The sequence below is a fragment of the Coturnix japonica genome, chromosome 5 (genome assembly GCF_054131305.1).
Source record: "Coturnix japonica strain WE chromosome 5, WE-NBRP24, whole genome shotgun sequence".
In the NCBI taxonomy this organism is placed as follows: domain Eukaryota; kingdom Metazoa; phylum Chordata; class Aves; order Galliformes; family Phasianidae; genus Coturnix; species Coturnix japonica.
In genome coordinates this window covers 9,777,054-10,920,129 of record NC_140667.1, presented here as the reverse complement: position 1 = coordinate 10,920,129, position 1,143,076 = coordinate 9,777,054, and the positions used below count along the sequence as shown (strand labels likewise).

The 1,143,076-nt window shown below is 42.9% G+C and overlaps 27 protein-coding genes, 7 long non-coding RNA genes and 2 other non-coding genes across 125 annotated transcripts; 21 read left to right on the top strand and 15 right to left on the bottom strand.

Annotated features, from left to right (window-relative positions):
• Positions 1-11,609: 11,609 nt before the first annotated feature.
• CHKA (choline kinase alpha) lies at positions 11,610-30,573 on the top strand. 6 transcript variants are annotated; one of them, XM_085548363.1, is made up of 13 exons: positions 11,610-11,815; positions 11,870-12,010; positions 14,034-14,145; positions 21,190-21,243; positions 24,238-24,351; positions 24,934-25,067; positions 25,328-25,432; positions 25,799-25,857; positions 26,943-27,030; positions 27,568-27,676; positions 28,137-28,243; positions 28,562-28,643; positions 29,137-30,573. In XM_085548363.1, exons 1-13 carry the CDS (start codon positions 11,610-11,612, stop codon positions 29,194-29,196), a joined length of 1,371 nt encoding a protein of 456 aa, XP_085404489.1. In that variant the 3' UTR covers positions 29,197-30,573. The 6 variants fall into 6 exon arrangements, with proteins under 6 accessions (XP_085404489.1, XP_085404488.1, XP_015719290.2 ...); XM_085548362.1 differs by having other exon boundaries at positions 11,610-11,833; XM_015863804.3 differs by having other exon boundaries at positions 11,610-12,010.
• A 5,015-nt stretch (positions 30,574-35,588) lies between these two features.
• On the bottom strand, positions 35,589-41,003 carry LOC107314493 (synaptotagmin-13-like). The gene is made up of 7 exons (XM_015863742.3): positions 40,828-41,003; positions 39,309-39,488; positions 38,929-39,044; positions 37,916-38,293; positions 37,363-37,482; positions 37,072-37,183; positions 35,589-36,414 (listed from the first exon to the last, which is right to left on the bottom strand). The coding sequence occupies exons 2-7, from the start codon at positions 39,472-39,474 to the stop codon at positions 36,113-36,115; spliced, it is 1,194 nt and encodes a 397-aa protein (XP_015719228.2). The 5' UTR covers positions 39,475-39,488; positions 40,828-41,003; the 3' UTR covers positions 35,589-36,112.
• A 2,177-nt stretch (positions 41,004-43,180) lies between these two features.
• On the bottom strand, positions 43,181-50,301 carry RNH1 (ribonuclease/angiogenin inhibitor 1). 2 transcript variants are annotated; one of them, XM_015863740.2, is made up of 10 exons: positions 50,213-50,301; positions 48,881-48,986; positions 47,583-47,753; positions 46,833-47,003; positions 46,306-46,476; positions 45,735-45,905; positions 45,253-45,423; positions 44,856-45,026; positions 44,297-44,467; positions 43,181-43,970 (listed from the first exon to the last, which is right to left on the bottom strand). In XM_015863740.2, the coding sequence occupies exons 2-10, from the start codon at positions 48,964-48,966 to the stop codon at positions 43,883-43,885; spliced, it is 1,371 nt and encodes a 456-aa protein (XP_015719226.1). In that variant the 5' UTR covers positions 48,967-48,986; positions 50,213-50,301; the 3' UTR covers positions 43,181-43,882. The 2 variants fall into 2 exon arrangements, with proteins under 2 accessions (XP_015719226.1, XP_015719227.1); XM_015863741.3 differs by having other exon boundaries at positions 50,225-50,301.
• Positions 50,302-53,552: 3,251 nt separating this feature from the next.
• Positions 53,553-53,625, bottom strand: TRNAA-AGC (transfer RNA alanine (anticodon AGC)). The gene has a single exon. It is a non-coding gene; the product is annotated as a tRNA-Ala (tRNA).
• Positions 53,626-53,710: 85 nt separating this feature from the next.
• On the top strand, positions 53,711-109,745 carry LOC107314488 (USP6 N-terminal-like protein). Of its 7 annotated transcripts, none has more exons than XM_015863720.2 (16): positions 53,711-53,824; positions 61,435-61,516; positions 89,127-89,317; positions 92,873-92,946; positions 93,404-93,489; positions 93,572-93,611; positions 94,008-94,088; positions 98,723-98,830; positions 101,638-101,747; positions 101,843-101,891; positions 102,592-102,712; positions 103,525-103,619; positions 104,564-104,629; positions 105,713-105,812; positions 106,490-106,642; positions 106,797-109,745. In XM_015863720.2, the coding sequence occupies exons 4-16, from the start codon at positions 92,881-92,883 to the stop codon at positions 107,957-107,959; spliced, it is 2,238 nt and encodes a 745-aa protein (XP_015719206.2). In that variant the 5' UTR covers positions 53,711-53,824; positions 61,435-61,516; positions 89,127-89,317; positions 92,873-92,880; the 3' UTR covers positions 107,960-109,745. The 7 variants fall into 7 exon arrangements, with proteins under 7 accessions (XP_015719206.2, XP_085404478.1, XP_085404477.1 ...); XM_085548351.1 differs by having other exon boundaries at positions 53,734-57,504; XM_085548350.1 differs by lacking the exon at positions 53,711-53,824 and adding an exon at positions 57,898-57,959.
• Positions 109,746-113,510: 3,765 nt separating this feature from the next.
• Positions 113,511-143,724, bottom strand: HRAS (HRas proto-oncogene, GTPase). Of its 2 annotated transcripts, XM_085548366.1 has the most exons (7): positions 143,358-143,724; positions 128,145-128,211; positions 121,371-121,524; positions 118,312-118,490; positions 116,078-116,237; positions 115,419-115,543; positions 113,511-113,809 (listed from the first exon to the last, which is right to left on the bottom strand). In XM_085548366.1, the coding sequence occupies exons 3-6, from the start codon at positions 121,479-121,481 to the stop codon at positions 115,424-115,426; spliced, it is 570 nt and encodes a 189-aa protein (XP_085404492.1). In that variant the 5' UTR covers positions 121,482-121,524; positions 128,145-128,211; positions 143,358-143,724; the 3' UTR covers positions 113,511-113,809; positions 115,419-115,423. The 2 variants fall into 2 exon arrangements, with proteins under 2 accessions (XP_085404492.1, XP_085404493.1); XM_085548367.1 differs by lacking the exon at positions 128,145-128,211.
• A 15,660-nt stretch (positions 143,725-159,384) lies between these two features.
• On the top strand, positions 159,385-219,811 carry LRRC56 (leucine rich repeat containing 56). Of its 10 annotated transcripts, XR_014946361.1 has the most exons (15): positions 159,385-159,750; positions 160,394-160,550; positions 170,071-170,235; positions 179,319-179,406; positions 184,618-184,678; positions 196,595-196,691; positions 196,825-197,022; positions 200,404-200,581; positions 202,194-202,385; positions 203,245-203,309; positions 203,762-203,895; positions 204,239-204,429; positions 206,639-207,011; positions 212,290-219,032; positions 219,696-219,811. XR_014946361.1 is itself a non-coding variant. In XM_015863724.3 (14 exons), the coding sequence occupies exons 2-14, from the start codon at positions 160,506-160,508 to the stop codon at positions 207,809-207,811; spliced, it is 1,980 nt and encodes a 659-aa protein (XP_015719210.2). In that variant the 5' UTR covers positions 159,385-159,750; positions 160,394-160,505; the 3' UTR covers positions 207,812-208,630. The 10 variants fall into 10 exon arrangements, 7 of the variants coding, with proteins under 7 accessions (XP_015719210.2, XP_015719211.2, XP_085404481.1 ...); XR_014946363.1 differs by lacking the exon at positions 206,639-207,011 and having other exon boundaries at positions 218,835-219,032; XR_014946364.1 differs by lacking the exon at positions 206,639-207,011.
• Positions 218,899-250,447, top strand: RASSF7 (Ras association domain family member 7). 10 transcript variants are annotated; one of them, XM_085548357.1, is made up of 8 exons: positions 227,045-227,221; positions 227,804-227,837; positions 242,209-242,362; positions 243,315-244,219; positions 245,590-245,758; positions 246,084-246,191; positions 248,508-248,660; positions 248,760-250,447. In XM_085548357.1, exons 3-7 carry the CDS (start codon positions 242,260-242,262, stop codon positions 248,654-248,656), a joined length of 1,434 nt encoding a protein of 477 aa, XP_085404483.1. In that variant the 5' UTR covers positions 227,045-227,221; positions 227,804-227,837; positions 242,209-242,259; the 3' UTR covers positions 248,657-248,660; positions 248,760-250,447. The 10 variants fall into 10 exon arrangements, 9 of the variants coding, with proteins under 9 accessions (XP_015719218.2, XP_085404483.1, XP_085404486.1 ...); XM_015863732.3 differs by lacking the exons at positions 227,045-227,221; positions 227,804-227,837 and adding an exon at positions 218,899-219,032; XM_015863729.3 differs by lacking the exons at positions 227,045-227,221; positions 227,804-227,837 and adding an exon at positions 229,515-229,568.
• On the bottom strand, positions 248,483-251,422 carry LOC146760669 (uncharacterized). Its single transcript, XR_014946366.1, has 2 exons — positions 250,598-251,422; positions 248,483-250,491 (listed from the first exon to the last, which is right to left on the bottom strand). It is a non-coding gene; the product is annotated as an uncharacterized LOC146760669 (long non-coding RNA).
• Positions 251,423-252,511: 1,089 nt separating this feature from the next.
• LOC107314495 (uncharacterized) lies at positions 252,512-254,705 on the bottom strand. The gene is made up of 4 exons (XM_085548143.1): positions 254,678-254,705; positions 254,209-254,385; positions 253,799-253,971; positions 252,512-252,832 (listed from the first exon to the last, which is right to left on the bottom strand). The coding sequence occupies exons 1-4, from the start codon at positions 254,703-254,705 to the stop codon at positions 252,734-252,736; spliced, it is 477 nt and encodes a 158-aa protein (XP_085404269.1). The 3' UTR covers positions 252,512-252,733.
• A 2,024-nt stretch (positions 254,706-256,729) lies between these two features.
• On the top strand, positions 256,730-278,279 carry PHRF1 (PHD and ring finger domains 1). Of its 10 annotated transcripts, none has more exons than XM_085548333.1 (19): positions 256,730-256,845; positions 259,175-259,322; positions 259,477-259,591; positions 259,934-260,053; positions 261,215-261,441; positions 262,196-262,279; positions 263,246-263,367; positions 265,402-265,499; positions 266,158-266,330; positions 266,806-266,935; positions 267,237-267,364; positions 267,713-267,900; positions 268,542-268,661; positions 270,081-270,235; positions 270,879-273,623; positions 274,309-274,385; positions 275,013-275,273; positions 275,508-275,636; positions 277,293-278,279. In XM_085548333.1, exons 3-19 carry the CDS (start codon positions 259,501-259,503, stop codon positions 277,425-277,427), a joined length of 4,983 nt encoding a protein of 1,660 aa, XP_085404459.1. In that variant the 5' UTR covers positions 256,730-256,845; positions 259,175-259,322; positions 259,477-259,500; the 3' UTR covers positions 277,428-278,279. The 10 variants fall into 10 exon arrangements, with proteins under 10 accessions (XP_085404459.1, XP_085404457.1, XP_085404458.1 ...); XM_085548331.1 differs by having other exon boundaries at positions 274,309-274,460; XM_085548332.1 differs by having other exon boundaries at positions 267,237-267,376.
• A 391-nt stretch (positions 278,280-278,670) lies between these two features.
• On the top strand, positions 278,671-286,616 carry LOC107314505 (leucine-rich repeat serine/threonine-protein kinase 2-like). 5 transcript variants are annotated; one of them, XM_032444729.2, is made up of 11 exons: positions 278,671-279,700; positions 280,648-281,524; positions 282,096-282,387; positions 282,888-283,074; positions 283,811-284,001; positions 284,090-284,577; positions 285,192-285,349; positions 285,567-285,726; positions 285,813-285,883; positions 286,238-286,344; positions 286,463-286,616. In XM_032444729.2, the coding sequence occupies exons 1-11, from the start codon at positions 279,553-279,555 to the stop codon at positions 286,478-286,480; spliced, it is 2,697 nt and encodes an 898-aa protein (XP_032300620.2). In that variant the 5' UTR covers positions 278,671-279,552; the 3' UTR covers positions 286,481-286,616. The 5 variants fall into 5 exon arrangements, with proteins under 5 accessions (XP_032300620.2, XP_085404463.1, XP_085404464.1 ...); XM_032444730.2 differs by having other exon boundaries at positions 278,833-278,996; XM_085548336.1 differs by having other exon boundaries at positions 278,859-278,996; positions 280,541-281,524.
• Positions 286,617-286,669: 53 nt separating this feature from the next.
• Positions 286,670-290,391, bottom strand: IRF7 (interferon regulatory factor 7). Of its 2 annotated transcripts, XM_015863772.3 has the most exons (10): positions 290,235-290,391; positions 290,005-290,167; positions 289,135-289,297; positions 288,991-289,058; positions 288,813-288,858; positions 288,542-288,664; positions 288,180-288,461; positions 287,742-288,113; positions 287,506-287,624; positions 286,670-287,313 (listed from the first exon to the last, which is right to left on the bottom strand). In XM_015863772.3, the coding sequence occupies exons 1-10, from the start codon at positions 290,255-290,257 to the stop codon at positions 287,167-287,169; spliced, it is 1,506 nt and encodes a 501-aa protein (XP_015719258.2). In that variant the 5' UTR covers positions 290,258-290,391; the 3' UTR covers positions 286,670-287,166. The 2 variants fall into 2 exon arrangements, with proteins under 2 accessions (XP_015719258.2, XP_015719259.2); XM_015863773.3 differs by lacking the exons at positions 288,813-288,858; positions 288,991-289,058.
• On the top strand, positions 290,145-292,631 carry LOC146760668 (uncharacterized). Its single transcript, XR_014946358.1, has 2 exons — positions 290,145-290,272; positions 290,880-292,631. It is a non-coding gene; the product is annotated as an uncharacterized LOC146760668 (long non-coding RNA).
• On the bottom strand, positions 291,519-325,833 carry SLC25A22 (solute carrier family 25 member 22). Of its 6 annotated transcripts, none has more exons than XM_015863774.3 (10): positions 325,715-325,833; positions 313,215-313,330; positions 309,758-309,883; positions 306,826-306,881; positions 301,455-301,545; positions 295,619-295,737; positions 294,387-294,558; positions 294,012-294,166; positions 293,733-293,808; positions 291,519-293,609 (listed from the first exon to the last, which is right to left on the bottom strand). In XM_015863774.3, exons 2-10 carry the CDS (start codon positions 313,232-313,234, stop codon positions 293,456-293,458), a joined length of 969 nt encoding a protein of 322 aa, XP_015719260.1. In that variant the 5' UTR covers positions 313,235-313,330; positions 325,715-325,833; the 3' UTR covers positions 291,519-293,455. The 6 variants fall into 6 exon arrangements, with proteins under 6 accessions (XP_015719260.1, XP_085404471.1, XP_015719261.1 ...); XM_085548345.1 differs by lacking the exon at positions 325,715-325,833 and adding an exon at positions 321,790-321,947; XM_015863775.3 differs by lacking the exon at positions 325,715-325,833 and adding an exon at positions 316,663-316,874.
• LOC146760667 (uncharacterized) lies at positions 320,865-321,720 on the top strand. Its single transcript, XR_014946357.1, has 2 exons — positions 320,865-320,952; positions 321,032-321,720. It is a non-coding gene; the product is annotated as an uncharacterized LOC146760667 (long non-coding RNA).
• Positions 325,834-330,616: 4,783 nt separating the features above from the next.
• Positions 330,617-344,740, bottom strand: PIDD1 (p53-induced death domain protein 1). 2 transcript variants are annotated; one of them, XM_032444731.2, is made up of 15 exons: positions 344,458-344,740; positions 342,609-343,022; positions 341,420-341,623; positions 340,258-340,312; positions 339,482-339,683; positions 338,740-338,865; positions 338,260-338,439; positions 337,849-337,996; positions 335,586-335,721; positions 334,992-335,142; positions 334,397-334,520; positions 333,901-334,019; positions 333,328-333,435; positions 332,215-332,420; positions 330,617-331,902 (listed from the first exon to the last, which is right to left on the bottom strand). In XM_032444731.2, exons 1-15 carry the CDS (start codon positions 344,738-344,740, stop codon positions 331,665-331,667), a joined length of 2,694 nt encoding a protein of 897 aa, XP_032300622.2. In that variant the 3' UTR covers positions 330,617-331,664. The 2 variants fall into 2 exon arrangements, with proteins under 2 accessions (XP_032300622.2, XP_085404465.1); XM_085548339.1 differs by lacking the exon at positions 338,740-338,865.
• Positions 342,619-345,088, top strand: LOC107314511 (uncharacterized). Its single transcript, XR_001555472.3, has 2 exons — positions 342,619-342,758; positions 344,176-345,088. It is a non-coding gene; the product is annotated as an uncharacterized LOC107314511 (long non-coding RNA).
• A 634-nt stretch (positions 345,089-345,722) lies between these two features.
• RPLP2 (ribosomal protein lateral stalk subunit P2) lies at positions 345,723-350,233 on the top strand. The gene is made up of 5 exons (XM_015863777.3): positions 345,723-345,790; positions 346,251-346,374; positions 347,916-347,964; positions 349,592-349,690; positions 350,117-350,233. The coding sequence occupies exons 2-5, from the start codon at positions 346,252-346,254 to the stop codon at positions 350,191-350,193; spliced, it is 348 nt and encodes a 115-aa protein (XP_015719263.1). The 5' UTR covers positions 345,723-345,790; position 346,251; the 3' UTR covers positions 350,194-350,233.
• LOC116653562 (small nucleolar RNA SNORA52) lies at positions 348,098-348,230 on the top strand. Its single transcript, XR_004307661.1, has one exon. It is a non-coding gene; the product is annotated as a small nucleolar RNA SNORA52 (small nucleolar RNA).
• A 1,136-nt stretch (positions 350,234-351,369) lies between the features above and the next one.
• PNPLA2 (patatin like domain 2, triacylglycerol lipase) lies at positions 351,370-369,260 on the top strand. The gene is given in 9 exon segments (NM_001323228.1): positions 351,370-351,570; positions 362,119-362,351; positions 362,523-362,588; positions 365,850-366,059; positions 366,174-366,234; positions 367,247-367,417; positions 367,839-367,971; positions 368,643-368,765; positions 368,989-369,260. Coding segments are annotated over 9 exon segments (1,449 nt in total). The 5' UTR covers positions 351,370-351,383; the 3' UTR covers positions 369,254-369,260.
• Positions 369,261-373,400: 4,140 nt separating this feature from the next.
• Positions 373,401-425,822, top strand: CRACR2B (calcium release activated channel regulator 2B). Of its 11 annotated transcripts, none has more exons than XM_015863781.3 (19): positions 373,401-373,532; positions 375,414-375,507; positions 386,625-386,880; positions 387,954-388,065; positions 389,919-390,087; positions 391,454-391,600; positions 391,944-392,034; positions 392,166-392,258; positions 394,287-394,474; positions 395,173-395,244; positions 395,751-395,805; positions 398,391-398,470; positions 400,118-400,394; positions 400,574-400,715; positions 401,096-401,177; positions 403,154-403,268; positions 404,606-404,713; positions 405,260-405,336; positions 406,372-408,292. In XM_015863781.3, the coding sequence occupies exons 3-19, from the start codon at positions 386,668-386,670 to the stop codon at positions 406,451-406,453; spliced, it is 2,103 nt and encodes a 700-aa protein (XP_015719267.2). In that variant the 5' UTR covers positions 373,401-373,532; positions 375,414-375,507; positions 386,625-386,667; the 3' UTR covers positions 406,454-408,292. The 11 variants fall into 11 exon arrangements, 9 of the variants coding, with proteins under 9 accessions (XP_015719267.2, XP_015719268.2, XP_085404466.1 ...); XM_015863782.3 differs by lacking the exon at positions 373,401-373,532 and adding an exon at positions 373,641-373,832; XM_085548340.1 differs by lacking the exon at positions 373,401-373,532 and adding an exon at positions 374,204-374,224.
• On the top strand, positions 411,341-439,994 carry CD151 (CD151 molecule (Raph blood group)). 2 transcript variants are annotated; one of them, XM_015863787.3, is made up of 9 exons: positions 411,341-411,403; positions 421,507-421,623; positions 425,775-425,878; positions 426,540-426,731; positions 431,102-431,176; positions 433,507-433,611; positions 434,433-434,588; positions 436,829-436,915; positions 437,740-439,994. In XM_015863787.3, the coding sequence occupies exons 3-9, from the start codon at positions 425,795-425,797 to the stop codon at positions 437,797-437,799; spliced, it is 759 nt and encodes a 252-aa protein (XP_015719273.1). In that variant the 5' UTR covers positions 411,341-411,403; positions 421,507-421,623; positions 425,775-425,794; the 3' UTR covers positions 437,800-439,994. The 2 variants fall into 2 exon arrangements, with proteins under 2 accessions (XP_015719273.1, XP_085404474.1); XM_085548348.1 differs by having other exon boundaries at positions 411,341-411,449.
• A 4,618-nt stretch (positions 439,995-444,612) lies between these two features.
• On the top strand, positions 444,613-446,262 carry LOC107314480 (uncharacterized). Its single transcript, XR_004307589.2, has 3 exons — positions 444,613-444,723; positions 444,879-444,954; positions 446,157-446,262. It is a non-coding gene; the product is annotated as an uncharacterized LOC107314480 (long non-coding RNA).
• Positions 446,263-450,433: 4,171 nt separating this feature from the next.
• POLR2L (RNA polymerase II, I and III subunit L) lies at positions 450,434-451,012 on the bottom strand. Its single transcript, XM_015863765.2, has 2 exons — positions 450,872-451,012; positions 450,434-450,730 (listed from the first exon to the last, which is right to left on the bottom strand). The coding sequence occupies exons 1-2, from the start codon at positions 450,964-450,966 to the stop codon at positions 450,622-450,624; spliced, it is 204 nt and encodes a 67-aa protein (XP_015719251.1). The 5' UTR covers positions 450,967-451,012; the 3' UTR covers positions 450,434-450,621.
• Positions 451,013-451,157: 145 nt separating this feature from the next.
• On the top strand, positions 451,158-832,061 carry TSPAN4 (tetraspanin 4). 17 transcript variants are annotated; one of them, XM_015863758.3, is made up of 13 exons: positions 451,163-451,390; positions 484,906-485,007; positions 489,208-489,256; positions 508,143-508,236; positions 576,904-576,985; positions 605,379-605,422; positions 656,220-656,299; positions 767,145-767,336; positions 783,517-783,591; positions 814,666-814,767; positions 823,324-823,455; positions 824,894-824,977; positions 827,815-832,061. In XM_015863758.3, exons 7-13 carry the CDS (start codon positions 656,237-656,239, stop codon positions 827,881-827,883), a joined length of 717 nt encoding a protein of 238 aa, XP_015719244.1. In that variant the 5' UTR covers positions 451,163-451,390; positions 484,906-485,007; positions 489,208-489,256; positions 508,143-508,236; positions 576,904-576,985; positions 605,379-605,422; positions 656,220-656,236; the 3' UTR covers positions 827,884-832,061. The 17 variants fall into 17 exon arrangements, with proteins under 17 accessions (XP_015719240.1, XP_085404450.1, XP_015719244.1 ...); XM_085548320.1 differs by lacking the exon at positions 451,163-451,390 and adding an exon at positions 451,488-451,739; XM_085548319.1 differs by lacking the exon at positions 451,163-451,390 and adding an exon at positions 451,488-451,773.
• On the bottom strand, positions 676,205-938,751 carry CHID1 (chitinase domain containing 1). 3 transcript variants are annotated; one of them, XM_015863751.3, is made up of 13 exons: positions 938,724-938,751; positions 936,351-936,517; positions 935,361-935,510; positions 934,406-934,538; positions 933,336-933,380; positions 931,782-931,888; positions 930,305-930,366; positions 922,629-922,721; positions 900,358-900,459; positions 898,596-898,751; positions 851,902-851,982; positions 849,672-849,714; positions 847,794-848,054 (listed from the first exon to the last, which is right to left on the bottom strand). In XM_015863751.3, exons 2-13 carry the CDS (start codon positions 936,459-936,461, stop codon positions 847,956-847,958), a joined length of 1,182 nt encoding a protein of 393 aa, XP_015719237.2. In that variant the 5' UTR covers positions 936,462-936,517; positions 938,724-938,751; the 3' UTR covers positions 847,794-847,955. The 3 variants fall into 3 exon arrangements, with proteins under 3 accessions (XP_085404442.1, XP_015719237.2, XP_085404441.1); XM_085548315.1 differs by having other exon boundaries at positions 938,558-938,745; XM_085548316.1 differs by lacking the exons at positions 847,794-848,054; positions 849,672-849,714; positions 851,902-851,982 and adding an exon at positions 676,205-717,320.
• LOC146760665 (uncharacterized) lies at positions 824,429-847,445 on the bottom strand. 4 transcript variants are annotated; one of them, XM_085548328.1, is made up of 5 exons: positions 845,592-847,445; positions 844,135-844,242; positions 836,273-836,391; positions 829,737-829,860; positions 824,429-828,511 (listed from the first exon to the last, which is right to left on the bottom strand). In XM_085548328.1, exons 1-4 carry the CDS (start codon positions 845,786-845,788, stop codon positions 829,751-829,753), a joined length of 534 nt encoding a protein of 177 aa, XP_085404454.1. In that variant the 5' UTR covers positions 845,789-847,445; the 3' UTR covers positions 824,429-828,511; positions 829,737-829,750. The 4 variants fall into 4 exon arrangements, with proteins under 4 accessions (XP_085404454.1, XP_085404453.1, XP_085404452.1 ...); XM_085548327.1 differs by having other exon boundaries at positions 824,429-827,608; XM_085548326.1 differs by lacking the exon at positions 824,429-828,511 and having other exon boundaries at positions 829,011-829,860.
• Positions 839,616-842,526, top strand: LOC146760666 (uncharacterized). The gene is made up of 3 exons (XR_014946353.1): positions 839,616-840,188; positions 841,021-841,116; positions 842,201-842,526. It is a non-coding gene; the product is annotated as an uncharacterized LOC146760666 (long non-coding RNA).
• On the top strand, positions 860,035-892,341 carry LOC107314501 (uncharacterized). The gene is made up of 3 exons (XR_014946354.1): positions 860,035-867,264; positions 868,677-872,108; positions 891,398-892,341. It is a non-coding gene; the product is annotated as an uncharacterized LOC107314501 (long non-coding RNA).
• A 4,417-nt stretch (positions 938,752-943,168) lies between the features above and the next one.
• Positions 943,169-984,009, top strand: AP2A2 (adaptor related protein complex 2 subunit alpha 2). 7 transcript variants are annotated; one of them, XM_015863747.2, is made up of 23 exons: positions 943,169-943,349; positions 954,556-954,624; positions 961,716-961,858; positions 962,663-962,856; positions 964,629-964,758; positions 965,699-965,800; positions 967,280-967,388; positions 967,878-968,025; positions 968,445-968,613; positions 969,498-969,635; positions 970,585-970,767; positions 971,057-971,154; positions 971,313-971,544; positions 972,603-972,776; positions 974,010-974,173; positions 975,935-976,012; positions 976,945-977,027; positions 977,635-977,724; positions 978,513-978,636; positions 979,401-979,517; positions 979,692-979,761; positions 980,377-980,511; positions 981,324-984,009. In XM_015863747.2, the coding sequence occupies exons 1-23, from the start codon at positions 943,283-943,285 to the stop codon at positions 981,399-981,401; spliced, it is 2,895 nt and encodes a 964-aa protein (XP_015719233.2). In that variant the 5' UTR covers positions 943,169-943,282; the 3' UTR covers positions 981,402-984,009. The 7 variants fall into 7 exon arrangements, 4 of the variants coding, with proteins under 4 accessions (XP_015719233.2, XP_015719232.2, XP_015719235.2 ...); XM_015863746.2 differs by having other exon boundaries at positions 967,875-968,025; XM_015863749.3 differs by lacking the exon at positions 975,935-976,012.
• LOC146760663 (uncharacterized) lies at positions 983,429-998,236 on the bottom strand. The gene is made up of 8 exons (XM_085548314.1): positions 998,169-998,236; positions 997,586-997,777; positions 996,219-996,482; positions 995,322-995,561; positions 993,925-994,305; positions 986,858-987,460; positions 986,201-986,303; positions 983,429-985,772 (listed from the first exon to the last, which is right to left on the bottom strand). The coding sequence occupies exons 2-8, from the start codon at positions 997,767-997,769 to the stop codon at positions 985,595-985,597; spliced, it is 1,953 nt and encodes a 650-aa protein (XP_085404440.1). The 5' UTR covers positions 997,770-997,777; positions 998,169-998,236; the 3' UTR covers positions 983,429-985,594.
• Positions 987,812-991,235, bottom strand: LOC146760664 (uncharacterized). The gene is made up of 3 exons (XM_085549832.1): positions 990,425-991,235; positions 988,858-989,280; positions 987,812-988,284 (listed from the first exon to the last, which is right to left on the bottom strand). Exons 1-3 carry the CDS (start codon positions 990,885-990,887, stop codon positions 987,812-987,814), a joined length of 1,359 nt encoding a protein of 452 aa, XP_085405958.1. The 5' UTR covers positions 990,888-991,235.
• Positions 998,237-998,887: 651 nt separating the features above from the next.
• Positions 998,888-1,018,389, bottom strand: MUC6 (mucin 6, oligomeric mucus/gel-forming). Its single transcript, XM_085547900.1, has 26 exons — positions 1,018,362-1,018,389; positions 1,017,148-1,017,388; positions 1,016,545-1,016,671; positions 1,015,696-1,015,783; positions 1,014,735-1,014,844; positions 1,012,972-1,013,179; positions 1,012,118-1,012,240; positions 1,011,388-1,011,508; positions 1,010,361-1,010,499; positions 1,010,099-1,010,203; positions 1,009,707-1,009,779; positions 1,009,292-1,009,429; positions 1,008,490-1,008,651; positions 1,008,077-1,008,171; positions 1,007,312-1,007,444; positions 1,006,539-1,006,788; positions 1,005,412-1,005,464; positions 1,005,204-1,005,313; positions 1,004,278-1,004,429; positions 1,003,365-1,003,506; positions 1,002,810-1,002,920; positions 1,001,567-1,001,752; positions 1,001,164-1,001,403; positions 1,000,407-1,000,563; positions 999,494-999,634; positions 998,888-998,958 (listed from the first exon to the last, which is right to left on the bottom strand). Exons 1-26 carry the CDS (start codon positions 1,018,387-1,018,389, stop codon positions 998,888-998,890), a joined length of 3,504 nt encoding a protein of 1,167 aa, XP_085404026.1.
• Positions 1,018,390-1,067,680: 49,291 nt separating this feature from the next.
• MUC2 (mucin 2, oligomeric mucus/gel-forming) lies at positions 1,067,681-1,132,207 on the top strand. Its single transcript, XM_085550003.1, has 66 exons — positions 1,067,681-1,067,755; positions 1,069,239-1,069,503; positions 1,072,132-1,072,246; positions 1,072,946-1,073,036; positions 1,073,444-1,073,553; positions 1,073,789-1,074,005; positions 1,074,456-1,074,581; positions 1,075,108-1,075,225; positions 1,075,535-1,075,673; positions 1,076,029-1,076,139; positions 1,077,183-1,077,252; positions 1,078,560-1,078,694; positions 1,079,232-1,079,396; positions 1,080,005-1,080,099; positions 1,080,751-1,080,877; positions 1,081,508-1,081,763; positions 1,082,609-1,082,661; positions 1,082,933-1,083,042; positions 1,083,499-1,083,650; positions 1,084,018-1,084,156; positions 1,084,722-1,084,832; positions 1,085,171-1,085,350; positions 1,086,623-1,086,862; positions 1,087,967-1,088,123; positions 1,089,222-1,089,350; positions 1,090,670-1,090,817; positions 1,091,718-1,091,761; positions 1,092,237-1,092,434; positions 1,092,786-1,092,812; positions 1,093,167-1,093,661; positions 1,094,500-1,094,688; positions 1,095,742-1,096,341; positions 1,096,831-1,097,463; positions 1,098,092-1,098,346; positions 1,098,974-1,099,228; positions 1,099,853-1,100,107; positions 1,100,734-1,100,988; positions 1,102,157-1,102,411; positions 1,103,689-1,103,943; positions 1,105,208-1,105,462; positions 1,106,648-1,106,884; positions 1,107,374-1,108,006; positions 1,113,926-1,114,180; positions 1,114,807-1,115,061; positions 1,115,688-1,115,942; positions 1,116,569-1,116,823; positions 1,117,452-1,117,706; positions 1,118,335-1,118,589; positions 1,119,348-1,119,808; positions 1,120,853-1,121,027; positions 1,121,576-1,121,823; positions 1,122,719-1,122,902; positions 1,123,032-1,123,236; positions 1,123,461-1,123,639; positions 1,124,793-1,124,862; positions 1,125,201-1,125,301; positions 1,125,463-1,125,494; positions 1,125,597-1,125,774; positions 1,126,398-1,126,502; positions 1,127,075-1,127,115; positions 1,127,759-1,127,881; positions 1,128,358-1,128,456; positions 1,129,039-1,129,167; positions 1,129,827-1,129,866; positions 1,130,155-1,130,284; positions 1,131,700-1,132,207. Exons 1-66 carry the CDS (start codon positions 1,067,686-1,067,688, stop codon positions 1,131,950-1,131,952), a joined length of 12,753 nt encoding a protein of 4,250 aa, XP_085406129.1. The 5' UTR covers positions 1,067,681-1,067,685; the 3' UTR covers positions 1,131,953-1,132,207.
• A 4,680-nt stretch (positions 1,132,208-1,136,887) lies between these two features.
• On the top strand, positions 1,136,888-1,142,328 carry LOC107314525 (uncharacterized). Its single transcript, XM_085547899.1, has 7 exons — positions 1,136,888-1,136,945; positions 1,137,693-1,138,546; positions 1,138,654-1,138,861; positions 1,138,999-1,139,327; positions 1,139,406-1,139,535; positions 1,141,099-1,141,166; positions 1,141,783-1,142,328. The coding sequence occupies exons 1-3, from the start codon at positions 1,136,888-1,136,890 to the stop codon at positions 1,138,723-1,138,725; spliced, it is 984 nt and encodes a 327-aa protein (XP_085404025.1). The 3' UTR covers positions 1,138,726-1,138,861; positions 1,138,999-1,139,327; positions 1,139,406-1,139,535; positions 1,141,099-1,141,166; positions 1,141,783-1,142,328.
• The last annotated feature ends 748 nt before the right edge of the window (positions 1,142,329-1,143,076 follow it).

Genomic DNA, 1,143,076 nt, shown 5'->3' with positions numbered 1-1,143,076 from the left:
TGAGAGGAAAATGTGCACCCGGAGTGGCACAGGATGGTGCTCTAAGCACCTTACCATGCAGGAATAAAGCTGAATATCTACTTGAGAATTTCAGTTTCACTGTTGGTGAATGAGCATCCCTTGTCCTCTTTGATACTTGCAGAATTACTCATTGCTACTCTCAGAGTTGTGAATAATTGAGTTTTGTGACCTGTTAATCAGAGACAGAAACATGGCAGCTGACACTGCGGGCTTTCTTTGTTTCTACTTAGTAGTACTATGTGTCCTGTTTGAACATAGCCTCTCACTGAACCTTTTCTGCTCTGTTTCTCATTTGCTGCTATGATCAGCACGCACAAACCTTTTTGCTATGAGCTGAGGAACTACATAAGAGTCACATTCTTTCACTCAGAGCAGGAGTGCAACTTCTTTTGAGACTGAGCAAAAACATTGGTCCTAGAGCCAGGTTTGAAGGCTTTGTTGTCTGCAGCTTCTAGCGATTTCTTTCAGAGGCTCCAAAAATAAATTAAGACTGAATGAGTCAGCAAGTGAAACAACAAAGAGACTGTGCAGCACTCCCATGAAAGATGGCAACAGGAGGAGTGGGAGATGGAAAGAAAGGCACAAGAACAAAGCGGAGCAACCTTAGCAGGAGAGGAAAGATAGGACCTGATGGCCCAGGAGGTGGAAATGAAGTAGATCCTAACAGTGGAGAAGCTGGGCCTTGAATAAAAGATAGAACTGTACTGAGGAGGAGGGGGACTTCTGGGATTTCCAGGCAACTGTGCAGCCATTTATTTGTGCAGTGAGTCAGAGAAACACATGCACTGTGTGGTGGAAAGCAGAAATCCAAGAGCAAAAGGAGTTTTCTGTTTCCTCTCCCTGTTTTATGAGAGGTTTGCCCTTTCTCTAAAGCTGTTGACTTCTCTAAAACTTACTTCTTAAGAAGGAGTGGTCAGCTTTGCAGTTTCTCAGAGTGTGGACTTCAATTTAGTGTATCAATATAATGCCTTTGTTTGGAGAAGTGTTGTGCAAAAATAGACAACTGAGTACTTTCAGCTGGTAGAGCAGTATTGCATTAAAGGAAATTCCCCTCTACAAGCCAAGGCAGCCAAATTTACCCCTCCTCTGCAGCTTTGTGTCATCATCCAAGCAAGTGATATTTCTCATCAATTGTGAAGTTCTAGGCTGTCTCAGAAGTCTGTATGTTAGATGTCCCTGTGCTCTTGAGTCAGTAAAGCCTTGAAGCTGCTCTATTTTGTGTTGGTTTTGTTCTGCTTTAGGCCTAAAGGTGTCACACAAGAATTCGGGTGGCATTCTTCCCTTTTTATGTAAGTTTACTCAGTGAAAGTGGAGTACAGGCCCAACTTGCCTTGCTTTATAAAGAGGAATCTTTTGTAATCCAGAAAGGGTTTCTGATCAGATTCTGAGCCTTGGAAAGGAGAAATCTGTAAGCAACACAAAAGATCTTGGAGACAAGATTGGGGAGTGTGTTGGCTGATGTGTTTCCAGAATTTTACACTGCCAAATTGGCAGCTGGCTCCATGTCTGCCTCCTCCTCACACTGACACATCTGCACTTCATGTCAGATTTAGTGCCAGCTCTGGTGATTCATAACTTTCACTTCTAGAGAAGTGAAGTTTCTCATCCAATTATAAACGGGCAGAAGACATTTCTTGCCAGTCACGTTACCTGTCCAGAAGTGATAAGAATTAATTGGATGGGCAGGAGTGTTTCATCCAAAGCCATATCCGTACCAAGAGCCCATTTGGAATGGCACCAGTATGTTGCTGATTTGTGGGATTTCCATTTCCTGTATAGTTTTTGCTCGGAAAGGAAAGCTGAGGTTAATACTGAAGTGCAAGAGATTTTGCTTTGTGTGGAGCCTCTGCAGGAGAAGGGGGGGGGGCACTGTAGCTGTCTCAGGGAGGCAATGGGCAGGGAGACTTGATGTGAGAACTGCAGATGTTTCCTAGAGTGGGATGTCTTGAGTACCTGCTGGCTGAAACATTCCAGGCATTCCTGCACCATGCTGCTAAACTCACTGTATGAGCAGCCTTGGCCATTGGCTCTTGTTCAGTCATGTATGAGTTCTTAATGCTGGCCAGTTCACCGATCCATCGCTCTGATTAGCAAATTTATTACACTGAAAGCCGTGCATTTGCAGGTGTGATGCAAAGAGGAGTGGGATGTGATTTCAGTTTGTTGTTGTCATGCACAGACCTCCCAGAGGCAGGGTTTGCAGTAGGCTACACAATGCAGTGTTTTGGTCTCAGGTTTCCTGGGTGCCTTGTGCATGCTCCAAAAACTGTAGTTCCCTATGGCCTTTCCCCTCTCATAGCTGCTGTGTCAAGCTGCGTTTGTTCTTACTGTAAGAGGCAGAGATTCACGCTGTCTCGGGGCTGCCAATCTTGAAAATCATCTGCTTAATACTCCCGAGTAAGATAACTTTAAATACTAAAAATGCTAAGAAATCCTTCCCCCTTCTCTCACCCTCCCCACCAAGTACTGAATCTTGTCCAAAGCTGCACAAACAGGATTCTGAGATAAAGACCTTGGGTAAGAATTACTAAAACAAACAGAGCATGGAGTGGTTTCTTGAGGGACCGGCCTTTTCAAGGCCAAAGGGTGGGTGTGGAAGAACACACCTTACTGAAAAGAAAGCTGACTACATGAAAAAATACAAGGTAGGATAAATAGAGCCTTGCCCAAGAAGCCTGTAATATTTCAATTAATTTGACATAACACAAGAGGATAGTCTTACAAGTACTGTATATCTCTGTGGAAAGTGTCTTCACTAGGATTTCAATAATTAGTAGCATGAAAATCTCTAGATACAGAGGGATCCTGCTCTGCTTAGCATGATGCAGTGCAACTGAGTTACTCAGAGTTAAGGAGCTCTAACGAGGAAACCACACGTTCCAACCAACATTTCTCTCTTCCTTTAAAAGTGCTTTAAGACCATCTACGATTCATCTGCAAACTGTCTGGTGCTGAACACAGAGAGAGGAGCAGAAATCCCCCGAGGTACCTCTTCCCTTCTGTGCTGTACACAGCCAGCCCTTCTCTAGCTGTGCAGTCCCTGGGGGCACACACAAGTTCAGTCACCCTGTGGTGCTTGTCTATTGATGACTGGCTCTGTGGCAGGTTTTTTGGTTACTGTTTTGCGTGTTGGTTTTTGTCACATGGATGAAATCCGCGTTAGAACATTATCTGCCATTGATGTTGGCTACGTTCTGATTTAAAGTAAGTCTCTGATAGCCTATGAACAGAACCTGAGGGAAACACGTATATGGAATGTGTTGGACTATGTAGCTGTTTTATGCTGGTAATAACTCAAAAACTCTTCCTTTTACATATTTTTCTCCCGGAACTATATGTAGTCATTCAGTGATGGGAGCTGATGGCTTTACTTAATGCTTGTTTAACTTTCCTATGCTGCTGTGGAGCTGTTGTTAGTCTGCAGATAAGGTGTTATCGTTAAAGCACAGTCTAAAAGAAAAGGAGACGGCCGTCAGATTCTCTGCTGTGTTAGTCTGCCTGGTGGCAGAGTTGTCCTTCACAGTGATCCCTTGAATGTGGTAACAATAACAGTAGAGCTTTATTTTGTTTCAGCCAAGAGCAACAGCCAGGCTGAAACAGAAAATATCACCCCTTCTGCTTTTGCACATGTGCTGAATCTTTGTGCTGGTGCGCTGATACTTCTCGAGTTCTTTCCTCAGACAACAAGGGAACACAGAGACCTTTGTCCTTCCCCATAAAACCAGGCTATCATCATTGTCTTAGGTATCTACAAAATCAGTGTCTATATCAAAGTTACCTCATTCAGCTTCCTTTAATAATCAAGCAAAAGACATTGGCACCTGTCTGAAGAATTTTCAGGCATCGGTGAACCTTGCTCTAAATGCTGCTGACTACACAGTCTGAGCTGACTGAGGTACAGATATCTGTGGTGAAATCCCACGCTGGGTGTAATAAAGTCTCCTCAGATTTGTGTGAAATCTTGGGGCTGAAGTTGTTTTTCACTATGAGAAGGAGGGGACTATAGGAAGACTGTAAATGAGTGATCTGTTGTGAACAAGAAAGTCCTGATCAGGTTGCAGCTCTACCGAGGTTACACTGAGGTGGTTGACTTTTTAATGGAGGAAAATGTGTTAAGAGACTCATGCATGTTTCACAGCTGGGGGGGGGGGGGGGGGGGAGGGAGGGCAGGTGGCAGGGAGAACATTGCAGTCATTGTCATTCATTTCCAAGGCCAGCTTGCTGGAGAGTGTAGCCTTAGGATGCTGGTGGAAAGACCCTGTAGTGCTTGCCAGTAGGTGAAAATGATGAAAATGGGATTTTCCAGGGGGGCAGTTGAGGGGGAGCACTTCTATTTCTGTTTTTGAGATCACTCTGTTTGTTTTGAAGTCATTCTGTGAGGGAGCTGGAGTTCTTTTTGTGGCTGCCAGCTGGGTTTGAACTTTAACTGAGTGGTGTCTTTTGGTGGGATCAGGCCATGCAGCTGCAAAGATTGCTTCTGAGCCAGCAGTAAGGGCAGCACTGCTCAGGACACACTGACAGGGCAGTTGTACAAGCTCCAGAATGGCCTGACCCAGGCTGGTGCTGGCACTGTTGGGCCTCTGCCTCTGATTACCTTACCGGGATGGCTGGGGCTCTTCCAGGCAGTCATAGCTGTCAGGCAGGTGTGGGAACACTGGTGTCCTCTAAGGGCAAATAAAGACTCAAGCCAAGTGGGCTAATGGCAGGAAGGAGATGGCCTGGCTCAGTGTTCTGTCAACATGGTACGTGGCACCCCGTGATCCCACGTGCTCCATCAGATTAGTAAGCATGCTCCCTGTCCTTAGAGCAAAACATTTTTAGCTGTGATCTTGGCAGACTCAAATGGAGGAAGCCTCTCGTGAGGGCTGAAATGGGACCATTTCATCCATGTCCCAGAAGATGCCCCAAAAGTGTCCAGTAGCTGCTGGCTTGGAGAAACACTGATCTTAAAAACCCTTCCAAAACAACAAGGGGAAAAAAAAATCTGTCATTATTGCTTGGAAGAGGTTTGTTTGTTTATTTATTTGAGGTCTCTATAAGAGAACCCCCTGAAGACCTCAGATTAGCACTGCTCTAATGGATGTTATGCTTGGAGTCAAAACCAAGATGATTTTTTCTCCAGTAGTATGAAGGCGTGTAATTACAGTTTCTTGATTGTGTGGTTGATGATCTAGAGCTATTTCTCTCAGCAGAGCGAGCCACTTGTCCATCTCAAACATGCCTAGAATGTACAGGTATTAACTTGCATATGTCCTTGCACAGAAGCTCTCTTCTTCAGGATGAAAATATTATAACTGTTGTGACAGCAGTACAGAATCTCCCCCTATCCCTGAACTCAGCACAAGAGACTGAGAGGAAATTGCACAATCACTGCCTAGCCCTTGCTTGCAGTACTTTCCCTGCTCCAGCATTGCACTTAGAACTGCAAAGTGGTTGAGATTATTTTCAGAGCAAGAAAGGTGCACGCTTGGTACAGAGTGCTGCTTCTTGAATTTAGTTCCTCCGTTGGTCATTTGAGCAATATCTGATGCAGCTGTCATGTTGCTGGGTACCACATGGAGCTGAGATCTCTGATGTCCCACAGTATGAGAGGTCCTGTATGCTGATGGATGCCTGGTGCCCTTTCTGGTGGGTAGGCTGACCAGGTGCATGCCAAAGCTTGCATAGAAGCTGGTGTGGTTCTGTGTCCAAATCCTACCCCAAAAAGGAGGCTCGTTTTGAAGAGAACTAGCAAACTGAATTCCTGTGGCAGATAAGGCAGCTTCTACAGGGCAAAACAGAATATAGTGACCATCTGGGAGCCAGGAGATATTTGTTTCTGCCACAGCAGCTCGATTGCTGTGGCAGAAAGCTTCATAATACTGACTAGCCTGTCAAACAGCAGAGAGGAGGATTTCTCACACAATTGAGAGCAGTGCGCCAGCTGACTACAGATGTAAGGAAAGGCTTTAAAATTGCACAATGTGCTGAAGAACGATATAAGTGGGGATTTTTTCTGACAGTTTTTGGCAATTAGGAAGAACTGAGAGATAACTGTATTCCCTCTGTCCTTCATTCATCAGGCGTAGAGAGAATTTATGTAAGAAACAGCCTCAACCATGGCCAGTACAGCAGGCCAAAATGATTCTGTTGTCACACATGGGTTATGAGTGTGGCAGGTGAAGACTGTTCAAAGAACGGTGGCTTTCTGCATTGTGAAATGCATTTCAGAGTAAAGGTGTCACCTGAACTGTATTGTCTTGGGCTAATTACTCTGAATTCAGTGACCTGTCCGTACTGGATAACGGCAACAATTAAGGCCAACAAGCCTGAGCAAGTGCTCTCCTTGGGGTGGGGGGAGGGAGGTGTATTCATTTCCAAACTTTTATGACTTCTTTGGTGTCTCAGGTGGTTGATCCACTGGTTGCAATGGAGCATACACGCTCTTCTCTCTATATTGCTGACTTTGGGCTCAATGAGATGTAAGAGTCCAGGAGATGGGGAAACATCCATTTTGATTTAGGTATATAGCTGTGAAATGCATCCAGAAGGGTGTCTGCATTTCCCCCTGTTCCAAACAGCAGTTGGGATCTGGGGCTAAGCGAAGGAGATGGTGTGTGCTGCAACAGAGGAGCAGGTTTCCAGTGGGGATGCGGCTCACAGCACTAAGTGTTAGTGTAAAAAGGAGTGGGATGGGACACTCCTTTTCCCTTGTGCCTTACTCTCTCTGATGAGAGGTTCCTTCTATTTCCCAAAGCGTACAAGAGGGTTGTTAATTTATCATGAATTTCTTTCACCTCAGATTTCTTCCTTTGTATTTTTTGGTTAGCAGCTGTTACAGCATCTGTATGACAGAAAAGGCTGCATGTTCCCATTTGCTTTCTATGCGCTGTGAAAATAACTCATCTTGCACTCCCCTGTTCCTAGAAGTTGCACCCTTCTGCAGCATAAATTACGAAGTAACTCAGTGTGATCCCTTTTGATTTTTAGAGCATCAGAAATAGGTTCTGATGCAGCCTCAAAAGTGAAGGAAAAATGCTCCGTTCCCCTGGATTCAAACTGATGTGAGCACTTTGATGTGAATTTCACATGGGCACGGAGGGAGTGGTTCTCTCTGAAGTAGTTCAGCCCGCACCTGTAACCTCTTAAACTGCAGCCGTATCTCTCCTGTGAACCAATATTTGCTTAAGACTGAGGCATGATTTATATGGGAGTCTTGGTGTTGCAACAACTGCTCTGTTACTCAATAGGATTCCCAGATGACTGGTTAATACATAACGAAGCAGCTCCGTAAGTTCAGTTGGTACAAGTTCTCATCAGAGTGGAAAGGAGAAATTCATGACGTCTCATCATATTTAATTCATAAAACTATTAAATACCTGTAATGGAGTTCAACGCACTCCAGTTAAACTGGCAGAAGGTTTTGTTCTGGTTTGGAGGGGGGGAAGAAGGTGTTAATTTGTGTTAATTGTTAAACGATGATTTCCTAATTGTCATTTGTAATTGCATTATTCTCCCCAGTCAAAACATAAACAAAGAAGGATTAAATGAGTTAATGATAAAATGCCACAGCTAAAGGCTCTGTAGTGTGCAGCATGATTCCAGTCACAATTAGCAGTGTGGTTAGTTCTGGGTGCAGGTGTAGGTGTATCCTGCATCACTACAGTGATGCATGTTGTTACCCCTACCCACCTACCCGGTGTTCTCAGTGATGGGTTCTGAATGAAGCCCATTTGTCTGGGTGATGTGGAGTTTCAGCTAGGTCTGCTCCCCTTAATTTATGTCAATGTGTCAGTAAAAAAGACTGAAAAATCTGAAGACTGTACAGTATAAGCAGTTGTTGTTAGTCAAAGATGCTAGGACAGAGGACTGGCTTTACAAATGCCGTCTGATCTTGGAGATTCAGAGGGATGTATTTCTTCTATAAATGGAAAAGGTGAGTTAAAACTCTTCAGACAGCCTAATATATCCTCAGTATCTGCATACAACAGACAAGACCCACTGTTCTGTAGGTTTGAGGCTAGAACACCTGCAAGTCAGTCAGCTGCTCTCATTGAGAACGCAACGTGAAACATTTCAATGTCTCTGCACTGCTACTCCAGTATTTACTCACTCTGCTCTTCAGCACGTGTATGCTGAAGTCCAGTGATCACTTGGTTGGCAGGCAGCTCCCTGAATAATCGTACTGTTGCATGTTTGGAAACATTTTCTGACTCAATGCCCTTTCGTTAACCTCAGGCTGCTCGTTGTTATCACCAAGGAGGAATAAATGTGTCTGTGTGACAGGGATTGCTAAAGCTATATTGCCTGGATTGTGTGTCTTGCCTGTGGTTCTGCCAGGGGAGACCCTTACTGCTGGGTTGGTTCCCAGGAGATGCAGACACTGCTCTCCTGCCTTCCTACCCAGCTGTGTCGGCTGTGGATAAAAGAGCTCTGATTGCCCCCTGGAAATACCCAGCTGGAAACCAATGCTTAAGTGATAAACTGTGCAAGGGTGCTGTAAAAGCTATGCCGTTACATCTAGTCAAAACCGTACTGTCCAGGATCCATATCTGGAATCCAACCATTTTAAAACCTAACACCGGAAAAAACTGTAGCATGATTGAATAACCAGCAGTACTGGAACTGCAGGTTCCGTCACAAATCAGTTATTTCAGCTTGGTGTTAGTCCATTGCTGTGCATACTTAGCATAGCAATTTGTTACATAATGAGCAGAAGAGAAGGAAAAAATGATCATTTGGGTAGTGTAAGTCATTTTTGGATTAGTTTGTGACCTGCCTCGTGCTTTGGGCCAAAAATAGACTTTGAAATTTCATAGGAACATGTGCATGTGTTTATTCTCGTGCTGGCTGCTATTCACGTATACGGCACTGTGCTGATGTGGGGACTTGGATCTTTTTGTATGGCGTCTACATATAGCACTTACTGTTGTGTTAATGGCAGTGACAGGAACATGAGAAGGAAGTCCTTTAATTGGCTTTGCACCTGCTCTGTCTGTGGATGTGTTCAGTGAATGCTCAGGTTCCTCATGACCTGAGCAGCTAACACGTGCAGTGCCAGTGCCCAGTACGCTGCCACAGCACATTGCTGTCTTTGTCCTTTGTTATACTCTCTACAGTCTTATGCCAGAGACCATTATTGCAAGCACAGTGTTTAATTCTGCGTTTTCTTTTCTCCTCGGCTAGCACATTATATCTGCCTTGTGCTGATCCACTTGCTGTCAGGAGAACAAGACCCATCTCGAGCAGACCTTGTGCAGGATGTGTGCCTATGCTGGGCAATCCCCCTGTGCCTCCGCATGCTGCGCACCCCTCCTCCAGCCTATGAGAGATGGAGAGAGAGCTAATTCCATGCAGGTAGGAGCCAGCTGCTGCAGTGTTTTCTTCTTTAAGCATAAGTCTGAAGCTGTGACTGTGCGTAGTGCCCTGTAGGATCAGGAGATTTAAAGCTGCTTTTTGTTTTTAAAGAAGCAAGAGAACACTTGGTTAATTCCTACTGGATTTTTTGAAACCTTTGGGGGTCTTGAGAAACTTCCTCAGCTGAGTTTCTTCAATGAGATGAAAATGGTGTTGAGTAAGTAATTAACCTCTATTACAGTAAAGGTTTGGTCAGTGTGACTCCAGGAAAAGTCATTTTCTGGAACCTGAGCCAGGTGATGTTATCTCTGCACAATGCCTGGAGTACCTGGCACTGTACAAGCTCTAGGTCTTTGTGGTTATCTTAGACCAACACAGCAAATGAATGAGCATATTATCTTCTTGGGAAGGCTGCTTTCTGGTGTAACACTTCCCTTACATTAGTGAGATACGTGTATGTTGAGCCAATTCCTAGAGTAAATCTTAATCTTCAGCCCTTGGGTGCTCCATCAGATGTACTTCAGGTCCAAAGCTGTACCTCAGGTTTGGCTTGCATTTTGAGCTGGAAACTAAGCAAACACTGAAGCAACCTCTCTATAGATCACCTCAAATTTAGTCCCTAAAATCTTTCTCTTAAGAATCAGAGCATAGATGTTATACCAGATTCTTTGGGTGAAATACTCTGCTCTGCCTAGGCTACTTGGTGTCTGTTTTAGCATGTAACATCATTGCTGACAACATGGACTTGGAGGAATGCTATCCTTCAGGAGCTCATTACTCCCATTGAGAAGACAAAGATGGGATAGCAGTGTCTCTTCTTCTGCAGCTGCATCTTGCCAAGGTAACTTACACATCTTCAGACCCTCACAACCTTTCAGAATGCCACTTTCAGCTGCTGATGCAAGGAGTAGGAAACAGCAGCCTTGGTATTTGTTTAAAATTCAACAAGAGGCTCACCAGACGTAGAAGCAAGGAACTGAAAAGTGAAAGCAGGCTCTGCGCCAAATGCAGCTTGGACACAGAACCAGACTGAGAGCGTTTTCCAAAGGCAAAAGAGAGCTAATGTATGGAGGTGAGGCAAGAGGCTGAGGGACACTGAGACAGCCCTGAACTCTCACCTGCTCTTGCAATGACTGCACAGCTCCTGTCTCAAAGCCTCAGCCCGGTTTCAGAAATGGGATTCACAGTCTCAACCTGTTCCTGGTACGTAAGGAATGCTTATCGACAACTGCTAAGATGTCTGCAAGCTTTTCAGCTGATAGAAGTATCTGCATCCTTCTGCACAAGTGTCTGTCATTCTCTTTGTGTTGTGTGGCAGATCTGGGCTTAGATGCCATTTGATCTTGCCAGTAAAATCTGCTGCTCTTTGGTATCATAATGAGAAAGACTTGGGAAAGAGAATTCAGCATTGATGAGTCAGAATTCCAGGCTTAGCTCTCTAGTGAGCAATAAGCAGTTTGTGCCACGCTAATGCAATGGGAGTGAGTAAAATCACACGTCAATCCAACTGCAGTATGTGCAGGTATTATAGGAAAGCAACGACTTGACCAAGCTTTCCCCTTCATTTCTATCCCCTATTCCCTGTTGTGGTGCTCAGGGCTATGATTTAGTGTAGGGTTGTTAGACTTAGGGTTCTGGTTAGGCTGAGGTTGGACTTGATGATCTTCGAGGTCTTTTCCAACCTGGGTAATTCTATGATTCCTGTGTCCTTTGCCTCTATCACCTTGCACACACTTTTGTGTCTCCCAGCGGACACACAGTGTTTGTTGTAAAACGTTTTTCAAGCGAGTTACGCCCTTTCCGTAAACTCATTACAATTCATCGCTGTTACCGATTACTAATAGCGTTAAAATAACAAGTGACGTACTGAGCAAACTGCCGTAGCAGTTTCCTGTAGGAAATAGGCACGTAGAGTTCATTTGCATCCAGATCCGTATCAGACCAGCGGTTGTTATAGGGCTGCACCCCCGCCCCATTACAGCCCCCTCTGAGGGTCCATAGGGGCAGCGGGCGGTGGGCGGGACCAATCAGAGGCCGCTCCGGAAGAGCCTCGCTCTGGGCCGGAGCTCACAGCCGACAGCCAATCAGAGCGGAGGGAGAGGAGGGCGAGGTGAGCGGGCCCGCGTGCAGCGCTGCCTATTAAAGGGGGCCGGGCGGGTGCGCGCGGCTCATTCGCAGCTGGCGGCGTTGCGTGCAGGAAGCGGCGGGCGGAGATAAGGCAGTGTGAGAGCCCCAACGGCCCCAGTGCCGCCATGAAGACCAAGTTCTGTAACGGCGAGGCCGACCCCTCTCCTCTCGGGCTCCTCCTGAACTGCGGCCCAGGCTCCGCGGCCGGGCAGCCCCCCTCCCCGCTGTCCCACGGCGGCCCCGACGGGAAGGACCCCGGGGCGGCGGGTAGAGGCGGCGGTGCCGTGAGCCCGGCCTGCCCCGTGAGCCCGGCCTGCCCCGTGAGCCCGGCCTGCCCCGTGAGCCCGGCCTGCCCCGTGAGCCCGGCCTGCCCCGTGAGCCCGGCCTGCCCCGAGCCGCCGCCGGCCGACGAGGAGCCGCCGCTCGACCCCCGCACTCGGCGCAAGGCCTATCTGTGGTGTAAGGAGTTCCTGCCCGGGGCATGGCGGGGGCTGCGGGAGGAGCAGATCCGCATCAGCCCCATCAGGTCAGTGCGGGCGGGGAGGGGCGGGGCCGATTCTCCGAGCTGTTTCTTTCCTCTCTCCTCGTTTTTGTTTCTTTTTTTTTTTTTCCTCTTTATTTCCCTTCCGAAACCCGGGTACCTGTACCCTCGTGTGGGGATGGGGGGGTTGCGGTCCCTTCTATCCCCGCTGCGGTGCTGCCATGGGCGCTGGTGACTCAGCGCGATGACAGCTGAGGGAGGCGGGTGGAAACGGGGGTGTCTTCGGAGCGCTGTGCGAGAGCCTCGTCTTTTCTCCTTGCTGATTAAGTCATCTTCATGTGTGTGTGTGTGTGTGTGTGTGTGTCCCGGTGCCCCATCGTTCTGCCAGACCCGAGGTGTTTGCACTTGTTGTATCAGATGACAGCGCTGAGAATGACCCGGGTTGGAAGGGACCTCAAGAATCATGTAGTTCCAACCCCCCTGCCTGGCAGGGCCACCAAACATACACCTTTACTAGATCAGGTTGCCCAGGGCCCCGTCCATCCTGGTCTTGAACACCTCCAAGGACGGGGCACCCACAACCTCCCTGGGCAGCCAGTCCTCCTTAGTTTGCCTTCCTAGTGCTTATGGGGGATTTTTGATGCACGCAAAAAAGCCCCGTGTGTAAATACCCGCTGTTTAGCAATAACTGGGTATAAGCAGTTGGTAAATGTCACCTGACCACCTAAAGAACCTGAAGGTGCACGAGACTATAGGACCCATTGGGATCCATGCACCAGTTCTGAGGGAACTGGTGGGTGAAGCTGCTCTCCATCATATTTGAAAGGTTATGGCAGTCTCTGATGTTTCAAAGTGAGTGCGATTGGCTTATACTCTTAAATATATTTAAAGTCAAGCGATTAATTGAAATCTGGCACAGACAGCCTGAGGACGGGCTGATGTTTCAGAATGGGTTAAGCTGTGGGATTTGGTGGTATTTTGGCCCCTATTTCTTTGAGAGCTAAGGAAAACAAGCAGTCAGTCAGAACACAGGTATAAGTGAACCTGACTGCTGTGGCTGTGATCCTGCAAGGCAATGGATGTATTGCATTGCAAATAGGTGACCCTTCTGCAAGGGCTGACCCTTCGGTAGTTTGAAGTAGGCTACCTTTTAATTTCCTTGGTTAGAGGTAGCTTTTCAGTGCTGGAGTATATAAAGCTGCTGAGGCTTCTGTTGAATGGAGTTCAGCCTGAGTAGTTCACTGCCCTTGTTTGTCTGGAGGGGTCCAAGAGAAGGATTTCTGGACTTCCACACACTGTATGCAGGCAGGGTACGTTTAAATAACATGAATAATGAGGCAGAAACTCAGTTCATAAGATCTACTGGAGAGAAGAACTAAACAATACTGCGTGTTTATCTCTGCTACTTAAATACCGACGTTTTCATTCAGGGTCTTGAAGATCTTTCAGAAAGCTGGCTGGCACGGTTTCAGTGAAGCCAGAAGTGTAGCTGGTAGAACTAACCAACGTTCTGATTGCCTCGGAGCGGTTGGGCTCTGATCTTCATTTGATACCCTTTCCATCTGTCTGCCTTTCCTACCTGCTCACCCCCGTGGCTCAGTTACTTCATATGATTTCCCTAAACATCCCATTTTGAATGCCTGCCAAGCCACCTGGTTCTCTTCTGGCTGCTTTCTTGTGCGCATTGTGCAGCTGCTGTTTTACCCTCTTTTCTCAGTTATTTTTTTCCCCTTCTCAATCATTGGCTCTCAGTCTGTAATCCAGCCCTGATTCTATCAGGCACCTCCTAGTGGATACATACCAAGTCATCCCATTTCTTGGTGGCTCTCTCTGAAAAGTCTTCCCGACTTCCCAGAGGGGTTGTAAGAGAACCCAAATAACCATTTAAAAAAGCATTAAGGTGAGTGTCAGAATGGGACTGAGAACTATCGTTTGTCCACTGCGTTTTGGATCGAGATGAGTAGATCAGTCGTAAAAGGTGTGTTAGTATGTCTCCAGTTCATAGCAAGTGAACACTCATCCACATTAGCAAATAATTAGCAAATAATCCATACCCTTCTCTTTGTAGAGGCGGCCTCAGCAACATGCTGTTTCAGTGCTCACTACCTGATTCCATTGAGACAGTTGCAGATGAACCACGCAAAGTCCTGCTGCGCTTATATGGTGCAATCCTGCAGATGGTGAGTCCATGGAGTGCTTTGGGAGCGGGAGGGCTTCTGTAGTTGAATTGAGATGTGTTTGGAGATCTTCATCTGTGACACGCTGCTGTGTTATCCTTTTGGGCATGTGTTTTAGTGGCAGCAGGGTAGAAGGCAGTGCTCTTTATAGTGTGTTATTGTCTAGAACTTACACTCCTTTCTACGCAGATCCTGGCTGGCGTCTATCAGCTGAAGACTCATTTGCTGTCCGTTTGATCAGTAATGCTTTGTTTATGGTGTTAAGTTTGGACTCTGGCGTTCTAGAAACATTATTAAAATCTGCTTCTGTGTAGTGACGTAGGACTGGCATCACTAGCAAGATTGCAGAGGACTAAAGCATTTAATTTCAACCTTAGGAGGGCTTACAACTGAGATTAGTTGTTGTCAAACTTAACTGATGCAGTGCTCAAGCAATTAATTAAAGACCTCGTGGATAACTGTGCTATGGGAAGATGTGGTCTATAGTGTTTTACTAAAGATGATGCACAAACATCAATGCCATATGGCCATCTCATTCCAAAATACATTTTCCCAAGTGTTTGATGGGCCCCATAGCCGGCATAAAAGCTTAACAAGATGTTTATCAAACACTTGTGCTATTCCTTATTTACGTCAGTAAAAAACAGTAAAATATAAACAGCACTGAAATTTGTCAAACCTTAAGAGAAATGGTTGGCAAATCAGTTTGAACCTGTAGGAAAATTTTGTAGGGATGATCTCTACTAAAGCTTACAGGCTATTACTGTAGGGCTGTATGGCAGATCTTGTCTTATCCATCTCTGCTATAGACATTTGATTACACTGCTGTAAATCACCATAAGTGTTCAGCCTTATGAAAAATGGCAGCTTCATAAAATGATGTTTGGATATTGACAATCGTTTCTATTTGACATAGAGGGCCTGGCTTCATTATCTGTTAATTTGTGATATTTTCTAATAGTTGCTTGCTTTAGGAAAACTGATCCAATATCTGCAGGATATTCACTGTTCTGGAAATTTTAGTCCATTTTTCCTGCATCTGCTGCTTTACCCAAGCTGACCATCAAAAATCTCATTGGATGCTGTCACTTAACTGGCTCATGAGTGTTTTTATGTAACGTGAGATGTAGACTTTACCAGATATAATGTAAAAGATTCCAGTGATTTGAAATAACACGGAGCATTTGGCTACACTACCGTATGCGTGCTGGGAAAGTTCAACAAGAAGTGTGTAAAAGTGGATTCATTCCAGTTTAAATCATCGGTACTTTGGCTTAAGAGAAACCAAAAATAAAGGGGGTGGGGGGATCTGGGTTGAGGGGGGGTAAGGAAAAACCCACAAAAACCTGGAGAAACTGTTTCTGCCGAGACTAGGATTGGCGATACCATTTTTTTTTCATAATTATTAATGGCTTTAATGCAGTACTGACTTGATATGTAGAAGCCTTCAGTAGGAACATGGGCTGTGAAACTTAATGTAGTGATAGAACTTCTGTTGCCCAAGAGCATGAAGAAATGCAGTGTCCCCCCCCCGCCCCCATCACCCTTTTTTCTTTTATAAAGGAAAAGTAGACTCTAGTGTTTGGTCGCCCTTCTATTCCCTCAGGGTTTTTCTCAACTTGTCTTTCCCGTGCCCCTATTTGCTGAAGAAATCAACAAAACTGGGGGCTCTAAAATCAGGGCACTAATTTGGTTTGAAAATTGAAAGTGTGTTCATAACTTTCTAACCTTTCTGCTCTTGGTGTTGAAGGATCTTTTGAGATGTCTAACTTCCTTTATTTCCCTAGTGGCAGTGAAATGACTGCTCTTGTTGGTGCAGTTCACTAAAGGTTAAGTAAGCAGAGAAAGTCCCAAGGTAAAACTTTCAGATTGCATTGAGGTTCACAATTTTTTGTCAACAAACATTTGTCTCTTCCAGCCCCTGTGCCTTAAATGCAAGTTAAAATATAAGCAAACTGTTTTATTGGGGGTATTTTGAAAACCTGACTTAAGATTCTTATGGATTTCAGCGTGGCTTAAGCAAAATCTTATGACAAGCCTCTTGTCATGAGTGAGTGATCCTTTGTTAATTATGTCACTTGAGTTTAAAGCCCTGTAGAAATTAAGGGACACCGCTTAAGTTGAGTTTTGAGACCTTAATGCTAAAATGGAGACTTAGTTCTCAATGGCTTATCCTTAACTGACGCTGGGTATTAGTAGTTAGCACTCACTTTTTGAGTCATTCTAGTATGTTTCAACTCTCGCCCACCTCGTTTTCTGTTGCAATTGGAGCACAAAGCAGTGATATCAGCTCCTCTTGTTGTCCCTGTAAGTACTGCGGATCTGTAGCAATCTTCACCAAATTAATACTGATATAGCTGACCAATTAAAGTGATATTTTGGAATAGGGTAGAAGTGAAAAGTAGGTACTCTGTACTAACTTGAGTAAATAATGCTGACGCCATCATTTTCTTTTGAGCCACCTTTGAAAGGAACCTTTTCTGCAGTTTGAAAATAGCCCCAGTTTGCTTATTATGAATCTTGGAAGACACAAATGTCAGTACATGAAACTCATCCAATAGAAGCCATGCCAGTTGGCTAAAGCTGCCACGCAGGGAAGGCTTTGTGCCTTCCTCTGTCATAACTGATATGTTAAAGCCAGTTTTTTTGTGTGTGTGCATGAATGTTTTGGGGGGAGCTGGGGGGAGATGAATGGAACTAGCACGGCCATTGTTACCAATGGTCGCACTGGCATGGATGTTTAAAAATCAAGGACTTCTCTTGAGTATATCCTTGAGCAGAACCATTTTTTTTTAAGACAAGAATTCATGCTTGTGACAGGTTAAAAGTACTAACCACATTAAAACTCAAATGTTTGAGGCACAATGCAGATATGTCAGCCATTGGAAAAAGGGAAACGTCTTACTCTGCTTCTCTTATTCTCACTCCAGCTGAGTAGCTAAATTTAAAGAGGAGCATTGAAAATACGACTTCCTCATTGCAAAATGACCTGAACTGTTGGCTAAATTCAGTTGCAATGACTAAAGCAAAAAGTTCTCCATTTAATGCTCAGACCTCAAGATTGGATCTCATTACAGGTCGCTGTAGTGGTTCTACTTAAATTCAGAAAGAAAAACAAATTCCCACCTCCTAGAAATACCAATAGGATCTCAGCGTATGTTAGAGCCAACAAAAGAAAAGCCCAAATTAAGGTGGATTTATTTGAAGTTCACCTACCAAAAGGTAAAATGGTGATTGATTCCCATTCTTTTACATGTGTCAAAAGAACCTCGAACTCTGTTTCACTGGGACTCTGTTAACTTTGCAATAGCTAAAAGCAAATCTTACATAGAAATGAGGAAAAACAAAGCCATATACCATGTACATCTCTGGTCTCTCAGCTTCTCTGTGAGCAGATGCAGAATGAGTATAAATGGTCGCCACTGTTCTGTGGCAAATCCTTTTCCATACCTGCCTTGATGCCTTTTATTTATTTTTTTTTAACTAAATAAAATGCAGACTGCTGTGTAACTGTAATTATCAACGTCTTCTGTGGTTGTTGGTGTCCATGTCTGTTTGTAGCATGGAGTAACTACAAATCCCTGGCACTGGCAGACGGCTTGAAAGAAACCAAACACCTCTTACGGGGATATATTTGTGTTGGGTGGCGTTAAGGGTGTTCTGGGGGTAATGTACCACTTTAGTTGTATATGCATGTGTTCTCTGCTGCAGGCTTGCCCATGCGATCGTGCCTAGAGCACTCTGGTTTCCAGGTGACAGACACGATTCACGGTATAGTATGAGATCTCTGAAGTTGGAGCGTTCTCTACAGCTTTCATTTTCTTTAGTACTGGATGTCAATGTTTAAAAATAAGGCTTAAGTAGCACCAGCTACTGTCTGTGCTTCTGAATGTTTAGAGCAATAACAAAACCTCAAAATATTGCCCCTTCCTTTCCTCTGCTCCCTCACAAGAGAATGGAAACTTGAAATGAAGAGGATTAGAGAAGTCTTTGTGGCTTTTGAACAAGAATTCCTACTTCGAGTCCGACATGTGTTTAGATACAAGGACTTTCTAATTACTGTGTATCTCCAGGTCTAGCAGGGGATCAGTGATGAAAGGCAGGTAGGCTCTCGGGAGCGGGAATAGTCGCTGCTGAATCTAAAACTGTTTGCATTCCCACCCTGTTCAAATAAATGTCCTTTGCCAGCTTCTAGAATTAGAAAAAGCTTCCCCTGCTTCCATAACTTCTCAGTCAATTCATTGTGGTGTTGTAATTTCTTGGGATGTGAAAATACTGCAGTACAATGATTTATTCCTGCTTGGAAACAACTGAAGCAGATTATATGCAGGGAAGTGGAGTTAGTTTGTAAGTTCTACATTTGCAGGCAGAGCTTGCAGTTACTTTGGGGAAAAAAAGGTACAAATTGCTCCCCCTCTACAGAGTTCTTCCATCAAGCATCTTTTTAGATATAATTTGTCTTTTGATTAAAAAAGAAATAAATATGGGGAGCTAGGGAGAATAGAGAGAAAATGCTGGAAGAACTCCACTCTCTGCATCAAATTGCCAGGTGTGTAAACACAATCTGGTTGTCTTCTAATCACAGATAATGCAGAGTGTCTCCCCTTTTAGGACTTTGATCTCGTACCTGAAATGTACTGCATTTAATTAATTTCCATGATCACTGAACCTCATAGTGGACTATATACGGCTTTTTGTTGTCTCTGTGCATTTAGCTGTCCTCTGTAACTAAAATCTAGCAAGGTTTCTGCATTTGATGAACAAATATTTAAGTAGTTTGTTCTCAGAGATGTTGAGCACGTGCCCATTCTTAGTTGATATTTCTGTTTGGAAGGACTGATTTAAAAACCTCTAGAGGTTATTTAATCCTTCTATTTGAATAAATAAAATCTCCTCATTGCTATGAAAGTAAATAGCTCCCAGAACTGGGTGTAAGTTGGAGCGTGCTAGTGGGGTTAAAAAGAGAAAGAAACAACACCTGAAGTTTGTAATGTTCAAGCCAAGAGGGTGAGCTGGTTATGTAGATGAATATCTATGTGATGGTATCTCATGATTTGAGATGTTTGGCTTTGAGCCGCTTCTCTCATAGATGATTGTGTGGACAAAATCAAACCCTAGTGCTTGAACATCCGTTGAACTCTTATAGAGTTTAACTCTTAAATTTCTGTTATGTGAAATTGCGTCCCGCTTCACTTCATTCATATTGACTACCTGTACTGGAGACTTTGCTAGTTTTAGCCTGAGTACATGGCCACTTGTGAAGACTGATCCTCTCCAAGCTCCCATTCCTATCTACAAGTTATTTGCAAGTTACTTTGCATTCATCTGGACACTAATGCTATATGCTGAGGGAACAGAAAAGAGGAAGGGGTCCTGCAGAAGTCTCCTTTTCTGATGACTCTGCAGTAACATCCCTAACTGCCTCCTTCTAATGGCACATTGGCTGCCATTGGGATATCTCCGACGCAAATTTGAGGTGGACTCCTTAGAACTGGCCAGCTCTTTACACGTGCCTTCTGTAAAGTGGCCACCAGTTCAGGTTCCAGGAGAAAGCCTAATCTGCTTACCTTCTGATGAACTGAGCCATTCTGAGAGCACCATTAATCAGGAAAGACTCCTGGATGGTGAGTAACTTTCTGACTGTTCAAGAAAAATCTGTAAGATGCAATAGTGGTATTGATGTAGGCCATGCTTGTTCAGAGAAGCTCTCTGTATATTACTTTAAAGTGTAGTTACACATTTAGCGTTTAGTGAATGCGTTTTGACTTTATTATAATTTCCTCAAAAGGAATATAAACTAATAGTAGTCTTCATATTGTCTCGTTTTAAGCTTAGTATCTTAGTGGAATGGGAAGTACTTGCTGAAAGACCATCGATTCATGTTAACTGTATTTCTTCTATAGCTTCTGAAATAATGTAACTGAATAGCTTGTGTAAATCGTTAGCTTGTTGTATTGTACTGAAGACAGCTGGTGTTGCTTAACTGTATCCTGTTAAGTTCGTATTTCCACCCGTTCTGGACATGTTAGAACGTTGGAACAGAAAGGTACGCACACGGTTCTGTGAATCACACGATTCATTCAGAGGGTGGAGATGCAGGCTGCCTTCATGGGCCTCTAAACTCAGTCTGGTTTAAACAGCCTATGGTGGAATTGCAACATAAAGTAGCAGCCACAAACTATCGCTAAATCTAAGCAAATATTTGCTTTCTCTTCTCCTTACCTTCAGACTTTTAAAGGACAAGACTTTTATTATGTATTGAATTTTAAATGTGTGGCTCTATTAAAAGCATGTGCCACTGAAGGTGGGGTTGCTGAGGGTGTGATTTGGTGCTCTGAAGCTGCTTGTCGACAAGCCCAGCACAATACGTTTTGCATGGAGTTGGTTAAAGCTTTGCTTGTATATTGCAGTTCTTGCTGATACGTCTTTAGCTTACATGGACATTTCATTTGAAGATAAATCCTGGGTTTGCATACTGAGTGATATGTGCATGTTAACAGCTTGGACAGTTTATGGTAAATAAGGAAATGGTAGCCAAAAGAATTTAGGAATAAAACAAAAACACATTTAAAATGAGGTAATTACAAGTGCTTTATGAGCTTTACCAATAGTCCTTCAAAAATTTTCATGTAAATTACGTAGTTTATCTCTTAAGTGTTTTAGCTGCAAGACGAACATCATCCCAGATGTCATTCAGAGGGACTTAATTTTTTCTTAATTAAAAGCACATATTTAAGCTTGTGACACATTGAAATGCACTTCTGAAATACTAGGAAACACAAACACCTGAAACCCATCTCCTGGGCTCTTTACAGGAGTGGGCTGGTCTCAGTGGCACATCCTTTTTGAAAGGTTTTGGAATTGGTGGAAAAATACTGTGGTCAGAGGTCAGGTGGATGCTAGTGCTGTAGTTGTCACAGATCAAGACACTGTTGAGACATCTAGTTAACTGTAGCTGGCACTTCTACTCCCTTTGTTCTGGTGGTTGCAGGTTAATCATGTTAAATTTCATCTTCTCATTGTGTTTGTGCTTTTTCTCATTCATAGAGGTCCTGTAATAAAGGAGAATCAGAACAGTCTCAAAAGGAAAATGACTTGCAAGTAAGTTAATAAGTTTGCTTACTTAACAGAAACAGGGAAATACCATGAGTCTGCTTGCTCTGAACCAGCAGTCAGTCTGCCTGCTGTCTGAGCTGTGTTGTTAGAAACTGTGGAAAGTAAGGAAGAAAACACATCTATTTGCTCATAGAAGTGATGCAGTGATGGGAGCATCTGTGCATAGTTTGGAGATATTTAAGTATTCTACATTAACTCTCCAACTTCAATAGAGATGGTTTTGTACCAATTCTTGCCCTTGTAACTACTGAAGCAGGGCCCTTCTTTCTGTGCTAGAGGAGAATCTGAACTCTACCTAATCCCTACTCTACAATCAATAGAACTTAATTCTTGTGGGGAAAGTATATGGAGCTAGGGAGTTCCTTTTGAACACAAAGTGGTTTTGATTAGCTTTGTGCTTGGATCATCAGCATTCTGCAGACTTTAGACTGCTCGTGTTTGGAACCGTTTCTGCTCATCCAGCACAATGTCTGGCAGAGTGCAAATTTTTATAGTCATCTGAACAGAATTTGGTAGCTCAGATTTTTTACCTTGGCAGTGTTTCTCCTTAGGGTAACATTGCAGCTTGTTAACCAGATGGTTTGCTTCTTACACGTTATCATTTTACTGTCACTTTTCAGTTCTGTAAAGGCTTTGGTGGTGATTAAGGAGGAGTCCATATTTCTCAAGTTTAAATGCTGCTTTTTTCTTGTATTGTTTTTGCCTCCTGAGAATCTGAAATGGCTCAAGTGTTTTCCTGGGGAGTAGAACTCAACTCAACTTAAACTCGTTTTAAGATATTTGCTTTTGAATGTCTGCTTTTGAAGTCCAGGTGAAATTTCAGTGAAGTCAGAGGAGCTGCCCTTGTTCTCAAGTGGCCGATCTTATGGCAGGAGGAGTTCTTTTGCAACTCCATTCAAACCTTTGTCTTTTAAGTGCCAGGTCTGAGAATGTTCAAACTCAAATGTTCTCCTCCTTCTGCATTTGGGTGATGTTTAGCCATATTCCTATCTCGAGGCACATCTTTCATGGAGACATGCAGCTGTTCTTATTAAAACTGCTGAAACAACATTTAGAAACTTGCAAGCGTAGCTGTGGGTTAGTTTAACGTTCTGCATTTTCGTCTATCATAGATAATTAGGATGAGGCAGACCCATAACAAAAGTAACCAAAATGGTAATCTCTCTGATTGCCACTCCTGATGCATTAAGGGAATCTTAATGAAGATCAGATATAGGATGAGTAAAAAACATGCCCCCCTTTGGACTCGGCTATTAAAGGTTTGATTTGGGGTTGTAATCTATGGATAAAGGGCTATAGAAAAACACTAGGATTGTCAGCTGTTCTAGAGCTTATTTATGTTGATGGCAATAAGAGTTTCTTTGACTTAGGATTAAATGGTGGGATAAAGGTAGGTGTGTTCAAGGAATGCTTAAGCTTGAATTCAGGGGAAGAAGAATACTTCTCTTGCAGAAAGTGCATCTACAGGACTGGGGATTTATAGGTTATCTTCACAGATGATCAAATATCTCAATTATTCTTCATGTATAAAATAATTCTTTTTATTCGGCACACGCAGTTATCCATGTATCCTGAATTCTCTTTTAATGAGCTGTGAAATCAAGAAGGTAACATCTTAGTGGGCACGGCCAACAGTATTGCTGTGGTGACGCTTTTAAAACACCCTTGTGTTGTACCAGCAACACACAGGTTCAGTGTCTGTTGGCATTGGGGTAGATGTTTAATAACGTACATCATTTGCTTTTCTTTTTGGTGCTTGGTGTTAGGCTTTAGAACTTCCACATCTATGGAGCGAAGTGCACATGAAATGATATCACGTGTCTTTTTGGTGCATTAGTTCTGCCTCAGCTGAGGTAGAAAAATAGCTGAGGGTATGGATTTATTGCATTCACATGAATGCAATAAATCTGAAACTCTTAAGCCTTGATGGGCTCTTCATTTTTTTTATTGAAGTGAATACTTCAGAATGTGGTTATTAGTCTTTGCTGCGCTTCAGAGTGAAATGCTGCACATTCCTGAGAGTGCATCAGTGCAACGAGATGTAGGATGGTAATTAAAAAAATTAGCTGTGAAACTGCTTGAAGGTTGCTGAAGAGTAGAACCTGAATACAAAGGGTTATCTGCTGTCTGAGACTGCAGGGAATATTGTCATACAAAAGGCTCTGTAGTCCAAAATGCCTGAAAGCTTTTCTTGTTTGGGGCTTTGGTACTTAGGCTTGTTAGTATCATGGGTCAGGTTTTGAGGTGAGCTGCTCAGATATCAGCAGAGTTCATAAACATCTTGAATGTAAGTGCAGCTGGATCCCTGGTGGCATCGTTGCTAGATTTATTTTATGGCTTCAGCTGTAGAAATAATCTACCAAGAAAGCTGTCCTTCAGTGACTTTAACTGTGTTTTTGAGATATGCTTTGTATAAAGAAACCTGCTGGCCTATGATTGTTATGGGCTGAGTTTATTGATGGAAAGGAAACCTCATGAAGGCTGAGGTATGTTTGGACTTAGTGAAGGAAGAGTGTCACGTCCTGACTGGGAGTTTAAATTATTCTCTCCTTTTAATAAATAAAGGAGGAAGGCCTAAAATGTGCTTAGTAGAAACAAATCCTAATTCATTCTTCCGAATGAAAAGCTGGTTATTTCGGTCACTCACTTCATTCGCTTGCCTGATTAAACTGTCCTTTCATGAGATACTGCTCCAAATTGTGCTAAAATCACTAAGAATAATATTTATAGTTCCTGTGATGCATTTCAGTAGGATCAACTCCTTCGGGATGTAAATTTGCAGAGTAAATTTGGGGAGGAGAGAATAGTTTGGTTCTTGCATAGTCTTCCTTAGTGCTGACCCATGGAAGGGTATCCAAACTGTACTTGTTTCCTCCCCACTTTCAGACTTGTTAAACTTTTCTGGAGGCATCACATCATGTTTTGATATATATTTATTGTTTAATTAATATAAATTTATATTTAATTTTTATTTTTCAGGGGGCAGAAGCCATGGTTTTGGAAAGTGTTATGTTTGCCATTCTTGCAGAGAGAGCTCTTGGCCCAAAGCTGTATGGAATCTTTCCACAGGGGAGACTAGAGGAATTTATTCCCGTAAGTCCTGTTTGTGATTAGTAAGTGGGCTGGTAGTTGTTTTAATTGATCGTGACAAGAAGGTCTCTGAACTGCCCAGAGAAGCAGGGATGTGGGAATGGAACACTTGGCAGTCTGCAGTAATTGCTAGCTGTAATTCAATACAGTTACAGTGGGTGTTGGAGAGCCCAATTATGGCTCTTGCCAGGGAGAGATATCTAAAAATTCCTCAGCTGTAGCAGAGACTAATAAACGAAGATAAAAAGCTTGTTAGATACCAAACATAGCGCTGGAAGCTATAGAGTAACACTTTCCTTTAAAAGCAGTGAGCGCAAATGCTTTTGATGTCCTTAAATATTTATACTCCGTCTGCTTTGAGGGTATTCTTGGTGTGAGATTTGATATTCCCCAGGTCTTGATCTAGAGCAGAGTTGATTAAGTCATAAGTAAGATGGTTTAGCTAACTCAGCTTTTCAAATACAGTTTATCAATTTAATTTCGTACTGGGGGGCTGAGGAAAAGTGTGTTGCTTAAGTGCTGACTCCTTCTTGTGCTCATCTTTCTCACTTAACTGTATTTAAAGAATACTGTACTTTATTACAGAGCAGGAAACTAAGTACTGAAGAACTAAGCTTGCCTGACATATCTGCTGAAATAGCTGAGAAGATGGCAGTATTTCATGGCATGAAAATGCCATTTAATAAAGAACCTAAGTGGCTGTTTGGGACGATGGAAAAGTAAGTTATGCATTATTTGAAGTACATGAACAAGGTGGCTTGTTGTAAACTTGATATTTGGAACGTTCTTCCTAACTGAGTACTCAAAAGCCATTCCTCAGTTATCTGATGATCTTAAATTAGTTTGGGGGAAAGGGGAGATGTATTTTCTTCAGCCTTTATTTTTAAACTTCCTTGATTTTAGTTAAGTTTAATGTTAATGTGGGAAGATGTTTATTTATTGGCATAAGCTCTGTACTGTTATCTTTATTTTTTAATAGGTATCTAAATCAAGTGCTGAGGATAAAATTTACTAGAGAATCCAAAACTAGGAAACTGAACAAGCTCCTCAGTTACAACCTAGCCCAGGAAATGAAAAATCTAAGGTAGGCTTATCTACAGCTATCTTCTAGTTCTCAGTTCTAGTATCAATTTGTGTATTTGTTGAAGTACATTGTAGAGCATAATATCCTACATTCATTTCACTTTACAAGCTGGAGATTTTGTGGTTCTGTAGTCAACCTGTGCATAGTATTACTGCAAATTAATAAAATCACTTGCTTAAATCAGATGCTGATCAGTAAAGTCATACTTTTGTTCTGATCTTATGCTCATAATAAAGAAAACCTGTTAGGCTCTTGTTAGAAATAAATAGCACTTCAAATTCTTATAACGAAGCCCATCCTTTACTTAGAAGTTGAACTGAACTTAGTGCTGTATTACTTACAGTCTCTTTTATTGCTGTTTCCTAGAGCTATGCTTGAGGCTACTTCATCACCAGTTGTATTTTGCCACAATGACTGCCAGGAAGGTAAGATGGCCTTGTTCAGTGATGCGTTATTGAGCCTTTTTCCAGTCACTTGTTTGCTCTCTGAGAGGTAGCTGTGTTATTAAGGTACTGCCCTGGCAGCTGATCAGAAGGAACAGCCTGTGCACATGCAGCAGCAGCAAGGCAAAATGCATTGACGTAACAACTGTCTGGGCTAATGAAGAGAATGATTGTAGCGTCATAACTCCAGTTAAGCGTGTATGTAAGCACAGTTAGTACAGGCGTGAGTTTCCTATTAGCACAATCTCAACAGGTGCAGTACTAGGGGAGTTTGGAATACTATAGTGTTTGGACAAGCTTTGAAAGCTAAATTTTCAAGATTTAGGGAGAGTATTTGAAGCAATAGGGAAAATGTAGGTGAATTAGATCTGACATGAAAACAGATCAACACATGGGTAGTGGGCAGAATATAGCAGGAATTAGGATTACACCTAAATCATGGTAGATCATACCAGTAGTAAAACTGTTATCATTTGACTGCAGGCAAGCTTATAAGTTTTCGGTAAGTTACTGTGATAAAGAGATTAGAAAGGCAGATAAAACAATCTCCCTTATGCAGGGAGAGGCTGAGCTTTTCTAAGGTACCTATTGTGCTGCATAGAGGAGCAAAGTGATCATGTCTATGGCTTTCAGGCTGCTGAAAAGCAATTCCTGTCCCAAGTGTTATGTGATCAATGATGGTGCTGTGCAGGTATGAGAGGTGTTGCATAATTTAGGTCTCCAGTGTTATAAGCAATTCAGCAAGGGCTGTTGAGGATAATGGTGTCACCAGGTTTAGCTGCCAGCTGAGCACTGTCTTGGAGAAGCAAGAGTCTTGGGGGAGCAGCTCTTCCCTGCCTGTACAGAAGAAAAATGTTTTGCTTTCTGCTTTTTCAAGACTCATAGTATTTATCTTAACTTTGCAACTCAGCTGTTCCTATCACTCTTTTGTGTAGATATAAGGGATAACTGGGATTATCTGAATGGCATTTTTTTAAGACGCAGTGTGGCTTTTCTGTAATTTCCCTGTGACTGAGTATGCTGTATATATTACATTACATTGCCTTCTATTCTCCTACAATTTTTAGGTAATATCTTGCTTCTAGAAGGCAAAGAGAATTCAGAAAAACAAAAGCTGATGCTGATTGATTTTGAGTACAGCAGCTATAATTACCGGTAAGTCATTTTTTTGTTTTCTCTTGGACAGAAAGATGTATTGCATTTTAAAGGCTAGAATGAGAGCAAGTGATGAGCTGCTGGTTACATCTGTTCCCAATGAGTTGTGTTCTGCCCATAGTGGTGGCCGACAGATGTAACTAGTCAAAACAGCTTTGGTTCTGACAGCTTTGGGTGTAGGCTTAGCAGAGAGAAAACATGGTCACAGATGCTGGAGCGTGCTGGATTGGAGAGCTTGTTCACTTACTGCAGACAGAAGTAATACTAATGCTGATGCTAGATGTATCTGACATAGTGCTAAGGTGTATTGCTTACCTGAGTATTTTATCTGTCTACATGTAGTTGGTAATTTGTTGATAGCTGCCCATCTTATCTACTTGGTTTTAGTGACTTGCAAAGAAGTGGAAGAGAAATGAGAGATGAACTACTTCCTTTAGCAAATACTACAGCACGTTCTACCAAGTAACCTTGTGCTTCTAAACTTGATTAAGCAAGAGCAAATGGCTGGTGTGCAAATAAGGACTATTTCTTTTTCAGAGGCTTTGACATTGGGAATCACTTCTGTGAATGGATGTATGACTACACATATGAGAAGTATCCGTTCTTCAAAGCTAACGTTCTTAAATATCCTTCAAAGAAGCAACAGGTGGGCACATCAGAATAAGTAATAAGCCACTGTCTACAGTCTTCAGATCTTGACTGTCCTTTCCAATTCTAGTTTAGAATTGCTTTTTTCCCAAGCTTTCTTCCAGGTGTAGTAGTTCCTATAATCCTGACAACTTCTGTTTTAAAACTGTACAAAGTGCATGACAGGCATTGAGGGTAGAATTTCTACTGTGTGTTTTTTTCCACTATGCACCACAAAAATGAAATCCAGTAGTTGTGAAGTGCAGCTGTGAAATTAGTTGGCAGTAGCAAAATGTCAGTTGTTGTCCTTTCCTAAACCAGACTTCCAAGCAATTAGTAGAATTGCCCTTAATCTAACTCTGGCACTGTCAGTGTTTGGGGAAAAAAAATGCAGCATACTCAAAAGCCTGCCTAATTCTGAAAGAAGCAAATCTGCTTTGAGACAGGTTTGTAACTTGTTTTGATTACTTGCCTTCTAGCTTCATTTTATCTCCAGTTACCTGTCTGCATTCCAAGATGGCTTTGAAAATCTGAGCAATGAAGAGAAGTCCAAACTAGAAGAAGAAATGTTGCTAGAAGTTAATAGGTAATGTACCTTTCTTGCCTCTGTGATGAAACTGTCATTGATAACTTGCCTCTGTACCTCAGAGAAACTTCAGCCAAGACGATACTAAGCAGTTTCTATATGGTAAAGAACATCCTGTCCACTGCAAGCTTTAGATGTGTGGTGTGCATATAGCAAAGTAAATAAAACATTAGGGAAGCAAATGGAGTTTTGTGCACTACCGTACTTTAAGAAGAAAAGGTGCTGCCACCCACAAGCTACAGCTTGTATTCTATCAGGATACTGAATTCAGTTGGCATACGGTTGGGTGTTGTAGTAAATACAGCCTTGTCATTCCAGGTTTGCCCTTGCATCACACTTCTTCTGGGGTTTGTGGTCTATTATACAAGCAAAGATCTCATCCATTGAATTTGGTTACCTGGTAAGTTCTTTATTATTAATGTTTCATTGAATTAAAGATGTATGCTGTAAGTAACATGTGTTACCTTATCAGAGTAAGTGAAATGGCTGCTCAGTGCAACTTAAAACTTTCAAGTGGAGTTTAAAAAAAACCCCACTCATTTGTTACCAGCTTTTTCTCCTTCATTGTAATGGTAACTCGTTGGATTCTAAGAACTGCAGAAATGACTTTCATTGTAACATAGCCAGACTAGCCGTGCATGTCAGACCTTGCAGTGGGATGACTGCCTTGCAGTGAAGTGATTCTACTGCAGTAAGAGATCCCCTGCAAGACGGAGACAGTTAGTGTGAACTGGAAAAGCGAGTAGTTGCAAAGCACGTGTATAATGTGTTCTTACTCATTGTACAACAATATCAAGGCCCGGTAGCTTCTCTTTCCAGATAAACTGACTGTTTCCCCTTACCGAACATTGAAACAGCAAACAGCCATGTTTCTATGTTCCTTGTTTCTCCAGGAATATGCGTTATCCAGATTCGATGCGTACTTTGATCAGAAGAAGAAACTCCAAGTATGAATGTGGGAGGAGTGGCCTGTTGGTTATTGTATGAAGAGGGCAGCTGGACAGGACTTTCACCGTGCTTAGGCTACTGTATCTGTAACGAAGGTGTCACTGACTTCCAATTCCTTGGAAGGCAGGAGTACAATACTGAAGACTGCATAAAAATGACTTGTTTACAGTTTCATAAGTATGTGGAATGAGATTGAGAGGCAAAAGTAAAATACAACAGTGCAATATCTTAAAATCCTTTTAATCTAGAATTTAATCTAGAAGGTATTTTATATTCTGGGAGAAGCTTACAATTAAGTGTCAATACCACCTGCATCGGAGCAAACAGTGTTACTGTGTTTTCTAGGGGTTTGTTTTCATGATGGCGAGTGTTGCAAGCAGAACAGCTGTAAAGGTGATACGTTGTAGACATTGCCTCTTAATGAGATGGAAAAGCAAAGGTGGCAACTGTTACACTGTGAAGTAGGCTTCAAATCTTACTGTGAGATTAGGTTCAACGTGCCCCGTGAACACTATCTTCAAAGCTGCTGAAACCTCACACCATTTCAACCAGAAAGCAAGGAAACACATTGAAGCCTTGTGCTTTCAAGTGTTATCTGCATATACATGAATGTTACTCTTAAGCTGGTGTGCCTGTGAAGTATGAATGAACTTTGAACTGGACATTCCAAAGGAGTTTGTCTTCAACCGTTCATTCCTCATCCTCCAAGAACATGCTTTAGTCCAGCCTGGTTGTCTCTTAAAGTGCTGCGTCCAGCACAGGGGGTTCTGTGGGCGGTCAGCACTGGGAAGAGTGCCTTGAATGACTCTAGCTACTCCCCAGGCAGCTGGATTGACACTGACAAGACTTCCAAATTGGATCCCATCTTTCTTCTTGGCTGGTGTTGCCTCAGTATGTGGCTGTAAGGAATAGTAGAGCCAAAGACTGCAGAGAACACTTGAGGAAGTCGTTGTTCTGCCCGTCCAATGCTTACCATGGCTTGGGAGGTGCTTTTCTTGTACCTCCGGTTTTCATCATGTTCCAGCAATGCAGTAAAGCAGGGCGTCTCGTGGGGAACAATAACATGTATATTGAAACTTGAGTATAATCTGTGTACATGTCATCAGAAGATTTCTTTAGACTTTTGGGAACTCGTTTATTTTGAACATCATTTGTTGTGCTTTCTAACACACTGTATTATAGATAATAAACTTTTAAGTCTACCCTTTTTTTTTGTTTGTATAGCAAATACTGTTCCAAGCAGTCAAAGAAAATGTGCAGCATTTCATGTACTGTATTGCATAACTTGTAAAAGCTGGCGGTTTATTCTCTAGTACAGAGAATCATTTTGCATACACAATTATTAATGCTTTATAATAAATATAAAAGCACTTGAAAAGATCGCGGTCGATGTTCTTAAGTCTTCTTTGTATCCGCAGGGTAAAACAGTTTCTGGCCTTAATTTGTGCTGGAAATACTTTGGTTCCGCCTTTAAGATAAGCTGGAGTTAAACTTGAGGTTTGATGCTGCGGGATTTCTACTTAAGTGCACCTTTTGCAGTCACTGTATAGGTGAGTACTAATGGTACACTTGAGGAAGAAGGGAAGTTAAAGCAAGTAATGAGAGGTAAAGTGAAGCTTGGTTTAAAGTGTGTTCCTTTAGAGGTAAGCAAGGGTTCAGGTTTAAGAAGTTTTCTGTCCTGCTGGCTGCTCCAAGCAGTTAAAGTGGCAGCGTTCAGGCTGCTAAAAGTTGACAGCATGTACAGAGTTTTACTGGCACGCTATGTGAAGCTTTTGTAGTATGAATATTTGGGTAATTGATAAGGCTGAGGGCTTCGTTTAATGTATGTTACTGTTTTTATGTCTATGTCAGGAATAATTGACTTAGTGTCCACATCACTTTGCAAGTCCAGATGCTGCTGAAAGGACCTGCTTTTAACTGATGAAAATGAGGCTTCTAGTATAAGCGATCCCAGCAAATCCTCATTTCTCAGGAAAAATGTTGACTGTCTTTAGCCTAAGTGCCAGCACCCCTTCTTAGCTGATGTCTTCTACTCAACAACCTCAGTACTGTGGTTTACTGTGGTTAAGCTGCTGGGGGATGCTGTGTTAAATTGCAGTGGCTGGAGATAGGTGCCTTGAGGTAGCACTTTGCTTTCTCTGCAGGCAGCATTCGTGGTAACGTGTCACAGCCTTTTAGGAGCAGTGAAATCACGAGTCTGGCAGACAGAAGCTGACTGCTCCGCCATGGCACGATACAGCTGGTGCTGGGAGCTGGCAGCAGCTGCCAGGCAGCAAAGCACAGCCCTGCATTGTCTCTGCAGGTAGGAGGGTGGAGCACTGTGTGCTGAGCCGGACAAAGAAGAAAGCTTTTAAGGGTTCAGATCCTCCCTGAAAGATCCATGCTGAAGCCATGGTCGAGCTGTCCCTCAGTGCTCAGCAAGGCTGTCCCTGGTGCCTGCTGGGTTCACGTGAAATGGCAAATGGAGCATTGCACCGGAGGTGAATAAATAGCCCTAATGGCTCTGGGCTGAAATGAAGCACAGTGTGCTCTTACAGGGCCTTGGCAGCGAGCAGAAAGGAGCTACTGTGCTGGGTACCCAGGCAACAAAGCTGGTCACTAGCAAACAGCCCACTTGTTTTTTTCCTAATGCGAAATACGCTTTTTATGGCTTTCATTTCCCAAGTAGGCAGAGCCCCTGCAGACTCGGGGTTAAGTGTGATCATATTATAATGCACAAACAAAGACATACATGATGCGTATCTACCAGGCTCATTAAACAGGGATCAGCCACAAAGCCTGGCTACCGGCCAGCCTGCCTGGCATGAATGGCCTGAAAAGACAACTCCTTGAGCAGGCCTTGGTTTGAGTCTCGGACTGACAGAGCACTGTGGTGCTGCTCAGAGGAACAGCCTTGCAGAGTGGGCTGTGCTGTTACCCGTTGGCTATGTCCTGGCGTAGAGAAAGAGGATCTCCCCCTCGGGCAGGGTGCTTAACTCCCGGCTGGGTCAGGAACTGAATGTTTGGAGATGATTGCTCTGTCTGCAATCATCTTGAAAATGTGCTGACCTCAGCTCTGGTGTTTGCCATCTGGAAGCTCTCCATTCCCTTTGCACGTGGGTTTCTCCCCCTGCAACTGAACTTCCTCCTACAGCTCGTCAGGTTTGGCCACGTGAGATTTGTCTTGGCTGCATATACCGAAGGAAAGGGCAGCTCGAATGGACCTTCCATGCTGAATGATCCCCACGAGCCCACCATCCTTCTCTCTAGATCTCACTGAATGGTGTTGAACTGTGTGAACTAGAAGCCTACAGAGGCTGTATGAGCCCATCGCAGACGTAAATAAAGGGAACAGCGAGGGGAAGGGCGGAAGGAAGCCTGCTCTAATTACTCGAGACAAAGAGTATTAAATAATACAATAATTTCCCCAGAAAGAGATTATAGAGAATTGCGTGTAATGTCTCAGTTCTGAAGGGTTTAACAATCTCACCTTAGGATGAAATGTAATTAGAAGGTTACGGTTACAAAGGAAAATGGTTATTCCATAAATGCCTTGGTAGAGTTATTTGGAAAAATACAGGTTTCTCTGTAGGGGTAAAATAAGCAGCTCATCTGCATTGAATTGCACTGTGGATGAAAATTCAGGTTTCTGAAACTCACTTTCAGGTCTTTCTCATCCCAGTTTGAAGGTGTAAGCAAACCTAAAATGAAATATTTCCCTTCCATTCTCATTTATTTTTCTTAACCCGTCCTTCTAACATTGTTGTTGCTATTATTGCTACCTTCTTGTTGTTGCCAGATACGCTTATAAATATGCAGGTTTCTATGAAATATTTATGCCAGTGGGTGAAGAGCACGAGGATCACATGACAGTGTTTCTTTCTACCATTCAGTTACACCAAAAAGGCGGAAAGAAATGTTACCAGTCATACTCTCTCCATGCCTGACAGCTCCCACGTTGCTTCTGGCTTCCCTGCTCGAGGGATCCCTGCGGGGCCATGGCCCTAAGAAGCTACGCTGCCCTTTGCTGGGGTATCTGACCTCAGCACAGGAAGATGAAATCACTGAGAAGGGCAGCGTTGCTCTCCCATCACACTGCCTCTAAACCACAGCTTTTGTGGGCCTGACCTTTGCCTCCACTGACACAGATCAGAGCAATGTAGGCCGATCGCTGCCCTTTTGGTCAAGGTATCTGTATTTTCCATGTGTTTTACAGCTTCATGTGTCTGCTGTGCAATTATTTACTTCTACAAGTGTTTGCTTTGCTTCCCCCCCCCCCTTCAGGTTTGTCTTGTGACAGCCTTTCTAACATCAGATCCTTTGGCTTTATAAAAACCCAAACTGAAGAAGGGTCCCTTTAGCGGCAAAGAGCCGTGTGACATGTCACCCAGGTTATATGGTAAAAATAGGTTGTCATCGTGTTTGCTCATGGTGTGAAGCAACCCGCACTCAGACTTCTCTCTTTCCAGGCTACCCAGATCCTGTGTGTCCTTTTGAGCAACAGGTTTTGGCTTCAGCACTTGAAAGCAAACACTGTGTGTGGGATGGACCGGCCAGGACTGCTTTGGGGTGGCTGATAAGGAGCAAGGGAGCAGGCTGCCCTCGGGGCAGTGCCCTTGTGAGGAGAACCAACAGCATAACTTCACATTTCCAGCTAATGCTGCCTCCTTTGTCCTCAGTCCTATGGAAACCAAAGAGCTCTCCAGCAGGGACACCTGGAGCAGGGTGTGCAGGCCTGGGGAATTCTAGAGATCTCCAAAGAGCAAACCCACAGCCTCAGAGTCCCTGTGCCTGTGCTCAGGCATCTACACAGCACTGACGTGCTGTCTGATGGTCAGAGAGACCTCCTGGGTTCTTTGTGCCCACCGCCTCTTGCTGGGCCGGGCAGGGAGAACAGCACCTCCTATTCTGTTGGCCTTTGCTGTTATCTCAGTCTCAACCCATGCTCTCTAAATTGCAGGGAAATGGCATATTTTGTGGTTAATGATTAAGACGTCCTTCTGGAAGCCGTGACTTTGCTTAGAGGCATGGGCTTGTTCACTGACGTGCTTAAAGCCATCCGTCAAGGACACTCTGGGAAGGCACTCACTTAATACAGGGTAACATTTCCTCTGCAAGCAGCCTGGATACTCAGGTGGAAAAGCCAAGCTGAGCAGCAAGGCCTGTAACCACACCAAGGCCTCAGTGTGCTGGGAGCAGGCAGTGGGGTCCATGGTTGCCCTGCCTGCACCAGCTGCACACCTTCCAGCCCTGCCTTGTCGGTCCAGCTTAATGCTCACACACGCATGTGTTTTTCCAGCTGTCAGATTGCTGCCCTTGGAGATAAGGTGCACTGAAAGATTTGTAGGCTACTTTTGAGCAGGAATAAGAGAAATCCATGGTGCATTTGGCTTACTGAGCTGCTGAGGGAGGAGTGCCCTCATCAGGGTCCCGATGCACATACAAAGAACAAATGTAAGGCTGCTCTGGGCTGAATCACTTCTAACCAAATCGGCCTCTCTCCAGAGCCTCCTTTGGCTCTGTACATTTCCTTCCCTCCCTCCCATTGCATTTTGCACTCATACCTTCATTTCAGCTGCAATCCTCCCAGATGGGCTTGGGGGGCTGGGAGGAGCCAAGCCCAGTTCCAACACTCAGCGTCCCACTAACGAGCAGTCCCAAATCAGACTGCCAGCACCTGGGAGGAGTGATTGCACAGAAATAAATCTCCAATTCGCTTTAATAGCTCCGAATTGAAAGTTGCCAGAGGCTAATTATAGCAGCTCTGACAGGTTGAGGATTAAAATTATCTTAATAGTTTAATAGTATAAACATTGACTCATAGCACAGGCAGCCAGCTGAGCAGCGTGCTCACCTGCATCCCAGAGCTGGTTTTCTTGGCCATGGGTTGGCCAAGGGATAAGGGAACCTGCACGAGAAGGATGTGGCTTGGCTCTGCTTCTCTGTGACAAGGTGGCTTTATCAGGGGTATTTGTCTGTCTTTATTTCTGTACCCATTAGTTCATGTGCATTAGATATTTGTTTGTAGGCCACTCTTTTCTCCCTCAAATTGGAAGTACCTGGGTCATCTCAGCTGCTGTGGCCTCTTTTCCACTAGCCTCATTTCACTGCTCCCCACACCAAATAAGCTCTTGTGACCTAAATTACAAGGGGTTTTTTTGGGGGGGGTTGCCTACGCAAAAGCCATCCACACATCTAACAGGTTTATCCTAAGGTAACACATCTTGTGACTGAGCAGGGGCAGGAGTTCTGGCAGCATAGCAAAGAAAAAGGCATTAAAAAGGAAAAGTGGAGCTGCAGCCCTCAGAAGGCAGGAAGGGAGCTGCTGAGTGAGAGAGCGTGTGCTCTGAAAGCCTAGGACAGAGTGTAGGGAATGACAAAAGAGACTCCTCAAATCAGACCAGGACAAAGAGATGGGTGACATTTTAAGCTGTGAAATGTCTTTTTGCCTTTACATTTATTTATTTGCAACTCCAACATAAAATGAATGTGCCCCAGAAATTCTCCGAGGCCAAATACCATCAAAATTCAGAAAGATAAGATAGATACAGATGTGAGCTTACCCAGCTCTACAAGCATATCTGTCCCAGCATGCATGTCTGGTTTGAACTGAGGCAAATCACCTTTTGGTGCCTCCTTATTTAATGAATAGGGGCAGGGACTCCTCCTCCCATCCCTTTTTCCTCTTGCCTACTTAGGGCAATGGGCATTGTAGGGCAGGCATTATTTCCTTCCACAGGGACAAGTCTCCTCCAGTGCTGAGATCCTACTGCTTTACTGAGGGTGATGTGGGACCACCAGGAGCAGCAGAAGCAGTAGGAGGAAGCTAAAGGAGAAGTTACCTGCATCTTACCAAGTATGCCAAGCTCTGATTCATTCACTGTGATTGCTGCTCAAAAAACTCAGCCAGACCACTGTGAGGAGCTGCAGAAGTCCTCCCCTCTAAATGAGGAGGGGATGCCACTGGGCTACAGGCTGCTGGATGGACTTGGCCATGAGGTCCCAGTGACCAGCTGCATCCCTTGCCATGTTTCTGCCCACACTGGCCTGCCCAATGAGGTGCCTGGGCTCGGGGCCCACTTCATAAAGGGAGATGAGCACAGAACAGTCCCACGCTGCTGTCTGGGGCATGGGGAACAGGAAGGTCTCGTTGAAAATGATGAGTGAAGTGTGTGCCTGTGGCCTGGATTTCTGGTGCTTCTGCCTGTGGCGTCTGCAGGAAACATCTATCCTGGCGTATACACCTGGGACAGGGAGAAAGAAAGGGGTGGAGAAGTGGCAGTTGCATTCTGATAGCTGGTAGGACTAGGGGGTTCATCACCATCCCACCATAGCGGAGCCCCATTGCCTGAGGGCTTCCTATGAGAAGACTCTGCAGCTGTGAAACATCAACCATGGAGTTATAGGAACTAAAGGTGGCTCTACCTCAGCCTTCTCAAGGTAAGGAGCTGTTTACAACTTATCTACAGTACAGAGCATCTCTAAGGCTGCTCTCAGGTGTCTGTGGCCTCAAAGGGCAGTCTCCTCCGTGGAGACAGAAAGATGATAGCAGAGCTCTGGTTACAGCCCCAAGGGAGAGTGGCATCACCTCTGCACTGCCCTTACCCAGGGCGTCCCCCAGAGTAAAAGCAAATTGCCTCTGTGCTGAGGGCTGCAGCCCTATGATGAGGCCCAGCATTTGAGTCTCTGCAGAGCAGAGGAATGGGATTCATGGGAGGCAGATGGGGGTTTTGTTAGTGTTACGGCCTAATGAGAGTCAGCAGTGCTTCTCTGCCAAGGCTGGGGTGTGAGAAGGACCTTCCACGCCCAGCACTCCGTGCCTATCTGTGTGGGTGAACCCGAGGCAGCAGCAGGGTACAGAGGAGCAGCCAGCCCAGACAACAGGGGTACAAAACCCTTACTCTTCTCTGCAGCTCTGTGAGGGGGGGTGGTTTTCGCCTTGAGCAGCCCCACCTCCATCTTCTGGGAGATGGGCAGGCACTTCAGTGACAGCAGCACCTCTCCCACGATATCCTGCAGAGAATAGGGGACAGGAAATCAGCAGGTGGCTGGGCAACCCTCCCTGCTACTGTCTGCACCACACAGACCACAGGGTGCAAGGCAGGAGTTGTTCCTTAAGTGAAGGGATGGCTGTCACGGTGCACAGTCCCCCAAGCCACTGTATGGGAGCACAGAATAAGGCCATGCATTACCTTTGTGGTCTTCTGCAGTTCCGCACACAAAACCAGGCTCTGGGAAGCCTTCAGCTGGCTCAGGGCAACCCTCACTTCCCCCAGTGCAGCATTCCTGGAGTATTTGTCAAAATGTTGGACCTATGGGAGAGAGGTAAAAAGCACGTCCATGGGGCAAGGTGCAGGACAGGGCTGTGCCTCGAGAGCATCCCTATGCACCATGCATCCTCCAAAGGCAGCTGACTGCTCTCGAGCCCTGCTCCAATGCACCTCTCAGCTTTTGGAATTTCAGCAATGGGGAAAGGTTAGGCTGGGAGTTAGGAAAAGATGCTTCACCAGAGGGTGATGGGCATGGAGCAGGCTTCCCAGGGCAGCAGGCATGGCACCAAGCTGCTGGAGTTCAAGAAGCACTGGCACAACGCTCTCAGATATAAGGTTTGGGTTTTGATTGATCCTGTGTGGAGCCAGGAGTTGGACTCCATGGTTCTTGTATGTCCCCTCTAACTTGGGAACACCTCAAGAGCAGTGAGGGCAGTGCTCTATGTCTATAAGCAAAGCTAGGACACCATCCCACCTCCATCTTCAGGGTGCTCCTCTCCATCTCAGCATCCTGCAGGGAACAGACGAAGTGCTCCCCAAAGGTTGTCCTGCCGCAGTTCTTCACTGCTCGGCTCTGCCACTCCTGGACCACACACTGGAGCCCAGGGATGTGGGATGGGACCCGCTGCAGCAGTCGGAGCCAAACGGCCACCTCAGTGTGCCTGTGGTTGGGCAGGCCCTGCACCTCCAGGCCGCTCACCAGCAGCTCACGTTGCTCCCTGCAGTACAGGAGGGAGAACTTCAGACTGCCCTGGGAGCTGGGCAGGGGACTCAGGTCACTGACTGGGTCTTCAGTGATGCTGCAGGAGAGGCAGGGATGGGGTGCATCCAGCTCTGCTCCCAGCTCCACCATCTATGGAAAACAAGGGTGAGAGGAAGGGAAACAGATGGGTCTCTCAAAGCACAGCATGCAGAACTGTCCTCCTTTTCCTACAGTGGCAGGAAGGTGTGTTGGCATGTAGTGGCTGACAAGCTGGCCCATGGCATGGGGTTTAGAACTAGACGATCTTTAAGGTCCCCTCCAAGCTAAGCCATTCTGTGACTCTATAGTGCCCTTTCTGGGGCAGGACAGCTGCTCTTTCAGCTTCCTTCCCCTCTTGCTTCACTGTTCTCTCAGCAGCTGCAGCCAGTCTGGACTCAGCAGCTGCTGGTGGTATTTTGGGGCCATGGCTGAGCCCACTGCCTGCCTCGTGGCTTCCTGAGCTGCTGTGGGGAGGGCAGCAGGAACTCGAGGAATTTGCCTTATGGGAAACCACATCCCTCTGGTAACAGACACGGGCTGGGATTGGGGGAAGGGAAAGGAGGGAAACTCGCCGTTGCTCCTTCCCTCAGATTGATCATATGCTGCATAAAGGAGGAGCGAGTAGAAGTGAAAATTGAGATCGAGTCAGTCACCAGCTTTCCCCAAAACTACACTGCTGGTTTTTCACTTCCCTCAGCACCAGCCTTCAAGCTGCTCTCAGCCTTGCCCAGCACTGACGTACGTGCCTCCACATCCGTGTCACTCTGCTGGCTGCTACCGAGCAGAAGAGGCGGCATCTTCTTCTCCCACAGGCCATTCTCTGCCCTCATCTTCACCCCGTCTCCACTGTTGTATTTCTTCTCTGTGGGGATATGGAAAAGATGAGGAGGCAATGCCCAGCTTGCATCGTGTAGCCAGCAGCTACAGGGGGACAGCCTTGCTATAGGACCTGCTGAGGGCCCTGTGTGCCCCCATTCCCTCCACGGGCAGCACCAGGTTCACACCACCTCCCCAGGAGGAGCCACTTGCTCAGCTGCCCCAGGCACCTCACTGAGCTGCTTGCCATTGAGTGCCTGTAGCAGTGACGTATGTGCTTGGAAGCAGGAAAACCACTGCCAATGCTTACTTCTCCCAGTCCTGCTGTGCTTCTGAAGCTGGCACATCTGGTAAGCCAGGATGGTCAGGGCCCCCAGGAGCAAGAGGATGGCTAATGCCAGGATCCCATATTTCCACGTGCTGGAAAAGAGCAGCTGTAAACTGTGCAGCCTGAGTGTGATGGAGCTGTTCTGCATCTTGTCTTCTTCCTCTGGAAGAAAGAAGGAAGCAAAGATGAATACCATTTCATCACAGGTCTGTCACTACCACATAGATGGGCATCAGCTGGATTCCATTCCTTTGTCCAGAGCAACTCACAAAGCAGCTTACAGGCTTCCAATGAGAAAGGCTGTTGGAAACAGGACACACCTATGATTTTCCTGCTAGCTTTTTCTCAGCCTGCCTCCATATAACTCTACTGCCTCCTACAGCTGCTGTGCCTCCTTATTGCCTTCTGACAGAAAATGTGTGGGGAAAGCATAGGACTAAACACAAACACCCAGCAGAGCTTTACCCTCACAGTATTCCTCCCACAGTGTGCAGCTGAGGGATGCTGCTAATGAGAATCAACAGTGGTTTTCTTTAATTTCCAATTAGTGTTCCGATTGCCTTTATGAACAGCAATGGTTTCTACTCTCACTATGAGCTCTTCTGCTAAGGAGCATCTCAGCTTTACCCAATGTCACTTGTTCCACACAAGGAACCTGCCAGTCCCGAGAAGAAGCAGAAGCTGCGTTTTGCTTCTAGGAAGATGACAGAGGTCCATCAGGCTATGGCTTAGTGCAGCCTTTCATCCCTATGTAGCCTGAGTAATCAAAGCAAGGACTGGAAAGAGGGATCTTAAGCCTAAATATACACTTCCCTGAAAACATGGGACTAAGAGAAGCATTATAAATCTGCACAGGAAACTTAACACTCTGCTAACCTACAGTAAGGAACTGTGCTGTGAGGATGCTCAAGGAGCTACAGGAAGGCTTAGGTGCAGATCTGAGCATTAAGAGGGGTTTATTGATAGCAGAGCCCTCAGGAAGAGCATAGTATGAAGATAACCTTCAGCAGACATTGCTGCTCTACACCTGGCTGCCAGTCACCTGAGAGGTTTTCACTCTTAACGGTATGCACCTGAATAAGGAGAATGATGGGTAAAGCAGCCATTTAAATAGAGGCAAGCAACAAAGCTGAGTGTTTCTGTTACCATCATGCTTCACCCTGTGCTCCTGGAGCTCACCTGAATATTGCTTCCCCTCACAAGGCCAGATGTCACAGCAGGGCTGGCTATGGTACACAGCTTTGCTGCTCAGTCTGGCTGTCACATTCTTTGATGTGTGAATGAAAGCCTACGGTGGACCAGGTGCTTCCCTTGTGCTTGTGTCTGCATCGGTGTGGGTAAGAGGAAACAGCTCACCTTTCTGCTCCTTCCTGAGCCCCCTAAGAGAGGCAGCCCCCAGCAGAAATAGCCCTGCAGTCACAGGGGATGTTGCTGCCTTTCCCCCAGAGCCACAAGGATCCCATTTCCAGCTCCTCCCAGAGGCTTAGCTCCCAAATCCTACCTTCAGAAACAGCTTCAGAGCAGGACCCCGGGAACCTTCTGAGCCTGCTGCCAGCACACAGCACAGGGCTGCTTTGTTGCACCAGGAAAACAAGTTCCCAGGAGCCAATATTGACCAAGCCAGAGCAGAACAGGACGTACACGTGGAACAATGTGCTGGCTGGGCTGGTGCCTGGGTAACTCCATCATAGCCATAGAGAGCTGGCAGTTTGTGTGCCCGCCTGGCAGATGTGGCTGCAAGGGTCATGGAAGCCTTTACATACAACCGTGGAACTTGCTCTGTGGTCTCAGCTGTGCCGAAGCCCTCCCTGTGCCCCCCCAGCTGCAGAGCCATGAGCCCAAAGATGCATCTAACAGGTGGTTTTAGCACAGTGTGATGTCTGGAAGGTGGGAATGGTGCTTTCCTTCAGGTGCAGAAGACAGTGCCAAGCTCCATGACTGATACAGGGCTGAGCGCTGAGGAGGAGATGAGGAAGGAGATGGGACCTTTGGGGGGCTCTGTACCCCAATTCCTCCCTGTGCTGCTTGTTTTACCGTTGCTGTACACCAGGGATGAGCTGAGGCCTCAAGCCTGGCAGCAGGAGCTCCAGCAGCAATCCCTTGTGGGCCATCACAGTGCAGCTGGGGAGTGTCCCTGTGCCTGGAGCTGAGGAGCTTTAGTCATCTGCAACACGTAATTAACTCAAGGCAATGTGGCACTGGCAGAAGGAGAACTTCTCATGGAAAGAGGTAAGTGGGAAAAGCTGGCTCTTGAATGTCCTGCCCCAACACTTGTAGGGTCAAAATCTTCATTCCCTTTAGCCACATGGCTGTGGATCCCATGTGATGTTAATTTGCCCTCCAGCTTGAAAGGGGTTCTGGTGCATGCAGGGTGGCCTTCCCTCCTCTGGCAGGAGGTTGGCTCCACACGGTCTGAGAGCTGCGTGTTTCCATGTACTTCCTGGCCTGGAAAGGGCTAGGGGAGGCATTTTGCCTCTCTGGTTTTTATTATTTCATGTTGATGTGTGTTTTTGCTATCGTTAAAATGAGATGGAGTGCTGAGGAGGGAAGAGGTGGTGGCTGCAGAGTGAGGCATGCAGAAAGGAAGAGTTGTTTGCCCAACGTTGGAAAAGATGACAAAAATAATGATTTTTCTGAGGCAAAGGAAGATTTCAGGCAAAAAGTGACTCCTGTCGGACCATCTGAGCAGAGGGCCAGAGGGTTCTGGAGGAGGGTGACACATTTAGGAGAGTCACACCCTGATGATGACTGCTCCTGGCAGCGCTGCTGGAGCACTGTGACCTCCCTGCTCCAGATCACATGCTTTGAGACTGCAGAGGCTGTTGCTGCTACTGGCATCTAGAATGTAAAAGAATGTGAATGCTCTGGAGTCAAGTTCTCTGCTGCCCAATCTATTTGGTCTCAGGTGCTGTGGTTTTTTAAGCCGTTAATATTTGCTTGGAGAGCTGAGTTGTCCCTGGTGGGGTAGGGTTAGTGGTTTTCTGTGCAGTGATTGGAGAGCGGTGCTCTGAGGCTGTGCACTACAGAAGGATGGTGCAGGGAAGCTAGTTTATACTGTTAACACTGGGCTATGCTGGCTTTGCAATAGCATTCAGATGTCTGCTGTGAACTGAGAGTTAGATCTGGACTTCTTAATCCCGCTAAGAGAAGTGCAGTGGGGGAACAAACCTACCCTGCCGTTCACTTGTGCTGAAGGCACAAGTAAACTTCTTCTGGGGCACATTTGGGGCTTGTGATGACTGCTACAGGAGCTCTGCTCATGCAAATGCTTCCTTTGTAAGAACCACTATCAGCTTCTTCCAGATCAACACTTCCCTAAGCCCAAGAGAAGCCAGTTACAAGATAAACATGTAGGCACCACATGACAAAGCCTGTAGGAGACCTTCAAGTCATGTGCCTAGGTAGGATTTGCAAGTGACCAAAACACCAAGCAACAGCTTTAGGGAAGGAGGTGTCAGGAAACAGGCTTTAATTTTACATGCTTCTTTTGCAGGGTTAGCACAGTGCAACACCCAGCTTCCCACTTGCATTTTTTTAAGCCACTTTTTCTTTCATTGCAGTGTTCTGGGTGTGTGTCAGCTTTGTTTTCCCTTGCAACAGGGTTTATTAAAATTCCGACTGGGTAAACAGCCTCAGAACTAAGGGGAATGTTTTCTAGGCTAGCAGCTTTCCAAAGGGCTTGACAAGCCTCCTCCCAATGTGCTTCAGCCAGGAACATAACCAAAAGCAAAATCAAAGCAAGGTATTACTAACAGTGCAGCTCAGAAGAGATGGGGGTTGCATGAAGGAGAAATATACAGATTTGAGCAATGGATTGTATGTTAATTTTATAGGTAGAAGAATGAAGCACTTAATTATTTGCAAACAGACTTTAATAAAAACTCCTGTAGAACCACTCTTGCCAGAGCAAACATATCAAACCACGTAATCTTCCCCCATACTAATAGAAACACATAGCATCTTCTGTTGGTAGGAAAAAAACACTCTTCGAGGGATGCTAATTCTGACTAAGCAGCTGAAGAGTCACTCCTTTTCCTCTCCTCCAGCAGCCTGGTCACCACTGCTGTTCCAAGAGCTCCTTTAGGGAAAGGCAATGGAGGGCTGAGTTTCAAACTATAAAGCACACTTGCTGGTTTTCGGAAAGCTCTCCCCAGAGACCTGGCAGAGGCACCCCTCTGTAACAATACAGGAGGTGGGTCTCCCCTTGCCTTTGGAAAGGCGCTCTAGCTAAAGCCTGACTAATACGTTGTGAGGGATTATAGGATTAAAGAGGTCCTAAAGGGTACAGCCCAGCTTCTAGCAGATGCCCACTATTTCTTTATTTCAAGGATTGCGGTGCTGTAGTGTAAATGTACAATGCTTCCACAAGCCTCAGCGTTGGCAGATCCAGCGACACACAAGGCTTACCAGCTACTCAGACCCCCGCTCTGGGAATCCACAAGGCTTTTTTTTTGGTAAAAGCACATTCTATATTAAATTAATTAGCTTTATGTAAGAAAAGTTCAGATTAAGAAGAGGATGTTGTTTATAGACTTTGCTCTGCAGGTTGTCATCGCTCATGAAATGATCTTCACATCAGGTCTGGCCTCTTCCAGGGCTTTTAGTTCATCATCCACTTCAGGACCCCAGAAAATGTCGTACAGACTGAATCAAAATAAAAAGAGCAGACTGGGTTAGAGGGCGTCTTCTCATTAAGGTCAGAGAGGGCAGAAAGACACACAGATGACTGTCATGAGATGGCTAACTGACAGAAGGGGCCCCAGCTAGACTGCAGAGTCCAGTCCAAATGCCAGTAAGGCAACTGCATTGTCCCCTCCCCAGCATCACTATTTCTTCCTTCCTGGGCCTTATGGACCAGAGCCACTACAGCCGTGCCATTTGGAAGGGATTGGGCATGATCTGCAGCACATAGATGGTGTTCCACCCTGTAGGATCACCCATTTGCCCAAAGGAACACAAGCATTGCTCACATCAGCTGCTGCATCTTGCAGTTGGGGTTCCTCACGGCTTCACAGAGCTTCATCACACCTTCATCATCCAGAGTGTTGTAGCTCAGGTCCAGCTCTGTAAGGTTCTGCTTGGTGACCATGACATTAGCAAGCGTGGCACAGCAAGCTGCAGTGATATCGCAGTTGCCCAGCCTGTGGGGTAAACACAGAGAGGCCAGTGCAGTGAGTGCTGGCTCCAGAGACACCCTATCCAACCCCAGCTTGGGGTATGCTGGTGCAGCCCAGAGATTCCCAAAGGTCAGCATCTCAGAAACCCCAGCAGAGGCTGCTCCATGGTGTCCCCATGACACCTACTGATGCACCATTGAGCTGCATATACAAGGCACCGTGACTGTCAGGATACATGGAAGCAACCGTGGCTTCCATTTACTTGTGAGGTGGGATTGGTCAGGTTAAACATCAGTATGTGGTATGAATTGGTTCCTGTGAGCAAAAAACTTCTTTGTTATCCCTCTCTGCATGCTGTGTTTGGAAGGGTAATGCAGTAACAGAGGAGATAACCCCTGAGGGTGCACCTTACCATAGAGAGTGGATGTTGCAGTTGGGGTGCAGCAGCCCCTCACAAAGGATCTCCACCCCGGCATTGCCCAGCTTGTTCTCACCAATGTGCAGGACTTGCAAGTGTTTGTTCACGCTTAGAACAGAGCTGACTGCCTTGCAACAAGCTGCTGTGAGCCCACACTCTCTAACCCTGCAAAGCAAAAATGACATGAGAACTCAGGATCACAGAACTGCAGGAGCTGGGGAGGGACGGACCTCTGGAGATCATCTAATCCAACCCCCTGCTAAATCAGGTCGACTACAAGGCAGATCTTCAAAGAAGTTTAGAAGCATTACATCTAATCCAAAAGTCTATATCTTTTAGGTAAAAGATGTCTGAAGAACTATTGCAACTTTGGCTTTGTGTTAGCACTCACCATAGCTCCTTGAGGTGAGCTTTGGGATCCTTGAGCGCCTGACACAGCATTTCCATACCGGAGTCCCTCAGGTTGTTGTCTATCAGACTGACCTCTAGGAGGGTCTCTTTTGTACTGAAGACTCTGGAGAGATCTTTACAGCTGGCACTTGTGAGGTCACAGTCCCATAACCTGCAGGGAAGAACAAAGCGTTATTTTGCCCCAATAATTATTTAGATTAGAAAACTATGTTAGCATTGTGAATTCTGGTTACAGCATTTCGTTTTCTTCTGTCCTTCACAAAACTCATCCATTCACACAAGCTGTCTCCTTACTCTCCATCCTTTACACCAAAAGCTCTGTCTAAACCAGAGCAGCCATGAACAGCAGAGACACCCTTGTTCCACTAGGGGGTGTAACAGGGATGCTTTCTGCTTAGAAGTAAACGAGCAACACGCTCACAGGCCGCCAGAGGGATTCAGGCACACCCTGTCTACACTTACCATAGCTTCTGGATCTTGCAGTTGGGATGTAACAGTCCTTGGCACAGGAGGGCCAGCCCTGTGTCCCCTATCTTGTTATCCCCCACAGCCAGATCCAGCAGAGAGGGTTTGCTGCTGAGAACCGCGCTGATATCCCGACAGCTGTCGCTGGTTATCCCACAGTTCTCCAGGCTGCAGAAACAAACACATGTTTAGCTGCTGCTCCAGACTGGCTGCAGTGTTTGTCCACCACCCCCAGTTTGGACAGGAAAAGGGCTATGGGATAGTTTCCTGCTGCAAACTGGGTGCTGTGATTGCTCCTCCACGCTCAGACACCAGTAAGTAGTTACAAGTTAAACTTGCAGTTACATGTTTAACCTGGTGTATAATCATGTGATAGTTAAAATCAAACAAACAAACACAAAACCTGAAAACCCTGGATGTGCACTTTTGATTTCAGCAGTTAAGAAATCTGAGCCAGCAAAATGCTGGCCTAAACTTCAAGCATTCTTGACAACAGTTTCTCCTTTTTATGCATGGCAGGAACAGCAGTAGGACTATTTGCAGTCAGAGATGACCAGCTCCTCCTTACTGTAGTAACTCCAAGTCACAGCTCGCCTCCACCAGCCCCCGGCACAGCTGCTTCACAGCTGTATCTCCCAGCGTGTTGTTACTCAGGCTGAGCTCCTTCAGGGTGGGCTTGGCTTGCAGAGCAGCATTGAGAGCTTCCACGATATCAGCGGTGAGTTCACAATACTCCAGCCTGCAAGGAGAGAACAAATCCAGGCAAAACCAGGTACTGAGTGTCTTCTTACCCACTCAGCACTGGCAAAGTGTGCATTAGCCAGGGCAGAAAACGTGCTGGTGGGGTCTACTTAGAGACCAGGCAGTGCATGAAATGAGAAAGAACCCTGGGATGTCAGAGACTTCTTGCATTACTTGCCATCACTACCGAGAGGGAGCAGGCACCCAGCTATGAAGAATCCTCGAGACCCACTCCCATAAATTAATGTGGCCACATTCAAAATCCACAGCTGGCCACAGAACTGTGCTGGTCCCAAAGGCAAGACAAGACAAAGCTGAACTGCTGAATGGCCAAAATGCCCAATGGCTACTTACTGCAGCTTCTGCAGCTTACAGTTGGGGTTCATCAGCCCTTGGCACAGCACCTTCACCCCAGCAGTCCCCAGTCTGTTATCGCCCACGTGCAGCTCTGTCAGTGATGGCTGTGCACTGAGGACGGAGCGGAGAGTCTCACAGCTGGCACTGGTCAGGTTGCAGTTCTGCAGCCTAAAGAGGAAGCAGTGGTGGTGAGAGAAATGCATCCCCACAACTACAGAGGCTCTTCTGGGAGAGTTGTGCCTGCTGAGGTTTGTCACTGGCCCTCTAGACAGCAGTTCATCCAGGTAAGTAACACTATTTTAAGTATCCAGAGTAACTAAAAATAAAAATCTCATTCAACTTGGCTTAAAACCCTGGATGCACCATTTAGAAGTTCTATTGTATCCTACAAGAAGGATCTATAAAGCCAATCCTTCAGCTCTCAGGCTGGGAGAAGTTATGTGCCAACCAAGTTTTTATTGCTAAATGGTGTTGGAAGTTATGAGACATCATATTCTTGTCATGGAGAAGTGTCACACATAGCACTGCTAACTTTGGATTGGGTTTGGTTGGCTCCCAGGAACAACCTTTTGCTTGGTTCCTAAAGACAGAAGCAAAAAAATGGCTGTTTTCAAAGCATGTGATCTAGATAATGGCTGAGTTGCACCATCATGGCTCTGGTACTATGACCACTCACTAGTTTGCCTTGTGACTTCATCTACAACACTCTGCAAACATATTAGAGCAAAACAATCAGTGGGGACTTACCATAACTTCTGCAAACTACAGCTCGGAGTCAGCAAGCCTTTACACAGGTACTCAATACCTGCATCCCCCAGCTCGTTGTTGTTCAGCTTCAGCTCTTTGAGAGATGGATTCGTATGGATGATTGAGGAGAGATCCCTGCAGTTACTACTGGAGAGATTGCAGTCATCCAGCCTAAAAGAGAAGCATACATGGAGCACATCAGTCCACAAAGTCCACACTGGTCTCCTTCACTGAAGTGCTCGCTATGAAAGCAAAGTGGCTGATTTATGCCTCCTGGGAACGGCATGGAGCTGTGTCAGGGGAAGGTCTGGTGGGTGTTAGGAAAAGGTTTTTCACCAGAGCGGTCAGGCACTGGAGGGACTGGGTGCCAGCTTCCCAAGACACAGGCTGTGCTATGCAGATGCAAGAGTTCTGCTCCTTTGGCAGGGCTGGAAGATGATGCACCCTCATCAGAACTTCACCAGCAACAAACTACCAGCATGTGAAGCCACATCTAGCTAGCGGCCAGCTTGAAGGCTGTCAGACTGGTTCTATACCAAGACCAGCCAAACTGGGTCTTCAGCCAGGTTTCCCAGCCTCAGAGATGCACTTTGCAATCTGGTGTTCTGTGGATGAGTCGCGGCCTCTCTCAAGCACAACTCCCAGCATGCAGGAGTGTGTCAACCTCAACCTGCCTGACCTCGTCCAATCCACGGCTGGCTGGATGTGGCCTATCCTCTCCAACCTAAACAGGAAGATGCCAGCTCACAGAAGGTGAATTCCCAGCCAGCAGAGAGGGAACCATGCAGAACAAATCTGAAGTCTCACCCCATCCCCCAGCTTACACTAGGAAGCTCAGTTCCCCTCCAGCAGCTTGCTCAGCACACAGGGTGGGCACTTCTGATGGCTGAGAAAAGAATTAAAAGATGGTGGCGTGTGGCTTGTGCATAACAATTAATGAACAGTCACTTGGCAGCATGTGAAGTGCAGCCCGGGGTGCATGCAACTTAATGAGCACAAAGGAGAGATGCCACCCCTGGTGGAGGGATCTCACTGCCAAGAAAGACAGAATTAACCACAGTGGTGGTCAAACGTGTAGGTAACCAATAGAGACATTGCCTGTCTGAGTGTGCACACCACACTACGTGGATGCTTATCACTTGAGCAAAAGAAACCCACCTTGCAAGACAGCTTTTATCTTTTTAATCAACAGGTTGTACAACAAAATGTAGAACTATCCCTGCTCTCATGCAACCGTTATGTCACGAGTCAACAAAACCGTGGCTCAGTTTCACTACTGAAATGCACTGCGTTACTACCTGATGGTGCTGCAGGACTTCATGGTGGTCAGAAGCTCAGCCCACCTGGATGGGCTCATCTCCTCACACTGGATGTCAAGGTCCATTTTGAAAGTTGAGAAAAGATCTGAAAAGTTTAAATCCTGCTGTTATTTTTGCCATTGGTTGAGAAGCGAGGGCAGCAACCCTCTTCAAACCCACACGCTGCAGCTCTTTTCACTATCACAGAATGAATGCATGGCCACAAGAGGTGGAACACAGGTAAAGGAGAAGTGTTCCTCCACCTCTTGCTTCCCAAGCCTTGACAGGTCACTCCAGTCGGGCCAGTCAAAGCGTAGAGAGCAGGGCAAGCAGGGATCTCCTTTGCTGATGGAGCAAAGATCTCCTTTGCTGATGGCACTTCTGAACGAGCACAGACACAGTGAGTGCCAGCAAACACGCAGGAGAACACACTGAGGCTGAGAGCTGAGCTCTGCTCTGAGCCTACAGTGGGCAGCGCTAAACCCAGAGGTGACAAAAAGTTTTGGCATCTGTGCCGTCCTAGCATGACTCAGTCATGATTAGTCATGACACACTCAGATTCCGGAGAATCCGTTTTTAAGCAAATCGGCCTCTTGAGTTCTCACTTTGGAATGAGGCAGTAAAAGAAGGAAAAAAGGGAAAACCCCAGTGCTGCCGAGTGCTGCTCATCACCGCCTTTCCCCATCCCCATCACCTCCGGTGCCACAAACACAGCGCAGTGCCGCCTGGCAACGCGCAGCCTGGATGCGTGGAGGAAGCGACAAGCTCCGTGTGGGCAGAACGGCGTGCAACTGGGTGAGCGAGACAGGAACTTGGGCAAGCCGTGCTCTTTCCAAGGGCTGAGGCCCCGTCTGATAGCAGGGCTCGGTCAGGCGGTGCTGGGGGACCCGCAGCTGAGCCCCGCGTATTTACGGGCGGGGTAACGCGGTGCCAGCGGCCGGGCCGAGCCAAACCGATGGAAAGAAGCGAGCAAACAGCACAAAGTGTTGCACAACCCATCGAACGCCTCCAGCCCGCTCGCTGCATTCTTTTCCTTTTCTCCCCCCGCGATCACAAAGGGCTCCCGCTGAGCGGGCACCGCTCGGAGCATCCCCGGGCCCCGCTCCCCGCCGCCCCCTCCCAACGCCCGGCATCCTCCCTCCCTTCCCGCATCCCGGTTAACGCTTAACGCCGGCAGTTGCCGAGACCCCCGGAGTGCGGGAAGCAGCGCCGTGAGCAGCGCCGAGCTCCCCCGGCACAACCTCCCCCTCGTCGCCAGGACCCGCCGCTTCCCGGAGCGTTCCCGCATCCCCCGGCTCTGCCCCTTTCCCACTCGTGGTCCTACCGTCGTACCTCCGTTCTTACCGCTGCGGCCTGGCCCTGCCCACGCCCGCCGAGCCGCCGCCGCCCGCCCGCAACGCCCGCCCGTCCCGTTCCGCTCCGCTCCTCCCTGCGGGGAGGCTCCGTGCCGCCGGACGGGGAGGAGCGCGTGTGCCGCTCCTCCTTCCCCGCTTCCCTTTCCTCTCCTCTCGCTGTTTTTTTTCCCCGTCCTTTCAGTTTTACCTCCTTTCTCCCTCCTCCCTTTCTTCCTGGACTCCGTTCCCTCGATTCCCTCTCTTTTCTCTCTCCCTCTTCCTTCTCCTTTATTTCCCCTTCCCTCTTTTTTTCTTTTTCCCCGTTCTTTTCTTCCTCTTTTCTCCCTTCATTTTCATCCTCTCTCCTTCATTACCCTCTACCCCATTTTCCCCTATTTTCCTCTTTCCCCAGCCCTCTAATCCCCTTTCCTCCAGCCTCAGAGCAGAGGCATCAGGGCACATGGCTGTAAAGAGGCGATGCATAGGGGACCAGAGGACCAGAAGTTACACCTTATGATCCCTCTTGGACTGAGAACTGACTCCTTCCTACAGGGAACAGCAACAAAACCCATTCCTCAATGAGCTGGTCCCCATTCCTCAATGAGCTGGTACCCATTCCTCAATGAGCTGGTACCCATTCCTCAATGAGCTGGTCCCCATTCCTCAATGAGCTGGTACCCATTCCTCAATGAGCTGGTCCCCATTCCTCAATGAGCTGGTACCCATTCCTCAATGAGCTGCTGGCTTCATCTGCTGTTTGTACTCCCACAAAGCACCCCATGCCCCCAGCTCACTCCATAGCTCTCCGACTCAGCAGCCCCTGGCCTTTGGTGTTCCCCTTTGCTAAGCAAAAGGGAAACTTTAAGGACCTTCCAGGCCTGGTGCCATGCTGATATATACCTTCCTGCTCAGGTCTGTGCGAGGGAAGCTTTCCTGCTTCTGTTACTATGCAACCTCTGCTGTTGTGCAGGTGGTATCTGCTAGAGGGAGAAGGGCATTGTTGGGTTGTGTTTTTCCTCCTTGGTGCAGATGGGCTGCAGGATGGGTGACACCAAGGACCACTGCCCTTTTTCACTGCAAATTCCAAAGCCTGGCAGTGGTTGCAGCAGGATGTGGCCTGGCAGCGGTGCCAGAGCAAGCTTCCCACAAAACCCAATGATCATAGAGGTAGTTTTATGTACATGAGTGGCCATTTGTCCCTGCCACCTGTGCTGGCAGCCATGCTCTGATGATGGGTGGGAAAGGATGCTGCAGGCAGTGGAGGATGGCTGCTCTTGCCTTGTGGGATGCCCTCAGGAAGGCCATGAGCTTAAGGAAGTCTATGGAAAAGGCTGCATTCTGAAACTGCATCCTATCACTTATCCCTACAGACAGCATGGAGAGACCAAAGCGAAGAGCAGTTCAGGAATGCAGTAAGTGAACATTGCACGAGCTCTGCTTGCTTGGAGATCCAGAAACTCCTTTGTGCCCTTGGTTGTCCCCATGGAAGTAGGAACTAAATGATCTTTGAGGTTCCTTTCAACCCAAGTCATTCTCTGATTCCATGTACCTAGCCAGGGCAGCCCTGTATCCTGGAGAGGTCAGGACATATCTCTGCATTTAAGATGACTTCATGTTAAAGCTGATGCCCATATGCACATGACCTAGAGCAAGCCATCCAGACGGCTACTTAAATTGTCTCAGAATTAAACCCATTAGCATAAGCTGAAAGCTCTGTCTTTCTGCCCTCCAGCACTCCGCCATTCAGTCCTCTCTGCTCTCCCTATGCCTTTGTGCGTGGGCTTAATTGCAATTAAAAACATTAGAATTTTCAGGGTAGTGACAGCTCTTTTGCTGGCCTGACCGTGTGATGCCTACCAGCAAGTTGTAGGAACGCACCCAGCCCCATCTGTCACACTCAGAGGCCAGGTTTGGCCGTTGGCACTTCCTCTCTGTCAGCCTGTCCTTCTGCCTAAGAGCCATTTGTTCCTCAAGCTTGTGAAGCTTTGTGGGGGGGAGGAAATGCAGAACTCAGGCCATGCCTCAAGAGCAGGCAGGGTGATAAAGCTCTTGGAAGGGCAAAAGAAGCCCCAGCATCTGTGGAGCCAGGGTGGATAATGTGACAGCAGGACTCAGGCACAGTGCAGCAGGAGCAGCACAGGGGAGGTGGATCAGCACATGCTGCTGGTGAGCAAGTGGCCGGGGGCTGCACGTTTGAGCTCCTGGCAAATGTGAGCAAATGCTCCTCAGCTGCGTGTGTGCAAACATATGGCGGCTCTGTGCTGTGAGGGCAAGGCAGAGATTCCCACAAGAAAGCCATTAGGAGGAATGCTTAGCTGCTCTGATGTGGTCTTCTTGTTCTCCTAATAGAAAAGCTGCTCTCTTTGTTACATGCTGCGTCTATACTGGGGGGCGGGGGTTGTTGTAAGGAAATAGTGCTTTGAATATTCGTGCAGTATATTGTCCTGAGGCGTACAGTTTCTGGCTGTGGTCACCGCTAGGCCGGACAAAAAGCGTGTTGTTATAACGAGAGAGGCTCCAGAGCTCTGAGCTGGAGGAGGAGCTGCTCAGCACAGCAGCAGCTGAGCTGCAGGGGGCACTGCAGCCCCAGCTGTGCACCTTTGGGCTCTGCTGCAGCCACCCAGCTGCTACAGGACCTGGGTGAAGGGGTAAGGCTGTTCTTTGCATCTAGAGAGGGAAATCAGACCATAAATACACCCATATTTCGCCTCGGAGTCTCCTTACATCGGCTGTGCAGCAGCTGATGAAAGAGGAGGCTACGACAGATCTCAAGTTCCCATGAAATCCTGCTGCACACGAATATTTGAACCATTTATACAGCTTTGAAGACTGCTGCGGTGACAGCTGCTTATTACATGAGTTTGTCCGGGACTCCAAATCCTCAGTATAAATCAATCTTAAAACATGAGAACAAACTCTTCACCTCCATCTGCCTTTCAGACCTCGGTCTGACTGTTCGCATGGAAGGGGCTGAGAGGTGTCAGCAAAGCTGTCTCTCTCCATTGAGAATGCATGGAAATTTATACAAAATAATCACTGCACAGAGATGCATCCTCTCTTCAGCTGGGTGTTGGGAATGGGAAATGGGAACTCGAGTGCTGTGTTCAGTGTTGAACCCCTCATTCAGGATTCTGAGGCCCTGGGGCTTGTCTAGAGATGGACAGTGAAGTTGCGAAGTGCAGCCCTGATGGGGAGCGGCTGAGAGCTCTTTTTTAAAGGGATAAAAAAGTATTGTTTAAACAGCAAAACCGATTTGCAGAGCGTAAAGGACAGACCCCTCACGATCGCGCCACCCAACTCCAACAGCCAGAAGAAAGAGGGATTGAGGGAAGAAAAACTGGAGAATGCGGGCATCGATCCCGCTACCTCTCGCATGCTAAGCGAGCGCTCTACCATTTGAGCTAATTCCCCTCCTGTTAACGCTGCTTTCTCGTGCTGTTCCTATTCGCGTCTCGCGAGACGCTGCCGCCTCTCCGGGAACACCCCGTGCGGCCTCACACTGCGACTGCGCGACTGAGCGCGCGGGTCGGGCTGGGCGCCGGAGGATGAGGATGAGGATGTGGATGTGGATATGGACGTGGATGTGATGCGGGGCCGGGAGCTGCGAGCGGTGAGAGCGGCGGGGTTATGCGGAATTATGCGGGGGGATGTCGGTGTGTGTGACGTTTGTTGGGCCGGGGGGATGCGGGGGGCTCCGTGCTGTGCTGCGGAAGGCGCCGCCGTGTAGCTCCGCTCTGCTCCGCTTTGCTCCGCTCCGCCCGTCGCTCGGTTCTTGTGTTATTTCTCGCCCTTCCTTAAGGTTCTGGTCCGGGGTTTTGTCTCCAGGTCTGGGTGCTGCTTGATCGACACCACTGGGAAGTTTGAAGTTCACTCGTCCCTTTTTAATGCGCGCTCTCAGCTCTCCTGCCCCTCGTTGCTTGTTTTCGTGGCTGCTCCGTTGCTCGTGTTTCAGCCCAGCAAACACATTTATCTACAAAAAAATAACCACCCCAAATGGCAGCGACCAAACAACCGCCACCCCACCACACCCCTGTGCAGCCTTCCTGGCTGCCAGCTTGACTCACAGCTCTGACAGCCCCGTACCTTAGCCATTAGTTTAACCCCGTGTGAGCTTTCCCCCCTCTGCTTGCCAGCCTGGAGGGCATTGCACCATCGTTCCTTTCTCTGTTGTCCACCTCTGTCTTTGACATCTGTCCCACTGAGCTGTTTTTCTTGCCTTTTGCTGTTGTTTTGATGCATAGAAACAGGGAGGTTTTTGTGAGCATCCCTCCTGGTAGAGCCCACCTGCCTCAGGTTCCAGGTATGGCCTGTTCCCCTGCTCAGTTTTGCAGAGTGTCTGCTGGACTCTTAGAGCTGGAAGAAACCTTTCATGCTATGAGTTGGTTTACACAGATGCTCTCAGATGTGAGGTTTCACCTCCTCAGTGCTGGGAGGGTTTTTCCTGTCACGAGGCAGCTTTGCCTTCCTGCACCCTGCTCTGCTGAGAGCAGGTGTGGGGCATGAAGGCATTGACTTCAGCTGTGCTCCATCAGCCCCATCCCTGGTCTCCCTCATTTGTTCCTCACATACTGATGCAGGCAAACGCTGGATGCTGATGCCCCATCTCTGCAGAGCTGCTGTCTAGCCCCTAATCTGCACTGGTGTATGTGGTTATTGCTCCCCAGCTGTAGGATGTTGCGTTTGCCCTTGTTGAACATCGTGTAGGGTGAAGTCTTGGCTGCTTTGGAAGGAATGTTCTCTGTTTTGTGCAGCACTTTTGGAACAGATACCAGGACTTGGGCATTCTCTGCAGTCGCGGGATGGCTGGATGTGCTCCTTGGCCTTGGGTTTGCTCTGCCACTACTGGCACACATTTCCATCCTGTGCTGCATGAGAGCTCAGTGCGACTGATGTGGGGCCTGAGTGTTCCTAGAGAGATATTGATTGTCCTGGACAGCTCGCGTTTTCTTCTTTTGTTCCAAGCCCTCGTCATGCGTTGGGCTCATTAGGGCAGACAGCAAAGCTGGGCAGGCGGTGTGGATGGAGTTGGATGGGGCTGGCCAGCTGCCACCCTATCCCGCCTCCGTAAGGCTGAGGCAGCGTGCCTGCTAATTCCATTAATGGTAGCCCCGTGCCTGGGAGATGGATGTAATTCTACCATAAAGCCTGTGCTCAGCCATGAACCGAGAAGATTTGCTGGTTCTCCCCAGTGCGCCGCTGTCAGCGTACCCCTGACTTACCCACAGCTGGTATTTAGGAGTGTAGATGTCAGCGTAAAGATTGGGTAGTGGAAAAAATCACTATGAAATGTGTGCGAAGAAATGCTTGGCTCTGGAGCCGTGCTGCCTCTTGGAGCCTAGCAGTCTGCTTGTCATGGATTGTACCGCAAACGAAGGCTTCCTGCTTTAACTCGAGGCGTGCAGGATGACATAGGGCCCGGCCAACAGCTGGGAGATGGCTTGAAAGGGACGTGTCCCCAGCGAGCTCTGTGTGTCACCAGGGCAGGGCAGACAGCATGGAGGTGTTACTGTGTGTGTGTCAGATCAGAGTGAAAGCTTGCGAGTGCACTGGAGCCACAGCAGGAGTTTTTAGCACACTTAGCACATCCTCTGCATTCTTTTGGTAGTGTGGCCCCGCGCTTGATTTCAGAGGTAATTCTCCTGGCCGGCTCTTTTCCCAGTTATTTTTTGCAGACTGCATCTTCCTGTCTGCAGCCATATAATATACCCTGGTGGCAAGCTGTTATCCGCGTTGGAAAGAAATGGTTAATTGGGATATTTTTAGCTCTCCTCGTGGCTTGGATCCTGGAAATCAGGCACGGGAGCCAGCGCTGTCTGACCATTCAGCTTTACACAGTGTGAAGATGGAACGCAGCAGGACTTCATCGGGCCTCAGCTCTGGTTCTTAAATCTCCTGCCCCACAGCAGTCACGTTCATTGGGACTCAGCACGTGGGCTGGGGGCATGCTTTAGAATCATAGCATCATTAAGGAGAGTGGTTAGGCCCTGGAACAGGCTGCCCAGGGAGGTTGTGGATGCCCCGTCCTTGGAGGTGTTCAAGACCAGGTTGGACGGGGCCCTGGGCAACCTGATCTAGTAAAGGTGTATGTTTGGTGGCCCTGCCAGGCAGGGGGGTTGGAACTACATGATCCTTGAGGTCCCTTCCAACCCGGGTCATTCTGTGATTCTGTGATTAAGGTTGGGAACGAGCATTACAATCCTCTACTCCAATTGTACTTTATGCGCCTTTTGCTCGTGTGACTTTCCCAAAGTGAAATTTTTCAGCACGTCCTTCCTTGCTACTAATCTCAGCAGCAAAGTTGTGCTGACAGTGAGTTGCCAATGGTTTCAGTATGGAGCAGGCAGGAGGGCAGTTGGTTGTTGTTCTTACCATCTTGCTTCTTCCCTTCCCCGTCAGTTTCATGAGTCAAAGCAGCGGTGAGAGCATCGCTGTCAGAACAGAGGTGGCTTACCAGGGAGGATGTAATGTGGGTGGTAAAGTAAGAAGTAGGTCACAAGCTCTGCGTGTGTTTACTGGTGCTGACTGCAGTGCTAACCAGGTACAGTTGCCAAAGCTGTTTCAAAGTGTTGGTATTTTCTCAGCAGCCTCATGAGTTTCACAGGGAAACCTTCAGCTCAGTGTTAGTCTGTTTGGTGGCTCTCATGTCCCTGGTCCTCAGTTAAATCACCTCCCAGCTGCAGCAGCAATAGCTGGGGTGGCCCTGTGCTGGCACTGTGTTTTACTGAAGTATTTTTAAGCCACATCTGCATGTCCATCAGGTTGCTGCATCATTGCCTGGGTGGCTGTGCCCGTGCTGAGCTGTTGCTGTCCCAACCCATCACACTCCTCCCTGGGAGAAAGGCTGGTGCTGGCACCATTGGCCTCCCCGAGACTCACAGCTCATTCTCCTGTTTGCTCTCAACATCTGGAGGCTGAGATAGTAGAGCCTGGTAGCCTCACCCCTTTGACTGCCTTAAGCTTTGCGGGTGCTGTCTCTGCCTGGCTTCATTGAACTAAGTTCCTTTTGTGCTCAAACTGCTGTAGCTCTGCAAACCGACCTGGTGGATGGGCTGAGACTGCTGGAGTATTAGTGCTGGCCGGGCTGTAGTATGATGTGTGTTGAAAAGCCACGAGCAACTGGACATTCATGTCATGACATCAGGGAGCCAGCTCCTCTGGGACCTCCCTTATTTCTAAGCCTGGAGACCTTCTGGCACTGCATCTGCTTAGCCCTGAGGAGCTCAAGAGATGACCTGACAGCTCCATGCTTGTGCCTTCACATGTGAAGAGACCCAGTAGAGGCTGCTTGGGGTGAGGTCGAGTGGGTGGGGGTGAAAAGTGGGAGGATGCAAAGTGGGGCTTTTGGAAAGCTGTGGAAGATTTGACCATTGGAGTGGTTTGACTTGAGGTTGTGCTTTCAGCTTAGTGGCAACAAAAACTTTCCCTCCGGTATAGGCAGGCAAGAACCTTGCAGAGCTACCTCCATCTGGACTGGGGAGCTTTGCGCTGTGGTTTGGTGATAAAAGCCCTGCTGAAAGGGAGGGGTTGTCCTGCTGCTTATCAGACTCCAGCCCTTCTCCTTCATGGCTGGCTCTGAGGTGTGTCAGACCCACCAGTGAGTCTGTTTAGTTGAGAGGGGCAAAGGGAGCTGTTTGAGATGAAGTGTCCTGCCCAGCATGCGGGCTGTGGCTTCAGCAGGTTGTGGCTGACTTGAAAATGCCAGCTGATGTCTGCTGTGTTAAAACTGCCCTGAATTAATCAGTCAGGTTTGTCTGGTTGTTCTGTTTTGTTTTCCCGTGACTGATGTAAGATGAATTTCTGCCGAGGCTCGAGCAATAAAATTTATGGCATTGTTAAAGATGCTTCGGGATATTTCTGGGGAGTGCATGTGCTCTACATGGTAACAGTTATCAGGAGAACTGAGAACAGGGCGGTGGGAGATGTTTGGCTGGTTAATTGATTTGAATGCCATGGAAACTCAAAGCCTCGTGCTGTTTCCGGAGAAGAAAACCCCAAGACATATAAAGCAGCAGTGGGTATTTCAGTGAAGGGTGAGACTGGAGCTGTTAAAGTGGTTTTGAGTGACTTACCCTGTGCAGAAATGCACATCAAAAGGGGATTCTTCTTCCCAGAGCTGTGCCTTAGCTTGAAAGCCTCACCTGTTGTACCACTGTGCCATCTTTCTTGGGCCATGCTTCCTATCGGCTTAGCTGATGGCAAATTGCTCCTGCCAAAAATGGGTATCCTTTCCCTTTATTTTCTTCTTTCTGGGAGGGTTTCTGGATGGCAGCAACTGTGGCTCATTTGATCCACAAGTGCGGAACAGATGAGTGGGACAAGGAGGAGGGAAACAGCAGGGCTGTCTATTTTGGATCAGTGAAATAATGGGTTATTTGCTCACCAGAGGTGTGAGGGGAGACGTGACTACTGGGCCCTTCTGTCTCCACCATGAGCAGTTGCTGTGTATGAGGGAAGGGCTGCTTTTTCAGTTTCATGGGAGTGGTGGGGGAAAAATCATGTTTTATGGTGCCTTGATAAATTCTGTGAGGTTTTGGAAGATGGAAAAGGCTGTTCTGGAAGAGTTGGAGGCCCTGTGGGATGGGATAGCATCGGTGGGAGTGAACACTGTATACTGAGTGCAGCCATATACTGCAGGGAAGCTGGGTGATTATTTCACTGTAAACTTGTTCATGCTGCTTCTACCTCAATTTCCCTCCTTGCAAGGGAGGGGTAAGGACTGCAATGTGTGTTAACATTTCTGAAAGGCTTTGAAGTTGGTAGAGTCCTTTGAGGTGCGCTGCTGACATACAGCAGAGTAACAGCTGAAAGTGTTCAGCTTCCCAATTAACCCAGGGCAGTTCTGCACCCCACAGAAAGACTTTAAGCTCAGCTCTTAAATAAAACATTTCTTTCAAATGTATCAAGCAAAGTATTTCTCAGCTTAAATACACTGCAGACCTGGGCATCATGTCTTAGCCCCTCTCTGGGAGGGAGCAGGACAAATTCTGCGATCCTGTTCTCCTCTGGCCATAGGCTCAGGGATAGGTTTATTTTCATGCCTGCCTTGTTATAATCATTTATCTGACCCATCTCAGGCTGAAGAGCTGTCATGTTAGGTGCTCACTGCTAGAACATTGCTGCCTTGATGATGACTTCTCAAGTTCCAAGGGCTGTGGAGACTGAATATTTTTGATACCTCTCTTGGTGTGCTTCTATACCCTAGGAGTTAGTCATATGTGCTTGTATTGGAGGGGATTGCACATCATTCCTTTCAAAAGCCACATAGAAACTAAACCTTGCTGTAGTTTGTGGTGAGGCCAGAGCTGTTTGCTTGAGCTTAAAGATGCTGGTGTTGCAAGATCATCACTGGCAGACTAAGAGAGGGGAAGAAAATTACCATGAGCCTCTTTAACAAAACTTCATGATTTCTCAGCGCTGACAGGAAACACCCAATACGCCATATCCAGAAAGTTAGAGTTAGATGGAGGAAAAGGAAAGGAGAAATGGTTGCCTTCACAGGAGTGCTGGATGCTTTTCTTAGCAGCAGGCTGAGCTCTGGTGCAGGAACGGATTGATGCTGATACTGATAAAGCCCTATGAAGCTAATGCAGCTCCTTTTAGATGTAAGCCACATGAAGCCAAGGCAGGAATTTCCTTGCTGGGGGAAAACTGCATTTCTGTATTGTATAAATAAGCTGTCGCTGAAGATTATTGGCCAGATTGGATTTGTGTTGTATTATTTCTGTCTTTGTAGAGGTTTTATGTTCCGCTGCAGAACGGTGTTCACTTAGTGACTTCAAAAGAAATACAACAAAGACCCTCCTGGAGGTATATAATGTGAATAAATAACTTATGTTCTTATTAGAGGGATAATGTAAAGTGACAGGGAGAGCATTATAAACAGCGATGGAAAATTTGTGCTTGAGGCTTGCATCCAACGTCTGTGTCTTGTGGTCTTCAGCATTGTTTTCATGCTTATAAATGCCTTCAGTCGTTCTGTAATGGGAAAGGAGAGAATGGGGGATTGAATGGGTTATGATGTTTCTCTATTTAAAAAAATAATATTGTGGTTGACATCCGTGAGTCATTCGCAGAGAGTAGGGAAAACAAGTAAGTCTCTTCTTCTCAGTCCAAGGTAAACTGATGAGCTGCATGAGTAAGTTTTCTCGCAGTTCATAATGAGGTCCTCCAGTTGGCAGGAAACATGTGAGACATCCTTGAGCTGATCCGGTTGTTAGAGCCTCAGTACATCCCCTTTGCTGGTTTAGTGCTGTGACTGAAGAGCTGCTCACAGTTCTTGTCCCATCCTCACTTTGCCTGTATGGTTTTGCTGTGTCTGTTTCCTTACTTCCCCCACCTTCTAATCTGCTCTTAGGTAAAACGTGCTTCAGGATGATTGTTCAGCCACCGCGCTCATTGCTGTTCCCAGACGATTACCTCAAACAGGAAAGAGTAAAGCTGTATTACATGTTTCTCTGTTACTCTACATGGTGACCTCTGCTGCAGCGTTACGGCCAGACAAACGTCTCTTTGTGGCTGCTTAGAAACATTTCCTGTAAAGCATCTATTTTTCTGATGTCTCTTCTTTGGCGTGCAGTGAGGACTTTGAATACATACAGCTGGGTGTTTCCACAGCCAGCAGAGTGGATTTCTGTCACTGCTTTTGCTCAGTACTGCTATAGATGCCTTGTGGTGTGACTCAGGTACAAAAGCTTTGTCTGACTATTGGTAGGATATATCAAACCATTTGGATCATGAAACCATCGTGCTGAATAACTAAGAGTAAAGCAGAAGCAGTGGGGCTCTGACATTAGATGGAATGTGTCTGCTGTACAAAACAGAAGGAATTGCAGTAGAGCTGTTTTGCAGATCGTCAACAGGATCTCAGAAAGGAGCAGGAGGGTTTAGCAGTAGCCACTCATTCAATCTGTCGGTCTTGTTGGCTCCCCTATTTAGACCTTAACTTCAGTGCACTGACTGCTGAGGAAGCTTTGCTGGGCAGACAGCCTTGCCTTGGGACACATAGTTTTGCCTTTTACCTTGTCTTCCTTCCACAATTTTGGTTAAGTCCTTTAAGAACCTTGTGTCTGTTACCTCAGCTGTGGGCAAGAACAAGGCTGGAATACGTTCAGTGCAGAGATCTAGCATCCGTCACTTTCTCCTGAGCTTGACTTCGCTTCCTTTCCTTTCACCAGTCGTGTCTTATTATTGTCACTAATTAACACTCTCTGACATTCACAGGATTTGCCAGTTCCCACATGCCAATGAGGATCGTGCTCTGGCTCACTGTTGGTGTCTTTGGAGAAGTCAGCACTCTGAGCAGGTACGTTTGCAGTGCTCACTGCTCTTCCTGTATGTAACTGTGGGTGCAACACCTGCAGGGTTGGTATTTGGTGTCAGAAGCATGAAGGTGTGCTGAGGATGTGCTCGCTTCCAGCAGTGGGGTCTGGCCCTGTGCAGGACCACCTGCATTGACTTGTGTTTGTTTGTTTATTTTTTAATCCTTTCATGCTTTTATGAATTTCTTCCAAATCCAACCTGCTTATTGTTGCTGCTTTAGGGGCTTTGCTGACAGCCTTGTTAGAAAACATGCCATCGCTGCTGAGTGGACGGCCTTTCATCTTGATATCCCAACACGAGCAAATCTGCTGCTGTTTTCTTAACGTGTCTGTACTTACAGAGAGCACAGCTTGTAGCAGCTGATTCCTTCCTGGATAATTATTATCTGCTTGGCCACTGATTGCTGTCGGAAGCAGTGGAGTTGTGCCCAGTGCTACCCAGTGCATCTTCTTGAGCTATTATGTTTTTATTGCTTCAATTGAAAAATCTCATGTGCAGTCTCTGAAACTGGCAATGTGGGTTGCTTGAGTTGGTTTTAATTGCCGAGATGCTGTCAGTAATCACCCCCTGTATGTGAGCAGCAGGTCTGCTCGCACCTTGATTTCAATTACTGCATTGCCATGAGGGCTGTGCCACACACTGCTTTTCAGTAACTGTAATTGGGTCCCAGCTAGCCAGAGGCATGTGTGCAGCCATGGGGACCTGGGTGGAATATTTTGCTGTTTGTGGTCACTCAGAGAGGTCTGAGGAGTGGTAAATTGGCTGTGGGAAGACATAATCCTTAGCTCTGTGCATGAAGCTTTCTTGCTCCTTTAAAAAATAAGTGGATTAATTATGGGAGCCAATCTTTCTTGAAAACCTGGTTCATCCAGGATCGTCTGGGTGGTGCAGCAATGCGCTGCAGGAGTAGGAGTTAGGGTGGAGCTGCTTCCATCTCATTACTGGTATTTACCAGGACTACTTGCTCCCTGCAAGAAGACATGCTCTCTGCTTCTGAGCTGGTGACAGAGGCAGTTAGCAGCAGTGTGTGCACTTCCCGTGCTAGCCTTCTAGGTGTACTTTCCATGTCTTAGGGTTATGTTATAGCTCAGAGGATCTCTGTTTAAAGTCAGGACATAAGGAAATGGCAACAGCAAAGGAAAGCATGGCCTCTGCTAGCAGGCTGCCTGAAGTGCGTCTTTTGGAAGCAATGCTGAACTGGTGACAAAAAGCACAAGTCCTTACCTCTCTCTTCTCTCTTTTTTTCTGTCTGTCTGTCTTTCTTATTTTCTTTTTTTTTTTTTTTCAGGATGGGGCAGGTTATTGTAATTGCAGATCTACTGAGCTTGATGAGATTCTCATGCAAATCTGGAGACTGACTGTTCTTTTGTTAGGGCTGTTGCATTGCATTATCCAGTACTTCATTTTACGGCATGGGGGTCTATTTTCTGCCATTTGGTTTATTTTCAGACATGGCTTTCCCCATCTAATCAGCAAAGGTTCAGCAATTGCGGTGTGATTTGCAGAAAAAGCAATCCCACTGAATACACGGAATGGGGGAAGGGTGGGGAGGAGAGAGGAAATGTCGTATTAGTGAGTGATAAAACTAAATGCTGATTTGAAAAAATAGCTTGAGATGCTGTCTTGAGAGCATAAGGATGGTTAATCTCAGTTGAGAAACACGTTGCATTGCTGATGTGTATGGTTCAGTTGCTGGGCAGGCTGTGGATGGGCATAGGAGCCAGCAAGCTCTCATGCCAGGCAAGTTCTGTGGCTGGGGTTTGGTTATGTGTATAGTTGTTGGCTTTCCTCTTACTGTCTGCCGCAGAAGTGAAGTGACAGTGAATGGATGGGCTTTGCTTTCCCAGAACATTTTAGATGTGATATGTCTGCTCACAGGAAGGTGTCTTCTGTTGGCTCAGAAGAAGCTACTTGATAAACAGTGTCTGTCACCAGAGCCAAAGCAGTGTGTGCTTGTGGTAGGGGCCACTGCAGGCTCACAGAGAGTCGAGCTTCATTCTAATACGGATGGGCTTTGTCCCTGCTGTGTTTCAGTAGCCCTGTCAGGCACTGGAGTGAATAGAGTCCTATGGGGGAGTTTCCTGGGGCAGTGCTGCAGCTGTCCCTTCCTCTCCTGCCCAGCTGCTGCTCCAGTACAAATGTCTTCATGTGTCTCATTGCTTTCACCAACTGCCTGTAACCATTCCAGGCTTGTTGCATGAAGAACTGCCCTTCAGAGATGCAGGCACCTTTTATTCTTCCATCTTCCCTGATGTTAGTACAGCTCCTTTTGCAGAGGCTTTGTCATTACAGTTACAGCTGTAATACTGCAAACACCAGACTGCTGCGGGTGACACAGGAGGTAGATGGCTAATGTTCAATGACTTTGATACTTGCTCCTCCGACAAATAAGCCTTGGTTTCACGTGTGTGCCTACAAATGATTTGTTTTTGGTTGCTTCTACTGAAGTAGTTGCCCTGCAGGTTAACTCCTGTGGTTTGCTTTGCCCTTTTTTGTTTTCTATAGCTTCTTGCAGACAATTGCACAGCAGGCTTGCTAAGGTTCCATTAGGAAAACAGGGAGAAATGTCTGAGTTTCAATTTGCTTCTTCATGTTTAGAAAACAGAAGAAAGAGGGGAAATAGCACTGGAATGCTATTTGTATTCTGTGTTTGGTCGGAGCGGGTGCATTTTGGTGCTTCTCTGCTCTGCTGAGCAGTGAGGTTTGCAGGTTACAGAGCTGTGTCTTTGTGGGGAAATTAGGGATGAAACTTTTTAGTGCTGTTTCAGTCACTGGGAGAGAGAAGCTCCACAAGGACTGAAGTAGGAGCATCCATTAACTGCCTAGATCAGTAATCCTTCCTGGGGGCATTAATCTAATCTAACCTGATATAAGAATTTATGCAGAGGGAAAACGTTTCCATTCTTCCATTTCCTGCTGAGTTTTCTGAGAACATTCGGAAAAATTCAGTGCCAAAATGACCCTTTTCTCCCTGGGAGGACTTCTGTTTTCCTGAGATGTGTTATTACCGTCCTGTTGAAAGCCATCTGTATCAGTTGGCAAATTAGGATTGTGTTAGTTACTCTGTTTTCTCTGGTTCCCTGCAGACTTGCTCACTGCAAACCTATGTTCAAGTTCTCCATTGGCATGGGATGCAGAATGTGTTGCCTAATGAGAAAGGACGTTAGTGTGTCCATTTGGGTCCTTGTGCTGTTGCAGTGCTTGGCCCTATGCCCCCAATGCCTGGAAGCAGCCATGGTGGCTGTGCCCGCGGTTTCCTGTTCCATTTTGTTCCTGTGCTCAGCCAAAAAGCCAAATGAAGGAAAGAAATGGTCCTGTGGAGCGTTTTCTCCGAGTTTTGGAAAGGCTGCTACAATTAACAACGATCTAATATAGCAGTGGATTCTGTCAACTTTTGGATATATAGATTTCATAAACGTGAAGCCTTCCCTTAAGGAAAGTTGATGTTAGTTTTTCCTCTCATACTGCTAATTACTATGGGGGAACTCCTGTCTTATTGGTGCTTTCTCACTGAAAGGCATTTATTTTCCTTTCTTTCTACTGCTGGGAAAACCTTATACATTAGGAAACTAAGCCTCTACTTTAAATGGCCTTAAGCACATGAATATTCAGCTCAATTTTCTTTTACCATCGGCTTGTTAGGAAATGAACAGGAATCTCAGGGCATCCCTGGGTCAGCTCTCCTTTTGAGCCTTGGGAGAAAGCTCAGGACGTTTCATTCCAGTAGCTGAGTGCTTGGAGATGTCCACCTCCTGCTTTGAGTACTCTGTTAGGAAAATATTTCTCCTATCAGCGAATTTTTGCTGATACTGTTGCTCTATGCTTGAAGTATGTGGGCATATATTGTAATCTGCTGGATAAGATAACATGAAGACAGCTGTACCAGGTTGAGCCAAGGATACATTTGAAGTGATTTCATCTGAAGTAATACCCTGTCTCCAGAGACGGTAGTGGAGCTGCTGTAGAAGGAGCTGGGTAGAGACTGAGCAGCCTAATAGTGCTATAGGGAAATGTGTCAGAGCCCACCTGATTGGGAAGAGGAAAAAAAACCAAACCAACAAACCTCTACCTTCTTAATCTTTGGTGTAGCATGGCTGACTTCATCCTTGTCTCTGCTGGGTTAAATGGTCCTTTCCCAGTCAGTTGTGGGGGAGTTTCCTGATCCTGCTTGGGGCATGGAGCTGTAAACACTGCGGGATGGTGAAGACCAATTTGTTGTAGCCTGAATTCCTCTTATTTTTTTGTAAATGTCATGAGTTTTGAGCAGGCCAAGAACTCCATTTGTACTCCATCTATAGTCAGGCAGGCAAGGAGCAGCCATGTACGTGGGCAGACTTGGAGCTGGAGGCGCACAAGTGTGCTTGCAGCAGTGGAAAGGCCGTATCTGGGTTACTGTGCAGAGAAGGACATAGCTAACTTTCACAAGGTTCAGATCGCAGCTTTTAGGAACTCTGTTTAGAGCAGTTGTGACATGCAGGTCTGTTCCGTGGGTGCATAGCAGTTTGTGGTAAGCCAGCCCTCTGTAACCATGACAGCACAAATTTAAGTGTGTTTCAATTTGCTTTCACAGGCAAAAGATCTCATGTAGCCCGCGCTGAAGGCAGTTGTTTGGTGGCTGTCTAAATTGCTACTTATCCCATGGGGTGACTTGGGTTTGTCTGCTCTGCTATAGGATTACATGCCCCGTGCATGTTACTCCTATGGTAAGACCTGCGCTGCGAGGAAGGCTACCCATTTGTATTTGCAGCAAGGTGACCGTTGTGTGGGCAGCTTATTGGTGACCCAGAGTGAAAAGCACAGCAGGCATTTGACCCGTGAGCTAGCCACGTCTGTCCTGCACATCTGCTTTCCAAACAGAGCACTCTTTCCAGCAGCTTTTGCTGGAAGAAAAGGAACGTCTGGGAGGGCTGCTGGTGGCAGGCAGGGAGAATAAAGCCTTCGCCCTGGTATTTGCATGAAGCATGTGCTCCACTCAGATCCCACTGAGTCTCTTTATTAAGTTTCTCTTTCCTTGGCTGGCTCTTTGGAAAACCCTCTTCATTCCAAGCTTGGTTTGGAAAGAGAAACACCCACACAGATGGCTGCTCTTCAGTTGTCATTCAGGTTGGGTTTTTATGTTCCTTTTTGCATTACCCCCAGGTGCAAACCAGGCTTACTGCCAAAAGCCATGTCCTAGAATTAGCAATAAGCTAAATGCTAAGGATATTCTGGTATGTTTGTTTCTTTGTTTTGCTATCTAAGCTAGAAATGCAACAGTCTATCGAGTATTGTATCAGTTCATAAGGACTTGTGTTGCCTTTTCCCTCTTTGGCTGAGTCTCCACATAGTGAAGTTGTTTGTTTTTCTCAGATAAAAGATACAGCTTTCATTTAAGATGAAGACTCATTCTGGCTGTGTTTTACTCCTTGCTTGATAATGTCTGAGTGGTGCCACTTGTTCTAGACAAATGCCAACGCTTGGTTTCAGAGTCCTGCTGCTCTCATCTGATAAGGATTTTCTTCATCATAAATAGCTCTCAAAGGAATTGCTGAATTGTTAAAGAATAGGAATTATTTTGAAGTCTGTGGGATATAGAATGGCTTTTATTGCAGCTGAAGGCAAAGGGAGGGGAGTGGTAATGTCACTGGAAGGCTTGGGCTTGGTGTTCTGGTTATTTATGAAACCAAAGCTGCTTGCTTGGATCACTCACTGGGATCTGAGATAGTATGGATGGCACAGTCCCCAGGAACTCATTTTCTCCTTTGTGGCAGAGCTTTGCTCTTGCATTTTTCTGGCTTTTTAGTCGTGGAGGAGAGCCAGAATTAAGTCACGACTGTGCTTGGACTTCGCTGTGATTTAAGGGAAGCCCCTGCTGTCTCTCTCCTGCAGTGGGATTTTTTTAATGAGATATCTGTGGAGGAAGCAGACAATCCAGTAGATAGAAAACTTCTGTAAGTAATGGGAGGAGCAGTAGTTTGTCTCCTCTTCTCCTCAGTCCTGTATTTATCCCACACGCCTGATTTCTCGCCTTCCCACCTAGAAAGAGACACCTGGGGATGGGGATGCTGTAAATAGAGCCTCATGCAGGTACGTAAAAACAGGAGATGACTGTGACAGCAAGCTCTTGGCAGGCTGGCAGAGTTGAGTAACGGGATGTTGGGAGCCCTACGCCCTACCCTTGCACAAGCAGCAGCGTGCTGAGGCAGTACCAGCTTGCTCCTCTTTGTTTTTTCTCTCCCAGCTGTTGCAAAAGCAGCTGTGGCCTTGCAAGAAGGGTTTTGCCAGCTGAACTCGAGGCGTTGCACGTGCATTTGCCGTATCGCCTCCTCCCTGCCCTGACAATCAGCCATTCACTGCTTGCTGTCCCTCCAGCACGGTGCAAAGCAGAGACAGCCTCGAGGGACAGGGTGGCTTGTCCCTTAAGGGGCTGGGAGCCTTGCAGTGCCCAGAGCTGCCTTTAGTCTTAGCATGCAACTGCTGCAGTGCCTTTGTGTTGCTGCTAAGCTCTGGTCATTTCTGAAAGTGTGTTTTCATTTTGCTTTCTTTCCTGAGGGTTTTGGGCAGTGCTTCCCAAACCTATTGTGGTGGGCATTTCCCCTTCCCTCCCAACAGCAGCTTTCATTTTTGCCTGAATATCTCAGCATTGTTCACATTGTCTTCTAAATCTATGAGCTTTTTTCCTTTCTTTCTTTTGATTTCAACCACAGCAGTCTCCTAAATGCTTCTGCAGTCCTCAGATTCACTTTGCACATTCATGGGAGCAATATTTCCTCTTACAGAATGTCTTGTATTTGAAGCACCAGGCAGAAATGTTGGTTTTGTAGTGCTCGCATTTGAGTTTCTGAAAACATGGTTCTTGTGTGTTGTTTTGTTGGGTGTTTTTTTTTCTCTTTGGGGTTTTTCCTTAATATTGTGCTAAATTCAGCTTTAAGCAGGACTACATAAGCTAAACAGAATTGACTTTTGCTGAAACCTGAGGTTTCTGACTGCGTAATGAACTCTGCTTCTCCAGGTTTCTGAATAGCATCCCATGTGTTAAATCTGTTCTCCTCTTGCAGCCCAGCAACTATTTTTTCCCCCCAATTCTCTCCAGAAATAACAGGTTATTATTAGTATCTGTGTGTGTATGGATTTACCAGGCCTGACATTACTTGGTGATGAGGATATTTATCCCTTTTTCTATCTTTGTTCCCAGAAGCTGGGCCCTGTGTTAGCATGATGTACGTCTGCACATCTCCCGTGGTTTGTTTGTTGTGTGATCTTCTGGCTGTGCAAAGACTTAGGTTTGCTTCCCTAATTCCAAGTGGACAGCAATAAGACATTTCCCCACTCAATAACTAAATGTCTTCTAACTGACAAGTGAGCATTATTTGGTGGGGTTTTTGGGGGAGTGAGGCCATGTGTCCCTACCCCACTTTGAGTACTGAAGGGCTTTGGGCTCAGTCTGCCTGGGTAGATGTGCTCTGGCAGATGATTTGCTTGTAGGCTTGTGTGTATGTGGAACATCTGGTGGCATGGATGCTCCTGGAGCTGGGGCTCCCTTTGTACAGGGATGTGCATTTAGACCTCTGCTGGGAGACAAAAGCAGCCACTGGTGTGCAGAAAAGCATTGCTCACTGGAGTCGCTTGCAGGATTACTGGGGTTTTTGGGATTCAATAATTCACCTTTGTTTGCAGTGTGCTAAGGCTTAGAATTGTGCACATGAGTGTTTCTACAATGTTTTGCTGCAGGCAGTGAAGGCCAGTAATGTGGCTTTTCAGTGAAGGAAGGGTTGGGTTGTTTTTTCTTCTTTCCTTCTTTTGTTTAGTTGATGTATTGCTGTGACATGACTCTCGTAGCACTATTTCTCACTGAGACGTGAAATATTGAATCATTGCAGGTTTCCTCTCCCATTAAGATAGGGGGGGAAAAAGCCTTAAAATGGTATGTGGGGCAGGAGGAGGTTGGTGGGACACATGCAGACCTCTTTTTAAGTCACTGTTCTCATCTATCCTTTGAATTAGCTTTTTTTCCAGATCCGCACCAGAATTTTGCAATAAAATCCACATGTGAGAAACCAGTGGCGCGTCTTCTAGTCAAAACAGTGCAATGTAACTACTTAAACAGTCCTAGAGAAATGTTTTGATTAAGTAACTGAAGGCCACATGCATGCTGAATGAATTAGTTTCTTCCCTTTGTACTATAATGAAGATGCCATTACAGAAACCACATGAGAGGAGCAATCTCAGACAATCTCTTCCGTGTTCGTGTGATTAGAACTGCAAACTTGTGTGTGTGCTTTTAATAGCATTTAAAACTTTTCTGGTTTCTTTTGGGGATGCTCTTCCTTGGCTAGGCTTTGAGGAAGGGCAGCTGTAGTTTGCATGCTCAAAGCTTGGGAGGCTGAATCCTCCTTTTTCAGCCCTTTGAGCACTTTTAAGTCATGCCTTGCTCTGTTAGCCCCTCTGAGAAGCTTGGTGATAGGAGTGGAGAGATATTAATTACATTTCTTCAAAATTATATAGTGCTTGCTTTCATTAAGCTTTAGTAGTTCTCCAAGCGTGGTAATGACACTTATTTCTGTAGGAAAAGGTGCCTTTTCTGTCTTTATTTAACTGTGTTTCTCTTAAGGTTGCTCTAAGTATCTGTTTCTTTGGCTTTTTTCAGATACTAACCAGAAGTACTGATGCTGAGCCTTTAGGAGGCTTAATGAGTAGGTTAAATGAGGGAATAATGTAATGAAGGACCTAACCATGCCACTGCAGCATCTCTTAGGTAGCTGTAGTGTATTGTATGTATGTGTATATGTAGTCATATATACATATATATGTGTGTGTGTGTGTGTATATATGTGTGTATATTGTGTGTGTGTGTATATATATATATATATATATATATATATATATATATATAACCATCAACTCATCACCATCATGCCTATTGAACCATGTAACTCAGTCCCCCATTTACCCTTGTGTTGAACCTCCAGGGACATTTAGTAGTTATGTTTTTCGTAGTGAAAATGCCATTTCCTTCTTTTTCTGCTACCAAAATTGGAGATGCTCTTCAGACCCCTGAAAAGAGATGACTAGGTGTCATTTTCCTTCCATACTGGTATGCTGTAGTGTTGCATAGTGTTCCTATTGCTCTCCTTAGTAAGACTGCAGAAGAAGCAAAGATGAGGTATAAAATGACAGGTGGCGTTACTAATTTGAAGTTAGATCCTTAGTGCTTTCTTACTAGTTGTATGTGTGGAAATATGGTTTGTGTAATGCTATGGTAGGAACGCCGTGGAAAATACACAATGTGAATTTTTATCTGAGTAAAACGGTGCTTGTAGGCATAACATTTCATGTTATTACCAAATAATAAAGGACTGCCCAAAGTATTGGACTAAGCTTGGAAATCGCAGTGCTCGTGCTTGCTTCAAGTTGCATTGATCTTCAGATTGCGCAGTCTCCTCCTTTATGTGGGAAATGGGACTCTACTGAAGACAGGTCAGTCGTTCTGATTTATTCCAGTTGTGTTTTCCTTCAAAGTCTAGAATTACGATTTATTAAAGTAACAATTATTTTCTTGATTTATCTGAGTGCTCAGTTCTGCCACAGATAACCACAAAGGATCTCCAAAAATGCAGCTGGCTAAACTGCCTCGCTCTTCTGTGGCTTTGTCCGGAGCACATTAATTCTTTAGTTGTGAGCATTGCAAAGTAGAGATTCAGAAACACCAAACCTGCCTCCTTTTATCAAAGCAGATGAATGCAAAAATGGTGTGAAGCAGTTCTCTTGATCTGGCCTCAAAAATGAGAGTTGAAATACAAACAGAAAACAAAGTCTAATCTGAAAGCCTCTGCTGACAGGTAAGACCTGGAGCGTGTGTGGGCATGAGTTTGCCTTGAGGGATGGTGAAGCCAGACACCATCACCATGGTTGTGGCTGGGATCTGTTCTCCTGGCAGTTAGGAACTGTGCCGCTTCAGGGTGTGATATGGCTGGTGTCTGCATTCTCTTTGGTTGCGTAGCAGTGAGATGATGAGTATTAGATGCTTTGAGGTTTTGAGAGAATTTTCTATGCTGAGGAGAGCAAAGGAGCTGCCAGCCTTCTTGCTTCAGTAAGCTGGTCCCCAGGCAGTAGAACAGATGTTGGTGGGCGCTGACGGGGTCTGGGTGACTCACAGGTGTGTGTTTTGCAAGCTCTGCGCTTACAAACACACTGCTTGACTTGAGACACACAAAGTTGCCGTGTCTTCCCCAGAGGCTGAGCTATTTGCCTACCCTGGAACTGAAGAGGAAAAAAACAACCATTATTAGCAGATGAAAAAGAGCAGTGTGCAGCTGTCCTAAAATAACAGGTTACGCTGCAGCCTGGAGCTGGGCTTTTTTTTATGAAAAGCAGCTCAAAAGAAGTAAGCGGGCAGAAATGCCCCCCCCCATAGAAAACAGAAACCAAAACTAACAAAGGAAATGCTTGCTGTTCAGATGAAGCGATAGAGGTGAGGGAGGGAAAAAACAAGTCATCAGAGACCTCCAGAAGTTTGCTGCTTTGGCCAGAAATGTGCAGTTTTGAGATGGCAGGAGTTTCATAGTCTGCACAGCTGACCAAGAGATGATGCAGATGTTCCTGCCATGTAACCCTAGGCAAAAGCAGGCTGGGTAATGAGTGACAGAAGGTGCTAAGCTGAGGTGTAGCAAGACATGCTTCAAGTTCTGCTAAGCCTCTCCAGGGCAGCTTCACTTCTGTTCTCTTGGGTAGTTTCAGTGCAAAGAGAAGTACAGCAGGTAGGAAGGGAACTTGGTCCCAGTGTTTGCCTCCATTTTGGACTTGCGTGGTGCAGTGGAGCATGGCACTGCTTGGTGACAAGGCTTTACATGAGCAAGCTCCCTGTCACAGTATGCTGTGGTACAGTAGAAGTTGTGGTACAGTAGGAGCCCTGAATCTGGGACACTTTCCTTGGAGCTCCATTCAGTTAATACTGTGACAGGCTGGTTTACTTAAAAGCCTGACACAAGGCAGGATTCCACCTGCTCTGTAGTCTTCATGGTTCATTAAGGAAGCTGATTAACTGGTATAGGTATAAATGAGAAATTACCTGTCTGCAGCAAGCACTGAGCTAACTGCTTGTTGCTGCGGAGCAGCTTATCTATTTGTCTGGGCTCCTGTGACAGCCAGCTTTTAGTGACAAGAATTAGATTAGTGCTTTTATTGGTGTATTACATAGTCTGTATTCATGGGTTAAGGATGCTGATATAACAGGAGGAGGCCTGTTTGTTCTTGTTTCCCTTGCTGCCAGAAGCTGGTACAAGGCAGGAGAAGACATGAGAAGTGCTCTTTCCCTGTGTGATGAAGAGGCAGGATGCCACATGTAAAGAGCAGGTACAATATGCTGGCAGGGTGCACTGCCAGCACGTGAAGTCTCATGAACAGAAGTGAGGACACACTGCTTGTATTGATGCTGTTGTCAGCCCACATTTTCTCTCAGCTTGGGGACCATGAATTAACAGGCCCCATTGACAGGATGCTTTTAATGTTCTGAGTGAAGGGATTTGTTTGCCCTGAAGGATAACACACTTTCGTATGTGCCTTTCCGACAGCACTGGGTGCAGACATTCCCAGCAATGCAGCCCGTCTCTTTTTGGTCTCTACCTTCAGACAGGACTTGAGGGGGAATTGCATTACGGTTTTATCATGCTTTGAAGTGTTTGTGTATGTTAAGTATGAGGGCATGGAGAAAGAGGGTGGTTGTGGGTTTTTTCTTTTGCATGTATGCAGGGAGTTGGTGAGACAAGTGCTGCAGCTGCAAAGGGTTTTGCTCTGAAACTGTCCTGTGAGCCCCAGAGGTTTGTGCCCTGCCATTTATCTTCCCATCTCCGTGCGGCGAGAGGTGCCTGACCAAGAGTTTTTACTGTCTGCACTTAGCAGATCAGAGGCTTTTATTTAACCAACAACTGGTGAGAACATCTGTATTTTTGCCCTCATAAAATTTTAGTAAGCTTATCATTTCAGTGCCTTTATTCATGGTTCCTTATACTTGGAAGCACTGGAGAAACCTGATGTGAGAGTGCCTGGCTGCTTGCGCTGCACACAGACGCTTGAAGCAGACACCAGGAGTGGGAAGTGCACGGTAACTACAGAGGAACAGGAAGGTTTGGTCAACCCAGTTGAAAAGTAGCTACAGCAGTGAGCTGGTGCTTCCTCTTCTGCATGCACACGACTTGTGACATAGATGCAGAAGGCAGACAAGGTGTCTTGGTGAAGCAGCTGAGGTTTGGGGGACAAACTGATCTGCACAAAGTCTTGGTGATTCTCTCCTTGAACAGAAGGTATAGACCTCTTCACAACCTGAAGAGAGATTTTGTTGCTGTTCGTTCGTCCTGGATGGTTGGCTGCTGCAGGGAGGATTGTTGATTGCTCTGCTCTACGTTACTGGTGTTGCATCTGCTTCTGGTTCGATGGAGGTGCAGATATCCCGTGTGTGATCCACTAACCTACTTCTCAGACTTTACCGTGTTCGCCTTCTGACAGAGCACCTCTAAACTGGAGCTGATCAACTTTCTTCTATCATGTTCACTTTCTTCAGTGCTATGACACAGTGGTGTCTTTGTGTTCCCTGTGTGTGTGTGCACTGGTTTTCACAGCCTTCTGGCATCATCCACTCCAGAGTGATTTGGTAAGTGTCTATGGCAATGTGTAGTAACTCAAGTGGGGACGATACCCCTGTGTCCATCTTGAACAGCATCTGCCCAGAGACAACTGAAGTAGATCCTCAGAGGAGGAGGATGTGTCACAGGCTGTATGATGGGACTGTTCTATTGCCATTTGCATGTCACTTTTCAGATGGTTTCTATAATTTGATTTAAATAGCAGAACATGCCACAGCTCAGTTTGTGTCACAAAGAAGAATTTCCTCCTTTTGTAACTCTTTATTATGCTGTCCAACTGTGTTTAACTGAGTAGTGAACAAATGTTCTTCATTCCTGACATGCTCCGCATGAAACCAGTGCTTCTTACAGGTTGCTTCGTTTTGTGCCTCAGCACATAGATGGCTCTTGTGACTCCCAGGAATAAATATTTCCTGATGTTTTGATCCTGCCTTGCTTTGGGGTTTGCTTTTAGGCAAGTGCTTTATGGCTGCTTTGGAGATGGGTGGGACTGACCTTTTAGTCAGGGAGGAAGTAGATTAATTGCAGTCTTGATTGAAAAATATGTGCTGTACTTTCACAGGATCATAGAATTGCAGAGGTTGGAAGGGACCTCTAGGGATCGTCTCGTCCCACCTCCTGCTAAAGCAGATTCCCTGCAGCAGGTCACACAAGTCTTGAATATCTCCAGAGAAGGAGACTCCACAGCCTGTGTTGGCAGCCTGTTCCAGTGCTCTGTTCGCTGTCTCACAGTGAAGAAGTTCTTCCTTATGTTAGTGTGGAACTTCCTGTGTTCAGTGCTTCATTGCTCTGGAGGAGTTGTTGAGCACATACTAAAGAGAAGGAATTTGGAAACACGTGTGCATGATCCCATACCCATTACTAAGTGATCAGTTTTGCTGCACGTGTTGCATTCTACTGAAGCTTTAGACAATTTATCTACCTCTCAATTCTGTAGCTGTGTGCCCTTTACATTGTCTTTTCAGCTAAAAATGAAGTGGCACTTGGCACTTCATCAGTCAGTTAAAAGTTTAAAGTGAAAGCTGCAGATGAACTTACTTTGTTTTTCCAAATGCTGTGGTAATAAAATAACCAGCCGTTTCTTCAGTTTGTCAGAGCTGACAACGGCATGCATAAAAATCAACCCAATACCCAACTCAGGATCCAGTGCATGAGTGCTACTTCCTGAGATTGCTTGATGAAAATAAGAATGCATGCAAGTGAATTGTCAGTACAGCCATCCTGCGGGCTGTCAGATGGGGAAAGTAAGCCCGGAGAGCTGTCGTGTTCGGCAGTAAATGCTGTGTTTTTCTGGCAGCTTAATTATTTACTGTGAAGGGGGGAGTGGGGGATGGACAGTTCTGTGTTGACTGGTTTTTTTTCTGGTCTTTTCTCAGCAAATATTTGCTTTGCACATTCACTTGTTCCAACTTCTTGCATATTTGAGGTATTACTTAGTTTTGACTTGGCAGACAGAGGAGAGCTGTGCAAGTTATTGTGGATGATGGGAGCTCCTGGCTCCTGGGGAGGTGGTGTGTTTGTCTGGGGACAATTATTGGCATTTTGGTTTGCAGGACAGGTTGCATTTCTGGTGGTTTTATACTTGTCATGCAAAGACTTTTTGAGGTAGTCTTTGTGGTTTGTTCTTGAGAGCTCTCAGCTAAGACTGCATGATGATTGGAGGCATCTCAGTTGGTTGCAGACAAGCGATCTTTGTTTGCAGTGGCCAGGTCTGTACCCACAATCTATGCCAAAGGGACTTCTGCTATGGAAAATGCAGGCAATGAGTGGGAGATCCTTGCTTCTGAACACAGACACAGGATGTATCAGCATGACTGCTTGTCGACAGGAGGTAGGGTGGGAAGCCAGGATCACCTCCTGAGCCGCAGATCTCTGGGTCTGCTACACAAGTTGGCTTGGGAAACCCCGTGTTCCTCTTGAAGCCAAGGTCACTGCAGACTTCTCCATCTCATGCTGCAAATGTGAGGGATTTTTTTATTTCTTTCATACCACTGAAGAACCTTGTGGCAACACAAAGCCAAAGCTTGCTTGTAGCATTGAGGTTTGACATGGGTCTGCCCTTCCTCTGACAGAAGGAACAGAGCATGAGCAAAAAGATCACAGATGTTGTGCTTTAAGGAAGGTGACTGCCAGACCTCCACAATCAGAAGCCTGGTATCCCTGTGACCCTGGAGCAGGCTCCCAGTGGTACTCATAACCAGCTATGAAATCTTTGTTTACTAAGGTGTTTGACCCACAGGGCAAGGAAGACAGAGCAGCACCTGCAGTGCCTGTCAGCAGCAGCTTGCTGCTGGAGGCAGAAATGCTTGGCACAGGGATGGAGAAGCCCTGCTGCAGGTCGAAGTAGCCCTGCTTGCCAGAGTGTTTGTCAAAGCATGTGCTACGGATCTCATTAACTTAAAGCAGCCAGGTAATGTGGCAGAGGGGGCAGGTCTGGGAAGCTTCTGGGCAGCTTTCTTGCGGAGGAGGAGGCAATTGATGAAACGTTCGTAAACTTGACTGTGAGGAAACTTATTTTCTCTGACAGCAGCTTACTAACCCACCCCAAACACTATGTGATCAGCTGCACGATTAACATTTTGTGATCACCGCAGTGTTTTGCTTTTGGACTTCAAAGAGTGTAGCTCTTTGGTAAACAAAACTGCCATGAAAATAATCGCAGGCACTGACAGGCTGTTGTGGAGCAGACTGTGGATGGTGAGAGTTTCTCCAGATGGTTTTCTTGTTTTCTGTTACAAGCTTCCTTCTCTTTTAGTCCTGCTGAAAAGTAAGGCTATGGGTTGAGCAGAGCAGCAGAACTAGGGAATTCAGAGTTATCTGATCAGCTTGTCCTTGGTTCACCTCTTTCCCTTCTCTGGTAACAGCCATCTGTCTTAGAAAGATGATGCTTTGTTAGCCAGAAGAAATGTATATTTTTTTGAAGTGGAAAATCCCATAAACCAGCAGTTGCTTCAGTCAGGTACTGGGAGCTGAAATGCTGGGTCTTTACCTCCTATGCTGGAGCCGTGCCTTCCTTTTTGCATGGAGCCAGTCTTGGACATAAGGAGCATCCCACAGGAAATGCACCTCCATCAGTAAGCAGGTTAGGGCATTAGATACAGCAGCACAGACATACAGGAAGGCTCTTGTAGGTTTGTGTACTGACCCTTATGGCACGGTTTATCTGTGGCCCAGAGTTCAGCTTTGTCTCTGCTTGGCTGATGAAAGCTCATTTCATCTGTCTGCATATGGAATCAGCTAGGCATTACGTGCCTTGGTTTTCCTTTTTTCAAAGGTGTTCTATAAGGCAAGACATTACACTGTCTTCTAACAAGCTTGCATCTCCAGCAAGCGAGTGTAAGTTCTATCATTGTTATACTCTTGGCCTCTTCCTTGGGCTGGTGTACGGCGACACTGAGCTAATTTGCAATGGCTTGAAACATGCTGTGTTGGAATGGGAGCACACCTCACATCCCCTGCATCTGGTTCGGTTCCTACAGGCAGGCACAGAATGTCGTTCCGTGCGTCACTGCTGGAACAAGCTGCCTTATAGGGTAGACTTTGTTTTTCGTGCTGTGCCATTTTCTTTGGCAGGGTGTTTTTGCAGACGTTGTGGTTAAAGATTTCTAATTTTAAAATCTTAAATTTTTTGGAATGCGGCTCCGTAATGGTGTGTAGTTGGATTTGGAGAGAAGAAAAAGTCTGCTAAAATGGCATGCAGGGGAGGTGCAGCAATGAGGTCATGTTTAAGGCGTTAGACTTTCTGCTGCCGGTGAATATGATTTTTGTAATGAACACAGAGCTATGAATGTTTTTCCTTTTAAAGAAAAACAAATAATTGGGCCTTCTGTCTTAGACAAATGTCCCTTCTTTGAGAGGGCCTCCTCACTTAAGTTTTTCCCACTTAGTGGCGTTTTTAGTGGGAGCTGCCCTGTTCTTTCCATCCGATCCCTGTGCCCACACGGCTGAATATTTCCATTTCAGAAAGGAGGACATCTCTGGTGCCCGGAGACAGGCTTCCAAATTCTGAAATACAGAAGTGTTTTTAATGCCTCAGAGTTGTGACTAGCAAGAAAAACCTCTCTGAAACTCACTCAACTGTTGCTGCTGTGTAAAGATAGCAGCAAGACTTGCTTTTTCTCTCCTTCACTGCTTGCCACGCTGGGATATTGGAAAGGAATCGTTCATGGAATTGCCCATCTAATGCTGCAGCTCTAATGACTTCTGGCTGCTTCTCAGCTGCAGGAGATCTATGGCACAACACCCAACACAGTGGGCACTGTCTCACCTTGGACACAGGCTGAACCCCATCATTTGAGGCTCCCCAGCACTTTGTGAGTGATGTGTAACAGCATCCCACCTCCAGCCATTAGGCCAAGCAGTTTGAATCAGGCAGTGTTTTTCTGTCTGTCCCTGAGCTATCCAAAAGCCTATTGAGGGGAAAGGGGACTGGCTTTTTTCAAGAGCGACTGAATGCAATGCCCTAGTTACCATGGTTTTTAAATGGAGTACTTCAGGAGTTGTACAAAAGCATCTTTAGCACTCACAGTGCAAAGAGAATGAAAGGACACAGCTTATGTCAGCACAGCATCAGAGGCTTAAATGAATGCCATTCATATACTGTTAGGAGATGACCCAATTTGGATCGTATTTATGGAGTGGGAGGGGAGAATGGACCTGTTTCAGCTGACTTTTGAGCTTGAAATGCACTTAGAGGCTTTGTGTTGGGACCGCACAGACACCACTGGGCAAAGAGAGCCTGCTGTGGGGCTTTCCCATGTGCCAGCACACTGCCATATCCTGCCCTTCCCTGCCCAACATGCTATGACATTCACACTATGCTGTACCGCCTGGGGAAAAATTACATGTCGGGAAGAACCAGCCCTGCTGAGGTTTTATTTCATTCTGTTTTCTTGTGCAAGGCTTCTGAAGCCTCTTATCAGCATGCAGTCTGCAGGCCAGCTCCAGCTGAGCGTATCAGCCTGCTGACAGCTCAGGGTGAGGTGGGTGCTCTGTGTGCCACTTCCACAAGGAGCAGCTTGTGCTCAGCATGGCCGAATTTGCCCCTTTGGAGCCATAACCAGCAGATAGCTGGGCTGCATCAGAGCCAAGTTTGTTCCACGTGTCCCAGCCTGGCATCTTCATTAAGACTCTGTAGGAATTGATGCCTGATGCTCTTAGGCTTGGGGTTTGTTGTTTTGTTCGGTGCTGCATTGTTTTTCTCCCTGTTTTTTTTTTTGTTTTTGTTTTTTTTTTAAATCAGATTTGATAGTGCTGGTCCAAATGAGGAATTGTGAAAGGTGAGTGGTTCACTTTGCCTTGTACACAGCCACTGGTTGGTTGGTGAGAAATGGAGCCAGAAAGAGTTAATGTGAGCTGGCTCTGCAGGACTGAGATGGGAGTTAGCATTGGGGTGATGTCGTGGTCCTTGTGGCTTTATGTGTAGCCATTGAAGACAGCAGGAAATTCATTGTGTTCCTTGGAACAGGATGGAGCCTTTCACGTGATCTTGGTTTTTTTGAACCTTAATTCTGTAGTCTCTATCCATTGCCGAACTGCAGGAAGACTCCCTGCGCTTGGAGATGTACGAGGGAGCAGCAGTCTCCCTCCCAGACCATCTGGGGAGTCCTGTCTGTCCCCTTGGGAGACCAAAAGTGGCAGTTGCAGAACAGCTCTGAGCTCATCACCAGGGTGATGCGTAATGAATGGCAGTGTGCGCCGGGCATGTGCAAGTTCAAAAAATGCATTGGGGATTTGTGCAGCGAGGGGCAGGACTCATTTGGAGGTGTGCCTGCCCAGCAGCTGGGCCCTGGGGCTTTGAATAGTGCTGTAGGCAATGGATGCTGCGACTACACCGAACTGGTTAAGGCTCTCTTTCAACTTGCGTTTAAGGTTGGAGGGGTTTGTGCTGTTGTTTGTAGATTTTGCTTTTCTGGCTTGCCTCCAAGGTACATAGTGGGCTGTGCGCTCGCTGATGTGTAACTCCCCTTGACTTCCCCTCTGCTTTGTGTGCTGTGCTCCAGCCCTCGTCCCAGAGCATTGCTCCCTGCACTTCCTTTGCCGTGCTGCGGTGAGCTCCGTAACCGACCCATGGTAAGCCAGCTGCTTCCACTGCTGCCTGGTACCGGCAAAAGGAAAACTGGATGTGGGTGCTTCGTATCAGGAGGTCCAATTACTATTGCCTTCATCCTGATGGCTCTTCTTCTAGACTTCTTTTGCATGTGCAGGTTATCATCTCATTTCTTCTTGAGTAACATTGAAAGGATTAAAATTAGCTGCTGTTTGGAGTTGTGACTGGGGATGCGTGAAGAGGCAGAAATTGTTGTTCCCTTCTCTTCTAGAGAAGTTAGATGCTGCTCTGGGTGGAAAGGAGCAGAGAGCTGTCTGTAAGGTGATCTGCTGCACATTTAAAACTGGAACCCTGTTTCAGGATTCCTGATGCTCTGTTATCCCACGTGTGACTGTCAGCTCCTGCAGCAGGCTGTGTTGCCCTGCCAAGCTTAAGCCATATGTGGTGAGGTCCCTGGAGCAGCGCTCCTCCTGCATGCTCAGTGTCTGTGGGTCTGGGAACCTGCTCTCAGCACAACACCTGTCTGCTTTTTCCTGATAACATTTCAGCTAAATATTACAGGATGGAAGTCTAAAGAGTACATTTTATGGTTGCTGGCTAAGTAGAGAGAGATGCAGTCCTAAGTTTCAGCTCGCACCAAGGGAAAGACAGATGAGATGGGTCTCAGTGGCCTCTGGCAGCACTATGCACCTGTTGGATGCTGCAAGCCCATTGAGGGGCAGGTACAGTGTGCTCTTCTCCTTGTCCGGTGGCTGTCACCAGAGCCATTAGCCTACTGCCATAGCCAGGCTCACAGAGCTTAGGGGATGCAGGGAAGGGATCCTTACAAAATGGTTTTGCCAAGGTGTCCGTTGCACAACATGTGTCCTTGTGTTGGAGCTGTGGCCAGAGCTGTGTGCCTGCCATGTGGAGTGGGGGCACTGCAGGGAAGGGAGACCATAGAGAGCATCACTGTCTCATTCCTAACCTGCACGGGCTCCTTGCTGTGGGTCCTGGGGCACAGGCAGTGTGAGCTCTGTTCTAGGCAAAACAAAAAGCAAAGTGCTACAAAGAACCACAACTTCCACTCTAAAAATACCATAAAAGGCTGTGTCCTTACAGGCTGGGCATGGGAGCCATTCCCACCCGCATTACTGCAGCATGAGTCACTTGGCTATCGCAAGGCACTCCATGTGGATGCCAAGCCCAAGATGCTGGAGGAGCAGAGGGAGGAAGGGGAACTGCTCCGTGGCACTGTGGAAGTGATAAAGAGTTATACAGAAGACGATGACGAGCACGACGTGTGAACTTGCCTGAACCTCTGGGCGGTTTTGGTTTCGTTGGTGTTTATAGAGAGAGCTTCCAGGATGTGCTGCTTGCTGATGATTTGTCCTGGAAGTATTTGCAGCGAGGAGCAATCTAAATATGCGGACAACTCCGGTTTGATTTTAGGAAGCACAGAACCTGCCACGTGAACATGAAGCCAGAAGGACCCTCTGATGTGAAAGTATGTGTTATCCAGCCTTCAAGCTCAGCTTTTTCTCTTCCTATCCTCATCATACCTCTCCTCATCTTCATCCTTCTCTTCCCTACCCTGGTGCAGAAATAGGCTGAGCTGTTTTTTGATTTAAAAAGAAAATAAGTGAATGCAGAGGGAGCTCCCTCATAATAAGTGCTGCTCATGCAGGTGCCTCATATCCCATGCACAGGTACTGGGGAGTCAATCCTGGTTTGTTTTGGTTACTTTCCCAAGTCACCGCCTACCTGCCTGGCCCCAGAACGGGCGGTTATTGTTTTCCCTTTTCCTTCCTTCCCTTGATGAAGCCCTGGCTCTCAGAGCTTACCGGATTAAGCCCGTCAGTGGGAAATTCTATTAAAAGCTTCCTTTATTTAGACACCAGCCCGGTGATGTCACCACGTGGGCAAGTTCTCTGAGTTGGTCTGGGCTCCATGTGCAGAGGGGAGGCCGTGGGGCTGCGTCACGGTTGGGACATCCTTTGGGGTCTCCTCCCTGAGGACAGCACAAGGTGATCACCCAACAGGGACTTGGGTTGCTCTCCCCTCACCCCACTCTCAGGTGCATCTCCTGAAGGAAGTTTGTAAAGGCTGATGCCATAGCTGTGCCTGTTTTCCTGCTCATCACTTTCCAGGTTAGTCCTTTCAAGTGTTTTTTGCTGCAGGTAACAGCTGCCTGGGCTCTGCTCTTCTTTGGGAGGGTTTCTGGATGCATCCTCCAAAGGGCATTGAAAGCATAGGGTAGCAAGGTGGTGGCCTGGAATGGAACCAGTGGGCTGGGTACCACTGTAAGGAACCAGATTAATTTCAGTTCTATCTCTTGACATCTCTGAGGGTTTCTAAATGGGAACACAGTGTATATACATGAAGGGTTAGAAGGCAAAAAAATTTACCAGTTCTCTACGTTTTTCCTCAATCTCTTCTATCTTGTCCTTTTATCAAGCAAGTGGCTTGTTCCTAACCTGTTCCATTCTCATTCTAGAACTTGAATTTGCCAACAACAAAGTTGAATGAGATAACCATTCTTTAAAGCAAATCAGTAAACCAGAGGTTCTGATTTGCTCTGTCTTTACAAGCACTCAGCATCATCTTTCCCTGTGCTGGTCTGTTCTGCTGTGGCAGGTGATGCTTTTTGGTGTGCGCTGCTTTTAGCAGCTCTGCTGTTGGGGCTCAGGTGGTGGTTTGGTTTTTTTTGGAGGGCCTGTATGGTGCAAGTGAAGTATGCTCAGAACCCTGCTTGTTTTCTGCATGTAATGTGATGAAGCTGTCAGCCAGAACAGCTCAGCTCTGAGCGGATAATGCTGACACTTTCATGTTAAAAATATTCTTTAAGCTGTCAGAAAAAAAATGTGTTTTATTATTAATGCATAGCACTGCAGGGGTCCTGTGAAACGGGCAGAGTTGATGAACTGTTACAAATTAGCAGAAGGCCGTATGCAGTATTTATTAAACAAATGCCTGTAGCTGCATAAATCATCTCCATCTGCAGTTTGCACCTAATGGGCACTACATGACCCGCGTCTTTATGTGGTGGTGCTCACAAAGAGGAGCGTGGGGTGGCTCTTGGTGCCCACTGAACATTGAAGGCCTCCTCCAGAGTTTTGGGCAGCAGCTGAGCTTCCCCTTCAGCCTGCCCATACAGAGGATTCCCTATCAAACCCCAGCTCAGGTTTGGGTGAGGCATGGTTTCTAACCCACACATGCTGATGCTCACGCTGTTTCTGATCTGCTTGTTGACGTTGCCTCCTTCCCACGTTCTCCACGTCGATATCCTGAGCTATAAAAATAAAGATAAATGCAGATAGCACAGGCACTTTGCAGCCTGGTACTGGTAGCTAGATGCTATTTCCTTGCAATTCAGATGGCATAGATTGAGACTGAACTAACAGCAAAGGTCATTAGGATTGAAGGTACCATGTTGTGGTCACTAGAAACAAAATCCATCATTCACAATAGAACCTTAATTAAAAAACAAACAAATATGTTTTGAACATTGGGAAGTGACATCTGATAACATTTTCTCTAAAGAATGGGTGTGGGGATTGGGTATTTTTAGCTGCAGCTAAAAATATGGTTTTTTATGACCGTCTCTCAGTAAACTTCTATAACAATTGCTTGAAAGCATTTGTAGTTGGAGAAGCTTTTTCAGCCAAAATGTGTTGCTGAGGGGAGGGGAAGAGGGAGTGGCAGCCTGTTTTCTGCTGGATTTGCTTCTGATGGTGGATTTCAGTGTCAAATTGAATATGAATTTAGAACTGGGTGTATCTTGCGAGGGCCTTTTCCAAGGCACAAGGGTGTCTGCAGCAGTTGTAAGATTGCTTTCACCTGCTTCTGAAAGGCAATTGGAAATGCAATTTGTGAGATCTCGGCCTCTCAGAAAACTGAGTTTGGATAAGAAGTGTAAAAGGAACTGCACATGGAAACAGACAGAAATGCTGCTGTTTAAGAATCCTGTAGAAGCTCGGCATTAGGAAGGGCAACCTAAGTTTGAGGTCTGTGTGGAGTGGTTTGATCTGTTGCTCACTATGTGGAGAGATTTGGGACTTTCCCACAAATGTTGTCATCACTGAGATGCTATAGATAGGCAGATGAACTCCCGCGTAAAACACAAAGGTCATCTTCATCCATCCACAAGCTGCTGGGCTGCTCCTCTCCTGGTGTCTGAGTCCTGGACCTCAAAGTGGCTGTGGAAAATCTCAAGAAGCGGTGACATGAGGAGAAGGAGCTGCACAAGCACTCTCAGTTTGGGTTGCTGATGCTATCTGGCTGTTGATAATTGCTAGCGGAAACAGTTGGGCTGTCGTAAGGAAACCGCTGGTGTTCTGAGCCATTCGGTGCATCTCTGTACTCGTTCTGATGATTTTGAGTGAGGAGGGCAGTCAAGCCACAGGTAAATAATAAGCACTCGTCTGTACTTGCTGTGAATACAAAGTATGGTTGGTAAGAGATGTCCAAGCCATGTGATGCCTTGTGATGATGTTTCTCTTCCCTGGTCCCACATGTGGAGCTGAGCTGACTTAGCTCAGTGTCCTCTAGAATCTAAAAAACCCAAAGCATCTGAGGTCATTTAGCGCAGCTTTAGGCAGTTCCTTGTAATGTGTGCTTGAAGTTGCAACTTGCATCTAAAAACTCTTGCCTTTGGGAGAGCAAGAAGTAGGAGCCTTCATTTTGATATTCCTAAATGGTAGCATAGTGCTCTTTCGTGGCTGCTGTAAAAGACCAGTGTCTGCAGCAGTATGGGTTTGGGGGTGATAAGGGGTCTGCAGGAAGGATGTGCAGTGTGCAGTGAGAGCAGAGAGTGCCTGAGTGGCAGAATGTTGTCTGGAAATGGGGTGCAGTTCAGCTCCCAAATCACCCACGACTGCTCCTAGTGGGGAGCGAGAGCTGTGAGGCTGCTGTTCTGCCAAAGTCCCTTCCAAAAGGAGGAGGGGAGAAACAGTCTGGAAAAGCAAATGTTTTGTGATAATGTTGAGCAACAGTAGGTGCTTTTGTTTTCCATCAATGTAAGGAAGTGGGAGAAACGCGTCATTGCTTTAGTGCATTGCAGGCATCAGGGCTGCAAGCGATTGAGCTGTAAAAGAGATTGAGATTCTCTTGCTGTAGGGGACCACAAAGCGGGATTGAGCAGTGAGATGTGAGCAGTGAGAAGGAAGAGAAATGCAGAGAACCTGAGCTGAAGAAGTGTGGTTGCTGGAGACACAGACACTTCCTGAAGCTTCTTTGCAGGCCAGTGATAGGAAAGCTGTCCTGTGTCATATGGACGTTGCACAAGTGCTGTGGCTTTTGTTGCGCTGCTAAATGATATGTTTCTACCAAGTATTTGTGTTGCTGTGCTGGCACAGGTGCGTGCATATATAATATTTCACTTGGGTGATGGAATTATTTCTTCTGGCACCCCTAGGTGGGGTTTGGGATGCTTCAGCTCCTGAACTGAGTTGGGGAGCTCTGTGACCAGGGGGCCAGATGGGGAATCTGGGTCCTGTAGTGTGAGGGGTGAGTGAGGTCATAGCTCTCATGTGCTAAATGCATGCAGTGATACAGAGTAGTCTGGCAACTGATGAACTTTGCTAGTGATGTTGTAGAACTGAGATTTTGGGAAGTTTGTGCATGAAATGGTGGTAAGAAATCTGGCTTATCCACAGCATCTTTGGATAGTTGAGGAGTTTTTAGCTTTGTCTGCTTCTGACAAGTAATTGTGTTGTCAAGATGCTGGAACCAGGCAGGTGAACTCCTCTTGTCCTGTTCTCAGCTGGGATTTCAGTGACTGTGTCTTAAGAGCTGTGCTCATCTCAGCAGAGGCCCCTCTGCTAAATTAAGTGGTGATGTGGAGCAAACAGGCTCCGATTGCTCTCTAAAAAAGCTCTTCCTACTCGTGACTTGATGTTCGGTAAAAAATAAAGTGCGAAAAAAAAAACCACAACCAACTCCCATGCAATCTTTATTCTATTTAAAGTCTTATTTCAGCATCTGCAGTCGAACTCAAGCGTGGATCTTACTTTTTTGTTGGCCCCACTCTTTTCTTTAGGAAAACTGAAAGCAGTTTATTTATGCCTTTCCTTGTCAGAATACCTTCCACTGTTCTCAGGTGCTTATTTCTTGACAAGTTCCCTTTTCAGAGCCTTTTTGCACAATGCAGCCCATCTGTTTCCAGAGCTGCAGACCACAAAGTTGTCCACCCCTACAACTTTCCCATTCATCTTTACATGTCAACAGAGCATTCTACAAACACTCCTCAGCTGTTCATGGAGGCTCTTATCCAGTCAGAGCTGATCTGGGGCAGCCAGGAAGGGCTGATGCTGAGCTTGTGGGGTGGTGACCCACCTGGAAGAAAACTGGGAAACATGGCAATGGAACCGGGTGAACAAGCTTCCCAGAGCTCTGCCTGTGGGTACTGCCCATGGGCTGTTCTCAGCCCCCCTCTTCCTGGGCTTATGGCCAGGCCATGAGCTCATGGGGAGGGCTCTTTCCCCAGAAACTGAGACAAATTACTGCCTCGTCTCAATGCTGGCATCGTCACAGGAGGTTTCAAAACTAGAACATGCTGGGCTGGCAAACCTGAACTACTAGTTCCTGATGGTTTGGGATGGCCTGTTATGTCAGTGGTTTATGTTGTTCCATGGTAGTGTATGCCACAGACTGATAGAGGAGTACAGAATATGGAATAGCGAAGGTGGCTGTCGAGGTGTTAAGAACCTAAGGTTTTTTTGTGTGTTTCTGCTGCATTGAACTACTATTGCAGTAACATCACTGATTTCCAGCTGTTGGCACACTTTTCCAGCCGCATGGCTGTCTTTTTTGGCATATAGGCTCCATGGATCCATTTTAAGTGTCAGACACGCACTTTATGTCAACCGTGGTGAAGTGGTAACAGCCAAATGCCTTGTGAATTATAAGTATTTTGGAGCCCTGACCAAACTACACAGATGTTGATTTCAACAGCTTAAACACACACACCAAAACCTGGTTTTGTTTTTACACTGACTGCTTAGTCGGTGCTGTTTCGTAAGTTGGAGGCTGTGGTGAGTACTTTGTGTGCCTGAAGTCTTCCCCTCCACTTGGATTTATAAACATGTTTTCCATAAAGGGAAGAAGGGAGGCTTCTTGTGTGAGTGATTTCCTCAAAGGGAAAACAACCATTACATTTTCTTGTTTATATATAACGGTGCTTTTGCACAAAATAGCCAAAATTCCTGTGAGCGTTCAGTTTGGGTCATTTTAGGAGTTATCAACAAACAAAAAAGAAGGGAAAGGTTGCGTTGTATTAAAGCAGTCTTGTTTTAATTACTCCTTGGAAGCGTTGCGTGTCCTAATGTTGTACTGCAGAGCTGCGAGGGATCATGGAGCTCAGGAAGACATCTCTTTCCATCAGACACTTCTTGTTTCTCTGAACTTCGCTATTTCTTGATGTGATCACGTGGGGTTTTAGTTGAAGGGAAGAAGTTAACAGCAGTTGTGCTTCAGGGTCCGGAGATGCTGTCTGAAGGTAGAGGGAGCCCAGGGAGCTGCCAGCAATTAATGTGGTCAGGGAGTGTCCCTGCTGGGGCTGCCAAGGGTGAATGGGTTTGGCTGCTGTGTCACCCAACAAACCCATTGCAGTGGCTGAAGGAGTGAGAGTGGTGCAGGGAGGAACCTCTTTCAAATACATGTTTTCCTGGGAGCATGGGCATTGGTCTAGTCTGGGTTGCTTGTCCTAAACGTGGGATGTGACCAGAGGCGAGACCCACGCAGTACGTGTCATTTCATTTTAACTCAATTTAGATGCCTGCAGCTTAGGGTTATAATAGCCTCACAGGCTATTTTCAGTAAGTTTTCTGTGGACAAGCTGTATCTCATCGCTAGTAGATTTTTAGCTTCCTACCTCTTATTTTCATTGGCTGTCCCAGTGCCTTTATATCATAGGACATGTGTTGTTTCCTTATTTGCACTTTACAAGGATGTGGTCCCACTGTGCCAAGGAGAGCACAGGCTGCTGGCAGCTCAGCATCCTGCCTGTTGCATGCTGAAGTGGAGAGCAATCATTGCTGTATCTTCCTGTGCTTTAGCTGAAGAAATGTAAACTGCTCCTCATTCTGAAACCGCCAGAAGTCTGCTCCTAAGCTCTGTGTTTATGCAGTTTCTTTCCAAGCTTATGCCTTGCCCAAAGAGGGGGATTTTTCTTCTGGATTTTTGGCCTTTATTTATAGACACTGGAATGGAAGATGGAGGAGAAAATAAGTTTTCAATTCCCACAACAGCACGTGGACTTTTGCATTCTCTTAACTACCCTCTCTCTCTTTCTTTTTTTAATAAGGTCAAGTAGAAATCATTTAAATAGCAAAGCTTCTAAAAAAAGAGAGAAAAATGCATTGCATCTTCCTTTTTAATTTATTTATTTATTTTTAATTCCTTGTAAGATCTAAGAATAGCAGCTGCTGAGGCACAGTACGCAGAACCAACAGCCCTGTGAGGGGTTCAGCACGCGTCTGGAGCTGCGGTTTGGCATTGCAGCAGTTGAACTTTGCATAAGGGCTGGGGCTGGCCTGGTGTAGTGTGGGAGCAGAGGAATTGGGCCTCACTCCTCTCCCTGCTGCTCCTCCTGTGTATGTGTCAGTGTATCACAGTGCAGGTTGATAGCCTTCATGCCATCTTTTTTTTTTTTGTAGCTGCTTAAAATGGGAGAGAAATACCAGTTTTTGAGGCTGTCATAATGACAGTTACACCGTGGGGCTCTGTTCTCTCAATTGCAACCAACCCCTTGGTCAGCTTGGGAGTCATATCTCCCAGCATGTTGCTAGCAGCACAAGATCCCACCTTGTTCCCAGTGAGCTTCCTTCCTTGCATGTCATGATCATGGGTAGAGCAGCCTGCAGAACATCAATTTCACCTTGACCCCCATTGCCCACAAATGCTCAGTGTGGGATGGAGAGCTCACCAGCTCCTTGTTTCCTTTGCAGTGAGCCGTCAGCAGGAACCAGCCCTTTTCCAGACAGCTGTGCAACAGGGCTGCCCAGGGCTGAGCCGTGGTGAGTGCACGACCAGGAATCATCGCAGCCTGAGACGGAGGGTTTACTGCTGGTTAGATGCTCAAAAGGAAGAGCACAACTCTGGCTGAACTGATGCATCTCGGCACCTGATACAGGCGCAGGTAAGGGTGTGGTGCCTTGCATCTCCACGTTCCCTTTGCTTAATGTGCCAATCGAATCACCCCAAGTCAATTATTTGATGCCTGTGGCAGTAAATTGTTCAGACCTGTGCTGGGCTGTCAATTATACAGTTATCCTGTGTGTTCTATGGTCATTCTGAATGTTCTGTTTCTGGGCTGCTTGGGAGATCACTCTACTTGTATCATGTGGCCTGCACTGGAGACCTACTCAGCTGTCACCAGTGCCCCTGCTAAAGGAGGGGAATGTGTTCTTGTGGAGGTGTCTGTAATGTTATGATGCATGCAGATATGATGCAGATAGAGTGAGACTGGAACCCATCTGAGTTGTCTGTGACACACCTGTGAGTCATGGAAAGTGATGTATGGGCAGTCGTTTGCAGAGACCCTCAGTTGAGTCAGTCACCTCCTTAAGGTTCAGCTGACTTCATGACTATTTAGGAAAAGCAAAATAATAACGTGCCTGTACGCTCTTGGATTTGTCGTAGTCAAGGAAGTAAACATGCAAACAGGATCTCCTGTATCTGTGTTCTTCCTGCCCGGTAGTAATTTTGTTCCTGAAGCCATTATTGACTTTGTGAGCACAGTTCTGATTCCCTTTTCTGCAGCATGGCTGCAACCGAGTGTACGCTTTGCCTGATGAGAGATTAACAGCAAGCAGGGAGGGCACAGGTCTGTCTGTGTGCTTCAGTGAAACCTTCTGAGGCATTCTGAGGGGTTCTGCAGCCCACTGCATACTGAGCTGCTGTGCTGCTGGGGCTGTGCATTGCAGGGTACTGCTCTGAGCACTATCCTGGGTCAAGCAGCCAGAGGTCGGCTCTTTGCACCGTGTTCCTGCAGGAAGAGAGCGGGCTTGTAGCGTGGGCAGCCTGAGGTTTGACGTGAGTTGATTTGTTAAAATGTGCTTTTAAAATAGAATGCAGAACAGGAACAGAGATCTTCTAAGTTTCCATGGTGGTGGGCGCACTTGTCAGCTATGTACCTTTTTGACTGTGTCCCACGGTAGTTTCAGTTTGATACAGGCCAGCATGTTGTGCTGCACGCCAAGATGTTGGGTGCTTTGTTTTTTTGTTTGGCACATTCATGACTCCAAAACATCTTAAACTCAGTTCTTTGGGTAACAGTTACTAGTGATTGCCCTTCACCCAAGCAGTGATTAGAAACCCCATTGCCATGGGTACAGTGTAAGAGATGAGGCAGGCAAGCAGGTTTCTGAGCTGTGCCTTGGGGGGCAGTGTGCGGAGGAGAGCTGCAGGTGGCCCAGGCAGCTCCGCCTGGGGAAGGAACAGCATTGACTCAAGGGGAAATTGGTTGCAGGGAGGCTGTGAGTGTTCAGCAGTGCCTAGACAGGGAGGCTTAGCAGCAGGGTTCAGCTCGCTCAGGAAATCACTGCTTAAAGCAGTGGGCTGAGAAGAAAATGCTGTTTTTTCTCAAGCTCAGCCTGTGAGCAAGAGGGTGCATCAGCACAACATCACTGCAGCTTCTCCCTCCAGAGGCTGGGAATTGCCTTCTGCCACAGACTCCACAGAAAACTGCTTTGCAAGGTGTCAGATCTTGTATTGAGGCTGAAGTGAATTTCTTGTGGGGCATCTCAAGTCATAGAATGTCATAGAATATCCCGAGTTTAAGGGGATCCCTGAGGAATTATCAAGTCCAAAACATGCTGATGTGCAACTCCTTGCGGTCCTCTATGAAGCTCTGCATCACCATTGGCCAGGTCTTCAGTGCATCCTCAGACATCTTGGGGAGGATTATAACAGTAATTCTGACTTTGAAATAGCAATGTTTGCGAAGTCATGGAGTGGGGATGCAGACACCTGGCTGCAGACAATACCTGAAATGCATGGCAAGCTGGCAAAGGGAAGGTTGTTATCATCTAGGCTCTCCTAGGTGAGATATTTTGTGAAGAGCTTGGGTTTGCTGGTGGCTAGGCAGTGTTCAGTGTGGGTAGGCAGTACAGTACAGAGAAGCAAGGTCAGTACAGGCGTGTTCCAGGTAAGAGGTACAGAACCGCCTGCTTTGCAACCAGTTTGAGGCTTCTGGCTGCAGGGAGCCTTTTGCAGAGGCTGAAGCCAAAACACGTGTGGTCTTGCTGCTTTCTTCTGCTATGTAAGCCTTCTTTTCTTACCAAATAGTTCTTCCTCTGGTTATTCTATTACGGTGTGTGGTAGAGGTGGTCAGAATAATTTCCACTTCATAAGCGTCTTAAAAAGTTGTGCATTAAATTTTACATACAGTCTGTTCTTCCCTCCAGCCTGCAGAAACTTCATATTTTCAGCAGCACTTTAAGTATCTCGTTTGAATTCTCATAACAACCCAAAAGTGACGTAAGAAGGAGGTGGGGCAGGACAGCAAATTTCCTTTGATTCAAATTTCTCAGAAGGGGAGCATGGGAAGCAGTGATCCCATTTACCTCTAGTGGCTCTAATGGCTGATCTGCATAGGTCCTGAAATTAATGAGAACCATGCAAGTGAATGAAAAAGGACATTGCTGTTATCAAATGGATCTGTGAAGTGAAAATGGGGGAGGTAGTGCTTTTCTTCCTGCACTGCAGCCTTCAGAGGGTCAGGATTTGCTGTGTGTTGTGTTCATCTGCACCCAGCACTGGGCAGGACCAGCACGACCCACTCCTGCTCAGCACACATGGACAGTCAGTGTGCTGGCCACGTGGTTCATTTAGTAATTTCTACCAGGATTCTGTCCAGTTAAGGGTCCCATGTGTTCCTTTCAAGCCGGACAATAAATCTCTGGACTGTATTATTAAAGTCATTTAGCTTTCAGATGCTCTGGGTAAATCACTGGATGATTCATCTGTGGCAGTGGGGGGAATAGTTTAAGGCTGTGATGGTCCTTAATAGCTTTTTCCTAACCCTGCTGAGTCTTCTTACAGCGGGCAGAATAGGCAGAAATCTCCTTCAGGCAGACAAAAAGCAATCTAACAAGCTGTTCTAAGAGGCTTTGTACTCCTAAGTGTGTACAGACTTTGTTTTTCCAAAGGTTAAGCCATCAGGGAACTGCTGCTAGTCCCAGCTCCCTCCCTGCCCCTCAGAGTGCACTCTCCACCTGAGACCTGTTGGCTGGCAAAGCCACAGCCCTGTGAATGATAACACTGCACGATAACACTGTACGACTTCCAGCGCTTATCCTGTCTGGAGCTGGTGGACTTCAGAATTCATCAGTGCTGCTGGTTTGCTCTTCTCAGTTTTGAAAGCTTTCTGTCTTCTGTACAGCATGTGACTGTGCAAAGGCAGAGCATCTCCCACTCCAGCTGCTGTGTAGACAGAGATCCTGCTTGCTCCAATTCAGTTGTTTCCCAGTATAGAGTGAGGAGCTGGCAGCTGAGCTGTGTGCATATGAGCTCCATGCAGATTTTGTATGGAGACTTCTCAATCTCAGCTTCATTTTATCTTTCAGATAAGGCTGGCAGCTAAAGTTCTCAGCAAAGCTTTTCCTTATTAGCTCTTTCCTAAAATATTTCCTATGCTGTGTACAGGCTTACTTATTTCTTTTTCTAATTTTTTTTTCCCTCTGCCTTACAGCTTCTGACATGAAGAAAGATATAGACACTTTAATAACCCAGGAAAAAGCGGAGATCATTGCCAAGTATGAGAAGGTACCAGCCTTGTATTTCTCCCTGGTGCACTAGCTAAGGCAGGGGATATTTGATCAATGGGTCAAGCAAGGATGCTTTGAAGGACTGCTGCAGCAGCTGAGCTCTTTCTGCCTGCTTCTGCCTGCCCATCCTCTCTCACAGTCTAGGATCCCATATATGCTCTATATAGTCATGAGGGCCTTGGATTTCCAATGCATCCGTGTCCTTACTGAAGCCAGGATGGCTCACACCCAACAGTACTGCCTGCTGTGATGTACAGCCCTTCCCAGCCCATAGCAGTGGTACCTCAGATAAGCTGGATGGTTTCAACCTGTAAACTTTTCCATTGATTATGTTGCATTTTTAATCTTTAGAGTAGGTTTTGGTCTGTTGTGCTGTTGCTCTGTGCTTTTTAGCATGCGGGCACTGGGGTATTTCCGTTCCTGATGTGGCTCATTGATCTTCCTTCTGCTTTCAGGGCAGGCAGGAGGGAGCCACAATTGACCCGTGGGAAGATGCTGATTTCACACTGTACAAAGTTACTGACCGCTTTGGGTTTCTGCAGTAAGTCCTGATCTTCTTTTCCACCCTCACCACATACACCCTGCTGTCCCCATGGCTAACTTGTCACCCCTTACTTTTCTAGTGAGCAGGAGCTGCCAACCCGCACCGCCTTGGAGGAGAAGGTGAGAGCTGTTACTTTGCCAACATGGGTACTGGGTTCTTGTAACCTCATCTGGGGTGGAGTGATCCGTGTTTTTAGTGATTTGAGGCTGGCTGAACCTGGAAGGATTTCTTTTTTTGTCAAGGAATGATCCCTTTGGAAATGCTTTTTGCATGTTAAGCCTGTATCTCTCCTTGTTTATTCAATGCTTTTTTAATGACTGAGTATTGAAATTGCCAGCTCTTGCAAACACCTCTGGGTTATTCTTGTCTCCTGTGAGAGGTGTTTGTATGCAGCTGAGTGTAAAGTTTGGCTGTCAGAAATTTAAACTGAAAGAGAAGGAAGTCTTATTCTTTCAGAAATTGTACTCTATGGCTTTTTTCTTAAATTTGTCCTGTCTTTTTCCCCCTCCCACCAGCAAAAGCAGCAGGAAATTGAGCGTGTGGACAAGTGGCTGAAGATGCTGAAGAAATGGGGCAAATACAGAAACAGTGACAAGGTAAAGTGGAAAGAAAGAGCACGTGCAAGGAGGGATTCTCTGATGACTCCTTTGAGTAAGTCAGACTTTCAGAGAAGTTTAAGAGAGAAAACAGATGGAAAATATTGAATAATTCTACCTGTTAGTTAGTCTTCAGTATTTTGATGCTTTCCTTAAATTCATTGGCTTACTTGTAGAGGGGAAAATTCTGTTCTGACTCAAATATGATGAGAAATCCTAATTGCTGTCTACATGTTTGCACTGCCACCTGTGCAAGCAGGAGCACAGCAGGCATGTGTGTGCCCAGCTGAGTCCCTGCTGCACACTGCAGGTGACAGTGCAGCACCTGGGCATGGCATGGACAATGCAGTGGGTACAGCTGATGTTCCTCCTGGTTTTCTCATTGCAAGACTCCCAGGGGAGAGATATATCAGTCTAGGATGTGACCTAGATTTAGGGTTTTGCTTCTCGATTTGCCTGTGTGAAGCCCTTTGGCTGTTTGCTGAGCCTAGTGGATGGTGTTCACCCATCTGTGGAAGACACGTGTGGAAGCGTTAACCTTGTGCATTGGATTTGACATTGCAAGTAAACTGCACCAAACGCCGGTGCAAAACCAAATTAATTTTAATGGATAATATTTGTAATGAATTCCTAGGACAAACCTCTTAAAGCAAGAAAGCCTCAAACCTGATGGCAGGCTTCAGACCCTTGCTGAGCACAGAGGCGCTGTGCCTGACCTGCCTGCATTCAGAAGCCCCTTGTGTTGGCTCCCGCAGAGCTTTCTCCAGAGGATGCCAGCACAGCTGCTGGAGGCTGCAATGAGCAGCTTGCAAACAGAGCATCCCCTTTCCTGATCACTGGCAGCTTGGAGCAATTTGAAGTTCACCCAACCAGAGAACACCAGTAGGCTTCTCTTCTGTTAAATAAAATCCTATTTTTGTTATAACAAGAATGGGACTGAAGATAAGCTTGGGATGTTTTAGTCCCTCTTCTTATTTCAGCGCTGTTATAATTATTTTCTTCATCGGTGCTATTCTGTGGGTGGCAAAAATGGAGGTTCTCCTGTGGCCTTGACTTCTCTAATTAGAACTTAGCGTTAATTGTTCTGTGGCCTTGTGGATACAATACCAAATTCCAGCAGTGTTCAGGCAATCCCAGTGGGCCCTGTTGTGTTTGGAGTGTGCTGAGCATACCTTGGCTCTCCTGTGTCAGCTGAGGTGGGCCAGCAAGAAGATCAGGTGCTGGAGGAGTACAGGACAAACCAACTGCCTTGCTCCTTTGTCCAAGCTGTGGGATTCCCATGTCCAGCCCCAGGGTTGATCCCAGGAAGCACCAAGGAGTAGGATTTGTATGACCTGGCTGCTTGCAAGCCACTCACAGGTCCCTGTGTCAGGGAGTGTAAAGGAATAAATGACGCTGTTATTTATAACAGCCTGTGAACGGTCCCTCACTCCAGGACACAGAAGTGGCATTGTCCCCTGTAGGACTGGAGCCCTGGTGCTCAGCGTCATCCCCCCAGCGGCTGAGGCACAGTGCTTGGCGGCAGCCTGGGAGAGCATGAAGCTGAAGAGCACAAAGCAGCTTTGAGTCAGGCCTGGCAGCCTGCTGGCACTGCTGGCAGCAAGCTCTGTGCTGCTGCTGTTACCATCAGTGCATGTATCAGAGCTACTTTGTTGAGCTCACTGTGGAGAGGCAAGGAGCACAACCTTGAGAAGCATAGAAGAGTACCTTCACTTTGATGTGTTTTCCATCCCCATCAGTCCCTTTCATAGAGCACACCACCATCTGCATTGCTGTTTTGAAGGCAAGATACTGCACTCTTAGAGCTGTACAGCCCCATGCTTCATTGAGAGCACAGAAACTGCCTGGAGGTTGGTGTTATGAGCTGATGGCTGACACAGCTCAGGGGTGTGGAATTTAAAGGACTGCAAAGAGAGGACTTGATGTTGTCTTAAAAAGAAGGCTCTTACTGAAGACAGGAGCCTTGTCTTTGTCCTTGGTTTTGACACAGTGCAAACAAATGAGTCCATGCTAAGGGCACACAGAGCCAACGCATGCCAACTTGCAGAGAAGTGTTGTGTGGCTCAGGGTGCAGCACAGCAGGGCTGGGGGATTTGTGCTCCCTTCACTGCTGTTCTAAATCTGTGTTATTACTTATAGGATTCTAGGAAATGCCCCGATGGTGCCATGTAAGCATAAGCACAGCAGTTCAAGGGAAAAATGCTACACTGCGTGCTTCTTGATAGCAGGCTGATTTCTTCATTGTAGCTTTGGAATAACTGGATTTCAACCAGAAGCATCAGTCTTGTGGGTCTGAGGGCTGGCGAGAGGATGTGATCTGTGAGCAGCATCCTCACTGCTTGTTGCATTAGGACTTTGGACTGGGATGTCTTTGGCTGGGGATGTCAGGTTCTTAGCAAAGCCCATCTTTGCACACAGGCGTGGCCTTGTCAGGTTCTTAGCAAAGCCCATCTTTGCACACAGGCGTGGCCTTGTCTCTGTTAAAGGTCACTGAAGTGCTGGGTTCTTAATCTGATGTGTGCCGACAAAACGGTTTAGGATGAATCAGGGCTCTGTGTTGACTGGCACAGACCCCCAGCAGGGAGCAATCTGCTCCTGCTTGGGATAACCCGCGGACCTTTGTCACGTCAGGGTTGGGCTGAGTAAGGCTTCTCCCTGCTGTATTGCTGCCAGGAAAGGAAGGGGTTGCACTGTTGTAGCAAATGGTCTCTGCCACAGCCACCACATTGTGGTCCTCATGATGTGCCACCAGGGCAGTAGAGATCACCGCAGACACTGGAGTCCATGGTGAAAGCCATGGAGCCATCACTTCAGCTCCCAGCACCTCTGCTTATGAAGTGGGATGGGGTTTGCTCTCCCTGCCCTCTTTGTCCGTGTCAGTCTCTTTTCACAGCAGCAAGCACTGAGCAGTTTATTAGAGCCAAAAGATGGTGACTTGGGAGGGTTCTTCATTTTCACTCAGAGCAGCAGCTGTTGTCATCTGTGCTCCCCTTCCCACATAATTGCTGCTGTTAATGATAACTTCCCTGTTTTCCTTCGAGTTTCACGACAAAGGAAAATTGCTCATTTTCCCTCTCCATGATTCACAGCACTGAGGTTTTATCACTTGCACTTCTGGAAGTGGTGGGAGGAGGAAAGCCTTTGGATAAATAGCAAAGAGGCATTTTAGTTCGTTTCCATCTCAGCATGTTTTCTAACTCCCTTGTTTCTGCTGCACTCTTGTGCGGAGAAAATCATTAGAGACATTTACTATATATGCCACACTTGTTAAAGTATAACAATAACAGCTCTGAGAATTCAAAACAGAATAATTTTCTTCCCACAAAGCTGAGCTTCGTGCTCTACCTTGGTGACTATCAGCCACCCTTTCCTAATACTCTGGAAATAAACAAATCGTGGGATGATTGTTAATGGATACATGCTCCATTTTCTTCTTCCTGTTTCAGCTTGTGCTTCACGAAGTTCTGAGGCTCTCGTGGGCTCCTTGTTGCCCAGAAAGATGATGGATGTGCTGTCCTTGGAGACATCCAGGGTCAGGCTGAATGGGGCTCTGAGCACAGTCTAGTGTAGATATCCCTGTACATTGCAGGGGAATTGGTCTCACAAAGGGCTTCTGTAGGGTGTGGTGGTCCAGACTGTGTGTAGGACCTTCACAGTAAGTGAGGCTGCCCGGAGCAGTGAGCAGCAGATCTGGGGCAGGGCCTGTGCTAAAAACTCAGGTGAGAAGAGAGGAAGCTGATGGTGTGGGATGTGTCAGGAAGGAGAGGTGACAGCAGCAGATGTTCTGCTTAGAGCCAGGGATGCAAAGGCGACATTGCAGGTCCACGACGAGAAAACCTCCTGCTGATACTGTGTGGTTTGACGCTTCCCCTTGAGATACAGCTCTTCTCTTGCACCGTGCTTATGGAAAGAGAAGAGGGATTTGAGGGGAGGTCAGATAAGTTTAAGCCAGACAGCGTGCGTGGATTGTGGTCAGTGGGGCATGGAGCTGCTGCTCTGCCTTGTCCTATAGGGTCCTTCAGTCCCTTTAGGGGACCGAGGGGATCCCCACATCCTAACATAAACCCCCTGCAGCTGGAGCCTGGGCCTGTGCAGCCCTGGGGTCCTCAGGAACCCAGAGGAATGCTGCAGTTGGTTCTGTAGTGCAGCTGTAAGACGTTTCAAGGGGGTGGGATGAGTGCAAGCATGGAAAATATTCAGGCGTAAGGCACTTTTTTTTTCTTTTCTTTTTAAGTTCTTTTAATGGGTTGGAACAAAAAGCTCTTTTTTCTGTTTCCCATTGAAATTTAATGGTCTGTTCAGAGAGAGAGGGCCTTATGACAAGAAAAAGGAAAGGCATCTGTGAAAGGCATAAAGCGAACACATGGAGTTAGAAGGGGGAACACTCACACGTTTGTTTGATCCCTGTCATTGCTTGAGGGATACATGTGGGCTGTTACCTTCTCTAACCAAGAGCCCTTGATGTAGCCTGCCACTTGCCTTGCTGCGTCTGTCTGCCTTCAGGTATTGTTGTGGACGCATCTCTGTGACTGTGAAAAGAGATAAGGGGTCCACTAGCTGAGGGCTGCTGTTGTGCCATGTGAGCACAGCCGTGCTGTGGTACACTAACAGTGCATGCCTTTTCTTTCTGGCAGATGTGTCGGCGTGTGTACAAAGGAATTCCGCTCCAGGTACGAGGCCAAGTCTGGTCTCTCTTGCTGGATGTTGAGAAGATGAAGAAGGAGAATGAAGGAAAATATGAGGTATGGGACCAGCACAGGAGCAAGTGGGGAGGGAGGTGCCTTGGCTGCTATGGTGGGCCAGGGTGGACATAGGACCCACTGAGGACATGGGAATCTGCATCTGTCGTGGGCAGGGGGAGGTGGGAGATCCCCATGGGGAAGCTTTTGGGAATGGGTAGAGTGCAGCATGCTCTGATAGCTGGGCTAAATCCCTGCAGTGACCTGCGAAGAACTCCGAGGCTTAAAGTTAGCAAGGGCTGAGAAAGGAGGATAAACTCCTTATCCATGTGTTTGTCAGGTTGGGGTCTGCTGGCCAGCTGCTTCCCCAGTGTGCTGCTCCCATGTGTGTTGTGCAGGCAGCTGGCAAAGGAGCTGTTGGTGTTACTGCATCTTTGGAAATGAGAGCAGGCAGAAAGCTCAATGAAGGTGCTGGCTTTGGTTCCCCGAGCTGCCGGTCCGTGCAGTAGCGCAGAGCACTTGGAGCCAGTAGCCACTAGGTGTAGGTGCTCCAGACCTCTCTGTAGACTTCAAAATGTTACTCATTGCATTGTGAAGTATGCAGCAAGGTCAGAAGCCTTAAACCAGCCTACCAAGGGTTGCCAGTCAAGAAAGCCAGTTACAGTGGGGTGAGGACAGGTCTAGAAAGCCTTTTGATTAGTTTTTAACTTAGATATGCAGCTGGAAGTTGTTGGCAAGCATTGAAATGACTTGGATTGAAGCAGCTGGTGTATTCCTTTTATCTTCAGTCATTATTATAGCAGTACTATCTTGAAAGTTTCTATTAAAGATCAATTTCCATTCTTTCTTCTGCAGACAGGAGCAAGGTCCTACTTGCATTGCTTCCAACCAGAGCTCTTCATCCTGCAGTCTTTTCTGTGGATTCCTTGGTATCAAATAAGCAATTTCTGTGGCGTACATTGAACAGAAATTCAAGCAATGGTGCTTGCTGTATTTCTTCTGTTTTTCACATCAAACCTTAAGGCTGCTTTATGCTGCCTGGCTTCTTTTCCTACCTCATTTCACAAATAGCTTGCATTAGCATAGCTCAAACCAAGCAGGCTCCTTTGCAACAGGGGTGGCACACACTTTCCTAGCAAACCTCAGATTGCCCGTAAGAGCCTGGACACGTTTCTTATAATGGTGACCAGAGCCATGGGTGGGCACTGGGGTGTTGCAGAGGCAGTTGCCTTTTGGAGGCAGAAATTAAAGTTCCACTTCCTGGAGGTGCAGGCGCTTCTAAAATCCCTGCCTATTACACAGGATGAGGCTAATTCTTATTACAGCCAGTGAAGCATGGGTGTTAATAGTGAAGTGCTGCTGTGATGGAGTCACATGAGGGGGCTCGGGGAACATGGGCTGGGATCACAGCAATAAGCAGGGATAATGAAGCTGCCTATAATAATGTAGTTTCTTATCACACTGGTGCTGTGCAGGCAGGGAAACAGTCCAAACAAATGAAAGTCACAAGGAGTTTATCTGCACTTCAGAGGAGAGTCTGCAATAAGAGGGAGCTTCAGGGTTAATAGGCTTTGCTGTACTCAACCCCCCTAAAAGCTCATCTTAATCCTCCTCCTCTTTGGTGCCACCTGCCGCTAGCAATTAGTTCTCTTGTTAATTAGCACTAGAGGCACATCCTGGCAGAGGAGTTTTGCTTTCAGAAGGGACTGAGTCAATCTCAGCCCTTTGACCTGCAGAGTCTGGCCCCACGGCTGCTACTTGTTGTTGGGGCAAACTGTGGCACAAACACATCCCGTGTGCCTTAAGGATGACCCATTTGGAGAAGTCAGAAGATGCCAAAGTGCAGTTATTTACAGGCTTTGAGAGAGATGTCTGTACTCTTCTGGTAGGGAAGAGGGCATTGCTCAAATACCTCCTGAGCACTGACAGGCATAGGGCGTCACCACCTCACTAGGAAGTCTGTCGCAGTGTTTGACCACCCTTATGGTAAAGTTTCCTGATGTCTGTCTGTTCCCTGTTGAGCTTTGGAGTGCACTCTTGGTTCAGGTGGGCTTAGCTTTCAATTTCATTTGCTCTTGTTTTTTTTGTGTGGTTTTTTTTTTGTTTTTTGCAGCGGACTTCTGTCCTTTCTGTGTAACACTGCCTGAAATGATTAACTAGCATAGAGCAATGTGAGGATTCTCAGTTTTGAGCTTAGATTCTGGTCTGGACTTAGCCAGTTCCTTAAACTTTGCACCAATCCAAGCAGTATCCTAGAATCACTTTTCTAGGATTTCTGAAATTTAACATGATTCTGCATGGGAAGTAAAGATCACTTCCCGGAGGAACCAAGGTCTGAATACTTGAGACTTCATTATGACTGAGCTTCTTAAGAGCTCAGTGCCGTTGGTGTACATACATCTCTTTGTTTGCTATGGGTGTGCATCGTTCCTCAAGCACCAACAGAAGTCTTGAAGCTTTGTTACAGCCCAGAGAGAGTGCCAGGCCGGGTGCCGTGAAGAAGCCTGTGTTGTGGATGTAGGGGCAAGCAGGAGGCTGCACAATGGGATGAACCAGAGCTGTGCTGCCTCTGTGCTTGCAAGGGGTTTGGGGGCTGGTAAGGTGTGCTGGCCCATGTCCCACTGTGCAGGCACACACGTGCTGCTGAGCTACAGCTGTTCTGCCTTGGTGGGAGGGCGAGCTTGTGCTAGGTTTGGTCGCAGTTCCTCATTCCTTCACCTCCAGGTCACTGCTCACTGCTGGGGTCACTCCTCAGTGGCTCTGCATCTCACAGGCTGCCACTTCTACTGCGGGGAGACGGCTGCATATCAAGAGGTACAGGCTTAGATGATATCTGACCCCTTCCTCTTGTCTGCCTCTCTCCCTTCCAGCAAATGAAACAGCAAGCAAAGAGCTGGTCCTCGGAAATCAAGCAGATAGATCTGGATGTTAACCGCACCTTCCGAAACCACATCATGTTTCGGGATCGCTATGGTGTGAAGTGAGTACCACTTGAAGGGCACGTGAAGCCTGCTAATGGAAAGGTGACATTGTTTGTATGGGTGGCACATTCTGATGTCCTTTTTTTTTCCTCAGGCAGCAGGCACTGTTCCACGTCCTGTCGGCATACTCAGTTTACAACACTGTAAGTAGTAAGCCAGTCCAGCTACAGTGAAAGCCCTGTCCTGATACATGTATGTAAATCCAGCAGGTGTGTGTATCTCAGGCATAGTCATGCCAGCTGAAGTTGTGATGCTGATGTGCAAGGACTGCTGTGATGCTTGGGTGGAATAGGCCTAAATTGGCTGCCAAGTGCACTGCCTCCATTGCAGGGGGCACAGGTGACTTGCTCACTGACCTATCTCACAGCTCTGACATCCTTAAAATCTTGGGTAAACCTTCCGAAGGTGCAATTCAGCAGGTAGCACGAATTCAAAGGGCTTTTTAAAGGCCTGGCTCAGAGCTGGGCTCTTGTTTTAGTCTAGGAAAAAGAGGGAGGATGGTTTGTGTGCTGGTTTTAACCATCGTGTGGAGGTGCCTGGTGATCTTAAAGCCTTGCAGGTGGGATGGTGTAGACCATATGGCAGACTCTGTAGGCATATGGGAACTGTAAACTAGAGAATAAACAGTAAATACCTAGAAATTGGGACAGAACTTAGAGGAGGATGGGAGATACAGGCAAGCTGGGCTTCTCCTGACATCAGTGGGGCCCGGGATTCATGTGCTTCCATCTCCAGGTCTTCCCCATGTGCCCCTTTTCACCAGTAGCAAGTCGTGAGAGTCTGATAGGGTTAAAGAGAGAGACACAGACAGCATGCAGCACATGTGTCCCTTGGCTCTTGCAGGAGGTGAGCTACTGCCAGGGGATGAGTCAGATCGCAGCCATCCTGCTGATGTACTTGAACGAAGAAGATGCATTTTGGGCACTGGCACAGCTGCTGACCAACCAGAAGCACGCGATGCACGGTAAGGATGGTTGGGATATGGGCAGCAGCTCTTGCTGTGGGGCTTGCTGAGAGGAGGCTGTAGGCTTCTGTGTAATTTGGCCTGGAGGGACTTGTTTCTCCTTAGGTACTTGCTTAAAGTGAACATGGCTTAATTACATGGCAGTATAAAATGAGCGTGGAGCTGAGCTCTGCTCCAGGCAGACAGGCTCAAGAGAAGGATGTAGTTTATCAGCACCAGCCTCTAATGCTCTATAGTTAACACAGTTATATGGGTGATATCTCCCCTCCAAAGTGCCTTGCCCCTGGCAGTCAATTAACTCAAGCTTACGAGTTTTTAAGAAGTCTAACAGAAGTACATCCAAGAGCACTGCACAACACTGGTTTTAATATACCATGAGCTACGTGCCCTTAAGTTTCTATGAAGATGCAGTTCCACTGAATGGGATGTGTTATTTCAGTTCAACCACACTAACGTTCCTTTTATCTTGTGGTTAGCAGTCGTTTGCACAGAGGGCAATTTCAGAAGCAAACTGCCAGCCCTGATGGTCTGACAACTGTGGATGGCTCTGTGAAGAAGGCTATACCCAGCCTGATCTTGCTTTTATGCTCTCTGTTGAAGCAGTGCTTCATCTATGACTCTATGGTTTTGGGTTGTAAAGCAGGCAGAAGCTTGTTATAGGCTTGCCAAGTGCATCTCCTTTCAGATAGCAGGCTTGTACTGTACCCATGCTGGCACATATGCACAGGGAATGAATGTCTACAGCATGGGGCTGCCCCATGACCAGTCCCCCCAGCTCCTATAATTTTTTCCCCTTGTCTTTTCTCACTTAGGTTTCTTTATTCCTGGGTTCCCAAAGCTGCAGAGATTTCAAGCTCACCATGAGCAGATTTTAAGCAAACTCTTTCCGAAGCTGAAGAAGCACATGGTATCTCTTTGTTATCAATCCTCCCACACAAAGTCACATTTAATGCCAAAGCAAGGAGCGTAATGCTCTGCCACATGTATGCACAACTGAACATAATTCTAACCCTATGCTTTAGCCACATGAGGGCAAACATTTAAGCTGTTTTCCATGTATCTTGCTGAGGGGAATGGCTACCATTTGCTTGCTGATTATCATTGGTGCAGGGACTGCTAAAATCTGAAGGCTGCACAGGTCAAGCAGCTGGCATGACATTCAGAGGCTGGAGGGGTGTCTGCAGGGCATGTCAACTGTGGTCGAAGGCTGTGGAGATGGTTTTGTAGCACCTGTTCCCTTTTTCCCCCCCTTGCATTTGCTTTAGACATTCAGTATTCATTGGTCAGGCTGCTGAGAGCTTCTGGTTCTCCCAGGGGCTTGGTGGCACAGCTCCAGGAACAGCTGTCCTCTGAGACAGCTCCTGTTCCTTGCTGCCAGAGGGCCAGCCCCAAACTTGCCAGTGGAAGAGAGTCAGAACGTGTTTTCACTTAATTATACCCAATGGGGGGGAAAATGAGCGGCAGGTGGGTGGCATAAACTCAAATAACTCTGCCTAGGTAGAGGGTTTGGGAAGTGGAATTAATGGGGGGGGGAGCAAAGAGCTATGAGCACTACTGGCTGTGCCCTGCAGGTGTGGGTTTGCTTATGGGATGCTTGGAGTTCCTCATTTCTCTGTGCTCCAAGAGGCCAGGATGGGAATCGCTATGGAAACTCCCATGTTAATCTCTATGGAGTACGTGGGTTTGGTTCCTGGGAGCTTTCTGTAAATCCCTGGAGTAGAGATTAACATAGGAAAGCTCTTAGGAATCGTTCCCTGAAGTTGTGGTGTGGCTGGAGCCTGACAGGCTGTAGATAAGCCCCACAGATTGCTCGAGCTGAAACGTGTGTCTGTGCTTACTGTCTCATTCTAGGACAAGGAGCAGATGACGACAGGGATTTACACCACCAAGTGGTTCCTGCAGTGCTTCATCGACCGGGTGAGCACCCCATGGGCTGTGTTCTGCTCTGCCACCCGTGCATGCCAAATCTGAGTTTTCTGCTCACTAATTGTGGAAGAAATAACATAAAGTTAAAATTCATGTAGTTATATATAAGGTGGAATATTATGCATACACTCACAAGGCAGAAAATTCAACCAGGGAGAAGCTAAGAAGCTAACTGCATGTCATTCATGGAGGGTGACAAGCATCCTCCGACAGCCACATGCATGGGGAGAACTGCTCCTCCTCCCTGCTCTGCTGCAGCCGTGTGAGGGTAATTAACCTCACTTGGGCTCTGGAAGCATATATGGGGAAGAGCTCGAGGCACAAACCTGAACAAATTACGCTACAGCAGTTGCACATAAATGAGTAGGCTGTGCACTGGAGACATGAAAGCATGAGATAATTACCTTGATGTGTCCAGGGCTGGGCCAAGCCAAGATTGCCTTATTTTTTGGGCAGCCTTGTGCTTGCACACGTGAATAACAGATCGAGACCGATTGATGTTTAGCACATCTGTGTCCACAGTCTTGATTTTCTGCTTTCCTGCCTCCTGTAAAACAGAGGCTGGCCTCTTGGGAGTGAGCTCAGATGTGTGCATGCAGAGCCTTGTTGTCACTACAAGCTGTACAAAATGCAGAATCCCCTTAGCAACAGCTGTACAAGAGCTGCTGAGATCAGTTGCACCGAACTCTGGAGTGCAGATGTAGCATCTTAAAACCAAACTTTAATGTCGCAGTAAGATCAGTATGAATTTCATTAGTGGTGATGTGCCGTAAATCTTGGCTGACATCCCTGGGAGATGCTCTCATATTGAATACCAGTTCATTCCTGTTGGTCAGAATGGGTCCAGGTGTTGATCAGAACCTTTTGCTGAGGTTGAAAGTAGGTCCGACAAAGCTATCAGGTTTGTTAGCTTTAAGCCAGAGATTACACTATAAGTTTTTGTATTACGGATGCCTCCGTGTAGGGTGTGTTTCAGTACAAGGGGACACAGTCAATTTGCTGACCTCTATGCTGTCAGCCTGTAGCATCACTACCTTGGTGCTAACAGGATGCTTTTGTTTATGTTGGGAACAGACGCCTTTCACCCTCACCTTGCGGCTGTGGGACATCTACATCCTGGAAGGAGAGCGGGTCCTGACAGCTATGGCTTACACCATTCTCAAGCTGCACAAAAGTAAGTGTTTGGTGTGGTGGGTAGGCAGTGAGCACAGCACGAGCTGCCACGTAGCCACTAACCAAGGGATACGGTACTGGGGTTGGGTTAGCCCAAGCCTGTGCTGCCATCCAAAGGCAGTGATTTGCTTCTGGGTGGAACAGCTTCTGCACAGCCGCCGCCTCCAGAAAGTTTTAATTCTGATGGCAGGCAGCAGTTTCAGCCTGGCTTTGAAATTTATTTGTGCACCGAGGAGTATGAGGAGTGTGTGGTGTGGGGCATGTCGATGCCCCATCCAGTCTCTGCCTGCATCCAGTTCCTGCTTGCAGGCTTGGGTGGAGGCGGCCATTGGGCTGTCTCATGGAGCTTTTTCTCCTCCTAGAGGTATTGAGGAGAACTTGCAGAAATGGCCCTTAGCTTGTGCACTGTCCTTCATAGGCCCTCACCCCATCATCATCCGCCAACCCCTACTGCTGAGCTGCTGCCTGGAGGAAGTGAGGGGGGAAGCGTGGCTGGCATAGGCAGCCCCAAGTCCTCAGCATTAAAAGTGCATCAGAACACCTGGCTCAATGGATTTCACTCTTCACCTTAACAAAACCAGAGCAATGCACCCAGTACTTGTTCACTTTCCAAAGCACAGCTGTGGGGTCAGGCCCATCCCCTGCTCTCACCCTGCTGTGTTCTCTGCCCTTCCCTAGAGCGCTTGCTGAAGATGACGCTGGAAGATCTGCGGGAATTTCTGCAGGAGAAAATTGCTGCGTCGCTGCAGTATGAGGATGATGCTGTCATAGACCAGCTGCAGGTGTCCATGAACGAGCTGCGCAAGATGAAGTTTGACCTTCCTCCACCTGGTGGGTAGAGCACCGGCAGTTCCCGTGTCCCTCACCCCACGTTCCCCTGTTCCTCTTTGATTATTTATATATTTTTAATATATTTTCTTAATTTCTTGTTTTTGATTTTTCACTTGTTGATGTCATCGCTACCCCTGCTTACTCTCTGGTGCAGCCAAGCCTGATGAGTTCCCTCGCAGACCCCTGGGCCTGGAGCTCTCCCTCAACCCTCTGGCCATGAAGGCCAACGCAGCAGCCAATGGTCAGAATGGGCTGCTGGGTGAGCACCCCTCAGACAGGGGCACCGCACAGCCCCCCAGCCACCAAGGAACGGCCGTCAGGACTCCCGATGTGCCAGGCAGCCAGGCCCATGAAGCAGCTGACAGCCATCCGCATCCCCCCCAGAGCGAGGGGCAGCCGACAGAGGATGTGGCACAGCAGCAGTCTCCAAAGCCAAGTGAGATACAGGCCTCCCCTGCCAGCCTGGAGGATGCTGTGGGGAGTGGGGAGTCCACCCTGCACGCTGGACCTGGGGTTGAGCATGAGGAGCATCGTGAGCCACACCACAAGCCACCCAGCCCCACACCCTCCCCGTGTGGCTCTGTGGGCTCCTTCCACCCTGCATCGAACACTCCTGTGGACATACGAGCTGGAGAGGCCCAGCCGCTTGAGTGGCCTCCCAGCACAGACCACACACCGGATCCTAGTGCTTGTGGGCCACCTGAGGAACAACAAACATCCTCCCTGCATGGGGAGGAGGCCACAGCACTGCACAGGGACATCCCTGAGGACACAGGTGAGACGCAACATGGAGTGATGCTGCTGAACGGAATGGACTCAAAGGTCTCACTGCCCAAGTCGGCATCTGCGGGTGAGCTCGGTGGCCTGCAGCAGGGCACAGAGATGGCACTTGAACGAGGGTTTGCTGCCCTGGGCTCACTTGCCCCAGGCAGGCCGTCGGGCAGCAGTACGCCTATCCTGTCAGAGAGTGTGGCACTGGCCAGGGGGAACAGCCTCCACGCCGTGGTGAAAACCACCACCCGCCTGCACGTGGCCCATGTGACTGAGCAGGACTTGGCAAACAGAAGGCAGGTGGCACAGCCCTGGCCGGAGGCTGCCCATCCCCTGCCTGACACCTCCCTGCTGCCTCCTGCCACGTCGGACATGGGGGTGGTCCAGCAAAGCACCCAGAAACCGCTGAATGCACTGAAAGCACCGCGCCCCCCCCTGAGCCCCAAACCAAAACTTCCCCCACAGGTTTCTAAATCTCTGTCGGAGAACAGCTTCATCCCAGGCTCTCTTCCCCCTGCACGGCTGCCCAAGTCAGTGACGTTTTAGTGGGGTGTGGGACTGAGCAGGGATTGGAGCTGGGGGCCAGTGTGGCATCAGCCCCACGATGCCCTCCATAGGGTTGTGCCTGCCTGCGGTGTTCCATGGAGCTGCGCTTTGGTACGAGAGCCAGGGCTGCGGAGCCTGGAGCCACCAGCAGCCTCCGCTTTGGTTTGCATCCATGGTTTCCTTTCTGTGGACAAAAGTGCTTGCATTTGGGTTTGTTTGGGGAGAGCAGCAGAGCTGGTTAATGTGTGTGCTTCACTGCCTGCCCCATGGCAACATGGAGCCTCAGGGCTCAGGATGGGTGTTGAGATGGACACAAGGCAGTGGAGTCCAAAATACTTAGCAAGAGTTCCTTCCTCTGTAGCAATAGGCCTTTATTTCTTTTTCCAGGCCTGCAGGAAGCAGCAGCCCTTTAGATGAGGCTGGGGTGTGCCAGCAGGCAGGCACCACTGCCCAGCAGTCTATGCAAGCCCCTTTCTCCTGGTGGTCCCTTTCTGTGTTCCTGGCTGCATTCCCAGAGGGGAGGTATTAGCAGCTGGTGGTGGTGAGCTCTGGCTGTCACCCCAGCAGAGAACCCTCCATGTTCTTCAGGTGATGAGGATGGTGGTAGAGCCTGGGTGTTGCAGCACACGGCAGCTCCTGGCTAAGGGATTTCAGTAAGGAGGAGAAATGGCTGCAGTAGGAAATGAGTTCAAGGCCAGATGTGTGGCATGTGGCACTGCTTTGTGGCAGAGGGGATGGGGATGTCACCTTTTGGACAGTGGGTGGGACCGCAGCCCATCCCTCCAATGGCAGATTCCTCCAATGGCCAAAGCTCGTCTAAAATGTAATGGGAGACTTTTGAAACCTGGTTTTCAATTCTCAGGCTGCTGCACCATAGCAAAGCCTACCTAGAGACTAGGAGAAAACATCCACTCAGTCCCTTTGGGTATTTACCAGGTTGTGTATGTGAACGTTTAGCAGTACAGCCATGGAAGGAAAGTGCTGCTTCTTCTGCAGCCCTGCGCTGCTCCAGAGCCTGTTCCCTGTCCATCTCTGCAGTGCAGGGCTGACCCCACGGCTGCTCTGCCAGGGGCATGTGGTGCTGTTGGTGAAGCACTTAGAAGTGCCATATGGGTGCTCAGTAGTTGTGTTTTAAAACACCATGGGTTGTTGTTGAGGCGAAAGTGCCTCGGTTGGTTGAATTGGTGTGTTCATCAGACACCGTGCAGTGGTGAAAGCTGTTAGTGTGCTACGATCCCTGGGCAGTGTATCAGGACAGGCAGCAGTTGCCTTCCATAGCAGCCATACCCTGCTTGGAAGGGGGCTTGAAGCACCGCAGGGGCTGCTGAGAGCCAGCAGCGTGCACTGCTCTGGGTGCTGCCTCCCTTCCAGCTGCTCTCCCTCCAGTGCGTGTCCCAGGGCCATCCTCACCCGCTCCATCCCATAGCAAACCCAGTGCGACCGTGAGCAAACTCAGGAAGGAGCTCCCAGCTCCTGGCCCTGCCAAGCTGCCCAGTTGTGGGCTGTGCAGTCCCCTGGCCCAGTGCATGGTGCAGTTGTAGTGTGGGCAGCAGCAGAGCTGTAGGGCCCAGCTCCAGGGACAGGCCTTGCTCTCTGTCCTCACACCACAGCTCTACAGGGCCCAATGCTGGAGGCCATGGCTCGGCCGTGCACTTTGACAGCCCTGCTACCATTGGCTTTTGTTTTTAATTGCTATTCTTGTTTACAGCGTGGAACGCTTCCTCCATGACTCTTTCTAATGTGTTATAATTATTACTTAAAAAATATATATATCTGTCTGTGGTCATTTGGTTGTTTTTTTTTTGTTGTTGTTGTTGTTTTTGTAAGGAAGTTTGGTGGAAAAAAAAAGTTACTGGTTCCTTTTAGCTGTGATCCGAACAGGCTGTGCATAGTGTTCAGTGCTGTTTGACATGGTGGTAGTGGTGAAAGGTTAGTGTAAAGCTGCTCCCCCCTGCCTTCAAGCTTCCCTGTGGCAGCAGTGCTAGAGGCAGGAGGAAGCACCAGGCTACTCTTAGGTGAACGTGCAGATGGAAAATCACTTCAGTTCTGGGGCTGGGCCCACTGCTTCCCTGACGTGTGCAGAAGCGTGAGCTTCTGTGTGTGCTAATGGTGGAGATGTTTGGCTGAAGCAGCAGCAGTCCTGGTTGGGACTGAGCTGCCTCCCAGCTGATCCTGGCCCTGTGCCTCCTACGTGAGGCAGCAGCCAGGGTGCTGAGTGGGGCCCAGCAGCAGGACAGGAACCTGCTCCTCTCTGCCTCCCTGTGCTCACAGCCCAGCACAGCCCTTCTGCAGTGCTCTGCACTGGTTCTGTTGCAGTGGGGATCCCAGGGCTGACACTGATTTCCCTGCTTGAAGCCCTCAAAAGGCCATGCTGGACAAAATGGGTGCACCCCAACGCAGCATCCGCTGAGTCAGGGCTGATTCATGCTGACGCCATTCACTGGTGCCTCTCATCACTAACTGCGTCCTGCAGGAACTGCGTGTGGGCAGCACCTCTCCCACACCCCACCCTCCATCTCCTTCCTGCAGGCTGCAGGGTGTTGCAGCTGGGCAACAGAGAAAGTGGCCCTTTGGTATCAAGCACTGTGATTACACCAAGCGCTGGCTCCTCCACTGCAAACCCAAAGCTACACCAGCAGGAGGGGGCCGAGAATAGCTCAGTGCCTTGCAACACTTCAAGAGCAGCACAGGAAGTTTGATGGCTCAGTGGCTTTTCTCAGAAGGGCAGGGCTTTCCCCAGGGTCATGCCAGGCTCGAGCCATGTGGTAGGCAGAGCTCTGCTCCTCTCTGCACCGGTTCACTCAGTGTTGCTGAAATGGAGACCCAGAAGTTGCATAGTGGCATCTCTAGTCCCTGCATGCCATGCATAATGCATGAATGGATCGTGCCTTCCTGGCCACAACAGAGTGGTGACACTGCCCTGGTGCTGGTACTGGTACTTTGTGCACCTCTTGCCAGCATCTTCTGACTCACGCATTCACCCAGGAATCAAGCAGTGTCTTGCTTGTCCCACTGCACTCAACAGACATATAATCACAGAAACATGGGGGCTATAGGATGGTTTGAGTTGGAAGGAACCTTAAAGACCGTACAGTTCCCATGTCAGCTCCTGCAAACTCAGCTCAACCCAGACAATGTCAGAACCTTCAGCAAACACCAGGAACTCCTCCGTTTTGAAGCTGCCATCTCTTGTTGGCTTGGGAAAGTGCTTCTGTTGCATCTGTCACAGACCAAAAAAGGCACAAGACTTGTTCCAGTGCTCCATCAGCATCTCTACGAGCTTGTAAGCAATTACGTCAGTTGACTCAGCTGTGATACCTCTGAACTCTCATCTCTCTCTAATAGCCTGTGAGATTCTTGAATGGTGTAGGAGAGAAAATGTTATCTGTCCATTCTGAGAGAGCTGAACCTGACCCGACCAAAGCAGAACAGAGCTACAGCTTCAAAAGAGGCCCTCTTCCAGCACAGGAGATATGACCTCAACAGGTAATTGGCATGATGCTGCCTGAATACTTCTTGGTCACAGTGTTTGTACTCTCCCAAGGTGCACATCAAAGCACCAGGTGTAGTCAAGCCTTGCCATAGCCAGCTAAAGAGATTGTGGCAGCCAAATGCCAGCGGGTGGGCCCAACTATAGAAAAATGCACTCTTTGAGGACTTAAGACAGCATCTGGCCACACAAGGAACAGCTCTTCAGAAAACCACTCACCTAAGCTCATGCCACATCATCAGAACAGAGAGGGGCAGCAAACTCCTTGCCATAAGGGAAACTGAGTTAATGGAATATCTCAAAACTACATCTTAGGGTCCATAGTGTACATTCAGTACCTATGGGGAAATTCCTACATCAACTTCAACTATAGTTATTCCTTCTCCAGCTCTATATTTGCTTTAATGGAACTGTAACCCTGATATCACTTTCAGACTCAAGAAATTCAGCTACCAAACGGACAGCACTCATACTCAGTATACAAAGTAGTGAGTACTAACATGTTATACTAACAACTGTTACACTGTGGCTTGTGTGCAAGAACCTGCTGACATGGCGCTTTGCAGCAAGAAGTTTGGAAAGCAAGCTCTTAGCACAAGTCAGTTCTTGCCCAGGCCGAAAGCAAAGAACGATGCCAAGCAGCATTAGTTCTTTATTTCTAGCCCTGCATAACATGGCAGAGCACAGGCAGTGGGGTAGGAAGCTGCTTATAGGGATGCTGCTGGTGGCCCATGGCTCTGTACTGCAGCACAAAAGGGTTCCTGTACCCATTTTGCTACGTGAGGGATGTGACTCATGCTCTGCTTCCAGCCTCTGCCTCCTTCACCACTTACACCTCTTCAGGTCTCAGCTAGTCCATGCAGAATGGTTCTCTACCACCTGGATCACCTCCCTCCTTCGGTGCTCTCGCTGGGGTCTGCTACTGCAGATACAAGTCACATCAGCCTGCACAGAAGCATGGCCTGTACTGGAGAAATGCCACCAGCCCCTTGCACAGATGTGCTCACGATGGCCGATAGCAGGCATGCCCACAAGGAGGCCCATGCACCAACCTCCAAGGGACAGACGGGTTTGGTGACCCATTACACCCTGCTGACAGCTAGGGGCAGCCCAAGATGTTTATACTAAGCAGGTGTTAGTGTCAGCCAGGTGCTGCAGGGAAGCAGAAGGGTGAATTCTGCCTCCAGAGCACATGAGCACTTTACAACTGGTGCCAGAAAGACAGCTGCCTGCTGCAAGGCAAGGCTGAAAGCAGCCAAGCAAAGTGCCTTGGCCAACCACTGCTGTCTTTTCCAAACGCTGTGCTACCATACAAAGCTGGGGAGAGCAAGAAGCCGTCCTCTGCTCCTACCCTGCTTGAAGTGCAGAACCCAGGAAGCACCCAACTGGCACCAGTTCTAAACACAGCTCTCAGCTCCTCCCTGGTGCTTCAAGGCATCTCATCTGAGCTCATAACAATCCCACACGGTCTGGGGCGAAGGCAAAGTGCCCGGGGCACCGCTGAGGACAGGCTCAGGCTGGTTTGCTACCCAACCAAAACTTGGGGGCCAGCAGTGGGTTTCGGTGCTAATTAAGCAAACATGTGTTGACAACAGTGTGCAGAGAACTCTTTACCTAAAGGACAAATCCCTGGGTGTGAAAATAAGTAAGGCCTCGTGCAATCACAGCTGCTGCCTTTGGCACCCCACAGCCCATTGGCTGCCAACCTGGAGGGCACAGCACCCACCTCTGTTTCCTCTCTGCCTGTTCATTGGCACTGCCTGGGGATACCTGCACAAGATTCTTCCCACAGAGGCCAACAGATGGCCTTTAACCACCTCAGGACCTCTTCAAACAACACTCAGCTCCAGGAAACAACGTGTGGGCTCACAGCTACTTCACAGAGGTTTGCCTCGCACTCACGTTGAAATCACTGGCCCAGCTATTGCCATTATGGTCTGCAGCACAGTGGTGGTTCACCCAGAGATGTAAACCAAGCATGTCCCCTCCCGCTTTACTGTCCCCTGTGATCCTCCCGGAGCCACCATTGGCAGTGAGCTCTGGACACAGCCATCAAAACGGTTTGTCGAGACCATCAAATAATAATTTACTGTGATTCAATCTGTGGCTTTGTACAGTTGCCGGGGTTGGAGGAGGCCAAAGGAGGAGAGGATGGGGAAAGAACCAAAAGTCGTCTGCTGCCGGCCTGGGTGATGTGCGAGATAGTCCTTGGAGGGGCTGGCACTCCTCCCGTCCTCTTCTCTCCCTCCCCCTCCGCTCCTCCCCTGAATCCATTTGTTTCTTCCTTTGCATCACCTCTATCCTTGTGCTCTGCACAGCGGACACCTCTCCAAGTCAGGGTCCAGTCAGGGTCCAGTCAGCTGAAACAAGAGGGAGAAGACCTGTTAGCACCCACTGGCTCTCAGAACCACTTGTCGCCACTGCCAACCCTCACGCTTTGGGACAACCCTGCATTTGCCTCCTGGGGCTGCACTGCCCTAAGAAAAAGGCTGTACAATGCTGTATGGCAGGAGCCCCAGCAACAAAATGCACGCCTTCTGGTCTCAAACCTCTCCTGCCCACATGGGGGAATCTGCCACAGTCATAGAAGCATCACAGGATGCCAGTGCATCTCTGTGTGTATTTACATCTCCTCTTCTGCCCCTCTAGGAATCACCCACAGCCGGTAGAAAAAGACAAGGGCAACCCGCTCTATTAGCAGAGAACATGCTATAGAGAACCTCCTTCCCATGGCCAGCCCCTGTTTTGAAGAGGATGTTGCTGCTGGCCACCCTCGTGGTGATGGGGACCGGCTCCTGGCAGTCTCTGCACGGGGGCTCAGCCCAGCCCGTGTCCCCACGTGCTGTCAGCTGTGAGCCAGAGCAGGAAATGAGCCCCACGCTCACATCCCCATCCGGAGGAAACGCCACGGAACATCTGGATGTCCTGAACATCTGGAAGTCTCCCTCTGCAGCGATAAGCACTCTAGGCACAGCGCAGCCCCACGGCCCCCGGCTGGCCGGCCTGGGGGAGCATAGGGGTGGAGTGCTCAGCCCATAGGAAGCAAACGCTGCCAGTGCCGCTTGTTTTGAGAACTCTGCTACGCTCGTGGCCTTTTGCCTCCAAAAGCAGTGAAAGCAAAACAGCTGCCCACCTCCTCGCTCAGTGGGATGCTCACAGTCTGTGGAACACAGGCTGTCACTCTAGGACTCCAGCAGTTGTGTGAAGGGACAAGGAGTTAGATGGGGTTATTTGAGATACTCCCCAAATGACATCACCTCAAGGACAATGGCTGTGCAGGCTTTTCTCACAGTCCCTGGCCCTAGGACACAGCCCTTGGGTGTCCCTTATACATCACTCCGGTGCACTCAGCCCTGACTGCCCCATCTCCTCCTTTCCAAAGGAGTGACTGTGCAGACAGACGTCTCCTCAATGTGGAAGCCAACCATATGGGCATTCTCAACATTGCATCAGTTTCAAATATCCCAGGGGATATATCTGACAGGAAGACTCTTCTATTGAACAGAGGGCTTTCACAGTCACATGTATCTGCTTTGGAGCTGTAGGACAGCACAGTTGATGCAGTAGGAGGCAATGTGCTCACAGCTCATCCTCTGAGCTTCTCTAAGGCCAGGCTGGTGCACGTGGTGAGCTGCACACCTGGAGCACCAGCATCACTCCTCTGCAGCATGGGAAGGAGCTTCCCTGGGGACGGCATGACAAAACATGCATTTCTTTCAGTGTTCTGCAGGATTTTGTTCCGCTGAATGAGGGGAAAAAATAATAATAATAAAAAAATCCCTTCCTCCCACACATTTCCTCAGGAAAGTGGGAAAACCTGCCTTACCTTCTGTTTGGACACGAGATACTATTTCAGTCCCCGTTTTAATTAAGAAATAACCATCGCCAAAGTTGTTTTTGAGGCATGTTTGCAGACGAGCACCCCCACCCTGCTTTCCATACAGCCCATCTCCTGCTTCCAAAACTCACCACAGTCACGATATCACACATTTACAGTTCATGCAGCCAGGGCCACTCTCATCTGGTGGGTTCAGCTTGCGCAGTTTATGCTGACGGATCTCCCGCACTAAGGTATAGAAGGCATCTTCAACGCCCTGCAAGAAACACACAGCGCTTTGCTCCAAGCAGGGCAGGGCAGCGGGGAGAAGAGATGGCTGTGCCAATCCGTGAGGAGCCCCAGCAATGCCTCCATGCTGCATGGACCAACAGCAGCCTGGGGCTGGGCTGGGGATCGTGCCACGTGGATTTATCTCCCAGTGCCATAACTGAACTCGGGCCATCAATCACAGCCTGCATTCAAGGCAAAGCTGCAGCCAGCTCAGAGCTGGGCTTTCTGGCAGCTTCATTCCCAGCATCCTAACAGTGGTAAATCAGTGCCCGTGCTGGCTTGCTCTAATTCATGTTCCCTTCCCAGCTTGCTGCCATGCCAGAGCTGTCAGAGAGACTTACAGCACGCTGGGTAATGAGCAGCTGGAGCGCTGCTTGTCTGGCAGCCCAGCACACAGTCAGCATGGCACTCCCACCTCTGTCCATCAGGGAAGCCGTGGCTCATCAGTCTCCCCCCCATCCTGAGGCTGGGCAACATTCCCCACTCCCAGGCCCTAAGGCCCTCATGTCTCTCCTCCTACCTGTCTGGTTTTGGCCGACGTTTCTATGTAGGGGATCCCGTAACTCCGGGCCAGGTCCTGCGCTTGCCGGGTCTCCACTGTCCGTGCTGGCAGGTCACATTTATTTCCCACCAGCACCATGGGAACATCATCTGAGTCTTTCACCCTCTTGATCTGCTCCCTGCCAGAGGAGGAGATGCCAAAGTGAGGGGAAGAAGGGCACCAGCACAGAGGAAAGGTCACTTCTTCCCCACGAGCTGCTGTGCTACGACATGCCCGGTGCAGGGCTTCCAGAAGCACGTGTGCAACCACGGCTCGTAAGCAAGAGAACTCCAAAATAGCCAGGGCACCTTTGGAAAAGAAAGCTAAACATACTTCTGCCCTTTCAATGCAGCTGTTTGCTATATTCAGCTTGCAGTTATGGCAGTCTGCATGAAGGCAGCCTCCTAGCGTGGCCCAAGCCAAACAAAGGAGAACGCTCCAGCAGCTACCTGTGCACTATGACCATCTGAGACCAAGTGAGCCCCCGAGTGGGTGAAAGTCACCAGGAAAACACCTGCAAGCAGAGTCTGCTGAGCTGACAGAGCAGCGTTTGGCAGCTGCAGCCTTTCCTGCAGATGCACAGATGCTATTTGCTTCGTTTCAGCTTAGTTCAGTTCACTCAAAGTTGAGAAACCAACTGGGAACCGAAGAAGTAGTAACGGTTCTCCATTCCAACCTGATTTGGAAGGAGGTGGGAGAGGATGAGATCTACTGCTTCTATAATCTTAAGGCCATTATGACCACAAACAATGCACTCTGTTCCCCCATGGCAGATAATAACTTCCTTTGTTTAATACATCACTTAACTTGGGACACAAAACAGCTTTTTTTGCTTATGTAACCAAAACAATTACTGGGGTTTTATTTAACCAATCCATGCACTTTCTTGTTTAAGATTCTGCTTTCTACATTTTACTTCAATTCCAATTTCCATCCTGAAGCAGCTGGATAGTGTCAAAAAAAACCAAAAACGCCCCAACAACAAAAAAACATTCCACAATCATCTCTTTTTAATACAGTAGGACACAGAAATGAGGTCTGAATATATGTTGGCTATGCCATAAAGCCACTTAGATGTTCGATGTAACATCCTGACCGGCAGACCCCGGCACTAAATTTAGTGCACACTGCTACACTTAGCTGAAAAGAGATACCTCCTAATGGCTCCGAACCAGCCAGAGTGAGTTGTTCTCTGGGGAAAATTATTCTAAAAGTGCAAATGCAAAGAGCACATGTGGAACGAGATTAAAGCTGGTGATTTACATCATGATTAAAACCGGGGCTTGAAATCGAGCCATCTTCTTGAGTGATTCACAGGCACCAGCCCCAGCACAAGGCAGTGGGATGAATGCTACCAAATCCCTCAGGTGCTTCAGGAAAATCCCATCCTTTGTCCTACAGTTCAGCTCGAACAAGCCAAATTAGTCCAAGGCACGCAGTTACCGTGCCAAACACGCCTGTCAGCTCTGAGTAAGGCAGGGCTGTGTCTGTGCTGGAAGCTGCAGGATGCCTTGAGAGCTGTGATCGCTGCTGCCCATCAACCTCCGGATGAGATCCCTGTTCCCCACTTCCAGCACCGGGCAGGGCTGGCTCAGGTGGCAGGGAAGCAGGCACTGGCGGAAGCTGCAGTGAGTCATTTCCTACACTGCTCTCAACCCCTCGGGCTGGCTCCAGGCACGTGTCAAGGCAGGACTGGAATAGCGGGGGCTGCTGCAATCAGGGCTGGGCTGGGCAGGGCTCAGGGTGATCAGTGGGGTGAAATGGGATGCCACATGCCAGTGGAGTCTCTCTGGCAAGCTTTAATGATGGGGCACGCAGTCCCTCAGAAGGCAGGGGAAGCAGTAGCCCAGAGGCACATTTTCATATAGCTCCTCAGAGCAAGCAGGTTGATGCCTGCAAGCCACCCCACACATCCTTTGCAGAGCAGAAGTTGCTGAGATCAATTTCAGTAGCAAAGCAATTCCATTAATTAGAGAGGGAAGGGAGGGGGTCGTAAAGGATCATCTCTCCCTTTAGTCACCATAAACACTTAAACATTACATTACCGAGTCCCCGGGGACCACAAGCAATCCCTTTGGATGGCTTTTATTGGAGTCACTGACATCAGCCGTCTGCCGGGCCTGTTCCCCGGGGGGCAGCTGCTCACACTAATTGTCTGTGTGGGCAGCATTGATCGAAGAGTGAAGGCGGGGGGGAGCAGCAGAGATGCTCACCTGTACTGGTGGATGTCCTCAAAGGACTTGGTGTTGTTAATGGCAAAGACGCACAGGAATCCTTCCCCTGTTCTCATGTACTGGTCTCGCATGGCACTGTACTCCTCTTGCCCCGCCGTATCCAGGATGTCCAGCAAACAGGTCTCTCCATCGATGACGACTTGCTTTCTGTAGGAATCCTGCCAAGGGACAGAGAGAGAGAAGGTCAGCCAGGAGGCCTGATGCAGGGTGATCCTGCTACAAGCCAGCAGTGCTGCTGGGTGCTGGGAAGGCTTTCGGCACTTGGTCCTACAGCTCTGGGCACTGCATCCCATTCCGAGGGGCTGGAAGAAGGCACACACAAAGGGAGGCTGCTGGCAACCATCAGAGTGATCTGTGGGCCGGAAGGTGCTTAAGACCACCTGGAATTGCAGCATCCCTGACATGGAGTGGGCACTGGGGGCAGTCACAACCAGAGAGGGGGCAAACTGGGCGTGTTGGTGAACGTCTTGCTGTTGTTTGAACACGAAAAAAAACAAAGCAGGCTGCAAGGAGGATGTTTCCAACAGCCAGTCTGTGCCCAGAGGGGCTCTGGGAAGGGTGAGGAGCACCCTGGCAGGTCTTTGAAGCTGTGCGTTTCCCTGCAGTGAGATGATTATAACTTATTGCATGCATGAAGAGGCCTGGAAAGCACCGAGTGCTCTCCCAGGGTCTTCCCCAAAGGTCTCCCAAACACAGCTCTCAACAGCCAGACATCAGCTACAACATGGTCACTCCAACTCCCAGCCAGAGAACAAAGCTGAAACCAAAGGTATGAAAAATACACAGGTGTGCTGTGACAGAGCAGTGACAATGTTATCAAATGAGTTTTGCCCCTAACAAATAGCCCCAAAGACGACAACAGACATGGCAAAAGGCACTAACAGACTGGCAGCAGTGTGGGAAGGGAGCACAGATTCTGCCCTTTGTTCACTGCCACATAAACAGCAGCCTCCAGGACTCATTAAAGCCTTTCTCCTCCTTGCAGAAAGCACCCTGAGATAAGCCAAGACAGGATCTGCTCCACCTCGACCTTCTCAGCAGTCTATTACCCCATCCTTTGCCACCGTGCTTCTATCTACACAGGAAGCCCTAGCAGCTCTGGGATTGGGCAGCTCTCCATGCAATCCTCATTACCCTGTCTGTAATTAAGTGATCTCTCCACCACCATTTGCAGCCACCTCCCTGGTGCAAGGCAGTGCTGCAGAGGGCAGACCGTGCGTGTCTGTCTGCTATGCACATCCGCCACTACTCCCTCCCCTCCCTACACTCCAGCTCGCATCCAGAGGACGAGTGTCTCAGCACACATGTTCACATGTAATTGCCAAGTCCCTGCTTATGGGAGGTCTCACAGCCAGACAGCACATGTAGAGAAGTGACCCCACACTGTCCTGAGGATGCTGGCACCTCACTCCCCCTGCTGGGCTCGAGATCTCACAGATCCTTTTCCAGCAGATTAATTTGAATGGGCACAGTGTTAAAAGGCGAGCCAGAGACTGCAGGTGTTGGGACAGGACACTGGGGACAGAACGGTCTGACACGACTACAGGTGAAGAACACAGGAGGGAAGATGAGAGAGGAAGGAGGCAGCTGGCTTCTTAAGCAAGGTGCGACACTGAGACTCAGGAGCCTTAAAATAAACTCCAGGCTCTGCTTGGACTCTCTAGGTGACCTTGCCAAATGACGTAATAGCAAGTGCCTTTAAGCGCCTTTCTTCTTCCCATCTGTAGGATAATAAGACCACTTCAGCCCTTCTACCCAGACTTGCTTCGCTTGTTTATTTAAGTGGTGAGCTCTTCAGGGTGGGGACTGCACATACAACACTTACCAGAATAGATTTCTGACCCCAGAGGGGACCTTTTAGGCATTATGATAATAATAACAACTGCAGTAACCACAGCTGTATTTATACACATCTGGTAGAGACTGCTCCAGGACTGCAGGCAGGGAGGTTATTGTCTGAGAGGCGTGACAGAGCTGCGAGTTGCATTCCCAGGGGAACCTACTCCTTGCACAGAGCAGGGCAGGAGTGGCCAGGAGCCGTACTGAGAGCACAGCACCTCCCGGAACGAGGAATAAGTCACGCAGCGGGTAATTAGCATCACTCCAGCAGTGATGGAACAGCAAAAGCAGCTTGATAATTGACTGTGTTTTTAAAAGGTAAAGAGAAAAATCTTTGTTGCTTCTGTTTGTAACGTGGAAAACTGGATTCTGAATGCTGAACCTCTTCTACACAGCCTACAGAAGCATGAGCTGCTGTGGAAATGCCAAGTCACAGCTTGAGCCAGTGACTGAGCACCTGGTGGGAAGGCAGAGCCAACCCAGGGGAGATCAGGTGTCTGCAATGTACCTGAGTGATTGGAAGGGGGGCAGCCAGGATCCACCCCTTCCCAGACCTCTTTTAAGGGCTGGCAGTGGAAGTAAGGGGATCTTGCTGGAGATCCCTGTGTACCTGAGGCTTTTTGAAGGTAAGCAGCTTCTTTCCTTTATTTCTGTGTTATTGGTTGTTACATTTGAACAAGTGCTTACTTGAGGTAGCCTAGGGCCTTGCTACTCAGTTGTTATTGTTGTGCTTCCCACCATGTTACAGTGTTACACAGGCACTTGGCTGATTCTCCAGGTGGGCATGGGACATGGCAGGTCCCTGCTGTCTCAAAAGATCCATCCCTCACTCCTTGCAATGGAGGGTATGAGAACCAACCTTGTCAGCACAGCCTCTTTTCTCTGCTTCCTGTTGGAGGATGAACTTATCATGCTCTAGAGGAGGGCAGAGATTTGCAGCTCAAGGGAAACTACAGACAAGCACTCCCTGTTCTCCTTTCCCTGAGCTATTTCATGAGGCCTGCAAGCCCTAGGGAAGAACCACAGCACTGGTCTTCCTGCTGTAGAGCAAATCCATAACCAAGTGTTAGGTAGCCTAAAGAAAATCCATGAGAGGAATATCCCCAATTAAGTTCAGTCCTGAGACCAACCCAAGCACACTTAGGCTTGCAGCAGAGTGCAAAAGAGCAATAACAAAACGTGTAGATGGAACTGCTTACCTCTATTGTGGGGTCGTACTCATCAACAAAATGGTTCTGAATGAGCTGTATTGTCAAAGCACTCTTCCCGACACCTCCAGCTCCCACTACCACCAGCTTGTACTCGGTCATCTTCCAGCTGACCCCAGCTCAGGGCCTCCCGGAGCACCACCACCTGAGGGGAGAAATACAGCCACCATGTTAGGAGAGTGAGAAGCACGAACCAGTGGCTGGGAAAGGCAGAAAGATGGGCATCCATGTACTTTAAACACGAGTTTGCTCTAGCTTTGAAATTTCTTCCTGTGAGGCATTCTGCTCCAGTACTGCCTTGACCTCCCAGCCCAAGCTCACAGATATACCCTGCTGCTAAATGGTGAGACAGAGGTGGTGGGATGACCCAAAGGTCAAGGGCTTTTTTTTGTATGTTCCTCCTTCAGTACACTGACTACCCTGGAAAACAGAGACAATTATATTTATATAACTCTGTCGCCCTGTGTTGTGCCTCCAGAATGCACTGCCTCTTATGATCCCATTCTCTAGGGTCTCAAATGTGAAATGACCTCACCTAAACCATGAAGCTTGCTATAAAATTACAGCAAAGAGCTGCAGCATCCAGAGCTGTTTCACCCAATATCCTCCACACTGGCAAAGGTTACTTCAAAACAGGGGAAGAACTGAATACAGAACTGTGCCCAGTGGGTAACTCTGACTCTCTACAGTCCTTCAGACTGCCAGTCTGGATGCATCCTGCGTGACATGATGCATGGGAATATATAAGAGATGGAAGTGGTAGGTAAGGAAACCAAAGAGAAGGCTGCGTAAATGAGAAGTAAACCTTTAAATTTCAGCTCCTCTTCTACTGAGAAAGAGGAACTTCAACTTGGAGCTTGCGAGAGGATGATTACAAAACCCTGAAGGCTTGAACAGAAATCCCCCTGAACTTACCAACCATTACAAAGAGATCTATCTTGCAAATTCAAATTGAGAGAGAAACAAAAAGCTATAACTGCTCTGGGAAAGGCTGTGAAGAGCAGGGATCCTAGCAGCTCAAAACTCAGCAGAGAGATTTTAAGAAGGTGTATTTAAAAACATTAAGGCTGAAGGGTGGTTCCTGGCCATCTCTAGTCATGCTGCTGGTAAAGCAAATAACCAGGAAGGGGCACTGCCTTTTGAGCAGCACACGAGCATTCAGAAGAGGCTGCATGCTCAGCTCGGAGCCCTGGGAGCTCAGTATTTCACATCAGATGATGCCTAGTAGCGTGATAATGCTGGCAGGAGCTGCTGCATCTCCTGGAAGATGAGCTTTGTTTAGGCGGTTGGTACATGGTATTCCTGCAATGGGCACTCTGCATCCAGCCCGTGTCTGCAGCTACTGAATTTGCTAATGCAGCAAAGATTTAATCTAAAGTAGGGCAGAACTTTCTGACTTCAATCCCCATCTGACTGCAACCTTAAACCACTCAGACAGTTCAATCACCCGCCTGGGCTGGGGCAGTCAGATACAGCCACTGCCTGTCAAAGCCCTTTTCTCAGCTGCTATCTCAGTGTCAGGAAGACAAAGAAAGATCATGTCCTTTCCAGCACTCAGGATCTTGGGGAAAAGCAACGAAATGGCTGCAAAAGAGCAAGCAGAGCACAAACAGGGGAGACCTCTGGTCCCACACTGATGCCCTTCTCTGCTGCTAGTGAAGCTGGGGAGAAAATAAAGTGCAAAAAATGAGATACCTCAGGTCCATGACTTCCCAGAGAAGTTTCATGGAGCTCTGTTCTTGAGGCCAGGGAAGAGATTTGTCAGGAGCCATACGGCATCATGTGGCAGAGGGTCAGGCTCTAAAAGCTAAGAGAGGTTTCCAGCTTAAGAGTTCTCTTATCCCCTTTTTTTTTTTTTTCTTTTTTTTCCTGGGAGCAGCTCCCAGGTAGTTTTGCTGAAGAGCAAGTCTGAAAGTCAGCTCACCACGCAACAGATACCCCAGCAGTCACAGCCTTCTTCCTTGTGTGTTGTGCAAGTGGATGGGACAACTGAAACTGCAGATGTAACTGCTGTGATCTCTAACTACAGTGGGAAGTTCTGTCCTTCTGAAAGTGCCTGGCTTCAACTTATCTGCAGGGAGGTTTTCTAGTGAATTAGAGATCAAGGCAGCACTGAACAAGCTGACCTGTGTGCATGTAGTACAAAACAAAGTATATGAACATGAGCTCTGCAGCTTTAGCATTCACTGACTCCCACCACACCCAGAGGATGCTGGCAGTGATGAGATTGCTGTTGGAGAGATGGTAGCAGACATCCTCAGTCATCCCACACTACTGTTGGATGTGCCGGATGGGGATGTGCAGCCTGGCCATTGCTGTGAAAGCTTTTTCTGATGTGAGAATTTGCAGAGGAGGAAAAACGAGTTTGCATTTCTCAGCAGCTGAAGTAGAGCCCAAACAGAACTGACCAAAAAATAACAGAGGAAAACACAAAAGAATAGCTTCCCAGTCCCACACTAAGCAAGAACAGTGGTCTGCATGACTAACCAGGTTGCTCCCTGGTGTTTTACCCTCCTAACCAAACGAACCACCTCTGTGGTGCCCAGCATCGTTCCCAGCAGCCAGATCCCCCTAAAGCTGTGCCAGGCAGTCCAACAAAAGGCTCAGCAGGATGCCACTGCCAGGAGCCGTTCAGCAGTGTCTGGGAACAGGAGGGCTGGGGTCTGAGTGCCAAGTCAACAGCCCTAGCATGGAGCTGGAGCTGCTGCTGTATTTCCTGACCTCGTGGATTTTCTTCCATAGAGAGAGGGCTCCTGGCTCCCATTCAAAGCTGTCTAGGAAAGCTGAGTGCTTCCGCCTGGCAGCACAGCTGCTCCCAGCCCAGTAGCCCATGAGACCTCCCCCGACGTTGTGGATTTCCCAGGCAGCAGGAGCCACACAGCTTCAGGAAACAAGAACCATCTGCCAGCCTCACAGGGGAAGCAGGGAGAGCAAGCGCCTTACCCCAGCCTGGCTCCCAGCAGGCAATCACGTCCCATCTCTGCGAGCATGAGGGGATGGAGACCGTGCTGCAGGCAGATGGCACAGCCCTGTAACTCCTGTGCTGTGTGTGCCAGGCAGCACCCAGCTTTGGCTTCAGGAGCAATGACCGAGGTGCTTGGTGCAAGCTCTCCCAGTGAAGAGACTGAGCAGCACTTTCAGACCTAAAGCCTAGAGGCTATGAATGCTCCTTAGGATCCAAGCTAAGTCTCAGCTTTTCTGCAGAGAACAACCTGATGTCCTGCACAGCCCCTGTTCTCAAGCAGGAAGCTGTATCAGCAGAAGGAGAGGTAGTTCAGGGGACCTGACTCTGATGATTACAGCTGAATTCAGTGCAAAGCTGGGACAGCACAGAGAAATCTCCAGAAAGTCACCTGACACAAGCAGAGATGAGTGCAGCTAAGTCTCTTGAATTCCTCATGACATCTCATGTCAGGTGTCAAGCAAAAGGGACATGAAGTGGCTTCCCAATGCATTCACTGATAAGGAGACTCTCACATCCTTCAAATAGGATCTCACTGGAGGAGCTTCCTCTGCTTTCTTCCTTTCTTCCTATTGCTTTGCTGTATACCTTAGGTGGATGCCATCCAAGTAAACAAGCCAAGAGACAGACATTTGTGCAGCACTGCTACAGAAGGTAACCATGATGGAGATTTTAGAAATGTAACTTATTACTGAACAGTTACACTCTACCTGTCAACAGGGAGTCCATTTAAAGACATAGGATATCAGTTCCACCTCAGCAAACATCTTTGAGTAGCACTCACTGTGCATCCTTTCTTCCAAAAGCCTCGTCCACAAGAACTAAGGAATGATTAGACCGAAAACGCAATTCAGAAAATCTATTCTGACAAGGCAAACCTTGCTGTCTCACTCTTGTCACTACTCTGATTCCTCTGTTTGCTTGTACCAGTGTTACAAAATACAGCCTCTGCAGGGGCTCAATGAACTTCTCGAGCAGTTTGAAATGACAGCTCTTGTTTCTTCTCAAGGGTCAAAACACTGACAATCTCAGCGACCTGCCCAGCCTGGAAGATGGTAGGAAAATGAAGCTGGCAAGCTAATGCTCTGGTATGAATCACGGCCTATCCACAGTGCTTTGTTTTCATTTACTTGATGCTTTTTAAATTAACGAAGAAGCGGGCTGCAAATCTAACACAGTGTGCTTGGCTGTCGGCTTGCTGGCTTCATACTCACAAGCTCAGACGACATGGCCCCCAGATGAAGAGAGGGATGCCAAAGATGTCACAACAGTTGCAAGTGGTGACCCTGCTTTGGAGAAGCAACAAATGTCCTCCATTAGAAGTTCATGAGCATGCATGAAATAGCTTTGCACAACTCCTCTAACCAGGGACCACACAACCACAAAGAACCTCTGACGTCCCCACTCCTCCTTCACCATCACGCTGACAATATCTCCCAGGTAATGCTGCCCCTTCAGCCATCAGTGCTGTGCCAGGAAGGGGGCAGATGGCAGCAGGCAGTGCCCAGGTCCACCATCACACAGGCCAGAACAGACATGAAGACAAAGGAAATGAGATGACGCCTTCCCCACCAAATCCACTGCCAGTTTTCTGGTCTGCACTTCAGCTGTTCACGCTGCACCCTGCCTGATGGCTTTATTTAATAAAAACAGCAGTGCATCACCTGCTGTTGGCTGTACGCTGCTCTGACTCTGCAGTTCTCCCTCAACCTCTCAAGCTGCAAGTTCACTGAAGTACTTTGTTGACAACTTACTTTGTAAGGAAAACATTGGGGAATCACAACTCTGCCTAGTGGCTTTATTAAGCTACCAGAAACAGTAACAACCTGCATAAACATCAATAATGCACCAGCTGTCCAAGAGTTTCTCTCTGAATCAATTCTCCATGAAGAAATTGTATCCTAGCTATCAGGGGCCATCAAAATGATAACATTCAACAGAAAGATCAGCAGGTTCCTTATCTCAGGAGCTTATAAACATCACCAATCTGTAATACAGCACTGCAGCTTGTCCCCAAGGAATGCTCAGTGCAGAAAGTAGCACTTGCCACGAGCCGATCACCAGCATTTCTGATCTTGGTCTGAGTGTGAGAACAGGTTTCCTTAATTTCTGATTATATTTGCATGTGCTGGCAAGGGGGAACTTCCAGCAGTGGATGAAACCAAGTGCACTTGGGCTGCTCACATCCATGTCTCCAGCATGCTGTCAGGTGATGTAATGTGCTTGCAGTTTGTGGTGGGATCTTACTTTCCATTGTTACTGCCTGATAACAGGGTGGGATTACAAAGGATCATAGAATCATTAAGGCTGGAAAAGACCACTAAGGTCACCAGGTCCAACCACCAACCCATTCCCACCATGCCCACCTGACCATGTCCCTCAGTGCCTCAACTCCAAGGTTCTCATACACCTCCATGCTGTTGTTCCACAGTGGCCTGGTCCACTTGGTGACTTGTGGAAGCTTCAATGCAATGTACTACTTGCTGGTGAAGAGAAAGCGGCAATGCTGGAGTGCAGCCTCTCCCAACACCCTCCAGTGTCCCCATCTCACTGGGGCAGCAGCCTGGCTCCTTGCTGCCTGCGCAAGGGGTTGCTGCAGCAGTGATGGAAGGGACAAATGTAGGTATTTACCCCTAACCACTGAGCCAGCCACTGCTAGAGCAGGGGTTGCTGTCAATGTGCAGAAACGCCATCCTCCTTATCCTACGGACTAGCCATAGCCATGCAAAGGGACAGGCTCAACCTCATAATCAGTAGCAAAGCCAGGAACTAAACTCAGACAAGTGACTTTCAATCCAGGGTCTTAACAGGAGACAAAAAGCTCCGTGTGTAGGTTTTGGATGGGAAAGCCGTTGGTTCCCTGCCGGGTCTTTGTGTTCGGCTGTCAGAGCTGACAGCTCCCCTGCCGAGCTGAGCTTCCATGTGCAGAGATGTTTGGAGAGGCAGAGCAAATCAAGTGGGAAAGCCCAAACTGCTCTCCAATTATCCTAATGAAATCACAACTGTGTCACAAGCGCAGGGAGGGCGCAGAGATGCTCCAAAGCACAGACCCAGTGGAAAAACAAGAAGAGAGCAGCTGCCACAGGAATGGCTGTGACACAACAGCACTGAAAATCCAAGGGCAGAGCTCAGTGTGCTTGGGGAGGTCACAGACAGCATTCTGGAAGGACCTACTCTGTGTTTTGGCACAAGTTTGATGCAGGTTTACATCAGGACTGTTCTCTGGCCCTATCACTTCCATGCGACAACAGACTGTACCACACGTTCAAGAACTGCATTCCCCCTCCTCTCTAACCCCACCCTTCCCCATTCCTCCCAGACAACTGCTGACAGGGAAAAGTTAAGAAGCCAGTTTCAAGAAACACTTACAAGCCATAATTCATTAGAAAAACTTGCAGCAGAATGTGGCTGGTTGTTCAGCTTTCTGCTCACTTCAAAGCCTGATGCATATGAACTTTCAGAGCAAACGGACAAGGAAACAAGGTAGCTGGAGCTGGGAAGTTGCAGTAATTGTTTTGATATTATTTTTCAATTTAAAAAAATAATTAAATCACGGAAAAAGAGACTTTTAAAAAGGCCAGTTCTTGAGCAGGATAGTAATAGAAGAGTATCATTATGCTTTGGCCTCCAGGAACAAAGCAATACGTGAAGCAGACACCTCACCTTGCCAGAGCTATAGCAGCAGAACAGTCCGGACAGAGAGCAAGTGTGAAGGACAGGAGCCTGCTGATCAGCAGCAGAAAAGGAGAGGAAGGAATGGACTGGGAGACAGTGGGAGGCCACACACCCCCAGATTCACTCACCCTCTGGATGGCTTACTGGCCCTGCAGAGAAACAGGGTCCTCGGTTCTGGGGATGGCTCAAGTCCCCCTGGAAGGAGAGGAAACACAAAGGAGTGAGCAATGACAATGCCCTGTCTGTGCAGAGAATATCTTTACATTGAGCCTATTCTGGATTAAGAACAGGGCTCAGCATCCACACTTTGGTGTGGCCGACGACCCACCCTTCCCTACCAATACCCACACGCTGCTTCCCCTGCCACTCACCCAGCGCCCGACTATTTTCGGCTCAGGGGATTTCCTGGGCCTGGCACAGCCTGTCTGTTTAGCAACCCTCAAAAGAAATCTTTTCCAAGGGCTTGTCCAGCCTCCCCTTGAACCCACAGAAGCTTCAAACCCACAGAAGCTTCAAACCCGCATCATAATTTGGCAAGGATCTCACAGGTCTGCTCCCCAAGCAGCAAGAAACAATCACTCTTGTTAGAGCACAACCTGGCTCCACCGGGCAGTCAGTCCCCACCTTCTCTCACACAATACCACACGCTGCTAATCACATCCTCCAAAGTTCTATCTTTCCCAGAGAACTGTGGCTTACAGCCTTTTCTCCCCCCATTTTTTTAAGACAGGGCAGAGCAGCACAGCTGCAATAGTCTCCTCTTTGCTGCAGGTGTGGGAGCAAAGGGATCACCTCCTGTGGCATGAGGGAACAAGAGTGAGTTCCCTTCTTGCCTTTTCATTCCCAAGGGGACATCAATAAAAGCTGCCCTCGCAGCTCATTCAAACACGGAGCCCAAAGGAACAGCTTGAGCGACCCTGAACAGACAAAATCAGATATTTCCAGTGTGTCTCCTTGATTAGTAAGCCACTTAATTTATGTGATCAAATATAATGATCATCCCTCTGCATTCATTTAGCCCTTGCAGAGCTTTTGCAGGCACAAACCCTTGTTTAGCAGCAGAGCTGAGAGAAGAAAGAAGGTACCGCAGCAAAATCAAATCTGCTTTAGCAAATCTATGGGAAGGAGGCAGGGAAAATGCAAGTGAGGGTGAATGCTGGGGGGCCAAGCAGGCAGCTGGGAAGAGATAAAGGGAAGCAAGCAGGCAGCTGCTGCTGTGCCCCCCTTCTCCTCCCCTTCCCTCTGGGGCACACTATTAACACGGTGACACAATGCTGTCCCAGCCGCACTGCTAGCAAGCATGAATATGCATCAGACATCATGCAGCAGAGTCTGGTGCACGCTGCTGATTTATAGGACAGCTAAACAAACCCCTTCCACCCAGCACACGGCCACCGTGCTCTGCAGAGATAACACTGCCCTACAGATCAGCAAGGTGGGTGCTGAGCAGAGAGCTCAGACAGCTCTGAATGCAGCCGCCTGACAGCCAAGGTGGATGGGTCTGCAGGCAGGCAGAGCCCACCAGTGACGAGCATGCAGTACCAAGCAACTATCACATAACAGCATTTTGACAGAGAGACAAAGAGGTCCAAAGGTTAAGGCGTGAGATCCATGTTTGGATTAGGAGATCTCCCTGCTGGGAAGGGAGGATTCTCCCTCTTTTGGCTGCAGAATGCAGGATAAAGAGACACAGGGTCTCCATCCAGCCTCCTCCAACCCCAGCAGGGTTTGGTCCTGCAGCTATCCCATCCCCTGAGAACCAGGGACCAAGGAAGTAACTTCATTCTGCAGCGAGGAATCCATAGCAATGAAGTGAGACACCTTGGGGAGGGCAATCTGCTGAACAAAAAGATAGGTAAGTTGCCTGGCAAAATTAGCACAGAGCATAACATGCTCGGCACAAGCATGATGTTATTCACATTAGCAAAATGAAGGAGGAAGCAAGAGGGCTAAAGCACTGATCTTAATCGGCACTGTCAGATTTCACACGCACAAGGACCAGCATGCTTGCTTTCTCTGTCTTATTAATTATCAGCATAGGCAATCACACCTAAAAAGAGAAAAAAAAGAACAGAAGGACTTTTGGATCCCAGCACATGAAGTTCCTTGGGACAGTATAAGCAATGTCAGAGCATCGAAGGTGTTGCAGGATTCTTGTGGATCTCCAAAATGATCTTTTTCTCTTTTCCTCTTTGCAGTGGAAACCAAACCCAGCACCGCTGGGAGTTCTCCAAACAAGAAAAAGGATTCTTATACCAAAGTTTCAACTTTTGTCCTTTATTTATCTCTGGAATCTCTGCCATCCAGTCAGCAGTAAAATCCTCATCTTCTGAAGCCATGGCAAAAATCATCATCACTCCAGTGAAGCCACTAAAGCCAAGATAGTCAATACTGAGTGAGAACCTGACTTGATTTGTTTTAATTTTCAACACTTGGAGCACTTAAGCCTCTCAGCACCTGCATACAGAAGCAAGGTAGACCCTCACATCTTCTGGGAAATGAAGGACTAGAAAGACACCTTCATTCAGCCTGGAGGCACAGTGAAAGCCAGCAGACCTTTCAAGACCATGAGGGCACTTCTCAGAGTTAACAACAAACAACAGAAAGCTGGGTTTTCTCCCCCAGGAAAGAAAAAGAATGCAAGAAAATGAGCTGATGTGAACTGCTGCTGCTGAAAACACGACCCGGACTCACCCAATGAGGCATGCTTCCTTGCTCCTGTCACGACACGATCTGTCTTGTGAGCCTCACGTTGGGCTCAGAAATTACTCATCAGATATGGAAATGAGTCCTCTGAGGAATCAGTCAGTGAGAACAATCACAAAGTCTTTGCTTTTGAACAAACAGAAAGAGTTTGGGCTTGGGGATATGCTTTGCTCATTTTAAAGTGAATGGAGAAGAACCAAACTATCTACAGCTGGGGGCTCTACTTTATGGATCCATTTCTCTTCCAATGTTTGTTAGAAGGACACAGCGCTTCTTCCTTGGCAAATAAGAATAACTTCAGAGATTAGGACTGAGCTGTGATTTTTTAAGGTCTTGCCAGTATTGGTAGTGAAGACACTAATCACTAGCAAGGTCAGGGAAGCAATGATGTCCTGGTGGAGACTCCCTGCTTCATCTGGCAGCAGCAGACTTCACCAGTAGTACTCCTCAGGGCTCTTGAAGGCAATCAGAGCAATCTGTCATGCAGAGACATTATTCACACCTAACTGGAATTAAACTGCTTCTTATTCCCTCTTTAAATCCACCCTTCTTTTCAGAAAGCAGCTCCCTGAGGACCAAGTCTGTCCAAAGAACCTTCAAGGCCACGGTGTGGTACAGGGGGTACAATTCCTACATAGCTCTCATGGTTCCCACAAAGGAACTTCAACTGAAACATTAACAAAAAAAGAAAAAGAATTGAATGTTTGCTAAAAGCTTTTTTAAATAGAAGAAGCCCACAGAAAGCCACCAACTTGCATGTCAAACAAGCTAACTTTAACTTGAAATGCTACTTGAGCAAAAATAGATGCTGCGCTGTTCTGCAGAGTGAATATATTAATGGAAGAGGAAAATTCATGCTGGAACAGCAGGGAAAGCACTGAGCTCTGAAAGCTGGAGCTTGTCAACTGACCCTCAAAATCCATCCTCACAAATGGTTTCTCTGTTCTTACTTAAACCTCTGTCAGGGGCTGATTAGGATCTAGACCCTGCACCCAATAGACCCCTATCAATCGCCTATCTTTTGTAAAATCAAAGCATCATAGAGCCTCAAAATGACCACCACAATCACCAAGTCCAACCCACCCCCACCATGCCCACTGACCATGTCCCTCAATGCCACATCTCCATGGTTCTCAAACACCTCTGGGGACAGTGACCCTACCACCACCCTGTGCCAATGCATCACCACTCTTTCTGAGAAGAAATTTTTCCAAATATTCAACTTGAACATCCTCTGGAGCATCCTCAGGCCATTACCTCTTACCCTATCACTGGTTAGCTGGGAAAAGAGGCCATGGATGCACCTCTCCTGTCCCACACTGCAGGTCCTTATTTGCAAAGCACCAGGTTCTGATTCCCTCAACGACATCCCACTGTGATGGTATGAAGAGCGAGGCGGCTCCACGCTGCTGCTGAGTGCTGGAAGGAATGCCGACGTGACGGCACTGCTGAGCCCAATGGGCACAGGCTTGCACCAGGCTGAGCTCACTGGTGCAGATCCCCAGTGCCACAACCCATCTGCTCCCTGCCCGCAGCCACCGGCACACAGCACTCTTGGAAGCTTTCTGAAGCTGCATTTGCAGCAACATGTTGCTTCTGAAGGAAAACCACAACGTGCTGGTTTCAAAGCAACCAGCTGATGAGGAACAACAATAGGGAGAGGGAAAAGAAACCACCTGGCACCACTCCTCTTTCTTTCTCTCACGAGAAGCTTATAGTAATTGCAAAGCATGAGAATCTGAGCAAATGCTTTACTTGGGCAACTGGGGCCATCCCTGCGAAAATATGTGCATCAAGGGGATGTGAGTGTTGTGCAACCAGCACGGTACTGAGCCAGATAAGGCAGAGACCTCTCGCTGGGCTCCACAGAGACACACTTGTAACTCCACAAAACTGACTCTGGCTGAGACAAGTTGCTTTAATTTTCTCTCCCTCCCTCCAGCCTTCACAGGGGAAATAATACCAGCCAACTGCTTATGCAGTTTGAAGCCACCAGACAGTATTTGCAGAGCTGAAACAGTAACCAAAGAAGCCTTTGGTAGAGAATGGGAGGGAATATGGCTTCTTTGTACTGGGAGCCTTCCTTCTTTGTTGCCATACTAAATGTTTTAGAACTTTAAGAACATTCTTTGTGCAACAAGGTTAACTCTGCTCTGGACACCGACACGCCACTTCAACACATTACATTATTTCATAGAATCATAAAATGGACTGGGTGGAAAAGGACTATAATGATCACCTTGTTTTAACCCCTCTGCTGTGTGCAGGGGTCTTCTGAGCACCGCCTGCCTAGATTTAGGTACATGCACACATTATTTGGGAACTATACAAGAGAAATTAGATAGGAAGGTCATACCATTGGGAAAGACTTACAGATCCTGCTTTCTCCCATCAGCTTTCCAATGCCAGAACTTGTGCCTATTGGCTGGGAGAGCCAAGGGAAGCCACTACACATCACCAAGAGACCTACAAATCCTCTGACATAGTCAAGGCAGTGAATGTGCTGCCAGTGGCAAAAAAAACCAAGCAGAGAGCACTGTTCTGAAGCAGTACATCCTGGATCAGAGGGGCTGCAGCTGCAACTAGAACAGAAACGCTCCCAGGATGGAACCCAGGTTTTGCTCTCAGCAATGACTGTGCTGCAGCACCACACTGCAGGCAACCTCAGCAGGCTGTGCAGCAGGCTCTTAGGTCCAGGCTGAAAGCTCTCCTTTTGCAAACCAAAACCCAGAGCTAATGTCACTTTGGGCCCTTGCTGCTATTTCCCCCCTATGGCAAAACCAAGAAGCAGTTACCATAGATGAGCAGGGAAAAGGGGCAGCCACATGCCACTCAGTGTCACAGATGATGCACCCGCTGACCTGCAGGATCTGCAAGCAGCAGGCAGAAAGCCCCCATGCAGCAACTGCAGGAAAGCATGGATGGAGCAGCAAATGCTGGATGTTGTGCCAGATGCATCTCTGCCAGGACGCTCCTCAAACACGGCCACTATTTATTGTACCAAAGTTCAAGAGGAGAGAGACAGGAGTAAAAGTAATGGAGCTAAACACACACTGTGGGTTTCAACTACGAGGCTCTGACACACCTTCCTTCCTGAACCAAAGCCTCCTGAAAGTTTTCACGCGCCCTTCCTCTGGGCTATACAACCATCTCTGCCCCCTAGAAGCTGGGGCTGTAGAGCAGAAGAACTTGTCCTGTACATGTGTAGCTGGGCACAAGAGCAGAGAGAGGTCAGGTGCCCTGTAAAGCGAGAAGATACCATATAACAGAACATAAGGTACTCTGTGCTTTTCTCTGCAGCGTGCAATGTGTGCTTCCAAGCTGGGGTCAGCCAGAAATCTCTTCCCTAACAAATTCTCTGTGATTGCAAAGGCACTGGCAATCCCTTTGACATTTCTAGCTTTCTTATTGGGCTCGTTATGGCTGTGACATTTGGTTTTTTACTGCACAGGTTACACACACTGTAGAGCAATGCTCTTCTATCCATATCCATCACCAAGTCCTAGAAGCACTCCCATGCAGGCTCCTCAACAATACATTTTAATTGCCTGACAATGTTTTTTTTTTTTTCTCATTTTTACTGTACAGCTCCTGCAGGTTCTTCTGAAGTCACCCAGGGCTCCTTGCACACCGGTTGAGAACCACAGCCAAAGAGTTTGATGCAACCATGATGCACACAGCATGCCTCCTGAGGCTCTCTGGAACTGAATGCTGACTTCTGGGTGCCTGAACTTGCAGGAATTAAGTGTTTCAGTCATCAGAAAGGTGGGGTACAAAACAGTGATTTTCTTAGATGTTGTAGGATTTGATGCTAAGCACACAGGCATGATAAAGGGTAAGGAGCCTGGCACAGCATCCTGCCCTGCTGTGCACACACAGCAAGTTCCAGGCCAGCTGCAAGCACAGGGACTCAGGTTGAGCTCTGCAGGCTGAGCTCTGCAGGCTCTCACTGCAGACAGGTTCTCACTCCTAAAACACCCAGTGCATCACGTTTCTGCCACTGGCTAATTCTTCCAAAGGAGAAGGCATGATGGAACAAGTGCTTCCAATCAAAGAGGAAACTCAGCCAGTCAAGAAAATCCTCCCCAGGCGACTAGGCTTTATTTCTCCCAGTTGGCTCAGCCTCATTTCTCAGTTCTTTTATGAACAGCTCTCAGTCACCTCCAGCTGCTCCCAGCAGACTACATGGAAAACAATACTACAGAAACTGGCTCCACCTCCCTCGCAGCCCCAACACCATTAGGGCACCTAACAGTACTCCAGTGTTAAGAGGCGTTGGTTTCACCCACTAAACCCTGGAGCATCCACATCTGTGTGTAACTGCACCCTCTGAATGATGTCCTTCCAGCTCTTGGCCAGCAAGGAACTGGTTGGATCAGGATGGATATGAGGAAAAATCTCTTCTCAGGAGGAATGTTGAGTCAGTGGCACAGGTTGCTCAGGAAGGTGGTGGAGTCACTGTTCCCCAGAGGTGCTCAAGAACCATGGAGACGTGGCACTGAGGAACATGGTCAGTGACCATGGTGGGGATGGACTGGGGGTGGGACACGGTGATGTTAGTGATCTTTCCAGCCTTAATGATTCTATGAAATGAAATGCAATTTCTTGAGCAAAGACGAGGGATAGGTTTACCAGATAAGACAACTCGCAGCTAAAACAAGGACAGACTACATTCAGCAGCTGTGCTCTCTCTTTGTGCTACTGCAACCAGCCTGATGCAGCCCGTCAGTGTGGGATTCACCTCACCTACAAGAGAGACATCTACATGAGAGCCCATCATCTGGAGCCTCTTTGCAATCAATGAGAAGAGACAGGTGCAATCTGTCTGGCTGGTTTCAGACATCTGCATTAGGATGAGATGAAAGCTCCCATTTCCCCTGCTGCATACATATGGAAGTGAAGGGGGAGCAGCGGAGATGTTAGGCATCAACATCTAAAGAGGTGAATTGCACCCTGATGTTTCTTACCATGCACTTTGCTCAAGCACTTTTCAGAGAGGGATCATCTCGCATTTCACACTGCACCCAACATGAAAGCACTCCCAGTCTCCAGGGCCCAAAGGTAATACCATACTTCAAATGGTAGAAGAAGGGCTGATGCTCTGAAATACCTACTGCGGAGAGAACTCCACAATATTTTCCCTGGAACAATATTCCAAATGGATCCAAGTCATTTTGGGGACTGTTAGCCCAGTGAAGAGGAGGCAGAGCTTCAGGTCTCAACCCACCTCTGCATCAGCAAAAAAGGAGTGGTAATAGTCCCAGGGGCCAAGCGCTCTGTGCAGTGAGAACTACTGAGCCCTGAAGGTTTGGCTTTACTGCTGGGATGGGCAGAGAGGGATGAACACAAACAGCAGGGTTGGGGGATGGCTGCAGAAACGTGCAATCTGCACACACCAGGAAGAGACTTGGGATTTTCAGACCCATCTCTTTTTTCATGACTTCTGAGATATATGATCCTTTGGGGCTGACAGCACTGGAGCTCAATACAGACAAACGCAAAATAATGAGTCTGGGGGCAGGAAGCCAAATCGGAGAGCACACATTAAATGGAGCTGTCGTGCTGCTAGACTGGCCAGGGAGGAGATGGAGGAGGTATAGTAAGATCTGTGAAGCCATCAGCCCTGGTGCTACAGAAAATAAGAAAGCTAAGCTCAAACAGGGACTGCAGGCAGAATAACTTCCTTGACAGCAGGATGAATGAGGAGTAAGTTGCTGCATAAAGCCCTCAAATCAAATAGACAAAAAAAAGAAAAAAAAGCATAGAAAGAACTACATGACATTTACCTACCGAAGGGTTCAAAGGACAAAGAGAAGTTTGAATTAACTCCCTGAAAGGATGACTTTCTGGTGGCAGAGCTTTTTCTTCTGCATCCATCCCAGTGTACAATCACTGGATCTGTGGGCTCCTACCTCAGATTTTAACCATTATTCTCCTTGTGTCTGAATCCCAGCAGGCACCTGCAGAGCCAGCCAAGCTGAGAAGGTGCAACCAGTGGTTGTCCAGCTGCATGCACCAGCTGCCAGCCACAGCCCATGTCCAGAGCAGGAGCTGTGGGACTATTCTGATTTGTTGTTTGCTTCATTTTTTTCTTCCTTCTTTTCCCCCTCGTCAGGGATATGAACTGAAGGCACACTAAGCTGCAAATTGAATAAACTTGTTCTAGGTGCAGACTTTGAAATAAAGGAGAGGTAAACCTGAAGTGCCTTAAGAGATGCCGTCCTGACTGCCAGCCCATGCTCACTGCAGTCAACATCATTTTTCAACTGACTTCAGCAGAATTTGAACAAGACTTTGTAACCCTGTTGCAATGCAATCAAAAACCCTGCCAAAAAACCCGTGTTTATTAGCATGCCCTGAAAAAACCCAACCCTCTGCTACACATTCAGCTTTTACTCTCTTCACAAGGAGCACACTCTTCAGACACCGCTGGTTTTGAGGCCCCTAAACGGGACTACAGAAGCAACTCAATACTTCTTCACTTAAAATTGTACATCTTCCCCTCTAAAACTTGTGCTGGATTTCCTTTGTCTTCTTATAAGCATCTTGTAAATGCCTTGTTTTCTCTTCAAAACGTAGGGACTGCAGGTAGAGAATTTGCACAGAAGTGCTGGTAGCTGCAATTCCCAGTCAGCTGTCCTGGGCTTTCAATAGTTCCCAACCAGGGACTGGGTGCAGGCACTCCCACAGTCCTTAGATCCTGCAGATCTCACTGCCACTATTTATTGCTGAAATCAACAATATTTAATTCTTACAAAGCATAAGATGAACCAACTTGCTTTCACCTGGAGCTACATCGCAAGAGATTGGGACCTGGAAGGTTTCCTGAGAGCAGCAGCGATGTGTATATTTAAAGCACTGGCTCAAGTCACACATCGCAGAACCACCGAGCTGGTTTTCTGAAAACCCATCTCCACACCTGCCCTCTGCCAACAGGGAGCTCACTAGACTGTCGGCTCTGCAGGCAGGGACCTGCTGCATGCATCTTCTCAGCAGCCCTTGGAGCACGGAGCAGTCTCTGTCCCTCTCCTCATATCCACAGGCAGGAGCCATTCTTCATTTTCCATCCACAAGCACATCAAAACACTCATCCTTCATGTACGCATTCAGCAACATAAGCTTCAAAAAAAAAAAAAAGACAAGCCTGACCTGTGATGCCCTGAAATACTTCACCTTCCCTTCTGACTCCATTTGACCTCTAGAGCCAGCTGCCACCAGCGTGATGCAGAGCTAAGGCTACAGCCCCATCGCAGAGCCAAAGGAACAAGAAGATAAACCAGAAGTCCAGGAATTACATTTCTAGGTAGGCATCTTCCCTCTGCAGCCTCCTGTTACTCACCTCCCATTCTGAACAGCTTTATCATTCGCTCTTCTATGGTTTCTCTGAATTACCCCAGAGGTGACCATATTTCAGTGGCAAATTAAACTGTCACAATACATTCCCCTCCACAGCGGTGTGTTCTTGGCTTTTTTAAAAATATATGAGCTCTGGCTGCCAGAGAATTGTTTGGATAGATTAGATTAGGGAAACAAGTTGGAATAAAAAGTAAAGATTTTGCTTCTTGAAGAAATCTATCTGCCCCCCCCCCCCCCAGACCACCTTCAGAGGCTCAAATACCAGCCCCATCCACCACATCCCCCCCAGCAGCAGGAGGAGGTAGAAAGCAAAGCAGGGATTTGTGCATACTTCCTTGTCCATCAGCAGCCACACTGGCTGCCAGATGGAAGTCACAGCACATGGCAATACAGCGATATCCTCCCCCTGCCTAGCCCCCCAGGCAGCTATCCCACATCAGGGCAGCTATGATATCATACACGGATGCAAGGAGAGACAACAGGACAGTCAGCTACAGAATTAGCATAGACAGATGCTGGACTTCATCCCATTAACCTTCAAGCAACAGTGATGCTTCATGTGCTTATCACATTGAAAAGGTTGGCTTCTCAAGCCCACTCTCCTTCTACAAGATGAACTCTGGTACCTCCAGTAATAGTGTAGTGGAAATGCTAAGTCATAGCCTGAAGCAGTGATTGAGCACCTGATAGGGAGGCAGGGCTAACCCAGAGGAGGTCAGGTGCATACAATGTACCTGAGTGATAGGAAGGGGTAAAGCCAGGATCCACCCCTTCCCAGATCTCATTTAAGGGCTGGCAGTGGAGGTGAGAGGTATCTTGCTGGGGATCCCTGTGTACCTGGAGCCTTCTGAAGGTAAGTAGCTCACTTCCTTTATTTCTGTACTTACAGCCATTTGAGCAAATCCTTGCTTGCTGTAGCCTAGGGCCTTGCTACTCTGTTACAAATGTTACAAATAGCGAGCACTCTGATTTCTCATCCTTGCTCTAACAAAGCCAGATAAAGGAACAGGGCATGGATACTACTGCAACTGCAGAAATACAGAGCTAGAACCATGCCAGGCAGCTGCAGCAGCAGCTACGTGGGTAGTGAAAAGAACAAGTGACTAAATAGATCATGAGCAGACTAATTTCATATATTCAAACCTATTTTATACACATTCCTCTTTGACTTGGAGCAGGCCGTGAGCAGAGCTATACACAAACCACAGAATTTCTGAAGACAATGCAAAGCATCAAAACAGCCTCAGCACTGGAGCAAGCTGTGGCTGCTAACATGATGGCAGTCTGATATGCCAACAGACAGCTGATGAACTGAGCTCACTTCTTAACAAGCCTCCAATCAAGACGTCTACTTGCTTTGGACAAAAGAGCTTTCAATGAGATGACTCCCTTCAGAGACTGTTCACCAGAGCCTGTGTTTCCTAAGGGAGGTGTTGGCTCTGATTCAGGCTAGTCTGGAAGGACAGCACACATCCACCTCGTGCTGCAGCAACCTCAGCAATGCCTTCTCTCACAGATCTCTTTTTTGACTCCTCGCTTCTTTTCCTGCAGAATGGGAGCAGAGCACAGCCCCCTGGTGTGTGCTGGTTTCTCCTGTTTCATTCCTGCTCTCTGGCTTTTTACATCTCACTGCCTTCTCCTGCACACAGGACATCCTCCTCTCCTTTTTACAGGTTGCAGCTCCTCCCTATGTCTGCTGATCACCAAGGATGCTACGTAATCAGATGTACAGGCCTCTTCCCAGAGAACTGTGGATGCAGCAGTGTCCCTTTTTTGCATTTGTCATGTTACTGCTCCTACGTGCATCTAAATTCAGCACCGTCAGCTCTCAAATTTAACTTCAGCGTGAGCAGCTTCATTTGTAATAGCTTTAGCAATGCAAGAAGAAAACTACACTTATAGTTGTGCCCAGTGCTATGTACTGCATTACCAGAGCACCCTCACCCAGCAGGAGGGTCAGCATTGCTCGCAGCAAAGGAGAGGTCTGGTGAGCTGAAAGCAACCAGCCCAGCCAACAGCAGAGATGGAGTCAGGACTCCTGGGTCCACTGCATTTACCCACAAAGCCATTTGTCAGCACCGGACTTGGAGAGCTGGATTAGCTATTCCAAGAGCCTGCTTCACCCTCAGATGGTTGTATATTAATACAAGTACACCTCAGCCAGCGTGAAAAAATCAAGGCACTTTGCTGCACACACTGCAAGCTGCAGAATTGTGTTCTGGCAGCAAGAAGTTGATAAGTGAAGTTTTAATTTCGCTGAGCTAGTTGTGAAGTAATGCTGGTTCCATGTTAAGGAGAGACCAACGAGCAGGTGGCAACACAACACAGATCATCTCGAGGCATTTTCCTTTGGATATCTATAATTATAAACCAACTATTACCAGCTTTGCTCTCTCTCCACAGTAAATAATTAACTGCAAAAGCATATTCCTCTTGGCCCCATCCTCCTCGATCAATATGGCTTCAGGACTACGTGCTGCCAGGACTGCTCACTATAGCAGAGCACTCAAAGCATTTCACGTGACAGAGGAACGGTGTGACTTCATTCACTTCAGCAGAGACCTTTCCTTCCCAATACAAGGAGGTGTCATCATGTAACTCCTGTACCTACAGCAGGAAAGTGCAGCATGCATCACTTAGAAGATACATCACTTGCACAAAGACACAAAAACAAGTCTGTCATTTGATCCTGGTCATTCTCTTTGTATTATAAGACACTGGATTATTCAGTTAAAAATCACATTGTAAAGGCACAAGCAAAAATAAGTGATGGAAGAACACTCCAGAATTGCAGAAACACCCTTCTCACAACCAGCCAGAATGCCAGGGAGAGGCAGAGCAGCGCTGCCACTGAGCAAACATCTTCATATAGTCACTGGGTTTAGTTCAGCTGCTGATAAAGAGTTCAGTCAAAATCTCCACCAAGGTGGAGTAAAAGGGGGAAAATTTAGACTTGGAAAGCTTGAAAAGAGAGGCTGAAAAATAAAGCAGATGAAAGAAAAGCCATGATAGACTGAGAGATAAAAGTAAAGGGAGAAAGAAAAAGGGGAGGGAAGTAAGTGAAACAGATACTAAGAACAGCTCAGGAAAAGAGAAACTGTGAAAAAGTAGAATGGAAACTAGAAAGGCGATGAGAGAAAGAGAAATGGGACAGGGTAGAGCAGCTGAGCAGCACTTAGCAGATGTCATTTGTTTAAACTCATTGTATTTGTCAAATAATTTACTTAATATTCCTTTTTGGCATCCAGTGAGCCGTAAAGCTGATGAAATAGCATTTTGTACAATTAAAAGCATTGAATGCATTCAACTCTTACCAATATTAAACTAATAATACATCTATCTGCTGGCTCTAAGTTTACACTTCAAAAAAACATATATTAAATACAAAGCTGGTAATAAATTACAATTAAATATATGAGCCTGGGGTGCAACTGTCCTGGTTTTCTGGGTTGCCCAAAGCAGAGCAGCACAATGCACCTTGAAAGATGGCAAGCTGGGGCCTGGTCAGCATTCCTGCCCCTTTGCTTCTTCACCAAGAACTCTACACAGGGCAGCCTTTGCCTCAGTTTTCACCACGTTGATTTTTCCCTCTCAATCAACTTTAGAAGGCTCTTTTCTCTCAAAAGCATGGAGTTTTGAGTCCTGGTGACAAAAGCTGTGGACAGCCCAGCCTGGATGAGCGGGAAGGCTGGAGGGGATCCATGCTGTTGGGCTGTCATATTGGGTAACAGATGTTTGGAAGCTGCACTTTACCTCCCCAGAAGGTTAAGGAAGACAGCGATGTGGCAAATGGTGCTTTAGTACTGCTGCTCTCCCATGGAACGCTTCCTAAGTGCCAGCAGCCTGCTTCACTGCTTCTTGTAGGAGCCAAGGAAAGAAGTCAAGCAGCAACTGTCAGTCTGCTTCTCCCTTTCTGGTTCAACAGCACTGTAAGAGTCCCCTCATGATGCTCTGAGCAAAGAATCTCCTTTGGAGCTTCACGGCAACCCCTCTCAAGTGACTCACAGAGCCCACAAAAGAACCTCCCTTAGGCCTTTGGTCTTACTTCAATATCATGGCACGAGCGTGACCCCAAATGGAGGTCACTATTGCTAATTACCAGATCACAGCACAAACAGAAAAGGTATGACTGCACCAATGTTTGCATGGAGATCTGGAGGCTGTGCTGACAGCACCCACCCAGCACAGCCCAGCAGTGACAGCCACCAGCCTGCAGGCCCACCAGCAGGCCGAGCCAGGAATTCCTTCAGCTCTGGCTGCCCTGCTGCTGAAACAACACTGTCTGCATGTTGTTAATCAGACCGGGACTGTGCCAGAGGAGTGGGCTACAGTGCCTGGGTGTGCAAAGGGGGGACAGATGACTTCACAGCCACAGCTCTCTTGCAAGCAATGGGAAAACCGTGCAAGCTTCATTCTCCAGCTGCAAAACCAGAATACTTCAGAGTTCTGCAAGGATAAATACATCAGCAGTTCTGACCAAAGCAGTGCCTGTGTTCCCTTAGCTCTGATGGCCTGGGCTGGGGGAGGAAGAGTAGCCACACCATAGCCCCATGTTGGCACACGCAGTTGTGCACGCATCCCTCCCTGTTCTCCTGCACGGTGCCGGGTGCCCGAGGCGCACAGTTCCGTGCGTGCTTGGATCAGGCTCTGCAGAGGAGCACGGCCAACAGGAGCTCGTGCCTATCGGGCACCGCCGAGGCAGCCGGGAGTAACTGCACGGAGACAACTTCAGGTAGGGAACAGCGCGGCTCTTCCCAATGCTTCCATCCGCCCTCCTCCGGGCACCCCGCAGCCCTTCCCGATTCCTCACCGGCTCTTTTGTCTCCGGCCTCCCGAAGCCCATCCCGTGCGGATGCGGGCGGGCCGAGCCTCCCTCCCGTCCCGCGGAGCCTCCTTCCCACCGTGCCGCCCGCGGACTCCTCCCCGCAATGGGTGCAGCCGCACCGCAGCGTCCCTCGGAGGAAGGGAGGCGCCGCCGGCCCCGCAGCCTCACGCCCCGCGCTCCGCCACCTGCGGGCCGCCCCCCGCAGCGCGCCGCGAAGGCGGGGACGGCCCCGCGATGGGGGGTGTTGGGGCGCAGCGCGGGGCGGAGGGAGGCGGCGGCGGCGCCGCGCAGGTGCCCCCGCTCCCCGCAGGGCGCTGCCCGGGGCCGGGCCCACCCGCAGCGGAGGGACGAGCAGGCGGGGCCGCCCGGTACCCCGCGAACAGGTGGGCGGGCGGCTGCGGCCCCCGGGATCCCCCGTGATCCCCCCCGCCCCGTCCCGTCCCCGGTCACTCACCCGGGCGGGATGCGCGTCCTGCGGAGGGCGGCGGAAGTTTGCGTTGGAATCGCGCTGTTTGGCGTTAGGTTTTGGGGGTTTGGGTTTTTTTTTTTTTTCCTTCCTCCTTTTTTTTTTCCAGGGGAAAAAAACAAACAAACTCGACCACCGAATGGAGCGATCCCCCCCTGCCCCTCCGCCGCCCGGGGCTTCTCGCCGCTCTCAGCCGTGCGTCGGACCGGCGGCGAGGTGAAGTTTCCACCGCGGTGGCGGAGGCTCCCCCGGGTTGCCGCGCCCGCCCCGCATTGGCACCGGGCGCCGGGGCGCTCCGTGCCGCCGCCGCCGCCCGGACAATGTGCGTGCGGGGGGAGCGCAGCCGAGCGGGAGCGCGCCCCGCCGGCGGCCGCGGCACACGCCCAGGATGCCGGCCCCGCCCCGCCGCCACTCACGGCCGCCCGCCGGCCCTGATAGGCGGCACCCGCCTCCACCGCCCTCCGGGTGGGCCGAACTGCCCGTCCATCATCCGCCTCGGTCCGCCCACCCGCGGCCTGGCTGTGGGGCGGTGGCGCGGCGGCCGGCCGGCCTGTGCCGCTTGGGGCCTGGCCGTGATGCGCCGACGTGCGGGGGGCTCCGGGGGCAGCGCAGCGGGTGGGGCGCTCCCACCAACACGGGGCTCCCACGAGCCTCCTCATCTCCACACTGAACTATGCCGGTCCCTTCAACCTCTCCCCATCAGCCTCTCCCCATCAGCCTCTCCCCATTAGACTCGTGCTCATGACCCTAAAGAGCTTCGTTGCCCTCCTCCACGCTGCATTGCCTCGATGTCTTTCTTTAGTGAGGGGCCCCATGCTGAGCGCAGTGCTCGAGGTGCGTCCCCTCCAGAGCTGATCAGCACCGTGCTGCACTACTGTGATACATGCCCAAGCTTTGACTGCAGAATCTGGCTCCAAATAAAGTCTGCCCTCCTGGTGCTGCAGAAACGCTGCTCTCTCTGATGCAATTCTCAACCACATCACCACTATTGTTTCCATTAGAAAGGTATCTGGTAATCTGAAAACGGATCTAGAAGCCATTGTACTAGAACCTGCCATTGACACAGTAAAAAGAAAGCTCATGCCCTGCAGAACTCGGGGCTGGGACAGATGAAACAAGCTGTGAGGACACCTGCCGAGAAGCCGTGCAGGTTTTTTCAGGTCTCACAGGCTGTTGCAGCAGCACAAACGAACCTGCTGGAGCACTTTCTATAAGCTGGAACACAAACAGACAGGTCCGAACAAAGAGGACAAAGCTTCAGCTTACCTTGAGAATGTTTGCTGGCTTCTAACAAGACCTCCTGCTTCGGAACAACCTCTCTGTTCTCCACAAAGCCAAGAAGAGCAGCTCGCAGGAACGTGGCATCTCTCCCATGCAAGCCAGCAGCAGCGGCACGCACAAAGGTGTTGGGTCTCTTCGCAGGCAGGCACATGTATGCACGGCGCACCGCCTCTGTGCACTGCCTGTCTCATCTTGTCTTCACCCTTCTGGCGAGCAGGCAGGTACTGGAGCATACAGGGAGCTTGTATTTTGCACCCTGCAAGCAGGCTTCTGTTTCAATCAGCCAGGACTGATCAGGGGGCATAAGACCCAAATGGGTAGGGCAGTAGATGAATGTAGTAGACAAAGCACTCAGAGAGCAGTGATGCACTGTCGTAAGCTGCCCAGAGCAGCTGTGGATGCTCCATACCTGAAGGTGTTCATGGGCAGGATGGATGGAGCCATGGGCAGCCTGATCTACTGAGTGACAGCCCTGCCTACAGCAGGGGGATTGGAACTGGGTGGGCTGTAAGGCCTGTTACAACCTCATGCATTCTATGTTTCTATGAAAGCCATGGGTGAACCTCATGTTTCTTGGACTTCTTGCTGGCCTACAAGTACCAGAACATGCCAGAAGATGGGACTGAATCTGCCTCTTGGTCATTCTTCAATGCTGTGATCACATCAGGACATAAGATACTTGGGTACTACTTCTTGTTGGCAGACTGCTGAAAGACAGTAGCAGAATCATCTACTGGTGACTCATAACCACACACAGGGTTGATGACATAAACTTGTGAGGACACAGAGAGTGATATATCTGAAGTATGCCTGACACTACCACCCTCCATCCCATTTTTGATAAAAAGACAAAATACTGCCCAAAAAGGTTTGGAGATGTTGAACATTTTAGTGGTTTCTCTAGTAGGACCACCCAGGTCATTGTCAGCTTGAACTCAACTCTCTTTTGCCCTTTAAATAAATAAGTCAATCAATCAATAAAAAGTAATTAAAAATAATAATAAAAATGAGAACTTCTTGTGATCATCAATATCACCAGCAAAGCAAACAACTGCACTTTTGTATCTTCACAAGGGCGCTGGGATGTTGTTCTTGCTCACACCTCCCTGAGCTTAGGGAATAAGTAGTGACAAGGCAGAAAGCAAACGGATACATGACAGAGTTTGGAAAGTTTGAGTTTTCGAGAGGATACAAATTGTTTCCTTTTAGTACCTGACAGTGTGATACAAGTAACTTGCCATGGCAACAAGCTTATCAGACAGGAAAAAAAGGGAGCACCACCAGGTGCTTTGGTACTGTAGCAAAGGAATCACCAGGCTTTGGTACTGTAGCAAGGGAAGAGGCTGAGACCTTAATCCTTTTTGGTTACCATTGAGCTGCCCGCTGTCTAGGTAAGCTGTCAGGAGAAGTCTATGTTGTGTTTGGCGCAAGTCAGCTGATGAGTGAGGCTCTTTGATACTTGGATCAAAACTGAAGTGCAGTCAGAAGGAAAGAAGGAAGTGCTCAGAAGAATTGAAACAAAGCTGGATTCTCAGAAGCACAAGGCCTAATCCATATCCGCAACAAGCTGACGCAACTCTGCAGATGCCAGAAAGAGCTGAACCTCTTTCTACAGAAACGAATTTGGCTTCCATTCTCCAGCAGTCTCAGTTCTTTTCAGTTTCTCTCAAGGAAACTCTGCTCTGCAGATCTGGGAGTGTTCTTGTGTTATCTGGGACAGAAGATGGCATAAGTTAGCGGAGTCTGTGTTCACATCCATTTTCTTTACAGAAATGCTTCTGGGAAGGGCAGACTTCCTGGTATGCAGCTTACTTGTGCTGGTGGGAGAACTGAGAAAAGACAAAGTGAAGTGGTTAAGGGCAGCAAGGGGAAACCCTCTTAAGTGTCACTGTATAAGGAGAGCAAAACTGATCTCTGATAGCTCAGAGGAGGATGATTATGGAAGCTGCCATATGTGCAAGCGTTCCTAGAAGCCAATGTGCTTAAGGTAGGCTCATTTGTTACTAGTGAGCCGGCCTAGGATAAATACAAAATGGTTGCTTTACACCTGAAGTGGAAAGGATACCTCCTGGAGGACAGTCTTCAAAAGAGAAAGAAAAACAGAAAGTTTCTTAATCCCCAGGCTACTGACATGAGCTATAAGCAACACTGCTCCTGTTGTGCAATGGAATGAATAGGTGCTTTCCCTTTCTGTTTTAAAAACACTCTACCCCACTTAAAGTTTAGCTTCTTGGTGTAGTATATCAACATATATCAATATATAAAGAATATTGGTATTACATAGTTGATACGATGGTGAGAAATTGGTAAAAAGTGAGGAATGGCAACCAGCCTTCTGGGCTGAATTTACAGGTAAGACTGCTGTGGCTCCCAGGCCATCCTTGTCTAACTTCCCAGTGAGGCTGTAGAGAAAATACTGCTAGATCACAAGCCCCAGCAATATCATGGCTTGGAAATCAGCCCCTGGGAGAAGTTCTTAATGTATCAGATAAATCTATACAGAGATGCAAGGCTACAGCTTACTCCTGACAGTGAATTGTTACACTGTGAGTGATTGTCTATAGAAACACAATGGAGGAAATCAGAGTCTTCTGCAGCACAAAGAAGCCATGAGGTAAATGGAAATCACTGATTACAGTCTTGGAGAGTACTGCAGTCCACGATAGGATCTTTCTCTTCATGGATTTCATGTTTGAAATAAGCACAAAAATTCACACAGCACCTTGCCAGGTTCCTGACTCAAGCCCCCCAGAACTAGAGTAAGATATCTATTGATTTTGCTGCCAGCTGGACTTAATATCTTAATATCGGAACTCACAGACATGAGATGTTCTGGTGTCATAGAAAGTAAAGGCTTTGTAATCACTACTTGCCTCCCACCATCTAAAAACACAAACAAGTGCAGATTCTTGTTCTATATTTTTAAAAAAACAAGAGCAATTCCCACACAAAAGTGGACATAATTAAAAATCTGGTCAGATCTAATGGCCCAGTCTTCTTGTAGAGATACCTGTAGGAGTAAGAATCGCATCTCTCTTGTAAATGATATGCAGTAGTTGATAATGCGACATCCTCATCAATGAGGTACCTGGACTTCACAGTCTACTGGTGAGGAGACGGATGGGATATAAATCCGACGTGTGAGTTTGACAGTAATAAGTAGTGTTGCTCTCTACAGTATCCCATGTCCACTTCCACTCAATCCCAGGCTAACCCCAGGACCAGCAAAGGTCAGATAGAGTAGGAGGTATGGTAAGGTAGGAATCCACAAGTTATGGGCCACGCTGACTTTCCTTGCAGTGTTTTGCTGGCATGAGCACAAGAGCTTTTGCTTGCTGTCTGCTTCAGTCAAACATCAATCATTCTCTTGGAGCCTGATTCTGAGATCACCATGCACCAAGGGAGGTTCTTGCCCTCACCTTCATACAACAGCTCAGGTCTCTAAAAGTAGAAAGCTGTATTTTTTAACAAGCCCTTACAATATTTACACCCCTTGTGATTTTCCTTTTCAAACTCTTCAGAGAGTTCTGAACACTCACACATCAACAGTTTCTTTTTGGGACAGCTTGGATCACTTACCATGCTCTGTGTCATCTATGTCACTTGTGCTGACAGGAGCCTGTCTTCCAGGCATGGAAAGCAGTTGGGTTGCTAAGGGATGTCTTGCTCTCTCTGTCATTCCTGCATTCACTGATGTGCAACGGATTTATCCATGTGGAGTTCAAGGCTTCCCTGTAGCAGATGAGTTTGTACTTGAATCTGAGACTATCCTATATTGTCCTGGAGGACACACTAAAACTATTCTCACTCCTTTAAAAAGAATCTTCCTACTCCTTTATCAATTAGTACAGAATTTCTTCCCCTCTACACTGCAGAACAGTTGTTAACCACAGAATTAAAGGCACCAGTATTTTATTTGTTTAGTTGAACCACTGGTTTCTTTTTCTCTGATGATTACTTTTGAATGTGCCAGCTGCAGTTTGTCTCTAGCCCTACCCTACTTCCCTCCTTCTCATTGTCAGACTCAAGTTGCTTATCCTTTTCTGCCTTCACTGATTTCTGTTTTTTCCTTTTTCCATAAGGAAGGAGAAACAGGCTGCCCAAGAAGGTGGTGGGGTCCATGGAGGTCTTCAAGAAAAGGACAAGTGTTGTGTTGCACAACATGGCTCAGTGGGCAGGGTGGGGATGAGCTGAGGGTTGGACTACATGATCTTAGTGATCTTTCCAACCTTAATGATCCCATGATTCTATGATTAGGAGCCCCGAACCTCAGTTCTCAGACCTTCTGTGAGGTTTCTAAATCATTATGTCCTTAGCAACTCGTTGCAAATTTCTTCTTTGGCCGCCAGCTCTTGTCATTGCCTTTTCCATTCCCAGTGTACTTCTGTTGGGGAAATACTGAGACTGATGTACCGTAACACCAATTAGAAGTATGACGTGAATCCAAGTGATTGACTGCATTTTAGCCATTGACTGTGAAAGTACGAGTAAGCTAATGTTAATCTACAGATGTTGTATTAACACCGAGAGTTTTCCCAGTCCTCATTAGCAACCCATTTTGATAAGGGTAGAAAGTGTTAGCTATGGTTTCCCTTCAGTAAGCTGTTTAATCACCAGAGCTTACTGGCGGTGGGATTTGGGAGACTTACACGATCACAAAGTGTATTAAGAGTAATACAATACTCTCTAGCTTTCCTGTGATATTGCATGGGGGAAGGAACTGATTCAGGGCTGCTCTGTTCCCTAATTTAAGAGGCTCCAGTGTGCCTTAGCCAAGATCTTCCTCATTTTTAGAGGCATACTTCTAACAGCTCTCCTGAAGCTATCAGCACATGCCAGTGGACTTGTTATAGCACGTTGAACGGCACATTCTTGCTGGCTCACTGGGGTCTGATCCAAAGCTGACTGTGGGCAATGAGGAAGATTCATGGACTTCTTCAGTGGCCTTTGGACTGCCCTGTGGACACAGAAGCACAGCGTCTGATAAGTACATGCATGAGAGGACTCTCTGTTTCACTCCAAAGAGATGGCAAAAGAGATTCTGCATTCCAAACCTGTACATCCTGGAACAGTAAAGCCAACACAAATCCTACTTAATAAGTGACTCAAAATCACTTTCTCCCTCAGTTTCTGAATCATCTGCATCTCAGCCTTTATGAGGTTCTCGGGTAATGGGATGAGGAGAGTGCTACTTCTGCCGTCATCCCCACATGAACTGATTTCCAGTCAGTCTTTAAAATGCTCTCTATCACTGAGCAGCTCTCATGTAAAGATCTCACACTTGAAGTAATTCTTCTAGCATTTCTAGAGAAAAGCTAACGGCCCTTTTACAGGTGGGTAGGCTGAGCTCCAGTCTGACAAAGATCACAAAGCACATTTAAGGCCAAACTGCCTGAGCTGCCACTTTAAAATAGCAGATGACCGCTCAGGGGGAATATTAACTTCTTCTGTTAGAGAAGAGTGCCCAGGCAGAGGGGAGGGCCATGTAGTCTGCTGCAGCTCCTCTTGTGTACATGCACACATGACTACAAAGTAAATAAAACTAGCTGGCCTCATGCCTTGAATCCGGGAGTCCCCATAATGAAAGCTTAGTGTATGATAAACCAGAATGCCATTCTCAGCCCTTTGTGCTGAGCCATCAGGCAGGTAGGAAGGTAAAGCTCAGGCTGGGTGCTCATTCCTGAGTCACCTTCTTCAGCATTTGTTATTGCCGAGCATGTTAGCTTGCTGGATAATAAATGACTTCATTCACTGCAGCGGTGAGGACACTATTAAAAATTAACTCTGGCAAATGGTCTTGCATATTTTTCAGACAGAGGCAGACAAGGGAGAAGAGGAGAGGAGTGCTGTTGAAATCCGGTTTGCAGAAAGGGCAAGTGTTGAGTTTTTATTTAATGTAGTTATTTTAGGCTTCAGTTTAGTAAGTGCTGTTGTTGGCAATTGATGATCAAAATTCCAGGAGCTGAAGGATCTTTGTAAGGTTAAAAACAATCTCAATAGAGAAGATGCAATAGACATATTGTATGGGAGGTCAAAGAGTAAGATCAATGTGGATTACTTTTTTGAAGTGTAATGTTTTACTTGTTCGCAGAAATAAATGATTTTATTACTTGGATGTTATTACTACACATGTGGAATATGATCCATAAATGAAAAAAAAACTTTCGCTTCAAGTATTGCACCACGTTCTCACGAAACCACACTTAGAACCATATACAGTCCACGGTAGCATGCAGAGTATATTTACTAAAATGGAGAACTTGCATTAGAAATTGGAGGGACTGAGGCAGTTTGCAGATAGATCCCTCATTTTCCTGGCTTCTCTTGTCTCCAGCACCCACACAGTATCCATCAGATTGTCTCAAGACAATCCCTCCCAGGCTGCATTTGAAGCAAACGCAGAGCTTGGGCAAGATGCCAACCTGCTGTGCTCAGAGCAGGGAGTTCTGCCTGTGTGCGCCCTCCCACTCCCACTGCCTGCATGCTGCAATCCAGCGCAGGGGAGCTCAGCTTTCAGCTCAGCAAAAAATCCCTCAGTGCTCCTTGCTCCCTTTGTGTCACTCAGAGAAAGGGATGTGATCTGAAGCCTGCTGGCACTGATACTAATGATCACACTGATGACAGAATGCGCCTCTTGTTCTGAGAGCAGAAAAATAAACTTCAAGTCCATCACTAAACCTCATTTGGATGGCTTTGATATATCAGCGAGCAGTATGCCCCATCCTGAGCCCAGGGTTCCCAGAACATAGAAGAGCTCAGTCCGTAGATGGCTTGATACCAGTGGGGAGGCTGGAGGGTAACATAAGCTACACTGCCAGGTGCAGTGACTGTGCAGGCAGATCTGCCTGCTGGCTGCCACGCTTCTCTCAGATGCATTTCACAGTTGCTGATATCATACTCTGCGCTGTGATCTGATAGCACCTATTGAAGGGCTGAGAGGTGCTCTGCATGTACCAAATCACCTCCTGTCTCTGTGTGCCTCGGGTATTTGTCACTGTTAGGATTCAGCAGATACATTGTGCAGGGAAGATGCTACAAAGCTCCTGCATAAGCAGGGTTAAGAACTTCCTGGCTGAAGGCACTCAGTTATTGTGCCCAAGTTGGAAACTTCTCCTACTCTAATCTCTTTCCTTACCTGTTGCAATGCAGTGGCCATGGTGCTTGTGCAGCTTCAGCATCTGCCTTTCACAGAGCTAGCTGGTAAACAGTGAGCACAGCTGAATGCTGCACACCTGTGTTTCCACTGACACTTACGGAAATGTGCTCTTTGCACTATAAGCTTCACCTTGTCAGAAGTCCATCTCTGTTGCTGACAGTGGTGGGCAGGTCTGGAAGCGCAAGCTCTTTGCTTGGACTGTAGGAAGTGAGTGGAGATGAGTCACAGTCTTGCAAGACAGTCCTACTGACAACAGTAGTTTGCAGTCATGAGATGCTTCCATTCTTATTTCTGTTTTCTGCTGCAGGGATCTTCACAGTTGAATATTCAGCTCAGGAACTAGGAGTTTCTGATAAATCACTGCGGGGATTTACCCCAGGGTCTCTTCTACAGTGTTTCAAGTAAAGGAGATGCTGGGATGGAGTGCTTAGCTAACAGTGTAATCACACAGTGATGAACTGCAGAGTTCACAGCCAAAGAACTGATCTGCAAGCAAAGCTGGAGGCCCCACAGCAGACAGCATGTCACATCCACTGCCATGTGCTGTATCCTTGAAAGCAGACTGTCAGGTGGGGAGCTGGAGGTAGGTGTGAGATTTGCACGGACTGTGATGTGTTCTATGGTTCAATACTCTGAAATACCACCTGAGCAATTGTCTTCGTTTCACCTGGTGTGCTGAAATATGTAACAGAGCTAACTTGTACTGACAGGGTATGAAAAGTACAGGAGCATACCAATAATCCATCTTCTGTCAGCACTAATCTAACTTAGCTGCTGGAATAACAAAGTACGCAGTCCTTTTTCTAAGCACACATTATGCAAAATCAGAGCCAGGGCTGTAAGGAGGATATTTGGAATTCAAGTCTCTCCTGTCATTTTTACAACATGGAAACATCCTTCCCTCTTTATGAGCGTAGGCTTCCTTCTGCTTGTTAGCACTGATGGGGAAGTTATGCAATTTGGTGACCCAAATACATATGAATACCTAAGCTTTCCAAAAAGACTTCCAATGGGAAAGAGAAGGTGAGATCCTTAAATTTTAGGGAAAATCTCAGCAGGGGATGGTGGTGGGTTGCCTTACTTTTCATTTCTGTGAGGCTCTTGACAGACTGAGATATGGCCTGTGCACTACAGAATGGAAAGCAGAAGCAGGTGTGTAGAGTCGAGGGTTCCTTTGACAGAGCAAATAAGAAGCCCAACCATTTTTGTTGCATTCATTCATTGCAGCCAAAAGCTAGTACAAATCACCCAGTAGATCACAGAGCTGAAATGCCCCCAGGGAGCATTAAGAATGGCAATTAAGGCAAAATAAGCACTCTAGCTCTTTGTATGTGAGGATAGAGAGCCATGTCCCCTCAGATACAAACACTGCTCCTAGGGTGACAAAGGTGTGCACGGGAATGCTCAGGAAGGGTATGCAGGGTTTTTTCCAGCCCAAATGCAGCCTGCAGAGCTGCCTGACAGCAAATCTACATGCTGGTTTCCTCCTTATGCTGCTGTACACTATGTCCTGGGACTTGTGAAGTACTTTTGTCAAAGCTCTAGTTTGTAGCGTGGCTTCTAGCAGTGCTTTTGAGAGTGATGGCTGAAAGCCTGGGTGTACATGAGTTGCATGCAGAGTAAGCTTAGAACTGTGCAAAGTAATGCAAACAAGCAGAGTAATTGCCTGCAGACTGGTGCTTTGAACCGATTAACTCTTTTAAAGGTCCAGTTCCTCCACTGCTTCACACTGTATGTGGTCACTTACACCGATGGCAAGTGAATATGAACTGACACCTTTCTGATTTGGTATTGTTTTGTGGTAGCTTTGAAGCACTAGCACAAAAAGCAAGCACACGCTGCAAAGCTGCTGCTTCACTGCTTGAAGATAGCTCAATGAATTTCACTGCTAATGTCTGCATGGCAAAGCAGAACTATAAACACGGTGAGTTCACAAGTTTTCCTCGCACTGCAGAGAAGAAGTGCTGCTCCTGAAAAACTACAGCAAAACGGACATCGACCTTAACTTCTTTCCAACACCAGTTCATTTTTCTCTTAGTATAATGTTGGAAACAAAGTTGCAACTCGGTCATTTGACCGTGGAATTAGTCCCAGAAGAAATGCAAAGACCACCAACAATGTGGACCAGGTGTGAATTATAAATAGCATCAACAAGAGGCCTTCCGTGTCCCAAGTGCATTAAGTCCACAGCCAGCAGTATTCCTCTTATGTTTTTATTGTGAGCCAACCATTTTTAAGCCATCTCAGTAAGACCATCCCTTGCTTGGGATCTGTGAACAGTGAAGAGCCTAACTTAAATGAAACCCCTGTAGTAGTGCTACAGTTGTAACAAGATCAGATTTTGTAACTACCCATTCTTTAGCTAAAATGATTGTCTGTGTGCTGTAGGCTGGCTTTATATGTCCTGTGAAGTGGGGCATAGTCTGGAAGAGCAGATATGTGCAGGTAGCAACCCTGGGCTTCTCAGTGCTGGAAATAGTTTGTCACAAAAGGAGAAAGGTAGATGTCCTTGAAGAGAAACACAAAACAACAATCTTTATTTTATACCCAGACATTTCAAGTTACCATTGACTCATCTTGAGTCATGAATGATGTAAGCAAGAGAGTTCAAGCATATTTTCTAGGCTCTCAATATATATTTCATATTAAGAAATTTTTGTTTCCCTCTTCCTAAAATGGGGCAGGAGAGAAATCTTCTCCTTATTCATTTATTTATTTATTTACAAGTCTTAGTTACAACTAAGATGGAATTAGGAGATAAGCTCTGCTGGAATTAGGATGTTATGACTTGTCATTTCAAGCATTAATGCAGTGCCCCATTTCACTTTTGTTACTTCAGGTCTTTCACTCTGATCAGTTGCCTCAACCACACATTAACACAGACATTTCTGGGTAGAGTCATTTTGTCACAGACCAAATTCTGCCTTTCTAAAGCAATTATTCAAAGGGAGAAAAGTATCCTCTAGCTGGGCATTGGCACTGGGGATTGCTTGAACATAAGTGGAATTCCACTGCTGTTTCTTCCTCTCAGCAGAGCTGAACCTGCTCAAGGCTTAGGTTAATGAGACATCCCCACAGTACAAACCAGCAGCACCACATTTGAAGCTTGCTGTAGGCTTCCCTTTTCTCTAAGAAACTATCCTCCATTGGAAGGTGCTGCCTTTTATCTCTTTCCAGTCAGTAGTGGGGACAAAGAAGAATCACGACTGCCAATGTTTCACTGTGAGTTAAAATGCTCAGAAAATTTAGTTACATTATTTTTGAGGTCTAGTTCAGCTTGAAAAGATACAGCTTTGTATGAAATGCCATATGTTGCCTGACGAAGCTTTCCTTTAAGGTTGTACTTTATGAATTCATGTAAGCCTGCGAAAAGGAGCAAAAAACAAATGCTTGGATCTGGTGAGTCAGAGAAACTGTTTTTTAACTGGATCATCTCACTGCCCTTTCCTTTCATGCCAGATGCAGTTACAGCAAAATCAATTCAATTCACAGAGTTCTGTCTTCCTCTGGATCTTTGGATCAGTTCTAACTCCCACCCAGCCTCATTCATTGCTTTTGATGATGGTATCCTGAGCACCAGCTCTGGGCAAAACTGTTTTTTCATCATCTTACAAATACAGTGACTTCAAACATGTGAAACCATGTTTGATAGTTAATACTGTAACCAAGGCTTACAAAGAAGAACCTTTCAGGGGCCTTGGCTGAGTGTATGGGAAACTGGTAATCACAGCCTGAACCTCTGATTAATCAGCTGAGGCAAATGTCAGGTCAGCTGTGGGAGCACAGGTGAGAGTAATTTAGCTGTGCTCCTGGAGGGGGTGGAGCTTGAGTCCACCTCCTCTAGACCTCATTTAAGGGCTGCCACTAAGGCAGCTTCTCTTGGAGACTGCTCCACGGTGGAGACTGCCTTAGCATTTCTCAGGGAAGGTATCCATATCGGTGAGTTTTTCCTCATAAATAACCTTTTGAATATCTGTCACCATCTTTGTTACCATCTTTGTATCATTGCACCTTAAAGATGAGTTTTCAAAAATGCTATGGTAATTTCTAGTTCTTGTTCAGCACAAAAATTACTGAAGGTAGAAAGTGTTCTGCCATGCAGCAACATGAGAGAATGGTCCAGCAGAACAGTTGTCTGTATTGGGGAAGTCAGAAACACAGTGGCAGTGGTAGGATGGATAATGAAAACTGAATACTCAGAAATGGAAGTTATCCTGGGAGAAAGCAAACTTTCAGGAGTTTAATTTGGCACTGAGCACATGATGTTTTGAAACAGATTTTAACTGAAAGCTTAATTAAAGACAATGGAAAACATGGCAGGAGTTTCCCAAAGGTGGATTACAGCCACCCCTTGTAATGGGGCTGGTGGGGAGAAAAGGTGGTTTTGAAACAGAGAACATGTGAGAGTCTGCAGTGAGAGCTGTTCTGGGCAATACTCATCCCCGTTTCTGTTAGTGCCCTTTGGAAAAAAGCACTGAAGTATGCTAATGATGTTTGATAATGGTTAAACCGCATCATCAGAGCTGGAAAAGGGGGGACAGAGAGATAAGAATAGAATAATACAAAAGCGATACAAAGTGCAAGGCCACACACTTACTTATGTACTGACGTGGGGACTCCCACTCTGCCAGAGAGAAGCCTCATCTTAACAGCTTATGTTTACAGATGATTGTGGGAGATGGCCAGTTTGATATGACCTTGATAACTGTCTGAGAAGATGCCAGACGTGGCATTTCCAGCAAGTTAAGATAATATATATTCCACCATATAAGACATGTGGAGTAAAGTATGCTATTCTGATCACCTACCTTCAAGGGAAAAAAAAAGCTAGAAAAGAAAATCCAGGGTGATAATAAAAATGGTGAGCTTGCCTTTTATCATAGAAGATTTTGAGTTTGGCTTGTATGACTTAGCAGTATAAATGTCAAGATGAGATGAGAGTGGGCCCTATAAATATATCAGGAAAACAAATATCAGAGAGGGGTTATTTTTAGCTGGAAAATATTTTGGCAAAAGAACAGATAGGTATAAACTAGCAATAAATATTTGTAGTCTATAAATTAGAAGGTCTGTAACCATCAGAGAGAGGTTTTTAAGAGAAGGAAGTAGAGAATGGCAGGTATCTAAGTGACTTTGATGTGGTTACCTGTGGTAGAATTGGATCCCCTAACCAGAAAGCCCTTTCTCATCCTGGTTTTCTGAGGTGTAGTGCAGTGGAATTCCTAAAGTTAATTGTACAAGTATCAACAGCAGCTGGCACTTAATAATATTTATTAGTTGGTAGAGGTGCCTGGTTGTTGTTTGGGTATGCTGTGACTGGATGAAGCCACAAGGACAGATGTATCTCTTCTTCAGAAGACCCCGAAAGAGTAGTATGTCTGACCAAGCTTGGTTTTCAGAGAAAGTTTTCCCTGATCCCTGTTCATTTGCATTGCATCAATATAACTAATCCAGTCTAACCTGTTCTAGTTCGTGGCACTCCTGAGATGGCAAGATCAAAATCAAGTCCCACATCTCTGAGCAGGTACGCCATTTGTTAATACCACAGTGTAACAGTTTTAAACATCTTGTGGCAAAACTGCAGTGTAGCTGCTATAAAGCTTCATGTATGTACAACGTGATTCCTGGATAGAGATCACTTTAGCTCCACAGTTATTAATTCACAGGTTTCTCTCTGACCTTAGCTCAGCTCTGGGAGCGGTGCCAGAACAATTACAGTAACTCTGAGCAGTGCAGGCATAAAGCTCCTGTATTTACTCTGAAATTGTGCCAGGTTTTCTCTGGCTCGGTGATGGAAAGATGCATTTCTTCTTTGATTAGTTTCAAATAGTTCAGCCCAGGTTGGCTATAACAAGGTTATTTCAGCAAAAACCAGAAGAGAAATAAGCTACCATGCAGAGGTGTGCATACACTACACACTTGCTGCATAGATAACCTTAAGGAAATGCAAGCCAAGAAGGCAGAACGCAAGTCAAGGTGACTTAAAGCTAGTTACACAGAAAGTAAGAGTTGGGAATGAAATTCAAGGGGAATATGCTTCGCTTGGTGTTGTTTTCAGTGAGTTGTGCTGTCTTCCTGGAGCACGCTGAGGCCCACCTTCTTCCTTCCTGCAAAGGTAGGGCAGCTGGAAGGCAGTGACACCAGGTGAAGCTGAGCGTGCTCATCACTTGGGAAACCCAGGCCCCTGGTGATCTTCTCTGACGTTAATTGACTGTCAGGCCCTGCAAGAGGGGAGGCACCACATTTCCTGATCTGTGGTTTAGAGTAGTGTTTTCCAGACCTTGGAGTGAATTTCATCTTGTTGCAAAGGAAATGATGATGCAGTCCTTCAGCAGCTGCTGTGCTCCAGCATCCTCACAAAGTTACAGTACGTATTTTGTGGGTGTATGTGTATATGCAAGCTGCATATTCAATACCCCCATTTTTCCTACCAGCAGGCAGGCCCCCAGGTCTCTCCTCCAGACCCATCTTCCTGTCGCCAAAAGAAATATTGCTAAGTGATGAGTCTGAAAGATAAGGTGACTGTTGTCTTAGAATAGGCAAATCTAATTGATGAATGCATGAATCTGAAGATGGCATTAACCTGGTTTAATTAATTACTCCCTCTTGGTGGAGTTATGAAAACTGACTGTAGTGTGCTTTAGTCTTTCAGTTTTTAAATCAGTTACGTTAAAGGAAAGCAAACACGTTTGGTTTGGAGAATGGAGGGGCTGTTATGTGGTCTGTTATGTGGCTCTGAAGATGTTTGGTGAGCTGTTGAAAAGAGAATGCTGTACGCTGGCCTGTTTGTGCAGGGGGTGTACTTAGCAGCGATGGCTCCATGTCTTCATGCCCAAGCTCTTAGTTCAGCTAACATAGATGGGATTAAGACTTGCTTCAGGAACTGTATGGGAACTGTTGGGTCACAGCCTAAGCTGCTGATTGAGCACCTGGGGAAAGGACCTGGTCAGCCCCGGGAGCACAGGTGAAGGCAATTCAGCTGCATGACCTCTCCTAGACCTCATTTAAGGGCTGACTGCCACTGGAGAAGGCTTTGGAGTTTTTTCTGTAAGCCTGGATCTTTGGAGATGGGTGAGTGCCTTTACTTTTCCTTTGAAATACCATCCCAACCACTCTAGTCCCTTTGCTGTTACTCTCCTGTATTGCCTTTCCACCGTGTTAATCTGTCCCACTGTATCAAGAGGTCAGTGGGACATTCAGATGGCATGCTTGGGGATGCCCCAGAAAATGCCAACCTCCTGAAATTGCTAAGTATTATTTATTTATACCAGGGGTTGAACAGTGAAAAAGAACTGGGCTGATGCCATAGTGCTTTCCAACAGGAGGCAGTGAGTGGGGCAAGCACAGCATACTGTTGCTCGTGCAACTAAGTGATGAGCCAAAAGTGCAATGTCTGCTCTCGTTGCTAACAAAGCTGTATCACATCTCTCTCAACCTCTGCCCCGCTGTTTCCTGCGCAGCTCTCACCTTGCCGTGCAACCATCCTCAGGGCTCCATCCAGCCAGGATCCCTCGCTCCAGGGAACACGGAGCGCTCTCCCTCCCCCTGCACCCATCGTGCCGCAGCCGGCGGGCACGGCGCGTTGCTGCGGGGCGGAGCGGTAAAGGGAGGCCGGGGCTGCCCCGTGGCGACGACCGTTGCCGGGTTACTGGAGCCTCCCCGGCCGCCGGTGGGAGCCGTTCGGGGCCGGTGGCGGCCGATTTCTGCTGCTGGGAGCCTCTTTTCGTGCCCCGGTCCATCGCAGGGAGCAGCTGGTGGCAGCCCGGAGGCTCCTGCGCGTTTGTGGGCGCCGTGGGCACCACATCAGCGACCTGAGCAACCCCAACAGCTCGTGTTGCCTTGGTCATGCACCCAGCCTGCACCTTTCTCGTGAAGTCTCCAGTATTTCACCATGTAAATGTTCCTGTTTGTCTCAGAGTTTTCCATCCCGACCAAAATTTTCTGGTGAGTATGAAAAAGTGTTAATTGAAAGTATTTATAACATTTTATCCTTGTAACGTAGCCTCAGCTAATTCTTAAAGCCCATCAAATGACTACTGAGTAAATAACTGTTCAGCAAATGCCTTATTTTTGCATTTATGTTGATTCTTCTGTATCAGTCTTTCATGCACTCCTGTTTCCATTTGGAAACTGTTTTAGTTATGCTGCCGTTTAGCTCTTCTAGGCTGTACTGCTGCTCTACAACTGCTTGAAAGGAGAGATTATGGTGACGTGGGGGGCTTTTCACCCAGGTAACAGTAGTAGGATAAGAGGGAATGGCCTCAGGCTGTGCCAGAGGAGGTTCAGGTTTCTTCTCCAAAGGGCTGCCCAGGGAGGTGGTGCAGTCACCATCCCTGGAGGTATACAAGGAAAGGATGGATGTGGCACTGAGGGTCATGGTGTGGTTGATCTTGGCAAGCTTGGAATCTTTTCCAGCGCTAAACATTCTGTGATTCTACACGTATTGTTACATCTTTAAGGTCTATTGATTGTGAACTTGTGTTGTTACAGCTGATGAAGAAGTACTTTCTGATTGTGGAGTGCTCAGAGTCCATGGGGGTTTCATTTGAAGACTTTGTTTTTAATGTTTTTGGTTTTTTTTAAGCAGGATATGGAGCAATCAAATGAGATGTTGCACTGTGAGCAAATGCATCATTGAAGATAAATGGAGATGAATGACCAGTGAATGACCAGTAAATGAAAATTTCTCTAGCAGAAGGATGGAAAGCAGAAGGGAAAGAACAGCAGCACTGCTGAAAGAAAAGGTAAAGTAATTGAAAAGGTACAAGTGATTCAGATGTTTCAGATCTGTTTAATGTGGTTTGGTCCAGTTTAAAGAATTTGCTTAAAGAACTTCAGTTTAAAAAAAATACAGACTGAGTTGCTGTCAGAAGATAGGCCAGAAAACAGCATAATTAAAAACCTACATGTTCTTTCTCTTGGCTTCAACACTGAGAATGTGGGTAGTGAGATGGAGCTTCAGGCAATATATGCCAGTACTCATGCAAAGCAGTGTAAGAGCCACAAGTGTCCTGGGCTTCTCTGTTGGCTGCATGGTGAAGAATGGATACTGGTGTCTGCTCTGTCCTATGATATTCCTGGAGCTCTTATCTCAGGAGATCTGATAAATGGATGCATCCATCTGTGCCAGTTTGCTAGTTCAGTTGTGTGCTGCTGTCAGTGGAGCGGAGAACACTGGGCTCTTTCTATAGCCTGTGATGTCACAGCTTGCTTTACCTCAGTTCTAGGGACCTGGTTCCACGTGAAAACAGGATTCAGATGTGATATGAGACCAAATGTGAGTTAGCACCAAACTAGACTGATTTCATCTTATTATTAGTGTCTGTGCATGTTTATAGAACTGAAAGTCCTCAGGGTCATGGTTAAAGAAACATGCTTACTTTCCAAGTTCAGAGTAGAATACAATTTAATTCAGCTAAATAGTATCGTTATTTAATGTATAACACATCTGGAATTGCTAGATTTGTTACCAATGTGAACAGTTCAATATTTACTCAGGATGAATTATGAATAAGTAATTCTGAATTTGGAAAGCTCATAAGCTTCTCACAGAAACGAATATGTAACTTTAATTTGCCAGTAAAATGGCATTGGTACCCCTTCTGCAGATTCCTAAGCTGTGAGCAAAACTTACTTTATATCAGTTGAGCCACAAGTACCTGCTGTAGTATAAACTAGAAGGTCAGGTTTTCCATGATGGATGCAATAAAGATTAATTTATCCATTCTTGAAGCAAAAGATAGCTGATGTTGGCCATCCAAAGCAACATTATCAGATGTAAAAAAATACAAATGTATTGTAATGTATTACAAAATGTATTACAAAAGTAATGTCTGGGTGTGTTTTTTAGTAGAGAATCCATCCAAATTCAAAGCAGTGAACATGGTGGGGGGGTTGAGGGGAAGTATATAGAATAAAGGGCTTTAAATAGATTATTGCTTCCTGGGAAAGACACGCTGTTGTGGTAGTTCTCTGAGAGTATCATCTCACTGCTGGTGGGAAAATGTTAGAACTCTTAAAAAAAAAGAAAAGTGAATTGAAAACAGTATAAATTAATTCACTTTCTCTGTGCCCATATCTTGAATCTTCTGTGCAGTTCTGACCGTCCTGGAAAGTAAATGTCAGAACTGAAATTGTTTCCATGAAATGGAACAAAGATGAGAAATGGAAAAGAGACAAAATAAAATGAGATTCCTCAGCTAGAAGAAGAGATGGAAAAGAGATGATGCAAAAGAAAGGTATAAATTAATGAATCCTGTAGGCAGATGGATGGATTGTCCGTAATTGCATCCAACCATTCTCACCTCATTTCTGATTTTAGCCTTCACAACAACCTATGGCAGTGACTTGTACAATTATTTAACCCAATACCTTACAGAAGTACATCTTCTCCTTTTCAAAAACTGCTTCCTGATAATTCTTTTCTATTGGGTAGTACCACTGCTTGTCTTAAGGCATGACTAATAGTTGATTCCCTACTTATCAATCACTGCTGTCAAACACAACACACCTTTTGTCTCAGGATATTACTAAGTAGCAGGTTGCCAGAAGTGAGGACAATGTGTTGGAGGAAGGATTGCTTTGAACTATTCTGTTTCTGATCCTGTTTTTAAGCATCTGTTTCTGCCTGCAGTAGTGAGCTGGCCCTCTGCCTTGACCCAGCATGACAGTCATAGCACAACCCATGTAGTAGTGTATTGTGATTTCATAGAGTCCTTTTCACTATAAGTTGTCAGGCCTTGCTAAAATCTTGGTACTATTTATTACTAATTGTCTAATAGAAAGACTGAAAACTGAAGAAAGACTGAAAATGGAAGACTGAAAATTGTTGGGGGGGACAACAGAGCACTTTGAAATGCAGAAATGTTTTGTGATGCATTTTCATTCTGTGTAGAAGTCTGGATTTCAAAAGGCTTATAAATGTAGTGCAGCAGTAGTCCATTTCTTAGATGGAATCTGGGAGTGCTTCTGAATGGTGAATATTAAAGATACTTTGAAACTAAAAATGCTGAGCTCTTCTTTCCTGCAGCTTTAGGCTGTGGTGTAATTCTGGGTCCATGAGTTAGAATAGTCTGAGAATGAGCAGCAGTGTTGTAAGCTTGGTTCCTAGTACTGCATTCACCTGTGCAGACAGGCACTGGTGGATGTGTCTCTGAGATCTGTGTCACAGAAATCATAGGAGCATTTTCATTCTAACAAATGGAGAAAGCCTGAAAGGCCTTTAGGCATATAAAGAAAAATGGAGAATGCATTAGAGAGAAACCAGTGTACAAGCAGCTTATTCATCTTCATAAGGATCTGGGTGAGGATTAACTGGTGTGAATATCTTGCTTAAAGGTCCAGACAAAGGCTAGTTTAAGAGCATTTATGTAAGATGAGAATGTTGGTTTGTTGTTTGGTTTTTTGTTTTTGTTGCATTTGGATGACAGGAAAGGATGATTAGGGCAACTCCTAAAGCAAAAACTAAGTTTGCAATGACAGGGGATACTTCCATTTAATAGCCTCCCCTGTCTTTTCAGCAACCGACACCACCTTGTATATGATTTTTTAATTCAGTGAAATTTTATGTCTGTACAGGGCATAAAAATTGATGCTTTAATCTTTTGCAGCTGCTGAGAGCTGATTTCAGACTTTCTGTGCAGCATGACTTCCAGGAGAATATGGTAGGATTGAGATGTATCAGTTGACAAATGTTCATTCAATCTCTGACAAAAGATTTTACTAAGAAGGTAACTTTACAGTAATAGAAGAATATGTCTGAAGACCTCACCCGTTGGCACTGGCTCAGTGAAATGGTTCCTTGGGTGATGAGGTTTTAATGAGACACTCAGGTTTTGTTTGTTCATTTTTATTCCTTCCCCGAAAATAGGGTTTCATCCTGTTTCTGAGTATATGTTGCAGGCTACACACAGGGACAGTATTGTTTGTTTTCCTGGATGGTAAATAAACATCTTAAGAGGAGTGTTTCCTGAAGGTCATCTTTCTTCTAATGTACTCAGGTTTGAATACAGACTGGTTGGAGGATGTACAGTGCTGTTCTCGGGCTCTGAATATTGTCTGTCTGCCTTTCTTCAGTCCAGCTCAGACATGGTATGCTGGGATTTGTATTTTTAAGTCTTCTCATTCAAATCAGGAACTAAAGATGACACAATTTGGATAACTGATACTTTAACCCTTAACTATGGAACTTAAACACATACTAAGCAAAATGTGGTTGATGGAGAGCAGAAATCTTTAGCATTGTTGTAGACCACATCTCATAGAGGTGTAATGAAGAGGAAATACTTGTTTTGAGGTCCTCTTCAAAATCTGTGTTAATATTAAAGTGATATCAGTGGATGCTTCTGCTGTTCAAGGGAAACTGTTCAAGAAAAGGATAGATGTGTCTCTGAGGGACATACTTAGCAAGCATGGGTTGATGGCTGGACTAGAGGATCTTGGTGCTCTTTTCTGACCTTAATGATTCTTTGACTCTATCTTGGATTAGCCAGGTGATGAACTTTGTTCCTCTCGTTCACTATATGGAAAGTTATTTATGTGAATAAGTCTTTTCAGGATTAGGGCCTTAAAACTGTGGTGTTGAGTTTGATTTTCTTTTTTAGGCTTAGAGAACAAGTAGCACACGAATGAGTGCCTGTGACATGAAGAGAGTTTATCTTGTTAGTATTCTCAACTGCAAGCACTGATCTTCAAATACTACTGTCTTTACAAAACCTTGCTGGTTTTTGTGTCCTCAGAGCATCATGGCTATATAACATGACTGGTATCTACAGTTCAAAGAAACTGCTGAGTGCTTACTTGTAATATGAGAGTGCAAGTCCTTTTAAGTGCTAGAAAGGTGAATGACCTGGCTGACACTTTAGAAAGAGTAATTGCTTGGGTTAATTGTCCTTTTAAAGATTACAGAATATGCAATAGATATTAGGACAGCCAGTGGAGTATTAAGCATAAGATCAAATCTTAATTCATTCAGAGAGCATGTACTTACCTACGTATTCTGTCTTCTGAAATAAAGAGAATACTGGAAGTAAGATCCAAAGAGGAGAGAATATTAAGTGTTTTCTTACAGAAGACTTCATTAAGCTGGTGCTATAGTTGAAATTAATATCTATACCTTGGGAATAGTTGCAAAGAATAATGTTACAGTTGAATACTTCTTATTTTAACACAGCTGAACTTATAATGTTGAGGACTGCTTTAAAATCTATTTTCCCCCATCTTTGGCTCTAGGGATATCTGTTACATTTAAGGTAGTATCATGTGAGATTTTTGGGCAGCAAAGTGACAGTCACCCTGCAGATGTGTTTTCCTACAATTTCCATTGCTCATATAGTATTGCCATGTCCTACTGCTTGCTTTTCTCTTCTTATGTTGGTGGTGGAGAAAGCTGAGGGCAGAAAGCAGAAGGAAGCCTCCTGAGACATTTTCTTGCAACAGAAAGCCTGCCTCAGAAAAACAAATTCTTTCTCTGGCTTCTTGAAATTTCAGCCAAGGATTCAAATAATCCATGTTCAATTGAAGTTCATAGCACTTGCACCACAGAAGGTATCAATGAATGTTTATGTCTTGGTAGAAGTTGCCACTGATCCCTTCCCACCATGGTGCTCTGAAAATAAAAGCAATTGAATGGATTTGAGTTTATTGTTTCTCTGACACGTAACAACATGTATAATAAGGATCAGTCTGCTTCTTCTCCTGCTATCAGACAGCATTTGTCAAGCTAGTTTCAGAGTGATTTAATATAGAGGTATTTCCAGCACGTATGATAAAAATTCCTCATCACCTTACAGCCTCTTTGGCAGGGTGTGGGAAAGCATTACCTAGCTTGCTCTTTTAATATGTGCAATTTATAGATGTATACAAGAGAAATTGGTGGCATTTAAATGCATTGCCTTTTTATTTATTACTGTTCTGCTTTGTAAGGACGTGAAATGCCTCTTGCCTCAATAATGTTGTCTGAAGCCTAGGCTAGGTCTGCAGCATGGGCTTTCTTCTCTAGGATCACTACATCTCTGGAGAGCAGCAAAGTTTGGACTCAGCTCTGTGCATGGAATAATATGAACATCAGGAAGTTCCCAAGAGCTTTTCCTGGGGATTGAGAGGCATGTATCCTAAGACTTCCCTGCTATGGAAACTGCAGGGCAGAATTTACTTGCAATACCAAAGGATCACCAGGCACTCTTACAACCTCTGACTCCATAAAGAAGATAAACAGTGAGGAAAATCTGTATGCTTGCTGTATGTGAGAGTTTGTTTGACCCAAAGCTTCAGATTTCTCAAAGGGTAAAACAAAACCACTACTGCAAACAGTTGACTCATTCAGTGTCATAGGAATCAGAGAATTTTTAATGATGTTAAATGGGAGAATTCTCCTTTATTTCAGCATTCTCATAAAGGCTCTAGGTTTTTGTTTTTTTCTTTTATGCTGGCCCATACAGGTGGAATGTTCATAAATTCTCCTTACAATGTCTGTGTGATCCCCTGATATTATAGCAGCACTGAAGTACATTCTACCTCTTTCTGTTTAAGAAAAACAGAAGATTAGGACAGTATCACCCATTCAAAAACAAAAGACTCCCGTTAATATCAGGTCAGATGTTTTATTTTTCAGCTTTAGAAAGTCACACCTGCTAAAATAGAGTGGTGTGTTGCAGGGTGCTTTATACTGCATAAAAGTAGCAGGAACTGTTTTTGCCATTAGGAGTGGATTATTGTAACAGTAGTTTCCTGATGACATCATAGCAAATTCCAGCTGCCCAAACAGTTATTTTCCAGAAGAGGTTATCTGTAGTGCACTTGCACAAAGTTATACTTCTAAGGGCCACTCATGGTTCCCTTTGGTCTCATGAGCCAGACCTTTGTCAAATCCTTAGTAAACAGCAAATTCTTTGTGGTAACAGTATGGGCACTACTGTAATCTCTGGTTCTGGACTAAACAAAGATTACATAGCACAAGGCAACAGAAAGCAAAGTCTTCACTGTGAGTTTCCTCTCATTAAGGAGTGGCAAAATGGTTCTGAAATGTTTTTCTTCCAGATAAGTTTTTGGGTGATGGTATAATGGTAAGGATATACAGATCACAGCACCCTACCTGACATGATGCAGGGGGCTTTTGGATGTCATGGGTAGCCAAGGACCAAAAGAGGATATTGACTTAGCTGGCCTAAGGGAGTAGAGTTTTGGTTTTGTATGGGATATCATCCTTCTTTGTTTGAAGCTAGAAGAGCTTAAAATTGATAGAACTGTGCTAGGAGTAGGGAAAGAGAGGTAGAAACCCACTCTCCTGGACTTTTACTCTACAGCCTAAAACCACGTGGGCTATGAGGTAATCTTGGGGGCTCTGAGAGACGGTGAAAGACTGATTTGTTTTCAGTTTACGAATGGCTTGGTATTGCAAAAGGAATGGGTGGATTGTCTGATGGCTTCAGTGCAATGCACAAAGGTGTGAGAGGAATGACAACCTCCAACACTGTTGTTGGGGTCTTTCAAGTGATAAACTGAATATGCTTAATATTCCTCCAACCTTGGGAATGTTGGTTGCTATGATAATCTAAGCATGTTGAAAGTGTTGTATAGATTTTAATGAAGCTTCACAGTGCGCCTGTAAATTGCAGTGTTCATCATTATCACACCTGCTTTGGGAGAGAAAAAGTTGGCAGACGAGCTGTTTGGGATCTCCTGTCTCACTGATTGTCTGTTTCTAGTTATCTGCATGGAAGAGGCTGCTAAATTAAGATCCTCAGTGCAAATCCTGAAGATGTTTATCCTCTGATTTCTTTCAGTCTTTTATTATCAGTGTTCACATGCAGGACAAACTCCATTCTGTTTCAGCAATTGAGTCTTTCCCTGACTCTCCCAGCTGCTTATTGGCGTTGCTTTGCTTTCCCATTGATTCCTTTGAAGGTTTTTGTTTGGTGTTATAACTTGCAGGAATGTTCTGCGTTACCATTCACCGTATATATACAAAGTATCCAATGCAGCCATCTGTTCTGTGGAGTCAATCTTCAGGTTCGTGACTTTTCAGACCTCTTCATTGACTATGAAATCTTTCCAGTCCCCTGTGAACTGTTCCCTGAGGCCAACACTACATGCGGTCACTGGTTTCTTAGCCAGTGTGTTTGACAGAGCCATAGATTTCTCGTTTATTTATTAGTATTATAAATGAGGGGATGAGATGGCCTTACTGGAAAGTTTTTAACCATCTCAGGTTAGACAGCACTGAAAATAGTGCACAACCTGGCTCTGTATCTGCAGGAGGGCAGGTGGTGTGCCAGACTTCTTCTGGATCCTATACCGTGACAAAGGTTTGGAGGCTTGTGGATTTTTATTTAAGGTTGGCACCTCACCATTAGGATTCCTACATTCTTTGTCATTAGCCCATGTTTTGAGGATGTTGTTTTGATCTGTATTCACAAGCAAATTCTTCTTCTCTGGAGAAAGTTTTGCATTGCAAATATGGAAGCATGATCAGAAGATCAGCTTTGTTTGCTGACAGTAACTCAATTCCATCCCAGAAAATTTCTAATGAAAATACTTATTTTTCCTACTAATCCATTGTTACAATAATTACAAGCACTGGATCAATAGCAGGAAGCATAGATTTGGAAGTATTACTTCAGGTCTTCGGCCACAAATTGATCTGCTTGTCAAACCATAAATAAGTGCTGCATCAACACATATTTCAAAGATAAGAGCATTCTGAAGTGTAATAGCAATGGACTGAAGGAAGGAGAACAATAACTTGTTTTATGCAAGTGTATTAACTCCTTCCAGCCCTAATCTTCACAGTCTGGCTGTTATGTGCACTTTGTAATCAAGTGTTACATCAGTAATTTCTGAGTATTGATCCACCTGGCTCCAGTAACATACAGGATTATCTCTGGATAATAACGATACTTGCTTCAATTAGAAGGAATCAACAGTATTAGACATGATCCCAAACAAATCCTTTATAGTTGTCCAAGTATTCCAGTGTTTGTTCAGCAGATGCTCTATTCCAAGTCAGTTTTTGAGCAAAAGTAATATTAGAAAAAAAAGCCAGCACCAGAAGACCTTTGTATCATGTAAGTTCCTTGGGCATCCTATGGTTGTTACAACTCCATGTAATGACTAAATCATAAAGACCTGCTCCAAGGAATTTACAGGAAAGGATCCTAGAAATTCTGGGATTATTTGGAGAAAAAAGCAGGTATTGGAAGAAGATAGGCTAGATATTTTTTTTCCCAAAAGCTAAGATGTCTGGTATTGGGAGATCAGCTTTTCTTCTTAATGGGAAGCTGCTGTTCTCTTTGGCTGCTCTGAGTCTTTCAGGTTTCCCTTGCCTGTGCAGAGATGAAGGCTGACTGCTTGCATGCAGTTGAGATGAGGAGTCCCTTTGTAAACCTCTCTCACTGGCATCTCTTCTTGAATAGAAATCACTAACTGAACAGTCAGCTTCTCCTGTTTTTCCTGACAGAAGTTACTCCTGTTTTTGTTTATTAGTAGAAAGGGGGAGGTAGGTCTGAGCTGCCAGTGAAGCCTTATCAGCCAGTTATTATTACCATGATTATTTAATTACTTTTCCAGCACTAAGAATGGGTATTGCCTCACCGTGAAGAACCAGAGGAAACTGCAGGTGCTTGCTAACTGAGTGAGAAGGCTTTTCTCTAGTGTAGCCTGTTGCTGATACACTAACGTTCCCAGTCAAGCCTCATGAGGAGTGGCTGTGGGAACTGGGGTTGTTCTGTCTGGAGGAGGCTCAGGGGAAACTTAATTGCCCTCTACAACAACCAGGCAGGAGGTTGTGGCAAGGTTGGGGTTAGTCTCTTCCAGACAGCAGTAATAGAATGAGAGGGGGTAGCCTCAAGTTGTTCTGGCAGATTCTCGGGCTGGATATTAGGAAGACTTCTCAGAAAGAGTGGTGAAGTGTTGGAACAGGGGGGTAGTGGAGTCACTGTCCGCAGAGGTGTTCAAGAGCCAAGGAGATGTGGTACTTAAGGACATGGTTTTGTAGGCAGTCTTGGTGGTGGTTGGACAATTGGACTAGATGATCTTAGAGGTCTTTTCCAACCATTATGATTCTATGACTAGCTCTAGTGGGTGAAGGAAAGGAAGAATACATGTTACGTGATGCACTGCACTGAGTTTTTTCTGGTTAGGGAAAGCTCTGTCATTATAGGTAGTTGCTGCAACTAGCCTGCAACAGGAGTCAAAATACTTTTTGCTGAAGAGAATAAATACAGGAAGAAAAAAAAATCAGACTGTTTATTATCCTTTTGTCCATAGCATATGAAGAAGGACCTGAAGTGGAATCCTGGCACTGCTTCTCGTCCAGCTTCAGCTGCAGTCAGAGTGACTGACTTGAGTTGGCGAGGTAACCTAAATCCCAGTCCGCTGATTAAAGATGATGGAGAGCTACTGCTGGATGAATACCTTTCCCCCAGGAAACTGGTGAGTTGGCATCCAACTTTTTAATGAAGTAGAAGGAAATAGGCATATAAAGTGCTGTACTAGCTTAACCTTCCAGCAGCCCTTGTGATGAATGCAGGTTGTTGCGCTGCATGTCTGACAGCTTCTGCATCAAATGGGATTCTGTCTTGAGGAAACTTATCAAATGTTTGTCCCTTCACCTTGTTTCATATCAAAAATACGGCCAGCGTGAATGCTGCTGTCTTTGTCAACTTTCCTGAAGCAGCGTGAAGTATGGGTAATATAATTATCATTTTAAAGAGATCTCATTAAAGCTTTCTGAAGTACCTTGAATCTTACCATTAGAAAAAGCTTTTTACATGAACCTTTCCTATGGATTGAAAGTAAAACTTAAAAAGCTTAACTTTTGTCCTGAATTAGTGAAATCCTCTGTCTTTCTAAGAAGCCAATTAAAATATTCTGCAAGTGTTAAAAATACGTTATTTATCAAAGTGTGAGTTTTCAAAGCACATTTGAAAGCTGTGTTCCTTTCTGACCAGAGGGAAATGATTTTTGACATGTAGCTTCTTGAATGAGAGTAACATGCTGAAATCTCTAGCGAAGGAGATTTGGTTGTATATTGTGCTATATTTGCTCAGTACTAATTAAGAGTAGTATCCCTTGGGAGCAAAGAGCTGGGAAAATAACCTTGCTTATTCATGCTGGAGGGAAAGAGAGGTAGGAGCAGGAGGAAGATGCAGCTTTCTGTGCTGCAGAACTGGGTAGATGTCTGTGAAAGACAGATGGGGGCAAGGCTGTGCAAGTTTACGTGACTTCCTCAATATATGCCAGGTGTTATGACAACACTGGAGCTGAGATATCCAGTTGTTCTCAGAATGTCTCTTCCAGCGGTACCCAAGTCTTCACCTAAGAACGTTGCTTTCTGTCGAGTGTATATTTTAAACTTTGAAGAAATAAAATTTGATGTGGCCTTGTGATCTACCCCATTCACTTTCCTTTGGCTCATGTCAACCACTGACAACTTACTGGTCTTTTTCTTTAAAACCTGATGTGGGCTTTGATCAGAGTAATATGTTTGTGGCCTACAGTACCCTTTATAGGTCCAATGGGAAGCTCTTGGATTAGTCTGTTATCTTAGGATATAAAATGAAGCCCATTAGAGTAACCAGAACTGTTGCCCTTTGATTTCAATAAACTCTGAATGAAACCCTTAAAAAGTGCTTTAGTTGGTTTGGTTTTTTTGTTTTTTTTCCCCTCTTTCTGAAGGTTTTTGTTCACTATCAATTATAAGCAGAAAAGCATTTGCTAAGGCAGTGCTACGCACATCTAAGATACTATATTTCGTTGTTTGGTTGTATTTTATTTTTTTTAATGCAGATCAGAAGTTAAATTCTACAGCAGTTCCGTATTTTTCTTTGTAATGGAAGAGGAGATTTTTTATTCACATAATAAATTAACTCTTGATCTTAATCAGCTCTTGCCATTTTCAGCTTGTGTGCACTACCATTTGTAAGGAATTCACTCTTTTAAATGGATGCATGCTGTCCTACTAATTTTTCTGGATGCAGTTATCTCCTGGCTCTGGAAACTGACATTTGTGTTGGCATAGCTGAGATACTTCTTGTTGAGAGGAAAAACTATATGACACTGTCAAGGAAACATTAACAGTGTTTATGGCTTGTTTTAATAACATCCAATTGATCTATTCTTTGACCTTTACACTGATCAGACTGAAACTGCTGCTTCCTTGGATTTACTACTTCTGCGTTTTCTAATGTAAAAATAGATATACTGTCCAACCACTTCAACCTTAAGAACAATCACAGGCATATTTGTATAGCAACCACATGCCATTGATAACCAAGTGGTCTGAAAGGTTCTTCCGCTTGAATCAACATACTTGCAATGTCGTCTTGGTTGTCTTTTAATAGTTGTGAATATTTTAGAAGTTATTGATTGTATTCTCTGGAGGGGCTCTAAGAAAGAACAAACAGGTTTTTAAAATACGTGCTTATTAAAGTTATAGTATAAAGGTAAGGACATAGGCCCTGTTTCTGCAGTGTTATACAGGCAGGTTTCTGACATCTGATGGAGATTCCTGAGGAGAATTTTTCCAAGATATATTTTTCTTTGTTCTAATATATGCTCAGTTTCACTCCTTGACCTTGCAGGTTTTTTGTTTTTTTTTTCCTGTTGTATTATTTTGTTTTGTGTAAGGAAACCTCGAAGGTCTGGCTGTACAGAACCTTTATAGATTGGGTGCCTTGCATCACAGCCTGCAAGCTTGTCTAAGTTTGTCCTTTATCTGGAGGGATCATAATCTCCATTCACTAATGAAATCATTACTCTCTATTAGCAGACTTCATTACTAAGGACTCTCAGAAAGATAGGATGTTCATACTCCATCACATTTTCTCCAGCTGCCAGGCTGTTTTCCTTCAAAAGAGAGGAGAATTTAGCCAAAAAAAATATTTTTTTTCCCTGTCTTTTTTTGCCTTACTGAATTACATAGCAAGGAGAGACAGACAACTACTCCAAAACTCTCCCTTGCTGTTCTCTTGCTCTTCACAGCAGACCATCACCTTGCTGAAATCTTATGCTTGCTCACTATGGGCTTTGTTTTTCTGTGACCTCATTCCAGCATAATGTTCCCTTTGAAATCCTTTGTGATTCCATGTTCTTCTTGAGTTAATAACATCTTCAGTAGTTTCTTTTTTGCTTGCTAGAATCTATCCTGCTGTAATGTCACACTTTGTCCTTTTTCATTTGAATACTCTTCATCTAAGCCACATGTCGAAAGCATTTGATGGTAGATCTGGTATCATTAGCTGTTCTTTTTATTCTTTCAATTAGTATCAATAGCAATTTTCTGTTGTATTGTTTGATCTTCATCTGTATCAATAGGTATTCCTTGATTTTTCCCTTTGTATAGGTCTCGTTTTATGTCTGCAGCTCCATTCTCCTCCTCTGCTTGTGTGGTGCTTAAGTGTGCTGCCATATGCTGTAGAGTGTTAGCATGAACAAATTCTTCCTCTTTCCCCCTTTATTCTGGAAACTAGTTTTTAATGGGGAATACACAGGTTTACCATTAAGTATGGTAGAACTGAAATTGGGAGTTTCTCCTTTCTCAAATCCAACTTTTACTCATTAAAACCCCCCTAACTCCTGCTTGCATTTTAGAAGCAAAGCTTCTTTCTGACTTTGCCAATGAGCAATCACATTCTCAGAACAAACTACAAATGATTTTCTAGACATCTTCACTTGCTCAGAGCTTACCACTTCAGTTCCTCAGCTTTTGTTATCATCATGGTTTGTATGTGGTCTTCCGAGAAGAAAGGCAACGTTCTTCATATTGCTCTGTTTATTGATCCTGCCCCAGTTAATCATGCTTTCTAAACTTGGGAACACGTGTTCGGAAGTGGTGTTTAGTTTTGTTGTAGGGTGTATTTCATGTGGAATGCACTCGTCCTCGTGGGGAGAAGAAAATCTTGGAGGGTCCTGGAACAACAGATTGGAATCTCATTGGAATGACTCAGTCACTTCCTTTTTTGCTTGGCAGAAAGTTTTCCTCACAGTTGTGAGTTGTATAAATCTGAGAAGAAACTGGAGATCAAGGGAGCAGGTGCAAAATCTTGATAACTTATAATATGTGGAGTCAGGTGATGCACATAACTGATTTAATTTGGATCTTTTGATTTCTTCCTTAGAAAACTGGGCAGTCATTTATAAAAATTTAAAACAAAAAAGAAGTTCAAAGGGAATTCTGGAGGTCTTTTAGTTCATTCTTCTATTAAAAGCACAGCTAGTTTCAACATTAGTTCAAATTGCTTGAGATGGTAGATAGCAGTAAGCGTACTGTGAATAGAAAAGTAGTTACAAAGCCTCATTTACTTTCAGAGCTTTCCTTTTGCATGTTCTTATCCTAATATTAAAGCCTTTACTCCAGTGGAGGCTCATATATATCCTGCTATGTAAACATCTGATGTTTTATGTTCAAATTGTCACGTCAGGAATATATTTATATGCATATACTTATACACATATGCATGACTTTTATAAACAGATTTTCATTTGCATATAGTAGCAGCTGCTTAACTAACTAAATAGTCTTGAACTGTATGTAGTGGCACAGTGTTGAAATGCAGGCGCTTACTATGCATGTCATTGTTGGATTGAAAACAAGAATTTATACTGCAGTGTATTTTTGTGTGAGGGAATGTAAATCCTTAAATCTGAAGCAAAAATTGGTTTATCTATGATATCATGCGTGTTAATTCAGGAGAGTTGGACCTGAGCTTGTGTTTCTTCCTGTAGGAATGGTACAGGCTATGTCTGAACCTCCCATATAGTTCTAAGCCCTGCACTTCCTCTGAAGCTTATGATAGTAAGAGAGAGAGCTCTTAGCAGCCCTTAGCATCAGATCCTAGTTAGCAATTGAGAAAGGAAAAGTGTCAGTACTGTGAATCCCCAGTATAGGTCAGTGGGGAGCTGAACCAGAGCTGGCAAGACAGGGCAGAGACCTGTGTGTGTAGAACTGTTTGTGTGACTTGGAGATTTAACATGAGGAAAAAAAAAATCTTTGCTGAAGTATCTGTTACCATTTAAGCTTCAGTCATTTCTTCACTACTGTTTTCATACCAGCCAAGAAGATCTCAATGCTTAAAACCTTCTTAATGTTCTAGTAATTTTCTTCTTAGAAGAAATAGGAGTTGTCACACTTGCGGCAGCATTATTTTCTTGTGCAATGGGAGATGATTCTTGGGTTGGGAATTTGAAATAAAATCCCCGTGAAAAGCAATGAATGCATGAATAGACATGAAAATGATATTTGCATACAGGTGTAGTATTAGAAGAAAATAAGCTCACCACTCAGGAATTCCTGTGCTGGCCAAATTAACCAGCATCAGCAAAATGAGCACACAGCTGGAAATGCTTCTCAGGCAGCTGCGTGCAATGTGCTTTTCAGCAACATCTCTGCTTTACTTAGAGCATGTGAAAAACTGAGTGAGGAGCAAAGAAACCAGTTGTGTACACCAGCTTTAATTGCACAGATGTTATTTCCAATTAAGGAATTTACAGAGAGTTGCAAGCGGGGCTCAAACTGTATTTCCCAGCATCCCCAGGTGACTTTCCCAGCATTCCCAGATAGGGAAGCTCTACAAACACAGAAGAATGTTTCACTTGCAGTTTTTTCGTAGAATACTTGTGGCTTTTCTTGTCAGTCAGAAGAGAAGCTTTCCAGATGGGTGCATGCTCTCCAGTCAGGTGTTGCCCAAACGTTTTGCAGGATGAGAGCTCTTTGTGAGCTATTATGGAGTTGCTTCTTAAGCTACTGGCTTAACTAGCTGCCAGTAGCTTTTGCATGATCTTGTGGAAGAAATAGTTTTACTCTTGTTTCAAAGGAGGTGCAAAACTGCCATATGAACTTGGTCCATTTTGTTTTACTTATTGCTCATGCTTCAAAGAATTGTGCAGTGCTTTACCAGAGGAATTTGTTCTCCCAAATAAGAAGGCTTAAGGTGATGTATAGCACTGTGCAAGTTGTCAGACCACGTTCTTGAACGTGGTGTGCAGGAAGGATTTTGCTGTTTGATTCTTCAGAAAACAACTGCCTCCTCTGTCTAACCAGTACCCACCTCAGTGGGTAGGTGGCAGGTGGAATCCTCTCTGGAAACCAGCAATCAGCCTGGAATTATAATTAGTTTTTCAGATCATCTTTCTGATGTCAATTCAGCTCTGCCTAGAAGAGATCCTTGGTACCTTTTTGTCTGCTTTACAGCTGTAAACAACAGAAGGAAACCCTAGATGGCACAGCACCTTCATAGCAGTAAGCATTCCTGGGGCGTGGGCAGGAGTCTGTCCTGTCTCTGGCTGCCAGCGCAGCCTTTTGCGCTTTGGGCAGACAGCCATTACTTGATGCCACAGTGGGACTCCTCTGAATTAGGGCAGGAGTTTGTCCTAGACCTGGAGCCTTGGAGAGAAGCACTGTGCAGCACCATAGCACAACTTGTCACCTACATGGTGCCAGACATCCCTCAGTCCAATCTGATCATCCCTGGTGGTGCCTAGAGAGTAGGAGTGTCCCAGGTGTCCTCCCCAGGTACCTTCTTCTGCCCAGATCCTTTGCTTGCTAACCAGCTCCCAGCCACACCTGGGCTCCTTGCACTTCCAGTGCCTTTGTAATGAGCTCATATCCTCTTTTCATGTTTCTTTCACATAGCATGATGGCTTTTGCATCCCACAGCCTGTCAGTTTCAAACTCTCTAAGAACTCCCTCAGCGTCAGCAGGCAAAAAGTGTGCTTTTCCTGTGACTGTTGGAAGAGCAGAACAGGGAGCTAGGAACTGTGAACAGATGGAGTCTATTGTATTTGCTTAACGTGTACTTCAATCGGCAATCTATAGTTCAAAGAGCCAGTGGTGGCAGTTGACAATCTTTTACAGTGCTGGGGCCACAACTCTGCCTGTTGTAGCTCAGAATGTTGGTGTGATAAGTGGCTCAGCCAAGGGGAAAAGAACGAATCTGGAAGAGGGAAAGGGAGAACCAAGTCTGGTTTCCCCCTGTGGGAAGAGAAAGAATAGGGAAATCTAGATGGGGAAAATATAACCTTGTGTGACTTTTGTTCTTTGATTCTGAAAGAGGAGGACAAGGAGCAGAAGTGCACCTCTTGTGCTCAGAGTAGTGAAAAGAAGCTGTCTGGGATATGGCAAGGGGAAGGATAGTTTGGAGGGAGCTGTGGGGAAAGGCAGAAGTGTGCAGAAGTCATGGTGCTGGGGCCTTCTGCTGATATACTGACAAAGTGTGTGTCCTAAAGGTTTCCCAAAAGGGATTGTTTCCTACTCAGTCCTTTAATGAAGTAGGTTATTAGGGCTATTTTGGCCTGGACGAGGGAGGTATTTATCAGAAGGTGTTGCTATTCATGACAATGAGCTTGCATCCAAGCCCAGCAATTTGAGCGTGTGGATGTGTGCCAGGATGTCAGCTAGCTCTCATTTCTCACATGCTGTCATGGTACAAGACAAATAGTGCTGTCTGCTGAAAAGGATGACTGCAAAATATGGATTGCAGTAAAGGACCTTGTTTTTAATTGGCGGAGGAAGCTGTCTGTAGTATGTGTGCTTGGAGAAAGCTGTCTGTAGTATGTGTGCTTGCTGCCTTTGCAGAAACTAAACAGTTCTTCTGGGGTCTGCATCTGCTGCATCTGGGGGTTGAAAGCATATTCTTGGATGCCACTGAGGTCTTGGGAGTTTTTGCCTTAGAACTTTGTTTATCGTGTCCTGCTGTGGAGGCAAGGAAGGCCAGAAGCTTAAAATCACAGTTAAAAATTGAGATTGACAATAATTTTAAACACTGTTTCTGAAAGGTGATTGGAAAACACGTGAAGGCTTTGGATAATTCTGTTTCTGAGAAGTCTTACCTCAAAGCCTTACACAGCATGTAAGCTTTTTAAGGAGTGATGCTCAGCTGTTTCATCAACCCTGGTCTTGAAATGATGTCCTTGTAAGCTGTCATCTCAGTTTCACTCAGAGCATTTTGGTCCTTTGTTTGTTAGAGTATGTAGAGCCATTAGAGTGAATGAAATTGATCACTTGTGAGCAATATGAATTCTGCTTGATGAGTGGGAATGTTGCCACTGCTGTTTTTCCTTACAAAAAATCAACTAGATGTTCTTGTGGTTATTTTTCCCTCCAAAAACTCATAAACAGAGGTGGTCCTACACAAATTCCCTTCTAATGAATCATTTCCCCTATATTAGTGTTGACCTCTAAATTAAAACAAACAAAAGCGTGTTCTGACTTTCTAGTTGTAAGAAAACTTATTTTTTATATGGCAGACATCACTGAGTGACTCTGTTAATTCATGTTCAATAGAGTGGCAAAAGGCAGGTGACAATACTTTCAGCCCATGCTCTTGATTGCATCTTTGAAGACAAAATGATAATCAGAATCAGATGTTTTCTTTGAAGCCAACTTTTATAGCTTTAAGTCTTAACTCTTTGGCATAGAAAGGTGAAAATGTAGCAGTTGCATCACTATCTGTAGTTTCAGCTCTTTCAGGCAATTGCTGTGACCTAAAGCCTTGTCCTCATCTCTCTGGGAGTATTTCAGGCTGCTCCATGAACTACAAACCCATCAGGAAGAAGTGGTAGAATTCTGTTTCATTGAATTGGTGCATGAAGGATTCACTGAGTGCCCAGAGCTGATGGAAAGGAAGCAGTGGGGCATGTAACCTGGATGAGGGAATTGAGGGAGGGAGGAGCAGTGTAAGTGAAGAGATGGCTGTCCTGTTACTGAGTGGACTCTCAGGCTTTTCTTTTGGAAAGAGGCACACCAGGATTTTGGTTCAAGGCTCCCTTTATCATTCATTGTGTTTAAGTTAGAAAAAGGGTGGTCTTGACTTACCCCATATTAAATACAGAGAAAAACCTGAATGTGTTAGTGCCAATTTCCAGATATTGAAGGAAAAAGACCTCAGCTGCATTTACGCACACACCCTTGCTTAATACAGACCCTATCACAGAAATTTTGCAATAACAGTGGAAGGTTTGGAGACTTCCTTTGGCACTGACTAGTTCTTTTACAGGACATTTGTCACTCTTGTAATTAGTGTTGTGTTCCTTCAGAATTGCAACCATGTTATGACTGTCTGAGCTAACATTGTTTCCTTTTGATAGGTTTTTGATAGATTAAAAAGCTAAGCATTGTATTTTGTTGAGTTTTACTACCTAGCACCTTTTTTGATTACTGGTGACACTAAGGGTGCCATTTCTTGTCTTCTGAGGATTAGTAAAATATTACACAAATCTTACAGTGTGGACATGTAGTTTAAATGAAGATAATTGGCATGTAATCTTCTGTTGATTTGCAAGTTGAATGTAATGCCCTGCCTTGACCGTGTGAGCATTGTAGAAGTTATATGGAGCTGAAGTAATTCGGAGCTGCTAGAAAGAAACATCTCTGAATACTATGTTTATTTTAATGTTATCATGTGTCTAGCTGTTTTGACCTGGACTACGCACTGACATAGCACTGCTTGAAAGCCTTTCTACAATGTATCACCTGGCTTGTTGTGTGAGAATACACGTTTCTCTGCTTATTTTTACAGAAAGCTTTGACAGGGATGGATGATCTGCAGCAAGTAAAGGCCCTAGAGATGCGAGTAGATACAAGAGAGAGCAGCTTGGGGAACTTTGGTAAGAAAACAATGCTTCCTCAAATTTTCCTCTATTGTATTTTATCAGGACTCTGAAACTCAACCAATGTTAAGTACTGTTGCACTAGAGAGCTCTGGAAACATGTTCTTCCTGGTACCTCTCATATCCAGATCACTGTTTTCTTCTTTGAGACTCTAAGACTGAATGCTACAGCAATGGATGGGTGACACCATTTAGGGCTGTGAAGATGCTCAAAGGGCTGGAGCACCTCTCCTATGAAGAGAGGTTGATGGAGTTAGGCTTGTTTAGCCCAGAGAAGGGAAGGCTCTGAGGAGACCTCATTGTAGTCTTCCAGTACTTGAAGGGAGCCTACAAGCAGGAGGGTGGCTGACTTTTTATGCTCTGGCAAAATGATAAGACAAAGGGAAATAGTGGTGAGGCACTGGAACAGATTGCCCAGAGAAGCTGTGTATGCCCCATCTCTGGAGGAACTGAAAGCCAGGCTGGGTGATGCCTTGGGAAGCCTGATCTGGTGGGTAGCAGCCCTGCCTGTGGCAGAGGGATGGAATTTGATGATCATTAAGGCCCCTCCAACCTAAACCAATCTATTATTTCTCTATAATGCCAATTAATTTGAAGAAATTTCTCATGACATGCTTCAAGAACTTAAATGAGTATTTACTGATTAAGTTGCCCTCTAGAGTATTTGTTGCTATTCTAGTGAGACAGAGTAGCCAAAGTTCGGTTTGTCTCCACTGAAAGATTCCCCTATGGCTGGGAAATCAATGGTGGTATGAGGCTGCCAGTGCTGCCATCCTCCTGGATTTGCTTCCTGTTCTACCTCATCAAGCCATGCTGGAGAATGTGCTTGAGGAAGCTCCTCTAGATACATAATTTGATGAGCCCCAGGAGGCTCTGAATGCTTGTAATTCATCTCTGTGTCATCATCTCTGCTCAAGAGAAGTGAGGAATGACTGGAGGAATCTCTTCAATAGCAGAATCAATACTCTGTTGAGTGGAACGTTCATTTCTTCCTGTACTGGAAGGCATTTCTGTAAGCAACCTGTGTAGTCCTGTCACAGCCAAGTCCATCTTTTCCTGCTCCGAAGCTGAATAACTATTGCAGGGTAATATTTTCTGTGCCAAAGGGAGCTGGACTCCCAGATTCAGGCTGGATGTATGGAAAATATCTCCAAAGGAGTGGTTGTGCACTGGCACAGGCTGCCCAGGGAGGTGGTGGAGTCACCATCTCTGTAGGTGCTCAGTAAGCATGCAGATGTGGTACTAAGGAATCTTATTTAGTGGGCAACAATTGTGGAAGGTGAACAGATGGACTAGATGTTCTTAGATCTTTTCCACCCTGAATGATTCTATGGTGTGTATTGATTATTCAATTTGTTTTGCAGGTAGGTTTACTTTTGATAGGCACTTGGTAATTTAAGCCAAATTGCATCTGTTTCTTTCAGAGTTCATAACCTATTCAGTCTTGTTTCTTCCGGTTGATAAGAAAATCTTATTATACCATTTCTACTAGTGCTCCAAAGTAGTGCTCCCGTTCCCGTGTCATTATGCATTAGCTATGACAAGCCAGCAAAATGCTGTACCTTATCTGTAACTTCTGTGTTGTGGTATTATCTTAAATATGTATTTCCCTCCATTTCCTCTTTCAAACTTTACCGCACAGTCTGTTATTCCTCACATGCTCATACAGAAACCCACCTTGCATACCATTTACATCTTATTCTTAGGGACAGGGCAGAGGTTCAAACACTAAAAGACCAATGTTAAAATGTTTTCCTGTGATCAGTATTAGAATAATGAAAAGCTTCATTCCAGAACTTGAGTTTGAGTCTCTTTGTGGGATGTGGGATAGCTGCTGAAATCTGTAGCTGTTTGTTCTCAGTGCACCTTGCTGAGTGACAGGCAAAGCATTGAACCTCGCTGGCAAGTCTTATATCCAGCTCTGTGGAATTTGGATTTACTTTTGTTCTCTATTACTGCATCTAGGCTTCAGTTTATATTTGAGCAGATGGACTGTTTCCTTTTTATTAGCTTATCCCTTCAGTTTTGATTGCTGACAGATCTGGGACCATTTTGATGACCAGCCCGTAGAAATCCCTGCTGAAAGTAATGGTTGGATATAGTCATTTAAGACACTACATAGTTCTCTTATTTCTAAGTGATTTTAATAGCTACAAATCAAGTTACCCACAATGCTGTTCACTGGTACTTATTCAATTGTTGCCTTCTGGCAGCCAGTCTAAGTTGATTATGTGTCTGGAGACTGTTGCTTCTCTTTGGTGAGGCAGCTGTTTGCTGCACGGGGACTGTGCAGCACTGCACCACTGCTCAGCAGAGAGCGTTTTATCAAGGAAAAGCTCTGTTAAAGGTTCAGCAATAGACATGTGTTATTTTTCATACCGGGTTGTCTTACCTGTTTCCTTCTGCTCTGTTTGTTATTATTTCTTTGTAAGAAGCAAAGGCAAAAAACATTTACTCTCCTACATGTGCCCTCCTAATGAGGCTGCCTTTAATCCATAGAATCATAGAATGGTTTGAGTTGGAAGGACCTTTGAAGGCCATCTGATCCAACTCCCCTGTGGTGAACAGGGATACCTACACTAGATCAGGCACTCACAGCCCCTCCAGCCTGACCCCAAGTGTCTCCAGGGACATCCACCACCTCTCTGAGCAGCCTGGTAATTTAGCTGGTATGAATAAGCTCTGCAAGACAGAACAGCAAGGGCTGCAGCAGGGCTTGGCCAACCTCACCAGCGATCAGAAATACTTCAGCAGGGGATTTACATTAAACCCTATGGTTTGTGGTGTGACATTTTGTGAGACATGACCTCAGGTAGCTAGGTGACAGACAGCTTGGGTTTGTCTGCGGATACTGCATTGCTATATAAACAACAAGTGTAATTAATACAGATACTGTGGCTTTTAGAATATAATAAAGCCAGCACCTGCCTGCTTTCTTTTTAGTGCTAGTGAGTTATATAAATGTCACCTGCTATATCAAGGCAGCTCAGAATGCGATCTGCGTCGCTACTCTGCTGATGAAGTTGAGCACTTAAGGCAATGTAGCTGAATGTACATGTATCCTTTTTATCCAGAAACTGAGCTAGTAATCTAAAAATGCAGTCTGTTGCTCTAAAGAAAGCAGCTCCAAGGTAGGTGTTTGCAGGGGAATGCTCATTTTATAGCTTAGTCAGGCTTTTCCCTACAAATGCACGTTGTGGTGGAGGGCTAAACTAGCATTTATATAGAAGTATTTTCATTCTGGGTCCTATTCTGATTTAGAGTTTATTAAAACAAACAAAAAAGTATCAAGCACCTACCTTACATTTTGATTTATTTCTACTCTTCATTTAGCTTTTTTGTTCCACTTGAGTAGTGCAGCAGAAGAATTTAATACTCGTGCTTTGTTGCAAGGAAATGCATTGAGACTCATGGGTCAGCGGCCATGGTGGGGATGGGTTGGTGGTTGGACTAGATGATCCTATTGGTCTTTTCCAAGCTATGATTCTATAAAATGGCTACTTAATGAAAGGGAATCAAAGACAGAGGTGATAACATTGCACACTGCTCTCAGTCCTCAATCAGATCAGCACTGTGATCATAAGCTTTTTAGAGAAATACTTAATTGAAGTCCTCCAGGCAAATTTTCACACTACAGCACATAGCACTCTCTTCTTTTCTACTTACTACAGAGCCCAGGGGTTGATGGTGCCAAAATACAACAAAATGTTTGAGATGGGATATCGTGTTACAGTAATGAAATAACCAGATGTGAAAACTTTGTCTTCAGCCTGTAACACTGACTGCCACACCCCATGGCCTCCTTGAATCCTTTAATAGTATCTTTTTCCAGAACCAACCCCAAATGTGTTCAGTAGAAAGTTTTCAGCAAGACTCATTTCTCTTCAAGTCATCTCGACTTCTCAGACTTTTAAAGCCTGTTTGCTTCTTAATGCCTCAGGTTTCTTATCAGCAACCAAATAGCATTTATTTTTTAATCATCTGCATTTTGGTTTCTTTCCCTTGGGGTCTTTCTTAGCACACAGATTATGTCTACAGAAATCTTTGCTCAGTAGCATTTATGACCGCTGTGAATAATTAGCAGAGATAGCGGTATCTCCTCTATGGGGTCTCTGAAGTATTTTGGTGGTTTTTTTTTTTGCCATACTTTATAAGATTTGACATGAAAGTGTGTGCCTTGCAGGATGAGGGTGGTGTGTGTATAATTTGTGCTATAATTTTTACGCGTTATGGAAAATTATTAAAAATAAGACAAAGAAAAAAAAAAGCACAATGTGTGCTTTTAGTATTTTCTAAAGAGCTTTGCAAACAAACAACGTTAAAGATTTGCAGTATAGCATGAAATTCAATATGTGGATTATAATCACTTCCAAACAACATTAGATGAAGATAATGCTTCTTCTGAAACATGATTTATTAAAATGTTTTTGCCGTAAACACCGTTTGGGGAAATGGAATGAGCAGCATGATTTTCTTTGTTTGCTTGTGAGATCCTGCTCCCCTCCCCCCCTCACACACCCATCCTTTTTTTTGTTGTTTTTTAATGCAAATTCCTTTTGTGATCCTTTGCAAAGAGCTGGATAGTGAGAATGTGATGCTAAACTGTCCTTTGCCAGATACATTGCTGTTGAGAGAATAGGTTTTAATGTCTTAGCACTGATCCAGTCTGCCTAAAATTCATGCTACCTCTTCATGGTGATACATTGTACTTGAGGATTCTCGCTGTGGGTAAACCCTGCTGATGGGAATGGGCAAGTTTGCTGTTGTCAGTGGCAAATGTATCCTGTGCCTGAAGCTTATATTCATGGACTGCTATGATCTAAAGTGCTCTTGATCTTCAGCTCTTTGAGTTATCACTCAGTTGATAGTCAATATGGATTCTCAATCAGAACAAAGAAAACAGTCACCACAAAGCCAGATTTTGTTGTCCCTTTGGAAAGGTGCTCTATCAGAGTTGTCAGAGAAGGTTTTCAAGAAGTAGAATTAGTTAGTCATGCAGACACTACGTATATGTTGCAAAAATGCAAAGGGTATAATATTTTCTAAGTGAAATAACTTCATTAATTTGCTTAGAAGGGGTCCGGCACAGATCTGACAGGAATAGATGAGAAATGTAGGTAAAATAAGATGCTTCAACTTGTAATTGTCAGAAGTTTCTTTTATCCTATTACCAGGTGTGCAAGATGATTCTTTATTCTGATCCCGTAGGTGCCTATCTTCCTAATCTGAGAGAGCTGAAGTTGAACAATAGCTTGCTCGTATCCGTGAGGTAAGAAATGAATGATAACTAAAGCAAACATGAAGAATAATGGCCCTCCATTTTATTTAAGTGATAAAACCTTCATTTATGCTGCTTTTCTTCCTATCATTTCCACATGCCATGATAATGGAATTGGGTCACAAATACGTACTCCACAACCTTCTAAGTTTAAGGACAGGACTTAAACAGGAATAAATCAGTGTAGTTGCAGTGATGCCAATGGATTACCCTGCAGTCTGCCACAAGGAAAGTTCCTGCTATGCTGACATACATGGGAATGTGCAGAAATGTTGGAGTTAGAACTTTACTCATGTGTACATCTAGATGCTTGGATTTCAGAGTGCTTCAGTCCTTAGGCTTTTATTGTGCGCAGCAGTCTTTATTATACAGGTCAGACCAGTTCTTCAGCAGATGAAAATCTCCTTGACTTGATTGAAGTCAGTAAGCTGCACTTACTGAGGGCTGCTCTGAAGCTTCATCTCCCTGGTTTCAAACTAAGAGGGGAGATTTGGACTGGATCTAAGGAAGAAATGTTGTACAGCAAGGGTGATGATGCACTGGCATAGGTTGCCCAGTGAGATGGTGGGTGCCCCATCACTGGAGACACTCAGGGTCATGCTGGAGGCACACTGAGCACCTGATGTAGCTGTAGGTCTCCCTGTTCGTTGCAGAGGAGTTGGACTGCATGGCTTTTAAGGGTCCCTTCCAACTCAAATGATTTTATGATATTTTTTAGTGGATAGCAGCAATACTTCTTTCTCCCATGCATTGTTGCTAAAGTAGCTAACTTCCAGTTTTATGACTGGTGATCTGAATGCCATCTCTTTATTAAGGCCCTTGACTGAACATATACTGGTTGCTAGAAGGATAAAAAATGCAAAAGATAATTGAGCAGATTCGATCCGACAGCCGTTATGAGAATGGATTACCTGGACTGTCATTTGTTCTGTGTCAGAACACAAGCTGCTTCTCAATCATATGTGACCTTGTAAAGAGGGACTTTGAGTTAGGATGAAAAAAATATTTAGATAATAGTGTTTAAAAGTGCTACTTCATCATTCAGTTGTTACACTTAGATCATGTTTTCCTTTGTTCTGATGGTAAGTTGAAATATTTGCTCTGTAAAGTTGTTTTTTTCTTAATTCATTTTACAAACCACAACATGGGAAAGTGGTGAATCTACATTGCTGCAAATGTTTTAATGACAGCCAAGACTTATCATGGAGTTTTCTGAACTTCTGAATGACACTGTCTGTTTTATTTGACCGAGGGCTTTAGCAAGGTTCTGCACTTCATTCTGTATTGTCACAAATGTTTTGCAGTGTGTTTTCTGCGACATCCTTCTTGCCCTTCATGCAGATGATACTTGGTCTCTGGTTGAGTTTTGTTTTTATTGACTATAATGCAAATATGCTTTGGCTGTTGTGAAAATCCTGTTGTGGCAGTTCCCAGGCATACAGACCCTATGAGAGACTACATGCTCTCAACTTTAAGTAAGCATGCTTTTTATGTGCCAATTAAATGTAGTAGTAGCGATATATGTAAAGGAGGAGAAAGAATCTGCTCTCCAGGAGCACTCAGTGAGGGACAGGAACAGCTTTCATTTTTGTATTCCAGTCTTTTACAGTCTATCATTGGTTAACATAGATCACACCAGGGCACAGCCCACGGTGCAGGAACAGTCTGAGACTCGAACTTTGTCTTTGGACACCTGTATTAAGTCAACATACTACCCCTTAAAGCAACATTGCCTTCAGAGCAGTAATGTTGTTTTCTACAGCCAGTGTAATATAGCTATATTGCCATTCTAACAGGCTGTTTCTAGTTATTCATAAATGGTTATACTGGTGTTCTTTTGTTCTGAATTAAATTTTTTGATGCTTGATTTCTGTCCAGATGGTGAGCACTTGTTTGTATTCAACCAAACCCATCTAAATGGTGTTCTTGAAAATAGTAAAAGAATGCTCTTCCTACTTGATAAAAGTAACTCCCACAAACTTTCTCAGGGATAAGGTTGGAATTGTTGTGGCTGTACTTTGAAAATGGGCAGCAAGTAAGATGAAATGTCATTTAAGGACAAGCTGTGCAATGTTGGTTGGTTTATTGAAACAAAGGTAAGGACAAAAAGAATGAGGGTGTTTCATATATGCCTGTTTCTGGATTTTAGTTTTATCCTTCTACTGGCCTCTTGCTAAAGGGGAACAGCTTGGAATGCCCACTGTACTGTGAAAATAAATTACATCTGATTTTTGTTCATTTTCTAAACCACACTGATCTTATGAGGTCCTCATTTGGTGACCTTTGCCCACCTACCAGCAGCCAAGAAATTCCAGATTTATGAAGTGATATTAGAGAACAAAACATGGAGCCTGTTCTGAAATGTCTTAAAACCTGACTTTCTTTTGTGATGACACACACTCTTTCTCTTGGTAATATCTCCAGGAAAAGAACTGTATTTCAAGACTTTAAAGTGAATTATTGCTTCTGCTTTGGCATGTTGCCTATATATTTCTTATCAGATTGCTTTTATTCTGAATTCAGGGATGAATGAAGAGATCTGTTTAAACGTGTTAGATAAAAATCTTTATGAAAGGGCTTTTGTATCAGATATGGAATCTCAGGAATTGGTTCCCATAAGTTTATAGCAGAAGCTGTTTCATCAGCTGAAGTGCATTTCCTCCAATTCAGCTCTAGCTGAGCTAGCAAAAGACTGATCTGCTCCCAGGGCTACTTAAGGAACTGCTTATAATACGGAGAAGTTCTTATGTGTTAAGAGAGATGAAAACCAGAGTCTGCAGAGTGAGGAACCAATATAAGTATGAGGAATGTAGTAAAAGGAGAGCAGATTTCCTTCATCCAGAGTTTAGATTTCTTTGCTGCAGTCTGCACTGCATCTAATTATTTTATTGCTCTTGCCCTACTGCAGTAAGAGTCCTCCAGAATGAGAGGATGGCAATCCAGTAAAGTCATCACGGGAGAGCGGAAAGGAGGGACAGTGGTCCTGAAGGTGAAGAGCACATGGAAATTTGATGTTAATGCATGCTTTTATTTTGAACCTTAGAATAGATAATTAATATTACTTCTATTTTTATAAACCCCGGCTCCCAGGACCATGACTGGCTGAATCAGAATCTGTGTGTTTGCCTTCTGAAAGGCTTCAGGTCCTCTTGACAGCTCAAAGATGACTGAAAATGTGGGGGGGAAAAGCAGTTTGAGCAATGATTTAATTACTTTAAGAAAGCAGAGCCAAACTAATTCTTTCTTAATCAGGGGCAAGGGCTTTAAACAAGTGTTTAAAAATACCTTTGCAACCTGAAAGAAGGTATTTAGGAATTTGTAATTACTGATATTATTCCCTGGTACTCATCCAGTGAATAGGTAAGGCAAATGCTCACCTTCTAAAGTCATCAGAAGTTTGATTTCAGTGGAGCTGCTTACAAGCTGCAAACTGAACATTGGTCCGAGTGCTTTCTTGGATCAGGACCAGGTGGCACCATCCTGTGTAGGGCTGAGCCTTAACACAAATGACCCCAAAACTGGAAGTGCTGCTGATAGAGTGCCTGGGATCCTACTGTCTGCTGGGCAGTGTCCTTCCAAACAGAAGGGGTAGAGGGGAACAATTCCTTTTAATGTTTTTATTAATTTCTTTTTCCTTTCCTCACTATTCATCGGTTTTCTTTTTCATCTTTCAGCCATTTCTATTTTTATTTTATTTTTTGCAGTTAGAGAATTTCCATGTCTGATATGTAAATACAACATGTTTTGTGCTGCAGATTTTTTACAACAGATAAAATTCCAGGCTACTTTCTAGACTCACATCAGGTACTTGTATTAAAGATTGCAGGTGTTTATCAACAGGTGATCTCTTTGTATTACAGTAATGCTTACAGCCCTTAATGAGAGATCGGGGTCCCATTGCATTACACTGTACTGACACACACAGAACTGCTGCTCTCACTTAGTCTGTCTCAACCTCTTTGTGTCCATATTTCAGAGCTCTGAGCAACACTGCTTGCTTTTACACTTGTTTTTTTTTCTGCATGGGGAAAGCATTTATTTTTCAATGTAAGTTGGTTTCTTTAGAAAGCACTTCTATTACTTCTTGTGTGTGGGTAGCCTGAAAGCCTTTTAGCAAATCAGGTTGCTGTGAAGTCTATCTTAAGATATTCTTTGAGGACTTTGGGTGCTTTCCAGGAGCTAGGAAAGAAAGCATCTGAGTTGAAACTTAATCTCTGTATTAATGCCTGCACATCCCTGGGAATATCATAAACCTTGGCAAAATTGCTGTGACCTCAAGTTTCATTTAGCAGTGATGGTTTTAAGGACATTCATGTTATTGATTATGAAAAAAGAGAGTAATGATTTGGGGGTAGAAATGCAGCTATTTTTAGTTGACTGGATTATTTTCAGTAAAGCACCATTAGCCAGACTGCTTTTAGACTTAGGAGAACCTGATTCTCATCTCCAGCACCCTACGTTCTATGTTCTCTTCCCCAGTTGAAGCTCCCTTGCAGCCCAGTGGTGCACAGAGGGCTCTTTCCCTACATACTTCTCTCATGTATTCTTCTTTCTGGTGGGATAATAAGCATAACACAATACTTTTTGCAGTGTGAATGTGGCTAGTGAAACAGCAAATTAAGTAAAGAATAGATAACACTTGCAACAAGTCCATTAGCAACCACCTGCAAGTTAAGGTAAGTCTGTCATTTAATGAATTGTCATGCCTCTTCCCTGCCCACTGTCTGAATAGACGCATTGCTTCTCAGATATTTGAAAACAGTATGGGGGGTGCTCTATCAGAACTGCACATTCCAAGAGAATGAGAGACTAGAGAGGAGACAGTAGATGTTGTTCAGATTTTCCCTCTTCTTGAGAAAGTGTGAGGATAGAGGCTTCCTGCCTCCCTCCTCTGCCTTCTCTGGGTACAGTTTGCACCCAAGGGAAGAATACAGCCCTTACTCTTTCAAGGTCACTCAGCAGATACAAATGCATGTATCCACATTTTTAAAAGCCACAACTGTGGCTCTCACCTTTTGTATACTGCTTTCCTTTCCTTCATCAACAAAATACATATAGTTTTCAAAGGGCACCTCTGAAATTCCATATTAGCCTCTGTTTCAGTCTTACAAATACTGATGTGCCAGGTGCTTTTAGTGGCTGAGAAGCTTTGTGGGGGATCTTGTGCTTACCTGACTCCAATCTCTGGGATTATAAGAGCATCCTCACTCTTTGAACCACTTTATACACCCAGCTGCTGTGTTTTAGATGTCAGAGCTGGAGATTGCTTATGTAAATATATGCTTTCATCAGTAGTAAGACAGAATGGTTATAATCATCATCTGAGAAAACTCAGAGAGCTGGGTTGGGAAGCAGTAGTCATTAGGCCACTGCTGGTGAAGATATCCTCCTTCCTTCATTTCCTCAACAGCTGTGGTCCAAGCAGCCACCAGGAGGGGCTGGCCTTGGAAAAACAGGCAGGAAAGTAATGGTAGCGTAATGTGCTGTGTTTGCAGGTTGCTTTGATCCTGCCCTCTGAGTGTTGCTCGTCTGCCTCTGGGTTTATTGTATATTTGTTTTGTTTGGAAAATCATTATGTTCAGTGGGAAATTATGTTTCTTGGAGTTTATGTTTTGGAAATATGGTAAAGTCTTGGAAATTTTGTTATCTTGGAGTGCAAGGTAAGTGCTGATCCAGAAAAGGGGAAGTATGGGGGAAGGGAATGAACTCCTTGATTATATTAATTGGTTGGTGACTGCCAGCAGTATGTATATTCAATGAAGGAATAAATAGGGTTTCATTGCACAACCAGTTTTAATAATCTGATTCCTATAAAATGTTCTCCATATGGGATTTGATTTAGTTGTTCTCATTTTCTGTGGGCACATTACTGTACGCTGAGGACATGTTGCTATTTTCCCACTTGCACGCTTCTTTTTCTGTAGATTTATTTCTGATTTGCTCTTTGGTGAAGTTTTATCCCTCTGCCCTGAGGTTGTTACAAACCGCATCAGGTCTCTCTGGGATGGATCAATACCTGCAAAATGAAATACCAAAATGCCTTGATGTTTTAGGAAGTGAGATTTGGGATTCAGTCAGCAAGAATCACTCGCACCCATTCTTCACTCTTTGCCTTAAGCTGCCCTATGTGTTCTTCATACAGAGAACCCAGAGATAAAAGCTTAATAATGAAACCTACCACCACTTTCAGTGACAGGAATCTTGTGAAGGGTTGTGTGTTTTGTTTTAAGGTTTTTAACGCTGGACAATCTTGTCAGTTTTTGGAGGTTTTGTGAAATATTCCCTCTGCTTAATCTGCAGCATTAGGAGTTTCAAGTGCTGATTTGGAAAGATGAGATCTGCACTCAGTCAAAATTGCAATATATCTGTCATGTTCTGCCAAAGCTCAGACCTGAAACATCCTGCAAAGCAGGTACACAAACATGTGGGAGACTTAGATGGTATTCATGCAGGAAATTCTAAGCGCTGTGGGATTTGCTCTTATGTTGTAAATAACTCATTCTTTAACCAGGCTTTCATTATCCTTTACTTATTATATGTAAACTTTCAATGGTGAGAGTGAAGGACTGCCAGATCTATAGGAAATAGCAGTAGCTCTAGGGCTCAACTGAGGGACAGTTGGTACATGGGTGTGACAGTTTTATTGTCTGAACTTTGCTCTGTTTGAAAACTCCCTCTCATGGAGTGTGTAAGATGCAGCACTGTGCTGGGTTCTGCAGCATCACCGTGGCCTGGCTTCATGGTGAGTACAAAGGGTCAAGGGCAGGAGTTGGCCCACAGCATCACACTGGCAATCCCTGCTACTTTCATGTTGTGGGAGCTGAGTGGGCCACTGTTACTACTATGCTACCTCATAAAATGCTACTAGGTGGCCAAATGGCTAAGTAATTCTGAAGATCAAAAGGAAATTAAGAAAAAAAAAATCATTATCCTTCCTATGAATGTTTATAGTTGTGTGTTTAGAGAATCACTATTCATGACTGCAAGTACATCAACTTTGATCAAGCCCATAGTTCTCCTGTAGCTTTTGTGACAGCAGTCAAAAATGAGAGCATTTGAAACTAAAGCCACAGATCACTTTGCAATGCTATTAACTTAACTGAATTAGATGTCTGGGTTAGTTTGTGCAAAACAACAAGTAGTTACAACGCTGATCAGTTCTCCATTTCATTTTCTAAGACCTCTGTCCTCTTGGTCTCTACTAGCACTTTAGCTTAAAATGGGATACAATCTGACATGGAGAGGGAAGGGCTTTCAGGTAGCTATGGTGAGTTCAATGAGCCATCGAGAAGAGGCAATAATGTATCAAGTATCCCAAGCAGCATGATGGCAATGGCCTGCTGATGTCGTTCAGCAGCTGGGTTGCCCTCTGTCATCTCCTGTCTCCAGCCTGCTGCAAGGTGCAAGACAGAGAGCATCCAAGCCAAGAGCTGCAGCATCTTACTACTTGAATTTTGGAGAGTAGGTAGAAAACCAAGAAAGGTAGTAATGCGAAGCCTCGCTCTGCAGTCAGCTCTTTGCATTCATATGCAAAGTTGGGCTTGATAGCAAAAGGACACTGCAAGGGACATGAGGACATTGCCTTAGCATTGCTTGCAGGGTTGGGGTGTGTGATGGATTTGATCAAGGGCAACACGTGCATACAATCAGTTTTACAATTCTGAAAGCTTTACAGCGATTTGAGAGTACAATGAAACTATTTGTAAGCTTCCTATTGGAACATGTGTTACTGATTTAAATAACATTGAGGCCTTAAAAGTTTTTGCTTCTGATGTCAGAATTATCAGTACAACAGAATCATTGTGTACTGACATATGGACTGGATCGTTTTCATCGCTGTATGGCTTGATAAGTTCAGCTTGATCTCCGTAGATCAGTGGTTTTCTTTCTTTGCCTTGTAAGACATTAGCTCAGTCACTCTTAAACTCAGATTCCCTCCAATCACCAGCGTGTTCACTTTGAGTGACCTTTAAAAATAAATACCAGCGTCAAGCCCAATTTCAGATATATTGCTACTGCAAATTTATTTCACAGATGTGAGTGTGCTTTCAAGAACTGTCTGCAAGTTCAGTGGGCTTAATGTTTTATTTATAGGTGGATGATTCTAAAGCAATTTCCAAAAGAAATGATGATCTTGAAGCTGATGGATGTGCAGGGCTGGGCTCTGTTAGGACTGTGCTGTTGTGTTTACTGGGTAGCTTGAGCTCAGTGGAGCTACCCGAGATTTATTGTAGTGAAACCAAGAACAGGATTTGGCTGTGTAGGTCTGGTCTCCATCCAGCAGAATTTTGGCTCAAACGAGTCAATCCCTGAAGAACAAGGAGGCTGGATTAATGGAAGGACATGTTATTATTTCTCAGACTATTATTAGGTGTTGTGAGCCAAACCGTTCCTTGCCCCTGTGCTCTCCCCCCAGCTTTGGGGAGTGATGACAAGATGGGAGCATCGCATTTCATGGGAAAAACCTTGAGTGGTTGTGCACAAGTGGGAGGGTTTTGCCAAGACCCTCACAGAACACAAAGCTATTCGATGAGTTCCATTCCCTGCAGAAGTGTCTGGAGCTTTCAAAACCTTCTGTTTATTCATTTTCATGAGGGGGAAAAAGGTTATGTATAAATATATGTAAGTGTCAGAATGGAACTAAGGAAGCCTGTGTTGGTTTTGTAGCACTTTTAGGTGCTAAAAATGTGATTGAGTGTTCAGCATATGTTCTGTAGGCAAATGTGCCATTGTGTTTGTGAGGTAATTAGTCTAGAGGATGTTTGTTTGGTGACCTCAGAGACTGTAATCCTGCTTGTCACAGAGTGATGATGCACACGTTCTCACACTGTGCTTTGTCTGCATCAGACCTGACCCATACAAACTACTGCAAAATTTATGGCTGTTTGCCCATTAATTCTTTCCCCTTCCTGTGAAGTTACCAGCTTCCACATCACTTGGGGTAGGACACTTGTCTGCTGGAACTGAATTAGCTGATGTGTTTATTAATGGGGTTGTATTTCCACTGTAGTGTCATCTGGTTCTTTCTATCTGCTAATTGTTTGCACATCACTCTTGCATGCACACAGTGAGGTAATGGCCTGAAGTTGTGCCAGAGGAGGTTCAGGTTGGCTATTGGGGAAACATTTCTTCTCAGAAAGAGAGGTGAGGCACTGGCACAGGCTGCCCAGGGAAGTGGTAGTAGACCACCCTGGAGGTGTTCAAGAGCTGTGAAGGTGTGGTGCTGAGGGATGTGGCCAGTGGGATCAGCAGGGTTGGACTTAGATGATTCTAGAGATCTTTTCCAACCTTTATGATTCTATGCATACTTACAAACCCACGTTGCCCTGACCCTTGGAAGCTGTATGTGCCAGATGCAGCAGGGCTAGGCCCAGAGGAGGCACTCCCTTGACTCTTGCATGCTCTGAAGTTCTCCTCCCATTAGCTGGGATATTTCAGAAGTGCAGGTGCATGCAGTTGTCTGTTGGGAGTTGCTTGCTCCAAGCTACGCTGCTGTTTAACCCTGCAGCCTTACAGCAGCCGTACTCTCGGGAGAGATCATCTGTACAGTAATTAATGAGGGAGTTCTTCTGATATTGCAGTGAGATTGACACAGCTTTCAGATGAGCCTTTTGTAACTCACCAAATAAAATATTTGCAGGTGCAGTTTGCTGTAGTAATGTCTCAGACTGAAGATCACTCACTGTAGATGCTGGAGTAAAGAGCCGCAGGGCCAATATTTGACTGTGACCCAAAAAGTTCACCCCTCCAGCAGCCAAGAGATGCATTAGCTCATAATTCACAGTAAACACAGAGCTGTGCATGACTCCATAGGCAGTTTGAACGCGAGCTGGTCACATTCATGTGCGCTTGATTCAGCCAGAGCCAGCACTGGAATTGGAAACCATAACTGTCCAATTCACACACAGGCAAAAATATGGTTTAACTCTGGGGCCATTTAACCTCTAGGCAGGAGCGAGGGCTGCTTCTTCCAAATGTGTTGAGATGTTTGCAGGAGAAGAGATGGCTGTTTCTTCACAGGGCTTTGTGTAAAGGGAAAGGCTATGTTTTGCCACTCGGCATGTTAAGAAAGAAAAATAATAATAACAAGCATATTATCAAAACTCCTTTTGTGCTAAAACACCATTGGGTAAGAAGTACAAGACAATTGAAATCATGAATTGCACCATGCCATGTCTAAGGGGATCACGTTAGGGTTATCCTCACTTTTGCTAGGCCAATAAGCAGTGCCCATCAGAAGCTCTTGTTTCAGCAGTGTGCCAATTGCGGTGACCACTCTCATTGACTTGTGACCACTGGTTTACAGAAAAGGTGATTCTGAACCAAAATTAACCTGAAAATTGGAAAACTGATCAGTGCTCTAAGTGAGCCATGAAGTGAGCAATGTATTTCCTTTGCATTACTAGTGCCTGCTAAAGTTGAGCTTATTGGTGTATTAGCTTTGGTCAATGATAGGTTCTGCTTTTACATTTAATTTGATTTATTTCTTATTATGGGCACACAGCTTACAAATGTAATAATACATTTCTGTAACTCTTGCTGTGGAAGGCATCTGTTCCTTAAGGAAGCTTTGGGACGACTGTTTGCTCTGCTTATGAAATAAGCACAGTGCAGATAGTTTCTGGAAACTCTTTTACAAGGTCTGGAGGTGTGGTGACATACAGGAACAGCCTTTGACAGAGAAATATGTTGCTTGACAGAGTTTTTTTCTGGCTTGCTTTGCTTTGACCATTTGAGCAGCTGCCCTGCCCATGCTTAAGAGGCCATAGAATCTTACTGAAAAGGTTTGTATTGATGTATCTGAATGTGCTTACTTACACCTTCAGCAGGTAGAGGGGGAGCCCTTCCGAGGCACCCCTGGCAGTTAGGGAAGGGATAAAGTGAGGCAGATCTGTATAATAGCCATGAACAAACCATAAGAACCCCCCAGACCTGTTTGTCTCAGCCTGGAAGCTCCTTTCTATCCCTGTGTTTGATGAACTCACTGTTAGATCCCCAGGATTCTGGAGATATTTTTCTTTGCCACCATACTTTGTTTTGCCTTCTGCAGTCCCCTTTCTCCTACTGTGGCTTGTCCCAAGTGTTCAGACAGTGGAAAAATAATGAAGTAGTACGGATAATAATACCTTAATCTCGCTTGTGAAAGCACTCCTGAGCTTGTGGGCTGACTGGGTGTGCAGCAGCCCTGGAGCACTCAATTTGCTGCGGTCTCTTGCTGCAAAGCTGCATCAAAGCTGCACAAAGTTCTCTGAGGGCAGCGCAAAGCTGTTCTTTTTCCCCATGGCCCATAGAGATAAGGCACAAATAAGCAAGCTGTTACGTGTTCTCCAAGATGAGAAGAGACCCTGTGACCATATTCTTCTATCTTCTGCAATTTTTCCCTAGAAAATGCATTAAAGTATATATTATACAAGATGTGTAATCCACAGTTTTGAAGTCCAAGAGCCTCTCTGTAGGAACTCCAGTTGAGCCTCTGCCTCCTCTGATAAGCCGTCCTTGTGTTTAGTTGCCCACTTCAATTAATTTGTAATTTATAATACAGAAGGTCTGGTATCGCAGCTATGGGAAAGAATTTTATTATTATTATTAATTTATTAATGCCTTCATGCATCTTAATGTTACCAAAGATAGAAGGTTCCCCAGTTTGATTTACCACTCCTTTTGCATTCTGTGGTGTCTCTTTCTACGCTGACACTATTGCGATACAATATGGCTGTTCCACATACATGGAGGTAAACAGGTCGGTGTGTGTTTCTCTGGAGTAGAACCAGAACATTTGGAAAATAAAAGTGTTTAAAACTAAAAGTGTTTTGAAGAAAGTAGCAGTGACATAATTCTAAGGAAAAGAAAGTGAGTCCTGAGTTCCTTTGCCCATTCAAATAGAGCTTCCATTATTCCTTTCATAAGGGATCTCGGAACCACGTTGTCCCATCTCCATGTGCTGTGGATGACTTGTTGTGGGCTCTTGGATTTAGATGGTATCTCTGCCTGCAGCTCTCTAAAAGTAAGTATCAATGCGTCATGCTAAACAGTTTTTTGATATCTATCTTCACTTGATATTTTCTCTTTAATTGTGGTCTTTGTTTTGCATATACTGAGTGTTACTAATGTTAAAACTTCTGTTTCCTTCTGCCGAGGAACTCTATGTGGCCTACAACAAAATCTCAGACCTGTGCCCACTTTGCTTTTTGGATCACCTTGAGGTTCTGGATCTGGAAGGAAACAATATTGAGGACATCAACCAGATGCGATACCTGGGGCTTTGCTGCAAACTGCGCAGCCTGACAGTGGAGGGCAACCTTATCTGTCTAAAGCCAAATGCAGAATCTGCAGAGGTGAGAGCATGGCTTGTACAAATTATGTTAATTTTTTTTTTTTTTGTAGTGCTTTTAAAACTTGTGTTGTAAATCAGAAATACGTCTTTCAATTGTGTTAATGTGAGTGATGACATGGGAGGCGTTTCCCATGTTTTGTTTGGGTAGATGTTGTCCTCTTGTGAATACTGCCTCTCACGTAAGCACAAATGACTTACGAGGAGTTCCGATCAGGAGTCAGGCCTGTTCCATGTCAGCATGGGACTTCCTGTGAGAATGGGATTAAACTAGGAATCAGCTTAGGTGTGACATGAAGTCTTAAAGGAGGACCAAGGAGAGCATGGACCTCAAATGTGTGGATCCTTCCTGCTTGTTAGGGGTATTTTACAGCCAATTAGAAGGTAGCTACTGTTTCTCTTATGGGATGTGCCAACTGAAATCTGTCAGATAGCATTCTTTAGGCTTTTATATTCTTTTGGAGGATCACCTGTCCAACAGCAGTTTCTTCAGAATCACCATTCTCGAAACTTGGAGTGGATGCTTGAAGTAACTACCAAAAGCTGTATTGTAGAAATTGCTTGTTGCCCTTTCCCTGAAAGGGTTAAAATGCAATGACCAAAAAGACCTTTATAAAAGCTGGAGGTACAAAGTATAGCAATTCATCTCTTACATGCTGAAAAGATGAAGTCAGTTCTGAAAAGGTATTTTGATCAGTGCAGGAGATACTTTGTGTCGCAGAGATGGTAACAAAGCAATATGCGATCTGCCTTGGGTTTCAAGGTGGTCTCCTCTAGAAAAAAGGAAGTTCTAATTTTGTGTGAACAGCCTCAAAGCTGCACTGCTTTCTTCCACTTTATGCTAGTTCAAAATATAAACATTTTTGAGGTAACCAAAAGCATATTGAAATCTGCTCAGAAGGTAAGTGAAAGAAAATTGGAGTTAAAGAAATGAGTCAAAAAAAAAACTATTCTTCATTTTGGTCACATGAGGTCTAGCGTGTACCAGAGGATAGTTGGCAGCTGCTCTGCTGTGTACTGTCATCCATGCATATGTAGGTACATAATAGACAGTATTCACTAAGGCACATCCCACAGTGGTGCCATAAGGAGCCGATAATGCAGGAATAAGAAAGAAGGAGCTGGGGCTGCATATCCTCTGTGCCATGTTCCATAGCTTTCCTTTGTGTTCCAAAGAGGTCATACCCACACCACTGATTTGCATGGAAGGATTCATTTGATACTTGTCCTGGGCTTAGTCCTGAAAACAGAGGTGTTATCAGTGAAACTCAATAATGTAGTGGATATTTTGCATCTACACATTTTTAAGATACAAGAGTTTCTGAGATGAAATTGTTTGATCATAACCCTCAGTAAAAGCAGCAGCTGAAGGTAGTGCTTTAGTTATCATGATTTTCCTCTCTGGAATCCAAAGCACAGTATTACATGCTCATTTTCTGTTTTGAGCTGTTAGGAGTGTACTTCAGAGACCACACTTGCAGCTGTTTATATTCACAATGATTTCTCCATCAACATTCCTCTCTTGTTGAGGGATATAATCATGAGAGAAAAACCCAAATATTCTGACAGTTGGGAAGCACTGCTTGCTTCTAATGGACAAAGTCACCTGAAATACAGAAAAGAGTTGGATATGGGTTCTGATTCCTCAGTCTTCTTGTAATGTGGCTTTACTGTAGCCTTGTAAAACTCTTATTTTTTTTCCAGTGTATGGAATGGCCCAGATAGATTTACTGCTCTTTGTTCATACTGCCTGCTTGCTCTCTGTAATTTGATTTTCAGATGAGCTCATCTCCCTCTGTTATCTAAACCAACAGCAACAACCCAATGATAAATGTTGCAGCCTCTCTTGCAGTAATGTACCATGAGCGTAACATGATGCTCTGCTCGAGCAGGACATGGCTGCAGATTGGCTGCAGCTCAGACTCTGCTCAGAGTACATATGGTACGTGGTAGCATGGTGATTGGTTGACTCATTTTCTAAATTAAGATGAAAGGCTCAGTTGGAGGAGTGTGGTGTCTGCCCCTTAACAACAACAATTACACGCTTTATTTGGTGAGCTCCCTCTGCCAGCCTTGCTGCTGTGCTGTGTGGAGGGAGGGAGTGTACAGCCATCCAGCTATCACCAAAAGGTTTCTGTTCATGATTGCTCTGTGGGGTTTTCTAATGCTGTTTGTACTGTCCTGGAAAGCATGACATTAATCTGCATCAAGCAATTCATTTATAGGTGGCTGATATGTCTCAGGGAAGCTACCTATGCATATTCTTCCACTAGTAATGCGCTCTTGTTTTATACTTCTAGAAGTTGAAAGAAGCATATTGAGATCACCACCACTTTTTATTGCCAATTATTATCCAAGACTATTTCCCACTGCAGTATTTCCATTGCAAAACCGAATGTCCCACTACCCTGAGATATTGTTAAACATTCCCAGAGAAGGAAGTTCCAAGTGGAGATGTCTTTCCACTGCTGGAATCCACCAAAATGGCCCAATTTGTGGTGTACTCTGAGTACAGTCATAACTTTTGGATTGTTTTGTTGCCTACAGGTCCCAGTCCTTGGCATGGGTTCATGAATTATTTTATTCATGGCCAGGTCTGCCTGCATGTACAGGATGGGGCTGCATCAGTGCTTTCCCCACTGCTTGTCAGTGAGACCATGTATGTCAGGAGTGATAGTGTTGTTGTTCCAGCACATGGAAATGAAATCCCGGAGGAGCCAGTTTTAGTCTCTTGTGCACCTGCTGTTGGCATGCAACCTCCTGCAGAAGATAGCATAGTTTGAAATAAGTCATCTCTTCTAATGATGTGTAAAATCACACGCGAATGCCCTGAAGACTGCCCCAGGAAATCAATGCAGCTCATTCACTGCAGCTTGTTTATAGCTGTGCCTTCATCCATCACCGAGCGTAGCTGCACTCATAATGTATTTTCAGTCTTGCTATAACCTTTACTGTTGATGCGGATACCAGAGAATCACAAAACCAGGGAGAGGGGCTGGACAAGTGCTGAGGATGCCGAGGCTTTCCTTGGCACTCACATATCACTTTCACATATCAAGTGAATGCCTTCACTTCCATACACTATAGTTTGTACAATGAAGATAAAATTCTACATCAACAGTAGAGGGGCCATGGGCAGGGGGAATGTGTTTGCATTCAGAATGTGCTCGTGAATAATTTCAGTAGAAATTACATGAGCAGAAAACACAGTGAAAGGTAACTCCTGATGTTATTTATTTCTGTTAAATAAGGCAAATGGGTTTATTTTGTAGAGGCATTTCAAAGTATATGGCAGTAATACAAATTGAACACTGTTGTGCTGCTGATGGAAGTCCACAGTCTGTTAAACAAACTGTCGAAGTGATCACTTTCTCAATTTCTCCAGGAACTAGATTACAATTACAGAGCTGAAGTGAAAAAACTCATTCCCCACCTGGAGTATTTGGATGGAATACCAGCAAGTCAGACTGCTGTCCCTCCTTCCAATAAGATGAATGAGGACTGGCTAATCATCAAGGAATACATCAAGGAGGGTGGTTTGCCCAGAGACATTTCATGGTTAGGTACGTCAGATTTCCCATTAGGGTTCATTTTTCAGGTTATGAAGTGTGAAAAGGAAAGCCAAAGAGCTAGCCGGCCTCTTCAGAGCCAAAGCTTAATTGCAGAGAAGTGACAAAGGGCTTTGTCTTCTTCACTTGGGAAATGGGGAAGCTGGAATTCAGCATGGTGCAGATTTAAATGAAAGCTGTTCAGCGCTGGCCACCGACATCAGTGAAATGCAAACGACTTGTAAAGCGTCAAGTAAATCCAGCAGTAGCTGGGAACCTGTGCTTAGTATTCTTTCTGTGTGATTAGAAGAAGCAAAGTTTGGAAACTGTTTCAGCAACAGCTGCTCTCAGGTCTTTCTTTCTATGGTAGGAATCAATCCCGTGTTGCGTGGAAGTAGCAGTATTTTCTACTCCAATGTAACAATAGCGAGGGCAGTTGGGTCACCACTTCCTAATGGCAGCAAATTCCTAGCAAGTGAGTTTGCGTGGTCTTGAAATGCCTCTATTCCATTTTCTTTTTCTCTGTGATTAAGTCCATTACATTCATTAGGATAGAGTAAATGATTGGAAAATAAATCTTTTGTCCCCTTGCTCACAGCTTTCTAAAGTCTGTGCTTTTACATACCGCGCTACATGCACTTTACCACTTCCCATTAAATATTACAAAGTATTTCCTATAACTGCTCCTGTTGCTTCCCATTAACGCGGGCAATGTCATTGGCTTCCTGACCCCCCACTGCTGCTATTTGCCAACTGTACTCCATTAAAAATTTAGCTTGTTTTGAAATAAACACATACGTTTGTCATTTATCTAATCCCTGTGGATCCAGATCAGTAGGTGTAGTAGTAGCTATGGTAGTGAAAGAATCCATTAAAATATGATCCTTCAGCGATCCCCATTTGGCAGCATCAACTGTGGTTCAGAAAACTAGTTAATGGTGTGGACTGGGGGAAACTGTGTGCAATGAGCACAAAACTAGAGTTTGTGTTGTTATCTAGTGTAGCTAGAGTTACATTTTTGCCTTCGGCTATAAACTGATAAATTCATATGGTCAGGTTTAGGCTTCCCCATGTTTTCTTCTTTCCTATTGCAATACTCTGGTATCTCGCATCTACTGTGGTTCTGCAGGAACAACTACAGCCAAGATAACTTGAAGGTCTCTAACACACAGCTCTTAATGAAATGGCCATATTATTACAGTGCCAATTGCTCTGCTGTAGAGCTTCTAGATGCTCAACACTTTGAAGTGCAAGCTGTTCATCTAGACATCAAAATGATATTTGCTCTCCTACAGCTGCACATGCTGCTGGCACAGCCTTGTTCTGCTCCCTGCATTTGAGCAGGTGAGAGTTCAAGGCTCTGTCTGACTCTACTAGCTTTTGTGTAATCCATCCTATCCTATACCACTATGAAATTCAATTATCACATTTCTTTTTGGTGTAAGAATTATCTGTCTGGAAAAAAAAAAAAAAAAAATAAAAAATCTATCACTGCAATTCCCAGGTTTCCACAACCTGTGTATGTGGTTTATCCTGGTTGATAATTGGTAAAGAGGCTGTCACCACCAGCACTGTGATGGTGTGTTTTACAGCCTCTGCATGTACGCTGGTGAAACTTCTCTCCTAGGTCCATGTGCAATGGCAAAGCAGCCTGGATGCAGCCCAAATCCTCCTACAGCTTCCAGACCTGGAACTGCACAGTGGTCTGTTAGCTCAGGAAGGTGTAGCAGTTCCCATCTGTTGTACAGCAGCTCTCCTCTTCCAGATCCCACTATTTCTGAAGACCGGTTTCCAGATAACTGCAGTGATTTGACACACGGTAATGTAGTCTTTTAATCTTGTTCATTCCCTCACCTCTACATGCTTCTGGATGTTATTATTGCTGCTGGAAACCTGGGTGCTTTGAATAACACCCAACTATGCCACTGCTACATCAGGCTCAGCTTACATGAGGAAACCTAGGCACATCTTGTTCAGTCTTTGTAATTGATCTGTACAGCCTGGTTCTCTAGAAAGGCATGCTGATGCACACTGGCTCCCCAGTGGATTATGAGCTGGAAGGTGCAGTATGTGTTTTGCAGACTCATGCTGCAGCAGGATCAGTACCATCAAAAAACACTTGATATATCATTTCTACTTGCCCAGAGGAGCTGTGAATGCCCCATCCCTGGAGGCATTTGAGGCTAGGTTGGATGGGGCCGTGGGCAGACTGATCTGGTGGGTGGCAGCTGTTTCACCCAATGCTCACTGCTTCTTCCCTCTCCTTTGAAGCTTTGTCTCTTGTTCTGACAAGAGCATCTGCATAGGGCTATGAAGAACCTGATTCTGCTCAAGATCCAGATGAAAAATGACCCAGCAAAAGAAAACAAACAAAAAAAAATCCATTTTCTGTTTTAATCTGGATCTGTTCCCAGCACTTACTCACCACCTGGCCCCACAAATGTGTGTACCAGTGGAGCAGGAGAGGCAGGGCAGGAGCAGGAAGAGAGTCTGGGAGGAACAGAGAAACTGCCTCTTAGCATCAGTGTCAGCCTTGTGAGCTGACACTGTGAGCCTATGCCATAAAATATTGCATCCCTTTGTATGCAGGAAACGATGCTGACTGATTTCAAAGACAGCACAGTTTGCTACATGCTGGAATTATTTATTTATTTATTTATTTTTTCCTTTACTCCTAGGACTCAGCCAAATTATATGTGGGAACCCCATCAAGGCCCTTCGTGCAAGGAGACTAAAGCTAGGTGTATGTTTTTCCTGTACACTTTGTGTTCCTGCATAGTCGCCCACATAAATCTGATGATAAACTGAGTTTCCACTGTAGTTTTGGTGGCTCACTCTTTTCTATGGACCCAAAGCCCTGTGTTCTTATCAACCTGACTAACCAAAGTCCAAGTCAAAATGGCAACATTTGGTGGTATATCTACAATAACTACCTACCAGAAGATTTATCAGTGGTTTGATGTTGGCATAGCCAGGTCTATGAGGAGGCTGCCATTGATTAAATAAATACAGAGTGTGTTGCTCTCAGTCCCATGGCCGTGCAGGTCAGCTTGTTCATGTCAGCAGGCCAGTAACTGAATGAGAGAACACCCACAGCGTGTGCAGTCTGGCTTACAGGGTTGGCTCCTATGGTCCCTGAGGTTCAGCATGGAGGAAGTTCCTGAGGTCATCCAGGTTACTTGTGTCATTTTTCAGCCGCCTGCAGAGAGCTCCTTGAAACTGTGCAGTCTGAAGATAGAAAACCCTGACATCTCTGTAGGAGGAGGAGGTGTGAGCCAGGAAGACGTCTTCTCTGCACCGAGAGTGTGGGGAGAGCAGCATAAGTGGCGGTGAGAGTGTGGGAGAATTCTTGTTATGCAATAGAGCAGGGATTCATTTTCTGCTGTGAAATAAAACAAACTCTTTGGCCACCTGGTGGTAGTTCCGTGGGATAGCCTTCTGCCTTCCCACCCTGCAGGCTGGGACGGCTCGTCCCTGCTGGGAAGCCAGTGGGATGGGGAAAGGAACAGACATAACGTCTGATCCATTTAGGACGATTCTGCATATCTGCAGGTAAGTGGCAAAGCGCTGTGGGTGGCTAAATACACAGACTCAGTGTTTGCCTGCACTTGGTGCACTGCATATTCTCAACTCAAGGCTATACTCAATGGCAAAACGCTTCCCATTGTCCAGGTGCCTGCACACAGCTCAGCAAGGAATCATCCCAGCAGCAAAGGTAGCTACAGATGATGAGGAAGAGGATGAAGGCTGCATCCCGGCCAACAGCAGTGAGAGTGAGCTGAAGGACACCTCAGATGAGGATCTCGCTGGAGGGATTTCACCTATTTCTTCTTGCCACTCCTGTCTCTCACAGTCCTCCCCAGGTACTGGACCCAGGTCTCCAGGGAAGGGTTGATACAGTGTAGGGACAAATGCATCTGACTGTTGACTGATGTATTTCTTAGGAAATGAGTTGTTTAATGGGGTCTGGCATCTAATGTCTGCTCAGGGCGTAGTGACCAACTGCATTGACCATCAGTTGGTGTATTTCAACACAGGTCTGTAGAATTAAGGGAAATAAAGCTGATCTTACACCAGCTTAACATTCTGGCTAGATGATGGATGTGCCTTTGTCTTTCATTTTGTGTCATTGATTTGTGATGGTGTCAGGTGAGTGTAAAATACCGTTGTTCCAACCGAGCTGTTTTACCCCATTTGGCACTGATGCAAGTAATGTCTGAGCTGATGATTGAGGTGCAAGTGGGCTGCTGGGAATTCTGGGAAGACATTCAGCAGAGTGTTTAAAAAAGAAATGTGCTCTTTTGCTCAGGAAGAAAGCCAAAGACCTCTCTGGAATTGCACTTACATGAATGAGAGCAGAGTTGTTGAATATCGTATTTAAGGTTATTAGAAACATTAATAATGGTTATTCCAAGTACGTATCAAGTAGAGGAGATTTAAAAAGTATGACTTAAATCTATTTCCGCTGTTAATAGTCACATTTTTTGCTTCAGTGGGTATTAGTGTGTGAGATGTGGGTTTACGTTTATTTCGAGGGCTGAATAAATCTGTTAAAATTTGGGAAAATACATAATATTTCTTTTCCAAATGTGTTTGTAATAAAAAACATAAGCATCCTAATTGGAAAAAATAATTGAGTAATTTGAATTCTCTGTGTATAAAATGCAGAGTAAATGGTATCTTCTTAACAAGAATAGAAGCAGACTGGAAACATCTAAAGAAATGGCCTGTTGTCCAGTGACCACAAAAGTCTTAACACCATGATCTAATGATGTATTTAAAATTAAAACTGATTTTTAGGTGTAATATGATTTTATTTTATTTTATTTTTATTTTTTTTTTTAGATTAAGTATGATTTGCTGTGAGCTCATCCACTTTTTAGATTTAATAGGTGATGCTCCAAACACCTCTCAGTGTGCCAGTGCTGTACCTCATTGAAGTGGATGGGCTTAAGTGTAGATGCTGAGATCTGTCAGCAAGGTTGAAGTGGTTTGAAGTCTGGTGTCACCTAAGGATGGAATGGATGACACAGATCCAAAATCATAAACAAATGGCCCTCATGACCAAGGTTTATATAGAACAAATGCAAAACAGGAGCCGTTGTTCACTGTCCCTAACAGACGTATGTATTTTGCAGAGCAAATACCTGATAGAAGTTTGTCAACTGATTGACTTTATTCAACAGGGTGCTTAAAAACACACTTTGACTTCTGCGAGCTGAGACTTTGTTCAAAGATTTGGGGAGCACTCAAGTATAGAAGTTTGTCCTACTTGGTGTGATTTTCTGGGAGTAGAGCTTGTTGCTGTAAATAATCCTGACCAGGAAAGGAGAAGTCATTGGAGCTAAACTGCTCCTATTTAAAAGTGTACGAAGCATCAGGTCTATATAATCTGCATGCTTTGGAGTCTGCCAGTGATATTTCAGGCTCTGGAGTCAGGCATGACATTCTTTCAGTGTATCCTTAAAACTAACACAAAAAAAAAGCCATCATCGGGTTTAGTGATTTTTAACGCCTAGAGTGTGGTGGGAAAATTTACATGGTTATCTACACAGTAATATATGTAAGGAGATATAAACATGAATTTTCTGTGTCTGGATTTGCTGTGGCATGTTCTTTAAATAGTGTTCCTGCCATGGATTCTGCACATCAGGCAGTTAGGTGCAGTTGGGTCTTTTAATAGACAAGCAACTGGATCCCTGCTATATATAGGATGGTTTTGAAGCATGTACGCATGCTTGTTATGTTTGTAAGTCATCAATATGAATTTTCTTGTGTGTGTTGCACCTGAGGATTACATGGGCTAAGAAAAAAGTGGCTCCAGTCATCTGTGATCTTTGCGCACTGAATTTCAGAGAGCTGGATTAGGAGCTCTGGTGTTTAAAACAGGTCAGGGTGAGCACTGGCCAGGAATGGTGCAGGTGTGCTTGGTTCTGCCTTGGGGTGGGAGGTTAGGGAGCTCCTGGTAGTGGGCATGATGGTGATGGGTTGATTGCTGGACTAGTTGGTCAGTCATTTACCACATTTAGTACGATGAAGCAGTAAACTGCTGTGCTTCTGCCTATGTTTCAGATTCATTACATGCTCAGGAAGGCATAGTGTTCCCCAGCCAGAACTGCTGTCTAATTCCATCTCCTCCAAAAACCCCTTCACCTGCAACTCTGATGGGTTTGGCAGCAAGACCCCAGAAACTGAGGAAGCACAGGGCAAGGTGCCTGAAGCTAACCAGCCCAGAGGAGGGCAGGCAGCCCCAGCAATGCCAGGCATGGGTGACTCAAGAGACTTCAGCTCAGCTGCTGAGTAAGGGCCTTGCTCTGCTGAGCCTGCACAGCGTGCCAGCAGCACAGGAGCCTCTGCCCCTCAGCCCCCAAGGGCAGTGCCAACCTGATGTTGCCAGGCAGAGGCCTATCTCAGGAACTGCAGCTGTTGGTTCAGCAGGCATCAGGTATGTGTGCTGCTGGCACTACCCTTTTCTTGAACTCCTCTGGGGAAAATGACTCCGCTTCCTTTCTGGTCAGCCTCTTCCATTACCTTTCCACTCCTAAGAAATTTTTCCTCATATCCAACCTGAATCTCCCCTGGTGCAATTTGAAATCCTTCCCTCTCATCTTCTGGCAGTTACCGAGGAGAAGAGGCTGACCCCCACCTCACCAGTCTCCTTTCAGATCATTGTAGAGAGTGATAAGGCCTCCCCTGATCCTCCTCTTCCATAAGACTTGTGCTCCAGACCCCTCATGGCTTCTTTTCCCTCTCTGGACACACAAATCCTCTGTTGCAGGGGATTTTAGTGGTACTCATTTGAGACTCCCTGAGTAAACCCCAGAGTGAGTTCTTGACATTCCACTGTGGCTTTTCTACCTTGAAATTTGCATCAACCCATGTCATAAAACTCTTGGAAAAATAATGTGGGCATCAGGTAGGTGTCACATGCACCAAAACATGATTATTTCTAGATCTTCTTACTGTATAGTTGACATTGCATTGCATCTTTGAATGCAGGTATCCAGATCCAGAGTATAATGCCACCGTGGTGTTTTTTCTCTTTTCCTCAGCCCCACCCTGGACAGGAGTCCACACAGTGTGAGCAGCCATCCCCAGACAGTTGTCCTCTCACCCCCAAGACCCTCAGGGAGAGTTGAGCTGCTGAATGCCATTTGCTCCCCAACTGCTGGGGCAGTGCTACAGAAGCTGCCAGCCAGACCCACTGTCTCATCAGCATCTCAAGGCAGGAGTCCCCGCTCATAGCCCGAGTGTATCAGACCCATTGACAACGTGCCATCTCCATGCACTGGGTGCAGTCCTGACACTTGGAGGATCAGTGCCATCTTTCAACTGCCTCTGTGAGATAAAAGCAGAGCTGTGCAAGTAGAGCAGATCGAACAAATGCCATGATTTGCTTCAATTAAGGCTACAGCTTGTTCAGAAGTGCTTTCTTTAAAGAGCACCTGCTGGTCAACAGAAGAGCTAATCAACCTCTTACGACAGCAAATGTGGTTATTTTTTGCAGCCTTCATGAACTAAAACCGAACAACTCTTAATGGATTTCCTTTCTTCTGCCTCCTGCCCTGCTCTGTGGGTGAGGCAGTGGCAGTAAACCAGCAGGGCTCAGTGCCTGCCAGTTCCAGGGTGGGCTGGAGGAAGGGGGAGATGTGCGGCATTCCCCCTCACGCTCAGCATCCTGGCCTACAAGCATCCCTGCTGTGTGTCTTTTGCAGAACTCAGTGTTCAGGGGCACAGCCAAAGGTTCAAGGCAGCACTGACCTGAGCATGTTTGTATATCATATGACTGAGTCATTTTAAATAATGCAGAGGCAAAGATGAGGCAGGGGAAGTAAGAAGATGATCTCTTGTTTTTTCAGTGGGGCATTTGCTTTATAGTTGGCTGAGGTTCAGAAGAGCTGGTTTTGGTGGCTGCAGACGGAGGTGCTGATCCCAGCGGCTGTACCTTATGATTTTATTGATGTTGCAGTCTGAAGCCGAGCATCATCACATTTCTTACAGTTCCTGTTACTATGTTAGATATCTATTTTAAAATCACTTGATGAAACAGTAATTATGAGACAAGTTAATTGTTTTATGTCTTCTTTCTACCAATCAGCTAAAAGTAAAGGAACAGAATGGCAGAGAAAGCCCAAAATCTTTGCCTCGTCGTGGTGCTCTGCTTTCTCTCACAAAACAGCCTGCAGCTGGAAGCTTGTTTGCCCAGTTTTGATGGGCACAAGAGGAAATTATCCATCAAAATGGAGATGTGATCAGAAGAAAGGGATTTGTCCTTATGTTTCTAAATTATAGATCAGGATAAGGTGTCTGCTTTACCTATTGATCATAGAGTGGCTTGGGTTGGAAGGGACCTTACAGCCCTTCCAATTCCAACACCTGCCTTGGGTAGGGATGTTTCCACCAGCTGCGAGGCTGCGACACTGCTGTCAATGCTTCCAGGGTAAGCAAAACGCCACGGTCCAGTGTCCTCATCACAGCTTTGTACATAGCACAGCTCTTACACACTGGTCATGGCTGCTGTGCTCACTTGTGTTGAAGGCTTTGTAGAAATGGGCTGCTTTGCACTTGGAACACATTCATCTCCATTGCCAGATGAAGAGATGCTGTCTTTGACTGCCAAGGAGGAAGAAGCCCAGGAGACATTTAAGGAAGAAAGTCTTACACATACATCTCATTTAAACACAGACTACAGGTCAGCCCAGGATAATTTCTAGGGTAGTTTCTTGGACAGACACTGTGTTCAGAGCCCAAGTGTTTGGTCTCAGTGCTGTGCACAGTGCACCCGTGGTAAGGCATGGATGCTTCTGGGGTGATTTGCTTGAGCGCCTTGCACTTGAGTAGTCCCGGTCTCTCTGCTGCGTAATGGGATTTGAGATGGCTCACAGTGCAGCCTGATCTGTTCTCTGGCAGTGACTGATGTTTGGTTAATGCATGAAATAATTGTTCTTTTTCTGAGGTGTAAGTGGTACCCAGGCCGGGGACTTTGAGAGGATGATGCTGCCATGCACAACTTGTCATATGTGATTAATTGGCACCAAAATGAAAAGAGGCTGCTCAGCTGCTGTACAAGGCTGCAGAGGCTGTTATTTGTAATTACTGAGCTGTCTGATGATAAACAAGCTTGGTAGATGGAGGAAGCCATCAAGACAGCTCCATAGTGCCCTGGTGCCCCTCAGTGCCGCACACAGAGCAGCTGCTCCTGGGAAGCCAAGCAACTTTTCCCCATCAGGGGGCTGGACAGGGTGATCTCCAGCCTCATATAACTTCCATATCCATGCCTTGATTCTGAGATTAGCCCACATGGCATGGACACAGGAGCAGGGAATATGCCATCTTGTACATTTCCTTGCCAGCCTGGAAGCGAGTCTCCTTTTAGTACTTGCTATTCCCAGCAATATTTGGAGCACTGGACATCCCTGGAGGGGGATGGCTGCTGCAGTAAGAGGACATGTTGGTCCCCTTTTGGGGAAGTCTTTGGTCATGCCCTAGCGGCAATGGGAACAATTTTCTGGTTCTCAGTGGTTTCCTATGGGGCCCTTGGACAAATTGCTTGGTCTCTCTGAGAAGTGGCTTAGCTTGATCTTCAGTTTCTGATGTTCATTTATTTACCATGTGTAAGGAAATAAAACGGAGTGCCAGTTCTCCTTCTGTCTGAGGAGGAGTGTGGGTGCCCCTGTACCGAGGCAACCCATAGCTCTTGCTGGATTTGGTGAGCGGAAGGAATGAATATCTTGAAACGGACACTAGAGGGAAGAAGAGAGTCTCACAAGATAAGTTTTATAAGTAGAATAACTGGGAAACCAAATGCAAGCAACTTTGGATCACTCGGGAGGCGTTCAGTGTGCAGTGGGCTCAGCCTGTCCTTTGTCACATAATTCCCTGTCCCATGTGCTGGCTCATGTGGTGTCTCACGTGCTGTGTAGGCTGTGTCTTCGTGCACCACCTACCTTGATTTCTTGGGGGTTATTTTCCTCAGAAACCTGTGCTGCATGAGACATGCAGAACACCCCAACCCTGCCTCAGTGCTGGTGCTTTATGGTACCCAGTGATGCTGCGTGCAATCCCTGCACACATCCTGAAGAGGAGATAATTTATGCTGTAGGTCAGAGATGCAAGCTGTACCAGATCTGCCATGTGCTCAGCACCAGGGTGGTGAGGCCCTGGGACAGGTTGCCCAGAGACCACCCTATCTTTTTTCTTGTGTCTAGTGACAGCTTTGTGGTTTTGAAGAACAAAAGGAGGGGTGTTATTTTCCCCATTCAACTGCAGTTGCACAATAGTGATTTTTTGGATTATGCACCGTCCATGGGGAGCTGGAATCCAAACGCAGATCTTTGGATTAGATTAGCGGAATGGAAAAACAAAGGAGTGGCCATTGTTGCTATGGAAAAAGTGACAACTTTACCTTAAGATGAAGCAGACTTTGCAAAGAATGGTTAGCTTGTCTTCTTTTAGTTTGCTGTTTGAACAGAATAAACACGCAGGTGGCGATAAGGGCTTTCCAATGTGTCAGACCTGAGTGGAGAAGAGGTGGAGCTGGGCAGATAGCTCTTGGACAAGGGGCTGCTGGCAGATGACACAACTTGTGTGATTTGCAGGGGAAGATAAGGAAATGAGGGAACATTCAGGGAGGTCTCAGCTCCCAGTAATTATTTACACTCAGACGATATGTGTTCTGTACTATGGATACCTCCTCTGTTTGTCCTGATGGTGTCCAAAGGTCTTACAGTTCTTGGCTTCTTCTGTAGCTTCACTTATCTGGGATTAGAGAGAGTGGAGAAGGTAGGAATTGTGTTGAAAGGCCTTATAGAATCTTGGGTGAGAGGTCTTATAGGCCTCTTGGGTGTTGGTGGTTGATGCCCTGTTGGGGCAGCATTTGGACAATACTCTCAGAAACATGGTTTGAATTTTGCATGGTCCTGTGTGGAGCCAGGAGCTGAACTCTATGATCTTCGTGGGTCTCTTCCTACTTGGGATATCCTGTGGTTCTGCAGAGCTGCCCCTTCATTCTCCAAGGCCTGCACGTGTCTTGGCAGGGATTCCGGGATGCCGGTGGGTTTTGCTTGGTTGCTTTTAATGGGCACCGGGGCTGTTCCCTGCCACGTACAATTTATTCATGTTTTGGATCACAGGGCTTGAATGGTCTTTCATATTTCCAGTGCCTCATCCTCAGCCTCATTCGCAGGGTGATTCACAGGGTGAAAATCAGGTTGATCTGGGGTGAGAGACCCAGAATGTCCTGATCCTAACCAGCACTAAAAGAAACCACAGAACTGCCACTGTCATGATGGGCACGTGCAGCTTTGGGTCCTGCTCTCATAACCACACATCCTGCTGCAAGCAGCACCCTGCTGCTGGCTGTGGGGCAGATTTCGTGCTGGCTGCACCACTACTCTTAAGGACAAAATCTGGGAAGGGAAGCAGTCACTGGGTGAGCAATTAGCACACTCAGATGGCTGAAGAAGGCTCACAGGAGCCTCGTATTGGCTGCCTGCTTTGAGCAGATTCTGCTTTGGTCAGGGAGTGCAGGAGCTGGCTCTGTGCTCGCTATGCTGGCACCCTGCAGAGCAGACCCTAACACCACCCTGTCACCCTAATCCTGTCACCATAACCCCAAACAAACCTTGACCCTGTGTCGTGTCCAGTTACAGCCATCAGCAAGTGCCCAGAGAACACTGAGCCAGGGTGAGTAATGTCTCCTTCTTATCTCATTATCTCTGCAGATATGTACCTGTAGCACAGGACGAGCAACAATCAAAACTTGCCCCAAATGTTCACTTGGCCTCCAGCAACTGGTACTTCAGAGGCATTTAATTTTTGAAGTTAAATCTTTGAAATGGACACCATGTTCACCTGCACCGTGCCACTCCTCCCACCCTGATTCCCATTGGATCGGATGGAGAGAAGAGTTCCGTGACTCCAGCTCAGCCCTGCAGCATCCCGCCTTTTCCTTGTTTGTTTTTCTCCCCTTTGGAGCTATTCTTTACCTCCCATATGCTGTAATAATTACAAGTGATAACTCAACAGCTGCTCTGCTATTCCAGGCTCCGCAGAGCCACGCGCCTCCGCCTTCCCTCCCTCCCACGGTGCCGGGTCAGCGTCTTGGCTCCAGCATTCAGGGATTCCTGTAATTTCTTTGACTCCAGAGAATCTGGGCCTGATTCCCCTCCATCACCATCTGTCTCCTGCCCGCCCCAGCAGTGCCAAGGGGGCTGGGACTGCAGCATCCATCTGTTACCATGGAGAGGGACGGAGCAGGCAGGATGCGGCCCTGCAGTGCCTCCAGATGGGCACCTCTGAGTTAGAGCCCTGCAAGAGCTTCCTAGGGGACAAGGAGGTGTCCGGTGGTGGCACAACCCCTGAGCTGTCCAAATCTTAAGCAGCAGATGGGTGCCATGATTTGCACCCTCCAGCCCTTTTGCTGCCTCAGGCATGTGTGGCAGATGCCACCATCACAGCTGGGCTTTCTCCACCCCTCAGAGCTGGCACTGAGGGTGAATCCATGCAGCAGCACCAGTGCTAAAGGGGTTGCACTGGAAAAGCTCTTTGTGTTCAGCTTATTCATAGCTGAGCAGAGCAGGGCTGGGAAGCATGTGTGCTGCTTGGTGGTGAGCACCACAGCTGCAAACCAGGCTGGTGACTGTGTCTTGTGCTAACCCAGGGCTGAACCTGGGAGGCTTTGCTAAGGAGATGGGCAGCGGTGAGCTCAGGATCCAGAGAGCACCAGCCCCTCCTGAAGCATCCATAGAAGGGATAGTGCGATTGGGAGTCCATTGTTGATAGTTGGAGGGGGAGAAGGTGCAGGGTCTTATGTTAGCCTGCCCGTGGCACCTGAGGACACCCTGCACCTTCTGCACCTGAATGCTCAGCCACAACCCTTCACCATACGGTGTGCTTCCCCACAGCTCTGCTCACTTTCACGGGTCTCACGCTTTGCTTTGACTCTCCATGAAGCCGGGGCTCTCCCAGCAGAGGTGTCACTGTGGCAGGGCAGACAGAGCACTTGCTGCATTGCAAGCAGATGGGATGGCTCCTGGTCCGTTGCTGAGGTGAACCCCAGGTAACAAGCAGCAAAACTGCAGCACTTGTCTGCAGCTGAGCTTTGTAGCAGGCTGACTGCAGTGAGCTGCTTGTTGGTTTCCTAGTTTCAATCTTTTTGATCGTGTGCCACAATTAATCTGATCCCTCAGAGGCGGGATAAGTAGGAGTCAGAAATGAAATTATAATTGTCTGCGCCTTTGGCATGAAGGGAAGGAAGAATTCTGCAGTCTCATCTCCAGGCTGGGAGCTCCAGGAAAAGCCTCCATGGATGTCACTGGGCTGGAAGAATTATCCTGGTGCAGCCAACAGCAGATACAAGTCTAAGAGATAAATGGAAGCAGTGGGACCTGGGCCACATCACAGTTCCAGCAGCCAGCCCAGCTGCTTCCTCACCCAGGTGAAGGAGGTGAAGTTTTATGGGCCAGTAGGAGGAGGTGAGTAGAGGGGACATGGAAAGGGGTCACCTCGGGAGTTACACCTGCAAGTAACCCTTCTGCTTTGGTCCAACATGACATGATTGGCTCGTGTCACACACCGTGATCAAAAGCACCTTTTCTATAGGACTTCTTTGCTCAACAGCTGTTCTCCATGCTCTATGCATTCAACTGGCTCTTCCAGCAAAAGAGTCACGCCTCACCTTCAGTTCTGCTGAATTCTGTTCTGGGTGGTTTGGCAAATTATTTCTCCACTTTCTCAAGGCTGTTTTGAATGGTAACCCCTTCTCAGGTAGGAAAAGTTTCTTCTCCTTAAGAGTGGTGATGCATTGGCACAGGCTGCCCAGGGCGGTGATGGTGTCAGTGCCTGGAGATGTTCAAGAACTGTGGAGATGTGGCACCCAGTGTCGTTAACAGTGCAGCATCAGGTGCAATAAAAGCAACCACGAGCCACACCAATGTTCTCATTTGGAATACAATGCTCCCTTCCATTTAATTAAGGATTATTCTTTTTTATGAATTATAAATTAACCTGAATTAAAGGAGCATTTATTCCTAATGAGAGTGTGTATGAGAAGATTTCATGTGGTTCCACTAATCTAATCTAAATTTTCCCTCTTAATTATTTTGGATTAATTTTTCAAGAGCGCACACAGTGCTTTCATTAGTGCAAACATCAGCCAGGCGTGCAACAGGTGCTTTGAAAGGGAAATATTTTTATTCTACAGGCTGCATTCTTGATATAAACACATCCTTTAGGCACCCTGTATGCGTTACTCTCTTCCTCATAGAAGAATAAGCTATGCCAATGCAAAGGGCACTGCTTTCATTTTCCAGGGGCGTTGTTCCACTTTAATTACTCTGACAGATTTGAATCAGTGCAATGCTGAGTGACTGCTGGCCCATGAACTTTCTTTGAAACTCACTAAATGTCTACAAACAGCAGCATCCTTCAGCAAGAAGCAACCCAGGTCTGTCCTCTTGAAGCTGACCTCGCTTCTTGCACTGGAAAGACAATCATGGGAGCAGGCCAATCCCCTCTAGCCTTCTCTTGGCCATGTGTGACTTTGCAGTCATAAGTCATGTCTTTTCCATGCTGACATGTACAACTCATACTTGTAGGGAAGCTGATCCAGACCTTTGACAGCTCCTTGCTCCCTCTCTGTGTTGTTCTGTTAGTTTGGCTTTGAGGATGCAGAAGGGGGGCCTTCAGGAAAATAGGATGCCTGCAGAGCACATCTACCCCACAGCTCCTTTCTTTTGCTTTGATCCTTGGCAAAATGCACTGGCAAGATAACACAGAATAGCAAGCAAACAAATCTTGCTGAGATCAGCTCTCTCACAGCACAATGCATGGGATTAAGCGAGTGATGGGCTCAAACTTCAAACTTCTTTGAGGACATTCAGCCTGCTATAATAGCGAGGATTGACAGCACAGTTTGGGTCCTGAGATGAACTTTGCTGCAGGTAAGGCTGTAATGTGACTCTGCTTTGACAAGTAATTCTAAATTCAAAAACCAATCATTTTGCAACAACTTTTCCTTCCTCTTGGCCCTGCCACAAATCTGCTCTCCCCACTCCATTCTCATCTTTCCTTTGGCAGCTAAACTCATTATCTTTATTGTTTCTGGGCTTGGCTTCTTCCTGTTAGATCTCCTAATTGGATTTTTGCTCTCCAATCCCTTTAGTCTCTTCTGTGCTTCTATAAAACCCTTTAACCCTTCAGCATCCCTCTGCCTTGTTAATCCATTGCCCCTGAATGCTTCCGTTTCACTCCCTCTCAGCAGCATCTCACGTTCCCCACTGTAAATAACTGAGCTGATGTCTGACAACCCTTCAGCAAACCCAAAGCCTATTCTACTCCCCTCCAGGACATGTGGGGCCACCTGATTTCCCTCTTCTTTCCTTCTCTAAACCTGACCAAGTCTGGACCAATATTTCTAGCAGAATGTACTGACTTGAGGTATCACAGCTGAAGTCATCCTGAAGCTGGAGGTTTTCTACCCAAAATCAAGCCTGGTGGCAGTGGATCATGATCTCTTCTCAGCAGGATGCTGAGGCATGAGCACAAAAGGAGAAAAAGGCAAAGATATGGTACTAAGGTCCCCACCATCTGGACTTTCAACCCAGGCCCAGGTATCTGAAGAATATATATTATAAGAAAGAAAAGTATGTGGAAGAAGTGATTATACAGACTAGGGACCTAGGGTGAGAGGTAATGGCCTTACATTGCACCAGGGGAGGTTCAGGTTGGATATTAGGAAAACTTTATTCCCTGAAGGAGTGGTGATGCATTGAAACAAGCTGCCCGGGGAGGTGGTGGAGTCACCTTCCCTGGAAGTGTTCAAGAAAGGGGTAGATGTGGCACTGTAAGGTATATAGTCAGTGGACGTGGTGGGGGTTGGTTGAGGGGTAGACTTGCTGATCTTAGTGGTATTTTCCAGCCTTATTGGTTGTGTGATTCTATGATTGTGTTGGCCAGAAGTGGATGAAAGGGGAGTGTACAGAGATGGGCATGAGTTTGTTGGAGGTGTTAAACATGACAGCAACAATTTCTGCCCTCGGACTCATGGCACATCAGGCCAGGGTGATTTTATTGCTGCTCCTTAGAAGCTGACTCAGAATAATGGATCTCCTAGGAGGGATTGAGCGAGTCCCTGCATTTTGTGGCTGATGTTACTACACAAGTTTGAATGGATGGAGCGGTTCTGAATTGCTCCACATAAACATGCACTAAATGAGGAATTGAATCAATACATGCTGGGCCTTTTTCCAGACCCAGAGGGAGACCAGGCCCTCCTGGAATGGCTGATTTATTTCTGACTCCATGCTTTGGTAATGGCTGGCTGGGGACTTGGGGCTGCTCTCAAAGAAGAAACCAATTCAAGAGAAAACACTCAACCAGGCACAGCTCTATCAGTGTGTGGGGTGTTGCATGGCTGAGGATGAGACATCAGCACTGACAAAAACAGGCAGAGTAGACCTGAAAAAGCAAGAAGGGATGAATGCTGGCTGCTTCCCCCCATGCTCCTGTAGTGCTGTGGTTCTGCCTCATCACTGACCCCAGCCCTGTAATTGGGATGATGCACCTAATGGAGGCCTGAATGATTTCTTTCTGGAAACAAAAAACACCCTGCAGCTTTCCATGAATGTCATGTCCCTTCTTCCCCTCCGCTCACTCGATGGAGAAATCTGTGTCCAAGATTCGCAGTCAGGTCCTACCAGCAGCATTTGGGGCTCCTTTAAAACTGATGTCAGTGGAGAGCAGAGGAGCACTGGAGCATCTGAGCAACATCTCATTAATTAGCTACACTGGCACAGCTAATTAATGGAGTGAGATGAGTGTTTGGAGATGGTATAATGGAGGGGTGAGTCAGGCACAGCCCTACACATCACTGATCCCATGGTTCCTCCCTCCACTGCACTCAGCCCATATCTCAGCTTCTCTCCTGGGAGTTGGAAAGTTCCCCTGGCTTCTGTGGGGATGGACATGTGAGCAGCACCTCATCTTGTGGCCATCAGGCTGATGCCAAGAGCTCAGGACATCTGTTCCATCTCTGGTTCATGCCTTGATCATAGAACATTTGACCTGGAAGCGACCTTAAAAGGTCATCTAGTCTAAATCACCTGGAATGAGCAGGGACACCCACCCTTGATCAGGTGCTAAGAGCCACATCCACCCTGACCCTGGGTGTCTCCAGGAACAGGACACCTATCAATAATGACACTGATTATTGTCACACCCTTTGTGACAAGGATTTCTCACCCAGAGACCCCAGATCAATGTCACAAACATCAAGCAGCCTCACAAAGTTAGTTCTGATTAGTTCTGACCTTGGGCTGAAGAGATGACCTGCATGTGAAGGGATGACCTGGAGGTGTAGGATTATCATAGCAGCCCATGGGCTGGACATTAGAGAGAGGGGAAGGGTCATGCCTGTTACACTGATCATTTTTTACTCTTTAAATGGGAATGTGTAGCACAGGTTGTCTATTAAAAAAGGAAACAAACACCAAAGTCCTGCATCGTGCAGTGTTCAAGTTTACGGTTCCATAAGGCACCTTACAGCATTACAGGCTTTTTGCCTGTAAGACTCTGCTACAAGCAGGAATAAGCACAGCTCTCCACATCTCCCAGCACTGCTGGTGAACCAGCAAATGGCCTAAAGCTCTACCTCAGCAAGTCAGGACTTCACCTTTAAACAACTTGTCCTTCCTGGTGTCATATGGAATAAGCACTGCCTGCTGCTCACTAACAGCATGGGATTTTATTTGACTGGGATCATGTTTTATAACAGCCCTGCTCAGTTTGCATGTTTGCAGCAAGTAATCACTCCGGGGCTAATAGCGAATTCACTCCCAGGTGCTTAATGATGGTATTTACTGGTGACTGCAGAAAGTAGCTGTTTTAGGTCTGCAGTGATGATGTGGTGATTAGGGTGAGTTAATTGGACACAGGACAACTGGGTAATTGCTAGAGATGAGGCAGTGAACTCCCAGGTAATTGCACCTTCCCCAGAGGTGTGCTGCTATTAGCAGTGTTACAAAGGCAAACTTGGGAGGTGATGACAGGGGAGTCATTGTTTCTACGTGGCAGTGCTGAATCAGGGCCAGGAAATTACCCCTTCTCCTTACTAAGAAAAATAACTCTTAATCTGTTTGTTTTCCTCTTGCTTTCTTACAGGAGAGATGCACTTGTGGTAAGAGCTGTGTGTCTGTCAGCCCCGTGCCTTCTCTTCATAGTCTTCTTTTCCTTCTTTTCAAACTCTTAAAAAAGATGTATTCTGCTCCAGGGCACTTACAAGCATCCTGAGAAGAGGAAGGGGAAGCAGAGCCTGATGTTGTGCCCTCCAGGTGGCACGACCCAAGGTCTGCTGGACACTAGTGGAACCCAGGGGAGGTGATTTGACAGAGCTCATTCAGCAGAAGCTCCTGCCTTCTTCATAGCAGTGCCCGTCCTGCGTCCTACAAGAGCAGACATCATTAATGAGGTAATTAAAAGCAGGCATTCATTTTCCTTTTAACAAATGTGGGATCTGAGGGAGTTTGTGTGGTCACTTTATTGGAGCCCTGGTGGCCCTTCGGCAAGATTTGCAGGTGCCAGCCATCTCCACACGTGTTTGGGCTCTGTGGGACATTGCTCATTGAACAGACGTGCATTTGGGAGGCCTCACCCAACCCTGGTCCTACTTGCTGGGGCTGGGAATGCCCTGCTTAAGTGGCTCATTATCCATCTGCTAGGGCCTTTTCGTTTGGCTTTATTAAGAGACAAAGACGTGCAGTGTGTCCTTCTCTCCTTTTTAATGAGCTCTCCTCTCCCTGTTTAGTGAGAGAGAAAAACAGCAGCAAAAAATAGCACAGCAATCTTTAGCACAAGGTTGTCCTGGCAATGGGGAGAACTTGTGGCCCAGTGATGAGATGGGGCCTTTGGCAAGCTGGGAGTGTCAACCATAGAGTTACACAAATTTTATGCAACAGATTTTCCTGAGTTTAAATCAATACAAACAGAAGCACTGGCACGGGTGACGTGGCTCCATTAATAAGTCCAGAGCTGCTCCACGACAAGGTTTATAGATGGGATGAGCAGTTTAAGCAGTTTGCACCCCCAGCCTGATCTATGTGCTCATCCCCACACCCTTTCTATGTTGGCACAGGATAGCTCCCAGTTCATGGATGGACTCCTTTCTCTCTTCTATATGATGCTGTTAAGGTGAATGTGCGCTACTTTTCTACATTAATGAAAAATAAAATGGTGTATGTATTTGCATGACAATACTTCAGGCTGGTTAACTAGTGCCATGCTGCAGCAAGGTCCTTGAAATGACAGGGCAAAGCTCCTCTGTGCTATTTTCAAGCCTTGGAGGCAGCAAGTTGCAGGTCATTGCCTGAGCACAGGTCTGAAAAGCTGAGCATCCAAAACTATTTAGCTTCTCTTCACCCCTTTCCATTCTCTTTATAGTACAGGGATATAATACCTTTGTCATGTGAGGGCATGGGAGAAACTTGCAAAACACCTGCTGAAGTGCTTTGAAGATGAAAAGCCATATGTGCAATGATAGTTTAGATTGTATGAACAATCTAAACAGACTTGGCAATAAATCTTGTGTGTTAAATGAGGGACGAGGTGGTGGGTGGCACCCTCCCCTAATTACAAGGCTCATCACCCACTCCTGTCCCAGCATAGCATCCTCTTGGCTGGAGAATGGCTGACACTGACACCTGGGCAGAGGACAAACTTGTTGTGCAAGTCAGCTGGAGAGGCAGGAAATATCCTCTGGGAGGAAGTGGGTGCCCACAGTGGGTCAGAAGTGATCCATCCATGCCTCATGCTTTGTACCCAGGCCTTGGTGATGCAGCACAGCGCTCAGGCCATGGGAGAGATTTGCAAAGGGAGAAGCCGGTAGGTAGCTCCTCTTTAGATACACCTCTGTTTTGACACAGTTGTTCTCAACAGTCACTGGCAGAGCTTTCTGTGCATCCTGTCCCCAAGCTCTCATCCTGGCTCTGAACCCACCAGTCCTGCCATGTCTCCTCTCTGTTCTTGTGTGGTGAGTTTCTCCAAGAGATTTCTCCGTGAGCTTAGGGGTCCCATGCAACAGAATCATAGAATGATTCAGGTTGGAAGGAACCTTACAGCCCACCCAGTTCCATGGGCAGAGCTGCCACACACCAGCTCAGGCTGCCCAGGGCCCCATCCAGCCTGGTCTTGAGCACCTCCAGGAATGGGGCACCCACAGCTCTCTGGGCATCTGTACCAGTGCCTCACCACTCTCTGAGCAAAGGATTTTCCCCTAACATCCAGCCAAGCTGGGAGGAAGTGTTGGTCTGCCTGAGGGTAGAAAGGCTCTACAGAGGGATCCAGACAGGCTGCACTGATGCTCTCTGATAACTGATTCTGGGGGGTAGAAGCTCCGGTGCTACCTTGGTGGTCTTGTCAGCCAGAATAGACCTCTAAAATCCATACCAAGAGGGAGAGAACCGACCATACCATTCAAAAGAAGCACAGCCCCAGAGAGCAGTGCAAGATTCAAGAAGTAAATAGCAGGTGCTCTGCTTTTGCAGTTTCTGGGTCACACTTCTGATGTGCCTTCACAACAGTGGGAGGTGAAACCTGCCGGTGCATATACGTGCCAGGAGAAGCGAGATGCCCATGGAGCTGTGCTTGTGGGGCGATTGGACTCTCCTGGGAACAGCCCTGCTGGGTGCCTTCAACCTCTTGCTCAGTGCTCATGGCTTTCTGTTCCCTGCTGCTCCATGCGTTTTGCATGCACTTATGACCTTGTTCTAAATATAAGATTTTGCACGCACAGCACACTGTGAAGAGCACCTGAAGTAGGTTTGCTTGGCCTGGCACCTGTTTTGGCACCGGCAAGACTTTTTTTCTATGGAAAATGTTATTTTTCCAACCAAGACTCGAAATACATTTCCAAGCTTCCAACACCCTTTTTTTCCCCCAAAACAATCTTCACTTTTCCCTTGCAGCCAGGACGCAGCATCAGCCTCTTGAAAACCGGGCCTCTTCAAGTTGTCTGGGGCTGCTTTGAATCACTAATTGCTTCTGAATACATAGGCCAAGCGTTTTATCACTTAAAACTCCCGTAGCAATGCAAATGTATACAGCTGAGAAGCCTCTTTCCATGCATGGTGGGGATTGGTATAGATAAGGATTAAAATGGAAACAAATTCAGCCCTGGGGGTCCTCTTTGTTCCTCCCTGCACTCGCTGGGGTTGCCAGGGCTACATTTGTTCCCTCATCTTTTTGGTGGGGCTCCAGAGCTCCTTGAATGCAAACGAAAGACCCAGAGAGGCTGCAGAGGGCTGGATTAGGCCCTAGGTACGGGCATATTTCATCACCCGTGGTGCTGGCTGAGAGTCCCTCATTGTGGGCAGCACACTCCCAGCTTCATCCTGGCTGAAGTTTGGGTTATTTTCAGCTTTCTCTGAATGCCAGCCATGTTTCCCAGGCGTCTGGCTGCCTGTGGGATAAGGGGAGGTGAGCAGGAGCCATCGGGGAGCTGCTGGGAAGTGCCAATGTCAAGGGGAGATGTTGTCACAGCATGTCCTGCTCATGTCCTTGAATGCATTTTGGGGCTGGTGAGATTAAGGACACCTTGCAATGTCTCATCTGCACTCGCTTGCCACTTCTTTAAGTAGCCTCCAGCCTAAAGGTGAGTCGGGGTGGAAAATCAAGGTGAGCACAGGCAGCTGAAAGCCTCCTTTTCTCTGAAGATGCCTGTTGTTAGGTCTGCCTGCTGTACAGCCACGTGCCGGGGGTGGCTGTGCTCAAACACTGCCAAGAGCTCAGTATTAGGGAAGTGAAAGCCAACTTACTCACTTTCCAATAGAGGGGAAGATACATGCTGAATGTGCATCTGTTGGATGGTATTTCTATTTCAGGAATGCTGGTAACATACAAAATGGAAAAGTGACTTTGCTCGATTTATGTACTTCACAGAAAACCTTGGGTTAAGAAGACAGGGGTGCTCTGTAGCCATCAGGTGCCATTTATTCTCAGCATAGTAGGTGATAAAATCTATTATATCCCTGGCTTTCCACATGAATTCCTGTTGACTGAGACACATTACTTGACCTACTCGAGTACTGTGGACATGGAGAGCCAATAAAGTATCCTGACAAATATCTTCATGTAAAATCAATAGCAAATAGAAATCAGTCCTGTGAGGGTGATAGCCATTTATCTTTAAAATTAGAAGAAAAACCACAAATCTTTGTTGGTGAATGGGGAAAAAGTATCTCTGCTCCTCTCTAACTTCTAATGTATTAGGATTTCCGTATTTCAATTGCATATGAGGCACTTATAGGACTTAAAGTAGCTAAAAGGTACTTATTATCTTCATTGCACTTACACAAGAGACAGCCCTTAAAGTATAAACAAGCCTCTGGCCAAAGGAGGTGAATGGAAACACTCTTCTTCCCACGTAATGGATGGGAGAGTTGAAAACTCATTGCCCAGGACTGAATTAAAAGATGAGTCCAAACTCACATGTGATTGTCCTGTTGAACTAAAGTCTGTATGCATGCTCTGGTTGCTTGCAACAGTGTGGCATGGTAGTGATGGGTCAGTAATTGGACTTGATGGTTTTAGAGGTATTTTCCAACCTTAATGATTCTGTGCTTCTACCCCCAGCATTGCAAGGACATGGAGAGGTGGTTGATGTGGGTCTGGCTGTGGCTATTTACAGGGATTTATGTCAATACAAGCTGACAGGTGGCCACTGAAGTGCAGCAAATGGGCTGGGAAAAAGTAGGAAAAGGTGGCCGAAAGGGTGGAAGTCGTGCTCCTCCCCAGCTGCTCCTGCAGGCTTGGGTGCCCTCTCTGTGCAAACAGAGGCAGGGAAGCCAGAACAGGAAAAACCTGCTGGTGCAAGGCCGGGTTCACATTACCCAAGCTGTTCTAAATCAGGTCACATTCGCTTTGGTTTCAAAGCAGCTGGGCTGGGGAAGGCGGAGATGGCCAAACAACTTAAAGACAGCTTTCAGACCAAGTCTGACCTGGGCAGAAAGCATGGGAAAGCAGGCATACGTTCGAGTTCCTGCATGCCTCTATCTGCCTCCCTGCACCTTAACCTATTTCCAGTGCAAGGTCTGGCCGGTGATTTCAGCCTTTCTGAGCAAACGCTTTTTGTTTCATGTTTGCCAGGGGCACACACACACACACACACACACAGGTATTTATCCCAGCCCAGCTGTGAGGTGAGACTCACAAAGGTCAGGATAACCTCTGTACACTCACACTTCCTTAACTGCAAAAGGCATTCAAGAAGATGGTGGAGCCAGTTTGTGGTGTGCTTGCTCCAGGCAGGGGCCTGCTTCTAGGGATAGTTCAGTGCAAAGAAATGGCCTCTTGCCTGCCCTAGCTGCTGCAGATGGGAGCTGTGGGAAACTGTGCAGGTAGGAGCTGCCCCTCTGCAGCAGCTGATGGCCGGCTGCAGCACGCTTCTCCTCCTCACCAGAAGCTGGGCCAGATGGTTCATCCTCATCTGATTTATTTATGGGGTTATTATAGCCCTTCTGAAGGCAGCGCTCAGCCTTCCACTGGTCGAGGTTCTGCATCACAGAGAGACTACGTGGTTGCTGCAGCAATGCTGTGCAGGCTCTGCTCTTGGGAAGAAGGAGGAAAAAGAAGCTAACAGAGCTGGAGATCAGGTTGTCCAGGACTGATGGCTGTATCTGCTTAAGATGCAGTAATAACAATAATTTATCTTTTAATCACAATAATTCATCACAATTCCTTGCAGCTGCCTCATGAATCCTTGCTGCCTATCTCGCTCTTCTCATTCAGAGATCTGAAAGCACTCGATAAACATTAATTAATAATTCCTCCACACCCCTGCAAGCAAAGTAAACATTATGCCCATTCTGCAGCTAGGGAAGCTGAGCTCACGTAAGGAGATAATGACCAAGCAGGGACATAGCACAGTGGGCCAAACCCTCATCCTTGAACACGTGCAAACTGCGAGTGGTTTTCCAGCAGCAGGAAAGAAACAGGGAAGGTGAGGGCTCACCCTGTACTGGAGATGTCTACACTGCAGTGACCATTGCTACCTCTGGGCCTCCAATCACTGGGGCAAGCACCTGACAGTGTGAAGCACCTGTCATTGTTCACGGTGGGACTCTCCCTTTTTTAATGACTATGTTAATGACCCTAATCTGCTAGTGTGGATGTGGTTAATCCCACAGAAAGGCAGAAGTTCACAGACTGTTCCTGTTCTGCCTCCTCATGTGTCACTTCACATCCTATCCTAACCTAACTGTCCCCTGCCCTGTGACCATCTGATTGCACTGTGCCAAGGACAGGTAGCAGGCTCCAGCCCTTTTGGCACAGCAGTACCCAAGATAGGGCAGTAACAAGCCAGGCCAGGGCCCACCAGCCCTTGGGGGAGTGACACAGGAGCTGCCATCCTGAAACAAGACACACACTTGGGGTGAAACCTCTGCTGTGTGTGTGGGGCCCCAAAGCAGCCTAGCGGGAGTTTTTTTTCCAGGAGCAGACTGTTGACTTTCGGAAGCCAAAGGGATCCCAGCATCAGAGCAGGAGGAGGGTTGCGTTTCATAGACGAGTCACGGTGTATTAAATGTAAATGAATCTGCAGCTTGATGGACAAATCAGATCAACGCTGAGAAACCCAGCTCACGGCAGGGGATGGATTTGTAATGGGGAATAGTGCATCGGTGCACCAATAGGGATGAATGGCCAGAGAGGGAGGCAGCCAGGGCTGTGCTGCCTGCAGCACTGCAAGAAAGAGACATCGCGGGCTCTGAGAAGGGAGGTCAGGCTGGATAAACAGTGGCCCTGTCCCCATCAGAGAATCACTGAGGCATGAAGAAAAACTTTAACAGCTGCAATGCTGCTTTTGAACCTCCTAGTAAAAGGGGGGTCGCAAGGTCAAAACTTTCAATGCCTCTGGGAAGGAGGGAACGTTTCCCGGCAAGGCTTTGAAAGCCCCTCACTAAATTAGCATGACCACACTGCTAAATGCTTGGGAAACCCGGACTGCTCGGGTCGCAGGCTCCCCCAGAAGCGGGGAGGCAAAGAGCTGCTGCATTCCCATGCTCAATGACATAATTAATGGGGCTATTTCCTAGGCGAAGGCAGATATTGAGAATCCTATCCAGCACCTGGATGGGAAATAAAAGCCCATTGGACGTGCTCTGTGCATCCTTTCTCCCCCACCTTACCTCCTGACAACACTGCCCTTTCTCCTTTCTGTTTCTACCTCCTGTTTTCGATCTCTTCCTTTCTACTCACCATCTTCTTGGTCTTCTTCTCTGCTGTTCCCAGTGTCATGCAGCTCAGCTCACTGTTGCAGCAATGAGCTCTGGTATGTGTGCACAGGGGTAAGAGATGCTGGCACAAGCCAGAGCACTACTCACCCTCAGCTGTACATGGGGACCATACCCCTCAGCTGTGTGGGAAATCAGGAGCTGCAGCCTACCAGCCTCACTTCTTTCTACGTTTATTGCTTCTTTTATGAGAGCACTGATCCACATTCTGAGTTATTTACCTCCACTTTGAATGCACATTTTACCAGTAGATTTTCCAAGAGCTAGACAGCAGACAACGCATGTTTCTGCTGGATGGTGCTAGGAGGGACCCTGAGATTTCTGGCTGTTATCTCACCACCTTCTTTTTCCCAGCACTGCCTCTGCACTCAGCACCCATTTACCTGTGCTGTGGGTTTCCTGGGCACAGCTTTTTGTGAGAACCTTTGCACATCATCACCTTCACCACTCCCACTGCTGCAGGTGCAGAAAGCAGATCGGCACACACAGACACAGCAGCTGCTGTTATTGCTTTTGGAAAAGAGCTGTACGTCTACAAGGTACAATCCAAATATGTTAGAAAACCAGTGTAGCCCTGCAGCCATCAGTGCTGCTGTTTGGAGCTGCAATCCTGCAGGCTGCTATTGAGCGTCCCTTTTCCTATTGCAGTTGCAGAAGGCAAGGGCTCAGCAGATTTCCAGAATGGCTGCAAAAGCAGAATGAGTACTTCATTGAATGAAGCAGGCTGGGAGATATCTAACATTATAGAAGGCTTGTTCTTAAAGGAGAAAGGCCAGAATTCTGGAAGGATCCAGGAGTTGTCCGGCATTCCTGACCCAAGCCAAGCAGGGCTAAGGTGGGAAGAGCGGGATCTGGTTCTTGGTGCACTGCAAAGCTCTGCAGCTCCAAGCCCTGTTTCAGCTCCACTGTGATGCTGCGGTATCTTTACTTTTCATTCCTCTTGTTGTCCTAGAAACAGAGCAAAAATTTCTTCCAGGCAGGCCCTTTTGTTACACTCAAGGCAGCATCTTGTCTCTCAGCAAAAAAAAAAAATAAAAAAAAATGCACTATTACATAATAAAATCCTTGGGAGAAAAATAACACCGGGTTCAAAGCCTTCTAAAGGAACATGAATAAACTTCACACACTCCAAACATTGCTGAAGTCCATCCTGTGCTCCATATCTGAAAGGGCTGGTGGGCAATTCACAGGGTGAGCAACATGGGGGAGAATGGGAAGTGGTCGGGGGGATTTGTGTTCAGTCCTGGCCCTGTAAATCCTGCTTCTCATTCATTCTTTACTCCCTAACACAGGAAGCAGAAAAGGAATTGTCTTTTGCACTGAGACATCACTGGGTTTTCAGTCAGGTCTTGTGAGCTTGGAGCCTTTAAGGATGGTAAGAATTCCACAGACATCTACAGAAGTTTCCATAGGAGGGCACAGCCTGGCCCAAAGTACAGTCAACCCCAAAGCAAAAGGCACCTGAGCTGCATTTCCCAGGCATGCCCTACCTGCCTTTAGGATAACTGTCACACAATTACAGGCCATGCTTTATTTATGGCCACATCCACGGTCACTGTCCTCCCTTTGGCTTTAGATTACAGCTTTCAAGGGGAGGGGGCTCTGCTGAAAGAGCAAGTCAGTGTACCACATGGCACTTGCACTCTGGGAAAGCTGTTCCCTTACAGGGCTCCCCTGGAATCACTGGGATTTTGGAGGAGGTGCATTATCTGAGAAGGAAGGCCTCTTGCTGGGAAAATGCACCCTTCTGCAGGCTGAGCCAGGTGCATCTGTATTTATGGGTTTGGTTTTGGTGCTATAAAGACCCATGAGATTTGGGCTTCCAATGGGGTTAAGTAGCTCAGAGAAGCCATTTTCTCAGGTGTACAGTGAAATCTCACTGCTGGTCTCTAATCATACCTGCTCAGAGCAATGAAAGATTTCTCTCTTTTTTTTTTCTTTCTTATTTTGCGTGAAGTTCCTACCTGGGAAGAAAACCCAAAGAAGAAGAGGTGAGCACAAATCCAATACTGTTATTTCTGGGTCCATCCCTGCCAATGGCTCCGGTGCCACCAGTGTCCCAGCTTCAGGAATAGAGCGGCACAGGGTTACTGTCCGGAATTACAGGGTCTCTCTAGTCCATGAGGAGCTGGAAGAGCAGAGCAGCATGGAACTGAGCCTGGATGCCTTTATCTGTGCCCTCTGGACACCTCGAGGGGCAGAGGGCAAATATGGATGGGGACTGCAGTGTCTTTTCAGCTTGGATGTGCAGTATGAGAGGTTGGTTTGTTTCTCACAGCCACAGCTTTACCTTCCCAGAGATTTTCAATCTCTTTGCAAGGTCGTGAAGGTAAAATGCTTTCAAACTGTGAATCTTTTTATTACAAGGCAGGGAAAGGCAACCGTTCTAACTCATGGCAAAGGAACCGCTCAGCTTGTGTCTGATAAGGATCTGGGAAGAGTATCCAAGCTAATAAATAAGATATGTATCTCCCGAGAACAGCTTTTGCTGCTTTCCTATATGAATCCTTGTTCCTTCTGCACTGTGAGCTCTCCAGGGCATGGCCCGCGTTACAGAATGCCAGCTCCATTATCTGATTGTAGGAGATAATAATTATGAGGAATATGTCAGAACAACAGAAAACTTCATTTAAAAAAGAAGAAAAACAATTAAAGCTGCCGAGTGACAACCGCATACCTATGTATTGCATCACGTACTAGTCCCAGCAGCCTCAGTGCAGACAGCTGAGCAGTTAAGGGTGTCCTAAGCCTGGTGAGCTCCATGCAAGGTGTGGATTAGTCCAGCAAGTGTAGGGTAGCACTCACTGCATTACAGCAGCAGGTTGGGGGGTGATGGCCTTAAGTTGCACGAGGGGAGGTTCAAGTTGAATATCTGGAAAAATTTCTTCTATGAAATAGGGGTGAGGCAGGGGCACAGGCTGCCAAGGGAGGCCACCTCCCACCCCTTCTCCCCCAGCTGCCCGCAGCTCATGGTGAGGTGAGGGGCATGCAGGTGAGTGGCCTCAGTGGGGCCCTGTGTGTTTCCAAAGCCTCCAGGGTGTCGGCAGGCACCTTGCTTTCCCCAAACCTGTCCAACCCGTCTCTCTCCCTGCATGTTTCCTCCTTAGCGTGTGCTTAAAGCTCCAAAGCAGCCAAAATGCAGCAGCCTGCAGTGCTTTCACCCCAGCTCTTGCAGGCTCCCTCCTCAGGTCCCAACAGTGATGGCAGCCCCGTGGAAGAGCTTAATCCTCACAAGAGGGTTTAGCTGCCCTGATGAAGAGCTCCATAGGAACACGAGGTATATCTTCGTGACTGTGAGGGTGACTGTGAGAGCACTGGAACAGGCTGCCCATAGAGGTTGTGGGGTCTTCTACTCCGGAGATATTCAAGACCCGCTTGGATGCTTTCCTTTGCAGCCTGATGTAGGGAAGCTGCTTTAGTGGGGCGCTGGACTGGGGGATGCACAGGGGTCCCTTCCAGCCAAGGTGTCCGATGCGATTTTATTGTGATTCAAAACACCTAAATAAATAGATAGATATATAGATAGGCAGATAGATAAATAATAGATCCAGAATTGGAGACCCGGAGGCAGAAGGTGCGTGGGGGGGAGGGGAGGGGCTCACCTGGGAGAAGGGCGGAGCTGGGGGCGGTGCCTCCCGAGAGGCGGGGCCGGGGTGCGGCGGGGCTGCGGGGCTGCGGCGGCTCTGCGCTGCGGAGCGGGGCCGAGGGAGGAGCGGCGGCAGGTGAGTGCGCGTTGGGGTCCGTTCCCTTCCATTGCGGCCGGTGGAGCTCACGGGGAGCCGCTGGTTGCCCCGTGGCATCGGGCAGCGGTGCGGCCCGTGTCCGCAGCCGGCCGAGCTCCGGGGAGGGTAGAGGGGCCCTTCTGCTGCAGCTACAGCTGCAACTGCGCCGGGGCCGCCGGCAGCCCCGTGGGGTTTGCGGTACCGCGGGGATGGAGCTGGGAAACGGGGCCCTGCTGCCTCACCTCTGTCTCCCCGCTGTATCCCCGGCCCAGCGGAGCAGGTGGTGCTTGGCTGTGGTCTGCCCCGAAATAAGTTGGGAGCAGTTTCCAGAGCAACTGCAGCTATTTTGGTTGATTTTTCAGCTTGAAGGGGCTGGCTCGGGAAGGCTCTAATCCCATTATTTTGGGGCTGTGGAGTGAAATAAGCGCTCGGCGAGGTCAGTCTCGCAGCGCAGGGAGGCGGGGAGGCCGCGATCTGCTGCTGGGGCCGTGGAAACCGGCGTTTGGGAAGGAGTTGGGGACCTGTGTTCGTAGTGGCAGCGTGTGCTGAGCAGCTGGAGCTTGGGGACGGGAGTGTCGGAGCGTGCCTGCTCTCCCCAGCCACAGTGCCACCAGCACAACACGCCTAAAGCCCGCTCCGAAGGGCAGCATTGCAGAGGAACAGCGTCGGGTAAAGCAGCCACTGTGGCTTCGAGGTCTCAGCTGTGCACGTTTGGGGTGTCAGTGCATCCACCGAGAGCAGTGTGTGCGTCTCCCTCTCCTCTAAAGGGAAGGAAAGGCAGAGATGGCTCCAGATCCCCCAGCAGGGCGTGGAGAGGGGTTACATTCCTCAGACACGGGTCTAGATAAGCGCTGGGCTCCTCGCCGCATACTTCTGATGCCTTCTGTGAACTCCAGTGGCACTCACAGGTTGTTTTGTAACTTTACTTGGAGCATGCTGCAAGCAGGCAGACCAGCTCTGCCCAGTCACGATGCTTTGCATTGATCCCTAAAAGCCCCAAAGGGAGCCTGGGGATGGCACTGCTGGAACAGAACAGGTGCATCACGATGGCATCATTTGTTGGGATTTCTCATGGATGGGATCCATGTTCGAATCACTGAGTGCCTTTGCAGAAGGGGTGTGAAGGGGAGAGAGGGAGCTTTGTCTGCTGCTCGCTCTGAGCCAGGGTCAGGCTCCAGGGGATGCTCAGCAGGCTCACTGGGCAGGAAGCTGGCCCTGCAAATGCAAAGCAGTGTTGTTAAAGGCATCCTCCAGCTCTCCTTCTTCAAGCATAGTGCTGCAGGATCGTGCTTGTATGACAAAAAAAAAAAAATGCAGTTTGAGAGGTTGTGTGCCTTTTATCAGGAGTGGCTGAGTGCAAAGCATCCCCAAGCACTTCTCGCCCTGCTTATCTGGTGGTGCCGAGAAGGGGGCTGCTGGCTTTTTGCAGTGCAGGAAGTTCATCCCACTGGTGCTGGCTGGAATGCCAGGAATCCCCACCACCTCCCTGGCACCGTTATCTGCTGGGAGAGTCCCAGCATTGCGCCTGGCCCCTTTGGTATATCTCCCTGCTTGCTACCCTGTGCCCCTGAAATAGGTGACGTGGTAAGTGAGAAGTTCCCACCAGCATAAATCTCCTTAAAGCCTTTTTGCAACTTTCTCATTAAAAGCATCCCAGGGGATGCTCAGAGCTGAGTCAGAGGAGCATCTTTCCCCCCAAAGTGAGGATGAAGGGCTGGGACAGAATGGGCTGTGCTCCAAAACCCACGTCTCCTGGCCAGGGGGTTCGAATCCAATTTTCATCGTTATTTCTTCTCTTTGAGGAGTGTGTTACTGCTATGCTTGGTTGCTTTGGATACCTGCAGGCCCAAGTGAACGTGCTGGGGAATTTGCCAGCCTTGCCCAAGCCTTTTGGCAGCAGGTTGGGGCTAGTGAAAGCGGCTGGAGTGAATCATCTGAGGGTGCTTCGTTTGCTGCTCTTTGAGAGGTAACGTGACCAAAAGAGGTAGTGGTGTAATTACTGAAGATACCAGCTTGCAGGAGCATCTGTGCCAAAGTGTTTTGGGGACTGGGTGTAGAACATCCAGGTAGAACGTGCCTTCTACCCATTTAGTGGAGATTGGGGTTGTAGTTGCCTTTACCCTTGTTCTGTGCTGCAGAGAAATGCTGTAAGAACATCTGCCAGAGACCCCACTACCTCACTTTATCCAGGCTTTCATCCTGCCACCCTGTCCTTTTCCTCCTCTGTGTTGTGGGAGGTGACCCAACTATCCTGCTGTCCCCATCCCCACCATGCCCACCAGCCATGCCACATCAGTGCCACATCTGCATGCAAGGTAAACTAGAAGGAATCCCTCTTAAGGATGGGTTGCTCTGCATCTAGGTTTAAAGGTGTGAGGGATGCCTTCGGTATTAGCTCTTTGCGTGGTTTGTTGGTTTTTTTTTAAGAGCATCTTTTTAAGGGATGTTCCTCTATCTGTTCTGACTTGTTTATGCCCTTGTAAACCTGTGCAGTCAAATTAAGTCATAAGTGTGTCTACATGCAGGGTTTTAAAGAAAATCCCATTATTGTAGATGACTACTAACAATTTCATGTCCTTCCATTTTTCGGGTGCCAAGCTCATGAGCTTCTAAAAGCAGCTGATTATCTTGCTTGTTGTTGGTTGGAGTCAGCACTTTCTTGAGGGCTGGGGTGCTTCCAGCTGCCCCGGGGTAGTCATCTAGAATAACTTGTTGCTTCAAAAAAAAAAAAGAAACCTCTTACCTGAAGACATGGGTGGGTCAGCCCTGAGCTGGAAATGCTGGAGCAGGCAAATGCTGCCTGAATTTGGGATGGTTTCCTCTGCTGCTTCTTAACCTGCACTGAAGCATAGAACCTGCCAGAGCTCTTGATGTTAAGAGCCTTATCCCTGAACCTCCCTGTGGCCCTAAGGTGCCTCCTGTGCCTGGGAGGACTGAGGACAGGAAGGGCTCTGGGAGCAGTTCACAAGTTGGAGCGGGTCAGGTGTCTTTGGTGCCTTGAAGTGTATAATAGCACTTCAGGATCAGATTCCCCTATCATGTAGCTACGTGGCTGATGGGTGGAGGAAAGTCCTGGAAGAGCACTTATAGGGTCTTTGGTGGTTTAAAAGGTGCCTGCCAGGAATTGCTTCCCCAGCAGGTGAGAGCATGTGTTGGGGAGCTCATCGCTGCCTCTGGATGCTTGCCCGAGGCTTCTGGTGGTGTGCAGGAATTGGATGAACACCAGAGGTATTTCTAAATAGGAATAAAGACGAGGTGGTTTTGGAGGCTTTGTGGTTGCTGTTTTCGCTTTATTGGTTGTTTTTTTGTTTGTTGTTTTTTTATTTTTATTTTTTCCTCAGATTCTGACAATGTTTGGAGATGGCAGCATTCTTTTCTGTGAAGAATCCGATGTGTTTGTGGTGTGAAGGCTGGGGTGGATGAGGAGGTGACCTTGTACCTCTTAGTACATTCCCAAGGGAATGGCTTGGAGCTGCATTGAGGGGCTGAGCGTTAGGAAAAGGTTCTTCCCCAGAGGGTGGCAGGCATGGATCAAAGCTGACAGAATTGAGGGAGCGTCTGGACAATGCTCTCAGACATAGGGTTGGGACTTTGGGTGGTCCTGTGTGGAGCCAGGGGTTGAACTCAGTGATCCTGTGGATCCTTCCAACTTGGGCTGTAAAACGTTCAGAAGGTTCATCTTCCAGCAGCAACCTGAGTAGAGCCTGTACTGCATGCAGCCTGAACATCCAAATGCTTCTGAAAACCCAAGATTTTTGTTGCAGTCCTCACTGCTTCCATTTGATTTTACAACACCGTCTTGTTGAAAGGGAGTGATTTGTACCTCCTGACAGGTGGCTCCCTGCTCCATGACCAGGCCCTTGCCAACATTTATTTTTGCAGAGCTGTTGACCAAAATATGAATGTGGTTTTGTGGGTAGCCCCCTGCGTTTTTGTGCCTGATAAGGGATGGAGTTGCCTGTGAAGATGCGCCTCTATTTTAGTGCTTTGAAGAGCTTGTTATCTCTGGGTGGGTTCAGGTTGGGACTGATGGCACCTCTGTCTAATTAATCACGTGTTGAGGTGCTGTGAAAGCAGACTTCTAAAATACACAAGTGTCTTATCAAAGGTTTCAACCTGGATTAATTCTGGGCCTTTTGTTTGATTGACTTGGTGTCTGTGAGGGAGAGAGAAAGAAAGGAGTAATTTCAGCTCTCTACAAGCGGTCATTAAAGGCCTTTTTAATCCTACAAAGTTATAAATAAACATCCATGGCAGCGTGCACCTGCATATTCATTAGAGCATCCTTGTTGCTCCCTCTGGGGGCCCTGCAGTGCGTCCTTGGCGAGCGGCTGTGCTCCAAAAAGGGCAGGAAACTGTGAGTTACTCTGGAAATGGAAAATAATCTGGAAGGTTATCTATGGTTTTTCATTTGGCAGTTTAATTGCCTTTTCCCTTGTAAAAGGAGTTGGAGTGACAAGAGGATCGTTGCTGGCAGCTCTTCTGTTGGAGCCTGGGAAGCAGGCTGGGGAGGGAGAAGAGAATAGAGCAATATTTTGGGGTCATTTGGCTGCTTTGTGTGCCTGTTGGGCTATGTGACCAGCCTGAACTTTCCTATAACTCTATGGAAATGAAATTCTCCATTTCTTTGAGGTGAGATGCAGAGAGCCACAGGGCAGGCTGTGAGTGCTGTCCTTTGCAGCTGGTCCGGCTGCATCTCCTCATCTCTGTGCAGGACCACGGCTGCATTTTTAGAGAGAAACCAAAGCTGTAACACCAAGGAGTTTGGTGATGCTGCTCTCAAAATCTCAGGTTTCTCTGACAAAACAACAAGTGCTCTTGATGGATGTCTCTGCCATGGCTGCCTCTCCCTAATGCTGTCCAGACATGCTGTCAGTGTGCTTGCTCGGTTATCTCCATCCTCTCTTCACTTTGCACATGCGGTCACTTCAAACAACATAGGACACCGGGTCGCAGGATGGATGCACCACCCACACAGAGAAGTAATCCATTTTAGTGGAGTTAATAAGGCAAAATGTTTAGAGTAGACAGTAGAAGTGGTCTATTGCCCATCAGAGCTCTGCTGCCTAATAAGGCTTTTTAAATCACACAGCTGTTTCCAGAAAGCAGCAGTACTAGTCTAAGGGGAGCAGCAATAATATCCCCTTAAAAGTTTTTATAGGGTCTGATTCCCACAGTCCCTATGTCAGCCCATGGCAAGGAGATAGTTGAGGTAATTCTGAGTATTTCCAAGGCCAAAGCAGGCTCCTCTGCCTCCAGATTTGCAGCATTCCTCCTGCATCCCATGTCATGATAAACAGAAGCTGTTTTCTGTCTTGAAGAATAGTCTGCATGTAATAACGAGGGAATATTCATGAGTTACATCATGCTCCTCTTCTCACCTGCTGTGGGAAGCAAGCATGATGGAGATGCTGAAGTGCCTGGCAGGTGCATGCTGCAGGTGTGTTGTCTAATAGCCTTCAGGGCCTGGCATGTACCAGCTGTGCTGAGTGCTCACCAGAATCCTGCTCCGAAGGAAGAATGGAGGTTCAGGTTGGATATTAGGAAGGATTTCTTCTCAAAAAGTGGTGGGCACTGGGACAGGGTACCCAGGAGTGTAATTGCCATCTCTGGAGGTGTTTGAGAAGAGGTTGATGCGATACTTAGGGACATGGTTTAGTGGGCAATATTGGTGGGAGGTGGACAGTTGGATGGGCAGCACCTGCAGGATGAGCATTGCTCATGACAGCTGGAAAGCATGCACCAGATTTTCATATTAGAAGTCAAAGCCTTGGGGGGAGTTCAGCCCTGAAAGGTGTTGAAGTCCAGTCATCCAGGCTGATCCAGGCCAGCCTGGATCCAAAAGGTTCCGGACTCATCCTGTGCTGGGAGGTGGACACCTAAGTGCTTTCCCAGCTTCTCCTCTGAAGGGCTGAGCATCTTGGCAGGCTCATTGCACAACTGAAGATAAGTGTGGAAGTACAAGGTTTGACTTATCTATAAGAGCCTTTCTCCTCTAATCTAGATGCTGCTTCTAATTTTTCTTCACTGCCTTGGGAAAAAAACTGCCATGGATTTACTCTTGTCTGCTTTCATATAGTTGTTCTTCACTCATGTGTCTGAGGTTGATCATAATGATTACAAAAATAGCAGGTGCTGCTCATGTTTCCCTCAGAAACCTTAATCTTTATGGCTGACTTTAATAGCCAGCCTTGCTCTCTTCCCCTCTGAATAGTGACTGTTAGTGCTGTTTAGGAGAAATACGGTGCATTAAGGACAGTCCTTCTAGGCTGTGTGCATGCACATACTCATCCATTGCACATCCATCTAGCCAGCTTTCAGAGTTTGCAGCAGTTGTGGTGTTGTTTTTGGTTTTTTTTCCTCTGTTTATCTTTTTATGTTTTAATGTATGAGTTTCCTGTTGTTGCTATGGTCTGTGCTTTGCTCATCAGTAAGGTACTCTGGGGAGGTACGTGACATGTCTTCAGTCTTATCATTGCCCATGATTAGTGACATTGCAACACTGCTTTGCTGGCATCAGGGCAGGATGTGGTTAGCCATTAATTCAACTGCAACTCTAGGATGGGACACTGAGTGACCCAGCCCAGGTGCCCGTCACCTCCTGCATCGGTGAACTCCATAAGATGTGGCTGCTTGGATGCTGGTCTTGGCTTGTTTTTTTTCTGTTTTTGTTTCATTTTACCCCCTATAAATTCCTTTGCTGTTTGCAAAGCATTTGAGTGGGTTTCCAAGCTTGAAGGCTACAAAGGTGGAGCTGGGATGGGGTGAGGCTCCTTCTGCAGTTTTGGGCACTTTGCCAGTCTGCCAGGGCTTGAGCCTCCCTCACTCAAATCACTACCCAAGTATGTGACCCTGGGGACATTTCCCCATCATGAGCAACCCCTGGGCTTGAGGGTATGCCCCAGTTTTGCTGGCGTGGGCTTGCAGATCCCTGTAATTTGCTGGGGGAAAGTGGAGCAGAGCATCCCAGAGCCTCTGTTTTGTTCCTAATGGAAGGTTGCTTGCATGGGGCAGGCAGGATGTTGCTTGTGGCTTTCCATAAGTGTGCCTTCTTTAAGATCCTAGTGCTGGCACAGGTCTGGTTTGGGGTTCCAGGGCACTTGTGTGATACTCAGTCTATGGCTTTGGTCTCAAACGATGTTTTGGGTCTTGAATGCTACAAGTGCCAGATGATTGGGTCTTCCTGGTTAGGGCTCTTCAAGCCTTTGCATGCAAAAAGCTCTGGAAATGTGACCTTAACTTGTGCAGAAGCTGAGTGCTGGTTCTGTTTTTCACATGGAAAAAGCCACTTGCTATGAGAGCACAACAGAGATGGGCTGTGTCTGGGGTTTTTCCTGGAGCAGTGTGGGTGCTTTGTGCAATGCGTTTCTCATAGCTTTTGTACACAGGGGACAATGTGGCTGCAGAATGACAAAGGAAGGACAGGATGGAAGCTGCCTTTGGGCTGCCATCATCAGTGACACAGCGAATGCTCTGGTAGGACCTGTTTGTCCCCACTTGAGCTCCTGTGACCTCCAGCAGCAGCTCATGGAGTCACAGAGCTAGGGCAGGGCTTTGCTTCATGCTCTCTGTGGTAGTGGGAGCATTACCATGGTCCATTGCAGTACCCTTTCCTTCTATTTGTCCTTCTCCAGTGCTGCTCACTTCTACCTTTGTGCAGGTTGCCTTTGCTCAAAGAACTGCCCTGTTCCTGGGGCTGGCCCAGGCCAGACATCTCATTGAGTTGGGGCTGCAGGATGGGCATCATCACAAGGCTTTGGTCCTCTGTAGACCTTCTCCTGTTCTGGCTTGTGAGCCACTGTGCTTTCCCTGGTGTGCTGGTCCTTTCTGCACCTTAGTAATAGGAGGCTTCAGTTCTGCAGGAGGGTTTTAGCAAGTGGTGGCAGTGCTCAAGCAGGCGTTTCTGTCCCAGCAGCTCACAGCGGATTTGCACATGGGCAAGTATGATCTCTTCAGTGTTCAGGAGCTGGGCTGGTACCTCGGGCAGGGAGGGACCTGGGAAGTGTTACATAGCTACTGGATGTGTCACTGCAGCAGCTGATCACAGTTGGTGAGTCACTGCCAGCACTCAGACATGCAGGATGGCAGCACGTGGCTGCTCCTGTCGCCACTTGCTGTTTACTTGTGTGGTTTTTTTCCTTCTTCTCCTGCTGCTTGAATAGTTTCCTGTGGTGTGGGATCACACATGTGGGTTGCTTCCTACGTGCCTGCCTTTCCCAGCTCTGCACGTTTCCTCCCATCTCAGTCTTCTGGTGCTGGGCTTTGTCCCCAGCCATGGTCACCCCAAAACCACCTGATCACAGCAGGGTGTCCTGCCCTATCCACAGCACAGTGCCTGGGTCTCTGACACATCCTCTTTGGGCTCCCAGTCGTCTGAAAGCTCCCAGCAGTGGTGCAGGATGGCAGCATTTCTGGCTTTTCCTTGTTTTTTCCCTTTCTCCTGGCCAGTCCCAGCTCCCTGTTCATTCCAGGGTGTTGAGGACATTCCTGCCTGTCTGCAGACCTTTAGTGGGGGGTTGCTTTGAGGCACAGCCTGTCCCCAGGAGCATCCCACCATCCATGCATCCTGTGATGCTCAGCAAGTGAAATTGCCAACCAGGCGAAACCCTGCCAGCCTTGTGGGTAGGAGCTGGGCACAGGGCTGCTGTTGGGGTCAACAAGGGAAGAGAAACCCAGGAGGATTTCATCCATGTTTATCAAGCACAGCAGCCTTAATTACAGGCTGAAAATTACTTGTGCGTGTTTGAATTTAGATCCAGAGGCACTCCTGTGGTGCAAGCACAGATTTCAAAGCCTGTCTGTGCGCTCGCCCTGGCACAACTTGCTAGCAGGACTTCTCCCTGCTGCCGGTGCTTCAGCTTTCCAGTCAATAAAGCAAACAGAAAACCTGACCCCCAAACAGAAGCTCTGCTAGGAAACATGTTCGCTGCTGCTTTCAAAGGTGATGTTTTCCATGCTGTGTTTAGCACTGTCTGTGTGGGGTCCAGATTTTGATGGCACAGGGCAGCATGCCCTCAGATGCTCTTGTGCTGGATCTTCTCCTAGTCCTTCTCACCAATGTGAGGAGCTGTGGCTGATCCCAGGAACCTGGTAGAATGGTAGCAGTGCTTGTGAAATCCGCACAATTCCATCAGCTGATGAGATGTGTTCAGCTGACATCATAAAACACCTCGATTAGCAGGAGGACCAATTGCTTTCCCTTTTTAATTAAGGTAATCCAATTGGACAAGAGGGAATGGCCAAAGTTGTGCCAGGGGAGGTTCAGCTTGGATATTAGGAAAAATAACTTATCTCGAAGAGTGGTGAGGCAGTTACATGCTACCCAGGGAGGTAGTTGAGTCACTGTCCCTGGAGGTGTTCAGGAGCTGTGGAGATGTGACACTGAGGAACATGGTCAGTGGGTATGGTGGGGTGGAGTGGGGGTTGGACTTGGTGATCTTGGAGGTCTTTACCAACCTTAATGATTCTCTGATAATCTGAAGTTGGCTTCACAGTCCAAGCTTTAAAAGCAGCTTCAATCCACGTGAGAGTGAAGCTTTGTTTAAATATGGACTGAACATTTTCTGAGCTTGGTTTTTTCCAACTTAGACTTAGATGCAGCAAAAAAATAAAGCTGTAGGATCTGGGAGTGTTAATTTATTTAATTATTTTTTTTCATGTCAGCATTTGAAATTCCAACTCCCAGTTAGGAAATTTGTTGAAGAAGTTGTATGAATCATCCATACCATCAATTTAGGACCAAGCACATGGGAAGGGAGCAGAAAATTAGTCACTTTGTTAATCTGCTTCCAATAAAAGTTATTTAGAAATCCATGGAGGGGGTGAGGGTGGGGGGGAATAAATAAAAATGAGAACAGCTTTTGGGAGTGCTATCACGCATCCCTGTGCTGGCACCACAGCCACCCGCTCGCTTCTCTGCACTGTTTTGGGGCTCTTCTCTGCTCCTTAGTTTGTGGTCAAATGGGTTATCAGAAAAGCTGTTTCTCACCTTCAAATATAGATGGTGGAAAGCTGTCAGGCCAGACTGGGCCATGGAAGCTTTTATAGCAGCCATGATAATGCTGCCTTGGAAGAGCAGATAATATCAGGTGAGTCCTACCTCTGTGAAAACAAACCCTTCTGGCTCTGGGTTCTTTCCTAGTCTGGAGAGAGCATTCAGGAGGGGTAGAGGTTGAGGGACTGGGCCAGGCTGCAGGACATTGGGAAGCTCATTAATAGGGCTTGGAGAAGCAGGGAAGGATGCAGAGATAACGAAGTGTGAGTGTGGTCAGGGAAAGCTGGGGAATCTTACATCCAAGGACGAGCTTTGCATTCTTTGTAGCTATAACCTGCTCTCTGTATTACCACTGTGGGAAATCCAAAGGGTCGCTTTCCCACCACCGCAGTCAGGTTGAAGCTGAAACTCCTCCACAAGAGGCAGAAGGCTGCGTCACGCCGCTCCCTGCTTTTCGGTGCTGTGGGCCAAATGCTGGTAAATGATTGCTGGAGGCTCTTGACCGAGGCGGGGCCAGAGCTCCGTTTGCACCCAAACAGGTGCCTCTACCCCCACAGCACCCCCAGGTGTCCCACAACTGGACCCAGCACTGTTCGTCACCCCTCGCCTCACCAACTGCTGGTATTTTGTGTGGGGAAAGGTGAGTCCGCTTCCTTTCACATTATTCAGTCCTCAGCTGGCTGGTTTTGCTTATTTATTTTCAAACTAGCCACTCCTGGCCTATGCTGGGGCTCTGCCACGGGATACATTTTGCTTGGGAGAAGCCTGTCTCCATGGGCAGCTCAGTACTCGTGGTCAGTGCGTGGCTTTCCAGGACATACCACCACCCATATTGGTGTTGGTGTGCTGTCCCCCAGCACAGTGGTGACCTTGTGGTGGGTTTTAGGGTGGTGCCTAAGCTCAGCAGCATGGCCGAACTTTGTTCTGTGGCGGGGGTGGGTGCTGGATTAGCTGGCTGCTCACTACCAGCCCGGAGCACACAGCAGGTCAAAATCCTGCCCGAAACCAGGCTGGGCTCCACCTGGCAGACACTGTGCTTGGTAGACCCACTGTGTGCAGGACCCAAGGTCCTTTTGTCACTGCCGGTTTCCCTGTTGGCACCGCCAAGTCAAATATAAGTGAGCTCAGCAGGGAGGAGTCCATGCCCAGGTGACAGCTACGCTCCCATGGGCATTCTGTGGCTACTGGCAATGTGAATGGGGCCAGCTCATTTTGTAGCAAGTCCCAAAACACCATGAGTGAAATCTGAAAATTAGGGATTGATTACTCCGCTGTGGTTAGTGGAGAGATTTGTGTTGGATCAGCTAAGTGCTCCCTGGGGCGTGGATTTGGCTTTTGGGCTTGTTCTTCAATAAGTTGTTCTGTCTTGGCACCGTCAGATCTCCCATTAGAACAGCATTGTGAAACCATCTTTCTCCAGGCTTCTCCTGGCCTTTGTTGTGTGACAGCTACAATTTCTTGTTGCTGAAGGTGGGAGCCTTTCAGCCCTTGCTTTGATTTCTCAAGTATGGAAAAAAAAACAAAAAACCCAAAAAACCCAAAAACAAAAAAACCACTAAAAAAAAACAACCACAACAAGACCTGTTTTAACTCAAGTTAAAGCTTTCTCCCCTGCTCTGGTATCTGCTCTCCAAACTGACAGCTGTCACAGTGTGTTCACAAACCTTGGGAATGGAAGGAGAGTGACTGATGAGTTGGGTTAGGTTTGGAAAGCAGCTTGGGACCCACCAGCTTTCCTAGTCCTGCTCACCACACAATTCCTGATAAGTGGACTGGATGCCATTGGCCTTCTTGGCCACCTGGTCATTTCAGAAGTGTTTAAAATGAGGGTAAACTTTGAGTTCTTTGAGTTTCTTTGTGTGGATTCTATTTTATTACAGAATCATTGAGGTTGGAAAAGACCTCTAAGAGCATCTAGGCAACCCATCAATCTGTAACTACCATGTCTGACAGGTCATCCCTTAGGAGCTGCAGTTCTTCCACTGCTGGAAGATACAGGAGCTTTCTGTGCCCATGATAACAGGTGTCAGCACCAGGTGGGTGCTGTGTCAAAAGAGGCGTCCAAGCTCACCATTTAGCAATGCTAAACGCGGTCTTGCTGCTCTTAATTTGTGATCATCAGTGTAATGACATCCTAATGGCATTACCAAAGGTTCATTTTCAGTAAAATAGCATTTCTCATGTGCTTCCTTATCCCAACCTGGCTTTGCAAACCAAGAGGCTTTTTTCCCCTCATTTCTTAATCCCCCTCAGAAAACTGGAGATAGAGTTAGATGGTTTATAACATGCTCTGTCTGTATCTTCTCTCAACAGGAGAGTGTGGGTGGGAGGGCAGTGGGAGGTTCCTCTGCCTTTTAGATATTGTTTGGAAACTCCTGAGTGCCACATTTCCAGATTGTTGGAGAAATGGCAGTGGGAGTCCAACAAATCCTTAGAAGCCTGCAGTATGTACAGGGGCAAACCCCACTGCTTCTCACTCAGAAAAGACTCGATCCTGCTGGCCAGGCCTGCACTGGGCATGGGGCTTTGGGTAAGGTAGGTTGGAGGGTTGTTTTGCTTTCGGCAGGTGAACATCAGTATTGTTAACAATAACAACAAAACCCCATGTGTACAGGAGCCTGAGCCCTTGTGTCTTCTCTCCTGCAGGGACCCCGTCCTGCGATGCCCCAGGGTGCCTGAGGCCCAGCAGCCACAGGGATGGAGCTGAAGGTCTGGGTGGATGGGATCCAGAGGGTCGTCTGTGGTGTCTCGGAGCAAACCACTTGCCAGGAGGTGGTCATCGCCCTGGCACGGGCCATAGGTAAGCAGCAGGCTAATCCAGAGCCACCTCAGCTCCCAGGATCACACTAGACTCCTTGACCTCTGTCACTGCCATGGGTTTTTGTCTCCCTGCACCACGTCAGAGACTTGCTGGGGAGACAGCCAAAATAAATAGCTTTTCTTTGGATAGATGCAGGTAGTGTGGCCAGGGTGCCTGGATGCTGGTGCTTACTGCACTCTCACTGTGGTCAATCCTGCCTTCTAGTGGCTCAGTTTCAAAGTGCTCTGATCCTGATAGCTTGCAGACTTTGAGCAGAGATGCTCTCCTTCAGATTTAACCCTACAAATCAAAGCCATTCCTCTCTTCCACCTTCACAAAAAACAACACAGTGCTTTCTCCTCCACATCCACTCTTGAGGTCATGTTTTCTTCTGGAAGCAACAAGGCAACACTGGTTGATATCCTCAGCTATTTCTGTGCAGAAATGCCACTGTGGAGGTGCTGAACTTTGCAAACAGACATACACATCCTGCGGACAGGGGTAGTGCAGGGCCTCATTACTGGAGGGATGTCGTGTTGTGCCCTCTGCCGAGAGCTGCTTATGCTCTTGGGTGTCTCTGGAGGCATGTGGTCCTCGTCCTTCCATGTGGAAACGCATTGAGATTGCAGGCAAGGTTTCCACCAGCTCCCACCTCCTGCAAGATGCTCCCCTACCTGCAGCTGGGAGGCAGATGATCCTTGATGGGCAGACCGAACCTTTCAGTGAGAAGCACTGACCCTTCTCAAGGTTTGGTATGGGAAAAGGAAGAAAATGAGTGTGGGTTTCAGGGTGCACCTCACTTCCCTAGCCCTGTAGAATCATAAAATCATAGAATGGATTGGGTTGGAAGGGAAGAGAGATCACCTGGTGACAGGGCTCAGCCCTGGGGAAGTGGGGGTATCACCATGGGCTGTGGCTTTCCCTGAGTGCTGTGCTTGTGTTCCACCTGCAGGTCAGACGGGACGCTATGTCTTGGTGCAGAAGCTCCGGGAGAAGGAGAGGCAGCTCCTCCCACTTGAGTGCCCCTTGGAGTCGCTGGCCAAGTGCGGGCAGTATGCCAATGATGTGCAGTTCATCCTGAGGCGGACAGGCCCCAGTGTAGCTGAGCGACCATCTTCAGAGGGTGCTCCCCAGGCTCCTGAGAGGACGTTCATCCGGGCCAGCCTGCCCATCAAGCCCCGGGCACTGAGCACAGACATACCTCGGCCCCGGGAGCCAAGGAAATCAATGACCTTCAACTTGGGCCCTATGGGCTCTGTTGACCCATATGCAAAGAGCCGCTGGAGGCAGCATGCCTGGGAGGGGATGGACTTGAAGGACGGTGGGCCCAACCAGCCCTCCAAGGAGGAGCTGTTTAAGACAGTGCTGCGGCAGCAAGAGCAGCTGCACTCCTTGGAGGCCCATGGGGACACACTGGAGACAGACCTGCGGCTCTGGGAGCATGGCTGGGCCTCCAGCCAGGAGGATGAGATCCTCTATTTGGAGCACCTAGTGCGAAGGAATGATACGGAGCTGGGCGAGGAGGAGTTTTGGCAGAGCGAGCTGCGGCTGGAGAAGGAGTGTGAACGGGAGAGGCAGGAGCGGGTGAGGAGCCTGCGGGCCAGCCTGGAGGAGTACACGCATAGGATCTATGAGCTAAGTGCCCGCACTGAGGCCCTGCAGAAAGAGATCCAATGGGAAATGGCCGAGAGGGCCAAGAGGGGCAAGGAGATCCCTGTGCCAAGCCCCACGGACCTGGAGGATATGGCTGCCAAAATGAAAAGGGATCTGGAGGCCAAGGTCAAGCAGGGCACGCAGCTGGAGAGCAACCTGGCCAGCGTGGAGAAGGCCCTGGAAGAAGCTGAAAGGAGCCTGCAGGTAGGTACAGTCAGGCTGCCCTGCCCTATTGGGTGATGGACTTCCAGGGGGAGGTGGAGAGGGTCTATACCTAGGAGAAAACAGGCACGGGTCCATCATCCAGCTCTATGTCCATCTTGGTACCTGCTTAATGACAATAAGACCTTCACTCAAAAGGGAACTGGCAGGAGAGCTGCATCCTGCCTGACAAGCATGGGGTTGGCTGTGCAGCAGTCCCCTGGACACTGCTCCCAGGGTGTTTGTAACCATACACACACTGTGCAAGCCTTGGGTTGCTGCGTGGCTCCCATTGTCTTGCAGTAAGAAGCAAAATGCTACGTATGAGACAGGGCTAGAGCAAGCAGTCCTCAAGCATCTACTATATGAGGCTGGTGGTTGGTCTCCTCACCAGTGGCATTGTCTCTGTGTCTTTGCCTGGAAAAAGGAGCAGAATGTTGAGGCATGAGGATTTTGGTGATGCTCCATGCTTAGCCCCCAGATTGGACTGGCAGTGGCAGCCGTGTTGGGCTGAAGCCATGGAGATCTGTGGCTTAACCATCCCCAGCCCCACTGGGGTTCAGGTGCTCTGTGACACCTGCCCCTCTTCCCATCCCTTTCAGTGGAGCAAAACAAAAAGCTTCTCCTCTGGTGTTTCCTCAATGCCACAATGCTTCAAACGACTCATTTTGGGGTGGCTGGTGCCTGCCATCTCCTGCCACCACTATGCTCACACCCTCTTGCATAGATATGGGCCTGTCCTCTAAATGCTTACCTTGTCCTTGTTGCCCACGCATCCCAATGCAGGGTGCAACACAGGGGTGCATCCCGCATGATGTAGAATGGTAGAATCACAGAATAATTTGAGTTGGAAGGGACCTTTAGAGATCATCTAGTGCAACTCGCCTGCAATGAACAGGGACACCTACACTAGATTAAGTGCTCAGAGCCCTGTCCAGCCTAAACTTGAATATCTCCAGGGATGCGGTATCTACCACCTACCTCTCTGTGCAACCTGTGCTGGGGCCTTAATGTAAAGAAATGTTTCCTTTATATCCAACCTAAATGTCCCCTCTTTTAATTTGAAACCATTTCCCCTTGTCTATCACAACAGACCCTGCTGAAGAGGTTGTATGGTCTTTTATCCCATGGCATGGTAGGCTCCAGAACTGTTTGGGGGGGGCTGTTTGCAGCAGGTTGCTCAGCACTGTGTGGCTGTTGTTGGCTTGGCTGGCTAAGGTCCCCGTGGTCAGTGGCATGGCCTCTGATGGCCTTATCCATGTGGTTTTCCCCATGTCATCCTCAGAACTGGAGAGCAAGACTGAGGTCTCAGGAAGAAGAGCAGAGCAGCATGGGGAGAGTGTGGCTTACCCTGTCCCTGCTGTGTTTTGCAGGCCCAGAACCAAGAGCTGGAGGAGTTAAATAAGGAGCTGAGGCAGTGTAATTTGCAGCAGTTTATTCAGCAGACGGGAGCCACGGTGACTGTCGGGCAGGCCAGGTCTGAGGAGGACACCCAGCCGGAGCTGAGCCCATGCGAGCTGCCAGCCTGCCGGCGAAACGGAGGTCAGCACGCCGCCTGGGCCACGTCCTGCCCTGTGCCCCCAAACTACTCTCTGTTGGCCTGGCTCCATCCTCCTCCCTGTTGGGGCTGCTTGCAGCAGGATTCGTGGCTGTGTGTGTCATAGCCCTTGGGACAGGGCTGGTGGCCCTTCTTCTGTAGGCTGGCTCAGGAATGGGTGTGTAGGGATGGGGAAGAGACCTCTCCGTGAGCAGGGGAAAAGGGGATCCAGTCTCTTCTCCCAGGGAAGGTCTGCACCCAGAGAGGACGGAGTCCTGGGTGCTCTGGCATGGCACCCTGCCTGAGCCAGGTGTTTTTCCTGTCCCATAGGGTTTCCTCCCACCGGTGCCGATTCGCCACCCAGTACCAGCACCAAGCAGCTCCTCAGCCATCCCCGGACCCTGCCAGAGCCCCTGGTGCCCAGCCTGAACACCGAGGGTGCGTATGTCCCAGCAGGTTCTCATGCACCGGGGAGGGCTTGTAGGGAGGGGAGAGGGTTTTGCTGCACGAAACGGGGCCACAGAGAGTGAGCGTGTGCTGGAAGTGGGAGGCCAGAGCTATTTATAGATGCCATTAGGAGAGCAGCGCTCATACCCTGCCATCCCCCGTGGCCTCCACTCTGCTGTGAGGGAGCGCTGGAGGGAGTGAGGCCATTGGTGTGGCATCCAAAGCAGTCTCCAGTGTTGTTTGGGGCCGTCTGCAGCCCTTCGGCCTGTTTTCCTTTCAGCTGCTTTTAAGACCGCTCACTGCCTCTGTCTGTCCTCGTCTCACTGGATCCTGTGAACACAATGTCTGTGTGTCTGTCTGCACCGCTCAAGTCCAGGGCTGGGTTTTGTGCTGCAGATGCATGGTGCTTGCCTATGTCACATCTTCTGTGCTGTTTTTCTCTTTGTGAATGCTCACCCGCTGCGATGGGGTCACTTAGTTTATTTTTGTCTGTCTTGCAGTCGTATCAACCAGGCAGAGCATCTGGAGGTAGAAGGGCCCAGCCAGTGGACGATTGGTTGCCTTGCAAATGTAGCTGTATAAATAAAACCATATTCTATATATATATATAAAACATTTTTTACTGCTTTATATCACAAATGGATACGGATGGCCAAACAGAGTATTTTTACAGACTGTAAGATAAGACAACGGCCGACCAAACAAAACAACCCTACTTACTCCTATGTGGATGAAATGAACTCTTTCTATTTTTTTAAAGTGCTTTCTATATTTAACACAAAGTGGCAGCACCCACGTGCCATGTGGCCTTCTGAGAAGACCTGCTGCATGTTCCGAGAGGTCCTCGCTCCCTTGGCTAGCAGAACAAAGCCGTATTGGGATGGCTGGTGACATCTCCTGCTTTGGGCTGCTCACAAGGCTCACTCAGGTGAAGCAGGCTTCACAGGAAAACAGCAGGTTTTACAGCACCGTGATGTGAAGAGGAGCTTGCGCTGGCAAGTGGGGATATGATGTCCTGTGCTAGTAGTGAGGGGAAGACTCAGTCATCTTGCTCACCCACATCTGATGCTCTCAAGCCACACTGACAGCCAGGAATTGTACCCCTGAGTGATTGAGTGCCAGTGACCTCCAGCACCCTGCCATCCTCTTGCACAAGTGCAGTGTGGATCTTCCAGTCGGCAGTCCTGCCCTCCTTGGGCTTGGCCCCAGCCAGCTGCTCCCGATGGGCTCTCCCAAAACCCCACAAACCTGTGTTGAGGCAGCAGAGGGATGCCCCAGGTACAGCTGTTCTGCCCATATGTCCGTCCTTGCCATTCCCACAAGGGCAGTGTGCCTGCTCTGGAGTGGCTGTCTCAGGAGCATGGAGATGTGCCAGGACTATCAGATGAGTTGGTGGGTTTTAAAAACAGCCATGAGGCACACAAACAGCTTTTTTATGCAACTTTCTGGCCCCCTTTTTTTTATTATAAGACCTGCAGTAGAAACCTTGTTCCTATGGTGCTGAGAGGGAGAGAAACAAGCAGCTGTTCCCTGGGGGGAAGAACCTGGAGGGGACAACCAGGCTTCGAGGGGCACAGCTGGAGACTGGTTTTTCTGAAGCCCACTTGGTGTTTAAACTTGTTTTTAAATCAGCAACATGCCAGCAGGATGAGCCCTTCCCGGAGTGCCTGTGGCTGCAGCATGCAGGACAGAAACACTTTTGGTGACATTTCACTGAATGTTCTGTTTTATTTGTCTATTTTGGGGGTTTTGGTTGTGTTTTGTTGTTTCTGTTTGTTTTTTTTTTTTAACTTGATGGCCAGTAGTTCCTCTGTTTCTGTTCATCTGTCTCCACAGGTCATGTTGTATTTTAATTGTGGCTGGGGAGGGGGCAGTTTGTCCAGGAGGTCCCAGAGCCCTGGCCTCTTTGTTTTCTACATGTCTGCTCCGCTGTATGCAAAAAGAAAATGTGACTTGGATGCTGTGTTCTCTGTAAAACACACTTTCCATGTATGAATGTATCCTGCATACTACGGCATCGTCTGGTTTCAATTTTAAATAAATCTTTTGGAAAGGATTTGTGCAAAGTGAGCATGTGCATGCTGCTGTCTTGGGGCCATCCCTGCTCCAGGTATGTGCTGAGGTCTATGGGCACAGCGAGTGCTTTGTGTGTCCTGTGAAGGCCTCTTTGCTTTGTGCAGTGTCTCACAGGGATTTAAAGCTGTAAGTATTTCATAACCAGATGCTTCTTATGCACATGCTGCTCTTCTTTTTTTCTTTTTTTTTCTTAACTTTTCTTCCCCCCCCCCCCCCCCCTATATTGCAAAGTGCTTTACAAACAGTGGATGAAGCTCATCTCCACTGAGAAGGCAGCCGTCTCGGGGATGAAACATGGCAGCTTTTTAATAATGCACAGCAGCAGCACGGAGCATTTTAGGACAGGAAGAGAAGGAGATGGCACTTGGCTGCAGATATGAGCAGGTAAGGGGGAAACCTCTGGTTCCTTTCTCAGCCTCCCCATCCGCTTCAGCATCATGCCTGGCTGGGCATAAGCAGTAATGCTGGCTCTCTTCCCACCAGCATCTCCCTGAGGAAAGCCAGGAGCTGAGCAAAGACTGCTGCTCTCTGGACCCTTTGGATGTGCTCGCTCACAGCCCATTTTGGAGGTGCACGGCCTGTTTTGGAGGTGCCCAGTATGTCCGTACCACTGCAGTCGGTGTAAGACAGCAGTTGCTGGTGTCCTGTGGGATTTTCCCTGTCCCATGGCGAGGGGCACTTGTGGGCAAATGAAATATTAACGCTGGAGAGAAAGCTGTCAAGGGCAATGCAGCAAGTGCCTGCTGCTGTCCAGCACTTTGGTTGAGTGATACTTAAGGATTAAGAGTTTGCTTCATTTGGAGACTGCTAGGAGCCGAGTCTCTGGTTACTACCGAAGAACAGCAGGGAGATGCGATTTCAGACTTGTCTTCTTGGAACCAAGATTTTCTTCTCTCTTCTTCTATTTTTTTTCCTTCTTCTTCTTTTTTTTTTTTTTTTCTTTTCTTTTTTTTTTTTTTTCCATGAATCACTGGAGTTGGAAATGTGTGTTGGGAAAAAATGTATTTAACAATACGTTTGCTTCGTGCAACTGCATGAAGAAGTTTGTTCCCTGTGGTGTGAGAGCAGTGATTGCTCGCTTCTTGAACTTTTTGCTCTTGTTTTCTGGACTCTTGCTTTTAAAATGAGACTCCAAGAGGAGAATCAGAGTGTGCTGGAGGTTGTAAAGAGCATTTCAGTACCACCTGGGGTAGAACTCGAAACCCTCAATTCAGAAAGACTGCTTGCTTTTGGCATAGCCAAGGGACTGTTCTCCCCACTAGGCAGCCAATGCTCAGGTCATTGGCCTCATGCTCTCCCTGAACTATCCTTGAGATTTTGAGCTGTAAGCTGGTCCTCAACGCACCCTGAAGCACTGTTATCTGTGATTTTAACAAGTGGCGTCTTTCATTTTTGGGCCCCATTTGTGGTTTTGCTTTGTGCCAAATAAAGAAAAAAGGTTCAGCGCTGAGGGTACTTCCCACAGCAATGCGGGGAAAAGAAAAAGCCACAGAACAATAATTCAATGGTACTGGAATCTCTCATTTTTGTCCTGTGTTACCACTTAGCTGTGTTGGGATTGGTGGTCTCTTATATTTCTAGAGATGACTTTTCGTGGTTTTTGGGTATCTCTGGGGAGAGCATTGTGCCCGTGTGCTAAGTCTTGCGTGCTAACACCCGTGTTTCAGCCACCACTGAACACACGTTTCTGCAGCTCCTAGAAATGTGCCATGTTGCAGATTTCTTCCTGTTTTTCCCACAACCTATCACCCAACAGCCACAGAACAGCGGGATTTCACAAGGTAACAAATGGCTGATGGACAAGTTCCGCCCTGGACCCCCCACCTCCCGTCCCTGTTGTGTGGCTCAGCAGCGTGACCTAAATTCATCCTGGCACGAGGGGCCCAACATGGCAGGGATGTGGTGATATGCCGTGGCATCTTCTTGGTCCTTGGTCTGGCTGTGGTTTGTCCCACACTGCTGCCACTGGCCTCCACTTAAGGCCGCACGTGTTATTTAACTGATGCCCACTGCAGCGCTCTGCCTTTCCGCTTTTATCTGTTCTAAAGGCTGTGTCAATAATACATTTCTGCCATTGAATATTTTATTGATGATTTGACTTTTCACTGCTTGCAATTCCCATTTCAAGGCTGCATGATTGTTCCTAATTAAAATTTTATGCCCTGGGAGAAGCCTTCTTGCTACAGTGGAGATGATGCTGTCCTTTTCTAGGCCACTACAGAGCGATAGGAAGGAATTACTCATTGTCATGAGATTAAAACAAAGCAAATAAATTATTTTTCCTTAAAGAATAATCTGAAAGCCCAGCATACGGCTCCTACCGTAGAGCAAAGATGTGGCCAGCAGGCAAGGCAGCGCTCCAGCACACAGTGGAGCTGGAGGATGCTGTACTGGGGCCAGTGGGGAGCCACGTCCCCACAGCCCTGGGACACCATGCATGGCAGGACAGTGGGAAGGTCTCCTTCCTTCCCCAGGTGGGATGATCCTCCCTGCCAGCTCCTCAGCACCTAAAAATTGTGAGGCAGTGAGTGTTTGTGTAGTGCGCAGTGGCAGTGTCCTTCTTTTGTGTTTGCTGAGAGATGCAAGGTACCTGCAGGCTCTGTCAGCACAAGGCACTGTGCAGGAGAGGAATTCAGCCACAGGCTGAATGTCAGTCGTGTCCTTGTGCTCCCGTGCCTCTTCTGAAGCTGCTCAGTTGCAGTGCTGGGCACCGTGTGTCTGGCAAACCCTGATTCTTAATTTTTTCTATTGCATGACAAAAGTCACTCCCATCCACCTCAGGGTGTCTGCTTGCAACACCAGCCATCCTCCTCCTAGGCAGGGTTCGGGTTAGTAGCCACACTAGGGTGGCTTTTCAGGAACAGGGCTTGAATTCAGGGTGCCCAGGGGCATCCTTGAGGGTCCTCTCTGACTCAGAACATCTTGTGATTCTCAAGGGCAGTGACACTGTGGGGACCTGAACCACCCCTACTAGCAATTGGTGCCTGTACGTGTTCCAAAGGGTTTGTTTTGAAATTCAGCTAGAATACTAGAAGCATTTGTGTTTCCTCCCAGCCCCTGGATTTGACAAGCAGCTTTCAAAGCATCCACTTTGGCACCAGTTACGTAAGGAAAGGTGTGAATGACTGGAGGATAAAACGCATAAAACGCACATTAGTTTTGCTCTGACTGATGCACAGATGCTCTGCTTACTGCTCCTGGGTGCAGAGATCCTACAATACCAGTCTCCAGTAGCTAGAGAGGAATGCTTACAGCTGGCACATATGCACATCCCTGTGTCTGTGTACTGAGTGGTGTCTGCTCTCGCAGTTTTCTTCTTTATGTCTCAAAGTGAAGGCAGAGGACATTCTACCTTGTGCTGGGAAAAAAAAAAAAGGAGAAGCACAAGAGGAGGTCGGGAGATGTTCTTGTTTATGGATGAGCTACTTTCTTTCCCAATGGAAGCTCCTGCCAGCAGATTTTTTTTTTTTAAGATGTCTTATATAAGTCCCTGCTTACATTTAACTGACTGACTTCCTCTTACTCTTAAACAATTTATGTACTCCTTCTACTCCTGTTCCTGACAGGCCCACTTACTCCTCACTGAGGCTTGCTTGCAGCTTTAGGATTTGCCACTGGCACGCTACTGACAGAACATGATATGCTCTTCCCAGTGCGGTGTACGACAGGTTCCACCTGCTCTCTCTGCAAAGCGTTAAAATAGAAGAATAATGTCTCTCAGGTGCACAGAGAGTCGACACACAGACCCAACTTTCAGCATCCCCCTCCCATAAGGCACACCTCTGCCTCTCCCCAGAATCTTACAGCATCCATCCTCAGCGAGAGCATTAAAGCTTTGAGCTCCTGGATACTCTGGTTATCAGGCTAAGTATCACCTTACAAATCTGGTTATCAGCTACTGAAAAAAACTGAATGCTTAAATGAAGGGGCAATCTTAGACCTAGTGTATTTTCTCATCGTCCAGGAGCTCTCTTTGGATCAGCCCCAGCTGCACAGGTTTTGTATTTAGAAAGGGCTTCTGTGCTAGGGCAGGCGGTGAAGGCATTGCTATGGGAGTGGTGGGGAGTTGGGCTCAAGGGACAGCCAGATCCCAGTGACAGACACGGGAAGCACTCAGCATGCAGCACGCATCAGCCATGCCTGAGCAGGCACAGCTTCCTCTTACCAAAGGCCAGCTTAAGGACCTGCTCCACAATGTGCCAAGCCCCAGGTTAGAGTAATGAGCATCCAGACACTGGTTTTCACCATTTATTGAACACTTCAGGTGACAGCACAGTACTTTAGTTTTGAATCATGCAAAAAGAATGTTAAAAACAGGAATTCAGTGATACGTTTCCCCCACTTACTGGGAGGGAAGCACAAGAAAAAGAAAGGAAATGCAAACAAACTTCATTCAATCCCTTGCCTTTGCTTACTGAAGCCGAACAGGATGGTCGGTGGAGGGAAGTCACAAGTTTTCATACCAAGTGCTGCCTGATGGGAAGCAGGACCAACCTTATCAAAGCGACCTGCAGAGCCATTTCTGCCAGTGGGATCCCCAGCAGCCAGGCACCGAGCTACAGAACAAGTGTAAAAGCAGCTTTGGTAAATTCAGGCAGCTTTCTGGTGTGCAGGAGCAACCTAGACTCACTTGCTCTGCACAAGGCATGCAAAGCATGCCTCCTTCCTGCATTTTCCTTCCTGATGAGCAGATAGCTCCTCTGGGACCTGGAAGGAGAAATGTCAAAGGAATAAGGCAGGGGAGGCGGGGACAGGCAGCACTTCTGTATGGGAGACTTGGGTCTGCAAGAAGGATGTTGTGCTGCCTTTCTGTACGTTAAGCGCTTACTGACAACACTGCTGCAACAGCCCAGGGTTACATGCAAGCAACACAGCCACAACAGAGACTACCCAGGCCCTTCTGGAAAGCCCGGAGGGCACTGCCTGCATGCAATTAGTGTAAGCAGGAGATGAAGCCATGCCATAACCTAACAGGACGCTTTCCAACCACCCGGCTTCTTTATGGGTTCAAAATCGAAAGAGAACTTTGCTCGAGCAGCAATTTGCCTCGTCACTTCCTCCACTCCCAGCGACAGCTGTGCTGCCCGGTGAGCAGCCCCTGTGCTGTGCTCCTCAGCTGTGTGACACCACGGTGACAGAGGGACAGGCGGCCCCATGGGTGGGAGCAGGAAAGAGCGAGCAAAGGTGCGGGGTGCGATGGGAAGCAAACAGCAAAGAAGGAAAGCAAAGCTCGTTGCTGCTTCTCGTTTAACAGATTACAAAGTCTCTCTTTAAAGGTGACTCATCCAGGGCAATACCAGGCATGGTTTCTTCTATTAACACACCCTTGGCAATAGCAGTTCAGTTAGTCACTCACTGGGTATCAAGACGTCACCAGCTGGGATAAAGCATCCCTTTAACTTGCTACGGTGTCCGTAAGCATTTATTGACTTCGGAAACGAACTGGGCCAGAAAGAGGAGATCCATCCCTCCTTGGCCCGCTGCCGCCCGCACCATGCGGCTGTTCCCTACCAGCATCCCACCTCTCGCTCAGGGGCCGATGTCAAACCAGCAGACGGACGGACGGACAGACGGACGGGTGTGGGATTCCTCGGCGTGTGGCTGCACCTCGTGTCCCGCTCGGGGTTAGAGGCGTCATGCGGACGAAGCGACGTGATGCTGCCGCAACAGCGATGTCCGAGGAGCAGGTTAGCCGCTGTCACACGCACAGTGGAGTCGCCGAGAGCACAATGTGCGTTAGTCAGTGGCTCACCTGCTCCTGGAGGGTGACGGGGCGGCGGGGAGACACCGCTCAGCGCGGAGCGAGGGGCGACACGCGACGCCGCCCGCGATCGGCGGCGGGTCACCCCGCGGGGTCGGCCCGTTTCTGGCTGGGGGCGGCTCTCCTCGCTCCCTCCCTCCCGGCCTCGTCCCGTCCCGTCCCGTGTCTCACCTGCTCCCCTCGCCGCCCAGCTCCGCTCAGCCCCGCACTCCCCGCGGCCGCCGCCGCCGCCTCCAACTTCTCCTTCTGCCCCGGCCCGGCCCACGCCGCGCGCCGCGGCCCCTCGCCCCGCCGCTTTTCCGCGCCCGCCAATCACCGCTCCGCCCGCCCGGCCTCCGGCCACGCCCCCTCACCGCGCCGCCCAATAGCGAGCCAGGCCCCGCCCCCCGTCTCCGTCCCCCCCCGTCTCCCCCCTGTCGGCGGTGACAGCGGCGGGCGCGGCGCGTTCGGTTCTGCACGTCCGAGCTGCGGGGAGGAACCATTTGTACCTGTTGAACCGCCCGCCCCGCTCACCCCGCCCCGCCGGGCCCCGCTGCCCCTTTCCCTGCCCGCCTCGCCTCACGCCGGCCCCGCCGGCAGCCCCTCCTCACCCCGCGGGGAGCCCCCTCCTCCCCTTCCCCTATAACCCCCCCCCTATTACCCTGCCCCTCCGTCCCCGCCCGGCCCATGGTACGCTCCGCAGGGCCGGGCCATCAGGGCAGTGTCGGGCCGCACGTAGGCGGTGCGCGGGGGGGGGCGGGGGAAACGTTGGCCACGCGTTCTGCCCACCCCCCCCTCCCCAAGGAGGGGCAGGTAAGGGATCTGTGTGCTATCCAACACTCAGCAACGCTTGAAACCGCTCCCGAGCATCCAGCCCTGCATACCGTGTGTGTGCCCCCATACGTGCCCAATGGATCGACAAAGAAGACACCGTATAACAGCCTTCATCCTGAGAACCGGCGCCTTGATGTGTTTGCTGAGCAGGAGGAAGCGCTTGACAGATGGACGTGCTGCTGGCCTCTTAAAGATGGACTGTGAGCCTTCATCTGCCACGGCCAGTGCTCTCTCAACGGCAGGAACTGTGGCCATGTGAGACCTCAGGAGGCTGGAAAGCGCTGAGGCACTGAGGCTGTGTTGGTAAACTTGTGGCCTGCCCGTACTGCTGAGGCTGACATCCAACAGCAGCAGGACCACGTTAAACACGTGCACATCCAGCAAAGGACACTAGTTCTACATCAAAAACTTCCTTGACAGCATGCTGGGGGTGTTCTATTTCCCTGCAGTCCTGTACCCAGCCTCCCTAGGTTTTTATTGGAGCACCACAAGTCACTCTGCTCTCCAGTACATTGCTGGTGGGGGAGGACGAGGGGACAGCCCCTCTCTTGTGTGACAGCCCCTCTCTTGTATGACAGCCTGCAGAATGACAGCCTCTGTTGTGCTGCGTGTGCGTTATGTGGGGGGTTTTGTTTCCAGCCAGCAGCTGGAGGGAACAAGTCACGTACTTGACGTCTCTCCGGAACAGGGCTTGCACCCAGGCACAAGCAGTGCTCCCCACGAGCGTTTGCAGCGATGCTCACACAGCTGTCTGCAGTCAAACCCTCCCAGTGTCGTGTCAAATCACCCCGTGTGGAGCAAGGCCTGGAGCTGTGCCAGCGGCTGCAGCCGGCTTCAGCGTAGCCCTGTAGAAAGCAGGATGGGCGCTGGCTGGAGTGCTGCCAAGCTTTGTATACGTGTGACCCACGAGGCAGCCTGGACTCAAAGCACGGTCTGCTGCTGACATTGCCCCCCTGTGAGCCTCCAGGCTCTCCAGAATTGGTGGCAGTGCTGCTCGCCCCAAGCCCAGCTCCCCCCTCCTGCTTCAAACAACACCATTCAGCTGGTGGCTCAGCTCTTAATCTCTGGGATGAAATTTCCTGCTGACATCAATGGTGCTGCTGGAAGAGCTCCCACTTATCCTGTCTGGGAAGCTCTTCCCTTTGTTCACAGCCGGCTTCTAGCTCCAGCTAATGCACAGCAGCACCAAAGAGAGGATGCCAGCTGCACTGGGCTCTATAATGGGGCAAGGTGGCCCTTCCTCCCCTGCTGCAGAGTGCCTGGGGGGGGGGGCAGTGGAGAAAAGTCCTGAGCAAGCAGCGTTGGCACAAGTTTTGCTGTGGAAAACAAGGAAAAGAAGGAAAAGACCCTCATTTTCTGCCCCAACACCCTGTCTGCTCCCTGAACAATGCACAGCCCTGGCTCCACACTCCCTTCAGACAGCAGAGACCGGAGCAAAGCACTTGGTGGAACAGCGCTGCACGAGCGGAACCCCGTCCTGTACGTGCGTGCGATCACCCGGAGGAATGGGAACATTTGGGCTGGGATCAGCCAGTTACAAGAAGAAAGAACGGGAAAAAAAAAAAGAAAAGCAAGCAGCCTTTACAAGGTATTTAACACGCCGTGTCCTCGCATGCCACGCAAGGCACGTGCCTGCAGGGCACAGAGCGAGCAGGGATGGATGCGGCGACAATCCCACCCCGCTCAGTGTTCCTTAACGACCATCCTCGCTGTCCGAGCAGTTGTGTCCCCCTGATGTCGCTCCGTGCCGCCCCCCTTAGTTCCTTATTATCACAGCTGCCCCCCGTCCCTCCCGTGGTTCGCCCCGCCGTCCCCCCGCTCCTCCCCGCAGTGGTGCAGTCCCAGCCCGGCCCCGCTGTTGGTGCGACCCGGAAGCGTTACAGCGGCTGTTCCGACGGGCTGTTCCGACGTACCGTCCGCTGCGCGGCCCGGCCCGGTGATGTGAGCGCGGCCCGGCCCGGAGCCTTCTCCTTTTCTCCTTCTCTTTCTCCTTGTGTGAGTGCCCCACGGGTCCGGGGGCGGCTGTGGGACGGGGGGCGGCCATCGCGTTCGCCGGGCTCGCTGAATCGAGCCGAGCAGCCGCTGTGCGGCCCGGCCCGGCCCGGCCCTCCTTTCTCGGCCTGTAGCGGGTGTTTCCGCGCTCGGAGCCGTACGAACGGTGCCCTTCGTTGGCCGCCCCAATAGCGGGAGCTGTGGTTTGCTCTGTGGCCTTGTGCAGGTGGGTTTCTTCCTTAGAGCCTGGCGGGTCTTTGTTAGGGCTGCACATAGAGCTCGTAGCTGTGCGTTTCTTTGTCGTGCTCACGAAGCTGTCGTTAGGCTTCGTAGAGACGTTGTGAAAGACATAGTGAAGGAGAGGCTCTTGTTGTGATAGATGTGTAGTACCAGCCAGTGTGGGTTCCCAGCTGGAAACGAAGCCATTGTGCTCAGTATTGGGCCAGGAATAGCTCTGAGCTACTGCACACTCTATGCCAGAAGTGCCTCTGCAAAGGCTGTGTGATGCTTTCTTTGTGCTACAGAGCAGCACAGCAGTGAGCTGCAGGGCTTTGACGGAGCCCCTCATTTCCCCACCTGTCCCAGGGTTGATTTTGTTTCTGTGCCTCATCTGTAGTGCTTTTGGAGGCTTAAATGACTCAAATCATCGTATGGGCAGTTCTGATAGCAGTATTTAAGTGTTAGTCTTTTTGTGACTTAAACAGGGGAATGTCCAGTCTAAATTTAGGTGTGGAGAGCTTTTCTAAAGCTCCACGTGCATGTTAGATTGGCTCTGTGCAACAAGAGAGTCTCCCTGGTGTGCAGCCTGCAACTTCAGGTCCGCATTTGCAGCCTGCAGATGTGTGCATGGTGTCCCTGTATGGGGCTGCAATAAGCTGTACTGGAAGCATTGATGCTGGGCATTTGTGGTACTGAATCCTGAGACAAGAGATTTTCAGCCAGATCACCTTGTGCCTGATGTTCACAATCCGTGTGCTGGCAGCACATCCTGCCTCACTCCTGTTTGCAAGGAGCCTTCAGAAGGAGATGTGGAAGAGAAGATCTGTGGATGTGAGAGGCTCAGCTGCCTCAGGGCTTTCAACAGAGTAAGGCACGCTGAGGGCATTGCCAGCCAGCAGTGGGGCTGTACACAGGGTGGTGAGGGCATCTGGTGCTCCAAAGCTGGGGGCAGCTGTTGTTTCTCCAAATAGTTTTAGGGATAGCTGCTTGATTTGCTCTGTCTGTGTTACCTACTAGCATGGCATTTGGGTGGTTGTTACATAATCAACTTTCTATTTGAATAATTCATGTGCACACGCTGCTGAAACATAAAAATTCCTGGTGGAGACCGGTGGTTCTATTGGTTTTGTGTGTGTGTGTGTGTTACATCATGGAGGGTTTTGATGAATCTGCAAGTTTTCAGCCAGCATAAATCATTTTTCAGCACTCATGTTAACAGCCACAAATTTAGCTAGAAGTTCAGACGTCTCTTAAGGCAAGAATTTCACTGGAGTTAGGATATATCCTGACCAAGAAGCTGGTTGTCTTGAAGCTTGATCTTATTTAGTTCCCTGAGCATTAAAGACTCAATTATAACTCAGTCTGGTTCAGTGAAGGCTGCGTTTCTGAAGGCTCTGGACAGCAGTTGTGCTACGTGGCTGAAAAAGGGAGTGAAAGATTGAAGATCTGCATCAAGAGCACTTGAATAAAACATATCGTTTTGTTCCAAAAACTATTTCAGGATGCATGCAATGCAATGCAGAGTGGAGAGAGTGGGAGAATAACCAACTGGATTCTTGTACAAATGGAGTGAAGTTTCAGCCTCTTTTTCTTATTATGATATGACAGCTAGCTTTGTAGATGTCATTTAATTGCATTAATCCATGATTGATTTATAGAACAAACAATCCTTACAGTGATGTTTCTTAATGCTTTGTAGCATTGTATATTAAAAGCTGTGCTTTGATCATCATTATGAATTTGGATCATGAGGTGTCTCTCAGTATCTGTCAGCTTTATTGCTGGTCTCTCCTAATGCACGACAACTGATTTGATTGCATTAATATGCACCCAGTGAAGTCTCCTTCCTGTAGTTGCGTGCTCTGAGGCTTCCTTATTCCTTGACAGAGCTGTGAAAAGGCCTCTTTAGAAGAACTAAAATGCTTCATCTCTATTCTTGTTTGAGTGGAGCATTTTGGTTGGCAACACATACCTGCGGTTATGTTAGGCCTCACTCAGAGGGCTAGTTAACCTCTGGTGCTTTTCAGTACTGCTCTTTACAAGTAGTACGCAGGATGATTGTACTGTTTGCAGGCTTTCTTTTCCTACTTTCATTGGGTTATTCTGTTTTCAGTCATCCAGGAGTCCAAGCTGAATCTTTCACCTAAATTGAGTTGTACAGGGAGCTGGCTTCGGCCAGCACTGAAACATCACACTTACTGTAGGCATCTCTAGTTTGAAACTGGGAACACTAATCAGTGGCTTTCTTCCTCCTACTCTGGGTAAGGACTGCCAAAAACAGTCTTTGCTATAGCACCGTGTCCTTTTTACTGTTCACAGTTCTGCAAGCACATTTGCTAGCTGCTCTTTGCTGCACTGTTGCTTGCAGTGCTTATTCAGTGGTGTGTGGCCTCACTGACGTCTGCTTTCTTACAGGGAGTGGATCACCAATGTCCTGCCATGGATGATGATAGCCAGGATGAACTGATAAATAAGAACGCCGCACTAGGCAAGGGCAAAAGGCAGAGTCTAGCGCTCCTCAGTGAAACAGGTAAATGCAGCCTCTCTGTACATGCATTTCTAGTTCGAAGGCTGAGAAACCCCTTTCCTAACCTTCAAAAAGAAGTAGAGTTGCATTTGTGACCATTCGTTTCTCTTTTCCCAAGAAGTTTTGTTTTACTTTCTAAGTGCTGTATCTCAGACTGCTATCTTGCTTCCTTTGAGTTGCTCAGATCTTGCTTTGACACTGCTAAGAAGGTTACTGAGGATATCAGGGTTTTCATTTGTTTGTATAACATCCCAGGCAGGGATTCTGGCATGTCCTTCACTGTTCTGCCCGTCCACCGGGTTCTCACATATTAAATAGGTACTTCCCCTTTTTTATCTCCTTAAGAAAGCAATGGTGGAAACAGTTGTGAGTCAGAAGGTGATACTGGAAGTGAGGAGGAAGATGACACTGAGGAAGAGGGAGGTGAGGAGGACAAGGAAGAAAGTGAAGATGAAGAACTAGAAGGTAGGTCTGTTAACGTGTATAACAATATTTTTTTTTTTCTCAGTAATGGGAGGAAGAATGGGGTGAAAGATTTTCTTCCAGAATGTAACTGTGAAATGTAAATCTGCAGCTGTTGTTAGTGTTAGGGTAGTGGCCAACATCTCCAGTAATAAGTGATATTCCCCTATATCTAGGTTTGTAAAGTGTCTGTATGTTTGAGAAAAACCCACTAGCCAAAATGATGTAATCACAGTCAGTAGGATTGACTAACAGTGAGGGGTTCCTAGAGTGAGTCGAAAAAGATTTGAAGTTACAGCAACGGTTCTTACTATTTTTTTCCACTCATACAAAGTATGCTTGCTTCAGTTTGCTTTGGAGCTTTAAAATGAATATTGTGATAGGGAGTTTTGGGAATAAGTGATGATTGCTCTCAAGGCTTGGCAGGAGAGAAGAAGGTGACTTAATTTTTCTTAAGTAACGTCCCCACTCACTTTTTAGATTTATTAATTAGACTGAAAACCTAGTGTGTGGATGCACGTGCTTCTGAAACCGCTTCACTCAAATTATCATTTGGGTAGATAGAAACTGTTTGTCATTGCATCTTGAAGCTGACTTGGGTACAGTTTTCCAAGTTACTGATTAAACAGATTGGTTATGAAAAGTTGATGTCAGGCACCAGGAGACTTTATTAATTCATCTTTTAGGATAATCTCTCCTGCTCTTAACCAGGAAAAATCCATAGAAAACACAAGGACCGTATTTATTTATTTATTTATTTATTTATTTTCTTTTTTAAGCTTTTTTACATAACTTCTTGATAATTGTGCTTTTAACTCCCGTGCTATCCTGAAGCATCCTCCTCTCTTGGTGTTGTGTTCATCTCTTGTTTTTCTGCTGTCTGTCCTTCTGACCTCTTGCAAGACTAGTCACGTTGTAAGGGTTTAGGTTGGTTTATTTATTTATTTTTTTCCTTCCAGAGTTATATATTCCTTTTCAGTGGTGGGATTTAGGGAGGAAAAAAAGAATAGAAAACAGCAAAAACCATTACCTTGAACTGGGAAGGCTGTACTTTGTCCTTGACTTATTTGGAATTCTCTAGAGTAATATTCCCCACACATGCCCCCTGCCCTTACTGAAGCCCCACAGCGTGTGGAAGCTGGTTTTTGTCTCTCGCTTTTTAAGACTGTGAAGATGATGAAGAAGAGGAGGAGGAAGAAGCTGAGGCTGCTGTGGAGGGAATGGCCAGTCCTCTCAAGTTAAAGCCACACATGAATGGAATGAACATCTCCTCTGATGAGGAAGGTGAAAACTGCCCTATTTGCCTCAACACGTTTAGGGATCAGGCTGTTGGAACTCCTGAGAACTGTTCCCATTACTTCTGCTTGGACTGCATAGTGGAGTGGTCAAAGGTAAGCTGTTCTGTACTTGATTTCCTGTGTCTTTCTGATATTTCTGGTTATATTTTCTGCTTCAATGAGAACAGATCATGTAATATGTATATTTGCTCTCTTAAGCTTTTTCCACATAGGAAACTATTTTTCCACGTAGGTTACTGCTTATTAGGATTCAGAGTTGTGATACCACAAGAAAGTGCATTTCTAGGCATCTGAAATTCTTGGTCAAGGCACCAGTAGTATTTGTTTTCTGCTGTTGCAACAGTGAACACTCAAACAAAGGAAAGACATAGAGGATGACTAAATGAGCAGCTCTTTATGAATTCAGTCTTTTTCAGTCAAAGTTACATGTCACCTGTTGTAGTTTCAGTAATTGAAGTCCAATAATTTTCATAAATCAGTCTTATTTAAATGGGTTTGCAAGTAAATTTGAGTTGCTCATTCTTCTGATAGAAATGAAGTGTCCGGAAATGTGAGCCATGTTTCAAGGCCGCGTTTGGAAGAACTGTGATTTTCCTTTAGCAATTGAATGCTAATTGAATGACTTCAGTTCTATAATAAAAGCTTTGCTGGAAGTTCATATTTTCTCTGTTACAACAGTTTGTTTGTAAACCAGATAAGTTAGATTTAAGTGCTTAAAATGCTTACTACATTCATATAATGCTTATTATGTGAATAATTGAAAACTCGCTTTCTAGAAATTGATTTCAGGATTTGTTTATTAATTGTATGGTGAAAATGTTTTTTGGTGTTTTTTTTCCCTGTGTAGAATGCAAACTCTTGTCCAGTGGATCGAATCCTCTTTAATTACATCAGCATTCGGGCGCATTTTGGTGGTAAAGTCTTAAAAAAGGTGAGCTTTCTGTTATAGTAAACAAAAAGGCATATTGCCACAAAAGAACTGTTCTAAGACTTACCTTTTCAGCATGTTGATCTGATACTTGTCAGCTGGGTGAGTTATTTCTTTCCTATTTTAAGATTGCCTTTTAAGGAACTGTTAGAATATTATTTTTTTTTTCCTGTTTAATCACATTTCCTAAATTATTATGTGTGGAAACATGGTATTGGCTTTGGAGGGAAAACAGGATTTTGTGGGTAACTGCATTTTTTGTATAATGGATGTTTTTTAAGGTTTTCTGCATTGATAAACCACTTTGCATAGGGAAGATGCCCAGCATAATGCAAGTACTGCTGTAATACAGCTAAGATCAATGCAGGCTAAGCATGATTGATCTGTTCTTTATGTCTTCCTACCAGCTCTATTGTGTAGCAGTTGGCTTTGTAAGGGAGAGAGGAGCCTGCAGCCAAACTCTTAAAGGCACAGGTTGAGTCTGGTGATGGTCACTCACAAAAACAAATACTGAGGACTTGTAATTGCCTTATTATTAATCAGTATCTGAAACATACTGGTATTTGGAGGACATCTGTGAGTTTGTTCTGTTTTCATGTTATTTTTCATGTTTTAACAAAAACACAAGTTGCCATTTATTTAAATCTCAGTAATTTAGGGGCAAAAAAGGTAACTTTGCTCTCATTTGTTTTCTCTTTTTATTCTTTTGTTTGCTTGAGTACTTTTGATCTTATTCAGGAATTTTGACTTCTTATAATAATTTTCTGTGATTGTTGGTGTCTGACAATGGACAGTTGAAGAGATGTCTTCTAATATTTGATGTGTTCAGTGATCTTGATTGAAGGTTCAAGTATGCAGCAGACTTTTTGGTTAATTCAGTTGTAGTTTTTGCTGGTGCTACTGCTAATGTGGCAACAGATATTAAAAGTGGCACGTTCTGCATTTCATGTGAATTTCTCTTTTATTTAGATTCCTGTTGAGAACACAAAAACTCAGGGTAGTGAAGGAGAGGATGATCCAACCTTTTGTGAAGTATGTGGCAGAAGTGACCGAGAGGATCGTCTGCTGCTGTGTGATGGCTGTGATGCCGGGTAAGATATAATGAAACGAATACAGTGCCTGTGTGACTGCAGGAAGTATTGCAGGGCTGGCCAGTGTTTGGTCACCAGGCACTATCTGCTCTTTGGATTACACCTTGCTGCTCTCCTCAGCCTCATTCTGTGGCCAGACTTCCATTTGTATGTTTATAGTACAGATATCCCCATGATGTGATGAATCCTCCATTCATCTAGTGGTGGAGGGGGTAGGTTGTCCTGCATGGATGATGTAGGTGTGGTCTCCTGTTTTGATGTCTGCAGTTGTTTGATCTGGTCTGCTGTCAAGTGATGGAAGATATTATTGTTCATCCACACTGCGCATGGGTGCATGAGTGAGAACACCTACATCATTTATGCCTCCTTGAGAGGGTACCTGACCTGTTCCTGTTAACTAAGCTTTAGTGCTGTGAGAGCTCAAGACAAAGAGCTTTCATTACATTTTCATTGCATTTTGAGGTCCTTTCTTTGTAGCCACAGATACTAAGCTACGTTTTTCTTGCCGTCTACCTGACAGAGGCTTGAATGTGATTTTGAGTCTATGATCTTCTGCTAGACTTTAAACTTGTTCCACTGTTACAATCAGTCTTGCAGTATTGTCCCTTTGATGTCAGAAGTCAGTGGTTGAACAAGATGAGATGCTTGTTTGAATGAATAGGTAAAATAAGCTCCTAAAAATCTTTCTTTGCCAAGCTTATTAGATAACCTGTGGGAGGCAAATGAACAGCTGTTCATTCAGCTGTATTCTCTCTGCGGGTTTTTTTGTGCTGCTACAGGATGTGATTAGAGCATCAGGTGAATTTCCCTTCCCTTTCCTATGTCGTGTGGCCAAGCATTGCAGTGTGTTATCAGACGGTGAATTCTGGCATGGGATGTGAAGCAGAAGACTTCACTCTTCATACTTTGAGATTTGGTATCATACTAGATCAGAAGTAATATGATGTTTTCCTGTTCTAGAAAATGCTTAGAAATGCTTCTGATTGAAGCTGAAGCTCTTACTTAAAGGCCTTTGGTCTCGCAATGTTCCTTGTCTAGGGATTTTCATCTAAGCACTTAGTTTTCATGGGAAGTGTTTCATTTATTGGGAAGTCTTTTCAGCAGCATAATGGGAACGTGAGTTGCTTCAGATCTTCTGTGCTATTGACATGTGTTGCTTTGTGTGTTTTTTACTGCCTGAAAACAGAATTGAACACATGAAGGAATCGAAGTTAGTATTACTAAGAGGCTATCCTGGACACCTTCCCTATAAGTGGTTGACAAGGCTGGTTGCTCAGCCTGTTGGGTAGGGATCACTTCAAAATGCCTGAGGGAGCATCACACTCTCTTATTTCCCTTTGAAACTTGTTGAGAACGAACACAGTCCTCTGTAGAATAGCATTTCAGAGTCCAGTGGTTAGCCTCCAGTTCGCAAGTGGCAGTATGGAGCCATACAACTGAACTACTACTACTTTTTCATGTGGTTATGCAGGAATACTTATCTCTAGTTGTTTCCTCAGTCAGCCGAGATGTATGTGGAATTGAATGCATTTATTCAACCTAAGGCATTGCAGATGACCTCTGTCTGGTCATGCAAAGTAAAATGTTCAAGAATGTCAGTGGTAATACCATACTGGTTCTTAAGAAATAGATGAGATAGTCCAGATAGTCTGTCTTGTCACTGCTTAAATGACTTCTTTCCTTTCTCTTCACCGTGTCCAATTTTGGCTTTGATTGCAAGTTTGTTGCAACCTGTGTTCAAATGGCAAGTAATATTCTACATGATGAGGGAAAAATATTTTTCTGAATGTTTTTGAGCCTGAAGTGCTCGGAACACCATCTGGAATTAAAGGCCATCATGAAACTAGCAGGTAACGTTGTTTCTTTGGAGATTGATAGAAGCAGATATGTAGACTACAGTATCAAGCTTGGATAAATTGTTTCTGTGCTTAACATTGTTGCCTTGTCTGGGATGTGGATGGACATAAAAAGCTCTTGTCCCTTGGTAAGGAGCATGTTGTTTGATTTCTTTCTTTCTTTATTTTCTTTCTCAAGGTATCATATGGAATGCCTTAATCCACCTCTGAGTGAAGTCCCTGTAGATGAATGGTTCTGTCCAGCCTGTGTTCCAATGGGTGTCAATGCTTCTGCAGGTAAAGATTTAGTTTCTTCAGTGGAAGTAAATGTTTTCCTCCTGATTTAAATACTGTGAGGCATGTAGCCTTTTGAAGTCACATTTAACTCCTGGGTTGATGTACTTGAAAGTAATTGTTAGGCATTCTGTCCTTGAAACTGTTGATTGAATCATAGAATCATAGAATGGCCTGGGTTGAAAAGCTCATCTGGTTTCAGCCCCCCTGTTACGTGCAGGGTTGCCAACCAACGGACCAGGCTGCCCAGAGCCACATCCAGCCTGACTTTGAATGCCTCCAGGGATTGAGAAGGGGCTCTTGTTTCTTAATATTTTGATCTACAGTTACTCCACATATTGTATATTATAAGCGGTCTTCAACCTTCCTGAGGCTAGCCCAGGGCTTCAATACCATTGTGTTGTATTACACTGAAAGTAATTTATTAGCACCCTGACCTGAGATTGCTAAAGTAGCAGTGCTTTCTGTCACCTAGAAAATCTTGTTTCTTTGTAATGATCTGCAGCAGTGTTGTCTATGTTCATTTCTCTTTGGAAAGATCACATCTATGTTTGAAGGCAATTGATTTAGGAAAGGGAACACAAACTTTTTTTTTGTCCAAAGTTCTGGACATGGTTTCACCTATGGGAAGAGAAGTAACCTGGACATCTTTTCTTTCAAGATACAGACCATGTGAGTGAAGAAGAGGTTGCTGCACTCATGGCTGATGTTACTCCTACCACTAGCAGGCTACGTCCTCATGTCCGAACCCGAGCTATAGCCAGGACTCGGCAGAGTGAACGAGTTAGGGCAACAGTGAACAGAAACCGAATAACAACTGCACAGCAAATTCAGGTACTTAGAAGTATTTGCTTGTGAGCTTTTGGAAGGATTTGGTAGAAGAGCTGAAATAAAGACCCACATTAAGTAGCTAATCTGTCTAAGTGTTGACTCTTCAATAGCAAAATAGTCAGGAGGTGTGGAGTATTGGGAGGGGGTGGGTTTTTTATTTATTTGTTTCAGATTTGTCATCAAAGTCATCACAATAGAAGGAGAGAAATTTTGTAGCAAAACACAAATTATCTGTGTGGCTGTACGCTCTGTACAAAGTTGGTGTTAGGATAGTAAAGACCTGTAGTGATGAAGGAGTCAGGAGGGCGAGGTCAGGTTCTCCTTTGTACAACAATCAGTAGGTGAGAAAGGTGACATAAGTGCTTTACTGGCAGTTTAGTTTTTCGTGTTTCTCATTTGGATCTCAAATTGCTTTTGTAACCAACTTGCTGCTGATTTTAAGCTGCCTGTATCATGTAACTTCTGATCTCCTATGCAGCATGTGCCGAGGTACCTCATGTCCTCTCTTCTGGATGAAACAATCGAGGCAGTTGTAGCAGGCCTAAACACAGCCATCTACCAGCGTCCTCTTACCCTGCGGGCTCCTGCAAGACAGAAGAGAAAAACAGGTAAGAAGAGCATCAGGAAGTTTCTATGGCTTCCATCTGCAAGAATAAAATTTGAGGGGAAAAGAGCTTGAGTCATACAAAATACTTCAGAGCAGCTGTATGCTGTCACACTGGTGCACATATATACACGGCTTTCTATTTAAAAGTATCCTTTAAAGTCTAATGATGTCATTTATTCTGTTTTGTGCTGTTGGATCACTTTCAGCTGCTTTGTATACTATGAGAATATGAGAAGGGGAGTACAGGGAACAGTGCAGCCCCAGCACTTAGCCAGATACTTGGTTGTTTTGTGTCCCATCAGGTAGGAGGAGGAAAGCAGCAGGCAGGAAAAGAACTCAGACAAAATCTTCTGCTGGGAAGAAAACGTCAGGGATACAGGTGAAGAGACGCAAGCGTATAATGAAGAAGAGAAGAGGGAAAAAGATAAGAGTAAGATCACGTGTGAGTCTCTGCCAGTATCAGAATCTGCTGACTTTCTGCCAATTGATTTATAGAAGTGTTATAATGTGGTATTAAGTGGAAAAATACCATCTTCTCATAGTAGTGGATAGATTTTTCTTCAATTTCAGTTGTCTGGTCACTGAAGTTAGTATGTGCAGTCTGTGTATGTAGTGATATCTAGGCCATGATTAGAAGTCGCATAAATTTTTTGAAAACAAATAGATGCTTTCATATAGATTTCTACTGACAGTAATAACCTGGTCACTGTACTTTGGCTAAGTGAAGAATTTGTACCTGCCTTTAATGTACCAGTAACCTGTCTTTGCATCTGTGCAGGTAAAAAATGAGGTCACTGCTCGTTCTCGCATTGCAAGAACACTTGGTCTTAGTAAACCTGTGCGTGGGGCCTCACTTCCTTCCATGTACAAAGCAACAGAGCCCTCACTTGGTTTGATGAGAGCAGATATTGGTGCAGCTTCTCTGTCTGTGTTTGGAGACCCGTATGAGTTGGATCCTTATGAAGGGTAAGATGTCATGAGTGTACAAAGCCATAATCCAGAGATAGTTTTACAAGTCTAGGGTTGTTTGTACATATGTGTGGATGTATTTGTATCTTCATGAATATTTGAAACCTGGGATATTTTGAGACTTTAAGAGTTGGAGTACTGGGTTATATTTTGGAAAAGAGCTTGTGGCTTTGTGCGAAGAGTGTAAATCTCACATCTAAAAATAGCTTTGGACACACAGTTTACAATAATGTAATGCTGTACTTGTTCTTTCTTTCCTCCTTGGCCAAGTTGCTGAGCTCTTAAAGAATCAGCCTTCTTTAAACAGGTTTGCTGAAATGGTAAGCCTCGCGAAAATCTTTCTTAAGACATCCAGATTCCAGCCTTTGAGTAATATCATAGGAGTTAGGTGCTAATAATTCTTCGTTTATTCAAAGGTAGCAGCATTTTTGTTATACAGTGAACAGTAATTCCATGTAGAATTAGGTGGACCTGTGAATTTTTTGATGCTTCTTCTTTCCCTCTGATATCTGGCATAGATTTTCATCTATCGTAATAAAACAGCTAATACTCTCTAGCTGTATATGTTCTAATGGTGTTATCTAGTTCATCCATTTGGCAGTAATTTGGGGGTTTGTATATGTTTGATCTACCCACAGTAATGAGGAGGTTCCAGCAAATCCAGATTCACCACTGAGTGCCAAAAGGAGAGTTCTCTCCCAGTCAGCACTGAGGTCTCACCGTCCTGTAGCAAGACCAGTTTCTGTGGGACTTCCCAGGTAAAATTCCTTCAAGTGTTTCTTTTGTTTTGTTTTTATTAATTGTGCATTGACCCTGTCAACAAATGATCACTCTGATTTAACATTTTTCTTACCATGTGTATTTTGGAAGTGTGTACACATGCACACATGGGTAACTAAATAACCACAGCATTTTACACAAGAATTACTGTTCATACGTTGAAGACCCCACATGTATTTTTGTATAATAGTACTTAAGGCTCTTAACTTTTCCACTGAAATTTCAAACTGATATTTTCACTCTGGTCTGTCTCTTATTTTGAAGTTTAGGTGTAAAATAATCCCTCCCTTATTTAAGAGGGCAGAGGAAATTAGTTGCAAGTCCAAAGGAGAGAATAGTAGAGAATGAGGGATGCGCTTACATCACCCATTTCCTATGCTGTTTGTTGGAACTTAGAAAACTGGAAGAACCTGTTTGAACCTGCGATTTGACAGGTTCTATTAAATTGTTCCGCTCTGCTTTGCTGTCTGGCTGGTGTTTTATTTCCTGTACATGTGTACGTGCGTGCACACATGTGCACAAGTCTCCCACTGCTAGACCCACTGAGGTTTCAAGAGTGAGGCCCAGAATGAAGTGCAGAAGGGTAGGGCAAAAGGAGCAGGAGCATGATGAGAAGAAAAAGGGATGAGGAAAACATCTGGAACAGATATCAGCTGAGTCACAGAAAACTGCAGATCTGAGGGAGCTGAAGATAGGAGAAAAGGAAGCTCATCCTAAATGGTTAAATACTATAGGAGGTTTATGTGGCCGTCTTCTAACGCATCTGACTTAAGGCAAAGATCTGTTCCTTGGGATTTAGATTGTATATTTCTATGATAGCTTATAGCACTTCTCTTTCCCATCTCTGTCCTGAAGAAAGCCTTTCAGGAATCTTCACGTGTCCTCTGAAATAGTTTAAGTAGCGTGTTGTTTAGAAGGTAGAAATGTTTAGCTGAAATCCAGTTTTTCCAAAGGTTTGATTTGCTTGAACTACAGTGAGTTTCTTTTTTTTATTTTTTTTTTAAATCTTAAATAATTAACAGCCAAACCAAACATACAAGCAAACAGTGCTCAACAGTGGCTTATGCTTCACAAATATATCTTAAATGCTCTAAAAGTTAAATCACGATGTCTAATTTTTTAAAACCATCATCCTTAAATAAGATTAGAAGAGTATTTGCTTACCAGAGGTCTGTGTTACAGTTACGTGCTTCCTATCTGGTGGTATTCCTGTTGGGGTACTCCTCTTTGTCATAGAGATGGGAGCTGAATTACTCTAGTGAAGCCAAAGCTATAAGTGAACTTCTCTGGCTGACCTCTGTTTATGCCCTTGATTTTGGTTTCTTTTTAATGTAATGTGTGTGTATAGAACAAGTGCTGTAAGAGTAAAGGAAATGTAACCCCTCTGAAACATGCAGAAGCAGTGTGCCTGCCTTGAGTCCTGATCAAGAAGCAGAAGCTGCTCCTGTCCCTGATCTGTTGGGTAGTATCCTGTCTGGACAGAGCATCCTCATGATGAGTAGTTCTGATGTGGTTATCAACAGAGATGGTTCTCTGACTGCAAAGAAAGCAGGTAAGGGTTTGGCACTTGGTATTGTAATTAACCTGTTTTTTTTATCCATGTCTGCTCTGATCTTGTTGCAAAAGTACATGCTCTATAGTCTTATGCTTTGTAATGAAAAGTAGAGGATTGGGTAGAGTGGTCTTAGTACCCTGATCTTCTGTTGTTGGTGATACATTGCTGCCATGCCTGCGAACTGTCCTTCAGTTTGAATAGCACGATGAGGGCATTGGCAAGAAGTTTATTTTCAGAAGTACAGAATACATGCCCCACAGTTGTGTTTTTTATTGGCATGCAGTTCTTCAGAAATACTATTCAGATTGAATCTGAGAGCATTGTTCTTAAAATTACTACTGATAACATCCCCTGCTACAGTCATTTTTATCAATCGTCAATTACAGGATGATAAACACAAATCTAGTGATATCTGCAGAACAGAATAATTTATTTCCTAAGTATTAGATGTTAACTCAAGGGTGCCATTGTCTGACATTAAACCTTGATCATCTGACCTAATCAGACTGCCTTCTTCCTGTGTGATATGTCTACAAACGGAAGTGCAACTTAGAATAATTAGCTTGATATTTATTTTCATGTCTGGGAAAAACTATGAAATGTGTCCTGAAAAACTTAATTGTTTGCTTGTATGCCATAGCTCCGCTTCATAGAAAATCAATCAAAGACTCACGAGTGGATGATGGTTCAGGACATAACCCCCAGCTGAGTACAGTGCGCTCAGGGACCATGACAGGCAGCTCCATTACTGGACCTTCTGTTTCTTCGGGGCTGAATACTCACAATAGACCCACCTCATCAAGCTTATTTTCGTTACCTTCACCGAGCAGGACCGAGCCTGCAGCAAACCCTTCACTGACTACATCAGAAAAAGTAACTGTAAAATCAGAGTACTCAGTGACACCCAAGGCTGTTCAGACTCACAGCATAGCTAGTCTGAACAGGCATGGCTCCAAGTCAGATGAAATGCCAAGATTTAATGGAAACTCTAAAAACTTCGCACGTACTGATTCATCTTCAAAGCCCTTGTGCTGTAACTTGAATTCCAGTTCAAAAGCTGTAACTGTAAGGCAACCATCGAAACCAACTCCCAGAAGAATTGACATATTTGAGCTTCCCAGGATACCAAAGATTAAAAAGGAAACCAGCAGCAAGCAGGTGGATTCAGAACCCACAGGAAGCCAAAGCTGTGACATTCCCAGCTCCTGTATAACCCAGCTGACTGGCAAAGAGAGCACTAATCAGCTGGGAAAGGGTAGCAAGATGGAAAGTCAGAAGTCAAATGCCAGGGAAACTCAGCAACAAACACATACAAGCGAGGTAACTTTTTCTAGCAATGCAGGCATGTATAGCAGTTCTTCACTACTGGGCACTTCAAGAAGCAAAGGCTCAAGTTCTTTTGAGAGTTTTAAAATTAATATTCCTGGGAACACAGGGCATCCCAGCAGACTGTCTAACCCAGGATTCTGTAACACCTTCCGCCCTGTGGATGACAAGGTGCAACAGAAAGAGGGCCCTTCAGCTCTTTTCTCAGTTAAGAAGAAGCAAGTCAAAAGTGAAATATACGATCCCTTTGAGCCAACAGGGTCAGACTCAAGCTCAGCAAACAGCAGTCCAGAAAGGCTTGGCTCGGGGATCCCATTAACAAATATTACCAGGACTATTTCCATTGAAAATCCAAAAGTTCAAACATTTCAAACTGTTCGTCGTTTCACCCCTTACACAGTAGAAAATATATTTGGATCCGGGGCTGAATCTGATGTACCGTCTAGTAATACAGAGTCTCATGATGATGTGCCAATAGAAAGTAGGATCGTAGAACAGATTTCTGATACAGAGGAACGAGATAATATGGATGAGGAAGACTTTCTAAGCAGTCCTTGCACTTCATCTGTTGTTAAGCAAGTTTCTAATGCAGAGCACTTAAAGGAGGAAGGTAGTGAGGGACCCAGTGTGTTCTTCAATGCTGAAGAACTAATTAGACCTAATATTAATGTGAAACTAGAACCAGATAGTTCGTCAAAGAACGATGGGCAGCAGAAAGTCCAGAAGACAGAGCAAACAGAGCGACGATCACGTTCCAGATCCTGTTCAAACTCCAGTTCCCGAAGCAGGAAAAAGGCTAAAAGGAAAAAGGCTCTTGTCAAAGAGCGGAAGAGATCCCGATCAAGGGACCAAAGCTCCAGATCTACCTCTTGGTCAGGTGGAGAAGAGAGCAATAAAGTACACACACTGAAATCCAAGAGCAAGAGGTCTTCTACTGACCGCTCCAGCAGTCATGAGCGGTCTAAAAAAAAGAAAACGAAGGATAAAACTAAGGATAAAAAGGCAAAATCTTCTTGGTCCAGGGAGAGAAGGAAATCCAGGTCACGTTCAGGTAGTCCTGGAAGTACTTCTGAGTTTTATGAAAATAGAAAAAAGAAAAGACGGTCTCGATCAAGGTCAAGACGGAGGGGTCGTTCCCGATCAAATAGTATTGAGAGGACAAAGAGGCGGAAACACAGGAGGGACAAAAGCTACGAGAGGTATGATAAAGATAGTAGCTTGAGGTCGAGAGACAGAAAGAGATCAAGATCCAGGTCTCGGGAGAAGAGAAAGTGGAGATCTCGATCTCGATCACAAGAGCACAAAAGCGGCAAATCTAAAGAAAAAAGGCCACGATCAAGATCACGTTCTAAAGAAAGAAAACGTAAATCAAAGGAAACTTCGTTTCCTCCTCCAGCAGAAAAAGAGCAAAAGCCTCCAGCTGAAAATGTACCCAGCTGTCCAGAGCAATCCCGTTCCTTCAAACAAGAGCCGAAGGATGAGATGGTGCTAGAACAGCTTTCTATAACCATCCAACCAAATGTCAAAGTTGAAGAAATGCAGACTGAGACCCCCGTTCAACAGAAGGAGGCCCAAGAAACTGCAAAGGCAGAAGCCACCTGTGAGGAGGTGGCAAGTGAAACTGCATTCCCTATGCCAGAGATCACAAATGTTTGTGCTCCTATTGGTAATGTGGATTCTGTTGCTGAAACAGAATTGATGAATAGGAGTGATCCAGGACTGCTTGGTAGCTGTAGTAATACAAACCTTGAGATTACAGTTAAAATAGAAAATACTGCGTTATGTCCACCTCTGATGGAAGCACCTCCAAAGAAAGAGGTTGTGATGAATGCTCAGACCGAGGCGGTACCAGTTCAAAGCTCTTCTCAGACAGCAGATTGTGTGAGAGAACTTAAAGATGAGTGCCTTGTGTCCAATGAGAAGACCAGTAATTTCAGTCAGCCTGAACTGGAGGTGGTATCTCAGGGTCCTGTGTTGAAATCTAAAGCACCTGTGAAGAGAGTTACCTGGAATCTTCAAGAAGAAGGAAGTGGTGTGTTGTCTGCTGGAAGAGCTCCAAGTAAGTCTCTTTGAGAAAGCAAACAGCGGTCGAAGCAGGCTGTGTAAGGCTTAGGTGTGGGTGCCTGACGTCTGAACTGGGATGATACTATGGTTCTTATTCCTGAGAGCCTTGTATTTTATACTTGTTAAAATCATCAAGTGAATCGTGTTAATGAATCAGAGAGGTCGTGCTCTCACTTCCAGAGCTCGTCTAGCCAGTGGAAGCCAGGTTGGCTTTGAAGCACATATTACAACCTGATCTCTGAAGTGACAGTCTGCACTCTGTGCTTTTTGTAGTTAACTGGAATGATTTCCTTTCAGAATTTGTTAAGACTTTTCAAAACAGAGCAGTGTTGTCCATCTCTAGCTCACTCCTGTGAGCTGTGATAAGCCAAAGCTGCTAAGAACAGTCTGACTTGGCTGCCCATGCTGAGTGTATTGACAGAGCTGTGTGGTTCTCATGGAAACCCACTAAAAAGCAATTGCACAAGTGGGTGATAAGTCCTCTATTATCAGAAGCTTTAAAATGTTAATGATTGCTAAATGAAGTCCTTTATGGACAGCCTTGTTGTTAGATCCTTCATTGGTTTCGGTGGGGTTTTGGGGTGTTTTTTGCTTAATGTACAATTGCTTTGAATCTTTGACCCACAAGGTGTATTTTGTTCTCTCTTTATTTTCTTTTCCCCTTCTCTTGGGGATACTAGGGATGCCATTTTACAAACTTCAGCGAGCAAAAGAAGGGGCCTGGAAAGCAGAGGACTTGAACCAAACATTAAATCAGGTGCAGTTAAATGAGCCTCCTCCAACCAATTATATGATTCCTGAGCCTATGTTTCCTGATCTAGATTCCTCTCAGGTTGGTTTCTATTCTGACAGCCAAGTGTCATGGAAGGCATCCCACCTCATCTGTGCCCTCGTTGTGCAACACCCTCCACTCATGGCAGAGTTGGCCTTCCTCTGTGCATAGCGCATTTCATAAAGCCCATACTCCTCAGCAATCCTCTAATCGCTTTATCTTTTAGGTGGCACTTAGAGTTGAAGAAGCAAGTTTTCCTTTCATTCCGCACTATATGTGCAACTTGTGTTTTCAGCACTTACTTGATCAACAGTTACACTGTTTGAGAAGCTGTCAGCATCTCGCTGATTGTAATCAGGCTGTACAACTGGCCTGTTGGCATTAGTCTGTGCCATCAGTCTTTGCCTTTACACTTTCCTTCTCCATCAGTGACACGCTGAGTGGGGCCGTTGCTAGTTCCTGGTGCACAGAGGGGTGGACTGTGGCTTTCCTCATTTAAACTAATATTTTCCTGCCTATTTCATTGGATAAAAGGTACTCTGAAAATCCTCATCTGATACTCTGCCTGATGCTGTGAGTACGTGCATTAATGAAATTGTATCTGGTTCACAGGTGTACTGTCAAAATATACCTTTGACACCACCTCTGCCCTCAAGCCTTCCCCCCTACGCACCTGTCAGCCAGCCCACGGTTCAGTTCATCATGCAGGGCAGTCTTCCTGCACTGGGCTGTGTGGCAGGCCAGAGCCTAACTCCAGAGCCGGGCAGCCTGGCTACTGCGTCTGAACCAGGAATTCAAGCTGCTTCTGTTGGAAATGAAGAAGAAAAAATCAAAGCACCGAAACCTGAAGTGGATAAAACGAAGAATGAAGAAGTGAGTGAACGCTATTAAGTAGCGAATACATAACTAGAATTGCATTTGCAACCTGCAGTCCTGTTATTTGAAGCATTAGCCATTATTTAGAAATTAGAAGCAGTGCAGTGATGAGCTGTTTATTTGAACTTAAGAAATAAGTCTTATAGAAGCTTGATTGCACTTCTGAAAAAAACTGATTCAGAAAGTGTTTGCGTGCTAACACAGGGTAACAAACATTTCTTTGCTGTGCAGTACATGAAGAAGCTCCACATGCAGGAAAGGGCTGTAGAAGAAGTGAAACTTGCTATCAAACCCTTTTACCAGAAGAGGGAGATTACAAAGGAGGAATACAAGAACATTCTTCGAAAAGCTGTACAGAAGGTAAGGTGACAGCAAAGAGGAGGAGCTGTGCAGATAATGAAACAAATGGCAGGACTATCAACTGCGCTTGCAAGCTTCAGTGATCATGCTTATTTAATGTGTGTGATTTAAAATAGCAGATCTTTGCACTCTGATATGGTTTCCACGGTCTTGTGGTAACACATCGGTTGCTTTAAGCAAGGCTGAGCAGTGCCATTGAGAGTTATCAGACTGTCCCTTTTGTAAGTTGTTTTCAGTGGCGTGGATCAGGTAGCTTAAGTGGCCTCAGCTGAAATGTTACTTGGCACGTGTCTTGAGTAGAAAAGGTTAAATCTCCTTCGTTAAGAACTTCACCCAGGTTTGTCAAGCTGCTCCTCCTAAAGTTAAGAAACAGTTTGTTGATTCCTTGGGCATCTGTGATGTCCCTGAACTTTAGAAGAGGGCTTTGCTGTTTGGCTGACGTTGACTTTTGCCTCAAAACTTAGTGCTGACCAGATTATGGCTGAAGAAAATAGTACCTTTATCTCTAGAAAAACATATGTTGTCTTATGAAGGCAGTTAATGGTGAGGTAGTTAAACGATACCATGGGGAACTGTATTCTCTATGTGCCCTGCCTTCCTGATACTGCTGGGAAATTCTGTCGTAAATCAGAATTCCTGAGATAATGACTGCAGTTGTGCGTCTCCTATGTGAGCTGTATGAAACACAGGTCCAGTTTGCAGAAGAACTGAGATAATGCTTCTCTGAACAATGATTATGTTTTCAGTTCTCTGGGAGAAAGGGAACAGACGCTACATGCCTCAGAACAGGTCCTCGAAACTGACACATTCTTTCAGTCTGAGCATTGGTCCCTCTAAATTATGACCCCTGCAAAAAAGGGGAAATTAACACTTATTTACTGTGTATTGTGTGGAATTTGCTGGACAATGGCAATGCAGTTTGGTATGTTAAATAGAAACCGCAGGAAAGCTCTGCATTAGAAATGAGTAATTCTACCTGCAGAGATGCTTCTGCATTCAGTTAGTGCTCAGTAGATAAGTGCTGGGGCAATTTCTGGGATGCTTAAAGTAAAACATTGCCAGTGAGCATTGCTCCACCTATTGCAATGGCAGAGGTGTGGAACAACAGCGTTCAGCTCTTGGGGCTAAACATTATTTGTGCAGGAAGAGGCGAGCTGGGGTCACAGGGCAGCTCTGATTTTGAAGACTTCTTACCTAGTCTTTGAGCAAGCATAATGACTGTGCTGGTGTTCTCATACAGTTCTTGTGGGCACAGTGATACCTGTCTCTGTGGAAGTTGTTAGCCTAGGCTGTTGTGCCAGCTTGTTCTGACACTTGGATAAATCTGCTTGGTACATTTCATTGTAATAGAGCAGAGGCAGATCATGAATGGCAGCAGTTATGAATAGGAGTTTGATATGAAGTGCTCGAGTGCATTTGGACCAAGATATATTGGATATTTTACAAATAACCATAGAGGATAGACCTACCCTGATGCTGGCTGAGAACTTTATTCTCCTTGTCGTGTTGTCTGCTTTACATGTCCAGATATGAGGCTGTGGAGCCTTTGCAGGAGTTGCTTCTTCTGGGAAGCTGAGAGTTTCCTGATAACTTGTTGTCTTCCTGAACTGCTGTGTTACCTTTCACTGACTGAATGCCTTTTCTAATCCCTTGTAGATCTGCCACAGCAAAAGTGGAGAGATCAACCCTGTGAAGGTAGCTAACCTGGTGAAGGCATATGTGGAGAAATACAAACACATGAGGAAGCATAAGAAGCCCGATGTTGAAGATGTTCGTGAAATGGAAAACTGAGAGCGATCTTACAGCCAATGTGACTTGACCTGAACTCATTTTTGGCTGAGAACATTGTTCCAGAAGGAGAAACAGATCTGCAGGAACATCTCATCAAAAGCCAACTGCAGAGAAGCGAGATGATAACAGGATTTATCTGCTGAACCTGCTTTTGAATTGTTTCCATACGGGGAATGAGCTTGGAGTTCTGTTTTGTTTTTTGATTACCTGTAGATGTAGAACTCAATAACAATCAAATGCCTCAGACCAGCAGAGTAATTCCAGGAGAAACAAAGAAGAGATTTGCATTTAGGACTCCCGGATTGCTACAGTTTTCAGGGTTACTTTGATCACATTTTTGGGGCTGTGCACCTGTCTTGCTCAAAGTTTGAAACTGGACACCACTTTTCATATACAGTATATTGAGAGTTATATACTGTTTCCCTTGTGTTTATTTATCAGAATACGGATTATCTGTAGGAATTTCTGATTTAATACTTGAAATGTGGTCATTTTTAGCCTGCTCGGTGGTGAGCGAAGCTTTACTTGCTCTGTCGTCTGGGGATTGCCGAAATGAGCTCACCTTTATAAATCGACTCCAGAAGCACTGCTTGACATGTGGTGTTTATTCGCATTCTGTCCGAAGTATCTCGTTAGCAGAAAGTTCAGTTTTTAGGGAGGGAGATTGCGTTGCACTTGTGTAAATAATGCACTGATGGCTGGTTTTGTGTCTGCCTTTCAGGAAAAAAACATGAAACAAAAAGCAAACGTTGTGAATTTTCAGTAACAGGCTCGAGGAGGAAGATTGAACCGATGTACAAAGCAGAAATGTGACAGAATTTATAAAGTTATTTTGGAACGGTTTCAGTCCTATAGCAGGTGTTATTTCTTTGCCTCTTTCTCTGGCCATTCTGTATATACGTGCACACGTGGGGAATGCTCTGTTTATGGAGGACTGGAGTTGGGTACGTGATTGTTCCTCCTAGGAAGGAGGGCTGTTTCTTCTCTAGAAGCAGGGAGTCTTGCTTGTGTAATGGCTTCATGTTGCTTTCTTTAAAAGCACCCCTTGTTCAGGTGTACTGCAGAGCGACCAGTGCTTTAAGTGATGGTTTGAAATACTTAGAAATGTGTTCAGCACCTTTGAAGCTGACAGAAACACCTTTCTGCTTTTACCTGTGTTAGGAAGAGGGAAGGCATTTAATGTGGAAGCTGAAGAGAAGAACTGCCTGTTTACTTCAATGGGAGCTGAATGTAGCTGGTCTGTTGGAGCAGTTAGCAATGAATCTGAGTGGCAGCTACCTTCTTTGATGGTAGTCTTGCTGCTCCTCTTACAGAGAAAACAGTGATCTGTTTCTGGGATCATCTCTGGGATGGATGATTCTTTCATCAGTATACTTGCATACTATCATTTTGACTGTGGCTGGGTTTGGGCCTTTTGTTTTTTCCCCCAATCTGGCCTAGCAAAACACCTCACTGCCACAATTCATCATCCTAGGGATGTGCTGTTGATAAGCCCGGAGCATTTTGGAGTTGGTTTTCCCTGCTCTGTTCTTCGGATGAAAGTGTAAATGGAATTTGAACGAGGAATTGGTAAGTTCTGGGTTCCTTTGAAAACTGGAACAAATCCTCCTTTTAGGCATACGATTCTCCTTAGTACCTCAAGAGAATACCTAGAAGAGAAGTCTTAGTTTTGAAGCTGAACTTTTTGCTCCAATATATACCTAACTGGTAGGTATGGGACTGTAAATAGTGTAACCTGTTACTGACCTTTCCCTGCTTGTCAACTGTAGTAACACCAATGGAGGTTGACTTGAGACCTGCTCCCACGTGATCTTCATCACATAGGTGCCTTCTAGAGTGTCTTTGGAAGAGGAGATCTTGATAGGAATAAGCTCTCTGGGTTTTTGTATAGTACTGTTGGAACAATTAAGTTGCTATGCAGTTTTGCTGTTTTTCTGCCTGGTAAGTGTAGGAAAAGAGAACACAAATAGCGGAGGGCCTGAGAAGGGGTCAGCTCACAATTCCTCCTAATTCCAGGCAGTTGGAAATAGGAGACTGGGATCCCTTCCTTTTGGTACTTGAGCATGGTGAACCAGGGCTTGGTTTCCAGCCAGGGGTGCTTGGGTTATTAGGAGCTGCCCTGGAGATGGATGGAGAAAGAGAGGGTGGGGTTCCCAGGCAGAGCACAGGGGAGGCGGGGAGCCAGGCAAGAGGAGGAAATGAAAGGGGGAGGCTGAGCAAACGGAGGATCCAGCCGGTGCCACGCTTCAGGGCCATGGCCCAGTCCAGAGCCTGTGAGTAGCTGCCCAGAGCTTTGTGCTGCTCACAGGGCCTGGGTCTCATGGTGGGGATCCTTGGGCTTATCTTTTTTGGAGGAAAGGGATGAGAGGTTCTTGGAAGCGGTCAGAGCTTGCTTTCCTTGCAGGCTGGGTTGCACCCTCCAGGTTTTGCTGGTGGTGATGAAAGCTGGCGAGTCATTCCTGAGCAGGCCATCTTGCACAAGGGAGTTCTGTGCTTGGCATCATATAGCAAGGAAGTGAAACAACGGGGAGGAGAGCGAGTTCAATTGCTTTTTGTTCTAGTGTTGTGCCATCCTCGTCCCCTCGCCCTAACTCTCTTCCCAGGTGCAAATCCTTTTATTCTAGGTAGCCCCCAGCTCCCTTCACCTGTTCCCTATTCTCTGAAAGACCCTCGCTGTCCCTGTGTTATTCCCCAGCATCAGGCTGGCAGCAGCAGTGATTAGGGGAATTGCATCACCCATCTGGAGGGTGAGGATGTGAGAGAGGAAGTGTCTGCACTCACCAGCCCTGGCCTCAGCACATCACCCAGCTGCAGGCTGGACCTGGGGCTGAGCAGCAGTGCAAGGGTGAGTTATTTGGAGAGCAGCAATCCTCCACGTGGCAGCTCCATCCTGCTGGCCCACGGCTGAGATTAAGATAGATGAGTCTGCTGCAGAAGTTCTCGTAGTGAGAGCAAAGCTGTTAGCGTGGCTCTTGTGTTTCTGGTCAAATCCTGGTGGGCACCGCACCTTTTCTTCTACCACCCTGTGTGTTTTCAGGCCCAGACAAGATCCTCTTGCTGTGGTCTTGCTGTGCAGACAGTTCTTGTCTTTTACTTCTGCTTTTTTGTCTCAGAGTTTTGCCAAGCTCAAGGTCTTGAGGGACTGGATCACCTGCAGCCATAGAAGTGAAAGTCTCTCTTCCAATCAGTTCTTACCCACCCTTCCTGTCCCACATGCCAGGTCGGGAGCAGGACTGTTTGCGGGAGGTGACGCTCTCCACCCAAAGGCTGCGGGTGCTGCCTCCAGCAGTGCTCAATAACCCCGCTCTGGAAAGCCTTGACCTCGACAGGAACAAACTCAGGAGCATCGCCGGCATTTCTAAACTTGGCAACCTGAAGAAGCTCATCGTATCCAAGAATGAGATTGTGGACTTTCCCAATGAAATCCAGAGCCTGATCTATCTAGAGAAGCTTGAACTGAATCAGAACCAAATCCGGGTCATTCCAGAGGGCATCTTCTGCCATCTCCCCAGGCTTAAACACTTGCGGCTGAACAACAACCGTCTTGGTGCTCTTCCCAGGGACCTGGCAGCTTGTCGAGGCAGCCTCCAGTACCTCAACATCTCCAACAACCTGTTCCGAACCTTCCCCCAGCCTGTCCTGCAGCTGGCAAACCTGCAGGAGCTCCACGTGCAGAACAATATCCTTCGCCAGCTCCCCAGGGAGCTCTTTCAGGGACAGGCACTGAAAACATTCAAGGCCAACGGGAACCCGCTCAGGGAGCCGCCCAGCGAGGTCTGTGCTGGTGGCATCCAGCAGATCCTGAACTATTTCAACCAGCTTCAACAAGGTTCAGGGCAGGAGGACAAGAGGATCAAGACCATGTTCCTGGGGGCCTCGCTGGCTGGGAAATCTACCATCTGCAAAAGCCTGAAGCAGAGGCAAGCCAAACTGGTGCCCAAAGAAGAACGAACAGTTGGGATAGAGATCAGCGAGTTCCGGATCGAAGACTTCACCTTTCTCTTCTGGGATTTCGCTGGCCAGCTGGAGTATTACATGACGCACCACGTGTTCATCACGCCACAGGCACTCGTCATCCTTGTCATCAATCTCCACATGTAAGAGCTGAATTCAGGGGAGAAAGGGAGGAGGAAAACATATCTGAAGTGGGTAACCTTTCCCCTTCTGTTTCCACTGTTGATGCCATTTCCACTGCACTTAAGTGCTCCTTTCCCACAAGCTCTGACTGGCTCTGTCTCCTCCTTTTTGTTGACGCATTTTAGTAAGCCACCTTACCAAATTCCTCCATTTTGAGTCATTAGATGTATCTTAATTTGTAACAAGCTAATCTATGTGATTGTCAGCTTTGCTTTCTGCCTTGACAATACCTCTACATGGCTTCTGGTGCACCCTGAAAATTAAAAGAGCATTAGGGTTGGGCTTTTTTGGTACAGAGGAATCCTGCTCCCATCCACAACAGGGAAGGGCTCTGCTGCAGCCCCCAGATTTAAGTGGCTTAGGCTAAGGATGGGCAATTTAAGGATGGGTCTGGGTATGGTCCATGACAATTTAGGACATCTGAGTTCTTTTCCAGCAGGTCCCTGGGGCAGTACAGGGTGTGTGGTTAGGCCTGCGCTTATGTTAAGTCATTAGATGTGAACCTGGGATTTTCTTTCTCTTCCTCTCCAGGTACCAAACTAATGATGATGTTTTCAAGGACCTCGTTGGTTTCTGGATCAACAACCTGTTCATGCGAGTCCCAAACTCTGTGGTGCTTCCTGTGGGAACCCATGTAGACTGCTGTCAGAAGCAAGAGGTGGAGGAGAAGAGGTCCAACATCATGGCCAAGATCACAGCCATGTTGGCAGAGAGAAAGAGCAACCTCACTCATTTCATCAACAATCTGGAGGACAGTGAGGAACCTGAGGTTTATGTGGACCAATGGGAGAGGCTGAAGGAGATGGAGAGATGCACATTAACCGTAGGGCTGAGATTATTGTGGGTTTACTGCAGGTGAAAGGGGAAGTAGGCAAGCTGTCAGGATTTGGGCTTGCTCACATGGGCAGGTTTAATAGGGTAGCTGATGAGGAGGTAGTACCTCATGGTCTGCCTTCACCTCACAGTGTGCCAGTGGTGATGGTTACCCATTGCTGACAAATCAGGCACCTAGTTAACTGCAGCAGCTCCATGGCACTGGGACAGAGGTGGCAACATTGCACACTGCTGTAACTGCTGGCTGTGGTATATACTATATACTGTGGCAGCCATCCAGAGATACTCAGCATCACTGGGCTAACAAATAGCTGCTTGGCTTTCCTTAGCTTGGTATCCAGCATTCTGCTTAATATCTGTTGGCATGCACCATGCTCCACCTCCTTGGTGGCCTCTGAAGCATGAGATCCCCCTGTCACCTCACTGGCCACCACCACGGTGGTCCCTGCTGGCTTTGCTTTTGGCAGACATGTGTTTTCTGTCTTTCAGATCTTAGACCTGGTTGCTGTGAACTGCACGGATCACCGTGATATCAAAAAGCTCGAAGCCACAATTCTGGAACATGTGAAGAATGAGGAGCTATTCCCTGAGGTTGTCCGCGTGCTGCCACCCATCTACCAGCAGGTGGAAGCTGCCATTGTGGATATCACCCAGAGCGAGGAGATGGCCGACCACGGTGAGCGCTTCCTCAACCCTCACCTTACTGCCTTTCTGGGAGGGACAAGGCTCTCTGGGGTCCTTCTTTGTGTGGTGGTGGGATTTCTGCTGAAGATCTTGCAGGAGCAGTCATTGTCAGTGCCTGGTTTTGTCTGATGAAGAAAGGTTTGTGTTGGGAGGGACTTCAAAGATCACCCTAGTTCCAAGCCCCTGCCATAGGCAGAGACACTTCCAACAGGCCAGATCAAACTGGCTGTGAACTTCCAGGGATGGAACATCTGCAGCTGCTGTGGTCAGACTGTTCCACTGCCTTGAATCCTCAAAGAAGGAAGGAATTCTTATTATCTAATGTATTGCAAGCATCTGACTCAGAGGCCTAGATGAAAGCAAGGAAAAAGGGCAAGTTCTTCTTCACATGAAGGCCTTGCCAGCATCTGTCAGCCAGTGGATGGAGGAACTTTCAGCTGGCACTGCAGTCTGTAATGTTGTTCTTTCTCCTCTTTGCCCTGTATAAACTCTTTAAATTCATGGTATCTTGCAGGAGGGAGACAGACAGTTTTAATGTTTCTATTTAGCTTCCAAACCCATGTCTTGCAAATGGTATTTAATGAATATCTCTAATCTCAGCTGCCACCTAGGAACAGTGTGACATTGGGCCCTGCTGATGCTTGCTGGCCCTGTAAAGCAGCCTGTGACTGCCGGCTTGGCAGCTGCACCCCAAGATGGATGTGCTGAGCACCTACATCTCCCTCTAGGCATGATGAACCTCCAGTACCTGCTCAGTGAACTCTCCCAGCGAGAGCACCTGGCCAACCTGGACAGAGAGCTTCTCCAGGATATCCTGCGCTACCTCCACCGCATTGGCCTTCTTGTGTGGTACGAAGAAATCAAGCACCTGGAAAGCACTGTCTTTCTGCAGCCCACCTTCCTAATAACTACATTCAAGGTGAGCATGGGGAACAGGACTTTGCAGGGCCCAAGCTTTGCTGTGCTCCTCTCATTGCAGCCTCTTGTTTCCCCCTCTTCCTGCCCAGCTCCTCGTGAGGGACCGCCTGGTCCAGCAGCTGGAGAGCATCTCTGCGGACACGCTGATTGCGGAACATGCCACCATCAGGGACAGGTCCAACTGGGTGTGGGCCTTCAAGTCAAAGGCAATGCTGTGCCATCAGGCAGTGCGTGCTTTGGTGAAGTACCAGCTCTGTTCGGAAGGGATGCAGGATATCTTTGAGGAGATCATGGGGGACAAGAGCCACAGGGGGAAAGGGAAGCTCTTCAGCCTCCTGGAGCACTTTGAGCTCTGCCTGGAGGTGAGGCAAGCCAAAGCACTCAATCCTCAGGCCAGTGAGTTTGTGCCTGGGAAGACATGGGAGACAACACAGGACCAAGGCGAGTCCTGGTACTTGTTCCCAACCTACCTAAACCAGACTGAAGAGGTCGCTGAAGTGTGGGGAGGAGATCACCGTGAGGACCTCCACATCCGTATCTACTTCTCCCCTGAGATACCTGAGGGCTTCTTCCACAGGTGCGTAGTGTTGTCCAGCCCTGCCCTGGATTTGTGGAGTCCTGGGTGAATCACTGTGATGTCCCTTGTCCAGATGCAAGCAAGGATAACGATCCTTCTGCTTCACCTACAATCTGGGGGGGGCAGGAGGGGTTGGCAGTCCATAGAGCTAGTTTGTGCCTATCCAGGCATTATAGAATGGGTAGGAGGGGACCTTAAAGCCCACCCAGTTCCAACCCCTTATCATGGGCAGTACTGCCACCCACCAGATCCAACCTGGCCTTGAATGCCTCCTTGTCTCACAGTCCCACCACAACCGAGAGAGGAGGAAGGCCTTTTTTCCTCTAGGACTGGACCACTCACCACTGGGACCCTTCAGGTTTCTGGAAGGCCTCCTGTCATTGTAGGGTTCTTGACTTGTATCTGGGGTTTTATCACACAACCAAACCTGGAAGCAGCTCTTGCCTTAACAGGCTGCTCCTGCTGCTTGAGCCATGACCTTCATTCAGCTTCTAGCACTATTTTGACTGCAACTAGTTTTATATTTTTCAGGTTGCCCCATTGCCACATTTTCTCCCACTGTGGGATATAAGCGGGGAGGAGGGTGGTTAAAGCCACAGACAATCTCTTTGCAGGTTCCTTGTGAAAGCTTGCTCCTTCTACTCCACACATTGGGTGGCCAAGGCAACCTGTCTGCTCGTATGCAATGGCAAACCTCTGCTGATTAAAGAGAACAACCAGCGGGCGTACAGCTACCTGGAGTTGAGGTGCAGGAAGCCAGCAGGAGTAAGAGGTGAGGAGCACCAAGGAATAGACCAAGGGCTGTCTGAGGGAAGTAACTCTCTCAGTACCTCTTCAAGTTGCCCTTGAAGGCTGTTATGCTTTGGTTAAGACTACAAACTGTGATCTGGTGGTGGTTGGCCACAACGAGGCTGGAAGCAAGATGTGTAGCTCCCAGGCCCCTGTATTGCTGCTGTGGGTAACAGTGCCTCTCTCCTTTTGTCTGAAAGCATTCCGGTTTGCTTGGGACTTCCTCATGGCGGTTGTGTTTATCATCCAGAAGCTCTCTGAAGAGTGGCCAGGGCTGCACGTGTGTGTGAAGACCCCTTGCCGCACGGCCGGCTGTCCTGCAGAGCTCATCTGGCCAGACATGGATGGCAAAACCCCCATGTATGTATGTGCTCACTCAGCACAGAGGGCTGGAGCCCGATGGGTGCTGCTGCAATGCCAACTAACTGGGGCTTTTTCCTTCACAGGACAAAGGAAGATGTTAAGACCTGTGGAACATGTGGGCATCGTTTTGCTGCAGAGCTGCTCTTACCCAAAGGTGCGGCTGGTGGTGGTGAAGCAGAGCTCTGGCTGGAGGGAGGCATGTGATGGTGGTGTCCTGTCTCAGGCTACACAGGAAGGCAGAGCCCCAGAAGCAGGGAGTTAAATAGGCTTTCTAAATGAAGGGGCCTTTCTAGTGTCTCTAAGTGGTGAGGAGTTTGTGTCCAGTGGGAAATGCTGGCTCCCCTTCTGGAAACAGGTACTCCAAGCAGTTCCTCTTCATGGGCCAAAACGGTTAACGCTGGCTGTCCTGTCAGCAGCCGGGCTTTCTGCTTATTCTTAGGGGAAAACTGTTGGGCATATTGGAGCAGAGTTGCTTAAGAGCTGACAGTCCCTTTCTTTATCCACACAGTGCCTGGGCAGCCAGAAGCATCCCCAGCACAGCCCCCTGTCCACTACTACGTGACCAGCTACGGCACCACCACCTTTGGGCCCAGCAGTATCCATGTCACCCGCCAGGTAGGCTGTCCCCTCCCCTTTCCTCTTCCCACACTCCCATGCCACCCTCTTGGGGCAGCCCCACACTACAGACCATCACCTGGATGCTCTCTGTGATGTAAGCACTTTGTTTTTCCAGAACATCACCGGTGAGTGACTGCAGGCCAGTGGGGAGAGAGGCTCACATGGAAGACAAAAGAACTGTTTTAAGCTGAAGTCAAGCTCTCCTCAGCACGTCGAGCTTACAAGTACTACTTGCGTCCTTACTGAAGGGCAATAAATCCATAAATCAACGTGCTGACTTGCGATGCACAAAGGATACACTCAGGGGGCTGTGCGACACCGGTGAGTGGGAAGCAGCTTTATATAGACATACATTTAAACTTACAAAACTTCAGAAAAGTAAATCTGAAAAGAACCACAATCCCCAAAAACTCCAGTCAGCTGGTGAAAAAGCCACACACCAGCTCCACCTCCACAGGAACTGTCCTGGGGGCGAAGGAGGAAGGACCCCCACCATACACCATGCCGGTGCTGTGGGGTTGAAGCGCCACGCGGTCAGAGTAAAGGCTTTCCCAACCACCAAGCTTTTTGCAGCAGCTTTTGGAGGAGAGGACCTGGGCTGGTTGGCATGGCCCCGCTGCTGGCTGCTCATGTGCTGTGTGTTGACCCTCAGCCAGCACTCATGGCCAGAGCAGGGCTGCAAGATGTGCCCAGGGAGTGGATGCAAATGCTGCTCTTTTCTCCTCTGTAACGGTGAAACCAGCCCAATCCTGGCCCAGCGGAGCCAGAAAGCTTGTTGCAGAACAGCAGAGGCCGTAGGAGGAACATAGGAAGGGAGTATCAGAATGTCTGCAGGTGGTATTGCTCAATGAGCTCAAAGAGGTTGAAGGAGTCAGAGAGCTGCAGGCTGACATTGCCACTGTTGAGGGAGGAGGCTCCTTCCCGCTGCATCTGCTCATACCAGAACTCGCAGAACTTGGGTACCAGCTGCAACAACACACAGGCACAGCTTTGGGCGGGATTCTGGGCAGTTGCCATGCTTTCCTGTGCAGCCCTGTCCCTCCATCCACGAGGAAAACAAGGGGGTGCACAGGACAATCCATCTCCCCCAGTCCTGAGAGTCCCAGTCCACGGGTACCCACCTCCCTCCACCTCTGTGGCAACCTCAGGGCCACTCACCTTCACCAGGATGAGCCTGGACTCCTTGGGCTTCGTTCTGGAGAAGCATTGCCCAAAGCAGAGGAAGATGGTGAAATCTGGGGAGCGCTCCCTGCGTCTGTCGCGGAAGTCCCGGAGCTCTGCAAGGAGAGGCAAGGCTTGGGCTTGGGGCAGGCCCAGCAAGGGCAGCAGGTACTTTGGTTGGGTGCTCCCCACCACCTCAAACACAAAACAGGGTGGGAAGGGGCCCTACGCACCTGTGCAAAACACATTGAAGTCGAAGATGGTGGTCTCTTCGTCCCTCTCGAGCAGGTTCTGAGGGGGTTCCCCACCCTCGAGCTGCTGCGACAAGGCCCAGTAGACCTTGCACTTCTTCAGCCGAGTGGCCAGGAGCTGGTTGGCACGTTGCTCCAGCCGCAGCCCCACCACCCGCAGCAGTTCCTCAGTGTATTGACGCTGCCTGGCGTCGGCCAGGCTGGCAGGGCTGGGGAACAGCACCAGCCGCTGCTCGGCCACGGCCGGGTCCAGGGGCTGGTAGGCCAGCACACACCGGCTGTCGCCTACCTGCTCCTGGTAAACCACCCTTCCTCGGTAGTAGATAGTGATGTCTAGGACGAGGGGCTGCTCTCCTGCAGGAAGCAGCTGTCAGTGGGGGCGACCCCAAGAACCCCTTGTCCCCACAGAGGGACCCTCACCTGTGTCATCTGCCGGTGGTGGAGGTGCAGCGTTGGCAGGCTGGAAGAGTAGCTCCTCACCCGGGGATGGTGCAGGGATGGCACATTCCTCACTCATAGAGAAGCCTCCGGGCCCATCCTGCCCGCAGCCCCCACCTGGCAGGGGCTGGTCCTCCATCAGCAGAGGCTCTGGGGGGGTGCAGGTGCCCTGCTCCTCCAGGTGCCTCCAGTCCTGGAACTGTGGCACAGGGAGGCAGACACCTGGGCCAGGAAGCAGCACAGCGTCCTCGGGCAAGGCATCCCCTACAGAGGCATTATAGGTGGGTATGTACAGGTGGGTTATCTCACTCTGCACCCACCAAAACAAGTGGGCCTGGTCTCACCTGTGTGTGCCCAGTGGGCTGGCTGGGAGCTGAGGGCAGAGATGTTGCAGTGCTGCAGTATGGACTGCAGCATGTCCAAATTCACCTGCATCAGGGCTGGTGCAGCAACACCTTCAGCGCTGCCTGTGGGGCACAGCAGGGGGGTCACCAGCCGTCAGCAACCCCGAACCCAACCCCCAGGGTGGCTCAGACATGGGACAAATCCACCACGATCCCACCGCCAGGCTGAGCCTGAGGTGCCCCCACACACAAACAGGGGATTGGGGCCTACCTGTGGGCGTGTTTTTCGAGGTCAAATCATGGTTGTTGAGCAACAGCTGCAGAGGAAAGTGGGACAGAGCTGCAGCACTGGGGCTGTGGGCCCAGGCTAAGGATGAGGGCTGCAATGTGCCAGCAGCAGTATGGACTGCAGTATGTCCCCTCCCCTTCTGCTATGCCCATCCCATTACCTGCGGCTGTATCTGCTGCAGTGGGGCATCCGCCACAGGGCCCCCCAAACCTCTGTCATTGGAGATGGCTGGAAGAAGAGCAGGGTGAGCAGGGTGCCCTAAACTCAGCCCCTATCTTGTTGCTCCCTCCAGGTCTGGGCTCACCTGAGGCAACTGCATAGACCTTGTGTGGGTCATTGTTGCACTTGGAGCGGTCCTCCAGCAGCGTGAACATGTGGGTGCTCCTCAGGGCGCAGCGGAAATTGGTCTTCCATTTGGCTGGATCCTCTGCATTCCCCTCATATCTTCCGCTGGCCTCTGCCCAGGCCTGGTGGTCATGGAGAGGTGAGTACACGGACCCCAGAAATGTGGGTCCTGATTATCCCATCTCATCCATATGGAAGGCCTTGAGGTCATTGCCAGTCACCCCTTGTCCCACCCTCCCTTGAAAACTGTGGGGTCACTGCTAGTCACCCCCCTACAGCACTGCAGAGTGGCAGGATGGTTGAGGTGGCTGGTCCCCCTTGGTCCACCTGGCCCAGCCCTTGCATAAGCAGCAGGAACATCCAGCATTGGGTGCTGCCATTCTTACCTGCCTTGAAGACCACAGCCCTCCAGTTAGATCTATCCTATTTCAAAGACCTTGCAGTCACCACCGGTGATCATCCCATTCCCATCCACCTCAAAGACCACAGTTTAAAACCATAATATAATATACCATTAGGGTTGGAAAGGACCACTAAGATCACCAGGTCCAACCACCAACCCATCCCCTCCATACCCACTGACCACATCCCTCACTGCCATATCCACACAGTTCCTACACACCCCCAGGGACAGTGACCTCACCACCACCCCGGCACCTCATCCACCCATCTCAAACACCACAGACCTCTCGTGCCACCTCAAACACCTCGGAGTCACCACTGCTGATCACCTCATTCCCAACCATCTTGAAGACCTCGGGTTGCTGCTGTTTGACCCCCCCTCACCTCACCCACCCTGAAGCCCACCCATCTCTAAGGTCCCCCCCACCTTGAAGATCTCCACGTCGCTGCTGGTGACATCCTTCCTGGCGTTGTGCTTCCAAGGGATGCGGAAGATACGACGGGCTTGGTCTATCCAGCAGAGCCCTCGGTACGACCCGCTGCTCACGGCGTTCAGCAGCCAGGGCCCGAAGCGCAGCCTCTGGGCGTCCCTGCGGGGCGGCACGGTCAGCTCCCGGCTGTGCGGACACCCGGCAGACACCCGGCCGCGCCGCTTACCCCTCTCCGTCCAGCGCTGCCATGGCTCCGAGGCGTCCGTAAGTCAGCGCTCACGGACGGGACGGGAAGGGATGGAACCGGAGGGTGCCACCCCGGGGCCGGGCTCTTATAGACCCGCGGTGGCTTTCCTGGAAATCACGTGGGGAAATGAAACCGAAACCGCTGCTGCGGGAGGGAGCGGCCGGGAGGCTGCGGGTCGGCAGCTGCGGGGTGCGGGGATGGCTCTTAGGCACTGCGCATCTCCATCCGCATCTCAGCCCGCACGGGTCCGCTGTGGGCAGTGGGGGTGTCCGGGTCGAAGGGCAGCTCGGAACGCTGCCAGCGGGGCTTTCCGCCTTGGACCCAATGCAGCCTCGGGGCTGGAAAGTCCAGCAGGCTTTAGAAAGTTATTTTAATGAGTTATTTTAACTGCATTGATTTTAACGCCACCCCCGGTCCCAAATCCTCTCCTTCTTTGCCACGCAATCCCCCTGTTGCATCACAGGAAAATTCCCCGTGTTACCCTCCAGCACATCCAACTGTACCTGTTCAGGATTTCACTATCATTTAACTGTTTTTTTCCCATTTTGCTTGGTAGGAATTTCCCCGTGATGCTTTAGGACATTTCCTTACCACTTCCTGGTACACTTTTTTCCTCCAAGGAAGAAAGTGAAAAACCGTGGTTACGGAGGGGCATTAGGCACCTGGAGCCACCAGAGCCAAAGCCTGGACAAGGACAAGGTGACAACACACAGGGCATAAAAGAGAAGAGCCCAGCAGAGGACCCAAGGCAGAAGTCACGGGGTAGGACATGCCAGGTGCCAGCTCCATGCTCCACCCTGTCCCCACAATACATGGCACCTGCAGTAGGAAAGCAGACACCTGGCCAGGGCCAGCAGTGTCTGTTTGCCTCTACTTCATAATGCTGGAGTCCACACTTGGAGATTTCTGCTCACTTGCGATGGATTGGAATTCCCCTAGTTGAAACTCACTGTTTTGGTGGCAGCCTGCAGGGCCAGGTCACGGCCACCTCCTGACACCCTCCAGCCTCAGGTCCAAGCAGCTAAATCCAGCCCCGGTAAGGTCACAGTGTCCAGAAGCACTTGGGGATAAGGAAAAGTGATCCCCCCCCCTTCTCCAAAATGCTGGGATGAGGAAAGCAGGGGGGGAGGCTGCTCTTAACTTCTACAAACCAGCACCTGGACTTAGAAAACCATAATTGTAGCCTCCCCACAGTTAAGAGTCGGGGTGTTTTGCTGAATTGAACGAGAGCAGCTGAAGGTTTCGAGAGGAAGAGGGAGCACCTTAGAAAAACCACACATCTTTCTCTTTTAATCCACCCAAGAGAAATCCAGAGCAAGAGCAGCATCACAGCATTACACACATCACAGACATCTGCTGGACTTAGAGACCATTTCTGCACAGATCCCTTCCCAGATACAAGGAAAAAAGCATTAAAAAAAACAGAAGAAAAGGCAAGTGATTGACAGAAGCAAGGTGACAAGGAACACATCAGCCACACCACGACTTCTTCTAAGAGGAAAAGGACACGTGGAAGAGGAAAGCCCTCAACATACAGGTTTTGAGGACTACCCTAACCCGAGGATGCTGAAACAGAGGTGGTTTTTCTTTCGAACATTAAAAACATGGAGATATATATATATATATGGATTTAATTAACTTAAATATACAACCGAAACACAAACACCAAGCAACGCCTGGAGAAACAAACAGAAAGAAGGAATGGAAGGTGAATTTGACTCGTTTAATTTAAACATCGAGGTCGGGTGGATTGCACCACATGGAATAAATAATGGAGAAGATCACGGTGAGGTTGTTGATCTTGCGCTTCAGATAAGTTACCAAGGATAAACAGCACAGCCCAAGAGAGTACTTAATGAGAAGCCCTCTGACAAGTGGTTGCAGCTGGGCAGTGTCCCTTTGGCAGAGCAGGTTGTGGAGCAGGGAAGTGCCCCCACCACCCAACCACCACCGCTACCCCAAGGGCAAAAGCAATGAGTTTCTGGGATTGCAATCCTGCAGTCCCACCTGCACTACAGCTCCTTGCTCAAGGCTTGGAACCTCCTTGATAGCAGCTGGCTGCAGGCACATCCAGTCAAACAACAACACAAAACCAGACCTTGTGCTTTCACCTTGTGAGCTAAGAGCAAACAAACACAGCATGCTCTGTAGCACAGCTGCTGTACCTTGGACCCTATCGAAACAGACCAGGCTCCTCCTTTCATGCCCTGGGGTCAAGCCAGGAAACAAAGAGCTGTGTACACAGCAAACCGCACACCCGCTGCAGGCATCACCTTGGGGCGGGCAGGCTGAAGGAATGTAAGTGGTTTCTTTTTGTTTGGTTGCTTTTCCCTCCCCACAGTCCCTGCATTAAAAAATAAAATAAAATAAAGTTGATCCCAAGTTTCTTTCCTTCCCCTGCCCGCAGCCAAGCAGGGAAGGACCTTCGACATTCACCTGATCCCACAGACATGTTCCCTACAGAGCAGCCACCTCATCTCTGCACCTCGCCCGGATGCTCCTGTGACACTTCATTAGGAGGGAAGTCCCTTTGATTTAGAACAAAAGTAATTACCAAAAAAAAACCCAAAACAGCAATGATTCCCTTTCTCTGATCTCCACGAAATTCATCCCAGTCCAATTCATTTTTGTTCAAGGGAAAGAGGCAAAGGTTTCCAAGCCAAGGAACTTGGCAGACCCAGTGTCCCTTTTGCACCCCTCTGCAGGACACCTGCTGTCCTCCTGGGACACAGAAGGGTGGCTCAGGGACACAGCTGTCCCTGCAGCCCCTCTGCAGGCAGCCAGGAGCCCCGGGAAGGACAGAGGTGAGTGAGGGCTCAGGTTAGTTTTTTTCCCCTTTCCTCTTCCTTCTTAATGCTGGGAGGAAACTTCTTGGGTGCGCAGGCCCAGTCTGTGATTACCAGTGTCCTTAAGAATTAGGATTAAAAAGAAAAAGGAAAAAAAAAAAAAAAAGGAAAAAAAAAAAAAAAGATATGCATAATTGGGTATTGTCCGTGGAAGGAGAGGGAGGGAACAGGCTCCAGATCAAGACAAAAAAGAGACTCTCCCTCCCCATGTTTGCTCATCTGGAGACCAAGTCCCCCCATGTTCCCATGCGAACCCTCTGTGCTGTTGCTCTGACACCACTCGACATGGACGACGAACACAGGGATGAATCCGGCGTGGCAGAGGACGGGCGGGCACAGGCAGGCACATCGGGGCTAGGCCCGGTGCTTGGGGAGTACGTCCAGGAGGAACTCCGCAATGCCAATGAAGTAGACGACTTGTGCGATGCCGAAGAGAGGAGCGATGACCAGGGCTCGGCAGTACGCCCCTTTCAGGAAGGCCATGGGTCCTTCCTTCTGCCAGATCTTCCTGGGAAAAGATAGCACAGGTTGGTCAATGTCCATCCCATCCCATCCCTCCACTGTGCCAGGAGAACCTCTGGCTATGCCCTGGCTTTCTGCCTTCCCCTAGTACTAAACCCTGGAGTCTTACTTGGTGCAGTCCAGGATTCCTGAGTACGTGTCTTCGTTGACTCCTCTCTGCAAGGACTGCAGCCGTGTTTTGATCACTAGGGAGAAAGAGGAGAGACAGGGGTGAGCAAAGGGCTGGCCTCCCCCCAGGGCCCCAACAGTAGAGCTATACTTCCTATACTTCCCTCAGAGCTCATGCAGTAAAGAGCATGGCCATCCTCCCCATTACCAAGCCCACCTGAAGGACTCTGAGTGCTGTCACACAGCACCAGGCTGCCAAAACAAGCTGCTGGGGACTCACCATCACAAGGATTGACAGCCACTGCAGCTGTACTACCGGCCACACATCCAGAGAGAAAGGACACATAGAACGGGGCCTTGACGTTGGGGTCCTTCTGGCCCAGCTTGTTCAGGTTTGCAAACAGCGGGAAGTAAACGATGGAGAATGGGACATCCCTGTGGAGGGAGGGGAGGAAGGGAAAGAAAGAAAGAGGACAAGGATGAGCAAAGTCAGGGTGACTTGAGCATCAAAGGAAGGGCTGCACGCATGGTGTGCTTGGCAGTGCAGCCACAAGTGCAGAGCAGACATCATCCCAACTCTGTGACTGCACAAAGAGCTGAAACTCCTGTGTCACTCTCTGGAGGCTCAGGCTGACAGTTCTGCTCTATGTCCTACCTTAGCAGTGTGGCTCCCAGGCCCTTGTAAAGCCCCGCGATGCCTTTGCTGCGCAGCAGCTCCCTGGTTATCTGCGTTGCTGTGGTGCGCGCTTCCACCACCGGCTCTGCTGCCCCGGCCGCAGAAGAAGAGGAGAGTTGGGCCTGTGCTGCCATCAGCTTCTTCTGTGCCGCTGTGGAGAAGCGGAGAGAGTGTGAGACTGCAAGATGCTCAGCAGCAGCCTCTTGCTGCCTAGTGCCATGGGACAGGAGGAGCTCCCAGTAGGGCAAGCTAGAGGTACAACAATCATTAACTCTGAACAGGTAGACCACATTTACATATGCAACATGGTTCCTTCCAGGAGCCTTTTTGAACTCTGATGCATTTCTGCTCTTTGGCCAGAAGATGGGGAGCACACCAACCTGTAGACAATGCTGTGGCTGCCACTGGCACACCACAGGTCCGTGCTGCACAGAGAACCAGCTGTTTGCAGAAGCACTAACCTCTTCTGAACCTCTCAACTATCAAATCCTCCAAACGCTTTAAAATACTGCACACAAAGAAGATAAGGTCTGCATTAAAAGCAGCAAACAGACGACAGAAAAAGTAAATCCGTGATTATTCAGGAATGCCACATCAAAGGAGAGATTAGAGGACAAATTGGCCCATTTTCCAGGCAGTTTCAGAAGGTATCTAGTGGGTGTCACCAGGCATTCTCAGGAACAGGGCTGTATGCTGGGCTGACTTCTGAAAGAGGTTAATAGTGACAGCTCTTCTTCCAGATTCACTGAGCCACTTCTGGTCTCGGTTCTGACCAGGAAAGGATGTCTGGAAGCTGTTAGGGTGGTGCTATCGTGGGGACTGAGGAAGAGAGAAAGGACACCAGGAAACAAGGGGACTGAGGAAGTACCACAGCAAAAGCACTGCAGGATGATAACCCCTTCCTGACTGTAGAGAACTAGCAAGTTGTAATCACTCACAAGGTGCTCAGCCCAGCCCTCTCTCCTATCCCTCTCCATCCACCAGCAGCATTTGCAGTTTCACCTGCCAAGCTCTGAGCAAAAACACTTCTTCTAAGCAATAGGGCCTTTGCAAGGCCAGGTGAGCAAAGGCTGGGAGGAAATAGGTTGGGAAGAGGAGAAATTACTGCTACAAACTGAGGTACCTCTGACTCAAGAAGGTGGGAAGAAAGAAAAGGGGTTTTATGGCTCATTCCCTCTCCCTGCCCGGTGCACAGGGAGATGCACACGTACCAATCCGTCCTGCATCCTGCAGCTGGATTTTGAGCATCTCCATGGGAGTGGTGACAATCACCTGGCAGGTGCCCGCACCGCAGCCTGCCAGCATCTCCCTCAGCAGCGTCAGCTTCTTCCTGCCCAAAGGAAGAGAGAGATGGTCAGAAGAGGTGGCCAACATTCAGAAGAAGCCGCAAACCCACCCAGCACAGTCCCAGACCCCTACACAGGAAGGCTGTGGCTGGGTGGATGGGAGGAGAGCAGTGAATGTAATCTGCCTTGATTTCACCAAGGGATTTGATACTGTCTCTCATGACACCCTTATAACAAAGCTGAGGAAGTGTGGGATAGATGAGTGGACAGCGAGGTGGGTTGAGAACCTGACTGGTAGAGCACAGAGGGTCGTTATTGGTGGTGGTACAGAGTCCAGTTGGAGACCTGTAACTAGGGCCAGGGGTTGGTGCTTGGTCTGGTCTTGTCCAACATCTTCATCAATGACCTGTGCGACCCAGTGTAGGGAACCTGCTTTGGCAGGGGGTTGGACTCGATGATCTCTGGAGGTCCCTTCCAACCCCTATGAATCTGTGATTCTGTGACATCCCCAGCAGAGATGAGGAGCAGGAGGAAATAGTTCTAGTTGCTGCTTTCAACTTCTCCGACAAAAGCAACGATATGTAAAAAGTGAATGTGAGAGTCAAGAAGCAGCTCCCTTATGATTAGGAACTTCTTCAACTCATCAGCCTTTTCAAGCCTACTTCCTGAAGGCAGAAAAAGCAGCTTTTACACCCAGCTGACCCTGCTGAGAGACGAAGGGTGCGATAGACCCCCAGTGCTGCAGCTCTGTGCATTTTCTGTGCCAGGGGCTGGAGTCACTGAGGGCAGCTCTTGTCTTACAAAACACAGCTTCCTCCCTCTCAAAGCCACAAAATCACCCAGTTGGGGCTGAAAAGAGGAACTGATGCAGGAAGGCTCAATTTTCAGCAACTGATGAGCTCTTGCCTTGAAAAATCTCATACCCCGGTGGCACCAGAAATGATTGGGAAAATAAAATAAAAGGTGCTTATGAATTGGTCCTTTTTCAGAAGGGGGGGGGGGGGGAAAGCAGAGAGAGATCATACAGCCAAGGGGAAGCAGTCCTTTTAAACACAAGGAGTATTTTCACCTCCCCACAGCCCTGCTCCTGCAGCAATAGGCAATTGCGGGGTCTGAGTGCAATGAATGGAGCAATAATTGCTGCCAGGAGCCACTGCAGCATGTGCTGAGCAGCAGGAAGTGCTGGGGATTTGCTCAGCTTCCCCCAGCCGGGCATCCCCCGGCTGGGTGCATCACTCTGCCCGCTCCCCACCTGCTCAGCTCTGCTCACTGGCCGCAGGGCACCCCAGGTCACAGTGGGACTGCCCTAATCCTGCTCGCCTGCCACGTCAGTGTGCCCGTTTCTCCACTTCTCATCTTCTCCAGGCTGGGCATCAGAGCAAGGGATTAGAGGCATAAAGCCACAACAGAGATTACGACAGCTAAATATAGTGCTCTCCATTGGGACTGGAGGAAGAAACATTGCATAGTATTACCTTTCCAAATCACCCTGTGGATGAAACGTGGGCAGAAGCGTGGTTTCTAACAATGTAAATAGCGGGATCAGAAACAACAAGGGCCGTGTTCCTTCCACAGGCTCCTGCTGTGATTAAACAACCCATCTCCAGCTCCCTCTGGATTAACAGCCAAAGGTGACTTTACTTTCTGGCTGACCTTTGGTGGTTATGACTTCAATCCACCATAACTCCCTGTGTTGCTGTATACTAAATAAAAGGACCTCATAGAAGGTTATCCCTGAATAGACACAGTGAAATTATCAACTCTGAACTTGCTTTTTCTCCCACCTATAAGTCTCAGTGGGTTGGATGCTTCCTGCATGTACGGGAAATTGATAATCACAGCCTGAACCTCTGATTAATCAGTTGAGGCAAGTGTCGGTCAGCTGTGGGAGCACAGGTGAGAGTAATTTAGCTGTGCTCCCAGAAGGGGTGGAGCTTGACTCCACCTCCTTTAGACCTCATTTAAGGGCTGACCACCACCAAGGCAGCATCTCTTGGAGATTGCTCTCTGATGGAGGCTGTCCCAGTGTTTCCCAGTGAAGGCATTCATATTGGTGAGTTTTTCCTTATTAATAACCTTTTGAGTATCTGTTATCATCTTTGCATGCAGCAAGGCAATGGAGAACAAGCTCCAGTCTCCACATCCATATGGGAGAGCAGGAAAAGCGCTGTGCTTGCCTCTGGGATTACAGTTTGCTATTTCTCTTCTCCAAGCAAAGCTAGAAAAGAAGGGGGGCAGAAAGGAAGAAAATTTGCTGGCATCAGCAAAGGAACAATTAGTGCAATCACACTGGTTTAAGTAGGAGCTCAAGCTGCTCAGTCAGCACATCACCAGCCTTTGCTCCAGAACAGCAAATAAAACGCAGGTAAAGATTATGGGAGTGGTGAGAGAATAACATAATAACAGGCTTTGAGGAGGAGGAACAGCAAGAAACTCATCCAGGGTTTCTTAATCATAAAAACTGTGTAGTTTTTATGATTAAGAAATATCTTTTATAAGAAGACATGAGACATTTTTACTGGAGCCAAGGCAGAGCACTTAGCCAATAACCAAACCTGGCAAGCAGGTGGCAGGCAGCAATCTGGCAATAAATGTTCTGGAGATAAACATGAAGACACTTTACAGGGACCAGCTTTTGTTTATCACCCAAATTCAAAGAGGACAAAAAGAGTTATGGGCAACACACCTACAAAAGAGACCTCACATACTGAGTACCTAAAAAAAACTTTCTACTTGAAATGCATGCAGGTATACTACCAATATATGCTGCTTTCTTAGCTTTATGTCTGTGTGTTTCTTACCCAAGTGCTTCATTTAGCTCTAGAGACTCTTGCTCTCACATTCTATTTTGGATTATATGGCTGCGTTTATTAAGTTTATGGGTTTCTTAATCCATCCGGCTTCAGAAATTCAGAGAAAAATCTCATCAGTTCCCTGTAGCCTAAAGGGAAGAAGTTTCCCCTCTCACATCCTGCTTTCCCAGAGGCGCAGCAATGAAGACCTGCAAGAAGATGCTTCTGCAGATCCCCACTTCTGCTTGTTGGCCTGGAAACTGCAGAGACTCTAAAGGCAAAATAATCACAGGACAATGCCACGTTTTTAAGGGGGTTTCCAGTACTCACAGGCCTCCTTGTTCCTAAATGAGGAGGCATGTGAAGACCAGCACAGTAAGTTTTGTTTCCTCTGGAAACAAGAAGTGTTATATCAGCAGGCTGCCACACTGGTGTCAATGTGAAAATAGAAACAGGAAAGGAAGCAGAAATTAAGCCCCCTATCCGGTGAGCACATTTCTCTTGTAACTAAAGGGAGTGGGAAAGTACTGTCAGAGGGGTAGCACCCACCTGAGTTGGCCCCAGGCTGAAGAGACTTGCAGGAGCAGTATTCTCCAGGCTCAGGGGAACAAGAGCATCTATAGAGGCATAAAGTCCCACCTGAACACCCATGGCCCCAATATGTCACCTCCTGAAGCATCCATGAGCACAGCCAGGAAGAAGAGGGAGAAAAAGAGTCTAGCACAAACCTGCAGTGATACAACCCCAGAACAGTCTTCCAGCAATTTGCAGCCAGGAGCTTCCTACATCATCAATGTTGTTCTCCCATCTGGCTTTTTGGAAACAGGTTTTATGCTACATTCTTTTTTGAGCAGTTTAAAAGCAGGTTCTTTTCAACATCAAATTTTTTTAAAGACAAAACTAAAAAGCAGCTCACTAGAAGTTGCTGAGTATCTTGAAGCTATTTTGGGCTATTTGCCACATTTTCTCCTGTCCATAAATGCTTCTTCGAAGCTCAAGTGGAAGACAGACTCAGCAATTTTAGTCAACAAATACTGATAAAATATGCATGTTTTGTAAAACAAGGAACTGAGAAACAACACATTTCAAGCAAGATAAGTGCCAGAAGCTTAGCAAAGAAGCCACTTAATGTTAAATAGATCTGGAAGACTCCAGCCCTGTCTTCTATCAAAAATAGCCAGGGAGAAGGGGACAGAAGCATCTCAAGGGAGAAACCTGCAAACAGCTTGGGAAGTGGGACCAAGAGCAAGGCAGTCCCCTGACAGATACCCAGCTCCATCACCCAGTGTAATTTTGTCACGTATGCTGCACATGGGAAGAGATCCTGGGAACTGCCAGCAGGAAGGTGGCACACAGCCACCAGAGCATGGCTGGGCACAACCTCTCAAACAAGTTACTTTCACCATTTCCATGCATGCAATTTCCTCGCAAGCGGAAGAAGGATCTCAAAATAAAACAAACACCCCACAGTTTCTAAGGGTCCTCGTGCTTCCTGGTAAACCTTGGCCTTTTTGGCTACTCCCTGGTCCCCGTGTCCTAAGCAAGGTCACAGCATGTATTATACCTTGCATGTGTAATACCATCCATCTAGATCCCAGTTTCAGAGCCTAGAACAGCCACAGCCAACCTGCAGGACGCCTTCTTTCCCACTGCATCTTGGAATTGGAGAAAATTGGAGCAAAAAACACTGGAGAAAAAAAAATGCTTCGTATTGAGACTCAACCTATTAAGTCTTCACTTCATAGATGGTGGTAAAAAGCTACAGCAGTACATCAGGGCTCGCTGTGCTGTCTGCTGCATGTATGAGACCCACCACTCGGAAGAAGCAATGAGGACATCATCACCTCCCACCTTCTGTGCAGAGTACAGAGAGATGCTATTTGAAGAGACAGACGATCACAAACAGCTGCGAGCCGATGAGTCACACAGACGTACATTAAGTGCTACTTAAAAAGACTCCAGAACAAAAAAAAACTAGGTGCAGGAAAGGCTCAGATCCTCAACCTGTGTAAATGTGAAGACTCTACTGATATTGTTGAGCCGCTGTGTTCTGCTACAGCTGAGACTGGCGTGGCATGTTACAGGAAGCTGTTAAACCAAGCCATTGTGGCAGCACATTGTATTTGCAGCAAGGTGATCTGCAGGGGTAAGAGTTAAGAACTGGGATTTTATTGCAGGCAGGTTGCTTTCTAGCTGCTGTCACTGAAAACAGTGCCTTGGCTGGACCCTTCACTGTCTGTCTCTGGAGAGATGTTTTGATCTTGAAGGGAGACATGAGTGTACCCTGAATTGCAAGGGAAATATTCTGGTGAAAACAGCTTTAAATATCCAAGGTCCAGCTCTATACAACTGCCATACCAGAGCTTTTTACTGGCATTGAGTCCTTGTTAACCCACACTCTCAAACTAAACAGATAATCTTCTTCATTTGGCACTTACATTGCCAGTGCCCTTTGTTGAACTTAGGTTCATTCATCACCTCTTTTCAGCTCTCTGAATTTATTTTCAAGCTACCAAAGGATGAGAGAGTGCTAAGTTTGGGATCTGTACAAGTTGAGTCACCACCGGTTCAAGCTACAGTCACTGAAAAGCCAGAAAGAAGAGAGCAGCATCCAATGGGATGCTGAGGACAAGGGTCCTCCCAGCTGCTGTCTGAGCAGCCATCAGTGCTGCTGGGTTCCTCTCAGATACGCTGCTTACTAAGTCTGGATCTGTTAACCTTGGCTAAGAGCTAGGACTATTTTTAGAAGCTTGAATAAAAACCAGTCATCCAGTGAAGAGCTTTTCACTTCCAGTTTTAGACGTTACTTCTTTAGCTCAAATGTAATCACCGGCTGAGCTGTTCAAGGTCAACTAATGTTTCAGTCATCATATCATCACATTCCACCTTTACCCAGGCACCCAAGCTGCCTCATCCCAAGAGACAGTGTCTTTTAAGTTAAATGCTTGAGGTCTGCATCCTCTACTCACCCATCTTTGGAGAGGTGATGCCGGAAGAAGTCATTGGCTGCCAGTTTGATGGCCTTTTCTGGGGTCACTAGAGTCAGGTTCACTGCAGCTCCTAGAAAGGAACAGAGGAAAAACCCACTGGAGAATGAGAATGAAAGAAGAAGCAGCGAGGTGAATTATTTAGAAATGTGCTGCAGCTCAAAACTGAGGACAGAAGAGCTGGAGGTTGGCTCACAGCAATAGGTACCACTGCAGGAACTCCAGCCAGCGCTGCACAAACTCCTGGGATTAGATGGTTGCTCTTGTACATCACCACTGGGTGTCACCCTCAGAGCAGTTGCTCAATGGGACAGTTGATCCAGCTTTTTGTCCATTGCAAGCCATGGCATGGCTAGACTGGCCTGCTTACCATGGTCCAGGACAGTAAACAACCCTCGCTCCCACCACCCACTGAACCTTCTTTTGTCAGGAGCAACAAGCAGCAAATCCCTGCATTGTGCCTGCCACAATGAGCAGCCTGGAAGGCCTTGGGACCAGCATTAGCACAACACAACAGCTGGCAGGCAGCTTTCAAGCCACCCTGGGGCTAATAGGCTGAAGGGATGGCTGGTCCCATCTGAACATATTGGATTAGGCACCATGAGATCAGTGCTCCAGAATATTCTCTTCTCTTTCAATGAGGCTTGTGAAGGGCTTAGAAAATCAGCCCTATGAGGAGAGGCTGAGGGAGCTGGGGCTATTCAGTTTAGGAGGCTGAGGGGAGACCTTATTGCTCTCTTCCAGTATCTGAAGGGTGTTTACAGTGAGAGCAGGGCAGGTCTCTCTTCTCACTGGTGACAGGATGAGGGGAAATGGCCTCAAGCTGCACCAAGGTAAGTTGAGGTTGTGCATTAGGAAGCACTTCTTTACAGAAAGGGTAGTTAAGCACTGGAATAGGCTCCCCAGGGAGGTGGTTGAGTCACCATCCCTGGATGTGTTCATGTGCCTTTGAATGTGGTGCTCAGAGATAGGATTTATCGGAGGGTTGTCAGAGTTAGGGTACTATGGTTAGGCTGCGGTTGGACTTGATGATCTTTAAGGTCTTTTCCAACCTGAGTAATTCTAAGATTCTATGATTACAGAACTCACAAATCAGATGTGGAAAAACACTGGCTTTTGGGGATGTTCTGCAGATTAGGAAGTGGAGGGGAATCGCAACTGGGACCAGGACATGGGAATCTTTGAATCTGCTTCCCCTGCTCAAGGATGCATCTCCATCACTCAGGAAGTCTCCATCAGAAATAGACAGCCTTGGCAGGACAGCCTGACTCATTTTTCTCTATCAGCAACAATGACGTTTCATGAATCCACACAGCCTGATTGTCAAGTGAAGCGGCTACTTGCAAAGTGTTTCATCAAGTGCCAAGTTGAAGACAACCTCAGCCTTGCTCCTAACAGTAAGGAAGTAATTCCCTATAGAGTACTGAGACAGAATAAATCACCTTTTCCTTGGGGAAAAAAAAAAAAAACCAACACGAAACAACAACAACGAGAAAAGAAGAAATAATGTATTTGCTATTCTAATAGATGCAGAAAGGGTTCCTCAAAAGAAAGAAATATAAACCCAAAACATCAAGGAAAAATATAAGCATTGGCATGTCCTGACATTCTCTGGGAACCGTGGTGGCTTTCACATCAATTTCTACCCCTGTTGCAAATAAAATGGAGGAAAATAAAACATGCAAAAGGTAGGGGAAAGTTAACCAGCTTGTTTTTTTCCTACAACTTTGATATTTTCAGCAAAGCTGCTTAGCAGAGAATGGATAATCCCTGTCCTCAATAATCCATAACGGCTTCAGATCATTGGAGGAGGAGAAATGAGATACTTCAGCTGCTGGCTGGATGCTTTCCATGTTGTTTTCTACCTTGTTACAAAAACCTTATAGCTCTTCAATTCTAGTTATGCCAATGACAGTATTTCCCTAATTAAAGCTAATCACTCCCTATAGGCAATGCTGCATGTACCTGAAGCAATGGCAGGCAACTAGAATGCAAAATAAATTGTAATGGTTAAATTAAATAAAAACGTATTTGGAAAAGTAGGGAAGAACCACAAAGATTGAAATCAAGATGTTAGAGGCAGAACCAGTTAGTTGTTTGCCAGCTGAAATTGTTAAGTGCCTTTTCTCACTGAGCCCTAGGTTTTGTTATTAAACACATTTTTCATAGAAGCTCTTCTATACCAACAACAGCCTACATAACAGAGGACTGAGTCACTCTGCTTCTGAACCCAGTGCAGCATTAGCACTCTTGTTTATGAACCCTAAGTAACCAAGCTGATTTACAAAAAGGGAAAGGGGGCATATCCCACCTTGTTGGGTCATCTCATGGAAAAATAAACTGGTCTTTTCTCATGCAGAAAACGGAGGCAGCTCCTCACCGAAGACATCAGAAACAAGCCAGAGGTGAAGAAGCTGGGCAGTGAATAGGTAGAACCAGGGCAACATAAATGTAACTATCCCAAACATTAATAGGGTACACTGAAGTCCGGAAAACTTGGCATGGCCCTGGCAGTCTGGGGTAATTTTGGCAGGCAGCGTGTGAATGGGGGGTGACGTGGGAGGTATTATTAGCAGGGAACAGGGAAGGCTGACACACTACTGTAACACCGTGCTAAGAATATACATCAAACAAGGTGCAGCTAAACTCCAAACATCATCAACAGCAAAGGGCATTTCTCCAGCCTGGTCCAGGCCTGTGGCTCCTGCCAGCTGGGTTAAATGTCTGCTCTACAAATAGCAGTGGGACTTTCCAGGACACGTGCTTGGATCTGTAGGTGACTTCTGGATGGCTTGTACCAGGGACTGCAGATGGCTTCTGCACAGAGCCTCCTTACATTGGTGTCCAGACAGTCCAGGAGCCCAGAGCACTATGAATTATGAATCCATTTGCATGACATTACACCTGAAGGCAGCACACAGACATCCCTTAGCACAGGAAGGGAGACGCAGCATCACCCAGCTCTGAAGCACTGCTGCTACCTAGATATTATGGAGAAAGAACTTGAGAAAATCCTCTTATTTCTCAGCCAAATGAGGCCAAGAACACCTGTAGGTTTCAGGGAAGGATTTGAAAGAAATGTTGAGATTATCACATGCACCAGAATTTTCACTGTGGGCTACCCATACAAACCTGGCAGTGTGTCATGTGCTGCCCATAAGATCTAACAAGATGACTTGCAGAAAAGAAGCCTGCAGGCTCAAGCCTCTCATCTGTCTGCACCAGTGAGCTTTGGTTCACACATGAGAAGAGCCTGAACTCACAGAGTGGGGAAGACTGGGACCAAGAGGACCCTTTCTGTCCTCTGACAGAGGACAAGTGTCCTGCAGGGATGATCGATGTGCTTGTGACCACCATGGGACACAGCAGCTGCCACTCTAGCCTCTTAACAAACAATCCCCCTAATTTCAGCTTAATATCTGAAAATAAGTGCTTGTGAGTCATAGAACAACCTCTGCTGAGGAACTGGGACAGATGGAAGGGGCAAGAACCTGCCCTACCATCTGATTTCCATCTCCCACTGGCTGCAACTCTGAGCCATGTCTTTACTCTCTTCACAGAAAACTACTTAAGCTTTTCACAAATACTGGATGTATTTTAGGATCCGGGAACTACAGGCCTGTCAGCCTGACTTCGGTAGCAGAGAAAGTTATGGAACAAATCATCATGGGTGAGATCACACCGCATGTGTGTGGCATCCAGGGGATCAGTCCCAGCCAGCACGTGTTCATGAAAGGCAGGTTGTGCTTGACCAACCTCATTTCCTTCTACAACTGTGTGATCAGACTGGTGGATGAGGGAAAAGCTGTTGATGTAGCCTACCCAGACGTCAGCAAAGCCTTTGACACTGTCTCTCACAGTATTCTCCTGGGGAAGCCAGCTGCCCGTGGCCTGGACAGGTATACCCCCCTGTAGGTAAGGAACTGGATAGAGGGCTGTGCCCAGTGGGTAGTGGTTAATGGAGTTAGACCCTCTGTCTTCTTTGAGATTTCTGCTTGGGAATGAAATGTGGCCTGGAGGTGTATATCCTTGCCCTTTCCAGGATTGGGGAGTCTCTCTCAAATGCCCTGACATCCCTACAATCTCCTGTGTAATTTCCTAGGAACAACTTCTTCCCTCTGCTCCCCAGGAAGCTGCCTGCCAATGGGTATTTATGGCCAAAGTTAAGGCAGGCTTCAATCCTGGCTAGGAACACAAGAGCAGCTCCTGGGAAAAGGCAATGGGGAACGCGTTGCTTTTAGCACTGAGCATGGGGCTTGCCAGGATTCCTCAGGGTTATTTGCTTTGTTGCCTGCTCCCAGAAGAGCTGCAATAAAGCAGCCAATCCATCCCCAGAATCCACCTCACTCCCCCAAAACGCCCACCAGCAAGTTGGGCAAGAGATGCTGCCTTGGCAGCCAGCTGTTGTTCCAACAGTGGATGGCCACAGCAATTGTGCGTCCTTAGGAACTATGGAGGGATTGGTGGGAGCTGCTGCCTCTGCCAACAGCAAGGAGCCAGCATCTCCAGGCTCTTGTTTGAGAAAGAAGCAAGGACTCATTTAAACAATGCTGTCCTTTAATCAGGCTTTATCAAAGAATGAGCTTCACAAAGAACACTAGCTGAACATCTCAGAGAGAAAATCTGCACATTCAGGCAATTGATTACGAGTGTATAACATGAACAGAGTTCAGCGTCAACGATGCCAGCTGGACCGTGTTGACAGCCAAGACTATAATTCCATGTTTTCCTCTACTATGACTGAAATCAGAATTTAACATGCAATTCACCCTCCAAAATGTTTAAAAACTTTAAAGAATTCTGTATTAAAACTAGATAAAGTATCAACTGAAGAACTCACTGCTACAATGGACAGCCTAAACCACAGAGCCAGGAGATTTCTAGCAGGTTAGCACACAGTGTCAGAACAGCTGAAGTTCCATCATGAACCATCCTCTATTTTTTTACAGGCTTGATCACAAACAGGCAGGGGGCTCTGACATAAATTCAATTAGCAGCAACAAAGTAAGACACTTTGAGACCTTTGCAACTACCTCTCTGATGAAAGTTATGGTGCCCAAGGTGGGAAGTGCACACCTACTGCCCTGGGACAGCAGCTCCGTGTAAACTGCAAGTAAAGGTGACCTTTAACACCAGAATAGCTGTGGGGAGGAGTCAAGTCCCAGATGGTGGATTGCCAAGCAGACACCTGGCATGAAGCAGTTTACTTTCACACACAGCTGCAGCTGTCAACATCTGGGGGTATTGCTAAGGTATTGCCAGAGAATACAGGCTTCTCCTCCCACATATACACAGCAATGCTTGCAGAGCAAAGACATATAGAGTTGGAGAAGCCTGACTCAGCCCTTCTTACCTCTGTACATGCCAAAGTAGCCTTCCGAACGAATTGTTTTAATGAGGCAGTCAGACCTGCAAACAAAACAGAGAGAGATAAACCAAAATAGCTCAAAGGTGGGTGGGAGCAGAGGAAACAAAACTAATCTCTTGGAGTGGTTTTCATTTACAGTGTCAGCAAAACCCCGAGCAGGGAGGGGAACCACGTCAGCCACTGAATGTGCCATTGTTCCGCCTGAGTCCGAGTTCAGCCCCTAATTCACAGGGGCTTTGAAACCCCCGGCTCGCCCCACACACGCTGTCTGCTTTCTAGAAACACAAAAGGGAAAAATGTCACTGCAAGGACTGTTTATCCAGGGTCCCCTGTGGAGAATGCACATGCGATGCTCCGACAATCAGCTCCCTGTGCACATGCTTTTAAATCCAGCTCTGGAAAGGGAAGCAAGGAGGTGGGTCTAACCCGCCCAACGCTTGACTTATTCCATGAAATTTGACACAAAGCACACAAACACGAGGTGACCTGAGCACTCAGTCATCTGTGGCCTCCCACTCAGCTCCCAGCGCTGACTTTTAACACTCTGCCTCCCCCAGCAGCAGCAGCAGCACTCGGGCTCAGCCTGGGGAGGGAGCATTGGGTGCCACTGAGGTCAGGTCCTGAGGGAAAGCTGTCACCTCCTTTGTTTTCACTGCATTTCCTTTAGATCTAAAAGCTCTGCAGAGTGCCGGAATTGCTTGGAGCCCTTTAAACACAAGCAAGCACAGTCCAGGAAGCCTCAGCAGCACAAAACTCAGCTGCTGGCTGAAGGTTGCCCTGGAGTCTCTGGGAAGGGGCAGGTGCTCACTGTGACTGTACTGGAAGGGAGAAGTGTGCGTGCATGTGTACATCATTAAGGAGCAAAACACTCTTTAAAGTAGTTATAAGGGAAATGTAGCCGAAAGTGGGAATATATTTCTGAGAGACTAGGCAATATAAGAAGTCTGCTTCCTGCAGGCTCAGCAGACACCTCTGAAATCTGGTATCAAGTGGCACGCGGTATTTCCTGAAAAACAAGCCCCTACAGCTGGGGAGCATAGATAAGACCTCCCAATACCCACCTATCTTAAGGGTGCTGCTGAGGACATGCTACATGCTTGGGAACAGCATCCTCTCGGTGCCATCCCCTTGCTTGTCAAGGCAGTACAGTGGACAGCCTGATGTTATCTGGATGTGTTATCCTTGTTAGTTCCTTGTCCCTGCTGGCCTCTGGGCCCCCAGAAGACTCTTTTCCCCTCTTGTTCAAGCTCACTTTCCACATGTCCGAGCAATATCTTCCACATTACTCATTCATATTCAGGCTTTGTCTTGAAAGGAGTCAGCTCAGATACATGAGGTAAATCCACTGTATTCCTGAACAGTGTCTCATCCCACAGCTGACCGTGGTTACACAGCAGATCTGCAGTTGGCTGCTGGGGATTAAAAAATCTCTCTGTTCTGATACACTCCAGAGCCAAGGCACGCTGCCATGTGCTCCCAGGGTCGGTGCCTCCATCCTGCTCAATGCTGTGTGCTGAGGCTCTTCAGTTGCTGCTGCCTGCCACCAGCCAGCAACTCAGAGTGCGGGACACAAAAGGAATGAGAGGCAAGGAGAGACATGAGGCTGCATCCTGACAGCACAGGGAGCAGAGAGCACTGTAACTGTCAAGGGGAACACTGGTCTGGTGCTTGCTGCAAGGCAATGTCTACAACCAAGTTCACACATAATTACACATCAGCAGCTAGAGCAAGGAGGCACAGAGACTGAAACACTCAACACAGAGTGCTTCCTTCCTAATCCCATTCTGCTCCAAATTCACCTGGGCAGGGGTGGGAAGAATAATAACCAGTGTGGAAGAGCAGGAAGCAGGCAGCACAGCTCCTGAACAAAGCATCAGGAGGACAGGACACACACAGTGCCTTCAGTGCCAGCCCTCTTTTCTGACTCGATGTATGGGAAATCAATAATCACAGCCTGAACCTCTGATTAATCAGCTGAGGCAAGTGTCAGATCAGCTGTAGGAGCACAAGTGAGAGTAATTTAGCTGTGCTTCCAGTTGGGGTGGAGCTTGAGTCCATCTCCTCTAGACCTCATTTAAGGGCTGACCACCACTAAGGCAACATCTCTTGGAGATTGTTCCCTGGTGGAGATTGCCTCAGCATTTCCCAGTGAAGACATCCATATTGGTGAGTTTTTCCTGTAAGTAACCTTTTGAATATCTGTCACCATCTTTTTTACCATCTCTGTATCTTTCTACCTTATACTCAGTGATAGGGAAAATATTTTAAAAACTAAGGCTTGTCTCTGTGCCATAAGAGAAATCATCTCATGCGAAGTACAGCTCACTTTCCCACAGCAGACACAAAGCAGAGGTGGGTTGGGTACGTTTGTGCCTTCCTTTCCTAAAGCCTGCAGTACAATTTTTTGGATAAAGGACTGATGGAAAACTACAGCATGTGTCAACCTGTGATGTTTCAGAAGGGCTGCACTGCAGCATTCAAGAGCAGGAATAGATGATTGTGCCCTTTTTAAAGCACACAGCAAAGGAAGGGACTGTTAATTCCAACGTGACAGTGAGGGAAATGGAAGAGCTGGAGATTTTCCCAAGCACTGGGTTGGGGCCTAGCAGAGAAACAAACCAGGCTCTCTATACTGAGCCCTCCCTGCCCTTTTGACCAGTGCTGATGAGCACAGCACACACTGCTCCCAAGAAAGGGACACAAACAGATGCGCCCTCAGCAGATCTCACCTGCTTGGCTCAGCAGCCAGAACAGACACTTTGCTTGTTTTAGCACAGCTTGCTTTGAGATTGTCCCCTGGCTTTGTTGGGGACAATCCAGTTCCTAGAAATGCTGAGCTCACCTGAAAGAGGTAACGATGTGGAAGGATGCCCCCCTGAAAGCCCAGCAGCAAGCTGCCCATGCACACAGTACTCACATGCTGGTGTACATCCGCTGGCCATTCTGCTGGTTCTGCAGGCGAGTTTTTGCCAAGTCAATGGGAAATACACAGGTGACTCCAATCAGCCCAGCTATCCCTCCATTGATCAGCTTGGCAGGTAAACTGTAAGAAGACAAGAAGCAAATGCCTTAGTCCTGGGGTAACTCTGGAAGAGGAAAAGAGGAAAGAACATGCTCGTCAGTGCAACGAGGTAAGTAGCATGTCGCAGTGTGATGAGGCTGTTTACCCTGAGCATGCAGAGAGCTCTGCCACAAGGCAAAGTTCAGCCCATGCTGTACCTATGGTTAGGAGGGAAAGGCAGCACACAGCACTAGGACAAACCGCTGCTGGCAAGGACCTGCTTAGCACTGTGCTCTCCATGCAGACAGACTTCGGTCAGGGCCGGCTGGCATTCAAGGCAGCAGGTTTGCTGGCAAGTGGTTCCCAGTGCTGTAATCAGATACACACCCAATGAGAGGCTTGTGGCATGTCACCTGCTCCTGTTACGTGGGACAGAGCATGGCAGAAGCACAGCCAGCTACAGATCCACAAAGCCATTTCCAGACCCACTGCTGGGGGGTGAAGACACGTGAGCCCAGCAGAACACTGGCAGCCACGTGGCTCAGTGGGCCGGCAGAGCAACACGCGGCACAGAGACGTGAGCTCGTACTCCTCAGTGACACCAAAACCTGTCGGCTGAGCGTGCTTCAAAACTGTGGGGCTTTTTCCACTCACCCTTCTGTTCCCAGAGGGAATTCCTGGAATCTGGAAGCAGCACTGATTGAACACCAGAGCAGCTAAACATGAGTTCCCAGCAAATTCAATTACTTAAAATGCCCAGCACTTACATGCTCGATAAACCACTACACACTGAGACAAAGGAAGCCTGTTGGAGTCAGCTTTCTCCAATAAAGCATGGGACACGGCTCCTGAACACAGGATGTGTTAGATATTAAAGTGATGACAGTCAGCAGCCGTGCATGAGCATACAGCTGAGCCAGACTGCAAGACCTTGGGGCTCTGCTGTCTCAGGGATCCTATCATTACAGTCAGAGAAGGGAATAGCAGTGCCTGCAAACCCCTTCGCTCATGTCTCAGGACAAAGTGAAATTTCAGATGGTAAGTACGCTTCATGGTGCACTCCTCACTTAACCCACTGTTACACTGAATGCTGAGGGTAGAGCAAAGGGTGTGTCAAGGTGGAGGTTCCACTGTATTTCAATGCTGGACCGCACTAGGCTCCCCACATTCAGCTCTGAAGTCACTGCTGGCAGCCTGCAAATGCCAGCCATGCCTTGTGCAGCCTCAGCTCTGTCACCACATCTCTAAGTGTCTCTGAGACACCCAGGGCAGGCAGACACTTGCTTCTCACAAGCTGTTCCAACAGTGAAATCACCTCAGGGTTTACATTAGGTGGGGGCGAGGCACAGGCACATGGCAAGCATCTTGCCCATGAATCACCATTTTCAGCACAGACCCCAAGGAACAGCCTGATGAGCCTGGGCAAGCCAAAAACTTGGAGCAGTGTGGGCTGCAGAGGACCTCTCGTCTTATCTGCAGGTAAGAAATCCTTGCTCAACAATCCCATTGCATCTGAACCCAGGTATTCAGGGATCCCTGGGCACTGCAGAAGGAAACTAGCACAGACAGTGCAGTGGTATCTGGTGAAACATTCAGATAAAGTTACATGTGTACAATAGCAGAAATGCAGTGCCCTTGATGTCACCTTGCAGCAGACTGCTGCTGTGGATTTTAGTGTTTTGGTATCAGTCTCATTTTGTTAAGGGTTGACAGACCTGTTTCACAAGGAAAGAGGTGTATAGTGTATCCTTCAAACTTCAACAGATCTCCTTGCTTGGCTAGTGACCACTGCATTTTCATGGTTGCAGAGATGGGAAGAATGACCTATGTTGGATATAGTGAAGGAATCGGGGCACAGGGAGGAACCTGAAAGCAAGGAACAGATGGAGCTGGGCACTGCACCTGAAGCAAAAGCTTTTCCTTTATGATTAAGCCACCCCATGTCTTAGCTTGGTACTTTCTGCTCTCTCACAGGATGAGAACGCACTGTGCTCTCTCCTGTTTTGCACAGCACCTGCCTCTCCCTGCCCACAGTACAGTGCTTAGTGAAATGGGGCCAATACAGACTGGCATACAAATAAAGCCACTTGCTTAGTTTTACACTAGAATGGGTAGAAAGACATCCCAGTTCTACTAACATTCTTTCCTGGTCCTTTTAGCAGCTCCTGTTCACACTGCCAAGAGGGCTTAGGAAGAGGTCTCAGGAAAACATCTTCCCTTTCTTGAATGCCAGGCTTCAAAGGGCCACAGATATCTGCTCCCTACACTCTGCTAAGACAACCGGGGACACACACCCACCAGGCTTCACAAAGGTGAATCTCAGCATGCCTTTTATTAATGTAAGAGAAGAATGCCAAGTGCTCTCCAAATTGGGTAACTGACGACAGGCCAATCTGGGCACATAGACACTCTGCAATGCTGTCTTGTTATCAATACAGCTCAGGACTCTTTCACTTGCAGAAAGAAGGAGGGCAGGAAGATATCATGATCATGGCAAATGCTCAGGGGAAGCCCTCACTCCTGTAACATTCAGACATTGCCAAGTCCTGGTCTATGTTTCATTCACCCACTGATCCAGGCTAATTGCTTACCTCCTGTCTTGAGCTGGCAACCTGGAAAGGCAAATGTCAGAAAAGGGCCATGCAAATAAACAAAAACAGGAATCCCACAGGACTTACAAGTCATTCATTTCAGGCAACATTACAAGCAGCAAAAAGTTAAACCTAGATGTAGCCCTGGACAGATCCATTTGGCATAGATCTTAGGAAGCCAAGAGGACAATGGTGTCTTCTGTGAAAACACATCCCAAGCCATTTCCAGAGAGGACTCAAATTAGCCCCTGCATAAGCCAGGGCCAGCACTCTTCTGTTCCCACTGTGCACTTAAGAGTTACGAATTATTCTTGGCACTTCATGTTCCTGCAATCACTCAAGCATTGAAGAGCGATAGAAAAAGGGCACAATTTTGCATCTACATAGACTTTGTAATTACAAGCAGCGGACTCCTGGTTGGCCAAGGAGCTGACTTTGTTCCCTTGAAGCTATCAAGCTGAAGTCAGCAGGTCAAGGTGACCTTTGAAAGAGGAAGCAAAAAGCAATGGGCTCATGTAGGGTCAACAGCAGAGGACAGACAGAAGTGAGAGGAAAAATAACAAATCAGAGACTGCGAGAACATGACAAAGACACAAAATGAGAAAAGGCTTAATAAAATAGGTAAGACAGGAGCAGCAAAAGAATCAAAGCTGTTTATGGCCAGAAGAGATGATCAGGTGATTTTCTCCAACCCGCTATAGCACAGAAGGGATTGAGTTGGAAAGACTTAAGAGAAAAATTCAAAGCACAACTTAATGAATTTATTTTTTTTTTAAAGTTACCTGATCTGTTTATCAGCCATTTAATTCCAACTTGATCTTGTTAAGGAATGGATTTGATCCTTCAGATAGCTCCTTAACTACTTCTTCAGTCACTCCTTTTCCAGTTTAGCTTCTTCCTGGGAAAGGATAGAAAGACACCAAGGAGATAAAGTTGAGAATTGGACACTTACACTCTTGCTGGGCAGGCTGCAGGGTGAGACAGGCAGGGGAAGAAGTTACTTAAGAGAGCACCCGGTCTCCTTTGATAGAGGAGATTGAGCTGCTGACTGAGCTCCCGAGGGAGCCTTATAAATAAAGGTCTGCGTATATACAAATATAGATGCACAAATGGAAGGAAGATCTGCCAGAGCTGTCATGCTCCAGTAGCACGTGAACAACCTTGGGTACCGCTGTTCTGGATGCCAGTGCACAAGCTCTGCCAGGCACCCAGGACAGCGGTACACAGCACTGCCCTCCTAAACCACTATCAGCATCTCCAGATCCAGCCCCCTACAGGTCTGCACTCCAAGACAAACAAATGTCATTGCAAGATGCCATGCATCTCAGCATTGCTCAGCCACTCTTCTCCCTTTCCCCTTCCAGATGCTACCCGGGTGGTGAGACCAAAGCAGAGGCAATTTCCTTCTCCTCTGCATCAGGAATGGAAATTTACCCCTTGATTGTAAATATGATTTCTAAGCTTCATAGAATTTCACTTTCAACACAGCTCACATCCAAAAGAGTAGTTCATTTTGGCTTTGTTTAATCTATTTCCCTATCGATTTATCCAGAACAAGACCAAAATATAAAAACAAAGCAGAGAGGCCAGCTACTGCTGACAGCCTGTTATCCCAGGATGGACAAGCCCTGTACCAGGAAAGCTCTCATGATAATATATACACCCTCAACAGGATATTTGTGTTCCTTGAAGCAGCAGCTCTGACAAAACACACACACTGTGTGGTCCTAATGCCCCATTTCAAGCTCAGGCACACTTCCTGTGTTGCCCTTGCTGCAGGTTAGCCCCCTGCTGCACTGCTCCCCAGGAGTCCATGGTGCAAAGGGCACCCCATGAGCAGACAGCAAGGCTGCTAATACATACCCCTGTGAGATTGACTGAGCTTCTTACCTGCTGTCTAATCCCTTCTTTCTGTGCAACCTCTTGGTGTCAGCCCTCTGTCTGCAAAGCAACTGCAAAGCTTCTGCCTCCCGTCCCACCAGCAGGGCTCCTGCTGGGGTAAAAGCAACCCTCCTGGTTTCAGAACAGGGTGAAGGTACTGCAATCCCTGGTGAACAGAGATCCACGCAGGCTGTACAGCCACCGAACGCCTCTACTGCATCCTCTGCCCTAACAAAAGCTACTCAACCAGCAGATGTGATCATTTAGCACTTGATAACTGTTTGTACAGCACCTGGCACAGCAGAGGCCCCAGTGCTCATAGCCAGGGGATTTTAATGCATTACGGGATTTTAATGCACTGAGGTGGAAAGCTTGTTTGAGCTCTGTTTGTTTAAACAAAGCTCCAGCAAACGGCCATTTGCAAAACAAGCCCAGTATCACTGCAAAATCTACCTGAGCACTCCAGAATTCCCTGAGGCCTTTAAAAGGGGATGTGGGATGAAGCCCCCAGTGCCCCATTGAAGACTGTGGGGAGAAGCAGAGCCCAGTTCCATGGCAGGAAAACAACTGTCGCAGTTAGAAGCTGGAAAGAGAATGCTCAAAATCTTACAGAGTACTTTTAAAAGAAATCTAAAACAACATTAGTACGTTGTATACATTAGTAGTGGAGATCTAAGCTTTACCACTCCTGGAACGCAATGTTCTTTGGAACCAAATAATACAAACCAAAGCAGTGAAGCAAAGCTTCTCCAGCCAAGCAAGTGAGTGGCTCCAGGGTCAGAGAGCAGGGGTTGTACCGACCACTGCCCTTACGGCAGGGCAGGGGAAGCCAGCAGCACCCCAAATTTGCTCTCATCTTGGAAGGTCTCAGCTCAGCTCAATATCATGGCTGAGAGGACAATAGCACCTCCAGGTCTGGGAACCTCCAAAGCATGAATAACATGGGAAACTGGTGGCAACAGGGACAGAGCCATGAGAGAGAGACTTCAAGTGGAAGGGGGTTCCTAAATTGCACATGCCGTAATTAAGAGAGTGAGAGCTGCACAGGCAATGAATTATGCAGTGTTAATTCCTTCTTAGAGTGCTGTTAACACAGCTAGGCATGGATTAATGCCCCATTACTCGCACACCAGGACATCCCTTCTGTATTTATTAAAATGATAGAGCAAATTAGTTTTAGAGTGACATGCACACTGCAGCACAAGGAGGCACCTCTGTGCTCAGCAGAGAAGCACCACAGCCCACTTTGCCCCACATAGGCAGCCCAGGAGCCTCCCCTCTCCCAGCTTCCAAAAACCATATCCAGAGAGTGATGGAGCAGCCAAGTTAGGGGTGGATCTCCACAAACTTAGCTTGGTATGCATCTGATCCTCATAGCTTCTGGCCCTGGAAAAATGATACCATTTTCCTCCCTTCTTTGCTACATACCCCACACTTACCTGTAAGCTTTCCTGTAAGGTTTTCTCCAGGATAGCTAACTCTGAACACCTCAGACCTGCTGTACAGGGATGGACTTCTAACCTTTGCTTCTCTCCTTATCATCCAAGGGAAAAGTGCTTACTCTGGAGAACTCTGCATAATTATATAGTAATTGCAGGAATCCCAGGGCAACCTCAGGCACAAAGGGATGCCTGCAGCCCCATAGTGTGTACTGTGTGCTGCAGCAAAGCGAGGCAGTGGGGCAGCATGTTAGGCTCCCTGCTTTATCACAAACCAGTGATGTGTGACCCAGGGGATCTTACCACTCTACACTCTCCATCCTGCCCTGTTTTTCCTCTGCCAGGCTGAGAAGTGCTGATTTATCTGAGTACACACAGCCGCTGCCTTGACAGAAGACCTTTAGCCAACATTGCTGGCACTGTTGCCATAGGAAGAAACCCTGTCCTCTCCCCATGCCACACGTGTTCCCACCCCCACTTTCATGCCAGCACTAACATTTGTGCAGGATGGTCAGGCAGGGATGACAGAACTCAAGGCCAGCACATGCTGGAGCTGTCACTGAAAGCAAACATTCAGACTGCAACCTTGACTTGAAAACAAACAGCAGAAGGGGAAAGCAGGACTCCCTTCCACATATTTCCATTTGTCTTGAGAGTAGAAAACAGTGCTCCAGCCAGAAACCAAGAAACAGACTCTGCGGGTAAGAGAAAGTTGTGCCAGCACCCACCATTTAGAGGATACAGAAATGCTACTGACCACCATCAAGGATCAGGAAGTGTCCCCACTGCCTCGTGAGCCACCCATACTCCTCTGGCAGCACAGAGGAACAGAGCATCCCCTTAGTCTCACAGTGCCAGCAGGCAAGCAAAAGCCCCAGCACTGCAGCTGCACACTGACACACTCACGCACCTTGCAGCCAGGAGGGAGCCCACAGCCAGCCTTGTGCGTCCACACTGAGCCTTGGAAGCAGCCTGGAGCAAGACCCTGCAGCTCAGGTGAAATCAGGCCAAAGACCTTGTGGGGAGGTGCCAGGCTGCCTGCCTGCCTCATTGGCCCCAGAAGTCCCCTGAGGACAGGCCTGGTGACATGGTGCCTGATGCATCGCAAGGTGGTAGGGACACTCACTCCTCTACCACAGCACGAAGCTCCACCACCCATCAGAGCACATTCCACCAGGCAGCAGGGCCTGAAGAGAGCAGCAAAGCATTCACACAGTGCCAGGACATCTGCATTCAAGTCAGACAGACCTGAGGAGCAGGCCTGAGCCAACCTGGAACAAAAGCCAGATACGCCCTTTAGCTTTGCATGCCTTGGGAAACCGCCCCAGATCGAGAGACTGAAAGCTGACACTCAGCTTAGAGCAGGGCTCACTGCGATGCAGGGCTGAGCTGCAGCACTGCAGTACACCAAGAGGTTCTAGCACTGAGCTGGGACTCAGTATCGTAGAAGTTGTGCAAACCCTTAGACAAGGACAGTCCCTGTCCTGGAGGCTTTGAGGCTGATGGGATGAACAAGGACACACGAGGAGCAGTGACTCAGCCAGTGCTCACACAGCAAGTCCTGCTGTCCAAGGTATTGGAGCTGCCAAGCTGATGGAATGGCAGGGCAGGCTTCAGCAGGGCAAATGAGCTGGCAGCTATCTCACTGAGAACAGCAGGAGGGCAAGACATTGAAACATGCTTATAAGGAAGTAACTAAGGCAAACATGGTGATACCTCTCCATGTCTTCTACAGAAACATGGACAAAGCAGCACAGGAACCAGAGGGCCAAAACCTATTTCCACGCATCTCATACTCGAACATCTTCAGTGCCATGGTGATACAAAGCAACACAACAGCAGCAGCAGCAGCAATCCAGGCCTGGCATCTTGCTCTAAAGCAGTGGTAGACCCAGGCTGTGCTCTGCAGAGACCTGCATATCCACTCACAGATTCACAGGGATCTGTAAGAAGTAACAGGAGAACAACTAACTCCTATGCAAACACAGTGACCGATCTGTGTGGAAGCTCCTTGAGAGAATGATTGTTGAAATGAAGTTTACCATGGCCCATGTTTCTTTGCAGCTGGAAGCATAAGCTAACTGACAGATGCGAAAGCAGCCCAGACATGACCATGCTGGCATTCAAGTAAGTTCACAGCTCGGACACTGTGGATGACACAAGTGTCTGCTTATTGCCAGCAATCCTCCTTCCAAACGCTGCTGACAAATCATGTAGTCACACACTGAACTGGTGTGACTCAATTTTAAAACCATCTTCACTCTGGATCAGTTCTCTAGGCCCATTTTTATGGAATTAGAGCTCCAGAGAGATGCAGCATTAGCTGGAGAAAGAGGAGAAATTAGCTGAAAAATCAGAGTGCAGAAGATTGGAGACACGGATGGGAAAACAAGCAAGAATTTGTATAAAATCTGTCTTTTTCTCCACTCTGCAGTGGCCTTGTCCTAAAGAAAAGGCAGAACGAAAGCCTGACAGTGACAGACAGACCAATCCTTTGATCTGGAAGGACTCACTGCTAGCTGGGAAATGAAATGGTGTGAAACCCTCACTCGGGTGCTCTGCCAAAGGTTTGAAAGAGTAGAAAAAAGGTTTCTCCCATCCCTCCCCCCTCTACTTTAAAATAATCACCATATGCAAAGCAGTAGCTAAAAGCTACCAAGGAGCCCTAGGGAAAATGAGGGTTGGAACCATGCTTGTTCGATAGGAACAAGGCGCACAGTGCTGAGCTGAGGTCCTTGAGTGTGAAAGAGCTCATTCATTTTCCATCAGCAACAAAGCCAGGGTCTTGGCTCGCAGCACATTGCTCTCCTCTGAAGAACTAGGGCTTCAGCAGCCCTGCTGGGAAGAACAAGCATCATTTCCGGCCAAATCACGGCACCTAAACATCCACAGAGCTGTTCCTGTCTGATGCCTTGAAGTGAGTCCTCCTGGGATGGCGCCAGCTCGCTGTGGGCAGACCGAAGGTTTTTCCTTTACAGGAGGGAAAACAGACAAATTCTTATTCTTTGGACAAAGAAAAAGAAAACTAAAACACAAATCCAAGTTTAAGTTTCCTCTGTGCTGTGCAGGCATTGAACAGGGTGCATACCAGAAGCAGGGAGCTTTACTGCAAGTACACACACACTTCTGCTCAACTTTGTGGGGTCTCCTTACCCACCTGGCTGCCCTCTTCAGGATCTTTATTGATCACCTGGATGAGGGCATTGAGTGCACCCTCAGTAAGTTTGCAAATGACACCATTATTGCTTTCTATAACTTCCTGAAGGGAGGTTGTAGTGAGCTGGGGGTCGGCCTCTTCTCTCGCGTAATCGTTGATAGAACTAGAGGGAATGGTTTCAAGCTGCACCAGGGCAGATTCAGGCTGGACATTAGGAAATATTACTTCTCGAAAAGGGTAGCCAGGCACTGGAATGCACTGCCCAGGGAGGTGGTGGAGGCGCAGACCATGGGGGTGTTCAAGCAACGTTTGGATGTTGTGTTGAGGGATAGGATTTAGCTGGGAAGTGTTGGTGATGGTTGGACTGGATGATCATCTAGGTCTTTCCCAACCTTGATAATTCTGTGATTCTGTGATTCTATTGGTGCTTCCTGACATACAGCATAGGAAATAGCGCTGGCTGTTTAGCAAACCTGCACCAGAAGCTTCCCTCCAACTACCGTGCCTGCTGTTAATTCCCTTCACAGCTCTGCTCATTAATAAAAATACAATTCAATAAAAGAGAACCGCACACACAAGCACCTTGCCCAGATTCCCTCAATGCTGCCTGATCCTGAGTCACCGCCAGCGATTAACTGTTGCCATTCAGTGAGGAGGACACGGTTATTAAATTAATAAGGGCTGCTTAACCTGGCTACAAAAATACATGAGTTCTTTGTGCCTTAGTGAGCTAATAAGGCATGTGCTAATTACATTAATTCAAACAAGCCCAGTGTGCCCTGAGGGCAAAGGGAGAGAAGGGTGCAGCAAACTCAGGCTCTTTCATAATAGCTGTGCAAGAGGGGAAGGTACTTGCCTTGACAAGGCTTTAGGAGGAGCAGCATCCAAGCACTGCAGCTCCTATCCCACGTGGCTAGTACGCAAAAAACCCTGGGTGCAAAGACAGAAACAGGATCCTCTTTCCAAAGGGACACCTGGCTTGGCTCTCCCTACCTCCTTCATTGCAGTGCTGAGCACACTGTGAGCTGTGGGCTGCCACCCACTGCTCTGGGGCAGCCAGTTGTGGCAGGAAGAGAAGCTGGGTTAGGTTCAGAAAGGCTCCTGCCCCCCAGTCCAGGGGAACCAGACCCTCACCCCTGCCATCACCAGAGAGGAGCCTTCCTCAGCACTCAGTGTCTGCCTGCCAGCAAGCCAGGCTGGGAGAGGAAGAGGAAGGGCAGAGGAAGTCGATTGCATTTCTGTGCATCTCTAAGGACACGTGCTCACTGAGTCCTTTGCAACATGTGCTTGTACTCCCGTGGACACTAGGGGACTCTGATGGAACAAAAAGTGTTTCTGTTCTCACTTCCTCCCATACCACGTGCACCAGGCAGCACAAAGCGCTGGCCCAGAAGGGCATGTGAATCCCAGTGTTTTATAGACATGATGCTTGTTGCTTTTCCCAAAACCAGCATCCCCCATTAGGCACAAGAAGAGATGCGAGGCTGCAGCGTGGTGCAGTTCATCCTGTACAAAGAGGGACTAGTTCTGGCTTCATGCAGTCCTGACCCTGGGCTGGCAGAGAAGACACAAATATTTTCACAAAGGAAACCATAATGAGGATTTTTATCCCATGGAAAGTGCATCACTTTCAAGCCACGTCATTCCCATTCCCAGCAGAGGCTGTGGTTACTCAGTGACTAGCTCTGCATAAATGCAGGCCACTGCCAACAAGGAGGCAGCTCCTCCTTCCCCAGCAAAGACTAGGCTTCAAGCTCAGCCTGGCCTATTGCAGGTGCCTTCTGTACAAAAGATCAGGTATGGAGATGTATGGGAAATTGGTAATCACAGTTTGAACCTCTGATTAATCAGCCGAGACAAGTGTCAGGTCAGCTGTGGGAGCACAGGTGAGAGTAATTGAGCTGTGTTCCCAGAAGGAGTGGAGCTTGACTCCACCTCCTCTAGACCTCATTTAAGGGCTGACAACAACTAAGGCAGCATCTCTTGGAGACTGTTCTCTGGTGGTGATTGCCTCAGTGTTTCCCAGTGAAGGCATCCATATTGGTGAGTTTTTTCCTATAAATAACCTTTTGAATATCTGTTACTGTCTTTTTTACTATCTTTGTATCATTCCATCTTACAGGAGAGTCCACAGAATATCCTTCCAGCATCCCAAATGCTTTGCTACAGCAGGTAGAGATTTTTCTGAAGAAGGTATATCATCCCCTCCCACTGTTGAAGACAGAATGTGACTAATACTCCCAATGCACTGATAGTGCCAGCTAAATGTCATATTAAGCAACACTCCTTGCCTCCTAGCCACAGGAACAGTGCTACAAGGTAGCTCTCAGAGGACACTGCTGCTGCCATCTCTTTGCTGTACCGGTACATGAACGTACCTGCTTTGTTCCTGCATCACAAAGCACATTTTTCTCCTCCCATCTGCTGCTTGCTTATGCCAAAGCTCTTCAGAACATGGCAAAATGGTTCCTTACTAACCACACGTCAGCAGCCCCACATGGGTCACGTTGCTCCTTAAAGAGGTTAGCAGCTCTGCAGGGGAAACTTAGACGTGCTCCGTGACAAGCAGGGAATTGCCAAGGGGACTGTGACCGCTGCCTGGCAGCTCTGGAGGCTGCAGCGTGATCCATCCGTCAGCTCCCTCCTCACCCAGAGAGCTGTGAATCAGCAGAGCCTTCAGCAGACTGCATGCAGGCAGGAGCTCCCAGCAGGGGGAAAATGCATTTAGGAGGCTACAGGCAAAGAAGAACACACTCAGTCCTGCTCATCGGTATGGAACAGAAGGAGACGGGTAACATGAAAAAGGAAAACAAGGAAGAGGAAGAAAAAAAGAAATAAGATGAAACTTGGCAAGTTGTTCTCTAGATACTAACTCCTTACCTGGCTGCTCTACGTGCACAGTGCAGTTCTGCCAGATGTATATTCATGTATAACAGGCACACCTGGCATCCTCAGTGAAGGGATTCATCTTGCATTGTTTAGGAATGAGACTTGTTCTCAGAGTGTCCAAAAAACCCACCCCAAGGTGCATGATACACACAGCATTGCCCTGCTCCAACCACCAGCCAATACCACCTCGCTGAAGAACACGTGGCAGGAGCTGGCAAGAATATCAGACATTCCAAACTGGTCTGCCAGAGAGATGAGCAATGGGCATGCTTCTCTGAGAGCCTACTGATGGTTCTGCAATGCAAGAAGCAGAAACACTGCTCCACTCCAGTCCTGGGACAGAGGCTTCTTCTACTGGGCTTCAATTCACAACCTCGAGTGGAAGCAGCTGGGGCTGCCACCATGGGAAACTGCCCATCCCCTGTGTCCCACGCTCACCAGGCAGGCAGCACACATCAGCAGCGTTGAGTCTACCCCAGCAGCACACAGGTACTCCCCAGCATGGAGGGGCTGCAAATGGGGCTGGCATGCAGCACAGAGCCCATCACACTTGGACACATGCCCACGTGGAGCTCAGCAGCAGCCTGGCATCTCTTCCCACCCCTTCTATAGCCAAACCCAGACCATCTGTTGAAGTATTTCTGCAGACCGTTTCTCTCTTGGGAAGGGCTGGGGGCTGAGTTTAGTTATTTATACAGTGTCTGGCATTTCTGCAGCGTTCCTTACTTCTGTGTCCAAGTAATCTCTTCTGGTGGTACTGGAGAATCAGGGTGGGATATCACTGGATTTTCATTTTTAGAGAGAAGTGTTATCAAAAAGACAACAGCTGCCCACGCCGTGCACACATTTAGCTGCTGCAAAAGCAAGCGGGACACAGTTCAGGGCAAGAGGGTCAGGCGAACACAGCGTGTTTTACGTCCTTTAGAAGAATTACCACCCTTGCAAGATAGCCTTCATAAACAACAGCTGTTCTCCAGGGATGAGATGAATCAACAAGTGTTCGTGTTGCCTCACAGCACAGAGAAGAGCTCAGCTTACCCTGAATGTGGATAAGGAAGCTGTCCCCGTTCTTAGGAAGAATGGCAACAAAGGCAACAGGAAAACAAAGCCCCCAGAAGAAACCATTTATTAAGTCACATTGTATCTTCTGCAACTGGCTACCACTGCAGCAGTACACGAGTGGCAGGATCGTGGAAGTGCTGCTTCCTGGTAGACTGCAGGGTCAGAGACAAACTTTGTTCTACTTATCCGCAGTCACGCTCTAAGCCTGAGTCTGTGGCAAGGGAGAAAACAGAACCCAAATTCACGGTTAGCGCTGAAATATCTCAAAACACACTTCCCTCTTTTTACTGCATAAATCTCTAGCTGCCATAATTCAAGGAGCGCTGAATATGGCACCAAACCAGCTCCCAGTTTGCATGTGGCTTAGGACAAGTTGTTTCCACTCCACCCTGCCTATCAGGCAGCATGGATCTGCTCCATCTGCTCTGCCAAAGTGTGCAAGCAGCACATCCACAGGTATGAGTAAAGAACCAGGCAGTGCAGAGACAAGAACCTATATTCTTCTCCTCCTGTCCCTTCTCATCTGATTCCTCCAAGACAGAGCAGGAAACAAGGCAAAGCTGTGGATGAACTTGGGCACTGCAAATAAGCCTACCTGGCAAAAGAAGGAAAACAAAGACAGCAGCACAATGGCTTCACCAAAATGGCCTTGCCAAAGGGGTCGTGGCCAAGAGCATGGGCTGCAGACTGCTCTCATGTGTGCTGTAAGAGCAGGAAGGCTACGCATCTCAGTGACGAAATAGAGCACTGAGGAATTTGAGCCCTGTATACATGATATGCACGTGGGAGATCTGCCCGTACTACTTGCAGCACTTAGAACCCAGCCCTGAAGCAGTCGAGCACTTAATTTGAAGACGGCCATTAATCATATCTCTGCTTCCAGGGCTGAGTAGCTGCAGCATGGCCAAGAGGAGCTGCTGGTAACCTGGGTGCACTGCCTCACTTCAGCACAGGCTTCTCAGAGCCCTCAGTGTCAGGATGACTCTCCCAGTACACCACACACTGCATCGGTGAAAGGAGGGACCCAAAGAGGTGAGAAAGCAGCACTCCACCATACCTGGACACTCCTTACTGAGACACAGGAGCAGTTCATCAGTCACTCCAGCACATCAGGATACAATAAACTGTTTTCCCAGCACTACACAGTCATCATGCACTCTGATCAGGCTTTATCCCTCATGGAAAAGCTTTTCTTAAGGGATCTGTAAAATTGGTCCTCTAACCAAGGATGCCAGGTCAGGTAGGTATTTCCCCCATCTCATACACTAACCTGAGTGCGGCTGGAGAAGGAGAACAAATGACCCTAGCAAGCTGCCAGTGACTCCTACCTCTGTGTAACTCAATATTGCACGCTATCCCTTCTTAAAGTGGCAGTGGGACAATCTTCTAGGGCTCTGGCTTCTTACTAAGGCATTAGCAAGGTTGCCAGGTGTCAAACAAGGCCATGAATGTTCCCTCACAGCAGGGTCGTGCTCCAAGTTATGATCCAACCATGCTCCATGTCCCAGCACAGCCATCCATCCCTGCCCAGAGTGCTGACCTCAGAACACAGCACATCTCCTTGTGACCAACATGCTGTAAATAAACAAGCCCAGGGGCTCAGCACCAAAGAATCACAAAATCATTAAGGTTGGAAAAGACCACTAGGATCATCTAGTCCAACCACCAACCCATCATCACCCCCAACAGTCTCCACGTTTCCTAAACACCTCCAGGGATGGTGACTTCATGGTCAGCCTGTGCCAATGCATCGCTGCTCTTTCAGAGATGTTTCCTAATAGCCAACCTGAACCTCACCTGGTGCAACTTGGGGCCATTCCCTCTCATTCTATCACTGTTACCTGAGAGAAAAGGCCAAGACCCACCTCTCTGCAACCTTCTTTCAGGTCACTGTAGAAAGGAAAAGCAAAACAGCCTACGACCGAGAGCACAACTTCCAGCCAACCCCACACGATGCTCTGTTATCAGCCCAGCACCACTCTGGTTTGATTGCCTTTTGCTTGCCACTGCCAAGAAGAGCACTTAGGAGGCGTAAACCAGAAGCATGCAGTGGATCAGAATCACTGCAGCTTCCATCCCTGGCAGTCACAGTGTGACAGGTCAGATCCTCGTGGCAAAGCCAGCCTAGAGGTGTCAGCAAGCAGCTCAGCCTTTGCCAGAGAGTTCAAAGAAACTGAGATTTTAGGCCAAACGTAGAGCTGGCATCCTGCTCTGATGCTTGTCGGACTGACAGCGTGGCAGGGCGCAGGAAACACATGTCGAACCCCCTGCAGCAGAGAGGCCTGGGGCACTGGAAAATCCAATTCCCACGAGCCGAGCAGATCCGCAGGGTGCAGAGGATGAGAGGATGCTGGGGGTTTCCCTTTCCAGGGGTGACCTTGAGGAAACCCCAGAAACTATCCACACTTCCACGCTCCCATCCGCGGCAATAACCTTGACCTACCTCCAAGAGCCGGCTTAGGAAGGAGCTCAGCGTGGAACGGAGGCCGACCCGCCCGTCCCAGCTACGGCGCAGCGAGCAGCACGGAACGGCCCCATAGAGCAGCACGGAACGGCTCCATAGAGCAGCAACGGCTTCCATAGAGCAGCACGGAACGGCCCCATAGAGCAGCACGGAACGGCCCCATAGAGCAGCAACGGCTTCCATAGAGCAGCACGGAACGGCTCCATAGAGCAGCAGCGGCTCCATAGTGCAGCACGGAACGGCTCCATAGAGCAGCGGCCGCCCCGCCGCACACGTGTCCCCGCGATGGGGAGGCGCGGGGCGATCCTCAGCCATGGGCCCGCTGCAGGAGATCGGCGGACACCCTGCGGGCTGGGCGGTGGTGATCATCGAACTGGGGCTCGCACTTACCGGGCTGGCAGCGGCGGGCTCCCGCCGGGGCCCGAAGCCGGTGTGAAGCGGGGTACGGAGCTCCCCTCCCTCCGGCTCGGCTCGGTGCTGCTCGGAGCGGCTCGGCTCGGCTCAGCTCTGCCCTCTGTGGCCGCGCTCAGCGCAGGAAGAGCGGGGCGGACTCCCCGCCCGTCACCGCTGGGCCCTCCCCGCCCGCAGCCGCCACCGCGTCGCCACGGCAACGATGAGCGAGGCCGGGGCCTGCACTGCGAGGCCCTGGGGAGAGGCGCTCCGGGGGCTCAGATCTGCGGCCAAACACGGCTGCCATCCCCTCCTCCTTCTTCATTAAATTCCATGCAGGTTTTAACAAAAAAGCGGCAGTAACGACCAACCTGAACACAGAAAGCTGTGCATGGAGGTGCTGTGCGAGCCCGTGACATCAGGTCCTTGCTTCCAGGGCACAGGCTGAACCCATGCTCTGTAACATGAGTGGGATGTGCAAAGCCTCCTGGTGGTCCTCACCCTGATAATGGGTCTTCACCAAGCCAGCCCTCCCATCAGCCAGCTCCCAGCTCCCTGGTGAGCTCTTGGGATGATGGTCATTGACATCACACTGCTGAGGAAAGGATAATAGAGCACAAGGCTAACAAGCACACCGTGTATACGGAAATGGCAATGAAATGGAGTTGTGATCAAATGCCCAGACATGTCTGAGGTGTGCATGTGCCTGAAAATGAGAGGAGCTTGTTATCACAATCAGACCTGAGTGAGAAGAAGATGCCAACCAGAGGTCAGTAAAATATGAGATGCTAGTGCTAATGAGATGGACTGCTTTCAACCTGGAAATTCAGAACATGGAGACAAAGCTGTCTCCAGAATGCTGGTTCCTGATTGTTCAGCAGCTATTCTGGAAGGAGACTCCGTGCACTGTGGGGTTTATTTGTCTGAGCATCGTCCCAGGACCTACATCCCCATGTGTGGACATGCTGGAACAAGGGGACACAGCCACTCATCCACTCACAGTGCAACTAGAGGGGACTCATCTGATGGAAGGACATGGACTGTTTCCTTCAGGAAGCAAGGCCAGCCACTGCAGAAAAAGATTTTCTGCCTTCCTGGAAAACTCAGGTACAACCCTCCTTGTTCTTCTTTCCCCTCTTGCCTCTCCCCAGGTCTCCTCAAACCTTTCAGCTCTGGAAGCACAGTGTGTCCCCCACAAGAGGTTGCAGAGCCAGGCAGAGAAGATCCAGGCATCTGCCACTGTAGGCACTTCTTTGGGTCCCCACTCCACCAGCATGATTTGCAAAGGCATCAGTGGGTTTCACTTGGCTGTACACAGTGGGACTAAAGCTGAACTGAACTCATTGTGGGTAGAGGGGAAACAACTGTGGTATTTATCATAACTTGCCATCCCCTAGATGGGCTGGCTGGACAGTGCTGTCCCCTGGCAAGGAACAGGTTAACACTGCCCTGCTTTAATCTGAGTTTCCATAGAACTGCAGAATCACCCACTTTTATTTTTGGTTCTACTGCATAACAACAACTGCTCTTTGTAACCTGCACAGAGCAAAGGACCTGTTTCCTCTGGCAGCTTTTAAGAGAGGGGATTAAAAAAAAGCAGAGGAACAGAATTCACATTCAGCAAGTGCCAGGTTGTCAAGGTTTCCTGTGCTCTCAGACATGCTTTTTTTTCTCCTGCCACACACAAAATAAATTTAATACTGTCGTGACCAAAGAGGAGCTTCAGAAGCAGCACTGACCTGTGAGGTTTGATCTGACATGGTGACCAGGCAGGACCCCTGCCATGGCTCACACCTCTACCTTTCTGTGCGTGGCAGGGAGCAGAGCTCAGACCCTGCTACACAGAGATACTGCCTGCACAATGCGATTCCAACACCCAGAGAGGCTCAGCGAGTGTTTTGTGTTTCTCTGCTCCGTGCCTTTCCCCATGCACAACTGCAATCTCAAAATCCCACATCTCTTGACAGTGGGGAAAGCATCAGCCTGGCTGACAAAGAGAATATGGGTTGTTTTTGCACTGCCAAGGAAGTGCATCGAATTCAGTCTGCCTACAGGAAGAAGCTTGCCAGAGGTTTCATTTTTCAGCTTCCTTCCCCATTTGCATTGCTTTCTATTTCGGTAAGTTATGGAGTGCTGATGAACTTTCCAGTGCATGATGAGTGTGGGTATTAAACAAAGGCTTAAAAAAGACAAATCTGATGAGCTCGGTTGCTGATATTGTGGCCTAGTGGCCATACTGGACAAGAGAATGGTTCTGATAGACAATTCAACTGACAAAGATTGAAGAGTCATTAACAGACTATTAGCAAAAGTCAACATCGTTTCCAAGAAAAATCAATCTCAAATAAGCCCAGTCTTCATTGAGACTACAGGACTGATTGCCAAAGGTAAGGGCACAGAGGGGATATGGGAGGCATCCAGCATCCAATCACTGAAAGTACAGCAAAAGAGCTTTAATTGATTCAAAGACTCATTAACTGATTCACAGATTCAAACCTGGCCATCACCCCCAAGGGTCCAAGACCACAGAACCATGCAGGTGAGCCAACGTAGATGGTCTGTCTACCCCCTCTGGCCATCAGTCCTGAAGGGAGCTGTATTTTTAGAAGCTATCTGATTCAAAAGCCTAACAAACAACAGGAGGAAAGCCCTTGATGCTTGAGTCATACAAGCATTCTTCACTAACTGGCCAGCAAACCCTCCTGCCACTTTTTCTCAGTGAAAACAGGAAAATCAGGGCTCAGCATTATTAGTCTCTGAGTAACTAAATAAATCAATAAATGCACGTTTCCATGGCTGCTCACCAAAAAGGGCTACAAGTGGAATTTTCTCCCCTGTGACATTTAGAGACAGTAACATCTTGCAACTCAGTTATGCTGAGGCCCAGGAAGAGCTACCCAGACAAGTGCAGTGTCTCTCTGTGCCTGGCATAGTCCCAGCTTGCCTGACCCCACAGACCCCACTCCCACACTGTTCTCCATTGGGTTTCCTGCAGCAGTGGTGCCTCGACACCTCCAGCCCTGCTCAGCAGCCAGCTCTGACTCCTACACTCAGTCCCGAGAGCACAAAGGAAAGCGGCTTTCTGCACTGCATGCTTATCTCCCTCATAAAGAAGCAGGGCACTTTTGTTTATTGAGCGCCAATGAATGGCACAGTCTTGGCTGTGAGATCAACCTCCAGGTCCTGCTCTGGGCACGGCTGCTGACAGGGAACTGGAGGCTGCATTCACTTATTGCCATGAGCTGATAAGACATTGGAAATGTCTTCAGCTCTATCAGGGCAGTATTATTATCTTGAGGCTCTCAGTGCTACTTTGGAGCTGAGTCTGTCCTATGGGTGGACCTGCAGCATCCTGCTACCTTTTTCTAACATCTGCTTTGTGGACTATGACATAACATAGAACTCAACCATTTCTCAAGCTATTTGTGTTTTTATTAAAAACAGCTAAAAATATCAATGTTGTTTCTGACCCAAATCAAGCACAGTCTTTCCACGTCCACAGGGCAGCAGGAGCAGGACTTGCAACACCACCTTGACTTTCTAGAGGAAACTATTAAGTAGAGATGTCTTATCTGCTTCCTCTGCCTGCTTCAGTTTTTCCACCTACTCCATTGTTGCCATCTTACTCATCTCCTGCCTGAGAAAGGCAGCTCGAGCCTTTCATTCCCTCCACATGGGAATGCATTCAGCTCTGTGTATTCATTTGGCTTTTAACAGATCATTTCCCCACCAATTTATCCAATTACTTTCTGAACACAACATTTATATTTTGGCCTCAAACATTTCACAGCAATGAGTCAGCGTTAGAACGACGCACAGTGGGGAAAAAGCACCTTTTGCTTTTTGCAGGTGATGTTGGATCATTTCATTTGGTGCCACCTAGTTGAGAAACAGCGGATAGCAACCGCCTACACAACATTCCTTCCCAAGAGATGTAACACTCTGCTGTGAATAGAATAACAATTGCTCTATAATACTCTTTTTTAAAGCATCCTTCCTGCGCCTTGTGCACTTTACAGTTCTGCTGTCTCCCAGCTGGGAAAGGCAATAGCTGCTCTTGTGTTCAGTGAACAGACTGTGCAGAAGGATCCCAGTCTCACTCTCCCAAAGCAACTATCAGCAAAGGTTAAACCTTCAGACCTAGGGCAAGGAAGGAAGCCAGAGGCAACATTCTCCATCTTCATGATGCCCACCAGACTTCTTCATTTGCCACTTCATTTTTGTTGCTGCTTCAACCATGTTTTGCAACTGTAACCAGGATTTCCCACCCATAGCAACCAGCTACAGGCTTAAGGAGTTACTGTGTCTCCAAGAGTCTATGGATACAGATAACACACCTGGAAAGAACAAGTTTCTTGTTGACTTTCATCAAGTGCAAATATTTGATGCCAAGTCAGCTGAAGAAAAGAGCAGTTGGGGGTTTGCTCTGATTTCCCAGCAGCTCCATATTCTCAGCTGAATGCTTCACTCAGCGTCGCTGCAAGGAGAATGACAACCAGCTGCAAGGCCACCCAGCCCAGCAGCTGCTATGCAGCAGCAGACTGGGGATGATACATCTCTGAGGTAGTTACTTAATATCCCTCTCATGTTACCAGCACAAGTTCTGATGATACATCTGCACACTAACCCCCCCCCCCAGCAGCACTTGCACTGCCTAAATCTGGTCCCCATGAGCCCCATCATATTTTCAGCCTTTAAAGCTTACACCCTAAACGTGCCTCCTGGTTAGCTCCTCTTTAGCACAACGAAGCTGACTATGATGACACCATTAAGTCAGCTGGAGTCTGTCCTGCAGCCAGGGGTACTCAAACAAGAGCTCCTCTCTTCATTTCCACGAAGCACTGCCCAGCACACCAGTGTATTTCTCATACTTCAAATGGAATAGCAGACCATGCAAAGACATGAAACAATTAAGTGCTTATTTTATTTCTAATGAGAGCAATATGCCCAAATGCATCTCCTCCAGAACTGGAGTTAGAAACAAATACCTTGCTGGTATACATCAGAATTCCAGGCAAGAATTTATGACACGCTACCAGAGATTACATGCACTCAAAAGACAACTGCTGACATAAACCCAGCACAAAACCTGAGGGGAAGCATGGCCTTGTCCAGTGCTGTAGCATTCACTCCATGCACTCCATGGAGTCAGATGATGGAATGCCTTAAGAAAAAGGAATAATTTTATGCCCCTCTTTCAGTAGCATTGTTTACATGTCTGAAATACAGCATTCGATCACTGATGATTATTCACTGGGGGGAAAGGGGAAGAAAGCACCACGACTCAAACCTAAAGCTGCAGCTTGACTTTGGATGTTACAAGCTGACATTTTTATACAAGCTTTCAGACTGAGAATATCCCTTTAAATACTGCTCAGAGGGTGGGATATGCTGAATTCAAACCTAATCTGACCGAGCTGAACATATGTAGATTACAGTAGACATCCAAACAGCCTGTGTGTAAGTTCCCACTGCCATTAGTGGGCCATTAGTTGAGGCATATTATGAGATGTGTAACAGGAAGGGCACATCAGTAGTCAGTCACTGCACAGTTAAAAAGCAATAGATGCTTACAGCCATTTACAAGGTATTCAAATCACAAAACTGGGAGGTTTGCTCAGCACAGTTGATGCCAATCCCCCAACAATGCTAATGTTACATCTGGCCAGACCAGTTTATAAAATGAAAATTGATATCATGCTTTTCACAAAGCTCTGCAAACTTCTTTACTATCTCTCTTGGAAACTGCGAGGGAAAATTTACTTTTAGGCAAGTTAAGGACTTTTCAGGATTATGGATCTGCGCATCTTCGTAAAATAAGACTGTAAGTCTGTCAAAGACACAAGTGTACAAGTCTCATCTAACAAGCCTGGCAGGTGCTGGAGCAAAAATCCTTAGGTTAGAACTTGAGATTTCCCTATAAAAAAACCCTGTTCCCTTCTGCCAGGTGCTATGTCATGGCTATGGCAGAGTCTTCAGTGCTGCTTTCCTGCTCCAAGCCCACACGGCGGATGGACTCCCTGTATTTCTGCCTTCCCAGCTCAATGATGGTTTCGACCTCATCAGCAATGTCCTGGCGGCCACTCTCTTTCATGGCTGTGATCAGCTTGCTCACACAGTCAGGATCCTCTGAGTTTTGCTGGGCCCACGAGAAAAGCATGTTCAGGATTTGCTTATCAAGGTCCTCTCTGAAGAAAAGGAAAAGCAGGGACATAACCAAGACATTCTCTCCTACTGGCAACCCAAAGAGGCTTTACCTGAGTCTAAGCCAATGGCTGAAGCCCCACAATAAAGCAATTCAGACACAGGGTCCTTCGTGGACTGTCTTTTCAGCTAATCAGCTTTACATGAAAAATGTAACGCTTTGGGAAGAACTGTTAGCTAACCCATCTTTTATCCAATGAAACAACACCAGTGAAAAAACTTTCCATTAATCAAGCATTAATTTATGCTACTGCACTGCAGCTACACATGCTATTGATTCTTGTGTCCCATCTTACCTGTTATTGTATCCTATGCGCTCTACCTGCTGATAGGTCAAGCCCAGGTTCAGGCCAATGGTCTGCCAGTCAGCTCCCACACGCCTGGCAATGCTCAGCAGGTTTGCCTGTGTCAGGTAGCCAGTCTCAGCATTGCCCAGGTTCAAGGGAGGGAAGGAGAAACCATTCGATGAACTGGAGGTCTCGCCCCAATGGGGTTTTAATCTCTGTGTTGTAAGAGGAGAGAGAAAGAGAACCTGCTAAAAAAATCATTTTCACAGAACATGGTGGTTATTCAGCCTCCACATTGAAACTTTCTGTCCTGTACTGGGAGGGTGGAAGATTTTAACTTAGGGCTGAAGGGACAGCTGTAAGAAGCAATGAGCACCCACACTGGCAGTGATCAGCAGCGCTCAGTGCCATGGAAAAGTATCAGATCATAATGCTCATACTCACAGCTCATACTGGAAAATTTCTATCATTTTAAGTAAGCTTAAGTAAGACAGTGCCCTTCTTACTGTAAAACATGGCTTGCCCTCTAGAAGCCAGCGGCTCACAGCAGAACACTTAGGACCAGCCCTTGTAACTACCTCATCCTAGGCCATTCTTTTCCTCACCAGCGTGAGCTGAGTGACTAAGAACTGCATAAACAAAACAGACACTTCCTCCTCCTCCACATTCTTCATACATTCAAAGGATCCACCCTCCCTGACCATGCATCCTTCCAAGTGTCCTGACTGGCGAGATGGGCACGGGTCGAAGACTGCTCCCAGTTACTCATATTTCTCCATTGAGAAGTGGTCATGGAGAGTGGAATATTTCCACCATGACAAAGAAAAAGCACATGGGAGATTTCTCTGCACATCTGATAGAATTTTGATGTAAGAAGACTCAAGGAAGTGTGTCTGGCTGTGTTTCAGTGATCTACCACTACAACTCAACCCTTCATTTTACTTACAGAAAACTTCCTTTGCAGGCAAAAATATCTCAAAAAGAGGACACTTTCTTTCATTTAGATGGGCAGTGATTTATTGCAATCAACCCTTGCATCCATTGTCATAATGGAAGACAAAACTGGCTGAGCAGGAAGGCCCTGCTCTTTCCTCATATAGATTAGGAGACAAACTAACTCACAGGCAGTTTGATGGGCAGAGTAGCGAGCCAGTGGGAGTCTGGTCCTCTCCTCCTCCTGCTGGCATCTTCAGGGATGCTCTCAGGAACTGCCCCTCGGTAGAAAGACACCTTTGCAAACAGAAAGCATACAGTGAGACTCAGATTCAAGCGCAAATGTGTTTGCAGCATAATGTTTCTGTCTGAGAACGAGTGAATTCTGTATTTATGGTAAAGGGAGGATGGTTGGATTAGATGATCTTGTAGGTCCTTTCCAACCTTGTGATTCTATGATTCTATGATAGGTGTGATCTATCCTCAGTCCATAAACATGGCCTCCCAATTAAGTGTGACTGGGAGGGGCACTGAAGTTTCTGCTATAAAGGCTGGGCTCTGCCAACACCCAAAGAGTTAATGGCAGGTATGTAAAATCAGTGAGCTATCCTGATGAGTGATCCTTCCAGGTATAGTCAATGAAGTGCATAGCCATAGGAAAGAGCAGAAGAGTCATGCCCAGAGCATCATGTGGAGCATCATAAAAGCGATGATGATGGTGAAGAAGAAGGAAACAAAATGTCAGTGTCAATTGTTGCTCACCTGGCCTTTTACAGCTTGGCCTTTTCTATCTACAGGGGAAGTCACATAGATTTCCTTCATGTTCTTTAAGTGGGAGTAAAAAATAAATGAGAGACGTCCGTCCACGCAGTCAGGGCGATCTGTGTCAGAGAAGCAAACAACATTCAACCTGTGCAGAAAAATGTGCATATTTCCAAGTCTAGGCAACAACCCATCATCCACCAGCAGCTCTTCTGCTACCATCCACTCCTACTGAGATCTGAAAGAATGCTAATCCCCGTATCATTTCTGGGTGCAAACAGAAAACTGGCTGTGGAGAAAGCAGGTCCTATGGGTGAAAGAGGAGAATGGCCACAAGGTGGAGACCAAGTTCAATAATGAAAGGCAAGACTAGGGAAGGCGTGGGATGGGATCCTCAGCTCGCACCTGCATTGCAAGCAGAGCTCCCAGAAGAAGCAGGCCTGGAGCTAGGAAAGTCAGAGAGGCAGGAACAGCAAGGAGTCCAGCACTACCATACCCATATCGATGCTGATGCCTCTCTCAAATGCTGCGAAGAACTGCTCTCCTTCAAACATTTCCACCATGTCAGATGGCTCAGGTCCTCGGTAGCGGTCCTGCAGCTTCTTCAGCACGGGGTCAACCTGGCAAAGATGATAACACAAGACCCCACCTTTGGTCTGAAGCAAATATCTGTTCCCAGACATGCGTCCCTATGCCTACAATGTTCCCCTCACTCACCTTCAATTTAGAAAAATGATTTCCCACAGAAAGGATGTAAACAAATGAACAAACCCCCACATCCTCTGTACCAGACACATTTACTACAGAAAAGAAAAGGTATCATCAGCAACACCTCTGTCTTTTATAACAGGTCATAAGCCTTCAAAGAATGGGATTTACTTGCTACCATTCTCCTCTTGTAGTATGTCACTAAAAACCTATTCTCTGCAGAAAGTGAGTTGGAATCACACTACTAATACAGAGCGATAACAGCATACCTCAGCCATGACGCTGGGTTGGTGAGCAGGACCATCTGGCACATTGTTGCCCTTACATACTACAAAAGAAGGCCTAGGGAGCTTAGGAGAAAGGCAATGCAACCCAAACCAGACCTTGTGCTTGGGGAGACACTGTAGCAGGACTTGCTCAGGATCCTTCTTCCTCTGCAGAGCAATGAAGTTCACCTGATACATACGTAACCGCTCATAAACTTTCTTGGCAATGCCTCCTATGTAGGTCTTGGTGGTGTACCACAGCCAGTACCTGCCAGACAAGGAATTAAGAAAAAGGATGGATCCTGCCTAGGAAGAGAAGCTGGTATCATATCCATGAGACTGTCAATAGTTTGGGTCTTCAATGATCATTTTTTCACAGGAGAAATGATCAAATCAGGATTTTAGAGAAGATGGGTTTCTCAAGCAACGCTTCAGCAGCTGTCTTATCCTCTGAGTCTGGCTGATGGACTGTAAGTACTCAGACTGAGGGGGAAGGAAGTATTTAAAGTGAAGAAGGCCAAGGGCAGTGAGGAAGAAATGGTGAACCTGGGAGATGAGAGGAACGTGGTCTGGAAACCTGTAGCTGAAGGATTACAGATTCCGAGTGGGAAGCAATAAATTGAGCGCATTTGCTCAAAAGACACTACGCTTGCAAATCTGGACTTCTCTGCATTGCCAGACATGGAGGACTGAAATTAATCCCGCACTTACCAGGAGAAGTGGGTGACTTCAAATATTGCATAGAGATGAGTGAGTTCCAGCACCACTTGACTGGTGATGTCATCCCAAGTTTGGCCCTCCACATCCCCACGAAGAAGATGCAGCCTTGAACAATCCAACTTTAGCCCTAAAGACAGCAGTGATCAAAAGTTGTTGCATACAGCAGAATTCTTTAATGTGAGATGAATATATGTACATGCCTTGCTACCTTTATTCAGGGCTTCTCAAACCCAGCCACAGCTATGTGTGATTTACCTTTTAAAAGTGCCCAGTTAAGTCTCATGCTTTTCTCTACAGCATCAAGAACTAAAACTCAGTTAAAGAAGAGCAGTAATAAAAGAATAAGGCAATCTGAATGCCACAATATTCTCCAACAACAGAGACCCACTGGACGATTCTTGTCATCAGTGCTAAGGACTATTAAGATTTATCTCTCTCTAAGATTGTGGACTGGAGGCTTTTCAATCCTAATGCATTTCCGACATACAAATACCAGGTAGTCACGCAACATAGGCCAAGTCAATACCCAAAAATCTTTTAATTCTTCTCAAGTGCTAAAAGATACCTGGCTCTGAGCTTGGTGTGCCCCGCAGGGGTTTGGGCTTTTTGACCTTGGTTCTGTTTGCACGAGACTGGACCGGTTGACAACTTATAGGAGTGTTTTCTCCCACCGATCAAAAGGGGTCTTAATAAGAGTATTGGGTAGGTTCATCCAGTGGGCTTTAAACTAGGTACGAAGGGGGGTGGGGTTGTAGCTGGGGCCACTAATATGAAGACTATATGCAATGTCCCTGTGCTTGCAGGAGAGGGGTGTGCTTCTAAACACCTGAGGTCTTGGCCCTTGGTGAAGGAGGAGGGCGACTCGCCCCCTTGTAGGAAAAACACGAGGGCTGGTGTCATGTTGGCAGCTGTGGAAATGCCTGATAGTGGTCATGAGTGTATTAGGGCTGCTGCTGCCCTGCAGCCCAGGAAGAAGGGCAAAGCAAGAGACAGCTGCACAGTTGAATCATGTCTGATTGTTCCTGTGCAACTATGGCCTGAAGGTCATGCACCCACTCCAAGAACCAGTATTCTCCCTTCTGATCTATGTATGGGAAATTGGTAATCACAGCCTGAACCTCTGATTAATCAGCTGAGGCGAGTGTCAGGTCAGCTGTGGGAACACAGGTGAGAGTAATTTAGCTGTGCTCCCAGAAGGGGTGGAGCTTGACTTCACCTCCTCTAGACCTCATTTAAGGGCTGACCACCACTAAGGCAGCTTCTCTTGGAGACTGCTGCTTGGTGGAGACTGCCTCAGTGGTTCCCAGCAGACTGAAGGCTTCCATATGGGTGAGTTTCTCCTGTAAATAACTTTTTGGGTATTTACCAATCTTTTCATTATTGTCACTGTATTCTCTCTGTGTTAAAAAAGACTGTGAATGTGTGGAATTCTATAATGGTGATGACAGGGTTGAAAGCTTATGGATCAGAATAAAAGCTAAGGCCAACAATAGTGATGTTATTGTAGGAGTTTGCTACAGGCCATGTATACAGGCCACAGGGATATGATTTAGCAGAGGGTTTTTAGAGTTAGCGTACTATGGTTAAGCTGCAGTTGGTCTAGATGATCTTCAAGGTCTTTTCCAACCTGGGTAATTCTATGATTCTAAGAAAGCCAAAACATGGCACAGAAAACTGGAATTAGAAGACATGGATTATTCTGTGTGTCACCGGAGGAATCCCAGGCAAATCTATGATTGATCTGAAGCTCTTCACATTAGTACTCAGAGTGGGAGATGGCTCCATGTATAACTATGTAATAACTGAAAGACTGCAGTGGCTCAGAACCTGATCCATCAGCAGGAAGTAAAATAGAAAGTAGATCCACAGAGGCAGCACATTCATCTTCAGCTTCAAGCTATTCCCAGTCACAAATCAAAGCCCTTTTACAACGCATTTCCTCATTTTGTAGAAGTGCCTCTCCAATCCATCATGCCAAACCCAGCAGTCCAAACACACACATGGTTCAGCAGGGAAATCTATTTGCCACAGCAATTCTCCCAGCTTGTGCTGCTGGTCCTGTGATTCCCAGCACTGCTGGGCCTCAGCACCTTTGGCTCCCACCACACTGCACCAGCACCAACCACACAAATGTACCTTGTTGCTCCTGCAAATAAAGCTAAAACTCTGTTATTAACAGTAGAGTCAAACAAAATGCCTAGCTTGCTGTTTTCCACACAGTGTTTCTGTTTTCCAGTTTTGACAGTAAACTGACCTGTGACCCCAGGTGGGAGTGGGAGCTGAATTCTCACAGGCCTGAGGAAATCTACCAGGGAATCCTGAGAGAGGCAGAGCAGAGGACTGGCTTTGCATCCTGCATCACCTGTGAGTTCCACTATCTCTTCTGCAGAGACTGGCAGAACCTGAGCATAGAATGCAACGCAGATAGAAGAGCAATCAGACACCCAAATCCCCTCATTTCCCACACAATACTTCCAAGCACTCAGCAGGCAAATACAGCTCTTAGCTCAGGACATGGTGGGAAATGGAAGTGTAATGAACTCCACCCGAGTTTTGCTTTAATATTGGCATCAACTGGGCAGACATTTCACCTCATGTTTTGCTTCTTGACATAGGTTAGCAGCTGCATCAAGAGGCTCCTTTTTTTTTTTTTAGGCATACGTACCTGCAGCTTAACATTGCGAGTCTCTTCAGTGGCTCCAGGAGGGAAGGTCACTTTGATGTTTGGATCCACGCTGGAAAAGAGCAGTGTCCCCTCTGCTGGCACTTCACATTCATTTTGCACGAGTCGAGACACAACAAGGAACCAGGAGAAGTGAAGAACACTACAGTGAGCCATGTGCTTCTGTAACAAGACAGGGAAGAAGAGAAAACGCAGGCATGCCACATAACACTATAATGGCAGGAAAAATAGAAGCAATAACACCTAAACAGACAAGAGCACCAGGATGGACAGAGCAGCAAGTTATCACCTCCAGCAGGTACACTTCCATGAGAAAGGAATCCTACAGCTGAAATCCACTCCATTTCATAGCAGCCAGTCAAAACTCAGCTAGTGTGATATTTCAAGCAGACTCTCCCATAGGTGGGCAAAAACAAAGAGAGTGGCAGGAAAGATGTGTCACCAGTTCTCTAGCCTGCTTACCTTTGACTTTTTCTTCTTCACTCGTGTTCTCAGGTCACTCCAGCTCTGCCCACTAAAGGTCCGAACAACCACCTCACGCTGGTGAAGAGTGTGTGGGGAGGTATATGGCATCCAGATCTCTACCTCCTGGCACAAAAGCAGTCCCATAAGACACCAGCATAAAGCCTCAAATCAAGCCTAGCTCTGCTCAGTAGCATGCTGGGCAAACAAGAAGAGGAAGAGCATGGCCTGTACGCAGGAAGTAGGGCAGGAGATGGGAATCTGCCCTGTCATGCAGCCTCACGGGAGGTGACAAGAGGCATCTGATGTGCTGTGTATTGTGACTGCAGGAAAAGCAGCCTGTGGGCAGAAAATGGCAAAGTAACCTTTCCAGTGAGTTGCTGTCAGCCATGACCAGCATCAATGAAAATGACACAATCAGACTTTTGAAGAACCACGTGAGCCATTTTCCCAGCAGATTAAGGGCGAATGCTAAAAATCATGGAGAAAGGGTTGTGAGCGAGGAAGGTTATAGCTCAGCTCAAGCAGAAATACTTGGGATGGCAAAGGAGCTGGAACAGCACAGTACCATGGAAGCTGGCTGCGTTTTTTGAGTCTTTGCAGTGCAGCTTCTTCGACAGTAAGTCCTGCAGCTGCTTGCAAATAGCACTGAGGGGGATAGCTGGCTCTAAAGTCCCAAAAGAATCTCCCAAAAAGACTCTGCTGAGCAGATTGTTCAGCAGCAGCCTGTGTCTGCTCTCACCTGCTGGAATTTGACCCCATGAGGCTGCAGCTCCAGGACTCTGCTCAGCAGGACATCATGGTGTCTCAGCTTCACCCACTGAGGGTCTGGCGCCAGGGTTCGGAAGTAGATCCTCACAGGGTCAGAGGCAGCCTCCGGTGGAAAGTAGAAACGGATGCCACAAGCCAGGACCACTTCACAACCTTCAGAGGTCACTGTGAAACTTCCAGAAGAAATACATTTATGTGTGACACTGCGATGACTCCAACCCTTCAAAAAGCCAGCAGAGAAATCTCCTACTTTGTGTGTTTCCTTAGCCCGGGGAAAAGGAGGCTGAGGGGAGACCTTATCACCCTCTTCCAGTACCTGAAAGTTGCTTATAGTGAGAGTGGGGCAAGTCTCTTCTCACTGGTGACAAGTGACAGGACGAGGGGAAATGGCCTCAAGTTGCGCCAGGGCAAGTTTTGATTGGATATTAGGAAGCACTTCTTTACAGAAAGGGTAGTTAAACACTGGAATAGGCTCCCCGGGGAGGTGGTTGAATCATCATCCCTGGATGTGTTTAAGAGCTGTTTGGATGTTGTGCTCAGGGATATGATTTAGATGAGGGTTATTAGAGTTAGGGTACTATGGTTAGGCTTGATGATCTTTGAGGTCTTTTCCAACCTGGGTGATTCTATGATTGCCCTAGTGAGGCAGTAAACTGCCTATGCACATACAGAATGTCTGCCATGTACAATCTTGTCTGGGGCCTTGTTGTAACTACTGTAATGTAAGTTTTTAGTAAAGAACCATACCTGTCCTCTTCTGATGCAAGGAACAGTCTTCGTAGCTCTGTGGCACTGGGTTCATCTGCAGCATTCAGGTTTCAGTAGGAAGAGGAGGCAAATATTATTTAGATCAAGTTAGGCAAGAAAGGTTGCATTTACCTTCCAGTTTTGGCTTAATCTTAATCTGACACAAGTTGCTAAAGGAACCCTGCACAGTAGTGGGCTTCAGATCAAGCAGCAGCAGCAGGAGGATAGGAAGAAGCCAAGAGGTCACTGGGCATACTGGAAATGCAGGTAAAACTTAGGAGTTAGAAAAGCTTCCACTTTACCAGACCTGCAGCTCTCAGGGCCACGACTGATCACCTATGGGACCTGTTGTGAATGTAAGCACTATTGTGAAACTCTGCTCAGATTCCTGCTCATACATCATATTTGTCTCAGAGAAAGGGCTGCTGCCCTGCAGCCTGGGAAGAAGGGCAAAGCAAGAGACAACTGCACAGTTGAATCATCTCTGATTGTTCCTGTGCAACTATGGCCTGAAGGTCATGCACCCACTCCAGGAACCAGTATTCTCCCTTAACGTACCCGTCTGATCTGTGTATGGGAAATTGGTAATCACAGCCTGAACCTCTGATTAATCAGCTGAGGTGAGTGTCAGATCAGCTGTGGGAGCACAGGTGAGAGTAATTTAGCTGTGCTCCCAGAAGGACTGAAGCTTGACTTCACCTCCTCTAGACCTCATGTAAGGGCTGACCACCACTAAGGCAGCATCTCTTGGAGATTGCTGCTTGGTGGAGACTGCCTCAGTGTTTTTCAGCAGACTGAAGGCTTCCATATGAGTGAGTTTTTCCTTATAAATAACCTTTTGGATATTTACTACCATCTTTATGTTATTGTGACCATACAGATCTGTTTCATATAAATCTAATTTTCACTTTCCTTGTGAAATCTTTCCAAAGAGCAGGACTAGCAAGCCAGTTTCTGGGATCACCAAGACCTTCGGAACAGGCTTAGGTTCATTAAAAAAAAACCTGCATGAATCATTACACATACTAATTACACCATACAAATAAACACTAGTCTGATTGCCCCCTGCTTCTCTTCTTTAATCCAAATCCATTCATGCCATGCTGTGCTCAGCAAGAGAATAGCTGGACAAAACCCACGGAAGCAGAAGCCTTGCAATTACCAGCCTGCAGGGACAGCTCGGTTTCTCCCAGGGGGTTGCCTCGGAGGTGCACAAATGGTGCAGTCTGTATCTCAGGGGGGACAGAACGGAGGCAGTTGTTCTGCAGATCAAGCCTGGACAAGTGGGGCAGGTTGGCGAGCGATGCAGGGACTGTCACCAGAAGATTGCTGTGAAGATGGAGCCGCCGCAGAGACTTCAAATTGGCTGCAGGTTAGAACAAGCAATGACTCCCCATCCATGCTGTTAATTGTATTGCACGTCAGCTCTCTCCACACACATGCACTCTTGCCTTTCAGCACTAGATTTCCATTCCACTCACACATACGTGTACAATAAGGGAAAGGCACAATAGCTCTACCTATCTTTAGTTCCCAAAATAAACAAGGTTGCTGAACTAGCAGAGAAGCAGTGTAGCCACCCTAGGCATAAAGAGAGGAGTCAAGAGCCATTAAAGCTATGGGAAGATGGACACTGGAATTAAGAACCTGGCCCAGTGGATTGCTCCATGTATGGTAACTGTTGAGTCATGGCCTGAAGCACTGATGGAGTACCTGGGGAAAGGACCCAGTCAGCCCTGTGACCACAGGTGAAGGCAACTCAGCTGTGGGACTAAAAGGGGTGAAGCCTGGCTGCACCTCTCTTAGATCTCATTTAGGGCTGACTGCCACTCTGAAGCGATTTCTGATTGGAGATCTTTCCCTTACGGATTTTTCCCTACAAGCCTAGATCTTCAGAGATGGGTGAGCACTCTTCCTTTGTAATGCCTTTCTATCATACTAGTCCCTTTGATTATTACATCTCCTGTATCACCATTCCACCATGCTGATCTTTCTGATTATTACGCTCCATAACACAGAGCCTGATTTAAAGCTGTTTTGCTTCCTCTTAAACCCCAGCTCTTCTGTTCCCAGTCCTGGATGCTCCCAAAAATCAGCCAGGCTAAACTCAACTATTTTAGGTTGCAGGAAAATCTTAGGAGCCTTTTGATTGACAGAAGCATGACCTACTAATGCCCACAGGGACTGACTCAACCAAGCATGTTTTTTTTGGACATCCCTCTCATTTTGGCTTTAATGTAGCAGACACTTTGTCCTAGCAACCCTGGGAACAGAGGCAAAGGGCTCAGGGATCCTGGCCTGTATCAAAAACTGAGCAGACTCTCTTTCTTATCACCTAAGAAAACAGGTACCTAAAGAATCCGGGATTCTTGATAGTCGATTCCCAGAGAGATCCAGTTCTGTGCAGCTGTGCAGATTTCCAACCTCTTCAGGGAGAAGTTCCAATGCATTTTCTGAGAGATCCAGTTCTTCCAGTGCTGTCAGCTCCCCAATGCTTCGAGGTAAGTCCTTCAGCTGATTTTTCATAGCAGAGAAGAAAGTCAGCTTGCTCAGTGAGCCAAAGTTCTCAGGAAGTGCCACCAAGTTGTTGTGGCTCACCGAGAGCATGCGAAGGCTGGTGAGGCAAGGGATGCAGCTGGGCAGGGTGGAGAGGCTATTGAAGCTGAGATCTAAGTGAGTGAGACACCTCAGGGTCCCAAAATCTGGTGGTAAGCTTGTCAGGGAGCCACGCTGACACGAACCAAATTCATCTCTGACAAGGCCACCTAGGTGCAAAAGGAAGTAGGGGAAGAAGTCAATATAGTACGAGGACACCTCACCAGCCTCGTGTAACACTCCTTTCTGAAGCTATAACGTGGAGACTCAGATGATGTTTAACTTCTGATCACAATAAGCTGCACTGACTACAAAGTTTGGTAAGTTTTCTGCACCTTGCCTCCATTTCCTGATCTGTGAAAAGGGTATAATCACAGAGATCTACTGGGAAGATAATAGAGATATTACAGTGAACTCCTAGAACCCTGCTCAACACGTGTGGGGGAGAGTTCAGAAAGAACCAGGCCACTCCACACACATACCATCACTCAGTGCAGTGACCCACACTCTTGCAAACCTCTGAACATCCTTCCCAACTCAGACTGGTGAATGGTTGCACCTTGGGAAAAGAGGTCAAGAACACAAAGCAAGCTTACAGAATTCTCCATCTCATCTTTGCCTCCTAGTCTCCTTCCACTGCTCTGCTCATGAAGGCATATAGGAGAGGGCAACTGTTGTTACGCTTCACAATGGCAAAGAATGTAAACAGTCTAAGAGAAACATTGTACCTGGGGCATCACAAAATGTAGTCCAACTATTTTATTGCACTTCAGGGTGTTCAGAGTACATGTGCATCTGGCAAAACAAGTATCATAAAAGGCATTGCCATTAGCCTCACCTTACCGCAGGAGAAAAGATAAATGAAATAACTGTATGAGATTTTATAAGCCATCTGTGGTAGGTGTAGAAATGAACCTCAGTCGTGAGAGCTTTCAGCTGGAACCCTGAATTCTTTTCTCTCCTGTGATATAACAATTTTACCTCCCAAAGATCAAATGACTTAATCTGACACAAAAATGGTGTCATTCATATTGAGAGCCTCCTACGATTCAGAGATAAGGAAGTCAAGAGATGTTATAATTCCAACATGTAACAGTTCTTAGGGAATGCTGAATGACACACACCCTGAGTTGTGCTTTAGATAAAATACCAAACAGCCTCTCCTGGTGTGTGCCCAGACCGTGCTCATTAACACAATGCAAGGATTAGGACTGATTCAGAACAGACCACAGCAAGGGCAGCTCATTACACTAACAGAAATGAAAGAGGAGCTGAGTGTTTATCAAAAATCAAGTACTTTTCAATTTCCCTCTCCTTAAACAGCTATGCAAGAAAATGCTCTTCTTCTAGAGGATGGATAAAGAAATGGATAAAGCATCAACCTAACCGGGCTCCAAAGACTGGTCCACACGCATCTGTAGAGGCAAAGGAAGGATATAAATGTCTAGATGCTGATTCTTGTTGAAATCTGCATGCAGCTCTGAGCGAGACTAAGAGCCGATACCCCAGCACAGGGCAAAAAAGCTCTAAGGAATCTTGTTCTGCAGATGTGGAAAGATGGCAAAACACCAACACGAAGCTAATTGATGGGGTCCAGGAACTCACCTTTGAGCACCAGGGACTTCAGGCGCTTCAGATGCGGAAGGATGCTCAGCGCGGCGTCGAGCAGGTGATTGTTAGTGCTGAGCCGGAGGAGCTCCACCTGCACCACGTCTGCCTGTTGCCTCTCGAACAGCCGGAGCAGCTGCCAGCAGCCATCCGGATAAAGATCCAGAGTCAGCCTGTTGTCTGCCAAGCAGCAGCCAGTGAGTGAAGGAGCCCCCGGAGCCCCCTCCCCATCCTTGTCCCCGAGCTTCAGCAGTTCTGCCATCTTCTGCATCTTGTCCATAGGGGCCAGACATGCTCCGACTTGCTAGGTGGGCAGGCACCGGCAGGCTGCCGGGATGGGGAAGAGGAGAAAGGATGGCTCTGAAAGAGAGCAGATGTGCACAGTGATGGCCTCCTGCCCCAGCACAGGGTGGCTGGAAACTGCTTAAAGCCGCAACAAGAAGGCAGGAGGTGTGTTGTCAAAAGCTTTGTGGGCAGAAGGGACAGAGACACAGGGGCTCTGTAGGGGCTCCTGCTAAAGAACACATCTAAATTTTCCCAGTTAATTTTTGCAACTCAGGGAATGGAGAAAATATGCGTTACTCCAGTAATCCATCATAATAAACAGCAATAGGAACTTTAAAACGTATCAATGGAAGTGTCTATGCTTCGTGCAGAATACAAAGTGCCTCAGCGAGGAGGTCTGCATGCATACGGAAAGTGGGGCAGGGGATGCAGAGACAGGAGCAGCAGCTCTCCCAGGCCAGCACGGGCTGCCACCAACCCCGTTGTGAAATCGGGTAACAAGGGCTGGAAAGCAGGCAAAGGGCAGTGGAGCAAATGCAGCAGAGCTGGGGAGAGGGTTTATATGGCAGGGTTAATGCACAGGGCACGGGGCTGCTGCCCTCACCAGCCAACAGGGCGCTGAGGTGGTTCTCTCCCCTCTCCCACGTTGCTGTGCCCGTACAGATGCGGCCGTGGACACCGTGCGCTGCTCCCAGCTGCAAAGCCAGCATGGAGCAAACCGCTGTGCCCTTGAGGAGAGCAGGGGCGAGCCTTGCTGGGGGGAACAAGCAGCTCGTTGTGGGGTAGAACCCCACAGAAGGACTTTTAGCCGTGCAAAAGGGAACAACCCCTCCACCCTACAGCCCAACGCGCACGCGTGGCCATTGCATGCGGTCGCAAGCATCCGGCAGCTCCCCATTAGCCGGCCACCTTCCCCAATAGCAGCCAGCGTTGCTGAGAGGTGACGGGAAGAAGGCGTTGCCGTAGCTCCGCCCTTTCCTTTTGGCTGCCGGGCTGCCGTAGTGACCACACGTCCCGGGCCCGTCTCGCCCCATCGCCTCGCCAAGTGAGCGCGGGGCGGCTCCGTGCCCCGTACCCACAGCCCTTGTGCCGCTATGGGCGCTGCTGGCCCGGCCGCGGCACTCAGCGGGGCTTGGGCGGGACCGCTCCGGGATGGGAGGGGGGGGAATGGCGGCCATGTGCTCCGCAGGGCTGGGCCGCTGAGGGCGGACGGGACGGGACGGGATGGGATGGGACGGGACGGGACGGGATGGGACGGGATGGGATGGGACGGAGCGATGAACGGATCGGGGGCGTCGGGCCGTGCCGGGTGTTGGGTGTTGGGCCGGCGGGTGCTGCTGGGCATTGCGGGGTCAGCGGCCTCAGTGCTGGGCCTGCAATGGCGGGAGGTGGGAATGCGGCCTGTCCCGCCACGGCCTTTATGTAATAAGCACAGCGAGGGGGAAAGCAAACAGGGATTATTAAACTAGATCTGTGGCATTAAACACTTTGGCTTTGTTTTCCAGGATGCGTTACGTTGCAGCGTACCTCCTCGCTGTCCTCGGCGGCAACGAGTCCCCATCGTCAAAGGACTTGAAAAAGATCCTTGACAGCGTCGGCATTGAGACAGACGATGAGCGGCTGAACAAGGTGCTCATCAAGCTGAACAAGCTGCCCTCTGCTTTCAGGGCTTATATCGCTGTTGGTGTTGAACGTTGGAGCTGTTCTCTTGTCTTCAGTCTTTTATTTCCCTTGCTGTTGGTTTGCTATTATTTCTCACTGGTAATTTACATATACATCACTTCCAAAATGCTGCTGAGCCCATCAGAACTATTTGGTACAGCGTCTTCATAGAAGTCTGGCTTTACATCTATCAGTTGTTGCTGCCTTGTGACTTAAATCCAAAGAATACACAATATAATGGGATGATACTTATAGATAATACTCACTGGAAGTGAATTCCGTTCAGATATCATCTGTAGTTTAGTTTGCACTTGAATGCTTAACTTTTAACCTTTGGTCAGTTTTAAATAACAGCAAACGTTTCTGAAGGTCTGAAGTCCAGCATTAAATTCTTACATAGTGTGCTGTAAAGAAGCGTTTGGACCTTCAGTAAGAAACACAGTAAGAAACACCTTCATTTTAGGCTTAAAGATAAATGGTCATGGGAGTAGGAAGGAAAATCTTGCCATCTGCCCCCATACGTGTATGTATAGCTTCTGGATTGGAGGAGAAAGCTCTAGACTGTTTTGCTATCAGTGCAATCTAATAATGTATGGACCTGGCTGAGAGCATAATTATGTAGTATAGGATCAGTGCTGCTGTTTAAACGTGAGGTCCTTCTGCCATGGCTTCTTTATGTTTAATACCTTCGTACTTGAGTTGTTTCCTCTGATCCTCCAATATCCCAAAATCATTTCTGAAATTGCTGCTGCTCAAGATTAATTCATCCTTTTCTGTTTGCACTGGCTGTGTTTTTTGCCAGCCTAGATCTAGTGGGCTCCCAAAAGCACCTTCTAGTTTTAGTAGGCACACAAGAGTTCATAGGTTGAGCAAGCAGGAGGTGCATGCTGGAAGTACACCACAAGTTGTTTGGTGACTGCAGTGTTCACCCTGTTAGCAGGATTCACTAGTAAGGTCTGTGAGGTAATTCATTGTATTTATAAGATGCTTGCTTGCTTTGGCATTTTATTGTTTCTGTGTGTTGCTTTCCTCACCCCTGCTGATAGTAGTAAAACTGAAGTTAGGACTCTCTGTTCCAGTGCAGGGCTGTAACATTTGGTAATGTTAGGAACGGGGCCCTGTTGTGGCTGTTGGTCTGATGCCCAGCACTTCAGAGCCTCCCAGTGGGTATTGAGCAAGATATACAAACAGTCCCACAGCGACTAACAGACCATTAGTGGGGTTTCCCAGTTGGCTCAGTGACATCTGTATCTTGCCATTTGTAAAGTTCATGGATTCATTATGAATTTATTGGAATATATTTCACAAAGAAGCTTTTGCAGAGAAACAAAAAATCTATATGCAGTTCTTAATGCAACGTCCCATTCCTTTCACTGAGAAATAAGGAATGTTGGGACTGAGCAAGCAGCAGGATGGAGGCATTGCACATAGTAATGAGTACTTGTTTAAATGTGGCTTATACTCACGTTGTTTTGAAGCTATTAATGTTGTAAATGTAATTTACGCAGGTTATTAGTGAGCTGAATGGAAAAAACATCGAAGACGTCATAGCTCAGGGTAAGTACAGTCTTGAGTGTCACAGATAATTGCCTCCGCTATTTTGGTACCTTAAACTTGAGAGTGCAGCACTGCTGCCAACTTCCTGATTATTCATCATTTTCCTCTTGCAGTTCAGTGCTTGAAATCCAGCAGGTCCATTCTAATTCCTAGCAGGTTGGTGCCAGTACCTGTGAGGTTTCGCTTGTGGACCATATTATATTGGAAGACTTAAATGTGTATGAGCTTACTGGTAGTTTGCTCATGACATAGTTTTCTGGACATATTGAATGAAGAAAGAATTAACAGTTCTTTATTTAGTTATTTATTTTTGGACTTGATGATCTTCAAGGTCTTTTCCAACCTGGGTAATTCTATGATTTGCATTTACTCATTTATACACACCTCTTATTTAAGATATTTACTGTTAAGTGTAATTAAGTGTCAAACCATTTAAAGGCACAGCTACACCCCCAGTGACAGATACAAGCTTCTCCAGCACACATCTCTTATGGGGCTCTTCACATCTGGTTCTTCCTTTTCTCAAGGAGAGAATTCTTAAGTGCTGAAGGATGTTTGAAATCTTGCACTCTTACCTGCTGGCTCCTATGGAATCTGGGACTCATAACATTACTTGACTGGGTCATAGGGCTGAAACAACGCAGAGTTGAGGTAGTGCAAAGATCTAGATGGGGTTATTTTCTATTTCTGAAAATACTTAGGCAAAAGGGAACATTTAAGCACATTTATTAAATATTGCCAGGACTTTGCCTGGTATTGCTGCTCTGTGAGGTAACTGGCCATTCTCTTGGTGTGGTCTGAAGGCTTAAGAGAGCAATTATGCATGCGCTTACAGCGCGTTGTTTCTTTATGTAATACTTCTTCCTAAAACAAATTGTTTCTTAGAACATATTGACATGCATATGGAACATGTTTGTTTACTTGGCTGGTTCATTAGAGCTTGAAGTAACAAGGAAATATTTGGAAACAGATTCCAAGAAACTGGAATATAAGCAAGCATACAGGGTACGTGACCTCTGGATGCCAAGGGAGCCTTGGTATGTGAAAGGTAGATGCCAGAGAGCTAACTAACTTTTCCAAAGGCAAGCATAAATCAGCAGTGAGTTTGCTAAAGGTTTCATAGGGTGTTGGAAAATGTGGTTAAATACTGCACTCTTTGCCATAAATATCTTTGTTCTTTTCCTCCCCCACATGCACTCAGTTTTCTGTACCCTTTAAAAAAAATAGGCAAAACCAGCCATCTTTTTTTGGAGCTATCTTGAGATCATCCATTTCTGGGCTTTATTCAGTGAACATAATATGTGCGTACATGTCAAATTGGGTGTGTTTGCCACTGTTTTTATGACAGTTTTTGAAACAAATGGGAGGTATTGTGTGCAGAACAAAGTTTATTAATTTGCATCAGTGTTCTCAGGAGAAATGTTCACCATCAGGTTTAAGATTTTATGTTGGGTGTTTTATTATGAGATTTCATACTTAGAGGTGCAGCTTCTTGTTCCTTGCAGTGGTGGTGACAGAGTGACAGTTCAGTTCGTGTGACATGGAATCTGGTTTTTCTTGATTCCTGTTCCTCCCTGACTGTGCTGTCCATGTTGCAGTTCAATAAACTCTCTTCTTTCCCATTCAGGTAATGGAAAGCTTGCCAGCATGCCAGCTGGGGGAGCTGTGGCAGTCTCTACTGGAGGGGTCTCTGCAGCTCCTGCTGCAGGTGCTGCTCCTGCTGCCGGTGAGTGTGACTGGAGAGGCACTGTTACAGGGCAGTTCCATTTTCTCCTTTGAAATCTTAATGCTTGAGTGCCAGTTTCAAGGTCTTCCTACTTCAACAGTTCACTACATGGTTGAAAAATGTACTGAGCTGTTACTTTTTTTATGAGCAATGAGAGATATTTGCTCTTTTTTGTCCACTTCGAAGTTTGTTTTGGCTTGGAACTGAAAATCGGGTTTCACTGTTTAAAAGATGTCCCTTCAATAGTAGTGTCTGTGTCCCATCGGTGTTTATACAGACTACTAAAGGGAACAAAAGGTCTCATTAAAGATCAGCTGTGGAGGTTGAAACTAATAATGTGGAAGCTGAGTACACTAACACATGTTTCTTGGCAATCTGTGTGCAAAAAGATAAATACTGACCATTGGCTTGGTTTGTTTTCTTCAGCTGAGGAGAAGAAAGAAGAGAAGAAGGAAGAATCTGAAGAATCTGATGATGACATGGGATTCGGCCTATTTGATTAATTGTTTGTTATAAAGAAATTATTAAAATTGTTTGTTTTAATTTGTTTCTGAGTTTGTGGTCATAACTGTGTAACTGCTGTTGAATTCTGACAGCTATTTAAATAGCTCTGACAAAGCTGGAACTTCAGCTCTGTGTGGAATAGAGAGGAGCCATGGGACATTTATAAACTATTGTATGTTAGGAAACAGTTCCAGCAGACAATTGCAAATGACTTTATAGAGGTATTTGGCTGTCACAAGCAGCGTGTAGGTAGCACATGGGATGATGCCAAGTCTCCACAGGTTGTTTCACGAGAGAGAGGGGTCCTGGAGCGCTGCAATATAATTCTTTGCCAGTGTAAGTTGTAGGGGAAAAAAAAAAGGCAAAGGCTGATAATGTTGGCTATGAGTCATTGGATAAAGCATGGCAAGTACTTCTGAGAGGACAGATGGGTGAAATCCAAGTAGGAAAAATGATTTTATCTTGTACTGAGAGAAAACGCCCTTCTCAGAAGCCGGGGCAGAGGGCAGCTGAAAATTTGATCCTCGGATCACAGGTTGGCCATGATTTTAGTGGTTAACCCTTGGTGCCTTCTGAAGTCACAGGAGGCAGTGCCAATGCTTTTCAATTTCTCAATCTCAAATCTAGCAGGCAGTAGGAGTGAAAACTGCTTGTGTTTGTTCTAGTTCTCTGTCAGAGTTGTAATGACTGTGGCTTGATACTGGTGGAGGATTAACTGCTTTTCAAAGGTACTGAAGGGAAAGGACAACTCTGCTTGGTGATGACACTGATAGTTACTAGATTGATGAGAGAGTGCTTTAGTCATAGGATTGACATTGAAACGCACGAGCTTTCGTCACTGATAGATAAATGCTCCATCTCTAATCAGCTCTGACTGAAAACTAGTCCTTACGGACGCTACTTTACTTGGAAAACGGGGTGAAAGCCACTTATACTGAGGGCAGCCTGGGCCTGTGGAGGGGCCGAGCTGAGGGGCGGCGATGTCGCCGCCCCTCAGCTCGGCCCCTCCGCAGGCCGGAGGCGGAGCTCTGTGCCGGGCCGCCCCATATAAGCACGGCAGCGGAGTGGCTGCCGGCAGTTCCCTCCCCTCCGGTAATCGCAGTTCCTCTCGTTCTCTCAGTCCGCCCGCTGCCGGGCGGTGGGATGTGAGCGGGGCCTTTCGGCGTCCCCTGCTTTTCTACGTTAGGCCATGTTCCCTTTGGACTCCGCTTGGAACATCTCGTTCGCCGGCTGCGGCTTCCTCGGGGTCTACCATATCGGTGTAGCCAGCTGCCTCCAGGAACATGCCCCTTTTCTCGTTGCCAACGCCCGGAAGGTGTACGGGGCCTCGGCCGGAGCGCTCACCGCCACCGCCCTCGTCAGCGGCGCCTGCCTCGGTAAGTGTCTGTGGAAGCGTTGGGTGGGGGGGTAGGTGTAAAATCGCAATAGGGTTTGCTGTACTTGAAGCTTTTCCTGTTTATTTTGAGAGTAGACATCGCAGGAAAGCATCTCGAACGCGGTGTGAGGGAAGCAGATGTGTCTATTTATTCTTAATGCTTGTCGGTAGAGAAACAACTGAAACCAACGTGAGCTAAGTGAAACCAGAGCTGTTGGCCTCTTGAAGTCATCTGTGCTCTCTCCAGGGCACTCCCTGTTCTCTGGGGACAGATTGAGTTCTGAAACGTCACCTTCGTGCAGCTAAAAGTTATCGTCTTCTGTGTGGCCAGACTTGAACTTTTCCCCCTTAAATTATGTTTACAGCAGCGACCAATGGAGTGTGGCTGTTGCTCCTGGAGCACACTGGGAGCTCGAAGCCCAGCCTGGATTTTCTAAGGCTGTTGTGCTGCGGTGTCAGGCTTTCTCAGGGGTGAGGAAATAGGTATCTTCTAACCCCGTCTGTTGGGGTCCCATTGCTGGAAGCTGCTGGGATTTAGTTGTTCTGCTTGCGGTGCTGAGGTGACTGCACAGCCAGCTCCTGAGCCTCTGTTAAACTGGCAGAGGTGTGGCACCCACATGAGACAGGCTGAAGGCACTACCCAAACCCTTTGGCTCAGACATCATTACAGGGCTGAGCAAGTCTCTTATCTTGTCTGCCTTGTTTTTGCTATTTATATATCCAGAGCATCCACAACCTCCCAGAGGGTAACACCCAGTTACTTGTCTCGTTCCCTTTGAGGTGTAAAGATGGGCATGAGAACAGGGACTGAATAGGGGGCCATTTTTAGGTAATGTTTGCTCCTCTCGCTGCAGATTTGGATATGGCTACTCAAGTTATGTCTCAAGTTTGAGTGCTCTTGGGCATTTTATATCTTTTTCTTTTTAGCTTTGCCTGTGGCTGGTGTGTGTCTTATATAAAGAACCGGTGACTTCTGAAAGTAAAAGCAGATGATGGGATACCCAGTTGGGTCCTGGTATTGCTGCACTTTGTCCCTGTCATAAGCCGTTCTGACAGTACAGATTGCAGGCTGAGGTCCAGAGGTTGGGGTTGAGCTCATAGGGAAGAAGGGGGCAGAGGGGGAAAAGAAGTTACAGGTGCAAAGTGTTCTAGGAGAGCAGTTTTTCCTCTTTTGGAGGGTCCTGAGTGTGTGTTTGTGCAACTGGTTTCTCCCAGAGAGAAACCGCAGTAGCCTGTGGGCTTTTTAAAGCTCATGGCAAATCCTGCTTTGTGCTGTCTAATGTGCTGCCAATTGATTTGGAGCACTAAGTAGCATCCCTGGATGGATGGCAAGCAGGAGTCTCGCTTATTTGGCTGCGTGTAGATAAGGGTTAGTGCTTTGCTGTGTCTGTACTTGGTTGTGAACTTAATGCAAAGAAATACTTTCAGAGGAGGAGTGGGAAAGAACTTTTCCTTTAGCATTTTTTCAAGTTTCTATCAATTGAGACCCTGTCCAGAGAAAACAGAAACTGTCCTGCCCTTCAGGGTCTATGATCCCACTTTGTTTTTTATCCGGTCTTTCTCTTCTGCTCTCTGTGCCAGTCTTGCCTTTCAGCTGATTCTGCCTTCTCCCTGATTTGGGAGCACTCTGCTGTCATTTGCACGTGGCAGTAAGGCTCTGCTGTGGGCAAACACTGCAGTGAATGCCCTTGCCAAATACTCTGCGACCTTGGTCGCTCAGCATGGGCTTTGAAGGCACGTTTGAGCACAGCAAGCAAAGGAATGCTGCACATGAGTATTAGGTAGGCAGAGGACCTTATTTTGAAATAAGAGACTAAGATGTATTAATAGTCTGCTGTGACCTCACCTAGCTCATGTTAAGCACTTCACTATTAGTTGTGGGGGACTTGTAATTCTTCAGGCCTATGCCCATGGCATTGATCTGTGTTTGAAGTGTTCTCTCCAGCTTTGACATCATTGTTTTCGCTGTCAGGAAAATGCATTGTTTTCTCCACTGGAATAATCTGTGTGGATGTTGCAGTTTATTGGGCAGCCTCCCATGTTTATAAGCGTGTTTGTTTTATAGTCCAGAGGCTTTTCTGGGACATGGGCTTCTGTCGAGCCTGCTGCTTCTTCTGGGGCTGTTGGAACCCAGCATGCTAAGAAGTGCACCTATATTGGCCAAGCAAGAAAGAATTCCTTTCCTGTTGGTTTTGTGGTCTCCTTCTTACGTCTATGCCACATCCTGCAACTTTTCACAAACCTGGAGCTTATGTTTATGATAAAACCTGAAGTTGGGGGGCCTGGATGAGTAGAATTGGCTCATGAGATGCAACGGGACAGTACTTTTCCAGTCACTAGTAATGCTAAAATACAGTTCATGTTGGGTTCCAAAATCTTTCATGAGAGGGTAGGGAGATATATTTTTGTGAAGGGCCTGGAATGATCTCACTTCATTGTGCTGCATGGGATTTGGTGTGCCTGCTTTGGAGGCATAATGCCTGGTGTGAATTATGGGATGCAAACCTGTAATCACTGAAAAGCTGTTTTTGAGCTGATGCTTAGGCCCTAGACTGTGCTTGTGATGCCTGTGACTCAGAGTTAACCACCAGCATCTCTACTGTGCAGCACGTGAGTATTGTCCTGTACCAGGGCAGGGGGGGAGAGCTGCTGAACTGTGCCTCTCTTGTGGCAGAAGAGGTGGATTCTGCTGTCAGAGGCAAAGCTGTCTGTCAAGCCCCCATCTGAGGGAGTTAGGCATGAATGTGAATCAGCCAGCAGTGTCAGTAAAAATAGTAAAGCCAGCCGAGGGGATGCTTCTGGTACAGAGCATGCAGAAAGGAGCGTGCATCTGCTGGATAGAGCAGCATTGATTGAGATGCTCTTAAAGAACTTTTCAGAACAAAACTCCTGTTTGTTTGGGCTTGGTTTTGTTTTTCCCTTATATCTCAGTCAGGACTCTGTCCCAACCTTGTCCCATGGTGAAGTAATAGTTTGATGGTCAGGTTTGCCTGTCACTTGTCATCATATGACCACCAGGAAGCTGCGCTGCTGAACTGTAAGGACTTCTTCTATTGAGTAATGGAGGAAGGATGAGGAGGTTAACCCCTTCTGTTACCTTTCAAATGTGAACTGTGACAACATCTTTCATTCTGAAATGAACTCTTCTGCATGCAAAGGCTTAAAGGCTGATCATGGAGGTTATTTTCTGTGTGTGGAATCGAACATCAAATCCCAGATTGAGGAAAAGAAATCAGCTTAGTTTCTAATGAATCCTCAGAGCAGTGCCGGTTTGTGCTGGCCGGAGCATGAATCATGAAGTTTATTTTGGGGGAAGTGTGTTTGATGCTTCTTAATGGCTGTTGGATGGGATCTGTAGGTACGAGAGGGAGACCTCCACAGTGCATGGGAGTCAAAACCCAAGTCCCTTTGTGTATCTCCTGCAAAGGCCTAAGCTGGGAAGCAAGTTCCACTGAGCTCAGCACCCCCAGTCCAGTCAATTGAAGAAGAGAGACACATATGGAGATGCAGACCTAATTCCCCACGGTTTCCACTGTGCCTTCCATGAAGTGGGGGTGAAGCATTCACTGGCATTCATTCTGTCTGCCATATCCTCTGAGGCTATTTTCCAGTCTCTTGTCTATGCTGTACTTAAGTTTGTTCTCAGAAGAATTAATCCTCTTCCTCCTGATACGCTGCAGGTTCTTTGGGTGGACCCGTAGGTTTCGGAAGCCTTAGCGTTTAAAGGATTTAGTAACACTTTCACACCGGAGGCTCTGGCAATGTCTCTGTACTTCTCCTTGTGGATTATCTAGTTTGCAGTCCTGAGGCAGAGGTGGCAGCTGGTGTAAATGGATCAAGGATCCCTTAGCATATGTTAATTATAAGACTTGTTGTTGATGGCTTATTTGAATGCTGTTGATTCAGGGCTGGGCCCGGTGAGAAAGTTGTTTTGGCGTCTAATTCAGCAGGGTGTGTGTGGATTCATCCTGTCCAAGTTATGTCATGCGTGGAGAAAGTTAAGAGCCCTGTTGTGGAGTACGGGGGAGTTGTATCACTTTACCTCGCCCAGTGGTGTTATATAGTGGGGCTGGTTAAAAACGTATTGATGGAAACTAAGTGGCCATTAAACCACTTGCCGTGCTTCTGCATGTAGAAATGTTTGGTGTATGTGAGCTTCAGGTGGACATTGCTGTGTCTGTCTTGCTGCCTTCCTTGATTCTGCACTCTGAGCTTTGCAGGAAGGTTTGTGCAGGGGCCCATCGCTCAGAAGGGTCAGTGCAACCCACTGTAGGTGATTCCTGCCCTGCTCACAACCTGAGTCATCTCGATGCTGTTGGGGGGAGCTGCTGCTGACATCTATGGAAGAAAGGTATGTCCATCCCCAGACATTCTTGTCATGGAATGCGGTCTGCCTTGTGATCTGCCTGACATTGCTTCCTCAGTAACCTTCATCACAACGAGATCCCTTCTGAAGAGTGCTTTGGAGCGAGGCTTCTTGTTGCCGCTGTCTTGCTCGTAACCTGCTCCACTCGTCTCTACAGGGAAAAATTAGGGGTGTAAAGTGACACCGAACATGTCAGTGTGGGACAGAAGGGCAAAGCGGGCACAGTGAGCAGCCTGCATGGAGCTGTGTGGGGAGGTACTTGGCATGGGGTGGAGCAGCTGGCTAACAATGCAAACATGTGGGAGCTGGTCACGATGCAGGCCAGGAGCCAGGAGTGGAATTCAGAGCCATTTCTCTCATTTTCTGCCAGGGCTCAACATGCTCTAGCAGCCACGTGAGTGTACAGTGAGAAGGGACAGGGAGAAGGGAGTAAGGCTGCCCTTTGAGTGGCAGAGCCTGCCCACAGGAGAGCACTCAGCAGGGGTTAGACTGAACACCTCCAAAAGCTGTATATAGACCTGGATAGTGATCTGCATTGCTTTGGTGTTGGTGAACCAGCTCGTGCATGGTAATGTAAAGCAAAGCTGGAGTGGAAGCTATTTCTTCAGGCTCTAGAAATAAAATATAAAACCGTTCCCTCTGCTTTTGATCTTCATGGATCAGCAGTGCAGATATTTAGCAAGGCAAGTTGGCTGAACCTTGCTGGCATGAAGCAGCAGGAAAATCCAAGAAGTTTCTCTACTGTCATGTAGCACTGCTCTCTTCCCTTCCACAGCATCTTATTTCTAATGCCTCTTCTGCTGTCGAGTGGAAATAGTGTGCTAGATCCTGAGGTCTGTGCTGCTCATCTGCTGACAGACCCTGAAAAGTGAGTGTGGTGTATAATGTGCTGGGGAGTGATACTTGCTCCTTCTGCAGTAATTCCTGTTCAGGATAACAACCACTGGATGCTTTGTGGTAGTAGTTTTCATGAGGATATATAAAGCAAGATGTTCCACTTTGGAGTTTGGCTTGCCTATGGTCCTGAGCAACTTTTCTCTTTCATGTGAAAGCCCTGAGCAGAAATGCATTATTAACCCTTGTATTAGAGAATTACAGTGGAATAAAATAGGCCAGTGGGAGCTCCCTGTTGTGATTGTGCCACTCAGTAATCCTGGCTGTCTGCCTGACCTGAGCTGCCTCTGGGCTTTCCTATTGATTGTTTCCCCATAGAAGCTCCAGTGTTTTCTGCTTTTCATTGCCAAGGCAAATGCTGCAGTCCTGTGTCTGCAGGAACTAAATGAGCTTTGGTTTGCAGGATGTCTGCTAGTTGGTGAGACTTTGCTGTGTCAACATCAGTGCCAGTGCAGTGGGACAAAGCACATGCAAAATTTCTTGTCATCTGCCTCCCATATCCAGGGTGTGACAGTAGTGCTGGTTTATTTGTCAGCTGGTGCACAAAAAATAGCTGTTTCTCTTAAGGGAGGAAATGGACTCCTTCTGTTTGGGGCTTATTTTGATAAATACAGAAAATCCCTCTGTTTTTTTCCCCCCGAGTTTTACTTGAAGTGAACAGGCGTGTTAATGAGAGGCTTGTGCATCTGAAGCAGTTGCAGCTGACCTGGATTTACTTAGCTGTCCTGCTGCAGGCTGTACCTTGGCACTGTTTGTAGACTTAGCAATGCTTAGCTATGAATATCTGGGCCAGAAACCGTGGGATAAGCCCTTCCTTCATCATCTACCTCTGGCTGCAAGAGCTGGCTCTACTTGAAAAGCTGTCTTCGTGTCTCCACTTGCCCTACCCATAAGGTGAGAATGTTCCTTCCATAGTCTCAGAGGGATCCCTAGGAGTTTCTCTAGTATGGCATGAATCGGTGCCTCTTACTCTTGAGCAAAGGGAGGGAGAGCATTAATTGTGGCCAGGTTTTCTAAGGAATTTCACTTGCAAAAGAATTCTCTTGTTGAGTTCTGTAGGTAAATCCCCAATAGGAAGGGTTCCCTGCCAGTTGTATGACTGGGTTTGCCTCAGACTGGCCAAGGACGCGTTGTGAGGGCAGTTGAGTCTACTGCCTCTGCCTTGTCAGAAACAAAAGCTCCTTCTTGGGTCTCTTATCTGGATCTAATTCGTTAGAGCTGCTTCTTATCTGATGGCAAAATAGTAGATAGAGGAACGAGTGAGAACCTTGAATATAAGTAGCAAATATAACTAGGATCAACACAAATTAGGGAAGTCACAGGAGAACAGCTTGTTCTGGTACATGATGTTTCTCAATATTATTATGGGAAGATGTGCACAGATGTGACAAGAACTGCTGCCTTTAAAGGTTACGGTGCTAGCTGCTTTCTTCCAGCCTTAAGTATTTAAAGGATGGTTCTACTTTGTGTTAATTAGTGGGATAGATACAACTTCTGTAAGTAAGGGATAGTTCCCACCACCACCGATGCTTTTAGGATTTCAGCCTGCAATTGAGGCTCTGTCTCCAGCTGTAGGATGCGCACCACCTGAAAACATAAGGGCAGACCCTAAGATAGTGTTCTTATTTTCTGCTGGCATTAATTTATCTTTTTCATCCCCTCCTTCCCCTGACCCTCTTTGACATCTTCCATGTATTGCTGATGGGCACAATGAGAACCTGACTACCCAGGTTGGCCTTCTTTCAGCCCATATGAAGGTCCACCTGGTTCTTGTTCTCTCGGGGCAGTGGGTAGAAACCAGTTTGCTTCAACACGAAGCTCATCCACGCAGTGAGGATCTTTCACAAACCGACATCACTGCCCACAAGAACTAGAGTTGTCCTTAGATCACCACTATGTTGCTATTTGCTCTTCCTTTTGCTGAGCAAATGGGCATTGAGAGGAAATATCTGATAAAATTATCTCAGTTAATTATTTCCTAGTGGTCAGTTTGCAGACTTGTGGTTTAACATCCCCTGCTTACAGCTTAATGTTGGAGGAGTGCCATAAGCACCTGCACTTTCTGCTAATTCCTTTCAGAGCTTTAAGTGTCTGTCCACACCGGAGCCTCTGCTGAGAAATAGGACAGAGGAGAGAGGAGTGGTGCCTTGCTGATGTGTAGGAAGACATCTGAGTTCTTGTTGTGGCTGGATACAGCACAGGTTTAGCAAGAACCTTTTGGTGCTGCACAATTCCCTGCCTGCTCTGTAAGTCCACACAAGGTACGGCATCTGCAGTCTGGGCTGTGAATTCCCTGCGTGTGCTTTTTAGCAGCAGGAATGAGGATGTGTTCCCTGTATCTGCGCTGCACCTGGCCATGCTGTCCTCTATTCTCCATCCCTATTTGAAAGACTTTCAGCTCGCATCCTGTTTACCGCTGGTTTAGCCAGGGAGCAGGAATGTCCCTGGCACATGGGATGAACTTTGTACTGATGTGGAGCTCTTCCAGAAGGAGCTTCTCATCAGAATGCCCAGAATGCCCCTCTGCCTCTTCAGCTCCTATTTTTGTTTCTTTCTTAAGCTCTTTTTTTTTCCACATGAAATACTTTGTGGGTCATCTGCCCTTTTGGTGCCTGGAAAATAGATATCGGTGTGATCTGATGTCAGCAGGCAGGCGTCACTGTGCCCTTGGTGCTAAAGCTCTGCTGCTCCAGAGGTCAGAAGAGGCCCTTTGCTCACCTTCTCCCATAGCAACCGACACCCCACACTGCATCCCATGGGAGGTGCTGCAGGGTGTTTAAATCTTGCAATAGCCTCATCTACATGTGTCACACGGAGCTGAAGTAGCCTTTGCCTCAGATTTCACAGCTCCTCTTAGTGGTGTTTCCTGCAACATCACCTTTATTTAGTGAATAAAAACCTATCGAAGACTTTTCAGTGTGGACTGGAATCAGCACTGGGCGGTAAGAGCGGTTCGTTTGTGGCTGACCCCTGCAGGGTTTCTTTCTCTGCTACCTCTCATTCAGCTGTTTCTCCCTCTGGCAGACTATTTTAATCCCATCCCTACCACAAAAAGTTGTTCCAGGAAAACCAGCTCAAATTCTGCTCACGCTCTCACCTCTTCTTTCTCCTCCCATACTAGTTTCCAAGAGGGCTTGTCATCTGTTGTAGATTTAGCGACGTAAACCTGACCCCTTGGCTGAACCCTCAGCTGGCCTCATTTCCAGGAAAACTGGTGGTGCTGCAGATCACACTGTGCCTTTCTCAGCCTTCTGAGCTATTCTGCATTCGGTCATTCAGTTTTGCTGTTAGGGAGCTAACAAGTCCAACGGGATCACAACTGCCCTTAAGCTGAAATACCTGAGAAGTTGCTTCTTACAAACTGTCTATATGCACGTGTTAAAAACACCAAATACCCAAGAAATTAAAGAAATGAAATTGCTGGCTGGCAGTTAATTCTCATTCTGTCCTGTTTTCCATTTCCCTCCCGCCCCACTTGGCTGTGTGATGGTGGTTGAGCAGGTATCTGCAACTGAAGTTGTTCTTCAGATGTTGAGACAGGCTGTTTCCTGGCATGTTTAGGATTTCACAGTGTTCTTCAGCAACTTCCAGCTGAGCTTTTTGCTCAGATATTAGTCATAAGCTCCATTTTATTATGGTTTTTTTCAGTATCGCTGTCAAATCTTTCTGCAGGTGAGATTCCAGCTCTGAAGGCACATTTCTTTAAGCACCAGGTCTCAGTGCAGCTGAGTTTCCAAGGATCATGTGGCCAAGGTGCCAGACTGGAATTCTTTCATTCTTTTTGGCTCTGTTGCACGTTCTCTGTTCACCCCGTCAGATGCAAAAGACTGGTAGGGATCGAGTGCTAATGTCATGGTGCTCCTAAGCCAGCCCCACAGAAACCAGTTTACTTTGTGTTGGGAATGGACTTGAACCACGCAGCTACTATCTGGAACAGGCTGTGCTCAGTGGCTTACTGCTAATCGAGTAAGTAAGATCAGAATTAGGCTGCTAAACGTTACTTTAGGAAAGAGCAGAAGATTGGGATTATAGTGCTAAAAATTGCTTCAAAGTAGGGAACTTGGATTTTCTGCTAAGTTGCTACCTCACATTACCTAAATCCTGACCCCAGAGTTTCTGGTCATGGTCAAGGGTCTCATTCAGAGCTTGTTTGAGCTACTGGTGTTGCTGGCTTTCCTACGCACAAAATCACGTTCCCAGGCTGTGTTAAGGGAGAACATGTTGCTGGCACACGTGTATTGCAAAAGAATGGGATGTGTCAATATAGTGTTGACGGTGTTGTTTCCCTTATCTCGATTTATTAACCTGGGTCTAACTTGGCTATGGTTGCGGGGTTGGGGAGGGAAGACAGCAAAACAGAGAGGTCTAAAGCCAATAAAGTTGGCTTGAACTGATAGCAGCTTCCATCTTTGTCCAATAACCAGATCTCAGTTTGATTGTAGGGAAGATTTGTGAAATCATGGCTGTTTTCCTTCTGTTTCTGCGATTCTTCCCTTTGTACTCTTCTCATATAAATCAGCGCTGTATCTCAGGAGTGCAGTGATTTGCCTTGTACTCAGAGCAGTGCTTTGAATCTCGTTGTGACTAGGAGATGCACGGGGAGGCGTCTGGAAGTGTGTGCAGAGGGCAGTGTGCTGGGTGGGGACGGTTTGGCTGCTTGTGTTGGTGGTTTTGTTTTGTCCTTTCCCTTCTTTCCTGCTGCAGAGCTGTGATACTCTTGCCAGATTGGGCTCCCAGTGACCATGAGATAATGGGTTTAGCAGCTGCCTTTGCTTCTCTGCAGATGAGCTGCTTTCTCTTCTGTAAACCCAGCTGGGTCACTGAGGGAAAGTGTAAAGCACACATGCCTTTGTGAATCCTGCTTTCCCACAGGGCCTGTTTCTAGTGCTGTGAAGTAGGACACAGAAGAGACGGGGCACCATATCCACTTCAGATAGCTCTAAATAGCTGATTGCCTAAAGAAGCATAGTGTACGTTTTGCTCACCTGGAACTGCATTGCCAGCAGAGCTGTAATGATGGATCACTTGGAAAGAAGTGATATTCCAGTTTGCCTATAAGCAAAAGTGCCAGTAGATCGTGTTTTTCATGTCAGGAAAAAAGGGTGTTTTGGAGCTGATTCAGCCATAAGCTCAACTGCAACAACAAAGCCCCAAAATAACCTCATTTTCTGTGTTAGTCAGTAGGGAGAAACTTCAGAGCAAGGCTGTGAATGAAGGATTTCTATATTTTATTTTTTGAAAAAGGCTGATTTCTTGCTACCATTTCATGGTGTGTGTTTCTCATTACAGGTGAGGCTGGCGCCAGCATCATTCGAGTGTCTAAAGAAGCACGAAAGAGGTTCCTGGGTCCGCTTCACCCCTCTTTCAACCTGGTGAAGATCATTCGGCTCTGCCTGTACAAGACTGTGCCAGACAATGGGCATGAGGTGGCGGCAGGACGGTTGGGTATTTCCCTCACACGAGTGTCTGATGGAGAGAACGTCATACTGTCAGACTTCCATTCCAAAGAGGAGCTGATCCAGGTGACTTGAGGCTTATTGCAGGGGGCTGGGCAAGAACTGCAGACTGTTTTGCTTCGTATTTGTCTCCAAATGTCTTTCTTAATGTAGTATAGTTCTCAGCGTGCCCATGTGGTACTCTAATTCAGTAGGTTTTGATATCATATTGATGTGCTGGATCTCTTTCTTCCTCAGGCCTGTGTCTGCAGCACCTTTATCCCTGTCTACTGTGGGCTGATACCTCCAACCTTGCGTGGAGTGGTAAGGCTCTTAAAATATTTCTTTATTAAATTATGTACTAATGAATAAGACAATAAATTCTGATACTCAGTTTGGGCAATCCAACTGCCTGTTACCTGGCAGCAATTATCCTGAAGAAGCATGAGAAATTCCCAAATAAACAGTGTTAGCAATGGGTATGCCTTGTTTTCAGGTCCTGCAGTTGGCTAAATTGTCTGGCTGACGTAACTTAAGTGCTGGCTGATTTAGTAGGTTTAGTATATAGTTATCCAGGTTCCTTGGTGAAACTCTCCAGCGCTGAGGCTCTAACCCACTGTTCAAGTGGAAAGAACTTTGTTCCAAGGTAGAAACTATGTGTTTTTTTCCTACAAGCCTCCTTTGAAGAGTTTTAACCACTAGTGTTGTTAGCAGGCCGCTTTTCCATGGCATTCTTCATGTCCTTCCTCTGAGAATGTTTTATCTACAAGTGCTCTTTTTAGTTTCCTGTCCAAGAAAGTGTCTAGAGCAGTTTTTCCCTTTTGTATGTTCGTGTTAGAAATGAAAATGCTTCAAAGCTGCACAGGGCTGGAGAATCTTTGTATATAGCAGCAATGCTTAAGGGCCTCAGCTGAGCTTGGACTTCCATTGTGCTGTATGAGGTAATGCACATGAAAAGGCTGCCTGTTTACAATGTAACCAGCTGAAAGGAAGAGTTGCCGTTCAAGACATCTGCCTGTCTTGCCTTCCCTCAAATGAGCTGATCGGGATGCCTCGGTGTGACAGGGCATCAAATCTGTTAAGCCTCCTACAAGTGAGGTCAGTTTTGTTCCCACATAATATACAACTAGACTGTTTTTGTATTGTGCAAGTATGTTGAGCGGAGCAACGATCTAGAAATGTTCGATGTCTAGCCCTTCAAAGAAGCGACAGGATCGTGCTGGTTTGGCATTTGCTCAACAGCTACAGTCTGGGTTTCTATCCCCCCAGCTGGTGGGAATGTAGCAGTGGCTCTTGCATAAGACCTGTTTGGTGTTATCCGAGGTGAGCCTGGCTCTAGCAAAAATCACAAAATTCCAAACCAATGTAGAGCAATCGGGTTATGAAATTAGCAGCTGCCCTGCTGTACCAGGGAGTGAATTCTTTTGTGAAGTTTCCATGTGGGGAAAACAAGGGGCTGGGGGAGGGTGAACATGGGTGTGGGATGAGATGAGGAAACTAATTTTTACCTCTTCCCCAGAAAGCAATGGGTCTTTCTGTCCTTGTAAGTCAGTATGGTGAGGTGAAAGGCTAAATTAGACTGGGGATGAACTTGGGAAAAGGCTTTGAAATGGGGCTGCGTGATTCCTAGCACAACTAATGACTGCATTTACCACAAAACAGAATGGCACGCCAACTCAACTCACAAGTACCTGTTTTTAAGGCAGTATGCCAGTGAAAATTACCGTGTCCTTACTGAATTCTTTCTTTTCCCTCCTGTCTTTTCAGTGTTCGCATTTTGTATCTCTAGCCTTCTTATGGGGGGGATGATGAAGATAGGTGAGAGGGAAAGAGAAATGAGTTTTTAAGTATTGAGAAACCAAAGGGCCAGTTGCTGACCTGAAAACGTGCTCTCTAGCTGTGACCTGTCTGTGGCACGAGGGTGAGGTGAAACCTTAAAAAGCGTAAAAGAGAGCAAGCTGTTGCTCTGGCTGAGTGCAGATCCCAGGGATGTGGAGGACTCGGTAAGAGAGTGGAGCTGGGGACCTCAGGAATGATCTCAGTCTGTGTTCTGTCCCCAAGAGCTGCTGTGTACACCTGCAGATAGGCTGAGGCCGCAGCCTATGGCACTGATGCTGCTTGTGGTTTTGTGAAAGGTTGAGGAGTGGTCAGCCTTGGATTGGCTGGAGGTTCAGGTAAATCCAAATAAGTGCTGGCTGACCTTGTGTAATAGACATGAATAGAGCTGCTTGCAGAATGGTGGACCAGAAGGTGGGGTCTGAATGTGTGTTCCTTGATTTCAAAGCAGGTGCTAGCTTTATTGTAGAGGTCTTTCTAATAACATCTGTTAGCTTCTGCTGCCACCTTCTGGAAAACTTATGTTTCTACATCCTTACCACAGGCTAGCGTAGTCTCAGTGAAAACACTCTTCTCCATCTTCTTTAGGCAAAGTGTTTCCAACAGGGTGCACGTGTCTTTGAGTTATATCTATCTCACCCTTCTGCCTTCTTGACTCTCCACACCCAGCTAATGGAGGAGCCACTAACCATGTCTGTCTTGATACCATGTTTGACCTGACATGGATGAAATGCTCCGTGCTGTGAGTTAACTGTGGTCTGTACAGACTACAACCGGAATTACAAGCTGCTTCTCTTGAACCTGTACACAGGTGTAGCACCAGGATTTATTTTTGCCCTCAAGAAACCCCCTGCTCAGTCCACACTGATCCTGTTGCTTGGTTGGGAGCTGAATTCCTCTAGATAGCTGCAACTCTCCTATAAAACTAATCATTCTCATTTTTATCAGAGGTACCCAAGAGTTCAAGTCTTGTTTCTGCAGGGATCTCAAGCTTGCTGCTCTCTCAACTTGACCAACGTCTCCATCTTCTGCATGTTGCTTGCTCTGCCAGAGACCTCTGATAGGGATTCTCTTGCTCATCTCCTTGTGCAATTATGATACATTAAAGAATACTTGGAGGACATATTGCTGGGTTTGTCCTTCCAACAAGGGGAATGCGGCTGTTTATAGTATGTATGTACAGAACGTTCTCTGATAAGAACTCCTGTTAGGAGCAAAACCTAAGTCCCTTGTACTCTGTTATCACACCAAAGCTAGCAGGTTATAAACGTGTACCCATGTGTTGGAATTGCTGCTTGATTAGCCTCCTAGCAACAAGTAACTGCTTTCCTTCTTAGTTAACAAACTGCGACAGTGGGGACCTGTGTTTGAGCTGCTTGTTTTGAACACAAGTAAAAATGTCTCACTATCACAGTGTGACGGCTTAGATCAGTTTGCACTGCAGGTGGTTGTTGGTGTCATACTGTCAAACTGAACAGAACCCAAACCCTGTGGCAGATGTAACTCAGCTGTCATACAAGTGAGTTATGCTTTTGTCATTGAATGCTTGTGGTCAAAACACTCTTTCCTAGGAGGAAAGGCACATAGCAAAAGGAGATGATAATCAGCACAGGTATGCTGTCACTACTTCCAATTCTTCCAGCTCTGGTGGATGTTGTTCATTCTCTCCCAGAGTTTTTGGCACATATGTGAGCAGGGACACACGATCAATTACAAGAATAAAGAGTGCTTCATTTGCCTTTATTTCAGAGATATGTTGATGGAGGAATTTCTGACAACCTGCCACGATATGAGCTGAAGAACACAATCACGGTGTCTCCGTTCTCAGGGGAGAGTGATATCTGCCCACGAGACAGTTCCACAAACATGCATGAGCTGAGAGTCACCAATACAAGCATCCAGTTCAACCTTCGCAACCTCTACCGCCTCTCGAAGGCCCTCTTTCCTCCAGAGCCACAGGTGAGATTCTTGGCAGTGTCAAAACTTGGGGAAAAAGCTAGATATTAACTGAGTGCTTGTTCTGTTCAGCTGAACAGCCTCCAAATGGATTGCTTTTGCTTACCTCTGCCACAGGTGCTGCGGGATATGTGCAAGCAGGGCTATCGGGATGCACTGCACTTCCTGAAGAAGAATGGTAAGGCACTGAGTGTTTGTGGGGTGTGCTGAATTGCCTCTTTGGTGCCAGGCTTCATGACCTAGCCCTGAGGTTATTTAGTGATGGGTGTAAAAGGTGGAAGAACAAAACTGATCAAGGAGAGTGTTTCAGATTTCTGAATAAATCTTTTTCACTTTTCACTAATAAGGATATTTTAGCTTTTTAGGAAGCAGAGACGGAGTAGATACCTTTTCATTGCAGTACAGAAGGACTGACTATTTTGAGGCAAGAGCAGTGGTGTTGGCACAACTGAGTGTTGAAGTTATGTAGCGTGTGCTTAGGGTTACGTCAGCAGAGATGTACTGCCATTTGGATTGTGAGCTGATAAGCCAGTGCCCTTCTACGTGCACATAGGGTAAGCCTAAGGGGGCAGAGCAGTGCAGAGTGTTGGCATGCCCTCAGCAGCCCCCAGGGCCTGGGGAGTGTGAGCGGATAAGCCAGTGCCCTTCTACGTGCACATAGGGTAAGCCTAATGGGGCAGAGCAGTGCAGGGTGCTGGCATGCCCTCAGCAGCCCCTAGGGCCTGGCAATTTATAGGCTTTGCCAGATTTGATGTTCCAGCCCTGGGCTTCCCTGCCTCCCTGAACTGCTATTTCAGGCTGAGGGTGTTTGATGCCACCTAGTGTCAATTAAGCAGACCAAACACATTTGTTTGCCTTGTGGTCTGTACCTGAGTAGGATAGGAGCAGTCATGCAGCTCTGTGGATTAAGCTGTGGGAGGGGAATGTGAATTGGTTGCTGGTGAAGTATGTAGCAACAAAACCCTATGAAAGGGCCTCTGTAACGTGTGGAGGGGAAACCTAAGAATTTCTGAGGGGGTAAAATGATGATGATGTTAAAGCAGTCGGTTTTCTTACACATTGTGGTAAGCATTACCAGAAATAAGAGACAGGGTATTATGTCCATCTGTCTGGGAGGTGGATGAAGAGTAATATTTTAGGTGCTAGGCAAGAAAGAGTAGCTAACTTGTATAATCTTAATCTCTTTTCAGGTCTCCTTCACCTTTATCGCCCGAGTCCTGGTCCTCTCCTTGCAATAGAAGCCCCTCCAGGTGAGAAGAAAGAGGAAGAAGAAGAAGCTGAGGACCAGATGGAGGAGAACACTGCTCTAGCTGTTGTTGAAGACCACATCTTTGAACACTTGCCTCCCAAACTGAACCAAGGTATGATCCAAAGGAAGAGAGCCCTGGTCATTTTTGTGTGCTGCCTGCTCTGTATCAGAGGTCTGCTGGGATGTGGGTCTTGCTTGTTGGTACCTGGGGATTGAACACCTGCTGGTGCTTAGATAAAATAAGGGCTTGGATATAAAGGTATGGAGGCTGAACTGGGAGAGGGTGCCTCATTTGACACCTCTACGCTGTAAGGCAAGGATAGGATCTTGATGCCTGTAACCTTCAGGAGCTCGATGAAACTACAAGTTGCTGTTCCTCATCTGTGCTCAGCATTGCTACCCTGAGCTAGACTTCATTTAAAAAGTGGAAGGTGAGGAGGGGAGACTCCCAGGATGGGTAATTTAATAGATACAGCAGAAAAAGGGGTAGACCCACGTGAGAGAGATTCAGCCATGTTCTTTTCTGTCTTCAGCTCTTTTGGAGGCTTGTGCTGAAAGAAGAGGTCTCTTGACTGGTATTAGCAACACGCTGCCTATACGCGTGGCCACTGCCATGATGGTCCCCTACATGCTGCCTCTGGAGTCTGCTGTTTCCTTCACTGTCAGGTGTGCCTTCAGCTGTTTTCTTTGGTGCTTTTGTATCCTGTTCAGCCAGGTTTTTGGTGTAGCTGGTGGAACATGAACAGAGAGAAAGCAGGATCCTTTCTAATACCGTAGTGCCAGAGTTCTTGGGGAAAGAGTTCATGCCACTCAACAGCCACGTGCAAAAATATTCCTACCTTTACATGTAATTTAGCTGCAGTCAGAACTTCCAGCTTGAAGTAAAGATTGCTACATGCTGAAATGATAAATTTCAGAGCCTGGAGAAAAGCTTCTGAACTGGAAGAGCTGAGTTGAAAATGAGAATCTCATGAGATGTGACCTCTCTGGAGTGAGAGGAGAGTGTTCCTGTTGCTTCCAGCTCTATGCTTACGCAGCTGGAAAGGCAGGTCTGTCAAATGTGTTCTTAGTACAAGAGAGCCTGTGGAAGGCTTCTGGAAGGAGATGGTTTGTGATAGAAAGACTTAGATTTGGAAAAAATAGATTGGGAAGGCACAGATGCCAAGTGTAAAGAGTAAGCTGCACTCTCACAGCTTCTCCCACATTTATGAATGGCAGTGTAAATGACTCGTACAGTAACTGCCATTAAAAACAATGAAACCATTCACAGGAGGCGAAACTGTTTTCTCCTGTCATTTGTGCAGTTCAACTAATGTTTGTCTCCTGTCTCTTTCCAGGTTGCTGGAATGGCTTCCAGATATCCCTGAGGATATTAGATGGATGAGGGAGCAGATAACTGAAATCTGCAACTACCTTGTGAAGAAAGCCAAGAAGAAACTGGGCAGTCATCTTTCAGCCAGGTATGGCTGTTGTCCTCCACAGCTCTGTCCTGTAGGGGATCACTCAATTTCCCTTTCTTCCTCTGACTTTTATGGAGCTCATGATCTGAATAACTGAGAGATGAGAAGGACTATGGCTGTACAGGCAGTTAGAGGTGGAATGGAAACAACCCTGTATTTCTGGAGCTCTAGTGACCTGTTTGAGTTGTCGCACGTACTAATTCTTTGCATGTCTGTCTTTCAGGCTTTACTATCACCTTGAGCTTGGAGGGCCCCAGAGCCTGCCAATTTCTCCAGCATCTCCTTGTGGTGAAGCAATACCTATGTGGATGAGAAGCAACCGTTCCCTGTCTGATGTCATGCTGAAGTGGGAGGAGTACCAGCGTCAGCTTATGATGGGCTTACTCTGCATCAACGTGGACATGCAGGCATCCCTCTTCCCTTGGGAAGGATTTCAGATCAAACTTCCACCTTTGGACTGTGCAAAAGAGTGCCTGCCCCTCTTCTGAGCCTACTGTGCTGGGGGGATGGGGATGGGTGGGAAGGGGAACAGATACAGAGTGAGACCAGTCTCATCCCTTGGCAGCAGGCTGCCCTGTGCTCATGAATATGCTGCAAAGGGGACTTCCCAGAATGGAGACTGGTGGAATTGTCTGTAGCCATATATTGCCCACTGGGCTGGGTAAGTAGTCTGTGTTAAAGGCACAGAGGCTGATCCCTTGCTCTAGACTTGTTGAGGCTTGGCCGTGGCCCATAGCCATGCTGATGCTGACCCAACTGGGCTATCCCAAATAATGCACTTTGAATTGCCGTTGGCTTTTCACCGCCAAATAATCAGGATGTAGATGACACTCTCAAGTTCACTTAGCATTTAGCTTCCTGTGGCTCTTAGAGCATATTAATCTGTTTTTTTCTCAAATCATCCAACATCTCTTAGGTCTTTGTGCCACTGAAAGATAAGTAGTTTCTTGCCAAACCAATGTTCCACATCTCCTTTTGACGTTATTCTTTGATGCCAGATCATTGTCCCATAACTGCTTCCCCACTGGAAGCCAGAGCTGGCCCTACTGCAGGCTGTACCGGGGCCACAGAAATGTAGGAAAGTAGTATATTTATCCTGGTTTATATTGTCGTGGACTCTCCCTGTGTAATTTCCATTGTGATAGAACTTTGGCAGCTTGAACTTAGAGTGTTAATTGTCATTGAGCTTATTTTAAAGCAGTAACTTAGGCTGAGTTTTTTTTCTTGCAGAGTTTGAAGCCTCGTTCTTGTCGTTGTGAATGGAATTAGTGGGGGGTCACACTGGAAAAGCTCAGCCCAACTATGTCAGGATCAGTTCAGCAGTTGATAGTTGGGAAGGAATGTGAAGTGCTTATAGGAAGTGAGATTGTATGGGTCATGTTATCTTTGGGAGATTGGTGGTAGAGTGTCACAGCAAGTTCTGGAACAGTGGCTGCCTTTGGCAGGGGTTGGACTTGACTCCTTAGGGGACCATGCAACGGAAGGAAATTCCAAGTGGGTGCCACGTAAGAGATCTCCTGTCAGGCTGGGACTTAACTCTTTTATTTGAGGATTTGGGATGAGAAAGATTCAGGTTTGCAGTTGTATCAGCCTCACAGTTTGCCTCTTGTGTTGTGGCTCATTGGTACAGCCATGCAGTTGCCTATAGCAGGAGCATGAGAAGTGGAAGTGAAATCGGGAGTGCTGGTGCATGTGCCAGCCTTCTTGGAACTGACTGTGCTTGTCTTGTCCCTTAAAAAGCTGGAGCAGGTTTGGGCTCTGCCTTATCAGTAGCAGTCTGCTTGTGACCTGCTGTGCAGAAACAAGCTCTCTGCTCTTCCCAAAATGAGATGTGGCTTCCTGTGGGGTTTGCATGTACTTAAGTCTTTGCACTGTGACGCAAAGCCAGCTCCTGGTATCTCTTTCTGCAGCACATCTTGCTGCACACCTCTCCTAGCACAAACATGCAACTGGCCAAAGCAAACTTATATCCTCTTTTCTAGAGAGGCTGATAAGCACCAGAGCACTTCTTCACCAGTGGCTGTTGCAATCTGGGAGGCAAGAGAGTGGGCAGCTGTGATGCTGATGCTGTCGGTGAGACACCAGTACAAATACTGACTTGTGGCTGAGAATATCACCCCACTGCCCTTCCTGAATGTAGCTTACCTTGTGTATTACAAGGGCCTGCATAGTTTATGAAGCAGGCCTGCACTTAGAGTCACATTTATTCTTAAGCTTCATGTAGTTAAGGCAACTAGGGTGTAGAGGAATCCCCGTGGGGGGGGTAAGAGAAAAAGAACATAGAGGATTCTGAAACCAGATTGGGAGTATGGGATTATAAAGCATATTGCTCTTGTATGTTTATTTTTTCTGAAGCTTGTGGGACAAGCTGAATGCCATAAGTGTAGTGAAGGTGAACCAGCAGCCAACTACTGTCGGTTCGTGAGAGCAGGATATGCTTGAGATAAGGTGTTTGTGATTTGGTGTGAGCGCTTATTGTTCTCCACTGCCCTGGGCTGCCTCCCTAGTTTGCTGAATGTGCATCTCCTGTCTCTAATGTACATGGAGCAATTGGTGAGAATGCGTAGCTGTTTAGTGGCATGAGATTAAAGCATTGCATCCAGAAGTCATGCATCTGTGAATGGTGAAGCCAGACAAGGAAGCCCTGTGCTTAGAGGCTTGGCTCTGCCTATTTGTGTTAACAGATGGGTGGAGGAAAATGATGCAACTATTTTTATTTTTTCCTTCTTCCTGGACTGGTAAAACCACTGACTGATTTATGTCAACCACTCAACTGAACCCAATTCTTTTGGCAATAGGACATGCTAAGAAATCGCAGCTTGGCACCCTCAGCCCCTGCTTTCCTCTTGCATCTCTTTCCTCTTCCTCACACCCAGCTAGGCTGCTGCCATTGTCTTCTAGTGCTCTGATCCAGAAGCTTTGCTGGTTCTGGTCCATACATTTCAACAGAGTAACTGCTGTGGCTGGTAAAAGGCCTGAATTTCATTCTGTTGTGCTTCATCTGTTTGTTAGAGAAGTCAGGATCCTGGACCAAAAGTTCATCTTGCAGCCCACATCTGAAATCCTTAGCATCTTCACTTGAACTCTACAAGAGTTTCAACCCTTGCACTTTCTGTTCTTTCACTTAAAGGGTCTGTGCATTCAGGAATCCATTTTCTTTTTCTCCTTCCTGGGATACAGATACAACTTGCTGTCTTTTAACAAGGCTAACGATCAACCTCTTGTGCATCTAACAGGTCCCTAACCTAATCTAGTAATCCAGTTTCCAACTTTGACTCCTCTTGAGAGAAGAGCTGTCACTTTTGCCAAAGTAGCTGTGGGAGAAACCCTGAAACTCCCTGCATGTGTTTGTGTCTGTTTTCCTTATGGGTCCATTTCTGCAAAGCGCATGGTAGGTGTGGGTGGCAGCGCTGTGTGTTGCCTGAGTTCGAGGGCCTTGCCAGCAGTTCTCCAGCTGTTTTCTCCTCTTCCCCTTAAAATGATGAGAGAATGGACCACCTTGTCTGGTCACCACACCAGCCAGTTACTTTGTGCCAAACACACCCTGTGCCTTCACAGCAGGTTCCAGCCTGCATCCCTGTGGTGTCTGCCTTTCTGAGTGCACCAGGACTTCTCTCTCTTCATCCTCCTTTCCCTCTTGCCCACCTGTGGGACATTTCTCTGCTCCCAGTCTGCAGGTCTGTCTGTAACCGCATCCATCCAGCTGTATGGCTGCACCTCAGCCCTCCTGCAAAGGGAGACTAGAAATGTAACTTGGACAGAAATACCTTTTTCTTATGAGGTTTTTCTGTTGCTCTGGGAAACAGCATCTAAAGCAGGCTCAAGCTAAATGCATCCTGGGACTCTGCTGTTGTCACTGAGAGTCAGAAGGCCCTGAGGCACCCCATGCATGTGGAAATCCTGTGGAAATCACTGGTATCAGAGCAGCAGCTTGACCAGCAATAGCACACGCAAGTGATGTTATTCACATAGCAATGTACTCAAGTAGTGTTCACGGTAATTTTGAAGTTACAGTATTAAACTGATGCTTTTTTTCCCCCCTCCCGTTTCCCCTTTTTCTAATGTTTTCTGGAGAGAAAAAAAAAAAAAAAAAAAAAAAAAAAGTATTTATTTTGGCAGAAATATATCTTCTAATAAAAACTTTCTCACTGTACTCAGCTGCCTGTGGGATGTTTGTTTTGCCCTTTAAAGGTATATTAACATGTTTGCTGGGCCCATCTCATTCAAAACCAGTAGATGTGGTGCCGTGGTGGTGGGTTTGGTGGGGAAGGGTTGGACTTAGATGATCTTAGCTGTCATTTCTAACCTTAACGGTGCTGTGATTGATCTCACAGGTGAAAGATGGGAACCCATGTGTTTCTGGTTGCTGAGAGGAGCTGGGCCAGGGCAGGTGCGTGGCACCTGTGGAAGGATGCCGTGCACATGCTCAAAAGGGAAAGTTTTCCTCCAGCCCTCGGCAGTCGCTTGAGGAACTGACCCGGGCCTGCCGCCTATTTCCTCATTCAGGAAACAGCTCATACTCAGCTGTTCCGAGCAGCGGCCGTTGCGCTGCAGCTCAGCGCCGTTAATCCGTGAAGTTTCTATCTCTGCCGCGATTTAGCCCGGCCTTGTGGCCGCCGTCTCACTCCGTTCGTAGCGGGGCCCTCGCGGCAGCGCAGCCCCCGGCCCCACCTGCCTTTCCCCCGGCCCGGCGGGGCTCACGGCCGCGCTCAGTTCCGGCTCTGGCCGCCTCCAGGTGCCCGCTCTGTACGTCCTCGGCCGGGACAGGTAAGCGGGGCGGTGCGGGGGCTTCACGGGGCGGCGCCTGCCATGGAACCTTCCCCGGTAGCGGCGGGGCTGGGGGGGGAACGTGTGGTGCCGGGGCGGCCGCCCCCCGCCCGCCATTTTGTGAGGCCGGGGTGGGCGCTGCCGGTCAGGGCCCCTGAGCTGTAAATCAGCTATAAGTCAGCTGTAAATCAGCTGTAAGCTGCCTGTCCCGAGCGTCCTCATTCCTCCTTGTGCACCCTTTCTCTATCTGCCACCAGCTGTAATGGTATGGGGTGCATTCCTTCAGAGCAGCTCTGCCGGGTGAGTGCTGCGGCTCTGGCAGTGTGTGGGAATTGCTCTCCAAGCGCCCTCAGGTGCGTCCCTCCTTTCATTGAGGGGCACGCAGCGCTGGGCTTTGCTCATCCTCTGCTCTGGGATTGCTCGTTGTCCTCTGTGCCTTCTGGCCCGGAGCCGGGTGTTTGGTGGTGCTGATAGCCTCAGTACCCTCTCCTTTCTATTGGGAGGGACACTGAAAGTCCCCTAAGCCTGAGTCGTGCTGAGCCGCCGCTCCGTTCTCTTTAATGTCCCGTGGGAGTGGGATGCACTTGGTGAACTCGTGTGTGGAACCTCGGATCCTTCCTGCAGGATTTCCTGCCCCCCTCAGCCGGAGACGTGGCTTCGTCGGGAATAGCATGAGGACATGGGTAAACAAAGTGCGTTTTCCCAGTTGGAAACTGTCCCGCTGAATCCTTGGTTGTTCCGATGGAGCTGCTTCTTCTCCCCACCCCTACTTTGATACGTGTTGTGAATTGAGGCTCTAATCATCCCTTGATCTGGAGATGTAATTGCAGGCGAGGGCTCCACAAGGGGCTGTCTTCAGCAGCACGCAGGCACTGTTGGCTCTGCTGTAACCCTGGCTGCCTCAGGAGTGACCCGATGGGATGAGGTTCAGTAGGCAAGTAACATAAATCAAATGGACGCAGCTCTCAGCACGGTGTTCTTCATGGTCAGAGAGCTTTGCAGACATCGATCCCCATGCACAGCAAGCTTGGATGGGTTTCTATAATGCAGCTCACGTATTATGCACTGCCTAAACTCGATATGGCTGTGCTGGGGATGGAATCCTCCCACTTCTTTGCCTGCTCCCACGAGCTCAGCTTGACGTTTGAGGCAGTGATAAGAGGTTTCAGCTGTAGTGCCTTTCCTGCTCTTGCCCAGTGCCTTTGCTTGCTGTCTGCCTAGGGGCTGAAGTTTTAAAACACTTGTTTTACTTCAGACATCGGAATCCAGAGTGGCCCATTTTGAAGCATCCAGGGAGCAGGACTAAAGCAATCAGTGAGGCTTTGTCCTTTGTCACCATGTTCCCTCTACCTTAGAGCCCAGCAGCTCCAGGGGGAATCAACAACGGTGGCATGGGTTGACTGCTATCTCTGTGGCATTAACATTAAAAAAAAGCCATCTGCCCAGATATGTCATAATACTATGCAGTGTCAGTGACCCATGCTGAGGATGTAGTAATGCAATTAGGAGAAGTGTGTGAGGCTGTGTGCAGGGAGCTGCTGAGCCTTACCTGCTGCAAGGGCTGCATTCAGAGAAAGTGAGCAGTGTGCTGTGCTGGGAGGAGCTGGGCTGAGGGTATGGGCTGTGTAAATATTGCTCAGAGTGACTCGCACTTAACCCAGGCATGTGGACCAAATGCAAATACTCATGCTGTTTTTCAGGTGGGTAGGCTGGCAGAGCTGTCTGTCCCTCTCCACTGTGAATCACCTGAAGCTGAGACCTGGCAGTGGGTGTTGGGCCAGCTGCCCTCCTGGGCAGCTGCTGAGCTTTGCCCAAGGAGGAAGGCAGGCGTCATCACTGAGATAAGACACAGCGTGACCGAGTCCTTGTTCCCCTTGGCAGGCACAGCTGAGTTTACAGCCTGGAGGAGCAACCAGACCTCACCTCTCCTCTGTAAGACACGGAGCCCTGACACTGGAGCCTCAGAGGGAAGAAGGTATGTGTGGTTGTGCCCAAAGGGATGGTGAGTGTGGAGGAGCAGCCACCTGGTTGCTCTGCAAGCAGAAGGTAGGGAATTGGGAGCTCACGTGCTGGGGTTGGAAGTGCTGCAGCTCCACAGGCCTGCAGAGCTCGGTGTCCTCTGAGCTGCCCTGAGGTCTTGCAAGGCGAAGGGCTTGTCCCTCTCTTCAGCTCTCCAGTCTTCGGAGGTCAAGGGGTCTGTTGTCTTGAGCTCTGCACTTCTGCCTGATATCACAGGAGCCTGGAAAGGAATTCAGATTTACTGGAGGGATAAAGAATGCAGATGTCCCTGCAGATACATGTTTCTTCCATTTCACGTTTTGCTTCTGTTCTCGAGAGCTCCCTTCCTTCCTCCTCACCCTCTCTACCTCTTACAGGAGCTGGCAAGGTTTCTGCCCTTTAGATATGAAACCTGAGGAGTAATCCCCTGATACAGGTGCACAAAACCTTTTGGTTTAATGCTTTAACTATGGCACTAAACATCTTTTGCTTCCAATGCAAATCTGGCTGCTTGTTCTAAGCTGCTCCATGCAAAAGCACCACTTGTAGTTACTCATGCTGGGCGAATGCTGTGGGCTTTATGTAAAATATAAAGATAGGATTTCAGAGCTTCGTCAGAGAGCACAGAAATACACGGATTTATGCTGGAGGGAGGTCAACGTGGCAGTACATCGTTCATGATGATCCCATAGAGCTCTTACCAGCTTGAGGTTGGGTATTGCTTTCCCCTTATGATGTGTGGCAGTCCTTATGGGTCTGAATCCTCTTGATGGGTCCTTGGTATTCAAGAATAGCCTTCCAGGTAAGGAAGTGAAGGGTCCTCACAGCTTCCTGAAGTATTAGGGAGGCAGTAATCATGCTAAGATTGGTTTAATCCAATTTGATCTGTAAATCCACTTCTTTGGACAATAAATGGGTGGGGGGTGGTCGTTGAATGTCTTTGCTAAATCAAAACTCTTCCTGACATGAGAGGATGAAGGCTTTTTCTTTTCAGCAGTGTACTATTAAATTCAGAGGGTACACAGTATGGTTGGATTAGCATTTCTATGGGAACCATAACTTTTTTGCTTTCCTTGACCTTTACCCGCATAGTGCTAAAGATTCATTGATGTGGCTCCAAAACACCTTTTTTGTTTGTTCAATAAGCTTGTTTTTGTGGTTAGTACTTGGAGAAGCTTTTTAAGGGCCTACAGGTGGAGATGAGAGGCATGGCAGGCTGCGAGGCACAGAAGGGGCAGCTCTTTTCCTTCTCTCTGCTACTTAGCAGTATCCCAGCTAACACAAGGTGTGCAGGCTGAGACCACAGGTCAGTGTTAAACATCTCTGCAGCAACGATAAACAGAACGGTGAGTACATTCCCCTGCTCAGAGGCAGGTGTAACGCACTTGGTCTGATTTTAATTTGCCTTGGCTGTGCAGCCAGTGCCTGCCCCAAAGGGTGCGTGGTCATTTTTGCTGCCTTTCTCTAGTGGAAGAAAACTGCGTGAGGAATGTCCCACCTTTACCTCTTACAGATCCTTCATGTTTTGCTGCCGGGAGCTGCTCCCTTTGCAGTTTATAGCCTGGTGAAGTCTCTGCTCCTCAGATGCCAGCTGGAGGATCCTGGTTTGCCTCTCCTTTTTCCTATGCTTTCTTGCTTCTCTTTCTGAGACGAGCCGTGCAGTAATAATTCAGTGGCGTCAGGTTTGAGGTAGGGCTCACAGGGACGGTTTCCAGACCTGTTCTTGTTGAAGTGGGGTGGGCAGTGAGCTGCAAGCCTGCCCCGGGAAGCTCCAGCTGTGCTGGTGTGACCCTACAGCACAGATGAGTGACTGTTGCTTCCTTCCAATTTCTTCCCCTCTTGCCTAAAGCAACTTAGGAACAAGCCCTTCCCCTTCACAGCTGTGCGTGAGGCAGGATTATGAGGAATTTGCCCAGGGAATGTAATGGCAGCATTCCTTGTGCCTTTTCTGCACTGACTGCTGCTAGCCAGCCTGCATTGGAAAGGGGATGGGATGCACTGGGAGCACTGCAAACCACACCTCCTGCTGGGACCTGCTCAGATACTCTGTGAACGGTGGCAGTATTCTTTCTTCCTTTGCTTTTTGGTGTGGAGTACTGCTGGTTCCAGGAAAGGGGAGTGAAACCATTCTGCTCCTGGAGGTACGTGGGGACATCCATGGAGAGAACATGGGGTTGTGGAACTGGGGAGGGGACGGAAAGTCTCTCTTGGGTGAGGAATTGATTGAAGGAAGGCTGAAGGAACTCAAAGTTGCTGTGTCTCTGCAGAGTTTCTGCCTAGGAACTTTTTGTTCTGACTTCCTGGGGCAGAGGGAGAATGCAGGGATCAGCTTTGAGGAGTTGGAGATGCTTGATTAACAGGTGGTGAATTCTTCAGGTTGGGTTACCCAATGTCTTTGCAAGTGTTGAACTGAAAGTACATGCTCTCCATTTTGATATAGTTCTGCAGGTTGTTTCGCCTATGCTGGTGACCAGTTGGTTTTGGAGCTGTGGGTTTAGAATATCACTGCAATGGCTGCATTGCTTTGTCAAGAGTAAGGAGAGAAAAAGTACTGCTTAGAGTATGCGGGGTTATGATGTTTTCTGAGTACAACTGGACGCGTCTGGTTAGATTGAATACTAAGGTCTTTTTTCCTGCATATTTTGTGAAAACAGAATTTGTCTTTAAAAAAAAATTTGGTTGGAAGTTTTCTACCACCTCACCTATGTGCTCCTCTTACTCCCTATTTTCTGCAGCCCCTGCATCAGTGCTGCTGCCGTGGGCTTCTGAACTGCTCACAGCTTTCAACAAAGGAGGGAACATTTCCCCACAATAAGTTTGATTTCCCCAAGCAGTCAAAGCAGCTGAAAAAAAGAGCTGAGTGTAAGCACTTCTCAGCATCAGCTTCTGAGATTGCTTGATGTGCTGCTGCTTGCTGCTGTTACCTGGGAAGATCCCCACTGAGAGGTAACCAGGCATCGTTCAGTGGTACTGTGGCCGTTTCTGTGAGGCAAGGAACAGGTTAATTGTCTTCCCATGATTGGCTTCACCCAGCTGCCTCAGCTGTGTTTGTTTGAATAGCATTTGCAGAAAGGTCATGCTGTCCGTGGGTCCCATACGTTGCTCGTGGGCGAAACCGATGGAGCAGCAGCTGCAGAGAGGCTTCCCTGGGGAGTTGCTGTCTAGAGCTGCTCATTCCTGCTGAGTAATCTTGCTTTTTATCTGTTGGTTTTTTCAATCCCTTAAGTGCATCTTGAGGATTCACTGTAGTGAGGTGAAACTTCCCTCGCTGTCCTGTTGCCAGCTTGCAAGCCAGGAATGATCACAGTGGTGAGATCACTCTGTCCACTCAAGAGAGGTTGCAGATGAGGAAAAAATGCTTAACTTCATGTATCTCCCTGCAGCTGTAGCCCTCTGAATAAGTGCTCTTCAGGTGCCACAGATCTTGCTGGCTCAGGTGGAGGAGAAACAGCTCTCAAAGTTCTTTGGTATGCAGTGTGAGGTGGTGCTCTACCCAGGAGTAGAGTTCCTACTTCAGAAGGGGACTGGGTGGTCTGATGTTTCATCCGTGTGTGATTTGGGAGCTCTGGGCTGCACGAGGCTGTCAAATATTCTTTGTAATGCCGTTAATTTCTGGATCAGGGATCTTAATGAATGAAGATGTAGCTCTTTCCTCACTTCTTTTCTAGAATCTAGTGGGACTGCTCTGGCTTCTGGCTGCTATTGCAGGTACAGCCTGTGCTGTGCAAACATGCTTTGCTGAAGGGGGCAGGTGAGGCAGCTCTGAGGCATTCGCTGGTGATGTTCAGTTCAACAAGCAGAGGAGCTGCTCTGGACTTATGTCATTTCCTGAAAAGATTATTTGCAGAGCTTTGAATGCCAGCTTAGGTCTGAAGCTTCTTCCTTGTGGAGCCTTGCTGGCTGCCAAGCAACCCTGGGAGTAGAGGAGGAGTCAGGGGGTCTGCTTTGATGGAGCTCTTCTTGCTTGGTTTTTAGCTCAATTCAGACACAATCCAACATGTCTGATGTCAGTGCCAAGTCCTTTGTCTTCTTACCTTCTTTTCCTGTATCTTTACCTCCTGCCTTGTCTGTAGGTCTCACTGATGGGGCAGAGCTCTTGTGGAGAGCATACTTGATGTCAACACGTGGGACCTCTGTTCTAACTGCTGTACTCAGAGCAGTGCCTGCCTTCAATTTCGCAACACTGCTAGGAGTGCTCAGCTGGTGAATAGAGGCTGGATTATCACTTTGCAATTAAAAAACCCCATCTTTCTTAATTACAGTTCTTGAATGGATTGCCCCTGTCCTCTGCAACCACATACTTGTGGTAGAACATTAACAGCAGTGGCATCAGCAGGAAATTTGATACTGCTCAGGGCCTCTTCTACTTGACTAAGTGAATGATATTTACTTTCTCCTCGCTAATCACGTCCTTTGTGGATGTGCAGAATGATCTCCTATCTTCGGAAATACAATGAGTTCTTCTCAACGCCAAAGGGCATAATACTGTGGGGTTTTTCCATTCCTCTGCCTTTGTGGTATATGAGATAAATCCTAGTGTTGCGTTGTTTGAGATGTTGCCCTGTTTTGTTTTGTTTCATTAAAAAGACCCCACAGAGTTTCAGGGCACTTGTTCGCCTTTTCAAATGTAGGAATTTATAGTAATGAGTTATTTCTAAACCGGCTGTTGCTATTTGTCATGTCTTACTGCAGGCTTGGACTTTATTTTCTGGAAAATATTCTGCATTCTAGTTGCATTGACACATCCATTAGACCATTAGATGTTTATGGAAAAAAATGTGCTTTGGATTTTGTTTTTAATTGCTGGGAATTAACTCCTGGCTCAAATGTTGGTAGAGGAAAAACTGATGCTTTCTCTCTCTCGCTCCCCAAGACAAATAAGCCCACGAAGTCAAAGCCCCAATTAGCAGGAGCGGTTCCAGAGCAAACACGCGCCCTCTGTGTTTGCAGTGCCAACACTGTGACGCTGCTAGTGTGACAGCTGTAAGGTGTCCTTGGTTTGTGCTAGCTGAGGAATGGCGCGTGGGTGCTACAGAGACAGAGCCTTTGTGGCACTTTCTGGGAGAAATAATATTGTTTTGGAGTGTCGAGGATACCTGTCTGTATTGCAGAGGGATTCCTCTGACAGTTCTTTGCTTGCGTTGGTGCTTTCTGTTGTGCTGTTGAATTGTGAAGCTCAGAAAGTAGTGCTGAGCTTCAAGAAGTTCATTGGCACTCATGTCTGGAAATAGAGAACTAGTGCCAGGCTCTCAGTACAGATAGGGGCATAGAATCTTCATGCAGCAGGTTTCTTTGTGGCGTGATGTTCTGACATAGTTGGTATGGTAAGTCATAAGGAAGAATTTCTCTCTGATCTTTGAGTGAGGGAAATGGTGCATAGCAGCAAAGTGTGACCTTGAACACGCTGCTCAGAATGACAGAGCCCATTCCAGCAGTCCATGGCTCTGGGATATACCTCCTAATCTTGTTGGCATGTCCCGTAATGAAGTCATCTGTCGATAGTGCAGCGTGGGTTAGCTCAAAGCTATCAAACTGGGCTAATCTCCCACTGAATAAACAACACAAAGGTTCCTGGATTCGTTCCTATTTCCTTAAAGGAGTACAATCAAGTGCAGGCAATTAAAAGAGAGAGAGAGTGTGTACCAGATATTACACCTGATTGCAGGCTCACAGCCCAGGGTGTGTATGAGTTCTCTTAACTTTTAAAGAAAAAAAAAAACCACCTTATAAAACAATTGATGTTTTTCTAATTTTTCAATGTATTTCTTTTCCTGCCTTTCCCTTTGGGAAGGGAGAACCCAACAACGACCCAAACAGATCCCAAACAATGGAAGCAAATTTCCTATGAGAAGGGAAAGCTTAAAATTAATCTCATATAAAATACGCTGAGAAGGAGATTTTTCTTCCTGCTTTCCTCCCAGCCTTTGCAGGGCTCCTAATGGGTGCCCAGTGTCTTGGAGCAACTCTTGGTAATTCAGCCTGCATGGAGGCATGTTTGACATGGAGATCAATGGGGTTCTCAGGCAAGGCTCATTTCTTCTTTACATTCACCTGATCAGAGAGGCTTGTCTGGCTGTAATGGAGTCCAAATATGTGCTTTTTTGTGTGTGTAATGAGGATGCTTGTTGTAAGTATGTGTAAGTAATGATAGCCTCTGTAAATATGTGAGATCACTGAATCTCACAGTGCTATAAAATCCGAGAACCTACTCACGTATAGGGTGGTTTGTCCTACGCAGCACTGTTCTTACAGTAATTACTGGCTTTCAAAAGAGCAGAAGAGAAAGGAAGGTGAAGTAAACAGAGCAAGGTGGCAGGTGTTTGATTCAAAGAGGTATAAGAGCCCATAAAGCTTTTGCTGCCTTTTTCTTTTAAATCCTGCTTGTTATGCAGCTGCTCCTGTCTAATGCTTCCATTCCATGAGCAAGCAAACGTTTCGTGCTTCGGTATCTTTAGGACAAGAGGAAATGGCTTTAAGTTGCACCGGGAGAAGTTCATATTGGACATTATTTCTTCTCTGAAAGAGTGGTAATGCACTGGCACAGGCTGCCCGGGGGATTGTGGAGTCACTGTCCCTGGAGATGATCAGGAACTGTGTGGATGTGGCACTGAGGAATGTGATCAGTGGGAATGGGTCAGGGGGGGAAGTTCTTCACTAGGAGAGTGGTTAGGCCCTGGAACAGGCTGCCCAGGGAGGTTGTGGATGCCCCGTCCTTGGAGGTGCTCAAGACCAGGTTGGACGGGGCCCTGGGCAACCTGATCTAGTAAAGGTGTATGTTTGGTGGCCCTGCCAGGCAGGGGGGTTGGAACTACATGATCCTTGAGGTCCCTTCCAACCCGGGTCATTCTGTGTGATTCTGTGGGGGGGAGGGGGGGACACGGGGAGGGTGGATTGGTGGTTGGGCTTGGTGATTTTAGATGTCTTTTCAACCTTGATGACTCTATGATTCTGTGTTCTGGGAGTGCTCCTGCTCTGCATCTGTTGTGGGCTGGAACAACAGGCTTCTGCTGCAGAAACACCTCACCATGGTCCTTCTTCCCCTGTCTTTGTGTAACAACCTCTGGGACATGGGAACAAGTTTGCCTCATCAGGTGTATGCGTCAGAAGTGTGATCGGCACACCTGAACACCCACTGAAGGACACCTGAATTCCTCAAGTGTTCAGCCTGTGTTTGCTGCAGGGTGGTTTCTTTGGCTGGGACTGATCCTTCAGAGGAGCTTGGAGAGCAGGTAGCCCAGCCTGTGGCACCTCGCTGCCCCCTATAAACATGTTTCTGTCATTTCTGTAGTTGCCTTCAGTGCTGCAGAACTCCTTCTCGTGGGTGTGTGTCCTTCTGTTTCAACAACCGCCTTAATCGTTTAGCTTTTGTACCAGGATGAGGCTTTTATGTTTCTAATAATGTTGTCTTAGGCAGAGATGTGCAGGATCTCCTCTGGGAAAATTCCACTGATCTGAACGCTTTGTTTTGTGGTGCAGCTTGGACACCTACTACATGCCCATAAGGAATCTTTACGTATCCCCACTACCACAGCGTCACCAAATATGCAGCAGTACAGGAACACAAAAACCTGCTTTCCTTTACAGCTCTAAAAGCCTTTCACCATAATCCCGGTAAGCCACTTAGCCAGTCGTCCTTAGTTTTTCCTTTGTTCACTGTAGGTTGGTTGTGCTGCATTCTGGCAGGACTGCTGGGAATGCTGTGTGTTCAGAGTCTGTACAGTGCCCTGCCTGTGACTGAGGTCATCTAAGGGCCAGCTGTGCAGAGTTTGGCTGTGCTTCCCACTTTCCTTTCTTCAACAGGTTGATAAAAGCCCCCAAGCTGTCACATGAACACGGTGCTCATGGCCACAGATAAGGGCTGGGTTGGCGGTGGTGTTTGAGTGGTGACTTTTCTTTACCTTTTTAGCTCTGCTGTTACAATAACAAGAATGCAGAGAGAATAAATTGGAAACCGTCACCTTGTAACACTACCTTGAAAACAATGTTTGCACTTTCCAGCACATGCAGCTTGTGTTCATTCTTCCGTTGTCTGAAACTTGCAGACCCTTCCAAGTTCCATGTTCAGGTGTTTCTTTTCTTCAGCTACGAGGCTTTGAAACTGTTCTGACGCTTGAGTTTCACAAGTAATTATCAGTCTCCAGGAATAGAATTTTAAAATCAAGTACCAGCTGTTACAAGAATTGGAATCAAATTGGAGGGTTGACAATGCCAGCATAGGCAGGTGACGTGCTTTGCCCAGCACAGTGAGTCAGGGTTAAGACTCAGGTCTTGTGATTTCCCAGCAGAAGGTCTTGCCTGTCAGATCCAGCTGATTTTCTGGCACCACTTTACACAAGACAAACTGCAGTTTATGCCTAGAGTGATTAAAATATGCACATAAAACTGGTCTGAGTTACCTCTGTGTGGAAAGCACCTGGTGTTTGTTATCCTTACCAGCGGTCAAGTTCCTCCTGTGCTTTGTCCAAGATGATCTGTGTTTGCTTTGCAGACTCTGCACACTAGGAGGGTTGTCTTGTAGGTGCGAGTGGATTTCTGCATGCTGGGCCCCAGCACACACCATGACGGGAGGTAGCTGTTGTAATCCACAGATCCTAAGGAGCTGACTGTGAGGAAAGAGTGAGCTGTAGAATGTGTTGTGCAGAGGTGGTGGCCTGTAGTTTGAGCTTGTTGGTGCTTTTGGGTCTCAAACACTTCCATCTTTTGGTAGATCTCCCAGGCCCTGGAAAAGAGTTGTTATTCTGGGATGGATGGGCTTTTTTGTGACCCAGTGCAGGTGTTGTGGCAATGGAAATTGATAGCCTGAAAGACAGACACTACCCTGATCGCAAGCTAAGTGTGGAAATGTCTAACTGGTGTTGTCTCAATGACTGTCTCTCCCTGCCAGATGAGAGCTGCTGAGGCTGTCTCATATTTGCTACTTTGTTCCCCTACAAGTGACATCTCACCACTGGGAGCCACATCTGGCTTCAGGCTTCTCTGAGCAGCTTGAACAAGAGTCTCTGTTCTCTGAATGTTGAATTAATGGGGTTGGTCTCTTATAAGAGCAAGTCAAATCCTTTCAGTCCACATCAGACTCCCATCTCTTCTAATTAAGAGGCTTTTGGCATTGCTAATGTTTGGGAGCTACGATTCAGTTGGGCTTTTGATAATATAGGGAGGTGCTAGCAGTAGGGATATCATGTTTCTAATTTCAGCTTGCAGATGATTCTGAACAGGACAGAACATCCTTCCTGTACAACCTTTTGTCTGCTGGAACAGAGATGGGAGTTGTCATCTGTGCGGGTTGCTCTGACCTTTGAAATACAAGTTGAAGCTCATAGCGAAAAAGCAAGATCTTCGCTTCTGGGAGACATCAGCCCCTCTTAGATATCTAGAAGGAAGCTTTAGAAAATGTATCTTTTTGTGCTTTTTCACGTTCTGTTCCTTATTTTTCTTCTTGTCCTCATTCTTGTCATTGCTCTTGCTTTGAACGTACTTGTGGAAGAAATGGGTCTGTCAGAAGGGTTCAGCAAGGTGGCCTGTGTAACAGCCAGTAAATACAATTAATTGGTGTGGCTGACTCACCATCATAACCTGTAAAATCCACAAGGATATTTGAGTCTTTTCTTTCTCCTTCTTTCAGGTCTTACTTTACAGCTTTTACTTGAGTATGAGGAGGAAGCTGAGGTTCTTTCTGTTTCTTTCTGACTTCTAATGTGTACAGATTTGCCATCAGCAACAATATGACTACTCACCTAGTGAGTAGAATCAGGCTTTAGCCTCTACATTTTTGCTATTGGCCTAGTAATACAAAGAAGCTTAAGTAGAAGGGTTTATTTGAAGAAAGAGTGAAAGTTCCCTACCCACCACCACATACTTTTCATGCTTTCTTTCCTCTCTCCCTTACAGTACTTCCCAAAGCACTGGCCCAGCTCTGTGTCTGTTGCTTACTAGGGGTGACTGCTTCGCTAGAAACATAGAATAGCACCAACTTACAGGAAGTCTTCTGCAGAGTTTCAAACAGATAAGTTTTCAAGTGGCACTAAATGGATGCCCTGCAAAATTACTGATGTGAAGGGGGAGTGAAGCATTCTGCTCGTTCTTTGAAGCAGAACAACCCTCTGGCTCACGGACCAGCAGTAATGAATGGAGTCACATAGCATGACACGTAATCGCCTTCTTCTTTTGTATTAGTTTCATGCAGCTCTTGCATGTGACATTCGTCCAGGCCGTCGTGTTCTTTATCATCCCAGCGCACTCAGAGTACAAACAGAATTAAGTTGTTTGTTATCATGGCATCTGTACATGGCTTTTAATTTCTTGATGACTTAAAAACAAAAAACAAAAAGAGCCGAGCTGTCTTGGCTAGCTCTATGTTTAAATCTGCTCGCAGCCTGCTTGCACAGCTCACTTCTGCCCTGCAATGTGGAGCATGGATCTGCAGGAGGAGAAGCTCAAAGCAGTGCAGCAAGGCTTAGAAACGTGGCGCTGGTGCTGATGAAAAGCTGTTTGGAGTGTGTTATGTGGGAGCAGTAAGTTGGAAGGTGGGTTGGGGTGGGGATGTGCTGTGCACATCTTTACAGCCCCAGAACTGAGCTTAGAGGGGCGCTTAGGCCTTTTGTCTTGGGTACTTGTAAATAATGGGAATTATTTTCTTTGGCATCTGAAATGTCTCTGTAATTGTGTGGTTTCCTTCCTACAAATGTGGGTATTTCAGATTAAAATTCTGTTTGGCAGCTTTTGAGCTCTCAAAACAGAGGTAAAAGGGGAAGGAGTGCCCTGCTTATTTTTTCCCATCTAATATCCCAGTGTAGGATTGTTCTGACTTTTATGTATGCTGTAATAATATGAAAGAGGATGGAATTAGTATCTGGGGAGTGTTCACAAGGAAACATCAGAAGTGGATGGTCAGCTGTGGGGTCTGGGTGGGGGAGGCATTCCTGATCCTCTTTTCCTCCATCTCATGCACTGATCCTCCTCACTGCCTTTGTCCTGCTCTGCAGCTGTGGTGCATGTCTGGTTCTTTCAGACCAGCGTGGTGTGTGACTAGATGATGTGTGGGTTAGAAGCGGAGGGTTGTATTTGACTGGGGTTTCTCTGTTTTCTGCCCCACAGCTCTTCCATTTTCCCCTGCCCTGGGGCAAAAGGCTTTGAAAAGATGGAGAACCAGAGGAGCTCTCTCCTGGGATACATCCACTGGGAAGCAGAAGACGAGGGGGACGAGGAGGATGAAGTGACTTCTGGTGCTTCTCCTTCCAGCCAAATGAGCGAACTGGAGGACGTGCAGGTGGAGATGCTCGAAAAGGCGAGGGAACTCTTCCAGCTCTGTGACAAGGATGAGAAGGGCTTTATTACCAAGTTGGACATGCAGGTGAGAGAGGAGCTGTGAAGTCATGAGTAGCAGAAGAGAGGAAAATGAGGCACGTGGATGCGCACACATCTGTCTCGTTCAGATTTCAGGGATCTGGGCTCTGGCCAAGCCAGCTGATCCAGGAGGGACCTCAGGCCCCTTGGGAGTTCCTGGGACAAGTGGGACTGTAGTTCCAAATCTTTAGGGAATGCATAAATAAATAGATAAAAAGCAACAGTTTGTGCAAATGTGAAGCATGCAATGGATGGGAAATCTGGGGGAGAAAAATCTTTTGTTTATTTTAAAAACAAAATAACACAACTATAAACAGCAACAAACAAGAAGTCTGTCAGCCTTCACAGAAAGGCTGTGCGACTTCTTTTTGTCTCAGTCATAGCTGAGGTCTTGTCTCAAAAACATATGTTAGACCTGAACTATGGCTTTGCTCTGGCATAATGTGTGTTGGTGTTTTTCTTCTTTGTATTTGTTAACAGGATCTCTTTCATTGCTCTTTTTGCTTTAGTGGTTTATTGGGAAGATTACGTGTGTAGTGTTTTTCTCCTTTCCCATCTTTTTCTCCATCTATAGTTAATATTTGGCAGGTCTTGTTGAGTAAACAAGTGCTGGTTTAGTTGCTGACTCATTTCATTTTTGGTTGTGTAATGCCTTATTTTGTATACCTACGTTAATAAATATTTGTTAAGCTTTATCTAAATCTGTGTTTGAATGGACAGTGGTAGGTTTTTTCCCTGTACTTCAAGTTATTTGGAAGCTTCTTTGGGGAAAACTTTCACACTAGGTGCTCTACACCCGTAATCCAAAGGCATATCTCTGTTCCTTAACTTGTAGTGAGAATAATGGTGCAGTCCCAGCAGGCAGACAGAAGGACTCTCTCAAATTCCTGGTTGAATCACTCGTTAACTGAAAACCTTATCAGTGGGCTCAGAGTGTACTGTCATACTGTCTCATCTTAACCAAGAGGCAGTGCTAAAAGGGCACATCGCCATAGGCCAGAGCTGGGAACAGCCGAGGCAGCAGTCACAGGAAGGACTTTGAGTCACGCTTTCATCACGTTCATTCTTTTTTGCCTGCAGAGGCTTCAGAGTGAGCTCCCCCTTACCCTTGAGCAGCTGGAGACTGTTTTTGACAGCTTGGAGCAGAACAATAATGGATACCTGACACCTGTGGAGTTCAGCATGGGACTAGGTAAGGACTGCACAGAGGTAGAGGAAGGACAAAACCCATCTGTAGCGTGATTTTTTTTTTAATGCTATTGAGAAAGCTGAAAGTGCAGTGTTTCTACTGAAGCTGTACCAGTTATGCGGGGCATTGTCCCGTATCTACATGGGTATTCCTGGACAAATGGGCTTGCAGTACTGCTGACTCTGTCCTGAGGCATTGTGTCCCCTTATTCCAGTCTGTTGTCATCTTCCTGTCTGGTAGAGCTTGCCCCACAGCCTCTCTTAGTGAGATTTCACATACTACTTCTTCTTGTCAAGGTGCACAGGGAGAGACAAAGAGGAGAAGCTGAAACTGGGAACTGTGCTTGAGAGGGCTTGTTGCATGGCCCCTGACAGGTTACAGGAGGCTTGTACGGAACTGACAAAAAGAGCAGCTATTTTAAACATACAGTTTAAAGTAATCTAAGATCCTTCTGGAGTATCAAAAGAATCTTAGCATCATTCTCTACCCCAATTTTCCGTGCTGTAGGAGGCAGATTCTAAGAGATGACGACTCTTTTAAAGTAGACATCCCAAGTGCCTGATCTAAGCCCATCTCCTTAATTAACTGCTCAAGGTTTTAAGCTGGAGTTGGTCCTGCCTGTCCACACTGTAAGTTTTTTTTTTACTGCACGCGTTTTAAGAGTGGAAGTGAAGCTGTTGTTCTGCATCTGTGTGCATTACTTCCAGTATGGAGATCAATCAGTTGCAGATCTCATGATTTATGCTGGACTGGAGTGGGCCTGTGTGTGGCAGATTTCTTGCAGATGCCAGGGATGCAGCGGGGTTGCAATCACCTGGGAGGAAGAGGAGCAGTGAGGCAAACTGCCCTGTGTTGGACACCAAGTGTGAAAGGATGACAGAAAGGAAAAAGCAGCTGGCATCAAAACCTTAGCATTTCTTACAGTTTTGTATGCAGTTAATGGAAAGGACTTGGTAAAGACATTTGGAGGCAAGGAATGGTAGAGTTGAGTGATGTGAGGTAAACAGATTTCAGATATTTTCCTCTTAGAGCAGCTCTGAACATTTTTGGCTGCTGGCCTTGTGGCAGGGATGTTACTTCTGCTGGGTTCCAGAGGTATGTGCGTTTTGGAATGGAAAGGTAGCTGCTAGTGAAGGTCTGACCTCAGTGTACAGGATGGGGCCTGTGCTTTGGGCAGGATTCCTCGATTTGTTTCTTTTAAGACTTTGTTCCCAGCAACAGTATCCGTCACATGCTGCCTTGTGTAGCCTGAAATTCTCATGGCGTTACTGTTGCAGCACGAAACTTGTGTGTACGTGGGCTGGGGCTGGAGGGCCTTCAGAGGGTAAGTTTGTTTTGTTCAGACCCTCCACAATCCCAGTAAGAGGCAGTCTGTCCTGTAGCACGTAAATCAGAGCAGACGGAGCATAAAGGAAGGGAAGGGTAATGATCTCTCTGACACTTCTTTAGTGAACTGAGAAACAGACATGGAGCTGTGCAGTGCCTGGCTGAGGGGTTTGTGGAATCATTGGCAACTGAATCCCCATAGCATTGCTCCACAGGAGCAAAATGACCAAATGCCACGTTTCATGTGCAGAGGATCCAAGGCTGGGAGTGGTATGTCACTTTAGCACAGATGTGAGAAGAGCCATTACAGCTTGCTGTCAGGCTGGAAGCCAGTTTCAGTCCCAGCATTGCAGGCTGGACGCTGACATCACTCAGCACGTCAGAACTGGGGCTCTTTACTGACTAGGAGCTGTATTCTACAACAGTAGCATGCAGGCAGCTTCTCTCAGAGCTGTGTTGGGCTGCCATTTGAATAGCGGCCTTTTAAGTGACATCCAGTTCAACTTTTTTCTTCTTCTTCCCTTCCTCAGGAAAGTTAATAGGAATCGACTTGTGTCAAGGGGCTGGAAGGACAGATCGCTCCAGTCACGAAGAGACCTTTGAGTCAGGTTGGTCAGATGACATGGACCCAGCAGATGATGAAGAGAAACGATTCTGCTCCATGATGGAGCAGCTTGGAGCAGCCCAAGTCTTTGAAGAGTAAGTAGGGGCATCTCGTGGCCTTACCTCTACTCTGTTTTTATCTTGCAGTACCAAAACTTGAAAGTGCCAGCAAACATCAAGGAGGTGAACTGAACTGCTTGCTCCTGAAATACTGCTTAGTTCTTGCTTTTTTTGGGTTTGTTTTTTTTCTATGCTTGGTAACAAATGAGATGAAGTCTGGCTTGTCTCATCAGTTATAAGTTACCTTCAGCATAACACTTTTCACAAACTGTTCCCCAAACTGTAAGTTCATACCACAGCTGTAAGATGTAGCAATTGATGCAGAAACTCATCTGCATGCAGCAGATGAAAAGAAGCATGTGAGGGTTAGACAAGGTAAGGAGGATGTGTGTACTGTCTGTTCCAAGAGGGCCTGTGACTGTTCACATATGTTTGGAAAATCTTAACTCTAAGACTCTGCATGAAAGATGTTTGCTCAGGGGATTGCTGTGAGCAGTCCTGGGGTGGGAAACGGTCAGGATTGGAGACAGAAGCTGAGAGCAAAGGACTTTGCTATTTGCAGAGATGCATCTGTCACGAAACAGATTGTGCTGTCTCACATGTGCTGAGATGCAAAGCACCTGTGTGCTTCTTTTAATGCCAAACAACTTTGGAAGAAAAAATTAACGCTGCAAATGGTGGAGTGACACTGTGAAAGCGATAGGATTGTTTTGGCTAAGAGGCCTCTGCTGTTTACAGCAATTTGTGAAGCATCCGGTCTTTAAGTTTGTTAAGTCTTATCCTCGTTTTGGCAGTTTTATACAATGAGTTCAGAGGCTGCTGTCATGCCTTTGTGCCGAGGCAGCTGTTACAAAGAATTAACAGAAAACAGAAGCTAATAAGAAGTGGAGGAGGAATCTGATCTTTGCTGTTTTGCTACTGAATCTGATCTTCACTGTTATATTATCCATAATGTAACAGCATGGGAAAAATTGCTCCTTCAGTTTGTGACTTAGTTTCCAAACTTGCTAGCTGAACGCCCAGGGAATGGCAGTAGCATCCACTAGTGCAGTGACTGTGTGAGGGTCACATCTGTGTGATGTGTGCTGAAATCCCTGGGCTGGGAGAGTTTCCTGGACATTCATCTCTTCCAATCTTAGTTTAGACACCAAATGCCTTTTTACTGAATACTTTGAAAATTATCATTCTAGATTTGCTTCCTAGGTGACTTTTTGTCTTTCAGATGACCTCCTCTATTTTAACCTCGCAGTTTATTTTACCCTCTTTGCTGTATGGTTTAATGGAAGAGGTGACAGGACAAGGGCAGTCTGCCCTCCCCTGAGTGCATGCTGGAATCGGAGTAACAATCCAGAAGGTGACACAAACTTTTGTGCTTTCTTTCTCTCCTGTATGCTTCCTCCAGTCCTAGTGAAGTTCGGGACCTTTGGGTCCGGCTACGAAAGGAGCGTCCGGAGCTCTTAGCCAATTTTGAGGAGTTTCTGTTGCGTGTTTCATCGTACATCAGGGAGGTGAATCATGAAAAGGAGTCTATGGAGCAGGCATTGAAGCGGTAAGGAGAACATCATCATTATTTACTGTCTGGAAACAGCTGATATTTGGATGAAATTGCATGTGTTATATTCTGCCTTGAATGCCAGTGGAGGCTGGTTACAGGACAGTGAGATTTTTCTTGCTGTAATGAAATGACTGTTTATCTTGACCTGATTGCCAGAGGATTGTTTTGCAGCAGCACACGCCCATAACATTTGATATTGTGGGAAAAAAAACAACTGGAGTAACTTTTTGGCAATGCCACACAGCTCTTAGTAGGACTCTCTTTGCACCCTTCTCTCCTGTTTTCTTTCTGCATTCTCCTTCTCTCTTGTGATACGTATGCACCTTTCCTTTTGTAGAAAGGAGACGGACCATGATCGGGAAGTCAGGTGCCTTTATGAAGAAATGGAGCAACAGATCAAAGCAGAAAGGGAGAGGCTAATCTGCCAGGTACCTCATCTCTCTTGGCCCAAGTCAAACTTTCCGTGGTCTGAAGCAGGGAGGGTGGCTCCTCTGGTTAAGGAACAGCTCTTAACTGTGCTGGGTGTTGTGTGCATAGCCGTGTGTCTTAATCTTTGCAGGAAGCGCTGAGACACAACAGGAGTAACCTGCTCCAAAAGGAACTGCGCAGCAAAGAGCAAGAGCTGGAGAAAATCCTCTATCGGCAAAAGAAGGTAACAGAGCACAAAGCCTTTCTGAAGTGCACCCTCTTCTACTCTCTTTCTATAAAGACAGTAGACTTTTCTGGCTGGGGGTGGTTTTCATCTGCTGACAGTATTAGTCAGCCTAATTTTGCCCATCTCTGAAGGTGTTGAAGTGGGTTACTTTGTCTGCAATGGCAATATCCTCCTGTGAACATTCTGGCCCTCATTTTCTCATCTGCTTTGCTTTCTCTTGTACAATAACTTAATTTGGCAAAGAAAATGAGGTAAAGATTTGGAAGTTGTGAGTTTGGAGCCTTTTTGTGGCATGTAGGAAAGTTGTGTATAGATATACAAGAACCAAATAGTTTTGTTTTTTTTCTGGCTGCTCTAAAGTAACCCAGAGGGAACAGTTCCCTGGAGCTTTGAGCTGTGTTGCTCATAGTTGCATTTCAGTACCTAATGACAAATTGATTAATCAATCAATGAAAAGATCAAAGCAGAAATTTTCCGTTGGCTCGTCTGTCCCCAGCATGTACGTTTGTACATGGTGGTTCATTTTGGATGTCTTTCCTTTCTTCTCTGGAGAACTGAAATGCAACTGCTGCAGAAACAAGTCATGGGAGGTACCTGGAAGGTTCTGATGACTGCAGATATCCAAGCTGGACAGTTAGCTGTGGTGAGGATGAAACAGAAGTGCTATGAACTCAACAGCTCATTGTGCAGCAGCAGGAAAAGCCAATAAAACTTCAGATGCCATGAGGAATGGTAATGAGAGTAAGATAGAGGGTATCATTTTCCTGTTACTCAGAGCCGTGGTGTGCCATTTTCTCAGTTGGTTTGCACAGTTATGGTCTCCTCTAACTCCAGTGTGAGAAAGAAAGGTACAGACTGCTGAAATAACTGAGGAAGTGGAACATTTGCTTTAGGAAGAGAAACTAGGAAAGCTTAACCCTAATTTTGGAGTGGAGGAGACTGAGGGGAAATTATAACAGAGCTTTACAGACTCAGGACGGTTGTGGATAAGGTCCACGTGTAACTGTTATTCCTCAATCCTGCAACAACACGGATGATGGATGCTCAACAGGGCAAGTAGAAGATTAATCTCAAAGACTGTACTTGTGTGGATTAGTGAGCTAGAAATTTTGCCACAGGAGGTTGTGAATCAGCACTTCAAAAACAGATTGGACAGACTAATAGACAGCAGACTCATACACATATTGAAAGGAGAAAAAGTCAGGGATGTAGATTCTATCATCTCTAATCCAAGAACTATTGATGCTTTGGGTGTAGACCATAGTGGCTATCTAGGCATGCTCTTCCTAATTAGCATCTCTTCTTACAGTGGGTCAGGGCAGTGTATGAGACTTCCCAGACACTCATTCAGCTGAGCATTTTTGATGTCTGTATCTCCGAAGCTCGTACTGAGTTACACGGTCAACCAGGTCCCTCTTGTGGTGGAAGTCCAGTATTGTGACTGCACTTCCCTGCTGTTTCATTTCAGTGTACAAACAACTTAAAACCAGAGTTCTTTGTGATTCTGAGAATTCTCAGAGAGGGGCACATGCTTTATTTAAATCCCATCTTCTGGCTTATTGAAAGACCCAGAAGCTGTGGGTTGGTGTTACTTATACTGAGCTTGACTGCTCAGTGTATGTGGTTGTGCTAAAATATTCCACAATGCCCAAAGGGCTGGAACCCTTAGTCAAAGCTGAGCATGATGTGTGCTTGTAATCGTAGTGGGAAGACATGTAGGGCTGGTGTTTCAAGGAATGTGAGAAAGGTGAGCTCTGTTCATGACTTTGGTACATGCATGTTCGCAGAGAACAGGGCAGGAAAGAGAAAAGCCCTTCACCTTGTGACACAGTTTCTTTTACTTTCCCTTTGAGAGTCTAGCTGAAAGAGCAGAAAAGCTGTACTTAAAGCTTACATGGCTTTTATACCCACTGCCCCTTGGTGGGATCTCTTGTCCCTGTGCCCTTACCTAGCATTCCCTCTGTGTGTTTAAGTTGTCACACATGGTATTTAAAGGACTATTTAATTCCTTGTCTCCCTTTGCAGCTGGAACGTCAGCTACAGTCTCTGAACTCAGAGCAGTTGGAGACCCGTGTGCAGAATGAAAGACTTCGGCACCTGAATGAAAACCTGCTGGAGGAGCTGGAGAAAAGCAAATGGGAGCTAGAAGCTGTCAAGGGACAACTGCAGAAACTGCAGAAAGAGGCCCAGAATGAGCAAGAGCAGAAGGACAGGTGGGAATGGAAAGGGAAGCAGGTGTGTGGGCTGTCAGAGCAAGAACCCAGGCAGAGAAGGAAAGGTGTGCAAGTAGTTAAAGAATAAGATTCTCTAATTAGCAGCTGTGGTTTTATCAGACAACTGCCTGTCTCCTCTTGAGGAAGAGAAGTAACATTGCAGTGGTGGTGTTGGTATAAACAGGCAGTGTTACTGCTACCTCTCACCTGCCTGTAGTGGGAAATGAGTATGTTTGTTGATAGCTGGCTCTAAAATTACTGTAAAATTTACAGATGTTCTCAGCCTAGAGAGTTCTCCTCCTCCTAATTTCCAGTTCATCACTGCCTCTGTAAAGTTCCTACAAATTCTATGCTAACCATTTGTGTTCCTGTTCATGAGCTTTATTGAGTAACACATTGCTGCAACATGGGGATGTTTTGGTTCCAGATGATAGTGAGCATCCTTCCCATCTCTAACAGCTGGGGAAACTGACGTGTGAAAGTAGAAAGTGGATTGTCTGCCCTCGTGCCAGAGGAGAGCAGGAGAGCTGGGGTAAAACTTGGGCATCCCAGCTCCCATGGCAATGCTCCTTCCTCTGCTGGCATAGGGCAGACCTTCAGCTTTGTGAATATTGCAGGTGTTCCTGAGGAAGGGATCTTTGCATTTTGTCTCCCATTGATTTTTGGTTTGTTTTTTTTTTTTTTAACTCTACACTTAGGGATGTGTTCAGAGTCTCCAAAAACATGCAAAAAGAGAAACAAAGCCTCCTTCGGCAGCTGGAGCTCCTCAGGTAAGAAATGGACTGGGGCAGATGTCAGGCCCTTGAGCACACAAGGGACAGAGTTGGATCAGATCCTGCTTCTTGCTGGCGGCCATCTGAATGGCTGGCATGGTCAATGGTCATTTTGGGGGTAGAAGTGGAGAGTTGGCCTTTTTAGTGAAGCTCATTCCCTGCTTCATAGGCAGTGCTGAGGTCTCAGTGCTATGGGAGTGTATTCAAGCAGCATTCACACACTGCTTATTTTTCTAAGCCCAGATAGAGTTGTGCAATTTGGTCAGCTCCAGCAGGGTGCAGACTGTGCTATTTTACTGAGTAATTCCTCTGGGGAGGAATTTGGTCTTCCCTGCTGCCTGTTAACTGAACTGGGATATGTGGAAATCCAAACATAGCCAGCATTTCAGAATATCTTCATTTGTGCCCCTAGCTGCCTTTCTGTTTAGCTTTCAAATGTTGGTCTTTATCCCATTTTCAATGAGGGCTTCGTTTTCTCTCTCCCGTGTCTTTCTTTGGAGCAGAGAGATGAACAAGAAGCTTCGAGACGAGCGTGATACTTTTGAAGCCAAGAAGCCGGTTAGTCTAAGAAAGAAAATCCTAATTCCCAACCACCCTCCTTTCATCTGCTGCTGTTGCTGTCACCACTTGGGGGCCTCTCACATCCACGGGGGACAATGACGTGACCTCACAAGGCCTGGTGTAGCGCTTAAAACAGACTTCGTGGCACCCCTCTGCCTGTGCCAGAGACAAACTCTGCTGGTTGCTCTTGCCAGCTGCCTGGCTGTAACCCAAGGCATGTTAGTTTGGGACTGTAATGCAGCTGTGTGCAGGGCTGCAGTGGGTGCTGCCTAGAGTATGTGCTGGACTTGTGCTCTTTAGCCAGTATTGGGCACCTGCAAGGCAGGGAGTGAAGCTGCACGAGTCCTGGCAGCTGGCTGGTGAGGAAGATCAATTTCCAGATGTGCTGCCAGCTGAGTCGGGGTGGCAGGACATGGGAGAGTCTGAGAGTTTTTCTGACCCTTTGAGCTTGTAGAAGATGTTTTCAGAGATTCCTTGGGGGAAGCTCCCCATTACTGCAAGGAGAGTGCAACAGTGAGGCATGGATCACAGGGCTAGGGGAAAGCAGTGGGCCCCTGTACAATAAGGGCTTGGGGGAATGTCCAGGACAGTCAGTACCATTTTTGGCGTTTCCGAGCTTCCAAGGCAAGTGCATTCTCCTCCTTCTGTGTGCAGTGTCTCAGCATTTGGGTTCCTTTGGGTGGGTGGGTGTCCCATGGAGACCATGTTTCAGGTGTGTGCTTCTGTGTGCAAAGTTTGTCTGCTTCTTCTCTCTTCTCCTTTTCCCTGTTAGAACTCACTCGTGGCTGCTCTGAAACGTGTCTGCTGCAGGTGGACTTAGGAGAGGGCCTTGGAGAAAGCCGTAGTATAGAGGAGCCACTTTCTCCTTTCACAAGCTAAAAGGAAACTTAAGACCTTAGTATCCTCTGTTAATGTTGGGAAGGGTTGTGTTATTTCTGTGAAATGAGGTTGTGACAAACAGTGATTCTTTCATAGCAAAGATTGAAATGGTTGGAAGGAAGTGTTGGGCTGCACATGGCTGGCAGCAAGCTGACTGCTGCTCCTTGTCAGTGCCCAGCTCAATGCCTTGCTCTTCATAAGAGCTTCTGCCTAGGTGGGCAGACCTGGCCTCGTGGCATGGGGCACACCTTTGCCCTGGTGGCTCGGTCATACATAGCAACGTGTGGCTATTTCTGCCTGCATGCAAACTGCTTTTGGATGTTCCATTTTGCACCTGTTGAGCTATGGAGTTATCCTCATGTGCTGCAGTTTGATAGAGGTCTTGCCCTGGATGAGCAAATTTCACGTCTGCTCATTGTGAAGAGTGTTTGGGAACGTTGATTACACTAAACATACATTTGTGTTCCACCAATAAACCAGAAGATGCTTGTATTTTCTATCCCATTCAAAATGCTTGCATACATGCTGTTCTTGCTGTGGAATCCTTGTCATCATGTGTTGTACAGCTGCAATGTTATGTCCATCTCTGTACCATTGCTATGAAAAGTCAAACGTTCCATAAACCTGGCGGGCCAATAAAGTGTGGCAGAACTGATGGCAAAATACCCCCCGTTGTTTCTCCTTTATTCCCAGGTATGTACCCTGCAGGCTGCTTCCTCTTTCAGTAGGTGGTGCTGTAGCAGATTGCCTGGGAGTCCCCTTGTTCCGTAGGTGGCTCGAAGGTGGTGACTCTGCTGAAGATCCAGTGGGCTGTAACATGATTTCCTTGTTTCTGTGGGTCTAAAGTGCTTTATGATGGAACCTGCTGGTCTTAGCACAAACCCTGAAAGCTTCTTCTCCCATCTCTGCTGGAGAACCATTGGTCTATACGTAGCCTGATGCTGATGTTGACCAGACTCTTACTTTGTGGTTTTTTTTTGGGGCATGAGCAATTAACCACCTTGTATGGGAGGGAGGGGACTAGGCTTTGGCATGGATTTAGGAGAGCTGGTGGGTCAGCTGCCCCTCTGCCTCAGGCTTTTTTGTGTGGTCTCAGCAAATTGTTGTATTTGGTGCTGAGAACAACAAAGCTGCTGAATCTAGAGGAACAGTGTCGTGAGGGAGTTGCTGCTCTTTATCCTTCTCTGGGAAGCTGGAGAGGGCTGGCTGTAGGAAGGTAAGTAGGAGGAAGGTGTGTGGGAGGATGTATGTATAAAGCAGAGCCTGTACATTGCCCGTTGCAGAACAGTCCCCTTTCTTCCCTTTGGTATATGTGCAGCAATGGGGTGAGTACCAGAAGGGGAGAGATTCACTCTGCTCACCCAACATCATCATAATAAAAAGATGGTGGGGAAAGACAATCAGCTGTGTATCACTGTAGCAAACAAGCCACAGAAATAAAAGCTCTGGCTGGCAGAGGAAGTCTACAGTTTGGGTCACCAGCATTGTTGAATTGCTTTGTTGCAATGGGGAAAGCAGCGTTAGTGGTGCTTTCTTGCATCAGCTCAATGAGCTGAACTGAGAAGAGCAAATCCTGTGCTTAACTCTGTTTGAACCTTGTCTGTGGGGCTCCAGCCCTGTGTCTCCATTGCAAGTTGAACTGGGGCTGGCCAGGTTCCTGGGCTGTAATGACATTCTTCAACCTTTCTCTTTTCAACTTCCAGGCACCTCAGAGCAAAAAGCCCCTCTTGAAGAAGGGGTCAGTGCTAGGCAGTTACCTGCTGGACGACAAGCCGGTCAAACGGTTAGATGGGCATTTGTGTTGTGTCCGTGGTGTCATTCTGTGCCTGCAGGAACACTCTGTCAGTCAAACTGTGTCCCTTGTCTGGTTCCATGCCTCAGTGCTATGTCTGTCTGTGGGAACATGGGGGGAGATGAAGCTCGACTGTTGCCATGAGGTGGTGTGGGCTCAGCATGAAACTGAGGACACTGCTGTGGGTGAGCTTTCCTGTGGTGCTGGCCCTCATCTAGGAGTGTTTGTTGGGACAGTAGGCAAGCGGTTAAAATGCTTGGACCATCTCCCAGGTGTGCTGTTCCTCCTCAGGCAGAAACCCTGTCTGTTGGTGCCTTGTGCCAGAGCTTGTGTCCCTGGGGCATGGGAGAGGGCAGGACTTGCACAAGGCTGGTGTTCTCTCCAGCAGCTGAAAGCCCCAAGGAGAAGGCCCAGCTCCATCCTGCCCATCTGCCTCCATACCTCTGCAAATGCTCGCCTGACACACCAGGCCTTCTGGCCAGCCAGGACAGACAACCTTATCTTTGTGGCTTATGCTTTTCTTTGCCACTATGTGCAGACAGTGCAGTGTTTTCAGCAGCCATGTATGCATGCTTGCCTCAGCTGTGCTCAGCTCTGGCCTGGCATGTGGGGCAGTGGCAGGGAGGATGGCCAGGGATGTGGGCACCATCTAACAGGAAAAAAAATGAAGGCTTGGTGGCAGGTGAATCTCGCAGCCTTGGTGAGGTGTAGCCACCAGGGAGCTGTTGCCTTGATTCCTGCACTAGTTGCAAGGGGGAAAATATTGCAGAGGGGTGGGATGTGCTGCCTCTGTGCAGACTGACTGCTGTAAGCCTTCGGTCTCTCCTTCCAAATGGGACCTGTCGGCCAACAGAAGTATTGGAGGTCTCTGATGGATAAAACCTTTAAGTTGTGAGTCTGCTCACTCTCTTCTAGTTCTTTTAGCACACAAAGCCAAGGCAGACTGAAGACAATTCCTTGCTCCTTGGCAATGATTGCAGTAGTTTGAATTTGCTATTCTAGCTGTCTTTTGAGGTCTGGTCCTCCACTTACCACGTACCGCTGCTGAACTGCGCAGGAGCCTTGTTTGTAAGGTTAGCTTAAGCACCCTGATGTACTCAAGCACCCAATGTACTCGCTGCAGTTTGTACACCTGTGGCAGGCGATACAGTCAGCAGAGGGCAGTAAGGTGCACGCCTGTTGCATGCAGCCCCCGAAGGGTGATCAGGCAGCCCTCACCTTCCTGCAGCCAAAACCTTTCCGACTAACCTTCAAACCTTTGTTATCTATTTTAGCATTGTATTTTTAAATCTGTTATTTTTTCCTGTTGCCACCTTTGTATCCTTTGCCTCGTTTTTCAGTACTGGGAAAAGCAGATTGCAAAGAATCCTTGAAAAAATCCCAAAGGTGGGAAATTTCTGTTTAAACGAAGGTAATACGTGTCAGCACATGAGCACAGCGTAGCTCCAGGGAGCTCTTTTCTCCCAGAGGGGTGTTGCTGATGCCTTAGTCACAGTGAGCAAATGCATGAGGTAACATTCCTGCAGGTGTTGCGTATGCACTGGTTGAATTGTGCTGGGTGTTTGGTAATTTGCAACCTCCCCCTTCTTTTCCCCCCGCTTCCAAACACCACTGTGGTGCCTGTGGGCTTCAATACAGACAACTGGCCTCTGCGGACCTTCCCGTCACCTTCCCAATGGATACGGCAATGGAAGAACCCAACAGGAAGAACTGCAAATACTTGTCAGGCAATGGGATGTGGCTGAAGACAGGAGAAGGAGGCAACACGAACTTTGGAGAGAAGAACATAGGCCAAGAGAGGTGGTCAGTGGGAGCAGATGCTGAGAGGCTGAAGGTGGCTTTGAAGAGTGATGCTGATGGGTTGGATGATGCTCTGCTGTCTCCTAGAGGGCAGCCAGTTGGCACTGAAACCAGGGTGAGTCTGATTATATAGTGCACAGCCTCAGGCACCTGCTGGTGGGGGCTTTTCCTATGTAACTACAGCTCCATAGATTTGTAGTACACTTTGTGGGGGGGTTTTGTGATTTAATACTCAAATCAAACCACGGTCTATGGCTGGGCTTTTATAAACTCCATCTCTTTCTTCCATTGTAGCTCCAGGTGCTGGAACCTGCCAGTTGCTCCCCCGATCGTATCTTCAAAGTTGTGTTTGTGGGGAACTCAGGTGTTGGTAAGAGTTCCTTCATCCATCGCTTCTGCTATGACAGGTTCTTGGCTGATCTCAATGCAACTATCGGTAAGAAATTGGGCTTGACCCTGGTGAGACTGCATTTGGGGCACTGTGTCCAGTACTAGGCTCCCCAGTTCAAAAAAGACAGGAATCTCCTAGAAGGAGTCCAGTGGTGGATCACAAAGATGATAAAGGGCCTGGAGCATCTCCCTTACGAGGGAAGGCTGAGTAACCTGGGTCCGTTCAGCCTGAGGAAGACTGATGGGGGATCTGATAAATGTCTATAAATATCTGATGGGGGGTGGGAGACAAACAGATGGGATGATCTCTTGATGTCCCTTCTAATCCCTGCAGTTCTTTTTAAGGTGGTGTCTCTTCCAGCTTTGAGTCAATCTGGCAGTTTCCCTGCACTAGTGTTGATCTTGTTCTTGTTACCTCCCTGACAGGTATTGATTACCAGGTGAAGAGTCTGATGGTGGACAACACTCAAGTTGCTTTACAGCTGTGGGATACAGCTGGACAGGAAAGGTAAACAATTATGTGAGGATTTCCTCCTACAAGGCTCAGTGTAAAAGAGAGAACGATGGGGAAAGGAGTGCGTGCATCTGAGTGTATCTCTGCTGATAGACTTGTGGAAGTGATGGGAAGTGATAATTCTTGGCAGAGTAGTTTTTGGTGATGGCTCCTCATTGAAATCCTGTGCTTCTAAAAACATGGGCCATCACAAGATGATGCCATCAGCACTGTTGGAGAAGATCAGAGTAGTAGAGGACACACTTAACATTCATCTGCAGTACTACTAGAAATGATGGCCCACCACAACCTCATGTGATTTATGCTTTAATTAGAATGTACTTTGAAGCTTAGGTTCAGAGGCATATTCAAGGAGGTCGTTAACCACAGAGCCTGGCAAAAATAAGTATAGGGTATTTAATGCTAAATATGGTATGGGACCAAGCCTTGAGGAGGCAGCTGAAGTCATGGAAATATTACAATCCTGAGTTGTGCCAAGAGAGCAGGGACACTGCCTGCCTCAGTCAGCTGGATCATGCAGGCTTCTGAGAAATGCACACAGTAGGGTTCTGTATTGCATGGCAAACCCTTCCAAACTTCATGTTCATGCTGAAGAGATTGGGATTTCTGTTTCAAAAAACTACTGTTGTGGGTTTGTTTTGTTTTGTTTTTTTAGTGCTGTAGCCCATCAGGAAGTTTTCATGACTCTAAATGAGATGCTTCTTTGAGACCAGGTTGCATCAGAGGCCAAACTCACAAATATGTTTCTGCAGAAAGAAAGTATGCCTCTGAAGTATTAGCAGATCTTAGGTGTGTACTTGGAAGAAAGAACTTGGCTCATTGCTGATACTGAGTAGGAAGAAACCAAAGCTTTTCTTACTTCTAGAGAGAGATGATTTACTTCTAACTGGATGTGTACAAGTGCATATCCTATAACAGAGGAATTTTTAGTGCAGGGACAACTCCTTAGTGATTCCCCCGAGTCTGGTTCATGCTATATTTGACATTCTTTTCTTGAACATTTAGCATGTCCTGTATTTCCAGAGGTGTGTGTTGACTGCCAAAGACACAGTCTGTGCTTTCTCAGTTGGAGTAGCTGCCAGAATGGCATGCTCTGGGTGTAGTGAGACAGTACAGGCTTCAGGCAATCAGCTGAGGAGTTCAGCAGGGTCACTACTAGCTGCAGGTTTCCTTGGCTCTTAATAAGAGTGCTTGTTAGCCTGCTCAGTGTGGAAATTCACAGCTGTCTGGTGGGATCTTGGTACTGATGCTGCATTTATTTCCATCAGTTTTCAGGCAATATGACAACATGGCCTTATGACAAACTGCTTAGAGGTCTTAAGTGGTTATTTGTGTGTTTTAAATTGGAATTTACTCTCAAAATACAAGTCTGTGGTTCTAGCAGGAGCCCACAGGGCAGTGTAGATGTCTGGTGGGAGTTTCACCTGGGAATTGTTTCTAACATCTGAATTTATGTATGACAGAATTGCTTTATAGATTTAAAATTGGGAGTGGACTGTATTGATGCTGAGATCTTAACTGCAGTTTTAGCAGCACCGGGGCAAACATGATGCTCTTAGTTTGTTCTGTGCTACAGCTTAAACTGCAGATTCTTCCAGACAGTAGAAAAAAGTTCTTTTTTTTTTTTTTCCTTTCCCATCCATTTCCTTTTTTACAGGCAATTACCTTTTTCTACCTCACCTAAGCAGGCTATTCAGTGCTTCTTTCCTTCTGACTTAGAAAGGTTCTGCTTTCTTAGCGCTGTGTGTCTGGAAACACTCTTTCCTCATGGCTGCCTGGCGTGCTGCACAGATGGGCTCTGAAAAGCCCAAGGATTTAACTGGATTGTTACCAGTCTGTACACCAGCTCCAAGCGATGCATCTCATGCACAGGGGCTGCAGGGAGCACTAGAAGCCAGATGATCGTGTTCTGTTTTGTGTCATTACACCGTCATGGTTCTGAGAGTGCCTTTGGTTTTGCTGGTGCTCAGGTTCCGGAGTATCACCAAGCAGTATTTCCGGAAGGCGGATGGGATTCTGGTGATGTACGACATTACAGCTGAGTGCTCCTTCATGGCAGTACGGAACTGGATGAGCAGCGTCCAGGTGAGAGCGGGGCTTGGGCTTTCTATTGCTGGCAGAGCTGCCTATGCCTTGCTCTGATCTTGCTCTGATGGTCTGACTGGGATCGATGCTCCCAGAGGCCTCAGGAGGTCCCTGGGGAGATGGATGCACAAAGCAGATGTTATGGATGTACTGCCTGTGGTAACGTATATGGAACCAGGGGCTTGTTGACGGTATGGTGGCAGCCCATTAAATGAGGAGGGATGGCAGAAAGCAGTGGAACCTACCAAACAGTGGTATGTGTGAGTAGCTGGTATGTGCCGGCAACATCACCAAACATCTGCTGTCACACCTATAATTTAAATAACGTTGTGTACAGCTGGCTCAGAGTCGCAGGGAAAAAGTGTCAAGTGGTTTTGCTTTGAGATTGTGTTGTATGTCAGAAAACACATCCTAAATTGAAAGGATAAGCATAGGTTGGAGGTTTCTAGTGCTGTAAATTTCACAGGCCTGTTGGGCAAGGAAAAAAAAGCTTATCTGTTTCTCTAGACTTCATAAGATCAAAGGTTAAGATGTGTCAAAACTAGAGTCTGGAAATCAGATTCCTTTCTGGAGGGTTAAACTGAGCACACAGGAAAACAAAGCACCCAAAATGTGTAACTTTAATCATTTCTCATCTTTTCTTTCTTTCATCTTAGATTTTTTTCTTGCTTTGAAACCTTTGCTGTTCAGGTATTTTAAGTCCTCCAGAACAGTCAAATATGGAGATACCTTAAGCCTTATTGTGCAGTCTTACTATGATGATGCCCTAGTGGAACACAGGGGGAGTTTCAGCTTAGATAATGGGCTCCAGGAGTTGCCCAGGAATAACAGGTGGTAGTACAGAGACCCTATGGCAGCAATGAAAGCTGCTTAACCACTTACAGTGCCTTTCAGGGAAGTGATGGTTGAGTTCAGGATAGCACCTCAGATGAATAGTATCACATAGACAACAAAAAGGTTTTAACCGAAGTCCTGCCTAGTCTTAAATGTAGTTTGCCCCATTAAGCTGTTGGAGTTTTCTTTTGCCTTCTTATTTTCCAGAGAAGAACTTCTTCCATGCCTTTCCTCTCCTAGCATCCCAGCTGTACACAGCAACCTTCTGAAATAGATTCCCATGGTTTAAGCTTCCCTGCACAAATCCCTGGGGCTGCTTGAGGAATGGCCCTTAAAGGAGCTTAAAAAGCATATTTTGGCAGCTCCTTCAGGGACCCTAATCCTGCTGCCACTGAAGTCAATGGCAGTGCTCTTGTTTTGTATGATCTGGAGCAGGACCTGCTCCATGAAATGTCTGTCCCTCAGTGGAGGCTCTGGGGTGTTTTGCTGTGTTTCTTTTGCAGGAGGGCATTGAGGATGGAGCTGTGGTTTTTCTGCTTGGAAATAAAATGGATACCTCAGGGAGAGAGACCCGGAGTGTACCCAAGGTGGAGGGGGAAAGGTTGGCCAAGGTGTGTCTCTGTGCTCTCCTGCTCCACTTGCTCTACAACCTCCTTCCAGCTGTGAGCTGGACTGATGGAGAGCCCTTCTTGAAGCCATTTCCCAGTATGGTGCTTTCCCTCTCAGCCCTCACTCTGATACAAACATGTACCAATGTTCCTCTGGTACCTGCCCTGCTTTCCTCCCTTGCTGCCTCTATTTGTGTGCCTGCTGCTACCTTTATCCTCTCATCTCCGAGGACCCTGAGGGGAGGGTTTCAGAAGTTTTACCCATCCTTTGGACTTAGCAGGATGAAATTAAGACAGTCCACTTATCCCAAAAGGATGGTGTTTCTTCCTAAACACCTCCCACTTGTTACCTTCCTGACGTTCTATCTGGGCCTTCAGTTGCTGAAAATGCATCTCATGTTCTGGTAAGGTGGGTACAGCAGTAGCAACTACATTGCTGGCCACATGTGCTGTCATTAGAGTTTCTATTGGCAAGGTGGGTCAGTGCCCAGGGGTGTGGATGAATGCTGGGGGAGAGCTGGCAGCTGACTCTGCTGTGTTCTTTGGCAGGAATACAAGGCTGTCTTCTATGAGTGCAGCGCTATGACTGGCTATAACATCATGGAGCCCATGCTGCACATGGCCAGGTTAGTGATGAGAACAGTCACTCTGGGGTATTTCCCCAGCTGCAGTTCACTGGTGGGCTCCTAGGGAATGGACAAGAAGAAATGCTGTCAGAGGCTGACTTTATGCTGTGTCAGTAAATAGACCTGGAGCAATAGGTTCTTCCACACTGACTCCTCAGCCCTGTCTTCTGTGGCTGGAGAGTACCAAGCATAGGCTGGATGTCATCACACACAAGTCTTCCTCTGGCAGAGCTGGCTGCTGAAAGATCAAGAGTTTAACTTGAATATTACATCACAAAACTTGGTGTGCTATCCCAAATTTAACTTGGTGTGCTATCCCAAATTTTAAGCTGGCATTTTCTATTTGCAATCTACATGCATCTCTAGGGAGCGGTTCATCCATACAGAACGTGATGTTTTGGAAGTAATATGTTTATTGCTGAGGACAAGGAAGGATAAAACACCTTATAAAGCTGAAGGAAGCTTGCATTAAGATTTTTAGTTTTTCAAAAAGAACTTGTGTTTGTTCTTTTTTTAGTCTTTGAAATCTTGTAAGAAAAATATCCTTTTTGTTTTCTTTTATCCCTCTCCCTCCTGCTGTATCACCTCTGTTAAGCTCACAGCAGGACTTAGGTGTTTATTAACTGTGATGATTTAAGTAGATAAATCTTGTCTCCCATAGCACGTGCTTTCAGCTCATTTTATTACCGTGCTGCTGCCAGGCATTGCTCAGAGAAGTGAAGAGAGCAGCTTGAGGTTCTACCATCAGTGCTGGAGCTTGGAAATAAGTCTCAGGCCACTCGTGTTCAGTCTGGTGTTCTGAGTACACCACGCTGCTCCCTCTTGTCCACGTTCAGTTCCTTCCTGTTTCTTTGGAAATTCACGCTCATTTTCTGTGTGTGGTTTATCTTGTTCAGCTGCCAGAGGCAGCCTGGGCACTTTTTACGATCCTAAACAGCCTGATGGCTGATGGGAGAGCAAAGGGCACAGTCAGATGCCACTGCAGGAAGAGCTGAGTAGTTTGATTTTGTTCTTGATCTGTGCTGCTTGTTCCAGGTTGCTGACAGCACAAGAGGACAGGCAGAGGGAGAACGCCCTGCAGCTGGAAGATGTCAGGAGGAAAGGGTGTTGCACATAAGGAGCATCGGTACGTCGGCAAGAGCCAAGTGTGGGCACAGTTTCATGAAGCTGGGATTCCTTCTGAGCAAGTTGAATCTGCTGGTATCTGATCTGCAGAGGTTTAGGGAAGCTGCAACTTTTCCCCATCTGGGAATTTCAAGGCTCTGAATCAGGGCAGAACGTGCATACGATCTGTACTGTTCCCTTCCCTACCTGCATGTCCAGCCCTGGTCATTGGAGTCCTCTGATCTCTTGGGGGAATTTGGCAGCAGCATCTTTGTTCTTTAACAGCACAGTCCAGCTGACAGCCTGCTGAGGTAGATGGGGAAACCTTTGCCTGTACTTGTAAGATCTGGATCAGGCTCTGCACTTGGTGGGAAATCTGGTTTGACTTGCCAACATTGTGGATAACTGATTACATATGTGGATATAGCATGAACTGCTAAAACCATTCATCCCACTGGCCTTCTTCACTGCTACCCTAATGAACTTAGCTACTCTCCTCGTACTGTTCACAGAACACAGAGCAGTTGCCTTGGGACTCTCAGGCAACTGTTGTGCTGGCACATACTGCTGTTCCATAACGTGTTGTGGGAGCTGTGCTGTATCTGCTGGGGCCATGTGTAGCCTGTTTTAAGGCTGAATGCTGCCTGTTTCCTCCCATTCTTTTATTCTTTCCTGAAAGGTCTTCAGCAGTTAGGAGTGGATGTATCCGCAGTACTGAAATATGCACAGATCCCACCCTGCTGGCCTGACAGCAATGCTTTGAAATGTACTTGGGCTGGAAGCATGAGGCGGCTGCCTCAGCTGCAAAGGATACATAAATGCATAGGCCTGTATTTATCCACTCTTTCCTCTCATGGGATAAGGTGATTACTCTGGTTCCAAATATCTGTTTACTGCACAAATTTCTCTGGGAATATTCCATGCAGGAAAAGTGTTCTGAATCACTTGCTGCATTACACAGACTTTCCATGGTTCCTCCCAGTGCCATTTACTTCTGGTAAGGAAGGGGAAGCTTCTCTGTGGAAGAGCCAGGTTCCTGATTTAAAGGAATAGCCAAAAGCACTAAGTGTCTGCTCAGTACTTACTGCTGACTGTGATTCTTGCTGTTGTACAGCTGGTGGATTTAACTGCACTAACTGACCAGGAAATAGTACGTTATAAGAGGTCCCTGAAGAAACTAGGGCTGTTGGTTTTGAGCTTAGGGTAACATCAGCAGTGCTGCCAGTGAAACTGCCTGTGTTTGCAAGGATGCTTGGGAAGTGAAATCTCTGTTCTTGGAAAACACAAACCTTTAGACTGCCCTGTACCAGATGGTTGCGCAAATGCAGGTGTGGATTTTGTGCATTCTAACCAATGCGACCATGAAGGAGCACAGACACTGTTACCTGCTACATTAGTACAGCTCACTAGCTGACTCGGAGGAGCTGCTGTCAACGATTCATTTGCATCGTGCTCCAGTGGTGGGTTAACAAGGGCTGGCAATAAGAATTGACATCTGAAGTCTGGGCACATGGATAACACCAAAATTTACCTGCAACAGCTGGGCAGGAGTTTGGAAGCTGCAGCAGAAGACAAGCGTGGTATCTTATCTGCTAACATGGTTTGAATGCGCCACTCCCACACTGTGTAAAAAAAAACACATGAAAGATAAAGAAGTAAAACACACCTGGCACACAGGTACCATACAGTATGTGGTAATTACCTTCCTCCGCACTGTCATTCTGCTACAGGAGGAACTACCACGTGTTTAGTTTTGTTTGTTTTTGGTTGGTTGTCCTTAATGTACAGTCTTGAGGATGTTTTCTTAGCGGGCAAGCAGTGTGCAGGCAATAAAGAAATACTGTCGTGCAAACGGTTGTGTTGAATTTCTTTTCAGGAGTTGCAAGAGATTCAGCCTCGCTTGATTGAGTTGCCTGCTGCAGCATGTAGTGCTCAGGAAGGGCTGAGAAGTCTGTTCCTGGTGGTGGTACATATAGGAGACTTCGAAGTAACAAGCAAGGAGTGGACGAGAAACACTTGTTTCCAGAGAAGCACAGGAGCAATTCATCTGCTGTCATCTCTTTTCTCTTTAAAGCAGCCAGGATCTGGATGATCAGGGAAGGCAGAGCAGAGGGAACTAAGGAGATGCTTCCCCAGAGCCTTCAAACACAGCACACTGTCTCCTTGTATCTATGCTTAAAGAACCAGACATATTTAATAACGCTCATGCATCCTGTTCACTAGTAAGGAGTTTCATAGCTCTTAGTCCTCATGCTCTATATTTATTTCCATACGTCACTGCCTTACAGAACTGTCTATCCATAGCTCTGGCCGCAGAAATTATTACTCATTTCCCTTGCTGTAAACAAGCAGCACCAGAAGTAGTGCACTATGACTTTTTTTAGCAGGAACAGGGTGAACTTTTGTTTTGCCTATGAAAAAGTGGCACAGAGGTTACGCACTTGGACAGCACTCAGCACTAGGGTGTGTTTTATACTGGATGGTGTGATGGTGTTTTAGTGGTTTTCTGGACAGTATTTACATTTCCTATTGGAAGACCCAGATACTCACAACCAACAGAAGCAGAAGAGCCCTTGGATGAAAATGGATGTAATGGATGAAAAACAGACTGCCCGAGGGTTTATTGCTGCACTGCATTGGCTGCAGTCTCTTAGTGGACAGGTGACTTTTTGCATGTAATCTATAAAGAGACTATATTTCTTACAGCCTGGAAGCCTATCCTGGCACATGCAGCAGTGCAGCTGTGTATACAATCGGGCAAGGAGCAAAGAAGAAAAAAAAACCGGCTGCTCTGACAAGCCCCCACAGTCCCACAAAGCTCTTGCACGCAGACAAGGGGACCCTGCTTTGCCTTGCGTTTCACTCATCTCTTTCATGTTAATATGCAAAGGATAAACATAACAGGATTAGCCTGACAGCACCTCTTTGGCAGGCCAAAATAGGGATGAAGAGAGAGCATTAAGCTGTGGTGCTAAGTTTAAAGCTTTCCCACGGGACGAATGAAGGAAGCGCAAAGGCCTTGGATGTGTGTTTCTACCTGTGACTATGATAGATGAGACACAGGCAGGAGAGCTCTGGGAATGATCAGTGGTATTGCGAAAAAGCCCCTATAAGAGGTTAAATGAGGATCCTGAATCTCTGCTGTATTAACACTATTGCTTCTACTTTAACATGTTGGAGACATGACAGCATCTTCCACCCATCTCAAGCGCCGCCTTCTTGTGGCTGGAGGCCCAGTGGGGTTGACACAGTGCCTGGAAAGAAACTGGGCAATGCAGGACCCTTCTTGCAAAGGCTCATCATCAATCAGTGATACAAAGCATCTGCACCCAGCTTTTGGCTGTGGCTTTATGGGGTGCCTTTGCTCTTTCCAGGCAAGCTTGTTCCTCAGGTGCTGCACATAGGAATTTCACAACTGCATAGTGGCTCGCCAGTTGCCCTAGAGCCACTTTATTCCAGCAGCTTAAACTCCAAGAGATCCATCCACACACATTTAATCAGTCCCTTTGGGTCTCTCCTGGATTATTTTCTATTCTATTACCCTCTACTGTTCATATTTTTTCTCTCTTTTTGCTACTTAATTACTTAGTCCGTATGTAAAACAAACGCTTCATGTCTGGATATAGATGTATATTGAATACTTTATTTGAAAATCTCTTGGCTCCAGTAGATCCACAGTACTGCAGTTCAGCACTTTGGTAGCTCGTTGAGCTGCTGTCAGTCTGCTCATTACTTATCTGCCTGTTAATGAGCCATGCTGAAATTTCACTTGGTGCAGCTACAATAATCTGGCTCCAGACTCCTCGGGCCCCCAAGGCACACTTTAGACATCTCAAGCCATGCAGTTTAATACGTCCTGATTCTGCGAACAGAAGATTAGCTGCTTGCTTCTTTTGAAGTGAACAGGCCACAGTAGAACTGGCTAGATAAAATTAGTTGTTTTTTGAGGTAAAGAGATAGCTAATTAAATGTTTACAGAGGTTGCATTTGCGCAGTTCTGAGCAAGAGGTCCTGGTGTGGTGGGGGTTGGTCGCTTCCCCTGGGTAACAGTGATAGGATGACATGGAATGGCCTCAGGTTGTGCCAGGGGAGGTTCAGGTTGGATATTAGGAAAGATTTCTTAGAGGAAGCGGTGATGCAGTGAGACAGGCTGCCCAGGGAGGTGGTGCAGTCACCATCCCTGGAGGTGTACAAGGAAAGGATGGATGTGGCACCTAGGGATGAGGTCAGTGCGTATGGTGGGGATGGGCTGGGAGATGGACTCAGTCATCTTGGAGGACTTTTCCAACAGAAATGGTTCTATTTAGTGACTGGGTACATGGGTCCCTAGTTAAGTCAGTGGAGGCCAACACCCCGTAGGCCCTCAGCTGGCCTTTTCCCTTACTCTCTGCTCAGCTCTCACCCTAAAAAGCTGTAAGCCCACTGAAGGGAGTAGGTGGGTTCTCCCTTCCTACAGACCCCAGCAGGGCCGGTAACTGCGGTATTTGGACTGAAGTTGAAATGAGGTAATGGAAGGATGAGGCAATGCGCCAGTCAGGGCTTGATCTCGATGTGCAGGACGCCTCTAAAAAGGGAAAGGCTCGGGAAAAGAAGAGCTCGCGTTGTTCGCAATGCGGTGCCTGCGGCGATGGGAACGGCGGCTGAGGTAAAGGCGGCGGGAGCCAGAGCTCGCTGCTCCAGGGCCGCAATTCGGGGTACTTTGTTTTGCTGTAAAAGTGGTTTATTTTATGATATTTCTCAAAGCCGAAGGGGCACCCACAGCCCACGCCAGCCGCCGGGCTGGCCATACTTGAGGGCTCGCTGCCGAGGCACCGCCCGCTGGGCGTCCCGGGGCTGTGCCGTGCCGCCCTCATCCCGTCCCTCCCCGCTTCCTGCCGTGCTCCTTTCCCTCCCTCTCTCTGCTCTCGGCAGGTCGGGGCTCGAGGCGGAGCGGAGCACGGCGGTGCGGCGCTGCCGCTGCGGGGTGAGGCGGGGAGCCCCGAAATGGCGGACGGACGGAAGGACGGGGTGTGAGGGGGAAGCGGCGTGTGGGGCGGGGAGGGGAGAGGGGGGAGGCGGCGTGTGTGTGGTGGCCGTGGTCACCGAGGGCCGACTGTGGCTTTGCTGAACTTCCCGCAGGCTTTTCCAGTTCGAAAGGTGTTTTCGTGTCCTGCCCTTAGTTAAACTTGTAGGGCTGCTCGAGGCAGAGGATGGGGACGGCGGGGCCGACTATGAGTCCAGGCGGTGTCCCGTTGCCTGCACGTGGGGAGCTGTATCGGTGCTGCTGAGGTTGTTGCTGTGCTGTGTGTCCCTCTCCCGGTAGGTTTTGCTTACAAAGAATGCAAATTGCCGCACGTTTAACAGCAAAGTAGAGTCTGGTTCTTCTCGAGGACATCGATGCTCAACCTGTTGCAGTATCCTGCTGTATTCTGACAGTTACTTAGCGCTAGAAGTTTAGGCTAGCCCACAGCATCCCTTAAAGCGCCCTTCCTGCATCTCCCTCTCTGCCTTTCTTGCTATAAGAGCTCAAGCGGTGTCTGCTTGAACAGGAGGTCACTAAATGCCATCACCCACCAGAGCTGGTGACCGGGGCAGCCATTTTCTTGAACCAGTTTTGAAACAAGTCCCTTTGTCAAAACACATTTCTACTGCCATGGGTGAGGCTGTTGCTTAGGCTCCTAAGGGATCTTTGGTGCTATAGATGCTGTCTGGGTGTACCTGGAGACTCTCTCAGACAGACGTCCTTCTCCGTCCTGCTTGACTATTACTGCTATCAAACGGTGATTGCTTGAGATGAGGAGGGCGTAGCGTGGCTCTTTTGAGCTGTTACAGGCTGAGGTGAAGAGGAAAGGAACTGCTTCAAATATGTCTCAGCACTGAGCGACTTTGGTCTCAGTAAGTCTGGCCATGGGCAAAATGAGTGACAGGCTGAGCAGGACTGCTTGGGCATGAGAGGTGACTGAGTTCACTTAAAGCGAGTGCCTGGTAGTCCTTAACATAAACTGGGGTCTGATTTCCTAGCATAGCCCCAGGCTTTTGTGACTAAGGGAGCTTGGGAATACTTGAGGCAGCATCACTTAGAGTTTACTGGAGGCATCTGATGGCAGGTCCCTGTCAAAGAGAGGTGTCCTGCATGTGTGGGTCTTTGCTCTGGCTCTCTATAGCTGCTCAAAGATGCTGGTATTTCAAGTCAGATATCCTTGCTGAGAGCTTGGGTTGTGAGCGGGAGCAGCTGGCAGCCTTTGAGCTCCTCTGTGTAAGTATCCTGATGTTACATCCTTGCTCTGTAGTGTCGTGATGCCCTCATGTTCCTGTTATGGACATCTTTTTGTCCGTATGCCATATTTCTGCAAAAACATCTTGTTCTGAAACTTCAATCAGCTACTCAACGCTTGTTAAATAATAGCCTAATTACTTGGTAGAGTCCTGTAATGGGGGAGAATCACTGGTCTCAGTTGCCTGGTGAAAGTCCTGGCAGTCCCTGCTCTACGTTGGCCTTAGTAAACAATAAGAACATATATTTTCTGTTTGTTTGGAATAATGTCCCATGTGTGACAGCCGTTCATGTTTCACTCTGGAGTCCAAACTGGTTAGTCCTTCCTGCTGTATGTTTTTGTTTTGCGTGTGCTTAACAACCACATTTCCCTTCTCTCAAGGCAGGTGTACTATGGGAGGACTTGCTTTTAGTGTCAAGAGCAGAGCGCGGAGTAGGAGGAGCTTTGATAGCCTGATTGGAACTGTGGCACTCCTTCTCTTGAACCCATTACAGAATCCATCTTCTGAGTTACCAAAGAGCACCACTCAAAAAAGATCCTTCATAGGTACTTTGGCTTGTGCAGCCTTATGCAGAAGGAAAGCACCGTGCCAGTTTGAAAGCGAGCAGGAAACAGGCACAGCAATTTGGCCTAAGTCTCTGAGATAAACACGACCACATTTCCTGCCCTTCAGGGTTTTGCTCAATGATTTGTGCTGTCATTAGTGCTGTGTAGGATGAACAGCAGCAGCCCTTTGCAGCGTTGCTTTTCCTTTTGCTGCCAGGTAGTTCTACTAAAAGCAAAACATGGCTTGTTCTGTCAGACTGCAGCATGGCACGAGGGAGATGAACTGCCTCACTTCAGTCCCATTGACTGCCAACCCTTTGCAGCTTGTGCAGCATCAGCAGCTCTGCTGATCAGTGTGAGATTTTGTGGCTGTGACCCCTGCTAGCACAGTTTGGCATGCTGTCCTGCCATGTACTGCCTTTGTTGCTCCTGCTTGTCTGCAGAATTGCTGTGTTCCTCTCTCTTTCCATGGCCCCTTTTCTTCCTCCAAACAGCAGACGACTAATCCAGCCTTAAGCGAGTGCTGCCATACTGCTCTTGTGCTGGCTTACGCTCCATGTTGCTTCTTTGTGAGTACATTAAAGCATACATTGTCCAAGTCCTGGCTCTGCAAAGGACATTTGTGTTGTGGCCTCCTCAAATTTTTGCCATTGGGTGTGAGAGATTCTTCAGCAAGGGGGTGGAAGAAAGCTGCTTGTATCCCTTTGTGAAGCAAAAATGCTATAGGTGGGGGTGGCTGATGGCATGGTGTCTATCTGTTAAGATGGTTCCAAGGAACATTCCGTATTATTCACAGCTAGTACTAATATAGTATACTGTATAGTGTATTATACAAGTATAGTACAAATCTGTGGCTGTTTTCTTTGCACATATGCAGACCAAGGAACAATTCTCTTGTTTTGAGGAAGCTCTGCAAGGCTTGTGAGCACTGTGTCCTGTAGTTGGTTGACCACTGGTAAATTCGCTTCTGTGAAGCCTGGCTTCTGTTTCAAACAATCTTGTCTGGCATTTCCAGGTCTCTTATAATGCAATCATGCTGTTCCTGTGATTCTTCTTGTGCCTTCTGCCTAGGAATAAAGCTTTGAAAGATAAAATGTGGAAGTACCAAATGTGAAAAACAAAAAAAGGGAAGCTTTGCTGTTTCGTGTTCCAGTCTACTGCTGCTGTCCTTAGTGGCTTTGTCAATCTGGCTCTTTAAAGCTCATGAACAGACCCTCCTGCACTCCCCAGCTGCATCTCTGCTCCTGGACTTGACACTGGGTATCTCCAGCTGCTCCCTGACCGCTTGTACCAACAGCAGAGGTTGGAAGACTGGAGGGAGGTTGTCTCCTGAAAACCTACAGTGCATCCTTAGCTGTGAGGAATAGCAATCAAGTCTAACTGGTTGTTTAAAATCTAAATCCTTCTGGTGAAGACCAGGTCTCCTTCCTTCTCTCTTCTTCACCTTTCCTTTCAAACTCTGAGCACTGTTTTTCTCTTGCTGCAGCAGGCTGCGCTGCACTTTGGCAGAGCTCTCCCCCAGAGCAGTGACCATCGCTCCAATCTGGTAGAAACTCCCCTTTCCTTGTGCCTGAAGCTCGAGTGCGGAGGGAAAGACTGGAAGAGAAGGGCTGCAGGATGCAGATGAGGTGATTTGTCAGGTCTGTGGAGAGCACCTTGCACCATCCCTCCCTCCTGAGGGCACAGAAGACTTTTGCTGCCAGCTCTTGGCAGACATCAGCACTGTAATAGCAGCACTGATGAGCATCTCGGCAGTGCTCTGCTCCTTCCCGCCTGTCAGGCTCCTCTGCCTGTGATCTCAACAGCCTGGCATCCGGGGGAATGTTTTCAATCAGTCCTATTAATCTTGAGTTCTGGCTGCTATACCGTCATAAAATTCTAGGCAGCAGAATGAGCAGGAGGATAATTGCTGTTTTACCCTCCTGATATTTCATGCCAAAATAAGAGAGGTGGGAGCTGTGTTTGTATGTGAGCGGCTCAGTCAATGTTTCTCACACCAATTGCTCTTGCTAGTCAGGTGCTTGTGGTTCTTCCCTGCTGGCTGGACATGTGCCAGAGGTAGAAAGGATGTAAACTCAAGTAGCTGGTGGCACATGTATGTGTGTATAGTGTGCACTTTTTGATGGCAGCAGTGCTGGATGGTAGTGTTGCTCATCTAGAGGGATGGGAAAGGACATCAGGAATTAATATTATGCAGAGGTTAATGGAATGCTTAGCAGCTATATAACTTCATTTGGATATTTTGACCCGCAGCAAAGTACAGACAAACACAGTAGTGAGCCCCATGGTATGAACTGTAGGCTGCATCCATGCGGGCTGCCACTGAGTTGCTTATCATACCTATTGCTGAGCATGAGTGTAAAGGCGAGAGTGAGGATGTGGGAAGCAGCGCGGTGAGAGGAAACAAAACAGATCTGGGGAAAGGCCGGAAATGAGAAGTGTGGGAGGTGTGAGGAGGGATGTCACTCAGAACCACAGGTTGTTCCTGCTAGTTCTCCCGACAAAGGCCCATTATTGCTGAGCCAGAAATAGGTGACATCAAACGCTTGGCACTGGCTGTTGTTTCTTATCTATTGTTTGTACTGGGTCTGAATGCAGGAGCAAAGTTCACTTTTGCAGCCCAGGGAAACAGAACAGAGCAGGGGGAGCTGGGGCAGCAGAAAGAGTTGCCGGGCTCTACCTGGATATCTGTACTCAGAGATTATCCCTGTAGCTGCGGAGTGAAAGGTGCATGCTCCTAAGAAGCTGTGTGGTTGTGCTGAAGTATGCAGCAGGTTTCCTATATGTCTTTGCTGTCAAAGGATTGGGACAGGCTGGAAAGAAGAAATACCTTCTGGAGATCTGGATGAGCTGAGATTATATCTGATACTTCACCGTAGAACACTTCCCCCTTATGTGGGAGAAGTAGACAAGAGAAACACCAAGAGGCTAATTACTATTTTGCACTCCAAGTACTGTGTGCCAGATGGAGTTGGGGTTTGGGGTCTGAATCGTGTTTGGGTATGACCAGCTTGGTCCATGTTTCTAACCACAGTTCCTCTGCCTGCTCAGGTGGTTGTGGTTCTCCCATGCCAGCTGGAAGAGTGCAGTGCAGGTCTGTAGGTGTGTTTCAGGTAGCAGTGCAGTCAGCTCGATGAAGTGTAGGTGGCTTCTTAGAGGGATGTAAGCATAAGAAGCCACTAGTGGAAGCAGATTGTTGGTATTGTGGGCAGTCAGGAAGGTTAACAGCTTGGCAGCTGGTCAGATACAAACTATGGCTTACCAGCCTCATATACACAGAGGATTTTAGGCTTGTGCTGGCTCTGTTTATTTAGACTTTCAGCTCTGTACATCACCCAGCAAACTGGTCACTTGTGAACGTAACTGGACTGCAAACAATGGATTATTTGACTTTTCCATTGGTTAAATTCACTTCAACCAAGAGGTGTCTGGGGTGGGAATTTCTTAAGGGGGGGGGGTTTCTGTTGTGTTTGAGCCTTGATGGATCTGTCGTCTGCTAATCTGCCAGAGCAAAAGCAGCAGTGTCTGCGCGGTTGTTTTTAGAGTGCTCTGTTCCTCAGTGACCTCAACAGTTCAACATTAGAGGAAAATAAGGGTGAAGCACAGATCCAGTCCTTTTTGCACACTGTGGGAGCCAGCATGTGGATGCCATTCATGCTGGCATGTCTGGCATGCCAGCCCGTGAGCGTGGAGGAGGCAGGCGTGAGTCACGGCTTGTGAATGTCAGCATCTCTTCTTAGCTTTAGTGGAATCCAGAAGGGAGGAATTCGTGCCCCCATATCATCCCCCATGTTGCCCTGGAGACAGAGGTGATGTTTCTTTTTGCTTCCTGGTGGCTGTACGCTGCAGGCTGAGCTCCAAGGGTGACTGCAGGGAGCCGCCTGTGCGGTCCATCCGTTTCTTAACTATAAACTCCGCATGTGTTTGGGGAAGTGTTGGGCTTTGTGCTTGTCAATACAATTCGTTCAGCACAGGAGGGGTGGGTCTGGTGCAGTGTGGGAGCACCTCTTTCTATGTCTGGGGAGGAATGACTGTTGGGCTGCTAACTGCTGTGCCTCTCAGTTGGGACTTGCTGCTGAGAGGGGAACGTACGAGCGTTATTGCTCAGCTCCTGTGCTGTGCTTAGGGAATGAGCCTAACAAAGCCTGCTCTGTTCACTGCCTGTTTGCCAGGGCTTTCCTCTGGTGTATTCCCAGACAGGAAAAAAAGGGAATTTAAGCCACTGTACTTATTAGAGGGGTAAAATCCATTGACTTCCCAGGCTGTTAGCCTTGGAGTTGGTTGGGGTATAGGGGAAATGTGGGCCTTGATGGTTACTCCCATTTCTTGAAGTGTTTTTTTTGAGTCTTCCTGGTACTGGAGAGTTAATCCAATTTGTCCCAGACAGGTAGGATGGACTACTTGAAGCCTTTAAAATTATAACCTTTAAAATAGAGGGAAGTCAAATGAGATTATATGGTCCCTCTAGACGTGAAAATTGGCTCTGCGGGGGGGGGGGGTGGGTGGGGGTGGAAGAGAGTATTAAGTATCAAACTCCTTTTAAGAGTTCCTGTAACAAGGCTTGCTCATACATTGCTGGATTCACCTGGAGGTGTGTTGATGGAGGCAGGATTTTTCAGCTGCATCTGAAGAACAGACGTGGTGTGCTGACACCTGTTAGAGGAACAAGAAGGTTTCTTACATTTTCTTACCCCTCCCTGCTCCAATTGAAGCCGACAGTACTGATGGAGACCTGCTAGAGCCCAGCGTGTCTGTGCTGATGATAGCTCTGCTCCCTTTATGAAGTCACCGTCGGTCCTTTGCCTGTAGTTTAAGTGAAGCAGCGTGGATTACCTTTGTGTGAGTACCCAGTGCTGCTGTGAGCAGCTCTAGCTGATGGCTAAGGGTGTCCTTTACAGCCCTGCTGGAGTGTGCTCTGGGCCTGGGGACTGCTTTTCTGCCTTCAGCCTTGGCGAAGGGCCAGCAAGTAATTGCCTTGAGGACAGCCCTCTCCTTCCAGTTATTTATTCACATGCTGATGCTTCCCTGTCAAGTTTGCAGGCCGATCTAAAAACAGCAGCATAAATGGCTCTGGTGGAGTCCTTGAAGCCTGTTGTACAGGGGGAGGGGGAGAAACGTTGTATTTTTGGCTGGGGATTGTTTGATTTTTGCTGAAAGAATGATCCTTCCTCAGTGCAGCCTCATGCAGTGTGGATTGGGTGTTTTCACTATTGCTTCTATGGCAACTGGAAAAGAGGCAGCTCCCATGGACTGGGCTCTCAGCTCCAGAAAATGAAAAGTCACTTAATTTGCCCTTGGTTGTGCTTGATATTTGATCTGGCACTAGTGGAGTGTTTTTAGCTCTGAAAAGGAATAGAAGAGTCTTTCAGGCTGTGAGACCGTTGGACTTTGTGTCATTGAGAAGCAAGGGACGGTTACATCAACCGCCCATCCCCTCTTCTAAAAACTGCTGGTCATGTTTTTGCATTTAAAATCCCAAGCATTCATTTGTGAGCTAATTCATTTATTGGCTTGGTCCTAGGACTGGCGTGGTGACAGGGAGGGGAGCCTTTGTGTGCATTGCATGAAAACACTGAGGACCCGGTGGTTTTGCTTCTGAGAGCTGAGCTGAAAATGACAGTGTAATTAATAGGAGGGGATCAGGAGGAAAGCTGATTCTGCACAAACTCTTCTGTTTAGAAAGGTGGCTTAATGCTACTGGTAAATTCTCCAGCGCAGACAAAGCCCTGCTATTGAAAGCAGAACAAAACCCAGTGCCAGGGAACAGAGATGGGAAAACAGAATTTATAACATCAATGGTAGGCTGCAATGAACGTGGTTTGTCATGTCTGTTGGTTAACTCCGACCTGTCTGAACTGTTGTTCCTTATCCCAGCAAACTCTCCTTGCTGGGAGCTTTCTGCAAACACAGCCCAGCTGCTGATTTCTGGCACTTGGAGTGCAAAAGAAAAAAGGCGGCTATTGTTCTACCCCTCAGTTCAATGACTGGTGAAGTGGTTCCTGTGTGTAAATAGTGTAGAGTGCTAGGGCATCCTTCTGAATAAAGGAGGCCTTATTAGATACGAGATGATGTTGCTGGACACAGAAGGAGTTCCCATTAATCATGTGCTGGGTGCTGCTCTGTGGGCTGCCTTCCAGCTCCTGCCACAGCCCATGTGTTTGGAGGGGTTGATTTTTCTTTTCCCCCAGGTTATTGAGTGCTGGGAGCAGTGACCTGGGGCTTTCCGAGCTGGGGATGTTTTACAAGGGCTGGAAAGCCCTTGTAAATTCTTGTTTGTTTCAAGCAATTCTTGTTTGTGTTGTAGCAGAACAGTTCCGGAGCATAGTCACACTCCTGGGCATGTTTGATTGCTCTTTCTCAATGTCTTCTTCTCTCTTTTTTAAACTTTTTTTAATGGTTGTGAAATCATTTTAGCATTAAGGTCCCTTTTATCTTTAACAGTCATGCAGCAAGCCTTCGTCTCTCCCAGATTTGACCAGCCCTCTTGTAAAACTCGTTAATACACAAGTATGCCTGTGGTGCTGAGCATAAATATCCTCGCTAAGTTTGAGGTTGATCTCACTGCTATTTTTGTTTCGGCAACTCCCTTCCTTGTGCAGTACAGTCATGGAAGAAGTCAGAGGGACAGCGAAGTGATCTGAGAGACAGCTCGTACTGAAGAGCAGGTGTCTCCCCAGCTTTAGGCACGTTGTTCTTCATTGGATACCTGGCTTCTATCCATATAAATGAGAGTTGAGGGTCTACGTCTTTTGAGGGTTATATGCAAAATTAACCTGTTAGAGCCTGAGTAGAAGAAAGGAGAGAATCAGAGATTCTCTTGCAGAGAGCAAAGGCTGTTTCCAGGCTGTTCTCTAGGGAATCTCATTTGAGTTCCTCCTTAGGGAGGAGAGCCTTGGACTCAAGTCTGTTTTGCGTGTCTCCCCTTTGCCAAGTATAAATGAAAATTCCTGAGAAGAAGCTGCTTTGCCTCACTGGATGCCTGGCTCCTGTTCTGCCTTATCCACTGCCCCCGAGGCACAAGTACGTTGACTTTCCAGCATGTTCCAGCATGCTGTAATGGAAAACAAAACATTCAGCTTTGCATCCTGGGTCAGTTTTTTCTTTGGAAAGGAGTGTGGGAGCGGCAAGAAGCAGATATAACAATGGTACTGCAGCAAGGCTGCTTTGGGATTGTGTCAGCCCAGCCTCAGCACCAAGGGTGTATCAGAGCTATTGCTTTGCAGGTGACTGTGTTCTGCTTTCCCTCCTTACCCCAGCTCCTCAAGAAGTTTTCTTGTCCAATTTTCATTTATGATTGTGGGATTTTGGCATACAGCTGTATGGTTCGAGTGTTGGGATTTCCACTGTTTCTCTCAAAAGATTTTTCATGTGGTCTAGAGGCTACAGAGTAATGTGAATTAACAGGTTTCTGGTTCTTAGTAGAACGTTCCTGTTCAAAGCAAATGGAAGCAGGGGTAAACCAAGCTGATGATACGTGATTGTGTGCTGTCTGTACTGTGCCAGAAGAAGGCCTGAAGGAACCTCTCCTTGAAGATAATAGGAAGTTAAAATGGTTAGGAATTGTGTTGAATTCAATCCGATAATAAGAAATAACCTTTTTCTCTTCCCAGATGATTTGCAAACACTTCATTATCCCACCTTTAGCTAATCAGGGAATTTTAGTGTTTCCATTTCCCAGAGGGGCAATAGATACAACGCTTTAAGCCTTAGGCTGTGAAGTAAGTTAGCATCAGGGACTCCTAGACCCTGGAAGATGAGGATGGACGTGTGCTGTGAGCTCTGGCATTGTATGCCCCCCTCTTTCCAGGCAGTTTACAAGTGCCTGCTCTTGCCTGGGTTAGGAACAATAGTCCAGTGATCGTTTAGAAGCTCTTAATGTAGGGTACAACACCCCACTGTACAGATGGGTCTTCTTCAAGAGCTTGTTCATGGGGCTGTTCCTGGACTGTTCAGACCAGAGTGAGATATCACTGTGGTTTATTCACAGGCTTGACAGAAGCAGTAGCAGCATTTCCAAGGTGCTGCCAATGTGAATATAAATGCATTCTGGCAGGTTCATGCCATTAGGAGGTTTTTATAGTGCAATCTAACTCTTCCCCATTGTCCAGTGCACACTTTCCAATTTAATCAAATGCATTCATAATGTCTTCTGAAAGCAGGCACTCTCTACTAATAAGATGGCCTAATGACAAAGCGTATTACCACATACTGATTCCCGTAATAATCTTTGACATAATTCATGATTCTCTCTTTCTTTCTTTTTCAGCTTTCTGCTTTCCCAAATCCAGCAGGGGACTGAGGCCAGCAAAAGGACCGGTTGGAAAAGCTTTTGAAGAGGGCTGAAGATCTGCAGTGGTTCTGTGGAGCGCTTTGGTAGGGAAAGGTCAGTGTTGAGTCTGTTGTCCCATGTTGGCTGGCACTTTGGGTAGATAATGAAACTTAGTAGTTTTGTAAATCAGAGCAATTCACTGAAAGCTTTAGAGCTCCTCTGCTGGGAATGTTTTTCATCTAACGGCTTCTTGCTGCTTTCTGGGCTGTGCAAGAATTGCTGGTGAGTTGATAAACAGCCAGAGGCCGTTTCTACAAATAATCTACTGAGGTACGTGAAGCAGCGGTGGGAATATCATTGTTTTTACAGAGGGGGAACTTGAACACAGAGGTCACGTTTTCAACAGCTGGAGCTTAGTCTTGCTGGAGAATGAGGTTCTTCAGTCAATTCACTGAAGTGTCTGTCCCACAGCTGCATTGCATGTACCAAGGAAAGCGTGTTTGTTCAGTTCCCAAGAACTGCCTCAAGGCCGCAGTTATCTGGTCCGGCTTTCCAAGCAACTGTACCTTGCCCCCCACTCCAGCAGCATGTGCGAGGTGGCTGTATTAGCAGGAGGCCGATCATGGCAGACTTAGAGCCCTTTGGGAGCTGCACTTTGCTACCGACATAGGTGCAGCAGGATTTGCTGCAGCACATCTGTCTTGCGTGCGTTGGCAGAGATGGGCTGCAGGGCTGCATTTTGCCATTGCTTACTGAGTATGGTATAAGGTGTGGGATGTTCTGTTTTGCCCCAGCTCATAAAAATTATCTATAAAAGTGACAGCACTGACATTTGGGATACCAGTTTTCTTGCCATCATTCATTATTTTTAAGTTTTTTTAATGCTTTTAATGGCCTGGGAGCTATTTCATTTGCTTTGGCATTGTTTCTTCACCATCCATCAGGTGCTGCTTTAGGGCAGGTTCTGCAGAGAAAGCCCGCAGACCTGGATTTCTTTGCAGTTTAATTAAGTACTGTTACTGTGCAAGTTGAGGCAAAATTGACCTAGAGGAGTGTGCTATGACTAAATGAACGTCTAGCCAGCATGAGAATGTGTGTGTGTGTGCCTGCCACGTGCTTTCTGAGCTGTGGTGTAGGTGCGTGCCTGTGTCTGCCTTTGGTTCTGCCAATAAAAATACAGTGGTCTGTCTTCAAACTGTTTCTTCTTCCTTTCATGTGCAGCTTCTGTGACACTGAGATTTTTTCCTTGTTTTCTTGTTTCCTCCCATCTCTGTGTATTTGTTTCAGAGCATTATTTGTGAGTGTGGTAGGAACCTGCTCTTGATTTATGGGAAATAAATATGGAAGTACTCTTTTCATTGCATGACTAAGCTTCACTGTCTACATTCCGTGATTACTTTTTAAATTTAGTTTAATGATGAAGCTACTCTCTATTAGGTTGGACGAAATGAAACTTCGTTATGGAAATGTTTTTGGTCTTTCAGCCACTTTTTCAATTAGCAAAACATTTCCTGTTATTGAGCTCATGTCTTATTAATATGGTTTTATGCCTCTGTAAATACACCCTTGTGGCATGGCTTGCCATTTTCTGTTCACTGAAGAACTCATTTATAATTATCTCTGTGATTCAGAACAGACCTTTGCCTCTATGTTTGGAAATAGAACTCAGCCTTGCATGTTAATTAACGTTGCTTGTTCTTGTCCGGTTTCAAGAGTGTTTCATATTGCTTCTGTGGGTCTGTTATCAGTACTGAAGCCAAGAGACCCTGCCCACATCTCAGAACTCTGCACAAGACTCTGAGTCCCCCATTGTTCACTATAGTGCTGTGGTACAGATCAGCACCTCTGTGCTTTTTGGGACCACGAGGCTTAGAGCCCAGTGCCATCCTTAGCCCGAGCAGGGGAGCATGGCTTGCCCCAGCTGTAAGGGGGGCATGGCATGCAAACAGCTCACTGAGGATTCAGTTAGCTTGCTCCTGCCTAGAAAGGATAGATCGTACAGGAGCCAGCCCTGATTGCTCTCTGATTCATGGCCTGCCATCCCTTTGTGAATCACTGTGCTCTGTAAACCTGCAGCTGTTCCCTGCCAGCTTACTGGAAGCAGACAGATCCCCTCCTCCCAGCAGCAAAGCAGAGCTCTGCAAAAGGCCCTGCTTGCTGTGCTCAGTGGAGCAGGACCTGCTTGTGGAGCCAAATTTCAGGCTCCCTGTCACCTGCTTGCAAATGTGGTTTGAGCAGTTGAGCAGCTGGTCTTATGTTTCTGAGGTCTCAGATCAGAAGGAGGTACAGGTTGGTGAAACGTGGAAATAACCGTGCTGGCTGTTCTTTTTGAAGGGAGTTTCTAAAGTGCTCTGGAGCTGAGGGCCCAGCCCAAAGACAGTGAGCATCGTTACCATTCCCAAGCTATCAGATGTAAACCACCATCCTCTCGGCAAACTTGTGGTGCGGTTTCCTCTATATGTGTTCCTTATGTAAGCAGGAGTAGGTCTAGTTACAAAGCCCAGCGTGGCCTTCAGAGCCTGTTTCTAGGGAGCATCTGCCTGAGTCTGAGGTACCTGTTTTGGGCTGTACAGGTGTGCATAGCAGTGGGAGCTTGCCTGATGGCTGCCATTCCTGTTCTATGGCTAACTGAAGCCTCTAGGAGCTGTAAATCTGTCACCTTCCCTGAACGCTGCATTCGTGAGGCAGCTTCTCATTGAGAATTACAAGTCTGTTCAGAGCAGAAGGTGCCACCAGCATCTATTCCTTCCCCCCGCCCCAGGCTTCTGTATTGCAGTGTGGTAATTAATCTGAGCATTGCTGGAATGTCTGATCTTTCCTAAGGATCACAAGTCAAGTCACCGTGATATATATGCCACCAGCTCAGAGCTTCTCTCTTCTGTAATGAAATACTATTCTGCCGCCAGCTGTTTTGTCAGATGTTATTCTAGAGGAAAATGTTTTCTGGTGAAAGAAGAGAGGGAACAGGCATGGTGGGACTGCTGGTTCTCGCTCTTATGCACCCTATAGCTTTATTAGTTCCTAAAGTGCAGACCCTCCTGAGGTTTTTGAGTGGATCGCAGTGAAGCAAAGGGAAACAATTTCCTGCAAATAAGATACAGTTACGCTGCAGGATTGGCAGCTGCTCCAAGCCTTGCTTCAGAAAGAAACCAGATGTTAGAAATGTAACAAGGAAGAATACACTGACCTTGCTGGCTTCCTAGGCAGCTGAGGTACAGCCTGGCTGTGAGTAGCCATTGCTTCAACAGGAGGCAGTGAGGTGACGTGGGGCTGCACTTACTGCTGACGTACTTTGGGATATAGCCCATGTTTAACACTTTGCACGGGGTTTGACCCACAGCAAACTCTGGCTGGTTGTGTTTCTGCAGCGTTTCATGCTGTCAGACCATCCGAAGCCAGTGTTTATGTTGCTTCCTTTTTAATAGCTGGGAGGCAGCTGTATGGTGAGAAGGGCTGTGAGAAATAAACAGAGGGAGGAAGAGAATTAATTATCCCAACATATTGCCGGGATTCAGAAAGAAGAGGCTGTTTGGGTGGATGTCAAGTATGTTCTTAGTTACATTTGTAAAGATTAAAAATACATAGAACTTGCAGATCTCTTTGAAGCAGTTTTAACAAGCGTTAGCGAGCAAAGAAAATTCTCTGGAGACAGATTATTGTGTAAATGCCAAAGACAGAGTTTCTGTCATCCCCTTCAGAAGTGACAGCTAGGTGCTACAGTCGGTCACGTCATGGGATGTGCTGGGTAACGGGTCTTAGACTTCATTTATTTCAGTTTAAATAGGAGGAAGTGGACATAGAACTATATTGAAGTTCCCTTACAGTAATGTTGATTACAGTAAGACCCAGCCACTGTTTTGGCTTGGTCACAGTAAGTGCTGTGCTCATGCAGTGGTAGGTCTGGTCCCTCTACCACAAGTATTAATCTTAAGGAAAACAAGCTTCCAGAAGTGACAGCAGAATAAGGAGACAGAAGGAGGATGGTGGCTGTACAGGAAGGCCACATGCTGGTACCATCTGCCTCTATTTCACACCCTGTGAGGTCTTGTGCTGTGTAGGTCACTCGGGTGAATACAAGAGCTCTTAATATATGTAAGCACTGTCTGGCATCCCTGAAGCCACTTTGAATGGCTTCGCTCACTGCATGAACTGAAAATGTGAGTTCTTTAGTTCTTTGCAGTAGGCGAGGAGCAGTGCTGCCCTTTGGGAAAAGGGGCATGGATGGTGTCTGGCTTTCAAACTTTTCTTTCTTTTTCTTTCCCCAGGAATTTGCTAAGCCGGAAAGATGCGTGAATATACTGAGAAGAAAGAAACATGTGGGACTATCTGTCTCAAGTACCTACTTTTCATCTTCAACTTTTTTTTCTGGGTAAGAAGCTTCAGCCTGCTTCAGAGGCACCTAGACGGCCCTGTAGGTTTGGTGACAGCACAGAAGTCTTGGTCTTAGTGAAGTCTTTAGCAAAAAGCTCTGACATCTGTGGAACCCAGAGCTGGTTCCATGGGGTGAAAACCCACTTCTTGGACTTGCCAGCCCAAGCTGCAATAGTTGTAGTTTGACACTGGGCCCCCTGACTGTTTATAGGTCTTATTTCAAAGAATAGAAAATAACTGAATACCTGGAAACATGGTTCTGCTTTCTCTTCACCTAGCTAGCATGTTCAGGGAGCCTGAGTCCTGGCTGTGGAGGAGGACAGCTAGATCAAGGATAACAAATCACTCCTTGCAGCTTGGTCCACAATAGCACTACTCTGAGTAGTGCTTTCCACTAAAAATTTACAGATCCCAAAGGGTCGGTATCCCACATAGCTTGTACCTCCCCCTGCTTGGCATGCACAGCTGCCTCCTTAAAGCCCTACCAGAGCACTGCTCTCCATCCCAATGAGGTCTCCGGGAGTCCTTCATTTGGTGTGGATTTCTTTAGTTCAGGTTGCAGTGCTGGGGCACCCTCTGATATTTCAGTCCAGTTGCTCTGGAGGTGAGAAGTTCACATATTGGATACTCCTCATGTGCTTGCTTCTGTTTTTACCCAGCTGGCTGGAGGGGCTGTGATGGCAGTGGGCGCCTGGACCCTGGCTAAGAAGAGTGACTACATCAGCCTGCTCTCTTCTAGCACATATTCAGCAACTGCTTATATTCTGGTGGTGGCAGGGGTGGTTGTGATGGTTACTGGCATCCTTGGCTGCTGTGCCACCTTCAAGGAGCGTCGGAATTTGCTAAGAGTGGTAAGTTTGGCTTTTTTTCAGGGGGATGTTCCTTTTTTTTTTCCCCTTGTAGAATTCTGGGAGGGAGGGAAACATCTTGTCTGTTGTACACCAACTATTGATTTGTACTAGGGCAAATACCATCAAGTTTTCCACTTTTGTCAGAGGTGACAGAGTCTTACTACCCTTCATTTCATCAATCCAAAGAATGCATTTACTGCTGCACACCTCAGAAGGACAAAACACAGCTGTAATGTCTGCACCGTGTGTGAGGATGTCTATTTGTGTGGCTTTTTTCTTCCTTCTTTCCTGCCTGTCCATCTTCTTTTTCTGGAAAATGGGAAGAGAAAATAAAATATGAGAGACCTGTAAGGAAACTGTCCTTTAACAACACTAAGTTTGTGCCAAGTTAATGTACTTTTCCACAGAATTATCAAAAATAAGAAAATATTGAATGGAAATTTTCCATAGTGACAAACAAACAAAAAAATTCTGAAATTAAAGCCTCATAATTTTGATAATCTGCTTTTTTTACACCCTTCCTTATGTTACTCGCTCAGCTCCCTGCTTACCCACCTACACTAAAGTGTGTCCTAGCCCTAGGGTTTCTATTCTGTTTCCTGCCTTGCAGATCTCCTTTTCAGTTTGGAGTGTGGTAACATTCTTCAGCAATGAGCTGCAGTAGTGAGCACAGTGACTGAAATAACAATCAGTGGCTCGTTGCTTTCATGGTAACAAGAAATGATGCCGCAATAACCCTTGACTAGCTCCTTCAACTTTGCAAGTCTTTATTCACGTGACCATCCGTTTTACAGAGGAGCAGAAAGAGAAGCCATGAGCAATGCTGACATTTGCACCACTGCTCTGAAGACCTAGTAATTCCTGTGAGAGGCAGAGTAGGGCTAGGAATGGAGAATGAGCCCTGGAGGAGAACACAGGGTTTGCTAATACTTGTTGACTGGGCTCCCGGTCTGTAACAGTCAATTTTGGCTGCTCTTCACTTACTTTCCATGCCAGAGAGATCTCCCTTTGTCTTTTTGCCTCAGCCAGAAGCTACAGATGAAAATCCGGTGGGGTTTTCTTTGTTATTCTGCCACAGAAAACTAATAATTGTGTCTTGGGAACAAAAGGTCATGCTGTCCTTATACCATGCATCCTTTCAGAATGGCTGGTCGCGACAGACCTATTGTCTCTTCTTGCTTGTGCTCTGCTTTAGTTGCCAGTGAGTAATGTACACAAGAACCATGGCTGTGCTTGCCAGGGCCCAGTGAGCCTACTTGGGGGCCTCTGCCAGCTCTGAGCTCAGACAGTGACTCTGACAGCTTCACACTCAGTGCCCCGGGGGCTGTGCCAGCCTGTTCCAGTTTCCCTTGGTACCAGAGACCCGTGGCAGTATGAGAGGGAATGTTGTTAGAGGCGTTCCTCTCCCTGATGCCTTCTTGGTGCTTTTAAAAATCAGTGGGCAACTTTGGCTGCTATTTGTAAAATGCATTTTTGGTGGTTCGTTTGTTGTTGTGTTGAAGTCTCAGGAACCTGTGATTTTGTTTGCTGCTTTTCTGCTTAATTATGAGTTTTAAGGGCTTGTTGTCAGTCCCTGGCAGCCATGCTACTTCTTTGTCATTGCCCATTTACCTTCCTTGTGAACCTCCTTAGCCCAGTGATTCATTGAGGCTTGCGCAGGAGACTGTGCATTTCATCTGCTTTGTGAGCAGAGGAGGCTGTGTCTGCAGCCTGGTCAGTGTGATGCTGCAGAGCAGCCCTGCTGGTGGAGCTCAACCATCAGATGGCAGAGGCAGCGCTGCTCTTAAGACCTGTTCAAACTTCAGCTCAGATGCTGAAGCTGCTGCCCGTGTTCTCCAGGGAGCCATTTCAGTGGTATTTATTAGGCAAAACCAGTGATTAATGGATTAGGCTTGCGCTCTCTTTTCTGTGTGCTGTGCTTTGTCCCTGCCAGAGCAGTCAGTGTGTGATACAAAGCTGCCACTGGGGTGTTCTCTCTATGTCAGGAAGAATCTAGTTAGGATTTATAAACTAGCACAGAACTTCTGCTGTCTCACTTTCAGCTGAATTGCTGAGGAAATTGCCAAGTGTAGCAGAGCACCAGGATCCAAAAACCTGCATGGCTGTCCTTACTCAGCTCCTATATTATACTTCAGTTGAGATGCACTCTTTCATATACAAATGTGTGCTAACAGGAGTCTCAGGAAAGAACTCGACCGTGTTTTTTATCAAAGGACTTTGCTTCTTTAGATGGTGGAAAGATCTCTCCGGGGAGTGATTTGTGTTGTAGATGGACTGAATCGTTCTTTTGGATTAATAGAAAATGTTCAGATTCAATGCTTCACTCAGATACTTGAAGCTGAATGGAAGAAATTTGGACTCTCTGTGTCTGAAAGACACACCATGCAATTCTGACACTCACTTGAGCCACAGCAGGAATAAATCTTGCTCAGTGCCCACCTATGTCTCTTACAGACCTTTGGATGTTCTCACATTTCTTACTGGTTTCCCAGCTCCTTGGAGAGTAGAGCACATCCCTGCTGCTCCATGCCAGAGCTGGCATGCTTCTCATTTCCTTACAAAGGTCTATTCTGAAAGACCAGTAGCTCCTGGTGAAAAGCAAGGAAGGCAGTCCTGTGCTCTATGTTTGTCTCTGGAGGAAATGCTGCTATTCAACTCTGACAGTATGATGTGGTGTAATAGATAAAGGGGCCCTGAGGGGGAGATGAAGCCAAGATAAGGATAATGATACAGACTGTCAGCAGAGACAGGTTGGGTACTTGGGTGGCAGATGCACTGACCATACGAGGGTTAACAGGGACCTCATGACTCACATTCTCTAAGCTGGATATGTGTTTGTTCGTATCCACAGTAAGCCAGCTTGCGCTGAGCTTTGGTGACACAACTCAGCTCCACCTGAATGCCACTGAAATGACGACACCAAGCAAGGAAGAATAAATAAAAGAAGCTTTGCAGTTGTTGGGTGTTCCCAGCATCCTGCCACCTTCCTTCCCCTTCTTCAGCAGAGCGATGATGTCAGGGCAGTAGGGCATAACTAGGTCCCAACAAAAGAAAGACAGCCTTTGTATCAGAGTACTCCAATCCTTTCTTGCCCCCTTTCAACCTTTTGTGAGGGCTGGGACCAGCCTTTAGCTATCCCCTTCTCTGCTGAGTGACTCACTGCTGTGGTATGAATGGGTACCTTGTACAAGAGTATGCAGAGACTTTCAGTGTGGGGCTGGGGAGAGAAAGCCTGAGATTGTGTGCTCAGATTAAAGCCTGGCCTGCAGATAATACCCAGCTGGCCATCCTTTGCAGCTGGTGTATCCCAGAAGAGGTGAAAGAAGAAACCTGAGCTGTGTTGTTTAATTCCTGTGAAGTAGCTCAGAAGTACCTGTGTCTACCAGCCAAGGAGGGTTGTGCAGTGCAGAGAGTAACCCTTGTGTAACAGAAAACAATCTTGCTTGTGTCCAGGGCTTCACTATCCTTCTATGTGCTGAGTGGAGAGAGAGTTTCATGGCTAGCTACATTTTTAGGGAACTGTTCGCCTAATCCCTTGGGAATAGCCATGTTCTGAGCTTGAGTGAGACAGAGTGGAAGATGATGTGTTAGTTCTGTCCTGAGCAGGCCAAGTCTTACAGGGGCTTTGCATAAGGACGTTGTTATAGATGAAACTAGTGCCACTTTGGCTTCATCTTTAAAAAGATGAAGTTAGTAGCAGTTGTAGAACAGCTTGGATCTGTAAAGGAACTGCCTTTTTATCTAAAATCTTATCACTTCACTGGTGCACTGCAGATGGTGGTTGAACCGCACAGAAGTACTTGGAAATGTAAATCCGTGTCTTAAATTTATGTTCAATTGATCACCTTTGTCCTTGGTGAAATGGGCTCTTTGTTGGTTCATTGAATTGTTGTTATAGCACGCATTTCTCCTTAGTAACTTTGGGAAATGCCCTAAACAATATGAAAGCAAGCAAAAGTTTCAGAATTACTTTTTAATTATGTCAGAAGCAGATATTTTCTGTGATACTAAATGTATTCATCAGGTTATCTGGCAACCACTCTCTTCTGTCTAGTGATCTTATCTCAGCTGCCTGCACTTTTCCATTCTCTATATCCCTCTGGCAGTTTGAGTTAAACTCACACTTGCTTCTGCTTGTCTTCTGTTATCAAGCATGTTCATTTTTGTTTTTGTTGTTTTGTTTTTGGTTTTTTTTTTTGGACCTGTGGGATTGTTCCCTTTCTATCCTATTGAGGTCCTAATCCCACTATTATCTTTGAGGTCTCCTGCAGATAACCATCAGCAGAGACAGTGTCACGTATTTTACTAGCTAGTGGTAAGCCAGCTCCAAGATTCTGTTCTAACATCCTGTTTTTCCCATTGTTTTACAGTATTTCATATTGTTGCTGTGCATCTTCCTCCTGGAGATCATTGCTGGAATCCTGGCCTATATCTACTACCAGCAGGTGAGTGGACAGCAGTCCTAGAAACTCAAAACCAGGAAGAGAAAACAGCTGATTGTCATCCCATTACTCCGGCCAAAATTGGGCTTGAAGGCTTGGGACCAAGTGTCTGATTGGGTTTCATCCTTCTACACGTCTATACTCACTTTCTACCCCATACAAAAAAACGTAGGTTATTCACTACTTTTGACAAAGCATTAGTGGTTACACCTGGGAGGCTGTTCAGCCTTGTTGCTCATCTTGTGTTTCATCTTCGCAAGCTGCAGAGCCTTGTAGAAGACAACTGTTAAGGCTGTGTAGAACTTCTAATACCCTTTAAGTCACACTGCAAGCAACTGAAATGACATTAGTGCCACCAAGTATATACAGGACATGAGTGATCCTGTTTCATCTAGCAAGGTAGCTATCACACTCCTGAACTTACAAAGGTGGTCCAGCTGTTAGGTCCTTTCAGGTCATGAAGTTTTTGAGGTCTTTACCTAACCAGCGTAGCTGAGGGGGTAACAGCATTGACTCTCAACAGCTGCAGTTCTAAGTTGGCACTTCTTGCAGTTGCAGAGAACAGAGGCTTAATAAATCATTGCTTTGTTTTCAAAGGATATTTAGCCACCAGAACACAAACAGCCTGGGAAATTGCTCTCAAGTCCGGAAATTGGTTGGAAAGGGTGAATTAGAATTGTTGTCAAGTGTCTGTCTGAAGAGCAGCTGGATATCTCATTCCATCTTGTTGGCTTCACTGTTAGGATTCCTTGCCGTTCCTTTCTATTTTGAGACTTTTGTGCTTTGCATTTCCAGGATGGGCACTGTCAGTTTGTGAGGAGTCAGAGTGTTGTTAATTCATTTGCTTGGTAGGAACTGAGATGGGTCAGTGGAATATATTTAACTGGGAAAGATCAATCCCAGGAGCATGGCAGAAACCCGGGTCCGTCTGTGCAAAATCACTTGGCTCATGTATGACAAAGGATGAAAAGGAGCTGATCCTTAGGTAGAGTAAAGGATGACACATTTGGAGCTGTCCCTTCAAGTGCTTTAAGTCACTCAAAGGCATTCTGATCAGTAGCTGCACTTTCCCCTTGCACTGTGACTGATAAATGCCCCTTCTTTGCTGGTTGCAGGCTGCTTGCTGTTTGCTTATTTCAGCCCTTGCTTTTGGTATCTAAGGCTTGTGTGTCTGAACTCCCTCTCTTTTGTTGTCTTTGTTCCATGCTGCAGTTCTTCCCTGTGAGCCTGCAGGTAACTGCTTTGCTCCCAAGTACTAATTCTGCTAATGGATTCTCCTCTTTATTTGCCTCTGATGCCTTCCAGCTACCGAACCTTTTGCTTTCTCTTCATTACATTAAGTCCCTTGCACTTCTGCAGAGCTTCCCAACCCAGGATCTCAAAGCATTTTTCAAATATTTATGAATGAAGCCTCTTATCAACTCTATGAGGTAGGTATTGTCACCACTTGACACACAGGATTGGGAAAAGCAGTATATCAAAAGGAAAATAAACTGCAGATTGTATTTTGCCCAGTGCAGTGTAACGAGATGTTTGACCCCTCATTTACTGCTTACTGTACAGAATAAAAGGCATTTAGAGAAGCTGTCTCTACAGCTATCTCTACTGATGTGTAAGAGGAACTTAGCTAGATTAAGAAGAGCTTCCATAGAAAGAAATATTTGAGTGCAGTCACCTGAACCTACCAGTGGTTGGTGATAGGAACATTTTCAGAAATGATGAACTTCCAGAATCAGACGTCATCTCTGTGGTTTTACAAATCTGTCACTGTTATCAAGAAATGCCATGGAGCAATCTTGCAATTACGCTCTTCATCCCCTCCTCTGGCATCCCTTTTGCTGTCATTTTAAGAGCTATTCAGACTACGTGACCTCATTCCAGTGTGCCCAGGACTCTGATTTCTTCCTGCTCCTGGACAGACTGATTGTGTTTTTTCAGGGACAGAAGACTGCGTATGTTCTCATGGCATATTCATATTCAAGCAGGCACAGTTAGGTATTGTGTTTTAGATGCAAACATGTCTTGGCAATCTCTTACATGTGTGAGGTGAGGACCCACGTTGTGATATATTGCACAGACTGAAATTTGGCCCAGAATCACCTCATTCCAGTTACTAAAGTGGAAACATAGTCTTTAATCAGCTGGAAATAAGCTTACCTGCTTCCTGGAAGTCAGTCCAGCCTTGGAAGATGACTTAAGGAAGCTGTAGCTTTCACTTTTTGGCTTTCTTTTCTCTTGGAGCAATAGCAGTGAAACTTATGCAGGATGCTGGGTCGCCCTGAGGGGAGGTGAATTTACCTCATGATTTTATCCCACTTGTCTCTTCTTTTCAGCTGAGCACGGAGCTGAAGGAAAATCTGAAGAACACCATGACTCAGAAATACCGCAAAGAGGGAGAAGAGAGAGTGACCAGTGCAGTGGACAAACTGCAGCAGGAGGTGGGTGTTGCTGGAGATGCTATTGTACAATACTAGATGTGATGTGAGCTCTTGTCTCCTGACATACAGATTATTTCTCCTGAGTCAGAGCAGGTTGGGTGGTGTGCAGGGTCTTGGCTGTGCTACCAGCGGAATGGCATGGGATAATCTCTGAATTGGATCCCCAATAGAATTGAGTAATCAACATCTAAATTGCTCCTGGAGTGAACTGAAGTGCCGAGTCACTCTGACAGCTGTTTCTACTTACCACATGAAAGCTTTGGAGAAATTGCTGACATTTTTCATTAAGCTTCTCAGTACCCTAGAGAACAAGATGTAATGAAAGATCCTGCTGCTGCTGCGAGCTGTGTCATGCTCTGGGGTGGTTCAGGTATGGGCTGTCATAGTTCTGACAGGCTTTTCCACAGACTGGACCTTTGTGCAAGGCATAGGTCCAGCAGTTTCAAAGCGTGCAGCCTGCTATGCATGTAATGCCCCGTTGCCAGGTGCATATGCGATAGTAACTGGTAATTAATACCTACCCTGTTAGTGCTCTCTGGTCAGGTGATTTAAGAGCTGAGGCAGCTGCAGGTGCTCTCTAGCTACAGTTCATCTCAACAGTAACAGAAGTCAACTGCTGAAAGATGGATGAAGCTGATAATTAATTGCCAGCATTGAAACAAAGCTCACTAATAATTACAGGGGTCCAAAAATCTAGGCTAGTGACATTGCTGGAGTCTCTCAACAAAGGAGAGCAAAGCTCAGAGCTTGATACAGGGAGGCTAGAGTGAGAAGGAAACTGCAGTGCTTGCAGGCTCAGCTTTGTTTATATGTGTTTGCAGTTCAAATGCTGTGGGAGCAACAACTACACAGACTGGGCTGACAGTATCTGGATCAGATCTCCAGAGGCCAGTGGACGGAAAGTTCCTGACAGCTGCTGTAAGACAATAACTGACCTGTGTGGCCGAAGGGACCATCCTTCCAACATCTACAAGGAGGTAAAGGACAAAAGGGCTTCAGAGCCTCTTGTCACAAATTTTATCGAGGAGGTGGGTGGGAAGTGAGGATTTTGGGTTGGCACTTTGTGTCTCTAGTTGAGTGTTGAGCCTTCCAGGCTACATTTAAGAAGATTCAGGGAAGAGGGAAAAAAAAAAAGAGGAGTCAAAGTGTCTGGGCTGCTATTACAGAAGCATGTATTTGTGGCTACCAGAGAGATACTATAGCCAGTACCCAGTGAGTACAGTATGGGATTAATCCTCTGCACAGGAGTGGCTGTGGATTAGGCAAGGAGAGTATTTCAAATCTGCCTCAGGACTGTTCTTGGCATTTGCAGGGAACCTGATATGTAGAAAAGGATTGTAAAGGCAATAAAGAAGAGAGTTCAGGAGCTAGGGAAAAAAGCAGAGATATGTTCTGCACCATTTTATTTCCCATAGAGAAAAATACTAAGTTATATTTGTTATTGTAGAATATGATGGTGATGAGGGAGTGGGAGAGGTTGCTTCTGGCAGGAGTCTTGGGTTTGAGCTCTGCGTTCTCAGCTTCTTGTTATTAAACTTAGTGAGGAGCAAAGAGATACAGTCAAGGATCAGCACTGACAGATTTGACCTCCAGCATGAGGAAACAGGATATGGGGCTCCCCAGCAGAAAAATTAGGCCAATTCCAGAGAACTGCAGTTAGGGGTGAAAAGAATTTGGAGCTGAGCTGCTTATCTCACCTCCAGAAGAAGCAAATTGAATCCCAGAGCAGCTGAGGAAATAGGCAGGTAGCTCTCACTTATTCATCTTGTTGATTAAAACTGGTGTAATTTCTTGTGTTTTTGTTTTCCTACCCTTCAGTCCTATGGCTTGGCTCACCATAAATCTCTCTGTGAGTTAGCATAGACTGTTTTCTCACCAGTGCAGCTTTTGCCTCAGCTGACTGTACTAAGGCATGGGAGCAGCAGCCGGAGCCTTTTCCTTGTCTCTGCCCCCCTAGGTGCAGAGATGAAGTTCAGTCTTTCTGCTCTACTAAAGCCACCCTTTATTAAGTCCAGCTGCTTGGCTGGGTTTTGGTCTCCTGAAGGAAGACTTTCCCATAAGGTCTGTAATCTTCCAAGGGCTGTTGAGGTGTCTCTGAGTGTAGAAACCTACAAGTGTGTGAGGGCAGAGCTGGCTTGCCCCAGCCTCACTCTGTGCTGTGTGAAACTGCCCAGCTGGTTACTGAGGAAGGTCCTATGGGCTGCCAAGTGCACAGCATTAGCTCTGGAGTATAAAAAGCTGCCAAAGGCCATGTGGATCTACATATAGACACTACTTCTCATGATACAACATCTAATTTAGAGTTCAAAACAGACTTCAGTTGCTCTGGGGAAGAAGAACCTAGAAGAGGTCGGATCAGGACACAGGAGCAATTGTTTCACACTGGGGCAGCTGGAGCTTACTCTCAAACCTAATTCAGGCGTGGGAAAAGTGTGGCCTTTGCCATCCCTCCCTGGAGAGGTGCATGCTCACTCATTCCCTCTGCCTGGGTAAATGTAGGTGTCTGTGCTCACTGTAGACCCCTGGGGCTGTAGTGCCCTGGCACCCATGGGGCACTGTTGAAACACAACAAATCCGCCTGATGTTACCATGGAAAACCTGCCTCACTAGTTGAGACAGTTAAACTATTTAAAGAGAACTCTTCCAAAATAATCAGAGAATTCTCTTACTGTTTTATTTTTGCATTATGGCAACAAAAACATGGGCCTGAAACTAGGATGTTATGCTGCCAGCCAAGGATGCAAGTGAAAAGCAGAGGTAGTCAGTGCCTGGCTTTCCAGGTCCACAATAAAACCCCATAAATAACAGTGGGAGGAATTTGCTTTCAAAGGGTTCCTCTCATGTTAGAGGTCTTAATGCAGCATTTCCTTGGCATTTTGGCCTGGCAGGAGCAAAGCCCCACTCCAGGCATGTGCTAAGCAATGAGGGAGCCCTCCTCCACATACCTCAGAGGAAAATCTGAGAGAAATCCTTCTCTGTAATGTGCCAGGTTCTTCTGTACTTCTTCAGCCACCTTAAGTTTGTTCAGCAATTCCTGAGACATACAGAAACAGTATGGACTTTATATATTCTATATAGCTTTTCCAGCAGTGTTGCAAGGAGAGGATGCTCACAGCCACTGCTTTTTATAGGGATGCCTTCAAGTGTTACAACTGCTGTCTTAAAGTGAGACCTGAGAAGTGATGACTTTCCTTGTCTCCTCTCTCTCCCCCTGCAGAATGGTTGCATTACCAAGCTGGAAAACTTCATTCAAGAACATCTGAAAATTATTGGCATAGTTGGGATCAGCATTGCCTGTGTGCAGGTATTGTGTGGAACTGTGTGGAGTCTTGGGCTTTCTGGGTAGAATCTTAAGAAACTCAAGAGCTAAGGGATGGAAAAATTGGTATTTCTTGCTTTTCCTTGCCTGGCAAAAAAAAAAAAGTTGTCAGGTGAGGGAAAGGTACTTCAGTGACCTTGGGGTTCACTAACTCCAGAGCTAGTGCCTCTTCTGTCAGTTTGTAACATTTCATTTCTGGTGAAAGAAAGGCACTTTTCTGCTCAGACAGGTTTCTGCAGCGGGGATGTGAGAAATGAGGTGTGGTTATGGCTACTGGTTTGGCAGCCTGAGAGAGACCTCTGGTGGGGATGTGCCAGGATTGCCTGTGCTGCCAAAGAACTGGTTTGAAGGAGTTTCCCGTCACGGTTCATTAGCTCATTCTTCATACATTCAGAGTTTCTGCTCTGGCTTTGTCATATTGAGGAGCAGCACTGTGGGTCAGCAAATGTTTAAGGAGAGTCTGAAGAATAAAGGGATAGGATGTGGATGCTCCTACATGGTTATAGCGGGGGGAGACAGCCAGAATAATCTTGACTTCCAGATGCAGGTATCTCTGGAAGTTGTTCATTTTCCCTTCTATTCTGGCATACGGACAAATTACATTCTAGAGAAGCTGATAGTAATTAATTATGAGATTAGCACAGATTATGTTCTCTTACACTCATTGCAAGCTGGAGTGCTGTATCTCCAGGTTGGAGTTGGTTGCCACTTTGATATGGGTCCAGACTTCTAGTTTGCAGGCTGCTACCTCTACTGCATCCATTCTGGTTTTTTTTCATGCATTTCTCTCTTCTCTTTCTGCCCTGTAGATCTTCGGGATGATTTTCACTTGTTGCTTGTACAGGAGTTTGAAGCAGGAGCCGTATTAATAGCTATGGGAACTCTTGTCAGCTCCCCCTCTGCCACTTCCCTTAGTGCCTGCCAACCTCACCACCCTCCACCACCACCACAGAAGTGTCTGCAACTTGAGGACTTCGCTCTAATTAAATGCCTTACCTGCCCCTTATGGGGAAAGTCACCCTCCTCATGCGCAAGTCAGCCAGGAATTCAGCAGGTCCTCTTCATCGTCAAGAAACAGAAGAGCTGTGGATCTTCTGCTAGAAGCTTTAGCAAAACAGTCCCTTGATGTAACTACAAAGCAAGATTTATCTAGGGCCATTTCTCTTGGGGCTCTTGCTGAGCCGACGTGGAAGTATTGGGATGCTACACAGGAACCACGGTTTGCTTTCTGAGAAGTGTCTCAGCAGAGCTGGGCATTGACTGTGAGGACAGATGATGTTTCTGCGCTGAGCTGGAGCCAGATCTGAGTCTTTCAGACACAGAAGATTTGTCATTCTCCCCCCAGCCTGTGCCCTGATGTCCTAACACAGCTGTTCTCCACCTGTGTAGATGCCTGTCTGGTTGTGTGGGGCAGGAATTGTGCTCTGTGCTCATCAGGATCACGACTTGGTACAGCTGAAATCTTGTTGCGGCTCTAATGTTGTCGAGATCTGGGTGCCTTAGTATTTCTCAGCAATCCTTCCTCCTCTTCCTCGAAGCTTCCCTGTAACGCAGTGCCATTAGGAGCCACAAGAAGCCTTCTGCTGCCTAGCAATTCCAGAGCCAAAGACATTGGACTGCTTTCTAATTCTTTTGGGTCTAGTCTGTTTTATTTAGTGGCTTCCAGTGTGAATGAGAAAGTTCAAAGGGTTGTTTCCTGCCTTTCCCCTGGTGTGGTTTGACGAAGAGCTGGTCTGTTGGTGGAGCTGATGTATCATGCTACCCTTCGGCCTGTTTGGTTAGTGGAAATGCTTCATCACATCTCTTACGTGTTGAGAGACACCCTGGGCTTGATGCTCTAATTAAAACCTCCAGGCTTGTCTCTCTTGGGGTGGGAAATGAATATATACAAATGTTTTATCAGCCTCCAAAGAGCTCATTAATCAGTTGAGGGTTTTCTGGCTTTAATGAGATCTGGAAGCCCACTTTCCAGACTATCCCAGCAGTAAACAGTAGAGTCATCTTCCCCCAGTTGCTCCAGTGTATTTGGTAAATTGGTAGTGCTGGGTTTAACTGTCTATTTAATTAAATAGATTTAATTAAATGTTATCTCTGCAGTGGGATCCTGGTTACATACAGGGCATAAATGCAACTGCTGCCATGGAATTGGTGCCACTGTTATGCCCACAAGGTCTTAGCCTGGATTCATAGGACCTTGGGAGCCTCTCCTGTCCTGAGGGAATCGATTGTTTTCTTCCTAATCATCCTGGAGAGGGTTCTCATCAAGAAGACTGCTTGGTAGAGCAGAATTATCTTCTTTTCACTTTCCTGACATGCTTTGTGCACCCACGAAGCAGAAAGAGCTGTAGGGATTTGGGGTTTCTAAGCAGTGAAGATAATGCCCTTCTATAAGCCAAGTAATTTTCTCACTCTCTTGTCCTTTTGGTGGTACCTCATCCCTTGGCAGCAAGCATCAGCAAAATCACCCAGAGCTCTGAAGAGTCTTGCAGCACTGTGGGGGGGTTTAGTTCACAGAGCAATCCTGGACTGGTCCCTCAGAGGGGGCTGAAGGGTGGCAAGTTAAAATTCAGAGCAGGTAAACCTGAAGCTCCACCATCAACAAGAGCACAGTGAAATAATCCCTAACACTAATGCAAAAAGAGGTGGAGGAACTGAGGTGTGTCCGTTGTCCTACAGCACTGGGAAAGAGGGAAGAGAAATCTAAATTATTGTCATGATCTGCAGGAGAAATCTCTAAATTATTTCTTGTTTTATATTCAAGTTCCTGACAAGTACTGACTACTAACTGAGGAAAATACTCAGCACGTTGCTTCAAGCAATATTTCTAGTTTCTTACACATATCTTCTCAGTTGCCTTTGCCTGTTTCATTGAAATGCATTGTGCAGGGCTGAGAGAGGCCAGGAAGAATGAGATATGAACAGAGCTGGCTTGTGTCCATTGAGTTGTTGTATACTTTTTCTCTGTATAATAATATTCATTGCTTATTATTTTTTTTTAACTCAATTTAAGTTGCTGGCCAATAGAAAAATAAAGCTCTGTACTTACTCCGTGTAGCAAAACCAATGGGTAACGTGAACCATGTGTGTGTTATGTGGGTTCCTCAGCAGTGGAAGCAGCATCCTGCCCTGCAGGAAGAATGGGGCTGCGCAGTGTGTTTGCCCTACACAGTGTGCTGTAGTCGGATCTTCCTTTCATGGCAGACATGTGAAGAAGGCAGCAGACCTGCCCTTTCTTATCCTTTCTGATATAAGGATGTGAAATTTGTCTATATTCAGCCAGATGGAGGTGCCTGCAACTGATGAGCGAGGCCACTCGGTGGCTCTCAGGATTCATTGCGCTGTTAATTCAGCTCCTGCAATTAGGTGGCTCTAATTCCAGCTGCTTGAATTGAAGTCACTAAGCCTTGTGCCATCGTGAGCATCTTGCCTTCGTACTCCAGGCCTCAGCCTTTTCACCGCCTTCCCTGGCAGCCAAGCAAAGAACCAGAGAATGTGCTCAGCCAGAAGCAGGAGCCACTGAAAATAACACTCAAGGGTGAACATTGTGAGCACGTGAAGAGCCTCAGGATGGGCTGCTGCAGCATTACTCTCTCAGCAGGAGGCTGTGTGTCACGCACCTTGACCCCTGTTCTCACATCTCATCCTATGCCCCTCTGTTTCACTAGGGAGTGCAGCGTGAATCGGGCCACCCTGTCTCACTCCTCAAGGGAAATGAGCCCCCTTCTGACAACTGAGGAGGCTGTGCCGTGGTGTTTTTCACTCAGCAATTGCTTAAAAGCCATTTCTTTCCTGAATTGGCTTCTGCAGTGTCTGTGAGGGGATTGCAGTCATGACTATGCAGCATCCCCACGGGCTGAGCAGCCGCAGGTCCTTGGGTGCTACTTCCTCTTGGGACACCAGCACTGCTTTCTTTCCCCCTGGACCTGGAGCTTTGGCTGTGCAGCTGTGCCATGTTCCCTTGGGGTGCTGTGGGGGCTGATAAGCTTTGCTGGGAATAAACTAGAAAACAGATTGAACAATAAGCAGCTTCTGCAAGAGCCCAGCCTGCAGCAGTCACCCTGTTTCTGCTCTGTTTCAGACAAGACACTGACCCCAAGCCAGGTCACAGATGTGCCCTTTCTTCCCCTGTTTAACTGTTCTTGGTGCCTTGTTCTTTGCTGATTCTCAAGCCCACCTTTGGCAGTGGTTGTCATTTCCTTGTTTCCCTGTGGGGCAGAGCAAGGCTGCAGTGGGGGAGAGAGAGGAGCACAGAGTGATGGTAATGTCCTCCATCACTAGATGTGACAAATGTGCTGCACTTGGGAAATGGCACAGGGGCACGGCCTCTCCTTTCCTGCTGTGAAGTCTCCCCAGGAGGACAGACACTGAACCACGCCAGGAGACTGCCCATTTGCTCCCCTTATTCTGTGCTTTTTCTCCACTTAGTAGCTCTCACAGCGGAGTAAAATGATCCTAATGGGCATAGCCTTGCTTCAATTGCCCTTGATGCAAGATGGCCCTCATAGTCTTGAGTGCTCTTATGCCAGTGTGTCTGAGCTTCTGCGCTTGCTGCTGTGTTATGAGTCCTGGTGCCTGCTCGCAAGCAGCCTCCTTCCCCCAGTTATGGGGCAACCAAAGGCTCTATAGTAGGGGCAGCTGTGAGCTCGCTGCTGTTGTTTCAGCATAGCATCTGGCCCTGCAGCCTCTTTAAAGCCTCGCAGTGCATCAGTCCCCTTGTCTTAGGTGTATCGATGTGTGCGCACCCCTGGGAGAAGCTGATGGCTGCTCTGCTCCTGTGGGATCTCTGCATTGCTACCTGTCACAACACTGAGCAGAGACAAGCTGCCTCAAGCAGGGCCTTATGCTGGCACCCACATACCACATCAATAAAGCCTTGCAGTGAGGGAAATGAGGTCCCAGCAATCCCTATTGCCACCCAAGCAGCCCTTTCTGTAGGACACGGTAAAGGAACGTCAGGATGAGACCTTGAGCCTCTTGCTTTTTTTTCTATGAGGGAAACTGAGGCAGTGTCCGAGCTCATGCAGCAGGCAGCACTTGGCAGTGCTCCACATTCCCAACACATACTTCAGCTGTGATAAAGCAGCCTCTTTCCTCCGAGAGCTGCCTGGTTAATCCTTTCTTAACCTTCCCAAGCAAGCTTTATTGCCTGGTTGTTTTTCTCACATCACTTTATGTGCTTTGATTACTCGCTGCCCATCTGGGGATGCAATGCTCTACATTAAGAAACGATGACCAGCCACTGGGGCTAAAGGTTTGGGGCTGCCTCTGCTGAGAGGGGTGAATACACCTGAGGGGTGGGCAGGGTTTGGGTGCTCCATGGCCCTGCAGTGATTCTCCAAGGGCTCGTGGGCTGCAGCAAACTCCAGGTAAGCCCCAGGTGTCTGTGTCCCCTGTGCCCACTGCTGGCTCCTCTCCCCCACATCATCCCTCAGCTTGCTGAGTGCTGCCAGGCATTATTGGATATTTAGCTAAATCAAATCTGGTCCCACTTGAACACCCAACTTTCTGAGATTTCTCAGCCTAATTCTCATTTTGTTCTCTTTTGTGTTTTATGTCCTTCCAGGTCTGTCCCAATCCACAAACGGGATCGATATTTATAATTTATTTCCTTTTCCCTCTCTTACCTTCTCCCACTGCTCTCTACCAGGATTTGAATGAAAGTTTTTAATAGCCTTCAATTCAGGGCTGACCTGCTGTTTCCTTTGCTGATGGGCTCATGAATGATTCAGCTGTTTGGGCCCTATCTGGCAGCTGTCACAGAATTGTTTTTAAAACCCCATCTCTGAGGTTTGCCCCCCCTCTGTGTTAAACAATGCAGAGCAGGGAGTGAGCCCTAAAAAACAGAATCATGAAGGAAGCCACGTATGTATGAAATACAGTTTTCAACCAAAAAAAAAACAAACAAAACAACCTCCCAAACACATAAATCAACTGTATTTTACTGCTCACTTTCTGTAGTTAATGGCACCAAATTGGGCTGTTGAAATAGCAGCCCCAACACGTGGGCTCTCTGCCCTGTTGTTCTTCCCCTTTGCACATGCAGAACTGATCATATTTTTCTCTTCCTTGTCCCCTTACACTGCAGACCTCTTTTTGCTGCCTATATGAGCTGTGTCACGCTGCACAGCCCTGGTTCAGCAATAGACATCTTGCTCCAAAGCAGATATTACCCCACAAAACCACTACACTCCTAAAGCCATCAATGGGAAACTCAAATCCGTGTCTAGCTGCTGCCTCTGCTTTAGCATCAGCAATTTCTTCTAGTTTTGCTCCATTGCGTAAGCTGTAGCTTCACATAAACTCAATCTTGCTATTTCAGCTAAGGTTTCTGGAACACGGGCACAAATAAACTCGGCTCTCCACGCACCACTGGAGAAGCTGCTGCTGTTTCACTGCTTTAGGGTTCAGAGCCCTCCCTGGGTCCAAGAGCACCAATGAGCTCCTGGGAAATCACAGGAACAAGAGAAGAGAGCTCAGGAGCTGGTCTGGAGGAAAAGGAGAGTTTAGGGTTTATCTGGTGTGTGGGAAATTGATAATCACAGCCTGAACCTCTGATTAATCAGCTGAGGCAAGTGTCGGGTCAGCTGTGGGAGCACAGGTGAGAGTAATTTAGCTGTGCTCCCAGAAGGGGTGGAGCTTGACTCCATCTCCTCTAGACCTTATTTAAGGGCTGACCACCACCAAGGCAGCTTCTCTTGGAGATTGCTTCTTGGTGGAGATTGCCTCAGTGGTTCTCAGCAGACTGAAGGCTTCCATACAGGTGAGTTTTTCCTGTAAATAACCTTTTGGGTATTTACAACTACTATCTTTACATTATTGTCACCGTACTATCTGATCACCATCCCAGGGAGGGGGTAGCTCAGTACAGGGTCACTCTGCCAGCAGTACCCTGTTGTTTCGCTCAGGAAAGGAGCCTGGAGGCAGCTAAGTGTGCAACCTGGGAGCTCTGGGCTCTTCAGCTCACCCCAACTGACTGCAATTAAGGCAATTCTGTCTTTATTAAGGATAACTGAGCTAATGGCTTTTTCCAGCCTACATCCCTGCTCCTAGATAACCTTATGGGCCAAGTTCTGATCTCCTTCATGAGATGCACAGGAGGCAAATGTTCACCTCTTGTTCCCTGCAGCTAATTGCTCCCACCCTCTGCCCTGGTGCAAGTAGCAGATATCTCTAATTGCTCTTAATGAAACCGGTTGGTGGGTGAGGGTTATTTGAAGGCCAGAGCAGGCCCTCAGGAGGGTCTGGCATTCTGGGCGTCCATGCTTGAGCTGAAGGGAACACAGGATGTGTGTGAAACAGGACAGGTTGAAATGCTTCAGGGACTATTTGGTGGTGACCTATAAGGATAAGTGAAGAGAAATGGGCCGCTGCCTGCGCTTAGAGGAGCCGGAGCTTCCTAGTCTTGCTCTGTCTCATTGCACAGCTAGAAAAGAGCAAAGCTCTTTTTTTCAAATGGCATTTGGGCAAAAGTATAGATGGGAAAATTGATTTAGAAAGGGTAAGTGGAAAAAGCAAGATATGCCCATTAATCAGATGTGAATGAGTGCACTGTGCACTCCCAGCTCCTCACTGGGCAGCATGAGAAACTGAGGAGTCCTTAACTTTAAGCACTGCTCAAAAAACATCAGAGTGTTATCAATGTGATTCTCATCCTAAATCCAGAACATGGTTTATGCCAGCTACTAAGAAGAAAATTAACCCTATTCCAGCCAAGACCAAGATACCTGACTGAGACTGGGAGTAGCAGGAGAGGCATCTACTACAACCACCTAAAAGAGATGACTGAGCTACAGGTACCTCTAGGCACCCTGGGTGCTGTTCTTGGTCTGATGAGATCTGTTTTTGTTTCTCTTTCTGCTTCTTTTTTCTCTAATGTGTGGATGGCAAAGAGGGCAGCTGTGGAGGGGCAATACAGAGACCTCTTCCCCACCATGTCCTTTCCTGTCAGGGCTGGGATGTGTTGGGAACCACCTCAAGCAACAGCTCCACAGCTCCAGTATCCCAGGCTGCAGTGGCCCAAAATGGTAGGTGGGAGCAAGCAAGTAGAAACAGGTGATGTTTGGGTGGCAGGAGAGCCAGCAGGGCCTGGAAGTACCCATGGGGCTGGCAGTGCCCATCAGCAGGGCTGGCTGTGGAGCTGGGAACCTTGAGCTCAGCTGCTTCCTGAAGCAGCATTTCACGTTGCCTCTTCCTCAACCACTGACATGACTTTAATACAACTTTTTAAAGTATGCATTTGTATCTAGTAAGCCCTTGAGTACAGCAGAGTCCCTTTTATATTGAAATTCAGGCTTCTCAATAACATTTTATTATGAGGCTTGCTATTTTTGGAGTTGCTGTTACTCTGTTATGAGCAAGGCACCTAACATCCTTCGATATGAAATCATTAAGGGCACAGCAGAGTTCATTACAGGGGCATTTCTCCGGATTAAGAACAAATCAATACCACATACTAATATCACAGCCTGGTACCTGGCTTTCGTTGCAAACAGCACACCCTGAGAGGGAGATGCTCTTCTTTTGGCCTCTTGTGCTCTTCTTCCAATATCTTATTTACTGTTTTCCCCCAGGCTGTTGTGATGGATTTATGAGTAGACAAAATCCAAAGGTTGTTTTTCTTTAAGCTACCTGAATATTGTAGCTTTTAAAGTAGGGAAGCGAGAAATAACCAGCTTAAGTTTGCAATATCGCTGTACCCTTGCATGCAATATGACTTCCCCTTGGAAGCCAAGGCCTGCAGCTCTGTCTGGGTGCGCTCAGCTTATTACGGTCAAGGTTTAGAATAAATTTCAGGTGTTTCAAGTTGAGAAAGCATGGAGGTGATGTGCTGGGAGGGAGGGAGGATGAGGGTTGTTTATAAGAACCTCCAATGGAAGGAAGAGCTCTGCTTGTGGAAATCTGCCTCAGCCAAGGCCCGGATGGAGGTGGCTGGAGGCTCCAGCTCTGCTCCTGACACCCCAAATTTGCCTCCTGGACCTGGCTGGCCATTGCTCAGCCCCTGGGAGCTGTGTCTTGGGCTAATTCCAGCTGCATTCAAAATGGGAACTTACTCCATCTCACTGCTCCCAGCTCCTGCAGCACGTGGCGTTCTTTTTGTTCAGTGGCAGTGATGGAAGCTGTTAAGGCCAATGGCATTTGTTTCTGTTTACTTATTGCAAGCAATTATCCATCAGTGGAATTTAATTATTACTTTCTTCTTTTCTTTTTTCTTTTTTTGCCTACTAAGAATGCTGTTCAGTGGAGGAAGGCAGCCACTTGTCTAGGCTGCTTTCAACACTGAGTGGCTCCAAAGCAGGGAGGTCCTTCAAGCCACTTTTGTCAGTGAAATTAACAACAAAAAAAGTCAAGCTACTGAAGTGTGGAGCTGGAGGCCATCTCTGTAATGATCTGAAGCGCTCAACCCATTAGAAGCTTAATGCTTTCATTTACAAGATTGCTCCTGGAGGAAGACCTCCTGGTCGAACTGCTATTGCTCCTTAAGAAAAAAATGAAGTTTGTAATCACTTTGGCTGCTCTGCTCATTACTAGGAAAGGCCTTCAGCTGAGTGCAGCGCTCATCTTCTTGCTTTTGTTTTTAAACCTTCAGCCCAGCCATATTAGGAATTCCATTGCTGTGTATAAGTTTACAAATTCAATTACAGAAGCTCCGAACTTCCACTTCCTTTGTAAATGGGAAGCTTGAGGGCTGTGTTGTATCACAAACCACGACTGTATTGATAAACAGTTGGACAGAGCCCTGTTGGCTGGTTTGTAGCGACCGATCAATACTTTCACGTGGTTGACACTGCTCTTATTACCATTCATCCTGTTTTTCCATTAACTGGACTTTGTATATGTTGTATATATTCATTCTAAGGCCTGTCTTTAAATAAACACTGTAAGGACGTGAGCAATGATGTTACATGGGGATGGGCGAAGGGGAGTCTGTCTTACTTGATGTGATGAGCACAGGAAGACAAGACAGTGGGATGGGATGGATTCGATGCACACCATGGAGAAGGGATTCCCATTGTCTCCAGGGGGATGTCAGTGAGTACAGTGACATTTCGGTTAATCTCCAAAGTAATTTGAAGCTTGTAGATAGCACTGTGGTCAACCAAGGGGAGCAGCAGCTTGAGAAAGGTCAGCTGCTGACAGTGAGCTGTACTGCTGCTTGACCTCAGTCCACAAAGGCACCGATTTGTTCCATTTTTCCAAAGCAGTTCATTGCTTTGAACACACTAATTACTTGAGCTTTTAAAAGGAGGAGGTCTGATTTCTAGAGTGGGTATTGAGCATTTGTTCTTCCTATCTCAAGGATCAGACCTGTGCAGTGGGACGTGGGTTAATTCAAAATCATTAGTACTTGTGGAAAGTCTTGACCACAGCCTCTGGGGCTTGTTTTGAAGTCTGTTGTTAACTGCTAGTATCTTGCATCCCCCAAAGTATATGTGCTTTTAGCTCTTTGTCAGCTGCTCCACGCCTTTCGCTGATCGCTATTTGTTCAGCTCCTGAAGGCAGAAAATTATGAACCCTTTTTAATAAAACACTTGCTTTGTATTTGGGAGGGATAAATTAAATACTTTTCTGCATGAATTTTCTAACTTGGCTGTTACAAAACATGATATTTGACACGTCTTGTGGTGAGCAGATACATTAGGAAGGAAACTGTGGGGAGATTCAGGGGCTTCGTGTCTTTGGCTGTATGTGACAAGGTGTAGGTCACCAAAACTTGTGACCAACAATGGCAGAAAGGTGTGGAGTACAAATAAGAATGAGGCTTAAAAACTCAGTGCTCTCTGCATGACTTGGCTCTACATCTCCTATATATTTCTACATGAGAGTGTTAGAGAGAAATAAATGAGGGTTTGCTACTCCCATGGAAATACCATACTGTTTTCCAGCACTAGCCCGAAGCGCAGCCGATTGCCCTGCAGCTCTCCCCAGGTGGCCAGAGCTGCTGAAGCCAAGGATAACTTGTTAACTTTATTTTTTTCTACAGTCTTACATACTTGAGGCACAGGAAACTGAGTTCTGCAGCACAGTCTGGAAGCTCTTTGGGTGTCCAAGTCTTGGGTACCTCCAACAGCTTTTCTTAGAAGAACATAATAAAACAAATTAATCTTGGACTCTAGGTGGTCGGAGGCACTGCATGCTATCAGGCCATTTGAAGTCCCACTGAAATTAATGAGAAGACTCCCACAGGCTTCAGTGGGCAACACATCAAACCATGTAGCACAGCAAAGCCAACATGCCTCTGGTCCCTGGTTTCAAATCTCTCCATTGTGCTGTTCCTGTTGAAGAATTAAAAATGCTTTCTTGCTGGTGAGTGAAGCTGAATAAGAACTGGATCTGAAAACAAAACCACTATGTAAACAACAAAGCAAACATGCTGGAAATTAATTTGGAAATTAAAGCTGTGCTCATCATCTGGGAGGTCAAAGCCAGGAGGGAACAATGTTATTTTGAAGATGTTTCATCCGAGCATTGGCAGGAGTAAGAAAATCTTTCTGTCTAACTAAAGCTCATATTCTGCTCAGGGAAGGGGCTGAGTACGAGTGCTAGTTGGGTTCAGTATTGAAAGTAGAAAACACTTGGAATTGGGCTGCAGTTTTGGAGGCAAATAGACTGTGGTGGTTTCCTTCTCCCTTTCTGTGGAGGTTGCCTTCTCTTGTCTGGAACTATTAGCAGGAAAAGAGGCAGCTTGTGGTTTAGATCCTTGTGGTTTGTTACCAATTAAACATAGACTTGCAGCTACATGGCAAGTTAGGCATCTCTATGGAAACTTACAGCTTCAGGGTTGTGCATTGACTGTAATGATGATTTTCAGGTCTAGTTTCTAAACAAGCAAAGGTGAAAGCTGAGATTTATAGAAATCCAATGAAAAATTCACTTATTTTTTAATCAGGTTTTAAGTTCTACTTCTGCTCCTGACCATCTCAATGACAAAACTCCTGAGAAAACCTTTAATACAGACACGATGAAGCAGCTGCTCAGCCGCGTTACAGAAATGGCTTTTTGGCCAGTATTATGCTTAGAAAAGGTGCGATGCAGGCAGGTTGTTGTTTGCTGCTTGGAGGAATACTAATGCTTGCTGTGACTTAGTCCTGCTACTCGCTGCCGTTTGCTGCTCCTTGTGTAACAGCTGGTTAATACAGCGATAGCAGAGTGGGCGTTGTTGGCGCCCACAGCATCACTTTCTCTGTCTGAGAAACAGTAATATGAGCAACCAAGCTGGCTTTTCTTGTTCCTTAGAAACTGTGGATGAAGCCTGCTTTGTTTTTGCAAATTGCTTCTTCGTTATAACATTTAAGAGACGCAGCTTTTCTTATCAAGTAACTTAACCTTGTGCTGGTATCTGTTTTGCTTTCAGAGTGAGAAACTAAGTTCTGTTGGCTCTCTGATCCTTTGGTGCTGATGCCTGGCCGCCTCAGTTGGAGGCAGCGGTCTGGGCTGCTGTGCTGTTTCAGTACCACTCAGTGGACAAATGCAGGGGAGCTGATCCTGGCATTTGGAGCTTTCTGTGAGCAAGTTTACATGCATCTCCACGTAATGCTCTGCTGTAACATGGAAAGGTCCTACAGGATTTTAGCTGGAAAAAGTCATCTTATATTTCATAGTGTCCTTTTTTAAAGACATCCAGAAAGAGTTGTTATTAAGTGAATTTTGCTGGGTAATATGGCAGTCACACAGAACAAAAGCTATCCCGCAAACTGAAGGGAATACTAGAGTTGCTTAATTCTCTTTGCATTAGGCCTAAGTGTGTGGTTTTAGTGTCTTTGCAGAACTGCTGAATATGAGAAAACTTAGCCACTATCCCATTGTAATAAATGGAAAAGTTAGATCAAGTGTAGAGATTGGTAGGGTAATAGCTATAGCCAAAGGCTGGCTGTCCTCTAACTGTTCTTTCTGAGACAATCTCTTCTTGAGGTTTGAGCAGAGAAGTCTGATCCAGCAAGCAGTGGAAAGGTGGGTTGTTTTGGCCAAGCAGTCCCAGGCTGCACATATATCCTATATGAAGCCAATGAAATGACTGATAAGTGGGAAGCTTGCACTCATACCAGCTACAGAGCAGTGCAGGTGTTTGGCAAGTCTCTGATCCTGTTCACAGTAACATGCATAAATTCTCACATCCATTGCCTTCAGATGTATTTTACCTAAGTGAGGAGCACTGCTCCACCTGATTCACTGTTTTCTGTGATGGAGCTGTCAGTCTGCCCCAATTTTTAACAAAACTCTATAGGTTGCAGTGAAACAATGAGCTCTTCTAGTACTGCAACCTACTAAGAGTAATGCCTCATTCATAGCAAACAAACATCCTCTGTGCTGTTTCTGGAGCCGAGAACTTTGCTCTCTTTCTAACCCCCCTTGATTGCCCTAGCTTCAAACACTGTATTTCTAACCTCAAAATGACCAGTGTGAGGAAATAGCGAGATGAAAGCGTATGTTAAACTCTACCCAGCAACTCCAAAAAGGCCACAGGCAGAGGCTTCCTCTAGTTCAACATTTTACATAGACAAATGATTGTATTTCATAAAACACATTTATTTTTTACTGGCAAAAGCATCTAAAAGTTCACAAAAAGAAACCAATAACAACCTGTATGTATTGAATTAAAGAGAAACATCTACATATGTAAGCTGTAGCTGTGAAGTGGATGTCGGCCTTCATTTATCTCCTTGGGAGAAGCTGGTGGCTGGGTCAATCAACTCTCATTTCTCCAGCGGTGCGTAATTCAACAGCTTCTCAATCAGATCCACGTGTGCCAGGAGCATCCTGCGGCAGCAGTATCGCTTCAATCCGAGGGCATCCAGGGCATCTCTAGTAACCAATAACAACACGATTAAAAGGAATAAACACAAAACGAGTCACAACCGCTTGTAAGTGCTCCTAAGCAACGCAATGATTGCTCTGAGCTTAGTTTATAGCAAGGTATTAGCGTGTGCTGTTAATGACACCCACCCCTCGGTGTACTCCGCCTGCAGGAGCCCGAGATACGCCTCCCACTTGTTGCCCACGATCTTGCCGCACGTGAAGCATCGCACCGGGATGATCATGGTTCGCACAGCGCCGCTTCCTCCTGCAGCTGCCCCAGCGCAGCCCTACGGCCGCTCCCACTGCACCGGGGGGACACGGGCGGTGCGAGCCGTTCTTGCTCAGCCGGGAGGATGCAGAGCGGCGCTGGAGCTCCCCCGTTCCCGCACAGGACGGCGGATGGTAGCGGCCGCCCTACGGATCCTTGCGCGGCTCAATAGTGTTTGCGAGCGGGGCGGGCTGGTGATCGCGTTTCGCGTGCGCGGCGCGTGGTGGCAGCCGGGGCCGGCGGAGCGCAGAGCGGAGACACCGGCGGGGCGGGCTGAGCCGAGCCGAGGAGGCGCCGTGCCCTTCCCTCCCTCCTTCCTTCCTTCCTTCCGCGCTCTCACTTGTTGCTTTACACCCGGACTTCTGCAGAAGGCACTTCTTCATCGCGTCCTGCTCGAGGTACCGCAGCCGCGCGGGGTGGAAGCGCAACTGGTGGCTGCAGCCCGGCACCAGCCAGCGGGGCACGGCAGCGCTGTGGGACGGGGCAGCACGTCGCACTCCCCTCCCTTTTCCTCCCTTTTCTTTCCCTTCCCGGTGCGCGCACTGGTAGCGCCAGGCGCGGTCCGTCTCGCGGCTGTGTTGGCGTCCCCGCTTTGGGGCGGTTTGCTCCGTGTCCGCGCTCCCCTTTGGAAGGGGAAGGAGCCGGGCAGGGGCTGCGCTCCGTGAGCTGCGCTCGGCGCCGATGTGCGCGGCGTTGCCCGCTCATTTGGAAGAAGCCGGGCTGCGGAGCGCCGCCGTGGTCAGCGGGGTAAGCGAGGTTAGCGGTCCCGTGGCGGCGGCAGGTCAGTCGGGAGTTGCTGAACTCCGGGTCTGGGGGCTGTGAGGGATGATGTGGGGGGGTTCAGGGCTGCCCGCTGTAGCGTCCCTCGGTCTGTCGGCGAGCCGCGCGCAGCGAAAGCAAACGGGGCATAAGCCGTCCTTGAGGCGCTACCCCGCTCCCCGGAGGGTGGAGGCGGCCGTGGCACCGCGAGCGTCGCGTTGCAGCTTTACTGGCTGCCCCCAGCCGGGGAAGTTGGGCTGCAGCGGGGGATGCGTCGTGAAGCCGCGTGCGATCCTCCCGTGTGAGCGTCGCGCGGAGTGCTGCGCTATGCGATGCTTGTAACTTGAGGGCGGCACGTTGCTGTTCGGGACAGACTGGGTTAAAGCGTCACCCCGAGCGCTGTCGGTCCTTAGTGCCCTCTTGCTTCACGGTTGTCCTTGGGCAGAGCGGGGATGCACCCAAAATACTGTATTTTGCTGCCGGAGCATCTGCGAGTTGATACGGCGCGCGGCGCAGAGCCATTACTGTCAGGCGTATAAAGTCTTAATGCACAGCTTATGTTAATACGCCTTTCGTGCCTGTGTTTTGGACCGCTGGGTTGCTGACCCTCCGCGCAGACCTAACTTGAACTGTAGAGGAGCAAATAGTTTCGTTTTAACCGGCGAGGTTGTTTGAAGGCGGTTTTGCAAACGTTTCCTAATGAAAAGACAGCGATTTTTGCAGCCCCGGGGAGTGATTGCACTCAGCTGTGTGCAAGCAGCACGGCTTGGCTTGGAGGGTGGAGAAACCTCCTGCAGATTGTTATCGTTATTGTTGTTTCAGGCCAGTGGGAGCCAAACTCTCTTTTCTTTTTCTCCTTTGCTTTCTTTTCTTTTGGGGGAGGGAAGTTGAGAATTTGGAGACGATGCTTTGATGTGTTTTCAGCACCAGGGCTCCAAAGCAATTTTCTTGTTGAACTGTGCCGTGCAAGGCGTTTGTATTTGGAGACAGAAATTTGCTGATGGGAGGGAGAAAGGGTGGTGGTGGTGGTGGGGGGGTTATTGTTGATGTAGGCTGGATTCGTGCAGCTGCCCGGAGGAAGTGCTCTTGTTTAGCTCTTAAAAACGAAAGCGGGTTTTAACTTTCCCACCCAGTTCTCACATGCAACTTTGCATCTCTCTTGAAGGAAACTTTCCTCTGCTGTTTTCACAGCGTTTGAATTTGCCTTTTCTGGACATCCTGCTTTGTCTGCTGGAGATGATCTTAGTAATCTAATAGCTCTATTGTGGCTGCAGCTTGTTTGATCATAGATGTGAGATGTTTGATCTGTGACCTGAAGAGATTTCTACACGCTGATGACGTTCTTTGCCTGACTTCATGTATGGTCTGCTCAGTCTGAGCACTTGCCAAACCACAGAAGTCTGTTGGAGGCAGGGGAGATGTGTGCATGTGGCTGTTAATACTCCCAGGCAGTGTTTTAGGGGCTGTAGTTCACCCTGTTTAGGGTGTCATTTTCTGCTTCCTTGTCAGGAGTGAGCTTCAATCATTGCTGTGCTACCTTCCAAGTCTTCTTTTCAGGTGGGCTGCCAGCTGTTGCAATTTGGTACTTAGTCAAGTTAAGACTCTAAGCATCTTTCTGAAGAGGGATATAAACTGGAAGAATTGCAGGCTTATGTCTCCTTAGGCATCCTTCTGAAGAAGGAAAGGAATTGCAGGAGTTGGTAATCCCTCACAGGTCTCTCTTACAGTGTTTGTAAGTTCTCATTCCACTCTTGATCTCCTGCTGCTCGGAGCAAGCAGCAATCCTCAGAGCTCTGCTTCTTTGGGCTTTCAGTAGTCAGGGAGCCCATAGGGGTGTTCCTCAGCTGTAGCAGAAGAGGCTTGTCTACAGCTGATTGAGTTGAAATGCTTGGAGAACTGTAGGCTGGTTTTCTGATGTGCTTCTGGAACAGCTTCTGCCCTGTGAGGCTTTGTTGTGAGGCGCTGCAGTTACATCCTGCTTCTTGGTTAATGCAGTGCAGACCTTCTTCCGGCAATGCGAAAACCTTTGAAAGCCACTAGTATTCAGTCCTACCATTGCTGTCGGGCTGGGGCTTAGTATTAACTTTCTTTTGTTCCTTTAGTGAACTTAAAGCTGTAAAACGCGTCCGAGCACAATTGTTCCGCAGCACTCCTCACAGTGAGTACTGAAACTCCAAACTTGTGACTAAGTGGCGTATCCTTCTTCCTTTTCTCTCATCCTCAAAATGTGACAGGAAAATATTACTGCTTGTTTTAAATAAAAAAGCAAACAACAGAGAAAAAAATCCCCATTGAAACAGCCAAGTGCCCCGAGTGACCCAACTCATCTTAAAATACTCCTATGGTTCCAGCGACTTCCTGTTGCTCATGTTGGCAGGTTGTGTCTTTCCTGACCTTGTCGCTGTGGTTGGGGCTGTAGGCAGAAGTTGTGGGATCTGCACATTTGTGTTGGTGTGGTGAGAAGCCGTTGGCTGGTAGCTGAGGTTGTTGTTTTGTTTCATGGGTTGCTTTTGGTCAGGTTTAGGTGTGCGTTCTCTCTGGCCTGGAGACTTCACTGCTCTTTACCCGTGATCTGCATACAATATAGGTGATCCCCAGAACTGAACTCTTGGGTCTGTACGGGTCTGGTTTGCCAGATGCAGTTGTGTTCAAGGACAAAGGATTGCTTAAATCATAGACTTTTCAGAAGAAACTTTCAGTGACAGCGTTCTTATACTGCTGATCTTAACTTGCAGCTTTCTGGATATCTGTGGCTGATGTTGCCTTTGCAGGAGCGTAAAGCTGTGTTTCCCGTCTCTTCCTGAGGTCCTTTAGAGAAAGAATGTTCAATTTTCCCTTTGCCTGGCACCAGAATTACGTGTGTGGCTGCAGAAGTTGTTGGTATCACATCCAGTGTCGTGCGGCTCAGATCTCAATGAGCTGAAGAGGAAGAGCTTGCCTGAATGATGAAGTTGGATGTTCTTTAGTCAGGAGCTGAAATGTGACGCGGAGAACTTAACAGATAAACACTGAATAGCAGAGAGCCAAAAGGATAGTTAGAAAGCAAGGTGAAACTTGGCTTAGCTGGTGTTTTCTCAAGCACGTTCTCTGCTCCGAATCTATCACATCCAGACTTAGTGTTGAGATTTCTCTAGTCCTGGTTCACCACCCTGAGTTGTCATTCATCCTGTTGCACAAAGGAAAGTGGCTCCCTCTGGAGTTAGCTACTGCGGCTTTCAAAGGACTTCCCTTCTCTCCCGCTAAAGCTTCCAGCTCCAAGGAGCAAAGACAAATCAAGGCTCCAGCTTAGTTTTTCTTCTGGATTTTTGAGTGGGTGGCTCAGTGTCCCGCTGTGCTCTTTGTCCTTCTCCCATTGCCTTGATTGGATGTAGCTCCATAAGCGGTGGTGGGGAGGTGGAGGAGCCAAGTGGGAGAGGCAGGGCTGATGGAAGGAGAAAAGCCTTGCAGGCTCTGGCGAGCTTTGCATCGTTTAGTTGCCCCGTATGGTGTTTAAAAGCTGCTCAGGGCCCTGGATTTACTGAAACAAATACAGAAGCTGCTAAGCAAGTGGGAATGAAGAGAAACATCACTAAGCTGGGGATGTGACTTTGGCTTCGCAGTAATTCCAGACAAGCCTGATGCTGCTGATTTCATTAAAAGCAACATTCGGGGACTCAGAGAACGGTTTAATACTTACTATATATATATTTTTAAACATGCTGACCTTATCTGGTAAGCCTGTAATATTTGTTGCAATGAAGAGCAGCTGGTGCATAAATGCATATATAATATCAGTTGCCAACTCGGAAAGCTGTGCTGAGCCCGTGACTTGTTTGAAGTGGGGTTGCTATTAAAAGGCAGGTGGCAGGATGTTTATTTTACACCTTGTTAATTGCCTGTTTTTCCTGCTGTAATTGGCTTCCTAATGGGGGCAGAATGCACTTGGTTTTGCACACAAAGCTTCATTAGTGGCAACCGATGGAAGGATTTGGAAGGTGGGATTTGTATGAAACATCTATATTGTGTAACAGATGTCTCTGCTAAATAAAGTGTATGAGGAAGTCCCAAAGATGCATCCAAAAATGCAAATGCTTTTCTATAAATGATTTAAGGTGTCCTTGTGTTAGATATGAAGCTCGCTGCCTGTTACTTGTGAAGGGGGTGGAGACTTCAGCTTGTTAGTTTTGTAGGGCAGAGATTGTCCTGCTTTGCTGGACAGGAGTCAGGATGCTGGGATGGTGCCTCGTGCCTGGGACTCAGCACGCGTGGGTCTGTAGAGATATATGTAACAATCTTCATAGCTCCTGCTAACCAAATGGGAGGATGTGGTGAGCTGTGGTGGTGCTTAGTAGCTCTCTGAGATTTTTGGAGCTACCTTTTCTGCTTGTGTGTGTTAGTGCTGTATCAGGTGTGTTGTTTGCTCTGGGACCTTGGAGGCAGCAAATAGCCACGGAGGAGATGCATGGCTGGAGCATCTGCATGTCCAGAGTAATCCTGCTTGTGTCTGAAGGTGAGGGCTAAGGTGACCTGGCTGAGGATGAGAGCTCCACAAAGATGGTTCTTATTTTAATGATGACTTTAAAACAAACAAACAAAACTAGGTTAGGGCTGGTTTTATCTGTCAAGTTTGTTCTCAGCATGGTCACATCGTGGCAAAAGTGTAACGTTTGCCAGGCTTAGATTGATATATTTTATAAGAAAATGCCTTTATTACATGAATATATCACAGCCTAATTGACTGCATCTTGTTGTGGAGAGGTAATATCCCGAGGCAGCATTCTAATCAGGAAGATCACAGGAGCTGCCCATCAGCTCTGCTCTTCCATGCAAGCGTCCTCAGATGACAAAATAATCCCCTTTCTTGGGATAATTTTTTTCATTTCTGCAGAATCTTTTCTTCCAGACTAAAGGGTGGGCTGTGAAACCGATGTGAGGCCAGAGCGTGTCAAGCATTAATGTTTGAAGGGAGAAGCTCTGGGGTTTTGTTCTTGTGTGGGGAGAGCAATATGCACGTTCCTGATGAGCTCATGGGTGTCCTTTTCTTTGATGTACTTCCTTCCTGCCTTTGGCTGGGATGTTCTTTCTACAGGAGTATAAGAATGTTCTCTCCCATGAACACTTTACTTAAAGAGACTGCAGCAAACCAGTCCTCTTTTAGTAGGTTACTCTGGCATCAGTGGCTCCCTGAACTCTAATGAAAAGGAATGGGGAAGTTTCTAACTTACTTTTGAAGTCTCATTTACTGAGGCTCTCATAAGTGATGATGGCTGTACTGGAACAAAGAATAGAAGAGCAGGCTCTGCTGAGGGCAGTCTTTTGGGTATACTTATGTTAGGATGTAATTTTGCTGCTTGGGTCGTCCCCTCCATTGGTTTTCAAGCCAGTCTCTTATCTTGCAAGCCTGGTGGGAGTTGGAATAATTGATGGCCATGAGTCAGAGCAAGGATACATCTTTCCAAGTACCTTGTCTTGCTCTGTTACTGTTGCACCCTTGCCTTCAGCTGATGTTTTATGTAAGTTTGTAGCTGTAGTCTTGTTTCAGAATGGAGTATGGAAGGCAACACAGTTCTCATTAAAACCACTGAGCTGAGACTCGGCACCTCAGCCTGCTGTGGCTGGGTAAGTGCCGTGGGCAAGCTGGGTACCCTGAAGCAGCTCCTAAACTGCCTCTTCTATGAACTGCATTGTGGTGAATGATAACCATCTCCAAAAGTTCCCATTGGCAGAGCACGAGTCCTTCCAGCCTGCAGGGCTTCCAGTATGGGTGTCGAGAGGACAGGGGGGTCAGTGCAGAGAACACAGGGTTAGCGCTCAGGTGAGTGGGCTGCTGCACACCTATCATTGCTCTCTCCGCAGGAAACAATGTTGCTTTGTTTATTGAACCACTGTTTTTAGAATTAAAAACAGACAACTGTTTCATCAAATATTAAAAAGCACCGCTTTCGTCTCCCTCATCAGATTAACTGTGTCAGTTTGTGTGTCCTCGGGGTGGTGAAGCTGATCAGATTGGTGATTCTGGCAACTCAAGGATGCGTTAAAGTGACATGCTTCATCTCACAAGGGATGCCGAAGCTATCACGTTGCAGAACTGGGAACCGTAGGGGTCCTGCACTTTAACTGCGGATTCTCAAATGAAATCTTGCAGAAGCAATACAGTTTGCTGTTGTATGAGTGAATTTCTTTTTGTTAGGGTAATATTTTTTTGCAAGACATGTTAAGGTAATGTGGTGGTAGAAGCACGCACTGTGACTGCACTGCAGGAAGGAAAGAAATTACTGCGTATTCTGTATGAAAGGCCAAAGACTGTTATGTTCTAGTTGGTAAAGGGGGAAAAGCCTTTGCTTTGCGGTAGAATTCTTTATGAATATAGATTTTGAAACTGTTTTGCTTGCAGGTGGATTTTTTTCATTCAAGAGCTGGGTGCAGCACTTTAATCATGATGCTGCATCACTGGAATAGCAGAGTTGGGTAACAGAGGGTGTAGTTACTTTAGGACTAGAGGGATTAGAGAAGCCTTCAGCTTGCTGCAGAGGTGCCCTGAGGCCTGTGTGCTTCCCAGGCAGGGTGATGGAGCTGGGACTGAGCTGTGCAGAGGTAGCTTTCCATAGAGCTCTCGTTCTGTCTTGTCTCTGTCTTGCATCTCTAGCTTTTCTCAGCATGTGCGTAGCTCTTGTATATACTGCAACATACTGGAGCAAATAGTCACACAACTTCAATATACACTAGATGCATAAACTGATTTCTGAATGTCTGGGTTGCCTCTTCGAAACTAGTGAGTAATAGCACATGGTACACCTTACTGTTGCGTTCCCTCTGCGCACAGCTCAATTGCATACGTGGACAACCAGGAGTCTGTTCTGAAGGGCAGCAGTTCCTTTGTCTGATCTGATCCGCTGCTGTGCTTTGTGGTGGTGTGAGAGAACAGTGAAGTAAAGCCTTCAATCATATGACCTGATCAGAAAGGGTTGTCTTTAGTGATTGATAATTCTTCTCAGAACAGTAGGCTGTCTGAGCCATGTTCAGGGACTGATGGTTTTGGTGGGGCTTGTGTTCATCTTTGCTCTAAGTAAGGGAACAGCGAGATCAAGGTTGCAGTTTTGTTTGCAGCTTGCCTTCAAATTGCTGCCTAACCTACAATTGTACCTGTATGCATCCCTCTGTTCTCTCCAGATTGAAGAGAAGCGAATCTATAAAGCTACCTGGAGAGCAATTTGCCCATCTCCTTTAGGATGTTCTGAGTAATTTGAGGACAGATGCTCCTTTGCCCTCTGCCCTCTCAAATTATTTTGATTCCTTAAATTTACTCTCTCCAAAGTAGATGTAAAAACAAGAACACAAAGACATCTTTCAGCCTTATGTGTGTCCCTGCCCTGATGAGCATTAGGCTGAGTGAATGAATGTGTTCTCTTCCCTCCCTACCCAGCCTTGTCCTGCAGGCTGCTAATATGACCTTGTTGATCTGCTGCTCTTCTTCACTTCATTCATGATGTTTGCTATTCTCAGAAAGAAGAAGAGAAGCTCAATATTAAGAGAACCCTGTGTGTTGTGGAAAAAGAGCTTTTTTTCTTTTATGTTTGTATTGAGAGAAACCTGACAATGAACTTGCATGATTCCACTTGGCTCTGTAATAACTGAATTGTGCAGTGGTTTGGTGTGGCTGAATGCTGGCTGTGTGCAGCGTTACACAAAAGATTGCACTTGCCTGCAGCTTAATCAGAGGTATATCTGAATGTATTTGCATTTGTGCAAAGAAGGTGGATTTTTCTGCTCCTCTGTTAAGCTACGCATCCCCGGTGTGTGGGGTCAGTTTAATTAGATTGAGCATCCCCACTTTAAAATGCACGTTGAACAAACATGCTTTTTCTTCTGTCTTGTTCTGCTTTTGAATCTGTGGAACAAAATAGTGTGTGGGTGAAATTATGCCTCCCTCAAGCACATGTACAGCCACTTTGTGGAGGGAGGAAAGGCATGTGGAGCATGGAATAACTGTGGCTGCTCTGTGAAGGTATTTGCCTGCTTATGTAAAGCGGTGCCAGTTCAGTGCTCTCTTTCAAGCATTCCTGGCTTCACTTACAGTGGTAGAGGGCTCGGGCTGAGCTGCAGTGGCTCTTTTTGTGCTGCTGCTGCTGTTTTAGGCTTTCTGCCTTTGTCAGAGTGAATCAGGGCACCTGGAGGAAAGGCACTGCGAGATGACTGGGACTTCCTTCCTCTCCCTTGGAGAAGGGGTAGTAGGTTGCCTTTATCCTAAAAGGCAGGAACTGCTGAGAAGATCTTGCTTTGCTGCTAGAGGTCAAAAACACAAAGATGCACGTGATGCCAGCTCGAAAGTAGAGATGGAGATTTCTTCATCTGGATGCAGTGGTAGGCTCGCAAAGTGTTTGCTTTCTGAAAGTCCTTTGTGATCTCTTGCTGTTCTGCTGGGGTTTTGTTTGTTTGCTCTCTCTGTCAGTAAATGACCATTCAGCTTGGCAGTGCCCTGATGTTTAAGTTATGGCTAGAGCCAGTTTAGTGTGGACCCATTTAGCATTGTTTTTATTGCTTGCCTGCATTCTTGCTCTGCTGTGGGAGTGCCATTACAGTGCCTTTTGGGTGTCTGCTTTGTTGTGACTCCTAGGGCCTGAAAAGCTGTTTGGGGATTCCTCTGGGAGCCTAAGGGAGTTTCTGGAGAGAGTTCAGATTCTTGTAAGCTCCTGAGAAAGCTGTCATAAGCCTTGTGGCTGTTGGCTTAGAGCCACGTGCTTTATTTGTGGGACACACGATGAGCCATTGCTGGACAATAGAGGTTTCGGGTTCCTTTGTACTGTATTGTGAAAGGAGATCAGTTCTAGACCAAGACAGCATTGTTTTGGTCAGTGCAAGAATACACAGGATTCTCTGTATCAGAGATTTACAGTTTAATAAGCCTTGTTATTCTGGCTTCCTTGTTTTGTTTCAGTTTTTTTTTCTTTTCCTTAGGGCTTTTCCTCTGTGCAGCAAGTTTACCTGCTGGAGGCTCAGTCCCAGCAGTGTTTTATCCAAGGTTACTTTTGCACCCTGTGTCTTTTGACAACTGGAAAGCTCCGTTTACCATGCAAAGTGCTGGTTCTGATGGCAAGTGCTGTTGTGGAAGAGCCAGCTGTGCTTTGCTGCCATCTTAGCTTCTTGTCACAGAGAGGAAAATGGTTTCCAGGACCTCTTCCTAAGGTACTTCTTTAGTGTATGTGTCCATACAGCTCCATATGCACAGTGTATGCGTTAACCCTGCCTTTGGCTGTTGGTGACTGGCACTGTCAAGTGGGTTTTTATGTAAGTTATAACAGGTTCTGACCCTGCATATTTGCCCCGTATCCTCAAGGCAGTTGCCAGTTTGCATCCCCTTGTCTGCTTCTGGTGAAAGGGAAGAAGTCAGAACTGGTGTATTTGCCTCATGGAACACTCTCAAATTTCCTTTATGCTGCAGGCTTGGGACTTTGTCTTACATAGTGACAGAGAACACTTGTGAGATCCAAATTTGGAATAACTAGTGATGAAGTCTTCATTTTCCATGGGAAGGAGGTTCTTTGCCCTAACAACTTTCATTCTGCGGCTGTCTGTCTTGCTGCAATTGTTTTCTGTTTTTCATTTAGTACAGTTTTCCCTGAGTTCTAACTAATTAGTAAAACGAGTGGATTAAAGAGTTGTCCAGAACGGTGCTGAAATGTCAAGAATGTGCGTTCAAAGTCATTTCAAGTACTTAAATTTAAAATGAAGGGTGTTGCTGCACTGAAATTGTTTGATATGCCTTTCTGTTTGGGGCTTAAGCTGGGATGCAATCCAAACCAAACCGTACAAGATCCCTGGAGGGAAAAGTGCAATGCAAATTGGAGGTAGAAAAGTCAGTCTGAGCTTCGGTTTGGCTTTGTCTTTGCAGTCTTTGAATGTGTGCCAGCAATGGATGTACAGCAGTAAGACAAATATTTAGGTGCTGCTGTACAACTTATGGAAACTTCTCTTCAGTGACGTGCATTACAGATTTCATACTGGGCCTGAAAAATTGTGTTTCCATCGGAACCCACATTACTTAATTTCAGCACAGTGTTCTGACAATCCTGAAACATGTCTGTGTTTGCTTGCACAGAGCTGCTTGGATGCAGGTCTTGCTTCTGTCCATTTCTTTTTCCTTGGCTTGCCTCCTTTAGATATAATAGTGAGTCCCAGAAAAATCCTTTCCAATATGATACTGTTGCAACTGATACAGTGGTGACTTTAGCAGTTACTGAAATAGTGTTTCTTTCTGTTTTATCCTGTAATTTTATTTTGTTTATTTATTTATTTTAAGGCTTGCATGTATTTTCATTATATTAGGGCTAAACATTTGGACAGCTGTATGTGTATCACCAAACAAGTCAGGTTGTATGAACCCGGGTTGGAAGAGCTGGAGATGGGGCTTGGGGAAAAGAAACACTTCTGAAATGTGATGTCTTAAACTGTTGGAGTGTGATGTGGGATACTTTTTTGTCTGCAGGGTCAGAGGGGGCTGCTTGTATCTGAGGAGCTGGGGAGGGAATAAGTCAGAACATATAGAAGGAGCCAGGGTGGTATTCAGCAGTGCCTTCTAAGAGAGAGTAGCATGTGTTATGGGCATGCTGCGTTATGAGTCTATGATGTACACATGTAAAATTACCTTCCATGGTGTCGTGCAGCTGCAGAGTGTGTCAGACTGACTCTCCCTCCCAGCTTATGCCAATGGAGACAAGTCATCCCATCACAGCTTGTGAGGAAAGCAGCATTCTGTAACCCTGTGTATAAGGCCATCAGCAAAGTGTTGAAAACAAAGCCAGCCATTCCTGCAATGTTGGATGCTGCCTCTATGCAGGTCAGAGCCGTCTGCACAGGGAGGCTATGAAGCTGTCACTTGTACAACTTAAACACAGTAACTGGAAGAGGCTCTTCTCCAAACTGCGGACAGTATGGGTGTTTTTTTTTGTTTTTCTCACCACCTCCCTTTTCCTGTCCCCTTCACTCTCAATTACTCAAGAGCCATTTGCTGTTAGGCAGTCCTAACAGGCTTCACTTTCTATTAAGTTGGATAGGTAGGATTCTGGATGCCACCTTATGCTTAAGAGATGACCTCAGGCATTCCAGGCTCTCTCATTGCACAGTGGAGTTCTGTCAGTGGTCAGCCTTGCCTATTTACTGTTGTTTTTTCTTTCCCTGAGGTTTACACAGCTGCTTTGGTTGTACTCTTTCACTCACTTCCTGTATGAGTTCAGTGAGTGCATTAGGGTAAGGGGACTGGGATGTGAAATCAACTCATGCGGTTATACTGTTTTCTTTATCATCAGTATGCCATGATCTGCTTGTAGTCTTGGACACCCACTGGTTGTAAGAAAGCTCCACCTGTATTTAGAGCAAACTTTTTCTTTAAAATAGGGCTTATTTTACAGGATGTGAGAAGCAAAGGAGAAAGGGAGTCGCCTAGCAAGGCAGTGAAAAGAGCTGTGGCTTGAATCCAGGCCCTTTGGTTCTTTTGCTGCATTGCATCCACTTGGCTAACCTGTCTCCTGTTCAGTACCTTTGTTTCCTCTGACTTGGTAGTTGGATGAACACGAAAAAGTCGGTGTAGTGTTTCTGGGTTACTGGTATCTGCATTTCTAAGCTTTTTGGCAGTGAGTGAACCTATCCTTAAGTCTCTGAGGAGGATGGTCAGGAGAATGGTCAACTGTTTGTGAACTTGGGCTCTTGTTTTCATGTTGGTTTCCTGATCTTTGTCCCAACTACAGTATTTCAAAAGAGCAGAGTCTCCTTAAAATGGCAGTTCAATCTGAGATTAAGCAAAATTTTCTTTGCTGGAACTTGGCTGAAGGCTGCATTTATCTTTGTTTACAATCCATGCCACATGCACCAAGTTTGTTCTGCTGTTTTCCAGAAGGAGCCACAAAGAAGCTTTAAATCTGCGTTTCTGTGTCCCTCTGGAGATTATTGTGCTTTCACCATTTTACTTTCATCTGGATTGAGCATTGCTATTCAGATTTAACAACAGCGCAGGCCAAGTAAGGGAGCATAATGTTGATCCTGCTTAGTTGGCCGTGTCTAATCCAGCTGTTCCTAATATACTTTGGCTTGAATTCATGCCACTTAATTGAAAGGTCTAAAATAAGAGCTAGAGGGATGTTTGTCTGGATGGTGACTTGCATGTTGGTAGGTAGAGATGTCCTTCTCTCTCTACTGACCATAGAGGAAGCTGAGCGTTGTGATCTATCTGTATTGGGTATTTTACATGAGTGCCTGAAGCTGAGTCAGGTGGAGTTAAGCCAAGTGTTGGAGAGCGCAAGCAAAGCATGGGAGATCCATTGTGTGTGTCACCTCTTGCAGCTTTGTTGCTACTTGGGTTAGAAGAAATTCTGCTTATGATTTTGTGGGGCTGCTGAAGGTTTGTTTCCACTTGGATCTGTTTCCTTGCTCTGCATATTTTTGTAGTAGAAAGTCTTCACTATGCTGACAGTAATGTGAAGGGTGATGTCTCATTTCGATTCTGTAGATGCATCTTGTCTAGCTTTTGTAGATCGTGAAGTCTCCTTCAAGCCAGGAAGCCTTGATGCTGCTGCTGGCAATGCTTGCTCTTGTCTCACACTGCAGGTGATGGTTACCCAGACTCAGCCAGAGATATCAAATAAGGCAAAGTCTCGCCTTCAGGGACTTCATGAGTGGTCAGAGCTTAGGAAGAGCCAGAGGATGTTGGTTATGTCTATGAGTACAAGATCAAGCTTCAGATTTCTGTTTTCTCTGAACTTTCGTGCCACTTGTCTTTGATTCAGAGCTGGGTCTCTCAGTAGACCTTCATTCCTACCCCTTGTCTGAGAGCGAGATGAGTAGGCATCATGTCGATCTGGGTTTGTTGTAAATAGATTAAATGAGGACTCTCTCCCTAACCTTCCCATCAATTATGTGGGCTTGTGATGTACAGTTCAACCACTGGGTGTCTCTGGGCTATGCAAAGCTCCAGGCAAGATCTAGTCCCTAGAAAGCTGTTGCTCTGGTTATGTTTGTTTGAGGCTGCAGTTCAGTATTTGCTTTGAAGGACCTTTTATTTCCTTATTGATTGACCACTTAAAATGTGACTTCCCCACCCTTGAAAATGGAGCGGAGTTGCCCTGTGCGTGGTAAGGTAGCACAAGGTTTTGGATAGTCCTGCCTTGCCCTATTCAAATGGAAGCAAACACCCCAGCCTGCCTTCACTTCTCTGTTTCTGTGCACCATACTTTTGTCATTGCACTAAGCCGTGCAGAAGGTCTGGGGAGGCAAATGTTAGCACAGCAGCCTTGCTACCTTTCTGTAATTGATTGGCTTTTTTCTTTTTCCTTTAGCAGTGACAAGCTTACTCTTGCGTTTAAGTTCAAGTAGATAATTAATCTGTCTGTCAACATGGCTTTGCTAGCCACAGTATTTTCTTCAATTCCGTGGAAAGAGTTACCTTTTCATTGTGACGCTGGAAGGGTAAAAGGCAGACTATTCTCTGCTTTAGAAATGCCATGATAGAAGGTAAAGCTTTCATTAAACGTGCCTGTCTGAATTCATATGCTTAAGTAGCTGAACTGCTGCTAATGTCTTTTGAAAGAGAAGGAAAGAACACCCCTGTAATAGCCAGCACTCTGATTGGATGGTTAATCAGTAGTGTTTTCTGTATTGCTTGGGTGGGGGGTGGGATTGAATCAATTCATTTATGCTGAAGAAAAAAAAACAAGCCTCACAACGAAACGTGAATGTTTGTCTATTGCTGTGTGGTACTTCTCCCTTTCTTTCCTGCCCCTTCATCTTGCAGTCAGGGTAGCTGACATCTCAGTGGTTTGCAGGTGATGCTATCCATGTTGTAACTTTCCTAGTTATTGACTTGCCTGATGGAAGACTTGTGGTGGTGGAACAGCTCATTTGTAGCAGGAACTCTTTCCTTCCAACTGTGCTTTGCCTGGGTACCTGGTTATTCCAACTGGTGTTTTGTTTTATGGTGCGTAAAGAGGTGAGATGGGATTTTGCAGATCTTGACCAGGGATCTGAGCCTGCCTTTTCTGTGGTAGTATTATTTTGTTTTGGTAGTGGTCATAGTATTACTCAATGCGTTCCTGAGGGGTGTCAGAACCTGAGATTAATTGGCTTCTGGCACTAATTGTACTGAGTGAAGGTGGATGCATTATATTCAAGACTGAATAATGATGGGGTTTATTTTGTGAGTTTGTTTGGTGGCAGGTAGCACTCAGCTACTGCAGCTGGTGGGGAAAAACACTGCAAATAACTCAAAGTAATAACTTGTTGTACAGTATGCATACAGTTCTGTGGGAGCTGAGAATTATTTCTGCGTAGAGGTAAAATAATTCCCCTCAGCTTCTTGGTGATGGGTGTGTAGAACTGACTACAGGTCTAGGCTTGCAGTAACTCAGACTGGAGCTTGGTTCATAAATTCAGCACTTTTCTGTGGCGTGTGGACAGGTGTCATGTTCATTGCTGCCAACGCCAGATATTCATTACATCCTCAGTTACAGGTTGATATGGAGCCATAGTGACTAGCTTGGATGAAATATCTGGCTCTGGGTACGTGGGAGGAATTCTTCTGTACTTAATCCAGACTATTCTGTACTAAGACAGAGGTTCTTAGGTTGCAGAGTGAGACAAGAAGCTGGGAATTGTGACAGTGCTGTCACCTCTGTGCTGTAGAGTGAGAAGAGAATGCCTGGCTTAATGAGACAGAGAGCTCAGGAGTTCGGAAACAATGGGGGTTGAAACTACTACTGTAACTACTGTACTGCATTTACAAAAGGACATTTTACAAAGCTGTTCCCCACTTTCGTTACTTAACCACATGCAAGCACTAATTTGAGTTACGAGACCTGATGTTGGTTTCTGTTTATTCCTCCTCCATTTTCAGTCTGTAAAGGTTATCTCATTTCTTTGGAGACAGAAGCTTACGTTTTACTGGCACCAACCCATGTGGCTGTCTGCAGCTGTAATCAGGAAGGGAGGGTTGTGCTGCTCGATGTTCTTGTCACCAGTGGGTTTCAAATAAAGGACTAGTTTGGCAGCTGAAGACGCAGCATAAATTTGTTTGTTTAGGTAGTTGAAAATACCACAGCGTGAAAAAGAATGCATTTGAAAACAGTAACAACACTCCTTGTATCACCTGCCACATCTGTGGTACCGGGAGAGGAACTGAGTGAGATGGATCTGTTTGGTTGTAATACAGATTAGCAGCCTCCACCGAGGGGGTGGGAGAGAGGGGAATGGAGAAAGTTAATTTTCAAGATACTGAGAATACAGTTCATTACTTATTCTGCTATACTCTATGTTCCTATTCAGCAAAGGGCTGAATAGGCATTTTCAAGTCAAGCGTTTAGAGGTACGTTTCCAAAGGTCTTCTAGTCTCTAGAGGTACTAAAAGCAGCAGTTCAAAAGGCTTTTATGATGTATATTATAGATACCCTGTACCTACAGAATCCATGGAGAGTTTCCTCCTAGGTCCTTTCTATTCTCGTTCTTTGATCACCTTGACTCTGAGCCTTGCCTTGCATCTGTCTCACTTAGCAAGGCGGAGTAGCATGTGTCAAACAAAGTATTTTTCTGAGTTGAGTTCTTTATGATGGAAAAAGATCAAGGGGGGAGAGAAAAGACCATGGGAAGCAGTGACCAGAATATGGTTGTTATTAAGCCCAAGTGACTGTGTAAGTACACAGATGAACAAGGATGCCAGCTGTGCCAGCAGCCCAGCCCACTGGAGTCTGATGGCAAGATTACTCATGTGTTCAGCAGCTCAGAAGTTTGCTCTGGGCTGGAAGAGGCAGACTCATGGGGCTGCTTCACTTTATGGAGATACTGAGCATGAAATACACAGTAGAGATTTGAAGGTGCTAGTGATTAACTAAACGAGAACTTGAATGGCAAAATGATCCTTTTATGCTTCTTAGGCTTGGCAGAAGGAGAGGTGTCAGGGTGATGCTGCAGTATGTTTCAGAGCTGTGGGAGTTTGTGGCAGAGTGGAGCAGGTGTGAGCACTCCAGATCATGACTAAGTGATGTCTCGTCTGATGAAGAGGGCTGTTTTATTCCTTTCCCTTCAATGTTTTCTTCCAAATCTAATTTGCCTCAATTATGTATTTTCTCTCTTATTTACAGTTACTGATAGCTTGCAGTTTCATGTCAACCTGTTTCTGTTGCAGTCTGGAAGGTGAAAGAATTAATCTCTGCTGACTGGGAGACCTTGTAGCATTATTGCACTCTGCAAGGAGATAAAGGTTCTGACTTCAGGCACACGTACTCTGAATGGTGGAAGGTGGGCTGGATATGTTGCTAGCTATATCCCTGGGGCTGGGAGCAGCCTGTGTCTCCCAAGCACTTAGTTCAGCCTCCCAGTTATTGGTGTATATCCAGCCTTGTTTGGCACTCAGCTCTGACCTGACCTGTTGATTTTTGATCTTCAATACTATATATATTTTTTTGTTTTAACTAATGCTCTCTGGAAACATCTGTTGTGTCATGGTTATTCAGTATGCAAAGAAATGAATTGAAAAAAAGGGAGCAAGTTCCTTGCAGAAGCCGGAGTTCTGCTCTTAATACTTGAGGGTACTTCATGGGCTGATGGGAAGTTGGGATGAGAAAGGTTTCCAGAACTGCTGGGCTGCAAGTGTTTTTGATGTTTATTTTTTTAAATGAAGCACTTCAGTATTGAATTCTCATACAGAAGGGCTACTTATGTAGCTGAAGTCTATTTTTCTTCTTATGCCACTTAATTAGTCGGGGAAAAACAGAAAGAAGTACAGTGAGAATGACCTCATAATGGATTTTTCCTGCCCTTTTGACTTGCAGATGCTTTAGAAAGGTGACAGCCGTACATTTCTTCATCCATGTTGATTTACTAAACGCTTTTTCAGTAGAAATGCCTCACTGCTGCTTTATTTCTGAAGCAGATCAGCACGTTGGGAAATAGTCAGTCCAGGCCAGATACTCCTCTATTTTTCTTATGGCTGAGGTTTTCTCCTGCCTCTCAAAGGTGTACATGTTTGTAGGTGTAGATGGGAGTGAGAATTAATTTCTGCAAAGAAAAAAGAAAAATCTCCCAAAAAAACCAAACTTGTAACTATACTAGATGAAGCTTTTAATTCTAATACTGTACCCCACTGCTGTGTATATGCGTGTACAAATATTTTTCCTACTAACTTTAATCTCTGGATAATTAGGTTAGTGTATATGTGTTCTTTTTCTAGTCACAGTGCATACAGAGATTGTCAGTGTTTGCCTTAAAGTTCTTTCTTGCAGAGTTCTCTGTGCAGAGCCCAAGCAGTGTGTCTAGTCAGCAGGCAGGTTGTTATCTATTAGCACCGGCATCTTTGTGGTCATTAAGGCATTGCCCAATGCTGTGAGTAAAACACTGGACTGAAGACCAAAGATTTATCTTTATTAAGCCTGACTTGAAAGTATTGCACCCGCTTGCTTCTGATCTGATTTTGTCTTGTTAATGTGCTTCACTAACAAGTGCTTGTATGTCATAATGATCAGAATAACTCAGATGCCAATGAGCTAGAGAACAATGAAAACATACAACTTGATGCAGCTTCCTTTGGGACGCTTTCAAGCAAGCATTTAGGAAGAGATACCCAGCCTTTTGCATTTGGGAGGTGATACTAATGGGAATTAGGACAAAATTTACTTGGTTTCAGATCACATCATGTTGCTTTCTGTGGAGCACCTTTTATCTTCCAACTGCGTAGCTGTGGAGTCCTGGCCTTTTGCAACAAATGCTGTGTGAATTAGATGATGTGTTTGTATGTGTGTGCATTGATGCTGAAGAGTTCATTAGGAGTGTGTTTTGGAGACTAATTCTATTGATTGTCTAAGTGGTGCTCATCTGGTCTGTGTGTGTGTGAAGGACTCAACAAGGGGAAAGAAAGTGCTGTGAACAAGCAGAGTGCAGAGTAAGAGGGAATGCTTTCCACTCTTGCAAACTTAGAAAAAAGGCCTTGACCACAGCGAGATCAAGATCCTGGTAGGAGGGAGGGAACGGGGCAAGATAGAAATATCCCAGACTTGAAACTAAGTAAAGCTCCCTGAAGCTAAGCAGGGTTTTGGTTATATATTGATAAGAAGCGCCCAGCAAACACTGTGCTAAAAGCTAAACTGGCAAAACTTTTAACCTACTGGAATGTTTTCTTCTCATTAACATCTTCATGCCTGTGATTAGTTCATCTTCTTGGGAACAATTTTTGCTCTACTTTGTCAGGAAAACCTGCTTGGGATTTGGGAAGAAAGTAGTGCTTTCTTGGGTGCATGCGAAAAATGCTACAGCCTATGGCTATTGCATGTCGACTTACGTAGTGTAGAAAAGAAATCCTGCTTTATATGTTGGGTGTGTTGAATGATAGGTCAAAATATTTTTCTTGCATTGTGATGTCAGTCAGTCGATGTGGCTGTTTAACAAGTGGATCACATAGTTATTTTTTTAATACGGTAAGAGTTAGTAGATCTCACCTGTGAGTCAGTCTGCTAATGTATGCAGATCTGTCCTGATTCATGCATCGGAAGGGAATGATGTATTTTTTTTTTTCCTACTGGGAATTTGCATTTGTTATAAACTACAATAGACATAGCAGCGCTTCTGAAGAAAGGCAATCTATTTTTATTAGAAGAAATGTGAATTGGATGTCTTGTACGAAACTTTTGAAGTGTGCCGTACAGAACATGTGTCATTCTTTGTCCTCACTTCAGTATGAATCAGCATAGAAATCCTGCTTTTAAGCATATGCCTGTATTATTGCTATCAGTCTCTCTGTTCAGGAGTTCAGACTGCAGTAAGGGGCCAGCTCACCTCCTTTACCCTTGAGAGGAAATGCATAGTGAAGAAATGGCGAAAAAAAACCCACCTTCATTCTTGTGTCTGAATATTCTTTCATCACACGCCGTTGTTCTTAAAAGTGTTCTATGTAATCACTGAAAGTCTTGCTAGAGTTTAGTTTTCACCATTTGGAATATTGAGAAATAACTGAGCAGGCTTGCAGAGAGCTGCTGTTCTCTCAGTGCCAGATCTCTTGCTTGCAGGTGAGGAAAACTTGAATGTCTTCCCAACACAGCTTTCACTGTCCACATGTCCATCGCATGAGATGTCTTGGATGAAACCTGTTTTTCCTTCATGCGGTCCTGTAGCTCTTTTCTTTTTGGTTTCAGTCTTGTATTGACGATAGTATGATTACATCTTTAAGCTGAAAGTTGCCTTAGGGAAATACCTGTAAACTAGTCCACTGATAACGCAGTAGGTTTTACAACCTGCATTTTGTTTTGTTTGTGGGCTTAATGTCTGTTTGCAATCATTTTTGATTTTTGGGATAGCAGTAATACTGATCTCAGTCTACCATGCCTCTTTTGATCTTAATGCATCTAGCAAAATAAGAAATAAATAAAACTCTGCCTGGGCAACTGTGTGCGGTGAGGTTCCTGAGCATCAAACTTGTGCTTGTTGTGCTCAGTTGGGCCTTGAGATGACGTCAAGAAGATGCTTCATAAAGCTGAAAAATATAGTACTGCTGAGTTGGGCCATGAAGGATCTTGTGGAGGTAATGAAGGACTGTTGGATGATTTAACTGCCCTTTGGCAAAAGAGCAGCACTCTGTGCTCAAAGACTACCAGAAGATTAAGCTTTCACTGCCGCTGGATTTTAAGGAGACAGGCAAGGTATCCCTTTAAAAAAAAAAGTTCAACAACATGAAGGAGAAAACAACCGGCCCTTCCCTAACCTGTTTAGAGGGTGATCGTTTCAAATCTTACATTTAAAAAGTGACCAAGAATTATTTAAGGACACAATCTCTGATCTGTAGATGTTCTTATTAAGTAGAATTTTCACGTCGTTTGTTTTCTTTCTAGTTGTCTCCTTTCGGTACGGACAGAGGGAGGTTAAACTGGCAGCTGTAGGAACTTGGACAGAAGTGGCATTTCAAGTAAATTTTGCCCACGAGAATGGCTAACAGCTCTGTTCTGCTTTGCTAGGAGATAATGGGACTGTCACAATGTTAGCATCTACTGCCATTTGTTTTCATTGTTTAATGTGCATGGTCACTGAAGCTCATAATTAGAAAATAAGTTCCTTTTAGGAAATATGCCTTATGAAGCAGAGCTCAGAATTAGTATTCATTATGAATGCCACTGTGTATGCGACTTAAACAAGTATGAGCACCTAACCATTGTTTGCTTTCTTTTCTTTGCAATTATTGTATTATTCCCCTTGTGGCCCTTTAAAATGTTGGCCTGGTTTTGACTTCTGTAGATAATTGTCTAATATAATACATTGGGAAGGGAAGCTAACCACAGAGTTAATTTTGTTCTCTGAAGTGTTCGGCTTCTTAGGCTGATCTATCTTTAAAGACTTGGTTTCTTGCTGTAATGACTAAACCATTGGGGATTATTGCATACACAGAAATGAAAACATTAACTTGTTTATTCTTTCTGATTAATCTCCTGTGTAAAGATGGATTTCAGAATATGGAGTTTTAGTGGCTTTCTTCCATCCACTTCTGTATAGCATGCAGTAGCTCTAATTTGTGCTTTGGTCAACAGTTCTGTAGGCTGGACCATTTGGTAGTCTGGTCTGTGTGCCTCTCTGTCATCTTTCTAGTTTTGCATCTGTGGACTTCAACTCTGCTGGGAATTCTCTTGGCACTAACATTCAGATGTACTGTCTTTGATGCAGCTTGGCACTTTTGATGAGACCCAAAGGTATCCCATGGGGAAAACGCTGACAGAGAAGAACTTTGGGATGCCTATAGCAGGGCTGTTAGTAGCCCAGTTCCTCTCATTTCCATTTAATGGCACAGTACCAGGCTTGTTCTAAGCCTTTGCTTGTTGATTAATTTGTTCTTTTCTGTTCTTGAACTGGAAACTAATTGAATGCTTGTGAAAGATGCCAGATTAAACTCTGTTTTTGCCTAGAGTGCCAGTGAAAATGCATTTCTCTCCTGTGCTTCCTTAGGAAACCACGCTTGAAAAAACAAAACAAAAACCAGCCTTATGTGATGTTATGTGTGAGGCTGACAGGCACGTGCAGATAGTTGCCCTGTGCTGATAATGCTTGGATCTGTTAGCTGATTTGAATCCCACCTTTCCAGCCAGAAGCCATTCTTGTGTTCTTTAGCCTTGAAAATCAGTGACCTCCCAGCACAGAATGGGCTGACTGTATTGCACTGCTGTGAGTGTCCCTGTCTGCTCTGGAGGCATTCAAAATAATGGTTCTACTTCAGACAAATGAGCAGCACGTTCTGCGAATGGTGCTGTATGTGGTATGATACCCCCCCATCCCATCCCTTCCTCCACTTCTCAGAATACAGTCCTAGCTATAGGGGAGAGACCTGGGACTGCAGTTACGTGGAACTCTTGAACAACATGTTTGTCAGCTTTTTTTCTTTTCACCATTCTGTGCTGAAAATGATTAATTCAAAATGGTGGTCTGGCCTATAAGGGGGAAACCAGCATTTTCTTGTTCCAAACTCACACCTTGATCAGTCTGCCTGCCTTAGACAATGAAGGAAGTTATTTTGGTTAGCGACAATGGCTACATTTTAGTGAATAATCTCTTCTCCTTTGAGATAAGAGAATATTTGCTCATCATCACCACATGCGCAAACGATATTGCCTCCTCTCCCTCCCCCCCAACTGTAACCCTCTTTGCCTCCTTAGGGGGTACAGGAAGATGGTTTTGCTTTTGGAATCTGGCTGAATTAGAGATATATTGTAATCCATTAAATATGAAGCAGATTTTCTTGTGACATCCCATTTCTTTCCACTTCTCCCATTACTTGCTTGCTTTAACCTTTCTGGGAGGCAGTCTGGGCTATTGACTTTTTTGTTGTTGTTTAATGTAAAACAGCTTTTTTTTGTTTTTAAACCCAGATCTGTTTTAGAAATGCTTGAGAAGTGTCTGAAGTTCTTGTTTGCCTAAGGATTAAACTGGAATAAAAAGGGCAAGCACTGTCTTCTGGCTTTCTGAATAACGCTGATCTAACTCAGTACTTTGTCAGCATACATGAATTCTGCGTTGTTGAACCAGAGAAACCCACTTTCTATTTTGTGCAATTTTGTAACAGGGCAATGTAGGGGTACCCAAGAGATATGAGAAGAGGAAGGTGTTTCTTAGCATTGAGGAAGACTGCCTGTTGCTGCTCAGTTGTGGAGCTGTAGTTCACCAAGCTGTCAGGTTGTCCCCATGCTAATAAGAACTGTTTCTTCAGAAAGGCTCTTCTTAATAGTAGTGTTCCAGGCAAACATGCTTTATAATAAAACAGGAATGTTTAAGCAGCTGTACGGGTGTGTAGTGGATTGGGTGCTTCAGGGAGCAGGAGTGAGCTGCAGCAAAGGAAGAAAGGGCCTCAGCTTCACAGTGCAGTGTTGGTACCTGGTACCTGTGAAGGCCATGTCTGAATGAGATGTACATCTCTCATGAGCTGGTAAAATGGCTCTGGGCTCCAGCATTAGCAGCAGCAGTCGACTTCTAGTTCCTTGTCTGCATAGCTGACTACAGGGGACTCTGAATGAGGGTGAGGTAGGTGGCAGTGAAGCATGTAATATTTTCTGTTCCCCCTTCTCCTTTTCTCTTTCCTCATCTCTCAAAGAGGCTGCTACTTCAGAGGCTGTTCCCAGCCCTGCTGGGTAAGTGGAATGAAATAGAGCAGTAGAAGTGAGCAGGAGGTTCTATGGGAGGTACTGGCAGCCCGAGTCAAACACAGCAAGTAGCAGTGATGCAGGAACAAACCTTTTGTCTTACCAGGCATTTATCTTGAGTTCTTTTAAGTTGCAGTGCTTACAATTAGTTCCTAATTAATCTGATCTTCAATCAGAAAATACAAGATTGTTTTTTTTTTTTTTTCTTTCCTATCAGAAGAAAGAATGAAGCTGGAGGAATTTCTTTGAGCAGTGTTTCTTTCAGTGACTAAACGTGGGCTTACAAATGCATTTAATAACGTTTCTTAGTAGATCTTGCTGTCGCTGTGTGGAGTAAGTCTGTAGTTAATAAAAAGAAAATTACATATCCTTCTGTTTTAAGAGAGCAAGTCCCAGTGAAATGAATAGCGCTGCTATGGTGTAGCTGGAGAGAGCACAGTTGGATGTTCTGTCTGCTTCGGGCAGATGTGACTGAATTGAGGACAAAGCAGCAGCAGAATGGCTGGTTCTGTCACACATGTGGTGCTGTCGATTTCTTGGATATTCCACAAGTCAAGCAGGGTGTTTTGTGTGTCCTCTAACTATTCCTTTTCAAAGGCAATTGGGCTGATGTCAGTACTTCCTGGCTGTGTTAAAAGCCTGGAGGAAGAAGAATCTGGTGGTGGTTCTATTAAAAGTTGATCCTAGGGAGGTAGAACTGACGTCAGAGGTCAAGCACGTGTTCTCCATGGTCATCACTGATACAACAGAGATATAATGGAATGATAAGGGTATTTCAGTTGAGTAGTAAATATATGAATCACGAGCTCAAAGTGTTTTGATCCAGCAGAGCCCTTGCCTTCACTGAAAATATGAATGTTCTTAAATTTTGTTGTATTAAGATAATATCCTCTAAATAAACTAATAGAATAAAGAAGCCTTAGGGAAAGTGTCAGCAATCAGCAGAAATCAGATTCAGATTTTTATTTTTTGAATAATCTTTGTCTCTGAGGTTAAAATAACAAGAACCAGATGTAAAATTGCAGATATGTTCAGGACTTTGAAGTCACTTTGTGAGTTACAATGTTGTGGCTTGGAGAGAGAGGCAAGGAGAAAGAGCCCAACCTTCTGCCAAATGGGCAGGAATGTTAAGTTCTCTTGTTTCTCACTTCTCAGAAATGGAGTAAAAAAACCCTGGTGCTTGCATAAGTAGCTCTGGCTCATCTATCTGAATTTGCTTTCCTACAGGAAGAGCAGTATTCAGACTAAACTTCGTTAGATACTGAACACTTTTGTTCTGCAAGTAATTGAAGTTTTATGAACATTAAGTAGAGCTTACGCAAATAATAAGTAAGAAACTTATTGCCAGCAGAAGCGTTAAATAAAAGCTGCATAATCTTCTATGCCACCGTTGTTCTAGTGATACCTCCTCGTGTCTTGCTAAAGTCTGAGTTTGCAGATGATGACACTGTGATAAATTAGTGGGTTGGAAAGGAGGGACAGTAATGAAGTTTGTCTTAATAGGAGGCTGCGAAAGTTCCTCTGCTAGGACTGAATTTTTAAAGGCTCCTCCACAAGAGGGATGGTAAATATTTCTTGCACAAAGAGACCTTTTTGCATTAAATGTCTGATCCCTGCCTTACTGTGTATGTTGCAGCAAACCAGAGGTCAAAAAGGTACTGAAACAGAAGTGCTGTTTTTTCAAATGGACTCCTTTTCTTGGAGATCTTAGTTCTGACTGCAGCAAGTCTTGTGTGAAATGCAGTTTCGAGCATGTGGAAATGAGAAATACAGAAAATAAATCTTTGGTCTGTGTGTGGCAGTAAACACCACAATGATGTGGTACAACAGAAGGCACTGTCTCGTTGCTCATAGCCTCATGATTACTGCTCTGTTTTCAGGTTGAAGTAGAAGAGATGTATTTTGTTCCCCTACTTCTGGGTTGGGCAGTGTTGTTGGAAGCATGATGATGTGTCATCCTTTGGCAACCTTGACTGGCCAATTAAGAAAAATCATTAGTGGCAGAGCCAACACTTTGAGAACAACTTTGCCCTTGAAAAAAGGAATTTGATGACATGTCCATGAGCACAGGATGCATTTGCTTTCAGGAGTGCTAGAGTCACAAGTCTGGCTTGGGATGGAGGACATGTGGTTCTTTCTGGCTGTCTGTGATTTCACAGTAGTTCTGCTTTTATCTGTAGCTGTGTGAAACTGGGTACCTGTAGTAGAACTTTAACCGGAAACATGGATTTCCTCAGGGGATTTTTGTTCTAATTGTAATGGTTTCAAGTTATTGTGATGCCACTCATAATGTAAACTAGTCAAAATCCAAGAAGAATCTTTTCTCGTGCATAATTATATGCCTGTCCTTTTCATTGTCATGCTTCTATGTGCATCCCACTAAAGCATGTTCACTACAGCAGGCTGCACAGGAAACGGTCTGGATGGGTCTTGAACATTTTCAGAGGAGACTCCACAACCTCTCTGGGCAACCTGTTCTGGTGTTCTGTCACTCACTGTTAAGGTGTTCTTCCTTATGAATGCATGGACCTTCCTGTAGTGTGGTTTTTGCCCCTTACTCCTCATCCTGTTGTTGCACACCACTGAAAAGAGCCCAGCCCCATCCATTTATCTGTTATCTTCAGATTTTTATAAACAGCGATGAACAGAGATGGCAGATGTGCTTCTGTGGACACTTTTTTTTTTTTTTATAGATATATGAAATTTAATCAAATCTCTAGATTTTAATTGCTAATTTCTTTTGGAAAGAACAGTTAGTCTCTGACCTACATATGGGACTCAAGTGTGACTTTCTGATTCTTAGATTGTAAAAAAAAAAAATCCAAGCTAGTACTAAGACCACAGGGATGCTGTCTCTGCTCTACTTTTTTTTTTTTTTTTTTCCTTCCACTTCACTGTTCTCTTTTCTGTTATTAGTGTGGGCTTCTTCACAGAGAAGGAGGCTACATCCATGAGTGAAGCGTTAAGAGTGGTATTTATCAATTGCTGTTTATATGCTCATGGAGTAATTATTGGAAAGGTCCCTTAGAACAAAACTGGATTCGTTCTTTTTTCTCATGGCCTCTCTGGGGAAATCTTTTTTTTTTTTTAAATCTTGTTCTCTATACAGAAAAAATCTGGTCTGTGAATAAAGGATTCCAGTATTGAGACCTGTAGATTTTGACTTGCCCAAAATACAGAAACAAAAACCCCACACAAAGAAACTTCACCCTTAAACGTTTCTGGAAACCATTATTTTCCATGCACAAGCTCTGTGTTGAAAATTTCCCTGTTCCTGGAATTGTGTAAACTGCTTTTGCTCTTTTCTAAGATGGAAGTCTTTTCTGCCTTTCATGTACATAACATTTTAAGAAACCTTAACTGTATTACACAGTAGGGACATTGCCTCAATAGCAATGTCATTATGAAAATGCTATTTAATTTAGATTTTAGCAAGTATTCTAGGCTGGCTTGCTTCAGAATCCGGATGTAAGGATAAAGATCTATAGAGCTGAGGAAGCCACACTAAAGTGAAGAGTATTGCCAAGGGGATGCAAAATAATTGTTCTAGATCAAAGAAACAGATGTGAAAGATTAGTTTACAAAGTGTAGGAGGCAGCTAGATTCTTATATCAAAAGTGGCTCCCCTTGTTCGAGGACCCCAAATGCTTTACAAGCATCAGTGAATAATTAATTTGTATAGTCATGATGCACTTCAGAACTTGTAGGTGCCATACAAAAACCTCAGTGGAGTTATTCATTTGGCTTTTGGCCCTAAAGAATGCTGTATCAAAAGGATAAATCAACAACTCGCAAAATACGCCATTTTTAATGGAAGGGAGAAAATGATATTGTCTTCCCCAGTCTCTGAAATGAGCTTTTACTGCACGTGATGTGCTTGAGCACCCGTTGCATTCAAGGCACTCGCTTTCAGCTTTTAAAGGAAGCTGTTTGCACCTGTTTAAAACTCCTACCCTCTCAAAACAATTCATACTGCAGTGCACATGATTCTCCCTGAGGGAAGAGAGAGAATAAACTGAACGTCAGATATTAGCTGCAGTGCTTAGTGCACTGCTGGGAGGCACTTGGATACGACAGCTATACAGGCAGTGTTGGGAGCGATGCAGCACAAAAGAGAATGTGTCCGTGCCAGCAGATTACGTGTTTGATGTTCTGTACAGTATTTCTCTAGAGCACAGCTATGTTTAAGCACCTAAGTCAGAAGTATTTTTGCTCCACAGCCCCCAGCTACTAAGTGCAGCTGCAGCACCTCACAGCTCTAGCAAATGGAGGTAGCTCTTCTTCAGGCTGAGGCAAGTGATCTCTGCCAGCAAAGCTTATCTTGATATATATCAGGTGGGCTAGCAAGATCCTATGATCTCTGTAATACATGCTGACCAAAGAAAGCATAAATCCGTGGACTAAATGTCATTTTGTGATTTATTTTCGCTAGAAGGATTTTTTTTCAAGACCTTATTTGAAGCTAGAGAAGATACTTGCCACTGATTTTCCTTGGGGCATTAGCTCTGATTCTTTGCAGCTATCTGGGAAGTGTCAGGCCTGAAGCAAACAGAAGATGCTGGCAATGCTGTATAAACAATTCACCAGGTCATTGTAGGTAGAAGATATAAATGGCATACTCATATACCAACCATGGATCTTTGGAAGAGAGGCCATCTCCACAGTGCCCACCGAGTGGACAACATCAATGGCTGGAGCTTTTGCTGGGAATTGCTGCCAGTGGAAGGAAGTACAATGATACTGCAAAGCATGCTGGTGTCAGTATGTGACTTATGCACCAGGTTTCTGATCACTATTTTTACATAATGTTCTTTTGGATGGCAACAAAGGTGTTAGGGCAGTGGTTCTCAATTTATTTTTTTCTTTGTTAATGGAGCCATGCTTTTCAGTCTGGCCTATGAATGGTTTCCTAGTAAAGAACCTTTATATTCTCAGCAGTGGCATTTCTGAGCTTTAGAAGCACTGTTTTAATTTAAGAAAACTGACGTTAATGCCGTGTCTGCATGGGTGCTATATGGCGCACCTTGGGCATGTTTCTATACTGATTTCCTCTCAAAGATGGGCTTCTTAGTATATCTCGTACAAAGAGACTTTTAGTTCTTTCTTGAGACTTCTGAAGTCATTACTGTGGTAAACCATAACAATGCCTTCAAACCAACAAATAGCAGAGGTATTTTTCCTCAGATGAATTTCACCCTCTGCCTTTATTTTTCTGTTCTCTGTGCAGAAACAAGGCAACAATATAATTCTTACCCAATTTCTGCTTCATTTGACCCCTCTCTATGGAAACTCTTCTTCAAGGGTCATAGTCATGCATTTGAATTGAGGCACTGTGTGATCCCTTCTGCTGTGCTGGAGGGGCAACATAAAAATGACAGAAACGATGAGACGAAATGCAGCATGAATAAGATCCAGTAGCCTATTTTTGAAAAGCTTTGTTGAAGGCATTGCATAAAAGTGACAGAACATAGTTTTATGGTTTAAAAAATGAAGAGAGAATTATGTAGGTAATCCTTTCAGCCTAGTAAAAATACTGTAGTGTACAGAAATGGAAGTGATACGGCTTTCTGTGATCTGAATTGGCATCTAACCTTAGTCAGTAGGTGAAACAACGCTTGATGAACTTGCTAATAGTAATTGCTTCTTTTATCGCTTAACAACAAAGTTGTGTTTTAAAAACATTCGTTAAGTGAATTAGACAAATAAGGCAGTTCAAATGATAAATAAAATCTCTACAGATAAAGGAAATTCCATGTCCTGCATTGCATTTATAGTTGGTAGAGGCCTTTATTTTAACGTTTGTCTTTCTTGAAACTGCACTTTTGAGAGGGAAAGTCTGGTTAGGAAAAAAATACCTCTGTTTAGAAATAAAGGGAACTTTTGAGTGGGAGATTGATCCCACCTATTTGAGATAAGATCAATCTTTGACTTCCCTCTAGATGGAAAAAATGTGAGTTGTTCTTTCCTTCCTTTTGCTGCTCTGGGAACCAGGATGTCCCTTTAAGGTTATGCCCCTGACACTACAACAGGTTTTGTTCTGTTTTTGAAAACTATTTTCTTTCCTCTTCCCCCAACTTTTCTTTTTCCTTGGATGTGTTATAAATTATAAAACTAATAAATAAATAAAAGGAAAACTCAATTTTGTGATGCTCGCTGTTTGAGTGAGCCAGCTTGCCTGTCTGTCAGACCACTGTGAAATGAAGATGGTTATCTCCAAATGGCTTCTGAAGGTAAATGCCTTCAAGATTTTGAGTGCTTGTAGTGAGTGCTGACAGGAGGATGGAGAAAGGAAAGATGTTGGGTATTCCTGCATAACTAGACTGTCCCATGAGAAATCACAGCTGGTTCTGCTTTCTTGTCTGTTCTCCCGTTTCAGCATCTTACTTTGGAAATTCTGAAGACATTTTGCTGACAAATTATAACTTAGATAGAGGTGAGTTTGTTAGTTTTGCCTTTTCTTTTGAATTTTCAAAGTGCATCACGGCATTGTAGGCTGCTAAGTTAACAGAAGAAAGATCAGTAGGAGAACAAGTTTCTCAGGGCAAATTTCCTCACCCAAGACCAAGACAGCAAAGGTACGTTTCTGTTCACAGGAACAGAAGAAAAAAAACTGGTCACCTATCAGTTAGTCTTTGTAAATGAGTTATGAAGAATCATGTCTAACGCCAGCTGGGCTCTTGGGTCTTGTGCTAGATCTAGAGACATGACTCAGAAAGGGTTGCTTTGATATATTTGTCATGTATGATCCTTGCTGTGCTACTTGCTGACTCTGCAAATGATTTTGATAGTGAACAAAGAAACCTGTGCTTAGCATGTAAATGACCAAAAAAGTCAAAAGAAGTTTACTTTTCCCTTCTTCTTCTTATTTGATTTATTTATTTATTTTTAATGGATGAATGGAGTTTCTATGGTGCCTTCCCATCCTGGCCCGTGGCTGTCCAGAATAGTCACTTGCTCATTCACAATATTGCAGAGGTAGTTTTGCTTCAGCAATGGACGTGGAGTCGTGCTGAACTTGTGCTTGGTATGAACTCTTTTTATTGCAAGGGAGCAGTTATTAATGTGCTTTCATTTTTAAGCCCATTATAATTCCTTCACTTTGATTAATCTCGTTGTGGAGCTCTTTACTCTTTTAGCTTGTGTAAGGTGCAAGTCTGATCATAACAAGTGTTTCTGTTATTTCCCTCACAGTTGATGGAGGAAGCAAAAGGGCTATTGATTTTATATAAAAATGAGTTTAATGAGACTTAGAAGTAAGACTTGATTCAAGGCTTATTGGAATCAGTGCTGATCAGTCATTGCATTACAGTGGATTTCAGGCTTTGGTATTTGACATACTGCTACGGGGCTCAGCTGTCTATGTAGTAGGAGTTTTGCAGATCTTCATCAATTGTTCAAAAGCTGCCACCTGTTGTGTTGTGAGGGCAGGGAATGGGAAGCAAGCTAACCATGTACTTAACAATGCTTCTTTTATTTCTGCTGTCTTCTCTTATCTTTTTGAGCATTTTGACCTTGATTGTGTGGCAATGTCAAACAGAGCATGCAAGTACAGATAACACAGTAGTTGTTTAAAAGCATTATAGAATTTATCAGACATAATAGGGCTAAATCTGTGATGAGCTGCACTTTGATAGGTGCTAAGAACTTCTTTTTTAATTGTAGTATGAAGAGAACTGGGAAGAAGGAAAAATATGAAACAAACGTAAGCACAAGCTAGTGATTCAGAGGTTCAACTGTATCAACAGTTGGGCTAGATCCGGCCTATGGGCAAGTCCTGTTCTGTTTTCCTTGTACAGGTGTGCGTATGTTGATGCTCTGCCTATGAGATGCAGCTTTATCCTTCAGGAAATAAGTATTTCTGTGACATGGAGCAGAAAGACAGCACTGCAAACCAGCTCTCAGCATTCATCCCTGAAAGATTGGACCATTCTCTTTGCTGTCTCCACAAATTACTGCTGTGGCTCAAGCTTCATTCCCCGCCCCCCTCTCTTTTCCCCTCCAAATGCATAGTTCCCCCTGGTAGAGAAGTGTGTAAACAGTGCATTGCTCTCTCCTCTTCAGCCCTCAGGAGTTTAAGTACAGAAGCAGGCCTTTTATTTACCTTGTTCCTGAAAACGCCATCTCTTAAGTTCCTTCACCATACATGGTTAGGTATGCATTTTCAGCTGAAGAAAATTGCTGTGGCAGTCCATTGAAATTAAGAATAAATGTATGTATTGGCAGTAACTATACTGGTACTAACAAGAATGGCAATTACAAGGAAAATGGTGGAAATACAGAAGGTATAAGGAAAAGGGAACTCACCAGAGCTGAGGCGATCCTCCCTGGCAAGCAATCTCCAAGAGATGCTGCCTCAGTGAGGGTCAGCCCTTAAATGAGGTCTCAGAGGAGGTGGAGTCGAACTCCACCCCTCCAGGGAGCACAGCTACATAACTTTCACCTGTGCTCCCACAGCTGACCCCACACTTGCCTCAGCTGATTAATCAGTGGTTCACACTGTGATTACCAATTTCCCATACAATGTATTATATCGATAAAAGATGCAATTAATAGAAACGGGGATAAGATTGTTTTCCATGCATTTGCTTTTGAAGAAATGCAGCTACTTCTAAGGTCTCTGTAAAGACCCATTAAAGCTATCCATATAAAATCTAGAAACTCTAAAGAAAACAGCAAAATGGAACCTCTGTTCTTGGAGTTTACTCTGGTCTGTCAAGCCTGTAGGATGAAGACATTTTTAAATAATAATAACAATAATGAGATATTGCTTCTCTGTTAGGTTTGCTGTCAGCAGTGAAACTACGAACGAAAGGAGCAGAGCTCATGTAGTTTGTGAGCTAAATGGAAGTAGGAAATGTATATTTGCTGTTACAAAAGTTACCTATTCCCTTCCCTTAAGAAGCAGGTGTTTGCTCTCTCATACATCATTCAGTTTAGCAGTAATGAACATTTAAGCTGATAGCTTTAAACCTCAGTACAAAATTAGTGCTTTATCCTTGATTCCACCTTATTTGTTTCTGCTGCTCTGCAAGTCCCTCTGGGCTCGTTTTCCTGTTGGCACTGCACGTACCACTTGACATCAATGGACAATGTGCTTAATTCTGTGCCTGTGCTGCTGCTCTGTGGTGATGGAATATATATGTATTCATATAGGCTGTCCTTCCTGCTACATGTCTAGACAAAAAAAAACCAACAAAAAACAATCACATTTGTATGGGAACTGTTAGGTCATGGTCTGAACCAGTGATTGAGCACCTGGTGGAGGGGTGTGCCAGTCCTGGGAGCACAGGTGTGAGCAATTCACCAGTGCAACCAGGAGGGGTGTGCTCTGGGTCCCGTTCTCCCTAACCTCATTTAAGGGCTGGCAACTGAAAGGGAAGTATCTTTACTTGGGGACTGCCTCTTTCTGGAGTTTCTATTGAGCACTGATTCTCAGAAAGGTTAAGCTATTTCTTCTTTATTAATGATCTATGGTTGCTTCCTTTCTTGGGTGATTTGAAACTGGTTAAAGGCTATTATATTAACTGCCTCCCATCCATATGTTGCTGATACACGTTCATCTTTGTATGGTGGTGCTTTATTTGGGCGCAGCGATATTTCTCGTCTCCTCTGGAGGCCTTTTTACCTGCAAAGACTCCAGAAGGCATAAAACAACTTGCTGTTGCCTGTCCTGTGGGTAGGAAGGAGGGCAGATGGAGTTTTCCTAACAGCCCCTGTGTTGCCAACCTCTTGGTAGCTTTTTGCGGGCAGTCTCATGTTTGGGCTGTTTTCTGCTCCCTTGAATGAAGGCAGCTGAACTTAATGTCCCATTCATCTGTGTGAGATTGCGGAAGGCTTCTTGTGATGGTGGTGAGTTTGTGCACAACAGCATGGCTCACAGAGCAGTGTCTATGATCTGGAAGTATTAAGTATTGTATCTAAGAGGTCTCCCCACAGTTTAAGATACAGACAGATAGTATTACAAAGTGTTTATGGTGCCTGTGCTTTCTAGTAAGTGGATATGTTCTGAACATGAGAGTCCATCCAATTCTTCTTAAATGCCACTGTGAAGTGCTTGCGCTGCCTGTTGTAAGCGCACACATCTGTGTATGCTTTGCTGTGTATTGTCTCCCCTGGTGCTGTGTGGGTGGCAAGTTAAGTCTTTGAAGAAAAAGACTTTTTGAAATGGCACAGATGCAGCTGTGTTTTTCCAGGACTTGCACTTTTAGCATCTGTGGTGTTAATAGTAACCTCCAAATCCTCATTTCTTTTATGAATTTATGTAGTAGAATCTGCGCTTAGGTGGCGAGATGCCTCCTACTCTTTATGCTTTTGGCATCTTTTTACCTAGTCAATGGGAGTAGAGAGAATCTGACATCTGGAGACATTTGGGAGGTGACAGCACAGAAGAACGGCAAGCCTTCCTAATGAATTAGTGCTCTCTGTGCAGTCAGAATTGGTGCACAAGACAGTGTTGTTGCTTTAGTTTCTTTTTGTCTAGTTTACTGAATGCTTTTACCTATACAAGTTTCTGAGTACTCCTATTTTTCTCTCAGGCTCCTGTGATCTGTGGCAAGTCCGAGGTCAAGGAGAAGCAGTGGCAAAACCAGGCGTAGAAGTGAGAACATCAAATTCCTGCTTGTCTGACTGAGCGTAAGGTAGGAGCTGCTTTAATGGGTACTTTTTTACTTAGTAGATGGCTTTTGGATACATAAGAGATCCTCCACCAGCAACAGAGTAGCAGAGAATGAACTCCTTGGTAAATGATAGATGCAGACAGGGGAATACATGCTTGCTTTTGGTAGGATTTTATTTATTTATTTATTTATTTGATTACTCTCAAATAATGTTAATGGTCTGACTCAAGCTTCTTTAGAAGTACGGTATTATGTTTTCAAAGACATGGTGTCTCTTCAGGTTGGGGGATGGAAGGGTGGAGCACAGCCCTGCTGAAAATGACTTGGGAGTGTTGGGGGGTGGCAAGGTGGACGTGAGTCAGCAGTGTGCTCTTGCAGCCCAGAAAGCCAGTGGTATCCTGGGCTGCATCAAAAGAAGCGTGGCTGTCAGGGTGAGGGAGGTGATCCCTCCCCTCTACTCTGAAATGATGAGACCTCATCTGGAGTACAGCATCCAGATATGGAGTCCTCAGTACAGGAGAGACGTGGCCTGTTGGAGCATGTCCAGAGAAGGGCCAGAAGAATAATCCAGGGGATGGAATGCTTTTCCTGCAAGGACAGGCTGAGAGAGCATGAGGCTTTACCTTGAAAATGAGCATCCCAATGATGAGGCTGAGCATGTACCCTTATCCTTCTGTCTTCTCTGGCTACAAGTGTAGAATTGTTTATGCCAAACAGCAAAATTTCTCTAGGAGCATTCTCCAAACTGCCCAGTTGCTAATGTGTCTCCTAAATTGCAGGTCCATATCCTTGCTCTAAATTGACACAACAGAGGTTTGTCTTAGATGTTCATTATTCTGATCATCCAGTGATGGGACACAAGTTTCCTAATGCACTTGAGTAGTATAAGTGACTGAGCAAAAGAAGTCACTAAACATTCTGTGATGACAGTTTCCTCCTGTTCCCCAAGTGAAGCAGGTTTACTTAAGCTGAAGAGTTACGTTTAGTTTTTCTACTATGGGAAAAGCTACAGCATGGACTCAGCAATTACTTTAGTGCAGCAAATCTACGCTGGAGAGAAGTGTTATGAGTGTCCTGGCTGTGGGGAAGCATCAAGTAAAGCTCATAATTTGAGATGCCTGAGAATCGAACTGTGAGGCACAGTGGGGATAGAAGTAATCTATTACCCAGGGCCTGTTTTTATTTTTTTTATTTTTATTTTTTTTCCAAACCAACAGAGCCTTGCAAACTTAACACAAATTAGTAGTTTTTGGATTGCTCAGTGACCTTCTTTCAGGTGATTTACAAAATCTTTTTTCAGTGAAAATGTTTGCCTGAAGCTTAATAAATGTTTTGTCCTTGTCTGGTGATATCCACCAAGAAGGCAAGCACGAGAGGAATTAATAGGTATAACAAGGATGATTATTTTTACCTTCTGAAGAGGATCCTCTGAGAGCTCGCTTTTTCTTCAGGAGAGAAGTCTAAGGTTTCTTTTCTATGCAAGTGATTGACAAATGTGCTCTGGGATGTGAAAGGTAATGCAAGTGTATACTTATGGTTATATGTATTGTATTTTGTTAATGATACGCATATGTGTGAAAGTACTAGGGGAGATTTTTTTCTAGGGAAGCACAACTGCATTTTATTACTTTAAAGCAAAGCAAACAATCAGAGATCTCTACAAACTTATGAAATACGACTTCATGTAATGAATGAATCCAGCATCTAATTAAAGGAGATCATACTTTCACAATGGTAAAGTGGGGGAAATACTACTGCTTTCAGCCATCAGTGCCTGAGAATGGAGTAATGTGGTTTGGCAAGCCATTCTGACTTGGAGCCAAAGACTTGGAGGAGGACAGGTGCTGTCTGAGCATTGTCACCTTTTTTTCCCCTGCCTGATCACCTAGCACAGTGAATGATCTTCCACTCCTTACAAGGTATTCACAGACACTTGTGTGTTTACCTGTGGGAGGTATGCAGATAATTATTTAATTTTCTGTTTCAGGAAGTTGTCATAGGTTAAAAATAAACAAATAAAAAAAGCCTGATAGATCACACTAGGCTGAAAAGAACATTGCTGCATTTGAATGAGGGCAGATCCTAGTGAGCAAATCATGGAAGTGATTGTTGTCTCCTGTTGAGAGCGAAAGCAGACGTTGGTGCCTTAGCTACATATAGCTCAATGAATTGCAGTGAGTTCTTTCGTCATGCTGAGGCATATAATTAACAATATAGAGCTAGTGGGAGGATAGAAGTGTTTGCAGCAACATGGGAACTCAAAGACTTCCCTTGCCATCGTTTTGGTTAAATTGGCAGCTTTCCAATGAAGTCAACCCACCAATAATTCATATAATAGAATCTGGACTACACAGTATCTATAAACAGAGGGTGATATGCTTCCTGGAGGCTTTCTTTTTAGAAATAAAGGTTTTCTTAATTGCTTTAATTGATCTGGACAATAAATATCTGATTCTATTAGTACATCTGTTGCTAATGAAATCTGTGGTAGGGAATCTTTAAGTAGTTTATTTTTAACAGTGCTGCTGTAACAATAATGTAAATGCTCTGAACCCAATGTACAGTGCATATACCCTGATGGGCTTTTTGTGTCTGCTTATTAGATGGAAACAGCTGGGTAGCAGAGAAAACAATTTGTAACTGGGGTTTCCCTATGTGGGAAAAGGCTGTGGCTGTTCACCCTCGCTCCTTAAAGTTTGTTATGAAAACAACCAGGTTGTATGATATTTGTAAGACATTCCTCCTCTTCAGAATACTATTGTCCTCCTGATCAGCTGGCCATTTTTGCTGTTCTATACAGGCTGACCTGTGGGTTGGAAAAGATACCCTGAACCAAGTGACTTGCTCGCTCTCTTATTTGTAGATTCTGGTCAATATTTGCTCAAAGGAGGAAGCTTTAAAATATTGTCTCTTAAAGGACGATGATTTTTCTGTTCTGTGAGTTGTCCTTTGCTCCAGGGCTGTTAAGCTTTCTTACATTTTGCATCTGTGAGGAATGTGCTTAAGTCATGAAGTTGAAAAGTCATGTTTGTAGAGCCTCTTGTCTTGATGTCTCACTGTGTCATTCTCCGGATGTAGTGAGAGCTAATGCTCAGAATGTAAGATTTCTCATGTGCTTTACTTGGTATTTTATTGCATGCTTGCAGCAAACACCCAAACATGTAATAATTGAAATTACTTCGCCCTTTGACAGGATTACAGTTGTTTTATTATTAAAGCATTTCTTTTGCCAGTTTTGTGTTAACACACACCATCATAAAGATCTAAGCTAGAAGGCTGTTATTGCCATCTGAAGGCCTGTGTATACTGTACAGTTGTTATACACAGGTTTTAGAGTGTTCACAGCAGAGCCTCAGAGGTAGTAAGCTCCTACCCACAATTTAAACAATCCTCTAGAAATTGAGAAGTAGAGCATGTACAGAGCAGCTCAATTTGTCCTGCAGTAAGACTTATCTGATAATCATGTCTTCAAATCTGGCTGTTATTGAAGGATTTTTATTAAAAGTCCTTCCTTTGGAGAGTTTAAATAAAGGCAGTATTTAATTTTAATTAAGAATTAACCTTCAACAGTCTTTCTTTCTCCTTAAAAAGGTGACCTTTATAAAATGCCAATTACTTACCCAGGAGCCTGCTATTTGTGTTCTTGTGTCTGTGCTTATGATACAGATCTATATGTAGATCTACATATATTCCTATTATAGATAGATGAGCATTTATATATGACAATAAAGAAATGCACTTTAAAGCATGTTACTGGTATTTAAAATTCCTTTAATTTGAGCTGTGCTGTTATGTATAGATGTGGTTGGAAAATCTGTAGCTGGAGTAGGCCTTTAATGTTCCACATATTATTTAGTTAACTGGAGCCCCATCAGAAAATGGGGCTTGAGCTGGGGCAATATGAGGGCTGTAATCTAGAAATTGGGTTGTATGTATCTGAGTTATAGCTGTACTTTAAAGGCATTGATAGTGATGTTGTGTACCAGACCCTTGATAAGAATATAGTAGGGGGGGCTCTCTGACTCCAAAAGCATTTAAAGTCACCAGGCTGAAAAATGTTGGGAAGACTGCACTGAGAGGGGGAAAATTGACTGTCCAGATCACGTTGTGTGATTACGTTTCTCCTAAACCCCTGCTAAGCATGCTCTCCCATAGACTGCCCTGTCTTTTCTTGTTCTTGGATCAATCACTCATTCATGTGCACAATTTTTTCTACCCCAGCTAGGCAATCTACACAGGGAGACATCTGAAAAACCTTCCTTAACTGAGTGTGAGTAAACACAATTTTTTGATAATATGTCTAGTATTCCAATTAAGGTCCACAGATTGAATTTGCTCTTAATATGCTCTCCTGGTTGGATTTAAAATATATTTAAGTTTCTAAAGAACTGAACAGAGGCTTAGATTTTTCAAAGGCCTTTAACTTGCTTGGGTGCTTTTGAAAATCCCTGTATGTGTCTTTGTGCCCACAGCCTTAGTAAATTTGCAACTCCATAGAACTTGTTCAGCATTCCAGACTTGAGGAAGGTCTGGAGTTTCTGTCTTCTGTTCACAGTCCTGAGATGTATTTACTGCAGCTGGGAGTACTTGGAATGCTGACTGTAACTGTGCAGATGTAAAATGGGTCAGTTTTAAATCTGACCCTTAATAATGCAGGTTTATGATGTTGTAGAAACATAGAATGGCCTGGGTTGAAAAGGACCACAATGATCATTCAGTTTCATTCCCCCCTGCTATGTGCAGGGTTGCCAACCACCAGACCAGGCTGCCCAGAGCCACATCTAGCCTGGCCTTGAATGCCTCCAAAGATGGGGCATCCACAACCTCCTTGGGCAACCTGTTCCAGTGTGTCAACACCCTCTGTGCGGAAAAACTTCCTCCAAATATATAACCCAAACCTTCCCTGTCTCACTTTAAGACTGTTTTCCTTTGTCCTATTGCTCACTATCTCCCCTCATAAACAGTTGTTCTCCCTCCTGTTTGTATGCTCCTTTCAAATATTGGAAAACCACAATGAGGTTTCCGCCAGTGAAAACCCAGGCCTTTTGTGAGTATGAGGATGGTGGCATGTAGTATCACAGAGGAAATGTTAGCTGACACACTAATTTAATAAGGTGAAATATCTCCACTTGTAATCTTAGTGTGGATTTTTTTTTAGTTTTATTTTATAAGTGGAAGGACTAAAGACTGCAGTGTCAATTGAAAGCACCGTGGATAAATCTCCTTGAGAATGCTAATCTGCCAATTAAGTTTCACTTGGAAAACCTGTTAGTCTGTTACTTTTTCCACTTCTTCCTTTTTCTTTGCATTCTGCAGGGCTGTCTTTATGCAACAAAGAAAAATAGCCACTAACCCAATGCAGTAGAATGTTGTAAGTCTTGAAATGATTGCTGGGAAGTAATTGTCACTGAAACTTGTACTGCACGTTACTAATTTTGTTCCTGACGTTTGCTCCATCATGTCTTTTGGGCGTTCCTTATAGAAAGCAATATTACCCTGAGCCAGCTAACATTAAGAAGTAATGCTTTCTTTGTCTACAATGTGCCATAGATAATTGAAAAGAGGGACTTTTGGAGGCTGAATTTAGTGATGCTTTAGCTTATTGTATTTTTTAAGTTCTTTTTTATTCTGTGGTAATGCAGTTTATTTCTTTCTTCACTTCCATTATTGTCTAATGGTTCTTTAGTATCCAGTGCCATCTCTTTTCTGTTTGTCTGTGACAGATTATTTTGACAGCTTTGGGAAAAAATGATGAAACATTGCATTTTTTTCATTGACTAGTCCCTCTAATGAGCTTTATGTCAGGCCATGGAAGGTGGCCAGTGGTGAGACTGCTTGGTGCTAAATGGTTGTGCAAGGTGGGACTAAAACTTGGCACTGAAAAGGCTGTAGGTTGCCTTGTACTGCATCAAAAGAAGCATGACCAGCAGGGTGAGGGAGGTGATCCTCTGCTCTGTGCTGGTTAGACCTCACCTGGAGTATTGCATCCAGATGTGGAGTCCTCAGTACAGGAGAGACATGGACCTATTAAAGTGTGTCCACAGAAAGGCCACAGAAATGATCCATAGAATGGAACAGCTCTCCTATGAGGATGGGCTGGGAGAGCTGGGGCTGTTGAACCTGGAGAAGAGACTTCAGACCTTGGTGCTGGGAATATGACTCTGGGATATGGCAGTCTGTCTGTTGTGCCTCATCTTTACTGTGCTGGCACCTTGCTGTGGATATTTCTTTTCCTGGTTGAATGCTACTGTTCTAATTCTCCTGCCTGTTAGTGCACATCTACAGTCTTATCTAGGGCTACCTACCCCTTTGTAGCTATAACTTGACATCCAAAAGGCAAATGAATGTCACATCTCAGAGTACAGCCTAGCATTAAATTGCTTTAATGTTGGGTTTTAAATTTGGCTGTGTTGTAAATACAAACAGCAGTGTGTATCCTTTGTGTAGCTGCAATTGTAGCAGTGAGAATAGGTATTTGCAGGATTGGGACTTGGAGCTCTGCTTATGACTTGCTCTGTAAACTAGCATGAGGGATGCTTGCTCAGTTTTCTTTCTTGACCTGCTCCCTAAAACATTTAATGCATTTTGGAAATGGGATCCTCTGTTTCTCTTATGCCACTTCTTGTTTATGGCAAGGCTTTAAGTGTTGCTCTATAATATATTTGTAGTACATGCAGATTCTATGTGTGGCCTGTAAGAGTGCAGAATTCTGTATTTGAATATAGTTGGAAGTCAGGGCTCCTGCTATAAAGATGGGGATGTTCTACAGCAGTTGGAGGTAAATTTGCTGGTGGTGATATTTTTTTTCCCCCAGTTACATTAGTGGTAGAGACTCCCCAAAGACAGCAAGGATCATGGGTTGCTGCATATCTTACTAAAACATAAGCCAAAATGTTTATGCTGACATCTATTTAGCTGTCTCTATAGCTCTCTTGTTTTTCAGTTTTTGCTCGATTATATCGCAGAATACTGTGGAGCATGTGGTGCTCATTATGTATTTCTCAATAGGTCAGCAGCAGTCCCAACCTAGTGGAGATTTGTGGTAACATGCAGAAGTTGCCAAATTGTTAGCATCCATCAAACTGAACTGTTTGCAGGATGGGAGGCCATTTGCTATTATTGCCCATTATTATCAAGATTGGGGACTGGGAGACTTAGCTTGTTTTCCATGATTTTGAGATGTTGAATTTTTCTTCATCTTTCACTGTCCAGGCTGGGAATGCTGTGGAATTTTAGTGGCAGCAGGGAAATCAGAGGAAAGCAGACTTGATTTGTGTCTAGTTATGCAACCATGGAATGACTGCATGATTGTGTTTTTAACAAAAAAAAAAAAAAAAAGTATACAAGCATTCAAACATTGGCTGCACTTTGTTGTAATACATAATGTGTGTCTGATTTGTGAAGCAGGGGGTAATGATTGAATCCAGAGCAGCGCATCCACAATGGTGACTGTCATCTGTGCTGGAAAGGAGACTATTTCAACAGTCCCTTTAATTTTAGCTAACTGAGGGAGAAAAACATACGATTCTGTTGTCGGCTGCTATAGCTGGAGATTTGAATAGAGCCTGCGATGACACCCATACAGTAACATACGTTAAAATGAAACTAAAAGCGGTGCTCCTTCACCCTATCATTAACACAAAAAAAGTATATTTTTTAATTGCAGATCACAAAGGGGTGTTAGGAGAAAGGCTGATTTTTGTCAGTGTGTGTCCTGAATGTAAAGCAATGGTATTTTTAAATAGAGCCCTTGATTGTTTCTGGTCACTGGGAGCTTGACTTACAAAACAAATATTTTGACAGTAAAAGATGCAGCTATGCACAGATGTAAAGGAAAGACAGGTCCTATGGCTTTTAGAACAAGTAGATTTTTGACTTTTCCACCTTGTTTGCAATTATAGTGCAGAGAAGAGAAATAAACTGTCTTATTTCAACTCTCAGTTTGTGTTTCAAGTGAAATATTGACATTGGGGGGAAAATGTAAATAAGAGATTCACTCTTTAGTATTTGCTGAAAGCAGTGCTTGACACTGTGCTATATTTATAAAGATTGAGTTAACCTCAGAAGCAACAGCCCTAATGAGTGGACAACTTGAAAAAAGAACCTTCTACTACTAAAATTTTGGGAGGGAGTTGTTCTCAGGAATATTTAAGAAGTTATTTGAATGCCCAAAGTATAAGATGAGAAAACCAGGCTGTAACTCAATTCTTATTCTTAAAACAAACTTAGTTTTAAAGAGGGTACTTTTACAGGGGATTAAGTCCTTAAAGCAGTGCGAAGCTTTGCTTTAAGAAAATAAACTATTCTGTATCCCATGGTGTAATGAGGACCTTGTCTGTGTCTCAGTACAAGCTTGATGGAGAAGGAATAACAGATGCCTCTGTCACAACTTCAGTCCTACAATGTCTGTGAAGTCAACATTAAAAGCCAGTGCATCAGTGCCTGTCACTAGTGCACTGTTCTGCACTTGCATGGCCGTGCTGGGAAGATGAATTAGCTGAGTGTGAGGAAATGGCTTTCTAGTAATTTCTCCTGCAGCCAGCAGAGTTAAGTGAGATGAGAGCACTTAACTCTTCTTGCTGATTAAGATTTTGAGGTACCTAGATCTTGAAATACTCAGCATCCAAATAGGTTTGGGAGAAGGTGATTTGTGTTTTCAGGCTTTGTTAAGGTATATAAGGGGAAGTGAAAGCTACACTGAGGCCACACCAGAGAGAAACTTTTTCTTGTATGGTACATGGGGCTTTTTGTGTGCAGGATGCAATGTGCAATAGCATCTTGTACTGCTCCAGTTCCACAGGTCTCTTATATTTGTATATCATTCCTAGATATATAATCTTATATTTGTATAGCATTCCTAGGCTGAGGTAAAACAGCTCTTTCACGTTGTTTCCATTTTATCCATTCAGTTTTCTTACATCTGAAGTATAAGATTTAGGGTAGGAGAAATCAGTAATGTTTCAAGATTATAATTATCGATTTTTATGTTTAACATTGAGTTGCAAAGTGAAGTTCTTTAGCTGAATTAATGATCAATGACACTATTAATGCTAAATGAGTCCATCAAGATCATGTTCTCACCATAAATGCCAGAGGAATGAATCATGATTAGGCTATTGTTTTACAGTTGCTATTTTGTCGAATAGTTATTGATAAAAGAAGTGCTGGTATGACTGCTGGTTAAAAAGCTTGACTCATTTAAATTTCCATTAAACTGTTAAAAAATTATTGACAAATTCCCTAAGACAGAATTTGAAAGGATATGTGTGTTTGTTTTTGAAGCCTCAAGTGGTAGCAAAAACACAGCCTAACACTGGCTTCAAATCTGAATTAATGCCTTATATAGATCATAATGTCTTCGCTGTCCTCACTAAATACTTCTATATTTTGATGTTTGCATGCTTGATTGTGACCTCTGAACAGAAGAGATGATGATTATTTTTTAAATGTAAGTTGTAGGTGTGTGTGATCTTAGACATATGAACCTTACTTGAAATTTTGCTTGTGCTCTCTAGGGCTTGCTGTGTGGTACTTGATAATACTTTTGGATTGTAGCTCCAGAGATTGTTTGTAAAGTATCTACAATAGTTTTGCTATGTGTGTCTAGAATACTGCTGTAGGAACGGTCCCAATATCCTCTTGCCTGTGACTCTTGTTTTTTTCTTACAGTTTTCCTTGCACCAGACTTTTTTCCCCAGGGTTATCCACCTCATTGCTAGTTCTGAATGCTAGCTTCAAAATGAGCGAGGAAACAGAGCAGGTAGATGGAGGACAGCAGGAACTAGATTGCCTTTTTCAGCAACATCTTATGCATCTAAGATGAGAGTGCCTGTTGAACTGTCTTGTCTTGATCTCTCCTGGCTGTCTTTGAATGCTCTCCTTAGCTTTACCTAAGCACAATTGAACTTGTTGTGCTGTGTGGTTCTGACTGTCAGTTTTGATGATCCGGTGTGTTCACACAAGTTAACGTTACCAAGAAGCTGTGTAAATTGATGAACCATGAGACAGTATGAATATATTCATATATTGTTGAAAGTATTGTGGATTGATGACTGGTCTTTGTTAGAAGCTGGACTCCTTGGAGCATGTTACACTCCAAACAAAGTACAGAGGTGTCTTTTTAGCCAGAGAGTGTCTTCAATTACTGGAATTCCAGAGTTTTGCCTCTCTTGAGGTGAATGTTTTGTTGAGGTTGTCTTTGTTATTCCAAGGAGAGCTAGTCATGCTCAGAAAAATGGGGCTAGAGTCTGCAAAAGGCTTGTGAAATGTGCTATGATACACGGAGTGAGCAGAGGTAACAGCTTTATGGATACTGTTGCAGACCAGCTCATAAGAAGGCCAGGGTTCTTTGCTGACTTCTGTTTTGTTTGGCATTAAAGGAAAGATGTTACTTTTCATGTGTGTTCTTGTAACCCTTGGACTCAACAGGAAAATGGCACTTGGTGGCTGTTTTATATGACTGATGCTGTCTGCGGTGCTGGCAGATAAGTTTATATTGCAAGGGGAATCTGAGGAGCAGCCTACACAACTGAAATGTATTCAGGAGGATCATAGCTATTAAACAGCTTGAAAAGACCAGTAGAATCTCTAGAGAGTTAAATGGCAGTTTTGACCTTATGGAAACTTTACTTCTTGGTCTCACAAAGGAAGTTTTAGCTGAAGTGTGAGATAAATCTTTAATAGAATTACTTTCAGGCTCACAAAATGTACTTTGCAGCGAGATCTACAAAAGTCGTGTGCTCCTTAAAAAGTAAGCAGGAGCCAGAGGTCTTCTCTTCCCTGATGGCTTCTTCATTTTGTGGAATCAATCTCTACTCATCCACACTGTTTAATGTTCACTTGCCTGGCATCTCACAACACGCAACAGTGATCATATCTGTGATTAGGGGAGAGGTGCTCCTTTTGTGGTATGTATAACAGTTGCTCTCCTTGTTAGGGGAGTATAAATGTGCTGCTTTGGCTTTATCCTGTAGTAGGAGCACAATCAATACCGTATTCTGGAAGTAGAACCCTAGTGGTTTCTTATGGTGAACTATTTTCAGTAAAATCTTACTTTTTGGTAAATGGACTGGCTCAGTCAGCGGGGAATGACTATTTAGATGAATGCCAGTTTCTTAGTTGAGGGGGGAAGTACAGCTATTTGTTGTATACAAGTATCTTTATTTAAACGTACTGATGCTTTCATGTTTTTCTAACTCATTGTGACCCTTTTTGTTTCATTCTCATGGCTCTTCATACAAGGAGGAGAGAATGCATGTGCTGGTCACCTGTGCTGAGGGGCACTTAGTTGGGTGCAGCTAACAGGCTGAGGGAAAGGGTGTGTTTGTTCTGAAAATATTCTTGATACTCAGTAAAGAGGCCAAAACCACCTTTGTTTCTGTATTAATCTCTTGACAAATGCTGCTGACCAATTTAACTACAGCTCCATTCAGCAAGTGAGAGGTGGGAGGAGATCGAGTTTGCATTTAATGCTCCCTCTCTCTGTACTCTGGCTTTTAATCTGGAGTTGTTGACGTGAGGGTAGGCCCACAGGATGGAAGCTGCCTGCAGTTAGTGACTTGGGGTATGTGCACTGCTGCTCCAACAAAAGCTCTTAATAAAAACGAAACAACAACAAAACTCTAAAGGAATTAGAGCAGAGTGAGCATGAACCACTGCACTCATCATAATAAAGCTGCATTTGTGCTTTGGGAATATACAACAGGAAGAGTTGTCCTGAGATGGTAAGATCAGCTTCTTGTTGCATGCCGTGAACTTCCTGACTAAGTGGTGGTGTGCAACCCTATGTGTTCAGGTCTCTATTGTTATTCCTTAAAAAGCTATCAACTTTGGATTGCCTTCAGGTAGTTTTAGTGGGTGAATAAATGCAGGACAATCTCAGTTTATTTTGCAATATTCCTCCTGCTTTGCTTCCATATGCATTGTTCCATTTGTTACCTGTTTTTTTTTTTTTTCTTTTTTTCTCCTTCTTCACTGGACCTTTAGATTGTTAGTTTATTTTATCTTAGAGGCACAACTGAAGGAATTTAGGAGAAATGGATCTGCAGGAATTATCTTCACAAATCCTCTTTATTACAGGTGCCTAAGGTGTCATGTATTGATGTGCAGTTCAAATCCATTAATTCACAAAGCAGAAGGTTGAGCAAACGAGGCTGGAGCTCCACTGGGATGTCTCTGAGTGGGAATTTCTTACAGTACTGTGGAGAACTGTTACCACTTCTGTGCACTGGCCGCACATAATCTCTTGCAGATTGAGCAATAAGCATTTATGTGGGTGATGTTTGCTTGAGCATTCAAGTTGTGAAGTCCAAGAGAACATGATTGTTTTCTTTCAGGTAGGGGGAGAATGAGTTACTCTGTGAATTCAGGCTGTGCCTTTATTCATGTATCTTCAGAGACAGCATTATAAAAGCAGAAAGGAGAACTCGTTGGTTCATGGAGAATGTCAGACTTTGGGAATGATGAGAGAAGGAAAGTGTTTCTGAATTTACTTCTTTGACTGAAAACTGTATGTGTGAATTGGTGTTAGCAAAGCCTTTAGGTTGTGTGCAGCTGCTTTGTAAGCGCAGGCAAGTAACACCATTACGGGCACTTAGGGGTGGCTGAACTATGAATACAGGATACTGATCTATGGATTGTTATTCTTTTTTTTTTTTTTTTTTTCCTTAGAAAAAGATATCCCCTGTGCCAGCTGTATTTAAAGCTATAAAGAAAAGTTTTGAAAAGCTTGACACCGCAGCTGTCATAATTTACTGTAGTGTCCTGCTGTTTAGGGTAGCTAATGAATGTGTTACTTTCCTTGGATACCTTAAACCAGATCATTAGCCATTATAAATGGGCCTGGCTTTATGGAACTGGAGGGAAGTCCATGCATTTCAATCCTACTTGAGAGCCTGTATCATAGTGGGCATAGCAGGGCTGTGCAGGGCTTTGGGGATGCTCAAGGCCCCTGGTTGCTCTGCTGGTAGTCTGAATTAGGAAGGTGAATCTCCAGAGCAAACTGCTTCCTTTGATGGAAGGAGAATGACTTCCACTTTGAGTCTCTCTTCGCTCGCTTCTGCTCCTTAATTTCACCAGTATTTGCATTTTCCTCTGAGCATGCAGCGCAGGGAGGGCACAGCTATGTATATATTCAGGTCTTGAAAAATATATTACCAGTGCCTTGTATCAGAAACTGAAATGTAATTGCAGGTTTCTTAATCATATTTGCAGGGAAGTAGTGGAAACTGGGAATAGGTAGTGGTTGATGAAAGTAACTTACATTGACAGACTAAGATATAAAAAAGAACTAATGTGGAACCACTGACTGGATTCGTGTTGACTGGAAATGAAATTGCGCACCCGGTTTAGTGCTGGGAATATTATGGCATGGCATGGAACAGAGATGAGAAACAACTTGTATTTCCAAGTTTGGATTTGTTTCTTAAGCAACTTTTAACAACTTATACTTCACAGCCTGTTCATAATGAGGAACTGCTTTCTTTCAACCAGACTTTCCCCAGCTTCCCGTGGCTGACTTTCGGCTCTTGTTCTCAACCTGCTGTGAGGTATTGTCCCCCTGCCTCATCTCCCGCAGGCTCTATAATGTTAAAGCAGACCAGAAGCAAGAGGATGTTATCTTCATAGCAGGAGTTTGCTTATATCTTAAGTGATACAAAGTTTTGACACAGCCGCAGCATATTTCTGAGTTATAATCTCACCACAGGTAGCAACAGCAGCGTTTCTCATAGCTGAAGATTAAATGCGTGCTTTGGCTGACCGTCTGCGCAGGGCAGGGACCAACTCATTCAGGGGCTTCAGGCAGCCCCTGTACATTGGTGGTGCTTACAGTGTTCTGTGAACAGTCCTTTTCATAATGATCCTGCTTGGATTCTGGGTAAGGGGGAAGAAAATAGTGCTTTATTCTGCTTCAACTGCTGGCAGCAACAAAAGCCTATTTTTTTGTCTATGTCTGTGTCAAGAAAAATAATGCGTATTGTATGACACCTGGAATGTCTTACTTGAGGTATTCACTTTTGTCCTCTGTGGTTTGTGTATTTGGCGCTTGTTTTTTTTTCAGCGGGGAGTGTGCTGAGTGAGGTGACATTGCGTAGCTTCTGTACAGCACCTCATAAACTCTTAAAAATGTTTGAGGCCTTTTGTTTTCATTAGAGCAATACATGTTAGTTATAATGGATGGGCACCAGCAAGAGTATGGCACCAACTGGACAAAATGATTATGAATGTGTGTATGAATCTCTTACTACAGGGCTGTCTTAGTCCGTGTTGGAATAATATGAAGTCAGAAGAGTGTAGGCAATTGGCAGAAACTGCTGGAGAGAATTAAGGAAGGACTTTATGATTATTATCAATTTGTGAGCCTGGTATGATTCTAATGAGGACATGATGGTTAGCTGTAGGACTGTTAAAATACCAGTGGTCAATGAGTAGTTGTTATCCCTGTGGGTTAATCTTCTCTTGTAGCATTTAGTCTACTTGACCAAGTCATGTGTAATTGTGGCAAACCCCAAAACAGAAATAAAGCTGAAATTAAATACTTTGTGTGGATTTTCTTGGTTTTTGTTTTTTCCCACTCAATTCTTGAATCTTTGAGATGGACACTATCTTGTCACTGTCTTGTCTCTGTTTTGCTCTTTGTGTATACATAGTTCTGTTTTCCCCTGGTTTAAAGTATAAGCAATAACTACTTGTATGATGTCCTGCCTGGTATGGCACAAGCAAAACTGGATTTTTCCATAGTTGGATATAATAAACAATATAAATAATTTTGGGCAGTATCTATCAAAGGGCAGATTTTGGTCCCTAGATGGAGCAAATTAGGTGAACTACTGTCTCCATTGTATGTGCGTACTGAGGTGTGGACAAGTAAGAACTGGGTCCTGTTGATACTGACTTCACTGTGTAATGGAAATCAGGAGGGGACAGTAAAGAACTGCATCTGTTTTCAGGTTGATTTAGCTAATATGTTGCAGTGAAATATTACTATAGCTGACCTGGCACAAAACTTTCAAAAATCATTAAGTAAGATGATGCTGATTTCCAGGCCATTTAGAGTCTCTTAACTGAGTATAAAATACTAGTTGACTTGCAGAGTTTTAAGTCAATCTTTATTTCTACAGTAGTACTTAAAAACAAACATAACAGTCTTGATTCTTCAAGATATGCATTTGGATTTCCAGGGCTCAGTGGTGCTAGCAATCACGTTTAAAGCAGTTCATCCTCCAGATGGTAGATTGTTGAGACAGCAGTGACACTGCAGCACAGTGTATAACTTTAGCATCTTTATTATAGCTACCTAGCATCTAGCTACTGGCTTAGATGCTTTCTAAGCTTTGCAAACAAATATGGTTTGGAAACTGGTCATGCCTGAAAGGTGAGTTTGACTTCTGTGCAGACCTCAGATAAACTTCCATTGTATTGAGTCTCTTGTCTTGTCAGTTGGACTGCGTGCTTGAGAGTGCTGCCTAAGGTGACTGAAGTTTTGCAGGTCTTCAGAAGGGCAGGGAGGAAAAGGGTGGAGAAGTTGCATAGTCCTGGGAGTGCACCGTGACAAGAGAAGGTATATGTCTAATAGGATTTTGCTAGATCCAAGCTGGATATGAACACTCATCCTCCAGAAAGAGACCCGGGCCTGAGGGGTGTCCAGGGGATTCCAGCAGTAAGGCTGTCAGAAAACAGCTTTATGAGGCACTTGTTGAGATGAAGAGCTCTGGATGGTGTGAGTGCTGCTGTCCTATCTAGATGGATTTGAGTTCTGCTCTGCTTTGCTTGCTGTCACATTCATGTTCAGTACTGACTCGATTTGCCAAATATCAGTGCTGCACTGAGTTTTGATGCTGGTCCAGCAAGAGCATGTTACTTTGTAATAGCTGGCTGACGTGCTCATAGCTGTTGCTATGTTGTCCTGCCAGCACAGGGGTGTGTGGCCAGATCTGCTTTCTCAGTGTCCAGGTGGGGGATCAGAGCAAAGGGAGTTGCTACAACATGAAATGGAAAACTTTTATTTGGTTTGTGTGGTTTGGATGATTGGTTTTGGAGAGCAAAAGATATTTAGACTTGCCTCCAAACTGGGGATGTTTTGTTGCGGCTCTGTGAAGTTACCACAAAGGGTAAAGATAGGATGGGTGTTTTTTCTTCCCTGGATATACCGTGGTAAAAATTCTGTCTTGTAGTTCATTGCTGTTGAGATTTCTGTGGGAGCAAAATATGTCTTAGTTTTGTTGCTGTGGATACGTGAAGATATCAGTCATTCTCAGTCACAAGCTTTTTTATTTTTATTTTTTTTTAAGTACAAAAAGAGGAGGAAGGGAAAGAGAAAGAAATACTTTGCAGGAATCTAAGCAATAAGCAACTTGCAGTTCTGTGTCCTTAAGTGCTTCACTTGATTGATTGGGTTAGGGAATTAAATGACATAAACTGCTGTTGTTGCCATTAAAATTTCCTTTACCTATGCTGGCTTCTTTTTCTGTCTTCCTTCCTGGGTGCTGCTGAAGATTTGGTCAGGGTGTGATTGTGGGATGGCATTTACTTGACTGCTGCTCCCCATTGAGCTGGGGGTGTGCAGGAGCATTGTGGGAGGGCTTGGTTCAGCTCTGCAGCGGACTGCTTGGAAAGGTCACTTCTGCCTTTCCTATATGTTATATTGTGGTTTATCCCAGGGCAGCTTGGTATGTTGGTGAGACTCAGTGTTATGCTGCAATACTAACTGGGCTGCTGAGAGGGCACGATGTAACCCAGGACCCTTGGTGAACAGGCTACCAGTTTGCTCTGACAGTGCTGTGTTAGCTTTGCACAGAGCATTCCTGTACCTTATTCTTTGCCTGGGCAGCAGGAAGCATTCTGCTGTTGCTGGTGTATCTTCCTCCTAGTGTCCTGGGTTGATGCACTTTATGGTGTGAGGTAGATAGCCCTCCTGTTCATAAGGATGGCAAGGACAAGTGTGTGGAATACTGCGATACTAGAAGAGAGGTATCAGCTCTCTAGGAACTGGAATAGCTCCTTTGGAAAAATACCTATGATATCCATTTAATGACAAGTGAGAGACAGTTGGCTCTGTCTAGTGTATTTTAGAAGCTAAACACCTGTCATGTTTTTAAAAAAACATCCTGTGTTTCTGAAGCCCTGGAACAGTTTTAAGATGACAGAGTATGCATTGAAACTGATGCATTTAAACAGTGCTACATCTCTGTTTGTGTGTGAGTATATAAGAAATTAAATACGTTATCTGAAAAGAAACCTACTTAGTGCTGAATTTGAAATAATAGCAAGTCAGATTAAGACTTAAATTTTCTCTATTTAGTAGCAATTGAATTAAAGATTATGAACCAGTATAGGTTTGGCTAGGGCTTTAAAGGGAAAATAAGTACTTGAACCACAGGAAATCAATTGCTTAATAGTCTGGAAAAAGAGTTGACCACAATATCAGGACAACTGGTGAAAGCAACAGCCTATTCTGCAGGTGTAGGGGCTATACTTGTCATTCACGTTTTTCAGCAGTTTCAGTTGTGCCATGAGCAATTTTTTACATTACGAGATGGATTGGGAGTTGAAAGTGCTGTATAGCTTGGGCCATAGGGGGACTGAAGAAAAATAAAGTTAAGGAGTGTAAGTTCCTGTGCCAAGATGAGAGAGTCAGCTACAAGTCTTTGCTTTCTTTCACTATAGAGGGTACTATTTAAATACAATTGCACAAGTAAAATCTGTTTGGATCAGCTTTCTTCTCCTACCGAGCTGTCAAGGCTGTGGTAGTTCAGGCAATAAAGTTGGTTAAAATGATACCTTTTTTCAAATTTTTGTTGGATTTAATTTTTTTCCAAGAGCAGCTTGGCATGAAGTGAAAGTGTTAAAATCAACCAAACCACCACTACTCCAATTGTAGTAAAAACAAAAATTGAGTTTTAAATTGCTGATCTTAGCCAAGGTTTAGTACTTTGGGCTTTAATCCCTTGGGTATATTTAGTATCACTGAAGCTATTTATTATTAGTGTATGTTTTAATAGTGCCTGTATTATGAATGAACAGTCAGCACAGGAGAGCTGCTGCTCACATGGGTCATAGTGTGCCCTGTGGTGGCTGAGGCAGTCTGGCTCTGTCTCACAAGCAGCCCTTTTGTTTTGGTGCTGTTCCCTCTGGGTGCTCACAGCTCCGTAGCCACACTTGTGCAAGCCTAGGGAGGAGAGAATAATAGCCATGTCTGGGAACCTCAATAAATGATCTAGCACAACATGCAGGATTTCACATGATTTTGCACTCGTTAACAATTTCTGGTCCAAGAGCAGCTTATTTTATTTTATTATAACAGCACAGATAGCTTCAAGTTTCTTGAAGTTATGTTCAATACAAAGATATAGAAGAGTATTCTACCCTTTTGCCTCCCATGTAGGCTTGCCTATTTAAAGATAAGCTGTCCTTCTCAATCTGCAGGGGGACAGTTACATCCTATCCATGGGATGCATTGTTCAATGCTAATTTCATCTAGAGTGCCCAGTGCATGTAAGAAAGCCTCATTTTTCAGCTCTATGCTTGTTAAGAAGCATAGAAGGAGCTTTCTTATGGGTCAGACTGAGACAGGGGAACGGGAAACAAGGATCACTGATCTTGCAGCTTTCAATGCTATGCGCTGAGCACAGATGCCTTTGCTAACCCAAACACAGAATGACAGTACTTAACAAAACCTTTTCAAATGAATATTCCAGGCCATGTAATTCTATCTGGGAATGCTGCTAAAAGACTGTGTGACACATGGTTATGTTGCTTAATAGAGTGTTGGAAAGTGTCCATCTAGTGTTACAGTAAGGCATACTGTGGAGTAGAAAGGTAAAATATCTTGCAGTTGGCCAGCCATTTATCTGTACTCTGAGTCAGCTGCTTCTGAATAAACAGGAACTCATCTGTTTACTAGTTTCTGTAACTGCTGTTGTTTAAAGCAAAGGTGAAAGAAGAATATCCCCTGGGGCTTTAATCTTGGACAGTGAAGAAATTTCTTTAGTTGTACATAGATCTTGAAAGAGTACAGGATCACAGTTCATCAGTAATATTTGCAGCTCTGTGCTGTCTCTGGGCATAGGGAACGTAGCAATGAGCTGGAGCTTTATCGAATTTAGTGTTTACTCAAGGAAACTGAGATGCAAGTATGCTATAGGCAGATATTACAGACCTTGTAAAGAGCAACTCTGAAGAATAAAATCAATCCAGGGCCCATAGTAATGAGAGAAGCAGATGTAGGAATACAATCGTCAAGGTTAATGCTGATGTAAAGAGCTTCCTTAGAAGCTTCCAGACTTTCCTTACCTTCCTGTGGCTGACTTTTGGCTCTTGTTCTCAACCTGCTGTGAGGCTGAAGTGAGTATCAGTATTTAATTTTGTTAATATGTAGTTAAAATTTTTTATGTATGTACGTATAATCTATAATCTCTCCATACATTAAAGCAAAGTAAACAAATACCCAACTGACAGGGGTTTTTAGGAGGGCTATGTTGAAACTTGTGCAGATACCAGTGCTTATCTGTTAGCTTTGCTCATTTTTGTGTACATGGTGGTGGGCTTGAGTTTGGGGGAAAGATGCAAACTGCAATCTTACTTGAGGCTGAGGAGATGCCTTCTTAAACAAAAAGCAATTGGCAGGGGGGTTGGAATTACATGATCCTTGAGGTCCCTTCCAACCCGGGTCATTCTGTGATTCTGTGTGTGATTCTGTGGTGTTCATGTATGCTTTAAAAGGTATTTCTCATAGCCTCTTGTGTGTAGTGGGACTTCACAGAGTATCCGTTTGTCTGTTTGTATTATGAGTACAGCCGATGCAAGTGTACAGGCTGTAAGTGTCCTTTTATAGCTGCAGTAGTTGAAAGGGCAGAGACTGGAAATTGCCTCTTACAACTGGCTGAAGTTGCTGCCCTCATCTGTGTGGCACAAGATGTTTGTGTGTGTTCCCTTCAGGACATGGAAGCTGGGTTGCTTTGCCTGTGTATGTCCTGTGTGCCTTTGTGACAGAAATCAGGAATTTCCCTTCCTTGCTCTTCTTGGCAATACCTAGCTGTGGTCATCTATGGAGGGGGGAGGGGAAAGTCAGTATGTAATGGGCCCCTGGGAAGAGCCATGTAGCAAAGCTTTTACTCCTTTCTAGGGCCATCAATGCTGTCTGCATTGGTAACATTTCTGTTTCTTGCAACTGCTGCTCCAGAGGGAGCAGCTGGATTACTGCCAGGTTATGGGTTTTCCCTTGAGATGTAGAGAGAGAGTGAAAGTGGTGGCATGGTAGAATTTGCTGATTAGGGTCAGAAAAATGCAAAGTGAAGTAATGTTAATATGTTGTGCTACTTAGCTTCTCCGAACTGCAGGTTCACACTTTGCCTTTGAACCAATAAGAAGCAGTAAACTCCGCTCAGCAGTAGAGAATCAACCAGAAGATGTTCTACATCTGCACATCAACTGAGTTTCTAGAAATGCAATCATCAGGAAACAGCCCTTGTTGAGTCATAACAGAGTTAGCTGGGCCTCTGTTGTGTCTGATGGTAACCTAAAGTAAAGCCCAGGGAAAAGCACAACAATGTAAGGATGTTTCAAAGTAAGAAAACCGGAGAGCAGCAGGGCTCTTGCCGAGCTCAGGGTGTCCCAGGTCCTAGAAAGCTGAGCTGCCTATAGCAGGTCTTTAATCAGACAGTTTGAATTTGAGCAGTAGGACTTGATTCAGCCTCTCCTGCAAAGCTGTAATTTCCTCGCTTAAGAAGCTGTGAATTGAGCCTGAAGAAATCTCCTAAACACTTGGAAGTTGTCAGGGTTGTCCCTTTAGATGGACTGCAGGTTGCATGGTGCACATCAGACAGCCAGGAAGCATTTAACAAAGGCCGGGACAGTGAGATTAAACACGTGCCTCTGGTTTCTGGGGCAGGATGTTTGGTATGGCTGACTTAGGAGGGGAACAGCGTTGTACTAATTGGAGTTATGTTGCAGCTGACATTCCTGTTATTATTCATGTAATGCTTTGAGGCCCTGTTGTGCTCAGCAACACTTGATAAATAAACATGTTGTAAAAGATGATCCCTGGATTATCCCTGGAGCCAAAATAAATAAATAAAGAAGAAATTGACCTGAGAATGTAAGTGGAGATAAGGCTGACAAAATGTCTTGCCTGGAAGCATATATACAGTGGTTTGTTGGCTGAGAGGGAAATGGAACCCTGGTGCCTCGGTCTCTGCCTGTGGTACTGAGGTCTCTGCTGAAACTACAGCTACCTGGGCTCACACTTTGGGTAGATCAAGGGCTGTGTGTGCAGTAACGGGTGCATTCAGAGGAAGATTTTGAATGTCTAACAGATTGGAGGAGTAGGTTTACATGGAACATACTGAGACCAACTTCTGTGATTAGTGTTATTGTACCACTTCTGATGGCATCAGCAACCTCTTTGAGGAGGCAGGGTTAGAGGCTGAGTGCCCTTACATGACCTAGTTTTCATTGACATTGTTTAACTGTAATGGTGAAGGTGTGGTGGTACTGGGTTTTATGTGACCACATGGGCTTATTGGAAACAGTGTTGCATCCCTGCTATTGCACCTTCTCTGTCTCAACCCTGCAGCTGGTTGCAGACTGTGCTGAAAGCTGTAATAGAGGTGCAGCTTCTGAGACATGCTGTACTTACTGCTGCATTCCTATAGAATGAAAAGATATGGGCAAGATGTGATCTTGTTCACCTGCGCTTGTGATTTCAGTGTAGCATACACACTATGTTATATTCTAATGAGTAGTCAGGCTGGGCCAGATCAGTAGTCTGTCTAGCTTGTTTTCTCATTCATAGTAGCTAGGCATGTCTGTTGAATCAGTCAACACCAGCCCACTGTAGTAATGGAGAAAGAGGGATTTGTTGGTAACCTTCAGCTTCTAACTTGCTGTTGCTTGATGATTGGATTTGTTTTTCTAGGAAGAATCTTTGCTGTTATGAGTCACTCTGGCTTATAAAGATTTAGCTTTCAGCTGCCTTTTGCCTTATAAGGTGATGCTGCTTCTGGTATTTGTCAAGTTTAAAAAAATATTTGTAATCTAAAAATTGTCAGGCAGCTTTCCTGAAGAAACACTTGATATCCACTTCCTTCATTCTTTATGGGTTGTTTTTCTTTTTTTCTTGGGAGGGAGATTGGAGAGGGAAAACAAAACAACAAAAACTCAAACCAAAATAAGGCAACATCCAGGGAATGCATTACTGATGTTCCTTTGGGGATTGCTTGATTTATGTGGCAGTGAAATGTCAGACAGCAATGTTCCTGCACATGCCAGAGATATAGCTTGCTTTCTGTTATGCTGCATTTCTAGACTGTCAGGAAGATAGTGGCATTCAGCACCTGAGGTAGTGAGATCTAAGATTCTCTGTTGTATTTTGTTTCACAAGTCACACTAGCGAACCAGACACAGTTGGTCTATAGACCAAATGTCTTTCAAATGGGTGCGGGAGGAAGGGGGAAGTAATTTCAGTCTTTGTTGTCAGGATGGATGTCAGTGTGTTTATAGGAGCTGGGTTTTTACCTTGGGAAGGTTTCAGGGGTGCTAATTGCATTGTGCTTAGCTAAAAAATCTCTACAGTTCCAAATGTAACATTTAATATACACCAAAATTCCTGTGACACAAAGCAATAGTGCAGTTCATCATCAGCTGTAACTGATAAAGCTGCAGTGGATGAGGCAAGACTTGTTTTTAAGGAATCTGTCTATGCTACAGACTTTACTACCTATTTTCAGAGGTGGCACTGAAACCATTGATGTTGTGTTTGAACATTACTAAGTATCTGAGTATAGCTATAACCTTGTGTGGCGTTGCTGTTCTTCCTTGTGTAGCATAATTTTGTGGAATTTTACTAATCCTATTTGGAAGATACCTTTTATTTGTGGTCATTTGCAGTGTAAGCCACCCCCATCGATTAGGGCAAATGCTTTGTCAAAGTTTCAAGCTTTTTAGAAATCTCCAGTATGTCAATCAGTATTGGATGAATTGAGTTTCACTTTACTGATAAACTTGATTGAGGCTGAAGAGCATGTGATGAAGTACATAGGGGAGGAGAAGGACATTGTGAAGTAGGCAGCTGTAATCCTGGATTGAAAAGTGCTCCTGACTTGACTTCTCATTACTGCATGCCTATTTTACTCATAATTGTGGTGTTTTGTTTCTTGCAGAGGCATCATTGAAGGGGTGGCCATTATTGCTGTGGGACATCCAACGCTGCTTCCATTTGCACCGTGTGTACCATCTGTAAAACCACCAGTCACAGTGAGTTTTTCCTATATGCTCTATTTTCCTCAGTGAAGATTTATGAATTGTAATCTGTGAAAGTAATCTTATTCTCTATGATTTTGTTCATTGGCTTTACTACCATAAAAAACAAACTGATTTACCAATTCCAAGCAAAATAGATATATATATCACTTGTCCTCCTCAGACTGGATTCTCAGTACTGAAAACTCACCTTTCATGGCTACCTGCACACCTTGCAGTGTGGCTTGGGGTACGAGGATGACAGATGACCAGGAACTTTGGTTGTTCTGGTTATTCAGCCACTGACCAAGATGAGGATTGGAAAAAATATTCTGTTCCTGAGAACAGCTTCTGAAGGAAAAACTTCTTTAAATGAGAGAAATAGTTGCTTAGCCAATGGACGTTGAACTACTCTGCTAGTTCCAAGTGCCAGAAGCAAACACGTCATACGCTGATAATCATAGGCAGTGACGTGAGAGAGGGTGCCTGGGTGCTGGGGTGTTCTTGATTTTGTTGTTAGGTGCACTCTTGAAGTGAGGAGCTGGATTCTTTTTCGGGGCTGTAAGGGAGTTGGATGATTCAGTGCTATTTGGATACCAAATATAAGAAATAATGGAGTAAAATGTTTTACCTAAACAAAACACCACAAAGGAAATGCTTCCCTACTCCTACCAGTGAACTCTGAATGTCTGCATAACTTGTCTGTGATTTTTTTGTCAATAATTCCTTCTGTCAATAACTCAGTAGAGCAGACTTGGGTGATTTCTTTTGATATTTTGTGCTGCTTAAAGTGACATAACGATTGTTCACAAAGCCATCGCTGGTTTTGTACTTTATGTGGGGAATCTATCTGCACACACAGAAGAGTAAGAGCAAATCTAGGCCTGTGCAAATGTTTGTTTTGAGGAAAACGTGAGGACTAACGTGAGGACTCAATGAACAGAAAGGGAAAAAAAAAGTGCTTCAAGGGAGCTTAGGATGCTTGTGCAGTTAAATACTACTGAGTGTTGAGGTGGTGCAGATTGGGTATAAGGGAAGTACTTGTGCTCAGGGAACTGATTTTCCTCAGAATTAATGACAGCAGCAGGAGGAAACAACAACATTTTAAAAGGACAGGCCCAACAATCTCAGAAAGGGTGTAGGAAAGAGAACTGAACACAATGTGTATTACTCTGTAAATACTGCTGGTGCATAAAGTATGTATGATATAGAAACTGGAGAAATGCAATTTCTAGTGAGTTTTTGTTCCTTTGGAAGGACGGAGCCAGTTTGTAGCGTATATAGTGAAGAATAATTATCAGAAATTGAATATTGAGTGAAAGTAATTGTTTTAATCAAAAGTAGTTGGAAATTAAGCAGAGTCAAAGGAAATGCAGCTGCTCAACTGGAAGACTGCTTCTAATGTTGCAAATGTTCTCTAAGATGCGTATTTAATGTATTAGGAATATTGATCAAGGCCGTGGTGTACCTTGATTAGTGCTATTTTTCCTGATCATTGTGGTCAAACATCAGCTCTTCAAGTTCTTCTACTTATTCTGTGAACAAGAGCAATAGATCTAGTGCTGGTGTGATACAGAACTCTGGTATTGTATGAGGTGGTTAGCTTGGTTCCTTCTTCTGATTTAACACAGTGCAGAAATAAGTGCTTTAATTGCAAGAAATAGGCTGTGGGGAGCTCAATTTCTGTATTCTCCTTTGAGGTTGTCTAGTAAATCTGCAAATGAGCTTTACCACTGCTAAAAGAAGCAGGATCTGGTCGCTGAGGCTGCACATGATTGTTCCTCCCCCCCCCCCCCCCCCCCCTTTTTTTTTTTCCCTTTTCATAATGAAGGAAGAGGATTGTGTCTAGATAGGAAGTGAAGGGGAGGTTACATACTGTGACAGTGATGCTGAGGTGTCAATATGGCATCCTAACATCCACTCTCCACCTCTGAGTGTTAAGTGTATCTCACCTCCCCCTATGAGAATACTCACTTTGACCTGGGACACCAGAGGATGCAAATAGCTCTCAGGGTCATGTTCACGTGGCTATGTTGGAATGCTTTGCCTTGTGTCATCATGTCTGCTTGACTCAACTGGTCTGGCTGTCATGTGTTGGCTTCACACCAGGTTTGGGGGAAAGACTTTCACCTTGGCTTTCCGAATGTCACCACTTTTTTCAGAGATGGATTATTTCATAGCTGCACAGCCTACCTCAAAATAGATGCTATTCCTGTTGTGTCAATGAGTAGGATCTTGATGGGATTGACAGCTATAAAACATTCCCTCTGAACTCTGAGATGAAAGCAAGCCATTTCTTTTCTCCTTCCAAAGATGTTTGGTTTCTTGGTGTTTTTTCTTTATTTTAGTTACAATAGCAGTATCTATGGCAGCATGCTGTAATGCTTCATGCTATGGGAAGCTGGGAATAGGGAATTGAAAGGCAACTTTGCCAAGAGGCTTCAGTCTGAGATGGTATGCAGGGCTCTTACGGCATTACCTGAATCTTCCTGGTGATAAAGTATGAGAAGGAATAGGGTGTAAAATCAAGTTACAGCTTACATGTTGAGGTTGCAAAGATGCTCCTTGGGGCTTGATTTGCTTACTTGCTAATGATGTGGTGTACAGAACAGAACAAAGAAATCTTCTTAGCTCTGTGCTGCAGAGATACACACCAGCCGTGCTTTGGCTCCCAGCCCAGGGTGAAAAGGATGGCTGGTCATATGCTTTTCCAGTGTTGACAGTTATTACTGTCGGGGAGGGATGTGACTTGGGTCTAAGGCAGGGATAACAGTGTGAGTGCTTTTAAACAGGAAGGTGGATTTTGGAAGATAATGTAATTTCTGTTCCATAATAAAAGGAAACACCAGGATTTTTTTTCATTTTTCACCATTCACTTTTTCTCAATTTTTTTTTCTCTTCGACTCTGACTCCTATCAGTGTCCTTTCATCCTAAAATATGCTGGTAGTTAAAAATCTTTTATTATATGTGTGGTTCATCCAGTCTCAAAAGCTGTTTTTCTTCATTCCAGAGCCTGCCACCTTAGAAAATGCAAGGAAGTGGGCTGTTCTGCAGAAATAACTCTGTTATAGATCCTTGTGAAGGTGTCTGGAAGAACTGTGCAAGAAAGCAGTGTAGGAACTTGGAGGGTAGATCAGTTGGATTCCTGTTTCAGGCTGTTTATTCATAGCTTTAACAAGCTAAAACGGATTATTTTTAGCTCGCCTTTTTCCCCCTCCTTATTAACCCAAAGAAATGTCTTCCTCAGAGGAGAGGGTGGAGTTGGGAGGAAGGAAGGGTGGAATTGCAGTGGCTTCATTAAATCAGTTTTGAGATCATCAGCACACAATCCCATTTTTGCAGTGCAGTTCTGAGTACACAAGAGTCACTTGATGTTTTCCAGAGAGGGAAGCTTTGTGTGCAGAAGGGGGAGAGCAAAGGCCTCTGAGACATCAAGGCAGTTATGGAATGCTTATGATTTCTGCTGTTTTCTTCTTCCATGCATGTTGGGGTTTTTATTTATTTATTTATTTATCTATCTATCTATTTATTTATTTATTTATTCTGGTTACCTCTATTAAGGCTTAGTTTCTGTCCAAGGAAAAGTGTGGCTTGGTGATAGTTCACACACAGAATCACAGAATTACCCAGGTTGGAAGGGACCTCATAGCTCCCAGTGTTGCAAGATACAGGCTGTTTAGATGTTGCTAAAGCACTAATGGTAGATCTTCTCTCTGAGATCACAGTGCATATTTGGTGAGGAATAAGACTAAGAGTAGGAAGTGAGCGCCAGAAGTAAGTCATTTGAATGGGGCACAATAGAGAGGGGATTCAAGCTCTCCCATGTCTCAGTATGTGTATTTTGATAGTTTCATTGTAAGTAGTTTCTGATCTAGAGAAAGAGGAATTAGCACCTTTCTTACTAGTATATGACTGTAGCATTCACTTATAATATTATTCCTCACTTTCATGTGGACCGTGAGGAGTTGCTGAATCTGAGGCCTGTAGATCTGATCTGTCGGGAGGGGGAAAAATAAGTGCAAATCCTTTGAGATTGACTGACCACCTTGCAGCCAGCGCTGTCTGGTCAGTGCAATCCACTGCTGCTTGATTTACTCAAATCTCCTGGGCTTTGAAGCTGGTTCTTCAGTACTTATTGAAGGTTTCCCCTCCCTCTACTAATAAGAGCTGAATGATTGTTGCTACAGAATATCTGTGAAGTAAGAATGGGGAGCTGCTCATGTTGTCCTATGTGAGTCTACAGGCTACTGCATCCTAAGTCATTTCTTCTTGATATGTACTGACTCTGTTGCATGTTCTCCTGCCTTGCTGAAGAACAGAGGTTGTTGAATCTGTTAAAAAATGCAAACTCCAAATCTCCTGTAGAAATAAGAAAGGTAAATCCTTTCATGTCTAACCCCTCTCTCCCATATCAGAGGGCTCCTAGTTTTCTTCTTTGTACTGTTACTGGACCCTGTGTATGAGCTTAGAGCTGGAAAAGACAGCCTGACTGACATCTCAGTGCCAAGGGAAGCTCCCTGCTGCTGAAGATGAACATGAGGCAGGAGTCCTTTCATCAGACTCTCAAATTCTGTCTTACCTGCTTTCTTCTAGTGTTCCACTTCTCCCACGGGGAGGCTGCTGCAGAGAACGTCTGCTCCGTACTTGGATTTTTCTTATCTCTAGCACAGAACTGTTCATGGTTATCTTATGTCTCTGCTGCACCAGAGATCACTCTATGGGTTAAACAGCTCTTTGTTTCTTGTTTCTTTCCCTCTCCCTTCCCCCCTCCCCCCCCCACCCACCAATTTTCACCAAATCTGTCCTTTATCAGGCTGTGTGCTACCAATTTAAACAAACCAAGCTCTCATGAGATAGGTTTCTTATTCTTAGCAGTGCTTCTGTACGCATTCTCACTTCAGTTAATCATCTCTGACTTACAGTGTGGCAAGTACTGCTCACAGTGAGTGTGTGAGAATGGTCTGTTTTCAATATCACTAATTTCAGCATCTGAATGTGAACTGTGTTTTGAGCTAGATCACATATTTGCAAGGGATCTTCTGGTCTTGCTTTGAAGATGTCAGTAATGGGACTCTTTCCACTTCAGGGGAGTTTTGTCAATGGTTACTTTGATGTTTAAGTATATACCATAATTTGAATAGGCTACTTCTTGCCACTGCATCTTGAAATGCTTTTCTTTCTTAGTTTACTTGAGTCTTTTATTGTTCAGAAATCCAATTTTCTTGAAAGTGCTCTTTTACTTGTAGACTATGTAAAGCAATCAGCAAATTAAATGGATCTAAATTTCAGAATCTGAGTGCTCCCATTTCAAGAAAAGGTCCCTTTTAAGGTATCTTTCAATATCCAAAAGTGGCTCACTATCATCTTCCATTTCTGGGTGACACTGGGCACTGCACCAGCAAGAGCGTATGCAAAGAATGGAAATAAAGTCTATTATTTATGACCTCTCTGAGCTTCCCTGGCTTGTGTGAGGGAAGTGAAACTACTTGGAAATACTTTGCCTCCCCCTGGATTTCTGACTTCTTTGAAGGTTGTCTTGATCTTTGTGAATAATCTTTGGCTTATATGTTTGATTTCATGCCAGCAAACTAAATCTTTCTATAATGCGCATTCCTTCAGGGTTTGTATATCATGAAGATTTGAGGGATTTCTCCCACTGTTCTGTGTAGTGCTGTTCCCCTTCATCTCACATGGAAGAACAGTAGGATATAGTTGTGAGCAAGGCACAGTCTGCCATGTCTGAAGTCAGGGTTTGTTACCTGGCTGTGCTGCAGGCTTTCTGCCTGTCTGAGAGCGAATAGCACAATTGCTTCCTGTATCTGCCTTTAAACTAAGGGCAATGATGCTTTTCTTGGACCAGCTGAGAGGCTGCTTTCCTAAATGCTCGTGGTGGCACATTCTCTGACTGCTTAGCTGTTGGAGTTATGGTGATGGTAGTGCGAAGGTGAGGTCTACAAGCTGGGGAATGTACAGATAGAGCACAACCTTGGTCAGGCTGGATGGGCTCTGAGCACCTGATCTAGTGTAGGTTTCCTTGTTCATTGCAGGGGAGTTGACCTAGATGGCCTTTAAAGATTCCTTGCTACTCAAGCAATTCTATGTTTCTATAAAACCGAGCTTGAAGTTCTTAAAATTGAGAGTTTCTTAGGGTACTAGTCATCAGTTTGTCTTAAAATTAAGTAGATGCCTTATGTCTTTTTATTATATTTCTTTTAATGGGCATAAGCTACCTTCAGGGTTTTAATGAAAGTCCCAGCATGAAAAAATGAATTGCTTTTTCCTTCTTATTCTTTCAGGGTATTAGTCCTCATCTAAATGACTTTGGCAAATTACTTTCAAGCATTTAACCTCCATGATCATAATTTTATTTATAATAATTAAATTCTTACACAATTACAAGCTTTTGCCTCTAGAAAATGCCTGTGTGCTTGTCCTGCTAGATTGCTCTACTAGCCTACATGTACAGTTCATCTGATAAGTATGCTAAGAGAGCACCCCATCTTTAAATATATTCATCTTCTCTAAGGTGGCAGTCATCCCTGTGCTCTGGGCATCCTTTGTCATAAACTCAGCCATTAAAATAACTTGCTGTAAATCCTGTTGTCCTTGAATAATTTTTCACATGTACAATCATAGTCCCTTCTAGCTCCTTTCTTCCTGCTTTTAGGGACAGAAAAAAAATGCTCTGCTGCTTCTAAATGTATTCTTTTTCTGCTATGTCAAATGTAACGTAAAAGTTTGTTGTGCAGTTTTCTTCTAGCTATATGCTGTAGTTAATTAAAAGTGCAGTTACATAATTTATATGAAATTCAGAGGGAGGAAGTTGATGTCTGTACCAGCTTATTTTTTGTAATCCTCTGTGGAAGCTTGGAAAAATTCAGGGAAAGCAATAGGCATTTGAAATTGAAGTTTAGATTGGAACGTTTCTCATGTACTTTATATGTTCCTGGAGTCTTGACTTTCATTGGTAAGAACAGTCTCTCAGTTTAAGTAATCAACTGCTTTTTGGTTGTGAAGCAATGTTTTTATAGCTATTTATTCTTGACAAAGATGGTGGTCAGTGTCTGGATTACTTTGAGTTGAGAGATTAGCATAACCTCCTCTATATTTAATTATGAATATGTGCCAGGAAACAGCCTCCTGTTTACAATTTAGTCTGAATGAGACTGATTTGTTTGCACTGCAGAAATATTCACGAGCTTTAAATACCAAGCAACTCGTGATATGTAAGCACTGTACAACTCCAGAACATGAAGGTGGTCCCTAATTTCAGCCCAGAGAGGAATAAATGCTGCATTAACAAATACTCCTGCTTCCATACAGGTCGTGCTAGCTGTGCCTGGCCCTTCCAGAGGAAGGGAATACAAAGCCTATGCTATAGGCTGGTGATACAGTTGGTCTCTATGTAAAGGAGGTATCTAATGCTTCTGAGATGCTTGCATGCAGATAGGCTTCTTGTCCTGGGTAGCATGAGGAAGAGGTAGTAACCAGTAATGGGCTGTTTGTATCCTGGTGAAGGTGACCCAGTCCTGGTTGTGCTTTTTCCAGAGAACCCCTTGCAAATGAACAGAGGGACTGTGGGCTGTGTGGATTGCTTTTGCTACCTGCATCTAATCAGAAGTGCTGTGTTGCCTGAGAAGAGAATAGCTGGGGCCCTGGTTAATGAGAACTGTATGAGCTCTTCTGCTGGGGCATAGGTTCGGACACTTCCAGTTTACATCATTAAGTTATACTTTAGGACTCCCTTGCCTTATTCACCTATTTTAAAAAAAGTTAACAGAAGCTGGTGCTTATCTTCCCCTTTGCACCTGGAAGCTGCATTTGAGCCAAGGATTAAGGGTTGAGGGACAGTCCTGCTGACATGAACTTAAGGGAGAATTTTGAAGGAGCAAAACTCTTGTCTTGAGAATTTTCTTCTGATGGTTCTTTTCATGCTCTTGGACATCACTTAAGTGCTGCTTGTGTTAATCTGCAGACTCAGGAATATGGCACAGCTCTCATTTGCATTTTGTCTGTATTCTAAAGGATATCTCTGCAACTGTGAAGACTGCATCTTGATTCATTTTAATTGGTAACATAGACTGTACAGAAACTCAGGAATTTGCAGTCTCAAGGGTAAAATTTCCAGTCAGCACAGAAAGTGGATTCGTTTTTGCAAACCCCATGTCTGTACTTGAATCTCAAGTTAGGTGCTGCAATCAGTTTGACACTCAGTGAAATGAATCCACCATTAGCTTTAAATACCTAGAGACTTGCTGTCCATGTTTGACTGAGTTATATGGGCTCATCTTCCAGTCAGTAAAGAGAAATAGATGTTTTGGGACGCAGTTCATCTGACCCCTTTTTAGACAACTGCTTTAGAATGAGGTGTGTTCTACCCTGGAAGTGCTTATTTCTATGTTATCTGCAGTGGTGGTTCAGGCAACTAGCACGGAAGTTCATGTCAACATTGGCTCAAATGGACCCCTAATGAAATGCATACACTTTTAAATTTAACATATTAGGTGTGTTTGGTAAAGCATTGTTCCTAACCAGCAGACACGTCCTTGTACCCAGGAAACAGGTGGTGTGCTATAACTTCTTCTGTTGTAACTCTCCATCTTTCTATTTAGTGACTGAAAACATTTCCATTGTGACAGGAGCATTGCCTTTAGAAAGCTCATTTATCTACACAAATCCTTTCTGTGGTATTTTTCCACTAGCGTTGGCCTTTTGCTTATCTATCTTAGAACTGGATTAACTTCAGAAAGGCAAAAGTGCTTCGTATAGAACTCCAAGGCACATTTATTTCTTTGACCAGTGAATCAGTATCATAGTTCCCCGGGGACTGGGAAAGAGCTGTATTATGCTGGAGTTGTACTTCTGAGTCTACTTTCCTGAACACTGAATTTCCAAGGAAAGGTATAAATCTCCTTTTGTGATGGAGAAGAATCTATATGTAACAGTTTTCAGTAGCCTTATTCTCTTTGTGTTGATGCTTTGTCTGTCTTTTCTGCCTTCCTCCCTTTCCTCAGGTGCTACGGTATATTAGCATCCTTTGAGGTAAGCACAACTTCTCTGTCACTGTGTGGAACACATTTGTATTCAGGGGGATTTTTTCCTGTGTCAATGCCAGTATTTCATTGCTTTGTAACACTAACCTTCTTGGAACCCTTCAGCTAATATTCCTCTTGTCCTCTGTTTTTTTATTGACTGTGGTGCATTGAGTTTTGCTTCCTTCCCTAGTAATTTTTTTCATTTTTATTCGTGTCTAATACATCCATTTCAGGAAGCAGCAAAACCCTTTCACTATGAAAAGCGAGGCTGGTTGTAGGGGCTTGATGAAAGCGACAGTAGGAGGCACATACTCTTGTGTCACATTTGTTTTATAGATGAGGATTAGTGTGCAGCACAGAGGCATGCATTTTGGCTTTGCAGGATCCTTCTGTCTGTGTTCAGGTAGTTTCTTCTACAGTTTGAGAGGCTGCACTGAGGCTAGTCAGAGACACTTTAGTTGAACAAAAAAGGCAATGAACTGTGGTCCAGTTCTCCCCCCGTTGCTGGTTCAGTGGGAATCCCAGATGTTTTGTTGCTTCTGTGCTTCTTTTTTCCCCTCCCACGATTCCTGTACGCTTGCTTTGCAAGCTCTGTCAAGAAGAAGCTTCATGCCTTCAGTGCCAGTACAAGAGGAAGTGCATGAAAACTGATTTCGTTTTGTTTTCCTCTCCTTCTGCTCCATTTGGAGTTATTTTGAGGAGGTGCTGGAGTTCCAGTAGCTGAATATAGTTTTCCTGATACTTTTTTTCCCCTTTCCTTCCCCTGGTTGCCTTGGGCATTTAATCTTGGCACAATCTTGCCATGTTTGTTTTAGGAGACTGGAAAATTACACGACATATTGTGGAAGGAAGGACTCACCTGCATTGCAAGTATCAACCACTGTATTCAAATAACATTTACTTTACAGCGGTCCCTATTTTGATGACCTTCTCTTTAATGTATACATATTCCAAGCCTTTGTTCTGCACCTCCCCATTGGCATTCTCCCAGCTTTACAAGGATGCAGTTCAGTCAAAACTGAAAACATTTGCCTTTCATGACTATTGAGCGCTCAGAGTTTTGATACCTTGCTTTGAAAGTGCTGGAAACATGAATGACAAATCTAGCCATGGAGCAGATGAAGAAAAACATTCAACACTGGGATCTTTCAGAATGAAGTAGAATTCTGAAAGGCAGAGAGAAGTAGGAGAGAGTTGGTGGTGGGAAAATTTAGCAAGTTAATATTTTTGGAGATGTTTTAATTGGATAGGCTGGGAGAGTGTGAACATGATGCTGGAAACAAGTCATGGAGTCCTGGGAAGAGGGAGGGAAAGTAATTGTAAACATGACTAGCAAAATAATATACTTCATGAGCAAATTCTATTTAAATGTAAATTACCCAAAGTGATTTTTTTTTTAGTGGAATTTTTAGTAGCATAGTGAGGAAAGACAGAGGTATTTTTCCTCATGTTTAAATATGTGATTCAGACAGCTGTAGAGAGCTACTGCCATCCCCCTTCTCTCTACCTCCTCTCACTTAACTTCTTTCCTTTAAACTCCTTAGAGCCATTCCCTGCAGCGATGCTTCCAGGTAGTGACAGCTAGGATGTTCATTTGAGTCACCAGAGCGCTGTCAGGACCAATTAGCATCCTAATGACTGGCATGTACCTTCTTGATAACATTCAGTCTGTGCTTTATACCAAGGGACCTCGCCTCTCAAGAACCCATCTTGTCTCATCTGGTCCATACCAGTTGCATAAAGTTTTTTTTTTTTTTCCTCTTAAAAAAAAAAAGAAAAAGAAAAAAAAAAAGGAAAACAGAGAAGAAATATTCCATTTCATCTTGTCTTCTGAGTCTCGGGGACTTTGACATGGAACAAATATTCTGTCCTTCCCTTTAGCTGGAAATGACAAATTTTGGCTATGGGAGAGTTGAATCAAACAGCTCTTTTTACAGCTGCAGAGGAATCAAGGATGAAGCCTCAGTTCAGGTTAAGCAAGGCAGTATTTGCTCTTTAGAGCTGTGTAGAATAAGGTCAAAGATAGATGCGGCCATATAGTCTCTAAACTTTAAATACCTGGTCAGTACTGGTGCTGGCTAGGCTGGTATTCTCCGGAAATCACTGCTACCTGTTGTTTAGCTGCTGCCAAACCTGCTTCGTAGTGGGTTAGCATCTGCAGTTAAAACTCGTTTATTCATTCAGTCAAAACAGGGCTGAATGCTGTGCTGAGATCTTTCCTTCAGCATAGACTGAGGTAACAGGTGAGAAGATTTCAAGGAGGTTGGGGTTGGGGTGGCCTAAGTGTAAACCTGTTGTTCAGGCAACCTTTACAAGCACGGCGATTCTTTGTACTGCTCTTTGCTGGGCTGGAGGGGGAGTGTTGCTTTGGCAAAAGCAGAGTTAAATGCTGACATACAAAATCACTCGGTTTCTGTGCTGTTTTGTCTTTTAGTGACAACTCATTTTTTCCAGAGTAACTCATGACTTCTTAAAAGTCTTAAAAGTCAGTTTCTTGTTATTGTTGTCTAACCCTTCCCCTTGTCTGCAGCTCTCCAAGGGTTTTAATGAAGTGCTGTGATGCCATGGCCAGCTGGCTGGCACGCTGTTAGAGCTGGCTACAGCCACAGTAGGTCAGCTGGAGGGGAGGGGTCAACAGTTTAATGGTCCTTAGGAGGAGCCAAATAGCCTGTGATGCTGTCAGGAGAAAGAAAAAAGAAAAGGTGGTGCAGAGCAGTGTGTGCAGTGGGGCTGGATTATGTCTGCAGCAAGCAGAATTTCTTTGCCTTTCACTAGCAGTGTAGCTTTTAACATGGTAGATGTGAGATATTGGTAAGATATTGAGCATGAAAAATTATCTTCCTCATTAGAGACAGCAAATCCCAAATGTGAGCTCTAGAGACTGAATGAGCAGTAATTGTTATTAGTAAGGTCATGAGAATTTCAGGAGAAACACACAAATACCTCTTCCACCTCCTGGCCCAGCCTATGAGGCTGAAATACAGCATGTTAATGTATCCACATGGTGCGTATGTTATTTTGAAATTGTTGTGAGAGTTTTTGTATTCTCCTGATTTCTTTGTATGGTGTTTGCATTTTCTGTTGAATCAATATGGCTGTTATTTAAATTATGGTCATAGATGTGATCTGCAACATCAGAACTTGATGCTAAAAAGGATGCAGGTAAAGAGCGGATGGAACACTGATATTCCTTCAAGTATTTGTGTGTACATCTTTATCTCTTTTGGATGTGTCACTTGGACACCTAATCCTGTGTCCTGAAGCCCACTTTGGGAAGTGTCACTTAGAATGTCATGGGAGCTGTTACAGCCTAGTTTGCATATACTGAGACTGTTATTTTTCCCCACAGTAGTCTGCTTGTATACCTAGTTCTGGCTTAGAACTGTTATTTGTACATCCCTGATGTAGAACAGCAAAGAAAGTGGTTAATTCTCTGTCTGGCTTAACAAGTGCATAGTGCCCTGCAGCTTTCCAGTGTATGCACCAGAAATATAAGCTGTCAGGCTAGGCTTTAGGGGCTCTGCTGCAGATACTGGCCTCTCTACCTGTGTCACCTAGGAGCCAGTGATTTGGTTCATTTGTCTGTGCCACAGAGCCATTGTGGAACCTGAACCAGTCCTCCTGTGGTGGTGGTTTTCCAACCTTCAGAGCAATCTGGTTTGTGCAGCATTGAAGCCGGAGTCTGAGTGTGGGGGCTGAGGCTTGAGGCTCATCTCTGGCTGCTCTGGAAAACATAAATGTAGTTCATGTGACTGGATGTTATCTATTGTAGCTGAGTCTGCAAAAATCACTTGGATCTGTAACTACCACTGATCTCAAGAGGATTAAGAACCTACATGGCTTTGTATATCAAAACTTTCTACTTCAGTTCTCCATTTGCAAAATCAATGAAGTACTACTTCTTCTTTTCGCGTCCCAGGCTGCCTGTGTAAAGATGCCTAGAATTTATCTTTCTCAAGATTTGTTTTTAAAACAATGGGGACGTGCTCTCAGTTGTCTCTGTTGTCATCACAGGATAATTATTGTTCTGTGTCAGAAGACAAGTCTGCTATTCAAAGGTTTCTGAACAAACACATAGCAAAAATCCAAGTCTGTAGCTCAAAGTAAAATGTGGTCAAATCGATACTCTGAACTCTCTGGTTTTCCATAGTATGTGGCAGTTCTTACAGATTAATGTAAATGCAAATGCCCTCCGAGAGAAAGCTGACCTCGGGATTTCATGATTGCACTTCAGATGGCTGTGTGAAGGTTTGTATTTTTGGAACGCATTTGTTCTTGGTGCAGCTCAGATCTTAGTTCAGTGGTGAATTACTTTAAGTTTGAAAATGAACTCTCTGTCCTGGTGTCAGAATGCATTATAACCTTAATGGTAACTTACAAGAGAAAACAAATATTTTGACTTCTACTTTCTTTTTGTCATATAATGTGCAGGGAGAACAGATAGTCCTTAAAAGAGTCAAAGCTGGCTGTAGAGCTTGTATGACAAGGGCTCTTTCTAGTGTTTCCAAATATCAGATTTGTGCAATTCTGGGGAAGTTGTTTAAGCTTGTTTCTAAATCCAAGTCTTTTCATGTCCACCTCAGTTAAGCTTTCTGGAAGAAATCTGTTTCAGTGATTTGATTTCCTTACCCTTTTCAACTGAGCTGTAGGAGCTTGAAATATCTATTCCCCAGATACTTGAGGATAGAACTGGGAGTTGGTTTTGCTGGTTGTAAAAGATGGCTGCTAAGGAGGCAAATGGAGTGTATAGAGTTGAACTTATATTTTCCTGTATACATGAAAGTTGGTCTTACCCTGCCCTTCACAAAACTTATTCTGTTCAGTTTCTGAGACTAATTCATTGTAGTTCATACTCTTAGCTTTTTACCTAGTGACTAATATAATCCAGTCCCAGCATAACTATGGTAAATAAACTTATGAGCTATGTGATCCACTATAATAGATGACCTTTGTCCTGAAGCAAAATATCCATTCTAGCATATATGCTTTTTGAGGTACAGAGAGTACGATGATTCCAATCCACCAGCCTGCTCCCAACCTCCATGTGTATTGCTCTTTTCACTCGTTCTTCCTGTTTATTTGGAATGTTTAAGGGATTTCTGTGAATTTGTGTGGAGTTTGTGTTTATTGGAATAAATGTCATGCTGTCCATTACCTTAATAATGAGTAAGCAATTAGTAACTTATGCTTAGCTCTTTCAGTGAGGCTTTGGAGAAGCTCAGGTCTTTCAAATAGACAAGGTTTGTTTGAGTTCTGGTGGTCCACATCATTCTTGACATGACATCAGTGCAGGGTTTGTGGTTCTAAGCCTTTTGGTAGAATGAAATGTGTTTTGTATTACTTACAACTCATGTTGTAAGTAGAGCTGTGGTAACACACATCTTAGCTTTAAGGTAGGTAGTTACGTAAATCTGCTGTCGTAACAATGTTGGAGGATATGTGAAAAGCTCCTGTCAGGTGCTGTGACTCAACTAGTATGCGGTAACCAGCTGGTTTGCTGTCATTTGGTGATGTGTTATGGTCTCAGATCCATATGGTTTTTCATATGCGCATTGTGTTGCAAGCTCTGGCATCACTCTGGAAGCTTCTGTGTGGTTTTGTGTGAGGTGTGAAATGGAGCAATGCATTCAGTGTTTATTCATGGAATACAGAAAAAGCACCAATGACTAAAACTTGTTTTGTATTAACGTTCTGTTCTGAGTATCTTAGTTGGCTGCTGATTTATCATGAATCAATGCAACAAAGCCTATGGCCTGTAAGGAGAGGACTTCTAAGCTTGGTGCTGTGAGCGGTGTGTAGACTGAAGGTCCCTATGCCATGATTCTGGCATAGACTTGGTAGAAAGGCTGCCATGTAACCTGTTATCTGCTGTCCTCTGAATATTTGCTGAGATAATGCAGTCATTTTGCTAGTAGACAGCAGGAAAGTTGTTGTGTTTCCTTTTTCTAATCTCATTTTGCTTCATGAGCTGCGTTGGACTGGTTAGTAGTTCTCTAAGCCTCACTATGCAGCCGAAAGTGTTTTTGGAAACAGCTGGGGAGGAAACATGGAGAACATGAGCTTTGAGATCCAGGCCCAACCTACCTAGATTAAGGTAGGTGGGTTTCTTTTCTGCATCCAGGAGGAACAACAAAGAATATGCATGCTGTCACTGTCTGCCTGAAAGGCAGCTGTGCCATTCTACTCAGTTGTGGTTGGCTGGCTGCAAGCTCAGATGGAACTTAAAATGCAGTCCTCCTAGGTTTTCTAAAGTTAAGACTCCAAGGCTTGGTTCTGCAACAGCGATCTGCAAAATTTCTAGCTGTGCAGTTGATTCTAGTTTGTGTGGCCCCCGAGACAGTTCATTGTCTGTCAGAGCTGCTTGCTTTCTCCCTGTTTCAAGAATGTGGTTACAAATACTGTATTTCTTGCTTATTGCTTTGAACATCTTTTCTTCCACCTGCCAGGGCTTTTTTTTTTTCTTTTCTTTTTTTTTTTTTTCTTTTTTTTTCCCTACCACACAAGTGCAAAGCACTTATCGTCATTCTCAGAGCTTTTATATCCTATCACAGGCCTGCAGTGCTCAGACATCACTCCTGTCACCTGCTCTGTCAGTCTTGAGTGCTAATTTGTCATGCTTTGTCACAAAGCCTCCTTCATGTTTTCTCCCATGCTACTTCTGCACCCAAGAGGTGTTCCTGTTAAAGGTCAACAAAACTGGTAACTTCTGTTCTCTTAGAAACCTTCCCTTACTACCCTCTCTACTGTCAGCAGCAAGCAAGGAGATGATGAGGCAACTGCAGCATAGGGAATACCTAAAAATTAAGCTTCGTATATTGCCCAGGAAGCAGGTACCCTCAGCAGCTTCACCCTTTAGTTACTGTAGGTAACTGTTCTTTGGCCGCATGGGGAGAGGAATGTGGAAGGCAAAGCTGGCTCTACGCAGCTCTCTTCAAAAACACAGCCCTCAGCAGTCGGTGGAGGCTGCTCTGTGGAAGAAACTTTGAGCTGACAAGTGATGGCATCATGACTGTCCCCTCCATGCACTTTCCTCATAGCTGTCTGAATCTGTTCTTTTCTTCAGGACTTAGGTGACAATATGTGTGCAGGGAAGTGTGCTATGTCTCTGTAATAACATGCCCACTAGATCTGGTATGTTGCTTAGCAAAACGTGCAGGAACTTCGAGGTGACGCTGTGGTTTCATGTTCAATAATTCCTTTGGTACTTCTACTACTGGTCACCATATGCTTGATTCAGCTCATTCTTCATCTCTTGACCAGTAGGAGGAATGCCTGTTCCTTAAGCAATAAGTGAAATAGTGCTAGCTGTGGTTTTGGTGCTAATAGCTATGAAGGTCTCCCTAAATGAGAATCCTTTTTCTCTGCTCCCTATGGCAGGCAACTTTAGACTCGTTTTTATCTCATTGTTTTATGTCTCAGTTGTTTGTATACTTTAAAGCCTCTAAAGTGGAATTATTGAATAAGCATCCTAATGTTGGACTCTAGTGTTTCTCATGGCTGGCTTCACGCAGTTTTGCTTCTAATCTTTGTTTAAAGGACATGGTATATTGCATTTCCCCAGAAGAGCCAGAATCTGCTTCTAATGCTTTTTGTTTAGCTGACCATAGCCCTGTTCTAACAAAGGGGATTACTTGCTTTTAGTGTGGCAAGATGATATATCCAGCTCTGTTATTGATAGATGAGCACCAAAACTAGGGGGCTGACTGAGAATCCGTGTGGAACTGTGAATCTTTCAATTGTATTTTTTTCCAATACATTTTGACTCTGCCTCTAATTGCCTATCGTTCTTAGTGAGTCTGTGCTGTTCTGTTTACTTTACTTGATGAGATAAGGATTGTTCTGTTCCTTGGTGAGATGTATTCCCAAGCATCTTTTTTTCACCTGTACAATGATTACTTCATTTTAGCAGCCTGATGCTAATAAGTGCTGCAGCATTAACTGTGTTTTTGAGACAAGACCAGCACAACTGAGAAAAGTGAAGTACAGACCCTTTGTACAGGAGACTCCTGTGTTCATCTTCGCTGAGGTTTAAGACGGATAACAGTGGCTGCCAGCAATCTAGGATGACTGATCTAAAAGTCTGACCCCTATTATGTTGGTCCGCTATGTCAGAGGCAGATGTTGATGGCATGGCAGTAGAGGCTGAGAGACCAAATAGTGGATGTTGGCCCAGTGAGATGGTGGGTGGTGTGATTCAGCAGTGGCAAAAGCAATGCTAAAGATAAGCCATATTCCAGATAGTTATGCAGATTTTGACAAGCAGATCTTGCTCATCACTGACAAAAATGCTGGTGACTATATTAAATGATAGCATTTTGTAGTTGAAAGCTTGCTCTACTGAGTAGTGCATTGTACTCCTTTTACCTGTTGTAGTTTACATGGAAATAAATAAGAGGAATTACTTTCAGAGCAACCTGTCTACATCCAAACTCCCACAGTATTACTGTAATGAAGGCACAAACAAGACATGTCACTTCATCTTTTACTTACCTTGCCTGTTATGCTTAGTTCTTGTCAACTCCTACCCACTCTGATGGTTTTCTTCTCTTTGTTCCTCACTTTACCTATGTCCTTTTCATACTTCTGTAATGTCTTGATGTGTTTTGGTTTTTTTTTCCCCCATTCTCCAGATTTTTATGCCAAGCTGTCTGAATATTGCTGTCTGAATTACTCCTTGATATCTAGTGACTTATTTTCCTCTTGTGTGGTGTTGTATAGGCAGCTGTCCCTGCACTGCTGGGATCAGTAGATGCTTTGGCTGTGCGTCCGGATGAAGATCATCAGCTCAGTTTTCCCTTACAGCCCAAATGAAGGTTACTGGAGCCAGTATTTGTGGCAGGGCAGTTCACAGCTTTACTCCCAGTTCAGACACTTTAGGGTGGGTGTCAACAGGAAGAGATTACAGCCTAATAAGCACAAGGAACCCGCAGCAAAGGATGCAGAACCAAGATTCAGTGACATGCTTTGTGGCCTTGTTGCAAGGTCTTTGCTCCTATTTTAAACACAGAGCACTCATGTAGCCCTTTACTTCAGGTTAGCAGTCCAGGCTGCCAAGTGAAAGCAACTAACTGATGTACTAACTTGGACTCCCTGACTGCTTGCTGGATCTCTGAAGGACCATAGAAAACAAAACCAGCTTCATGGTGTAATCCCTGATGTTGGGAGGGAAGTACCCATGGATGGTCAGTTGGCCTTCCAAAAATCTACTTTTGATTCCTTTGTACCTGCACAACTCTGCATTGATATCTGACTACCCCACATCATAGACATAGCTATAGTAATGCCTGATCCTGACTATTACTGCTGAGAATCCATTCCTGAACAAATTAGCTCCAGGAATGGCTGCACGTGTATGCCTGTATACCCATTTTCTGTGTTAGTGTCTCAGAGGGCAATGCTGCATTGTTTACTGCTTGGGTTCAAATCTGGAAAATATTTCTGGGCCTCTTAGGGAACAGAATGTAAGTCTTTATTATTTCTTAGAGAAGTTTTACATTCTGCAGGATCTGAATCTCATCTGTAGCCCACATTAATTTGTTGCATTTATGTATTGAGCAGGCTGCATTCAGTGTGTCAATTGAATACAGAGGAGATTTAAAAACGTGAAGCGTTCTGGGGAGAGATAAAACTGTTTTCTTCAGCATTTCATATCTTATTGCCATGAAAATTGAAACTGTAAGTATCAATAAATTAATTGACATTTGCTAGTCTCATTGTAACATTGCAGCCAATCCACAAATGATGAGTCATAACTGCAAAAGCAAGAGATTCCTTAAAATTATGGGGTTATTTCACAGTACTGAGTTTTATTTTTGTCTTCTCCTTTTAGAATACTTAAGGTTAGAATTCCTAAGTTTTCTTCTGCAATCAGGAGTAGCAGAAACTGTTTTCTTTTTTAAAGGAGAAGATAGTTATTCTCAAGATAGTTATCCCCAAGAAAAAGAGATTTATAGGAATAGTAAAAGTTGACAGATCTACAACTTTCTCTGTATCCTTTCAGCTGTGATTTAAATTCCTTAAAGAAACAGCTCCCTGTGGCTAGCAAATGGGTAATGTTAATTCAAGGTTGTTAAAGCAGATCTGAGTCTGGCATTTTCTTCCATCTTTTCTTCCCCCTGCCCCATTACCCTTATATCAAACCTAGAAGTGATTACAACACCAGGTGTTTCAGTGGCCATACAGCAGGACCACAGCACTTCTGACAGGAAGCTTGAGCGAGATAAATTCCAACAACTACCTCGTCTTGCAGTTTCTTGTGAGAGTGGTAGTATTGTACTACAGCCTGTTGCTACTGAAGTGTGATGGTGATACTAAATTTGGAAATGTTAGCTCAGCGTTCAGAGGTAATTGAAGGTGAAATGGGGAAAAAAAAATGTTCTGTGCATGAATTCGTGAATTTCCAGGCTCACCACCCTGGAAAAGAAGTAAATGAGAGGTCATGAGAGAAGGCTAATAAAAACATAAAGAGGAGGGAGAGGATGAAATAGGGAATGATTGTTCTCTCATAAATCAGGTATTAGAGCCATCTGATGAAGCAATATTAGGTTGTGGGATTTTTGTAAATTAAAACCTATTTTTCTGTAATGCAGAATGGAAGTGAAGAACTCATTGCTACAGCATGTTATTGGGGCTGAAAGTATACATAGGCTTAAAAAATAATAATAATATTAATGAATGAGTGTTGCGTGGACTTTTAAACATGATAGTCCAATTCCAGCCTCTAACTGAGGAACTGTAAGTCTTTGATAGTTGGCTGGAATGCTTCAAGGGAAGGAATGCAGCAGGAGGCAGTCATGACACCTTCTCCTGGTTTCTGATTCTTTCCATTGTCCCTTCTACCAATTCATTATTTGGGAGTGAAGGGAGCAGATAAAAAGGAGGGGGAATGACTGTTTACGGGGGTTGATAGTGATAGGACACCAGGGGGAATGGTTTTAAACTAAAATGGGAGATTTAGGTTATATATTAGGAGTTTTTTTCACACAGAGGGTGGTGATGCACTGGAACAGGTTGCCCAAGGAGGTTGTGGATGCCCCATCCCTGGAGGCATTCAAGGCCAGGCTAGATGCGACTCTGGGCAGCCTGGTATGGTGGTTGGTGGCCCTGCATATACAGTAGGGGGTTGGAACTAAATGATCTTTGAGGACCTCTTCAAACCAGGTCATTCTATGATGCCATGTTTGAGTGGTAGACTATTTGGACCTGTGTGTTCCCATTACCTTGCTCAGTGGGTTGTGGTGTTGGCTTGTGTGAGTATATTTGAACAACTTCAACAGGTTGATAAGAAGGCTCAGAGTCAAATGAACTCATTCCCAACATCATCACGTGTACTCATATTTTTCAGAAGGATTTTCTGTGCCATTAGGTTTCATCTGTTTTATTTCAATGGAATAGGATCTTTGTGCAGATTACATGGTACAAGTCTGCTAAGATGCACTTATAAAAATCTCCACTAGTTGTCACTCGATCCTTATTTTAAACCTGACTTCAAGTCCATTTCAAGCTCTTAGCTTGTGCGTAAAATGATTCCTAGGCCCCAAACACCAAGTAACTGTGACAGATGTTGACATTGGGTCTTTCTGAAACACACTGATTGGAAGCATTTTCTATGCATGAGATGGCAGCCTCTGAGAGTGTTGTTCTCTGGGTTTTGTGCAGTTACTTTAGCAGCATCTTATCCAAGAGCTGAACCTGTTGTGGGGCTTGATACATCAGCTGCTATATGCACAGAGCAACCACTATCCTCCCTGGAAAGGTGGCAGAATCTCATTGAGCACATTGCCTCCTAGGAAAGGAGAAGCTATAGAAACATGAAAAGGCTGTGGCAGTGCCTCAGTCATCTTGATTTTGGATGATGGTAAAGGTTTGCTTGAGCAGAAGGTAGCAGGACTGATGGAGAGTGTGTCATCAATGATGAGGAGGAAGGACTACTGTAGAGATGCGATGTGCCCTGGTCCCAGGATTATTTCCTTCCTTTGGTTTCTTCAAGTTAAAATTACAGATGTCTTTTCACTGTGCATGTGTTTTGCAGGTGCATCTTTTGCCTAGTTTTACTTCTTCGGTGCTTACAGTCAAAGGTTCACTGAGCTTAATAATTTCGTAAACTGGATAAGCATCTTATTTTTACATCTGCCTGTTGCAGGTTCAAACTGAGAGCGCACGTCCTTTGTTATTTGTGTTGGATGTGGTATTTTACTGAACAAATCACGTTCTGTACAATTTGGTGCTTGATGCTGTGAAGATCAGGAGGGAGAGATGATGTTTCCTTAGAATAGTTTGCAGCCTGAGTGAATCACAAGAAAATGCAAATGTCACAATTTAGGCTTTTAATTTCTCATTATTTTAACAAGGCTCTCTTGTCCTTTGTTTTCTCGGCTGGCAAACCTGTGCTGCCACTTCTTTTTATCAGACTTGCTTGGTTTGCCCCACTCCACAAAGTGATGCAGGCATTAGCACAGTTGATAATAGCTGGGGTTGATGCAGATCATTCCTTTTGGGAAAGCTTCGTGTTCAGACAGGAGTTGTTCTCTGTGGAAGGAGATGAACAAGAGTTGCCTGATTGGCAAACTCATAAGGAAAACGCGTTCCTGTTTCTGTGTGCTTTGGCTTCAGTAAACTTGTTATTTGAGGTAATAATCAATGATGTAGTTCAGTGAACAAGAGCAACTAGGACTTAATCTACCCTCCTCCCACAGGCTCACTTTGCCTGTAAATACTGTTACATGTTCTACCAGGTGCACTATGGAGCAAGGATGGCATACAGTGTTAAAGCAGCCTACCCTGTGTGGGAGGTTGTTCTTACAAATCAATTACTGCTTTTAATCTCACAGTGCGTAAGTAGTATGAGCATCTGTAGGGGGAAAAATAAAGCAGAACTGTTTTTCAGGATTTAATTAAAATTTATTTTCATTTAAAAAATCCCTCTTTTCAAACAAAATGAAACTGAAATGACTTGTTTTTCAATGACTTGTTCATTGTAAGAATATTTTCTGATTCGATTCTTATTATGAAACTTTCATAGAAAGTAATGTTCAGTCCCCTCCTCCTGTATTAGAGAGAAGAAAATTAGCTCAAACTGAATTGATCTCAAAAATGTCTCTTTCAATGTTTATTTCCTTCTCCAGCCATGTTTCCTTTTGAAATAATTATGTGCAGTTTTGGAAGTGCTTTGAGCCAAGAGCATCAGGATGACTGTCAAGGGAACAAGGTATTATTTCTAAACCAATGGGCAGGATGTTTGTGTTTGAAACTTAGTGTTTATTGTTTCATTTATGTACTGAGATCAAGTGGGATAGGGATTTTTATTTGCCTGAGGAACGTGTGCCTTTTTATCTCTGTATCAGTTCATGTTTTGCTTGCTTTGTAGAAACCTTTAACTGATTGTCTGTTTTTTAATTCTTCCATTTTCTAAATGCCAAAGTGAACCATGAAGATTTGGAATTACCTTCCTCCATATCATTTTTAAGTGTATGAGAAAACAATCAGAAACTTATCATTGCTCTTAATTGCCTTTTAATTATTTTACACTAATTAAATCTCACAATTGCTTGTTAAGGTGTTGTGCAGGAAGTGTATTAATAATTCCACACAAGAAGCATCTGCAAAAGCTGTTGGTAGCTGTTGCTTTAGCAAGGAGGATTTTCAGTGATGTAAGTAAATAACAAATGATGAGGTTTGCTGTTCTGTTGTCACCTGAGCCAGCCTTGGAGGATCTGAGGGGTGAAAGGAAAAAAACCAACAGATTTGTACAACACCAAGGAAACAAGCTCCTAAATCTGGAGCAGCCCATTCTGGAAATGGTTTTGCTCATAAAATCACCATTTTTACTGTTTGTTCTGCACAGTTCAGGATCCCTATTAGCCAAAAAGATGATTTCCTTGATCCAAACCGTTTTGTAATAAAATCAGAGAGTTCCCAGGCAGCAGTGACTCCTTAGGTGCTTACATCATATCTCCTGTGGTGGCAAAAAGTCTGAGGCAGGGATCAATGAGTTATAATGCATGAAACACCTTACATGAGCCTGCTTATGTGCTCGTGAGTGAAGGATGCTGCTGCCAAGAGCAGTACTTGAGGATCTGAGCTGATGCTTGGTGTGACACAGTTGTAGTTTGACCTTGAGGGGATCCTTCAGCTCCGTCACTGGCACTTCAGTTTTACAGTTGCACAAAATCTTGTTCTACTGCAACCAGACTTTGAGTCTGAATTAAAAACCTCTGTGTCCCTGTAATGCAAAGAGCAAATTATGTGGTAAACCAACTTTGGCAGTGAGGTGAATTAACAACTCCTTGAACTTCTTCAGCTTGCAAGTTTACAAGGTTGCACCCATACAGAGACAATGTTGAAGTAACTTGGTAGCAAAATGAAAGAAATTGCAATAGCAGAGAGGGAGGCTTTATCTGTTCGTCCAGTATGCTTGACAATTAATTAGCTTGATATGGCATCTCGGCAGAGTTAGTCAAATGAAAGCGCATCTTTGCATACTGAAGTTATGCTCTCAGTAGAATGAGCTTTTATATGAGCTTGACTGATTGATGGTTTCTTTACAACGGTTAATGTTAACTATAACACCATGTCAAATAGCTTAGCTCAAGGCGTTGCTACGAGCATGAAAGAATTTGGTCAAGTACCTCATGGTGTTCAGTTTCATACAGGGTCAATCTCTTCTCCCTTAAACGGAGAAACAGAAATGATATGCATGTCTCCAAGAAAATAGTGTAACACATTCCAAGGCTGGACTTGTATGTAACACTGTCACAACCTTAGTTGATGTTTTAGGTATTCGACTGTGAATAAATGAGAGTCTGCCTGTCAGCTCATGAGGGAATCTAGAAATGAGGAACTGTAGTAATTAAAATCTTTCTGGTGTGAAATTCTTCTGAAAACACTTAGCATCTGCCATCCAGCAATTTAAAAATACTTAACAAACTTTCAGCTTTCTTACAGGGAGGTAAACATCAATGTTTCTCACTTTACAGAAACTGGAATGATGTATGTGCTGAGTGACTTTGTCCAGCCATTTGCAATGAACTACAGTGGGGTTTTCAGAGGATTTTAAAATTAATGTTAAAGGTCTTTCCATACATGCAAGAGTGGTTACCAGAAATGGCAAAGCAGTCTTAGCTACTGTAGGCTGAACACGAGTTTTAGAAACTTGTCAGTCAGGGAGTGATCAACTGGCTTGTTCTGGAAGGGCGAGAGAGCATTCTGCTGTTGTTATAGCTACAACTTCACTTTTTCCTTGCACAGATTTCTTTCATAAAGAGCAGAACTGATACAAGTTGAATCTTAAGGAAAAGCATTTCCTCAATCAAAAATAAGGGCTCTTTCAAGACTACAGTCTAGAGTCTTACTTAGCTTGTAAATCCTATCAGTGTGCTGTATGAAATGGCTTGTTACAGAGACATGATACTAGAAAGCTGTCAGATCAGTAATAAAGTGTAGCTTGATACAAGATCTGGTTGAAAAGAATTGAAATGAATAATTGCTGTGCATAGTGAAGTATTTCAAGCAGAGCATGAGGCACTCTCACCTTCATGGAGTGTAATTACATTTCACATAGAACCCTCAAAATATAACCAGCACCTACCTTTAAGCTTAGTTGGATTGCCAGGAGGAGGCATTAGAAAGGGGCTTGGGGGTTGCATTGCACAAGCCTGCGTGTTGATGGAGACTCTGAAAGACTATTGGCAAACCATGATGAGATTGAAAACATAAATAAGTGATGAAAAGTGCAATAAATTTAGCATTTATTGTGATCTCTGCTTCCATGCATTCTGGTCTGATGATGATGATTACAATTACATTTGGACTTATATTTGGAGATTTCAGCGTGGCTGAGTTTTGAGATTTGTGTTGTCTTTAAAGTGCTCAGTGTGGCAGTCAGAAGGCGTAGCAGTAATTCATCAGGTGTAGTGAGGACAAATACATTTTTGACAGATGCAATTAAGCTGTGTGTCTTAGCAACATTTTTCTTAGCCACAGGTCAACGTTCTCTCCATTTATTCAGGACTTTCTCTTAAGTGATAAATGATGCAAGACAGCTGTTTTAAAAACAAGACTCGCTTTAGAGTCAGAGGTGAGAAAATGCTTTGTGTGTAATGAAAAGGCCAATACCAGTGTTTCCACAGAGAGAGCTTTAGAAAGCTTTGTAGCTTTTACTGAGTGGGAGAACTTTTTGTCTCTGAAAACAAGAGGTAGATAGCACTACAGTTTCTAGCGTGAACACAGAATATTGTTGCTACTTAGTGTCCTGCTAGTGTTCATACAGGCGCAGGAATCTGAGTGCTCCATATCACCCGTGGGCATGGAGTCAATGCCATATAGTTTCTAGCCTCACTGCTTCTAGGAATTGAAGCATTATCTTTTATTCTGGTATATGACAAGATTATGCACTGTTCTGCTCCCAGCTTTGACTGTCTTGTATTTGTGCCTGCTTTCTGATTGTTTGGTGATCCATTGCTCTTACAGTAGAGTATCTTGTGGCTGAACTTCCCAATGGGCTGCCCTGACAGCCCCAGCCCAATCTGTCTTATTATAGTTCTTTGCATACCGAACTATTTCTCGAGTCAATTATTCTTTCCTCTTTTGAGGACCTTGAACTTGAAAAAAACGGTAGATTGTCTTGGGCTTATTATCTTGAAGCACTGGACTGGAAGTTTATTAAGAGATGGTTCACAAGAGAATCTAGTGCACATGGTAGCATTTCTGAGTTTATAGAGAACTGCTTCTTGTGTGAGGGGAAAAAAAAGAGTTCATTCTTTTTTCCTCATCCTCTCAAATAGGATGAAGTACAGCATAGGATACAACTGTTTTAAGAACTCTTATCAGGAGATTTTATTTCCTGATGAGAAGGAGGAGAAATCTCTTCTTGCTTTTTATGTACTCTGCTTGCTGAGAGCTGTGTAAAGTAGATGACTTGATATCTCATGAAGACTTTCAAGCAGTCTTCTGCACTCTTTAGTAACAGGCCTGCAAAGCACTGTAGGGCATGAAGAAGATGGCAAGGAGCAGAAGAATGCCTGTTCTCTCTAAGCCTTTGGGTCTCAGTAGATGCATTTGATGGATTGTCTCTAGTAATTATATTTGCAGCCATTTGAAGGCAGAAAATGTGATTTGGTGTTGATGACTGGAGTTATTTAAAGTAACTGTTTAAAACGTGAAGCCTGTGGGAACTGTGTTGATTAAGAGAGAAAAATGCCAGATGTTTCAGGTACAGTAGATGTCAAGAAGGGATTAATTAATAGTTTATATAAATATGTATTTTCTATGACTAAAGCTCATGTACTGAGGAGGAAGCGATTAGTTTCTTTTGCTAGGGGTAGTGGGGAAATGTTGTTGGAAGGTGATTAATGAGGTTACACTATACTGAGTTTATGAATCACATGCACAGTGAATTCCAGCTTTGAAGGTCTCATGTTAGATACTCCCACCGTTCCTTTCCTATTCTGTTACTTATCTAAGAATACACTGGGATGTGCAGCCTCATAGGTGTAAATTTGTAAAACAAGATACTACTAAAGCATCCACCACTCAGACTTCTATACATTTCAAGGGTATTTATTTTGGACTGGCTCTAGCCTGTCCTATGGATGCCTTGTCCGTTATCAGATGAGCATATCCTTCTGTAATTTAAAATAAAAATAATTCACATGCTCTCAGTCCAGTTCCACAGTGTGAACCAAAGCAAGCTAAGATGGAGGTGGACACTTTAACAATGTACTCCTGATCCTAACTAAAATACTGATATGGAGTTTGAGAATGTAAGTCTGCAGCATTTCTGTTTTTAAGGCTCTCTGGAGCTAAGCATTCCCTTCCTTTCTTCCTTCCTCCACTTAGCAAGTGAGGAACTGGTTCAGGAGAGGCTAAGCGCCTTGAGCACACTTGGAGGAGTGCTTGATTAGGATGCTGAAGGCACTCTGCTCTGCCAATGTGCTATGCTGTCTTGCATGTTCTCCTGAGGTTGCTTGTCAATCGGTGTGGCTGTAATCCACATCTGAATGGGGACAGTGACTGTGTAGGTGTGGTGTTTTCACACAGGCAGCTTGTGATGATACTCATGTTTTTCTCTACAGGTGTTTTGTAATATGTGTGTCTGGACAAAGCACAGCTCCTGAGATATTCATTGCTAGTTACAGTTCTATTTACTCAAGATCTGATGCAAAAGTCATCTCTGAGACAGACAGACTGAAACATCAATCAAAATAATTTAATTTTTTTTTCCTAATTTTTTCTTCTTGAATGCAAACATTCTCATTTCACAGTTGCCAGTTTTGTATATTCTGTTACTCTGTTAAACATGGCGTCTTCCTCTGGGGCCTTCGTGGGCTGTTCAACTTTGAGAAATGATATGCTCTGCCTTCTGAACCTGGGTGCCACACTTAGGCATGAAGTGTCTTCATAGTGTAAGCTGTGAATTCAGTCTAGGCTAGATTTCATCATTACTGTAATGCTTAACAAGATTAACCCAATGAAGTTGATGTGTTTCAAAATGTTGAATTCGATGCTGGCCCTGTTGGTGTTACTGACAAAACTGCAGTAAATTTTGTCCAGATGATTTTATTTGAACAGTTGAAGATTTTTATTCTCTACTGAGCCAAAGCCTTTTGGTTTTGAGGTGTTGGATGAGGCAGTTTTTAGTTGGCTTGTTTAGTGTTTGTTTTAAATTCCAGCTTGTTACTTCTGTTGGATATTGTCTCATTTTTATTTCTAGGGTTTTGTTCCTTTCCTTTAGAGCCCAAATGCAGCTTGCCTATTCTGGGAGGAGACAAATGAAATCTGTTTTATAGTTATTTGACATGTGCCACCTCCTAACAAAGCCCACCAGTTTCATTCATTTCCTCAGCATTGTGGCAGCATTAAGAGTTTGAAGCCTCCCTTAAGAAGCCCTCCTACACAATGGCAGTCTTCACCTCTACTAGTCTGTTTCATATATGCGCATAACGTGTATATACGTTTATGTTTTTATAAGAGCATTTATGCACTCCTTTTTATTTTTTTCCTGGGTTTTATTTTTGTATTTTCTGGGAGCTCTATGCAAAAAGCTCCCTTTCACAAGTTAACTGTTTCATTGCCTGTAGAAGCTAAGTGATAGAACAAGCTTACTGTTTCTTGTAATTCCTGTTGTTTCTGGACTTGAAGTCATCTTAGCCTTGTGGTGCCAGCTAAGGCTCTCTGAAAGAAAGAATGCATTCTTTTATCCTGCAGTTCATTTTTCCCATGGATTTTACTGACAAAAAGGAGCCCTATTCCTTTTTGACTCCGAGGATTTTCACTGACATCAAGAGAAGCACAAAAGTAACTCCTGATGTCATGAAGTTCAAAACACAATTTCTGCATACAAAGATAAGCTGGCACTGGTTAAGGTACCGGTGTATTTGGGATATTGGTGTGGCTGTGTGACTGATGGGGATAAATGTGGCTTGCAAAAGTTGTTTGTTTCCTAAGACTCTCTAGGAGCTGAATGCATGTGGACATGAGGTCACATAGGTGAGCACGCCTGCTCCCCCACTCCTGCATGGCACAGCTTGTCTTAGGTGACTGTAGAAGCTTAGCTGGCTACCATCTTAATGTAAAAGAGAGAATTTGTGACCTTGATAGTTGTTATATATTTTCAAGGAAAAATGCTATGTATATATTTATGTGCTCTGTGCCAAAAATGGTGTTGTATAGTGTGATAAGTAGATACTAGAGCGTTGTTGCCTGTTGATCATGTCATATTACACATGTTGAGCAAAATTTCATACTTGCTGTCTTTTAACTCTGCGAAGAACTTGCTTATAATAAATGACTTCATTTTGTTGCAGAGACTCATTTAGGAAAGTTCTGCTAGAAGTGCATTGCAAAATAGCATTTAGAGAGTTCAGTCTCTCTGATCTTACTTTCAGGGGTGCAGTGTTATCTGGGAACAGTTATAAGATGCCTGATTAAAATAACATTATTCTTATCTCCCATCTTCCTCCCCCCTTCCCCCTCCCCCCTCCCATCATTCTGCAAAAGCCAGTTTCTTCTTTAAAAGTGCTGTAGCATTTCATAAGCACATGCAGTCTTAATGGGAATGCAAGTGAAGCTGTTCTAATGTAGCACTTATGATTAAGTGTAAGATGTTTGGGCAGACACCTGGACTGTACAAATAAGCTGTAAGCTGTAATTCTGTGGCTACAGAGCACTGAAAGCTGGTGATTTTACTGCCACTTTGAATGAAGGTGCTTTTCTGTCGCGTTTGCCGTGACACAGCTTGATGGGCTCATTGCTGGTCACTGGGATCACATTGCATTGTGTTTCTTACTGCAAGTGATGTTGAAGAATTTACCCTTTAGATGGGTATGCAGTGAGGGAATATACTCACTCCAGAAACAGAGCTCTCATGGTAGGCTCAGGTCAGGTCAAAGTGGTAACCAGACCCTGCTGAAGGTCTTAAGCCAAGGGCTGAGCTTGAGGTTGCCTGTCCTTTACATGGTGTTCCTGTTTGTTCTGAAGCAGGCATTTCCCTGATGTGTTGTTTCAGTGGTTGTTTGCTCTCTCCTTTACTTCAGAATGTACTCAGCTAGATGGGCTGTTTGATTTTTCTGGATGTTTCACTCTTTTATGTTTGGTGAAGTCAATATGTCAATTTTTCATCTGTAAAGCGGGGCTGAAACTTTTCTATTTAATACTGTGCTGTGAGGATAAATTAAGAGGTTCATTTCTTTTTTGCTGTGTCAGAAAGAGAGTTAATATAGTTTGAAGATGAAAATACATATTTCAAGTCTGGTCTTTGCTTCCTTCCTATCTCCCAGTGACACATACATACTTTGTCTCTGGAGTTTTGACTCATACTTGTCCAACTATGATTTAAGTAATGGCACAATTTAAATGTATTTTATTCCTTTTGGATTGCACAGGAGAATGCCCTGTACACATAGGGACGTTTATTCCACCTTTCTTTGACTTTGCTTTATAGCTGTAAGGAGGGAGGTTGTTCTTCAAGGACAGCTTTTTCATACTACTACTTAATTATCAGGAGAGAGCATTAACTGTGTAGCTGGATGACCTGAGATCAGGAGTCAGGCTGCAGTTGCCAAAGGGAGAAAATATCTTGTGGTTAAGATCGAAGGCTGCAGTTCTTGCATTCAGTCCCTTTCTTTGCACATCCTTCAGTATCCCAGTGTCATTAAGTGAGGGTGCTTAAATTTCCCTGTCTAAGCTAAGTGTTGTAAGAATAAATTAATTGGTATAGATGAGTCACTCAGATGCTCAGGGACTATGGGTTATTTAAAAACCTAAATTTATCACTGAGGCCAGACTTTTCTGAAGGGCTCAGCTTGGGTTTTTAGCTCATGTCGATAGTTTTCTTACCACTACCGTTTAGGATTTGTGTCTCAGGCATGCCTAGAAGCCCTCATAAGCATCAATAATGTATTACACAAAGGCTTGTTATCCAGGAGGAATCGTTACTCTGAATAACTTGCAGTTAAGTCAGGGGCAATACATGGAGGGAACACAGCACTAGAGTATGTAATGCATAGAGCTACCCAGCTGTCTCAAGGTTACTTCTTGGCCTTTCTAGCTGATAACATCTCTGATGATTAGAGGACAGGAAGAGACTTTTTTAAGGGAAGTATTCGTGTATATGGGCACTGCCAGGGAGGGGACCAAACTGTGAAGAAGCTGAAAAACTTTACGAATGACTGTGGACTGATTTTGGTGCTGGGAGGTCAGAGGGAAAGTGTGGTGGTAAGGATCCTTTATATTAAAACAGGTAACGAAGAGCTAGTGGAGAGAAGTTTCCAAGTTGTTGTGGTTGTGGCTTTAAGCCAGTAGGAATTTCTGTGGCAGCGTTTTAAACAAAGGTGACTAGTGTACAAGGTGGTATTCATCAAGAGAAGAGAGGAAGAGGCCACAGTGGCAGATTTCTTAGTGAGATCATTGCCATATTAGTGTGCAGAGACCAGTCTGTCTGTGTGCTGCAAGGTGCATTTCCACCCCAAATTGAATTATTTCAGCTGTCAGCAAGTAGTTGATAATATAGTGATTTGTGCTTGGGAGATTCACTGTTCATATTAGTGTTGTATTGCAGCCAGTGCTGAGGCTAGACAGAACCACTCATCTTCACCTCAAGGTCCCGTGTGGACTCACTTAACTTGCCCATGAGTGGGCAATTAAGAAGAGAGACCTTGTCAGTTCTAGGCATTAATATAAATCTTGGTGCTTGTAATACATTTACATGGCTCCCCCAGGCCTTTCCAGGCTTATAGTCGGCTTTCTCATTCACAGGTCTTCTGGGATATTGACTGTTCACTTCTGCTTTGTAGTCTTCCAAATCAGAACTGAGCCCAGGAGGTAACCAGCAACTTGTTTCTCTGGCAGGCACTTAGTACGCATAGATGTTTTTTCACTTTGGGGCACATAAGCATTGCCTCATGTAGCGTTAAACACGCTCTGGGGAAGCTGGGAGTAGGCAGCAGATTTTCAACCCTGAAATCTCTCTTGTTCAAATGTCTTTTAGCTTAAAAATGGCTTTGAGTTGTTGTTTCCCAATGGCTGGTATGAGGTATTTTTGTGAATGGATTTGATCTTTTCTCCATTCAGTAAGAGCAAGTGTCTGCATCTTTGGGCTCCAAATGAATTAACAGTACATTTCTTGCAAGCATTCCAAAAAGAATCTCTTCTCAGTTTCTTTACCTTAATCTCATGGAGATGTGTTAAAGGTATTACTGGTATTGTGGTCCTGAAATCAACATGATCCACTTGCTTGACTGGCTTCTGCTATGCTTAAGCCTTTGCTGATGAGCTCCTGAAAGATTTGTGAGATGAATGGAATGCAGGTTTTGACTGAGCCTGGAGGAAACTCTTAAGGAGCAAAAGGCAAGATGCAGATGCAGACATGCAGAAGCAGAATAACGAAGAGGTGTCAGACTTGGATCTGTTTGTGCTGCTTTTCCTGGACATCCACTGGTTTTCTTTATTCAGGCTAGGAAGCTACTGCCTCTGGTCACTTTATATATTTCTTTATGTAAAACCACATAGTTTCTGGGATGGATGCATGACTGGAAACTGGTATTTTTTTATTTTCCCCTGAACCCTAGAAAATACTTTTTGCTCTCAAAATGAGGCCTTCAACTCTCTTCTATTTCTACAAATAAGTGAATAATTAAACTTAATTTTATAACCTGTCTGCACTGGGAGGTGAGGACTGACTCTTCACTTCTCTGTTTTTCTCAAGTAGAGGAATTTTACTGACTCCACTTGTACTGGAGCTCCTTTCCTTCTTTGCTTCCCTCCATAGAAAGCTACATGGTGATGTCCACCTGATGGGTGTTATTGGGCACTTGTATTTCTGGCGTTAATGTGTTGTGAAATCCAAGTGAGCTTAAGAGGTAAGGTCAGCAGAATCAAATACTGTCGGAGGCTGTTACCTCTGTAGCTATATAAAGGGCATTCAGGCTGTCAGTGTTTGTTTTGAGAGCAGGAGACATGGATGCTGTGACAGAGCTTTGTTAAGGTGACTCTATGATACAAAATGACTGGCATGTGTTTTCTCTCTTGGACTGATGAATGCTGTTGCAGAGATAGAAGCTGCCCGCTCTGTATGCTCATTGATCTTCTGTGTTTAGATGTAATCTGAGAACCAACTTGTGGCAAGCTGCCACCAGTTATAGACCAGCCAATAACGATAGGAGATGCACGTTGTCAGCTATGTTTGAGTGGCTGTATTTTTTCAGACATAGCTTTCAACACTAAGTGGCTGGGCATCTTATTTGGGCAGCTGGCATAGCTCTTCCTTATCAATTTGAGCTCAATTTTGTTGTTGTGCAAATGCAAACTGTTCTATGTGAAGATGAGTTGTATGTGCAACTACAAGGCAGAATTTCATTCAGACTTGCTAAATCTGAGTGGCAACAGTTGGTGACATATTCAAATGGCCCCAGATGCTTTGTTTTATTACACAAACCACTGTGAGCTTGCTATACTCTTTGCCATCTTTTCCTTTCCTCCTTTTCCTTCTGTTCATTCCAGGTGGATGCTTATACATCTACTGCACAATCTGTTAGAGCTTTGGGGGTAACAAAGTGAAACTGCGGTGTTAATTCAAGGCACAACATAGAATGTTGGAAATGGTCCCAATTGATGAAAGATTTGTGTGTGTGTGTTTTTATGTGTATGAATATAGCCTGTCTGGTTGATATTTGTTTTTTTAATTCAATTTGGATGATGAGCACAAAACATCTTCTGTTTCTGCTGCTGCAGAGACAATATTTACAGCTGAAACTCTTACAGAGACAATGTCTCAGTAGCTTATGTTCCTGAGCATTGCTGAACTGCTGATTACAACCTTTCAAGTTTTTGTGGTAACAGCCACAGTAATGTTTTGCCTTCCTTTACTTAGGCTGTTTATGCTAGAGGTCAAATATAATTGTGGCAGCAGTCAGAAATACTCTGCAAAAAAATAATTAAGCCTTTACGCTCTCCTTGCTCTCATTGTGTTTTGTCATTTCCTAAAAGCAGTTTTATTGCTTATATGCTGGATTATTAGGCTTACAGCTCCTTCTCAGTCAGTTTTCTGTCCTGAATAAGCCTGAATCCCAGACAAACAATTTTGCAAAGCAGAGCAGACTCTACAGCACTAGTCCAGAGGGAAGGCTCCTGCCTGTTGGTCCACAGCTTCTCACTCCCCTCATGGGTGATCTCACTGGACAGTAGCAGTGAACCTGCAGATGTGCTTCTGTAAGTGGTTGTTCCTTAGGGCAAGATGCTTGTATTTTGTCTATTGCAGAATTGCTTGTTCTAAGCCCCCCAGGATTCATCTCTTTCCTCCTCCCTGGCCTGTACTGATGGGTCTGAGTTTCTATGATGAGCTGTCCCATTCATGGCTGTAGGGAGGCTTGGCATTAAGCAACCACGTGAATGTGAGTCTTTGCTGTAATCTGTATGGAATATGCATCCAGCCTGCCTACCCGATTGACTTGAAATTCCAGGTAGCTTCATCTATTAACTGCTCTACTATTCTAGATTGCCTAGAAGCTGATGCTGGCTGCTGTTACCTTCAGCTGAGTAGCTGCTTGTCCTCTAGAGGAGGTTCAAATAGTAACTTTATTTAAGATATTGTGTCTCCAGCATGTAGAACTCGAGCTGGTGCTTCTGTGAGCATTGAACATCCCTGCAGATCAGACTGTATATCTCAGATAATACACTGAGCGGTGCTTGGCTGTTTTCAGCCCCAGGATTGCCTGTTATGTTCTTGCCATGCTGTGTCCCATTCATGTCAGAACCTCATTGTTATCCCACAGGTGAAGCTGACTTGTTCAAGTCTCAGTCTCTGTCATTAAATTGCCAATGGCCAGCTGCAGTCCTGCTCTGGGTGGACTGAGGCTGGCCCAAGAGAAGGACAGTCCAGTGTATTACAAAGAGTCAAATCACAAGCAAAGTGTGAAAACATAAATTCTGACTTTTCTCTGCTATTATGTAAATTTGTAAATCAGTGCTATTTTGAGGTTCTTTGTCAGCAGGTTGCATGCTAATTTGTTGATAGCTAAGGAGCAATAAAACTTGGAAAACGCTCACCCTAATTAGGAGATGAATATTCACTGGAGTTCAGGATTTATCCACATACTTGTTTTTGTAAGAGTGACCTCTTGTTCAAAGCCTGTCTTTTCTAGTGCAATCCCATCGTTAGTGTCAGGCCTCCTTCTCATAGCCCTGCTTTCCTTGTCCCCTTGATCACTTAGCAGCTTTTGTGTGCCTTCAACCTACAGTTTCTCTCCTGACCCCACCAAATACATATTTACTTATTTAGCTTCCTTGCTTTTGCCCAGCTAGATGAAGTTTCCTGTTTCTCCATTGTTCTTGTATCTTAGTTTGCTTTTCCTTCCATTTTCTCTGTCCTGCACAAGCTCTGAAAAATGCTCACATTGTCCTTTACCCGCCTGCCCCTCACAATGGCTGGTGCTTGACTCCTTCCCTTGATTCTTGAGCTGCTTTCTCTGCCTTAGTGCAGGTATTCTAAAGTCTTTGCTGAGTCTGTGCAGATCGCAGCATTTCAATTGCAGGTGTGAAGCTGCATCATAGCTGCTGCTTTATTCCAGAATGTGTGATTTAATCATGCTTGAGTGAATTTTGGCTACATTGAGATTAAAAAATAGATGAATAAAACAAAGTATAACAAACCCATTCTGAAATGTTATAGGTAAGTGAAATATCCTAACCCCCTCTGGGGTCATGTTTGGGTTTATTAGCACATTGTCTTGTTAACACACTGAAGTTCTTTCCCTCCCTTGGCTACTTTGGGATGGGAGGGCCTGACAGAGTAAAGTGGTGCTCAAAATCATTTCTTCATCCTTTTGTTAAGTAAGATGGTGGCATGGAAGCCATGAAGATGATGCAAGGTTGAGTGAGTAGTGAAACTATACAAAAAGAAGCAAAAAGATCAGAAACCAACAACTGTGCTTCCCCCCCCCCCCCCCCCCCCCCAAAAAAAAAAAAAAAAAAGATATTTTCTATCTGGTGGTAATAGAGAATGAGGGTCCTGTGCCCCCTCATTAGCCTCAATGGCAGATACAAAAAAAAAAAAACCAACAAAAGCAACTTGAGATAGCAGGCTGGAATTTGCTAATGGCTAATTTAGATCAGGTATACAAGCTGCTGTTGGCCCTGTCAGTTTGAGTAAGTGAAGGATATTGCTCGTACACTTTGTTCTGGAGTGAAGCATGAATCATTCAGGAGGAATCTTCTATTGAAGGGAGGCTGCAAACAACCAGCATCCTATGCTGGTGGTTGCATGCTGCTGCCCGGGAAGCTCTTGTGGAAGGGTATTGAGCCTTGACAGATGTGGTAGGATTTAAAAGACCTCCTCAGATGAAGCCTGTTTCATGTTATAACCTAAGTTACTCTTCCCACTGTTTTTTCAGCTGAGTGAATCAACACTGACCCTTGGTGGTTAGAATGACTCAGTGCCTGCTGGTCTACCATGCGTGGCCTTTGCTTTTTTCAACCTATATATCTGCTGCAAACCCAAATAATGCAGGTGTTGGCTAAAGCAGTGGGTATCTTATTTTATAGCTGATCAGGCTGATGTTTGAAGATGAAAATGTCCTCTAGCCAGTTCAGTTTGCACAGAACCTTGATTTTCAAGTGGCAGGCTTAAGTGGAACTCTTAAATCTCACCCTTGGATGTACCAGGCACTGCTGTGTCAAGGCACAAAACAAAGGTTCTCAGTGAGCTGTTATTCTGTGATGTTGCTGCGCTCCTAGAGTTGAACCTGGGTTGTTCTTAAAAATAGAATGTAAGTAGTATACCACCTGTTCACTCTTCAGCCAGACAATTCTTATTAATTTATTTACTTTTCAAATATCGTAATTAAGTACTCCTCAACAGAAGTCACTTTGTTTCTCTGGCTGGCATCTGATTTCTGGCTCATTTTCTGGCCAAGTGGTGTCTTTTTTTCTCCTGCTCCTCTTTGCATCTTTGCTTCCAGTTGCTCAGCGTAATATCTAACATATGATCTGGCATCACTAGAAGCTGTGTTTGAGCTATGTCAGTACTGCCATAAAACAGAGTGCAGATGAAGGTATGGTCTTGCAAGAAAATTATATGAACAGAGAGAAATATTGAATAACAGGAACAAGTTGAAAATTGAAATAACATGTTTCATTGATATACATTAGACATCTGTGTGTTGCTGGTGATTATACTTAATATATACCTAAAAAGCACAGATGCATTGAATGTATGTAGTGGTGACTTCTGGGGCCCAAATTCAGGCATCAAAAGGAGCTACAAAGGGGATTTGAAGTTTCTTGAATGCATTGCAAGAAAATAATTTGCTGCTTTGTTTGAAAGCACTGTTTTAGGATATAATCTCACATGTTTACATTGCCCAGGAGCTGGACAGGAAAACTCTTAAAGACCTTCAGACCCTTCACCTTTAGTCAGTAATGCTTAGAGCTTGCATACGTACGTGCATGCGTTCTCATTATTGATACAAAAACAATGGGGGCTCTTGAATAGCTGCATTTTCCCATGTTTTTCTCAAATGCTATTACTGACTGATTTTGGATGTAATAAAAGCTAGGAGGTCGTGGAATTGGCTTGCATAGGTCTGGCCATATTTAACAGCATTTAAAAGAGAGCTGTGAGACAAGAGAGGGGTTAACAAACTGCTGTCGTTCAGACTAGTGGCCACATAATGTGCTGCAGAGCTTTATTGGGAGACTTAAAGCACAGAGGTCTTACTACTTTATACTTTGCTGCTGGATTTTATTTCCATTGCTAAAGGTGCTTTTTTTTTTTTTTTTTTTTTTTGGTTGGGTTTTTTTTTGTTTTGTTTTTTCTCCAGTTTCATTCTAAATTTTCTGCTGGAGATGGCTGCAGCAGTTTGATTGTAAAAGAAAATTAGGAGTTTGGGGGCTGAGATCTATATTGCAAGCTGCTGGTTTTGTTGTTCCATAAAATATGTGTGTGTTTGCTGTGGATCCAGTACAGGGGTCTGCAGAGACCTGCTAGAATTCCTGTATTCTGTTCTTAATTGTGACCTCCACTTGGATCATTTGGAGTTTGGGTTTGGTTTTGTTTGCATGAATTATACTGCTGTATGGTAGGGAGTTACTTAGCTTTCAAATCTATCCCATCTTAGAAATAATAATGTTTAAAACCATTACTGAAATTAAATAGAGAATGGGTGTGGGAAGAGTGCTTTCACTTGAAATTAATATAATGTTTTTAATCCTAAAAGCCCTATAATGGTGTAAAAAATAATCGTACAGGTGTACTATTTAAGATTTGAGCAGACTGAAAAGTGAATAGGACAATGCATATGCAGCCTGTAAAATGAATCCTTTGCGTTCACATAATGCCTGTTGTGTAAGGCAAAAGGTGGTCGAGTCTTTTCCTATTTAATCAAGAGATCATGGAACATGTCTGCCAGAGGTGACTTTTCCCTTGGAGATATGTGGTCCATCCCCACCACAGTTTATAACCCTAAGCAAAATCTCTGTGCCTTATGTCCTTGCTGTGCTGTGGACAAATGACACGTGCCAGCACTGCTCTGAGCACCCCAACACATGTGAACAGAAGCCGTGCACCTGAACAGTAGCTCTTAGTGGCAATTCCTACCACCTAAACAAGATTTGAGCTCCAGACTGTTCTGACATTGATTAAAAAAAAAAAAAAAAATAAATTTTTTTTTTGTGATGGAATGATCTTGAACTCTGGAATCTGAACCTTAGTTCAGGAGCTCAGGTCAAATATGAGCCAGTGATGTGACATCTAACAAATGGGATGTTTTAGCTGTGTTGTATGCTGGAAATCACCTTTTGAATCTTAGTTTTCAAAGAAACAGAAATGATGAGATACCGTAGCCTTGAGAGCCATGTCACTTTGAGTAAAACTCACCATTTGGCCTCATGCAGACAAACTGAAATGTGGGTTTTCATGAAACTGGTAGGCTGCTCTTGTATGCTTGTTCTTCTTGAGGAAGTTCCTACAGTGTCTCATAGTCTTCAAAAAGGATGTGTCTGGAAGAAATGTCGATTTAACAGAAGCCCCCTCTCCAGGACACAGCTTTTGTTTATTAGGAAGCGTTGATGTATGAAATAACAGTGCTATAATCATCTGTAAATGAACCACAAACCAGGAGTACATCCACGAGCATTCTATAATGAGATGTGTTCTCTAAAGTTGCAGTTGGCTGGAATAAATCAATAGCCCACGGAGTGCAGTTTTATTTTAGCCCTAAATGTGCGAAAGGCAGTTTTAAGTGGCTCAGTGTTTGAGAGCACGGTATGAAGGACTTTAAAACTTCCTGACTTCAGCCATTTTCTATGCCTTGAGTTGTGTGCTAACTAAGTAGTAATAAATTTTGTGAAAATATAGTAGGTCTTTCATCTTTATCTTCTGTGACTTATTCAAAGGAGAAAAATCATTACAGCTTCTTGTTCCAGGGAGCATTGTTCAGTGTACCAATGTTTAATGACTCCTCAGTTAAAATACCACTCCCAGCTCATCACTTTTGAGCCATTTGTTGTTTGTCCAAGGTGCTTAAGCAGAAAAAGGGAAGAACAAGAGAAAGCAGAGGAAGCTCTAAAGCATATGTTGATGTTTCAGCAAAAAGATTGAACAGCAGCGGAAGTACTGGTTTTGTTGTTTAGACATCTGCAAAGCAGTAGTCATATCATCAAGATTATAGAAGCGAAGAACATCCCAGACACTCTCTTGGACAGTGTTCTCTCCCAGTATAGAGGTGCAGGGTCTACTGCCTAGGTGGTGGTGGGCTGCTTCTCATTTAAACGAGTGAATTCCCTATATGCTATAGATTTGGTACTACTGGGTCATAGCTGGGAGAATGCAAGTCAGAGCAGGGTTACTAAAGAAAAATAAATCAGTTTATGACAGAGGAATTTATGGTCCATCACAGAAAACAGAATGGGAGCTGTGATTTATATGTTTATTTGCTTTAATAAATATGAAAAAATAAGGCACAATATTATTCATAGGAGCCCTGATGGTGAGTGATGATAGTGCAGTCTGTGCCTGTCTGCCCAGTGGATGAGTCTTTCCTGGGAAGAAACTCTTGGGCAACAGGCAAAACATTTTAAACATACAGGTTTTTTGTTATTGTGGGTGGGAAACAGAGTTTATCTGATAGTACGCTTTGTCAGGAAGTGTTAAGTGTGTGTGAGCAGGACATACATCGCCTATTTCTCCTTAAGACTTATCATCCTATTTTTTTAATTTATTTCTTTTTTCTTTTTTGTTGACTTAATCCAGTGCTGTGTTCCATTCTATGCCAATTCTGTCATTCTGAAGACGGAGCCTCACTCACCTCAACATTTAAGCATTGATAAGAAATCCTTTTTAAGATTATTTGCCTTTTTTACTTTCTGTCACAGGGCAGATTCTCAGAGGTTGTCTTTGGATTTTTTTGGGGTTGCATTCAGTGACATTTCAGGGTGATGAGCCTTGGAAATTCCCTATGAACTTCTGTAGTTTTTTGAGAGCTGCCTCTTGTATTTTTTCTTGGAGTGTCCTTAGCAGGTACATTAGGCAAGGTAACACATATTGAGACTTCTCAATCCTCCAGATGCTACTGTGGTGGTGGAGTGGCCCCTTAGCAGGACGCGCCTCATGTATTTTACCTGTGTTACCTTTTGGCATTCGTTGTCTTTATGTATGGCATCGTTTACTACCATATTGTCTCCTGGGCTTGGAAGAAACAGCTTTACCATCCCTCTGGCATAAAGTAGGTCATGTAGCAGAGTTGGTTTTACTGCTGATATGTCATTTTATCATTAACTATGCAGTCGAATATGAGAAGAGTGAATACTCTTCTCAGTTCTTGATTTGCAACCATTCTTGAAGGCTTACACCTTGTATGATACATTACTATTATAAAAATAGTGAAGTCTTATCCACCTCTTTCTTCTGTGCCCAAACTCAGGCTGACTACTCTTTCCTGCAGCTCTTATTTCCCAGGGAATGATTTGTTATATATTATCACAGTATTGTAGGGGCTGCAATGGACCTCTAGAAGTAGTCAATAATTGTGCATACTGCACATGGAAAATACGGATATGAGTTCAGAGTTCCAAAAGGCCAAAAGAAGCTAACAGTTTCTTATGGCACAGAGCAAATGTCTGAATTGCCTACAAGGGCCTCTCAAGTTGGGCACTAAAAGTCACCACAAATCTTACTTCATCTTATTTCATGAAATCTCATCTTAAACATGTTAGAGCACACATTAGAGCATGCTTTAAACTTGACCTATTCAAGATGTCCCTGAGCAGCTCCAGGAAGGAGAGCAAACAGTGAACTTGAGGATAGGCAAGTCAGGGACTGTGCTTCACATATGGTGTTTTATGGAGAAATGCTTCCCCACTTGCTATATTAAAGCTTTATAACGGTGTAGTGGGCTCAGCCAGCTTCTACATTCTGTATTAATTGAAGAGGCAGCTTCTGAATTGCATTACCTTTTGCAATAACATTTGTAAAGTACTTAAATGACACATTTACAATTGCTCTCTTCTTTAAATTTAAATCTTTCTCATTCAGATAGTCACAGCTCAAAAGTCTTGCTTAAGGCAATAGCATGCCATAAAAACCTAATGCAAGATAAATGGGCCCTTCCAGCTGCTGAGTGATGAGAACTGGATCTATTTGAATAGTTAACAGCTGAGGTTTTTTATTGCCTTTAGCCACCTCTTTATAGATCTTACATTCTATTTTTTTTTTTTTAATGTTGGTCCTAATTGTTATTATTGTAGTTCAAAAAATTTAACCAATGCTTATGTAAGATGAAGGTAGATGAGGCTGTTAAGGATTTCATTGTTCACCTACATAGGCACTTTTGTAGCTTAGATTTGGCAGTTGATGCCAGTTAGTCTAACCATGCTCCTCAGAATAAGAGATGTGAGTAACATAAAGGTAAGTGTTGTAAGCATTACCTCTCTTTATAGCAAGTGTAATCTTGGGGATGAATGGCAGTAGGTTGCCTGATTTCACATAGCTCTTCAAATCCTCTAAGATGGGAAGGTGAAGGAAGTCAGCATTGGGAGGAGCCACCTAATCAGTGCTTCCCAAGCAGTGGAGAGCTCTGTGAATATTTGATCTCTTTCTCTCCATTAAATCTCATTTAATGCCAATCTTATGGGGGAAAGATTTTTGGAACTTAATGTGAGTGACTCCTTTCTGGTTTTGTAAAAACTCTAATGGCTTTAAATACTTATCACTGGGGGAAAATGTGACCTGTAATTTGTAACCTGAACAATCGTGTTTTCCCAGACTGTTCATAAAATAATTGGTTACAAAACCAGTGTGATACCCCAGGCAGATCTTTTTCATGTACTTTTGTTCTATAAATAAATGGCTTCTCACATTTTTAGTGCACACGTGGGTGCTTCTCATGCAGCAGACAGAGGAAATAACATAGCAGATGCATGGCATTGCTACTCATTGGCGCAGTGGAAGGCATCTCTCCTGTGCAGCATAAATCAAGAGATTTTAGGAGCAAAAGTCCAGTGCTGCACTTTTCATTTCATCATTCATCTTTGCTATGTTGTACCCCCCTTGGGGGGGGATAATATTTTGATGGGTGAATGAAATACCATTAACTTTACCATTATCATCAATCATCATGACAAAGGAGGATAAGGGTAGGCTTTGGACTAGTTCTTGCTACTTGTTTACTCACTGAAGCCTTTGCAAAATATGTGTAATACTCTGTTTCATTAAGGCCGTGATTCTGTGATATAGGCTTTTTTACAACTATACCTGTTGTGGATATTCTGATCACTCACTTGCACTCCTAAGGCCTTGTGGTATCTCCATCCATTGCTCTGGTGCAATTGCAGCCTCTCTGGTCAGCGAGCTGGTCTGGCTCACCTTTTTAGAGGAAAAAAACCAAACAAACCAACAACAACAGAAAACACATTTTTGGGTGATTTTGGTGGTTATTGGAGTAAGGGGGGAGCTTTTCTGAAGCTGTCTCCATTCCATGGTCTGCTCACCATCTGGCTTTGTGGAGGGCTGAGCTGGCACTGAGAGGAGTGAGCTGTGCTGGGGGACAGGCATGGCTGTTGTGGGGTGAGGGAAGAGGAAGAAAGGTCTCATACCTTACTTAAGGCAGATGAAAATGTAAAAATTAAATGGTGTAAGAATAAGAAATAGTAGTGAGTTGTACTGGGAACCTGAAGCCTAATTTGCTAAGCTGTGCGGGTGTTGGTAATGCCTCAGAGTCAAGGACATAGAGTAGGCAGGATCCTTTGGAAGAGTTTTCAGTATTTTTTTTTTTTTCTTCTTTTTTCTTTTTCCCTTTGTTGAGACTTCTTTGAGATAAATACTATTTACTTAGCTGTATGCTTAGTTTATGTTGCTTATGAGGTTGATGCTTGCACTAGAAAAGCAACGAAGGAAGAAATAATTCTGTGGTAGACTCAGAGGACTTTCCTTGGGAGCAAGTAATCCCTGTCCAAAGGGATTTTTGGTTAATTATTTCATGTGCTAAAGAGATCCACAATGACTACTTTCTATGGGAGGAAAAAGGTATTTTAAATTGAGTTTTTGTCTCCTTTCAGTTTAATACATTGTTCAAATGTTTTCACGCTGTTCAGTCCAACTCTTCTACTGACCTTTTGTTACTGAACACGTGTTACAGTAATATTTGGAGATGGCCAAACCCTGTCTTTGTGCTGCAGAGTAATAAGCGTGTAGGAGTTTCCTCTCTTTGCTTTTCATATGCGATTAGTAAGTGTTCTTTGTAACTGGTGATAAGTCAAGCAGGAGAGTCGAGGAGAAAGATGCAAAAACAACAGCTGCTTTGAGAAAGGAGTTGAACTAGTTAAGGCCCAGAAGTCCCTTCAAACTAAAGTTTATTTCACACATCTGAGTCTGAAAGAAACCGCAATACCTTGGAAACATCACAGTTCTACTGTTTACTTGCTGAGTGGGTTTGGTTGTGGGCTTTTGTTTGTTTCTGCTTTTATTTTTTTGCTGCTCTTTTGAGAGTTATCTGACTGAGGTTATATCACTGAGGTTAGTCAGGCAAATTAGCCACAGGTCCTCCTCATCCCCCCTTTACTATCAAGGGAGAAGGGCTCCTTTATTCAAACCTGGATGCATTGAATGTTCTCCATCTCTGTTCCCTATATTAGTGGCATAGGACATCTGAGGAAGGTAAAGAGCTAGCAAGGAGGCCTCAACCTTCTTCTCTTCCTTTGCGGCCTCTGGGAGGACCCTGCAGCCTGTTTGGAGCAAGTCACGTAGCAAGTTGATCCCATGTTCTCAGCATGTGCTACAACAGCATTTTGCTGTTGTGAATCATTATAGTCAGAGCTGCAATATCCTGCTTCCTTCCTGTACTATACAGTTTAGTACACAGCAGAAAAGAGCTTCTCAGTGAAGATCTGGAAGGAAAACATTGACCTTGCTACATGGGCAATGATTACACATGCCCCTTAGCCTGAGTATTTCCTTGATCTTTTCTGCTCATGCAGAAGGAGAAAGCTTGACAGTGGTTAGCCTTGCATTGAGATTCTGAACCAGACTCACAGTGCAAATGATGAGATGATCTCATCTCAGGCTGTGCTGGCAATGATGAATTAAAGCCCTTGAGAGACAGGAGTGAGCAGGTACAGGTGACCTTAACAGACACAGAAGTGAAGCTGTATTTACATCAGAGGTATAGGGGGTTTAGCTCATCATGTGGATGAAACGAAACACTAGCCTAGGTAAAGTTTACCAAAAGAAGCCTGGCAAGCTTTTATCTGGTAACCCAAATGCTAACAAACATTGTGGATGTTTTACTCTAAAGTATTTTTTTTTTTAACTAGCTGTTTTTTCTTCAAACACTCTGTCCCAGAGAGTCTTTACTTGGTGCTTCATTGAGTTTTGTGCTCTTTCTGTGTTCTTTCTATCTGTCTACATTTCACTGTCTGCTCATGCAGACTGTGATAGGACAAGGGGGAATGGCTTTAAACTAAAGGGGGAGATTTAGGTTAGATGCTAGAAATTCTTTACTTAGAATGTGACGAGGCACTGGAGCACTATACTTGGAGAAGCTGTGGATGCCCCATCCACAGGAGGTGATCAAGGCCAGGTTGGAGGATGGGGCCGTGATCTAATGGGTGCCAACTCTGCCCATGGAAGAAGGGCTGGAACTTGGATGATCTTTAAGGTCTCTTCTAATCCAAGGCATTCTATGATTCTTTTTGTCTTGAAGCCTTTAGACCCTGCTTCTGGACCAGGTTAACAGGCTTGTCAGTCAACACTGAACACTGCTTGTTCACAGAGCTATGCTCCTTGTAGCTATTGGAGACTGGTAGTTCTTTCCTTTGGTACCAGTGGCACAAGCAGTAATTTTCTGTGTTTCCTTGATTGACTGGCTTGCTGGAATAGCAGGTCACTGTGAAATTCTTCACTATTGTCAAAAAAAAAAAAAAAAAAAAAGTCTGTACCTAGATAGGAGAAAAAGCAGAGAATTCCAATTACCTGAGAATAAGAGTGCATTTGAAACTGAAAATGTGAAGGACAGAATTGTCCTTTGCTCAATGAGTGATTCCTCTTCAGCACATCGTCCTGTGCAAGAACGTATCTATTAAGAAAAAGAAAAGGCACTGTTTTCCAGCACTCTACATCTGAAGACATCAAAATGCACTGGGAATTAAATCTGATGTTTCTGTGATGGATGTGAGATCAGCTCTGTTTTGCAAATGCACCTGAACTTCTCTGTTTCTACTTAGAATTATGAAGTCATTGACAGAGATAGAAATGTAACGGGAGCTCTGACTCTTAGTCAAGCTTGTAGAAAGAAATTAGCTGCAATGAAGCTATTAAGCTGGGCTCAGACTTTATGTAGTTGAACTAATAACTGTTGTGGGTTTTTTTTTTCTGAAGCACTGAGCAGCCACCATCTCCCATAGGAATTTGCTGAAGTGTTGGGAGCTCAGAGGTTCTGTAGATCAGACTCATGAAAAGCAAAGAATGTTGTACAATTGTTTACATTAGACCTATTGATCCCTCTTAAATGAAAAGTTGTGTTATGCAGTGTGACACAAGAAAAAAATAGCCTCAAGGTTATTGGCAAGCTTTTTGAGGTCATTTGGAGTGTGCAGAGCAGCATAGAATCAAAATTGGACAGGCTGGGAAAGAAATAATGAAATATGAGGGCAGACGATGGGGAAGAGGAATGAGAAATACTGTAGGGTAATGGCAAAGAGGACAAGGCTGGTCTCAATGCAGAAGATAGTGGGAAAAGTATGTGCCTGATAGCAGGAACTACGTGATTTACTTAGCAGAATGGAGCATTTGGGGCAAGCAGCACAGCCCTAAGGATGTATTTAGGACCTTGCATCCTTATGTCTTCTCTCCCAGTTAAGTGCCAACCAAGTGTCCTGCCTGTGTGCTGTGCTCTGATTTTGGCTGAGTCTCCACATGCTGCTCTAGTACTAAGCAGTGACTTCCCCAAACCTGCAAGCAGCAGACTGGAAAAAAGTAAGATGAAGAACTAGAGGTATGTAAGAACTGCATGACTTTGGTTGTAAAACCAAAGTTCTACTGTTAAAGTTCTCTAGAAATTAATCTGTGTCAGCAGAATTACAACTCAAAAGCATCTCCCCTTCACTACACCCTGCATCACTAATCTGTTACAGATTTAAAAAGAAGCCAGAATCATAGTGTACACAGGGGAAACAAGTATTAGGTGGTCTATGGGAACTGATAGGTTGTGGCCTGAACCAGTGATTGAGCACCTGGTGAAGGGGGGTGTGCCAGCCCTGGGAGCACAGGTGTGAGCAATTCACCAGTGTAACTGGAAGGTGTGGACCCTGGGACCCCTTCTCTTTAACCTCATTTAAGGGCTGGCAACTGAAGGGGAAGCGTCTTTACTTGGAGATTGCTTACTTTGGAGTGTTTGCCGAGTCATAATCCTTGGAAATGAATGATTCATACTTTACTGTGGCTACTGCCTTTCTTGGGTGATCTGAAACTGATTTAAAGCAGTTATTTTTGCTGCCTCTTGTCTTTATGGGTGGTTACAGACTCTGCTTTGTTTTGCCCTGGGATAAATAAGGTAGGTGTCCTTGGGGAAGATAGCGAGTTAAATCTTTTTGCATTGACTAAAATGAAACTTAATGACTGTGTGTGAGAGAGAGAATGGGTGAATGGGTACATGGGATGTGGGAGAACAGAAATGCTGGCAAGGGCAGACTCCTGGTGTCTGCTGGGAATCCTGGATAACCCTCCTTTGAGGACTTCTAGTGGAAAACAGTCATTGTTGTCATCCTCTCATTGGAAATCTCTTGCTTGTATGGAAGGTCTGTATTTCTGCTTCACCTGTGAATAGGAAAGATGATCTGTTTCAGTAGAGCTTTATTACCAAGGACTTCCTCTGTGGGGGGTTACTTAACAGAGAAAACAGCCTGAAGAACAATTTCAGTGCTCGTGAAGTGAGAACTCTGGTCTAGCATTATGTTGTCTCAGGGTTTCCTGTATGTCCTTGTCCAGGCATAACATGAGGGAAGTGGTACTACCTAGCATGTTGGGCATGGGATTTTAAAGGTATTAAAACTGGTAAAGCAAACAAAGAATCTGAGTTAATAGATATGTCTGCCCATTCTGAGGCTGCTATATTTCTCTTCTAAAATAGGAAGGAAGGTTTTTGTAAACCAGGCCCCTGTGACTTATGGAAAACCCCTGCAAGAAAATAGAAAGCTACTGAGCTGCCCTCCAGTATTCATTTCTAGCACCGAAAAACCCTGCTGGGTTTCTGGTGTCATGATTTCTTTTCTTGGCTCTTCAAGTATGGACATACAACTAAATGTCCGGTGTAGTCCTGGCTCCTTGGTCCCATCTCAGAAAGCAGTTGGCAGCATCAGTCATGACTTACAAGAGAGCAGTAGAGTCAGCTTTCTTCTCGTTTTTTGCTTGTTGCTGCTAGCAGCAGGTCACTGAGGCTGAAGATCAGATGCTTTGAATGGACATGTACGGTTCCATGTTAATGCATGGTCAGTACTGAGAGTGAATCCCTAAACACTAGGATTTAGTTCTTGGTGATTCTGGCCAGCCCATAGTGAAATACATGCATGACTAACCGAGGAGAGGGGGAACAGGCACTTGTATAGATTTATCACTTTGTGTTTGGAATACTCTAGTCTTAGTTGCACTGAGTCTAACGAGCTCTGTGATCTGCTTGGATATTACAGATCTGACAAGAATTGTAAGCTAGCATTTTAAGGTAATGAAAGGAAGATCTGCCCTCCTGTAATTTGTTCAGGAGGTAAATTAGCTTCCAGCTGACTACTTTGCAAAGCTCTGCTAAGTAGTTGATTTTTCATAAAAATAAACAGATGTAATTTCTGTAAGTTTTGCTTCTTCTGGAGCAGAACATAAGTCTAAACAGGGATGTCCCTGGGGAATGAACCTAGGAAGTCTGGATCAAAAGGAACAAATCTGCATTTCACTTGCTAAATGATTATGCATGTATTAGCTGGAAGCTTTCAAGTGTTCAGAGAAGAAAAAGGAACCATGATATGGCAGCTCATCTGTCCTGAGCTGTATCACAATCTTTCAAATGTTCACCGGCCTGTAGACCGCCACCTTGTGCTAGAGCTGATGCTGATTGGAACTCTCTGAGCTGAAAGTCAAAAATTACTTCTGTCCACTTTGAAGCATTGCTGGTACAGTGCCTTGATGTGTGCTTTGGCTGCCTGCAGTAGGTGTGGGGCAGCAGTGTTGGACCTACAGGGGACAGTAGGATCTTTATTACCCTTCGAAACAATGGAAGATGCACTTGAGAACTGCAGAGCTTTCTGTGGGGACTAGAAATGCTCAGCATCTTTTAACATTGTTTGTGGAAGTATGCTTCCCTCAGGTTGTCTGGTGGCCAGTTAAATGACTGGTGAAAGCTTTCAGTAAGCACTGAGGAGTGGTGTGCATGTTTCTTTTGTAAATGAAAGCTGAGTCTGCCGTGCTATTTATTTTTTCTATGGAAGAATTGAAGAACATAACCCGGACTGCACAGTGACAGAGTGCATCCCTGTCCATTGCTGCTGTCTGGTCTTCAATGTTCTCGGTCCTGCAGTGTCCTCAGGAGCTTGGCAACCTCTGTGGGGAAGAGATCAGACAGCTAATGGAGATGTGGCACAAGCAGAGTGTTTCACAGCTACAACATCAAGGCACGTATATAGGAAATAAGGATTTCTCGTGGTTGTGGCTAGAAGTTCTGGCTCTGCTGCTGATCAGTCATGCCACCTTGCGCACTTCACCCCCCTGGATGTTTCTTTTCTCTTTTGTTCCTATCTTACTGCCAGGAGGTGACTGTATGGTGCCCTTTGTTTGTATAGCATCTGACTATACAAGAGCTTGAGTCTCCTGACATATCTATCATACTAATAATGATAGGAAGGAAGGAGGGCACCTGTCAGGAACTTCTCCATACCTTTTAGTTATTGGTACATTTTCTTTCTTCTTTTTTTTCTTGCTTGAAGGGGAATGATAAGTCCGTTATCTTTTATTCCTTCTAAAAGTGATGAGTCTTGACAGGTCTGGAAATGTGTTTCCTACAGTTACTCTGAGCACACGAGGGCTGTGGTGGCTCATTTATACACCCACATGGCACAACCCAGACATTTCATTAGCTTGGCATATATCTTTTGTTTGCAGTGACAGACATGTGAAAATACAACAGAAACAGGGCTTGAGGAGAGAGGAGGGGAGGGAAGGGGATGCATTGCTGCCTGAAAATTGCCGTCTCAATGTGTTACTCTGTGCATATGCTGGGTAATTAGAAAAAAAAAACCAACACAGTCTTTTTATACTTTGTTAGTAGTGTGTTCTATGTATGAGAGCTGATGTGGGCTCAGGTAAACAGTCTGTGGCCCATATGGCTGCTTGTGCCACTCAAGCAAGGTTGTTCTGTCATCATTGCTGGCAGAGGAAGGGAGAAGGGCATGTGAGGGTTTTCCAGTTGGTTGGAGCTGATTGAGTGCCCTGGAGATAGGAGCGTAAGGCAGATACGTGACCAACCCTCTCCCCTTTTCCAGCTTTATCTCTGATGATTCTGCTCCTGTATGTCTCCTCTAGCAGGGGCTGATGTATGCAGGACCCTTTGAGGTGAATGACAGCAACAGAGTGATAGTCAGGTGCGAAGGTTGTGGGGACAGTGCTGCTGTCTGGCTCATGTGCCCATAGCAAGGGTTGTCTTTGGCTGAGCACATTCAGGCTGTGAGAACTGAAAATAAGGTTGAGGCTGTGAGATGAGCACAAGGCTAATTTTAAATCCCAGCTATGCTGCCACTCTTGCACTGCATAGCTCCAGCCATCCTGCTCTCTGTCATCTTGTCGCTGATTCATCTTTCCCATTCAGAGTTATCCCCACTATTTCTCTGTGCAGTTTTGTCCTTAAGCCTGCTTGTGCACTTGCAGCCAGTGTCCTGGTAGTGTATATCCTTGTCAGATCTGTCTCTCTCATTCAGCCAGCTACAGAGCCTGGCAGATCTAGGCCTACTGCCAATGCTTTTGTGCTGCTCTGGTCTCTCAAGCAAAAAGCCACTCTTTGCTGTAGGTATCAGATGCTGACAGATGTTTTGACTTCTGGTTTTGTCCCTGCCTGGCTGTCCTGGAGACAGAAAAGGCACACTGAAACCAGTACAGATGGGAGAGATGTCTGGTGGTATCTACCAAAGGTCAAATGGGAACAGTGGTAGGAATATATTAGTGCCGTTCTTTTACCATCCCCTTCTTCATCTTGAATTTGAGCTGCTAGAGGGAAGAGTAGCTCTTGGTATGTCACCCAGGTCTTCGTAATATAATCTAGCTTTGTTCCAGCCTAGATCTCTCTCTGGAAAGCTACATCAATGCTCACGTTCTCCATGCCTGTGTTTAATAATCTATCAAGCTTCTCCAAGGAGCTGCAGTGTTTACACTTCTCATTGCTCAGGGAATGATTGTCTACATGGCTGTCACCAGAGCTCAAATTCCAGAGCTGTGTGCAGAACCTCTGTGGTTTAAGCTAAAAGGGATGTTTTGGAGATATTTCTTTGATGGAGGGGAAAAAAACCAACACCATCTGAATATCCACAAACTATAAGAGCTGGAATGACTCTGTCTTCTGTGAGCCTGAGGGAACCCAAAACATGTTCTAAAGAGCAGGACTTTAGGGTTGCTCTGGCCTAATTGCCCCAACTTGTGCTGCTTCACAGTTTGAGGGCAGGTTGGAGCCTAAGCCCTTTGCTTTGCTAAGTAGAGGAGAGATGATGCGAGTCTTTTTCTGGGGTCATCAATAGGATCTGCTGCAGAAAGCCACTTCCTTGTTGTGGTTGACACATACTGACTGTAAAATAAATTTAATGCTTATTACTATTTTTTTTTTTTTTTCCCCCCCCCTAGGCTTGCACCAAGGCAAGAAAATTAATAGTAGTATTCTGCGTACAGCGCTACAGATTATTTATGATGCTAATGCCTATTTAAAACCATTAGTTAATTGAACTTTGAAGAATTATAGGCCCGATCTGCCAAATTCATGCGGTGTTATAGCTTTTATTTCATGTTTAAATTCTGATCTCTGGTTGTGATTAGTGACTGAGCAGCAGCTCAGGGCTTTTTTATTTTTTATTTATATATTTTATTTGACAGTAAATTCCCAGTGTTATGCTGAGTAGAAGAAGAATGAATAGGATTTTTAAAACACCTCTTGGTTGTGTCCTCCTCATCTTGCACACTGGAGGCATTGGCTCATTCACTGAATTGTTATCACTGCTGCTTGGAAAGAGCGGGTGTCTAAGCAGTACTAAATTGTAGCAGGTCCTTTGCTCTTTGGTGCCGTTTCTTCTTTAAAGTGCTAGACAAATGGTGCTTAAACCTTTTGAATCAAGCGGTGGTTTTCAGAGGGGCTTAAATGATTTAAGAGCCTGGTTCCCCTTGGCTTAGTCAGTCTTGGCGCTCTTTAATCTTTTTAGGCATTTAAAAAGACGTACTTTCTTCCCCAAGGGTTTGCTGAATCTGTCTCTTCCAAGTACTTACAGGGCTGCTTCATCTACAGTGTCAGTATGTTGTCACAGCAGTGTACTGTTGGAGAGGAGGTCGATGTCTCCATTTTATGGCTGGGGGACTAAGGCAGGAGGGGACTGAGTGACTTCCCCTAGACAGATAGGGTTCTGAAAGCACAGGAACCCAAGTCCTGCACTAATTGCTGTGCAGGAGGCTGTTCTACTCTCTTATGGGCTCGTGCATGATGTGCTCTGACGTGCTTTGCTCAGCCGGTGCCTTGGGCTTTTCCTGACCCGGTCTTTTTGGTCACATATACAGGTGGTATAGAACTGCTCAGGTGCTGCTGTTTTGGAATCCAGCAGTGGCTTAGAATTGCTGGGAGCAGCTGGAGCCTTGCTTTTTAGAAAGAAGTGGGGTTTCTGTGGAGAATGTCCTTTCTGGGCAGCTTATAGTCTGTGCTCATTGTTGTCTTTCTATGAAGAGCCCCTATCTCCAGTTGTTACAGCTGTGCTGGGAGCCATCATCCTCTGGGAAGAAGGACCAGGTGGAGTTTGGGAATATGTTTTCAAATGAGAACTTAATTAAGGGTGCTTAGAATAAAATAATGATTCTGTGAGTTAATTATTTCCAGGCAGTTTTTAACAATGCATCTTGACTTTTGTATACCTCTTGATATTTGTTTTGAGGTTGCTGCTGCTGCAGTTTCTTTGTCTTTGTGTTGACTGCTCCTTCGTTAGCCACAGTGTTCTGTGTTGGCTTGACAATATTGTGTGTCCCAGGGCCTGTGTGCTGCAGTTATCTGGTCTGAGCCAACTGAGCAGCTGTAGTCCTCTGGCAGGCTGTTCTCCTGAATTGAAAAATGTGGTTTTGATTTATTTTTGTTTGTTTTATATCCTGTTTGGCAGTCAATGCTTTATTCTTACTATGTTCTGATTATTGACAATGACAAACTGGCTTGAAGTTTAAAAGCTTGAAAAGAGGCTAATGAAAACAGTTCAGCAGTTTTGCAATCTCTTCAAATGTCTTCTGAGTATCTTTTTAATGTAGGTTTTATCTAAGAATATGAAATTTTCTCTCAGAAAACACAGAGAAGGCAACTGGTCTGTGCTGAGAGTATTTGGTGATGTAACCTGTGTGAGGTGGAGGTGGTATGAGAACAGGAAATAGGAATCAGGAGCCTAAGCCTTGTGATTGTTGCATGAGATCCAGCTAGTCAAAGTAGAGCCACTTATGATTGTATGTAAACTCAGAGGATCCTTTTTCTCGCTGATGTACCCAGTCTGTGAATTTCCATCTAGCACATTCTAGGTGTGGGCTGCTGTAGCAACTGTGACTGCTGATAAAATCATTAAGGACAAGATGGAAAGCAATAAGTGGATGTAACAGGTGAGAATGGGAAAAGAGAAACAATATGAAAATTAAACAGACTGCAAGTGCAGGGCTGTGGCTGAAACTGTGGATGCTGACTTTATTAGAAATGGTGTTCCTTCTCTGTGAAGTCTTGGCTCGAACTGTGCCATCTGAATAGCACCCTCTGCTATTAACTGCAATCCCAGTGGAGCATCTCTTTAAATTTTAAGGTGTTCAGTCATATACTTTGCCTGCAGATTCATCAGTTTTATGTGTGATGTGGAAATGCCATCCTCCCTGTGCTTGTCTTCAGCTTTTCTGTTAGAACTGTAAAGCGAAAGCAAAAAAGACATCAAGTATTGTTTTTATTATTCTTAAACATAAAAAACTGAAAACTGTTTGTGTGAAGAGCATTTTCGGAAAATTTGGGTTCAATTTTTGTCATTGCTACTGGAAATTTTCAGTCACTTGAAAATATGTAAGTATTTCTAGTTTTTCTAAGGTGTCAGGTAAAACAATTTAAGAGACAGAAAACAATCCCCATTGAGTACGTGTGCTCAGATCTGGAGACTTGGGCTTCCTGGTATGGAAGTATGTCACGGATTTTATATATATATGTATATATAAAATGGTGAGGTGGGAGGCTTAGTGCAGCAAATTTCAGATGAATGCATCTCTCCTTTCACATTTGCATCAATGCTGACCAAAATCAGGGCCTGCCAGAGGCTCTCAGCTGGTGTTAGGGATTTAGTCCCTCTGTAGAAGAAGTGAGGAAAATTTACTGTCTATATCTGCACTGAACTTTTTGCAGTTTGCAAAGTCTCAGCAATGTTGATTGGAGGAAACATACTAGCTGTGCAAGAAAGAAGTTTCACTTTGGGAGAAATGTGTTAGGTTCACTTAGCTAGGCTGGTTTGGACACCTAAACTCATCACTGTACAACACTGTCAGGCTTTTTCTTTATGGTATTCTCCCCTGAACTTGCAACTGATGTAGTACTTGTGAAGGTCTTATGCTGGATGCAAGCATAAGACTCAGTATTTTGCACTTCTGATTTGGAGATGGGGAATCAGCTTCAGTGCAGTCTTCCTGATTACAGCTTTCTCACAGCTAGATATTCCACTAAGATGCCATCAGTGGTTATGAAGGGACGGTAGAGACTGTCATAAGCTGCCTGGAGATGGGTGTTGAGCTCCAACATCAGATTCTTCACAGAAGTAATTAAATTCTTGAAAGATCAAACAAGTTTATCTTGAATTTAATTTCTCAGTTGACTTTATCTTGTATTTGCAAAAGGGGGAAGGTCAGAAAGGTATTTGTGAGTGCACATAAAAATGCATTCACCTTCATAGATGTCCCTTTGTGCTGAGTTACTTTGTTATTCTTTCATCTGTAAAATAAGCAAATCATCTGCTTTGTTTATGATCTTGAGTTTTTCCTGTCCTGCATTTGCATACTTTTTTGCTGTATGCATATACATGTGTGTATACTGTGTGTGTATATGTATTCCCCTTGATGTACATCAAGGACTCTTGCAGTATTATATAGATACAGTTTTCATGATTGATTTGAGAGAGTTAGCAATGCAGTTACTTGATTATATCAATCATGGTCTCTGTACTTCTTATCAAGCCTTCAGTCTGTGACCCTGTTGCTGGGAGTAAGTAACCATGAATGTAATCCACATCCAAATAGAGCATTGATTTCTTTCATTCTCCTGGTGATTTATATTGCTTTTACAAATATACACTCAATTAGCTCGGTTTACTAGTTCTAAAAATTGCTAATTTAGCTGACTGAATTGTTAATAATGGCTACAGTGTGACAATGTGGTAGGAGTTGGGTGACCTTTGATATTGTTTGTAGAATATAAATTGAAGCTGTTGTAGGCTGTTCCTCGTTTTCTGTCTGTCTTCATAATACTACACTGATTTATTCTGGTAGGGATTTGCTTGTCTTAAATGAAGTAGACTGTAGTTATCACATAATAGATAAAAGCAAGCTTAATAGGTGTCCAAGAGGGAACTGTTATGATGACCTAAGCTTCTGCTTAACTTGAGCTGAAGACCATTGTTCAGCAGTTCGTCTGTTCGTCCCTTAATTTTGATTAAGGAGTTGAAGTGACAAAGAAAGTACCATGCACTTCATTAGTTTGTGGCAGTGGTTAATTGCTCTTTTGTATTAAGTTATTCATCTTTTCTTCAGGTTGTATTTTGCCCTGCTTTAACTTAAATGGATTTCAGTGTATTCTTTCTGCTATGATAATAGCTTCTATTGCCAGGAAACATCTGCCTATATCAGGTAGTCATTCCTGATAAATCGGACAATTTAAAACTTCTGATAATAAGGTTTGTGCACAGGAGAACATGTTCCATAAGGTGCCAGCAGGTGTGATGCACCTCAGCTTTTTTCCTTTGGATGTTGTTGTATACATTGTCTTTCGCATGCAGTGACATACCTTTAGTTTCCTTTCAGCAGACTTCCAGAGTTAGCAGTCTAGTCCAGAAGGAATATCAAGGCCTCTTGTACTAACATCTTTACTTTTGTATTCTAACAAAAACAAAACAAGTGGAGATGTTCATATTTTACTGTAGAACAACTTCAAAAGAGGTCAAGAATGGAGAGGGCTTCAATACTGTGTGCCTGGGGAACAGATATTGCTGTGGTGAGCCTGTTGGCTCTGCTGCAAGATGAGTAGAGCTGGGAGCACAGTTAGAATGTGGCACAGGGAGTGGAATAGAAGCTCACTCTGCAGCTGAACATGGGAGCTTACAAGTGAGTTTGGAGGAACTATCAAGTCTTGGCTAGCTCTGGTGTAAGGTGGAGCAGCTGTAGGGCAAATACTTCTGCACCTTGTGCAAGCTGTCCAGCTCTCCTAATGTCTAGTTGTGATCTCCCTAACAGTGACTCTCTGACTCAGAGTTCTGAATAGATGCTGAATTTGAATACCTCAGGCTTGAATCAGTGGTGCATTATATCATGTTGTTCTTTAATTGTTAGGGTTTTTAATGGATTGCTGAACTCTGACCACTTTAAGCCAGTAGACCATTAGAAGTGTCCCATGTGTATGTAAATTTGCTTGCCAAATGTTCAGAGCTTGCAAAAATACCTGCAATGTATTGTATTTGTATTCTTTCTATGAACACCGGGAATAAGAAAAGAGCTATCAAAGGTTGGAGCTGATTAAACAGCTATGTTCTTTCTCTCTTTTTAATAGCCAGGGGTATTCAGCAAACTCATTTCCTGGGGCTAGTGTTGTCCAAACCAAAGTTCATGCTGTCAACAAAGTGAAAGGATCCTATCAAAGGATGCAATGTCTACTTGACTGTACTTAGTGTGGGAGCAGGAAGGGCAGGAAACCAGATTTAATATCATTGGGTGTACCCATACTCTTGTGGAGTGGTTGTTGTCCTTTGTAATGCTGCAGAAATGATGCATTATAAAAAATGTTGTGGTCATTTGTGTGCCTGTGGCTCTTTAATGCTTTTGAAATATAGGCAGAAACAGCTATATGTGTTGTTGAAATTAACTGAAATTGAAATAATACATTGCAAAACAAATTTGGAAAGGAAACTTAAGTTTTTTGAAGTGGAATTCATCCTGTCTGTCCCTATCTGTTAAGCATCTAGTTGAGGAAGTGCTCTAGCCCAGCTGTTTTGGATGCATGCTTTTGGGTGGGTAGGTCATGCCCAGGTGATGCCTGTTTCCATTGGCTTCACAGAGAACTGGTTTTGTGCCTGAGTTCAGCCCTGAGGCAACCCTACTGTTCAGGAGAGCTTGCAGCCTTGTGGTGTCATTTAAGACAGAGTTTGTGTGCTCAGCTGATACAATTTGCTCTTGGGCACCTCCTTCTCTTCCCCCTGAGCAAGAGTGTTTTCCTGGAATAGGGCCTCCGGCTCTTGCCAGATGTCCCCCTCTGGCTCCAGCTGTGGCCACTAGGATGTCACTACCCTTCATTGTTTCTTAGGGCTGCTGATGAACCTACATGGATCTGACAGTAGAGCAGTCTGTGGGAAGCCAAGCCTATCAGTTAAGTGTAAACAATTTGCAGCTATTGTTCTAATGGATTTTACCCAAAGATGACCCAGCAGCATTTGGCAGAAATACTTCCACCAGCAGAGAGACAGCAGCAACCACAGGGCAGTAACTTCAGTGGCACTACAGCCTATAAGAGGAACATCTTTCTGTGGTACAAAGAGAAGAGACAGGGTGTCTCAGCCAGGTTTCTATCCACTGGACAGATGTGATAAGTACCAAGGGGGAATTTCAGCTGCTCTGTACTGAGGAGGATGGGCTCCCTGAGATGTAGTGAGCACGCGTAGATAACTAAAGCTGGTTGTAGCAGAGGATTCGTGAGAACAAGCTACCAAGTTTAGTATGGATGTTAGCAGATGATTTCTACGCCTGTATGTATTCCTACAGAGTTGTTTTGTTTTCTCATTCTTTATTGTCACATATATGATGAGACTATAAATGCTCTAATCTCGCTCCTTCCTAATTCAGATTTCAGAATCTTCCTTGCTCCATTAAATACCACGTTTAACTTTATTTCAAAGTGTTTTAGTCATAGCACACTGGGGACAGAAATGGTATGCTTAGTTCTGCTGAGTGGGATGTAGTATTAGATTGACAGTCCCTGTCAGTGTGTAATTGCAGAGTAATGGGATGTAGTATGTCATTATGGCAGCTCAACAGCACAAGTTTTGCAACTGTGCACAAGTCCAGTCTTCCATTTCATGTTTATTCTCATCTAAGTTGCGTTAGTTTCTCCCTGATCTCCTGTGGCAGAGAATCAGTAGCAGTAAAAATACGTATGTATATGTATATCTATATGGATAGATATGTGTGTATATATATTTGTATATATGCATATATAAATGTATGTCAAATAGTTTCTGCTTCCCCCACACACACACAAAAAAAAAAGCAGCCCAAACCAACACGTGTATAATTTAAACACTATGGGAGTATGGGAAAGAACTGATAGAAAATTGGAATCCAGCAGTAGACTATAAGGAATGGGATGCGTATGAAAAGCTTTATGTTGTGGAATGAGCAACCTTCTCCTGCACATCTGCCAGGAGATGCAATAGTATTATGTCTACCCAGAGTTAATTAGAGTTGCTGAGCTTTACTAACCACATCACGAAGCCAAGACAGGGATCATATTCATGGATTGGAAAATGAGGGCATTCTGTGAATGGATTATTGCTGAGTAGCAAGTCTGTCGGCCAGTAGTTTAATACTTCATATCCTGCATCAAATACTTTATGCTGAGCTGGCTGACTTAAAGGTGTTCTCACTGAGGACCACCCTGAGACATTTATTCACCTAAAAAGTACTTTACACCAGAAGCAGCTCTCCTTATGTCAACAAAATTAAATAACGCTGTTTGGGAATAGAAAAGATTGTAATTTGGCTCTAAGTCGGAAGCAGAGTAAGGGACCAGACAGATGCTAGAAACAGCTCCATCACTTAGAGCCCATGGAATGTTTCTTTCCTTGCAAGAGAGACTGTCAGTTTTGCTGTGCTGAATGCTGATCCAGGTACCTTACTAGAGCCACATGTTCTTGGACCTCACAGCTGACTCAGCCCTGCATGTGCAGGCATAAAGTAGTTGCTGATTATATCCATGTGCCTGGCGAAGGGGAAAGATCAATTAGGTCTGCAGCTACAGCATGTTGTTGCTGGGCATCAGTGGGTATGCCAGCCCATATGCACTGTGGGTTTGGGTCCATAGCCATCACTCACACCTATTGTTAAGTCTCGTCTCCTGGTCTTCTTGATTTTTATTACATTTATGTAATAAAAAAATAAAGTAAAATTGCAGTTATGTGCTGCTTTCTGCTTGCTCACAGTTCTCAGTCCAGAAAAACAAGGAGGAGAATTGGGGAATTGGAGCAATATTTTTCAAGGCTCATTTTACTATTTGCTTTTACGTTGTTTTCTAATGGATATATTCTTCTTCTCTAGGATTCTCTGGCTATATCTCAGCTTTCAAATATATTTGTGCTCCTATTAGATTGTCTTAGCAGAAGAAAACTCTGGGTTGAAATCCATGCAATAACTAGCTATAATTCTTCCCTGAAATCTGTTTTGTTGCAACATGTTGTTTTAAGTTTATTTATTTATTGTTATTTCTGCCTTTGTAAATTAGATGTGCCAGTAGAAACGTGTGGGGCAAAGAGTACTGCCATAGGTGGATGAAAGCCCACAGGGAAGATTCCCCTTCTGTCTGGGGCTCGGCTCTTCCTGTGCTCTGCTGCGTGTCACTCAAATGCACCTGTGTACTTTAGTACCTGTGCCATTGGTTGCATCTCTATCAGTAAAGTGTTTTAATATAGATTTAATCACACATGAAGCATTAAGAAGGTTGTCATGTAGACTAATATAGCGTGTTTTTTTTCTCTAATGGGGTTGGGAGAAAACTTTATTCTTGTGTGGAACTGTGCAGAGTAGGTACCAATATCCCCATCTAGCTTGAGTCATGTGAAGGTGACACCAGCCTTCCCAGTATGAATGAAAATGACAAGCACAGGACTGCTTTCTTTGTGGCAGAATTGGGAACAACAGCTGTAGCATCAAAGAAAGGAACCTGAGGAGATGAGATCCCACAACTGGGGGTTTCTGACATGTGGGACAGATTCTCTGGGGCATTTGTTCTCATGCTGTGTAAGTTTGGCTTTTACCACATTTGCTTGTGATGTACCATTCACTTCTGCTTCCTTCTTCCTACTTTAGGTATCTAGTTTGTTCTCTACCATTCTAAAGAGACGTGGAAACATGGGAAGGATGTCAGCAATGGCCTCAGATTCATAACTGTCTGTCCTTTGCTTGGGGCTTGTCAGACAGCAATGGGTGAATTAAATATTTGTGTGTTTACAGTTTGCAGAAGTGAATTCTTATAACAAACATGTGGATAGTACTGCAAACTGATCAGCCTGCTTCAAAAGAGTGGCAAGATCCTAATAATGCTTTTGTTTTAAAAGGGCTGAGACACTAATTCACCTCTAGAATTGAGCTAAGTATTTATCATTAGTACCATACTGCCAGATTTAGTAGTGTGAAAATAATGCAAACAGTCATCTGTAATGTAAATGTTGATGTCTGATTAATAGAGAAAATAACAGGAGCAATTAATCCACAGGGGAATAGATCATTATAAATGTAAATTAGATCATCAAAAGATAAGCCACACAGAAATAAAACTACCCTAAAACATGATTAATTATTGAAATTCCAGTTAAAAAAAAAAAAGGCTTCTTTAACAATAGAGTCTTTAGAACGTGTGTCATGTGATTCATCAAAATTCTGGACAAGGTTATTTTATGATCCTAAAATTGATTAGCTTCATTATAAATATAATAGGACGTTTATTCCATCGATGATAGTGTTCTCTCTTAGGGATGGAGCACAGCTGTAGCACTGAGCTGACTCAGTTCTGATTTATGCACATTCATTTTTTTCTATGGTATATAGATGCTTGGGTAAGTCATGAGATGTATCTGCATACATTTTTCAGGAAGCAAGATAGATTTCACATTAATACATATGACCTCAATCAATCCAAGACTGAATGTTGGAGGTCTTGCTGGTCAGGGCATAAAGTTGTGTCAAAAATGAGTTTCTCTTCTTGCCTCTCAGGAAAAAAAAAATAAATCAGGTGACCTTGGGCAGATCATTTAATCACTGTGCTTTATTCTTCATCTTGGTTTAGAATGCTTCAGTTTAAATGATGTATAACATGGCATTATTTAAAAGATACTTCTTGTAAGAAATGCTAGGAACCTACCCCTGTAAATTCCTGGTCATTTTCTAAAAGCTTGAGTAGAAAAGTTTCCCCCCCCTCCCTTGACATTTATTTTCTCCTTTCTATCAAAATGAGTTTTGGTGTACTTCAGTAATTTCAGTCTATTTCATATCGTATCATGCTGTCATGCATAACCCTGTGCAGAACTGGCTTTACACAAAACCATTTGCATTTGATATAGAATTGCTCAAGTTGGAAAAGATCTGAAAGATCATCAAGTCCAACCTCAACCTAACCATGCTACTCTAAATATATATAACACATTGTACAGTTATACAATTATACAGTCGATAGGTAAACAGAAGTTTAACAGATGTTTCATATGAAAGAGCATCGTGATAGAAAGATAATCTATGATAAACGGAAAATGCTCACTGGTGGTAAATGTTTCTGTTTCTTAATGGCATCAAATGGCCTTGAGACATTACTTATAGGAATTGTATTAGGCACCTCTGTGCATCTGAAACTTCACCAGCTGCGTTTAAACACTGTAAAGTATATACAGAAAACTCAGGAAATTAGAAACAAATGCCTACCAGGGAACACTTTTGCAGCCTTTTACTGTCATTATCTCTTAAAATCTAGTAATTCTGGCCTCCTTCCTATGTACAGCACTACTGTATGGGGGAAAGAAGAACTGGTTTTAACTAACCTTCTGTCATGTGCATGTGAGCTGTTGGTGGTACAAGCTACTCACTTATGTTACTATAAGCTTCCAAGTTTATATAGCAGCTTTTTCAGTCTTTAATGGAGAGTGTTCCACTTGGTCATCTTCAGCCTGAGGGAAGGATAAGCGCAGTGCCTGTCCTCAGGACCTGGTACCATAAACAGGAAAGCTAGGATATGCATTTTTTTTTCTTCTGAGTTCTCTTCAGGCTGTAAACAGAGCCCCGAAGAGAGAAAGGCAGTGGAGAAGAAATGAATCTTGGTAAATGGTATTAAAAACTAGCAGGGAGGGAGATATATGAATGCAGGAAACATAGGGCTGTTAAGTGAGGGAGCAGGCTGTGAACCCAATTTATGCCAGTGGCATGAGGAATGAAATGAGAAAGGTGGCACTCAGTAGATTCCCTTGGCTCCTCATAAATTTGAAAGTGGCTGCCTTTCCTTTTTTAGTAGCTTGTAAAATGCAACCGTGGGACTGTTAGAAGATGCACTGGTGAAGGTGATAGAAATGAGAGAAAATATTTCCTCACCCTGGCCTTCATTTCCCAGATCTGTAATAATTTGTCAGTCAATTAACTGGAGGTCACATATATCTGTAGTCTGTTTAAGAATTACACTGCTATAGAGTGTGTTGTTCAGCTTGTCTGCACTTTCAGAAACATACTTGGTGTGATGATATTCTGAATGCCAAAGAAAGGGATTTTAATTTTTCATTATCCTCGCTGCTCTGTGCAGATCAACACTTATTTGTTGTATATCTCTATATATTAAATAGGAGCATTAAGCAGTTAAGAGGAGAAAAGGCAGCTGTTTGGTGTTCTGGTTGTGGATTAGTTCACTTAAGTCTGGTGGGCTAGTGACTGGTGGCTCTGATCTGATGTACCTCATCAGGATCCTATTCTTTTCCCCCTACTACCTAATGCTTCCTCTGTCTAGGGACTCAAGTGATGGTGTGATTCAATCAGAACATGAACTCTTGGGGCTTGAAACACCATTAGCTTTGGAACCAGCACATGTGCAATGCATGCTGGCCCTGTGCTCCCAGTGGGTGAGCACGAAGTACTAATGAGATGCTACCAGTGAGATGTGAGGAGCTGCTTTGCAAAGTGAACTTTATGAGTTGTGTTTTAAGCTTTGGCAGTCCTTCCCTGCTGCATCTCTCTGCTGACATGCAGCCCTCTAAAAGCTGAGGCCTGAACTTATTTGTCATTGATTTTTCAGGTCACCCAGGAGGGCTGTTGCAGCTGTGTGGTGTTGTGTGCTGTAATTCATCCCTGCTGGGGGAGGGGGGGCTGATGAGAGGACCGTCATCATGTGAGGATTTGTTACAGTTGTACACAAGTGAAATTTGTTTCCTTTTTGATCTATTTATAAATTCTTTATTGTTCCCAGGGTATGAGAAAACTAACTTATTGGTCTTTCTATGGGGATCTCCACATGGCCAGTGCCTCATTGGAAATAGGTTGTTTTATTTATTTATTTATTACAAATTCTTCATGATTCTTGAGTGGCTATTCTGTTTCCTGGCAATCTGAGCACCAGAAGATCAGGTCTCAACTTCTCTTAGTCATCTCTTCTTCAAGCAAAGTAGCTTTTTTACAAAAGGGCACTTTTAAAAGACGTTTGACTTATACAAACCTCAGACACAGGGAGGGTAGGAGAAATCTGGTTGAGGACTGTAGTTGGACTGCATTTCAAATTTGAATGAGAAACTTGGATTAAGAATGATGCTATGGAGTTTTTGGCATGAATCTGAGGTGCCTTGTGGTCATGGCTTGGGTTAAAATATGTTTTCTTCCTTCTAGCTTGTAAGTCATTTATTTCTGTATGCGTAAGAATAAGTTTGTGCATGGGTGAAGGTAGCCAACCCCCATGGAGGTGGGCCCAGTTCTTAGGCCATAATTGTGATAATACTGGTCATAATGTTGGTGGGAGAGATGTGAATTATCTTACTGATTTATAAAATAAACTATTTCAATGTTGGCAAAGCTAATTCAAATCTCATAGCAACCTGATCAGCCTTGCTTCATTCACACCACAGCTTTCTGAAAACAAAACCTTTTCACTGTCTAGGAAGTTGTCTGCTGAACTTTTAATGGTTTTGTGATGAGGTGCTGTACTATTCAGTGGGTAATTGGCCTGTGTATAACCCAAAACGTTCCTATTAGAGTATGTAGGTGAATGACAGTTGGTACTAATTAGATAATGGCTTCAATTTACCTAGATAATAGGGAAAGGTAAATTAGTGATCTAACCTGTGGGGTAGAACTTTCGGAGATTTATTTTATGACAAAGAAGAAGGTCTTGGGAAATATTGCTACAGAACATTTCCAGTGAAAGAAATCATCTTCATCTTGTGATATGCATGGCTTCATCTTAATTTGTTAATGAAAGCCCTTTATACTTGTTCAGGGTTGATTAGAGTTGGAACTGGGTGGGAGTAGTTTGTTGTTTCACAGCAATTCAGTCTCAAGCTGTGGTTACACTGTTCCAGAGCAGGACTTGAGCATGGGCAGCTGGGCCCCCAGGAGAGAGAGAGATGTTGTAGAGCCTCTGGTGAGCCCTGGTTAAACTCAAACACATCCAAGACTTTTGTGCACACAGAGAGCTGCAACCTGTTCACCTGGTATTGCCAATTGCAGGAAGCCCAGGGCGCTTTCTGGTACTGGGATAATCAAATTTGAGACTTGGCTTGTTTTCCTCACAAACTACAACTTGAACCTGTCATTATCTACTCCAATCTCAGTCATCAGGGTGTCTTGGTTCTTCTTGGCAGGGATTTCTTTGCTTTTCTTCCATTTTCTGTCCCCCTTTTTTCTCTTCCCCTTTTCTCTTGAAATTCAAACTTGTGGCTATGAAACTTGATGTGAACAACAAAACTTTTTTGTTTTTATTTACCCACAAATCATCAGACAAAATGGAGGCTCTGATAAAATAATGTAGGTTTTTAGCCGTGTATTATCATGCTATAAATGACATAAGTTGTGCTTTCCACAATTTTCCTTCTTTATTCTCACCTATTATCTGTTTCTGCTCACTGAGGTCTGATGCCAGGTGCTGGAGTGGTATTCACCTGCCTTGTCTTATTATTTTAATGTCTTCTAAGCATCAGCTAAGATTATAAAACCTCAAGTGTTCCTTAGATAAATCACTTGCTCCGTGTAAGCAAAAGATTGATTTGTCTTGACATTTTATAATCTTTCTGTTTTCACTCATTGAAGCTTAAAATGTATTGCAAAAGACCTCTGTCATTTTTCTGATGACTGCTGGGTCACTGCAGAAAGGAGTAATATCCTCGCCTCCTTGCAGTTTTGTTTCTGTGACCTTCAGGAGCCTGATATGAGGTTTTGTTTTCCTCAGGACTGTTCTGGCTTCTGGACATAAATAATATCTGATGAAGAAGTAAGAAAAGGTGGAATGTGGTTTTATTCTCTGGAATTCCTCATCTGTGTAAGTTGCTTGGTGGGAGTTGGGTGGATTCTTATCATTTAAGACTGTCCTGTTCTCTGTGATGCTACATCTCTGAGCTGCTGGGGTTTATTATTTGTGTAATGAATCTACTAGCCTCAGCTTTAATCTTACTTAGCTGTGAACAACCTCTATACAGTTTTGATACAAGTCATTCCTATGTGAAGCCAATGCGCAGTACAAGGGAGAATTTGTAGATGGTCATGTTAGATTTGGGAGCCTATAAAGGTTGTTGTTCTTGTCTCTTCTTAGGAAATAGTAGACTGCAGCATCCTGGTACCATCAGGAGTTGATGTATTTCTGCTGAGGGAGAGAAAGAAAACTTAGTCCCTTTCTCTTTCTACTCTGGTGTTCTGAGAGATGCAGAGAAATGTGATCCCTGAGGATCCCTGCAGATAGCCAGGAAAGGACATATGGTGAAAGTGAAAGGCAACTACAGGATCCTGTACCTGAAGGAATTCCAGATTCAACTGACTTTTCATACCACAGGCTTTAAGCAGTTTTATGGTAGCAGTGTTGTATATGTTGCTGCTTTCAGGCAGAAGACCACACCATGCCCAAAGAATACTTAGCAGCAGGAATGTCAGTGGACAGACAGGTTCTTGAATCAAAATGTGTTTTTTGGTGGTCTCTTTTCTTCCACAGAAACATCAAAACTGACGATTCTTTATTGATGGTAGAAGTACCTTGTCAATAGATCTCCCCTTGAAATGAAAACAATCCAATTAATAACACTGAAAGGAAATCTTTCACGGTCTAGAAGATGTACCCGGTTTAAATCCATGTGAAAAATAGAGCCTTCAGTGTGCCAATACTTTTTTCTTTGAGTACAGTGTTTTATGACAAGTAGAATTTAAACACTGAGCAAAAGTACACAAACATTGTTTTGAGTTCGCTTTCTTAATTGTTTTGCTTTTGCTGGTAAAGCTGAATATGTAATTTTTAGTTCAGAGGCTTACTCATTGTTGAAGAGAACTTCTATAGCAGAAATTAGAGAAGTCACTGATGTCAAGTAAGCCTGAAGTTGTGTGGACTTTAGCTTATTATCTATGGTAATAGGAGCTGCTCTCAGTGAATGGTCAACAGCCATAAGCAGCTGGCCAGCAGAGCAAGTAGTTGTAACAAAATGAAGTTGATGATAGTAAAGAGATCCTTCATTTAACATTCAAGGGCTAAAAATCCCAAAAGTTTAAAGAACCTTATGGTTACTATTTAGATGCTGAAAGTATGGTTTAAAAAATGTTCAGCAAAATAGATGCTGACGCCCCCTATTAGTCTGGTGTTCTGGCAGATGTAGAAAAATAAGTTCATAAAACAAATGATTAAAACGATGTAAAGGGGAAGAAGCCATTTTAATTATGTGGACTTACATTTATGATTCATTAGGTGGGCAGCGGAGCTTCTCCTTGTCTTCAGGCAGAAGTCCAGAATTTATTCTGAGCTATCAGCCCAGTCAGTTGTATCTCTGTATGTAGATTGCTGTACTAAAACACAAAAGGGATTTACAACAGAGGAATTACAGTTGTGTTGGTCTCAAAGAATGAGGCAAGGAAGTTTTGTAGAGAGATATATATTCTGCCAGATCAAGTGATAAACAGGCCACAAAATCTCTTTTCTTGGAATAGAAACTAAGCAGGAACTTTGAGTAAGCATGTTGTGGAAAAAGTTATTAAAAGTTTAATGTTACTCAGTGTTTTTTCCCAGTGATGTTCTTTTTTTGGCTGTATAATTCTCCCAATGTGCTCTCCTGTTTGTGCCTTGCTCCTACAAAATCTTCTGTTGAGAGCAGCTGGGAAATCAGACTTCAGATACATTTTCCAGTTGTGAATATTCTACTCCTTTACAATGGATGCATCTTAGATTGAAGAGGCTGTTGAAGGAACGCAGAGTTTGAATCTTGCATGGCACCCTAAGCTCTGAGCTTGATGCAGTAGTACTGTCTTTTAAATAACAGAAGTGTCCAAAAGTGGGTAAAGACCCATCAGCGCAATCAATGGTTCGTAGTTCTTTCCTTTTAGAGGATGGCTTCTTGTTTGAAAGCTATTATAATACTGTACTTGAATCGTGTAAACTATGCAGTAGATATTCTTTCCTTCTCAGTGCTCATCCATAACTAACAATGTGCTTAAATAGGAAGGAATGGCCCTATTTCTTCTGTCTTTCTAACTTAATTAATCCATCTCATTTTTTCAGTAATTAAAACATACAGATCTTTTTTTTTCTTACCCCTGAAGTAGAAGATAGGAGTGCTGAGCATCTGTGTTTGTTCTTGTAGAATCTGTTGGGTTGAATAAAACACCCTCTGGTGCCATCCTCTTTAGCTGAAACAGGTGTTTGAAGTTCACCCCTTTTCAATGTCTTTGAAATGAAGACAAGGAAAACCTGCAGGGAAAACGAGTGTCAAAGGCCTTGTAGGCCTTCTGGTGAAGTTAAATCACTCTCTGATCTCACTCTTTTTAGTCATTTATTAGGTCTTTTAGCATCTTGTCTTTTGAGGATTAGTCTGAACTCTTAATCATCCAATCCTGATGGTTCCTATCACCCACAGTGGTTTAATCCCAGCTTAAATAACAGCTGGCATCATTGCATTGGTATCAAACCTCCTGTTATTCCATTTGTAACATTCTTCACTTAAGTTTTCCCTTCAAAGCATTCCAACCAGTCTGCAATTGGGTTGATGGGAGCTGAGGAGCCTGCGCAAACCTGAGGCAAGCAGCAGCATTTGAACAAGATCTCTTGTTCTCAGATTTTCTGGGTTCCTGGAGTAAGGGAAAGCATCACTAGACTGCCTCCTTGCTATAACCTGCTGGTATTCACAGAGTTCTCACATCAGAATTGGACCTAACATTTGCACCTGCTGAATATCTAAAGGGTTTGGAGAAGACTCCTTTTGGTGTTTGGAAGTGTCATGTGTTCATACATGAATAGCAACTGAGGATGTGGTTTTATCATGACGAAGTGAAGAAGCTAAATCTCATTACAGAGTATCGTGTGGGCAGTGATTTGGGATGCAGGTTTTGTTTTTCTACACCACTGGGACTGAAACACTGGGTAAATCATTCATCATATGTATGTTTGAGTACTGTATTTATGAACTACACCTGCGCTGATGGCTCATTTTGCATTGGCCGCTTAAAGAAGTATTTCTAGTCTCTGGCTTTTCTGCAGTTAGTTTGGCATGGAGTCTTGATGTCAGGTGTCTTCTCACCCCACAGTGCTACATGCAGTCATCTGTCTTCTGTACAGTGTACTCCTGCTAATGAAAATGTTCTGATTTTAGGAAGCTGTCTTTTTTTCATTAGATTAACTTGTCTGTGTTACTTTCTTGTACTTTCAGTTTTTCAGACTTTTCCCCCACAAAAATAGTGGATTACATATTCTGGATGTGTAAAATTCACGTACTTGTCTTTTTTCAGTCTCAGATCCATAAAGTGCTTATATCTGATCCAGTGTTTAATGTGATTCAGATTATGCAGAGAAGTAATAAGGTCTGCTTTAATTAAGTGCTTGAACGTGTTTCTGAGTGGAGATGTTCTGTGTGGGATGTTCAGAAGTGCCTGTGGTTGAAAGAAGCTCAAGCCCCATTGAAAGTGAAGAGCTTTCTCCCACTGGCATGAGAACATGATGCTCTGCTGCCATTGCTGTCAACAGTTGTAGACACTTTGCCTGAGTGAAACTAAGGGTTTCACCATCACGTTAGTCATGCTAATGAAATCTTAGCCCTCACTGGGATTTTTTTTTTACTACTAGGTTTAAATCCAGGGACTTAAGCCAGCTATTGAGGGTCCATTTGGGGCTGGGCCTCTTTCATACTTCCCAAGAGACATGGCTGGAGGAAGCTGTTTTCCTTGCACTTTGCAAAGAGACATGTGTGGCTTCTGACACACAGACTCCTGTTTTGCAGATCCCTTCTTTGCCAGCTGCACAGAGGCCACCCAGTCAACAGGGATCCTGCTGGGCACTCTGAACTCACATTCCTGCATCAGGTATGTAGATGGCTGCTATTGATTTATTGATCTATAATAAAGTTCTGAGCAGTTAATTGCATTTCAATTTCAGGCCTTCAGCACATGATTTCTTAAAGAGTGGAAAAGACTCAGGCAGCCTATATATAATGTAATGGATTGGGCTGGTAGCAGGGCTGTTGCTTACTGCAGTACAAGATGAACGATGTGTGTACTGTGTTTTCTGTTTTCCTTTGGGGTGGGATGGACTGCAAAGGTATTGTGCTGAGTCTTTTGGGTGTGGGGAACAGTGGACGCTAAATTACGTAGTGTTAAAAGCACAGACAAACAGATGGGGGGAAAAAGTGCTGCAGCCTTGTTGCACTGTCCTTGTAAACGTGTTGTTGATCACCCAGCAACAAATGACTAAGACAGCTGCATCTTTTTAGGATAATCTCACTGATTATCAGACCTTGAAATGGCTATACGCTGGATTTTGATGTTGACACTCAAAAGCCATCACTACAGCACTGCATGTGCTTTAACTGGGAATTGTAGGCACATATTTAAATCAGCACGGGTCCATGGACTTGTGCAGCTTGTGCTCACTGAGAAGCTGACCAAGGCCTGTGGTGTGACATGGAACTGGAGCCCTGCAATGTTGTTATCGAGGCTATCTTTTGACTCAGATATTCTCATACTGGTACCTATCAGGAGTGTTTGTATCACTTGATTTTCACTGCCCAGCCTATTTGAGCTCTCACTCTTTTGTTCTTTGAGAGAAGAGGTAGTTTCTTTGCTTCTATTTATCTATGACTTCTGTATTAGTTTGAACTAGTATTGAGGATCTTAAGACCCCTGTTATATAGTTACTCTGTGACAATTATATCAACTGTTTCTTCATGCATTGTATTGTCTGTGAAGGACTATGTGGCTGCAGTTGTCACAGTACCTCAGGAGGGCTATTTTGTTTCTATAGGCTATGCAGTTAGACAAGGCAGGTTAATTCTGTGGAGCTGCTGTGGGATTGATTTGCTTTCTGAATTACTGCGTCAGTACTTGAGAAACTTTTCTTTCACTTCCCAAAATGAATTATAGATCTAAGTCAGAGGGGTGCAGCAAACAGAAAGCAGGCTTTCAGTGGCTGAACTGACCCAAGCCTCTGAATTGCCTCTGACAGTTCTGCTGTTTTTAAATGATTGCATGTTTAAGTCAAGCAAAGCTTTCAGTAGGCAAGGGTTGGAAAAAAGTAGGAGGCTTCTTTGTGTGCTTTGTTACTAAAATCATTTACGGTCACTGTATAATTTGGAGGATAGAGCTTTTAGGAACTTAAGGCTATGTTCACTGCTTTGTCCATAGCACTGTATGCAGCACTGCTCTGTAATACCATGGGAAAAGAAAATTTGTTTCTCTGCAGAAAGTTTTTATATTGAGTCTTCACAGGCTATAGACAAACCCTACTGCAGTCTTCTAGGGAATCAGAAGGTGCTGTGGGCACCTGTTTGGGCTGATAGTGAATGTAATTGACTGTGGATATAGCATTTGTAGTGTGAATCATGTAAAAGAAGCGTGAGCTTCCAAAGTAACATGCAACTATTGACATCATGCAGTCTGCATTTGGCCAAGATGCCATTCTGACCAGGAGAGCCCACATGGAAGTGCAGGAAATTGGCATGCCAACATCTTTCCATCCCTCTCTGCCAGTGAGGCGAATGTCTGCCCGTGTCTGTGCAATACTTGTGCACAGGCAAGGAGCATGAAGGAGCACAGATGACAAGCTGTCAGGTTGTAGACTATCTGATGGATCTAAAATAATCCTTTGACCATCAGAAAACATTTTGCCCACGTGCCTGATGTTAGGAATGAAGTCACTGTAGAGAGGAGTAATGCTTTGTTCTCCCCATTGGCTTTTGGTTTTTGTCAGCTTTTCTTTCTTCATGGCTCACTGCTGACAAGGAGGCTGGTTTGCCATGTTAAATATCTTGGGACTGACAGGATGGAGAAAGCTTGCAGGCTCTTTTGACAGCTGTAATCAATAAGAAGTGAAAATCTCACTTGAGAAGCCCTTTTCCAGCTATAAATGGCAACAGAAGTCATGAAGATGAAATCTTGATTTTAGACTATAATGTGAAAACAGCATCAGAAATCTGAGCCCAAGGAAAAGATTTGCAAACCAAGAGCTTCTCTGTGCTCATCTGTGTGCACCTCAGTCAAGGAATGAACCACACTTGATGGAATGGACTGTCAGACAGTCCTCAAAAATCCTGTGGACGGTTCATAAATGGGAGTTTTGCTTAGCACATCCATATGGTCTGAAGGCAGAAGCAGAGCTTGCCACAAGAGATTTCATTACCTTATTGCAGTCTTTTCTGAAAGTCTCAATTACCTTCTAAGAGGTGCAGAATTTCTCCAACTTTTGTGAGGGTCACTGGGAAATGAGGATCCATCTAGGCAAAGGACGGGATCAGAATTAACTTCTGAACCAAACAGGCCTATTTTAATAGCAAATCTTTTCTTTGGAGGAAAAAAGTTATTATTTTCCAAATAGATTTAATTGCCAGCAGGCGTGCGTTGGAAATGGGAATAACAGTGTTTAATTATGATTAAGGATAGACAGAAATTCACAGAGCACCTGCTTAATCAAAAATAGGGGCTGAGCAGTGTAGTATTTCCATGCTGTATTATGGGTGACAATGCCAAGTCATTCAGAAAACATAATAGGAAGAGTTTAGTCTGAGATATGCTCTTGTTTTGTGATCTTGAGTAGCTATTTATAGGCTCTTACTGTCATCTTTGCTTTGCAGAATGCAGTTCAGGGGAACAAATATGGCTGTAGTCTGTTTTGCTGAGCTCATACCCTAGCTGCTAATATGGACAGTGTGGAAATTTATTCCCTTTATGTTACAGGAATTTGTTATTAATAAAAATACAGAGCTTTTGCAAAGGGCTTTGCACTGATAGACCTCAGTGATTTGTGGAGTGCGATTAACCTTGCACTGTAGGAAGAGCTGTATAACCGAAGCACGTTTGCCCCCATGATGACTTGGCAGACTGGAGGAGAGAGGATCGCAGCCCTGGAGCCTTGGTGCAGGGCTCCCTCTGTCTGACCATGCAGCCTCTGCTGCTGCTGGTTAATAGAACTGTCAGTAGTAGCACTTCTCCTGAGGATGTGTGGAAGGTTTTCATTTCCCCAGATATTAATCAGGTACCTTTTTGTCAGCACTAAATTCACTTTAAAGAAGAGATACAAAAATAGAGCATCTTTTTGTATTAGTTATCATACATCCTCTGGCAGCATCTTTGCCAAATGCATAAAGGAATGCAATTAATGGCTACCCAAGAGATTTATTCTATTATCCTGACTAGCTTATTTCTAAAGTAGCTTGACATTTTATTTGTCTGACTTATCTGTTGTTGTAGGGAGATTTTGTTTTATTACCCTTGAGAAGACTGAAATGTTAAACAGGAAACACGGGAGCTCCTTTCATAACTCTGTGTTTTTCCCCTATAAAATGTGAACTCAGGCTGGAGTGTCAGATCTGTAGTAAAGGAGAAATCTGGGATCATGGCTGGGACAAAATGGTGCTCAGGAGGTTTAGATTTGATTACAGACAATATCCCAGAGTCTCCGTGGTAAGCTGCTTATACGTCAATCCTACAAAGCAGTTTTAAGCCCTGCACACCTCTCAGACCTGAAATTCAAGCTGAGCTTTGTTTTTCTCTGGCCCTGCCAACATCTTAGCTTCTGCAGTCTCTGAATGGGCAGCACTGCTGAGAAGGAGCACCGTAGAGATGAAGTTTGGTTCTGCTCCCTGAGCAGATTTAGGACATCATAGGACAGATGTAATTTAAAGTACCCACTGGTGTTACTGCTGTGTATGTACTGTGTTGGTAAAGGGAAATGCAGTGGCATCCCAAAAAAGCTCAGCTTTTTGAGAAAAGTGATAGAACTGTAACAAAAAATAATTGTACTTTTGCTTATTTTAATTACATTAAGTAGGTCACTTGCATGCTTAAAACTGTGGAAGGCAGAGGAAAGTTTAGGAGCCTGGAATATGTGCACGATGGGGGAATCTGTTTCCGGATCAGTCCCTGTGTTACTACAGCTCTTTGGTGTGGCTGCTTGCAGTCTGAGGGATATTGTGTTCATGTCTGTTTTTTAATCCCACCTGATATTAGTATTTCTTTTCTGGGTCAACTGATTTTGTGTTTGTCGCAGTCAAGCTATCTTATAACAACAGTGCTAAAAAGGTAGAGTCAGGCTTCTGAAAAGCAGCGGTGACAAGATTGGCTTATAGTGGATAAAAAGAACTGACAGCAGAGAACTTCTGTTTCATTTATGCAGAATGATTCTGAATATTAGCCTACTGATACTGAATGTTGGCTTTCTGATTTAGGATGTGGATTTTTATTGTCTTGAAAAACAAGGCAAAATTGATCAACTCAGTTCATAAAGTGAATTTTAGTGTTTTCTTTATTCCTTAATTAGTTTCTTAAATGAGTGGCCACGTTCTCTGGGTTCTTAGGATGCTGCACATCCCTGGGGTGCTGAAAAAGTCTGATGTTCAGTGTCAGTTCAAGAATAAAAGAACTCCAGATCTATTCATGAGCCACTCTTAGCTGCCCAAATGGTAAAGCAGATCTCTGAAGACTTAATACAAGAGTCAAGAGCTAAGTGGATGGTTCTGAAAGGACTTCTGTCTGAGTAGGCTTTGCCTTACTTCGCTGGTGGTAGATAAAAGCTGGCCTTTAAACTCCTTGGAGACTCTCATGAGCTATGTTTATGGAGGTGATGCTAATGGATGTAATACATCTGGAAAATGCTACTGTTTCTGGGATGATAGGTTTTCAGGCCTGGCCTGTGTCACAAAAAGTGGTTAAGTGGGACTGCAATATGCAGGGGAAAAAAATCTCTTGCCTTTGCTTTTTATACATTTTCAGTTGTTGCTGTACTTGGTGGACAGCTTTTGGATAGCACAACTCTACATTAAATGAACAGTTTATCATGAGAACTTCTTCCTTTAAGCAAAGGGGCTGTGAGAGGCTGCTCTGAATCATCAGGTGTTTGCCAACTGGAGCTCTGCCAACATAAGTTGAAGTGTTTGCAGTGTTGGAAAAGATGAGGAAAGAAGAACTCTGTGCTGTAGGCAGAGAAGTTTGCATGAAGAACTCCAGGAACAAGTCATACAGTATGTTTAGCAGATCAAATAATCCTTCTCTCTGCTATTTTGCCCAGCCTGCATCCCCTCTTTAAAACTAAATTTTATTGGCAGTTTTAATTTCTCAGCAGTGTTCAGAGTAGTAGAGTTTTGTAATGTGAGATGGTGTTTTACTTCTGGAACTTTTTTTTTCTCCTCTCAGTTTAGTTAGGACATTGCCAGAGGAATTGGAGAAGAGGGAGTGAGATGACAAGGAGGCAGAACCTCAGTTTTCTCTCTACTGCTGAGTTTAGACTCACACTGAGAGATGGGAGCCTGGCTTAGGTCCTTACCTGCAGTCTTTTTACCCACATATTCTGGCAGAGTCAACTTGATCTCTGAGCCTGTTTCCCTTAGCCCAGTTTATATTACTGGCTTGCCAGGCCAGAATAAAAGATCTATTATTAACATTGTTCAGAGATACATGTTTATCTTCTCCTTGACTTTGGTGTCACCACCAAGTTGCAGCCATGTTTGCCAGCTCCTTGCCTAGAGAATAGATTTCTGTGTGATAAGTTAATCCTAAAATCAGTCTACCTCTGGATTTTTCCCTGGTTTAGCTACTGTAGGTTAATTACAGTGACATAAAGTCCCATGAGGACTTGTTCTGGAATAAAAGGAAAAGGTGAATTCAAGTAACCACTTGGAAATAGCCACTGATTCATTTTGAAGCATACCTGGACCTACAGTGTTTACATCTGGCGTTGCTTCTGTAGCTCACAGCTTGCTTACAGTAGCTCAGAGAGCATTGCTGACAAGAAGACAGGTTCAAAATTGCATGTTTTCATTTTATTTGAACAACAGAAATAAATGATTTTCTCACCTTTTCATCTAAAACTGTGCACCTTGGACTGAAATGCTGTACTGTGTATCTGTGTGCTCGCTCCACAAAACTCCCACCCTCTGATCCATCTCTCTGTAACAGGACAGTTTAAATGTGGAAACATCTCTTGTCTGAAAAAGATGCTTGGTTCAGAAAATGAGAGGTGGTGGTCAGTGTGTTACATGAGGGAAGATCTGAGGGGCTGAGATGTGTCAAATGGAAGAGACTCAAGAAAGACAGAGGAATGATATTGAGGGGAAAAAAAACATTAGTAAAGGGAGAGTAAACAGGAGACAGTGTAGAGGGAACTGCAGGAACCTGGTGAAATAAGAATGAGTTGCTGATGCACAGAAATTACTCAGTGGCTTGGGATAGGCCAGGCTCCCTGCTCTCCAGAGCTGGAGCTCTGCTAACTTTAGCTGTCATGCTGTCCCCGTTCGCTTCAGCAGAGAGCTCAGCCTTCATTGCTCAGACATTGCTGTCTGCTGTGGCCACCCACTGGCCTGTGAATTATTTGTGCCTGTCCAGAAGCACTAACTGTTGAGCACGTCGGCTCTGCTGTCTATCTAGGATTGATGCTGTAGCTCAGCTGAGGTGAAACAGTAGAGGCTCAGCCCAAAGCAGCTCCCACAGCTCTCTCCAAGGTCAGTGAAGGAACAGGGCAGCCCTCAGCTGCATTGTAGCTAAGGCTGTGGACAGAATAGCAATATCTAAAACTGAAAAAAAAAATTAAATTCTTTGCCTTTCTGGTAGCATTCCTCTAAATGTCTTACACTTTCATAGCTGTCTCGGTGAAACTTCATAGAAATCTGGTGAGATAACGCATCTATTTCCAATTAATAGGCTGATAGTGGAAGGCATCAAAGGGAAATGTCCACTAAATAAATAAGAGCTGGGAATAACTTTCATATTGCCTGTGCACACAGCTCCTGGCACTGGGAAGTGCATTTCTGCATCCAGAAAGTCTTCTATCTGCATGGGGCTGATAAACAGCCTTGTATTCATGGTGTGTTTGACCACTGCTTCTTGTGTTCTTGATATTCTGCTTTCTTTTTCTCTATTACTTGGAGTTCTGGTGAACCTGTCCTTGGCCAGGAACTGACTTAGCGTGGAGTTGTTTTCTTTGCTCGTGTGCAAATGCCTATTGTTAGATTGCAGGGGATCTGATTTGACACCAGCTGGAATATGAAGGTGGTCCTGGTTGCTTTGAAAGGCTGCCATAATCCAAGATCATTTGCTTGGATTGGAGATAGTTAAAACTAATAGCCTGCGCACACACACGAGAGTTCACCATCACCTTTCATTTATGCTAAGGGGGAAATATGATACACATACTAGAGTAGAACATTGACCAAAATAACTGCAGTGCTTTACACTGAGTGAGCAACTGATGAACATGGTGGTCTATTCGGGTTTCACTGTCTCTCTGCAGTCACCTCTTAGACCCAAATGACAAACAAATTCCTGAAATCAAAAAGTTGTTATTAGCCATGATCAACACGGAGCCAGATTCAAAAACCAGTGAAAGTTCTCACTGCTTCATTAAAGCTTCCTTTATTTATGTTTGCATTACTTTTGCTGCATGATTTCACAGCTCTTAATTTAGAGTGTAGCAGTGCAAATAACTGATTCAGCTTAAGTCAGGCAGCAGTGAACTCTGCTGTGAGGAGAGCAGACTTGCACAAGGGGAGGGAGGGGTAGCCCTCTTAAATCAGATATGCTGTTGGTAAAAAATAATTATGTGGAACTACAGCCTTAATTGTGATGCAGTTTTAGACCAGCTCCTGATGTGAAGCTAAACTTGAATTTATTTGTTCCCCGGCTCTTCGTGCTGAGTATCATAATCACTAACACTTACCTCATCTTAAAACAATCTTAAGAGTTATCAGTATGAGAGTAGTGAAGGTAGACCAAGAGCTAGTGTTGTGCTCCATATCGTGAGTTCCCAGGCTAGTTATCTCCTGCTAAGAAAGTTAGCATCATAGAAGTCCTTTTCTGTAGAGCAAATGCATATTGTGTTTCTATTTAATTTCCCATTGGGGGGTCTAACTTTTCAGAAAAAGCAGAGATAGCATTTGTAAAGGTCTGTTTATAGTCTCAGTCTCAACATCACTTCTTGTTTCATGTTGATTCAGACTTAATTTGGGATGAAATCTGTGCAATTCTTTGTGAAATCAGCAGACTTTATATTGCCTAAATAGTGCTTCTAGTGTGTCTGAACCGTCGGTTTTCTGGTTTTGGCTTTTAATTTTGCTGAATTTGATCATAGAAACTACCTGAAAAACTGAAGGGAGCTTTGGGTAACAGCAGTTTTATGTTTTATTTCTTTCATTTTCAGTTTCTTTTTACATTTAATAACGTGCAAATGAAGGGTGCTTCATTTGAGATGAAGAGTTGTCCTGGTTTTCTGTGTCGAGTCAGCCCTTAGTTAAGATTTCTGGACATGTGTGACAAAGATTTAGATCTCCTTTGCCATTCTGAATTTCTTTAAGTTTCTTTTTGACTTCAGCAGGTACTAAATCTAATAAGGGCAGGCATGTCGCTATAAAATTGAAGCAGAGACAGGAAATAAGCATTTGTCATGGATGAATTTCAACAAGCTTGATTTCATATCGCTTTTTGAAATGCAGCCTAGTATGATAAATGACAGCAGATGAAATTCTGTTTAACAGTTGCTGACCTCTCTTTTTTTTTTTTTTTTTTGTAGTATTGCAGCAGAAGACATAATATTATAATATTTAAACCTAAATACAGAAAATAAGCTGCAGGCATGTTATGAAGTTATCTGTGTGTATAAGCGTTCTCCAAAGCAATTTGAATAACGAGGTCCAGAAAGGCACAAATGTTTTTGCTAACATAAAGTTCTGTAATGAATGTGGAGGGATAGCAAAAAAGATTCCCATGTGACAGATATTCGCCATGACACTTGATGCATAGCTGGGACAGCTGTGGGTGTTGTGTTATCTTAAAGTCCTAAAAGACTTTAACATGTTAGTTGGCCATCAATTCTCTGACCCCTCTCTTCCCAGACATGTAATAATGTTTTTCTCCTTACCATAGAGGGTAATCTTTATAATTTTAGCAGCTTTTTAGTGCCTTCCAGCAAAGATGAAGGAGAGAAATAGCTCTTCTCTTAGAAGAGAGAAAAGGATAAGCTGGATTGTTTATCAAGGAGTGTTTTTTGTAGGCTGTCTTCATACAAAGACCAACGTGGTATTAAGTTCATGAAAGTGGAGAGTTCCACTGCTAGGAAGATCTTCCCAGTCATGAGGGAGCTTCCTTGAACTCTATGGATAAAAGCCAGAGGATATAGCATGTATGGGAGAATAAAGATTATCATCTCATCTAGTGCATGTGGACAATGGAATCTGAAATGGTAATGTATATGAAGCTGCTGCTCCTAGCTGAGCCACCTCCACTGATTTCTCCTTGAGGCACATTTTCACATGCATGCTAGCAGAAGTATTTCTTGTAGTCCAAAGACTAAAACCTTTTGAAAATATATTTATCAAGACTGTTCATTCTGAACAGGGAAAAATCCATTTACTCTTTGTTCTGTAGGAAGTCTGTGATAAAACAAATCTTAAAGATATTTGATAAGTTTGATATCATATCTGGAAAAAAGGCAGCATGCTTTATTGGCAGTCAAGCAAGTATTGTGCAAAAGAGTTTTCCTTCTTTATTACCTGCCATTGTTCTTTAGTGCCTGTATCCCAGTTGAAGGCAGTGTCATCACTTTCTTTTGCCATACAGTATGTTATTTTTTTCCTCTTACTCTTGTGTCTCCAAGGAGGGAAGAGCAAAGGCCAACTTTGGTGTGTGATTTCTTTGCAAATATTGGTCTCCTGTCCTGAAATGGATTCATTTTGCAAAAGCCTTGAGTGTGAAGGAAGTACAATTCTGGATAGCACTTATCAGCTGGTTAATTCTTTCTCTTGGAAAAAGCAAGCTGCAGAGTCATTTGGTTTGTGTATGGTATTAATTCCTTCCTCTTGCTTGGAGTGGGATTTAGATCCCTCCAAGTGTGCATCTTCTGTTCAACCCTGTCCACCTACGGTTGCTGGTGTGATGAGGCATTTGGGTATAGTTGGCCTTGCTGAAGGAGGAAATAAAGCTTCCCACACGTGTTGTCAGTCTCTCATGTACTCCACAGAAGATAACTGCTCACTTGACTTACTGTTCCTTGCTCTCCAGATGATTTTAAATCCTTGTGGCTTCATTTCTGGGTTTCAGTAAAGCTGTATATGCTGTTTTTGTATCTTGAGCTGGTGTTTCAGATTGTACATCCTGAACAGTACCAAAAAAAAAAAAAAAAGCGCTTTATGAACATGCTTGTAGGCTTGGGTTCTGTAGTAAGCCAGACTGAGTACTGTGTCGATTTTTTTGGAAGATTTAAAGGGCAGATTCCTATTTACTTCCTTTTTATTAAAAAAAAAAAAAAAAAAAAAAAAAAAAAAAAAAAAAAGATAAAAATCCATGGTTTGAAAATACAAGACTTCTTTCTGCCATTGAGGGAAAGTCATACTTTTCCAAGTGCTTGCTATCCTGAAGGAATTGTGGTGGGATGGAGGAAGATTTGGGGTGGTATGTGATTTATTTTAGTTTTGCATCTTCCACTGTAGGTTGGTTAAAAAGTCCTTCAGTCACAACAATTACTGTTAGGCCCCAGCTTTTGCAGTGCCTCGAATTGTTGTTCTTTGTACTTTCGGTAATGCAAGAGCTGCTGTGTAAATCCTTGGCCTAGCAACAAAAATGAGTTGTCTCACTGACTGGCCTTTGTTATGCTTTATTTACTTTTCTGATTCCATTTCAGATTTACTAACATGTCCTCTGCAGGATGTTCGTAGATGTATGGTTATATATGTGTTTAAATTCTTAAAAGGCATGGAAGGTAATGAGTTTTAACTGACAGCCTTCCTCTTTTCTCTGGCAAATCTCCTCCTAGATTTCATAACATGTATCAGTTAAAATGCTGATCCTATTTAAGAGTTTTCAATTTCACACTGAAAAGAAAAAGTGGGTGTTGAAATATGTAATGTATGGAGATGTAATATTCTCTCTTGTTGTCTTCGTAGTGCGCTTGTTATTAGAATAAAAAATCCACGCGATTGGAATGTTTGAAGCAGGACAAACACTTCAGGAGCTTCTTGGATAAGATGATGTATTATACACCCCAACTTGAAAGTTGTCTCTGTACAATTATCGCTATTTAGTGGATTTTGAAGAAGGTTCCAGGCAGTTACTTTGCCAAGAAGACAGACCATGACAGCTGCAGGGAATGATGTGCTGCAGTTTAGAAGAACTGCGGAGTGGCCCTCTAGATCTCTTCTTGCCTGTTCTGCCCAACAGACATGTGGCACTTCGGCATTTCTTGCAGACTCCACGTGAGCTGAGTGTGAGACTAAAATCTGGGCAGGAGCTGGGTGAATGGTCACAATCTGTCTTAAAAAATGAATAAGTAAATCACTCAAACTTGCTAACTTTGCCAGTCACATTCTCTGAAGTGTTCTGCCTCGCATTGCTTGAAGTGACTTCTGCAAAGAAATGAAAGATTTCCCTTCAAAAAGCCAGACTAGCCACTATGCAGCTGTGCTGACAACAGTGACTCTGAGCTACCCGTGTTTATTGGAGGTTTTGTTCTAGGTGATATCTGCGCGTGTAAGTAGGAAGCAATTAAATGCAATGTGGGCAGTTCCATTCTGAATTCCATTAATGCTCTGAAAATGACATTTTGCAAGATTAGATTTTAATTAGAAAATAAAACCAAAGCAGTCAAATACAAAGGGAAAGAAATGGAAAGAAAATGGCATTCAGTGGAGGTTCAGATTTTGTTTTGATTTTGATACAGTCCTCTGTTTTCAGCAGGAAAATCCTCCTACTCTCTATGGGGCAAGCTGTTTTCCTGTCCTGTCTAGCCAATTGGAAGTATGAATGCAGCATTATTTTATGTGCGGATGACACTGAAAGAGTGGAGCAGGACTTAAACCACGGGTACAAAAAACTCTTAATAAAGTAGTTACAGGTAAAAGTAAGACTCCAGTTTTGTATGCTGCCACATTAATCTTCCATCTGTGGAGATTATACTGGAGCAAAAGTAATGTCAGGATTGGATTATATCCTATGGGGTCTGGTTTACTGTTTAGCAGGTGGTGCACCCTCTTAAGCATGGCAGTTTGTTCCTTGATTGTGTAAAGGAGGTGCAAAGTGAGTTTCTTGTTTGTTTACTAACAGTACAGGAGAAGGGGAACTATTAATTTGTGGTACACAAAAGTATTCTTGAAAGAGGGTTGTGGGGATTTAGAAAGTGATAATGCATTTTTTTTTTCCTTCTGCTTTCTTAAGAGAGCTGGTGTGTGTTCAGAAGGCATGGTACAGCCACAGCTCAGTAGAAAATTCACTCTAACTGTAAGAAAATATTGGCTTAAAATATTTGGTGTTTCAGTTTCTCTGAAGATGGGTTTGTGTAGGAGAAGTTTTATGATCAATGGCTGTACTGAAGCCTGGTGTTATGGATTCCCACTAGTAGTTTTTCATGTGCGTGTTGAAGAATTATTCCTGTTGCACAGGGACTGAAATTTAGGGATGCTGCTGGGAGAATGACCTATGCTGATAGGCAGAGTGGAGCTGAAGGAAGTGACTAAGTAAACAGATGTTTCTTTTGCAAACCCTGTCTTTTCTCTTAACATAAGCACTAAAGACAGTCTGGACACTGGAATGCTAATGAGATAAGAAACACTTTATTTTCTTCGATTAAACATGTATGGTTCAATACGAAGCACATTTCAGTGTGCTGCGGAGTCTATATGTATCTGTCAATTTTTCACCCTTTGATCCTGTGGGCAATGAAGACAACTATAGCTCCCAACTGTGCTAGGCTGTATTATTCCAGGGACTATATAGGCATGCAGTAATGGAAGAGCCTTGATTCAGAGGTCTCGCTCTGAGCACATTAAGGCATTCACAAAATGAGTAAATGCAATTGATATCTAATGCTTTGATCTCCTGGATGCCTCTGTCATTTTGAACAAGGATCTTGTGTTCATGGATCAATGGGGTGGAATTCATCTGAGCTGTCTGCCTAGCCTCTGCCAAAGGAAGTAAGCATCCCTAGGATGTTATCTCCCTCTTCTTACACAGTATCAAGAACAGATTGGATTGATTGTCTGAGAAGTGCTTATTTCTCAGTGCTCACAGAAGGGAAGGATATAGGAGGGAAAAGGCTTAGACTGTATGTTGGATGACAGAAGTTTCATCCTGTCTGTTTTTAAAAATGCTTTCAAGATGGTTGAAAATAGAAAAAGAAAACAAAAGCACCGAGAAGTGAGGTAGTGTGCACAGTCAATAGATGAGCAGTGGATTGAGAGAATCCTGTTTAGCACTTTAATCCTCGAGACATACTTTTAGTCTGGAGTCACCCAAATCCCTTACAGCATCTGGGCAATTCGAGCAACCAAGCACATGTGAAGGCTAGGCCAGAGAAAGCAATAAATGAATTGCTCATACCCCAGGTCAAGGTTTTTAGGAGGAAAGTATCTTGTGAGCTGTTTTACTCCCATGTTGTTTGATAAAGCCCTGCTCTCTCTCTGCCTCTTGCAACATTTGCTTTCATATTCACTCTCTAGAGTTATAGTTCATTTTTTTGCTCTTCTGTATGTCTTAGCATTGGCTAAAAATCCAGTGATTGAGTGCAATGACAAAGGGAAAGGAACATCTGTACAAAGATCTCCCAGAACTAGACTGAATTCTAAAAAAATCCTCCATACTTCGCAAGGCCCATCTTACTGATGCATGGAGGAGTCTGACATAGATGGTGTCAGCTGGGGACTCAGAGAGTCACTGCACCTTTATCTTTCCTGTGCTTCTGTTCTCCCACAAAAGCAATCCTTAACTTGTCATTAGCTTTGTTTACCAGTTTATTTTAAAGAAAAAAAAAAAGACAAACCTCTAAAAGTGAGGGTAAAAAATAATAGTTTTGTGAGATTATTCAGACCTCTTTGTCTCTGGTTAGTGTTACTGTGAAAATATGAGGAAAAAATAATTAGCCCAGTGACACTGAGGGAGGAGATGCATTTGTATGATATGGCTCAGGATCAGCTTTTTGCTTATGGACTGAATAATCTCCTCTTTTATTAAATGAATATGGATAGTGTACGACAACTATGACATTGTTTTTTGAAATATAGCCCTTAGACAACACTGGGAAGGGAGAAAAAAAATCCTGCTTGATTTATGGGGAAAAAGCCTTAAGCTGTAGGTGACATTAACAATGAAAATGTCAGGCTCTGTAGTGTGTAATACATGACTGTGCTGTGATTTCACTGTATTTAATGCTGTGGGACAATAACCAGGACTTCTGCACTTCTGATTACTCATTTTGAATGCAGTTTTTTTCTAAAGAGAGTGACAGTTTGATATTCCTAGGGAACAAAGTGCAGATATCTTAACTGCAGTGAACTTCAGCCTTCCTCTACACAAGTCAGTAGGATTTACTCATCTCCTGTGGAAGAAAGATAAAACATTAATAATAAGAGTGAACTTATGGGATAGAACTTATTTTATTGGCATCGGCTTAGCTACCAAGTATCCGTTCCTGTTTGCAAAGGATATATTTCATTTTAATTCCAGATTCGTTTGTGCCCTTCACAAATATTTTGTCCTTTCACTTCTGCTTCTCATGTCTACGTATTTTATATTTATATATATATAAAGCATGTGTGTATAAAGCATGTATATTTATATATATATAAAGCATATAGTTTCAGGCTCAATGGTAACAGCAAGAATACTTTAAACTGAAGAAGAAAGGCTTTATCACTTGTCTTATCATTGAGTTTTTTGCATTGCATGTTTTGACTTTTCAGCCCCTCTTACCTGATGGCTGAAAGAAGTGCTGCTGAATATCATTGTTCTTGTTCTCCAGCAATTGATGAATAAACCAAAAATTTTTTCCCCTGGAAGGAAATCTCCTTGGTCTTCAGTGAGGGTTGAGTTGATTGATTCAGATTGAATAGTTATAGGGCCTCACATTAGGTTAATGAAAGATATTGGAAGTGGCTTAAGATGTCAGCAGTTTTATTACTAGAATTACAGAGCTGAATGTTCAACAGCAGGACAGTATCATCTCAGTTGTGCATTCTGCTTCTGCATCCACTCAGTGTGACAAAGCACAGGAACAGGAAAAGCTACAGATGGATGTGCCAGGATTTTTGAGAGACAGTACAGACCCAGGCAGGTGACAAAAATGAGACCAAAAAGTAGTGGCTAGAATGGCATTTTGAAGTCGCTTCTGAATCTCAGCAGTTGACTTCACTGAGGCTAAACCCATGTAATGGATGCCAAGTAACATCCAGCTGACTGCTTTACTAACTGGCCTTGCTGCTTTAATTTTTAGCTTTCCCCAGTGTCCTACATGGCTACATAACTGTAGCATGAAGTCTGGTTCATTTGGTTTAATATTTTTGGATAAGGTAGTGCAGAGAGTTTGCCATTAAATCTGTTTTTATTCCTGCTTTTTATTTTGGTATTAAAACACTGCTTCAATTCTCCTTGTTTGTTAAACCCTGTTGTGATAGAGGAGCTGAGTTCTAATGAGCAACTTGGCTGATACACTCACGGGCACTTTTTATGGGGGAAATTTTTCAGTTGGAAATAAAAATTCAGTCTCAGGCTGCCAAGAGCCTGTCATTATTCAGATTGTTTAAAAATAATAAATATTGATAGGTTGTTTTTGTTTGTTTGTTTTTAATCCATTATTACTGGTTAAAAGTTGTGTATGAGTTATGTGAATTAGAAGTCTAGCACTGGGTTTCCAAGGTCACTTTGGGTAAGGTTTCATGGCAGCACTGCTGTGTAAAGAGCTTCAAGTAGGTGTATTATGGAATTAACAAATTTTCATGTAATCGAGGGCTTCAGAGGTAAGATTTAAAATAAATAGAAATGTATCTTTTCCAGTACTTCACCTGGATCTTTCTAAAGAGGCACTATTTTTCTTAGCGGAAGGAAATACCATTCTAATTAATTTGAGCCCTTTAAACTGTATGCAACTGTATGTGACAAACTGAGTGATGTATTACTACTGCAATTGTTTATGAAACCTATACTTTTAAGTTACTTCGGAAAAGGAAAAGATGAAGTTGTACCCAGATAAAATAATTGCAGCATGTTTGAGACCAAGGGAAAAACTTCATCTGGCGTAATCAGAATTAGTGGTAGGACCTGTGAAACTGGATTTAGTTGAGATTTCTATATTTCTTTGCTTAAAACAAATGTTTGGATGTCTTGGCTGATCTGAGAAAATGAAATGCTTTTTGCATTTCAATTCAAACCGTGTGGCACAACTTCCAAATAGGGAGTAGAATAATATAAATGAAAGAGGGCAAAAATAAAGTGAAAAAGTGAAAAGCACTGAAACAGAAATATTTCATAGTTTCACTGAAGCATCCAGTAATGAACATCAATCAGTTTGAACCAGGATCATAATAGAAAAACAAACCATCGAATCATAGTGGGAAGTAAAGCAAGAGCTGCAATGTTCAGAATGAGGAGAAGAGGAAAGAGCAAGCAGATTTATGGGGACATTTCAAATACATTTATGTGTGTTTCCCTGCTTTTTTACTACAAGAAAAAAATCCAGTTCATTAAATATATATTCTCCAGTGTAATCCAATTGCACGGTACATGGTGGGAATGTGTGGCAGGTTGGCCCTGGCCAGCAGCTCAGCACCCACCAGCTGCTCGCTGCCCTTGCTGTATGTGGGAATTGGAAGAAGCAACACTTTTGGGTTCTCAGAGGAAGATAGTTTAAAAAGTGAAGCAAAGCTGCATGTGCAAGTGAGGTAAAATAAGGAATTTATTCACTTCTTCTCGTCAATAGGCAGATTTCTTAGCTGCCGTCTCAGGCGTGAGGACCTCAGAGTAATGAAGCAGTTACTTGGGAAAATAAATGCCATAACCAATAATGATACTACTTCTTTTCTCCGAAGTTTTATTGCTGAGCACAATGTCATAGTAGGAGTTGTTAGAAAGAAAGGATAGGAAGCTGGCACCTTTGAATCCTGCGTACCTGATTTTCCTTACCTACAGACAAACTTTCAGCTCTATTTCACAGTATCAGGGGCATTATGAAACATCTGGAAGTGTAATGCCTGGACTAGTATCTAAAATCCTCAGCTAGATACCTTAACTAGGATCCAGTCATACTTAATTATAAATGACTCGTGGTAGTTTTTTATGTTTCTGCTTTAAATTTCCATATAAATGATGATGACATTACTCGGTGTTACTCTGAAGTCTGGAATAGTCTGTAGAGTTCAGTGGCTTGAGGCACGTATCTTCTTACAAGATTGCTAGAGATTTTATTTTTCTGAAGAACTCCAAAAGCTTCAAATTAAAGAGATTAAGTACAGAATTGCTTATTATTTTCTTATTAATTATACAGAAGATCCTTGCTTGGGCTGCTACAGAGCCCAGATTCCATCAATACTGAATCCATGCCAAGTCTGTGGTCTCTTGACACAGACCAGCACTGCAAAAGAAGCAGCCTGAACCAGAACCCTTGCTGAAAAGTCTCAGTGGTAGCATTCTGTTCCAGACTATTTCTGCCTGGCTTTACTCTGAAGTGGTTTGGTTAGTGCCTGCTGGTTATGCAGTGCACAGGTAGCGGCTATTCACACTAGAAGAAGGTGCTGCTGATGACGCTGCTGGTGGTGGTTTCTGCTGCATCTAATTATTCAGATCTCCAAGGTTTCAGTCAGTCATTTTGTCAGTCTTGAGGTTTCATCACTTTCCCAGACTTACTGAGTACTGGAGTAAATCCATCAAAACACATAATTCTCTGCTCACAGCTGAAGATGCTTTGTCTATGTTGCTGAAGAGGTTTGATTTTGGTTGCTCCAGAAAGCTTTGGGGTTTAGTGAGAACTTGGTTTCTAATATTTATACTGCTGGTGTGAGATTGTATATTCATCCCTTTATCTATCGGCAGAGGCCATCTAACTGGAATTTTTTTTTTTTTTTTTTTAAAGAGATTCTGACTTCCAGAAGATCATTGCTTGTTAAAATACAACTGGGCGCTGTTGCAAGGTGCTTTTAGCTCTAATGCATTGGGCTGTAGCTGTGTTAAAAGTGTGGAAGTTAGGGCTTTTGATCCACACTGGTAATATCCATGAGGAAGCTCATTTCTTTCTGAAAATACTCGTTTCAGAATGCAATAGAAGTATATAATAAATAACTATTATTCTTAACTGGTACAGAATCTCTTTCAAAATACCAATATTACGAATCTCTTGAGAGCTGATTTTTTGCGCCGTATCCTTATTAATGTTTTCTCCCTGCTCACAGTCTCAATGGAGAAGATCTGTTTAAAGTTGCTATTTCGGTATATGATTTTATATTTTCCTTTGCCTGAGGGAACTGATGTTCCTTTGAATCCCGAACAGGATATTTGTCTATGATTTTGAAGAAGCATGATAGCTCTGCCTATGTAAACACAATTCCACTTGCTTCTGAATGGCCTACCAATGTGTCAGAGTTAGGTAAATAAACTAACTACATGAATTGCTCTTATGTCCCTTGAGTGCTTTCGCTTTGGGTTTTACTGTAATGTTAATGTATTGTAATCCACTATTATCTGCAAAATTAAAATTTTCTTTGTTTGCATGCATCTGCCACTGTTAATTCAGAAACTGTAATAAATGCATTAAAATGGGGAAGTAATAAGCAAAAGAGAGATCCCTCTGGGAATGTGTAATTTTGCTTTTACTCATGGCTCTTCATACTGGGTTGTATGAAAGTACTGTAAATATGCATGCAGCTAAAGTGAGACTACAAAGAAAATTTGTAAAACCTGTTTGTAGCTGTTACACATCTGTTTATTATAGCAATAGAAAGAGTGAGACGAGATAAATGCTATAATGAGCTGCAAGCAGTTTTCAAACTTACATAAATGACTGGGTCTCATGAGGGGGCTCTAAGCAATGTCATGCTGTGGTAGTGGAAGCTAGGTACACTAGCTCAGTTGATTTTGCCAGGGAGAATGATAAGCTAACAGAAGGCTGAGACTTGTTGAGGAAAGAAGGGAAGGCTCAGTGAGACTACGGTGTCTGATACAACAAGAGAAATAAGTAACTGTGTGAACAGATGAAGCTTTACTTTTTTTAACGAGGACAGTAAGCTTGTTGTGAATATTTGCTTTATCCAGTGATAAAACATCTGGGATTTTGGAGCTGGCCTGTACTAGGTGTGCATTTCTCCTGCTGATTTTAAGCACCAAAAGCCGTTAGGTGGTGATAGATATATGTGGTTTATCTGCTGTCTAACTTCAAAGGAGTAGAGTGACAGGTGACAAGAGAAGTTACTGGGATAAGTTGGAGGAAGATTCACAGAGATCCAAGCAGAGTCAAGGGAAAAATAATAAATCAGGATGGGAACAAGGCAGTGGAGAAGAAGGAAGAGGAAAAGGTATATTGAGAAGCATTGCATTCCAAAGCTTTCTGCAAGGCTAAGTTCAAGCAGAAACAGAGGCTGAACTGCTTGAAGTGGAGGAAATGTCTGCCAAGGAAGCAGCTGCAGGAATACTGGCAGACAGAAGTGCCAGTGTGCAAAGGATGTAGGGCAGGTAGGAAGTGGGCTTTTCCCCTTGTGTAGGATGTGACAAACGTCCTGTTTTTTCAATGTGATGATCTTCTGCCATTAGACTGGTCACTTTCACTAGTCATGCTGTGCTTTCCGGTGTTGACCCCTGGGACATGTTTCACAAATTTCCTCCTGTTAGATGCCTGGAGAGTTTGGGAGCAAGGAACAAAAATGCTGTTTTTGTTATCTGCAGTGACAAGAGATCTCAGCAAGAGAGGCAGTTGTGGAGCATGACTTTCAGTAGCCACAATAAAAAGAAATACATGCAGAAATGTAAGTGGAGGTTATAATAGGAATAAACTTCATTGTACAGGACCTGGAGTGAGTTAGTCCCTGTTGGGCCATTTGTCTAAGGATTTCTGCCTTCAGCAGCAGCAGAACTGGAGTCTATAGCTGCTGGAATGCTTAAAATCCAGGAATAGGCATGTCAGGTGCAGTGATGTAGTTTTTATGCAGACATAAAGCAATTGCAATGAAATAAATAATATTTTCTGTAACATCACAAGGCTTAAAAATGTGTATGGCCCACACGGCCTTACAAATCCCTCTCAATTTTCTAAAAGGCAGCACTATTGGACTCTGTAGAATAAATGGAGCTAATAACTTCTGGAATATGGTTTTGTGTGAGAAGCTGAAAGATAGGGCTTGTTCCCTTGAGTCAATTGTAACTCCTTTCTAATGTCTTAAAATGTTAATAAATAGAGCTGTGGAATTTCATGGGCTTCTGTAAAGCTTTGTGAATTGCTGCAATGAAAGATTGTCCTCTATAAAGTACACAGTGTTATTCCTAGAATCCTGTGGGGTAGAGTGCACTCCTTTTGTGTGTATTGAACTCGAGGGCTGAATAGTAACTATCGAAGTTGTGAATATTTACAATGAGTTGTGGGAGAAGAATAGTGGAATAGATAAGTTTTCCATTAGTGTAGGTTAAGAAACAGAGGTGCCTTTAGTGAATGTGTATTTTTCAGTCTTTGCTAATAAAGAAAAATGCTATTAAAGTGGAACAAAGCAACTTTACTAATGTTAAATAGAACTTTACTATAGGAGTAAGATAAATATCAGAAAATAACTGCGGAGCCCTTCAGAAAAAACCTTGCTGTAGAAACACACATTGGCTCACATGTCCTACATTCATTAAAAATACCAAATGCTGGTAATATGCCATCAGCAACCTCTGCTTCCTAAACTCTCATTAATAGATGCTCATCTATGTTTACTTGCAATATGGTTTCACTTCCAGAAACCTCAGTTTTCTGCTCCTCTGAAGAGTATACTAGCTATATTTCTGGTTTTAGAGCAGTACTTCCTCAATCTCTAGATTCTGTGCCTTCCCCTCTTCATTATAAGCACCATACAAAATGTTTCCTGCATGTTACAATGACTTGGCTGGTTTACATGCAGACAGAATATTTGAGTGAGCAGATAAAATGGAGCTCTAATTTTTTAAAAAACAACTGCAAAAATTACAGCACGATGGTCCGTTTTTGTTCTATCCCAGCGATTTCTTGTTTTAACCAGGAAGAAATAAATATATTCACTCTTTTATTACATCAGCCAAGCTTGGTACTAATATAATTCCAGTATCAATACAGTGCTGTAATATAGGCAAAACACAGTGGAAACAAATGCAGTGGTCTTACTGACCAATCCAAAGAGCTAAACCTTTAGTGTAAGCAGTAAATCTTCTATTTTTGTTCCATCACTGACAACATTTTGTACTTAAAAATATAGTGTGTGGTTTCTTTTCATATCTTTGGTGTTGCAGAGATCTAATGCTTGTGTCTAATATGGTATGTAGTCACCTATTTATTTTCATTATATATAGACTATCACTAGTGCCATTTTGTAAGCATAATGTTGAGAATAAGCATTAAATCATGTAATCACTCTTCCAAATAGTCTTAGGAGAAGCCAAAAGATGATGTCATGTCTGAGTAGACCACCCCTAATCTTCAATGTATATTTTGTGTCATGATTTACCTATGTTTATGTAACACTGTGAAGGATCATAGTCTATCATGAAGCTGGTTTTCTCTCCTGGGCTATCATTTTTTCAATTTCAGCAGTAAAAATATGGTTCTTTTTTGAAGATAAAAATATGCATTCTTTAGTTTGGTCTGTGTATCTGTAGCCATACATAACTCCGGACTTGCATAAGTATGTATGCATGTGTGGTTTAGCTTTTATCAAGTGGGTATTTTATATAAGTCTCCCAGGGACATCCCCTATCCTAGGGAAAAAAAATAAAAATAAAATAAAATGGAAAAAAAAAGGAGAGATTATGTCCAAGGCTGAGGACTATCAATAATCAATTGTCCTTTGCAGGCATGCATCTTTACTCTTGTGTTTTAACTGTGTATTTCTGAGAAATAGTTAGGAAAGAAGATAATTTGAGGAGATGATTTGAGGAGAAAATAAAGGTATCTGCTTTAGCCATTATGAGTTTGTGGTAATTGCAGAATGCACACATAAGTGAGCAGTTTCAGCTAATTCAGCTAACAATCACGTGTTTCTGATCCATTTTGTTTTCTCATAGTGAATGCAATACTAGACTGCCCTGAAGTTGTCAGAAGTGAATAGCAAGCGCTTGGTGCCTATATGCAGCTCTTTGAATGTGCAGCAACTGTGTTCTCTGGCTGAGTGTTCGCAGGGCCTGCTGGCATAAATGGGACTTGTTCCTATGCTCAGAGTGCAATATATCCTACTGTCTCTGAATAGTAATGGACACGCTTATCTTGCATTTCCATATGGCTGTGTGGAACAAAAGCCATTGTACAAACAAACGTACCCCATTCCTCCCTGGATGTCTTCTCTTGCTTCTCTCTTCCCGAGATCTATTTTGCAATGAGACAACCGAAGTCTGACAAAAGAGATTTGTTACTTTCTGATGGCTTAAAGGGTGACAAGTGGAGACTTCTTGATATGGTGTTGTTGTATGGGCCTGTGAGGTAAAAGTCACCTTTCCCTACAGAGAATGCCGTATGGTTTCTATAGGGTGGAATCTCTGCTTGTGGGTTAGACTGTGGCTCTTGATTTGTGAAAACGACAGACAGCTCTGAATTCTGAAGAGCTGTGATAAGTACTGATATCAGCAAAGGAAGCATCCTGAAGAGTTATGGGCTCTACGCTTGTGTTTGCTGCTCCACTGCTTGTATGGGGTGACTGTCAATGGGGCACCATGAAACATGAAAACTTTGGAGGTTGAAAAGCATGGCAGGAAATATCCCCTGTCATGAGAGAAGGGAGTTGCTTTGATCTGTGACCTAGTCTATGACATCAACCTGTGGGTCTTTATGTGGGCTTAATTAAGGTGCTGCATAACAAAGATAACACAAAGGAGCAGGGATTTGGGACTGTGGTGGTGTACCCTTAGATAAAGAGTGGCAGAAGAAGACAGCTGAATTTACCATAATGCAATTGAATTGCTTTGTGGTGGTCCTGCCAGCATCCTAAGCTTCACACCCCGCTTTATTCATGTGTTATCTTGTAGCAAGTCCTGCTGCATGCATTTAAAACCGTAATCTTTTTGCCTATCTTGTACTGTGATACTCAGACTTTCCTTTTGTATAAACAGTGCAAGGTGTGAGCATCCATGAATGCCTTACGTTCAGAAGGCGTGTAAATCCTTGTGACAAAAACTTTGTACTTCATGCCTGTGAATGAAGTTGTGCATCATACGGACAACTAGTTTTTAGAATGGTGTTGGGTGGGTGGAAGTGTCTCTTTGTAGATGTTACTATGGGGAAGAGCCGTTATGATTGCCATGAGGTATTGTAAATGTGCAGAATGTGCCAGTGGTTATCCACTTCTCCTTTTCTGTGTAGTTTCTTGGTGTTTTGTTGTTTTCTTTGTTTGTTTTTGCTTTTTTCCCTTTACTGCATCCTTGACAGAAGGTCAAGCTGCTGTTGCTTTCCTTTTTTTCATTGTGGGGCCACTCTGGTGTTTGTACTGGCTTTTTTGTTCATACTCTGGTGTTTTCCAAAGTCTTCTTGTTTGTACAGTACTTCTTGTGACCTTGTAATGTGAAATTCACTTTTAAGTAGCACCTTTCTCTTGGTCCTCACCCTCATTTGCCCGTCTTTGGAAATGCCCATTTTCAGTTAACAATGTAAGTGATATGAAAGACTTAAGAAAGGGATCTGAGGAAAGAGCAAAAGGAGGGAGCAGCTATTTTTCTGTCTCTTCCACCACTGAGAAAGGATGGAAAAAAAAGGGATGGAAAGGTAGAATTGTAGTTGCATTCCCATCCTTTTTTAACTCTGTTATGCAGCATGTAACCTTAGGGGCTGTTTGCTCTTCCCCCACTAGTTAAGCTGCTCAAAGAGAGGATGAGTACTGACAGCTTTGGCTGTGGTTAGCAGTATTTCCCTCCTCCCTGGCATAGGGGTAGGAATGGTTTTAGCTTGTAATGCTGTTGCTAGCAGATGCTGTGTGTTGGGCAAGTGGTAGCTACCCTTGCCATTCATGATAGTCTTGCAACTCTAGAGTAAAGGTATTATCAGTGTGCTTTTCAGATGTCTGTCTCACTGTCATCAGTTGCATGTCATACTTGTAATATAAGAACTGTGGTTGTATTGTATTGTCTCATATTATAGAAATGTGTTCCTCCTCCATCTTTAATTCTTGTAGAATGTACCTTGGAAGAAAGGTCCACAACTTCCTCCTATGGAAAATTTAGCACAGATTTGGTGAGGATGTGAACATGATCACTGAAAACACTAAACCTTGCAGCTATCCAACCCCATTTGTAAAGCACAACATAAAGTAAATAGGATTATATTGACTCTACAGATTAGTTTGGAAGCAGCGAAGAATAGCATTTAATTGATTCACCCGAAGTTAAAGGAGTGGCTGTTGTCAGAGCCAAGATTTGAATCGTAATCATCCAAATGTTGGCCTGGTGCTTTAACCACTATAGTAGAGTGCAGCTCTGTTGAAAGAGAAGCCTGCAGTCATAGTGAAATGACATCAGTCGCAGTTGCTGCTTTGAGGAAGTGACTGGCTGGAAATAGGAGTCCTAGTCAAACGTTTCTCTTTCTTGTGTTTGTGTGAGAGAAGCTATGCATGCTCCAATTTGGTAAAAATTAAGTTTCATTTCTTAATTAGAAGTTGCTGTTATCTAAAAATTTTGCTACATTCGCCCATGTCTCCCGACAGCTTGGGTTTTGTGGCACAGCTAAGTAGGGTGGCTTTAAATGTCAAAATACGCTTTTCATTACTGTGTGTATATATATATCAGCACATTATCACGTAAAATAAAACCCTGTTGAGTGACAGATTACGTTTCTTTAATTGCCATCACTTTTCAGATGAATTTATGGCTGTCAAGAGAAATTTGCACTTCTAGAAATGTTGGGAACCTGAATCTTCTTGACTGAAAAGAAGGTCAGGCTTTGCTCTCTGTGCCTCTTGCTGGAGGTGGCTGAGCTGATTTGAATATACTTGGTTTTAAATGCTCTCTTTTGCTTTGTTAATAGTATACCTAAAAGTAAGTCATACAGATGTCTGACCATCTTCCTCAGCTTTATGAGCAACTTAAATTGTGCAATTTAAGGAGTGGAGAGGTTTTAGTGCCCAGTTCTGGGCTCTTCATTTCAAGAAAAACAGGGAACTTCTGGAGGGAGTCCAGCAGATGGCTATCAAGATGATTAGGGGCTGCCTGGGGCATCTCCTGTATGAGGAAATACTGAGAGATCTCAGACTGTTGAGGCTGGAAAAGACAAGACTGGGGAGAGGGGAATCTTATCAATGCTCACAAATATCCCATGGGCAGGAGTTAAGTGGATGATGTCAGGTTCTTGTTAGCAGTGCCCTGTGACAGGACAAGGGGCAGTGGGTAGAAACTGGAACACAGGAATTTCCCTTCTGAACATGAGAGAGAAAGTTTACTGTGAAAGTGACAGAGCACTGGAACAGGCTGCCTGGAGAGGTTGTGCAGTGTCCTTCTCTGGAGACATTTAAGAACTATCTGGATGCTCTCCTGTGCAGCCTACTATAGAGAATCTGTTTTAGCAGGGGATTGATCTTCACAGGTCCTTTCCAATTCCTACAGTTCAGCAATTACTGCTTTTCCTGTTGAGTGGCCCCTTCTGACATGACAGTTATGGAGCTAGAAGCCTCACTGTGACAAGTGAAGGAAAGCTTGATGTGCTCGTTCAGAAGTGGAGATGAGAGCAACAGGATGGAGCTGGGAATCTATTACCTGATCTGTGCTTAACTTGAAGAAGTCCAGCAGAATCTGAAAGCATTGTGTCTTCTCCAGGATGCCACTCCTGTGCATTCTTCGGCATCTTCCAGACTGCAAGTATGAAAAAGGATAGAGTCTGGACAGGAATCAGACAGGAGGAGATCTGTATTACATACCAGGATCCAGGGATGTCACATTTATGTAATTTGTGGCAGGAAACAGAATGCTTGTATTTAGTTTCTGGTTCAGTACAAGGCAAGCTGATGTTTTTCATCTCCAGAATTTGTTGTGGTTCTACAGTAGATCTAAGATGCATCCGAAAGTACTTTGTTTGTAAAATCTTTTTGCTGATGGTGATTTTTGAACAAATGTTAAATTCAAGAAGTTCAGAATAAAAAGAATATTCTCTGCTTAAGCCAAACCTTCATAGTGCCAGTATAATTACTAGAATCTGTAATTCATATGGGCAAATAAGCATTTTCAGGTATAAAAGCTTGCAACTAGTATGGTAGTATGTCTTTCTTGTTTATGTATGAGAATGTATAAACCATTTGAAAAATCAGTGTCTCTTCAAAATGCAACATGCTTACATTTGCTCTAGCCAAAATTGACAGGTGGGTTCCATTTCAGTCTTTACTGTGTGTGTTCATGCCTGTGTGGGCGTTAGTTCCATCATTGTGTTTATCCTCTTAAAATAAGAATGCTCTGATAGAAAAGTAGAGTATTTAGAGGTTGATAGGGGCAGAGGGCTGAGTACTGACAGCAATAGGACTGTTTGTCATAGAGGATGTAGATGATGTGGCTTGACAGCACTTGCCCTGGGTACACTTGGCCAACTTCTGAGGGGAAATAGATATTATTTATATCCAAACAGGGATGTTCAACATCAAATCTGTTAGTAATATTGGCATGCAAAATAGCTACAGTGAGTAATTAAAAAAAAAAAAAAGGGGGTTTTGCTTGATGTGGTCAGTCAGCTGTATATTTGACCAGTCCACTTGGATAAAGCAGATATTAAGCAGAGGAGTATGTAGTCCCCTAATTAGAACAGCTTGAAAATAACAGCAAAAGCTCTTTGTCCTCCTTTACTGTGCATTGGACAGCAGCATGAAAGCCGTGTCTGACTGAAAGGTTATGCTTCCCAAGGTTAAAATATCCTTTACCAAAGGCAGACAAGCAGGGAAGGTCTGTGTTGCTGATGCTGCCAACTGTGGTGCTCTTAGCCTTTCTTGCTCCTTGTGCCTGCCCCTGAGCAGCCTCTGGACTGCTCTTATAACCAGGTGAGTCCAGTGATGGCCATGGGTTGGCAGAGCTGAATGGAGGTTGTTGAGATGGGATGGGCAGTATGCTCACAGGCTTGTTTTGATTGAATGACTGAAAGTGGCTGATGCAGGGGAGCAGCCTGACCCTGTGGGGCAGGTGGTGCTGAGGCTGGGGAACCAGGAGCCTGGGAGCAGGCGGCCCCCAAATGGTAAGTGTCCAGGTTGAGGCAGAGCTGGGCACGTGGTGGTCCTTTGAGCTTTGCAGGGCATGGGGGAGTTCAAGTTCCCTAGCTGCCAAGGCAGAGATGGGTCTCCAGCACCTCAGGGAGGATGGGATATAGCTTTATCCTGTCAGAGCCTGCTGATGGTCCTCCTACTTGGGCCCTGATGTGTCCTGGGGTGCTCCTGTTTTCTGACCTGAGGTGCATCCCAGCTATCACAAGGCCCTGATTAACACAGACCCCTTTTCATGGCCCTGTGCCTCCAGTCTGCTCCCACAGCTCTCCACAGTGCTCCTACTGCCCTTCTGCAGGTAAACCTGGTCCCAGAAGACCTGGTCCCAACCTGCCTCTTGTATTTGATTATAGTTTCCAGTAACTGTGTTTTCTCAAAAAGAAGTAAGCTTTCCTAACTGTATTCTTTCTGTACATGTAAGTGTGCTTGGCAAAATGGAGTTGGGGCCTGAAAACCTTAGAGTGGAAAGAGAAACACTTAAATGCAGTTTCCTTTCACTGTGGTGTTCCTTAGCATGTTTGGGACTTGTGTTTTATTTAGAGAAGTTATTGTGTTATATATCTATTTTATATTTATGTTATATATGTGTGTTATATATGTGGCAAAAAATATGCTTATTATTTTTTTAAAGCAAACTGTATCATTGTTTCTTATTTGTTGAGCTGAGATTTCCATGGTTCAGTGCATGAAGTGTGAAGAATTTTTGTTAAAAAGACTTTAAAGTCAGAGATGTAGCCTATTTAAATAAACCTCTAAAATAAAAGCAATTTGTAGAAGGCAGCGGCTTTTGGGTGTCTTACACCCTCTGTCATAGGCATGGAGGTATTGGCTCCCCACACCCTCATGAGATTTGTGTTCTGTGTGTGGCTGTAGGACACAGCAAAAGAAATACAGAGTTGGAAATGCAGTATTTGATACGCAAAATCAGACTAGGGATTGGTTCCATTTTATCCAAGTATTTTTCACATCAGTGCTGTCATTCAGGTGAACAAATCTTAAACAGATATTCAGATGTATGACATTCTCTTGTCTGGTTTATTTATTTATTTATTGTGGTGTCTTTAAGTTGTTTACATTTCCATCTTTTTCTCTTTTTACAGAGGCTTCAATAGAGTATATTGAAAGGCAGGCAGCAAAAGCAGAGGTGAGTATCCTCCATTCACCTTGGTAATGTATTCTTTTCTACTTGTGTTTTGGTTTGGACATTTTGTTGAGCTCATTATTGCCTCTTTGAGATAACGCAGTTATCAGAACTATCTCTGTTGTGGTGTACCAGGGTGATGGAAGGGTATCTCCTTGAAAACATTTACAAAGGCAGTCCAGCATCTGAAAATAGATGCTTCCTGTTTAGTAACAACTGCAAGTTACACTAAATCTTCCATTTTACCAAAGCGTATCTGCCTAAGCTAGGAATCTGTAAACATTTCAAATAAATATATAGGGTAGGCTCGAGCATTCGCAAACTGTAGTTTTCAGAAGGGAGGGAAACAAACATGGATTGGACCTGGTGGGATAACCATTGTCATTTGGCTGATAATGTCTTTGTACAATGAAGTTTGCGTATTCTGGCTTAATACTGTGTTCTGAAGGATCTTTGAGTCATCCTCTAAAATTGATGGTATTAATGTGATTTGTGGTATTGCGATGTGTATATGTGAGACAGGGCATCACCTGTAGATATATTATTATGAAGTTGCTACTGGGAGGCACTGAAGGATATCAGAAGGGAAACTAGCGAATAAACAGGGGCAAACCAAAACTAAGGTGACTTTATTTTGTGCCTTAACCGTAAATAAAATTATAGGGGCACTTATGTCACCTCAAGTCTGCATCAAAAAGGAACACAGTTTATGTCAACAAAGTTTCTTAGATTGAGAGTGGGCTTTGTTGTGATTTATTTGTTCAAACCTTTATATACATTGCATTTCCACTGCCATAAAAGCTAAGAGTGGTCTTTATTATTATTATTTTAGTCCTGTGAACTAGTATAAATCATACCAAGAAAAGTTAGTGTGATTGTTATAGGCTGCTTTGGTAATATGAGTATTATCTGGTTTAGTTGTGCCAAGGTGGTTGTGCTTACTTAGTGATACCAGGAAACCATTTCTGAAGTTGAGCATTATGTTCAACTTTATGCACTGAGTAGTTTGAATGATTTCAGAAATTACTCATAAAACAAAATCTTGGCTTCCACAACCCTCAGACTTCAGCGGAGCTAGAAGCCGCACCAGGGTTATAAAGTATTTTCAAACTCTGGACTAGAGCTGATAGAATCCCTAGGGCTATGACGGAGAAAGAAATTGAACTTCTGATAACGAAGAAGAATTGGGAGAGAGTTGTGGCTACGCTGTGGATAACATAGTGATGAAATATAACTTGTTATTGATGGGAAAGAGAGAAGAGAATGAACGGAGGCTAACTTAGAAAGAAATAATGTTTCCAAAGAGGTGGTGTAGGGAAATGGCCTTTAAAGTGGCATTTTGGATAAATAACTGTGAAACCAGATTGCATTTGTCAAGAGAGTTTTATCTCTGCAGTTGATACAGTGTTACAACTGGCCCATAAACAGTGCTGTGAGGAAAGCGTCTGCCGAGCTGAGGTACGATGTAGATACATGATGTAAGAGTAGAGAGCAAGCTCCAAGATGCAAATGACATTCAAGTTAGGGGCTGGCACAGCAGGAGGATGCTGTTATTGTTTCTAAATAGTTAGGAAAGAAGATAATGGGCCGCAGAGACTTGAGAAGAAAATGAAGTTACCTGCTTTAGCCATGATGAGTTTGTGCATTATGCAAAACACATGCATAAAGGTATAAAACAAAGTTTGTGCATCATGCAAAACACATGCATAAAGGTATAAAACAAACAAACTTATTCCACTTTGAACAGGAATTTTGGTATTTTGTGTCATGAGAAGAGCTGACGTTTATTTGCAACTTAGAGGAAATGTGGAAAGGAAAGGAAATGAACAAAAAAAAGAGCCCAGCAGGACTAGAGAAGAAAGCTGAACAGCATGGAGCTTGAAGAGAGTTCAGCAGAGGGCGCATTGAGGGAGCACCCAGAGAACTGGAAGGATTCGGGAAAGGGCACCTCAGAAGGCATGAAGAGAAGGACATCATTAGCAGGAGCATGGCCAGAGCTACTGAAGGGCTTAACTAAAGAGTTATATTGCCTATCTTGTACTGTGATACTCAGATTCTCCTTTTGTAAAACAGCGCAAGGTTTGAGCATCCATGAATGCCTTATGTTCAGAACATATATTGTCCTTGAGACATAAGGCCACAGAAGAAGCCAATGTGTAAAAGTTCTTGGGGGGAATTGTTGAGGAGGAAGCCTCTTTTCCTTCTCTGGGCAAATCAATGACTAAGTGATTACATTCTTGGTGTGAATGGGAATTCTTGCCTTTCTTCTATGCCTTGGCGTATCTTGGTGTATGAAAGGTACTCCTGGTTTCCCTTTTGGAATCACACTGTGCATCACATTGACTACTGATCTTCAGAATTGAGAGAGGGTGGAAGGAAGGAAATACATCTCTTTTACATGTTGCTATGGGAAAGAGCCATCACAATTGCTGTAAGAAAAGGTAAATAGGCAAAATGTGCCAGTATTCATCTAGTTTGCATTTTCTTATTTTTATTTTCCATTTATTGCAGCTTTCTCTTTACTGCATTGTTGTAATGTGAAATACTCCACTAAGTAACAGCTTTGTATTGGTTGTCACTCTCTCGCATTCCCATAGCTGGAGATCAAAGTGGTATAAAAAATTTAGGAAGTGACATGAGGAAAGAGCAAAAGGAGGGAGCAGATATTTTTGTCTCTTTCACCTCTTAGAAAGAATAGAAGGAAGAAGGAAGGGATGGAAAGGTTGATCTGTAGTTGCATTCCCATCCTTTTACTCTGTTAAGCATCATGCAAGCTTGGGGACTGTTTGCACTTCCTCCAGTGGCTAAGCGGCTCCAGGAGAGGATGAGTGCTGACAGCTTTGGCATAGGGATAGGAGTGGTCCACAGCTTGTAATGTTCTGCAGGTGCTGTATGTTGGGCAGATGATAACTTTCAGATGTCCATCTCACCGTCCTCTCACCAGTTGTGTGTCACGATTTAAGGACTGTGGTTGTAATGTATGGTCTCATATTACAGAAATGTGTTCCTCCTCCATCTTTAATTCTTGTAGAATGTACGTTGGAAGAAAGGTCCACGACTTCCTCCGACGGAAGATTTAATACAGATTGGGTGAGGATATGAACATGAACACTGATAATGCTAAAGCTTGCAGCTATCCATTTCCTCCTTAGCAGGTGGCAGGAATGAGTATCAGTTGAAGTCTACAAAAGCATGGGCAGCTTCAAGAGTGTTGATTACTCTTTGTGCTCAGTGAAATTAGATTCCACAGAATGTTATGCTCTGCAAGATTATTTCTGATATCCCTGCTATGTAGCCCCATTTGTAAAGTGCGACAGATAGTAAATAGGGTAATATTGAATCTACAGGCTAGTTTGGAAACAGAGAAGAGGATCAGTTAAATGATTGACCTGACCTTAGAGGAGTAGCTGATGTCAGAGCCAAGATTTGAATCGTAATCATCCATATGTCAGCCTGGTGCTTTTGTCACTAGAGTAGAATGTAGCTCTGGAGGAGGGAAGCCTGCAGTCGGAGTTAAGTGGCATCAGTCACAGTTGCTGCTTTGGGGATGTGACTGGCTGGAAAAAGGAGTGCTAGACAAACATTTCTTTTTCTTGCGTTTGTGTGAGAAGCTATGTATGCTTTGTTTTGGTAAAAATTCAGTTTCTTGGAGAATTTTCTGTCTTTTGGCTTTCCTGGATTCCTTTACCTGCTTAGATAATCTGTAGCCTTGGAAGAAAATATGTCTTGTGAAGGTCAGATGTGGAGTTGCACTTTTCCAGATGCAGATGTATGCCCTCTATACATTCACAGCAACAGACAGGCAAACCATGTCTCAACACTATTCTCTAGCCTAAAATGAAGCAGTGACTGGTTCTGATTAAAATGCAGCCAGAGCCTCTAGTACTCTGGTATAGCAGTGCTGGCCTTGACAGAAATAGCTGTTAAATGGGGAGTAAAAAGCTTTCCATTTTTGCCAAACTTGTAATGAACATGGTGAAGCTGTCATAAATATGATGTTCTTAGCTAAAATGATTATGGCTTAACAATTTTCCAATGCATTGCATTGGGTTATTTCCAGCACATTGAGATCTTAGTGCTGTAAAGGTTTAATAGGAAATTTTGACAGTGCATCGTTATCTGTGTTGGAGGAAAAGGTAGGCAGTGTTTATGAAATCCTCTTGGGTTCTTTATCCACCTTCTTGATGTGGCTTGTATGCTCATTTGTTGTCACTTTTACAGGTATCTAACTCTCCCAAGAAGCACTTTATCCAGTGTTTGGCTGTGAATTTCCAAGTTCAGTTGCTAGTGTGATGCAAACTAAGGATACCCGTAGCTTTCAAATACAGATGCTGAATCATTAGCAGGGATATGTCAGTGGTATTCTGCAGATCAGGCTGGTGCTGTGCCAGTCCATGGTGCTTGAGGAGCACAATGGTGCATCATTGATGCAAATTACTGCTTTCAGGAAAAAAAAAGTGTTTACAAGGAGCTGAACATGCGTGAGTTCATGCTGAACTGCGAAGCATTACTAGAAGCTACATTTGATGGATCTTTGTGAGACACTGGGGGACTCAGGGAAAGTTTAAATACCATCCTCTGTAAGAATGGTAGAACAGTAGTGTTTGAGAGAACGCATAGAAGTATTCTATTCCAAATGACAAAATGACTGGTTCTTTTCAGTTATGATCAACATGGTACATAAGTGCATTCACCTTCACGTAGCTCTGATTTTCCTTTGAAAACTGTGGTTTTTATCTTTTTTTTTCAGAGAAAATGTGACTGAACAAGCAGAAGAAAATGGTCATATATTTTTATTATTGCCTTTAGTCACTGGCTTTTTTCTGAGTGTATAAGTAAGCAAGGTACATAATGCCTTTAGAATCCTTATGTTACTGATAGTGCTTATTACAAACACCTTAGTGATTGTGTTTTGGTAGATTTGGTAATCTAAAGAAGTATGTGAGGAGAGATTTTATGGGAGGGCTATTGTGTTCTAGTAGATCAACTGATTTTTCCTTGAGGAAACCAGCAAGCTTGTAGAATGAGCTAAACTTCAGGAAAATGATGATGACGGAAGGCAACTGTGATAGTCAGTTTGTATCCTAAGAACACTTTGATGGAGGTGGCTAACACTTGGAAGAAAGGAGCGTGTACATACAAATGTATGTGTCTGAAATTACATTTAATCCTCTCTTTTTTGCTAACTGCTGTAGTGTATGTCTAAAGCATGCTGTTGTGCCTTGTAGCCTTGCGGTGTGTGCAGCAGTGCACAGTGTGTGCTTTGTTCCACGTCTGCTTCCCATTGGCTGCCCCTTACCAGGGAACTGGTGCCAGCAGGTAGCAGCTGCTCATTTGATCACCTGAATTTGCTGCTGCTGAGTATGTTTTGAATCCCACCCTCAGGTGATCAGACCTGCAAAGTCCAGCTCAATGCCAGATGTGTCACTCAGATTTCTTTCTTGGTAGTAACTGTTCCACAACATACTGCTGAGACACTGCTGAGATCCAACTTGTTCCCCTTGCAGAGACTCCAGTTCTGTATTTGATCTGTCAGATAGAAGATGCCCCACTATGATTAGCCAAGGCTCGGCTGCTGCCACTGATCACAGCTTCATTTATTGATTGCCACATCCAAGCTGTACATATCACATACAGCTTTCCCAGATAAGAGCACCTCTCACCACTTAACTGTTCTTGTACCATTCAATTAGAGCTGAAGAGGTTAGCTGTTCTGTTTTAGGAGCATAGCTGGAAAGTTACAAGAAGTGCCAGCTAACATATAGTTATGGCTGTTCTCTTTCTTCCAACCTACTCTGATAAATCTTGGGCTAATTGTGTGCTACTATACTTAGCTGTGCACGGTGGATATGGTTAGGACTCTCAGATTTATGCCAGCCCTGGGTAAATTGGGTAAATGAAAAACATTCAACTGGATATACAGTTGAACAGCTGATGTATGGGAAAGCTGTGCTTTGTGGCTGATTCTCACAAATACCAAAATTTATTTTTTTGCCTCCCCACCCCCCCCCCCACTTCACTGGAGAATGTTTTAGCATGGGCATTGCTACCTGCAAAAGTAAGCTTTAGGATAAGGAAAGCCTCTGCTGCAAGTCATACAAGCTAAGTAGCAATTCTTCTCTGATTTCTTCAACATCTACTTGGAAAGAAGTCTGTTGCTGTTGTGTTCTACAGCTGTGATTCCATTTAAAAAGAACTAAAAATGATGCACATTTATGTTACTGTCCTTCTATTGTGATTGTTTGATCCTCCATTTCTTCGCAGTTTGTATTCTAAAGCACTGGACAAGGAGCAGTCACATGAATGTAGTAATGCAGGAGATATATACCTGTTTTTTCCCCCACAAGGTACTATGACATTCATTGTTTGTGTGTGTATATTTACAGAGACTGCTCACATTCTAGTTGTTGGTGTAGGACAGTGAAATAAAGTGAGGAGGTAAATGAAGAAATGAGGAGGGAAAAACAGGCTGTGATGCAAGAAAGAATTTAGGGAAGGTATCTGCAGGAATTTCTGAAAGAAACTTCTGCTTTGAAACATTTTGCAATGTTTAACAAGAGATATTTTTCTATGAAAGAAGTCAAAAATTGACGGTAACCACATGAGGACTTTGCTTCAGCTCTGAATTTCATCTGTCCCCATATCATTTTCCAACAGTGAGCAAATGCTTTAAGAGATAGGAAAAGAAACACAACGTATAGCATTAATTCTTGTGTCTTGCCTTGCACTTTGCAGCAGTGCAAGCCTCAAGCAGAAACCGACGCTGTTACCCAGTTTTCCTCCTCTTTGCAACAGGACTTAAGTGCAAGTGGTGTAGTGTGAGCTCTCCCTTGTTGTCAGTCTGGTTTTGTATCAGTGCATGTGAAGTCAGTTCTTGGCCTCTGCCACCTCTCACCCCTGTGAAGCGGATGAGGCTCCTCAGGGTGCTGGGTGTGACACTGCAGTGACATGAACTGTACATAAAGCCTGCAGCTAGCAACTTGCCTGTGTTGTGGTTGGAAACTTGGCTATTGGTAGCTGTACAGTTGTTTCTCTCTTCATGGATGTGCACTTTGGATGGACAGCGATGACAACTATTTATGACTGCTAGCACTTGAGGCTGCTGAAGAAGAAATAAGTGTGTGTTTGTGAGTGTCTTTTTATGCTTGGTCACTCTGCATGCAAGTACAAAAGGATTAGCTGAAAGTTAGCTGGGGATTGAAGCTGGAAATTCTCCTTTTTAGGAACCTCTATGGGTGAGACTTGACATCTGTGTAGTCTCCCTTGAGTGGTGCAAGAAAGTGGCACCTATTACATCAACACTCAGGTTATTCCCTTTGCTTTCTGTTTAAGCAGGATTGTCAGCCTGCCTGTGCTTGTTGAAGAGTAGAAGAAAGAACTCTGACTTTCTGCTTTGTAACTGCTAGTTTTGATAATTCAATGTTCTCCCTGAATGCTGACACTAAAATTGATATGCAGTTTTCAGGTTCCTTTTTCTGTTGGTCTTCGTGTGCATGGACAGTTTATCATCAGTGATCACTAGTTCCTTTATAGCTTTTTTTCCTATAAGCATGTAGGCTCTTCAAGAAAAAGTGATTCATGATTTGGGATTGTGCCTAAAAATATCTGAAAACTAACTCTTAACTCTCCAGTGAGGAAAGTAGTTAGTATTTTCTAAATGGGGAAAAGAAGTAGGTTGGTACAAATTGAAACTGTTATTTTTCCATTTCATTTTTTTCTTTCCCCCTTATATATTAAAGCCTCTCTGGTAATTGGCTTGGTGACTACTGTGCTATGCTCTGTGATTTAGTTTTTTGATACCTGAAAGCCATGGGTTCATGCCAGGCTTTGTTTGTGTTTTTGCTGTTTTCCTTTTTGACTACTGATCCCAGACCACTTTCATAAGGGATGAAAACAAGGACAGAGGGGAAAAGATTGGCTTTTATAAGAAAAGGTGTAAATAACTTTGGAACTCTGAATTTAGAAAGAAATCACTAAATTCTGAGGCCCTCACACGTGGCCTCTTATTGCTAATCCCAGTTTGAGCAGTTCTTCAGCATCTCTAAATGAATCAGCGAGTGCAACTGTGGGAGGATTGTGAATGACTTTCTTTTTAGTTGACAGTCTCCAAGAGAGTGTGGCTTAAATCCCAAGGGAGGTGATCTTGGTCCTACAGTTTCTGGTTTTCACAAAGTTTGAAACTTGCTGTATAGGAAACTGTTGATCACAGCTGAACCTCTGATTAACCACCTGAGGCAAAGTGATAAGTCAGCTGTGGGAGCACAGCTGAAGGTAATTCAGCTGTGCTACTGGAAGGGGTAAAGTTTGGCTCCATCTCTCCCAGATCTTATTTAAGGGCTGATCACCACTAAAGCACGATCTCTTCCTCTGGTGATTGCTCCTGTGTGGAGTTTTCTGCAAACCTGCAACATCGGTGAGCATTTTCCCTTTATTTTTCTATCATGATAATCTTTTGTATGAAACATCTGGCTTAACCTCTGTTTACCTGTCAGCTGTACTCTTGCTAAAATGAGATATCGAAGGCAGAAATTATCAGGCAGCCTCAGGTTTGTACTATAGGGAAAAAAAATTCCCCTCACTGAATTCTATTGGTAGTATGCAGCGAGAATGGTAAATATTCTGTTGGGAAGAAAAGGGCTTTGTATCTGTCTCTTATGCTTTCTCTTCCTTTAGAGATTCAATGATTTCAGGTGCTGTCTGTTCCTGAACAAGTAGATACTTAATGTGTAGGCAACAGGTGTGTTTTAAATCTCAAGTGGAAAGTGAAGGTGCTTTTGTTAACTAGACTTATTCTGTTACTTCTTGCTGCTGACTGGGTTTCTGATTCCTCACTGAAAATATAACAAAGTTTGAAAGTCATCTCGTTGCAGAAATAGTGGAAGGCTGTTGGCTGGGAAGAACCCTTATGGAGGCAGGAATTCACAGCAACAGCATTTTTTTCTGCTTTATTTCCCACAGCACTAAGCTGAAGCAGCTCGGTCTTCTGGACCTTACAATATTTGTGTTGTTGCTTTGTTTGTTTAATGCCTTTTCTGAGCTTCATATTACTGATGTCAGACCTGGCTGTCTTGAGATGTTTCATGTTCTTCTGCACACTTCAATTGTAGCTTTCTCATTCCCCAAGAGGCCTCCTTCGCTGCTGAATTCTTTGTGCTCCCTCGCATTCTCTAGAGCTGCAGAATCAGTCCATGTGATGGTAGGGGCACTTCATGGTGAGTGATGAGAGAGTCCTGTGATTGCTCTGCTACTTTTTTCGTAAATGGAATGTGTGCAGACTATTGATTGCCACAGCTGTAGGTGTATCTGGTCCAGAATTTCCATGAGTTTTGTGAGGCAATGAGATTACTGTACATGAATGTGTGTACTATAGGTTCCTTGGCAACTGAGCTTTGAAGGAATTGTCTTAAGGATTTTCTGCCCTAAAATACACTAGGAGACCAGTAGGTTAAGGCATTTGATGCTTAATGGTGATCTTATGGCCTTTTTCTGAAGCTTCCAGCCTCACCTTATGCATGCTAATTCTTCTATCACTGTGAAAGCTGAATGTGGGAGGGACATCATTAGCAGAAACATGGCCAGAGCTACTGGAGGGCTTAACTAAGGAGTCATAAAGTCAATGGCAAAAGTGGTTTCCATTTCCAAAGAGCATAAAGAAGTTATTTCTAGGTGGGATTTGTTAGAAAACAAACAAACAAACAACAAAACACATGAATTGTAATGAACTCAGAATGGCTTATGTGTTTTGGCACACATTTTTTTAAGGTGTGAGTAACTGAAGTGTCTTTATATTGTGACAGAGAGGAAGAGGAAGTCATTTGCTGGGGAGGTTTGAGATCTGAGTTCAGAGATGGGTTTTGGAGGTGGCCCTTCTCGCACAATTGTTAGTGAATGATCCCTTGAGTGGTAGAATTAATTACCGAGCTGCAAACTAGATTTTCACGTGGGCTACTGATTTAACACTGTAGTCTGTGGTCTATGGTCTGTCTCTGAGGAGAACCTGTCCTTTTGAGTTCAGTAATTTTTTGTGATCTGTTTGAGGGAGCGTACCTGTAACTGTGGGTGCATGTAGCAAGCTTTTACTCTGGCATTTAGAAGCCTTTGATAACTATGTATGTGAGATCATGGGGGCTGAAGCTGTGTCTTCCTGATGTCATCCATTCCGATATTGCATGGGGCAGGCAGAACTACTATAAATGCTACATGATGCTCTTAACCACGTGGAAATTATTCCATCCCTACCTAGTATCTTGGTTATGTGTTTGTGCCTTATATGAGAATGCTTGCCTTGCATGCTGGGAGAGAGCACTGGTACTTCACAGCCTCTTTCCTTCTCTCTTTGCTATGTTGCTGGATATGTTAGATTGCTTCTTTTGCTGCCTTTCTTGTATTAAAATAATGGTTTTCAAAGATTTAACCAAAAATTTAATCATCTCAGTATAATTGTCTTGTTTTCAGGGGGAGCAACTGAGGTGTTGCATTAGCAGTGATCCACAAGGGAACTTGTTGAATGGTGGTGTGAGTGGTTTCAGCTAATCAGCACACGTGTTTCTAATCCATTTTGTTTTCTCATAGTGAATGCAATATTAGACTGCCCTGAAGTTGTCAGAAGTGAAGAGAATAGCAAACACTTGGTGCCTATATGCAGCTCTTTGAACATGCAGCAACTGTGTTCACTGTGGGTTGAGCATTCTCAGGGTCTGTTGGCATAAATGGGACTTGTTCCTATGCTCGGAGTGCAATGTGTCCTACTGTCTCTGGGTAGTAATAGACACCTTATCTTGCATTTCCATATGGCTGTGTGGAACAAAAGCCATTGTACAAACAAACGCACCCCATTCCTCCCTGGATGTCTTCTCTCTTCCTGAGATCTAATTTCCAATGAGACAAAGGAAGTCTAACAAAAGAGATTTGTTACTCTCTGATGGCTTAAAGGGTGACAAGTGGAGACTTCTTGATATGGTGTTGTTGAATGGACCTTGTCATCTCCAGCTGTGGCCTGTGAGGGAAAAGTCACCTTTCCCTACAAAAATGCCATGTGGTTTCTCTAAGGCGGAATCTCTGCTCATGGGTTAGACTGTGGCTCCTGATTTGTGAAAACGTCAGACAGCTCTGAATTCTGAAGAGTTGTGATAAGTACTGATATCTGCAAGGAAGCAACCTGAAGACTTATGGGCTCTTTGCTTGTGTTTGCTGCTCCACTGCTTGTATGGGGTGACTGTCAATGGGGCACCATGGAACATGAAAACTTTGGAGATTGAAAAGCATGACAGGAAATATCCCCTGTCCTGAGAGAGGGGAGTAGCTTTGATTTGTGACCTAGTCTATGACATCAACCCGTGGGTCTTTATGTGGGCTTAATTAAGGTGCTGCATAACAAAGATAACACAAAGGAGCAGGGATTTGGGACTGTGGTGGTGTACCCTTAGACAAAGAGTGGCAGAAGAAGACGGTTGAATTTACCATAATGCAATTGAATTGCTTTGTGGTGGTCCTGTCAGCATGTTCATGTGTCAGCTTATAGGAAGTCCTGCTGCATGCATTTAAAACCATAATCTTTTTGCCTATCTTGTACTGTGATACTCAGTCTTCCCTTTTGTAAAACAGTGCAAGGTGTGAGCATCCATGAATGCCTTACGTTCGGAAGGCGTGTAAATCCCTGTGCCAAAAAAATTCTACTTCATGCTTGAGGCTGCAGAAGGAGCTAATATGTAAAAGTCCTTATAGGGAATTGTTAAGGAGGAAGTAATTCAACCACTAAGTGGTTGAGTTCTTGGTGTGAATGGGATGCCTTGTCTTTCTTCTGTACTTTGATGTGTGTTGAGTCTGAAAGGTTTCCCTTTGGAATGAAGTTGTGCATCATACTGACAACTGGTTTTTAGAATGGTTTGGGGCCAGATGGGGGTGGGGAGGAAATGTTTCTCTCATAGATGTTGCTATGGGGAAGAGCCATTATGATTTCTGTAAGAACAGGTAAATATGCAAAATGTGCCAGTGGTCATCTAGTTTGCATTTTCTTCATTTTGCTTTGTTTACTGCAGTTTTCTTTTTACTTCATCCTTGACAGAAGGCTTTTTTTCCCTTCTGCTATTTCTTTCCTTTTGTCCTTGGGGCTGCCTTGGTGTTTGTACTGGCCTTTTTGTTCATTCTCTGGTGTTTTCCAAAGCCATATTGTTTGTTCAGTACTTCTTGTGACTCTGTAATGTGAAGTTCACTTTTAAGTAACACCTTTCTTTTGGTCTCACCCTCATATGGTGCTGGTTTTGGTTTTTTAGCTCCATTACCTTACCTTTTTCCTACTCCCCTTTCCCTTTTCTTAGAGTGGTGGGTCTATCTACTGCATTAGGCATGGAACCAGGCCAAACTGGACCAGAACTATAATATTTATTGGGGGCATTGGCTGGGAAAACTGAACCTTTAGAATGAAACTTTCTGTACCCTTCAGAGAGTTTTGTTAGAAAGCTTATCAGTAGTGTGGGACTTGTATTGCAAACAAGGCTTTGAAGTGTGGGCTTACTGCCTGCTTTCTGGGATTTCTGCAGCAACTTCTTTTTGAGGAAGCCTTTCCCAGAGCCAGGGAATAGTAAATGGCAGGGAATGTGGAGGGACTAGGGAGAAACTAGAGAAATGGGTGTTGACAGTGTTGTGGAACTTTACTTGTGAACACATGCAAGATCCTGAGAGCCTAAGCAGTTATTTGAGACAGGAATGTTGCAGCTCAGGTAGATCTGAGAAGGCACAAATTATTTGGGGCCTGGCTTGTGCCTACTAGTGCCATCCCAGAGTGGGAAGGAGCCTCTGAAACTGAGTGGAGAGGAAGAGTTTCTGAGAGAGTCTGAGCTAAGACAGAATCTCCTTATCAAGAAAGAAAATCTCCGAACTGAACAGGAGGGTATCCAAGCTGAGGAAAAAAAGTTTCCAAATCAAACAAGATCTCTGAGCCAAGGTAGAGAATCTCCAGTCTGAACGAGTCCTCTTCCAATCCAAAGGAGGTGGATTCTGAGCTGAGCTAGAGAGTAAGCATCAAAATTGCACCACCTGATGACAGGAGGCATCAGTCTTGATGTCAGTTTCCCCTGTTAAGAGGACAGAAATTGAAAACAGATGTTGCTTTGTTTAGAACAGGAGGAAGACGAGTAAGTAGATCCAGGGGAGGTGCCCTCAACAAGACCTCTAGTTTGGAAGCAGAGAAGAGTACCTGTTATATGATTCACCCAGAGCTAGAGGAGTGGCTGTTGTCAGAGCCAAGATTTGAATCCTAATCATCCAAATCTCAGCCTGGTGCTTCTGCTATTATGGTAGAGTGCAGCTCTGGAGAAGAGAAGCCTGCAGTCAGAGTGAAGTGATTGCTGCTTTGGGGAAATAACTGGCCAAAAAAAAGAGCACTAGCCAAATGATTCTCATTCTTGTGTTTGTGTGAGAGAAGCTATGCACGCTCTTATTTGGTAAAAATTAAATTTCATTTCTTAACTAGATGTTAGGGACTGTTGTATAGTCTGTCTTTTTGGCTTTCCTGGATTCCTTTACCTGCTTGGATAATCTGTAGCCTTGTGTCTTGTAAAGGCCACATGCAGAATGGCATTTTTCCATATGCAGATGGATGCTCTATACATTCACAGCAGGAGACAGGGAAACTAATATGTCTTCAGTGCTCTTCTCTAACCTAGTGTAGGCTACTTTGCAGCTGTTATTTGAAGGAGTTGTTTAGGGATTTTCTGCACTAAAATACTTCAGGAGACAGGTTATGGCATTTGCTGCTTAATTGCTTCTTTCTGAAGTTGCCAGTCTCACCTTCTGCACTCTATTTCTTCTGTCTCCATGAAAGCCGGCTGTGAGTGGGACTCCTTTTTAATGTAAGATGTGTTGCTGTGGAGTTACTAATTCTTACAGAAGCCTCCAGATGCTTCCACAGGTTAAGGACTACCAATAATGGACTGTTCTTTCAAGATGTCTATTTGACTCATGTGTTTTAACTGCATGTTTGTGTAACATCTGCTGTTATTTTTCTGTGTTAGAAGCTGGATGTGAAAAAGCTAGATTAGTGAATCTGCTGTTTTGTTTGGCAGTTGGACCCATTAAGTATGAGCACTTGTTTCTAGACTGTTCTCTGCCAAGGTGCTTTCATAATGTGTTGATTATTGTTGACTTTGCAAAAATCTTATTAGTTCTTTTATGGGAAAATCCAATCACTTTTTTTTTGTTGTTTTACTGTAGTGGTCTAAATAGCAAGGTGACTTTTTTTTCTCCTGAGGTACACTAGTATGGTTGTTTAGGTTCAAGGCTTGCAATTATAAAGGTTTGTAGTGGTCAAGATACTTATATGGTCTCAGAAAGCAGTTTCAGTGTCTAGCTGTGATTTGATGCTAATCGTTGAAGTCTACTTCATATTTTTGAATGTGTTCTATATAAAAAGCTATTGTTTGACTTGTGGATTTTGGGTAATTGCTTTGGCTTTGTGATTTTCCTTAGAATGGAAGATTAAACCTGGAGTGGTTTCACTTGCATCTGTAGTCTGTCAGCTCACTGAAGAAGTTATGGCATTTTTGTTAAGTGCGGACTGAGTTTGGTGTACAAGATGAGCTGTAGAGATAGTCATTGCTCTGAGCTAATGTTGTGAAGCGGAGCATTTCCGAGGAATTTCTAATTTTGACAACTGGGATCAAATGTCTGACTTCTGAAGGCTGACAATAATGCCAGGGGCTGAGCTGCTTTGTCTTGTTGATAGCAACTGCGCAGTTTTAAAACCACACTGAATGCCAGGGAACTGTGCATCTTAGCTGGTTAGGTTCAGGGTGTGTGTTAAGGGTAAGGCATTAGCTTTAGAAGTCTTTATGGGATGGAAATGCTGCGGCTGCTCAGGGGGTAAAAATAGTTCTGGGTTTTCAATGGCTACATTCCACGGCTGGAACTTGAAATCATGAATCAGGGTTCAGCGCTTGCTGTGTGTGAGAGCGCCCATGAGAGCTGTGCGGCTGGACGCTGGAGGGGAGCGGTTCACTGCCATGAACCCCAGCCCTGCTCCGCTCATACTCTGGGAGGGACCCGTGTTGCTGGTGCATTCTCATCAAGGTATCGTATGTTGTTTTGATTTCTGGTAGTTGCTTAAATGTAAATAATTAAAGATCTGCTGAACTGTGCAAAATCTCACTAAACCAATAACAACTTGAATTAAAAAAAATGCATCTGTGTGAAGCTTCACTTCCATGGGCTTGTGGCTTCACACATCACAAGCTTCCAGAGACCTGGGCTGGTGTGTTTTGCTTGGCAGGGTTTGCTGTTCATTCCCACCTGAACGCTGTTTTGTATGACTGTTCATCCTTGATTTTTGGGGTGGAGATTTTTTTTGCTTCATTCCAGAACTTTTCTAGCCAAGAAATTCCTTTGGGAATTCGAATGTGTAAATATTACTCTTTCACAGCCTTCCTGCAGTCGTACATTTAAAAAACAGTATTTAAAACATGGATGCTAAAATCCCTTTGTAAAGCTTCAAACTGTGTCAGTGCTGTGATATGTACGGGATCTGTATGGGTTTAATCCCTTTCTGACAGAATTCAGGTGATTTTTCTCAGTAGTACTAAAAACCCACTCAACTTCATGAAGGAGAGAATGTTGTACTTACAGTCAAGACTTGTTGTTCAAAGCTTTTGTGACTGACTTTACTTCTAAATGTGTCGTTTGGTTGGGCTCTGGACTTTTCAAACATAACCTTCAGGCCATTGCTAGCAGGACTTGGTAAAACTGATGTTGATGCAGTTTTTGATGCCCTGTGAGTTGAACAACTGTGTGATCCTCATTCTGGAGTGAGTTGCTAAATCTTTTGTTGCTAGAAGATACCAATGTCAGCCGCAAGTGCAGATTCTGTTGTTAGTGCCCAGGACACAAGCATGCGGCTCCACACCCAGTAACTCTCAGCCAGGCACATCGCTGAAGTGAAGCTGCAAGTTTGTCTGACCCACTCTGTGCTATTCCTATGTGCCTGATGCTGCTGTGGGCACCAGAATTTTTGCTCTGCTGGCACTTGGCACATAATGCAGGCACCTAGAGATGCGGTCTCCCCAGATAATGCGAGCTGGCTGGGCTTGCATTAGAAGAGCCTGCTAACTGAGCGTGGCACCACGTACCACTGCTGTAGCTTTAGCAAACTAAGTGCCAGAGCTATCTCTGCCTGATTTTATTTTCTATCATGCTGGCACAGCTTGCTTTGCTGAATGTTGCTGATATCAAGTAGAGGATACTGTTTTGTCATGCAGCTCCTATGTTATGAGGCTGATCTGTAACATAAAGTGAATTTTGGAAATCTCATGTGGAAAAACAACTTCATAAAAGTGAGTGTCTTGCTCAAAGATGTGGGGTAAGGCTGCAGAAATCAATATAGTTCCATACTATAAGCTATATTAGTGAGGTGTTAGATCCAGGATGAGTAGCAAACATCAGGATCTGTCAAATTATTTTATTTTTATTTGAGATGTCTTAGTGGGTGAGGCGCTGGGCTTGGGAACAGGACCTGGCTTATATTTCAGCCTTACAGACAGAATTTGTCCATCTAATATTGTAACTTTTCAGCTCCAATCTGTATAACGAGGATGATTTTACAGCAGAGATGTTGTGTGAATAAAATGTGATTGTCATTAATGTACATGCTAATTCCAGAGCTGCCAAATTAACTGCTGGTGCATTGCTCCTGGGAGGTGTTTTCTGCCTCTATAGTGGGAGTTTTGTGTTTTTCTCGCCAAAGCAATTTTACAGGGTGTGAACATGGACTGCAGACAGTTTAAAGGATGTTCCCAGAGCTGTATAAAGTCCAAAGACAGGAATAGATGCAGTAATCCTGCCTCCTCATGTCCTATGTGCTGCTTTCACTGTATGTTCCCTTTTGGGACCTTCAGTAAGAGTTAGAAATATGTTGCAGGACATTAGGTTAGTCATCCGCATGGCACAAAAATAGTTGAATGGGTATTTTAAAGAAGTGACATGGCAAAACCCGTGGTGTAATTTTACTAGTAGCAGCACTGCCTAAAATAACAAGAACATGAGAAAGTCCTTTCCGAATGCAGCACTTTAGATAATGCCATTTTTACCTACAGCAGAAAAGCAACGAGAGATGTCTAAAACATTCAGTCAATGCTTCCAGTTATGATGTGCTCTTTGTGTTAGGAATTAAAACACCGTGAGCTATCTGCCAGGGCTGTCAGCAAAGGTGAGTGACTGAAGATTCGGATGTTTGCCCAAGCTGTCCGGATTTAATTATCCCATGAAACCTCATTAGAGATGAGCTGCACCTGTGATACCGAGAGGGAAGGATTATGAAGGTAGTTCAGACTCTGATTCATAACTTAATTTTCAAAATACTCTCTTGGAATCTGGAAGTTTTTCTTTCTTCACACAGCTCAGTACATGTATTGTGCAGTCCCAATCTGATTGTAAGAGGAGGTGGAAAATAAAAAATACATTTGATGGTTAAAAGGCTCTTGACAAATTGGGGATAAAATATGATAAGTAATGATAAATGCAATTCTCTCTCAATGGAGAAATAATCAACTGCATAAGTATAAGCAGACTTGCAGGAGATCTGGGGGTTATGATGTATCACAGCATAAATTTAAGTCAGTGCTTAGTGTTGTTTCAAAAGGCAGGACCATCCTGCAGTGCCCTAGCATTTTGGCCACCAGTCCTGTGCAGTGATCCTTGTCTGATGCTCAGTACAACCTCAGCATGGATATTGTTTACCTTTTGGGAGCTGTAGCTGACAGCTGTGGATCAACTGGACCAAGTGAGATGCTAATGGTCAGGGTCTAAATAATATCCATACGGGAAATTTGCATGAGCTGGAGTTCTTTGGTAAAGGCATTTAATGATGCCTCACAAACCTGTAAGTGCCTGCTGGAAAGAAGAAGGAAAGAGCCCTTTGTGGGCATAGGGTAAGAAATAAGATTTCTGTCACAGAACATAATATTCAGGTTTGTTAGTGAGAAAAACGTTCGTGGGCTAGTGAAGCACTAAAATACTGTAAATGGTAACCCCCAGTCTTGGGCAGTCATTGAGAACAGATGAAGTGAATGTCTTGTGTGGCCTGGCATAGTTACAACCTGTTTGACCCTCGTCTGGGTGATCTTTTCAAGTCTTTCTGGGTTCTGCAATTCTCTAATTCTTTAATTCTGCATGATTATAGGTTTTGACTGGGAAACTAATGTCCGTAATCCTCTGTAAAAGGCACAGTGCTCAGCGCCTCCCAGATGACCTGTTCTTGCAGTTAGGGCTGATGCTATTATCTCTAATAGTAGCCTGGCAGAGGGAAGAGGTTGGGTGAATAAGTAGTCTTTGACAGTGGTAAACAACCTGGAGGCATGAGTGAGGAAAGGCTGCTTATTCTCAGTTGCTTGTGGTGCATGAGCTGTAGGACCATTAATATTTCGGATGGTAATTGCAAAACGGAAAATACTTTTTCACACCATGTTTTGTTAACCCAAGGAACTTACTGCAGTGGGACATGTTGCCTGCTGAAAGCAATTAGATGATATTAGGCCAGCAGATCTGTTAGAAGTGCTTAAGCATAAGTACATTCTACTTCCAGCTCAGCAGTTTCCTGGGCCACATGTTGCTAGAGCCTGGGGTTGTGGACCATGGCAGCTACTGCTATGTTTGTACCCTGTGCTTTACTGTTGGCACTTGAATGATGGCTGCCACAGTCCAAAGGGAAAGCTATGTCCCAAATTAGGAGAGTGTTCTCTTTCTCCAGTCCCAAGGCATAGCCTTGTGGACTTCCACGTGCCTGACAATCAGCACGTTTAAAATAGCCTTTTGCCTCTCCGGATCTGAGAAGAACCCTGACTGGGACTTCTTGTTCCCATCTGAGAAGCATTCTGTCAGCATTCCCACTTTAATCCAAGAGGTGCAGCAGAACAGCTGGGGCCGAGTGGGAAGAGGCAGCAAAAATTCAGCTCCAGGCCTCAGGCATTCTCATGTCTTTGCTGGGAATTTCAGGGCATGTGCTGCCCACATTATTTCCAACCAGAGCTGTGGTGTGAAGTATCAAGTCTTTGCAGTTGAGGATAACTTAGGAATCCCCATCATGGGAAATATACCGTCCGTATGCATTTCATTTCTGAGTATAAAGCTTGGCAGAGTTTATAGGAGGAAATGCAAATAGCCGGGTAGTATGTGAGCAAGGTCAGGTAAAAGCTGCATTAGTGCTACATGCCACTTTTTTTCTCTCACAAAAATGCCTCGTCTTTAGCAGGATGGTATTATGAATGGTCCTAAAATAGTTTCTGCAGCTGACATGCTGCCATCCTATTAGGATTATGTCTTATGAGTGCATAACTTTGTGGGATTGATATGCAAGGAGGTGGTATGCAAGTAGTGGACTCTTGATGCCTTTCTGCCCATAAGCTTTCCTCTGCCAACACTAAACCCACTGTGTTGACAAAAGCAAGCTACACATTTTACCTGTGAGGCAAAGAACTCGCAAGTGTTGACAGAAAAGAATTGAATACAATGGCAGGAGCTATCTGGCAAGAGAATGTGGGGCTGGGAGAGGCCATAGCATGAGCTAAGCACTGCTGGTCATGTTCGGCTTGTTACGAGATGGTCTGATAGACCAATCTGCTGGAATACATCATTAGAGGGAATATTCCTGGCAGGCAGTATGCAGACATATAAAATAGAAACTGGACAGAATTATGTGCACATGACAAGTCCTTCAACCAACAAAATGCAGGCTGAGAGGGAACAGTGTCTTGTAGCTCCATAGCACAGGGCTTTTATCAGTGAGCACAAAAACTGCTTACATTGGGAAAGATATTGTGGTACCTATTTTATTTTTTTTTATTGGCAGCTAGAAATACATTTACAAGTGTGGAGCAAAGCTATACAAGGGAAGAGTCTTTTGTGAGTTGGCCACATTGTAGTATGGATGTGCAGCAATGCTTAGGAATGATCATTTTGGAAACCTCCATTATATACAAGTTGAAGAACTGTTTATTTGTGAAGCACTCCTCAGAACTTTGTTAATGTATTTCTAGGTATTCTCTCAAGGTTCTCTGCCCTGTTTCTCTAACATCAAACTTTTTAGGACAAAGCAAAAGCAACCCATAATCTAAAGGCCCAGAACAAAGATTCCCCAAGTTAAAGTTGATAAAAGAAAATACTACTTTAACATTCCTTTAACAGATTTCACTGCAGATGATTCACAGTTAATTTATAAGTACTCTGAATTAAAAAGTGGTTGAAAGCATTAAAAACAGTTTCAAAAGGGGAAGTACTTCATAGGCATGACAAAAGGATATGAGACCAAGCCAGAGCCTTGACCCAGTGAATCCTTTGCTCCCTGCTGGTCAGCTCAGAAGCCTCTCATTTAATTTATCTCATATTTTAGAAATACACTTTAAATCCTGTTTAATACAGATGGATGTCCCTTATGTAAGTCGAACCCTGCAGTGTGTCCTACAGAAGTGGAGAGTGAGCTCCTTGTTTGCATTCAGGCAGAATGACTACAGCCGTAACAGTTGCACAAGAGGAATTTCATCCCTTGAAGAACTTAGGGCAGCCTGCAGATTAGTTTAACTTTTACTGTCTGAATAAGTACCTGTAATAGGATTTTACCATGGACTTGGCTCAGCCCACCTGGCCCTCAAATTCTCTCCTACAGCCAAACTGCTTCCCCTACCTCTGTCTGCAAAAAGCCAATAGAGCCTTTTTGCACTATCTAAGCCAGAATGATGCAGTCTTACTGGATGTGCCTGATGCCAGAAAATCCCCAGCTTTGTTTTGACAGTAGCTTTGTGCAGTTGCTTTGTGCATTCTGAACAGCCAAAGCAATCAGATGAGGAGCTGAAGAACTGTTGCTCTCGTGTTCCCACCTTAAAGAAAATTCACCCTGAAAGTTGCTATAAATAAGCAAATAAAGCATCTTTATTCAGTGCTTTTAACTCCCTTGATAGTTCTGGAGGAAATGACAAATGTGCCCTGAGGGTTTGCTATATACAATGGGTATAGCATATAGCTTATAATGAATATTCTAGTGGTGATTCTGTTGTAGTTATTTCTGAAGTCTCAACCAGAATGGGAGGTATTTCTGCAGGTTGATGTGCATGAATTCCTTCTGAACTTCTGATCTGTTTTGCTGAAATAGAAAATTTCCCTTAAGAATAGTTTGCCTTCCTGAGACTCAACTAATCTATGAATGTTTGTTTCCATCTTAAGGGTTGGTAGCCACAGAGCACAGATCAGTTGTAATAGGATTCAGTTATTTCTCTGAAATACATATCAGTGGCTTTTTGTTTGCTTGTTTTTTTTCCTTGAGCTTTATTCAATGATGTTTTGAATGTAGCAAATTTCTGCTCGGAATGAAAAACTGCTTCTCTGAGTGGTACATAAGGATATTTTTGCTTATGTTGTCTGTCCGAATACTAGTATTTCTGCGAAGTTAATTTGGGGTTATTTGTGTCCCCAAGCCATTGTATTGATTCTGTCACCAAAGCAAAATTCATTGATCAGATGAGAGGAAAAAAAATATATATTGATACAATGGCATATCTGCAGTGATATCACCTGTTTTATGGAGAAATGCCTTTTAATTCCTCTTGTACATCTGTATCCTTAGCAGCAGATGCCACTGCCAGACAATTCATCAAAGTTACCGATAACTGAGATGTGTTAAAGCTTTTCTCTTGCTGTGGGAAGTGGTGTGAAGAGCTGTGCCCACTGTGCAGGGGGGAGGAGGCTGTGCTGACAAACAAGCTGCCCATGTGGACTCCCCAGCTCATCTGTGTTAAAGGCTAAAGGTAAAAGCCAGGAATCTGTTCTCTTCCAGGCTTGTGAGGAAGGAGTAAATGTGGGACACCTTGTCTCAGCAGGAGATGGGAGCACAAGTTCAACATGAAGTGGGCCATCTGGTTACCTGTGTCAGCATGCGCTTACAGAGAGGATGGGGATGAAAAGTGGGCAGGGAATTTTCCAGTTGAAATGCTGCCCGCTTAGTCATGCTGTCATTCTTCCCATGGCAGGCAATTTATAAAGCAGTGTGTGCTGGTTCACAGGTTATACTGAGCAACGGTACTGGTCTACCCCACTAAAGGTGGGGGCAGGCTTTGCTATCCATAGCTGCTGATGGCTACAAAGTGGTGAGCAGCAGAGCTTTCTTGGGTTTTGTCTGGCTTTTTTCTGGTGTCTGTCTGGCTTTTTGACCAGTAGAAATCATGACTTGATGTGTATGTGGCTGCATCAGAAGTAGCCAGGTTTGGGAGGAAGGAGCCTGGCAATACACTGATCAAACCTCAGGAGCCTATTGGCTAGTGCTGAGAACTTGAAGAGCGAAGAAAGGCTGTTCTGTGGCTGAAAGTGCTAACACTAGTAAGGCTACAGGAGTGAAATGGTGCAAAGTAGACAGAGGTAGAATTAGCATCAAGAAGTTACTGGTGATTGATCATTTTGTGGTCAGAACAGGAACAGAAATGAATGTGTGAGTATGAATGGAAATGTGCCTGCATGTGGATAGCCCTCTTGGTTAGCAGTATGCCTTGCTCCAAACCAGGAGAGATCTCAAGGCAGAGTGAAGCAAGGTTAGGAGCTGGAGGGCTGATTACTCTCTCTCATATGGAGCCACACATGTAGGAAGAATCTGTGTCACAGGAAGGACAGTCAAGCTTCCTATTCCTTATATCAATGCTTACGCGTTCAGATAACAGCAGTGGTTAAACAACTGGAGAAGCGGAGGGTAGGCTAAGGTTACTTAATGGCAGAACAGCAATGTGGGGCAGTTTAGAGAATGCCAAGCAGGGTCCAACTTCACAGGACTGTAGGACAAAAGTACCCAAGAAATGGGTGAGCTCTCACAAGCTTTTTGTAGTTAAATAAATAAGCCTTAAGATCCAGGGCATAGGCATGCATTTAGCAATACAAATAAAAGCATAGGTCCTGCAGTGATCATATTAGTAATGATTGTATTAGTAAAACTACACATCAATTAAATTAAGTTTCATAGAATATAGGTGAACATAATCACCTTGTCATTCTGCCATGCTCTCTGTGATAGGCCGTAGCTGAATTAGGAGTCAGTTCAGTCTCAAGGCACTAGATTTAAATCCCATAAGCCATCCTTATTGCTGTTCTTAGCCAAACCTTTTTTTTAAAACAAACCTACTGTGATGTCAGTTTACTGTTCTTTTTATTGTCCCTTGTGTAGCCTTACCTGGTCCCATTTGGAACTAGGAAATTTGGGTAATATGTACAGAAATTGTTTTATAGATTTTTTACATGCCCCGAAGTGAAAGGACCCTCAGCATGAAACTTTGATTTGGTATTTTCAAAAAGTGGGATTTTCACTTTCAAAACCAACTTCTGACTTTGTTGGAAGCGTAGCATCCCCTGTGAAATAAACTCTTATTTCTTCCTCTGTTTGTGCTTTTAAGCAGTTTTAGGTGGTTTGATGCTTGTGTAAGTGATAATAACCTTGGTTGATTTTTATTTTTATTTTTTTTATATGAAGCAAGTTCAGTTTCCTGAAGTGGATGGCAGCTGAAAGTTTGGACCCAGAAGTAAATCCCTGATTGGTATTTTTAGTAAAGGAGTAAAGGACACGAGTGACCGAAGCTTCTTTGTTTGACAGAGGGGTGATAAATCTCTAACCACTGTTTCCTGTAAGTGGAGCATTATTTATTAGAGCTGCTCAGAGCTTTGAATGTGTTGAGTAGCATTTGTCTGTTTGTCCTCCCCCAACCTTACTGATAACTAGACTGAACTTAGGAAGAATCAATGTCTTATGGTCTTTTTAGAGTATCAAATGTTAGAGGTTTCCAATCAAGGCAAGCTTGCGGTGTTCTTGGTGATAAGCTCATTCACAAGGTAGGATGGATTTTATCTATCCACTGGTAGCATGTGATCTTTAGAGAAGTTCATCTTTTCATGTCTTTGTTTCCAGCAGTGTTTTAGTCTTTGCTTTATGTTGCCAGATACAATGAGTAGGAATATTTGAGATTATTTATCTGTCACAAATTCTTCTGAGGATTTTAAATGAGTTTCATTTTTTTTTTCCTACATTACATGTGAATAGTGACAGAGCTCAAGGAACTTTTGTTTCCTTCTAAATGGAGTTATACTGCCAAATCAAATAGCAGAAACTATTTGAAATGCAGGAAGCAGAGTACAGTTTTGAGATTGAAATGCAGTTTTCTGGTAGAATTTAAATGAACAACTCAACCAACAGCAAAGTCCTGTAATCTACTTCACAGATGTTTGGCAGGATACAGAATGGTGGGTTTGTAGTCTCTGCTTATCAGAGAGCCAGGACTGTATGCATCACTGCCACATACTTCTGTTTTCCCTTCATCCCAGGGAAACTAATCTTGTCAAGAAAGGGAAAGTGGGTGGAGGGAATGTATCATTCCATCACAAGCTGGGTACAGTTCCTCTGCTTGGTGTTTATTGGTGGATGCTGGGCTGCAAAGATGCCTTGTATCCTGCAGACAGACTATTGCAGATAGGAATGCCTGGTTTTCCTTTTAATGTAGATTTTTATTTTTTTTAATGTGTACAAATTATACAGCTATCTACTTTAGCAGACTCAGACTGGAATGTTTGAGGCTGCAGTGTTTCTCTCTATGTGGCAAAATACCAATGGCTCATCAACCATCTAACTGTAACTTCTGTTTGATCTTGAATGAAGATGAGAGACATGTCAGCTCTAGAATCTTCTAATAATCAGCTCTAGAATCTTCTAATAAGATGGAAAATGTCCCTAAGTTGCTTATAACTACCAGGAGGTTTGGAAGCATTTTCCCTTTTTCCTGTGTAAAGAAAAGCCGTGTTTATTTTCAACCATGGGAGCGTTAATGCAGTTTGTTAGTTGTTATGCCATGGTATGTCCTGATAACATCCTTGGAATAATGTTCTGTCCTTATTACCTGAGCGTAAGAGGAGGGAATTGACAGGATATGTTAAGAACCTGCTGATTCTCATGGAGAAACGTTTCCCACTCAGGATAAAATGCAAGGAGTATGTGAACGAAGCCAATTTCAGAAATGAGTGCTGTGAATATGGGGCAGACAAGCAGAAGAGCTTTGACTTACACAGGAAACTAAGTGGGCTCATTTGCTATGGCGTTAAGGGATGAGCATCACAGAACTGAGCGTGTGTAGGGAAATCAGTGTAACAAAATTTAGTGAAAAACCTTATAGAAGGGGAAAACAGCATTTATTCACAAAGTCCTTAGGTAGGTTTTGCCTGCTGACACATTTTATCATAATTTCATTTATCTATGTGCTTGCACCAACTTGTCCGTAAGCATCAGGAGGTAGGTGTATGTTGAGATGGCCTGGCTAGGGTCATGTGCATGTGACAGAGGACAAAGGATACCAGATGTCAAGTTTCTTCCTGATGTGACAAGCTGGTTTTTGGGTGGATCCTTTCTGCCCTTTAGTATTCAGCAGTAGCTGGAGGGTTGTCTGTTGCAGCAGAGCCAGACTAAGTGCAGCTTCCAGAAATCTTAGGCTCCGTGGTTGCTGTTTTCCTGGTTGGCTAAGGAGGGCAACAGGATGGTGGATATGACACTGCTACAACCTTAGTGCTACCTTCTTTAGCAATAGAGACCCTTCTTTCAGCCCCTTGTTCTTCTGATTCCTCAGGTCTTGCACCTGTGGATTTCAGGTGTATATCACCTCATCTAAAAGTGGTGGGGAGATCTTAAGTTGTGCTTTGGAATAGGCAGAATAATTTTGTTTCCTTATTGTTGATCTAGTAGTGATAGTTCTTTATAAGCACAGATAAACATGTTGGGTTTTGCATGAAACTGAAAATATGGTTTTGTGACTGTTTCCACATGGCACCTGTTTTCAGGTCTTTATCAAGTGAGAACAGCTTTGCTTCTTCATTCTTGGCAGAAAAATTTAGACCTCCAAAAAATGAATTTTTTTTGTGGTAGAAGATCTGGATAATAGTGATGGCAGAAGAGAGTAGTTTTTGCGCAGGACAGCAGTGCCAAGAAGAGCTGCTTATGGAGCTCGAGAGGATGATCATGATTCCAGGAATCAGTTGAGTGAGATTTGTTTATGTGTATGGAAAAGAAACACTGATCTTGGGCATCTGGGAATTTTTCTGTACTACCACCCTCCTCCTCCTCCCCAATTTAGCATATATGGCAGTGCATTAGAGTTATTAACACTAAGTTTATCTGTGCTGTGTGGATAGTAGTCTGCTGTGGAAAGTCCCTGATGATTGTGTTGCATTGGAACTTCAGCTTCTGAACAGCATATGTGAGTTTCATGCGTCGGTGGTTTTTGTCACAGGAGTGCTTGGTTATTGAGGCTGTCAAATGGATCTACCTGCAGTGATTTGAATGCTTGATTAAAGCTTGATTTGATTCCTCTTTCTAAGCTGAATGTTCAGTGAAGAGTCCAAAAGACCCCCAGTGAACTGAGACAAGGGGAGATGGGAAGGCAGAAGTGGGGAATGAGGGTAAGGGAAAAGGCAGCTGTTATAACGTTCTGCAACCACTTAAAACTATGATTTAAATTCAGTATCATTACTGAGCTAAAAACTCATCTTTTTCACAGTTCTCAATGTTACGTGCTTTGGCTGGCTATGAAGAAGCCTTTTGAAGACTTAATGAAAGGAAGGGGGAAAAAAAAAGTTTGTGCATGGGAGAACCAGTGGTGATGAGGCTTTTGTAACACAGCTTGGTGGAGAGGGTTAAATAAATATCTGAGAAACCAGAATAGAATGCTCTTCTTGGCTACTGGATTTGGAGTAACACCTGTATAATTCCCTTTTCTTTACAAGCTGCAGAAGGAGATAGAGATTCTGGAAGAAAAGAGTGAGAAAGAAACAAAAAATACTGTAAAAGTCTTTCTCTTTAGCCCAGCGTCCTTGAAGAGAGAACTCAGACTAGAATTAAATACAGCTGGTACTCAGTGGGCAGCTGTCTAGGAAACAGCAAGTTTCTGAAGTACTGAGGAATGGTTTGGGCCCTAGCCTATGGTGGGACAGGTGTGAGGACTCTAAGGCCTAGTAAGTCATTCTAACATCAGCATGGAAAATCCCAAAATTCACAGAGCAGGTTTTCTTCACTGTTTCTTGTATGCTTGCAACTTTCTGACTTTTTCCCCCAGTGCCATCCCTTCCAGATGTTTTACTGGGACTGAAGCTGCAAAGCCAAAAGAAAGCACTGCTGAAAGACCACACAGATGTATTTGTGCAAACCACTTCTGTGATGTGGTGGGGAGCAAGAGAATCTTGTGGCACTGTAGCTTAACAGCCAAGGCATGGCACTGACAGCTCTTTAGGGGTCCTGGGAAACAGTCCTGGAACTGATTGTGCTTGATGAGATCTCATTTGACTCATACCCTCTTTCCACAAACTAGTAATCTTAGTAGAACCAGGCAGCTCTGTTTTCCTTGGGGCCTCAGTATTGACAAAGCCAGGAGGATGTTTGGAGTGGTGGGGTGGGGAAAGCATCTCATCAGACCACCTGGCATCCTGTGTCCTGGAGCTGCCAGCACTGGGAGTGCATTGCTGATGGCGGGGGTGAGCCAAAAGTCTCCTTTCTTAACTCCTGCTGTTCCCTTCCTGCATCTCACTCTGTGTCCATTGTGTAGTGAAGTCAGCAGATGGGCTGTCCCCAAGATGACACATGCTTACCTGCAGGGAAGAGAAGTTCTTGTACCAAGACCCTGGTGAAACACTTGCTGCTGGCAGGCTGGCAGCTCTGTCACTTGGCAGCAGATCATGGAGGGAAGATTACTTTGTCCTTGTTCTTACCCTGTTTGCCAGGTTCTCTTCTGATTACCAGGCTAGTAATGCATGGAGGAGATAACCCTGGTTCAGTGAGCAGCAGTTCAGTCTGTCGTCAGACGGAAAATACTTGGACAGAATTAACAGAAGCATGTGATAAGCTGGTTTGATACCAGGTTTGTAGGTGTGTGTTGTGGTTTAATCCAGCAGGTGGCTGAGCACCACACAGTTGTTCCCCCAAACCCTTCCCAGGGGAATGGGGGAGAGAATCGGGGGAAGAAGGGAGGAAACAAACACCAAAGTATTACTTGTGGATTGAGATAGAACTACTTACTAAGAGAAAAGGAAAAGGATACTATTTATGATTATATATTTATATATGAATGCATGTAACAAGTGATGCAGAAGCAATTGCTCGCTAAGCCCTGACCAATGCCTAGCTAGCTCCCCAGTGAGCAGAAGAGACTGAAATGAACTCCTACCCACTTCAAAACTCCATCCACGTGATTCCATTATGGTACAGAATGTCCTTTCGGCCAGTTTAAATCATCTGTTTTGGTTCTGTTCCCTCCCAGCTCCCTGGGCCCTTCAGTGAGAATGGTCTCAGCTCTGTACAACACTGCTTAGCAGCAACTATAAACATCAGTGTGTTATCAACATTGTTATCATAGCAAGCACCCTGAAGAAAATAATTCCATCCCAGCTGAAACCAAGACAGTCTGTAGTTCTTTGGTCCAGAGGTTTTGTTCCTCTTTCTTAGGAGAGGAATCTTCCAGTAGAACCTCCCTCTGTCCTTTTCAGATCTGTACATACTCTTGTGCTCTTTCTCTCCAAATTAAGCTATTGCCTCTTGTCTCTCCCCAGCAGGCTTCTCTGCAGCAGTGCCTTTGTTCTCTTTCCTCCAACTGGAGCCACTGGCTTTGCAAACAGCCCAGGAGACTGCCCATGTGCTCCTATTCTCTGGGGCTTGTGGAGCTTTGTGGATGCTTCAGGTCTCCCTGCAATCCAACTCTGAGCTTTCCAAAATGGAATGCATCTATCACTTCTTCAAAGGGATATTGCTTCCTTAAATTTGTGCACTTTCTCTGCTGGAAGAAAATAGGATATACAATTCCTATTTTGATCTGTCTTCTCAATCTTCCCACCTTCCTAGATATTGCTAATGGCTTTGGCAGTGTATGAGTCCCACTCCCAGAGGGGGTGATGGGATGTGATCCACGTTGTGAATGAACACCTTGTGTTCACAGAGTCTCATCTAAATAGCCTTCAACGTAGGTTCCTGTCATGTTGCTCAGCGTGCAGGGTAGTGTATTACAGTGACTCACACATATATTAAGGTTTCAGTACAGCATAGAACCAAGATGCCTGTGAACTTCACTGAGCAGTTAAGTGCAGAAGAAAACAAGTGCTTTTGTTCATTGGCTGCTTTAAATGAGTTTCTGGAAACAATTTTCTTCAGCATTTGGATTAAAGATACCAGTGAGCTGGTTTGGTGTTGGGAAGGTCACTGGACAAGGAGGAATGCAAAGTAATTCTTGTGGCTCCTGGGGTGTGACAGACAGCAGCAGGCTCCCCAAGGACAGAGCTTTAGAGCATCCCAGCTGCTGGCTGCACCTCTCCAACGCCTGAACCTGGGTGGAGATCTGTGTGCTCCGAAGTCCTGCTGACACTGAGCTCTAGGAAGGCATCATGTTCACAGATGCTTATTTATAAGCACATACCAGGCATATAGAGCGGATGAAATCGCTAATTGAGTGTGGTTGTATCAAAGCAGATCTTGCTTCTGTGCTTCTTACTGCTTTGGCAGCCTGGTGGTGGATTTTTGTTGTCACTGCTGAGTTTTTCTGTAACCGTTTGTTGCTGAATAATTGCATTTTCCATGTGTCTGTTGCAGCAGAACTCTCACATAGACGAGGTCTCGGATATTTTTTTTACTCAAAAATGTCACATAGAAGGCAGCAACCCCAGGACAGAGCAGAGTCCTGTGTGGTTGAAACTGTCCTTGTTATCATAATCTGATTTAGCCAGTAATTTTGGTGCAAAAACAAATACAGAAAACCACCTGGATTCCTTTCTTAAAGTACTGGCTCTATTTGGCATGTTTTTGTATGTGAGCAACTGCTAGTAGCTGTGCTGGCATCTGTAGCATGCTGTTCTGCACCACTGCAGCAGACAACGAGGCAATTTAAATGCTGTCCTTTGGTCAATGCCTGTTAAAAACACACCAGACCATTGGAATTAGCTTAGAAAAATTGGGCATTTTCACCTTTGTCAAAAAGAAAAGTCAGCTTTCTCTGAAGTCCCTTGTTGTCTGCTCTCCCATACAGGTACAGCTTACTTGCTGTCTCTATTCAGCTGATCTAGGATGACAACGTCCTATTGTTTTGACAATGACCTTAATGTATTTGTGCAGCTCTGGAGAAAGGCGGTGTGGCTGCAGATGGGAATGCATGGGCTTAAGCAGCTTATAATGAAATACAGAGTCTGTTACTTCAGCTGCTTTGAGGCTACTGCAAATCAGCCATTGGATTTGATGTTTCTTTGGGGATGTGAAATGAATTGAGTGGCTTCTGGATGGTGGTTGCAATGAATCAGGCATTCGCTTCATGAAGTGTCCCAGTATAATCAGAGCTTCTGGGAGGCAGACTTAGAAGGTATGCCAGTGGCTGTATCACACCAGATGCAGCTCAGTTCACTAACAGGGATTACCATGAGCTGGAGGTGATTTATCAGATGCGTTGTTGAGTAGGAGCTGCTGGTTCTAATGGGGGTCATAAATGCAGATGATGGTAGGACCCTGCATGAATTGTCCTGCAGAGCTGAGGGAGGTGGCAGTTATCTCCTGGTAGCTGTGGTCCTTTGTTATGCTGGTGGAGCGGGGAACTGCCTTTGTATGCAGTTGGCATTGTGTGCTGCAGGATATCCAAGTCTAGACTAGTGGTTGGGTGCCTTCTGTAGCAGTAGATTCAAAGAAGACACTTTAAAGGGCAGATGCAAGCTACTTAAGAGAATGCAAGCTGCTTTTTGGTATGCTGAAGAAACCTGATTTGTGCCTCCCAAGGAATAAGAGAATATAACCTTGGCCCAGAAAAACATAGCCCTCTTGGGTGCACTGGTGTGGGGAGATGCTGTCAAACCCTGCCTCATGCCACCCTGTCAGGAAAGTCTGCCGTGTGACTGAGATTGGATCTGGGCATACCTCTTGTGTTACATGGATGCTTAGGTCAGTTGTAGCTTTAACACGTCGCCGGTGGCATTATACTTTGGAATGTGCTTTTGTGAGATCTTGGGCTTCCTCTTGGCTTCTTAGATGGAAGCAGCTGTGCATGAAGTATTAACACCAGCAAACTCTTGTCACGGGCAGCAGGTGCACAGCATATTTCCCTTGCCTGGCAAATTTGTATCTTAATGGTGAAAGTTGGAAATAGCACCACATTCCTTCCCTTTGAACTTGTTAGGCTTGACTTTCCTGGACTCTCAACTAATATGGAGCTTGACATCTATTTCTAGAAGTCACAATTTCCCTTAATTTACATTGTTTAATCAGTGATGATGCAGTGGATGCATATTCTGTAGTGAAATGATCTTCATTGCAATCACTTCTGTGAGGGCAAGCATTAGCTTTCAAGGCAATTAAGAGATGAGCTCACCAGTATGTAGAATTGCCTCTTGCTTATTATTACAGTGACAGTGCTTGCACAGGCTATTTTCTGTTATCCCCTGCTGCCATCAAAGCATTTCCTGCTAGTAATTCCTGCTAGTCCCCAGCAACCTAGCCCCATAAATACCCTTTTTCCTTCGGTTGATGGGAGTCTAAGCCAAATCAATAGGGATATTCAAGTGTGGCCTATGAATAAGTGAGAGTTGAGTGTGCCATGGAAGGAAGCAGTTATTGTATTAGAGGAAAAATACTAAAAGATAATCTGTTGGTTATCTAGTATGGAAATTTTCAGTGTCACTCCAGCAGTAGAGGAAAGAGCCCAGTCATGTGAGACATAGCATCAGTATGCATTGAATGAAATATAAGTGCAGCTACAGCAAATGGAAAAGGTATACTGTTGATGAGCTGCCTACATTCTGTGTTCCTGCTTGATTCAGACTAACAGCGAAGTGATGAGCAGTAAAGTGTATGTTGATCAAACGAATAAGAAACTGCTGAGTGGGACACAGGGCACTGCCTCTATTCCTGCCTTTTCCACTGCTCATCTGGGTGGCCTTTCCTTACTTGTGCTTCAGTGTTTTTTATATGTCAGATGTCCGTAACCATAATGACCTTTCTTAAAAGCTCTCAGTGAGGAGTGTTCATAGGATCCTGACACTTTTTTTTTTTTTTTTTACATTCTTCACTGCAAGTCAGGAGTGAGAGAGAAGTATAATTGCTACCAGAAAGGTGAGCATCAGGGGTGTTAAATGCCTTCTGAAGTATTTTAGAGCTGCCTCTCTGTTGTGCTTTTACAAGGTCTCGAGGTCAGACAAGATACCAATTTGTACTGTTCTGCTGTGCTGTTTCCCCAGAAGATCTCAGTGCTCTGTAAACAGCTGTCATCATGATTTTAGGCCCTGGCCACTCACATCTGTTAGCCTTTTGAATCTCTTATTCTCACCAAATGGAAGAGCTGAGTTTGTGATGAAGCATTCTCTCTTTTTCAATTCTCATGGTTACTGTGTCTGGTGTTCTACACATACTTTGTGAGTAGGAATGGCTGAAAAAATCCTGTGATATTTTTATATTTTTAAACTCTACAGCTCTGTCTGATCTATGGCGGCGTTACTTCCCTGCAATTTATAGGTTGTACTTTTGCAGAGCTATCAGCACACAATACTTCTAACTTTGTCAGTTTGTACTTTATATACATCTTAGGTCAACTAAAGTGCATCCATTTATAGTGATTGATACTCCATTGGGCCTGGTCCCTCATTCTACAATCTGGGTGTGAAGGTTTTCCACCATATATCTTCGTTCTTAAACATGACTGTGTAAATAGTCTGTGCCTGTGTGGCCGTATTTAAACTCTCTAAGTCCCTTCTGTGACAAGCGACTTACAATTTGTAGCCATGTGTTTGTGAGTTTTTGTAAAGTTTCCGTATACATTTTCCACCCAGTGTTTATTTCTGCTGAAGTTTCTCATGCTGTCTGTTAAATGACTTAACTCTCAGTAATAATAATTTCCTCATTTAATACTTGAAATGCATTCCAGGATACAGTAGGTCCATCCACCACCTCTCAGACAGCTTGTTATTTTTTCTCTCTCCTTCCAAAACACTGGTGCTTGTAGTGCTTCACCTCCTTCTTTGCTTCCAATATACAGCTGGATTCAGCTCATGTTGCTGCCTTACACAGCCCTAACTTTTCCATAGATCATGGGATCAGTAAAGAATTTGGGCCAGAAGTGGCTGCTGTAGGTCAAAAATATTGCTCCAAGCAGGACCAACTTTGAAGTTATGTAGGGTTGCTCACTTAAGGACCCTTTAAGTCTTAAATACTTCCTTCATCCCCACAGAAGGAGCTTCCCCTTATCTCTGGTCCCTGTCCAAATGTTTGATTGCAGTGACTTCCCCCTTCCTAGTGAGAATTTCCCTTGTTGCAAACTTGTGGTCCTTACCTTAAATGCTGCTGTGGTTGGGTCTGGCTCTGTCTTCTCGATGCCTTGTCCTTATGTGGCTGAAGGCAGTACTACAATCCCTTACCACTGGGAAAGCTTAATTCTCTGCCTCTCATTTATCATGTGTCAGCTTCTTATTCTAACTGGTTCCCCTACCCTGTGGTCTTAGACCAGTGTAATTAACATCTTATTTGTACTTTTTTTTCCCCCTGGAATTTGATTTGTATCTTCATTTTTAACCCAAAGCTTGGTAAATATTTGTAAATGCTTGTTATCCATTTATTTTAGTCTTCATCTTCCAGGCACTATTAATCATTCTGCAAAGCTCAGGATCAGGAAATACCTAAGTGATGCTTCTCATTTGGAGCCCAATGTGAGACAACCTTAGGGGGCTTGCATGTTAAACATGTTAAAATGCCCTGCAGATATAGCACTAAATCTTACTGTCCAGTCTTACTGCTTATTTTCCCTTTTTTATCTCTGCAGAAGAAAAGGAACTAGGGGAATGTAGTGTATTTTGGTATAGCGTGTGGTTTATTTCTTTCTGTGTTTGTTTTTTAAATTCTAATTTGTTGTTTCTGTGCAAGTTTATTGAAATTTCCTTCTTGAAAAGAAGGAAAGAACGCAGCTGGAGCTTCGGGACTCCCACAGTGAATTTATGGGATCTGTGGAGTAAAATACTCTTTCTAGCAAATTGAGACTATTTCCTTTGAAATTCCTTGGAAAAACTTCAACAGGAGAATGCTCTAGTACTGCTTTTGAACCAGCTTTTGGATGGGAAGGCTTTAAGGAAGCATTTTCTGAATGATTTGGACTGAACTCATCTTCTTGGTGCTCCAGTTCTCAGTTCATCTTCTAGATTCTCTCCTGTGCTACTGTTGATGTAAAGTTTGGAAACCCTCAGGTGCTACCGTGCTATAGTGAAGGCTTGCCAACACAGCAGTTTTGTCCCAGGGTGGTACAGAGTATTTATCAGACTTAGAGATTATCGTTATCCTGCTTTTTATGCACTGAATGGAATGTGGTTTGTAAATGTCAAAATGAACTGTCGTTCTTATTCTTCCTTTCCTGCTATATCCTCTTCTCCATCTTGTTCTCGTCAGAATCCAAATGTCTTTCTAGCTTTCTAATGCTAAAGATATATCCTATTTGACCAAAATGGGAAGGTGAAGTTTTTTCCCCCTCTAAAAGGAGGGTACCCTGCAGTTTTGACCAGACATAATTATGGTCCTACCCCATCCAAAAAGCACTTAAATGAAGATATGATGGGGGTATTATCAGGAAAAAATTCTTATCTGAATGAGTGGTGAGGTATTGGAACAGGCTGCCCAGGGAGGTGGTTGAGTCACTGTCCCTGGAGGTGTTGAAGAAGCATTTAGCTGTTAAAGGGCGTGAAACTTAACCTGAAAATACCATCAGCCACAATGTAACTGAAAAGTAAGTCATGTAACTGGAAAGCAAGGAGGAGTAATTTGTAGCCAGAATATAAAAGACCTGTCATCTGGCTTTCTCGCTCTGTAAGTTGCTTGTGACTTTTTCAAATTCCACATGGATGGGTAAGGAGGGATGCTGGAAATAAGTTGGTGGTTGCACCATGCTTGGAAATCCACCAAACAACTCATGGAATGCTGAATCCCACAGCAGGATGGCAGATGGCTTCCCGTGGCTCTGCTATTAAATGGGAAGATGAGCAGAACTTCCTAGCAGCTTCTAGAGCAGCAGCTGATGAAAATTAATGCAGATGAGGATCCATGGAAGCTAGTGGATTTTGAAAGCTTTTTCCAGGTAAAAGACAACCTACCAATGGTGTTTACAGGGAGATTGCAGCCCTTGGATTTCTGTTGTGTTTGGCTAAAACAAATATGGACGTTAGAGCAAAGCTGGAAGAGGGGATGTTATTAGCAGTGTAAAACCAGGATGTCTTCTAATGACAAACCTTCAGTCAGTTTTCTGAAAGATTATGTTGTAACAGGGTGAAATGCTTAGTAATGCTAATGGATGCCAGCAGAGGGCATTTGGAAACTTGGCTTTTCTGCTCATTGATTCTGCTCATTTATCTTCCCATCAATGGGAGCTCGTGTTCAGCTCCTGTGTGAGGCTGCTGTCCTGAAGGGCTTGGTGGACTCTTTTTTGTTTTGAGTTTTTTTTTTTTTTCCTTCTGTTTTGTTATATAATTAATTTCCAGAATGTCGTCAATAGGATACGTATTTCAGAGTACTCTGCAGGTTAGCAGCAGTATCGAGCCAGAGAGTTCTGACTTCTATCAGAAGGGAGTATTTGGGTGTGAGGTAGGTAAGGGCCAGGAGGAAGAAAGTGACAAAATGGTTTATTTTCTGTTTTTACAGTGCTTGCAATCTGAAGCAGAAACAGACTGATTTGTGATATGAATTGTCATATTTAGAAGTTAATTGCAGCTGTTGTTTGCTCCCAAGATACTTAGTGTGGTGCAGTACAGAACAGGTCAGTCCTATTAAAGCACACAGACCATGGAGCAACTGTGCTAAAGCAGTGGAGAAGGAGTGCATTTAATAATAATGCTTTTCTGTTCTTGGGCTTTGAATCAAGTGATTGCAATCCATCAACATCTTTCTTCAGGAGGATTTCAACAGACTGTTAAAAAGGCAGTCTCAAGAATGGCTTGGCTGATTCTGCCCTAGTTTTATAGAGTGGGGTCTAAAGAAATGGAAACAGATCCATTTAGATATAAAATCTAAACAACCACAGGAAAGTTTCACTGTGTTTTGCATAAAGTCCTTAGTAAAACACATCAACAGTGGCAGTGTGATTCAGATCTCTGAACTGAGCATGCTCTGTTCTATTCCAGTCAGAAATTAACCTTCATTAGTGATCCTGGCAAGCTAGACTTACTGCCAGAATGCAGGGTGTCCTTGTGAAACCAGCTGCCTTGCACCTCTCACTTTAGCAGTAAGATGCGAGGCACCAAACTGTCAGGTTGTTCAGGCTTTGAGCTTTTCTATCTCCTCTGAAAGGCAGTGGTGAGATTTAGGGGAATATTTTCTTCAGGCTGTGTGGCTATGCATTAAGTGGGCCTATTCATGGTTCTTTTGTTAGCTACCATGCAAGGTCATGTATTACAGGTTTGAATTTTGATGTGAATGGTGGCTTCCTTACTGTACTTAGCAAGTCCATTTAGGGAATGGTTCCTTTAATTCTCATTTGTAGTAAGATATGATTTATGCTGTCAAATGTGATTTATTAAGTATGTGTTGATAAAGTAGATGGAGCAAGATCTTTCTGGGAGCAAAAAATATATATATATTGATGTGTAACATGAGTGTCGGTAGCAAAGATAGATGGAAAAAAAGAGAAGTTGATATGTATTTCAGATATATTTTATTTGCTGTAACATCTGTTAACTAAATACATGTCCTTGTATTTCGTTGTATCCCTGTGGCAGAGCTTTCCTTTGGCCTTTTTCAAATGCTAGCTTGTTAGCAAATGTTAGTTTGTACTGCAAAGCCTGAACACATAAAAGCATTCATTGACTTGCCTGAAATAACTTACAGAGCCACTGAACTTCATTATTAACATCTGGGTGGTTTGTTTCAGAGGTGTTGGCCTGTACCATTTCTGCCTAGTTACCTGTCAGCTATAAAAAGCGAGCTCTTCCATTGTGGAGACTTGTCATCATACTGGAAAACAACTTATTCCCTTCTCATACACGCTTGAGTAAGTTGAGAGAGAGGCTGTTGGGAAGGGAGAGCAGGGCTTGGGGGTGGGCTCTGCTGTGAAAGGAGCACAGGAGAGGAAAGAATTTACTCCAACCTTTGGCTAATGGGTCCAATGGTATACTTTTGCATCAGCATTAAGGGAATGCAGTGGTTACTGCTATGGAAAAGCTGTGTGTTTAGGAAATGTACAAATCCTACAAAATTATTTGCTTCTACTTGCATGGCTAGTGGCTGCTTTTGGGATGTGAGGTGCAGTTTCTTTAAGCAAAGCTAAAATATCCCCTGTATGTTAATATTGTACCTCTCCTTCTCACTATCATCATCTCTCACTTACACTGCATCAGTGAACTATTTTAGGACAGTGCTGGGAGTACTAGAAATGTGGCAGCCCTCCATTTCCATTTGCGGGCCTGTCTCAGAGGAATCAAATCAATACACAAGTTGTAATACACATTGTTCTGGTTGAGGTGAGTTTTCAGCCAGCCAGTGCAATGATTGAGCACAGCACAAATAACATTGGAATGACTACCCATGTGTAATTGCTTTTGTAGTTAAAGCAAAAGATGCTTTAGTGAAGAACTGTTGTTATAATGGTAATTAGCATGAAGGTTGACCTCTTGTTCAGAAGAGCTCCTTCCTGATGCCAGCTGATATTAAAAAGCATCTAAGAATGTTTTGTGCATCCATGAGTTCGTTACTTCTCTCTGTGCTCAGATGTCAGGTTTGAGTTCTCCTCATTATCATTATGCTCTTATTACTGCAGTACATCCACCTCCAGTAGCATTGCACTGATCCCTGGAAATCTCTAGGAGCTGTGAGCTCTGCATTAGTATGCAGTGGGAGTTGGTCTGAGATAAAAAGTCTGGAGAAACCACATAGGAGCACAGGGACTGAATGGATCTACCTGCGCTGAAGGTCTTGAGCAAGGGTGGAATTAGAAGTGCAATTTCTGAATTCAGTCTACTAGCTTAGCTAATTTTTGGGTGGACAAAGTTATAGTCCTTCCTGTTGTTTCATCTTCAGGGTTCAAGATTCACATCTTTCCCTTCCTTTATTAGCAAAAGATCTATTGGTCTCATTTAGCACATCAAGAGGCACATCAGTTTTCTCGAACTATGCAGGTTGAGCATAGAAGGGCAGCTGTCAGTAAAGTAGCTGGAGATGTCTGCTATTTAACTATTTTACACCTATGGGGAGATGGCTTTAAATTGCTCTGCAAATTATAAGGTTTCTCAGAAATTTGCCTCTTTGGCCTCATCAGAGTTTGACTTCGCTGACTTCAGTGGGTACAGGATTGGCCCTGACAGGGATAACAAAAGGAACATTTGAATTTGGGGCTGAGCTGGCAAATCCCAGTGAAAGCTGAAATTTTCTCAGGGCTGTGGCTGTATGGGTCCCCAACTCAGAGAGCCGTGATGCCTCCTCATCTCTTCTCCTCTGCTTTGGGAGAGAAGAAGCTTCCATGCAGAATTACACTGTCCTGGGCAGTCTTCATACACCTTGCCAAAACACTTCAAACCTTGTGTAACAGGGCTTAAAGGGTGATGATGAACAACATGATATAGTATTCTCAGAAGCAATGGGAGGCTGCACAAAATGTGCACTCAGCGGCAGGGTCCTGCCACCTCTTTGCCTGGAAGGGAAAAATAAATCTAAAATTCTGGCTTCTGGAATGCTGGCTTGGGTACAGACTGGCAGGTAGCAAATAACATTGTGAAGTGACCTCTGGCACTGACAGGCTGCTCGGCTGAAGAAAGAAGGGAGCCAGCGGTGTTGAGAAGTGGAGGAGCAAGGGGCAGGCTGTGTCGTGCCACTCGCAGCTCCTCTGTGCATGCTGAGCCCCAGTGGCAGCTGGCTGTCCAGTGAGTCTGGTGACAGCTTGGAAGAAGGGGATCTCACCCTTGCCAAAGCCCTATACACTGTACAAGTTGAGCCATGGCACGCTACCAATTCAGAAAAGTACAGCCCCTACTCAAAGGAAGGGAGAAATGCAAACAAATCTCCGTGCAGCTCAGAAATGCTGCTGCAGATCTTTTCCATGGTACCAGGACAGAGAAAGGCAGCATGCTTTAAGGGGAAAGTATCTCAACAGTTAGTTTGGCTGAGATGCAACCCCTGCAGTTTTAAGGTGATCAACAAGATTCTCACTTGATGTAAACCCCATACAGTGCTTTTAGTTATCTTGCAGACATCAAAAGTCTTGCTTAGCAACCTGAATTGTGGCCAAGGATCATGAACCTCTGAGGGGTTCATTTAAAACTTGACAGTTAATTAGCATATGGCACTAAAGCAGTTCTGATGCTGGGGAGCACAGCTTCAGCGCACCCCTCTAGGCAGGGGTTTGGTCTCTAGTTCTAAAGAAGGGTGGGCTGACAGGTCCCGGGTCAACCCTGATGAACTCCAAACTAAGAATGATACATGCTCGTTAAAGTATGCATTGATTCTAAGTGTACGTACTGGAAATATTTACAGAAGCTTCTCGAAACCTCCTAATGGCCCAGAGAATCATCCAGTGAAGGAAAAGTAAATGCCATTTAATACAGATAATGACATCTGATGGAAGTAACAAATTGCAAAGCAAGTACAGCAGTGTTGTGACTGAAACATGTTTTCAAGTCTTGTGAAGAGACAGATTTTCCCACGTGCAGCAGGGAAGTGGGCACCCAGCTTCCACTGAAACCAGTCTTACCTATTTAATACGTTCCCTGATCCTCTTTCATAAAAACTGCCACGCTGATAAAACCCGATGATCTCAGAGATCTGTGAACAGGAGTACAAGACTTTTCATCATAATTGCATATGAAATAATTGGCTACGTTAAAAGTCTGCCTTGTAAACACGAGGTTACCATTTATTCATTGTCTAATGAATTTTATTTTTTCTGTGATGCCAGAAGCTGTTGCCATGAATGCTACAAAATGCTGATTTCCTTGCTGTCAAGTCACTCGCTGGGTGTTTACTATCCTGAAATCTGTGCGTTTTCATCTCTTCTGTTTGCCTAGAAGGGAGATAAGCAGAAAGCGGAGGAAGCGGGAGTGTTGTTTTGTTTCCAAAAGCAGGTGAGGGCTGAGAGAGTGAAACAACACTTTCCATCAGCTGCCAAGAGGGAAATCTGCACAAACACTTCTGTGCAGGAAAAAAACATTTGGCAAAGCTTGGTGGCAAGGGGGAAGAGCGGCACAACCCTGAGGGTTTCTTGCAGTAAGCACACGGGGGATTTTGGAGGCTGTGCAGTTTGGGGCCCACCAAGGGCACTGGGCCTTGTCACACCATGCATGGATTGGCTGGATTTGCAGGCTGATCCGTGATCTCTGCTGAAGTGTGATAGAAATCCGAGTATGATAAAAATGGCCTATTCCAGCCCTAGTAAGAGCTGATGTTGATACTGGCTTCCTTTACTGCTTCAAAAGGGCTCGGTGTAGTCAGGAGAGGGCCCAGATCCTCTTATTTTCCAGCTTTTCCGGAAGGGTAGTTGTGGAATGTAAGTGTAGTTAGGTCCTTATCCTCTGGGATCTTTTCCTTGCAGCTGTGGTCCTGTAGCCTGCAGTGCTGTCCTGGTGATATGCCTCTCTGACAGCTTTGCTTGTTATGACAGCAGCACTTCATGTTCCGGAGTTTCTTCCTTGAACAACTTGTTTTTAAAATCCTACCATCAAACAGTCTTGTTAGCTAATTGTCAGAGCTTGTCATGCCAAGCAATTAATTTCTGGACAGCATTCAGATACCTTCTCAAAGACTATGGAAGTTAATGCGTGGAACTGCATCTCTTCTGCAATGTTGCCTGAAGAATTGACCCAGATCTTACCTGTTCAAACATGGCAGCAGCCATCAGCAGTGTAGGTTTGGTGGAGATTTGGAGATAAGGACCTCAGTAACCTGGTCTCACAGAAAAATCTTGCCTAGCCCTGCTGATAGTGCAGGGATTTACTCACAGCTGGCTGGGGACAACCATGGTCATCCTTCTAGTCTCTTCAACCTGCTTTCATAAGCTTGCTTATTGTATACTAACACCTCTGTCCTGGAGGCACAGAGATGTCATGAGCAGTGGTTTTAAAACCTACACCTGTGATGTTCTGATTCACAGAATCACAGATTTGCAGGACCTGGAAGGGACCTCAAGAGATGAAGTCAAAATCCCCTGCTAAAGCAGCTCCTCACTGTAGGTTGTATGGATAGATGTCCAGGCAGGTCTTGAATATTTCCATAGAAGGAGACTCTGCAACCTGTTCCAGTACTCCATCACCCTTACTGTAAAGATGTTCTTCTGCATATTTGTATGAAACTTCATATGTTCAAGTTACTCCTATTGTCCTATTGCTGCTCACCACTGAGAAGAGCCTGGCCTCATCCTTTTGCCTCCTGCCTCCCCTTAGATATTTATAAGCATTTAATTGTATTCTCCCATCAGCCTTCTTTTCCCCAGGCTGAACAGACGCAGGTTACTCAGCCTTTTCTCATATGGGAGATGCTTCAGGCCCTAGGATTACCTGTAACAACTCATTGAAGGCAGAGTAAAGTACGGCTCTCATTGCAGTTGAAAATGAGCTTAAATTATGGCAAAGCTGTGGAATTCCATTCCTTTGAGCTGTTTCCAACCTTAGAGGAAAGATAGTCCTAGAGATACAGCAAAATCTGCATCCACTTTTGTGGTACTTGAAGAGTAGGGAAGCAGGGATCCAAACTGAAAAGCTTGTCAGATAAATTAGATACACTATTATCAGAGTCCGTATGTGGATGAACAAAGACTAAAGCACACCAGGATTAAACAAGTCAAGCAGTGTAGTGGCTTCTGAACCCAGACCTCTCTGTTATGCACATCTCTTACTAAATACTTCCTCCTGTGTCTGCCTGTGGTTGTGTGTCTTTCCCTGCAGTGCTTTCCAGAATTTGGGAGCCCTAGGTGAGATGGCTGCTGTTAAACTCTGTTCATCACTTCTGATGATGAGAGCTGCTTGTCTTTGAACGTGTTACCCTCCACTAAAGGAGGCAGCCTCCTTTCTCTTGATTAATCTCTAGCAACTTCTGATGGACCTCAGTTCAGATGTGCCACATTTCAGATTTAAGAGAGTACCTAGAAGTGCAGTACACTTTCATAGGTGATGAGCTTAAAAAAAATAAAGAAGAGATGAAAACTTGCTTTGTCCTGAAAAGTGCCAAGTGTGGTGATGGGAGGAAGACAGAGAGAGGAGAAAAAAAAAAAAATAAATGTTTTTTTTTTGCTGTCTATGCAAAGAACTAGGGACACACAGATTTCAGTCTATGCAATATAATCACAGCTGGAATCCTGCTGGATTTCTGCAGCAGCTCCCACGTGTAAGGTTCCTGGTTTACTGGCAGCATCTTGTTCTAATTCCCAGTGTGAGATATATTTCCCCTTCCCTCACCACTCAGTGGCTCCAGCCCCGTGTGGCTCACTTCCCAGCCAGCTTTCTGTGCTATTTGCACATCATCACTTCCCAGGATGTTAGGATTATGGCATTGTGTATTATTTTATCTGGCTTCTTAGTAAAGAGCCTCAGCACTATGCTGACTTGGATGTAAAACAGCACATGGGTTCCACACACTGATTCAACAGGTAGGGCCAGGCAGTTTTGAAATAATCTCTCTGTCAGGGTTGGTAAATCCTACCTGGTGTTTTGGCAGAATCAGGAGAAAGCTTGCAAGTTGTTATTTACCTGATAGGAAAGTAGCCATGAGGGAGTGCGGCCAGGTTGATTTCCAAGCAGTTATCTTGAGAACCACTGGGACTCCAGGAGGGAGAGAGGATGCTTTTGAAGTGAGGTGTGTTTATAAGATGCAATGAGCTGCAAAGACCAGACTGTCCCAAGGGTTGGGGAAGCAGGAGCCTCTGGTGTAATTCCCCTGATCAGCACATTTTGTTATGTGGATTTTGTTATTTTAAGCTTAGGATTAAAAAGACCAAAGACCTTTTAAGTATGGATTTCATTCTGCTGATAGTCATTGTCCACAGATGTGGAGCTAGGCAGCGTGTGGCAGACCCTTCATCAAGTAATTAACTCAAGTTGTCAAGCTGCAATCAGTGCACTGCTCTTGCACTAAAATAATAATGATAAACTCCTCTCATCTGAAGCTGTCGGCTTCCAGCTGCACGAGACGTGGGTTTGCAGTGGGGGAAAATCAGATTTGCACCGTCGTCTCTGACTTTGGCTTGGTTCCCTTCTTTACAGAGTTTGTGATTGCAGGAGCAGTGAAGGCTGGGCACAGACCTGCCAGTGCTTAGCGCAGGGCTAACAGCTGTCATCACACTGGTTCCCATCAGGGAGCAGCTATCATTCGTTGTGGAAATGCTCCCAATCATTTCTTAGCTGTCTTCGTAGTGATCTGATACAGAAATCATTTTCTTTAAATGTAAATCCACCTTCACAAAAATCCTCATAAATATAATGCAGCAAACAAACTGATTAGAGGTCAGTCCGCTGAAGAGATTGACCTTGCATTTTTAGCAGGTTAACGTATGCTAGGGCTTAGATTGAGCAGGATTAAATTTCACGCAGGTCCTGTGCCAGATGTTTCCTACAGGGCAGGAATATCTGAGATCCTGATGAAAACTGATATGTTGGCTTTAAATCCAGAATCTCAGCCTGTGAGCAGAACAGGTGAGGACTTTGAAGCCTAACCAGGTACTTTGTAGGAACCTTTTCAGTGAGAGAATCTGAATTCAAACTTCTAATATCTTTCATTCTTTATCTTTAAAGGACTCAGATATGTCCTTAGTTCTGTTCAAGTAAAGCACTGTCATTAAATTTAAATACCACTGAGTGCTGTAAAAAAATAGAGATGAGTTTAGTGATGTTTTGGACAGCTCAGCTTTACTGAATTAAGAGCTTCTGTGTTATCTTTGGTAAATGAATTTAAGTTCGTTTATGAAGAAGGTATCACACCTCTGGTGCTGTAAAGTGCAGATGCCTTTTCTCTCTCTGTTGTTTGTAATATTCCATAGGGGAATGGCTTACTTACAGATTTTGACAGTGAAATATAAAGAGCCAGATAGTGGTGATGTGAACAAGCAAATACAGATATATGGTCTCTAGCGCAGATGATTCTCTTTCTTTTAAGAGAGCATTTTTATTCAATGTGTTATCACTATCATGCTCACTAATATATCTTCTAGGAGTAAATCCTTGGCTGTGGTTTTAAATTGTTTACCTGTGTGTGTTATCTGTTAAAAAAAATATACTTGAGGGTATGTCTGAAGTTATAAGTGTATGTTGAGGAGTGTTATGAATGCTGAGAATGGCAAAGCAAAAAGGCAAAGCTTGAGCTCCTGCCCATAATTTTTTTTTTTTTTCTGATAGCAGAGGCTCTTCCCTTTTTGCTTGAATGGGTGCAGAGATGTCAATGATAAGAGATCCACTGCCATTTGCTGATAGCATGTGGGATGATAAAAGCTCCACAGTTCTTTACAATATCAAGGAGAAAGGATAATGGTTGGTAATATATAGATGTCTGGTTGCATTCTCTTTGTGCAGGTCCATTCCATTTTAATATTAAACATTTCATCATTGTATCATAGAATTATAGAATGGCCTGGGTTGAAAAGGACCACAATGCTTATCTGGTTCCAACCCCCCTGCTATGTGCAGGGTCAACAACCACCAGACCAGGCTGCCCAGAGTCACATCCAGCCTGGCCTTGGATGCCTCCAGGGATGGGGCATCCACAGCCTCCTTGAGCAACCTGTTCAGTGTGTCACCACCTTCTGTGTGAAAAACTTCTTCCTAATATCTAACCTAAACCTCCCCTGTCTCAGTTTAAAACCATTCTCCCTTGTCCTATCATTATCCACCCTTGTAAACAGTCATACCCCTCCTGTTTACATGCTCCTTTCAAATATCAGAAGGCCATCTAGTGTCTTTGTTTATTATTCCTTCTCAAACACACTTATTTGCTGCAGTCTCTTTAATATTTCAGTTTTAATTTTAAGCTCTCTGGCACAGCTTATGTTGTAACAAATGGCTTCTGAGTTGGTGTGACAGTGCTTGCATGTCGTAAAATATAGGATTCTTTTCTTAATTCCTAGAAGTTATTGGGTTTTTGTCAAGATGCAAAGGAAAGCTGTTCCTCCCTTGGGAATCTTATTTTCAGGATCAGAAGTTTATTTATCTTTAGGGTAGGATTTTGGAAGGAGCCTAAGGGACCCAGAAGGAAGCAGAGGTCTTTTGAATCTGAGGAGTAAGATGGCAGCAACACCTAGCAATGCCAACAGCAGATTTTTCTATCTGCCCTTCGGTCTCAGTGAACTTACTCAAGTCTTCTGACTGCTGCTGGCAGGGGAGCTCCTTGCCCCATTTCCAGCCAGCTGAACAAACTTCTCTTGTTTTGGTGAAGGACCCTCCCTGCCAGATTTGCTAGTAGATCTGAGAAGCATCAGCCTCAAAGACGTGTGCTCAAGGAGCAGTTCTTTCTGTTATAGCAGCTGTATGCAGAGTCCAGCCCCATCTGCAGCCTTTTACATGTTTCTCAGGCTTATGTGCAGTCCTGCTCACAAAAGCATTAAGCGTGTGCTTACTATTTAAGTACGTGTATATCTCAAGACAGTGAAAATTGTGTTTGAGCACCTTGTAGAGATGGGCTCTCCGTGACCTGATTCTCCAACATGCTGAGCACTTGGAGCCCTGTGAGATCAGTGAATGTTGCTGGGGCTACGTTGCCTTGGGAAGACAGCTGAAATTACTTAGTGCAACTTATCTTTGTGTTTGCATCCCTAGCCCTGCTTTAAGGGTGCAAGGCAAGAACACAATCCATTTTGAATTTTCAGGGAGAACTCCACAAAGATGTTAAAAAGCAAACACTTGGTAGGGAACATTGATGAATCTTTGATTTTTATTTTTTTAAAGTCAGTGTTTTGTTTGCTTCTGCTTTAAAATACCTTCTTTTGGAAGCTATCAGAGCTGTGTGCAGTTGAAAGATTTTTGTGCCTGATTGATTGCTTTATACTTGACAGAAAGAACCTGAGTGCCACGCATGTGTTTGAAGCAGTGTTTCTTTGAAAGTCAGCTGATCTCTCAGGTTAGAGAATGTAACCTGATTTTAAGAAAAGTAGCACATAAATTGCATTTGTGCTACTAAGACCTGCTGACAGTGCAAAGATGGGTCCTGACAGAGGTTTTCTTTGGGCCACAACTCATCTAGTACAGGGTGTCAGGCAATATATATTTCTGTTCCTTTGTTCTTTATTATCGAGGGCTTTGGCAGAAGCTCCTGCTTCTTGAGTTCAGCGGCGGGCACTGCTTGTCTTTCATCTGGATCCTCCCTATCCAGGACTTAGAAGTAAGCAGAATTTGCTGGGGCAACAGAGAATCTCCTTAATTAAAAGCTCTGTGATTGAGAAAAGGAAACCATTAGCAAAGAACAGGGCATCAAAAGCACAGTAGCACAAATGGGAAAGGAGTTCTGTCGTATGCAGGGTATGGGGGCCCAAGTCAGTTTTTTACAGACAGTTTTTGTTGTTGTTATTAATTTGGATTTGACAATGGCTCACCTACATGCATGGACACTCTCATTACTGTTTGAACATGCTGATGCTCAAATATGGGTGAAGAATGCCTTTAGTGTGAGTTGTGCATGTGGCAATACCATTACGTCTGAATGCGCAGCAGAGGTGATGAAAGTTATTATGCAGATGAGAGCATGTTAAAGGCAGCGAGGTTTCTGCACAAGTAACTTGTGCACAGGTTTAAATAAAGAACATTGCAAATCATACCCCAAATATTTTCTCTGTATCTGATTATGTTATTTCCATAGCAACTAATTGTGCCATAAACCAAAGATCGTGACTTCAGGTGGCATGTGAGCAGAAGGAGATGAGCTATTAACTTTGGAAGACCCTTTTTAATTCATGCAAATTTCCTTATTTCTAAAGAAAAAAAGAAAAAAAAAGAAAATGGGGAAAAAAAATCCAACTCACAAAACCCAAACAACCTTAAGTCTTCTACATAAGTGAAATTGCTTCTGAAGGAAGTGTTTGTCAAAGTTTTGTTGGAGGCATTAGTAAATCTGTCAAGAATTTGCAGGTGCAGCTGTGAATATCTAAAGTTCTTTAGGCTGAATTAGATGAAGAAGTCTGGCTTTCTCCTGCACAAAAAATACCAGGGTGACTGAGGTGGGCAGGCCCTCTGGGTTGCTTTGGCACGGAGCTGGCTGCCCAGGCATACATCCAGATGGCGCCTGGAGATCTCCAAGGAGGAGATCCCACAGCTTCTCTGGGAAATCTGTGCCAGCACTCAGCACCCACACAGCACAAAAGTGCTGCCTGATGGTCAGAGGGAATCTCTTGTGTGTCAGTTTGTGCCTACTGCCTCTTGTCTTAGCACTGAGTACCACTGAGCAGAGCCTGCTTTGTCTTCTTTGTGCTCTCCCATCAGATACTGAGGGATGTGGATGAGATTCCCTCTCAGCTCTATGTTCATTCAAAAGGAATATGGGAAAGCAAACAAAAGGTCTCCATCAGGAGTGTGTAATTCCCTTCGTCAGCACCACCAGCCTGGCCCTGAACTTTGGTTCACCCTCAGGTCAGAAAAGGAACTGTTCCCATTAGTCTTTGGAAGATGTACATTATTTTATAGAGCCTCTGTTGCTGAATTGAGACTAACCAAGCAGTAGCTGCTGGAGTGTTAAGAGCGTGTTGGGCAGGAGCCAGAAAGAGAAGGGATTGTTCACTGGGCATGTTGCTGTAGAGGACAGGCAGCTGCAAATGGTTTCGATTAGTGCTTTTCCATGGCGATCTCTTTATGTACAAGAAAACAAGAATTAACCATTTGGAGTGAATTTGGAGGGCACCCTTTTGATTGTGGTGCTGTAACCTCAGCACTTCCCCCTTTTGTAGTAATGTTTCATCTTAGGTGTTGTTGACTGAAACTATTGGGAGTGAGCATAACCTCTCGTGCATACTTTTGTGGCCCCCCTTTGCTGCAGAGCTGTGCTGGCTGCCAGGCACATACATTGTATTAACACGGTATATTTTAGTAGTTGTTCCTAGCAGAATTTATTTTATTTTATGGCTCTCTTCTTTACAGCTTGTATGGGATGCTCATGAGAGCAGACTGCTGAGTGGGCTGTCTCACTGCAGGGCTGGAGCAGGTACAGAGTTTTGAAGACAGTGGCAGGAAGCATTAGGGAAAGCAAGTGCAACCATTAAGGACTAATGAGGAGGTGGCCCAGTGGCTGCATTAGTGCCACCTGACGGGGATGGAGTTTGCATGTGTGACAGTGAGAGTGAGATTGTGGAGCAGAAAGGGAAAGCGGCGTTCAGTGGGTAAAATAAAAGCCTGATCCAAAGTAGTATGAAAATAGGTGGTGATTTGGGGTCCAGGAACACAGTGTACCACTGGGAAAGAGGAGGGGAAGCTGAGCTGTTACAGCACACATGGTAGCGTGCCACCAAAATCAATGCACATTAAGCTTTGCCGGTGAGGCTGCGCAGTGCTTTGCTTCTTGTGCTGAAGAATCAATATGGATTGGCCCCAGGGTGGGAATACACAGATGCAACCAGTGAAAGGGTAAGTGGATGGAAAACAGAGGTGAACAAAAGTCACAAGGCCCAGGCTGGGATTCGGTAGCTCAAGCTACCAAAAGGTAATGTGTGCCTGCAAGGGCTTAACCTTAGGTGCCAGTGTGTCTCTGCCCCTTTTAACATGCTGATATTAGAGTGAGCAAGAAGAACAGCAACAACTTCAGGGCTGAATTCTACTTTTAAGTGTCCTTAAAAAGATGTCATTTCAGTGCAGTGTGCTCAGTGTTGGTGGAGGAAGGAAGCAGGGGGAAATGTGCCCATTATGGCCATGCAGGAGCCCTGCCTACTGCTGGTGTTTTTCTGCATCCATTTGAAGAGCTCCACTTCATTTAGATGCAGTGTTTGGAAACTCCTTGTCTCACCCCACATTCTGGCGTTACAGGGTATTCCACTTATGTTAAGGACCAGATTTTCTTGGGTATTGCATTTCTCCTACTATACTGTTAAATGGAGTGATTTCTACCTTTTCTCTTATATAGATGGCCAGCTGCTTGTGAACTTTTAGATACTAAGTTGACAGTAAACATGCCAAATTGGAGTCTGTTACATGCTTGCAGTAACACAGGCACCCTTGTTGAATAGTGATTATGTAGTCTCTCTTTATTCCAGTATAATCTGCATAGAGTTGTGTCCAAATTTCACCATCTAATAGGCAAGTTTGTGCATATGCTGATAGGAGACAGAAAAAAAGTTGAATCCTTTTTGGTGTTGCATTGCAAGACCGGTCCGGGGCTGCACAGAGAGGAAGGCTGGTGGCAGAGCTGTTTGCCACTAGAAGCACAAGGAGTACATTGGAAGCTTGGTGTGAGAACAGCTGCTTGCTCAGGGCCGGCTTTGTGCCCCAGGGCGGGAGGGCTCCTAGCTGGGGACACCTTCTTGCTTTCAGGACAGGGAGGCAGGAAGAGAGGAAACATCTCCATAGTGGCTCTGAAATCGCTGTGCACAGGGCTAGGGAAATGAAAGGCAGACACGTTATAGGAGTCAGCCAGAGTTGCTGGAACAGATGGCCCGGGAGGCATCAGCCTGAGCACTGCGCTCAGTCCCCAAGCTCTCACGAGGTACCCGCCGTGTCTCTACAGCTCGTGGAGGAGATGAAAGGAAGTAATTAGGCTCCGGCTTTGCCGGGTGACTTGCAAGGGTAAAGAGCTCGGGCTACGAGCAAACCCAGCTCATTGCACTTTTGCTAATTTGTTCTTTAATTAACCGCTTGTCTGTGCCGATTTGTGCTGAGGCTGGCACGATGCTTCGTTGCAAGAGCTCCGCTCCCACCGCGGTTACTTCTCTGCCCTTTAAAGCCGCGGCACGGCCGGACCCCCAGCCCTGCCGGGACTGCACGGGGCCGCGGGTGGGACCGGAGCCGCCCGGGCCGGGCGAGGCGGGGCCGCGGCCGGAGCTCCGCGCCCAGCAGCGGGAGGAGCAGCAGCGTTGCGGGGCGGAGCTCCGGGCTCCGCGCTCCGCACTGCCTCGCTCCGCGCCCAGGGGCTCCGGGGGCCGCGGAGGCAGCGCGGGACTGCGGGAGCTGTCCGCCGGTGTATGGGATAAGCGCCGGCCCCGTGCGCTGTGTGCACTGCGTGCGGCATGTGGAGCTGGGGGGTTGTTTGGCATTTACGATCCGAGCGAGATCACGCTTCCTTTTTTTAAAATTCCTTGCTTTGGGTACAGTATATATCTCTGTCTTTTCTTTTTCTCTGGTAGCGGGGGGGAGGCCGGGGGGACCCGCTGTGACGCCGGAGGGAATGGTTACTTGTGCCGAAGTCTTTCTCACGCGGAAGCACGCTGCTCCCTAACTCCTGGCTAAGCAGCCTCCAGTTCTCCAACTTTGCTGCCATAAAGCCCGTGCAACTCCTTGACAGGATGGCAGACAAAAGAACAGCTGGTGCAAAGCAGTAGGGGATTGCTGGCAAGGAGGAGGAAAGGAAACCGCAAAGCTTTTTACCCGCGCCCCCGACACCTGACGATTGTCAGAGCAGCAGCTACGACGGGACGAGCCGGAGCCACCATGCGCAGGTCCAGCACTGATGAGTCCACCTACCACCGGAGCCCATCCCTGGACAGCAAGGATTACAGTTTCCCAAATGGCGCTTTCCGTCGTTACAGCAGCATGTATGGCGGCCAGTTTGGGGCGGCCAGTAACTCTTTTTTTGGATTCCACACCAACCCGGGTCCTAAGGCCACCAAGGCTAAGTACACGTCCCCCAAGGGAAACAAGTACGTTGTCTTTTACCTGGATCTCTCATTTATTTTTCTCCTAGAACTGAAGAGGTGCAGTATGGCTCACAACTGCCTGCAGTGTATCAAGTACCTAATGTTTGTCTTCAATCTTCTCTTCTGGGTGAGTACATGTTTGAAACTGCAAGGCAGTTGTATTTCTGTCTATTTGTGAAGATAGAAAGTAAACTTGTTGTTGTTTTTATGCTCAAAAGTTTGAACTTGAAAGTTGAGCAAGATGGTGCCCAGGGTAGCCTTTCTTTGGTCTCCTTAATTGATGCGAGCAACCTATTGAGGGTGTTTTCTACACTCTTTCATTTCATGCTCTTCAGCTTATTTGCCCCAAGCTTTTGCTCTTGGATGTACTTGCCTCAAAAGCCATGTATAGTCTCAGAGAAGTCACTGAGGCCATTCATGACTGTAAAGTTGAGCACTTGCTGATATCCACCACTGTAGCACGGATGGCACACTTGGTTCATCTCAGTGCTATTGCCTGTATCTGAAATCTCCATGTGTCCTGTCCAGCGACGGGTCCTGGTGCTGCCACGTGGCTCTGAGAAGTGGAGGAAAACCTCACTTCTGGGGCTGCAGCTCCATGTCAGGAGCTCATCAACTCAGTGTGAGGTGTGCGTGTGTCAGCAGGGCACTGTGATGGAACATACAAGCATGCAGCGCTACGTCACCATCGTGACAAATGAGATGGCTGTCAGTAGCAGGGTGGTCAGGCACTTCACTGCCACAAATGAGAGCACAGGCTGCAGAAGGAGACTGCAGGAGCTTGCTGAGGGGTGCAGCTCGTGTACGCTGTTTGTCTTGTAAGAATAGGGTATAGAGTCGTTGCTCGAAGAGGGAAGGGAGTTCTAGCACAAAAAGGCACCCATCCAGATTTGGGAGTCTGCTGTGAGGTCCCTGGGAGGTGCTTTAGAACATCTCTCCCCTCCAGAGAGGTTCATTAACATGCTGAGGGAGATGGGGGTGTTGCAAAGTGACAGCCCCCTGTCCTGGCACTTCAGAGGGAGGAGTGTTTGCAGATGGATGTCACTATGTCATGGCTACAGATGCTCTGTGCTCTCAGAAATTGTCAGAGGGTTGTGGAGGGCTGCATGAGATCGAATAAGCTGTTCTTTAGCGTGCACTTGCTGTACAGCTATTTAAAAGCAGGCATGCTGCAGTGCTGGTGCATCAGAAAACACAAGGTGTGGGTAACTTCTGCTGGCCCGAGTCATACCAAGGAGCTCAGAGTGACAAATTGCTGAATTGGCACAGTAGTAACTAACCAGAGTTGTGTGGTATGAGGAGGTTGTTCTCTTTAATCCTGTGTATGCTGGTAGGAGGCATGTTGATGAGGCTGTTCTCTATCTTTCTGACTGCTTCTGGTTTCTAAAAATCATCTATCACTTATCCTATCTTACTCCAGAGCCTTCTGAAAAAGGCAAATAAAAAACCCTACCTGCTCTTTTCATGCTCTTTTAAGCCTTGTCCCCAGTCAGGATTATAACAGTCAGCTAGCTGAAGTGTGTGCTGGAGAAATGCACTTGGATGCTGGTGTGAATTTCTCTTCTATGAACTGTGCATGAAACAGCCACAAAGGGTGTTCATTGTATTCTGATTTCTTTTACGATATTTCTCTTTCACTGACGCGTATGTGTGTGATGTGAAAAGGTGCTGCTGCGAATAATGTGTGCGTATTTACAGAAGGAAGATCACACATGGTGGTGTATCTCTGGCATTCTGTTAAGTAGGGGAGCCTTAATCTTTTAAGAGAGAAGGAAGGGTTTTTGCCTTCCCCTGAAACTATCAAAGCTATTCTCAAATGCCTGAAGGGAGAGAAAAGACAGAAGTCCCAGAAAGAGAGGATGGACCACGTGTGAACTGGCTTTTCTCTGAACCAAAGTGTACAAGCAGGGAAACGAGTGGGTGGTGTCAAATACTGCAGCACGATCTGTGGTTTGCTTCCCTCTCACATGCTACCTGCACAGCAGGAGTGATTGATGATGATCATGTCCAAATGAGGTTTGCACAGCATGTAGTTATAATAGATGCAGCTTTTTACCTTCTCATACTGGAGAAAGCAACCGAGAAGAGATTATTTTTAAAAGTATTAGTTTAAGCTGACTTGTCTTTTGTAAAAGAAGAGAAGAAGTCTATTTTTAATGATCAAAAGTCTCGGAACGATTACAGGTTGATGATGCTGTTGTTGTTTTTCAAGTTGGTGTCAGTTATCTGTCAGCTTTTACTTTCTATGCAATTAAGGGGGAAGCAGCTCTGCCAGAACACTGGATTGTTCTTTGCTTACATGCTCACCTAAGTTTTGCTGTTTTATGCTGCTTCCCCCTCTACCCTTCTCTAGGTAACTGGGTAGTGACAATCAATGGAAAGTAGGAAGAGGAATTACTTCTTTCATGCTCCAAATAAAAGTTGTGGTTATTTCCACACATAAAGCACGGTCATTACATTAAATGAATTAAATGCCTTTTATAGATTGCTCCTGGTTTTTAGTCTGTTCTGGCAAAATGCTTTGATTTTCTTCACAAAGCATACTTCTATTTTCTCCCTCCTGTTCCCATCTGTTAACTCCAGCACTACCAACTATCTTTTCTGCTGTGGGGCAGCAGAATAGACCTCAGTCCTGTGCAACTCCAGCAGGACTGACTCTGTGTTTCTGAGGTGATCCTTCATTGTAAGTCTTGTCTATATGAAACAAAATCTCAGAGCCCTTGATTTTTAAATGTTCCTGGCAAGCTGTATTGGATTAGGTGCTGCGCTCACGTTGTAAAACTTTTACAAGCTGTCATATAACTGGGAAAATAGAGCAAATTTCTCCTCCCCTTTCTGGCTGTTGAAGGCAACACAGAGCTCTTTCATGAATGTCAGAGGCTGAGGTGCCTTCTCTGTGTTGGTGCTGAATCTGTCCAAGAATAGCTCTCTTCTCCATTAAGAGTCCTGCAGAAATTAGGGGCAGTGCATTTGTGGCTATCAGTATTAAGGTGCTGGGACGTGAACAAGACGTTATTAGCCAACAGCAGTGCTGCTATGATGGGAATTGCCATTCAGAGGCTGTTTCCTGGAGTCCTGCCAGGCACAGAGCTGCCATCCTGGTATCACTGCTCTGCTTTGCAAGCTCTGAGGATGACTTTTGTCACCTGATACGTAAGAGTTGCTCAATTCATTCATTGCTATAAACTTCCATTTTCTTTTGTCAAATTGCTAAAACTGCTGGGACTGAAGACAGCATCAGATGATCTCAAAGTAGAATGCTTTTATTTCATAATGAACTATTTGTATTTCACTGTGAAATACTTGGAGAAAAACACTTATTTCCCCCCATATTCTGTCCTCCAAACATCCAGAGAGTCTTTATGACAGTCAGTAAAGCAAATTGTACTTTTATTGTGCTTATAATCCAAGGTTCTGCTTGTCTTCTCTCTTTTTAGAAAAGCACAACTATTTTTGGTAAAAAGGGGTAAGTTATATCCTAAAGGCTGTGAGAGTGCTATAGGAAGACAAATGTCATCTCCTTAATCCCTCTCGGTTTATGCCAGCGTTCCGTCTTTCTTTGACTCGTAACTCCCAAGCTGCCAAGACTCAGAAAGGCAATGCACAGAACTGCGCTGATTGATGTTTCCAGTGGTGCTTGCTTTCCTTAGAAATCCTGTGCTAGATGAGACCAGCTAAATTGGTAGCAATTTGTCCATCAAAGAATTGAATGCCTATGTCTGACTCTTCAGATAATACTCTAGGCTAATAGAGAAATTCAGTAAAGCACAAGATTTTTCAAAGCTCTGCTGGAGGAGATTGCCATATACAGAGGAGACGACAGCAAAATGAAAGGAGGCAAAGAAGTTCAAAATTTATTGCTCCTCATTTCTGTGCATGTCTCCTTTCCATTGTTAAAATGTATTAGAGTTGTGTGCACTATAAGAAAGTCCAAGTCTTCAAAATGGTGAGTGAAGAGATCTGCCTGTTCCAACAGGTGGTGTCTCTAGGCAGCAAGGAAGTGTGCTCATGTGGCTTGAAGTCCATTAGTGTCTGCAGACCACTGAGCACAGAGCAGCTGAAGCTCTGCTTTCCACCTTAACTGCTAAAAGATACAAGATAAAGCACATATTGTTTTGAGGTGCTCATTGTTTGCTACTTTGTTTTACCATTCAGTCCCTAGAAGATTCTCAATCGATCCAGTCTTGAGATGCTGCAGATGCAAAGTGGTTGGAAACAGAGCAAAGGAAGTGGTAGAAGGCATGTAGGAATGCTATGAACTGCAATTTGTGTAGGAAACAAACTCCAGGAGCCTATTTAATCTGGCTCCGGCTATGAGCTGCCAGGGTTCTTGCTCTGGCTTTGCAACTGTTGATGGTTTGTGGACCATGGTTTAGAAGTTTTTGCACTGATGTGTGCTGCTGGTTTGGTGAACTAGTGCTATTGCCTGTGGTCAAGTTTTATTACTTGGATGCCATGGGAAAGGAGGAAAAGAAGTGAAAGTGAGAAGTCCCTTGTTAGTAGCATTGTTTCCCAACCTTATACGTCAAGTGTTCATGGGTATCTCATTTAAGAACTGTGTGTATGCTGATGATAATCTGATGAGCTGTAACAGCAGAACAGTGTGCAGGGCAGCACGTACTTCTAGCAGCAGGAGGAAGGAACGTAGTCTGAAAAAAACCCATGGAGTACTGGCTGGTCCATGAGCACACCTGACCAGGTGTGGCTTGTTTGAGACAGAGGGGTGTTTTGGCATTTGTGTATCTTGTTGTGACAGTCTGTAACAAATAAAAATGTAATTGAACAGCAGTGCAGGCTTTACTCCTATGCACTGAATATGTGGGAGGTTTACCCCAGAATGCCATTTTCTCTACCTACCTCTCAGCAGCTGATTCTCCTTTATTTTCCTCCTCCAGGAACTGCTCAGTCTCTGACTGACATCTTATCTCTGCCTCTGACTTTGTGAAGGCTCTCCAAGGAGAGCCTTAAAATACTTAAGGAGCATTGCTTTTAAAGATAGGAAACTCATTTGATATGGGAATTACAGACTTCAAAAAATGGCAGTGCCATGAGAAGCAGAACTATTGAGAATTGATACAAGTGAAAGAGAGATGATTGTATTAGCTGGTGTCTGATTTATTCGAACAGCAATTAGAGCTTTTTCCGTAGCAGTGCTATTCATGCTGTCTCTTTCCTGGGTAGATTCTGATGTCTAATAGGGGTTGGGGATCATGCTGGAGCTTTATCTCCAAGTGAAGGCATTGCTCGGGGCTACATTTGCTGCCTAAATGCATATCTTCTCATAAACTTTGGGAAGTTAATGACTTTGAAAGAGCGCATATCTGTCAAATCAGACTGGCAATGACAAATGGACTTGCTAGTTATTTGTGAGATGCACAGCCAACAGTTCAATTTCATAATCTTCTTTCCCCTAGGAAACCAGGTTAGGAAGGCTCTTAACAGAGTAGGAAAAAAAAAGCCTTAAAGTTGGCTGTATGTTGGATACCACCTTCAAACTGCTCACTGTGGGCCAGCTTCCGCTTCTGTTGCTCATGAGTAAGAGGAGCTTCAGCTTTGCTGACATGCTGATGTATTTTTTGGCTATGGGTATTGGTAAGGACTAAGCACCTCACCTTGTAAGTTTTGCTGTCCAGTCTATCCACTGTATCTAATTTAGACTTAGTACAGAGCCATGGAAACACAATAGTGCATAAAGCCCCAGGATTTGACATATTATAGTTGTAGAGAAACTGGCCTTTTAAAGCAATGAGCGAAAGGGCTGCAAATGTTATTCCCTCCTCTGGACAGTGACTAATGTGAAATCTGTTCCAGCCAATTCTCTGAGCTATACAAAGTAAAGCAAAAGGCAGATGAGATCATTACCACCATTCTCAGTTTGTTTCCAGACACTACTGTTTCAAACATGATTAATTAATTATGATTTAATGAATTAATTAACGTGCTAACTATCTATTAATACTGCTATAGAATTTATTTATTTAGAATCCAGCTTCTGGTTAAGATAGCAAATCCACAAAAGTCATTGTATGAATAATATAAAATATATGTTTAAGAAGCATAATGATACTTCCCTGAGCTATTAATAGTACAAAGAGAGCACCGCTAGGTCAGAATGAAATGGGGAGTTGGATGGGATGAAATCTGCATACTCATGAAGATTGGAGTCAGTAAATTGTGTTTCTTAGTACTGTCCTGTAATTGTTTCTCCAGGAAATGTTTAACTGTCACAGGATGCAACAGAAGCAAATGAAATTGAAATTGCAGTCTGTAATTAGACTGTCATACTCTAACGCATCTTAAATCGGTCTTCAGTAGAAAAACTAACACCCTCCAGAAAACCCTCCCAACCTGCTTCAAGTGTAAATGCATGCGGAGGCTTATAATTTAACATGATACAACTGAGATTTGCTCTAAAGATGCTGTACGTTTTCATTGGTAGTTTAGGTGAGGCAGAAGGTTGATGTCTAAGGACAAAGGACCAGAATGACCTTGTCTTGTAAGTTTTTATATGTAGGCTTTCAATACTCTCTTTCTGTTTGCTTTTCCAGGTTGCTGTTATAGCCCTCCTTGTTCTTTCCTTAACCATGGTACCTTTGTTTCATCTCAGTTCCTCTCAGAATAGTGCAGCAGCAGCCACTATTGTGTCCCCTTATTCTTGAGTCCCTCTGAGCCGTACACGTTAGGGTGCCTTGAGTCCAGACCGGCAGAATCCTGGTGGCTAAAGTTCCCCATTTCCCTCCAGCTGTATTTTGTAAATTTCTTTTTGAACTTCCTGCACTGAATCTGTTAAATGCTACATGAGGACCATGAGAGAACAAAGCAGTAGTTCACTAGTGCTGATTTTGTTTATCGCACACATTTAGTGTGCGTGCTGCTAGTTTCATGTTCTTCCTCCTTCTGCACCTCATGCTTTAATAGGATTTAGTTTGGAAAGAAGCAAAGCTCTGCTCTGTGGTGTCAGGAAAACCAAGCAGCCACCTGTCTTAAATGCAGATGGCAGTTTGTGCTTTTTTTTTTTGCGTGAAGTTTATTTTTCTTCCGTGCCTTTTCTTTGTTGCAGTTGCCAACTTTAGTGATCAAACAGCTGGCACAAGGTGCAGTACTCAGAATTAAAGAACTTAAGTCTCTTATTTAAAACAGGCTTAGCACTTAGGGGCGAAAATCTCATTGCCTTAATGAATGGCTGCATGGCAGGCCTACAGTGGGATTACAAAGCGGTCGCATGAACTGCAGTTCTACCTGCAAAGTTGTGCTTGTGCCAAGAAAACCCGATGTGTTCAGAGGGCTTCTGTTAGGCTGCAATGACAAAATATGATTCTGCTGGTATTATTTCCTCCCCTGCTGGAGGTGTAATCTGTAAACTTGGCAGTTCCCTCCTAACCCCCAAGGCTTTAAGAAAAGCCACTCTGCACTGCGATCAGACAGTGCCAGATCCAAAGAGGCAGAGTGAAGTCAGGCAAAGCAAAGGAACATGGTTTGTTTCCTCGCTTTCCCTTTGGAGGATGATAACTCCTCCTGCCCTAGAGAGGAGGAAGAGGTAGAGATTCCTCGTTGGGCTTCTGATCTGCCAGAGAACATCTGAGGTGGATGTTTGATCAGTCTGGAAAGTAAAACCGTATTGGAAAGATTTCCAGGCAGAGTGCTACACAAAAACAACTTGCTTTTTTAGCTGATGGCAGCTGAAGTGCCAAACGTCCCACTTGGATTGCTTCACTAAATTTTAAAAAATGAACACAATCCACTCTGGTATATGAATACATATATATCTATATATATCTATATCTATCTATCTATCTATATTTCATAGCATGTAAAATATCGCTAGTAAAAAAGGATTTTATTCATTTAATTTATTAGTTTAATATAGTTATTTCCATTCCCTACATTTTTTAAAGATGAGTAGGGATCACTTCTCTTATATATAGGACTAAACATGGGCCAGAGGATTGCATTCAGTCATTTCTGCAATGCATGGCATGGGCTTCTCCTAGCATGCAACCAAACTGCACAGTGCCCAACAAGACCTGCAGGAGAACTGCTGGTTGTTTTGGCCTTGCTGTCTACACAGTATTTCACCACTGGCTGTTGTGAAGGCGTGTACTCAGTGAGATGGATTTATAGCTGTGGTATAAGCAGAGCTCCAAATAATCATGGAACCATTTCAGCATCCAAAAGAAATGTTTGTTGTCTTCCAATAGCATTTTTAAGAAAAAAACTCCTTGTGGGAACTAAGCTTTTAGATGTGCTGATTTATGTCCATTTTCATACACTACCTTCTTCTGAAGTCCCTGACTGACTGAAAACTGACCTTAAGTTACATTCCATGCACCACATTGCACCTGTCAGGTTTGTAAAATTATGGGCTGCCTTCGTGTTGGCCAATAGAAAATTTGTACTCCTGTTTTGCAAGCAGCATTTATCCTGGGTTGCGGCACAAATTGTTTACTTACATGTCTGGATAAATCTTTTCACTAATCCATTTGTGGCAGCACGGAGGGGAGCAGAGATGACATGTTTGATTCCATTTTCTTCAACGAAACAATTGGAACTGTGGACATGAATTGAGTTCCACCGCCACTTGCAATCTGTTACAGGCTCCCATCCTTGAAGGCCGGAGTTTTTAACACATCTGCCATCTGCTCGGTCCTTGTTGTATTCATGCAGCACGCTAGCCTGTTTTAGAATGACTGTGCAAACTAAAATATAAAGCCCAGAAATTGTCTGCATACAAGCGATACCACTCCCAAAGGATGTGCTGAGGTATCTTTGGGCATGAAAAATCAGATGTTATTTTAGTATTTGTTTATCTGTGACCCCCATCCATAGGACATTTTCACACTTGTAATGCACTGAGTGCTTTTCTGATGCAAACGTCAGTAAGAGCTTGGTGCAAACAAGGGGTCAACCTCAAGGGTTTGTTGGCTGGTCTTTCAGTGCAAAGAAAAGCAGGAACAGTTTGTGTGTGTGTGAGTCCATTCATTGTGGCTGCATGTATTAGAATCAGCATGAGCTCATTTTAGGTTTGTTGTTCCACATCTTGTTGTTTCATGTCAGTGATGGGATGTAGTTTGTACCGTGGAGAATGTGCTGGTTGTGTCTTGCAGTCTTTGGTGTTCTTGTCATCCTCTGCTGGTGACAGAAGTGATAAGGGATGCACATTTACATCTTGGTTGGTGTGTGGCAGCATGGAGCACTCAGCAATGCTCTGTAGTAAGGCTGCTGCCTTCCTGGTGCTCCTTCCTTCTGAAAGCCAAAGCTGGACGTATATGTTACCACTCTGGTTCTGGTAGCCAAAGTGGCTGCCTTCCTCTGAGAGTCTGCTTGCTCTACCAAAGCTTGCAATGACCTTTTATTTAGTCTGGAGCCTAGAAATGCTTAATGCTTTGTCACTGTAGCTGAAATATCACTCTGCAGCATAACGCGTATCCTATTCAATTCCCTGCTTAGTATTTTTAGCACAAGCTGCTTACAGTTGCATGTCACCTTCCTGGTAATAACAGGGTGGATTTCCCTGTGCGCCTGTTAGGAGTGCTCCCTTTTGCGACTTCATTCCTTTAAGTAACTTGATAATTCTCGTGTGAAGTTATGAAACCAGCAGAAGATCCTTCATTTTAAATCTCACTGCCGCCGGTTGGAAAAGTGCATGTATATAGATATGTTGTCCTTCGTACTGGCACTTGTGCCCAATTTTTTAGGGACTTGGTTGGAAATCTGAAATTCTCTGGCACATTCCCCTTAAAACTGTGTGTACGTAGTCTTGATGCTCTGCTTCTACAGTTGTGCTGCTTCTTCTCATGAGGATTTTACAACTTCTGTAATCATCCTGCTGGTGAGATTTCAGCCAGCCCCTGATGCTTCAGAGTCCCATCTGATCCCACACATACCTGCTTCTGCACTGCTTCCCTTTCCTTAGTTAATCCCTATTGCAGCATCTCACTTTGTCCTAACAGGCAATGCTCTGTTAATTTTGTCACTCCAGCCACGTGCTGAGGAGTTTTATTTTTGATCCCATCTGTAAAAGCAGAAGTGCTCTGAGGCCATACGATGCCTGTGGGCTGGGGACTGTGCAGTCTTGGCTCACACTTTGCTGGCTGCTTGTTTAATAGGGTTGCTCAGCAAGTTAGAGGCATCAGCCCCCATTATGCTCTTCAAAACAGCCATTTTTTTCCTCATCACAGATATCATTAACTAGTATGTATCACTTCAGTCACTCGATAGAGGTGTCAAATCTTCAGCTGAATTACCAAACAGGTCCATTTTCTGTAAACAGCAGCCCAATTTAACCTTTTTTTTTTTTTTCTGACTGCAAAGCAGGTTGCTCACATACGCAGTACTGCAGGCACGGGTAGTTTGATTTTGGTTTTGTCTGCATCTATGCCCTGCCTTGCTCTGTGCCCAAATTAAGTTCCCACCCTATTGCCAAATGTTTTGTCCATTACTTCTACGTGCTGCTCATAAAGTGGGGAAGCTGCAGAGGCACAGCTGGTTTCCGAATAGCTGTGGCACGCTAATTAGATGCAAACCTTTAAACCTCAGCTCTCCATGGGCTCTGCTGCAGAGCTTTTGTGGCTGCTGCTAGAGGAGGCAGGGCGGGTGATGGCAGAGAGCTCGGGTGGTGTTCAAGCTTGTCTCTGTGTGCTGCCTTGGGCTGTCTGGCCTGCAGGTCCCAAGCCATGTGCTCAGGGGCCATAGTTTCTATTGCTGAGGCTGCTGTGGGGCAGCAGGGATGCTTCTTGTTCTGCTATCTGTATAGAAACAGTCAGTGCTCCTATGCATGAGCCCATAATGTTTGCAGGAAGTGATTGAAGCTGTTGGGGAGCAGGGGAAGGGCTGGTGAGATGAGTTGGGTGAGAACAGATTTGGAGTGTTCCTCAGTTTAACACCTTGACCAGCAGTGTTTCAGTAAAGATGGCTATGAGTTCCAGTCTGTTCTTCTGCCTTGCCCTGCATCAGCATCATCTTTTCCTTATTCTCCCCACAGACATCCTGCTGAGAGACACTTGGCCATCACATGTTTTGTTGACTCCTGTGCCATTAAAAAGAAAGAGTAAGGCACAAATCTGGATGTGTCTTCATGTCAGCCATTTGGTGGTATTAGCAGATAAAAGCATTCTCAGAGCTCTTCAGTATGATGGGGTTGGTGGGAGCCTCATTCATTTTATCACTGGTGTTATCACTGGTATTTTCATCAAGAAATGTATGTGCAGGCATTGTGGTATGAGGCATTTTCCAGCACACAAGGAAGCAGTACATAGAGGCTAAAGCTGGGCTATATAAAAGGCACAACAAGAAGTGTCTGCAAAGTTATTGAAAGCTTGACTGCATGTTCTGGATGTTCAGAGCCTTCTAAAAGGTTTTCAGAAACTTTTTTGTGACAATTGAATTCTGCTGCTCCTGACTTTGTCCTGTGGAGGGGGAAAAAAAAAATTATATATAATTTATTTATATATATTTATTAAATATATATATATATATATTTAATAAAAAGTGAAGAGCTTTATAGGAAGCAGTTTTTTGTTGCCATTTCAGGAAAGGTGCTCACCCCAGGTGTGCAGCATGCAGAATCATTTGTTGTATCCAAACAGTTTCAACGCTGCATGCATGTTTGTACGAGTGAGATAACTGAGCTTTTGTGAGTGGGTGTTCATTTTTGGCTAACAAGAGCCTACTTCACTTAAAATTTGCAGTAACGAGTGACAGCTGTGGGACTTCCAGATATATCAAGTTTGGAAGCTATGCTATAATGATTGTACCAGAACAGTAGGTGTATATGGGCTTATTTTGTTCCATGGGGAAAGATGTGCATCAAGTTACATGAATATTAAGGGATATTAAGAGAAAATCAAATCAATTTCCTCAAAATAAATTGTGTAAAATAAGAGATGGGAGTTTGGAGACGCTGTTGCTGAGACATTGTGTGTATAAAATCAGATACACAAGGAAAAAATTATTTTGCTGCAGTCATGGCATAGAATGTCTCGGTGGATTTTTTTGTAGCAGGTTACCTGTTGGGGAAGGAATCCTCAGACTGGGCTGTTTACTTATTGTGGAATTATATCTCAAAATCTTTTTGATAAAAATAAATGATTCTCTCTAACGCTTGCTGCTGGGGATAAAATAAAATGGAAATCAACAATTTCTCTGTATCATTCAATTGAAAACAGTACCCCAGACAGAGAAATAAATATTATTGTGCTCAGAAAACCACTTGAGTACTAAAGCAATATCATCAAAGGAAGTACTTTTTTTCCCCCCAATAGATTTGCTTGAAAATGAGTGTGGAGAGCTCATCCAAGGGCTCTGCATCTGCTGGTGCTGCAGGACCTGATGCTCTGCTCCCTTGCTGGTGAAGCATTTTGTCTGTCTGATGGCTTAACTGCCTCTGAGCAGGTGCAAATCTGTAAAATGGGGCTAATACACACATTGCTTTAAAAGGAGGCTTGTGTAGAAACGTGGCAGTATTTTTAAGGAATATCTTTACTTGTAGATTTTTTTTTAGTTTACCTTTCTTCGGAGAATTAGAAACCAGGATTGAAATGAAATGAGGGTAAAATATGTAATTATCCATTAGACTGACAGTTTTAACCTTTTGGAAAACAATGTCTCTTTACGGACTGAATTATCTAATAGCAGCCATTCCAGACTGTTAAGTACTTAACAGGTGTGCCAGAAGTGCCAAAATGCTGTCAAGTTATTTAGGTCTCTGTCAATTGCTTTAGGTCTCTTCCACCTAGAAAGTATAGTTAGATACCTAACATGGGGAAGGAAAAAGAGAGGGGATTAAGGGGCTATTTGAAGAGACAGGGCGTTTTAATGCAATATAGACCTTTGTATGTATTGCTATGTGTTAGTACATAGTATATATGTTTGGGAGGGACTCAAGTCACCTGTACTGGATTGTGTTGGAATAGTGGTAATTCTGAACTCATGGTGTTCAGAAGGGCCCAGCTGGTTCTTAAATGTCCACATCCCAACAAATTTCCATTACAGCTGAACATCTTTTAGTTCTTTTGAAGTTTTATTCCAAGTCTGTTTCTTCAGTTAAAACTTCAGGTGTTTATCTGCAGAAGATAGGAAGAGCTTTGCCCTTGAAAAACACATTTGTGAGGTGTATCCAGGAAAGTGAGTGCACACCTGTCACCCTTCAGACTCATTTGATTCTCTTAGTAAATGTCAGGACTGAGCCATGTCATGTGTGGTGTCATAATCCAAGATTTATGTGTTGGGCAGAAAGCTGACGTACTTTTCAGTAGTCTTTAGTGCTCTTCTCCTAGGTGTCTGATCAAATTCCTTTTTCTAAGTGAGCCAAGTTCTGACAATAGCAAAGCAAAATAGAGGGCTTTTATAACAGTAATAACCTTTTAACAGATTGCATTCATTGTTGGGTTCCCAACTCTGTGACTGCTGCTGTACCTCTTAATGGGAGTTTATTGGGAAGACTGGGAAATAGGCTTAGCTTGCAAAGCAACTGCAGTACATTTTGGCTTCTTTATCTTGAATAATTTGAGTGTTTTTCTTATTTATAATCTGAGAAAAGAAGCAAATCTACTACTATACAAAATGACCTGAAGAGGAGAAATACCTGTGCTCCATCTGCATGTGTTGCTGGGTCTGCAAGCATCCATGTATCCCCCCAACAAAGCTCTGCTTTGGAGCTTGGCTTTTCATGGGATGAGTTTTCCTCTTCCTGCCCGTTTTGTCAACTTGCTTAGTCTCTGAAGTCACGTGTGCAGTTACAGGCAGGGTAGGTTCATTCTTCAGATGAGTGTTGCAGGTCTGTAGGTAGGTGTTGCAGGTCTGACAGCAAGTCAAGGATTTTTCTCTTTTATTATCTTTTATGCTTCCCTGTGTCTTCAGAAGTCACACCTAGGGCCGTTGAACTGTGGGCCTTTGTATCTCCAGCTGGGTTTTGTCACCAAGGACGTGCTGCTAATGAGCTGTCTCTTAGGTCTGCCACTGCCCACTTGTTTGTCTGTGTAATTGGTAGGCGTACTCTTCTGGGACACCCTATTCAGACTTGCTGTCTGCTTCTTTTGAAAATGATATTAATTAAGCAGAAAGTTGTATTATTGGCTTGAACTTTATGGCTGCCTCTGACACTCTAGAGAGTTTGTGCAGTGATCTAGATACTGTTTATATGTGGCGGTCCTTTTATTTTTTTAATTACCTTTGATGCTAAGTTTTAAACAGTTCCCTCTGATCTGCTATCTATAAACTTGACAGAAGGATCACGCAACTGGGAGAGTTTAATGTTGGTATGAGGCAGTGCTGAGTATGCTATTAAAAATGTTTACTCATGAGTAGCTTGACCAAATTCATGAAAAGGAAGGCAGCTTTACAGAAATAGTGAATGTCAAAATGGAACGTTTATTTGGAAAACTTGCCTTGTTGCTCCGCTTGGAATTGAGAGTTTCAGAGGAAGAGTGTGCGACACAGGGCCAGTGCTGTTGTGCCTCTGTACTTGTCTTTAACAAATACTTGATTCTTATCTTCTTGGCAGTGTTTATCATAGAATGGCCTGGGTTGAAAAGGACCACAATGCTTATCTGGTTCCAACCCCCCTGCTATGTGCAGGGTCACCAACCACCAGGCCAGGCTGCCCAGAGCCACATTCAGCCTGGCCTTGAATGCCTCCAGGGATGGGGCATCCATTTAGCATTATCGGACTGTAAGATGCTCAGTTTTTCTGTAAGCTGAAGAAGTTGGTGATGTGGTGATGTGGGAATTTGTATAAATATTAGAAACTTAGGGTCACTTGGTTGTGAAAGCCATCTGTCTTGTCTTCAAGGGTTAAACAAACACACCAGTCCCTCTGCAGCACTCCTCCTGTTCCTTTTAGCAATGTCTGATCTGTGTTATAAACCAAACCCTGCTCTATTAATTGCATGGATTATGCAACTGTTGATCGCTGAGAAATTGTCACTAGCTAGGGTTGCTGGAGTTGAGTCCTTTTTCCAGCATTCTTTGCTAGAAGTTTTGGACAGCACAGAGATCTCACATGTACATAGATCTGTACTGAGGCAACAAGGGGAGGGCAAGAGTGCTGGGGACCTCTGTGAGAATCTGCACAGATCCTTCATGAATGGAAAGTATTGTTTTCATGTGTATGCCTTACATAGCACCCTTCTTACTAATCATTTCCATACGTTTCATGGTTGGTACTTATCACAGCACTTGGCTGCACAGTGATTTTCCTCACAGCAGATCTCTGAGCAGAACAAGTGCTGCTGTTGCAGTCTGCTCGGATGCCTGCTTGCTCCTCCAAATCACCTTGCTTCCTTCTCTTCTTCCTGTTCCCAGCATTTTCCTGGTTGATTCAACTTCTTATCTTCTTTGGGAAAAAGGTCCTAGAATAGGTTTGCTACTGCCTTTGCCTTTGCAGAAGTGGCCACCCATCAGAATATTGCTCTTTTCTTCATCTGCAGAAGTTGTTTTAAACATTTCCTTTAGGTGGTTTTATTGCAGCCAATTTTTATGATTTTCATCGTGTGATTGTTCAGAATGCATGATAGCTGCATCTTCAACCTTTTTCCTTTATTTGGCATTTGTTTTTCATCACACAAGCATTGCTGTGCTTGATCAGACAATCAACTTGGCAAATGCAAAGTCGTTGCCAGAGGTATCAGGAGAAGGTGCAGAGAACCTGAGGTGGGCAATTATCCCAGATATGGTTGTCTTATCTGAGGATGCTCAAACTATATACAGGAATGATGTGTTGGTTGCACTGTAACCAGTGTGAGAAGCTCTGCAGATTCAAATAAGATCAGGCATTCATTAGTAGTTTTCCTTTTTTTTTTTCTTCTTTTTTTTTTTTTTTTTTTCCCATGTATAGTTATGGGTATTAAAATAATAACTTTTCATGATAACATAGGACAGACAGTCCTATGCTTGAAGACTGTATAACTCTATAGTTTAGAAGATACAGTTTCCTCTGTTCAGCCAATAATGTTATCTTGTTAGGTTACAGGGATCTTTCTGCTTGAGCAACCTTCCCAGTGGTTATGACCTATTCTGTCCTTCCCAAATAGCACTGCATTGATTTTTGTCACTCTGCCATGCTCAGGAAGTGCCTCTTTTGTCAAAGGCCTCTTTTACTGCCAGGTATTCAGACTCATCTGTTTTAGCACTTCAGTTTCTCATATTGGTATGCAGGACTTTATTGCTTCTAATTCTGAACTTATGCCTTTTTGGCATTTCTTTTTCCCCATATTTTATTTTTCACAGTTCAAGACCTCCAACATCCTGAAAGCATCATACATGTGTCTTTTTGCTCTAATTTGTCTCATACTTCAGCTGTGGGTAATTCTGTCCTTGTCTGCGGTTATCTCTTGATTATAGGCTCTGAATTTTACAAATTACGTTTTCTTTGACACTGTGCAGTATGGAATGCTTTGGCAAACAGAACCCTCTGCCCATAAACCGTTCAAATATGTGGCCAGCTTGTCCCTTAGAAGTGAGCCCTTGGCCATGACTTTTATTGACCTCTTAATGACTACCTGCTTTTCTGGCATACAAAGCAGCTGGTTGTCTGGCAAAGACATCCTTTGGTTGGTATCATCAGTTACTGCGTTCCTCACCTTCAGTGTGTTCAGGCTTGATTTATCATGAAGCTCACATTTCTGGGGACCTGAGTTGGGTACCTGCCCACAGCAGGTCTGAATAGCACGTGCTTGGTCATCACTCCAGCTTTTCTAATGGGGGTCACCACTGAAATGTTTTAGTTCCTTTTGTGTGAGAGAGTTAGACTGTATGGGCATTTGCCCATGCTTTATTGTCAGACTTCAGCTGTCATCAGATATGGTTTTACTGAACTTGCTCAGTCAGAGTGAAAGATGCTAGGTATTAAAATGTGTTTCAGCAGTGGCTTTGTTTGACACTGCAAAAACCAAAGACATTTGTTTATGCTTGCTGACTTCTTTCCCAAATCCGTGCTTCATGAAATATCACTGATGGATGTCTATTAAGGGAGCAGCAATTAGGCACATTTATTTGGTAAGTCAACAAGTACCTGACTGAGCAAAATGCTGCACGTCAGCTCCACGTTACGCAAGGACTGCCAGCTTTTAAGAAACTCTGGTGTTGTCTTCAGCTGTTCACTATATCTGTGTTCCCATGTTGGTGAAGACTATGTCACTCAGCAAACTAAAATACTGTAGTCTTATAATAGAACATAGTTGAAAGGGAAAAAATATTTATATATAGCTCCCAAATGAAAGAATCGCATTGCCAAAAACTATTTTTCCCCCCAATTTTATGAATTTCTCCAATGAATAGACCTTTCTTTTTGCAATCATGCCTCAGTTGCATTCCTAGACTATCATGGTTATGTACCCCTTTATTATAGTAAGGTAATACTCCAATTCTCCAGAGGCAGATAAATAAATGCAAAAGTATCCCTGTGACATATATGACTTAAAGTAAAACCCCTGGGGGTCTCATCCAGGTTTGCTTTAAGCACGTTTGGCAGTGTCCTGGAGAACATCCTCCTCCCTTCATTTTGCCAAGATTGCTGTCTGAAGGATGACAGAAGAAAAAAAGAAGTTGCAGATGTTTTCTGCATTAAGTAAAGAGCTTTCTCCGTGAATTTATAAGTTCTATAGCTGTTTATGATTCAATGATGGCTTCTGTTTGGGTTATATTTTGTAATTAGCGGACAGAACAGATGGCACACCTCTTTTTAAAGTGATGTGTACAGTAACCCACAGTGCGTGGTACTCGCTGTCTTGCTTACCAGATCTGGAAGAAAACTTGCACTTGTTTTTCTCAGCCTTGCTGTGCCGGAGCTTTACAAGGGAAATGTCGGCAGAAACTTTGACCAAATCTCATTTAACAGCAGGAGTACTTCTGCTGCTACATGGGTTAAGAAACTATATCTAGTTAGATGTAGCTGGGAGAGGGCATCAGGTAACATCAAATACCATGGGCAGCAACATCCGTTTAGAGACTGTCAAGTGACCAATTGAGCAGCAGAGGGACCAGTTAGAAAGGGAAGCTTTGGCTAAAACATAAAACTAGTTTAGAGCATTCCAGAGATTCCTAGGTGAGTCCCTTAGTAAAAGGGACTTATCTTGATCCTTGATGAGTTTCAACAGGTGATGCGTCTTCACCACCACTCCAGTGTCCTCCTGTCCTTTCAAGGGCGTGTAATTTTTCATTGCTTTTATGCTGCTGAATTGCTTTGTTCCCTGAAATAGGTGCAGGCAGGACTCCATTACAGCTTAAGGTAAGATGACACAGATGAAGCATTCGCTTCAGCAAATGTCTGCTAATGAAAGATTTGCTTTTACTGTAATAGTTGTTTTCAGTCTTCCTACAGAGAAAATGTAACAGAACTGATGTGTTATCAGATGCAGCAGTACCCCACCTTTGCTTTTTGTAAGTGGTGTCAAGTGGGCATTCATTGCAGAGATGCAGACACATTCCCTTTTGGTAAAAGCAAGAGCAAAAAAGTGTGAGGTATCAGTGGAAAATATGTCTGAAATGGAGTTCCTTGGAGTCCTTTCCCTTATAATCTGTTTAGAAGAGAGTTTATATGACTTTGGCTCTGGGTCTAGACAAGTGTAGCACCTGGCAGGCAGGTAGGATTTATTACCAGAGGTGCATTTGGAGTTTATCTGTGGGATAAAATAGAAGACAGTTTGAAGCCTTGTTTTTTCTTCCTTTTCAAAGGCTACTTGTTTTTCTATTGCCCTAGCATTAATCTGGATGTTTCACCATCCACCATCTATTCCCCTGCCGATATTCTGTATCTTTCAAGCAGCAGTTGTAGCCTGTAAAGTTTGTATTAGTATCACTGTGAGAATTCAGAATGACCCAGTGCTATTCTGTAGTCTTTTTGTTTCCATTCCTCTGCTTCTGCTTCATTAAATTCCCTTTTGTTTTCTTTCCTTTGGTCAATCTTTTTCTTGTATTCAATCCTCTGTTTTTGGTAAGCATGCAAATGCTGGCCTTACAGAGGGAGCTGGACCAGATGTTAATGTCTATCATTATACTCACTGGGAACCATCCCATGGAATCCACTATTAAAGTTCTGGATCATGGTTCTTTTGTGTGGACATTCCCACATTTTCCCTTTCATGTCACTGTGTTCTCATTAAAAGATGAAAAGCCCCAAACCTGGAATTCCTCATGTTTCCTTGATGGTGTTTTGAATTAACAACCATAATGTTGGTTCACTGCATCTGCCTGTATTTGTCAGCATTCTTTATATCGCTCTGGTTAAAATTTAGGCCTCTGATGCATGGTCAGATTATCATGTCAGCTGATTGCTGAGGATAATATAGTCTTACAACATGTTTGTACCAACTCCGTTTAGCTTCACCCATAATGAAAAATTCATGTTTCTTGCCGTGACTGTTGCTGAAAACACACAGCAGCATCACAGCAGATGAACTGACAAATGACAGTATTGCTGTGGAGAGAGACCTCAGTTTAAAGGTACTGGGATAGGGATTCTAACAAACAGGGTCAGGCTTTCACTGACCAGATTACTAGGGATAGCTCATGTTTTTCTTACCTGCATTGAATACTGTTGTGTTCAGTTGATGGTCCTATTGATTTCTGTTGTTTTATTTCTAGTAGGAATTACTAACCCATGTGACAAGACATCAGAATTTGGTCTGACAGATGACAGCAATAGAGAACCCCCACCAGCCTCTCCTTTCAGTTGAAGACTAATGGTGCTTAACTCTGGAAGTAAAATGTTATTTGCTGTGTATGACTGCAGTTTTGCCAGAGACTCCTCACTCAAGCTGCTTGATCTTGTTACTTTCTAGCCCCAAAACACTTAATGTACATTCTTAGTGAAAAATCTGCCTCAGATTATACTTAGCCTTGGGCTGAAAGCTGCAAGAAATTCATAAAGCTAAGCAGATGTGGTTGGGAGGCCAGGTGACATGCCCCATGATCCCATCCCTTAGAGATCTTTAGTAGAAGTGTCCCGGCCGTATAATCGTGTTCACAAATGGCCCTGCTGCTTCCAAGCAAATAGACTTTTTTCCCCCAGCAGCATTGTACTTTTTATCCTCTTCCATTCTTTTTTTTCCTTTTTTTTCCCTAGGGCAGGAAGGGGAAAAGGTTGTAGCAGCATTTCAGGCTGGTGTTCCTGTGGCTCTAAGAACTGCGTTTTGTCAACTGCTCTCTGAGTTCCAGTCTTTTTACATAACGAATTCTCGGGTTATGAGGTGCTGAGGGTAGAGAAGAGTGTTTCAATGATTAATATCACTGCTGGGCATCAGGATGTCAGATGGCTGCTGCAAATGAGATTACAAAAAGCGGAGACTGAGGCCGGTTTTCTGCTGGGTGCCCAAGGGAAGAAAGCCAGGTTTTTAAAGGTATTGAGAAACCAAAATATAAAGCAGATATCTCCGTGTCTGCATGCAGCTTTAGGTGCTTAATGATTTTAGATACACAAACCGGCTGCCTTTCTCTCTTTTCTTAATATCCAGTAGTGATTACAGAGCTAAGTAATACCTTTGATTTTAATGAAACCTGTTCCATTCTTATGGTAAGAAATCAGCAGGAAAAATATCCCTGTTATTGTAAAAATAGACAAAACTGCTCAGATGCAGATGAGGAGCGTGAGGAGCCCAATTGCTGGCCATATGCATGGCTGTAGTGGTCACGAAGGCCACAGTAGTCTGCTGAGATACTCGTAGAGGCTCTGGTGCACAGTGTGAGTGGAATGGTGAGGCTCACCTCGATGCCTCGCAGGAGCACACCACCTGTGTCTTCAGGGTTTATCTGGGAGATCACTGATTGCAAGAGCTGGAAAAGGAGCAGCACCCTTTTTGCATTATGAAGTTGTTAAAGAGGTTGGAAGTGACTTTTATTGATGTCTTCTATTTTCAGCAAGTTATCAGAATGAATTTATTCTTCTTGGTAGGATATTGTACAGGAAGGCAGAGGAGTGGCAGCTTAAGGATATGCAAAGCATCTTATAGGGGATATTTCCCTGATATCCCAAACATTATTTATTTGACCATTTGTGTAGTTAACCATTCCCTTCTTTTCCTTCTTATTCTTAAAGCTGTATTAATAAGTACTGCTACTCGTCTGGGTGCTGGTAGAATCAAAGGTATTGTAGGCTACGAGGATGTGACTACAACCACAACCTGTCCCCAGGAAGCTGACCTAGCTTCCATGGCAGGAAATCTTCTATAAAGGTGACAGATTGTTAAATTGCAAGAGTGTGATGCTCTTCAAATAGTTGATTAACCACTGAACACCTATACTTAACCACTGAATGTCTGGTATCTTCCTGCCAGTTGGAAACTATTTGTGGATTTGTGAAAGAAAAACTGCCTGCACTGTAGTTTTGGATGGACCTGGCAGGTGTGGAGCTGCTCAGCTCCCTAGACTCTGCCTCATTATATTCATTAAACTCTATACAGACCTTAAGTGCTGACAGGAGTGCTAGGTGATTGATCCTGCTCTGTGTTTCCTCTGCAGAAGTCATTTTCTAAGCTCTGGTGCTTGGCAATACCACTGACTTAACCCAAAATGGGCTAGACAAAGGTAAAAGCATCAAGAGATGCGTGATCCAGCAGCTGCTTGGTCTTTATTGCTCCCTGCTCATCATGGAGACCAAGTTCATATGCAAGTTAAAGATAAAGCTTAAAGAAGATTTATCTGTGAATCCAGCCATTGCACAGAACTGATGATTGCACTTGCCTAACCTGGGCACTGGCATCCTTCAGGCCTGGCAGAGTTCCTCCTCTTGTACCATCTTGCCTCTCGTTTTGCAAAGCTCTTCACTGCTCTGATAAATTCTGCTGCCCATGTGTTTTCAGTGTCTCCCTGTCCATCTAATAAGCAATTGCTTTGTTCTGACAACTGGAAAGCTGCCTGCAAACAATTGGTGTGGCCGCATGGCAGCCCTCATCAGGAGGAGGCAGTAGGGAATGCTGATGAGAAGAACAAGTCGCGTGGTATGGAAAAGTAGGTTATGTCCATACACCTAGAAAAGAAGGGGTTTGGAAAAGGATGTTAAAGTGAAATTAGGTGTGTTTGTTTGTTTGGTTTGGTTTTTGTTTTTTTTGCTATCAAGTAGGCATGGCAGCTAAACAACTCAAATTGAATTCTAGATGCTCTTTCTTAACACTGCTGGCTCTATGTTACATCCCATGTGTGCTGGAGGTGAACCTTGGACAGAGCAGGCCTACCAGTTCCTGGCTTTGCACGCAAGTTCTGGTTCTGAGTGCTTGTCCTGTCCTTTCTGACCTGTAAAATTGAACCTGGGTTTGCTCACTGAAATAAGTGCTCCAGGTGCTGTCAGCTGCTGTAATGCTACTTTTTTTAGCTCGCGCAACAGTATCGCCTTGTTCCTCCAAACTGACCTTGTCATGTTCAACAGCGTTGGATTTTCTTTTCCTGATTCTCTTTCACTCTCCTTCCTAAGCTCTTACCTCTCCATTTACCGTGCTGCAAATCTTTTTATTGTTCCCTTAGGTTGTGATCGACTCTCTAGTAGCAAAGTGTTTTACAACACTTGCAATGAGGACGTTGGGTAAAAATTAGTTGTATTCTGTGCTACAGTCTAGCTTTTTGTTTCCATCTTTCCTTTCTTCCTTCCCTTCCTAGCCTGTTCAGTTGTGCAAAAGAAGCAGCAGTATGAGTGTATATTAGACACTCCAGATCTTGTGGTCTCCAGCAAACTATTTTTTGTTCTGTGCAGTGTGAATTGATTTTATTCTCCGTTCTCATCTGCTGGACTTTTTCTTGATTCAAGGACCAATCTAATCTCTAACTTTTTCTATACTCTGCACACTCTCATTCCACTTCTCAGATTAGATCTGGTTGGGGGGGTTGTTCCACAGTGACAATACTGTAATTTCATCACCCTTTTTTTTTGTTTCCCCCAAGATGCAACATAATTTCCTGTGAGGTCTCCGCAAGAGGTTGCTGTGCTGTGAGGCAGTAACTTATCTGAAAATACGAATACCAAAAGCCATCTTTTATTCATAGTAACGTATTCATGACATATCAAGAATTTCTCTAAAATCTCATCAGCACTATCTTAGCTTTAAATTTGTTCTTGCTGGTTAGAGAGATTGGCATGTAAGTATTTTCTAGTATCTTGAAAGGCCTTTCCTCCTTGGTATTACTGAAGAATCTGCTTTGTATTACCTTGCAGTGTCTGCAAGCTGTTGGGATTGTGATGCCAGGTTGCATAGGCTTTTCAAAGTCTTTATGGCTGAGTTAACTGCTGAGGGCCTTGTCCTTTACCTAAAGTGGAGCAACTGTCATAACTGCATTTTATTTCGTGCCCTGTACAACTCCCTGGGCAGCTCTACCCACAGCATTATGATCCCAAGCACAAATGTGTTCCTCTGCCTTTGGTCAGGCCTGTATTTCAGGTGGTGATACAACAGATACTGTGTGGGACATTATCAGAATATTTTCCCATTTTATAATTGTGTAAAAATCTTTTTTGGAAATATTTGTTTGCATAACATGGTGAGATTTTATTCTTGGTGAGTCCTGAAGAACTGCGATGGTCATGATTGTTAGGAGTGAGATCAGGAGCCTCATCAGAAGCCAGTAAAACCATTGGAGGGAGGATGACCTGATAAGCTTTAAAGCAGAGCCCTTCTCCAAGCCCCTGTATCTACTGAATAAGAAGGGGTAAGCATTTACAGATGATTTTTGTTTGTTTTTCTCTGCTTTTTATCTCACTTCTCTCATGTCTTTTCTTCCTTTTCACTTTGGGTACCATTTCCAAGCCAGCTGTCCCAACTGTGTTTTCTCATTGCCACCTCATTTATAGTAGCATTTACAAACCTTATACAGACTTGCAGGAGATGTTTTGCTTTTCTTTTTTTTCCCCTCATGTAAAGGTGGGGTCAACCACTGTATTCTCCTTCTTGTATGTGGCCCTTCTGAAGTGCAGTTAATACTTCAAAGAATTTTTCACTTCATTTAATTGATGCTTCTTACTTGCTATCACGTCTTGAATAGGGACATTACAGTTTTGATCCTACGAGTCTGTAAACCTCACTGTCTGCTTCCACAGTTCCACAGAACCCAGAGCTATTGGGCTGGTTATGGAGCGCGATCTCTCTGCCAGCAGGAGGGAAGGATTCAGATTTCTTGTACTGGAATGTCGGGAAAGTTATTTGAGGCCTAGTGTTGTACCACTGATTTCAAGGATCTTCTTTCAAATGCTTCAGTGGATGCACAGTCACACGTAAGTGTGTACCTGGGGATCTTTGCCAACTCTTGAAGATCTTACATTCGCATTTTAAGCAGGATAGATTGCATTTTAATACCAAGCATTGCGGTCCAGGGGTAGGCTGATGTGGTGGAGATGCGCGTTTTGATGATTCCAGTGGGATGACATTTTTATCCATTCTGACAATTTTACTTACAAAATGGTATTTGTAAAGACTTTGTAATCAGCATAGAGTGAATAGGTTGTTAGCAATTTGGAAAGCATGGGGAAGACACGGTTGCTCTGAGAGCTATACCTGGCTGTACACTAAAGCACACTGTGAGTGAAGAGTTGCTTGCATGCATGGAACAGGTAGTGATGCTTTGAAGATATGCATGGGGCAAGCCAAGTGGATTTGCTTGTCAAGAGTTCAGTCCTGTTCTTTTCAGTGAAACGCATGCAGTAAATTCTCTCCATGTAAAGTAGAGATTTTGGTGCTCCCGTGGTGTGCCAAGTGTTTCCCTAGGTGTGTGTGTTTGGCAGGAGCTGCAGACAGGGAAAGACAGTTTTCATGTGAGGGGCGTGGGCCTCATCTGCCTGCTGTGGGACAAGAAATTATGTTGCTGTTTCAGAGACTCATTGGTGGAATCTAATTAAACCACTGCTTTAAAAGGACTAAAGATCTTCCCTTAAGTGGATTTGTTTGCTGGCAATTTGGTATGAAATCAGAGGATTGGGAACAGATGATTGGGTTTTTTTCTTTTCTTCCCCCCCCCCCCCCCCCCCCTTTTTTTTTTCCAGTTTAGTTTTAAAAGATTAGGAACTGCAAAATACATAATACAGACTTCTGGCATCATTAGCAATTCCTTTTGCTTTATTTTTCCTGTCACTCAGTAATGAGTAATGAACTAAGCTGGTATTAAAGGAAACTTAACAAGCTATTGCTTTTTAAATTGCAAGTCTCACAATATGTCTCACTCGCTATTAATTTTAAATAACTCCCATTTTTGTTGCTGCTTTTCTGTTCCTTGTGAATTTTGCATAATATTTGCATTCACACATCTTCAGTCCTCTCCACAAAGATGCAGTGATTGGGCTCTCTCTGTTAGAGCTTCCAGCACCCAAGAGCAAATGGTATTTGTAGGCAATGAAAAGTCAGAAAAAATACGATCAAAGCCAGAGTGTACATGAGAGGCAAGACGGTCTGTGAATTTCACTGCTGCATTGAAGTTGCTGGAGTTCCTGGAAGGCACTCAAAATTTCAAGTCTATTAACAGCATTTGTAATTGAGCTACTGAAGTCAGTAGTGATTGTGAGCCTGAGGTTTATCTTACTTGAAAGCTGTCCCTGGCCGCTTGGCTGTAGGGAAGCTGCAGTTTGAATTGTTGGTCCCATTCAGCTGGTATTTTTGATCCATCTAGTTTAAAAAGACGTTTATTGATGGAAACATGCAGATTGCTGAGGTCAAATGGCATTTTGGTACAAGAGGATCAGAGGATATATAGTAAGCATGGAAAAGAATGATGAATGCAATTTCAAGTACTTCAGTTTTCCATTTCACAAAAATTTAACAACAGATGACATCTAGCAAAGGTGAGAGATTACTTTGACACTGATAAAGGAAAATACCTCGGAATTAACCTACTTGGGCTTGTTATCATAAGGTATCAGTGAAGATAGAAGAACCATATCTGAATGCAAAATATGTGACTCTGTGTTCCTCCTCTTTCCTCTCCTCAAGAGACTTTGGCATTGAGGATATGTAGCTTCTTTAGTCTCTTAATTCCTGGACTGTGCACAACAGAGAAATCTTTGTGTGTTAAGAGTTAAAGCACATATGGGTTTGGAAGGAGTTTTCTAAGTGCAAATTATTGTTTCACTGTGCACTCTGGAACTGACTTCCCCGCTCTGAAGCATCTGCCACTGTCAGAGATAAGTTGTAAGAACAGGTGAAATGCTGGCCTAATTTAAAATTTCCCTATCTAAACAGATTGTGATGCTGTATTTACTTAAGGAATATGTGGCAAAACCTGTAGTTTTTGTTACCGTGGGCCATACTGCTGGCAGTGTGTGTTTGAAACGGTGAAAATCAGGAAGAAAAGCCTATTAAGTGCTGTGAAATATGACCGCGGTATTTAAGGATCAGACAGTGCCTGTGCATTGCAGTCTGGAGCAAGTTCCTGGAGTAGTACTGCTGAATACTGCCCTTGTCCTCTGCTTCAGCTACTCCCATGGAGGGATTTGCTGCTGTTCTGAGTGGAAGTTCTGAGCTGGTACAGCCATTTCAGACTGAAATATTGGGCTCTTGCCTCCTGAGAAACAGGCTCTGTAAAACCATCTATGTTCAGGCCCAAATAAATGGATGATTTCAAATCCCTCTTTGCACTTCAGACTGTAAAATGCCAAATTTCAGGGCATAAATAGTGAAGTATAGCACCTTGCTCTGTGCCTGACCCCAGAAATACAGACTAGCTTGTAGATTAAGGTATTATTTACTGTAGGCATGAGGATTGGAATTTAGCCATTTCTTGAGTAAAAGAGAGTACTTTATGCCAAGTGAAGGTATTAGATGAGTGATGCCATCTCATTCTTGATAGGAGCATAAGAGTAATCCCATCTAAATACGGTTCTACAAGATAGAGCTTAACAATTTTAGAGAGGAGTCATTACGGACAATCAAGTAAATAGAAGGTATTTAGAAAGAAAAAAAAGCCCACAAGCTTGAGTAGTTATTTACCCGATGGCTTAACGCATGTAGGAAGAGGAGTGGTTATCCTGTCAGGCATCCTATGTACCTGTCAGAGTGTTTTCTGTTTCACACTATACATATTTATACAATCAGATTGAAGACTTCAATGCAAAGGGGCTATTGCTGGCTGTGTTATGTAGGTGTTCGATGATGATGGGAATATCTTTGGCAATAGAAAAGTGACTTCTTTAAAATAGGTGAGGCACAAATTTGTTTTGTCCTCATGCTTTTATGGATACATGAAGAAGAAGGGGCAGGAAGGGGAGATGGAGAGTTACCTGAGCTCTTCTTGGGTGAATTCCTTGCTCTGTTCAGCCCGATCTGCTCTCAGGCTAACCAAGCTTTCTTAGCTCAGCACCCAGCAGCCAAAATGTCTGTGGAAGGTCTGCCTGTCCATAGCATCAGCTCAAGGACAGATCCTTGGACTGCAGTCTTGCTTGAAGTCTCCAGTTCTTTCAAACTGTTCCTTTTCAGAAGGGCAGGGCTGCAGAAAGTGTTTCCGCTATTCTTAGACATTTCATCTTGGGGTTAGGTTCTTTTTGTGAGGTTATGCACGATGTGTGCTTGAGCTTGGAGCTGGCTCTGTTCATGGAGTGGTTTGGGTTAGGGTTCGGACTTCAGTGCACTGCTGCATCATTGAGGTGCCTCAGCCAGATGCAGGCACTGATGGGGAAGGTGCAGTGCAAGCACTCAGGAAGAGAACTTCTGCTCAGAAAAATGCAAAACAGGCAAGAAAAATCAGAAAGAGGATTTGTTCACTGAGAACTGAGCTCTGCAAGGCCCGAGTATCAAGCGGGGAGCAGTTTTAGTAAAGATTTGAGTTCAGTGAAAAGTCAAGTGCTTGTTTCATGTTTTCTGTTGGATGTGGGCAAAGTAACAAAAAGAGCAGCTGAACCTCTGATGCTAGGAATCGAAGCACCATCAGCGATCCCAGTGGCTCTGAGGAGTGCTTGGCCTGGCACTTCTTGCATCATTTTTATGCGTTTCCTTAGGTCAGTTGGCAGGCTGAAATGACTCACAGTGCTCTGAAGAACCAGGAACAGCAGGAGAGCTGTGGGGCTGTGCTGAGGGCTGTCAGCATGGTGTATTTGCAGCTTTGCCAATCACCTCTCCATCTCCTGCATGGGTACGGCCGCTTTGTTTGCCCTCCAGCTTAGCAGAGCACTTACATTTGCTCCCATAGAGAAAAATGCTTACACAAATGAGAAAATGGAAAAGGCATCTATTTATCCATAACAAAATCCAGGAGGAAGGTTTGCAAGTGATGAGAACTTAGCTTTGAAGTTTCTGTGATGTTGCCAGAGGCATGGGTTCAGAACAGCCATAGAGGTGCTGGGTCCACACTGGCCTCTGCCTGGCCTTTGTCTCCACTCTGCTTCTAATCACTGTCGAAGTTTTCAGTGTTTTTCCATCTGCCATGGTTTCCTGTTATTGCGGAGCTGTGTTGATATTTGTGTTTTATTGACTTTCTGTCCAGTCCAACGTTCAGATATCGGTGCAGTTTCTTTTCGTTGTTGCTATCTCTGATGAGTTACAAGCTGTATTTCAAATGTAGTTAAAGCCAGAGAATGTATATTTTGAAGTGTGGTTTCGGTCAGGGAAGTGACTAAGTGAAAATAACTCCATCCTTATTGTAGAATGGTTCCCCAGTGTATTTTTGAGACATTTGATTATTTTGACAAATACAAGTCTTTATGCTTCCTCTCCCTGAAGACCTTGTAAAACTATGGAAGAGCGGCCTGCAGTTTTTTCTGCCTTGAGCATCTGCTGCTTTAACTCATTGGCACAGTTCTGAATATGCAATTCTCAGTCTTTATTACCTGAGCCTGCTATTAGAGACAGTAGAAAAATAGCACGATTTTTCCAATCTCAGAATGAGATTTCTGAACTGTCAAGAGGAAAAAAGCCCATGACTAAGTTGTAAACTGACTAATAAGTGAATTAATGCTGGCTTTCTGCTCTCCCTTCTGTATAAACTGATTGCTCCAGTGCCTGGAGGGTTCAGCGTCAGCTCATGTAAGAAGGGGTAAGGGCAAGAGATCTATCTCATTAGGGCAGAGCGGTGCATAAACATACAGCACCATCTGTGTTCTCCTCATCCTCTCATAGAGGCTGGTATGTCAGCACCTATGCACTCTCATGAGTGCCCATGCCCAGCAGTTATAGTAAACAGAGCAGGAGACTACACCGCTCTTTTTTCACTCCTTCCACACTCTGATCAGGCATGCTGAGGCTTTGCTTCTGCCTTGCTCATTAGGGACAGAGCTGAAATGTAAAATCTCTATTTCAGTCCAGATTTTAAGCCTCAGGAAGTGGAGACTATCTCAAATTAAGGATTTTGTTTCAGGTCCTTGTGCAGCCATGGAAAGCTGTAACATCAGCTGGGTCTGCACTTGGTGTGACCCTTCTGCTCCATCAGTAAAGAGGGAGGAAGCTCTATCCTGTTGGCAGTGACCTGGGATCCCAAGCTGCCTGAAACAAATAATAAGCACTCATTTAGTGCATCTCTGGTAACAGAAGTTTTGTGCCTCTTTCTACTGATTTAGCAAGCTGTTACTGAAAACGTAGCATAGGGCTGTGAATCCTACCATGGATCGAGCCGACTCAACACTGCAAGTGCAAATTAGGGTAAGATGCTGCACAGTGGGTACAGAGAGGAGCTGTTGGTTTTATTTTTACCCACCACATTATCCCCAGACTTTGAACTCTGAAGCTGGTTGGCAACTCGTTCATCAGCCTTTGGAGATCTGCACGAAGGATCCATGCATCTTGTACCATCTGAGCCCCCTCTTAAGAAGCATTTGATGCAATTGGTTGCAGTTGGGTTTTTGTTCTCATAAACAGAATAAGTATAGACTAAATGGATTTTCATTTACATATTTTTCCTGTAGTTTTCTTTTTCAGAAGGTATGAGGAAAGGGAGTTGTTCTATTTAAGAAAGAAACTTGTAAGATTTGTTGAGGTTGTGGCTTAGTGCTCTGCTGTGCTAAGATAGAAGCTGGTAGTGAAAGCTCTTACATGCTTGTTGTGTTCCTTGTATACGTAGACACTATTCTCTTGACACTCATGAATTTAAGTAGTTATGAACATAAATCTCCTTCAGAGGATTAAAGAAACACATGTTCCATCAAGCTGAGATGTACTCTCATCATTTAATAGATAGTTAGTCCCTTTGGGGCTCTGACTGTGCCCTGTTGTGGGGATTTGGAATTATTTTCTGTAAGGAGTTTTCAGGTCCAGGTCGCAGCATTAGGATGATGCTTGTTCCTCTGTAGTCTTAAGTGCTACCTCAAGGAAAGATCCTGGCTGAGTTAAGCTGGAATCACAGAACAAACTTACTAGAGGGGAAAGACCGAAGTAGAAATCAGCCTCTGGTTTGGGTGCTTGATCTGCACGATGGTTCTGCCTGGTGTCTGCTGCTCACAGCATGTCTTTTGGTTGTTAGGAAGTGTTGGATCTTCAGCGAAATTAAACCCTTGTTATTTTGTTGCCTGCGTTCAAAAGCTGCTTTGTGATGGAAAGAAGCTTTCAATTGTGATGATAGCATTGCAGATGAGTTAATTGGGAAATTAACCTGCATTTAAGGACAGTTGTGTGCACTTCCCCTGCTATGGGCTTTGTCAAACAAGTGACTCAAATATAAAGTGTTAAAGAAATCACAGGCCTTCCCGGAGCATACTTAAAATCTTCTCTGTTTTAAGAAGATCCTGAGGTTGCGTGTTTTAATTTTTAAATATATTTTTCTATGGGTATCATTCTGTTTAAGGGTATTTCCATTGCATCCATTTAATGGTGATTTTCACAGTAAGCACAGCCCCTAGTGCAGAATGCAGCAGAGAAAGAATTGTAGTTCTAAAGGAACCTTCTGGCTTGCATTAGGCTTTTCTTTTGCTGATTTACAAGCCAATATTAGTGAATGCAGAGTCTGTTACCACTGGGAGATGAAGGAAATACCTGAAGTGATTCAGAGATAAATTCTATACATGCCCTTTTTTCTTGGTCACCTTTTGGTGGTGTGGTCTATGAGGAGCAGTGTTCTTCTTGGGAAGCAGCAGGTCCAAGGGTGGAAAGAAGTCCTGTGAATGAGGTCAGGCATGTGAGTTACTGCAATCAAAGTGTGCTCTTTGCTCCACAAACAGTAGAACAGATGGCACTGGAGTTTATAAAATCGGGTAGTAAGCTCTGATGGAGAGAAGTACCTTAAATGTGTGGATCCGTCCCAACTCGGAAAGCCCCAGTTTGACTACATGAATAATCAAAGCAGGATCTTCTTGTGCTGACCAGCCGAGGGTCTGTCATCATTTCTTACAGGGAGCATAAGGTACATACTTACAGCAAATGAAGAGCACACATTTCCTGGGAGAGGATGAAAATGTACTACAATTCCCTTCATTCATTGTGGCTGTGGCATGAGTTCTCTTATGACTATAGGTTCTGCTGCATTCCTGGCAGGGCATGATCTCAGAAATCTCAAGGTCCTGTGTCCAGGCTTTACACTGACCTTCCCTCCTTTGAAGCACTATTGATTAGAGTCTTGAAGAGCTGCTCTGCAGTTTCCTTGGCTATGCAAAATGTGCAGCTTGTAGCTGTGCACTGGAAGAGCACTTTCTGAAAGGGGGAAGACTGTTAGCCTCTCCATGGTTGTATTTTTATACATCTTACTAATGAGTCCCAACTCGTGCAGTTATTATAACAGAGACCCGCACAGTTGGAGCCTCTTGTCAGCCGCTAAGCTTCTGCTCTTCACAAAAGGAACATTTTCTAAAGTTCAGCAAAGTCTTAGGAACAACAGGGGTTCTCTAATGAGGCTCCATTGTCTCCAAGGTGTGAGTGATTTTCTCTCCTCTAGCAGGAGGCTGTCTTAGCTCCTTGTAGCCGAGTGCCTCCTTTCCAGCTCCCTGCAGACCGGAGAGGAGGGAGTGCTACAGGAGAGTCACAGCACAGAGGCTTCATAGCACTTGTGCAAAAACCACATCTGAAGCATACTATGGATTTTCTTTCTCAGTGCCTCCTGAGCATCTGTCTTATCTGGTTCTCTTTTAGTACACAGCTTAGGCGAGACTGTGCCTATAATAGATGGATTCATGAGACAACACCTGTGTTGTGAGTTTTAGGATGCAGGAAGGCCTGGCTGCTCCCTTAGAGGAGGGGGCCCATTGGCCACATGCAGTGACATAGCCGGGGGGCAGAGACACAGCTGACTGTTAAGACAGGGCTGGAACTGGGGACGCGTCCATCCCCACAGCAGCTGAAACAGGGCCCCCAGGGAGATTGGTAGGTTACATGGAAGTATGTGGTGCCTGATCACGGATCTCCAGTAGTTTCTTGCTGCTTTAAATGCTGGTGGGTATTTTGGCTGGATCTGAAGGCTCATGGCTTTAGCTTTATTTAATTTAATTTTTTTTATAGCCTTTCAATATTCCTGACCTGTTCAATCTCTAAGAAAGGGAAAACATGCTTTCCAGATAAGTGGTGTGTGGCAGAGATAAATCAGCTATAAGTTGCTTGATTTCCTCCTAGAGCAGCTGCTTTTACATAATTTTTTCTTGACATCTCTGAGAGGCCTGATGAGGTATGGACTGCACTGTTTCTGCAGCACAGGAGCACATAGCTCTTTTTCAAGAGCAAAGTGCCAACCTGAATTTTGTTATGCATTGCATAGGAACTACCTGCAGAGTTTTTACAAGCCTGAGGTGGAGGGAAGCAAACTGCAGGCATATGGATGACCTTCAGTGAGTCAGTCAATATCAGTTTCCTTTGCCTGTACTACCTACAAGCTTGTGGCTGGACTACAGTCAGTGCTTTTCATTCCTAAAAACTTTACTCTTTCAGAGGTCTCCAAGGAATCTCATTTCCCTTCAGTATTTTTGGGAACAATTCAAGGGACAGTGAGAAAATAGAGGGGTTTAGGAAAAGTCGTTTGTTAGCCTATTGCCTGCAAACCTCTGGTCTTTAGTGCTTTTGCTGAATATGTTCTCAGCTTCACAAAGGCAAATCACTTTCATTTTTTGGATGTAGAGACTTGTCAGCTAGAAATGTGACCTGAACCAATAGTTCATTTCACACTGTAGGTACTGCTCAGCAGTTGGTATGCTGTGTGAGCCTGGTAACTGCAACTGAAAATGGAGTAAAAGCCTCCATCTGCCAGGAATTTGAGAAAGCAGAAGGAACCCAAGGTGGGACCATCTACTGACGTCTAATGTGGAGAACTAGGGGAGAAACATGGGTGGATCTGAAAAATGATTTCTTGTGCTCTACAGACCTTTTTTATTAAGAAAGTACACTGTGAAATCTACCTTGTGTTAGCTCTAAGCTCACAAGAAATAATGTTAGGCAATGTAGTCATGTTGCATTCACAGACTGGGTTGCATTAGCCATAATAGTCTCTATTCTAAGTCTAAGTAGCTATTCATTGGGAATAAGGAGCTAAAAACTCTTCCATTTCATAGCTACAATATCAAATAAAATGTATATTAAAGAGACGTGATCTTAAGAACTGTACTTACACCATCTCTATTCCTTCAGGACCTTGACATCATTCTGGTCTAAGTGATTCTGCTGAGGCCCATTGCTTTTATCATGAGTTAGTGCTTCTAAATGGTTAACTATTGCATGTCTATAGGCCTTCAAGTGCCATATTCAGGATCGCAGGTAAACTCTGCATCTTTGTAGACTGCTGAAGGACTAGCAGGACTCTGAACCAGAGGACTTGGCCTTTACTTGTGCTGTTGTATTAGGTGAGGGGAAAATCCCAAGGGAGTATTTTTTCATTTATGTAGTCACTAAGGCAGAGAAAGTTCTTGGGATATGCCTGGATATCCAAAAATGGCAAGGGTTAGACAGTAATGTTATTTCAGTTTCAGAAGCATAAGGTTGTGTTAGAATGGCACAGAACAGGGTTTGAGTGGTTTCAGAAGGAGGTGTTACTCGATTTTGCTAAGTGCAAGACATCTTGTACTTGTGGAAAGCTACAGTGATACAGAGTCTAATAGGCTAAGTCTCTGCTTTCTGGAAAAGGAAAAGTAGAAATACAGTGTCATTTAGGAAAAGTTTCTTAATGCTTCAGAGGCATCCCAAACCACATTTTAGATACCCGCTACTGTGTGTGGCTTTTCCTGCTTTATAGTGCGTGTCATTTGAATTTGATGCTGAATCTTTGGCTGGATGTATGGGAATGTTTTTCTACCTTTTACACAGTGGCAATAACACTGTCCCTAGGGAAAATAACTCTCCCTTCGAACATTTGCTACCGAAAAGGATGCTTGAGGCACTTTACACCTCATATTTGGGAAGGCAGTTGTGTTGCTGGTGTTCTGCTGTTCTCTTTGCAGTGTGGAACCATTTTTTTGGAAGGAAAAGAAAAAGCTATAGCTGTGACCAGTTCTCACTGCATAGCCTGAGATAAGAACTGTATGCTTCTGTGGATGTGTACCTAAGGATGAGATTCTTCTCAGAGGCTTCCTGTGAATTTGAACATGGTCCAAGGGAGAGCCATTAACAAGAAATAGCAAATTCTGTTCTTGTAGAGTAGCTGTGCAGGCTGGGGACTAAGAGATTGAGCAGCAACCCACTTCAAGGGCACAGCATGTATTGGGGGGTGTCAAGCACAAACAGTGATGTGTTCCTATTGTGAATGAGGAGTTTATCTATGAAGTAGAGCAGCATCACTGGAGCCACTGCTCATCTCATTCCAGTAGCAGAGATCTGCTGAGGCTGGTCATTGACTCTGTCCTGTAATGGGACCAAAGCACGTGTTTCCCTCTTGGTGTTTTCCCCCAGTTTATTTGATGTAAGCCAATGTTGTTGCTGTCTCTGAATGTGAGACATTATTAAAAAGCACTCAGCTAAAAATATGCAACAGTGAACCTGGGTTTACTCCCTCGGTTCATCTGACAGCATCCCCTGCTTCTGCCTCATTCCATCAACTGCCTATTTTCTTTTAATTAAATCTTATAATTTTATTTATTAATTAATTTATTTTTACCTATGCATTTCATTTCCACACCACAGAGTTGAGTTTCTTCTGGGAATTGCTAGCTGGTACACAGCAATTTCTGGCCACGATCAACTGCAGTTGGTATCATTCACTGTCTAGAAGTTTTCTGGAATTTTTAGTGCTTCCTGAAACTTCCATGAGACTGTCGAGTCCAAGGATAGAGTTAACAAAACCCTTTGCCTTGCCATAGTACAGTGGTGCTGAAGTATTTAATGGTGCTTGTGACCAGCAATTTCAGCTGAAGCAAAATGTGTAATTGTCAGTTGGTTAGACTACTAATGTACTGTAAGAAAAAGTGTGTCTTTAACAAAAATAAATAGTGCCATATTCTCAGCTTGGTTAAGCTACTATTGCTTAGCTTATTTCAGTGAGGTAATGATGGTAAAAATCCCATCTTCCTATTTGGTCTTTTAATTCTGTATTGCATTTTGGATGGCATTGGAGAAAACAACTAGGACAAAAATAAAGAAAGAGCAAAGAGGTAAATGTTATAATATATCAGCATTATACGGGAACATTTGGCTGAGCACTTCAGGCAAGACAACTTCCTACATTGTTCTCAGTCAGTCACATTAGAAATTGTTGAAAGAAAGGTAGGCTAGTGCTGATATATGGACGTTTGGTATGACTTAACATCTGTTGTCTTCCATACAGTTTTCCTATTTTCTTAATAAATTATAAGTGTATCTGGAAGACTGCAATTTGGTAGCTCCAGTACTTATCAAGCAGAAGAGATAAGGCAGACAGGAGCTTTGCAGTCCCATGAATAGCAACAAAGCTGGAAAGATGAAGAGGAATGAGAACAAAACTTGTCATGGAAGAACTCAAGTCAGTATATCAGATAAAAAATAATTTCCTATTCTATTTGAAAGACACAAGGAATTTGAAAAGTGGTAAATAGGATGTATCAGACTCTGCATGTCTACAGTGTTGATATAGCAATAGAAACACAGGAGGGAGGTCTGGCTGGTTTTGCTGAGTTGTGTACTGTAAAGGCAACTTCTCCTTTAACTGCCTTTCAGATATCTCACATTTATCTGTCAAATCTGATTCTGAGCCTTTTGATAGCACCGGGGATTCAGATAGCATACATGAAGTCATAGGAGCATAATTATGAGCTGCATGGTTTAATAATCTGGCAGAATGTACTGGAGGAAAAGTATGACAAATGAAGGGTAAAACTAGAGAGGAAGGAAAGGAAATGTTCATTGGTAGATGGATGAGCTTTAGAAAGGACAAATTATTAAGGGAAAAATCTCCATCTGTGGAAGCTGGCTTTGCTGTGCTGTCACTGTAACACAGGTCTGAATGAGTAGAAGTTAAAGTGTTCTGAACGATTCTGCAGTGGCTGAGAAGTCACTTGGGGTGAATTTAAAAGCTTCCGCAGTCAGTTCAACAGGAAAGTTCAAAATGACAGCGGTAGTCAGAAGAATAAACAAATCCAAGATGTGTATCTCGCTGCCTACTTGTAGGAATTAGTTCTGAGTGGAGGCTTTGTTTCTGACTTTGACTTGAGGGCACTGGGTCTTGCCTTTCCACAAAGAAGCAAAAATAATTGCAGATCATTTTTTACTCAGGAGCGCAGTGACCTACCTTCTATAGATCTTGCAACTTAAAATAACTCCCAGCTCATTACGTACATTTTAGTGCAGTCTAGATCTGAGAATACTCCTTGGTCTTCAAAACTCCCAAGAGGTGGTTACTGCTACGTTAAAAATGTCACAGTAGCACTTTCATTTATGCTAAGCTATGATGAATTTTCTTGCACCGGGGAAACATCTTGGAGGCTTAACTCTACTAAAAGCATAAATACTTTTTAATAAAAAAAAGAAGATACGGTACTGCTTTGTTTCACATAAACTCTCCCTCTCACATTCTGTAGTTAATGTTGTTCAGGATGAATGTGGAAGGAACTAGCAGAATTTGCCACTTATGTTTTATGGTCTCTGCATTCACATTTGCAGTATTCAGCCTGAGGGCTGTTTTGTACACATACAAGATTCAGGTTCCTATAGTTTTTGCTTTGTCAGATAAAGTGTATGTAAGAAGGTTGAAGCTTAGAGTCATAATTCATGCACTGTGTAGAGAACTTTATCAAACACTGGACTTCATTCTGCCTATGAGATCTTTGAATTTTTGATGTTTGAATTTGTCCATCCAATTTTTAAGAAAGTTTTTGTTTTGTCCAGTACCACAGGATTTCACAGTCTGTCCAGTTCTGGGTCTAAGTGAATATGGGTCATTGAATGCTTACAGCAGAATCCCATTTAAAGAATGGAGGCAACCTTAGGGCCTTCACCTACGCAGAGACAGCTGTATTCATGACTGAGCTAATTGCATTGTTAGTCTGAAGATGATTGAGGAAGAAGAGCTCTCAGCTGCCTCAGGCTGACAAAAAGTGATAGGCGGTAGCTGAAGAATAGAATAATCTCTATCGGGAATGTTCTATGGTGGTTATCTAGGCCAACTGAAAGCAGGTCTTGCTACATCAGGTTATTCAACATCAGGTCATTCATTTGTTTGTCTAGTCAGATTTTAAGTATCCTGCTACAAACCAGTAGTAACAAGATGGCTGTGAGGCAGTGGGGAAATGTCATAATATTCACAGTATCTTCCCTAACTCATTGCTACCAAATGTTCTTTTTTTTTTTTTTTTTTTTTTTTTTTCTTCTTCTGTCATCATTTAATTAGAAGAAGAAGTCAAGAATTGAAGGATCTTTACAGTCAGTATATTCTTTTCCCATCCTTCTACAAAGTCACACATGTAGTTAGAAGAGGAGGAGAAAGCCCTCAGTTTATATGGGCAAATAAAGTCAGCAGAATCAGAATGTTTTCTTCTTCACTCTAGAATAACCTTCCCTATCACCTTTGATTCTTGATTTGTGTACACATAAGATCAGGAACAATAAAACAAATAGGATTTTATTCCTTTTTTTGTTTAAAAGTTTAAAACAGACAGTTTTAAGAAATACAGTGAACTTCACTCAACCTCAGTCAACTATCGATCAGGAGAAGCCACAAGGGGTAGTAGAGCTGCCCAAAGATCATTTTGGGCATAGTGGAAAGTTGTCAGGTTACTGTTGTTATTTCTTTGGATCAGCTACTTGATGACATGAAGTACAATTGGACTGTGATGTTCCTTCTTAACCCTTAGAAAAAAAGATACCTGTCTTTTTGGAAGAATTGCAATCTGCTTTTTCAAATGAGAGAAGCTGAAATAAATGAGAGGAGGATGTGCCAGTTTTGCTGTGTTGTATTTCGTGATGCAGTAGCATCTCAAGGCTAAAATAATCTCTGTATTCAGAGTATGGAGATCGGTTTCTTCTTCAGCTATAGCCTTTCTCAGCCACAGTGGTGGTTAAAGGTGGAAGAAGACGGTGAGTTAAGAGAAGCCTTTACCTGACAAAAAAATTAAAGCATGTATGTTTTAAGTAGAGGACAGCATTGAAGCTGGGTTTGAAGTCAAGTCATGAGGTGCTTTGTTGGATGTGCTTCTTACCTGGCTTTATCTTTCTCTAACCACCTGGGATACAATAGTAAAGTTGTTATTGGCTTGCTTCTTTCCTTCTACTATGTCATCTCTAGCATAGACAAAACTGTTTCAGAGCTGTGTTTGATCTTCAGTACAATGGTTAGAATCCCAGAAAGTCATTACGACAAATTAATCTTCTGGATTACCCACATGCCTTGTTGCTTTTGTCCTGCCTTGACTAACAAGTTTTGACAAGTAAATTATCAGGTCAATAGCCCTTGTAAGATGAGGCTGATTGAGAAAGCTGGAAGCAGCTTCAAAGCGCAAATGGTTTATTGTCACAAGAAGCATAGCAGATCTTCAGGGATGTTGAACCCAATTATCCATATCCTCCTTGGATTATGCCAAGCTGTTTCAAGCTAATTACCCAGAGTTTAGACCAATCTGGATATGAATTTCATCCAGTTCTAATGAACTTTTATTCTTTGGATTTTCTCATCTCAACTGCAGCGAATTTCACTTTTGAGATAGTGTTGTTTTTGTTTTAATTACATTGCAGCACACTAATTGGATGGCTCGGGACTAGGTGCTTAATAACTTGATATTGCATATTATTAGTGCTGTCATTTAATATTAGAGTCTGAAGGAAAGTTATTACTACCTACAGAGGTTTTGAAGCTAACTCTTCCAGGAGAAGCAACTTGGATTTTTCCACCTCTTGGTTCATTCTTTCATTTAGTGACTGATCGAGCTCTTAGTAAGGTCTATAAAAAGATTCTCATTGATTTGAAGAAAGCTTTTATAAAGCCACCGATTTAGATCTCAATTTAGGGAAGTACTTTAGCATGTGTTTAAATAAGTTGCCCTGTCAACAGAGCTTAAACACATGTTCAGAAACATACTGAAGTATGAATCAAGACTTAGGAAAAGGTAATTAATTCAGAAATGTTTATCATTCATTTCACTAGGAAAAAATGAATAAAAATACCTAAATGATTTTAAGGAAAAACTAACCTATTGTTTACCTTATTCTTTTAGTTTTGACCTCACAGTCATGACTGACGTATCATTCATGTTCTTGCTTTGACTAATTAGGGAGAAACTGTAGAAGGTTATTTCTAGTTTGCTGTCTCATTCACTAAATCTTTGAATATTTCAAGTGTACCTCTGTTTGCCTTTCCATTTTCTGCTTCATCTCAATGACATTTGATCTACCTAAGCTGAATGGGAGCCCTGCTATTTAATTTACAGGAGTAGCAGTTTTTACCCGCTACCTTCAGGGAGCTGGCGTGTTACATCATTTGCTGTGAGATCAGGATTCCGTCTTTAGGGTACTTGGCCCTCCACTGAAGTACTCACACTTGTTTTCAGCAAAACACTGGCAAAAAAAGAAAGAAGAGCTTTTCTGTAAGAAGGGAAGTCAGTGGGAGACTGTTTACCTCTATTAAATTTAACATAGGAAAGTGTTCTCAGTTATGGTATTGTCTTTACAGAATGAGACTGTATTCGGTGCCTGATTTTTGCATCTCTCAGCTTGTTTCACGTTTTCTCATGGTGCTCCTATGTTTACTGCCTCTGGTAAGGTATGTAAGTGCATACCTAGCTGTTCCGTTTGCTACTTCAGCATCTCTGTAGAGATTGCAGATAGGTCCAGAGAAGGAAGCGCTGAAAAAAACTAATAGTTGCATGTCAGTACACTTTTATCTTTGATTCCTTAAACCTTTGGTGAAACTTATGTGGCTTATATGGAAGCTATTATATTAAAACTCATTTATTTAAGTTTTGGAATCACTGTCTGCATTGGTAATAGTCACTAAGATGTTGCTGGAGGAAATACTTCTTGTTTTAGAAATATCCTGCTGCTTTGTTTTCTTTATTTTTCTTAGTCTGAGGTGATAAAATCCAGTGGGTCAGTTGTAATTTTTACCCAACTAGATTGGCACAGCACAGTTTATTTCAAGTTCTGGAGACAGGCTATGTGTTGTTTTTTTTCTTTCTTTTAAAACTTTTATTTTCTATGGAGGAAAGAATATTAATCATTTTATTCATATGGACTTCAATAGCCTTTTTCTCAAGTTCCAGCCTACAGCTTACAACTTGTAATGCATGAGACCTGGAGATAAGGCAAGTGCAACCTTATTTTTGCATTTCAGTAAGGCTGCTCAAAAGCTTACTGTATAGTTTCTTTAATTTATGAGGATTAACAAAGACAGGTCTTGTGTGGGGATTCAAACGTTCTGGTCTCTACCTGGAAAACTATGATATTTTAAACATGGATCTGAGCACTATTTTCCCCCCATCTTCATTCTTAAATCTTCAAATTTGTATTTTTCAGTCATTCTTTGAAACCATGATTGCTACTGATTTTATTGTTAGCTGAGACTCTTCTGTTATCTCTGGCTCCAGGAATTGGAACCATAATGAAAACACTAAACAGAACAAAGCTTGAGATAAGCGTGGTGGATATTAATAATGTTGATGGGCTGCAAGTGCTTGGGTTATAAGTTATTACAAACATGATGGGAGTTTGTGTTGTTACGCAGATAGTGCTGTGCAGCTCCATGTCATCTGTGGATCCCTCTTCGTGTCAGTGACTTTCTTATAACTAGCCAAGTTGCTGTTACACTGCTTTCTGTTAGCAGTGTCATATGTAACTAGGACAGAATCTGGGTATATATTTCCAAACCTACTTGTTGTTGCTAATGGAGAATGTGAATAAGAGTCTTGAATAACGTTAATCCATTGAAATCACTTCCTCTCCATGTTCAGATGCTGTTAAAATAAGAAATAATGCCATGTGGTCATCCAGAGCTGTGACTGGATAGCAGAAATGTTCTCTTAAAAATAAAGGAAAAAGAAAAAGGAAATCCACACAGGCTTAAACGAACTAGTACAAATGAAATAAAGTGCTGTGCTGTAGTGTTATTTCAGATAGGAGGAAATGTGAAAGACTGAAGTGCAATGGTACATTAATGGAATGGTTTCTGTTAGAGATTCTTGGCAAGTGATGAAATGAAGAGGATTCGTATTGGACCAAGAGGCAATGCCAATACTGTTTAACCTGGGTTAGACCTCAGTGATCAGCAGAAATGTGAAAAAGTGAGCATGTTTCACCATGTTTTGTTTCTGTAGATGAGGTCTTTTCATGCAGGGGGGAGGGACTGTAATCCAATAGAGCGTTTGCTTAGAATTCATATATATCAGCTATATGGCTGCTCTGTAAGGATGAGGGAGGAATTAGATAGACGATAACTAATTAGAGTGATGGATGAAATTCTATATCCAACAAAACACAGGAAATCCATAACAGTCAAATATTGAGTCCTAGTTTTAATTTTCTAAGTCCCCAGGCCAATTCTTTAACCAGAAAATATTGTTAATGTCATAGCAGCTAGTTTTATACTAGGTAGACCATATTAGAAATAATTCTCATGTACTGCATGATGGCATGAGGGAGAGTGAAGCCCCTAATGCTTCTTTTTAATGTCTTTCAAAACATAATAGCAGCAGTAGTTTTCCCAACAAGTATGAATTCACTGCTGTTGCCTTACATTTCTTTCAACTGTTATTACTGCTGATTTGGAAGAGGGGATCAAACCTTTCCTCTGCCTTTTTTTCTTTTTACAGTACAAAGCAGTTGTAGCTATAAACACACGCCCTCGTACAAACAACAGAGACAAAAAACAATGTTTTAAAAAGCCAGTAAGAATCTGGGCTGGAAGTTTTGTATCTGTAAGAAAGCAGTTATCATAAATTAAGTCAGGTTTATTTATGAGACTTATTAATGTGAAATGTAGAATCCATGTTCTGGAGTTTTCACAGATGGCTGCTCTCTTAAGGGACAGAGTAATTGTGATCATAAATATTGTGCATAATCCTGGTGAGTGGAGGGGAATGTTGGAGGGAAAGGGCTCTGGAAAGATTCTGAGGTTTCCACAGGGGTTGGCTGACTGGCTGAAAAATAGATTAACCTGAACAGAAGCAGGAATACAAAAAATCTGCATGGCCAGCAGCTGACTATTATAGAATTCTTGTTTTTAAGCATTTGGGAGAGCAAAATAGTGAAAGTTAAGTTCTTCCTTTTAAAAATGGCCCCACGTGGTGCCCTGTCTAAAGACCCTCTCCTGTGGCTCCCAGCTGGACTCCCTGGGCAAACCCTGTTTCCATCAACATGATTCATCTTTTCTCCAGGCTTTTCAAATAGGTGAATAAGGAGCAAGAGCTGCCATTGGCTCTCACTGATTGGAGGTACCCAGTTTCACTTAGTGTCTCTTCACTCCTCTCATGGCTAGTGTGGTACCATTTTGGACTGGATAGCTTTTTGCAAAAGGTAAACGTGATCAGCACAGCATGGCTACATTAAAAATGTGAGTAAATGGAGTAGGGAGACAGTACTCTGTCTTGTGATGCTTTCTGAGCACAGCTTGTCAGCAGAAATGTGTGATGAGGAACCTGCCACACAGCCATTAAAATCCTGAAAGAGAAACTTCCTTCAGCCAGAAGAAATTTTTTCCTCGAGCTGCTGAGTGTGTGACAAGCTATGAGTGGCACTGTCCTCCCGATGATGCAAACCTGTGTAAAAGTGCAAGCCTTAGCACAATAAATACTTCAGGACATGAACTGATGAACAGCTAGGATTAAAGCAGGTTTGTGCTGCACAGGACTGTTTGACACAGACAATAGTGGCTGACTCAGCGTGCTTGCACTAGCGTGGGATGGGTAAGCCATAAGGATGGCTGAAGCTTGTACAGCTAACAGATGGGAAAGAAAGCTGGGTTGGTGGCTGTGATGATGATGATGTGGTGATTGTATTGGCTTTTTGTGCTGTTAGTTTCTATAGTAAGGAAATTATTGGAAAGAGGATGAGTAAAGGATACAAGGCATGATTCATTAGCACAGTTTTGTCAGATACATAAAACAATACGTATAGGAAATCCTGTCCAACTTATGAATATACCTCCTGAATTACATGAGTAGCATAACCATACAAAACTGACTGGGCCTTGAGTGCCCTGCAGTGGTGATTGTAGAGTGGGCTATGATGTCAATAGTCATCTTTTATCCTGTTCACATCCCCTTTCGATACCTGCCAACTGGCATTTTATAATGTCACATCACCTCCAAACCACACTGGATAACAGTTCAAAGCGAGTCACAACTTCTCAAGGATAGAAAGCTTTAAAAACTTTGGGTTGAATACCACACCACTTAAAGTTGTTGGAGGTTTTTTCTGCCAGAGGAAAGTCATGATTTTTGTGCTTATATAATCAGTGTGTTATCAGGCTTATCACTTCTAAGTAATGCTAGAGGTGCTTAACCTGGTGTTTAGGAGGGTCATCATGAACAGTGGAGGCCAGCAGAAGCTCACTGCTTTCCATGTGAGTGTCAGTACTTGTTAATATGGATCAGTGTTGATAAAACTTGTTCATGTGGCTTGCTTTTCTGTAGGTGACCTGTTGATCTCTTTCCATGCTCAGTGCCTGCCTATGTATCCATACTCACTTGATGAGCATCTGAACAGTGGCTTTCCAGACTTCTTTGTAGGCAACCACTTGCTGAAAACTGAGACTTTTTTTAATGGAAAACAAAACAAAACTGAGAAAAAGGATAACTGGCTTTGCTTACGTGTGACTTCAGGGTTGTCTTTGAAATTGAAGAAGAAAATAAACCGGGATTAGTCTTAAAGTTACCATCACAGTTGGAATGCCTGTGTTTGAACGTTGGATTTGTTAAAAATAAGAGACATTTTATCATAGTAGGAATGCCAAAAAGCCCCATTTGACTTTTCTTTAATCAGAATGAGATATCTTAACGCTTTCCATGTTGGAAGTGCTAAATTTCTATTGATTGGCTCTTCAGTATTTGATTCTGAGCCTGTTTAGTAGCCTGTTTAGTACTTAAGCTATATTCAAGATGGGGATTGCTGTTAAGATGTGATTTGTTTTCCATTTTCCCGTCTGGGTTGGCCTGCTTTTCTAAACTGTATCTCCAGGGATTATTTGGAATTATGCAGCTTCCATAATATATCATATGCATCTCTCAGAGGAAGATCTGCATCACATTATAGGAAATGTAATCTTTTGGGCCATCTAGTTTGTGTTAGAAAATGTGGCCCCATACTTTGATTTACATAAATCAACATGCTGGTAGGGAAATGCAGTTTGATAATTTCTTTAATCCAACTTCAAGGAAACATTTTAGGACAGTTCACACTAAAAAAACAAACAAACAAAACAACAACAAACTTCCCTGCAGCAAGGAACTCTGTAATGAGATACTTTAGTTACGTTTTTCTTAAGTGGTGATAGTAATTCCTTTTAGCATTTTTCAGCATAGTCATTTTTCCAGTGGCTAATGCTGTTTATGTGGAATTGTGTGTTTGCTTAGCCAGCTCTGGTCTTCCTACAATTTACGTTTCTACAGATTTGATTCAGTGACTGGGGTCTTCCCTCTGCTGATGGCTGTACAATATACCAATCAGACCTTGCTGTAGAGCTGCTCTGAATGTTCTCCTGTTTCCTACTGCTGTCAGAGATTTATGGATCGCTAAAATCCACTAAAGGTTTGTTTTACTGCTGTCAAAGAAAGAAAAAAGAAATCTAAAACCTGGCTGAGCAGAGTGCTAGGAAAGCAAGGGTCATTTCAAGCCTCCATCCCTGCACGGGAGCGGGAGTTTAAGGTATTTAGTGCTCAGTCATTACTGGTTAGGGAGAAAACAGCTACCATCTGGTTAGGTTTCTGTTCCTATTTGTTCATATTAGCCCTGTTAAGCAGCTGCGTTTAGGTATTAGTGTAGTCAGTGCTTTAAATGTTTCAGCTGAAACATTGGGGTATTTCTTAGAAATAGAAATCTTAGAAATTAGAACTAGAGGGAATGGTTTTAAGCTGCATCAGGGGAGATTCAGGCTGGACATTAGGAAGTATTACTTTTCAGAAAGAGTAGTCAGGCATTGGAATGCACTGCCCAGGGAGGTGGTGGAGTCACCGACCATGGCAGTGTTCAAGAAACGCTTGGATGTGGTGCTGAGAAATATGATTTAGCCTGGAAGTATTGGTAATGGTTGGACTAGATGATCTTCTAGGTCTTTTCCAACCTAGATAATTCTGTGATTCCATGATTCTGTGATTCTTTGAAATTGTTCTAATTCTTTTGGCAATGCTGTCTTTGTGTGCTCTCTTTGAACAAGACAATGACCATCATATGTATGGGACAGCAGAAAAAAAACCCACACAAGTGCCACAAGTAATTGGGATGAGATTTCCCTTAACTAGCCACAGTCCAGTATTGCATGTTTAAGGTTGTCTATGAGCGTTGTACTGATGCTGGTTTTCAGCTGAGATTAAAAGAAAGCTTTAATTTGAAATGAGATGTGGTTGTCACTGCCTGTGTTGGCAGAGGATTTCTTCCTTTTTCTCTCTTTTGAAAGCATAAATCTGAGGAATTGCAAAGATTTCTTTCTATCAGCATTATGTCAGAAGAACGCTTATACTTCATGCATAGTTATTTCCTTTTGAAGGTTGTCCAAGGTCACTGCTGTCACCAGGCAGACGAAAACTTTCCTTCTTTATGTTTTGGGATGGGTGAGAGATGTTTTCAAGCTTCCTTATGTCAGAAATGTAAGCAGAAACAGTGCTTTGTTAATGCAAACGTTGCCATATTGGATTAGCTCATTACCTCCTGGGGTGTACCAACACACCGGTTTAACACCTATGGAGCTGTATCAAGGTGACCCTTAGCTCTGTTCAGTAATTTATCTAATCAGCGGTTCAGTAATTTACTTAAGGTTGAAAAGGCAGAGGAGTTACTTCGTGACCTTTGTATCTGTCAGTTCACACTCCAAAGTGTGATTTTTATTGCCCACTTTTTGTGAGGTTGCATAATGATAACACTGCCTCCTTCTTACAATTCATTACCTGCACATGTCTTTAATGAATTCCAGCAATTATGTATTCTATGAACTCCCTCTCTGTTGCCTTAAGAAGTCTGCCTTTGTATTGATTTTTAATTCACTGCCCTTTAGCTTTATTGATGAACCTAAATATTTCGAAATACAGAAACACAGATTGTACTGCCCAAGTATAGATGAACCTTAGAGCAGAGCCTGAGAGCACTCTTGTGCCAAATTTATTCAGACACAATAAACAAGTGTAACCCACACAGACTACAAAGGCTGGGCTTCTCAATTGCACTAAAATATCTTAATGCATAAAAATGCGTTGTTTCGAAAAACTAATCCTATTTCTCTAGTTCTTCACCATAGAACTCACAAAATAATTGTTTTCCAGACCTTGTTAAGATTCAGTGTGCCACCAGTTGTACAAGTGTCATTAATCAGAAAGCTGGTGTATCTACCTGGACAAATTTTCTATACTTTATTAAATGAAGTGCAGCTCAAGAAGGGAATAGAAGTTTGCTGTAATGATGAAACATATATTAGAAATGCAGAGATGAAAGCAGTATTTTGTGCTTCGTGGCCTCCTTTGCAGTTTACACATGCCTAAATCTATAGTCTAGGCACATCTCAAATCTCGTAGATGTTCCTGGAATGCATCCATCTGAAGCCCAGCAGCACCTGCTGCTGGCTATGACACTGCTGTCATCCTAGGGCTCAGCATAGATACCCAGGAGATCTAGTGTCCCCTTTTGACTGTCAGGTAGTGGGATATGCCATATGAGCACCAGCTATACTTGAGAAAATGTATTCCTCACAGTGTAAAGTGTTAATCATGGGTGTTTATCTACTTGTATCCCACCAAGTACAAAAGCCTTGTAAGAAGACAAAATTCTGTTGCTTTGCTATGATGCATAGTTGCCCAAAAAGTAGTTGTGGACACCATCCAATTGCACTTTGCTGTCTGAGTAAAGGAAGTCAGCTTTGAGCAAGAGCATTTGATCTTGTAGCAAGTCATCTGCATTCACTGGGAGGGCAAAGCAGAACTGTGTAGATTCAGAGGTCTTGCAACTATGTCAAGATATTGCTCAGAGTACTTCAGTATCTTGGGGAGACTCAGACTGTTGAGCTGGATTCAGTGCTGCTTAGCAGACAGGACACAAATCAGGTTTCATCCTGTTATTCTGTTCATTGTGATAAAGATGTTAGACTGGAATAAACAGAAAGGAAAGTTACCTTTTGAGAAGTAAAGAGAAGGAATCCCTACCCAAGCTTTTACAAAACAGCAGTTTTACTTGGAATTATTGTAATTGTGTTACTTTGCCTCTCTATTCTAGCCTTACCCTGTGTGTACATACAGGTGATGGGGCACGGGAGAGGAGTGCATACATCCTGGTTCTGCCTTGTCGGTCAGCCCCATTCAGCTTGAAGCTTGGGAAATGCTATGTAAACTACAGGTTCTAAATTTTTCTTAAGCTTTATTCCTTTCAATTCAGGTATATTACGTTAAGATGAGGAATGTCTTTGGTAAGAGAGCGCCTGTTACAAAGTGCACTGCTATCTCCTGCCTGTGCTCACACCACTGACTCAGTAATATGAGGGGTTTTGCTCTTTAATTTTGAGAGTGCAGATGGCTGCTGTAACCACAAAGATGCTTACATGGGCAATGGTGCCACAGTGCTATTTCTGAGTATCTCAGAGACCACAGGCAGTCTGGCATTGATGTAGTGTGGTATGTCCTTTAAGACCTTCATTTTCATTCAGTCATGCTCCCACTGTCCCATTGTGGCTGGCCCCAGTGGTTTTGCTGTGATCAGCATTAGCACCTCATTTCCTCCTGCCCTCTAAACCTGCCCTCAAAGTCCCATAAAATCCATCTCATCTCTGGTGTTCAAGAAGCATTTCTGGACACACTGAAGAACTGTCTTGTGAGAAGAGCAAATCTCAAGCACAGCTTCAAGCCAGCTAAGGGACAGTATTAGCTCAATACAAGCCCTGTGAAAGTGGGTTCCATCTCTCTCCATCTTCTTCCCCTTTTGTCTTCTGCATCCCATCCTTCCCATTTCTATCTCTTATTGCTCATGCACTGAAGCTGAGCAGCTCTTCTCTCATCTGCATTGATTTGATTTGTCTTGTGACAGCAATGGGGACTGACGTCCTTAGCAGTGGGATAACTGTTAGTTGGCTGTGCCTATCACTGCTGTCATAAGGGGGAACTGCTTGGGCTATTGCAAGGACTGAACATATGTTCCTATTAGATTTTATGTACTGCCTCTCACAAATGATTGTGAATTAAAGGATTCCTGCCTGTGTATGTAGGTAATGGTTAGGATAATGATGAAAGCAGTATTTGCAGCACTGTACAAGGCAGGAAATTTTCTCTTTGAGCTGAACTTGCACTGACTGGCTTACTAACTGTATTTGCCTCTTAAGAGGTTTCTCTGTTGTGCAGTCAGCAGGTGGCTGAGTCTTTGCAGCAGAAGTTCCTAGTTCTCTTCCTGCATGTCTGTCTCACTGTATTCCCTTCCTGCTGTTCTAAATCCCCTGTATTATTACTGTAATTACTTATTTTTATAGTTTTAGGGGCTGGAGATCTGCAGCAATAGTGTCACATCAAGCTGTGAATGGTGAGCAGACATGGGTTTGTAAAATAAGAGTATGTTTCTACCAAAGGAAGATAATGATCAGATATTAATAGTGACCTCAGTTTGTCTCTGCATCATTTTACAAGTGTTTGTTAAAGTTTTGATAGCAACTAAATTTCCCATCCGTTGTTTCATCTTGTTGTGCCAGGTGCTATTGGTAGCATTAGTTTTCTGCTGAGATGGAAGATGCAGATGGGCAGGTGATGGGACAGAATTGGAAGCAAGGAAGTGGGAATGGTCATGGAGCTTCAACCTTGCTATTTTAATAGTGTGCTTTCTAGAGATGAGGGGGGAGGCAGCAGGTGAGCAAACAACATGGGAGCACTGGGAATAAAAGGAATTGGATAGGCTGACATGAAGATTAAATTGGACAAGAAAATGATGTCTAGACATTTACTTGCAATAGTTGACTTAACTAGTGTTCAGAGTAGTGATAGACAGCTCATGCCCTGCTCAGCACCTGTTCTTGGCCAATTCTGCAGAAAGCTCATCTGCTTTGGAGAGAGTCCACTCTTCCATCACTCTTCAGGGGCAAGAAAGGCTGCTGCAGACTGAGACTCGGGAGAAAAGGTTGCTGTCACAGGCATCTCCCTTTATTGAAATCTAACATGAGGAGAAAAAAGGTTTTCCTTGCTCCATCTTCTTTGCTTACACATTTAGCTCTTCAAGCCTTAGCTCTTCAGAAGCAAACTGGTTTGTCAGCCATTTTGTTTGACTGTTTTAGCTAGCAGATCTACATTTTGCCTTTCTGATTACAGATGAACTCTATATATGAAGTGGTAGGTCTGCTTTTAAGCTTTGATCGACTGAGTTGCTATGTATAGGCATTTTCTGACTTTAGGTTAAGGAGAGGGGTATAGGAGTTCTGTGACTCCAAATTATATTTGAAAATTTTAAAATGTTGCTTGAAGGAGGACAAGTGTGACTTGCTTCCTTCAGTATTCTAGGTGACACTGGCAAGGAGCCTCCAAAAACCAATTTAGAATAGTAACTCAAAGTAAATTTGCTGTTGTCTGCTGTAATGCATGTCTGGGAAAGAATAAAGCTTTTCTGTGGTCAAAATACAGAGCTTAGTGTAAGGGTGAAAAAATTTCCACCGTTCAGTTATCAGTGTATCTTAGCCATCTTGTATGTGAAAGAAAAAGTGGTTTTCTCCTATATTATGGTTTTAAATCCAGCTTTGTCACTAGTCCCAAGAAAGCATGTGTGTTCCTAAAGAACATCATCAGTGGCATTCAGACTCTTAATTCCCTTCAGACTCTTTGAAAATCTCAGTTGAATACAAAGGCATTTTGCCAAGCCTTTTACATCTTGCTTTTGAAAGGTGCTTCCACAACGAATGACTTTTTGGTTGGGGATTTTATTCCTGAGGATTCAGATAATTCTGCATTGTGTGAGCTACGCATGCTGAAACCTCCATTTCAGAATTGGCATAGCCTCTGTAGAGTAACAGGTTACGTGTGCATCTCTCCTATGCATGACCTTTTAAAAAGCAACCAAGCATCCAGCCCACTGTTAGTGCCTCACATCAATTATAAAGACTGTATTTTTTTTCTTTTCTTTTTTTTTTTTTTTTTTTTTTTACTTTACTGCTGAAAGCCTGTTTGTATTCTGTATCCCTAACTAAACCTACAGAAAAAGAGATACAACTTAAGCAACTTACTTTGCAGAATAAGGTACAATCAATTTTCTAGAGTAATGATACATACGAGCTTTTGTTCTGGTTTGGAAATACCACAACAATCATTTGACCTCTTTTTACAATTATCTCTGTAGTGACAAATGAAGCCAAGCCAGAAAAATGTTTGTGGGGTTTGTGAGAGTGCCAGAGACTCCCAGTGAGCTTCCTGTTTCTGCCTGAGATAGCTGACAGGTCCCATTGAGCTGCGTGTATTTCTGCTGTGTGGTTATCTTTCATATTATGATTTCTTTTAAGATGATAATTGTCTTAGCTATTTAAAAAAACGAAGTTGAGATGTTGTTTGAATTTATCTTCATTAATTAGGTCTGCAACAAAGTAGTACCCGGAAGAGAGCTGTTTTATCTGTTACTAAGCTTGCATTTGAGCATGCTGTTTAGTGCCAGCAAATTCATTCTGCAGTTAATTGAAAAGAAACACTGTGAAAGTATTATTTTAATTAATGAGAAACTAAAAATGAATACAAATGAAAAGTACTCCAGGATGTTCCAATAGAATGAGGTTTTACACTGTAGAGTTTTTCAAGGACTTCTCGTGAGCAGTTTGGACTCGTAGCTGGTGGGTGGGCTGACACCATGCAGGATTGTACGCATCATGCTGTGTACTTCTGCTGCTCTCTTTGTTTTATGGCTGCACAGGTCCTGAATTGAAGGAGGCTGCTCAAAAAGAAAACAGTTTGATTTCATTGTAATGGAGATCATGAAGACAAAAACGCTCTGTTTGTTGGAGAGAACTTTTGTAGAGCAGTTTTATATCTCAGCTAGAGAGTAAGTTCAGGAAACTGTGCATCAGGCTGGGGAAACAGAGTTTCAGGATCTATCTGCATTTTCTGCCAGAAATTCTGAGTTTCTTGCTTGTATTTGCTCCAGGAATACCTCTGGTTGTTTCTGACATTCACACACACTCACACAGAACCCATTTCTTCTTTTCAGCATTTGTACTCTAACTCATCCAGTGAATGGGGTTTCCATACAAGTAGCAGGTCAAGAATAGGTACTAGGATGTCATTTTGAGAACCCTATTGGAAGTGATATAGTTGTTTTTGGAATGGTAGAGTATCTTCCAGCATGGAAGTCATACAGGCCTTAGGCTGTGCCAGATTTTTCCATTCTATTAAAAGAAAAACTGCTAAGGAAAGCAGCATATCAACAGTCCTCAAAAAAGGTTTAATACCAAGCAACTGTGTATCCTTTGAAACCATCCTCGGTTGGTTAAGGTTTGTAGGGGTGGATCTTTTTTTTTCTTGTTTTTTTTTGTTTGTTTGTTTCTTTTTGTCATTCATTTTAATGACAAAATGTCCTTTCAGTAAAGTAAGAAGAACTAAGTGCCTCCACTTGGAAAATCAATAGCAAATCTCAAATCCCATCAGCAAACACACAAGAGGCTGCTGTTTCTCAAATCCCTTTTATTTTCACCTTTAATGAGGTAGAAAGTCATTCAATTGATATATTGTGTCCTGGCCTTTTCCCAGTAATTGACCTAGACTGCTGGGCTGAGCCTTAATAAATTTGTTGTTTGAAGGGAGGGAGGGAAAAGGATAGGACCCATGAGTTGGGTTTAGACTAGTTTTATAGCTCTAGATTCCCTCATTAGTAATTTCAAGTATCCTTCTTGGCTGAACAAGTTTGTTGTCCTGGCATGAAACTGACCAAATAAAGCTGATTTGACATCTAGAATGTAGTTTTGCTATTACTGAAATTGCTATGTATACAGGGCAACATTTAGGGTATCTGATAGTGCAGTGAGGACCCTTGTCCTTTCTGATGACAGCTATTTATGGCTCACAGAATCATAGTTGTGGTTTGAAAGGACCTTGGAGATGATTGTGTTCCAACCTTCCTGCCATGGACAAGGACACCTCCCAGTAGACTGAGTTGCTCTGAGCCCCATCTAACCTGGTCTTGAACACCTCCAGGAAGGGGGGGAAGGGGGTACCCACAACCTCTCTGAGTAACATGTTCCAGTGTCTCACCATCCTCATGGTAAAGAATTTCTTCCTCATATCTTGTCTAGATCTCTTTAAACTTGATTCATAGTTAGGGCAAGAAAAAACAATAGGCTTTTCCCATACTTAAAGGTATCCACATTTCAGGGTAAAGGACTGTTTATAGAAGAATCCAGTTTTGCCTTGTGTTTTCATTCAGCTGTCTGACTGCATTGCCATTACTGCCTTCCTCCTACCCTTGAGCTCTGGTCTTTCTGTGTGGTTCCAGTTGTGTGACTGCAAGGTTTCTGGATCAAATCAAAAGTGATTTGCTTGTCATGGTTAACCTTGTTTGACAATGTTAAACAATGAGAACCAAAAAAGAGACGTTTCTGCTGTTCTTCACCAGTAGGTACTGCTACTTTCCAGAAATGTTGCTGTCAACAACAAGCACTACAAGTGCCTTTCCACAGGAAATGAAGTGCTGTAAAACCAAAGTCTTTAGTGTAAGCTTCTGGATGGTAAGTCCATATGAAAGCCAAGCTAGATGTGTTTATATACCAGTGCAGAGACCACAAGAGCATAGCGTAATTTCACTAGGTATGTTTTTTCAAAAACGTATTTATAAGCAAATCACTTAAATAACTTAGATTCCTTTGAATGTTATACATTCTGTTTTGAAGATCTTTTGTAAGCCATGCTTGTTTGAATACAGAATACAAGAGTAGCATTTAATCCGACTTTTCTGCTTTAAAATAAGCAACACCTGCATTGCAAAATATTTATGTAGGTACAATTAAGTGCTGAATTGACAGTGTACTTTCAAGTGTTCATATACACAGGTGGAACTAGGAAGATACTTAATGCTGCTAGGAGCTGCTGCAGTATTGGAAGTATATAGAGGGGATTTTCACTTTCAAGTGTCTCTAGACATCAGTGAATTGATCCTATCATTCTTTAAAAAAAAAAAACAATGCATAAAAGGCAATTTCAGAACATAACATTGTTTCACACCTCCTGCTCTGAAAGCTTCCAGCAGCTAGGTTTGTTTCATGTTTGTTCTGGGTGTAAAAACCTTAAATGACTGAGTACCTGTGGCCAGCATGCTTGAGGAATTGGGTGCCAGACACCAGCAGATGAGCTGGAGATAAGTCGAAAAGAGAGCTGTTTTTCTCATTCTGTGAATACTTTAGCAAGAATAGTCCTCCTGAGTCCCATGGGTTAGTCTGACCACTGGGTTATGCTTCCATTGTTTATCTGGTTCATTTTCTGCCATTCAGAATTGAATGATGCAGGTTTTTTGTGTATGTATTCCCAGTCTCAGAATAAAGGCAAACAGGAGGCTTTCATTGCCGTCATAAAACAGTATGTAAATACCTACAGTCTGTGTGCATTTGTATGCCAAAAAAAATCCCCAAAAGAATCTTAGTAAAACTGAAGTGCTTCTAAAATAAGGAAATACTACAATTCAAGTAACCAATGTAGCACTAATTTAGTTTTTCTGAAATGCCTAATGGCAAGAATTTAATAATTACATTAGAAATATGCTAATATTCCAGTAATAATGGCAATCCCATCACATGTCATGTATCAGAAAAAAGATGTTTTATGTTCCCCCATCAGGCTTCTGCCACTCTTGCTGGTGGAAAACTAAAGCAACAGTAGCATGAGGTGTTAATGCAAACAGAAATAAGACATGCATTTTCACGTGATAGATACACAGATACATAGATACATGTTCATGGGAAAGGTATTTGTGAATTGTTGAGGCTCCTATTTTAGATTTGTTTCCATGCTTTAGAGATGGAGGTGTTGCTTTGTTTTGTTTGTGGGAGAGGGAGTGGGGTTTTTGTTGTTTTTTTTTTGGTTTCTTTGTTCCATGGGTAAAAATGTTTCTTCTACCTCATCTTCATAAATTTGAATGCTGCTCTGCTTTTCAGCACCAATCTTCTTGTACCATCGCTCATACCTTCCGTGTTGTTGGTTTTGTTTTCCTTCATCCTGTCAGAGTTTGGGAAGAAACAGGAAACTCTGTTTGTGTTTTTGATGCTGAAGCCAGGTGGGGAATCTGCATTTGTACAGAAAACCCTGGCTGGGCTGGTATAGGTCTCTGGCTGCAGGCTGCTCACCCTGAGCACCCTATTTAAACATCTTTGCTAAGGAGAACGTAGCTGTAGTTTATTTTAAAGGCTTACAAGTTATTCTCGGAAAGCAATTTCTCTGCCACATTGCAGTTCCTCACTGTAGGTCTTCTAAAATAAAATAGTTTTTTCTTTCAATTTTAAAGAGGAGCAAAAGGGTGTGTTTTTCTGTGACTTTCTTCTGGGAAACGTCTGAACTAGTGAGATTGGAACAGTGCAGCCAGAGGCGTGCTTCTGTTATGTCAGAGTCTCTGGGATTTGAATGATTTCTGTTTTGGTGCTAGAAATAGACTTATCCTATGCATGCTTGCCTTTTAAAAAAACTCTCAGCATCAGGTCCTTGGAGCTTGCTGCTGCTGACATTCCCTGCCAACAATCAACTCAACGGGGTAAACAGTTTAATAAGGGAAATTCTGCTTAGTTAAAGTTGTTATTCATGCTGTTGTATGCCTTTCTAAGTATGTAAGGCTAAATATCACATTGCCCTTTTACAGAAAACCATAATTTTGGCCTTTCTCTGTTCCCCGAGCCATTTATTGTTTGCCTGGCAGACAGGTCTTGCAGAGGGCATAAACAGTTGGTCTGGGTTTAAAAAGTAACTTCCTGACCAGAGTACATTATTCACAGTGAAATCAACAGATGTCCTTAGATAATAAACCTCTGAGTCAGAGAAAGGGCAGCCTTAATTATTTGGAAGTAATTTAATGTTCCTGTCACTCTTACCTGTGTTTGTTCTTCCTTCTTGCAGTGCTGCACTGCATTTATTTTGTACGTGGTCATTTCTGTGTCTTTTCTGCCTGAATTCTTCAGCTTCACCATTTCCTTAGAGTCTCAAAATTCTTTTGTCTTACAGAGTGAAAATGCCTGTTGTTAACTTCGAATTTTTTAAGGTTTTTTGAAGTCATTTCAGTACTGATTCTCCTTGGGGAGCTACTGAATTTACTTTTTTTTTTTTTTTAAATACTCCAAGGTGTTCATTTAAAAGGAACTACTGGACTGTAAATGAGGAGTTGTACTTGTGGGAGTATTCAAAAAGAAGAAAGTTTTAGTGATGAGTATGTTCTAGGAATACAAGTCCATATTCTCTCCTGTCTTTCCAGCAGAGTCTTGTGTATCTCCCTGTGTCTTATTTTTACTTGTGTAACATCAAAGTAGGTTTTCTTCTGCTCATCTTCGATTACTTGCATTCTGTGAAATGTATGAAAAAATAAAATAACAATATAGATGTCACCTGCCAGTCTCTATTAGTTCAATGAAACAAGTGGTAATGTCAATAAATTTGGTTGACAAGGAACTGCACTAAATTAGCAGGGTAAAATATATTTGGCTGTTCTAGTTACAGATCTGTCCTCAGCTTGACCAGTTCAGTGATAACCTGCTTAGGAGAGAGACTGTACAAAGTTATAATAATACTTAATTTGTTCCATAAGTGCATTTTGAAATTTATTACCCTGAAGTTTCAAGTAAAATCAATTGTATTTCATAGACATTATTGCATTTATGGAAGGACAAGACTGAGGCAGCTGTAGTGGCCTTTGTTTACTTCACTACATGTTTTTCCGGTTCTGCCTTCCTGAGGTTTTCCTATATGTAAGGCCTCCATTCTGTTCTGTGTTGGTACAGAAATGTACAGTGATGTACAACTGTGTGTAGTGCTGTTAACAAGAAGCTCAATGATTTGAATTGTGCAGTAGATTGATGAGTTGGAAGTAGGCTATTAAGTTATGCTATGAAGAAGAATCCCGATCTGGGGACTGGAACATGTTGGTAGTTTCTAGACGATGTTTAATCCTGTGTTCTTATTTCACTGGTGTAGTGATGTAATTTTCAACATATCTGAAGTCAAAGGAACTTTGACTTCTTCCAGAGGTTTCTAAAAAGGAAAAATGTCTTTGTGATTTTTCTGAATCCAGTCCGATCAGGTTAAGTGGCACCCTTGAGTGGAAGGCCAGATCCAGTCTGTGCTTGCCTTTGCCATGCTCAAAACGCACTGTACTTCGTGATTTTGATGGCCTGTAAATTTTGTGGTGATGTTTCTGAATTTATTTAAAAGTAAACTGTTGGTGTTTTAGAGAATCAGGAAAAGGGTACGGTAAACAGGAGTGAATACATATAGATATCTTAGAGTTCATTCTACCTGTTTCTATCTATCTGCTGGTCAAACTGATGCGAGAAACAGTATGTTTTTGTGCTCGTTTAAAATTAATCTGAATGAAGGCTTCTTAAAATAAGAAAAAGGTGTCGGTAGATAATTAGTCAGTTCTTGGAGCTCAAGGAATGTAGTGGTGTTTTTAGCATATGCCACCTGCTGGACTTCAGGCCTATTCAATCTAACAACAGGAGACTCATTAATAACCATTATCAGATTAATTCAGACTCAAAATTCATCTTAGCAGCATTATTTTAACTTGAGGATTACTCTGTGCTTTTATTACTCTCTTGTCAAGCTTTCTTTTTCTCTACCTCTGCCCTGTGGCATGCATTATAGGGAGAAACGGAGCAAGAGAGCTTCTAGTTGGCAATAAGGGCAAGGAGATCATTTGTTAGTTACTGTTCAGGCAATGCAGGCTCAATGCAGGGAAAATTAGCTTTAATTTATTGCCAATTAAAATAATTTGCGTTGTGAGAAGTGAAAAGATGAGTGCTAAAACAACACTGAGGAGACCTGCTCCTCCTCCACTGACCTTGGTGCTCTTCCTGCTCCTTTTGATCCCTCAGGGGTCAGCCCTGACCTCTGCTCACAGCAGCCCCCACCCCACTGCCAGCATCTCACCTACCCAGCCAGCACTCATGGAAATGGATCTAAAAGCTTAGCATTTTCAGGGCTCCCACCATTTATTCATACAACCAGTGGTTTAATGTTTTATACCATCTGCATTGATGTGATTTCTGTCTGTCAGCAATCTAGCAGATCAGCGTTTGCAGTAGTTTTGTGTGTGCTGAGTAAATCTCCATGCAGTGTCTGCCTGCAGGTCAAGACACTTTGCTCATCTCTGATAAAATTTGGAGTCAAATGTGTGCTGTTGGGCTACCCAGCATGCACATCACACAAGTACTGATTAGTCACTGCCAAAGGCTGAGAGAAATGGCTCTTTCTCCATCCTCCTCACTGCAGCCACAGGTATGACTTTCTCTCCTCTTTGCAGCTGTTGATATTTACAAAGTTTACAGGACCTTTTATCACCTTGCAGTTTCTCTTACTCTCAAGTTTAAAAGTGAATTAATTTAAAATTGATGGAGAGGAGGATCAAGTAGATATGTGGAAGACAGGGTCAATGCATCAGCCTCATCTGAAGAAACCAGACTGATTTGATGTACTTTATTTATTTTGACCTTAGGTTACATCATGCCAAGTCTGTGTTTTGGACTCTGCCCATAAGTAGTATTTCACACTCATTTTTACTTTTTTTTTTTGTGTGTGTGTGGAAAACTTCACAACCCAATTTCTACTGATGTATTTTAAATCACAAAGATCTTCTTTAGCTTCTTGGTCTTCTTTCAGATATCCTTTGCCTTTTCTTTAGTATAGATCTTGGTTAAGAATATGTGAAGTTTTCAGAGGAGGCTACCTCAGTACATCCAATTTACTCACCTTAGTGACATTCTGGAGCAATTTTGTTTGTTTGGATTAATACTCATGTTTAGTGATAAAATAATTTTATTTGCAAATGTATGCCTCCAAAGGCCACAAAGTATACTGTTAAACAGAAAAAAGTACATTGACTGTTGCATTTGCTTTGATGTTGTATTTCCAAGTGATACAGTGTACTTGGAAGTGGAAACAGAGGACTTGCCCATTTTAAATCATTCATGCTTTAAAAGGAGGGTTTTAGTCTTCAGAAAAACTGGTCAGATTCAACTTCAGCCATTTTTTCCCCGTGTAATGTCATTGCAACAGGACATAAGATGTTCTTCTACAGTGCTTTTCCTAACAGGCAATGTCTAACATCTGTGAAGCTCCATAAAGGCCTTTTTTATGAGCCATGTAATACTGTAGCATTGTGTGCCTGGCACAGGATTCATCATAGAGGTTAAAAGAGTGCTTTAGACAACAGGACAAGAAACTTCTTCTTTCAAATCTACCCACCACTTGTGATGGAGTAGAGGAACGAGTGAGCTGATGGATGTTACTCCACTGCAGTAAAGAGGCAGTGCACAGTCTTCCCCAGAGTACTGCATTCTTTCTTGACACACCTAGGGAAGTGCATTCCTCTATCCTTGTAGGGCCTCCAACCTGATATATGCAACCAAATAAAGTGGAAGAAAATCGTTTCTGCCCTAGAGCATAGTAACCTCACTGTATGTCGTTTCTTCTTTCTTTCATCTGCCAGGATGCTTTTTCATGTTTGCCCTCACCCTGCCTCCTTGGCAAGAAGTATACCATTAGTTTGGAATCACTGTAACCTTGTGTGACTGACAAGGCCAGAACTGTTTAATGTTGTCTCCATTTAGGGAAGCTCCAGTCTGACACTTGCTGAAAGCATAGCTCATAGGGAAGAAAATCAGGATGCTTCTATGGTGAGGAAGTCGTGCTTTAATGGGGCTGCATCAGCACTTCTAGTGCATTAATATTTTTATTGGACTGTATACTGAAGTACTGGGAAGTGAGTGCATTAGTGTGGATCAGCATTTCTGAGCTATGGTTGTGTTTTATAGAGGTTATCAACAAGACACTGCATTTGAAAGCTCTGTTGATCTGGATCAGCAATTCAGTGCATTAGAGAGTCATGCAAATGCCTTGGCCCTAGGATCCAGGAAGAATAGGGATGTGTTGTTGCGTGTGGCTAATCCAAGTATTATTATTACTAGCCTTTGGCTTAAAGCTGAAGTTCAGAACTCAATGGATATTGATTATCTGATGAAAAATTTCTTGTTCTTAAGTTTGTTTTTTAATGAAAACGGGGGAACAAACATCAGTGAGTAATTATTTTTGCCTTTGAAATTTAATTTAGCAAAAAGAGACTCCTTTGGAGAAAAGTAAAACATATATTTAAATAGCAGCAGTAAAAATCCATTCCGTTTTTACGGATTGTATGTGGCACAGTATCAATGGGAAGCAGAACTAAAAAATTCAAGAAGGATTTTTCCATTATAGTGAAGCAGCTTTGTAGACCTGATTTAGCCTCTGGGCTTCCATGTCTTGTCCCCGTTCCTCCTTCTGATTGCCCATCTCAAAGCCTGTCAGGGACCATCAAGCAACCCTTTTCTTCAAGGCACTTGCTTTTTTGTATGCCTCAGCTCCTCCTGACCTGACAAGTTTTCCATATATCCCTGTGGAGCAAGCCTAGGGGTGAAGGAGGTGCCTGGAACTTTAGAAAGATATTGGTCAAAATGCCAGTTTTGTTGTCATTCCCTATACAGTATAACAACATTGGAGCTCTGAGAAAAAGAATGAATGGAGATTAGGGGAAGTTCGGCACTGGTTTAGGAAGGGAGAAAGGGATAAAGCAGCACAGGTAAAGTGAGTGGAAGATACTTCAAGTAAAGTGGAACAGGTAATTGTTAAGGTCTAAAATGAAGAACAAGTGAGGTAGGTCTAGGGTCTCACCTCTCTTGTGTTGAAGGAAAGATGCGTAAAGAAGCAAAATCTCAGAAAATAACAGTGTAGGGAAGGAAACAGAGCTGAATCCTATCTAGAAAGGTCGCAGAGAGTCTGGAAACAAATATAAGGGTGTTATGTTGTCATAATTTTTTCCCATTTCAGAGATTAGGGTGAAAAGCAGTCAGATAGAAATGGGTACTTGAGTCTGAGAGAAACTGAAGTTGTTTCTGATGTCCTCTATAAGGAGTACAGTGCATTGACCCAACTGTAGGGATCTAGGGATGAATGGTACTGAATTCTGTTCTCAGGTACGAACATGAAGGTCCCAGTAATGGGGATATTTTTGTTCATAACAAACATTGTTTACAGATTTTATAGAAGTACAGCATTTTTTTTTCTCCTTTTGCTAAAGACTTTGACATATTTGGTCCCAGTGAGTACCACACTGACAGAATGCAATGTGCAAAAGAGGAAAGTCCACTAAGGGTTAGTGCTAAAGATCCTTCAGTGTTTGCATATTTATCCAAAGAAGAGAGACCACACTTTGCAATATCAGTACAGTTTTTCAACACAGGAAAGAAACAACAAAACAAACCCTTCTGTTTTTAATTTTATTTCTTCTTTTTCAGTCAACTTTAAGGTAACACTGAATCCTGTGATTTCTTCATAATATCCATAGAATTCTACCTACATCCCATTTCAGCTTGTTTTAATTTAAACGTGTTCTCAGTATTTGCATTGGTTCTCTGCATCAACTCTCTTCTTTAACAGCTGCCTACTATGTTACACCCATCTTTCCTTTCAAAACTCAGTCAAAACCGAAGTATGTTGGCTTGCAGTTTGTCCATATTCCCATCCTATAGACAGGTGGGAAAGCTTTAATTCTTTTAAAACTTGAAGTTCTTTTGATGCTGATGAAATGAAATGGCATTAAACTCTGAAAAAAAAAATATTAAAAATTAAAAAGGGGGGGAAGAAGGGGAAGGCAGAAATCAAGCATAGACTGCATCTTGCAGTGAATATGTTAATCCTGATAATTGCACTGATCCTACTAGATACAGATTAACTTCATGGGACATCTAAAGAGCTTTCTAAGAGTGCACAATTACTAGCAGGGAGTTTGGAAAGAGCTCTCTCAAATTCCCATTGGACAGCAGAGAAATTTAGATGTGTTGCTTCTTTATGGAAAATCAAGAGCTGATCTGTCAGCCTTGGCTCTGAGCAGCTGTCATCTGTTTGTGCTTTTTCTATCAGCAGTCAGGGTAAGCAGCAGCCGTGGCAGTAGCAACAGCAACACTGTCACTCAGTCTTTTTCTTTCTCTTGAGCCTCTTTTGCAGTGCTTTTGGGATATCGTGTTCCAAGATATATATTGGGTATTCATAGAAAGATTACATCGTTGTTGGCATGCTATTCAAAAAGATAGAGTGATCCGATGCACTTGCCTTCATGTCTCTATCAGCATGTGGCCTGCTTCTATGTTGCCAAGCCATGAAGAAAACAAGGAGTGTTTTTCTCTGGTTCTCCTTTGCAGCCCTGTGGAAGTGACTGGCTGTGATGCTTATCATTTCAGTGTGTTGGCAAATTGCTTCTGCAGTCTCAAAAACTCTCTGTAACCCCCCTCCCTCTACTGGGCTACTTTTGTTGGGCATCTCTGACTGCATGCAGAGAGACTGCAAGTCAGATATATACTATTGAAGAGTACACAGTGATTATTTATTGACTACAGCATACAGTAGAGAGCCAAAACAAGTGCTAGGAGTCTAGCAGAGCATTAATATGTTCTCTAGTGCTGGTATGGTGACCCCAAGTGTGTGGTGAGTTCATAACCAGTTAGTCAGTTGGGAAAGGGCTTGCTTCTACTTCTCCTTCCACAGCTAAGCTTTGATGGTTACGGCTCTTTGATTCTCTTATTTTATTCTTTATTCTTGTTTTGTTTGGTTTTTTTTAACTGCCTCATGGCAGTATTTTTCTCCAGTCATTGACTAGTACTGACTCCCCGGTTTCATTTCTTTCTGTCTTGCTTGGCTTTAACTTATGGGCCGTCTCATAACTCAATAGCTGTTTTTTACAAGAAAGCTGAGCCAGCGTCTCATGGCTGTTCTGCAGCATGCTGAGTGTTGGGTATCGGACTGCCAGACTCCAGGGGATGTGGTTGATCTTTGGGAAAGGGCTGCTAATCATCTGTGATGGTGTTTCTCTCCTTTAGAGGAGGAAGAGACAAGTGGCCTAGAGCAAGTTCTCTCCCTAACTTAGTATTTTGCTAGAAGAGAGATAAAACTACTTTCTGCCAGTTAATTCTGGGAAGCTGAAGGTTTCTGGAAGTGGTGAGTATCACAGATTTTCATTTTTCCCATTCATTCTGAGAACAGTTATGGGTGAACTGACCTAATGCCATTCTGACATACTACCAAACATAGCTTCTCACCTTCAGTTTCACTAACCAAACCTTCTGACTGCCTCTTCCTCCTCCTATCTCTGAACAGTGAAATATTTAAAATGCCCTTTCTTCTGTTTTGCTGGGGTTTTTGTTTGTTTGTTCCCATCTCCCCGCCGATGCATTTGGCAGAATTCTGGGAACTTGAGTTTTCTTTTGTTCATTGAGATGTTCTCCTGGTGTGTCCTTGTCCTTATTCTAAGTGAACAGCATCAAACTTCTCTGGTGTATGTAGAACTGGACTGAGTCTCCACTATGGGAAGCTTGGCAAAGATCACTGACAGATATGAAAAAGGATATTTTAAAGTGTGTTAAGAGCAGTGGGATTGGAGAGAGCCTTTGAGCATCTCAGATAACAAGAATCCATTGAAAGTGCTCAAAGACATGAAAAAGTACTTAGGGTTCTGTGCTTTTGCAGGAGAGAGGTTGTCCCAGGTGAAAAGCCTGAGTGAAGACCTCCAAATACAGAAATCAGAATCAAACCTGACTTTTATTTCCCAGGTTTTGCTTCTCAAATCTGCTGTTGCACTTTCATAAATGAGATGTCCATTGTGGCTGGAGATGACCCTGATGACTTATGCTCTTTAGCTCTTTTCTTTGTCATCACCCAGACCTTAGATTTTTCTTCCCTGGTTTATTTTGCATTGAAGCAGGATTTGCATCTTTTGAGTCAGGGTTCCCTGAAAAGCTGTTCGTGTTTTCTCTTTGGTCCCTATGCTGTGGTAGTGATAGGTGCAGCCTGCTTCCATGCCCTGGAAATGTGAGCTGTGCAAAGGCTGTTCTCTGGGGATTCTGCAAGTCAGAGTGCACCTGAGTCTGCTGCACATCCTGGGAGAAATGCTGCCAGTCTGTCACAAGGGAAATTATGACACAAATATTCTCCCGATAAGAATATCAGGACAGTTTGGCAGCTCTACAAAGCAGCAAGACAGATCCTGAATGGAAAAAGGAATTTAAACAATTAATTTGTACTGCCTGGCTTTGGCTGCACTTGTCTCTCTGTGATAGCTCTGTGCCTATCCTTTGACTTGGCTTTTATGCTGTAGCCAAGAACCTGAAGTTTATGTATGTGTGTGTAGACACAGAGAGAGAGATACACAAACATGAGATAATTAATGTGGGATGATTGTAAAAGAGCACACTGGAGTTGGTCCTGATGGACTTACGTCTGCATAGGTTTGGAGAAAATATTCAATAAACTTCAGAGGAGGCTCTTTTACTTGACGATATCAGGAACTAAGAAAGATCAAACTTTAGCATTTAGATGCATAAAGCCAGGCAGAGTGAACAACCCTGCGGGCTGACCAGAAAGGTCAGCGTGTTTGTCTGTAGACTGTGAGCATAACTTAGTTGGCAGCCTGCAGAAATAGATGCGCCTTCCAGACCTGTGTAATTGGTACATCAGAGCCGAGTTGCTGCTCTTCGCTTTTCCTACATACTTTGTTAATACAGAGGGCAGATAAAATACCCAAAGGAACTGGATAAATTGAATTGTGAAACTGAGGTTCTTCTGAGACCAGTTTGTTGTCTGTATTTTGTTTTGTCTGTGCAGTAAATTGAGTGTTATTTATGTGCTTAAGACACTGAAGGAAGAAGAGACAGTATTATGGTAAATAATTTTGTACTCAGATGCTCAATCAGGGATCTGTATATTATGCCCAAAGACCAGGTTGTCTGAAGTCTGCTTTTCTCGGGAAATTAAATGATGCTACAGAAGAGCAGCAGAGATGAGAAACACATTAATTGAAATATGTCCAGACGATTCTATCAGGCAAGCTACGCACCATGCTATGGAGATAGGGGAAAAAGTATATATAAAAATCTCCCAAGGCCCTCAGAAAATTCTTTTTCAACTTCAGATCAAATGATCTGCATGCTCTTGAGCATCCAAGTAACACTCAGCAGCCATCTCTGAAGAAAGACTCTTTCAAATAGCACAGCAGTAGCTCTCCATTCAGTGCCTCAGCTCTGTTTGCAGCCACTGTGATGCCTTGGGGCAGGAAAAAATACTCGGACAAGGGAAAGATACAGTGTGCCTCAATAAGCAGGCAGCAGTGGGAAAGTTCTTCCTGATTCCAACTACTAAGCACCCAAGGCTGTGCACTGATACTTGACTTTGCCTGTGGTGTAATGCAGAACTGCAGGATGAGAATGATGGGAGTGTACTCCACACCCTTTTGGAAGAGAGCAAATAGATGTCCAAGTTGGAAGGGTTCTCTGGCAACTTTTGGTTTCATTTCCCTCTCTCCTGTTCCAACCATTTAGGCTATTAAATTTCTTGAAGAAGCAGCATTCCAGGGTACATTTAAACATCTCCAGGCCCAAGCAAGCTGGTCACCTCTCCCAGTAATAATTTTTAATACTTAACTATACTTTGACTGAGAAATCTTACCCTTTTTCAGGGTTTCATAGTGTTCACATTGCCTCTAGTTTTATTCTTCATTGACCTAATCATGTCAAAAACTTCTTAGTTCTTTCATTATCAGGGTGAGTTTTTCTGTTCCTAAAACACTGTTGTGATCTTCCTTGGCACATACTTGTCAAGCAGAACTGAGCGCCCAGTCTAATAATGATCTTTCCAATCACTGAATGGCTTGGGTTGGAAGGGACCTTAAAGTCTACCCAGTTCCAACTCCCTGCTGTGGGCAAGGCTGCCACCCACCAGATCAGGCTGCCCAAGGCTCCATCCAATGCTGCATGCGGAGAACTAGGAATTGCTTCTCTATGTTGTAACCCTTGTTAGGGCTGAGGCTGCCCCTTTTGCACATCTACTGTTCTCAGAGGTTGTTGTCTAATTGTACTCCATTAAACCACCGAATCCTGAGTGTATTTATAACTTAATCAAAAAGAGGTGAAATGGGGAGAATGGTTGGGTTGAAAAGTCTTTCCCATTTGTAAATCAAATATTTGAATACCTAACTGATAGGAAACCTAATCAGTGCTCAAACTGACTTACCAAAAACTGCAAGCATTGTTTAAGCAATGATAACGTGTGATTGGTACCAGTGATATGAAGCAGAAAAAATATTTTCTGCTAAAAATATCCTGCTAAGATATTTTTTAAAATTTCCTCATTATGTGATGCTGGGACAGAATGGCCACAGGTCCAGAGTAAAGCAGGGTGTGATTAAACTAGTTCATACTTGTATGGGAACTGCTGAGTCACAGCCTGAACCACTGATTGAACACCTGGACAGCCCTGGGAGCACAGGTAAAGGCATTTCAGCTGTGTGACCTTTCCTAAACCTCATTTAAGGGCTGACTGCCATGCTGGAAGGATCCCTGGTTGAACATCCCTCCTTTTTGGAGTTTTCTCTCTGTCTACATCTTTGGAGATGGGTGAGCATTTTCCTTTATAACATCTTTCTATTTGCAGTAGTCCCTTTGTCATTTCACCTTCTGTATCGCTGTTTCACTACATTGATCTTCCTGATTTTTTAGTATTCATCTGTGAATTTTTACATAGGGAAGAAGAGGCATGATACAGTTATTGCTAAGTCCACGCATGCTCCTGTCTTTACCATAACATCCAGGCTTTCTTTGTTTCTGAAAGGTTGTAAGAAAGTGTAGGGTAGAGCATTTGTAAATCCAGTGAGGCTGTTATTCATTGCATAGCGAAATATTTGTTTGTTTTTCAGAAGTGGCATCTGCTAACAACTTAATAGATGAAGCTCTTCTGTGTTGTAGACATGAGAATTCTAGCTGGTTGCTCTTGCAGTCTCATTTCAACTCTGGGTGCTTATGTACTTTGATACAGACTTTACTTAACATTTTGTTTCACAGAGTGCTTTCCTCATGTGGGAAATGGGAAAACTAGAAAGGAATGAGTCTGATCTCCATCGAGCCCATATCTTGTTTGGAAATTCTACAGTAAATGAGGCCAGGGATTACTGACAGGCAGCGGGTAAGGCTGTGCAATGCCAAACTATTCAGAGCCACAGTTTGCACGTTCCTAATGATGTGGGTAGGTGGTGAGGTGTTTGTTAGACCACATTTGCATGAAAGCTGAGGACTCCCAGATGCATGTGTGACTACTTGGATCTGTGCTCTGTGTGTATGGGGTGTTGTAGAAGTGATAAATACTGCAGAGAATCACACTCTGGGTTTTCAAGGTTGTTGATTAAAGGTGGAATTTTAGCTATTTTGGCTTTGCTTTCATGTCTGCCAAAGAAAAATCATAAATGCCAAATGTAGGAATATTGAGGCAAAATGTGAAACTTTCTGGTGCTTGTTTATGCAACAAAGAAAGGCCTGGAAGAGTGATACCATCACTGTCCGTCTTCATGGGTATACAGGAGTAAAATGTAGTGTAATGCCTTGAATGTGTAGGTTGAGAAGAAATGTGGCTACGGAGTCACTGTAAGAGCCATGATTCCCCTAGAAGCAGTTTTTGGCAGTGTGTTTCAATGCGGGTGCACTGGAGAGAGACCTAAAATGCAACAGGCAACCTGTTATTATCTGGCTTTGCAATTGCTGCTTTCATATGCTGTAGGATTTTCTTTCTTCCTTTTTTAATTTAATAAGAATATGTCACTGAACTTCTGGCTACTTGTTTGACAGGAAATAAAGCTATTGGTGCCATTAGTGCCTCAGGCAGGCCAGGTGCAGCTGTACAAGTTGGTAATATTTCTTAGTAATCCAATTGAGTTGTTCAGGGAGATTACTGTGTACAGTGTCATTCAGTATTGCTGCTGATGCCTTATGGAATTAATATTGCAATTTATATCAATACACAGATAGATTTGATGTTATTAATAGCATCATCAGCATCTAGGATTTTTTGTTGATGTTGTAGTACTTTTTACATTAGCACATCACTTGTAGGCAGTGGATGACAGGTGCTAAGTCAATGAACTACCTGATTACAGATAATTGTAATTTAATCAGCCATATTTAGAATGGTGAATGGGGCCTTTTCTTATTCTAGGGCTTACTGTAATGTCATAGATACAGAAAGGAGCATCAGAAAAGATGCCTTAGAGTCTTCCAATCGAGCTCCAGGGTTCTGGCAGATCTGCTCAATGCATCTTTCAAGTTAATATCTGATTTAGTGGCAGCTTTTAGGAATGGGTGAACGGTTGGACTGGATGATCTTTTAGGTCTTTTCCAACCATGGTGATTCTATGATTCTGTGATTCTATGATTGTACCTGTTCTTAAATATTTACAGTAATGGTTCCTGCCCAACTTCCTTGAATATACTATTCGCTTACCAGTGATTCTTTTCCTGAACTTAAGCTGCCAGCTTACCTACCAACTTGTGAGACTCAGTAATTCCCTTCTTTCATTTATACATTTATGTTATTGCCTTGAAGATATTTATAGAACGTGATTGTGTTCCTCTTGAGTCATCTCTCTTCTAAACTATTAGTTCCTCTAGCTTTCCTTGTGTATGACCCATTTGCCTAATTTTCTGGGTCACTGATGGAGAAGAGGATCTTACTGCCATACTTAAATGGAGTATGGGTCAAAGGAGAAGTGGCTGCAGCTGAGGACTAATCTTGAAACATATCAGAATTCTTTCAAGTGTGAGATACCAGAGTTACCTGTTCAACCCCCTTTTCCCTTCCCAGTTTCTGCTGGGACTGGTGTAAATTTAACTGTGCTAGCTTTTGGTCACGTTCTTGATTCTCAGTTTAGCAGAGATGTTAAATGTTAGAGGAACCTCAGTCCATTTCAGTTCATTTGCATTGAAATTGTGAACTTGGCTGAAATGTGCCAATAAGCATTATGCTCAGGCCTTTGATTCAAAATGATTTAATGCTGAATACATGCCTGATGTGCTAGGGCTGCTTTTACATTACAGAAATGATGTAGTATATTTGGTAGGTACCTGAACAATTTTCTTACTAGGTAGCCTGGGTACCTGCTGCAGTCTGGCTGTGAGACAGCTTGCATCTCAGCATGACTGCATAGTTCTAGAGCAAGGGTATGCTACATATACATATATGCATTTGTATGTATATATACAAATATTATGCTGTAGCTAACTTGGTGTGCTTGGAGCAGAATGTCTTGCTGAAAATAAATGCAAATCATTTACCTGTGGGAATGAAATGTACAGAGAGAGAGGCCGAGGGCTGTTGGCCTTCAAAAATAGATATTAAGGACAGGTATTTTCATGTTTCAGGTATATTAATTTACTCGGGCATCCCATCATGTCTTCATTCTATGCATTTGCTATTTTCCAAACAAGATCAGAGCAAATCTATCAGCCTTCAGTTAAATAAATATTTCATTTCAGAAGAATAGGGCAAACAGTGCATTAGGCATGTCATTCAGTCTGAATCTGATTGCTCTGACCTAGTTGTTTGCACACAGTCCTACTTATTGAGCATCCTAAATTACAAATATGCTTTACTTTGGAAGGCACTTCAGCAGCAGTATCATGTCAAGTACAATAAAATAATATGATAGCTCATAAGAGATGATACTGTCTTTGGGGGAATTGTGAAGCAATGTCTGCTGTAACACTGATGTATGTCAGACACTGCTTTTTCTTCCTTTAGTTCTAATCTGCTTTTCCAACAGCCTGCTGGAAGACCAAGTGATCATACACCAGCCAAACAATAAGTCACAACCTCTATTTATTGGTGACTCTGTCAAAATGACAGCCTCAGCTCAGGCAGCTGTACCTTCGCTGGTTCTCCAAGTGGTATTTTCATCATAGTTACAGTGAAACATGAAGTAACTTTTTCATCCATTACTGTGTAAAACATTCCATGCGTGGTAAAAGAGCTCTCTTCGTTGTGCAGTAATTGACATCGGGTATCTCAGAGCATTGTAATCCTGGTGCTTATAGTGTCCCTCAGGCAGAAACAGCCATTGCTGTCAAAACCTCTCTGAATCTATGAAATGTACATAGAAAACAATGTGGCTGGTAGCTGCCCTAATGAATGTTCTGGTGATTGTCTATGTGGACAAGCTTGTGCTTTAAGTCTGGTGTCCTGCAGAATTTGGAGTTATCCTGTATGATGGTTTCCATATTGACTTAACAATTGGTGTTAGTTAATCTCCAGTGGAAGAGAGAAGAAAGAAAAACAGTCTAGCGAGTGCAGTATCAGCATCCAGACACTGTTTTGATTCGTTGTGGTGAGCTTTTGGGATTATTAGTAGGGAATATGGAGAAGTGCTTAAAGAAGCAGTGGCATAATGGGAGAAACTTTAAATTCATTAATCAGCATACTAGCATCTCCCGTTACAGACAGGTAAGAAACTAAACCATGAAGCCATGAAAATAAATCCACATCATGAGAACGCTTTCATAAATAAGAGTTGCAAAGAACAGCAACACTAGGCCTTCCTCACAAGTCTTGTAACTGAGCTTGCTTTAACTGGAGCATTGATCTTCATTTCTTTAGGGGTGAATTGTGACAGCCTAAACGTGTTTGCGAGCGTGAATGCCATTACTCTTACTGGTGTGTATTTAAGTACAATGAAAGATAAAGGTAAAAGGTATGTCAGTATCAAATGCTTAGCACGTCCTCAGGTTTTATCTGCTGTGTAGTAGCTTATTTTGCATGCTTATGTTTAGATTATGAGTGCAGTCTCATAGTGATTCTGCCATAGTTTCAGAGCAGTGAGTGGGAAGACTCCACAGAAACACACACAATCAACTCAAACAAAAAAGTGTAGAGCTTCCCCCACTCTCAGAACAAGAGCAACAGTAATAAAGCATAGTCTGCTCCTGCAGGTGCTATTCATAGAAGAACATCACAACTTTTCACACTCTGTTATTTTCTGTGTATGAAAACATATCTATTTTAATTTAGATTCTCTCCTCCTCTTTCCATCATGTATTTGAGAACCTATTCTTTTTACTCATTTATTAAAATATATTAGCAAACGTTAACTGTGTTATAAACAAACACATTTCAGTCTGTCCTCTCCTGATAAGGATTAACACAGGCCAGGCGTTCTTCCTCTGTTCATAGCTGCCTGAGAAAGCAGCCTTTATGGCAAATCTGTAAGCCAGTGATTGTGGCTGCCATGTGCTGTGGCTGCTGCTGAATTGTCTGGGAGTCTTGCCTGCAGAGCTACAGCAGGGAGGGGAGTCCTCTTTCAGATTTTCATGTCCAAGGCAGATGTATCAGCTGCCCGAGCCAACAGAAGAATTATCAAACAAATTAATCCAAGCAGAGCCCAGTTATCTGGCAGCACAGATTCAGGAACCTGGAGGTATAATGGTGATTGTAGAAATATTAATGGATGGCTTCCCTCTGAATGAGCTGAAATTTTTGAATGGCCTTCAAGTGCTGCACATTGCAATGATTATTGTGATCAGTCATTGATCTTGTCAGCATTGCAAACAAGTGATTTTGTGGATGCTGTGCAACAAGGAACGACAAGGCTGCTGGGGTGTACCTGGGTATCTGGAAGTGTCTGAGCATTTCAGGAAGTGCTACTTGTTGGTTATACTGTGACTGAAAGACTTAAACACAGACTAGACCTGAATGTCAGTCACACAGTGCAGTATTTCACTTCTGTATCGTGCAGCATCATGAAGCACCAGCATAGAGGTGAAACAGGAATATAGAGATACCGAAGGGCATTCTCCAGTGAGGCAGGAAACTGGGATGGTGATCCGTTGTTGTAGGTCAGGTAACAGATTGCCCACCCCAGGGAAGCAGAGCTCCCCCATTACTGTTATTGGCATTCTGGAAAACAGTCCTGCTCAGGAAGATGGGAAAGGATTAAATAGCTCAATAATGTTAGCATGCACAGTTCTTTTTGGAGATAAGTGCTGCTGTGTACTTAGAGCTGACTTCCTGGAATTCTCATTCACATATTAAGTGTGGGAAACAAAACTGCACTGGGAGACGTTCGTGGATCTTTACATACAAATCATAACTTCTAGAAATGTACTCAGTAAAGTCATGTGTTTGTTTTTTTTTTGGGTTTTTTTTTTTTGTTTGTTTGTTTGGTTGGTTTTTTTTTCTAGATGTCTTTATGGTACTTTTCAGTATTTAAAGTCTTTAGTAGGTTCTTCGAGTCTAATGTTCTAGAGATGCATCACTGAAAGTGCACAGGTGGTTAAAAAGAAAAGTCAGTTGCAATTGCAAGTTGCAGTGAGAAGATACATCATGTTCTGATGTATACTCAGCAGAGAAGGGCCTTTTAGGGTGAAAGTACATTAGAAATAATTGAACTGTACAGTACAGACTGAAGTAAAAAGTACATTATTTGGCTGTTTTATGCTTTCAAGAAGCATGTGTAATGGGGTGGTTCAAGAGGAGAGTATTGAAATCAGCACCGAGCTTTTAGAGACCGGTTCACCTCATTAGACCGTGGATTTCCACAATGTAAACGTGGAATTTTGGTGGCACTGCCAGGCAGGGGGGTTGGAACTTTGTGATCCTTGAGGTCCCTTCCAACCTGGGTCATTCTGTGATTCTGTGTTTTCTCTTGGTGCAACAGAGAGCTCGTTGTCTCCAGCATCCTTGGGGAAGCTGCTAAGGGCGAGTCCAAGGGGCAAGGCCAGGCAAAACAGCCCCAAAACCCCATGCGTGGGCTGAGAGATAAAGAAGGAGTGCAGAGGCTGCTCGCAGGCTGCTACAAACACAGTATATCCCTACTAGCTGTGGCAGCAGCTCCGAGCAGAAGGCATGAGTTGAGGAATCAAAGTCTCTTTGTTTGCTGAGCAGATGGAAATGTTTGGCCACTTGGTGGATTCTTGTTACCGTCTGGACTGGAATTGCCCTTGTTTTTGTACCATCCAGCATTAATATTTCCCAAAGTTGCCCCTTAAGCAGAGTGACAATACTCTACAGCATATTAACAACATGAACATATCACAGTGAATGGCTTTATACATAATACAACATGGTCATTAGCCAGCTGTGCTCATAAAGCACCAGGCTGAGACAACAGGATGCAAACCAGTATCCACTGTTTCAGGCTCTCCTTGGAGGCATGCAGAGCTCCCTGGCCCACATATTACAAGGGGCAGTGCTTTGTGTCAACAGTACTGTCCATCCCTAATGTGGGTTGTGCCATGTCAAAATGCCTCTAAGCCACAGGCTGGCTGAGCGAGGACATGCTGACTGCACAGCAGGCAATAGTCCCATGTGCTAATCACAGATTTGTTGGCTGTGGTCATCTGTAAACCTTCCTAGCTTACTGCCAGTCAGAGCTGGGCAGCTTTATGTCTTGTTATTTGCCATACATGTAAATGCTCATCCTGGTCTAATGTCTATATCTACCTATTCATCATATTGCTTTATCTCTATAAAAGTAGAGGAAGAGAAAATATCTGATGATACAGCATGGAAAGATTTTATTAGCAACAGTTATATTGGCAAAACTTCTACATCCATGCCAAGTTGTATATGTCATTTCTAGGATGAGTTGATAAAACTTTTATGATATACCACGTAGACTGTCATGTATTCAGAACATACCTCAGGAGCACCATTCCTAGTTTAGCATTGCCTCTTCAACAGTTGGAAGCATAGGAAATGGATCCAGTGCTGGTCCTGAGAGCTGCTTCTATAGCTGTCCTGCAGAGCTGGTGCGCTCTCCTCATCCTTAAGGCAACTCAGACATTTGACTTTGATCCCAGTGGCTGAATACGAATCATGAGCTTCCAGAGGCACTTGCATTTTAATTCTTGCACTTAGCCAGAATGAATGTGGGCCAACTCATAGATGTCAATCCAGTAAAAGAAAAATAATTAAAGGCTTGCTGATATTTTATAGGAGGCTTTAATGATGTTTTGTTGGAGCACAGTGCAAAATAATGTTCAGATGTCCTGGAGAATGATTATATTTTCATACTGGAATATACTTTTTGGATTGCTTTTAAATATGAAAGATGCTTCATCCAGTATTTTGGAATGTGTTGAACCAAAATTTGTTTTTTTTCTATTTTTGGTTGTTATATTGGTTGAATAGTATTTGCTTCTCTTTTGTGTGAGCACTCTCTTATTCTCTGATTCTGTGAATGTTTAACATGCTGATAATACCAATGATAGAAATGCTTTGTTTTAATGTCTGTTTTTCATCTTTGTACTGCAGGCAGCTTAACAAAGAAGGTCACTATAATCATTGTCATTTATGTGTAACAACACAAAAATAATCAAGAAATGTCATAGTCACTCATTTACAATGTATGTGGCAAGCACTAAAACAAATCCTGTAATTCCAGCACCCCAGACCTGTCTCTCTGCCTCATAATGTTTGTGCAAAGACTCAGAGATGTAGGGTTTGGACAAGCTTGATTGCATGCTAAACCAGGGATTTTTGTGTTGCACACTTTAATTTATGTTGCACAGAGGAGCATAGGATGGATCTCTTTTAGAGATGCTTCTAAATCTGCCAGACACTTCAATTTGTGTATGACTACAAAACGTCAATCCTTTGATTCTGTATTTACGATGTAAGGAGTATTAAGCAGTTGGTAGCACTATTATTTTTATAGCAACTGTTTACTATGTTTTATATCCAGGGCTCCATTGGATTGAGTTGGGGTGTGATACAGAATCCATCCGGTAGCACCCCCGAGGGAGCTAATGATGGGTCTGCTTCTATTTTTCTAGTTGGGAATAAGCAGTCACTGGCAAAGCAAAATGCAGCCCAGGTGAAGCATCGCAGTGCTGGGAGGGAGCCATGTGGAAAGGCAGGCTGATGTGAAGGGGAGGCGGGGTGAAGTGGCAGTCAGGAGCAGGCCTTAGCTGCTTGCCTTGTGGTTTTCTAAACTGAAAACCACACACAGGCAATGCTGTGGGTTCCCCATTCTCTTTCACATCTACATGCCTTGAAGGCCTCAGAAGTACGCAGTGAAGACTAACGTATCTCAAGTAAAGGTGAGATTGAACACTGTAGAGGTGACTGGCTAGTTTGTGAAGGAGGCTGTAACTAGACAGGTAGAAAGCAAACAAATGTGTCATTTCACAATTTTTTATTTTTTTTTTTTTGCAGTGTTTTGGCTTGGCGAGTTATTGCTTACAGACTTGTAGAGATTTGAGGTTTTTGGAAAGCTCAGTGTAAAATCAAGTAGACAAACATCCTTAAAGGAGCAAAACCATTTCCTGATAAATACCTGGAGGCAGTAAGGCCTGACCTTAACTTCTGTATCATTCTCACTCTACAGTAGCAGATCTCATGGGATGCAAATTAGAGAACAGATGATATTAGATTCAGAATTCTGGAGCCTTTGAATCCTAGACTTTGGTTCAGACTGAAACAAAGTTTCATAATCTTTTGACACAGACCTGCAGACTTGCTTTCACACCCAAGTGCAGAGGAATTAAGCTGGATTAAGCATCTAAGTTTATCTCAATTAAAAAACACCTCTTTTTGTCATGGGTGGGAGGAAAAACCTTGGAACTATGGTTCCGTACTATGGGCTCTGAGATAGCAACACTGAATGAGATCATTGTGAGGGGAAAAAGAAAACAAAACGGGAGCTGGCGTGTAGAGAGATTGTGCAACCAACAGCAAGCTGCCAATTGATGGTTTTAATGCTGCCCTTGTTTCCCTCTGCAGGGTTTCAAGGACACCCATCAGAAAAGCTTGCTGGGAAGCAATCTTTTAAAAAAGGGAGATTCTTTGTTGGCAGTTTCTGTTTGCTGGAGCTGTGTTATGAGATGAGGCAGTATTCCTTTAACAGAAGCAAAAATGAAGATTTTATAATAAGCAGTATTTCTGTGTAGTTTGTTCCTGTTAAAGCCACCTTTTATAAAGCTCTCCCACCTGGTGTTATCTCATACTAGGCTCAGGGTATGCCTAGTAGTTCTGTAGGAGCCTCAAATTAAGGTTACTGTACTCACTGTATTTTGACATCCATTCTCTTTTCCCTATAATGGATTCAGATATCAGTGGGCAGCTGTACAATATGGAAGCTGTTGCGCTTTCACATTGTAATGACAACAGAGCAAAAAAAAAATCAGGATAGATAAAAAATATTTTTATTTAAAAGATAGTGAATACATTCCCCTTTACCAGTGGTAACAGGCATTGCTTGGAGAGGAGGTTTCCAATTTGAATGTTATGTTCTCAAAATACATGACCAAGCTGTATGAAAGTGCTCTTGAGTTTTCATCCTATAATGCCTCTTTTCTTCTACAGACTGATTGACTATGTTCATATGTACCAAATGTCCCTCGTAAACATGAGTCACCAAATTAAACAAGGTCTTGTGGCAGCACCATTTATTTGCACAGCATTTGTTTCTGCCATCATGAAGCTGACCTCATTCACCGAGGCCATACTTCAGCCAAGGCAAGGGTTCTTCTCAAAACACCAAGTCTTGAAATGAACTCAGCTTCCCTCAGTTCTGCTGCTTTCAGGTATTTCTTTTCTGATGCACACACCTCTGCATTAGTCAGTGAGCACTTAAATAGAGCAGAAGTAATGCGGTGCTTTACTGTGGCAACTTTACATATAAATAACTCACCACTGGAGAGGTTGTTATTTGACATTATACATTCAGTTGTATGATAAGTATATGCTCTTGGAGACCTTTTCACAGCAGTCCTGATGGGAAAGAGAAGAAAGGGGGGTTTTATTTTTCAGTTTTGTTTTTCCTGCAGCTATAGAATTTGCACTGTAGGACAGAGCAGTTTTTCAGATGCCGAGGCTGCATGTTCTCAGTGTGACTGCAACTGTGGGGGGGAGGGAATTGCATATTCTGGGACATTATACTATAAAACACTTGGTTTGTGTTGTGATGAGTGCAGCCTTTTCTCTTGATCTCATCATATTCTCCTTGCCAGCAAAACAAGAGGATATAAAACACTCTTTAAATTTTTTTCTTTAATTAGCTCTGCCTAGTTCTTTTCTATCACATCTCATGGAAAATCATCTTGTGAACTCGCTGCAAAGTGTAGGCACTGGCTTGCTAAATACTAAACTGGTTAATCGTGGATGAGCGAGAGTCAGGATTTGGTTTCCAGAGGATGCTGACATACTGTCTTACACAGCTGTGGCCTCCCTGTCCTAATGCCAGAGAAGGAAAGAAGACATCTTGCAGAGCACCAGGACAGTCAGCTGCATCATCTGCAAATTTGAGGATCTTGCTATTCAGACCTATTCTGTGCCCCACCACAGCACTCTCCTTTTTCTTTCTCACCAGACTTGATTTTGGTTGGATATATATTGGCATGCAGTAGCTTTCTCCATTCTACCACTGTACTGGTCGGCATAACCAGACTTCCCCTAGTACCTCATTCTGCCTTTCAGAGCTCAGGAACTGCTGCTGCAGTATCCTTTCATAATCTTTGATATCCTCCTGTCGCAATCTGCTGTATTAAGAGTATGGCCTGGGGTTTTGCAAACTATGCTTGCTGAGCAACCAAAAGCAGAGATTATGGGGTGCCATGTGGCTGTGACAGCAGCAGTGGCTGCAAATAGCTTTTGACTCCATGTCAGGCTGTGTACAGACACAGATGGCTCGTTATTCAGGCAGTATCCTGGCTTCTCAGGAGAAAAGAACAGCCCACCCCATTCTTGTTTGCATATTGTAGTTTGGGAACTTCTCACATAGCCACAAGCACAAACAACTCCTAACAGATCCTAGAGACTTGGATTGGCAGCGCGTGGAATTAGCAGATTTGAATTTGTGTCAGAATATCTTTACTCGGAAAGTCTGCAGTAATATTCTGTTGCATTTTATTGAACTTTTCCTTGCTGCCACAATATTGTATTTTTGAAAGCATCCAGCAGAGAGGTGTTTTATCTCTCCACCCTGCCTCTCAGCTCCAGTTCTGTGTGTGTATTTGTGTGCTGCTCATTCATTAACATATTACCAGATCCTTGTAGACCCAGAGTCAACAGCAACAAGAATGGAAAACAAAGCAGGTAGGCAAGTTTCAAATCCTGTTTTGGAAGAGGAGTAAAAAAAGTGAAGCGTGCTTCTTTTTGTTTTCCTCCTCCTCCTCCCTTGTGGTACTTTACAGAAACTTAAATTACTCCCTGAACTTTGCTGCCAAAATCAATAATGTAGTAGAGATGCGTACCGGGCCCAATATGTCACATTGAAAGAGATGGGGTTATTAGCAAAATAAATTAGTTTTGAAGTTTCTGGTCATTGGAGCCATTGCTATTGTAACCAGGCTGAAAAATCAGAAGTAACATCCTTTTAAATAATTCAAAATCATCTTGGAGATTTTTCTTTAAAAATATCCTATGCCCGAGATGAGGTTCTTCAGCACTGTGCTTGGATTGAATTGAGATGCACAGTGCTGGATTCTTATTTCTTTTTATTGCTTTAAGGGCAGACTTTAATCTCTTTTATCCAGACCATTTCTAGTTCGCTCAGGAGTGTGCTTGGCTGACCTCTGGCCGCCCCTTCTTTTGAAGCAGCACTTATCAAATCAAGTCTGTTTCTATTAGAGGCAGAATGTTTGTACAAAGACCCTTGTCATTAATGTTCCTGTTCATATGGAGCTTGCTTATTAATTTTGACTGAATGAGCAAACTCTCATTTTTTAAAATTACTATCATTAGTCCTTTTCTTTGTTCTTTTCCTAGTGGGAACAAGAAGGGCATTATTTTCTGTGCTTGTACAAGAAAAGAATTGTGTAGATGCGGGGAGAACTGCTCTCAGACTGTTTTTAACTTGACCTGTTGGTGAAGCGAGTGCACTTTTATTTTTCCACATACTTCTGAAGATTCAAAAAACACACAGCTCCTTTTCCTCAATGCTGAATAATATTCATAATATCCTCACTGTTAATATCCATCTCAAAAGCAGATAAGACCTCAAAGAGCAGTTCATGCCAACTGACTCTAAGCCTCATTATTGCAGAACTGAGGAGGATAGAAAAAAAAGACTGAGAGCAAAAAGAAGTAGCTGACTGTCTGAAGTCTCCTTGCTGGTAGCAGTCTTTCTCAGTTTAAAATATTGCTTGTTTTAAGTGTTGTTGTTTTTTATGCCCTTTTTTTATTAACTAATGTTTGTGAATAAGTTAGAAATAGGCTGATAGTAAACAATACTAATTGAAATGTAATTGCTTTGTGTAGCTCAAGTTGTAATTTAACCCGTGCAATGTAGTAATAGCTGCTGCTGTCAGGCTGAGAATTCTGTCCAAAAAAGAGACTCCTTCCTCTGAAGCAAAGCACAGGAGATAAATTTCAGGGCAATGTTGACATCTGCATCTCTCAGCCACAGATATGACAAAATAAGTCTTGCTAGGAGTCAGGGAATCTTTTTGCAGAGTGTTCTTTGGATGTGGTTGGCAAATGGGGAGGTAGCATTAGAGTGGTGCTATTTGACAGGTCACTTCATAGAAGGGAATAACAGCTCTGTGCTCTGCTTGGCTCTAGGAGAGGGCATAAGGATTTTCACAGTGTGTGTGCAGTTGTGTTAATAGCATGAGCATTATTCCTTTGAACAATGTTTAATGTTGCAAGCAGCAGCATATGCTCTCATTGCAGCATGCAGGCAATTGTTTGCATGTGAGAGTACTAGTTTTGAAGAGGAATTGCCTAGGAGGACCAAGGTTGTTTTTGAGGTTTACTGGGACATATGGAATCCATTACAACCTTCACTGAATTTGTGTGTGGGAGAAAAGTTTTTTGTATTATATGTGCTGACCTACTCAGAGCCTTATGACCCAGTCCACTACTGAGAAAATACTGTACCTAAAGTCACCTATTCAGGCATTATGTTTTCCTTGTATCACTGAGCCCACTGGAGTGTCAGACAGTTCTCCTTCCCCCACCTCTGGCACTGCAGAGTTAAGGTACTGCCATGATTTAAGCATCCTCACCTATTTCTCTTAGTGCTTCTGTTCTGACTCCTGCTTTCCTGCTTCAAAGGTGCCAAGTGGATGGAAAGCTCAACCAAGCTGCAGCAACAGCAGCATTTGTGCAGAAAAGCCTTCACTTTTCTCACTGCAGGTATTAGTTACAAGTTTCTGTGTTGGTTTCCAGCAGCACCAATCCATTACGACCATAAATTGCAGAACTTTTAGACCAGAGGGGAAGGTCATGGCAGTGGGGTCCAAGCAATGCTCGCTGGGGATTGAATATGTCTGAAGCCACATCAAATCATTAAAAATGAAGGCATCAGATGACAGTGAATTCAGATCCCATGGGTCACATTTATTTGGATTTTCACTGTATTTCTATTTGCAGGAAAAAAATAGAACAAACCACCCCGAATGCTGTCTGCTGCACAGCAGAGTTTTGACAGTTGTTGGGAAGGACAGACAAGAGTTTCCAGTAATTTCACAGAATAACAGCTTGGTGGCAGACAGACAGACTGTGTGTTTGGCCTCTAACGTATTTTGGTTATGTTCTTCTGCCTGAAATGGGTGGGTCAGGGACAGCCCTATGGCATGGGAGGAACTTGCCCCTTCCCTGGGACAGTGGTGTTGAAGGGGAAGGGGCTGTCAGAGAGCCGCTGCTTGACAGAAGCTACTTGGAGGACAGAGAAAAGTCCTTAAGGACAAGACACTGTTTTCTACAGAAAGGGTCTGATGGCAGGAGTGAAGCTTGGGGGCAAGGACCTGCTTTCAGAAGATCAGATGAAGGAAAAATTGGTTTTCACCAGTTTCAATTTCTCTCTCCAATGGGCTTCTTTGAGTTTTCTTATTAATTAATTAAAAAGCTAAATACTCTATTTTATATTCTAGCACAGGCTGCCTTTTTAATTTAAGAGCCCTTTGGTCTTTTCTGTGAACTTAGAAAGGGAAGGCTTTGAATCCTTTTGCACATTAAATGTAAGTTAATAATTATCTCTGTCCTTGCCTTTTGCCACGTGGCAATACTAAAGGGCAAGGTAAAGGGGTAAGATCCTTACACTGACAAGAGCAAAACGTCCTTGACCCCGTGCTCCGTAGCTCCTCCAAGCATGTGGACTGCAACTCAAAGCATGAAAATGAGCAAGTGTCAGTGTTTGTAGTAGGTCCCTAGAAGCATGGTGGGGAGCTCAGGTTGTGAAGTTGTGCTGTTTTAATTTGAGGAGGCAGAAAGCCAAGGCAGGTGGACAGTTGAAGTACCAACAAAATACTAAACTAAATGCAGATTCTGTGTCCAAGCCTCCTCTGCTTTCAGTCAGTTCCCACTGGGACGCTCTGTTCCAGTGCCCTTGTTCCATTTGACTTTCTTGCTGGAGAACTGGAGAGTATCCAATTTTTAAAATTACCTCAGCTTTAATTTATTCTGCTTTGATGTTCATAGCACCATATATCTAATGGTCCCCATATCTTTTCCGTAGTCTCCGAGGCTATAATTTACCTGCCCAATTTCTCAAAGGCAGATACCACTTACTTTAAAAATTATGGATAATTTTAATATCCCTGTGTTTATATAATATATGAAGTTTGTGGGGTGAGGGAGGAAGGGAGAGGATTTATGTTTCATGATCGCTTCCAGTCATTTTAAAGACAAATGATTTTTGGTTTTATAGAGACATTTAGCAGGAATCTGCACAGGTCCAGCATATTTAAGGTGACTTCCATGTGGCAAAAAAATGAGCAAGCTGTTCTTCCTTAGGGCTTAGTGCTTTCCTCACAGACCTGGTGTGATCAAGCTAAATGTATTCTTTTTCTTTGAACAGGTTGGATTTTTTTAAAGAACAGAACTTACAATAGGGGAGATGAGAAAAAAGACATGTGAATTAGGAAGCACTGGGTTTTAAATGCCAGGGTTTAGAAACAGAAATCTTGATTCCACATTCCTGTGGGACATCTTTATGTAAGCCTGGAAATGCAAAAGGAAAACAGTGAAATAAAGCAGTAGCACCTGGTAAGGCCCCTTTTCAGAACAGGTTAACTTTGAAATAAAGATCAGATCCAGGGCCTTGTTTCCCATGTGATTGTTGGGCTGCAGAAACGAGAGCTGCATCTCATGAGAAGAGAATCACGGTGAGAATAAAATCCTGAAGACTGGCTATGTGAAGCACAGGCTGGCTCAGAAAAGCCAATGTGAGTGAGATGCCCCATGGTGCGTGCAGCTGGGGAAGCAAGCTGCCATCCAAGGTGAGTGCCGATTCCGGACCCTGTGGCTGCCTACAGCTCCCTGCTGCTGACCAGGCACAGCAGGATCTCTGTTTCCTGATATCACTGCTGTGTGCTTGCTGCTATCTTGGCATTACGAAGATTATATACGGTGGAAGAGGATATGAGCCAGTTTTCTGTGAAGTATGTTAATACATCTTCTCTCACACATCTACTAGCTGCAGAGATACCCATCGCCTTTTGTTTTCACCTGTGCAAATATGCTCAAATGGAGACAAACGCTCACGTGGCTCATGGTGGGATAACTTTCTTAAAGCCTGCTGGGAGAAAAGAGAGCTATAGAGATCTGACTTTATGAATTCTGATTGGAATACAGCAGCAGCAAGTATAATTTAGCAGCTATTAGCAATAGAAACATTATGTCAGACTAATGTTCCTATTTTGGTCTATGCCTGAAGCAACTGGTCGGGCTTATGAAAGAGATAACTTCTTGCTGTCCAAAATTAACTGTTTGTTTTAGGAGAAAGAGGAAAAACAAAGATGCTGCTTGTGTCATGACTGTGCCACCCCACAGATTATCCTAGGCAATGTGGATCACTGTCTTGTGTCTTCCTAGCAAGCTGTCTGTTCCTTTTTCTTCCCCTTTTTCCTTTTTCCTCCATAGGTGACAAAGTAGATTGGCTCTAGCTCACCCCTCCTGGCATGCCATATGTGCTGTGCAATGCCCTTCTTCGCTAGATTGTTCCTGCCTTTGTGGAGGTGGGAATTTATTCCTGGAATCACTCCAGCGTCCAGCTCACTTTCACTGTCTTTATTAGGATGGAGTGCAGCCATCATTGGTGAGAGTAGCAGTTGGTAGGAAGCAGGAGATAACTGCCTGAAATGAACTCTGCCTCCGTGGGGCACAAACTCACTTGGTGGCATCACAGCTCTCTCATTCTGGCTTAAATCACCTTCCTCCTTCTGGGCAGTAGCTGTTCTTAAATATGTTCTGGGGACCATATGCTCAGCCTGCTGCCCTGTCACAGAATCAAAGAATGGCTTAGGTTGGGGAGGGGACAGTCAAGATCATCTAGTTCCAGCTCCTCCGCCATGAGCAGGGCTGCACCTTTCAACCTGGCCTTGAATGCTTCCAGGGAAGGGGCATCCACAGCTCCCCTGGGCAGCCTGTACCAGTGTATCACCACCCCTTGAGTGAAAGATTTCTTCATAACATCTAACCCAGATCTCCCTTCTTGTAGTTTAAAGCCATTTCCCCTTGTTCTGTCACTATCAGACCATGTAAAAAGTTGGTCCCCCTCCCGCTTGTAAGTTCTGAGCTCCAAGCCAGTCCCAGGCTTCAACACTCTGCCTGTAAAGCAATACATGTTCTCTCATGCAGACCTTCTTGGACAGCATCCCTGCCCTATTGGTGAAGGATGGCTGGTGCAAAAGAAGAAATCAACTTTCCTGCTTGCTCACTGAGCACAGCCCCCTAGGTGCAAAGAGGCATTTGCTTCCTGTCTGACCATTCCTGCATCCAGCACAGCTTCATGCAGCTGGGCCCACATTGCTGCAACAGATGCAATGGTCTGATCTTTTGTCAGCCTAAACAATGTCATTCTATTTTGTATGTTTGTTTGGAGATGGGTTATGACTGTGAAAGTACAGCAAAAGCTTCTGAACACTTTCCATTCTGTGTAAGACTAACCAACTCCAGGTGGCCTTTTTTTGAGCTGAGTTTGTTGAGCAGCCTTCTGGAGTATCAGAAATGGTTAAGGCTGAGCCTGGCTAACTCCCCCAGCTGCAAGCAGTTAACTGATGAGAACTAGAGGCTGCCAGCTACCAAGGGGGAGGTGAGAGTCAGAAGAAAGCAGGAGGTGCAGGATTTGGAGCTGTAGCTTGAGGACGGGAAAGGTAAGAAAGGGAATAATGGCTTCAAAAATATTTTGTGAAGTTTTGGGGATGGTTGGAGGCATTGATGCTTTGGGTACAGTTGTGCTGAAGGCTGGGAGACACTTGGCTTTCTGTTGCCTGCAGAGGGGAGAAGCAGCCTGGGAGTCAAAGGAGCATCAGAAAGGGGAAAAACCTAGCAGTGGTTTAGATGGTGTGGGATTTTACATTTGGAAAATTAAGAGACAGCTGCAGCCAGGCAGAAAGATACCCTTATGCAATGCTTAGATGTCTCTAAGACTAAGTACTCCAACCCTTTGTGCCTTATGGTGGAAAGGGAGGAAATATTTCCACTGGATACCTTTAACTTCTGTAAAGCTGGTGGTGTTAGCCTGCTTCAAGTGCTGTAGCAGTGTATACGAGGTTTATGTGTTGTGTCATTGAAAGTTAGTTTTGCTGTACTGTGTAGCTGCACAGTTTGAGGGGAGATGTATTGTAACAGATTTAGTTACAGGGGGCACAGTGAGCGCTTTGTGTCTTCTGTCTTGTAGTGAGACTCACATTCATGGAATCATTAAGGTTGGAGAAGATCTCTAAGATCATCTAGTCCAACAGTCTACCTACCACTAATATTTCCCTGCTAACTGGCATCCCTTAGTACCACATCTAAACACTTCTTGAGCACTGATGCTCTTGAAATCTCTTGCTAAGTGTAGTCTTCTGAGTTTCCTTCTTGGTAGCAGCGTGCTGTGAGCAAAGATTGCAGGGCTGGGACATGGCTGAGCTGCCTCCTGCTCTGCCCTGCCTGGGGCAGCTGTGTTCCCTTAAGGCTCGTTAAATCTGCAGCACAGCTGGAGCCTCTCTGCTTCTTAGCTCTCTACTCGGGAGAGGTTGGCTCTTATGCTCCTTTGTGCTTTCTCCCAGACAGATTTCTTCTGTTGGTGCAAAGGGGGGAAAGCAGGAAGCTCTTGCATTTGGCCCACTTCTGGGTATAAGAGTAAATTGTAATTATGGTCTGGACCCCATGCATTTGGCTGAGAGCAAAGCCCTACAAACCTGCAAACTTGAGCTTTCTGTAGGCTTCCTTTTGCCCTGCAAAAGGGAAGTAATCATACATCTTTTTGCCACCTCAGTGAGCAGGGAGCTTTATTAGAAAATGCTTTCGTGTCTGTGTCCTGCTTGGTTTGTTTAGCTCTGATTAGTTAGTAATTGTTTCATTACTGTAGAAATAGATGTCAAGTTATTTTTTATGTTGGTGCCTTTTTTTTTTTTCCTCCTTCCCCTGTTGTTTTGTGAACATTTCTTATAGTTATTTGCTGCAGGGAAAAAGTGAAAAGGACTGTGTAACAGTAGGCAGAAACTGAGAAATTGCCTTTGCTTTGGAGAGCTCTGCTTGTTGCCTTCAGCTGGCAGCAGTGAGTCCATCAATATTACATTCAGGTGTGAGCCTGAATGACCCTCATCAGCCTCCTTTCTTAATGACACCAAATTGTCAGCTGTTACTGAGAGGGACAGAACATTTAGGGCTTCTGGAGGATGGTGTGGCAGAGAGGAGGAGGCTCCTACAGTTGAAGGGGGTAAGAAGAATGTGTGTGGTTGCAGTGAGTTGGCTGTATGCGTTCCCAAAAAAAAACCTAGGACTCTTCTAGAGGCTGGGATCGTTAAGAGCTCCTGGCGGTTCTTATGTGCGCAGCACTACCGTACACTAACAGTGTGAAAATACTAGTCCATTGGAACCTCTGGATAGGCAAAGAATGTTGTTAGGAATACCCTGCTCTGTCCTTTGCCTTGTGTGTCTGGACAGCAGAGGGTTTCAGGCTTAGTGCTTTTAAATCTGTTAAAAAGAATCTATGATGAGCGCAAGGCATTGCGGCCACAGCTGCATTTCTGATGGCAGAGTTGAGTCTTGCATCCTTGTGACCTTCTGTGGCTGTGTGTCATGCTGGACTGGGCTCTTCTCAGCTGGGAACACTGCTGATGCTTTGGTTTTTATGGTAAACTAAAGAAGGCAACAGACCCTGTAAATTCAGTCTTCCTCTTGCCACGCCAAGGGGCTGGACAGATGCTTTTTACCAGAGGTAACTTCAGTGTAGAGAAAGGAGCTGCAGAAGAGATCTTTGCATGTTATGAACTTGATGAATTATGCATGAAGCACAGCAGCCTGGTATCAGCAGTGGTGGTTATATGAGGGGGAGAGGCAGATAGCAACAATTTACATCACAGGTTTGCCGTGAAACAGAGAAGCAGCAGTGCAGGCTGCGAGGCTGAGGAAAGGAGTGCAGTTACTCCTTTGGGCTCCTGGGGTTGAGATATGTCAGTTGGCAGTGGGGGATGCAGGGCTTGCCTTGAGCTAAGTGTGGAGATGGGCAGAGAAGGTGGGAGGAGACGTCAGCCCTGTGAGCTGCTTGGCAGAGTTGCGCTGACTCCATCAGGTTGACAGCACCCAGTGTGTGCATGTTAAACCCTGCCATGTAATGGGATGGGATGGCTGACACCAGTGCATCCTGTCAGGCACTGTCCTGCAAAGCAAAGGTGGTTTAGAAAGAGGAAGCAGTGGTCGAAGGAGAAAATCTCATTGAGGGTAAAGGTTGACCACAGAAAAATCAAACTGCGGCTCTTTAATATGAGGTCTGTCCCTGTGTGTGACCACTGGCTGGCAGAGTTCCTGCCTGTCAGATGTAGGGCACTGGCTCTAGTGGCTCGCCAGGAAATACAGTGCCCAGAAGTTCTCTGTGCCTTCATAAATCAGCTGCAAAAAGAAATCAGCTTCTGTTCTTGCTGCTGGGGGTGCTACCATGCATTTTTCGGACAGCTATTTCTTTGTAGGGATGGTGGTAGGAACCTGGTTAGCTTGTAGTTGTGCTTCTCTTTCAATGAGATCTGCTTCTCCCATTGCTTTCTTTAAGTTTCTAGGTTCTGGTCACTCAAGAAAAGGTTCAAAGTCATAGGTGATGGAAGTGGGCTGCATCGCTATGAAGCATCTGTATATCAAGATAATATACATTTGTCTTAAAGCATTGGTTATTCTCGCTTTAAAAAGCACTGTACAAGCGAGGAAGTCATATGTTGCTACTCCATGGTGGTGTTTTCGTGTTCAGTTTACAGATGGAGAGTCTGAGCTTCAAAGAAATGCAGTCCAGCATTTTCAAAAGCCTGTTGTACTAAGAAACAAATATTTCCTTGGCCTAAAGGACTCAACACAAATATTGCATGTTGCTACAATTTCTCATTCTTTACTGCTCTACTGTATGTAGGTTGTTAAGAGGGTGGCTGTGATTGGCTGGGCCCCCTCTTCCCAGTCTGTCTCAGAATCCTGGATGTGATGAGGCTGTGTATTAGAGTCTTACATCTTACTAACCTCAGCCACAAGCAGCACAAATGGGTCTTGTTTTACTTCAGGCTCGCAGAGGATGCTCAGAAGCATAAGAAAGGAGGAAGCCTGGCACTCTTAAAGAAAGGTCTTTGTCCTTGTCTGGATTCCAGCAGAATTCATGCTGTGAATTCATGTGAAGCTTTCCTTGAGGTTAAAAAATGTTGGTTTGGTTACTGTGAAATGGTTAAACAATACAGATCAAATTAGAACTCTCTAGACAGTGGACTGGCAAAGACTTGATTCTGGCTATAAAATATCCCTGGTACACATGTGACGCAGCAGTGTATCACTGCTGTGATTTTAATCAGGATTCACCAATTTGTTCTATTTTCTGTTTACTGCTGTGGACATGTGTGGGGTAAAAAATAAACCACTCCTCTAAACTGTGAGCAGTAAAATACATATTGCGCTTCAATTGTTTCCATTTTTTGCAGAACTCCTTTATAATACAATTAAGTATATGCCCAGGGAGGTATGGGATTGAGTTACTGGGTATCTGCCTTCCAGCACTCTCACTTTCTCTCAGATAACCCATACATAAATTATAGGAGTCCTTTGGGAACCAGGCATTTGTATAAGTGTTAGCAAAAATATCTGAAGCTGCACACAAACATCCTCATTTCCAGAGATGTTTTGTTGTTAACTTCTTACTAATCCAAGTCATATGAATATGGGCTTTAGATCTCTGCTCAAGCAAGTGTTTATGAAAATCTGTTCCATGTGCAAGTATGAGAAACATCTGGGGAAGATGTGAATCACATACTCTGGCCGAGCTCAAATAAAAAGGAAGAAGGGAAAAATAAGTCTATTACCTGAAATGAAGGCTTTGGTAATCCTTATTCAGGCAAGGTGTTTGTAATCTGCAAATAACCTTCTTTGTTTGCTTATGTTTTTGTTGTTTTCTTTTAATTTTCAGTACTTTGTGGAAGATGAGGTAGGTGTGATGTTTTTTCAAAGATGCCAAGGCGGGAACCCACTCCTTACCGGGAAAGAAATTGAGGCCAGCATAACATGTACCTTGTGTCAGCTTGGTTAAGACTTCTACTGTTATTAAGGTAGTCACAGTAAAGCAGAAGTAAATTTTTCATAGTGTTCATCTCCTGAGTTATCCTGGATTCTAAGATAATCTAGAACTTAATAAGCAGTTTAAGTGAAAGTAAGTGCGTGCATTTTTGTACTGAGTTAAACATAACAACTTTGACCAGCTTGACTTTTGAATTCGCATCATTAACTTGTATATGGGAGCAATACATAAAGGTTTAACAAAAGTTGTGGAGACTCCATAACTAGGGGTAGTTTGACTGATGTTGGTGTTCTACCGTACAGAGACTTGATTTGGGATCTGATTCAAACCAGGTACTTCAAATTCCTTCAGAAAGTGCAAGGGAACGGTGGCTGCACCCCCAAATTGCTACAAGGAATATGTTCTTAAAGATGCTGATAGAAATTTCTTTTCCTCTGATGGAAGAGAGATGGAACAGATTCTTCAGGTTCATTTCGTTCTGTTGACTAGAGGGTTATTCATCACTGATGCTTACCACCTTTTAAGGATCTCAACTCCACTATGAATCATAAAACATCCTTACTCTGTGTATTTAGCATATGCTCCAGTTGCCTGAGAAGGGTTTATTTCTTCCTCAGCTTGGCTGATGGTTCAGTCTCAATTTTTGTTCACATCTTGGGCAGGATTTCCCTCCTGGCACTGGTCCAAGCCAGGTTCCATGCTCTCAATCTTTGCTTATACACAGAGGTGAGCTTGTGATTGCTTAGATTATGCATAGATATTTACCTACGCGCTGTCTATAACCTCATTCTCCCCCTGGCTTTTCTTTGAATATCAAGAGGAGAGAAATGATATGAATAAAGAGGTTTCCTTTGTGTCCCCCTCAATCTTTCAGGGAGAGGAGAAAAAAAAAATAGCAAAGAACCATGCTGTGTTCTCCAGCTAAAAAACCCATTCAGACAAAAGTCCTAAATCCATATTAATCACCACCACCTTTAATTTTTCAATCATTGCTTGATTAAATTGCTGCCTAGATCCATCCTTTCTGTGATGGGAGCTGGTGAGTTCTTTGCAGCAAACTCAAACAGAGAAGTAATAAAGTGCTTTCTGTCATAGGTGCTCCCCAAAGCACCAAACACAACACAAGTTATTAAAAAAAAATCAAAGAGTGAGCTGCTATAAACTGTGCAGAGAGGAAAATCTTGATTGTCCAGGGAAGCAGAAGAAGATTTTAATTTCATATCTGCAATTACAAAGGCAAATACATCTGTATAGAGGGTATTCCAAAGTAAAAAAGAAATGAGCAACCTCTAACAGTTAAGACTGTGTCAAGAGCTAAGTTTTAAGTGGTTTTACTGCTGTCAAAGGGCATGTGGCTGTAATTTTCTTTCAGTATGATAGTCAGCATAAAGCATGTCTATTAGTTTATACACTTGCACTGATCCACAAGCACTTGCTTTTAAACCTTCCCTCCAGGAATGCAAACATTCCAACAGCAGAAGTGCCCTTATTTCCTTTGAAGGTGGAGTTCTACTTAAGCAGACTTACACTGATGTGCAACCCTCTTCTATGGTCATGAAATTTGGATGTGTTGCCAAAGGACCCGTGCCTTTGTGCCACCCATGGTTGAGTGGTTGAGGTGCTGTTTCCATGCTGAGCCCTTGCTTGAACTCCCTACAACTGGCACTGTGGTTGCTGGTTGTCTTCTTTGAAATGTAGTCTGGATCTCTTGTCATTACACAAGTATACAAGAGGATACTTACATCTTGTCTCTACCAGATTTGTAGATATTTGTTGATACAAGCGTATGTCAGACAACCTTGCTCTTGCTAGGACATGTCACAATGCATGTTGCTGTGTTCCGACACAAGAACACAACTTTTTTTTTTTTTTTTTTTTTTCCTTCCCTTAATGTGGTTAAAACATGAGTCAATACAGAGCCAACATAAGCTAAATCATTATAAGTCAATTTTAAACCAGTTCAGGAATTTCCACACTATGGTTTGTGTGGACAACTATTTAGTGAAATCAATTGGAAAATCAATGCTTGGCCTCATGTTTGTCAGTTTAACTAGCTTCCTTCTTATTCAGCTCCCAGCCAGCCATAGCTAGCAAAAATCTCCAACACATTATCTTAGGCTTTCAGTCCTCATTGGCAGAGGAATTAAGAAGTTGTACTTCCTCTATAAAGTTTGTATTGTGCAGAACTTTATCCATATGTGCAAATGAGTGATGGAAACCACCTGTTTAATGCTAAACAAGCCTGTGGCTACAGCTCTCTGAAAGCAGAACAGCCTCACTGATGAGATACTGGAGTAGAGACTGAGAGCGGAGTGCTTGTTTCTACCATTCCATCTCTCTGTCCTTTTCCCCCCCCCCAGATAGCTGCAGTAATACAAGTCTTGCACACGGTCTGTGAGGCTTTTTCTCATTCGTTTTGGGAAGCTTTTTAAGAGTCAGAGATTATAAAGGCAATAAAAATGCACTGATTACAGCCACTGGCTGCTTGGAGGAGGGCTGGCATCTCAGTAGCATTCTGCTACCATGCCTGCTTATCTCAGCGTGCTCCAGTGGAAACCTGGAGCTGGTGTTGCAGTGATGAGGCTGGCCTATCAAGGAAATCTCTCATCACACAAAGCTTCATCTAATTATTTAGCAAGTACCTTGGAAACTTCACAGTTAAGGATGGATTCTTTTGGTTAATAAGGATGTGATTTCTTTGGGGGGATATGTTTCTTTCCTTCATTTCCTTGTGCTTATAGAGGTATGATGCTAATGCAGTGGGTTTGGTACAATGCTGACTTAGTGACTGCAGAAGCCCTTTTGCTTCCATGAGCGCTAAAAACCTGAAATGGGGTTGCAGCAGTAAAATTCCTGCTTTCTGTAGCTTTCCTGTAGAAAGATTCAGGAGTGAGGTACGTTTCTGTACTGCTACCTATACGCATATATTGGCTGACCCACCTTTGGTTTCTGCCACTGTCTGTGGTGCAGGAGCAGGGAGCTGTGTGGGTGCTTGCTACATCCAACTGTGCAGCGAGTTATCAGTGAACCCTGGGCCTCTCTGGATTATACATGTTATCCTGCTGCTTTGCAGCAAAATGCAATTGCCCCACATAGAGCAATAACAATTCAAAAACATTTCATAAACACTCTCTTAAAACAAACAAAAAAAAACCCATCACAACAGCAGTGTTTCATTTTTCATAAAACAACGCTGAGGTTTCTTTGTAGACCATGGTAGAGAATTTACTGGAGCAGTGGGTCTGAGTTTCTGTCCTCCCCTGCTTTCCTCCCATTTAGCATCTGGGCTGCCTTGTCTGCTCTAGCACTATTGTTTGCAAATCTGTAGTGCTCGTTTACACTCACAAACTCTTACTGTGACAGGCTGTGCCGTTAGCTGCTTGGTTGAGAGAAGGAGCCAAAGCTGAATATTTCCATCAGGTAATAGTTTGGTTGTTGAAAATGTCAGCCAGGATATCTGTGTGCTTACCTCTGGCTTTCAGAAAGCACAATCATAATTTTTAATTTCTGCAGGTCCCTGAGGGAATCCTACTAGAAAAAGCTGATAAGGGAAATTACTTCTAATTCCGCAGTATGTTCCATCCCTTCACTTATCCAAGTATTATTGTATTGTACCAGAAGGCCCAATGACACGTTCACTGCTCCCTTGTCCTTCCATGCTCTGTTGTTGTTTTAGCCATTTCATTAGCATAACACAACCATGGTTGTTATTTTGCTATAATGTCTTTGGACGCTGAGGCCTTGAGGCAGGCGTGGGGTTAACTTTTGCGTCCATTGTAATTATGTCAGGTAGTGGAAATTATTGCAAGACCTCGAATGTGAGCTTTCAGAACAGACAGGCACCTGTAGCCAGCATTTTTGAACCTCTTGGAGCTGTCGTGCCCAAGCAGTCATGCATCCTCTAGCCAAATGGCAGATGTTTGCTTTATCAGTGGATCATTACTGTAGCAGGGAGATGGCATTATAGCACGTGTTTTCTTTACTGTATGATCTGAGTGACTTCTAATGTAGTTAGGTGAATGAAAAGTCAAAAAGGATCTTTACTATCAATAAAGTCATTTGCTTTCAATTATAAGTTTACAGGTATAGCATAGATCAGGAAGGTGCAGGACATACAGAGATGTAGATGTGCTGATTCTTCAGGTTTTGGCAGGATCATCTGTGATCACCTTTCACATTTGCTTGAGAACCTTCTGGCTTTTCAGTGTTTGATTACAAATGCCAGAGTTATTTAGGAGAACATATGCTGTCAGTTTTGATTGGCTTCCTTTGTAATTTTAACAGACAGTGTTCTGTGGATGTGTGACACAGATTACATGGTGAAGACTGTGGTGCATAGTGGGGCAAAGTGAGTGTAAGAGTAATAATGTCAAGTGAACGTCTATCATTGGTGGGCTGTTGAAATTTCTTGAGAAGACAATTCATGTGGAGGGTGTAGACAAGTTATGGGAGTTGCTGATGTCAAGAATGAGAAACGATGAATGTGATTTTATATATAATGCAAGGTTTTGGATTATTTATTTTTTTTAATTGCTTTGAAACAGGAGGAGGAGCTGAGCGGCGTAGTAAAGGAAGATGCAGGCAAGATAAAAGAATCAGGATACAGAATGGCTAAGGGGTGACAGTGGTAATTGCTGAAAATAGAGAAACAGTCATAGGGTTGATGGGGGTGGAGGAAAAGCTCATTTTGACCATGTTATTTGAGCAGCTGGGGACTGCTCACTTAGGTGGACGAGGGCGAAAATAGGGGCCTGGAATAAGAAACCAGTAGTGAAGGAGGGCTGATAAAAACAACGGTGCCAGATGTAAATTTGGTGAACTTCACAGAGCTGTAAGTTTTATATCTGTGGAGGCTGCGTGCAGGGGAGTTTGCAGCTCAGGGGCAATGTTGACTGCCTTCAGAAACAACGGGGCTGCAAAACTTCTGTGCAGAGAACTGTGCAGAGAAAAGCTGCAGCTCAGCTCTGGCGTGGCCAAATTTTGTTGTTACGTTTATGTACTACACTCTGTGCTGCCAATTGTGGTATTTTTGTTTTTAATGCCATTGTTGTGGCAACAGAATGAAGGAATGAAAAGGTCTTCTGCCCTTCTTCACGTTTTCCAGAAGGGAAGTAAAGTGATATTAGAAACAGAGTGAACAAGACTGAAAACATGGGATAGGAATAAAATACACAATTGTTCTCTCTCCCTCAACAAAACAAGAAGATGAACGGAGGGTAAACAGATTCGGTTGTGTAGAAGCCCAGCAGTCTTCTGGAACTGTGTGCTTTTATGGGGACATGTTAAAGTGACATATGGTAACTGCTTGCATCAGCGTCCTTCCAGGGAGAGGGCTTACATCAGTAAACAGTCCTAACGCTCTTAGACATGGCATATTTATGTGCAGGTTGGTTTTGTGTTCAGAACTGACAAGAGCCTCTATGGCACTTGGGAGTGCACATCATAAAAAAACTCAATAGGCTCTTCCCTGCTCAGTTATCTGGAGATATTTCTGCATTTTAAAAATAGCCCTACCACCTGCAAGTGGATACAGTGCTAAGAGGAGAAGAAAAGACCTTCAAGCAGTTCAGAATGGAATTTGTCTTCAGCGTCAGCCTTTTGTTTTGCAAATGATCGCTTTGTAAGTACTGTGTAGTGGTAGAGCTCCATAAAACATTGGTGAGGTGAATTGGATGGGAACCTCCACCAGAAGTCAGAGGTTTGAGTATGGCTGTGCAAGGGAGACCTGACTGTGGCAGTGTTGCCTTTTCTTTCTTTCTAATTCACTTCCAGGTCCACTTGGGGGAAAAGCACCCAAAAGATTTGTTCTTACCAGCTTTCCCCAGCTTGCCCAAATATGCGGTTCATGTGCTTGTCAGTCTTTTACACCCGATTTGAAACAGCAAGAGAGGATACATTGGGTAAAGAGAGAGAGCTGCCTCTTTCTTTTCTTCTGTACCAATGCTTGAGCTAATCCAAGCAGGAGTCTTTCAAGAGGCAAAACTTTATCAATAGAGTCAGCCGGCATTATAAATGGGGCCTGGTTTGGTTTGATATTCTTCACGAACAAACTCAGAAAGTGGAATTTAAAAGTAAAGAAAAAAAGAGAGAGAGATTCAATTATTTTACCTTCATTACACTTCATGCTGCTGCTTCTCCCCCGGAGAGAACTGGAGAAGCTCTCTTACTGCTTCAGACTCTTCTCATTTACAGAATGCGATTGTATGAGTTGACCAAATTTTCCAAACCACTGATCTCACTGCACATGCTCTGCTAACTTGTTTCTGGTTTATCTGTAGAAAGTTAGCAAGTTGCATAGAATTGACAACTGTTCTTTTAATTGAAGACAGTTAAAGGGGCTGTGTTTTGCTTTCCTACATCACTGCTTGTTATGTTCCCTGCATCTCTGGTGGTGGGAAAGGTATGTCACATCAGGAAAGGTTTATGCATGTTTTCATAGCTTCCTTGAATTGCATACACCGCAACATGTAATTTGCACTTCAGGGATAGACTTAAACTACTTTACTTCTTTCTTACCTGGTGTGCCTAGCTGTAGGTTTACCCCATTACAGCACAGACAGCAGAAGCCATAGGTAGCAGAGGGGATCTGGGGGAGGAGGGCATGAGTAACACCCAGGGAAGCCTGTGTGGAATGCAGCTGTGAATAGCGCTCTTGTAAAATCGCCTCTGGCTTCAGCAAGGTAGATGACATATCTGGTGCAGTGTGTTGCGCTTCAGTGGTTTCTCCCCCTTGCTGTGCCTATCCAGCATCATATAGAAATTTCCTCCGTGGAATGAAACTTGTTGAAGTGCTTCACATGGGCCAGATGAGGCTGGAATTGCTGCAGACTTCCTCTTTCTGTTGCCTGGCCGATGTTTTTCCCCCAGTCAATGCCAGAAGGACTTTGGCTGCCCTTGCATCAATCTGTTTGCTGTGGGACAGGTGGTGGTAAGCCATTCTGGCACCCAAGAATGAGCCAGTGCCATCAGTAACAGACTGTAGTGAACATTTGCAGAGGTACAATGTAATGATTGGGGCTTAGTGCTGCACAGGATGCAGTGGAACGCTCTTGTAATGTCTCCAAAGCAGCTCAGGGATAATAACCGTATAATAACCAAGAGGCAGTAAGCAGTCTCTGGTCAGTGCTTCAGCCACAGGACCAGGCAGCCTCCTGCTTCCCCATGGCCATCAGTTTGGAGAAGGTACAAGCTGAGTTCTGCATGAGGTCTTTGACACCTGCTTAACCCCATGTTGAAATTCTTCTTCCTGAGCCTGTGTGCAGAGCTGTGGTGTGCGTGCTTTGAGGCACCTTGAGAAAAGTTGACTCCTTTTCCTTGTGGAGCTTCGGAGAGTCCATTCTGCTAAGGACAGACATGGGTGCAAAAAGAGAGGAGCACAGTTTCTCACTTGGTGATGCTGAGTGTTTTTCTTGCCTGTACAAATATTGCTACTTTTTAATTCGGCAGTTTGAGTTGGCAACAGCAATTAAGTCAGCAAACAGATGCTGTGCAGAGAGAAATTATTTTTCTGCCTTTGGTTTTCTTGCCCTATAGCAAAGTTTCATTGTGAGTCAATTGTGTCTGTAATAAGCCTGGCTTTCTAAGAGCTGCTGTTGGATAGGAGGTAGGGGGAGTTTCACCGTGAGCCTCTTGTCCCCCTTGTCAGTGTTAATTTACCGTTTCTGGCTGGCTGTAAGAGAACGGTACGCTTGTTTTGCCAATTTGAGAGTGAGGGAAGGTGAAAGTTTTACTTGTTGAAAGCCCTGAAGTACATTCAGTATGCTAAGTGCCAAGTGCTATTGTGTCACTGGCATCATGGGGGTTTGAGGACATTCCCAGGTACCTGAAGTCCTTGCAGACTCTCTGCATGCTTTGTCCTGGATTGCATTGATTTAAACAGGAAGGCCTTGATGTTTGAATGTATTTAGAGTAAAACAAAGCTGTAGGATTCCTTCCTAAGCCAGGGCTTTTTCTACTTCACACTGAAAAATGTTGTACCACCTGCAAGGCTCTCCTGAACTTATCTGTTGAGTGAAAGTAAACATGACAGAATCAGCCTCCTCCCAAGTGAGAACCTCTTTTAATGGGATTGAGTGTTGCCTGGGGAGGTCACTCCTGAAGAAGGAGGTTGCGCTGCAGGGCAAACCATTGCCTCTTTCTCTCTAAAATCTCTTCTACTCTGCCTATTCTAATGTGTGAGATGGTGCAGGCATGTTGAACGTACAGAATTCTGTGTACAAAGCTGTCAAGGTAGGTTGACTGTGCTTTTAGTGGGCTTGTGAGAGCAGGATGACGTTTTACATAGAAAGCCTGAAGAGAGCTGACTTCAATACCACATTGAGCTCTCTGGAAATGGTGTCATGCTTTGATCACTCGGAGGTCCTGACAGGAGTATTTATTTAAAAAGCTAGTATTTCAGAACCTAGATTTAGCTATTGCACCATCCACAGCTATTAAAGATTACAACTTAGGATAATTATTCTTTTAAGAACTAGTTTTTGTCAGAGTGGAGTAATGTGCAGCCCTGGCAGCATCGAATGTCTTGGTGGTGCTTTAGCACTTCCTTGTAATCAGTCACTCTAATGCTGCGCAACTGAGCAAATCCCGTGGCCATTTCATCCTGATAAAATGGAAGAGATAGATGAGCTTTTCCCTGCCCCTGGAAGGCTGACAACAAATCTCAGATTCACCGGACCAAGGAAGAAGCAATTACCCAGACAGCAGCTTGCCAACAGCTACATTCTCCCTTAAAATAAAGGAGCATGGTGACATTGTATTTTCATCATCTTTCCCTGCGCTGCTGCAGTGAAGGGAAGGCTTTCTCTGGAGCTTTTCTCTAACTTTTTTTCTGCTTCCAAATATGTATTTTCTCTGTTTGCTTATTATCTCCTGCCTGAACACAGTTTTTCTATACAGTTTTGAACTAGAAAGACAGACATTCTGTTAAATTGCAGACTTCTTTGAGAAAATCTATATGCCTCTGCAGTGGTGTTTACAGCTTTGTTTCTTGCTCCGTCATGGGTCAAGGTCCAGCATGGAACAGCTGCTCAGGGTGTAGGTGATGCTGGTGGTGTCTGAGGGAGCTTTTTAGGAATGGAAAGAGGGGTACTGGCTGAGAAATGAGACCACACATCCCATATACTGTCTGGCTCAAAGTAACACACCTGACCTTGGGAGAGAGCAGCAGCACATCAGCTACTCTGTAAGGAGAATGCTTCTCTCCTAGTTGTGGCGTGGCTGAGGTAGATAGGAAGAATACTGGCAGGTCTGTTTTTTGGAGGCTGTGCGAAAAATTTGAAGCATGACTTCCAGATAGTATATCATTGAATCCATAGCATCACATAACTTGGACAGCAGAAGCCTGGTGAGTGCAAATGGGAAATGTTTTCTAGCATTGGGTTTCTTTATGTAGTCTGGCAGTTTTCTGTCCCTTGAGGGGGAGATACCTTTCTGCCCGTTTTCTCTACCAAGTGCGTGCAAATGGTTTCTTTGAACTTCATTCTCTCTCCATAAGGAAATCAGTCATTGAGCAGGAAGGGGTTTTGGTTCAATGAACACAGAAGGTCTTCAATGTAGGGATGAATGCAGGCTTCGTGGAAAATAGCAAAAATTGCTGAAGTTGCTTATCTCAGGATGAAAGGACAAGGATGGCAAGGGAATATTCATATAGATCACTGTATATGAAGGGAACTAAACAGAGTAGGGTATTAACTCAAAGGACTTTTATTTATATTTCGGTCCTTTATCTTTTCAGTTTTATTTGAAGACTCTCATCCATCCTACTTATTATCTGTGTCTTCCAATATTTCAGACATACTTCCATACCTGTCCTTTTACTCTTGTGAGCCAACGTTGCAGTGGCCACAGATGCTCTTAGAGGGATGTGGGAAAGAGAAGAACTGGACTGAAGATTAAATACTTTTTTGTTGTTTTCCTGGGAAAAGTCCACTGCAGTAGCATGGTTCTTGAGACGTGCCACATGCCAGGAAAGATCTCATCATTCTAGATTTAGCAGCAAGCATTGCTGTCATTTGATAAACAAAGCTTACCTGCCATTGGTGGAGCGAGAGAACCTGCTGGACTGAAATGCCTGGAAAAAATACTGAAGTGATGCCACTTAGGTATTCACTGTGTTGTTTGAAGGCGAGCTGTTACAGCAAAGCTCCAACGAGAGCTTTCTGTCCCTTTGGCTGTGTTTTGCCTGTTAAACGATTATCAGAATTGGTATGGAGACTGCTGAAATCATCTTGAGACATTCTCTCATTACTCAGCTGCTCGTTTGCAATTTGAAATCAGTCATTTAGCTTTAAGTGGCTAAGGGTCATTAATTATGAGCAGGTTCTTTACAGTACAGCTGCAGACTGTAAGTGTCACGATGATGAGGTATTTAAAAAGATTTTTCCCTTGATTCAAAAATACGCTTTTTATCCTCAACTTGAAATAAGAGTCTTGTTGACCCCTTCTTCCTTGCTATTCATAGACTCAGAAGTTCTAGTTAACCCAAGAACCTTGGCAACCAAGGTATCCTCTTCTTGTTTGAATAAAGTTATGCTTTTCAATGTTTGACTACCTTTTCTTATCCCACATCTCTAATCTTATTCTCTTGCCAGTCTCCTCCCACAAACCGCAGACATGCTGCAACTGTCTCTGTCCTGAAGCAGGTTTATTCCCTCACCTATTAAATTGGCATTAAATTTCTGCCATTCCTGTTTTGGAGGGCATCCTAGAGTTAGAACACAGCCTGGTGTCATAAGGCCTTTCTCTAGTTTACCTCTCTGCTGAAGGCTGTAGCATTTATATTTGGAAGCTTTTTATTTTTCCACCTGTGGCATTTGAATTGCAGTACACCCTGTGGACATTTCAGCTTTGTCAGCTTGACTGTTATTAAGCTGTAATCATTTATCATCACTGGCAATGATTTTATGACTGTATTTTTTTTTTAGAAGGAATCGCTGAACGTTTATTGGTAAACTGCTGTGAGCACACGAAAACTTAAGATACATAATTTATAAAGCTGTATTTATGTAGCAGTGCTTTATGATGGAAGGCTGTGTTGAGAAAGAGTTTGAGGTGGTGGTTTATTTTTAGATGAGACGGAAGTCTTTGTTTCCATCCCATTTTAGGCCCCAGCACAGAGTGACTGAGAATCTCCAGAAACCCAAAAGCTTTTTTCCCCTCTAATGGCAGGAGAGAGTATGTAAATAAAATTGACACACATAAAACTGCAATAAACTACAACTGTTTCATGAATTTATAACGTGAGGGGGCAAAGTAATAAGCTATAAATTCGTGTCAGTCATCCTCCTTTATTAAGAGCTTCCAAGCAACACGTGTGACAGGCAGTGCAGGAACGTGTACAGCTGAATGCTTTCCACTTGCTGAACTGGGAGGATTTGATTCCTCATGCTCTGTGTGTATTTGCACGCACGTGGGGCTTTAATAGTTATATGATAGCGTGGTCTTAACATAAGGCAGGGAAAAAAAAGCAATATGTAATTTTAATTATTAAGGGTAGATGAGTTAATTACCAAATCACCTTGGAGAGGATCATGAAATTTCATGACCTGCCATTTGCAGTGAGAATTATCTTAGATCTGCCTTTTAGGAGACTGGGCAGCATAGGGATTTTCTGTTGTTCACCCCTGCAACCTCGGCATTGATTGGAAGTGGGGCTGCCCTGGGCTGCAATGACCTTTACAGGCGTCTGGTCCTTCTGGGCTGTGGCTGTGGTCAGGGAAATTCCAATCAGTGCTGCTAACGGTACTGGTAAAGGTGGGCCTAGACTAACCTACACTGATCTTTAGATTCTACTATTAGCTTTGACATCTGAAGTGACATCAGTCATGTGCCACCTTAAATGTCCAAAAGTTAGTTGCACAGATCTGAAGTTAGAAGAAATATTTGCAGCCTTTCTGTGTTGAATCCTGTAGCATGTGACAAAGGGAGATGAGATTTATTCCAGAAATCTTCAGCAGTTCAGATGCTGACAGCAGTATCTGTAAGACTAGGAGGGCACTGTTAGGCAGCCTGTGGTGCAGACTTGTTGTTTAGACAGTGCCAGTGAGAATGGTCTATACTCATTTTTACTTCATAATCTTTGTGCTCACTTTGATGGATTCCCCAAAACACATAAAGCCAAATAAAATATGAAGGCAAGGGATGCTATGGGCACTCCTACCTATACGTTGCAGTGACATTGCTGGTCAGAGATGTGTTTATTCCAAAGCAGCTGAAATGCTTCCATGGCAGATAGCTGGTTGGCAAAAAGGAAAGACTGTAGCGTTTCCTTTGGGGATAACTAGTGCAGAAAAAAAAAGATTATTTGAGGTGGCATTCATTCCTGATGGCGTGCTGCCCGTGCTTGGAAGTGGCTTGGGATACAGCAATTGTATATAAATAGCACCAGTAAGAGTGCAGAAAATTCTCAAATGTGCTATTGCATAGCAAAGCCTAATATAAATAAACAATCATTAAAAATTACTAACATAAAACAAGGGAATAATCTTTGCTTTCTCTTGTACTCCCACCCAATTAGAATAGCTGTCTTGACAAGACATTTGGACTGTTGGAGTGAGAGATGCTATTTTGGGCATAACGCTGGTTTTGTTACAAGAGACTGCTTACACGGCATTGTTAGGCAATTGCAATGGTAGTTAATACTTTGTTTGCCTGTACAAATATTATTAACAATCTATTTAAAGGAATCCATAAAAGATTTGGAACTCATTTTCCTTGGCTTTCTGATGGTGTTCAGTGAAAGCAGATGAGCTTTGTGAAGTGAGGCTGCTTATCATTTGGGTGTGATTATTGCTCACAACTCTGTTATTGATTAGGGCATCGATCCTAAAAGTGGCAGAAACTCTTCCTAAGGCCATATGAACTATTTATTGATGGAACTATTTCAGAAAGTCTTTTAATGAAAAGCTTGTGGTGGTGCACAAATTTCATCATTCTCCCTGTCTCAGTAAATAGCTAAACCTCAGTAAAGGAAGGTCTTAGCGGGTCATAATGCATTTCAGATTTCATTAGTGGTGCTACTGCTAGTATGCTTGGCTGTCCTATGTGGAACTGTATTTATATCTTAGGTACCCTGGTTGGGGTGGTTTTGTTTGTTTAATATAGAAAAAAAATAAAAAAGACTGTTTGCGTTCATTTCACCAGTGAGCTCTTAGAACAGTCAAGAGGTTAAGTTCCATCCTGGAGAGTTATGGGGTTTTCATACTAAAGTGTGGCAAAGGGGAAGCCACAGGGAGAGAAAAGGAGAAGAAAGAATTGTATTGGAGTCATCTGAACCAGACCTTAATTGCACAATTTTCTTTTGTACACGAGGCATTAATACCTTCAGCTAGTATTCCAGATGTTACATAGTTTACTTTATTCCCAATACTAAGCTCCCCCTTCGTGTTGCTTTCATTGATAGATGCTGTAGAATGTTCTTTTTCAGCACTGTAGAAGTATCGTTAACTCTATTGTTAGCATGAATATGAAGGAGCCTGTTAATAAATATCAATGGCCATTTTTTCATGCCTTATTCAGAATAGGAGAGTCATGCTGGAGTCTGTCACAGAGCTTCCTAGCTTTTATGAGCTGGGATACTGTGTGAAAGTCCTACTGCTTCCTGAAACCTTCCTGTGCCTGCTGGAGATGACTCATTTTACAGAACCATTAAGGTTGGAAATATCTCTAAGTTTATCTAGTCCTGCTGCCACCATGTCCCTCATTGCCACATCTCCATAGTTCTTGAACACCTCCAGGGACTGTGACTCCACCACCTCCTTGGGCAGCCTGTTCCAGTACCTCACCTCTCTTCCTTCTCAGAAAATTTTCCTAATGTTCCTCCTGAGAAGGCCACTCAAGGAGTGAGCTGCCCATGTGAGGGACAGTCTGCAGTCCAGCATATTTATCTTTGAAAGGACTCAGACTTGTTTGAGGCAGGGCACATTGCAGGCGCATCTGTGATGGGACCAAGGGAATGGAATGCAGTGCTACTGGCATTCCCACTAACCTTCACCTCTGGCCCTCTGCCTGCCATCTGACAGGCTTCAAAGTATTATTTGGCCTTGACCCTAAATATCCTTGTATCAGTGTCATTCTAGTGCCACCAGCTGCTGAGCAAATGCGTGAACATCAGAAGGACAAATGCCAGGGGAGGGTATAGAATAGCTGTATTCCTCAGGGGAGGATGACCTACTTGATTGCTTAGACCAAGAAAACCAATTTCTCTTTGAAAAGGTCTCCATCAGGAAAATTAGCCATTATCACAGTGAAATTACATCAGCACAATTTGGGACCTGTGGAAAGGATGCTCTTAAAACCAGCCTTGAGCTGTAAAGAGCCAAACACAAGAGTAAAATCAACATCCCCAAGCCTCCTCCCATTTCAGGATGAAAAAACAGGGATTGTTTTCCTGATCTCCCTCAACTTTCAGAAAGAAGATTAGCTTCTGCCAGTGTGCATCATGGGAGACCCTTTTTTTCAGAGTATTTTTAATCAGATATAGGCTTATATAGTTGAGTCTCTTTATTTCTTGGAAGCTTCTGTGAGGAAGGATATCAGCTTTAGCTTTCCCACAGTATCAGCAGTTTACTCTTTTAGATACACAACTAATTTTACATTCCAACTATAGCATGTATCTATATGCACTATAGGGGTTTCTATAGTAACCAGCCCTGTGCTATCTGCATACCTCTATGGATGGATTAGACATCCAACATAAAAATATTTTTACTTGTATTTTGCTGCAGACTGTGCCTGTTAGCATGTCTGAGAAACATCTTGAGCAATATGAAAGACTCTTTTGGCTCTGTATTATGAAATCTGTTTATTTATGTTTGGTTTTGTATGACCTCGTCATCTTATTATTTCAGTATATCTCAGTCTAAACCTTTTCAAAGTCTGTAAGAGAGAAAATGGCACTACAGGACACCAAATAATCCATATTATTTCTTGTGCAAGAAATTTGTGGCAAACCAAGGAACTGAGCTGTGTCTCTTGGAGTCGTTATTTGGTGCTCATTATCCTTAGTTTCTCTTGGCATCTCACCAGATGGTTTGGGTAAAAATCTCTGTAGATAATCTCCTTTCCTGAAATCTCAGTTTCTACATTAGGTAAAAGACCAGATTTCACCTTTTGCTTCGTTTTCAGTATTTACCAGCACATATGTGACAAGTGACAAAAATTGCATCTAGAGCTCCAGATCTGGTTGCTTCCCAGTTTATGCTCTGAAGTCACTAAAAATTATTATCTTACAGAGGGCATAAAACTGAGATTGCAGAGCACATCCAGTTTTCTTCCATTTCTGCTTCTTTTTAGAAGCTTAAACTTCATTTTATTCATTCTGATTGCAGACTCGATGTGTATATTCCTCTTTAGGACTGTATCGATTTCATTACAGTTGTCCCAGGTGAATTTAGAAATGACGTTTGAAGAACAGATGAAAAAGCTTTAACACTTTTTCAGAGGTTAAAACTCAAACTTGGAAAGAGACGCTGACTGATTAAAGTCAGTGGCATTTAAGCACGTGCTTAAAAGCTTTGCTTGATAAGGATGCCATTGAGCATATTGAAGTGTTTCAATGAATTTTGAACCTGTTAAAAGAAAATACAGTTTTTATATTGGGTGTGTTAACTCATAACTGTACTTCTGGTTTTTTGTAACAGTAGTTGATAGATAACTACGATTTAGAGGAGCAAGTGCTTAGGAGAATACAGCTCATAAAGCAGCAGGGATTAACTGAAAGGCTTTTTATTCACTTTTCCATTAGCAGGATGTCTGTATGATATTCTGTCTTTTGACATCTTCAGTTGGCCCTGAATTTACTTTAGTTGTGTGGGGCCGCAGTTTAGTGGTGGTACTCAACTGGGAAAGGATAATGAATTTCTTAGGGCTTAAGGTCTTGATGCTCTTTCCTCTTCAGGATAACTGAAAAAACAACATTTTATGTTTTCATTATTGACACTATGAAAACAAATGCCTTTCTTATGATATCTCTTTTCCCATAAGCACCAAAGTCTGTAGCATTTTTCGGCTTGATAAAAGCACTCTTGCTATTTGTCTGGCTCACACGCTGGATGGAATATCCTAAAACAAATCTAATTTATAACATGAGCTCCTAAAGTGTGCATCTTCAAACCTGTGACAATAACGAGAGAGAGAGCAGTGAGAGTATGTACCGTAGGACAAAGCACAACATCAGCTTTGAAATCATTCTGAGCTCTATGCACCGTGTTGCACCACTGACTAGACGGCCTCTTGTAATGGAGAGGCAGGCAGAACAAGAATCAGCTTGAAAGGAGAGGCCTCGTGCAACAGTGAGGCTGAGCCCTTGGCTGCTGCTGACTGGGGCAACGAGTGATCTGTCATGCTGGCTGGCACTAGCGAAGAGGGAGAGGTATGCAGCTCTTAGAAGATTCTGGCCACTGGGCTCATAAATAATGACCTATATTGCAAGATGACATTTTTTATATTTGAACCTTAAAATCTCTTTCCTAAGCAAAATGCAGAAATGGAGTGGCTAACAACTAGTTTCATAGAGCTTTTAATTTTTAATTGCTCTGCACTGCTTATCTGCAAAGACGAAGAGACTGACATTTGAAATACTTTGTGCTTCACTCAGATGCACTCTTCTGAAACATCTTCAAAGTCATAGAGATATTAGAGAAGAGTTTGAGAGTGGGCTAAAATGACACCAGAACAAAATGAAATTTTGGCTGAAGTTAATATGCTACACTGAGGAGATGTTCTTAACAAGGAAGTGTTGAGACTGAGAGTAGAACAGCATCCATTTGTGATGTGTAACTTCTATGGAATAATGTCTGTCTGTTAGGTAGATCTGGCGCTCATCCGAGCTGAGATCAGATGTGTCTGTCTGAGAAGCAGTGTGGCTGAGACCCCATCTGAATTAGATAAGGAAATTATTTCCTGATTTCTTCTCCTCTACAGAAGGGATTTGTTGACTGCAGGTTTGTTGTTGTGTGGTTTTTTGTTTTTTGTTATTTTTTTTCCTTTTGTACAAACCTCACAACGTGGCCTCCTGTTGAAATCCCAAGCTTCAGTAGACTTTTTAGGTCTATCCTAAGACTGAATAGTCTAGTGACTTTTCTACCCTTATGCTGCTGTGAAAAGACCTCCTTAGGAGACACTCTGATAGTCAGGATGCAGAGGCATATGTGTGGTGCCCAAGGTGGAAGGTAAGTGTTTGCATTCACCCAAGTTTTAATGGGCTGCTTAATCTCTGGAAATCAGGGAGACTTCTCACAGGGATCTAGTGGCTCTGTAAGCCCAGCTTTCATGGATTGTTTGACTCAAATTATAAGGCATCTGAAGTGCTCCGGGGTGATGACAGCTGAGAATTTGCTGGTGGCTGTCCAAATTCCATAAACATTACTGACAACCTGGGCTGTGATGCAAGAGCAGAAGGCAGTGATAAGAGGAGAAGGGAAACGTGTGTGAAGTGCAAAAGCGGAGGTATCTTTACTCGGGTTCAAAATGCAGTGAAAGAACTTGATCCTGTTTTTCTTATTTTTCTTTTTAATTTACAATGTGTAAGTACTGTGTTGTTTGTAGTACGGCTACTGATTGTACCAACACTGGAACTTATAGGGTAATCCTGCAGCTCAGACCCATGACTATAATCACTATGCCCACTGGAAGAGAAATACAGCCTCTACAATGGATCTGAGGGAAAGAAGTTTTTGACCTTGTAGCTCATTTAATTGCATGTCAGATCTCCTCATTTTTGGTTTGAATAAGCTATGTTCTTACTGATTTAAAATAAATAATACTATGCAAGTATGGGTACATGGGACATGGGTAAGGAGAAATAGGGGAATTAACTCTTTCATTGGTGTCTCTCTCTATGAGTCCTTCTCTGAAAATAGGCTGATGCCGGGCAAGCAAAAAAAATAAAAAATTCAAGTTTAAATTCTAAGTGAGCACTAAAACTAGAGGGGGGAAAAGAGTAAGGCAAGGAGAACTTACAAGTGCCCATAATATTGACCAGTTTTCATCTAGCCAAGTACCCAGCTTTGGGTCATGGCCATTTGGGGGTGCTGAGAGAGAATATAAAGATACTTTTGTCAGCTGCTTCAATTTACAGTTTTAAGTTCTTCGTCTTCAAGTTTTGCCTTCAAGATGTCATTTTCAATGAAATCAGTGCACTTTTGCCCTCCTTGGATTTGTATAATCTCTTTTTGAACCTGCTTATAGTTTTATATCCTCAAAGCTGTGGCAGCAAATTCCAAAATACAGTTCAGTGTTTTCTTAAAAAGCACTTTAATTGGTTTTGAACCTATGGACAAAATGAAGTCTACCTGTTTTAATCTCAAGAAAAATAAATAATCCTTCTCTATTTTCCATTCTCATCTGGTACTGGATTTTAGGGATTGCTTCTATTCCAGTCTCTTCTCTCCCAAGATGTTGTCCCCACTAACTGATGATTTTTTGCTGATTCTTTTTTAAATCATAGCTAAAATGGAGTAGTTCAGATCATGGCCATCCTAGATAAGGCTCTCACTTACTGTCTGGCTCTGCAATTCAGAGCTCAAGAGCCTAATTATAATAAAGGCAGAAAGTGCTTCAGTTCCTCATTTAGTATTCCACTTAACTTTTCAAAATCCAAGGCACAAAGGGATGAACTCTTACAACATCTTTACCTCTTATATTAGTTAAATTTTAGACCTCTGACTAGAAGTGGCCAGCGGGCTGGTTCTCAGATCCTCCAACATGACAGGCAGCTGCTACAGCAAGAAGTTGACTGTGCACTTGTAGAGAAAGCTGCAGTCCCTGCTGTAGCACATAAGCTTCTGCTTTGTGCACGTAGGATCCTGGATTCATTGCATCCTGTCAATGCACTTACATATTACATTTCCACCTGACATATGTATCTAGCTAAAAGAAACAGTTATTTAAGTACGCCTTACATTACAAAAGCATTTGCTGGGTAATGTTCACATCACGGCTATTAATACTTTGATGTTGAGTTTTTCATTGTAAGCTTTTACTCCACAGCAAAAGGAGGGGGAAGAACATTCGCATAAGAATAACTGCATAGCAAGTGGGATTGAGAAAGCCATTTTAGTTTAAATTTGTGGAGTCTGGGAGAGAAAAATCTTTCTAAGTGAATTATTATAACTGTAAAACAACTAGTCGTGCCTCCACTTGAGTCCTGTTATCAGTGTATTTTTTAATATAAGAGGAATAGTTTATATCTAAAAGGGAAGTATGATGGGTAGATCCTAATCAGTCACAGTATGAGAAGCCTTGATTAGATGCATTTTCTATGAAACAAAACCAATATAAAAAACACTTAAGGACACCAACACCATTATCATGAACAATGAGGCAATTTCTCCTGCTGTATTTTAAGTGTGTAGCTGTAACTTCAGAATTATTTTCTCTAACAGCATGCATATATCTGGGGTTGTTTGGGATTACTTTGTTTACAATAGTGTAAGATCAATTTTAAGTGTATGCTCTGAAGCCTGAATAATTTATTTTGTAGCCCATTAGAACAATTTGGAGGATCTAATTTTGCAGGCAGCTTTTCTGCCAAGAGAGTGAACTCACACATGTCTGCGTCTCCCAGGGAGAAAGAGATGGACTAAATCTCTGCTCTTAGAATGAGCCCAGCTTTACTGCTTGACTCTGCTATTTAAATGCCTGTGAGCAATTTGTCTTAAGCAAAATGAACCACTCCTTCCAAGGTCCAGGGCTTGCTAAGAGCCCAATGGTTATGTTTCTATACTTGGTACTTAAGAATTGAGGCACTGGCACATAGGACAGCCTCTTCTAGATTTCCACCACAGTCTGTCCTGGAACACAAGCATAATTCACATCTCAATTCAATCTAAAGTCTTAGGGCTATGAAACTATCCCAGCTTGGGCACTAAAATAAAAGATTTTACTAAGAAATGTGGCATTTACTAGAATAAAATGTTAAAAGATGCTGCGTTCTGTTTCATTCAGAGTTGCCTTGCTCACAAGAGAAGAATGTCACAATTAGGCAAATAATGTGTTAAACATTTCACAAAGGATTAAAACATGTTGTCAGTAGCCTGATATATTTGGGGATTTTTTCTTCTTCTTTTTTTTTTTTATTCTTTTGGAATTAGCCTTGCAGTCTCCGTGTGTTGCCAATACAGAGTTGTATACAGTTGACAGCTTCAAACTGTAGTCTTATCGCTAATCTTTTTGTTTCAACATTAGTGTCTGTTCTAAATGTGACAGCTTTGCTATTTGCAAGGAAGACACCAGATATTCAGGAGTAGCCCTGGTAATGGTTTTGGTTTTGCTTTACTTTATATCTCAGCAAACCCTGAAGGCTGTCAAGACTTGTCATCTCATCACTCTTCTTCTGCCTGTTTGATACCAGCAAGGATTGGGAGATAGAGGAAGAAAAAGTGGAGGGAAAGGAACATAAGTAACTAAGCAAAATTATCGGTAGCTTAGTAGTTTCTTAGAGACAAAGATGAAGAAAACAAATCAGGCAGCGAAGAATCAATTATGACAGTTCTTTTCTGTTTGATATACCTTGCATAAATAAACATGATCCCTCTGATCCCTGGAATTGGAACTGGGAGTTAAGCTTCTGTTCAGTTCAGAACAGGAAAAGCAGAAGGGGAAGGGAGCCATTTGGAACCAGGAAATATTCTGCTCTCATTGGAAAGGTTCCTGTGGATGTCTTGGTGGATATTGGGTTCCCTTATTTGTTTCTTTAACCAGATGCTTGACTGTTACTGTGTTCTTCGGCCATGGACTTATAGATACGGTTCAGTCCTTGGTGGAAAGAGCAGTGTAAACCAACATCAAAGGCAGCCTCTATTTCCCAGGTAGTTTTATGGCAGCTCCGTGACTGTATTCAAGGACTACAAGAAAACATTCTGGTGTGGGAGAAGGAACAGGGCTGGAGTAAGGTGAGGAACCTTCAGTTGTGTGTGTTGCTGTTGTCTAAGAACGCCTTTTTGAAAACTATTAGAGCCGAATGGTTTAATGCTCAGAGGATCCCTTTGTACTTGTTAGAGTTTGGTTAATCAACGTAAGGAAAAAGTAATGGTTCCCTCCTCAAAAATAGAAATATCATGAGCTGATAGCCTGCTATATATTAGAGTACCTCTGAATCAGGGACAGCACAGTGAGATGCTCCTGCTGACAGACTGATCCGGGTTATTCAGTGCTGATGTAAATGGGACAGCCACAGCTGTAGTGTTCTACATCAAACATCTGGTTCTGTGAAGTTTTGTACTGCCAGTGGTTCCTCTGTTTTGCAGCCAAGAATGAGTGTGGAAGGAGATGGTGCTGGAATCTGACGTCCTAAGGGAAATGTCATCTTCAGTGTTGTGTATTGTACATCATAAGGAACATAGTGGGTGGTGATGGAACAGCAAGTGTGTCTTGACCCATATCCCAAAACAGAAACTGGAGTTGTAGGCACCTGTATTACTCGAAGTGTGTAGCAACACAGAGAACATGAAAAGAGAACATGAAAAGGGGATAGAATAAGCTGCCTTTTATTGATGCTACTGAATTTCTTTCCAAGAAAGAACTGGCAGTAATAGCTAAGTGCAGTGCAAGTAGATGCCATTGCTACTGCTAGGCTTCTGCACTCATTAGTTCTGATTGGACCATTTGCGTGTCCTCACTGTGCCTGTGCCTTAGAGGCTGATGTTGAGACAAGACTTTGAATGAGAGGTGGGTGGAGGCAGAAGTGCAGTCACTGTCATGTTCGTTGGCCAGTTTGACACTATTCTAGACAGTGAATTTCAGTGCTCTGATTATTCTGGTTTTACCTAGAGCCTCTGCCTAATAGATATTATTTTACTGTCTTTCAGTGCTTTAGTCCCTTTTTAGAGCATTTATACCTTCTTTTTTCTGTTCTTTCCTTGGCGTGATAACTTTTGTTTACATGACCTCAGGTACACCAAACAATTTTCTATGGGTTATCTTCGTTTAGTATTTTTCCTACTCCTATCCCCTGGTTAGTCATTTTAGACCACTGTAAATATCACAATACATAAGTGGGCAGGAAAGGTACTTCAGTGTATGTGGTCATTGCAGGTACTGTCCCTCCTTGGTGCTTACAGAGGGAACATTGCAACAGCTTGAATGTGGCCATATGGGATGCATGTTTATGAAAAGACAACTTAAGGAGATGATGTGAGTCCACGTGTCTTGGTCTGCCTTCTCTCAGTGGAGACATGCAGGTTGATGCAGCTGAGGTACATGGCAGTTTTGCTTCTTAGGTCTGAACAAAAACAGTCTTGTTTGCAACTAGAGTATGAGCCACCATTCTTGTCTCCCCTGGAGGGGGAATTCAGGATCACGCAGAGGCAAACTTAGCAATTAGCACTAAGAAATTGCTTTGGCTTTTGGGTTTCTCTTCTTTGTTTTATTTCCGAGGCTTAGCTCTGACCCAGTATTAACTCTGTCTTTTTCCTCTTCTGGTTCAGGAGTTGCCTTATGTTCATCTACTTTATGCAGGCATTTAATTGATATGCTCCTATGTGTGGCTTACTACTCTATGAATGCAGTTTTTTCCCTAACCTTTAATTGATTTGGATAATAAAGTACAATTATAAAACTCAATAAAAATTGGTTATTTTAAAGGGAGAGTAGGAAAGAAAGAAATGTAAGTGATGCACTGCTGTGTGACTGTATAATAATGCAAAATCCCCTTTGGTTTAATTCTATTTAATTGCCCAGCTTTACTCAGTTTGTTACAATTGTGCAGTCTTTATCTCAATTATATGCAGCAGGCTTATAATTGTTTTTAAAAGTTCCTTGTATATATAATAATTGTAAATTTGATGTTTTTGTGGTGGTGACTCTGCCTTTGGTGCCGTGCTCCCTTCTCCTTGCTCATATGCCAGAAGAGGCTGTACTACTGCTCCCCTTTAAGATTTTTCTTAAACTGGTGAAGTCCTCATCTCATCTGAAATTGGGGTCATTTTTTGAGTGTATTATCTTACTGATAAGTTTCCTCTTTATAAAATGTTTTCCTTTCTCCTTTGTCTACTTTGGACTGAAAGTGCTGTAACTAAAGATCATTCTTAGGCATGGTTCCTGGGTTTACTCCAGCAGAGCTGCTGCTGTATTGATCCGCTGCTGTATTGATATGGATTAATATCTGGGGTTACTTTGATACAATAACTGAGCTTCTTTTTCTCTTTATTTTTCCAGCTGGGAGGCTGTGGAATCCTTGGAGTGGGCATCTGGTTGGCAGTTACTCAAGGGAACTTTGCCACTCTCTCTTCATCTTTCCCATCACTGTCAGCTGCCAACCTGCTGATTGTCACAGGAACTTTTGTCATGATCATTGGCTTTGTGGGCTGCATAGGTGCCATCAAAGAAAACAAGTGCCTCCTGCTGAGTGTAAGTATTAAGCTGCTTTGCTGTTGTAGTGCTTGCACTTTTAAGGTGCTGATGCTATTCCGATGCATGTTACGGTATCCTGTATTTTAACAGAGGTTGTCCATTTGATGTGTAAAAGATGTGAATGTTGTTGGAGTCAGTCTTTGGTAGTTCTGGGGAGTTGCTACATCATTTGTGACTGTGCTTTTAGCCTATCTTTGGAGGGTGAGACCTGCAAGCAGGGAAAGGTTAGTGGTTATGTGAGTTTCCTTGAACTCCTTCAGAGAACTCAGAACTCTCCTTCAGAGAGGAGGGAGGGATTTGTGAAGACATCTTTGCAGACACCCTTGAATTGTTCTTTACTTAGCTTTGGTAGATATATCTTTTTAACATCTGCTCTAATGGGACTGCTGATGTGAAGTCCTGAGCAGAATTTTAATAGTAGGAAGGAACACTGTGAAAAGAAAAGCTGATTTTTGGTTTAAATTGGAAATGAAGTCCTTTAGACTTGGCAGTGTTTATTTTGCTGATCATTAACTCTCCAAAGATTAAGATGTCAGGAAGTAAAGGTGCCAACATAAGGAGATTGCTGTGAAATCAAAGATTAATAAGGTACCAGCTGTCCATAATTTAACAGAGGCTCAAGCCATTCAGCTAATGCATTTTGTCAAATGTTATTTGATGCCATTCAAAGCTGGACTGACTTTACAGTAGTGAGGGCTCGTTGTAATTGGCGTTAGTATGTATTTTTGGTTCTGCTGAATTGAAGACTGAGATGGCCGTGCTGCTCAAGTCTTGCATTTCACAATGAGATCAATCAAATCTTGGAGTGAAGTAAAGCTGGGGTTTCATTAACTGAGCTGGTGATTCCACTGTAACCTTTTTGGCATAAGCAAAGTCTCCCAGGATCCTTTGTACTTGCTGCATCTAGAGTGAATCTATTCAGTCAACTAGATTAGCATCCTTTTGGAGAGATGCAGATGTTAGGGCATCTTGCTCCTCCTAACACATGCAGCAAAATACTCTGGGTATAATGTCCTTCAGTGCTCAGTTGTATTTAATTGTACTTGGTGGATCAAGTTAGATAATAGAATAGAATCAATTTCGTTTAGAAACTCTTTGTGTGGGAGAGCTGGGAAGCCTGAGTTAATTTGGTTCCATCACTTAACCCTGTTTCTCTGTCTAGCTATTCAGTGTGACCTGTATTTTACTTTGCTTCACTTTGAAAGTTCCTCTCTTGAGCCTGTCTTCAGTGTGCTTGGGAGGAATATGGACAGTAGTGGGAGCTTCAGTTTATAGAAGCAAAGCTTTATTATATAAGGTTGTCCTTCCCTTGAGCTGCTGGTTCTATTTGACTTCTGTTTGAAATAGTGCAAAGTTTTGGGCAGTTCTCAATTTTCTTGGTCATGAAGATAACAATGTAAATGCTTGAATGAAGGAACTTGCAGAGTATCAGACAAATGCTGTTCTGGGTCTGTGTGGTTGCCACATCCACTCATCCTTTCCTAATTTCCTGAGTATTCTACGCACAGTTTTCTTCCACGATGAATAGAATCTGTTAAAAATGATAAATCTATTCATTATTGTTAAGTATCTCTGAGAGGGCCCTCCACTGATTTTTATTTTTATTTTTTTATTTTTTAAGTGGGCAGTTTCATTGTAGTTGGGATATGATAGGCCTTACTGTCTGCGTTACAAAGGTAAAGCCACTAAGCCTCAGCAACCTCGTGTGTAGTGACTCTGGTTTAACAGCATAGATCAAGTCCTTTAGTATATCCCAGGCCATTACTTTACATCTAGTTTTGCTACTGTTAGTAGCTAAGATGGCCTTTTAAACCAATTTCCTGTAAATTAAATCTCCAGAAATTACCACTTTTAAGCATGGCAACAACTCATGAGTGAACTGTCTGGCTTATGCGTGATGTTTCTGCCATGTCTTCTTACATGTTATTTGGTTTTGCTAACTTTTCTTAACTTAGAAACTATTGTTTCTAAAGTTATACTTCTGTCTGTAAACAGGAGATTTGATAGTACTTCGATAGAGCAACTGAAGTCCAGCCACACAGATATGTTTAAGTTGGGCTGATGGAAGCTATTTGACAGTATGGGTAGTAGATTCTGTTGTGTTACTCACCAGATAATATATTTGATTCTCTTAATATCCTCCCACTCCTTAGCATTTGGCTAGCCCCAGTAACAGACCAAACAGAGGCAAGTGCTAAACAAACTTGTGGAAGTGGAATAGACAGGAGTGATACAAAGTGTGCAGGCAGTTTAAACAGGTTCATGGTGGGCTAATAAATAGCAAAAAAGGCTGTTTAACTAAGTATCAATATGCAAGCAAGAAGTAAAAGGTAGGAACTTGTACTTGTCTCTTTTTATTACTCTATATGCAATAGTACGATGAAGTTCATCCATGTTGGAGGTGTTCCCCAGGATGCTGACATGCTGGAGTGTCAATTACTCTTGTTATCACCTATGTATGCGAGATAAAACATTGCTCCACTGAGCAGAGATTTCTGTGCATCTCTGAAGGAGCAGCAGGTTTCACTGCCTTCCCTCTGTCCTCTACTGGTGAGTGTGAGAGAAAGACAGGGATATTCACAATGGATGTAGACATAAATAGAGATTATGTGAATGTCATCTGATCCTCTGTATGATCTGTCCATTTTGCCTGTCACCTCCTGCTCTGAAATCATGCCCTTGAGATCTTGAAGACTCTTATGACATTACAAGCATATTAACTATATGGACACACCTGATTTAGCCAAGTATAATTTGGACCTCCGCCTGCTGTTGTATTCTGTAGCACACCCTGTCCTAGTGACAGAATTGGAAAGGCAATTCTCCCATTCAGTGTAAGCATCTCTTGTTTAGCTTTTTAAAAGCAGAAGAAAGATGAATTTGCAGGTTGCTGCTGGTGTTGGAATAGGTGATTTGGAGGAAGAAGGTGGAAGTATAGCCAGAGGAATGGAGCAACATGAGTGTATTAAAACTGGCAGAGGGTGAAACAGAGGAAGAAAACTACCAGCACAATTCACCTGCACTGGAGCAGCAGAAGCTTTTTCAGTGTTGAATATAACTGGATTTGTGAGTCTACGATGTTGCTTTATGAACAGTACTGCTGATTGATGATGTGATAACGTGTTAGATTTACTTAAGGAGCCTGCTTGGGTGAAGAAATGAGCAGTTTCAAAGAGATGTTTCAATTTGTCTGTATTTCATGCAGGATGTTACAGAGCAGATGAGGCTCTAATCCTCTACCTTTGTGTTCTCTAGCATTCCCGTTAGGTTGTCAGTGCAAACCTTTAAGCCCTTTGGTGTGAAGCTGCTGTGATGTTAAGTACAAATGATAATAATTGCATACCTCTGGAACTGCCGGTGATTTTGAAAGGAAAGAGAACAAAAAAAGTGTTTTGAGTAGCAGAGGACAAACAGAGAAAGGAAGTCAGAAACAGTAGAATTTAATTTGTAAATGAGATTTTTGCATAGCTGGGTGTAATGAACTTCAGGAATGAAGTGCATTAACCCTGTGAATAAAAGTGTTTAGATAATCTAAAGCTTCACAGTTTTACTGACTTGAAAAGACTAATCTAATGTCCACTAACTAAAGAGCTGGCAGATATCTTTATTCAGTGGCACTGCATAGCTGGGACAACGCCTCCTTAATCTTTTAAGAAACAGCCCCATTCCTGTCTTTCTGCATTCAGAGGAATGGAATAATAGGAAAATCTAAAATGGAGCATAAAAGAAAAATGAGAAGGAAACCTCAACCATCCTACACATTCTGAAAAAAATATGCAGATGAGATGAATTGCACAGCTGTCATTCTAAGATCTCACTAAACAAAGAATAGGTATTTACAATCATTTTATTTGCTCCAGCTACAGCGTGAAGGAAGATAAACTTTTCCATCATTAAATTTCCCTGGGGAAATCAGAGCAACTAGCACTTCTTGAAATAAGTGTACAACCTGGCATATATAATCTTGCTTCTGAAAGCAGATGCAGGTTGGTGAGGGAAGCAGAACAATGCTTTCTTGCTTCAGTACGATTCCTTTGACTTTTCTGCTATGCTGGTTGCTCAATATCATATAACAGCAGTGTCTGTGCTAAAAAATCTTCTGTAATTAGAAAATGGCAACTTTGTTCTGATGAGTTGGGTCACTGTCCTGAATAGAAGCCAGCTAATAAGCTGAGAGTCTGATTGAGCAAGAAAGATTATTGACTTCCTGGATCTTTTTCAGAAGTATTTGATCACTCCCTACAGTACATCTAGCTGTGCTGCAAATCTCTATAGGATATTTTGAAAAAGAAGTGGGGAATTTGCTGTTGTTTCCTCCTCCATTGCAAACGTCTTACAATTCCAGCGTCTGTCAGAGCCATTAGCCTTACCTTTCATCTTTGAGAATTTTGACAAAAACTTGCACTGTGTGTGCTTGAACGTCATTGTAATGTATATGCTTTTCAGCTGAGGTCAAGTCCTTGCAGAAGATAGGGCACCAGCTCACTCTGCCACTCTAGCGCAATTGGTTATGAAGATTTGATCATAGAACTGACATCCCCTTTAGGCAGTCACTGTATATATATGTGCCTGTGCCGTTTCTCTATGCTTGAGAAGTTCATGCCTGATTAAGTACTGTTTTTGCTTTCATGCTCACTTGTTGACTCCACTGATCTCTAAGTATCTGTGTAAAGATTGTCTGTTAGGTTAATTGCTTAAGATCTATATTTGAGGACCTAAATTGCCCAAGTTCTGTCTTGCATATGTGTTTCGTTCTCTCTTTCATATGGAATCTACATCAGTGGGCAAACAGGGAAGGTCACTGTGCATAGCCCAGGTTAAAAAAAATACCCAACTCCAGATGTTAAATCATGATGGATCACATTATTCATTATCTGTATTACAGTACTGCCTGCAGGCAGCCCAGGAGATCAGGCAGCTGTGTGTGCATTCTGTATAAACTCCTAGTAACAAGCTGTCCATGCCCAGTAGAGCTTACCATCTAAATAGGTAAGACAAATGGACAGTGTTATTACCCTCATTAGACAGATGGGGAGCTGCAGCATAGTGAAACTGAGCATCTTGCATAGATTGCAATGGGAGACTGGGGTACAGATATGAAGCAAACACAGATTGTCTAAATCACAACTTAGTGCCTGTGTCTTCTTTCCCTTATGTCAGTGGAACATGTCCAGCTGTCCTGTGTTCTACAATGACCTTTAACAAGTATTTAATCCATGTTTCCATAATAGTAATAACGACTTCATTTTGAATGAATTATGCCTAAATAATAAGTAAATGTTCCAAAGCAAAATTCTCTCTCAATTTTTGTCCTTCTAGAAGTGCCCAGTTGGTACATTTAACTGGTTTCTAAGTCAATTACCCTAATTGCGGCAGTATTTTCAGTTTAGTGGGAAACAGGAGATTCAGAGAAGCTGCCAGAAAGGGCAGGTGAATGTTGTGTAATGCAGAATGTTTGAAAACTGGAACTTGCTTTTGGGCCAGGAAATTGTGTCTGTTTGGTTGGGGCAGCTCATGCGTAAAGATACGTTTGAAGATTCTTGTTCTAAGTAACAACCCATGTTGTGGAAGGTGGTATGATTCATACACAGTTTCATCCTGTCATTTTGTGCTACTGTTTTCTTATTGTTTTTCACCCCAGGATTTGGTACAAGGAACGTGTTCTGCTCCCAGTTGGCGTGAGCAGAGTAGCCAATGTACAAGCACGCCAAAAGAGGTAGAGGATGGGTCTGCTTATGAAGATATTAAGGTCTAAAAAGACTTCTAGTGTATGTAGGTGATCCTTTACCACCCAGTATAGGAGTATATTAGAATGGGGAAGGGACTTGAAGTGGATAAAATGCTGACTTGCTCTTCAATGGCCCAGAGTAGTCAGCATTCTTGTCAGTGCCAACAATGGGCATGTATCAAATCAAGGATCAGAGAAGTAAGAAAGTGGCTTAGATGTGCCCTGATTTCCCTTATTCCTGATTAAGCTTGTTTTTGTTTTGTTTGGGGTTTTCTTTCCACTAGAAAAGCTGAAAGGATGATCAGTGACAAGTGGAAAGAGAATAATCATTAACAGACAGATCTGTATGCTCAGCTCTATTTAAGTGAGGGCTTCGTGTTATTAAGTGAGGAGTTCATCACAGTTGCTAGTGTGAATAAGATCAGAATTATACCTTTGTTTTAGGTGAGCCTGGCTGTGGAAAATGCTGATAGTATATATCTGAATGACTATCCAGACATCAAAAGCCTTTTATTTCTGGAATAGTCCTAGAGGAAAATGAGTGCCCGTGATGTTTTGTACTGTGCTGTTGAGAGTTTTCTGAAGTTCAGCCAGCTCATCTGTAAGTGAAATAGCAATAAAGAAAATGAGGAAAAAGTTAATGAGTGGGAAGAAAAAACAACTAAAACCCCTACTGTCTTCAGTAGTATTACTGGATCCAGTCAGCAAGCTGACAGCTGAAACTCTGTTGGTGTTAGCGAATTAATTTCAGAACAACTAAATGGGAAAGAAATAGTCCATGAATGACTTCATCTCCGTAATTTTATGCTGTAGAACAAACAGTAGATTCTCACTCTAGTGCATCAGCTTGTGTTATTTTAGTAATCTGAGTAGAAAAAATCAGGAGAATTGTGGCTGCAGACACAGCAGCACGTGGAGCAGAGATCAGAAAAGCAGAAGGACATACAGTTATGTGCCTGAGAGCATTATATGTTGTGTGTAACGCTTCTCTGGTAGTGCCGCATTGCATGTAAAGATGCTTCTTGCTGCCTCTTTAAACTGTAAGTATTGGAGAACTAGACTCCCACAGTCTGGTTGCCTCCCCTTTATTATTATTAATCATTTAGGTTGGTGAGGCACTGGAACAAACTACCCCGAGAATCTGTGGCTGCCCTGCTCCTGGAGGTGTTCAAGGCCATGATGGATAGGGCCCTGGGCAGCCCGATTGACTGAGTGACAGCCCTGCCCACAGCAGGCAGGCTGGAACTAGTTAATAATTAAGGTCCCTTCCAACCCAAGCCATTCTATGATTCTTTAATAAGTTTTTAATGGCTTCTGCTTGGCTGTTACTAAAACTTAGGTTTGGATGACTCCTTCTCTTCCTTTCTTCCTTTCAGGTAGTAGCTATTCAAAATACCTGGGGACATAGGACAGAAAGAACAAAGATCCTTACCTTTTTCTTTTAGATTTCAGCCCAGGCTCAATATATAGAAAAAGCTTACATCATAAGGTCACGCTTGTATAATGTAGAATGATATGTACCACTAGCACGCAGTATGTTTCACATCCTTTGGTTATTCTCTGTGGTGATAAGATGCTGCTCTATTGCAGACAAACAATGTAATGGTGCCATGGGCAGGAGTCAACAGAGCTGTGCTGGCTTGTAAGAGGTGAAGGTTCACGCTGTTTGTCTAAATGGCTATCAGTGTTTCAGAGTTCCCAGCACCTGGTCAATTGACCTAGTGGTATTAACAACATTAGCCTTTAGAACAGTCTGTGTGGGCTCAGGATCCCCCATCACTTTGAAAGCCCCCTCAGCCTGACTTTTTAGTCCAGGCATTGAAGCATCTCTTATGTGGTAGAGTTTAATGACAATAAACCTGGATCAGAGCCTTTTCAGTATGGGACCTTGACAGCAAGCCTTGTTTTGTCCTGCTGCTGTCTGTAGGGACTTGAGGCAGCCCACAGCTACATTAGTGCACATCAGATTGCCAGGACAATTATGTAACCCAGCAAACTTCACAGAGGAAGAGCAGAGCATGAGACTATATTGTGCTTGTCTAACTTATTTTCTACCAGGGCTTGCATCTTCAGGCAGACAAAGTTGTGCACTAATTGTCTGACTTATAAAATGGAGTTCTGCTGATTTATGTGGGATTTTGCGCTGACCTGGGGTCACCTGTAAGATCTCTTAGACAGCAGGACTCTCCCATTTCAGAAGCAAAAGATAGATGAGCTGTATGCTCCTTGACAGCTTGGACGTTTGTTTCCCTTCTGAGCATGAAGTGTGATGTTATTTTTTTCCCTAACAGTGCAGTCATCTCCTCAGATGAAGCTGTAGGTTTAACGAAGCAACATGTGGGCTTACATTCCCAATCATTCATTTGCTGTTTTAGCCATTTTAACACTGCTTTCTGAAGAGCAACACTGACTTTTCTCGTTATGGACTTGAATTACATTGAATTCAGAAACACTTAACTCTGGAGGTAGAGAAATGGAAGCTAATTGCACAACTCATTGATGCCTACTCAAGAACAGCTTCTTTGATGATAGAGACATGTTAGTTCTACTCCATACATCCTCCTCCTGGTGAACCAAGTAAACCAAGAAACCAAGCTGATTTGCTGTTGTGAGACCAACCTATACACATCTGAAGCAGCAGTGTAGCACATGTAGTACGTGTCTGTGTAGTACAGTGGGGAATTGCAGACTGGGTGGAAAGCCAGTGGTATAATTTAAATACAAACAAAATGCTCTGACTTGTCCTTTTTCTTTTTCTCACCTCAGCCATGTGCATCCCAGCATTTCCTTCACTTTCACTGTTTTGAATCTTAGAAATAAGAGACATCTTATTCTTCTTATAGTCAGCAGGTGTGATCCCATTGCAAGGTTATCTCAAGGTTTCCAAATGCATAAAGGGAAACCTGCAGAATTTCAGATTTGTTGGGGCTTTTTTTTCCCCTTCAGGTCATGCCAAGTCCCTGAGCAGCCCACTCATGTCACTTACCCTGATCATCCTGAGGGCACCTCTGTCAATGTGCCCAGCAGCTGAGGATGGCCAGATGTTCAGTGAATATGGATGTGAAACCAGCCCTGCCAATTTGTTTGCTCCTTAGGCAGAGCAATGAGGACCAGTCACTGCTGCTCTCCTCCTTTTAGGGGCACTGAGCTGGCCAATTGCCTCTCATGCTGCAACTCCAACAGACAAGAAATATCCTGGGGAAGGTAGATTCAGGCAGAAGCTACATTTACTAAGTACAGAGGTGATATCAAGACTGAGTAAAAGGTGTAAATTTAGACGCTAATTCACTTTACATGTCTTTGCCATAGGGGAAGAAGGCTGGATTAATCCCAAGACAGAGTCTTTTAGTTGTGTTTTCCATTAGCTGTGTCAGTTGGACTGAAGTAATTGCTGTGCTATTAATGAAGTAGCACAAGGTCTTGAGAGAGACAGTCAGAGCTTACAGTTTTTCTTAAGTTGTGTCTTACTTTACAGGTAGGCTGAGTTTCCATCTTGACTAGGATTAATATAGACACCAGATCACATAATGCTTTCCTGTTACTTCTGCAGGAGAGTTGAAAAAACCCTTGAGGAGAGTCAGAGGCCCACGAGACCCTTATTTATGTTAAAGAAATAATTTGTGGTTGTGTTAAGTGTGCTTGTACCCACCTCCTCTTGTGATGTGCTAGTGATACCTAGCTAATATTTGATGACAGTTCTTCAATTTAGAATCGATTTTTGGGCAAGATGGGAAATTACTAGAAATAGTAATAGTATGGGAGCATAGAGTCTCTCAGCTCTCATGAGTGCAGTAAGACTGGCTGATTCCAACTGAAAGCAGTAATGAGACTAAAATGAAATGATGATAATCTGCATTAACACTGCATATGTTGTATATCTTCCCATAAATAGTTACTCTAGACTTCTTTGAGACTTATTCATCAGCAGGAATATCTGCATATTCATAAAAAATATAGTCCGAACATAAACAGAGCTGTTTAATATATCCACCAGGCATATCATGCAAAACTTTGTCGCAATCAAGATGAATTAACTGCTAAGGCTTTTAGAGAATAATAGCTGATGAGCCAAATTTAAATATGTGCCATTTTCATAATGGAATTTCTGTTCATAAGTCTGCTCTTACACATTACTGCTTTTTTACAGTTTATGAGCAAACTTAGCATTTTTTATATACTGGAAAAAAATGATATGATCACAGGGCTAAAGAGATTTACTTCTAAGGAAGTATTAAAAATATTGCATTTTAAAAAATATGCACAGCATGGCTAAGAGAGGGCTTGGACAGGATGTATGAAATATTCAAGGAGTGCGAATACTATTGGCAGAAGTAGTCATGGCAGTACAAGAGGTTGTAAGTGGAAACAATGCTATGAAGCTAACAAATGGAGAATTTAAACTGAACACCAGCAAAATCTTTGGTACTGAGATGTGAACTCTGCTGTGGTGGAAACAGTGGATTCAAGTTGCCCTTTCTCTTTGTTGTGAAGTAAATGTGATGGAGCAATACAGTGGGATTTTGTTCTCTTGGCTCTGTCCTATCATTCCTTATTCCTTGCCCTGACTTTTTTTCATACAAGTATTCCAGGCTGCAGAAGTAATTTTTAAGATGTCAATACAATTGTCACTTTTAGTTCTGTTCTCACCTCTATTTCCCGTGGGAGAAGACAGGAAATCAGAAGACTTCGTCAATGCCAACTGTAGAAATGCAGCAGCTCCCCTTGGCCTCACAGATGTTGTTTCAGTTACAGAGAATATAATCTATGATAAGATAAGAAAAAAAATACAGAACATATTAAATTCAAGGTAAATTTTTCATTTTCAGGCAGGTTGGTAAATTGTGGCTGCTATAAAATCCATGAAGTTCATTTGGCTTTAATGGATCTCTGAATTTGTAGATAAAGGTTTGATTCATGTTTGTTTATTCAAAAAAGCTATTTACACCTTCAGCATTGAAAATAAAATGATATCCCTGCAGAGAAGGTTATGTGCAGAACACGATGTAATTTTTGATAGTACTTCTGTTTGTATCAAAACATAATCCAAAAATCAATTGAGGGAAGAAGGAAAACAGCCTTTCTTTTTGGCTGATAGCGTCAGCCTACAGCACAGTAATATGATCTGATAATCTTCCTTTTAACTCAGAAATAAAGGGCTTTCTCCTTTTGATCTGGATGTTAGGGATCTTTCAAATGGGCAGAGAGCCTGTGCTTTAATATCTGCCTTTGTTGAAATTAAGATAAAAAGATACATGTAACAATTGGGTGGCCATGGGCTCTATCAGGTCTCAGAGGTTGTTGTCGACCTGTGTGTTTCTGTGATTTTGGGAGACTGTCTTCTAGTTTCTTGAGCTGTGCTGGTCTCTCAGACCAAACTTAGATCTGTGCATATTAGGACTAGGCAAACAAAATCTTTCCCAAGCCATCAATTCAGAGCTGTCTTGTAAGTCCAGTAACTTGGGCCCAATATGAATGCTCTGTGATTTCTTCTACCTGAGATGCTTCTTAATTAGGAAGTCAAATGTAATGCTAAAATTAAAGCTGATCTAATGAGAAGTTAGTAATCAAGCCTAATTAAATAGCAAATGGCTTGACTGTGACTGCATCAAACTTGCAGCTGCTGTAATAATGGAAAAATTGCTTGTAAATATATATATATATTCTTTTTCCTCTTCATTCTGAGAGCTGCTTCAGGACATCACATAGCTTGCTGGAGATAACAGTATTGGCAGTGCGTAATGGAATGCAGCATAAGCTGACTGCTGAAGCATTTGGCCAGTTTCTTAGGCTGTGCTGATTTACAGGCTGTTTGGCCTAAACAAATTATTTGCTAAGCCATGAATCTTAAAACTGTTTTGGAACATGTCACTATTCCAGAGAGACTACTGGCTTTTGGGTTTTCTTGACATGAGGGCTGTTTTGAAACTAATGCCTCAATTTGATTACGTTGGCCCATGATGTCAGAGGCAGATGTTGGTAGTACGTCAGTAGAGGTTGAACCCTCCCACTGATATTCTGTTGCATTTTGCTGCTCTGTGATAGATGGCAACAGAGGGGAAGTCTAACATAATGGTGTCTGACATGGAAGTGCAAATGAAGTAAAGGTGGGCAACTGAATTCCTCCGCATAGAAGAAAAATTGAATCATTAACCCTTGCTGGATGATTATGGAGACCAAACGGTGGGTGTGAGCTCAGTGAGGTGGTGGATGGTGCATTTCAACAGTGGTGGCAGTGATGGACAGTCACCTCCACTGGTGCAGATTTTTATGATCACGGCATGTAGGATCTTTTGCAGCATGCAGGTTCGTCACTGGTGAAGAGACATAGATAATGGTGGTGTTGATGCTGGAAAATAGTGTTTTGTAGTTGAGAATTTGCTCTATCAAATAGTGTTACTGTGCTCTTTATAACTGTTCTGCTTTCCACAGAAATAAATAGGTGGCATTACTTTTGGAGTGATGTATGTACTTACCTGTTGTTTGTCAAAAAGGATCTGATTAATACTTTGCAAGAAACTTCTGTCTCTTGATATTTAGCTAAATGTGAAGAGGGTTTGGTACCCTGACATCTTACTGTCTCCTTGTCTGACAAAGACTTCCATCACATGAAAAACATTACTTCTGGGGTCAGGCTAAATGGAGCATTCTTTATTTCATCATCAGTTGTAATATTTTTCTCTCCTTGCTAAATGCTTGAGGAGACTAACATGGTAATAGCAGATGGTTTTCCTTGTACTTGGTTACTTTTTCTTTTGGGAGACATGAGTTCAGTTATCTGTGCATGGAGGACGATCTGAGCAGCACGATAGAACTATTAAGATTTGGGAAGGAGAGGAGGTGGGGAAACAAGACCCAATCCTATGCATTACTGTATGGTGCTCAGTCATCGTGTAGAGGGGCAATTGTTTGTAACAATTCAGGAGTGAATAACTGCAGTGCCAGTGGGCCACAGAAAATTATTCCTCTCTGTATTTGTCACCACAGTGAGAGACCTCATTCAAAAATGAGCTGAGTTTCCCATGGATTTGGTGGGGCTTCAAGTGCTGTAAGCCTCCAGTGATTTTATGTTTTTCCCTTTAAAATTTGAATGGGATGTGCCAAGCCATCTCTGGTCCAAGATTGGACATCCACCCCTTTGGGATGATGCTGAGATTTGGAACCAAACGTGAACTTCTGTGAGAAGGTGCACTGGGAATAGAAGGGCAGGTTGTGCGTGCGGCCATCTGTGCACTTTAGTCCAGTGGATCAGAAGATGTGATGAAGCACACAGGCTGTGCTTTGCAGCCAGTTCCATCTGAAGCTTTGATAGCGTTATTTCTATTTTTATTTTTTTACTTTCTGACTTGTTGGTCTGGGTTCAGGTAGGGTTCTTCATTGGAGGGAAATGATAAATGTGCTGACATATAAGTGCTGCAGTTTTTAGTGGATGATGAATTTTAAGCCTCCGCCTTGAGGCTGACCTCACTTAATTTACCTTTGCAATAAAAGATACAGTGAACGTCCCTACTGTCTGCACACTGTGAGATTGCTAATGCATGTTATCTGTTATATAACTGCATTCTTTTTGTCAATGAGTGTGAATAATAAGGAAGATAAAACTAGAGGTTTTATTTAAAAGTGGGAGTATTTTTCTGTGGAGGAAAAGCATAATCCTGCTTATCAAGGTTTTGACTTTCTGAACAGTGTTAATTTTAGTTCACTGTATGACTTCCAAAATCTGCAGTGCATGAAACAGAAATCCTGCAATAGTAGCTTTGTTGCCTAGTCTGCTGGGAAGATGCACTGAGCTGTAGGTAGGAGAGGAAATCTCTGGAGGAACCTCTGAACCTTTGGATAGACTTGGACACGGCACATAACCATCACTAGGATGGCTTTTGTTCTGATCTCTTAAATTTTGAGCCCTGCCTATTAACATCTGAGTGCATTACATTTAGGGACAGGCAGGGAGGCAGCAGTGACTTGTCCCCTCTCCTTTGCACCTGTCCTGCATGGCAGGTGTCATCTGGCTGCATCCTGGCTGTCTTGCTTTTCTTGGTGAACTTCCTGGCTTCAGCACTTGCATCCCCCTAGGTGTACCCTGCTCACCAGCCCTCATGCTTCTCTCCAAGAGGCTTTCCATCTTTTCACTTGCCAGCTTCCAACTCTTGAGTGGATTCCTATCTATACCCACTGTTCCAGGTTCCACCTGACTGTGAGGTGAGGTGGGAGGTTATTGACTCAGAGGGGACAGCAGAAAGGCATGGTGGGTTGGCGTGTTGTCCTGAGAGGGGAAAGCTGCTCTTTTGGAGTGTTTTGGGAGTCCTATGAATTGTGTGGTTGTCCACAAGCAGCAGGAAGTATTTAAGCAGGGCTTCTGCACTTGCAAACTTTTAAGATTTTAGCTGCTAGCTGAGCCCTCTCATCTGTACTGGATGTGTGAAGTGCAGGTTTTTGTAGGCTAACGACTTGCCCACGAAAATCCACTTGCAGTTGGGTAAGACAAAAGGCACTTGCTTGAAATGGAGCTGTGCCTTGTTGCAGGTCCCTGCTCCTAATGCTAGAGCAGAAAAGAATTTTAAGCCAACAGAAATTTGACCTCAGTAGCGTTCATTGCCCTGCCTTAGTCTTGGAGTGGTAATTGGAGTGGGTTGTTCTTTCAGAAGCTTTTATCCTTTTGACTGAAACAAGCTCAGAATATATAAACCTAGACAATGCAAGTTAGACCAAATTATAAGCTGATGAAACTGGGGTCCCCTTGTAGGAAATGCTGGTCATAAGTGATGTTGATAATGGGTGCAAGTCCTTCCTTTTGCTTCAGAAACCGCCTAGTGTGATCCACACTAAGCCAGTGAATTGCATAGGGAGGCAGTATTCACATGTATGGTTTGGAAAATGTACACTTTATGGATGTGCAATAAAGCACCCCACAGCTAAATAAATCAGGCATCTTTGCAAAGAGGGAATTTACTTGCCTTATTTCAGTTAATTCTGTCCAACAAGCTAAAATGTTTGAAGTAAAAAATAACAAGCAAGCTGCACCGAGACTGGTTTGCAAAGCTATATGGGAGGCCAGTGCGGGAAGGTAATGATATGGAAATCAACTCCGATCACCGAGAGGGCAGTAATGGGATCCTGTATTAGGGTCAGGCATGTGTGAAGATGCTCGTGATGAAGATTTGAAAATAAACTTTCATTTAACACTCTTGGGGCAAAATGCCATCCATTCTGTAGGTAGTCTAATTGTACTAGTGGAAAATGGTATTTTCCCCTTCTTGACCTTTTGTCCTCCATTCAATCACAGAAATCCATAGGTTCAAAGGTTTGGTTCTGACTTGCCAGGCAGAGAAGAAGCTCTGATAAGGTTTTGTAGCTATTAAACTTTCATAGATTTGTAGCCTTGTGGTTGAAGCCAGACAGTAACTTTTTTTTTTGCTCTTGGGAATGGGGTTTCAGTGAAGTCAGAGTTGCTCAGCATTAGAATTCCAGCCTTGCAAGCTGTTAAGCATATGGAATTTGTGTTGAAGGGTCATTACCTGAGCCTAGAAAGTTTCCGAAATCACTCTTGCTTCCTTAACTATCTTTGCAAAACTTTCATTTTCAGTTTAGGCAGGGTTTGTTCTGGTTTGTGCCTCTGCTGTTTTGCTGCTGCTGGAGACCCATGCAGCTTCTTAGCAAAGAAAAATAGGAGTATATATTTTTTCAGAGCTGTTGTGCATTGCATGGAGTTTGTCCCACTAAAGTGTCTCAGTGCTGAGGGCTTCCCAAAATCCTAGTGTGAAAGATTTCTTTTATCTACTCCTATGAGCTTTGGACTATTGGGTTTTACACAGTTTCTTATGTAGTGAGGAGAAAAAGATATCAACCAACGTTGTGTTGGTGTCTGAAGAACAAATCAACTCTTCTTAGTTGAAACTCATGGGTAGACAGTGTAACTACCTGGAATTGCTTTTAAAGCTAAATTGATATGCAAGTTTTTGGGTGTACTGCTTGCTTATCCTGCAGTTCCCCTTGAAAAGAGCTGTGACTTCATGGTTTATGGACCAAGCTACCTTCTCTAGCAGTGGGAAGTCTAAACTGTGATTTTTAGTGAAATCTTGTTAATTGAAAAGATCTGATAGCCAAAATAAATAAAGCGTAGCCTAGGAAGTGCTGTCAAATAGAGCCTGCTGTGGGAGACAGGTCTGTATAGGATTGTATGCTCTTCTGCTGAAATCAATGACAGAAATGAGCCATACACACATGGTCAGAGGTTCATTTCTGACTAGTTGTTTACCTGCTTTTGTGGTTATTGCATGTCGCGTGCCCTCTGCTCTGCCGTAAGCAGCTTTGCATCCTGCTGTCTGACTCCCACTCCCCTTTCTGCATGATCTGCTGAATGTACTTACTGTGCATCCAGAAAAAGCTGAGAGATAGATGTTGATTGTTTTTGCTTTTTGTTTTTTTTTTCCCTATCCCTTCTTCTCTTGACAGTTTTTTATCATGCTGTTAATTATATTTCTGTTGGAGCTCACCGTTGTGATTCTGTTCTTCGTCTACACAGACAAGGTAAGTCAGATTCTTCACTTTTCTTTCCCCTTCAGCACATTTTTATGCCCCTTTTCCCTATAAATAAATCATGAAGCACTTGGCTTGGTATGCACATCATGCTTCTGTCTTCCTTGAGACACCTCTCTCAGAATGCATAAACAGCCTTACAGGACTGGGCTCTCTTGCTTGCTCATGTGTACAACTCAAGGTCATAGACATTGCCAAGTGCCTCTGCCATTTAAAAATAAAAAGAAAGAAAGAAAAAGCAGCAAACACACAACAAAGCCAATGAGGCTTACTAGGAGTGTGTGGGCAGAGCCATCAGACAGGATTCTTAAAAAAAACAACCACCACCACAAACCTAAAATGTTTGCAATTTAAGAGCCAAATGAATGCTGTATCAAAGGAAGCCTCATTGGCTGAAGTACACAATGCATTACCTTTTCAAGTTGCTCCTTGCAGGACGTGTAGTGAGGAGCCTAAAAGTGGATAAAATTTAGTAACTCAACTTTTGTTTGCAATTTCAAATTTGACTTACGTTTAACTTTTGTTTCCACGCTTGTTATTTCTGTGCAAGGGCGAGATAACCTATCCATATCCTCTCTGAATGAACCCCAAATCAAGTGAAAGTGTGCAATTATGCATAACCTGCCTATTCAATCAAAATTATGTAGTGAAGTCTCCTAGAACTGATGGTTACTAAGGGAAAACTATAGGGTAGCTTACAAAAATTTGCCATGAATAGTCATTGGATACATGGCCAAAAAGCAGGGTTTTTTTTAAATGAAAAAACATTTGTATGTCTTACATACGATGTAAATACAGTGAAGAATAATAGTAGATCTAGATTTAGTATAACTGGTGTATTTAAAGGTAATGTGTACAGGGAGTGGATAAGATAGCAATATCAGTGTTTAGAAAGGCTCCAAATTATTCAGTGAATGATTGTCAGGAGCACTTCTGAAGGACTGAAAAGGACTAGGTTGTTGGATAGCATGCTGTAGCTGGGACTTGGAATTAACTTGCAAGGTAATTAAAAAGGAAAGGGCAATTTAAATTCCTTGTATGCATTATTGGATTCTGAATTACTTGTAACCTCTTGGGAGAAAGATCTACACGTCATAGATGACAACTTAATAAAGGCATCTACTTAGTATGCAATAGGCCTCCAAAAACCAAATACAACAGTTGGTAAAGGAATCAGAAAATATTATCATGTTATTGTTAAAATTTAAGGACTCACCTCGCTGTTAATTTGGGATTCAGTTTTGGTTACTTCGTTTCAGCTAAGGAATCCAAATGATTGGAAGCAATAGGCAAATGGGGGAAGAATAGTCATGGAGGGATTACAGAGAGTTTCCTGATTCAGTATGGTAAAGGAAAGATATCCTCTTAAGAGATCCTAAGAGGAAACAGTGATAGCAGTTTCTAACATATTGATGTATGACAGGCCTGTCTTGAACTTGAAAATACAGAATCATGAAGAAGTATGTTTAAAGATGAGTGTTTCTGATACTCTGTATCACCACATCATAAAACTCCCTGTTGCTGGCAGTTCTAAGGCTGATGGGTATAGAGATGATTAAGGTAAAGTCATTAAAAGAAAATATTCATAACGCGATCAGTGCTGTTACATACTGAGACAAGTTTCTCACAGAGAGTGTTGATCCTCATCTTTCAGAGGTAAAAATAATGGGAGTGTGATAAAGGATTCACTCTTTGCTTTTCAGACCTGTTGGTTTGTAGCATCCCTATCAGTGTTCTTAGTAAGCATGTCAAGAAATTAAACCTCTTCCCAGGTCACCAACTGTAGGCTGATGCAGGACGTGCAGTACAGATTTCTTCAAGTTCTCAAATATGAACTCCAGGTTCAGGTTTACTGGGTTAAGAAATTGCTTCAATCTGTGTCTTGCAAATGATCAAATGGGGAGACTTTAAATACATGGTTCTGTGTTGAAGAAATGAGTGGTTTGTGTCTGTGTTATGCTTGCAGTCCTGTCTACTATAAAGAAAAAAGAAGCCTACAACTAGTGTTTTCTTACAGCATTCTTTCAGTTGTGTGCCAGCTATGCTAATGTGAAGAACAGCATTGCCATGTGCACTCATATGAGTAGTGTAGTGAACCCAGATAGGTGTACCATAGTTACTGAATTAACATGGTTCTTTGGAAGATACAGTGGAGGATCAGTTTATGCTCACAACCATGCATCAGGAGAAACTAATGTCAAGTTTGCATACAGAAGCAGAATGTGACTGCAGGTTAAGTTTTTGAGGCCTCCTCTATCATATTTGTATATTTATGTGATTTTATATGTATATATTTATGTATGCATGTGAACAGCATTTTTTTTCAATTACTTGGAAACCTTCTATTAACTAGGAGTGTATGTGCATGTAAAATTCTTCCTAGGGTCAGATGGTGTCCAGTTATTATTTTTTGTTTCCAGGCTTAGAGAAGGTTGGTTAATGGATTTCCTGGCAGTTTTTGTTTACTTCTACTTTGTTAAGTGGATGCTTTACTTATTTTACAGAGTTTAGGCAGCCTTCCCTGCTTTCTGTGAGACAGGGCAGTGTTATTTTCTTAACTCTGGTGGAGAAGCAGAGCTGAGAGTGCTGCCCAAGCCTGCAAGCAGCTGGGGCTGATTTCAAATGTAAAGCTTTTGCTGTCCTGGCTGAAGGAAGCTAAGAGACTGAGCTGTGCCAGCAGTGTGGCTGGCACTGTAGCTACCTTAAAAATACTTTGCCAGTGCACTTTTTGTTCCTTCTGCTGCAAAATGGTCACAGTGGCAAGCCAGTGCCAGTACTGAGATGCCTGCTATGGAGAAAGTACACATCCAAGCAATGCTTCTGTATCCATTGCTGTGACTACTGATGTAGTAGTGTGTGTTCATTATTAAAAAGCATCAAAACAAAAGTTCTTTACAGCTTTTGGCATAGTACTTTTATTGTGGGAGAGCATACAGCTGTGGAGATGGACAGGACTGGCTGCTGGGACTTGGGGAGCCTGGACTGGCATCTCATTCTCGGTGACTTGGCAGCAGCCTCTCAGAGTTTTTAAGCTGCAGACTTGCTTCCATGCCCCACAATGTCGGCTTCCCTTTTTGTGATGGAGAAATGTTTGTCTTGACCTCATGAAATAAATAGTGCCTTGGACTTCACAACTCTTTCTCTAATCTGTCTATATGGCGTGATTATAAAGAGAGAAAGGCTTAGAGAAATAGCTCAATGGTGCTTAATGGAGGATGTAAAAGGGAGAAACTCCTTGCTTCTTGGGGCTGCACTGTGGGACTCCTTGGCAGAGGCACTGAGCTCAAGCCTGGTTAATGCTTCTCTTTTCCATCCTACCTGGTTATGCTGGTTATAAATCCTTTGAGTTCTGCAGAAGTGTAACGTGGGAACAGGGTGAGGAGGTACATTCCTGTGGTGAATGGGTGTCAGGAAAAATAAACAGCACTTCTGTTTTGTCTTGGCTCTTCCCAAAGCAGCAGTGATAGGTTCAGTAGTTGTCTTTAGTTTAGTATGGGGCATCCCAGGGACTTTGGAGCTCCTGTTGGTGTTTGTGCATGTCCACATGCAAACTTTCAAAGTGTAAGTTTCAGGTTTTTTTAAGGACAGAAATACCAGCTTGAGATATATGGGTCTGGAAAGGAGTTTTGTAGTTACCGCTGTCAATCTTAAAGCACTATTTTTAAAGGCTAAATATATGCGCCCTCATTTGAGGTGCTTCTGTGATATTACCAGATAATCTTTTTTCAGTACTTTTGTTTGTTCAGATGTCTGCATTGTTTCAGATTTATGGGCAGAGCTATGATGCTGCAAGTTAATGCCCACAAATGGAAGAAGAACATTTGTTTTCTGTGTCACAGTGAATCATAATGAGTACATCTTTTAGTTTTTACTGCTATCTTACTGAAATATGATTGATGTGTAGATTATCTTGTTTCTTGCTTTGTTTCTCAAAACATTTTACTAATGATTGTAACTCCTTATAGATGTTTTGCCTGGTCCCATACAGATTACAAGCAGCAGACTGTAGTGGAATATAGTGGGTATGATTACAAGTATAGCTCAGCCTTCACTACCTCTTTTACATTTGCCTTCACATTCCTAGCCAGCCTAGCAGGGCTGTCAGGCAAACACATGATAGAGGTAGATCTGATTGAAGATGGAGTACTGGAGGGTAAAGTGAAGGCCCAGATCACCCCAACTGTGTGTGCAGCTTCCAAATGGTCTTAGTTAATGGAAGAAAACAGACTTCAGGAAGTGCTGCAAAACTGGTGGGGTGGTCACTCTGCACTGCTCATCAGTCAGATTATACTGCCTTTCCTAACACAAGTCTAGTGGATGGGGCCATGCTTTTTTCAGTGGTGTCCTGCAACAGGACAAGGAGAAATGGGCACAATCTGGAGCACAGGAAGTTCCATCGGGACGTGAGAAAGAAGTTTTTTTCTGGGAGGTTGAATGGAGCACTGGAATAGGTTGCTCTAGAGACTTGTGGAGTTTCCTTTGCTGGAGGTATTAAAAACCTTCCTGGATGCTATCCTGTGGATCCTGCTTAATGGTGAGTGTTGGACTGGGTGTTGTACAGAGGTCCTTTCCAACTGTGATCTATGTATGCAGGAGATTTTGAGCAGCTGGTGCATTAGCACTTTGTTTTTCAGTTAGAGCTCAATTTGTTTTGTATTTAAAAGAGCTCTTCACACACTGATCAGTTTCTGGCTTGTAGCATCACTCTGGCACTGTTCTGAAGTTAGTTTTGCATAAGTGCTGACAGAGATAAAATCCACTCCTCTGACAAGCAGGAATAACATTGCAGGTTGATGTGGAGGAATCTATAGGTTGTCTCCTGTACAGTGGTGCACTGCAGTTATTGCTTTGTGAGAGTCATGGGTTAGCCCTGGTCAAGTATTTTATTTCTCTAATGCAAAATGATAATATATTAAATAAGAAAAGACAGAAGTTTCTCTGTGGCTTATTTTACTTGGTAATAAGCTTAATTTTAACTAGTTTATTAGCATTTCAGTACTGGTGTCACACAATAGGGAGTTGCAGAAATTTCATCAAAAGAATTTAATTATAACCAATTCGTTTTGGCTTCTTTTCAGCAATGCATTCAGGCACGGGTTTAAATCTGTCTCTATTCAGCACATTACTTGTGTGCTTAAATCCACATGACTGATTTAATCATATATTGAAGTCTTGTCAAAGTTGATATGCGCCTTTTGTGTTCGTACCTTTTAAAAGGTTCCTTTGCTAAGGAAATGCTAATAATAATGAAAAATTCCAAAGATTGTAAAGATGTATCGTGGTCTTTCACTTCATAGGGGATTTTGAGGAAAATAATTAATGTTTGCTTTAAAGCATTAATGGTTATCTTTTACTATTTGTTCTCAAAGTGCTTTCCTTTTAGTATCTTGATCTCCAGCACATCACTTTAACCTTGTTTTAGAAGGGAGCAAGTGAAGAGAAATTTGTTTCTTTGTCAGAAACAAACAAACAAACAAAAAAAAACATATATACCACTGGAAATTCCACAGCTTTGCTAATTCATTTGTTAAAAAAATCAAATAAAATTCATTGAAAGTGGACCTGCAAACTGCTATTAGCAGGGTTGTTGAAGGATAGCAAAGTATTGACGAAAAGAATTAAGTGCATGCTACAAAATAGGTGTTATTTAGGAACGATAACGGCAGATAAAATGCATTAAGGCTCCCCGCTGGGAACTCTTGATCAGTGGTTGATCAGAGCCTAATTGATTCCTTGAGTAAAGTGCTAGCAAGGGAATGGGCGCCAGGAAAGGAAAATCAAACTTTCCTAAATTAAGCTTTGTGCCTAACAGAAATACCCTACATAAAGATTAGATAATGCAGTAGCCTGTCAGCTCTTTATGCCACATGTATTCCTACTGTGGTTGAGTTCAGAAATGAAGAATGTAGGCATCTCATCCTAGTCAGAATGGATTTTTGTTCGTATTGCAGTGAGTATAATATTGCTCATATTGCAATACTGCACACTTTGTCTCAGGAGAAATCCAGTCCTGAACTCCAGCCTGACTGGCTGGGACATTAATTCCCAGAGCTGTATAGATGAATCAAACACAGCTACTGCTGCCGTCATGCCTGGCTTAAAGCCAGCTAGATCTATCTTTTATTTCCTGGCATCAGTAAATTCATTTGATAAATATATGGCAATGCATCAGTTAGCATAGAACTGAAAGTGATGATTCTGGGCTTCCTTCCCACTGGTCTGTAATCCCTAATCGGAGATTAGTTTGTGATTCCAGGAGCACATCAGAGAATATCTCTTTGTTGTGGGAGCACTTTTACAAGTATTTGTTTCCAGTGCTCACGTCCTATACTTTAGTTTTCATAGCAGATGAATTATGAGTGGTGCAGATCTTCAACCAGCCTCTGCCTTGGAAGACCTAGCAACATATTTAATAAACAGCATTACTGTATGCATAACTGCATGCTTTTTGTCCAGGCATCTTAAAATGTGTTAGTAATAATTAGTAGGTAGTTTGGCTCCTCTTCTACTGACTGGCAGAAATGATGCTGAAAACTGAATCCTTAAGATGAAGCATCTTGTGAGAAGTAACAAATACAGTCATACCTGAATATGTGTAAGAGGACCTTGCTGTTCTGAAGACTCAGTCTTTATTTAACTCTGCTGTGGTCAAAGAAGTCATTGTGACATGTAGAAATGGCCAAGAGAACTCCAGTGAATGGCACTGATATACCTGCCAACTGATCAGCATTGCCTTTAGTGGCATTTGAATCCCATCCCTGCATGTTTTCTAAATGCTGATAAGTGTTTCCTAACATTTTAAGTGAGGGGAAAAAAAGAAGAAAAAGAAAAAGAAAAAGAAAAAAAAGAATAGCAAAAAGAGAAAAGAGTGGTTTAGAAAACTGATAAATTATTAACATGCAGCTTTAGACATTTAAATACAGGCAGCAGAAAGTGCAAAGGTATGACTGAGATGGTATATTGAAATAGACAATGCATTTTTTTATTCAATCTATGAACGTTTTTTATGTGTCACTGTGTGTTTCAGACAACATTAGGAAATGACAGTAAACTAAATGTTTAACATTTTTACATGTACAGAAAGAGAAGGGAAGGTGGCTTTTTGTGTCACCAGATATATGCTGGCCAGGAGCATGCAGCTCTCGTCTAAGATTTGTCAGCTGCAATTGAAAAACAATGTTGAAGATAGACTGCTTTATTCATATGACTTGGAGCTGAAATTCTTTCAAATATTTTCCTTTTAACTCAGTGATGGGATACACAGGATGGCTCCCAGCTGAAATGAGAAAAGACAGATCTGTTGATCAGCAGCTCTAAGTCGCTGCTTATTCAAGGACCTCTGTGGTGGAGTTGTAGCTGAAGTGTATTGACGTGGGGCTGCAGATCACATTCAGGTCTTTTAAATTATTTAAACTCTGTGACGTATATGAAGCAACCATGTTACAGCATAGCTCCCCTTATCCACCCCTCAACTGGAACATCATTGCACTGCAAGTTGGTGTTGTCTTGTTGACTGATAACTGAGGATTGAATATGTGAAGATGGAGGAATGTGGCTCAGCCAGTAGTGCTTGTAATTTTGAAATAAATTCTGAAATTTACAAATCCAACGTAGTCAATGGTGCATGAGAATTCCTGCCAGTAAAACAGCAACTGAGGATATCTGTAGTCATCTTCGATATGGACTAATTATCTTCAATCATTTGAGATCTCTGAATCTTTTTTACAAGTGAGCACCAAAACTGGTGATGCTTGGCAAAAGGAAAAGGTTGAGATAGAAGAGGGAGAGCAAAGGGATATATCTTAACAGGAAGGAGAGAGAGAACTTTGCTGAACAATTTCTGAATGCTCACATTTTCTTGAGTGCTTCTGATAATTTGGATGATGGCAGTATAACACAATTTCTTTACAGTTTTCTGGCATTAGCAGTGAATGAGGCATATGCAAGGATTGTTTTAACCTTCTCACAATTTTAATCCATTTCATTTTACTGCAGTTATTTCATGTGCTCTCTTTTGTCCCTTTAAATTGCAGGGAAGGCATCCTTGAGGACAGAGTATCCTTGTGTAGGTTCAGTTCCTTCTTGTTGAAACTCGTTCATCCTGGTATACTCTTCCTTCTGCTAATAGCTGTCTTTGATACAATTTAGAAATTAGGGTTTTTTTGGGTTTTTTTGTTGGTTTTTTTTTCCTGTGTAAGACTGAATTACGACACAAAAATATGGTTTTGATTTGCTTGCTCTTTCCATTTTGCACATAACTGCTGCAAGCAAATGATGCTGTTGCTCTGCCAGACATTTGTGCCAGCTGCACCTTGCTACTCTGAACCACAGGAAAGCAGAACAATACCTGTCATCATCTTCTGCCGTGCTAATGCTTCCTCTGTTGACAAAGCCCTAACCTCAGCATTTAGGAAACCTTTTCAGAGTTCAGCTTGAAGGACGTGCTAAAGTGCAGACTGGATTGTGTGTTACAAGTCAGGAAATTATGTAGAAGTAAGGAAAAAGATGCTAAGATAATTTGAAGATATTTAGGAAAACAAGTGAAAAGTCTTTCTCTAGAGAATAACAGCAGTGTGAAGTCATGAAGCATGAGAGGAAAAGATTTTGATTCAAAACCAGATGTTTGTTAGATTCATCATATAAGACATTCAGTTATTCTTTTGAAAATTCAGGACCAAAAGAGTTGCAGTAAAACTTGAATTAATCAAAATGATTGAAGTAATATTTAAAAGCTAGGAAGGGAATCAGTATTTATTTCTGTACAATGCGCGTGCACGAGAAAACATCCCATAGATTTCTTTCAGGTCCACCTTTTTCTTGATGAATAGAGAATGTATTGTAGTTGGCAGAAGAGCAGCTGAATACATTCAAACAAAGAAAAGCAATGGTTTTCTCAAGGTCAGGTAGCTTGGGGAGAAAAATAAATTGATTTCCTTTTGGGGACTGTGAAGAAAGGAGGAAAATGTGTTGCAAACCTTAAAGTGTGTTGAGATCAGACTGGTATTTAAAGTAAATGTCAGTGGAGTGCCCTTGCTGCTACCAGCTCCACTCGTGGCCATTCAGAGGCCAGATGTGACTTCCCACGGCAGGGTTATTCTCAGTAGAAACCTGAATTGTGCTCTCTTTGACACTGATTTGTGTACAAATGACAGAGGTAGCTCTTCCATTACAACTGCTGTTACCACAGAAGAGCACAGAAGCCACGAAGGCTGCTTTTCTGATTGTCTATCGTATGTTTTCTTTGGACTGTATTCACATCAGTGTCGGTTTTCATGATCAAGTGTCAGTAAGGGACAATCAGATTAGTAAGATTAGGACTGTGGAATGGCTCTCTGTTGGATGTCACAATTCTGCTGCACCCATTTTAAGCCATGTGGGGGTTTCATATGCAATACATTATCAGGTGGTAGCACAGAATGAGAACACAATTTGCCACTTTGTATATGGTGAAGTCTTGGCCCCAGTGAAGTCACTGGGAGCCGTGCAGTTGTTTACTGTGGAATCAAGCTGGTATTCTTAACTCTAGAATTTTTGGCATCTTTCCTTGTTGGAGACTGTGCATCACAGTACAATGCTGTGGCAAGTTCTGCATGGGAACTGTGCTAGTAAGAGAGCGTTATTCTCTCACATGACGTTGTCTCAATCTCACAGAGCGTTATTTGGGGGATGCTACTGCCTGCTGAGGATTTGGTTGAACTAAGGCTGCAGAAAAAAAATGAGCACTTAAAGAGAAACGAAATTAATGAAATCAAACTAACTGTAGATATTTGTTTCCTAATATCTGCTGTGAAAATTTAGCTTCTCCGTCTGCGTTCTCAATGACTGTCCAGCTTTCTCTTGCTATGCTTCAGACTCACAGAACTGTTTAGGTTAGAAAGAACCTCTTGAGATCAGGTAGTCAAACAGCCTGCTCAAGCGGAGTCAGCTGGAACAGGCTGCCCAGGACCGTGTCTGGTCAAGTTCTGGGTATCTTCACAGATGGATACTCCATAGCCCATCTGCTCATGGATTGGGTAACCCTCGTAGATTAAGAAAAAACAAACAAAAAACCAAGAAGAGACAAGTGCATGAACTCTTTGCATAGGTCCTTATGAAATTAGCTCAATACAAATGAGCGAAACAATATTTTTAAGTCAGCATTTCACTTGCCATGCATATTTATTTCTGGTCTAAATAGGATGCAGTGTTCTGTTCCATGTAGGTCTTTATGAAAAGCGTCAGGACTGGAGATTTAGAAACAAAGGTGATGAGGGCCTAGGATGATCTGCTTGAAGTTTATTTCTTTGGTCACATAATAATTATTATTCTCTTTCTTGTCAAAGACTCTGTCTCATTCAGCTTAACATCATGAATCCGCATTTTAAGTAGCTTGGACTTAACAGGACCAGGTTTCTGATCCCTGAAAGCTTTGCAGTGCTCTGGTGACTCTAACCTTCCAAGTGAGGAGGACATTGAGATGTCCCTGTGTCATTTTTGTTCCCTCCACTTTCTGTCCTTGACACAATTATCCAGTGGGAATTCTAGATTGCATGCAGACAACTTGTGTTCTGATTGAAAAGTTAAGTGGAGTTAAGGAGGCAAGAATGTGACATTGTTAGAGAGGTGGTCCTTGTGTGGTGTCTAACTGCTCTTTGAAGTGGTTATGAGGGAGCCTGACAGAGAAGAAAAATTGTTGCTAAAGGAGTATGAGGTTGAGGGGAGGGTTAACTACATCTTGAATAACAAAAATGTGTTTTTAAGCCTAGAGTGGTTGAGTGTCTCTTCTTGACCCGCTTTGAAAGAAATTTAAAAGGTTTCAATTTTGACACTTCATAAAAATTAGACCTGCCAGGATGTGAAGTGGGGTGCCCAGAATCCCCTGTCACATCTGCATATCATAACTTAGGTAAAGTGATGCAGAACAGCAGCACTTCTCTGCACTGCCTGCCACACCAACACACCTCACAAGGAAGAATTCCTTGGATAAGAATGGCTTAGCTTTCTGAGGCTTCACCTCACCTGAAGGATCTTCCTTTTTGTTCCTTATCAAGGAAGAGTTTCCTTTTCTGAGCTCTAGTCAGCAGCTCCAGGCAGCGGAGTTAAGAGGGGGAAAGCAGGGGTTTCATGGCACTGCTTTTTTCTCGGGGAGTGTGGGCTGCCTGCCCTTCACCTTCCCACATCGCACCTGGGTTGAATACAGGAGTTGATGCTGAAAGAAATGAGCGAAATATCTCTCTCTGCTTTCTCAAAGCTAAGTATCAGTACAGTTGGTCCATAAACTGGGGACATAGCTTCCAGGTTTCATTTTATTGCTAAACATTACAAACGCTGTAGCAGAAGTAGCTGCTTGGGATTCCCCTAGAAGTATTTGTTCTCATGCTGTCCCTCTCTCTTAAGGAATGTGGTCTGACACACAAGTAATTTAATGTGATTAAATGCTAGCCCCTTGTGTAGGTTTTGATGAGGGAGTTTCTTTACTTATTCCTCATTAGTCCTGAGTGGGCTCACTCATGAATCCTGTAACCTTGGCAGCAAGAGAACCTCCCTTTGCTTTGCTGTCTGCAAGGAAATGAATTGCACATGCATAGAAATTCATGAGTGCTGAATACTGCAATTAATTTCCTTAAAGTCCCTTTATATATTTAATTAGGGAAGAGGAAGGAAGGAGACGCTTATCACCACTTATAAGTCGAAGACACAAATCTTACACAGCTTTCACTTTGAGGAAAAATATGATTCTATAAGGTATCCCAAACCCCTTTGCTGTTTTTATGCATTGTAAGGGTGAGAAATTATGAAGGCAATAATGTAAAGCAGTGTTAACTGCGCAATCTGCGTATTAAATTGATCAGCACAGAGCAAACACATTAATAGCTTTTTATTACTAGTCTGAAAACTTTATAATGATATTTATTGGAAAAGAGCTGGAATGGGAATGGCAGATGACTGTAAGTCTCAGGTAGGATGTGGAGGCCTAAACGTTGTCTGAAAACACCTTTTAAAAAGTGGTCCAGCCTTTGAACCTTGTCCATTTTTCCCATTTAACATTTCATTTACACATATTAAGTTGGCAATCACATTGCAGATGCAGAGTCAAATGTAAAGCTGGATGTATTGGATGTGCAAATCTTCTCTTTTTATGACCAAAACAGGTGCATGTAAATGTTTCATCAGCACACGCATTAAGCTCCCAGTGGTAAATTTAGCCACAAGCCTTTGAGAGGTGCTTACTTTGCATTTAATTTAGATCTAAAAAAAGAAGTAGCAGAGCTATTTAAAATGCATTACATTCAGCTTATTTAATATTCTTGTTCTCATACATTCTTATTCATTATGTATATATAAAAAATAAATGAGTAAGTTATAGAAACACAGGCACATCTCAGTGATGGTGGTTGTGGTTCTAAAACTGGTAAGACTTAGAAACCAGACAGTCATTTTGGGAACTTGGTTTGGCTGAACATAGAAATAACCTCCCTGCAGTTAGTGACTCTGTGCAGAGCCTCTCCCAGTCAGAGCAGCCCCTTTATTGCCTCTTTATATTGCACCAAACAGTTGTTGTTTCCACGCTGCCACATCAAGTACTAGAGCTGTGGGGAGATGTGGTTCTTTTTCATCTCTTTCTCTTATCTTTTCCTCATGGCCAGTACCAGTCAACTTGCAAATTGCAGCATGCTCACACTTGATTGCAATGGAGGCTTCTTTGTGCTTGCAGCTTTACTGCATTAACTCTTGCTGCAACACAGCCTTACTCTACCCCAGGTAAGAAGGTGCAGGGACTTCAGTTCATCTAGACTCACCTCTCTGTGATATCATTGCTTTGCACATCAGCAGGAATAGTGTTTTCTTTTTAGCCACAATTCTCTTACTGTGCAAAGTGTCATTTTTATTTCATCTGTTTAAAATGGGTGGCCGGATATTACACTTTCTGGACTAAGGGAGTGATGAAATGGTAAATAAGGGATGGTATATAAAATAGCTTGCTGGAATTAAAACGAAATATATTGTTTGCCAACAAGTTGTGCTGAAGGGAATTGGCAACTATGCATGAGGGGGATTTTTCTTGGTAGCATTATATACAGGCCAACGTGTCTCTGAGAAACGTCCTTAAATGCCATTTATTTGGAAACTAACTGCCAGTACAGTTTGGAGTATCTATGGAGTAAGTCCGTAAACATCAATCAAAATAGCATCATCTCTCCCTGTTCCAACATGTCTGCAGCCAGAATCACAGGATGCAGCATGGTGAGGGATTAAATTGACACAAACATCTGTGCATCTCCGTTGCATATTACTTGCTTCGGCATGTTTTTATTTATTCCCTTCTTTCTCAGAGGACAATGTTTTGCTGTGCTTCATACTTAGAGTTTCTCTGTAAATAATAAGACAACTTATTACTTCTGCCCCTTCCTGAGTTTAGCTTGTATCTTCTTGCCTAAGTTGTAAAGAAAATGTTTTGGAAGCTCTTCTTTAATTACCCATTGAAAAGAATACTTGTTTTCCCCCATCCAATATATTTTCCACCAAAAATAGTCTTTTGTGGAGAAAGGGAGAACATTTTTTCCACTCTCGTCCCTTCCTATCTTGTTTCATCATGAGTCACAGTCCATTTAAAGTCCTAATGTTTCTATCAATAAATGATGGATTTGCCAATGGTGATTTAAGTTTAAAATTACTTGTGAAAGCTTAATGAAGCCTGCAAATCGTGAATTAGATTTCAAAGAAATCATCTCTGACAGTTAAAATCTACAGGGCCTGAGTAATTTCAAAGGTAACATTTTTCCCTCTATAGATTATGTATCAGGTTAAAACAAAGCTGGTTCTCTGGGAATTACCTTTCCTGAAGCAAAATCCCAGTTTGTCTCTGCAGCAGTAACTTTCTTATAATGGTGTATTCTGGGATGGGTGACATACTGCAACAGGAGAGAATACAGCTTTGCTGTAGCTGTTGTGAGGGCTGGCCTGCTTCAACCTATGTTTCCCATTGGTCTGAATGGCTTAGGACTCTTGAGGTTTCTAATCCTTCTTCCCAGTCTCCTGCCCTCATTACTAGACTGCTCAGACAGCTTGTCTGTGGTGGGAAGAAGTGATACCCTGAGGCTTTTTGCTATTGTCTTACAGCACGGGGTTATATTTTTACAATCCAAAGCGTTCTTTGTAGGTTTAAGTCATCCCTGTTGACAACTGCTCTGCCTGTGCAGCAGGGGATGCCTGGTGCTGGTTTGCAGTTTTATGAGGAAGAGAATCCCATTCCTCAGAAGCGCACGTGGGGAATTTGCTGTTGCTTCGGGCATATTCATTTACATAATTAGATTTGTGAAAGATAATGAGAAGTTTCCTGTCCTAAATTCTGAACGCAATATGGAGCAGGTTATAAATCTGTTTAAAATAACTGAGGGAAGAACTGTGCTTACCCCACCGGTACCGCCCTGTCTTTCTTTTCCCAAGGAGATAAGAGCAGTCAAAGGCCTTGGCATTTAACTCCTTCCTACAAAAAGCCTGGGAAACATTTGTAATGTTTTAATACTTGTGCCTACAGGCTACATTTATATTTGGTGACTTTCTTTGACCTTTATGGCAGTGGATTCAGCATGTTGCTGAATGCTGTCAGTGTCTGGTTTGGTCAGTGGGAGCTGAAGTTTTACAAGCTTAAACTAAAGTCTTCTCACAATAATGTTGTGCATTATTTAGGTGTAATTTTCATGGAATTTGCCCTTCAAATGTTGATCTTCTCCATCAGACTTGGAGCATCTTTTCAAATGCCAACATTTACATTGGTTGATTCAGAAACTATGTTTATTAAACCCTCACATGGTTCTGGTGATATGGTTGGCCACCAAATATCCAGCTCTGTAAGTTTTCTGCTATTTTTTCCTAATCTCAAGTATTTTCTCCTTGTGCCTGCATGAGCTGTTTTAGCAGGAGGAACTTCAGTACTGCCTGATCATTTGTGTTGTCTGCTAAATGTTGTAGCAAGATCTGAGTGTGGCAGGTTTAGTAACAGAAACTCAATTCAGTCCTTCCAGTTAAGGATGCCAGAGCTTATTTACTCCCTGTATGCTGAGTGTCATTTTTCATCTGTGAAGCTGTTTTATGCACAACCTACATGTCTGTTGCTTTGGATTTGCGTAGTTTCAACTAAATTTCGAGGATTAGCTTGTCTATGGCACACTTATCTGCATACCAACAAATTGTAAGCATGACCAGCAATTTCGTTTCACGTGATGTTAAGCATTCTTCCTAGCAGTGTAAGGCCTTGTGACCCTTGGCAGAATGGTTCCCTTGTCTGGATCTGGCTGCAAGGTTGGTCCTTACAAAGCTATCGTTACTGCTCAGTGACAGCTATGCATGGGGATGTCGCCACTGCAGTTTCCGAACATTTGGAATCCAGTCCCTGACTCGAGGTTTGACATAACGTTATTGTGGTCGTTGTCATTTTAGTTGTACTAATCTTAACCTTGGTGCTAATGAGCTCAGAAGCTCTGGTGCCAGCAGTGAGCACTGTCAACTCTCCTCTTCACTGAAGCATGTTGCAATTGCCTATATGCATATACGCCTCAAAGCCTTTCTTCCTTCAAATACACTTTGACACCTGTGCTACTGATTCCCCAGATTCATACTCGGTGATTTCCAAGTGTTCTCTTGTCACAGGTGTTATAAACCTTGCTCTTTCGACATAAAGTAGCTTCTAAGAATTGTGGGTTTTTTTCTTCTTTTGCCATTGTGATCAGGTCCAGTGATGCTGAGTTTCAGCATTGTTGGCTCTCATCATGACCTCCAAACTATGGAGGCTCTCAGTCTGGTGCTCAGAAGAGCATTTCCTGCGTGTATACTCCAAAGCTAAGCGAGATTGGCTGGGAATTTCTTCTAGAATTACATAGTCAGTATGTTTTCTCTGCTGATTTAGAAGGGTGTGTGGAGCCACTGGCTTTTCTTCCTGCTGCTGGTTGTTGCTGATTATAAGTGCCTTTTGATGCTCAGGTGAAGGCACTGTTTATACAGCCCTGGTTATTTTGCTAGATTCTAAACTGGTTTAAATAGTCTAAATAGCTACAGCATCTGCAAGAGTGGCCTGTGGAGCTACACTACTTTACCTGAGTTGAGAAATTGCCTGCGTTCAGCATGCAAGATTGTGCACAGTAACATGGAAGGTGAGGCAGAATGACAAGGGCAGCAATTTCTTTGGAGCTGATTTTGTTTTGTTTTATACTTTTTGGCTTTTAATATTTTAGAAATGTCAAATTAAATCTTGAGGCCTCAACGCTTTGTAATAAACCCTTTTTTAATAAATCTGGAGTATTGTACACACCCCCCATCAAACTACCATGTGTCTTCTAAAAGCACACCAAGAGCTGGCAGTACTGATAGAAGAACCAGGTTGCTCCTTTGGGCTGGTGAATCTCATCTGCAGACTAGTCCCAACCTGCTATTTCTGTAATGCTGCTCAGTGAATACCTTTGTGGTACGGCTTTTAGTTTGTTTTGGAGTGTTTTGGTTGTTGTTGTTGGCTTTTTTGTGTGTTGGGTTTTTTTGTGGTTTTTTTTTTTTGCATACAAATTGCTCAAAAACTCATTCACTCTGACTCTTTGCTGTTTAACATTTAGGTTGTGCAATTTGTCATACTGGCCAAATAGGGTATTTTTTTTTTCCTGTGACAGAATGAAGAAAATGTAGTAAAGAAAATGATCGATGGTGAATAATGAATAAACAGCAGAACAAGTCTCGAGCTCATTTTCATTCTTGCTAAAGCAACACTCCCCAGCATTTATAAACAATGCTGTGAATTTCCCACAGCATTTTAGTGCCCTCCAAAACAATTCACAATGCGCACTTCTATGTGGATGCATTTTGTTTTCACAACAGCAACACCTGGAGGCCTCCACTGTTGATCTTCGGTCTGTAGGAACAGGTAAAGAAAATTGTCATCCCTGCCCCAAACATCTTTGAATTCCCTAAGACGTTTATTGCTATTGATCCAAGTCTGTCCGTATTAAGTTCTGAAATCAGTATGACAGCATGTCATGGTCTCATCTGACTGAATGGGAGCATTTTGGGTCACAAATGTCAGGTAGCCTTCCTGCAGCTGATCACAGGGCAGTGTTTTCTGAAATTGCTACTGTTTAGATGATGGAAGTTTTTCAAATAAAAAGTGAATGGGATTCCGAAAGGGAGGGCTGTGCATCAGATGCTTTTCTAGGAGAAAGTGACTGCGGACCTAAGCACCACTGGTGAGTTTGGCAGGCATCACAGTTCTGTGGCAGCAAGGGGCCTTCACTGCTCTGCTTTGTGCTCAGCATAGCCTGCTCTGTGCAGCCTGGGATTTAAGGCAGATGCCCTGGTGGTTGTTAGAGGTGGTTGTTAGAGGGGGGTATGATACAGGTGAGCCAGTTGATGACCCAAGGCAGGGTCTGGAGGACAAGTGAGGGACAGAGGGCAGAGCAGTGTTACTTCTAAAGAAATTAAAGCAGCAGAAATGACTGAAGTCTTTGGGCTGACAAAATATTCACATGGCACTGAGGGGATGTGGTCAGTGGGCATGGTGGGGGTGGGCTGATAGTTGGTCTTAGGGATCGTTTCCAACCTTAGTGATTCTGTGATTTTATGCATTTGGACCATGTCGTAGCACAATTTGTGCCCCCAAAATCACCAGTGGCCATTTTAAGGAAGCAGTGCCTGAGTCTCCAAGATGAGATGTGCTAAATAGACTGTCTTGTTAGATTTCAGTTTTTGTATCAGGATGGACTTGAAGTAAAGTTCAAGTTGCAAGGCAAAGGTGACATAATCTGGTATGAATAACAGACTCCCTATCCTTGGAAAACACCGTAACCTCTGGAAGGGCTGAGGGATTTAATTTAAGATTGAATGAAACTGTTAAGGTCATCTGTGATTCATAGCATTTCAAGCAGTGTTGTCACCATCAAACTAATTACATCTGAGTTATAACTTTGCAAAACCGTTGAGCCTTGATTTAAAGACAACTTCGACTGCACCTCACTCCTCAATAAATTGTTCCATAGATAGGTTTTTTTCACAGCTAAAATCATGCCTTCTTTCTGTCTTGTATTTGTCTAGCTTAAACTTCTAACCATTAACTCTCATAATGTCTTTTTCTGGTAGATTAAATTGCTGTGCACTGCTGGGAATTGCTTCTCCATATAGATACCTGAAGACTGCAATTAGACTGCTTTTTAACCCTGCCATTCTGCTTAATTTATCCGAAAGCCACTTGATACAAAGCAGGAGTCTCAGTGATGGGGTTATTCTTATAGATCTTCTGTGAGATCTTTTCACATTTTCAGCTGATCTCCCAAAATATGGATATCAGTTCTGCAATGTAGCAATGCTGATTCAATTCAACCTTTATGCAGCTTATTTTAAATATACCCTCGGTCCTTTTGCAGATTTCCTGCTTTCCAGATTGCAACTTTACGGACTTGTAGAGTGACTGCTTTTCTTTGTTCTTAAATGTCTGTTCTTCCCTTTGGGCTGGATAAGCCACAGGCTCTGTAACCAAACAGTCCAAGTGATCTCAGCAGGTTATTTAATGCTTGTCACATTTTGTGTTATCTACCAAATTCCATTAGCAGTGATTAATTTTTTCTTTCCTTGCCTAGCAATGAGAAAAATATCAAATAACTTTGGGTGAGGAATTCACTGGATGAATCTCCTATTTTTATTAATGTTCCTTAGCTGCAAATTTACTTCAAAAATGCATTGAATGTCACTGCAGAGATTTTCCTTTCACTTATACCTCCATAAACCTTGAAGCTGTTAGTAAATCTCAGTGAAATTTGAGCTATTTAGAGGTATTGAGGGGAAGTGAGATGGATATGTGGAGAGATGCCCTCTGGAAAAAGAGGTCTCAGCGTTAGCTCAGCCTGCATTGTTAGACACCAGAGAATGCAAGGGGGAAGAAGGGGAGAAGGCAGTTTACAGCTTCACAAAGAGATGGGATCAATGCTTTTCTTTTGAAACAAGTCAATCTCTTAATTAGGAAAGAGAGGGGCTTCTTTTGATTTTTAAGATGAAAAGTTAGAAGCATGAGCTTCTAGCATCAGAGACAGCTGAAAATCATCCCCTGAAGTGTTCTTGAGACCATTGTCATACGTGGCAGATTTAACCTTTCTCTTTAGCCTACAGTCCTCTTAGGGAGAGCTCATCCCTTTGCCAGGCTGCTTTTGACTCAACCAGATCCTAATTGACAGTAACTCAATCTGCCTGGATTACTTCAGGACCTCGATGCCTTTTTAGAAGCAGTGCTTGTGTATGGCAGAAAGTTGTTTCGGGTCTTCAGTTCAAACATTGCCTTTTGGAAACAGATCCACTTCTGGAAGATTTGTATGTTGGGTGAAGTCAGGTGCGTGAATGCAGAAATGGCTGGTGTTAACCACAACCAAATGAAATGAAATGGGGGATGAGGAGGGGAAGAATGCACAGTGTTTTGTTCATGTCTGCCAGAAAGCTTTTAGGGCTGGAGGGATTTTTGGAAGAGAAAATAGGAGATGGATTGGCATAGCAGGCAACAGGATAAAACTGATAGCATGGACTCATGCTCAGCAGGGGGGCTGTACTGTAAATGTGTGATGGTAGGCTTCAGATATGTGCACGTTTTTATCAGCAGTACTGGGTGCTATGGATGTGCTTGTGGAAAGCTGATGTTCCTCTAGCCCGATCTCAGAGGTGAATCAAAGATTACCCAAAATAACCTTTACAAATGTGTCATTGACCACTAGGCAACTGGCAGTCAATTAATCCAGGGTGAAATTATTCAGTGGAGATATGCCCTTTAAGGATCCTGATTAAGATGCAGCTTGTGCTTGGAACTGATTAAAAGTGATTGCCATCTGATGGGGATGGTGGTGTGGTCGGCGGTGATTTGATTGAGTTTGGATTATTGTAGACAGTTCTCTGTAAGATGTGACCTTGTTCTGATGTTGAGAAGCAGCCAGCCTGAGAGGGACCAACTGCAAGTTTTCTTCCCTTATCCTAAACAGTGGCTCCTTTGGATTTAGAATGGGGCAATTAAATAGACCAGGCATCATTTTTGATGCCATATTTTTTATATTAGGGTACAGGATTTCAGGCTGTAAAGTCAGGTTTGGTGTGGTTTTGTGGGCACTAAAATTCAGTAATCAAAGAAGAAGAGTGTAGCATTGTTTCCTCTACCTTTGCAGTAAAGTTGTTGATTGTTGCAGGAGGTTCATGGCACTGAACTGTGCCTCATTCCTTTTCCCCTGCCCAGTCTGAGTGGACCCAGCAACTCCATGGGTTCCGCAGACATTGTGAAATTGAACTCCAGCCTCTTGCTGTAATTACCAGCAAAGCTGATAATCTTCTATTATCTCATGGCTGCAGCTAGTTATTCACTGGTCTCTGAGTATTTTGTATTCGTCTCAGTCACAACATGGACATCTCCTTTCACTGGTGAAGCCTGCTTACCCACAGTCCATGGTGTGGTAAGTGATCTCCAAATGCTTGCTCATATGTCTTGTATATGATTAGGTGAGAGCAACTCAAACCACAGTCTCTGTTGTGTCTTTTGCTGCTCAGGTGAACAGTGTGTTCTTTCTTCAAGATATCCAATTTCTCCTTTCACACAACCTGATTTAATTTAGCAGGATTTCTGCTGTTCATTTAGTGAATGCTGGTTCTAATTGGAATCAAAAGCGTGCATAATTCTGTTGTTCCATATGAAGAAATTGCAGTCCTCCAATACCTGGCCTGTATGAAGGTTCTGTCACTTTACCTCTGTATAAACATGTGGGGAAACAACTACATTCCCTTCTTTGTCCCACCTGTGTGACTTCCCATTAGAAATGCAGCCTGTTGTGGCATTATCAGAAGCACAGGGGATGTTGGAATCTTACATTTTGTCACCTAAGTGTGAATGGCAGTTTGTTTATTTGCTTATTTTCTACTATTATGGAAAGCAATCTCCATGTAGTTTATTCATTTCAGTCACTGAGTCCCAAATCATTCCCTTCACAAGAAAATCTGTTTTCTATGAAGTACTGTGAAGAGCTGCAATTGTTTCTTTCATTAAAACGAAGGAGGCATTTAATGGCAGTTATTCACCTCTGTTGTTTTTGTCATCTAGGAGCCTTCCAAGACACTTTGTTTATCACTATCTCTGCTGAAAAGCTACCTAATGATTAAAAACAGTAATTCCAGTTGCTCATGAAGGTCAGAACTCACACGGAATAATGTCAGAAATGCTGTTTTGGGGAGAGAACGGTTTAAAAACTTGCATGTACCCTGACAGAAACATATTTTTGAGCCACTGGAGACACCATGTGACTGATGCCAAGCAGAAATATGAGCAGCTCCATTGATTTTAGCAGAGCCAGGCAGAATTCTGCTAGCTGAGGAGCTGGGATTCCTTTGATTCTTGTAAGCGTCCGTCTGTGTGACTGGAAGAAAATAATACATTTTCAAGGAAGAAAATTTAGGTATGGAGATAATTACCTTCTCTGGTGTTTAGTCAGGAGGAAATTGAGATCTTATTCCATTTTCTTCAAAACAAAGCCAGGCAGCGGCTCAAATGGTCTTACTGAGTTTCTGCAGAGTATCCACATGTTCCTGCGAAGCCCTCAGCCTCCCTCTCCCAGAGCTGATTTCTGCTGCCCTCGTTCCAGGGCTGCATCATGCTGTTCCTGCAATGGGGCTGAGCAGAGACCATCCCATGGTAGGCATAAAGCTTGCAGCCATGAGCGTGCCCTCGCCTGTCGTTCCGTTCCCTCCAAGGACGATGGTAATTCTCCTCACAGCATTACTTATTTAAAATGAGTTCATTTCAGAGAAAGCATATCTTAAGAATAATAAAGCAGGCTGTGTGCATATCTTGCTTTCCCCTAAGGATTAACGGTCCCTGAATCTAGGAAGACACAGTTTCTTCGGTTCCGCTCCCCAGCATTTTTCTGCCAGCCTGCCTTTCCAGACAACTTTCTCCAGGCAATGTAACAGATTTTGACCCTTCAGTATGCTTCATCCTGCATGCATTTTGTTTGTTTTTAATGTGTCTTCTAGTTCAAATGCAGAGGAACGTGGTTTATCAGCAGATGTGTTTTCCCCTGGTTCTAAGGAACTGCGACCATTTCTTACCCCACTCTCCCCATTACAGCATACTCCAGCTACTGCTACTTGCTGGTAGAGCTGCCGGTATTGTGCTCAGCAGCCCAGTGCTGCCACCTATAAAATGGGCAGCTTCTGTGCCTTTCCCATGGCCCCAGAAAGGGTCAGGTGCTGCCATTCAGAGGCTCGATCTAGATAGTGCGCAATTGGTTTGACTGTCTCAGAGATGTAATTACCTCAGAGCAGAGGACCAATTCTGTATTTTGGCTTATATTCTTCTACCGCTGTTTAAGTTTTTTGTACACATGAATTTTAGAGGTTGCCCATGCTTACAAGGTTTGAGGGGCTGGCTCATCATCTCTTACCGCAGTGGGAGTGTAGGGTGCGGTTTGCCTTTTCCATCACTCCTCCCCTGGTATTTCAGTAGTTTATTTTGAAAGCTCTCTCATTCACCTTTAAACCAAGTAAATAATTGAAGCTGAGGTTGATCCCGTGGGAGGCTGCCACAAATGGCACAGTGGGCAAATGGCCAAGTCCTTCATCTGTGTCAGTAACCTCCTGCCTTTCCCTTTCCCAGCTCACTGCATCTGAGAAGAAGCCCGAGTCACTGTTCCGCCTAATAGATAATGGCACGTTGGTCATTAGTTCCTGCCAAGGAGGAGGCTGTCTCCTTGCTTTGATTTGCCTCTGCGCATCCTGAAGCCTTTGTGGCAGCTAATTGGATCTCAAGCTCTATTGACATCTGCATCCCTAGGTAGTTCACGGGTTTTTCAGGGCTTTTTTTTTTGGACCGCATAGGTGGAGATAACAGGTTGTTAGCACTTGAAGCACAAATGCAAGTCACCTTTCAAGTGTCTTGGCAAACAAAGGCTCAACAGCATGTATAATGTTAATTAGCATCCTTCCCAATTTACTTATCTGAGGTTATACTGATGGTTGTTGAGGACAGATGAAAGTGATTATCTTCTTTTTTTGTAAAAAGGCAAAGAGGCTGAATACAAATATCCTGGAATTATTCTCAGTATAAGCACAGGTTTTGAAATAACAGGCATTTCCCTCTTCCACTGTTGTAGGTTCTGTGTATGTGGGATTTCGATTCAAGAACGTAGCACAAAGGAGTGAGTCTCTACAGCTTGGCACAGGTGTAGACCTATTGACACTGTAGATCAAGGCAAGATTGCCACTTAGTGGGACACACGGGACAGGCATTACTCTTTGGAGATGGCAGTTTGAGTGAGCAGGAAGGGTTGCACAGAAAGGAGAACTTTGAGGAGAGGTTGGGAGATCTGTGGCACTTGGCTGGTGTGCCAAGACCAAGAGAAGTGTCTGAGAACAGAGGTTGAAGGACTATATGGCTGGAGAAAGGGGACAGATATCTTTGTGTCCCTTGGGGAAAAGTAGGTGGAGAAAGCCTACCACAAAAGGAGTTTCATTCTGGAAAAGGAATGGCAGCATTTGCTAACAGTGGCGCCCAACTTCGTTGGTGTTGAGGATGTTAGCATCATTTTCCCCAGCCATTTTAATAACCTGAAAAAGAATTTATTTAAATGTAAACAAAAAGTTCCTTATAAGGAATCAGTGTAAAATGTGTCCCTAGTGCTTTATTATTAATTCCATATTTCACAAAAGAGCATGCTCTTTAGTTTTCAGCTACTTGAAATTCCTCTGATGTGCTGGTGGACTTTGTCACTCAAAATGCATAATGTTCAAGAAGAATTGACTTAATATCTTAGTAATTAATTTTCTGTGTTAGTCTTTTCTGAAGGTAATTGATTTGTTTTACCTGCCTCGTTTTACGTAACTAAGCCAGCCTCTGTGCTCACTGCAGCATGTAGACTGTTTCGAAACAAGAAGCAGCAACCAAGAATTCATGTTTAAACATTTTATTCCTAGGCTTACTGAAAAGAAATCAAGGTTGTTTTTCTGTTGGTTTGGAGTGTTTGTTTGTTTTTAAGGAGATTGAGGACAATCTCACTGGGGAGTGCCCGTGCATTGGGTGCCATGGAAGACAGAGCTGGCTGTACACATCCTCTTAAATAAGTATCAAATGTGCTATTGGATTAATGCTATAGAATTCAGTATCAAGCTAAGAATATGCATAGCTACATCTGCATCTTAATATTTTGAGCTCTTATCTCTGAGCTAGTTACTGTGTACTTTATTTAAACAAGCTTGGGGACCTAATGCACAAGTTAATCAGCTGTTGCTGAGCATAAGAACAGATTAGATTGCAATGACCTCCTTGGCTAAAGAAAAGCATACTTTCCTCTTGCTCCAGCCATGATAGGGAGCTAAACAATTGCTTTTTATGGAGCAGTGAGAAAATGGCTCTCTCCCCTTGGACTGTAAAGGAATCATTTGAAAAATACTATGAAAATGAGGTGTAAATTGGTGGGAACTTTTGAGTTGTTCTTGCACAAAAGTTTTGAGATGCAAAGCCTAATGACTTGCTAGACTTGTGATCTCTATAAAAGAAAGGAGCAGTAAAGCCACTGTTGGGATCCATTGGTGTTATGATAGAATGGATTCAGGGGCTTCCTTTCTTGCAGCCTCAGCTATCTGCAATGTCAGGTGCCTTGCCATTTCCTTCTGTGCTTCTGAGCCTACAGCCAAAAGATTGGTGAAACTTCCTGGGACCAAACCACAGTCTGGGGAAAAACTGATTAGAAAACCGAGGTTCTTTGGCTTTCTTATCAGCACTTTTTTATAATGAAAACTATTGCAACTTTTTAGTTCTTGTTGGAGCATGTGGTTGGACTCATAGTTTCACCAGCTTCCCTCTCCAGGCCAGTTCAAGGTGTAAATGATCCTTCTTCTGCTTTGTGATGGACCTGAATTTAACCTTGTCAGTGTCAGGAGGGTCAATGTCCTTCCCAGTGGTAATTCTACTACTTAGCTCTTTTTTTTGTACGAGGCTTCACATCCCAGGTTGGTTTTGGCATTCAAATGTGGCTTTAAAGCCATGGAAAGCCATTAAGCTTTGCAGCAAATGCGCAGGATCCCTAAAAAAAAGGTTTGATTCCCGATGTAGGCTTTTGCAGTCAAATTAGAAAATGAGAATTCATTAAGCCAGTGGCTTGCTGTGTTTCAGGAAGCAATTACAAAAACTGTTAAGTTGTGGAGGTGCCTCACATGTGGGAAGGAAGTGAGGAAGAGGGTATCTCTGAGAGCTGACTGCAGCATCCTGGAGATGCTGTGTAGGACGAGTGACATTGTCAAGAATTGTCTGTGTTGTACCTTGACCACCAAACATCAACCAGAATTCATGCAGTGCTCCCTCCTTACCTCAGTAGTCTTTACAGTAAATTCTTATGATGATTTCAGTTTATGGGCAGATGGTATAAGGAGGCATTCAGTGCTGAAGAAAACATGTATTGTTCTGAGCTTCTTGCTGTTGTAGACAGGCTTGGGGACATCTCATTTAAAACAAGTCTTGCCTGTTGGTACAATCAATCTCATCTCTTCTTAGCAGGCAAGAGAGCTCCTACAAATGACCTTATAGATTAGGAGCTTTCTGTTTACATTCGATTTCCTACTCCCTGCTATTTGTAGAGAATGATTATCGGGGCATTAAATGTAAAGTTTTGCCCAATGGGAAACTATTGGAGATTTTGTCATTTCCTTGTGGCTTCTCCTACCCCAGTGGAGAGGCAGAGAGGCAAGGGAAGCAATCACCAGAAAGGTCAGGAATATTTACTTACCTATATTGAAACGCTGCCGAAGTGGCTTTGGCCAGTCTGGGGGCTGGCTGGGTAAAATGTTTTGTTCATGATGTGGCAGGGAAGCAGTGAGGCTTGAAATTAAAAGCCTCTATTTACCTGTGCGTTAGCAAGCTGGGGTTGCTGCTCTGCTGGCATCCTCTGTCTGGCCTTTGCCTAAAGGCTGTGCCAGAATACAAGTGACATGCTGGCAGCAAGTTGAAAATGAGATAATACCCATGGCTCCTTTTGGCCTTTCTTCTGGAGAGGAGTGCACAAGCCCCCCTTCCCTCCCTTCAGTGTGCTGGGGCAGCAGGAAGGCTTTGGCTCTTTAGTATTGCCATGGCTTCAGCTTAATCGAAGACATGTATCACTCTAATTGTAAATATTGGTAAGACCTGTGTTCTGCACGGATACAACTTTCCAAGAAGTTTTGCTCCAAAGCACTTCCTCCTTATCAGCAACAAAATTAGAGGACCAGACTTCTTTGGGAGCAGTATTTGCCTTCTGTGTCATGCTTTAACAGTAAGTAGATAAACTCCAAAGCCTTTTATTTAGGCAGAGTGAGAGAAATTGCTACAGCTTAAGTAGCTATCTCAAGGGAATACAGATTATGAGGAAACCACTTCTAAATTCGGCCTGAACTTATACACAGGTTTATGAAAGGTGTTTATGGGACATTCTGCCACTGTTTTGTTGTCGACAAGGCCCGGGCAGATCCCTGCCCATTGCTCACACTACATCAGCTGCTTCCAGCCACTTTCCTGAGCCCTGAGCAGTAACTGCTGCAGTTACTCTCCTGTCCTGTCTCAGCTCTTCTCTCCCTTTCAGATACTGACTGACCCCATTGCATGGAACTCTCTACACGTCACTTGTCTACCTTAGAGCAGTATGTGATTTTTTAGAAAGTCTTTTTAATAGTGTAATGAGATAGTTAAGAGACAAAATAGGGACTGATGGAAGTCAGTGGAAAAATAATTGGGCTAGTCTCAGCAAGCTTAGGTTAAGTGCAAGTCATATGTGTGCCCCACTGGCATGTTGCACTGCTTTGTAGTGAGTGAATTTCCACAGTAAGCAGCAGGACACGGTAAATTTCTGTTAGCAAAACCAATGCTGAAATCTGATGGTGCTGATAAACAGGAATACGACTCCAATGTGTCTGAAGCCAGAAGTTGTAGGAATTGGTATGAAAGTGGTGCCTGGTGGAAGCTCGCTCCTTTCTCATCATTTTCCTGATGAATCCCAAGGAGAAAATGGATTTTTCTCTGCTTCAGTTCCAGATTCATAAAAGGTTCTTGCTTGTCTAACCTCTCTGCAGAAATCCCTGGTATTCTACATGACTAAAAATAGACAGCTCATTTAGGGCAACAGTCTTCCTGCTGGGAGTTCTTTATTATGCTTCATTGTGCTCCTCCGGAAGAGTTGCACTCTGTGAAAGACGTGGCTTGTGTATGGGAGAACGCAGCAGAATCCAATCACAGAATATTTAACAAAGTACCCACAGTCCCTGTTTTGCAAGAGCTGTTTTGCTGGGCTAAGGGCTGGTAGCACAGAGACAAACAAGAGAAGTTGACAGATTGGGGAGTGCTGGGTGGGTTCGTTTGCCAGCAGACTTGATGAATCACTCTGCTGCAGCTTCTCATTTTCCAGGAAGATCACTTTCTGAAAAACTCAAATGGAAGGTAGAAGAGACAGCTGGGGGTGTTTGGTGAGGTGGTTTTTTTCATTTAAATCAAGTATACAGTTAGATCAGTGTAAAGATATATTTGAAAGTTCCTGCTATTAAAATATTTTGAGGAGCAAACAAAATCTAGGCTAACAGGAAATGTAATTATCTGGAGGAGTATTTGTCAGCCATGTTCCAGAAGTAGGTGTTGAGTTTTGCTTAACCCTCTCTGGTCAAAACCAGCAGGACTTGTGTCTGGGACTTCAAGCAGCATTTCAGTTAGGTAAGAAAAAACATCCGTCTTATAACCTCATAGGCAGGTTATTCAAGAAAAGGCTAATGTGCTTTTAATAGGAGAAGCACGTGTGAACAATGTGTGAGATGTAGCCTGAATAAGAGTAGGGGTCCTGTTTAATATGTTTGCTGTTAGAAGTCCAAGTCTGCTGGTATCAAGACTGACCAGCTGATGTACATGCAGTAAGAGAAAAGGGCTCTGTGTAGCTGGCTGGAAGCAGAGGAGGCATAAATGGTGTGTTATTTCATGCTGTTACCCCTACTGCAGACACAAATGATAAGGGACCAAAGACCCATTTCCCTTCCTCCTGACGCAAAAGAGCTCAGCCCCTGTTGTGCTGCACAAAGTTATGCTCTGTGCTCTCACATCCATTTTCTGACTGTATCTTCATATCAGTTCTGGCAGTTTTTTATTGTCTTGTGGAAACATCAGCATCTGTAAGAGCTTTTGCAGGTCAAAACTTTTACCCTTTAACTTTTTCTGGATCTTCACTGTAGTCAGATGTGCAGAATTCATCCCTGCAAGCTGACCATACTGATAGCTGGAAGAGTTATGGCACGGCCTCATTGGCTTGGCAGGGTGGAAGGCTTCAGGGGATGCTGAACAACCTTCTGACCCTAGCAGAAGCAAACAGGAGAGTGGGAGTGCTTTGAGGAGCAGCTCTTTGAGAAAGGTTTTAAATCAATTGCTGTTCAGAGAATGTGCTCTGTGGTACATTCAGAGCAGGTTGGTTAGAAGATCAGCTAGAAACAATCGTGAAGAACTGTGTAAAATGATACATTTATAGTCACTCAGACATAAAGCTATGTATATTTGTGTGTATATATACATTAGCCTACAAGACTTTCAGATAGCTCCCTATGCGAGTGGGCATGGAATAAAAAAGGGAAGAGATCTGGAGGGTGCTGTTTCACAACATCTGTATGCCTGTCTCCTTTGAAGCTGCAACAAGTTGATGACTGCCTGGAGCTGAGGGAGGAAATGAGACACACGTGTAGTGAGGGATTATAAAACACTTGTATCCTCTTCTAAACAAGATTCAAACAAGCACTTATTTCTAAACTGACAAATAATAATAGTGGGCCACACAGTGCTCACAAATTGGTACTGAGGGACTTGATGCTGTTGCTTTGAAATACCAGGAACTGGTCTTGAAATACATGTTTTCTTGAGTAGCGTTCTGCTCAGTTTCTGAAATATGGAAAGCTGTTACTAGTTATGCAAGAATTTTATGCTGTGAACACTCCCTGTGCCAGGAAAAGTGGTTAGTTTTATGAGGAAGAGAGGGTATTCTTTGTCTCTGCAGGTTGCTGATTAGTGAGTCTTCTGGAGGTAGAAAGGAAGAGCAGGAATGCATGTAGAGGCAATCTGCTGAGACCGTGCTAAAGCACATGCAAACTAACAAAACATTACTTTTGATCCTGAAATACTTTATAAATGCTGATTGTAAGTTATTAAACATTATTGATCTCAAGCAGGGCATGAAGATTGCCTTAATGATGGCAGCCTGTGAGCCCAGGTAAAAGGATTACCATGCTGAGGCACCGCATTGGTTTTCCAAGCAAAATTTGAGCATAGAAATGCAAACTGCATGTATTGCATTCTTCTGGTGGCATGCCACTTAGATTTCAGAGAAACATCACTATTTCATTTGACCTCTTCCCCCTTCTTCCAGATTAGTGGTGATGGGAAGAGTGGGCTGATGTGTAGCTCTCTGACTTTGCAGGGCAGATCTTGTTAAGTGTGATAAATTAATATTCCAAGTAGACCTTTCTCTTTTGTCTTCAAGGCAATAAATCTAATAGCCAGATATCTGCCCTCAGCCATGCTGTTCCTCTTCACCTGTCCCTTTTCAAATTAGTTTTTCAACAATCAATCTATCTCAGTATCTCTGTAGGACACTAACTACATTTCCAAGCTTCTCTTGAACCATCCTAACTGATGGTTCTGCTTGAGACCAGGTCCAGTCAAGGCACAGGGATGTACACTGAGGGTATATGAAGAGCTGAAACTCAGTTCAGTCTAATTCTTAAATGAAGACTAGGAATCTCAGGTGCATATAAGCTTATCATTTATTGCCTGTAATTTTCTCAACTAACCTCAAGCTTAATGATAGCTCTCAGCTTTGCTTTTCTCTTCTAATTGACGTTCCAGTGACCGTGTATAACCCCTGCATAATATCAGAAGCAGCTTACACAGTGATTTGCAGTGGTAGCAAATCATGGTCTCATGGTCATCCATGAGACTATCAAGGTATTGAGAATAAGAGGTAGCTTTTTCGTGTACTGTCCTAAAGCTGTATTTTATTGGTGGCTCATCTTGGTTGCAGTTAACTTGTAGGAACAGAGTGAAAGAATTGGAGACACCAAGCAGAACCTGTGCACAATGAAGCAGAGATTTTTTGGATGTGATGACCTTTTGAGGCTGCAGTTTGTTGTAGGGTCACGTTGTTGAGTAACTTTACATTTACCCTCTTAGTTGAGCAATATTACATTTACCCCCATAATAATAAAAAGGGTTTGGAATTCTTGTTTTACGCTGTGAGAACTGCTTTGCATCCACTTCTCTTTCTTGGAGAAAACAAAACAAGTTCTGACCAAAGAACGTCAATGGGAAATCTTGGTGTGTGATAGAAGAAAAATAGCTTTATGCCCTCTGTTAACTCCAAGCTAGCAGTGGTTTCATTTTAGATGCCCTTGACTGAAGCAGCTGCTGTCTGAGGGGCATTCAGTAAGGAATCCCTTATATGTCTGTTTTCTGATATGAAAGAGGAGTGTGCATTAACTTACATTGCCCCCATGAAGCAAACAGTCCATTTGTTTTATTATTTTCACTGTTGCAGCAAAAAGATCTGAGTGGCACCGTATTTGTCAGTTGAGTTTATAGCAGACTGATAGAGAAGGAACAGGTCTGCCTCTCATTCCTGCCGTACCTCTGCTGTTCATCAGACCAGCAGCAATGGGAAGCACCCAATGGAGCAGGGAATGGGAGTGTATGAGCATATATGAGTAGCGCTACTCAATGCTTTTCATTTCCAGCGGAAACATCAGGTTAAACTGTGAATATCCATTTATTATTTACTTCCTCTCTATTGCACCTTGGTGATTAAATGAGAAGGGAAAAGGTGTTCTGGAGGTCTGCAGTGGAAAACATGAGCATTCACTTTGAATAGGAGCTCCTTGTGTTCCCTACAAAACTCAGATACCTGTAATAGATACCAGTTATACAGGAGGAAGGCCAGCTAACTTTTTGTTTGCTTCAGTATCTGGCTGTGTTCTGATATCTCCATCCCTGCACTTTGATTTTGAAATGTTGTACTCAGCAAATGTTGAGTTTTGTGTCTTTTGTTGTTTCAGATTGACAAGTATGCTCAGCGGGATCTGAAGAAAGGGCTTCATTTGTATGGGACAGATGGAAATATCGGCCTAACTAATGCGTGGAGCATCATTCAAACAGATGTAAGTCTGATTTATTTATTTATTTTCCCTTCCTCTTTACCCTCTGGGTTCTGAAACAGCATATTCTGAGTTTGAACCTAATTAAACCCCTAGATCCCACACCAACCTCTTCCTCTTATCCAGTGAGCACACTAGCAACTAAAATGCTCTCTGTTGCAAATGTTGATTTTGTTTATTTCTCATTTGCCGGGTTAGCTTATTTCTGTTAAATATTTATAATGTGTTGACACCTAAATACCACTTTGATTGCTGTGCGGAGAGTAGAGTAGAGGGTCAAACAGGAAATCTTCTCTTTAAAGTTGAAATGATAACTGATATTGGAGTGAACAATGATAGCATGATAACAAACACCTTGAATCCAATGTGTTTCTGCCTTGTTTCCCTTTATAGCTATTGTAGAAAATGGAAACTGTCCGTGGTGTTTGCAACCTCCTCCTACAGTCAGTGCATTATTTTCCCAGCAGAGTTCAGTCACTCTCCATCACAGATGGGCTGGGAACACTTTTTGCTGTGTTACCACCGCTGTCACATCCTTCCAATTCTCTGACAACACTCTGCCAGTGTTTGTCTCACAAGGCAAACCTCAACTCCATAGCTGCCTTTTCCCTTTTGCCCTTGTCCAACTTGCTGAGGAAATGCCATCACTTACAGTCCAGGTTTATTAGTTCTGTCCTTCTATTTTCATATTTGACGCATTTATTGCTTGTGGTATGATCTTTCTGATCTGAGCAATACTTCTTGAATGAAGAACATGTATCAACTTTTCTTCAGCTTTAGGAAGAAGCACTTGTGCTGCCTTGGTTTCTCTCTGAAAGTCTTGTGTAGCTTTCTCAGAGCTTTTCCTTCCAGAGGTGATAGCACAGTACAGACACGCAGGGTTCAGTTTTGCCTCTGATGTCTTAAACAACCTCTGGCCCATCCTTCCAGTGCAGTCAGCCAAGGAAGGGTTTGGGAGGTTGAATGTTCAGGATCACTACCAGGAGGAAGGCATTGGTTTGCTCATCTGTGTGCATCTTTGGGATCTTTGGGGCTGAGTGTCCTGTCTGCACTGAGTGCAGCAGAGAGGCTATGTATGAAATTCTTAAAACAGCTCAGGTCCAGCAAGCCAGCTTACCCATCCTGCATCCTAGCAATTGTATGTGGACGGTTTCTTTGTTAAGGGCACTCAGTGTTTTGCAAAACTTGGTCTTATTTTTCTCTTCCAATTCTATGACTGGATAGGAGAAGATCTACACTGCTGCTAAAAGAAATATGTTTCAAAGTGCCGGGCCAACCGTGAGCTGTATGAAGTGCAGAGAAAATGTTTAAGGTAATTGCTTGTTTCAGACAAGATACAGCAGCTCTACTCCTAACTTTATTATGTAGTAACATTTACTAAGATATTTGAAAGAAATATTAGTACAGTAAATTTGAAGTAAATATTAATACAAGCAATCAGAACTTCAGACATTCAGTTTGTGGTGAGAAATTCAAAAAGCTTTCTGTAACCAGCAAAAGGTGAAGTAGGGATGTGCTTGCAGTCCTTAAAGAGAGCAGGAAGGGATATGGTTTTTGAAAGCAGAAGACGCTGCTATTGATCTGAGAGCTAAAACAGTACAACAGAAATAATTGATGGTAAAGTGCCATTGTGCAGCAGGATGCTGGATCCTCCTCTGAGCTGTGGACTGGGTTTTTTCTAAAAGAAATGGTCTTGTTGAGTGACAAGGTTGGGCTTGATAGTCTGTGGTATATGCATTGCTACAGACTACTTTGGTCTTGAAACCTATTAGTGTCTAAAAGGGGGTCTTCTAAGTTTCAGATGTCAGCTAGTTCTTGAGAGCCCAGAAGATAACAGGGAAGTGCCATCAGTAGCCATGTTCCATCACTCTTTCCTAACATGGCAACATTGAAATTCCCATGCACTGGCTTGATGTAGTGTTGAAGTCAGCATGCTCAAAGTGCTGGGGGCTGAGGACAAAAGCAAAATGATCCCAGAGATCCGTATTTACTGCTCTGCTTGGTAGTTTTTCATGTGCATCTTTCTAAAGTATTTTGGAATAGACTATTGCAGTGGTGCAGTGAAGGCAATCCCAGCATGGTTAATTATGTAAAGCACTTTACACTTGAATAGCACTATGTAAATGCCAAGTATTATTTTTTGTGTTCAGTGGTAATCGGTACCTCTTACACTGCTAATCAGTAGAGTGTAATCACTGATAGGAGGATTAGGAGCATACAGGGGACTTCAGGAAGGGAAGGTCCCAGCCCAGAAGTGCAGTTTTCATTCTGGCTCCTGAAAGACAGCTCTCAAAAACCCCACACTAGACCTAATTGAGTTGCCATGGAGGGGAATGTCTCAGCACAGATTCTTTTCATGGACCCAGTAGACATCAGTCACTGGCTGAGCTATGGGCTGTGTGTGTATGGGGACAGCATCACAAGCAGGAGTGTCAGAAAAAAAGTTAAATAAAACATGACAGTAGCAGAACCCTGTGCTCCTCCTTTGCCCTCCCCTCCACAGTGACACTCCTTTCTTTGCAAAGTTATGATTTGGAGTTTGACAGCACTGTGGTGAAAGCACTCAGCCACACTGAGCCTTAACTTCTTCAGGCGTCCACCTGGTAGCTTAAAGACCATTCCCTCCTGTGTATGGCACCTTCCCCATAGAGAAGGGGAACCATGTGGTGCAGGTGGCATTTGGTTTTTGTGGGAATGGCTGATCACAGCTCGAGAGTATGGCTGTCTGATGCAAACACAGGCACTTGTGAACAGTGATTCTTGTCATTCTTCCAGGTTCTGGATACCTGTTATTTCCCCTCTTTTGGAGGCCTTCCTTCATTGAAGCCTTTTTTAAACCATGACTAAGATTCAGATAGTTTAGGGCATAACTTACGCTGACCTGCGTTGTGTTCCTCACTAGCCAGGACTAGGTGAAGTTCCAGGTGGAGATCATTAGGAAATGAGAAACGGGCATTAATTTTTAAAATGTTGCTTCATCCCAACAATTTTGTGATCAATACTGGAATGGTTCTCCTTTTAACTAACCAGGCGGTAATTTGAGGAGCATGTAGGAAAAGCATTAGCTTCACTAAAGTGAGCAAATTCAGCTCACTTTTATTGCTGTGTGATGCCTTTCCTGTCTATTTAGATCGCTGTAACTGAGAGCAAAATCTCCCTCCACCCTGTTCAGTGTTAGATCAAAACATACTGTGGCATAACAGCTGAAGTAATCCCAGAAATCCATTAAACATTATATGATTTCAAACTGTAATTATCTTTTTCATTACTTTTTACAGTGATGGAGGAAAAGGGCACACTACCCTGTCCCTCCTGCTCTGTCATGTTCACAAAAGCAATTAGTAATTGCTAAAACCAGACCGAGGCAGGGGCTGGGTGTCTGCACGGTCAAGTTTATTCATTCATTTAAAAAACCCTGTCCCAACCTGTCTGCTCTTGTGAGATATTGGTAGGAAAAAAAGGAAGGAAGGAAGGAAGGAAGGAAGGAAGGAAGGAAGGAAGGAAGGAAGGAAGGAAGGAAGGAAGGAAGGAAGGAAGGAAGGAAGGAAGGAAGGAAGGAAGGAAGGAAGGAAGGAAGGAAGGAAGGAAGGAAGGAAGGAAGGAAGGAAGGAAGGAAGGAAGGAAGGAAGGAAGGAAGGAAGGAAGGAAGGAAGGAAGGAAGGAAGGAAGGAAGGAAGGAAGGAAGGAAGGAAGGAAGGAAGGAAGGAAGGAAGGAAGGAAGGAAGGAAGGAAGGAAGGAAGGAAGGAAGGAAGGAAGGAAGGAAGGAAGGAAGGAAGGAAGGAAGGAAGGAAGGAAGGAAGGAAGGAAGGAAGGAAGGAAGGAAGGAAGGAAGGAAGGAAGGAAGGAAGGAAGGAAGGAAGGAAGGAAGGAAGGAAGGAAGGAAGGAAGGAAGGAAGGAAGGAAGGAAGGAAGGAAGGAAGGAAGGAAGGAAGGAAGGAAGGAAGGAAGGAAGGAAGGAAGGAAGGAAGGAAGGAAGGAAGGAAGGAAGGAAGGAAGGAAGGAAGGAAGGAAGGAAGGAAGGAAGGAAGGAAGGAAGGAAGGAAGGAAGGAAGGAAGGAAGGAAGGAAGGAAGGAAGGAAGGAAGGAAGGAAGGAAGGAAGGAAGGAAGGAAGGAAGGAAGGAAGGAAGGAAGGAAGGAAGGAAGGAAGGAAGGAAGGAAGGAAGGAAGGAAGGAAGGAAGGAAGGAAGGAAGGAAGGAAGGAAGGAAGGAAGGAAGGAAGGAAGGAAGGAAGGAAGGAAGGAAGGAAGGAAGGAAGGAAGGAAGGAAGGAAGGAAGGAAGGAAGGAAGGAAGGAAGGAAGGAAGGAAGGAAGGAAGGAAGGAAGGAAGGAAGGAAGGAAGGAAGGAAGGAAGGAAGGAAGGAAGGAAGGAAGGAAGGAAGGAAGGAAGGAAGGAAGGAAGGAAGGAAGGAAGGAAGGAAGGAAGGAAGGAAGGAAGGAAGGAAGGAAGGAAGGAAGGAAGGAAGGAAGGAAGGAAGGAAGGAAGGAAGGAAGGAAGGAAGGAAGGAAGGAAGGAAGGAAGGAAGGAAGGAAGGAAGGAAGGAAGGAAGGAAGGAAGGAAGGAAGGAAGGAAGGAAGGAAGGAAGGAAGGAAGGAAGGAAGGAAGGAAGGAAGGAAGGAAGGAAGGAAGGAAGGAAGGAAGGAAGGAAGGAAGGAAGGAAGGAAGGAAGGAAGGAAGGAAGGAAGGAAGGAAGGAAGGAAGGAAGGAAGGAAGGAAGGAAGGAAGGAAGGAAGGAAGGAAGGAAGGAAGGAAGGAAGGAAGGAAGGAAGGAAGGAAGGAAGGAAGGAAGGAAGGAAGGAAGGAAGGAAGGAAGGAAGGAAGGAAGGAAGGAAGGAAGGAAGGAAGGAAGGAAGGAAGGAAGGAAGGAAGGAAGGAAGGAAGGAAGGAAGGAAGGAAGGAAGGAAGGAAGGAAGGAAGGAAGGAAGGAAGGAAGGAAGGAAGGAAGGAAGGAAGGAAGGAAGGAAGGAAGGAAGGAAGGAAGGAAGGAAGGAAGGAAGGAAGGAAGGAAGGAAGGAAGGAAGGAAGGAAGGAAGGAAGGAAGGAAGGAAGGAAGGAAGGAAGGAAGGAAGGAAGGAAGGAAGGAAGGAAGGAAGGAAGGAAGGAAGGAAGGAAGGAAGGAAGGAAGGAAGGAAAAGGCCTATTTAGTATTTCATAGAATCATAGATTGGCTTGGGTTGGAAGGGACCTTAGGAATCATCAAGCTCCAAGCCCCTGCCATTGGTAGGGCCAATACAGTAAAATCCATACAGTAATCTGTTTCTTCATATTTCCACTGCAGTGAGATAGAAATGTTGTGTTTGACATTAATTCCTGGCCCTAGGAATCCCAAGCAGTTATTGCTGATTAACTCAAAAATAAAGCTATCTGCACGCAGCACTGCATGCCATAAAAGCAGCTCAGAGACTGGAGTGCCACTGGATGCAGTTTGGCTGGGAAAAACACTGCAGCAGCACATTGGGCTGAGCAGTCCCATGTGTCCTGAGTGCTTGGGAACCAGTGAGCCACTTCAGAGCCCCTTGGAATCAATACGAGGCAGTGATCGATGCTTCTTTAAAAAGGAGGGGGAAAAAAAAAACTGGTCTGATATCTCAAGAGAAAGAACCTCCCACGTGAAACATGTGAAACAAACAGCAGAGTTTCATCAGTATTCCTGGAAACGTTCAACAGTAGGAGGCTGGAGACACAGAGGCATTTGACAAAGCTTTTTGCTTGTTTCAGAGTGTGTAGTGTGTGTGTGTCCTGCTCTACTCTCACCTTGTGCTGTAAGTACCTGCATTTGTTCATGCAGGTGTGCACAATTACATCTAATTAGACATGCTCTATCACAGCTACAAGCCCTAGCATCAAATGATCTGAGGTGCCCGGGTTAAGGCGTCCTAAAGTTACTGCTGTTTTCAAGACAGTATCTAATATTTGCTGAAAATTGCCCCTTGGTGAAGTGTCTCTGTCTAGATTCAGCAAAAGAAGCACAAATGGTTTGCAATTGTCTTTTAAGCTTTGATCTGGATATGAACTGGTGACCCACTCAAACCAACTGCGGCTTGTTTCCTTTTTCTTGCCTCTTAATTCACCTTCTGCCATGGGTCAGTGCCTCTGCTCCCTGCAGATACTGTTCACCTGACCTGGTCTTCACTGCATACTGCTTACTTGCCTGTGTGCTCTCCAGTTTCCTTGGTGTTAGTACACTGTTTTAGGATTCTGTATGAGCCACTGCTTAATTCCATCGCTCATCCTTTCTTTGTTTTCCAAGGGCATGGCATCTCCTTTCAAATGTTATCATTATTACTTCCAGTCCCACAACCCTTGTGCAACTTCATTCTGTTTCTCACCCTTCATCTCTTCTTAGCCCTTTCTCTTCTTGCTGGGACTGCCTTATCTGTCAGCAGAGGCAGCTAAATAGCAGTATTTAATCCTCTGTTGTTATATACTACACGGAGGACCTGCACTGGCATGGAATGGGTGACTAAGACTAGACCAGATTTATCTCTGCCCCTCTTATTTCCACCTTTTGGCTTACAGGAGAGTTTGACGTGCTGTTAGGAATCCCAATCCTAGACTTCACCACAGTCTACTTTGCAAGCCCCATAGAAACAGTTGTTCTCAACTCCTTCAGCTGAGCTGCAAGACTACAAAACCTACATTTCATTACCTTAATCTGTCAGACTTTGACACCTTCATCCACGCAAAATTATGTGGAGAAGGGGTTCAGTTCCGATCCGTTCAAACTCATGTCACTTGTGTTTGTCCAGAACATCACTCAGACACCTCAGACCTTTCTGTGTCACTCTCTGCATCACGTATGAGCCACATTTTCAAGGCCTGCTTGAAAAACAAGCTGTCTGTCACTTCCATCTCTTCGAGGAGCTGATTGATAGCGAATGATGACAGCCTGCGAGACCTTCTTGTAAGATTTCCAGATAAACCCTCACTCTTCAAACATGTGGCATGTGTTCCACACAGCTCCTGTCTGCTTTTGGGACATCTTGCTCATGAATTGCTGCCTTGTGTGCGGGAGCATAAAGGAAAAATGTCGCAAACTTTTTTTTCCCCCTTTTTTGTTATGTTGTAGAAAATGCAGCTTGTGAATGTTTCATTTTGGGGTGTACAAGCTCAGGATTGAGTGCTGCCACGGACCGGATCCAAATTCTGAGCAGAATCGTAGGGAGGTGCTACTTTGGGAGAAAAGTCTGAATTTTGTTTGGCTGCAAAAAGAAACCAGCACTGTGAGCACTGAAACTGCTGTACTGCAGGCCTCGTTCTGTGAGCAAGGCAGCATGTGACACCTCTGCCCTCTATTGGTGTTGAATGGCAGCTCTGGTTCGTGTGCAGCAAACGACCCATGCAGCCTTCCTTGCCCATAAACCCCATTATATCACAGAATCACAGAATGACCCGGATTGGAAGGGACCTCAAGGATAATGTAGTTCCAACCCCCCTGCCTAGCAGGGCCACCAAACATTCACATTTACTAGATCAGGTTGCCCAGGGCCCCGGAAAACTCTCTGTGGGACCATGTAGATAACAGGATCTTAATTAGGTCCCTAAGTCCTGGTGATGCAGAACTTGGTGTGGTGATGAGTTATCAGAAACATGAGGTGTATGTTGTGTATGGAAGTGAAAAATACTGGGCAAGCTCATATATAATCAGGTTTAAAAAGACCTCGGCAAGTTGATTCAGGGCCAGGTAGGTTGCTGGTATACCCTTGGAAAAGTGTGAAGTACTGCCCGTAACTGAGAGCTACGCAGCCCCATGCCTGTAAAGCCAAGCAGGCTGCCTTGTTTCACTCATTAAAGCAAGTGCTGAAGTGCCTCAGTACCTACAAGTTCCTACATCTGAGTTAGCACAGGAGTGGCAGATGGTGTATGCATCTACATGCTAATGATCCCCGCTTGTTTTTATCACAGGCACATCACAGTTCCCGCAGGGGAAGATGGTCACAGAACCATTCCCTGTGCTGTTACGTACATTTCCTATACTTGCATCCCACCACACAAATGTAACAAAGCTGGGAATTTAGCACTGTTGTGGTCATTGTGCATTGCATCACTCCGTGAACTCCTGAAGTCCCATTACTGAGCAATACCAAATAATGACATTAAGGAGCTGCACCAGAGAGAAGGGTTAGAAACAAATCTTTCACTGAGCCACAAAGACTTTCAGAGATGATCAGCACAGAGAGAAGTTTGCCTCATTAACTTTAAATCAAGATTTTAGAAGTAGTATGCAGTACAGATCACGCTGCCTTTACCTCCCGGATGCTGTATCTGTGTCCTAAATATTTTCCTGCTCCAGCTCCTGCAGCATCCAGCCACTGCAAGTAGGGCCTTTGCTTCTTTTCTCCTCATTAACTATGGTGGTCTCTGTAGGTAAAGCTGAGGAAACACTACATTTCTTTAAAGTTTCAAGCCCCTGCTGGCATAATCAAGTGTAATTCAGTGCACCGAATGAGATCCAGTTTGTATCCAACAAGAGGCATGGAAGACTCTTCCATTGCCTCAGAACGAGCAGACACCAATGACAGATCATCCTTTACAGTATTGCCTTGGTTCTTTTTCCAGTTCAGATGCTGTGGAGTCTCTAACTACACCGACTGGTTTGAGGTGTACAACACAACCCGAGTGCCGGACTCCTGCTGCCTGGAATTCAGCGAGAACTGTGGGCTCCATTCCCCAGGGACCTGGTGGAAAGCGGTGAGTGGATCCCCAGGAGCTCAAAAGCATCTGTGCAAAGGGCAGGCAGGCAGGCAGCCGGCTGCAGAGTAATGCAGGTGATAAGGCAGTGATGTAACCTTGATTATCTCTATGTAGGTGGGAAGGCTTATGTTGAGCCTTGACTTCTCACCTCCAATGAAGCCATCCATTTAAATACTTTTAGGAGCAGAAGGCTTTCTGAGCTGTTGTTTCATGTTGCAGATGAATATTTTCACTGGTCGGGAGCACAGCCTACCTAGATTAAGCTGGAAAATGAAAGGACTGTCTTTGCTTATGTCCACCTACTGGATTAAGTTGAAGGCAAATGGATGCCCACACACCTAGCGCAAGCTGTGAGCAGCACTGCCATAGCAGTAGCTTTGGGTGGCCTAAGCAGGCATGAGGCAAGGTGAGCAGGTGAGCCTGGGGTGTGGGACAAGGCCAGCTGATGAAGTGGAATTGAAATGAAGTTTTGCTAGCTCCAGTGGTTTGCAAAGAAAGTACAAAGTGTCTCGGCTGTTTTTCAGTGGGATTTCATGCATGCAGATTGACAGTGGTTGAGGCTGAGCTGCGACCAAACATGGCTCCAAGTCAAATTCTCAATTTAAGGACTTAAAAGTTCTTATTGCATTTTATTCAGGGTACCAAGGTGATGAGTGCAGGTTATACAGGCTGAAACCACAAATTGGGTAGGCATTAGTCCTTGATGCATGCCATGAAAGCTACTGAGGACAGAACACTCTCACCCAGGTACATTTACAGGGCATGGGGCACAACTTCTGGTCCTCTTGCAGAGGAAGAGCACGGTATTTAAAGAAGGGTTTCACTTAGGCCAATTCCCATCCCACCAGACCAGGCAAAAAATGTGAGGTTAGAGCTGTTACAGAATTCAAAGCAGAAATTAAATAACAGAGGAACACTCATACTGCAGTTTAAACCGATGGTAAGAAATCAGCCCACATGCAACAGAAGCTATTGAATAGCTCTCACTTTATTTAGGTTTTTGTAAAATATAATGTTTATTGAACACATATATACACATACATATAGATTGTAAATACGTGTGCTTGTCCATATGTATTTTGTTATATATGTTACACAGTAAACATGGAGGAAAATAAATGAAAGACTCATTGCCAAATTCTAACTGCTTTTAGTTGGATTTTAGAGGGCAAAGGTGCCCCGAATCCGGTGCTTATTTTTAATTACTGGCCCAGTCTGACTGGAACAGAGCTTGTGCAGTGGTTTGGAGGTAGCATTACAGTCACTGCTCCATGCTCAAGCTTTAAACCAAAAATGCACTGCATTTGCTCCAATACTGCCATGAGGAAGCAGGGTACCCAGCAGCTTTGTGTGATCTGCCTCTTTCCTGTCTGTATATTCCCAGGGGAGTACAGCAGTGTGTTTATGGCTAATATCATATTCTCTTTTATTCCAGCCTTGCTACGAAACAGTGAAAATATGGCTCCAGGAAAACCTACTAGCAGTGGGGATCTTTGGATTGTGCACAGTACTGGTGCAGGTACACTTCAATAGTGATTTTCAAATCCTAAGTACTCTGAACCGAATAACAAGCAGACAGTGTCCAGTACTAACTTAATAACTCAGGTCTTGCAAACTAGGCTGAAACTGAGAGACTTAACTCTCTCCTATGTTTTCTTTCTGTTAGAATATTGAGCATGAGATACAGGACTGGGAATACTGCCCTCATTTTCTGAGCTACAAAGCACTGTAATGAGCAGTCACTTTATCAAGTGGTTTATCTAAGGCACACACTTGATTTCATGAAGAGGTAGTCCACAACATCCTAAGACAGAATTCTAATCATGGTGGAGCGCATTGTCTTTTAGAGCACCGGTGTTTGTCCAGCCGTTTTCCAAAGAGCGCAGTCAGCTTAGCCTAAATATCTAATATTAAAATAGCCTCATGGTAGCCTAAGTCTTCAAGCCCATTCAAAGTCTCACGGTAAATTCTAGGTTTAGATGTTGCTACCATAATTCCCCCTTCCCAATAAACCATACTCCTTTTCAACTAATTTCAGTGAAAGCAGGCAAGACTGGCACAGAGTTGTCAGTAACATTTTTACTTGCAGTTACTTCCAGCCTAACTTTGGTCACAGAAGGGTCAGTCATCAGTGCAGAATTTCTTCCTCTTAAAGATATGGGTCTTTAATCCAGCAGTGGTGATTCTGGCTGCTGTGCAGCCATGCTGGTCCAGTCCTTCACCTGAAGAAACATATGTGAAGGCTGCACTAGAGCTGTGGCACTTACAGCTGTTAGTCAGCCCCATATTGCATAAGGTCCCATTCCTGAACACCACACTGAAGACAGAGTTTAGTTTCCAGTTGCACCTCTCTCTCACACTCAACATAAAAGCAGAAAGGATGGCATTGCTAAGCTAATGCCATGTACCTCTAAATTAACTCCTTGTTTTAAATTCTGCATGGTGTACTAAGAGAGCAGCAAGACAGAAACTGGCATCAGGATTCACCTTGAGCTCTTCCTGATGTTGGATTAAGCAGAACTAACATGTATCTTTCTTTCTTGTAAGTCATGGCTGCAATTTATCAGTGCAAATGCCTGACTCCTTGTGGGCCCAAATTCAGTAGAGTTTTGTTCTGTTTTCCAATCTTTTAAGCAGATATGCTAAAGAAACAGGTAAGTGCATGCAGCAAGGCCGTGTGGCAGGGAGACAGTGTAAGAACATTGTTGTTAATGTGTCACCACACTTCAAAAACATGGCTTTTAAGCATCTACCCAGCACTTAGTGAATCTTTAAAAGATGCATGGAAAACTCAGCAGTCTATGGAGGTTTCCTTGCCACTGACCTTGATTATATGGAAGGTATTTAAGAGCAAATACCAGCTTTCTGACCAACAGGAGTGACTAATTTTTAATGGGAGAAAACATTTCAGACAATTTAAAAATGCTAATTAATACTGCCAGCAAGTGCTGTGAAATACAGAGAAAATACCTCAGTACAGAAAAGCTTTCATCAAAGTCTGTCCTGAGCTGCTCTTTGTGATTGAATGTAATTGATGATGAAAGACTCAATCCGCTGTCACCTAACATGAACCGGGCTCCCTCTGTTGTTGCTGTGATGTGGTTGATATTGCCCTAAGTACGTGACAGCTTTTGTTTTTCATGTTAATGATATTATAGTTAGAATCCCACCATGACACAACTTGAAGGACACACAGCAGATGTGGCAGGAGAATGTTCTTCAGTCACGCACGCTGGAAATTGTATAACACACTCAGCCACTCAGGTTTTATTGCACAGCTGTCTCTGAAAGTGTTCCTTTACTGGGAAATAGAAGGCAGTGTTCTGGGGGCTGCTTCCAAAAGGCATATGCTTATAGTAAAGCAGCTAATCAGTGCCTCACCACTTACTTCATATTCATGGACAGTGAAGAAGATAAACAGCTACGTAACCTCTTTCTGTTGTTTATTCATGAAGTAGCATAGGCAAAATTCATGTCCTTTCAAGAATATCCATCGATGGAATGTACCACTTAAGGAAAGCGTAACATTCAAGTGGTCAAATTAATTAGCTGCTTAAAATAGAATTCACACCAACAAATTCTACCAGGCGAACCTTTATCTCAATGAAAATTTGTACAGCAGTGTTTGTTACAAAAGAACAGCAATGACCAATTAGTGTAAGTAAGTACTGTAAATAGAAGGAAAACAGGATTGTGTTTCTCATCCCCTTTTCTGAGGAATTACTGTACCAGAGGCAACGTGGCAGGTCAGTATTCAGGCTGGGAAAAGCAGCCACCTATGCCTGCTGCTTCTCTTGAACAGCCTGAGCAGAAGGAAAGACACATACATTGTTGATGAGCCGATGATGATGATGATTAATGCAGGGACAGTCTCTGGTGATTCCTCCAAAGGGATCTGTGCACACACATGCTTGGAAAAGTAAAGTGGAGTAAAGTAAACCACAGCGTCCCTTGGGTCAGAGATGAAACTGCTTGTCTTTCAAAACAACAGCTACAGAGATAACCACAGCCCCACAGCTGAGCAGGTTGCTGCTATGAAACATTTCTGAGCAAAAGACATTCAAACATTTCTTTTCAATGTACCTCTCCCCAGTATCTGGTCACTGCTTTCCATGGAGAAATCAGCTCTCCCGTGCCCTCATTGTTCATTCTGTAGAACAGCAATACAGATAAGGATAAAAGGCAGACAGAAACTAGGAACATGAGCTGGCAGGAAAAGCAGTGTGTGATGTCTTTCTGTGCGTGAACAAAACCAGTGTAAGCATGCTTCTCCCTCTTTTGTTTTGTTTGCTTTGGTTTCAATAGATTTTCTCTTTTACTTACTGAAAAAATGATTATTATTTCTTTTTCTCTTAGATTCTCGGACTCACCTTTGCAATGACCATGTATTGTCAGGTAGTCAAGGCAGACACCTACTGTGCATAGATGCCATTCCCAGTCTTTTTGCTTCTCCTCCAAAGGACACAGGAGAAAACTCCTTCATGCTCATTCTTCTGACCTTTTTTTTCCCCCCTTTGTATTATAAACTGTGTATATTGCTATCTTTCTGGAGATTTTGTGAATCACCCCATTTTATTGAAGGAGGAAGAAAAGAAAGAATCAGTACTTGAACTGGCACAGGTAAGAAGCAGCCTTGTCTATGAACAGAAGAAAATCTGCAAACACCGAGGGTTCCTTTCCTGTGGCCTATGGCAAAGCAAAGGGAGGCTGCTGATGAGGGGCTCATCTGCAAACCAGCGTTAGGAAAAGACTGCACTGACACAACCTCTGTGAAACCTGCCAGGTCGCCTTCCAGCATTTCACAGTCTGGAAGAGAAGGTGTAGAAAATGTTCTTCAGCACAGAAGGAAGGTACAGAGTAGCTCGCGCTGGATGCAGGTGTAATTTTACTACAGTTTGCACACAGCTAAAATGTCAAGAGCAAGCAGCCTTTGCTCCAAGTCTCTCGAGATGATTTTGTAGCCAGGATCATCTGCAGAAATATGTTCTTTTAAAGGAGTATTTTTAATTTCATGTGCTGCAAAGTCAGGCTTTTAATCTGAATCTGAATCTGGCTGTTAAGAGAAAACAATATTGAACAGTTATTAATTGCCAGTGGCATATAGGTGATAGTTGACTGAATATGTAATATATGGTAGATTCATGTACACACACTGTTCTGAAAGGAGGTGAAAATAACCAGCATCTAATCTCACAAAGTGGGAACCTTTCTATCCCATTTCACATTCCAACTTAAATAACCAGGAAGGACTTATTGTAGGAGGCACTATCGTTTATACCTTTGGGAAACAAGTAATTACTTTCGGCTGTATCTTCATTTCAGTAAACAACTTGTGAGTGGGCTCCTCAGTCATTCTACTATGATTTTATTCTTTATCATCTCTGTTTCAAGTTAGCCTGCCAAAAAATATCACTCATTTCCATGCCTGAAGATTTGTACTATGCTGTCAGCTGTTCCTTCTCTAAATGTCACCATTTCATTAATTTACTCTGGAAAAATCATCATCTGCAGGTATGATAGAGTTCTCCTTGCTAAGAATCTTTGCACATTGCTCATTTTTCCAAGAGTTATTATGACGTGGGGTGTTTTTATGCTTAGCAGTTTTTTTTTCAGCTGTGTGCTTGCAACAGCCAAGGCACATCAGTCTTTGTTAGAACTGAAGTCATCTCACATTTGTGCTTTTCATACCCATCTTCCTCCTCCTGGCTTCAAAGGCTGTTGGCTACAAAACGCCCACATGTTATGAGCCAACCACAGTGCCCTGTTCTCACAGAAAGCACAGTGCATCCATTCTTACTGGGCCAGAGTAGAAGCATACCTCAAGCTCAGGCAAACAAGTTAACCTGTACCTTCAGTGCTTACAACAGCAGGTCTCAGTCACAAGTGACATTTAGCTTACCTTGATTCAAGGCAATTTCCAGCAATAATGCTGGCCTTGCCAACCTGCGGTATTGAACACCTCCTTACCACCAGCAGTAACCCTCCTCTGGACCTGCACCACTGATGAGTCTGACTCTCACTTATGCCCCCTTTCATGCATCAGCCCCTGCAGCACAGGATATTTCGCTGTGCAAAATAGAGTGAAAGTAATGCACTACTTGTGTATATGTTATGTGGCTTCCTAATCACATGCTATCATAGCAGCCTCACTGCTAGTAAAGGCTTTTATTATGATGCCAGCAAGCCAGAAATGTTAACAGAGCACAACCTGTGACTGAAGCTAAACAGTGAGTATCCCAGTGAGTACACAGACAATCTGTGCCTTGAGCAAGACTTACTTGTGGAGTTGTAATCACAACAGGCTTGATGCTCTCTGCTTCTTGAGCCCAGGCTGGCCTGTCAACAGTTGCACTCTTGGAGCAATGGAGTTGTCTCCTTTCCTTTCTCTCTCATTTTTCTTAACTGCAGAGAAACAATTGTAGCCTAGATGAACCATGTGTGAGTTTTTCCCATGATTCTTAGTTTGTACTCACTGTTTGTTTCTGCTGACAGCGCTCAGTTTCCAGCACTGAAAAGCAGCGTAACAGAATGATGAACACATTAATAAAACAAGGATTTTTTTAAAGAAAGATAAAAGTAGACAAGTCTATCTGTAGTGATCCCAGCCATTAAAAATTAACAGATTGACAGCAGGCCCGATGGCTCAGCTGGTAAGAGCAAACCCTTGTGCAACAGAGCTTCTGCAGAGGGCAGTGCTCATCAGTTTGCCTGATGGTGGTGCAGGGAGAAGACATCACAGGCCTCACGCTGTGAGACTCCCAATAATGCATGCCAAACTCTTAGAGCAGACTGCTAGGCAGACTTTGAGCTACACCTACAGAAATAAAAACACAAAAAGAGAAACAGAGAAGACACATTGCATTTTCTGGTTCCCTCTAATCGTGTGCCACACTTTAGGCATCCTTGCAACAAGACGAACTGCCTCATTTTTCAGAAACATGTACCTACAGACAGTATGAACGGCATTCACTTTGTAAATCCCATTGCAACAGCAGCACCTACTGAAAAACAAAACCAAAACTCACTGCCAGCAGAGGTGCTTGAGCAACTTATCACTAGTTTGAACTGGACTGTTTTCTATATTTGATGTTATTAACTCTCTTCATACAGGCCTAGCAGATGTTATGGTGCTTAAAGCATTACCAGCACAATCCAATTTCAGACTTATGAACATACTGACTATAACGAGCCTCAGCTTTTTCAGATTTCTTTTCAAGAGCATTACATCCTTTTCCTCCTGATGAGGTCAAACTGTTTGGTGATGTGTAACAGCAGCTATTTTTTATTTTTCTTCTAAAAAGCAAAACCAGATTGTTCCATATTATGTATAAAAGTTGACATTGAACTGGTTGATTATAATTACCTTGTAGTACATAATGCCTGTTTAAAAGAGTGCTCATAGTACATTTATGCATAGTAACACAGAAGTCATTCCAGTTGCTTCCTTTTGTGTTTTTGTCACTTTCATAGTAAGGTCTTTTATATTACTTGCACTTGTTTTTAAATGTGAAGGAGGACTCGAGACATTTAAAGACACAACCAAAGGCAACAAAGAACACAAGGCAGAGAACTCCTCATTTAAACTCCTTGCTCTTTCTGCTTAATAACAAGATGTGAAGGCATAGGGTGCACAGCTGGACCTACTGAATGCAGCAAGACCAGGATTTAGCTTTTAGAGTCAGTCCAAAATAATTCTGGATTTTCATCTTCATAATTATGAGAAATATATATATATATATTTAAGAAAATGTTTTTTATTTTCCTGCACAGCAACTGTCAGCAGCAGCCAAATCGTATTGCTTGTACCACAGAATTATTTAGCTCTAACATATTATAATGCACAATCACTGACGTTCACTCCAGTTTGTGTTCTATGAGTATTCCTTTACTCCTCCCCCTCAAATCACATCAACTCGTACAGGTTTATGCTTCCATTTAATAATTACCATTTGAATGCAGCATTGTATGTATGATTTGTAAAACAAAGAGAGGAAGAAACTCAATCGGAGTTGTACAAATACATTTTCCAGCATCAGCAGTCTGGCTGCAGTGTGAATCCACCCAGCCCCTCACTGCTCACAAGCTGATCTCCATTTACCCATTAGAGTCCTTCCTGCACGTGGCTTCAGGCTGCTTGCTCCCCCATTCATAGGCAGGACAGGAGGTTGTCAGCATGGAAGAAGTTAATGCCCTTCACTTACCACTGGGCTTCATTGCTGTGCTCGATAGAAATGTGGCACCGAAGGTAAGCAGGAAAAAATAAAAGCATTGATTGTGGCATTTATTTTAAAACCCAACTTGTTATTAACTTTGTCCACAAGGATTTGTGCTACGTGTGAATGATCTTCATAGCTACTTAGGAAATTCATAGTAAGAAAACAAGTCAGGACTCGCTATGGGAAATTGTGTTTGGATTCCATTGTGAATTCTTAGATTGTCACCCGTATCCTACCACAGCGGGCAGATCTCAGCTCCTTGGGTTTTGTCACTGCAACTATTATACATTATATACAACTATACATTTTTGTGCATTCATATACAGAACAAAATTGAAAATATACATTTTATTTTTAAAAAAACTATTAAATATTCTTTAAACTTTACAACAGAACGTCTTTTGTATTCTTTTTAAGGAACTGGGCTGCCAGCTCTATGAGTACCCGCATACCCAAAGATGTGCCAGCACATGCACTGTACCTGATTAAAAAAAAAGCAGCATACTTCTTTTTGTCATTTCTCATTACCCATCTTTGATTGGATCTCTCCTTCCTTATTGATTTTTTCTTTATTTACGCAGCTCACCCATTGCCAGGTAAATTTATGCTCCCTTCTGTTTCCTCTTAAGGACAACCTGAAATTATGCGGTAGTCAATGCAGGTAACTCTTCAGAAAATATTGGGGGATGGGTTTAATAATGTAACAAAAAGCCGTACACCCTAATCCAGTTGTTATGTGTAGAGCTAATCCGTCACTGATAAATCTGAAAGCGAATACCTTCTCTTCTGCTGAGGTAGTTGCTCACATTCAGAAATGACGTAGGAAAACAGAGGAAATTAACACCAGACAGTGTTAAAATAGAACATCAGGGACTCCTGCTCCTGATCTCCTGTGTCAGATCAAAAGGAGTTCTGCTTAGCCAAGTATCTTGTCTGACACTGCCTTTTCGATTTATTGCACCCTTCAGACACATTCACAGGTGAGCTTGCCTCTAAATTCAGTGCCTTCTGAGCAACACGGACAGACTAATGAGAGGGTAGATAGACACGGTGTGAAAATGGAGAACCAGAGAGCTTAGAGATTGTTGCAGGGAACCTCATAAAGTTGGCAGACATTTCTTCTGCCCCCAGGTCAGTAGCAGGCCTGCATTCCTTGACTCCCTTCATCCTGTTAAGTGTACCACTAGATGGTCTCACTGACCACATCTGTAGTCCCTCTCTGAACTCTGAGAAGATTTCCACTTCAGTCTTATATTGTAATGATGAATTTCACTATTTCATCTTGCTATATATGTTAAAGGCAAACAAAAAAACACACACCAAAAAACAAAAAAACTGTCACCTATATATTTCAAATGCATTGCCTTTCAATTTCATGTAGTCACCACTGGGTCTACACTTCAGAAATGCTGAAGTATAATTTCAGCAATATTATGGAAATTTATGGGCAAAGAGCAGTTCTATCACCTTTATAGCCTAATTTGTTTCCCCACTAAGGCTGTAACCTGGGAAATATAGATTACTATTGATTTTCAGGATCCCATTGCTTCAAAACTCAAAGTCCAGTATACCTTCCCAGCAGCCATCCTACTTCAGCTGTCTTTGCTTTCTGAACTACGCAGCAGCACAGACAGGTGTTTCTGTTTCAATTGGCAACAAGCTGACATTTCAGCTGACATCCTGCTTCTTTCTCTCAGATGTACTTCACACAACCCAGGAATGTCAGGTTTTGCTGATGATGCTCACTGTGTAGATGGAGTACTTTCTGTCCGCATGGCACTGTGGCTACAAAAGGAAACATGCTAAAGGTAGCAAATATAACAAAAGCTTCCAAAGTGCCTTACGGGCAGCCTATAAAGACTTCATCCCAACATTTGGCTTGAGACATCTAAAGTACAAAATACAGAGCCCTGCATGTGTCTTACTTTCTGGTATGTTAAAAAAGATAAAGAATCTACCAGTAGTAACTTACCCAGCAACTGCAGTTTGAAAGGCTGTTCCCAAACAATGAATCCATAAGTCATTTTACCCAAGGCCTTGCTCTTTTTCTAAATAAAACTCCTTATAGAAACAGGTATGTTGTTCTGTTCACTAGAAATTGTGATTTTTGTTAACTTGTCCAAACCCCTTAGTTTACATTCCCTCAAATAGCCAGATGCAAGTGGGAGAGCAATGTGGGGTTCTTGAAAACTGCCTCACAGTGAATGTTTCTTTAGCAAAGAAATGTCCAATCCACTGAAACTGTTTCTACTGAAGTTGTTTGGGCAAAACATTTTGTTATGGCAGAGCTGCTTAACACCAACTTCCCTGTACCAGTGCTTTAAGGAATAATTTGAAAGCATGCAATATAAAATTCCCACTTAGTTTCCACAGGACTATTACAGGATGTGGTTTAAATCACAGACAACAAATGAAAATATACAGTTGTATAAATCTACATGATACAATGCAAATTTTGTACAAGAGACAGCATAAAAAGCAATTATTAACATGTATTGACTATGTATTTTATTTTCCATATCGGCAGTGAGAAAAGTTTCAGGGGTAGAGTATTCATCCTGAAGATAAATTACATCAGACATAAAGGGATTTCAGGAACTGGCTTGTGAAAGTCTATTCAGATGCACCTCACCTCCTTCCTCCACAGAGGTCTTTCCTCAGCGTTAATGATGAACATGATTAGACAATTCTGATAGAACACAAGATACTGAGATCAGCCTCAGCTCAGAAACATTCCTTTTACTGTATTGAAAAGCTCACCTGCAACCACACAATACTGAGGGGATGAGCAGTGTAGTCATCCCCATGTTTTTCCTTATTGCAAAGCTAACTGTGCCAGGTAACTTCTACCCCAAAAAATGCACCAAAAACCCTACACTGATATCCCACTGAGCTTTCATTTCTGAAGGAACTGAACTCTCCCCTCCTGCCAAGGAACTTCATGTTATTTGCAGACTTAGTTAAGACGAAGCATTTGCAAGTTCTTTAGGAAAACAGTGTTTCAGCATGGAGCTGGTTGTGGTGCTTTCTTGGAAGCTCCCCTCTTTCCCTCAGTGTACCTATACCAGATTGCTTATGACAGCCCAGGACAACATATTTCTTTATAATCCTCAGGACATCACACAGCCTTCCTCCCTCACCATCAATTGCTACTGGTTTGCAACTGCAGGAACTCTACCTGAAAGTGACACTGGCATTAGATGAGTAAGGAGGCTGTGTGGGGCTACAAGAAGGGAAGGTATGTTGGGTAAATTCTTAACACTATGAGCTCAGCTGCAGGAACTTGACAATATGTTAGAAAGAGAAACAGAAATGTTCCCCCCCTCAAAAGTCAGAAGTACTTTGGCTGTTCTGGTGAGCAGCTAAGTTGTGTTACTTGGCCTTTCAAGAACAGAGATGCCCCTAAACCTCATATTTGAAAGTAGTCCTACGTTCTGGGGAAGAACAGAAACTGTGAACTCAGACCTGTGTGTAACTGAAGGCACTTGGGATTTACAAATGCAAGTACAAGAGTGCATAAATTGAATTAATATGTCATATAATTACCCACTCGCTTTCCCTAAACTAAATAACTTACCAGCTTGGAAGTACAACTTGTTGTCATGGAGCCTGCTTGATATTTGGTGCTAATAAAAATTGAAGTTTTAAATTTCTGTCCTGTGAAGTCCGTGCATTCAAGTTCTTCACTATTAATCACCTTCTTACATCCAACTGTGCACCACAGATGGCTAATGCGATGTGGTACATTCTCCACTAGCAAAACAATCTTTGAAGTAAGTCCTCACATGTTTAAAAGAATTGTTATCACGTGAAAAACTGGCATAATTAAAACCTTAGAGGAGATCACCCATGCTGATGGAATCAAGAGTTAATGTTCATTCAAGCAATACACATATGTACCCTCTTCTCAGAATCAGAATATTCCAGTGCAAGCAATCTTTGTTTTTAAAGGATGATGCAGGACTCCAGTTTATCCAGATGTTTATGTTTGCACCAAGGAAGGCAGGGAAGAAAAGGGACACTAAAAATGACAGATATTGAAAAACAAACAAACAAACCACAGATGCAAAATATGGGAGGAATTTGGAAACAACCAGAAGAGCTGGGTATGTAACTGTAGGCACCTGAGCAGAGTTTTTCCTTACCATAAGGCACAACAGAGCAGCATCTCATGAAATACATGGTAAACCCTTTCACAATAAACACTCTTCTTCCAAAAAGATGCTCCCAGAACTGAATCACAGCCACAGTACACATACAGTAAGTCCCTCTACAAACCATCCCATCCAAACCGTGTGATTTAGCAGACTGAGAAGTTCTGAGTTTTGTGTGAACGTGCAGGTGGTGGATCCTTGTCTGTAGATGCCATAAGTCAGATCTATGTGAGAAAAGCTATGATGCCTCACTGATGCTACAGCCAGAGGCAATCAGCTGATCCCTGGGTACAGTCTTACCAGCTCAGTCAGTCATGCAGGTTACTTCCTAGCAGAGACACCACAGCTGATATTGTCACCCAAGAAAGGAAAGCAGTCACCAACCCCATCCTGTGTATACAAGGTCAGAAGTACGCAAGTAAGCGTTCAGTGCTGTTTTCTCACCTTTTTTCTTTGATCCTGCTGTCGTTCCAGCTGCTTGTTTGTCCTCTTCCAGGGCTCTGACAGCAGTTCCATCACCTCCCCTCCCTGATGCTTTATGTTCACAGAGCTTAGGAAAGGGCCTGGATGATAAAAACAGTTACAAGGAGTAAAGAAACTGATTTCTCTTATCTCCTCGAGCCTTCAGTACTGCCGACATCCCAGGAGATCAGTGTATGGAGAAGTGAAGGTGAATTTATACATAGTTTAAACATCTGAAAACTGCTGAGATCCATGACATTCTGGGGACTCAACACATGACAGCTGACACATCGCTGGCTCTCATGGAGCACAGTGTCCTGCAAGTCATGTGGTTTCTTAACATCAGTGCAATTACACAAAATGTCAGGGTGTTCACACAACCAGATGTAGCACCCAGTAGCTGAGTGCCCCACTGCCTTATTTACAAGAAGCTCTTATTAGGCACAAACACAAATTCGGGACAACACAGCTCCAATGATGCAAGCTTAGTTCATTTTCATTTTCATCCAGTGACCTCTCAATGAAAATTAGTGATTCCCTGAGAGTTTTATAGCGTGAAGTGGCAAATTAAATTGAAATTGAGATAATCCCCAGAAATGTGTACACAAGTAAAGCAACTCTAAGTCCAGATGCATTTCAGACTGGCAGGTTCTTGTATAAATAAAAAAAAGTAATCTTCTTCAATGAAGGTGTTCTCAAGCCTTTCAATTTCCTGAATACATCCACAAATAAATCACGTTGTGTCTACACTATCATCTGCAGTGGGACCACTCAGATCTCTATCAGCGAATGAATTAATATTGGAATGTATTATGTGAACCAGAAGCACCACTGAAGTTCCCAGACAGGAGTTAAAATAAAAAGCAGTTGTGTGAGGCAGCTGTTTTCTCATCTCATCTACTGATGGCACACAGCTCAACGTAGTTTTTATTTCAGTATTTCCACATAGCAACATTTGCTTGTGTGAAAGCTTACACAACATCTTGGTTCATGTGAGAAAGTTGCAGAGCAACTCTTTTATTTCTTTTTTTTTTTTTTTTTTACCAGTTTGGGTTAAATTGTTCCAGTGGAAACAATGTAATAAATGAAAACCCTGAAGGAATGACATTCTGCATATACAGATACATAAACACGGAATTTAAGCCCCAGGAATGAAAGCAGATTTGTCGGCAGGAAAGGTTGTGCTGCAGTTTCATTTATGTCTTCAATACAATTTCTGAAGCAGAGAATGTGATGATTCCCCAGGGAAATTGCACAACCACAATGCCTAAGCATATTTAAAGATTATCATTCAGGGCTTTAAAATCCAACTCTGTTTCCATTAATCCACTGAGCTGCCGGCCCAATCTCACATTGGCAGGCTTGCTCACTCTTTAACAATAGAAAGCTTATTAAATATTAAGGTCTTAATCTTAAGTACTTCTGCATGTCTGAGAATAGTGCACAGGAAATAAACATTTTCCAAGTAACAAAATATATATAAGGGGTGGTATTAGATGAAGGTGGGTGTCCCCACACTGGCAGAACTGTGCAATAAATCCATTTGCATTAAAGCAGCCGGCCTGTCCCCACAGCCACGTTCTCCCCTCCTTGTCTAGACACTGGGTTCACTGCCTTACCTCGAAGGACACACTTCTCTCCTGTCTTGAAATGCCAGCACAGCACCAAGAACGAGGTTAGTGGAAGGATTCAATGCACTCTTCCCACCCTCAGGACAGTTTCAGATAGCAAACCGTGGTCAGACGAGCAATACACCCACAGGGTCACAATGTGGATATTGCCAGAAATGAAAGAAAGAGGAGCTTAGAGTCTGTGTGTATGCACGCAAACTCAGGTCAGTCAAGTCCAAAATACTGCATTTAGTGCTGAGTCATTGGAGGAACACAGTTACCATTTTCTAGGAAGAAATTCTGCAGCTCTTGCATTACAGTGAGGAGGCAGTGAGAGTTAGAAAACACACAGGGCTTCAAAACCCTTGGCAGGGATAATACAGTATGCAGGCATACAATGTAAGTCATTCTTTACTGCAAGTCAATCCCTTTATTAACAAGGGATTACAATCACAGCATTTGGTATCATTTGCACAAGTACAATTCACGTATTAACTCCTATATATACAAAACTCAATTCCACAATCAGCTCTTACAGAGCACTTTGCCAAGGCTTTTACATATAAGACTGTCAATACATCAGATTTAAATATCCCAAGGTGTCCTGGATGACTGCAGGGCGCAGCCATTTGCAAGACCCCAGAGGAATGTGGTTTCTTCATTTACCCAGAACTCAGCAATCTTTGCCCTTCTGCCAGCAGCCTGTACAGCCACGCAGACTGCAGGGAAATGCAAGGTCTGGGAAGCGACCAGTGTGAAACCAAGGCAATATTCTGATTCTTTTCTAAGACTGAAAGGCCACTCCTTTAAACAATTGCAGATTTGGTAATGAAATGATTCCCCCGGTAATCCTATCAGTCCTTTGTATGTGCACCAGCTCAGCTTGTTTACGCTTTACTTCATACTTGGCTATCTGTTTTATAATAAGATGCCTTTAGCAGTACTCACTGTAGGTGCTTACAAATACTCCTTTATGTGGAAAATTAACAAACCCAAACAATGGAATCATTTTAATGGACTTAAGTTACACAATAGTTTGAAAGAAAATAAGGTGTTACTTACAGAAGCACAGGAAGTAATTATTCAGATAATGTGCAGAACAATCTATGGGACATTAAATAAAAATAAGCATTTCAGCTCCCTTCTAAATACATTCTTTATAATCTCTTAATAGGTAAGACAAATTTGCCTTTGCCATAAATTCTACTCACCCTAACACAAAGCTTGGCAGATTTATCATAATTTAATTTCCTTCCTTATCCTTCTTCATTCTTAAAGTTTAATTGAACATTGGCAGAAATGAGCTCAAATTAAGCAGAGAGCAACCATGATTATGCATGGATGTTTACCAAGCCTCTGCACCAAATACTCCTGGAAATAAAAGGGTCTCCTTCTCCAAAGCATTACTGCTCCTCAGACCAACATTTGCCTTTTCAGATAGACCATACGTATATGGTACACGAGCCATGACAGGGATTGCAAACACGATGTACTTTGTAAGGCGTACTCTAACCAACAACACTGTACAGTTGTTTAACTTTGTGCAAATAATCAGCCTCACCTCCACATTCCTAAATAATTTCTGATGCCCATTTTCAATAGCAGTGGAAAAGGACACGGCACAAATAACTTCAGAACTGAGCCAGACATCCCTCCTCAGGGCGATGCATGTTGGATGCTTGTATGAATGCTGCCTTGCAGCTGAACATCAGGAATTTGGCAGTCTGACAGTAAAGTTTTACAGTGAAAGAACAGCGTGGGATGAAGAGATGCCCTTAAGGAAACTGAGAGCTTTACAGGTGCCTCTCACTTCCAGTTCAGCTCTCCCAGTCCAATAGAACTCCATCAAAAATGCAAAAAAGCTTCCATGTGCAGTGAGTCATGCTGCTGCTTTGCTTCACTCATGCTTGCTGTCACTGTGGGTAATATCTCCCTGCTATTGCAATGAAACCACCCAAATTTAAGTGCCTGACACCTGCACTGTCAAACTCTTCTCACAAAGAAAAGATTTTATTATTTTGTGTTTATTCTGAAACTAGAAGTAAATTCTTTCAAATGTGACTGTTTACTTCCCTGTAACAGAAATACTAAGTCACAGCCTGAAGCAGTGATTGAGCACCTGGTAGGAAGGCAGGGCAAAGCCAAAGGAGTTCAGGTGTATGCAGTACACCTGAGTGACAGGAAGGAGTGGAGTCAGGATCCACCCCTTCCCAGACTTCATTTAAGGGCTGGCAGTAGAGGCAGGCACCTTGTGCTGAAGATTCCTGTATACTGGAGGCCTTCTAAGGGTAAGCAGCTTCTTTTCTTTATTTCTGCACTTATGGCTGCTGTGTTTGGGCTTATCCTCATTTGCTGCAGCCTGGTACTTTTGCTTCTTTGCTGTAATTGCCATGCTTTCCATTGCCATTGCAGAATGGCCCCAAATGAGTGATTTGATGCTACTAATGGAAGTGCCCTTAAAAAGGGAAAGGAATGGATGTTATCATGAAAGCAGCAGGATCTATGAAAACTAGCTGAGCTACACAAATGCACAGTATAGCTGTGTGCTCAGAAATGCTCTCCTTTTCATCACATAGAACCATTTGCTGTTCTGCCCTTCCAAACAATGCTTACATATGTGATACAGGAAGGGTGGAAGGCACTGTTACTACTTTTGGTTTCTCCCATTCCCACTTTTTCAACACAACTGCAGGAGATGGAGCTAGATCATGTTTTCATTTGAAATTCATTAAAAGAATGGCAATCAGACTGCAGCTGCACTGCTAAGAATCTGTTTTAATTATAAGCAACAATAAAAATCCAAGAACACAAATAGGCTCCAGGCACACAAGTCACTGGGAAAGGTGGACATGGAGTCTTTAAGCAGTGACAGTGCCTGAACTGCAGCAATGCCCAAACACCAGGAATGTCTGTGCCTTCACCTACAAACAAAAGGGCTTGGGACAGAAAGATAAGCAGTGGTTTGGCTTGGACACTTTGTATGCACATGCACACCCTGACCTTGTAGTGACTTTCAAAGACAGAAGTACATCCTCTGGAGCATGCTCTTAAGTGAGGTTAACAGCACAAGGTCAGCCATGCAAAAAGAATCAAGTATAACCTTCTCACTTTTTTTTTTAGTCTGAGTAAAATGTGGGCAATGACCAGGGCACTGGAAGAAGTGTTCAAATGCTGGGCTGGAGGGAAGATGCCTCACAGGAAGAAGTTTCCTTAATGGTATGTAGACAGAACTATATTACCCTCCTTTTAAAGTACATAAGTAACAACGTGGCTAGGAAATATGTAGTTCTTTGAAAAATATGGCTGCTGTCTTCAGCTTTTGGATTCACTGCAGCTATTAATTCTTCCCCCTGATGGTGCAAATCACTATTTCTGTTTATTCTTTCTAGATTTACTTGTCCCTATATTTACAAGTAAAGCTCTTTTCAGAGCTATTCTTCCTTAACCTGTGGTGCAGAGGGGAGGAACAGGAGCATGCTCAACTTGACCTCTGTGCACTCATGCGTGCACACACAGTGATTTGTTGTCAACAGAACATGAAGCTCTTCTTGAAGTATTGACAGTGCTTATGAGGAAGCACCTGCTTTGCTCTGGTTTCTGATGACTCCACAGTAAGGGCTGGTCAGCAGGTAAAGGGATAGAGAGATGGAAGCCTTGGCTCTGTCTGACTTTGTGACAGACTTGCTATGTGACAGTGAAAAAGTTATTTTTTTACTTGTTTTCTTTCCATCATTTGTCTGTCCTGTTGAAAGCTGTGCTCTCTTTGGAACTCCATTCTCTTCCAGCAATTTGTGGATCTCCTTTTTTCTGCTTTGGGAACCTTACCTGTGCTTTCAAAGCAGTTGTGATTCCCAGCAACCCAAAGCTCCTGAGTTCCTTGCCAGAGAAAGGGCAGGAGAGGAAGGTGGCTTCTCATCTACTTGATAAATGAGTTTAATACTGCACATGCTTGAAATTCAATTTATACACCAATATGCATATCTCAGAAGGCAATGAGTATTTCAATATTCATGTTGTGATCCACAAAATTGACTCAGTAACTTAATTCTCTGCCAAAAAGCACTGGGTGAAGTCATCAGAAGAGTAGCCTTAGTTTTTACAAATACACCAGCCAAGTATACAGCTTTGATTCTGCCAAAATATTTCGTATTCCTAGGTTCTGAGAAAGATGAGGCACAGGGAAGACCTCGAGAATGCAGAGGCTTGTAGCTCTTTGCTGTTCCTACAGGAGTGAGAAAAAGAGAAAGCATCTCTTCTGAAAGTGGTGGCTTAACTCCATTCTCTCTCTCATTTGTTTCAGACAGCCATGAGAGCTGTGCTGCCCTTTCCTGTCCTGTTCACCACTGTAAGAGATGCAGACAAATTCAACAGCAGTTGTTGACTGGAGAAGATGAAGAATTAAGTGAAACCCGAACGTTGCTCAAGTTAAATATTTGAGCACTCTGCATCAGAGCAAACAGGCAAGTCCTCACTCTCCTGGTGAAGATTAATATTCTCCGGCACTTTATTTAATTATATCTCTTATCAAAACAATAGATATAATCTTGTCACGTAAAAACCAAAACTCTTGAAGCTTACTACACATTCCCTCTTTTATCAGTCAGTATTCCCAAGTGCTAAAACAAATACCTAAAGGCACAGTTTAGCCCTTAGTACTTTAATATAGTCAATAAATGTCTGAAGTGGGCTTTCAAGACATGAGCTCAGTCAGCCTCCTCTGCACAAATGCATCCTTATGTCAACTACAATTTCAGGATTGATATGAATGAAGAAAGAAGGAATTAGATGGAATTTAAGATCCTGGCAAACTGCTTGCCATAGAAAGTCCATCTAAAACAATTCCAAACTAACAGCAAAAGCAATTTAATTTTAATAGAAAGTTGTGGGTTAAAATACATAAGCAGAATGCAAAAATCTGATACAGCAGACAACCATTTAGTGCTGTAATTCTGAAAGCTTCAATGAATAAAATACTTCTTGACGTTAATTCGAAATGATAGCACCAAGCTACCCAGACTCCAAAATACAATCTGCCTGCTTAAGCTGCATTTATTGTTGGGAAGCATGAGACAACATATTTGCAAAAAGGGGTACATGCCATTATTTGCATTTGTGGAACTTGAGTGAGTCACCCAATAATTTGAATTGGAAGGAACCTTTAAATCATCTGATCCAAATCCCCTGCCATGAACAGAGTCACCTATAGGTAGATCAGGTGCTCAGAGCTCTTTCCTGCCTGACTTTGAATGTTTCCAGGGACAGGACATCTACCACCTCTCTGAGGTGAATGCAGCCTGTGCCAGTGCCTTATGGCCCTTACTGTAAAAACAAAACAACAACAACAACAAAAAAAACCCAAACAATTTCTTAAATCCAGTATAAATCTCCCCTTCTTTATTTTAAAACCGTTTACCTGTATTGCAATAGACCTTGCTAAGGAGTCTGTCCTCTCCTTTCTTATAGCCAATCAATTACTCCAAACACACCTGCCTGGTCTATTACCAGCTGCAGCTTAAGTGCAGAACAAAGGGACTTGGACTTTCAGGTAGCCAAATACATCAGTTGTTTTAAAGAAAGCAAATAATCATTATTAGCAGAGTCTTTTCACAGAAGGACATGAAATAGCAGAGTTAAAATAATGCAAATTTCTTATGCAGAAACATGAGCTTCACCACCCTACCATAGAATCACTGTGTAACCACAGGGCAAAGGGAACCAGTTTGGCAAACAAAACATCAGAATTTCTCTCTCTGCTCCTCCACTGCAATTGCACAATGCTCCCAAGCACCTTTCCCCTAACTCCTACAGCACAAGGATGCAGATATTGCTGTTGATGGGTCTTCGTTTACTGATGTCTACAAGAGTAAAATAAGAGGATTTTTTTTCCCCCTCTAATATTTAATAGAGGTGAAAACAGATATATTCAATCCTAAGAGATTTCTTAAGTTGGGCAGACACTGCACATTTGCTGTTTCCAGTCACAGACCTATTCTTTGTAAGTAGAAAGAGCACACACCAAAGGATCTGGCACACTGGAGGAGACAAGAGACCTCATTGAAATGCCTACCCAGGCCATTTCTAAATGCAGGTTCTAAGGAAGAATAGAAAAGGAAACTAATGATTAGCAAAAGTTATTGATGTCCTTAAAGTTTAAGGGTTCTTCTTTGGGGTGGTTGAGCTTCTATAATACATCCAAGCACATGAAATAAGGGAAAACAATATACTTGGTCTTACCTTTCTGAGCAGGATGAGAAGCAGAGGTAACTGTGATGTCCTGGTGTTACATAGTGGAGTAAACGGTGAATGTCAAAATCTTCTGACTTACACTCATTCTCCTCTGTCCTTCAAGGAAGGTAAAGTTTATCACTCAAGCAATCCTTCATGTAGCAAGATTGTCACAGCAAAAAATGAGAGAACTGGAACATTCTCTAATCTACTGTGACTGCACATGCAAAAAAATACAACCATCCTGCCTGGCTGATACCAAGTCACTGATTCCAGAATCAAAAGCACACAGTCTACTACTGGAAAGTCTATGGTTTCCTGCCACCACATCACACCTGTTGCAATTAGCTGCTTCACGTGAATGTAATTAGGAAAGCTGGAAAGTTTCTAGAAAATCAATATGCTGCTGGTGTACACTGAGCACAAGCTCCCTTAACGACCTTCAAAGCAACATGTGTGCATATGATGCAATTCTGCTCCCACTTGAGAAGTTGTACGTAGAAGGGCAGCTTTTAGTTTATTTCATGCTTTGCCTTCCCACACCAGGTAAGTGACAAATCTTAACTTATTTAAACTCCACATCATGGATGGATCAAATGTGATAACCTTTGTGCCTCATGGAAGCAACTCTCAAGTAGCCCTTTGCTCTGCTTTCAGCAGCTGACATGGAGAATGTAAAATTGTTTTCAATTCTGAGTCTCGAACTCCATCCACTTATTTTTTTAATTACAATTATAATTCATAATAACGTTCTTGTTCCAAAGTAATACGTGTAACGACAGATTTCCAGCTTTTAATCTCAAATGCTAACATGTGATAAATGACCTTATTTATTTTAGCAACATTTTGAATAACCAATGTTAATCAAATTCTGTTTTGTTCTAACCCCACAAAGTAAAACATGGGGAAATGGCCAGATGTAAGAAAGCTCAGCTTGGCATCAGCTATGTAATTGATACTGTTCACTGTACCTGAGATCTTGCTGAAACATATGGAAATTTGTTCCTACAACAGGATCAGGTTACAGAGCACAGTTTTTTGTATTCTTACTAGTACTTTAGAAAACTGAATGGTAGAATATTCTGTAGGAATGTGTTTATTTCAGTTTTACTACTTGCTACGTTATTTTTGCCGCTTTAACAGGAACACCAGATATTTCTCCCCATCGTACTTTGATTTTTTTTAAGTAAGTCCAATATCTCTGGCCCTGCAAGTACTTCATTTAAGAAGTATTTGCTTCTAAGGAGGAACAGGCATAATTTTTTTTCCCCGCTTTACTGAAAAATGTCTCAGTATACCACAAAGCAGTGCTTTTTGTTCTTTTTGAAGCACAGAAATGAAAGTCTATTGCCCAGCACTGTGGTCCTTACAGCACTGCCACCATAGCACTCTCACCCATTTCTGCCCTTTGCTCAGCTTGTTCCCCTTGTCAGAAGGCACAAAAACAAATGCCCTACAGAGCCCACCTTTGTACCAGTGTTGTCAACTCACAGAAGCGGTGAGGTGTAGATTTCAAGAGAAACCTGCCTTCATCATGGGTCACCGGTAGTACACAGCTTTTTTGCATTCTGTGATACCTAAACAAACAGGTAGTTGACACTTCCACACATAGAGAAATTAAGCGATCACACGATAAATCCATTAGAAGCAAGTCTTCATTCATTCTGGAGTTCAAGTAAATGCTGCCTAGTATTCACTTTATTTTCTGATAACTTCATGCTAAAGAACTATGCTTACTTTGTTTCTTTTTAACTGTTATTTTTAAAGGAACAAGTATGTTTTACCTTTAGAGACAAAAAGGCAAAATCCTTGGCCTCATACTATGAATTGCTCAAACTCACAATGTACTTCTCCTCTGGTATTTATTTTTCATTATATAGCAGGGTTAATTTGATCTTTCTGACACACAGATGTATTCATTCCATCTGTGAGGATGCTAAAGACAGTTATTTCTAGCAAAGCTGTACTCAAAGACTAACAGAACAGTTGAACTTCAGAGAGAATCATCATGAGACTGGAAAAAAAATGAAGAAAGAAGAGTGTCAAATTATGTATATCCTTTCTAGAGAGGAAACAATCAATAAAAATGAAATATTTTCTTCTTCCCCAAATCTTTCACTTTTAAAACCACTACCTACCAGCTAGTAGCTGGCAATGCATGCCATTTCAGATCTCAAACTCTTCTATTTGTAACTGATAATCTTTTTTTCTGAGACGTTCTGGTTCACTAATACCACTGAAAGTAGAAAAACAGCATAATAGAACTTAATTCTTGTGCAGATACCATTGCCAAAAGTGACTTTTAAATTGCTTTTGAACGAACCAGAAAGCTCAAGTTAATTGAACATGAGGATTCACGTAGCAAATTATCTCAGTACTAATGGTATGGAAGAAAGAAGCCTGATTAGTAAACCCTGCTGGATACTGCAATGTGAGAAGTCGAGAGATGCCAGAACTGAATCAGTGAGGTGAAGATCAATAGTTCTTTAATCAATGGTGGATTACAGTGGGATTTATTCCACTGAAACTAGCAGGGGCAGATAAATCCCCCGCTGAGATTAATTAATGGGAAGGGTGGATGCAAAGAGAAGGAGTGCAGTTATATTTGTGGCAGCTGTAAGTGGCAAGAAGAACGTCAGTGAGAGTACAGAGCTATTGCCTGGATCTCTGTTGGGGACCAGCAACACCCTCATCAAATTCCCACTACCTCCCCTTTCTTCCTTACAACAAAACACCTTGAAGCCTGTGTATTTCTACAAGCAGAAAACTGACAAAATAAAAAGCAGGGACAATCCTGGGGGGGGACAGGGCTGTTTTAAGCTAGTTAATAGCTTTTGAGTTAATATTAAAAAAAAAGTGTTTTATGTAGTCAAAAGCACCAATGTGTACAGGTAAATAATAACAGCTTTATTCAGAAAGATAGTGACCGTATTCACAGCACCTACTTAAATAAAGGTATTATCAGTGCTGCTGTAGTGTTCTCTAGGGGTTATCAGCATAATCCGTCATAACATGCATACTTTTCATTTCCATTGTAGCCTTTTGTGCTAAACACTACAGTTCCCACAAACTGATCACCAATGCATCATGTAATGGTGCTGAGTACTGAAAACTGAGACATTAAGCAGGCTAAGTAGAAGAGAGAAATAACAGAGCACCATTTCCTGCTTACAAAAATGATTTAGAAGCAAGTTGTGAATCAGAATTACTGTGATTTTGAACTACTTAAGGCATGTAGTAAAATGAATAAAACAAACAGTGTTAACAGCATAGTGTGTCAGTATTCAATCCTTTATCAGCCCGAGGGTAAGGTATCTAATTGCTGCCCTCCCGCTCATCCTCTTCATTTTATGTTGACTTACCTTATTAAGAAACAGCAGGTCGCAGAGAGTCCAGCAGATGTTAAATTTGCTGGACACAATCTGATTAATTTATTTGTTCAGTGAAATGATTAGCAGCAATTGTTTGAGAGGTCTCCACCTCAAACCCTGATCAGATGGTATCACTTTGTCCATTTCCTTTCTTGTAGGAAAAAAAAAAAATCTAGAAAATATTTTCAGTTGTAGTGTCATCCCAGTTGTGCAGGTCACTCTGTTTCTAAGCTCTGCGAATTCAGAAGCTTTCACATTTTTTTTCTCTGAACTTTATCAGAAACCAACAATCACATCTATGTGGCAAATCAAACAGTTATTTATTGGGAAAAAAATGCAAGTTTCATACAAATACAAAATAAATTACAAAAAAATGTATTCAAAATCACCTCTCCAGGATACTCTAATTGAAGGTGGAGTCTCAGTGAAGCAAAAGTCTTTCCCACATTATCTCTTACTTTAAAGCAGGTCATAAAAATAATCCAGGCCTTGTCCCAGTTCCCAGATGGATATACCAGTGTCCAATTCTTTTGCAAGCTCTAAGCGCAACTGGATGGACTAAGACAAAGACACATAAAGCAATTAGCTTTTAGTCAGAGGCATCAGGCACTTCTTGCTGCCATCTCTCTCTGCCATTAACAGACTTTAAAAATAACCATCCTTGAACTTCTGAAAAGCCCAATGTCTGTATTTCAAATTTTATCTGGCTAGCCAGCACTCATTCAGTAAGAGACAGTTCATTACATCGGTTAATTCAATGACCTAATGCACGATAACCAGCTAAATAGACAAAATGCCACCGAAATAAATCTGATTTATGAACTATGCAAAGAACTGTTCTAATTTAAGCTATCATTTCCCAATGTACAGAAGCTCTAACTCTTCCCAGAAATTTCCCAAAGGTAATATAAGACTTTATCACTGAAGACAATTAGAACGACCATCAAGATCTTGTACCTACCCTTGCCTTCTCGCAGGACGGAGTCATAATTTTTGTTATCAGAATTCTATTTTTAAGAGGATCTGGGAGATGAATTTTATAACATATCCTTATCTACACTACTGCCATTGATGTAGATTTGGTTTAGACACTGGTTTACAAGAGAAGTAACACTACAATTCATGTTCCATACTTCTCCCAGTTCAAACAATAAAAGCAATTGTTTTTCTTTGAGTCTTTTACTTTCAGGTTTTCTTACTTTGAAGGGCAGCACTGTTTGAGCAGCTCACACCACAGGGATGTCTTTAAAACTCAGTTCCACAGGAAACAGAACAAAATGTCAAGGTGTCATTAATACACCTACCAGGCCTGGTCTTCATGCCTGCCTTTAGCTAACCACAAACAAGTCAGTTTGAGCAGCTTAACCTACCCATGATTATGACATTGAAAAGGAGAACAAACACATTTGTGAGTGGGGAAATAAACCAAAATTCAGTGTTCCATTGACCATTTTGATCACCATAAAGTGAACAACTCTCTGATTCACCTCAGCATACAGTCTCTACATATTTCATTACGATCTTGAAACCTACAGAATTGCATGTTCTTGTTCAGGCTGGACTCTAGAAGGGTGAAATGCTAACGCAAGAGCAGAGAGAATGTAATTTGATAACATGCAGCACAATCTTTCTTTTTTCTGATAGATTTGCAGTGAAATTTCAAGGCAGATACTAGGAACAATATAGTTAGACATACCTAGAAAATCTAGAAATAGCTCACTAGGAATTAAGGCAAGTAACCATTTATCATGTATTCTGGTAACTACAGACTATTCTGTGGATTGAAACTGCATGTCCAGCCAAAGGACTTCAGTAAGGTCAAAGTTAATCAGAGGGCAAATTTTGTCAGTCTCTACTCTGACAATCCAGCACCTGTTAGTACATGAATTGTGTGTTCAGACTGCTCCTTTCTGAGCTCTAATTTGCCCTGGTGTCTCTTATCTCTAGACATGGCAAAGCTTTCAGAGATCCTCTGAACCCCATTATGCCGTTTATAGGGAAAAAAAATAATCTTGCACAGGAAGCCGAAGCCTTTTATCATAACAACTCCAACAGGGTGAATTCTTCCACAAAAGTCTAAACCCAGTTCAGTACTTTATAAAGCATCTCAATCATCCAAGTCAAGTAAATACTTCTTTTCTCTTACCACCCTAGGCCAGAAAAAGTCACACCTACCTTCAGTGTTGGATAGAAGACAGCGTGCTTTCCTCCTTTATTTCTAAAAAATAAAGGAAAATAAACAAATTGTCACAATTGCTTTAATAGAGTCTCATACAACTTTTAGCTGAAAAAAAAACAAACAGATTTATTCCTTCCAAAAAGGAGGAAACAAAGACAGTGCTTTAAGGAAGCTGCTGACTTTATTATGAAAAATATATTGCTTTTAAAAGTAAGATATGCTAGTATGTTCAATACCCAGGAATTAATACACTCATACCAAAAATAGAGACCACCTGCAATTTAGTGCCTTGTTTAAGATTTTTTACCCAGTGGCCATTTCATTCTGATGCTGAGAGAATGACTCTTTCTCTAATTAGACACTTTTGCCATCAGTTTCCATTCAGCCCACACTCGAAGTGGACGCTGCCTGGTAAAATTAGTCATCTTAAGCAAATGTGTACCTACCTGTACAGTGCACTTAGAGTCCATAGATTTCTGTAACTATTTGTAGTAATTAGTCTCTGCCCACTACTGTACTTTGCTTGAAGATTCCTAGTGTGATTTTTTAGCTATTGCAGACATGCAAGATTTCCAGGTGAGGTGCTTTACTATCGCTGCATATTCAGGCATTCCTGCTATTCCTATCCAAAATAATTGAACCTTCACAAAGCAAGGTGGTCACTGAAAAAGAGCTCCCTTAAATAAGCCTCCCCTGCAGTCAGCTCAGCCACTGCAGACATTCTGTGATGCACAACTGCCTGCCAGGCCAGGATAGCTGAAATTTAGAATGATTTTCTGATCCACTTTGTTTTAAGCATTGAAAACTCTTTCAGAAAGCCTGCAAACAACAATATCTCCAAAGACTGCCTTTCGAAGGCAAACAAGGTATTGCTACTGCTGTGCCTTCTCTTTTCCATGTCTTGTTTGGAAGAAGACATTTAGGAAATCCTTCAGGAATGAATCCCAAATATATGCCATTCAAACAGAGCCCTCAGATTTAGTCTTGAGAGCAAGCTGTCATCACATGGCCATTGTGCCTCCAACTGGATTTTGCATTAAAGATCAGTAAAACTAAGCATCTGGTTTATTTATCTTTAGTTAACATGAAAAATCTCTTAACTGTTTTATACAAAGCAACTGTGGAACAGGATACTGAAGAATTAAAAAGGAAAGAACACAGATTTCAGTCCTCTCAGGAAAATACAGAAAATAAATTGAAACACTGATGACCAGCAGGTAAATTTTTTTTTTCTGATAAGAAATGCATGTAGCTGAGGAGTTTACAAGGAAGGATAAAATCACAGGTTGAAAGAATCCTAGAACATTAATTATAAATATATAGGTAGGACAGGGCTTTTGTTGTTTTTTTTTCCTTGGGTTTAAAAATATTTCAATAGAAAAGGTATTTTTTAAAATGTGCTTACACTGCTGCTTTTTTCTTAAAGCAGCCCAAAATGCATTCCACTCATTTTCAGTGGTGTGCTCTCTTCATGTTGTCAATGCACTGGGTAGCATACAAGATAAAGTTTTGGAGCAAAACTAAGATCTTGTTTGCAGAATTTTACCATATTTTTTATGTTTGTGTAGAATATATGGCAAATTATTACTGAAGCTTAATAAGATTTTGCTGTTTGTTTGTCTGTTTGGAATGGATTTTTACTGGCATGATGAATTCTTGTCATTTAATGACAAATATATATATATATATAGCTATTAGTCTTTCTCTTCACACTCTTGAAAATCATTCCCAGTCCTTTTAACAACTTCTGTTACACACCTGATACTCCATAATATTCTCGATGATCCATTTCACATAGTGCAGGTCTGTTGCTGGCCAATCTAGTCAGCAGGACTTGTAAAGGCTCTCATATCCCACAGACTTTTTGGATGATTATATTTGGTTGATCATTGGTAAACACCCGACAGCTCACAGTACTCATTTCAGATGCACAGTGTAAATGGCACTCAGCAGATAATTTTGATGGATAACTTCTGAAGATATGACTCACCAGACCTCACTTCTGAAGACTGTTTTAGCTTGTATAATTTCATTAATCCTTCCCTGGTTTAATTTCCTTGCCTGAGGCATTCTTATACTCCAGTTCAGTGTTGACATACAGATCACAAGCATCAGAATTTCCATTTACTGATTTCAGTTGCATACTACAGCTAACTGGTAATTCATTGTGTACTGGGCCATGTCTTAGAATATTTGTAGAACAGTTAGTGAATAATTGTAACTCACTTTTTGTATTCAAAGTAGTGTTCAGCAATTTGTTCATCCCAGACAATCTTTGGTTTGTGCTCCTTCAAGGTTTCAATGTACCTACAAATTGAAAACACGGATATGGAATTAACTTCTTTTCTAAAAAGCAGTTATGAATTAAATAGCAGGCAGTCTTGAAAACACAGTTTTACTGTCAAACATTGTATCAAAATGTTCCTGATTACAAATGATTTTCTCAGCCACATTTCCAGTTTGTCATGTTCATGTATTTAAGGTTTTTTACTTATGCAGAGGAATTAACATTCATTAGTTAAGAAGATCTACAAAGACACAGGAAGATTATGCTTCAATGTTTCTATAGCCTAATTCTTACATGCCAAAGCACAGGAACTGAAGTCAGTCCTAGAGGCTAATTAAGGCGCTTCTTAATTTAAACTCACTATTATGTGAAAAAAGCTCCCCTATAAAAGGAACTTAGTTAATGTTCTAAGAATGAAATAAAAAATGTAAAGCTTATTTAAAAGGAAAATGTACTACTATGAAACCTTTAGAAAAATTATCTACACCACTCTGTTCTTGCCATTATTTTCTTGCAATGGACATTTTGAATGGGAGATAGTCTACCTCATTTCTAAGTGACTCAAACCAAAGACAGAAAATTACTTGTACACAAAGGCTGTGCAAGGAAACAGCATGGAATAGTTAGGATGGTCTAAGCTGGTGTGTCTGCAACTCTGATTGCACAACCAAAACAAACAGGTCTTGGTTTAACTTAACCAAGTATGCTTAGTCCACCTATGCCAGCTGTTATCATTATGCAACTCTACTGCTCCCCACTGGCTCATAGTCCCACTGGACAGAACAAATGAGAATTCAAAAGGAACATGTGATGAAGTACCTGCAAAGTCAGCCCTGGCAGAGAGGTAAATCTATGAGCAGCACATGGTTACGCCTACACATGGCTGCACATTTAGCTGACAAATAAAGCACTCAGAAGAAAGCATCTCAGAAAGTATGGCTGCTGTTCCTTTCTCAAGACAATTTTCTACCAATATACAAAAGACGGTATGACACTGAAATATGTTAAGAATAAAAACAGTGATCTGTTGTTCTTCTGAAGAAAATATTTAACTTCATGGAGAATGCTTTTATACCAAGAATGTAATGATCTTTTGTGACAAGAACACACATTCTAAGAAAACTTATCTTTAGACAAAATTTTAAACTAGGAATTATTTACAAATACTAAGATTTTTAATCATCAGGTGAACTTTGATGTTCTTTTTCTAGCTCATGTAAGCAAAACTGACTAGAACAGCAGGTCTCTAAGATGGAAAATCAGTCTCTTGCTCTCCTTCTAGTCAGTTAAACTATGTGAGCTCTGATGATGTGCAACTTGTCTTTTGTTTCTGGAGACTGTCATCTGTTCCTGCTGCAGCAAACCAGGCTTATCTGACACAGTACTAAACCTGAGTGAAACCATAAAAACCAACTATCCAGCTTGTAGAAGGTGTGTGTGCATGCTGTGCGCGTGTTGAATGGGAATAACCAGAAACTCAAAGGTAAAATGAGTTATGCACACACAGAAAAAACTAAACCAACATCAAGCTCAAATGCAATACAATAGCCTTAACTTGGTTATTAAACCTTGACTATAACAGGAACTGCATCTCCATAACTGTGCCCACAAATGGTTCTTATCCACAGCAACTGAAGTTTCAGACTGAACTAGGAAGGACCCATCTTTCCCTTTTTCAGACAGCTGTATTTCTTAATAAAAACCAAAAAAATATGCAAAAAGGTTGTATTTCAAAGCTCGTGAGCTTGGATTTCTGATGTAACACAAATCTAGAGAAACAACTACAAGACAGTATTCATGGTAGTACTACTATGAACATTCCTTATCTTGGTATGTATATTTCAAACAGCACTGAGCAGTCTCCCTGCTGATCTGTGTACATCAAGGTATTGCAAGAAAGGACAAATAACTTCCTTCAAATCAAGATTTTTTTTAGAGGAAATGTACATATATATGTATAATGTAGTACTAAGGGACATTGTTTAGGGGGCAATATTGGTGGCAGGTGGATAGTTGGAGATTATCTTAAAGGTCCTTTCCAACCTTAAATGATTCCATGACTCAATGGAGGCTTTTTGTTAGTGTTAGATTTCAACTACCACAACACTTTCACATTCTGGCTGTTCAGGCTTTATTTATAGCCTTCCTTTTGGTGTGAGAAAATGTCAAGGAAGAACATTATCTGGAGACATTTTAAGACTTCACATCTGAGTAAAGCCAGCATTGGTAGTGAGAGAAACAACTCTTTAAAAAGGTGCTTTTTTTTGCGGGTAGTGAGAGAACTAGAGAGATAGGGAATTGGCCAAGAGAAATTATTCAAAACCGATGATGGGCTGTCATAGTTCTGAATATGTCAAAAATAATTTTGTATTCAAATATTCCATTTTAGAGCTGCAGCAGAAAATACTGTAGCTTCCGTCTGAGTCTCAAGCTTCCTTTTTGGCCTTCCTGCTTTCTTTTTTAAAGAACCATTCTAAAGAATATCTGCAGAAATGCTGAATATATGAGAAGCCAGAGAATACCTTCAATGGTAATAAATGAAAACATAAAAGGGAAGAGAATGTGAAAAAGGACTACATAGATACTTTGCATTCTCCTTCCACTGACACCTAAGATTGCAGCTTGCAAATGGTAGAGAAATCTTGAAGTTTATTAATCTTTAGATATAAGCCTTTATAATAGCTTTGTGAGCATGCATAAATTCATGAAAAGGCTAGCTGTGGAGTCAGAAATTGCATAGCAGTATATGTACATATAAATACATAGTAATAAACAGTGTGAGGATCCAAACACACACACTGCTGAGTACTAAGTGTCAGTGACAGACTGAACAATAAGGCAAACTTCCACCAGACAGGACCCATAGGGATCCTAAGCATCCTTTTAGCCATTTCCTCTGAGCATTCAACACTTAGTAACAAAATATTTACTTACAGTGTGTAAGTTTGTGCATGTGCATGTTTATGTGTTTGAGGTTTTGACTCAAACTGACATATACAAGAAGAACACTTGAAAATCTCAAAGAAAACAAGAGATTTATTTCTGAACCATTAAATATTTCCCAGTCATTTTTTTTCCACGTGCATCAAGTTTGCATATATTTTCTATCAGAAATCTTTATTGTTCTGGCCACATCCGAAGTCTAAAGTATCTCTTTTGCCTCTATCCAAAGGGTACCTTCCTGTTAGGAAGCAGTTAACAGTAGAGTAGCTAACTACACTGGAACAAAGAACAGGATTCAGGCAACCTCATAGAAGTGAAAATGCAGATGAGAACTGAATGTAATTAGGCACATAGCTACAGAACAGCCCCTACTTCATCCTGTTTTAAGAAGTTCTGTTTGACTTCTAGCTGGAGGATTTATTTGCTTTTATCAACTCAGTACACAACTCAACTTGAAGTCCTCAATAAATACATGTCTTCATTTAGTTGGACTGCATTTGCACACTATAGCAGAAATGCTAAGTCACAGCCTGAAGCAGTGATGCAGCACCTGGTGGGAAGGCAGGGCCAACCCAGAAGAGCTCAGCTGTATGAAGCTGAGTGACTGGAAGGGGTGAAGCCAGGATCCACCCCTTCCCAGACCTAATTTAAGGGTTGGCAGTAGAGATAAAGGGCTCCTGCTGGAGTTCCCTGTGTACCTGAGGTCTTCTGAAGGTAAATAGCTACTTTTTTTTGTTTGTTTGTTTGTTTCTGTGTCCTTAGCTATTCACTGTGTAAGTTCTCACTTGCTGCAACCTAGGACTTGGCTACTCTGCTGTCATTGCTGCACTTTCCATCATCTTACACACGCATTTTTATAAATGTGACTATACAGTAAAACTGCAATATTGTCTTTATTATTTTTCTCTAAATTATTATCGATCAGGCTTACATCTGGGCAAGGTAACAAAATTCTCCCCCAGATTTAGATAACAGGTCACCTCAAGGTTAACTAAGTTCCACTTCTGACTCATTTCTGTTATGGACTACACTAGGAAAGCCCCTCTCATTTCCAAGCTGGGATCTTTTCTCCTCCTGGCAGTTTTAAGCTGAAATTAAGGGAGAAAAGGGGAAAGAAAGCAGATGTGTAAATACTCTAACATATATCATTTAATAATTTAAAGATCCTCCAATCTCTCATAATTAAAAATGATTTAATTTATTATTATAATTTCCTCTGCTGTACAACAGGGATGACTTTACAGAACCCTGGTTTAAAGCAGATATTAGAGTATTTTGTGGATGTAAGGTGGACCACGTTGTGAAAGTGAACTGATTTTCCTCTGAACTTTTAACACCTGCAGCCAGTAACGCATACCAAGAAACCACAGATGATATCAGAACTAAAGTAAGGCAGACAAACAAGTGACAACTGCCTCTGAAAATGAAAAAGGAAAACGCTTTTTCCTCAGCTGTTCAGAAATATCACATTGCGGAGATTTTCTTGCCCATATAACCACTAATAAAACCATTCTTTACACAAAACATGATTAGAGCCTGCTCTTTCAATCCCCAAGTTTAATTCACCTATTCTGAATCACCTAATTTCTGCAATGTAACTTGTTTACACTACATAGCACAGCGGCAGTTCAAAAGGTTTATTTTGTTTGCACAATAGGATTATTCTTATTAGGGCCGATCAAAAGCCAAGTGCAGTTTTGTGAGATATTTAACATCCTTATGCATGTGTGCAAGTTGTTCTGAACATTGTGCACTAAGGATCTGGGGATATGTATTTCCACTAGAAGCTGTATGTATTTCCAATTACGTGATTTAGTGGAAAATAATGGTGATAGGTGGCTGGTTGAGCTGGAGGTCTTTTCCTGCCTTGGTGATTCTATGAATCTAGAGACAAGGAATAGTAAATAGAAGACAAATTAAATTGAATAATATTTTAAATCTGCCTTAAAAAATATACATAATGTTCAAGTTAGATACCAAATATGTAATGTAAAAGAGAAAGTGCTGAGTGAAAGAGATGTTCTTACAGTCTCCTGAAATCCTTAGAAGTGCTTCCAGGCTAAATGAGAGTTGAAGATTCTGAGAAGCCAGACTGTTTTTTAATTTTTTTTCTTTCTAAGAGCAAAACCACACCAACATTACAGCAGCTTAATGTCTGTTCTTCATAGAAGAAACATAACTTCTAACAAATTCTTCTAAGATGATGTATCATTGTGTAGTAATAGAATATTAGTCCTCACTAGGTGGGATAATATAAAAGTTTAAGCTCTATTCCAGTTCATCCAATAGTCTGGCTTACTGCAGAGGCTTAAGCAATGCATGGTCTTTCTGGTTAAAAACTACTTCTCAATATAACAAAAATTAATGCTTGTTTATCCCTATAGGATTTTTTCAAGGATCAGCAGGCTAATCCTAAAAGTAAATCTTTGAACATAAAACTGCCAGTTTAAGGGTACAGTACTTGAAATGCTTAAGTATAAGCACCTCCAAACACAGTACTCTAAATACAGAAGAATGCTCCATTCTTCCAAGAACTGGCACTGTAAGCAATACATAATGAAAAAGTGAGGCTGTATATCTCTGGATGGGCGGCTGAACAAAATTCAGATATACCAATACATCTACTGTTCAGCTTCAGCTGTAAATAAGAAAACCTACAACTATGCAAGTTCTGTAATATGCCAGGTTGCTTTTATGTTGGTTGTTTTTTATGTTCTTTTATCACTGCTGGCAAAAATGCATAGTTAATAGTGGTGACTATGTTGAAAAAATTGTGTTTTTTAGCTGAGAATGACTCTATCAGATCATGTTGCTGTGTCCTTTGCATCAGTTTTAGTTTACGTGGGAATAAACAGGAGGCATTACTTTTGGAGTGACCTATGTAGAGCTACTGCAAGACTTCTGGTCTCTGTTGAAAAGATAATACAATTACAAGCCCATTCAAATAATGGCTAATCTTTCCCAAGTAATGCAAATCTCCTCACATCAGTTAATTTTAAACAGACCTTAGAACAATCTGAATGGCATACAGTTCTTCCATTCTTGGCAGATACGTTGAATTGAAGATGGGCTATAAAGTAATAAACTATATTTTATCCAATTAGAGTGGAGAGTTATGCCTTCTTTAAAAGAAACTATCTTCATAATAGCAGTCAACAAAATACTTAAGCACATGTATTTTAAATTTCTTAGTAGTTAAACTATTACTAATGCTATGGTACTACTGAAAGAAAACCCAAGACTTTGCACCATGAAAAAGCAGCAGAACACCTTCCATATCTTTGCTGTATCTCAGGCAAATATTGTGTTTCTTTTATTGTTGACTTGTTTTAAGTTCTGCTGGACAAATCTATCTGTGCTTGCTGATTAGATTTGTTAAGATTAATTTTAAAGCAAAAACAATATATATTCAAACTGATATCAAAAAGAATTGTTGCTTAAATCAAATGGCAATGCTTGAAACAGAAATCAAGGGGTAAAATGATGGCATTTTTGTAACTAAAGTGACTCCATATACATTACACTGCAATAAGGTCTTCAAAGTTTCAAGACTTTGCATTCCCTATACAAATAACCCAACGTGTTAAGTAATCACCAATACAGCTGTCCAGTTAATGGAAGAAGAAAGTCATTAAAACATCTCTTAACCATAAACCTAAAAAAGTTAAGCATTAACAAGGCCATGCTATGAATTCCACTGAATTAAGTCTGGTAAGATACTAAATAGGTTCACTGCCACAAATAAGGCAACTTTTCTATCTTATGTCAGGCACGAAGGGAGAAGTGAAGCTTTCCTTTTCAATGCAGAGAGCCATTTCAAAACTGTATGGCAGAAACATCACCTGGGAATAGCTTCATTTGCCCCACATACATAATTATCACAAGCTCCTGCTACATTCATATGCACAGAGATGAGGTATGGATGACCTTGTTAAGTAAAGAAATAAAAAAAGAAGGAAGCTATAAGATGAAGAGAAACAGATGGTACTGTCAGCTGTAGAACTGCAGAGCCCTGTGTTGCACAGACATGAACAAGATGGAGAACAGTGCTTGGTTTAGATTGAAATATCCCAGCTGTAGCCACTGGAAGACTTACTGACCTATGTTTGTGATTGCCAAGGCTTTTGCTGGCTATTATTTTATTTGTGCTTGCTTTTACATAAGATGAGGGGCTGTAATCTGTTCCAGCTACTGCAGTAAACCAGAGAACTGCTTTGCACACATTATAGTCTATGAAGCAGCTATTAGACCCCTTCAGAAGCAGTTTTATTTCAGTATCTTCACTCAGGATGACAGTTTTCTCCTTAAATCTAGGATTACTACTGCCAGATGACAGATTCTGTACTCAACATCAAACAACGCTTGGTGAATCAAATTGAGGATTCCTGGAGTGATACAAAAGATACCTTCTCAGAGCTTAAAAAAGTAGTTTCTAATTTTTTTCAGGAAGGTCTGATTCCCGAACTGGTCTCTACTGGTGATTGATCTTTGATCGGTTTTCTGATTGACTCTGTCATTTGCTGTCTTAAATTCCCAAATGTTACTTTGTGAGTAATACAAGAGGGAACGGCCTAAAACTAAGACAGGGAAGGTTCAGGTTAGATATTAAGAAGAAGTTTTTCAATCAGAAGGTGGTGACACACTGGAACAGGTTGCTCAAGGAGGCTGTGGATGCCCCATCCCTGAAGGCATTCAAGGCCAGGCTGGATGTGGCTCTGGGCAGCCTGGTCTGGTGGGTGGAGACCCTGCACATTAGCAGGGGGATAGAAACTAAATGATTGTTGTAGTCCTTTTCAACTCAAGCCATTCTATGATTCTCTTTTTCCCTCCAATGTTCTCCATCTGTGGACAATGCTGATTGCTGTTTCTGATCAAATGCTCAAAACATTTCCATACAGAGAACAAAACTAGGAAGAAGGAAGAACTCACAGTAACACACAACTTACAGCCAATCAGAGTAACACACTGGAAAGACCAAACCGTATTTTACTGAGTCATTTGTCTATGTGGTTACCAAGTCAGGGAGGGTCTAAAGGCATCATACATTTTACAGCTTTCATAAGTTCAGAAGAAGAGACAAAGAAAAAAAAAAAAAAAAGAAAAAAAAAAAAAGGAGGAGAGGTGTGAGGAGGAGATGAGGAAGATGAGTAAGCAACAGCAGTTCAGATATGCTGAAAACTGATTCGGATCCTCAGAAATGAAGAGATAGTTACATTATCACATCTATTAATTCACATTCACAACATACATTCTAATTACAAGTGGTTTCTGACCCTTTCTGGCCCTGTAGCCACTGCAAGAACCTCTTTAATTACTTGCCTCTTTTGCGACAAAATACAATTAAGCAGTACTAATTATCTGACACAAGATATTTTGAGCATGGGAGAGGCTAATCAGTTGCTATACCAACATAATTTAATGAATTTGACTGGCAGGTATTACAGATTCAGAACTGTAATTGCTCCTCCCATGTCATAACAGTTTTGAACTGCATTCGCACTTCCATATCTATAAACTTGGTTGCAACTTGCTATTTTGTACCTACAAAATAAGAACATACTGAAAACAAGTGCCCTCAAAGAATTCATAAAACCATCAGATTGTCAGAGCATTTCACACTTCAGAATGATGCATAAACATCTAGCAATTAAGACTGAGGTGGGAAGACTAGTGATTAAAATGAAGTATCTATTTGGAAACAAGCTCTTCCTCTGAAAGAGTGATGTCTGTGATGAGGTTATAAATTAAACTAGACAAAAGCAACAACAAGCCAGCCAGTAATAGTGGGGATTTTGTACAATAAAACAGTGACTTCTCTCCAGCAGCAGTTAGACATGCCACAATTCATAAATATTTCTTCAGAAATACTGTAGCAACTTTTGTAGAAGTCTAGAAAAAAAATAAGGCAGGTATCAGGAAATTATAATAACTTTTCAATTCATTTTTGTGCATAATTCTAAAATGATCCTCACTACGTCCAAAAGGATGCCTTGTTAAGAAGGGAAATGAGAAGCTAAGAAGCTACCAAGTTAACAGAAAAGTAGTTTTAGGAAAGTATGAGAAGACTGTGCAGTTTCAGGAGCTCTTTGCTCTGGCTTATATCTAAAGCAAATTAAACTGTTCACCACTTAATATTACCTATCAGATTCAAATTTTATTTTTAATGCAGTGAAAGAAAGAACAATTCAAGAAACTGCTCCAATTTTACAGATTAGGAAATGTCATTCTGTAAATAATTGGTTCCATAATGTTGATTGCATAAAAAGTACTGAAGAAGAAGAAACAACACTGAAGCTTCACAGAACCAGAAATATTGTTTCATTCCATCTGTTGTTGATAATAAAAAATAAAATAATTTTAAAAAGGAAAATTAAAAAAAAAAAAGGAAAAGAATTCAAACATCTGGAATTTTTTCACCCTCTTTCACAACTATTTAAAGAAGCATCAACTACTATGTGTCTTGCCTCTTAAAAGCATTTTCAAAAGGCAGTAAAATAATATGTTTTTTAGTTTGATTTTCACAGATACTAAGAAAATGATGCATTCATTAATAAAATATGTAAAGCCAGATGTTCCAGGTGAGAACTGGTAGACTGTAGGATGCTATGACTGACTGGACTCCAACTTATACCCACAAATGCTTATGTATGGAAGTATGTAAGGAGGATAAAACAAAGATATAACCTCCATTGGTGACAAGCATGGCATATAGACAAAAATGTGTAGCTAACTGTGGTAACCATGTTGAAAAATACTGCTTTGTATCTGAGAATTTGCTTTATTGAACAGTGTATTATGTTCTTTGTATCTATTGTAGTTTCCATGGAAATAAATAGGAGGCATAACATTCAGAACAATGTATATAACTCTTCTGCATTAGCCAGCAATGAAAAATGAAATTGGAACTTTACATCTGTTTCTGAAAATGGCTGAGATGATAATATTCATAAACACAAGTAAAAAACTAAACAATTTAGCATCTCTGGAACTTGACTAATTGACTGCTTAACCTTCACTGCTTTGGAAGTGCATTTAATGAAACTATATGCAATCACTGTATGCAAACCGTACTAACTTCCATAATTTCTATACTCTATGTCATTATGAAGACTAATGAACCTTGCTGTTTAGATTTATCATGCAAGTTAACTTGCTTAGAAAGTTACTCAGTACTTAGGAATTCACCTTCCTATAAAAAAAGTAGAAGAATTTTTCACTAGTGAATAAAACATTATAAAATGAAATACATTTTCAGCTGTGTCCAAAATAATTTTGTATGTTCTAAGACTGCTCTCCTGTGTGAATTAAAGTATAGAAATGGGATATGATGTAGAAGACTGACCTAAAAAGCCCACTCCAGAAGCAAAGTAAAACACATTATACTTTCTGCTTCCCACTAAGCCAATGATTGTTTGGTTTTGATTGTTTGGTTTGGTTTTTATAGTCTGTATGTAGTGTATCTTCACCATCTGTACACCAATAGTCAAATCAAACTGAGTTAACACAATTACATGAAACTATTAGCCAATGAACAAGTTTTACCCCAGGAGATGAGTCTCTAAAATAAGAGCATGTAAGAAATTGACTCTATTAGTTAACAATGTAAGAAATTAGATAGCTCCAAAACACAGCCAAAAAGATTTATCTGCATTATAAGGAAGTGAGAAATAAAGTTCACTTCTGGAAGCAGTGTGTTCTACATTAATTCACAGGGATGCTCCACAAAATTGGCAAAAAGTGTGGGGGACCCAAGGGTAATGCTTGACAGTATGGTACTTGATGATTATAAGGATTTCTAGTTTATTTTAATTAACAGTAAATAACTAAGAGTTAACCTGTGATGTTAGCATTCAAGAGGAAGCCAGCAATTATTAATCCAGCCTTTCCCAGCTGAAGCTGAATGGTAAGGGGCCTGGTTTAGCACGCTTCCACAGCACACAGAAGGAACTCTGATTCCTTCAGAGGCCTACCCAACAATGCAAAACAGAAATGGACAGCAAGACTCTTGTTATAGAACCTCAAAGTGGCCCCAGAGACATTCATTATGCACTGAATGTCAAACCGGGCTTTAATTCTCAAACAGAACATTAAATACATCAAAGAAAATGCTGATGAGTGACATCCTGGCACTGGCTATCCTGGTGATGCATTTGAGCGAAGAGAATTAAGTAATTTGTGGAACACTCCCAAGCTGAGCTAGGTCAAATGCAGAAGAAGACCTTGCAAAAATAAATATGTGGTCTGTTAAAACTGATATGTCAGACCAAACAATGGTTGAATTTAAATATGATTTCAAGGGAAATAAGAGGCTACTCGGGAGGGCACGCTGCTTCCCAGCAGCTACACTGTGTTTAACACTTATTCTGCATTCACCAAGATAAATACAGATTTTTTTTTTTTTAAATTCTCATTGTCAGAACACAAAAATAAAATACTAGTTACAGGAGTACATACACAATGACTAAAAGTACAAATTGAATGCCTCCATCTCTAATTGTCACATGGCACAGCAGAACAAAATGTAGGTGCTGGGTCTAGTCCCCTATCACTCCAAGCACTGCCTTGCAGGTGATAAGGCCTAAAGTCTCTAAAGCTTTCACAGGTTTCATTCCTATCAAGGCTTTTAATTTTAGAAGACTTCTGAAAGAAACAAGTATCCAAATGCCTTGCGTAATATGGACTGCAGACTCCAGAGCTGATATTTAAATATCTTGGTGAACAAAAAGCCTTAAGCATTGCAAACCTATCAGATTTTGTTTCAGAGGTTGGTAGAGGACAGAGTGGCCATCTATCATGTCATTTAAATATACCTACAAACTTTAAAAGTATTGAAATGACTGATCAAGGTAATTATAAATTTTGTACTACCCACAAAATGAATATACTTTATGTTTCTTCAAATATAAAATAAATGTATATTTTATTGTAAAACATGTGGATCGCTGGTGGCAGTAAGTGCTGGGTTTATGCATTATTCACTGATGAAAAAGAAATGTAGCAATTCTAAGGCTGCATGACAGTATACAGGCCTGTAGCAGAAATGTTAAGCCATAACATGAACCAGTGATTGAGCACCTGTTGGGAAGGCAGGGCCAACCTTGAGGAGCTCAGCTGCATGTGATATACCTGAGTGACTGGAATGGATGGAGCCAGGATCCACCCTCAGCCCAGACCTCATTTAAGGGTTGGTAGAGAAGGTAAAGGTTTCTTTCTGGAGGTCCTTTCCTCCCTGAGGTCTTCTGTGGGTAAGCAGTGTCTTTCCTTTGTTTCTGTGTCCATAGCTGCTATATTTGAGCATATCCTCACTTGATGCAATCTGGGACTTTGCTACTCTGCTGTAATTGTTGCGCTTTCCTTTGCATTACAGTGTCACAAGGTCCTTTTGCAATGCTGTGCCTGAGGTGGAGTGAAGGTGCATGAATGCTAGAGCTGCTCTGTCACCTCCTTCTGCTGACACTGGGACACAGGAACTACCTGTATGCAGTCTAAGTACTTCCAGAGTTTCACAATGAGGTCAACAGAAAGAGAATGGTGCAGCTATGACTGAGGTGAGCAGCATTTGCTTTCAATAGTCTGTTCCCAACACTGGAAGGAGTGGTATAAGCATTTAGAGAGATGAGAGCATTCCCTGCTTCAGTGCTCAAGCTGGAGATACAGTATTACTAGCAACAAACAGCAGTGTGCTGGCCTGCCAGCCTACAGTTTTCTGGTATTCAGGCTGCCAGCCAGAAAAAGGGGAGCCGAGTTTGGTCTGCACTTCATTTGTAAGGAAGTGAAATGACAGAATTAGAAAGCAGCAAATGCTGTAGTGTAAGGAGACTGAAGACATAGGAATACACCTCTACCTGAGAGCACTGAAGAGGCAGACTGCAAGTAGTACTAGAAGTACTGGTATATTATGGAAGGAGACAACAGCTCTTTTGTGGACTTTTGTGCTAATCCCATATTCCTGACATCACATAAGCATGGTTTTTGCAAAGTCCCAAGTCTCTCAAGACAGATAAAAAGATAGCTGTAGGAATCTAAAGCTCTGCACCAAGGCTGCTTCATTGTGTTAGTGAGCACAAGGACTTTTTATTTGGCAATAGTAATTGGATGGTTTCATGTCATAAAGAGGTGTGTCAAAGCACTTCAGAAAGATCTGTGTTGTGACCTATGGTATTCAATCTATAGATACAAATAATCTAAAAAGGAGCAATTGGAAAGGGTGCTAAAATTTGCTGATTATACAAAAAATACTGACATGAGTTGTACAACTTTACAACAATTAATTATGAGGCAATAAACAGACAACTGAAATCTGATGTTGATAAACACATAAAAATAATAAGAAAAGTGAAGTGTTGGTTCTGAATAAGTCATCAATCAGAAAGATGACCTTGGTTTTTCTATAAAGAGTTCTCTGCCAGCATCAGCTGCACCCAGAAGTTCTCCAGAAGTCAAACAGGATGTTAGAAATTAATAAGAAAGGAACAGAGAAACATGAAGTAAAGTGATAAACTGTTACACTCACTTCATAAAGTACTCTGAATGCATTTCCCAGTTGTGATGCCTGAAAGTCTATGATATATAGAGTACATTTTTAACAACTTATGCATCTAAGAGTCACGTTTATGCAGAATCCGACCGATCTCTAGCCAATGTCATTGACTGCTACCTACCCCTTTCAATGCAGAAATAAAGAACAAACTAGAAATCATTTGTCTTGCTTTGCCCATACATAGTGCAATCAGGTGAACATAAAAGCTTATCTCTGTTTGAGCACTTATTTCAATTTTGTTTTCCCACAGGGCACGTAGGTGCCACTGCAGTAGATGAGAGATGTCTGGGAAATGAAAAACTCTGGAACACAGTTCCATTAGTCATGGTTTAATCTCAATTTATATGGGAAAATGCACTAATACAAGCAGTCAGTCATCAGAAAATTTAGGGGAATTGTGGGGAGGAAATAGAAAAGAGGAGATGCTGATTTGGCACACAAACCTTCCCAGGGGACACACTAAAAACTCTGAAGTAATTCTAAAATAAGCATGTTAACTTTACAGTAAGTAGGAAAGCATTAGAAACAGAAGCAAGTTCTTAATTTTAAATACTGTGGATCTGGCATTTTAACGCTATAATTTGCCAACTTGATTGAACAGCACGCTTGAAGGATCAGGAGTTTTGAAATTGAGTAGAACATTCACTTCTTAGAAATACAGACCATCAAAATATGTATAGAAACACCTTAAAATGACATTGAGAATGGATTTGACATTTATGAATGAGTTTCCATAATTAATGTATTAACTTGTCATTAAACATGACTTTTTTTTTTCTTTTTTCCCAAATTAGACTTCCCCTGGTACTTGGAAACTAATATCACTAATAAAATAGAAAGTATTTTTGACTAGTCAGGATTTGTAGGTCACTCTGAAAGTAAAGCTTCCTATTTATTTCTGTGGGAGCTACAACAGCTACAAAGAGAACAATAACACTATTTGATAGAACAAATTCTCATCTACATGACGCTACTTTTCAGTGTAGTCACCACCATGAAGTATGCTCTTATGCCAGCAATGAACAAGAGCCTGCATGCTGCGCTTAGAAAACTGCAGCACTGGTGGGTGACCTGCTGTTGCTGGTGCCACTGCTAAAATGCACCACCCATTGCTTCACTATGCTGACATACACTGATTGGTCTCCACAAACATTCAGCAAATGCTGATGAATATGAGTGGGTGCTCCTCGGCTGCCATCTGTCATACGACAACAAAATGTAATGGAATACTGGCAGGAAGGTTCAATCTCTACTGCTGTACCACCTACATCTGCCTCTAACATTGTGGGCTAAAATAGTAAAACTAGAGGCATTACTTTCAGGGAAAGCATTGTATTACAGCATGTGAGCTGCTGATAGAGACAAACTATATTTTCCAATCTTTTGCACTACCGAGTTTCCAAACATACTTGTGATTCCAAGAAAAGGCCACACTTATTGCCACTGAAATCTTGGTTAATGCACAGATTTGTTAAAATGATTTTAACTTACCACCTTTATTGAAAGAACCAGTTATTACAGAAATACTTTTGAATTGGTGTGATAAGGAAGCAGTAGACACTTTTTGCAATAAAACTCCAAACCTCATTTGAAGAATGAATGAAATTCTTCAAATAACATGAAGCCAGGAGTACAATGGTACCACGGTTAAATGCTATGACTGTAATTTCAGCGAGATATTTTTCAGGGATTTTATAATTTCAAGATCATCTGCCTAAGTGACAATAGTGACAGTACTTAAAATGATGCCATGAAAACTGAGGATTCAAAGATGCCCTGGCTGATCAAAACTCTGGAAACTTGAGAGAGAGACTGCAAGGTAGGAACTGTTTACTTTTGAAATGAAAAATAACAAAAATGATACAAGTAATGCAAGCGCCACATGGGTATTTCACATCAATGTGTAGTTTTGGACTACAACATAGGATAGTCCTGTAACTGTACAACGCCATCAAGTTTCAGTTTACTGTAACTGCTAATTCAAGCAATGTTTCTGAATGATATGTAAAGTAAAATTTTAAACATACATTAATTAATCTAAAAACTAAACACGAAACTATGATTTAAAAAATATACCTCCGTGAAGAAGAGCAAGCTAGTACATAAAATATTTAAATAATGAAAGGAAATAGCTTGTCATGTTCTAACACCACCCCACTTCTGCAACAGAAAAACATGTTCATAGGACTGTCACTGTTTGCACTGACACTACTCAATTACGACTAGTAAAGCATGCAAATAGACAAAGCAATCTGTACTAGGCTTATGTCAACATAAAGCTTTTGCTACTTAGGAGAATGATTTTCATCATTTATTCCTAGTAATTAAGGTAAAACTTTTAAAGCATTCTGCATCTTTAGCCTCACCTAGAGCAACAACTTTTACACCAGTTCCCTAACTTAAGCAACCTTCAAGTTGAATGTAGAACAGGAAAAAAATAAACTCAAATTTATGCCTTCTCTGGAGAACTGACCTTTCAGATTTCAGTGCAATTTGTCTTCTCAATACAGAGGTGTAAATAAAACCCAGCATTTTTTAGCCACTTGTCATTTTGTGCTAGTATATAATATAGTATATAATAATAATAAAATAGTAATAAAGTAGCAAACTATGTAAGCATTTTTTAAAAAAAGAAGATTTTTAATGTAATGTATCAGGATTTACAAATCCAAGTAAAACCCAGAAGGTAGACAATCTCTAGTGCTCCTCGTGCTTCTTTTGTGCTTTTGTGAGCACATCTTTAAGCTATTTAATATCAGTTTAAGAACTATGAAGCACAAAATCTGTCTCCTCATAATGAAGTACAATATTTATAGATTTAAACAAAAATCTATTCCAGAATCTTCACACTGACGATCTTCATTTTATGAAAGTAATAGAGAGACTTCTCTTCATTTGCTTCTTTCACACCCACAGCTCTGCAAACACCATATTGCTTCCACTTGCATTAACAAGCCTCTGTGTTGCCATTCTGCCCTTCTGTGTTTCAACCAGAAGTAACGACACAAACTTTTCCAAACATTTCTGTGTTATTTCTGCTCTAGAGGTCATGGAACACCCTTCCTTCTCCCCTCCCTCCCCTCAGTATATCTTTCAAGTTACATTTCTTCAAGATGCATTTTCATCAGCTACCCCTGACAAGTGAGAGGACACCCCTAAGCTATGATTTTTTTGCTTAAAGGTATGAAAATGTCACATTTCTTCTGACCTCACAGCACACACTCTTTGCAGAACTCCATGATAACTGCAGCTAGATTCTGGATCGGGTGCAATAAGGAAGCATGTGCTGACCATCTCTGGGGGAACCTGGGAGAAGAGCTTGCTCAGGGAAAGCATACACTACTGCTGAATTTGCAGCATCTATGCTAGTTGCAAGGAACTGCTCATTCCTGGAGAACAAGGTAGGATCAGCCTCCAAGAAACATATCAGGGAGGCAAAGAGAACTGCAGCACTGTAACCAGGTAAGACCCAGCGAAGGTAAGAGCACAAGGACAGTAAACTTAAAATCCAGCAACTTGTACATAAAGTGACAGAAGAGAGAAGTGCTTATTTTGCCCCTTTCACTGATTGTTGATGCTCTTGTTTTTTTTTTCCTCCACTCAACACCCGCAGAGATTTTCCTAGCAAAGTACCAACTGCAGAAACACAACTTTTCTGTTAAATCCCTGACTGAATCTCACCACAGGCATTAATTATGCTCATTAGAACTGCTGCTAGTGGAGAATAAACATCACATGCAACTTATCTCAAAGCATCGGGTGAGATCCTCATTCGGTTTCATAGGGATGGGCAACTACACATGATTTTTTCACTCCAGTATTTCTCAGAACACACACACCAGATAAAAGATTTGGTCATGGCTCTCTTGAGAAATACTGAGCGCTTAAGTGCACAGCAGATGGAATCACAGTTACTACCAAGTGTAATTTTCCATGCTTTACTACTTTAACTTAGATTATGTATATTCATAGTGATTTCAAAACCTGCTGAAGTCAGCTGAGTCCTACATATTGGTTCTGTTCATCCTGCAGGTAAGTCCTAAGTTGGTGTTCAACTCTGAAACAAGTTACAAGTTACCTAAATTCCATGTTTTTGAACTGTGTTTTGCTTCAAGATGATTTTGTTTGATACCATCCTCCAAACCTGTCTGTTTTTCTGTATCAGCTTTTCTGTGATCCTGTGGTGTCTCCATGGACAGAAGTATCATCCTCAGCTTAATGACATGGAAAACTAAAAAAGACATCCCCAAACACTGCTTTTCAAAAAGACTGCTTTATCAAGTGAAATAAATTATAAATATTCCCTAAATTATTGGAATTTATTTGGAACAGTATCTCCACTCTTACATTTGGCATACAGTCCACTTGCTCTTTCCATTTCCAAACAACAATGTTAGTTAGAATTAATAAGTACTGGTTGTGATCCAGCCTATTAACGTAGCAAGATCGATCCATGGGGTGTTTTATAGCTTGTTAAAATTTTATTAGCTAACACAGATCATCAGTAAAAACTGTTTAATTGGCTAATTGCTACAGCTGTTTCTATCAGCAATGCTTGTGATTCTTTCCATGTATACAATATTGTCTAGTCCTGAAAAAGCCTGACATTCATCTTTACAGGAGACTCTCTTACTACAGTTTGATATTATGTGAAAATACATTAGTTTCTCCTAACACCTGTTATGAAAAGCACCAGCTTAGGTTAAAGCTTCGCACAGAACAATCTTTCTTAAAATTTTAGAAAATTAAAAAGATTCAGAGTCTTTCACTGTCTTGGTTTGATAAGCAGTGACCTTGGTTTGATAAGCAGTGCTACGCTGGGCTGAGTAGGGATTACTACAGCATCTCATAGTCTTTGTTCAAGCCGTATAGCAGCTGCTTCACAATCTCAACGCAGCTAAGCAAGTATTTGCACTAGAAAACATTTAGTAAGCAGTATTTGGCCAGCTGGAGTTAGAAGAATGATGATATTTCACAATTATTATTAGCAGCACGTAGTTTTATTTGAATTCTATTCCATGAGATAAAATTAGGTTTAATGTGCAGAAAGTTTTCATTTTCTCCATAAACAGCTTGCTCTGTCTGCTTGTAATGTGAAGATTGTGTTTAAAAACATCAAGACTATATTTCTGCTCACTGAAACAGCTCATAATTGCTATATAAGAACAGTAGAATTCCATGCTGTACTGCAGATGTCTATGCAAGGTTTATCAATTTTTCTTTTAAAATTTCTTTTTTACTATTTTAGCAGATTATCTAGGGTGCATTTTAAAACAATTTACTCCTTATTTAATTCTGTGAGGCGTTCCCGACACTGAAATTCTAAAACCCATCTTGCACTTGGAATATGACTTTTTACTTTGTCTTTTAGTATTACCTTGATGCAATGCACAAATACTCCACTCTGAAATCCAGCAAAACTTTCTTTGCTTGTTGAACAACAGCAGCAGTTATGCAACAGAGAGCATCATCCCAGCAGATTGTTAAATCTGCTTGCTAATTATACCTTAAGTGTTGATCAATGCTGGAGCTGAATTAATGCATTACAAATACATGACATGTGTCTTAAGCTACAAATAAGTGTACAGTCTTCTGAATAATGAAGTGAAAATTAAATTTAACCACAGTTGAACTGGGAAATTATATATGAAAATAATAGCTTATGCTACTAAAGCCTGAATGCTTGTAAAGCTTGTATGAGCTTATCAAGTCATAAAAAACTTGAGTAACTGCAATTTATATTACTCTTTCAGAGTCTTGCACGTATTATTGTAGCTCAACTCTCCTAATGTGTAAGTATCTGATTTTTAACTGTGATCCAATATTTCCTACCCTTGAAAAGGTCATCTTTCAGTGTATTTATAGAGCAGGCCAAGAAAAAAGAAGAAAAAAATGTAACAATTAGCATACAATTAGCATTACAACTATAATTCATAGATCAAAAAAATAAAAAATACTCAATTCTTAATGCCCACCTGCCTTTCTACTCCGAACTCACTTCTACTCTCACTTGTTTTCTGGTTGTTTCCATGAAATATGAAGATCCTTTCAAATGTTAATTATTCATAAAGTATAGAACTGGAAAGAGAATACTTCTCACTTCATAAGATTTTGAGAGAATTCACATTTCTGAGCTTGACTTAAACAGAAACTGTCAAGGTTCCTATGAACTGTGATGGTGGCTGGATGTAATTCATACCATGCATGGTACCAATGGCACATACCACTCTAACATCTTTTGGGATATCCTGGCCAATCAACCTCATCTGTTCTTTCCAAGCAAAATTACTGAGAATAGTCATTGCATGAGAGAATTTAAACAAGTAATGAAATATTAAAATAAAACATATCCTGATACACGTAATATATATATATATATATTTATATATATAAAGACAACTTACAAACTTACACTGTAAGTTTTGTTTTTTTTCTGAGACAGAGCCAAGAGGATGTGAATGTTATGTATCACAGTATGGATAATCTCAGAGCAAAGGCATGCAGCCACTGACAGCATTGGTTATACTGCAGTCTATCATCTGACCTTTTGGGGGCAAAAACCCTGAATGCTTTGCAATTTCATACATCTCCTACCAGGGAATGGAAACCTATAAACAAGGACCCTGACAGACGACATCTGGAGATAGAACAGCCAGCCTTATGGTATGCGTCAGAATCATGATTTTTATCAAGCTCTGACTTTTAAGACAAAATTCTTAAGAGCAGAGAAAATTTTCTTCTTAAGTAGTAGTCAACAAGTTTCAGGAAAGAGCATACTGAATCTTTTCTAATGCCATCTGTTAATACCAGATGAACATGCGAGTACTGTGTTTATGCTGGCAATCGTTAGTATGTTTGTTCAGTTGTATCTTGATAAACACCACAAATTGGTTAGCAGACAGAAAATCTGCAGAGTAAGGAAGAGTAGGTCCAGCTAGGCTGATTACAAAAACCCTTATTAGAGGCAACTTTCTGTACAATTGCATGTTTTAAAAGGCATGTTTAAGACAGAGAAATAGAAGACCAAATCGGACTGGAAACTGGAGCTAGTATGTAGAAAAAATGCAACAAAATGCATCAGTGTTTCCTTGTGATTCGCTGGAAGACATATCTCCTCTAAACCAACATTCAACTGTTTCATATCAAAGATAGTTGCTCATTTGATCTTTCAGCATCATAACATAGAGCATCCCTTCATGATGACCAACTGGAACTTGTAACATCTGTCTCAAATTTAAAGAATGCAACACACTTGGCTAGTACAAAAACTAACACTGTAGTGCAGTTCAATATGGCTACAGCAGAGGAAGAATCCATGCTTTTTGGAATTATTTTGTAGCTATTAAATCTTGAAATAAGGAAGTCATGTTTGTTATTTTTATTAGATAAGGAAGCATAGATTAAATGACCTCAAAGTTTATTACTACTATGCCTTGCTGCAGAAATGGGAACTGCTTTGCAAATACTCGATCCTTTACAACTCCAGCTACCTCAATTTGTAAAAACTAGGTATGATATTTGGTTGCTGAATATTAATTCATTTTAGAAGACTGCAGTGTGAGAAAAATCACTGTCACCCCTGGCCATCAATATAAAATGGCTAATTTCATCATGGTATAAACCTCCAAATTAGCCAGAGTTTTATTACTCGTCCTCAGGATAGAATGAACGGAGTTCATTTAATCATCCTGATTTAAAGAAAAGATGAACATTCATGATCTGATTATAAAACTAACAGACCTCATGAGAATCAACAAGTTTAAATCAGTATTTTCAGACCGTGGTACTGCAACATTTCATTAGAATGCAAAACCACATGCTTGCATCCTTACACTTAGCCAAAAAGAAACAGTCAAGCTGGCATTTTTCAGTTCATCATTCCAAGATGCTTAGTACAGTGGGTAAGAAATGAAATCACATTATACCAGTCATTATCCATGCCCCAAATGTTTTTATTTGTCATATACCAGCATTACTGAAATCCCTTTCAGCCTTAGAAAGCCTTGATGTCCTACATAGTTCTCTTCAGTACCATCTCCATTAAATGATCACAGCGCAACTGTACTGCCATCAGCTTTGCAATGTAAATGTGTGTGCTGGAACATCACAGTCTTCACATCTAAATAAACATTACAGGGATTGGAGTTTTTTGTTGCCTTTTTGAACTGAGGGAGGGATGGGGAACCCAACAACCTAACTTCATGCTCAGATGTCAAGTTCTTAGCTGGTACATGAATTCCACAAATTAAGGGAATTTGGTTTGGTTTCAATTCCCTGTGCAAGCATATAATTAATAAAATGGGAATAAACCTTGCTATACAATTTGTGCCAGCACTTGCTCTAATTTCCCAGACAGCTACAGCCTCATTACCTCCAGATTTGTGCATCTCATTATGATGCTGACACTCACACTTGTGTGATTAGCACCAAAATTACAGATTCATCCTGATTTAGTGTGGCCTTCATTGCTGTTAATTAGGCAGCGAAATGTGGAAACTGTTACGGCATTTTAATTACCTGAATGATGCAATGAGATTTTGTATGCTTTAAAAAAAAAAAAAAAAAAAAAAAAGAAGACAATTTTTTTTTCCTTGAAACAGTTTCTGGTTCTCAGAAAACAGCTGACTGTGAGAAATTCAGTACCTTGTTTTGCTGCTAGTTGAGAAGATCCATCCCGTCTGTATCTGCTATGTATGGTCTTGTTTGAGAAATGAAGGAATGACAGATTAAAAATGCCCTTTTGTTAAAGGGCATCAAAATATACAGAAAGAAAATCATGAATAGAATTAAGACAAATTAATTGGTTAATGTTAAGTAAAATTTTTTACATTATTTTTGTCAAGATCCTTCAAAAATCTGGAGGAACAGCCACCAGTAAGAACAATAAATGTACAGTAGCATAACCTCAAGGGAAGGCAGCCTCAAAGCTTCAAGAGTAAAAGAAACGTAGCATTTGGTTGTATTTGGGCTGAAGTAATTTTGTATGTGTCATGCTGTGAGCATATGAGCCACACATTCTTGTGTGCTGACACCATAGCTGCCCTGTGACACCTTGCTGGGGGAATGCTGGTAGGACAAGGCTGCCCTTATGATGAAGGACCAAGCTAATGAATTGTCCCTCAGCAACAGCATACTTCAGGCACATGGCTCACAGGTAGGTACTTACAAGTAAATGCAGAATTGTATGGGTTTGAATATTGAGCTGCACCATGCCTCTTTGTATTTATTTCTGTATGTACTTGAAGTATTGCAAACTTCTTTACAAACACTGGTAAGAACGCAGAGCCTGACAAGGCTGCAGACAGCTGCTGACAATGCAAGTGTGGAATTTGCAGAAGAGCACCGTACTTCTGTCACACTTCTTGTTACAGACTCACATTTGCAGAACATTATTCTCACTATGCCCATTTAATCACATTTGATAGGCTGCTGCCCATTTAAATCATTTTTCAACAGCATATCCTACATAAATGTTATTTTATTTGACCATAAATAACATTTTCATTTTGGCAATAATAACTAAGCTCCTGTCATCCTTTACTGGATAGAATTTTGTGGTTTTTTCTATTACAAGATCCAAAGAACCTAACAGTATTATGCTTATTTGCAAAAAGAAAACTGAACTGGTACCATAGTTTTTCATCAGACAAGTGATTTCAAATAGATTTTAAAAGGGAAAGTATCAAGAAATTTGAAAGGGAAAGTTCTCAAAGAAATGTTCAAGTTAATAAATTTCATACATTAATATCCATAAAGTAGAGGCATTCATCCTTGTTTATAACATTTAGATATAAATGGCATACTGCTGCTCTGAAAACTTCTCTGATCTCTATGCATGTACAACCCTAATTTATGGAACTTTACATTTTTTTTATTAGTTTTTTTAATATTCTCAAAACTCATTCCAAACATTATTTATATCTAGTGAAACTGCATAGTTATCCATGACAGCATTCCAGTCATGTGAGCTGTTCCATCATGCCTCCATGACTGCAAGGAGATCGTGATACTGTGACCACATACAGATCTCTGGTTCTTCTGTTTATTCCCCATGCTGCATACATTCGCATACAGGCATTTCAGAGGAGAAGAGGAAGCAGAGGAATTGTTATAATAGATGTACTAACTTCTAACCCATAAAACTCCAGCATGTCTTTAACTGGGTATTTATTTCAGAAAGCAAGGAAAACTGTTTTGGAGAGACTTCATCCACCATTTCTTTCATGTAGATATGACTGACATTTTTCCAGCAAAGAAGTCAGTTGTTTCCCCTGAATGTTAATTAGGTTACTATTTAGATTACTAATTTCTTAAATATTTGTTTTAAACTTCTCATAAAAACTAATATTGTTCTCTTACTTTCAAACCAGTACAGTTCCCACTGTATTTCTGGAGTCATAATGCATCACCTTTTTCTTCTTTTGCCAGGTGCCCATTCAGACACTCTGCTATAAAGCAGAAATACCACTATATTCAGACTTAAATTCTGCTTGACTGGGGGCAAAATATGAATATCTGAAATGATTATCTGATTCCCCTCCTTCTGGCTCCCCTGTACTTTTGGTATCACAGTCACGTCCCTGAAAATAATTTTGGCAAGGGCACCACAAAGATGATATTATTGAATTGAGTATCTGCCCGAGGAAGTAAATATGGAAAGAAAAAGAAAAAAAAAAGCAACAAAAACCCAAGACTGATAGGTTTAATATACAGAAATAAGCATGAGTTAATCCAGCAATTTTTCACTCTAAAGCCAGCTCCCCCAGAAGCATTTTACAAGAATAAGTACCATCATTTTTCAAATAGTAGAGTTGCAAATATTAAGCAATCTGCCAAAGGCTACAAAAGTCAATAAGAGAATCACGAGCAGAGTCCAGTTCCTTGCTGAATTCATTAACCTGCTAATCAAAGTCTGTTAAGAAGTAAGGGCAAGCAACTCATATTCCTAATATAAGCAAGGAAATAATGTTGATGGAATAATACAAATAAATGCACACTCTGTGACACTACTGCAGCATTTTAAGCCTCTTGAAAAAGCAGAGAAAAATCTATGCAAATGGGGCCGTCTTACTCTTATTTTCTTCTTAAAGATGCCACATAACTGCCTGTTCCAGTTAAGTGCTGAAGTTCAGTTTCTCTATGCACCACCTTCTGAACCTCAGAGAGTAGACAGGATTTGTCTGTCTGTTCTTAGTAAACAGCATCCTTTTCCCCATAGCCCTTAAGCATTAGTGTACTTGACCACCAAACTTTCTTTTTTTTACCACCCATTTACACACAAATAGCTCAAAATCTCCAGCTGGACACACATTTTTATTTTACAAATGTCACAGAAGAGCTGGTATTGGCCCTGTTAGGCCAGTGGGCTGTCCCTGTTCAGTGCACTCATTCCCAGTGAAAATGACAAAATTTTCTATGAATAGGATGATCTTTTTAGTGCATACAGTTGAATGCAGCCAAATGATACAGAGTAATGAGTGATTCACAAACATGAAGTCAGGCACACTGTAAAGTCTACCCTGTAGCAGAAATGCTGTCACAGCCTGAACCAGTGATTGAGCACCTGGTGGGAAGCTCAGGTGTACATGATGAACCTGAGTGACTGGAAGGGGGTGGAGTCAGGATCCACCCCATCCCAGACCTCATTTAAAGGGTGGCAGGGGGAGGTAAGGGGTTTTTTGTTGGGAATGCTCGCCTCTCTGAAGTCTTCTGAAGGTAGGCAGTTTCTTTCCTTTGTTTCTATGCATACGGATGATGTGTTTTGCAACTCTGGTGTCACTGTTGTGCTTTCCATCGCATTATGCACACTGACCAGCTTTAACAATCTAGCTCAGAGTAATTAAGACAACTAAACTGAAACCTGTGTTCTGAGTAATGTATAATGTATGTTTTAAGCATAACTTTGTATAGTTTTTCTCAACAGCTACTGATGCTAACAGCAATTTAGTTATTTCTACTCCCTTAGCTCCACTGTATCCCTTTTTCCTCTGTAGAGAACTAGTGAACTACTGTTTCTCTAGCATAAAATCAAAAGGCTATCTAAATTCTGTCTTGTACTAAATTATGGAATATATTTCTCTCAATAGCTTTGTAAGCTAATAGCTTACACTTCCATAATCTAACAGATTACATTTTCATAATCTAACATAGACTGCTATACAAGTATATTTCCCATAGAACAGTATTTAATATGTGTGATGGGTCACTTCACTGAGTATTTTTAAGTAGTGCAGGAAGGGGGCACTTAAGTGAGTTCTAGAATAAGCACTCCAAGATAGAACAGCTTAAAGAATTGCTCTACTACCTGGTAAATCAGCATAAAGATATACTCAGCATGTAAAATATTCCAGTCATACCTGATGAGCATTTGTTATTACAGCATTCAACTTACTTCCTTTACAAGTTCTGTGTTCACACAGAATTTGCAATGTTTCAGGTACAAAGCATAAGCTAAGCTCTCATCTCACAAACACATAAACAATTCAATAATATATTCTACTAAGTAAAGCAGTCATTCTATGAAGCGTTTTTTCATTAAGCAAGTTGGATAAAAAACTAAAACTCTTCCACCAGTCCACACATGAAGTATTCCTTTTTCCTGAGCTTGAGTTTTTTACATTACTAGATACAAATTTTTCTTCTTTATATTCTTTGCCCTTTGCTTGTTACTAGTCACTAGTTATGACATTGTTTTGTACAGAGGAGAATGGGTAGAAAATGTAAAGGAAGCCTTCATGGCAGAAAACTCAAATCTCATGACAGAGCTCTATCTATCTTTTGCAGTAGCTCAAGGGTGCAAACATTAGAATGTTAACTTGAGCTGAAAAAACCCTTACGGGTGGCTCAAACAGAATCACAATACTCAACACAAGTAAAAATAGCAGGAAACCACATGTACCAATCTGTACTCAGACTGCACCTGAACACTGCAACAGGTCAAACGAAGCAATTACAGAGCAATCTCCTTTTATCAGTGGTTTTAAGTAATAGTGCTTGCCTCTGACCCTTCCCCAAAACCCTTCAACATCATGGTACAGTGCCACCAGTGCAATGCTCTCATGACTGGTTAATAGAATAAATATCCCATCAGCCAGCATCCCATACCCAGCTTTTATTTCCTCAGAGAGGAAGGATGCCTAAAAACCATTTTCAGTTTCTAGACATGCATGCACTGCCACTTGTTTCCAATCCCAAGATGACTTCAAAGTCTTTTACTGTATCTACAGAATTTGCAAGTAAATAAATAAATGCATTTAAAGCCTGTAATTTAAAAGGAAAACATTCAGGGGCAGAAAAGATGGAAACATTGATGAAATGTAAAGTTAAGCATCAGTGCATTGCTCAGGAGTTGCTAAGGCAGCTAAGAGGGCACACAGAAACTACAAGAATGTAGTACACAGATTCCTTGCAGGTGGTAAGCATCACCCTCTGTAATTGTCTCCCAAGTCTTTTTATGAACAGTTACAGCAGTTATAGAGATTGACTTACAAAAAAAGCCTGTGTGACTGTTTTGTAGTACTTAAAAAGCATCTCAGACACATCAGCAATAAAAGTCATAATGTCAGTATGTGCAAAGCTTAGGCATTTTCATGGTCATTGATGCTACTGAAGATGGCAATTCACATGTAAGAGATTGCTGTAAACTACAAATCACATCGTAACACAAGTTAACTATAATTTTATAGAAGTTAAAATATTTTCCTTTATATGTATCATGAGAGAGAGACATGAGTCGTTTATGCCCATTCCTTCTAGTACTGGCTCTCTGGCACTGCTCAAGGACCATGTGCTTAACATCATTTAAGAAACACTGACCCGCCTTTACTGGACATTACTTTGAAAGTGGTGTCACATTGAAATAACACATAAAATGCAATGTGTACTTTCTAATAATAGTCATTGCTAAAGAATGCTTATTAGCCCATGTAATTATCTGCAAGTTTCTGAACAGCAATTCACCACATAAGGCCAAGTTACAGAGGGGAAACAGTCAATCTGATCACTAAGGTCTTTATGAATTTCAAAGATGAGAAAATGCCAGTAAGAAAATGCCCTGAAGTATATATTTGCAATTTCTCTGCTGTTAGAGGCTATTAAAAGTTATTCATATGCCACAGCTAGAATGAGACAAAAATAGAAAGCTTACATAATCATCTATCACAAAGAATGAGTACTTAATGTAAAAATAATTGAAAATGAGCTTGCAAATGGCCACTGGAAGGCTAGAGTTGCCTTAGCTCTAAAAACACACAGTAATGGATTTGTTGGTTAGTGGCTTTAAAGGACATACAGCTAATCCGCATTAATTTATAAACACTGCATGTGACTGTCGGAAATAGCATAACTGTGTTCCTAGATCAACATGACTTAGTAACAGAGCTGTTGGGAAGCAGAACAGAACTATTAGATCAGCAACAATTGTCAGGTTATGATTCAATCATCCATTAAACATCACTGATGGAAACTGAGGTCTTAAAGCCAAAATTACAAGGCTTATTTTGCTAGAAGTTGGAACACAAATAACTAAAGGACAATAAACAGGTAGGAATAATTTTCTGCTTTCAACTAGGCAAGAAACATTGCAGGGGCCTGCCAAGTAATCACTTTTTGCTGCTTGTACACAAGTAGATCACCTAGTCCTCACTTTAAAAATGAGTTCCCCTGAAGGTGAAAGAAAAGAGATTAAGTGGTGCCACTCAGTAAGACTGGAAAAGGAAACAGAAAATCAGCTAATATACAAGCCCTGACTAAGACTCTAAAGGAAGTGCTTATTGTTTAAGGTAACATGTAAGGTATCCTTAACTTTTCTTTTTAGAAATCTTTTTTCCTAGTAATAAGTGTGCCTACGTTCAGTACAACATATGGACTCACTAGCACAGGTTAGTTCCACAATAAATTAAAACGTTCTGTGCAACTTGATAAATATTATGTATTACTATTGATGCACTTCCAGGGTTGTCTAATATCTGTAATGGTATGAAAGAGCATATGTTCAAGAAGAACATTAGACTGACAACTGTTTAAATTAAACAGCAACAACAAAAAAGTCTAACAGGTTTTAGAGAATCTTTTCTGTCACAAACTTTTCAAAATAGATGAAGAGTCACAATGCCCACTCACACATGTATAAAGCAGGTGTGGCTCTGGAGGAAATAAATAACTGCAGATATAGTCTATGAGAAGCAACTTATACTTTCAGCAGATTATACTGCTCATTGGTTCACTGTCATGTTAAAAAACCCTCAAAGCTGCATGAAAATGCCACTTAAAGGATGATTTTCCAGAAAGAAAAAGAAAATGAAGTGGCCTTGTGATATTCAGGAGTCGCAGCAAAATTAATCAGCATGTATTGCCATTGGTACTGTATCTGAGAGTTCCAGCTATCTGGAGGTGAAAGAATATAAAAGCTGAACTGTGACTCAGGTTAGGTCAGGAAAGAGCTCCTTTCATTTTCAGCTCATCTCTTTACATAATATACCATGTGTAATAGAGGCCTTACCTACTGAAGTTGAACTGGAAAAACACTTGGTGTAGAGTGAATTAAGAAGACATTTTCTGCATCTTTTTAAGTGTACTACTAGTATATGCTACCCTTCATGGGAATACTTGCTGCAATTTAAAAACTAAGTTATATGTTAATACTGGTGCATTGGTTTATTTCATATGGAAAAAAGGGGGTGAGGGGTAAGCGAAACTTGAAAACCCAGCAGAGAAGTCTACAGACTTCCAAAGTGTCTTCTCTTTATTTAAACTATGTTGTGGAGCAAGTGTTCACAGTTAAAGAAAAAGACTTCTGAGACTTAAGACCCTTAAAACTGTATTAAGGAGGTCTGTAAAAACTGTATTATTAAGGGGCTTTGTAATACATTGTTCTGAAATGCAGCACAAATGAATACATTCATAATAATTTATGTAATTATGTCAATGCTTGAAAAAGCACGCTGTCAACAAGATACTAAGAAACATGCTGAGTGAAAAGCAGCTTTGCCATTCAGGGAGCTCCTGCTAAGTGACATTTCCTACTATGCTAAAATATGAACTGAAGTTTCTATTTGTACATAAAGTTAAACATTAGTTAATATAGTGAGAACAAATGATTTTTATATTAATGTTACAATTTTTAAGCAATAAGATAAACTAGCTCTGGTATTTAGTGCCAGGAATAGCAAAAATATTTTCAATTAATTCCTCATAATCCTTTATACTGTTCCACTTCAACGTACAAAGGCACAGATGCTTTCAGATCATGCAAGTTAGGAGCTCCACATACAGAAATCATACCTGTAGTTAAGTATCACAAGCACTGAGAACAGCTGCTTTGTAGTTCAGCACTGTAGGAAAGTGTTTCTAGGCTTTTTGCAAACAATACCAGTGAAGTTATACTTAAAAACAAAACAACAAAAACTGAGAAAATGATTTCTCTTGGCTGTGCGCAAAGAACAAATGTCTCTACATCCCAGGCAACTGAGATGTAGTTTCACCCATTGCACTAGTTGAGGCTGAGTCAAATTCCTGTTGTACAGATCAGTCCAAAAGTGTAAACTAAATTTCAGCCCTCCAGTTCTTTGGAAGAAAGCTTCTATAATGTTTCTGTGATAACCCTAAACATGGCTCCAACTCTAATATCTGCCTCTGGAGAATGAAAACTCAGATTATGTTGATAGCAAATCCCTAAACTTGACCTGACAACATGTAACTGGAACATATATTCTTGTAGTATCTCTGCTGAGTGATTCTGGACTACATGGGCAATGTTTTCCTACTAATGTTGTTTTCACAGCAGCTGTGAAACAGTGGGTCACATCTGCCGGTGCAGCTGTGTTACAGGTAGCCATGTAGATTTTCACTAGTGCAGCATGCAGACTCTTCTCCATTGCTGGTGAAAATGCAGAGCTACTGGTGGTCACTGTGTTGGAAAATGGTGTTTTGTAGCTGAAGATTTGCTCTGTCAAATAGTGTTATTGTACCCTTTCTATCTGTTCCATGGAAGTAAATAGGAAGCATTACTTTCTGAGCAGTCTACATATTTTTTGTTTCCTTCTGTTAATTTAAGAGCTCACAAAGCAATTAACTCTGCTTATATCAGTAGCAATCACAGAATCAAAGCTGGAATAACAAAGTACATTTAGATCCAAAACTCATGAACTGGATAAGGAAATTAAATTTCCATTTAGTGATCTAAATTGATTATGCATAGCAGCAGACTTGGCAACACAACCAAGTTTGCAGACTAAAGGATGTGTGTACTAATGAATGTGACATGGACATTAATACCTCAATCTAGCAAAATCCTATCAGGTCACTAATGACTTTACATATGTTTCTTTTAAGGCATTTCCCTATTAATAACGTTGTTCAACAAATAGTGCTTTGAAACAGTAGCCAAATGACTTAATTGTGGCTGATAATCACAGTTCAGCATAACAGAGAAGTGTAACTTCTTTGAAAATATTGTTTTCTATTTTCAGCAATGATCTTAAGTGACTTAAAAGCATCATTTTGTGCTTCCTGTAGTATCACTGAAAAATGGGAAACTGTGTTTTACTTCACAGTAGCAGATGAATACAAACAAAAGTGCATTGCTAATATAGGGTCGTTTGCTACCTGCTTTATGGATTTTAACTGGTATTCTCATCAAGCTTGAGTGAAAGCTATTTAGTATGACTGATATAGAATGAATTTCATCTTATTATTTTGCAGTACGTACTTTCATTAGAGAAGAAATCTCCTAGGGTCATAGGCAATAGGGATATTTCATTTCCCTTCATACTCTGAACTCTACCTGGAATTAAAAGTAGTGCTTTTGTATCTCAATATATTTGAATCTTCTCAAGCAGGATTTAATATTCTTCTGTAAATAGAAAAGACTATCTATGTTAACGTATACTGGCACAGAACTCTTGCAAGTGTTATTAAATGGATATGTAAAATATAATAAAATAATCACTATATACACATGTAAAGAATGTAATAATGGAATAAGCAATACTTCTATCCAATAAGTGCTTGTATTTTCCACTGTTATGAAAGTCACTCCTAGTTAAACATAGTCCTAGGGTAGTAAAATTTATATTACTTCTGAAGGAAGAAAAGAACCTAAGAAGTTACTGTATCAATTAAATGGAACCAAGCCAAATGAGGTATATACTAATAACTTCTGGAATAAGAAAAGTTAATTCCTTTGCATTAACTGGTCTTCTGGGGTTTCTAATAGACTGAATCTAGTATACTATGGGATTTTAACACTGACATGTTTCTAATGAGAGGTTAATGAATCTAATCTCTTATACTATGGTGAAACACAAGATTGGGATTCAGGGAGCCAGCTCTGATAGTCTTTGGCTGTGTTCCAGTTGAGTTCACTTATTTATGAAGAAGTTTCCATCAGATGTTTCATTTCTTATTGAAACGTGAAGTGACTTGGGAGAGAACAGTCCCTCTGGTATAGAAGAGATTGTCAGCAGCCCAAGGAAAAGGCCAGTTTAAAATTAAAATTCATTAACCTTAGCATCTGTCAAACAGAGTTTTGAACAGGAAAAAAATAAAATAGGTGGGGAGTATAGTACACAAACAGAACTGCCACTCTTTATCTGCTTCCCAGAAAGCTACTAAACCAAAAGCCTTCATTCTCTGAGTATTATCTATCTGCATTTGGTAACAAGAAATGATGAAATCTGCTGAGTATTATACTTCTGACCTACTTGGTATTTGAAAAGGATGGAAATACCCTTCAGTCTTCCTCTTCCTATTTATTTATTTACTTATTACCTGAAGCTTCTACTTTTTCCAAATCCTTTCCCTAAGGAACTTAAATCCAGTAATAGCTTGTAGTCATGTAAAGTGGAGAACTTGTAGGAAAAACTATGAGAAATAGTTGAATGATTGCTTGGTAAATCTACTATGCAGGACAAAATCTCTGCATGTGAGACAGCTTATTCTTCATTTGTGCTGTGCATTCTACAATTGTTCTGTGTTTAGGGAGTCCACATCTGTGTTTATTACACACTACTGCAATTCAAATAATGTATAGTAGAACCCTAGCAAAGCAAAATAATATTTTCCTCTATTCAGAAATCAACTTTTCTTTCCTAAAACGACTTTGGTGGGATTTAAAGATGAAAGACTAATGAAGGGAGGGGGAAAAAAAAGACATTTCTTTTTCCACACAAGCACTAGGACCATTACTATCAATGTAAGAAAAAGAAAAAAAAAAAAAAAACAGGAAAAACCATGCAATTGTTTATCTGAAATCTATTGATTATTAGATAACTATCTAATATTACATCTATGTCTATCACACACATATGCACCATGCAGTATCCTGAGTTGGAAAGGACACACAAAAACCATTGAGTCCAACCCCTGGCTCCATAAAGGAACGCAAAGGAAGTTTCTGAGGTTACCTGAAATGTTATTACAGGCATTCAGACAGGCTTGCATATTTGGGTTTTATTCTTGTCACTTTAAATAGTGTTAAGAAAATAAGTGCACTAACTAGTTTCCAGTAGAATATTGCTTACTGTGTAACTTCAGAGCAAATATTTTTATCACCTTTTAGAAGTTTGGACCAGTGTAAAGCAATTAAGTGTTTTAGCCAAATTTATGTACAGTCAATAATAAAGTGTCCCACCAGCCAGACCTAGAAATCTACCTAGTATTCAAACTCCATTGCAATGTTTTGGGCAAAACCACATCCAAAGATTCACAACATGTGAGATACACAGATATGACCTAACCCAACTAAATGTGCAGTCTGCAACAGTTTTCAAATTTGGTTTAAATTAGTCCATATGTCCAAAGAGCGCTACAGAGAAAAACTACATGAACAAGATAGCCAGCAGTGACAACATGAGTTATAAATGTCATTTCCTTAAGAAATCAAGAAAAATAGAAATAATCAGGATCTCTCAAGATATGAAATGTATCAATTGAAAAGCAATGATGCACTTGAGTGCACACATATAAGAAGAACCATACACAACACCTCAAAGCAAATACAACTCCAAGCAGTTCTCAGAATGATATTACTGCTCATTGCTAATTTAAAAATCAATTTTTAGCATCTCAATCTATTTCAGCACTGTCCTCAAATCAGACTTTTTTTTTCAGTTTAATGAATACTTGGAATTTATTTTCATACATCTTATACTTCCCAGCAATTCAAATCACAATTCTGCAGTTTAACAGTGCTATAACTTGGGTAAATAAGTACATTTTATAGAAGTTATTCAGCCACTCTTGCTGCTTTTCAAATGTTGCCATATTTCTACTTTCCAACAGTAAATTATCAGCATTTCACTCTCATGCCTCCCTGCTTAGCTTTTTTTAAAAGCTTATTCTTGACTGGAACAACAGTATTTTTTGAGTTCAGTCAGGTTTCAGTGACCCAAAGTCCAGCAGTACTTCAAATATTTGATTTATATTTCTAATTTTTAAGTTGAACATGCTTTTTTGCCTCCCTCACCTGATCTCAATTTGGATTTCCAATGTTAAATCAAGTCTGTTAATTCACTTCCTATCAGAGTTCAGGTTCCTTATCTGGGTTACTAAACTTCTATTTTGGGCCTTGGGATGTTCCTTTTTGGTGATACCTCAATGTGAGGAGGCTTAAACTGTTCTGTAAGCAACACAGGTCTAACAGTCTGAAGTATTCTAATTTAGAAGTTGCTCTTTTACATTATAAAATTGTAAAATATATGTAACTTAGAATTATGAACAGAATCTCTTAACAAAATACATGCTTCACCACTATCTGAGAGAATAGTCACATTTGGTATTGTGAATTTGCCAGAGATGAAAATATAACTTAAAAGTTATACAGAATAAGCTTTAAAGATTTTCAATGCGTAACTGAAATAAGCACATTGCTTATTGCACATTGCAAACAAGCCTAAACAGAACAACATAGCCTAAAAAACAGAACAACTCAGCAGAAACTAAGCAACAGAAAACAAAAGCACACAGCAGTTAAACCAGTCCAGCTAACATCCCAATTATCAGTGCCCAGTGTTCTTGAATTGGGCATTAGTTATATTCTACATTGCTCCAAACGGTTTACCGCAGCTCTTTCAAGAGGAGTCTTTTTAATTTCAGATGCAAAGTGGTTACAAAAGCACAAAGTGAATATAAAAAAATTAGGCTTTTTCACAAATAAAAATTCTGATATTTCCCAAAATTAAAGGTACTATTCTTACCTGCAGCACTCCTAGAATTAAAATACATACACATTTGCTTTTCTGACAGTCCAAAATAAAGGGGAAAGAGACTAAACAAAGTCTTAACTCCAAGCAGCAAATTTAACAGGAGGATTAAGAAAGAAAACAAAGAGCATTTTACTTCTATCTAAGATCTTGCCTTTACACCACCATATCCTTTACCTTTCAGAAATATAACCAGGAGTTTTTATCTCAAGTTAGCCAAAAGAATGTGGGTATGTGTATGGATACCTGGCTGTTTTGAATAAGGTTTCCTTTCATTTGATGCCCAAACTCCACTACTTTTCTAATCATATTAATTCTAGTTTGGAGTATTAGCTTTGGAGGTGATGGGACTGGAGATGGAACTTCACTTCCCTGGCAGTGCAGAGTTATTTATAAACATACTGATTGGAAATACAAATTTAGCAATAACATGGAAAACATTTCTGCGTGTTCTCCTCAGGTACCATATTGGTTGTAGCCAGCAGTGAAAGACACAGGTCTTGGTCTGACAGCTCCAGTAAAAAAGAAATTCTGGAAGAGGTGAAGCCCATGTTAGCAGACAGATTGCTATAGGCATAATTAGAAATTGTTCCAAGGAAGTGCAAAGATGAGGCAGGTTCCTTAGTTAAGAACATAGCTTCAGACTATTAAGACAATTATCCAGACTATTAGTCTAAGGTCTTCAAGCCTATTTTGAAACGTAGGACACTAAGGTAGTAATTATAATTTTTAAAAAAGAGAACTTTGGAAGTAGCCTCACTCTCTTACAATTTTAACCCCTCTGTAGGTACTAGAGTGTATGATATTGTATTGCTTCATTCGCTTTATGCAGAATATACTGAAATAAGTGTTAAGCTCCAAAGCCAGCTTCCCATCAGCACCACATGGATAAAAAGAATCTGAAGTTTCAAAGGAGAAACAATTAACATGTATGTAATGACAGCCTGCTTAAGTTATGCACATTGCTGAGAAAGGAATTTTTGTGAACTTGGAGAAAGTGGACAAAATAAAAAAAAAAAGCAGCTAAAAGATCACATCATTTCCTACCCAAGTACAAGATTACTGAGAAGTCTTTCAAGCAAATTGTTTCCTCTGTTGCCATAGACTCCCTGCTGCTTTAATCTATCAACTAAGGCACCTGAAGATTTTAAGCTTATGTTCTGAACACACTTCTTTCTTTTTATATATATCTTTCCATCAGTACTAACATAATGTTACTTATTTTGGAGTATGTTACTGTATGTAGTAAAACACACAATCAATCTTGTTACACAGCTCAATAATGACTGTTCACAACAGACTAATAGCAAGTGGTTTCCTTGCAAACTATCAGTGTTTGCTATTAACTTTAGGCAAATTCATGTTTCAATACCAGACCCTCAATTTAAAAAACAAAACAAAGCCCAAATACATTAAACAAACAAACAAGCAAAAGGATTCATCAATTTTTCTTAATGCAGTTGCTAAATAAATGCTGCCAGTCAGCTACAGAGCTCCAGGCATATCTTGTGCTTAATATTACCTTTATGGATTTATTCAAGGATGACTCTGGGGTTATGGAGCAAGAAGGAAACACTTCATTTTTGTAGAGGTTTTCAGATCTGATTGAAATTTATTGATGGGGCTCTCTGTAAGCTTGACGCTTTACTGCTAGCCGTGCAGGGCTTTTTTGTTCTGTCTGGGGATAAATCTAAGCTAAATACAATATTTCTCAAGCACCTTAGTTTCTCCTGACCTAAATTCTAATTGATTTTTCTTAAGATAAAGCTGTTTTTTGGTTCAGATCTTCCATCAGCTTTCTTTCTTGACTGGATTTGTGCAGATGTATTAAAAAAACAACTAAAATATACCTGAGAACAATCCATTCTAAATCAGAAGTATCGTGCATACTGCTCTACCTGGACACACTCTTAAAAGGAAACCCTCCTGCCTTTATTAATTCATAGTTCTAAAAGTCTTCTAATTGGTATATTTTTTATCCATTTTGTAAATACAAATGTTTATAATACTAGTTTCCAAAGTCAAAAGTAATAGCAATTATGAGTGATAAAGAATTTACCATTCATCTTTAACTATTTTACCTAGTCTCATGTGCTCTAATTTGTATTTCCAAGAAACAGATGAGTGAGAAATTGAGGACAGAAACAAAACCAGGGTAAATTCAACACTTGAGAATGCCTGGACTTAATGTCAACAAAATATAATTAAAAAATAAGAGCAATCCCAGAAATTTTCCTAGTAGAAACTAGATTTTAAATTGGTAACTAAGCAGCTGTCAAGGGGATACGGGACACCCTCATCATATTCTTAACTGAACATTTGTTTACTGCAAAGACTCTATGGACCCCAGGATGCTTTTATCACATAATGTACTCATTCACTGGGTAATGTGGGCTCAGGAGTGCCAGTTTGCAATGATGATATATATCACTTTCATGGGTTTGGTCATCAAAGGTCTTGCTGAGGATTGTTGTCCCATCGACTTCTCTCCACACTCATAATTCAAGATGCTAAAACTTCATAGATTGCTTTTGCCAATGCAAATCACAACTTTTCACTCATATTGTCCACATTAAAATATATTCCACTTCATACATAGTTTTCTCTAACTGTCTAGTGCTTTATTACGATAAAATGAGGAATACAGTGGAATAAGTATACCTAAATTCATTAATACTAATTCAAAGCTGTGAAAGACTATGGAAAGTGGCAGCTTTGTTGACTTTTACCTTTTCGGGTTTATAGCTCCAACTGATCAGCATATGAAGCATCTTAACCCACAACTCAGTTGGAACCAGCATAGGAAAATAAATCACTAGGACTCCAAGTCAGTATTTACTTGGACTACTGATGGCTCAAGGAAGTTTTGCTTTTACTCAAACATGGGGAAAAAAAAAATCTTGTAAAACAGTAACCTCTCCAAATTTTGGTAAGTACAAGGAAACACTAATTATAAGATGAACTCATCATCACTGTAGTAGATAATTCACTCCTGTATTGAAAATTGCAAGCACCACCTTCCAGTATTTGAGGGTGGCAGCTGTACCCTCCAGTCTTTGACTCCATGTTACCCCTCTTGCCTGATTGATGTCCTCAGACACAAATGGGGCATGTACGTACCTGCTCTAAGCCTGGCAATACAGCTACTTTGAACTTCATGTAAAAAAAAATTCTGGATAAATCTTACTGCTCTCCAACCATAGGAACAAGTAAATAACAAAAGAAGCTGAAGTTATGTGTAAAATTTTGATATGCGGAGAAATGTTAAGGTTTTCAAAGACAGTTTCCTTCTGAAATAGATAGCAAAAGCTAGATTAAATTTAAATATGGAAATGACTACATTAAACGGTAAGAAAGAAGCAACTACTCAGGAGATACAGATACATTTAGGGCATAATCTTTTAGATTTCATTGAGCTTTCTTACACTGCATTTGTAATCATCTTTGTAGTAGTACTTATCTTTCTAAAAGGAAATGAAGCATCTGAGTCTACCCTGACTTCCACCTTAGCCATGAACAATACTGTGTTCCAGGAGTGCTTTGTAATACAACACTCATAATTTTAGCACACAAAATCTAAAACTGATCTAGCTAAAATTTGTTATTCAGCATCTCTAAACCCATTTTCCTAAAACAATCACAAAATAATTCAGTGGTGGGGAAAAAAGAAAATCACCTTCTACTTCTCCGTACTAATAACACAGAAATGTCTCAAGAAAGCGTGAAGAAAATATTCATTGCACCTTTTACAGCTTCTGAATGCTATCAGTAGAAACCTCATTCAATCACCTGCTGTATAACTCAAGTGTAAACAAGCTGCTCACACAAATCAAAAGCTGTTAATGTTGTGGAACACACTTGCACTTCTATTATTTCAAAGGCTCTGGAGCTATATGCTTCATTATTATTTTCTGTAAGTACTACTCCAAGCCTATTCAGAACCTTGCATATTTCACAGGCTGTCTCTTGACTCATTTACTGAGTCCATCCATCAGGAACTGGATCATAGAATCTTATCAAAGAATCATGTTATAGAATGTTCTGGGTTGAAAGGAACCACAATGATCATCTAGTTTCAACCCCCCTGCTACGTACAGGGTCGCCAACCACCAGACCAGGCTGCCCAGAGCCACATCCAGCCTGGCCTTGAATGCCTCCAGGGATGGGGCATCCACAACCTCCTTGAGCAGCCTGTTTCAGTGTGTCACCACCCTCTGTGTGAAAAACTTCCTCCTAATACCCAACCTAAACCTCCCCTGTCTCAGTTTAAAAATCACTCTGTGCACTTTGTCCTGTGGTATGTATGTTCTCCAGAATCATGCATAATAACATACACACAGAAAGATAAAGACGTGAGATCTTTGTAGGGATATGTGAGAAAACTGTTTATGAAGGTCAATCAATAATTTTATTCAACATTCTAACTTTGAGTTGAAGAAGAAATGCTTCAGAACAGCTTCCATTACTTAAATATTACTTAAATGATGATAAGGTGGATTTTCCCTCAATCATATGGTGGTCAGATTTTTTGTTTGTCTGGGATTCTTATAGTGATAAGGAAGATGAGAGACGATGTGAGGCAGGTTGCTTTTTTCTGAGCATACACTATGTTAATTTACCACTTTCAGTACTAAGTCAAATTTCAGCTCCCTATGCGCACACAACTTTGTCTTCCTCTACACTCTCTGTACATCATATTAGTCCATTTCATGTAGTTTCTTATGGGTGTTCTTTTTGTGTCTCTACTTCTAGTATTCAGAAAAGGAAGATGGCCAATGGTCTCCTACAAGCACTTACGTTCCACTACCCTTTAAAATGAGGGTATGTTCTGATAACAACATCTCACAAAGGAAGAAAACACTCACCAGTGCTTCTCTCTCCTGATAGTAAGTAGTCTGGTTCCTACTAGTGAGATTTGCAGCCACAGCACAAAAATAAGAGCCAAAAGTGGCTGAGTATGAGGGGCAGCTGCTAACCTGGTGTAAGATTAAAATTAAAAATTAAAAAATGAGGTTTGGGGCATGGCTTACAGTATTTATATACAAAATCCATAATGATTCCAGCCAATAATAAAACTATTTTCCTAGTATCTGAAGACTGTTAGCCTGGGTCAAGTCTAGACTCCATGAACAGCAGAAAGCTGTCCTGAAGGATAAAGATTACACATCTTGGTGTTAGTTCTGACTACTTTCTCAGCAATCATGACAATTTAATTTATTTGAACAGATAAATATTAAAATTTGGAAATGAGGACTGCAAAACCCTCAATGCAAAACAAATGCAAAAGCTACAAGCTGCTTTCATTCAAGGCTTAGATGAAAAGTGTGCCTATTCAAAAAAAGCGAAAACCAGAAAATATAAACTTCCACACCAGACATCAAACAATACCCCTCCTTAAACTAAATACAGATGATTTCATTGCTGTCAATTTTCTAGTAAAGAGAATACACAATCAGAGCCTGGCTCTATTCAAGCTATTCAGGTAGTTACATAAACAAGCCCTTTCTTACACTGTCTGCATTCAGAAACATGTATTTCGTTACTTCATTTCATTTACTTAAGTATACCCTATTTTTTTAATGGTCAGACACAAACAACAAAACACTGTTCCACCTAACCACAACCAATGGGGAAAACAACATAGGTATAAAAAATAATAATAATTTTTTAAAAGTCCAAAAAAAAAAAAAACAAAACCAAACCTCAATGCATTTTTCTCAGGAAAAGGTCAGAAATGCTCCCAATACAGAAATAAGACAGAGAGATCTAACTGTCAACACCCAGCACCCCAGGCCATGCACCCCAATCTCTGGAGGCTAGGTCTCAAGGTGACAAACAAGCCTCATCCAAGTTGGTCTAAAAAGAGAAGGACTTTGCAGTCCTGCAGGTTTGGATTCTGAAGACATAGAAATTTACTCTGCATAGTGTATTTAGTCCAGCATACTAGAAAGATACTAATCATCTACAGGAGGTCCTTTTCACCATCCCAACCAATCTGCAATGGTATTGAATATAGGAAGTGTCTTATGAGGACCTTCAATACAAGACAAAAATTAATAATTATCCTTTCAGTATTGAGCATGATAGAGGATAGGGCAATTGGGAGTTAAGGGACTAATAGCAGAGCAATCTGGATGCACAGATGGTGCTACTTGTTCTATGTTGTCTGTTAATCTCCATATATTTAAAGAGATTCAGTCAGTGCTGGAAGTGTTTCTAGGTTCATCACTAGTGATCTCACAAGCCCAAATAAAGCTTCCAAAACAACAAGCTTTTTTCACTTTACCGTACATTGGGCACATACACCCACATGCAGATCTGTACATGCAAGTCAAATTTAACTTAAAGTAAAGGCTTCTGGTTCCTATGTGTTTGCTTTAGACCACAGAAGTATTTTTCCCAATTCCATCATGCTATTTTTAATGCTTCAAATAGGAGAGAGTAAAGAAATAATTATATCATTATAATTTTGTCAACATTTGAGTATCTAAATATTGCTGGTAGCAAGCAAATTTACCACTAAATAAAGAATCCTCAGAGAAAGAGAGGAGCACATTTCACAGCAATATGCTCAGCATTTAAATTGTGCATGATAACTGATGTTTTGTTTTTTAAACAGATACACATTCATCCATAACCAATGTGCTATAACACAATGGGACCTCAGATCTAATGACTTGTCTAATAAATACAAGCCACTTTTCCAACATCTCTGAACAAACAAGGAATGTGTTTTTATTAAAAAACAATTGTAAAAACTTGGTATTTAAAGCAATTGGAGCAGAAATGCTAAGTCAAGACCTGACCAGCAATTGGGAAGGCAGGGCCAATCCAGGGGAGCACAGCTGTCTGAAATGCACCTGAGTAAGTGGAAGAGGTGGAGCCAAGATCCATCACATCCCAGACCTCATTTAAGAATTGGCAGTGGAGACAGGGGTTTTCTTTGAGGATTCCTGCCTCTCTGAGACTTTCTGAAGGTAAGTAGCTTTCTTTATTCATATGTCTATGGCTGTTGCATTTGAGCAAGTTCTTATTTGCTGCAGACTAGGGCCTTGCTACTCTGCTATTATTGTTGTGCTTTCTATTGCATTGTAGTTATGTTTACTACTTGGACAAGCTGACATACAGTAATTTCACTTCATAAAATGTTCTAATTTATCTGGGCTAATTCACCTTCCCTTCTTAAGGGGAGGAAGAGACATGCCATGGAAGAGACAGACATGCCATGGAAGCCACATGTGTCACAGTGGAAATTTAATAGACTAAATCTCTTGAAACACTCCTGAATTATTTAGACAGTTCTAGTATAGAAATAATTTTTTTCCAATGCCAGGCTCTCATTTCCTTCTATTATGCCACAGATCTGTCCCCAGCGCTACAATTTAGGAAGGAGCTAAACAGTCTCTCTAATGATGTGGATAAGTGTATAACAGATCAAGAGGATGTTCAGTCCCACAGTTCCCACTGGAACATCAGTTTATTTGAAATATTAGTAACTGCTTGAAGTTACATAAACTATAAGTAAAACAGATTAAATCAGGAGACAAAATCCTGATGCAAGGAGGTAGTACAAATCCTGAGAGAATTACAGTAGGAAGACAAATGTAGTAAAAGCCTTGGAAAGTTTCAAGAGCGACAGCCTCCCTTAAACTTGTGTTTTGGTACTTTCTATGAGAAATTCATGAGTCACAGTTGACCCAAATCTTCTTAAATTGTTGCTAAGAAATTACTGCTAATAAAAAAAAAAAAATAATAATAATAAAAAAACCAAACCAGTAATTCAGGGTAAAAAGCTCATCACTAACTGTTTAGAAGTACTTTTTATTACCTGCTATTTAGAGAATGGAAGGCAGCCAATAAATTCTCAATAGAGCTCAGCATCCTCACGCAGCAAGTCATCTTATTTTTCCATCTCTAAATAGCACAATGCGCTGTCAAATTAGTTTCTCCCTTGCTTCAACTGGCAATTTATTATATCAATCTTCTTAAGTATTTAAAAATTAACATAAAAATCCCTATTCAGATTCCTTTAAATAAAAGCTAAGCACAGACAGCATTGTCTCACAACAATGGAGTTATTCACATATCTACTTTCAACAGCTACATTTGGAACAAAAGCAGCCTGAATGCAGAATATATTCTTAAGTTATCTACAGCCAGGTAGAAGAGAGATGTATCTTCCCTCTTGTGGCACTGTACAAAAAAGGACATTGTGCCTTTAATAGATTAAAAACTTTGCAGGTACGTGCTCAATAACTAAGGCTGATTTATTAAACATAAGAGATACCATTGCTGTGTGATAGCCTTGGATTTACATGGCTCCTAAATCACAGCTACCTTATCAGCTCCCATTTTGTCCAGGGTATGTATTTTAGATGGCATGGAATGGATAACACCGCTGCATAGTTGTCTAACCTCTCATGAGAAAACAATGGATATTATTGCAATTGAAATGTAATATCCCAATGATTAAGGCAGATTCTGAAGAGCATATAGCTAAAGGGGGAAAAATTACAGGAAGGGAAAAGTTTGTGAGATTGAGGGGCTTGCTGACTTAACACAGGTATCAAAAAACTCCTGTTTAAAGATTCTGCAGACAAGCTAAATAATTCCAGCTTTGGGAGAGAGTGGAGAATTACTTATCCAAGATGTATGCTTTAGAGGTAAGGAAGAAATATTGTCAGGTTGCAGTATCAATGGAGGACAGACTGGAACAAACCTATCATTAGAGTAGCAAGTCAGTCACATCAGCTGCTTACGTTCTGACAGGATTTTAATGTGGTGGTAAGTTTTAATGTATCTTAGCAGTTCAGACACCTGATTCTTGATAGCCAGAGGGCAGTAAACATTGCCAGAAGCACTAGAGGTGATATGGGGAATCACAAGCACACAACCTTTGTTCCAGTTTATCATTTTGTACGAACTACATCAGAACTAAATATACATGGGAATGTAGCTTCCCTGCAGCTAAACTGCAGTAGTACTTGTTAGATTAAAGCATAAAAATGTGCTACAATCTCCAAGACAAACTTAGTTGTATTAACAAACAGCACTTGTGAATGAGCTGCAAGTCAAAGATCAACATGTTGTTATGGCAAAAATAAGCAGTAGTTTCTGCTGTAACAACTCTCAAAGACAAGGTACATTGTGCTGTCAAAAAAGAAATTGTTTTCTTGTCATTTACTTCTGATTTTTATACATACTCAGGCACATAACACAAACATATTGCTTTCTATAGTGTGTATGCAGAAAAAGGATATTATATGGGAAGGAAGTATAACTTTTCAGCTAAATAACCAAGTAGTTCTATTTTTTAAGATGTATTCTGCAATAAAAAACACATCTATAGAAATAGAAGTTCTATTGAAAATTATTATATGTACCTAGCAGTTTAAACATATTTGGTGAATTAAATCTACCTGCATTCAGAGCCTCCTTCCGTTATTTAATTACTTTCCATCCGGAATTAAAAAAGAAACAATGAGACCAACAAAGGTTTCTGCACTCTGTCTTTCTGCACGTAATTCAATGTATAAGCTAAAATAATAATTTTAAGCATTGGCCCATTCAAGATCTGTGAGTCCAATAAGTTTCGCATGCAAAAACCTAAAGAAATGTCTACAGTGACAAAGTTGATACTTCCATTCAGCTCTTAGCTGAAGAGTTGTTTTATTTTTACTGTTATTAATAGTGCTTTATCTTAACATCATATCACTACAGCATAGGAAGGGTGCCTTAAAGAAGCACAGGCACTAGCCTTCACACTTTCTTCATGTCATGACTAACGCTTCATTTAGTCAGCACCAAAGTAGAAGCTCAAATCCACTAAGGCACGAAAGTAAGAAAGATAAATAATGAAGTCACCTGCTTCTACACTGAAAGTCTATTTTTTTATATTGCATGAAGCAGATACAGAATGAGAAAGTAGGATCATGCCTCAACTGTGTGTTATTCAGAGACAGGGGAAAAAAAAAAATGCTTAGATGAAATATTCTTAATGGAATAAGGAGGAAGCTTTCTTTGTTTGTTTGTTTTTTTGGATGGAGGAAGAGGGTCTCTGATAAGTACTAATAGTTTTCCAAGACTCACAGACACTAGAAACTGAGACTTCCTTACAATCATCCCTTACCACTTTAGAGACAGAAATCTTATTTCCCAGCAATAACCCCTTTTTCCTCTGCTTCAGTTCAGAAGCTTGATCTACTTTGGAATTGTATTCATTAAACCTGTTTTATTTAATTACTTAACATGTAATTTAAGGACTAATACACAAGGGTGCATGCTGAAAATATGTTTCTGGAAATACAAACGTAACAACTGAAAAGTATTTAATAGGTAGGGCAGTATAGTGAAAACTAATGGATTTCATGTAGAAATTCAAACTGATATTTAAACTAAAAGACTTTGTCCAAAACACCGCTTGTGGTGAATGTATGAATGTATATAAAGTGTCAGTCTCATGGTCGGTCAATAAAGATCACATTAACAGGACTGCTCTTCACATAAAACTGTTTCATACTATGTACCAGTCATAGATGACTATTAGCCAGGAGACTTTCATTGTCATTAATTAAAAACCAATACAAAGTAATTCTATAATACAGTCCAGAGTAGTTGATGAAACCACAACAGCGTGTAATTTGTTTTCAAAAGAAAACTTCATTCCAAAAGCTGTGGTTCAGTAAACACCAAGAACCTATTTTGCTAGATAATGCAACATTTCTGCCTTGTGAAAGAACAGCAAAGCTACGTTAATTGTGCTGAGCTTACACAGTTATGATTGCAAATCAACAAAGCTTTGAATATTTAGTATTTCTGCCTAACCACTACAACTAACTACAAGGAAGCCATACTAAAATGCTTTTTGTACACTTTCCACCGCAGACAATGGCTTTTCTCTCCTCATGCTGTAGTCATTTTCTATTACCAGAAATGCAGACAATTCCACAAAGCAAAAAGAATTGTGTCTACAAGATTATAGCAGAGCAAATGGCCACAATAAAGCATGAAGACGTTAGAGCCAAATTAAATGACAACAGAAATGTTTGTGTAACCAAAGGCATGAACATAAAAATGTCCTTAACTTATACAGTCTGTCCTTTAATATTTCAGTGCCAAACTTTTTTTTTTTTTTTAAACTATACAGGATTACACAGGTGTGAAGTACACAGTAATCCATGAGCAAAAATCAGAATAGTCACCTCATGTGTTTCAAGGCTTGGTTTTATTTTAGAAATTAATACCAAATTTCTGAAAAATCTGATTTATTTATTTATTTATTTTCCCTGCCAAATTCATACTGGTTTTATTGCTTTGTCTTCTGGCTTGATGCACTATACCCTTTCTGTGTTTCTGTGAAGCTGCTTACTATATCTGGCTAGTACCCAAAACTAAAACAACCATTGTCTTTGGCGAATCAATATAAAATTTCAGTCTGTCTTTCAAATACATCCCTTTATCCTCTTATGGATTTTTGTCTCCAGCTGAGGCTTACTCCAGCTTTCTCTACTTAAAAGAAATTTGGTGGCCTGTTGCTGTTTGACACTAGTATCGAATTTGTAAGTAATAGGTAACAACTTCAGGTAGCAAGAGTAAAAGAATCTGTAGGTCAACTAAATGAAACCTAAAGTGAAATAGAGCATAAAAAAGAAAATATAGCAAAACACTAACAGAAAGATGACAAACCACATCCACAACACAGGTAGAGGAAAATTACACAACTGTTTTTTCCTATCAGTATTTTAACAGAATACCAGTTCCATCTATCTGCACTTTCGTACAGGAAAACACTGATCTTACTCTGTAATCAGTGAACCACTTCTTCATACACAGAAATGGCAGAAGTGATAAAGCTATGTTATCAACACATATGCACTTTTAAACATAAACAATCACAAATTTCCAAGTTTGTGAGAATATCATATGTAAGTACTATCCAGAAAAGTCTTACCTGGTACCAAGGATTGGTTCCCCCATGGCTCCCAAAGCAGAATAGTCCATTCCATAGAAATTCAGCCCTAGAAGTATTTTATTTCTCCATTTTGAATCAGGATCCAGTACTTGAATACAGGCTCGTACCCAGGGCAGTGGGGAATTTGGACCAGGTCTGTTGAGTTAGTTTTAAAAAAAAAAAAAAAAAAAAAAAAAAAAGCTGTGAGAAGGTATATATTTGCCATCAATAGCCTTTTTTTTTTTTTTGGACTAGTGTAATTGTGAAGAGCAAACTATGGCACAGAAAAATCAGTGAAGGTTAATCTACAATCCTACAAAGATTCCATGCATGTTCCTAGATGGCTTGAACTACAGATGCACATAGGATGCTTGCCCCGCTTTACTTGGTTGTTCACTTCAGCAGTGAAGAGACATGAAACTTCTTAAAATGGCTTGTACATTGAAGTACAAAAAACCCAGCTCCAAGGCATATCTAAGTAGCTTAATGTAGCAGGGAAAATATTAAGATGAGACTGTGACATCTTGTTTTTTAACATATCATAAATCACGCTGAAGCTTCACCATACAGGAAAGATGGTAGCACACAGTATAGTGTGTATTTTTAAATGCATCCAGGGTTCTACATAGGTTTGACAACTCTGTATGAAAGTCCTTAGCATCTCATCTTCATAGAGATTAGATTTACAAAGAGGAAAACTACAATGGTTATCTCTATGCTGCATATTTCAGCAGAAGTGGATAACAAATAATGGTTTTAATTTCAAATATGTTCCTTTTCCCTAGGGTGCTAGGCTTGATGATCTAGAAAAAGGTCTGGGGAAAGTGATGAGAAAGAGATAGGTAAGCTTAATAGAACTTAGTTTCTTCAGAAATAAACCCATCTAAATACTATCTAAATGCTAGAATACTACAGGTGGTAGAGGTCTTAGTGATATAATAGATGCATTTTTATATCTGCCAGCTTACCACAAATGTTAACCATAGACAGCCATACTGAAGCAAGATAAATAGAATCACCCTGGGAGTCAATGTGAATGTCTTTATCTGCAACTTGGGCATGAAATGAACCACGCTTCTGGAGAATGATGATGTTAAAAGTCTGAGTTTAAGGACCTCTCAACTTGATTGCTGTTCCACTTCCAAAGACATAAAAATAGTAAGTTCCTGAAAATGAATATTCATGTAAAAGAGCAGAGTTTTGTGTTGCTTTTCAGTTAGATCAACAGGTTCATTGAGCTGCTGCACAACAGCTGTAGAAGTACAAAGGAGGGACTAGTGGAAGAATGTAAAAACATGTTTAACTATGATCACATCAGCAGTGCTGTCAAAACACATTCTGCTGCCTCATGAGGAAGCAGACAAGTGAGCTGTCAATTGCGCTTTAAAGCTATTCTATCCATAGTGCAAAGTACTGGATTATTCTGTACCATTGTGCAAAGCTGCGTCAAATAACTAAAAGTGAAAAATTCACCTGGAAACAAGTGTTACAGTACCAATAAGAGAATAATTATTTAGCTCAGGTGCAAAGCCTTCTAAATAGTGTGTGCCAAATCTTCACTGCAGCTAAACCCAAACTATTCGCTAGTTCAAAACTGACTGTTCTAATTACTAACCCAAAACTTCTGATCTGATACAGTTAATACACACTATCCGCTACGTGAAAATTTTAAAAATGACAAACCTTGCATTGTAGATTTCATAAGGGCATAAACAGGAATAAGTTAGTTCAGCGTTCTGTTCTTCTAATGTTAGAGTCTTACCGTTGTGGTGTTGAGTAGTCGTATGTCATGAGACTGAAGCTGTCTACTGCTGATGCCAACTGATCAAATTCTTTCTTTGTGAACATTCCTGGCTGGTTAGTCCTTTTAAAACAAATTTAAAAATAAATAAATAAATAAAAAATATTTTAGAAAAAAAGAACAAAAAAACAACCCACACACCAGAAAGAGAAATTATTTTCACAGCCTGCCTGACATCCCTGCCCACAGTGTCTGGGTAAGAACTAGGTGACCTTTATGATCCCTTCAAACCACAACCATTCTGTGATTGCCATCAGCCAAAAGAGCAGAGTTTTATGTTGCTTTTCAGTTAGAGGGTTCTGAGGCACAGGTAGAGAAGTTGCATGTTATTCTAAATAGCCTGGGAGAGCAGGGTTTGTAGGGGAACACTACGAAGAGAAAATAGTTTAACAGTTACAGACTCTTCTACAGGAATGCATGAGATAACACTTGAGAACAGAAGGGGAGATACTGAACATTTTGCAACTTCCCTGTGGCATAACTTTACCTAGAAATTAGGAGATGATCCCTATCTAGACAAACTACAGACTAAGACCGCTCACAGTCCAATTCAACTGTAAAATCTAAAAAGATGCTCAGTAACAGATGCATGTAATAAAATGGGGGGAAAAAAAAAAATCACTTGTTTTGACCCTTATCACTTTTGGATCACTGTCTAAATTCTTCATCCAATATTATGTGCTAAATGGATCACCAGAGCATAACCACATTCATTTATCAATTTAAAAGAACATTTTAGGAAAGTAGTTAATGGAGTACCAGTTATAAAGTGGGGGCAGAATAAATCATTTAACATATGTCATATTATAGGTGAGTAAAGCATGAATGATATTTGCAAGCCAGGTCAATGAATGAGACCAAATACACACTGGAATATGTAGCTCTAATTTGTACAAAGTATAGCGGTGCTCTAGCAGGCTCACGTTTTCAGAACCAGTCATATTCTTGTCACATTAAATAGAAATTCCAACCCTTTCTTTCTGAGGTTTTAACAAATTAAAAACAATGTTCACTTCTGGAACCCATTGGTAGGCCCTAATTTTTTGGATAGTTATCTGCTTGCTCTTTGCTGCAACTGCAAGCTACAGCTGTTTTCCAAAGTAAAGAAAATGAAGGACATTTTTGAAATAATGTCATGGCAACCTGGGTGCCTGCAGGCAAAGCAATTCCCTGATGCAAACCCCAACAAAACACACTTTCAGTAAATTGATTTTGATTACTCATGACAGGAAAAGCATAAAAAGTAATTATAATGTGCATTAGATATTATAGTGAGTTAGATTGCATTATAGATTAAGCTGGATAGTATTTTAATGAAACTTGGGTGTAGAGGGCAAGTAATATACCCACTTTTCATATGTATTGTCAAGGAATGTGGAAAAAAATGAGGTTAAAATAGATATAGTCATCATTTTCTGCAATGCAAGCTTGTAACCAAACTAGTTAAACTACAAAGAAAACCCCTTTAGGGAAAAAAAGGGCATAAATTTCCAACTTAGAATAAATCTGGCAGGAAGGAAGATGTTTTGCCCTTTCATGAATGCTGTTTAAAAAAGTACCTAAAAATAAAAACAACTATTTTTGTACAGCTATTATTCTTCTGATTTAAGGTTTTCCAAACACTAAATTAATCCATAACTTGAAGGCAGATATGTTCTTCTGAGTACATCACTGAGAAAACCAGCACAAAGAAAGTTATGAGACTGCACAAAAAATACAATGAGAGAAAAAGGTTTTCATGTAACCCAAATGTCTGTCATTCTCTTAAGCTCTAAATACCATTTCCAAAATTCTCAGTGAAGTGGCAGAGTCCGTCAGCACTTCCTTACAATATGTAAGACACATACTGAGGATACTTGGTTATTGTCAGATGACTAAAACCTTGGTGATTTTTTTCTGCTTATTATCCATGCAACACAAATGCAAAAGGACAGAAGGCACATACATGAGCACAACTGGCAAGAAATGCAGATGATTTACTGTATTGCAAAGTCTCTTTGCTTGGAAGTAACCCTGATCTCTGAAGTGCTTCATTTTCTTTATCTTTGAGTTCATGTGCAGATTGCAATGGATAAGACAGTGAATGTACAGGATAGTGAAGTTGTGCACTAAATAGAAATCTGCTGCATGAAAAAAAAAACCTGATCCTGCTGGTCTACAAATATACTGTAATTATGTAATGCATATTATAAATATGAAACAATCTGGATTCAAAAAGTAAATTTAAAGCAGAAAGGGGTATTCCTTATAATACCTTATACTAAACCCTCTTTATTGCTATTGTAAGATTGTGGTTTTCTGCCTCAATATCTTAGGCAAATTACATTTACTTTCCTTAACATTCTTCTCAGATACACTAGTGTTCTTACTTGATTCTTACATCAATTGTTCAACCCAGTTAACTAGGACACTTAATAACTGCTGACAATAAAACCCCAACTACTCAGGTTTGGAACTGTCCATCTAATCTAGACTAAATTTGCATGTACATGGACTACAGCAATCACTGTAAGAGGAGAAATTGACCGCAGAGATGACTTTTACTGCACACCAGTTACCGCAGTGAAATAACAACAGCAAGACCCAAGAGAAAACAGCAAAAGAAACCCTGTATTCCACTATGGAATATGCAATAAATCATTTTCTTCACCTGAGGTCTGGACATACTATCTATCATGACATTTGGGACAGAAACCCAGGTGCTGAATGAACCTGCCTATCTTGTCTATCATTTCCTAGGGAACCACTGCGTATGGAGAAAACAAGCGCTCTACTTTTTGAGCATAATGTTTAAAGAGACAGAAGCATTTTTAAGAGGTGACACAGTCCAGTTCTTGTTTGGACTACAACAGCTGCCCAAAACACATTAATAGCTCTGCTTTAAGGCAGGTCAGTTTCATTGAGAGGTGATACAGCTTCCACCGTGTGCTCCAAAGAAATTAATTTCCTTGGCTAAAATACTGATTTTTCTTTTCAAACTTTGTTTCTATAACCATTCTTCCCATTTTTAGCCAAGCCACTTTTCACTTGACTAAGAAGTTGTGGCAGATTCACACTGATGGCCAGCTGAGCTCCATCCCAATCACCCACTCCTCAAAATAAGACAAGGAGAAAATATGATCAGGGAGGCAGGGGGAAAGACTCATAAGCTGAGATAGGGACTACTTAATTAAAGAGGAAAAAAGAGAAATAAATAAAAAAATAAAAAACAAACAGTGAGAAAACAATTATTCTCTACTCGTTAGCAAGCAATGTTCAGCCTCAGTATGCATAGTGATTTTTTCAGGAGGACAGTCATTTTCAGAAGAAGAAAATCCCGTTTTCTTTCCCCTTTCCCAGGTTTTATTTCCTAGTGTGATGTCTTATGGCATGGAATTAGACTCCTGGTCAGACTGGGTCAGCTGCCCCAGCGATGTCTCCTCCCTATCTCTTGCCCATTCCCAGACTCCCAGCTCTTGCAGGTTTGGAGAGAATCTCAGTGCTGTTCCAGCACTGCTCAGCATGAGACAAAACTTCAGTGGGACAGCCAGAAACTGTTCTAGCTACAAATACAGAGCACAGCATTATATGGAGTGTTGTGGGGAAACCAAACTCCATCTCAGACAGACCCAGTACAGAAGCTCTTTTAAGATTCTCCATTTTCATTTGTAGGCTTCTGACACAAATTCCTGTTAGACAATACAGAAAGAGAGAAACAGCTATTCCCCTGAGATCGCAGCTCTTATTTGCATATATTCCCTTCAGTTTGTTAGCATCTCCTGATGGTTCACTGTTTTATGCATATAAAAAAAAATGACGATAGCAAAGTACATAAATGTCAGAGACTCAGATGAAATCTCATTTTTCTAGCCATTTCCCCATACACAGCTTAGAATTTCACTGTCCCTTTTGATTATGCTATCCTTTCAAACCTAAGTGCACAGTAGCTTGTATCATAGCTTAAGAATCTCTATGACCTGCACCTTGCAAATAGCATATGGTCATTTGTATTGAAAATCCCATTAGCATTTACTGATAAGTATTTCTATAGGGTTTTGACTTTGTCATCTTTCATATTGAGAGACTGGAAAAAAATATTTCAACCATGCAAGCCATTTCATTTACTTTCAAATGAATCTGCGTTCTCAATTACTTCTTGTCTCACTATGATTACTCTCAAAATGAAATAAGATAAGAAAAAAAAGGTCTTGTAACTGAATGCTATTCCCTGCAAGTTTGAACTGCATTCTTGTTTGGTTACCTCACCTTCTCCCACTCTTATAAGGGAGAGCTTTTCTTTATCCTCATGTCTCTGAATAGTCCTTCATAATGGAAAACTGATTGATTTTTCTGTTTCCTCTATACATTTATTTCAGAAGTCATCTGCTCAGTAATGACTTAATTCTCTTGTTGTGTGCAATTCTGTTTTCTCTGTAAACCAGCTGTTTGCAAATCTTCCCTTCTCTGCTCTTTCATCACCACAGATCTTATTAGTTTTCATAGCTCCTCACAGTTAGCTGCAGTGAAGTATAATGCTATTGCATTTTATGAACAGACCACTGAATTCAGTTAATGCATGATCACTGAATACAAATGCACTGGTTCTTCTGCATCCAGCCTGTTCTACAGTTAACATGAGATAGAGCTAAATCTCTACTCTGTGGAGCATGCAATTCTAGGCATTGATAATGAAGCAGTTAAATGAATAAACAAATTAAAATCCTTAACCATTTTTTTTCCCAGTAAAAATCCTCTTGGCAGTTCTGTTACTACTCTGTATCATTTTAACTCCACCAAAATCTTAGAAGGATGACAGCTCATTGAAGTAATTCTCTACCATAAAAACTTTAAAAAATAAAAAAAAAAAAAAAGATCCTGGTTTCTATGGACATTTTGCAACTAGATTCTCTGACGTCTTATAAATGTTCCACTACAATCAATGCCCTCTCACTGCTTGGTCTTGAGGAAATAGATGCCAATTCCATGAAGTGGCAGGGATGTGACTATAAAATTCTATCCTTATGTCCACTTTGTTTGAAACTGGTCAAATACTAAATAAGCTTCTGCAGAGGGATGAAGAACAGAACAGATAAAGCTTAGAGACACCTTGTTTTCTCTGAAATCAGGATAAAAATAGAACTAATCTGTGCCTGCAATAGTATTGGATGAAGCAGGCAAGTCAACAATGGGACCTTCATATGATACTCCTGTTCAGAGGCTTGAACAGTAATTATAGATCTAATCCTTGCTGTCAGAGAAGAACGTGACCATACTGAACGATTATCCAAAAAGACAGATTCTCAGACAGATGAAAACAGATTTAATACATAGTATGGTCTGAATTCCATGCAGCTGATAGGGGGCTTTAAAATGCACAGCATGATCTGACCTCTCTCCATCAGTGAGCACATCCTTGCAGGCAATGTATCGAGGCTGTTATACAGATGCACTTTGCTTGGTAAGCAAAATGCACATGATTAGTATTCAAATACGTACATTTGTATCACTGCATTCTTTTTCTACAGTTCCCTTCTGAGAGAACAAAAAGTTGGAAAAGCTGAAGAAATCTAAACAATAGTACACCCCAAATCTCAGTTATTCTTTACTTGAAGGCTTGAATCTCTCTCCTTTATTTTTGTTCTCATGGACAATCGTTATTTTGGATACATATCTGGGGGGAAGAGAGAAAGTTTAAAATGTATCTAACATCTGAAAGGTAATATTTGCAAGCTCCTCTGTAGGAAACCACTAAGAAGGAACACTAATAGCCAACATCTACTGCTTTTCATTTAATTTATTTAATATATGCATTATGATTATTATATACCTTGAGAACCTTTTGGTTTATGAATTCTCTTCCTCTGGATTTAAAATGCTCAACAGCTACCACAGGAAAATGGAGTGTTTCACTGTCTGCAGTACAGATCTAAACACAGAATTTATACTTTTATACCGGCTTTTAGGGTCTAATTTATTGACAACATATGGCTTTGTAAACTGGGAATATATTTTTATTAAGTGTGCAAACAGTAACAGTGAGTTTAGTAAATACAAACAAACAGGATTGCCAAACAAGCTGATAAAAAGCAAAAGCATGAGCATTGGTTTTATTTTTCATTTATGTTTATATTTTCTGGTTTGATTTCATGGAGATCAGTCATTTTACATTATCAGTTTTCAGTCACAAGGGACAAGGGAAGGAATTTGCTTTGCTGAATGAAAACTTATCATTTGTTATCACAAGCTTATCATTCTGGGACAGCATCACATAAGCACCATGTGCATTTTAAAACAAAATTACTGTCGGTTATAGCCTTCTTATTTAATGGATGCCATTACTGGCCCTACAGCTAACCTGGCTAAACAGTTAATTGGAGTCATGATGAGCACCAACATCACAGTAGGGATCGACATTTTGAGAAAGAGGATCCTCCATCTCTTAAAGTGACATTAATGAAATGAGATGACTTGGAGTTAAGATCAGAAAACATGAGATCCTCATACTATTTTGCATAGTTCTACATTTCTTCCTTGATTTCTATGCATTTGTAATATTTTGAGCCAATATTCCAATGACAAGCTATGTTATCTCTCTGTCTTCCTGGTACCTTTTGCAACTGAACTCCTGTTGCAGTTAATGTGTGTAGCTTTGCCCACTCATCTACTGAATTCACATTCCAGATTATAATTTAGCAGAGGTACAGAGTATCTGAGAATGCTACTCATGTTTCCACATAGCAATGAAGGAATGTGAAAAATCCGCTAAAACCAAAGACCAAACATTTAAACACTGTTTAAACAACTCACGCAAACACTAGAACATTTTATGGTAAATGTCAAAGAGCCTGTGCTGAAATTTTCAGACCAGGTTTTTGAAAAATATGAATGAATGGCTCACAATTCAGGCCAGAGGTTGTCCCTGCAGTAATGCATCAGCTTACTGATGCACAGAACAAACAGGCAAGCTATTGTCTTTCGAATACAGATCATCAGCTGTCAGACTTCCCTGTTCAGCATAAGGGCTGATTATCTCTGACAACAATCTCTGCTTGGAATAGGACAACAAATGACTATAAATTACAAAACAAGCAGACTTGAGGTAGACATTAGGGAGAATTTTCTAATGGAGCAGGTAGTCTGGGAGCATTATGCTAACACTTGTGCACTGATAGATTTTAAGAACTCATTCAATTAAATTCCCACCAGAAGTGACTTATAGTTTATTTTGCCTTAGAATAATGCACCTTCCAACACCATTACCTACTATCAATGTACACTAAATTCACAGAGAAAAATCTCCATCCCTTCTAATGTACTGCCTTCAGCTGCTGTACTAATTTCACAAAAGGAATTATAAAATTAAGATGCCTTCAGAAAGCATAAGGACTCTCTCAGTCAGTTGCTCACCAGAAAAAACATAACTTGAACAACAAAAATGAATCCATCCTAAAAACACAAGCATGACTTTTCCTGATTTTATTAGCATTCCCAAGTTTTTATTCTATTTTTCTCAATGGCAAGAATCTCTCTACTAAACTCTCAAATTAGATCAGGATAGGCAACTCAAATCAAAAAGAAATCTAGACAATTTGACAAGCAAGAAAACTGTTAACTGAGTGCCAGTTATTCATAATACAAAAGAGCCGGGAGTGGTCATTTCACAAAATAAGAGAGATCCACATCACTGGGGAACTGACTGACAAATAAAAACTTGCTGTATTTTGGTCAGGAAACAAAATAGGCTTTATGAACCAAATGGAGTTTTTGCAGAACACTGAGGGCTGGCACTCTTCCTTAATATGCATATCCCATCCCAGCTGTTGCCTTTGCAATACTTGCTCTCCAAATAGAGACAAACACGGGATCTGTTCTTGTCATGGAATAGCCCACTCAGTTTTCATGAAGCCAAACTAATTACCTGTGGCCCATCTGGTTTAAACCAGCAACAGAGCTCAAGGAGGAAAAATGTGCCAACAACTACTGGTCCTGAAAAGACAGCACAAAATCCCATCAGACACCCAGGGATAAATGAGCCTGAAAACTGCTGTCCTTTCTTTCCACTGACAGATTCTTTCAGCTAGGGCTGAGGCATGCTGGCAGGTCAGTCTGCACTGCTTACACTGTATTTTTCAGGTGACTTAAGTATTTGCATCTGGCATTTGTTATAAAATAAATCCCTCCATTTGACAAAATCAGATACATCTGAATATCAAAAAAGTAGTTTATTTCAGTAGTTGTCTCTGTATTTACTGTTTACATTAAAGCTATGTTATCTGTTCACCTTTACTATCATCCCTGTCACATTGCTTCAGCCTCTTTAGAGGAGTCGTTTATGCAAAAAAATGAACATTCACTGTGTCACCATTTGGTTCTCCTAATTTCCAAACTACTCTAGTAAGTTAAGTGCCAGGGCTGAATGCCCAGGCAAGGCATGCTCCAGTAGCAGAACATCATGCAAAACGAGCTTGTACCCTAGAGCATATGAACCTAATTTAAAAATTCTAACACACCAAATGTATGCTTAATTCCTCCTCACAAAAACTAAAATGCTCATCTCCATCACTTCTTTTTTTTTCTTTTTTTTTCTTTTGGAAAGTTTTCCAACATCCCTCTGAAATTTATGCAGTCATCGCTGGATGCAGCTGGCTCATATCTGGTAGCTACGAACACCAGACATGGTAAGGAATATATTCTTTTATACTCACCTCTCTTTGACCATCATTAGCTGACCTATGGATTATTTTAATGACTCTCTCTAGTGAGAATTCAAAAGCTGGTTGTCTCAACACTTGAAAATACTGTCAGTCTGCAGTTGCATTAATTTTATATAGTGAGGGGCAGTCTTTAAAAAGCCACTTACTTCTATGAGTTGATGTGTTCCTCTCAAGTCCTTTCTAGATCTACAAAAAATGCATCAAAACTTTCATAGCTGTAGTCGCAGCCATGCTGTACAGGAGCTGACGGCCCAACAAACAGTGCAAAAACAGAGAAGCTGTCAGCAAGGAAAACACAGATGTCCCTTAGAGCCATTAATAATCATCCAGATTTACTGCAGCTAACAGATCCTAATCTATTAAGAGATGTAACTGGCAGATCTTCAATTAAAGCCTCTGCACAGTAAAGAAACAAAACCCATGAGCCCAATGCCATGATATAAAGTATGACTCAGAAGTATTACTATCATTAGAAGAGATTATCAAACTTTTCCCAATAACAGTTACTCAGAAGTATTGAGCAGTCATTTCCTATCTAGTTTTCTGCTCTCCTCAATATAAACTCATATTTCAAGCTGTATCTTGTCATCCAAGACACACATACCTTAGAAGTTCTCTAATGTGCAATAAAAACTATTACACCAGTCATAGTGGTCTAGACAGCCCACTTAAGAATCATTTCTATGCCTTCTACACTGCTGAATTTTATGAACAGACCCGATTTCAAAATCTCCATACATAACTGTACCCTCCATATTCCTGACAGTGCTGTTTTCAAGATACTCACAGGAAGATTAAGAACTACAGGAAAGATGGAAGGCAGGGTGTTTATTATCTCCTAGACATAACAAGTAGGAGACTGTGCTTAGCTACAAAATAGTTTTCAGATTTTGCTTTTTGCATCTCATTTTTTGCACATTACTTGCCCAAATAAAGAGATGGTCTTCCAGCAACAAATTCCTTTAATAGCAAAACAAGCATGGAAGAGCATCGTTGGTGTATATAGTAGTAAATCATAAGTAACTATAAAATCAATTGTTGTATCTTATGTGGCTTCATGTGTCAAATTGGAAAGAAAAGCAAGGAAGAAAAGATGTAAAATGACCAGAAAAACACAGCAAGAGTATAATTGATTCCTAAAAGATTACATTATTATGTATTATTATGGCCAGGTTTGCCACAAACATTTTAGTTTGTCACAATGTTAATCGTAGGTACTGGTGAAAGCAGAATCCTATTTAATAAACTCTACTTCACAAAATTGTTTTTTTTTCCCTACAGTATGCTGTTAATTTACATAGCCAGTTTATTTAAAACTTCATCTAAAACAAGCAAGGGATTTTCTGCTGTTTTGTTCCCTGATATTGTTTACTTGTCAAAATTTAAAGGATCTCCATCCTGCCCACAAGTTAAGGCAAGGCAGTGAATCTTCAGCAGCTTCTAAACATGACAAATATTTAGCAAGAAAACACAAATTATTTAAAAGATTACCTATTACCTATAACACACATGCAAAAACACTGGTTGATTGTGGCATCTACTGAGCTGGGCAACTGCAATGCCAATAAGCAATTTTCCATCATAAACTCCTCCTGTTTTCCAGCAAAGTATTCCTGCATAAATTTGTAGCAAAGGAGAAAGGGAGTGTGGCAGCAGAAAGTAAAATAAAGGAACAAGTTCTCTGTCCTGCTGCCAACCATAGCCAAGATGAAGGACAACAAAAATTAGCAGATTCTCTCTGCTAACTGAAAAGCTCTGAAGAGCAGAAATGAAGATTGAATAGATTCTGCTGATTTTCATTGCATGACAGGTTTGGAAAGAAAGTGTTGAAGCTATTTAAGACAGTCACCTCTACAATGTTGTTTTGCAGACAGAATAAATTGAATAGCTAAAATCTGAATTTTAGAGAAGTGGAAGTTTAGAGGTGGAAAATACTGACACTGTTCTTAAAGGAGCTTTAACTAACAGGGAGAGAGATTGTAGATTTTTCTACTCTTACATATTCAAATGTGGACATCTAAAGTTAGGGATGCTTGCTTAATTTTGAATGAGGAGCACATATTATGTTCAAATATTTGAAGACAGATGAGTGGTTCAGGTTCCTGCAGCTTTCAAATGAAAGCAGCTGCACTACTGCTGTGCATCTCAGGAAGCCAATAAAGACAAATGCTTTGATATGGACTATTTGCCAAGACTTCAGCAGTATTAATACATTCTTTTCCAAGTCTAGAATGTAAAAAAAAGAAGAAAAAAAAAAAAAAAAAAGAAAGGCATCTTTAATTCCAGATTCAACTGCACATTTTTATTTTTTTTTTTACTCAGAATAAGATATAAGCAAGCATGTTGCATGGTGAAGAAGTATTTTGCAAACACTTTAGAACAGTAGAACAGCTATTAAAATAGAATTCTAGAACAGTAAATTGAAGAATCTGAATATGAGAACTTCTGTTTTGCAGGATATTTTGGCACAAATTGGAAATCCTTGTTTTCAGCCACCTCTGCTTCCAGCTGCTTAAACGATTTTCATCAATTTGGTTGTCTGGCTTTCTGCTAGAGTTCCGAGAACAAATGTTCATTGTTTTAGCAGTTACTTCCTGTACATATCTGAAGAGATTGCAGTAATTTTCGCATAACTAAGGTTGTAATCATTTGAACTTTAGCAACAATATTTTAAAAAGTAGTTCTCATCAAGATGACAGTCGTTGTCCCTCCCCCAAATTCACTGTAGACAGCTTAGACAGAGAACAATTCACACCATTATACAATGGTGGATGTTGGTACACAAAACTTACATGTCTAAGAGACAGCTCTGAATGCCACAACAAACAAAAACATGAAGAAATATCCACTTATTCTGACCAGTCAGAATGGTGCTCTAAAGGAATAAAATTGCTACATGAACATCTATATATGAACAGCAGAGAAAACGAATGAAACTTCCAAGTTTCTCTGGAAAGGTTCTGTCTTCACTTCCTGCTCCAACAGAAGAAGCATTTTTTAATCTGGATAATGTGATAATTTAATCTGGATAATGTGATAATTACTGCGGAAAGGTTCAGTATACTCTAACCTTTGCAACCCTTGTGCAATTCTGGAAGGATTTCAAACAAGTTTCCTTTGAAAAAAAAGACTAAGTACTAAAAAGAGAGTAAATAATTACTATCTTGGTATAGTTCTGCCTAAACAGCATGAAATATAATAGGAACCTGCAATAACTGCCTTCTCCCCAACACCCTAAGAATGAAGAATACTGTTACTGTTTCAGAGCCACCAGAGACAGCCTTTCTATGACAAAGAAAGAACAAGAAACAAACAAAGCTAAACCAGTGCAGAACTATTCCTGCTGACCCTTTTTGGGAATGTCAACAGACCTTGTTTCTGTAGCAATGAGTAATGCTATGTGCCATTTGAACATAAAATACATTATCTTTGATGCCTTAAATCAAAAGCACTTTAAGTCAGAAAGGAGGAAAATTGCTGAATCACAGTGAAGCACTGTCAAGGTTTATAATCTCTCTAGTGTAAGTACAGCTATGAAGTAATGGCTTTTGAGATACTTTCAGTTTTTCTAAAAGTCCCTCATCTCATAATGCATATATAAAACAAAAATATCCTCAGCAAGCAACCTCTTGTTCCTTTTAAAAAATGTAGTGTGAAGAACACTTAGCCTTGGCATAATCCACATCAGTTATCAAATTTTAAAACTTCAGACTGTTTGCAATGTTAAAAGTGCTTTGATTTCCAACTCTTTTTCATTAAAACAGATCGACCACAGCAAGGCACAGCAGTTAAAAATTATGGTTGGAACATAGCTGAGAATTGAATACAAGCAGGAACACACAGAGATTCTGTGTTTCACATATGCACATAGCAAATTGCTCAAAGAAGGAAGGAAACAGCCACATTATCTGCTAGAGCCTGTTCTATCATATGCATTTTGTGTTGATTTTAGATAAGTAATGAAATTCATGTCAGGCTCTAAATTTAACAGCATGACTATCTCCAGTGTTTTTGACATTGTTTTGGAACTGCTTTGTCTGGTATTTTGATCCAGGTTAAAGATTTTAACTGGGGATAAAAACATGTCTACAAAGTCTTAATCTAAGAACAGAATACCAAAGCCTTCAGCTCCCTTCATTCCTTTGCTGTTATCTGCCCCACCTACCTTTTTTAATCTTAACTAAAATTAAAACTTCAGATTTCTGGATTGCCTCAAACTTTAGTAGGAAGGCTTAACAATGAAAGTTTTCAAAAAGAACCTACTAACAAAGACTACGGTTAGCTTGAGTCTTAGGTGCATGGCCTGTGCAAGGAGCAACCCACAGATCAAGGGAAACAAGGGAAACAAGGGAAAGATGTACTTGTGAATGCTTCCTTTGTTCCTGGGACAGAGGAAGGAGGTTACAGGGTGTACTCTTTCCTTCTTCTCTCAGTGGCTCAACTTTTCTTCCTTATACTCTTCTGCAAAACAGGCACTTAGGGGCCATTTACTGTGTCACCCAAATAAATTAATAAAGGTGTTGCTCTTCCTTTCCTCCTTGCAGTCGTCCAAGCTCTCCTCAAATGAGACATTTTTTCTTTCTTTCCTCTAATCTCTCCCATTTTTCTATATCTTCCTATAAACATAGTACCCCAAACGGTTTTCCATGATATTTCCCAGCACTGGGAAGTGCAAAATTTACCTCTTGTCACCTTGACACCTCCCTGACAGTCATCTCAATATGAAAAGTAATTATCCCATATACCACATTCTGCAGGGACATTCTGCTCAATCACCTCTGATTTGTACTCGCAAGCATGGTATTAAGATACAGGTAAGAACAGAGTCTATTTTGTATGCTGTTATTTAATATTATCAAGCTGGACTTGATAGAAATACTGACGCATAAAGCCACCTTGTGTTACTTCAGGCTGCTTGAACAACTCAATCGATCTGTTCTTAAAATTGTATTCCATGTACTCTAAGCAGGACTGATACATTTGAATCTCCAAGCACAAAGTGGCAATCACTAGTTTAACACTCTGTAACACTAACTGTGAACTCTTAACAGTAATAAAGTGACCGGTGCAAAAACGCAGCTCTGTCCTACCCTGGGGACATGATGAAGCAAGTTCTTACTGTCTTAAACATGATCTTGAAAATAAAGTTGTCAGCGGTATGTCAAACAAATCAAGGGATTTCTTGCATTTACTTCAGATTTTACTCCTCACTTCAAGATTCTATACAGCTTAAAGAGAAGGAATGATCTGCTAGTCAAGGAGTAGCCTATGCGTTGCAACCTGAAGACAGCACTTGTAAAAGGATATCCATCACATAGGACATAAACTGCTTATCCTAAGTATCTATATGCAAGTAAAGAACACAGTCTTATTGTATTATGAAGTTTGTCATGCAGCCAGTATTATTTTTATTGGCACTTTGTTCACAGGCTTCTACTTCATCAGACAATAAAACTCCAAGGAAAGTCAACAATCTGTAGATATAGAGTTATTTCACACAGTTTTCAGAAGGAATAACAGCTTTTAATGACTTAACAGCCACAAAGCTGATCCTTAACACTGTTATGCTGTGTCTTATGTCTGTAATAAACCATACATGCTAGAAATGTGCTGGTTACATCTACTTTCATAATCCCTGTGAGGACAACATCCTGTGTGAGAATCTTCAGACCTTTTGCCTGATTTTACTCAGTGCAGCAACAAAAAAAAGGAGTGCTACTGAAGGGGCTGCTGAACCTGAACAAAGTATGCAACCATCCAGTCAGGTTAAATTCAGCTAATTGCAAAAGCAAAGGTTGTTATTCAAATTCAAAGTCTTTCTCTCTCTCTCTCTTTTTTTTTTTTTTCTTTTTTTTCTTTTTTTTCCTGTGAAAAAGCATCCCTAAAGTATTATAAATTGTAAAGTACAAAGAAGCAAAGAAAATAACTCAATCTCTTTCATTTACAGTCTTAAGAAGAAAGGTGCAACCAAATATCAAGTCTCATTCATATTTTCCTTGTAATGACACATGTAACTCCAGCTGATACTTATGTGCCTTTTTAAAACGCTGGTCCCTACCTGAAACAAAACAACTAAAGAACAACACCACAGCAAACAAACTACCCCAAAAAAAGAAAAATAGAGGCAGAAAAAGGAAGCATTAGTACCACTAGCAAACCAGAAACCACACTAAAATATAAAAAGCAGCTTTTTCCTGCCCAGCTACTATATTTGAAGAGGCTTGCAATATTATTTTCACTCAGAGGGTGTCGACACACTGGAACAGGTTGCCCAAGGAGGCTGTGGATGCCCCATCCCTGGAGGCATTCAAGGCCAAGCTGGATGTGGCTCTGGGCAGCCTGGTCTGGTGGCTGGTGACCCTGTACACAGCAAGGGGGTGGAAACTAGATGAGCATTGTGGCCCTTTTCAACCCAGGCCATTCTGTGATTCTGTGATTAGTAATAAGAGCCTATATAATATCATGTTTAGAATTTTTTAAGCCAGGAATTTTACTAAGGCCTGGATTAGTCAGCACAATTAAGAGTTACCCTTCATGACCAATTATTCAGTCATCAAGGGTAAAACGTATCTGCCCACACCCTGCTGTTTTAAATACAGTGCTCATATAGTTTCTACGTGCATCCACATCTATGTGTGCTAAAAGCAGTAACACTAAAGTTTTGAGACAATCTGTTGAAAGACAGGCTGGAAGTCTTCAGCCAACCATCTGCACAAGCAACAATTTACATAACACAGCAGCCCTAGCACCTTTTATCAGAGGCACACAACAAGACTCTCATCACAAGGGTAGCTGCAGCATAATACCCACACACACACACACGCTGTCCATCACAGGTTTGGCTCCTGCTTTCTCTTTTGCAAAAATGATGCACTTCCTGGGCATCCAGTGGATGGAAACGTGAACCCCCTGATTGTGTTTGCTGCTGAAGTAGCTCTGTGTGTGTTCTCTGTGACACCAAAGCTGGTTGGATTTCTGCATCCCCATCAGCCTCTACATGAATTCTCACTTCACTATTTACACTAGCTTAACTTTCTCTGGACAATGCTGTAAACAGATGCATTTTAAAATGACCTAAAGAGACAGATAAAATGTCAGCTCTTTTTCCCCCTCATGTGCAAGATTTCCTTTAGTTCAAAACAATTCAAAGGCAAACCAAAAGTCGAAGGCTTTATAGGATACTTTGTTATGCAAGCAAGCTTCAGCCAATTTATGTTGATGCAAAAACTGCATCCAAAAATTTAAACAGATGACCCAATATGTTTCCTTCCTGCACCATACAAGTGATCTCATACACAACAATGTATTTTCCAGACAGTTTTTCCTGAAGAAAACCACTATTTTTAGCTCTTAAAAGTGTGTCTTTTCAGATAGTGTTTGCTGTGAGTCTGCTTTGATCTTAATGCATATCAAAGGAGTATAAATTACAAATTCCTAAATAAACTGCTTACATTTAACTATGCACTCTCTTTAAATTTTAATCAGAGTAGAACACAAAAGAAATAGTATTTCAGCTCCTAGGATCCCAGCTTGGTTGGATATTCCACGTCTCCTTTATCAGCCCTTTGCCAGCTGCTCAACTCTGAGATATTATTTGATTCTCGATGGTACTTATTTCCATGCCTTTTGCTGTCTTTTTGGTTAACAGTCTACAGTGATTCCAACAAATAAAGGATATAGATGCATTAAAGGATGCTTCAACTCTGTGTAAGTATTAAAATTCAAATCAAGACACAAAATATAAGATATTCAATACACAATGGGAAGCACATTTCAGTAGAAGCCGCCTTATCCTGTGAATCAGGATTTCCAAGCACAGCTACTGTTTAAAAAGTAAAGTAAGGCAGAAAAAAAATATCAAGATCCTTCTTACATTTATCATCAGATGTGACATATTTATAAGGTTTAATGCAACCATGGATTGTGTGTATTTTAGGACATAGCTATAACTGATGGATGTACTTTTGACTTCCTGTCTCCCTAAGAAGCTGAAGTGTTTCTTCTAGTTAACACAGTACAAGGACAGGAATGGAAGACAAGGGTAGATGCCCTGAATAACAATATTAGTCTAACAGAACATGACTAGTTTATTCTCTCTTCAGCAGTCTGTGGAGACAGGACAAGGGGAAATGGCCATAAACTGGAACATAGGAAGTTCTGCATGAGTCTGCAAAGGAACTTCTTCATGGTAAGGGTAATAGAGTGCTGGCACAGGCTGCCCAGAGAGGTTGTGGATTCTCCTTCTCTGGAGATATCCAAGACCCACTTGGACACCTTCCTGTGCAACCTGCTGTGGGGGGCCTGCTTTGCAGGGGAGTTGGACTTGATGATCTCTGGAAATCTTCCAGCTCCTACAATTATGTGATTTTTCTGCATAAAGGTTTATTTATCCCAGAAACACTGGGAATACATAAAGAAGTAAACTGATTTGTTTAGAGGAATGAGAACTTTCAATCCTCTCATATAATCCACAGTTGTTAATTTTCAGCGCAGGGAAACAGAAATACTTTACTACCCCTTTACAGAACAAAGCCGTCTAGGAGCAGGAGTGTAATATATGTTCCAGGTCAAAAACTGCACCTTTGATAGACAGCTCTTCCCATCTCTAACAGGGCAGCCCTGAATCCCAATTCACAAAGGTTTTGGAACTGTGAACCCTCTACCCTGTCAATATTCAGCACAGCTGCAGGAGTGGCAATAGCAACAGGAGGTCCGAACCTCAGAGCAATGTTAGACTGCTAAGTAGCATGGAAAGATACAGTTACTGACAGAAAAGCTTGGCCAAAACAAAATATGAATGCTGAGAGCTCACAGCAGCTTCCACTCCAGTTTTATGATCTACAAAAGTTAGACTGTGACTGTATTTAAATAGAACAGACTTATGTCATTCTGGGTATGAGACTGAATCTGGTAATAGTAATAGGTGTTACAATGAGCGCTGATGTTCATGTTTGTGCTGTTTCCACATGCTCCCAAATGCCAAAAGGAGTGAATATATCTTATTGTTCACAGCAGTTACTTGAATTTTTACCTCTACATGCATTAGCATTTTAAATGCATTTCTCTGATCAAGTGATTGTTATTTCTCATTAATTTTTATTTAACCAAGGCAGGAGAATCTCCAAATATTTCAGTTATTACCCTTGAACATTCAAATGACACTGAGGTGTACCACCTGTAGCAGAAATGCTACATCACGGCTTGAAGCAGTGATTGAGCACCTGATGGGAAGGTGCTCAGCTGTATGTAATGCACCTGAGTGACTGGTAGGAGTGGAGCCAGGATCCACCCCTTTCCAGACCTCATTTATGGGCTGGCAGTGGAGGCAAGGAGCATTTTGATGGAGATCCTTGCCCACCTGGTGTCTTCTGAAGGTAAGCAGTTTCTTTCCTTTGTTTCTAGTGTCTATGGTTGTTGCATTTGAGTAAGTCCTTACTTGCTGTGGTAGTGTAGGGCCTTGCTGCTCTGTTGCTGTGCTTTTTGTTGTGCTACACCACCCCATAGTGTTCCAGAAAAATGGTTTGACAACATTGTGAAGGTTCTCATGATCAGGGATTTGTTTCTTCAGAATCTGGTTTCTGTGTCTGCATTTCTAAAGAAGCACTGAAGTTGTTATTGTGGTGTAATGATTCACTACAGAGCATATCACTCTTTGGTTTTACTGAGACCTGTGCTAGTGCTTCATAGTGTAATAACCAAAATTATTATTCAGTTGCTAGGAACTTCTCAATAGCAAAAATTTTTCACAGCAAAACTATGGATTATGAAGCAACCTGAATGACCTATCAATCTTTTCTTGAGAGAGAAAGCCCACCTTCCTGAGGATCACATTTTACTAGCCACACAAAAACTAAGATAGCAAGGAACAGCACAGCTGCCTGGAAGCTCTAATTAATTGCAATGTGTAATGCCTCATCCTGATCAAGAACTCCCTTTTCTAATATCCTCAACATATTATGTAAATGTTACTATTTCTACTGCTTCCTTGTTCTACTGTGCTATCTAGAAGAGGTTCCAAATTTACATTATTCAATAAAGAGAAAGGGTACCACATGCAGGGCTGTAGTTGTGTAAACGGTGAAGGGCCTGGAGCATCTCCCCTATAAGAAGAGACTAAGTGAACTGGGTCTGTTTAGCCTTGAGAAAAGAAGGCTGAGATAGGATTTAATCCAGGTTCATAAATACCTGAGGTGTGGAGGTCATAGTGGCAAGGCTGGTCTCTTTTCAGTAGTGCGTGGGGACAGTACTAGGGGTAATGGGATGAAACTTGAGCATAGAAAGTTCTGCACGAATGTGCAGAAGAGCTTCTTTACGGTGAGGGTGATGGAACAGGCTGCCCAGGGAGGTGGTAAAGTCTCCTTCTCTGGAGATATTCAAAACTTGCCTGGACGCATACCTGTGCAACGTGGTGTAGGGAATCTGCTTTGGCGGGGAGTTGGACTCGATGATCTCTAGAGGTCCCTTCCAACCTCTACAATTCTGTGATTCTGTGAATACTAATATAGCAAGAGTGCGGCTTTAGGACTTTTCTTGGCCTGAATTGAATCTAGTGTATGACAGGATTTCATGTATTACTGTGTACCAAACAACCTAAGGATTATAGGGCGTATATTCTGGAGCAGGGAAGCTGGAGAAAATACAGAGCACAGAAAGGAGTAGGGAACAAGCCATATTAAGTCCAAAGCAGGGAGAGGTAGTAAAATACTGTGTATGGGATCTGGTGCTTTTCAGAGACTTGAATCTACTCTCTTAATGCCATAGTACCCTAGAAATGAAGTGTTGTTCTAAAGACTGTCTCATGCAAGATAATATAAACACTAGTATTGAGGTAGTAACAGAGGACCTTAACTGACTGCTTTACCAGTTCACATGGAGTTAATCTTGTTTGCTTTTGCTATAGTCTTAACAGATCATTTATTCCTCTTTGCCCTTGAAAAACTGCTAGGTAGCAGTGTGTGGGATTTTACATTAAAAAATCAGCAACTTTATTTGAAAGGTATAAAACATTTGTACCATACAATAGTGGAAAAATATGTTAAAAAATTCTCAGACTCATACTTTGAGACAACCAACTCAATTATCTGCAATCAGATTTCATCTAGCTACTGAAGAATGAAATAATAAGTGGATATCACATTTGAGCTTACTTTCCTGTGTGGGTAGGAAACACGTATCCTATATACAGGAATTGGTTTAGAGGGGGTTACACCCCTAACCTACAGCTGAAACATCAGAGTTATGTGATGATGCGAACTGATCTCAGAACAATGTGGTACCTTTAGTCACTGACTATACACTGCCTAATTCTTTTCAGCAGGCAGCATTTAAGCTCTGCACAGATCCAGGTGGGTGGGCAGAAATGCTTAGTTTGCCCTCAGTGCTAGGGGTCCTCCCCACAGAACTCAATAAAACACCTTTAAAGAAAAGGCCAGCTGCAGAATACCCAAGGCATTTCCAAGCTTGTTCAGGCATTCCATTTTCTCAGCCCTTTTGGCAACTTGGAAGTAAATGCTCTGAAAGATTAAGACAGTCTACAAGAAGTTTAGATGCTTGTCCAACACCCCTCCCCCCCCCCCCCCCACAAACACACACACACAAAAAAAACACAACACTGTGCTGTCATAAAGCAGTATGACTCTGAGCCTGTTCATGAAATCACATGGTTCACAATATCAGAAATCAGACATTCCAATATTTTTCTTTTGTGGTCTCATAACTCACCTAAAATGGCCTAACAATGGCTCTCCATTAAAGACGAATTCATATTACTGGATTTTCATGTGCAGGTACAAGGTTGCTGGTTGGGGAAAAATCTCTCATTGCTGTCTATGCAAATATTATCAATCTCTCCCAGTTACCATTATCAGCAATAATTGCACAAACACAATGAGATAGTGTTCCAACAGAGACAGAAAACAACAGTGACATAGAACCAATGTATGTCTTATCTGACATCTATTCTACAGTTAGCAGAACCCCTTGCAGCACTCTGAACTACTCTCTGAAGGCTGTTCCATGTATGTGAGACTATATAACAGGTTATACTTTGTCACTGAAGTATATAACAAAACTCACCTTCAACAATGAAAAAGCCAGCCTTAAAAAACTAATAGGGATTTGGTGCTTCTTATTCTGAGTTGAGAGGACAACATACACTTAATTTCTACACTTGGCTGATCCATGCTATGAGAGATACTCTTACAGGGACCAATACGTTTCAGCAACAATGAAACGAGACTGGAGTACAGTACCCATATTATTGCAGTTATCTATGAAATGATGCATTCCTTGCAGTATGTCTTGTAATGCTACTGTATACCATAAACACTTCTATATAGTAGGGCAACGTAAAACCATGCTCACAATGCAAGGGTGCCATGCATTCTTTTTAATAAGAAAAGGTATCCAAATGCGAACAAATGTTACCTAGTAGTTCTCATAGCAGGCAAACATCCTGCTGAAAAATCTTTATAATATTAGCATAGCCTGTACTTCAATTTGAAACTATAGCGCTGTGGTTTCGTCACTCTGCTGACGTCATGAGTCACCTTCCACCTACATGGCCTCAGTTCCATCTGCTCACTCTTACATAGATATAATCACTGAATGATTACGTGAAACCTGGAAGGGTGAGATGTACATCTCCTAAAATACAGAAATATGCATTTCCAATGGCTTCCCAGAAATAGTACTACTAGGGGGAAAAAAAAACCCCACAGCTTTACTATATGTCTCTGGAAGACAATGCAGCATCTTTTCTTAAAAGTGTAGAAATATAAGGAGGATCTAAATTCCTTCACATATATTGAAATTATATTCTCATTTTCCAGATGTTTTGGTTTTGCTGTTCCTGTTTTTTGCCTTTATTTTCCTGCCCACAAATCTAAACTTAAAAAGTAAATATCTCTGCTATAGCCACTGAAAGCTATGAAGTGAATACTTTTAATGTACTAGAAGAGCATATCCATATCCACTGGCACACCTATTGGATACAAATCATTGCACAAATAAGCACAATAATTAGTAAGAAGATAATATTTAGAATTGCTAAATTCATTTTCTGTACATGTGAACTTCCAAGTCAAACTAAATAATTTTAGAAAATATACAACTCTATTATAGAAGAGCTCTGCCTTACTTGCTTAAAAATAAGTATTATCTATCATAGATGAAATTGTGCCCAGAGGCTCAGAAAGCCTTTTTTATAAGCTACTTTTATGACTATTCTTTTCACTTCTTGGCAACAAGTCATTGAACTCCACAATTGCATTGTTCTTATTCTCTTGGAAGTTCTCACCAGACATTATGGGTTAACACCATAATAGGAAGTCCTCCTGCAAGTTACTCTGATTTAAAATGTTACAACCTATTTATGCTCACATACCACTATGACTATACAGTGCAACATGAATCAAGTGATCAAACTCAAACAGTTTCTTACTCAAGTAGCACAGCTACAAATAGAGCTTTCAATTTACTGTGTATCAAATATCAAAGTATTTGTTGTCTGAAATTTGCTGTATGCTTAGGAATACTCACCCTGCTGCAACTGCTGGAGGTATGACAAGTATGAGTTTTAGTTGTGCTTCATGAAGAGCTTCAGAAAGGTGAATGAGCAAGTGTATCAACTCCCTGAAATACAAACATACTATCATAAGGACAGACAGAAAACTAGTGTTACTGGTTGACGAAAGCAAGCTAACAAGTAACAGCAGAAATTATTGAAAAGATGCAGTATGTGAGGTCCAAACACAGTTTCTAGTGGATGATTCTAGCATTTAAAAAAAATTTAAAAAAAAAATAAAAAATAGAAACTTAGGCAGACTAATCAAAGATTTACCTCCTTATGAGACTAAAAACACTGAACTGTTGGAGACAGTTTTATTGTAACCAGTGATCACCTTAGGGATAGAATGTTTGATTTTAATCCAATTATTCATTGCATGTAAAAATATGTTATCAGAGTAGGCTACTCCTTAGAGTCTTAATCAGTGAAAAGGATGAATCAGTGGAAGAACCAAACACTGCTCTGAAATAAGCAACTGTTGAATAGGTTCAAGTTAACATCATGCTACGACAGGAAATCTGAGCATTCATAAAGAGGTTTTCCCAACAAGATGTGCAGTCTTCAAGGTGTACTTATGAGGCCTGATTTTAGAAACATTTCTGTTGTGGTTTCAAGTGTTTTCTTCATATATTTGTTTACCAACACTTTCCTATGATACTTCCAGGCATTTATTTTGAAGTTAAATATCTGGAAGTATCATCTCCTGTATGCATTATTTAAAGATTTTCCTCAAAAGCTGATTTCCACATCCTAATTTCAATAGGAAAATAAGCTCCAAAGTTTTCTTCACATAATCTATTTTGAGCTCTCTTTCAAAAGATGTTGTTAATAGCAAGTCTAGAAGTCTAGAAATACAGGAAAATTTAACAGTTACTTATATCTGAGAAGTCCAATTCATGCCATAAATAAGGCCATCCTGAGTGCCTTTGAGTCATTTGATTCTTCAGAATATCAACTTCTATAGTTACCTGCCAGCAGAGATCTAAAAATGCAGACAGGATTTCAGCAGTGAATTCTAGATCTGTTCAAAGCTATATATAAACCTGAATTGAGGAAAAAAAGCAACTTCACAATCCATTCCAGCAGATAGTAAGTGTTAGAGCAGATTATACGCAGGAGATCACATAAGCTGTTTTCTCTGCTTATCAAACTGGATTAGACCAGAACTTTCAAAACCTACTTCCAGTACTGTAGTGTCCCATCAAGGCAGTCCCATCCAGGAGATACTGTTCTAAAATGACTGATCTTCCATTTAATCATCTATCATGGTGAAGATGCCTGACTTGCACAATGTAGATGCTATTCAAGAGTAATTAACAAGTTCTATTTCCACTGTAACTGTTTAATGTCAGGTGAAATCCTAAGGGTTCTAAAAAAAACATTCCTCTTAGATCCTGACAACAAAAACTTTTATCACTTTCCCAATACAGTTAGTTTTTTGTGGTTAAAATCTTGAGAGTTGGCTATGCCAAACACCTCTCATGCAGTGGAGACGCACAAGGTTATGGGAATTGGCATTTAGTCCACCTGCAGCATGTACTTCTCCTATTTTTCTATTGAAAAGTAACAGCTTTCTGTTCCATTCTTTACCATATACATTCCACATTAAGCGTGTAGCTATTCAGACAAACCAATTAAGCAGAGAAGGATTCTTCTTTAGAGAAAGCATTCAAAAGTTACAATGCTATGCTAAAGAGGCACTTTTTGACTCCCAGCATATTCATCACAACCTCCACATGACCTAGTCTTACCAAAAACTATAATCAGTATTAAAACTAGCTAAGACCTTTTTCTTACAGATTTTTGTCTAATGGCTAAGTGGCCTTTTAACTAATTATACTTCATTAGATGTCAGAAATTAGATAAAATAAATTTGATTGAAATCAGTTCCTCTGTTATTGAGATTATCCTGCATTCTTCATCAGTAGGATATCTCTTCTCTGTCTGAATGCCTTTGTTAAGTTGTATGACCTCTGAACTGCACAGAATAATTTCTTACTAAATTGGAAAGGCCTACAGCGTAGGCAACCCTATCATATAGCAGTCCTGCAACTGTAAATGAAGGACAGAGATTTGTGGCCTGATATAGGACCAACAGAAAGTCTGAATTGCTGTCTTTATTTTGTAGAAAGCACAAAGCACGCTCTAACTGGAAAACAAACCCAATCCAAATAACTTCCGTGCTCTCTTCCCCTAACAAATATAAACAATATAGCCTTGACCAGGTCAGGAAGCAAAAGCATGGCAGGGTAACTGGCAGATTATTACTCAAGAAACCTAGGTGAACATCCACTCACTAACCTGTCAAGCCCAGTCTCAGCCCTGAGATCTTTACTGCAGATCAGACGGGATTAATGGTTACGGCTGTAGACTTCTCTTTGGCTAACTTCTATTTGTCAGGCAAGATAGATTATATAGACCAAACGTGCACTCTTGCCTCCTCCCCCAAGCAGCAATAACAGAATGCTCATCGATTGTGAGCTGCAAATTAAAACTTTACTGTGCCCCAGCAGTGCTTTCCAGTGTGCTAACACAATTTTTTCCTGTGTTGTCACTGATAATTTTGAAAGGACTATTGACATATTAAAAATTCTAATGAGGTATGAATAATTAGGAATAGAATCAAGTCTTTCTGAAAAGCCCACATTAAATATTTACCAGAGACTTCACCCTTGTCAAGTTTAATTTCATAGTAGTAACTAAGATATTGGCAGCTTTTTAGACCATTTTGAGCTAATTAAGGTCTACTTCAATCCTACGCAATCAGGCCTTCTATTATCACTACTTTTTGTAAAACTAGTTTGTTTGCTTTTGTTGGAGGTGTTTTTATTTTTTCATGTTCCTAATTTCAAAGTATTTTGTCCCTTACAAAGAATTCAAATTTCTCTCACCCAAGGTTTGAGAGAGTTATTTTTTCAGAACTCACTTTTCCAATGCTGTTGGTCTATTGTGTTTGGGACATCTTATAAGAGTTTACTTTGGTACATAAAAGTGTGCTGTCAAGCTGTTTGAAAGGCCTTGCAGAATATATGCTACATTCTTCTCTTCAGTTATGTGACCCTTCAGAACTCTACAACTTTCCAACTTCTGCCACTTTCTTTTATAAGTTAATAGCCAGTGCTCCCTGAAATTTATGCCTTGTCAAGAAAATTGGACAGAATAAAGCTGTCTACTTGAAGAAGAAATTGCTCTTTTGTACCATTTCACTGCTTAGTTAATACCAGAAAACTGGAGTGAATTATGGCAAATCTTTGATTAATAGATTAATTTTTCAGGGACTAACATGAAGGATAGAAGTGCCAGAAGAGGTTTTTGCTCCTATACTCCTACCAACATTAATAAGATGTCTGAAGGTCATCTTCTGCATGATGCCAAGTGCCTGCAGCATGTAGTGGGTAGAAAAAAAATTGTGTTTTTTAGGTTGATCCTGTGTGATGGCAGTGCCATCTGTCAGCTAATGCCAGACAAAGCAAAATAACATGTACACCTTTGTGTATACTACCAGATTCTGGTGAAAAAGGCATGAATGTGCCCATAGCGTGACTGAGGTGCCTAGGGAAATAAAAATAAGCCCATACATATTATTAGCAAAAGAGACATTGTCCTGTCTGGCCCTTATCATTAAAACTGAGAAAGCAGAAGTTCTCCTGTTTAGTTCAGAATCTCCACCATGTGCATTTCTAACCTGAAATGCCACAGTTTAAATGACTTGGAATATTCTGTCGTACATTCAGTCAATTAGGTTTTAGATTTTAAAAAAATGTATTTAATTAAGAAGCAGGTTTGAAAAGTGAAGGGACAGTAAAATATATTATAATTGAGGTATTATTCACATAGAACATCTCAGCTAATTTAAGTTTTTGTTTAGAAACTAATTTCCTACATGTTAGAATCAAAGACATGAAGCTGAGTACTTTTTCACTGCAATGATTGTCAGCATGAGAGAAAAGAGAATCAGTTAGATTCAGTCTCTTATCTCACAAATTTGTCTTTACTTCTATTGGTAATTAGGAGCTTCTATTCTCACAAACCACAGAAAAGTAGTACGTATAGGGGGTACTTCAAAGCATCTGTACTGAGCATTTACATGAGCCTGATCAATGTCAGGCTCCTGCAGCAGAGATCTATACCTACTCAGGTTCTTCAGACAGAATAGGTGGTAATTCAGCATCTGAATACGAGAATCTAATGTCATTTTATACACCCAGGAGTATACAAAGCATGTGAGCAGAATTGTTGGGTAAGTTTCAAGGCATTCAGGGCCATCATACCCTAAGCATACAGCCATAAATTAAGTTGATTACATTCTTTAACATAAAGTCAGGCAACCATGTTTAGGCACATAGTTCTCTTCCACAGAGTTTACGCTGTAAATTAACAAATAAATGTTATGTAAAAGAAAACAGCATGAAGGACAAGTATAATTTAAGACTTCTGCTGAGCATTATGGAGCAGGAAAAGAAGCAATCCTAACCCCTTACTCTTTAAGTTTTTACTCTTGAAAACAAGGATTGGGTTAGCTCTGCTTAATAATACGTAAACAGAAGATACACAGTGAGCCTCAGACCACACGATTTCACTGCTTCTGGAATACCAGCTAGGATAAACAGGAAACTGAAAGCTCTCTTTATACAACTACTTATTCCTTGCAGGAGGAATTTTCATCTGTTTCTGATGCTGAAGTGTGAATTTAAAAAAAAAAAAAAAAAAAAAAAGCAACATCTTTCTAGAAACATGCAAAGAGCTGAAAGGAAAGTATATAAATTTGCCTGTTCTTAAAAATTCTCAGCAATTACAGATTCTCAAGGATGCTCGTGAGAGACCTTGCAGGTTACAGAAACCTTACACAGTGCTAGCACTGTTACTTAGTTATATAGAGGTGCAATGGGTAGAGTAAATGTTATAAGGATGTTATCAGGCTCCTTGAGTCCCACTAAAGTTTAGGTTCAGTTATCAAAAGGAAAAGGAGAAAAAATTAAAAAAATAAAATAGTATCTCATAGAAACACTGATCTGAATTGGGGAAGTCTACACTATGTACCTAACAGTATCAATACCTCATATGGAACACGCACAATTGCTATTCTATCAAGGCTTTACATGTTTGAAGGTTAAAGCATCATCTGTGTTGATACACTCCTGTCAATAGTCCCCAGTTCTTCTACTGTTAAGAATATGCTTTACTACTGATGGTTGTTGCTTTGGAAAAACAGACACGGGTCATGTACGATCCATGTTGCAATACTGCCACTCTGTGGGCTGAAGAGGTCATGGCTCTACCCTTTTCCTAGCAGGGATGTGCAAAGCAAAGGATAGGTAGTCCATGATTCCCAATTTATGAGGACTAATTCTACTCTGCTATTCAAAGGAAAATTAACAGATCGCAAAGTAAAAGCACTCACGGTGCAGTAAAAAGGCAGGCTTGCCAAGATGCAAGTTCTGCCCCTTAACATCTGTTCAAAGCACCTGCTGGCTCAAAAAATAAGCAAAAGGGAAATTTCCTGTGATGCTGGACTTCCAAACAATCAAATTACAGAACAATTAAGTAACAAACTGACTAGTTTATCAAAGTGAAAGCACTGATCATTTAAAAGCATCGGGAAACAAACTTTTAATATTACGATGTGCTTCAACAAATAACTGTATTCCATGTGCAAGTGTAGCTTCACTTCAGCACTCAGCTTTGATTAGTCTTACTCGGAATGCTTGTTGCTGCTTGGCTTCCCAGAGACATTCTGCATCTTAATCACCTCAACCATATCTATGGCAGTGATGGGTAACACACAGGTGGGTTTACAGCTAAGCACTTAAATCAAAACTGGTGTTGATGAGACAGAAGAAGAAAAAAATGATAGTGCAGAACCCTTGTTTATACTCAGGTTTTTTCTGCCAAACATCTACTTTCAGATTTATGGTTAGGATAATCTTAAAGTCTTGCTTGCTGGCAGCCGCGTCTAATATCACATTACTGACTCACAACATGAGGCAGTTAATGTTCTACTTATTGAGAATCACTTTCTCTTCCCATTCCTGTTTAGCAATAAGTGAAAAGACATTTAATATGTAGTAAGCAGTACCTCTATACTTTGCTTAAGTAGCATTCTGGCTGTGAAGTCTAGAGCAACTGCATGGCAGTACCTTCCCTAGAAGGGCTATCTTTTATTACAGGAGATGGGACAAGCACTGTTGGAACATAAACTCAACCCAGAGTTAAAAGGAAATACACTGTATACTTGTTTGCCATTAACAATACAGTACTTGCTGTTATCTTGCTTATGTTGGCTTTCAGTGAGCCTTCAAATTACAGTAATGCAGTCTGACTTAAATGTAGGTTAACCTATAGGAAAACATCAGTTTTAGTAAATAACTGTAGATAAACTGACCTCTCTACCCAACTTCTGGCTTGCAGTTACTATTTACTCAGATCATTTTGTTGACTGCCATAATAAGAGACAGCAAAAGATCTAAAGTTCCATACAGAGATCAGTCATTAAGAACAACCCTGCAAATTACCTAATTTTAAGCAAGAGCATCTCATTTAAAGTTCACGCATTCCACTGTAAATGGTGGAGCCTCTTACAAGGCTACAAATATTCAGCAGTTTCATTCTTTTGTTCCTAGAGTATTGATTTTATAGGGGAATAATAGGAGTCCCTTAACAGCATACACTGTTCAGGAAATTACTACAACATACCATCAGCCAGTATCCTTTGCCCTAAACAGAATAACCTGGAGGATCCTTTCAGAAGGGTAAAAGTCTGTCATAACAAAGTCTGTATTCTGTAGAAATCTCTTTAAAGTTATTTTCCCCAAGATGTTTTAAGCAATACAGAGATGATAAGAGGTCCATGTTTTAGGGAATGGATGCCTGAATTTCCTGAGGCAAATAATCCAAAATTTTCAGAATGTTGCACTGAATCAGTCATTTCCTCACACGTTCTGCCTTTTTCTCCTGAAGTTCAGAATTTGCTTTGCCTATAGTCTGTCCAAAGCATTGAGGTAGCCAAGGGGCTTATGCTCAAGGAAAATAGATTAGAACATATCAGGAAACAGCTTAATACAGGTAAACTCTTTAGTTTTTACAAATGAAGTAAGTTCAGACTCTGTGAAACTTCATAGTAGTTACCAAAAGGTAGATCAGCTACTCTGGAGTTCTAAAAATGTTGTGCTTGCAAAAACTGGAAGCCAGTGTCTCTGTAGGTTTGCTTCAGGTTGCAGATTTTCATTCTAATTTCAGCACATATAAAGGATATTAATATAAAGTCCAGGAAGATTTCCTAATTAACTCAAAGTCAGTGCTATTTATCCAGTAACAAATATGAATCAGAATTACAATAAAGACTAATGTGCACCTGAGTACACACAGAGTTGAGGTACTCTCTTCATCCTTCTTCAACAGCAACATCTTGCATGGCTAAAATTTAAAAGGGTAATGTGGTCTGCTAATTATACTATGAAATTTAATACATAACCTTTGAATTCATGTAGGATAGTTTTAAGACAAGTGAAACAATCTTCAGTTGACCTAGGCTTAGGTGTACTTCATTATAGAAAATGACAAAGTAAGTCAACATGGGCTAATTAAACTTTAAAAAGATAGTGTAAAAGAGGCAATTTTTAGTAATTGCATCCTAAAAATTTATACTTACTTTTGCTTTTGATTTCCCAGCTGACTCCAAACTTCAACTACAAAGCCATCAAAATTTTCATTCTAAAAAAAGGAATTGACAACAACATACACTTCATCACCATGCTTATTCATTATGCTTGCAGAGATAATACAATATTGAAGCACACAATTACTTTAGCTGTTCTAGCAGTAATACAGATTGAGCACACTTCATATTCTTACAGCAGTTTCATCTTAAATGCATCATTTCATGAAGAAGTCAAAGTGAAGCACAAATTATTTAACTAACATGCAAAAGTTGAAAATCTCTATTAGTTATGCATGACTGACTCCTACTCTCACAGGATAAACCCGTATCAGATTGGGAAAAATGCAGCCATTAACAAAAAATGGTTGTTAAGCAAATCATTTGAAACACATTTACATGTATATTGGGGAAAAAAGTCACAGGCTATTGACTCTAAAGATGTAAATACTAAACTGGAAAAGTCATTATTCCAAACATTTCCAAAATTAATCTCTCTTATGAAAACTTGTTTACTGTGATCAAGGGTATTGCTGGACTTCAACACCCTTTCCTTAAGAGGTTAATTGTTAGAGAGGAGCTAAAATTGATGTGGCAGTTACAAATTTTAAGAAAGCATTCGGTTCTCCTCTTCATCCATCTTCCTCCAGAGTGCAGATTTATTTACATCCTACAGCAAAGGAGAGTATTCTTATTCTGACAGTAATTAGGCAGGTTTTCACAAAACAGCCACTAATTTGGATGTCTCTAGGGTGCAGTCTGTCCAGTCCTAGAAGCATTGTTCCAAAGCATTAAGCCATTCCTTAAAGGAAACCCTTTTTTTTTCTCACTCTTAACTGTTTAATCAGACTTGAACAAAATTATGCAGAAAATGATATCTGGCAAGCTATTCTTGATATTAAAAGTGACTCTTTATGCCTAGTCCATTGAAGCCTGAACATATTTGTGTCATACAGAAAATATCTCTCATTGTAGCCAAGATTGTTTTGCAGCACCCTCCCCCCCCCCAAAAAAAAAAGTTACTAGCTGTTTTGCTGTCTTTTTTTTTTTTTTCCCTCTAATAGAAATTAAAGAAATCACTCTGCTTGCTAGGAGACCTCCATGAGAAGGCTATTAGCCATCTATTACTACTATGATGTTATTCTGAACATCAGCTGGCTGGAATGGGTTTTATCAATTAGAATTTAGAACAGGCAGAAGTGTGCAACTGCCAATGATAACAGGTTCAGGATAATCAGACCTATGTAGTCTCACTTGAGGCTTTCAGTTAACTGTACTTGAGTACTGCTACATTTTATATATACGGGAATCAGACACATTCTAGAATATACAAGTGAGATTCACACCTCATTCATATTTTGAATAGAAATTTATTCTGTAGGATGAAAACTGGAAATGAGAAAATATATTTTATGAAAGGAACCAGAAATCACCTCATAATGTTTTAAAAGTATTGTTGAAGTCTTTTTACCTTGGCTAGCAGAACCATACTCTGGGAAAGCTCTTCTATCTCATCTTCACTGCCAAAAAGACTCTCAAAGTCATGGTAAGTCCAGCCATCAAACAAAATTCTAGGCACTACAAAGCAAATTAGAAAGTGTAAATAATTATTATCTACGTTGCAATATTTCTGCAAAAACAAAATAGAAGTATAATTCTACAGAAGACACCAGCAGATGAATCACCAAACAATGTATCTCATAGCTTGGATTGTTGTGTTTTTTTACTCTAATTTTATCAGCACAGAAAAGTTGACGCCATAGAACATTCTTTGCTTTATGATAACTCAAACATTAATTAATTACTAGCTAATTGATACTAGTTGTCACGGAGTTCTCTCTAGAGCTCACTCCGGGACAGTGGTCACAAACCCGGGGCAGCAGGAACAAAAGCCCCCCCCCCTTTCTCTATCGGCACTGTACGGCACGCGTGGCCCGGCCCGGCCACGTGCGTTTAGGGAGAGGGGAAGGGAAGGGAGATTGCGATTAGGTCTAACAAAAAATGAAGGAGAAAAAAGGTGATCTGAGAACGAACAGCAGTTTGATAACCTAATAACGCTAAACTACAAGAGAGTTTCAACAAAGAGAATACCAAGTCCCCAATCTCACCGATGGAGCTGTGGAAGGCAGGAAGCTCTGACCACGTTGTCTCCTCGCAGGGAGCCGGGCCAGCAACCCCGTCCTCTTCCTCACTTCCCTTCCGGTGCCCATCCCCACATGCCCATTTAAGGCAGTCCACAGAAAAAAAAACTTGTCCCCTTTACTCCCATTATTAGGCATGGTGTTCTGATGTGGAATACCAACACCAACCAAATTACAAAACCAGAACACTAGTTTTAAGAAAATATGCATCTAATTGACAATTGAAGTTCTACTTAGGAAGGTCTTAAAACACCAAAATGAAACCGCAATCCTTCTGTAAGTTGTGCCTCTCTTCTATCACAAGAATAGAAAGGTAGAAAAGTTCACCTCCTACTCTAATGTAGTTGCATAATAGACGGAGCCTCATATTTAGTCTTTTGCTCCTTTCAAGAGCCTACAACAAATCTTAATTTTGGAAAAATAACAGGTGCTTGAGGGTACTTTTCACCCCCCTTTTTCCCCTTCACCAGCAATACTTCTAAGACATTAAATATTTCAAATAGATCAATGAGCATTCAATTTGTCTACCTGTTTCACATTCCCATCCCACCTTGTGAAGCAAGAAGAGTTTTACTAGTTCCACAGCCTTGACTTATTCTTGTTACAGACAAAAGTAAGGCGTTTAGCAGTGTTACACTGTAACAATGTTTGCCTCTTTCTCTGCAGACACACTGTTGCACGCCTCTTGAGATCTCTGCTTCAAGGGCAGAAGCCAGCCGTACAGGAAAACACTGAGGACTGACTCAGATTTAGATTCCCTTCCCCCCTTATAAAAAGAGTGGAATCCCTGAGCAACAAGTTTGAAGATCATTCCCCAGGTAAGCACATCATATTAAATACAGAGTACGCTTCCAAAGAAGGCCCAGTCTAAAACATAGGCTCACCTATTTTGATGTTTTTGGAGTTTTTTCTGACGTTTTTCATCCAGCCTGTCAAACAGTACCAAGAAAACAGCTCTTAAAACGTAAATATATTGACAAGGACAACATATTTTGAAGCATTCTTCAACTAATGTAGCAAAGTTTAATTATATCAACCTTTCTATTACAGACTGCTAGCTCATTAGCAATGCAGAGGAAACGGGCTCTGATACACAAAAATCAAAGCTATTTGTTTCCACCATAGCATAACTAACACTTACAACAATCTTGTAAGAGTCCTTTGCCCACCCCTCCCTCCTTGCTGCTTACAGTTCTGTTTCATCATGGAAAACATCTCACTACTTAGTGAGAACACCAGTTGTGTAGTCCGATTGTTTTTTGTTTCTTTTTTAAGTTAGCTGGGTTTTTAAATCTGACTGGTTTTTAAAATTCAGATGGTACTTCTTAGTGTCCCATCCACTCCCTCTAAGTAGTTACTGCATTTGAATTAATGTTAGTAGGCATTAACATAGTAAAAACAATCTTTGGAGCTCTTGAAAATGGTATTTTACTGGCACGTTTCAATCAAGTTCAAAACTAAACTAATTATTTATTAAGAGCATACTATATGAATTCTGAATCTGCTGCAAGTTCTGTGACAGTGGAGAAAATTCTCTTCAGATTAAATTCAATTTTCATCCCAGAACAAACTCACTCACCAGGGTTTTCAGTTTATTTGTATGGGCTTTTTTGCAAGGGCAGAAGGAATGAAAACAGATAAATAACTGAACAGTGCAAACACAAAGGACTATTTCTGTCTATAGAGATTCTTTGTCTCTTCCTTTAAAGGGGGCTTTGTAGATAGGTTGCTCTCTTTCTATTTATCTGCATATTACTATCAATAATACTATCCACAGTAACAACGTGGAAGCAAATGAGAAAAGTTCACTGTGTAAAAAACTTTCTAAAACTAGTGGCAATGAGAGGTAGCGTGAAAAACATGCGTGTATAATTGCATGTATAAAATCCATCAGTTTACAACAAGAACAGTGATCCTATTTGTAATCCATATTCAAATAAAAAGGAAATCAAACCTTTATCTACATCATGGAGCCCAGTGAACTGGAATTGCTCCTTCCCTCTCCGTCTCACTTGTAACCAGACTGGTGAGATTAGTGTGAATTTATTTCCAAATATTTTAGCGATGTCATAGCCATGGCTGTTCCACTAGTAAAAGAAAGGAGATTAAAAAAAAAAGTGAGAGATGACAAGCAAGACATACGGACCACTTTGTTTTTGATCTGTGAGAGCTCTTTACCACAAATGTAACCACTTGTTAGATCTCTGTTAGTTTCAGAAAAACTTCTGCAGCTTTATTTTCATTTAAATAATAAAGCACTTATAACACTCTCATAGCTACATGAATGTCAGCCTTCAGCTTATGCAAATTAATCTAAACTGGAGTAATTAGCATTTAGCTTTAGTAGAGATTTGAATGTACAAGGTCTGCATTTATGTTCAACAGAACTTGAGAAAGCTAGAAGTTCATAGGGGGAACCTATTTCTGTTCTGAGCAGTGCAAAAACAAAACAAGCATTCTCTAAACAAAAGTAACATTCACTATTTATGAGGATGCTTTGAACAGTAAGACTGCATAGCAAGATATCAGTTTGACAGCAGTATAAAATTTTTACTGTTTACTTAGAAGGCTCATGTTGGTAGCTCCATAATGTAAAGATACTTAGTAGTATTCTTTATCTGAATTTAGTGCAACTTTACATGGCCCATTCAAGAACAAAAACAAAAAAAAAATTCAACTGTTTTACTGGTGAGAAAAACAGTATGACCTAGATATCTTACAAGAGATGAGTGGGAGAATAAGAGTTTGAGACCACTTGAATCTGAAGGCAGCTCTTGAATATCTGACTGCAGACTGGAAGTTCCAAATACTATAAAAACATTTTTATAGCAGGGATGAAAGAACCTAGATTAGTACAGTTCACTGCACATTCATTCAAAGCACCGATTTTATTTGATTTATTTACTCACAGGAGTAATATATCCCAGAACATCTCCTGAGAAGTGTCTTTCTTTCGTCTTCTTGGAGCAGTAGCTTCTGTGTTCCAGTATAATATCCTTTGCCTTTGGATCTGTAACTACCAGTCCCCGGTCCTGCACATTTTTATCAGAATGCAGTGTCTGGGGGAAGACAACAGTTTTTATAAGCAGCTATTTTCAAAAGCAACAGGCCTCAAAAAGAAAACAACAACACTGAACTCCAAGTGCTCTTTTAAAATCATACGAAATTGTTTGATTTTAAAAGAAAATTAAAGAAGAGCTGGGAAACAATTTGTCACCATCAGTAATCTTACTTTGATTGCAAGGAAAAGAATAATCAAGTGATAAGATTAAAAAACATCATTCACCACACCTGATGACTGATATGTTCATAATATAAAAAGCAGTTCTGCGAGAAGTTTTAAACTGCTGAACTGCATGTTTAATATCAGACTTCAGCATGTTGAATCATCTTCTCAGATTGCTATGGGACTCTGAATGACTTCTGCCTTCAAAGAAAACGCTGGCTTGCAAGCTCTTTCACAACACGGTTGTCCCATTGGCAATGCTGAGAATACCTCCCTCACCTGTAAATGACACAGTGACACAGTGCTCTTGGCCAATACTATTGCTCCCTTAATTCCCAACACAGGGATGGAGGTATGCCTCTTTTACATGCAATAGGGGACAAAAAGTTCTTACTTCTACAGCAATCTTATGCAGCCTACATTGGAGCTGAAAGCTCCAGAAGTCTACATTGTATTGGTTAAAGGAGTGAAGCATTTATGACACTCAGAAAAAGATGAATGAAAGGACAACTTCACGTAGTTTCATTTGAGAATAAGCTTCCACAGAAATGTACAGTTGATTCCAACACTATTTTTATTTTCTAAAGAATGAGAATAGCCTTACCATCCCTCAAAGTTGAGTTATATCGCTGCACATGTTAAATAAGATGAGTGTTTTGATTATTTAGCTTACCTTTTCTTCCAGTTTTTTTGTAGCAGCTTTCTTAGCGTCTGTTTTTGACAAGGTACCTTCAGCTAGCCAGCAAATCACTGTTAAAGAAAGTGAAATACAGAGAAACCTCATAGTGTTTCTCCCAGTTTCAAGTTTTTCTTGTCCCAGAAATATAAGGGTTCAAATCTCTGCAAACAGAAGAGAAGAGAAATTCAGTTTTCTTGTTTAAGAATCAATTCTTTGTCTCATCTTCTGCTCTATAGATTAATACTTATTAATGCAGCTCTGTTTAATAACACCTTAGAGGAAATTGAGGGAAATAATGTGCTGCTAATTTTAAATGTCCTATGGATCACAATGGGAATTTTAGAGTATAACAAATCAGGTGCTCTAGACATATACCTGGCTTCTTCTCACAATACTGAGATCCTAATGGAGAAAGAAAAATGTTAGCTTTCCCATAACTGTCTGAAGTTCTGTCAAACATAACCCCTTGTTCTAAAATAAAACAAATTTTTCTGAAGAACTAACAGCTAACTTTTCTGACACTCACTCTGAAGACTTACTAAATCATTTCTTCAAGCTATATTTACAATACTTGTTCTGTTCATTGCTATATAAGGTCAATCCTAGTAATGCTGAGATGAGATTAACAACATGCATTTGGACAAGGTTGGTTTAGCAGTGAGTTGCTGAAAAAGAGAAAGGGATCTTGCAGGAGCTGGGCATCCTGCACTAAAACAGGCAAGAATGTGACTAGCCTACAGAAAAGGAGAGTGATGGCAGAAAAAGTGCTTGAAAAAAGTATAATGTCACTAGCACCAAAGAACAGACAGCATCAAAGCCCTTGTACAAAATCACTTGAAGACTTTATTCAAGTCTTAAAAACAATGCAAAAATAAAAGTAGCTGACCTTCTAATAGCTCCTGGATCCAGAGGGCAAGGCAACAGCTAAATCAGCATACCACTTTAAATTTCACTACTATTAGCAGCTATGGTATTACTCTTCTTTGCCTTCAAGGTCACTAGTACTGTTGTTTTCAACATCCAAAAAGATTAGATAAAGGAAGCTGCTCTTGATAGCATCTACTCTGTTCCATCAAGCTTAGCAGGATCTATAAACTATTACAGATGGGAACAGTTGGGAGCCTGAACAGTCAATACAAAATCTTAACAATTTGGACAGGATATCGATTCTTCCAGAAGCTGGTATATATTGATTTGGAGGTGTTTGATTTCACTTTCAGAAACAATTAGCAACAGCATTCACGTTCCTAGAAAGAAGTTAGTGTTTAACAGCTGAAGCACGGGTGTTTAAAAAACCACCACTGAACTCCGATTAGAAATTGAAATGTGTTCATTTCCTTGATCATACCTATCTGGCAATTACTGTAAGCCAACATCCATTTCTGGATCTATAGAAAGTGCAGAGCCTGTAGCAGCGTTTTCTGATAGTGACATTCTAATATTGACTCTTAGTAGAAACTTTATTAACTTCATCTTCAGCAGCGTGGTGGAATTCCCAGGTCACAGCCTGAACCAATGGTTGAGCAGCAGATTAGATGATGTGGCTTAACCCAGGGAGCTCAGGTGCAATCAGTGCACCTGAGCGACCAAAAGGGCCAGCCAGGATCCACCCCTCCTTACTCTCATTTAAGGGCTGGCAACTGAATGAGCAGCATCTTTGGATAGAGACTGCACTCCTCTCAAGCTGTTACTGATTACTGGAAGGGGTGAGACAATTTTCCTTCTTTATTACCTGCTTTTGTTCCATAATACCTGTATCCCATTTGAAGGCACCATCACCACTTTCTTTTGCCATACAAACAGCATCAGCAAAAATTAAGTATAAAGCATCATTTTAGTACCCAAAAAGATGAATAAATCAAGCTTTAAGTGCTCTATATGAAAACTAAACGCACGGATTTATTGAGCTTTTCAAAACTAGATGCCCATCAAGTCTTTCCTTTAGTAAGCCTCCCTTCCACAATTTATTATCCTCATACTAACTAATTTTTTTTTCTTATCTGTTGTATTGCAACATACAAGGAAAACTGAGGTTTAAGGTTTGAGATGTTTGGGTTTTTTTTGTTTTTTTTTTTTTGACTAGATTGAGTTGGTTCCTGTACTCCGGCGATACCAAAGCTTTCTCTTTTGCGTCAGAGCCCCACGTGCAGCCCAGCACAAACGTGCGGGCTCAGTCCGAGAGTGCCCCGCGGCCTACCTACCCCGGGCCAGCCCCCCTCCAGCGTGCTTCTGCCATCCATATCACCGCATCCAAGCTACGGGATATACCCTACACGGACATGACACCGCACCACCGCCCGCCTCCTCCCCTCCCCCGACAGCGCCGCTGCCGCCTCCAAGCAGCGCCGGCCCGCGGCCACCACCTACCGCCCGCCGTCGTTTCGGAAGTGGAGGCGGGCGGTGCCGCCCCTGCGCCTGATGGGAGGCGCTGAGGCTGCGGCGGCTGAGAGCTGGTTGCGCCATCATGGCAGTCGCTGGGTCTTTAGCTGGTCAATCTGTGTCCCCTCATCGCTCTGCCGGGTGGAGGTTGCCCGCTTGCTCATCTGCACCTGAAGGAAACAAGCGTTAGTTAGGCTCTTGCTGGGCTGCAGATAAAAGCGATGGTATAGGTGAGGTATGAGAGGGTTTTTGTGTGCAGAGAGAGTCAGCGAGTCTCTGGTGTTGGAAAAGGAGGTGTCAAACCGCGGATGGGTGCTAACAGGCCTTCAAATAACAGCTTGTGTTTTAAATTGAGCCTTCTACTTTCTGCTTTGACCTTGTACCCTGTGTTTGCACGTGCAGCATGACTGTGCTGCTAATATTTTCACTGCAGTGGGAATTTCGATGTAGCCCTATTATTTCACGGGCTGTTTATAGAGAATAAGTACCAAATGTTAAGGCATGATAAAAAGTCATTCTGGAAACCTTAGCACGTTTAGGCACACCCTTCCCAGCAAAAGCCTTTCTAAACCTTCTTATTTTCCAGTTAGAACTTGGTGCCGCTTTCCAGAAGCAGAACTGAAAGATTTAATCATCTTCCCTTCACTTTCTTTCACTCTTGTGTAACTTAAGATCTTCATAAACATTATTCAGCACTGAATTGAAAAGCAGAAGTGTTTTTCCTCTGAACTCAAGTCAGTGAACCAGATGTAGCTCTGAGTCTGTGCGCCCTTCCCCTGTGCCCTGAATCATACAGATAAGGGAGGACTTCAGAAGGGAAATCAATGTTCACTTGTGTACTTGGGTACTGAATTTTCTATTGTTTTGTAAAATGCTGTTCATCTCTCCTAAGCGGTAAATGTTTCCAGGATATGTTTCTCAATAGCAGGAAAGACAGAGATAAGGCAGGGGTATGAAAAATTAGGTTTGTTTCCAGCTACTCTGTAATGAAATCTTTCTTTTCCTGTATTGCATTCCTAATATGCTACGCTGTTGACTCTCTCATACCCTTAATGGGACTGAACCAAAGGTTTGTGGCAGGTAGCTGGCACTGTGCATGCTGCCCCTGAGGGAACCTGCAGCTGCCTGTAAGGGAATCATGGGTCTTCTTAACTCATACATATAAGGGTACACTGCCAGGTACTGGGGAGTCCCACTGAAAGGCTGATTAAGCTGCTAAGTAAATCCAAATGATAAGGGGATCTTTATTTAATTTCTGTGTTTTTCTGTACACTACTGTTCCTTTAACAGAGCACCGTCGGACACCTGGAGGAGAACAGAAACATGCTCCTTTACCTGGGGAGTAACTGCATACTCAGTGAAAAAAGGTTTGGAAACAAAAATGGTTTCTCAGCAAGAAATTAAACCCATACCTTCATTCGGTAGCCTGCGGCTTAAGAGAAAGATGACTAAGACAAACAGATTGGGAAAAAGACTTCCTATGAGCTGGAAGAAGTAACATAGAATTTATTGCAATGCAGGAAGTCACCCAGGTGGTTGTCAGCACTGTGCCAGCATGCAGAGGGCAAGGTCAACTTACCTGGAGACTCTTTATTAACCCTTATTTTAACTTGTCCAAGCTCTTTGAGTGTAACTATTCTGTTTTACACTTCTGTATAAACATAGTAGAGTGCATAACTCTTTCAGTCATTGAGTTGCCCACTGTATAGAAGAGATTTAGGCAAATCCATACCTGAAAATTGAGATAGATTTCATGATAGTGGTGTTATCCGAGCTTTGTGCTTCTTAATCTTAAAAGCAAAGTATCTGATATTCTGACATGGCAGAAGGCATTACTGATAAACCTACACTCTTCATCCATAGATAATGAACTTGAGATGTCAGGTAGATTAACAAGATCGAGTACACTTGAGTAGGAGCCACAAATTCTGTTTTCTCTCTAGCTGTTTTTCCTTCCAGTATGGTTAGAATGACCATGAGGGGGAGAAGAAAGCAGTAACTGATGAAGTGAGGGACAAACCTGTCAAAAATAACAAAGGGAAAATAAGAATTTCCTTCTTCTGTGTAGAAATTCATTACAGAGGTACAAAGAGCTGGCAACACAGCTCTATACCACAGTGTGTGACTTCATATCCTAAACACAGTGCTGTCCAAATTATTCTGGAGTGTGATTTTGGCAGACACTCACATAGGGCTGAAGAGTAGCTGTAGGTGGCAGAATAGCTGTGGCAGTACTAAACACAGCATGGACAGTAAATCCTGCTGGCTGTTGGATGATTTCTGGTGTTGAAATTCCTCATAATTATATGTAATCACACTCAAAATTCAATCATGTTTTGGCTGTAGAAACCAAATAGGAATTGAAACTGCAAAGCACTTAAAGCTCCAGAACAAGAGTTAAACTCTGTCTGTAAATTAGCACTCAGCTTTAAGGCAGAGAAGAAATGCAGTGGAAGCTGTACTTCCCACAAACAGACACCAGCTGAAAACCGCCAACTTACTAATATTAGTTTTATAAAGATCAGACTAATTTTTCGAAGTCTTTATACCAAATTGTGTTGGAATTCTGAAGAAGATTAAAGCAATTTATGGATGGCAAAATGCATGGTAGATACTCAAAAGTCAGTAAAAGGAGGTGAATGTAAAATGACTACATAATGTATAGTGTGCACTGAGTAAGTTAGAATTGAAATGATTGACTACTGAAAAGCCCCAAAGGAGTTCTCTATTTGTGTATTTGCTTTTCAAGCACAGTCACAACTGACACTGCTCCCTCTTTAAAGGTAGTTTTAAGCATGCCTGCACAACTTGCAGCTGCAGTGACAGGAATGCAGCCACACAGGACTGATGCACTCGGCCTTTAGGTGTCACTCTGCTTTTTAAGAGTAGATATTATTAGTTCAACATTTTATTTTGGCTAACTCAAACACAAGTATGTTTGTGTGTTTGTTTGAGAAAGATTTCTATTTTTGAAGTCTTGTGGTTTGAAGATTGTTGTTATGCATCACAGTCTGATTATAAAGCTATGAATTAAGTCAATTCTTTTCATGTAAGCCTCCATATGCAGGGAATCTGTATCAAGACTGGTTGTGCACAAGAAAATGGATACAGCGATGACTACCAGATATTGCAATCTTCTCTTTGGAATGGATACACAATAACAAAGCACTGGTGTAAAAATGTATCCTGAAAACACACAGAAAAGACCATTGAGAGATGACCTATGCCATATATACAGCCATTACCAGAAAATATTATGTGGGTCTTGCTACATGAGGTTAAAGTGTATCATTATTTGGAGGCACTGAAGCTTTACAAGTTTAAGATGCAAGCTTTAAGAACAGAACAGGAACAAACTACCCAGGGAAACACTGAAACTGGTGGTATCAGATCAGGGTTGTATGCCTTTCTAGAAGACAGTCTGCAGCTAAAATCTAATTACTGGTCTCAATTCGGGCAAAAATAAATAAATAAAAGCAAAAGGGAAAGAAAAGGAAAAGATGAAGGTGTAGATGAAAATTATCAGCTTGAAGGATGCAAGAAAACATTAAATGAGCGATCTCTAGTATTCCTTAATGCTTATAGAGGTCTTTATAATGCATTAAGTATGCTGAACCTCTCAACACACTGTTGTTTAGGCATACTAGGTCAGTTTTGATGCTCTTTGAATCTATTTCCAGCTGATGAGATTAAATGCTCCATGCAGTCCAAATTCTCTGGTGTGGGACTGTGTTGCTCTGCTTGGTTGTGATCTTCAGAAGAAACATGTCTTGCGCACCTGCATGCCCTGGTAGCCAGAAGAGTAGTGAAGAGCCACACATAATTCAGGTCAACTGTATTGACCTCATTGCAGCCTTTCAATACTTGAAGGGAACTTACTCCCAGGAGGGGAGTAAACTCTTCAAAAGGGCTGACAAGAGCAGGACATGGGGAAATGGTTTTAGGTTAAAAGAGAGAATATTTAGGTTGGGTGTTAAGGGGAAGTTCTTCACTAGGAGAGTGGTTAGGCCCTGGAACAGGCTGCCCAGGGAGGTTGTGGGTGCCCCGTCCTTGGAGGTGTTCAAGGCCAGGATGGACGGGGCCCTGGGCAACCTGATCTAGTAAATGTGTGTGTTTGGTGGCCCTGCCAGGCAGGGGGTTTGGAACTACATGATCCTTGAGGTCCCTTCCAACCCGGGTCATTCTGTGATTCTGTGGCAGGGCTTAGGGCCTACAGTCGGGGCCTATTTGTCCTGATGGCCGTGGAGGGATATTAAGGCTCAGCAGCACGGCTGCGGGAGGGCGGGCGGATGACCGGGCCTCTGCGGGAACGGCCGAGGGGCTGCGGGAGAGGGCAGGGCCGCTGCGGCGCTGCCTCCGCTCGGCAGGGGGCGCCACAGCCACGCCCGCTGCCGCCCGCGGGAGCGCGGGAGCCACCCCGGAGCATGCGCGCTGCAGAGGCGGCGGCTGCAGCGGCCTGAAGAGCCCCGCGGGGTGAGCGGGCGGCGGCGGCGGTGGTAGTTGCGGTGGTTCGGCGTGTCGCTGGGCGGCCCTGATCGCGCGCCACGATGCCGGCGGTGTCGAAGGGCGATGGGATGCGAGGCCTGGCCGTCTTCATCTCCGATATCCGGAACTGTGAGTGGCGGCTGAGGCGCGGCGGGGCCTGGGCTGAACGGGGCCGGGCCGGCGGTCGTTGAGGGCTGTTGTGCTTCGGGTCGGGGCGTTCGTCCCTCATCCGACTCCCGTGTCACCTCCCCGGTGCTTTTCCCTTCCCCCTCCGTCGCAGCGAGCCGCTCTCGGTGCTCTACTCACGAAATGGCGACGCGCCCCAGGGGGCGGCGGGAGATGCGGGGGGGGGGGTGATGAGACAGAAGGCTTTCCATGCGGGAGTGGGGGTTATTTGCGTGTGTATATCGTCGGGTCGGTGCTTCCTTCTCCCCCGCGGTCCCATTTGTTGGGGGAGACAGAGAGAGGAGGTCGATGCCCATCGTTGGAGTGAGGCCGGGGTGGGTGGGTGGGTGGGCTTGTGCCGTGCCGCGGGGAGCATCGCGGGTCTCCCTGACCTGCCGGCGGCTGGCGATGCTCAGAGGCACCGTAGGAAAGCAGCAGGCCTCTGCTGGGCCTTGGCTGGCTGTGTTTACGCTTGGCTTAAGCCGCCTTTAAAATTCTGGTTTGACGGAAGACAGCTCTTGGGATTTGCTCAGTAAAAAAAAAACAAACGGATAAAGAGGGCTGCCGGTAGGTGCCCCCTAAGGGATGGGGATGCGACGTCCTTGTATAGGGCACTCTATAGGGAGAGGAGGGGGAGGAGGCTGCTGCTTGGAGGGGGTTGTGGAGGCTAGGGGGTACTTGGCACCCTCCCCTGCCGTGGGAATGGCAGGTGAGAGTAGGTTAATATTAATCTGAGTTAGAGATCTAAGTGTGCAATGTGGCAAGAATTGCCTGGGGAAGGGCTAAGGTCGCTGTGGTTGGTGTGATGAAATGGCTATATGTTTTGTCCACCGGTGTGTCTCTAGGCGGCTATTCTAAAAGGATCGGCACCAAGGTCTCCACTCTGAAGTATGGAAGTGGATTTGGAGGCTGTTCAGAGTGCAAGTTATGGTGCTCTGGGCTTGTATTGGGATAACCAAACTGGCTTGGAGAAGGCTCCTGCTTCAGAGGGCTTTGTGTTGATGGCTTTGGAATTATTCCAGGAGTAACAGAAAAGGCTGCAGAGCAGATTCAACCAATGACATGACACCTCTTAGATGTGCAGTTTTATTCAACTAAATTCAGGTGATTTGGACTTACAGTCATGTAAACAGGAACCGTTGCATGTAAATTTAAGGTCCTGGATCTTCTTAACAGCAGAGGTTTTCTGAACTGAGTTGCAAATCCTTGGATACCTCTTGTAAGCCGCCTTCTGCATGTACAGAACATGTTCATCAGTTCAAGACAACTTCTGTGCTCTTGAGCTTTTTCTGGTTGACCCAGATGTTTCCTGGAGATCTGCAAGTATACTACTATGTTATGCCTGCTACATTTGTAACAGTTTCACCTTGTCATCCAATTTATGCCTGTCATTCTTGTAACTGTTGTTTTGGGATGACTTCTTTCATCTCTTTGGCTAGAAGCACTATGGTTTCTGTTCTTCAAATATCTCTTACGTCTTGCTATTGCTTAACACGTTTCTCCTCTCTTATATTCCCTTCTATTGGATTTCTCTGAAAACAAGAAAATAGTCAAGCTCTGGGGGTACCTAGCCTATGTTAAAGGATGTGGAATAAGAAGATTGGAGGTAGAAGGATAGAACAAATTAGCTGCTGATTTCCTCACAGACTTTCCATTTTGTAAGCAGCGCAGGAATGGATGGAACAACCATCTCTGTTCGATTTGAGTAACAAACCATTCATGCTAGCAGTGTCTGCAAGAGTAGCAAAGATGTAACTAATTTGTGAAACAAATAAGGTGTTAACCCTTTATCGTTCAAACCTACGAAGATGGTTCTGGATTGTTTTGTCTCTGTTGAGGCTGCAATTTGTAGGTTGTAATTACCTCTGTATCTTTCTCATCTTCATAATGAAGGTAATGCATCTTCTAAATCTAAATAGTTGTGAAAGAGCTGGTATTTCCCACCAGTAGGTGATCTGTGGTAGCTATTCAATGGCATCTGAATCTTTACTGTTTAGAGAGATTTAAGTGTTGCTGGTTAACAATGGGCTGTTGTATCTAAGATTCCCAAATATACTTAAGAGCACTCTCTAGAAACGTTGTGCTTTACAAGCACTGGTACTGGTTTGAGTTCCACCTTTCCCTTTTCAGAGCAGATATTTGTCGAGAACAAAAAGAAACCACTATTCAGTTAAACAGGATCTTTTGACATGCGAAATAAGAAAATGTTCCTGTTCTGGATGGAAGCTGGACACCAAGTGCAGCTGACACTTGTACTGATGTGAAAAATACCTGCTGGCAGTCTCAATTTTCATCTTACTTTTGGCTTTGACTCATTTATCTCTTCTGTAATTCTGCCATATATGACTGAAGTTTGAATTTGTCTGCAGCCCCTTCAGATTATAATGTGAGACTCTTTCTGAAAGACTTTACACAGATAAAGAATTTGCATCATAGTTGTTGCTGAATATTGAAAATGTAGATATATGTGAACTGTGCTTAGGTGGATGCAGAGCATGTTTCCAAGGTAACAACATAAAACTTTCAAGAGACGCTTACATAAATTTAGAGCTTTTCTTTTTAGAAATGCTTCGTCATGCAGCAACTTTTATTTCTTGGGCATTTGTACCTACAGTGTCTGTGGCTCTAAACAATGTATCATTCTGTTACAAATATATTAAATTACTGATCTGGGAGTAATGCCTGTCTTGTCTATCCATTTTTACAAGTCCATTGCAGTGCTTCAAAAATGATCTTTGACAGCAGTTTTTGGTTCTTACAACTAATAGCTGAATGCAAGTGAGTAACAGCTGATGTTGCCTGTCTCTATTTAACAATTAAAAGTTGTGGGTCCCATGTCAACTAAGCATGTTTCTGGCTCCTGAGTTATCTGCTTATCTGATAAACTTCTTGATCTCTGTGTTAAAAGCTTGTATGACAGATGTTCTTTGAATATAAGAATGACTTTATATGTGATTTTTTTTTTTTAAAGTCTGCTTACAGTAGACAAGAAAACTGAGTGCTCAACTAAAGCACTTAGTTAAGATAGTGCAGGTAGTTAGCTCTTATTTAATGTGGTTTGCTGAGAAAGTAGCAAGTCATGGCTGTACTGTAAAATAGATTGTGATGGTAGTGGAGCTCGAGCTCTGAATTGTGGTTCAGTGAAGTGCCATCCAGACTTTAAAGTTCCAATTTGGTGAAGCTCTCATCGCTGCTGCCCTGATGAAGTACCTTATGAGCTAAAGCCCATATAGGATCTCTGTGTGTTATGGATACTGTTCCTTTTCCTTTGGGCTGTATTTATTTTTTTCCTTAGATAAAAACTAGCAGGTGGATTGAAGTTCTATCTCCTCACATAGAGTTATTTCATTAATTCTAATTCTTACTGGATGGTAAGAGGGAGAAAAAAGTTGGTAAAGATGATAATTAGTAGATGAGAGCTGAGGTCATTCATGTAACATCCAACTTCTCCATTAGAGTCACCGGTATCTGCTGAATTTAAAATCCTTTGGATAATGGCTGCTCATCAGGACCAGTAAGAGGAAGTTTAAGACTACTGCAGAGAATACTGCATTGTTTGCATCACTAAATGAGCGCATATAGGCTTGTTTTGCTAAGGTTGCTGGAATAGTCCTATTTAGCTGTGATGGTTAAACTGGGTGACTTTGTATAAGCCTCACACTGTTCTCCTGTTATTTGAATGTGTACTAAGGTGGGAAAGAGTCCACAGTGTAATCCCTCAGTGCAAATACTGCCTTATTCTGCTGAAGGGGAGTGTAAGTCTACTATGTAAAAATACTGTTCAAGAAAATGTTTTTTTAAGTACTGATCAGGCAAAGGAGGAGGAAGAGCTGCTTTCCATAACACCCTTCTATTGTACTTCTGTTTTTGCATATCATCTTAGCTTGAAGCTTTCTTTTGATAGGAGTCAGTGTCTTCTTGCCAACTGAACTGCCAAATGGATGTTGCAGTTGTCATAATGTCACTAAGATACAAGCGTCCAGGAAGTTTTCACTTCATATGGGGGAATGCTGGGTGAAAGCCTTAATGCTTGACCCTACTACAGACTGGTTTTCTGAACGTGTGATGCCTGTTTAGACAAAAAAAAAAAAAGAAAAAAGAAAAAAAGCATCCATGTTGAACACTTAAGATGATTAAACTCATACTGAACTGCAGCAACTAGAGCATCTGAATTGTAATGGGATTTGGAAGCCGCTGTTTGCTCTCTTGTACCCCTTCCCTTTCCTTCCAAGGACAAGGAGTTAATAGATTACTGGATTACGGTAAAGCCTGTGACTTCCTGCTGTTTCATGAGAAGTGTTGTTATAGTGACAAACCAGCGTTGGAGGAAAAAGTAACTTATGTGCATATTAGTCCTCTTAAAGTGCAACATATTAGAAACGTGCACTACCGTGTTTTAAATGTGCTCAGTGACGCTGATCTCTTTGTTGCAATATATATCTAAACACATCAGGATGTCCCAAAGCACAATGGTTTTCATCAGTCCCTGTGCCACTGCAGACTTGTTTTTCTGGAGAGAAGGAAAGGAGAAGAGATATACGCTTTTTCCTCTGATAGAATGTATCATGTGGAAGGACAGCATCTATTCACCTTTTTCTTCATAGCAGGATTTTATCACTAAATAATTGAGCAAAAAGCTTCTTGTCCTGCAGCCTCAGTCAATTTTAGTAAAAGAACTGAAGCCATACTAACATCTTGCAAAGGTACAGTATTTTTCAGTAGTGTCTTTAGATTAGATGCATGGTGGGTTTGGTCTGTAAGCAGCACAACCTGCATCCGACTTCAGGTATAGTCCAGTGGACCTGTGTTTTGCAGCTCTGTCAAAAAACTTCTGCTAGTTTAGCCCAATGGAGGAATTCAGACAGGCTAGCTCACCTAAAGCCAGGTGTTCAGCAAACAGACCACTCCACTGCTCAGCAGTGTAACCTACCTCCTTTCAGCCCTCTCATCTGCTGTGCTAAATAACCAGCTTTATCAGAGATTACAGAGAGGTGGAGGATGGAGTTGGTGTTTACTTCACAATTGTAAATAATTATCTGCATGGGAAATGGCTAATCTGTGTTGTAGAGCTGTAACATGACTGTCCTGCTGGCAGGTAAAAGTAACAATGTAATATTCTGTATATAATAGAGGTAATAATGTCCTATAATGTATAAGCAAGTACTGTAGAAGCTCTTTCACAACTGCAAGAATATTTGTGCTCATTAGTGTTATGTGATTTTTCTTTTGTGTATCTGCATGATTTTTGCTGTAGAGGTGCTAACATTGGTTTTGATTTTGATCCCCCTCTTTTAGCCAGTATCTTTCTCTGTCCTCTAACTGAGCAGAGTTTTAGAATGCTATGCAGTCTTAACATCATGCTGGTAACCATTTTTAGCAATAGAAAAGGCAAGTGGATAATCTGATTGCTTTAAGCTGTCTGAAGTGTGCTTGGACGATGAATGTAGTGAACTTGCTCTCTGCTTGGTCATGTCTTCTGCTCTCTTCTGGTGGCATTGTCACTTATGGTAAAGCAGATTGGACTTACAACTTGGACACTAAATAAACCAAGCTTGCTGTCTTGACCTGAACGGATGGTGGAACTACATTAACATATTTTGCTGGAAAGAAGCTATGGTTGGGCTGTGGAGTCCTTACGAACTAACTCACCAGTCAGCTTAAGTGTTCGGAATGGAGAGGCTAGTGAAAACCTAAAATAACAAATAAGTTTTGAAGTTTACAAATCAATGACAAGTTTCTAACTCCATAGCTGACAACTCTGAAAGAACTTCAAAATGGAGAAGCTGATTTGGGTGAGAAATCTCATGTTCTTCCTGAACAGATCTTCCAGGTCGCTGGAGTTTGGAGTGGGAGAAGCTGCTGCTTTTAGCCTTGGTGGCATTTGTAGTACTGCTTTCCCAGACAGAACACGACACTTGTTGTGTCTTCAGATCCTGTTCGATAATTTAATGTGCACAGAGACACGTGCTGCTGGACAAATGGTAATGCCACAAATAGAAACTAGCATTACTTCTTGTCTTTAAGAAGCGGGACAGAATGCTGGCAGGCTCTTTCTTATGCTAATAGTCTCCTACCCAGCATGCTTTATAGCTCTTCACACTAATAATGGCACATCTATAATCACTGGATAGTCAGATGGCCGGAGGGCAATTAAGGCTACAAGGTAACACAGTGTAACAGTTCTAACCTGTGCACTAATTCAAAATAAATGAATTAGTGGGTGAACTTAATTATGCTGGCTGCTGGCCATAAACAACTCAGAGTCAGGTGAGTTCTGGAAATATTTCAACTTTTTTGAGGTAAATCTTTTGCTGTAAATGTTGTCGATACACCTGTCTTTTCATAAAATCTTGCCTGAAGAAATCTACTCTGTTCTGTGTTTGTGTAGACTTGTACAGAACAAGCGTTTCTCTGCTCCTTTGGGAAATAAACGTGTGGACTTGGTCGGAAATATACTAAACTCTCTGTGTTTGTTTATCTGAAAGTTAAGAGCTTGTTACAGTTCCTGTCGAATTGTGAGGGATGTATTTTGTGCATCAGACTTGTCTTAGGCATTTTAAAGTTAGTGCAGTAACAAGTTAATCCTGCTGGAGCAGATCACCATTTAAATGAGCCACAAGTAGCCCTTTAATTCCAGCCTTGAAGTACTTGCTTAGTCTTGCAGTCCTGCCCAATTAGTATATAGATTGTCTGGAGCACTCAGGTGAATGGACACAGCTATCCCTTTTCTGTAAATTTTCTGATTTTTTTCATTCTGTAGATTTTAATGCAAAATCTCAAGCTTAGACACATTGACATTACTCATGCCATACTGAAGCTTTGACTATTACCTGGATTACCAAGAGGTTAAAGGTAGTAACCTATTCCCCAAAGAGCTGGATGAACTTTTGATGTTCAGCAGTCTATCTTTGTCAAACAAGATAGTAATTAAAGATAAGAGTAGAACATGGACTAAATTTACCTTGCCTAATGAAAGCAGTATGCAGTACAGTGGAGTCTGAAGCATGGTGGTCTGCCAGATGGGAAGTAACTGCTTGCAGAGTGCCTTGGACCATATTGTGGCTAGACATCTACTTAGGTACTGATCTTGAAGAAGACTGACTTACGTGGCTGTAAGTATGTGTCTTCCACAAAGCAGCTGGCCAAAACGTACTGATTTTGTCGCCTCTTTTAATCAGTTGCTATGAATATTTAACCACAGGCATACTAAGCTGGAAAAAGTCAGGAAGAATGAAAATGAGAAGGATATGGCCTGGACATAATCTTGTGTCCTACCTGTCCTGCCCATCAGTATGTAAGTTATGCAACCTTTATGAAGTCCCTTTGAATTGAACGGCTTGGCTACAACATGTCATATTGGAATACAGCTCTGATAATTTCTTGAAACTGCTTGACAGCCTGGGAATGAGACAGATGGAAGGACTGCCATTGAAACAAAGTGTAAGCCTGTAGTTCTACAGAATAGTTCTCTTTCAGCTGTCATCAGCAGTGGGTTTATCTTCATTTTGGACCATCCTCGAGGATGCTTATTATGTGTTTCTAGCGATCACAAAATCAAATATGTAGAAATTCTTCAGTGAGTGTTACTGTAGCTGAGTAATGAGGAAAACTTGCTGGTTAAACATATTTTCTTTAGCAGTAGGAAGGAAGATCTGGCTTCTTTTTATAGTGGGAAGGAAGATCTATCTAAAACTGATGCTTAGTCTTCTATTATTTTTTCTTTTCCTCCTACATGTAACAAAGAAAAAAACATCTTTTCCACCATGAGATTTTATTGTGTTTTGTAATCTGTTCATGTGAACAGTAAGCTGAGTTTGGATAAGGTTACTGTGTGATGTAACTGTTGGAGGCTTCAGGAAATTTTACGTTTTTAAAGACATTTCAGCTTAGTTTTGACTACGTGCTGGTGCTGAGAGATCTTTGCCTCGCCTTGGGAATGGACAATAGTGAAATTCATTCATTGGCTTCAAAATTTAAGCCATTTTACTTGAACTTGAACAATGCAAACGGAATTTTGAGGGACAAAAGCGTATCTTTTGATCTTGTTTATCTAGCAGCATTGTTGATGTTAATAGCCCTGCAGGTGACTTCGGGATAGCTGTTAAAGTGGTAGCTTTAAAAGAAAAAGCAGCTCTGTGTCTTCTTGCCATGCTTCATAATGGCTCATTCTAGACAAGCCTGCAACAGCCAGCTAAATGAAACTCCAAGGATGTTAAGTAATTTCTTTATTATTTCCAGATGCATCGTGGATGAAATCTGTGTAATAAGGAGACAGTTTAGGACTTAATCATCCAACTTCGGTTTCCAATACGTGGAGCTGAGTTTTTATCACCAGCTGGTTGCTATGGTAGCCATGTTTTGTTAAGCTCTCGATGAGATTATGTAGTGCATTCAAAATAGAACAGCCTGCAGGAATTACTAAAAACAGGCTGGTTTCGTGTTCATGTACTGTGCAGATTGATGACTTTCAGAGAAACTAAAAATGCAAACTGAATTTGCTGTTTATGGTGGCTCTTCCAGGCAGCGCACTGTTCCAGCTGTGTGTTCAGGGGGTAGGACTGTGTTCATTCTTTTGCTGAGGCTGCAATCCATTTCTATCCAAGGATGCTGACTTCACAGATTCCTGAAGTATTTTAGCCTAGCTTCCTCTAATGCTCTGTTACTTTCTTAGGATGTAAAGAACTCAATTTATAGCAGTAACCAGTAATGCATGAATATGAATGGATAGAGAACTCTTGGTGCTTCAGAAAGAAAGAACTTCAATTTCACTTTAGTTTAAGAAAAGCTGAATGGGACGTACCTATTTGTCATGGTTCTTCCATCCACCTCCATTTCAAACTTCAGTGATTGTTGCCACGCTTGCTGAGCTTAGAGAAACAGCTCTGTATCTGACAGTAAATATTTTGATGCACCTTGCTTGCAGACACAGCCTAAAGATCCAGAGCAAGAATGTAGCTTCCAAACTTAAGTATCCTACTCAGGCTAGTGATGTTCCAGACTGAAGTAGTGTTCTCTGACCTGTTTATCTAGATGATGTACACATTGTCCAGCCTCACTGGTAACACTATAAATGATATGCCCCTTTCATTTGGCAGAGGAGAAAATAAATCAGTAGCTCTAGAAATTAAAACTTTATCCTCTTTTTTTTTTACACCGGGGCAAATGAATTGCTGGAAATAAGGCGGCAAGTCTTTTCAGGTCTGAAATAGAATACTGATGGAAGATAGTGTAAGAAACTTGGAAAGTTTTAAACTTTTAAAATTTACATTAACACTTGCATCCGTTCGACATATATTTCAAAAGACCAACTTCTGTCTAGTATTGAATTCCTAAAGCTGCCACCAATGCTTGGTGTGAACACCAGCATTTCTCCTGCACGTGAACGGGACAAATAATCTCCAATTAAGACCTCAAAAAATTTGTGACAGAAGACACTTCAGGCTTTAGGTTGTTACCTATTTATAGATCAGTTGTTACCTATTTATAGAGAGAATAGTGCTGCTGCTTTGAAACCTGCTTACAGGTTGGCCAAGTTGAATTTGAAGACAAGTTTGTGTGCTGCAGAAATGTTGGTGAAAACAGGTTAAACTTTGTGATCTAGACAGATGCATTCCAAGGAGTGAGGGAAGTGAAGGAAGGGAACTGTGATCTCTAGCCTTGTCAGTGCAGAAATGAATTTGAGTTTCTAGGCCAAATGAAAATCAGGGCATATCTCCAGCTTTATCTGAAAAACAAGATGCATTTAGATAACGAATATGGTTTATGATGCAGAACAGGTATTGTGAATCCTTGAGTTCTGAAAAGCTTTACCATGTTAATAACAATAGATGGACGAGTATGTACAAGTAAGTAGTTTTTCAGGGTTGGGTGTGGGGGAAGATGGTTTTCTTTTAGTTGTGATGCCTCAGTGACTTGAGTCTATAAAACAATATCAGAGAGTGAAAATGTTCATTTTAAGCCCATCCGTAAGCATTTTTGTTAAAATGACAAAGCAAACTGACATAGTTGCTTTGAGTTTAGGCCTAACTCGTTTGTTTGTATGGTGCACTGGTCTGTCTGCATATCTGTACTCTTATGGCTGTTATTGCAGCATGTTAGTATAAAATAGTTTTCTGCATACTATGCAAAATGCAAAAATTGTTTTTTGTTTAGAAGTGTGGGATTTCAGTGGTTGTGGGCTTTTTTGTTGCAATTGTTTATTACTTCTTTCTTATTTATTTATTTATTTATTGTCTAAATCAAGAACTAACAAACTGGAATAATTTATATTTGGTCTGGGATTCCCTCTTTGCTATTATTAACCTGACCTGAGTCACTTACTTGATCCGTGTTCATCTGACCCACTGCCACATCATCTTTGGAACGGTGAAGGAGTGAGAAGCAGTTACTGGGTAGCACAGGTGGCCTGGGCATGCAAATGTAGTACAGTGCTTAAATGCCATGAGTTATGCTTAGGTGGAAGAAAGGAATTAGATTGGAGATACCATGGTCCTGCTCTTCAAACCTTGTCACATACCTTCCCTACACTGACCAGAGTGGTGTGGGGGAAAGGGATGTGTGAAACTGGGGCATCTGATCTCCACCACAGATAAGGTTGGATCACTTCTGTACAGAGACAGGGGACTTTTATTCATGGCCTTGTGGCTGAATACCTGTGACAGATAGTAAAGGAAGCTGCCTTTTCCTGCTGCAACTTGAGATGTTTTGGGAACTGCTGAAAAGTCTTGATTGCATATAGCTCTGGATTTGCAACTCAACTAGATGGGCAGTTCTGCATTCCTAGAATGAGACTCATTTCCTTCTACCAAACTTCAGCCAATAGAATCCTATGCCTGAGATGGATGATTTATTCTGCCATGCTCACTCATACAGGAGATAACTGACTCAGATTGTTGTAGAATCTCAATCACCAAAAACCAAAATTCTAACAAATTAGAAACACCTTTGATATGGACAGTGCAAGTATTACTTGAATAAGATTGCACTGTTAAAATTGAAAGTGCAGCTTATTTCTTGTCTGTCTAAATTGGATTAATGCTGCTCTGGGAGGGAAAGTAGGGATTCCTCCAAATGTTTGTATGTTTATGCAAAGTGATGGGGCGGAAAGAAATTTGAGATCAGCACATCTGTTTGAAACTCTGTATCCTGATGTCTGTTCTTTTGATTTCAGGCAAAAGCAAAGAAGCAGAGATAAAGAGAATAAATAAAGAACTGGCAAATATCCGGTCAAAATTTAAAGGTAAGTAAACTGACCATTCTGAACTATACTGTTTGTTGCATTTTTATGCAAGTTTTTTTGTTGTTTTTTCTTCTTTTATACGTTCAGATCTTTTTTTGTGTCAACTGCAGACATAAGCAAAATTCTGGAGTGGGCTGTTAAAATAACTGCTGAAAGTGTTCTCTTAAGTACAGAACTTCCTGACTGTCGTGTGACTCAGCCATAACAGAAGAAAATGAGCTACTTGTTCACAGACTTTCTAATGCTTTGCCACCCAGCCATGTGACTGCTCAGCCTGTTTTCTTGCACAAGGCTGGGAGTTAGTTTGAAAAAAAAAAAACATGGGTGGGTGTAATTTTTTTTTTTTTCAGTGAAGCAGAACATATTTAAGCATCCCTCCCACCCCCATCTGCTTAGGAAAGTAATGTATTAAACTCTCTTCCAGAAAAGTTAAGATAAAAATGTGTAGTTGATGAGGCCATATTGACCACTCCCATAAATAACAGCATCAAAGGTTATTCATATGAAACCAAGTTGTATGCAATAATTAGTTCTATCCTCATCCTGTCCTGAGAGATGGCAGTTTGCTTCTTAACCAACGCTGTAACTGTATTTGAATGGTTAAGTTTGTACGTGGCTTCAAATCTTAAAGATTCTGAGGGACAGTTGAAATTCTTCTGAATGAAAATTCAGCAGAAATGGCTGTGGTAAACATTCTGTTTGAAGAGATATAGGGCTGTGTGCACCTAGATAAGGCGTTGCCGCTGTGAAGTCATATGTATGGCTTCAGAACTTGCTGGTTTTGGATTAAACCTTTTTACCTTCCTAGTCTATTCTGACCTAGTTTAACATTTCTATTTTGAATAGTTATTGCATTAGCAAAGTCTGAAATTACTTTTCAGAGCTACATAGGGATCTGCTGATAGTCTTTTAAGTGGTGCTTCTCTTAAGGGTGTGTGGCAAAGTGAACTTAGTGGAAGGATAAAATAACAGTAAATTTCTTTGATTGATTTATTAAACACGTACACTAACTTCTTGAACTGTTTATAGCTAAATAGAGCCACTTTATCTGCACACCACGCTAACTGTGTCTAGTATAGATCTTGCTTGGAGATTAAACCGCTTGGTTAAAATGCTACAATTATGCTTACTTTGACTGGGTAATAAGGTCATCCTTGTTGATCATACAGTTGGAACTAACAAAACCAAATGTGCTTGCTGCTCAGGGTGAATGAATGACTGCTGGAATCACTGGAGAGTGGACACAAGTTTTATTCTTGGATTGGGTAATGGAAAACTGAGCTGTAGAACTGAGCAAAACCTCGTATTTATGCCAAAAATCAGACCGCCATCAGTACCAGATGGGAGCTTTGCTGTGAGAAGGAAGTGAGAAATAATTTGATGGCATAGGGAGATGACTAAATGTAAACTTCCCTTTTTTCTGTTTTCCCTAGGAAAGTCACTAAAGTACCTTAGTTATCCTATGATGGAGACAGCTAAATTGGATGAGTTGGCCTGGAGCTGCATCAGGGGAGGGTCAGGTTGGGTGTCAGGAAAAGGTTCTTTACTGACTGGGTGGTTGGACAGGGAACAGGCTACCCAGGGCTGTGATCGTAGCCTGAAGCTGACAGAGTTCAAGGAACATTTGGACAACACTCTTCATACCTACATATGGTTTCTGCTTTCTGCTTGCTAGCCCAACTCCCTAACCTTGTACCTGACTTGAAAAGCTCTTATCATATGTTCTGCTCTGTAGTCAATTGTGGGGCAGGGGAGAAATGATCATAGAAACTTCCAGCTATGTAGAACCATGAGTCAGGTGATGATCAAAGAGTCGAGGTATTGCCAGTGTAATAAGTTCAGTCAGCATGCATTATTTGTAATGTTCCTTAAGCACAGTGTAATATTTCTGAGTAATTATCAGTATGCATTCAAGGGAGTAACTTGGATGAAATTTGACTTAGCCTCCCCATTAAATGATCTTCATGCATACGATACTTTGTGGACTAAAGGTGTCATCAAATGGAAGACAGTAACCTGACATTCTCTGAAAACAAGACAAAAATGTCAAAATTTGGGTGGGTCTGAGTTTGGACAGGGCCTGAGGAGGTGATAGCTGCGTATCTTTCTGCTGCAGAAGGTGTATGTGGGCTTTAGTGCAACATAGTTTTCCTTTGCAGATATCCACATAAAAAGAAACTGAATTTCGTAATATATATTTTTTTCTTAGTTCAATTGAGATAATTCAGTTTAACCCAATTTTTTTTTATTTTATTTTTTTAATATAGCAATGACATTTTTTAATGTTTGTTAAATAAGACAAATATGTAATGGAGTCCCTTAAGATGGGATCTCTCAGTTACGGTGTACATGGGGACCCTGTGATAATTATGGGGCTGAAGATGCAGCTGTTAGGCTGGCCATGTCCCTGTGACTAGGGGAAGGTCTGGCTATAAGAAGCAAGACTGGTAGTTGTGACAAGCATGCCCTTGCTTGGGCCCAGCATAAGAGGCTGTTCTCATTCCCTTCCTCTTGTCTTCTATGCACTACATGTTCTGTTGCAGTGTCTAGCCCCCCATCTCATGTAGCTAGCAAGATATTCTGAAGATATAAGTGTCAGCTACTTCTTTGACAGACAAGGAATATTATTAAGTCTGTTGCCCATACTGTTTGGGTTAATCTGTTATTTTAAATAACCTTGTTTTAGCGGACTTGAATAAGGTTGTATATGTCAGGAAAAGAAATGCTTTTCTTGAATGGGTGCAGTGTATGTCTTGGTGCTGGCTTTGGTGCTACTTGCTCAGAAGGAATCCAGAATCTCTGTACTTAAAGTAGATGTCTCTTGTTTCAACGTGAGAAAGCTGAGTCGTTAAGGTCAGCGTGTCCTTGACAGTTGCTTCAAATGCTTCTGTGTTAACTGAGATAAAACACGTGTAGTATCAAGAAATGACACCAGTGTAATAAAGCAGAAGTTGTAGGAGTTGTGTGAAGCAGAGAAAAAAATATTCTGTTTGTTTTGTATTCGGATTATAAGTTGATCTTGTTCCCAGGCTTGATCCAAACTAGAAGCCTGACTCTTAGAATATTAATTTGTTTGTAAAGGAGATCTGCTTTCTTGAGCAAAAAATACCCAGTTTATTGATTTGCTGCTTAATTTTGATCTCTCAAAGAAATAATTGCGTAATAGCAAAACTGTCCAAATTTGGTTTTTGGCCTTTAGGCTATGAGCACATCATATGCACAAACAGGTCACTGTGTGAAGTGACATAGCTCGAGTAATGTAGAGAGAAAGTGCGTTAAAAGCAAGGGAATACTTAAGGATGTTGTCCACTCTGTTTTATGTAAGCCACAACTGAAGTTCAGGAGGCTAACCTGTTTCTAGACTTGGAGGTGATGATCAGCTGTAAGGTTGCTTGTGGGACTTGATGGAGCTTCCCTGCTCTGACCCCCAGTGAATGTCCTACAGGGCTGAACTGCTTTGCAGACCTCTCATGCTGGTGGCAGGCTCTGTAGCTGCCTAGCAGGGTGTGTAAAATTGAAAAGCAGATGCTGTGTTTTGACTCATGGTTCAAATTGTGGACAAGAGGGTGCTGCCTCAGTGCCAAAAGGCCTTGTAATGCATTTGTGCCTTATTTCTGTCATTTCAGACAGCTGCCTGAAAGAGATCTAGCAAACTAAACTGTTCAGAAAGAACAAGTAGTCTTTGAAATACCCCACTGTGCTCAAAACCTGCTGACGTGTTCTAGATCCTTCCTGTTTCTGCTGACTTGATTTGTAGTACTTACAAATAAATGTACATGGAAGCATTTAAAAATGGGCTGAGTTGAAAGAAACGATTGTGTATTGCAATAAAGATAACAGAGCATGCAGAACTTCCTTCTGCTTTTGTTTTTAGGATGTTTGCTTGGATCTGGGAGGGGCTATGCTATTTTAGCAAGTACTTAAGCAGAGATTTGTTAGTAGTGTTTAAAATAGTCTTTGAACTCAGTAAATGCTACTTGTCTGGGAGGTAATTTAATAGCATTTCAGTAAGAATTTGAAGTGAAGTTTTCTTCAAAACACTATGAAATTTAGATAAATGTAATGAGACCTTTGCAGTATTGTTATTTTTTTCCTTTTTTAAATGCACTGCTAATCAAATGGTATTTAAAACAAGGTAAGGAGAGTAAAAAAAGGGAGTGGAAATAACATGCTATTATTGCTGGTGACTTAAAGCTTTAGAAGGGCGATCTAGTGGTGATTGCTTGTCTTGATTTTAAGGTTTTCTGTTAATCAGAATCTTCAGTTTGCCTGTGCTGTGTGACAGAAGCTGTTGAAAACAGGCAATAAGTTTTGTTTTTTTTTTCTTTAGTAGAAGTGTTTCAGGAGCTGATACAGTGGTGTTTCTCCTTAGAAAGAAGCTGTTTTTTCCCCAGTAGTAGGGTGGTAGTCTTTTGAGGCCTGATTGCATGGCATAGTTTCCATTGAAGGTGCTTCACATACCTTAAGGTGCTGCAAGGTCATTGCTAGTCTGAGCTCTGATGACATTGTTCAAGTCGTGACAAATATTTTGTTATGAAAACCAATGAATGTCTGAGTGTACGTACTTGTATCTGCTTTGTTCTGTACTCCCTTTTTGATCTCACAAACCCAACAGCAGTCGTTTTGGAAGATGAGTGAGGTTTGTACCTATGACTTCTATGCATTCTTGTACTTAAAGCTGGACAGTCTTGCAGACTCAGGTTTCTTTCACTTATGGTGACGTGAAGCTGCATTCTGACGTCTTTTGTATCTGTTTCTTTGAAAGAAGCTATCATGATACCGATGCTTTTAAATGCTGTAGTAAGTCTTCAGTTATGTAGATCTCAGCCACTAGAGGAGCACAGACTAATATGAGTTCAGGGTATTTAGTTATTCCCTCCTTTGAACCGTAATAGTATCTGACGATTGGATGCAACATCAGCTGTTCTTTTAATAATTTGCCTGGAAACCTTTGGCTTGTTGCTGGTTGGCAGTTTTTCTCTGATTAGCACAAAAATAGTTTCATGGTAAAGCTGCTTCTTGTTCATAAGAGATACACTGCTGTTAAAAAGGCAAAGGACCCAAATCCTGTGAGATGGAATGGTGTCTAAAGACAACGATATAAAGGATATCACTATCTGTATTACAGCTCTAATCATGTGCTTACATTTGTTTTCTCTTCTAAAATACAACTAAATACAAGAAAGCTGTGAGTTTCTCTTAAGGATAAAAATATCAGCTTGGAGCCTAGAGAGTCAAAACAGAAAGCAGCCCCCCAAAACATGGTTGTAGTTGCAGACTTGCATCACAGTTGCATAACCTTGTTTTGTCTGCTTCAGTGTGCCAGCGTGATTTTTCTTGATTCAGTAACTTGAAGCACTGATGTTAAGCATCCATTCCATCACAGACTGCAAAGTCATTATATAGCCATGTTAGGTAAGGTCGGTGCATAGCCATGTTAGGTAAGTGTGAAATCTATGGGGGCTAGAGATGCTTGCCATAGGAAATCTAGCCTAGCCCTGCACCAGTAGATAAGAAGAAAGAAGGTGAAACTTCTATAATATTAAGACTTCTAAGACATTTTTGAATTGTATGTTTATCTGCTTGCTACATAAATCTCAAGTGATTTTTTTTTAATTTTTTATTTTTTTATTTTTTTAATTTTTTTTTTAGAGAGTGGAGCTTTTTTAGTAAGGGCAACAACTTGAGTGTATCTTTTTTAAGCTTCTCGTTATGCAGTGCTGTTCTGACTGAACCTGCCCTTCATGAAGGAACGCACATTGATCTGACAGGAGTTATTCTGGGCCCAGAATGCGGAGGCTAAGGAGCTTATGTAGCCTTTTAGGCAGCAGCATCTATCAAAATTTTGCTAACCTGACTAAACTTCAGCACTGCAGCTTGTATAGTTTAGTGTATGCTCCTTGACTTACTGATTTAGGACAGCAAATAGCACTTTTTAATATGTATCTTCTTTTGGGAAAGCAATAGACTGCCTGATCAGCTGTAAGCTTCTGTGCTGTTTCATATAACTGAATATGAAATAAAATGCTTTGAAAGACCATGCTAACAAGCTTCTAGAATTCAGAGGTACTAAAGTGTCATTCCACATAGTCATCTTCCCAACCTGAATGATTCTAACAGCATCTGGTCCAAGCATCGAATAAAGGCGAAACCTATTTAGGATGTATTTTGTTTCTAAAAATGAAGCACTTGTGAGTGCTTTCATTTTATAAACACTCTTACTAAGAAGACATTCCAATGACATAGCAGGAGAATTCAGAGACTAGCTGATATTATTTCATGGCTGTACTTTAAGATATAGGTGATGGCAAATGGAATTAACACTGAAGTCTTCAGAGCTGATTTTTTTTCTTTTCCTTTATATGAATTTCAGGTTTCAGTAAATATTCAAGTCTTACATGGAAATGCTTTGATTCAGTGACTGCTCAATTTTTTCATAGTTTCTGCATTTTTCTTGCATTAGGAAGAGATATGTGCTGCCTGTGTTCTGTAACTGTTCTGTAACTCTCTTTTCTTTTTAAAGTCGAAGTGATGTTTTACTCAAATTTTCGGATGTGTTAGTGGCAGTTAATGATAACTTTCATGTTTTTAGCACAAAATGATGTAAAGATTTTTAGTCACATTTAGATGAGAGTTAAGTGAATCTTATGCATTTTATTCACTGCAGTGTGAATAAAAGCTCAAATGAATTAAATTAATTACTTACCTTTCAAGTGAAACTATAAAAATATTCGATGCTTTATATCTACCCAGTACTTGCACATGAGACAGTACTTCTGAGATTATAAAACTCAGCAGCCTGGTAAGTTTTCATTTATTGTTAACTGCGTGCCACAGCTAATGGTGCAAAAACTTCAGTCAGCTGAGTAATAACCAAATGCTTAAAGCTTTTCTATTTGATATGGTAATACATGGTAAATCAAATGTCAGCCTTCAATACTAGATACAGCTATGTCTTGTTACTATATTTAACTGAAGTATTAAGGATAGTACTTAAATGATACTTATGTGGAACCCTCTGCCTGGGCAGGAAGAAAAGCAGATATAAAAACAATATAGGCTTAATTGCTTTTCATTTCCCTACTATGCAGGTGACAAGGCTCTGGATGGTTACAGTAAGAAAAAATATGTCTGCAAGCTGCTTTTCATTTTTCTCCTGGGGCATGACATTGACTTCGGTCATATGGAGGCTGTAAACCTGCTCAGTTCCAATAGATACACAGAAAAACAAATTGTGAGTAAGAACATTTCTACAAAAGATAAAGCATTGTATCTGATATGCTCCCCCAGCTGCATAATCTGTAAGGATTTTCCCCCTCCCTCAAATGAAAGTCCCGTTTGGGATTTAGCAGTGATTCTACAATGTAAATACCTTTGTGCACCAAAGATCTTACATCTTGTACTGGTAAGTAACCTGAGAGGTATTGCAGTAGTGCTTAAGAATATCCCACAAATTGTAACAGCTAAAATGTGTACTCTTTGCGAGAATGCTGGTTTTGTTTGGTCACTGCCTTGAGTCTTGCATTTAGGTAGAGACAGAGACTTCTGAGAAATGTTAGCTATAATGCAAGCATGAGTTTCACTTTAAGTGCTGTGTAGTGGTTAGCCATTTATGCATGAAACTGAATAGGTAAGTAACCTAATTTTCATAATCACTTTGAATTTTCTTAGATAATGCCATATTTATCAAGTACATGTTAAGTCCTAGTGCCTAAGCAATGAACTAGGTTATTCTTTTGCTTCCCATTCAAATATTATCCCACTCACTCAGAATAGTCTTCTGATTACATGCTGAAACAGACTGATCTGCAGACCTTGAGCTTTCTGTATTTCTCCAAAAACTGATATATAAGGGAAATGTCAAACTAGTTCACCTGTGCTTTATCTTTCTAGCTTTCACTCTAGTATCTAATTATGTTTCTGCCCACGCATTTGATACTGGAGACACTGTGTGCCTTGAGATATTGCTTGTGGCATTAGCAGAAAATGTACTGTGCCAGCCAAAATAAATTCTCCTTTTCCTTTCTGTGAAACGCAGGGCTATCTCTTCATCTCCGTCCTGGTGAACTCTAACAGTGAGCTGATTCGTCTAATAAACAATGCCATCAAGAACGATCTGGCCAGCCGCAACCCCACCTTCATGGGTCTGGCTCTGCACTGCATTGCCAACGTGGGTAGCCGCGAGATGGCGGAAGCGTTTGCTGGAGAAATTCCAAAAATACTTGTAGCTGGGTAGGTATGACACACCTCCTTCAGATGCAACACTGATAAAACTCTTCAGTGACTCGGTTCAACAGGAGCAGCTGAATCCATGCTTTGAGCTGCACAGCCCTGTGCTTGCAGTATAAATGGTAAAGGCCTCCCATAGCTGCAAATGTTCTGGTAAAACCAAAGGTGGAGTTGCTTGTGTGAGAGTACAGCTACTACATGAGAAATTAAGACTGTCAACATCTTGAATAGCTTTATAGCTATACAAAGCTTATAGCTTTGTGTACTGATCAAGTTTTTTGTTCTATATAAATGCATTCCAGTGAACGCTGAAATGTCTGTTTTACTTCCCTCGCCTCTTTTGATGAAAAGAAGAGAAATAAAATAAGTAGGGACTTAAACTACAAATTTGCTTACAAAAGCTTGTTTAAATAGTCCTCATTTCGTAAGGAACGTGCTGATATTCTGTAGAATTAGTGCTCTTGCCTCCTCTGATGGCCTTGTGAACAGCAGTTCTTGTAACCAACAAGTAGCCGTAGCCACTCTAAATTTCATTTCTTATTGCTAAGAAAACTGACCAGACCTGGTAAATGTCTAAACTGTAGCTAACTAAATTTATTAGAAAGCTTGAGATTGCTAGACTTCTTTTTTATTTCTTTTGGAAACTGAATGTGTGATGTCTACGCTGTTGACAAGAAGGATGCAATAAGTGATGTCTAGTTGTGGCAAAACTCATGTGAAACACTTTGGAACTCTCGAGTATGTTTCAAAATACCACGTTTGAACAATATTAATGTTCTACAGAGCTAAAATTTATTATGGGCCAGGAAGAGAAGAATAAGCGGCCAGCACCTGCTGCTTACTACAGGCCTAGTCTCATTGATGAAATGGGGAGAAATCTATCCTGGAATTCCACCAGACTTGAAATTTCATGTTATTCATGCCTTGAGAAAATGCATTCATCAGTCATAAACAGAGCAGAGCACTTTCAGCTGAGGCATGTTTGAACACTGAGCTTTTTGTGCCCTAAGTCTTCAAGGCTTTGAAGGATGTATGGGATGGCCTCATGGAATACTGGCAACTTCTTAAATAATAAGAAGACTGAAGTTCTTTTCAGGTGTGGACATTTCTGAACATTTAACCAAGATTGCACAGTGTAAACTACCTCTTAAAACTTTCTTTTTTTTACATACTTGAAAACAAAAAAAAAAGCACCAATTCAGTATTCCGTGAGTGGAAGCTCACTGAACTAGTACTATGCACTGAAACAGTCAGTTACCCTGCCAGCACTGTGGATGCCAAGGTGGATAGACTTGTGGGCTGTGTGTTTGGTGACAGCCAGCCAATTTGCATGCTGCCTGTTGGTAATGATTCATCTTCAATATGCGGTACCTGTCAGGAGATCCAACTATGTTCACATGTGTACCTGAACTGTTTGATTTGAGTGTGTTTAGCAGAAGCTTCTGTTTGTGATATTTAGTGAGATCTTGACTCAGTGAGGAATTTTGATGATGGACCTTCAGCTCTGGAGAAAAGTAGTGAGATGTCTCCTTAAGTAACAGAATCATTATAGGAGCTGCTAGACATATATAATGGATGAGCACTTGCCTAGTTAAACTTAATTGGATGAATTTCAGAACAAATACTGTTGTGAGGAACTTATCTAGCAAACTTCTGTTGAAAATATGCTATCTCATAGAGACTGCTGAGCCTGTATGAAGACTAGCATAATGCTAGCATGTGGGGATTGCTGTGACTTTACTGTGGGTTTAAACTATTGCGTTTATGTCTTACAGAGATACTATGGATAGTGTGAAGCAGAGTGCTGCCTTATGCTTGCTGCGTTTGTATAGGACTTCTCCTGATCTTGTCCCCATGGGAGACTGGACGTCCAGAGTGGTACATCTCCTCAATGACCAGCACTTGGTAAATCAGCTTAGTTATTCTTCTTCAGTATGAATTTATTTCTCTAGAGTTTTTCCACCAAGTGGGTTGCTGTTTTCTTAAGACAAGGGTGTTGGAATAAAAAGTTCTTTCACAAATTGCTGTATATTTTATTTTTTTAGTAAAACTGCACTTGCCTTAATTGTTCTTGGCATGTAAGAGGAATGGTATGCACAAGTTCCTTGTTTGCTCTGACTGTAAATTTTGAACCTTATGATCCTGAGTCAGATGTGAAGTTGTAATACTGATTTTCTTAGGATTAAACAGACACTAAAAATGTGAAGCCTGATGTAACAGTGCCTGGACTTCATTGTCCTGTGCTATCCACATTGTCATTCTTATCCTGCTGGTTCAAAAAGAAAAACCTGTTGTTCTAGAAAACAGACTATTTTTTTCTGTCTGGTTACTTTAGTTAAAAAGTCTATTTGGATCTTTGCTTTGATTGTAATGGGAACACTTTAGTCTTCAGTGATATAAAATGCTTGTTTTATATGAAGGCCACTCTTTACATTCAGTTGCCAGAATGCTTTTCTAGGTCATCTGTTGCACTCTGTTTGGTTTTTTTTTCACTCAAGCTTCTCTTGTTTAAGAAGATAATTTGTATCCAGGCTTTATTTTAGTGCAGCTCTCTGAATACATTTTATACAAACTATGTGAACATGATACAAAGTTCATAAAGAAACCACATGAAATGCTCTTCAGGCATGACAGTATCGTGTTGAAAATCCTGTCCAGTTTTTAAGATGTGTAATTTGTCAAGATGTTTTTCAAATAAATGGCTTTTTAATATGGGTCTTTATCATAGGGGGGATTAACTCCGTTTTCTTTTACATTAAAAATTACTGCAAATGAAAGGTGGTGTTAACAAGTAGCATCCTCAATTTTTACTAAGGTGAATGTGCGGTTTTGTTTTCCTTTCTAGGGTGTGGTTACAGCAGCTACAAGTCTGATCACAACTTTGGCACAGAAGAACCCAGAAGAGTTCAAAACTTCAGTCTCTTTGGCAGTGTCAAGATTAAGCAGAGTGAGTCCATTGATAACTCCGATAATAATTTATGGCTGCCTAATTTATTCTGCTTTCTATGTCGGATTATCATACTGTTGCTTATTTATTCATCTTTCTAGGTCAGATTTATTTAGTATACCATTAAAACCAAGGGTTATTCAGTTTGGATTTGTACAGCTACTTCAGACAATGTTGTAACATTTCCTGTTTAGCTGGACAGAAAGCTTAAGTTCCTATATGTATGTTTGTTTGTTTGTTTAATCCTTGCTACACTGCAGATGTCTGTAGCAAAGCATTCTCTCTCTCTCTCAGCTACATGTATTCTCAAGGATACCAGGGACGGAGCTGAATTTTTTATTTCATCGTTTTTCTGCTGCTGTAACAGCAGGGAATGCTTGAATAAAAGATTCTACAAATTTCTGCATGGAACTCTCAAAAATTATAGCCTGTGCTTCTACCTACATTTAGGCTTCTTACAGGATGAGTTGTCTTTCTATTCCTGCTTTTGTGCTGCCAGTAGGTTAATATTCGTAAGGACTAGATGTGGGAGGTAGGGGATTAAGCAGGGCAAGGAGTTCAGAGAGAGAAGCAGAGACATTTCTGTGTGGATGCAGTTTCCAAGTTAGATCTTCATGCTGGAAAACATGAAAACATACGTTACTGTTTTGTTTCACTGCAGTCTCTTAGAAAGCTTGCAAGGCATGTGAGGACACTACTTCACAGCTGTGCGTGGAGCTTCAATTTATGTGTGGTCTTAGATGCAAAATAAATTACTTGCTGTTCAGAGAGACATAATTTCTCCTCAAAGATTTCCTAAAGATTTTGCCTAATAGATAAAAGCAAAGGAATTGCGTAGCTTTTGTGTAATGGAGCAGTAGGAGTCAGAATTTCTGCAAACAATGCTAAAGTGAGACTTGTGTTAACCCCCGAGTCAAAAGGGAAAAAGAAATCCACAAAGATGGGTACTCCCTCTGAAATCTAATCTGATTCTTGTCACACTCTCTATCCATAAAAGCCCTTTCAGTGAAAGCCATCCGTTCTTTGCTGCTGTGTATGAATAGTAGTGAAGGTTAATAGTTTAGTTTGCCGGAGCATCTTCTATTCGATTTCTGAGTTCGCCTACCAGTGATCAGTCAATTATAACACTGGAATCAACAAATAGGAAGCCTAATTATATGAAATGTTGAACCAAGGAAAGTCAAGCTTCTAGCTAAACATCTTGATACTATGAGATGATCATCTTCATTCTGAAGACAAGCCAGTATGCTTTCAGGAAGGAACTCAATGGAATATACTGTACTAGCAACCTGAATTTCTTGTATTAGAGATCCTGATGTTGTACTTGGTAGAATGACAATTTTAAGCTGCTAATCATTTTCGATGATATAATATTTTGTAAGCCTCTGCCGAAAGTGACCTATGGTGTTCTTTAGCTGCTTATCGTGATCGCAAATCACTTAGCTTAAGTAGCTGAAGTGATGTCTGCTTATTTTACAGATTGTAACTTCTGCATCAACAGATCTTCAGGACTATACGTACTATTTTGTTCCTGCTCCTTGGCTATCTGTGAAACTGCTGAGGCTCTTACAGTGCTATCCACCTCCAGGTAATGCACAAAGCGCAACAGTGACCATAGCTGATGCAGTTTGTTACATACAAAGAGCTGCTGCTCTGTAGTGTGGCCATTGGAGTGCAAGCAATGTGCCTTAAGACAAGGATACTGAAGCCTATACTTATGAGTTTTTCAGATTGCCCTATGCTATGTGTTTTATTGAGTTATGTTGTCTTTAGTTGTGAAGTGTCAAACCAGTATGCAACAAGCAGTAGCCATTTTAAACACACTTTAATGTTATCAAGGATATTAAAGCCTTGAAATATATGACAGTGCCAATGATGTTTGGCTTTTCCTCCTGCTCAATAGATATTGCTTGGAATTTATGTCCATACACTTTAGTTGAGGGGGGAGTGGGTGAACTGTTTAATGTGTCAGAATACTTCAGTTTAATCCCTGGATTTTGCAAGGTGGAAGGCCTTAGGTAGAGGTTAGGGCATTGAGCAAAATGAAGTTGTCCAACGGCTTGTTCTTCTCCAGAAGACCCTGCGGTACGTGGTCGTCTCACAGAATGCCTAGAAACTATTCTTAACAAGGCACAGGAGCCACCAAAGTCAAAGAAAGTACAACACTCAAATGCGAAGAATGCTGTGCTATTTGAGGCGATAAGTTTAATTATACATCACGACAGGTGAGCTGAGAAAGCAGTTTTATTGCAGTATGACTTTTCTAAAAGAAAAATTGTGGCTTTTGAACACTGAACATATTTTTACTAGATGGGGGAAAAGCAGAATTAGAAGTTACTTGCTAGGTTGGAGCGCAACCACTGCAATTGGTTTGGAAGTTAATGAACTGTGTCGCTGACAGAATAGTTTACTATGGCTTTTCTTGCTTTTTTAAGGGCAAGTGTTTTGTATTAAGCTCACCACTTTAATCCATTAGATATGATTTGTTCTCAGTTACTTGAATTTTCATTTCACTGGCAGGACATTCTAGCAGACACCTTCCGAGGCACTTTAAGAATTTTGCACTGCAGAAATAGTATTCTGTATTTGATGTTCTCGAATCTGTTGCTTTTAACCCTTTCACTTTCTCTCCTGTTCTGTGCAGTGAGCCAAATCTACTAGTCCGTGCCTGTAACCAGCTAGGTCAGTTCTTGCAGCACCGAGAAACTAATTTGCGTTACCTAGCACTGGAAAGCATGTGCACGCTTGCCAGCTCTGAATTCTCACATGAGGCTGTGAAAACACACATAGAAACTGTTATCAATGCACTAAAGGTAAATATTAAGTGTACGTTCGGTTTTCAGTCTCTTCTCCCACCCCTCGAGTCCCTTTCTTCACTGCTTTTTTCCCCTTCTCACTCCCAAAGCCCAACATCCCTGGTTAGGCTAGTAATACTTGGGAATCAGAAGAGTTATTTTCCTTTATCGTGCTGTGCTGGCAATAACAGAGGTCAGCTTCAGTTTGTTTTTTCAGCTTACTAGTGAATCTGATACTTGTAGCTGTGGTCCCTGTAACAGTATCCTCCTCAATCTGTAGAGTGAAGCTGAAACTTGAAATTCGAAATGGAGAATGCTGAGGAAGACTTTGTCCTGTTACTGTCTTGCTCGTATCACATATTTTTACCTTCACTGCAGTAGCTGATGGAGAGCAGTGAAGTAGATCAGCTTCCACTGGAGCGTGTGCCATTTTCCAAAGGTCAAGAAAACAGAAAGATGAATTTTCAGGTTATGTTTATGTGAGAAAGCAGATGTCAAAAGGAAGTCTAATTTGCATGTACCTTTACTTTCAGTTTGGTGTGTACACATATTGTTTCTTCCAAGCTTATACTGTAGCACATTATTACATCTGTCTATCCTTAAGAAATAGGTCTGTTTTAGATGAGCTTTTGTTTATTTGAGGCAGGCTGGACATTAAAACTGCAAGGTGTTAACTGCCCATTGGCAGTGACCATTTGGCAGTTTCAGCCATCTGTGGCCATTGGTTCTAATTATCTAGGACAGAGAAGACTGCAAACTCATTCACAGAAGAGGTTCATTGTGCATATGAAAAACTTTGAAAATTTGACCATGTGTTATAATGTCTCTTTTCTTCATTAAGTTGCATATTTTCCAAACAAAGGTGAAATTATTTTGACCTTTTGCTGTGTGTCCTTTTGCAGACTGAAAGAGATGTGAGCGTACGACAAAGAGCTGTGGATCTCCTGTATGCAATGTGTGACCGAAGCAATGCCCAGCAGATTGTGGCTGAAATGCTGAATTACTTGGAGACTGCTGATTATTCCATTAGAGAAGAAATTGTGAGATATTTGTAGTCCCTCAATTTTTCATGTCTGACTTCGGGATCGTTTATTGACTGAGATGCTATCTGTGGTTGAAATTCTTTGGCTGTGGTTTTAGAAACAAACTGGAGGGCCGTTAGTCAAATAGCAAAGAATAGTCTTCGTTTAGGTCAAACTAATGGAGGAGGCGAGAGAAAAGCACTTGAAAATAAGGAATTTTAAAACCTAATCTTAGTTTCAGGGCATTGCATGTAGAAAGTGAAGTGTTGATGTTTGAGCAGATACAGTCTCTAGATCTGAGAGTTATGTCCTTCTCAAGCCAACTGATGAGCAGCTTAAAAAACTACTGTGACGTCTACTTACCTGTGGATAGAACTTCATACTGTTCGTGCTGTAAGGACACTGTTTCAGTCTAAAGATTCCCCAGAACGCTGGCTTATGATCAGCTAAAGGGTGGTGTGATGTCTGTTCCCCTCCTCCTGGTGGGGGAAAAATTGCAAAAGGTGCTATACCCAATTAGTAGTATTTATGAAATGATAGCTAAAATTGATGCTTGTGTTAATTATTTTGTTTAGATAAGCACTAAATTCTCTTGAAATTATCTTTTTTTTTTTTTTTTTTTTTTACTTTTTTTTTAGTAAGTATTGAGTTTTTAATCGGTGCTGTCTCTGTGATGGCTTAATTGGTGATTTTATAGCAAAGCATTCAAAACATATAGCCACAGATGCAACATATTCAAATGCATTGCTAGGAAAGTATTTACATACCTGGCAGCTGTGTGTTCTGGCACAAAATCTGTGGGCTTTGCCATGGGAGTGTGTGGGCTGAAACCGGAACTGAGGCTTCTGTGCTATTGTATGATATCACTGTATATAAAGTATATATGTATACAAGTTTATAAAGTAAATCCTGATATACAGGTTATAGCAGAACCTAGTCAACCTTCTTGATTCTTTTGCATGTTCAGGTTCTGAAAGTTGCAATTCTAGCAGAGAAGTATGCAGTGGATTATACCTGGTATGTGGACACAATCTTGAATCTGATTCGTATTGCCGGTGACTATGTCAGTGAAGAAGTGTGGTACCGAGTTATTCAGATTGTTATCAACAGGGATGATGTTCAAGGGTACGCAGCAAAGACTGTTTTTGAGGTGAGAATAATTGGGTGGATTAATAAGGAAATTACGTTACCTGGAAACTTAGTAAAAATAGAAGTCTTTTACAGTGTTTTTTTTCCCCTGAGTTTTCTGGCTGCTGGAATCCAAACTGAGTAATAACTTGGTGATCCTCCTGGAAGTATGCAGCCATTACCTGCTAATGTACAGGAATTGTCTGGGAAACCAAACAAGGGAAAGACAGAGGAAAAAAATGGGAAAAGGGAAAAAATATATGTATTTTTTAGTACAATACAGATCAAGGACTCCTACTGTGTTCTTACAGGCCCTTCAAGCTCCAGCATGCCATGAGAATCTCGTAAAAGTAGGTGGCTACATCTTGGGAGAGTTTGGTAATCTGATAGCAGGGGATCCAAGATCAAGGTAAAACACCTTTTAATTTCATTGAAGTAATTATAAAAAAAAATAATTTATTTATCCTAAAAGTCAGTTAAGAAATGATTCAGCTCTTGATAGTAATATCATTGAGGTTATCATGTCAACAGAATCTGAACTAATTGTTTTTCTTTCTCTTTTTCAAGCCCCCTCATCCAGTTCAACTTGCTACATTCCAAGTTTCATCTGTGTAGTGTTCCTACCCGAGCTCTGCTTCTGTCCACCTACATCAAGTTTGTGAACCTGTTTCCAGAAATCAAAACTACAATTCAAGATGTGTTGCGCAGTGACAGTCAGCTAAAGAATGCAGATGTTGAGCTGCAGCAGAGAGCTGTTGAGTATCTGAGGCTCAGTACTATTGCCAGTACTGATATATTGGTAGGTATAGAACCCTTTTTATTATGCAGAACACTTTAGCCGTTTCTTCTCTCAATAAGTAAACTTGAATAAATCTTAGCTGTTTGCTCCAAAATCTTAATGCAGAATTAAAGATCTGTAAAATGGATGCTGGTTCCTCTTAGTGTATATAATCCAGCTCTTTAACCTAAAACTAAAATCAAAGGTGTTACTTCCTTGGTAAGGTAGATCACTGCTTGTATCTTTATGAAAATATTATAGGTTTTCAGAGATTTGGTAAGCCTTTCAAAGATATATTTATTGGATCAGGTCCTCAGAGACTCTCAAACTGTGTGATTTCTTCCACTTGTATTCCTCCACACAACAGTCTGGTTGTCTTCATGTCCTTTAGCTTTACAATTATTGAAAAATTAACGTCATCTCTGAGCATGAGTGAGGGATAGTGTGTCCTAAAGAACACTTGTCAAAGGCAATGCATAAATTGAAACCAAATAGAAAAGGAAGACCTCACTTAATCCTTACAGATTTTTTTTTTTTATGCCGGTGTTAAACAATTGCAAACTATTTCAGAAGATCTGTGAAATCTACTTGTTTACTGGTGGGCATGAAAATTTTGTCTCTAGAAATTTCAGGTGCTTTAGCCTGATGCACTCAGATCTGGCCGGAGCATGGTGCTCTCAGCCTAGACAGCTAATAGACAACTATATCTGACTAGATCCTTGGGTAATCTGTGCTTTCAGGTCTTGGTGGAGGTTTGCTATAGTCTCCTCCCTCCTTCTTCATTTATTTATTTTTAGGTGTACTTTATCAAACACCTAAAAATACACTCCTGCTCTTCTAAGCAACAACTTTGGGAGGACTTCAGAAAGCTTTATATAGTTTCTTTTAAAGGCAAGTCTTATCTACCACTGTGTACCAGACTACATACATAGCTATTTTCTGTGTAGGTGATTTTTATTTATTTATTTATTTATTTTGCCTTGATGTCTTTTGACAAAGACTGGGATGTTGGTTTGGCTTATTCTGTAAATATAATTAGTATACTTTTTTCTTTTTTTTTTTTTTTTTCCTGTAATAAGGCTACAGTGCTGGAGGAAATGCCTCCCTTTCCAGAGAGGGAATCTTCTATTTTGGCTAAACTCAAGAAGAAGAAAGGTCCAGGCACAGTTACTGACCTGGAAGAGATCAAAAAGGAGAGGAGCTCTGATATGAATGGAAGTGCTGAACCTGCATCTGTCAATGCCAGTGCTGTTGTGAGTTTCAAATCTGTTCTTACTTCACTAACTCAGAGGGTGTGCAGGTGAGGAAAGACTGGTTTCCTTGGCTTTTTAGGGCCTTTAACCTTCTTGTCTCGAATTTCAAACTATGAATGTTTGCTATAGAGTAGTGTCCCTTCTTTGTTGTTATTTTGAGAAGTATTGCCCTAGTCTTAGAAATGAAAATTTCATTGCTGATGGAGATGTAGGGATGGTGAGGTGTTTGAAATTGAATTTATTCCTTTTAAAGTAACTTCAGTAAAATCAGCTATTCTTCTACGTTGTCTAACATGCCTACTTCTGCATCTAGTTGTGGGTCACTGTTGTTTTTTCTAGTAGCGGACAGTACTTGGCTGGGATGTCCTTAAATCAATAACTGCTCTTTATTTGATGGTCCTATTTCTGTTCAGTTATGGTACACAAGTCTTCATATTTTTTTTCTGTGCTGAACCACCTCATTTTAATGTCAATTAAGGTTGGTCAAGTGAATGATTCCCATGACATAATACTTGTTGCTGTTCTAGTTACAGATTATGCTTATAAGTACAGTTGAGATGCAGTAGCATTTTAGCATGCTCCCTGCCTTACAGCTTACTCCTTTAACTCTTACAATATATATGGGTATACATTCCAGATGAGTTATGTTTGAATGGACAGGTATATCTTTAGGTGCCAAGCATTCTTTATGTGCCAAATTGGCTGATGTATCTGGTATTTAAAATTGTATTCTGCCTTACAAGCTTCACTTTGAATTGCAGCAGAGTAAGAAATTCTGCCAAGTTACCTTCATTACCATTTTGGATGTCACCTTAGCTTGGATGGCTGAAGATGAACTCAGAGTTCATCTCATTGCTTTGAGCAGATCTTGCTGATCAATTTCTGAAGAAATTTGGCCAGGGATTTTTCTGTTATCCTGCATTGAAGTCAGCCTTTGGTGTATAAGAAAATGTTGAGTTGTATTGTATTTGAATTAGGCGTGAAATTTTGTTCTTGTCTCATTGTCTCTTGCATCCTTAGAATATCTGGCATAATGCAGGGTGCTAATATCTAATGCATGATCACTTTATTTAACAATCAGTCTCTGCTTTGCTCTTGCACATGACTTGTGCATGTATGAAACCTTTGTTTTATTAACAGTGCATGATTCTGCCTCCCAGTCACTGGATTTGTTCTACTTGAGCAAATTTATATATGTTAAGATCTGATCTCTACGTATCTTGTCTTCCCTAGTCTACTCCTTCTCCATCTGCGGATCTGCTGGGTCTGGGTGCAGCCCCTCTCACCAATTCAGCTCCCCCACCCTCCTCTAGTGGTAGCCTGCTGGTGGATGTATTTTCAGATTCAGCTTCTGCTGTTGCACCTCTTGCTCCTGGTTCTGATGACAACTTTGCAAGGTAATTAAGTCATCCTCTATGGCATCTGGTAAAGCGTTTGTCTACTAAAGCAGGATTAGACAAAAGAATACAAATACTAAATAACTTCTGGTTTTGTTCCAGTTTATTGGATGCATTTCTTGTGCATCAAGAGAGGTATTCTTGAACTTTGCGCTGGATATGCATCTTTATCCAATACCTCTGCTCATGGGTCTGTGGTTATCTACCTGAGAACGTTAGCCACACAGTCTTGTCTTTAGCTTTCATGCTGGTTTTGCTTCTTTGTTAAACTAAGCTGCCTGTGCATCTTAAGACAGTATCTTGAATTTGGGCCATATCTGGCCTGATGTGTATCAGTTTAGGTTTGTCGTGTTTCCATAAAGTATCCTTGCATCTACATACTTATGGCAAACTGATACTGGAATAATGAGTCGGTTTATATCTGGAGGTATTGGTTCTCAGAATTTCAAGATATACTTAAATTGTTGTGCCACTGTCTCACAAATAGGTGTGAAAAAAGAAAAACAAAATAAGCTCCTATTTGTTGAGGGGATTTGAGGGTGTCTTCCTAACTACGCTGCCAACCGTAGTGTCAGATAGAACATATTGTTACACCCTTTACAATTAATAGGCACTGCGCCTATGCTCAAATGTTATTTGACTAAAGCATTGGAAATAAATATTATAAGATCACAGTATACCTTAAAAATCTCTAATTCTTTGCCCAGAGAACAGGTTACTGTTTTCATGGACCACATTTTGAACAATGTGATGACAGATTTGCAATATATCTTAGCATGAGATATATAAATATTGGAACTAATCTGCCTGGAGCATTGAGAATTTCATCAGAATTTTATACCAGACAATACACTGTTGCAGGTTTTCAGTGAATAAGGCTTGATCCCGTATTTCCCTTGGAAGGCAATAAGTGATGGTCAGTAATGCTACACGAGATTTGAAGAAGCAACACTGGCTTGTTAGAGCCTTTTCTAAAATGTTGGGGGTTTTTTTTAGTTTGTTTTGTTTTTGGGTTTTTTTTTTACATAAGAGTGGTAGCTTCATAAAAAGAAGTTTCCTTGAAAGTTTTCTCTTTCTGCTGAGGAAAGCATAGCATTGCCCAGCCCCTCGATCTGTCTGTCTGTAGGTGATGAAATACTTCCCTCGTGCTATTGAAAAGTTGCCTTTCATAGTTTCTTGCCAATTTTTAATGCTGTTGTCACTTTTGCTTCTAATCTGTTACTTGAGTAAGCCATTCTGTGTGCCCACATATTCTTGCCTACATTTAAAATACTTGTGAGCATTGTAACTGATATGCTTGTAATTGATCATGCGGCTGTAGTTAGGTATACCACTAATGCTGATGAGGTCTCTGCTTCAAAGCACCCACTCACAGTAGCCAATATACATCCACATGTACGGTGTTGAACTAAATCTTTTCTGCAGTAACAATTAACCACGTAAAAGAATTTTGTTAAGAGGTATAAACTTGAGCTCCTGAGCACCTTGAGCCATCTCCTGTCTTCAGGAGGAATTGCTGGTTCCTACCGGTCAGGGAGGGGTGGGCTGGGGGAGAGAAGAGGGAGGGGGGGAATCATTTAATGCCTAAAACCTTTCTAGGTGTAATGAGCTAGGGCAGCTAATTAATTTCTCCTGCATTAAACTCAGCAGTGCCATTTTTGAGGAAGGAGGTAAAAGAAGTAACTAAGCACTCAGCTGTCTTTACTAACTCCTGCTGTCTCTGTCGCTACCACCTTTCTTCCTTTGTGCTGCCTGAACTAGCCCTGACCTGGCTTCATCTGAGGTAGTTTCTGAGGAACCAGCTGATACTGTGCATGATGCTGATGAGCTTTTTCACAAGTAAGCAATACTAAAACCTTGCAAGGCTGGGCAACTTCAAGAATATAGTTACAAAGCAAAACTGTAGTGTACATTGAGTTAATACCAGCAGAAGTAGACAAGCATACTGTCAAAGTTGTAACTAGAAAACGTCTGTAGATGCTGTGTATATTACGACGTGCTTATGAGTGAATATACAGCTTAAAGCTGGCTTTTGTGAGTCAGTACTGTCACCTGCTGCTCTAAAATAAGACAATGCCAGTTGTGTATTGAGCTTTGCAACTATTCACAAAATAAAAAAGGAAAAAAAGGGTAAACTGTTAAAAGTTCTCCTATTTGGAAGTACGTTTGATGCCTTGTATGACAATGGCTACTGTTTGCTGACCACCTCTTCCACTTTAAGTGAAGGGTGACAGACAGAAGGACTGAAAACACTGCAGAATGTGCTTCTCTCAAAATGACTGGAAAAAAAAATAAATACAACTCCCAAGTCAACATATACGTGATACAGAACTGATAAAAACAAGGAAACTCTTTTTTTCTTTCAGGTTGAAACAGTCAAAGCTACCAACTTTTGAATTCTGCACCAGCCTAATGAATTTCAGAAGTTGTCAAGAATGTGAATAAGAAAAATCCTAGTCTGTTGCCTGCTCCTTTATTGTGTGTGTGTGCGTGTGTGTGTGTAGCATATTGTGGCTTTCTATGTAGTTTCTCAGGCATCTTATCAATTAGAAATGTCAGTTATTTTAGTGTTCTACAAGTGATGATTTGGATTGCAAAATGCATTTGTGGTTTTTTTTTTTAACTGCAGTTTTCTGCAAAGCCCTCTCTTGCAGACTGATGCTCTCTAGGTTAACAACAATCTTCATCCTCTGTTTAAACCCTGAATTTTGTGGTTCTAAAATTGTTTAATGTATCTTAATTTAAAACATATTTACTCTCTCTTCCTTTAGGTTTGTGTGTAAAAATAATGGAGTCCTCTTTGAAAATCAGTTGCTACAAATTGGATTGAAGTCTGAATTCCGACAGAACCTGGGTAAGTTTTCAGGCAAAGTGGCTGTCTGAATTACTTAAGCCCAAAGCCAGCGCCATGTTGGGGTTAGGACTTACTAATGAAGGAATGTCATTTCAGGCCTAACCTGACATGTCCAGAAATCCTTGCTGTCTGTGTGTCCCTAACATCTGCATGGGTCATTGTTTTCTTAACCTTCTCAGTTGTTTTGGTAGCAGAGTTTAAGTGGGAGCCTAAGAGGTACTGAGTTCCAGTTCTTGCTGCCTGTTTTCAAGGCTGATACAGCCAGAGTTAAAAGGGAACGTTCTCCAATTTTTTTTTTCCCTGTTACTTATTGCTTGTTTTCTGGTAGAGCTTATTGTAGTAGTGAGAAGCATGGTGTATTTCAGACATGGGTCTATCATAATACATTAATGTACAGGATACTGAAAGCATCTAGTAAAGAGCTAGGAATAGAGTGCTGGCCTGGCTTTTTGACATAGGAAATAACATTGTCCAGTAACTGGAAGATTCCACTGATTATTGAAGTGCTTGCATGATAGCTACTGTTGTTTTATTCTGTGAATATCTTTGCAATATAAACCATGTAGACTATGCTGCATTTTAAAAATTTCTGTTCTTTTGTTCCTAGGACGTATGTTCATTTTCTATGGTAATAAGACATCTACACAGTTCTTGAATTTTACTCCAACAGTAATCTGCTCAGATGAACTTCAACCAAATATCCTTACAGGCAGTCCTGGTTGCCCGTTCTTTAGGTTTTGTGTTTTATGCTGCATGTAAGGGTAATAAAGCTGCTGGATCAAGGCTTCTGAACATGAAGGAATAAGAACTTGCTGATGCCCCTCTGATGTTTTTATTGGAATCTAGAGCAGAGGTGGAAGACACTCTTTCTAAAACTCTGGTTATAGAGGTGTTTTTTCTGTGGAAATGAGGAGATATTCTTCTGAGTGTATTATTCTGAGTAAGCATGTAATGTAGCTCTTGCTTTCTCCACTGTCATGAAGTTGCTGAGGTATAAATGTGGTGTTCTGCATTATCAGATGCCTTCTGACAAGCTGTAATTAGAAGAGTGCATGTGCTCAAAGATGATGGCACTTGAAACCAAGCTTTTAATTTACAGTTTCTCCTCAGTGCTTTGTATTGTAAATTGAAGATTTCTGGGAGAGTGTGTAACTAGATGTGTTTGACTTAGCATCACTGCAATATTCACATCAAAATAGCATAGTTTGGTGGCTTATGTTGTAGACTGTGTGCCTTCAAACCTTTCTGAGAGCATCTTTCTTAAGAAATTTTCCTCTAACTGTGGGAATTACAGGAGTTATTGCTTCTACATGTGCCAACATGAGAAGAATATTTTTAGCTTGACAAGAATTAGACTTTGAATTTTCAGAAGCAGAGAAAAAAACAGTAGTGACAATATGAATTCTTCCAGCAGCTTACCCATAACTTTTTAATTAATAGTAAGTGTTGTCACTTTGTTGATTGGCTTCCTTAGCTACTTTTCATGCCTGAATCTTCAGACAAAACCTGTTGACCCCACGGTGGATGGTGGTGCTCAGGTTCAGCAGGTTGTGAACATTGAATGTGTGTCAGACTTCATGGAAGCTCCCATTCTGAACATTCAATTCAGGTAAAGCCGCAGTAGTTCAGTGCTATTCATTTAACAAAATAAAGCATGTTTTGGTTGCCCCAGCTTTCTAAGTGACACATAGAACATAGACACACTAAGTCCAAAGCCATCTTGGGCAGATGATTTACCTGAACATTGGATACAACAAAACTTAAAAGCTACTGGAGGAGGGAAGGAATGCATTTGGGACAGTTTGATTAAAAAAAAAACCTCAAACCACTGATGTCTCTAATGCTTCTGTTTCTGCTATATAAGCCAGCTGTCATTTTTTCTCCCAAAATCTCAATGGGGAATATAGGTTGAAACTTCTCCCTTCGGGAAACTAAAAAAAACAAACAAACTTGGATAAGAAATGCATGTAGCTGAAACCAGAACCTTGTTATGTCAACTCAGTGTCAGCCTGTGGGAGAGACTTGTGTTTACAGTCCTGATTTTTGGCCCGTATTCTGTTATTCAAGTCTTAACTGTTTAATACTGGTGTATGTATCTAGAAGGGTAACAAACTATGTTGAAACGGGTTCTTACTAGAAATTCTGCCAACTCGCTTTCATGTGCTGTCTAACAGAGCAAATAAAACCATACATCACTGGATGCTACATCCGGTTACATCTGTAACTTAGAAATAACATTATCTGCAGCTGATGGATTTTAACGTTCAGACAGTCGCATCTTGAAGTTCCTCCTCGATTGCTTGGTTAATTTAGGATGACAAACTTCTGGCACTTTGTATTACACACATCATGTTCTGTCTACTCTGTATGCAGGTACGGTGGAACATTCCAGAATCTTTCAGTAAAATTACCCATCACACTGAATAAGTTTTTCCAGCCAACAGAAATGTCTTCTCAAGACTTTTTCCAGCGTTGGAAGCAACTGAGCAAGTAAGACCTTCTCTGTATTTACGCTTGGGGCTTTTGTGGTAGACCAGGGAGAGTAAAAGGGTGTACTGTGAACGTAGGTCATACAAGCTTAGTCTTGTGAGCTATATGAGTTGCTGCTCAGTAATATTATATGTACTACATGTTTAGAAATAATCATCTTGCCTTGTCTTGCAGTCCTAAACAAGAAGTACAGAACATCTTTAAAGCAAAGCACCCAATGGATGCAGAGATCACAAAAGCAAAGGTTGGTGGTAGTGTGGTATCTTGTAGTGGTATAAGGAAGCATTGTTTGCTTTAGCTTTTAGGGCAGTCGGGTTATCCTTTCCAAGTGCATCTGACCCTTGGCAGGGCTGGGCTGAATGAGCTGCTTCTCAGTGTGGATTGAATTAAGTGTAGTCTTCAGCAGCAGCTGGAAACTTGATGCTGTGTATGAATGCATAAATTTAATGCTTAAAATGGAATTGGAAAAAACTTCAGACCTTGATTTATACTAGGGTCACTAGTTAAAGCATAAAACAGCATAGCGCTGTGGCTTTCTGTAGAGCTATCTGTCTGCCTTAAGCAAAGCAGAAACGATTCTAGTGACAGCAGAAATGGTTTTATCAAAAAGAGGAGAGCTTTAACTTGAAACTTAATAGTTTCTCATTAGTTTTCCTGAAGAACTCTTCTCAGGTGCAGCTCAACATCAAGCGTAACTCCATCACTTTAAGGATTTCTGTAATACTGACACTAGCACTGAATAACTCTAATTTTTTCACTCAAAACAAATTAGTCCCTTGCTTGTGTCTGTGTTCGGGTAAACTTTGGTATTTTTGTCTTTACTGCTCCCACATGTAAATCTTCTGGGTCTTTTTCATAGATAATTGGCTTTGGATCGGCCCTACTTGAGGAGGTGGATCCCAATCCTGCTAACTTTGTTGGTGCTGGTATCATACATACAAAGACTACTCAGATTGGATGCTTGCTGCGCCTTGAACCCAACCTCCAGGCACAGGTATCTTTTTGTATCTACAGCATAAAAACAAGTTCTTATCTGCACTAAATTGAAAAAACAAGTCTATATCTGAAACCTCTTAAGGTATTTGTAGAAAATGTCTCTTACAATTGCTAATTGTGATTGCAATCAAGATTGCAACAAGAAATGAAATTGCAGCAGCTAGTCCTGGTGTAGCTAATAAGCTGCTGCTTCATAGGAGTTCTCTTCCACATGCATACCTCTGTATTGTTCCAGGCTGGCTGTGGATTATCTTCTCTGGAAGGCTGGAAATGTTTAGTGTTACTCCTTTATGCACCTTGGACAAAGCTAAATGTGACTTCCTTTGTCATTTAAGAAGAATAAAAGAATGGCGTGGATAACAAAAACCCTCATCATATACAAATGAACATAAATCTGTTCAGAAAAAAAGCTATCTGTAAAAGCATTTTGCTAGAGGTTTTATCAAATTTAAATGAGGGCTAAAAGTAAATTTGGGGCATTAGCCTCCTGTTATCCAAACAAGTGATGGTGGAGTCTTTAGACTTTGCCACAACACTTACTCCTTTAAGAGGAAAAAACATATCTGGGGCATCACGTTGTCATTAAAGCTTAGAAACATTAGAATAATAGCAACTTTCCCAACGAGGGTTTGAAAGAGCTGAATTGCGAGGTGGCTGCCTGCTTCCAAATGTTTTAACATGGGGTCTTATCAAATCTAACAAAACAAGTAAATAATAACTGGTTTACTTTCATTAGTTGTCAGGATATTAGTTTAATATCAAACTGTGTTTAAATATATATATAAAATACATATTTGTGTTCTTTTTCAGATGTATAGACTCACACTACGAACAAGTAAAGAAGCTGTATCTCAGAGGTTATGTGAATTGCTGTCAGAACAGTTTTAATACTAACCATGACAGTTTTTTGTTTTTCCATTTATATCATTGTCATCATACTGCAAATAAATGTCTTGTACATCACTGTCTGAGTACTGCAATGTTAACCAATACCAGCTCCCTGCCTTAATAGGACTTGCCCCTTGTTTGGAATTGTGAGTGTGAAACATACAGTACAGAGAAGTGATTTTTTACATTGAAATGGCTTTTAGTATGTTACACAAAGCGTGGGTGGGCTGTCTTTGTCTTTCTTTTATTGCAGAGGTCCCACTTTTAAACTTGTTAAAGGGAAAATTGACTTCGATGTAGTAAGCTCGGTTTTCAACTGGCAATGGCTAGTAACATTCTGCCTTAGTGCCTTTAACAGGTACTCTCTCTGCTCTGAGCTGAAGAAAAAATGTGTTGATGCTCAGTAGGGTCGATTCAGACATTAATATAGCATCAGTGTGAAGTTAAACATTGATTCAAGGGTTGTACTGTGTGGGAAGGGCAGATTCCAAGGTGTGTTTGAACCTGATTTATGTGAATGCTTATGTTGGCTGTCCCCAGTTTTTGTTCTATTTGAGAAATGCTACAGATTCGGTGTCATAAAATATTAATCATCTAATTCTGTGCATCTTAACTGTTTTGGGTTTTTTTTTTTTGGTCTTTGGAAAGTGAATTGAGCACAAAAGCTATTCTTAATCCTTCTGCTTATCTCAAATAATGGGGCGAGCTTCTCTGGTAGGTAGTGAATGAGTACATGTTTGTTAAGTCAACTATTCTGTTTGTTTTCTTCCACTATCCTTTAGATTTTGCAAGTAGCAGTCCTGATATAGCTAACTGCAGAGATTATGGGTTCTCAATAGTGTGGTATTGTATAAAAGGAGCAGAGGGATGAGTGGGCACTTGAAGGCTAAGGCATGCACTTTGTAGACAAATATTTAATTTAAACTATTTTCCTCCAATGTACAATGCTAAATCTTGAGAGGCTGAATAACTGGTATCTGTACAGTTTCTGGTCTGTTATTGGTGGTAAAAATATCCAACACGGTGTGGAAGACTTGTGTTGAGATTGGGAATAGAAAGGCTGAGTGTGTTCAGCTTATACAGGGGCTTTTGCAACCAAAGCCACTACAGCTTGTTCCACATGAGCAAACTACCTGCACAACAAAGTGGGCTGAAGTTTGGCTCATGTTGTTCAAGTCTGGAAAAGCACCAAAGGCTGTTAAAGCAGGAGAAGTAGGGGTTAGGAACTGTGGGCAGTTGTCAGTGAGCAGTACTGCAGGTCAGGGTGAACCGAGAGGACAGGCTGCTGCTGATGTGAGGAGTGAACCTCAGATCAACATTCTCTTACTTGGAGGAAGCTTAGCACTGTTGTTTCACAACTCATATAGCCAAATATACCGTTGTAAGAAAGGCTTTGGGTAATAGGGATGGTGATGAAAATGAGAACACTGCTTTGCACACCGGAGGGAAAAGGATTCTACTTGAGTGACTGTGGTTTGCTTTCTATCGGTGCTTAGAGTTAAAAGATGGAACTAGGCGATGAGTTTGGTTTGGTTGAAGGCTTATGACTGAGTACCAGAGAACTGAGGAGCAATGGTTTGAGTGTGGGGAGTGCGATTGTGATGTTTTGTGGGGCTTTTTTTTCCCAGAAGTGCTCAATAAATATGGAATTTATTGGCTGTGAAGTTGTCTATAAAACTTGTCTTTCTGGAAAAGTTCTCTTGAACTGTTGACCCTTGTGTGCCCTTTCTTGAGCATCTAATGAAGGCTCTCTGATCACAGATGTTATCTTTTGAAAAATCTTCATAAGCATTTCCTGCAGTCGAGTTGGTAATTGGCCAAGTGCTACCAAACTACCTTGTACTTTGCCCTTTGGAGGCTGTGTGATCTTTACTAATCCTGTTGTCTTCACCATGTTGTTGGCTACTGTGTTAAAAATGCGTTGTGCTGAACTAAGGGAGTCTTAGCAGAGACAGGGAGGAGCTTCTTTCATTTTTTTTCCCCCGATTCCTATTGTACATCTGTTTCTCTGGATATGTTCTGTGCCCTTGTTAAAGGACATCTCAAGACACGCTGTACTATACTAGTTCACTTAGCTTTGGTTCCAGCTGTGCTAAAAATGTGCATTAAAAATATGGGTAGGAGGGGGGAAAGGGAAAGCGTCTTTTCAGTGGTGACTGTATTAAGCTTATGATTGTTCACGTTTTGTATTAGATGTCAGCTCAGTGAAGCCATGAGCAGAACAGTGAACAAATTAAGGGTAAATACTTGATTTTTTTTTTTCTTTTGTTTTTTGTTTTGTTTTGTTTTTTTCTCGTGAATGATGGTTAACTTACCAAAGTGATGTATCCTTTCAAGCAGACAAAGTAATTTCTGCAGTAAACAGTGTTATTGTTTTCAAGTACAGTATTTTCAGGCATTGACGTGTGAAAATAACTGAATAGCAAAACAGGTAGCATTTGTTCATTCTTGACCTACACTCCAGTATGTAACATTTATGGTGATTGTCTTATTTGTATAAAACAAAGTTCTGTCAAATTAAGTGGAGAATTTTCATATAGAAGACTATATATTAGACTATATTCATCAGAAGAACATATTAAGATTAAATAAATGATTAGAACGGTAATCAGACTGTCCTTTTTTGTCTGGGGGGGAGGTGGGAATGTGAAGGAAAATTGCCCAGCATGGCTGTTATATTCCGAATGTAATGTTTTGGAACAGCAACTGGTGTGGGATGTTAAATCGTTTCCTACAAACTTCTGGAGGATTGTTCTGGTTCAATCTCACTTGGCCTGTGGATCTGTGTCTGGGTTTTCCGTGCGGTGTCTTTTTGTTGGGGCTTTTTATTTGCATTTGTTTGTTTTGTTTCTTTGTTTTTGGTCATGTTATAAACACTCTACTGTAAAAACTTGACATTGAATCTTTCTTCCTAAGCATTAGTATATTTGACAGTGGCTGAGCATATAAGCAGTAGCAGTACATGTAACAGTAAGTTGATGCAACTCACTACAGTACTACAAAATAACTGTTTTCTGGATTTCAGATGTTTCAAAACAGTGGCTCTGTCCTTGTTTCCTTTCATTGCAAGGCATAAATAGCAACTTAGATGGTGTCTCATACATTGCTTTCCCTGTTACTGTGCCTGAACAAGGGGGTAAGCAGGAAGCTACCAAAGCACACATCTATCATTACACCCAGGCAGGATTTGGAACAAGTTACTTGGCTGTAAAAGAAGAAAGTGCCTGAACTGTTAAATACTTCACTCAGCCTTTCTGTATGTTTGTATTTTGCTTCAGGCTCTTAGTAGTTGTCTAAAACTCACTTAAAAATCTATATGGCTCATTCTCGTCTGAATTGCAAATAGTAGTAAAAAAATTAACTACTAGCAGCAAGTGGAAATTGCTTGGGTGAGCTGCCTTTTTCCTGTTAGATTTATTGTGTGGTAACTGTTTTGATGCTTCAAAATGTAGCAGACAATTACCCTGAAAATTTCTCCTTTGTCCAAAAGCCACTGCATATCTGTGTTAGTGACATTCTGAGAAATGCCCCATGTGAAGGATGCACAGAAGTACCTCCTCCCATGGAGGTTTGGGATCAGGTAGCACCTTGCAGTCTGACAGCAGCTGCCTCCAGAAGATGAGCACAAGCGCTGCACCTGCTGTTAGAGGAAAGATGGTGGCTTGCCTTGGTTGTCTCTTCTTCTGGTTTTTGAAGTAATGGGCTAATCCACAGGTCCTAGTTCAAGTGTAGCAAACCTAACAGCCTGATTGCAGTCAAAATAATATGTTGAAACAGTGAGAAATGATTTAACAAATCCAATTCCTTCTACTTTATTTGAAAGTCAGATTTTTGTTATTGCACATCGCACAGGCCAGCATTCAGCCTCTAGTTAAGTATTGCCCTGAGCAAGGCTTAGATGATCTTTGACAGTCTTTGCTCCTAGACCATGCCCACTCTTTCTTCCCACCCCTCCCCTCAAGATCAGGAATAATTCACCATCCAGTTAATTTAATTGATGCTCCAGGTAGCTGTTCAGGAAGCTCCCTGCAAGGCTAACATTGATTATACAATCAGTACAGAAGGAACTCCCAGCAATGAGCAGCTGCCGTGGAAGTAGTGGGTTGTAATTAATTATTAATGTTTAACAAAATTAAAATAAGAAGTGAAAAAAACAAAACAACACCTCTATCTGAAGCTTTCTGAAGGTCTGGCTATTGTATGCAGCTGTCAAAGTTGCAAATGCAGCCCTCAAACACAATTATTTCCTTAGTGAGCCTTTTGCTGGGGTTATCTGGGTCTTCACATGGTAGTTGGAATTCCTCCTTGTGGAGCTGAAATGGTCTACAACAGCTGCATGCTGCGTCGACCACCATATTCTCAACATTCAACCTGTTTGGAAGAGAAGGAGAATCAGGTAGGACTTGCATACAGCATGGAAAAGATATGAAGGTAAGAATATCTGTGAATGGAAGAAAAGTTGGTATTTGTTTTTGTTATCTATTTTTTGTTACCTTAAACAATAGCAATTAAAAAACCCAGCCCAAATGGTGCAGTATTGCCACCCTTTGTTTAGGGTTTAAGTGAGAAGATGTTCCCTGTTTGCACTCTAGATCTCTGTGCACTGTTGCTCTGTATGGGGGCTCTTTCTAGTTAGTTGTCTTGCACCCCAACACGATATTGCTGGGCATAGATCACACACATCTTTTTCTCACTGAATTGTACAGAGCATGGTAGCTGACAAGTATCACTACTCCTGGGTGCTAAAGAAGAAACAGCCATAGTGTGCTTATATTATAGAAACACTCTGGTATTCTTACTTGGTTGAAGATGGACACAATCCTTCACATCGGCTCAAAGTGACGTTTGCGGAACAGCCTTTGTACGTTATGCGTTCTTCATATTCCACTTTTTTACAAAGCTCTGTCAAACATTGAAAAAGGACAGCAAATATTTATATTAATGACAGAGTGCAAATTAAGTCTAAAAAACCTCTATTCCACCAATGAAACCACAGAGACATAAATGAACATTGAAAGTGGTATGAGATAGTAGAAAAGGAACAGTGAGAGTAAAGGAGGCAGTATGGTATGATTGAAATATACTTTCCAGATAGGTTTTCCTTTGTGTGCGAAACTAACCCAAAAGAGAATGCAGGAATTGGCTGAAATTGAAAAGTTCTTTGCTCCCTGGGTCCTCAAACAGCAGTTAAGACATAAAAACATTTATAACTGCCCCCTCTTCCTCCCTCCCCATGTAAACATCAGTGCACTGCAGGAAGCCTGCTGTCATAAAAACTAAGACTTCAAGACAACTTCTCTATATTAATGCAGAATGCTCCAAACCAAAAGATACAGTCAGCGTATGCAACTGAATTAGCAAAGAACATATAATATCTTAGAAAAAATCACACACGAGGCAAAAAATAATACTAAACTCTAAAATATGGTACAGCAAATGGCAAGGAAATTCTTTACCTTGTGGTACTGTTGATGGCCTAACAGGAGACAAGGAAGTTGAAAGCCCAGAAGTGACAGAAAGAGATGATGTGGTGTGAGTGGTGGTTAATGTCGTCGTTTGAATAGATGTCTGTTCAGTGGATGGGATCTCTGTGGAAGCAGCAGTAGTGATACTGGGAGCAAACTTAATTGTGGTAGGTAATAGACTTGGGATTACAACTGGAGAGGATTTGGCAGATACAGCAGTAGGGAATGCTACTGAAAATGTTTCACCAGGGGGAGTGAAAGAAAACGTGGTGTTGTGTGTGGAGGTTGAATATGTAGCACTCTCAGAAGAGAGAAATGTGGAAGGTGAGAGGGTTGTAAGTGTAGGCTCTGGTGTGGATGTTAGGGATGAAGAATGGAAGAGTGTGGATGGGGCAGCAGATGGCAGCCTGGTGCTGAGAGCGCTGCTGGGGGCAGGGAATGTTGTTGTCAGTGGGACTTCTGGGCTGCTGGTGGGGCTGGCCTCAGTGGAGATGGAGGTCTTAGAGGTGCTGGTGGCAGACACAGTGGGAGTAGTCTTCTCCGTGATGACTGACGGCATAATGTGTGGCACAGTTGTCATTTTGTGTGTGGAGGCTGCAGGAGGAAAGCACAGTTCAATTGAGAGTGGCAGGTCAAGAAAAAAATGGCAAAGGAGATGGGCTGTTCTCATGGAGAAACCTTTTGGCATGCAGGTGGGCAATAATGTATGGAGCATGCCTCAGAAACAACTAAAGCACTGCTGTACTACCAGCACTAATGATCACAAAGCAGAGCATCAGGCTAGCTGCTCCTAGGAGAAAAATAAGTTCCACCCCAACTCTAACCAGGGCATAGTCCCAGTACCTCAAACATATGTCCCTGGAATGACAATGACAAGAATGGAAGGTGATTACAACAGGGAGAGTGAACACTACCTTGTTTGTGCTGCAAGGTAAGAAACAAAGGTTAGTACTGGGAAGAGCAGGCAGAGCAGTAGGAGGGACTAAGTGCAGACTTACAGGGTTGCAATGTGCTCGGTACTGTTGAAGACACAGTTGAGAAGGGAAAAGCTGCAGATGATGGCAGTGGGCTGGTTTTGGCTGTGGAGATTGTCAAGAAGACAGATGAAGGTGACTCTGTTGGAGCACTGGTTGTTGGAGAAGAAGGCTTGGGCTGTAGGGTCGTAGGTGTGGGCTTTGGTGTGGAGGTTAGAAGTGAGGTAGAGTGTGTGGACGGAGCAGCAGATGGCAATGTGGTGCTCAGAGTGCTGCTGAGGGCAGGGGATGTTGTCAGTGAGAATCCTGGGCTGCTGGTGAGACTGGCCTCACTGGAGATGGAGGTCTTGGAGGTGCTGGTGGAAGACACAGTGGGGGTGGTCATCTCTGTGATGATATATGGCACCATGTGCGGCACAGTTGTTGTTTTGTGGGTGGAGGTTGCTGGAAAGAAAGCAGATGTCAGCTGAAGGTTGAGGAGTAACAAGTAATGGCAAAGAAGGCTGGGTGTTCCCAGACAGAAGCACTGAGCTAGGGATAGGGGGCAATAAGGTAGGACTATGCCATATAGACTAGTTGGGCAAAAGGCAGGAATGTGGCAGTTGTTTCTGCCCTTTCCCTCCAGATCCTGTACCTCTCCCACAGGAAGATGGGGTAAGAACAGTGCCTCAGGGCTGCCCTCCAGCACCTCAGCTTACTCCTCCTCTCCCTGGAAGAGGAAACTCTCTGTATGTGCCATGTCTATTCAAGAGACTGGCACAGGGCACTGTCTGCCTGCTACAACACAGGCAGGGTGTTCTCTCATATATAACGTACTCCAAGCAAGAGAAAAATTTCCTCCCCAACCAGAATCACAGCACAGACCCAGCAACTCAACACAGATCCCAGGAGTGACAGTACTAAAATCAGCGGGAAAAGGAGGGGGGCAACAAAGTGGTGAGTGCTGAATGGTAGGAATGAAGGGTGAGAACTGGGAAGAGCAAACGTACCAGCTTGAAGAGCAGGAGGAATACGTACCAGGAAGAGTTGTGCTCGGTACTGTTGAAGATACAGTTGAGAAGGGAGAAGATGCAGATGATGTCAGCAGGCTGGTTTTGGCTGTGGAAAATGTGGAGGATGCAGGTGTAGGTGACTCTGTTGGAGCACTGGTTGTCAGGGAAGAAGAGGGCTTGAGCCTCAGTGTTGTAGGTGTGAGCTTCGGAGTAGAGGTTGAGGGCGAGGTGGATAAGAGTGTAGATGGGGCAGGAGTTTGCAGCCTAGTGCTGAGAGTGCTGCTGAGGGCAGGGGATGTTGTCAGTGGGATTTCTGGGCTGCTGGTGGGGCTGGCTTCACTGGAGATGGAGGTCTTAGAGGTACTGACAGAAGACATGGTGGGGGTGGTCTTCTCTGTGGTGATATATGGCACCATGTGCAGCGGAGTTGTCATTTTGTGGGTGGCTGCTAGAAAGAAAGCAGAGGAATCAGTTGAAGTATAAGCAGTGAAGGAAAAGCGGAATGGCTGTTTCCAGGCAGAAATTCCAGGTCAGGAAAATGGGCAATAAGGGTAAGCCTGTGCTGCTCTGACTTCTGTTGGTTGAGAGGCAGGAATTTGCCAGTTGCTCCTGCCCTTTCTCTCTCCATATTCTGCTCCTCCCAAGAAGAACAGAAGAAAGTTGTTCCAGGTAGAAGCCCTCCAGCACCTCAACACCCTCTGCTTTTCCCCATAAGTGGAGCCTTTCTGCACATCCCATTATCTAGCCAAGGCACTGGTAGATTGTCCTGCCTTCCTGTTTTGTGGTGCAAGGGGCAAACTACAAGTGTGAGACCTGTGCCCCATCACAGTAACTCCAATACCTGGAGGGCAGCAGGTGCTGAGAGGGCAGAAAAGAATGGCAGCTCATGTTGACTCTGGATGATTTCTAGGACCCTGCTGAGCCACTGGCTCAGTTTCCCTCATGAGAAGGGGGAAAAGAACTGGAAAGGCAGAAGAAGGGAAAGACTTAAGTGTCAAAACACAGGAAGTGGAATAACTGAATAGAAAAATGTACAATAGAAACTAATGTCTAAGTGATGCAAAGACAACTGTTCATCACCTCTTAGCAAGCACACTGAGGTTATACCAGCCTTTGAGGAATGGCTCTTTTGAAAAATCTCAACCCTGATCTTATTGCTGACTATGAATTTGTATGGCATGAAATATCTCATTGGACAGCTGGCATCAGCTGTGAAAGCTGTGTAACTCTCACCATCTTGCCCACTCCTTGACCAGAGAGATACTCGAGAGAGAAACAGTCTTGTTCATGATGTGCCAGCACACTTCATAAAGATCTAATGTATAACTGTAATATCAGTGCTGTTTGGTCAAAAAGCTAAAGCAAAGCACCAGTTGGGCTCCAAGGAAGAAAAGCTCAATCCAAGGAGCATGGGAAGAATCAAGACAGTCCTTGGGACTTCAACACATATCCCATGAGTGACAATGAAAAAAGCAGCAGGTAAGAAGGGTGACAATCATAGATGGTGACAACTGCATGGTTTGTGCTGTGAAGTAGGAATGTAGGGTGGGACAAGCAGGCAGAGCAGTGGGATGGGCAGGTGGGAGACTTACTGGTGGGATATGATGTGCTCCTTGCTGTTGAGGACAGAGTTGAGAAGGAAGATGGAGACAATGACAGCAGGCTGGTTTTGGCTGTGGAGGGTGCAGGTGTAGGTGTCTCTGTTGGAGCGCTGGTTGTCATGGAGGAGGGCTCAGGCCTCAGGGTGGTAGACATGAGCTTTGGTGTGGAGGAGAGTGTGGATGGAGCAGCAGATGGCAGCCTTGTGCTGAGAGCGCTGCTGGGGGCAGGGGATGTCGTTTTCAGTGGAACTACTGGGCTGCTGGTGGGGCTGGCCTCGCTGGAGACAGAGGTTGTGGAGGTGCTGGTGGCAGACGCAGTGGGAGTCGTCTTCTCTGTGGTGACTGGCAGCAAAGTGTGTGGCACAGCTGTCATTTTCTGGGTGGAGGCTGCAGGAAGAATGCACAGGTCAGTTGAAGGGTAACAATGGAAGGGAAACAATGCTAGCTGGCACATGAGCAAGAAGGTGGAACCATGCTGCACTGACTCACTGGGCAAGAAGCAGGAAAGGGCCACTGGCTTCTGCCCTTTTCCTCTTCATCCTCCTCCTGTCCAGGAAGGCGCAGCAAGGACAGCACTATAAGGGTGCCCTCTGGCACCTCACTACCCTCTGTATCACATTGGAAGAGGAGCCTCTCTGTGTGTGCCTGTCTCAGCCAAAACACAGGCAGAGGACGCTGTCTACATGACCCTAATTGGCTGCTAAGAGTTCACTCAGCCGTTTAATCCATCATATCCCAAAGCACAGCAAACAATCCCCTACAAACCCTACAAAAATGTAACCACCACTGACTGCAGATGAGAAATGAAGGGTGAAAATGGGGAAGAGAAGGCAGAAGAATGAGAAGAGCAGGAGGGAGACTTACTGGGATACAATGTTCTCAGTGCTGTGGAGGATACAGATGAGAAGGTGGAAGATGCTAATGACAGCTGTGGACTGGTTTTGACTGTGGAGAGTGTGGAGGAAGCAGGTGTGGGGGACTCCATTTGAGCACTAGTCAGTGGGGAAGAGGGCTTGAGGCTTAGTAATGTAGGTGTGGACTTCATTGTGGAGGTTGGAGGAGAGAAAGTGACTGTGGATGGGGCAGAAGATGGCAGCCTGGTGCTGAGAGTGCTGCTGGGAGCAGGGAATGTTGTTGTCAGTGGGACTTCTGGGCTGCTGGTGGGGCTGGCCTCGCTGGAGATGGAGGTCTTGGAGATGCTGGGGGTAGCAGGCATGGCAGTGGTCCTCTCTGTGATGATATATGGCACCATGTGCAGCACAGAGGTTGTTTCATGGATGAAGGTTGATGGAAAGAAAGTATTGGTTGGATTACAAGGGAAAAGAAAGGATGTAGGTTATTCCCAGACAGAAGCCCTGGGCTATACAGAAGGACAGTGAAGTAGGATCTTGCTACACTGACACTGGCTGCACAAGAGGCAGAAATTGGCCACAGGCTCCTCTCCCTTTCCCCCACCAGTAGGGTGAAATGAGAACAGTGCCTCAGAGCTGCCCTCCAGCACCTCAGCTTACTCCTCCTCTCCCTGGAAGAGGAAACTCTCTGTATGTATTATGTCCATTCAAGAGACTGGCACAGGGCACTGTCTGCCTGCTCCAACACAGGCAGGGTGTTCTCTCATACATAATGCACTCCAAGGAAGAGAAGAAGTTCCTCCCCAACCAGAATCACAGCACAGACCCAGCAACTCACCACAAATCCCAGGTGTGGCTAAAGTGACTAAGTACTAATATCAGCGAGCAAAGGAGGGAAACAAAGTGGTGAGTGATGAATGATAGGAATGAAGAGTGAGAACTGGGAAGAGCAAACGTACCAGCATTAAGAGCAGGAGGAATACGTACCAGGAAGAAATGTGCTCGGTACTGTTGAGGATACGGTTGAGAAGGGAGAAGATGCAGATGATGGCAGCAGGCTGGTTTTGGCTGTGGAAAATGTGGAGGATGCAGGTGTAGACAACTCTGTTGTAGCACTGGTTGTTAGAGAAGACAGCTTGGGCCTTAGGGTTGTAGGTGTGAACTTTGGTGTGGAAGATGGGAGCAGTGTGGAGAAGAGCGTGGATGGAGCAGCAGATGTTAAGCTAGTGCTGAGGGTGATCCTGGGTGCAGGGGATGTTGTTGTCAGTGGGACTTGTGGGCTGCTGGTGGAGCTGGCCTCGCTGGAGATGGAGGTCTTAGAGGTGCTGGTGGCAGACACAGTGGGAGTAGTCTTCTCCGTGATGACTGACGGCATAATGTGTGGCACAGTTGTCATTTTGTATGTGGAGGCTGCAGGAGGAAAGCACAGTTCAATTGAGAGTGGCAGGGCAAGAAAAAAATGGCAAAGGAGATGGGCTGTTCCTATAGAAAAGCCATAAGGGTTGTATGTGGGCAGTGAAATAAGACCATGCCACAGCAGATTTCACTGAGCAAGAGCCAAGGAAGGGCCAGTGCCTTCTGTTCTTTTCCTCCCCATCCTCCTCCTATCTAGAAAACTGTGTCAAAGACAGCACTTTAAGTGTGCCCTCTGTCACCTCACTACCCTCTGTATCACACTGGAAGAGGAGCCCTCTCTGCATGTGCCTGTCTCAGCCAAGACACAGGCAGAGGGCGCTGCCTACATACATCGAGCTGGGTATGGCACGCTCCAAAGGAGAAACCAGTGCTCCAGCTGAATTCCCCAAAATCCCTGATGACAGAATGCTGAGAGGGCCTTAGAGAAGGGCAGCCTGTGGTCACTTTACCCTTGTTAGTAGCTAAGCCTTCCCTCAGCTGCTCACGCCATCCAAACAAGTACAAACACCAGAAATACTACAAGCAAAAACGTCACCATCAGTGGGCAAGGGAGAGTGAGAACAAATTGCTGTACATTATAGACCAGAAATGAATGGCAAATAGTGGGGCTGGCTTTGCTTGAGATGGTGGTCTTGGAGGTGCTGGTGGTAGACATAGTTGGTGTGGTTTTTCTGTTAAGATGTAAAGTACCACCTGCACTACAGTTGTCTTTTTGTGGGTGGAGGTTGCTGGAAAGCAAGTACGAGTTATCTGCATGTTGAAGAGTAACAAGTGAAGGAAAATGTGGCAAGCTTTTCCCAGACAGAATCCCAGGCTATGAGGCTATGTGTGTTGACGTACTGTCTTGCTGCACTGACCCCTGCTGAGCGAGATAGGAATTGGCCATTGGCTCCTGCCCTTTCACCCCCAGGAAGGTGGGGTAAGAACAGTGCCTCAGGGCTGCCTTCTATCATCTCAGCACCCTCTGCCACTCTCTGGAAGAGGAAACTCTCTGCGTGTGTCTGTGTCTATTCAATATGCTGGCACAGGACACTGTCTGCCTGCTCCAACATAGGCAGGGCATTCTCTGATAGCAGCAGTGCCAGAAACAGTGAGTACATAAAAAGTGAAAGCCACCTGAAGCATGGCAACCTTGGGGTGCATACCCTACATCAGAAATGAAAAGGAAGTACTGGGAAGGCAATGAGAAGGAGTAGAATTGGGAAGAACTAGACGGAGACTTACCAGGATGTGATGTGCTCAGTGCTGTCGAGGATACAGTTGAGTAAGGGGAAGATACTGTTGATGGCAGCAGGGTGGTTTTGGCTGTGGAGGATGCAGGTATCAGCAACACTGTTGAAGCACTGGTTGTTGGAGAAGAAGGCTTGGGTCTCAATGTTGTAGAAATTGTTTTCGGCATGGAGATTGGAGGCAAGGTGGAAAAAAGTGTAGATGGGACAGGAGTCGGTAGGCTGGTGCTGCTGGGGGCAGGAGATGTTGTCAGTGGGATTTCTGGGCTGGTAGTGGGGCTGGCTTCACTGGAGACAGAGGTCTTGGAGGTACTGGTGAATGATGTGACAGGAGTAGTCTTTTCTGTGGTGAGAGGTGGCACAGTTGTCTTGGAGGCTGCCATTGGAAATCAGAAGTTGGTTGGTCTCATTACTATACATGTTAAAGGCAAGTGATGGGAGTATTTCTTATGTTAAAATCTCTGCACAAGTGTACGGACGAGAACTGCAATATTGGGACCCAGCAACAGCTTTTGCTTTAAATCAGAATGAATGATGAGTTTACGATGCACAGAATTTCTCATCCCACCAGCCTTCTCCCCATCATGGCAGGCTATTATTCATTTTGAAGGACACCCTTCTTCAGTTTGTTTCTGACTGGTCATCTTGGAATTTTTGAGAGGGGAAGAGGTATCTCTGCTTACACTACCAGTAAGCTAGTTGAGTATGGATCATGTCTGTTTCACAGTATGTTGGAAAGGGTTCCTGGAACAGCTCAGGTTAATGATGGAACAGACATTAATGACTCTTATCTCTCTCCATGAAGACCTGCGCATACAGAGCCCTATCGGTCTATGTGGGGGAAATGTACCCCAGAGTTTGATTGTGCATCTTCTTTCCCACCCCTACATTGGTGATAATTGTGCACCCAGGATCTGCTTCTTGTTTCTTTGTGTAGCAAGAAAACAGCATTTGTTGGCCCTTGTTTGCCATGGAATTGTCAGGACCCAGGCATCCTTCATATGGAGAGCATACTTGTATTCTCTCTCTCACCAAAAACTATCCTAGAGTTGTAATCTTCTGCTCTTCCTGCCTTTTATTACCCCCCACTATCTATCCTTACAGCACCGCTACAAGAGAAAGGCCTGTGTGTGTTAACTGCTAGCTGTTGGGCAGAAACTCAGACAAGTCTGAAGGGTGATAAAGCCCTGTGCCCCAGTCAAACACCTGAAGCAGGGAGAAGGATCTAATTAGGGGCTATGTAACTGCCTGAGTTTGAATCCCATGGCAAGAGCAATAGGAACAGAAAATGAATATCAAAAGTGAAATCTGTGAAACGTGACACTTAGAAGAGAAGGGTGGGAGCCTGAAGGAGCAAGCAGCAGCATGGATCAGGGCAAAAGGGAGCCTTACCTGGATGCGATGGTCTCAGCCGTGTTGAGGATGGAGATGAGGGGGAAGAAACAGATACAGCTGAAGTGGCAGGTAAAGAGCTGGGGCTTGGAGATAATCTTGTCAGTGGAACTTCTGGACTGCTGGCCTCTGTGGAGACAGAGGTCTTGGAGATGCTGCTGGCCAGTGTCACAGGGGTGGTCTTCTGTGTGATGAGATGTGGTGTAATGTGTGCTGTGGTTGGTCTTTCATGGGTTACAGCTACTGGGAGGAAGGCACAAATGAATTGAAGGTGGTAGGACAAGAAAGAAAGGTGGAGGGAATACAAAGATCCTAGGTAGAAGATGTGGGAAGAGGCTCTCCAGTTTTGTGCATCTCCCTTAAAGGCACTCCAAGCTGGGCATGGACATCCCAAGAAAAACTAGGTAAGTGAAACAGAATCACAGGCCAATTACAGATCTCAGATCACTCTTAGACTTCTCCCTGTGTGCTGTCCCAGCCTCTGGTGTCAGTTGCTAATCTAGGTATACAGCCATAGAAGAAGCTGTTACAGTTGACATACAGAGCAGTTGACATCCCAGAGTGTCATTTCATTCATGATAGACAGGACTTATGTTTTTTTGGAGAAGTTGTCTAAGGAGAATGAACATCTGTATTTTTGCAGGTCTTTGAAAACTCACTTCAAAGCACAGAGATATTTTGCCTTCTACTTCCTTGGAGGAAGTGAATGGGTAAAGAAAGGCCTCTGAGAGAAATGTTTAAGATTTTATTCAGATATCCAGTGCTCGCTGCAATGGCAGGACAATGCAGTTTTCATTTTTATTACAGTTCTTCAGTCATCATTTTCCTTTCTCACTAATATGCAATTTTAAGACATCTAGTAAGAATGACTGTTTTTGTTAATTCTTTTACACTTACCTACAGTTGTTAGTTCAGGCTTCCTGAAAGTTGCAATCTGGGATGTAGTATAAGGTACTGAGATGGTTGTCATTTCTTTTTTGACAGTAGTCTCTAAGAGTGGTGTGGTGAACTTTATTTGTTCCGTCTCTGAAGAAGCGGTTGCTGAGGCAGTAGGTGTAGATTCTGGTTCAGTGAAGATGGTTCTTTTCGCTGAGGTAGTTATGGAAGGTGTAGTTACAGTTGAGGTCATGCTTGGCATAGTAAAAATTGATGTTGTATGTTCTTTTGGAGTAAAGGCAAGGAATATCATGTGAGTAATCAATTTTTGTAATAATTAAAATAGACAAAACATGAAAAAGCAACCCATGTTCACAAGACCTAGTTTTTGCCCTGCATCATTTTAATGTTTTGCGTGATTTTGTTTGGATTTATGTTCTCATAATCTAGACTGCACCCTTTCCTACCTGTATTTGTTTTCTCTTAGCTCATATCTTTCTTTTTTTCTCATTTTGTATATATTTTTTTCTATTATTTCTTACAATTTCCTATAGCCATTCTTCATACAATATTTTTAAAATTTAGCTTTGTCACTTATTAGCAAAAGCCTCTATGGGCTTTGCTGAAATAACAATTTAATTGGATAACCTTATCTTCTGAATTAGCCTTCCATAATCTGTATTACAAAGCTAAATAACATCATACTGTAGGACCTTCCTTGTCCCAGTTCTTGTTCTGGGAAGTGGGATCTCTTTTTACCTTTTTATTTATTTATTTATTTATTTATTGATAGCCTGGGCCCAGGATGGCTTTTTGTTGGAGTGCATGTTGGTGGAATGCTGCATGCCATTATGAGTATCCACAAATCATATAATCAGAAAGAAATTTGTGCTGGAGAAGCCATTCTGCTGAGAGCAGGATCTTAGAATAGTAGCCACTGCACTGATACCTCTGAGATTTTGCCTTGAAGCCTGCTTACATTATTATTATTCGGATTTTTTGAGACTGGGTGCTATTTGAACATGACTGTGTTACTGAACTAGCTGTGTAATGGAGGCTGAAACTGAGTTAATAAATCCAATTGCAGCTGAACTGGCTCACTGCTCAATTCTAATCTTCTCAGATGAGTCACACAATTTATTTGAGTTGCATTTCTAACCAGACATCTATATCCTTTCTCTTTCTCTTTCCACACACTTTCCATCCATAATTCTGAATGTTTCTGGTTTACAAACTGCTGTCTGGAAGCCTGCTTTACCTACTTTCAAATTTGCAGTCTTGCTTGGATATTGAGGTAGCTTGTAATGCCTTCCTAGTGGAATGATAGTTCAACTATATATAGAATGTGTTTGATTTATTTTGTTTTAGACAGTAATACAATAGCTTACCAGTTGTTGACTTTATTGTGACAAGAGGTGATGATGATGAAGTTCTTGGGACTGTGATTTTTGAGGTTACAGTTGGTTTTGTGGTCTCAGTTGGTACAATAGATGCAGAATAAACACTTGGAGATGTTGGCTGGGAAGCTGTGGGTATTGTGACTGCAGTAGAGATTGTTTCTTTAGGCTGCATTGCTGTTACTAAGAGGAAAAAAGTCAAAATCAGGATAAGAAATAATTATTCATAATCTATTAAAATATTCCTATATAAATCAAAACTTATTTATAGAATGAAAAACTACTACCAATAGTAACAACTGAAAATAGCTCCTGCCTCAATTTCAAATAAAATACTTAAGAAAATTCCTTGATCTATTCCTTTATTGCTATTTGCAGTGAATATGTTGAATAGGAATTCTTGCAGAAGCTTTATTCAGAAAACTACCGCTGTACCTTTTCCCCAATAACTCTTACACATTCAGAATTGGTGATGCCATTCTATCAAGCAAAGAGGATACTTCTTATCTCAGAAACACAGATTAGGACATACATCAGTGTGTAAGTACTTGTTCAATCAACTGCTTAAACTAACCTGTTGAAGGTGAAGAAATTTCAGGTGTAGTACTAATGCTTTCATCTCCTGTGACATAAAAGTAGAACAGGTCAGATTTTTAGTTGGAAGCACATTAAGAATATTCCAAATAAGACAAATTTCAGAGTGGAAGAACAATCAAGTCTTTTCAAAGGATTATGCTAATGAGTGTGATGATCCTGAAAATGCTTGTTACTATGTATTTCAGAGGTAAGCTTAAGGGCACTTCACTTTGCAGGGATAATGGAAATGGTGTGTTTTGTTTTTTTTTTGTGTGTATATGAAGTCACCAGCTGATATTCTGGTTTCACAAGTAACAATTCTGTTAAATGAAATAAACAACTGTAATTGAGGGTTTTTTTGTTTTTGTTTTTTTTAAATTCTAGATCTTCATGGAAGTCCAAATTCTGCAGCTGGAGTCTGTCTACAACATTATTTACTATGAAAGGCTTTCAGAGTAAGACAGTGCACGATAAGAAATCTTAAAATAATTTTTAAAACCCACAGAACTAAAAGAAAATTTCTAAGTTAAGTCTACTAGTTTTACATAGTAACAGTACAACAATATGATTATGTTCAAGAGAAGTTATACAGGGATGAACACTAATCATTAACTGTAACTAGGGAAAGTGTCTTCTAAGTAACTAGGGAAAATATCTTCTTTGTCAACATTCAAAGGTTTTAGCTACTATAAAGAAAGAGGATGAGCATACAGGGCTTTACTTACCACATGGCATGCACTTTTCTTTCTCATAGTCAAAATATTCATCATGAGAGCAGTTGTAACAGCCTAAAGAAAAGGGGAAAGATAGATTCATTTTACATTTCTCAGAGAACAGTGTTCAGCCTATGCTATGTATAATCTAAAATCTTAAATTTCTCTTATTAGGAAATTGTATTGATTGTAACTCCTTACATTCAGGTAAGCATCTCCAATGTAATCCTCAGAAGGAACTGTGCATGTAGTAAATTTGGGGGGGTTCTCCAATTATATTTGTTTGTCTAATAGGAACAACATTGTTCTCTTCACACCTTTTCTTACCTAAGTAGAGGTAATTTTAATTCAGCACCAGTCAGAGGATTTTATCTTCATGATAACCTGAGTTCAATATAAAGCCAGGTGTAGTACAGGTACTGAACAGATTGTGCATTTAAAGCATAAGCTTTACCTTAATGAGGTAAGGTAAAGAAAGCAAAACTGCTTTAAAGGTAACATCAATGAAAACACTACTAACTGTTATATGGTTGAGGGAGGAAAAAAAAAACAACACCATGGAATATAATTATATTACTGCTTTGTGGTTTGAAATAGTACAGCTTATTACCTTCAATATTCATGTATTTGTAGTATTGATTTGGACAATTACAAGGCCTGTAATGCCAGGTGCAGTTGATACTGGAGCCATAGGAATAAGCATCCCCACTTCCTGTTTTTCTGTGAGAATTGTAATACTCACAATAGACAGCTGGAAATGGCAAAACCAGGAGAAAGGTCAGAATTTTGCAGAGAGAGAACATTGTTTTCAGAGGACTAAAGGGAGGACAAAATTTATCAGCAGCTTGACTTAAAAAAAAAACAAAAAAAACAAAAAAAAAAACCCTGTCACTGGTATTTTCAGTATTTCACAAAAATTGACATCAGCTTTAGTGATGTAAGTCAGTTTCTTTTTTTGTGAATTAATTGTGCAGGAATTTCCATAATTTTAATGCATAATACAGTGAATACTGAAAAGAAACTATGAAAGATTATAACTTCAGCATTGATGTATAACACCCTCACTTTCTCTTCTCATCTACGTATGGTGTCTGGGACACACTGTTATTTTCCTGTTTTGCAGTGTTCTAGCCAACACAGCTGTCTTTATTCCCTTGACATTCACATAGAAGATGAGTTAATCACAGCCAAAACCAATAGTTTTTTACAATTTTATATTTTTTCTGCTTACAAACTAACTGTTCATTGTACATTGACAGCAGAAAAAATAAAATGCCTTCTGTTGTTACTTCATTTTCTCTCTCATCATTCTATGGTACAAACAGACATAATACTGTTTATTTAGCACAAAGGAAAAGTATGGAGTTCAAAACTGAGGTGACTGAAGTAATCTATTTGTCCATAAAGAAAATAGAATGTAGAATGTGCATATATAAGCAATTTCTTGTGTTGCTATATCAATGTACTGCCATTAACAATGATTGTCTTTTAAACTGCTTTAAAGGAATCTTAAAGAAACATACGGCAAAACTCAGGAGTCCTCCAGTCGATGCAGATACCCTTATCTAGACATGCCATTGCATATACTGCAATGGCATCACACATGCATTCACAGTCGCCTCCAATGTCACAACCACATGAGTCTCGGACACAGGCCTCATAATAGGGCATACGATTCACCTGTATTGGAAAATCAAGTAATTAATTTTCTTGTATTCTTTACTGCCTGTTTTTTCACAGGTCCCTGTTAATACATGAGGAAGTCAAGAGAATCCATTGCACTGAAGTGAGAGTAACTACTATTTCCACTGAACGCTTGTCAAAACAATCTCACTTCAAAGAACTAGAACTCTCCTTAACAAGAATGTAGATATTTTCCTACTAACAATAGAAGCTGATGAGGTTTTCCCAGGTATGTATGTTTATATATTAAGCATATATTTAATCAGTTAAAAAAGAAAAAAAAACAAAAAAAAATTCCACAAAAATCCACATCATTATTCTCTACATCTATGTAGGAGGAAGTTGCAGTGAGGAGGGTGTCAATTTTTCTTCTTCAAGTTAAAAGTGATAGGATGCGAGAAAATGATCTCAGGTTGAGTCTGGTGAGGATTAGCTTGGATATCAGGAAGAATTTCTTCATGGAGAGGGCAGTCAAACATTGGAACAGGCTGTCCAGGGAAGTAGTAAGGTAAGAGAAAATCAAGTGCTGGAGTGTGAGTGTTTTGTGAAAATGCAGATTATACCTATAAGTAAAGAGAAGGTCTTATTAATTCTTACCTTATTGTGACAGGCAGAAAAGACTTGACTGTTGATGATGGAACATGTCTTTTCTGCCCAAGCTTTACGATAAGGGTTCTTGCTACAGGGGTCCACTACAAAGTACACATCCCCACAGAGAGGATTCTCTTTCCAAGAATTCACAAATTCCAGTTCATTTGATGCCACATATTTGCTTCGGGTTTCAAAGTCATCTTTCATATTACCATTATAGTTTCCACACAAACCACAGATAGTTTCCTGGATAAAATGAAAGCACTGTCAGTTGATTACGACTACATGCATTCACTTTTAGTAATTGCTAGTAATCTTTGCTATCATACAGAGCTGAGACAACTGTCATTAAACTAGCAGGTCAATGTGAATTGAAGTATTGTTCTCTGAAGAAGTTATTCTGCAATACCTGTGTTTCCCTGGAGATCTTAATGAAGAAGTTCATGTGCTTATTCCATACAAGGGTCATGTTATATTTTCCTGGGATAATGATATCAAACATCAGGTGGAGGGCATTCTTTCTCACATTATACCTCACTTGAAGATTATTCCCAGAAATAGAGAAGGTTTCATCTCGCAGTATAATAGTCAAGTTCTGGAAGAAAAGTTGTGTATAAGTTATAAATTATCAAGTTTCAGTATTTTTCCTTTGACTTTCCATGAATCATTGTTGCAGATCAGATACTGTACTGCTGTAGACAGTCTCATTTTTTACATCTGCCAGAAACTTTGGAATAACTTACTGTCAGCAGCGATGAAGATCTTAAAAGGTAAGAGATTATCCTTGGGTTGTCACCCTACCTTAAAATGATTGGGTTTTATTTCCGTTGGATTTTTATTTATTTATTTATTTATTTATATGCAAATCATCATAGGAAATATTTTAAAATACATTGTTTTAGTCTCACTGTTAGGTATACTAGAACTCGGATCACATCTTATGCATATATTACAGCCAGCCATCTGCAGCAAGCAGAGTAGAGGGGGTCTCTCTTCATGTTTTCTTAGATAAGAGTTGCAGAGAAAGACAATGTATCACTTGGGCTCTTCTATTCTTTTCTACTCTCAGGTGTGGGCTCTTCTATTCTTTTCTACTCTCACGTGTACTTTGTTAGAATGGAGGTTATGTTTTTTGTGTTTCAGTGTCTAGAGAATTAGTAGAAAGATTTGTATGGAGTATGCACTTAGGAATCTAGATCCTAAGAGCAGCTCTGATGAACTAAAACTGCCAATATGCAGTAATGTTGCAAATGTGTTACTGCTTGCAGTGACTGTTCATTGGGGTAAAACCTCAGCTGTCCATAAACTTCTCTCCAATTATAATGAAAGATTCTAAGGTGAGAAGATAATACTGTGCATTAGTGTTCAAGTATAGCTGAGAACTGCGAAACTTAACTAATTTTGGAAGCTGTCAGACAGCAGTGGAAATAAGGTTAACTGCTCACTGCTGCAGTTTCACAGATGTATATCACGTAGTAAGATAGCAGAGATCTGGATATATATTGAATTGTCAAACACTACCCAGAGTAAGAGAAATTTGGTGTAATTTTGTAGATTGTCCATGATAAGAATTCCTCACTTTTACTGTTCCTCTGCTGCTTTCTTGACTTAAATGGCTACTCAGTTGAGTAATAGTAAAATGAATATCTTACCCCAAGGTAAATGCTGATGGATCTAGAGCACGTAACACCTGATTTCCCACAAATGACATTCTCAGTAACGATTTTAAATGATGAAATAGGCCTATTAACATTGCAGCCATCCTTAAAAAAATAAAAACACATGCAGATAGATGTAATAGACTCTCTTCTGTTCCTTGTAGAACCCACATATCTGTAATCTGAAGTAAATAAAGCTACTACTGAATCACAGTTATTTCATTGTTTTGGGAGGTAACAGTGACCAACTGACATCACTTCACTGAAAGACACAGTTGACTGGTACAGAAGATGTACCAATCAATGACTTTAAATGTTATTTAATTTAAAATTAGTTACACATACATTAAAAATTTCATTTTGAGAACTAAATGCTTTTTATTTTAGAATTGTAAATATATAGAGAATAAACACCCTTTTTGTATTTAATAAGATTCAAAGTGCTCTACTGGATATAGATGCATCCCAGGATATTTTTGTCAGCCACTTAAAACAAGGTATTTCTTGATACTGAGACACAGCCAAAAGCATCAGTAAGATGCAGATTACCATAGCTAATATGTATTCACAGTTGCCATCAAACACAAAACGCTGTCCATCAAAAGTGGTGATATGGCCTTCTCCATAAAGATTACATGTTGAGGAACATCTTGATTTCTGAACACATTTCCATTTGCCTTTTCTACAAGTGCTGAGAGTGAAAAGAGAAACCATAATTAGATTCCAAAGAAATACCACCTTATTTCTTTTTACATGCATACATATTTATAGATATGTCATTCATTTAATAGCCTGGTGTACATTGTGGCCAAGTCACATTTAATGTAAGAACCATAAATAAAAGTTACAGATTGCTAAGAAAATTAATTTATGATGAAGAAGATGTGTTAAGACTCTTTTCCTTTCTTTTCCACTGAAGAAAGAATATAAGCTCATTTATTTCAGTTGCTGATGAGAACAGACATCTCAGTTATGTGTGCTTTGGTTGCTGGTGACTTTAATACTACATTAAAAAACAGAAATTGAACAAAGTACTCCGAGAATGCAGCTAAAGAAATGCAAGTAATCTTTCTGGGAGGCTGTTTTTATCTACAGAAAGGAAAGAAGACTGCCCTCATCTTTATTTAGGTTGAGATTATAATTTTTGACCTGATGCAGTTTACAGTTAAAGTCCCTAATGGATGCCCTTATTCCCTGAATATAGAGGTGACATAAATATCCCTTAAACTCCTATGGCTGACTAGTAGATCTTTTGCTTGTACTTATTTATTGTCAGAATCATGTATACAAACATACTAGCAAATATTTTGCTTCTCTTTACCACCTCTATGCTTTGTCACTGTATTCCTTCTGTTCAACTTTCAGCTTTTGCCACTTCCTACTTCCCTGTCAGATAAGTGTTATATAGCTGCACAGATTAGTGAAAATGAGGTTCAGCAGTGAAAAATGGTTTGACTCTTACCAGATTTCACATTCAGTTTGGATCTGTTCACCTTTTCCATATGAAAGGCCTCCATATTCACAAGGACACTCCTCAGCTGGTACACACCTGCCATCAAGATTTTCATATAGCCCATCAGCACAAACACAGCCTGATTCACATTTAGTAGGAATCTGGTAAAGACCAACAGATTAACAAAATTAAAAGGGACGTAAAATGCATTTTTATCTTGTGCTTGACTCACATAAAGGATGAATCTATACTCAGTCCTATCTTTTATTTGATTTCAATGTTATGATTATTCCATATGCTAATATACTAATAAATTTAACTGCTTTCACTGAAGTTACAAGATATACCTATTGTGTGAGAAACTAAATGTACTCGAAAACTCTCAGAAATGTCTATTATTGCTTACAGTTTTCAGACAGAGTACAAACTAAGCTTCTTTACTATCAGTGTAGCCTATAACATTACAGTTTGTATGGGAAATTGATAATCACAGCCTGAACCTTTAATTAATCAGCTGGGGCAAGTGTTGGGTCAGCTGTGGGAGCACAGGTGAGAGTAATTGAGCTGTGCTCCCAGAAGGGGTGGAGCTTGACTCCATCTCCTCTAGACCTCATTTAAGGACTGACCACCACACAGGCAGCATCTCTCAGAGATCACTCCTTAGTGGAGATTGTCACAGCGGTTCCCTGTGGACTGAAGTCTTCCATTGGGTGAGTTTTTCCTGTAAATAACCTTTTGGATATTTACCACCACCATCTTTTCATTATTGCCACCATACACCGTTCTTTCAATCAATCTGTTTCTTTAATATAAAAGGAAATGAAAACTCCATAAAGATAGATCCTCTCATTTCACTAGTAGAAACTGATTTCTGCCTAAGATTCTCAAGTTCTTCCTCTCGTAGAGTATTAATATCACAGGACTGTGTAACTTACACATTCAATTCCAGTAGCCAGCATCTGACAAGTAGGGGCACATGTAGCTCCATACTTGTTTTCCAAGCTGTCAGAACATGATATATATTTCTTTGGAGCTCTGCAGCTTTCTATGAGAAAGGAACAAAAACAAACATGGGAGATTCTGAAGTAACAATTTTATAGAGGAAAATAATATATTTCAAAGTAAGCCATATCAGACTCATACCTGCAGGATTTTGAAGCTTGCCAGTGCAGCTTAGCCTCCCATTAACACAATAGCTAGAGAGAAAAAAAAAAAAGTGGGGAAAAAAAAAAAAAAAAAGGTATTTTGATACAATTATCTCCTAACAAATAGTTTTAGATTTTCAGCAAAATTACTTCCTGTTTTTCATCATTGGAAGTGCTTCCTTTGTGTTACTTGCTTCTAAGTGGAATGTGACTCAACTTGCCTCTCTTTACTATTGGTAGTATACAGAAACATTTGTTTAGAAAGTGAAAGTTAAGTAATCTTGGTGTTTGTATGCAACTATACAGACAAGGTTAGCAAAATCTCCTACTATCTTCAGCTAGGAATAATAAGATTTTACATATTATTTTCTGGGTTTTTTTTCCTTAAAGTTTTCAAGCTTAGGGTTAGTCAGATGTTTTCTGTTTAAGAATTTTTGTACTTTAGGAAGTGGCAAAAAGATCTTAAACATTCATGTGCCACTAAAAGTAATGGAGACTGTACTGGTTTTTGCAGGGATGGAGTTAATTTTCTTCATAGCAGTTATACGGTGAAATATTTCGGATTTGTGATCAAAATTGCATTGATAAACAAATGTTTTAGCTATTGTTGAATAATCTCAAAGCTTCATTTTCTTCTCATGCCGCCCCACCGGCAAGTAGGCTGGAGATGCATGAGAAGTTGGAAGGAGACACAGCTGGGATATCTGACCCCAAAAGCGCATCCCACACATTGTGCTCAGCAATAAATCTGGGAGAAAGAAGGAAAAGGGTAGACATTTGCAGTTATGTCACTCATCTTCCCAAGTAATCAGAGAAAGCCCTGCTTTCCTGGAAATCGATGAATATCTGTCTGCTGAGAAGCAGTAAATTTTGCTTTTGCTGACCTCTTTGCTTATTAACTAAGTTTATTTTTACGTAATAAAAACAAGGAAAGTTATTAAACTGTCTTTATACTGACTCATAAGTTTTCTTGCTTTTGCCCTTCTGCCTTCCTCATCCTGCTAAGGATGAATGAGTGAGTGGCTGTGCAATGCTCAGCTCCCTGCTGTCTCTGTTGTGGATTAACCACACTTGAAGACACTTCTTCATTTCATATTTGTTCATCTTTAAATCTGATACACGTACCAGGTTATCCCACCAGTCATTGTTGATTGATCAGGTAAGATGAACTTCCTATCTTCAAAATAGCAGGGACAATGAGATTTACGAACGCATTCATTCTTGTGGTTTAGATATGTTCCTCTAGGACAATGGCAGCCTTCAATTGGGATGTCAGTTGGATGACATTCTAGGGTTGGGTTGGAGAGTGACAAGCAGGTCCTTTCACATGCCTGAGTGTTGTAGCTGAATGTTTGATTTCCAGTACAAGTAATAGCTGTAAAACAAGAGGAAAGTGTATGTTGAACTCCATTTCCTTGTCTTTTTCCCTGTGAGTGATAACTGGGCTCACAGTAATGTGCTGCATCTATTCTGTCAATAACTTCAATACTTAAGCCTAGCTATTGCTTTTTTTTTTTTTTTTTTTTTTTTTTTGAGGAGGCAGAGCTGTAGTAAACAATATTTTAGAGCAGATCTTAATATGGCTGCTTGGAAGTTTTTGAAGGTTATATGTAATCTTATTGCCTCTTTTATATGTTGGAATGAAATAATGCAGGGGGAAACTTTGCAGAAATGTTTTTACACAATTCTGAAAGCCATCGGTTCATGTGAATGTGGCTTTTATACCTTCTAGTTGGTCTTCTTGAGTAATAAGTAGTTATTTTCTAATGGCTAATGTATTTTAAAATGTTGTCTCATTCTCAGTTTTTGTCACAGGTCAAGCAAACCTGGGCACGTTCTAGTGGATCTGTATGTGTGCAATAACCTGATGGCAGAAATACATTGGTTGAGTTACTTACTGCAATTGTCCATACTGTTTCTCCAGTTCTCAAGGATTAAACCCATTGAACTGCATATTCGCGCATATGATCCCAGAGCAGAGCAAATATAAGGAAAGGTCTCTTCATAATTACAGGCTTGGTAGACGCACCTCTGAAACCCAACACAAGGGAACTGTTCTGTTACTGCGAGAAGGCATTTGGAAGTACTAAATGTGATAACAGTACTGAGGTAAGTCAAGCAAAATACATAGTTCTGCATAACTAAAACAGATCAAAATGATCAGACTAATTGTCTGATAGAAATGAGTAAAATATGCTTAGTACATAAACGATTTAGTTTATTTGATTTTTTATTTTCATAATGTTTCATGGAGACTGGCAAATACAATGAATCCAATTACGCAGCAGGGAAAACCAGTACTTTCATAGTTAAAATTTCTGAAAAGGAAAATAAGCAAAAGTATTTTCACATTTTTAGAATTATAAAAAAATCTGAATTGGATGGGACCCATATGGTTCATGGAGTCCACCTCCTGGCTCTGCATAAGACCACCCCAAAGTCAAATGATACATCTGAGTGTGTGGTTCATGGAATTCTAGGGACAGGAATAGCAGCATAGGGCCAAATAGATATCCAATACAGTGGAGGTTTATTTAAATAGAACATGCTTGTTTCTTAGCTTCTATGCATTGCATTGATGCAGATGAGTGGCATACTATATATGAGATCAGTATGGTCCATCTTTGTACTTGCTCTGTATTCCATCTATCTTAATTTCCTACCTTGTAGAAAGGAGTGGGGTTCACCACAGCATGGCATTTCTCAAACGCTGTACCCTTCTTTGTTAGAATGGAGCAATGAGTCTCTGCAGATATTTCTAAGTAAAACAAAGTCATGGATATAAAGTACCAGTGCGTGTTAGAAGGAGGAGAGATTTTGCCCTGCAAATTATGGAATTAGAGGCTTGGAAGGGATCTCAGAGGCTTGTCTAGGTTATAACCCTGCCAAAGAAACACCAGAAATGCTTATGTTAGCATTGACTAATGCCTGACTATTGCTGAAATATCTTCTTGATGATTGAATTTGTGATTTGCAATCATCTCGGTCTGTGGTTCTCCCAGATACTCTTTGGACTTATAGAAGTGTCAAATGAAGCTAGCTGCAGAGATGAGTTACAACAAGACCATCTACTTACTGTTCAGCTGACTCAAAGCACAAGGGTCAGTCTCTCTCTCCATAGCAGGAAGGCAATTTCCTGCCCTCCAGGAATCTACAAATAGGGAAGCTGTTCCTTCAGTGATATCCATGCTAGTCATGAAGTCATCTGTAGTGTCTCCATTGTAATTACCACACAAACCTAAGAATATCAGAAATGAGTGTGAAAACAGAAAAAAAAAAAAAAAGGTACACAATAGTCTGTTTCATTCTTTTACAGTAGTGAGAAAATTGTGTTAAAAGTTCCAGATGGAGTGTCAGTGAAGATTAATAGGTCAAATAGCCTGAGAATCACCTCCTCTCTCAGAGGTGACTTGCTAGCTATGTTCTTTTGATGCGGCTTAGGATACAAGTGGCTTTCTGGACTGCAAGCACACACTGTTGGCTCATGTTGAGCTCTTCATCCAGCAGTAGTACTACCAAGTCCTTCTCTGCAGGACTGCTCTCAAATCATTTGTCATTCAGTCTATACTGATCTTTGAGATTGCTTTGACCCTGATGCAGGACCTTGCATTTGGCTTTGTTCAACTTCATGAGATTCACATGTGCCCAATTCTAAACAACTATATTGTATTTCACATGAAAAAAAATGCCTTCAAATTCCACTGATGATTTTTAATGTTATTACAGAAAAGAAATTCTAATCTGTTTTCCAGTGCAGCTATTTTTGTTTTTCTTTGGTGAATCCAGATGAAAAAGTTTATTCCTTGCAGGATAAGTGCTAAGGTTTCAAAATTACACTCTCTGAATTGTCTCCTTTTCATTGGAACTAGATTTCTTACCTAGGGTTCTGCCTTGGAACTGTGAACTGACTTTAACGTAGGCCTGGAACACAGGGGATGTTTGAACAATGAGTTCCAGTCCAAACTCTGTATGCATTTGAATGAACATCGAGGATTGTCTGAAAATAGTGATGTCTCCTAAAAGAAGAAGATTTAAAAACAGAGATATTCAAGCATAGGAATACTGTTTAAGTAGTGATTTTAATATATATATAAATGTTCAAGCATTCTGTCTACACATCTTTTCCTTCTACATTCATGTTTCCACAGAGGGACAGATGCACTGGAAAAGATTATAATTTTCTTAGAGAAGTTGATTGTTACTATCAGTAGCAAGATTAAAGATGTTAGGTTGCAGGATGTAATACAGGTATTTAATATAATTCAGATTGTGCATACGTTCTCCTTTCTTTACCTGATTTGTAAGGTAGCCGCTTAAGTTCATCATCATCAGTAAGGAGTTCATTCTGAGAAATCACAATTTTGTCCTGTATGAAAAAGACACAATCCAAAGTAAACATTTGACTGGTAGTACATATACTTTCTTAAATTTAAGTAACTGTATTCTCAGTGACCTATATAACAGGAAAATATTGATTCAAGCTTTTTCTTACGTTTCTTCAGTTTTCACTTCAAAAATACTTCTTCACAGCACTCCTAATTACATAAGTTGATAAGACAACAAAGATCTCTACTGTGTGTAGTATAGTATCTATTCCCCATGATTTTTCTGCTCAGACTTAAAATATTTGTTTTGCTAGACTGATTAATGAAAAGCTGGATATAACCTGTGGAGAGATTACTTACCTTTGTGGACAGGTAAATTATAGCACTAAGCGATGTCTCAGAATGAGAATAACCAGTCTTTTCATAAATAGCCATTAGGGTTCCATTGTGTGGCAGGCTAGAACTCTGGAGGAAAATAATGCAAAGGTATGTCTGTTAGAGTAAAAATTATTTGTGAAATAAATGTTTATCATTGGAAGACCTCTGCTTGTGTTCTACGGGAAACTGAAGACAGATATATATCCATCTGATTTTTTTGTGGTTCTATATTTCAGGAAATTACCTTCATAAGAATGTAAGTGCAAACTCCATGAAACCTGTATGATCTAGAATCAAATGTGGTAACAAAGGAGCCTCCTTCTAGTGAGCATCTTCCAGGGCAGGGCAACTCTTTGCAGTTCCATTGACCCATTGTACACTTACTGAAGAAAACAAGAAATTCTGTGTAAGATAATTCTCATTCTAAATGATTATTTATCAGCAAAGATGATTTGATCCTCCCATCTGGAAGTTTTTCTGCAGCTGATCAATTTGGTAAATTGGTTAGTATACCTGATGTAGCATATATAACATTTATTTCTACTGTTCTGAAACTTCTGCATCTTCATTCTAAAATGTCAGCTACTTATTAGTCATGGAAAATATCACTTTTGTCACTATTTGCCTCACAATTTCATGATTTGACTTTCTGTGTGTTTGCATGAGCTGAAGTTGTTCCTCTTGAAGTCGCTGAACTCTGCTATGGATTGTCATAATCTCTGCTCAACACATTATCCACAAAATGTGAGTTCATTGTTACAGTTCTGAGAAATGTTTATGTTATTTGTTGTCAATTTTATTAATTAGAATGATGACAGCAAGAGAATTAAAACCATACAATTTTGATGCATTTAAGATAATTTCAGTACTTAAATATTGCCTTATGTAGTTATTTTCTGTTACAGAATTCAAACATGGTTTTCAGGACTGATTTGGTAATTCAGTCTGCTGAGACTGCCAGAAAGAAATTGTAAATATTTTTTTAATGCTAATTTTACCTCCATTTTACAAGAAAATGTTAAAAAAACAAACAAAAAAAAAACAGTTATTGATTTGATTTTGATCTAAAAGAGCATTTGTATTTCTACCTGACATGATTTAAGAAATAAGACATGCATGTGTGAATTTAATTAAAAATATATTGTTTTTTAAAACTCAAATAATGTGACCCCAGAGACGATATGACACACTTTGAGTTGCCCTCAGGACAGTTAGGCTGAATTGTCAACTTACTTGGTAAGTATGCTCTCCATCTTCTAAATGCTACTCACCAAGTTCTACACGCTGCTTTCATTGTATCACCAGGAGCATATGTTTCCCCATTCAGTGTACATGGGCACTGTTCAAGGTGAACACATGTGCGATTCTTTGAGATGTCATCAAGAACAGTTCCTGCCAGAGAAGACAAAAATATATATAAAAAATATATATATTATATATATAAAATATAAGTATATTTTAGTATATTTACTTAGCACTAATAAATTACATGCCTTCCAAAACCAGATGTCATCAAGAAAGGCTACTGACAAAGGTAAAAATGGTGGATGAGAATGTTCTTTTCATTACAGTTTTTCTAAGCATGTTAGCTTAAATTACTATTAAGGAGTTATACAGAGTTCTTCAAATATTGCAGGACTTCTCAGAGGTATACTACCTTTTGCTGGTGCTCTGAAAGGATAGATGCCTGTTTAGAAAAGGAAAATAATTAAATCTGACTCTACTTACATTATAATACAGAAATATAAAAAAGCAGTTTATAATTATCCCATCACAAACTGTAGTATTGTGAAGAAAATGCTTTCTCAACTACCTTCTAGCAAATAGGAACCAAGGCTCTTTAGTGATAGTGACTGTTTAAGAGAAATGACAGTTCTAGCTGCATGATGCCCTCAAATGGACCTCTCTTTCATTGTGTAAGAATACTACTCCATGTGACTTGATCTGCACTAAAAGTATTTATATGGATCATTAAGGATATGAAGAAAACAGAGATGATACCTTCTGGACAAAAGCAACCATAGGTACAGTGACTGGAACAGCTGTACTCAGGGTTGGAGCAGGTTTTAATACATGGAGAACCACATTCCTCGTAGATTTGATTAGCAGAACATTTGCCCACAGCTGCAACAACCAGAAGTTCAAAGTGTTAAGGTTTTCAAAGTGTAAACAAAAGAATCTCTTATCTACAACAGGGGATGGAGAAGATGTGAAAACTAGCATTAATAGTCTCTTATCATGCCTCAGTACTCAGTACGAAAATGCTATGATTTGGAGAAGAGCCGGCTATTGTTCCACCGTGAGTATTAAGAATTAATATATGGTTCTTTGAATGTATATTGTGCCTTACTAATATTTATAAATTCCTCGGGGCATTTTGTAGTCACTGATTCTTCTGAAGAATTCAAATCAATTGAAAACCAACCAAAAATAAAATGGGTTAACAATTTAGGTAAGAGGGGTAGTATTGGAGAAGAAGAAGAAAAATTACTTTAGAAAGAAGTGCAAATTAAAAGATTTGGTATAGTAGTAGAAATTAGAAGGGAAAGCTTTAAGTACGTATGAGGAAAGAATGAAAAAAATCTCATCAGTAAATAGAAAAAGAGCATTGCCAGTACATGTGAAGATCAACAGAACAGAAGAATACAGCACAAGAGATGGGGTAGGGTGAAACGATATAAGGCCTTGAAACTAAAAAAGGGATTTCACTACTTTTATGCTAGTATCTAATTGGTAGCCAGTCTCAAAGATTTTTTTCAAGTTAATTTATCTTTTCTATGAGAAAAAGATGTTCTCATCAAAGCAATTTATTTTTATCAATTTACTACCCATGGTTGGGATTAAATGCAGCTTACAGCAGAAGTTTTCAGTCCTCCAGTTGAACACCACTTGATGGGACATAGCACATTGCCTTGAATACTCTGACAGTGTAGAGCAAGTACAGTTCTTTTGTCCTGGCTCACTGCAGTCTTGCATGTCAAGCTGACAACGAGTGACAAACCCATCCTTTGGAACACTGCAGGTTGGTGACACCAGGTTAAGCAGCTGAGAGCAGATCACAGCCTAAATTAAAAAAGGAAACAAATGATTCTAGTACTATATTCCCCATCTCAAAACCAGAAAAGGAAATCTCTGCTATTTATGATTTTCTTGCTGGATTTTTTCTTTTCCCTAGTTTAGTAACAGCCGTGGAATTATTTCCATGTCTTCAGAAGTTGAACAGTAGCCATTATTTTGGTGCCATGAATCTCCCTATGAATGGCTGAGAACATCACAGAGAGAGAATATGTTGTCTCAGGGTGATACATTAGTGATAGGGATGTGTTCCTGGACAAATATCACTATGTGGAGATATCAACATGAGTTCCCCTTTGTGCATGCTTTTAATATTGAATTTTGCCTAATGAAGTATAACATAGCAAAGAGAAAGCAAAAAGCTTAAACCTTCCATCTGACAGAAATTCTCTACCAGATTAAACTAATAATAATAATATATATATATTTGTGGTTTTTTTTTTTTTTTTTTAATGTGAATACAAGTAATATTTACAAGTCTCTTTTTCACAAGCTTATCTTCCTCACACAACCCACATAAATGCCTCTTCACTGTGGAAATTATGATTTGAGTTTTCCTGGTGAAACAAGATCATTCTAAGAATGATTTAATTCCTACACCTGCAGATTCGAAGAAATAGAAGCTCTTTACTTATTTGCTGCTACCAAGTGCCTGCCTTTAGTCAACCATATAAATATGGATGCATCATGTTTCAGGTACATTTATTTTCTTTTTGTTTAGGACTGGAAGTGATAGCAACAGATAGTGGTTGACTATTGTGAATGCTGTTATCCGGCAATATACTATAAGTTTTTCTGAACGTCTTCAGGTTTGTACAGCTTACAATTTCAGCTGTTAGTTGTTTCACACTAAGCTAATTAAAGCTCCATGAAATTCCTGTGATGACCTTAATCAGTTTTCAGAAGGCTGTGAGATAACTACTGGTAGATTTATATGAATCATACAAATCCTGATTCAAAATGTATTTTGAATTTGTATTTTTCAAAATGAATTTTCTATAGAATCACAAGGTTGGAAAGGACCTACAAGATCTTCTAGTCCAAATGTATTCCCTTTACCATACCAACAGAAAACCCCTGAACAATATCTCCTAGGTCCCTATCCAGATGCTTCTTGAACACTGCCAGGGTTGGTGACTCCACCACCTCCCTGGGCAGGCCATTCCAGTGCCTGACCACTCTCTGAGAGAAAAGGTTCCTTCTTATGTCCAGTATAAACCTCATCTGATAAAACTTGTGGCCATTTCCTTGTATCCTGTTTGTTGCCTGGCAGAAGAGGCCAAGCCTCTCCTCATCACAACCTCCCTTCAGGAAGTTGTAGGGTGCAATGAGGTCTCCCCTGAGCCTCCTCTTCTCTAGGCTAAACAATCCCAGCAGTCTTGTTGCAAATAACACCTCTTTCTTGTATCATGCTATACAACTTTTAAAATTAATTATTTTCTTGAAAGTGGATTTTATGAAATTATGGTCTCTTTGTTGGTAGTTTCTACTTTGTCTATCCCTATTAAAAATCTCACTGCAGAAAATCCAAGATCTTTCTTACATATTTTTTGTGAGGAATGGTAGGAATTGTTATCTCCTCAGACAGGCAGATCTCTGATGGATCATCCATTTTTTGCAATGCAGCAAACTTGTATGTATCCAGTAATTTACCTGTAAATTGAAGGGTTATAATTTGTCAGGAAAAAGCCCATGGATTCATTTAATTGTTGCTGTGATGAAGTAAAAAAGATTCTGATCTTTGACTATAAAAAGTTGCTATTAATATTATTTTCCTGATAACAGCTGGTTATTTTGCACTCTGCCTGTACCCTATTCAATAAAACTTAGTTTTACAACTGTGATTTTCTCTTGATTATCAGATTAGCAGTGTGCTCCTGAAGGTAATTTCCTATCCTTGCTACCTAGCGCAATTTGGTTTGCATTGAGGACTGGCCTTTGCCTACAGAATTGCTACCAGGTAAAAAAACACTAGAGGATGTGCTCTTGGTCTGTGGGCAATGAGCTCCAGCTGCTCATGAATACCAGTCCAACAGACCAGGTTAGAGTGAATATGAAAGGCACTCCCTCAGTCACAGGGCTGATGTAAAATCCTCAGCTTCAGTGAGTTTTTTCCAAAGTTTCATCCTTATTGGATGAACTACTTAATAATATTCTTGTCCACTTTGTTCTTTTTATTACTGTCTCGCTCTTGTTTCTGTCTAATGTAGTCATTTCACTCATTGTTTCTTGCAATGAACCTTGATGGTTATGTGAGTCAGGTGAGAAAACATGATTCTTACTCCTTGTTTCTAAACATCTCTTGTTTGAGTTGAGAACCTCTAACATTATTGCCACAGCAAATAATTGTGCATAGCATAATTGTATGACAGACAGGTTTGTTGGTGATTCATAGGAGTGCTCTTCTCAATTGAGTGAGCAGTCACAGCAAGTAAAGAATTAAAAGACTGCCTTGACTTAGTTTGATTTGATCTCCTTCCATGTGATCTACCATTAGATCTTACCTTCACTCACAAAGTCATTTAGTTCATAGCCATCATAATTTCCACACATTCCACAGGTCTTCCCCATGTACTTTTTTTCAGTCAAAACCTAAAATCAAAGGAAATATAAAAATGAATTGCCCTAATTAAAATTATCTATGCAGTACTACTTTCTCAAACAAATTCAGTTCAAGAATCCAGTTAAAGGAGATACTTCTCACTAATATCATTGACTTGAGTGGATGAAGAGTTCTGAAATCAGTAACTTCCTTTCCTTATCAGCATGCAGTGAGTGCTGTGACTTTTTATTTATTCAGTGAAAACCAAGATTCTAAGAGATCTGCAGTTAACTGAGTGAGGCTATTACTTTAAGGAGCTGGAGATAAATGGAAAAGATACTGTTTCCTTCTGTAACTTCGTTGACAAAGCATGTATTTCAGGATTGTTATCTTAAGAAATACAATGTTATGAGAAGAAAATATACTTTCAGAGAAAAGTTATTTATTTATTGCTTTAGATAGCAAGATGATAATATTGCTTCTGATTACAATCAACAAATTATTCTGAAAATCTTAAATCAAAGAAAATATTTGGACTGTATGTAAAATATAGCATGTGCTGGAATATAATGTATTTTATATTTTTCTCCTGGAATAGCCTCAGGTTAGCACAGAATCCGTGAAAACATCAATAGATCTCAACATCTGTTGCTTCAGATAACAAATGCTGGAATTTAAAGAAATAAGTAGGTATAAAATAAATACCGAAATAGTAAGCACATCCAAGAAGCACCAATTCTATATAAAAACTGTCAGTCCTGTAAGTCAGTGAGAATATTTTTTTTTGCTTCATGAGAACATTTTTACTAACCATGAGGTAGTCCTCATTGTTCCACATGACAACTAGTTCCATCTCCATCAGCTTGGCAACAAGGCGGACACTACGCCCATAAGGTGCTATCTGTATTCCATTGCTGGCATAAGGCAGCTTGATGACACTGTAATGTGGGAGAAGACAAACTGAGCTTCTCTTATCACTGTTATGTGGGTATTCACTGTCTTTTTTTTAGACATAATATACATTGCAATCTTAGTGCTTGTAGCAACACAAAATAGATCTTTTTCTTCTTTGTAATTGTAATATTTTGAGATGCATTAACATTTGGAAATCAATATCAGCTGCTTCATAGAAATACCACCAAGATACAATTACATGTATTATGTTATTGATACTATTTGTGTAGGAATCTGTATCTTCACTTGGTTTGTTTTTTAGAGCATAGATTTACATTTAAAAATGCAATACTTTGGATTCTAAAGAGTGTGAATGCTTGATAAGAAGAAATAGGAGTAGTCTGGATGTGTTAACTTCTATGATTTGTTAATTCGCTTTTGACACAATGTAGGCTACTTTGTTGAAACTGCATCTTGCTTTTTTTAACATATTTTTTTTCTTTTCATCTCAGAATCTTACCCGACACTCCTGACAGAAATGCTGTCTTTCTCAACAATGATGACAGAAGGACCCAGTTCAATAATGATCCTTGCAATCTTTTTGTCCAGCCCACGGCGGAACTGAATGTTGAAGTCTGGACTGGATTCATCACATACAGTTGCAAAGATATAGTTGCAAGTCCCAGTGAAGTCATATTGATATTTATCAAAAGTAGAAAAATGTCCTCCGCCCCAGGTAGAACAGGAATCCTTGCTCAAAACTGTAAATGAGAAAAACATATTTTGGCCTGCTTGCAGTGCCTTTGATCATTCTCACTGCTATTTCAAACACAAATTAAAGAAAAATCTGATAAGGTTCTAATTAATTAATCATGTGAACAACATTCTAGAGTAGTTTTTGTAGCCTTAAAATTTTACCTCTACTCAGGAATTCAAACAACAGTTGGAGTAAGAAAAAAAATCTTTTATTTACTGTAAGCAAGAGAGCTTCTTTTCTTCCTTTTAACTTTGGGAAACACCCCTGCATCTCCTTGGGTGATTTCAGTGTTAACTACCTTTTCCCAATCTACTCAATCTTTTTGAAAGGTAACAACTTGCTGCTGTAGAGATACCTTAGCATCCCAGACACAACATTTAGAGGGCTATCTATGCCTGTCTAATTATCAAGAATTCACTGCACAGTCAGATCATTAGATATCCAAAGACAGTCTTCAAACTCCACTTTTAAGTCCCCACTTTTTTAGTTCTGTGTTTGTGTGACAAAGTTCAAGCCAACATTGTAAATGTAGGGAATGTTTTAATCACTTATATCACTTTTTGACTGAAAGGACAGATAGTAGGAGGTTTAAATGAATCATAAAAAGAGATACAACTCCAGCATTTGATTTTACAGACATTTCTATACCTACTTAGAGCATTTGAACAGTCCCTCTGAAGCAGATAAAATTACTGAAGCAAGTAAAGTCAACATTCTTCTAAATCTATTTCCAGAGTGACTTAGTTGCTTGTCATTGTTCTGTAATTTTTTTTAATGCAGTTTTACAAAGCTCAGTATTTAGACTGTATCTTAGAAGCAGAAACCATCAGGTAAGTTTAGCAATGTCTACCTGCAATTTATATTCATTGTTCTAAAGCTGAAACATTTTCACCCTTTAAGAACAATGTAATGTTTGGAGGGTACTGTTGTTTTTATTCAGGTCATGTAGAAAAAACTGTTTTCCAATGAGCTGTTACCTGTTGACACAAAGTACTCCTCTTCCATACTTCTGGGCTGTCCAGAACGTCTAACTGGAAAATAGGAATCGGCTAATTGTTATCGTGGATCCTTCATGTCCAAACCTAGCTGGTTCAGTGTTGTGCATAACAGATATGACCAGAAAACCCCAGCTTTTTCAGAGCATGCCAGGGAATGATTATGGTCGGAGTGCAATAGATGTCCATTTCTATAAATACAGAGTGCCTTCAGAATGTAGTTTATTTGTTTTTATTTAAATCTTACTTAAAAATAAAAAAAAATTTAAAAAAAGTAACAAGTGGGAGTATGAATAATTCAGGATAACTTAAAATCCAATGATGGATATTTGTCTTTTGAGTACAATTCTTAATTAAGTGATGTGTATGGGCTTTCTTTTAATTGCTGTGTATCTATGCCCTACAATTCCTCTTGTTTTAAGAGCTGACAAAACACAGAGATGAGTCACTGAATTCTTCTCATGGGCTGCATTTAACTACTTTTCCCTTTAACATAAACTAATAAAGCTTTTCATGTAGCCTTTCCATGCTTAAGCTAAAGAGAATACGCATAACGTAAGCCATTCTTTGCAACTTCTGCCTACATAAATGCCTATCATAATAACATTTGCACTTTGTATAATGTTTTTATTACCAATTTAGTTATGAATTATACATTTTAAATTATGATATTAATTATAAAGAAACATTTAAATTATGTTGACTGTTCTAGTAGTACATCTGTTAGCTAACCTTTTTTAGTAATCTGGAGTGACAACATGCTAATTTTTTTGCACCATTAGTGAGTAAGTGTATTTTATCATCTTTTGTATTTCTTACTCTCAGAAGGACTAGCACAAATTAGCAGTAAGTAGGCAGCTGGAGTCAACTTTGATTACAGAGTAGGATGCATGCACACAAACTTTCTTAGCAATCGAGGGGGAACTTCCGGGAAATTATCAGGACTTGTGACAACAATAGCTACAGTCGGATGCTGAAAGGGGAGATATGTCCCACACCCTGTCTTTCTTTCTTGGATATAAGAGTGAGGAAGAACTACTCCATGTCCTGTTTCAACCTGAATTTATTCACAAGGGTAATCTGTAATTTTAAGATGATCTCATAGATTGAAATCCATATGTCGAATTAGCTGTCCCCCACTTCCTAGATTTTGGAAATGATTCAAAAGAATCGATTTCCTAAATTCTTAGATAATATTACTAGACAGTGATCTGCAGGAAGGAAAACTAAATGGATCACAAAAAGAAATCTCTAAATTTGGATCCCATCGGTTGAAAGTTACTGTAACTGCTCATAACTCTTCTGTCCCTTGGCATCAAAAACATAGTCGTAGACAAAAGCATTTTCCAGTTAGTGTTAAACTTACCATAGCCAGACAAAACACAATACCATCTTCTTATAGGCAAAACTCTTCATTTATAACTTCTAAAATTATTCCTTTAAAACCAGTTCTCTCTGAGGCAAGAACTTATTTTTATTACATGTTTTGTACAAAGTTTTCTGCAGTATTGAACTGATGCTGAATAGAGCTGTTACTCAGAGCTGCAATATGAACATTAAATAACATGTCAGTTACTTACTTCTTTGCAAGGTTTCTTTCTGCTTTTGGAGAAAAAAATGGGACCAATAATTTCCCTCAAAAGCTGTAGAAGGAAAAAAGACAATGTAGTTAAATTCTTCCATAGGCAAATTATTTTTATTATCTTTATTTTGTTGTATTTTTAAATCTTGTACAAACCAAAGCACGGTCAGCATAGACTTTATATATATTCATATCATATATTTTATATATGATATTTTTATATCATATATTGTGTGCTGATAATTACAGTGGAAAGCCAACTATTTCTGCTTGTAATAGAAAACTCTTCTGCAAATGATAAAATGTTACCAAAGACTGCCAGAAATCCTACATAATGCAGAATTTCCTGTACTTAAGCCTCAAATCCTTCCTTGTTAAAAACATATGGGATAAATCTTATTGCATGTTTCTGAATTCTTAGTTCATCAAGTGAGCAGACACGGTAGAAGGAACAGCCAAAACTGGGAAATTATGGGCAAAGTAATATTCCATGTGTTCTTTATAAGCATCATGCTATTTGTAGCAGAAAAGTGAGAAATGCCCAGACCTAGCTGCTGCTTTCACTACTCCCATTCAAACAGAATGATGAAAGCTGCTACCTGCTCCCTTAAACACAACTCTTTGCAGTCTGTCTAGAAATGAAAAACCAAGGAACATTTAGCAAATGTGGAGTACAGTATTATCTCTTTTCTGACACAAGTCCCCCTACACATGCACAACAGTGCTATATTCTCATATGTACCTAAACGTTCTCTGTACTAGCAGCTTGCTTCCTGCCAAAGAAGTGAGAAGAGAGAAGAAAGATGCTGAAAAGGGCTTCTATGGACAATATGTGAACACTAAGCCCTGTGCAGGTATGTAAGTGGGGCATTCATGGACCCAGCTTTTCATACAATCAATATCTGGACATAAATAACTAAAGAAAACTGTAAGGAAAAAAAAACCCTCACATGCTTCAGAAACATGCTATGCGTTTTTTGAAGTTTTTCAGGTCCAGCAAATATCCTGTAGAAAGCATATAGTTATCAATTATACCTTTAGGATCTTTTGCAGTAAATAAAACATGATGGTACGTTATGACAGAAGGGTTCTTTAATCACAGAAACCAGGCCAGAACTACATACAATTTATGTACTTCAGATCCGCAAGATTCTGTCGTTTCCTTAAGGAAACAAAATGAAGAGAATAAATGCTCTTACATAGCTCACTAACTGTAAGAGACTCTCCAAGCAATTCCGCACGGCACTGTTGAATGTGAGGTAGTGTTTATCAGGTGGCATACAGCAGGCTGCTTTTTCTGTTCTCGCATGTTCCTACTGAACCATGCATCATAGTAAGTACTTATGAAAGAGTGACAGAATGAGTCTGCATGGCATTTGAATAGGCACTGTTTACACCTAGAGTTATTGCTATGTTTTTGAACACCTTAATTTTTGTTTCCACTTGTTTTATTATTGCTCTACTATTTTATTATAATCTGTTCTCATTGGATTCATAGTTCTATAATTACTGCATTTTAATCTCAAACTACAAACGTTACAGTCAAGGGATTTAACAGTGTGTCAAATCAGAGGATATTTGATTTGTAGGAACTGAAAATACGTCTAAAGCTTTAATTTAAGTGAGAGTTAGCCAGAAAGCTTGATATAAATCAAGAAGTCCAAAACTAGTCAATATTTTAGATCAGAACAGATGGTTTACAAAGCTTATTTCTTATCTATTCTTAAAGTTTGTAAGTCAAATCATGTGAAACAGTTATGAAATGTTACAAATACTCCAGGATTGATATTTATGTTAAAAAAGAAGGTGATAATTATACTGGATCACATGGAGGTGTGCAAGGGTTAAACTGAAAATACCTAAGGCTGTGACACCACTTGAATATTTTGCTCAAAGAATGGGTAGTAAGACAAATACAGAGCTATCTGCCAATCAGTCTGTATTCCATCAAATGATGCTATTAAAATAATTACATTACAGTAATTATTCTAAGAATTTATTTTTCTCACATTTAACTCTTAGGAGATTAGTAAAATTATCCTGGCAATTTCATCAACTACTTCCAGTTTGCAATAGGCTCAAAATCCAGACCCATGAAGAGGAAAATTGGAGTTCTTGGTTTTATTTAATTCATTCTGAACAGACTTTGATTTTATGACTGAACATGGATTTAAAGTTGGAAACAATGAACATCCTGCTTGTTTGCCAATTTTGGTACATACAGATTGACCTATTATGACTCAGATATGACTCCAAAAATTGTCAAATTTCAAAGCTTACTTAACAGAATTAAATCTCTTTTCTCCCATGGTGTCAAACATAGCATTACATTGCAAAAGTTAAATATGTTGATATATCCCAAAATAAAAAGAGTGCTCTGCTATTCTACATTCTAACCTTAGATTTTTATTTTTAAATTCAACAGAAGTCCCATCCTAGAAAACTCAGTCTTTAGATATGAGACTATCTATATCTTCCCATGTAATAAAGAAATCTTGTGGCTGAGTAAGGGTCAACAGTAATTACCTAGTTGATTGTCAAGATTAATGTTTATAGAGACAAATCTACTCATCAAATACACAAAATCATGCATAATAAAAATGTACAGGCACTTGCGTTTCAGGTCAGAACCCAGTGTTAAGGTGCTTGATGTGATCTTGGCTACGATGGCGTTAATACATTGAACAGAGTTAAACTTGATTTATAACAATATAACTGGGATTAGAAATTGGCTCTAAGAGTCTACAAAAGAGTTGAATAACTTTTTTTTTTCTTTTCTTTTTTTTTTTTCCTCCCAGTGCTGCAGCTTAGGTCAGTGATTTAAGAGTAATATGTGCCCTCAAGCAATTAGAACTATATGGTCTGTTAAATGTAGTAAATACAATACAGAAGAAATAAATTTAACTTGTTCAGACTAAAGTAAGTGAAGTATTACTGTTAGCAGCTTGCAACATGTTCTTAAAATTAGAACTGCAACAACTGGTAATTACTGAGAACCTACAGAAGAGATTAAAAAAAAAAAAAATCTTAGTAAAAAACTACAGTCAGTCATCTGATGTTCCGATGGTTTAGATGAAAACTGAGCACTTTATAAGACTAAAGAATTATATGGACTAGTATGTGCAGGAATACTTAGAGTCATGTAGATATCTAATAGAGTGAAATAATATGCATGCACTCCAACTCAGCTTTTTAAATAGTAATAATAATAGTAATAATAATAATAATGTATATATGTAATCACATTGCACACACAGAGAACTTATTTGCAGTTGTATAACAAAGGGAAAAGGTTTTGAAATTTTTATGCAATCTCTTCTTCAGAACTTCCACAGTCATTTCTGTTGGACACAACGTCAAGAACATCTTAAAGATAAAGGCACTCTGAAGCTTGGAAAGAGAACAGAAGTTTATCATAAGCATTTCCTATATTTAGAGTGAGTATTATATTATCTGTGTTTCATACTTGTTTTAGGTAACTATCCAACAGAACAATCAGTAACTGTACAAAAAATGAAAAGCTAGGAAATACAATCTATTTGTTATGTGTTTATTAAGTATACAGTTGTATTTAAATGTCAATGACAGGAAAAAGAAAATGTTTAATATCTGATGGTTATGGGAAAGGAGAGTAAAACTTGTACTGTTTTTTGTTGTAACTTTATAGCAGAGTTTGCTACTTTGTCACAATACACGTTTTCCTTCAAATCATACATAGAGAGGAAAGTGGATGTTTTAGACTTACCAGCACATTGCAGACAACTGTAGAAGATGAGCAGCAGTGCTGTCAGAAACATGATGCATGCCCTAAACACAGAGAATTTTCCAGTACCCTCTTCTGCTGTAAATGGGCTGTGCTGCTGCTATTGCCACTTTCTAGGTTTACCTCTTCAAGCCTGGATGCTTTATATACGGAATTCCATTGCCCTTCCTCATTCCCATGGCTTTCAGAAATTGTAGCAGCAAAGTACCCGCCAAACAGGATCTCCTCTTCATCAAGCTCAGCACACCTAAATGCCTTTTAGAAAGAAAAAAGAAAACACAAACCTTCTCCAGTGTATTATTGTTCTTAAAAGGCTTTTATGATAATTTCCAATTGTAACAGCTCAATCACATTTAACTTCATTTACTGAACAAATTTGATATTATACCCAAAAGCAACTGAGATGAATAATATGCAAATTTTACCTGATAAGGAGAAGAACAATACTGGACCAACATATAGTGGAAGAAAGAAATGCAGGTTTGGAAATGCTAGGAAAACTGCTTGGATATAAGATAGCATGAATATATAGAGATACAGACCTTAGATTTTATTTTTTAAATTAGTTCATTTTTATTAATCTTTATTCACTCTCCTTACTGATTCTGTTCATCTCTGCACTGTATGACTTTTCAAGTAGAATGATAAACTTTACCTCAGTAAAATGGGCTGCCCTTGGGAAATGGATAAATAAATAAAAACATAAATGGGAAGATGTGCAGGAGAGACAGTAAAAATCCTTTAACCTAATTTCAGACCTGACTTAATTTTTACTAAAATGAAAATATTAAGTTTTAATTCAAATGAAGGTTGGCCTTCATTTTCCTCCCCCTCTCATCTTCCTTTTTGACCACATTTCTTCCAACTGAAGGGTAAAATACGGTTGTTTATCAACAACCAAACTCCAAAATTTCTGTTGAAAACCTTTTACATCTGCCTTATGACAAAACAAAGTAAATGAATAACATCTATTTACAGTGGGGGGGGGGAAAGTCTGTTCAGTCAAGACATGGCGTTTAAGAGAGAATTTCCTACCAAGTGTTTGGCCACATGTATACACTAATTAGTCATAGCACATCCCATGATTCAGCTGGGCTGTGAGCTTCTGGTCTTAAAAGCTACAGTTATAATAACTGAACTTCCAAAATTAACTGTAGTAATGAGAGAATTGCCTTTGTCTCCAATATTGAAATCTTGTATCTGTCTTCTAGGGAGCTCTCTTCTGGAATGTCGGAGGTTTGAAGAAGCACCTAAAAGTATATTCAACCAGACAAGTCAAAACTATGGTCCAAGAATAAAGCATTTGCTGCAGGACTGTGGGAGGTGAGTAAATGCTCAGTAATTGGATAGATATTTTACATGGAACAGCTTTGTAAAAAGTAGCTACCCAGGTGTAGGTACAAAAAAAAAAGCTATTTTAGAGGCATTTATCCAATCTTGTGCATTTGGTGGTGTTGTTTTGTTTTTTGTGGTTTTTTTTTTTCTTTTCTAATGAGACAATGACACCCTTAATTAATGTTAATTTTGTTTCTGTGTCATCATTATAATCAATTCAGTAATCTCGTAACTCCATAACTCTCAGTAATCAGTGTTGTACAGGTGACCAGAGATTGTACTGGTCATATATATTGCTCAGTAAACATTTCTCAGAAGTTAGCAATAGTTTGCTTTCCAGCATGATGTGTAATTCTGAATTAATTTGAAATTCCAAAATAATTTATGTTAAGCCAGAAATTATTCATGCTGAGAGCTGAAACAACAGATATAAGTGATAGACCATCTTGCAAAGTACAATTTATGTAGGTACACCTGCTTTTAAGATACTCTGATGCTTTTAAGATTCCCAAGTAAACATCCCACCTTTGGTAATATACTCCTTTGTGCACCAACGTAGCGACCTTAAATATGTCTGGATAAACAAAAAGTAGCATTTGAATTGTCCTATGTTCAAGTGATTTTCAGCTTTGGTAGCTTGTGCTTCTTGGTATGTAGAGATACTGGCTACAGCTTGAAAGCAACCGAACACAGAAACTGATCTGTTATTTGCATTTTTCGAGTTGCAATATTTTATCCAAAATTTAGATCATTTGGATATATACCGATACTATTAAGAACATGATGCCTTTAAAATAACATATGTTTTAACTGCTAAATTATCCTAGAAGACTGACCTTCAAATAAATGTTGTAGAATATCGGTGCTATGAAGAATATCGATGATATTTAGAATGTTAAAAAATGATGACAACATCATCATAACACGATTAAATATTCATTTAAGTTTTTCATAACACCATTAAATATATTGGGCAATCAGTTTCAGAATAAGGTAAAATAAAGCTCTTGAGTACCGCAAAGGTAATCTTTATTCTATATGACTGAGACATTCACTGAATGGCAAAAAAAGAAGTTTTGTCATTCCAAGGGAAAAAATTGGCAATGGTTTGTAGTATGTATTATGCTATGGAGAGTCATAAGCCATTCCTGGTGTGATGATGGAATGTGGAATTGATGGAAATGGTTAAATTTTTTTGAATAGACTGTGTCAAGTGAACTCTGTGTTTCGTATTATCACAAGTATATGCATATTTGAATTTATCTGGTCAGAATACAGATGTTTGAAATATTTCAGAGGAGGAACTGAATAAATAGGATTGCTGCATGAAGTGGATTTTAGGCCAGCTCTGTTAATCAAGCCAGAAACAATGAAATCCCATTGGGAAAACAGACATTTAGATGATTGCATCTTGCAGATTATTAATATACATTAGAATTTTGTCCAAAAAAAAACTGAATACCCTTTTATCTATGTTATGGTGGGGAAAAGTGTGAAATTACTGACTTCTCAACCACTTTGAAAAGAGTTAGAGAGAAATATTCCTAGGCTGTAAAATATAATCACACATAATTCTAAGACTGATCATAGAATTTAAAATAATAATAATAATAATAAAAAATTAAAGGTAGCTTAAAGGAAAAATTACAAACAACATGGTAAACAGTGAATATTAGGTATTTTAAATATGATTATTTGAACAAAGGACAGAAAATTCAGTATTGTGAACACATGACAGGAAGGAAAAGAGGAATGCAATTACTAGATCAGGTTGTCAATCGATAATGAAATGACTAAGTATTATCTGCTCTGTCTGTTTTGTCTGCCTGTTTCTCCTTACTGTTTTGCACAAAACTGAGTCATATACACTGCTGCTTCTGTAGGCTAAGCTTATTGCACATTTCAGAAGCTCCTGTGTACTTGTCCAGGAATCTGGCAGGCAATCAAGCAGGCAGATGCTACATAGCCAGCTGACTGCATTTGCTGCCAAGACTCTTTCCCAAGAAACTGACATATAATAGATAAATATTCAGAGAACGTTCAAAAAGTGGTTAAAAAAAAATCTTTTAAACTGAGAAATAGTGACAAAAAGTTATAACTAGCTATGTCCTTATCATCAGCTTATGCTTCACCCTCAGAATCCCGTAATATTTATGATGATTCCATGTACTTTTCTGCTTACATCTCTTTATGATCTTCAGATGCTTCAGCTCTCCCTCCGAGCAGTATCTGAAAGAAGCCCAGTATGATTTTTGTTTTCAAAAGAGATGAGACCTCACCTACAAACAGAAAACAATCCCACTGAGTGGATTTTAGAGCTGACAATTATCTGGTTTCTTTAGATTTTATATTCATACAGCAATGCAAATTACTTTGTTACAGTATACTGAGACATAGTGGCTATGGGCATTGTACAAGATTTCATTTCTTGCTTCAATGTGCATATAGATCAAATCTGAATACAAACTAAAAAATACAGAGTGCATATAGGAAAAAACAAACAAAACTCTCAGAGTGCTCTTTCACCATTCCAAAAGTGCTTTTGTACTTTAACAACTGTAAAGTCAAGTCTTTCCCATATACTTGTTTAGAGGGAAAAAAAAAAAAAAAAAAAACAAAAAAAAAAAAAAAACAACCCAGAAAAAACCACAAAAACACTAGGAAATCATTTAAAACATACGCTTCTAGAAGTGGTAAAGACTTAATTAACTTGCACTTAACTTATTATTATAATTCGTTTTAGGACAATGGCCTGAGACCTCCCCGTGTTGGCTTTATGCCTCTGGCATTCACTTTGATGAATATCTCCAATACTATAGCTGTGGGGACCTCAGCTGGTGTCATTCACTCTTTGTACACTGCCAGCAAGAGAGGCTGAGAAAGCTTGCCACTCCCAAAGTGCTCTGAAGCATGTCCACCACCCTGATCACAAACCTGGACAAAACATTTAAAGTGTTTCTGGAGTAAAACTCTCTGTGTGCATGTGTGCACATGCAACACAACAAAATAACAGAGCAAGGCCTGCCACAGTGAGCAAGATTTTTCATATACTGTTATCCTGTGCATAGGGATAGATAGAAGGTGAATTCCATCTTATCACCCACACACAGCTTCTCTACTCCTGAATTTTGTACTTGAACTAGTTTGAATTCTGAGCACTGAAGCAGTGTATGTTGAAGAGTTTGTTCTGTAACACCTCATTATGAAGTTGGGTCAGTTCAATGCTGAGAGTAAAACACAGAGTGAATAATACAACTGTGAGAAGTTGCATTATTCAATCCAATGATAAAATCGTGAAGAAAATTTCTGCAGAGTACCTTAAATCTGTTTGTCTTCTAGTGATTAACTAGTCTATGGACGAGAACATTGGTTCTCTCATTTCATTTTCATTTACTTCTAGTAGTGAAAATAAAGGCATTCCTTGTTATTTCTTGACCATTCATAAGATCTTACTTCAAAGTCTACAGATTTCTTACAGTTTACAAGAGACTTGGTGTGCGCCTGCTTTTCTCAAAGAGAAATTCTGACATTAATTACATTATTTTTCCTCTGGATTATATTAGTACAGAGGCCTACATTTTTGGTAAATGTTTTTTCCACTTTCAGGCTTCAGAAACTACTCAGTATTCCTTTTCTAAAGGAAACTCAGACATAATCATGAATTACTCATTAGCAAGTCTGGGCAATGTGAATTTTGACTCCATACAACAACAGAAAACATTTAACATGAGGCCAGCTATAGTTCAGATGTCTGTAGATTAGTTAGAACTCAGTTAATTATGTCACACAAACAAGAAGCAGCTCAAATTTTCCTACTTACCAGCTTCATAACTGCCATGCAGCTGCATTTATAATTAATGTTTAAACTGGATTTAGGAAAAATAAATTTATTTGCCACTTGTTACATCACAGTATTTAATAATTTGATTTTATTACCAGATATAGAATGGAAAGTAAATGTAATGCGAACCAGGAATCCATGAAGCACAAGCCTTGACCTCTACTAGTAAGGAAGTAAAATAAAACTTGTATTTACACAAATATTAAAAGCTGGGAACAGCAAGTCAATGGCAATCACATGTTTACATGTTTACATTGTCCTTTAATGTGTGCGCATTTTAGAACAGATAGTATCCAACTGATGTTAATATATCTGATAATATCTTCAAGTGTATACTTTTGTTTACCTGTTACTTGATACAGTTTGACTTTTTTGTTCTTTATGCATTTTGATTGATCTGTGGGTAAAAGGGAATTCAGTTTGTCAAAGTTCTTTGGTGAAATCATGTTAGAATAGATTTGAATTATTTATTCATGACTTTTAGTTCTGAAAAATAGGAAACTTCTATTCAGTTCTAAAGAAATGAACAGTATTCATTTAGCATCTTCAACTTCTCTCTGTTTTCATTGTAAGAGCAAGGAGAGGGAGGAATAACAAAAATATATATGTGTATTTCATATAATTAAAATACAATACAAACAAAATACCTGCTAAATGTATTTTCTTATGTGCAATATGCTGCTGTTTCCTAAGAAGTCCGATCATTTATTGCTAAATGCATCTGAGATCTTATCTGCTTAAGACTTTTTCCAAACAATCTAGATCACTTAGACTATTTTAACAAAGCTTAACATATTTTCACCTGCTAAAACTTACTGTACGTATAAAGAAATATACGCATGCCTATATGTATCTCTATATACATACTGCTCTTGTAGCCTTCTCTGGCCAGTCCAGACTACTGTAGTCAAATTTGATGTCTGCTCTATATAGAAATGAAAACCTTTAACAATCCAAGTGCTTAATATGGCATAATGCAAAGGAATAAAATTCAGTGCCAGATTTTGGTTCCATTTTGTAATTTTAGTATGATGGCAATAATTCCATTTAATTTAACGTCACAGATGTTCCCAGGCCTGTGACTGCTGAGTAGTTTACAGTGCACGTAACTTTGTTTCTCAAGAAACCAACAGTAGAATACTGGCTTGATAAGAACATGTGGTATATGAGAACTTGAAATTGCCCATAGGAACTCTGGCAAGTTGAACTGCTTCCATATTTACATACTTCTAATTAAACAAAACTAGTATTCCCATGCGTACTGGCATACTAAAGTCTGGGCTAAAACTTCAGTGCTCTTTAAAAATATTGTTTTATAAGACTGTAAAGCAGTGGAAAAATGATTTCTGAATGATTTCCGGTGGCGCAGTGGTAGGAATGCCGCCTTGCAACACTGGGGCCCGGGGTTCGAATCCCCCCTGTGGGGCAAAGTGGTAGAAGTGCCGCTCTGAGGCTCGAATCCCGGGGTTGGACTCGATGATCTCTAAGGTCCCTTCCAACCCGCACGAGACTATGATACTATGATGAATTGTTTCTACACTGTTACTTTAAAAAAAACAAAACGAAACAAAAAACCAACAAGGGAGTAAGTGGAACTTCAGCTTTTCTTTTATCATCTTTATCTATCTTTCACATATTTCCAGGTAGAACCCAGTTTATTTGAGCTCCACTGATCTTATACACCATGTGTACACATACTCTCACTACTTTCTACAACCCCTCACTGTGTGCAGGGTGGAGTGGGGCCTTTGTAAACATGTGGATTCAAAGGGATGTCATGTATTCCTCACCTCCGCTAAGGAAGCTTATGTTTCTGGTTACTTTGCAGTTTAGCAGCCTCTGAATTTTCAGTAAGCAAGCACTGTGATATTAGATGTTTTACACAGTCAAAAAATGACATAAGGACTTACCTGATGTTTTTTTTTCTCCTGTAAGAACCACAAATACACATGCAAGGGACTTTAATTCTCAGAGTATCCTTTCTGTATTGTTAGGCTTCATGCAGGGAGCTGTGTTTTGTGCCCATCCTTGCTGTGAGAACTAAGATTTAGTTTCAGACAGTATAGCCCACTTCTACAAATCACACAACTGCTTGCCTATCTTCTGCTATGTCACTTTCATAACCTTTTTTGAATTTCTTCCAGGAACACATCAAGAAACAAAACTATACACGTGCCAAGCTATTCACTCCTATTCTTTCACCAAGACAAGAAAGAGGTATGCTTTACAGTTTTGTTTTGTTTTTTTGTTTGTTTGGTTTTTTATTTTTTGTTTTTTTCATGAACTAATATTTTATAAAGACCTGGTTGCAGCCAAAATCAACAAGTGGAGCAACTCTGGTTGCACGTTATAAGTGCAAATAGAGCCAGGCCACTTACTGGGAAGGAACCACTGCCTTTGTAGCACAGCAGCAAGGGCAGGGTGGAGCTGAGACAGGTGGCTGAATTAGGCCAAGGGTTATTCCATACTCTTCTTATGAAGAAGGCCATAAAGCTGTGGGGAGTTTGCTGGAGGGCAGATGCTCCTTGGTGGTTGCTGAGTGTCAGCTGGTGAGATTGTATTGCTGGCAGGTTGTGGTGTTGTTACTGTGCATTGGTTAGTTGGTGGGTGACAAGGAAGAGCAATGCACTGCAGTTATTATTATTGCTTTTTTTCCCCTCCATTTTCCTCTTTCATTTTAGTAAGTAGTTTCTATTTCAACCTACGAGTTCTTTTCCTCATCCAATTTGGGGGAGTAGTGAACAAACATCTATGTAGTACTGAGTTGCATGTTGGGTTAAATGAATTGCAACATCATTAAATGTAATGGAAGTGTTGAGGTCAAGGCCTTGCATGTGATGTTTGACAAGCAGGAAGCATTCTGGTGGTTCTTCTTGCTACTGTATTACATTGTCTTTACATTGTCTCCTGGGTAAGCTTGGTCCTCCTATAGGCTTATTGAAAAGAATACCAGAATGTCAGAAGAACATTACTGATAAATACAGCCTTTTTCTGGAGCTTTCAACTATCTCTTAGGAATAATGAACTCAGACAAGAGTCTGCTGAAGATAAGGTCTGAGACATGGAACAGGATCTGAAATTGTATGAGTAGGCAGCAAGGATAACAAAGGAGATATGTATGATGCACTAGATTTCTGAGGAGACTTTGTTATCTCAGAGTAAACAAGATAAACAGTCTTGGCCATCTTCATGACAATACATGCCCAAGTCATTTGTTATTTGTATGACCTTCTCTAAGTCAAATAAGGAAACCATTGGAGTGCTTGAAGATATGCTGCATGAAGGTTCTTTCTCATTTCCTAGATAAAAACAGTAGAGCACTTACTTAATGTTATTGCTTTCTGCACTGGAAAAAAATCATATTGTGTATGGTTCTCAAGGTTTGGCATTTCAATATGGTCTACTTCCTGAGTCAAATTGGAGAGGCCAATACAAAGTAATAAAGTGGCCATGACTACAATTCTTGTTGGCAAGGACACGAATGAAAATTATAGCAATCCATAAAAGGAATGACAGCACAAGGATAATTACCAAGGCTATATTAACAAAGCAGTTTGGAAGCACTTGTGAATCATGACCTCAACAAATAACTGTTGCTTTTGCTAGGATCAAGTGCCCAAGATATGCCCACAGCTTACTTACTACAGCCAGCCAATGGATGCAAATGGAAATTGTTAGCCAGAAGTTCTGTCTGCTAAGCACATAGGATGTGACAACAAAATTGTTTCTCAAGACATCTTGTGTGAATCCCTTATTTTTTTCGTTATTTCCCAGGAAAATGATAGGAAGTGGTGTGATCTAAAACCACTACTGATTCAAACTATTCAAAGGCCCCTTTTAGGGATGGAAAAAAGAATTCAAAAAACTAAACAACTTCCTGATAGTACTGCAATCTTAGTTTATGTAGCTCAGATTTTAGCATCATTTAAAACATCCGCTGTATCATTCCCCATCCTCCCGCTGTTAGTGATGAGTATGGGAAGAGGAGTATTTTCACCTCAGGGCTTTGGGATGTAACCAGCAGCGGCTGTGGCTGAGCTGTCAGTATTGCAGTCTGAGGAGCAGAGACATGCAGTGGAATTGCCTTACAGTCAATGCTTCGCTAAAACTGTTATTTTGAAAAAGGAAACAGAAACGTGACCAACAGAATTACCATTTTAAATTGAGGGCTCTGAGAGCTTTTCATTAGAATAATAATAATAAAAGGGAAAGGGAAGAGGACTTCAACACCTGTTGAAGAAAAACACCTGTTTTTCCACCTACAACACAGCCTTTCCCCTCAGGGCAAGTTTCTCCTCCAGCAAACCTTCCTGGCTCCTGCCTTGCTCTAGGTAGTTCTCTCTGTGCTCCCAGCAGCTCTTACCTCAGAGGCTAAAGACGTTATGTCTGCTTCTCATTCTTCCAAGAGCAACTCTGAGTTGTACACTAGGGGGCTTCCTGGCAGAAGTTCAGCTAACTGGGCATTGCAAGTGCACACCGGGTCTCATCAGGACCTGCACGTGTTCAGTTGCTCTCCGGGAAAGCCCGACCTCCCCTCAGCAGCGGATATGAGGCTGCAGCCTCAAGGCAGGAAAAGCTCTCTCCCTTTCTCCTGCCCAGACTCTATAAAATACAGGCTAAATTGCAGAAAAAGTGCATGAGTTATGTGCTTTTCTCCTCTGTACATTGAAAAATGGATTGGGGTCGATGGACAGACATGGCTTGCCAGATATTGTTTTTTCTTTTGTGGAAACACCTGAGGGATTGTGGTCGGTGTGTTTCATGGAGAAATATGCTGAGTATAGTCTTAAAATCTACCTTCCGGCCATGGGAGGATTGATGTTTCCTCAGAAGAAGAGGAGCTGCCTGAATATGAATTTGTTTCCACAGTCACAGGTGAGCAAGGAAGGCTAATCCATCAGCTGGCAGAGGCAGCTGTGCTCTGCTTCCTCTCTTCAAAGGCATGTTCCACGGATGCCCCCACAGCCAGTGATCACCATTTTATTTCTGATACCTCTGGTCAGTCTGAGCTCCCTGATACCATCTTAGGGTAAGCAATTGTAGCATTCTGTAATGGGGTTACGTGTGTCCACCTGCAGGGAAGTAAGAATGGCAGGTAAGCATTGGGCAGTACTATAGTCTGTTCTGGTAAAAATTGTGATGCTGGCCTATGTGAGCTGAATGTTCCAGGCCTGTGATTATTTTATGTGTCTGTTATCATTGCCACTGCCCCTTGCAGTTCTGTTTGTTCTGTTCTACAAGTGCAATGACAATCTGAATTTAACAACAAATTTTACTGCAGTGGTTTTATAATTGGTTGTGAATACTGAGGTATCTCAAAACCCCTGCCAAACTAACTTGGTAAACACTATGTTTACCAACCAGTTCTGTTCATCTAGCAAAGGTTTTGTGGTGTTATATAGCTGTCTGTAACCTGAAGGACACTACATCCTTGTTGTGAACAAAACCCTCATCTAGTCTTGTTTCTTCAGTTTGTTTTGAGCCTAAAGCTTCTTCATAATTCAATACAGTTTATCAAACTGAATTCTATTACGTGATGGCTATATATATGTTTTTTGTTGTTTGTTTTTTTCCCCCTCTGGCTTGCTCATCCACTGGTTATCGTTTTCCTTAAATTTTTTTGCTGAAATTTAATCAAAATTAATTATGTTCTTCTCTAAAAATTTACTTAACTGTGAGATGTCAAAAAAACCTTGTTTATAACTTAAATCAAGCATGTCAAGTTGCTGTGTTCACTTGAGATCTAGGTAAAAACTAGAAAATGGAGTAATGTACCTTTTTGAAAAATACTTTTTGTTTTGTAGACCAGTCTACATAGTAAACATTTTCTTTCTATGGAATTCAGGATTTTAAGTATGTTTATAATCTCCTGTGTCACCTTTGTATCAAGGAATCCAACGTAATTGTAAATGTTTACTCTTAGGTAAGTTTCCAGGACATCAGTTCCGCAGTCAATGCATAGTATGTTTACACACTACTAGCACTTAGTGAGTCACCATTTAGTATTTGCATTCACTGATGATATTAATCATGCGAGATTGTAATGTCTCTTCAAGTTCTGTTCAGCTTTCTAATGCCACTGGTCTAACAACCAAGTGTGTCTCATCTTGTATCTATTATGTGTCCAGAGAATTTTGTTAGACCTCTGAAAATGTTTTAAGAGAAAGTAAATTGGAGCCACTGAAGCAGAGCAGACATGGAGAGAGCATCTGCTTGGCTTTTTTTGGCAGTACTTCTTTGGGGCAGCTGCTTGAACAGCTGGCAATATGGCTTTAAGAGTAAAGGTGATGTCTGAGATAAGAACTGTTTAAAAGAAGGTGGTTTGGTTTTTTTGTTTGTTTTAAATGTTCAGTAGGTATTACTTGTTAATATATGGTCTCTGGATCTGAACAAGTTACCCACTTACATTTAAAAATAAAGCATTCTGGGGGAGGGTTGTGTGTGGAGAACATTATTCTATTTAATATTATTGGTTATCAGGTTTATTGAGGCAACTTGATATTTGATTTACCCACTGAAGAGACTCTGTGGTTGAAGTAACTCTTACGAGATTTGTGTGAATGGAAACATTGTTTATTTTTTTTTTCTTACAACACAACGGTAAGTTAATATTCAGGGCCACTGAAAAAAATCACTTTATTTTTGGTGTGTTGATGAACTTTTAATATTTTCCTCAGGAAATTCCATCTAAGTCTTATTGAATAATCTTAATTTCAATTCCGCATGTCTCTTATTGATTCCTGGTTTCATAATTTTCACTTTTATTTCCTTCTTTTATTACAAATGCTAGAAGTAAAAGTAGTGGGTAAATAAAAATGCCTAACAATCACAAAATGGTTGAGTTGGGAAGGTACCTCTGGGTCCATCTGGCCCAACTCATGTTCAAGCACAGACACCAAAGTACACCATGTTCAGGTGTCGTCTGAATATCTCCAAGAGATTTCATAGCCTCTGTGCAACCTGTGCCTGCACAGCAGTGAAGTGCTGAAGATTCACACAAAACCTCCTGTTTTTCAGTTTGTGCCCACTACCTCTTGACCTGTTACTGGGGAGCACTGAGCAGAGCCTGGCTCCATCCTCTCTGCCCTCTCCCTTCAGGTATTATCTATACATTGATAAGATCCACCCTGAATCTTCTCTTGTCTAGACAGAGTAGTCCCAGCTCTCTACACCTTCCCTTGTAGTGAGATGCTCCAGTCTCTTAGTTATCTCTGTGACCCTTCATTGGGCTCTTCTAAGGACTTCATTTGTTGAAATTTGTTAGGTTTCTGCCAGTTAATTTTCTCAGCCTGTTGATGTCCCTCTGGAAGGCAGCAGGATTCTTTGGTGTATTAACCACTCTTCCCAGTTTGGGCCCTCTGCAAACTTGCTGAGGATATGCTCTGTCCTGTTGTCCAGATTATTAACTAAGATGTTAAAATCCATTCCCTGGAAATTTCCCTCAGACAAAGCACCAAACTCTCTCCCTATATGTCAGGTATTCTGGCTAGATTTAATTATTTAATGTTATTTCTATTTGTTTGCATATCTCAAGTCAATTGTATCTGTTTACTTTGATAAATGTAACAAAAGTAGTTACTTAAAGAGACTCATTACCATTGTCTAGTAACCACTGATTGTTCAAATAGTTTAAAATAATTTGTATTTTCCCTTTATTTGTTTGTTTGTTTGTGATCTTTCTGCCATCTGAGGCCATAACTTCTGGCTAAGATCCCATTCCAGAAATACTCCTTCAGCTTTCTCCTCTCCTCATCCATTTTCTGTGCCAAGATTTCCCTTATGCTGGACAATATGAAAATACTAGATGTACTGCTACCTCCTGCTGCCCAAATGCTTAGTGCAGATAAAATGTGGAAGGAAGGAATGCAGTCACTTGGTTGCTACTGATTAGAAAATGGTTGATGCCTCTAGGCCAAGGCTGACAGTGTCAAGGCAGTCAGAGATGGTAGGAAGCATTCTGCAGGAGGTCCAGTACTAGAGATGTTCTACAGAGCTTGCTCTAGATTCCTAGCTCTAAAATTGTGGCATTCAGAGACTATTTCCATTCTAATGCATGTGTTTTTCCTGCACGGGCCGAAGTGCTATGACTTAATAGTAATTCGCAGTATTTGTTGTGCAACTTCAAAACAAGGTAGGTTGTTACTCAGTCTCTGTATTTTCCTTTATATTTTGCTGTTAACATCCACTGCCACCTACCTGCCCCTTAATACTTTCTAAGCAGCCCTCAAATAATGCTGTTCTGCCAGTCATGAAGAAACTTACTTGAAACTTACTAGATTTCTCGTACTACCTCAAAGCAGAGCATAATAGGAGAGGAAAAGCAAGCATTGGAACTGCATGTTTTGTTCTACTGATGACTTACAGTCAGGACCCTTTGTTTCTCAGAGTACTCATAACAGCCATTTGCCAACATGAACTGACTACTTTCTTTGCGCAAATCTGTAGAATAGAAACCTAGATATGGTCTTAATGTTTTATTCACCTTGAAAATCGATTGCCCTGAGTGAGTGGCTGCTTCATCAGCATCAAAAGCAGACTGATTATAAAGCTATCTTCCAGTGCCTTGCTTCTGTGCTGTTCTGCTGTTCTGTCCATGTATTTTTTGTGTTGTCTCTGCTGTGTGGGCCTTTGCGTGGACTATGTGGGCACCATAGATCAGCAGGCATTTCTCCTGAGAGAAACTTACGCTCATAGAAAATAGTTCCTGCATCTTCATGTCTGTCATAATAACTTTGAGAAAGTATTGACCATTTTGAGATTTGTCCTTTGAAAACAACAGGAGGATTGGCAGCTATACTCAATAATAATATGTACAAATGGTAACCTGCTTTACTTCACAATCTCTGAACTTGTATAAATGTGAAGGCCAGGATGGAAAGAGTTAAATTTTATGGGTACTGCTCCCTCTGAAAAATATGTATTGCTTTACTTGTGCTTCCTCTTTGTCAGAAGAAAACCCTGAAATTGCAGGAATAGGTGATCTTGCCTGTCAAAGAAGGAGTTAATCTGTAAAAAATATATATCATTAAACACAGTAAATGCTTACAATGTTAAGGAGCAAGAATAAGATGTTTTTGCAGTTCTGGTCTGTTGAATACAAGATAAATAGACAACTAAATTACACTTAGTGTCACTTCAGATATACATTAACTCATGTGGTTGGGGGCTCTTCACTTCTGTGTGAAAGGCTTGGATAGAACTTCTGCTTGCTGAGAAGCCTAGGAGAGGAATGTCACTGTGCCACAGGAAGTCATGGGAAGATGTTATCTTCAGCAACTTGAAATCAAAGAATGGAAAGATATAGATAACCTTCTCCTAATTATTTTTCTTTTTTTCTGTGATGAGAAGTCATAATGATTTGACAAATGGTTTCTTACAGCAAGTATAATAGCAAAATTTTCACTAGTTTGGCTATCTATAAAAGTTTTTCAGTTTCTCTCACTGTGGGACCGGAAATCCGTTTTATAGTACAGAAAGTCCGTGTGTTTTGGCAGGTCTGCAGTTTAAACTTGATTGCCCACCCAGAACTCCCTATTGAAATCCTCAGGGAGACTTGGCTGCTTCTGCATGCACTCTACTGTCCATTAATTGATTAATATTGTTTCATTTATAAAGTTCTGTCGCAGAAGTGACATTTGTATGGTTACATTCGGATGGTGTTTGAAATATTGCTGAGTACAGAATGGCTGTCACATTTGACAGCACAGTTACAACACTACCCATATTTTATATGCAATTGTGAAAAACAATTTTGGAATTTCTGAGTTGGAAAGCCAAAAATTATTTTTCTTCAATCTATGTGCAAATTAATTATTGAGAGGAATAAAAAATGTTTCTCACTTCTGTCTTTGAAAGCAACATGTATTAGACAAGCTGTACTGTTTTGTGGGAGTTGCTCCCTGGATTTACACAGGCTTAGCACAGCTACATTTATTTAGTTGTGAATGTATATTTATGCGAATAAATTGCAGTTGGTGATGCAAGAACTGCAGAAACATGACTGGTATGTTTCTGATGAATAGTAAACAGGCTGCTGTGTACATCACTGGCTGCTGAAGAGCAGGTGTGCCTAATAATAGGAGCTTGGATTGTCTGGAATTCCTGCTTGTACTTGAATTAGGAAGTTATCTGTAGAAATCTCATCACCAAATCATTATGTTCAGTGTATTTACATTATACTCTGGATTGATCCATAATTAATCAGGTCAAAAAGGGAAACAGCTGGGGATTTTTTATATTTTTTTTCATTTTACCCTAGTTGTTTTTGAGAAAAGTGAATATCAGATTTCTATGAAAGATGGACCTAGGGGCTCATGAGAAGGATGCAGCTCTGTATGTCTCATGCTGTAGGGACTGTCTGGGTCAGAGGCACTTGGTCTTCCTTCCTGTGGGAGTGCTATAGTTGTTGCAGAGCTGTACCTCTAAATGTAAGAGCCATGGGAGGAGTTCAGCAGACTGCAGAATCAGGAAGGATGAGAAGGAGATCAACTGAATCTTCTCTGTGACCCAGAAGCGTCAAGAGCCTGGCCTTTCAGCTGTAGTGAGGGAATAGGACAGTGTATGTCTGTGCGTTTGAAAGGTAGAAATTCCAGTTGGATCAAAGGCTGGAAGCTGGTGACTTCTTGCACCAGGAGGAAGGCTCCTAGATTGCTAGAAGTAAGTGTTGAGTGGGCATAGTTAGAAACTCCTTATTGCAGGAGTCAAAGGAGAAAACATAAGTTAACCTGATTTATTTTTAGAGAGGTTTGCTTCTTGCATTTGGGATGTTGTGGATAAACTTCCAAGGTTTGTCTCACTCTCTGACTGCTGTGCACCACTGCTCTTCCACATAGGTGCCATGCTGACAGGGGTGACCTAGGAAGTATCAGTTAGGACTAAATATCTGTGGAACAGGGACCAAGGGTATGCAAACAAACTGATATCACCAATTATCCTGCTGTAGAGATAAAGGAATGATCTGAGGAGGACTAGATGGGTCCTAACAGTTGTGCTGTTGGTGTTCTCTTTTCTCTTGAATGATTAGTCAGCCCAAGGAAAGGATGGCAGCTTTCCCATTTATTGACTTTATACCAACTAGTGAATTAAAATAGTATGTTTCTTTTAGGATGATTCTTAAATCTGTTTAGGATGTCATGGGAAACTGGTCATTCAAATAAAGAGGCAGGTCTAGTCTAGAAATTCCAATACAATTTCTGTTTGCAGGGAGGTGTTATTTTGCAGGAAAGAAGTGTGTGTGACTGTAATAGAATAGAGATATTAATTTGTTTGATATGGAGTCAGAGAGTGCCTTGAAAAGCTGTTGTCAGACCATCTTTGTCAGATAGGAAGAAAAACTGCAGACGGATGATGTTACTTAAGCAAAGCATACTCATGAACTAAGTTTCTTGTCTGTTTCTTCAGTGCCTGAAAAGTTTCTGTTATGAAGTGGCAAGCAGATGCTTAGAGAACTCAGCTAAAGCCTGCTTTTGTGCTACTGTAGTAATTGTTAAGAGCTAAGGAATACTTTGGAAAGAATACCCTAATGACCATTTTTTCTAGTTACCTTTCAAACACTGGAAAACAGTGCTGTCACAGTGAGTTTTTAAGGTACTTGGCTGAAAGAAGATAGTAGTGTAGTGCTATTTAGACAGAGTGGGACACATTCTAGACCATTGGATAGTTCTGAGTAATGGAGAGCTGTGTGCCTAAAATATGTTGTATACATCACTGTATGGTGGTAAGTAGTTACTGTGTTATTTTTTTTTCACAGTTTGAGCAAGGCTTTCATGATACTTAGCTAGCTTCCAGAAACCTCCTCTTAAACTTCTAATATCAATCAGGCCTTGTGTAGCTTTCTACTTGTTCATAAATTAAAGCTTTTGTTGCAAGGTGTAGGCTGCATGAAGAGTGTCAGCTAGAAATGTGGCTTGGGTTTTAATAAAATATGGTTTCAATTTGTGGGTGAGTCATTCTTTTCTGTCATTTTAGGAGCTTAAAAGCAACAGTAGTGATCTGGAGTTGAAATTGAGACAGGGTTTTAACCTTTTCCCCATGTATTCTATTCCTTTAACAGTAAGCAAACATTCTGTAATGTTGGAGTCCAATGGGATAAGATTCTTCATTTCTTCCCTTAGCCATCATTGCCCTCTAGGCTGCAAAGTATGATTTGATGTGGAGAATGGGGGAAAAAAAGTAAGTAAAAGATTGTACATGTTTTCACAGGGATTAAATTTTGTGAATAAACTCTTGCTGCGTGTAGAGTCTGAGTGCTCTATATGACAGGATTTCATGGAAAATGGGAACTGCTTCTCCCTCATCTAGAGATGCAACAGATCCACGAATACCACCCTCATTTATCAAAGCTTGAAATGCAGGCAAAATCATTTACAAGAAACTCCTAAGCATTGGCCAGAGAGCAGTTCTACTGCAACTAGGAGAGACAGGCCTCAGATGTGCATTAACATTTTTTCTCAATGTGTAATTGAGAAAAATAATAAACGGGCATATATTTGTCTGAATCAAACAAGTCATTTGGCATGCTTCCTTAGCTCATGAGGGGGAAAAAGATGACAGTTTGCAGCACCTGCAAAATGTAAATTTCTGTCAATAAGCATCGACTAATTATCTATAAAGTAGATACCATTTTAATTTTTATTTCTATTAAAACAGATCAGAATTTTGATTGTAGGTAATATTTCTAAGTAATAATACTATTCTATTATTCTTAACTGTTCATGGTCTAATAAGGCCAGTAATCATCATCAGTGTAGCATTTTCTATGCAGTGGCTGTTTGGAAACAATAAAAAGAATGCAGGAAGGGATGGAAAGGATCTTTTTTATGCAGTTCTTATAACAACTCATAATAGATGAGTGAAATTGCTGTTCGTGATGTTAAGCAATGCCAGGCAATCTGTTCTTAGACACAAAATACCTTCATTTTTTTTAACTGATGGGAACATTTGGCATTTGCAGTTGCCAGACTATACGTATGTTGTCATCAGATAAATTCTCATCCTTGAATATTTTCTGCCTAGTGAATAACTTGTGACTGAAAGTAAATCTGAAGATCACCAGTTTTCTCAAGTAAGTTAGTTAGAAATATGATCCTGGTGTTTCTGGGACATCTGGGAGGTGAAAAGAGTTCTGTACTGTATCATGCTCACATTACGGTTCAGAAGTTTCAGACTATAAAAGCAGGAGTAATTCTGAAGATTTCATTTACCTATAACTTAGTAACTTGTTCTGTTTTAATTAGTTCCATTGCGATGTCTCTGACTTCTAAGATGGCAAGGCAAGCAACACATTCAGCAGTATGCTACAAAGTTGTCTTTGTGTCATTGCCTTTCCATGGTCCTTTGAGAGCAACTGTGTTGCTTTCTCCAACAACTCATAACCAGAGCTAGCTCTGCATGCTCATAATGCTTGTAATTTTCTCCTGTTTTTCAGTTCCAGTGTCATTGCATGATATTAGATCTCCTCCCATTCTGGAACTGCAACTGTGTTGCTGCATCAGGCATGTCATGACTCCAGGAAGTAAAATCCATGCTAATTTCCTTCTGTGAGTAGCAGTTCTTTCTTATTTTGGAGCAAAGTCAGTCTCATTTTAACAAACATAGAAAGACTGCAGAGAATTTTCGCAACCAGCATTATTTGCTTTGACAGTGTGATGGGTCCGTTTTTCTTTCAGAGCCATGATGTAGTTTCCTGGGAAACAGTTACCCTATATGTATCTGCCTACTATGTCAGGCAGAAGTAGAAGCTTAAAACTTTCCAGTCATCATTCTTCTGTTTATCTTGGGCTAAAATACACTTGATTAACTTAAATGCTGTAATTCTCAAAAAAACACTATGTGTTAGGTCATGAACATGATCTCAGTGAACACTAATTAGTTGCTTTGTGGCAGTACATCTGTGTGACAAATCATTGCACAGGGGAAGCAACTGCAAAGCTTAAATCTGGAAACTTGGAAAGGCCATATTTGAAAGTCATCCTGTTACTCATATTTCAAGGAAGTCTATGTAAACTGGCTTTCCCTAATGGTAGTATTCTGGAATAGCTTCCTGAGACAAGCTGTTTTCTAGTGACTGCAGCAGTCACCCGGCAGTTCTGTGACTGTGGAACTGTGAACAGTGCCAGGAGAGAAAGTTGGTTAATAAGTTACAGTGCCCTTGGCTTAGGTTATTGTGAGTGACCTGGATCGTGGTGTACGCTGTACAATGTAGTAGTTCGTAGTGTCTTGTTTTGAGTGCCTACTTTGAAGTACATTGGATATAAGCAGTCAAAAGCCGATGGGAAACCAGAAGCTCACGTATATTACTGCAGAAAAGTAAATAGCAAACTTTCGGAGGTCACAGGCTGTTTTATTGCCTGTTTTTTCTCCAGGGTTCTGGAATTTGATCAGTACAATTGGCTGACAGAGAAGCTAATTAGAGGTCACAGAGGGCATGAGACTGGCAACTATCATCCTCCTAAGGGAACAAACTTGAGTCTTTGTTCTTTGTTCTTGATCTAGAACATGGGGAGCAAATGATGATGAAGACAGGCTGATACTACTACTTGCAGACTTCCTGCCCTTTCACCCTTCCCTTGGTCAATGAATTCTTACCAGTGAAAGGTCAATTTCCTGTGCGATGTTCCTATTTTTCCAGCCCCATCGTAAGTTGGCAGTGAATTTTGACAGGATACGGTTGCTTAATGTTTATTCAAATAGTTTTATCTTTGGAACACAGTATAAAGGCTGTCTGCTGCTTACACTTTCCTACAGTGCAAGGGAGGAGAGTGGTGGTAGTTTCAATGTTTATGTCAAGAAATGAAGATCTGAATTCTCTCTTCATCTGTAATGCCTACAGGCTGTGGAACTGTTTGACATTACTGCTAGAGAGAGAGCTTCCTTCAGTCCTGTTTCTGAAAATGGTACCTATAGGGAAGGAATTTACCTTTTCAGTAGGAAAGCACTTTAAATGTTCTATTCAAGCTCCTCCTCTCACTCCTAATCAGTTACATCTCCATGTTTTTGACACAACTAATGCTCTGCTGAAGCTAGAGCTTCAGTGTACAGTGACCCTTTTGGTGTTTTTTCCAGTCAACCTTTTATCTATCATTGGTTATTGAATGTACATTGTTTCATGAGATGTGAATTGCATGTGAGTTAGCTGCTAGGTGTGCTGGAGCACACCAGGTGAGGGGCATAGATTAGTCAGCATGATGTTGATGGTTAGACTATATCATTTCCAGCCTTTATGATTCCATGGAGATGTTTGACCTGGGTTCTGTGATATTGGATGCCATACTGGGAAAAACATCATTCTAAATTTTATGGCTTAGAAATAAGGATATAATTTTGGATGCACAGTGTATTTCCCCACATCAGTTCATCTTCAGAAATCACATTCCCAGTCTGAGTTAAAGGAAGGTGAAGTAAAGAATGTTAGCTTAAGTGACAGTATAAATTGCAGAATTTAATGTGCAGATTATAATGTCATATAAATTACTCTGTTTTACCTGCAGCTCTGCTAAGTCAGTTTATCCTGTCGCATGGCATCTGTTCTTAGGTGGCAGGCAGGGGGCAGGTGGAAGAGCACAACGAATGAGTTGCAGCTAAAAAGCTGCCTATGGAGTGAACACAGTCACAATGAGAAGCTGGAAGCAGCTTCTGCAGTGAGCCCAGTGTCACACTGAATCAGTGAACTGCACAGAGCTAATCATAGTGAACCATTGTGCTTATGAATTACGCTTGAAAGTCCCTGAGGCACTGCTAGTTCTTATTCAGCAGAGCTGAGGGTCCCATGTCTTACCTCTGCCTGCACAGTAGGTCCAGTGAGTTTGCAACTTGTAGATGGAAGCCAGGACAGGGTGCTTGCACGAGAATTTGCTGGTTTGTGAGCAGGGAGGCTGTTTGGGTTTTGAGAAATGTTCTTTTAAGTAGCTCAGCTGTGGAGCCAGGAAGTCTGGGGAGGAGCTGCAGATAAACCTGTTCTGGTATGTGGAGACAGGTGGAGCTGATCGGTTGCTCAAGCACCTTTAGCCTGGAATGATCTTTAGACATCCTAAATAACATTTTTTTCCTCTAACCTGGTAGTGAATTGGTGTCTCAGTGCGGTGAAAAATAGGCCTGACAGATTCCTGCCTTCTGAGGCATTATATTCTTCTGTCAACTAATGCTGCAGATGACATTTTTGTGTTACTGTCAAAACATTTTTGTATTGTTGCTCCTCAGATTTAAATAGCTTATGTACTTCATACCTGATATTGTGGGTAAATATTCTTTCCAGAATGAATGAATTCTTAGAATTAAATACACATTTTTATTTTTAACTTTCTTTTTTTTCTTTGTCAACATTTGCTGTAATATTTCTAAGCAAAAGTAATGGCTGCACATAGTTCTAGTGAAGGAGTTCCTGATATCTGGGAAAAAAAAAAAAGATGACATATAAGTGGATTTATTGAAAATCTCTGCAGGATTATGAGTATAAATACACATATTTGCCTGTAAAGCAAGGAAGTCATCTGGAAACTAGCTAGAAAATACTTGTATCAGCTTGATTTATTTAATTTCACATAATGTTGAGGTATAATTAGCAAAAAGTTTCATTTCAGCTGTGTGCATCCAGCTTTGGAAATCCATTTCCTCGGGTGCGTGCCCTCAGACTAATTATTTATTGTATGGTCTCCCTCCCTGGAGATCTTTAAAAGCTACCTGGCTGTGGCTCTGGGCAACTGGCTCTGGGTGGCTCTGCTTGAGCAGGGGTTGTACAAGAAGGCCCTGCCAATCTCGACCATCCTGTGAGTCCAGTTTCAAAACTAATTCAGTGTTGTAAAATGGCATGTTCTCTGGTGGTTTGTATCATATCAAATTTAGATGCAAGTATTAATACAAAATATTTTGTTTGAAAATATGGGTTGAAAGCATGGTTCTGCCACATTCTTATTGGTTCAGTTTGGTTTGCTAGTTCACTTTCATGTTCTTTCAGGAGATTTGGCAGCTCCTGGTCTTCACGACTCTTGGCCACTGGATTATTTGAATGAGAATTCAATTGAATGTATCTAGAACAGCATTGTCCAGTGGTCATTTTAAGATCAATTTGTGTATTTTTGTAGTTCCAGTAATTTTTCTGATTGAGCTGTGACATACGAAACCTAAACTTGTTAAATCTGAGTTCATACAAGGTGTGCTGGTCTTCATCAGATTCTGGATATGAAGGGCACTCAGATAAGGCAATGTGTTTAAGTGTTTAAGCAGTGCTGTGGAACAGCTCCTGAATATTGCTGGTACACAGTGAGGTTTCCTCCCTGTCAAGACAGCAGTAATTCTTCATGTTTGGCTCAGTCATCATTTCCAGGTACTGAGATGCAGGATAAAACATCTAAATTTTAAGGTCCTTGGGAAAACAAGCCCACTGTTGTCAGTGAATGTGACAGCTCTTGAAACTAAACAGTGCAGACAAGACACTGGATTGTAAATTCAGGATGCAAAGTGTACAGGGCTGTGAACAAAACCAGGGCACTTTAAGGAGTGCTAACTTACAGATAGCTTGTCTTTTTTCTCACTATTAGTTGCAAGAGTAATTTAGGAGTATTGCCTCTCCTAAACCAAGTATTATTTCTTCCTTTTTCACTCTTTTTTTTTTTTTTATGGACTGAATAGAGTGGTTGTACAGAACATCTCTAAAGTTCTCTTTGTAGTAAAGCAAACAGGAGATAGCAGACCAATCATATTGCAGTGCTGCAGAAGTATGGATTTATGTGCAATATGTCAACAGTATATCATTTAATAATTATAACACAGTATATTTAACATACTGTATAATCAATGTATTAATATTATATTACATGCTATTACAGTATATTATTTAATTGTAATGTACAGGGCAACACCTAGAACATGTTAAAGAATCTCTAGCTACCTTAGAGAAAGCTGTGATACAGGTCCTGAGAGACTGTATTGAGAAAGTTATGTCATTTTCATATACAAAAAATGTTTACTACATTTTTTCCCCCTCTCTTTTGTATTTAGGAATGTATGTAGGTTTAGAATTACGCGTGGTACTGTCTCTGTAAATTCCCTTTCTGCACCTTGTTCACAGCCACAAATTACCAGACCTTTGATCTACTGTTAGGTTGTGATTCAGTATTTTCAGTATATTACTGAATTATACTATATTATATTAGTATATTATATTACAGTATATTATTATATTTTGGCTTCCTGGAGTGCTCAGGTTGTGTATAGTGTTGTCTGCCTACTGCTGTCCAGTAGAATACAAAAATAGCTCCTAAGGCAAAAGGTGCTATTTTAAGGGAAAAAATAAAAATTAAAAAATATGTATATAGTGGCCAAATGATGATGATTATTTATTTTTTGATTACAGTTTTTTTGTCTTGAACCCCCTTTTCCTAAAAAGTAATGATGATGCCATCTACTGGCAGAAAACAGGCTGTTTATGGAATCAGGTACTTTGCTAATGAAGTCTGTGTGCTCTCTTGGTGAGTTTTCTGTCCCTTTTTCCAATGTTTAAATCATTGATCTCGTTCATAAATAGTACATAGAGCCAATTATTTCTGTGTACAGCTCATTAATTATGAAGAGTTGTGTCAGAAAATCGTGTTGACAAATGCTTTTACTGCCAAGTTAAATGTTGGTTTTATAAAGGAATTTAGCAAAACAGTAATGAATATCATATTTAATATTATTATTTAATTAGTGAAACCAGTTTTAATACTTTCTTTTTCCTTTGAAAACTGCCATAATAGAATAAGTTTGAACCTTTTCTACCCCTGAGCCTCAGTCTTTTTCATCACCACCTGAAGAGCAAATGGAATTTCCTCTCTCTACTCATCTCAATCAGGGGTCTCAGCAGTGGAGCTGCCAGTTGTTTGGACTAAAGCCAACCCTCAGACTGTACTGCTCTTTCTTTTAGTGCCTGTTTAATTAGTTAGTGTTGTAATATTGTAATCAGGAAGGACTGAGCATGCTGATACTTTACAAGGAATGGGAGGTCAAAACATGACACTGGTTCAGTGGTAGTTGTCACACTCTTCTTTACTATTGTATTCTGTTTAGATTTTCCTTATCAGTGATGTGGTCTAGAAAGGCACAGAAAATATCACTATCTGTCTCATACTTTTGTAGTTTGATGCTGAATCTGGCAAACTGCTTTTTCATGAATAACCACAGAGGGGCACTGAAGAGCATGTCATGTTAACGACAGCATTTCTGATGGTGTTGACCATCTTTGTTAAGTACAGGATAAAGTGAGGTGCTTTGGTTGGGAATGGAACATAGAAATTTTCTCCTCAGGGTATACAAATGATGTGTTTCAAGCTAAAATTACCAAGAAGTGCCTTTTTGTTGCTGTTGGGTATCAGGTAGTGTGGAGTTGAGGAAGCAGTCGTTTTTCGTAAGAATGAAATAATCATATTTGATGTTCTTCTAAAGAACAGAGAAATGTTTGGATGCACATATACTGGGAAGAAAGTATTGAATTTCCTATACAAGAAAAGACTTGGTGAGAAGCAATGCTGAAACTGAAAGCTAATCCTCTTGATGCACTCCACACCCATTTGGATTGAAAATGAGTCAGACTTGACTTTGCGTCTCTCTCCGCTCAGTTTTTTAATAGCAGGATGAAAAAGGGGCACTCCCACCATTTGTCACATAGGCCCAGGATGCTCTTTGGGGTTGGAGGGTAACAGGGGCTTGTATCACAATTTAAGCAGGAAATTAAAGTATGTATGGTTAACTTGAGTGGGACGAGTGAGATGAGCTAGGTGAACAAGAAAAGGACAAATTAGAATTTGTGTGTTGAGAATGAGGGCACAAACAGGAAACTGGATGACCTGAATCCTAGGACAGACTTTTCTGTTACTTCCTGTAACATACTTTTATGTTAAAAGCTCTTATATGCAAGTCCAAATCACCTTTTTTTTCCCTCCACCTTCTTCATGGAGTGTCATTTGTTCTGTAGCTGTAATAAGTTTGAGTACTGGGGACTTGGGAAAAAATAAAAGTAGACCAAAGCAGTTCATAAAACTCTATCCATGATCTTTCCATGGTTTGGCACAGTATGTTTTCAATGTGTTAGACTGACAATACAATGTACTCCGTGAACTATTACTGCAATTGAAATCCTAGCATAGACAATGCTCTTTTATTTTCTCATGATTACTTTATGGTTATTCTTATTTTCAAGTACAGAACTGTTCAGTTTGTTTTCCCATTCAAGCAAAGTTAAGTTTTTGACACTTACTGTGAATTTTATGAAGGCTGTGTGATGTTAACGTGAAGTCTAATGGAGTTTACTTTTCTTTGTGAGTGGAAAGGATCTTTCCAGTTTTTGACCATGGTAATACTTACTTATTAAGGTAGCAATAATAACAGAGATGTTAAATACAATCTGAGTGGGTGGACTCCCAGTATTAATGTTTTAAGACAGACTCTCATAGGAAACAACTAAAATGTCTCAACATGAATGAATGGCAGCTAGATCTTATTGTCCTGTATTTTTTTCTATGTTTCAAGTCACCGTTAGCAAAGCTAGGTGACTTCTTATGATTGGATATCATCTCTGTTTTGTTCTTGAAAGACAGGCCCCTTTGATCATGCTGTTAACATTTCACATGCTGTTAGAATTAATTTATTATGGTTAGCCAGACCATCTATTGAGCTATGACGTGTGTACTATTCCTTGTGGGTTTTTTTTTTTTGTTTGTTTGTTTTTTTTAATAAATGAATCCATAACTGATATGAGTGGAACATGTATGTGTGTGGACTGCTCAACTACATTAGAGGACACTGTACCTTAGTAAATGTATCCTTAATATCATGTGCTTTGCTAAAACAGCATGGAAAGTGGTTATCACATAAGTACAACAGTTCAAACAGTAATTTCTTGACTGAATAACAAATAGACTGATTTTCTTCATTGGAAATGCTGAAGTTGTTTGAATACACTGAAGAACTTACACAGTAAATTGCAACCCAAGGGTCATAGAATCATAGAATGTCTTAGGTTGGAGGGGACCTTAGAGATCATCTAGGTTCAGCTCCTCTTCCACGGGCAGGGCTGCTAACCACTACATCAGGCTCCCCAAGATCTGATCCGGACTGCCCTTGAATGCTTCCAGAGACAGAGCATCCACAGTTTCTCCTGTCAGCCTGTGCCAGGGCCTCACCACCTTCTAAGTAAAAAATTTCTTCTTAATGTCTAACCTAAGTCTCCCCTCTTTTCATTTAAAGTTGTTTCTCCCTTGACCTTTCTTTGTAGGGGAAGGTACTCTAGCTCTATGATCATCTTTGTGCCTCTCCTCTGGACCCTCTCCAACAGCACAGCTTCCCTCCGTTACTGATGGCACCAGGAGTGATACTCTGCTGAGATTTGTTGTGACACCGAATGAAATGGCACTAGAATGCTGAAGGTGATCTCTTAAATAGCATGGAGGCCTCTAAAAGGTATCAGTCCAACAAGTCCAACTACCTAAAATGCTGTGTTGTGCCTGAGGTGTCCAGCAGAACATACTACATACCTAAAGATGTGTTAATATACCTGCTTAATCATTGGAGAATTCACTTTAAGCTGCCTACATGTTCTGTCTCCTTTCTCTGTACTATCATTCCAGGAACTAAGTGACCTCACATTTAAACTTCCTGAAGAGACTGGTATGTGTGGCATGCTCAGAATACACCCAACTTATCCTTTCTGCGCAGTCAGACTCAGGCCACCACAGGCTCTGAAAACACTGAGCTAATGTGTTAGGCTTACTGCAGCATCAGAAGACTTAAAAATAAATTTTGAGGAAGTGTCACCATGACCAAAACTGTGGCCATCTGAAATGTATGTATGCGTGTATCTATATGTGGGATATGTGCTTTTGTGGGCACAAGTATAGCTAAAGAATCTGACTTCCTTACACTCTTTTAGCCTCAGCAGGAATGGAAGACTATACTATACACAGGCAATAGATAAATAGATAATTGTAACAGACAAAACACGAATGTATGTATTTGTGCATATCCTTCCATTCTTGATAAGGCAAAAAAGCTGCAAGGAAGTCAGGTGGTAAATCAGATGGACAATAGGAAAGAGGGAGCCCAGTAAGCTGAGAAGGCAGGAGATGCCGAGCAGCACAATACTGGCTGTTTTTGAATACAACTGCTTCTGGAAAACTTAATGTGATGCACAGTATCTGCAAGTGCCCAACTGACTCTAAACTTGTCAGTGCAGTGATTTGTGAAAAGTCATCTGAAACAACTTTATTGATTTCCATGTCAACTGAATTGCATTTCTTAACCTTAATTCCACAGAAAATGCATCTCTGTGTTTGTTGTTGACCTTCTCAGATGATGTAAAACAATTGTGTCATACTTAACTCAAGAGAAGCATTATTTTTTGAACAGTAAATGTACGTAGTTCTGTTTTCCTTGCTCCTCCCCCCGTTTTTGGGGGGTTTTTTTTGTTTTTTTTTTTGTTTTTTTTTTGTGTGTGTGTGTGTAAGTGAAACTGCATACAAGCACTCAAAACTTTAAATTCCCTATCATGCTATTTGAAGCCAAATTCTATAGAAGAGTGAAATGAAATGCACAGGATTTGTCAAGAGAAATTTTTGCTGACACTGTCACATGGGAAAGATGCCTCCAATTGTTCGGTGCTTAGCACAAGTTCGTGACTGCTACAAAATGGGTGTGCTAAATCTTCAAAAATGCCTTGTTTTGGTCTAAGTCTGTCCCTAACTGTTATAGTAAAGAAGTGTTCATTAAAAAATAATGGCAAACATCCCATAAAATTAAGAAGATAGATAATTTTATATTAATAGCAATAGAGGACATAGATTAAAATAACTGAAAATAATATATATGTAGTTACTTAAATAGCATCAAAGTGGATAAGAATCAAGCCTAAACATAGGAAAGTAAACTGAATAATATTGTTCTCTTAATATTTTCAGGTTCTCTTTTAAGCCTTGCTTTCTGTTCACATTTTAATAGTTATTTCTGTATGATTATAACAAAATACACTGTGCAACAAAATATGTATGTCATATTAACCTTAACCCACAGTAAAAACTCATTGGTCTGCTCTATTACATACAAATGTGACCTAATAATGTTTTGTTATCATGTGTTAAAACTGTCTTATGGTACAAGCAGAAGCAAATTTTTGGAGGAACTGGTTAGCAGAATCCTGTATTCGTATAGACATGAGAAGGGCATTGTTTGCAGAACCGGAACTTCCTTTCCTTGTACCAGGAACTTGCCATAAATCCCATCGCAAGCGTGGAGATGATGGGTGCAAACTCCACAGGTAGGCAGTTATAATCTTTTTTTTTTTTTTTTACATTGGCTGTGGCAAGCAGCTGTTGGTAGTTCTTCCGTTCCTCCCAGAGTGTTTATTACTTGTTCCCTTAAGATGCTGGGCTTGGCAGCTACTTCAATAAGTACTGTTTTTACTCCGTGGTAAAAAGAATTTTCATTTTCATTATCTCAGTGTTACTACAGCATTCGAAGAAATTTAAATTGCTTCTTCAGAACTGTCAGTTTCTTTTCAGTGCTTTTCTGCAGAGCTTGAGTTTTTCTGCAATAAGACATCTAGTTTCTTTTTCTTTCCTCTACAAAGAGAGTTCACTTAGTATTAATGGCCTTATCTTCTGCTTGATAATCCAATTAAAGAAAAAATAAGCATGTTTTGTGCATTAAATTGTGTGCATGAGTATTGCAGCAAATGAAAAACTGTTTACCATTTGAGCACTATTATAATTCAGCATATTAAAGTTCAGATCTGGAAGGCAGAAATTCTCTGGTGAAAACAGAACTGTGGTGTCTGGTATGGTAACTGTGTAAGCAGAAAGCTGTGTTTGTGGAACTTGAAAACTGTTCTCTGTGCACAGAGTTTGTAATTTTCTTATTTTCACTTTTCTGAAAATGTGCGCACTGAAATGTGTAATGTATTTTTGAAACTGAAAAACAATGTCAGTATTTAAGGAATAGAATAAGTTGTTGCAAGTGAGTGCTTGAAAAAACCTAAAATAACCTCAGAGCTGATACAATACAGTACCAGTTTGTGCTTCTTCACTCTTTTTCAGTGTCGTTCTTCTGGTGTGCATCAACCACTGTCAGTAATGAAAAATATCTGCATTATCGCTACATTTTATTGTGATTTGATCATGATACACATGAATGTAAGAGCTAGAAAGAAAAAAGCACATTCCTTTGCAGAATACTAAGGACGTAATGGTGCTAAGGTTAAATTATTATGTAAGTTGGTTTAGAATTTCTGACCAAGATAGGAAAAGACTCTAAATCTCATTGACAATTATTAAGAAGATTAATGGTCTACAGTGACAGTACTGTGCTAACCGTGAGACCTGATTCATGTTCATTTCTTTGCTTCTTACATGCAGCCATTGTAAGTATCCATCTTCTAACCTTTTCTCTAATCATGCTTACCTTTATGTGCAGTCATTAGAAAAACTGCTGTTTCTGCTAAGATTTCTTTTAGAACTGTGCGTGCGTGCACTTTTAAGTGCATTTGAGTTAATGTTCTTTTCCTTGTCTTTAAGTTGTCATATAAAAGGAGAAGGCTAAGCTTTACAGGTAAAGGTGCACCGTATTTCTTATCTCTCCATCTCTAGTTCCTGCTCAACTGTAGCGTTAAGAAACTGAAATCAGTACAATGTACTAGAAAGTGTGTGGTATGAATGGCACCCAATTCAAAAGGTCTACGTATGCATATAAATGTATATATAATTATTGCAGTTTTTTTCAAATAATTGCCATTTTTGTGTAGTTCAGTCATCGTTTCTCTTTTTGCTGGAGAACATTAGACTGTTTCTGACAATTCAGTGCAATGAAATTATCAACAATACATGCTAGCTTTGGTGCTATCAGAATATAAATGTTTGTTTCACAGTAAAGAAGGCCATATGTTTAAGAAGAACATAGTGACTGACTATACTAGCACAGTTAAGGAAAAAGTGGAGGTGAAGAAATTTTAACACTTATTCACACTTGCTCAAAGCCTGTAAGTGTTAAGAAGTGGAATTTAAATTATTTTTTGATTCAGAAAGAATAAAAGTATACCATACAGAGGTAGCTCTAGGAAACTGCATAACTGGAGTAATTTACAGATAGGTTTAAGGAAATAAAAAGTATTCTTCAGAAAGCAGGTCGTGTCAGTAAAGAGCAGAAGCAATAAAAAGTGTGTGTCTCTGCATTCAAATGAATTAGATAATATCTTTCAATCACATTTGAGATTTCTTGATAGGAAAAAAAAAACAAACAATGTGCATATGATTGATAATATACAGTTTTATATTGACATTTAAAATGACTTTTATTAGGTTCTTTTTTCAATAGCTTGAAATAACTTTTATGACGTAAGAAGGAACAAGCACTAGCATCTATAAAATCTTGTGTACATAGGCATCTTAGTTTGTGAAAAGGACACATATACTAAGTAGATAAGTGGAGGTTAAAAGGTAAGTCTTGTCTAAGAAACGAATTTTGCAAAAGAAAGCTGCCAAAGTACCCTCTGATTTCATAAAATCTCGCAATAAAGGAATAGACGGGTAAACCATCCTCAGTTTGAGAGGACTGGTTGGTGGATTCATAAACATGTACTTATTATGGGGCAAAGAGAGGTTTTTATTTTAAAAGTCCAGCCTTGGCAGAAAGTTCTAAATACTGGTGCATCTTTTCCTTCCTAATACATTTTTCCGATAACTCCAAAGAGGGTTCAGCCCTTTTATCTGCTCTGCGAGATGTCTAAAAATGAATGGAAATAACAGTACTAGAGTTGGCAGAATCTGATCCTGCTTTAGAGAACGTGCTGTTACATGTTAGAGCTGTGCTAATGTACTTAGTATTATATATGCAACATAGGAAGAGGCAGAATGGAGGAGGGGTTCAGAACAGAGAAAGTGAGTAAAACAGAGATAATGTGTCTGCTTAAGTAGTGCACATGTGCTACAGTTCAAACAACAGTTTGAAGCAGTTCAAAAGAACTGGTACTGCTTTTCTGTTTTTTTCTCACCCTCCCCACCCCAAGATAGTGAAAAATGAACTCTTGGTAACACAGTCCTGCAGCACTCCTCCACAGCTACCATTAAATAGGACCAAAAATGATTTTTTAATGTACTTTATGCACAGAGTTCACCTTACTCAGTGAATCCTCAAGGCAACCCTTTTCTATCCTATTCACGATTAACAATTTCTGCTTTTGTGGAGCATAGAAAAAAGATGTTACTCATGCATATTTTTCTTATATCCTGCACCTGACTTCCAAATGCTTCTGCATAACCACTACTCCACATGACAGTGCTTTTTTTTCTTTTTCTTTTTTTTTCTTTTTTTTTTTTTTTATCTAGTCAGACTGTGTCACTATGCTGCAAATATTGATGATGTGTTCTGACTTGAAAAGACATAACAAAAGGAATATCTACCAAAATTTCCTTTGTTATATGAGGAACAACTGTCCTAGTATGTTACCTTATTAAGGTGTCTACATACCTCACCGCATCTAGTTGAATGGCTTTGGGAAGTGCATCACTTGAAATGATAGCGACAGAGTATTTTAAGAGTGTGAAGTTACTTGGATTTTTGAAGTTTGTGATTCCATATGTACAGGTAGCAGTGCATCGCTCCTGAATTTTCTTTCATTAAAGCCTTTGAATGCGTCATGATGTGGAATTGCTTAGGTCCAATGAACTTTACTATTTTACTTCAGTTGAGATATTGCCCCCATACCTCTGTCAGTGAGGAGTTACGTTTGATTTCTGCAGGTCAGAGAATCGCAGAAACCTTTTGCCTGACCTTGGCTTATTTTTCAGCACCACGGCCAGGGCCCAAAGAAGGAACTCCAGGGTAAACCCAAACAGAATGTAGAATTTTTTTCTCCTTGATGTAAAAAACATTATTCTATTTACCCTCTGGGAGCAGTGCCTTGAGATCAGTATTCCTCATTATGGCTATTCTTTCAACCTTTGTTCTACTGCTTCTTCCACTGCTTAAATGAATACACATTTCCATTCACATTTATATCACTCTGATTTTTTTTTTATTATTATTTTTTTAACATTTTAAACTGTACTGTTACTGTTTTAGGACTGGGCTGTTTTTAAACATTTTAAACTGGGCTATCAGAATATTAGTGGATCTCATTATGACGTAGTTCTGGATATCATTGCCTTTTAATGATATAACCCACACTCACTGTCACTTAATATGCAGCAGATGCAGTTAGCAATGGGAAAATGGAAAAAAAAAAAAAAAAATGGCATAGAAGAAAAGTGACTGTAGCTATTCAGTCCATGAAATGCATCTGAAGCTTTTCAACATTCTTATCACTAGAATGTTACAGGAAAACTTTCTGAGAGTTCAGGGAATGCATCCTATTCTGAGCCTTATTTTCCTTTCCTTTTCTACTCTTAAAGTACACTTTCTGGGATGGAGTGACTATAATAGAAGGAAAACATTTATTGCTTCAGCTGTTACAGTTTCTTCCTTGAATGTGTTTGTTCTCACCCATTTCATTAAGTAGCAGTTTTCCTGCTTCAGATACAATTGAGCAGTATGTTACTGTATTCCAGTGACCTAAGATACTGATGACTCCTCAAAGCCTTTGTAAACTTGCCTCATTATGTAAAATTCATACCTTTTGTTACCCTTTGTATCTTTTTTGTTGTTGTTGTTTTGTTTGTTTGTAAGGTGTTATTTGGTTTCTACTACAGCATTGTTTGTCCATGCTGGCTTTTGTTCTCTCTTCTAACCCATTTAGGCCTATTTTTATTCATGACAGCCATCTTTTCTGAGCCTCTAAAACAGCGTCTTCAAACTGTGTTCAGGTGACTAATTATTTTATTTATCTCCCTTGGGCATTTCCCACTTTAAAAGCTAGATATTAATCCAGCATTAATGGCTTTGTTACTCTTATGGGTTTTGAATTATATACATTAAAACATTATTACATTATCTTTTACCTCCATTCCTACCTATAGTTCTCAAATCTCCACAAAGAGTTCAATGATTTTACAAACACAGCTTTCAGTATATTTGATAATCAGAATCCCAATGCTGTAGCTTTGTCAATACATGTGTTATTGAAAATCTTGCTCCTAGGTGATTTCTATGTGCAAAAACAAACAAACAAAAACAATCAGAATTTCCACTCAAAAAAAAAAAATAAAAAATCCCACCTCCTAAAATATAGAGAAAAATTAGAATAATAATATTTAAAAGGTGCCATGTAGTAAAATCTGTCTGTCTTCTCAGCAAACAAATGTGATATTCAGGGGGGAAAAAAAAAACAAAAAAACAAAAAAAACCCCAAAAAACAAAAAAAGCACGTGTTGATGATATGAATAAAAATGACTCCTTGGCTCAAAAGTACTACTGTTCTAGTAGTTGAACAAATGACATCCCATTAGGATGGGCCATAAACCTGTAATCAAAGAGATTACTTTGTCAACATCCTGAAGTAGTTATGCAGAATATACATAGAGGTGTAGGCTTTTAGGTGCTCTAGTTCAAACTAGCGTTTTGTATTCTGTGTCTCTGTGAAATGTTACAGAGAAGTTATGCAAACTAAATAGTGGTGAAACTGGTAGATCAAACTGGAAATGTCTGCAGCTATCAGTGCTCAGGGTTATTTGAATGTTTTCACCAGAGTTTCCCTAGAGTCAAGAGAGAAGTTCTGGGGAATTGCAGGTTGAGTACCACGTGTTTCATGGTTTTGTGGTATCATACAGTACTGATCAGACTATCAGAAAAAAGACTTTTCTCTATCTTGCTGTTATTATTTCATTTTTGTATTTTTTTTTTTAAACTTTTGGCTACTATTTTTAGTGCCATTTATATTTCAAGCAGATCCAGATACAAATTACTTATAAGATGAATGATGGTAATGAAGAATTTGTGGGAACATTTTTCCATACAGTGACAATAATTAGGTATATTGTGACATATCTGTCTTGTATTAAATACAAATACCTGTTTACAGATTGTATAGAAAGTTAGAAACTTCATTTTCAGTAAGTATCCTTATTTCTGTTTTGTTCTCTTCCAGCTAATCAAATAAGAATGCTTTTTCTTAAGACTCACGCAGGCTGTGCATACACCTAACTTGCTTACAGTCAGTGACTCAGTAGTACACACTAATCTTCTGTTCACATCAGACTACTTTTATAGTTTTTAGATTTACTTTGCGAAGTGGGAGTTACCAGATTGTATGATAGTTTCTCAGGATTCACATGAAGAGGATACACCTTCTTAGTCAATTAGATAGCTTACTATGAAAGTAAATGCCAGAAGTTAAGCATTTATTACTCCCATGTTCATTCCGGTACACTTTGTGTACCAGCATATTTTAATATGATTTATGTAACAGGATTTAAGATAAAATAGAAGATTATATAAATAGTATTTGAATTTGTATAACTAATTTCTCCTAGTTCAAATTATTGCCTGTGCCATTCATACAAAGCTTGGGGTGAGGTGATGAAAACAAAGTTTGGAAGAGTAAAGAATTGAGAATGGAGTTATTCTATGACATATCTGGGTTCCCAAAAATTTCTTCAGGGATGTTGTTGAGAAGGGACATTTTCTACCAAATGCATGAAACATTACAAGATTCTTAATATTTATATATATATATATAATTTTATTATTATTATTGTTATTATTATTATTATTATTATTATTATTATTATTATTATTATTATTATTATTATTATTAGATCATAGAATTACCCAGGTTGGAAAAGACCTTAAAGATCATCGAGTCCAACCGCAGCCTAACCATTGTATCCTAACTCTAACAACCCTCTGCTAAATCATATGAAGGTAGAAGTATGATTTACATGATCTTTTATCAAAGTAGTCTTCTTCAGGAGCTTCCATCTTAGTTTTTTAATTTCTGTGGTATCCTAAGTTACCTGCATCAAGGCCTGAACATTTTTTCCCTTCTTTTAAACAACGTTCAGCTGAGGGATGAAGCACAGAAGAATTCTCTGCTGATGGGTAAATGTCTAATTCATTCTTAGTTTGTAGACTAAGAATGTTCAGTCTGAGATTCTAGGAAAAAGTAAAGATCCATTTTGAAAACTGTTGTTCACTGAACTGTTAAGGAAGTGTTTATCTGGGCAAATTTTGGGAGCAGTGATCTCTATGAGAACTGACCAAGGCTGTCCCAAAGAATGGGGGCAGTTTCCAGCCAGATTCACAGTGGATCCACCGTAGGCCACAGCTGAGCCCAACACCAAAGTCGATGTTGCCTCTGTGAAAGTATACTTAAGAAAGATTAAAATGCTGTGAGAGTGTGAGAGTCTCAGTATGTGAGAGATAGGAATGAGGAAAAAATGTGTGAGAAAAAATCTTGAAGACACTGAGGTCAGAGAAGAAGGAAAGGGAAGATGAACTCCAGGCTCTGGAGCAGGTACTCTGCAGCCTGTGGAAAGAACTATGGTGGAACAGCCTATGAAGAAGACCACCTTGGGATAGATATCCACACTGTAACCTGTGGGGAGTCCCATGCCTGAGCAGGTGGATATGTCCCCAAGGAAGCTTCAGCCTTTGGAAAGTAACCACATCGGTTACTTTCTTGACAAGAAAGGAGACCGTGCTGGTGCAGGTGTCTGGCAGGAGCTTCAGCCTGTGATCAGGCTGGAGCACTTTGCAAACAAATGCAGTCTGTAGGAAGGACCTGTACTGAAACAAGGGAAAACTGTGAGTAGGAAGGACTGTCAGACAGGAACTGACTGTCTCGTTCTTCATCCCACCTATTACACGCTTGGTTAGGGAGAAGGTAGAAAATCAGGAGTGAAGGAGTAAAGTTGAGTTTTGAAAGAAAGTGGCCTGTGTGGGATATTGTCCTTACTTTTCGTCTTAGTTTCTTACCAGCCTGCTCTTATTAATTTCTGTCAAGTCTGTTTTGCCCTTGACTGAGAAACTGATAAGTGATCTCCCTGTCTTTACTTGAAACTCATAAACTTTTTGATCCTATTTCCTCCCCCAGCCCATCTGAAAAGACGGACTGAGAATGCTGTTGAGTGAGTGTCAGCCAAGAGTACCCCACCACAGCAGGAGAAGTAAGGAAGATTTTTGTCTGGTTGTGTGTTTACTTGACTAGAGCAGCGCTTTATTGTTGTAATATTGCTAAAGTGCTGTTCTTAAGTGCATGCTCTGGCCTGGTCTGTCTTGGAAAAGTACAAAAAAGATAGATAATATCTATTCTCTCTTGGACCTGCTTTTGGCTTAGTGTGTTTATTAAGCTATTTGCTTGTAGCAAACATCCTTACAGAGTTGTTACGAAATATTCTTTTTAATGATTCTAACATACAGAAGCATTACCAAAAAAAAAAAAAAAAAAAAAAAAGATAATTTTACTTTTTGTATCTGCATATTCTTCTACTCATCTCCCAACACATCAGCTGTCTGCTGTGGTGTATTCAACTACATCTTATTGTTCAGGTCAAGAGACAAATTTAACTTTAAAAAAAACAAAACAAAAAAAAAAACTTTCTCTTTGCATGAACTCAGAAATGTTTTTGTGAATGATCTTAAACAATTTGAGCTTATATCCATACCAAAGCTGCTATTCCCAGGATGTGACCTCTGTTATATACTAAATGTTTGGGTTAACTGGGATAAAATATCTGCTCGTGGGTACACCCTTCTAACTTCTGCCATCCTGTCTCCTGCTTTCCTTATCTTTGGAATGATTAAACTCTTAAGAATTCTGTGCAAAGTTGAAGAGTTCCAAAAATAGAAGGGAGCTCTAGACTACAGAAATTCAGGTATATTTACAGTAGATGTGAATATGAGGCCCCAGGACAGATTCATATATATTGCTCTTCTCTGAATGAGTAATTGGTGAACAATAGAATAAAAAGAAGCTGTTTTGAAGAAACACAACTGGTTTTTGGAAGACATGAAGCACTTAATATAGAATCACAGAATGCCTTGGGTTGGAAAAGACCTCTGGAGGTCAACTGGTCCAACTCTTCTGTGCCTAGACCCATATCCAGGTGTTTTGTGAAACTCTCCAGGGCGGAGACTCCACATCTTTTCTGGGCAACCTGTGCTAGTCACCTACACAATGAAGAAGTGTTATGTTCATGGGGAAGGTCATGTGAAGGTATTAGTTATGGTCCATAAGAAGTGTTATGTTCACGGAGAAGGTCATGTGAAGGTATTAGTTATGGTCCACAGGAAATAGCTGGGATTAAGACAAACCTGGATTTTTTTTTATTTTTATTTTTTATTTTTTACTTTGCTCATGCAGCAGATTGCTTAGAATTCTGGATATGTAAATATGATTTTGAACATATGCTGTAGATTGCCTAAACAGTTCTGTGGCTCTGTATTTTGACTGCATGGTTAATTCTGTAGCTGTCAATATTGGGATGGGAGTTTTGTAGAGGCATACACTGAAACTGTCAAGTATTGTGGTACTCCAGGGAACAGTTTTGGGCTTTGATTTCTTGAAGTTAAAATAATCTTTTTCTTTCCTTATGTTTTTAACCAGGCCCTCTGACCTTTCCAAAATTTGGGTGTAGGTACTCCTAATAGGTTGTAATACATCAATGGATGGTGTAAAATTTCAGTCACACTGCTGGCCTTTTATAGTGCAGATGATTGACTTCGAAGAATTGTCATTAAAATAAAAGTAAAAGGAAGAAACATTAAGGAATGCTCAAAAGTATTTATTTTGTTCCCTTTCTCTCTTTGTTCTTGATGTTTTTATTTTACCCAATTCAAATTTTGCAAATTTTTGCAAATTGCAAAATAAATACAAAAGAAGATATTATGGAAGTATTTGAAGGAAAATATTTCTTATACCATCCAACCTTTCATTCTTTTGCTGTGAGGGAAACTGCAGCTCTCAGTGTTCTTCAGTGTATACCTGTACATTCACCGTGTTTCCATGTTACATTACTCTCTATTTACAGTATTGCCTTTCTGATGATTCAAAAGTTGATGATAAAATAACTTTGTTAAATAAAAAATATGCATGGCAGCTGGAAGACTTGGATATGAATCAGATGCATTCTTGCATTTGACGTAGTTTTTTCTCCTGACATGCAACACTGGGCACTATAAATTATGTAACTGCTTGTTTACATAATTGAAGTTGTTGAAGTTTACCCTAACTGTGGCAAGTGTAGTGTGTGGTAGTGGGAAGAGGAATACTAAATATTCTTAGTTGAAATATTCATGCAGGTGAAGTCAAGTTTCCACAGCAATAGTCCTCTGAAACCATCACCATAGTTGTACTGTGGTTCAGACACTGCTTAACTAGGCTGTTTAATATGAAATTTTAAATTGATGAAATTCAATGAAGCCTGTAGAAGTGTTGGTTATGTTCCATTAGGTAAGCCATTCATTAAGTATTCAGGAAAATGAGAAAAGTTTACTCTATCAGCCAAGTAATTAGGCAGGACATTTTGTGAACTACAAGAACATACCATAATTAGTAGGCACTCAAGCTATTTTTGGAGGGTCATTCAAGAATTCAAATTCTGAAAGCTAAAATAGATAAAGATTTATTATAATTCATAGTAAATGTTGCCTTTTAAGCTCTATCCACATACCACTGAAAAGAGGAAAGGAGAAGCAAAGGGTTTTGCACTCTGGTTTTATTTGTGGCAGTAAGGAAAGATAGATTACCCATTCTGCCTGAAAATGGAAAGATCCCTGTAGTAAATCCCACAGGTGCTCAAGTCAACAAGAACAATGCTAATCCTTACAAAAATGCTCAAATATTTTCCGTATGTACTACAATAGAAGCTGTCCTGCTGAGACTTTTCCCAAACAAACCTCTTTCTAGAAAGGTAGTGTTAGCAGGGAAGTTTGCTAGTTGACATTATTACTTACAAAATCTGTTCCTAATTCTCATTAATTGTGTCTCATATCTAAATTTCTACTTGGTTGAAAGAGAAAAGAAAGTTCTGCAGTCTTGTTCTCTAAAATAGAGGATAATTTACTGACTAAAAGAAGTAAGCTTTACAAGTGGAAAATGGATGCAGTTTCTATGCAAAACCATTTAAGGAAGGTCTCACTAAAAAATTAGACTCCAGCTAGCACTGGCAGATACCTCACACAAATGTGTATGTCTGAATATGAAGGAATGGCAAGAGCTGAAAGACTTGCTCAAGATCACAGTCATAGCACTAAGATTAGTCCAATCAGACAAGCTAGGATAAAATTAAAATTATTAATTGTATGATACAATGTCCCAGAAGGAGGATGAAGTAATTCAGAATTATGTGGGTTTTAGTAATATCTTTGTTATTCTTTTGACATATGAATCAGGCTGTTAGTTGTATACATGGGCATTCCATGTATTAGAATTGTTTTTTAAAATAGCAGCTAGTGATGTATCCATTAGAATGTCTGAGAGAGCAGTAAGTTAATTACAGACACATTTTATTTTATTTTTTGTGGCTTGTTTTTAGTTTTCTAGGAAGATAAAAAACATAAACATGCTAATGTCAGTGATTTTATATCAGTTTCACCTCCTTATAAAGACATGTTCATTTTGTATTGATAATTTGAGGACAACATATCTGAAAATGTCTTAAGTGCATAAAAATGAAATGCATCTCTATTACTTCTGCTTCATCACTTTAAGATTCTTTCACCTCTATTCAGTGTTCTGCTGCTTGTCTCTGTTTTCTTTTCATCAAGGTGTATTGTATTTGGAGCTCTTTCTGCAGCGTAACATTACTGATGAAAAACTTCTTGACTTGACAACATTCTTGACTTGTGATGAGCAGCAAGTCAGGAATACAGAAGAAAAGACAATAATTATAGTGACTGTGTATAATTGTAATGAATACGACCCCAGCAATATGCTCCAGTTGCTGAGAAAGGTGATGGTATTCTAGGCTGTATTAGGCAAAGTATCACTGTAAGTTCAGAAGGTGATCCATACCCTCTCCTTGGCACCTAGAGTGTTGTGCCTTGTTCTGTTAACCCATTACAAGAGAGATGTGGATATACTGGACAGAATTCAGTGCAGGGCTGCCAAGACTGTGAGCAGCTCTCCTGTGAGGAGAGGCTGGGAAAGCTGAGGGTGCTTTGTTTGGAGGCAGTTCAGGGGTATCTCACTAATATCCACAAGTACCTGAAAGAAGGATGCAAAGAGAATGGAATCAGGCTCTGCTCAGTGGTGCCACTACCAGGATAAGAGGCAGTGGGCCCAATCTGGCACTCCTCCGACCATCAGGAAGCACTTATGTGCTGTGCAGGTACTGGAGCTCTGCCACAGGCTGCCCAGAGGCCGCACGGTCTCTTCCTTGGAGAACATCAAACCATCTGGACATACTCCTGGACACCCTCCTCTGAGTGTCCCTGACTGAGCAGGAGTTGGACCAGACGGACAAACCCTGCTAACTTCAGCCAACCTCTGATCTTGAAGGATCTGAAGGATTTGTAACAGTGGTCATTCTAGCATTACCATGACAAAACTGAAATGAGACTTCTTCTTGGTGTGTTAACAGATACAAGAAATTGTAAAGTTCATGGGAGGAGGTTTGTTCTTCCTAGAACAATAAGCCTAGTTAGGTCTTTGTTTAATTTTTTTCACACAAAGGACCTTGAAGTTTCCATATAGGTAATTCTCTTCTGCAGTGAATCAAAATAACCACAGTCTTCTGGGTACTCTTCTTAACAAAAAAGTATACAGCAAAATAAATTTTGGCTCTGTTTAATATAAGCATTAAGTCAGCAGATGGGTTTAGCTGGATTAGAAATCCTGTCACAAAAGTTTAAGTGGCTCTTGATACATTCATGCAACTGTTACTCAAAAGATCCACTGACGTAAGAAACCTCAATTACTGTGCAGTATTCAGTGTTCTTAACAAACTTTGACTTTGGATGCTGGCTTATAAGCAGAGTATCCCCATAAGCTTCAAGCAAAGATGCTAACAGTAAAGCAGAGTCATCTTTGTTCCAAAATTGTTTGATTGTTTTAGATTGTCACGCAATTTACAGTGAAATATGGATGCATATCCATTCTCTGTAAGATTATTCTAGATTAAAATAAGTAAAGCCACAAGCTGTAAGGTTGAGCATGACACAAAGCAAGCTATGACTGTATACCTCATCTACTGATTGTTTCTGACAGGCATATAAAGCAGCTGTTAGGTAGGAGCATTGCCTTTCTGTCAATAAGGAAACAGAAGTTATAGTTCAGGACACTTTCCAATGCTAGCAAGAGTATGAATACTTATGATTAGCAATGATAAGGAGTTGTTCTTGCTTCTCAGATAATCACAGCTATGCTGACCTGAGTATGTTTCTGCAAGAATGCACTCAGTGCTCAAAAACATGCTTAATTCTCTTATTCTCCAAGGTGGGGTGTCATAGTGAGCCAAGCTTCCTATATATCAGAATGAGTGTCAGTGAGAATTTATTCATGCTTAAAAGACTTCAGAAGGGAAGTGATGCTGTTCTGTCTGTATAGCCCAAGATAGGATCATGCTCATGCTAGAGCTGCAACAGAGAGTATCAGGCACTAATATCTAGTAGTGGTTGGCTAAAAGCAGCTCTTCAAAGGGTTAAAATTGTCCACAACACCTACTAAAACAGTGCATCTTGAATTGTGCTTAGGAAAAAAACACCAGCATATCAAACAGAGGGGTGATATGTCTTTATGGGAAAGATTATTACCTTTCATAGTCCTAGGAAATGAATGAGGTTTATTTCAAATGAGGAAAGGAAGTTTTTTGGTAGTGAAACCTGAAGAAGAAATAGGAAGTTTTCAGTTTGTACTTATGAGCATGTCCAATTTAATGGAAAAGGGGTCGGATCTGCTGTGTATGTGGAGCAGCTGCAGTTAAAATTTCTGAAGACTGTGTATGAATTCAGTCATGGAGACCTATTTTTTTTCTGGGACAGTAGGAATTCCAGGCAGGACTTTATCTAGAAATTACATAGGAAGGGAAAGAAAAGCTGAGAACAAAATCTTTCAGATATCTCATAAGAATTTTTACAAAGCATTTCTGTTGTAAGAGAGAAAATTCTGAGCTGGGATGCCTCTGATGCGTCATGAGGAGTAAGACCTGGTAAAGTAACCATCAAGGAGAGGTCTCTATAGGCAATTTTATTTTATTTTTTCTCTGAATTCTAAATGGCTATGACTGTATTTATTTTTATTTTCCATGAAGTAAAATTAATTATATATTCTACTAGTGATAGACTCTCACAGGAGAGAAGGGGAAATACTGAAGTGCAGTTAGGACTGTCAAGTGAAAGATACCCAATGTGTGTGCAAATCTGCATCCTCAAATAGGAAAAGCAGAAATCTCAAGGGCTTTTGAGATATACTGAGAGAAAACAGGAGAGTGAGTCTAGGCTGTCTGTGTAATAAAAATATCAAATAAAAAGAAAACAGCAGCTGAAAACTGTGCTTTCACGACAAAAGAGTGTTTATAGTTGACTTGAGAAACCAAGATGTGGTGTGCTAAGTGAAGAGTTCCCTTGTGTTTTACAAAATATAGAAGATCTGTTTACTTGTAATTTGAGCGATGAAAGTAAGGAACACTCAGAACAATTAAGAGGATTAGAGATATCATGACACTGCAGCGAGAAACTTTTGGTAAGAAAATAGAGCCTGGCCTGGGTGCTTTATGATGTAAACTGTTAGTGCTATAAAGCAACTGTATTAATAAAGATCTGTTGAAATAGTTATACTGTACCTCAAAGAGCCTTCTGAAAAGAGTTGTAGAAGCATCTCCTCTGAGGATTTTTTCAGAGCAAAATACAGCGCATATGAAATCTTCTATTTCTGAAGCAAGATTCACTTCTAAACTAGTACCTGATTTTATTTTCCAGTTTCTTCTTCTGCATCTTTCTCTGCATAAAGCAAAGCTGAGACTGTAGCTTTTCATGTGCCCTAATGGGGAGCAGTAGTCTGGAAATATATCATTCATGTAGAAGGTAAGCAAGACTGAATAGTCTGAAAATAAACCTGAATTCTTATTTGGTTTAATAGCAATGTTTTCCAGTTTTGTTTTGTTTTGTTTTTTAGAGAGGGGAATGGGGAATGTTTGGTTTTCCTATTGCTTAACATGTTATGAGAACCTGTACAACACTTGTTGATGTTTTGCATCACAACAGTGTTTGGTAGAACATCTCTTGTACAATGAATTCCTTGAACTTTTCTTGACACCTCAGCTCAGTTGCATTTTGGGCACAGTATGGGCTTTATGTTGTTTTAAAAGTTTCCTAGATCTTTATAAATGAAGTCCAACAATTGTCTACAAAATAATTTTATCGTGCACCACCTCATAGCTTTTATTTACAAGGGTTACTGTTGTCTGCAAGAAGCTACACAAGTGTAATTTAATGCTTACAGAAGTTATTCAGTCTTATGGTGAGAGATGGAATTCTTCTGCCTTTGAAGCCACTGTTTGAGGGTATCTCATTCTAAACTTCATTCAAGGGATTTCCTTTTTCAGTCACCCCAGAATTCAATTTTTTATAGGAATTACTGAAGGTTAAGCTTGGCATGAGCATTAGAAGGATTTAAAAACATAGCATCCTGTAGGAGAAAGAAACAGAGCAATAAAAAATTGCACTATCATTGAATCAATATTATACCATTTCCTCTATATTAAATTCCTGCATTTATTCTGAAAAATACCTATCTGTTTGCTTCTTATCTTCTGTAAATAGCACACCTACTTTTTTTATCCCTCCTCTTTCCTCCTCCCTTTGTATCTCCTCCCCTGTGATAGGATCAATTGCATCAGTGGATATTATATAAAGAAACGTTTTTGGTGGCACTCACACTTCACCCACCTTAGCCACCATGGGGCTAAGAGCTGCCAGCCTTTTTATGCTCTGGCTGGCTCTTTCTCATACGAGTGAAATAAGAAAAGGTAAGCTCTAGCAATGGTGGCGGGTCACCTCCTGGAAATGAGAGGGGGGAGAATTAAAATATCACTGCAGAGATAGACAGAGGGCATGCATTTAAATATTACAATAGAGTTTTAAGATCTCTTGATTTTCTCTAAATTTCAAATTCCAAGGCTGCATGGCTTAGCCAACGCAGGTAGTTACCACTCTCTTTGGAGTGATCGGGATCTAAAGCACTAATCTCTAGTTTGAAGTACCTGAAAACTATTTTCACTGTTACTTTTCATTCCATATGGTTAAGAGCTTTCTAGGTATTGCAACTGCTGGACAGGAGGAAATTCTAGAATTTGGTTGGTTAATTGTTACAGCAGTGAAGAAAGCAGATGATTATGTGTTACTTGGTTATTTTGGAACAACATAAATGCTTTCTTCAGAAGTCAGTGTACTAACGTTGGACAAAGCTCATTTTGTCACTCAGAGTATGAATAATCCTTTGCTAAAAGCTCTAATTTACTCTGTATGTTTTCAGCTTCAAAGTATTGAAATGGAACCTCAAACTAGGAATAATTTTTATAGGAATAGGTTATTTTGGACAGTGATGGGGCTTGGGATATTGATCTTTGTTTGCTGTGTCTTGAATTTAATGATAGAAGGAAAAAATTCCTCCCCTCCTTCCTTTTGGAGAGGGAAACAAGTAAGCTTTGGTAGTGCCAGTAGGCTGGATGCATCTGTTATTGCTAACCACCAAAGTGCAATAACCTTAACATTCTCATGATAGTTGTGCTTTTTCAAATTAAACATTGCTAGAAAGCCCAGTGGAGATGAGTGGTAAGTGTGCTTGTTACCTTAGCAAGCTTTCCAAGTATGCTTTGCTTTTATTCTCAGCCCTAATATGCATCATCTTGATGTTTACCATGTTTGGGGAGGGAATGAATTCCAGAGTATCAGCTTAATCTTTTGCTATTTTTTTGGTCTCTACCACCACAATTATTCTCTGCCCTGTCTCCTATAGGGGCCTGTGGTAATAGAAAACTTCTTTGCTCTCTGTAAGAGTTGCGCAACTTTCTTGGACTCACAGTAGTGTTTTTTTTCTAGTGAATGTTACATCTGAGAAGAGAATAATTCTTAGGAATATTTAACACTGCTAAACTATTACCGCAGTTCATGATAAATTCCTATGGTTGGCAAAGCAAACCATTGCACCAACTTGTTAGTGGTCAGAGGGTAAATTTACCAGTCTCACACAGGCAAGTTTCTTCATCTCAATGAGGACTACAGGGTATTCTCAGGTCCCAGCAGTATTTGTTAATGTCTTATTTTCCTTTTAGAAGGAAAAATAGCATTTCTTCTGCTTAGTATGCAGGTACTTGATTAGACTTGAGATCTGTGGAGTCACCATGGGTGTAATTGCAAATGGCTTCTCCTGAATTCTGCAACACTTAACACTTCTTGACTCTAGCTCATTTATTTCACTTTCCTGACTGTTTCTTTTTCATAACTTAACAGGAAGGACAAGAAACCATGGTCATTATGTCTGCAGCACCTGGGGGAACAACCATTTCAAAACTTTTGATGGAGATATCTATCAATTTCCTGGCATGTGCGAGTACAACTTTGTTTCTGACTGCAAAGACTCTTACAGGGAGTTCTCTGTCCACATTCAACGTGCTCTGAACAGCAAAAACCACCCTGAGATTCAGTATATCCTGATAACAATCACAGATTTCACAGTGTACCTCAAGCCCAAACTGGCTGTTGTGGATGGGCGGATGTAAGTACATTTAGCGTGATGGTGCAGGGAAGATAAAAACAGGACTGATTCTTTACACAGCTATCTGTATACCATATAGGATAGTGTCTAAAAGCATTTCTAATAAAAAAGAAACAAAAAAACCTCAGAAATTTGGCATAAAAATGGCTTTAGGCAAGGGCCTTACTGTTAATAGTCGTTTCTACACTGGCATAAGGGATGATTTAAATACAAGACAAGAAAAACCTTTAGTGAATTTTCTTTTTCTAATTTTTCACGAAACAAAATGCAGCTCATGAGATAGATTTTTCATTGTTGTGAAATGATGTAGCTTCATTAGTCTTATGGTATCACCTTGTGTTTGTGTTAGCAGATGGTCTGTCTGGCAGATCCTCAGAAGTAAAACTGTGTTTCTATACAATCTTCTCTTATTTTCCTGGAAGTAGACATTTATCTTTTTTTCTGATATTCATAAGAATTTCTTTAAAGTCCAGTAACCATTCCTCTTGCAGTTATGGCAGATAGAGTGTAGATCAAAAAAGGGATATATGTGTGGCAATATGTGTCATGCAAAAGCTTTTCCAGTAATATGGTCACACAAGAAATTAGTCTGACAGCATTATTAATGTCAAGTTGCTTTAACCTAACCTTTCAGTGTGTGTATACGTATGTATATAAATAGATTGAAAGAAATGAAGCAACTCATAGGTTAAGACATACTTCTGCAGAATGCAAGTGAAAGAAAATGGATGTTAGCATGTCTTTGAGTAATTAGAAGTATCTATTTTCAGTGTAGAATCAGATTTTGACTTGACCTTAGATTTTGATCTGAAGTGTGAAATACACTGCAAAGAAGAACTGCTCAAAATTAGACAATAACATTCATCTTTCCAGGGTTCGTACACGTAAGAAAATGACATGAAGTTATAAAGAATGCATTCTTGTCCCAAGTTAAAAAAGCCCCTCATCATGTACTCAGATCATAAAAAGCTCCATAAAAAATGTTTAGAAATCCTTTCTTGAATCAGACCTCTTTTTATCTTAAGTACTGTGCATAAAACAGTGGATTCTTTGTAAACAGAAACTTGTAGAACAGGTTTTTGCTGTATGCAGGATTTAATTTTTATAGAACTTAATTTCCAAATCGCTCTTTAAATGGCATATGATCCATTGCTATATATAATAGTTGATATAATAGTAGATATAATAGTTCCACTGAAGTGGAATCTATAAAGCAGATTAATTTATGTATATGGCTTTTGGTACCTGATGCACTGGTCAATGAAATGTCCTCGTATAAGAATAAAGAGCGGTATCCCACTCTGCAGTACCTGAGGTGAAATGTTGCCCAGAGTTTTATAATCCCTCTCTAAAACCACATCTATTAAGGCCTCATTGTGAAGGATGGACAATGCAGCCAAGAGTAGAAATAATAGCTTCTGAGTTCCTGCCTAGTATTTATATGCCTAAATCATTTGGCAATGTGAAAAATACCTGAGGTAAATAGATGGAAGCATTCCAGTTATAGGTAATAAGGAGCTAAAATTCTCCCAGTCACAACATTAGTTACATAGAGATGTGCACAGGTATATGAGTCAGGGTAGACAATAATTTTACTGGCAAATGGGTAGAAAATGTACTGATTATTTTGTCTGGATTCCAGAGTACACTATTTTTGTTTGAACAGACTCCAGCCCTTTAGATTTTATAGGTTAAGGCTGCTTGCCACAAAGCCTTTATTGCTGAATGAATTTCAGTGATGTGGCTTGTGACATAGTGTACTGTAAAACAGATATACAAATATATGAGAGTTGTCTCTTGAATCGATTCATTATCAAACAAAATCTTCTATACTCAGCCTCCTGCAAAATATCTTCTGTCATGTTAGCACGCTGTACTGTCACTTTTGATAAGCTTGGTCCTGCCAAATGAAAACTACTGGGCTAACTACTGCTCTTGCTCTCTTCTGTTCACATTTCTCTACCACTTTCGTTAGCCTGTGCTTTTTGAATTCTCTCTTGAAGAGGAACATTCTTTTTGAAGGAATGTTCTTTCTCTCTGGAATGATTGCCAGAGTTTTTAATATAGAAAACTTTGATTTAGACTCTTATTTCTTTGATAAAAGTAAATGATTAATGAGCATTTGAATATCCTCTATTAATGACAAATGGATGGATTTTGCTTTAATTAAGTTAAAGAGATGTGGCTCTTATTCTTTTTTCCTTCTTTTTTTTTAAAAAAAAAAAAAAAAAAAAAAGAACCTGTGCTATGAAGCAGCCTTTTACCTCTGATGCTGCTTTATGATTTAAAGATAGTAAGTTGTCTTGCCAAAGATCAGAGAATGAGGATTGTATGTTGCACTAAAACAATGCATCCTGTGCAGATAGGGTCAGGATGAAATGATTTAGTTGGAAGGGACCCAAAGACATAGTTTTGTCTAACAGCCTGACTACTTCAGGGGTAATTGAAAGTTAAAGTATATTATTAACAGTGTTGTCCTCATGCCTCTTGAACAGTGAATGACAGGCATAGGACCTATAACTGAGATGGAGGCTGGTTTCTCCACTCATTAGGGTATTTGGCATATAACAGACATTCATGTTGCACTTTATATTTCTGTATTAATGCAAAGTCTGATTTTCTTCCTAGTGTCAAGACGCCTTACTACAGCTCTGGTTTGCTCATTGAGAGCAATGACATTTATACCAAGGTTTATGCCAAACTAGGCCTAATTTTGATATGGAATCAGGAAGATGCACTGATGGTATGTAAAATCAATTTATTTTTAATTAGCATTTCCTGGGTTCAACAGATTTAACAGGTTTAACAGCCACTGTAGGACTGAACTGAGCTAGACCGCTAGACTTACTCATCCAGCTGGTCCTTACAGTATATAATTTTAAAAAGGTAGAATTCCTTTCTCTGCAGTGTGACAGAGTTAGTAATATGGGGCGCAGATGACCTTACTACTCAAAAGAATGGGAGAAGCGGATTTCTGAAAACCAGCTTTTGCTGTAACACCTTCACAATCTGATCTTTTTTTTCCTTCATATGTCTTTTGGAAGACTGCCATCATCTGCTTGCCTAATTTCTAGCATGGCTTAAATTTTATCCCACCAGTTAAGAAAAAAAGGAGAGAAAAGTACTGAAACTGACAGAATGTTTCCTTTTAGTCTTTTTCACCATGGTGTTTATAGTCATTATTAAAATAGAGGACCTTCAGACTCATCTTTTTTTTTTTTTTTCTGTAATTTTTTGCATTGCTTTTTTGCATCCAATTATTTGTTTCTCGACTGTTACAAATTAATTTGTAGTGAAGAAGCAACTTCTCAGAATATTTTCTATTTGCTTCCGGTTCTGTCATTTAGCAGCTTACCTTTCAGTTAAATGTACTTACATTGGAAGGTCTTCATGCTCCAGATAATTATTTGTTGTTGTTGTTTTTTTTCTTTCCATTACCTAGGTGGAGCTGGACAGCAAGTTTGGTAACCAGACATGTGGGCTCTGTGGGGATTACAATGGAATTCCAATCTACAATGAGTTTATTAGTGGAGGTGAGTCATATATGCTGTGTACGTGTCTACTGTATGCTTTGTGGCAGTTACCACAAAATATAGGCTCATAAGCATTGTGTGTAGGAGCATCACAGGAGGGCACGTTTTACCTCAGATATTGCTGTGTTTGTCCCAGAGTGAACATTATGAGCCAGTGCTGCTTTCTTGATCTAAGATTGTTTCATTTCAGGTGCATCATCTTCTTCTCTACTAGCCTTCTTTTCTTGTTATGATGCTTAGATTAAGTACACTTTAAACAGACATCACTCAGAACAGAGATGCACATCTGACAGACAGATTATATCATAGTAGCTGTTTTCCTTCATCAGTAGAATCTCAGGAATCAGATGTTCCTTGTTGTCAAAGTTTTGTTTTTATTAAGTCCTCCTGTTATTGTTTTCTCACAGTTGCAAGCTACAATTCAATTACTTATGGGAATTTACAGAAGATCAGCAAACCCAATGTTGAATGTGAAGACCCTGATGAAACTCAGGCTCTCCCAAGCTGTAGTGAGCATGTGAGTAAGCCTAACTGTGAACTTCACTGTCCTGTACACATGGAGACATCCTTGCACTGTGAGATGTTAGTGTGTGAAGAGATGGGAAGACTTTATCCATTCCAGGGCAAATGGTTTCTTCTTCCTTTCTTGTGTAAATCTCTTCAGGAGACACAGTTTTTATTACCAGAAGAGGAAGTGTCTAGAAACTCACATGCTTACAAGTCTCTTAAATACTTTTACTCTTCCTTCTCAGCGTGATGAATGTGAGAAGCTGCTGACCTCCTCTGCATTTGATGACTGTCACTCACGCCTTAATCTGGAAATGTACATCCAAGCCTGCATGCAGGACAAATGTGCATGTAAAGGAAATGAGGATTCCTTCTGCCTCTGCAGCACCATCTCCGAGTATTCTCGCCAGTGTTCACATGCAGGTGGCCGGCCGGGTGAATGGAGGACCGAGAACTTTTGCTGTAAGCAGCTATATACATTTTACAGAGAAACAAATATATCATGGGTGTAGCACTGTGAAACATCTGAATAAATTCTTCCTTTACAAAGTTATAGACATATACCATAAATTAGGTAAAAGTAGCACAATACACAATGTACTGTGTTCTTTTTGTTTTTATCTGTTACTTTTGTCATTAAGAAATATTTTTCAGCTAGTAGAAATTATGTTCCTATTAAAAAGCTTGATACTTGATTCTGTAAGCAAGATAAATCATAAACAAAGGGAGGAAAAAATAAACAAAAACAGGAAAAACAATTCAGAGATAGTTAAATATTAAGAATATTTTGCAAAACAGAGCCTGACCTGGGAAACCTCTTATTTGAAGTGAGTGGGCTGTATGATCTGTGGCTTCTGAGGAATTACTGACCTAACATTCAAATAATGTTATATCTTCCTCATTTTTTTGTAGACAAGACATGTCCTGGCAACATGGTCTATAGAGAAAGCAGCTCACCCTGCATGGATACTTGCTCACACTTGGAAGTCAGCAGTCTTTGTGAGGAACATTACATGGATGGTTGTTTCTGCCCTGAAGGCAAGCGTATTTCTAGTTCTTGTATATATATATGTATGTCTGTTCTATTTTCACTTGTCTTTAAATGAAAAAAAAAAAAAAACAAAAAAACAAGCCAAGAACAAGACAAGGAGCACTAGCAAAGGTGGTCATAATTTAAATATTAGGTGAAGTCAAATTATGTATACTAATAAATACTTCTGCTACTAATTATTTTGAGTGAAATTCTGAGACTTATTGTCAATCTTAGACAAAAATTACAGTGGTAGCCTACATTGTATGCAAGAAGGCCTGAAAATTTGAACATGAAAGTTTTTGAGATTGTTTTTATATGCTTTTTCATTTGTGTATAATAATGAAAATGGATTGACTTAGATTTTTCCATGTGTCTTACGTTACGAAAAGGTTAAAACTGCTTTTCTTCTGTTTTAGTAAGCTCAGCCTCTGTTTTCTGTGTCAGGCTGAGTGTGTCCCTAATCTCATTGTTTCTCCTTTCTGGAAACTGCTGATTTCAGGAGCTGTAACAGTTTGCTGTTTTGCTTCACAGGAACTGTGTATGATGACATCACTGAAAAAGGCTGCATACCTGTTAGTGAGTGCTACTGCAGACTCCATGGAAAGGGGTATTCACCCGGAGAAACCATCACCAATGAGTGTGAAGAATGGTAAGGATCACAGTCATCCACCTTTCTTCAGATGCATATGGGCCTGTCCTTTTCAATCTTTCACTTAATTGTAGATGGTTTCCTGAAAACATTCTGAACTTATGTTTATTGTACATGTCTATACAGACTTCCTGAAAGATTTTCTTTTATCTACGGCATGTGGTGAGGGAAATCTTTAGGGAGTGGTCAAATTTTTCAAATTTAAAATACCTGGGTATAGCTTGCTCTTTGCTAGCTATGCAGATGCTCTCAGTGCTCTCAGTTTCTATAATAAATACATGTATTTCTGTATTTATTGTTTGTTTATAGCACCTGTAATTCAGGCAGATGGACATGTAAAGATTTACCCTGTCCAGGCACATGCTCAGTGGAAGGAGGTTCTCATATTACGACCTTTGATGGGAAGAAATACACCTTCCATGGAAACTGTTACTATGTGTTGGCTAAGGTACTCTGTACTGTAGAGCTTTTCTCTCATACATTTAATGTGTCTGTGTACTCATTTGTAACAGGTGTGAATTGTTGCTTTATTGCACTTCTATGGGATGAGGGAAGCAGAAATGGGCCATTATTGCCCCATGGGAGGACCTGGGCACTTACTGCAATGGTTGTCTTACTTAGTCACTTAGCAGGCTACATATACTGTCATTTCACAGTGGAGTCTTTCATATATATCAAGAAGCATGCTGACTGCTTGGAAAGGTAGACAGCAAAATTTCCTATGACTTTAGACTTAATTTTTGAAATCTTGTGTGTGAGATTTTTGATTGGACTAATGGACATTTATTTCCCTGTGATTGTAGAGTGCTGTGAATAATACTCATGCCCTCCTGGCAGAGCTGGCTCCTTGTGGCTCTACAGATGGACAGACCTGTTTGAAGACTGTTGTGCTGTTAGTAGATGACAAAAAGAATGTAAGTGTTGTTTGGGTTCTGATGGGTGTTTTGAAACTTAGCATACATCCCAGACTGTCTGGAGACATCTGAAGATGATGGAGAACAGATCTCAGAAAGACAGATAAAAAACTAAAGCTTCTACCTCAAGAATTCCAAATAGGCCTCAGCTGAGCAAATGCTGAAATTAAAATAAGCTAATATTTCCCTTTCTCTGCTCTCTACAAAGTCTCACCATCTTCCAAGCTGGTGAGGAAAAAAGACTACCACCCTTCCTCCCCTCATAGTATTTCATTTTTCTTCAGGTTGATTTCACAGATCTAGTTGAGTATTTTTCAGAAGACATCCAAACTTTGAATGTTTGTACAGTCCAACCTTCTTGAATATTTGTATTTATTTCACTGATAATGTAAATGAAAATGATGGGAAATCTTCAGTGCTGTTCTGCATTTCTGATTCATATTTATGTAAAGTAATCTTATTTACTTTAGTATTATGTTTGGTTATGGGAATACCTGTACTATGTTTATACATAATTTTACATTTGTAGACATGGTTTTTCTCCTATGTTTCAGCTCTTCTATGGCCTTGCCAGCAAAATTAAAAGTTCAAACCAAGTCAGAAAAGCATTTTTTCTGTGTACAAACTAGCATTTTATGAGGGAACTTAGCCAACTACTTTCTTACTATGTTAGAGTCATGCTAAACCATTACATTTACTGTTGCCTTTATAGGAAACCAGAACTATCTATAGACCCTGAAGTCCCAATCTTTTCTTCTACTTGTATAACCAAAGTGTTTAATAAATAACAATTCTTTTTATTACTTGCCAAATATTGATGTAGGCAGATGTAATTAAACACTGAGCAGGAAGACTAAGCCTTACTTCTGTCATACAGGCCCACTGCCACATTCAATTTTGAGACAAATACTTCCTTTCATAGATATTAAGTTCTAGCCACAGTCTGAATGTGTGAAATGTTCTCTCAAAAGTTATTTTTCTATCAATACGTTTTATTCCTCTTAATATAAGGAACCTCAGCAATCCTGTTTCCTTTTATACAGGTGGTGGTTTTCAGATCAGATGGCAGTGTGTCACTGAACGAGATGGCAGTGAATGTGCCACATGTGTCAGGTAAGGACCACAGCCTTACATATTGTCATGAAGCTGATTCTCCAGAGGAGGTTCTAATTTTTCAGAGCCAAAAGTTGGAGATAGACCTATGGTATTTGTTCAGATGTTGAAACAAGAATTAAGTGTATTTGAAATGATGGTGAGGTAGACGTGTCTTGATAGCTTCCACTAACAATTTCATGGACAGATTGATGTATGCAGGTGATGACTGGAGTAAAAAATCCCTTCACCTTTTCTGGTTCAGTTTGAATATATTTTGGCATGTAACTTGGGAAAGAGAAATCTTTATGGCTTAAGCTTAAATTGAGCAAGTAAGTTTCCCTGAAAAGAGGGGACTTAGAATTTTTCGAGTATGAGTATGTGATGTGGGAATATTCTGGCTCTTAGTGATATTATGGCTCAAGCTCCTCCCTCCTCTCCAGGCCTTTTTTGTCCATGAGCAGAAAGCCTGGCAGAAGTGCTATATTGACCAAAACAGGGAAGATAGAATTATTGTGTAGAACCCTCTTATCTTCCCTGCTAGCTTGGGATACCTGCATCTTTTAATATAATCAGTAGGCACAGGCACTTTCAGTATATGACTCATATGGCCTAATTCCCAAGCTGAAGTTCTGGTGGGATGTAATTATCAAACCACAACTGTGAGGTCCTGCAGTAATTTCTGAAAGCAGTGTAGAGTTTCTATGTTCTATCACTCCTTTTCAGATATGTTCATGCAGCACACTGACACAGTATGTATTCATGGAAGGGCAGAGTCAGGAATGCTTGTGTAAAAGCAATTACAACATCCTAGCTGCGAGTTCAGAGCAATTCAACTGTTCTAGGCAATAAAACAGACCGTCTAGTACATAGGGCATCTAATAATAGATTTGCTATAGGAAATTGTCAGTAATTAGGATCCCAGTTCCTCTATTGTACTGATCTTAAATATGTCAGTTCAAGCGATTGTTCTGTTGTGTCTATTCATGTAGAATATAAGAAAATCCACAGCACCCTGTTGTTTTTTCTTACTTTATAACCAGCTGAGGCACATTTGCATTTGATTCAACATCTTATTCCCTTTCTCAGAGGTGTTTATGCTGAGTCACAGTCTGTCACTGCAGCTTGTTCTGAGGAAGTGATTTTAATTTATAGACCACCATCCTTTTTCCATATGAAAGCACTCCTTCATTTAGCAATATAAAAAAGGCAGCGTGTAATCTAAATCAAATGATTTTTTGTAATCTTTAGGCTAATAAGATAATAAAATTGTTTCTTTCAGCAACCTGTGCGTGTATTTACAGCATGGCTCATATTTTGTTTTTCAGCTAGCTTCTCAGTTTTCAAGCCATCTTCTTACTACCTCATTGTACACACCTCTTTTGGGCTTCGGCTGCAGATTCAGTTGTCTCCAGTCATGCAACTGTTTGTGACAGCGGATCAGTCAGTCCAGGACCTTCAAGGCAAGTGTCCACTGAAACAGGAAGCAAAGCCATGCATTTCCACAGCTGACAAATCATATATTCTTTACATGGGTGATAATTAATAGACTTACATAATGGTTTGAGTTTGAAAGAACCTTGAAGTTATTCTAGTTTCACCCTCCTGTAATGGCAGGGACACTTTCCTCTAGATCACATTGCCCAGAGCCTTGGCTAGCCTGGCCTTGACCACTTCTAGGGATGGTAAAGTCAGAACTCTTCTGAGCGACCTGCTTCAGTGCCCCACAACCTCTTATGGTGAAGAATTTCCACCTAGTATCAGATTATGGGAATGATCTCCTGTGGCAAAGATATAGTCGTGAATGCTATTCATCTTCAATATTTCAGATTTAAAATAGGTCTCCTAAACCTTCAATACTTACAGTAAGCATTGGTGTTGAGGTCATCTATACCTCATATATGAATCAGCTATATTAGCTTCTGTCTCCGGTGTTCATAATCAGTTGTCTCTTGCAGAATGAGAATAAGTAATAGAAAAAATGTTTACTTTTTCAATAGGTCTTTGTGGAAATTTTAATGGAATGGAAGGTGATGACTTTAAAACAGCCAGTGGGTTGGTAGAAGCTACAGGATCTGCCTTTGCTAACACCTGGAAAGCTCAGTCCACCTGTGCAGACCAAGCAGAAAAGCTGGAAGACCCCTGCAGTCTCAGCATTGAAAGTGGTAAGCATGCTAATAAGACAAATCTTGGCTCCTGTCAGGAAGAGCTGCTGTATGTTACTGCAACTGTCATAGAAGAGTTGCACTGTGGCGCTGATGTTCATTAGAGGACTGTCAAACTAATAATTCAGTTATTTAAGTATGTATATATACCAGCACTGATTTCACATCAAATTGCAGTGAAAGTTTAAGTTGTGATTGGAGTGGAATCCTAAGCTAGAAGACAGAGAAGGAGGGTAATTAATTTTTTTTCTTTTTACCTGGAACAGCAGGTTGTACATTGTAGTATTATTTCTTCTTATGTTTAACTTGGCAATAATGGCCCCCAAATGAAGAGAGCTGTCGCAGTTCTATTTGCAGCAGAAAGATAAAGTTTTTGATTTTTTGATAATGTCTACTGCTTGATATCTTAATCATAGAGTGAAAGTACATGCACAGTGACTGCATGTAGTCCCTTCATTCCCCAGAGTTCACAGTTCTCTCATTTGCATTGTTACATTGTATTTATTGATGTAATAATATAACTGGACATGGCATAAGGAAGATAACATAATTTGTATAATTATGTAATAAAATCTTTTTTTTTTCTTTTTTTCTTTTTTTTTTCCCAGCAAATTATGCTGAGCATTGGTGTTCTTTGCTGAAAAACTCAGAGGGACCATTTGCAAGATGTCATTCAGTCATCGATCCTGCAGAATACTATAAGGTATTGTAATCTTGCAATTTTCTGAGTACAGCTTTGTTTCAGATGGATGATGTAGACATTTATTATTGCTCAAATACTGGAGGCATTACCATGACCATAAAAATTGGTGAAGTTTTTGTAGCTGTTAGTCAAGCAACATAGCATACATGGAAAGAAGATTTAACTGATGCAGGTATACACAGAAATGTAAGTGATGCTTACCTGAGCAAAAAAGAAGATTTCCATCTCTGTAATGTTCTTAGAACCCAATCTGAGACAAGTTTTTTTGAAGATCTTCATAGATCTGGTTAGCAATTTACCATTATAATATTTTTAATTTTTGTGGATCTCCTCGTTTCTAAGTTATAATGGAGAAAGGGATGTATCAGAAACCTTTATAAAAGTATTTCTAGGAGGCTGGCTACTTTATAAAGATTCAAGAGGCCTGCCTTTTTATTCTGAAAGAAATGAAGCAACACTTTCAGTCTCTGGGCTTTATCCATTCCTTCCATAGTTCTCTGATCACAGGAATTAATAAAAATGACACCAGAAAAAGAGCACAGGATATTTTATAGCAACCAATTTGGAACAGCCAGGGTTTTTTTGTTTGGTTGGTTGGTTGTTTTTTTTGGTTTGTTTGTTTGTTTTTTGACCTTTTCATTCCTTTTTCAGAGGTGTAAATATGACACCTGCCTCTGCAAGGACAATGAGGAGTGCTTGTGTGCTGCCCTGTCCTCTTACTCAAGAGCATGTGCTTTCAAAGGGGTCATACTGGGTGGCTGGAGGCAAAGTGTCTGTGGTAAGTAATTAAACTGTGATCACTATGAAATCAATTAGCCACCAGAAATGAATAGGATTTCTTTGCATTTGGTTCTAAGTGATCTTGATGTTAAAGGATCAGGAGTATCTGAGAAACATCCAGTGGACTTAAAATAGGCAATACTTGCAATGTTTACTAATTCATGGTATATTCTAAAGCTTTTATTTGTTTGTGACATGTATTTCAAACATAAAAAGCAATATTTTTCACTTTCACATTCTTTCCCTACTTTCAATAATGCTATACTGATCTTTGACTAAATGCCTCCATCCACAGGAATGGACTGTCACTTTTACATTTTGCCTGCATATCACTGTCTTTGCTATTGGTGGGATTAGGAGCTTGTCTTAATGTGTTTTGTCTCTGGTTGTCAATATGTGAAATAAATGAGTATAAAAGTAGCAACTGTTGGTAACAGTTAAATAAGAAATCTTCAACTGATAAACAAAATCAAAGTAGTACTACTTATGAGTTAGGGTAATTTGTACTTCCATAAAATCAAAAGGAATACTTTTACCTTTACATGCTGCACGGTCAAAGAAGCCAAAATAGATACATCAAGGTTTCCTTGCACTTCTTGTATGTGAGTTTGCTTCTTTTCCCTTCCAGCTGGTGAAGTGTCCGCCTGCCCAGGAAATCAAGTCTTTCGCTACAATCTTACCATGTGCCAGCAAAGCTGTCGTTCCATTGCTGATGGTGAAAAGTACTGCTTGCAAGGCTTTGCTCCAGTGGATGGCTGTGGCTGCCCAGATAATACATACTTGGATAATCAGGATACATGTGTGCCCATCTCCAAATGTCCATGCTATTACAAGGGGTCGTATCTGGAACCTGGGGAATATGTTACAAAAGATGGAGAACGTTGGTATGTTTTATTGCATCTTCCTGTTTGTTGGGATAAAACCCCTTTTGAATTGCTTTATAAGTATAAGCCATTTAGCTATTACAAGTGTTCGTTAAAGCATCATTAATGTGATTCATGCTATCTTCATATTGAGCAAAACATTTCCTGTTACAATGTTATTTATTAATAAGTGAGAAGTACAGCTTTGTTTTGAATTGTTATTACTGGCTTTCACGAGTAAATGTGAACCTGAAGCAATACCGTCAATAGGTCTTTTTTGAGCAAAGGAAAATAGGAATATAAAAGGCTAGCTTTCGTATTTTATTATTTACCTTTCTGTCAGAGAGCAATTGCTTGTTTTCCACTGGAGGAAGGTCCCCTCAGTAGTTATTTACTGTATCATTTGAGAGCAGCTTTTATAAGCCTAGTATTTTCAGTCTTGATGAACCTTCTGACAACTGTTTACTGAATGAATCATAAGTGCAAAATGTTAAATGCTTCCTTCTCTCTCCCAAGGAGGGTAAGAAAAGATACAAGGCAACAGATACGTAGTGTATGAATTAAATAGGCATGAAAATTTATTGTGTTATCCAAATTAAGGCTGTGGCTTAAATTATTATCTGTTTACTGAGTCATTGCAAAGTACTGATTAATAGAATAGCATTCATTCCTTATAATGCCACCTTTATGCATTATGAATAAAATCCTTCCACAGCTTTTCTCCAAGTGAGAATTCATGAGTGCACTTCAGTAGTGCTCACCTTGAAATATCATCAGTTCTGCAGGATGTCTAATCCTTAGATTGAAACTGAAGACACCAAGTCTACATTTTTTTGAATTACTGTCTTACTTCACTTTTTTCCTAGTGTTTGCCGAAATGCGAAGGTCCAATGTACTTCAGTGAGAATGAGAATGAAAAGTAAGTGACTTTCTGTAAAATAAAAAAGGAAAAAGAAAACTAAACAACCCAATCCCCTCAAACCACAGGTTGCACTTTCTTCTCAAGTTCTCCATTTATTTGTTTTGCTTTTTCATTTTATTTCCTCTTTCTGTGAAACAGCTGTGCTTTTTCACTTTGTTGTGTCTTCATAAAGATAGACATTACTTAGGGTTTGTGTCTCCATGACTACTACCCTTCACATTTGTTTTGGCTTCTCTTGATTCACCTAAATCAACAATACATCTTTCAGGTATAACAGAATGTCCTTCAAACAAAATCTACTTTGATTGCAACGCATCCCCAGATGGGACTTCACGGACACCTGTACAACTTCGCTGTGGTACTTCTCAAACTGATCTTGTATGTACTCAGTTATTCTCCATGCCACATCTAAATTATTCTATATTTTATTAATGACACAGTGCAACACAGCAATTGTAACTAACAATTCTCATTTTCCTTTTCATCCTCTTTTTTTTCCCCCAAATGATTTCAATCTGCTACCAGTATCATTGCAATTCCACTCCTGTTTACCTTATTTCTTTTTATCACATTAATGTGGGAGTTAGAGATGTATCACCAACTAAAATATGATTCAAATTTTTAAAAAACAAAACAAACAACAACAAAAAAGAAAAATCACACACAAAAAAAAACAAAAAACCGTAAGAGCCTAGAAAGGAAAAAAATCTCATAAAACAATTTCTCAAGGGACCATTTGATTATAAATATTTTTTGTACCAAAACGTAGTGAAGAACTGAAAGAAAAATTTATTGCTTTTTCTTAAAGTGCCGATTTTTCTTTATATTCCTCAGTATCAAGGTGAGTGTGTCTCAGGCTGCGTGTGTCCTGAAGGTCTCTTTGATGATGGTAGAGGGGGCTGTGTTGAGGAAGAGGACTGCCCATGTATTCATAACAGCGACTGGTATAACCATGGTCAGACCATAACTGTGGACTGCAACACCTGGTATGTTGGTTTTCTTTATTCTTTCCTACAATATATTTAGTTTAGTAAATTAATAGTCATGCGGTGGCTACAAGAATGAAGTCTTTATTTTCAGACTTTTTTTTTTTTTTCCTGTTTGAGGAAATACAGATTGTGCTGAAAATATTAAGGTAACTAGCAACTTCTGCTTCTCTTATTAGGAAAGCATATTCATTTTCTAAACATAATCACTAACCAATCTAAAATATATCGAAGCCAGAGCTGAAAGTTATGTTATAAATTTCATGTAGGGTAAACTGTTGCATATCATGTACCAGGTATGTTTTGCTGTTTTCTAAGCAACACTCTGTTGGTGAGATCTGAAAGGTCAACTCTCACTCTCTTCTAGTACCTGCCAGAAAGGTATCTGGAGCTGCACTAAAAACGTGTGCTATGGAACTTGCATGATATATGGAAGTGGCCATTATATCACATTTGATGGAAAATTCTATGACTTTGATGGAAGTTGTGAATACGTGGCTACTCAGGTAATGCTCATCAGGACTGAAGGGGGATCTTAGAGTGCTTTCTGATTGCCTTGAAGAGCTATTTTTCTTTCCAATTTTGTTATTCCTTATTGGCTGTTGTCACTATTCCCGAGATGACTGCAGATTATGCCAAGATAAATTCTGTATATTTAGCATAGTTGAGCTGTGACTCCTTTTACAGTATTCAAAAATTGCACACAACAGGGCTAGCTTATGCTGGGAATCAACAGTTTATCATCATAATTGGAAATAAGTAAAAACTTTGAGTTTACAGAACACAAATTTGAGGCTATGTTCCTCATTTGATTCGTTGTTCTGCTTGTTTCCCAGGTTTTGTCATACATGAGATTTTTCATGCTAAATACATGTAGAGATATATGTTTATGTAGAGATATATGTTTATCTTTTTGGACATCTGTAAAAATAAATGTACTTAAGTAGTATATATATATATATATAAGTATATATATGGATATTTCTGTGTTTGTAATCGTTATTATTAAATTGAAGTGGAGTTTAAATATTTTACTCAAAATTTTATGCTCATTTGTTCATTTATCCGCAGGACTATTGTGGTGACAAAAATTCTGGAGGCTCATTCAGTATCATCACAGAGAATGTCCCTTGTGGAACTACAGGAGTCACCTGCTCAAAGGCCATTAAAATGTTTATAGGGGTGAGTAATGAGTATTCAGTGAGTATATATTCAAGTATTAGAAAATAGTACTCCAAAGGTACAGAGATACAAAGTCAGATTCCTAATGGCAGCTATAATAGGTTAAGGTTAAAGACCCTATGAAATTAACATGTAAAGCTGTAGATTCTCAGCTACTGAAGTCTGTTCAAATTGTCTCAAACAAAAGATGCTACATCACTTTCTGTCATCCTGGAAGAAGTCATCCAACAGACCTTGAGCTCTTAGTTTCAGTCTGAGTTGTACTCTTATGGGAATTTAATTTTTTATTTCTTCATAGAAGTTAGTGTTATTCTTTTTCTCATCTTTTTACCATTTAGAAAACTGAGCTGAAGTTGGAGAACAAGGATTATAAAGAAATTCAGCGAGATGTTGGTGATGATGTGCATTACCAGAACAGGACAGTAGGTCTCTACCTCGTTATTGAAGCTAGCAATGGTGTGATGCTTATCTGGGATAAGAAGACCACTGTTTTCATCAAACTGACTCCTGACTATAAAGTAAGTTAGAATCTCTCAGTCTTTTTCTGCAACAGAAGTGTGAGATAAGGAAACATAGATAATCTCCTTTTCTGACTGTGTGTAATCCAACATCTCTGCACACTGATGATTAGCTGATGTTCCTAATGCATCTTGCTGGGGTTCCACTAAAGTTTCTTGTATGACTGAAGATGAATAGCATATAACAGAATTAAAGCTAAGTGTCTAAGACACTCTGAGTTTGTGAATAATAAGAGCCAGGCATCCAGAGTAATTTGTGGGGTTCTGAATTGACTGTGTATGCACTAAGAAACCTGTATAGAATCTGAGCTCTGAGTTAAAACCAGATTTCCCATCCAGTGTCTGGAGATGGGTCAGATTTATGAAAAAGAGCATGCTGAATTATAGAGTACTACATTCATTGCACTAAAGCAGGTGGTTCAGGGTTTCATAGCAGGATCATACTATTCCTTCAGAAAGTCGTTGTGCCTTAATTAGCAATACCAAAAATACACTACTTTGGATAGGTTGCTGAATTATTTCTTACAAGAAAAAATAGTGCCTCTCTGTACAGTGACAATAATGGAAGGATAGTAGTTGTAAATACCCAAAAGGCTATTTATAGGAAAAACTCACCTGTATGGAATCCTTCAGTCTGCTGGGAACTGCTGAGGCAATCTCCACCAAGCAGCAATCTCCAAGAAATGCTGCCTTAGTCATGGTCAGCCCTTAAATGAGGTCTAGAGGAGGTGGAGTCAAGCTCCATCCCTTCCAGAAGCACTGATAAATTACTTTCACCTGTGCTCCTACAGCTGACCCAACACTTGCCTTAGCTGATTAATCTGAGGTTCAGGCTGTGATTACCAGTTTCCCATACACTCTTTTTTTGTTTCATGGATAAGGAAATTATGTCAGGTTCACATTAGTAGTATTAATGTTATAATTGAGAATAATGGAAAATGAAAAATGGAAAAGAAATTCATTCTTCTAGGCTGTAAGAAGCTTAGTTGCTTTTCAGTCTTATAAGAGGAGTGAAGAGACACAGAAATACAGTAAGTACAATTGGTTTCAAAGAAAGAGAAACATGGCAGCTAAGTAGTTCACTGAATACACAGTCAAATGAAAGTTTGATTTCTGTATAAATGGTTTGAAAGTAAAGATGAAAATGTATCATTTACAGGGAGAGTCTGTTGTCCTTTTTAACGTGAATGTTTTTTTCCAATTTTATGAGAGTTTGTTTCTCATTTCCATTATATATTTAATAGCCATGGATACTGTCATTTCCTTTTGCAGGGGAAAGTGTGTGGTCTGTGTGGCAACTTTGATGACAAGGCCAGCAATGACTTTACAAGCAGGAGTGGGCTGCAAGAGTCAAGTGCTTTGACCTTTGGGAATTCCTGGAAACAGTCGTCTGTGTGCCCAGATGTCACAGAAGAGATTAAGCCCTGTGATCTGAAACCACATCGCAAGTCCTGGGCAGAGAAAGAATGCAGCCTTATCCTGAGTGACATATTTAAAATTTGTCATTCCAAGGTTTGTAGATGACAGTAAGTGATGGAATAGCAGAGTGCATTTCTGTTACTGCAGGAATAGAAAGATATGTGATACGAATGAAGAAATAGTCAAATAAACCCATCTTCAGTGAAATCTTCAATACAGCTAGGAGTGTCAGCACATCTCAGCTAGCCTTTGTCAGAGTAGTTTGAGTATCTGTTACAACTTGTCAGTAGTGGTGGCAGCCTCAACTGTAAGAGCTCGTATCTATCACCACTATTTTGCTGCTGCTGCTGTGCAGATTAGCTTCATAAATCTATCTTGAATAGGTATCTGCAGTTGTACCGTCTCTTGCAGAGAAAATGTCACAGCTGTAAGTTCTGAGAAGTCTTGCAATCATCTGACCCATCTTCGGGCAGAACCACATACTGTACTTGAAATTTGACTGCTGAAGAGACCACTGCTCCTGTTAATGTTCAAACTTCAGAAGTAATTTACTTGGAAATCGCTGACAGTGCAGTTTAAACAAGCTTCAATATTAGTGCTATGCTATAAATTGCCTGTCATAGCACATCTTTAATTCTTGTCTCTTTCCAGAAGTATACCAATATTAACAACAATTTGTTTTTATTTTATGGTGGAAAAGTCACAATTAACTTGTGTTTCTATATTGATTTCTTCAGGAGCTGAAATCCAATCCAAATTTCTCCTTCTCTGGTCCCAAGCAAAAATGTTGAAGTGTTTTCCTAATGTATGACTAGTTGAAGTAAAAAAACCGGCAAGCACAAAATATATTTGCTTTGTATTTGCTATGAAGTGCAGCCTTTCTGAGTCTGGTGGCTAGCAAAGCTTGCCAGATGACAAAGTCTTGACTTGCATTCATTCAGCTTGATATTGAGAGCAGTAGAATGTAACTCTGCTAGAAGACGTGGGCATTTAAAGAAGACTTATTTTTAATCTTAACAATTTATGAAGGTGTTATATTACCTCATACTAAATGCATGAAGCAATTTCTAGCCTGTACTGGTCAGTAGTTCTTAGAAACATCCTCATTCCTGTCCAGCTCAGTTCCCATTGTCTCAAGAGACATCTCAGGCTTATTTGCTTGGGGATGAGTTGTGGCATCATTTGTTTTTCCTATAGGTGAACCCATCTCCTTTCTATGATGCTTGCGTTCATGATGCCTGCTCTTGTGACAGTGGTGGAGACTGTGATTGCTTCTGTTCTGCTGTTGCTGCATATGCACAAGAATGTACCAAGGCTCAGGCTTGTGTTTTCTGGAGAAGTCCTGATATATGCCGTGAGTAACAGCTGAACACAACCGTATCTTTCTGTCTGCTGTCAGGGACCCCATTAAAGAAATTATGAATACCTCAGGGCTGTGCTTGCTGTGCAATGTGACTTATTTTCACAGCATTTCAGGGGACAGCCAGAACTAGCACATTTTTAATAGCAATCATGTTTTAATTTTGAGGGGTGATGGTGGTGATAGGAGTTTTAAGGTGAGGTGTTAAGTGGTCCTTTTTTTTACTTCATAACCGGTGAACTCCAGCTCCTGTTGTCTTCCTTCTGTTTTCACAAATGTTTCAGAATTGTTTTTTGTTTTTTTTTTTCTTTTACGCATATGGAAGTACTCTAGTGTAGGTGAACCTAATCAACATTGACTGTATAAGTAATGTTCATTAATGGTGTTCATCAGAAGTCATAAAAATGATGTAAGACGATATTTAAATTATATTTTTCATCTCTCTCCACAAAACAAAATTTTTAAAACCAAATTCTGAGATTCTAAATGCCAGAAATGGCAATTTAATTGTAAAAATTTATTCTGGTTCAAAATTAAGACTAGTTTAAATATTCAAGAGTAAGAAGTTGGTGATACAGCAAATTTCCTTCTTCTATCCATAGTCAACCAAACTGAGTTATTTTAATGTTGTATCCATAATATGTCAGATGCTTGTTCTTGACCTGCTGGAAGTGACTCAGCCTAGGTCATACAGCAAGCTGGAGCTACTTAGAATACATATTCTACAAGAGATTTTATGAATTTGCTAAGTAGATAGGGGAGAAAAGCTCACAGAAATGTACCCTTCATTTGAAATATAAACAAACACTAATTCTTGTTTTTTTTGTGTGTGTGTGGTTTTAATCAAATATTTTCCTCCTGCAGCTTAGGTGTTTAATATCAAAATCCCAGATTTTGATCTCAGATTTTGATGTAGTCTTTGTATATGTGTAACAGAAGGAAGTTCAAGTCCTGTACCTCACAATAATAATAATAATAATAAGACACTGCAGTCTTGACTTGTGGATTAATTTAGCTTTTATGCTTAATCATCTGGGCTGAGCTTCAATGTAACAACTGTATTTTTAATCAGCTTTCCTTTTTTCTCATCAGCAATATTTTGTGACTACTATAACCCTCGTGATGAGTGTGAATGGCACTACGAGCCTTGTGGCAGCAATATCATGACCTGCAGAATGATTTATAATGTCAGCACCAACTTCTCAGTTCCATACCTGGAAGGTAATAAATTCCTTGCTGTTTCAGTCTTCTATTTCATAAAACTTTGTCAAAGTGTCTTTAACAACAGTGGATTAATCATTTAGCTTTGCAAGATATTCTTAATTCTGTTTTCTTGAATTTGTGTCTCCAGCCATAAATACATTTAAAAGCAGGAACCAAAGTGTATTTGTGTGAGAAATGCAATGAGAAATGACAGATAATTTACAGTTTGCAGATGGAGTTTGTTTCACCAGTTGAGGGTATGGAAAAACGCAGATAATTTTTCTGTTTGTGATAGAGATACCTGGTATGCTGATGAGGCATAAATATGTTCTAGTATCCCAACAGATGTTGTGATACCTTGTTCATTATTGAGTGCACTTCCATATTTTTCACAAAGGGATTCTTGATATAGTGATCACATTTTAATATCTGTAGAAAAATCAGTATGTTTGTATTCTGATTTAACCTGGCAGGTAGCTCAGTGCTACACGGTTTTCATTCACTGCACTCTGGAAGAGAGAATTGAGGGGAAAAAAAGTGGAATTTCTAGGTTGAGATTAAAACCTTTTACTAAGACAGAAAATGAGAAGAAAAATAATAGTGATGATAGTGTGTGTGTGTATGTGTGTGTGTTTGTGTGTATTTACAAAGTAAGTGATGCACAGTGCAGGTTTTTACCACCCACTGACCCATACCCAGCCAGTCCTGCTCTAGCCAAATCCCCTCATTTGTGTAGCTTCATGTGAACTGTACAGTATGGAATATCCTTTGGCCAGTCCAGGTCATCTGTCCTAGTGTTCTTCCCTCCCAGCTTCTTGTGCATCTCTGCCAGTTCACTCTTCAGGACAGTGGAAGAAGCTTCAGCATCCTTAGCTGCGTACAGCACTACTGAGCAATAACTAAAACATCAGTGTATTATCAACTTCATTTGTCTCCTAAAGACAAAAATAGCATCACATCATATATTGTGAAGTAAATCTACTCTGTCCCAGCTGAAACCAAGGCTTTTTTTTTTTTTCTTGTGTGTGTGTATGTGTTTAAAAAAATAACTAATTTTCCATAGAACATAAAGGTTGTTGCAGTATTTTGAACTAAAAGAAAATATTTCTCCATTTTCATGAGTAAATTCTTATTTAGCTCTTGCAGTATTACCAGTGAGGATTGCTTAAATCTTTTGAAGAGGCTAACTGTCTAAGGACTGATTTCAATTGGGAATTTGTGATCTTTTTAACTATGCCTGATTCAGAGAGAATCATGTACTTTCAGAAGGTAACCTATTTGAGTTAACTCATCATACTTTTCTTCACTCTGTGTTCTGTGCTACTTGCCATTAACAGGTTGCTACCCTAGATGCCCTCATGAAAAACCTGTTTATAATGAAGAGACAAAAGAATGTGTGGCTGCAGATGAATGTTGGTGTTACCACAATGGTAAACCTGTTATCATTGGTGGAGAAATACCCACAGAAGAGAACTGTACAAAATGGTATGTAAAAATTCAAAAACATTTCAATTAATTTAGAAAGTAATTTATGTATTCTGGGCCCTCTTTTACTTTATTGAGCCTTAAGCATGTTTTTTAATAAGTAGAGATGCAATTGTATATTCTATACAATCTATCCAAATTTTATAGAATAGAATATATTCTCCATTATATATACAAATCAGAGGAACAGTGACATATTCTAGGTGAGACAGTCTCAAGAAATGCTACTTCCACTACACACGGGTTCTAAATTTTGCATCTGTAGTTTTCCAGACCCACGGTAATCAGTATTTCAAGATGATTGCGTCCTTCTGATAGGTCTGTTAGTAGAATCGTTAAATACACTATTGAAAGTGTCATAAATGATACATTGACAGCAAGCCTAGTTGTGTCTCTGGATCAGTCTTTTGATTCTTGTGGCTTTTGGGGAAGAGATGGGCTTTTTTGCCTTGTATTCTCATTTATGATAAAGATTTTGAAGTCACAGTGGACTGAAATAATCTGTACTATCCCTGAAGAAGGTGAATGAGTCCTAATTGTTCATTCCCAGAACCTTACTAATGATGGAATTGACATTTATGAATCCACATCGTTATCCAAGACAAAAATAAATACATAAATAAAACACAATTGCTCATAAGAGCAGATGTTATTACTGTGGTATTGCAACTTGCAGTACAAAACAGCTCACGATAGTTTAAGAAGTTGCACTTAAGGAATACAAATGATGACTTAAGTTGAATGAAGTAATAATGGGCAATATTAGAAGATGTTACAATCAGAAACATATCTAGTAGTATGAACGAAGAGCAGGTGAAAAAATTTTACATCTCCATGCTCTTGGCTCTGCTAGTCATAAAACATCTGTAACATTATAACTCTTGACATTTTTTCTTTTAGCGTGTGTCGCCCTTCGGGATCTATTGAGTGTACACCAATTCCAGGTAAGTAATGTTTTTAGGGTTTTGTTTCTTTTTCTTTTGTTGTTGTTGTTGTTGTTGCTCTTAAATTAAAAAAAGTGGAGAGGGGGTGGATTGTGGAGAAACCATGGAAGCACTGCATCTATCCTCTACAAAGGCTTTCTAGCCAAAGAAATTTTGACAGTGATTTTGTTGAGCCCTGATGCTAGTTAGTACCTGTTCAATCTTTTAATCATACCCTATATTTTTTCTTCCTATGTCTCATATCCAAACTTGTGGATTTCACTACAAGAGTTTACGAGATAATTTAATGCAACACTAGATCTAAGCTCCAAGTATAGCACTCAAAGGAGCATGCATGATACATTTAAATACTTGTAGCCTTGGTAAATCTGCGAGTCTTTTTTTTTTCTTTTCTTTGTCTTCTGTTTTGCTTTTGTGTTCTTCTAATAGTCCTAGTAGAGAGAGAACAACATGCATGCTGAACTCTTTCTTGCAGGATGTCCTTGTGTAATCAATGGAACAAGTTATGAAGTGGGAGAAACTGTTGCAACAATAAAGGATGGGGATATATGCACAACATATGTTTGTGCAGAAAATGGATCTGTAGTTCCTGGAATTGCTTATCCTTGTCCATTAACTACTTCACCATCTACGATTACAACCTCCCCTGGTACAAGTACTCTTACCACCATTGGTAAGTTTTCAACAGAGATTTGCTTTTAAAATAACTTTATTTGAGTAAAATACTTCAATGATTGAACATAGAAGTATGCAGACTTATCATAGTTGACAAAGCTTGAGTGACACTTGCAAACAGTCTTGTTTCATTGCACTGAGGAAGATTTTAATGCTTTGAGTTTATTTACACTGCATGGAAGAAACTGTGACTGTAAATGTATAGGATTCTGTCTTCTGAGTATTCTGTGGAGATAATAGAAACTTAGCAGTCATAGCAGAATTTATAATTAGAATGTTTAAAACTAATGTTGTATGTTTTTCTAAAACATGCAGACGATGGAGTAATTTTTTTTCTTTTCTCTTTCAGTTACCACAAGTCCTCCAGTAACTACAAGTAAGTTTTAAATATAAAAACTAATTACCATAAAATGTCAAAAAATGAGTAAATTAAAGGTGGCCACTACTGAAAAACATTTTCAAAACAAAAGAAAAAAAATATTTTAAAAACCCAGAATTGCAGAAATGTGGGTAGTATAAAAAGGCTTCAGATTGGTGATTCTGTTTTCAGATAAAGCTTCTTGTTGAAAAGCCTGGTCACATTTAAACAATTTTTGAATTCTTTTCTCTTGCAAAAAAAATGGCAAATTGCAGTGCATTGTTTTACTCATTAATGGAGCTGAATACAAAATTAACCTTCTCAAAATGTCTTCTGTGAGCTCTGACACTGAACGTTTGTCTTTCCTTGCAGCTCCGTGCCTTGGATTAATCTGCGATTGGTCTGAGTGGTTTGATGTTAGTAACCCTGAAGAAGATGGTGGTGACTATGAAACCTATGATGCAATAAGAATTGAACATGGAAACAAAATATGTACAGCTCCTGAAAATATTGAATGCAGAGCTAAAGATAGTCCTGATAAAACCTTAGAGGAACTTGGCCAAAAGGTGGAGTGTAATGTTACATATGGACTCATCTGTAAAAACGAGGAGCAAGATGCAAGTATCTGGCATCTTTGCTATAATTATGAAATCAGGGTAAACTGTTGTGAATGGCATGAAGTTCCTTGTGTGACTGCAAGTACACCAAGCTCAACACCAACTGCATCTTCAGTCACCACTGGAACAACTGTGCCCACTACTACAACTCAGCAGTCAACAACAATTACCACCGTACCAACACCCACTGCAACCACTACAAGCCAGCCCACTTCTTCAGTAACCACACCAGTAACTTCAGCCTCCACAGGTACTTAGCGGACCCTTTTTCTCTTTTCTTACCTTGCTGTAAGATATATAATGGACTGTCAGCTATTTAAAGCAAATATTGAGCAAATGCTTCACTGATTTTGATCTCTGTTCCTTTCCTGGAAAGAACATTCTCAGAAAGATACGTGTGAAATTAGAGTAGGCCTTGATTTGGTTTATCATCATTTTAGGCTCTGTCTGGCAGACCTGTGCAGAATTTCTTCATCCCACTTACTCTCTGACAGTACTGATACTTGTCTGTGGCTGTAGATCTAGGAAGAAAGGATTCCCTTGGCAGCCTTTGTGGAATGGTTTCACCCCGCAAAAAGCCTCTTGCTGTGAACCTGTTCCTCAGGCTGCCATTGCACTACAGAGAGGTGACACAAACTTCAGATAAAAACATATCCCTATGCATACTTCATTATTCAACCAGAGCTTCCCCTCTCAGTTATTACTCTGCGAGATAGCAAGGTGTTATGAGTGATAGAGCTGAGATGGGAAGAACCACAGGACTTTTTTTTCTTCATCTTTTCCACTGGTGGGGGATTTTTTATTTAGTGAGAAGCCCAACAAAGCAATGTAACAAACCTCTTCAGTAGAAAAGGGGGTGTCTTAACAATGTCTGTGTCCAGATTTGGCCCTAGTCTGCTTTCTGGAACCTGGAAGGAAAGGCCTTTGCTGCAGAAAAACCAGGCTCAGCCAGCTGTAAATTTGTGGCAGTTAACTCCTTAACTTCTGTCAGTGCCTTTTGTATCCCACTCATACATATGCTTGCATCTTTACATGTTATTTCTGTCCATGTTGTTCATAATTATTCCTCTTGCTGATGACCCTTTCAGTATCAACTGCTCCCACACCGACTCCATCAGAGTCACCGACCAGTACTGCCACCACAACACCCTTCAGCAGCAGTACCCAGGGAACTACTCTGACCGTTCCTGGCGTATCCTCATCCACTCCGACAGTTACAAGCACAGTCCTACCACCAATAGTAACTCAAACCCACACTCCTCCACCTTCACAACCAGGTAGTTAATTTCTCTGTGTTGTTAGTATTGCCTTGGTATGGGAGAAACTGTCTATTGGCACCAAATGTATGTCTTCACTGCAGTACTCTGAAGAAAACAGTTTATGCAGATTTAAAAAAACAAACAAAAAATCATCAGAGCTATAGGTTACTAGGCTCTAAGCTTAGGAGAGAGAGTGCTCAACATGGTTATGGAAGTCAGTTCCTACTCCTTGATTATCCTGAACACAAGGATATTTTTCATGGTGCTTCTGCCTACCTTAGGCCAATACGGTGCTGGTAGAAAGTCTTACTTTTTCTGCTTTTTGGGCTTTGTCTTTCAGCTGGAGAGAAAGAATGTACATAGAAGAACATATGGTGTGACATGGCTTATTTTTTGTGGCAATGTAATTTCATTTCAGGTGCTGTTTGGTTATGTCTTTGTTCTGTTCATTCTCTTGTGACGACTTGGGCTGTTTTACAGCTCATCTGCCCTCCAAAGGCTGATTTTGCCCTGTCAGGATCTGGGGAAAAATTTCAGCCAATGACTTACCTCTTGCTATGGAGTGAGACTCTGGGCAGCAAGGTTCTGCTAGAGTTCACCACAGTGCTGGGAAGCAGCCAAAGATTTTGGTGGCAGTATGCATACAGTGCCTGCTCGCTCTGTGACTGTGATTCTTTCCTGAGTTTGGATTTGCCCAGGTGAAAGCTGTGAGAGTCCTTACTTGATTCTGCTGTACCTTACATGTTGCCCTTAGGCAAGTTTTTTGCACATAAGAAACCCCAAATGGAACTTGCCATGTTTATAAGGGGGAGAACACATAGTTCAATAGTACCTGAGTCCTGATATTGTCCTGGGGCAATAGAAAATAGGGCAAAGAAAGGGAGGCCTGACCACGCTAATGAGCTTTGTTGTGGCCAGGGTTGACTGACTAGTGTAGGTGAGTAGCAGAGTACAAGGTGAACCGTTGTGTGCAGAGGGGGCATAGTAAACCAACATTAACAGTGCTGGAACTAACAGTGACTGTCTTTGTCTCTATTGTTCCTGAATATTACTCTTCTTGATGTCCCCCAGAGAGAAATTGTGAATGCATCTGGACAGACTGGATTGATATGAGTCAACCAGATAGATCTGATGTGAACAGTGGAGACTATGAAAACATTGACAAAATAAATGAATCCTCCATGGTATGCGTGAAAGCTGAGAATATTTCATGCAGAGCGAAGGATTACCCTAACATTTCTCTTGAAGAATTAGGGCAGAAGGTTGAATGCAACGTTAACACAGGGCTTACCTGTAACAATAAGGATCAAGAAAACAACAGCGATGTTAAATACTGCCATAACTATGAGATCAGTATCTGCTGCACACCAAACATACCAGAGTGTTTACCAAGTACGGAACATACCACAACAGTCAGCACACCAGTGTCACACTCAGTCACTACAACCACAGTTTTCACTTCAACTGTGTCAAGCACAACTGCCTCACCAACAACTGGGTCTTCCCCCACTTCCACCTCTGGCACGACGCTTTCCAGCACCAGCAGCAGCACCGTGAGCACCACGCCTGTTACTAGCACAACCACAACATCCAGCTCGACTTTGGTCAGCACGCCCACACCCAGGCCAACACCCACCACGTCCCTACCACCTCCACCCACAACAACAGAAGGTAATGTCTGCTCCTGCTGTTATTTGTTTTCTTGTAGACTTTCTCTGATGGATATCTTTTTATTGAACATGTGCCTCATGCTAGTTCTCATGCTTCCTGTTTTGCAAGGAGAAGAATGCTTGTGTCTTGAGCAGAAACTCCCGTTTTATCTTACTCTGCAGGGCTCTGTAGAAAATACTTTATTCTGTATCCTCCTAAAACCTGCTTTGATTAGACAGGAAGTCTTTCTTTTGCTGCTCATCCTCTTGGGCAATGGCTTATCTGACCATATTCTGCTACAAGTCATTTACTCTTTCTGGCACTGGCATGACATATTTCTTCTGGGAAAAGCATGTTTTCCCCGAAGGGTGTCAAGGGATAGTCTTAAGGTGGATGACTGGCACTTAGTGCCTTCAGCGATTACATAATCTTCCTATCTGATATCCCCTCCTCCATGCCATTCTCTAGTTGCTAATTATTTACATATTATTTACTGATGTACTTCTACAGTAATCTGCACGTTCCCCCCGGAGGACTGCATTTGGACTGACTGGATCGATGTGAGTTACCCACAGTATGGCCCGGAGAGTGGTGATGATGAGACCTTTGAAACTATTCAGAATAAGATCCCTTCATGGAACTGTACGAAGGTAGAGAATGTTTCCTGCAGAGCGGAGAAATTCCCAAACACTCCTATAGAAGATTTAGGGCAGAAAGTGGAATGTGATGTTAACACAGGACTCATCTGTAACAATAAGGATCAAACCATAGGGGGTGTGATACCAATGCCGATATGCCTGAATTATCAGATCAAAGTCTGCTGTGCTCCCCCAATAAGTCCAGAGTGCACAACAGCGATCACAACTACAACCACAGGAGAAACCAGCACATCAGTGTCCCTCTCGCCGACAACAAGTACAACTTACACTCCGAGTGTGTCAAGCACCACTGCCCCGCCAACTGCAACCGCGTCTTCCCCCACTTCCACCTCTGGCACGACACTCTCCAGCACCAGCAGCAGCACCGTGAGCACCACGCCTGTTACGAGCATGCCCACTACATCCAGCTCGACTTCGGTCAGCACGTCCACACCCAGGCCCACACCCACCACCTCCCTACCACCTGAAACCTCGACAACGGAAGGTAATTGTCTGTCCACGCTGTCTGGTCTTACATTGCGGACGGAGAGGGGAATGCCCGTGATCTCCTGATCTTAGGCTTTGTGCATGGGCTGAGGGCACTGACTGATTGCTGAATGTTTCTTAATGGAGAATGTTTCTAAATGCAGACCTCGATTTCTGTGTTGGAGTCGTGGAGAGTGCTTTCGTCCTGGTCAGAAGATTCCTTGTTCCCTGACACAAATGTAGCAGGTTTCATGGACAAGGAACAGGTGGCGTCTCCAAGGAATTCACTGTGACAAAAATAGAAAAGGAAGAATGAAGCCTAAGCCTGATTGGAAGGCATTTATTTGGCTTAATTGTTGCTGATTTCTTTTTCTCAGTGTAAACTTTTTACAGAGCAGGCAGTGTTTGATGCAGCATTGGTCATAGGTGTAACATTTGCATGTGTCTCCCATGGAGGTTGTAGGAAGCCTTGTTGTGTATAATTTCAGAATGAGGAAAACAAAGCTAATGAAAAGTTCTGTTTTCCAACTCTCTGAATTTTGCTGGATTCCTGCTTGTGGAGTATTATGAACATAATGGTGTAGCACGGAGTTCAAGAGGAAATGCAATTTGCCTGCTTGCACTGATGAAACCCTGTGTTTTCCCAGGTTCCACTTCGCAGAGCACCACGAGCACAACAGTGTCGAGTACAAGTGTGTCAAGCACCACTGCCCCACCAACTGCAACTGCGTCTTCCCCCACTTCCACCTCTGGCACGACGCTCTCCAGCACCAGCAGCAGCACTGTGAGCACCACGCCTGTTACGAGCACGCCCACTACATCCAGCTCGACTTCGGTCAGCACGTCCACACCCAGGCCCACACCCACCACCTCCCTACCACCTGAAACCTCGACAACGGAAGGTAATTGTCAGTTCCACGCTGTCTGGTCTTCCGTTGCGGACGGAGAGGTGAAGGCACATAATCACCTGACCTTAGGCTTTGTGCATGTGCTGAGAGCTGAGACTGATTGCTGACTGTTTCTTAATGGAGCGGGAGGCTAGATGCAGACCTCAGTTTTGTGGGTGGGGGGGAACAGAGTGCTTTTGTCCTGGGCAGAATGTGCCTTGTTCCCTGACACCACATGTAACGGGTTTCCTGCACAGGGAACTGTGTTGTCTCCATGGAATTCACTGTGACAGAACTAGAGAAGGAAGAATGAAGCCTATGGCTGATTGGAAGACATTCCTCTGGCTCAAGGGCTGCCAAGATCTTTTTGTCTGTGTAAACATTTTAGGCAGCAGGCAGTGTTTGATGCAGCGTTGGTCATAAGTATAACATTTACATTAGTCTCCCATGGAGGTCATAGGAAACCTTGGTGAATAATTTCGGAATGATGAATAGAAAGTCAATGAAAAGTTCTGTATTTCAGCTTTCAGAATTTTGCTGGATTCCTGCTTGTGGAGAATGATGAACACAATGGTGTAGCAAGGAGTTCAAGAGGAAATGCAATTTGCCTGCTTGCACTGATGAAACCCTGTGTTTTCCCAGGTTCCACTTCGCAGAGCACCACGAGCACAACAGTGTCGAGTACAAGTGTGTCAAGCACCACTGCCCCACCAACTGCAACCGCGTCTTCCCCCACTTCCACCTCTGGCACGACGCTCTCCAGCACCAGCAGCAGCACCGTGAGCACCACACCTGTTACGAGCACGCCCACTACATCCAGCTCGACTTCGGTCAGCACGTCCACACCCAGGCCCACTCCCACCACCTCCCTACCACCTGAAACCTCGACAACGGAAGGTAGTTGTATGGTCCATGCTGTCTAGTCTTGCTTTGCGGATGGAGAGGTGAAGGCCCGTGATCTCTTGATCTTAGGCTTTGTGCATGTGCTGAGGGCAGCGACTGATTGCTGAATGTTCCTTAATTCAGCGGGGGCATATATGCAGGCTCTGAAATCTGTGTTGGAAGCATGCAGAGTGCTTTTGTCCTGGGCAGAATGTGCCTTGTTCCCTGACACAAATGTAATAGGTTTCCTGCACAAGGAACAGGTGGTGTCTCCATGGAATGTGACAAAAATTTTGAAGGAAGGATGAAGCCTAAGCCTGATTGGAAGGCATTTATTTGGCTTAATTGTTGCTGATTTCTTTTTGTCAGTGTAAACTTTTTAGAGAGCAGGCAGTGTTTGATGCAGCATTGGTCATAGGTGTAACGTTTGCAAGTGTCTCCCATGGAGGTTGTAGGAAGCCTTGTTGTGTATAATTTCAGAATGAGGAAAACAAAGCTAATGAAAAGTTCTGTTTTCCAACTCTCTGAATTTTGCTGGGTTCTTGCTTGTGGAGTATTATGAACACAATGGTGTAGCATGGAGTTCAAGACGAAATGCAATTTGCCTGCTTGCACTGATGAAACCCTGTGTTTTCCCAGGTTCCACTTCGCAGAGCACCACGAGCACAACAGTGTCGAGTACAAGTGTGTCAAGCACCACTGCCCCACCAACTGCAACTGCGTCTTCCCCCACTTCCACCTCTGGCACGACGCTCTCCAGCACCAGCAGCAGCACCGTGAGCACCACGCCTGTTACGAGCTCGCCCACTACATCCAGCTCGACTTCGGTCAGCACATCCACACCCAGGCCCACTCCCACCATCTCCCTACCACCTGAAACCTCGACAACGGAAGGTAATTGTCTGTCCACGCTGTCTGGTCTTCCGTTGCAGAGGGAGAGGTGAAGGCACATAATCACCTGACCTTAGGCTTTGTGCATGTGCTGAGAGCTGAGACTGATTGCTGACTGTTTCTTAATGGAGCGGGAGCCTAGATGCAGACCTCAATTTTGTGGGTGGGGGGGATCAGAGTGCTTTTGTCCTGGGCAGAATGTGCCTTGTTCCCTGACACCACATGTAACAGGTTTCCTGCACAGGGAACTGTGTTGTCTCCATGGAATTCACTGTGACAGAACTAGAGAAGGAAGAATGAAGCCCATGGCTGATTGGAAGACATTCCTCTGGCTCAAGGGCTGCCAAGATCTTTTTGTCTGTGTAAACATTTTAGGCAGCAGGCAGTGTTTGATGCAGCGTTGGTCATAAGTATAACATTTACATTAGTCTCCCATGGAGGTCATAGGAAACCTTGGTGAATAATTTCGGAATGATGAATAGAAAGTCAATGAAAAGTTCTGTATTTCAGCTTTCAGAATTTTGCTGGATTCCTGCTTGTGGAGAATGATGAACACAATGGTGTAGCACGGAGTTCAAGAGGAAATGCAATTTGCCTGCTTGCACTGATGAAACCCTGTGTTTTCCCAGGTTCCACTTCGCAGAGCACCACGAGCACAACAGTGTCGAGTACAAGTGTGTCAAGCACCACTGCCCCACCAACTGCAACCGCATCTTCCCCCACTTCCACCTCTGGCACGACGCTCTCCAGCACCAGCAGCAGCACCGTGAGCACCACACCTGTTACGAGCACGCCCACTACATCCAGCTCGACTTCGGTCAGCACGTCCACACCCAGGCCCACTCCCACCACCTCCCTACCACCTGAAACCTCGACAACGGAAGGTAATTGTATGGTCCATGCTGTCTAGTCTTGCTTTGCGGACGGAGAGGTGAAGGCCCGTGATCTCTTGATCTTAGGCTTTGTGCATGCGCTGTGGGCAGCAACTGATTGCTGAATGTTCCTTAATGGAACGGGGGCATATATGCAGACCTCGATTTCTGTGTTGGAGGCATGGAGAGTGTGATTGTCCTGGGCAGATGGTTCCTTGTTCCCTGTCACCACATTTGCTAAGGGAAGTTTTTTTCACTCAGGGAGCAGCTGGTGCTATTATGCTGTCATTGGTCTGATGGGAAGTCTTGTTTTTGCTGCTGTGATATCTTGTCCTCAGTCTAGAGAGAACTTTCCCTTCTGAGGTGTTTCTTGTAAGGGCTGGGAGCTTTCCTTGTGGACCTAGTATTTTCAGGTACTTTTAGGTCACAGATTGTCCGGCCTGCTGACTTATCTTCTTCTGCAATAGTGTTCAAATCTTTTTAGCACTGGTACTGCTTCTCTGACGGCCAGATGTCACATCCTGTCCTGCTGAAGGAGTGTAAGCGTTTGGTTGGGAGTCAGACCTGAGTGTATCACGGAGTGTTTCTTCCATGGTTGTTAAGAACAATTTTGGAGGAACCTGGCTTCCAGCCTGTGGCATGGGTATCTGAGAAATATGGAAATTAAGTTGTAGCTAAATAGCGTGGCAATGACAAATGTGGCAGAATGGCTTTTCAGTTGTGAGAGTAGTATAGAACAGAGTTTGTGAAGTTGTCCTGGAGCCCCAAGGAGTCTGAGAGGAAATTATTTGTGGAGTGACAGGGCCCTGTAATTTCCAGCATGGGGAAAAGAACATGGCAGTAAAGGGTAAGGAAGAATTGAGGCTAAAGATGAATGGAATGAATTCAGCAGGCTTAAGGGCTGCTGAGTTCTTCCTTTCCGTGCATTGTTTCCACCATGTGTGCGGTGATTTGATGCAAAATTTTTGTAGGTGTGAAATATGTGTCTGTCTCCCATGGAGGTTGTAGGAAGCCTTGTTGCGTAATTGTGGAACGAAACAATTCCTTCTATTATCCTTCCAGTTCTCTAAGCATCCTGGGTTTCTGCTTGTGGAGAATGATGAACACAATTGTGTAGCATGGTGTTCAAGAGGAAATGCAATTTGCCTGCTTGCACTGATGAAACCCTGTGTTTTCCCAGGTTCCACTTCGCAGAGCACCACGAGCACAACAGTGTCGAGTACAAGTGTGTCAAGCACCACTGCCCCACCAACTGCAACTGTGTCTTCCCCCACTTCCACCTCTGGCACGACGCTCTCCAGCACCAGCAGCAGCACCATGAGCACCACGCCTGTCACGAGCACACCCACTACATCCAGCTCGACTTCGGTCAGCACGTCCACACCTAGGCCCACACCCACCACCTCCCTACCACCTGAAACCTCGACAACGGAAGGTAATTGTCTGTCTACGCTGTCTGGTCTTGCTTTGCGGACGGAGAGGTGAATGCCCGTGATCTCCTGATCTTAGGCTTTGTGCATGGGCTGAGGGCAGCGACTGATTGCTGAATGTTCCTTACTGCAGCGGGAGCCTAAATATAGACCTCGATTTCTGTGTTGGAGTCATGGAGAGTGCTTTTGTCCTGGTCAGGATGTTCCTTGTTCCCTGACACCACATGGGTTAAGGGAAGGCTTTTCACTTTTGGGCATCTGGTTGTCTTTTGGGGCCAGGGGTGTGATGGGAAGTTTTCCTTTTGCTGATGTGTTATCTTCTCCTAAGCCTGGAGAGGAACTTCCTTAATGTGGTATCTTGTGTAAGGGTAGTTGGCTTATATTTGGGGCACTCTGGTTTTGGTTTCTTTTAATTCTTGACTCCTCACTCCTCAGTATTTCTGTCCTCTCTTCGTCAGCTTTAGTGCAATGCTGTTATGGTAATGGCAGTGCTTCTCTGTCTGCCATGCTTACCTTCACATTCACATTCACATGCTTACCTTGAAGGAGTGTAAGCAGTTTTTATTTTGTTTTGTTGAGTTTCTTTTGTTTGTTTGTTTTGGTTTTTCCTTTTTTTTTTTTTTTTTTTTTTTTTTTAAGGCAGTGCTCCTTGTATCAGGGAGCAATTCTAACATGGCTGCTGGGAACAGGTTTGAAGGAGCCTGCCTTTCAGTCTTTGGTGAGGGCAGCTGAGCAGGGGTAAATCGAATTGTAGATTAATGGCATGGCAAGGAAAAGTGTGTTAGAATGTTTTTCAGCACCTGAGAGGTGTATAGCTAATATATTGCTTGCTTGTGCTAGGGACACTTAACTTGGAAGGAAAGTAGTTCTGGTGGTAACGTGTTTCCTGCACAGGTAAAGGTGTTGTCTCCATGGAATTCATTGTGACAAAAATAGAGAAGGAAGAATAAAGCCTAAGCCTGATTGGAAGTTATTCATTTGGCTTAAGTGCTGCTGAATTCTGTTTGTCTGTGTAAACTTTTTAGAGAGCAGGCAGAGGTTTGCTGCAGCATTGGTCATAGGTGTAATGTTTGCATGTGTCTCCCATGGAGGTTGTAGGAAGCCTTGTTGTGTATAATTTTGGAATGATGAAAATTAAGCTAATGAAAAGTTGTGATTTCCAACTCTCTGAATTTTGCTGGGTTCCTGCTTGTGGAGAATGATGAATAAAATGGTGTAGCACGGAGTTCAAGAGGAAATGCAATTTGCCTGCTTTCAATGATGAAACCCTGTGTTTTCCCAGGTTCCACTTCGCAGAGCACCACGAGCACAACAGTGTCGAGTACAAGTGTGTCAAGCACCACTGCCCCACCAACTGCAACCGCGTCTTCCCCCACTTCCACCTCTGGCACGACTCTTTCCAGCACCAGCAGCAGCACCGTGAGCACCACACCTGTTACGAGCATGCCCACTACATCCAGCTCGACTTCGGTCAGCACGTCCACACCCAGGCCCACTCCCACCACCTCCCTACCACCTGAAACCTCGACAACGGAAGGTAATTGTCTGTCCATGCTGTCTGGTCTTCTGTTGCAGTTGGAGAGGTGAATGCCCATGATCTCCTGATCTTAGGCTTTGTGCATGGGCTGAGGGCAGCGACTGATTTCTGAATGTTCCTTAATGGAGCAGGAGCCTTAATGCAGTCCTCGATTTCTGTGTTGGAGGCGTGGGGAGTGCTTTTGTTCTGCGCAGGAAGTCCCTTGTTCCTTTCAACACAAGATTTTTTTGAAGTATATTCATTCAGAGCAACTGGTTGGCTTACTTTGGTTCTTTCTTATTACACTGTGGAGACACTGTCTCTCATTTGGAGAGAAGATTTCCCTTGTGAGTGTTTTGTGTGGAGGCATGTGCTCTTGCTTTTGTTCTTTTTGTTTCTGCTGCTGATTGGTTATGGGTTTTCAGACTTCTTATGTTTCTCTTGCATCATTAGTCCTGTATTCTCATGGTGCTGGCAGTGCTTCTAGGTTGGCTGTGTGTACGTTCACATCACACTGAAGGAGCAGAAGCATTTTTTTCCAAGGCATCCTGGTAAGGCATCCTGGTAAGGTATCCAGGAGCGTTTCTTATGTTGTTGTTGAGAACAGTTTTGAAGGAGCTTGGTTTCTGGCCTGTGGTGTGGACAGCGGAGAAGTGTGGTAATTGATTTGGTGTTTAATGGCGTGGAAAGGAAAAATGTGGGCAAATGTTTTTCAAAATGAGGGAGTTATGGAGTTACGTTTGCCTAATTGTAGTGGTGCCCCAAATAAGATTTAAGGAATGGAGGTGAGGAGGCAATGGACCTTAACACTTCCTGCACAGGGAATGGTGGTCTCCTCATGGAATGTAGCGTGAGACCAGTAGAGAAAGAAGAATGAAGCCTAAGGATGAATGGAATGCATTCAGCTGGCTTATGGGCTGCTGAGTTTTTCTCTTCTGAGCATTTCTTTCCCAGTGCACGCAGTGGTTAGATGCAACATTGGTCATAGGTGTAGTATTTGCATCTGTTTGCCATGTGTATTTTTAGAATTGTAGTTGTGTAATTCATAAATGACTCAGTAGAGGAAGAGGGAATTGAAGAGGAAAAGCAGTATTTTTTCCTTCAGTGCCAAAAACCCGTGTTTTTTCTCAGGTTATTCTTGAGAAATTCCTACTATTCTCTTTCCTTCTCTCTGATTTCCCTGTGTTTCAGGTTGTTGATTTTGCTGAACTCAGTGGAGAAATAATGAAGGGAAGTGGAAATGCAATTTACCTGCTTTTAATGATGAAACCCTGTGTTTTCCCAGGTTCCACTTCACAGAGCACCACAAGCACAACAGTGTCGAGTACAAGTGTGTCAAGCACAACTGCCCCGCCAACTGCAACCGCGTCTTCCCCCACTTCCACCTCTGGCACGACGCTCTCCAGCACCAGCAGCAGCACCGTGAGCACCACACCTGTTACGAGCACGCCCACTACATCCAGCTCAACTTCGGTCAGCACGTCCACACCCAGGCCCACTCCCACCACCTCCCTACCACCTGAAACCTCGACAACGGAAGGTAATTGTATGGTCCACGCTTTTTTGTGTTCCATTGCAGAGGGGAGGAGACAGCCCATGAGCACCTGGTCTTAGGCTTTGTGTACAGGTTGAGTGCAGGCAGTAATTGCTGAAAATTTCTTAATGGAGAAGGAGCTCAAATCTAGTCCTGCAGCTAGCTGTTTGGAGGCGTGGAGTGTGCATTTGTCCTGGAAGGACATACTGTTGTTCTTTCATGACATGTGTGACAAGAAGTCTCATCTTCTAAGGAACCCCGGTTGATTTAGGCAGGTGGTGATCTGTCAGGAATTCTTGCTTTTGCTGCTGTGGGAACTCATTCTTCAGATAGACAGAATATTCTCCTTCAGAGGCATCAAATGCAAAGGAAGGAGGCTTGTTTCTGTGACACTTTTGTTTCAGGTGCTGTAGGGTTGTGGCTTTTCATGTTTTCTGCCCTTGTTTCCAGAAGTTTCCAGAGTTTCCAGAGTTAGTCGTGAGAAGGACAGGACTTGAGTCTGATTTTAATTATATGGCAAGGAATATTTTGGGAGCATGTTCCTCAAGAGTTGAGAGAGACATAGAGCAGAATTTGCTTAGTAGAAGTGAAGACAAATAACTTGGAAGTAAAGTAGTTGTAGAGGGAACTGGCCCCATCATTTCCTACCCGGTGAAATGCTGTCACTTGGTGAACATTGCATGACTAGAACAGAATAAGAGTCATAGGGCTGATGGATGAACTAATTGCATACATCTGCATTAAGGGCTACTCAATCACAGAATCACAGAATTATCAAGGATAGAAAAGACCTGGAAGATCATCTAGTCCAACCATTACCAGTACTTCCCAGCTAAATCATATTCATCAACACAACATCCAAATATTTCTTGAACACTCCCATGGTCGGTGACTACACCACCTTCCTGGGCAATTTTTTCCACTTGTTCATTATTGTCACACTGCATGTTGTGGTTATGAATAACGTTGATCACTGAAAATTTTGCAACTTTCTCCCATGAAAGATTCAGGGAACTTTTGTGTGTGATACCTCCGATAACTGTGACATTATAATAAGAATATACCCTCTTTTATTTTTCAAAATTACCTAGACTTGTTTATTGTGTTTCATGAAATCAGAAGAGTAGTAAGGGCCTGAGGAGGAGATACAATTAGTGTTCTTGCAATAATGGAACTCTGTGTTTTTCTCAGGACCCACTTCGCAGAGCACAAGTACAAGTATGTCAAGCAGCAGTGCCCCACCAACTGCAACTGGGTCTACCCCCTCTTCCACTTCTGGCACAACGCTCTCCAGCACCAGCAGCAGCACCGTGAGCACCACGCCTGTTACGAGCACAACCACTACATCCAGCTCGACTTCGGGCAGCACGTCCACACCCAAGCCAACACCCACCACCTCCCTACCACCTCCACCCACAACAACAGAAGGTAATGTCTGCTCCTGCTGTTATGTGTTTTTTTGTAGACTTTCTCTGCTGGATATTTTTTTATTGAACATGTGCCTCATGCTAGTTCTCATGCTTCCTGTTTTGCAAGGAGAAGAATGCTTGTGTCTTGAGCAGAAACTCCCTTTTTACCTTACTCTGCAGGGCTCTGTAGAAAATATTTTATTCTGTATCCTCCTAAAACCTGCTTTGATTAGATGGGAAGTCTTTCTTTTGATGCTCGTCCTCTTGGGCAATGGCTTATCTGACCATATTCTGCTACAAGTCATTTACTCTTTCTGGCACTGGCATGACATATTTCTTCTGGGAAAAGCATGTTTTCCCCGAAGGGTGTCAAGGGATAGTCTTAAGGTGGATGACTGGCACTTAGTGCCTTCAGCGATTACATAATCTTCCTATCTGATATCCCCTCCTCCATGCTATTCTCTAGTTGCTAATTATTTACATATTATTTACTGATGTACTTCTACAGTAATCTGCACGTTCCCCCCGGAGGACTGCATTTGGACTGACTGGATCGATGTGAGTTACCCACAGTATGGCCCGGAGAGTGGTGATGATGAGACCTTTGAAACTATTCAGAATAAGATCCCTTCATGGAACTGTACAAAGGTAGAGAATGTTTCCTGCAGAGCGGAGAAATTCCCAAACACTCCTATAGAAGATTTAGGGCAGAAAGTGGAATGTGATGTTAACACAGGACTCATCTGTAACAATAAGGATCAAACCATAGGGGGTGTGATACCAATGCCGATATGCCTGAATTATCAGATCAAAGTCTGCTGTGCTCCCCCATTAAGTCCAGAGTGCACAACAGCGATCACAACTACAACCACAGGAGAAACCAGCACATCAGTGTCCCTCTCGCCGACAACAAGTACAACTTACACTCCGAGTGTGTCAAGCACCACTGCCCCGCCAACTGCAACCGCGTCTTCCCCCACTTCCACCTCTGGCACGACGCTCACCAGCACCAGCAGCAGCACCGTGAGCACCACGCCTGTTACGAGCACGCCCACTACATCCAGCTCGACTTCAGTCAGCACGTCCACACCCAGGCCCACACCCACCACGTCCCTACCACCTGAAACCTCGACAACAGAAGGTAATTGTCTGTCCACGCTGTCTGGTCTTCCATTGCAAATGGAGAGGTAAAGGCCCGTGATCACCTGACCTTAGACTTTGTGCATGGGCTGAGAGCTGAGACTGATTGCTGAATGTTTCTTGATGGAGCAGGGGCCTAGATGCAGACCCTGGTTTCTGTCGGGGGTGGGGAGGGGAGTGCTTTTGTCCTGGTCAGAAAGTGCCTTCTTCCCTGACACCACATGTACCAGCATTCCCTGCAAAGGGAACTGTGTTGTCTCCAAGGAATTCACTGTGACAGAAATAGAGAAGGAAGAATGAAGCCCATGGCTGATTGGAAGGCATTTCTCTGGCTCAAGGGGTGCCGAGTTCTTTTTGTCTGTGTAAACTTTTTACAGAGCAGGCAGTGTTTGATGCAGCGCTGGTCATAAGTATAACATTTACATGTGTCTCCCATGGAGGTTGCAGTAAACCTTGGTGAATAATGTTGGAATGATGAAAACAAAGCTAATGAATAGTTCTCATTTCCAGTTCTTTGAATTTTGATGGGTTTCTGCTTCTGGAGTTTGGTGAACACAATGGTGTAGCACGGAGTTCAAGAGGAAATGCAATTTGCCTGCTTTCAATGATGAAACCCTGTGTTTTCCCAGGTTCCACTTCGCAGAGCACCATGAGCACAACAGTGTCGAGTACAAGTGTGTCAAGCACCACTGCCCCACCAACTGCAACCGCGTCTTCCCCCACTTCCACCTCTGGCACAACGCTCTCCAGCACCAGCAGCAGCACCGTGAGCACCACGCCTGTTACGAGCACGCCCACTACATCCAGCTCGACTTCGGTCAGCACGTCCACACCCAGGCCCACTCCCACCACCTCCCTACCACCTGAAACCTCGACAACGGAAGGTAATTGTCTCTCCACGCTGTCTGGTCTTGTGTTGCGGACAGAGAGGTAAAGGCCCGTGATCACCTGACCTTAGGCTTTGTGCATGTGCAGAGAGCTGAGACTGATTGCTGAGTGTTTCTTGATGGAGCAGGGGCCTAGATGCAGACCCTGATTTCTGTCGGGGGTGGGGAGGGGAGTGCTTTTGTCCTGGTCAGAAAGTGCCTTCTTCCCTGACACCACATGTAACGGGTTTTCCTGCATGGGGAACTGTGTTGTCTACAAGGAATTCACTGTGACAGAAATAGAGAAGGAAGAATGAAGCCTATGGCTAATTGGAAGGCATTTCTCTGGCTCAAGGGCTGCCGAGTTCTTTTTGTCTGTGTAAACATTTTAGGAAGCAGGCAGTGTTTGATGCAGTGCTGGTCATAAGTATAACGTTTACATGAGTCTCCCATGGAGGTCGTAGGAAACCTTGGTGAATAATTTCAAAATGATGAAAACAAAGTCAATGAAAAGTTCTGTATTTCAGCTTTCTGAATTTTGCTGGATTCCTGCTTGTGGAGAATGATGAACACAATGGTGTAGCACAGAGTACAAGAGGATATGTAATTTGCCTGCTTTCAATGATGAAACCCTGTGTTTTCCCAGGTTCCACTTCGCAGAGCACCACGAGCACAACAGTGTCGAGTACAAGTGTGTCAAGCACCACTGCCCCACCAACTGCAACCGCATCTTCCCCCACTTCCACCTCTGGCACAACACTCTCCAGCACCAGCAGCAGCACCGTGAGCACCACGCCTGTTACGAGCACGCCCACTACATCCAGCTCAACATCGGTCAGCACGTCCACACCCAGGCCCACACCCACCACCTCCCTACCACCTGAAACCTCGACAACGGAAGGTAATTGTCTGTCCACACTGTCTGGTCTTGCTTTGTGGACAGAGAGGTGAAGGCCTTGATCTCTTGATCTTAGGCTTTGTGCATGGGCTGAGGGCACTGACTGATTGCTGAATGTTCCTTAATGCAGTGGCGCATATATGCAGGCTCTGATATCTGTGTTGAAGGCATGCAGAGTGCTTTTGTCCTGGGCAGAATGTGCCTTCTTCCCTGACACCACATGTAACGGGTTTCCTGCACAGGGAACTGTGTTGTCTCCAAGGAATTCACTGTGACAGAAATAGAGAAGGAAGAATGAAGCCCATGGCTGATTGGAAGGCATTTCTCTGGCTCAAGGGGTGCCGAGTTCTTTTTGTCTGTGTAAACTTTTTAGGAAGCAGGCAGTGTTTGATGCAGCGCTGGTCATAAATATAACATTTACATGTGTCCCCCATGGAGGTTGCAGTAAACCTTGGTGAATAATGTTGGAATGATGAATAAAAAGCTAATGAAAAGTTCTGATTTCCAGTTCTTTGAATTTTGCTGGATTCCTGCTTGTGGAGAATGATGAACACAATGGTGTAGCACAGAGTTCAAGAGGAAATGCAATTTGCCTGCTTGCACTGATGAAACCCTGTGTTTTCCCAGGTTCCACTTCGCAGAGCACCACGAGCACAACAGTGTCGAGTACAAGTGTGTCAAGCACCACTGCCCCACCAACTGCAACTGCGTCTTCCCCCACTTCCACCTCTGGCACGACGCTCTCCAGCACCAGCAGCAGCACCGTGAGCACCACGCCTGTTACGAGCACGCCCACTACATCCAGCTCGACATCGGTCAGCACGTCCACACCCAGGCCCACTCCCACCACCTCCCTACCACCTGAAACCTCGACAACGGAAGGTAATTGTCAGTTCCACGCTGTCTGGTCTTGTGTTGCGGACAGAGAGGTAAAGGCCCGTGATCACCTGACCTTAGGCTTTGTGCATGTGCAGAGAGCTGAGACTGATTGCTGAATGTTCCTTAATGGAGCAGAGGCCTAGATGTAGACCCCGATTTCTGTCGGAGGTGAAGAGGGGAGTGCTTTTGTCCTGGGCAGAATGTGCCTTGTTCCCTGACACCACATGTAACGGGTTTCCTGCACAGGGAAGGGTGGTGTCTCCATGGAATTCATTTTGACAGAAATATTGAAGGAAGAGTGAAGCCTAAGGCTAATTGGAAGGCATTCCTCTGGCTCAAGGGCTCCCAAGATCTTTTTCTCTGTATAAACATTTTAGGGAGCAGGCAGTGTTTGATGCAACATTCGTCATTGGTGTAATGTTTGCATGTGTCTCCCATGGAGGTTGTAGGAGGCCTTGTTGTGTATAATTTTGGAATGATGAAAATTAAGCTAATGAAAAGTTGTGATTTCCAGTTCTTTGAATTTTGCTGGATTCCTGCTTGTGGAGAATGATGAACACAATGGTGTAGCACGGAGTTCAAGAGGAAATGCAATTTGCCTGCTTGCACTGATGAAACCCTGTGTTTTCCCAGGTTCCACTTCGCAGAGCACCATGAGCACAACAGTGTCGAGTACAAGTGTGTCAAGCACCACTGCCCCGCCAACAGCAACTGCGTCTTCCCCCACTTCCACCTCTGGCACGACGCTCTCCAGCACCAGCAGCAGCACCGTGAGCACCACGCCTGTTACGAGCACGCCCACTACATCCAGCTCGACTTCGGTCAGCACGTCCACACCCAGGCCCACTCCCACCACCTCCCTACCACCTGAAACCTCGACAACGGAAGGTAATTGTCAGTTCCACGCTGTATGGTCTTGTGTTGCGGACGGAGAGGTGAAGGCCCGTGATCTCTTGATCTTAGGCTTTTTGCATGGGCTGAGGGCAGCGACTGATTGCTGAATGTTCCTTAATGAAACGGGGGCATAAATGCAGGCTCCGATATCTATGTTGGAGGAATGCAGAGTGCTTTTGTCCTGGGCAGAATGTGCCTTGTTCCCTGACACCACATGTAACGGGTTTCCTGCACAGGGAAGGGTGGTGTCTCCATGGAATTCATTTTGACAGAAATATTGAAGGAAGAGTGAAGCCTAAGGCTAATTGGAAGGCATTCCTCTGGCTCAAGGGCTCCCAAGATCTTTTTCTCTGTATAAACATTTTAGGGAGCAGGCAGTGTTTGATGCAGCATTCGTCATTGGTGTAATGTTTGCATGTGTCTCCCATGGAGGTTGTAGGAGGCCTTGTTGTGTATAATTTCGGAATGATGAAAATTAAGCTAATGAAAAGTTGTGATTTCCAGTTCTTTGAATTTTGCTGGATTCCTGCTTGTGGAGAATGATGAACACAATGGTGTAGCACGGAGTTCAAGAGGAAATGCAATTTGCCTGCTTGCACTGATGAAACCCTGTGTTTTCCCAGGTTCCACTTCGCAGAGCACCACGAGCACAACAGTGTCGAGTACAAGTGTGTCAAGCACCACTGCCCCGCCAACTGCAACTGCATCTTCCCCCACTTCCACCTCTGGCACGACGCTCTCCAGCACCAGCAGCAGCACCGTGAGCACCACGCCTGTTACGAGCTCACCCACTACATCCAGCTCGACTTCGGTCAGCACGTCCACACCCAGGCCCACTCCCACCACCTCCCTACCAACTGAAACCTCAACAACGGAAGGTAATTGTCAGTTCCACGCTGTCTGGTCTTGCTTTGTGGATGGAGATGTGAAGGCCTGTGATCTCCTGATCTTAGGCTTTGTGCATGGGCTGTGGGCAGCAACTGATTGCTGAATGTTCCTTAATGCAGTGGGGGCATATATGCAGGCTCTGATATCTGTGCTGAAGGCATGCAGAGTGCTTTTGTCCTGGGCAGAATGTGCCTTGTTCCCTGACACCACATGTAACAGGTTTCCAGCACAGGGAAGGGTGGTGTCTCCATGGAATTCATTTTGACAGGAATATTGAAGGAAGAGTGAAGCCTAAGGCTAATTGGAAGGCATTCCTGTGGCTCAAGGGCTGCCAAGATCTTTTTCTCTGTATAATCATTTTAGGGAGCAGGCAATGTTTGATGCAGCATTGGTCATTGGTTTAATGTTTGCAAGTGTCTACCATGGAGGATGTAGGAAGCCTTCTGTATAATTTCAGGATGAGGAAAACAAAGCTAATGAAAAGTTCTGATTTCCACCTTTTATGAATTTTGCTGAATTCCTGCTTGTGGAGAATGATGAACACAATGGTGTAGCACGGAGTTCAAGAGGAAATGCAATTTGCCTGCTTGCACTGTTGAAACCCTGTGTTTTCCCAGGTTCCACTTCGCAGAGCACCACGAGCACAACAGTGTCGAGTACAAGTGTGTCAAGCACCACTGCCCCGCCAACTGCAACCGCGTCTTCCCCCACTTCCACCTCTGGCACGACGCTCTCCAGCACCAGCAGCAGCACCGTGAGCACCACGCCTATTACGAGCATGCCCACTACATCCAGCTCGACTTCGGTCAGCACGTCCACACCCAGGCCCACTCCCACCACCTCCCTACCACCTGAAACCTCGACAACGGAAGGTAATTGTCTGTCCACGCTGTCGGGTCTTGTGTTGGGGACGGAGAGGTGAAGGCCCGTGATCTCTTGATCTTAGGCTTTGTGCATGGGCTGAGGGCAGCGACTGATTGCTGAATGTTCCTTAATGAAACGGGGGCATAAATGCAGGCTCCGATATCTATGTTGGAGGCATGCAGAGTGCTTTTGTCCTGGGCAGAATGCGCCTTGTTCCCTGACACCACATGTAACAGGTTTCCAGCTCAGGGAAGGGTGGTGTCTCCATGGAATTCATTTTGACAGAAATATTGAAGGAAAAGTGAAGCCTAAGGCTAATTGGAAGGCATTCCTCTGGCTCAAGGGCTGCCAAGATCTTTTTCTCTGTATAAACATTTTAGGGAGCAGGCAGTGTTTGATGCAGCATTGGTCATTGGTGTAATGTTTGCATGTGTCTCCCATGGAGGTTGTAGGAGGCCTTGTTGTGTATAATTTCGGAATGATGAAAATTAAGCTAATGAAAAGTTGTGATTTTCAACTCTCTGAATTTTGCTGGGTTCCTGCTTGTGGAGAATGATGAACACAATGGTGTAGCATGGAGTTCAAGAGGAAATTTGCCTGCTTTCAATGATGAAACCCTGTGTTTTCCCAGGTTCCACTTCGCAGAGCACCACGAGCACAACAGTGTCGAGTACAAGTTTGTCAAGCACCACTGCCCCACCAACTGCGACCGCGTCTTCCCCCACTTCCACCTCTGGCACGACGCTCTCCAGCACCAGCAGCAGCACCGTGAGCACCACGCCTGTTACGAGCACGCCCACTACATCCAGCTCGACTTCGGTCAGCACGTCCACACCCAGGCCCACTCCCACCACCTCCCTACCACCTGAAACCTCGACAACGGAAGGTAATTGTCTGTCCACACTGTCTGGTCTTCCGTTGCGGATGGAGAGGTAAAGGCCCATAATCACCTGACCTTAGGCTTTGTGCATGTCCTGAGAGCTGAGACTGATTGCTGAGTGTTTCTTGATGGAGCAGGGGCCTAGATGCAGACCCTGGTTTCTGTCGGGGGTGGGGAGGGGAGTGCTTTTGTCCTGGTCAGAAAGTGCCTTCTTCCCTGACACCACATGTACCAGTTTTCCTGCACAGGGAACTGTGTTGTCTCCATGGAATTCACTGTGACATAATTATAGAAGGAAGTATGATGCCTAAGGAGGATTGGAAGGCATTCCTCTGGCTCAAGGGCTGCCGAGTTCTTTTTGTCTGTGTAAACTTTTTAGGAAGCAGGCAGTGTTTGATGCAGCGCTGGTCATAAGTATAACGTTTACATGTGTCCCCCGTGGGGGTTGTAGGAAACCTTGGTGAATAATTTGGAATGATGAATAAAAAGCTAATGAAAAGTTCTGATTTCCAGTTCTTTGAATTTTGCTGGATTCCTGCTTGTGGAGAATGATGAACACAATGGTGCAGCAAGGAGTTCAAGAGGAAATGCAATTTGCCTGCTTGCACTGATGAAACCCTGTGTTTTCCCAGGTTCCACTTCGCAGAGCACCACAAGCACAACAGTGTCGAGTACAAGTGTGTCAAGCACCACTGCCCCGCCAACTGCAACCGCGTCTTCCCCCACTTCCACCTCTGGCACGACACTCTCCAGCACCAGCAGCAGCACCTTGAGCACAACGCCTGTTACGAGCACGCCCACTACATCCAGCTCGACTTCGGTCAGCACACCCACACCCAGGCCCACTCCCACCACCTCCCTACCACCTGAAACCTCGACAACGGAAGGTAATTGTCAGTTCCACGCTGTCTGGTCTTGTGTTGCGGACGGAGAGGTGAAGGCCCGTGATCTCTTGATCTTAGGCTTTGTGCATGGGCTGTGGGCAGCAACTGATTGCTGAATGTTCCTTAATGAAACGGGGGCATAAATGCAGGCTCCGATATCTATGTTGGAGGCATGCAGAGTGCTTTTGTCCTGGGCAGAATGTGCCTTGTTCCCGGACACCACATGTAACGGGTTTCCTGCACAGGGAAGGGTGGTGTCTCCACGGAATTCATTTTGACAGAAATATTGAAGGAAGAGTGATGCCTAAGGAGGATTGGAAGGCATTCCTCTGGCTCAAGGGCTGCCAAGATCTTTTTCTCTGTATAAACATTTTAGGGAGCAGGCAGTGTTTGATGCAGCATTGGTCATTGGTGTAATGTATGCAAGTGTCTGCCATGGAGGATCTAGGAAGCCTTCTGTATAATTTCGGAATGATGAAAACAAAGTCAATGAAAAGTTCTGTATTTCAGCATTCTGAATTTTGCTGAATTCCTGCTTGTGGAGAATGATGAACACAATGGTGTTGCACGGAGTTCAAGAGGAAATGCAATTTGCCTGCTTGCACTGATGAAACCCTGTGTTTTCCCAGGTTCCACTTCGCAGAGCACCACGAGCACAACAGTGTCGAGTACAAGTGTGTCAAGCACGACTGCCCCGCCAACTGCAACCGCGTCTTCCCCCACTTCCACCTCTGGCACGACGCTCTCCAGCACCAGCAGCAGCACCGTGAGCACCACGCCTGTTACGAGCACGCCCACTACATCCAGCTCGACTTCGGTCAGCACGTCCACACCCAGGCCCACTCCCACCACCTCCCTACCACCTGAAACCTCGACAACAGAAGGTAATTGTCTGTCCACACTGTCTGGTCTTCCGTTGCGGACGGAGAGGTGAAGGCCCGTAATCACCTGACCTTAGGCTTTGTGCATGTGCTGAGAGCTGAGACTGATTGCTGAGTGTTTCTTGATGGAGCAGGGGCCTAGATGCAGACCCTGGTTTCTGTCGGGGGTGGGGAGGGGAGTGCTTTTGTCCTGATCAGAAAGTGCCTTCTTCCCTGACACCACATGTACCAGTTTTCCTGCACAGGGAACTGTGTTGTCTCCATGGAATTCACTGTGACATAATTATAGAAGGAAGTGTGATGCCTAAGGAGGATTGGAAGGCATTCCTCTGGCTCAAGGGCTGCCGTGTTCTTTTTGTCTGTGTAAACTTTTTAGGAAGCAGGCAGTGTTTGATGCAACGCTGGTCATAAGTATAACGTTTACATGTGTCCCCCGTGGGGGTTGTAGGAAAACTTGGTGAATAATTTGGAATGATGAATAAAAAGCTAATGAAAAGTTCTGATTTCCAGTTCTTTGAATTTTGCTGGATTCCTGCTTGTGGAGAATGATGAACACAATTGTGTAGCACGGAGTTCAAGAGGAAATGCAATTTGCCTGCTTGCACTGATGAAACCCTGTGTTTTCCCAGGTTCCACTTCGCAGAGCACCACAAGCACAACAGTGTCGAGTACAAGTGTGTCAAGCACGACTGCCCCGCCAACTGCAACCGCGTCTTCCCCCACTTCCACCTCTGGCACGACGCTCTCCAGCACCAGCAGCAGCACCGTGAGCACCACGCCTGTTACGAGCACGCCCACTACATCCAGCTCGACTTCGGTCAGCACGTCCACACCCAGGCCCACTCCCACCACCTCCCTACCACCTGAAACCTCGACAACGGAAGGTAATTGTCAGTTCCACGCTGTCTGGTCTTGTGTTGCGGACGGAGAGGTAAGGGCCCGTGATCTCCTGACCTTAGGCTTTGTGCATGTGCTGAGAGCTGAGACTGATTGCTGAGTGTTTCTTAATGGAGCATGGGCCTAGATGCAGACCCCGATTTCTGTTGGGGGGTGGGGAGGGGAGTGCTTTTGTCCTGGTCAGAAAGTGCCTTCTTCCCTGATACCACATGTACCAGTTTTCCTGCACAGGGAACTGTGTTGTCTCCATGGAATTCACTGTGGCATAATTATAGAAGGAAGTGTGATGCCTAAGGAGGATTGGAAGGCATTCCTCTGGCTCAAGGGCTGCCGAGTTCTTTTTGTCTGTGTAAACTTTTTAGGAAGCAGGCAGTGTTTGATGCAGCGCTGGTCATAAGTATAACGTTTACATGTGTCCCCCATGGGGGTTGTAGGAAACCTTGGTGAATAATTTGGAATGATGAATAAAAAGCTAATGAAAAGTTCTGATTTCCAGTTCTTTGAATTTTGCTGGATTCCTGCTTGTGGAGAATGATGAACACAATTGTGTAGCATGGAGTTCAAGAGGAAATGCAATTTGCCTGCTTGCACTGATGAAACCCTGTGTTTTCCCAGGTTCCACTTCGCAGAGCACCACGAGCACAACAGTGTCGAGTACAAGTGTGTCAAGCACCACTGCCCCGCCAACAGCAACTGCGTCTTCCCCCACTTCCACCTCTGGCACGACGCTCTCCAGCACCAGCAGCAGCACCGTGAGCACCACGCCTGTTACGAGCACGCCCACTACATCCAGCTCGACTTCGGTCAGCACGTCCACACCCAGGCCCACTCCCACCACCTCCCTACCACCTGAAACCTCGACAACGGAAGGTAATTGTCTCTCCACGCTGTCTGGTCTTGTGTTGCGGACAGAGAGGTAAAGGCCCGTGATCACCTGACCTTAGGCTTTGTGCATGTGCAGAGAGCTGAGACTGATTGCTGAATGTTCCTTAATGGAGCAGAGGCCTAGATGTAGACCCCGATTTCTGTCGGAGGTGAAGAGGGGAGTGCTTTTGTCCTGGTCAGAAAGTGCCTTCTTCCCTGACACCACATGTACCAGCTTTCCCTGCAAAGGGAACTGTGTTGTCTCCAAGGAATTCACTGTGACAGAAACAGAGAAGGAAGAATGAAGCCTATGGCTAATTGGAAGGCATTTCTCTTGCTCAAGGGGTGCCGAGTTCTTTTTGTCTGTGTAAACTTTTTAGGAAGCAGGCAGTGTTTGATGCAGCGCTGGTCATAAGTATAACATTTACATGTGTCCCCCATGGAGGTTGTAGGAAACCTTGGTGAATAATTTCAAAATGATGAAAAAAAAGCTAATGAATAGTTCTGATTTCCAGTTCTTTGAATTTTTCTGGGTTTCTGCTTGTGGAGAATGATGAACATAGTTGTGTAGCATGGAGTTCAAGAGGAAATGCAATTTGCCTGCTTGCACTGATGAAACCCTGTGTTTTTCCAGGTTCCACTTCGCAGAGCACCACGAGCACAACAGTGTCGAGTACAAGTGTGTCAAGCACCACTGCCCCACCAACTGCAACCGCATCTTCCCCCACTTCCACCTCTGGCACAACACTCTCCAGCACCAGCAGCAACACCGTGAGCACCACGCCTGTTACGAGCACGCCCACTACATCCAGCTCGACTTCGGTCAGCACGTCCACACCCAGGCCCACTCCCACCACCTCCCTACCACCTGAAACCTCGACAATGGAAGGTAATTGTCTGTCCACGCTGTCTGGTCTTCCGTTGCGGACGGAGAGGTGAAGGCCCGTGATCTCCTGATCTTAGGCTTTGTGCATGGGCTGAGGGCTGGAAGTAATGGCTGAATGTTTTTTAATTGGAACAAGAGCCCATAGCTGGTTTTGAGGTTTGCTGTTTGTAGACTTGGAGTGTGCATTTGTCCTTGGCAGATGGTCCCATGTTTCTTGATGCTGCATGTCCTGTGACAGTATTTTTCACTTTGGGGTAGCTGGTTATCTTAGGCTGCTTGTGGTTGCTGTGTATCTTTTTGTATTTGTTAAATGCTTTTTGATAGATGTTTTAAGTGGTAATAAGATGTGTTGCCTGGTACTTTTGAAAGAGCAAGACTGATACTGTGTTTATGTTTAATGGCATGACTGTAAAATGCGCGAGTGTCATTTTGCAGTCCTGAGGGATTTTTAGAGCTGAGCTTGTGCTTTGATCTTCTCAGTGCCGCTCAGAGCAGTCGGTTGGATTTACTCTTTTTTTTTTTTTTTTTTTTTTTTTTTTTTGAGTACGGGTCTTGTGATCTTTGTACTTTCAGCTTAATACACTCCACCTCCAAAACACTTAGCAGCTCTGTCCTTGGTACCTGAATTTTGTTTTTTCGACATGTTGTCTCATGTTTCCTTTCTGTGGGTGATTTGATTTTCCATTAATCCCCCTTTTTTTGTTCTTTTTTTTATGACATGAGATTAGGTACTAACTGTTTAATTGTTTTTTTTTTCTCAGGAACTACCTCGTACAGCACTACCATCGTTACTGGTTCTTTTAGCACTGAAGGTACGACCACTGTGTCTGAGAGCTCTTCGACAGCTTCAGTTTCTACACCCGTTAACACACAAACTACGGGAGCATCATCTCCATCGGTAACTCCATCTGTCAGCATGTCCCCACCTCCAGTTTCAACAGTCCCATCAACAGTTACGACATCTGGAACGACTCCTACGAAGCCTTTTACCACCACTTCAGGAACAACTTTTAGTTCTTTTAGTACTGTCACTGCAACCACCATTACCACTTCAGAAATTGTTTCTTCTGGTTCAGCTAGCACTTCTGGGACAACTCCTACATCGAGTACAGTCACTGTTCCTGGAAGCTCTACATACAGCACAGTGACTACGCTTAGTACTTTAAGTTCAACTGCCAGTTCCAGCTCTAATTGTACAATTTCACCTAATGAAACTTACGCGGTTAGTGAATTTTATTTTATTTTTATCATTGGAAGGAGTCTAGGTACTTGTTTAGAGTGGATGTAGTAATCTGGATAGAAATTAAGTCTCAGTTTGTTTGTCTCTGTTTTCTTGGGTATCAGCTAGAATTCCAGTGAATTGTTATTTTGTAGCATTTATCCTGGTTTTAGTTCTTCAATAATAGTTTTTTTAAAATCTTTCTTCGGGGTGTTAGAAAAGGGTTGAGCTGTAATCTTTCTCATGAAAAGATTTTCTGAAGAGGAAACTGAGGACTAAGAGGCAGTAAACCCTCTTTGCTTTTTTCTACTTTTGAATAGCTCCATCTTGCAATGAGAAGTTTGTTGTATTTACAGTACGGCCCAAGAAAACTGAGGGCCGAATTAAATCTATCTTGGTTGTAGACTGATCTCAAGAGCTAACTTTAGAACAGGTCTCCGCATTTAAAGAATGTTTTACTCCAATCCTAATGGTTTTGGAAAGTTCTAGTTTTGCAGAGTTAAAAATTATGAGTGGCTGAGAAACTCAAGCGAGATAGAAAAAAATGCCTACATTCATAATGCATGAGTATAATGATCTAATACAGAGCGCCCCAAGTGGCTGTTTTTCACTGTAGCTTCCACAGACATGTGTGGAACAAAACTGATCATATCCTCTCTTTCCCTGTTGATCTAGAAGGGAGTCTAGGTGATGAAATTAGATATGTAACTTTTAGAGACACTTGAAAAAAGCAATTCCCCTTTTTATTTACTGGCTTAGCTGTTGCAATTATGCCTTTCACTCAGCAACTTTGAACAAATCTAGCTTTCGGGCCTTAATGGTGCTGAATGCCGTGCTTCCTCCCTAGGCTTCTGCTGGGAAGAAAATTCCCAGTAAACACATGGGGCTTTAAAACTTTGTAGAAGGTATTCAGGCATAAATGTTAGTAGTCTGACTCAATCTGACTGCTTCATAAGGCTTGTTTTTTGTTGTTTTTGTTTGTTTGTTTGTTTGTTTTTGTTTTTTTGTTTTTTGATTTTTGTTTTTTTAACTTCTTTCCAAATACAGCCTGGTGAGTCATGGTGGCTCTGTAACTGCACCCAGGCTATATGTGTAGAAAACAATACCGTTGTGATCGTTCCGGTAATCTGTGAGCCACCTCCTAAACCCACCTGTTCCAACGGGCTCTCTCCTGTGCAAGTTATGGATGACGATCTATGCTGTTGGCACTGGGAATGTGATTGTAAGTATAATATTCCGTGTAATTTTTTATTTTTTTTCCTGTGGGAACAGTACAACTGTACAGATTAGCACTTTTTATTGGGGACAAATATTGTACAAGATGTGCTGGTCTGTTTAGAGTGCTCCGTTGGTTCTTTTTAGCTAACTGGGGGATTTTACTTTGATTTCCATCACTTCTGTATTAGTGTTTTGCTAGTAGAACGAATTGTTCACCTACGATAGGTTTTAAATGTCTAGATGCAGACATCTATAGACTCCAAACCTGCATATAAGTTAGTTGCGTAGGCAGTCTGTAAATGTACTTCTAGGCACTACTAGTCCCATTCTCTGTTGTCATTAAGAGATGAGTTAGATAAACAGTGCCTTGCAAATCCCTGGATTTTTATCTATTTTTGTTAAGTTCTAGAAAAGTTCTCGTGCAGTGACAGACATACTGTAAGGATTTTAATTTTTAGAGTAGTTGAATCCCACACCTACAGATTGTGTTTGCAGTCCAATCAGGTTCTGGACGTTACCATGAGAAGCTAACCCAGCTTTATGTTTTTGCAGGTTACTGCACTGGCTGGGGAGACCCACATTATATGACTTTTGATGGACTCTACTACAGCTATCAAGGGAATTGCACATATGTTCTTGTGGAAGAGATTGAAAAAACAGTTGACAACTTTGGTGTCTACATCGATAACTACCACTGTGACGTACGGGATGTTGTTTCCTGTCCACGAGCGCTCATTGTGAGACACGAGACTCAGGAAGTGCGCATCGTAACGGTGAAACCAAATTCCATGGAAGTAGAGGTACTGAAGAAAGTTGCCATTGAATTCTTGACAGAAATATTAATTAATGATCGACTTCATAATTATAGTCACAGCACTTGGAGAAAATGGAAAATCTAAAATGTGTATTTTAGATTTTAAGCCGTTTTGGATTATTAACTTTTACTGCATCGAAGGGATGTTTTTCTGAATCCGAATAGTGGGAAAAGTTTCCATAATTTGTTACCTTTTTTAATACAGATTTTTGCAGTGCATTCTCTTTCATAAATGATTGAGCAGGGATGAATTGCTAAGAGTTAAGGTTATAAAATAAATTATTTTTCAGCTTGTATTAGAAAGGAAAAGTTTATATTTTGATTGGGAAGATACAGCATAAACTAGACCCTTCAATTAAAGAACTGTACTTAAGCACTTTGAAAAACAACCGTTACTAGCTTTGATTGGTGTTACTTCTTAAGTTTTTCAGAAAAGAGACTCTAAAGTGTTTTTCTGGTAAATTTCGTTCACGACTCAAGCTTGTGTGCAAAATGTTTGTTTTTAGACTTGACTTATCCAGTTTTCATTGAACATTACCATGTAGGAATAGTACAAATAACGTCGATTTAAATGCATCATAAAAGTAGTTTAATAGTATCCTGGACTGCACTAGGCAGTACTTAATGCCCTAGTCACCCTAGTAAATTTGTACGGCGTTGAAACTCCCAAGTATATTATAATTTATTAGTGGCCGACAGGACTATCTGGCTCGGAGAAGGCAAGTTTGGCTTTCCATTATCACATTAGGAAAAACAGGAACATTTCTTATAAACTGAAGTTTTTCCAGTTTTATCCCAGATGCAAAGTAATGAACTGTCGATTGTTTTCTAAAGTCAAATTAAATGTATGTCACTTTTTTTTCTTTTATTTTATTTACCAGGTGACTGTAAACAAACAGGCTGTGGCTTTGCCTTATAAGAAATTTGGCTTAAGGATCTATGAGTCAGGCATAAATCGAGTAGTGGAAATTCCTGAACTTAAAACGAACGTGACCTTCAATGGCTTGTCATTTTCTATCAGAATGCCCTACAGCTTGTTCGGAAACAACACTCAAGGACAGTGCGGTAAGGCTTCTTATGTATTTCTGTGCTTTCAGAAAACTCCAAACAGGCCAATCATAGCCCCAACACAAAGATGAATGGCATTTGATAAGGGATCCGTGTGCAAATTTTTTTTCATCTTACCCATTTTAGGTGTTTGCAATAACAACACTGCCGATGACTGCAGGTTGCCAAATGGAAATATTGCAGAGAACTGTGAAACCATGGCCGATCATTGGCAAGTTGTCGATCCCTCCAAACCACAGTGTTCTCCGGGCCTAGTTCCTACAAAAGCACCTAGCGTACCAACAGGGCAGCCTTGCAAAGAATCTTCCCTTTGTGAGCTTCTTTGGGGAAGGTAAGCGTGCATTCCTCTGGTGTTTATAAGCAGTATTGGTGCGTGAGCGGATGAGAGGAAGGTTACAATGTAGTCAAATGCTCTTAGTGGAAGTCTGACAGTAATAATCCTTTTTCACATCTGCTAAAGCGTCACTTTTGCCACAATATAACACGCTTAGCACATTGGAGAAATTACATATATTTCACTAACAAACTAATAATGATGTATGTTTTTGTTTTTAGTGTGTTTGAGAAGTGTCACAAAGTCGTTAAGCCAGATAAGTACTATGCAGCTTGCGTTTTTGATAGCTGCGTACTTCCCGACTTAGACCTGGAATGCTCAAGTCTGCAGATCTATGCAGCTGTCTGTGCCGATCAAAATGTCTGCATTGACTGGAGAAGTCATACCAATGGCGTTTGCTGTAAGTGTCCGGCCATTATTGTGAACTGTTAGGGAGTATCCTATTGACCTTATATTTCAGCTATTCCAGTTTTAACCGCGGGAAGTTGGCGCTAGCAGCAGCGGTAGCTGCTGAAGCTCGCGAGGTGCCTCTGGGGCATAGGAGGAGCTTTCCGAGCCGCTGCCCTCCTCAGGCCGTGCAAGCGGAGGGGCTGGCTGGCACACAGCAGGTCTAAGGAGAGGGCCAAGTAAGGGCGTGGGAGCGTAGGCTGCCCCAGCTGTCAGTTCACAGGGATCTGCATAGAACCGGCCACTATGGAGCTCCAACAACCGAGAGTTTCCAACAGCGAGTGGCATCTTTTGGGACGTCTGCCTTCTTACTGAACCGGTATGCAAGTAGGAAATGCATAGGCAGGGGAACTGATGTCACGTGCCCTGGGGAGAATACAGGGACAGTGCCTAGATGGAATCGGGAAAACTAAGGGATAATTAGAGTTGAATTTAGCAAGGAATGTATAAAAAGATTAGATGGGCTTCTAAGGTGCTGCTGGTCAGAAAAGCCTCACTTATCTCCGGTAATCACCCTTGTCACGTATCTGAAGTCCTTGAACGTCAAGGCAGCAGGGACCGGGGTATCAAAGTCATTCTCATTGTGATAGAAGACCGGGCTTGTGACCATCTGATGAACCAGAATGTATGTAAGTCCAAGAGGTTGGACAAAATGTATCCCAAAGGGAACTGGCTGACATTAGCTGCTATACCACACTCCCTCAGATTTGAAAAGTCACGGTAGTTAGGAAAAAGACTGATGCAAATCAGTGGTATAGGTAGTGGGATCGAGTGCACCCTCGGTATGTTTGCAGGTAACAGCAAACTGAGCGGTACAGCTGATGTACCAGAGGGAAGGGATGCCATCCAGAAAGACCCTAACTCTCTTGAGCTGCGGGCCCATGAAATTAATTGAGGCCAAGTGCAGTGTCCCGTTTCTGGGTCAGAACAAAATCAAAAAACAAAACTGCACGAGTTTGATATCTACTTAACCTCTTTGCTTCTCAAGATTGTCAAGCAGGCATAGGAAAATGAGTACTTAATATTTAATTTCTTTCCATAAAGTCACGTGAACTTTGTATAATACTCTTAGTGAACAATTCTTCTTTTTCATTCTCCCATTCCAGCTTACGAATGTCCCAAACATAAAGAATATAGAGCGTGCGGTCCTACTCAAGAGACAACCTGCAAGTCAAGGTAAAGAATTCCTTCACCGTTAGTTACATCTCATACAACTGTTAAGCAATATCTGAAGCGTATGTGGCTGAGAGAAATCAACAAATCTCTTGTCACTTTTTTGTTAGTACAAAATTCTTTATTCTAATTCTAATTTATTCTTTATTATAATTTATTCTCTTTATTCTAATTCTAGCTGACTGTACTTTTTATGTTGTTCAACTAAACTGAATGCCAACACTGGGAACTTCTAAATCTCAGAAGTACAAATTATTTGCACTTGTATTTTCAGTTAACGATTCTTCTTCTGCATGCCTGTGTTAGTAAAGGTTTTCCTATGAACATTCTGTTTTGTGCAGTCCATATAACGAAACTTCAGTTAAACAAGTGGAAGGCTGTTTCTGTCCTAACGGTACAATGCTGTTCGACTCCGGTGTGGATGTGTGCGTAAATACCTGCGGTGAGTTTTATTACTTCAGTTGGGTAATTATGTGTTTCCTCTTCGTTTTGTTCTGATGCGTACAACATAGATCTGACCGTATGCGGTATTCATACAACATGTAGTGAAGAAGTTTACTGTTACTTGGGTAGTAATGGAAATTTATTTTGATTTTTTCACAGGCTGTGTCGGATTGGATATGATACCGAGAGAGGTACGCTGCCGTTTGTTTTTGTATTCTAAGGCAAGGTTGTGTACGGGGAGAAGAAAGTAGTCCTAGTTATGCGATCGCTCACTTTATTTTCTTCAATGACAGTTTGGAGAAAAGTTTACGGCAGACTGTCAGGACTGCGTTTGCCTGGAAGGCGGAAGCGGCATCGTTTGCGAACCTCACAAATGTCCCGAACAAAATAAGGGGACTTGTTCTGGGAAAGGCTTCTATGAAGTCACCGAAGTCAACTCTGAGGATCCCTGCTGCCCCATTGTCACTTGCAGTGAGTTAATGTTTTCATTTCTAGTCTTTATCTATTCTTTAGGGACAGAAAGTGAAATAATTAGTTAAGCATCAGAGACGTGTTGTAGGGAGCCAAGAAATGTTTCGTTAAATCTGTGTGTCCCGTGTGAAATAAAATGTTTTTTAATACTGCTGTGACACAACACAGTTTCTATTCCAGGATTCAACATAACTGCACCTACAGTTCTTGAGTTTAGAATCAATTTTTATTTTTTTTTTTTTCAAATAACAATCAGCTGGATAGCAGAGTTCTGTGAGACTGTGTGGTTTTCATTTTGCAACAGTTGCCTACAATGTTGGAGACGAAGAGAGAATGGTGTAACATTTAGTCACGATTTCATAGCAAAGAACTGTGATACTTTTCTTAAACTTGGTAATTATGTGTTAGAAAAAATGAATGAGTGCAGTTCCCCATCCAGTGCCCAGTGCCTGGATTCACTAGGAAAAATGCTTCCTCCCTGTGCAATTTTTTTCTTTGGGGAGGGTCTGGAATATTTCCTAGCCAGAAAATAATGCTTAAATGGGGACTCTGAGAAACACTTTTTCCTTTTCCTTCCTGTAATTTAATGTGCTTTACTTTTGGGTTGTTTTTTTTTTCCCCAGAATGCAACACAAGTTTGTGCACAACTAAGCCCCCCAAGTGTACGCTGGGATTTGAAGTTTATTCTTATATTCCCAGTGATGAGTGCTGTCCCGTGTACCAGTGTGGTAAGTCCTTTGGAAATACATTTAAATGACTAGCTTTATAAATAATGTATTTTAGTATTAGATTTAATGAGACTGTATGCACTAGCCTAATGAAAGAAGTCAGATTCCATGATTTGGTTACTATTAACTTTGGTTACTACTTTTATGGTACAACAACTGTGAAATTAGAGTTCACGTAGCTCAAGTGCACTTTTTGTGCTCGTTGGTGCCTGTAGAAACAGCTACGGAATTAATTGAGATTGCGGACTCAGCTTAACCGAGTAAAATGTCTTTGCTAATGTATATAGGAGAAGGCAAATTGTTGATAATCGATACAGGGAACTTCTTGTAGCTGTTACGTGGACATTCTCGGTTAGGAACTCGACTACCCATATCGGGTTCAAACTTTCTCCCTTGCTGCACATTCTGTATTTGTTCTTGCACTTTACGTACACCACATCTGCTACCAGTAATGTGGAATAACCACAGTGTTTGAACATGAGCATTGTGATTTGCTGTTGAAGAAATGAGTGTGACTAGAGGGAAGACTTTTTTTCACCAGTGTAACTGCCCAACTCCTTTCTCGTTAACAGTTCCCAAGAAAGTTTGTGTACATCACAATGCTGAGTTCTTGGTAAGTTACTATTTCACCAGTCTTCTAAAAATGCTTAAAAGGCCATTCGGAATACTTATACAGAAGTGCTTTGAGGAAGTTTATCCAGTTGTAGCAATATTTTAGAAATTTTAAATTTTTTATTTCCAGGGATTTATCAGCTCAACACTGTTTAAATAATTTCTGAAAAGGTTTATGTGAGTAGAGTGTTGTTTTAAAATGTCAGTACCAGAGAGCGATTTGGCTTTAGGGTGAAGAGTTTATGCTTTTTAGTGAGTCAGTCCATGCTTACGGTCAGCTCTTTATTTCAATTTTGGTGCTTATAGAAATGAAAAGATTCATAAAGAAGGATTATTCTGAGCAGACGTAGATCCCTAGTGATTTCTTTAAGGCCTAGTAAATATTTTCTCTCATATGTTTTTAGGATTCCATTGCTTTTAATATCCGAATTTATCTTTGTTATATAGGACTTCAATGAAGACCTGTGAAGTTTAATTCAAAGTTATTTGTCTTTTTTAATAGTTAGACAAATATATATTTCCAGTGATGCGTACGGTGTATTCCTATTCCATTGTTTGGGTTTGAGGTTTTTGGGGAATTTTAAATTGTCTGTTACATGTCGTATCTCATTAATTCGTGAACCTTTGTTTCATTAAATGTATAGCCTAATTCCTCAGTCTTCGTCGATAAGTGTCACGATTGCTTCTGCACTAACAAAGTTAACAGCAGCACTCAACTGAATGTCATCTCCTGCGAACATATTCCGTGCAACACATATTGCGAACCAGTAAGTGACTAACGTTAAACGAACAAAACTAGCAAACAAACATAATATCCATGTCTGAAAAAGATGCTACGGTCAATGAGTTACATGTTACGTATGGGCGGCAGAAAGCGAGAATTCAGCTACGGCATGGACACTGACTGTCCTTGAGCCGTCTATTTTGTGTAGTTTCATAGTATATCCAACAGTTCACCTCGGGAGCATTAGCTAAGAAATGTGTGTAGTATTGCATTTAATGGAATTATACTTTTGTTTTTGGCATGCTTACCCTAGTCCTTAGTTTATTTCATTTGTAGCTGTTTTTGTTTGTTTGTTTGTTGTTTTTTTCTTTTCCTTCTTTTTGGCGTAGTCTATTCCAGAAAAGCTCCATTCTAGCGTAGGCTTCGAGGCATAATCAATTCATGGGTTAGTGTGTTTTCACTTATTTTTCTGCAATGCATCTCTCAGTGCTGTCATTTTGTTTTAATTTTAATATCTAGGGATACGAACGACAACACGTAGAGGGTGAATGTTGTGGAAAATGCGTGCAGACAAAATGTATTATACATACATCCCACGGTTCCACTCTCATATTGAATGTAAGTATGCTCTGTGTGTTACCTCTCTAGCAAACTGCGCATCTGAAATGTCAGCAGCATACCTGAATTAAAGACAATTTTCAGTATTTTGGCCTGAGGGAGTATTAATGTAATCAAGTTTTCTTCTAGGCTTTTTCTGGAACGATAAGAGAGTAATATTATGGAAAATTTTTTGTGTTGTTTGTTTAGTTATTTATGCATTGATGATTAGAAGCTTGACAATGTCTCTGTTATTTAATTTGTGTGTACTGAAGAATGTTAGAAACACCTGTAGTGAAAAAATGTTATTGCCGCTATTTAGCTTTCCCTAGGCAAAATCCACGGGCACCGATGACTTTGTTTGTATTGTTATTGTGCTTTAAGTGCTCCGGGTGCTTTCTTTTTCAAGGGAAATCCCTCGTAAAACTGAAGATTCTCTCCGCTTATGGCATACTGCAACGTACACAAAATTCTGTATTCAAATTTGCTGTTAACATAGAAATAATTGACTATAAAATAATAGGAAAGTCATTTTCAGAGGAGAGGAACATTTGTCTGAGTTCCCTTCACCTTTTCCTATCACATTTTGTATTTCACTTGCAGCCCGGAGAGTTCATAAACGATCCTTACGACAACTGCACCATTTATAGTTGTACACGTCTCAAGAACCAGCTTATCTCTTCCACATCTGAAATTACATGTCCCGCATTCAATGAGGAGATGTGCAAACCCGTAAGTATAGATGGAAAACATACCCACTAGGTAATGCATAAATTGCTTCAGTTTAGTTCAGTCACCTAATAGAACAATATTTCATTGACTCTGATGATTGTCTGCAAAGTTTCTCTGTCCCACCGGTGCAGATTTCTGGTTCACCTATGTGCAGGCATACAGAGCTTATTAAATAAGATATCTGACGGAGAGTTTATGATTCTTCTGTCTACTCTCTCTCAGTAGCCAAAAAACCAGTCAGGATTCAAATGAGAGTACTTGTCGGTTACTTTGTGAGAGGTCGTGCCTAAAAAAGAACCAGGTTTTTTTGAACGTCACAGAAATACATGCTGACCGGTCAGTAGGCAGTAGTGCCACGTACCATAAAAACAGAGAAAAGAAGTCTATGAGATTTTTTTTATTTTTATTTTTTTTTTGAGCTTTGACGGTTACTGTAGATTTCTTACAAAACTTTATCTGTATTTCCACAGTCCCCGGTAAAAAGTGATAGATTTAAAGTCTGTTTTAGACTATGATGTTTGTTTTTTCTGAAAGGCGCTAGGGTTTTAACTATTAATTTCTAGTCATTGTAAATTTTCTCTCCTCTATTATTGACCTAACAATGTCTTTAACATGGGAAAAGAAAATAATGCTTTTCCTGTCTTTTTTTGTTCTTTTAGGGAACTGTTACATTCTTACCTAACGGTTGTTGCAAAACCTGTAAGTATGTCGCCGTACCTGAAATAACAGTACAGAAAATGAATTTGTCTCTTAAATCAGTCCATTCTATCGAGCATAGGCTGATATGTTTGTATTTAAATAGATGCACTTGTGCTTATATTTGTTACTGTTAGCATTCAGCACCCAGTCTGTCTGGGAGGGTTTAAACTGAAGCAGAAAGAGCTCTCGAGACAATTCTTTCATTGCACCGGCAAAGCCGAGCGTAATGAACCTCAGGGACAAAATGGAGCTATTTCACCTAAAGTATTTTCTGATCTTTCCTCTCAGGTGTACCTCTGGATAGCCCCGCACCGTGCTCTGTCCGTGAGAGAAAAGACTTTATTGTCTATAAGAACTGCCGTTCTCTGGAGAGAGTCGTCCTGACCGAATGTGAAGGAACATGTGGAACTTTCTCTCTGTAAGTAAACCGGACACTGAGATTTGAATTCTGCCACTGACCTTGTTTATGTGAAAGGAACAAAAAATTGATGGAGTACAGAGTAATGGAAGACAAAACTACCAGCTCCCAAACTCGTGGGCACAAAATCATTAAATCTCTGACTTAGCAATTGATTCAGTGTAACACAAAGCAGAAAAGGGTACCGGATAGCACTGGAATTAAGACAGCTATGGCAAGTTCTATCTGTGTTAAGAGATGACTCGTCTTTCATTTGGGTCAGACTGTCTCAGATAGAAGTCACTGCAAGAGAAAATGAATTATTTCCTGTAACATGAATGATACCAGAGAGCAACCTGTCTTGATGTTCATAATCTGACGCGCTGCCTCTCAACAGTTAGCATATAAACTTATACATTGACATATAAAATGAAATAGACACGCATCTTTTTCTGAAAGTTTCAAACACGCACAATTTTTATACGGTAAAGAAGTGAGAAAATGAATGCCTTAGGAGTAGTGTAGGTAGAGTGATTTCATTGTGTTACCCCCTGAAAATCTACAAGAAAGTGGCTAGCGTGACATGTGATATCGAGCTATTAAAGCATATTAGAATAATATAATTTTAATTTTCCAAATTGTCACCTGCTGCCTGTTACCGCATATACCGCTGGGCTCCTTACACGAAAGAAAACCGGCCTTTACACTGAGAATGAACCCCAGTTAACAGGAAGGGTTTATTAGCATTTTCAAATGACTCATAGTCTTAGAGTCCTGCCAGAGATGCCTCTGCATGCAAGCATCAGAAAAAGATGACTCTCGATGCAGTTTATGGGCTGATACTGACAGAATCTGTATGTTAGCATTGGTATTTGGGTAGGCGATGAACACAATGCCGAAAAAAAGTCTCTATCGTGAGACAGCAACAGAAGGAGCTGCCGATTCTTCTTTCTGTTAACGCTGCTTGTTTCGGAATACACCATTGGATTCATCTGATACAATTGTAGCTCTTGTAGCCGATAGGTCTGATGCTATTATAGGTGGCATTGTAGCCACGAGGCTCTGCAGTTTTCTTTCTCAGCTCAGGGCTGCATCTGCCCTTAGTCGTTTGACCCAGAATGTTTATCGCCTATCTGTGCTGGGATGTTGAGAGGAATATAAGGAAAATGGACTCCTAGAACTCACTGCGTTTATTTAGTAGCACCTAGACTTAATATTTTTTACAAGAAAATGTCATCCTGATGCAACAAATTTTAAATGCGTCGTGTTTTCACCACTGCCCTGTCAGATACGTTTGGGACTATTCATTTGCCCCAGATATGGCTCTTTTGCATACAGAACCACATTTTTTGCAGAAATTCTGTATCTGTCTTCCCTCTCTCATTTGTATTCTGGCTCCTAGCACCAAATGATGTTGCCTTTCTCCATCTTAACAGCTACTCCGTTGAGGCCAGTTCTATGGAGCACAGTTGTTCCTGCTGCAAGGAAGTAGAAACTAGCATGAAGGAAGTGGAACTGAAATGTCCCTCTGGGAAATCAATTACACATAAGTATGTGTATGTGGAAAGCTGCGGATGTCAGGACACTCAGTGCAAACTCCCAGAATCTAGCGAGTCTCAGAGCACGGAAGAAAATGAGGAGAGCACTCAAAATCACAGGAGAAGAGCCATCGGCTTAACATCAAAATGAAGCACAGAAAAGCTAACAGCACTCAAGTAAAGGATCTACACACCACTCCGATCTTCCTTGACAGCTCTTGAACTTAGCTTTTCCCCACTACTGTATCCTGTATGTTCTCTGATTGTTTTTAACCATGCTCTATTTATTTGTGTACAAAAGTACAATGAACTTTCTTCCAAGTTGCATAGACCTCTGGATCATTTAATAATCGTTTTATTTTCTCTGAATGATTAAAAGCACATTAAAAAAAAAAAAAAAAGCTAACGTGGATTTTGTGCTTATTGATATACTATCTAGATGAGTTGGAGTTTTAAAAGAGAAGGAAGGTGTTTCTATGCTGACAGTACTCTTTCTTGAGTTGCTTTTTTGTTTTGGTTTGGTTTGGTTTTTGTTTGTTGGTTGGTTTTTTTGGGTTTTTTGTTTGTTTTTTTTTTTGCTTTAAATCTGGTGTTGTCTGGCTGTCTTTTAGATCTTCATTTTTGCAGTTCCATTTGGCTGGAGTCAATAGCTCCAGGATACAGGTAGATTAGTGGCATGAACAGACATGTCTCGTTTGCTATGGATAAGGTGAACTGTACCATTTTGATGCCACTGCAGGGTTTCCTTTGTGTCCATCCTAGTAATGGGTAAACTCCTTCTAGTTACAGGAGTTAGAAGATCCAGTGTAAACAGTATCCCTGCAGATTTTGGCTTTGCCACTGGAGGGCAGCGAAAGGCTAAGAATGTAAAATGACTTCAGAGGCAGTAAAAAGCCTGCTGCCTACAACGGGGAGTTTGTATTTTATCAGAAGAGTTTTATTTCCGAAAATAGCAGATGCAGATTTCCCCACTGGACTTGTATGCTTTTAGTATGCATTATAATAAATTCTTCTGGTAGGAATTTATACATATGCATCGCACGGTGTTCTTTACAGCGGTTAGGAATACATCAGCTCCTTTGTTTTTGCTGTGCTACCTATAAGTAATTTTCCAAGAGCAGGCACCATCAGAGAATTCTGACTTACGAGTTCTTTGCAGTTCCAGGTCAAACTGTACGTGTCAAACCTACTTTCTGCACTCTGTCACCTCAGATCTGTGCAGTTCATTTTACACCTGTGTCGAACCGGATAACCAAATCAAATCTGGAACAGTTAAAACCTTTTCTAGCTGAGAAATCCACAAGCAGTCCCTTAAAGGGAGAGGAAGGCAAGAAGCATTACTTCTGCAAAGCTTCAAAGAGAATATTAGTGGCACTGAGCAGCGATTTTGGTCTTTCCCACAGCCCCCTTGAAAGCAGAGAGTTTCCCTTCCTGACCCACAGAGTATTTAACCTTTTAATCAAGAAGCGTTGCATCTGCAGGATACAGTCTCAGACTTATTTGGAAAGCCCCAGAGACTAACTGAAGAAACACCTCACAAAAATTTATTAACCCCTTAAGGGGCTGCAGAGAAGGTCCCAATATCCCAAATGAGATATAAAAGGTTACTGACTGCACAAAAAACGTTGGTACTAGAAGAGGACGAGCTGTCCTCCAAGAATTTCTTTGTTCTCCAGGAACTTTTAGTCCTCTAGAGTTTATGCAAAAAGGAGCAGCTGCCAAAAACTCCAGTGGCGTTCATCTGGGTGGCAGATCGTCTGAAACACAGGCACGTCTTCAAACCTGAGACCCGTATTCCTCTCCTCCTATACTTTCTGCCTAGTTTTCCATTGCAGTTGATGGCAATGTGTTTCCATTAGGTTTGTTTCTTGTTTTGTTAATCTTAAAGCTCTGTTATTGCCTTCCTAGGTCACAGAATCAGTCATTAAATCATAGAATTAGGTTAGAAGTCCCTGGGTTAGAAGGGGCTTCGAGGATCACGGAGTTCAAACCCCTTTGCCACAGGCAGACTAAGGGAAGGAAGGGCAGATAGCGGCAGGCTGAAATATCCCAAGGACAGATTAGAGCTATAATTTATCCAGGGCAAGATCATTGCCTTGCTCTCGAGAGGTTGTGGTTTTGATTCCCCGCCTCAGACGTAGGCTGCTCTGAGGCGATCTGAAGCTCGAGCAAATCCTTCCTAGGCAGCAGCGGTCTTACAGCCTAGCAAAGGAGACCACTACGGTATGCCGGAGCAAACCCAAGGGGGTTGACTGTAGCTCAGAGAAAGTGCCATCGCCACATGAATTAAGAGCACCGCAGCTGGGGAACTCCAAGCACAGCTCTGAAACACTCGGCTACTCTAACGAGCTGAGGTTGCCCACAAGTGTTCCCCGGGTCTTCTTATAGAATAGGTTATGTGCTTCACTGAAATTAAGGTGAAGTATGCACCATGTCTGGAAATACGTGGGTTTTATTTCCAGGTGGTGTCATCTCCAAGGTAATTTTAATCTTGGACAGTTCTTTCCCAATAATCTGGGACCATTCAGGAAACTCAGTGCTGTTCATATGAATCTATCATTAATAGAGAGCGAAATTCTCAGAAGATTTTCTTTTAAAGTGAACACAGTTCTTTTGTGACCTACTGCTATGGGTCACCTCTTCCCCTTTTGTTTGGCATCGCCTCCGCTCTCTTGTCCTCGGGACTGGAGTCAGAAGGGCAGGGTACTTGTATTCTCATTATATATTATATTAAATACTGTGGAAAGGCAAATCTTCATCAGTCTACACGAGTGACCTGAACTTGCACATCTTTAGAAGATAGTGACGTTAACATGCCTAGAGAGGTGGCCAGGAGAGGCTGTAGCATCATACGAGCGTGTTAAAGGGAGAAGACCCAACTGCCGTTACTACAGCCTGACCTTTTTGAAATGAGTGTAATTAGACACGTTCATCTGTGGCTCAGGCGGAAAAGCAGAGAACGCACCGGTAGGTAGTCGCCGGACCACTCGCAACACTAACAGGCTTTTGCTTTTCTGTCCTAAATGAGGGAAATTTGCCGCAGCTCATCGTCCTCAACTTCTCCACGTGCATCTCTGCGGAGCGCTGCCGTGACCGGCTCTTTTATTGGGTAAAGAGAAAGCATCCGACACTGCAGCAAGAATCTATTGGTTCCTTAAAATTGAAACATGATCCTATTTATGATTTTATTTGTCATCATTGTTACCAGCCTTTAATGAACTCCTTTTCCAGGCTGGAGATTCCAGTTTAATTTACCTGTGCCTGTAGAGGTTTTTTCCCATCCCAGTCCCTCTCATCTGAGCAGTTCACAATTCTGCCGCAGCCATCTCCAAGCGATGAGAGCCACGCAGCATACACGGAAGGTGAACTTGCTCTGCTCGACGCTTAGTCTCTCATGCCGCTCGCCTTTTCGTCCACCGCTTATTGCTTGAGTAAAGTTTTCAATAAGCCACATCCAGAAATGCCAGAAGCTCTTTTGTTAGCAATAGGTATTGCATCTGTCAGCAGAGGCCTGACGGAAGCATCTTTCCCAAGATCATCTACTTGTTATCATCTCTGCATTCGCTTGTGATCTCAACTGCCAGTTCTCTGCATCACAGAATCCTTCTCAAGCTTCGAGCATCTTCACCGTAGCCCGCCCCGAGCGGGTAAAAGGCGACGCAGCCGCATCGCGCCGGACAGGCGCGTCTGCCAAGAAGCGACGGGTCCCCGCGGGCAACCGATCGTCTGGCTCGCGAATGGCAGAAATGAAAGCGGCTGACAACTGTTTTCATTAGGCTGGGCTTTGTCTCCCTGTACAGAACAGAAGTCAGGTCACTATTTAAAGAGGGGCTCGGGACGGGTAAATTTTCCATAGCGCTCAAGGAGCTGTCCTGCCGCAGATGAGTTTTCCAGGATATCGTCTCGGTAGACAGGGATGAATCTCGAGTCCCGCGGGAGACCCTCCTTCGGAGCGCGGAGATCGCACGCGTCTCCGAGGAGTCGGCTCGTGTTTATTCGAGGATAAATGCAGCGGGGGAGGGTCCGGGGATACGGGGGCAGGGGCGGAAGCGGGACGGAATTGCCGAAGTTCGGCGGTGCGGGGGGGCAGCGCTCCGCCAGGGAAGGCGGCGCCATCGTCAGTTTCGGTGGGAAATGCACGCACGCCCTGCGTGGCGGCCGTGGAACAAAGACGCCGTCTCCGTACCGCTGGGATATTCACTTGTTACGCACGAAAAGTATCGTCCATCCCACCCACTTCAGGCTGTAGCTGTTTTCACCTTAACTGTTTCATAAGTAGAGATTTTGAGAATTCAAAACGTTACCGTATCGCATAAGCTTCACGCAGATTTAATTGATATTTTACTATAATATGCCGTAAATAGTCTTTCCTTAGCTCCGAGTAAGAATTAAACTACACAGCAGCTCTGGAAGACCGCTCTATCAACATAATTGTTACACGAGGGAGCAGTCATTTCAGTATCTCACGTGCCTCACCGTAGCGTTCATTTGGCTACCGCGTAACATTTGATCTAAACATTCTTTAAGCAGCAGGGAGAAACGAATTAAAAAGACGAGGTAGTGAGAGAGAAACTTTTCCGGAGAGAGAAGAGAGATGGCAATCGGCACGGCGCTCCACTTTCGGGGCAAAACGGACGGTCCAAACGGAGCCAAACTCATCAGTCGCGGCTGACGCGGGCCGAGCTCAGCCAGGAGAGCCAGCGGCAGCCGTGGGGGGAGGCGGGCCCGTGCTGGACGGAGAGCGTCGGGCGGCGGCCGCTTGCGGGGCGACGGGCCGAGCCCGGCGGCGTTCCCGGAGGCTTCCACGCCCCGCCCCACGAGCGGGGCCCGTGCGCTCCGGAGTTCCTTTCGCACCCCGTCGCTCGAAGCGAGAAATCGCAACAGCTCGTCGGAAACAACTTGCGACAGGTTCTCGGAACCGGCCCCGCGCCGTTCCGTCTCAGCCGAGCTCACAAAGCGCGGATCGCTCAAGCCTGCGCCCATTTCGTCCACCTCCGCCGAGCACGCCCGTTCGGTCAGGCCGTTCGTTTAGAGCTGTTAGAGCGCTCTGACGGCACTGCTTTGTACAAAGAGGCATTTTAAAAAAATGTATTATGCGAGCGAGAAACGTTCAGCTCGCTGTCAAAGTGACGACGCTGCAGATGGTTGGATTTCATGCAGCTGGAGTGAAATACCACGCTTAGTTTCTAGTTTCTTCATTAGAATAGATATTAGGGTCCTGGCATTAGGAAGCACAAGTCCCACTCTGAAACGTAGCCGAGCAGACGGCAGGTTCGATCTAAGCGACAGGTAGTCGGGCAGTAGCTTCGCTTTCCCTTTAGCGCGTTCGGTTCCGGCTTAAGGCCTGGGGAGCGAACCCGTCGCATGGATTAAAATACGCCACCGTTCCTAAAGTAGCAACAGCTCACACCGATAGTCGTTAGCTGCGTGCAATAAAAACATTCACAGTTCTACCACTGTAAGCAATGACAGCGAGCGGCGTCCAACGTTCAGGAGTTTAAATTAAGGTGGAAATTGCCACGAAAAGTGAATTTGATGACGCAAGTCTTTACAGAGTATCTGTGACGTTTACTGGAGGTATCTGACACGTCACCACAAGCATTGCAGCTGACGTTTGCGACACACGAGCGTAATCCCAAGTGACACCGTACGGAACAGCTCACAAAGCTGCACTTCAAATTTTACCTGACAGGAATTTTCTCCAGCACATCACCGACCCACCGGGGAATCTGTCACATCCCCGCTCCCATGTTTCCATTTCTGCCTTCAGCCACATTTTCTGTGTCAGATACCAAGTATTTACTGTTTCAACAAATCTTTGAAATCTTTGTTTATTTTCTTTTTCTTTTTTTTTTCTTTTTTTTTTCTTTTTTCTTTTTTTCTTTTTAAAGTGCAATTCGGATCCTTAGATCAGATCTGTTGTCCACATGTCGAGCTGTCAATTCCCCCGGCCGGCGCTAACGAGGGAACGACTCCCAGGTGCCGCGGGGCCGCGGCCGCCCGGGCTCAGCTGCGCCTCGTTGGCGGCCGGGGGCGGGTTCCGGCCCGAGCGGCTCTTAAGCTCCTCCCGAGGCCACAGGGAGCCATCAGACGGCTCCGGGATCTCATAGAGTGCGGACGTCGGCGTGGGCTCCGCTCCTTCGTCAGGTTTGGGCTCTGCTGGGGCTGCGGAGCACCGCGATGGGCTGCTTTTGAAACGGGTCCTTGGGATTGGGATTTTTCTTGTAACGTTCTCTTTGTGTTGTGCCGTTTTGTTTCAGGTTGCGGTGGGACGTTTCCCGGTGAAGATGAACCCGATCCGGTGAGCCGTTCAGGTAGGAACGGGACCGCGGACGCGGCGAGCTCCGGGGAGCCGTTCGGGGCCGTCCGCCCGCAGCGGGAGGCCGCCGGGCTCTCGCCGCGCTCCGTCCGGGGTCGGCGCGGAGCTCCCCCGGCTTCTCGGAGCCGGGGTAACGTCGTCGCCCGACTGCCGCCGCGTTTTCGGAGCGGGCCGCCGCCGCTCCGTTCTCCGTGTCGTAGCTGGGTCCCGGGGCGCTTTCAGCCCCCTCCGGGCTTTTTATCGAGGGCTTCGGGTTCTCTCGATATCATCGGTAGGAGCGAGCGATACAGGGCCGTATTCTTCCAGCCTCGGGGCGGCTGGGAAGGCGAGGGTGCAGCAACGCAAAGCGCTGCTGAAACAAGTTTTCTTCTCTTTCAGGCCGAGCATCTCGTCAGCGCGAAGCGGCGAGCGTTCAGAAGCCGCTCGGTAAGCTCTTTGTTCTAGGGTCTCTTGTCAGGCCGCCTTTCGGCCTTTTTAGTTTCATCCCCTGCCCTTTATTTGTAACTTGAGGAGCGCGATCTCTTTCCCATCAGGGAGACGCGGCGGCACGGCTCGCACGACCGGACCGCCGTGTTCTTTTCCGGAACTCCTTGAGCTCTGCCTAAGGATGAAGGAAGAAGTAGGGGAGCCCCGGGGCGCCTCACCCCAGTCGAGGCGCTGCCGGAGCTCGTATTCCCGGTGTAGGGAGGGCTCGCGGGCGATACGGTGAAGTCTGGGATTTGACCGGGAAGACGCAAGGCAGTAAGTATCTTCTATTGGAGCACCACATCCAAAGGGCTTCCAAACAGATCCCAGGGCGTGGAGTCAACCACCTCCCTTGGGAGCCTATTCCAGCGTTGAACTGTCCTTTGTGTAAAGTAGCGTTTGTTGTCTTCCAGCCTAAAGGTACCTCGTGGCAAGCGGAGGTCTTTTTCTGTCATCTCGTCACCAGTGAGAAGAGACTAGTCAGTAGCCCTGCCCTCACGGTAAGCACCTCAGAGATAGCAGAAGAGAGCAATAAGGGTAACCCCTTAGCGTCTTTTTCCCTGGATCGTAATGAGCTAAGCCTAGGCGTGCCGAGGAAGCCGGCAGAAGCGAGTATCGAAGAGCTTCGCGTCCCGTCGTTTTCGGTCTTTGTTCCAGGCAAGGCGGGCGAGGACGGAAGGACAGCGCGAGTGAGAGCAGCCTTCAGGGAGGGCGAGAAGGACAGGCGGCGTGACAGCAGCCGGTAGGCGTCCCCTTCCTTTGGCGGCACGGTGTCGGGACAGCACGTTCCGGATGTCACGTTTTGCTGCTTTTATGACAGGTTGAGCGCTGCAGCGGAGCATTCGGCAGCGAGGACGAGCGAGCCCCGCGGCCCGGCTGTGGCAGCATCCCCTCAGCAGCAGTTTGAGGAGCAGAGTCGGCACGGTCTGGATGCGTCTGCGTGGAGTCAGGTGGGTGTCTTTGAGTCGTTAGGGGTGTGTTGCCTTTGGCTGTCAGGGGATTATGTGGTTTGGTTTTGTTTGGTTTTTTTTTGGAGCGTGATGGCTTGGCTTTAAGTTGGTTTTATTTTAAGTTGTGTAGTTGGTTTCTGTAGTTGGTTTTTTAGTAAGTTGTTGGTTTTTGTAGTTTTTTAGTAGTTGGTTTTTTAGTAATGTGTTGGTTTTTCTTAGCAATTGGTTTTCTGTAGTAGGTTTTTTTAGTAAGTTTGTTTTGTAGTTTTGCTTTTTTAAATTTAAGTTCTTGGTGTTTTGTAGTTGGTTTTTGGTTCTTGGTGTTTTGTAGTTGGTTTTTGGTTCTTGGTGTTTTGTAGTTGGTTTTTGGTTCTTGGTGTTTTGTAGTTGGTTTTTGGTTCTTGGTGTTTTGTAGTTGGTTTTTGGTTCTTGGTGTTTTGTAGTTGGTTTTTGGTTCTTGGTGTTTTGTAGTTGGTTTTTGGTTCTTGGTGTTTTGTAGTTGGTTTTTGGTTCTTGGTGTTTTGTAGTTGGTTTTTGGTTCTTGGTGTTTTGTAGTTGGTTTTTGGTTCTTGGTGTTTTGTAGTTGGTTTTTGGTTCTTGGTGTTTTGTAGTTGGTTTTTGGTTCTTGGTGTTTTGTAGTTGGTTTTTGGTTCTTGGTGTTTTGTAGTTGGTTTTTGGTTCTTGGTGTTTTGTAGTTGGTTTTTGGTTCTTGGTGTTTTGTAGTTGGTTTTTGGTTCTTGGTGTTTTGTAGTTGGTTTTTGGTTCTTGGTGTTTTGTAGTTGGTTTTTCTTTTTGTGGTTTTTCTTAGTAAGTTGTTGGTTTTTTGGGTTTTTTTTAGTGACTTGGATTTTCTTGGGTTTCTGTAGTTTTTCTTGGTTTTTTTTGTGACTTTTTTTGTAGTTAGTTTTTTAGAGTTGTTTAAGTTTTAAATTTATTTTTATTTTCTAAGTTTTTCTTGGTTTTTTTTTTGCTGGGGGAGAACACAACTCAGGCTGAGTCTAGACTCAGCCTGAGTTGTGTTCTCCCCCTTGTAATGGTGCTGGAGGCCGGATTTTGCACTATCTCTAAAGAGATATATTTTTTTTTTTGGCGGGAGGGTGGGCATGTCAGTGGCATTTTTTTGGGGGGGCCCCGCTTGGGGGCCCCTCCCCTGCCCCCTCGGGGCCCCTCCCTCGGCCCTCCCCCCGGGGCCCCTCCCCTTGCCCCCTTGGGGCCCCTCCCCCAGCCCTCCCCTGCCCCCCTGGGGCCCCTCCCCTGTCCCCTTAGCCCTCCCTTGCCCTTCCCTGTCCCCTTAGCCCTCCCTTGCCCTTCCCTGTCCCCTTAGCCCTCCCTTGCCCTTCCCTGTCCCCTTAGCCCCTCCCTCGGCCCTCCCCTGCCCCCTTTGAGACTCCCTCCGCCCCCCTGAGTGTGGTGGGAGGCTAAGTCCCCCTGTCCCCCTTGGGGCTCCTCTTGAGTGGGGCTGTGATGGGGTAAGCCCATCCATGGTGAAGGGGTCTTCTGTGGGACTTGGAGTGGCTCCTGGGTGGTGATGACTCCTTGGTGGTGGTGGTCTTGGTCCTGCAGGAATGAGCTGGAGAGAGAAGCTGGGTTCTGTATCCTGCTGAAGAAGATGACTTTATTACAAGCATCAGGTAAGATGTCTTTGGAATGACTCTGGCCTTATACCTTATGGGGTACAGGGAATTTCCTGGTTACTAAGGTTTGGGGAAGTGGCTGGAGGTGAGCTAGACTGAGCTGCTTGCCACATATGTTGGTCCTGTGTGTGCTATGGGTGGTTTTCAGTATCAACACTCTAAGTAGGCTGAGTGATTATGAAGGAGGGAAGCTGCTATTATGTTCTCTAGGGCTTTATTGTCATTTCCTCTGGGCAAGAAAAAATATAACCAAATGGGGAAATAAATAGAAATGCTGGTGAAAGCTGTTGAGAGCTCTCTGAGGCCAAATGATTTATATATTAAAAATTTAAACTATCTCTTTGGGCAGAGTTTTACTTGGTATGTAAGAGTGTGCCCCCTGTACAATGTGCCGAATTGCTAGATGGGGGACTTAAAAAGATCTGGATTTAAATAGTGAAAAGCTAGCTCTCCCTCAATAGCTTGTCTCCTGCTTCATCTTCTTACTAGAGCAAAACTGTAAAGGATGCCTTCAGGATAAAATTCTATTATTATTTCAATGCCTACCTCTAAAATACTGGTAACTAAGCTGATTTCTGTGGTTTGATAAGTGAGTGATAATTCCTTTTTGCAGAATTATTGGCTCCTGAAGGCTCTTTGGGATTATTTCTGATGTGAGCGCTACTGTTCTGCGTTGCCTGTGGGATCTGAGATGCCTGAGACTATCTGCCCTGTAGGGGAAGGGCTAGGCTTAGCTCACTTGAGGGTTTGTGGTGGAGTGGATACCTGTCTGTCTCTAACTTAAAACAGTAATTCCTTGCATACCTCACAAAGATGTGGATGTGCGGTCTCTTTCTGTGCGTTGGCCTCGCTCGTTTGCCGCTGAAGGTTTTCATCTTGGGAAATGTGAAGAGGAAGAGGGATGATCCCTGAAGTGATTGGCTCTTCGGCATTCCATGCTCTGTAAAAGACAAAGTGAGACTTAAATCAATAACAAATATTTTTACAAGTTACCTATGGCATAGATACTGTGCATCAGACTTGCTTTGTGCAGAGTATAATGGCTGACTGTGTTGCCAGTGTTTGTGTTGTTGTAGCTGTATTTCCAGATAGAATTGTTTCTTGAGCTCAGTATGGCTCAGTGACTGCCTTGTTTTTAAATAAATAAAGAAAAAAAAAACACCTTGTTTTCTTATTTTTTTGTTTGTTTTAAAAAGGAACTCACTGAAAACAATCTCTGCTTTCTCACTAGGTAAACTGAGCTAGTGCTTCAATGCGTGACCCTTTAAGTCCAACATTGAAGTTAGTGCCTGTGAACCTTTGTCACATGCTGAGACTTAACTTTATACAAATTTAACTATACAAATGCATCATGCTCTGCATTGTGCGCTTTAACAAAAGTAAGAGAACTGCACTGTGGTTCTGCCATACATGAATATACTACACACAAGCATTTCTATCTCTATGTGAGTATGTAATTATTAATTGGTTTAACTTGCAATTAGTTAAGGATCTATTGGTGCTGTCACTAAAGTGAAACTTGTGGGTAATTCAAGGGAGAAATTTAAGGAAGCAGCATCGTATGTAACTCAAACACTAGTGACTAAACTGCAGCACAGTTTTGATGAGTTACAGGGTAATTTTACTCACTAATTCCTTATTATGGTGGTAGGCAATTGTGGTGTTGCTCTCTGAGATAAACAGAATGGGGTGTTATTTTAAATAGGGATGTCTAAAAAGTATATTACTGAGAGAAACTTTATGGATAAGCAAACTCACTAATTAAATGTCTTTTTGTTTCTAGAAAGCCTACCTGGTTAGAATGGACATGCGACTCCTACTTCTATGTGAGATTGCCCTGACTTCAACTGTTCAAGATGAGAGCTGCATCCAAGCGCTTTGTGAAGTGGGTCAGCCCTGGGCTGTGA

Coding starts and splice junctions, on each gene's coding strand:
- CHKA (XM_015863804.3), top strand. CDS start 11,610: ATGAAGACCAAGTTCTGTAACGGCGAGGCCGACCCCTCTCCTCTCGGG. Junction 21,244..24,237: donor AAAAGGAAAATGACTTGCAA/GTAAGTTAATAA, acceptor TTTATTTTTCAG/GGGGCAGAAGCCATGGTTTT. Junction 28,244..28,561: donor ATGTTGCTAGAAGTTAATAG/GTAATGTACCTT, acceptor TTGTCATTCCAG/GTTTGCCCTTGCATCACACT.
- LOC107314493 (XM_015863742.3), bottom strand. CDS start 39,474: ATGCAGAACAGCTCCATCACACTCAGGCTGCACAGTTTACAGCTGCTC. Junction 37,184..37,362: donor AACTGCAGAAGACCACAAAG/GTAATGCATGGC, acceptor TATTCTCTGCAG/GATATCGTGGGAGAGGTGCT. Junction 36,415..37,071: donor TCACAGAGCTGCAGAGAAGA/GTAAGGGTTTTG, acceptor TCCCTGTCCCAG/GTGTATACGCCAGGATAGAT.
- RNH1 (XM_015863740.2), bottom strand. CDS start 48,966: ATGGACCTTGACATCCAGTGTGAGGAGATGAGCCCATCCAGGTGGGCT. Junction 47,004..47,582: donor TGTAGTTTGCAGAAGTTATG/GTAAGTCCCCAC, acceptor CTTCCTCTTTAG/GCTGCAGAACTGCAACCTGA. Junction 45,906..46,305: donor TGTGACTTGGAGTTACTACA/GTAAGGAGGAGC, acceptor TTGTTTCTGCAG/CCTGGAGAACTGTGGGATAA.
- LOC107314488 (XM_085548352.1), top strand. CDS start 92,881: ATGAAGAAAGATATAGACACTTTAATAACCCAGGAAAAAGCGGAGATC. Junction 101,892..102,591: donor CATACTCAGTTTACAACACT/GTAAGTAGTAAG, acceptor TGGCTCTTGCAG/GAGGTGAGCTACTGCCAGGG. Junction 102,713..103,524: donor CCAGAAGCACGCGATGCACG/GTAAGGATGGTT, acceptor TTTCTCACTTAG/GTTTCTTTATTCCTGGGTTC.
- HRAS (XM_085548366.1), bottom strand. CDS start 121,481: ATGACCGAGTACAAGCTGGTGGTAGTGGGAGCTGGAGGTGTCGGGAAG. Junction 118,491..121,370: donor AGTACGACCCCACAATAGAG/GTAAGCAGTTCC, acceptor GTCCCTTGGCAG/GATTCCTACAGAAAGCAAGT. Junction 115,544..116,077: donor CGTCGGCCAAAACCAGACAG/GTAGGAGGAGAG, acceptor TGTTTCTTGCAG/GGCGTTGAAGATGCCTTCTA.
- LRRC56 (XM_015863724.3), top strand. CDS start 160,506: ATGGAAAGCAGAAGGGAAAGAACAGCAGCACTGCTGAAAGAAAAG. Junction 160,551..170,070: donor CAGCACTGCTGAAAGAAAAG/GTAAAGTAATTG, acceptor TTTTGTCCATAG/CATATGAAGAAGGACCTGAA. Junction 184,679..196,594: donor AGCTTGCTCGTATCCGTGAG/GTAAGAAATGAA, acceptor TCCTTTCATAAG/GGATCTCGGAACCACGTTGT.
- RASSF7 (XM_015863732.3), top strand. CDS start 242,260: ATGGAGCTGAAGGTCTGGGTGGATGGGATCCAGAGGGTCGTCTGTGGT. Junction 244,220..245,589: donor AAGCTGAAAGGAGCCTGCAG/GTAGGTACAGTC, acceptor TGTGTTTTGCAG/GCCCAGAACCAAGAGCTGGA. Junction 246,192..248,507: donor GCCCAGCCTGAACACCGAGG/GTGCGTATGTCC, acceptor TATATTGCAAAG/TGCTTTACAAACAGTGGATG.
- LOC107314495 (XM_085548143.1), bottom strand. CDS start 254,705: ATGGGCCGGGCGGGGACGGAGGGGCAGG. Junction 253,972..254,208: donor CTGGGCGGCGAGGGGAGCAG/GTGAGACACGGG, acceptor TGCGTGTGACAG/CGGCTAACCTGCTCCTCGGA. Junction 252,833..253,798: donor CATCGGCCCCTGAGCGAGAG/GTGGGATGCTGG, acceptor CTTGTTCTGTAG/CTCGGTGCCTGGCTGCTGGG.
- PHRF1 (XM_032444728.2), top strand. CDS start 259,501: ATGGATGATGATAGCCAGGATGAACTGATAAATAAGAACGCCGCACTA. Junction 273,624..274,308: donor GTCTGCTGGAAGAGCTCCAA/GTAAGTCTCTTT, acceptor TGGGGATACTAG/GGATGCCATTTTACAAACTT. Junction 275,637..277,292: donor TTCGAAAAGCTGTACAGAAG/GTAAGGTGACAG, acceptor AATCCCTTGTAG/ATCTGCCACAGCAAAAGTGG.
- LOC107314505 (XM_032444729.2), top strand. CDS start 279,553: ATGGATGGAGAAAGAGAGGGTGGGGTTCCCAGGCAGAGCACAGGGGAG. Junction 282,388..282,887: donor TGGAGAGATGCACATTAACC/GTAGGGCTGAGA, acceptor TCTGTCTTTCAG/ATCTTAGACCTGGTTGCTGT. Junction 284,002..284,089: donor TCCTAATAACTACATTCAAG/GTGAGCATGGGG, acceptor CTTCCTGCCCAG/CTCCTCGTGAGGGACCGCCT.
- IRF7 (XM_015863772.3), bottom strand. CDS start 290,257: ATGGCAGCGCTGGACGGAGAGGG. Junction 288,114..288,179: donor ACCACCGGCAGATGACACAG/GTGAGGGTCCCT, acceptor TGCTTCCTGCAG/GAGAGCAGCCCCTCGTCCTA. Junction 287,314..287,505: donor CCAGGCTCATCCTGGTGAAG/GTGAGTGGCCCT, acceptor GTGTTGTTGCAG/CTGGTACCCAAGTTCTGCGA.
- SLC25A22 (XM_015863774.3), bottom strand. CDS start 313,234: ATGGCTGATAAACAGATCAG. Junction 309,884..313,214: donor ATGGCTGATAAACAGATCAG/GTAACTTTAAAA, acceptor GTCTTCTTACAG/TTTACCTGCCAAGCTGATCA. Junction 294,559..295,618: donor GCAGGATGCAGGACGGATTG/GTACGTGTGCAT, acceptor GCTTCTCCACAG/CGGCACAGAAGAAGCTGATG.
- PIDD1 (XM_032444731.2), bottom strand. CDS start 344,740: ATGGACAAGATGCAGAAGATGGCAGAACTGCTGAAGCTCGGGGACAAG. Junction 335,722..337,848: donor ACTCCCACCTGGGGTCACAG/GTCAGTTTACTG, acceptor TGCTGTCTTTAG/GGCTAAAGTTGGATTGTTCA. Junction 334,521..334,991: donor AGTGTCTCCCCAAGCACAAG/GTCTGGTTTGGG, acceptor CATCTTTGCCAG/GTTGACCCCGTGCTGAAGAA.
- RPLP2 (XM_015863777.3), top strand. CDS start 346,252: ATGCGTTACGTTGCAGCGTACCTCCTCGCTGTCCTCGGCGGCAACGAG. Junction 346,375..347,915: donor ACGATGAGCGGCTGAACAAG/GTGCTCATCAAG, acceptor TAATTTACGCAG/GTTATTAGTGAGCTGAATGG. Junction 349,691..350,116: donor AGGTGCTGCTCCTGCTGCCG/GTGAGTGTGACT, acceptor TGTTTTCTTCAG/CTGAGGAGAAGAAAGAAGAG.
- CRACR2B (XM_085548340.1), top strand. Junction 388,066..389,918: donor GGAGTTCAGCATGGGACTAG/GTAAGGACTGCA, acceptor TCCCTTCCTCAG/GAAAGTTAATAGGAATCGAC. Junction 405,337..406,371: donor CCCATGCTGCACATGGCCAG/GTTAGTGATGAG, acceptor TGCTTGTTCCAG/GTTGCTGACAGCACAAGAGG.
- CD151 (XM_015863787.3), top strand. CDS start 425,795: ATGCGTGAATATACTGAGAAGAAAGAAACATGTGGGACTATCTGTCTC. Junction 425,879..426,539: donor TCTTCAACTTTTTTTTCTGG/GTAAGAAGCTTC, acceptor GTTTTTACCCAG/CTGGCTGGAGGGGCTGTGAT. Junction 434,589..436,828: donor CTTCCAACATCTACAAGGAG/GTAAAGGACAAA, acceptor CTCCCCCTGCAG/AATGGTTGCATTACCAAGCT.
- POLR2L (XM_015863765.2), bottom strand. CDS start 450,966: ATGATCATCCCGGTGCGATGCTTCACGTGCGGCAAGATCGTGGGCAAC. Junction 450,731..450,871: donor CAGGCGGAGTACACCGAGGG/GTGGGTGTCATT, acceptor ATTGGTTACTAG/AGATGCCCTGGATGCCCTCG.
- TSPAN4 (XM_015863752.3), top strand. CDS start 655,967: ATGCGCAGGTCCAGCACTGATGAGTCCACCTACCACCGGAGCCCATCC. Junction 783,592..814,665: donor TCTTCGTCTACACAGACAAG/GTAAGTCAGATT, acceptor TTGTTGTTTCAG/ATTGACAAGTATGCTCAGCG. Junction 814,768..823,323: donor GGAGCATCATTCAAACAGAT/GTAAGTCTGATT, acceptor TTCTTTTTCCAG/TTCAGATGCTGTGGAGTCTC.
- LOC146760665 (XM_085548328.1), bottom strand. CDS start 845,788: ATGAATGAAGACTTGCTTCTAATGGATTTATCGTGTGATCGCTTAATT. Junction 844,243..845,591: donor TTGACAACACTGGTACAAAG/GTGGGCTCTGTA, acceptor CCTTCCTTGAAG/GACAGAGGAGAATGAGTGTA. Junction 829,861..836,272: donor AGCAGGATCAAAGAAAAAAG/GTGAGAAAACAG, acceptor GTTTCTCTGCAG/TTAAGAAAAATGAGAGAGAA.
- CHID1 (XM_015863751.3), bottom strand. CDS start 936,461: ATGAGGTTTCTCTGTATTTCACTTTCTTTAACAGTGATTTGCTGGCTA. Junction 898,752..900,357: donor GACTACTCAACACCACAACG/GTAAGACTCTAA, acceptor CTAACTCAACAG/ACCTGGTCCAAATTCCCCAC. Junction 849,715..851,901: donor CACTACTTTGAATACAAAAA/GTGAGTTACAAT, acceptor TTTATTTTTTAG/AAATAAAGGAGGAAAGCACG.
- AP2A2 (XM_015863746.2), top strand. CDS start 943,283: ATGCCGGCGGTGTCGAAGGGCGATGGGATGCGAGGCCTGGCCGTCTTC. Junction 954,625..961,715: donor TATCCGGTCAAAATTTAAAG/GTAAGTAAACTG, acceptor CCTACTATGCAG/GTGACAAGGCTCTGGATGGT. Junction 968,614..969,497: donor CTGTTATCAATGCACTAAAG/GTAAATATTAAG, acceptor GTCCTTTTGCAG/ACTGAAAGAGATGTGAGCGT.
- LOC146760664 (XM_085549832.1), bottom strand. CDS start 990,887: ATGTGCCAGCTAGCATTGTTTCCCTTCCATTGTTACCCTTCAACTGAC. Junction 989,281..990,424: donor GAGCACATCATATCCCACCA/GTAAGTCTCCCA, acceptor CTTTCTTTCTAG/CAGCCACCCACAAAATGACA. Junction 988,285..988,857: donor ACCGAGCACAACTCTTCCTG/GTACGTATTCCT, acceptor CTTTCTTTCCAG/CAACCTCCACCCACAAAACA.
- LOC146760663 (XM_085548314.1), bottom strand. CDS start 997,769: ATGCAGCCTAAAGAAACAATCTCTACTGCAGTCACAATACCCACAGCT. Junction 994,306..995,321: donor GCTGAGACCATCGCATCCAG/GTAAGGCTCCCT, acceptor TTCCAATGGCAG/CCTCCAAGACAACTGTGCCA. Junction 986,304..986,857: donor GCCATCAACAGTACCACAAG/GTAAAGAATTTC, acceptor AATGTTTGACAG/AGCTTTGTAAAAAAGTGGAA.
- MUC6 (XM_085547900.1), bottom strand. CDS start 1,018,389: ATGGAAGAGGAGTACTTTGTGTCAACAG. Junction 1,009,430..1,009,706: donor GCGGCTACCTTACAAATCAG/GTAAAGAAAGGA, acceptor TTCTTCTTTTAG/GAGACATCACTATTTTCAGA. Junction 1,008,172..1,008,489: donor TGCTTTGAGTCAGCTGAACA/GTAAGTAGATGG, acceptor TGTTTTACTTAG/AAATATCTGCAGAGACTCAT.
- MUC2 (XM_085550003.1), top strand. CDS start 1,067,686: ATGGGGCTAAGAGCTGCCAGCCTTTTTATGCTCTGGCTGGCTCTTTCT. Junction 1,100,989..1,102,156: donor TGAAACCTCGACAACGGAAG/GTAATTGTATGG, acceptor GTGTTTTCCCAG/GTTCCACTTCGCAGAGCACC. Junction 1,125,775..1,126,397: donor CTGCCCCATTGTCACTTGCA/GTGAGTTAATGT, acceptor TTTTTTCCCCAG/AATGCAACACAAGTTTGTGC.
- LOC107314525 (XM_085547899.1), top strand. CDS start 1,136,888: ATGTATTATGCGAGCGAGAAACGTTCAGCTCGCTGTCAAAGTGACGAC. Junction 1,136,946..1,137,692: donor AAGTGACGACGCTGCAGATG/GTTGGATTTCAT, acceptor TTCTTTTTAAAG/TGCAATTCGGATCCTTAGAT. Junction 1,138,547..1,138,653: donor GAGCGTTCAGAAGCCGCTCG/GTAAGCTCTTTG, acceptor CTTTCCCATCAG/GGAGACGCGGCGGCACGGCT.